The sequence below is a fragment of the Aedes albopictus genome, chromosome 2 (assembly GCF_035046485.1).
Source record: "Aedes albopictus strain Foshan chromosome 2, AalbF5, whole genome shotgun sequence".
Classification (NCBI taxonomy): Eukaryota; Metazoa; Arthropoda; class Insecta; order Diptera; family Culicidae; genus Aedes; species Aedes albopictus.
The window spans coordinates 124372646-125526078 of NC_085137.1; the positions used below are offsets into that span (position 1 = coordinate 124372646).

Sequence of the window (1153433 nt, forward strand, 5' to 3'; positions counted from 1 at the left end):
CTCAGCTGCTGTTGTCTTCAGTGGGGCCGGGGAAGTCTCATGCCAGTATCTAGCTATAGGACCGCAGTTGGACAACAACGGTTGTACGGCGTTACATGCGACACTTTTGCTACCTTTCTTGGCGGAAGGGTGAACTACGGAATGGTTATGATATCGCTTCAGTTTATTTAAGTTTTTCTGTACTTAATAGTGTTATCCGGATAATCTGAAGATTATCCGGTATTTGATAGATCAGCTACAGTTACACAAAATACCAATGCATTACAAGTACGCGGCAGATGGAATGAAATGATAATGCAATCACTCGCCCACAATATCTGCGTGAGATCATGCGAATGGCCATTGGCCAAGCACTAGAAAATTGATAATATCATACTTCACTGTAATGGGGGATTAGATAAAAAAAAATCATCTTTAATGAAGTGTAGATAACTCAAAGGACAACCTCAAAGGAAGTTGAAGAGCGACATAAAATAGTCACCAGATGAAGCGTGAATTAATTGACTTTTATCAAGGGTGCTTGCAAAAACCGTTACCACAGTAGTGAAGACCGCGACATCGAAGATGACAATGCACGGTTAGGACAGCGACAACCACCGCCAATGAAAATGCGGTGGGAAAAAAGCAATTTTTCGGTGCAGGTTTTATGGGTTTTATATGAAATTGAAATTTTTCGGGTGCTCTGAGGTCTTAAAGAGGTTTTCCCTTTCGGCGCCGTTGTGGTGAAATTTGATTACGACGAACAACACTAGTAAGAGGTATAGAGTGTGCGGGCGTGCGGAATTGAGCCGGCGGAATTCGTTGGCGTTAATGAGGAAACAATGACAATGGAAGACATTTTACGCTACAATGACGACGCCACGGCCGCTTTTCAGCCCCCAACCCCCTCGGAAGGGTCCGGCACGGTAATGGGTCTGGGCGGCACTGCGGCGATGATGAGGAACAACACGACGAGGAACAACAAAGAAGATTATCTGTGCGCTGTCAACCAACCAGCGGTTGAAACGAAAGTGAAACCAGTCGTGTTAGCAACCGATTTCAACAGTTAACCCTCTAATACCCAAATTTTTGATTTTGTTCTAAATATCATTTTTCGTCATCTAAAATCGATTTAAGCATGTTTTGGAAGTGATTCTTTTTAATTCTCGATTTCGTGAATTTCAGTTTTTGATTTTTCTAATTTTTATTTTTGAACATTCCCACACTTTTATATTTTTCCTGGAAGCCAATTTGGGGAACGGATTTTTTGAGATGAAAACATTTTGAGATTTTATGATTATTGTTGAAATATTATTATTTTTAATTTTTTTTACAGAAAATTTTATTTTCCGTGTAATTTTAAGGAAAATAATTTTAGAGTGTATTCGATTCCCTTAAACTATTAAACAAGGATAGAATGATTTGAGAAAAAATTAAAATATGTTAATTGTAGCGATTCAATACAATATAAACAATGACTTCTAGAAGGTGAATAAAACATCAATTTTTCAATGATTTTTAAAAAATGTAAATATGCTTTAAAATACACCAAAAACCATTTTGAGATATACAGAACAGTCCTAAATATCAGCCAAAAATATAAAAAAAATCATTTTCCACGAAACAAAAATTGCAAAAATGCTCAAACTATACCCCGCCTAAAGGCGGGATTGGGTATTAGAGGGTTAAACGGCGGAATGTTTATTTTGACAAATTCATTTATATTTGTTTGATTGAAATGCATTTTCTTGTACCGTTTTTTTTTCTTCAGATCCATTGAGGGGTTTCTACCCAAATGTTTGTGCTTTGGTAACCGAAGAGAAGGAGGCAACCATCATAACAGTGGTTTAGAACTGCACCACCTAAGGGGCTGTCCATTAATTACGTAAGGGAATTTTTGTGATTTTCTGACACCCCCTCCCCCCCTTGTAAGGTTTTTTGTATGAGAACCCAAAAATTTTTGTATGGCGCGTAAGATTTCTCAAACCCCCCTCCCCCCCATAAACCCTTACGTAATTAACGGACAGCCCCTAAGTACAAATTTGTGCGTTTCACTTAATGCAAACTAATTTTCAATTGAGACGATACACCAGAAATTAAGAGAAGTAGTCCACTACCTATATCTTCTGCTGAATTTTAATGATTGAATATTCAATGCAGAGGCACTTGTATTACGTCGATTTTTGAACAGTTGGATGCACGTCTGTTGTTAAATTATAGTTCAGGATTTGTTTTCCTAGAAAACGAAACAATGAGTTAGGAACATGCCAGGGGGCCAGCAAAAGGCAAAATCCCCGTAGCTCACAACAAAAACACGTTCAAAATTGTTTGTGCTGAAAACTGATGCGTTACACAATTTCTTACTGATTTATTTGCTATCTTCGCGTTGTCGTGTAATTTCGAACGATTGCACGCCAAAATTTTCGTAACCTTTTGCTAGTTTTACACGTTTTACTTAAGTAATAACTTATGGTAATTACTAATTCGCAGATGTCGTGCACTTCCCAGATCTGTCAGAGTGCCCAAAAGTGTCAATTTCCCAAACATGTCAAATTCATGTGGGCTACGGCACATCTATTCGTGGTTGACGTCCGCGCTACCCCGCTGGAACATGCAACCATTGAAATTCCTAAATGTCCGTCCATTGTAAGCTACTCAACATTCTTCACCATCAAATCACAACTGTCAGACATTTCCTCGGCATTGTAAGCTCGTCATGTTTTATAACAAATAGGGTGTCATTGCTCGCACTCGACAGAATCCTTTCCGGTACCTTTGTAAACCGAAGTTTTACCTACCTAGACTTCAACAGCTATCACTGCGGCCATGTTAACTCGCCGCCAGGTGCAGACGCATTACATGCATCAGGAAATGCTCCGTGCTCATACCGCTTAACGAATGATAGTAATTTCTGTTTGCAGCCCAGTTGCACAATCCGTGATACCGTTGCTCGATCGGCTTCTTCTTGCTACAATAATTGGCTCTTCTTCAGCGTCACCACCACCGCTTATCGATCGCCTTCAAGCCACTCTGTGGAAACAAAAGGCATGCACAACCAGTCCAAAAACCGAAACCAAACCCAATCAAGGCACCTCCCGGTCCCCTCGTCCCTTGCCATGTGGGGGCTGTGTTGCTAACCGATTCAGTCCACCTGCTTTGGTACGTTTCTTTCCTTCCTCTAACTAAGCAGCCAACTACAAGGGTGCGACGACGTAAAAGAAAAAAAAAAGCAGTGCCGCATTATCAGCTGTCCATCGAACTCTAATTAACAGCATTCAATTATCATCGCGCAGGGCTCTGGCAGCAGGCTGCCAGTGTGCACAGCTTTTCTTACCTCCTCCAGTCGCGGCTCTCGCCGGAAAGTACCTGACTGAGGCAGCCCAACCAAACCACCCACCACCACACGACCCTCGCCATTTCGGTTGCAGTGAGTTGCCACCCAGACTTGAATGTAGATGATCACCCGACAAAAGCATAGAAATAAAATTGGATCAAATTTTGTTATCTTGGGGGAAGTGGGGAAGTTTAATTAATAAATAATGAACAATCATTTGGATATTCTACGAAAAATCATCTATAAATTTTAACGACGCCCTAACTTTATCCAGGGATTCCTCCAGAAGTTCTTCCGAAGAAATCAGACTCCAGGAAATTTCTCCAGAAGTTATTTGAAGAACTGCTGCAGAAATTCTTCCAAGGATTCTTCTGGTGTTTTCATCAGGATTCTGGACGGAGTTTCTTCGAAGTTCCTCCAGGAATCTATTTTGAAAACCTTCCAGGATTTCTTCTTTGGAAATTTCTCGTCTAGATATTTATTCCCAATTTATTTCATGGATTTATTCAGGACATTTTTTTAAGGTTCTTCCTAGAGCTGTTCCAGAAGCTCATCTTTGAGTTTTTTAAGGATTCCTTAATTTCCCCCTTCTAATTCTCCAGAGGTCAACCATTGCTTTTACCAAACTTTTTCCAGAAGATACTCCAGTTTTATTCCAGGGATACCTTTTTTACAACTTTTGCAGGCTTGCTCAAAGTTTTTGCCCTTAGATTCTTCCTGGAATTTCTTAAATGATAACTCTTGGAACTACTCCAGATGTTCCCCCTGGAAATTCTTTTGTAGTTTCTTCTGATGTTTTTCCAAGGAATCCTTTTTTCAGGAATTCATTCTGGATTCTCCCTTGTTTTTTTGCCTTTCTCGTACACCAAGTGTACTGGAAAGGCTATATGTTCACTCCAAAAATGACTTTTTGATAGGAGGCCCGGAGGGTCGAGTTACATATACCAATCAACTCAGCTCGACGAATCGAGGTGATGTCTGTGTGTGTGTATGTGTGTGTGTATGTATGTGTGTATGTGTACAAAAAAACTCACATCACTTTTTGGCAGTGAACCTCAACCGATTTTGATGACCGACGGTTCATTCGACGCGGAATCTGGTCCCATTGTTTCCTATTGAAAATGGTTCGGATCGATCCAGCCGTTCCGGAGTTATGGCCATTTAGGTGTTCCGGGCCGGTACCCCAGGAAGGGGCCAGATATGAAAACGCTCCAAACCCATGCATGCGACCCATCAAACCACGGCATTTTCGATTATCTGATGAACGGGAAGTAGGAAAATAGTCTCAGACTATATCTGAACCGGTAGTGTTCCGGAACCGGTTTTGGGTGTCCTGCAGGAAGTGGTCAAACATAAAACTGAAGATAACCCATTCATGCAACACATCAAAAAGCGGCTTTTTCGATAACCGGCTGAATGGTAAGCTGGAAAGTAGTTTTAGACCATATTTGAACCGGTAGTGTTTCGGAACCGGTTCCGGGTGTCCTGCCGGAAGTGGCCAAATATAAAACTGAACTAGACCCCATGCATGCGACACATCAAAGAGCGGCTTTTTCGATAACCAGATGAACGGTTAGCAAGAAAATAGTTTCATACCGTATCTGAACCGGTTGTGTTCCGAAACAGGTTCCAGGTGTCCCGCCGGAAGTGGTCAATTAAAAAGGTGAACCAAACCCATGCTTGCGATGTATCAAAGAGCGTCTTTTTCGATAACCAGATGAATGGTTAGCAGGAAAGTAGTTTCAGACAATATTTGAACCGGTTGTGTTCCGGAACCGGTTCCGGGTGTCCTGCCGGAAGTGACCAAATATAAAACTGAACATAATCCATGCATGCGACACATCAGAGAGCGGCTTTTTCGATAACCAGAGGAACGGCAAGCAGGAAAATAGTTTTACACCGTATCTGAACCGGTTGTGTTCCGAAACCGGTTCCAGGTGTCCCGCCGGAAGTGGCCAATAAAAACTGAACCAAACCCATGCATGCGACGCATCAAAGAGCGGCTTTTTCGATATCCAGATGAACGGTAAGCAGGAAAATAATTTCATACCGTATCTGAACCGGTTGTGTTCCGAAACCGGTTCGAGGTGTCCCGCCGGAAGTCAATTAAAGAAGTGAATCACACCAAATAGCAGCTTTATCGATAACCATATGAACGGTAAGCAGGAAAATAGTTTCAGACCATATCTGAACCGCTTATACATTAAACTGACGAAGTTGAAGAGGTGAATACAACTGAATGCGTCTGACGATGACCGAAGAATAGTAGGTCGAAACGTGTAGCGCTTAACAAGCTTTTTCTGATATTTGTCACCGATAATTACCAATCAATCAAACATATCTGAACCGGTTGTGTTCCGGAACCGGTTCCAGGTGTCCCGCCGGAAGTGGCCAGTTAAAAAAGTGAACCAAACCCATGCATATGAAACATCAAATCATCAAAAATGTTTGATAACCAGAAAAACGGGCAGCATGAAAATAGTCTCTGACCACACCTAAGATTACCAGCAGTGTTGCAGAATCAGGATTGGATGCATCGCTGAAATTACGAAGGTGAACAAAATCAATGCAAGCGATAAATATGCGTAAAAAAAACAAAATCTTAATAAAAATTGAATCGATCTTGTCAAATCACACCATTTTAGATTCCTGAGACGTAATTATACAGTAGGATGAATCAACGTTGTATGGGGAAATTTTAATTTTATAGCATCAATACCCTTTGCGGTTGAAATTACTACGCACAATTTTGATGCAACTGGTTGAGCCCTCGCGCTCTGTAGCACGGTTTAAATTTGAATGGGTTTTATTATAAGAAATTTCACTAGCTTGTATTTTTTTGTCAAATGCTAGTCAGTGCTAGTGAAGGTGGTCAAACAGTCAACTGAGAGGTTTGATATTTTTCAGCTCTGCTTATACGTTTAACATAATACATAACTTCAGAATATGAGCCAGGCTTTGACATAATTGTTGCTTTTCTGAATAAGGCTGACACAAATTTCGATTTTCTCTTAAGTCAAGAGGGCCCCCTTTGATTTTTTTTCGGAATTCATCATTTTGAGGAAAGGTACAAATAAATAGGGGAGATCGGGGCATAATGGACACCCCTATTTTTGCCGAAACCGTTGACTTTTATGCTAAACATTTAATGCATAAGTATAAAGGAAAAAGTCATCGTTCTATTTTTCAAAAGTACCATTCATATGCCTCCAAAATAACCTAAATATCATTGAAATTGAAATATGTTTTTTAATGTTTTGGTGAAATTCCTATAATTTCAACGCAGCAGCAAATAAGGTATTACGAGTGTTTGAATGTGTCCACCATTAAAACAAGTGAAATGCTTCCTTTGCTGCATGTATACGTAGATTTAGCAATGGATAAAGTATTTTATTTGTGATTAGAATTTACTCAAAATAGAAATTTAAATGTTTTAGTCGATTTGGGGCGAAATGAACTCTGGCAATTCCGAATGGATGTACGCGCATTGCATACTGTTAGGCGTTTAAAAGTGTTTGGAAAAAACCAATTGGATTATTTTAGCCTAAAGTTTATTTAATTAACTTTGATGTTATGTAAACTCGTCTATAATGGAGTATTATATCTGTGGTATCGATCTCCGTGAGCAAATTACATAACTGATCGATGTAATCAAAGAATTAGCATAAACTATGTAGGGGTGTCCATTATGCCCCGATGGGTGTCCATTTCGCCCGTACCTTTTCTGCCAGCCCTAAAAAACACACGATTTACAATTAATTATTTCTCCACAATAAAGACATTCTATACTTGCTGTAAATGATTGAAATACGTAGGAAACAAACTAAACTTGTAAGCCAACTGACAATATGTTAAGGTTTTCTCTGTTATGCAGGCCCAACGTACACATTTGCTTAGGGTGTCCATTATGCCCCTAATCCCCCTTAACCAATAAATTTTTAAATTTTAAAGTGAAATTAGAGTCCTCCAGAAAATTTATTAACAAATCCGATGAGTTAAGCGGATTTGCACAATTGTTTGGGTATTTTTTCATCAAATACATTAATTATTTATCAACTCTACTCCCCCATTGATATGTCAACGAGTACTGTGACAAAAGAAGAAAATGAGATTTGATCCGTTCTAGAGTATTCTCAGAAATCAGGAACACTTCGGCTTATGGCTCTTGAGTGCATATTCGACGAGAAAGGCACTATCACCACTAGGTGGATTAATCTGGGTTTTTTCAACAATTCCTGTTGAAGTTTATTTTTGGGATTGCTGCTGAGGATCCTCGAGGAATTTCCCCTCCTGGACCTTTTTCCATAAATATTCTCCAGGAACCTTTCCTAAAGTTTTTCAATGAGGTTTTATTTATCATGATTACTTTTGAGGTTTCCAAAACATTAATTTTGTAGTTTCTCTAAGGGATTCTCTTGAAGTTTCTGTAGAGATCCTTGCTGCGTTTTTGCAGGCATCCTTTTTGAAGGTTTCCATGTAATTCTTTTGGAGGTTCTCTTCTAAGGTTTTTCGAGGAGTTTCATCTTCTTCTTGGAAAACCCTCAAGGCGCCATCCATAAAATACGTAACGCTCTAGGGGGAGATGATAGTATTTTCATACAAATATACAATAATACCCAAAAATAGGTAAAATCGGATTTGTTGACATTTTTTTTCAGGTGGTGTCCCTCTCGGCACATGCAAAAGTGAACGAATGATAAGTTCACCCCCCTCCGTCCGTCGTTTTCAACGTGCGTCGATCGTAGACTAACTAGCTGCGCATGGTGGTATCACTCCGAAGGCCAAAACGCAAGTCGATTATTAAGAACGGGGAGTGGAGCATTGAAAATTCGTGACTGCTGAACAACAGAGTTGTCTAGGATAGTAACCACCAACTATACTTACTAGTTCAACCGTATCTATGATATGAGATCGAAGGTCAAAACGGTGACAGGACAAAACATCGGTAGACCAATGGATAAAGAGAAATCACATGGGGATATCGTTTGTCTATTGTCGAATATAGGATTAATGCAAAGAATGCTGAGAAGGGAGACTTTGCAATGTACAACCTCAATTTTCCAAAATAAATTTAACTATATTTGAGAGCAATTATTCCAGTAAAACAATTTGTCCAGCTCTTGCAAAAAAAGCAATCACTGTGCACCAGTGGAGTAAAAATGCAAGTATCCTCTACTACAGGTTCCGCCCAGGGCACTCCGGAAGTGCCGAAAGTGGCCAAAATGGTCAGTGACCATTTTCATAGCTAAGAGAGTCATATTCACGAAAAATCATGAATAATAAGTAGTCGCTTGCTAAGGATTGAAGTAGAAATGCAAGTGTCCTCTACTAAAGGTTCCACGGGGTTACCTGGCGGAAATGGTCAGTGATCATTTTCATAGCTATCAGAGTCATATTGACGAAAAATCATGAAGAATGAGTAGTCGCATGCTATGGATTGAAATAAAAATGCAAATGTCCTCTACTATAAGTTCCGGCAGGGAACCCCGGTAGTGCCGGAAGTGGCCAAAATGGTCAGTAACCATTTTCATAACTAAGAGAGTCATATTTACGAAAAATTATGAAGAATGAGCTGCCGCATGCTATGCTTTGAAGTAAAAATGTAAATGTCCCCTTGCACTGGTTCCCCCGGGGGCATTTCAGAGGACCTAGGAACATCCAGAGGGACTCCATATATTCTGATAATTTATAGATAGAATCAGTTTTGAAATTGCTTCGATTATTCGAAGTGTTTCAAAGTTGTTTCATAGAGAAAAAAAAGTTCTGATTGAAAACCCCAAATGCCATAACGTTGGTACCCCACGGGAATTCAGAATAACTTCGGAACTATGAGGATTTAATATTTCATGTCCCATTTGTTCGAAACTAGAATAGAAACTGGATATTGTTTCAAAATTTCATTAGGATTGGATCAAAAGCACCAAAGTTATGAATGTTTCAATTTGAAAATTTGATGAGAAAATGACCTTGGCCTTTTGGGTGTTAATAAAGGAACCAATACGCCAATACCCTATTTTGTCTGAAATATTTTTAGAGATTCTCTTTAACAAACAAAACTGGAGTTACAGAAGCAAATGATCGATATATTCTGTAGAATAAGATGTCATTATGTAAACTCTGATTTTATTCGTTGATAAGGAGTTTTTGTGAGTTCACAAGGAGATAGAATAGAGATCTCCGGGGAATTTAGGGGGAGGCCAAAGGAAATATCAGGTTTAGGTGACTTCAGGTTAAAGGAAGGAGGCAAATGGGAGTCTCAGGATGGAAGAAAAGAGCAGTAATGGACCAAAAAAGTTTCAGAAAGGTCTGCTCTAAGAGAAGGCAGGGGTGGATGTAAGGTATCCCAATTGGGTCCTATTTTCACCCCCTTCCCCCTCATTAACGCCGCTGAGATTCTTCTTGGTTCCAATTCTTCTGCAACCCAATCCCAACCTTGCTGATAAAACCCTTTATTCTCTTTGAATCCTTCTCAACACCCATTGGTTTTTGAGCCAGCCCTCAGTTCTCTCACACGTTTCTGGGGGCTGTTCACAAATCACGTAGACATTTGGGGGAGGGGGGTCTGGCCAAAGTCTACGCTAAAACCAGGGTACCTCTTTGGTCCCGAGACCATGAAAACGTGAAAAAACTAATAAATTTGCATATTTTATAGTACTCTTTACATTTTAGCCCCTTAAACGTATTTTTCATGAAAACTACAATTCAATAGCTTTCAAACAAAAAAAAAAAAGAAGTTTAAAATCGGTCAACTGGTTCAAAAGTTACGATTTTTGAAAATTTTTAGTTTTGAAAAACCTTAATTTTTTGGACCACCCTATATGAAGATTGGTCACCCTAATGACGAAATAAAAAATATGGGTCTAATTATTTCCGAAGAACTACAAGCCCACCAAGTTTCACGACAATCGGAGATGAACTATATCGTTTTTCTATGGAATGGCTGAATTTGCAAATTTTTGTGTGGACAAAAGTTTACGAGGGGGGAGAGGAGGTCTGAGATGGCCATATTTTGGTCTACGTGGTTCATGAACAATACTTAATCTCGCTGAGAACACTTTTTGAGCAACCTTATCCTCATCCAAAACACTCTTGGCCCGACGGAAATCTTCCTTGCTGACTGAAACTCTTTCTTGGCCTCTGCTTCACAACCCTTGAGCCTCTATAACCCCACCCCAAACCTCCTTATAGTCATCCTTGAACCTTCAAAATCTTCTATCCACCTTTCTTAAACTCACTTTCTCCCCACCCTTTGTTTTCTAACTCACCTACCTTTCGGCCCTTTAACGCAATCTGAACGCATGCTCAAAAATCTACAAAATATGTCCAGATAATTATGTATAAATGGCATCCTAGATATGGGGACTTCAATGGGTTTCAGATGGGTCCCAAGATGCTTCAAGAACTTTCAGGCAAGGCGTTTCAAAACGTTTCAAAGCGTTTCAGCGGATTCCAGAGGCTGTCTCAGCTGGGGATTTTTTTATGTGTTTTCAAGGCTGTTCAGATGTTCCAGGCAAGCCCGTGCCTCAATTGCATATGGGTCATTCCATATGAAGTGACCGAGAAAAAGTAAAAACGTGTTATCGACCATCACGGATTTTGACCAAATTTTGTTGGAATGTTTGTCTAAATGGAGGAAGAAAAAATCCAAATTTTGGTGCCGATCGGATCACCCCTCAGCCCGTGGCAGCACCCCTCGTCTTTGCCAATACAAGAAAAATCCAAGTTTTGCCATCCTTTCCTAAATTTATAGCTTTGAAACTATTACATATACACATTTTTAACCTTCAGCTTTTTTGAAGAAAATTGTTAGAGGAATCCAGAAAAAATATTATTTTTCCGATACAGTGTTGCCAAACATGTTATTTTTCAATTTAAAAATTTATCGATTTTTCGTCAAATGAGTATATTTTGATTTCAAAAATTTTGATTCCATCGTGTTTATCAGACATTTTCCAGTCGAAAAAGCTTAACTCCCCGAGGTCTTTTTCGTCGTTCCAGAGATACAGCGTTTTTAAACTTGGAAAACGTTTTTATCTAATATATCAAAATAGTCCAACTTACAAGTTTCGCTATGAAAACATTATTCGATGCAATTTTAAGCCGATTTGGCCTAATTTTTACCAAGGGGAATAGAAAATAATGTAAAAATAATAATATGACAGTGTTGCCAGTTTATCATTTATGGATTTATTAGAATGAATAACAATAAATTGCTAAAGTTTCAAATGTATGTATTATAATCATTATTTCAATTGACATTTTACCTATGTGAATATTAATATTGACGAAAGTGTTGCCAAACATTTTTATTTTATTGTAAAAATCTAAATTACATGAAAACTTTTGTATCTAATCAAATCATCAAACAAGAATAATAAATTCTTTTTTATACAATTCTATTACTATTGACAACACTGTACCTTAACAGTTTTCGATTGGTGTGCAACTTTTTATTCTTCAGATAAACCTTTAGTAGGGGCAGTGGTAAACTTAAATGTTCAGAATTACGAAAAACATTCTGGATGACATGTCATGCCTTAGCGTGCAAGTTGCTATTCATTTTTTCTCTGTTTATCCATTGTTTTGAACTTGCACGGAGAAAGAAAAGTTCCCAAAAGTGAGTTCAATTCACCCAACCTTAGGGTGGGCAATTTCCATTAACTCGCATACAGACAGAGAACTTAGAGTGGAAGTTCTTTTTACCCAACCGCCAGTTCAAATTACTCAACTATCGATACTATCTCACTTACTCATTTTTTGGCTTCTCGCATCGAACTATAAAGTTTTGAGTTGTTTTGTTCTTTTTTATTACTAAAAAAAGCGAATCAGAGAGGATACAAAGAGAACTCAAAAGTTAGTTTAAAAGTAAAATTTTCATGAAAAGGATTTTGGAGTTCCCGTCGAGTTACATTGTTTCGCTACAGCACATGAAAAAGGACCAAATGGCGAATTAGATGGCACATTTAAAAGACTAGCAACCCGGGTGTGCGTACAAGGTGTAACTATTCAGGCACCTAAACAACATTAAGATTGTGCATTGGAGAATTGCTTGCTAAATTTAGTTTTTCTTCTTGTTATGGAATCCAAGAAAGAGAAGGAGATTTTGAAGGATCGTTCTGAAGCAGCATTATCTATAACTGGTATAAGAGATATACATGCCACAGCTCCTTCTGGTGCCGATTCAATAATAAGGAAAACATTTTTCGGCCGAACTTTCGGAGTCGTTGTTCAAAAAATTAGCGCAAAAAACACGCACACACAAGGTGCAGTGGACGAAGTCTGTACACTGAAAGACGACTTGCGGTTGAAATTGCTATTCTGCAGGGACAATTTAAATAAACAACGCTAAATTTGTGCAAGGTGAGTTTCGTTTCAATTCAACAGATTAATGTTAATCATCAGGCTACCACTCGGCTATCGAATCGGTTGCTATGAAAGGAAACAAAACACACACAAGAAGTGTTTGTGGGTCGATGATCACGTTTTACCATGGTGAATTTTAAAACATCTTTATGCTGGTCAGTACCGCAAGCCGTCTTTCAGTGTAACAAAGTAAAGAAATTACAGGGCAATGTGTGAATATCTGAAACAATAATTTTTTCGATAAAATAATTTGAGCGGCACACTCGTGTTGAATATATGCTTCAAGAGTTCATTTTATTTTATCAGAATGATTTCACGCCAATCGGTTCAGTAGTTTCCGAATCTATAGGGCTCAGACAGACTGACAGACAGACAGAAATTCATTTTATGTATATAAATATTGATATACCCATATTTGATGAACTGGCAACACTGTCATATTTTCTTTTTCGAGTTCTTTATTTACTTATTCTTAATCAGTCCAAAGGGAATTGCACCTGATTTCATTTGAAAAATCTTTTTTTTATGATTGCGTTTAATACAAAAGTATCAAAAGTATAAAAATCAGTTTTTTTTACAAATTGCAATGTTTTATTTGGCAACACTTCCGTAAAAATAATATTTCAATAGATGGAATAACAATTAAAATTAGTATATTGAGTTTAGATAGATACATTCTAAACTTTAACTATATATTCTTATTCATTACAAATAGTTGAAAAACTGGCAACACTGCCACATTTTTTTTCACACAATTTTCTGCTTACCATGGTCTAAATCAACCCAAATCACCTTTAAATTGCATCGAATAATTTTTACTAAGCGAACTTATAAGTTGAACTAATTTGATATATTAAAGAAAACCGTTTTCCATGATTAAAAACGCTGTATCTCTGAAACGGCGAAAAAGACCTCGGGGAGTTAAGCTTTTTCGACTGGAAAATGTCTGATAAACACGATGGAATCAAAATTTTTGAAATCAAAATATACTCATTCGACGAAAAATCGATTTAAAATTTTTAAATTGAAAAATAACATGTTTGGCAACACTGAATCGGAAAAATAATATTTTTTCTTTGGATTCCTCTAACAATTTTCTTCAAAAAAGCTGAAGGTCAAAAATGTGTATCTGTATATGTAATAGTTTCAAAGCTATAAATTTAGGAAAGGATGGCAAAACTTGGATTTTTCTTGTATTGGCAAAGACGAGGGGTGCTGCCACGGGCCGAGGGGTGATCCGATCGGCACCAAAATTTAGATTTTTTCTTCCTCCATTTAGACAAACATTCTAACAAAATTTGGTCAAAATCCGTGAAGGTCGATAACACGCGGTGTGTACACTTGGTTTGGAATGACCCATATGCTAGGCGTCCCTCCGCCTAAAACCCCACCCTTTTCGCCTTTCCTGTGCACAGGCTTGCTTCCAGGGGGCTTCAGTAGAGTTTAAGGGACGTCTACGCTGGCTTTATGAGAGTTTTCTCAGGAGTTTCTTTAAGGCGCTTTAGTTGATTCCAGGGAGTATTAAGGTACACCAGAAGAAATTAACCTTCCGCTAGTCACGCGGCCGGCCACACTACCTATGTTGCAATAAGCGATCTTTTTCAACGTGCTGTAATAATTACAGTAGAGTGGCTACTGAAGAGTTAAGAGAACTTCCCAGAGGCTCAGGGCCCAGGGGGTTTTCTGAGTGCTTTCAAGGCGTTTCGAAGCGCTACATTGCGATTTGACAGGTTTCTGGGGCATTCCGGGTTTGCAAGGGACTTCAAGAGAAGTTAAAGGAAGTCCACGGAGCACTCAGAAGTTCCAAAGCGTTCTGATCTGATTGATTCCAGGGGATTTCTGAGGAATTTCAAGACGTTTAAGACATTTTGAGAGTTTTGAGGAAACTTTAAAGGTTTCGAGGACTTCAGAAATCTACGATGACTTGAGGATTCTGAGGTGTTTCAAATCATTTCGAATGGTTTCAGGGGTCCCAACTAACAATCACTCATTTTACAAGCACCTTCACGACGAATTGATTCAGCATGATGCTGAAAAACATTTGGATAATTTTCAGGCACAACCTTTGTTCGGGTTTTGTTCACACAAATTTGGAGAAACTATAGAGCATAGTGTTGTGTACCAACTGAACTGTTTGTTGTTAAATCGTTTTACAACCATATAGTAAAGCTGTTATTCAGATTTAGCAAAAATGATTACAAATAAGAAAAATGCAAAATTTTTCAATTGCCACGAGAGTTTATGACTGGAACTTAATGCGGTGAACAAATATTGTGAATTAATAACTACACATAAATTTAGCTAAATCCAGATTTGAACTCGAGACCCGTCGATTGCCAGCCGCATGCCTTCCTATCTGCGCCATCCTAGAGATGATGAATTACAGCACTCAAATCAAAACATAAACTTCCCGTGGTTTAATAATGATCAGACTTCGACTCCTATTCAGCAGTGGTGAATCAGCACAACATCATGGTTAACGACTGAACAACAGATTAATTCCGCTGTTGTTCAGTAAAAACACGTGTTTTTCATTATGTACTCTGAGTCGAAGTATGATGAAACGAAAGCGCTTATTTGACTTGTGAAAAACACATTATACAGATACATGTCCTGATTTTTACATGAACTTAACAAGAAGCAGAAAAAAGTCTTGTTAAACTATGTTGTAAAGGAATTACTGCGAGTCGAATAAAAATCTTATTAAACGTTTGAAAAGTGTTTTAAATTGGCTTCTTTAGCGGTGTTAAGATAATTCCATATTCTGAATCTACATGCGAAACTGAGCCGAAATCCAAATTTTCACCAATTTTGGTGCCCGGGAACCTATTTAAAAATCAATTTGAAGTTTGTATGGGATCGATTTGTCGAATCACCCCTCGTCGCATTTTGTACTGGGTGGAGCTGTCAAACTGTTACCCAGCTGTCAAAAGGTGATTTCAAAAATTCTCTTTGTAATTGATTTTAGGTACCAAAATAAAGTTTAAAAAATCTGAAAAAAATCATAGTGGCTCAGAAAAAGATGCTCTTTCGTATAAAATCAAAAAACCGATACATTTTTCTTAATTTAAAAACCCAATTGTCATTTTCAATACCAATACGAAAAGTTGAACATTGGCTACTTTTTAAATTGAAATAGCATTTGTACAGTAATGTGTACAGCATAATTTTAGTTCAGCTATAATTACTATTATAAAGCAACAATTCAGCATGCATGCTTGTTTGCGGCTGGCGATTGTTAGTTGGGGTGTTCGTTAGCTTTAAGGAGCTTCAGTAGAGTTTATGGGAAACTTACGGAAATCTTAGGGGGACCTGAATACCTTAATGTTTTATTGAGCTCACTGTTTAATCAACCATAGTGTCATGAGGCTATTTGAGCAGGTACTTTGGATTGCACTAGACTACAGCATATTTGAACTCGGTAAGCTAATGATCATTGATGATTTATCATGCACTGAGTTCGAATCGTGAAATAAACAAATATAGTTGAAAGGATTTTTTTTCGACTTTTCATACAAAGCTGACGATCTGTAGTCGATTGTTGTTGTATTTTTATGAAAAGATTCTCATTTCCGTACCCAATACTTCGATTGAGCTGAAGTTTTACTGAAACTTACTAAAATCTAATAATTTAAATGTAAATTGAGTCAGATTTTTAAACAACTCATCGTACATATGTACAGATGGGTAAATAATTGGTAAAATTGAAAAAAAAAACCACAGCTCAGGTGAGATTTGAACTCACGACCCTTATTCGCTTGACGAGTGCTTTACCAACTAAGCTACCGAGCCAAATCATGATGAGAAGATGTGTTATATTTTGCAAAAGAACAGAAATAACACGTGTTTCACCACTCTGAAGTGAGAATTGTTTCCAGATTATCACAACGCAACGCATTATACAACGCAGGATATTTGAATTAATTTCTAAATTGTTAAACAAAGTGTGCTTCGATTTCCAGCTGTAATTCAAAAGCTGTTGTACTTTAATTGTCATTAAAGACTGATTTGGGGCCGTTGTTTAAGTTTTACCTAATCGAGTTTTTTTTTTAAGAAATTTCTCCGGTACCTCTTCTTGAAGCCGTTGTTATGTTCCTTGATTTTTTTGTAATCCGCTGTAATTATTATTATCTGCATTAACGAGATTTTTAGCCCTAGGCTAGTTCATCTCGGGACCCACGCTTAATTTTTCTTCCAAAAGCCTAGTTTCGAGTTCAAAAGAAATCGCTCAAGAAACTTCTTGACCGATTCCTGGCAGAAATTGTCTGCTGTGGTTGCCATTAGAATTGTCATTTCTTCGTAACTGCGTACTGCGATCGAAGAAAAACGGTTTCTTGGGCGATTAAGGAAAGGAATTTCCCATGCATCAAGATAGGCAGAGAAATTCCTTCTGAACTGCAAACAGCGCTAAAGAAAGAACTCACATTGTTGTAACTTTGTCGGGAGTGGGATTCGATCCCAGGTCCTCGGCATGATAAACGCGTACTTTAACCATCACACCAGGTCCGCTCCACACAAACCCGCAATAAATTTCTCCATAAATTGCCCCGAAAATTGCTCTGAGATTTTTTGAGAAATTGGTCCCAAGATTTCTGTAAAAAAATTTTCGAGGACTTCACCATGAGTGCTTTTGGATTCTTCAGTAATTTTTCTAATAATTGCTCAGAGAATATCTTTTATACTAGAATTTCTATGCATCAGGGGTTCTTTTGTGCTGGGCTTGGTGGTCTAGTGACTACCACTTCTGGTTCATATGCAGAAGGTCCTGGTACAGAGAACAGACGTCCAAGCTCATGAAGTGCAGTTGTGTAAAGAATTGCAACGGTTGTTTTGAAATAACTGGGAATGTGGCCATTACGCGGCGCAGTCACATTTCGAATCGCGGTACAAATTTGCCGTTGTTTTATCTTTTGGCGCTAGTGTCACCAAGTGTGCACCCCAATATAGTTCCACCGAGAGAATGTGTGATTTTACTAGGGAAAAATGAATTGTATTGTTGTTCAACTCATTTCTAATTGAAAGTGGTGAAACTTATGTTCAATAGCTTGCTCAAATGTTGTTGCTGAATTAGTGAAATAATCATACACATCTTGTTATTTGAGCAAATGCAGCTCAATCTCTGAGTAGGAATTTTCAAAGGTACGCTAGTGAAATATTTCTTAATTTAGCGTCATCGTGGTGTCGGAAGGAGTTTTTAGGTGGAAAAGTTACCGTCGATGTCGCTACTGCGCTTGATTTTTCTTTACACACGATTTTCAAGCAATTTTGTTCGAGCATGTTCGTCTGTCATCTGTGATCCTGGGTTCAATCTCTGGTCCGTCCCTTTCCTCCTACTTTGTATCTTTCTAATTACTAACTGCCTCCTCATGCATATCTCGTATCACAGCAATACCGAGTACAGATTGCATGATCCCTGACGATTCATGTCGAAAAGCTTCAATGTTTACGAGTTTTTCGATTTTCAAGCTAAGGTTGCTGATCAACCGTACTCTGCCATGACCTGGATGTAACGGAACTGAGTGGAAACCGAGTGTGTGAGTATCGCTCTATAAACTTTGATGTACTTTGCTATCCCTTTTTTATTTCCGGTTTTCAACGAACTTCACGACGAGAATCATTCGGGTACGGATTTATGGATAACTTCACAATTTTAGACCTGCAATAATATGACTTTTTTTTTATTTATCTACTAATGTAATTATGTTAGTCGTGCATCAAATATTTGTCAATAGATTGGAATGTTGAAGGAGCTCAATTTAATGTTTTGGTTCTCTGTCATACTTCATTAAGACAAGATGTCAGATGAAGCAAAGAATAATAATAAAAAAAAATCGTATGTTCATAGTCATCGCTAGAATCAGAAATGGTTGAACTGCGCCACAATAGTTTCACACTATTCTATCATCTTACGCCTGGCATACACGCACCAATGTGTGAACCCTCTGCGCTCTGCCAACCATTTTCTACCAACACTCCGACATCCCATAAATTTGTGCAGACGCAGAGGTATATTCGGTCTGATGTCGGAGTAACAAGACCGAGCGGTCAATCAAGCTCAAGTTCAAGCACCAAGAGTTTGATAGTTGATTCAGGATTTGAGCAATCTTTAGGAATTTCTCCAGAGCTCCTTTCCATTTTGTATGGATCATTCTAGGCATTGTTTCAGCCATTTCATGGAGCAATTTATCAAACTTTCTTATTGCTAAATTTATACAAAGTTATCAATGGATTTTTTTACAATTTCTCATACATCATTCGTTGTTTATTATGTATATGCAAAAAAAAACTATTTTCTCGTGATCAAACCCTTATGAAAAAAAAGTTTTATCCTACTACTCATATGCCGTATTAATTGTGTTATTTTTGATATTGTATGCTTCATAAATCATAACACTTCAATTTTGTCCATAAATTTCACTTCTCATTGTTTGGTATGGAAGCATTCCTGATTACGGTCTTCTCTGGGATGTCCATGGCATTCACCGATTAGAAGATGGTCATACGCAATGTTGGTGTTACGTTTGTCGCACATAGGATGAATTATCAACCATTGATCTCGAAATTATACTAGTTCAGCCTTTCTCCAACTTCTTTAACGATGCATGCATTTCTTATGGGGCTAATAAGTAGCAACCCATAGTTTGAGAAGGATTGGACTATTTTATTGAAAACGGTTCACTGTTCTCATTTTTCGTCTAAAAACATTGCTCATTCAACTGCTGACAACCAGCACTTACAACGCTCCATGTTTATTCAATTTGCTTAACCGCATCCATCTCAAACGCATCAAAACCAAGGAAAACCCTAATTCATCATACGCAAACGTACGCTCGTTGCTGCGCGTAATGATTATGCATTACGCGCGAAAATACTCTTACCTTACGGGTACTACTCTTACCGATCGTAAATAATGGTTATTTGTTTATCAATTCATAAAAATATTAAAAACAAATTTCGCGCAATGAAAATTTGTTATTCCAGCTGAGCTGCCTTCAAGCTCATTGTTCAATGTTTTTCCCTATTGATTCCTTGCGTGGTGTGCACCAACCATCTCAACACCGCGCTTCCACACGAGCAATTCCCTCTGCACTAAATGGTTTATTTTGCACCTCGCCGCCGCCGTACTGCAATTCGGTTAGTACCCACCTAACTGTGATGGTGCTCTGTTTTCTTCCATCCACCTCTATTAAACTACTTAATCATCGTGGTCGGCGTCCGTCTTGAGAGGGTCTATAGGGGGGCTTGGATGGTTGACTACTGGATCATTGAACTCTCGATTTCAGCCGCATTCATTCGTTTGTTCGACTGTGTGTATGCAGGCGGCTGGGTAGCCTACGGCTAAGGAAAATAGAGCTTCTTGAAGGTGCTTAGGGATTGTCTGAAAATATGATTACAACGGATTAGGAGCTGTCTTGGATTGACCCCAGTCAGCACGAACACAGGGCAGTTTAAGTTTGAAAGATTGACTTGGAAGTGACAAAAGTGAGCATGTCAAACTTCTATCAGACTTCCTATGTTTCTTTGTTTTGGTTGCACAACCATAAGCCCCTAGGCCTGCCTTTAGTGGGATGTCCTGCTGGGTTCCAATCTAACACTTGTTTGCCGATTTCGTTCTCCTGCATAAAGTGTGGCCGACCCACCACCACTTTCGCTCCCGAATTTCTATCGCTATCTGTTTTTGATGACATTGACGATAGAATTTCACGTTCAAGGTCGAATTGTGAGGCCTATATTATACCATGCACAATACCATATATTGTCCCTGCACGAACTATATACCATAGGCATCAATTTATGAAGACCTGCAGCCGCTGAGTGTTCTCCATTGATACGCACCAGGTTTCAATGACGTACAGCAGCGTACAGACTTCACGTTGAAGTTAAAAATTCGGATTTTAGTGATTCTACTAATCTGACTGTTTTGTCATACGTTTCTTGAACCCGCAAAAGCAACCCATGCCCTCTTGAACCTATGTCGATTATGGTGCCTCCATCTGCCGCCACTTGGCTACCAAGATATTGCAAGCTTTCAACATTCTTCACTGCTTGCCCAGCTGCCGTAAAACTAGAAGAGTTGACCGTGTTTACATCCAACGATTTGGTCTTGTTGAAGTTGATGGTGAGACCTGCTGCCAAGGAGCGATCGCCAAGATCATGGAACTTACCCTGCACATCAGAGCGCCGTTGAGCTAAGAGAGCAACGTCATCAGCCAGTTCAAAGTCATTTAGGTACTCCATGGTAATGGGCTGCCACAACATGGGGGGTGGGGGTTCTGAGATGGTCAAAACTTTGTCTTCGTGGTTTATGGACAGCCCCCATATGTCACAACCTATGTTCCTATTACTTCATGATCGTTCACTGGAACCTCTTTTTATGCCATAAGCTGGGATAATTTGAAAATGAGCATTAAAGAGGTAGCTTTGTGCTGGGGGTTTGAAATGAGGCCAAGGGGGTTTTCTGTGTTTTCATGGGGAGCCTGAAAGGAAGATGTTTTAGGGAGCTCCAAGGGTGATTGGAAACACCCTCTGGACATCAATGGAACCTTCTATGTCCTCCTGAAGCGCCCCTGAGACTCCGTGCCTTGAAGCGCCTTCAGACTCCTAGAAATTCGCACCCGCTTATTTTTTTCTAGTGGGCAAAATCGACCCACACAGCAAATAATTTTGTAATATCCAGGCACGTAATTTCTGGCGATGTATCTATTTTCGAACGTAATTTCATTCGGATACATCATTTTCCAACAATTATCACACTCACTATGTACACCCTGGTTGGCACCGGAAAGTGTCAACAAACCCATTCCAGCAGATACCTAGAAGCAGTATCATAGTTATCATCTACCTTCTAACTCGGTGAAATAGCCGAGAGGTAAGGAATATGCCTCACAATCAACGGATCCGTGTACGAATCCATGCCAATATTTTACTTATATATGAGTCATCCATCGTTCCGGTTCTAGCGATTGCTAGACCCTCTGCCAAGCTGCGGCGGCTAATTTGCTGCGTGGAAAGGATGTAATTTGTACATCACTTTTACGACGCGACTGATGTACATCGAAAATGATGTGATATTACAAGAATTTGTTTGCTGTGCAAAAAACGGATCTTTTAACGCCGCTGGTTTCGGTACGTGAAGTTGGCCATTTCTGACGTAAAAAAATACGAGAAATCGATTGGTGCTAAATTCATTCACCGCACGGCACGGGAAGTGGTCCATTTTGCCCCATTTTGCCCCACAATAATAGAATCAAAATGTACTTTCAAACAACAAGCACGACTGTAGATTGTTGAAAATAGCTGCATATATAATTAGTGGTTCATAGCAATCATAAAAATACAATAAAGATCCTTTCAAGTGCTTATTTTGCCCCATATGCCCCAACAACGGCCGGATACTTTTACCTAATTATTAATAGATTTTTAATGTTACTGATTTGAAGTTGATTTTTTTTGGCATAAACAAAAAGCGATAAATCTATTATCACCAGACTCATCTTCGGGAGTGGTCCAATTCGCCCCATTTTGCCCTATTTTCATAGAAGGAGATTTAAAATGTATTTATAAGAAACAGATACTGCTAAGGAACGTTAACATTAGTTTTAGGTGCAATTGGCAGCTAACAGTAATTATGCGCGAATATGAAAGATCTTTTCCCTATTTTACCCTACATGCCCCAAAACATGCTGGATAATACCATATTTTGTATGGTTTTGCAATGTCACTGATTGCAAAACATAAATGGGATCATTTTTGATATATACGAATGCGGTTTATCGATTAATACTAAAATCATTCTCGAAATGGTACAAACAGCTGTCCATTTTACCCCAATTCGCCTTGCTTTTTTATGTGATGAATTATAAGCTAATATATAAATTCATTAAATTAATAAATTAGTTTCGGAAATACGAAAATACAGTCATATATACGACTTTTTCTTTAATTTTAGCTTCTCATGGCGAATTAGGGTATAATAAGTATTTTATAAAATGTGCCAAATATAAACAAAACTGATTAAATAGGCCGTCTTAAAGTACCTATATGTATATATTAAAGATGCTACATTTAATCAATTCTGAGCATATTTGCCACATATTAAGATTAAGATTAATGCTTATTTTGCCCTCAGTTCCCCACTAAAAGCAAGAATTGGAAAAAAGTCATATATTATAACTGTCCTTTTGATTACATTGGTTTCAGTACCAGAAGTCGATGAATTCGGACATAAGCAAACACGAGAAATCAATTTATTCATGAGACGACAAAAAATCAGGGCGAATTGGGGTAAAATGGACAGCTGTTTGTACGCTCCCGTGATTCTAAACTAAATCTAATCGATAAACCGTATTTATATGTATAAAAAATGACTTCATGTTGCAACCATGATGTAGAGTGATGTTACAAAACAATAGAAAAAATGTTATCATACAGCAGTTTTTGGGGCATGTAGGGTAAAATAGGGAAAAGATCTTCCATATACGAGTATGATTTCTGTTGGCTGTCAATTGCACCAAAAACTAATTTTAACGTTCCTTAGCAGTATCTGTTTCTTATAAATACATTTTAAATCTCCTTCTATGAAAATAGGGCAAAATGGGGCAAATTGGACCACTCCCGAAGATGAGTCTGGTGATAATAGATTTATCGCTTTTTGTTTATGCCAAAAAAATCAACTTCAAATCAGTAACATTAAAAATCTATTCATAATTAGGTAAAAGTGTGAATATCCGGCCGTTGTTGGGGCATATGGGGCAAAATAAGCACTTGAAAGGATCTTTATTGTATTTTTATGATTGTTATGAATCTCTAATTATACCTGCAGCTATTTTCAACGATCTACAGTCGTGCTTGTTGTTTGAAAGTACATTTTGAATCTCTTCTTGTATGAAAAAAGGGCAAAATGGGGCAAAATGGACCACTTCCCGTGCCGTGCGGTGAATGAATTTAGCACCAATCGATTTCTCGTTTTTTTTTACGTCAGAAACGGTCAACTTCACGTACCGAAACCAGCGGCGTTAAAAGATCCGTTTTTTGGGTCGATTTTTCCCACTGTGCAATGGGGTGTAATATGCTCAACAGACAACTGAACAATGAGGTCCAGATATTGTAGGGGCAAGGACCGTCTTCTACAACCAACGTAGACGGGGGGACTAGAATTTCTCCGACCCACTAAACAACATTCCCATGGCCGCCAATCCCTTTGTATCTCCTGAACCCCAACAAGACATTGCTTCAGTGAGGGGTTAGTACACATGGCACCTTCAAGATTAGATCCTTACTACTTTCTTCGTCCTCGGAAGGCAGATGAGGAAGACACCACGCCTGCTTCCAACTACACAGCAAGTATAAAGAAGTGATACCGCGTACACAGCAATTTGACCTACCCGCATGTAAGGCTTTATCAGCCAGGACATGCAGACATGGGTCCTGCACTGGCGCCGACCTTGCTGGGGACCCCTTTTCAACCGTGGGCGCTGATCTAACTCAGTAGACCGACGCCATGACAGCAATTCTACCAGGATGATAACCTTGCGACCACTTAACCTATAAGACGATGCCCACCAATACGTGAGTAAACCCACATTGGCATTCCCCTTCGACGTTATCCCTACCATTCGTTGCTAAATCGGGTTGAAAATGACAACCTACCGTATTGGTGAACAGAAGATTCAAATTTTATGCCGCCGTCTATCACCGATTGCAAGAGAGTTCGTGGGGCAATATAAGGCTGGATTCATGGGTGAACGCGCTACAACGTACCAGATGTTCGCCATCCGCCAGGTGTTGCAGAAATGCCGCGAATACAACGTGCCCACACATCATGATGATGGTCTTTCGTGCTTGCTGTTCAACATTGTTTAGTCTGATCGGTAAGGTAAGTAAGATTCACACATTTGGCAACCCAACCCAACAGTTGCTATCATCACAGGATCTGGATACCAAAATAAAAACAAGACGACTTTCAACAAGTAAAATATAAAAAAGTGATCGTCTAGTATTTGAAAATGTTTTGTAGTACTGTGTCTATGCTTGCGTTTTTACCCTTCGATTGTTCGAGACCAACGATTTCTATGTCATGGCTAGAAGTGTCCTTAAACTCGATTATCGGAACAAACTGAAGAACGGAGAATTGTGAAATATTCTAAAAGTTCCTTGAAATTTGCACCATAACAACTTCACTGCCAATCCTGAACAGCGAGTCCCAATCGTTATGCAAATTTGTTGGCTGCATGGCTCAAATCAACGCTCGTCCGCATAGTGGTGCTTCTCTAGAAGAAAATCTGCCAATGATCCAGGAATTCCTACAGGAATTTCTGCAACAGTTTCGTCAGGAATCTGGAGTTAACTCAAGAATGTCCAGTAATTTCTTCAGAGATTACTCCAGGGTTTTACTTCAGGGTTGTCTTTAAAAGCTCCGTCAGGAAACTCTCCTAGAGCTCATTCAGAAATTCCTCCAGAAAATTCTTCAATGATTCCTCCAAGAGCTCTATTGGGGATTGGTTCAGGAAGTTCTTCAGTGATTCATCCACACATTTATTCAAAGACTTATCCAAAAGGTAAAACATTCCTCTATAAAATCTCCCAGAGGTTTTTGCTGGCGTTAATTTAAAGATTCCTCCAGGAATTTATTATTGAATTTCTCCATGATGTCCTTTAAGGATTCATTCAAGAATGTCTTCCTGGTTTTCTCCTTGGAATTCATCTGCAATTCCTTGGGGTATTACTTCAGGAACTACTTCAGAACTTTCTCTTGGGACTCTTCCATGAATTTCTTCTGGAATTTTTCAGGGATTCCTTCAGGAATTTATTCTACAATTATTTCTGTGATTTTTTGCGGAATTCCATGAGAAATTTCTTCATAAATTCCTTCAGAGATTCCTCCAGAACCTCTTTAAGTGCAGGGAAAATTTAGTGCTGGGATTGTTTGGGGATTCCTCTTGGAACGTTTTTTGAATTCCTCTAGGAATTTCTTTTGGAATTCCTCCCGAAATTGCTTCAAGGATTCTCCTGGAAATCTTCGAGGAATTGCTCTTGAAATTGCTGGACAGATTTCTCCAGGAACTTCTACAGGAATTTCTTCTCATTCAGGAATATCTCCAGGAACTCTTTCAGGGATTCCTGCAAGAATTCCTCCTAGAATTCCTTGAGAGATTTTTCATAAACTCCTTAGGGGATTTCTCCGGAACCTCTATCAGCGATTTCTCCAGGATTTTTTGGAGATTCCTGTACGAATGTCTTCCTGAATTTATCCAGATTTTTTTTTCATTAGTTTTCCTGGAAATCCTAGAGGGATTTCTCCTAGAGTTGCTGGAGATATTTCTCAAGGAACTCCATCAATGAATTTTTTTTTCTGTAATTTCTCAAGGAATTCCTCCAGGAATTCTTTAAATTTTTCAAATATTTTCTGAAAATAGTTCAGGGATTTGTCCTGGTTTTTTCCTGAAATTCCTGGAAAGAATTTTTCAGAAACTTCTTCAGTGATTCCTTGAGGACCTCTTTGAGACATTTCTCCAGGAACTCCTTCGGGAACTTTTTTATTTTTTTTTATTCGTTAATGCTAATGCTCCAGGATCTCTTTCAGGGATTTCCCTACGGACTCTTTCAGGCAATTTTTCTTGTATTTCTTCTGGAATTAATGTAGGTATTTCATCAGCGATTCATCCAGTAAGTTTTTCCGATGTTTCCTGAAGGGTTCATTCACGAGTTCCTTCAGATTTTTTTAAGCTCCATCAGGAGTTTCCCCTGAAGTTCATCCAGAAGTTCCTCTACACAAATTTTCAGGGATTTCTTCAAGAAGTCCATCAAGGATTTATTTAGTAAGGTTTTGAAGGACTCATTAAGAAAAGTTTTGAGTGATTCCTCGAGGAATTTCTAGATAAATTCCTCCTGGAATTTATTCAGGGATTCATTCAGAAATGCCTTCGGACATTCCTCTAGAAGCTCTGTCAGAGATTTTTCCAGGAGTATGATCAAGGATTCTTGTGGAAGATTTTTAAGCGATTGCTCCAGGAATTTTTTTCTTGAATACCTCCTGGAAGTTCATCTTGTTTTCCTCCAGGATTTTTTTTCCAGGAACTCCTACAGGAATTTCTGTAGGTGCAGAATCCTTTAGAAATTTATCCAGGAACTTCTCCAGAGATTCCTCCAGACTCGTTCAGGGTTTTCTCCTAAAAATATTTGTGGGATATTTCCTGGAATTTCATTGGGGATTTCTTCCAAAATGTGCTTCCAAGATTTCTCCAGGAAATCTTTCGGTGATTTCACAGGAATTCTTTCAAGAATTTTGCCTCGATTCCTCCAGGATTTTTTCACGGAATTCTTTGAGGGATTTCTGCTGGAGATTTCTTTAGAAACTTCTTCAGGAATTTGCTCATACAACGCGCTGAGAAAGAGGCTTTGTCCCAGTTAGGGCGTTACGTCAAGAAGAAGAGCAAGTCCAGAGGAAATCGTTTTCAATGATCATGATATTCCATATTACCGAAAACGATGTTGGAACGGTTTGCACACCTCTACTACTCATTGACTTACTACGCACTGGTGGGGATAGTCTGAGGATCGGTTTCTATCGCAGGTTACCGGTATGACTAACGTATCCGACCCTTGAACCATCTCTTGTCTTCTCTTGCATCTGAACTAGCCATTTTCCGAGTTCACACGCAGCCTCCTCTGTAGCTCCAAGACGATGTGGGTGATTCCAGTCAAACTCGTCTTTACTTCTCTTTTTCTTCCGGAGAGAATCTGCTCAACAAACACCTGAACAGGAAGGTCCAGGTAGTGTGGGGTTAATGCCGTCTTCTACAACAAAAGTACAAGCTAGGACTACTCTCTGCTCAATCCACTGAACAACATTTCCATGGCCGCCAAACTCTTCGTCTCTCCGGAACCACCAAGAAGGCATTGCGTCTGAGAGGGGCTAGTGCACATGGCACCCTCAAGATTACCTGCGTAGCCTGCAGCAACGAACAACGATGACTCGCTTTGGAAAGTTCACAAAGATAGCATGCCGGCGATTAGCGAGTTTCCCGAGTGGTCCACTTCACTCCCTTTGTCCTCGGAAGGCGGGCAGGGTCAACTACTACGCCTGCGCCCAACTGTTTTGCAAGCATAAAAATCTGATTCCTACGTGCAAACGATTCACCAGCTACCGCCTTAAGTTGTCCTCTCTCCCTGGAAGCTACCCAGCCAACCACATATCGTAAATCCTAACCATGTTGGCAATAATTTCAACCAAATATATAGGTTTTCATACTAGCAGAAGACTCCAACTCCAGACTCCAGACTCCAGGAAGATTCCAACAACGATGTGAATTCCGGGCCTTTTGCACGGCACCACTTTTGATGCCACTCAATGCACAACAACAACGCTCCCACCACAATTCTCGCACAGTTAATTTTTATTCGTTTCATGCCATTCACTTTGAACTCTCTATTTTCAACTTGGCAATATAGCCAATAGCGATAACGCGCAGTTCTCAATCAAAGGACCTAAGTTTGATTTCCACTGAGCACCATTCTTTTTTTTTTTATTTGAAAATTTTGAGTCGTATATTGGTACTCTCAATCGTAATAAGATCATGCATAATCGTATATTTAGACGGATCGAAATCGTAGAAATTTTTCGAGAAAACGTAAATTATGTTGGATGGAATCGCAGTAATCGTACACAGTACGAACACGAAATTTATGACGAACAGAATGTAACAAATTGACTTCCATCGTGTTCGTGTTCACACATAAATGTGATCTTAAAATTACATTGCTGATTGCTGAGAGAAAAGTGTTAATTAAGCACCAACTTTTCAGAGAAACTTAAAAAAATCTTTATACGAGAATCGAACCCAGATCTTCCGAGTGAGAGTTCACGTCTAACCCCTCTAGGCTGTCTCACCAAGCTGAAGAGAAGGCAATCAAAGTCTTTGATTCAAAGATAAACATGTTCCACCATAAAGGAACAAACTGTTGTACCGCTTCGGCCACAGAGAGCGAGAGAGCAGTCTCCGCAGCGAGGCAGACGACTGAGCGTAGCTGTCCTCGTTTACGTTACTGCATGTAAATTTCAAGCGAATATGTCTCAAAAAATGTAAACAGTACGCACACGTATGTGGCAACCCAAATCCCACCTAATACATCTGACAGGAGCCAACATCTATCGCGTATCCACAATGGAATCCATTGTGGATACACATATGTTTACATACTAGATGTTGGAGTGTTGGATTCTTAAAAATGGCGGCCTGGCACCCTGGTGAGTACGCATGATTGGCTGATTACTGAGCGGACAGTATCATCTCTCGGTAAATGGCTGTAATTTTGTAGCTTCTGCTATAATTTTCAGTCGATGCTTAACTTACGTGCTGTTTAATTTCCATGATTTCTTCCTGTGTATGTATGTTTCGATATGGCCTCCACTTTAGTATATATATGCCTGTTTCTTTGGTGCTATATATGTGTGACTATTTCAGTTGCAATTTCGATACAGCATCCAAATTTCTGGCTGGGTAGTACTGTAGACCACCAGTTGGGCTCCCGGATGGGAAGGGGAGAGGAGGACAATTCAACTTGCTGTTGGTCGGCCCGTCATTTTATTTGTAGTTTAAGAACGATTTGGAAGTAACGGAACCCGGCTTGTCCGCCCCGGTACACATCCTTTCAACAATGTTGTCCGGAGTGATATCTCTACCGCATATCTCCTACATACTTGACCTTTACACCACGAAGTTGACTCTCCGCAGCATCATGAATGTACAAGACCAGTTCGCTCTGTGACGTGGAAGAGGACAGTCGATACTCTTTATCTGGAGACAGAGATCTGAACTATTTTTGCTTTTCGTGCGTTGTATTAATTCTGTGGAGCGGACTAAATTTGGTTGGTCAGTGAAAGGTTAAAGTGTTCTCAGATTAATCGGCAAACAATAGTGTTTTTATTTGGACTGAAACTTGTTAAAAAGTGAATTGAATCGACATCAGAAACATTTTTAAGCACCATACCGTTATTGTTTCCCGGAACAATAGTGAGCAACCATCTCGTGTTCGTAAGCCTCTCGTTTTCTCTGTATTGTTGTTCATCAGCCGCCATCAACGGCAACACGTGTAGCAGCCACATTATCCATCCAGCGATAGCGGCCTGACGATGGCCTCAGGGCCATCTCGGGCAATCACGGGGAACCCGTTCCCACCTGATATCCCAGGGAAAAAAGCGTGGGCGAATGGAAATGACAATGTTTCAAACACAGTCGATGGCAGTTTCGCTGGTCGGAGACAATCGGATTGGATGGATCCGATCAACGGGGAGCTTTCAATTCTACGTTTGAAACCGGCAACCGATAAAGACGCGCTTCCAGACGATCCGTTTATTATTCAAAAATCGATTGAGCAAGAAGTGGGTGTTATCGAGGACGCTCGGCCAGAAGCAGGAGGATCCCGATACGTGCTAAAAGTTCGACAGAAGCGGCAAATTGAAAAATTGATGAAGCTACGCGATTTGATTGATGGCACCGCTATCAACATTGATTTCCATGAAACTCTAAACGTGAGGAAATGTATCGTGACCTGCAAGTATGGACGACAAATCTCGGACACCGAAATGGTTTCTCATCTCAGCGCCCAGCGGGTTATTGAAGTACGGCGTTTCACCAAAAGGGACCCTAAAAAAACAGGAAAAATGTCATACCAACAAACACTTTGGTGTTGACGTTCCAAGGACCATTCCTGATGTCATCTACTTCGGGTACGTAAGAGTGCAACCTCGCCCCTATTATCCTTCACCATTACAGTGTACGAGGTGTCATAGGTTCAGACACACCAAAAAGTATTGTACCCATAGCGAATTGTGTGAGGATTGCTCCTCGGAGCATGCTGAATCTACACCTTGCGAAGCTGACCCCCCCTGCATTAACTGTAGTGGGCAACACAGCTCGAGATCGAGGGACTGCCCGGTAAAAATTGACGAGGTCAACATCGTGAAAATCAAAGTCGATCAGGATGTTTCCTATGCCGAAGCTAGAAAGAGACACGAAGCCACGAAGCAACAAGGATCAACACCTACCCCGACAGTTAGGGACTTGATGATGGAACTGGAAGCGAAGGACCAGGAAATAACAAAGTTGAGAACATTGCTACAAAATCTCATCAAAGAAGTTAATGACCTGAAGAAAAAAAACCAGCGAGTCGCAGAAAAACCAACTGAAACAGAAGACAAAATGGACACCAGCGAAGAACACAAAAGTGCCAAGCGTCAGCGAAGCAAGTACATTTCGCCTACCACCACGCCAGATCAAGGAAGAAGCTCGCCTCCCCTGAAAAAAACTTCCGGAGAGTCGGCTGCAGGAAAATCACAGCGAAGCAATGATAAATCACCAAACACTCCACACGACCATCGAAAGACCTCTCATTCCCCGAAGAAACCATCCGGAAGCTCTCCCGAAGAAAATGAACGACTGACATCGAAAAAGGAAACGACAGCTAAGAACCCGTCAAACATCAAAGCACATCGTACACAGGACATCAACGTATCCGAATTTTACATCTCTCCTACTCATGATTCAACCGAATCGGAATGGATAGACCCCACTCTCTAAAGAGACTCTTTGTAAGTCTGCCTGTTGCTAACCCAATCAACTAACATTCAACTGTCAAACTAATCTTGCAAGTCCCATTCACCTCGCAGCAAATAACCATCCAAATAGTTCTAACACAGGCAGCCAAAACACTAATAGTAACCCTAATCCACTGCTTCAAAAAGTCACCGCATTACAGTGGAACTTACGAGGTTATCGCGCAAGGCGCGCCGAACTTCAATTACTAGCAAGAACCCGCCAACCCGACGTAATCTGTCTCCAGGAAACCCTTTGTCAACCAAAATGCCCATCCTTCTCAACTGATTATGATTTTTACTGTCTGCACCCAACACCAACTACCGGTTGGGGCGGAGTTGCAGTCGCAGTGTGCAAAAATATCCCACATTCAAAAATACCAATTAACACCAGTTTGCAAGCGCTAGCTGGGCAAGTTAAATTACCTACCGAGCGCACTTACGTTTCTTTGTACATCCCTCCGTCCCACGACAACAACATTTTAAAAGATGAGCTCAATGAACTTATTTTACAAATACCCAAACCATTTGTAATAATGGGTGATTTGAATGCACATTCAGACATCTGGGGTGGACGCTCCACTGATCTGCGTGGAAAAGTTCTGATTGATATAATAGGAAATTTGGGAATAACAATATGGAGTGATGATTCTATGACCTTCTTTTGTCCGGCAAACGGAAATCAATCAGCCGTTGGCCTAACGTTGTCGTCAGATCCTTTGACTAATCTACATTGGAGTATGGACAATGATTTACACGGCAGTGATCATTATCCTATCTTTTTGGCGCCTTTCAACGCAAATTTTTCCAATACTGGAACCCCAAAATGGCTTTTTCAAAATGCTGATTGGAGCGAATATAAAAATAGAATTGAGCTTATCGTCGACCCAGACATGACCTATACTCCAGAAGCTTTGTCCAACTTGATATTGGACACAGCCGTATCCTGTATTCCCCGAACAGCAGTTCTCAACTGCTTTCGAAAATGAATTTTTCAGGACGAATGTTTGAATATATAAAAAATTTCCTGAGTGATCGTACTTTCAAAGTTCGTATAGGTTCCACATTTTCAACCGTAAGGCCCATGAATCGCGGAATACCTCAAGGCTCTACCTTGTCGGTAACATTGTTTTAATAGCAATAGATCCACTATTTTCGTCCATACCTTCGAACGTACAAATTTTAATTTATGCAGACGATATAGTTATCGTAGCATATGGCAAGCAAAGAAAACGGCTAAGATCAAAATTACAGCAGGCAGCGGAAGAAGCGATGCATTGGCTCTCCTCAACCGGTTTCAAAATTGAAATTTCAAAATGTAAACTACTCCATACTTGTACAAATCACAGACATCGAGGGTCAATACCAAATGTTTGTTTGGATGATACGACAATACCCTGCGTAAAAGAAATGCAAATATTGGGACCGACTATCGACAACAAGTTCAATTTCGTGAAACACGCAAAAGACAGAAAAAAATCGGCAGTAGGATCTTTGAATCTTCTCAAAATTTTAGGAGGGAAGGTCAGAAGTTCTCGAGATACCTTGATAAGAATTGCCAAAGCACTTATTGTACCTCGGTTATTTTACGGATATGCTATTGCCAGCAGAAGGAAGGACTTGGTCCTACCAATATTAAAACCTATTTATTATAAAGCAATCCGTATAGCTTCCGGAGCGTTTTGTACAAGTCCTACTGCGGCTATTTGCTGCGAATCAGGTCAATTTCCTTTTGAATACCTTGCTTCACTGTTCGAATCCAATCTGGCAATAAAAATGATGGAATTGGGACGCACAGATCATGATCTACTGCTAATATAAAGAGCTAGTGCCTCTTATGAGGCCATAACAGGACAAATATTTCCTAAAGTCATTCCGTTATTCAGATGGAGTAGTCAAAAATGGGACTTTGAAACTCGAAGAGTAGACTGGTCCTTGGCTAAAAAAAATTAGGGCTGGTTGCAGCGCGACTGAAGCTCAGGCTTGTTTCAACGAAATCTCCAACACGAAATACAGAACGAACCTTAAAATTTACACAGATGGATCGAAAGGTGATGGTAAAACAGGATATGGAGTATATTCCGCAACATTTACAGATAAGGGTCGAATTCATGATGAATGTTCAGTATTCTCTGCAGAAATAAGAGCGATATGGTCAGCCATAGAGAAAGCTCCTTCGGCTACTAAAAACGTTATATTTACGGATAGTGCAAGTTCTATAAGAGCATTGGAAGGGGGTTGTTCAAAACATCCTTGGGTTCAACAGTGCGAAGAAAGTTTAAAATCCAAAGATGTTAGGTTGGCATGGGTCCCTGGTCACGCTGGGATACAGGGCAATGAATATGCTGATAAAATAGCAAAAGAGGGTAAAAACAGTGATCTAGCTAATGTGGATCTTCCTGCAAACGATGCGAAAAAAATGATCAGAAAAATGATTTGGAAAGCTTGGCAACTAGATTGGAACTCATCAAATCCAGGAACACAGTTGAATTATGTAAAGAGGGATGCTTTTAAATGGATAGATCGTAAGGATTGCTACGAGCAAAAAGTATTAAGCAGAATCAGGATCGGACATACACGTTTAACCCATGATTTTCTGTTAACTCCTTATGCGGACTTCCCTGCATGTTCAAGCTATAAATGCAAACTAACCATCGAACACTTACTAATTGATTGTACTAAATTCAAAAGAATCAGAAAAACAATTGGCATTTCCGGAACGCTAGAAAGCATCTTACAAAATAGTAAAGAAAAAGAAAACAAAGTTATAAAGTTTGTAAAAGAAATAGACCTATATAAAACATTGTGACACTATGTAAAACATGTAAATATTATAATTATGATTAAATAAAGCCAGACGCGAATGACCCCTGTGGTTAAAACGTCTATAATAGAAAAAAATGTACAAGACTGAAAATAGTATGTAGTTAAGGGCAAAAGTCTCCTAGGCAGGGTCTGAGGTATTTCAAAACCCATCTACGTAGTTCACGAGCGGCCCCCGACATGTTCCGGTACTAACGCAATGCAACATACCACTCTCTTAGTGTGGATTGCGTGCTTCCGAATGTTTTTTTTTGCATTGGCAATGAAAGGAAAGCAAAAGTCCACCGCATAATTCGCCACAGACGAAAACAAAAACACTAATATGGTAAATCGACCACATGCACTCTTCCACATTCCTACCCCCGCCCGGCACCAGCCCAACTCGGCCTTAGGAAAAACAAGTCATCGCTAAACGAGCAGCATGCACCTTCACCGGCACGGCGGCCACCAATAGAGTGAAAAAAAAATCATATCAAATTTCGCGTGCTCGCACTCCACACTCGTATCCACCCGTGCTAATATAGCTATAGCAGTACCCACAGCTGTATCACTATTTGTTTTTCGACCCTTAATTAGTGCATTGACTTCAAGGTTAGGATCGAGGCTCCCGCACAAAGTGGCCTCACGCCAAAAGTGACCAATTCGCAGTGGGCGGTGGGTTTCAAAGGGGAAAGCCGGGTGATATGCAAACACTAAGAGAATATGGATCCTGCTTCTCATCTTAGAGTTTATTCAACAATTGATCAACAAACAATCAGCTGTTAAGTGGGAACTTGCATTGGTAATTGTTCATTTTTGCAATTCTTTATTTTGTAGAAGGGGCGAAGATACTCTACATTTGTAACAGTTAAAGACATTTCTATTCCCAGAAATCCCAAAATTGAACACCCTAGAACATGGTATCCCAAATGAATTGATAAGCTCTGGAATAGTGACTCATTTTACACCAGTTCCTTCTACATTTGACCATAGGGAAACCGAACGCAGGGATTTCGAAGCTCAATCAAACTAAACTAGTTACTGTGCAAACGTTATGCTGTTAGGACCAGTAGAGCAACGAACAACTTTCAGGCTTTGGGACTTTATTTGTGTTATAATTGGTTACATTTTTGCTTTTTCTTCTTCTTGGCACCTCGCCCACCTTCGCGGTGTCCTGGTATGCCAGGCACGATCGAATTAGGAAGTTTTGCTAATTTTCCACGAACAATGCGTTTTCCATGAGCCGGCGTGGCGATGGCGCTGCGGCGGTATTTTGTTGACTAGCTTGCTTTTGTTAAATATGATTAATGGGCTTGTTTGTTGCCTATGGTTGGGTTTCCTTATTTCTACCGGTTATGTTCCTTAATGCTAGCATATGTTTGGGTTTTTTTTCTTGGATTCATTTCCTACTCTAACTGCTAAAAGCTTCAACATGACTTATGTTCAACCAGGTGTGAATAAAGCAACTGGTAGTAATGACTAGGAGAGATTTCATTTATTGACATGCACAGCAGAAATATTTTCGCCAGGGAGTAAATGATTGTTTGGGGCAGTTCAAATTCCGGAAAAGTTCCTGAATACCTGGTACTCATCACTCATCAGTTCTGGTACAATTTATGGAGTGCAAACCTTCACATGATCTCACATTATATACTGTTTTAGAAATTACTAGCTGTACCCGGCAAACTTTGTCTTGCCTACTGCGTTTTTTGACTTTTCAAGTCCCTAGCCAAGCCCAAGTCCCCGAGCAAAATGTATGGAAGATCGATTTTCAAAAACTCTCTATTTTTCCATGTTTTTTGCCTCATAAACCTTCCTTGGGTGAAAACTAACAGAACAAAACTAAGACGACCAAAATCGGTCCTTCCGTTCGCAAGTTATGCGCGGTCCCCAGAGCGTTAATGATTAATCATAAATTTAATCATGATTAATGATTAATGATTAGATTAATCAAAAATCATTAATCATAATTAAAAAAATATATAGTTTAATCATTAATCATTAATCTTAATCACACTTCTTTCGCAATTTAATCATTAATCAGTAATCATAATCATAAGGAAAAATATTTAATCAATCATTAATCATTAATCATAAAAAAGATTCACCATATAGAATATATGATCCAATTTGTATTATTTTTAATGCTGTGTTGAATAGCTTAGTCGACCCTCTTTTTATGCAGGTTATTTTTATGCATGAGCTACTCAGAACCAATATTGTGCAAAAGAAAATGTTAAAATGACGTTAACTATGAGAATAATTGCGGCTAGGGGACGTTTATAGGGACAAGCAGAGGAAGATTGCAGCGGGTCAAAAACGGGGTTCAGCGGAGTACCAGGATATTGCGGGGGAGTTTCAAGGAGGTGCTATTAACAAGCAACACGCATGTCATATAAGAGTTACAGCAGCGCAAGTTTTGGTTGTATAGAATATTAGTTGACGTAATTCTAACACCATGCTAGAATTACGTCAAACTAACTTTTATACAACCAAAACTTGCACCGCCGTATCTCTTGTATGACATGTGTGTTGCTTGGGAATAGATCTCAAGAACATTTAAGGGGCTTTCAGGGTTCTCTCAGGGAGCCACAGGGATTCTAGAAGTTTTAAGGAGTGCTTTAGTGGGGCTCAAGGGCGTTTCAGAAGTCTCAAGGGAATTCCAGGAGAGCTCAGATAGTTCCAAGGGAGTTATAGCGGATCTTATGGGCATTTCAGGGGCATTCCAGGGTGTACCAAGAGGTTTTAGGGACGTTCAAGGGAGTCTCTAGAGGTTCCAGGGGGTCTCATGGCATTCAGGGGGCTTGAGGTCTCAGGAGCATTTAAAAGAGGTTCTAGGGGATGTCATGGGTAATTCAGGGGGTCTCAAGTGCATTTTAGAGGTCACGCCTCTATTTCAGGGGTGGAGCGAACCTGGTGTGATGGTTAGAACACTTGACTATCACGCCGAGGACCTGGGATCGAATCCCACTCCCGACATACTCACAAAATGTGGGTTCTTCCTTCGGAAGGGAAGTATAGCGTGGGTCCCGAGATGAACTAGCCTAGGGCTAAAAATCTCGTTAATACAGATAAAAAAAATCTATTTCAGGGGATATGAAGGATTTTCAGGGGGTTCCTGGAGGTCAGGTCGGAGACATTGATTTTCGGAGCAGGTTTTGGGTGCGTTTTCGGGAGCATTTTAAGAAGTTTCAGAGGACTTTGACAGGTTTAGGAGGCGTTACGGAGGTGCTTTCGATGATTTCGGAGGGTCTCAGGTGCGTTACACAATGTCGGAGGTATTTCAGGAAGCTTACATGGTCGATTTCAGTGCTTTAAGAGGGTCCTAGGTGCGTGATGAAACATTTCCCAAACAGAGGAGAATGTGTCTCTGGAGTCGACTGCTGATACCAGGTGCGTTACATGGAATCCGAGGGGATTTCGGAGGCATTTTAGGAGGCTCCAAACGATTTTTAGTGGGATTTAGAGCGGGATTAAGACATATACGTTTTCGGTGCTTTCGCAGGGTCTCAAGTAAATGACATGAGGTCCGAGGGGGTTCTGAGGAGATTTCAGAGGCGTTTCAAGAAGTTTTCGAAAACCTTGAAACGCCCCAGAAACGTTCATAATCTCATTGAAATGCCTTTGAAATCCCCTGAAACTCCAAAATGTTTCTTAAACTCTGAATAGTAACCTACCTGAAATCATGATATTCAATATGAAAAAAAAACCTTAAATCTCTTGGAACGCCCCTAAAATTATCTGAAATGCCTCTGGAATTCCCCTGAAACGGCCGTGAAACTCTCGCAATCCTATGAAAGCGAAAATGAAAACTGACGCAACGCCCTTAAAATGCTACAGAAAGCCCCTGAAACGCCCTTGATACCCTTTCATTGGGCTTTCTGGGCACTACCTGGAAATCCCTTTGACCTAATCTCAAATGCCCAGAAATGATTTAATTAATGTACAAATTTTCCTCTTTTCATGCCAGTTCAATTTATGCACCCCCAGCCAATGGCATTAAGAAAGGTTCCAGTGTTATATAATTCATGATTCTTGATATTTTTCAAAAATCAAAGATTAGATCTAGTTAATAATTAATCATTCCCATTTTTTTGTGATTGATTAATCATGATTAATCATGATTATTAATCAATGAGCCATTCTAATCATTAATCATAATCATTAATCACAGATAAAACCAAATTTAATCAATAATCATAATCATTAATCATCCTAAAAATCTAATTAATCATTGATCTTAATCATTAATCACAAAAAATCAAATTTTAATCATCAATGATTAATCATGATTAATTTTTTTGTTAATCATGAACGCTCTGTTATATATATAGATACATCCTATTTCATTTCCTCCTGCGCGGAAATTAGTTGCGTGGATTTTTCTTGCGTGAGCCCACAGATATAAAAACAGATCGCGTCCTGATGAATATTTTACGCTGCGATGTTGCGTACACTAAGGGTATGCGGTATACCGAATGATTTCGCCAAATACACCTCGAAACGAAATTCCGCGGAATTCCACGGAATTCACCTAGGCGAAATTTATGATTTCGAATTTCGTTTCGTTTCGCCAAATTCTAAAAATTTCGTCTCCTAAAAATGAATTTTGACGAAATTAAACGGAATTCCGCGGAATGTCTAATAAATTTCGAAAACAAATAAATAATGTAAATGTGCACAACATCTATTGACGATCTTACTAAACTCAAGTTAAAGAAAAGCAAATAGCATCTCGAAAAGCGAGAGACAAACTACTCCCAGGTTCTATAATAAAGATAGGAAAAATCTCGAATATTCTTCGTATCTTGGACGTACCATCAAGATCTTCCTCAATAGGTATGCTTTCAACATTTGCGGTATGCGGGAACACACTAAATATTTTGGATAAATTTTCTGCTGAACCAAATGCAAAAAACACAAGTTTAGTTTCTGTCTACAGTTTAGATTCCCTACAGAAATTTTTAGGAGAGTAATGGAGAACATTAGGATAGGATGATATAGAATTTGGGATACACTAGCAAATGTTTCCAGTGGAACTCTTGAATGAGTTCCACATCGAATCTACGTGACGACTCGTTATACACAGTTAAACTCTTTTTTCTTTTGCTGATAAGAAATCCGTAAAATTTCATGTTCGTCTTTTTGTTGTCTGCTTAAATGAGAAAGTCTGGAGACACTGAAAAGAGTATTTTGACGATATATGCATGAATTTAAGATTAGTGGAATCCTAAATCATGTTTCTTTTTATTGTTAAATTTCTACCCCCCCCCTCCCCCCCCCTCCCCCCCCCCTCCCCACCCCCTCCCCCCCCCCCCCCCCGCGTGGTCTTTAGATCATACAATTTTTTTTTTCTTCCATACAAAATGGTCATTGACCGAAACCTCCCCCCCCTCATGACCATGTGTTTTATGGACAGCCCCTTATTAGTCATTGGAGCAATCTTGTTGGGTTATTAGTGTAATTATTCAAATTTTCAATATAAGTTGCGACAAGCTCAAAAAATATAAATGGCACTGGTAGCAAAAGAAACTAGGGTATAAGAGTCTTTTTGGAATTGTAATTCGCGCCACCGCAAACACGCAGTATCAATTCACACAAAATTGATGTAGGGTAAGTGTTCCAATTATGGCTATAGTACCAATTATTCGCCATAGCTGATTTTCATCCACGATCACGTTCACAAAAGATGGTTGCACTCATTTAAACTTCACATTTTGCTCAAATTGTGGTAGTAATAAATCATTTTCCTTAAAATGTCGGCTTCCTTGCACCCTTTTTCACCATAGTGTACCAGTTATGGTCAATCCCATAAGGAAAGCATGCAAATGGTGCGAAAAGGAACCGAAGTTAAAAAATGTATTCATAACTGGTACAGGGTTCCTATCATTAGCACACGCTGTAGTAAATGCTAAAACTAGTTTTGGCTCCGTTTCTATATTTTTCCTGTAAAGTATGGAAATTAAACTATCTTTTAAGATATTAATGACAATCGTTGGTCTTCTCGTTATTTTTGTACAAATCGTTTTCCTTAGGTAGTGCCATAATTGGTACAGGCACCCTAATTACAAAATTCCGCGGAACTTTTTTGAAAATTTCGTTTCGTTTCGAAAAAAAAACCGAGTGAAATCGGATTTCGTATCGATCTCACGAAACATTTTTGAGTTTCGTTTCGTTTCGTACCGCATCAAACCAGAAATTTTATATTTCGTTTCGTTTCGTTTCGCCTTGAAAAAATCCCATACCGCATACCCTTAGCGTACACCTTTGCCGATCTGATTGCAATGTAAACAAATATTTATAATGCACCTACGCTGAAAATGAGCCTAATCATTTTTTGTGCCGGAATCTATCAATCCCCGCAATGAGCAATACAGGGAATGGCCAAAATGTTTGATATACACTGAAGTTTTTTTTTACGCGGTTTTTTTTTACGCGGTTTTTTTTACGCGGTTTTTTTTACGCGGTCCGTCCTAAAAAAAAACCGCGTTATTTCAAGACCCGTCGTAAAAAAAAACCGCGTTATTTCAAAAACCGTCGTAAAAAAAATCCGCGTTTTTTCAAAAACACGCGTAAAATAGTCAGCACCACATCTAACGTGACTTGACTTTTTTTACGACGTTTTTTGAAATAACGCGGTTTTTTTTTTACGACGGGTCTTAAAATAACGCGGTTTTTTTTACGACGGGTCTTGAAATAACGCGGTTTTTTTTTACGCGGTTTTTTTTTACGCGGGACCATTACCGTCGTAAAAAAAAACTTCAGTGTAGGCAACTTTTTTTCTCCCACAAAAAAAATCAACATGCTGTAACTTTTCATAGCGTGCATCAAACAATCTCAAATTTTGACTGTTTGTCAACCTATTGTAAGTGCATCATTGGTACAAATTTGGGCACGATTGATTAATTTTTCGCGAAGTTAGAACTGTTCGGGTAAAACACTATTATTTAGACTACTAATTTTTGAACTGTCATATCTCGGAAACCAGTGAACCGAATTGAATGTTTTTTTTAACGTTTATCAACAATATATGGATACTAAATTCGACGTTATAAAATGTAATTTTTTCTCACAGCGAATTAAGTTATACCGGATTGAAGTTTTTACCCATATCCCTTTCGTGACGAACCAACACAATTGTGCTGTTGAGCGGTAACAGTTTTGCATATTTTTTCATCTGTTTAGACTTTGTTTTATATGATGTAAATTGTTCCACTAATTCAGCCATTACTTATACTTGTATGTGTGAAATAAACTATTGTTTACGTTACCTGTAAAATCTACCACAACAAGGTAAACAAAAAGTGGGCAAAAACGGTAAAACATGAAAAAGTTTTATCTGCCGCATATAATTTATTTCCGATTTATCTACGTAGTCAACGCTAGAAATCAAAAGATAAAGAGTAGTTCTTTCAAATGAGTAAAAATAATAATTACTTTTTTGGGAAATCTAAGAGTTCTGGAGAGCCAAAGTTGAGCAATTTGTATGGAGATTTCATTTTTTTGCGTTCCGTCACGAAAGGGATATTAGAGGAAAATAAGTCAAATTTACAATACCACACAAAAATTACTAAATGTGTTCTACCTTTAATCTAAATAGGCTCTAATATATCTGATTAGAGATAACTTGAGAACAGAAGTGGAAAATCTTTGGATATCAACACTAAAATTTATTGACATTGATGTAAAAAATTGACATTTTTTCGAGAAAAATCCAAAAAGTGTCAATTTATGATAACTTTTTTTAACGTTTGAAAAGTACCTATGTTTTAATGGTTTGTGAAGCATTTACATATTGTTAGTGTACGTTCAAAATTTCATTCAATTCGGTTTACTGGTTTCCGAGATATGACTGCTCAAAAATGAGTTATTTAAAAAATAGTGTTTTACCCGAACGGTTCTAACTTTGCGAAATATTAATCAATCGAGCCCAAATTTGTACCAATGATGCACACATAATAGGTTGACAAACAGTCAAAATTTGAGATTTTTTGATTCACTCTATGAAAAGTTATAGCTTGTTTCACTTTATTGTGAGAGAAAAAATAGTTGCCTATCCCAAACATTTTGGCCATCCCCTGTATATCTAAAAAAGTTTCTACTAGCTCTTACAGGAAACATTCTAACGAAGCAATATTGTGTTTACTCAGTAAATTTTAAATACAAACTTTCGATAAGTCACGATATTTCTCCAGTAAAATGAAGAAGAAATCACTTTATCACAAAATATTTTTTCAAATCGTATTTTTCATTTTTTGGAAAGAGGTTTGAACATTATTTCGATCACGGAAAATTCCTTTTGCAATTTCTTTGATGGTTTATTCCGTATGTAATTTCTTTGTGAATTGACTCTATAATTCCATTGGAAATTACTTCTTTTCGCAATTTCTTTGAATTTTATTGGGAAATTTCATTGGAAACTGTTTTGGCAATTCCTTAGGATATTCTTTTAGAACTTTTTTTCGACATTTCATCGGCAATTTTTTTTGACAATCCTTTTGTGAATCGCTCCAGTAATGCTTTAAAAATTAGTTTATTTATTACTTTTAAAAATACTTTTTTTAGAAATTCCACTGAAAATTCCTTCGGTTATTCCTTTGAAAGTTTCTCACACAATTTCGTTTGAGATTCAGGCGCTTCGAATTCACACGGAATTTATCTGTATTTTCAAAAGAATTGTTGGCAAAATTTAAAAAAAACTGCCTTCTCTAAGGATTTGTCTAAGGAATTTCCGAAAAACTTGCCGACTGAACTTTAAATGAAATTTCCAAATGAATTTCTTATTGAATTTTCAAAAGAAAAACACAAATAAAATAACTGAAGAAATTTTTAAAACATTATCAAAGAAATTGACAGAAATATTTCTTGAAATATTTCCAAGCACATTTCCAAAAGATATTTCCTCTAAAATTCACAAATAAATTTCCACCGACCAATTTTCCAAGAAAAATGTTTGAGAATTTTCTGAAGACGTTTCACAAGGAATGATAATTGAATTTTATTGGCTTTTCTCGGTGAACTTAATATTACTCAAAGAAGGAAGGAGTAACGGAAGTAATGAAAGAAACGGTGGATAGAATCGCAAGTGTGCGACCGTGTCTTTCATTACTTTCGTTACTCCTTCCTTCTTTGAGTAATATTAAGTTCGCCGAGAAAAGCCAATAAAATTCAATTATCATTAAGTCATGCGGTGATTGAACCTAGAAAGTAAAAGTTTCACAAGAAATCCTTGAAACAGTTACTCACAGAAGACTCATTTCCGCAGGAATTTCCAAAAACTTTCGGGAATTTCTTTGGAATTTTTATTGAGACTAATTCTGTAATTATTTTGTATTTTTTTTTTTTTTGGCTATTTCGGCAGCTCGTTAGGGGTTTCTTCTGTTTCTTTTGAAATTTTTCTAGGCTATTTTTTAAGGATTTTTTTAACGATCTCTTTGAGAAACACTTCAGTAATCGCTTTCAAATTCGCATAGTTATTATTTTGAAGAATACTTTTTAACATATTTCATTCGAACTTCCATCGGTTGAAAGTTTCTCACACAATTTCTTTGGAAATTCAGATAAATTGAGATATAAATTGAATTCTCAAAAGTAATATTGAGGAATTACAGGCAAAATTTACAAAGGATTTAGCCCAAGTAATTTTCAAGACAATTCTTGAACTAAACGTTGACACAATTAAAAAAAAACTACCAAAGAATTTCTATAAGGAATTGTCGAAGGAATGATACGAAATGCTGCTGAAAAATGTTATGATGCAATTTCCAAATCAATTTATTAATAAATTTTCAAAAAAACCTGCCAATAGAATTTTTAAAGAAATTGTTGTAGCACTTGCAAAGAAATTTACAGAAATAGTTCTTAAAAACTCATTTCCAAAGGACATTTTCTCTAACATTCACAAAAAGAATTTCGAAACAATTTCTGAAAAAAAACTGCTTGAGAAACTTCCAAATGAATCACGAAATGATTTTCCAATAACAACGATCGAGAAATTGCTGAAGTCAAATCAAAAGAAATTATCAAAACAATTACTGGGAGAAATTATTGCCTATTTCGCCATTTCGGAAGAGAATTTCTGTGGTGATTTCTTAAGAATCTTTTTTTGAGAATTTCTTGGGAGCGGTAATTGAGATTCCTTCTGCAATTATTTTTTTGTATGTAAGGCTGTTGCAAATAATAATTTTCTTTTATGTTCGAGACCTCTCATCGGGTACGAGGGGGAACAATAATAAATAATGAACAAACGAAGAAAAACTATTAAAACATTCAAAATTATACTAACTATTTAAAAATATTTTTCAACTATTGAAACTTGTAAACTTTTTTCTTTGAAAATGGAGTCATAGGCTGCCATGGTTGTTTTTACCTCTTCAATATTTTGGATTTTTTTTAGGGGGGGGGGGGGTTGACATAAAACAAATGAAATATTTGCATCGCAAATATTGGGCATTTTTTTTTTTTTTGAAAACTGTTTCGGCAATTCCTTAAGGGTTTAATGAGGAATTCTTTTGACAATCCCTGTGTGAATCCAAAGAAATTCCCAGCTTTTCTCATAATCGTTCCGTAAAACTATGCTCATGTAAACGTTATGGTTTTCAATAAAACAAACAAAGTACCTAGTTGTCGCGATGGTGGCAGAGTTCTAACTGAAAACACACATTTCTTGTAATATACGAGTTTTTGAGAAGATTTTGCAGTTCACAAAAATCATTTTTCTCCATTATTCCATTATTATCCACTTCACTAATTTTATGCATTTTTGTATTCTCGGAATTTCAAGCAGTATTCAAGCTTTCAGAGATTTACATAGTCTTATTTAAAGCGTTTCCATACATAAATGTTGGAAATTTTCTAGTTGGTCATTAATGTAATGCCATAAATTGCCGAAAATCCATGAAACCAGTCCAAAGACAACAACAGATAACAGTTATTTAAAGTAATATGGCTCTTGGTTTGTGTACAGCAGAGTAATGAATGTACAAATTGCCATATTTTAAAGTAACCTTGTTTGATGTATTTTTTTTCCTTGCAAAAATCCTTGCTAGTTTCTGAATAAAAGAAACAGCATCCGTGATTTTCGTAAGTGTATCCATTTGACATCCCCTGATATTGGCTTTAAAGCGAAGCTAGATACTTTTTTGTTTCGTTTTAAAAAAAAACTGAGTAATATTTTGAAGTATCTTTTTATTTTTTTTTCATGGTGAAAAATGATAACAAGTTCAACGGAAATTTAGGAAAAAATGGTTTCTGTAAAACTAATAAACATTTGACATGCTGAACATACTGAACATACATTGACTTTTTAGCACCCCCCCTTGACGAGTCTACGAGCACTGTGATAAAAAATAGGATTTGTTCCGGCTTTATTGGGAAAAATAAATAAATATAGACAAATAAAAGAAAAGTGGGTTTTAAAAAAAAATGTCAAAAACGAAAATATCAGGATAAGCATTTAGTTTCACCTTAAACATAGATTTTTAGACAGCAAACTTTTAAGGTGAAACTTTTTTGTTTAGCGACAAAGTCAAAATCGGCTTTCATACACACTTTATAGAGGAAGGATCAAGGGATCTACTGATCGTTTTTCGTTTTCCTGTTTTTTCTAGAAATTACGTTTAAATTGATTTTTGTAAAAACAAAAAAAACCTTTGAAGTAATGCATCCAGTTTATGGTGAAAGTTCAAGCACAAACACTTTTTTGCTCGTAACCGATTTTCAAAATAATCAAAATCAAGCACCAACAGGAGAATCAGCTAAAATACATGGGATGTGGTCCATCCATGTACACTAATGAATCTTATCTTATCTGAAAGGTGTCAGAGAAACAAGTAAATATTTATATGGGATGAAAATTCGATCTAACAGGAGAAAAATTTAAAATAAAAACCCTTTTGGGTTTTTGTATGAGATTTTCTATTTTATAAACCGTTTATTTTGATAATCTATCAAGGTATATGAAAATCAAGTTTTTTTTTCTTCCACTATATGGAATTTTAGTCCCATAAGTGACTTTTTCTTGTTTTGACGAAACCTTCTAGACAAAGTTTGACTCATTAGTGTACATGAGATTGACTGAATGTGTCCATTCACCTTTGAATTAAACAATGATACTTTTAAAGATCAAAAACATCACAACATGTATCTCCCAAATAAAAAAAGGAAAAACTTGCTTTTTTAAATTTCAGAATTATTTGCTTAATGGATATTCATATTTGTATTCTACCAACTCTCTCAATCAACAAGTGCCACAAAACTGAAATGAACAAAAATGAAATTTTCTGTTTGAAGTGATATTCGTTTGATTGAGATAAGTTTGAGCTTGAGCCTGATTGACAGTCCATGGATGCTAACCCAGTATCGCTATACCAGCTGCATTAACACAAGGAACTAATGAGATGTCTTTCGGGGACTAAGCAGGTATCTATGAATGTTGGTGATCTTTTATTTTTAAGCGATTATGGCGTTTACCATGTCATAATGCAGGTCAATGTGGAGAAATGGAAGGAAGTGATTGTTGCAATCGTTGGTATCCACACCAAACCAAACATACCTCTGCGGTTGCACAAACACATACGGACCTCGGAGTGTCGGTGGGATATTATAGGCAATGAATTCACACATTGGTGCGTGGATGCCAGGCGCAAGATAAAAGATTAGTGTGTTTATTCCTTTGATGATGATGCGACACAGTTCGCTTGGTATATGATAGATTGACACTGTGCCAAGCACTGTGCTTTGAAAGTTGGAAGGAAAGGAAACGGCTTTCTCAACCCGTTTCTGTTCTAGCGATGGCTACGAACATGTAAATATACATAAGTTATATATATATGTAGAGAGATGAGAGATAGTATATAGAAAGATACAAAGTACAAGGAAAGGGACGGGCCAGAGATTGAACCCAGGATCTTCTGCATACGAGCCAGAAGCGGTAGCCACTAGACCATCAAGCCCCTATCTGATATTCGTCTGATTGAGATAAGAAGTGAACCCGAGCAGAGGAAAAAAGCTCATACCATATTTTGATTTGAAGATCAAAAACTCATAAATGTTCAAGATAAGAGGTAAAAGTACTGGAAAAAATATCTCAAATTTACTCCTGAAACATCATAGCACATTTAGCTCTTGATAAGATCTAAACAATAGCAGTGAGCTATTTGATTGATCTTCAAATATCTACTTTTGCTATTGGTTAGATGGTTCAAAAACAATTTTTTGCTATTACATTGAGTACTTTTACCTTTTATCTCAATCAAACCAATATTGCATTTTGATCGTTAGTGCAAGGCTTCTACTCGGCTTCTACTAAAAACAATAACTCAAATTGACTCCTGGAACATCGTCATCATAATATTACATTTAGCTCTTGGTAAGATCCAACCAATATCAGCTTGATCTTCAAATATGAAATTTTGATATTGATCAGATGTTCCAGAAATAATTATTTTCTGTACATTTACTTCTTATATCAATCAACTTATATCACAATTTGATCGGTAGCACTTGACTACTTCCCGGAAAAGTGTTTATTATGTAAATTTTGTTCAGGACTCTTTGTTGAGCAAAGACATTTACATAACGTAAGTGAAATTTAAGAACTTTTACGGAATTTGGTTTGCCTTTATGTTTGATTCTATCCTTGATTTCACATTTTAACTCTAGTCGCCCAAGTTTGGTCTTCATAAATGATTCTGCATTCATTAGTTTCTCTTGGTCAGGAATCAAGTTCGTGACTAAACTATAAACTCACCGTAAACCTTTTGGAGACTACTGTCAGCACGTTCTTTCAACTTACAACTTTGACACTATTTCTCGGATTAACATTATTATTCCTACCATTGAAGCTCTTACAAAACTGAATACAACAACTATTTTCAGCAAATACACTACGCTATAACCTGACCGTATGGTGTCCACACTTCCGACAAATCTTAACATTTTCATAAATAACCTCATCGTCACAGTAGCTCTTCCTCATACTCCCCCAATTCACATCCTCCTCCCATTCTTCCTCGTCCTCCCCCGTCCCATGTTCCTCGATACTATCCAAATCCAAACCTTCCCGCTGTGGACAAACCTGCTCTATCCTATCCACGAAGTTCTCCTCAAACGCCAGCACATTCCCCGTCTCATCCTCCTCGCTCAGATCCTTCTCCTCATGCGTATGAAACACCGGATCGAAGTTAATGCACCGTCCGTCCTCGTCCGAGATGCAACATTGGAACTTGGGTGCGACCATCAGATTCCGCTTCTTCCAGTCCGGGTCCCCGTCCAAAACGGCTTCGTCACCGATCAACTCGTGGATCGTCGAAATCTGTCGCCGGAAGGGTTTCCTCGGAAGGTCATTCTGCGACAGAACCCGTTTCGCCGGCTGCTTCGGACAGAGTACATCGAAACTTCTGTTATAGAACGCACATCGAATGGTGGGCTCGGATGCCCGTTTCTCCGGAAACAAATTCGGCTTGGATAGTGAGAATAGATGGGAGTTGTCTTCCGCACACCGACGCTTGGAAAACTTCAGCAAATCGGTTCCATTTTCATCGATTGAACCCAGATTGGATTCGAATGATGTCCTGGCCGAATTGACGACGTCTGAAACCAACGAGGAAGCGGTGGAGATCAGGTCCAGTGAATTTGTGGAGCAGTATGGCTCCGATTTGGTGCAAGTGGTTGGTACGGTCAGGTAGTTACTATTGTAGAGCGCGCTGCTCCGGTTAATTTGGGCACGAATCATGCCGACATCCACACTTTGCGAGCGGAGTTGACGGCGCGGGGTCGAGGGTGGTGTCGAGCAGGGCAGCGGAATCGGTAGCAGAAAGTGGGACTCGAGGTTCTCCAGGAGGATGTCTGTTGATGAAAAGAAGGTGGGTTTTATGTGATTTTAAACTTGACAATATGTACTCAATGTACTCAATGGTATAGAATTTTGGTTCTGATTTAATCTGACACAACATAAAAACACATGCGAAAAAATCTAGCTCCCAATGGGAGCCTCCCATTACACGGTGTCACCCATCGTAATTCAGGAATAGCTGCAGGAATTCTTACTGGAATTGCTGTAGGAATTACTACAGGAATTTCTCCAGGAATCGCTTCATGAATTCCTCCAGAAATTCATATAGAAATTTCTCTAGGAAATCCTCCAGGAATCACTGCAGGAATTGTTTCGGGAAATACTTCAGGAATTCCTCATGTGCAGTCGTCCAGGAATTACTCCATGAATGCTTACAGGAACTCCAGAAAATAAAAAATAAAATAAAAAAAAGTAACTTCAACACCTTCAGGAATCCCTCTTAGAATTCCCCCAGGAAATTCTTTAAAAAAATCCTTAACAAATTACTATATGAATTCTGTTGTGTACCATAGTTGTCTCATGTTTATAGGGATTCCCATAAACAATGGGACAACTATGCTGCACATACCAGAATTTTTCCATAAAGTACTCCAATAATTCCTCCAGGATTTCCTCCAGAAATTTATTCAAGAAATTCTTGGAGAAATTCCTGGAAGTATTATTGCTCGAATTCTTGGAGGAATTCCTAAAAGAATTCTTCAAGGAGTTCTTGTAGACATTTCTAGAGAGCTTTTTGGAGGAATTCTTGAAAAAAGTCTTCAAGGTATTTCTGAAGCAATTCATGGAAGGGAATTCTGGAAGCGCGATTGTTGGAGGAATTCTTGGCGGATGTCTTGGAGGATTTCCTGAAGGATTTCTCGGAGGAGTTCCTGGAGGAATTTCTGAAGAATTTACTGAAAGCAGACTTGTCCGCACTAAGCGCATAAAAATTCTGCTCTTTGGATTTACACTATCAAGCAATAATATTTTTTTTTCATCTTATTAGATTGAAAGATGTTGCAATATCCTAAATGTAATTTCGAACTGTCAAAAATCCGCACTGCAGAGCCACATGCAGCAAGCAAAGAGATTTTCACCCGAGTGAAATTTTTTTGACAGTTCGAAATAACATCTAGGATATTTCAACATCCTTGTATCTGATAAGATGAAAAGATTTCTAATTTATAATGTGCTTGATGGTCTAAATCTAAAGAGCAGCATTTTCATGTGCTCAGTGCGGACAAGCCTGCTTGGAAGAATTTTTGAAGCTATTTAATGAAAATTATCTGGAGGTGTTCCTAGCGGATTTTTTAAAGGAATCGCTGGTCAAATTCCTGGAGGGTTTCTTGGAGGAATTTTCAACAGAAGCGTTGGAACATGTCTTGGAGAAATTCTTAATAGAGTTTCTGTCGGGGTTCTTTAAAGATTTTCTTCGAAATGAGCGGATTCTTGGAGGAATTCTTAGCAGAAGTTTTGAAGGAATATTTGGAAAAATTCTTGGAAAAACTCCTGGAGTGGTACCAGGAGGATTTTCTCGATGATTTTCTGGAGGTTTCCTGAAAAATTATGGAGGTATTCATAAAGGAGCTTCTGGAAGAATGCATGGGAAAAAATCCTAAAAAACTCCCTGGGGGAATTTCTGGAAGAATTCTTCGATGTATCCCTGAAGAAGTTCCTGGAGAATTCCCTGAGGTAATTTCTGTAGTAATTTCAAGAAAAAAAAATCTTCTGGAGGAATTTCTGGAGAAATACCTGGAAGTAATCTCTGATGAATCCCTGGAGTAAATTTGAAAGAATTTCTGGAGAATTTCCAGCAGGTTTCTGAAGAAATTCTTTGAGGAATTTGTGATAATTACTAGAGGGATTCTTGCAGAAATCCTCAAGGAACTCTTGAAGAAATTCCTGGAAAAAATTTTAAAGCAATTCCCAGAAGGATTCTTTGAGGAATTCTTGGCAGAATTTGTAGAGCATTATCTGGAAAAAATCTGAGAGAAATTCCTGGAGGGATTTTTGTTAGAGTTTCTGTTAGAATTCTTAGAGGAACTCCTGCAAGAATTTTTGAGGAACTTCTTGAAAAAAACGTGGAGGAATTCTTGTAGAAATTATTAGCAAAAGTCTTGAAGGAATATTTGAAGGATTTTTTAGAGGAACCACGCCGATAAAGTAAAGAGATACAAGAGTAGAGTACCCGGGTAGAGGCGAAGAACAAACCAAGCACAAAATAATTTAAAAAAATGCCATCATATCTTATTTTATCATTCTTTAGTTATTTATGGATAACACTAAATAATTCGCTAAGAACAAAAAATGTTCTCATTGCAAAATTTGTTTTTTTTTTCTGGGTTATTATTGAATAACAATAAATAACTGAATAATAACAAAATATGCAATCATAGCAAAATACACAGATAAAAATAATGAGATTTACACGTCATGTAAACTTCAGTTTAGTCATGTAGCTTAGTGTTATGATGGTTTACATGATATATCATGTAAATTTGTGTTATATGTCATGTAAACACACAGTGTCATGCTGAATTACATGATATATATCTAATGGAAGTTTACATGATATTTTGTGACATTTACATGATATGTCAAGTAAACTTCTGTCATATCCCACGCTCCAATCATGTGCATCATATGTCACAGAGTTTTACACTCTTTTTTCGATCTGTGTAAGTTATTCTGATCATCCTAAGTAAAATAACATCCTAACTGCATATTTTGCAATCATAACTTGTTTTGTTATTGATGAGGTCTTTAGTATTTCATTTTCATTTATTTAGTATTACATCAAATTCAAGATAAAACTGAATCAACAATATTTCTCCATAATACACGGTTCGTGGCTGCCGCTCTCCATCCTCGGTCGCGCCCGATGCTCGCCAAGTCACGCTCCACCTGGTCCGCCCATCGTGCTCTCTGCGCTCCACGCCTTCTTGTGCCAACCGGACCAGTTGCAGCTTTGCAGGGTTGTTGTCCGGCATTCTTGCAACATGCCCTGCCCACCGTATCCTTCCGGCTTTGGCCACCTTCTGGATGCTGGGTTCGCCGTAAAGTGCAGCGAGCTCGTGGTTCATTCTTCTCCGCCACAGCGTTCTCCTGCACACCACCGAAGATCGTTCTTAGCACGCGTCGCTCGAAAACTCTGAGTGCTTGTAGGTCCTGCTCGAGCATGGTCCATGTCTCGTGCCCGTAGAGGACCACCGGTCTTATTAGCGTTTTGTACATGGTGCATTTGATGCGTGGGTGAATCTTTTTCGACCGCAGTTTCTTCTGGAGCCCGTAGTAGGCCCGACTTCCGCTGATGATGCGCCTCCGAATTTCACGGCTCACGTTGTTGACAGCCGTCAGTAAGGATCCGAGGTAGACGAATTCCTCCACCACCTCGAAAGTATCGCCGTCTATCGTAACATTACAACCCAGACGGATCCGGTCGTTTTCGGTTCCGCCTACCAGCATGTACTTTGTTTTTGAGGCATTCACCACCAGTCCGACCTTTGCTGCTTCGCGTTTCAGACGGGTGTATAGCTCTGCCACCGTTCCAAATGTTCTGGCAATAATGCCCACGTCGTCCGCAAAGCACACAAATTGTCCGGATTTTGTGAAAATCGTTCCCCGGCTGTTGAGCCCGGCTCGTCGCATCACACCTTCCAGAGCGATGTTGAAGAGTAGGCATGAGAGTCCATCACCTTGTCGCAGTCCCCGGCGAGATTCGAATGAACTAGATAGTTCACCCGAAACCCTTACGCAGTTTTGCACACCGTCCATCGTTGCTTTAATCAGTCTAGTCAGCCTCCCAGGAAAGCCGTATTCGTCCATGATTCTTCATAGCTCTGCGCGGTCAATACTGTTGTATGCCGCTTTGAAGTCGATGAACAGGTGATGCGTTGGGACCTGGTATTCACGGCATTTCTGGAGGATTTGCCATACGGTAAAGATCTGGTCCGTTGTCGACCGGCCGTCGATGAAGCCGGCTTGATTACTTCCCACGAACTCATTTGTTTTAGGTGACAGACGACGGAAGATGATCTGGGATAGCACTTTGTAGGCAGCATTCAAAATAGTGATCGCCCTGAAGTTCTCACATTCCAAATGGACGCCTTTCTTGTGAATGGGGCAGATTACCCCTTCTTTCCACTCCTCCGGTAGCTGTTCGGTTTCCCAGATCCTGACTTTCAGCCGATGCAAACAGGTGGCCAACTTTTCTGGGCCCATCTTGATGAGTTCAGCTGCGATACCATCCTTATCAGCTGCTTTGTTGGTTTTGAGCTGGTGAATGGCATCCTTAACTTCCATCAGCGTGGGAGTAGGTTCATTTCCGTCCTCCACTGCACTGGCGTCGTAGTTTTCTCCGTTGCCGTGGGCTCCCATGCCTACGTTCTCCACGCCGTTCAGGTGCTGATCGAAGTGCTGCTTCCACCTTTCGATCACCTCACGTCCGTCCGTCAAGAGGCCTCCGTCTTTATCCCTGCATATTTCGGCTCGCGGCACGAAGCCGTTGCGGGATGCGTTGAGCTTCTGATAGAATTTCCGTGTTTCTTGGGAACGGCACAGCAGTTCCATTTCTTCACACTCCGCTTCTTCCAGGCGGCGCTTTTTCTCCCGAAAGAGGCGAGTCTGTTGTTTCCGCTTCTGTTCATAACGTTCCACGTTCTGTCGAGTCCCTTGCTGCAGCATTACCGCCCTCGCTGCATTCTTCTCCTTCAAAAGCGTTCTGCACTATTCGTCGAACTATTCGTTCCGTCGATTCCGTTCCACGTACCCGATGGTGCTCTCGGCTGCGTCGTTGATGGCTGCTTTAACTATACTCCAGCAGTCCTCTAGAGGGGCCTCATCGAGCTCGCCCTCGTCTGGCAACGCGGCCTCGAGATTCTGCGCGTATGCTGAGGCGACATCCGATTGCTTCAATCGCTCTAGGTTGTACCGTGGCGGTCGTCGGTACCGTGCATTGTTGATGACGGAGAGTTTTGGGCGCAGTTTGACCATCACCAGATAGTGGTCGGAGTCGATGTTGGCGCCACGATAGGTCCTGACGTCGATAATGTCGGGGAAGTACCGTCCGTCAATCAGAACGTGGTCGATTTGAGATTCCGTCTGCAGTGGTGATCTCCAGGTGTAACGATAAGGGAGGCTGTGTTGGAAAAAGGTGCTACGTATGGCCATCTTTTTGGAGGCGGCGAAATCAATGAGTCGTAGGCCGTTTTCGTTCGTCTGCTGGTGGGCGCTGAACTTACCAATCGTCGGTCTGAATTCCTCCTCCTGGCCTACCTGAGCGTTCAAATCACCTATGATGATCTTGACGTCGTGGCTTGGGCAGCGATCGTACTCGCGTTCGAGCTGCGCGTAAAATGCGTCCTTGTCATCATTAGTACTTCCGGAGTGTGGGCTGTGCACGTTTATTATGCTGAAGTTGAAGGATCGGCCTTTGATCCTCAACCTGCACATTCTTTCGTCGATCGGCCACTAACCGATCACGCGCCTCTGCATATCACCCATCATAATGAAAGCTGTTCCCAGCTCGCGTTCCCACTAGCTCTGGTAGATGGTATGATTACCTCTAAACGTTCGCACCATGGATCCTGTCCAACACACCTCCTGCAGCGCTACGATGCCGAACCCGCGGTCCTTCAGTAGATCGGCGAGTATGCGGGTGCTCTCAATGAAGTTGAGAGATCGGCAGTTCCTCGTGCCGAGTTTCCAATCGCAAGTCCTTTTTGTTCGCTGGGGTCGTTGCCGTTGGTCTCGGTTCGTATTATTCTGTTGCTGATTTTCCGTTACAATAGCTTTTACGGCTGGCTCGTAGGGTCTGACACCAACGCCCTACTTTCCAGAGGACCATAGTGCATAGTTGAGCTTTGAGTCCTTCCCTGGCTCTCGGACGTAGATCAGCCGCCCCTAACATGGGGATCAGACGCTGTTGTGAGCCGCTCCTCCTGGAGAACAGACGCTCAGGTTTACCGAAGCAAACCCCCCCTTCCCTGTCAGCCTACGACCAAAGTTCCCGCCGGGGTTGGTTACCTGATCTTCCCTAAGGTTGCTCACAGTTTCCGGCCGGTACCGCGTGGAGGTAGGGATAGGAGTTGCTGGGCAGACGCTAATGGATCACAATGGGATCTGAATTGCGCAGCACAACTGGCCTTTACCGTGCACAGTATTTATTTTACTTTAAAAAGAATATTGATGAAGGGCAAATTTTGTTATTGGTTCGAAACCAAGGACAAAACATTTCAGAACTTACAATATTAATATACAATATATATTATACAGTTTTCAATAATAAGAACAAAATATACAATCCTGATGATTTTATTTTAAATAACTCATTGTGTTCTTATTTTGTTCTCAATAACTCGATAACAACTTATTCAGTTATTCTTCATTTTGAAATATTTTGTCCTTGGTTTGTTCTTATAAGGACAAAATTAGTTATTATTGAGTTATTTTCCGGTACAAAGTCAGTTATTATTTTTGTTCTTTTAGCTCTTATTCCCAACAAACCAATAACAAATTTTGCCATTCAGCTATTCATTTTTAATGGTAAAATTTGACTTCGTTAGTTATTTTCTTCTACCCGGGTAGAGCTTGAAAGTCTTAGTTCAAGAATAGTTTGGATAACTTAGATCACCAAATGTAAATTGCTTAGTTTATCGAATTGTACACTGAGGTAGCGTAGGTTAGATACTGCGAGAACTCGCTACAATAATAATATCCCAAGATTTATAGATATTGCAACCCATACTTCAAAATACATTGGGTTCATTTGTATGCCAATGGATACCCAAATAGCAGCACATAGAGATACTCGTAATATTATGAGGTGCAACAGACACAATCGTGAAAGAATTATGCGTAATCTGAATCGTATTGACACCCTCCTGAAAACTGCTGAAACTCCATGAAACGTCTTGAAACCTTGCTTAAAACACATGAAAACGAATGTGAAACCTTCCTGAAAGCCACATGATACTCACCAGAGAGCCTATGCACTATGCAGCCCCCCCAAAACACTTCTGAAATATTCTAAAACGCCTTGGAATCCCCCCAAAACTGCCATGTAAACGCTTTTGAAATCCGCAAAAAAAACCCTCGAAACCTCAACGTCTTGAAACGTCCCGTGAGATGGGGGCTGCATCTCCTTGAAAGCCCCCTGAAACTCCGCATGACAACCCCCCTCCCCCTCCTTTAAAATTTCAGGTTATAGCAACTCATCCTCTTTAAAGCTTTCTTGTAACTTTGAAATGCATTTGGGCAAAAAAAACTGAATCCATTTTGTAACGCCGATGCACTTGGTCTCTCTTGGCCCCATTTACATTGGCAAAAATGCCCCACAATATGTTTTTTTTTTTCAATTGTGCCCCTCGTGTAAAGGTAGGTATTTGCATCGGTCTTTTGGTTGTAAAAACTAGAATTCAGTAACAAATTTTGAAAACGACGTATAATCAATGCTGTAGCATAGATTATACGTCGTTTTCAAAATTTGTTACTGAATTGAAATGCTAAAAAAATATATGTAGAGCTTGATGTTGTACTAAAACCCAAAAGCTTAGCATCACCTTCAGGACTACTCGAATCAGCTATCCGTTTGAGCTTACCTTGGTCTGCAACTTCCATCTGCTCACAAGCTTCTCGACACAACCGGATTGCATGGAAGAAAATTTGAAAAGTAAAATTATTAAAGAGCTTTTGTTGCGTGCAATGTTGCATTCAACACTCCAACGAACTTACGCTACACATCGAAAGCTTTTAGTAAAGCAACATAACAAGAAACGCAAAGCACGTGGGTGAATACATAACGCATAACGTAACGCCAAACTGAAGTAATTGCACATCGCAACATCCTATGGAATTGGAATCAAAAGTCTACGCTACCTTCCCTTATTACCTTCCCAAACCTCTTCGCTGTCTTCGGTGATCGCTTTGGATTCGATCCCGTTCTTGACCTCGCTCGGGCTGATTCCCTGCACGACCAGATCCATTCGGGAGTCCAGCGAGAACTGCTTGCCGGACATGAGAATCCCTCGGACGCGACGCCGCATCGCTGGCGAGTCTTGGTTCTGTCGAATGATTCCGTTTCAGAAATTATTATATGGAAAAGGGTGGATTTATTGCTGTCGCTTTACCGAAATTCGAATCCCGGCGTAAACTTTGGCCAGAAATTCGTCCGCGTCGAAAATCGCAGCAAACGATCCGTTCACGATCTTGGGCGACATTGGGGAGTTGGCCAACAGAAGACTCGATCCGAACGCTTCGTTCTTCTCGCGAGTATCTGGAGAGGGGGGAAATTTAGCGAATTTTTGTTCGTGAACTCTACGGAACTGCAAGTTGAACATTTCAAGCGATATGCCTAGCGATTGACTCTAACTGGGCCACTCAGTTCGTGCAACTCACCTTTTAGCGGAACTCTTCTGTCCACGATCTTCACGTCCAGTTCCTGTAGCAGTTCACTCGTAACCACCTTGATTTCGTTCCAATCTTTCAAGATATCCTCGTTTGAAGTGTAGGTCGAAGTCACGGTGAACCGAATGACGTATTTCCCTTTCAGGGACGCTGGAACAGCATGTTGGTTGCCACGATGGTTCAGCCGTTTAAGAAGCTTCTCCGTCAGCTCATTCTCGCCCTTGATCCTAAACACAACCATGCCCAAGTACCTCGCAGCTGGAATTTCAAACCGGTGATCAGCCAGGACTAGAGCTTCGAACTTTTGTGCTAAACGAACTCCTTCGCGGATATGCTTCTGAAGACCTTTGATCCCGTAGTTACGTATCACGAACCATAACTTCAACGCTCGAAAGCGTTTGCTTAGTGGGATTTGCCAGTGCTGTAAAGAATTAGTTCTGTTTGGAAGGGTTCATAGCTTTAGTAATTAAAATTGTAACTCACCATGTAATCGATCGCCATACCAGAGTTTTCATGTTGAAGATACAAGGGTTCTACGTTGAAAGTCCTATGAAGTGCCCCACTGTTCTTAACCCTGAAACGTACAATATCTCATGAATCTACCCAGAATTCCATTTACTTCCACCCAACTTACCACATCGTAGTGCAATCGAAGTGAACCATCAGCCACTTGGACGGATTGAAGGCGATCGAGTCCGCCTTGGCGATGCCCTTCAACCAGACGCGAAACTCCGGACAGATGAATGCGCTGCCGGCGTAGGCGGCGTCCACGTGCAGCCAGAGTTTGTACTTCAGGCATACGTCACCCACCTCGGACAGGTTGTCAAAGGCGCACGCCCCGGTGGTTCCCAGGGTGGCGCAGACCTAGAGTAGAAGAATCATTATCATAATTGTTGGCTTGTAGAATTATGAATAAGCGTTCGGTTTTTAAGTTTTTAACGAAATTCTGTAAAAAAAAATCGGTAATTGTCGGTTCTGATAGGGAAACAGAAGGACTTTCTTGAACCATATGCTACTGGCGTGTCATGGCTCATAATTCACGAATTTTCACAAGCGTTTAATTCAAAAACATCATGCGAATAGCAAAAGACCTGGGATTTCTTTGTGAATTCTTCCAGCCAGGGATACCTTCATAATTTCCTCCAGGGATTCCTCAAGGAACTTTTCAACAAATTTCTCCTTCCTGCATCTACCAGCGTATCACGGGGTTCTCATAGAGATTGTTTTAAAGTTTAATCAAAGAAAAGCTTCAGGAATTCTTCCTGCGATTCCATCAGAAATTCTTACAGCTACTTCTACAAGGAAGCATCGAAGAATTCCTCCTGGAGTTTTCCGATAGCTTCCTTCGGTGATTTTATCATGGATTCCTCCAGGGATTCCTTCAAGGTTTTTTCTTGGGATTTCACCAGACATTTCCTCAGGAATTTCTTCAGTGATATCTTTAGAGGTTCCTTCAGCGATGGGGATTCCTTCAGAAATTCTACCAGAGATCCATTTTCGGTGTTTCTGCGGCATTCCTTTATAGATTTCTTCAAGAATTTCATTAGGGATTGCTCCAATTATTCCATCTGGAATCATTCAAAGTACTTCTGTTAGAATTTCATCCAGGAATTCTGTAAGAAAATTCTACTCTTTTTGGGATGTCTTCAAGATTTTTTTCAAGAATCCTCTTCCGATTTCTTCATGAATTCTCCTTTCGGATTTCCTCTAGAGACCTCCACGAACTCATCCATTGCGAAATGAATGAGAACATATTTACATTTTTAAGAGATGAACCAGCATCGGGATGCAAATCTTTCTTATAAAGACACCTAACCTAACATATTACCATAGCATTAGAAAAAGAAACACTGCTCAAATAATTATAATTTTTTAAATGTATTTCACAGTGCACTAGTCTACGTCGTTTGGCCAAATGAATAAAATTGAATGAATGAAATAAAACATTCCTTAAAGAATCCCGAAATGTGGCTTCGTGGACGTGCGGCTAGTGTCACCAAGCATTTAGTCGCATCGTGCTGAGGAGCGCGGGTTCGATTCCTGCCGCAGCTGTCAGGAAAATTATTCGACTGTGCCACTGGGCGTTGCATGCTAGTCCGTTGTCTAATGTCTTGTTTCCATCAAAGAGCGATTAGCTACCTGGAAGCATTAAACGTGTCCTCTCCTCTTCTTGGCGTAACGTCCTCACTGGGACAAAGCCTGCCTCTTCACTTAGTGTTCTATGAGCACTTCCACAGTTATTAACTGAGAGCTTCCTCTGCCAATGACCATTTTGCATGTGTATATCGTGTGGCAGGCACGATGATACTCTATGCCCAAGGAAGTCAAGGAAATTTCCTTTACGAAAAGATCCTGGACCGACCGGGAATCGAACCCGTCACCCTCAGCATGGTCATGCTGAATACCCGTGCGTTTACCACCTCGGCTATATGGGCCCTGTCGTTTAAAAATTGCTCCAAGAATTTCTCTAGAGATTCCTCCGGGAATTATTGCAGGCATTCCACCAGATATACCATCAGGAGTTCTTCCAGGAATTCTTCCAAGGATTTTTCCAGGTATACCTCCATGAATTCTTCTTAGTATTTTTCTAGGAATTGCTCCATGAATACCTGCAGGAAATCCTTGAGGAAACTAATCAGAAATTCCTCTAGAAATTCCTCCAGGGATTTCACCAAAACATCATCCAGGAATTTATCCTGGGACTCTTTCAAGAACTCCTCCAATAATTTCTTCAGGATTTACGCAGGAATTCCTTCAAAAATTTATCCAGGAATTTATTTTTTCATCCTACGAATTTCTGCAGAGATTTCCTAAAGGAATTTTCCAGAAATGTCTCTAGGGATTGATCCCAAAATTACTCTAGAATTTTTTGTACTAATTCATCCACGGATTCTTCCAGGATTTTCTCCCGGTATTCCTCCTGAAATTCCACCACGGATTCCTGCACGAATGCCTCTAGCGATCCAGTCAAGTATTTCTCTACGGAATCTTCCAGGGGTTCATCCAGTAAATCTTCTAGGAATGTTTTCAAAAATTCCGCTAAGAATTCGTCCAGGAATTCCTCCAGGAATCCAGGGAATCTTGTAGGTGCACCTCCTGTCATTCTTCCAAAGATGTCTACAAAAAAATCTTCAGGGATTCCTCCCAGAATTCCTGTAGGGATTTCTGCAGGTGAACCTCCAAGGAATTGTTTAGGAATTCTTCTAGGAGCTCCTCAAGGAATTCTTCGAAGAATTTCTCCAGGGATACTTCTTGGAATTTCTTCATGAATTTCTTCAGAAATTACTCCAGGGATTCGCCTAATTTTGTATTTGTAATTCATCGGAAACCAACGAATATTTCTAAATATTCTTATCAACATTAAATGGCAGCTTTCCATCAATTGATTCACAGAATGCATACTGTTCCTTTACGTGGTACAGGCAAACCGAAGCAAATGGATTATATTTTTGAACCTCCTAGGCTCAACGGATATAACGACAGTACAGTAAATGCTGTTATCGATTAAAAAAAGTGATTTATGCAGAAAAAGCATGACAACACTTGCTACTGACCGATATGAATCGGAAAGGGTTGTGGTGCATCATGACAACAATGAGGTTAGAGAGGTACCGCTACTTGTTTGTCGCCGGTTGCTTGCTGCTGAGTTGTCGGGTTCGGTGAATTCAGTATTGTATCCACAAATAGTCAACACAAGACTAAATTCACCAAATTCGACAACTCAGCGTCCAGCAATTGGAGACAAACAAGTAGCGTCCCTCTATAAAGGCACGGTAAAGGCAGGGTATGCTGCGCAATTCAGATCCCATTGTGCCACAAGCCTCTGCCCAGCAACTCCTATCCCTACCTCCACGTGGTACCGGCCGGAAGCTATGAGCAACCTTAGGGAAGATCTGGTAACCAACCCTAGTGGAAACTTTGGTCGTAGGGGGGTTTGCTTTGGCAAACCTGAGCGTCTGTTCTCCAGGAGGAGCGCCTCAAACAACGTCTGATCCCCATGTTAGGGGCGGCTGATCTACGTCCGAGTGCCAGGGAAGGACTCTAAACTCAACTGTGCACTATGGTCCTCCGGAAAGTAGGAGGTTGGTGTCAGGCCCAACGAGCCAGCCTTAAAAAACCAATGTAACGGAAAATCATCAACAGAATAATACGAAATGTCCCTCTATAAACTTAATTTTGTCAATTAGTCGGTCGTTTTTCCACAACGAATTTTAGTCATTATTAGAATCTACAAAAGATAAAATGCGGCCATCGACAAAGTTTTTCGGCACATCTAAGGCTTACATGGCTTCAGAAAAATGTACTTTTATTAATTTTACTTAAGCTTCAGGGTGATAGAAGTAGCAAGTTCAGAAGCCTGCATCCTAGCTTTTTAAGTACCCACTCAAACTCCCTGAACTTTTCCCTAAAGAGACCCCATGAACGCCCCTGGAACCCCCGGAAGCCCTCTTGGAATCTCGTGATACCTCCTGAAACCCTGAAGAGTCCCTGAGATCCCCTGAAATGCCGCTGAGACCTGCTGGTACCTCCTGCAGCCTTCTGAATTGCTCATGGAACCTCTAGAAACCCCATTTTTTCTAGTAAAACATGAGGAGATAATCTGCTCAACGGACACCTGAACTGGAACATTCAAGGAAACCGCCTTCTACAAAACTGGGGACCAGTTAAGGACCGTCTACTACCAAAAAAATACTACTACTCTTTGCCCGACCTACCAACAACATTCCCCTTATCAAACACTTCGTATCTCCGGAACTACCAAGAAGGCATTGCTTCAGAGAGCGACTAGTGCACATCGCGCACCCTCAAGGTTAGCTGCGTAGCCTGCAGCAACGAACGCCGATGACTCGCTTTGGGGAAGTAGCATGTTGACGATTAGCTATTTTCCCGAGTGGTCCTCACCACTCCCTTGGTCCTTAAAAGACACCACGCTTGTTTCCAACTGCCCAGCAAGTATCAAGAGCTACTTGGTATGAGTACACAGCGATTTCACCTTCCCGTAAGTAAGGCCCTATCAGCCAGCACGCAGAAGGACGTGCCTACTCATGGGGCCTCCACCTGCCCCTCAAAAACCACGTTGGACCCCCTTGATACGCTCGCAAGATCTCCACAAATGCCTTTGAGACCTCCTGAAACGCCCCTAGAACCTCTGGAACCCCCTAGTGCCCCCAAAAAGGCCCTTGAGACCCCTGGAACGACCCTCAGACCCACTGAAGTTCCTCAGAATCTCCTGGAATCCCTGAAATGCCCCCTGGAACCCTTTGAGGATCCCTGGAACGCCCATGTTACCCCCTGTCACACTTCTAAACGCTTTTGAGACGCCTGAACACCCTGAAACACTCCGGATATCCTTTAAAACGCTCCGGAGGCCCGCTAGAACCCCCTTGAGACCCACTGAAGTACCCATGAGACCCCATGGAGCCTCCTGGAAATACCTCAAACGCCCAATGAGACATCTTGGAACCTCCTTAAACCCAACTGGGCGCACTGGGGCGACCCACACTGGGGCGACCCACACTGGGGCAGAACGCTGTTATGGACAGACAAAACCTCTGATGTTCTGGTTATCCGTCCTGGAGGTTTGGTGTCTTCAGAGAAGCAAAAAAAATCTTGTGATATCACATCATTTTCGCTGCACATCAGTTGCGTCATAAAAGTAATGTTCAAATGACATCCTTCCACGCAGCAAATTAGCCGCCGCAGCTTGAAAGTGGGTCTAGCAATCGCTAGAACTGGATCGATAGATGAATCATATATAAGTAAAATATTGGCATGGATTTGTACACGGATACGTTGATTGTGAGGCATATCCCTTACCTCTCGGCTATTTCACCGAGTAAGGGGCTGTCCATTAATTACGTAAGGGTTTATGGGGAGAGGGGGGGTTTGAGAAATCTTACGCGCCATACAAAAATATTTCGGTTTCCATACAAAAAATCTTACAAGGGGGGGTGGGGGTGTCGAAAAAAACCCAAAATTCCCTTACATAATAAATGGACAGCCCCTAAGAAGGTGGATGATAAATATGACACTGCTTCTACGTATCTGCTGAAATGGGTTTGTTGACATTTTCCGGTGCCAACCAGGGTGTAGATGGTGTACTGTAGAAAAATTATGTAACCGAGTGAATTTACAGGGGATGGCCAAAATGTTTGGGATAGGCAACTTTTTTTCTCTCACAAAAAAAGTTCAACATGCTATAACTTTTCATAGAGTGCATCAAAAAATCTCAAATTTTGACTGTTCATCAACCTGTTATATGTGCATCATTGGTACAAATTTGGGCTCGATTGGTTAATCTTTCGCAAAGTTAGAACTGTTCGGGTAAAACACTATTTTTTAGACAACTCATTTTTGAGCTGTCGTATCTCGGAAACCAGTGAACCGAATTGAATGAAATTTTGAACCTACACTAACAATATACAAATGCTTCACAAACTATTAAAACATAGATACTTTTTGAACGTTGAAAAAAGTTATCATGGATTGACACTTTTTGGATTTTTCTCGAAAAAATGTATTTTTTTACGTCAATGTCAATAAATTTTAGTGTTGATGTCCAAAGATTTTCCACTTCTGTTCTCAAGTTATCTTTAAACAGATATATTAGAGCCTATTTAGATTAAAGGAAGAACACATTTAGTAATTTTTGAGCGGTATTGTAAATTTGACTTATTTTCCTCTATATGGGTAAAAATTTTAACCCGGTATAACTTAATTCGCCGTGAGAAAATATTACATTTTATAACGTTGTATTAAGTATCAATATATTGTTGATAAACGTTAAAAAATTCATTCAATTCGGTTCACTGGTTTCCGAGATATGACAGCTCAAAAATAAGTTGTCTAAAAAATAGTGTTTTACCCGAACGATTCTAACTTTGCGAAAAAATATTCAATCAAGCCCAAATTTGTACCAATGATGCACATATAATAGGTTGATAAACAGTCAAAATTTGAGATTTATTGATGCACTCTATGAAAAGTTATAGCATGTTGAACTTTTTTGTGAGAGAAAAAAAGTTGCCTATCCCAAACATTTTGGCCATCCCCTGTACGTTCGAAAATGAATACATCGCCAAAAATTACGCGCCTGGATATAACAAAATGATTCACTGTGTTGTAAGAGTTTTTACTAAATTCTGGTTACACAATATTTGATATAGACAGGTTGCAACTGATCTAGGTCAGATTTAGCTTTTCAAAGAAGCGTCTTAGAAGAAAATCTTCCTCAGCAAAGTTGTACATTCTGCTGTTTTTGACATTTGTTCTGCAGACACTTATACTCTATAATGCACACGAAAGGTACAATGGGCCATTTTACTAAAAAAGTTGAAAAAATCGATTTTGATCAATATTTTCAAGTAAAAAAATGAGAAAAAAAAACGAACGATAGGTAAGCAAAAATATATAAGAAAAAGATTATTTCATAATAAAAATCTACATTATCACGGAAATGAGAGGTTTTTATTTATTAAAATAACAAAAAAAGGTGATCTACACTTTATTTGATAACTTATGAAGCAGTAGGTGAACGCAACTAATTTTTGGCCAAAACATGTCAATACCACTGCATCGATGTAGTGGGGAAAGAAAAGTGGGGTAATTCGGGGCTTTTGCTATACACTGGTATGAAATTATCACGAAAACAAGTGTTAATTGATAATTGAGATAAATTTTTGAACTCTAAACATGATGTAAAACAATTTTCTGACTACTGACTTCTAAAAACTCCTTGTTTTCAACCCCCTTAATTTAATAATGACGGGAACTATTGCAACGTCGGCCAGGAACCCTAGCGAAGGTGGATAACAAAGTGATATCATGTTGATAATTAACTGTATTATCAGTGTTATCATTTTGTTATTTTTGTTATCATCTTTTCTAATTGATGATAACCAGATGATAACAAATTTAGTTATCGATAATTTTAGTCTATCGCGATAACATAAAAATATTAAATGATAACTATAGTTTTTATGGAACAAGTTTCAAAATGATGTTTTTTCAGCACGAAATGTACATTTATCAAACGAGGCTTGCCGGGTTGTATTCGTAGTATTTAACGAGTGCTGAAAAAATCGAGTTTTGCAACGAGCTGCATGCGAAGTTTTTTGTAATTACGAAGAATATCCAACGAATACCACCTTCACTTACCACACAAACACATTCTGAGATACCAGTCAAGTGGGCTTCCACGTGCTGTAGCCTATTATCCAATCAAGTAGGCTTTTCAGTAGGTTGGCAGATCAGGACAGACCGAGATAACTGACACAAATTTGTAAGCTCCCAACAGTTCGGTCTGGTACTTTGTAACGTTTTGACGTTTTTTATCTTTTTAAGTAAAATAAAGTTTGAATTAAATTGGATAAATTTGGATAAATCTATTTTTGCCTTTCTCGTACACCAAGGTGTACCGAAAGGCTATATGTTCACTCCAAAAACGAAAATTTGATAGAGCCCCCGGAGGGGTCAAGTGTTATATACCAATCGACTCAGCTCGACGAGTTGAGATGATGTCTGTGTGTATGTATGTGTGTGTGTGTATGTATGTATGTGTGTGTGTATGTGTACAAAAAGGTCACCTCATTTTTAGATAGTAAATATGAACCGATTTCAACGACCGATGGTTCATTCGACGCGGTATATTGCCCCATTGTTTCCTATTGAAAATGGTTCAGATCGGTCCAGCCGTTCCGGAGTTATGGCCATTTAGGTGTTCCGGAACGGTACCCCAGGAAGGGGCCAGATATGAAAATGCAACAAACCCATGCATGCGACCCATCAAACCACTGCATTTTCGATTATCTGATGAACGGGAAGTAGGAAAATGGTCTCAGACTATATTTGAACCGGTAGCGTTTCGGACCCGTTGCCGGGTGTCCCGCCGGAAGTGGCCAAATATAAAAGTGAACATAACCCATGCATGCGACACGTCAAATAGCGGCATTTTCGATAACCAATTGAATGGTGAGCAGGAAAGTAGTTTCATACTATATTTGAACCAGTAGTGTTCCAGAACCGGTTCCAGGTGTCCCTCCGGAAGTGGCCAAATAAAGAAGTGAACCAAACCTATGCATGCGACACATCAAACAACGGCTTTTTCGATAACCTGATGAACGATAAGCAAGAGAATAGTTTCAGACCATATCTGAACCGGTTGTGTTCCGGAACCGGTTCCAGGTTTTCCGCCGGAAACGGCCAATTAAAAAAGTGAACCAAACCCATGCATGCGACACATCAAAGAGCGGCTTTTTCGATAACCAGATGAACGGTAAGCAGGAAAAAGTTTCAGACCATATCTGAACCGGTTGTGTTCCGGAACCGGTTCCAGGTGTCACGCTGGAAGTGGCCAATTAAAAGAAAACAAACCCAGGCATGCGACACATCGAATTGCGGCTTTTGCGATAACCTGATGAACGGTAAGCAGGAAAGTAGTTTCAGACTATATTTGAACCGGTAGTTTTTCAGAACCGTCTCCAGGTATCCCGCCGGAAGCGGCCAACTAAAAAAGTGAACCAAACCCATGCATGCGACACATCAAAGAGCGGCTTTTTCGATAACCAAATGAACGGTAGGCAGTAAAATAGTTTCAGCCCATATCTCCGGTTGTGTTCCGGAACCGGTTCCAGGTTTCCCGTCGGAAGTGGCCAATTAAAAAGTGAACCAAATCCAGGCATGCGACACATCAAAGAGCGGCTTTTTCGATAACCAGATAAACGGTAAGCAATAAGATAGTTTCAGTCCATATCTGAAGCGACTGTGTTCCGGAACCGGTTCTAGGTGTCCCGCCGGAAGTGGTAAACTATAAAAGTGTACCAAACTAATGCATGCAACGCATCAAAGTGCGATTTTTTTGATAACCAGATGAACGGTAAGCAGGAAAAAAGTTTCAGACTATATCTGAACCGGTTGTGTTCCGGAACCGGTTTCAGGTGTCCCGCTGGAAGTGGCCAATTAAAAAAGTAAACCGAACCCAGACATGCGACACACCAAATAGCGGCTTTATCGATAATCAGATTAACGGTAAGCAGGAAAATAGTTTCAGACCACATCAGACCATATAGTAAACTGACGAAGTTGAAGGGGTGAATCCTGCTGAATGCGTCTGATGATGACTGAAGAATAATAGGTCAAAACGCTTATCGCTAAACAAGCTGTTTATCACCGATAATCACCAATCAATCCTCTAAATAACATATCTGAACCGGTTGTGTTCCAGAACCGTTTCCAGACGTCTCGCCGGAAGTGGCCAGTTTAAAAAAGTGAACCAAACCCATGCATGCGAAATATCAAATCGTCCAAAATGTTTGATAACCAGATAAACGGGCAGCAGGAAAACAGTCTTTGACCCAAGCTCTGACCACAGCTAAGATTACCGGCAGTGTTGCAGAATCAGGATTAGATGCATCGCTGAAATTACAACAAAACAAAATCGATGCAAGCGATACATGTGCGTGAAAGAATAAAATCTTGATAAAAATTTAAGCGATCATGTCAAATCCCACCATTTTTCTGAGGCGTATTTATACAGTAGGATGAATCAACGTTGTATGGGAAAATTTTAATTTTATAGCACTTAAATTACTGCGCACAGTTTTGATGCAACTGATTGAGTCATAGCGCTCTGTAACACGGTTGAAATTTGAATGGGTTTTATTATGGGAAATTTTACTTGCTTGCACTTTTTTGTCAAATTTTACATCAATCTTATACTGCCGTTCCACGCCCAATTGCCCCATGTTATATGGGAATCCCATATAACATGGGATAATCATGCGTAGAACGGCAGCATAACCTATGATAATAAAATAAAGGCTAAACTGTGCAGAAAAAAAATGCTGAAATGTCTTAATGTTTGGCATCCAGTTCTAATAAAGGTGGTCAAGCAGTCAACTGAGAGGTTTAATATTTTTCAGCTCTGCTTATACGTTTAAAATAATACATAACATAGGAATATGAGCCATCGATAAGTTTCCAAATTCGGTTATGGCTTTGATAAGGTTCTTGCTTTTCTGAACAAGGCTGTCACAAATTTCGATTTTCTCTTAAGCCAAGAGGGGTCCCCCTTGGAAATTTTGGATCGGAATTCAACATTTTGAGGAAGGGCACAAACGAATAAACCAATAAATTTTTAAATTTTAAGGAAAATTTCTTACCAAACCCGATGAGTTAAGCGGTTTTGCCTCATTGTTTGAGTATTTTTTTCATTCAATACATTTATTATTTATCAACTCCATCCCCTCATTGACGAACGAGCACTGTGACAAAGAAAGAAAATGATATTTCAGGCCAAACATGTCTAAAGGTCCTATCTGCAGAAGAGAGGCTCTCTTTGGTTTCCCTCTCTTTCGTTAATATCTCAGCTGTTTATTTGTATTATGATTGTCTCCTTGCATTGAACGTTGGCCAAAACAATCGTCTTTTGATTTGTACTGCAAAAGTAGTTGAAAAGTGTACCATTACATTGCAATAGTTGAAAGAGAAAGTGAACAAAGAGAGCCTCTCAAATGCAGATAGGACCTATTGAAATGTTTGGCCGGATTTGTGCCGTTCTAGAGTATTTTCAGGATTCAGGAATACTTCGGCTTATGGCGACGAAAATATCTTAGAGTACATATTCGACGAGAAAGGCGCTATCACCACTAGGTGGATTAATCTGGATTTTTTTTATATATTTTAGATTTATAATTCAAAGTTCGTTTCTATTTTAGTGAATTTGTAGCTTTTGACGTTTTTATCTTTTTTAAGTAAAATCTCATTTGAATTAGATTCTTTGAATTTGACATTGAGTTTGAACCGTTTCCATTAGTGGAGATTACCGAGATTATCCGTTTCATATAAGGTTTGTGTCTAGGCTGAGCTAATGACGATTCATGTTATGTATCTTATTGGTTTTTTTCGATGGCGCAAAATAGATTTACAGCCATGTGCGAGTTGAATTTGGCGCACTTGTAAATAATTGTTTGTACATTCAATAGACGACTGCTTCAATAGCAGGAAATTTACTTGACTAAAGAAATCGACTTGACTCCAGCACTTCATAGTTGAGTCGGCTGGAGAGCAGAAGTGAACTTCGGCGACCTTCTCCCAGTTTGTTCTGTTTAAAGTGTTTAAAAATAGGATTTTGTCGCCAGGGGCAGACACTCTGCTTCCTGAGCATTTGTTTAATTTCCGAAAAGCGTCCAAAAAGACGTTTTTTTATTTTGGCTTTAAGCCACTTTTTGGTGCTCCACGACGCTCATCCTCGCCCGCCAAATTACTGGGAGTAAAACGGAGAGTTGGGTTTTCTTCCGGCCTACCTGCGTGCGGCCAACGTACGATCAGGCAGAGTACCGGACCGCCGACGCCCCCTCCGCACCGTTAATCCGGCGAAAGGATGAAAGAGCTTCGACGTCGACGATTGGCCAGGAGAAAGCACCGTCGAATCATAACCTGCGCAGGTATGTCAATCATGGCCATGATAACACACACACACACACACACACACACACACACACACACACACACACACACACACACACACACACACACACACACACACACACACACACACACACACACACACACACACACACACACACACACACACACACACACACACACACACACACACACACACACACACACACACACACACACACACACACACACACACACACACACACACACACACACACACACACACACACACACACACACACACACACACACACACACACACACACACACACACACACACACACACACACACACACACACACACCTGACGAGCATTTTTGCGAAAATAACATACTTTCAAACGAATTCGATTGTTTGTTGTTCTCAGTTTCATTGTTCTTTATTTCATCAAAATGAATTCACTTCAGCGATCCCTAATTGTTTGATTTTTGTTGTCAGTTCTGTTTTTTAATCTCTTTAGGAGTAAATTTCCGTTATAGTTTCAGTTCGTTCGTCTTTGTGTGTATAAATTAGTGCGTTTTGGGTTTTAGTTCAAGATAGCGGCCGTTCGAAGAAGCCCTTGAGTACGGAGTCATCATATTAGTCGGGCAAATCAAAAGTGAACCGGTGGTCTCTCGTACGCGAGAGTGGCGCAAAAGCCACCGCGTTTGACAATCTCTCAAGCAATTCGGCGAATGATTCAAATTCTGAAACATCTTGTTTGACTCGATCGAATTTTCATTTGTGTCAAACTGATGTTGTTTCTTGAGTTCTTTCCTTGTGAAATATTTGACCCTGTATACTACTGGCCTTAGTTTGTAGTGCAAAAGAATAATCAAACTGGCCATTTAAACAAAAGTGTTGCCGGGGCCCGTGGCGTAGTGGCTACACGTTCACTTAATAAGTGCGGATGGTCATGGACTCGATCCAAGCCCCGGCACTTGCAATTTTTCGTCAGTTGCTCTTCCCCCCAAGAGCGGCGACACCTGACCCTCTTCTAAGCATATGCTCAAACGGACTCCGTAAACATGGATATACACGGTACACAGTTTATATGGGAAAATATAAAAAATGGAAAAACTCCAATTCCTGTATACTTTTTGAGTTCTATTTTGGTCCCATATCAACTGTGCAAAATTTCAGATCAATTGAAGAAACTAAATTTTAGCGCCTGCCATTCTTAGTTTTTCATACGATTTACTATGGGGAAAAATTACTTCTTCAAAAAAAATCGCTTGAGTTCACCCATTGATCCCTAAAAATAAGTCGTTGAATGATTTCTGTAGATAACTTCACGAGGATTCAGACCACCGAAGACCACAAAGTGATGCGACATTCGTCGAAAAAGTTGTTAATCCTTTCCCGATCAATAAAATGACGAGATTTTATTATTTACTGTTATTCCTTACATGTTTAACAGCGTTGGCATTCCATTCGGTTTTCAGTTAATAACTTTTTCCACATGCCTTAGATTGCTTTGCGGTTTTCAGAGGGTTTGTTCCTCGTAAAATTTCCAACAGAAATCATTCATTTATATATTTTTAGGGGTTAAGGGACAATCTGTGGCGATTTTTCTTTGAAAAAGAAATTTTCCCCATAGCAAATCGTATGAAAACTTAAAACGGCTGGCGCTAAAATATAGTTTTTGCAATTACATTGCGAAAAGTTGAATATTTCAGTAGGCTAAAGTATGCTGAAATGGCCTACTTTTCATCACTTATGCAAGTGTGCTTAGTAGTACTTTTCGGCACTCTTAAGAGTGCTGAAAAGTAGCACTTTTCGTCACTTTTGATCGTAGGGTAAGAAACCAAACTTTGAACTAGTCAAATTGTAATCTTAATTTGAACCATTTCGAAATTCATGAAAACGACGTACTTTTTAGGTAAATATTGTCCCGAAAAAGATGTTAAACAGCTTTCCGTAATATAACCTGATAACATGGACTTTAAAAGCATTGAAAAAGGCGTTTTTGTCATGGAAAACAGGCAATTGAAAAATCACTGTGATTTCACCCATTTTCCCCCCAGAGAAAGCACATTTTTGGTACACTCGTACAGCTCATGCATTGTATCATACGCAATATTGAACAAGTCAAATGAAAGCTTATTTATAGTAGAATTGACCAACCGAATAATATTTTGCATTATTTGTCATAAAATTATCAAATTTAAGTAATTCTTACTTGGAGAATGTTATCTTAAGTTGAACCATTTGTAATCTAAATTTGAACTAGTAAACAGGGGCGAGCTTCCAGTGTTGGCCTGCAGACTGCGCTAGTGGTTGTTTTGTTTACTCTCGGGGGATGAAAAATTCCAAATTTTGTTTCCAAGTTCCTGAAGAGTTCAGAACATTCTTAGTTGAAATTTTACTGCCTAATGAAAAATAGTTACGGGAATTAGCAGATCCATGTGTTTTCCTATTGTTCAGCACGAAATTGCCTGTTGTTGGAGATGCTCGAGCTGCTGCCGCCAATAGTTCAAATTAAGATTAAAATTGGTTCAAATTAAGATTAAAATCATTGTTGACGAATAATCGAATTTTTCAATTAAATTCGGTGCAAATACAAACTTTTTACCATTTAACAGAAAGCTCATACCCGTGGCTTTCATGTACATGAGATTTTGCCGTAGTAAATTATTTCCATGTTGGAGAAAAAATCACTCAAAATTTGCGCTATTTCGGAAAGCCGCAATTTGGTTCAACTTTTGATTACCTACCCTACGTACTTTTTACCTACCACCGTGCCTGCCGTAGATTCAGCCTCTGCCTCTACATCTACTGAGCAGCTTGAATCCGAATAATAGAAATACACTAGAACTCCAATGGCGCTGTGTTAAGTGTTAAGTGTCCATCTTGTTGGTAAACAAAATTTATTTGACACTTCTAGTACCGCTACTGACGCTGTAAGGGCGTGGCAAACTAGATGTTAGTCAGTAGAATAACTAGCCACAGAAGTCCAATGTCGTGACTGTTCGTGTGACTAACATCTAGTTTGCCACGCCCTTACAGCGTCAGCAGCGGTACTAGAAGTGTCAAGTTAATTTTGTTTACAATAACAAAAGGTCCTCTACAAGATGGACACTTGAAAATAGTAAATTATTGCAATTAAAGTTATTAAAATAATTAGATACGAAATATGACTACAGCGCCATTGGAGTTCTAGTGTATTTCTATTTGTTAGTCACACGAACAGTCGCGACATTGGGCTTCTGTGGCTAGTTATTCTGATATCCGAATCAAGACGATTACAATTACGATTCGAACTACAAATCTAGTGTAGAGGCAGCTGCTGTATCTGCTTTTTTCTTTTGCCTGCGCACAACTGTTTGACAACGGGAACTGGATCAGTGACCCCTATAGGGCAGTGCATTGTTTTGATTTTGTATGGGATTTTGACGTTTCTTGGCCTTGTTGTTTACAAAATTTCTGTAAGAGGGAAAGAGAAGGAGAGAATTTCATGCAGTGCCCTATTACACCATAGCCTACCTGATCAAACAAAAAACTACGCCGACAAGCATGAGTGTGCGCACGTGGTTTCTACTGTACATGTTTGTGTAGCTAGAAAAAATCTCACTAAATGGGTATTTTTAGTAATTACAAAAAACTTTGTATGCAATTCGTTGCAAAACTCGATATTTTCAGCACGAGTCGTACATTTATCCAACGAGGCTTGCAACTTGTTGCATAAATAACTATTCTCCGATCGAGCTGAAATTTTGCAGAGTTGATATGGAGCCAAAATGGAACTCAAAAAGTGTACATGAGTAAAATGTTTTTTTTTTGTGTCCCACGCTAATGGATATCGGCTAACGGCAATTCATAATGGACCCCCAATCTGACTGGAAAAAGGAACAATTAAATAGCCACACATCAACATCCTCGTGCTCATCATTCTACCACGAACAGGGTAGAAAAGTAACAGCAGCGCAAAGGCAACCAAGATCGATATAGTAGAATTAGAATAGAATACATTTCGGCGCTGTACAAAACTGTAAGTGCAGCTGCCAATTGGAATCGCTCACGCAATATATGCACATTTTTAATGCATGCACCCATGCATGAAAAGAGGTTCCAGTGTGTGGTATTTCAATAACCAGAATAAAGTAACACATTCTGTACATTTTACTGTAATTGTTTATTATGAGCATCATCAATATGACATTTCCATAGACATGTAGACGACCAATGCGTCACAGATAATACACTTACAATGGACAAATATAATACAATTCTCATTATCACATAGTGTACCGTAAACCGGGGTCAAATTGATCTCCGGGTTGAAATTGATCAGTCGCTTTTCAAGTAGATTGAGCATTTTTTGAATAGCTTCCTAGCAAATAACATTAAGTAACAGATTCCAACAGTACGATACTTAAAAGAAAACTATTAAAAATATGCATTTTCTAACGGAAAAACATCTGATCAATTTCGACCCCGGTGTACAGTATTCTATTTTCATGTTTTGTGGATTCAAATATATAAATTTCATTATTATTCTTTTGTATTCAACAATTTCCACTAAACATTTTACTGGATGTTCACTTATTTTTTTTTTCAGAAATTCCGTCAAAAAATTCTCAAAGGCTGCAGAGTGCAGTTATTGAATTTTCCAAGATTTTTGTTTCAATGTTCCTGTTAACAATGCTTCAGTCAAACAATATTATTTAAATTGTTTAAAATAAAATTATTTTTGTAGAGTCTTGGTTCGGCCACACTCTACGCAGGGGCGGAAGTTTAGAACGCAGTAGGACACCACAGCAGAGTCAGACCCAGTGATTTGAGAGAAGATGCTTTCCGCCACACGAAATCAGTTGATTTTACTTCTGCTGATCAACTGTAAACGTGGCCCATGCGAGTAATCCATTGGTATGCATTTACCTAAGTTTAAGTGGAAAACGCATAAAGTAGGTCCTCTTGTCTAATTGGTCCCAGACCTCTAATTTTCTTTTGGAGATCCTTCGCAAACTTCAACAAGAGTTGTGGAGTTATTGATCCAAGGATTGGAAATAATTTAATTATTATTTATTTACCTTTGACAACCTTTTGATCTTGTTTTCTCATTTATTTATTTATTTATTTAACTATCTAATTCTATTTGGTAAAATTAGATACAGGTATTCTTCGATATAACGTACCCTCGATATAGTGAATTCGATATAACGTACATTTTGCTTCGATATAACGTACAACATTGAAAATTTTTATTTTTCCCAGGAATAACCCTGTTTTCTTGCAGTATTAACCTTGTTACCTGGAATTAGCGCAATTTGGGGAAAAATTTAGTGTACGTTATATCGAAGCAAAATGTACGTTATATCGAAGCACAAAAAACAAAATAACTTTTTCGTGAAAACTCATGTTTTTCATGATTGCTTTTGTGAATTTCACCGAAATTATTATTTGGAATTAATTTCACGTCGAAATCATCAATATTAGCATAAAAAATATTATTTTTCTCTGCTTCGATATAACGTACACTTCGATATAACGTACAAAGAGAAAACTTTTTTGTACGTTATATCGAAGAGTACCTGTATTTTGGATTAATCGTTAATTTTATTATTATTATTTTATTGAATTTCTGTGTTAATCGACTAATTTACCCTTTGATAGCTAAAAAAATATTTTCCATGCTTAATGAATTGCATCCAAAGAAACCCAAAATCGGATATTTAGATCTATAGATATATAAAGTGAGGTATAGCTCAAATTTTTGACGTGCTGAAGAAAATCTGAGTCCGGATTCAGATTCAGTACGTATAACAAAATTTGTCAGAGATACAGGTTTTTTTTTCCAGACAGGGCAAATGCCAATTTTAATTTTGTAATATAAATAGAGAAATGATAATAATCATCCAGCATCCATTGGATCACAGTAGAAGTTAGTGGTCCAAAACTCAACTACAGTGAACTTCAACAGAAATAATCACATTTACAACCTTCACCAGCTTTAATTTAAAATATGGTTTTGGTTGCACTCTTGTCACCCGCCGAGAAACCACGTGCTGTCTTCCATCTCGACCAGAAAATGCTCACTCTAATTAGGCCACTGGGGAAATCGGGAAAAACTTTTCTAAGCAGATTTGTCAATCACTTCCATTCGCTCTGTCTGCTGCTCTACCTACTGTGTGCTACGAGCAAACTTACACTTCCCTACCTATCTCGCCACCCCTTGAAACGTAAACCACCCACACGGTACTCACCCAGAACGGAATCAACCCCTGCTTGATGTCCTCCTCGATGGCTTCCTCCAGGGCCCGGCCACTTAAACTGAGGTTCTCATCAGCTTCAATGAATCGCATCCGCACCAATCCGATTAGGGCCGCCTTCTCGACGCTGGAGTGAGCCTGGTCCGAGCAGTACGCCACCAGCCGGGCGTTGATTTCTGCATCCTGCTGACCAGGGCTGTGTTCGTGGAACTTTCTGATGGCTTGCGTTCGTCCCGCCAGAAGACAAACCAGCGTTGCTTCGCTGGCCGTCGTTTGGATTACCCCACCGCCCTTGCTGACGCCCGGTATGTGCAGGAAGTCGTCCGGCAGGCCAATCATTTTGCCCAACCAGTTCATCACAATTGATTCCAGCTCGGTGCATGCGGGTGATGATGCCTGTGATTACACGGAGAAGAAGCAATAAATTCACACAAGCCAAATCAATTGCTCGTTTCGATTTGATTGAACCATTTGCGACAATCCCGCCCAAATCCCCCCGTAGCTCGGCTTCCAACTTTTACTTACCCATGTAAATCCCAGGCAATTTATGGCATCGGCCAGCATGTCGCCGAGCAGCGATGGGAAAGAGTTGAGCGCCGGAAAGTAGGCATGCATGTGTGGGCTCTGCCAGTGCGTTACGCCCGGCATTATTACCCGCTCGACGTCGTCGAATATCGCCTGCCAGGGTTCACCCTCGAGGGGAGCCGACTCCGGCAACAGGTTGGACATGTAGCCGGGCTTGACGTCGGGCAGGACGCGCCGCTCGCGGATGTTCTGCAGATAGTCGGCGATGTAGTCGACCATTTCTTTGCCTGTGGGATTGTATAGCATAATAAGTGATAGATATGTGTGAATAGTAAGCAAATATAAGAGATATCTGATACGATTATTGTGATTGATATACCGAAGCTCCGGAAGCTCCTGAAACTGTTGACCTATTCAAACTTTTGAACAGTGACAATAGCCCCTCAGGTTTATTGCGTGAAATAAATTGCAAATATCACACTTGAAATTTACTACATATATATAAAAAAAGAAACATAAACTACATGATGATGAACGCATATATCGAATGCCCAAATATCTTCCAACATTTAGAAAATACAGAATACAAAACAAACAATCTGATGTTTTTTTTTGTCTGCATTAACGAGATTTTTAACCCTAGGCTAGTTCATCTCGGGACCCACGCTTTACTTCCCTTCCGAAGGAAGAACCCACATTTTGTGAGTATGTCGGGAGTGGGATTCGATCCCAGGTCCTCGGCGTGATAGTCTCGTGTTCTAACCACCACACCAGGTCCGCTCCACACAATCTGGTGTTTCAAATAGATCTCAGAATGAATTATGAAAACTACTTGTATTAACTAAAAATAATCATATGGTCGGAGTTAAGTCAGAGAGGACCATGTGTCTATCACTTAATTTCTAGAACGACTTTAAAGTTCTATAAGTTTTCAGTTTTTCAACAAATGTTCTTGAATTTTTGTCATAAATCTTAATAACTATTCATCACAGCATCGCTCTGTATTGATTACGAAAAAACGTGAAGTAAAGCTTGAAACCGAGAAATTGCTAAGTAATTGATTGTACTTAGTCCACTCTGACTGAACGGTTTTAGGAAAATCTTCAACCATCTACAGTTCACACAAAATTTTTACATATTTGATGAAAAAATAATGCACAAGTAGGACAACAGTTAAAAGGAGTAGTGTATGATGTAAGTAGGAAGTTTGAAATTTGATATTTCTGTTATTACACTGTTGATTACCATTTTCAATTTTTATGTTCAGTCAGAGTGGACCAAGAACAACAGTTCAATATCACATGAAGGGTCAAGGGTAGTAAATTAATGAGCTATTTAAGAATTATTAACTTGAACATTTAATAGCTAACAACTTTTGAATGTATTTTCATAGTTCGGTACGTTTTTGAAATATTGTAGTTACACAGTTCATAATAACTGGCATTTTTCAAAAATTCGTTCAGGTAGAGTGAACCAAGTACACAATTTTTAAATAATCGGTAAAATTAATTTATTCATGAAACGGGTATTGGCACATTTCAATATGATGCCCAACAGCTACTAAACAAACATATTTTGATTAGGAAAGGATTACGAAGAATAAGGTAATTTCAACTATTTTTCTTAGAGACATATGGTCCACTCTGTCTGCACGCGAAATGCCACAATATGCTTCAACACGATGATCTGTAAAATACGATATTGACCATAATAAAACAGAATTTCATGTGCTTTCTTGATCAATAATCATCAGAAAATGCGTTAGGGAGTCATACGATTCAGAAACGTATCACATTTTGATGATAAACTATTTCATTTATTGGATTTTAACCGATTTCAACTCTCTTGACATCAAGCATGTGGTCCACTCTAACTGCACACTATTAGCGATTTTTGCAGTTCATTTAAAAGACAATTGTGCTACAACTCTCGTTAATTATAACATTAGGAAAATTGGATGAATGTTCCAAGTAGCTTACGTAATTCTTAACAAAATGCCCCAAAAATCTGATTTTCGTCAATTTTGTTACTTGGTCCCCTCCGACTTAACGCCGACCATATGGATACAAAAAAAAATTTAAAAAAAATCCAAGAAATTTCCGAGAGTATAATAAAAGGAATTACTGGAAAACAGGAATTTCCGAAAATATTCTTAACATATTTTGAAATAGATGCTCTTACGATTTTGAACAGTCGAATTGAATAATAAATGTTGATTACAACACAACATTTTACGAATATTCTATAGGGCAATGCATACAGCGGTTTAAGTCTTTGCGGTTTTTCTAAGTCTTTGACATTTCTCTAGGCGTCCTCTCGGGGATTGCTTCAGGAATTCGTTCCGAGATTCCTCCAGAAACTCCTTCCAAAATTCTGTCATGGATTTCTACCAGGAATTCTATGAGGGAATACTCCCGGAATTTGTTCTGTGATTTGTTCAAGATTTTTTTTCTGAGATTCTTCCAAGAATCTTACAAGAACTTCTTTCAGTGTTCCTCCTTCTTCGAGATTTTTTCAGGCCTTCCTTCCGGGATTCTTTCTGGAACTATATCGGGCATTGATTCAAGAATTCCTTTCGGGATTTCTACGGTAATTCCACCGTAAACCTTTTTCCTGGATTTTTTCGAGAGTTCCATTCCTCCGGGATTTTTTTGAGGTTTCTGCCAGTAATTGCTTCTGAAATTTCGTTGATTTTTTCGGGGACTTCAACCGAGATTCCTTTTGGAACATTTTTTGCGGGATTTCTCTTGAAACTCATTCCGGAAAACTCTTCTGAATTTCTTTCAGAAATTTCTTCTAGCATTTCTTCAGGAACTCCTTCCAGGATTCATCTAGGAACCCTTTTCTGGATTCCTTCCTGAAGATCCTTTTGGAATTCCTCTAAAAGTTCATCCTGGATTTTTTTTTCAGATGTTTCTAATGAAAACCCTCTAGAAGTTTGAGAAATTCCTCCCTCAGTTTTTGTTTATGGATTTTCTCTGAAAGTTCCTACAGGATTTTCATGAGGAAATACTCCGGCAAGTTCCTTCTGATTTTCATCAGAAGCTATTAGGAGATCTCGGATGAAATTCCTGGTGGATTCCCGGAACTCCATGACAAATCCCTTGAAATCCCGGAAGGAATCGCAGAAGAAACTCCTGGAAGGAGCCCGCTAACTTCAGAAGGAGCCCCACAAATAATCTCAGATATAGCACAATGAGGCATCACAGAAGAAAACCCTGGAGGTATGATAGATTTTTTTTTTGAGAAATCACGGAAGGATTTCCTGAAAGAATCTCAGGAAAAATTGCTAGGGTAATCTTGGAAAGAGTAATCCTAGAGGGATCTCGGAAGTGATTTCTACAGGGTGTCTACTACCTGGAAAAACCTGGAAAACCGGGAATCCTCAGGGAATTTTATTTAACAGGGAAAACCCTGGAATACTCAGGGAATATCTTGAGTACTCAGGGAAATTTTACTCCGATGAAAAAAAAAACATTGCGTCGTATAAATAAATACCTGATGATAAAAAAACCATACATAAATTTCGCTACAAGGATTTTTTCCATAAATTCCGTCAGGGTTTCTTCTGGAACATCTTTAGAAATACCTCCTGGAATGTTTCGGGATTTCTTATAAAATTCCTTCCGCATTTTTCTTGGTATTCCATTTTGATTTTTTCCGGAAAGATATACTTCCGGATTCATTCCAGGATTGCTGAATTCCAACCAATTTCACCTGTAGTTTTTCACGAGGATACTATTTCTTCCCGGAGTTCCTCCAGTGCTTTGCTCAAAGAAATCTTCGTAGGATTTCTACCAGAATTTATCCAGAATACTCTATAAGAATTTCTGTCGGGATAAATCATGGAATTTCTTTCGGCATTCCTCATGGAAATTTTACACGATTTCTTCCGGTGTTCCTCTTGGGACTTCCCCAGAAGATCAACCCAGAATTTCTTTCGGAGTTGCTAAAGGAGTTATTCCTGGGGTTTCTACTAAAGTTCCTCCAAGGGTTTCTGAAGGAGTTTTCGCGAATTTACTGCAAGAGTTCCTCAAGAAATTTCTTTCATTTTTTTTTCCTGTGATATCTTCAAACAATTGCTTTGGGCTTTCTTCGAGATGTTCTTCCTGTCTCCTACAGGAATTTTTAAAATTTTTCGCGAGGTTTATTTTGAAGTTTTATTTGAGATATCTTTCGGAGTATCTCCTGGAACTTCTCTCGAAAGATTCCTTTCGATGTTGGTCATGAGATGTCTCTCAGAGTTTTTTTGAATTTAGAAATCTCGACAGGAACTTCAGGAGAAACCTGAGAAAAAATGTGACATCTCGAAAAAAGTTCTAGGTAATAGTAATCCCGAGAAGAAATATTAAGGACAGACTTGTTAGAATCCCAAAATGGCCGCCACAATGGCCTACTCACAATTTCGAGCGCACAAATCTCTTCGTAAATCAAACCAGCGCACCTGATCTTCTTATTTTAAGCTTAAGTGAGCAAGAACAGAATAATAAAGTGCACTGTCGTTTGAAGCTTCCTTCTTGAGATTTGTGTGTTTGAAGTTCTGATGCACTGTTGAAGCGGGATTTCATGACGTTTGTCCTTAAGGACATCGAAGGAGGAATTCTGAAAACATCATGGAATCCTGAAAGCAGCTACGAACGAAGTTCCGCGGGGAAAACAAGAGAAATATCGGAAAACTATCGGTAAAAATCCCCACATAAACTATTGGATAGCCATCCCAGAAAACCACTTAAAAAGACACGGACACTGAGTTCAGCCGTCGGCTGTGCCAATTGAACGAAACTTAACACGGAGTGGCTACAGATAAAAGCTATTCTCGTGAAAAATTTCATCGATCGGAGCGGGAATCGAACCCTCATCCATCCGGACTCTAACCGCATGGCTACGAGGCTCAACCAATACATTCTTGAAGAAACTGAATAATTTTGGATGGAATCCAGCGTGAATCTCTGGAAGTATATCGGAAAATCTTTGCAAGAAATATCGGGACGTACTCAAACAGATATCTCGTGAAAGAATCCTGCGGAAAGCCAGGAAGAAACTTCGGAAGAAATTCCAGGAATTACGCTCAGAAATCTTGAAAGAATTTTTGAAGAGCAGAGGAACTTACGTATTTTCGGCAGTTTTGTTCTCTTTGTCATGTTTTTTTTTTTTTGAAACCTAGGTTTCAGCTGTTGAACTCAGAGTTGGCATCAAATCCTTCCCAACCAAGCTGAATATGATCAAGTTTCAGGCAATTTGGCCGACATGAATCCTTCATGTCGAAGAGAACAAACCTGCCGATGATACCACAAATCACCCTCTATAATTTTTAGAAATTTTGGGTTATTTTTTAAATTATAAATTTTTGAAATTTCATCTGGAAAAACCTGGAAAACTCAGGGAATTTCATTTTAAGTTATGAGTAGACACCCTGTTCTAGAGCAAATTTCGAAAGGAATTTTTCAAAAACTCAGGAATTCCTGAAATCTTTTCGCCAGCACCTCCCACAAACGCAACAATCTCAGAAAGTATCCCCCAAGCAAACCAGGAAAGAATCTCTGGAAGAAATCCGGGTGTACTTCCTGGATCCTGGCAAGAGCTCTTGAATGTATCTCAGGAGTTCCTTCGGAATCTCAAAAGAAGGTCCTGAAATAACCAGAGGAAACTTCTGAAGGAATGCTAAATAAACCCCCGGAAGAATCTCATCAATAACTCCCTGGAAATCCTACAAGAAACTCATGGAAGAGTCCAGGAACAAATTTGTGAAATCTTTCACAAAAAAAAAAAACACATACACACAGATGAATGGTGTCCAGGGTTCTATCCCAGAGTGGGGGATCCTAATCCTGAACTGTATTGCAGCAAGTAAGTATGCCAGGAGACATCCCTAGAAGTATTCCCGAAAGTATCACAGTTAGAATTAATGACCGGAATAATCCCAGCAAGAATGCATGAAGAAAATTCTAGAGGAATCTCTACTTAAATTCCTGCAGTTCGGATCTTGGAAAAATTGCTGGAAGAATTGCCAAAGGGAGCACCTGGGAGAATCCCATGAGAAAATACTGGAGGAATACCGAGACAAAATCACTGAAAAAATCTTTGAAGGATCGCCGGAGGAACTCCTAGAAGGACATTTTTTTATCACTCTAGTTCACTTAGGTCCGAAAACTAAACTGTTCTCATATCGAAAATTCACTTTTTTCCAGTATGGCCAATTCCAATATGACCTATTTTGAGCTCCAGAACCAGGTGGCCATTCCAAAAACCTCTAGCAAATCCCTGAATTAGGAAGAAGATATGCGCTTCTTGTGTCAAAATTTGGTTGAAAAATATAGGAAAACAAAAAAGGTATAGCAAAAAAAAAATGTTTTTTCAACCACTCTTGTTAGGGTGGTTGGTAACGGAAGGGTTAATAAAGCTTTTGCTGTATTCACTTAAAAACCCAAATTAATCCACCTGATGGCGCCTTTCTCGTGCCTTCGAAAACCCATTTCAACAAAACTCAAGTGGCGTGTTGATGAATATTGCACTTTCATACGTTTAACAAAAATCCATTTCATGGCACCAGAAATCATATCGTTTAACTGGCTTTGAATGTTTGAGCCTTAACCTCTTAAAAAAGTTGCAATCCTAAATTTTGAGCCTCCATTTGGGATTTAAGTCCGCCATCTTGGAAATTCTGGTCGGCATTTTTGAACTCCATACTTCTTCCCCATACCAGATATACCAATATTGAATTGTTTTAGAGCCTTAAACTCTATTAAAAAGCCGCCTTCTTGAATTTTGAGACGGACATCTTCCCCATTTCAAATATACCCCATATTGCATGGTTTTAGAGCCTAAACATCATTAAATAGCCACCATCTTGAATTTTGAGCCACCACCTTGGATTTAAGACCACCCTTTTGTATATTTTGGTCACCATTTTTGGACTCCAGACATCTTCCCCATACCAAATATACCCCATATCGCATGGTTTTAGAGCCCAAAAAACTTAAATAGCCGCCATCTTTAATTTCATGTCGCCATCTTGAAGATTAGGCTGCCATCTTGAATTTTGGACCGACATCGTGGAATTTCTGGTCTCCAGTGTTGATTTCCACACAAAATCCGTTAACCATACTAAAGGTGTCACATGGTGGGGCTTAGTTCAGTTTTATGTACGGCCAGTTTTACCGGTGCTGATCCGGATCACTGAAATGGCTATAACTCCGGATCGTCTTGACCGATCCAGATCATTTTTAATAGCAAACAAAGCAGTAAAATTCCGGTTAGATTCGAGCTATAATCCGAAAAATCGGCAAATGGGAAGTGCCTTAAAAATGTGTGAACTTTTTTTGTGCACAGACATACATACATACACACATACAGACATCATCTCTATTCGTCGAACTGAGTTGATTGGTATATGTGACTTGTTCCTCCGAGCTCTTTAACCAAAATTCGTTTTTTGAGTGAGTACTTAGGTGTACGAAAAAGGCAAAAATGTAAAACTTTTTTCTAAACTTTTTGGATTCCGAAATTAACGCTCAGTATTTATTTTAAAAATGCCTTAAAACTGTTTCTAGCCTTTTGGTTAAAAATGAAAGGAGAAGAAAACGATTCAAAATATAAGCTCAATCCATTCTCGTTTTCGAGTGTTATTTTGGTGTGATCTATACGTACACACTTTTTCTCAATCGCCAGGTCGGTACACCCGAACCTCCAGGTCAGAGGCATTTCTTTCATGGCGTTTCAGGGCGTTTCAGGAGGTTACAGAGGGTGGCTTCATATGCTCTTAGGTGAACTTCACGGGAGTTTCAGAGGCTTTCCAAAGCGTTTCAGGGCGTTTCAGGAGGATTCAGAGGTATTTTAGGGGACTTCAAAGGCTTTCAGGTGCGTTTCACATGGATTTCATTTGTGTTTCTGAGGTGCTTCAAGGCGTTTCAGGAGGTTTCAGAGAGGTTTTGTGTGGCTTCAGAAACTCTCGTGGCCTTCCAGGAGGTATCAGGAGGTTTAAGGGTGCCTTCAGAGGGTCGCAGGTGAATTTGACGGAGGTTCAATAGGGGTTTTAGAGGCGTTTCAAAGCGTTTCAAAGGGTTTCAAGGCATTTCATGGCGTTTTAATGCATTTCAGAGGCGTTTCAATGCGTTTCAGGGTGTTTTAGGAGGTTTCGCAGGGGGCTTCAGAGGCTCGCAGGTGAATTTTACGGGGGTGTTAAAGAGGTTTAGAGGCATTTCAAAGCGTTTCAAGGCGATTCAGGGCGTTCCAATGAGTTTCAGGGCGTTTCAGAAGGTTTAAAGGGCCTTAAGGGGGCTTCAGAGGCTCTCAGGTGAATTTCACGGATGTTTTATAGGGGCTTAAGAGTCGTTTCAATGAATTTCAAGGCGTTTCATTGCGTTTTGAGGTCTCAGGAGGGTTTAAGGGGGCTTCAGAGGCGCAGCCCAACTAACAATCACTCATTAAACAGGCACCATTATGACGAATTAATTCAGCATAATGTTGAATAACATTTGAATTATTTTCACGTACAACCTATGTTCGGGTTTTGTTCACACAAATTTGGAGAAGTTATAAAGCATCATGTTGTGCACCAACTTATTTTTTGTTGTTCAAAGCGTTTTACAAATGTACAAGAAAGTTGTTATTAAGCTTTGGCAAAAATGACTGAAAATAACTAAAATGCAAAAATGTTGAACACTCACGAGAGTAATTATTTGCTCTCATGTTGACCTATTATGAAATAAGAATTACATATAAAATTACCTAAATCCGGATTAGAACTCGAGACCTGTCGATTGCCAGCCGCATGCCTTCGTATCTGCGCCATCCTAGAGATGGTGAGATGCAGCACCCAAAGCAAAACATAATCTTCCCATGACTCAATACGGTCTCACACGGTGAGAAAACTTGTATCGAATGCGGCCAAAAAGTGTTGGTCCGTATTGAAGATATTGTTTTCAGACGAACTAATTGCGAAATGAATATGTTTTTATTTTTATTATTAAATATCTATCTTTAAAAATGTATGACAATATGTGGTGCGGTATGGTCTTGGACATGGTGCATTCACAGCACTGTTCAGGTAATCTACTCATGCTCAGTCGAAGATCTATTAAGCATTTTTTTGCCTTTCTCGTACACCAAGGTGTACCGAAAGGCTATATGTTCACTCCAAAAACGAAAATTTGATAGAGCCTCCGGAGGGGTCAAGTCTTATATACCAATCGACTCAGCTCGACGAATTGAGGTGATGTCTGTGTGTGTGTGTGTATGTGTGTGTGTGTATGTGTGTGTGTGTGTATGTGTGTGTACAAAAAAACTCACATCACTTTTTGGCAGTAAACCTCAACCGATTTTATTGACCGACGGTTCATTCGACGTGGAATCTGGTCCCATTGTTTCCTATTGAAAATGGTTCAGATCGGACAAGCCGTTCCGGAGTTATGGCCATTTAGGTGTTCCGGACCGGTACCCCAGGAAGGGGCCAGATATGAAAACGCTACAAACCCATCCATGCGGCACATCAAACTACGGCATTTTCGATAACTTGATGAATGGTAAGCAGAAAAATAGTCTCAGACCATATCTGAACCGGTAGTGTCTCGGAATCGGTTCCGGGTGTCCCGCCGGAAGTGACCAAACATAAAAGTGAACTAAACCCATGCATGCGACATATCAAACCGCGGCTTTTTAGATAACGTGGTGAACAGCAAGCAGGAAAACATTCTCAGACCATATCGGAACCGGTAGTGTTCCGGAACCGGTTGCAAATGTCCCGCCGGAAGTGGCCAAGTATTAAAGTTAACCAAACCCATGCATGCGACATATCAAATAGTGGCTTTTTTGATATCCTGATGAACAGTAAGCAGGATAATATTCTCAGACCATATGTGAACCGGTTGTGTCCCGGAACCGGTTCCGGGTGTTCCGTCGGAAGTGGCCAAATATAAAATTGAAATAAAACCATACATGTGACATATCAAACCACAGCTTTTTCGATAACCTGATGAACAGTAAGCAGGAAAGCATTCTCAGACCATATCGGAACCGGTCCCAGATGTTCCGCCGGAGGTGACAAAGTATAAAAGTTTATTAAACCCATGCAAGGCACATATCAAATCGTGGCTTTTTTGATATCCTGATGAACAGTAAGCAGGAAAATATTTTCAGAACATATCTGAATCGGTTGTGATCCAGAACCGGTTCCGGGTGTCCCGCCGGAAATGGCCAAATATAAAAGGGAACCAAACCCATGCAAGCGACACATCAAATCGCGGATTTTAAGGCATCTTGATTTGACAAAAAAAAGTGTCTGGCCATATTGGGGACAACCGGTAGTGTTCCGCAACCGATTACGGTTGCCCCATCGGAAGTGGTTCAATGTAAAGGAGAACCAAACCCATAAATTCGACACATTTAATGACTTTTTAGGTAAGCTGATGAACGGTTAGCAAAAAAAAAAATCATAGGCCATACTTTGGAAAACCAATAGTGTGCCGAAACCGGTTCCAGGTGCCCCGACAGAAGTGGTCAAATGTAGAAAAAAACCAAACGCATACTAGCAGCACACTAAATAAGGTTTTTTCGATAACGCGAAGAACGGTCAGCAAGAAAATAGTCTCAGGTCAGTAGTGTTCCGGAACCAGATTCGAGTGCCTAGCCGGAACTGGCGAAATGCACGAATGCACCAAACCCATACATGCATTACATCAATTTGCGACTTTTTAGGAGAACTGATTGATAATTTGCATGAAACTAGGCTAAGACCACATCAGGGACAATCGGTAAGTGGTAAAATGTGAACCGAAAGTTGTAAATGTCAAATTGAATCAAATCCATGCGTGTCGTACCATAAAACCACGCTAATTCGACAATGATTGCTGTCAAATAACCTGTGTAAACTTTCAATTCGATAAACTAACTCTATTTTAGTTTTGTTTAGATTGTATGATTTGTTTTTGAACACAAATCTTACAGATATTGTGGTGGTACGAATTGATAGCATGTACATTTTACGATTGTTGGCTTCCGAGGTTCACTGCGGTTGATCACCAAACGGATCAGGTGTCGGAATGCACCAAATTAGAACTTTCGGAAGTAGCAGCTGCACGAGGAGCCGCTGCGGGTGTAAGTAACATCACAATATCGTATCATTCGTATTTACAGTGTATTACACTGTGACATTTGATCATTTTTTTAATTCAACAAAATTCGAATGAGCGGGGTACAAGTTAAAAAGTGTCTTATTAAAGAGTGATGAATACGCGGGGTTTGACAGTACATCAAAAAGCAGCTTTTTTGATAACTTCTTCTTCTTCTTTATAGCTCGACGTTCGCATTGGAACTTGGCCTGCCTCTCTTCTACTTGGTGTTCTTTGGAGCACTTCCACAGTTAATAATTGAAGGGTTTTCTTTGCCCGCCATTGCATGAATTTGTATATTGTGAGGCAAGTTCAATGATACACTATGCTCAGGAAGTCGAGAAAATGTTCCCGACCGGAACGGGAATCAAACCCGCCGTTTCCGGATTGGCGATTCATAGCCTTAACCACTAGGCCAACTGGAGACCCTTTTTTGATAACACGATGATCGATTCGTAAGAACATAGCCTCAGACCATATTTTAGACAACCGGTAGTGTCCCGAAACTAGTTCTGGGTGTCCCACTGGAAGTGGTCAAATGTAAAAGTGATTTGTACCCATGCATAAGATAAATCAAATCGTGTTTTTTTTAGGTAACCCGATGTACGTTAGCAATGATATTGCCTCAGACTATATTTGGGAGACCCGGTGGTGCTCCGGAACCTGTTCCGGAAAGTAACCAAATGTACCATGCGACACATCACATCATGGCTTTTTTTAATAACCTGAGGAACGGTTAACTAGAAAATAGGCTCATACCACATTAGAGACTACTGGTAGAGTTGCACAACCAGCGTTTGATGCTTCGCCGGAACTACGAAAGTAAATAAAATCAATGCAAGCGATAAATATGTGTAAGAGAACAAAATATTGACATATTAAACCCACATGCAAACAGACGTCTCACTATACTCACTACGTTCTTGTTTTTAAGGTCAATAAAATATACTTAGAATGTGCAGAAAAAACTTTATCGAAGACCGCAAAGTGATCTGTGAATGTGTAAAATTTATATCTTAGGGGCTGTCCATAAACCACGTGGTCATGGGGGGGGGGGGGGTTCGGCCAATGACCATTTTGTATGGAAGAAAAAAACAATTTGTATGGACTAATGACCACGCGGAAGTCCCAAAAAAATGACCACGTGGTTTATGGACAGCCCCTTAGCTTGTTAGTATCGTCTTGATATTGATCAGCTCCCAATGTTAGTGAAGGTACTCAAACAGTCAACTGAGAAATCTGATATTATTCAGCTCTGCTTATACGCTGAACACAACGTCGGAGTATGTGCCATCAATAAGTTTTAAGTCAATTCAATGATGGCTTTGATAAAATGCTTGCTTTTCTTAAAAAATATCAGGATTCAGGAACACTTTGACTTACGTCGACGGAAAGATCGTGAGAACATATACGACGAGAAAGGCACTATCACCTCTAGGTGGATTAATTTGGGTTTTTATTTATGCTTTTGTCATGAAATCTTGATATTATGTTCAATAAATAGTGCATAAGGATATTTAGGGATACTTGAAATGTGTCGATTTCTGAATGCTATTTGATTATCTAGGTGAGTGTGGGAACAAAATTCAGTAAACACGACAGCACTGAAATGTCAAATGCATCGATCCAAGCGTCTCGTGGAAGCGAATGCTCGCGACAAAAGCGACAAGCATTCGCAGAAGCGGGCGAGGCAGCCGTCAGGTGAGGAGCTGTCTGGCGGCGCCCGCAAGGCCAGGCGTATAATAACCCCGAAAGCCGGTGGTAACGCTGGAAAGTCGGACCCCAGCCAGGGTTCCCGGAAAGCTGGGAAGGGTGGGCCTGAAAAGGCCGGCCCGTCCCGGAATGATGGGAACAAGGGGTTGCGACCAATGGTGGGCCCTCAGCAGCCACAGAGCAGGGCGATCCAAGGAGAGGACCCTCCTTGGACAAAGGTAGAGCGGAAGAGGAAGAAGAAGGGGAATCCGCAGGCAGAAGTGCAGGTCGCCAAGCCAAGGCGTAGGAAGGCAGGTGCCAGGCGCGAAAAAGGTGACGCTATCGTCATCAAGACCGAACAGTCGAAATACTCGGACGTCTTGAAGGCGATGAGGTGCGACGCCAAGCTCGAGGGTCTTGGAGCCGACGTACGCAGTATCAGACGTACTCGTACGGGCGAAATGATCCTGGAGCTTAAGCGCGAGAAGGATCACAAGGGCGCCGCCTACAAGAGGCTGGCAGAAGAGGTCCTTGGTGATGGAGTGGAGGTGAGGGCTCTTACGCATGAGGCGACTCTGAAGGTCAAAGACCTAGACGAGATCACCGAAGCGGAAGAGCTCGTCACGGCACTGCGGCAACAGTGCGATGTTCAGGTGGCCGCCACAGCCGTCAGGCTGCGGAAGGGGCCAGCAGGGACACAGATAGCTCTGGTTCAGCTACCTGTGGCGGACGTTAAAAAGTCCGTTAAAGTAGGGAGTATTAAGGTGGGCTGGTGTGTATGTCACCTGACATTCCACGAGCCACCTGAGGTTTGCTTCAGGTGTCTGGAACCAGGACACAAGTCGTGGGACTGCAAAGGCCCCGACAGGCGCAAACTGTGTAGGCGATGCGGCGCTGAAGGTCATAAGGCCCAAAGCTGCACGAGTCCGCCCATCTGCATGATCTGTACCGGGAAAACCTCGAAAAACAGACATGCGATGGGTGGTCCAGGGTGCCCGGCCTTTAAGAAAGCCGCAGTGAGCAACAAATCACAGTGCAGGTAACGCAGCTGAACCTGAACCACTGTGATGCGGCTCAGCAACTGCTTTGTCAGGCAGTTTCTGAGTGGGAGACGGATATCGCCATCATATCGGACCCATACCGAGTACCCGCCGGCAACGGCAACTGGGTCGCGGATGGGACCAGAAAAATGGCGGCGATATGGACGACGGGTAAATACCCCGTTCAGGAGTTGGTGTCTACTACCTATGAGGGCTTCGTGGTCGCCAAAGTAAACGGGGTCTTCTTCTGTAGCTGTTATGCGCCTCCGCGGTGGCCGATCGAGCAGTTCACGCAAATGCTGGACCGCTTAACGACCGTGCTCACAGGGCGAAGGCCGGTGGTAATAGCGGGCGACTTTAATGCCTGGGCCGTGGAATGGGGAAGCCGTTTCACGAACCAGCGGGGTCAGATCCTGCTAGAAACACTGGCCATCTTAGATGTCGACTTGGCTAATGTCGGTACCAAGAGTACCTTTAGTCGAAACGGAGCGGAGTCAATTATTGACGTGACCTTTTGTAGTCCTGGCCTAACAAGTAGTTCGAACTGGAGAGTAGATGATGGCTACACTCACAGCGACCACCTGGCGGTTCGCTACAGTATCGACTACAATAACAGCAGACAGCGGATAGAAGAAGAGGCGGCTAGGCCAAGGCCAAGCCCTCGCAGGTGGAAGACATCATACTTCGACGAAGGGGTATTTAGGGAGGCGCTCCGCCGTGAGCGAAACTTAATCGGTTTAGACGGCGACGAGCTGGTAGCGGTGCTCTCACGTGCGTGTGATGCGACCATGCCTAGGCGAGTCCACCCTAGAAATGGGAGGCCACCGGCTTACTGGTGGACCGACGCGATTGCGGACCTGCGCCGCGCCTGCCTACGGGCTAGGCGGCGGATGCAGCGAGCACGATCAGAGGAAGAGCGAAACGAACGGCGGGTGGTGTTCGCCGCTGCAAAAGCCGCGCTTAAGACCGAGATAAGAGCAAGCAAAAAGGCCTGCTTTGAGGGTCTCTGTCAGAGTGCCAATACGAACCCGTGGGGTGACGCCTACAGGATCGTTATGGCCAAGACGAGAGGTGTGATGGCTCCTACAGAGCAATCTCCAGAGATGTTGGAGGGGATCATTGGAGGACTTTTTCCGCGTCATGATCCTAGTCCTTGGCCTCCTTTCGTAGGACAGCCGGGGACTGGGGCTGGCGATGAGGAGAGGGTCACCGATGTGGAACTTGCGGGGATAGCTAAGTCCCTTAGCGTAGGTAAGGCCCCAGGTCCGGACGGAGTTCCGAACTTGGCCTTAAAAGTAGCTATTGCAGAGGCTCCCGAGATGTTCAGGTCTGCTATGCAGAAATGCCTGGACGAGGGAGTTTTCCCAGAAGATTGGAAGAGGCAGAGCCTGGTACTATTGCCAAAGGCGGGGAAACCACCCGGAGACCCGTCGGCATATAGACCAATATGCTTGATTGACACGGCGGGGAAGGTGCTCGAAAAGATCATCCTCAATAGAATGTTGCGGTTCACCGAGGGCGAAAATGGTCTTTCGAGTAACCAGTACGGCTTCCGGAAGGGGAGGTCCACCGTAGACGCTATCTTGTCGGTTACAAAAACCGCCGAGAAAGCACTCGAGCCTAAGAGGAGGGGAATTCGCTTTTGCGCGGTAGTGACTCTGGATGTAAGGAATGCGTTTAATAGCGCCAGCTGGTCTGCTATTGCCGATGCGCTCTTGCGTCTGGGGATACCGGAGTACCTGTACAAGATTCTCGGAAGTTACTTTCAGAATCGTGTACTAGTCTACGACACGGAGGTGGGTCGGAAGTGCTTTCACATAACCTCAGGAGTCCCGCAAGGTTCCATCCTGGGTCCGGTGTTATGGAATGTCATGTACGACGAGGTGTTGAGGTTAGAGTATCCAGTGGGAGTGGTGATTGTCGGATTTGCCGACGACATTACGCTCGAAGTCTACGGTGAAACGATCGAGGAGGTAAAGTTGACTACCAACCACTCGATTAAGGTTGTGGAGGCGTGGATGCGGTCCAGGAAACTGGAGCTGGCTCACCACAAGACAGAGGTGACGGTTGTTAACAACCTGAAGTCGGAGCAGCAGACGGAGATCAGTGTAGGAGACTGTACTATCCTGTCAAAGCGCTCCGTCAAACACTTGGGCGTGATGATCGACGATAAGCTTACCTTCGGTAGCCACGTCGATTATGCCTGTAAAAGAGCCTCCACAGCTATTGCGGCACTGTCCCGGATGATGTCCAATAGCTCTGCGGTGTACGCCAGTAAGCGCAAGCTTCTGGCTAGTGTTGCTACATCCATACTTAGGTATGGCGGCCCGTCGTGGGGCACCGCGCTAAGTACTAAATGCTACCGACGGAAGCTGGAAAGTACTTACAGGCTTATGTGCCTGAGGGTTGCGAGCGCGTACCGTACCGTGTCACACGACGCTCTCTGCGTCATTACTGGTATGGTGCCTATCAGCATTCTTATCAGTGAGGACATGGAGTGCTTCGAAATGCGCGGCACAAGAGGCATACGCAGGACTGTCAGGATGGCCTCTATGGTCAAATGGCAGCGCGCGTGGGACAGTTCCACCAAAGGAAGGTGGACCTATAGGTTGATACCGAGGGTAGATAGTTGGATTAATAGGCGCCATGGGGAAGTCACATTCCACCTGACACAGGTCCTTACAGGTCATGGTTGCTTCCGACAGTATCTACACCGTTTCGGGCATGCGGATTCTCCCGAATGCCCAGTGTGCAATGGTTCAGAGGAAACGGCGGAACACGTTTTGTTCGTGTGCCCGCGTTTTCGCACAATGCGTGACCGCATGCTTGCCACATGCGGGGAGGACACAACTCCGGACAACTTGGTCCAGAGGATGTGTAGGGATGAGTTTGGCTGGAACGCCGTTTCAACGGCTATTACCCACATCGTCTGGGAGCTACAGAGGAGGTGGCGCGTGGACTCGGAGAATGGCTAGTCCAGATGCAGTACAAGAGGTGGTCCAGGGGTTCGGAGTCGGCTTCGTAGGTCATACCGGTGCCCTGCGGTCGAGATCGACCCTTACAACGATTAAGTGGCCGCGGAGAGGAAGTCCCGGTAGCGGTGCTGTCGTGGCGTCGGTCTACTGGGTTGGATCCAAGCCCGCGGTTGGAAAGGGGTCCCCGGCAAGGGTCGGGGCAGGTGGAGACCCTGCCGTCAGCAACCTACGGATGCATCTGATAGGGCCTGAAGGGTAGTGATACCCTTCCTTTGCGGGCAGGTCAGATCGGGTTGCATGTGGGCATCAGTTCTTGATGTCCGCTCAGCAGTAGGGCGCGGGCGGGGTTGACTCTGCCCGCCTTCCGAGGACAAAGGGAGTGGCGAGGACCACTCGGGAAACTGGCTAAGCGCCAGCATGCTACCGTGATGGACTCTCCAAAGCGAGTCATCGATGTTCGTTGCTGCAGGCTACGCAGCTAACCTTGTGGGTGCGATGTGCACTAGCCCCTCTCTGAAGCAATACCTTCTTGGTGGTTCCGGAGAGACGTAGGGTTTGGCGACCATAGGAATGGTTTAGTGGGTACGAGGAGAGAGTAGTCCTGGATTTTACTTTTGTTGTAGAAGACGGCCTGTCAGACCTACACTACCCTAACCTTCTGTTAGGGTGTCTGTTGAGCAGATTATCCCCCTATGGTTTAGAAGGAAAAAAAAAAAAAAAAAAGCGTCTCGTACAATCGAACTGCTGTGAAAGATAAACAATATAATAATCAAGGTTCATGATATCTTGTTACAGACTAAATGAATAAATGCCTCATTTGTACGTTGATTACGTCTCTTGGCACTCAATGTTAAACTACATAATTCTATTCTGTTTTATTCGATGTGATTCGTTTAAAATTTTGGTTTTTCAATAATTTGGTTGTCTAAACAGTTTTAGCCATGGTTTATCCCATAATCCGAACAAAGTTCCGAGTCAAACTATGACGGGCTGAAGGCGTTTATTTGACAAGTGAAAAGCACATTGTTCAGGAGCATATGCTTATCGATACATCAGCTTAATAAGATGCTGACAAATGTTTTGTTAAACTCTTTTGTTAAGGAATCAATGCTTGTCGAATAAATTTCGTGTTAAACTTTTGAAAAGTGTTTTAATTTATCATTGTTGATACCGATGAGGAAAGTCGAACATTGACTATTTTCTTAATTGAAAAATCATTTCAACAGTAATGTGTAGAGCATAATTTTAGTTCAGCTATCATTACCATTATTAAGCAACAATTCAGCAAGCTTGCTTGTTTGTGACTTGCCATTGTTAGTTGGGAGGCAAGTTTCTCGTAGGTTTCATATGGGTTCTAGAGCGTTTCAAAGCGTTTTAAGGCGTTTCAAAGCATTTCAAGACGTTTCAAGAGGTTTCACATTACTTTTAGGGGGCTTCAGAAGCTCTCAGGTGACTTTCACGCAGATTTCAAAGGGGTTTTAGAGGCGTTGCAGAGCGTTTCAAAACATTTCAGGGCGTTTTAATGCGTTTCAGAAAATTTAGGGGGCTTTAAGAGGGCTTAAGAGGCTTGCATGTGAATTTCACGGAGGTTTGATGAGAGTTTCAAAGGCGTTTCAAAGTGTTTCAAGGCATTTCAATGCATTTCAGGGCGTTTCAGGGTATTTCAGGAGGTTTCACAGGGATTTTAGGGGCTTCAGAGGCTCTCAGGTAAGTTTTAAGGAGATTCGATGACCTATACTCAAGAAAGTACTTCTTCTTCTTCTTCTTTATGACTCTACGTCCCCACTGGGACTTGGTCTGCCTTGCTTCAACTTAGTGTTCTTTGAGCATTTCCACAGTTATTATTTGAAGGGCTTTTTTTTTGCCTGCCATTGCATGAATTTGTACATTGTGTGGCAAGTACAATAATACTGTATGCCCGGGGAGTCGAGAAAATTTTCCAGACCGCCGTCTCCGGATTGGCGATCCATAGCCTTAACCACTAGGCTAACTGGAGACCATGTTCTTGGAGACCCTTAAGGATTCTTCAAACTCAAAACTTGATAAATCATAGTTACCTGAGGTTGTGTGAGTATACACCTTAGGCGTAAATCTCTTAGAGACAACCAAATACGTTAGTAGATCCGTTGACCTATACTCAAGGAAGTTCTTGGAGATCCTCAAACTGACAATGAACTCAACACTTGACAACACATAGTTGCATGAGGCTATGCAAGCATAAATTTCATTCATAATACTACAATAGATCACTGATTACGCTTGTAGATCAGATGGCCTTAATTCTAGGGAATTCTCGGAAATGCTATACAATCATAGAACCCACCACTTGATAGAACATAGATGCCTGGGGCTGTGTGAGTGTAAACATCATTCTTTATGCTCTTAGATACAACTAGTAGCCCTCGTAGATTCGATGACTCATGGGAGTTCTTGAAGAACCTTAAAGAATCATTGGTAGATCCGATGACCTTTACGCAAGGAAGTTCTTGGAGATCCTCAGACTGACAATGAACTCACCATTTGAGGCTGTGCAAGCATAAATTTCATTCATAATGCTCCAATAGATCACTGATTACGCTTATAGATCAGATGGCCTAAACACCAGGGAGTTCTCGGATAATCTTAAACTTCTAACCCTTAAACACTCCATCTACGTCCCTCAACTCTTAATTCTGCTTTTTTTCCGTAAACCAGCCTAATTTTTAATCTCTAGTACTCCAACTGCTCTGAACACAAATTCCATTTAGATAACGTTACCTAAATGGAGGGGCCTAAATAGATTTTACCTAAATGGATCCTACCTAAATGAAGATTTCAGTGTACTTTTTTTGACGAGATTAGAACAGCAGTACGATCTCGGTGGTTTTGGTAATGGTTTTACTGGAGATTTAGTAAAACAGCTGTCAAAATCATATGGAAAAGGTAAACAATGCATTTTTGCTAAACGAGCTAGGTTTTGCTGTTGATCTCGGTAATCAAAATCAAGTGTGATAAAATGCACCGAAGCCGAAGTATTACTTTGCTCACGCGGGCGGTAACAACGCAAATGTACTTTTCGGTCACGACAAGCTTCATATTCGAAAACTATGTAATATGAATATGTATACATACTCCTAAGAAATGCGACACTTTCTTGTACACCCGACACCGAGCGTGACTAATAAGCTTCTTTTACATTTTGTTTGCCGAATTTTCACTCGCTCCCGTTATGAATTGTCTGTTGCGAAGGGCTTTTACCAGTATGACGTCATAAAATGCCAAATATGGCTGTTGTAATTCCTAGTCCACCAACGACTAATTAATACCATTTTCAAGAACTTACCTCGCTTGCGATACTCGTCGAAATCCATTGCTGCGGTGTCGGTTGTGGTGTTGTGATTCCTAATGTACTCAGCCGCGTCGCTATCCTGGGACTGCGAAAGACTGATAGATAGCAGTTAATCAGTTTGCTGGTCCGCTTTCCGCGTGATTAAAATGACGAGATTTTTTCCCGTTTTCCTTCATGCAACAGGATTGGGCACACAATTATCACTCACAGCAGCGGAAGCACACCTGAACAGCGTTCAACGTCGACGTTATGGATCTTGCGTCCGGAAAAAGGTTTATGAAAAAATCACTTTTCCGGAAATACTAATTAGCTTTAACTGTCTGATACCTGCCAACCGGGCTGCACGGAACGGAGGGTAGAACCTGTTGGTCGAACAATTCGCGAAAACCGACTGTGTTCTGGATCGTGTCGGAAAGTGCTGGTAAGTATCAGGTTTTGTTGGGTATTAAGGGTTAACTGACCTATTGTGTATCTGTCTTAACACTATGGACAGTAGCTGCTCTGTATTGCACAGTTACCTTTAAGTTCAATTTACGGTTCTTTCAATGAATACGTTATAGTATGAACATGAGCTAAACCAGAGTAAAGCTAACAAGTGTCTTGTGTCTCCATAGGGCGATTCGTAGCTCGATATTGGACTTCTTCGGAAAAAAAAATGCAGTTGTAAGGATTCACCAAACTTTCCTTTCGACTGGCGGTATACCACGTGTAGTCGGCAACGTTACTGTTAACTGTGTTTACATACACATGATGCTCTACAGTGTTTGCCGTGTTCAAATGTATTACCATAAAAAGTAATACATAATATAAATCTTTCTTTGCCTATTATACATTTTTCATTCGTTTATCATATGGTAGCACGAAGATACTCTATGCACAAGAAAGTCAAGAAAAGGAGACTGGGCAAAAATGTATGGACTCTGGGCCCGGAATGTACACCAATGACCCATAGCTCTTTCGAAAGGTCAAATTGAGACAAGAAAAAGTTGCTATGGGGCCAAAAATATTCATCATGGCAGAAAAAAGTTATTTGACATTGAATGGGACGGATTTTAGTTGTTTTTGTTGTAATTATTTGCATTATTTTTTACAAGCAACCTATCTCAAATAAACCAAATGTCTCATCTGTCAGTGTTGTAAGACAATCTATCACAAAAAGCAAATAACAATGATTTCAGGAACAGGCCAGTGCATGGAAAAGGGGTTGGAGTTTCTGCAAGTTTTTTGGGAAAAGTGGAGGGGCACGTAGTGTATTAATCTATGTATTATTATTTTTTGTCTGCATTAACGAGATTTTTAACCCTAGGCTAGGCTCATCTCGGGATGTTGCACTTCCTTTCCGAAGGAAGAACTCACATTTTGTGAGTATGTCGGGAGTGGGATTCGATCCCAGGTCCTCGGCATGATAGTCAAGTGTTCTAACCACCACACAAGAGAGTCAAGCTTTATTCGACCAACCAGTTTGTCGCAAGGGTTGTGAGGCAAATAGTATGTACTATCACCGCTACTGTTTCTTATCTTAATCAACGAGATATTTGTGGGGGCATTTGGCCGTGCATCGAATTGTAGGCTACATTAACAGCCCATTACTATAGAGCATCTGAATGACTTCCGTTTAACTAATGATGTAGCCCTACTAGACCAATGGTGCTTTGTCAAGCAGAGTAGGCTCAATGACCTAGCCGAACGTTTCTTTGCGGCAGGTCTAACTATCAATGTCAGTAAGACCTACCCCTCCAAGACCAACATCAACACGGACTACCCCTCCAACTTAACAGTAGCTGGAAGAGTAGAAGAGAAGGTCAAACACTTTTAATATAATGGATATCTTGGAATTAAGGAATAAATGAACGAAGTGGTGAAGAAGGTGCTCCATCGTTAACGACGCCTGTGGGGTACCTATGCAATGCACCCGTCACAGTAGCTTGTCCCTCACTCGTCAATGCATGGCGTGGTGGACGTTTTTCCACTGCCACTCGTGGGATTGCAAACTGAGAATAACAATAACCAAAAATCAGTTAGTAGCGGTAGTGGCGAGCCCCAGACAACCAGTTGGCACGTATAATGAAGTTTATGACCGTGTTATACGTACTTTTATGCAGTTAAGTTACATTGCATCGATGCAGCAAAAGTGCCTTATGCGTGCAAAAGTGGAGCCAATATACGTGCATTGATGGGACAACAATAACGCCATAAGACTTGAAGCTACATCTTATGTGAAGTACGGTGTGCCTTATTGCGACGTAACATAACACCTTATGCGACCTTATAATATTCGAAAAAAAATATTGTCATCTCAGTGTCAAACTAATGAGCTTTGAATTATCGAGCCCCACTTTACGTGCGTATTCGCCAGACTATCAGGAGATAAAACCGACTAAGTGTGATTTCCCGCACTGTTTCCACATCCCCTTACTGGCTAGCGTCATCTATTGTTGATTATCAGAGCCACATAACAAAACTCATGAGTTCATAACCATAACGATGACTATTCACTGTTTTGTAGTTATTTGGCACTGCATGGACAGTCCAGTGATGTTTTCACACATCAAATCGCATTATGTCAACCTAAACGTTTATAGCTTATGCGAGTTGTTATGCATCCTTTAACGAGTTTATTTTTTCATTCATGCGATTTCATTCGTACACCAATGCGAGTTAAACTGGCGTAATATGACAAGTACCAAGAGAAATTGTATATGTAATCATCGCAGTATGCTATGAGGCGGATTCATTTGATACGATTTGAAAAAAATATAAATGTTGATTTGTATTCTTATGCGACTTTTTCAGATACATCGCAATAAATACAAAAATAGCATCATATGCGATGAAAATTATTCCTCCGCCATACATATATGCGATCTGGTTAAAATAGTACTTTTTACGGTGTACTGCGTGTATCTTTATGCGACTCCTGGATGTCTGGGGTTTGACCTCTTCGCAAGAAGCGGATAAGCTAGGTAATTCTTTAAGCAATATAGGAACAGTATGAGGTAGCTGTGTGCGAAGTGTCAGTATAGGGAACCCCATTTTCTTCCTGACTAGCATGGTGGGAGAGGTCATGGATGAATCATGGTTGATTAAGGCCATAAAAAATAGGGATGAGTAGAGTGCAGAAAATGGAGGTGGCTGCGCAGCCGAAAGGAGAGGTGCTACCAGGCGGCGTTCGTAAGGCCGGTATTTAACCCGAAGAGTGAAGAGCAGTAAAACTTGCAAGCTTGGAAGAGTGGGCCTTGATCGACCGGCTCGTCCCAGATCGAAGGGAGCAGGGGCTTGCGACTATGTGTAGGTCCTCAGCGACCACAGATTAGGGCGGGTAAGGGGGAGAACGCTTTCTGGAGCTTGTGGACAGGTAGAAGAAAAAAGAAAGAAGAATGAGGAACATGAGCTTAGGGACGCTAAGGCAAGAAGAAGTATAACAGCAAATGCCAAGGGCAAGAAGGAAGACACCCTCGTCATCCAGACAAACGAGTCTAAGCACTAAGAGATTTTGAAGGCGATGATGGGCAATGCCAAGTTCACGGACTCTGAAGCCGCTGCACTCGAACAAAAATATCATCGTGCACGACAAAATCTGCAAAGGCGCGGCCTACAAGTACTCATTGACATGGATGAATCTTTATAGTCAATAATCGTCTCCTTTCCGGCTAAAGGCATTTCAGTACCGACATTAGCCAGTGCGAAACCTAGTATGATCAGAGCCTTTAGCAGAGTCTGACCAAGCTGGTTCGTGAAACAGCATCCCTTTTACACGATCCAGGCATTGGAATCACCTGTCACCCGGCCTTTGCCTTATCAGCTCAGCAGTCTAAGAGTCCAGTATCTGAGTGAACTGTTCCAGCACGTACTCCTGGACGGGGTATTCACCCGTTGTTCATATCGCCGATCCAGTTGCCGATATCGGTGGGTATCCGGCGATATCCATCTCCCACTCAGCGACTGTCTGAATCAGCAGTTGCTGGTTTGCGTCACAGTAGTTCAGGTTTGTACTGTGACTTATCAACAAAGTTCTTTTGAAGACTAGGACCGCTGTACATGTTGTTCGCGTATTTCCCGCAACAAATCAAGCACTTGGGATGGTTTGACCTGCCTTGCGCCCACATCGCCTACAAAGCTTGCTATTGTGTCTCTCGATATCAGTGATATCATATCACAATTAATCGCCAGTTTATTCAAACACAAACAGCTGTCCCTAAGAAACCCTTGTTCCCTTCAGTCTTATCCAATCCTAGCTAGAATCCAAAGCTTCTATCTTTGAATTATTTTTTCTAGTTCCCTTGAAATCATCACTTCCTCCTCAGAACCCCCTGCATGTTTCTAGAGCCTTCGGTTGCTTTCCAGAATACCCAGTTTTTTTTTATTTTTTTTTTTTGAGGTTTTCCACGACTTGTATAGGATTCATCTGCTTCTTCCCAGAATCTTAAACTTCCTGCTCTAATATGAGCTTTTTGCTCAAATCGTCAGCCTTTTCCACTAACTCTTTGCTTTTTACTAGCATCTTGCTCCATAAATCGACAGCTTTTTTTAATCCCGTTTTATTTTTGAGATAGCCCTAAGTATTTCTCTCGGTATCCGAATCTTCTTAGATCCATTATATGTATATTGAATTCACTCACTATCCCCAAGGTTACAATGTTTTTGCTGAGATCAAACATCCCAAGTAACCGAGTTTCTTATTGAAAGCATTGTCGTCTACCTAAAGTCACAATATTTCTGATATCCTCACGGTACAGCAATGGATATTATACATAGAACCTAGTGCATCACATACATAATTAAAACACCTTAATTAAATGCCAAGTTTCACTTGACTCAAAATGTTTCTTTTTCATACTCCTCTTATACAGGGTGACTGGTAATTCGTGTTACACCCGAAAGGAGGTGAAAGTAGACCATATTTGCAGCAAAAAATTGTTCTACAGGTAGGTCCGGAAATCACTGCTAAGTGAGTTATTCAAAAATTAGTGTTTTTAAAGTACCCCATCTTTAAACATCTCTAACTCAGAAACTATGAACCGTATAATCAATCTAAGCGCATGGATAGAAAGCTTAAAGCTTTGTCTTTTAATGCTCTTTGGACAGGTAATTGATAAAAAGTCATTTAAGTGCAGAAATTTTGACTTTTATGTAAAAAGTGCCTAAAAATGTACCCCTTTTTCACCTTTTTTGATAGTTTATTCGTGAAAAACGTGATAAATGTGAGAAATGTTCTTCTACAAAACATTCATTTTTTGATACGCTACCAAACTGTCCTTTAGTGCAACATTGTATCTTTCATAGTTTTGTCACAATCTTGAATTCAAAATCTGGTGAAATAAATCAATGTTTTTATTGCAATACTGTCTGGCAACCCTACACGTTTGCTTGCTGTTGGTCGTCGTGCGCATGGCAACGAAGTCCGGCGTCGCGGTGGCGGTCATCGTTTGACAAAGCCAACAGTGAACGGAAAATTGCGCGCAATGTTTATGAATCAATCTCAAGGCATCCTTTTCTTTGGGTGAAGATTCAATTCGCCTAGTTGCCATACACCCAAACCCACTCACTGGTGGAATTTAGCGAGATCATAACGCTGGGTGGCACCGTTTTAAGGGATATTCAAACCTACGGGCCGAGACTGGGTCCGGGCCGGGGCCGCGGCCGAGACGCGATAGGGCTTTTGTCGCTTCGTTCTCACTGCACACAATGCTCACCGGGCTATAGCGCCTGTGCACCAACAATTTATGTTGCGCGAACGCACGCACAGTATGAAGCGGTTGTCATTTATTTTTGTTTTTTTTTGCGCACTTTCTCCAGTGTGTTTGATGTACATTCATCCAGAACTTTCTTTTGTAATTTATACAGGAATCTGGGATTCCTCCAGCTTTTTTATGATTTCCCTTGGAATGCTTTCTGGGACTCTCCCGTAGTTCTTTCTGGAAAACCTCTAATGAGATTCTTCTAGGAGTCCTTCCTGGTATTTCTCCAGCTACTCCGTCTGGGTTTTTGTCCTTTAGTTCTACTAAAATTTCTTCTGGGATACTTTCAAGAACTGGTTTAGAATTTTTCTCCAGAAATTCTTCCAGGAGTAGCTTCCCACAGTTTATTTATTTTCAGTTCAACGAGAAGCCCTCCTGATGTTCCTGAGAGTGAGTCCAGGAGCTCCCCAGGCATTCCTCCAGGCCACCCCCAAAAAATACCAAGGGAATTTCTTAAGAATTAGCTCAAGAATTCCTCCAGCATTTGTCGTAGAATCACCCTAGGATTTTACTGGGAATTTCTCCATTATAACTCTGGTAATTAATGCAGGAGTTCTCCAGCAATAATGCATGTTTCTCTTCAGGATTTTTCCCGAAAATTACTGAAGGACTCAAGGGATTTCTCCAGAAATTCCTGCATTAATACCACCAGGACTTCCTCAAGGGATTCCTCCAAAAAATCCTCCACGATGCCAGCTAAAAATTCTTCCAGTAGTTCTTCCAGGAATAACTCCAGAAATTCATCTCGAAATTCCTACAGGAATTTCTCTTCAGGAATTGTAGAAGGGATTTCATCAGGAATTCTTCCAGGGATTTCACAAGACAATTTTTCAATAAATTGCTCCAAGACTTTCTCTAAGAATTCCTGCAAGGATTCATCTAGGAATTCCTCTGACGATTCCTCTAGATTTTTTTCCACGGTGTCCTCTAAAAATTCTTCCAGTTATTCCTCCATGAGTTCCTGCATGAATTTATCCCGAAATTCTACCAGGAAATCCTGCAGGGATTCCTCCAGGAATCGCACCATAAATTCCTCCTGTAATTGCTGCAGGAGATTCTCTAGAGGTTCCTCCAAGGATTCCTCTAGAATTCCTTCCAGAATTTCTCCCTGGAAATCATCAAGAAATTCCTCTAGAAATTCCGTCAGTAATTCCTCCGGAAATTCCTTCAGTAATTCCTCACAGAATTCCTCTAGGAATTTCTACAGGGATTTCTTCAAAAATTTCTCCAGAAAGTACTCCAGGCATTTCTCCAGGAATTACTTCATGAATTTCTCCATAAATTATTCCAGGAATTCCTCCAGAAATTACTTCAGGTACTACTCCAGGAGTTCCTCCAAGAATTCCAACAGAAATTGCTCAAGGCATACCTCCAGAAATTCCATCAGGTATTTTTCCAGGAAGTCTTTTTGGAAATACTCCAGGCATAACTCCAAGAATTTCTCCGTGAGTTACTCCAGGTATTCCTACAGGATTCTTACAGATGTTTATCCAGGAACTAATGCAAGATGTCCTCCATTTTTTTTTCCAGGAATTCCTCCAGTGATTCCTTCATAAATTTCTCCAGTAAATGCTCCAGAAAATTCTTTAGAGATTCCTTCAGAATTCCTTCCTGTATTTCCTCCAGGAAATCGTCCAGAAATTTCGCCAGTGGTTCCTTTAATAAATCTTCTATGGATTCCTCCAGGAGTTCGTACAGAATATCCTCCAGAAATTTCTCCAGACATTCCTCCAGAAAACACTCCAGAAATTCCTCTAAGAATTTCGCCAGTGATTTCTTTCGTCCAGAAATTTCGCCAGTGATTCCTTCAATAAATCTTCTAGGGATTTCCCCAGGAATTCCTACAGAAATTCCTCCAGGCATTCCTCCAGGAATTCCTACAGAAAATACTCCAGGAATTCTTCCAGGAATTTCACCAGGAATTACTCCAGGAATTCATCCACGAACTTTTCCAGAAATTCCTCACGGAATTCCTCCGAAAATTTCTCCAAGAATTCTTTCAGGAATTTTTCCATAAAGTCTTCCTGGATATACTCCATGAATTACTCCAAGAATTGCTTCAGGAATAACTCGAGGAATTCCTCCAAAAATTCCTCCAAGAATTCCTTCAGGAATTCTTCCATAAAGTCTTCAAGGAAATACTCCATTAATTACTCCAAGAATTGCTTCAGGAATAACTCTAGGAATTCCTCCACGAATTGCTTCAGAAATGACTTCGGAGATTCCTACGGGAATTCTTCCAGGAACTACATCAGGCTGTCCTCAAAAAAAATCTTCAGGAATTCTACAAGGAAATACTTACGGGATTCCTCTAAGAATTACTCCAGGAACTACTCCAGGAAAGCCGTCAAGAAATCCTCCCGGAAACAATCCTGAAGGAATTCTTGGAGGAATTTTTGGAGGAATTTCTGGAGAAGTTCGTGGATGAATTCCTGGAGTAATTCCTGGTAGAATTCCTAGAGGAATTCGTGGAGTATTTTCTGGAGAAATTCCTAGAGGAATGCCTGGATGAATTTCTGATGGATATTCTGTAGGAATTCCTGGAGGAATTCCTAGAAGATTTATTAAAGAAATCACTGGCGAAATTCTTAGAGGAACTCCTGGAGTGTTTTCTGAAGGAGTGCCTGGAGGATTTTCTGGTGGATATTCTGTAGGAATTCCTAGACAATTTATTGAAGGAATCACTGGCGAAATTCTTGGAGGATTTCCTGGAATGTTTTCTGGAGGAATTCCTGGATGAATTTCTGATGGATATTCTGTAGGAATTCCTGGAGGAATCCCTAGAAGATTTATTGAACGAATCACTGGCGAAATTCTAAGAGGAGTTGCGGGGGGAATTCCTGGAGGAATTTCTAGACGATTTCATGGAGGAAATTCAGGAAGCAATTCTGGAGGAATCTTTAAAGAATTTTCTGGAGCATTGACTTCTAGTTATTCCTCCATGAGTTCCTACAGGAATTTATCCCAAAATTCTACCAAGAAATCTAGCAGGGATTCCTCCAGGAATTCCTCCAGAAAATCCTCATGGGATTCCTTCAGGAATTCCTTCAGGAATTCCTTCAAGGAATGCTCCCGTGAATCATCCAGAGATGCCTCCAGGAATTCCTTCAAGGGATCATTCAGGAATTCCTCCTGGGATTCCACCATAAATTCCTCCTGTAATTGCTGCAGGAGATTCTCTAGAGATTCCTCCAAGGATTCCTCTAGAATTCCTTCCAGAATTTCTCCCAGGAAATCATCAAGAAATTCCTCCAGGAATTCCTTCAGTAATTCCTCACAGAATTCCTCTAGGAATTTCTACAGGGATTTCTTAAAAAAATTCTCCAGAAAGTAGTCCATGCATTTCTTCAAGAATTACTTTATGAATTTCTCCATAAATTATTCCAGGAATTCCTCCAGAAATTACTTCAGGTACTACTCCACGAATTCCTTCAGGAATTTCTCCGGAAATTCCGAAAGGAATACCTCCAGAGATTCCATCAGGTATTTTTCCAGGCAGTCTTCTTGGAAATACTGCAGGCATAACTCCAAGAATTTCTCCGTGAATTACTCCAGATATTCCTACAGGATTCCTACAGGTGTTTATCCAGGAACTACTGCAAGATGTCCTCCAAATTTTTTTCCCAGGAATTCCTCCAGTGATTCCTTCATAAATTTCTCCAGTAAATGCTCCAGAAAATTCTTTAGAGATTCCTCTAGAATTCCTTCCTGAATTTCCTCCAGGAAATCGTCCAGAAATTCGTCCAGGAATTCCCCCAGCAACTCCTCTAAGATTTTCGCCAGTGATTCGTTCAATAAATCTTCTAGGGATTCCTCCAGGAATTCCTACAGGATATCCACCAGAAATTCATCCAGGAATTCCTCCAGAAAATACTCCAGGAATTCCTCCAAGAATTTCGCCAGTGATTCCTTCAATTAATCGTCTAGGAATTCCTCCAGCAATTCCTACAGAATATCCACCAGAAAATCCTCCAGGCACTCCTCCAGAAAATACTCCAGGAGTTCCTCTAAGAATTTCGCCAGTGATTCCTTTAATAAATCTTCTAGGTATTCCTCCAGGAATTCCTACAGAATATCCACCAGAAATTCATCCAGGCATTCCTCCAGGAATTTCTCCAGAAAATACTCCACGAATTCCTCCAGGAATTCCACCAGGAATTACTCCAGGAATTCATCCACGAACTTCTCCAGAAATTCCTCCAAAAATTCCTCCAAGAATTCTTTCAGGAATTCTACCATAAAGTATTCCAGGAAATATTCCATTAATTACTCCACGACTTGCTTCAGGAATAACTCTAGAAAATCCTCCAGGAATTTCTCCAGGAATGACTTCAGGGATTCCTACGGGAATTTTTCCAGAAACTACTTCAGAATATCCTCAAAAAAATCCTCCAGGAATTCTACAAGGAAATACTTACGGGATTCCTCTAAGAACGACTCCAGGAATTCTTCTAGGATCTACTCCAGGGATTCCTGCACGAATTCCTCCTGGAAACAATCCAAGAATTCCCATAATTTCTCTTTGAATTTCTCCTGGAATTCATAAAAAAAAACCTTCCGGAATTTTTCCAAAATTCCTCCCAGAATTCCTTTTAGAAATACCTCAAGGAAATGCTTGAAGAATTTATTCAGAAATTCTTTAAAGAGCAGCTTCAGAAGTGGCTCCAATCTTCATGAATTATTTCAGGAATTCCTCTTCCTCCTGAATTCGTCCTGAAATTCTTCCCGAAATTTCTGAAGGTTTTATTTTAGAAATTCCTCAAGAATTTTTTCAGGAAGGCCTCCAGAAATTCCTCTCAGAAACACTCTAAGAATTTCTCCATGAATTACTTCAAGGCTTTCTTCAAAAACTATTCCAGAGCCTACTCTAGGAATTACTCCAGGATTTCCTCAAGAAATGTCTCTAGAATTTCCTCCACGAATTCCTTCGGTTAATCTTCCAGGAACTCCTCCCAGAATTATCTCAGGAACAGGAATTCTTTAAAGAGCTACTCCAGGGATTCCTCTGGGAAGCGCTTCATATTTTTTTTTCAGGAATAGCTCCAGAAACTCCGTTAGAACTTACTCTAAGAATTCCTCCAGGAATCACTACAGTATTCCTCTAGGTAGGATGTCATCCGGAAATTTATCTAAGAATTCCTCCCAGGAGTTCCTTCGGAGTTTCTTTCAGGAATTACTCCCTGGAAGAATCCCTGGTGTAATGCTTGGAGGAACTCTTAAAATAATCCCTGGAGGAATTTTTGAAGAAATACCTGGAGGGAGTCTTGGAAGAATTCCTGGGGGATTTCCTTGGAGAAATTTCATTAGGAATCCCTTGAAAAATACCTGTAGTAAGCCTTGAAGGAGCTTTTGAAAGAGTCACTGGAGGAATTCAAGGAGGAATCCCTGGAGCTATCTCACAAGTTATTTTTGGAGGATTTCCTGGTGGAATTCATGGAGAAATTTTTGGAGGAATTTTTGAAGGAACTACTGGAGGAATTTGTGAATGAATTCCTGGAGGAGTTCGTAAAGTAATTCCTGAATAAATTTCTTCAAAAATCCCAGGAAGAACTGTTCGAGGGATTTTTGGAGAAATTCATAGAGGGATTCTTGAAGCAGGAATTCCAACAGGATCTTCCCCAAAAATCACACCACAATTTTCCCTGAAAGTCCTCCAGAAATTATTCCAGAAACTGCTACGGGAACTCCCCCAAGAATTCTTTCAAGATTTCAATCAAGAATCCGTTCAAAATTTTTTCCAAGAATTTCTACAGAAATTCCTGGATGACATCCTACCTTGAGGAATTACTGGAGTGATTCCTGGAGGAATTCTTGGAGTTAATTCTAACGGAGTTTCTGGAGCAATTCCTGGAATCCCTGTAGTAACTCTTTAAGGAAAACTTTACCTGAGATAATTCCGGGAGGAATTCCTGGAAATTTAACCGAAGGAATTCTTGAAGAAAGTTCTAGAGACATTTCTTGAGGAAATCCTGAAGAGAAACATGCATTATTGCTGGAGAACTCCTGAATTAATTACCAGAGACATTTCTTGAGGAAATCCTGGAGTAATTCCTGGAGTACGTTCTGGAATACTTTTTCAAGACGAATCCCTGGAGATATTCCTAAGCAATATCTGGAGAAGTTCCTGAAAAAATTCGTGAAGGAATTCCTAAAAGATTGGCTGAAGGCACTTCTGGAGGAGTTCTTTAAGGATTTTCTGAAGAAATTCTTGAAGCATTTGCTTGAGGTATTTCTAAAAGGAATTCTGGGAGGAATTTCTGGAAAAATTTCAGAAGCAATTTTTGGAAGAATTGCTGGAGTAATTCAAAGAGAAATTATGGGAATTCTTGGATTGTTTCCGGGAGGAATTCTTGATGGCTTTCCTGGAGTAGTTCCTGGAGTAATTCTTGGAGGAATCCCGTAAGTATTTCCTTGCAGAATTCCTGGAGAATTTTTTTGAGGACAGCCTGAAGTAGTTCCTGAAGGAATTCCCGTAGGAATCCCCGAAGTCATTTCTGAAGCAATTCTCGTGGAGGAATTCCTAGAGTTATTCCTGAAGCAATTCTTGGAGTAATTAATGGAGTATTTCCTGGAAGACTTTATGGAATAATTCCTGAAGGAATTCTTGGAGGAATTTTTGGAGGAATTCCTCGAGTTATTCCTGAAGCAATTCTTGGAGTAGTTCATGGAGTATATCCTGGAAGACTTTATGGAAAAATTCCTGAAAGAATTCTTGGAGGAGTTTTCGGAGGAATTCTTGGAGGAATTTCTGGAGAAGTTCGTGGATGAATTCCTGGAGTAATTCCTGGTGGAATTCCTGGTGGAATTCCTGGAGGAATTCGTGGAGTATTTTCTGGAGAAATTCCTGTAGGAATGCCTGGATGAATTTCTGGTAGATATTCTGTAGGGATTCCTGGGGGAATCCCTAGAAGATTTATTAAAGGAATCACTGGCGAAATTTCTGGACGAAAGAAATCACTGGCGAAATTCTTAGAGGAATTCCTGGAGGAACCTCTAGAGAATCTCCTGCAGCAATTACAGGAGGAATTTATGGTGCGATTCCTGGAGGAATCCCTGCAGGATTTCCTGGTAGAATTTCGGGATAAATTCCTGCAGGAACTCATGGAGGAATAACTGGAAGAATTTTTAGAGGACACCGTGGAAAAAAATCTAGAGGAATCGTCAGAGGAATTCCTAGATGAATCCTTGCCGGAATTCTTAGAGAAAGTCTTGGAGCAATTTATTGAAAAATTGTCTTGTGAAATCCCTGGAAGAATTCCTGATGAAATCCCTTCTACAATTCCTGAAGAGAAATTCCTGTAGGAATTTCGAGATGAATTTCTGGAGTTATTCCTGGAAGAACTACTGGAAGAATTTTTAGCTGGCATCGTGGAGGATTTTTTGGAGGAATCCCTTGAGGAAGTCCTGGTGGTATTAATGCAGGAATTTCTGGAGAAATCCCTTGAGTCCTTCAGTAATTTTCGGGAAAAATCCTGAAGAGAAACATGCATTATTGCTGGAGAACTCCTGCATTAATTACCAGAGTTATAATGGAGAAATTCCCAGTAAAATCCTAGGGTGATTCTACGACAAATGCTGGAGGAATTCTTGAGCTAATTCTTAAGAAATTCCCTTGGTATTTTTTGGGGGTGGCCTGGAGGAATGCCTGGGGAGCTCCTGGACTCACTCTCAGGAACATCAGGAGGGCTTCCCGTTGAACTGAAAATAAATAAACTGTGGGAAGCTACTCCTGGAAGAATTTCTGGAGAAAAATTCTAAACCAGTTCTTGAAAGTATCCCAGAAGAAATTTTAGTAGAACTAAAGGACAAAAACCCAGACGGAGTAGCTGGAGAAATACCAGGAAGGACTCCTAGAAGAATCTCATTAGAGGTTTTCCAGAAAGAACTACGGGAGAGTCCCAGAAAGCATTCCAAGGGAAATCATAAAAAAGCTGGAGGAATCCCAGATTCCTGTATAAATTACAAAAGAAAGTTCTGGATGAATGTACATCAAACACACTGGAGAAAGTGCGCAAAAAAAAAACAAAAATAAATGACAACCGCTTCATACTGTGCGTGCGTTCGCGCAACATAAATTGTTGGTGCGCAGGCGCTATAGCCCGGTGAGCATTGTGTGCAGTGAGAACGAAGCGACAAAAGCCCTATCGCGTCTCGGCCGCGGCCCCGGCCCGGACCCAGTCTCGGCCCGTAGGTTTGAATATCCCTTAAAACGGTGCCACCCAGCGTTATGATCTCGCTAAATTCCACCAGTGAGTGGGTTTGGGTGTATGGCAACTAGGCGAATTGAATCTTCACCCAAAGAAAAGGATGCCTTGAGATTGATTCATAAACATTGCGCGCAATTTTCCGTTCACTGTTGGCTTTGTCAAACGATGACCGCCACCGCGACGCCGGACTTCGTTGCCATGCGCACGACGACCAACAGCAAGCAAACGTGTAGGGTTGCCAGACAGTATTGCAATAAAAACATTGATTTATTTCACCAGATTTTGAATTCAAGATTGTGACAAAACTATGAAAGATACAATGTTGCACTAAAGGACAGTTTGGTAGCGTATCAAAAAATGAATGTTTTGTAGAAGAACATTTCTCACATTTATCACGTTTTTCACGAATAAACTATCAAAAAAGGTGAAAAAGGGGTACATTTTTAGGCACTTTTTACATAAAAGTCAAAATTTCTGCACTTAAATGACTTTTTATCAATTACCTGTCCAAAGAGCATTAAAAGACAAAGCTTTAAGCTTTCTATCCATGCGCTTAGATTGATTATACGGTTCATAGTTTCTGAGTTAGAGATGTTTAAAGATGGGGTACTTTAAAAACACTAATTTTTGAATAACTCACTTAGCAGTGATTTCCGGACCTACCTGTAGAACAATTTTTTGCTGCAAATATGGTCTACTTTCACCTCCTTTCGGGTGTAACACGAATTACCAGTCACCCTGTATTTTGATATGTTTCACTATGTTTCAACATTAGAATCCGTACATTGCACAAGCACTTGCTCAAGGGAAGGGTTTTTAGGTATAATACCATAACCAAGGTATAATATTATACAATTCCACTATAATAATATTAATACATAGATTAATACACTACGTGCCCCTCCACTACTTCCCAAAAAAGTTGCAGAAACCCCAACCTTTTCCATGCACTGGCATGTTCCTGAAATCATTAGTATCTGCTTTTTGTAATAGTTTGACTTATTATTGTGTATAACACTGACAGATGAGACATTTGGTTTATTTGAGATTGGTTGCTTGATAAAAAATAATGCAAATAATTACAACAAAAACAACTAAAAGCCATCCGATTCAATGTTAAATAACTTTTTTCTCCCATGATGAATATTTTTGGACCCATATAGACTGTTTCAGAAATTATAAATACACTTTGTTTATTAGATTAAATGAACTGTTCTAATGATTTTTACCAACTTCCTTCAGAGTATAGCATATTGTACTCCATATTTTTATATTTCCTTTCAATTGTCTTGATATTTTAAAGAACAGTTGAGTTCTCCAACAAATAACTTAATTTTTCAAATTTGCATTTGCACAAAGGTGTTTTTTAATGATTTCAACATTATTTTCACTAAACACCAAAAATTATCTAAATATTTATCACATTTGCTTTCTCAACAAGTTGTCTCAGGAATGCCTTGATTAAAATTTGGAAAAAATCGATAAAGACATTTCCACAACATGTTTTCGGAGATCAAGTTTCTTATTTTTTTGGGTTTCCTACGGAACATAAGAACTACCGCACAGTTTCTCAGCTTTCCTGAACGCATTTAGTCTAAAGAAACTTATTTTTTCAGCTCTTTCGATCCTTCAGATGGCAAAGCTTGTCATACCATAAAAACGAATGCAGTGAGCAGTAATTAAGACATTCGTTTGCTTAACGTTTGTTGCTAGTGGTGTTGTTGGGAAATTTGAAACAAAAATTTTTTTATTCAGGAGGCCCGTAATGGTGGCTCTTGATCAAATATTCCAGTAAAAATTACTCTTACCAATCGAGAAATATCTTTTATTATCGATACAGCAGTTTTTATTGTGTTTGTAAATTAAATATTTTATCCGTGAGATTTTTTTCTTTTCTACAATGCTACATTTTTTTACCACTTTGTGCAACTTCAATTTTTAATCATCTAGTGTACAGAGCCCTATTTTGGACCTTTTACCAGAAACATCAACAAAATTGGTATTATTTGCTTCGTTAGCATGTTTACTATAAGAGCTAGAAGAAACTTTTTTGGATGTTGAGCTCAAATTGAAATGGCAGTTAATCGTTAATGTATTTATAATTTCTGAAACAGTCTATAGCAACTTTTTCTTGTCTCAATTAGACCTTTCGAAAGAGCTATGGGTCATTGGTGTACATTCCGGGCCCAGATTCGCCCAGTCTCCTTTCCACTATGAAAAGATCTTGGACAGACTAGGAAACATCACTCTCAGCATAGCTTTACAGCATACCAGAGCGATTTTTGTTTCAATTTGATGTGTCCTGTTCGCCCGTTAAAAACTAAAATACTCTTAAGCCTAATCCACGCATTTCTCACTCGCTCACTGTTCACGCGTCCGAAACTTTCCTTCTAAACGCGGCGATAAATTGCCATCAAAATATTAAACAAGTATCGATTAGCATATCACTGTGGAGCAGCGCAACGACGATGACCACCCTTACATATTTAAGTGGCATTTTGGAATCTGGTGATGATAAAAAAATGAAACCGTTCGGATAATGCAAATTTAAACGGCCAACCAGATAACGAGACAAGTATTCAAATTTGTTTTGGGTCCCAAATGTAGCCACACCTGGATTTTTGTATGTCACTCCAGTTACAATCTGATGTCTTTTTGGGCGCGTGAATGTAGTGGGAGTCTTATTGGTTTTCTTCTGAATTTTTGTCGAATGCATATCCTGATGGACAAAAAATACCATGATCGGTAAACTGCGTATAGCATTACTGATCAAAAAGATGCGGGTGAGGTAAGGTGTGTTTGGATTAAAGATAGGATATGGTTGGGCTGTATTTCAATTATACTTCAAATAAATGTTTGTCAGCCTCACAGGAGATGTTTTCCAATTCTCAATCGAAAAGACGCCTGTAGTTCCGATCTCGATCTTTGGCACCTAACAATAAAGATGTTTGTTGTAAGCCTCTGTTATTTGTCAAATATCTTTACTGAGTTTGCCCAACCATCGTAAAATTACGCAAGAGTCCATATAGCCAATGCGGAACAGAACGTTTTGTAAAGAACATTTCCTTGATTTTCTTAGGCATAATGGGACAAAATAAGTACAAAACACGAATAAATTCAATATCTCTGCTCGGAGTGGATGGATTCGAATGAAATTTTGACACAAACTGCAAACAAAACTCTACAGTTTCAGATACGGAGGGTGTCATTCGCCGTACGATGCTGGAAATCAGTGTATCGGGACCGTTTTACCCCACTCTCTCTTTTTTTCCTTTTGTTGGAAAAATCTTGGAGTGCAAAATAAATGATTTATTTGATTCGTGTTTGTGTTAAAGCTTCCGTAGTGTCGAATGGAGCCAGTCACCGCATGGCCTTAAAAATTGAAATATCTTCAAATAACCCCGATATCCCCTATTTCTTTAGATTTTCACATGCATCTCCGCCCGGAGGGGAATACAATCGACAAGAGAAGGACCAATATTATATCAAGTTTCCAATACAATGGAAGTTTCCACTCAAATTCGAGTTAAATAAGTCATTTATTTTGCATGCCAGTCGGGAATAGATGAGGATTTTCTCAAAAAGGTTTGAGAAAGAGAGCGTGGGGTAAAACGAGTTTAACACACTGATTTCCAGCGATAACTGGTACAGGCACCCTATATCTTCTATGGAATTTCATATTTTATTGGTAAATTCTGTGGAAATCCTTTAAGCAATTATGTGAAGAATTTGCAAGTTAAAATTCATTAAATGAAATTGAGCATTTTTTCTGGGAAATATATTCATAAAATTCTTTGAAAATTTATTCGGTTATCACTGTGAAACTTTTTTCGGAATCTCCTTAAACTCCTTCTTGCAGCATTTAAGTGCGACTTTCTATGGCAATTCTTCTTTGGGTACAGTTTCAACAGTTTAATTTGATAAATACTTCAGAAATTTCTCTCTGTTATTTTTTTTGTATTTTTTTTTTCGGCAGCTTGTTTGAAAATTGTGGGATTTATGGGAATTCCATTTCGAAGGAATAATCGAATGAATTTTCAGAGGCAAACAAAATATCCAAATATCAAAAAAAAAAAAATCCCAAAAACCGAGGAAATTGGCAAACAAGAGAACTCTCACAACAAAAGGAATTGCCGCATAAAATTGCCGAACGAATCCCAAGTAACAACGATAGCTGAACAACAGACTATTCAAGTAAAAATAAGCTTAAGTGTGGTTTATTCTTCCATTTGTACAGCAATAATGTTGACTAGGAATTGTCTAAGGAATTGCCAAAGCAATTCTCAAAATAATTTCTAAAAAGTTCTCACGAAGAAATTTTCAAAGAAACTTTAAAAGTAGACTCCAGCTCTAAATCACAAACAAAGATTCAAAAAAAAGGTAAATCTTGAAGAAATTGTAATAGGAATCGGAAAAGTCATAACTGAAAAAATATCAACACACTTTGGTAGGTTCAAATATAACGTCCATCATTTTTTGGGATTTCTAGACCGCCCCCCCCCTCCCCCTCTGACACGCTATTTCCTACACACTTGAATTCAGAAATTGATCTCGGTAAACGGTTTACCGAGAATCCAACAGCTGATATCTCGGTAAAATATTTACTGATTCTCGGTAAAAATTTTACCGATATTTCGGTAAACCATTACCGAGTCTCGGTGAACTTTGCCGAAATCTCGGTAAAAAGTTGGATTACCGAGATCTCGGCAAAGTTTTAAGGTGAATATATGACGAAGCCACACCTGGAATTTTCAAGAGCACAAATCTGAAGAACCGAATGGCGGTTTGCGCTGAAAAGTTGATCGAGTAACCAATCGGGTAACCAATCGATCAACTTTTCAGCGCAAGCCGATGTTTGGTTCTTCAGATTTGTGCTCTTGAAAATTCTAGGTCTGTCTTCGTCATATTTTCACCTTAACGACATCTCGGTAAAACTTTTACAGAGATTCAGAGAAAATTATTACCGGATTCTCGGCAATCCGTTTGCTGAGGTCGGCGTTTTAATTTAAGTTATACACGTTCTGTCACACTTTTCTTCACCCCCCCTCCCCTCCCCTAAATGTTGGACGTAATTTTTTAACGTTCCCTTTTATCTCTATTTACTTTTTATTATTTACAGCTCTTTTGATCACCGTGTAACCCAAGGTCATGTTGACAGAGTCTAAGGATTATTTTCTTATTCAACCATTTAGAGTCAAATGTGTTATTATATTATAGGGAAGTGGAACCGTCTCGGCAGGGCTCCTATTTTGGGCACTATTCTTCTATAACTCAGCCAATTTTGAACCAATTTACACAATTTTTGGAACGCGTTGAGAAACGTACAGTATCTAGCCGTGTATAAAATGTTAAGTCAATTGGTTTGGAATTGACTGAGCTATAGCACAGAGTGCCCAAAATACCGGCCACTGCGCAAGTGGCTCGCTAACCTATGAGGAAAACGAAGTCGCAGCAGCAGCGATGAAACAGTCCGTCCCTAAAATGTTAGCAGTGCTTCGAAAAGCGATTAAAATATCAGAAGAAACTATCTCGAAACTGAGTTGGTCTTTTCACTAAAAATTTAAAACAGCTAGTTGAAATTAAAAATATGGATTAACCCACTGCTTCCCAAACTGTGCGCCGTGAACTTTTCCCAGGTGCGCCGCAGGCTTTTGTGTTGTGACGAAATGAAAAGAACAAACTCTTTATTTGTATTGCGGAGCACCTTTATTATTATTTTTTTTGTTTAGTAGAACTAGTGTCGCTTCACATATTTTTAATCTTTCCCTGAGTCTTCGATTGTTCCATAGAGTTTTTGGTATCCTTTTTAAAGATATCAATTGAAACCAAATTTTTAAATAAAATTCGTGAAATTGTTTTTGGACCTCTTAAGCTTTAGCTTAGCTATTGATTTTACTAACTTGTCCAAAGTTTTTTCAAAATAATTACAAGGTCTTCGGAACAGCTTAGCGGCATGTAGGTTTGCCGTTCCGACAATGTGAAACGCTAGCTTTAACTTTTTTGAACCAGACTGTTTCATCAGTACTGACGCAACCTCGCTGAAGTCGAACAAATTTGTTATGCTCGGTCACCGGGGTTAAATATGGCCACTCCAGCCCTAAAGGGTTAAGTTAAAATTTATGAAAATAAAAAGCAGGTTCTTTACAATCTCTTCATGTGTCTTAGTTTGCCTAAATTTAAAAATAAAAAAAAGTGTTTGAAAGTGTTGCTTTGCAATTTCCGCAAAAAAAAATAAACAGGTCAAGTTCTGCGAAGTCATTTTAATCCAATTAAAATTCTTTGAGTATTACAGACGCTTTAGAATTTTTGGCTGAATTATTTAAAAAAAATTGCAGCTCGTTTACCTATTTATCTGAGTTTTTTTTCTTTTTTATAAAGCTTCTATCATGAAATCAACATGATTTTTAAATATCTTCGAGAAAAATATTAAAAAAAGTTATTTTTCAAATTTTCTCTGAATTAAAAAAAACTTGTTGGAGGAAGTGTTTCACGATTTTGCCTTTGACATTTAAGAGTGAAAGCTGTTCAAAATAATAAAAAAAAACTTTGTTAAAAACTTTGGTGCGCCGCGACATTTTTGGAAATTTCAAAGAGCGCCGCGGTACCAAGAAGTTTGGGAACCTCTGGATTAACCTTTGAGATTAACTCATTTTTTTTAGAAAACCAGCCTTGCGTTCAATTATCTCAAATAATAAAATTTCAAAAATCTAAGCGTAATTTTTTTGATTTTTTTTCCTAATTTCTTTCAAGACTTCCTTAAGAATGTCTTCGTTTTACTTAATAGTAAAGAGCTTGGTAAAGAGTGTATCGAAAATTTGTTGAAAAAAACCACAACAGCCTAAAATTGTTTATATATAGTATCAATGGTTTAAGGCTGTTGTAAACTCTTTACTAGTAACTAGAATAAAAACAAACTCAAGGAAGTCCCAAAAAATTACAAAATATAATGTCGACGAAATTCAAAAAAAAAATTTCTGCCATCGTTGTTGACGAATTTGTTTCAATAATTCCCTAAGGTATTTTTAAATAATTAAAAAAAATCAACGGTGTTATCAAAGGAATTGGCAGAAGAAATCATAAATAAATTGTCGAAAGAAGTCCTAAAGGAGTTACTAAGGATATATCATAACAGATCAATTACCAAACGACTACTGTAGCATTTTGAAGAATGATTGAAACAAATCACAAGACAGCCAGAGAAGTTTTAAAGAAAAAAAAAACGAAAAAAATGGTTCAAAACAACTGATTACCGAGATATATCCAAAGAAATCGTCGAAAGATATCCTGACAGAAAGGCGGACCGATTCATATAAAAAACTTCCGAATGAATGGTATTGCCCTAGCGAATGGTATTGTATCCTAGCGTAGAAATGAATCCAACTGTGTACCACAGATGTATTTTCCTGGATAAATTGAAAGATCTGGTTCGACTCATGAACAAATTTCTAAAAGATTTTCCGAGAGTCCATAAAAAATCACCGACATTTTAGTGGTATTTTGAGGGAATCTTGTTAAAATTAATGAATGATTTGATGTTTTTTGTGGAACTTTAAGAGAACTTGTAGTACACTACTTCAGTATCGCCAGACCGGCTACACTCACACAAGGAACCAATGAGATACCTGCCGGGGATTAGCAGGCATCTTCAGTGTGTGAGCGTTGGTGATCTTTTATTTTGGGCGACAATGGAGAATGCCACGTCAGATTGCAGGTCAATGTGAGGAAGGGGAAAGAAGTGATGATTGCAATCATTTGTAGTCACTTCAGAACGAATATACCTCTGCGTCTGCACAATTTCATGCGAATGTCGAAATGATGGTGGGATATGCTGCCCATATTCGCATAGTCGATGTAAGCGCCACTGTACTTTTCAACATACTTTTGGAATTTCAACAATGAATGAATACAAAGTTCAAGATTTTTTCCGCGTTGACATCTAATTAAGGGTTAAATCATGTGATCTTTTGAATAAAACTGGTCACAAATATGCATACGCGTTAGATATTAGCTTTTGTACGGTGGCATTGCCAATGGTGGTTACATCGACTATGCGAATATGGGCAGTATGGTTGACAGAGGGTTCATACATCGATGCGTGGATGCAAGGCGTAAGGTGTAAGGATTAGTGTATTTATTACTTTGAAGATAATGCGGCACTGTTCGCATGATTGCATAACTCGTACGCGTTATTTGATACATGGACACTGTGTTCTAAAGGTTGGAAGGAAGGCAAACGATTTTTCTACCCGTTTTTGTTCTAGCGATGGCTAGAAACATGTAAATATGAACGAGTTGTCTATGTAGAGGAGTGAGAAATTATATAGAAAGATACAAATTAGGAGGAAAGGGATGGACCAGGGATTGAACCCAGGACTTTCTGCATACGAATCAGAAGCGGTAGCCAGTATACCACCAAGCCCAGAGAGATATCTGAAGCGAATTCCTAGAAAATTTCCGGAGAACTTACGCAACTGTTTGCCAAAGAATCGCTTAAAGAGTTATCATAAAAATATCCAATGAAATTTAAAAAAAAATCCGAAAAAGGTCAGTGAGGAATTGCTTTCGAAGATATAGCCTTGGACATTTCCAAAGTATTTGTGTAGAAAATGCAATAAATTATTTGAAAAAAATCAGAAATAAATCCCTTATCAATTGCCTTGAAAACTCGCTCAGCAATTTATTTTGGATTTGTTTCTGATTTTTATTTTAAAATAATTCATTGGTCAATTCCTACACAATTTCTGCAAGAAAACGATAAGAGGTAGAAGTTTGATATTAAAGAACGAATTGTACAGTGAAACAGGGGCCACAACTTTTCCTAAGAAAGAATTTTAATTTATCACGCGATTTTCAAAGATAATTGACGAGATGAACCAGCCTTGGGCTGAAAATCTACCTAATAAAGCTAATAATAATAATATTAATAATAAAGATAATTAACAAGAACAAATTAAAACACACTACTTTTGAGCTATTTTGCTATAAAAACATTGTTATTTAACTGAACCAATCGATTCAAAGATGTCATTTGATAGAAAATTTATTCTTCTTTCGAATAAGGGTCAAAAAACTGCGATTAGTTTAACCATTTTCAAGTTATAGCCAGTTAAGGCAATAATAGTACAAAACATGAAAAGTTCAATAACTACGCAACGGATGAGATTTGACCATATGCGTAGAACATTTTTTCACCACCCCCTCTATCATCCCTTAAAACGTTTGCACTCACGAACCTAACACCCTGTATAGCCCATATAGCTATGAAGCATGATCATGCTGAGGGTGACGTATTCGAATCCCAGTTGGTCCAGGAACTTTTCGTATTGGAAATGTCCTTGATTTTCATGGGCATAGAGTTTAGAGTTGGTCATCCGTTATATGGAGAAATGGAAAATTTGATGGCAAAGCGTTTTAGGTCCCATTTCAGGACCAAAATAACTGTGCAAAATTTGAGCACGATCGATTATATCTACGTTTTGCGCATCGTGTTTGAAGTTTGTATGGGATTTTACATGGAAAAATATACTTTCTTACATTTCTCTCGTGAGAAGCTCGAATTATTCTAAAACCATGTAACCGATAATGTGAAAACATAGCCTAAGATGTCCTGAAAAACTTTGTTCAAGATCACAAAGTGACATGAAGTTATATCGTTGGCGCTACTTGCCGAAACAGCATGATTTTGTTCACTCTTCGAAAAAAAATCATGTAAAATTAAGTTCACTTGGGTGCACATTAACAGGAGCAGCCCGTTTTACACAAATTTACATCTTCTATCACAAATGAAGTCGAGTTAGCAATCGCTAGAATCGAATCGACAGATAAAATATATGAATGTAAAATATTGAACTGGATACGAACACTGATCCACTGATTGGCGGACTTTACCATTCAGCCTTATAGTCGAGTTGTGAGATGGACGACAAATGTGAAACTGTTTCTACGTACCTGGTAGTTTCAGACAAACTTTTAAATAAGTCCCCCCATCTAAATGGGGCCCAGACCCTATTTTATCAAAAAAATATTTTTTTAATCAGAATGTTTTTCCGCTGTATGCTGATGTCGAGTGAAGTAGTGACATTTAATCATCACTCAAGTTCATCATTCAGTGCTTGCAAAATGAAGCGTTTTCCCCTGGACGAATCAAAATTTGCTCCTCTTTGACCGACGCTGTTCAACCCAGAGCGGTAGCTGTATACCCAGGCTTGACAGAAACTCACTCGCGAGAAAATGAGGAAGCGATTTTGGCGCTTTTCTGAGGAGTGAAAATAAAACTCAGAAATCACAACGCAAATCCTCAACAGCACCGAGCGCGAGCTTGCCGCGCAGCGAGGAGTTCGTCCAACACTCATAATTCCTTGTTGTGTTTCTCACGTCCACTCACACTCAAAAAGCTCTCGCGAGTTCCACTCCCATACAAAGAAAGACTCTCGAGGCGAAAATCGCACTCAAAAACCCGAAATAATCATCAACTCTTTTTTTGTTCCCCTCTTCCTCGCTCAGTTTTTATTGCCTCTCTGTTTGGGGTTCGTTCGCTCCCTCGCGGCGAGGCAAAAGCAAAACACCGCTCTAGAGCATGTTGCAAAACTCTTTTGATTTCGAGGAGGATTATCAAGCCTGTGTATACCTTCATTGGCTAACATGCTTCAGAAGCAAGTGGGAGCATGAGCAATCAATTTTATTACTGAGAGTGAGAAACGGTGCACCCTAAAATGAAACAACACAGGCTTGTGTACAATGTACACAGATTTGTGTACTACTAGATCAGCCTCCACCCCTGTGTCAAATGTACACAGTCACTTTTCTGGCTCTAGCGCTGGTATGGGAGTAAAGTTCATAACTAATTTTCTCTGAACGATGACATGCATTATCAAGAATCGATCAGTGCAAAAATAATTGTTAATTTTGTTTTCATGCCAGCGCTGGAGCCGGAAAAGTATCTGTGTACATTTGACACAGCGGTGAGGCTGATCTAGTAGTACACAAATCTGTGTAACTTCTGTAACCGTGTGGTTCATATGCGTAGTGGCTCTCTGAATCTTTCTCTTCGCCGGCGTATACGGCAATGAATATACTAAGTTTTTATCCCGTTATTACAGTGCAAATAACTTAAACTCAAATCAAATCGATTACAATAGTCACGTACAACTTTCCCACACCAACAGAATGATTGTTTTTACAAGTTTTGAGCAACAAATATAACTACTGAATCATTTTCCCATCTTCACACTCACCGCAGCAACTGAGCATGAACGATCACTAGTCAGTTTGCTTCACAAGCGAACCGACCGATGAGGAACAGCAGTCGCAGTTGGTTCGGGTTTTCTTCGCTCGCTTTGCGTATTCGTTCGTAGTGGTAGCTGGCGCTGATAACTGGTCGTTTGCTTCATATTCACTCAATTTCAAGCGCTGTCATCATTCCTTTTCCGGCTAAACTGCGTCAGCCAAATGTTCCGAAACTCTGCAAGCAAGTATTAGACAACAAGAATTCAGCAGAGCATCGAAGCAGAGGCAGGGCCAGAGGATCATGGTGGCACAGCCTCAATAAGGAACTAAAACAAGTCGAAAGAAATTTGAGCTGGGTACCTAATAGGTATTACCTATGTAAACGTTAAGGGAATTGCCCAGGATTTTATTCTTTCGATTCGGCCCTCTGCACCACCACGAGTGCTTAGGATTAAAAGTAACATAATTGATTTATAGATTCGTAATTATGATAAAAATAATGATCAACATGCGTAGTCTCCCGAGCAGGAGGAAATAGCTGCAGACCAACCTGGACGAAGTATTAAGGAGCCCTGTATGAGAGGTAAAATACCTTAATTAATAACTGGTGTGTGTTCTGCAAACACCACGTGAATAATGACATCAGGTAGGGTAATTTGCCAATTGTTGCACGGCTAAAAACTCGCCTATTATTGCACACTCCATGTTTTTCTTATGGGGTCTGCAACAATAGGCTCCTAAAGGCCTATCTCAATTTCTGCATAATTCGATCAAGCATTGATTAAAACACCATGTTTATTCATTTTTTAAGTATTCCCATTAGGTAAAACCCATAAAATATATTTCAAAATTTTTAATAATTTTTGCAACACTCCTTGTTGAGTACTCAATTTTGGGTAAATTTTGTTTACCGTGTATGTCAAACACAAACATTTGTTGTCAAAAGCAAGCCAATGTGATGTCTTTTGCAACCCGTCGTTTCACTTTCGTTACGTCAAGGTTGACCTCGAATGTCAAACAAGACCTGCTCACCATTATTTTATTTTTGAGTTTATTACCTATTCTGTCATTGTTTAAGTTCGGAAAAATTACAACTGAGATCAGAAAAGCATGCTCCTTCGCGTTATGCAGCAAAACCGGAAAAATATTTTTCATTTTAGGACCCTATTGGCAAATTTCTAGCCGTGTAACAATTGGCGATTTACCCTATTACAACACCTCAATGATCACTGTCGATTTATCTATGCAGATGGTGACTTTTTTATAATTGTGTAATATCTCAAAGAGTCCTCAATACCAAATCAATAACTCATTGAAGTATATATTTTGTCGGTGACTTAATACCTACAGAATACCAAAATAGAATATTTCCAATACCAGGATAACTGACCAATACCTTGTCTTGATATGATACCTTAGTTTGGTATGCCGCAATTATGGGCCAGTAATTTGTTCCTGCTCGGGCTCTAACACTAATTCTAAAGCATGTAAAAATAAAGACTAGGAAGTTTTTAAATATTCATTGCATTCATTGCATTTTCTAAAATGCATTATTGCATCTTATTCTTCCAGAATACACTCAATCGAATAGAACAGTATGGCATCACACTCTCAACCGGTTTCCTTGCAATAGGAGCAACTAAAATATAGGTGGTGGAGCTGCATTCAAAGCATCTGCGCCAATCCTGATCGTTTTGCTAGCTCAGTTACGGTTCAACTGCGCACAAGTCACAAGCTTATTACGCAAGGGCCTAGCAGCAACAACGTGCGTCATGTTGCTGGTGCTATTTCTGCTGGCAGCTGCCAGCTACCTTTTCTACCGTTGGAGCACATCAACGTTTGATTACTTTGCGAAGCGCGGCGTACCATTCGGAAAGCCCTACCCGTTGTTTGGAGCGCTGTGGCCCTACTTGAAGGGCGAAAAATCTCCGGTGGATGCCATGTGCGAGGGATATCGCCACTTTCCGGGATGTACGTTTTCGGGGGTTTTCCTGTTTCGTTCGCCGTGCTACGTGATACATGATCCGGAACTGATCAAGCGGATTGCCGTGCGGGATTTTGACCATTTCGTCGATCATGCCAACAATGTTTCTTTGGAGGTGGATCCCTTTTTGGGACGAACATTGTTCTTTTCTGATGGCCATCGCTGGAAACAAGGACGGACGGCGCTCAGTCCAGCCTTCACCGGGAGTAAGATGCGCAATATGTTCGAGCTGGTGAGTGATTACTCGGATAGGGCGATGCGACGGCTGATTGATGATGCTGTGGAGAATGGGAGAAAACTGGAGACGGAGTTGAAGGATTTGTTTCAAAGGTACGGATCGAATGAAGATTCATTTCAGTGTTTCTTATTTTCACATTTTTTTTTAGATTGGGACTCGATGTAATCACCTCAATATCTCTTGGAATTGATGTCGACTCCATTCATCAACCGGAAAATGAGTTCTTCTCCCATGGAAAACATCTAGCAAAGACTACAGGATTACAAGGATTCCGGTATTTCATCATGTCTCTCCTTCCGGAAAAAGTATTGAATGCAATTGGGATACGAATCGTTCCAGAATATCTGGCAAACTTCTATCATGGGGTGGTTTCTCAAGTGGTGAAACATCGTTTAGAGAATTCCATCGTCAGGCCGGACTTCATCCATCTCTTGTTGCAAGCTCGACGTAACGAACTGAAGACCGACAAAGCCGATGAGCAGTTCAATGATGCAGGATTTTCAACGGTACAAGAACACTTACAAGCACCGACAAGTACTGGTGTGGAATGGACCGATTACGACAATGCTGCCACTGCGGCAACTTTCTTCTTCGGGGGTGTGGAATCTACCACTTCACTACTTTGCTTCGCTGTCTACGAGATTGCCCTGAATCCACATGTTCAGCGTAAGTTACGCGCCGAAATTGACTCCGTACAGGAAGCTCTTCGCAATGAAAAACTGACCTACGAATCCATGCAACACATGAAATACCTGGACATGGTGATCAGTGAAACCCTTCGCAAGTGGCCTCCATTTGGAGTTACCAATCGTCAGTGCACCAAACCGTACCAAATTGAGGACATCGACGGCTGCAAAGTCACCGTGGAAAAAGGTCAAGTCATCTTTCTACCCATCCAAGATATCCACCGAGATCCGCAGTTCTTCCCCGATCCAATGCGCTTCGACCCAGAGAGATTTTCCACCGAGAATCGGCACAACCTCAAGCAGGATGCTTTTCTGCCGTTCGGAGTAGGGCCAAGGAATTGTATTGGATCCAGGTTGACGCTAATGCTGACCAAATGTTTCCTGTATTACCTTTTGGTGACATTTGAGGTGCAGCTGGCGGAACGAACCGAGGTGCCGATACAGATCGATTTGAAAGCTACGGGGTTGAATTCCAAGAATGGGTTTTGGTTCCAATTGGTTCCAAGAACTAAGTAGATTGCACTGTGATACGATTTAAAAATGGCATCTAATAAACTCTACAAAATTCATACATACATGCAGCTAGGCATTATTTTCTTCTTATTAAGAAATTGTTTTACTATCCTATATAACGATTTATAAGTGCTTCCCAAACTGTGTGCCGCGGTGCCCTGGTGCGGCGTGAACATTTCGCAGGTGCGCTGTAGGCTCTTGAGCCAAAAAAATAGTTAAATTCAATATGGGAACGTCATTTTGTTTTGTTTTATAAAACTTGGCAGTATTGCGTCATTGTATTTTTCCAAAATTTATGCCAACCTTCGAATATTCTATGGAATTACTGATATATTTCAATTTTAACCAAATGTTCAAATTTTTGTTGAGATTCTAAAATTGATTTTTGGATTTCCAATACTTCAGTTTAGTTTTCGATTATACCAAAAGATTCTGGTTAAAAGTAAATATTTCAAAAAGGCAGACAATTAAGAGTTCCATAATAAATACAAAATTTCCCATAAATAATTCGAAAAACCCCAGTGAAGAAACAGGGGTGTAAGCAGTAATAAATAACAAAAGTTCCATAAACAAATAAGAAAATGCATAAATAAATAAATAAATTCCATAAATAATTGATTTTTGGGCAATTAAAAACGTCAAAAATGCAATGAATAAATCAACTGTTGCAATAAAAAAAGCCATTTTTCCCACCAAATAACTTCGAATTTTCCATAAATAAATCCGATTTTTCCATAATAAATTAGAAAATTCACAATAAAAAACTCTAATTAATCCACCTAGCGGTGATGGTGCCTTTCTCTTGCCATAAAGTATCCTTTCAACAAAACACAAGTGATAAATTATAAGTCCACTCTATATGGATATATTTTATATGAGCATGATCAAAATTTCAATTGTGGATTTTTAATAATTCCGAATATCTTCCCCAACTATCCAAGGAGAATCATTTTACTTGGTTTCAGAGAGTAAATTCTAGAAAACAATCGCCGTATTTAATATTGAGGCATCATATAGATATTCAAGTAATCATTTTTTAAATCTTGACATATTTTCCATGCAAAATATACACAGCAGATACATTTGTAATATCCTCTGACGTAATTTTTGGCATTTCCGAACGTAATTTTACCTGTTTATATCGTCGTTTTCCAACAATTATCACAGTCATCATGTACACCCTGTTTAGCACCGGAAAATGTCAACGAACCTGTTCCAGAAGATAGGGTAGTGGAAGTATTTTGGCCCTGGGCATGTATTTTGGCCCACCCTGGGTTTTTATTACATTTATCATAATTATCTCTACCAAATCTTGGTAAATGATTATTGGAAGTTCCAATAATCATTTGCCAAGATTTGGTAGAGATTATATGATATATGTAATAAAAAAACCCAGGGTGGGCCAAAATACATGCCCGGGCCAAAATACTTCCACTACCCTACTCGCTTATTTTCGAATAGGATGAATATGGGAGCGTAAGATTGCTAATGATGGAACACACATCCTATATGAATTGTCTGTCGGTTTCATTCTAGCGATTGCTAGAACGCGATTTAAGAGTGTACTATCAAACTCGGTGAAATAGCTAAATGGCGGCGGCTAATTTGCAGGTATCTTAAGAATATTTTTGTAACAATATTATTGCATTTTTCATTCGTTGATAGACTTTCGATCAAATCTTCGAAAAGGAAAAATAAATACTCACACGTCACTTTGCATGGCATCTAGCAACTGAATGAACCATGTATTCATTGTGCCAACCGAGAGAGTGCGTTCAATGGTTTTTTTTTAGCGGCGGCAAAACTCAATCTATGGGAAAAGCGGTGTGACAATATTTTGGTGGCATAAAATTTTTCAGGCGTGAGTCTTTTACGGGGTAAAATCCGCAATAGGATCTGAATAAGGCATTTTATGAGACGTTTCAAATCAGCTGTTTTTTGAATGTTTACCAGTTTTGAAGTCCATCCGGTGGGACCATTTATTTACATTTTCGCTAGCTTAACATGTGGTACAGGCCCATCCAATAAATGGGATTCATTTATCTGAAAAATGCGTCAATCCACCCACTATAATTATCTCTGCCAGCAAAAATCTGATTGGCGCTCCCCACATGTTATGCTACTTTTCGCGAAAACAAAAACATCAAATGTAAACAATAACAATGAGCGGCCCACCGATAGAACGTCTCGTAAAATAGCTTATTATAAACGAACGTCGTTATGACGTCACGCGGGGAAAAGCATGCATGCTGCCGTTGCATGCTTTATACAACTTGTGTGAAGAATATAATATTTGCTAGGATTTTCTTAATGATGATATATAAATCTAGATGAACATTTGAAAAGGGCCTATCTGCTTTTTGTAAACAAACATGTTTTTGTCTCTGTAGGGCCCATCTGCATCCACCCACGCACATCAACACCCCTAACAGATAGCTTAAAGAACACTCTTTCTGATAAGGGTGTTGATGTGCGTGGGTGGATGCAGATGGGCCCTACAGAGACAAAAACATGTTTGTTTACGCAAAGCATATAGGCCCTTTTTAAATGTTCGTCTAGAAATGACTAAAAAAGTAACTAAAATCTCAACAGGATCGTTTAAGGATTTTTTTTATTCGACAATGAATGGCATGCATTCATTTTGGGAGCGTTTAAACTTAAATCGATTATTTTCTGAAGATTATTGAGGAAATTCTAAGTTCGGCGGCGTGATGAGTTTTAAGCTGGCGGCGTGCTGGAAAATCAAAACATCCGACGGCGTAAAGTAATAAATCTCGACGGCGCACATCTCTAGTCTTTGAGACAAATTGAGATGAATATAGGTACTAGGCCGAAGAAGGGGGCTTTTACCCTATTTTATTTATATCCATCAATCTAATTTATTCGTTTCGGTCCATCCGAATGGCTCGGCATTACCCAACAACCACCCACAGCCACCCGAACCGAAACCCAACCCAACCAGTCAGCTGTCCGGTCCGCGCATCACCGCTGGCTGTGTGCGTGATCCTGATCCTGCCCGCGCGCACCAGACTTTCGGTGAGCAAACAACATCATTCGCGAGTGACAACCCTTTCGCTCGCTCTATCCCAGCATTGATGTTGCATTGGTGCCGGTAGTGGGATGCAAGGTTTTGACGTAAACTACGTCTAAGGGGAAGGTACGGTACTGTACCACGGCACCGGGTGCAAAATGAAAATCTAAAATTTTGCGACCGTCACGAAATTGCATCAGATTTCAAACGCTAATAACTCAAAAAGTAATCGATGGATTTTCCGGATTATAGCTCGAATCGATGGGAAAACTGCACAACAATTTTCTACAATACACAAAAGTTACTATTTCCAATTCTAAACTATTGAAAATTTGGAAATAGTGAACCCATGTCAGTGTTTGGACGAAAAAGTGATCAGTGAACCGATCGGCAGTTTTTCTTCCCTTCTGTTGGTTCTGTTTCAATTACCAAGCGGTGTATGTTCTCTCACCGAGTCGCATGGTTCACGAAGGAACACAAAGAGGATACTCCGATATAAACAAGCTGCGGCGATGAGCGGGCATCGCTAAGTGTAACACTTACCGATGATCGCTCATCGTTGGCTTGGGGCAACTGTGAATAATCGTTATTTTCATCAGTATTCAATGCGTTTTCGCTTTAAAAACGTGAAATACTTTTTAATTTAACTGTATTCATGACGTTGCAGGTTGTGTAGTCACAATAAAAAAGAATTATGGCAATAAAATATTCTTACCGAATGCATCGCTTTCATTAGCGTCATCGAGCATCTTCTCTCTTGATTGCGCTCTCGTATCGAACCGGGCAAGAGAATGAACAGCATTTCGGGGAGCGTTCCCGAGCATGTTGGTTCATGAAATGTTACAATCGCGAATGTATCACTTGCTGAGCATGGACCATTCAGTGGTTCGCGATAAAAATCCACACACTGGACCCATGTTTTAATTTTATCCAGCCAATCACGTGCGAGTACAAGTTTGAGGAAGAAACGGGCAGTATAAAAGATTACTGCTTCTTCTCATCTTCCATCAGTCCTCTTCGACTACTCGATGGGAACGCATCGGCAGAGCGCTGCCGGTCTGAGTTAGTATTCTTCCGAGCGTCGACCGCGGTGGAGCGGGAGAGAGCATTTTCGCTCTCCCATTCTGCTTCACACTGCCGAGCGCGTTGGACGTGTCGTCGGCAACCAAGCAGCACCGGCGGTGGTGACTCAATCGCCTTTTCCCAGTGCGGTAGCGCATGTGCCCGGCAGCAATGGAAAGGAAATTTCAACATCGGATCCAACATCTTCGCAGGAGGAAAATATCCCTCCTGAAAGTGGATTATATTTTGGTGTGGCGAAATCAAATTTAAACATCCCTTGGGGGCTGTCCATAAACCACGTGGTCATTTTTTTTTCGGACTTCTCGACCCCCCCCGCGTGGTCATTTGTCCATACAAATTTTTTTATTCGTCCATACAAAATGGTCATTGGCCGAACCCCCCCATCATGACCACGTGGTTTATGGACAGCCCCTTGTGAGGGCTAAAATTTTAAATTTCTGCATAAGAGTTCATTCAGAATTATCCTAGAAAGCAAACACGTAAGTGCCGACATATTAAAACCAACTACAGCGAAAGCGCTGACGTGCGCGGTAGACGCACCAACAGCAACCGAGTAGCAGCGGCGATGGTGGCTCATTCACATTTCCCCAGTGCGGTAGCGGATAGGCATGACACAGCAACTGGAAATTTTCATCGGAAAGAATTTAACCGCTTGATGTCGAATCAGTTCTAAATTCAATGTACTGTGTATAAACTTATGCGCGCATCAAATAGAAATTTGCCCAACTTAGAAAAATTTGCTGGTTTACTGGAAAATGAAAATTGTTAACCAGCGTTGCCAAATTTCCATAAGAATTTTCGAATTTCAAATATTCAAATATTATAATATTGGTTAATCCTAAGTCTACTGTTCAGGAAAAGGCTAATAATTATCATTTTAAATTATTTTGAATATTCTGCAAAAATAAATGATTACAGATAAATTTGTATGGCATCATTGATTTTGACTCCCCTCGTATCTAACCAATCACGTTCAAGAGGGGAACCTTTGTGCAGCATAAAAGCAAACTGCTTCTTCTCATCTTCGTTCATTATTCTTTGACCCATCGATGCAGAAGCATCGTCGGGCGGAAAGCGGAGCTCAGTTTGCTTTGATCGCCGAGTCGAACGGTTGTCCCGCACACCGGACAGTAGGCCCGGTTTCATCGACGGTTGCCCATTTGGAATCTCCCAGTGCGGCTGCGGATGGGTACGGCAGCACGCGGAAAAATTTTCATCAACGGATCCAGCGCCATCAGCGAAGGAAGAAATCCTCAACAGTAAACAGATTTGGTTTTGCGAAATCAAATTTAAACAGCCCTTGTGAGGGCTACAATTTTAAATTTCTGCATAAGAGTTCATTCAGAATTATCCTAGAAAGTGAAAACAAGTAAGTGCTGACATATTAAAACCAATTTCAGCGAAACCGCTGCCGAGCGCGGTAGACGCACCGCCGGCGATGGTGGCTCATTCGCATTTCCCCAGAGCGGTAGCGGATAGGCATGACACAGCAACTTGGAATTTTCATCGGAGAGATTTTAACCGCTTGACCCATCGACGCAGAAGCATAGCCGGGAAGCGGAGTTCAGTTTTCTAACGCCGGGTCATCGGCGGTGGCTCATTCGAAATCTCCCAGTGCGGTTGCGGATGGGTACAGCAGCACGCGGAAAAATTTTCATCATCGGATGCAGCACCATCATCGAAGGAAGAAATCCCTCCTTACTGTTGAACAGATTTGGTTTTGCTAAATCAAATTTAAACAGCCCTTCTCAGGGCTACAATTCTGAATTTTCTGCTAGAGTTAAAACCGAATTCTCGCGGCAAACGCACCGCCAGAAACGTAGCAGTAACGGGGTGGCCCATTCGCATTCTCTCATAGCGAGCGGTTGGTCCTGTCAACTTGGAAGAATCTTCTTCTCCGGAGCTAACCCGGGCGGCAAAAGATTAAAATTAAATGGGAATTTATTAGAAAACTAGGTGAAATTTCTTCTACAATTTGCTGGTTTGCCTAAAAATGAAAATTGTTAACCAGTGTTGACAAATTTGAATAAGATCTCAGAAATTACAAAATTACAAAATATTCAATATCTGTAATTACCAGTATTTTTTGCCGAAAATTCTTAAAATGTGTATTACATACAATTATTTACTAAATATTATAATATTCGGTAATATTAAGCCTACCCGTCTGGAAAAGGCTAATAATTAATATTGAAGAACAATTTAGGTTAGGAATGCATTTTTCCCAAAATTTCAATAATTTACTAATGTAAATCAGAAATGAGTTACGTTTAAGAATGTAATCGCTCATAAAACAACAAAGAGGAGGAAGAATAGAAATCACCAAATGAAGACAACCATGGTATACACCTACCGAGCTGTCCGCCAAAAGTTCTACAAACTTAAAGTAGCTTCCGATCTAGCCAAACCACAAACCTCGAAGTTGGTCTAAACAAATTGTATGATTTGTTCGACAAAACAGCAAACAGAAGTCCGTATCAATCATAATAAACTGTTTTACGTAGTTTACGTCATTCGGTTGTGTCTTGCACACACCCCTCTGATTTTTATATATTGTAAGGTTGAGCATGACGTTTAGTTTGTGGAGAAAAGCAGAGGAAGCGAAATTTCAAAGGAATTTGAGGTGGCGGGGGATTTGTTTCCAGAATTTCTCACGGTGAAAAAATAATGGCCGCTCAGCCAGTTTTGACATCTAAGACTACCTTAGAATATGTAAATACCTTGGTGGGATGCACTTCAAAACTAGGCCCAGTTTCGCGACGAAACGCGGAAAGGCAGTATCCGCGATCAACTAGGTAAATATCCTATAGGAACGTAATTTAAAACGAAAACCTTCGGCTGCCTCCCGTCCGTCACTTAGCATCGCCATCGCTATCGAACCATGAATGGCAGTGAGGTGGGGTGCTATGCTCGGTCAGCCTCCTCCACCCAGCCCATGCACTCGGATGGGTTTGGCGTTTGGGCCGGCGTCGAAGCGCTGGATATTCAAGCCAGTTGTCCCATTTCGATGACGTATTACTTTAGGGGGAGTGGGGCAATCGGTCGTACGACTGCTTCGTCATTCCGAAGGGGCTGCTCATAAACCACGTATACCAAAATTTGCCCCCCCCCCGTCGTTGACTTTTGTCCATACAAATTTTTTTAAATTCATATGGAGCGTAGTAGCGTAGACTTTGGCCAGACCCACCCCCTTCCCCCCATAAAGTCTACGTGGTTTCCCTGTTTAAAAGTAAACTTTGAAATATCAGGACATGTTGCCATCATTACACTCATACGTGGTTCGTTAGTGATGGGTGACAACTCTAGGCTTTTTTTTTGCTTATATGCATAGCACGTTAGCGCCGCTCTTTCGTCGTCGTCGTTTTCTCTCACATTCTCTCTTACTTTCGTTCTCGTGGTGTGCTGCGGGCTGCGGCGTCCGTCGTCGCGGTCGTCGCGCACCAACTTAAGCAAGCTGTTACACCTGTCGCTCGGGTGAAACATGCTGGTCCGGATCATTCAATTGACCATAATTCCGAAACGCCTTGACCGATCCGAATCATTTTCAATAGCAAACAATGCGGTAAAATTCCGGTTCGATTCGAGCTATAATCCGAAAAATCGGCCAATGGGAAGTGTCTTAAAAGTGAGTGAACTTATTTTGTTCACAGACACACATACATACACACATACAGACATCATCTCAATTCGTCGAACTGAGTTGATTGGTATATGTGACTTGACCCTCCGAGCCTCCTATCGAATTTTTTTTTTTTTTTGAGTGAACATATAGCCTTTCAGTTCACTTAGGTGAACGAGAAAGGCAAAAATATCGAAAAAGCAATAAAAAATACAAAAAATGCAATAAAATATGACGAAATTACCCATGAAAAACAAATGCAGAAAAGTATGAGACAGTGAAATGCTGAATCGCACTTATATATGACTGAAACGACTGAAAAGTTTGCGTAACTATGATTGCAATTTACCGAGCAATTGCTTGCTGTCCGAACTCGCTATCGCTCGTCGGACCTAAAAAAGGGATAACATCTATGTTTGCATTATACCGGGCAAATTCTTGGATCTGTGGTTTGCCTAGAACTGAATCGATGCAGTTGCGGTGCATCGGATATCGGAAACTTCGGCGGCCTTCTGCCGCCTCAGTTCCTCAATCCTCTATGCGGCTTCGCCGCATGTTCTATATAATTTTTTTGGCTCAAAATGCATCTACGGTTTATTGCTCGTTTTTTGACATTTATTGATAATTTATTTTTTTATTTATTGCACTTTTTGAATTATTAATTGCTTTTTAGATATTTTTTTTCTTGTGAATTTTCTAATTTATTATGGAAAAATCGAATTTATTTATGGAAAATTCGAAGTTTTCTGGTGGGAAAATTGGCTTTTTTTATTGCAACAGTTGAATTATTCATTGCATTTTTGACGTTTTTAATTGCCCAAAAATCAATTATTTATGGAAACTTTTGATTTATTTATGCATTTTTTTATTTGTTTATGGAAATTTTGTTATTTATTACTGCTCACAGCCCTGTTTCTTCACTGGGACTTTTCGAATTATTTATGAAGAATGATCACTTTCTTATGAGTCGTTTATATTTTAGCCATTTCAAAAATCTCATTGAAGAACTTTCCAGAATAATTTTTGTCAGGCTCTTGATCTTCATGTTTCGTCCTGAGCAAATTGTCGGTTTTGTACAAGTAGGTCACATTCTAACATTGAGATCTTTAAGGAAAATTATAGAAAACTATGTAAATTTGTTCTCATTAAGACCCGTTTCGAGGTTCTATGAGAAACGCGAGATGAAGACATTTTTTTTTAATAAATTGTGTGCACCAAAAGCACTTCTCAAAGTTAATCAACTATTTCAATATTCGTTCAAAAATAGTCATCCGAATTTCATGTGGAAGATTTCCTTTCAGACCAGGAAGATTTCCCTTCAACAAATTTCAAGACATAATGATCAAACGAATGATCCATAAACCTGGTCCTGAACATTCTATTTTTGAATATAAGTTTTCTAAAATTTTCCACACTTCAGGCTTTTTAAAAGTTTTGCAATTTCCGCAGAAATCTAAGATTGTCATAAAATGATTTCACATTTCAATTCACCCAGAAATATCAAAGTATTTATTTATTTATTTATAAAGATTTCAAAGTCAACAGGTTCAAACACCCCAACGACAAAACAAAAGTTAATACAAAATAAAACAGACAATAATTGCACATTAAACAGAGAACACGCAAAAAAATATTTCTAATCCTTACTCTACTTAGATGGAAATCGAAGCTAGAAAAAAACAATTAACAAATACACGACACATGCTTCTTATGGGTTTGTTCATCCCGTAGTTTGCTCTGGATCTATCGATCCGCAGAAAATCGTTCGAACGTAGAGGGCGCCTCCTGATATTCACGTTCAATTGATATAACAGATCAATTTGAGAAGTGAGTAGGTCGCTTACAAAGCAGGCCTTAGCGACATCTCGGCGAACACTCAGAAGGTTGAGATGAATCCATTTACAACGATCCTCGTATCTGGGAAGATTGATTGGATCATTCCACTGAAGATTACGTAGAGCGTATTGGACAAACTTTCGCTGGACACTTTCTAATCGTCGAGTTTCATTTTGGTAGAACTGAGCCCAAACTACAGCTGAGTACTCCAAGGTCGAACGTACTAAGGCGCAATATAGTGCTTTCAGGCAGTAGACGTCGCGAAAATGTTTACCGAGGCGGAAAATAAACCTCAATTGCGATGAGGCCTTTGATGTAATATGAGACAAGTGCTCCTTATATGTCAATTTCGAATCTAAGATTACTCCTGGATCTTTAACTGAACTTTCACGCTTAACGGAGGCGCCAGCCAAAACATAGTCGTGAATATGCATGGACCGAACGAGATGACAGAACATTTCGTGGGATTCAAAACTAATCGATTGCGTTCACACCACGTTGCAAACATTTCCAATTGCTGTTAGTTATAGAAACTCAGCATCTTTTGGCGTTTTTATGACCCATTGCAACAGTATTACTGTTCTGGATTGAATTATTAGAAATCAGCAGCTTGCTTTCGATGTAGAAGTTTGTGCAATAAATAAATATGATATTTAAAAGGTAACAGATATTTATGAAATTCTAAAGCAATTTTTCTTGAAAAAAACATATTGGGTAACTGTATTTTAATAGGATTTTGGGCAAATATGATACTGAAAATTCTACACAATTTTACATTCAAATTTTTGAATTGGAAATTGTTTCTAAATAATAAAAATTCTTCGTAAAAATGTTGGTGCGCCGAAACGATTTTGAAAATTTCAAATGGTTTGGGAACTTTTGAATTTATTCTTCATCAATCAACCGTTAGAAGATTCTTCAGATTATTGATAAAATTCGTAAATTGACGATTTCTGAATTTCAAGGTTAATTCCAGATGCTTCCTGATTAGAGATCTGGCAATATACGTCATGTTTTATATTCTACTCATATTCTATGCATTAGTTACGCTCTCACAAACATAAAAAAAAACTTTGAAAGTTTTCAATTTATTGCACATTCATACTTAAAAAAATATGAGTTCTTCAATATAAAAAGTACCTCTGTTATTTCCCGAAAATGTCAAATTTCAAATTTTTGTTAAAAAAATCCTTTAGAAATTCTTTTGGATATTTCTCCCGAGATTTTTCCTGAAAATGTTCCAAAAATTCTGCCAATGAGTCCTCCAGAAATTCCACTAGGAGATCTTTCATAGATAGATCCAAATTTTCTTCAGATATTCCTCCTGAAAGGTGTGAAGAATTAGCATTAAGTTAAAATTCACAAATAAAAAAAAAGAAATCCTCCTAAAATTCCACTACAGATTCTTCCAAAAATTTCAGAATAAAATTCTTCAGGAATATTTTTAGAAAGATAATCAGATATTATTACGGGGATATCGCGGAATAATTTCCAAAAAAAAACCTTCAAAATACCTCTAAGAATTCATTATAAAATTTCTACAAGGTGCAAGGAATCCCCATAGCCCATTCCTTCGCGGATTTTATTTTTTCAAAAGATCCTTAAAGTATTAATTTTTAAATGTTTCTTAGGCTTAGAAATTTCCTCTGGGGTTTCTTCAGAAATTCTTCAAGATATTCCTTGTCTAGTCACATTTCTCAAATTTTATCTTTACAAAACCTTCTACGGATTTCTGAAAAAAATCTAGATTTTGAATGTCTTCCCACATTTTTATTTATAAATTTCTCCAGATAGCTATGCTATCAGGAAGTTTATTATTGTATAGAAGACAATTTTTCAAAAGGTTTTTTCAAATATTCAATAAGATTGCGTTTATTTCAGAAAATCTTCCAAAGTTTTTAGGTATTCTTTTAGAAATCCCTGTAACCTGTAAGGGTTCCTTAAGAAACTTTCCCGAGGATTTCTTCCAGAAAGCCTTTCATGGGTTGCCTCAGACATTTCTCACAAAATCTATTCAGAAATTGCTACAGAAATTCTTCCAGAAATTCTTCCAAGGATTTCTTAAGAAAACTTCCCACAGAAAAGACTCTAAGAACTTCTTGAAAAACCACGCCAAGAATTCTTCTGTAATAGTTCAGAAATTCCTCTACCGATATCTTAATTAAAATCGTATTCTTTGAGAAATTCTATCATAGACTCTTTTAATTTTTTTTTTCTTAATTTCCTCTAGAAAATCTTCCAAGGATTTCTTCATGAAAACTTTAATGGATTCTTAAGGAAATCCCTCCAAAGATTCCTGATAGGTTGTAAACATGGATGGATCGAATATCGATTATCTTACTCTGAATATTCTGAAAGTATATTAATAGAAAAATCACATTCTAATTTTTTTGTAGATTGGACTGCAAGAATAAAGATTACAGCCCACAGGCAAGGATGGGAACACTCACTTGCAAAGAGTTACACTCACTTGCAGTTTTATAAGCTCAGGAGCGTGCAATCCAGAAACGATCTATGGACGACTTTTGCCTTGTGGTTTTGTCTAAAAGTTTGCCGAATAGAGTAGGGGTCGCACACGTATACCGTAGCCGTGAGAGAACTGCAAAGACAACTCTCCACGAGGTGAGTGTAATTTACATGAATGTAAATTGTAAATTACACTCACCTCGTGGAGAGCCGCTTTCACAGCACCTGTTACGACATTGGTATGCGTGTGCGACCCCTTCTCTATTCAGCAAACTTTTAGACAAAAGCACAAGGAAAAAGTCGTCCATAGATCGTTTCTTGATTGCACGCTTCTGAGCTGAGAGCAAGTGAGTGTAATTCTTTGCAAGTGACTGTTCCCATCCCTGCCCACAGGAACAAGGGTCGGTGCGAATCTTCAAACGTTATTATTTTAAAATTGTGTTTATGAAAAATGCCGATCACGGTTTTTTTTTGAAAACTTGTTCATCGGTTTGAAAACTTTTTTTTTTAATGTTTGTACATCAAATTTGTAAGTACTGTACAGCTTATACTTTAAGAAATTATTGCAAAGTTTTCTTGAAAGAGTACTTTGTTTTAACTTTTGACGCCTAAAGAAACGGCATGTTTGAAGAAAATTATATGGGGATTCCTATTACTTTTCTAGATATACTTTTAAAATAATCTCCAGAAGTTTCTTCAGAACTTTAGAGAATCTACCAGAAACTTCTTCAAGCATTCCTTTAGAGAATCTTCCATTAAGTCGATGCACATATTTAGTTTGTTTTATGTCACCTCTTCTTCCATGGACTTCTTCAGAAATTCCTCAATGGAAGCTTACAGAAATACCTCCAAGGATTTTTCCAGAAAATCTTCCACGAATTTCTCTAGGTATTGCTTCAAAGATTCTCTAAAAGAAATTCAGAATTTCTTCAAATATATCTCAGTAATCTTCAAAAATCTGACAGGGATTTAACCTTCAACTTTTAATAATTACCTCAAAAGTTTCCTTCTTCTAGGAATTTCTTCTGCAAATCCAACAACAACTACTTTGGAAATTCCTCTAAAGACTCCTCCCGACATTCTTTTCACGGACTCTCGCAGAAATCCTCCAGAGATTCGTTAAGAAATTTCTTCTTAAGGCGAAACTGGAAGCATTTTTGCACTTATTGGTTTTTATTTATTTTTTATTAAATAACGAAGAAATATTTTCTAAATCGGTTTTCGTACACAGTTAGAGGAAGGATCAAGGTATCTCCTGATTTTTTATTCAGGTGAAAAATGTTTTTCAGTATAAAACAAAATCCAGGAGATAGCTCGATCATTTTTCTAACTGTGTATGAAAATCAACTTTCAAAATATTGCTTCGTTATTTAATAAAAAATTAAAAATAAAAAAAAATGAGGAAATTTGTTCAGTTTCGACTTAATCTCCTGCTTTCCTTTCTTGTTTTATAAATATCTCTCGCTAAGTCACCAAACAGACGATTATTCTCTGTCGATATTTTTAAAGATCCCTTAGGGAACGTCCATAAATGACGTATCATTTTAGGTGGGAGGGGGGAGCCTGTGATTGTTTGATGACCCATGTATTAGGTATAGGAAAATGTGCTACGTGGGGGGAGGGGGGTAGTAAAAAAATCGACCTTAAAATGCTACGTCTGTAACGACCCTAAGTCGTTATCGCCCTTACTATTCCATATTAATTAGGATTCCTCAGTAGATATAATGTAATTGTCACTTATGTGGAATATTGGCAATTTTACCCTAGTAGCGATAAAGTTTGCGTTTAAATGTAAAAACAGTAAATATAATGTGTCTTTTTTTTTACTTAATCATTTATTTAATAAAATATAATGTGTCGCCCGAGTACGCACATGTGAATCAACGGTTCACCGTTAAGATAAACAAAGACCTAGAGGTCAGAACGCTCCGAGCGAGCACGTTGGAATCTACGAACCACCGTTAACGTAAATAGTAAATAGCGAGTCACGTGGGGTTCAACGAATGTTCGTTAACACCCAAAGGTATGAACTAGGTAGCCAAAACAGACGTGAACAGTCATAAATATTACTTGAAAGCCAACTTATAAAAGACATTACTATGTTCAGAGAGAGGCAGTCAGTATGTAGTCAGTTAATAGTAGAGTTTATAGAAGTCAGTTGATAGGAGTTAGTTTATAGATGAAAGTCTATAGGGAACTCTAGATGGGGAAGTCTAGAGAGTGAAAGTGAGAGCTGTGCTCAAGTGTTAAGTTTTAGTTTTATAAGAACAATGGACAATATAAGTGAAGAAATGAAGTGATGTAGCAGTTATCAATTTGATGACAGTACCATGGGGGGAAAGGGAAATAAAGTACATCTTTTTGTACACGTCATTTATGGACGTTCCCTTAGCAATGACAACATTATTTGGCGAATGCATGCAAACTGCTCATTCGCCAAACTTTTTCTCACAGTTTTCTAACAAACTTCTTTCAAGATTGCGTATGACTTCCTCACCGAGAATTGTGAAATCTTCCTGATATTTTTTGTAAGTATATGCCTTATACAATCTTGGCATGTACTCTGCTGATTGAATTCCAAAATTTGTCGCAAATTCCATAAAAAGGCCATTGTTATGTTTCGGCAAATTACTGACAAAATGTGTGATAAATTATTTTCAGTGCTCCCATAGTAAAATCAGAACTAGTTAGTCAAAGTTCGCCGATTTCAACGAAGCAATTCCTAGTTCCATCAGAAGGAGCTGGTACAACTTCTGAAAGAATCCATGGAACAAATTTTGAAGAAATCCACGCTGAAATTTGTGAAGTAATTTTAAAATAAAATCTGTAGAAAATTCAAAATGAATTCCTGAACGATTTTTTTTAGAAAAATATATGTTTTTTAAGTATCTATAGATGGATTTTCTGAAAAAACTTCAATCCATATAGAAATTCCAAGACGTATGCTTGCAGGAAATCCTGGAGGAATTTCAAAGGAAATACATAGAAAAAAGAATGTCTTATGTCCTTATAAAAATCTGTAGAAAAATCTACAGACAGAAGTCTACAGACTTTCTTAAGAAATTCTTGGAGCAATTTCTTAAAGAGAAAGGTCTTGAAAGAATATTCAAAGAAATGTGAAGAATTCTTGACAATTTCCTTAATTATCTCTTGTAGAATTTAAAAAGCAATTTTCGGAGAAAGTTCTTTGAAAAAGTTCTGAGAAAATGGTTACGGGCTCTCGAGTTTCAGATTCTTAGTGTATCCGTGTAAAAAAACACGAAGTATGAATTTCTGAAACAATCTATGCAAGATTTTTTTGAGAGGAATGGAAAAATTCCGGGAGCAATCCGTGCAAGACTTTCTCAAGCAGTTGTTGTAGAAATTTCTGGAAGACATTCTAAAGTCTAAGGGAAACCCAAAAAGGTTTTGTGAAAGAATTTCTGACTGAATTTCTTAAGGACTTCCTGAATGATTTATTAAAGTAAATCTACGATGAGTTTGAAAAGGAGTACCTGAAAGAATTTTTTTTTAGTGTTTCATGAGAATTTCTCTGCGTTTTTTTTTTTTTTTGGGAGCTGTCATGAAACTTTCATACAAGCCCCAAATCTCTGTACCCACCTCCTTTCCGAAGCCCAATTAAATTCACCTTCTTCTTCTTCTTATTCATGTCACGATGTCCCCACTGGGACTTGGCCTGCCTCGCTTCAACTTAGTGAGGACTTCCACAGTTATTAATTGAAGGGCTTTCTTTGCCTGCCATTGCATGAATTTGTATATTGTGAGGCAAGTACAATGATACACTATGCCCAGGCAGTCGAGAAAATTTTCCCGACCGGAACGGGAATCGAACCCGCCATCTCCGGATTGGCGATCCATAGCCTTAACCACTAGGCTAACTGGAGACCCAATGAAATTCACCTAAAATCACTTTTAACCCTGGAAAGCCCCTTGCAATTCTCTGGATGAATTCTGGAAACTTTTAAGAATCCTTTCAAGGCCCTTAAACTTTCAGCATGCGCGCCTTTTTGAACCTCAAACTCCATCACGCTCACGCTGTGTACGACGTGCGAGGTTGTTTGGTAGTGTTGTACTTTTTACAACGGCGCGCATCCTGAAGGGTAACAACCGTCTGAAACCATTTGAATTGCTTCTGAAACCACCCGAAAAATCTCAAAACGCCTCTGAAACACTTTGAAACGTTGCTAGAATCCTATGTTACATCACAGAAGTGTACTTGATACCCCTCAATTAAATTCTAGTCATGGACAAAAACAATTTTTGAGCTAACTTTACATTTCATTCAACATGATACCATAAGGATCTCTCCAATTTTTAGCTTAATTTGTTTGAATTTGGATGCTACTAAGGGCGTGTCTAGTATAACTGCTTTTTAACACGTTTAAAATCACTTTATAAGTTTTGAAAAAGTTATTCAGAACTTAAGATTATAGTTGCAAAAAGTTCTAACAATAATGGTATTTCAAGCCAGCTCCCAACATTATCACACTATATCACAAAATCTTCACCATCTGTCTTCTGTTCAGGTGTACTTCCTTGGTCCTTGGTGTCACACATCACTTAAAACACCAACTTCTTACCACCACCAAAATTTCACCACACTTTCCCTGATCGCCACAACACCGACCAAAGCCGCGCACAAGACTGATAATGTCCTTATCAGCGATGCTCCTTTTATACCATTTCCCGCAGCTGATGAAAGTTACGCAAAAGGAACATTTTTCCACCAACGCAGCATCCCAGAAAGCAAACGAAATTCAACAGTTGTCCTTCGGATTGGTCTCCGTTGCTTCTGCTGCTTCCCACAGCACGCGGATCTGCCAGCTTTCCGGTTCGATGAATGAAAGGTCGTTTAATTCATTGGAATTGGACGACCACCCGAACGGGATGGGACCAGAACAGGACATGCGCGTTTTCACTCGCGTAAGAATAATACGATGACGACGACGATGAACGAGAATGCAGCGGAGTGATAACGGCTTCAGCTTCATCGCTCGTCCCGCGACGACTAGACAGTGGAGCTGCAGCGAAAAATGGTGTTCGTGTTTTGCTGGTCGTTAAAATCTTTCCTAACAGGATTATACCGATTAAATTATATTGATGTGAGAAAGCGGGATGGAAGTTTGAAAAGTCGACGTCACTGCTCGGGTGGTGGAATTTAAATTTTGAATATTGATTTCGGCATGAAGAAACCTTGAAGAGCGATATCAATTGTCTTGAACAGCAGCTTTATCAATACAATCAAAACTTTTCACTTACATATTTGTACACTTGATACAACTTCGTATTTCCTACCGCAAATTTCTACCCCCTCAAACTGAAGTCTTTCGGACGGATCCTCTAGGTGTTGCAAACTGTTGAGGGACAAAACGCACCTTGAGAAGGGGTATACGACTTCTGGAATTTCCCACTTTAAATTCTAATGAAATACCAGGCGTCTCCATCTTACTATTCACGGTAGCAATGGAGAGTGTAGCAGGCGGATGGTAGTCAATGGGTTGATTCCATATCGACGCGCAATCGCTTACATTTCATTTCATTCATTTATTTAGTTCAACGTCAAATTCATGATAACACTGAATCTAGAAATTGCCGCCATAATACTCGATTTGCAGCTGTAGCTCTCCAACGTCGGCCACGCCCAACGCTGGCCAGATCACGCTCCACCTGGTCCGCCCATCGTGCTCTCTGCGCTCCACGCCTTCTTGTACCAACCGGATGGTTAGCAAACACCAACTTTGCAGGGTTGTTGTCCGGCATTCTTGCAGCATGTCCTGCCCACCGTATCCGTCGAGCCTTAGCCACTTTCAGAATGTTGGGATCACCGTATATTTCAGCGAGCTCGTGGTTCTTCCTTCGCCGCCACACACCGTTCTCCTGCACGCCGCCGAGGATCGTCTTTAACACGCGTTGCTCGAAAAATCCGAGTGCTTGCAGGTCCTCCTCGAGCATGGTCCATGTCTCGTGCCCGTAGAGGACCACCGGTCTTATTAGCGTTTTGTACATGGTGCATTTGGTGCGGGGTGAATCTTTTTTGACCGCAGTTTCTTCTGGAGCCCGTAGTTAGCACGACTACCATAGATGATGCGCCTTCGTATTTCACGGCTAGCATTGTTGTCAGCTGTCAGTAAGGATTCGAGGTAGACGAATTCTTCTACCACCTCGAAAGTATCCCCGTCTATCGTAACATTGCTGCCTAGGCTTGTCCTGTCTCGCTCAGTCCTGCCTACCAGCCGCATTCACCACCAGTCCAACCTTTGCTGTTTCACGTTTCAGGCGGGTGTACAGTTCTGCCACCTTAACAAAATTTCTGGCAATATTATCCATATCATCCGAAAACCAGACAAATTGGCCGGATTTCGTGAAGATCGTACCTCGGCTGTTGAGCCCGGCTCGTCGCATAACACCTTCCAGGGCGATGTTGAATAGCAGGCAGGATAGTCCAACACCTTGTCGTAGTCCCCGTCGAGATTCGAATGAACTGGATAGTTCACCCGAAATCCTTACGCTGTTCTGCACACCGTCCATCGTTGCTCTTATCAGTCTGGTAAGCTTCCCGGGAAAGTTGTTCTCGTCCATGATTCTCCATAGCTCTGTGCGGTCGATACTGTCGTATGCCGCCTTGAAGTCGATGAACAGGTGGTGCGTTGGGACCCAGTGTTCACGGCATTTCTGGAGGATTTGCCGTACGGTGAATTTCTGGTCCACTGTCGACCGGCCGTCGCTGAAACTGGCTTGGTAACTTCCCACGAATTCATTTACTGAAAGACGACGGAAGATGGTCTGGGATAGCACTTTGTAGGCGGCATGTATAATGGAGATGGCTCGAAAGTTCTCACACATTCACTTGTCGCCTTTCTTGCGGATGGGACAGATTATCCCTTCCTTCCACTTCTCCGGTAGCTGTTAGGTTTCCCAGATCTTGACTACTAACTGGTGCAGACAGGTGGCCAACTTTTCCGGGCCCATCTTGATGAGTTCTGCTGCGATACTGTCCTTACCAGCCCCTTTTTTGTGCTGGTGGATGGCATCCTTAACTTCCCTCAGCGTGGGAGTTGGTTCGTTCCCGTCCTCTGCTACGCTAACATAGTCATATCCTCCGCTGCCTTGATCCCCCGTACTTACATTCTCTTCGCCAATCAGGTGCTCGTCGAAGTGCTGCTCCCACTTTTTGATCACCTCACGTTTGTCCGTCAGGAGGAGTGCCTAAATACGAATGATTTTACGAAAATACCCTGTACTTATCGTGACAAAAAATCTTGCTGTAATCCCTTTTATGAGTTCTACACGATCTTTCCTAAAATTCCTAGAAAATTCCACGCGGATATTTACTGCAACACCGGCAAAAAATCCTTTGGAGATTCCTTTAGGATTTATCAAAAGAATGTGTTTTTTTTTTAACAGCAAGCAGATTATTGTAAGATACCCTAAGAAGGGCTTCGACAAGAATTCCCCTGTAAAGATTCCTCTGTGTATACCTCTAGAATGCATTCGTTTCCTTGGGCGCCAGGGGATTTTTTTCGGATTTTCATTCAAAAAACGGTTGCGGAGGGGGAGAGGGTCCCTTGGGATTCTTGAGCAATTTTTAAGAAAATTTCTTCAATTGCAACATAAGTTCATGCTTAGGAATATAATACATTAAATATGTGTGAAGCAATTTCACAAAATTTACAAAACTATTTCTAGAAATTTCTTCAAAACATCTTCTTGGAATTTCTCTAGAAATTCCTTCAAATGTTTATTGTTGTCTAAAATACGCAATTCCAGGAGACATTTTTTTTTTCACAAAGAATCGGAGATTCTTTCAGAGATTTCTGCAGTAACTTCTCTAGGATTTTCCTCAAGAAATTCATTTTTTTTCAGAAACTTTTTTAAAATTTATTGTTAACATTTCTCCAGTTGTTCCAGTGGAATTCCGGGTTACGTACAAAAGGCTGAAAAACATAAGGCTGAAATAATGATTCGACTACTTTTCAAACGGCGAGTCTAAAGGCAGTCATGCGAGCCTAAAGGCAACACTAACATCACAGACATAAGACTCTAATCATTTATATCGTACACTGATATAATGATCTTTATGAAAATTTGCTAGTTGGCCGACCACTCAGCCCTGACACTTGCATTGGTTTTGCTTGAGTTTGACATTTGACACACACTACCGCTCATTGGTTGATGGTTCATTGGACGAACATGCTTCCGTTACTATGTTCGAAATCGGAAAGCGTTAGGACTGTTTTTCCGCGCTATAGTATAACTATGCCAGTATTTCTCCAAAGAATAGCATATATTAAAAAGAAGGAAAACTCTCTGATCACAATGTTGGCAGCTGTAATGGCATCCAATCTCCATAACAGTATGACTCGAAAGAATAGCTCATGCTCAAAGAAGGAAAAATCTCCGATTGAAATACCATCAGTCATTTATTGTGTTAGTTGGTATGCATCATTAGCCTCTTCACTAAGCACATTCTATGACTAGGACTCATATATGAAGCCGATCTGGTTAGCGAACGGGTAGTCATGCTGAGGGTGACGGGTTCGATTCTTCCTCGGGCCAGAAATTTTTTGTAATGGAAAACTCCTTGTCAACCGCGGGCATAAAGTATCTTCCTGCCTGTCACACGATACACAAATGCAAAGTGGTCATTGGCAAAGAAGGCTCTCAATTAATAACTGTTGAAATGCGTATAGAAGCTAAAAGTAGGCTTTGTCTCAGTTGGACGTTATGCCAGAAAAAAAAGAAGAAGTACTATAACTCATTTCCGGTTTTTTATTGCAATTTCAGCCTTTTGTGCATTCAGCCTTTTGAAATTCAGCTTTATGTTACTTTCAGCCTTTCGTGTTCAGCCTTTTGTGCATTCAGCCTTTTGAAATTCAGCCTTATGTTAGCATCCCGGAATTCCAAACTCAGAGATTTTATCGGACATTAATTGAGAAAAATAATCTGGAAAATTCTTTTTTTTTGTCTAGAAGTTCTTCTATTCATTTAACAATTCCTGCAGAAATTGCTCCAGAATTCATTCTTAAAAGGAATTTCTTAAAGAATCCTTCGAAGAATTTCTGAAGTAAACACTGGAGAAATTTAAAAAAGGGTCTTTGGAAAATTATATGCACGAACTCATGGAATAGTTCCTGAAGCAATCCGTTGAGGATTTCCCTAAATCCTTGTATTTTGTGGCTCCGTGGACGTGCGGCTAGGGTCCCAAGCTCTTAGTCGCACCGTGCTGAGGAGCGCGGGTTCGATTCCTGCCGCAGCTGTCAGGAAAAGTTTTCGACTGTGCCTTTGGGCGTTGCATGCAAGTTCGTTGTCTAGTGTCGTGCTTCCTTCAAAGAGCGAAAAGCTCACTGAAAGCATTGAACGTGACCATGTCTTCTTTAAAAGAATTTCAATGCAATGATGAAAGGATTTCTAAATGAATTAATGGAAATGTTCAGAAGTAATCTTTGAATTTTTTCACCAATTAACGAAGAAAACTTTGGCTAGAAAATATAGCTTGTTTGACCGCCCGTAGATGCTACTCCAGTATCGCCAGAACAGCTACACTCATACAAGGAACAATTGCAGGTCAATGTAGGGAAGAGGAAGGAAGTGATGTTTGCTATCGTTTGTAACCACAGCCAGTGTTGGTAAAAACTCAAATTCTCAAATCTCATGGTTGAGTTGTTTCACGCGCGATTCTTGACTCGCCAAACTCACCGCCGAAAAAATCATGCATGATTTGACTCGCGATTCCACTCATTGCTTTTTTTCTTCTTGTTCTTATTATTTACATCAAACTTTTTAGAATTATATGATAGAACAAAAGCAAATCTACCGTACAATAACATTGAATGCCGCTTATATTGATTTGGATTCGTTTTACAAGCGAACGAGATTTCGGCGCTTGACTCGTGAGAGCGAGATTTTGCACGAAAATCTCGCGCGTGAGAAAATGATTCAGAATCGCGCGCGAGTTTGCTCACGCAGGAGCGGTTCATGAGTCTGCTTTGAGTGTGATTTTACCAACACTGACCACAGCAGACCGAATATACCTCTGCGTCTGCACAAATTCATGAGTTGTATTTGCAGAGACGAGGAACAATTTATATATAGAAAGATACGAAGTAGAACGAAAGGGACGGTCCAGGGATTGAACCTAAGATCTTCTGCATACGGATCGGAAGCGGTAGCCACTAAGCAGTGCTGGGAATGGTAACAGTAGTTTGCTTGAATTTGATGATTGGAGCGACGTCTTTTCATATACGGGAGCAATTTGTTTGGATCAATATAGTAGGCGTTCTAAAAAATTGCTACAGTAGCAGCTACATTGCGGGAGCTCCAAATGAATGTCATTGAAATTCGTTTTCCATGTAAAACAGATTCATTTATTCCGGGCTCAATATTTGGGGCGTTTCGATAGCTTTGGACATGACCCAACTAAACATTATTCGAATCTCAAAAATCGATGTCAAACTAACGTCTGACCGCTGTCACGTCGATGCTCCTACTCCTATGTACAGCAGGTTTGTGCAATTTTGAGTGTGTTTCGTGAGAAATATTTGGTCATTTACGTGAGTCTAAGGGCATTTGAATAAGTTGCAAGTAGGTAGTCCCATCTTAACAAACGGATATTGTGGCATATTTGACGTCGAATGCCAATAAGCGAATACGATCGCTAATCGGCATTCGTGATCTAACCAGCGAATTTCGACAGTACAGAAATGTTTTATTAGGACCATTGCATTCGAAGCACCGTACTCCCCAAGAATCCGTTCCCTTGGTTCATCTGATTAGGTATTGCAGCACCTTCATGTCATGATGCATTCCGTGTTTCGACAGAAGTTGACTACGCCGTTTCGTTTCTACTGTTTTTTAAGAGTTCACGTTCCCGATTTCTTGTTGAATTCTGTCAACTATACCCTCCCATCACTTCATCAAGACATCGCTCCTCCAGTCGTCTCGTTCCCAGTACCGACCTCTTTAGCGAAGACCAACACAAACCGTCACCAGAGCACCATATGTGAAGCCTTGTCCCTGAATACCCCGATACATACACAAACTCCCATTTGAACAGAAGTAGGGACCTACAGGAGCGAGCTACCGTAGCAACATATGGTTACTAGTGAATTTCAACAAACTTAACTACAGTAGCGGGCCCTTTTGCAGTAGTAACCATGGGTAGCTGTGATTTGCGTAGTTTGGACTCCGCAGGATGATCTTCGCGAATTTTCCCAGCACTGCCACTAAGCCACCAAGCTCGTCTCAATTTACGAAGAATACTTTGTATATTCTCAAGAAGTATCCGTATGAGATTTTCCGGGCGAATCAACTATGCTATTTCTGAAATATCCTGGGGAACCCTATAGAATGTCCTCGAGAGGAAAACATGGGGCAATTTCAGGATTTTTTGAAAGAATTCCTGGAAGATTTTTCCAAGAAATCACTTGATAAACTTTTGAAGCAATCCGTGAAGGATTTTCCAAAAGAACCAGAGGAGATTTTGTGGAGGAATCCCTAGATTTTTTTTCAAGAAATCCATGCATAAATTTTTGAGGAAATAAATTTCTGGAGGGAAATTCTTATGACTGCTCGGAAAAACTTCATGGAGGAATTTCCAAAGGAATTCTTAGAAAAGTTTCTAAGCTACCCATGGCTGATTTTTTTAAAATAATTCATCAAGAAATTTCTGAAAGAACTCTTATAGAATTTTCTGAAGGAATCCCAAAAATAATTTCTGGAGAAATTCCCGGAGAAAATTTCCGCATGATCTTGTGATGGCATTCTTAGAGTAATTTCTGGAATAACCTTTAACCTTCATTTTGCATCATATTGGCAACAACTCGTTGACGTAGTGTACGGTTTGGATCAAAAATTACCCTACTGCTAAAGGAGGGTTAAACATATTGCTGATGAAATCCATGGAAATTTCTTGGTAGCCTTTTTTGAAAAATAAGTCCATAAAATTTTCCAAAGCTAGACTTTTTGAAGAAACCCATTAAAGTGTTGCTAATGAAAACGCTACAGAATCTTTTGGCGAAATTTTCAGAACAATCTTTTAGGAAGTCCTGGAGAAATTCCTGAAGAAGTTTAGGAAGGAATTTCTAAAGCAATTCATGCAATTTTTTATTATTGATTTTTTAAATAATTGTATGAATAATTCCTAGCGGAATTTCTGTAGTGATACTTGAAACATGCTCGTAAGAAAAAAATGCTTAATTCCTAATTTCCAGAGGGCTTTCTGCAAGAATACGTATAGAAACTCCTCTTTTTTTAATGAAATAATTGAAATACTGGAGAAAACTTGACTATCACGCCGAGGACCTGGGATCGAATCTTACTCCCGACAAACTCGCAAAATGTGAATTCTTCCTTCGGAAGGGTTGTAAAGAGTGGGTCGCGAGATGAACTAGCCCAAGGCTAAAAATCTTGTTACCACAGTTAAAAAAAAAATGAAATACTTAAGAGGGAATATTTGATGATATTTCTGAAGAAACTTTTGGAAGAGTACCTAAAAAGTATGTGGAAGAGTTTCTGATAATTTTCTAAGGTAATTACTCGAATAATTTATATAAACATAATATCTTGGGGAATTTTTGACGAATTTCTAGAAATAATCTATGGAGTGAATTCTGAAAAAAATGATGGAATATTTGAAGCAAATCATGCAAGATTTTTAAAAGAAGGGTAACTTACAGGGTGCGGCAGGAAAAAATTGGAAAAGTTCAAGGCGCTATTACACGCTGAATATGGGATATATATGACTATTTTTTCATGACAGTGTATCAGCCAACGTCTATATTCTAGCGCTACAAAATAAAAATTCACATATTTGATTTCTAACATGTGATAATATAAGCCTAAAAAGTTGGTATAAATAAACTGCACGCCCAATGGTCATAAGACAAAATGGCTATAATAGTAAAAAAAAATAGCTTCAATTCGATGAAAAACCAAGCCATACTAGTCCAAAGCCATGTAGTTTCACATACCAGAAGAATTAAACACATATATATGATGATATTGTAGAGAAAATAAACAGATTTGTTTTATCAGATATGTTATTTAGCGACTTGTGTAGTTTTCAGTGGTTTGAAAATTTTGATTGTCTTCTGCTTCAGGCGCTGTCTTGAAAAGGTTTGTGAGCAAGAAGGGATTTTTTTTGAATAACTTTTCAGAAAATTAGCCTGTTAGAGATCATGGAACGTTGAAACATAGATTGGTTAACGTCAAATGGACGAAAATGAGATTTGAAGTTGAAAAATACTTTCGCATTTTTTCCTGCCGCATACTGTAGAGTAACTCGGTTACACCACTAATTTAATTGTATTTTAATGCCCGTCCATAAACTACGTAGTCTCTTAGGAAACAGGGTCGTCTGGCTGAAGATCACGCTCAGCACAAATTTCAAAAAATGGGTATGTACAAAACTCTACGAGGGTGAACCTGAGATCAGTGATGGCCAAAAATGGGTATGCGTAGTTTATGGAAAGTGGTTTTTCAAAAAATCTTAACTCGAAAACAGCAAAGCATACATACCTGAGTATTTGAAATATTTCTTATAAAAATGTAAAAATCTGTTGCTCTCTAAATTCGGAGACCATGAAAACGAAAAAAATAACTTTCATATTTACATATATATGTATAGCACCGAAACACACTTATGAGGTAAACTTGGGTCGCGGCTGTATCCTATGTCAAAGCGGTGGTGGTGAAATTTTGAAATAATGTCCTTTTTGTTTTGTGTCACGGTGAAGACTGTCTTTTGTTTCAAAACTTAAACCAATCCTACCTATATCCTCCTAGGATACAGACCGTTATGTATCTAGTTAGTGAATCAACACACCAAGAACTTTTTAACTTATCTCTCCTTAATCCTCGAGTAGTCACGTGTTTTTGAAACAAAGTTTTTGCGAAAAATCAGTGTATAAAAACAGGGCCGGATTTACAAATCTGGGGGTCCGGGGCCACAGAGTTGTGAGGGCCCTTTATATAGAGGATATATTTTTTAAGGTACACCATGGCAAGTTGAAACGGGTGAGGCAAGATGAAACAGCGGGTTAACATTATGTTTTCTAATGAAGATAAATAGTTTGATCGCCATAACACATAATTTTTGATTCTTACAATCTTTCGGCGAAGGACAAATTTCCAAATTGTATTGAAATCTTATTTAAAAGTTCGTGTTTCATTTTGCCCCACCCGTTTCAACTTGCCCCGGTGTACCTTACATGGAAAAAAATGGAAACAATTCATATTAACCATTCTTATAAATATCATGTTAACCATTCTTATAAATATCCGGAGAAGTTGCTGGTCGATCACTATGAAGAATGAACAGTTAACAAAAACTTGTCCTAGTGTGACTGCTAGGTTCTGACGATCGCCAAAAAGAATTTTCCACAAAACTCTGATATCGAAGAGGAAATTCTAAGAATAAATGCTGAAGAAGTATTAAAGGAAATGCATGATAAGTTCCTGATGAAATTCCCCACTTAATTTCACAAATTTCTAATGAAATTTTCTCAACTTATTTTGTCAGGAGTTCGTCATTCAGTCAACAAGTCTCTCAAATCGAAAAAATATTTTCAAAAACTTTGGACAGAAAAAACAAACTAAATTAGCAGGAACTTTTTGAGTCTGCAATTTATAGAGTTTTGGAATTTCTCTAGAATTTAGTCGAAGATTTACTCAGGATATCCAGCGATTTTTGTTAAGTAACTACACAAAAAAAAAATAGTTGCAGTCTTTCTCAATTAAGACAAAACGACAAAAATCAAATCAATAGATGCTTCGTGCTCTAATTTTTTTTCGTGCTTCATATTTTTTTCGTCATGTGAAATTTTGAGGGGGGGGGGGGGGTGGTGTTGCTGAAATGTGTTAAAAGTTATTGAAAGAAAATTTTGTTTCGGGTGTCATGCTATTTTTTTTTTCTTTTAAAAAATAATATCTCTGAAACCTTGACAGATAGGAATATGGTTTCTTCGGCAAAGTTGTTCAGAATTGAGTTTTTTTCAATTTTGTAGAACATTTTGTTGCTATATAGTTACAATGAAATGTTGACATTTAGAGAACCATTTGGACCTCGTGAAACTTGGTGGGCTTGTAGTTCTTCGGAAATAATTAGACCCGTATTTTTTATTTCGTCATTAGGGTGACCAATTTTCATATAGGGTGGTCCAAAAAATTAAGGTTTTTCAAAACTAAAAATTTTCAAAAAATCGTAACTTTTGAACCAGTTGACCGATTTTAAACTTCTATTTTTTGTTTGAAAGCAATTGAATTGTAGTTTTCAGGAAAAATACGTCAAAGGGGCTAAAATGTAAAGAGTACTATAAAATATGCAAATATATTAGTTTTTTTCACGTTTTCATGGTCTCGGGACCAAAGAGGTATCCTGGTTTTATATTTTTATCAGAAAATTCAGGAAATTTGGCGTAACATATCAAAAAATCAGTGATGCATATTTTTTAGTTTTTGAGATATGATTTTTTGAAAATAAAAGGTCAAATTTTCCCATACAAGACACTTTTTTAAATTTGATTATATTTTGATTCCTTATAATATTATGGATACCAAAACCACCAGGAATCACTTTAAAAAGCAATACTATGCATAGTTTTATGAGAATTTGCAATTTCAAGCAATTTTAGAGTAGCTAGTACTAAAATATATGACTCTCTATATTCTGAAAATTGGTCACCCTAATGACGAAATAAAACAATACGGGTCTAATTATTTCCGAAGAACTACAAGCCCACCAAGTTTCACGACAATCGGAGATGCACCATATCGTTTTTCTATGGAATGGCTGATTATTGAAAAAAAAAATGTTTAAAAAATTTGAAAAACCTTTCCCGACGACAGCATATAGCTAAAACTAATAATTTAGGCGTAATTTTTTTTTTGTTCCACTGAAATACGGCCCACGGACCATTCGGAAAGATTCTGAAACTATGTACCAAGAATCAAAGCTGGGCTCTCTGATCAAGCACTCGTTGATTAGATGCAGGTTGTAGAATGTGGCTTCGTGGCCGTGCAGCTAGTGTCACCAAGCACTTAGTTGCATCGTGCTGAGGAGCGTGGGTTCGATTCCCGCCGCAGCTGTCAAAAAAAAGTGTTCGGCTGTGCCACTGGGCGTTGCATGCTAGTCCGTTGTCTAGTGTCGCACGCTGTGTCTGAACCAGCAGATTATAAAAATCGAATGTACATCAGGTTTCTTTCCACCAAACATCAGCATTCAAGCTATATTTTCATATGCAGAAGGTTTCAAAATATTCTATCGGTGAAAAATTTTCCATACATTTTGTATGGGAGAGAAATTGGCCGATATTGAGAAATTAATGCAAATTTGTATGAAAAACAGCTAAAAAGATGAAAAAATCAAAATTTCACCGATGAAATATTTTAAAAGTTTCTGCATATGATAATATAGCATGAATTATGATATTCTATGGAAAGAAACCCGATGTACATTCAATTTTTATAATCTGCTAGTTCAGACATAGCGTGTGTCGTGCTTCCTTCAAAGAGCGAAAAAGCTCACTGGAAGCATTAAACGTGTCCGTGTTTTTTAGGTTTGCCAGCAGAACCATATGGGCTCTAGAGAGATAAGTTGGTACAACCCTCCACCCCAAATAAATACCCCCTCATCGTTCTAAAAGTGAAAGTACCCCCTCACTTTGCTTCTCCCTCAGCTAAAGCAACACAAAACCCCGAATTCCGCTCTGTTATGGTTGCGTGTCACAATATGCTAATCTTACTCCGGCGATGACCACGCACCTTGCTGTACAGTGTACACGTGAGAAGTTCAGAAGGTGCCGGCCGGTTCTAAATAAATCGCAGCCAGCATGGCACCCGGCGACAACCCAAAACGGAACGGAGAGAAGGATATTGCCCTCGAAATACTACAACAGCAATGTGTTGTGAGTGTGAACCACTTCCAAAGGCGAATAAAAATTACCGCACACGATTGTTGTGGGACCAACTTCTAACACTTTCGCTTCTGACCACTGACTGGGTACTCGTTGAAAAGAGGGAGATGCAAGCAACAGAGAAAAAATAAGAGATCGTAGAACTGTTGGAAGAACGGATTTATCGTCGGGGAGGGCGGAGGAAGATCGTTCGGAGGAAAAAGTGTGTCTTTGACCGCAAAATTGGGGTGAAATCTGGTTTGTTGAACTGAACGGTATCGATCGACGTTAAAAACGAAACTGTGTGTAGAGAACTGGTTCATGTGGAATATTGCTTGATGAGAGAGGCTTCGGTCATAAGATGTTCTAATGGAGCAGAATCGTGAAATCAGCTGATGGTAGTGGTAAATTGGGGTGACTGTAAGATACTGACGAGATTATATGAAAATAAACCAACATCTGACTGTAATTAAAATGTTATGTTTGAAAATGCCCAGTCACTTGTTTTTGATTCAGAAAAAAAGCTCATTATCTCGGACCACCAGATAAATAGACCAATAAATCGGAACTGGTTCAAGTAGGGCATGGAGTGCTAACTACAAGAGCACTTTGTGAGAATTTATTGGCATATTCCCTTAAGGAACCTGGAAGGAATTCCTGAGGGTAATCTAGAAAATGCCTTGGAGAAACTATCACTCAAGGAAACCATAGATGTATTCCTGGAGAAATTCCTGAAGGAATCGCTGAAGGAGTTTTTGAAGCAATCCCTGAACGAATTACTGAGGGTATCACCGGAGGACTTCCTGAAATCCCTGAAAAAATTCCTGAGTGAATCCCTGGAGGAATTTCTGAGAAAAACCCTGAAAAAAATCCTGAGGGAATCCCTGGAACATTTCCTGATGGAATCCCTGGAAGAATTCCTGAGATAATCCCTGAGGAAATTTCTGGAGGAATTCCTGAGGAAATCCCTGGAAGAACTCCTGAAGAAATCCCTTTAGGAAATCCTGACGTAATCCCTGGAGGAATTCCTGAGGGAATCCTTGGAAGATTTCCTAAAAAAATCCCTGGAGGAATTTCTGAGGAAATCTGTGGAGGATTTTCTGAGGGAATCCCTGGAGGAATTCTTGAGGAAATCCCTGGAGGAATTCCTGGGGAAATCCCTGGAGGAATTCCTGAGGAAATCCCTGGAGGAATGCCTGAGGAAATCCCTGGAGGAATTCATGGGGAAATCCCTGGAGGAATTCCTGAGGTAATCCCTGGAGGAATTCCTGAGGAAATCCCTGGAGGAATTCCTGAGGAAATCCCTGGAGGAATTCCTGAGGAAATCCCTGGAGGAATTCCTGAGGAAATCCCTGGAGGAATTCCTGAGGAAATCCCTGGAGGAATTCCTGAGGAAATCCCTGGAGGAATTCCAGGGGAAATCCCTGGAGGAATTCCTGAGGAAATCCCTGGAGGAATGCCTGAGGAAATCCCTGGAGGAATTCCTGGGGAAATCCCTGGAGGAATTCCTGAGGTAATCCCTGGAGGAATTCCTGAGAGAATTCCTGAAAGATATCCTGAGGGAATCCCTGGAGCAATTACGGAGGAAACCTTTGGAGGATTTTCTGTGGGAATCCCTGGTGGAATTTCCGAGGGAATCCTTGGAGAAATTCCCGAAGGAATCCTTGGAGAAATTCCTGAGGGAATCCCTGGAAAAATTCCTAAGGAAATCCCTGGAGGAATTCCTGGGGAAATCCCTGGAGGAATTCCTGAGTGAATCCCTGGAAGAATTCTTGAGGGAATCCCTGGAGGAACTCCTGAGGGAATCCCCGGAGGAACTCCTGATGGAATCCCTGGAGGTATTCCTGAGGAAATTCCCGGAGGAATTCCTGAGGGAATCTCTGGAGGAATTCCTAAAGGAATCTCTGGAGGACTTCCTGAAGGAATCTCTGGAAGAAATTCCTGAGGGAATCTCTGAAGGAATACCTGCGGGAATCCCTGGAGGAATTCCTGAGGGAATCCCTGGTGGAATTTCTGAGGGAATCCCTGGAGGAATTCCTGAGGGATTCCCTGGTGGAATTCCTGAGGGAATCCCTGGAGGAATTCCTAAGGGAATCCCTGGAGGAATTCCTGAGGGAATCCCTGGAGGAATTCCTGAGGGAATCCCTGGAGGAATTCCTGAGAGATTCCCTGGGGGAATTCCTGAGGGAATCCCTGGAGGAATTCCTGAGGGAATCCCTGGAAGAATTCCTGAGGAAATGCCTGGAGGAATTCGTGAGAAAATCTCTGGAGGGATTCCTGGGGAAATCCCTGGAGGAATTTCCGGGGAAATCCCTGGAGGAATTCCTGAGGAAATCCCTGGAGGAATTCCTGAGAGAATCCCTGGACGAATTCCTAAGGAAATCCTTGGAGGAATTCCTGAGGAAATCCCTGGAAGTTTACCTGAGGAAATTCCCGGAGGAATTCCTGAGGGAATCCCTGGAGGAATTCCTGAGGGAATCCCTGGAGGAATTCCTGAGGGAATCCCTGGAGGAATTCCTGAGGAATTCATGAGGATTCCTTGGCGAAATTCCTGAGGGAAGCCCTGAAGGAATTCCTGAGGAAATCCCTGGAGGAATTCCTGAGGGAATCCCTGGAAGAATTCCTGAGGGAATCCCTGGAGGAATTCCTGAGGAAATCTCTGGAGGAATTCCTGGGGAAATCCCTCTAGGAATTCCTGGGGAAATCCCTGGAGGAATTCCTGGGGAAATCCCTGGAGGAATTCCTAGGGAAATCCCTGGAGGAATTCCTGGGGAAATCCCTGGAGGAACTCCTGAGGAAATCCCTGGAGGAATTCCTGAGGGAATCCCTGGAGGTATTCCTGCGAGAATCCCTAGAGGAACTCCTGCGGGAATCACTGGAAGAAGTCCTGTGGGAATCCCTGGAGGAATTCCTGAGGGAATCCCTGGTGGAATTCCTGAGAGAATCCCTGGAGCAATTCCTGAGGAAATCCCTGGAGGAATTCCTGAGGGAATCCCTGGAGGTATGACTGAAGGAATCCCTGGAGGAATTCTTGAGGGAATTCCTGGAGGAGATCCTGAGTGAATCCCTGGAGGAATTCCTGAGGGAATCCGTGGAGGAATTCCTGAGGAAATTTCTGGAGGAATTCGCGCGGAAATCCCTGGAGGAATTCTTGAGGGTCTCCCTGGAGGAATTTCAAAGAAAATCTCAGAAAAAATCCTGATGATACTCCTGAGGGCTTCACCGGAGGAATTTCTAAGGGAATTCCTGGAGGAATTTCTAAGGGAATTCCTGGAGGAATTTCTAAGGGAATTCCTGGAGGAATTTCTAAGGGAATTCCTGGAGGAATTCCTTGGAGGATTCCTGAAGAAATTCCTTAGGAAATCCCTGGAGAAACAACTAAGAAAATCCATGGATAAATTCCTAAGGAAATCCCTGAAAAAAAAAATCCTGATGGAATACCTTGAACATTTCCTGACGGAGTCTCTGGAGGCATTCCTGGGAAACTCCCTGTAGGATTTTTTCTAGGATTCCCTGAGGGCATCACCGGAGGAATTCCTGTGAAAATTCCTGAAAAAAATCCTGAGGGAATCCCTCTGGAACATTTCCTGACTGCATCCCAGGAGGCATTCCTGCGGGAATCCCTGAATGAATACTTGAAGGTATTCCTTATGACATCACCGGAGGAATTTCTGAGGGAATTTCAAGAGGAATTCTTGAAAGAATTCCTGAAGGAATCCCTGGAGGAATTCCTGAGAAAACCCCTGGAGAAATTCCTGAGTGAGAAATTCCGGAGGGAATCCCTGAAAGAATTCCTGGGGGAATCCCTGGAGGAACTCCTGAGAAAATCCTTGGAGGAATTCCTGAAGAAATCCCTGGGAGATTTCTTGACGGAATCTCTGGAGGAATTTCTGATGGAATCCCTGGAGGAATTCCTGAGGAAGTTCTAGGAGGAATGCCTTTGGGAAGCTTTGGACGAATTCTTGAAGGAATTCCTGATGGAATTCTTGAAGATATTCATGAGTGAATGGAGGAATTTTTAAAGAAATTTACTGTAGGAATTTCTGAAGGAATTCCTGTGGGAATTTCTGCAGTAATTTCTGAAGAAATCCTTGGAGAAATTCCAGAGGAAATCTCTGATGGAATTCCTGAGCGAATCTCTGTAGGGATTGCTGAAGGAATCTCTGAAGGAATGCCGGTGGGAATCCCTGGAGAAATTCCTTAAACAATTTTTGTATGAATTCCTGCCAAATCTCTGGAAGAATTTCTGGAGGAATACCTGGAGGAATTTCTTAAAGAATCCGTGAAAGAGTTCCTGTAGAAATCGCTGGAGGAAATCCTGAAGGACTCGCAGAAAGAATTTCTGAAAAAATCCAAGAGGAGGTTTCTGAAGGTATGTATGTCAAGAGGATTTCCTAAAGGAACGCCAAGAAGAGTTTGTGGAGAACTCCATACAGGAATTTCTGAGAAAATCCCTGGAGCAGGTCATGGAAGAAGGAACTTCTGAGAGAATACCTGGAAGAATTCCTGAGGGATTCCCTGGAGGAATTCCTAAAAAAAACCTGAGGAGGAATTCAAGAAGCAACAGCAGGAGGATCCTGGAACGTGGGACAGAGCGAGCGGCCATCAGCTACAAGAAGATGTGATCCAAGGGTGGCTTTCCAGTCAACGAGCACAGCTCGTACCATGAACGCAGGGTAGAAACGGCAGCAAACAATCACCATGGAAATGCTGCTCCCGTCAATGTTGCTGTGGCTGATCGACATCAGTCACTCACTTTGGCAGGCGGCTGACGGCAGCGGATCATATGGACAAGGGAGATGATTATGTACGTGCTATTTTGTCTGCACGCAGAAAGAGATGGACATGTCCGACAGATCAGGGATGCTGGAAATGTTCAAGGAGAGATTCCCTCGCTTTGTGAACCAGCTTGACTTGAACAAGCTGTACACACACGGCAGCAAGCAATTATGTCAAGTAATATGCTGGCGTGCATCAAGCTGGAAGTGTAGAGGGAATTGGGAGAGGAGAGGATAAGGTCGAGCGATACGTCGAGAAGGAGTTCTGATGGGCTGGATGCATCGAACTCAAGTGAGAGTCTTGATTCGACTGCACCCACTGCTCCAGGACCAACAGCGGGTATATTCAACAACAGCAACTACGAGATCAACTAGCGCTCCACACGCCACAGCAATCACGCTGTTCCATGGGACAGACCCCATGTTCTGGCACCGAATACCAAAGGGACGGAATCCCTATCAGTTAACAAGTGCAGTAAGCATCCTAAACCAGGATATTTTGCCACAGTACTTGGAGGCCATACAGAACCTCGAAAAGCTGCGGTTTACTGTGTATTCAGCGGCGGTGGCTGATGTCAAGACGTTAGGATTACGAACGCGTCCACAAAGGCACATCCCAGTACACAAAAACCCACGTGGATGCGACGGACGTTTGGAGAACCGGATTGCTACATTGCGGAAGTCAACATTACGGAGATCCTCGACACCCATGTACAGCGGTTGAGTGCTCTTGCGAAACGACTGCGGCGTCATGGAGAATGTTTGAAGCGGAAAGAACAAAACCGGATGTTCAACATTAACGAAAGGGAGTGGTACAACTGCATCCGAAACAACAGGCCCGATTATGGACAAGGCCTTCCGGAGATTGGCGACGTCACACAGTACTGGGCCAATCTATGAGAGAATCCTGTTTAGCACAGTGACGATGGGATGTGGTTTGCAGAAGAAGAGCGACCAGTGTAATGGAATTGAAGACATTGCCGCGGTCGTAGTTACCGCCCAGATATACGTGAGACTACCCGGTATACCAGAAATTGGGCTGCACCAGGACCCGATCTCGTGCAAATTTTTGGTATAAAAACTCACGACGATTCACGGGCGGATGGCGGAAACTTCAACATGGTGCTAGAAGACCCCACGCAGCTACCACAGTTCATCACCAGGGATATCCCTTATCTTTTGCCGAAGGACTAAAACACAGCTGATCCAGCAAAGTACAGACCAATAACGTGCCTTTCGAGTCTGTACAAAGTGCTGTCGTTGGTAATAGCGAGGAGGATTCAAGCCCACTGGTCAGGTCAAGATCAGGTCATCATAGATGCAGTCATTGTGGGTCAAGCCACCGAAAAGCAGAGGAACCTGAGCATGGCGTACATCGACTACAAGAAGGCGTACGACTCAGTACCGCACTCGTACCTTCTTAAGGTACTGCAGTTGTACAAGGTAGACGGGAACGTCATCAGGCTGATGCAACACGCTATGGGGATGTGGATCACGTCTCTACAAATTACCGACGGAACAGCTGTGTTGCGGTCCAGAACTCTCAGCATCAGGAGAGGGATATTTCTAGGCGATACCTTTAGTCCGCTATGGTTCTGCCTTGCGATAAACCCCCTCAGCAGAGCACTGAACCAATGCAACTATGGATACCAACTGAGAAGTGGGGGAAGGAGTACAAGAATAACCCACACCTTCTTTATGGACGACCTGAAGCTGTTTGCGGAATCACTACAGAGGCTGCATCAACTGTTGCAGCTTGTGACGGTGTTCAGAAACGACATCCGGAATTTGGAATTGGCAAATGTCGGTCAGTCCATCTTCGCCGGGGTCAAGTAGTGGACGCCAGCTGCTTCCGCGTCAACGAACAGGAGGAGATTCGGAATATGGCTGAAGGCGAAGCGTACAAATACCTCGGCTTCCTGCAACTGAGAGGTATTCGCCACACAGCGATCAAGAAGAAACTGCTGGACAAGTTCTTGCATCGTGTCAACTGTGTTCTGAGGAGCTTTCTATCAGCCGGCAACAAGGTGAAGGCGATCAACACGTTTGCTGTTCTCCTGTTGACCTACAGCTTTGGGGTGGTAAAGTGGACCAAGACTGACAACGAGGCGTTAGAACGAGCAGTACTAGTGACGTTCACCAAGCACCGCATGCGCCATCCAAAGTCGTCCATCAAGAGAGTCACCCTGCCACGCGCAGTAGGAGGAAGAGGCGTCACCAATATCCAGGCATTATGTGTCTCCCAGATCCAGCAGTTGCGTAGAAAGCCAGAACCGTAACGAAATGTACCGCACTGTATGTGAAGCTGACCACGGTTACAGCGCCCTGTATCTGGCGCCACGATGATTACCTGTTGAACTGCGGCATCAAGACTGTTCACGAGATGATCGTAGCGTCGAAGCAGAAGGAGTTGCATGTGAAGCACCCCCATCAACTGGAGTTCGAGCACATCGATAAGGCGGCGTCGAACGCGTGGCTGGTGCGGGGTGACCTCTTCTCGGAAACGGAAGGTTTCATGGCAGCCATCCAGGACCGGGTAATTGCGACGAAGAACTATCGGCGGTACATATTGCACGAAGACGTGGAGGACCGCTGCAGGAAGTGCAATTCAGTAGGAGAAACGATCGAGCATGTCGTTGCAGGCTGTTCAGTGTTAGCTGGATCTGCCTACCTCGATCATCACAACGAAGTTGCCAAGATTGTGCACCAACAGCTTGCTTTAAAGCACAACTTGGTCGACAGATTTGTACCCTACTACAAGTACCAGCCGGACCCGGTTCTGGAAAATAGTTGCATAAAGCTGTACTGGTATCGCGAGATCATTACGGATGTCCTCATTCGTGCCAACCGGCCCGACATTGTGGTTTACGACAAAAGGATGAAGCGGGTAACCCTCATCGACATCGCTGTACCGTTAGACCATAATGTCCAATCAACGTTCTCCGGCAAAATATCCAAGTACCACGACCTAGCGGAGGAGTTGAAGCAGATGTGGCACTTGGAGGACGTCCGTATAGTTTCGGTTGTCCTCTCGACAACCGGAGTTGTCCCTAAATCTCTCCTAAGGTCCCTAGACGAGCTGGAATTGAAGAAGGACATGAACTGCATCCTGAAAGCGGTGATTCTTGGAACCTGTAGTACAGTTAGGCGGTTCCTGAATCACCACAACTGACATCCGAAGCAGACTCATTAGGATAAGCTTAACATACCGGCTAATGAGATCCACAGAGCCCAATCCCCTTTGACATTCCGATTGCCCGGGGTACGTGAAAGTTTCCAGCAATTTTTGCTGAGAAGTGTCAAAACTCTGTAATAATAATAATATGAAAAACCTCATCCTTTGCTTAAACATCACTCTCGAAAACAACAGTTGCCTTCCGTATTGACGACATGTTGCGCAACACTGGCGATCAGCAGGACAATCACGCACGTGCACTCTTCACGCAACAAATTCGTCTGTATCATCGATCGTCTGTATGAAATCGATCGAGCTCACTCCTTGACACTCGGATGAAATCACCAATCTTCTTCCATTCTCACCTGGTGAGCTCCTCAACTGAGTGTACGATGATCATTCTGGTCATTATCATCATCATCATCGCCTTTGTCACCAACCTGATCTTCCCCGTTGAGCGCGAGTTCCCTCATTTCGCATTCTTCCGCGATGATCAACCATCACCAGCACAGGCAACACTCGCTCTCTCCGGGAAGAGATCAACTGGGCGGTCTGAACGAACCGGTTCTTATTCTCGCACTCGCTCCGCAGGAGAACTCCCGCCCCGAGGGAGGCTCAGCCTGGACGGACACGAGATCATTGATCGTCTCTCGTCTTCGCAGCCAAACAACCTCAGCCGGCTGCTCGAGCCGGTTTTCCCCTCCCGGGGTTTCTTCGCTTCCTCAGCAGCAACCAGTAATGGCATGGTCGTCGTCGTCGTCGTCATCCGCCACGCCGCCGCTCGTCGGTCAATGATGGTCATGTTGTTGTTGTGAGTACGTTCGTTGAACCCGTCGTCGATCGATGGGAGTCCCGGACGGCTGGCGGGCGGGAAAGCGTTCTTGACGGAAGACGGAGGGAGAGGGGACGCGACGCAAAAGCTGCTTCTTTTGCTGCCGGTCGGATCGCGTTTTATAGCGGTACATTCGAGTTATTTTCCACCCGTGCTGCTGCTTTCTTGTCCTCACGGCTCTCGCCACCCACCCTCTGCTGACGACGACGCTGCGCGATCGCTTCTTCTGGTAGGGAAGATGTTCCCGCTCTTTTGCTTACTTCTTGTGTTGTGTTCCTGTTGCGCTACGCTGCGTCGGTGCTGGCTGCTGTCGTAAGCTCGGTCGTAGAAGTGCGCGTGCGAGGTGAGGTTGCGAAATGCTTTCTCGGCTGTTTGTGGGGGTTTTCCGCTGCCAGTGGCGAATCGCGATGAGCTTTTACCAGCGTGCGTGTAGCGAACGATCGATGTAGGAAGCGCGAGGACTACCTAGTACATGTTCTCTTCTTGTGGGTATTCTCAAGACAAGACTAATCGCGATCATGGTTGGTTAGAGGCGGCGAAAGAGATTGATCATCAACACACTGCACTGACTGGTTCGATGAGGGATGAGGCATTTAGAATGATGATGATGCGGTCCAACTAGGAGTTGTGCAACTTTTAAAGAACGTAGAGCGTACACGGTGCTGTGCCGGCCGAGTGGTAAGATGACGCGATAGTAGAAATTGATGCAATTAACGTTACGAGAAGACAAAGAGGATTGACGACCTATTGAATATTTAAAAGATAAATCATGCAACTACTCTCGAATCAACATTTGACAATGTTGCAGTAGAAGTAAGCAGGATAGTTTGACAATTGTTGCACACTCAACATTTTCCCTGCTAAACTTATATAAATCAACATTTTTCTATACAATTTCCACACGATCATGTCAATGTACAGTACATGGCGGTCTTCCCACAACGATGTCTATCCACTTTGTTTTAAAAGAATCTTTGCCAAAATCTAATGATGTATTGCACAGTTCAAAAGCATGGATGACCCATTGTTGAACACTCCGTGACCAGTTATGACACACCAGGTTGTTTCTAGCTTTTTCGCAAAGCAAAGCAAAGCAAAGATAACCGTGCGCGTACACATCGTCGTAGTTGCTACTCCTTGATTAACCATAACAATCGAAGTTTCACAAGAGATCCAATGAATGGTGCATGGGACTAGCTACACACTCTCAATGTGCACAATTCGAGAGTCCAATATTTGAAAGTCGATAACGGCGCTGGCCACGTCCTTACGGTCATCGGGAAAAGGGAAGGAATGTTAGTTCGACAACCGTTGTTACTAGAAACCGTGGAATCCACAGCATCCCCACAGTTGTCTCGGGAAGGAGTATATGTTAGTAGGGTAGGGTAAGGTGTGGATCTTGGAGCCACCTTTGGTAGCTGATATGATCCACTAGTTATATGAAAATACACGACACGGTTTTCATCCCGATTATGATTTATTTGGTCGCGATAGTAAGCGTAACGTACATACGTCAACGATCGTTCTATAACGCGTCACCGCATTGATCGTTTACACTACCGTGAAAGCCGACTTTCCCACGAAAGTTACCGCACGCTTCAGATTTCGCATTCAATATTCGCATCCCCATCTCCCTACCGAGTAAAAACCGACAGTATTTAACTTACTGTATACGGAGAATAAATTTAGATTAGATAGCTATTTTCGAATTATGTATTTTACTAAGAGTAGACCCATGGTTTACCTGTGATCGACAGCCGTTGAGGTAACTAAGTCAATTATTTTAAATTTGCTCAATGATTGTTGTGAACTGCAATCACTTTCTTCTAATATTTTTATCGTTTCAATATCAGGCCTGCACTGGAGCTACCAGATTAATTTACAGATATTACAGACTCCAGGAGTCCTCATGAAAACGCATTGGCGAAATTACCACAACTTCTTCTAGCATGTAAAGAAGAAAAAAAAACTCGGAATGATCTAACCCAGTTGCATGTCGTCGGATGACCACAACCACTTCTCAACTCCTTCCATTTTCTGTAATACTGTTTACTACCAAGTGTGCATCCATTTCTATCACTTCACGAGGAAGGACAATGCGCAGCTGCTCCAATCACGTGTCACTTTTCACTTTTTCCGACCGAGATTTTCATCGCAACTGCCCCAAACACGCGTAATTTTTCACTTTTTCCTTCGAACAATGCCACCCGATCGCGATCCCCATCGCAACTCTAGGTTGTTTCTAGCTTTTTCGACAAATTAAGTCAAATGTATCATTGGAACTGGTTTAGTATAGTAAACTAATGCGCTTTTAAATCTCTTTGAAACCCGCTGAGACTCCATCTGCAGCTGTTAATGAACTCTTCTGAAACCCACTGTAACGCTTTAAAACTCCTCGTACTACCTTCTGAAACTCTCTGTAGATCCCCGTAAGCTTCTCTTAAACTTTCTTCCAGCTCCCTGAAACCCGCCTTCAGCCTCTATAAAACCCCCGGATACTTCCCAAAAACCCTTTTAGAATCCCCTGAAACATCCAGAAATCTACTAAAATGCCAAGAAACTCCCGAGACCCAAAACTGCTGTTGTGCTTTTCTGAAACCCACTGGAACCCTCTGAAAGCCCCTGGAACCCTTTAGTTCATCAGGAGCATCTTAGAAGTCCACGGGAGTGTCCTTCAAAACTGCGGGAACTTTCCTAAGGTCATTAAAAATTCCCTGAAACGGTTCGAAATGTCTTAAAATTCCTCTGAAAGTTTCAGACTAAAATCGAACCAGCTCTGAGACTCCTGGAAACTTCTCTTGAATCTTCGGAAACTTTTTGAAAATCTCCGTAAACCTTATGAAACTTAAGGTGCTTCGGACATCTAACAGGATAATCTACGTTGACAGAAAGTGTGGAAAAGCGGGCATCGAGCGGCTACCTTCTACCAAAGCTGTGACTCCATCAATGAACTTGTAACAGGATTTATAGTGTTGGACATGATGCGACAACGTGTGATCGGGTGACAGCCTATCAACGCAAGGATATACATGTTGAGAGTTAAGACCTGTTTCTTAAACTACAGCATCATCAACGTCCACTGCCCACACGATGGGAGAAAGAAGCGTTCTACGCACTGTTAGAGCAAACACACGATGGTTGCGCACCGCGTGACGTGAAATTCGTCATCGGCGACATGAACACGCAGGTAGCAAGAAAGGAAATGTACTGACCGGTAATCGGGCGAAACAGCTTGCACGCCGTATCGAATGATAACGGCCAGCGATGCAAGTTTACGCGAAGCAGCCTCCCGTGGTATGGTAGTCTGAAGCACTTTTTTGCCCGCAAAGATATCCATAAAGCCACCTGGAGATCACTCGACCATCAAACAGAAAACCAAACCTACCACGTTCTAATCGACGGTAAATTCTTCTCGAATATAACCAGTGTCCGCACATACCGCAGTGCGAATATAGATGCGGTTCACTATCTAGTCGCTGTATGCGTGCGCTCAAAACATTCGACGGTTATTACCACGCGTCGAAGTTGAACACCGCGGCTCAACATCAAGCGGCTGCGTAACGTAGAAGTGGCTACGCGCAGTAGTTAGCAGTATCCCTACCAACGGAAGAGCAGATTGACGCAGCTACACTTGAAGGTGGCTGGAGGGGCATCCGATTCGCCTGCAGCACTAGGCCTTGCGACTCCGAATCACAGAAATGACTGGTACGGCGGTGAATGTCAACAGTTGAAAAACGAGGAGAATGCAGCATGGGCGAGAATGTTGCAACACCGTACGAGGGCAAATGAGGCACGTTATAGACAGGCGCGGAACAGACAGAACTCAGTTTTCCGGAGGAAGAAGCGCCAGCTGGAAGAACGAGATCGCGAAGCGATGGAAGACATGCATCGCGCTAAGATCACACGGAAGTTATACGAGAAGCTGAACCGCTCGCGCAGAGGCTTTGTGCCACAAGTCTACATGTGTCGAGACAATCACGGGAATCTTCTCACGAGCGAGCGTGAGGTGGTCGAGAGGTGGTGGCAGTATAACGATGATCACCTCAATGGCAACGTTGCAAGAACCGAAGGTGGCGTGGTAACAGATCTACGTGTACGTGCGCAGGACGAAAGAGTTCCGGCCCCTCATCGCCAAAAGATTTAAGAGGAGGTTGGCCGGTTGAAAAACAACAAAGCCACTAGAGCAGATCAACTACAAGCGAGTTACTAAAATACGGTGGAGAAGCACTACACTGGGTCATTACCAAGATTTGGGAGAAGAAAGCATTACCGGAGGAATGGATGGAAGGTATCGTTGTCCCATCTACAAAAAGAGCGACGAGTTGGATTGCGGGAACTATCGCGCGATCACACTACTGAGCTACAGGATACTCTCTCAAAGTTTATGCCGCCGTCTATCACCGATTGCAAGAGAGCTCGTGGGACAACATCAGGCTGGATTCATGGATGAACGCGCTACAACGGACCAGATGTACGCCATCCGCCAGGTGTTGCAGAAATGCCGCGAATACAACGTTCCCACAAATAACTTGTTCATCGATTTTAAATCGGCGTATGATACAATCGATCGAGAACAGCTATGGCAGATTATGCACGAATACGGATTCCCAGATATACTGATACGATTGATCAAGGCGACGAAGGATCAAGTGATGTGCGTAGTTCGAGTATCAGGAACGCTCTCGAGTCCCTTCGAATCTCGCAGAGGGTTACGGCAACATTGCTTTAGACAGAGGGTGTAATAAAGAGAGCCGTGATAAACACGAGTGGGACGATTTTCACGAAGTCCGTTCAGCTGCTTGGTTTCGCTGATGATATTGATATTATTGCACGTAAATTTGAGTCGATGGCGGAAACGTACATCCGGCTAAAGAGTGAAGCCAGGCGAATCTGAATCGTCAATAATATGCAAAGGGCTCTAGGAAGGACATTATGCGCCCTTCACCCTGAATTTCTATGAACGGTAATGAAATTGAGGCGTGTACTTGTGCTCACTCGTGATTGCCGACAAAGACACCAGCAGAGGAATCTCCGCATATTTCTACTATCGAACAAAGGTCGTCGCCACAAATAGTTAACGATCTACAAAACGCTTATTAGATCGGTAATAATACAAACAAATCGAATACTGAAAAATCACAATTATCCTTATTGACCTTTAAGTTTTTGTTTTTATGAAATTCCACAGCCTTCAAAGGTATTGAAAACTCTCCGTCTAAATAAGAAACTCGCTTACGATTTTTGTTGCGCATATATAAAAAAAGATACCTTTATGTTTTTTTTTTCATTTGTTGTAGTCCCCATATGTACAGAAAACTGTGTAATATTTTTTTTCTAGAGATTCCCTCCAAATTCAAGAAATATTCAAAGGAATTCCTTTAGAAATTCGTCCCGAGATTTCTTCAGAAAGATTTGGCCAGAAGGATTGGCCCACAAACTTCCCCAGAAAAAGCTCTTTAAAACAATTTATCCATGATTCATTCGGTAATTTTCTCCAGGGAATTCTTCAAGTTGCTAATAAGGATTATTACAGATATTTATATTGAAATTTTTCAACAGAATATTTTTGAAAACTTGGCATGGATTGCTTTAGAAAATGAATTTCTTCAGAAATCCTTCGTCAATGGATTCATTTAGAAAACCATCCAAAGAATTTCTCCCTCTCAAATTTCCTCAGGAACACTTTCAAAAAATCTCGCAAGATTCTTATTAAAGGATATCTCCAGAAGTTTTCCTAAAATTTTCTCAATAAACTTCTATAGAAATTTCACCAAGAGTTTTCCCAGGAGTTTCTCCAGGTATTTCTCCAGAATGTTCTTCGATAATTTGGGAGCGTCCATAAATTACGTCACGCAACAGTTGCCCATTTTTGAACACCCCCTTTCCCCTATGTTACACTTTTTGTATGAGGCCTCTGAAATTTATGTGTGAGTTGTCACAGATTACTTAACGCCCCCCTTTCAAAAGGGTGACGTAATTTATGTACGTTCCCTTTCTCCTGGTAACCATCTGTTGTATTACCGACCAACGACGAAAAATTAAAAAAAGTTCGTCTGCAAATAAAACTCCGTCACTATCATCATCAGCGACCGACAAAAAAACAACGACGAGGGTGAACCGAAAATAAAACAAGGAGCTGAAGTTTTCGTCATTCTCTTTTGTCTCCTTTTGCGAAACGAAAAACGAACATGGCATCCGGCTGCAGACGAAAAGCGAACCAGTCAAGCTTTTATTGACGATTTTGACTCGGTCCTTCGGAGCTTTTGAATTAGCTGTGTTGGTATGCTTGTTGTGCTGCCAATCTGAAGGTTTTCGGTTCGATTCCGAATGAAGACGTGCTTCATTTTTGCATTTTTTTTCTGATCAGTCATTCCCGTGAGGCTGATTATTCGTTCATCTGCCCTATTCGATGCAAGCAACTAAACGAAAATTTCATTGAAGATAAACGGCAAACCTTAGAAAAATATTCAGGAGCTGCTGACTCAGTGACGCCAACTTTTTACTACCCGTTGTCACCAGCTATTATATTTCAGCTCCGATGACTATTAAAAACCCTGCTCCTTAAATTCCCTCATGAGTTTCTCTTGGATTTACCAAAATATTCCTCCAGAAATTAATTCAAGTGTACTTCCTAAGATTTCTACATAAATTCTACTAGAGGTTCCTTCAGAGATGCCTTCAGCTGTTGTTTCAGAAATTCCTGCTTGGATTTCCCCTGCAACACCTTCAGGGATTCCTTAAAAAATGTCTACCGCGTTTTCTTAAAGAAAAAATCAGCAATCTTGGTAAGAGTTTAAAATTGAGTTTTTCAGTGTGAAACGGACCTGGTGTGATGGTTAGAACACGTCAATATCACGCCGAGGACCTGGGATCGAATCCCACTCTCGACAAACTCGCAAAATGTGAGTTCTTCCTTCGGAAGGGAAGTAAAGCGTGGGTCCCGAGATGAACTAGCCTAGGGCTAAACATCTCGTTGATACAGATAAAAAAAAATCAGAATGTCCTCTTCAAATTTCTTAAAAAATCCTACAGAGATTCTTTTGGGATTATCTAAGAATTATTTGGGAAATTCCATCAGGTATCTCTACAGAAATTCCTATGAGAATTATGTTTTTGAATTTCCCCTGCTGTTTCGTCTACAATATCTTCTGTGATGAATTCAGAGATTCCTGCAGGATTGTTCCAGATTTATATCTATGTTTTTTTTCAGAAATTCTTCTAGAAATTGCACCAAATAATTACAAGAAGAATTCTTTTAAAACCTTAAAGAAATTTCTAAAAAATCTCTGGATGATTTTTTGAAGGAATCCCTTTAAAAAACTTCTGGTGATACCTATGTTTGCAGATTCCTGGATGAATTTTCCTGACACAATTTCTCAAGAATTCTTAGATGAATTTCTCAGATAATATCCTCAATGCACTCCAAAAACAAACTCTAAGAACAAAAAAAAAAAACACGAGTAACTTCCAGAGGAACTCCGAAGGTAATTCCAATGGAAAATTTTCTTAAGCATTTCTGGAGGGTTTCATGAAAACACCTGTAAAGAAATTTCTGAAGGGGTCGCTTCAAAACTGTCTGCAGAAATCCTCACATAAATTACAGTCAAAAACACTTGTAGACTCTCCTTGAATGGCATCTTTCGGAGAAATTCTTGGAGAAAACCCGAGGAGAAGTTTCCACATAAAGTATTAAAAAAAATCTAAAAGAATTCATGAAAAAACGAATTTCCAAAGAAACTCGAGGACTAGTTTTTAGATAAATCGTTTAAGTAATTTCATGAGAAACTCCTAAAGAAGGTTTATGAAAAACTCGTGGAGGAATTCCTGAAAAAAATCCCTGAAGATAAATACAGATAAATTTCATGAAGCAATAATTCACTGCGGTTTTTTCCCAGAACCAGAACTATACTTAATTTCAGGCTCAATATTGAAGTAATTTTCATGGGGGCGTTCCAGTTTGAAAACCTTGAGAAACCAGCTCTGATTTTACCTAAAATGGTCGTATAACTGTAGGCCTTTGGATTATACAGACATTGAAGAAGGTTGATAATTTTGAGTATGTATACGAAATGTTTTATTCAAATGAAAACAAGTTATTGAAAATTGGACACGTTAAGGAGCTACAGTTCTTGATAAAAATAAATACTTAGTACATTTCAGAAACATGGTACCATCAGGAATCGAGCTCCTCAGCTTCCACAGTTGCCAATTGCATAAAACTTAAAAAAGCAAACAACAGCAATACGTAACGTTACCACTCCAACGCGCTAACAACAACGTCATTCCACATCCATACCAAGATCAAGGTTCTTGTTCTTCTCTAGAGAAGGAAATTCTTCTCAGTCAGCACTCCGTCTCCAGCAGCAGTGCAGCGCAGCATCTCCACCTCGCCCGCGTTCTGCAGCAGACCAACTTGCTCTCCTCCTCAAGATCATCAAGAAGACGAACAACTCAAAACGGAGAGGCACAAAAAAGCAAAACACAGAGTTCGTTGACCTCATCTTGCCGTATGTTCATCGAACGGCAGCGCAATCATCGCACTCTTCGACTAACGGTGTGGTGGCGGGCGGCGGCAGCCGGGTTCGCTTTCATTCTCTACCAACATTGCTACGTTGCTGCTTGCTACCTCAATCTCAGATGTCCAACCGACCATCGATGGATCTTCCTTCCTTTTGGGCCTATGTTCGTCCAACGGTGTCGTCGTTGACCAGGTTTAGCAGGAAGCGAAATCTCGTTCCTGGAGATTCCTCTTCGAAGTCCGGACTCGGGTGGTGGTGCTGTTGGCTCTACGAAATGGCATTTCACGTTGATCGTGAAATTTGTTCCACCCTCTGCATGTGTGTAATGTGGCTACCTGGTAAAAAAAAGCTGGATGCCGAAATAAGCGAGGAAATATGAGCGAAAAATATAAATTAGCGCTGTCAATTTCGTCAGGGTGGATAATTTATCTTCGCGATTTTCGGAGCTTTGGTTGTATTAACTAAATACAAATTGCGATGCATGGTGGGGAAAATGGGGTGAAATGCAGCTTGTTGTTAAAAACTTGAATTTTGCCTTGAAATGTATCCGCATATTTGTACAGAAATACATTGTGGCGTATAATTGATTGAACGAATGTCGCTTCTCGTACATAAGTTTCAGTTCCAATACGAGTAACGAATGGAACGAGCTCACCGATAAATATCAAGCTTTGGTCCACCAGAGAACATATTCTGGAGGAATGGAGCAGTGTCTCCCAAGTTCTTCTTTTTCTTTTTCTCACATGAGAGAAATCGACGTACGTCACGACAAAGTAGAACGAATGTTGCTACTTTTCCATAACACCAATAGAATGAATAAAATTCACACAAATTTTAAAATTGTTCGAACCATCACATTTTTGCAGATTATAGGAATTTCTCGGCTCTGGCAGTCTGAGTGGGTAGCAAAAGGCTGTTTTGCTCCTACATCCGACGTTTCGGTTATATTTATTTAACCTTCTTCAGGGAATCTAAAATATTTGCAAAAACAATTTCCTAATTTACAACCCTATTTTCGAACATTTTTCCCATAGTGCTACTTACAGGAGTTAGCTTTTTTGTTAAGTTGTGTGAAGCTCTACATTTGTTTGTCCTGTAAATATCATGGCGGCCACTTTTGCTATGGCTATGAGGGTACGAACAAGGGATTAACATTTATGAATTATAAAATATTGTGCAAAAAATCTTACTGCATAGGTGTCAAATAGCTTGAGCGGCACTGTAGTTTGCTGGTGCTTTTATAGCAGCACTTTTTTCAAAGCTCGTTTTAGTTGCTTTTGAAGCTAATCGCGCTACCTGTGTTTTATCGACACCCTCGATCTTGGATCGGGAACTTATACTGGTAAGAGTGTGATTGTGTGTGGGGGGGAATTATTGCTATTGCGTTTTCTTCATGTGGTGGTGTTATCCGTATTTGATGTGTTATTGTGTATGTTTACAATGTTTGTGTTTTTGTTTTGCATTCTGTTTAATACATGGAATATGCCTGCATATACTGAGCTAAGGTTTACTGTGTCTGTTCTGTGATTAATACAATTCGTGTTACTAGTGATATGACACATTTCTAAAAATGGTAATGTGTGTGTTTTGTTGGTTCTGTCTAATATTTTTGTTTTTTCCAGGTCGAAACGATGATTTTTAGTGATGCTGTGGTCCAGAAGAGCTGTTTTTTCCTTCAGGGAAGCAATTTGTGGATCATTGGGATTGACGCCGTTGTCCAGTAGCCGATCCAGTGTATTGTAGTGCGTTTTGTGGCCACTCATACGTGTTTTTAATGTGTTGGTGGTCATTCCGATGTAGCATGCAGAACAATTGCTACATGGGATGTTGTAGATGACATCTGTTTTGTTCTCCCCAGATTCCCTGAAGAAGGTTAAATAAATATAACCGAAACGTCGGATGTAGGAGCAAAACAGCCTTTTGCTACCCACTCAGACTGCCAGAGCCGAGAAATCCCTATAATCTGTAGAATCCACAGTCGTAAAATCACACGCATCACATTTTTGTGAATTAACAATATGAATTGGTAAAGCAAAGTCATGTGTAAACCAATAGAGATTCCTATGGTGAAATTATCTTCAAATATTTGCTTATGCTGATGCAAGAGCCCTGATTTTCGATATGCGTAAGTCTTACACACTCGATGAGCGAAATGGAATTTAGGCGATTTTGTATGTACGTTTTCGTGCTAAAAAATTTAAGTGTGAGCCTCTTGTCTCTGACTCATATACCAGCACTGTGAGGCAGGGATGAGAAATGTCATGAAAATTATATTTATCAAGGGTTCCGGGTCATTTGGCCGAATGCCATTTGGCCTAGTGCCGTTTGAATGCCAAAAAATGAATGATCAACATAAGTGACCATGCCACTGTTCCCCGCCTCAGTAAAATTCGAAAGAGCAGCTTATGATTCAAAGAAAATATTTGCAGTTTCAACGCCAACTAATCCCTGAATATCAAAACTAGGAAGAATAACCTATGATTAAAAGAAGGAAGTGTTTCTAATGATCATATTGGCAGTTGAAATGTCATAAACTTCCTCTTAATTCTTTTGATCATGATTCGGCCAAATCGCATTCGGCCAAATGGCCCGACACCCTTATGAAGGATACATTCGAGTAGACAGTTCCATCCCACAGTTCATTTTTATACCAATTTCCCCCAAAACTTGCACGCCGACTACAGGACGGTAGTGGCGTGACGGCTGATCAATTCTGCAAGCGTACCTTCCTTTTGCTGCCGGTACTGCTGTCGTGGCTCCATTCGTACCTACCTACATTTGAGGATAATGGATTGCCGGATCACGTATGATCCGCTACTACACTATGGATAAGATTTGAACAAACAGGTGGACAAAATTTGAACCGCTTGATTGGTATGTGTAGAACTTTGCGAATTTATCAATTTTTGGGGACACAATAAATTCGGACAGTTTTTCCTCAAATTCGCCCACAATGCCACAGTGTATCCATCATCATGTGTGGAAACTGAGTCTCCACATTCTGGTCCACGGATCGTCGTACTTGATGGGCGGTAGGAGCCCATGTCGAATGGTGATGGCTTTTTGATGGAAGATAATTTTTCAATTGAAATTAATTTTGGGCTTGAGGTTTAAAGTTTCAGGTTTTTGGGAAGAATAAGTAGCAAGTGACCGGCAGTGAAGGTTTTTGTGACAGCTTTATTTTGTGGTGGACTCATCTTCGTGATAAGTGATTCTTTTTTTTTATTTGTAGTGTCTCGTCCAATGTGGAAAATAACCTGATTTATAGTATTTATTTCGGTATCCTACTTTGGGGCTGTTCATAAACCACGTAGACCAAATTTTGTCCCCCCTCGCCCCTCGTAAACTTTTATCCATATAAAAATTTGAAATTTTTTATGGAGCGTAGACTTCGACCAGACCCCAACTCTACAACAACAAGAAGCAAAAGTTTCCTTCACTACCCTTCTACGGTTGATGCTGTTGTGATCAATATCGTCCGCAAAGCCGAGGAGCATGTGCGACCGTGTGATCAGTGTAACGTTATTACATAATTCCCTCTATGATCTGCATCTCAGCTGTAGTTTGATGATAAACATTAATAAATTGCTTAAAAGGTGACTGTAAGATAATGAGAGCAAAAAGTATGTCGCAAAATGGGGCTGACAAAATTGGATCCTTACTGTAATGATTCTCGGATTGTCTTTATTGATAATGGTTAGCTCAACGCAAGCCTCATTCATTACGGTCAATCACGGGGTACCAGCTGCATAGTCCACATTTATCCTTCCTTTTGCTACGCTTTGTTCCAAGGGCTTTTAGGAGAGCTTCTAGGGACTTTCAGAGGTGTTTCAGATGAGTTGCAGGGAGCTTCATGGGAGCTCTCGGGGATTTGAAAAATAGTTTTAGGCAGTTGAAGATAGTATTTTGGGAGTCTCAGAAAGGTTTGCGTGGTGTTTCAAGTTGTGTCAAGAGCTTTTCTTGGGCGTTTCCGAGAGTTTTAGGAGTAATCCGGAAAGCTTCAGAAGGATTTGACGGCATTCAGTTGGTTTCATAGGGTTTGGGAGGGTTTTTGGGGTATTCCGGAGATTCTCGAGAAGTTTTCAGGAGTTTCAAGGCTGGTTTGGTTTCAAAGAAGCTCCAAGACGTTTCAATGCTTTTCATGGGGCTTTGAGGGGCTTCAGAAGATTGTTCAAGGATTTGAGAAAGGCCTCCGGGGCAACAAAGAAGCTTCTGGTGCTCTTTAGGGGATTTGAGACGCTTTTTGAGACGTTTCTTTGCGTTTCAGGGGGTTTAAATGAGTTTCAGAAGAGTTCAACAGCAGTGCTTGGGGATTTAGAGGGCTTCAAAAGAGATTTCAAGTCATTGAAAGGCATTTCAGCCCCTTTTTGGGGATTTAAGAGAAGTTTCTAGGGGTTTTATTGGGACTTGAAGGTTGATTTCATGAGACTTCAAGAGAGTTTACAAAGCTAAGCTAAGCTACAAGACCCAGGATGATTAGGAAGCCTATGAATAACCCTCTCTGCAGCCACATTATAACTTTTAACTTCAAGCGAAACGTCATTGTCACATGCCATAAGTGTTAGATAGACATATATAGCAAGATAGCAAGATATCAAGATACACATACAATTCAACTAATTCAAATGTTTCTGCATAAACCACGACATCAGCATAAGCACGACTAAACCAGTCTCTATCTCTAATCGCAAATAGGTATTTCGTTTTGGTTTCATCCTAGCATATCCTTGATAGCTCTCTCTTAAGAAAAGAGAACATTTCCGATGAGATTAGTATTGACTACAAAGAAATTTTTAAGGTAGTGAACGAATGAGATAAGACGATTAGGCATACCGCACTAAGCTTGAGATCCTAGAGCTGGAGTGATGTCCGTTTCCCCAATTTGTTGGAACTCGTGTTGACACCAAAACGGTGAGTCGATAAGGAGAGCGCCCAACTTAGCTCTGGTTCTCACAAGTTCCTACCTCATGCTTCCACGGGTCAGGCGATGACAAAGATCGCCAGCTAAGAGTTGTGTCTTCAGCTGGTCTGGTAGTGCAGCTTGGGAACTGTTGCCTTTCTGACTTCAGCTAGATTGAGGAGGTACGTCCCGAGCGTCTTTTCACCAAGGAGGTGCGGCTCAAACAGTGTCTGGTTCTGGCATCCAGCGCCTGAGTATGAAATGCTTTTCCACTGGAAGCTAAACCTAAGGTGACAGCCCCGCTACGGTCGATAGGGGACTTTAGGCCAACAACCTACTGTTCTCGAAACCCAAAACCGTTACAGAAACCGAAAACGAAATGTTACGAATTAGTTCAACGGTAGCAGGTTGGAACATCATTTATTTAGTAGTACAACAAATTCAAGATAAAACTGAATCAACAATATTTCTCCATAATACACGGTTCGTGGCTGCCGTTCTCCATCCTCGGTCACGCCCGATGCCTGCCAAGTCACGCTCTACCTGATCCGCCCATCGTGCTCTCTGCACTCCACGCCTTCTTGTGCCAACCGGATCTGTAGCGAACACCAACTTTGCAGGGTTGTTGTCCGCCATCGTATCCTTCTATCCTTCCGGCTTTGGCCACCTTCTGGATGCTGGGCTCACCGTAAAGTGTAGCAAGCTCGTGGGGCATCCTTCTCCGCCACACACCGTTCTCCTGTACGCCGCCGAAGATCGTCCTTAGCACGCGTCGCTCGAAAACTCCGAGTGCTTGCAGGTCCTCCTCGAGCATGGTCCATGTCTCGTGCCCGTAGAGAACCACCGGTCTTATTAACGTCTTGTACATGGTAAATTTGGTGCGGGGTGAATCTTTTTTGACCGCAGTTTCTTCTGGAGCCCATAGTAGGCACGAATTCCACTGATGATGCGCCTTCGTATTTCACGGCTCACGTTATTGTCAGCCGTTAGCAAGGAACCGAGGTAGACGAGTTCTTCTACCACCTCGAAAGTATCCCCGTCTATCGTAACATTGCTGCCAAGGCTTGTCCTGTCTCGCTCAGTACCACCTACCAGCATGTACTTTGTCTTAGCCGCATTCACCACCAGTCCGGCCTTCGCTGCTTTGCGTTTCAGGCGGGTGTACAGTTCTGCCACCGTTCCAAATGTTCTAGCAATAATATCCATGTCATCCGCAAAACAGACAAATTGGCCGGATTTTGTGAAGATCGTACCCCGGCTGTTGAGCCCGGCTCGTCGTATAACACCTTCCAGAGCGATGTTGAATAGTAGGCATGAGAGTCCGTCACCTTGTCGCAGTCCCCGGCGAGATTCGAATGAACTAGATAGTTCATCCGAAACCCTTACGCAGTTTTGCACACCGTCCATCGTTGCTCTTATCAGTCTAGTCAGCTTCCCGGGAAAGCCGTTTTCGTCCATGATTCTCCATAGCTCTGTGTGGTCGACACTGTCATATTCCGCTTTGAAGTCGATGAACAGGTGATGCGTTGGGACCTGGTATTCACGGCATTTCTGGAGCATATGCCGTACTGTGAAGATCTGGTCCGTGGTTAACCGTCCATCGATGAAACTGGCTTGATAACTTCCCACGAACTCATTCTTTTTAGGTGGCAGACGACGGAAGATGATCTGGGATAGCACTTTGTAGGCAGCATTTAAAATAGTGATCGCCCTGAAGTTCAGACGTTCCAAATGGTGGCTTTTCTTGTGAATGGAGCAGATTACCTTTTCTTTCCACTCCTCCGGTAGCTGTTCGGTTTCCCAGATCCTGACTATCAGCCGGTGCCAACTTTTCTGGGCTTATCTTGATGAGTTCAGCTGCGATACCATCCTTACCAGCTGCTTTGTGGGTTTTGAGCTAATGAATGGCATCATTAACTTCCCTCCGCATGGGAGTTGGTTCATTTCCGTCATCCGCTGCACTGGCGTCATAGTTTCCTCCGGTGCCGTGGTCTCCCATGCCTAAGTACTCCACGCCATTCAGGTGCTGATCGTTAGTGCTGCTTCCACCTCTCGATCACCTCACGTTCGTCCGTCAGGAGGCCTCCGTTCTTATCCCTGTACATTTCGGCTCGTGGCACGAAGCCGTTGCGGGATGCGTTGAGCTTCTGGTAGAACTTCCGTGTTTCTTGGGAACGGCAGAGCAGTTCCATTTCTACGCACTCTGCTTCTTTCTTACTTACCTTACTTACTTACCGATCAGGCTATGGTCGGGGTGGCCTCTGCTGTACATAGTAGCCGTCTCCATTCCACTCAGTCCATGGCTGTTTGTCTCCAGTTCCGCACTCTGCGTAGGGTCAGCAGATCGTCCTCCACTTTGTCGACCCACCTAGCTCGCTGCGCTCCACGTCTTCTTGTACCGGTCGGATGACTCTCGAGAACCATTTTAGTCGGGTTGCTACCCGACATCCTGATGACGTGACCCGCTCACCGTAGCCTCCCGATTTTCGCGGTGTGGACGATGGTTGGTTCTCTCAGCAGCTGATGCAGTTCGTGATTCATTTGCCTTCTCCATGTCCCGTCTTCCATCCGCACTCCGCCGTAGATGGTACGCAACACCTTCCGTTCGAAAACTCCAAGGGCGCGTTGGTCCTCTGCACGTAGGGTCCATGTTTCGTGCCCATATAGGACGACCGGTCTAATCAGCGTTTTGTAGATGGTTAACTTCGTGTTACGGTGAACTTTATTCGATCGTAGAGTTCTGCGGAGTCCAAAGTAAGCACGTTTTCCTGCCACAATGCGCCTTTGAATTTCTCTGCTGGTGTCGTTGTCGGCGGTCACCAGTGACCCCAAGTACACGAATTCTTCAACCGCCTCGATTTCATCACCGTCGATATAAATTCGGGGTGGCGGGCGCGCTGCTTCTACTTCTTCCAGGCGGCGCTTTTTCTCCCGAAAGAGGCGGGTCTGCTGTTTCCGCTTCTGTTTGTAACGTTCCACGTTCTGTCGAGTTCCTTGCTGCAGCATTATCGCCCTCGCTGCATTCTTCTCCTTCAAAACCGTTCTGCACTCTTCGTCGTACCATTCGTTCCGTCGATTCCGTTCCACGTACCCGATGGTGCTCTCGGCTGCGTCGTTGATGGCTGCTTTCACTGTACTCCAGCAGTCTGTGGCTGTGTTGGAAAAAGGTGCTACGTATGGCCATATTTTTGGAGGCGGCGAAATCAATGAGTCGTAGGCCGTTTTCGTTCGTCTGCTGGTGGGCGCTGAACTTACCAATCCTCGGGTTGAATTCCTCCTCCTGGCCTACCTGAGCGTTCAAATCACCTATGATGATCTTGACGTCGTGGCTTGGGCAGCAGTCGAACTCGCGTTCGAGCTGCGCGTAAAATGTGTCTTTGACATCAGTGATTCCGGAGTGAGGGCTGTGCAGTGCACGTTTATTATGCTGAAGTTGAAGAATCGGCCCTTGATCCTCAACCTGCACATTCTTCCGTCGATCGGCCACCAACCGATCACGCGCCTCTGCATATCACCCATCACGATGAAAGCTGTTCTCAGCTCGCGTGAATTGCGAGCTCTGGTAGATCGTAGATGGTATGATTACCTCTAAACGTTCGCACCATGAATCCAACATACCTCCTGCAGCGCTACGATGCCGAACCCGTGGTTCTTCGGAAGATCGGCGAGTATGCGGGTGCTCCCAATGAAGTTGAGAGATGGGCAGTTCCACGTACCATGTTTCCAATCGAAAGTCCTTTTAGTTTACTGAGGTCGTTGCCGTTGGTCTCGGTATGTATTATTCTGTTGCTGATTTTCCGTTACAATGTTTTTTTTACGGCTGAATCGTAGGGTCTGACACCAACCCCCTACTTTCCGGAGGACCATAGTGCACAGTTTAGCTTAGAGTCCTTCTCTAGCACTCGGACGTTGATCAGCCGCCCCTAAGATGGGGATCAGACGCTGTTCTCAGCCGCTCCTCATGGAAAACAGACGCCCAGGTTTGCAGAGCAAACTCCTACTTCCCTGTCAGCCTACAATCAAAGTTCCCGCTGGAATTGATTACCCGATCTTCCCTAAGGTTGCTCGCAGTCTGGCCGGTTGCACTTGGACGTAGGGGTAGTGATCTCAGTGGGATCTGTATTGCGCGAATTACCCAGCCTTTACCGGGCGAAGGAGTGTTCAGATTATGGGCTGATGAGGTCACGAACAATCTAGAGAGGCTTAGGCGTTACAGATGTTGGAAGACAGTTGCGAATCTTGTGCGGCATGCCTAATTGTTGACTTAAGCCTAGCTTTGATGTTGAAGAGAATTGCATTTGCTGAAAAGATGATCCTATGATTCAAAAACTCATACAGCTACATCCTCCGTCTGTAATTCGATTATGAAATTTCTAACTAATTTCCTCTAATCTTTAATTCCCCTCATTCTGCTTCTATCCCCTAGAAAGATCATTCCGGCCATTGGTCGTTGCTGATCCATCACGTTCCTCCATTCTCCGATAGCATGTTGTATAGGAATTTTTCCTCATTCCATTAAAATCACTTAAATTACATCTCGTCCGGCTGTTCGCTGGCTTACTCGCTAACCCGTCCCCTCAATTTGCAACAAAAAAAGAAACTTTGATTACCCTTTCAATGCCCCTTTCCACCCAATCAGCATCCGCCAGAACCTCATCCAACAGACACACTGGATAATGACGCTAGCCTCTCTTCGCTCCTCTGTCTCACACCCGTTACCCACTCGTGCATCGCACAAGATATTGCCATTTATTGCTGAATTTAATTCCATTTGCCTCGCCCCACCCCGATCACCCACCGCCCAAGAAGAACAACTTTTAGCTTTAGCATCTTTTCTCCGCACATCAGCAGCACGGCAAGAACAACGGTCCCCCAACAGCAGCAGCAACAAGACCGAACGAAACCAGCAACAGCAGCGAGCAGCACAAGCTTTTTCCTCCATTCTAGCGCGGCCATTGCTCCACCTGTGTGCGGCCTCGACCAGATCTGCCGTGCCCGAGCGTTGCCCTCTCTCCTTCACCCACTTCGGGATCTGCCGGCCGCCACACACAAACACATCGTACCACTCCGCCATCGCCGCCGCCACTACGCTGTGCTGCTGCCATCGAGTCAACTTCGAATCTGGAGGAATGAACTCTGCCGGCCGGGTTCAACCGGGCCAGTCAGTCAGAGTCAGCCTCAGCCAGCCCATCATCGTCAGCCAGCGGGAGAGTTGAGAATTACGCTACACACAAGGCCTCACCTTGTTGGACGCCGGGCCGCGCGCCGGTGCGTGTTGTGCTTGTGTTCGATTCGAAGGTACCTTGAGTCAGTAACTCTCCTGCACGTTGGAGCGCTTACGCGCTCTGCTGCGGCGACCTGGTTGGAAATGATGCAAACTTGAAACAGAATTCTGCCGGTTCGGACGCTCGTATTGGGGAGGTTTTGCTCCTCAGCATGGCCGGCGTGGTTTTGTTTGTTTCAATCTCTGGGTTTCGTCGTCTTGGGAACTGCGAGAGAAGCCAACCGGTTGTCCCGTCATCGGCACTTCGAATGGGGACTTAGCGACAATGGCCGTCATCGTCATGGCGAGTTCTTTATTCTCGAGGAAGTTTGAGTGCCCTGGTATGGGGCGAAGCTTGTGGGTGACTCTTGACTTTTGGAGGGAGGTTTGTTTGGTTTTTCGGGAAGCACATGGTTTTGTTTTTGATAGCTAGTTTTACTTTCGGGTAGGTATGTGACATTATTTTATTTTTTGTTTTTCGATATTAACGAGATTATTAGCCCTAGGGTAGTTTATCTCGGGACCTATGAATACCTTTAGTTAATCAGACAGATTTTTTTCCAAAACATTTCCAAAGAAGCTACCAGGATTTTTTTCGCAGATCTCTTCAGCGATTAATGTAAAGATTGTTCCCGAAATTCCTGCAAAAAAATACATTGAAGAAACTTCATGGATTTTTTTAATGAGTGTAATCAGTTTCGTACCTTTTAATTCCGCCCTATGTTGCTTATCCTTTGACAGATACGCGTATTTCGGGCGAAATTAAAAGGTACGAAACTGATTACACTCATTCAAAGAGGGTATTCTGCTTAGAGGGTTCTTCAAAAAATCCTCTAAGAATTTGTTTTAGACATTTTTCCAATGATTTCTTAAGAGTTGTCTTCAGAAAAACTCTAGTGTCTTCTTCAGAAATTTATTTAATCTTCCATACATGTTCTCAAAAAATTATCCATGAATTTCTTTAGAAAATCTTCTAGGAATTTCTGCACGGGTCCTTCTGAAAATCTCTCACAGATTACTTCAAATTCTTGATAAAAATCTACCAGGATTTTTTTAGAAATTCTTCAAGAGACTGCTTTTCCTCATAGTATTTCTCTAAAAATTCTTTCTGGGTTTCTTTTATGAAATCTTCCACAGATTTTTTTAGAAATTCCTCTAAAGTTTCCATTAGATGCTCTAAAGTTCTCCAGGGAAAGTTCTTCAGGGATTTATTCAGAAATTCCTCTAGAGGCCCCTCCATAAATTTCTCCAAGTACATTGATACTTCTAGAATCTAGATTATGATCTAGAGGTTGCTTGTACTCGGATACCTTCAAAAATTTCTTCAGTGCTACTTTATGAAAATATTTCATTAATTACTCCAAAAGTTCCTCTGTAAATTTCTTCGGATATTTCTCCAGAATTCCGTTTTGAAAATTGTATCAAAAAAATCTCTATGTATTCCTTTAGCGAACATTGTATAAACTTCCTCAGGAATTTTCAATAGATTTTTATTTTTCAGAAATAAAAATACCACCGGGAATTCTCTTCGAAAATCTTATATGGAGTGCTTCAGAAATTTCTCCGATGTTGTCGTCGTAAATCCTTCCAGGGATTCCTTTGAAAAATCTCAAAAGATTTCTCCTCCTTAAAAAATCCTGTTTTAAAAAATCCTTCACAGATTCTTTAAGGTTTGTTTACGGATTGCTTCAGAAATAACCCAAGATACTCTGAAATTCTTCGAGGGATTCTTTTCACAAAGTCCTGCAAGGATTCCTTGAGAAAATCTGCAATGGATTCCATTAGAAATTTCTCCAATTGTTCGTTCAGAAAATCTTCTATGGATTCGTTTAGAATATCATCCAGGGAATGCTACAGAATTTTCTCCAGATATTTCTTCAGTATTCTTTTGAAAATACCTCTAATTATCAAATTTTCATGGATTTCTTGACAGATTATTGTTGGATTTCTTTTAAGCAGGTATCCCTCAAGGAATTAACAGGGATTCTTTTATGAGTTTCTCTATGTATTTTTCTATAAATTTCTCTAAAGTTAGGAATTGGAATAAATTCTTTCAGGAATTCATTATCTAGAAGTATTTCCTTGAAACATCTACAATCTACATGATTGCTTAAGGATTATTTTTTATGCTTATAAATATGTTTTTCGAGGGATTTCTCCACAAACATACAAACACATCTCAAGCTATCCTTTAAGGAATTCCTTCGCAGGTTTCCCAAGAAAAGTTTTCAGGTTTTTCTCCATGAATATCTTCAGAAAATCTATCTCGTAGGCATACGTGCCTGTGAGAGTTAGTTTTGTGCTCACAGTGGAGGTGAATGCTGCGAATCCAGCAACCATTTTAATTGAATTATCATTCTGATTTTCTGATAAACAACCTCAAGAAAAATCAGATATCTTTCTGTTTCTCTAAAGTAAGATTTCTCTAAAGTTAGGAATTGGAATAAATTCTTTCAGGAATTCATTATCTAGAAGTATTTCCTTGAAACATCTACAATCTACATGATTGCTTAAGGATTATTTTTTATGCTTATAAATATGTTTTTCGAGGGATTTCTCCACAAACATACAAACACATCTCAAGCTATCCTTTAAGGAATTCCTTCGCAGGTTTCCCAAGAAAAGTTTTCAGGTTTTTCTCCATGAATATCTTCAGAAAATCTATCTCGTAGGCATACGTGCCTGTGAGAGTTAGTTTTGTGCTCACAGTGGAGGTGAATGCTGCGAATCCAGCAACCATTTTAATTGAATTATCATTCTGATTTTCTGATAAACAACCTCAAGAAAAATCAGATATCTTTCTGTTAGTCCAACGTAAAGTAATGAGCATCTTTCAAACTTACCAATTTGCTTATTGATTTCCCTGCACCATTCATGTATTCGTAGAAGTTTTTTTCCTCCGAAAATTTGAAAATGTTCTATCGAGGGAAACCAAAGTTTTTACTGTTGGAAGATTTTCCTCTATTTTCATAGAATAAGCTCATATATGGTAATATTGTCATAGGATGTTTCATTGGCTCTTCAAATCATAAACAAATACATATTAATAAGTTTCACAAACACCATTCCAAAGATACAACATTCAAACAACTTCTCTGAAAATTTGACAACATTTCATTGAAACGCTCGCAAATTACAGTGGTTTGAAAATAACATATCATATCTTGATATAGTGTAATGAAAATGTAGTAACTTCATAGAATATTATTTCAATTTATCATGTTAATCATTCCTCGCAATGTACATATATTTTGTAACTCATCTAAAACTTTGATTATATATCACATATTTTGCGATACTATTACAAAATTCAGTAAGTGTTTTTAACGTGTTTATAGATAAAGCGGTAGTATGCATATCTCCAATGAAATCGAAATTGAAAGCTTAAAATTGTTGTTACTGATGATCATTCAAATGTAAAATTTCTAAATTCACGGAAGACACGTTAGTAACATGACGTATAAAAGCTGGGTAGTAAAACGATTAGCATTTAGGTTTACTTTAAAAGCTTCAATATCTTAAACATTATACCAACGATTGACAAAGCTTCCTAGGAATACCAAAACATTGAACTGTTAATTCAGTTTAACTCTCGTTTCACCATGAAACGTTATCAAATTCACCGACAAGATACCAATATATTTATAACGTGCTTAAAAACAAAAAAAATCCAGTGCCAAACACTTAGAAAGTTTATGTAATCAACGCTCACGGCGTGCCACATTTTTATTTGTATTCGAGTAGCAGGTAGAACTATGAAATATTAAACTACGGTAATTGATATTCCTCTCAATGAAATGTTGCCAAATGTGGAGCGGACCTGGTGTGATGGTTAGAACACTTGACTATCACGCCGAAGACCTGGGATCGAATGCCACTCCCGACAAACTCACAAAATTTGAGTTCTTTCTTCGGAAGGGAAGTAAAGCGTGGGTCCCGAGATGAACTAGCCTAGGGCTAAAAATCTCGTTAATACAGATAAAACAAAATGTTACCAAATTTTCAGAGAAGTTGCTTGAATATTTATTGTACTTTTGGAATTTGTGAAACTCATGACACCGTTCAGCACTAGTTCGCGTCATGGGATGAGAAAAAAAATAATAGGGGTTTGGGACCATAAAAACTCCAATGCGTATATCAGTTGAACACCCCAAGTTCTCAATTCAAACTTCGGTCTTTAACTGTGAAATCCAATATTTTTTCGAAAATTTTTTCACTATGACACTTCTAGGGTTCCAAAACCCTGTTCTTTTTTTTTCTCATCTCATAATACTATTTTTTTCAAATTTTGTTTAGCAGTGTTATTATTTGTTTAAGATATGAAGAACACCGCATATTCCCATATATGAACTAATTCTATGAAAATATAGGGAAATCTTCCAACAGTAAAAACTTTGGTTTCCCTCGATAAAACATTTTCAAATTTTCGGAGGAGATACTAGAATAGTATATCTTTCGAACGCCGGGTGTGAGTTTGGAGTACATTTTTGTTTGTTAATAGTATTATCAGGCACACCGTGCGTGCATATTTACTCATTTAAGAAAATCCTATAGAAATGGCTCAAAATCTTCAAATCACAAAAACTTTAGTTTCCCTCGATGAAAGATTTTCAAATTTTCAGAGGAGATACTAGAATAGTATATCTTCCGAATGCCGGGTGCCACTTAGGTGGACATTTTTATTTGTTAATAACGGTTTTTGGCACACCGTGGCCCTATTTCGCTTATTCATTGACAGCAGAGATGCCAGATTATTTTTATCAAATATCTGTATCAATACAGATTTTTCTGTATCGCCGTATTTGAGAGTAAAGCAGACACCGATAGTCATAGAATTCAATAGAAATCAATGAAAATGTTGTACTTTTTTACGGTGTTTTATTTTTGCTGGTATTTATTTTTAAAACATGTGTGAAAATGCACACATTTCCATGAATTCTCCCAAGTTTAAGCAGCAATTTATGAAGTTTTCATTAAATTTATTAAAATAAACTTCAAATTTTATGCTCTCTGGAGAAATCTGTATCACATTCCAAAAATCTGTATTTTTCTGTACTCTGTATTTTGTCTGTATAGAAGGTCAAAAATTTGTATAATACAGAAAAATCTGTATATCTGGCATCTCTGATTGACAGATACGTGTATTTCGACTACCACTTGTATTCTTCCTCAGTGTCAGTGTCAGTTATCCAGTGCATAACTGACACTGAGGAAGATTACAAGTGGTAGTCAAAATACGCGTAGGTATCTATCAAAGGATTTTTTTCCAAAAGTGTTTTCAGGCCTTTCTCTAGAATTTCCTTCGCAAAATCAGCAGCTCCTCCGGGAATTTCTTTGCTCTAAGAATTGCGTTAGAAACTTCAGTAATTCCTGCTAAAAATCTCCAAAAGTATTTTCGGCGATTTTTACAGCATTTTCTCAAGAAATTCCTAAAACTTCTTATTCGGGAATTCCTCTAGGAATTCCACCGATAATTTCCCTAGGTTTCCCCAAAGGATAATTCCCCAAAGTTTCCTCTGGAATTCCTCTAGGTGTTTCAAAACACATCATTCTAGGAGGTCCATTGCCAATTTATCAGGAGATCCATGGGTATTTCTCTAGGTATTTCATAGGGTGTCTCTCCAGGAGTTCCATTAGAAATTTATTCAGAAGATCCATGGAGATTTCCTCCAGGTTCATTGGGGGTTTCCAATTAGAAGTTCCTCCATCATTTCCGTAGGAAATTCCTTCAGGAGTTCTAGCGGAAATTTCTATAGGATTTCCTGTGCAAATGACTTTTGGTATTGCTTCACGAATGTTTCCTGGAGTACTTCCAATTTTTATTTTATGTATTTTTCGGAAACTTCGTTCAAGAAATCCTCCTGAGTATCTTTGGGATTCTTCCCAGGAGTTCCTTTTGAATTTCTTCTTGGATTTTTTCTTTGAGAATTTCTGGAGGAATTGTTGGAACAGATTTTCTCTAATTTTTAAGAAACCTTTCTCGGGAATTTCTCCAGGAATCCCATCAAATACTTCTCCAGTAATTCCTGCAGAAAACTTCCAAAAGTATTTTGAGGAATTCTTCCAGCATTTTCTTAAGAAATTCCTGCAACTCATCATTCGGGAATTCTTGTAGGAATTCCACCGAGAATTCCCCTAGGAGTTTCCTCGGGATTCTTCTAGGTGTTTAACAACACATCATTCCAGGAGTTCCATTGGCAATGTATCAGGAGATCCGTGGGGTTTTCTCCCAGATTTCATTGGGAATTCCTTCAGGTGTTCAATCGGCCATTCCTCCAGTAATTCTATCGGAATTTTCCTTCAGGATTTTGCTCGGGTATGACTCTTGGAGTTCTTACAGGAGGTTCCGATTTCAATTTTCCAAAAATTCCTTCGAAAATATCAAAATTTCGGTATTTTTTCGATTTTTTTTTGGAAATTTTGCCAGGAGTTCCTTTGAAAATTTCTTAAAGAATTCTGTCAAGAATTTTCCTAGTAGTTTTCTTTGTCATTAAAATGTATTTCCCTCAGGCCCTTCAGAAATTTCTTTAGAAGATCCATCAGAGATGTTTGAAAGTGTAATCGGGAATTTCTTCAGAAGTTTACAGATGTTTTCCCTCTTACAAAAATTAATGCGAGAAACAATTTTAAAAATATTTTTCAGTTCAAAAATGTTTATTTGAAAAAAAAACATTTATGGAGCTCCATCAAAAAATCCGCAAATCAATTTGTCTAGCCTTGGAGATTTCCGTAAAAAATGTTCAAGTATTTTTTTTATTTATTTAGCCATAAACAAACGAACAGAAATAGATATATGAAATTTTTGTAATAATTTTAGATGAAAAATTGAATGATTAATTGAAGAAAAATCTAGAAAAATATGTGGAGAAATCACTGAAAAAAATATATAAAATTCTGAACGAAAAAGTGCAGAAATTCATAAATGAATCCTTGCAGAAATTCTGAGAAGAGGAATGTTTGAAGTTTCTATAAAAATCAAGTGCATATCCCAGGGTAGTCCTCAAAGCAATAGAGGAAAAAAAAATCAAGTTTCTTGAATTTCAAACGAAAATTCTTGGAGAATGAGGCATGTGGGTAATTTTTCTTTCTATCCATAGTAATTTTCTTCCCAACAAAAGTTCTCAAGAAATTAATCCGAAATTTCCGTACAAGGATTTTTTGCAGAATAAGTTCTAGGGGCTTTCGCTTCATATTCATGTAGGAACTATTATAGGAAATCCTGCAAAGATTCCTGCAGAAATAAGAAAAAACAAATCAGTATTTCATAGCTTCTACGGATTTCGAGATGGTTTTTATAATGTTCATAAGGGGCTGTCCATGAATTACGTTAGGGTTTTTGGGTGGAGGGGGGTATGGATTGTTTGAGAAATGTCATACAAAAATATTTGGGTTCCCATATAAAAAATCTTACTAGTGGGGTTCGAGAAATGGTGAATATTTCCTCGCGTAATAGATGGACAGCCCCTGAGAAATGTATTGAAGAATATTTTGTAATACCTTTCACGGTTAGTTCCTGATGAACACACTCCCTTGGAAACCAGCAAGGCGGTTTTTTACAATCTGTCGAATAGGAAATCGTGATTTTTTTACGCCCTAAAATCTTTCAGAAAAAATGGCATCAAAAATTCTACGGCAGATCCCTCATGAAATTAATCTAATGATCAGTCCTGTTATTGGTCGTGACCATCCCATGACGATGAACAAGTAGGCCTTTTCATCGTCACAAAATGAAACGAGCACTCGCGCTCTTCGTCATGTCATTTCGCAATAATCAAGCGTCATGACGAAAACTTCCATATTGTTTTGAAATTAAAATTTTCCCGTGGTCCAAGCAAATTTAGGCTAGTCGTTGTGTTTAATAGAAAGAGGAGGTATGTATTTATGATTTGAAGGATTTAAACAATAACAAAATCCATCTATGTGCTGGTAATTGCCCTGTTAACAACCTTCTCACGCTCCGTCATGACCAACAAATGAGATTGTTAGACTCTTTTGGTCATCGTCTCCCGATTCAATGACATTGAGAGAGGCATTTCTGTAAAAATCACGTGACGAATCGTGTTGAAATTGACGATTTCCAAGCCTGCTAATGATTCATTAAAAAACCATGCATGAATATCTTCAGAAATTTGTCCAAAATGCTCCAGATATTTTTTCGGAAATTCTTTCAGCGAATGCTTCAGAAAACCTTGCAGGTAGTTTTTAAGAAATTCTTCCAAGAATGTATTCGGAGATTTCCCTGAGAACTACTTCAGAAATGTTTCCATAGATTGCTTTGACAAATTCTTCCAGTAATTCGTTTCAGAAAAAACTATCACGGATGTCTTTTGAAAGTTTTTTTTTTCTCGAAAAAATGCTTCAGATTCCTGCAGAAAAACTTTCAACGATTCTTAAAATTTAGTACTTTCACTTATTTCTGTAACGATTACTGCAGAAAATCTACCGCAGACTTCTCCAGAAATGTTTCCAAAGCTTCCTTCAGAAATTCTTACAGGGATTCTTCCTAGAGGTTCCTTCCAAAATGCCTAACAGATTCCTATATATATTTGTCCAAGGATTCCTTCTTCAAGAAAATCTTTCATAGATAACTTTTAAAACCAATCCATGAGTTTCTACCTGAATTACTCCAAGTGTACGATCTTGAAATCAAACAACTTTTTTCAAAAAATCCTTCATCAGTTTTTTAGAATTTTTTTCAGGAATTATTTGAAACAAAAAAAAACAAATCTCCTGGGCTTTCTTTAGATGTGTCCAGAAATTTCGCCAAAAAATTTTAAGGCATATGTCTATGAGATCCTTCAAAAACTCCACTGGGAATTAATGTAGTAATTCTTCCCGGGATTAGTTTACAAAACTCTTTAGAAAATTCTGGAGGATCCTTTAACGGAAATTCTGATGGTAATTCCATGCAAGATGTAACTTAAAAAAAAAGCTTTCAAAATCTGTGGCAGACTTTCAGAAAGGAATTCCTGGAGAATTTTCTAATGGAATCCATGGAGCAATGTCGAAAGGAATCCAGTTTTCTTGGAAAAGCTTTTTGTTTATTTTCTGGGGAAGCTCTAGTAAACTTTGGAGAAAATTCTAAAGCAAACTAAGAAATTTCTAAAGGGATCAATGGAAGAATTTCTGAAGAAGTTCTCAGAGAAGTCTCCAATGGAATTCCTGGCAGAATTTCTTCGAAAAAAAATCCTGGAATATTCTCTGAAGGAATCACTGGAGGAATTTCCGAAGAATTGTCTGAAGGATTTTTGAATGAATTTCTGAAATTATCCAAATCCAAAGCCGCTCAAATTTTGAATATTCACTAAGTCAATTTTGCTGGAATTTGTAAGAACCTAAAAAAATCACGATTTTCCTATATTTAACAGAGCGTAAGGAAATTTTCCACTAAAACAAAACAGATTTTTTTAAACAAGCATGATTTTAAAATTATATTGGAAAAATCTCGAGATTCAGAGAATCTCCGCGTCATTCCCAATAAAAAAAAACAAATGCAATAAACTTCCTCACGTAATTTCTCCAGTGCTTCCTGTAGGGATTTCCCCGCTTTCAAGAAATCACCTCGAAGTTCCCTCAATAAATTTTCAAGGAGTTCCTTTGGGAAATTTCTCAAAGGAACTCCTGGAGGAATTTCCAAAGCCACTCTTGACGAAATTTTCGATCGCATTTCAGGATAATTTTTTAATAAGCTCCTGGATAAATTAAAGATAGAAGATAGAACTTCTATAAAATGCTCCTTTCGCCGTAAAAAATCCCCGAAACACTCCGGAAGGAATTGTCAATTGTGATTTTCTGGAAAATTACCGAAGAAAACCCTTCCCGATGGAACCCCAGGAGAGTTTTTGAAAAAAAAATTCTGAAGGAATTCCCAAAGGAACTCCTGATGAGATTCCCAATGGGACTCCCGAAGGAACTGTTGATTTAACTCATGAGGGAACTCCTGAAGGAATTCCTTTTGGAACTCCTGGAAGAAGTTCTAATCGAAATCCTTGAGGAATTCTTTTTGGAACTCTTCAAAGAATTGCACAATTGTTCTAGAAATTCACGGGGGATGCCTTTTTGAAATTAATTTCTAGAGGATTTTTTTAAGAAACAACAGAGTATTTCTCAAAGGAAGTGCAGTAAAAATATATTTTTTTTAGTAAGACTCCTAAAACAAAAACTTAAAAAAAATCTTGAATAAACTTCTAAAGGCATCCCCAAAGGAACTTCTTGGGGAGTTCTTAATGGAACTTCCGAAGGAATTTCCAAAGTAATTCTTGAAGGAATAGCTGGAATTTACGAGGAAATCCTAGAGGAAATCCTGTTTCAACTCCTAAAAAAATGAAGGTACTTCTGGAGGATTTCTTGAAGGATCTCATGAAATTATTTTTTTGAATATTACCTGGAAGAATTCTTGAAGCAATTATTGAGAACTAATATTTGGAAGAATTCCTTCTTTGTAAGAGAATGTAAAGAATCATTCACGAAGGAATTCTCAATGAATCTCCTGGAGGAACTCCCGATGTAATTCCTGGAGGAACTGCTGAACCTGAAGGAATTGCCAATGAAAATCCTGGACACATATCTGATGAAAATCCTAGACAAATTCCCAATCAACTGGGGAAAATCCTATTATCCATTATCCATTATTCGATAATTTATTCTCCCGAATAAATTGTCAATAGAACTCCAGGAGGTACCTATTTCCAATGTTATCCTGGAGAGATACCTTGTGAAACACCAAGCGGAAGTCCCGAAAGAACTTCTGGGAAAATTCCTGGTGGAATTCCAAGAGTAATTCCCGAATGAAGAGTTGCAGGAATTCTCCGAGAAAATGCTGTACGAATTCCCCTTACACTCTTAGCGATATTTTTTTCAGGAACTGCCAGAGAAATTGTTGACGCATTTTTGGGAAAAATCCACGCGAAATATTCTGGAATAAGCCTGGATAAACTTCTGAAGAAATTCCTGAGGGAGCTACAACTCTTCAGAAATTTCTTCTGAAATTTTCTACAAGAATTAAGAAATACTTTCAAAGATTCTTTCATAAATTCTTCCAGTGGTTACTTCGAAAAATGTTGCAGCGATTCCTTCAGAAATTTGTCCAGGTATTTCTTCAGGAAGTCCACCAGAGATTTTGTTTAGGAATTGCTTGTGAAATTCCATTGAAAATTCGACGAATGCGTTCAGGAACTTCCCCAGATATTCATCCAGAATATCCTGCAGAAGTTCCTCCAGAAATTCTTGCATTATTACTTTAAGTGATTCAAGCAGAATGTCGTCCATAGGAGTTTTCGAGCGATATTCGGCGGTGTGCTGGAGAACGGTGTGTGGCGGAGAAGGATGAGCCACGAGCTTGCTGCACTTTACGGCACACCCAGCATCCAGAAAGTGGCCAAAGCCGGAAGGATACGGTGGGCAGGGCATGTTGCAAGAATGCCGGACAACAAACCTGCAAAGCTGGTGTTTGCAACTGATCCGATTGGCTGAAGAAGGCGTGGAGCGCAGAGAGCACAATGGGCGGACCAGGTGGAGCGTGACCTGGAGAGCATTGGGCGCGACCGAGGATGGAGAGCGGCAGCCACAAACCGAGTATTGTGGCGTACTGTTGTTGATTAGGTCTTGTCTTAAATGTGATGTTGAACAAATAAATGTATGTATGTATATCGTCCATAGATAAACATAAAAAAAAACCCTGTAGGGGTACTTGGGAGAATGCCTAGATAAATGGGCGTCTGTTAAAATTCTCAGAAAAAAAAACTATTGAGATATTTCTAAAAGAATTTCTGTAAAAACTCCTAGGATTTATTTCTTAAAAAATTTCTTAAACAATCGGTGAGAAAATTCTTAGAACTATTTTTACAGGAAATGCCTGATAAATTTCTGCAAAATTAAATGGATGAATCCTGATGGTCGCCATTTGAGAACCACTGAAGATTTTTTTTTTTTTAATATTTGAAAGAACACCTGGTAGAACTAGCAAAACTTCAAAAAAAGGCAATGGAATAGATTCTGTAAGGTCCTAGAGTAATTTCTGTAGGAATTGTTGAGAGAATGCTCGGATAAAATATTAAAGAATCATTGAAGATAGGTCCGTATAATTCAAAATCAATTCCAGGAGGAATTTCTAGAAGAACTTCTTGAAAAAACTTGAGTGAAATTTTTAGAGAATAAAAACTTATACAGAATAATAATTAATTAATAAATAAATTAATTAATAACGATTCCTTTTAATAACAAATTTGTCACACGCATTGAAGAATCATCACTTGTTACTGCAACCTTGTTCCATTCTCACTATTCATTCAACACTAGCGATAACCGGCGAGCATTCTCACCTGCTGAGATCTTCAACCACCGAAACTGGTTAAACAATGCTCACAAAGACCAGACGCGTAACTCGCACCACTGTGGTCACCACCAGAAGAACTAAAAAGTTCTTGATCATTCTTTCTTTTCTTACCACACTATCGCTGTGAGTGCCCCCTTATGATACAGGTCCACCAGGAACTCACTTCTTCAGGAGAGTCCTTCTCCATCGTTTCTTTAAGCATCTGCTGCGGTCACCTCTGCCCGGTTCTACCGTGTGTCCGTCCATCCATCCCACAACACAAGCAGCATGACCAGCGAAGTGACTCTCGCTCTCTTGCCGCGCGCCGGCCGCGAGGTGACTCGATTCCTTCCCCCACCTCCCACACCCACACACGCAGTTCTTTGTCACCGTGTGCTGCGTTGTTCGCAACCTTCCCTGATGATGATGGCGACTTTGATGATGGTTCTGATTCTGAGAGACCCGCACGCTGCTGCTGATGCAAGGAAGGCGCGCGCGACCGACCGGCCGTTTGCTTGCTACTTGGGATTGGGAGGACCAAGGCGACGACGGCGACAACGTTTTTCTGGGAGCCTCTTCTCCACGGTTGACTGTGGCACCTTTAGTAATCATCCGAGCGCTCATTGTCGAGGTCACATACCTCTCGGGGTCTTCAGGGGGATTGCGGGACCTCGGTTTTGCGGGATCGTTTGTTACACCTCTATTATTACGTACGACGAAGCGTTCGGACTACTAGTAGGTAGCTGGAGAAATTTTTTTTTCCACATTTTTGGACGCGTTTTTTGTTGACTTTTCGCGGGGTGTGCGGAGACGTTGGCTGGTGTATGTGTGAGACGTGTAGCAAGGTGTTTTTCTTTTGATCGCATGATCTTAGATCCGGCCTTCCCGTTCCGGTGCGTTGGGTTTTAGTGGTTGCTCTGTTGGTGTTTTTGTTTGTGCTACGGATCAGAGATTTACTATTTATCGTGTCTGCATTTCTGATATTCTTGGTGATTTGTAATTTGTTTTTGGATTATGTGCAATGATATTGGCGAAAATGAATGATGAAGCAAAATCTAACAAGAAGAAAAATTCGTTTGTAAAGCTTCAAAAATGATCAGTGAATGATTTGGTGAACAACAATAATTGTATACCTAATTCATGAATAGTATTGGTGATTTAAATAATCTGGTGAATGAATGTCAAAAATGTCATAAGCCCCGAATATTCTACAAGTGAAGTTAAGAAATGGATGGATGAAAAAGTAATAACGAAAGGAGAATTCTTCGTACGCAGTCATACAAAAATCTAGTGAAAATGATTTATTGGTGATTACTACAAATAGTGCACGATTGCAAAACATATTGGATGGCTCAAGAGAGAAAAAGTTTAGTGAATCAATGGAAAGTAAAGCAAAGTGAATGAAATAAACCAAAAATAAGTGAGAGAAAGATTACACTAATATTTCTATTGTGAATTAAAATTGTGTGTGTTTGGGTTTGCGAGCAGAAACAGCAGAAGAAGTTAACAAACACTGTTGAGCAGCTGAATTCAACTATACTCTAATTGTCCTCCAGTTCGAGCGATAAGGATAAGCAAAATGCCCAGCACAATACGAGGTATGTTGAACTACTTGATACTGAAAGAGAACATAATATAAAAACAAGTATCCAGGGAGAAAAAGAATAGTCCCTCTCATCTAATGTTTCGAGTAAGATCAAACATGATGATGATGATGAACCTCGGCGTGTTAGTGGAATACCTGTAGGTAAAAAGAAAATCTCGACTTGATTTTAAGTCAAGTGAAGACGACCTTACAATTGAGGTCGAAATACGTATCTGTCAAAGGATGTAAATTCTTAGTGGAACAGTACTCAACCAGATTTTCTCTTCACTTTAGATCAAACATATTATCGGGATGTATTTTTTTGAAAGTATATTGAAACTGAGTCAAACATGCAAGCAATACCCATAACTGTCCAATTTATATAATCATAAATACAACAAGATCGAACGAAAAACAAAATAAACATAAAGATATTCTACGAATGAGTGTTATCAGTTTTGTACCTTTTAATTCCGCCCTATTTTACTTATCCTTTGACAGATACGCGTATTTCGAGTCGAAAATTTCGACTACAACTTGTAATCTTCCTCAGTGTCAGTTATCAGTTACAAGTGGTAGTCGAAATATGCGTATCTGTCAAAGGATAAGCAAAATAGGGCGGAATTAAAAGGTACAAAACTGATAACACTCATTCGTTTAGAGGGTTCGAAAAGTCGGAACAAGATCATAAGGATATTGTTTGCCTAAATCTACTTTACTTGAGCACAGTCATCTCTAGCACATCATGTGCTACTATTGAGTAAATTGTCAGCGGGGGTCAGTGGTGTAGTAAGGGAGATGCGGAGGATGAGGTCCGCTCCGGGCCCCGAATTCTAAATAAAGTTCTAAATAACGAAAATTTCCTATAAATACAAGTTCAATACCTCGCAGATTTTCGGATTAGTATATAAGGGCCCCATCGTGATTATCAAGAGCTCTTCGAAATGGACACTGAGCTAATTGAAAGCCCTTTCATTAAAACTTGTTAATGTAAACACTTTCTTCAAATAGTTTAGCTCGTTTGACTTATTTAGTTATTTTAGTTTAGAAATTTGGTGATTACTCATTGTACTTATTAGGGACCCAAAATTACAAGAAAAATGTGTGAGCAATCAAATTTCAATTTTACGAAATTCAGTTTCGATAGGGAAATAAAATTGATGAGCATTATGAAAACCTCACTGCAGTACAGTGGGACGAAATAAAAAAAGTGGGGCATGGGTATTTACTCAGAAACTATTGGATTTAGCGTTATGTGGTCTTCTACAATGTTTCTCCATTTTTTAAGTACTTTATTTTGATGTTGTAAAATTTCACTTTAGGATGGTATACACTTAGATAAAAAAATAACTTTTTTATTTTGCGTCAAAACTGAAAAATGTCCAAAAGGCCAAAAATTCTATCTCGCAGTTTTATGAAGTTATAGAGCAAAAATGGTGTATACGTCCCTTAAATTTTTCGAAATATCTTTTTAGAATGAATTTTCCCAGTTTTACAATGTTCGGCAAAGTTGAAGATACTGCAAAAATACACATTTTTTCTAACGACAGCAAATGGCTATCTTTTCGTTTAAAAGACTTAGGAATGTTTGTCTTACTTTTTATATCAACTTTAGGGGGATAGATCATACAGAATAGCGGCTATTAGCAGCTAATTTCCACGTTATGTTTTGCATCAACTTACACTCTTTTGATACACATGCAAATCACAACGGGATCAAGCGGGATTCACTACACTTTTGCAATTTATGTATCGTGAGATTTTGACACAAATACCTTACTTAACAACAGTATGTAAAAAAGTTTTTTTTTTCAAAATATTTTTTTATTCATTTTGTCTTTGATATTTCAGCCGCTGAATTTTTTTTTAAAGAAATTTGAAACACACCTCTTCAGACCAAAATTATTATTTGTTACGCCCAAATGTGTGGGACTATAGTTATCATCACGATTAGTGCATCTCGCATAAAAGACGAGTGCTATATACGTATTCCAAAGATTTCATCAAATATTTCTTCCCAAGTATGTATTCCTTGAAGGATTTCTGCGAGAATTCCTTCGGGGATATATTTAACGATTTACCAAGCAGTTACTTCAAGGATTTTACAAAAATTCCTTAAAGATTTACCTACTTCAGAACTTTTTCCAGTGATTGCTTCAGAAATTCTTCTAAGCATTGCTTTAGGAATGTTTACAATGATTATTTCAGGAACTCCTCCAAGCATTTCATTAGGAATTTGTTCAAAAATTTTTCAAGGAATCCATTAAAGCCTGTATCCGCAATATTCGGGACACAGAAACACATCTGTAACTCTGCAATAAATACATTAAAATTGCTGAAATTTTGTCTAATAACATCTTCAGATGTGTTCATTTCACCTACAAAATTTCATGAGAATCGGTGCAATACTTTTTGTTGTAGCAACGAAAGAGTAAAATGTGCGCCATTGAATTTTGTACAGCCCCAAGTTTTGCTTGTCAGCGCTGTAACTTTTGAATTTGGCAAAGGAAATGGCTGAAATTTTGAACACAAACCTCTCAATCTACATTTGTTGCATGGGCAAAATTTCAAAAAAATCGATGCACTATCAACAATTTTATAGTCGAAACATATGTTGGGGCTAACCGTGATTTCAACCCTTCAGACAACAATTAGTGAGCACCCCTTATTGCTTCGATTGTATTGTTGAAAGTACTACATCAATAATCACCAAATTTTGTAGGAATAATATACACATAATCAACTACCTTCTGAGAAAATTTCATAAAAATTGGCAGAGACATTCAAAAGTTATGAATGGGCAAACATCGCACATGAAAAACATGAAACATTTTCACTAACACTATCCCCTATCGACACCAGTGTCTTTCCATCCAATCGATAAAAGTTGATGAAATTTTGCAAGAAAGTGTCTCTATAAGTATCATAACTGCTCACGAAATTTCATAATTATCATCACAGAACTTTGAACTGTAGCGTAAAAGAACCATCTACTATGCGAATGAAAATTGGTCATGATTGTACAAAATGCTTAAAACTACGTCAATTTGTTTTTCATCCACAGTTAAAAGTAATGCATCGATTTTTATGAAATTTGGCACAAATAATAAACATACACCAAAGAGTTCTCAGTCAATTATTTGTCAATTTTACCGATTCATAAGCTATTGGCGTACTTCTGTGTCCCGATTATTGCGGATACAGGCTTTAGGAATTACTTCAAAATTTTAGGAATTTCTTCATTCATTGTTTCAGCTCCTCTACGGATTCCTTCATAAAGTCTTTCGAGAATTATGTCAAGAATTATGTTATGAAGTCCTTAAAGCAACCCTTCAGATAACCCTTAACGATTTTCTCCAAGGATTTCTGTAAAGATTTCTCCAAGAAGGAATCTTGCAGGAGTTTTAAATACTATTATATTATTATATACTAACTATTTGCATATTTATTCCAACTAAACGTAATTTGGCCCTTTCAACGTATTTTTTTCATAATTCTTTAAAAGTAAAATTCAATACCATCCAAACAAAAAAAGAAATTCAAAATCTGCCAACTGGTTTCGAAATTAAGAATTGGTCACTTTAATGACGGAATAGAAAGAAACGGATCCAATTTTTTTCGAATAAAACCAAACAAACCGAATCGCCCCATTAGTAGGCCCACAATATCGATTTGATTTGGAATGTTTTTTATTTGGTTTTTATTACTGTGTATTTTAATTTAAAGCTTATTCCACACTTCGCTTTGGAATATCTGTAATGTGGAAATATTCATTGATCAAGTGTTGTAGGTTGTGTGCTAAGATGGGTGCTCACCAAGGCCGCTGCGCAGTTGAACCACGCTGCAACTCTCCTTGCATAATCTTGATTTGTATCTTATGTTTTCTTTTCTCATTTACCCTCCTAAGGGTTAACCCATATCCGCCCAGCGTCCTATTTATAGGATAGATGCCCCGAACGCTCAGCGTCATATAAAATAGGACAGTCCTTTTGATGTGAATATCTCTAGAATCATGCAAAATTTTAGAATACTTTCTTCAGAGAAAATATTCTCCACACCCATACCCGGGAAGCCACCTGGCGACACGTCGGCATACAGACCTATCTGCCTGCTGGACACCGCCGGAAAACTGTTGGAACGGATCATTCTGTCGAGGCTGATGGTCTATACCGAGAAACCCGATGACTCTGGTCTCTCGGATAACCAGTTCGGCTTCCGGAAGGGTCGATCGACGGTGGACGCTATTAGGGCTGTAACCAAAACGGCCGAGATAGCGCTCCAAAAGAAGCGAACAGGAATCCGCTATTGCGCGGTCGTCACGCTGGACGTTAAGAATGCGTTCAACAGCGTCAGCTGGACCGTCATTGAGTGCGCAATACACCACCTAGGAGTCCCGGTTAGCTTATGCCGGATATTGGAGAGCTACTTCCAGAATAGGGTGCTAATCTATGACACCGAGGAAGGCGAGAGGCGCTACAACATCACCCCTAATTCATGGTGTTATGCGGCTTTACGCTTACCGTGCCTAGGAATGAATGGCTAGGGGGGTCTAATAAAAACCTAACCGCAAACGGAGCCTGTGGAGTACCAGGGCACCCTCCACAGTATTTGCCCTTACTGTGCTAACCGGAGCAATAGCGCGGTGGACCTTGTGTTTCTCCGAGACAATCAGCTGCCCTTCTTCTATCTCATACTTGAGGCTGAATAAGGGCGGGATTATGAAGATGTTATTAATTAGTTTAAATTTTCACCTATATGGTTTCGCATTATGCGTTTTACACAGTGTATTCTGTGCATCCTCGCCTTTGGCGCACTCAAATCGATACCGATCTGGCTTTATTGTTGCTGTTCTTTTTTGTGCTGTGATTGTTAAGAGTTTATTCTTGCCTAGTTTGGGTAGTGGCTACGGTTAGGATAGCTCAGATCAATCTTCAGCACAAAAGAACAGCAACGATCAATCTTTGTAGACTTATGCAAAATGGTACAGCCCAAGTGGCGTTAGTCCAAGAACCTTACTTTCGTAAGGGGAATTTCTATTTAGGAAACCTTGTGAATCCGGTGTTTGCTACTTTCAGTAAAAATGAAATGGCAAACTCACGTGTCATGCCTCGAGCATGTGTGCTTGTCAACAACGCAATCGTTGCTACACTCATCTCTGAACTAACTACCAGAGATGTATGTGCTATCACAATAGATGTATCTGTTGGAAACCTCAACAGGAAATACGTTTATTGTTCGGTTTATTTACCGCATGATGAACCATCCCCTACGGATGGTTTCAAGCAAGTCATTGCATACTGCACTTCAAAAGGCCTTCCGCTAATTGTTGGTAGTGATGCTAATGCTCACCATATAATCTGGGGCAGCTCAGACATCAATTTGAGAGGCTCCAGTTTGATGGAATACTTGAGTAGTACAGATCTTGGATTACTTAACATAGGCAACCGCCCAACCTTTATGGTATCTGGTAGAGAGGAAGTGTTAGACATAACGCTTTGCTCTAGCAGAATTAGTCATGAGCTGACCAATTGGCATGTGTCAGATGAAGTATCTTTATCTGACCATCGTTACATCTTGTTTGAACATGTGAATGTTACTTCGCAAACTTTGCGTTTCAGGAATCCCCGGTCAACCAACTGGGATCTCTTTACCGATTTGGTTGCAGCCAAATTTCATGGATACTCACCATCAATTGACACTCCAAGTGATTTAGATGATGCCGTTGATACTACAACGGCCTTCATCATGGAAGCTTTTGAAGAAGCCTGCCCTTTGCGGTCTGTGAAGACCACAAGAGGAACCCCTTGGTGGAACTCCGATCTGGCGAAGCTCAGGAAACAATGTAGAAAGAGTTGGAACAGACGACGTTCGGCTGGATCGGAGGCTTTCAGGTCGGCTCGCAAGGCCTACCAGAAAGCTCTTCGGTCTGCTGAACGATCCGGCTGGAAAAACCTTTGTACAAATGTTTCCAGTCTGAGTGAAGCCAGTCGATTGAACAAAATCCTTGCAAAATCTAAGGATTTTCAAGTGAACGAACTTCGTTTGCCAAATGGTGATTTCACTTCCTCTGATGAGGAAGTTTTAGAATGTTTATTCAGTACACACTTCCCCGGATGTGTGGATATTACATCTTCGGATGAACCTGATGTCTTTTCTTGTAGTTATGATTCTTTAGCTTCGGCTCGGAGTATCATAACTTTAGAATCGATTGAATGGGCACTTAATAGCTTTGCTCCTTTCAAATCTCCTGGGGCAGATGGGATTTATCCTATTTTGCTTCAGAAGGGATTTGATCATTTCAAACATGTTTTGGAAAAACTACTTGTTTGCAGTTTTGCTACAGGGTATATTCCCAAATCCTGGCGGGATATTACTGTGAAGTTTATTCCGAAAGTGGGTCGCGCGTCGTATGAAGAAGCAAAGAGTTTCAGACCTATCAGTTTGACCTCTTTTCTTCTGAAATGCTTAGAACGCATAGTCGATCATCACATCCGTGATGTTCATCTGGCCAATGTGCCTCTTCATGTGAACCAACATGCTTACCAATCTGGAAAGTCCACTGTGACTCTTTTACACAAAGTTGTTTACGATATCGAGAAGGCATTCGCTCAAAAGCAATCTTGTTTGGGTGTTTTCTTAGATATCGAGGGTGCCTTTGACAACGTGCCTTTCGATGCCATATTGGAAGCCGCACGGGGTCATGGTATATCTCCAATGATTTCCAATTGGATTCACCAAATGCTCAAAAACCGACATCTCTTCTCGACATTGCGTCAAGCGGCGATTAGGAAATTGAGTGTTTGTGGATGCCCCCAAGGGGGAGTCTTATCACCACTTTTATGGAATCTCGTAGCAGATACGCTATTGAGGCAACTCAATAATAGCGGTTTTCCTACTTATGGTTTTGCCGACGACTACCTAACATTGTTAGTCGGTATGTGCATCAGCACCCTTTTCGACCTGATGCAAAACGCTCTTCAGGTAGTTGAGGGTTGGTGTCGCCAATATGGCCTTTCGGTAAATCCGAGTAAAACATCTATTGTTCTTTTCACGGAAAAGCGAAACCGTAATGGTGTTCGAACTTTACGTCTCTTTGATTCTGAAATCAATGTGACTGAACAGGTAAAGTACGTTGGAGTCATTCTTGATTCCAAGCTTTCCTGGACACCTCATGTTGAGTTCAGAATCAAGAAAGCTTGTATGGCCTTCGGGCAATGCCGGCGAACCTTTGGTACAACTTGGGGTCTAAAACCCAAGTATATCAAATGGATCTACACAACTGTTGTTCGGCCAATATTGGCCTATGGATGTCTTGTGTGGTGGCAAAAGGGCGAAGTGAGAACGGTCCAATCAAAGTTAGGCCATCTCCAAAGGATGTGCTTAATGGCGATGTCTGGAGCGTTCTCTTCAACTCCCACGGCAGCGCTCGAAGTTCTCTTTGACGTTGCCCCACTACACATTCATCTCAAACAAGAAGCACTTTCTTGCACTTACCGCCTATGGGTACTCGGTTTACTAGAGGAAACTCCTGTGAACCGCAGTTCAACACACACCTCGTTGTTTCCACTTTTGGTGAATTGGGACAAAGTTGTCCTTGCTCCAAGTGATCTTACAATTGCTTGTAATTTTCCATATAGGACATTTTCCACGAAATTCCCTTTCCGGGAAGAGTGGACATCTGGTTATCTGGAGAGAAGTATTTCAGACGGCATCGTATGTTATACTGATGGCTCCCTTCTCGAAGGTCGAGCAGGTGCTGGTGTTTATTCTCGTGAGCTAAGGCTGTATCAGTCTTATTCACTTGGCAGACACTGCACCGTTTTTCAGGCCGAAATCTTTGCTCTTATGTGCGGAGTGCAATCAGCACTTCAGCAGCACGTAATGGGCAAAGTAATATACTTCTGTTCAGATAGCCAGGCTGCTATTAAAGCACTTGCTTCGGCCAACTCCAGGTCGAAGATAGTTATCGCTTGTCGAACTCAAATTGAGGAGCTGAATTCAGCAAACTCTGTTCACCTTGTATGGGTACCTGGCCATTCTTCCATCGCTGGAAATGAATTGGCTGATGAGTTAGCTCGCACTGGAGCATCACATGACTTCATCGGCCCTGAGCCAGCTATTCCGGTATCCAAGTGTTGGGTGAAGCTTCAGATTGACACCTGGGCTGCCACTCAGCACAAACAATACTGGAATAGTTTGGAGTCATGTCGTCAAACAAAATTGTATTGTACTGAGCCATCTCTAGGGGTGGCAAAGTATCTAACAAATCTGTCAAAGCAGAATTGCAGCATGCTGGTCAAAGCATTGACTGGCCACTGCCGACTCAGTTATCACATGGCGAATATTCAGCAAGCTGATTCATTTGCATGTGATAGCTGTGAATCCGATTATGGAACTTCGTATCATTTAATATGTAACTGTCCAGCTTTTGCGCAATTGCGTTTCCGAGTACTCGGGAAACACTTATTAAGTGAAACTGACTTCAGAAACCTGAATCTTCAGGATGTTCTGTTGTTCTTGACCCGCTGTGGTAAAGAGCTATAGGCTCTCTTTACGCTTTATGCATTATCACAGTGCCCTTCTCAGGGCGCTGTTTGAACCCATTGTGGCACGCTTATGCGTTATTACAGTGTCCTTTTCAGGACGCTATGTGAACCCATTGTGGTACGCTTTTGCGAGTATGACGACCCTATTCCCTTACCTGTCCTTTCCCATGTCCTATCCTTTTTCCTTCCCTTCTCCGTCAGGTAAATGATGAATAGGCTCGTGTTCATGGCGATGGCACAAATTTCCCGAATGGAGGAGAACGTGCCTCTAGAGCCGACCTACTGATACCTGATACCTGATAGCTTATGCCGGATATTGGAGAGCTACTTCCAGAATAGGGTGCTAATCTATGACACCGAGGAAGGCGAGAGGCGCTACAACATCACCGCAGGGGTACCGCAGGGGTCCATCTTGGGCCCGGTACTATGGAACGCGGCGTATGATGGCGTATTGAGGCTCAAACTTCCACCGGGCGTAAAGCTGGTCGGCTTCGCCGATGATGTTACCCTCGTGGTATACGGTGAGTCGATAGAGGAAGTGGAACTGACAGCACCTCACGCAATTGGCATAGTGGAGGACTGGATGAGGTCGAGACATTTGGCACTCGCGCACCACAAAACGGAGGTGGTGGTGGTAAACAACCGCAAGTCTGAACAGCAGGCAGTGGTCACCACAGGTGGATGCACGATCAACTCTAAGCGCTCACTGAAGCAATTGGGGGTCATGATCGACGATAAGCTGAAATTCGGAAGCAACGTAGAATATGCCTGCAAAAAAGCAAGCATGGCGATAATGACATTGTCAAAGGTAATGTCAAATAGCTCGGCAATAGTCTCGAGTAAGCGTAAGCTGCTCGCGGCAGTAGCGGTCTCCATACTACGGTATGGCGCCGCTGCATGGTCGAAGGCGCTAGTGGTTAATCGAAACGTGGAGCGACTTGAGAGTACCCACAGGCTGATGTGCCTTAGGGTGGTGAGCGCATACCGCACGGTCTCAAAGGACGCGGTATGTGTGCTAGCGGGCATTATGCCCATAGCTTTAGTGGTGGCAGAGGATGAAGAATGTTTCGAGCGACGTGGCATATCGAGGCGTATCGCCAGAACCTCGTCTATGCTGAAATGGCAGAGGGAATGGGATTCCTCCAGCAAGGGTATATGGACACATAGGCTCATACCGAGCGTATCCATGTGGACGAGCAGGCCCCATGGCGAGGTGAATTTTCACTTGACACAATTTCTGTCAGGCCATGGGTACTTTAGGTGGTATCTGCACAGATTCGGACATGCAGGCTCCCCCGCAGGTCGAGCAAAGGTCGAGTATGCAGGAGGTATGCGGTAGAGATATCACGCCTGACAACATTGTTGAAAGGATGTGTATGGGGGTGGACAAGTGGGACTCCGTTACTTCCACGGTTTCTCGAATCGTACTTGAACTACAGAGTAAATGACAAGCCGAACAACAGCTTGTTGAGTTTCCCCCCCTTCCCCATCCAGGAGCTTGAGTTCAACGGGTAGTCTGAGTACTAGCCAGGACCCGAGCCTCCAGGGGAGAGTGAACAACTTAAGGCGGTGGCTGGTGGAACGCTTACTATTAGAGTGTACTCATGTACGGTCCCCCTTCTCGAAGTCATCCCTAACGGGCGTACCGCGAAGGTAAGGAAGAGAGAGAATGAGTTTTTAGTGGATCGATCCCCACATCACCCAAGGAACCACCTCTTGGGTATCTGTTGCAGATTTTCTCATTCTATAAAAAAAAACACCCATACCTTGCTCATAGTGGACAATATAGTTTGTGATTGGTTCACTAGGTGGCGTAAACGATGCTGCAAAGATTGCATATTGTCAAGATCTATGAGTTTCATTTCCAATGCGAAAAAAAAAATCCCTGGAATATTGACAATGATTAATAATTTATAGTTCATTTCTTCGGCAGAGTTGTTAATCAATACATACAAAAGTCGATGTATGTTTATATGCTTGTATGTTTATATCCTCCTCCTCCTTTACGTAGTTTATGGAGAGTTCACCATGCTTTGAAGACAATAGTGGAAAATTGTATGTCATTTTGATTTAAGACCACGCATAAGATCAATACTATTCAAGAAGTTCTTTGTAGTACCGTCGATGGGGGTGACAATGGGTCTGGGGGGTGAGATTGGGTCAAAACGGAGAAACATAAAATTTGAAATAGCTCATCAACTATTGCTAATTTATGTTGAAAACTTTATATTATTTCAAAGAGGAGATGTTTTTACACGTCATGATGCAGAATAAGATGTTTAACAATAATGTTTTTTTTTGTTAAATTTATGGCTAAACTTATATGATGAAACTACTGGTGAATCACTCTGAAAAAAAATCTCCATCGTAATGTTTCACACGAGTACCTAATCATAAATTTTCTTATAAGTGGTTAGCTGTAGGTATTACCTGGTTGATGCAATGAAAAACGCGGGCTGTCATTGCTCTTTTTATTTATAAATTCAATATTTTCGACCCAATCTCTAAATATTAAGAATGGGGGTGAGATTGGGTCAGGCAAGTTATCGAGTGCACATAACCTTAACTAAAGATTCAACTTGTTATCCAGTCCCCATTTGACGTTAGAGTGGTGCCATGTTTACCGTATCTGCATAAAAGCCCACTTTTCTTCGAAAATATGTCGAAGAAGTGGCAAGCGGGAGTGTTCATAGGTTTAGTGCCTAAAATCATTTATAACAATAAACCCATGCGTTTGGACAGAAGAATAAGTCTACTAGAACTCATACAAAATTTATTTAAAAAAATCCGCCTTAATGTTATTGCGGGAGAGGGTCTAATAATGTGAAATGTTGTGTAACATAATATTTAAACGACCCTCTATCTTGAGATGGAGTGATTTGCTTTGGCAGTATTGAGGCCAATGATCATAAGAGTTTATAGCGGGTTTGGTTGAACATTTCTTATGCAGTATTCTAAAAATATCATTTTTTTTTTCAATCGTTCTTTCAATGCGCCCCTCCCTCGTTGTAATCCTCCCCCTCCTCTCATGGAGGTTGAAACATTAGATGAGGATGGTGGCTAAAAAGAGCGATACAACATACAAACGTTATTGTATCAAATTACAACCATTTTTTCGGTTGTATTAGCCCTTTTAGGTGGATTAATCATCTTTTAAAATAACCTAAGTTTTTATTCGTCATGGTTACATTGTATTTTTAGAAGTTTTGCTAGATATGTTCAATAAAATTAACTTATATTCTTGGATTGGCGATTTCGAATACCCAGTATACATACCGAATAAAAAGTTATTCCGACTTCAATTGTATTTGTTATTTAACAAACATTCTTTGGGTATCCTTTTTTGACCCATTCTCACCCCCAACGACGGTAGATTATTTATAGTCACTTCTATATAGCTGTGGGCAATAATTAGACAATTTAACAAAAGAAGTAGAATTTGTTTCAATAGACGGGGTTATGGAAACTAATTTATCAATCATGAACACTGAAGATTAAGAAATAACAAAATAAATAATTTAAGTTAGCACGGGATGAATGACCCATAAAAGGTTAAAATCCCTGGTAATAAACAAACAAACAACAATTTAAGTTAGCCTTGTTGCATAAAGTTTTCCTCCCATTTGTTTGGGATAGTCGGATACATATTTATTATTTTCATTTTCGTGAAACGGGCAATGTGTAATGGCTGCACTTCCCCCACTCGCATATCAGTCCCATTTAACTTTTCATTACTTTTGAGCCATTTGCAACTTACTTTTTTATACCCTATTTTTATGTCAATGTGTGAAAATATACCAAATCATGAGGTTCCCATATCGAAAGTACCCACAGTCCCATAATGGATTGGTGTACATACCCTGTAACACAAAACTGAACAATTTTGTAGCAAATGTAAAATTTTCACAGTTATGCGTTGAGGTGCAAAGCAATCTGTTAAAGTCTCAAGATGATCGAAATGTTTTTCAAATTATGACTATTTTTCAAAGTTTTGCATGGAAACGAGTTTTGATTGATTGATTAAGCTATATTATAGAGACTTTCAGCCCTTCGCTGGTTCGTCTCGAAACGAGTTTTAAAACAAGTTGCATTTTCTCAATTCCTCCTTTCTACAAATGGGACTGATATGCGAAAAATGAAAAATCGAGAAAAATATATTTTGGACGACGATAAGTACAGTAGGGGAATTAAAAGGAATTTGCTCGTTCTTTCTAGCCTTCCTTATAAGTTCAATTCTATTCTTTTTTGTAAAAGTGAAGTGTTCTATAAACCGTGAAAACCGTGATAGAATCGAGCGTGAATTTGGCGAGTAGTGAATAAAATGACTAGTGATAAAACCGAAACGCCACTGTATATGCATGTACGTTTATATATATGTAATGTATGTTGCGGCATAACTCTGGAATGCGTCAAGAAATATCTATTAAATTTGGCATACACATTCCTTACGATGTGGAGGTGTAGTAGGGGTATTGGAATTCAAGAAGGTGGCTTAGGTTCCAAGATGGCGGCCAAAAATCCAGAATGTATGCTACTGAAAGGCAATGCTGCTTCGGATACTATATAATATGGGTATCTATCGATCGGACTTCATTAGTAGAACGCAAAAATGACAATCCGACGCCATTTTGAAATCCAAGATGGCGGACCATATCCAAGATGGCAGCCACGGAATGGTAGTTTGAGCTGTGATACCATGCAATATGGGTATCTATCGATCGGGTTTGTCGAGTAAAAGGGTAGAGGGTCAGGGTAAATGGTAGGGTAGCGGGAAGGGTAAACGGTGGAGCAGACGGTCGGGTAGAGGGTTTGGATGAAGGATAGAGTAGAGCGGGTGGAGTAGAATTTAGGTAGAGTAGAGTAGACGTTAGGGAAAAGGGTAGGATGGTGAGCAGGGTTGAGGGGTTGAGTTAGAGAGTAGACGGAACGATTAAGCACAATATAGAGAGTATGGTGAAGGGTTGGAGTAGGGGGTACGGTAAAGGATAAGACCTAGGATAAGACAGTGGTTATGGTAGAGGGTGTGGCAGATGGTAGGGTTTAAGGTTATGATTGAGCGTAGGATAGAGGTTTGGGATAGAGGGCAGTAAGGTAGAGGCTAGAGAGTAGCGTGAAGAATTGGGATGAGACTAGGTGAGATGAGGTTTTATTTTGAGATACCTTCCGGGATTTCTTCAGGTATTCCTTTCGAGAATTTTCCCAGGTTTCCTCCAAGGATTCATTTAGATGTTGTTTCCAGAATTGCTGTACGGATTGCTCCGGAGTTCTCTTCAGGCATTTTTGCAGAGGTTGCTATAGAAAATCTTGAAAGGACTCTTTTAGTTATACTTTTCTGTATTCTTCCAGGGATTCGTGCTGTAATTCCTTCAAAAATTCCTTCTAGGGTTCCTGCTGTGATTCCTTAAGGCGAAACTGGAAGTTTTTCCTCACTTTTTGGTTTTTGATGTTTATTAAATAACGAAGCTATATTTTTAAAATCGGTTTTCGTGCACATGTAGAGTATGAATCAAGGTATCTGACAGGAATCATGATCCCTCTAAGGATTTCATCAGGTAGTCTTTACGGGATTCCTTCAGGAATAACTTCAGGGATTTCTGCCAGAATTGCTTTAGAAAAGCCTGAAAAGAATCTGTCCAAGAGGCTGAAAGTCTCTTTAATAAAGTCAAATCAATCAATCAATCAATCAATGAAAAGAATCTTTCAGAAATTTTAGCAAGCATTCTTTCATGGATTTCTTCTGGAATTTCTTTCTGTTTTCTGTCGAAGTATATTCAGAGAATCCTAGTGGAATTCTCTCTACGAGCCGACTGGTTTATCAATTTGTGCTAAAATAGAGCTTGAAAAAATTATCAGATGTCGAGGACCCACACTGAAGGTATTATTAGAACTACAACATAGACTTCCATCTTTTTTGTGAAATCGTGTTTATTTTATTGGAATTAGACTGTTGATAATAATATTTTCATGTAAATTACAATGATAGCCATTAGTGGGTTTCTCTTTCGAGATACATTATCGTTATTATGTGGTACATCAATAAAGCATAGCATGAACTTGGTAGTTCTGGTTGTTCTTGTGGAAGCCTTCTTTCAAATTGATGGCGCTTGAAAAATAGTCAAATTACTATTTCAGCCATTTGTAATTTCAGCCTTATGTGTTTCAGCCTTTTTTTTCAACAATTCTCAATTGCAATTGGTAGATCAAATTAAATTTAATTATTGGGTGGTTTATCATTTTTCATTTAGTCGAAAGGCACATTATCTTTTCGATGTAACTTTGATAGTGCCCACAATTAAAGCATAAAACACACATATTGTTCACGAATAAAAAATCATGGAGCAGTACAAGCATAAGTGGAGAAGCCGTGTACAGTATATCTGGTTAAAATTTTATATCAAAACTAGCTGTACCCGACAAACTTTGTCTTGCCTACTGCGTTTTTTAACGTTTTAAGTTTCTAGCCAAGACCGAATCCCCGGTCCCCGGTATGAAAGATCGTTTTTCAAAAACTATCAATTTTTTCATGTTTTATGCCTCATAAACCTTCCTTGGGTGAAAACTAACAGAACAAAACTAAGACGACCAAAATCGGACCTTCCGTTCGCAAGTTATGCGCGGTCCCACGTATGCCACTGCATTTTTATATATATATAGACATGGAATGATGATGAACCTGCGCGTGTTAAAGGGTGGTGTTCCCGAATCGACAACAGTACGGTAGACGGTTTTCCGTAAACTTGGACAACTCGCTTTAATCCGTTTATTTGCAAATTGTTAAATTTTCCTGTTGAATACATAATCATTTTGCCTAGTTTAGTTTCACATTTAAGAATCAATAAATTTTCCTGCTTTCGTTCTTACTTACGTTCAGTGTCCACGTATTATTTCGCTACGTCCGGAAATTGCACCTGTACGGTAACTGCGACTGCTTACAATATCCCTGTATACATGTTGCATTCATTTTATGCACTAATGATATGTTATAAACGAGCATTTACCTCAATTATGCTGCTTGCTATCGATGCTCAGCTGTACTTGAAGTAACGATCAATTCTGTCGAAGTAATTTAGTATAAGTAATACAAATCTCGAAATTCAGCTTCGGAATGATTTTACCTGATCTTCAATAAACAAACTTGAATGAACTTCAATTAATCAATCTTACTTAATAAATAATTTTATATCTAAACTGGCACTTGAACCAGCACTAAACTTGACGTAGTTTGTAACTAAGGCTGATACAAATTTTATTTTGACTTTTTGTCTCCCCCCCTTCAAAAATGTTTGGCTGGATTTTGCATTTTGAGGGGGCAGATAAAAAAGTATTTATCAAAATTTCGGGTCTTGCTCAAAATTCTTTAACAATCCGATGAGTTTTTAATATTTTTCAAATTAAATGCTTATTATTTTTATCCCCCCCACCCCCCTCGATCAGTCAAAGAGTGGTGGGACAAAAAGTGAAATAAATATTTGTAACGGCCTAATTTTATAATTTTATCAAAATTCTCGATCTCAATTACCGAATATACTATCTCGTTTTTGTTTTGATCCTAATGAATAACAGTATCACGTTTCTCTTCGTTTTCAATCAGTTCCACTTCATTAGCAGTGGCGGCGAGTTGTGGGGGCTCGTTGATAACGACGGCGCGTTTGCACATTGCGTAACAGGTGGTACGGTCAAATTTTGGTCAAACTTTTTTTTTCATAACTTCAGACTACGTACACCAAAATAACTGATTTGTGGACCAGTAATGGTACGTTGTATGTAGCTTATACCATAAAATTTTCATCAAAATCAGTTTAGTATTTGCGGAGATATTGTTGAATTCTGAGATCTGCAATTTTAAAGTTTTGTACAAAGAGGATTCAAAAATAAGAACACATTTTTACTGTTTTATTTATAGTGCCAGAAAAAGTTAACTGATTTCAATGAAAATTTTTCTGTTTGTAAAATATGCATGTCAAAATGTTGTGTAAACATTTCATTCAATTTTATCTAGCTGTTACATTATTATTTATTTTTTATTTTAAGGACTCTTTAACTGAATGGAAGTCATTCGGGTTCTAGCCGTTACAAAGTTATATTTTTTTATGTGGCACCCGGTCAGTTTTTTTCATATTCAAACTGCTACAACTTCTAAAATATTCATACAAAATGGCGTTACTGTCCTTAAATTGCCGAAAATTTACTATGGAGCGCTTTGCACAAAACTTTAAAAAGGTAGGTCGCTGGTTTTATCTATGCATCAGCCAATACTTAATGGATTTTGATGAAAATTTTATGGTATTAGCTACACATAATGTACCATTACTGGTCAAAAAATAAGCTGTTTTGGTGTACGTAGTCTGAAGTTATGAAAAAAATGGTGTGACCAAATTTTGACCGTGCCACCCTTTAGTGGAATACCTGTAAGTACGATACACTGAAGACGACCTTATAGTTGAGGTCGAGATACGTATCTGTCATAGGATGCAAATTCTTAGTGTAATTAAAAGGGATAGTACTTAGCACGATTTTCTTTTCAAAACTTGAACTTTTCCTGAAAATTTTACTTATGGTGAGTAAGTAAAGAGAGCTTGTGGGGTACTAAATGAAAAACTCAATTACTTTATAAGAAAACATTATCTGTAGTGAGCACTCTTTATTTGATTTGTTAAAAAAAAATTGGGTAATGTTGAACACTGCAGTGTAAACTACATGAAATTACAAAGGCCATGCATACTTTTAGGCGTTTATCGTGTTAGATTTCTGCCCCAGTTGATAAGTCCATTTTCAAATGTTTTTGAATGGTTATCATCTTTCTCACTTGTTTAGAGCTGTGTTGTATATATCTCGGTATCTATACAGGATCAGAACATAACGATAGCGTAGAAGTTGTGCTGAAATAGAACTTGAGAAAATTATCAGATATTGAGGACCTACAATGAAGAATTTTTTTTGGAACTATACCATAGACTTCCATTTTTTTCGTCAAATCATGCTTATTTTATTGGAGCTTGACATTTGATAACAAATTTATTAAAAGATTGAAATTGTGAGACACCTTGGGCGTTGACTGGTTAAGCTAAACGCACCACGATGATGTAGTGTATATTCAGCGAGCCTCTCTATGTCATGTTGACCCCAACATCTTGCTAGGGTTAAATCTCGAAGAGTTGTTCAATTTTGCGATTTGTTATCTCATTTGTTGTGAAATGTAAGTCGCTCTGGAAGGAATCCATTTAAACTTATTTGAGCAGACTCCTCGTTTGCACGATTAACAAACTAGCCTAAACCATCGCTACGCATCTCTATGCTTCACGAATCATTCGTATTCCTTTCTGTTCCTATCCATCCAATACCCTCATATTAACTTTGCCAACTTCTCAATCGTCATGCCTTGCTCCTCCTCATTCGTCGATCGAATCGAATCGATCACTTTCCGCCACAGCACGCACTCGAACGCACCTTTTTCGCTACCAGGCCAGCAGGTCTGCACACAGGTAATTCCAGCCAAAAAGTGCGTAGCTTCCTTCCCTACGAAACAGACAATGTGCGTAGGGTATTGGTTCCCTTCTTAAGCATGTGGCTCCCATTTTCATCCTATGAAAAACAAAGGATTGAAGCGCTGTTTGTTTTGTTTCTTATTTTTGTATTTTTTGTTAGAAGTGAGCACCCATGAAACCAAAAAGAACGGAATCAATCGGTGCCGTAATCGCTTGTTTTCGAATAGGATGAATATGGGAGCGTGAGATTAATGATGGAACACATACCCTACATACCTAGACAAAGACAACACATTTTGGCACACCTACCGCTTCTCGGCTACAAGAATATCAAACTTCAACAACGCCATCGAGCGCGCATAAGTTCGCTTTAATGTCTTTCCTCTTCTCCTCTACCTCCTAGTTTCTACTTACGAAGAAACCGGCTTTCCTTCTGCTTCGCTCGTCCCCCTTTCCGTTGATTATTCGCAATCAAACTTTCCTCTTTTGGGCGATCTTCTCGTCTAGCGCGTTCGCTCGGTGCGTATTGTCCTTCTTCCTCTTGCCGCTATTCTTCTCACCCTTCTCACGCATCATTCGAGTTGCCAAAAAAGCGAACAAAAGGAAAAGCACACAAAACGACTGGACGGAAAACCATTTCTCGTCTGGGTCTGGGGCTCTCTGCCTGCCTAGCGATAGATGTGCGTAAAAGTGCGTTCGTTCGTTGGCCTTTGGGCCGTCGTCGTCGTCGCGACTTTCAAGTCTCTCTGGCGCTCTGCAGTAGAAGCGTAGAAGTCAATGAACTCGCTCTGGCGTGGCGGTGGATTTTCGGCACTTAACGCATGTGGAGTCATGTTTGCTCAAGCCGGAGCAGCAGCAGTAGCACCCATTGCCCAACCCCCGTCCAGCGAGATGACGACGACGACGACGGATTACTCACGGAGCTATTGGGCGCGTGGTAACTCAAGCGTTCTTTTTCGGATCAGGTGCGTGAGTTACCTCAGCCGCGCTCCCTCGGAGGGTGGATATGACGCTTCGTCCGCGTCCGCTGCTAATTAGCTCATTTGAATAACCGCTAGACCATGCGGACTGGATCTGGATGTGCGACAATACCTATCGTCAAACGAGTTCTTTCGAACAGGTTGCGGGAAGGGTTTCAGTCGAAACGCACTTTTTATGTTTGTTTGAGGTCGTTCGATGAATAATGCCGCTGCCGACCGACCAACGACTGCGACTGGGGGTGATTGAGCGGTTTTTCACATGATGATGTCAGAAATAGATTCCAGACGGAGACGCAGGGATGATTCTTGAGTGGTTGCGTATGATCACGAAATTCTACGATTCTAATTTGGGCTGCAAATGTGCGAGGCATGAACGCGCGGTCTCTCAGTATGGATGAGTAGTTGTATTAGGAATTTAGTACGCTGGGGGGTGAATGACCTGCTGTATGATTCATGTCGAGTATTATGATTCGACGTAGTAGTATCGGTATCCAGCGATATGGTTTTATCGCTACAGTTTCTAAACGTTTTTAATACATATAATCGTAAACCAGCAAATAAGCATGACTTGCATTTTTAAGCATATTTCAGTGTCAATATAATGGTGAAAGGCAATCACACATCATGGTTATTCACCAATTATTTAACAGTTAATACCATTTTTTTTGTTTTACGTACATAAGTTGAAAAATAACCACTGAACATCTTAAAGTCTGGAACTTAGATGAATGTATCTTTAGACTATATCACCCAAATGTTGACCAATCCTCACTAATTGATTAGCGGTTCACACTGGTAGATATTTTTTATCTGTTGCATGTAACAAGATTTTCAGGAATGCAGGAACTTTTGGAAAAATTTCTAAAAGAAAATTCAAAGAATCGCCCAGATGAATCCCAAGATGTATTCGGAACGTGTCTTAAAGCCTGTATCCGCAATAATTGGGACACAGAAATACAGCTGTAACTGTGTGAGAAATACATTAAAGTTGCTTAAATTCAGCCTCATAACATCTTAAGATGTGTTAATTTCACCTACAAAATTCCATGTGAATCGACGCAGTACTTTTTGTTGTAGCAATGAAAGCGTAGACTGTGCGTCATTGAATTTTGTACAGCCCCTAATTTTGCTTGTCAGCGCTGTAACTATTGAATTTGGCAAAGAAAATGACTGAAATTTTGAACACAAATCTCTCAATCTACATTTGTTGCATAGGCAAAATTTAAAAAAAAATCGATGCACTATCAACAATTTTATAGCCGAAACATGTATTGGGACTAAACGTGATTTTAGCCCCTCAGACAGCAATTAGTCAGCACCCTTTATTGTTTCGATTGTACTATTGAAAGTACTACACCAATAATCATCAAATTTTGCAGACATAATATACACATAATCAACTACCTTCTGTGAAAATTTCATGAAAATTGGCAGAGAAATACAAAAGTTATGCATAGGCAAACATCGCACATGAAAAACACGAAACATTTTCACTAACACTCACCCCTATCAACACCAGTAGCTTTCAAACCAATTGATACAAGTGGATGAAATTTTGCAAGAAAGTGTCTCTATAAGTATCATAACTGCTAACAAAACTTCATAGTTATCATCACAGAACTTTTAACTGTAGCGTAAATGAACTATCTACTATGCAAATGAAAATTGGTCATGATTGTACAAAATGCTTTAAACCACGTCTGTTTGTTTTTTTTTATCCACACTCAAAAGTAATGCATCGATTTTTATGAAATTTGGCACAGATAATAAACATACACCAAAGAGTTCCAAGTCAATTATTTGGCCAATTTTACCGATTCATTACAGAGCTGCAGCCGTAGTTCTGTGTCCCGATGATTGCGGATACAGGCTTTACTTACCTTACCGATCAGGCTAAGGCCGGGGTGGCCTCTGCTGTACATAGTAGCCGTCTCTATTCCACTCGGCCCATGGCTGTTTGTCTCCAGTTCCGCACCCTGCGTAGGGTCTGCAGATCGTCCTCCACTTGGTTGACCCACCTAGCTCGCTACGCATCACGTCTTCTTGTACCGGTCGGATGACTCTCGAGAACCATTTTAGTCGGGTTGCTATCCGACATCCTGATGGCGTGACCCGTCCATCGTAGCCTCCCGATTTTCGCGGTGTTGACGATGGTTGGTTCTCTCAAAACTCTAAGGGCGCGTTGATCCTCTGCACGTAGGGTCCATGTTTCGTGCCCATAGAGGACTACCGGTCTAATCAGCGTTTTGTAGATAGTTAACTTCGTGTGACGGTGAACTTTGTTCGATCTTAGAGTTCTACGGCGTCCAAAGTAAGCTAGATTTCCTGCCACAATGCGCCTCTGAATTTCTCTGCTGGTGTCGTTGTCGGCGGTCACCAGTGAGCCCAAGTACACGAATTCCTCAACCGCCTCGATTTCATCACCGTCGATGGAAATTCGGGGTGGCGGGCGCGGAGATTCCTCCCTGGAGCCCTTTGCCATCATGTACTTTGTCTTCGACACATTAATGACTAATCCGATTCGCCTGGCTTCACTCTTTAGTCCGATGTACGTTTCCGCCATCATCTCAAATTTACGAGCAATAATATCAATATCATCGGCGAAACCAAGCAGCTGAACGGACTTCGTGAAAATCGTCCCACTCGTGTTTATCCCCGCTCTCCTAATTACACCTTTTAACCTTTTGGAGCCGATTTGTTTCGCCGCTGTCGACGCAACCTCGCTGGTGTCGAACACGTTTGTTATGCTCGGTTTCATCGCCGGGGTCATATATGACCCCTCCGGCTCCAAAGGGTTAAAGCAATGTTGAGCAGCAAGCACGAAAGACCATCACCTTGCCGTAACCCTCTGCGAGATTCGAAGGGACTCGAGAGTGTCCCTGATACTCGAACTACGCACATCACTCGATCTATCGTTGCCTTGATCAATCGTATCAGTTTATCCGGGAATACGTATTCGTGCATAATCTGCCATAGCTATTCTTGATCGATTGTATCATACGCCGATTTGAAATCGATGAACAAGTGATGTGTGGGCACGTTGTATTCGCGGCATTTCTGCAACACCTGGTGGATGGCGTTCACCCATGAATCCAGCCTGAAACTCTCTTGCAATCGATGACAGACGGCAGCATACAATTTGAGAGAGTACCTTGTAGACAGCGCTCAGTAGTGTGATCGCGTGATAGTTTTCACAATCCAACTTATCGCCCTTTTTGTAGATGGGACACACGATACCTTCCATCCACTCCACCGGTAATACTTCCCCCTTCCAAATCTTGGTAATGACCCAGTGTAGTGCTCTCACCAGTGCTTCTCCACCGTATTTTAGAAGCTGCTCGCTTGGTAGTTGATCTGCTCCAGCGGCTTTGTTGTTTTTCAACCGACCGACCTCCTCCTCAATCTCTTGGAGGTTAGGGGCTGGAAATCTCTCGTCCTGCGCACGTACTCCTAGATCTGTTACCGTGCCACCTTCGTTGCTTGCAACGTCGCTATTGAAGTGCTCATCGTAATGCTGCCGCCACCTCTCGACCACCTCACGCTCGCTCGTGAGAGTATTCCCGTGATTATCTCGGCACATGTCGGCTTGTGGCACAACGCCTCTGCGTGAGCGGTTCAGCTTCTCGAAAAAATGTTGTGTATTCTTAACGCGGTACAGCTCTTCCATCGCTTCGCGATCTCGTTTTGCCTGTTCCGCGTCTGTCTGTAACGTGCCTCATTCGCTTTTGAACGGTGTTGCAGCATTCTCGCTCATGCTGCATTCTTCTCGTTTTGCAACTTTCCGGTTTGGAAGCAGAACAAGTTAAAATACAAATTAATGAAAACGAAAAAAAAATGGTTTTCGAAGGATTCAAGAACATTTCAAGATGAATTCAGGAATATTATAGAGATGTTTCAAGCCATTTCATTCGGGAAAAGTTCTCGATAGGCATTCAAAGGAGTTTCAAGGGGGTTTCAGAAGGGCTTCAAAGCGTTTGAAAGCGATTCAGGAAATTTCAAGGGCCTTTCAAGAAAGTTTGAGGGATGTTTGAAATGGGTTCAGGTATCAGAAGGCCGGCTCCAGAGGCACGTTATCCTCCATTTGGGACATTTGTGCCATCGCCAAAATAACAGCCTATTTCATCATCTACCTGAGGGAAAAGGAAGGGAAAAGGATTTGGATGGGGATAGGGACAGGTAGGGAAATAGGAAAAATACCCTGAAAGAGGGTACTAACGCACAAGCGTACCACAATGGGTTCAAACAGCGCCCTGAAAAGGGCACTGTAATAACGCATAAAGCGAAAGAGAGCCTATAGCTCTTTACCACAGCGGGTTAAGAACAACAGAATATCCTGAAGATTCAGGTTTCTGAAGTCAGTTTCACTTAATAAGTGTTTACCGAATACTCGGAAACGCAGTTGCGCGAAAACTGGACAGTTACATATCAAATGATACGAAGTTCCATAATCGGATTCACAGCTATCACAGGCAAATGAATCAGCTTGCTGAATATTCGCCATGTGATAGCTGAGTCGGCAGTGGCCAGTCAATGCTTTGACCAGCATGCTGCAATTCTGCTTAGACAGATTAGTTAGATACTTCGCCACCCGTAGAGATGGCTCAGCACTATACAATTTGGTTTGACGACATGACTCCAAACTATTCCAATATTGTCTGTGTTGAGTGACAGCCCAGGTGTGAATCTGAAGCTTCACCCAACACTTCGATATCGGAATAGCTGGCTCAGGGCCAATGAAGTCATGTGATGCTCCAGAGCGAGCTAACTCATCAGCCAATTCATTTCCAGCGATGGAAGAATGACCAGGTACCCATAGAAGGTGAACAGCGTTTGCTGAATTCAGCTCCTCGATTTGAGTTCGACAAGCGATAACTATCTTCGACCTGGAGTTGGCCGAAGCAAGTGCTTTAATAGCAGCCTGGCTATCTGAACAGAAGTATATTACTTTGCCCATTACGTGCTGCTGAAGTGCTGATTGCACTCCGCACATAAGAGCAAAGATTTCGGCCTGAAAAACGGTACAGTGTCTACCAAGTGAATAAGACTGATACAGCCTTAGCTCACGAGAATAAACACCAGCACCTGCTCGACCTTCGAGAAGGGAGCCATCAGTGTAACATACGATGCCGTCTGAAATACTTCTTTCCAGATAACCAGATGTCCACTCTTCCCGGGAAGGGAATTTCGTGGAAAATGTCCTATATGGAAAATTACAAGCAATTGTAAGATCACTTGGAGCAAGGACAATTTTGTCCCAATTCACCAAAAGTGGAAACAACGAGGTGTGTGTTGAACTGCGGTTCACAGGAGTTTCCTCTAGTAGACCGAGTACCCGTAACCGGTAAGTGCAAGAAAGGGCTTCTTGTTTGAGATGAATGTGTAGTGGGGCAACGTCAAAGAGAACTTCTAGCGCTGCCGTAGGAGTTGAAGAGAACGCTCCAGACATCGCCATTAAGCACATCCTTTGGAGATGGCCTAATTTTGATTGGACCGTTCTCACTTCACCCTTTTGCCACCACACAAGACATCCATAAGCCAATATTGGCCGAACCACAGTTGTGTAAATCCATTTGATATACTTGGGTTTTAGACCCCAAGTTGTACCAAAAGTACGCCGGCATTGCCCGAAGGCCATACAAGCTTTCTTGATTCTGAACTCAATGTGAGGTGTCCAGGAAAGCTTGGAATCAAGAATGACTCCAACGTACTTTACCTGTTCAGTCACGTCGATTTCAGAATCAAAGAGACGCAAAGGTCGAACGCCATTACGGTTTCGCCTTTCCGTGAAAAGAACAATAGATGTTTTACTCGGATTAACCGAAAGGCCATATTGGCGACACCAACCCTCAACTACCTGAAGGGCGTTTTGCATCAGGTCGAAAAGGGTGCTGATGCACATACCAACTAACAATGTTAGGTAGTCGTCGGCAAAACCATAAGTAGGAAAACCGCTATTATTGAGTTGCCTCAATAGCGTATCTGCTACGAGATTCCACAAAAGCGGTGATAAGACTCCCCCTTGGGGGCATCCACAAACACTCAATTTCCTAATCCCTGCTAGACGCAATGTCGAGAAGAGATATCGGTTTTTGAGCATTTGGTGAATCCAATTGGAAATCATTGGAGATATACCATGACTCCGTGCGGCTTCCAATATGGCATCGAAAGGCACGTTGTCAAAGGCACCCTCGATATCTAAGAAAACACCCAAACAAGATTGCTTTTGAGCGAATGCTTTCTCGATATCGTAAACAACCTTGTGTAAAAGAGTCACAGTGGACTTACCAGATTGGTAGGCATGTTGGTTCACATGAAGAGGCACGTTGGCCAGATGAACATCACGGATATGATGATCCACAATGCGTTCTAAGCATTTCAGAAGAAAAGAGGTCAAACTGATAGGTCTGAAACTCTTTGCTTCTTCATACGACGCACGACCCACTTTCGGAATAAACTTTACAGTAATATCCCTCCAGGATTTGGGAATATACCCTGTAGCAAAACTGCAAACAAGTAGTTTTTCCAAAACATGTTTGAAATAATCAAATCCCTTCTGAAGCAAAATAGGATAAATCCCATCTGCCCCAGGAGATTTGAAAGGAGCAAAGCTATTAAGAGCCCACTCAATCGATTCTATAGTTACAATACTCCGAGCCGAAGCTAAAGAATCATAACTACAAGAAAAGACATCAGGATCATCCGAAGATGTAATATCCACACATCCAGGGAAGTGTGTGCTGAATAAGCATTCCAGAACTTCCTCATCAGAGGAAGTCAGATCGCCATTTGGCAAACGAAGTTCGTTCACCCGGAAATCCTTAGATTTCGCAAGGATTTTGTTTAACCGACTGACTTCACTCAAGCTGGAAACATTTGTACAAAGGTTTTTCCAGCCGGATCGTTCAGCAGACCGGAGAGCTTTCCTGTAGGCCTTGCGAGCCGACCTGAAAGCCTCCGAACCAGCCGAACGTCGTCTGTTCCAACTCTTTCTACATTGTTTCCTGAGTTTCGCCAGATCAGAGTTCCACCAAGGGGTTCCTCTTGTGATCTTCACAGACCGTAGAGGGCATGCTTCTTCAAAAGCTTCCATGATGAAGGTCGTTGTAGTATCAACGGCATCATCTAAATCACTTGGAGTGTCAATGGATGGTGAATATCCATGAAATTTGGCTGCAACCAAATCAGTATAAAGATCCCAGTTTGTTGACCGAGGATTCCTGAAACGCAATGTTTGCGAAGTAACATTTAAATGTTCAAAAAAGATATAGCGATGGTCAGATAAAGATTCTTCATCTGACACATGCCAATTGGTCAGCTCGTGACTAATTCTGCTAGAGCAAAGCGTTATATCTAACACTTCCTCTCTAGCAGATACCATGAAGGTTGGGCGGTTGCCTTTGTTAAGTAATGCAAGATCTGTACTACTTAAGTACTCCATCAAACTGGAGCCTCTCAAGTTAATGTCTGAGCTGCCCCAGATGATATGGTGAGCATTAGCATCACTGCCAACAATTAGCGGAAGGCCTTTTGAAGTGCAGTATGCGATGACTTGTTTGAAAGCATCCGTAGGGGATGGTTCATCATGTGGTAAATACACAGAACAATAGACGTATTTCCTGTTGAGGTTTCCAACAGATACATCAATTGTGATAGCACATACATCTCTGGTGGTTAGTTCAGAGATGAGTGTAGCAACTATTGCGTTGTTGACAAGCACACAGGCTCGAGGCATGACACGCGAGTTTGCCATTTCATGTTTACTGAAAGTGGCAAACACCGGGTTCACAAGGTTTCCTAGATAGAAATTTCCCTTACGAAAGTAAGGTTCTTGTACCAAGGCCACTTGGACTGTACCATTTTGCATAAGTCTGCAAAGATTGATCGTTGCTGTTCTTTTATGCTGAAGATTGATCTGAGCTATCCTAACCGTAGCCACTACCCAAACTAGGTAAGATTAAACTCTTCGCAACAGCAGCACAACAAAGAACAGCAACAATAAAACCAAATCGGTATCGATTGGAAAACGCCAAAGGCGAGGATACACAGAATACACTGTGTAAATCGCATAATGCGAAACCATATAGGTGAAAATTTAAACTAATTAACAACATCTTCATAATCCCGCCCTTATTTAGCCTCAAGTGAGACTAAAGAAGGGCAGCTGATTGTCTCGGAGAAACACAAGGTCCACTGCACCATTGCTCCGGTTAGCGCAGTAAGGGCTACATACTGTGGAGGGCGCCCTGGTACTCCACAGGCTCCGTTAGCGGTTAGGTTTTTATTAGACCCCCCTAGCCATTCATTCCTAGGCACGGTAAGCATAAAGCCGCATCACACCATGAATTAGGGGTCACCTGTTGGTGGATTCTTACCACCGGAACAGGCGGTCCGTAGTGTTATTCTTAGCCAATTGAGACAATCGCTACCGACACTACACAGCTATCTAGGCTGATCGAGAAAAGAAGTTAATATTGATGATCAACTTCATACGGACTCGAACAGCCGACACGCCTCTGCGTGAGCGGTTCAGCTTCTCGAAAAAATGTTGTGTATTCTTAACGCGGTACAGCTCTTCCATCGCTTCGCGATCTCGTTCTGCCTGTTCCGCGTCTGTCTGTAACGTGCCTCATTCGCTTTTGAACGGTGTTGCAGCATTCTCGCTCATGCTGCATTCTTCTCGTTTTGCAACTTTCCGGTTTGGAAGCAGAACAAGTTAAAATGCAAATTAATGAAAACGAAAAAAAAAATGGTTTTCGAAGGATTCAAGAACATTTCAAGATGAATTCAGGAATATTATAGAGATGTTTCAAGCCATTTCATTCGGGAAAAGTTCTCGATAGGCATTCAAAGGAGTTTCAAGGGGGTTTCAGAAGGGCTTCAAAGCGTTTGAAAGCGATTCAGGAAATTTCAAGGGCCTTTCAAGAAAGTTTCAGGGATGTTTGAAATGGGTTACAAGGTGTTCTAGGGATTCTGGATGAGCTCTTGGAGCCTTATGGGGCTCCATGGGGACTTTTAAGAAGTTTCAGAAGCTTCAGGGTCTCCAAGGGGTTTGAGAGTGGTTTATGGGGTTTTAAGAGGGCTTTCAAGTGAGTTTCAGGGAAACATCAGAGAGGCTTTAAGGTATTTCAGGGAATTTAAGGGGTTTTCATAGATGTTTGTGGGGTTTCAGCGAGCATAGATGGAGTTTCTAGAAGTTTTACGGAGAATCAGGGAGGTTTAGGGAAAATAATTACACATACACGTATGACATGCGCCTTTGTGATTTTGAGCATTATTAGCAATACACAGATAAAAATAATGAGATTTACACGTCATGTAAACTTCATTTTAGTCATGTGAACTTAATATTATGATGGTTTACATGATATATCATGTGAATTTGTGTAATATGTCATGTAAACTCTCAGAGTCATGCTGAATTACATGACATATAATAGAAGTTTACATGATATTTCATGAACTTTACGTGATATGTCATGTAAACTTCTATGATATCCCACGCTCCAATTATGTGCATCATATGTCACAGAATTTTACACTCTTTTTTCGATCTGTGTACCTTCAGTGAGGGATCACCAATTTCACTTGTAAATTCGATGATATACATTCACAGGAAAGTTTCACAGTACGAACAAAACCTGTAAAATTATGACGAATCGAATATAACAAAAGGACCCCGTCATATATAATGGAAAAGTTTGTGCAATCTTAAAATTACATTGCAGATGCCTGTCAGAAAACGAAAAGTAAAGCTGAGTTCCGAGTGAAAATCGAACATAGATATCCTTCATCGGGGAGTGGCTGGCATGATTTATAGCAGATGCATGTAAATTTCATGCGAATATGCTTTAAAATCTGTAAGACGTCTGATCTCGGCTCGTGATTTGCAAATTTTGTCCGTAAATATCCGTTGTTCTTCAATTCCCGTGCAGTTTATTTTTTATATTTTTTTTGCTGTGTGGAAGCCTATTAGGGATACTGATTTTTTAAGTCAAAAACATTTTAAAGTTTTACAATAATTGATGAGAAATGTTTATAATAAATATATTTTTATATGTTGAAATATTTATTTTTCTTGGAACATTTTATGTTCGATTTTTTTCTGTGAATTAGGCTGATACAAATTATATTTTGACTTTTTGTCTCCCCCCCCTTCAAAAAATTTTGGGTCGATTTTGCATTTTGAGGGGGCAGATGAAAAAATATTTATCAAAATTTCGGGGTTTGATGAAAATTCTTTAACAAATCCGATGAGTTTTAAATATTTTTCAGATTAAATGCTTTATTATTTTTATCCCCCCCCCCCCCCTCGACCAGTCAAAGAGTGGTGGGACAAAAAGTGAAATAAATATTTGTAACGGCCTTACTAACAGGAGCAAGAAACAGAATCAATAAGACCATACAGTGACTTTGTAAATTATGCGTTAAAAAATCAGCTAAGGACACCTTTGGAAGCTCAAGATTCTTTCTGGAAATATATTTTAGATGAAGAACTATTCACTTTGTTTCATTTTGTATTATTGCATAATCATTTACTTCATTAAATTATGTTGTTTTCATTTATTTATTTCATTTTGATGTACTTTACTTTATTCTATTATGTTGTTTTGATTTATTGATTTTATTATAGGTATTCGTTGTAAATAGTACATGACTCCTAACGTGTCAGAATAATCTCATTTATGATATTGTAAATCTTTCTTCTATTTAAAAAAAAACTGGCTATGCAATTTTTCCTATACTCTTGTGTCCTCATTTATATAGGAAAAATACACTTTAAGGTTTACCATTTTTTGAGTCTTCAAAAGGATCTCTGTGAGATTGGGAGCTCTTCCAAGAATTCCTTCAGTTCTTCCAAAGAAAAGAAATATGGCAGAAAACCCTTCGAAAATTTATCCAAGGATTTTTTCAGCTATTCTTCAGAAATCAATCCAGGTATTCTTGAATAAAAATGATCTATATAATAAAAAAAATATTCAGAGATTGATTTAGCCAATAATAAATAATAGTCATTTCTTCAGAAAATCCACATGAATTTTCCCACGCGAATTCGCTTCACGGATTCTTTTAAAACTCTTGCAAATATTATTTGGGTTTTTTCAGGGATTGCTTCAGAAATTCCACTAGGAAATTCTTCAGAAATTACGCGAAGAATTCTTCTAGAAAATCTTATGGAATGCTTCAGAAAAAGTTCATTAATTTTTAAGGAATTTTTCTCAAGATTCCACTAGAAATTTTGCAAAAAAAAATGTGTTTTCCGAGGATTTCCTCAGAATTAAGTCAAAGGATTCCAGGATTCCAATACAGAAATTACTCTCTGTAATAATTTGGGAAATCTTCCATTAATTCCTTAATAGTTCCTCCACAGATTGTTTCAGAAAATCATTAAGGAATTCCTTCAGAAATTACTCCACGGATTTTTCAAGAAATCTTTCTGGCATTCATTCGGAAATTTTCTCCAGGGATTCCAGCAAAAATTCCTTTAAGGATTTTTCTCGAAATTTTTCCGAGCACTCCCTTTCCAACTCCTCCAATTATTCCTACGGCAATTCCACCACAGTTTAATTCAACAAATGTAATTTCCTCCTGGATTTTCTCAAAAACACCATCCATGAATTTCGGCAGAAATTCTGCAGATTATTCCAAAAAATCAGAATTTTTTCCATTTTTTTATTTTCTTATAGTGATTTCTGAGAAAAATCCTCAGGGTATTCAAAAAGAAATTTCTTCAAAGCTTTCCTCTAAAATCTACATTTGAAAATCATTTAAAATTTGGAAAAATCTACAGGGATTGCTTATTCAATATCTCAGAAATTCCTCCAGAAATTTATGCTTTAAAAAATCCTCCAGGAGTTTCTTCAGATTCTTTATGGAATTAGTCTTTTCCAAAGAGAGTTTTACAAAGATTCTTTATGGAATTAGTCGAGTGATGTGAAAAATTAGAGAAAATTTTAGATTCAGATGATCTTCCATGGATAACCTTAGAAATTCCTCCAAGATTTTATTTTCAAAAAATATGTTGAGTAATTATTCAGGAATTCTCCTAGAGGTACATTTAGATATTCCTCTCAAGTATCTTTCAGAAAATCCTGCAGAGATTTTTTTCTAAAATCAAGGGATTCCGTTAGAAATTCCTCCAAAGATTCCTTCTACATATTTTCAAAAACTCCTTCAGAAAATCTTCATTGGAGTATTTCTAGAATGGCTCCATGGATGCCTTTAGAAAATTCTCCAGGGATTCCTTTCAGAAAATCTTCCACGTATTGCTTCAAAAATCCCTCCAAAGTTTCCTTCAGAAATTTTTCAAGACATTCCTCCAGAAATTCCTCCATGAAAATTCTCTTTGCTTTTTTTAGAAATTCATTTGGGAGTTCTTTCGGAAAATTGTTTACGGAAATTCATCTAAGGATACCTTAAGAATATATTCCAAAGGATTTCTCAAAATGTATCCATCGTTTATTTCAGGAATTTTTCCAGGTATTACCGTTAAAAGTCTTCCAGGTATAAGTAAAAAAATATCACCAAAGTTTGTTGCACACAATCTTCCAAGAATTTCCTTAGAAATTAATTAATTATCTTTATTAAAGAGATTTTCAGCACAGTTCTTGGCTGGTTCATCTCTATTATTTCCTTAGAAATTTCTCAAGGGATTCCATCAGAAATTCCCTTAGAGATTCCTCCAGAAATCTTTGCAAGGTTTCCGTAAGGAAAACTTCCTGCCTGAAAAAAAAATACTCCGGAAATTCTTCAAAGGATTGCTTAAAAATTCCTCCATAAATATATTGAGAAACTCCTGAAGAATTTCCTAAAAAATAATTCTAGAGATTCACACAGATTTTTTTCAAAGAAAATCATGGTTGGATTTCTTCAAAAATTACTACAGATTCCTGTAGGAATTTCTTTAGGTATCCTCAGAAAAAACGTACACGATTTCTGCAGCAATTCATTTATAGATTTTTAGAAAATCTCTTTGGATTCCTTTTGAAAATCTACCAGGAATTCCTTAATAATTTCAGAAATTACTGAAAAAAAAATAAAAGGATGACTTTTGGAAACATATCAATAGAAATTCTCCAAAGCAGCTTTCAGGAAGTTTTTAAATAATTTTCTTAGAATTTGGTCTAAGGATACACCCAGAGTATTCTTCAAGCATGCATTAAGAAAATCTACCAAGGATTTCTTTTGAAATTCCTGTAGCGATTCATTCAATAAATATTCCAGGCAATTATTTAAAAATTATCTCCAGGGAATCCTTTTAAAGTTCCGACATGAATTTAAAACAAATCTTCAGAAATTCGTTTATATATTTCACTAGAAATTCCTCCACAAATTTCTTCAAGAAAAGCTTTAAAAATCCTAGTAGTAAATCCTTCAATGATTCCTGATTATTTGATTTGCCATTATTATAGAGACTTTCAGCCCTTGGCTGGTTCGTCTCTTACCAAGGGTTCACGTGTTAAAACCATTTTTTTCATTTTCACATTCTTTCAGATTTTTTATAGAAATTCCTCCAGGAAAAAAAAATCAGCATTCTCTCAAAAACCTTCCATGAATTTCCTCAGAAATAAATCCTTGGATTCTTCCAAAAAAAACCCTTCAGGAATTTTCTCGGAAAATCTCTTACGGACTCCTTAAACAATTCGTCAAAGGCTGCTTTTAGAAAATTTTCAAAAAATATCTTTTAGAAATTTATCAACAGTTTCTGTTTGGAAATTCATCAAGCAGCCTTAGGGATTCCTTAAAAAATGTTTATGGAGATTCGAAAATCCACTAAATTTCTACAGTTTTTTATTCACAAATTCCTCCAAAGTTTCTTTCGTAAATTCTTTTACGAACTCCTCCTGGCATTCCAAGGATTTTCCCAGGAGATACATTTGAGTTTTCAGCAAAGATGGCTTCGTAATTATCTTCATGAGTTTCTTAAGGGATTTGTTAAGATATTTCTGCAGGAATTTCTACACATATCCTTGCTTCAGTGATACCAACACAGATTAATTCAGGAATCGATCCGGATTTCCTTTCATGTATTATTTCAGAAATGCTTCCAGGATTTCCTTAAACGATACCAGTAGTATTTTTTAGGGATTTTTTTCAGAAATTCATTCAAAAGTTTTAGTTTTCACAGAAAGTCCTTTGTAGAAATTCTCAAGAGATTTTTAAGGAATCTTCATTGAGGTTTATTCAGATATAAGGATTTCAAGGATACCTTCAGAAACACATCCACGAATTGCTCCAGAAATGCCTTCATAAAATCCTCCAGGACTTTTTTAAGAGATTTCTTCACGAATTTCTTAAAAATTTCTCAAAAGATTCTTGTAAAAATGCCACCAGTTGATTTCCAATGAGTTCTCTAGGTATTCATCCAGGACCTTGATTACAATTAAAAATGGCGAAAACACAGATTAATGACGTTAAACCCCCACTATACAGACATCCCTGATCAATCTCATTCAATATCCAAATCAGCAAGCTCTCAAGCTCCCACCGAGCGAGCCGAGCGGGCTTTCCGCGTACCGTTATCTGACGCACGTGTTTATAGCTCTTTCTCCACTTTGCTCATAAACAACTTACTTAACACCATCGGTCGGTCAGTCCGAGTTGCGATGTGTGGTGCTATATGCGCGCGCGCATACTGCTTTCAGAGATAGGTAATTTCTCTCCCCCGAAAGCCCGGCATCGCATCGATTGGGCTGCTCATTTGCCTTCTCACTGTGTTTCCTTATTCTCCTCCAGCAAGCCAGCCGAAGACGACGACGACGACGACCGGCTGCTACCTGATGGCAGCGGGGTTACCGTTCCAATGTTCTATAATTAATGTAATCGGCCGCGGCGGTGGTAGCCAAAGTGTGTGATTGCTACTTTTTTCCTCGGCTGGTATCATTTCCCCTCTCTATCGCGGGTTTTCGCGGTTTTGTTTTATTGGGGAATAACTGTGAATTGAAAGTGAAAAAAATACACAAAACGGGGCTTTCGAACAAAACCACTTCATTATGATTGTTGTTTGATGGAGTACCTGAGGAGCAGCTTGTTCAGTGCGCGTGGTTTATGGATTTTCTGGTCATTATGGCATTTGCATTTGGTGTTCCCGGGGATGTGCGTTGGCGTTGCCTACCTATGTGTGGGATGATTAAGCGGAAATCAACTTCCAGGGAAGCAGATTCGAAAGAAAATTTTCCCATGAGAATTTAACTGTAAGAACTTTTTCCTCCGGATGTGTGCAAATGCCGTTAATTCATTTCCTTTTCTCCTTATTGTACTGCTGTTTTTCGGATTTGTGACGAAAATGGGTACCTTCTTCTTCTTCTGCTTTATGGCTCTACGTCCTCAGAGATTACTTTAGAAATCTTACAAAGAATTCTTTTGAATAATCATGGTTTCCTCCAAAAATTTCTTCAGAAATTTCTCAAAGGTTGTTTTAGACATTCGACCACATTCAGGTTTATATGAAATTTTCTTACGGCTTCTTACAGAAAATCCTCCTAGAATTCATTTGGAGGTCTTCTTCAGGGAATACTTCGGAAATTCGTCCCAGCGTTCCTGAAATTTAATTTTCTTTATTTTGCATATATTGCATTTAAAATTCCTCCCTGAGTTTCTTAAGATAATTCTCCGGGGTTTTATTCAGAAATTCTTCTAGAAATTCAATCAGAAATTTTATGAAGGATTCATTTAGAAATAAATTCCACTGTGCATTCCATACGGAACCTTACAGATTTTTTTTTGAGAAATTATTCCAGGAAGGAAGTCTTGCAAGGATTTTAATCAGAAAATAGCTCCGGCAATTTTTAGAAGTACAGTTTCCTACAGATTTTGGCCTCATTCTATCAAAAATTCTTTATGGGATTCATTCAAAACACTTCTCCAGGGGTTTCAAAAACATTTCAAGATAATTATTAAGGCTTCTTTAAGAGTTTATCGAGAAATACTGCTAGTCCGTTGTCTAGTGTCGTGCTTCCTTCAAAGAGCGAATAGCTCACTGGAAGCATTCAACGTGTCCGTGTTTATTTAACGAAAATCTTCCATAGTTTTCCAAAACAAAACATCTCTACATATTTCTCAAAAATTTCTTCATAGATTTCTTCAGTAATCACCCAACTGTTTTTTTTTCAATTGTTTCATGGATTATTTTAGAAATTTATCATCGAATTTCTAAAAAATCTTTCAGCGAAGATTTTTTTTCGAGTGACTCCTTTAAAACTTCCGAATGTTGTTGTTTTTCGGATAACCAACCGAAATGGTATGTTAGACATACGTAATGCCTGAAGTTCATAAGCACAATATGTGTTGAAAAATGGATAAATTGAGTGGAAAAATTGCAAAAAACACGTAGTTCTGGTGAGGTTTGAACCCACGTCTCCCCAAGTTCGCTAGACAGGGCGCGTTAACCAATTCCGCCACAGAACAAGTACCAAATGATGGTGAATTGCGAGGAAAGAACGTGGGGTGAGGTGGGCGTTGGATTCAGGTTGGCTTTCTACTTCACAGAGTTGTTACTTGTTCTGTGTCGGAGTTGGTTAACGCGCCCTGTCTAGCGAACTTGAGGAGACGAGGGTTAAAACCCCACCAGAACTACGTGGATTTTTTCGCAATTTTTCCACTCAATTTGTCCATTTTTCAACACATATTGTGCCTGTGAACTTCAGGCATTACGTATATCAAGAACTACTTTAAAAGATCTTTTACGTATTTTTTTCAGCAAATCTTCTACAAACTTTGCTGGGAATCTTTACGAAAATCTTACATGAATTGTTTCAGAAGCTCCTTTTTGAAATTCTATTGGAGGTTCCTCCAGAAATTTCTGTTAGTATTCCTCTGGCAAACACACCATGGAATGCCTCAGAAATTTCTCAATACATTCTTTTAGTAATTCATTTAGGGATTCTCTCGTAAAATCTTCCACGAATAACTTTAGAAATTCTTCCAGCGATTCCTTCTGAAAATAAGATATACAGAATTACATCATATAGTTTCTCCAACGTTTACTTCATAAATTTTTTCAAGAATTTCTTCAGAAAATCCTTCATGAATTTCTTCAAAAATAGCTCATGGATTTATTCAGTAATTCCTGCAAGGACATTTTCAAAAAAATCTCTGAGATATTCCTCAAGGGGTTTATTCTTCGCCAATTTCCCCTAGAATTCTTCAAGTCTTCAGCATGGCGATCCCTCCAGAAATTGCTTTGGAAATTTCTTCTCCAATTCTTTTTAAAAAAATTCCAATAATTTCTTAAAGCAGTCGTTCAGTTCCTTCAGGTATATCACCGGAATTTTCTATGAAAAACTGTTCGGTAATGACTTCAACATTCCTCAAGAAATTCTTTCAGGATTTCTTTTCGTTTTTTTCAGCATTATTTAAAACGTTGTCCAAAAATGTCTTTATGATAGCCTGCGAAAGTTTCTGTTGATTTTTCTTCAGAAACACCTATGAAATCCCTTTCGAAAATTCCCCTGGGTGTTCCTTTGGCATTCCCCATAGGGATTCTTTAAGAAAATTTTCAAGAGACTGCTTAAGAAATTCCACTTGGCATCCCCTTAGAAATCCTTCCAAAGACTCTTTTATGAAATCTTTCATTAATTTCCTTAATATTTTTCCTTAGTTGCCTTCAGCACTTCTAGTGATTCCATAAAAAATATCTTCAGGGATTCTTCCGTAAATTTTTCTAGGGATTCTTACACATTTCTTTCCAGGAACTTCTTTAGAAAGGTTTTCATTGAGTGTTTCCAATAGTGTTGCATGGATACCCTTAGAAAACTTTTTGGGGATTGCTTTCTGTTCGGACTGATTTCTTTAGAAGCAGGACCACAGAGTTGTAGTATCGGGGCAACTTTAACTGCAATGTATTTTTATAATTGAGTCACAATTTTAGGGCATTAACAATAGTATTTACTTACAAAATCTCAGTTCGTCTCTTCTCACAGATTCCTCTCGTAGCAAGTAGTTTTAGGTTAAGTTTTATATTGTAGGCTGGAAGAGCACATTGCATGATTAGTTTTAACTTGTTTTGTTTGGTATTTTATAGTTTTACTTACTTGATTGTCAACGCTACATAAGGTTATTAATTTAGATTTAATTTAACTATTTATTTCAATGAATTCAATAAATTCAATACGCGTGTAATACCTGTGAACATTTTAGAAAACTGTTACTTATCGGTTACTATCCCCTATCGATGCAAACCTTACTACTGAGCCGGGTTAAGAATTCTAACTTTCCCGTTAATGATTTACACGTAAATTCAGGGTGAAATTTTAAATTCTACGATTTCACCAAAACTTTTAACATTCGTTCAGTCACAAGTTTGTTTATGGATTTTAGTCCCATCATTATTCGTCATCGTATACCTGTCAGCTGTCAGCCCGGAGGAGCCCGGAGGAGCGCCCCCTTGTCCACTGATTTCTCACATTTCCATGCACAACGAGTACCAAGTCGCCTACCGAGATGTCCTTCACGTTGTCAAACCATTTTGATCGCCGCGAAATTACCGGCAAATACTCTTTCAACCATCGTTTCCAAAATCCATCAGCTAAATGTTGCGCCAACTTCCAGCTACTTCTCAGGGTCGAACGATACTCTGTTGGTAACACCGGCAATTGTTTGACACCACTGGAACTCCCTAGCAAAAAGTGGTTGGGGGTTAAGGACTCTTGTTCTGCAGACTCCACAGGGATGTACGTTAATGGTCTAGAATTTATTACTCCTTCTGCCTCAATAATAACTGTTTCCAATGTTTCATCATCCGGTTTTCTGTTAGTTTCGGCTATCGTTCCAATGGCCGCTTTTACCGAACGGACCATTCTTTCCCACGCTCCTCCCATATGAGGAGCGCCGGGTGGGTTGAAGGACCACTTCGTATTGGTATTGGTGAAAATCGCGGCTAAAGTCTGGTTGCGTTCAGCAATCTGTTTTTTCAGTCTATTATTGGCCCCGTGGAAATTTGTCCCGTTATCGCTAAAGATTTCAGCCGGAGCTCCTCGTCGCGTAACGAATCGGCGGATTGCTAGAACGCAAGATTCAGTTGTCATGGCGTGAACGACTTCTAAGTGTACTGCACGAATGCTGAGGCACGTGAACAGTGCGACCCATCTTTTAACGTTGTTCGGCCTTGTTTGACCAACAATGGGCCGAAGTAATCGATGCCCACGAAAGTGAATGGCCGAACAAATGGGGTAAGCCGCACTTTTGGCAACGGAGCCATCACTGGTGGTTCGGGAGTTGCCTTCCATACTCGACATTGCATACAGTTCCTAGATGCTCTTGCCACCAACGCTCGCATTTTCGGAATATGATAACGTTGTCGCATCTCGTTAACGATCGTTTCCCTATTTGCGTGCTGATAACGTCGATGAAATCAATCGGCCAGCAGGTTAGTGATCATAGATTGCTGTGGAAGTATTACGGGATACTTTGCCTCGTATGGTACGTACAAAGATAACTCTAGCCGACTTCGCATGCGAAGGATACCGAACTTATCCAAAAACGGGCAAAGTTTATGGATTTTACTCGTTTTTGAAATCCCCGTCCAACTCTTCTCGCTTAGTTGTTCCACTTCACTCGCGTAGTATTCTTGCTGCGCTAGCTTCCATAGACTTTGTTCTGCCAGAACTAGTTCATGCTGGGTAAGATGGCCTAGTTTCAACGCAATACCTTGCATTTTTCGTTTGATGTTGTCAAAAAAACGGTGCACGTATCCAAGCGTTCGGTGGAGTCGTTCCCAACGACTAAAGCGTGACAAGTCCACCAATAACTCGGGTTCAGCAGCATGAAAATGACATGATCTAATTTCTTCGAAAGTAGAGATCGTGCCTGATTGTTGTCGTAGCCACGTGTCCTCTGGTTGACGTAAAAATTCCGGACCACGGAACCACACGTTGTTTCCGCTGAAATCTGGTCCCGCTCCCCACTTTGTCGCAAGATCAGCTACGTTGGTTTTGCTCGGAACCCATCGCCATTCTGCTGCTTCCGTTGTAGACAGAATCTCCGCTACGCGGAATCCTACGAATTGATGGTATCTGCGATGATCGGAGTTAATCCACGCAAGAACAGTTCGAGAGTCTGTCCAAAGCACTCGTTTTTCCACTGGTAGTCCATGCATGAGGATGACACTATTCAGCAGCCGCGTGCCCAATACAGCAGCTTGAAGCTCCAAACGAGGTATGGACAGCATTTTTAGCGGTGCAACCTTCGATTTGGCTGACACAAGCACCACATCTGCTCCGCTGTCTGCTCCAGACGTTGTTTCTACGCGAAAGTATACGACGCTGGAAAATGCGGACTCGCTGGCGTCCACAAAAACGTGTATTTGAAGCGATGAGTATGTCCCTTGATTACCTCCAACAAAATAACAGCGGGGAATGCGAAGCTGACTTAACTGAGGTAGATATCTAATCCACAGCTGCCATCGTTCGCACAGCTCCTTGTTGATGACGTCGTCCCAGCTGATCTTGGAGGCCCATATATCCTGCATAAGGATTCTACCGTGGACTAAATAGAATGTTATCAGCCCCAGTGGGTCGAAGAGACTCATGACAACCCGTAATACTTCACGTTTTGTGGGCACATGTCTCTCTGCCAAAACGTTCTGTAGATTTTCTCGAAGCTGCAGTGAGTAGGTAAAGTTATCGCTGGAAGGGATCCATCTCATTCCAAGGACGGATTCGCAAAAATCTTCTTTCTCTGCTTCGAAAAGTTTTTCCATCGCCATGGATTGTGCTCCAATTCCTTCTGCTATTTCCGCTTTGTTCGATAAAAAATTCCGAATTTCGAATCCGCCTCTTGCGTGGATCTCTTTAACTTCACGCCCGACAGTCACCGCTTCTTCCATTGTCCCAAAGCTGTCCAAATAGTCGTCGACGTAGTGGTGACGAACTACTGCATCGGCTGCTCTCGGAAACTCGGGTGCAAATTCTCGCGCGTTCTGATTTTTAACATATTGAGCCGAACTTGGAGAGCAAGTGGATCCAAATATTGCCACGTCCATTACAAAAGTTGTCGGCTCCGTTTCTGGATGATCCCGCCATAGAAATCGTTGAAATTGACGATCCTCTTGTCGAATCTTTATGCGGTGAAACATTTCCTTAATATCGGCTGCCAGCGCATATTGAAACAGACGGAAGTGACTTAGAACAGCTGGCAACGACGCAAGCATGTCAGGACCTTTTAGTAATACCGAATTGAATGACACACCATCCACAGCAGCTCTTGCATCCATTATCAACCGGACCTTGTTTTTCCTGGCGTTGACCACCACTCCAAGCGGCAGATACCAACATTTTTCTGGCCTCGTTGTGGTGAGTTCATCCTCTGTAGCTTCGTGTGCATACTGCTTCTCTACGTAATCTCGGATAGTGGCACGCACACTCTCGTAAAGTGGTTCATCCATCGAAAGCTTTCTCTCCAGACACCGAAACCTTCTATACGCCATACCGTAGCTATTGGGCAGCTGTACATCGTCGACCTTCCAAAGAAGCCCGGTTTCGAATCCGGTAGTAATTCTTCGAGTTGTAGTTTCTAATATTTCCTGCGCACGGTGATCCTCGTCTGATTCGACACGAGCGATGGGCGATGTTATACCGGCATTATCCAAAGCTACGTAGTCTTTAACTAGCTGATTTAGTTCTAGATCTTGATTGGTCCATCCTCCAACATGAAACCCACAAGTGACCGGTCCAGCAGCATTCGGTGCGCACCCGTAGATGCTCCACCCAAGTCGGCATTTGGCTGCCGTAGGGTGTCCCCAGTCTCCTTCACGATTTTTTAGTGGTATTGTGAGCTTCAAGTTGTCAAGACCAATAAGAAGCTTCGGTGCAACCTCATCGTAATCATTTATAGGCAATCCTCGAAGGTGAGGGTATCGCGCGGCTAATCTGCGGTAGCAGAGCGTCTGCGTTGGGCGCATCAATTTCCCGACCGTACGGGCATCGGCAAGCTTGAATTTCTGATTCGCTTGGACTCCAGAAATATCCACCAGAAGTCGTCGAGATTTTGATTCGCTACGTGTAACATTTCCAGTCCACAGCAACTGTAGCGGTTCGCTGGATCCAGACAGTCCTATTTTGGAAGCAACATCATCCTCTAAGAGCGTTAGTTGGGATCCTTCGTCGATAAAGGCGAAAACGTCGATCTTGCCGCGTGGTCCGTACAATGTTACTGGCAGGATCCGGAACAGGGGGCCACTGTGTTGCTGCTTTTGGTCCAAATGGCTTGTAGATACGGCAACTGAAGTTACTTGTGGTGATTGATGTAGGAGCGTATGATGACGTAGGCGACAGCCTGAAATTCCGCATCCTTGCCAGGTTCGACAAGGCCATCTACCGAGTTGGTTCAAGCACGTCCTGCACAACGAACTTTGGTTCACAATTTTCAACCTATCATCGACACTCAGCGATCTGAACTGGTCGCACTCGTGAACTCGATGACCTTCGTTTCCGCACGCAACACAGATCTTCTTCTGGATTCTATCCGATCGAATATTTACTACGTTTTCATTCACATCTGTTGGTTCGGAGTGAGCATGTAGGTAAGCACGTTCCTTCGATTTTTGTTGTGATTTAGGAGGTGTACTGGACGGGTTATCATCTGCAACGTCAAAGGCTAACTCCACGATAGAGTTCATAAAGGTTCCGAACATTCTCAGATCGGCGTCGGCTCGAGCACCTTTGAATGCTGCCCATTTCAATCTATATTCGACTGGCAGCTTACCGACCAGATCGTGTAACAGTGAAGGGTTTGTTAGATGTGCAAATTGTTTCGCTGTCTTTAAATGCTCCACTAGGTTATCTACGGCCATACCGAAATCAATGATACACTCCAAGTTATCCATCTTTGGCGGCGGAAGTTGCCGAATCTTCTCGGTAAGAACACGAATCAACGTTTCTGGGCGGCCATATCGCAGTTGTAGTGTCTTTATCACGTGTGGCACGCTAGCTGGTGTCAGCAGTCGTCCACGAACCATTTCGAGAGCTGGCCCCTTGAGGCAGCGCTGCAATCTAATCAAGTTTTCATCCAGAGAAAACCCACATGTTGTTGTTGACCTCTCGAAGTTGCTGACCCAAATGGGCCACTCTTCTGGATTTCCAGCAAAAATGGGGAGATCCTTACCCATAACTTGGCGTGCGGCGAGTTGACGGTTCGAAGGACCTGTTAGATGATCGAACACAAGCGAATCTTCATCATCAGCATTTTGTCGTTCATGCGGCCTATTTGATTGTTCGAGGAATTGGGTTTTCCGCCCAGCCTGTTCCTGTTCGCGTCTGGTACAGCTGTTGCCGATCTTGTGCCAAGGAATATCAGCAATCGATCCATGGGTTGGACGCACCTCACTAACAATTTCATTCGTATCCTGTACAGCTGCGGGTGGTTCGCCGGAGTGATTTGCGTTGAACGTTTTCAGCCTACAGCTTTGGTGCTGCGTCAACCCAAGCATGTTGAACGAATTTGACAGAACCAAATTAGTCGGATCACTCGGCTCCAACGGATGTTCTTGATTCCCTTCCGCTTGCTGTTCCGTATTCACCAACCACTGATTAACTTTCGCACTCAACTGTGAAACACTTTGACTGACACTCGATGACCGACTACTCCCACGCAGTGACTGTTCGCGAATAAGCTTAGCCTTTTCTTCTAACGACCTTTTCTTAATAGCCATCTGATCCCTACGAAACCTTAATTCTTCGTTCGTTTTCTTTTCTAAGAATGCTTTTTCCTCCGCTAGCTTTTTAGCTTCTAATTCTAGCTCACGGTCCTTAATCATTTTCTCTTGGGCGATCTGTCTAGCTCTAATTTGCTTCTCCTCTTCTAGCTCTAACTCTTCTAACTGCTGCTGCTCGTTGAGAACCTCTAGTTCCAAAGCAAGTCTAGCCCTCGCACTAGATGTAACACTTACAGTTTTGCTAGCGTTGGTCTTTTTCGATCTCCGGGAGCTTGTTACCTTGTTACCGGTCGTTTTCGCAGGCTTCTTCGTGGCTCCAGTAGGTACGCTCAAGCTTGCACCGGCTTCCGATCTCGGTGGTTCCCCGGAGAGGAGGAGTCTACAAGGCTGGCATTTCCATGATCGGTCCGTGATGGTCTCATCGACATTCGCACAACCGAAATGATACCATTTTCCGCAATCATCGCATGCGACCATATCTTCGATGTGGTCGGGGCGATTGCAGGCCGTGCAGCTTTTCTGCATCTGTGGATCATTCGCTCCCAATGTCGACATGCTGGAGGAATCGATGAGATTTTTTAAAGATTGTTCGGACTGATTTCTTTAGAAGCAGGACCACAGAGTTGTAGTATCGGGGCAACTTTAACTGCAATGTATTTTTATAATTGAGTCACAATTTTAGGGCATTAACAATAGTATTTACTTACAAAATCTCAGTTCGTCTCTTCTCACAGATTCCTCTCGTAGCAAGTAGTTTTAGGTTAAGTTTTATATTGTAGGCTGGAAGAGCACATTGCATGATTAATTTTGACTTGTTTTGTTTGGTATTTTATAGTTTTACTTACTTGATTGTCAACGCTACATAAGGTTATTAATTTAGATTTAATTTAACTATTTATTTCAATGAATTCAATAAATTCAATACGCGTGTAATACCTGTGAACATTTTAGAAAACTGTTACTTATCGGTTACTATCCCCTATCGATGCAAACCTTACTACTGAGCCGGGTTAAGAATTCTAACTTTCCCGTTAATGATTTACACGTAAATTCAGGGTGAAATTTTAAATTCTACGATTTCACCAAAACTTTTAACATTCGTTCAGTCACAAGTTTGTTTATGGATTTTAGTCCCATCATTATTCGTCATCGTATACCTGTCAGCTGTCAGCCCGGAGGAGCAAGTCCATTGTGGAAAAATACAATGGGGCAGTCTGGCTGAGAAGACTAGGGTTGCTCGCCGTCACACTTTCAGAAAATCTTCTATAGATTCTTGCATGGACTATTTCAGAAAATTTTACTGACTTCCTTTCTGAAATTCTACCAGAGGTTCCTCCAGAAATTTTACTTAGTATTTCTCTAGCAAACATTTTATGAGACACCTCAGAAATTCCTCCATGTATTATTTTAGAAATTTGCGGATTCTCTCGGAAAATCTTCTACGAATTGGTTCAGCGATTTATTCAGATAAATAATAAATACGGAATTTCTTCAGAAAATTTCACCAACGTTTTCTTCATGACTTTTTGAAAGAATTCCTTTAGAAAAATCCTCTATGAGTTTCTTTTGGGCTGTTCATAAACAACGTAGACCAAATTTTGGCCATCTTAGACCCCCCCTCCTTGTAGACTTTTGACCATACAAAAATTTTTAAATTATTCTGGAGCGTAGACTTTGGCCAGACCCCCACCCCCTCCCCCCAAAAAGTCTACGTGGTTTATGAATGGCCCCTTTTAAAAATCGGTTGATGAATTAATTTATAAATTGCTGCCGGACTTCTTTCAGAACACACTTTAAGAAATTCCTCCAGGGATTTATTCTTTACAAATTTCTCCAAGAATTCTTCAAGTCTTCAATGAATTCCACCAACAATTTCGAGTAAGCATGAATTGTTGCAGAAGTTCATGCAGATGTTTCCTAGTGAATTTCTCCGGATATTCCGTTGTGATCGGAAATTGCTCCTGTATTTGCTCCACGGTTAACTTTAGTAACTTCTTCTTGGGATTCTTTAAGTAATTTTTCAGGAATTGTTCATAGAAGTTTCTACATGATTTCCCATACAATTTTTCGGCAGATTTTTATAGGAATATCTACAGATTTTTATTCAGAAATATCTTCAGATACTTTTTCAAAAATCCTGAAGAGATCAGCTATTTTAGTAAGGATTTCTCCAGACATTCTTTCTTCATTTCGTTTTTTTTTATTTTAGTTATGTGGAAATTCGTATAAAAATCATTCAAAAATTCCTTTGAAAATTTGTTGACGAGTTACGTTGAGCATATTTTTTTTTCTTGAGGATCAGGACAGGCATAACTTTCACTTTTCAAAAAATGGCAAACTAGCTGTAACTTTCAGAAAAATGCATCAAACATTCTCAATTTGTACTGTGAGTTGGTTAACCAGTTGTCTATCAATGATCCAAATTTGGGAAGATCGGACTGTTAGGGGCCGTTCATAAACCACGTAGACTTTGTGGGGGGAGGGGGGGGGGTCTGGCCAAAGTCTACGCTCCATACAAATTTCAAAATTTTTGTATGGACAAAAGTCTACGAGGGGGAGGGGGGGTCTGAAATGGCCAAATTTTGGTCTTCGTAGTTTATGATCAGCCCCTTAAATCTCCGGATTTTATGAACCAAATGCAATACAATTTGGAGCAATGATGACTTATATAATAAACTTTGTAAAACGTTTGACTTAACTTAAATTGTTCATAAGAAAAAAAATGTTATAGGGATTAAATTTATTTTATGAGTTTATAGTAAAAAGATCTATTTTCGACATACATCCCAAAACTTTTTTCAATATATTGCCGTATATATTGGTACTTGCTTAAAAAATATATATTTTTATTCATATTAATTTATTTAGTTCAACATCAAATTGGGTGGAGCGGACCTGGTGTGATGGTTAGAACACTTGACTATCACGCCGAGGACCTGGGATCGAATCCCACTCCCAACAAGCTCACAAAATGTGGGTTCTTCCTTCGGAAGGGAAGTAAAGCGTGAGTCCCGAGATGAACTAGCCTAGGGCTAAAAATCTCGTTAATACAGATAAAAAAAAACATCAAATTCATGGTAACACTGAATCAACAATTTGTCGCCATAAAAATATATTTACATTCAAGTCAATTAGAGGGAATCATAAGTGGATGGTCATGGGTTCGATCCCAGCCCCGGCACTTGCAATTTTTTGTCAGTTGCTCTTTCCCCGAGAGCAGCTGACACCTCACCCTCTTCTGAGCATATGCTCTAACGGACCCGGAAACTTGGATATCGGCTAAACGGCAACTTATAATGGACCCCCAATCGGACTGGAGAAGGAACAAGAACCATGGACAGGGTAGAAAATTGACAGTAGCGCAACAGCTACAAGTTCGATACAGTCTACTTCTAATTCTAATTATCATAGAATGCATTTAGGTGCTGTACAATGTGTAAGTGCAGCCGCCAATTGGAATCGCTCACGCAGTGCCCTAGTGGACAAAAAGAGCTGTACATTAGGTTAAGTGGTTGAAGAATAAAAAAAAATTAGAGGGAATTCCAATGAACTGTCATTACCATCTTGAATTTTTAAGCGATGTTAAAGTATTGGCTAATTTGTTGTTTTATTTGAAAAATATTGCTTTCCGTGTTGATAATTTTAAGCTAAGTGAAAAGTCTTTCGAAGATCATTTTATAAGTCATAAACGCTCAAAATTTCAATGCATTTGGTTCTTTGGATCCGGAGATATAAATGCTTAAAATTGACTGTGGAACAATTATACTTTTTCCCTAAAATATTTCTTACTTCATGTAGAATAGCTCTATCGTTCCTTAATTTGAACCATTGATGGACAACTAGTTGACCAACTTACAGTACAAATTTGAGAATTTTTGATGCACTTTTCTGAAAGTTATAGCTAGTTGGCCATTTTTTGGAAACTGAAAACGTTGCTTGTCCCGATCATTTTGTCTATACCCTGTAACAGTAATGAAAGCCTAATAATCGGTTACTGCATGTAAAATAAACTACTTCCTTCTAACATAATATCTAATGTTATCAAGGAATCTTAAGCCACTCTTCAAGTCCATGACTAACGACAACCCATCCGAGAAATTTGCAAGAATGCAATCGACGTCTCGCGCGGACACTCCTCGTGAGTCGCACAATCGCCTCATATTGGCAATGACCAAGAAGACTTCATCTGCACGACTAGTGCACAAAATCCGTTATTCCACCCAACAACCGCCCGATGATGCGACGACGGGTTCGACTGGTTCCTTCCTTGTTCGCTTGCGTTCGTACTGACGACTTCGCTTTATTTTACGCTAATATCGGGAAACAAATGGCATCCCCCATCATCCTGCCGTACCGAAAGCAAAGCCCAAGACGACATTCCGCCAAACGCAATGACTTGAGAGGAATGGGGAGCTGTTAAGGTAGTGCGAGGGAGTTGTTTGTTGATGGCAGAATATAAAAACAGGAACAGAACCGAACCACGATTTGTTTGGATTTGCTTACGAATCCCGTTCCAGATGCGAGTCAGCTGAACACTGGCCATAACGGGGGGTTCGAAGGATGGTGAGTGGTGGTAAAATTGATACACCTAACTGCTGCAAGAAATTGAAGAATAATTAAGCTTGAGTTTCAGAAAAAAAACGGGAATGTAGTGCTTCCGATCGACGGGTCCAGACCATTTGATCAAATGCCGTTTGGACGAAAAAAACTAAACTAAAAACAAAAGTGCCACCATGTGTTTACACATCAGCACTGCTTGTAACCACGATTTCCTTTTGACACAATTAAGCTAAACGACTTACTTGATCAGGTAATTTTCTGACGAATTGTGTTCGACTAAACGACCTTGTATCCTGCGTGGGATTTCTTATGTATATCCTTAAAACTAATGTAAGGAAATGTAAAACGGTTGAATATTTATATTACCAAGTTTAAAATCTCCTGTTCAAATACCCGCCCTCTTTATCTGGTCACCATGATAGAATGAATATAGTGCATGCGCAGTAAAGTATCCTTGCAATAGCGTAGTGTACACTGCTTTACATACTGGAGCTTTCAACAGGGGGCTGCTCGATGTGCATATCACGGTGTGTGCTTTTATGGCTTGAATTCAACCGCTTGGTGACCAAATCGTGAATTTTACAAAAACAGCCAAACAAAAATAAATGCAATAAATTCTGAAAGGAATATCTGGCAGAAGTTTTAGAGGATATTGAAGTGAAGCATTTAAGAGAATTTTCATTAAAGCGGGAGGATTTGAAATACAATTAGGTTTTTTTTACGCGGGTGATACGTACCGCGTAAAAAAAACTCAGTTCAAAATTCGAAAAACCGCGTAAAAAAGTCTCACCATTTCTCGACGAATCATGCAAAAATAAGACGATGAAATTTTTTTTGTATGGAGTTTTCATTTACGCGGCCGCGTAAATGAAAACCGCGTAAAAAAAGACCTGACTGTACATGGAAGCCCCAATTTACGCTCCCTTCATCTGCGTCAAAAACATCCCAAATAACGCTCGCACAATTAACGATCCTGAGCTAGGTATTCGTGAACAACTGACATATAGCACTTTTGCAAATGTGAAGGTGTTTGTCATATTGTCCGTCTCAAGACATACTACCATCAGACTTGAAAATTGGAAGAAAAATAGAGAAACTTCGCAAGTCCTAGTGGCTCATTCGAATCAAAATTTCGCGAGATTTGGTAGGTGACTGGTTTATGTACGGACAACAGCGAGTAATAGAACCTGCACACCAAAAAACGATTGAGGGTTTCAGCAAAATTTTGCTGATTTGTTCAGTAAACACTGCTGATCACCAGTAACGTTTTGCTGAAATTCAGCAAACTTTGCTGACAGTTCAGCAAAAAATTTTGCTGGACCCTTCAGCTCGGCAAAATTCAGCAAAATATTGCTGAAAGCGTTTGGTGTGTGCTTTACTCCAGTTCTCCTATGTTGATTACATATAGTGAATATTCTCCATTGAGTAGGGTTATAGAGGAGACGGTTATTGTAAGAATTTTGTGGTAATTGAGGTCTGGTGTATTTTTAACAAACAAAAAACATTTTTTCAAATATTTTAATTCTTCAGCATGCACTCTCTCGTGAAAAAGCACAACACCATCAATAATTCGGCATGCCTCTCGAAATTTAAAATTTATTTCGAAATTTATTCGGAAATTCTTTATGAATTTCCTCAGAAATTTTCTTGGGCATAAATAAAATTATAATCATCATCTTCTTGGGCATGTTCTTTAGCGTGGCTCAAAATACCACGTGTCAAAAAGTTCGATGGGCCCTCTTCTCATTTCGTTCTATATGACGCCACGATGCTCTGGTCAAATTTTCAGCTAAATCCGTTAACATTAGGGCGGTGCTAAACTCATTTGAAGTTTGTATGGAAGTTTATATAGGAAAACATCGTTTTTAGCATTTTTCTCATGAGGGGCACTATTTTTACTTAAAACACATAACCGATTGTGTAGAACTATAGTCTCACATGTGTTGAAAAACTTTGTCGAAGACCGCAAAGTCATCCGAAGCTTGTAAGAAAAGATATTACACGCAGACCATCTGGTGGTGCTTAACATTTAACATGTAAAGGAATAACAATAGCAATAAAATCTCATTGAATGGGCCCGTACTGTCTAGGCTGTATCTTTTTTCGCAAGTGTCTGATTACGTTGCGGTCTTCGGCAAAGTTTTTCGGCATATCACAGGCTATATTTCTATAGGATCGATTACGTGTTTTAAGGAAACTTAGAACCCCACAGAAGAAAATTGCAAAAACGATGTTTTCCCATATAAACTCCCATACAAACTTCAAACGAGTTTAGCACCGCTCTAATGTTAACGGATTTAGCTAAAAATTTGGCCAGAGCATCGTGGCGTCATATAGAACGAAATGAGAAGGGGGCCCATCGAACTTTTTGACATGTGGTTTTGCCATACAAGCTTGAGCCACCCTAATGTTCTTCTTCTTCTTGGCCAAACTTCCCCACTGGGGTCGTAGCCTGCTTAACAGCTTAGAGTTCTATGAGCAGTGTGCACATTCACAGTGATTAACTGAGAGCTTCCTCTGCCATTGACCATTGTGCATGTGTGTATTGTCTGACAGGTACGAAGATATGCTCTGACCAAAAAAGATGAAGACATTTTCATTATCAAAAAGTTCCTGAACCGATACGTAATTACGCTTCGAAACCGTCATCCTCGACATGGTCATACTGGATACTCACACCTTTCTAGCTGGGGTTGTATGGATTCCCTCCCACCTCCCCTTTTGTTGTTAATACTTTGAAAATTTCTTCATCAATGCATTTCAGAATTCTTTCGACAAGTTATTTGAGGAGTCTCTTTAAAGATTCCTTGCAGAAGGAATTCACAGAATCAACAGCAAACTCATTCTGCCGTTCTTATGAATTCTTTAAACAAGTTCTTCACGAATACCTGTCTACGTCAACTCCCTTGATAAACTCTTTGAAAACTATTTCATAATTTCTTTAGTAATTTCTTTAGAAATGGCTTTTGGAATTTTTCCAATAATTTGTTTAACCAGTCCTTCAGTAATTCCTTTTAGGAATATCTCTGGCAATATCTTTGATATTACAGTTAGATAATGACTTTAAAATTCCTTGAGCATTTTTTTTTCAGCACATCCCTTCCGAAATTACTTCAGCATTCTTCAAGAGGTTCTTTAAAAATGTCTTCATGAAATCCTGCAGAAATTTCTGTTGAAATTTATACACCACCATAAATCGTTTCCTTTGGCATTTCTCACAGGCATATCCATGGAAATTTCCTCGGCAAGTCCATGGAGAATTCTCTGTCGTTTTTTCGTATTTCTCGGATTTTTTTTATGAATGCTCATATAAAAATTAATTCGTCAATTCCAATCACTGATTCTTCCGGTTTTTGTTTTGTAAATCGTGATTTCCTTGCGAATTCGTTCCTAAATTTCAAATTTTCAAAATTCTACTGTCTGAGAAATTTCCAAAATAATGGCCGAAGGATTTCACAAAGAAATTGGCGAAGAAACTTCCAAAGACTATGCCGAAAGAATTGTGAAAGTGGGTTCCTTACATACTTACCTATGAAATTTCTAAAGAAATTTCTGAACGAATCTTTAAAGTAATTTCCAAAGCAGTATACGGAGGAAAAACTTTATATACAATAAGGGCCCATATAGCCGAGGCGGTAAACGCACGGGTATTCAGCATGACCATGCTGAGGGTGACGGGTTCGATTCCCGGTCGGACCAGGATCTTTTCGTAAAGGAAATTTCCTTGACTTCCTTGGGCATAGAGTATCTTCGTGCCTGCCACACGATATACACATGCAAAATGGTCATTGGCAGAGGAAGCTCTCAGTTAATAACTGTGGAAGTGCTCATAGAACACTAAGCTGAGAAGCAGGCTTTGTCCCAGTGAGGACGTTACGCCAAGAAGAGGAGAGAGAGAGAGAGGAGGACAATAAACTGCCGAAGTAATTCTCAAAAGGAATTTTTGTTAGCAATTCCAATAGAATTCCAAAAAAAAATATTTAAAAAAATGCCTTTGCAAAGAAATTCCTATAGGAACTACTGAACGAATTTCAATTACATTATCGAAAAAATGCCATTTATCTTTCCTAAGGAATTACCTTATAAATCCCAAAGAAATTGACGAAGGAATTGCCGATAATGTTTGTATATATTTTTTCGAAAAATTATTAAAAAAATAATGCACAAATTTTAAGCTTGAAGAAGTCGTCATCATTGAGATTTCAAAAGCAGTTAACACGCTCAAAACATAAGTTCATTTCATTTATTTAGTTCCACATCCCAAGCAACACACATGTTATATAAGAGTTACGACAGCGCAAGTTTTGGTTGTATAAAAGTTAATTTTACGTAATTCTAACATTGTGTTGGAATAACGTCAAATAAACTTCTATACAACTAAAATTTGCGCTGTTGTAACTTATATATAACATGTGTGTTGCTTGGGATCAAATTCATGGTAACACTGAATCAACAATTTGCATTGCAACATTTGCTGATGTGCAGCTGCAGTTCTCCAACGTCGGTCACGCCCAAAGTTCGCCAGATCTCGCTCCACCTGGTCAACCCATCGTGCTCTCTGCGCTCCACGCCTTCTTATACCAACCGGATGGTTAGCAAACACCAACTTTGCAGGGTTGTTGTCCGGCATTCTTGCAACATTAGGCCACCGTATCCGTCCAGCTTTAGCCACTTTCAGGATGTTGGGTTCACCGTAGAGTGCAGCGAGCTCGTGTTAAGTATTTGCAATGAAAATGTATTCACTGTTTCTGTTCTCCAGCTGGAATACTGGGTATTGATACTTCTGGAGATAATAAAAGAATTTATCTAGTAGCTCTTCTAGGGATTTCGCTAGACATTTTTTAGAGATCTCCCCGTAGACAATTCCCATGTGGATTATTACTGGAGATTCTCCGGGCAAATAATCAAATATTTCTCCAAGAGGCTCTAAAACAGATTTTCCCTAATGGAGTTCCCCCAGAAATCGAGGTAAAGATTTTTCCAAATATTCCTTCAAGGATTTCTTTAGGAAGACTTACAGGAAATTTTCTAAAGTTTTCTAAGGCAATTCCATCAAGGATTCTTTTAGTAATTCCTTTAACAGTTCATTCAGAAAATTTTCCAAGGATTCCTGTAAAAATTACTGCAAAAATTTCTTCGGAAATTCTTCCACGTATTCTTGTGTGTAATCCTGTAATGAATCTTCCAGCAACTCCTCCAGAAATGTCTCAAGAATAAGTTCAAACATCCATCAAGAGTTTCTTCATGAAACTCCTGATAAATTCCACTAACTAAGCTATAAGGAATTCCTCCAAAGATTATTTCTATCAAAACTATTACAACTTGAAACTAGGGGAACTTACGCATTTTCGGCAGTTTTGTTCGCTTCGTCATGGGGGGTTTTTTGAAACCTGTAGGTCTCAGAATTGGCCTCAAATCCTTCCCAACAAAGCTGATTTATATGCCCAAATTTCAGGCAATTCGGTCCACAAAAACCCCCCATGACGAAGATAACAAACCTGCCGATAATACCCATCGTCACCCTATAACATCAAGAAAAATTCTGAAGAATTCTCTCCTAATGATTTATTTTAGGAAACTTTAAGTATTCGTCCATGTTTTTTTCTCCGAATTTTCAATCAAATATTCATCCAAGGAACCCTTTCAACATTTGCTCAAAGAATTACCCCGGAAGTTTCATGAAGGTTTTGCAGAATTTCTTCCTTGACTTGCTTGAGTATCTTTGTGTCTGACAATATACAAATAGCAAATAGTCATTGGATGAAGAAATGATTGGTTAATAACTGCAAACATGCACATAGAACATTAGAGAACAATGTTTAGTCGCATTTGGGACATTATGCCAATTTCATAAGAAATTCTTTAGGTTCTTAGGCAACTTTAAAAACTTCTTCAAGGATTCCTTCTGAAATGTTCTCATGTATCAATCCAAAGTTTACTCCAGAAATGCCTCCACTAGTGAAAACTTCGGCATCTGCAACATTTTCTGGGGAATTCTTCCAGGAATTTCTTCTAGAATTGCTATAAGGATTCCTTTACAAAATATCGTTCAGGCATTGAGCTATGCATTTTCAGGATTTTCTACATATATTTCTGCAGTATAATTTCTTCAAATTTTCCTTCAGAAACTTTTCAAAGACTTTTATCAAGAATTTTTAGTGACGAACCAGCCAAAAGCTGAAAATCTCTATAATAAAGGCAAATCAATCAATCTCAAGAATTCAAGCCAGTTAGAGATACACTTCCGCCGCGATCAGTACTCCGTAAGTGTAGATTCGAGTGAATAAAGTGCGTTAGATCGTGTGGCAGTTCGGAGCCAGGATACCATATTGAGAGCAACTCTATTGCAAGCAGTTTCAATAACTGCAAACTTATTGAACGTCAATTAGTAACTTAATAATTATAATACAAAACCTTTCTACATTGTAGTATCAGTTCTCCGGCCAATCTCCTAACAGCGGTGCACGACTTATCGTAGTTTTCCTTATTACGAACTGAAACGCACTGCCCTATCGTTCTAATTCATCAATAGGCAGTCACTAAGAGCCCAACGTATAGGAACTATTTGCAACAAAGTGTTTAATTAAACCACATAACGAATCTTGTATGTACCGACTTTTCGAACCCGCTAAGCAGAATACCCTCTTCGAATGAGTGTAATCAGTTTTGTACCTTTTAATTCCGCCCTATTTTGCTTATCCTTTGACAGATACGCTTATTTCGACTACCACTTGTAATCTTCCTCTGTGTCAGTTATCCACTGAAGTGGATGTGAGATGACTGGAATGGATGACTGGATAACTGACACTGAGGAAGATTACAAGTGGTAGTTGAAATACGCGTATCTGTCAAAGGATAAGCAAAATAGGGCGGAATTAGAAGGTACAATACTGATTACACTCATTCACAAAACGAAGTGTTTTCTGAAATAACCGATATCTACGCGGGTTTCCAGAATGCTATATGTACAAAAACAGATTTCTTTAGTAACTCGTCCAAGGAATCCTCCGAGGGTTCCATCAAAAATTTCTCCAATGATTCTTTCTGATTTTTTCCAAAAGGGTTCCTTCACAAATGCCACCGTGAATTATGCCAAAATTGATTAACAATGTTGGGGTATCTGACCCGGATGGTTGTGATCATTAGCATCCCTTGTCATTTCAAAGCTTTATAAGCTTATCGTCATCTAAACACTGACACATTCTCGAATAGAAAGAAATCATTTCCTTCCTGCACATCTCCGGAAAAGTGCATCTCGTCCCAATCTGCCACTATCACCAATACTCCGACAACCATCCTTATCCCAGGAGAAGCATGCTGTTATCCTTCGTCCATCGCGGACAACCACCCTCTCGCCGCACCTATCTGCTCACCCACCACCACACATGAAGCACAACAAAATATCAGGACGCACGTCGTCACGCGCATCCAAACACGGCCCGACCGACAATGACACCACCCAACCCACCCTCACAAACAGCAGCAGGCGACTGACAGGCAGGACAGACAGACTGAATGACTGACTGACTGTCAGACGAGAACAGACAGAGCAAGTTCGGTGCGGTCGGAAAAGCGCAAAAACGACGACGAGAAGAAAAGGATCCGCTTTCCTTCGATTCCAAAATGCCAAACAAAAAGTCGCGCGTCGGTGGTGAAAAAATGGCGTGCCAATAGAAGCCAAATCGGATTTGGATTTTCAGGATATGTGCGGGAACTGCAAAGTGACCGGATCGTTTTAGGAATAGAAGTGCATTTGACTGTTTTATCCGTGATTTTTTGAATGTCAATCGATTTCGGTGGTCGGGTCGAATGGGAAAATTTTTCTGTGAAGGAATTTTCTTTCGCGCTGAGCAATACTTCTGGCAACGACGACGACTGAGAAACGCACAAAAGTCTGATTTTTTCGCATCGATGGTGGGCGTTCGGTGTTTTGGTGTTTGATCTTGGAACAAGTTTTTTTTTCGGTGGATTAGTGCTGATAGAAGTGCATTTTGGTGTTGTTGTATAAAATTGTAATCACAAAACATAAACAACTGCACAAAAAGAGCATTCAGCTGGGACGTGAACCAAAAGTGAAGAGCTAAAACGGGGAGATTTGTGTCTTGGATAAGGGGGCTGAAGTGAAAGAGGTAAACAAAGTGAGAAAACTTACTCCTGGGGGAAGAAAGGTGGTGTGAGAGGCCATCTTGGCTGATTCGACGCAATCAATGCATCTCGTGATGGTAGTTGGACCAACAGGGCTGGTAGTGAACGAAGAACGAAGAATCATCCCATTTATTATTAAAAACGATGCTCTTAATCCACGAACAGTCACGTCTTCGGTCACTCTCAGCGACACCACTCTCACGCTGTAGCACCACAAGCGCGATTCTTTGAAGGTGCTATCCTTTACCCACGTGGTCATTGTTTATTCTGAGCTTTGAACACCCCCCCCCTTTCTGGTGCCCTTTCGTGGTTTCAGGAGATTTTGTGAATACCACGCAACTCACATTATCCGGGACCTCACGATCAAGGCAACTTACTTACCAAAGCTCCACTCCACTCAATAAGGCAGCATCACATTGACAACCTCGTCATGATGCTAGCTTTTGGGCAAGAACAGACAACTGAAATGACACTATCCTTTGTTCAGAAACTAAACTTATAAAATTTGCATTAGAATTTCATAAATTTGTTGGGTGTGAACAAAGGATAGTGCCATTTCCCTTGCCTGTCATTCCCCTAGCAAGCATCAGTTATTTTTTGAGAAATTTCTGTATTAAATTCTTGAGCAGATTCGAGGAATTTTTCCTATGGAATATTTTTGGGAAAAGTTCTAGGTAAGGACTCGTTCAGAATCGTTTTAGACGGGTTCAAGAATTTTGAATGTTTCATTAGGCAAGTTGCTGTGGAATTCATCCGAAAACTGGATTCAGTTCACACAGTAAAAAAATTCTTGTGATATCACATCACTTATTCGGTGCACATTAGTCACGTCGTAAAAGTGATGTACATATTATATCCCTTCTACGCAGCAAATTAGCCGCCGCAGCTTGACAGAGGGTCTAGCAATCGCTAGAACCGGAACGATAGATGTTTCACATATAAATAAAATATTGGCATGGATTCGTACACTGATCCGTTGATTGTGAGGCATATCCCTCACCTCTCGGCTATTTCACCGAGTTAAATGGAAGGTGATAAATATGATACTGCTTCTAAATATTTGCTGGAATGGGTTTGTTGACACTTTCCAGTGCCAATCAGGGTGTACATGGTGAGTGTAATAATTGTTGGAAATCGATGTATACGAGTGTGATTACGTTCGAAAATGGATACATCGCCAGAAATTACGCGCCTGGATATTACAAAATTATTTGCTGTGTAGGGTGATTTTAGTTATAATCGGCAGGTTTGTTCTCTTCGTCTTGGGGGGTTTTTATCGAACAAATTTCCTGAAATTTGGTCATATAATTCAGTTTTGTTGGGAACAGTGTATTATGCAATATTTTTTCAAAGGACAGCAAAGTTATAAGGTAATTTTCCAAATGTTGCACGGCTAAAAATTCGTCATTTATTGCACACCTCATAAGAACAACATGGAGTGTGCAACAATAGGTGAGTTTTTGTACTTATTCGTTGATTTGGAAGGCTCGGGCGCCACATGGGCATAACTGAGCCGTTTTTACATTAATTTTACATTTTACAATTTATTACTGCTTTAATACTATGTTAGTTTGGGAAGCCGAAGTACTCGCGGCTGTTTCGAGGTTAAGGATTAAAGAAAAAAATGGAAAGGAGGGATTTATGGGTTTAAAACTAAATTATTTGCTAACTTATACTAAAACATTGATGGAACAAATTGTCCAGACATGTAACGGAACCAAAAAGAAAGGACTTTATCGGTAGACAACGACAAGAAGACGACAAACAGAAGGGGGACGACGACAGAAAGGGGCGAACAACAAAACCAAATGGCGGACAACGAAAACAAGGAACGTACTACATCAAACTCTGACATCGCACGTTTCATAAACTGATATATGAGATTCATGTAGGGTAAATGTACCAATAGTGGTGCTATTAGTAGCTCCTAGTAGAAAAATAATTGAATAAAATTGATATTAACACAAAATAAAAAGTCTGAAAGCGTTAATCGGTAGTTTTTCACTTAAATTTGCTAGGAAAAATGTAAAAACCATTGTTTATTTCAGTTTTTGCTAATAAATCACTTGCACCAACTATAGGTACACGGTTCCTATTATGAAGGTAAAATTTAACATTGGTTCCTATAGTGGCGCATCCCATTGAATTCTTATGGGACCCACCACTATAGGAACACTACCACCACTATAGGTGCAAAGGAGCAAAAAATTTAAGGAAAATAATTGTTTAAAATAGGTTTTTCGGCAAATCCTTAACACAAAACTGAATTAATGCTATTAATTAGCTATGATGCATCTATTAAAAATGTCATTTGCAAGCTTTTTGTTCGAAATAGTGCTAAATTGGCACTACCACCACTATTGGTACTACCTCCACTAAGGGAGCTTTTACCCTATTCCAAATCAAGTCCTGCCAACACTTCTCTAACGGGTTTCTGTTGTTTTCCTCGGACCCGGAGAATTTCATGCAGCTCAGATCTGACCTCACGATACTCATTGCATCCCCACACGACATGTTCGATATCCTGGTAAGCCACGCCACAGACACAGAGATTGCTTTCTGAGAGACCAATACGGATGGTATGTGCGTTCAACAAATAGTGATTGGTCATCAGCTGACACATTACACGAATGAAATCGCGGCCCAAAATCCAACCCTTTGAACCATGGCTTCTTCGACACCTGTGGAATGATGGAGTGCAATCATCTACCCATCTCTCCATTTGTGTTGCCAATTGATCAAGATCTTCTGACGGGCCAATACAAAAAAAATCGTCGAAGGCGATTTGACGCTCGTAAATATCGCCTTCGCTAGCGCCCACCTTAGCCAATGAGTACGCTTTCTCATTGCTCGAACTCGAGCAATGTGAAGGGACCCAAGCTATGGTGATGATGTATGAGCGTTTGGACAAAGCACTCAAGACTTGGCGTATTCCTTTCAGGAAGTACGCTGAGTGCTTCATCCGTTTCATTGACCGAACAGCCTCCAGAGAACTTAGACTGTCGGTAAAAATGAAGTAGTGCTCAGGTGGAAGAGTGCTAACGTACTCTAAGGTGTAGTATATAGCCGCTAGCTCAGCAACGTATACCGAACAGGGCTTTTGAAGCATGAAGGCGGCGCTATGAAAACCGTTGTAGACACCAAAACCAGTCGAATCATTTTCCATCTGTGAAGAACTGTCTGTTCCCGCCTATATTTCCCCGGTTCAGGGTGGAGTCTTTAAGATCATTACAAAATGTTTCAAGATTTTGTCAAGCCATTTCACAGAAATGCAGGATGTTTTAGGAACGTTCCTAGAGGTTTTAGCAGCATTTGGTAGCATATCAGAGGCGTTTCAAGGAGTTTTTAGATGCTTTTTCTGGAGCCTTTTGAAGGCCTTCCAAGACCGGGGCATTTATAATTGATAATGATGATTTCAAAGGCATATCAATGGGATTACGGAGGTTTCAGGGTCGTTCCTTGTCATTTTAGGTCGAGGTCATATCAGGGGGTTTGGAGAAAGGTTAAGATTTCAGAACGCGCGCCATCAAGCAACCAAAACTGCACCGTTTCTTTTTTCTGGCATTTTCTAAAAGAACTACTGGGCCTTTTTGCTTTATTTTTTTCTTGTCGTGATATCGGACAAGACACACACTTGATGGAAGACAGCCTTCTCGTAGCTTGGTAATTGTGGTTTATAGAAGTCAGTAGATGGCTGCGGAAGGGGAACCGATTAGCATACCTTGAATCATCACTTAGATTTGTCTGTCAACGAAACAGAACGAAATCAATCAAAATTTAATCATCAAGTATGATATAAACCATGCTGTTCATACTGCTTCGATTCCGCTCCCTTTCCGTTTCAATTTCTAAAATGTTCTAAGTCACAAACATGCCACGTGCCCATGACACACACTTATTACTGGGAGCGGTTATGCCAAATGCTTATGTCACGCTTATGACAATAATAAGCAAAATTCAAAAAGGAATCTCTGGAAAATTTTTTGGAGGGATCTCTGTAGAAGATCTACACGGAGACACTCAAGTACCTAAATTTGAGTATTTTTAAACTCATCTTTGAGTTATTTTTTGTCTCCTCTCTCATCCACTCTCTTTGTTGTTCTCAGAGAGCGAACAGCAAAACAACTCAACTTTGGCAGTTCGGTGCGGGAAGTCAAAATTGAGTAAACTGCACTACCGTGAATCGCATGTCAGTCCCATCTGTATTTTGGGCAAAAATGAGTTAATGGCCGTTTTCGATCTTTCTTTGGATGAGCTTTCAGCTGCGTAAATAAAAATATTTAGTTTGTTCAGTAAAATTGAAAAACGACACCAAGTCAAATTGTTCCATAATGAAATCTAATCGCAAGTCAGTTCCATTATGAACTAATAACCCTTTAATACAAAACCGAACACTGTTTTAGCCAGTTTTATATTTTTCACTGTTATGTTTTCACGTTTGAAGCAATGTGTGAAAGTTTCATGATGATCACAGAAGTTTTCAATTCATGGCGACTTTTTAAAGTTTCACATAGAAATCGAATTTGAAAACTTCAGAGTCCATTTTCTAAATGCCTACTTTTTGCATATGGGACTGACTTGCGATTCACGGCAGTGCATTGAACTCAAATTTGAGTATTCTGAACCAGTAGCTGGGTGAAATAAAATTAGCCGGTAAGTACTTTGTCCCACGGGATCAAATGTAAAAAACCCACTTGAACATCGCTTCCACGAACTCAAATTTGGGCCCCCGCATGCAAGCTGGGTGAAATAAACTTACATTTGGGTCCTTTTTTTCTCCGTGAAGAGCTTATCTAAAAAAAACTCAAAAAATCCCAAAAAGCAATTACTGGAGAAATGATGGAATTTTTTAGGAATCCCTGAACTACAGGTCGAAATCCCATAAACAATTTCTAGAAACTTCTACAAGAGGAAAAACTGGATACACAACTGTGATTATTTCTAGAACAACCATTCAATCAATCAATCCTATTGAAGATCCTGAATAAATCCATGTTAGTAAGATTGTTCATTAAAACCTTAACAGTTTTAGGCGAACATCTTGGGGAATTATTGGAGGAATCCCAGCATAAATAGTATGACAAATGCTGACATGAATTTTAAAAGAATTCGCAATCATTGCGAAAATTTTATGCCTCTTCCGGCCGGAAGCTGTAAGAAGCTCAAAATAAGTGATTGAAAATCTTTCGAAATAAACTGTTTTTGAATGTCAAACTTGTTTTGAAATTAAAATTCATTGGAAAAGGGAAAACATTCAAAATTATTACTCCACCGGCCAAAACTCATTACTTTCCATCATTTGTGCCGGGGGCCGTATAGGAGAATCCCGAGGAAAAACATCTGTCAGGATTCTGAGTCAATCCATCACAGGATTCAGGGAGAATTCATCTCGGGAATCTGAGGAAATCTCTCAGAATTCTGGAAGAATTCCTCCTAAGATTCTGAGAGAATCCATGTCAGAAAACTGGAGTAATCTCTCCCATAATTCTAGGGAAATCCAGGGAGAATTCCTATTGGAATTTTTTTTTCTCTCTTTTCTGGGGTCAGGTCTCTCAGGATGCTGGTGTGATAATTTTCAGTATTTTGGAATCTTTCACAGAGTTTTAGAGGAATCCTTAGAATTACGGGAGAGTCTCTTTAAAAATTCTGGAGGATTTTTTCTTAACAGTATTATATGGGAATACGTATCAGAATTCTAGGGAATCTCTGAATTCTAAGGGAATTCATTTCAGGATTTTGGGGTATTCCCTACCAAGGTTCCCTACCAAGCGTGAAATCCCATTTTAAGATTCTAAGAAATTTCCGGATAATCTGGGCTGATTTCTCTAAGGATTCTGGAAGACCCCCACTTAGGTTCCCACTCAGAATTCTGAGGAACTCCTCTCAAACTTCTTGGAAAATCGTACTCAGCATTCTCAGAATTGGTGCGAAATACCTCTCAGAATTGAAAATTCAGCTTTCTCTCATGATTATGGAGAAATCCTTGGGATTTTGGGGCTATATTTTTCAAGATTCTAAAGCACTTTTTTCAGAATTATTAATTATTGAAGAATCTCTCACGAGATTCTGCGCAGATTTCTCTAGAGATATTGGATTTTGGAGAATCCTTCGCATAGATTTTGTGATTCCTCTAAGGGTACGGAAGAAATCCTTTTCAACATTCTACAAGAATTCCAGTAGAATTATGTTTTCTGTGTTCTGAAAGAATTGCTCCCAGGAATAATTTTCCGTATTCTGGTAATCAGGGAAAATCCCTGACAAGTTTATGGAAAAATTCTCTTGAGATTCTGGTGTAATAGTTTAAAGAGTTCTAGAGGAATCACTCTAAGAGTTCTGGGACAATCGCTTTCAGAAGTTTAGGGGAGTTCTTTCAAAGATTCTAGGGCAGTGGTCACCAAACTGCGGCCCGCGGGCCGCATGCGGCCCTCGACCAGGTTTTGTGCGGCCCGCGAACTGATTCTGAAATGCATTAGGAAGTGACCCACTCATAGATTCCAGAATGAAAATCAGAAATTTCACCATATTTTAAAACTTTCATATTCAATATTAATTACTGAAATTTTGCCAATGTCATGGAAAGTTTTTAAAGAAATAAGATCACAGAGAACAGACATCCAGGCTAGAACACATTTCATTCGGAAAGTTGTGTAAGGATTTGAATCTTTACTTGAGTAAGGTTGCAAACCAATACACGATGACAACACTAACGCCACCAAACACCATATTGCCACAGTCAGTGGTGAATTGAAACATTTCAAGTGGTGAATTAAATTAGTATGGGAAATTAACCGATTGCAGCGTCACGCTATTGCCACTCGTGTTGCCGATTTCAAATGGCCGTTAAATTCCTTACACAGTTTCGGAACTGGACTTGGATGTCTGTTCTCTGTGATAAGATTAAGTTCTACTAAGTGTAAAAGACTACATTTTCGAATTTTGTTCCGAAAATTTCCAAAACTGTTGTTAACCTTCGAGCGGTCACGCTGTTGTATTTTGTGCAACACATTAAAAATTCTCGCTTTTTGTACTCCGCATTAGCGTGGTGCTCAAATATGTAATTGGCTCAGGATAAATATAACAAGTTCTCTGTCATGGATGTTCGACTTGTGGCAGAACTCGTCATTAGTAATTGGTTCAATTTCTCGAAAATAAAATTCGAATAATTCCGATTTTGTTTTTTTTATTGGCAAAAAAATATAGTCAGCACTTTTACCAGAAAAATTCAATAAAAAAAAATACAGAATTTTTGCCTACAACTTCTTTTAAAGTGTTGCCTAAACTTTCGAAATTTCGCTAAAAGCTTTAGGGGGGGGGGGGGTGTGATACTCTTCATTCCCCTAGCAATACTTTTGGGAGTTTCTCTATTCTAAATCGGCTACAAATACTTGCAGAATTTGCTCAGAAAATCATGTCTGCAGGTTTTTCTTCATCGACTTCCTAAGAAATTACGCAAGAAAAACTTAAAAAAAAATATCAAGGATTCCTACAATAACCCCGAAAACCCTGAAATTTCTGCAAATCATTCTGAAATTTCTCAAAATCCACGAGAAGTCCCAAATAACATCATGAATCTTGGAAATTGTTGAAAATAAACTCTTTAATGACTTGCGGCCCGCAGTCTTTATTCAAAATTCAATTTTGGCCCGCATAGACAGTTAGGCTGAGGATCACTGTTCTAGGGGAATGTCTTTCAGGAATCTCCGGTAATATTCTGGTTTCTCAGGATGCTGGGGACGTCCATTCTCGAAGTTTCCGTCATTCCTCTCAGGGCGAGTCCTTATCAGATTTCGGAAAAAATCTTTTAGGTTTCTAGATATATTTCTCTCATTAATCTGGAATTACCCCTCTTATGATCCCTCTCAAGATGCTGGGGAATCATCCGTAGAATTCTGAGAAATTCCTTTCAGGATTCTGGCAGATTTATAATCAGCATTTTAATAGATTCCAGCCAGCATATTTTGGGAATTCTGGGAGAATACTTAAAAGGATTCTGGAGGAATTCTCAAGATTATGGAGTCCTATCTCCCAGAATTCTGTGAGAGTATATCTCAGGTTTCTTTGGCAATCCCGCCCAGTATTTTGAGGGAACCTTTCTCATGATTCTTTAGTAATCTTTCTTAGGGTTCTAAGCTACCCTTTTCAGGATTCAAGGTCATTTCTTTTAAGTTTCTTGGGGAATTAATCTTAGGTATCCGGAAATCTCTTCTTTTTGTGAGAATCTCTCACAATTTATCTCAAGAATGTGAAAGAACCGCTTTTGGAATTCCTCTCTGGATTCTGAGAGAATTTATCTTAGGATTCTGAGACAAGCTATCACAAGATTCTGGGAGAATTCTTCTCGGGACTATGCGACAATCTGTCCCACAGATATGGAGTTGGAGTATTCCTCTCAAGATTCTAGAAAAATCCTTAATAGAATTCAGAAGGAATTCCTACCAAGATACCGGAAGAGTCTTGCTTTTCTTTCTAGATAATGTCGTTCAGGATTCTGGTGTATTTTAGCATTCTGAAGAAATATTTCTCATAATTCTAGAGGAACTCCTTTCAGAATTCTTAAGGAGTCTCTTTAAAGACTCTGGAGAAATTTGTCTCAGCAGTCTGCGGGAATTTATCGCAGTACTATATGGGAATACTTTTCAGAGTTCTATGGAATCTCAGGATCTCAGGACTTCTCTTTCGATTCAAAAATATGATTTTTTTGTCAGAATGCTGTCTCAACGTTATATCCATTTTCAAATAAGATTCGCACTTTGTTTGATGTGCACAAATAAAACATACTATGAACTTGAACTACATGCAGCCACCGAATCATGTTACAGTTTTGTAATATTTTATAATATCGAATCGATGTGAAAACATCGATTTAAAAGCATTCGATTAAATCGGTGAATCGATTCTGCTGATCCGATTCGAATTGATTCACAAAAATCGATGATCAGCCAGATTTGCCCAATGCTTACTAGGCTAACTGAAGATCCCCTCTTCTTCTAAATTTTGAAACTTCTGTTTTATAATAACATCTGATTGCGTCGTATATAAAAACAGCAATAACAACTAAAATTTGGCTACGCATTTTTTATTTCAAAATTACTCGGACGATGTGACTTCCTGTGCTCTTTAAATTTTTATTTATTTTCTTTTGAATCTGTTACAAAATTGACTTAATAGAATATGTTTTTGAATAAAGAGTCCCAAGTTTTACTTTCAATGTAAATAGTGACATTATTGAAAATAGTGACTAAATTACATGAAAACATACAGTTGTTCACTACCAGCCCTGTCCTAACCGTGTGGGATGTCATCCTTGCAGCAAAGGGATCGATTACGAAAGCATCCTGCCCGTAGTGATGTGTTGGTGTAATGTGTTGTGTCTCGTGTCGGGCAAGCAGCAGCAGTGCACATCCTGAACCAACCGTACCACAGTATTAGTGCGACAATGTAACCTACCAAACAGCTGCTCCGTCACTGTATGCGAAGATATCGATTTTTCCCGAGGGGTGTGAAGGCAGAAAATCTTCCGGCTCCGAGGGTGAGAGGACACCGGTTGGCAGGCAGGAGGACGACGCACGGTCGGCAGCTGCATTTTCCCATCATTACATTATTCGGTCATTCGGCTCGCGCTTGGCCGAATCAGCCAAAAGCCTCCTCCTCGAACGACGACGACGGGCGACATTTACTACCACATTGACTGTTGTTGGCGAACACACCTCCAGCTCCACAGCAGCTGCGGGACTATCGCTTTCCTTTCGATCGAGTGCATCGCGGAAAAACGGACAAGCTCGGAGTGGAGGAAAATCTTATTTCCAGGAGTTGGTTCTAGCTGGCGAGAAAAAGGCTTTCGATGCGAAGATTTTCGGATACAATTTCAAAACGCGACCCCTAAGACTGATTTTACTAGTGACGAAACAGAGTCCGGGAAATATTCTCTTTGACTGCGAATAGTGCTACTATTTCTAGTGTTAATAAGAATTCGTGTTACCAAATAGTTACCAATCCGCTGTGCACAATTTGTTCGAATCATTTTGTTGGTGCAAATCTTCTATAATGATAGAGAAGTAATTAAGCTACAGTGTAAAAAGTATACCAAATATCCCCACTAGTGATACCGTTACCAATAAGGAAGATTGTGTTCATAGAGTTAAAGTCAACCCAAATCTTGAAACGAAGAATCCAGTAATTTACTAGTACAAATTTGTTCACCATTTCAACCCTACTACTAGAGCGTTTCGTTCCCGCAAAGTTTTTCATCGGAACTTCCTCGCACCCTTAATTACCAAGAAGTTCACAACGCACAACCTTCGGAATAGATCATCTCACAAGTCCTACTCATTAAACCCCAGGAAAACCCTTCGAAAAACACCGCTCCAAAGTGGCGTCACCGAGTGCAATATTGTCTTTGGACAGTCCATTGACATCCACCATCGCGACGTCGTCGTCGTCGTCATCCACGTCGTCGTCTCCATCGTCAGAGACGACGTCGACTGCAGTAGCTGCAACGTCACAGGTGACGACACAGCAGCAGCAGCAGCAGCCCCAACCAGTAGTAGCAATACGCAATCAACTCAACACGACGTCATCATCATCGTCAGCAGTAGCGGCGGCTATTCCGCTGGAGCATAAGCAAGTGATTATTATTACAACACATCAACAACAGCATCATCATCAGCGACAATCGCTGCAGCAGCAATCAACAGCAGAACAGGGTCAATCGGCGCAAATTATTAATATTCAGCAATCAACTGGTGGTGGCCATCAGACACAGCAGCAGCAGCAGCACCAGATTGTATTTCCATCACCCAGGGATATTAGCTCAAGTGGAGTCATGACAGGTGAGTAGGGTGCGGAAAATCAAAGAACTGCATATTTTTTTTTTTTTTTTAATTATAGAGGTTTTAAAATAGAACTGCATATGCTCTTTTATCAAAGGTTCAATTTTTGCAATTTGTTCGAGTTTTTGTGACAATTTAAAAACTATGGTACCTATCGACAGTGTTGTCATGGTAAAACCAGAGCTGGTTACTCAAAGTTCCTAAATTATAACACCACTGTTCTGCTACACAGATTACTGAAGGAGTCTCAGAAGATATTAAAAAAAAAGTTTCTCAAGAAAAAAAAGTGCTGATCATAACTCAAATATTTTACGACAATTTTTAATCAAAACAAACTCGGGCCACCTATAACTGGAATACTGCGCTTATCATGATTCGTACTTTTTGCATAATTTCTTGAGATATTAAAGAATTATGAATAAATCTCTGCTTAAAATCCTTAAGAAGGCATTGTATAATTAAATCTCTGGATATATTTTTTTTCCTCTGAAGAAATTTCAACGGGGATCCCTGGAGGAATCTAGAAATGGGTTTTAGAGAGAAATCTTTAAATATATTCCTGAAGATATGTATGAAGGAATCTTCAGTTGAATTTGAAAAAAAAAACCTTGAAAAAACCTTGAAAGAATCCCTGGAAAAATATATGAGGGGCCCAGATGCATTTTGTCAAATTTGAGTGAGCATATTAAACAATTCTTCAGACTTCAAGATTTTATTAACTTTTTCAAGATTGCTTTTACGTTGTTTCGAAAAATTATTATGAATCAGGGAAAATTGAGTTGATTTTGAATTTCTATACATTTTGTGTGTGACGAAAAATTGGTGCAAAACTTTGAGCTTCATTAACTCAAAAGTGGTATTTTGTCACTTACATCCCTTTACTTCTAGCTCCCTCATATGGGAAGTTGCTTCAAATAGCAAAAGAGGATTTTCCGAACAAGTTCCTTGGAGAAATACCTGTAGAAACTCCTTGAGAATCCTTTGGTAGAATTCAATAAAATGTTTCGTGATATTTTTAGAGGAATTCCTGTAGAAACTCCCTGATAAAACTTGTGAAAAACATCTGAAGGTATCTTAGAATGCATCTGACGGAATCTATAGAAATAAATCGAACCTGTGTATTTTGATTTTTTTAAAGATTGCCATAGAGTATTAATGGAGAATTTCTGAACAACTTAATAAACGAATCCATAGCGAAATTTCTAGAAGTTTCCATGAAGAATTTTTTGGTGGAATTTCTGATGAAATGAAATTCGTCAAAGCAATCTCGTGCACAAGGGGATGGGTTTTGGGGGTTAAATCCCTCCCATTGTCGATATTCAAGACTAGGCACCCCTCCGAACTTTTGCCAAAATTAGGAAAAATCCATCCCTTGTCACTTTTTTTCTGTAAACGGGCCTGCTTGAAGGAATCCTGTACTAATCTCTGGAGGAATTCTTGTTGGAATAACTAAAAAGTTAATGGATGAATCTACGAAAAAATATTCGACTTTCGAATACTTATAATACTTACTAACTTTCAATCCTGGGCACCCACGGTGGTGCAGAGGGCCGAATTGAAAGATTTCCAGCCTGGGCGATAACCAGCCATCGCCTTGACCTGTGGCCAGGTCAAATTTCTGTCGACTTGCTGGATTTCATCGTTGAGGCTGCGCTGCCATGAGCCTCTGGGTCTGCCTCTGCTGCGATGTCCTACTGGCTTCCAGTCTAACGCTTGTTTGCAGATTTCGTCTCCGCCCCTGCGTAAAGTGTGGCCGACCCACCTCCACGTTCGCTCCCGAATTTCTGTCGCTATCGGCTTTTGATGACATCGACGATGGAGCTCCACGTTGGAGATCCAATTGTGAGGCCACCATGTACAAATAATATACCGCAGGCATCTATTGATGACGACCTGCAGCCGTTGAGTGTTCTCCGCTGATACACACCAGGTTTCACTGGCGTATAGCAGCACAGCTTTCACGTTCGAGTTAAAAATTCGGATTTTGGTGCGTCGACTGATCTGGTTGTTTTTTTTCCATACATTTCTTAAACTCGCGAAAGCAGCCCTCACCTTCTTGATCCGTGTACCTATGTCGATCTTGGTGCCGCCATCGGCGCCATTTGGCTAGGAGAGCAACGTCATCGCCCAATTCGAAGTCATTTAGGTGCTCTATGGTAATGGGCTTCCACAGTAATCCACGATTTCGTTCACGTTCAATCGCACCTACCAGGATCTCGTCGATTACGATGAGGAACAGTAGCGGTGATAGTATACATCCTTACCTCACTCCTGCAACGACTCGGATGGGATCGGACAAAACTCCGTTGTGCAGTACTCTGCACGAAAATGCCTTGTACTGTGCTTCAATAAGGCCGATGATTTTCTCAGGGAGACCCTTGCGCCTGAGGGCTTCCCACATGTTTCCGTGATTGAGACGTTCGAAAGCTTTGTCGTAATCAATAAACACCATGTAGAGAGACTCTTGGAATTCATTGATTTGCTCCAGAATGATACGGAGGGTGACAATATGGTCGACACAGGATCATCTGGCACGGAATCCTGCTTGCTGCCGTCGGAGAGTTGCGTCAATCTTTTCTTGTATCCGGTTAAGAATCACTTTACAGAGGACTTTGAGAACGATGCACAGTAACATGATGCCTCGCCAATTATCACATATAGTCAGGTCACCCTTCTTGCATCCAATCGGCCGGAAATTTCGTGGTTTCCCATATGTTGCAGAATAATTGATGCAGTAGTTGTGCGGATACTGCGGGGTCAGCTTTGAGCATCTCAGCTGATATGCGATCGACCCAAACGAGTGGCGGGCGTCCAATAATAATAACGTTGCACTCAATTCGTTTGTTAATGATAATCTTCTCTGTTACCAAAAGAAAAATTAACAATCTCCAATAAAGAAATTGCGAAGGTTGAATTCAGAAGAAGTATAATGGTGGATTCCTGGACGAATTTCTGAAGGAATTTCGGATATTGAAGAATCTCTGAAGCCACCTCTGAAACCTGAAACACCTGATAAAATCATTAAGATCTTGGAAAAAATTTGAGAACGAATTTCAGGAGGGAATTCCAAATGGGTTTTAAGAAAACACTACACCGTCTTCAACCAGAGGTTACACAGACTGAACGATCACTAACATGAGACAACGGACAATACACGAAACACCCAGTGTTTAAGTGGAGAATATTCCGTTTGACGAAAAGTTTTCACCGACTGGAGCGGGGATCAAATTTACACCTTAAGGATTACAAAATGTATGGCCGTTTTGACGACGGCTTCTAACCATGTGGCCACGTAGCCAATTGTGGAAGAATTTTTAAATAAATTCCTGAAAGAACTTCTTAAGCGTTGAATTCCCGTAGAATCTTTACAAATAAATCTGGCCGAATGTATGGCGATCTTGTTAGAGAATCAATTCAGGATTTTCTGAACAAATTCTCGGAGGAATTCCCGAAGAAACTCATTGAGAATACTATGGTGAAATTCATTATAGAATTTCGAGATATTTTTAAAAGTATTCCTTTCTGAAATTCCAGCAAGATTTGAAAGGTATCCGTAAACGTATTTCTAAACATAGAAATAAATGGACACACTTCTGTGAAAATTCCTACAAAAATCTTCTATATTTTTTTTATAATAATTCCTGTAGAAATTCCTAGGTAATATTTCAGGCCAAACATATCTAAAGGTCCTATCTGCAAAACTCGTGAAGAGGAGAATATCAAAATGATAACAAAGGAATCAAAATGAATGAAAAGTTTTCTAGGAATTCATTGAACAATTCGCGATAGAAATTCTGGATACATCTCCGAGGAAGTTTGTGGAGGAAAAACTCGTGGAAGATTTTCTGCAAGGAATCCTTACATGATTTCTCTTGGAGAAATCATGTAGAATATCTGAGGAAGTCTATGGAAAGTTTTCCAAAAAAAACTCCGTGAAGAAACTTCTCGAAATCTAGAGAAATTTCTGGACCAAACTTTAAAAGAATTCCTAAAACAATCAACGGTAGGTTTTCCAAAAATTCTAAAAATTTCGTTTTTTGACGAAATGTTTCCATAAATTCCCGAATAAAAAGATTTTTCAAGAATATAAGAAATAAGTACTAAAGAAATCTATGGACGAATTTCTGCAAGAATCCTAAAAAGGATTTTTTTCAGAAAACCCCTGTTAAAATTTCCGACTAAATCCTTGGAAATAATTCCAAAAGAAAAAAAAACATATTTGAAAAATGTTTGAAGGTATCCATGTACGAGTTTCTGATGAAATTTTTGGAAGATTTTCTGAAAACCTTCGGAAGAATTTCTGAAGCAATTAATGATCAGTATATTCGCCTCACTCCATTTATATTCACTCCTCTTTGCTGAAGCGAATCGAGAAAGATGCAGCAAACGGATTGTCGTGATCAAACACGCAAATCCATCATCAGTGGGAAGCGATCCGCAAGCTACTTGACATGGATGTTCGTTGCCGATTGTCGCAGTTTGGATCGCAAGCGAATGAATGAATGGCGAATGGTAACGAATGCTGGTGAGCGATCGAAGCGGCTATTATCATAACTAGAAGAGAATTTCTGCATGTAATGCATACATTTTTAGTGTATTGTTGTTAAAATGCTAGATTAGCAGAGAAAATAATAAACATTTTTAGAAAACTTCAAGAATTCGTATGCGACGAATCGCATCACCGCTCGATCGCTTGCGATGCGAATGTGGACAAATGTTTAAATTCCATGTGTGGCTTCCCACCGTTCGCCGAAGTTTGCTGTCGTCGCTGACAAGCAAACACACAAACTGAAGTGACAACCGTTCGCTGCTGACTGTATTCGAATGTAGAAGAAGATGAAAAGTGGAAATCAGGAACCCTGGAAGCAATCGCTGGAGATTTTTTCGAAGAAATTCTTTTAAACATAATAAATAATATGCAAAGGATTTTCTGTGGAAATCCCTAGACCTATTTATTGGGGAATTTCTGAAGCAATTCATGAACAATGTTTCTAACATAATTCAGTGTGAAACTCCTAGAAGGATGCCCAGTCAAAATTCTAGTGCAGTTCCATGAAGAATTTCTAGGGTATTACCCGAACAAATTTTCGAAATGTATCCTAAGTAAATATTTTGGAAGAATTCGTAAAGAAATTTCTTGGAGAATTTCTGGAGGATTCCTTGCAGAAACGTTCAATAATCCAATCATTGCTATGATATGCTGGATTTACAGAAAGGTTTCATATATGAAACGTTTGCTTGTCATAGTACTCGGTATGAAATGTTTTCGTTTATTTCCATTGCATATTGGCTATACTAATGACCGAATTTCAACACTTCGGGAATTTCAACATATTCCCAGTACCGAAAGTATCGGTATCAAAGCTCAGTCAGTACCGGTATTTCGGTACCAAAAATAGTTCGGTAAAACCGGGATTTACGGTACCGCTACTACATCCCTACCTAGTGGAGCGGACCTGGTGTGATGGTTAAAGCACGTGACTATCACGCCGAGGACCTGGGATCGAATCCCACTCCCGACAAACTCGCAAAATGTGAGTTCTTCCTTCGGAAGGGAAGTAAAGCGTGGGTCCCGAGATGAACTAGCCTAGGGCCAAAAATACAGATACAAAAAAAATACATCCCTACCTGCCGGCACTCTGTAGGGGTATTTTTGCTGGCCATTCTGCGACTATTTTTTTTATCACATTTCCCCTTAAATCCATGATCCAATTGTTGAACACAGCCAATACCTAAAGGCCATTCCAGTTCCAAGGGTATTTGAAATGGTCTCAGGGAGTTTCTAGTTGTGTTCAGTGGGCTTCAGAGGCGTTGCAGATGTTTCAGAGAGATTGATAAGTGATCTAAAGGTGTTCTAGAGGTGTTTCAGGGCGTGTCAAGAGCGTACCAAAGGATTACAAGGAGCTCCATTGATACTTCTGGGGATTTCACAAGCCTTCACGTTCCTTAATTTCCGGTCATTTCAGGGCGTACCAAGAGTGTTTCAGGGGATCTGAGGGAGTTTCAAAAGGCTTAAGAACGTTTCAATGGGTTTACATCGCTCTCCTGGAGAGTTCATGGGGCATGTGAGGGGATCTGAAAGCTTTCAGGATTGTTCTAGGGATCTTAGGAGTTGCAGTGGCGTTCCAAAGGAATATCAGGTGCTTTTAAGGGCCTCCCCCATATCCAACGGAGATCCCTTCGGAAATTGCCAGAAAAGGCCTGAAACACCTCGGAAACAAACCTGCAACACAACTTGGAAGTTTCCTGTAACCATTCCGAAGCTCCTATGAAACTAAGAAAATAAAAATCTAACGAAGAGTAATGCGGGGCAAAAGTTCGCACCTAACAGTCTTCATAAAATAACTATTAAACAAAAAGAAAATAATATCGTTTTTTCTCGTTAAACGAGTCTCTATCATGTTACCTTCGAAACGTAGTACAGATTTTATCGCATTCCTTTTATAGTTTTAGTAATAAAGTTTTTAATACAAGAACTTAAAAGCAAACTTTTGCCCCAGCACTTCCGATCACAAATCTTTTATGCTCAAAGTTTCACCAATTCTGGTTGAAAATCGACTGGCAACCATAAATTTTAAATTTTTAAATTGGTTGCAAAATTAGGGTCAGGCACATACAGTTATGTTTACAAAAACAGCAGTGACAGTGAGAGAGATTGAACCGAAACAGTGACCTACAAATATGCTGAATATTGTTGTAACAAAATTCAAAAATTATCGAAGCACATGGAAAAAAGTTAAGCACTATGTGAAATTGTTCAGAATAATTTTAGTGTAAACATATTCAATAATAGCTCAACCTAAGAGTAGGAAGAAATAATTTCGCATGCTATTCCAACAATCCCCACTCAAGCATTAAGTAAATATATAAGTTTATACAGCCATTCTATAGAAAAACGATATATGTAGTGCATCTCCGATTGTCGTGAAACTTGGTGGGCTTGTAGTTCTTCGGAAATAATTAGACCCGTATTTTTTTTATTTCGCCATTAGGGTGACCAATTTTCATATAGGGTGGTCCAAAAAATCAAGGTTTTTCAAAACTAAAAATTTTCAAAAAATCGTAACTTTTGAACCATTTGACCGATTTTAAACTTCTTTTTTTTTTTGTTTGAAAGCTATGGAATTGTAGTTTTCAGGAAAAATACGTTAAAGGGGCTAAAATGTAAAGAGTATTATAAAATATGTAAATATATTAGTTTTTTCACGTTTTCATGGTCTCGGGACCAAAGAGGTACCCTGCTTTTATATTTTTATCAGAAAATTCAGGAAATTTGGCGTAACATATCAAAAAATCAGAAATGCATGTTGTTTTGTTTTTGAGATATGATTTTTTAAATATAGAGAGTCATATATTTTAGTACTAGCTACTCTAAAATTGCTTTAAATTGCAAATTCTCATAAAACTATGCATAGTATTGCTTTTTAAAGTGATTCCTCGTGGTTTTGGTATCCATAATATTATAAGGAATCAAAATATAATCAAATTTAATAAAGTGTCCAAAAACTAAAAAACATACATCTCTGATTTTTTGATATGTTATGCCAAATTTCCTGAATTTTCTGATAAAAATATAAAACCAGGGTACCTCTTTGGTCCCGAGACCATGAAAACGTGAAAAAACTAATATTTTTGCATATTTTATAGTACTCTTTACATTTTAGCCCCTTTAACGTAGTTTTCCTGAAAACTACAATTCAATAAATAATTACTATTATTATTAAACAAACAATTTGATTTTTTGGCCAGAGTGTTACGCCAAAACGGTTGGAAGCAAAACGACCTCTGGAATTTTCCGCTTTGAATTCTAATGGAATACCAGGGGGCTCTATCTAACTGTTTACGGAAGTAAATGAAGGTGGTCAAGGTGGATGTTAGCTAATGAATTCTTTCCATATACCCTATCAGCGCGCAATCGCTTAATATCCATGTGCTTCAAATTATACAGTCTTTTGGTCTTTCCAAATGTGGAAAACATTGTTCTCCACGTTTTTCTTTCGATTATTCTAGTTATGCGTGGGCTTAACTGACTCAATTTTATGTCTAGTTTGCTTGCATCTTTAGGAAACTTCATTTATATCATGAAATAGCGTGAGGGCGTTTTGCCTCTGGGTGCGTATTATCCTCTTTTTATATTTTTTTAAGTTTGAATTTCGCATTTTGGTAATGCTAAAATTTAATAGTTTCTGGCGTCCCTCGATGATAGGGCTCGTCTATAAACTACGTAAAGGGATCTGGTCAAAGTCGATGATCCATGGAGTATTTCAAAATATTTGTATGGATGAGTGGGGAGGTTTTGTCGAAAGTGGCCAGCACCCCATGGCGCGGTGTCAAAATCTCGATTATTATCGAACTTTCAGTACCTCGGATTTTTCTTCGGAAACAATAAGTTTTCGAGCAATATATTCATAATCAGAAGACTAAAGAATATCTTATCAGAGAATTTTTTTCCATACATTTTATATGAGGTGTAATTTGGTTATAAATAGTATGCAGCACATTTTAGTATGGAAAATAGTCACAAACTCAAATAAATCAGAATTTCCGCGATAGAATATTTTAGAAGTTCTCAGTTTATACTTTAGCCAAAATGCTTACTTCTTGTGAAGAAAGATCCGAGGTACCTACATGAAAGTTTGATAATAATCTAAATTGTGACAACGTGCACCCTACGACAATACCTGATAAACATACTTTGCTCCCTTGCACACACATCCCATTACTTATTCACGCCTCACAGAAATTTGTTTCAAAGTGATGTCACAGTGCATGTTTCAGCGGACGTGTTCAGGCTGCAAATTCGATAAAGCAGCATATCCAAGATGCAACGATTTGTGTGTTTTGCATCGTAAAAACTATCCCGTCCACTTCTTCGAGCATTCCAAGAACGCGTGCTAGTACCTTACAAGCGCACTCGTAGCTTGTACCGTTAGGTGAAATTGTGCTACTTGCATAATTCAGCTCCGATGACGACGACGACACGACGATAGCCATCTCTACGAACGATTTCTGTCGCAATGATGCGCAGAGGTATGCAATGCGCGCGATGCCCTCATGTGTCTCGAGAACGGTTTTACCACGACTTAAATGGTTGGTAATTTTCAAATCAGCACCACCGAGCCCGTCTGCGTCTGTGACCTTCCGGTGCGATGCTTTCTCCACCCTTCCCGGGAAATGTGTAATTAATTAGGCAACTCGCACACTGTGCTGTCTGTGCGAACTGAACGCCACGCCGGTCGTCTTATCACGCAGACTCTTCTTCTTGCCACATTTCCGTCATCAATTTGCAGAAAAGCCATCAATTTGTATGGCTCATTTGCATTTGAAAATGGCTTCATTAGCATCCCCAACCGTCGCGTCGTCGTCGTCGTCATTGTCGCCGTCCCGGTTGTAGTCGTCATCATCGTCGTGTTTGTGGCTTTTATCATCGCGAACTCGTTAAGTGCGAGAGGCGAGTGTTTTTCTACCAAGCCCAGAGCCAACCAGCATCACGGGGGCTTGTGTCGTCGTTGAGTTCCTTTTTCCGCTTTCAATTCATAACGTAATTATGTATACGCAGCAGCAGCAGCAGCAGCGGCAGAAGCTACAGTCACAGCAACGCGTGAAAGGTACGGGACCCATGCTGCTGCTGCTGGCTGTTGTGGTAGTTCGCGGCAGATGTTCTACGGACACCGAACAACGGAAGAAAAATTGCCCCATCAGACATCAATCACGACGACGACGACGGGATAGGGGAAGCTGCTGGTTAGATGGATGCATCCAGGGGGAACAGAACTTAATCACTGTCTTTGGCGGGAAGTATGTATCATCTTGGAAAGGACTATATTTCAGCAGATCCATAGATGGAAGAAATGGACACTAAAAGGATTGAAGTGTGACACGTTAGCAGCCGGATCTTCTGCAGTAAGAGAGGGTCAGAGGATCGGTGACTGCAAGGCCTACAAGCGACGAACCTCCTAAACCGGTTTTGTCCAGGAATTGTTTAACTGTAATGTTTGTATCTCTTCAGGGTTGTTTTCTCTCTCTTTTGGTTCATTTTTATGTTTACCTTTTATAGAACCACTAAGAAGTGGAAAATATTTCGGCAATCAGTGGGGCCCAAATTTGGGGACCATAAAAGAAACTACGATCCTCGTGCAAGATCCGTGTCGTCGTAGGTAATTCGATATACTTATTGCATGGCTCTCAATCTTAGCGCAGATTTTGAGGGGTTGACAAATGGCAAAAAAGTTTGACTTTTGAATAATGTTTCAGAAGCTTTGCGATAATCACATACCATTAATCATTAAAATGAAAGGGAAGGAACCACTGTATCTTTAAATTTTAAAATTCAATAAGCGTTGAATTGAATAGGTTTCGTTGGACTGCACGTATTGTTTGAAATGTAATTGCAATGATTACTCGACAATTTGCAATAACAAGTCTGATCTAAGCTATTAATTTGTTCCGATTTAAGATCGATTGGCTGTGGCGTTTGGAATTTTTTTTTAGGTGACGGCTGCGCACAGTGCACATTGGGCAAAATCAAGCCCAAAGGTGGAAAAAATTAATAACTTTCTTAATACAAGACACTATGTGACCATCAATGGCTTATTCGAAAGCAAATTTTCTCAAGAATTGGTTGGTGGATGATTCATGTACGGGCAACTTCTCTGAAGCGAGTTATAGAGCCCGTTTTACCCCACTTCCCCCTCAAATTTGTGAATTTCTGTTATTTTACGACACTTGTTATGATTTTAATGATTTTTTCGCTGGGATACCATCGCCCCACTCCCATTGAGTAACGTTACATACAAAAAGTTATTAAAATGTTGGAATTTTAGGGTGTTGTGGGGTCAATTAGGCAATGGTATATTTTCAAGGTAGAAATTCATTTTTAATTTTTATTTATGCTTTTTTACGTGACAATAATTAAATAAATGATCGAACACATATGGTTTATTCCTAAAGAAACCATTTTTGGCGAGTTTGATCTCAAATTATTAATTATATTTAAGTTTTACCGCATACAAATATGAGTAGTTCCCATCCTTATACCACCGATTCCAAACATTTCCAAACGATGAGCCATTGCTTATATACTCCAAAAATATCCTAAATGTTGTTTGCGCATAGCCCCATAGACGGGAGGTGACGGCAGCATATAGTTATAGAGCTTAGTTCACCCAAACTTCCCTATAAAATTATTTTTTTATTGTTTTTAAATTAAAACAGCTTTAACATGAAACTTCTATGCATGATATGAGTTAATATTGATGGAGAGCTAACCAGTAATATCACTGCATCCTATGAAATTCGGAAATTTAGGGTACAATGGGGTTAAATGAAAAAAAAAACAATCAAAAAGCTTGAATGACCATATAAGTTGACAAATAACTTGTTTGAAAGATAATATCCATCCGAGTTCATTAATGACTGATTGATGCACAGGTAGAACACATATAGCCGAAGCGCTAAACGCGCGAGTATACAGCAAAACCATGCTGAGAGTGTTGGGTTCGATTTTTTGTCGGTTCGGGGTTTGGCATTATTGAAATTCCCTTGACATAATGTCAAATGAACGACAGCATTTCCTCAGAATTGATGTGTGTATCATCATATTGACTTGATTTTTCGTATACGGATAGTACTGATCGTCAATTTTAATGTGGATTGATTAAACATTGATTGAGTTATGGCACAAATGTCCCAAATGGAGGATAACGTGCCTCTGGAGCCGGCCTTCTGATATGTCGAAAAACAACCCGTGCAAAGAAAGAATTGAGTGTATGTAATGTAGGGTGCAAGACTTTTTGGACAGGGTGTCTGATTTTGCACAGTACGTACAGAAAAGTATCTAGCCGAATACAAAAAAATATGTCAATACCAACATCTTGAGGAATTTATATCTGACCTGAAGAGTTTTGTTTTTTGTGCAATTGAACCTGATTAATTACTAAACTTTTCTTTTGCATTGATCATATCCACCACTGATCTTCGTTAGCGAACAATCAAGCGAAAGACTGCATATAAGACATAAGTTTGTTCGAGAACATCTGGCAAGGAAATCATCTCCAGAGCAAAATTCGTCAAATATAATGGCAGTATGTCTTTATACAAACGATGAAATTGTACTACCGCCACAAACGGGAAGATTCTGCTTCAATGAACGCAACGCCAGGTGAAGGTGACTTTGATTGTGATCAGATGTGCAAAGAGATGTGCTTAAGAAATCTAGTATCTATTACTAAAAGACATACACTACCCGTCATAAGTAGAGACTCACAAAAGTATTGCAATAATATTGAATCACCCTAACTCACCTCGATATCTCTAAAACCAGAACACCTACAAAAATGCCGCTTTCAGAAAAGTTGTTGCTTTTGGGCTTCTGAATAACATTGTTGAAGACAGCATCTTTGTTAGGTATTGGAGATATCAAGGTGAGTAAATGCGATACAATATTCTTGCAATACATTTTTTGAGTATATACTTTTGACGGGCAGTGTACTTGGCTAAGTGGAATAAGACTGTCATATTATTAGTGTATAGCAAAACACAATAAATACCTATTAGATGTTTAAGTTGCTATTTCGTTAACAAAAATATAACGAATGCATTTTGGAGACTTTTTACTACAATGTGTTACTACAATCCCCATAAAGTCTATCGGCAAGCAGTAGTTTGGATATTCTCAAATTCACGCTTCAGCTCTTCATCATGAAATGCTTGGAATGGTGAATAATGGAAGTGTGCTTCAATACCAAAATTCCGAGAAATAAGCAGCAGCGTATTTTGCCCCATTATCCCCCAAACGTCATATTTATAACATCATATATACTCATTGGAATCAGAATATTATAATATGAATGATATATTATATTAACTGCAATGGAACAATTTAATTATACTTTTAGGGAAATTGGGGTGAAACAAGCTTTACACCCCGCTGAAGCAATGTCGTAAGTACGAAAATCATTCGTATAGAAATTATCTGCCAAACAAGCTATTTGTCAACTTATATGGTCATTCAAGCTTCTTGAATGTTTTTTTTTTTTCATTTAACCCCATTGTACCCTAAATTTCCAAATTTCATAGGATGCAGTGATATTACTGGTTAGCTCTTCATCAATATTAACTCATATCATGCATAGAAGTTTCAAGTTAAAGCTGTTTTAATTTAAAAACAATAAAAAAATAAGTTTATAGCGGAGTTTGGGTGAACTAAGCTCTATAACTATATGCTGCCGTCACCTCCCGTCTATGGGGCTATGCGCAAACAACATTTAGGATATTTTTGGAGTATATAAGCAATGGCTCATCGTTTGGAAATGTTTGGAATCGGTGGTATAAGGATGGGAACTACTCATATTTGTATGCCGTAAAACTTAAATATAATTAATAATTTGAGATCAAACTCGCCAAAAATGGTTTCTTTAGGAATAAACCATATGTGTTCGATCATTTATTTAATTATTGTCACGTAAAAAAGCATAAATAAAAATTAAAAATGAATTTCTACCTTGAAAATATACCATTGCCTAATTGACCCCACAACACCCTAAAATTCCAACATTTTAATAACTTTTTGTATGTAACGTTACTCAATGGGAGTGGGGCGATGGTATCCCAGCGAAAAAATCATTAAAATCATAACAAGTGTCGTAAAATAACAGAAAATCACAAATTTGAGGGGGAACTGGGGTAAAACGGGCTCTATAACTCGCTTCAGAGAAGTTGCCCGTACATGAATCATCCACCAACCAATTCTTGAGAAAATTTGCTTTCGAATAAGCCATTGATGGTCACATAGTGTCTTGTATTAAGAAAGTTATTAATTTTTTCCACCTTTGGGCTTGATTTTGCCCAATGTGCAGTGGCGGGCCTCCATACAAAGGTCGGACAAAACCTCAAATGTTAACCGAAATGGCTTAAATTCACAGGTTATGATGATTTTAGTGCCCTAAACCTATTTTTGATATGGAACTTTTCATAAATTTTGATTTTACTATATTAGGGTGGTCCAAAATTTTAAAATTTGCTGATTACGGGAGGTATGTAAAAAACTATCGATAATAAGCTAACAAGATGCATTTTTTTAACGTAGATTTTAATCATCCTTTTGATTTGATTGTTCCTATATCATGTACTGACATTGAAATTACCTATAATCAGTGCTGAAAAATTCATTTCGGCATATCTAAGTTCAATCATCTACAGCTCATTTTAGAAGCTGAACCTGGGAATATGGTATATGAAAAACTTGTGCGGCTAGACCAGTTCTACAAGAAAGTCACGGAAAAACCGCTATTTTTGGAATATTTAATGTAAATGTCACGAACTACCTTCGAAAAATGCCAATGATATTCACGGTGAATATCATTTGGAATTTTTCAAAGGTAGTCCGTGACATTTACATTAAATATTCGAAAAATAGCGGTTTTTCCGTGACTTTCTTGCAGAACTGGTTTAGCAGCACAAGTTTTTCATATACCGTATTCTCAGGTTCAGCTTCTAAAATGAGCTGTAGGTGATTGAATTTTGATATGCCGAAATGAATTTTCCAGCACTGCCTATAATTGTGTATTTTTTGATGTTAGGGTAGTCCAAAATCTTTAAAACTACATAAATCATTAGAAAATTCGATTACCTACGTTTTATTTCAATGGATCAATTGAGATACAAACAATGTTGACTGACAAGACGTGGTCTATTCTCAGATACCCTCTATAGACCACGTGACGTTTTACGGTGGGTACACGGAGGTGAATTAACATTTAAAATGGGGTCAGATAGTCTCATATAGTGAACTGCGTAACATTGAACTGTTTTTTTTTAATCTCGTTTCAACGACTTCATATATGCTCGTGTGAGTTTAGGTTGTAATGTACATTGGTCTCTGTTATCACTTATCGAAGCAACCAAAATAACCAAATATATAAAGAATTTGTAATACATATTTGCAATATTGAAGGGAGTTGTTGATCGTTTAGATCATTACAGATCGGTTATCATATTGATGAACAGGTGAGCTCCAGCAAATATTTTCAAAATCTATATCACTCTGTGTGTTATTCAGTTGAAATGTGTTCTAAGAAAACGCATGAATAACATACAATAAAACTTCAAGTTTAAGAAAACAAAAAATCGAGAAAAATAATCAAAGATTGCCTTGGTGATCGCGACGTTTACGTAGAAAAATATTTCGCGTAGCGTTTTACGCCATTTAGTGAATTTATTTTATATTTTATAGATGACAACTGCTTTGAACTGTAGCGATGTGCGTGTAGAAAAGAAGCGCGCAGATGTCGGATTTGTGTCACTATATATTGAAACTACGATAGAAGTTCGTGAAGAGATTGCTTTCAAGCCATTTGAGCACTTCTAACGATTAAGATGAATCGAAAAAACGATCAGTTTAAGAAAACTTATGAGAAATGGTTTGTAGTTATTGTTATATGTTTTTCACGATTGTTTTTCGCCTTTATTTTGTTTTAAAGGATCAAAAAGTTAGTTGTATTTGGTGGTCTTCAATAATGCGGAATGTAGGTGACATCTTTGTAAATAAAGGCATTATAATTCTTAGTCATCACTCCCCTTCTCTTCAGCTCACTCTTTTTCACTGGAGCACCCATTTTCTTGTGTTTTTCGGTCAAATAAAAAAAAATTAAAAAATAAATGAATAAAACAAATTATAAAAAAAAATGTTTAAGCTGTGGCCATCCAGTCATCAGCCAAACCCCACACCTCTCCCCCCCCACCCCCTTATGACCACGTGACTTAGTGAAGGTATTTCACCAAAATAAGGATGACACCTAGGATGACACTAAATTTTTAGTATTCTGAAGTGAATTTGAATTATGGTAAGATTAAATATTATCTTCAAAGAATATCACTTCTTACACAACCATGCGGCTCCATTGTGACATGATAGAAAAAAAAAAATTTCGCCCTTAGCGCAAAAATGCGCAAACAGTGACCTATATAGCCAAAAACTAGACAAAATTGCGCGTTAGATCCGGGGTACGGCGTCGTTTTCTGATGTTTCCTAAACAAGTACTGGATCTCTTTGATACGAAGTTTTTCTCCAAAATTTCATAAAAGACAATATTTTTGCATGCTGTAAAAACATAATAATTTTGTGATTGGATTGCAAACAAACCCTGAAATGGTATGATTATTCATACCCAAAAGCACCAATAATATTGTTACATTATCCAAATCTTCCTAAGTTTTACAACGAGCTCATGAAAAAAGCTCACACAAAACCTCAACTTTGAAAAAATCTACAAGACTCAATTTTTGACCAAATGACTCATAAATTTGGGGTTTTCTTAGTTGAAGTATCTATATTGGGAGAAAAATATTAGAAAAATAAAAAATTGAAGTCGATTTTTGAGGTTTTGTCCGGCTTCCGGCCACTGTGCTGCGGCGTGATTCATTCTGATCATAAATTGTACTTTTTTTATCATTACTTTTCTCATAATCATTCAATCAACAATATAATTCCGGTCACAATTTGATTCCTCAGAAAACTTATCGCGCTGTGTTTCATGAAGTTGCAATAGAAACTTCATCATAAACTCATTAATAATTCGATAGGAAGTTTGACAGATGATTTATTAATGACCCTAATTAATCCACCTAGCGATGGTGACGCCTTTCGCATGCCTACGAAAACATATTTCAACAAAACTCAAGTAACTTGTTTATGAATATCGCACTTTCATGCGTTTAACAAAAATCCATTTCATAACATCAGAAATCATATTGTTTATCTGGCTTTGTTTGGGAAACTCTGGGCAATCCTGAATTTTGAGCCGCATTTTGGATTCAAGTCCGCCATCTTGGATGCTTTGGTCGCCATTTTTGAATTCCAGTCATCTTCTCCATACCATACCATCCATAACCATACTGAATGATTTTAGAGTCTAAACTCCATTGGTAGCCACCCTTTTGAATTATGAGTCGCCATCTTGGAGTTTAGACTGCCATCTAGGATATTCTGTCCGCCATTTTTTTTACTTTGGATATCATTTCCATACCAAATATACCCATAATGCATGGTTTATGGGCCTATAACTCCATTAATTAGACGCCGTCTTGAATTTGGAGCAGCCATATTATATATTCTGGTCGTCGTTTTTGGGCTCCAAACATCTTCCCCTTACCAAATATACCCATATTGCATGGATTTAGCGCTTAAAACTTCATTAAACAAACGCCACCTTGAATTTTGAGCCGCTATCTTGGATTGAGACCGCCTTCTATTCTAGTTACCATTTTTGGACTCCAGACATCTTACTCATAGCAAATATGCCGATATTATATGTTTTTAGGGCCTAAAACTCTTTTAAACAGACGCTTTCTTGAATTTTGAGCTGCCATCTTGGATTTAAGATCACCATCTTGAATATTCTGTTTGCCATTTTTGGACTCCGGACAACTTCCTCATACCACATACAGGTCAGACTCGATTATCTGGAGTCGGGCTTTGGAGCTTCCCAAAATAATATCTCGCGAACGGAATGATGTAAGAAGCTGAAATTTTGAAGGATCACTGTGTGGTATGTGTCTGACAATGAGTATTTCTCAGTGTGTTGAGAGTTTTGCCCCTCAACATGTCAATAGACAATAAGGCATTTTATGAGACGTTTCAAATCAGCTGTTTTTTGAATGTTTACCAGCTTTGAAGTCCAACCGGTGGGCCCATTTATTTACATTTTCGTTAGCATAACATGTGATACGGGCCTATCCAATAAACGGGGTTCATTTATCTGCAAAAATGCGTCAATCCGCCCACTATAATTAATATCCGTAGACCGTGGTAATGTTTTTTCCATCTGCTAGTGACATCATACAGCTCGGGGGATTGATACATGCCGCATTAGAAACCGAAACATCTCTGCCAGCAAAAATTTGATTGGCGCTCACCACATGTTATGCTACTTTTTGCGAAAACAAAAACATCAAATGTAAACAATAACATTGAGCGGCCCACCGGTAGAACGTCTCGTAAAATAGCTTATGGATGACGCACGCACATTTCCCACCTGGGGTAACGCTTGTTCTATCGCTTGACAGCTGCTGGCGAGATCATAGCAGGCCACGACTCTTCCTCTTTCTTCGGTCAGCGTTTGACCACGCCGGACGCACTGCAGTGTGTTGGGTCGCTGCGCTGGGCGATTCTCGCCGAGAACCATCAGCCGAATTCCCACAATCACTTACCAAAGTTGGCTTGACAAACTGTCGAAATTCCAGATATATGTTTGAGAAGCTTCAGAACCTGACTCCGAATAATCGAATCTGACCTGTATACCCATATTGCATGGTTTTAGAGCCTAAAAATCCATTCAACAGACGCCATCTTGAATATTAGGCTGCCATCTTGGATTTTGAGTCGCCATATTGGATATTCGGAACGCCATTTTTGGACTCCAGACATCTCCCCACACAAAATATAGCCATATTGTATGGTTTTAGAGCCTAAAACTCCATCGAATTGCCGTCATCTTAAATTTGGAGGCGCTATCTTGGATTTTATGCCGCCATCTTGGATATTTTGGTAGTCATTTTTGGACGTCATATTGCATGGTTTTAGGGCCTTAAACTCCATTAAACAGCCATCATATTGAATTTGAATCCGCCATCTTGGATTTAAGACCGCCATCTTTGATATTCTGGTAGCCGTTTTTCTCCATATCAAATATACCCATATTCCAGGGTTTAGAGCCTAAAACTCTGTTTACCACATCTTGATTTTTTAGCCGCCATATTGAATATTAGACCACCATCTTGAATTGAGGCCGACATCGAGGAATTTCATATCTCCAGTGTTGATTTCCTCACAAAATTCGTCAACTATGCTGAAGGTTGCAAAAATCACCGCAATTTGATGTTACGCATGATGGGGCTTGGTTCAGTTTCATATACGGCCAGTTCTACCGGTGCTGGTCCGGATTACTGGAAGGGTCATAACTCCGGAACGCCTTGACCGATCCGGACCATTTTTAATAGCAATCAATGCGGTAAAATTCTGGTTCGATCGAGCTATAATCCGAGAAATCGGTCAATAAGAAATGCCTGAAAAGTGAGTTACCTGTTTTGTACACAGTCATACATACACACACACACACACACACACACACACACACACACACACACACACACACACACAAACATACATACATACACACATAGAGACATCACCTCAATTCGTCGAGCTGAGTTGATTGGTATATGTGACTTGACCCTCCGAGCCTCCTATCGAAAATTTGTTATTTGAGTGAACATATAGCCTTTCAGTACACTTTGGTGTACAAGAAAGGCAAAAAATGGAAAATGAAGATCCTTTACGTCCGCTGGAGCACGAATCTGTTGATCCATCATTCGACTGAAATTGTTGCTCCTTTTTTATTGCAAGTAAACAATCAAATATTATCCGTATCAGTATTGTTGGCCTATAAGATCATCAGATTTGTGCTACTAAAAATTTGAGTAGAATGCAAAAGGGTCGTTGTGATGACCATCTAAGGTTTTCATCTATACTTCAATGGCCATGGTCTGGCTGAACCATTTTTAAAAAGAAACAATGGGACCAGATTCCGCGTCGAATGAAAAGACATGGACACGTTCAATGCTTCAAGTGAGCTAATCGCTCTTTTAAGGAAGCTCGACACTAGACAATGGACTAGCATGCAAAGCTCAGTGGCACAGCCGAAAACTTTTCCTGACAGATGCGGCGGGAATCGAACCCATGCTCCTTAGCACGATGCGACTAATTGCTTGATGATACTAGCCGCACGACTGCGGAGCCACAATGAACCATTTTGGTCACTAAAATCGGTTGAGGATTACTGCCAAAAAGTGATGTGATTTATTTTATACACACACATACACACAAACATCACTTCAATTTTTCGAGCTGAGTTGATTAGTATATGTAACTCGACCCTTGCGGGTCTTTTATCAAAAAGTCATTTTTGTTGTGAACATATAGCCTTTCCAGTACAATAAGATAGCCTTTCTCGTACACTAAGAAAGACAAAAAATGGAAATCGTACAACCATTTTAAAGATTTTGGATATAGATTCCTTTGGGAAAACTTTCAGGAATTCCTTTTGAAATTTCTTTCGAAACATTTTGTTATCCAATTATTTGTTTCAGAATTTCCCAAGGAATTTCATGTAGAGGGTCCTACAGGAATTCCTTCAAAAATTCCTCAAAAAAATCTTCCATGAGCATCCTCAGAAATTCCTCAATAAATTCTTTCAGAAATCACTTTACTTCTTAAAGGGATTTTTCCACGGACTACTTCAGAAATGATTTCAGCAGTTCTTTAAGAAAATAATAGTTTAGATTCCTGCAAAAAATTCTCCGCAGTTTTTTTTAAGAAATCTTCTAGGCTCTTTCTGAAATTATTCAAAGTTTCCTCCACAAATTCTTACAGAGACTTTTGCGATATTTTCTTGGAAATTCCTTCGTTCTCCCATAAATTTTTACGATAATTTCTTTAGTGAATCTTCTACCGATTCCTTCCAAAATTCCTCTTTGTGTTTCTTCAGAAATTCCTTTAGGAATTCGGTCTTAAAATCTTTCAGAAACTCCTTCATTATTTTCTTCAGAAATATTTTCAGAGATTCTCTAAGAAAAATTTCCAGGGCTTCCTTCAGGAATTTCCTTAAGAATTAGTATAGAAATGTCATCATGGTTCCAGAAAATCTTCCAAAAGCTGTATTAAATACTTCTTTAGGTATTTTCCTAAAAGTTCCTCAACATGATTCTCTAGGAATTCAATAAAGGGTTTTCCTGGTGTTTTCTTCAGCCACTTATTGAAGAAATTCTTCAGAAATTTCACCTGGGGTTCCTTCAAGAACTTCCTTGTCTTCCTTTAGAGATTCACGCAAGAGTACTTCCTGGCATTTCACAGGGATTATACTGAAGATTTTTTTCAGAAATTACTTCAGGAATTCTTTCAGATATTCCTTCTGGAATTCTTCCAAGGATTGTTCCAAAATCATCTACAGAGATATTTATTCAATAATTTCAGCAAAGGATTTCTTCATCAGTTTTTTTCATTGTGTTATTCAGAAACTCCTTTAAAAACTTGTATCAAATTTGTAAAAAAAATCTTTTGGAAATTCTTCCAATGTTATCTAGAAGAATTCCTTGAGAAATTCCTTCAGAGTTTCCTGCAGAAATTCTCACAAGAATTAAAAAAAAAATGTTTATGTGATTCCGTTAGAAATATATCCTGGGATTTTTTGAAAGATTCCTGCTGGAATTGTTTGAGATGACCTTGGTCTCTAGCAGCAACGTACGTCACACTAACATTCCTTCCCCTCCTCGATGACCGTAAGGACGTGGCCGGCGCTGTTATTGACTAATAAAGTTTCGAATTCTCGAACTGTGCACATTGAGGGCGGTAGCTACTTCCAAGCTCCGTTTGTTGATTCCTTGTGCAATTTCGATTGTTCTGGTCAATCACGGAGTAGCAACTACGAATTGAACGGTCATCTATGCTCATGCAATTATCCTAGAAGTTGCGAAAAAAAATGTAAGATTCCTTAAAAAACCACTGACAGAATTTCCAAGAATTTCCATGGTTGATTGCCTCAAGTAGTCCCTTAACAAGCTTCTGATGATACCTTTGGAGGTTCCCAGAAGAAATTCTTTAACAGACTTCGGAAGGATTCCTGTACAAAAATGATGATGTTTTATCTCTGGAGTTATGTCTGATGAAAGCTAAGGAAAAACTCCTTAATTCATATAAAAGAAAACTTCAAGGAAAAACAACTTGAGCAATTTCTGGAAACATTCCTAGAGAAATCTTTAATGGGATTCTGAAGAAACTCTTTAAAGTTTCCTGCAGAAATCCCTACAGAAAATGCAGACCAGTACCGTTGTCTTTGTCTTTGGAGCTCTTGAAAAAATCTCTCAATAAATTTCTGAAAGATCGCTGGAATAATTGCTGAAGGAATCCTTGGAAGAATTCCTTGAGATATCTCAGGAGGAATTCATAGAATAATATTCGCGCAAGGGCGGATAAATGTGATGGGGAATTAATTAGGCGGAACACGGTATCGTCTTTCCATTGCAATGGACACACGCAAACGGATTTATTGGTCTTAAATATATGTACATCTTGGGGTAGAGACATACACTCACACATATACTTTTTGCACAAACAAAGAATTTGTTTTACAATTTTTCAAGTAGTTTGAACACAACATTCCTGAAAAATTCCATCAGGAACAAACAAACAAAATCCTGTTTTTTTTAGAAAACCACCAGAAAAATTAAATGTTTGGAGGGAACTTTGAGAAAATGCTTTGAAGAACTAGAAAAGCCTTTGAGGTGTCCCTAAAGAAAGGAATTCCTGCATGAATGCCCCTTCTGCGATAATCATAGGAAAAAAAAATCGTGAGAAAATTTATAGAGGGGTTGCCCCGAAATAATTCTTGATAAAGTGCCATAACGTGCCAAAAACGACAACAAACGTGAAACGCGATCGTGGTCTCTTTTTTACGCATTTTCCGTAGTAAAAACAAACTTTTCGTATTCATTTCCCTGTGGTCGCATTCGGAAATTAAAGACATTTTACATAATTGTGAAAGACAATCCTGTGATCTGTTGACGCTTGAAAAAATTGAGTTTAAAATAGTAGTTTTTTTTACCATCACGCCGTGTTTACAATGGAGTGCCATGAATGCCATTCTTCGATAGATGCTACATGCGAATCGTTCGTGGTGTGTGAAGATTGCAGCAAAAGCTATCACGCTAATTGTGTTGGACTGTTGGAGTCGCACACAGTAAGCTTAGCGGCAAAGAATATGCTTTGGATGTGTGACGTTTGTTTAGAAGCCTTCTACAAAAAAAGACGTACATCATCGTTGGAAATGCCGCCTAATGATACAACGATAATTGAGTCCGAGCTTGCTAACATCAAATTCCGGATCGATTTCATCGCAGACAAGCCATCGAACACTACATTGCAATCATCGTCACAGGTGCCCTTGCAATCGTCCAGTCCGCTTTCATCAACCAAACTACAAGTCGACTTCGGCCCCCCTGCGAGGATATCGAATTTGCAGCAGAAAGACACTTTTTCGTTGTTTTTGTCCAATATTCATAGCTACACCAGTATTAGGGAGATTGAATGTATGGTCCGTGAATCAATTGGAGTGAAAGACGAGGAAGAAATTAATGTTTCAAAGTTAGTACCTAGCTGGAAGGACATCAGTCAGCTTGAATACGCATCTTTTAAAATCGTTTTAAATGTAAGATGGAAAAATATAGCTTTGAATCCCTCTACATGGCCAACTGGAATTAAATTTAGAGAATTTGTTTGTTTGCGTAGGACAATTTGGAGACTGAATGTTGGTCTTTCAAACGAATAAGGGTATCGAAATGTTTAACGAAATTGTGTAACTTGAAACGACTTTGTGAAAAATGCTTTGGTTTTGTTTTTATGATAAGTGTTTACTGGAATGTTGTCTTTTTTTTGTATTCTGTTGTATTTTGTTTTTTTTTCTTGCTGATTATTGTATCTTTTGATGTACCGTCGTGCGGGGTGTCATTGGGCCAAAGAGGGGTGACATTGGGCCACTATTTCACACAGTTAGAATACGATGAGAATGCATATTGTGTACTAAACTACAAGAATACATAATTGTAAGATACTTGGCATCCACCGTCAAATTCTCTGACTTATATTGAATCCGTAGGATCGATGGACCAATGTTACCCTCTAGGCCCAATGTCACCCCGAACGACGGTAAGTTAGAGTTCCTCAGAAATATGTTGTTAATTGACTGCTTTGGAGAAAATGTAATGATGGTCTGTTATTTTGTGTTTTCTGTATCTATATATTAAGTACATTAAGATATTTAATACAATAATACATATAGTCTGTACAACCCAGTGTTGAAGATGGCATATAAATAAATATAAATAAATAAATAAATAAATAAATAACGAAGCCATTCCTATGGGAGCGTATCAGTCAAGGAGGTGCTGAAAACTTTGAGTTACCAGCTCTGATTTTACTATGACATCAATTCTTTAGGAGGAATGATATGTTTACTAGAGGAATACTTGGAGAAACTTCAAAGAATAACAATAACAAAGAATACCTGGAGAAATTTTCGATGGAATTCGTGAAAGATTTTTCAAAAGCAAAAAGGTTATCTAAAGGTATCCTAGCAACAAGTTTGGAAAGCAATCTTTGAAAGACTTTCTAATGGAGTTTCTAAAGAAATCCCAAAAGAAAATACAAAAGGAAAACCATGAAGAGTTTAAGGAAGAATCTCTGAAGATTTTATCAGGAATTTCTTGATTTTTTTTATGGAAACTTTGGAGAAACTCAAGAATCTATGGAAGCTTTTATAAAATGGTATCTGGAAGTATTTCAAAGTGAATACCAGGTTAAAATTTTAAAGGATTTCCTTGAAGAATTTCTCAAAAAATTGAGAGATATATATATATATATATAGAAGATCTCTGAATGAGTCCGAAAGAGTAGAACTTTTGAAGCAATCCTTGGAGTAATGCATAAAAGTTCTTGAAGATATTTCTAAAGCAATTTATGCGAGATTTTTTGAAAGAATTGTTTTGTTAAATAACTGGAGGAATTCTCCATGAAAATGGGCAATGTAATCCATAAATAATTGAAAACGACCCATACTTTATAGGAAATGTACCGGTAAAATATGTTTTTTTCCAATTAAAGACAAATTCCAGTATTAAATAATCCTGAAAGGCTCCATAACAAAACAAAAATACTCCAAAAAAATAAAATTTTACCCATAGCCAATTTAATATCACTCCATAGAAAAATCAATATGCTGTCTGTTTCAACTTTTTATGGAGTAACTCATATTTTACATGGTGCAGTTTGATTAGTTATGGAGCACATTTATCTATTTTTTATGGTTCTATTTTAATTGTTTATGATTGAATGAGATTTTTCTATGGACCAAAATTCAGTTTACTACGGGTACAATTATTTTTTTAATTTTATTATGGAGCATCTCTATGTTGGTTATTGGTGCAAAATTTCATTTTAAAAGATAATTTTACCGCTATATTTTTATAAACGTTCTCAATTTATTTATTTATTTTGTCAGGCAACGTTCGAATTATGCTTAGGTAACATTGCATATTTTCATGGTACATATGAACATTCTTTACTGACCGTTTTTTGATTTTCTATTGAGCATTTCTTGTTTTTTTATGGGTGCAATAAAAAAGCTGCCAGTGTTAAAATAGGGTTTAACAAAAAAAACATTTATTTTTAACTGTTTTTTTTTTCAAAAAAAAAATGTTCATATTTATTGAATTTATACTTCATGTAAAACCCTTGAAAGGGAAAATTGCATTTTGGTTTGGCCTGAATTGAAAACGTTCCATACTTTATAAATAATGTACCGGTAAAACATAAAATTTTCTCAATATAAGTGAAATTTTGCACCAATAAATAGTACTGAAATGCTCCAAAATTAAATACAAATGCTCCATAGAATAATGCAATTGCTCCATAAAAAAATAAAATTGTACCCATAGAAAGTTGAATTTTGCTCCATAGAAAAATTAAATTGCACCATAAAAAATTTAAATTGCATCATAAAAAACAGATGAATTCTCCATAAGTATTATCAAACGGCACCATAGAAAATATAAATTGCTCCATGAAAAATTGAAAATCCTCCATAGATTGCATATTTCCATAATTTAATTTGACAGGGCTGAATTATAATAAACTTGGGTAATCACCGTGCAATATATAATAATTGGGTTGCATTGGCTTTTCTCGGTGACAGGTTGTATTAAAGCAGCGTTTTATACGTTACGCGTTTCGGCCTACTATTCTTCAGCCTTCCTCAGACGCCTACAATACATTTATTAGATAATTACAATTTTCGTCAAATTCTTACAAAAAAGGGGGGACACTTACAACATGCTGAATGCGACCTTACAGCTTGGTCTGTCACTATTAACTAATTTTATTTTACTATACTACCAGGGGAACATCCTACTCAGCATGCACTTCGTTCGTTTCGTTGTCGGTACTGTTCGTATTTTGCGCCGTTCGTGTCTGCGTTCGTGTTCGTGGTTCCTCACGAAGCCGAGCCAATAGTCCGTTGTACGTGGAGTTAAAATTGCCGCATTCTCGTTGGAGGTTCACTGTTTGCTGATCGCCTTGCTTTTTTATGTGAAATACCTCCGCGATCATCCTTACCTCCGGGTGTTCGATGCGCTCCAGTACTGTCGTTTTCTCGAAGTTGAACACGTGGCCCTCTTCGATGAAGGACCCGATACCACCAGGGAAGCAGACGAAGGTAGTGTACTCGATACCATGCGGAACCGACGATGGAAAAGTGTACATAGGACAGACGAAACGCATGCTGGAGGTACGGATGGCGGAACACCGCAACGACTGCAGGAACCGAAATCCAAAATCGGGCTTGGCGGTACACACCATCGAAGAGGGCCACGTGTTCAACTTCGAGAAAACGACAGTACTGGAGCGCATCGAACACCCGGAGGTAAGGATGATCGCGGAGGTATTTCACATAAAAAAGCAAGGCGATCAGCAAACAGTGAACCTCCAACGAGAATGCGGCAATTTTAACTCCACGTACAACGGACTATTGGCTCGGCTTCGTGAGGAACCACGAACACGAACGCAGACACGAACGGCGCAAAATACGAACAGTACCGACAACGAAACGAACGAAGTGCATGCTGAGTAGGATGTTCCCCTGGTAGTATAGTAAAATAAAATTAGTTAATAGTGACAGACCAAGCTGTAAGGTCGCATTCAGCATGTTGTAAGTGTCCCCCCTTTTTTGTAAGAATTTGACGAAAATTGTAATTATCTAATAAATGTATTGTAGGCGTCTGAGGAAGGCTGAAGAATAGTACGCCGAAACGCGTAACGTATAAAACGCTGTTTTAATACAACCTGTCACCGAGAAAAGCCAATGCTACCCAATTATTAGGGCTGAATTATATTACATTGCACTGCTTTAGCGGTGCAAATGTTTATACCTATGGAGATTTTTCAATTTTTTATGGAGCAAATTGTATTTTATGTGGTGCAGTTTGATAATACTTATGGAGCATTTGTCTACTTTCTATGGTGCAATTTCATTTTTTATGGTGTAATTTAATTTTTCTATGGAGCAATATTCAATTTACTATGGGTACAATTTTAATTTTTTATGGAGCATTTGCATTTTATTATGGAACATTTTAGTATTATTTATTGGTACAAAACTGCACTTTTAATGAGAAAATTTTCTGTTTTACCGGTACATTTTCTATAATGTATGGAACGTTTTCAATTATTTATGGGTAACATTGCACATTTTCATGGAACATATGTTCATTCTTTATGGAGCGCTTTTTGATTTTTTTATGGAGCATTTGCAATTTGTTATGGCTGCAATAACCATTTGCCAAAAATAATACACATATATTTAAAACTGAAAAAAAATGTGAATAGGAAGGTCACATTTTCAGTCTGTTCTATCATCCAAGAAGATATTTCTGGAGATTTCTAAAAGGGTTTCTCGAAACTGCTCTCAAGTTCAATTGTGTTGGTAGGGGTATTAGGGGCATAATGGACACCCTAAGCAAATGAGTATGTTAGGCCTGTATAACAGACAAAAACTTAACATATTAGCAGTTGGCTTACAACTTTAACTTGTTTCCTACGTATTTCATTCATTTGCAGCTGGTAGAATGTCATTATTGTGAAGAAATAATGAATTGAAAACCGTGTGTTTTTTGGGGCTGGCAGGAAAGGTACGGGGCGAAATGGACACCCATCGGGGCATAATGGACATCCCTGCATGTTTTATGTTGTATCTTTGAGAATATTGACCAGTTAAGTAATTTGCCAACGGAGATCAATACCACATATATAATACTCCATCTTAGACGAGTTTACATAACTTCTAAGTTAATTAAGTACATTTTAGGCTAAAATAATCGGATTGATTTTTTTCAAACCCTCTAAAACGCCTAACAGTATGCAACGCGCGTAAATCCATTCATAATTGCCAGTGTTCATTTCGCCCCGAATAGACTACAACATTGAAATTGCTATTTTCAGTGAGTTCTGATCAAAAATATAATACTTCATCCATTGCTAAATCTACGTATACATGTAGATAAGCTAACAATTCACTTGTTTGTATGGTGGACACACTCAATCACTCGTAATACCTTATTTGCTGCTGCTTCGAAATTATAAGAAATCCACCATATAAAACACATATTTCAATTTCAATGATATTTTGGTTGTTTTGAAGGAATATAAATGGTACTTTTGATAAATAGAACAATGACTTGTTCCTTTACACTTATGCATTGAAAGTTTTACATAAAAGTAAACGGTTTCGGTAAAAACAGGGGTGTCCATTTCGCCCCGGGTGTCCATTATGCCCCTAATCCCCCTATGAAATAAAATTTCATGTGCAGTATGCAGAGTAGACATTATTTTTTTTATTTCTGTTCGGGTCTGTCACTGCGACTAGTTTTTAGATCTATTGTAAAATTACCCGTACCCTTGACCCGTGCATGACGCATTACTCAATTACCATTGAAGGGCAATAAAGTTTCGTTTTCGATACAGTTTTTGTTTCGTTTTCTTAAAAATTTCTTTCTTATATAAAATAAAACACGAGCACTGATGATTGGCCTTGCATCGGAAACCTAGCATCACCCTTGTTTAGCGCAATTTTCTTCCCAGTAAGAAGATTAGAACCCGGGTTTTAACATTACCAGCAACATCATTCCAATAATGAAACATGTGTTCAGTAATAAGGATTCTTGCATGTTCCTTGCGTACTAGCACTTTCCAGTCTTAGAAGTGTTAGTACATACATGGATTCCAAACTCAATTTGATATCCTTTGCATTGAGTTAGCCTCAGATGGTGAGGTTTTTAACTATATGCAAAATTAAGTTGGTAAACATAGTTTTATTCAAAAACTGAAAGTCACCAAAACACCACTAGCAAGGACTAAACACTATAATTCCTTAAATTACCAGAACACATATTCCAAAATTGAAAAATAGGATGACGCTAGATTTCGGTTTGGAAGATCTTTCACCGCAACGCAACCCAAAAAGGCGATCTACCCACGCTACGGGCTCCGTTAAAGATCGAGCATATTTTAAACCCCCTCAACCATTCATCCCTCTGCACGGGTCGCCTGACACCTTGGATTAGGGTTACCTATTTGGTGGACTTTTTCCCCCGGAACAGGTGGTCCGTAATGCTATTCTAAGCCGGCAGCTACACGTGCAAAAATAGACATTAAGAAAACTTCTGCACCACAAACCGTCAAAGAATAATAGCATGTGGATGGGTATCAAACCAATAATAATGAGCGATGCTTTGACAAAACTATCACAAAACATAAATAAAACCAATTGGGATATGCATTGTTGGGAATGCAGAGTAATTTTTACCTTTTCTGTATTATTCTATCCCGTATATAGTCTACGCTATATTTCCTGGAACAGAACTAGAGATGTGCAATTGCTTATGGTGGCGCCCATATATATGCAGCCAAGCCCATGATTCAGGTGTGTTTATTGGTACTAGTGGCTGCCGATAAGCCCGCCGCGTCGTGTGGTGTACGTACACTGTGGGCTACACAACATAGCGGTTAATTTATGTGTTTTGAAGATTGCTGATTATATGGAGAAGGCAATTATGAGCTGGGTATTCTTCTCGGTTGAGACTGCATCTATTTATCATCTTATTAGAGTTCATTGTGATTTACTGATTTATGGCTACATTTTAATATTGATTACAAATATTGATAATATTTTCAAAGAAGAAATAAATGGTGTGCTGAAAACTTGGAACCAGGACATAAAGCCATAGAAATTTGTTACACTTAGTTTTAAGCGAGTTTTACACACCGACGTGACAGCTAGAACAAATAAATTCAAATTTGTTGTCCCCGACGCCATGATGAAAAATAGCCGAACACTACCGCCTCCTCTATAACGGTTCGCGTTGTTTTGATAGCTTGACTCCAAACCCCCGTGTATTCATATAGGAAAAGGTTCGCGCCTGAGCTGATTTGACAGAAGCGTTCGCTCGCTTTGCTGGTCGACCGTTAAAATTAGGGGGGGGGGGGCACTTTTGAAACATCACTGTCACGTCGGTTCGTCGGTGTTTTACATGCAGAAAAATATTTACTGTACAATGTACAGTAAAACTCTTGCATTGATGGGGGAGAAACAATCACATGAATTAATATTTATTATCAGATCTTGAACTGCGACTTACGAAGCACAAAAAGGAAACCATTTGTTAGTTGTCGTATCAACGAATCAGTAATGCTGGAAAGATACCATGATGATTGATGTCAATTTACGATTGACATCTAACAATCTCGCCCAGATTAACCATAGAATGAACATATGTATCAACCAGAAATATCTCAATTGTTTTCAACGCAAAACAATAAAAGTTCTTTATGTTACGTAACTAAGAACCAAACAGTGAAATAAAAGCCTTCATGTCGAAGCACAGATTAACAGAGAAAAATAAGAAAAAAAAACTCCATCGCTCACTGGGCTCCTCTCCAACTGGGGAAAATGGCAATCATATACAAGGCACACAGAAGAAGCCGCTAAAGTTTGTCAGGCGGTAATAACAGGGGACATCGGGGAGAAATGCTTATTGAATATGTTAATCCTCCAAAGATGTTAGGTTCTTCGCACCACGACGGCGTAGTTCACGATCAGCGTGTCTGTCTGGGTCATTTTGACCCCAATATCCTACGAGGGTAGAACAATACACGAAGATACTCTTTTTCCAGTGGAGTCAAACAAAAAATTTTTGGACCATAGCTGGAATAGAAGTTCTAGATATTAACTCAAATTCGCTTGACACACCTCTTTCTCCTAGGTATAGACAATTTTCTGTGAGAATTAAACGTCGTATGGCGACGCTCCGAATGGAGGAAAAACTAGCGATGATCATGATAATATGGCCGGAACGACGACGACGAAGCGGCAGAAATGGGAACTAGCCATAATGTTGGAGAACTCATGCTTATGGTTATGCTATGTTGGCATATAGAATGCAGCGTACCCACTATGCTAGGTACCTGCCTAGTACCTAGCTTTGTGGCAACTCGACGTCGGTGCTAGGCTGAAAAGCGTTAGTTTTTCTCGCTTTGCTTCTCTTTGGGGCTGTGATTCTACAAGGCACGGCAGCGGCTGCGGTGCAGCATTCTCTATGTAGCTAAAAGCTAGATGCATATCGAGCTAGCCGGCTCGGCTGGCTGGCTGGTTTGCTAGCAAGGGGATTAAGCATGTTGAGGTGGGTACAATTTTCTATGCTGCACAGAGCCAGAGCGGTGTTTGGCCGGGTGCTGGGTACATAAAACGTTTGATAGATAGCACGCCATAAAAGGTAATCCGGCGACGTCGTTGGGTGGTTAGTGCTCGATACATACTGAAAATTACCTAATTTTTTTCTTCAAAAATTATAACTAGAAAACGTTTTTTTTTTCAAAAATATATTAAAAAATCATTTGCAATAAGTTCTAAATCTCTACTGCCACTGAACATAAAAATGGTACAAAAGGACCGTATATTTTACATAACATAATAATTTTAAAATTTATCAAAGTATTCTTTATTGGACATTCCCCTTATCCACTGTTGGTAAGATAATAAAACTTCAATCCGGAAACCACCTCAGAATTATTATTATTATTATTTCTTTATTATAGAGATTTTCAGCCCTAGGCTGGTTCATCTCTTCACCTCAGAACTTCCTCCTGAATCCTTGTAAAAAGAAAAAAAAATAGAATGAAATATAAGAAAAAAACATTTAGAATGATTTTGAACCATTTTTTTATTTTTCTCACAGCTTGCTTCATGGCTATTTTCAAGATATTATATATTCATTTATAGATCGTGGCGTGAGTTTCGACTGGAAATTTGTTGAATATTTTAACTGGCTTTCTCAGTCTGGGGAAATTCAAAACGACTGGTTTTGTATTGCCCGACGTTTCGGCCTTGTTTATTTGGCCTTTTTCATGACAGTTTTACCCTTGAAAAAGGTCAAATAAACAAGGTCGAAACGTCGGGCAATACAAAACTAGCCGTTTTGAATTTCCCCAGACTGAGAAAACCAGTTAAAATATATTCATTTAAATATTCATCTAGTTCAAGATATTCATTCATTTATTTAGTATTACATCAAATTCGAGATAAAACTGAATCAACAATATTTCTCCATAATACACGGTTCGTGGCTGCCGCTCTCCATCCTCGGTCGCGCCCGATACTCGCCAAGTCACGCTCCACCTGGTCCGCCCATCGTGCTCTCTGCGCTCCTCGTCTTCTTGTGCCAACCGGATCAGTTGCAAACACCAGCTTTGCAGGGTTGTTGTCCGACATTCTTGCAACATGCCCTGCCCACCGTATCCTTCAGGCTTTAGCCTCCTTCTGGATGCTGGGTTCGCCGTAAAGTGCAGCGAGCTCGTGGTTCATCCTTCTCCGCTACACACCGTTCTCCTGCACACCGCCGAAGATCGTTCTTAGCACGCGTCGCTTACGTAACATTACTACCCAGACGGATCCGGTCGTGTTCGGTTCCGCCTTCCAGCATGTACTTTGTTTTTAAGGCATTCATAACCAGTCCGACCTTTGCTGCTTCGCGTTTCAGGCGGGTGTACAGCTCTGCCACTGTTCTAAATGTTCTGGCAATAATGTCCATGTCGTCCGCAAAGCACACAAATTGACCGGATTTTGTGAAAATCGTTCCCCGGCTGTTGAGCCCGGCTCGTCGCATCACACCTTCCAGAGCGATGTTGAAGAGTAGGCATGAGAGTCCGTCACCTTGTCGCAGTCCCCGGCGAGATTCGAAACCCTTACCCAGTTTTGCACACCGTCCATCGTTGCTTTCATCAGTCTAGTCAGCTTCCCAGGAAAGCCGTTTTCGTTCATGATTCTCCATAGCTCTGCGCGGTCGATACTGTCGTATGCCGCTTTGAAGTCGATGAACAGGTGGTGTGTTGGGACCTGGTATCCACGGCATTTCGGGAGGATTTGCCCCGTACGGTAAAGATCTGGTCCGTTGTCGACCGGTCGTCGATGAAGCCGGCTTGATAACTTCCCACGAACTCGTTTGTTTTAGGTGACAGACGACGGAAGATGATCTGGGATAGCACTTTGTAGGCAGCATTCAAAATAGTGATCGCCCTGAAGTTCTCACATTCCAAATGGTCGCATTTCTTGTGAATGGGTCAGATTACCCCTTCCTTCCACTCCTCCGGTAGCTGTTCGGTTTCCCAGATCCTGACTATCAGCCGATGCAGACAGGTGGCCAACTTCTCTGGGCCCATCTTGATGAGTTCAGCTGCGATACCATCCTTACCAGCTGCTTTGTTGGTTTTGAGCTGGTGAATGGCATCCTTAACTTCCCTCACCGTGGGAGTTGGTTCATTTCCGTCCTCCGCTGCACTAGCGTCGTCGTTTCCTCCGTTGCCGTGGGCTCCCGTGCCTACGTTCTCCACGCCGTTCAGGTGCTGATCGAAGTGCTGCTTCCACCTTTCGATCACCTCACGTCCGTCCGTCAAGAGGCGTCCGTCTTTATCCCTGCATATTTCGGCTCGCAACACGAAGCCGTTGCGGGATGCGTTGAGCTTCTGATAGAACTTCCGTGTTTCTTGGGAATGGCACAGCAGTTCCATTTCTTCACACTCCGCTTCTTCCAGGCGGTGCTTTTTCTCCCGAAAGAGGCGGGTCTGCTGTTTCCGCTTCTGTTTATAATGTTCCACGTTCTGTCGAGTCCCTTGCTGCAGCATTACCGCCCTCGCTGCGTTCTTCTCTTCCAAAACCGTTCTACACTCTTCGTCGAACCATTCGTTCTGTCGATTCCGTTCCACGTACCCGATGGTACTCTCGGCTGCGTCGTTGATGACTGCTTCTACTGTACTCCAGCAGTCCTCTAGAAGGGCCTCATCGAGCTCGCCCTCGTCTGGCAACGCGGCCTCGAAATTCTGCGCGTATGCTGAGGCGACATCCGGTTGGTGCTCTAGGTTGTACCGTGGCGGTCGCCGGTATCGGACATTGTTGATGAGGGAGAGTTTTGGGCGCAGTTTGACCATCACCAGATAGTGGTCGGAGTCGATGTTGGCGCCACGATAGGTCCTGACGTCGATAATGTCGGAGAAGGGCCGTCCGTCAATCAGAAGGTGGTCGATTTGAGATTCCGTCTGCTGTGGTGATCTCCAGGTGTAACGATAAGGGAGGCTGTGTTGGAAAAGGTGCTACGTATGGCCATATTTTTGGAGGCGGCGAAATCAATGAGTCGTAGGCCGTTTTCGTTCGTCTGCTGGTGGGCACTGAACTTACCAATCGTCGGTCTGAATTCCTCCTCCTGGCCTACCTGAGCGTTCAAATCTCCTATGATGATCTTGACGTCGTGGCTTGGGCAGCGATCGTGTTCGCGTTCGGGGTACGCGTAAAATGCGTCCTTGTCATCATCAGTACCGTAAACCGGGGTCAAATTGATCTTCGGGTCGAAATTGATCACCCGTTTTTCGGTTAGGTTTAGCATATTTTAAATAATTTCCTTTCAACTATCGTGCAGTTGGGAACCAATACTAAACGATATTTGCTTGGAAACTATTTGAAGTATGTTTTATCTAACGGAAAATCGTCTGATCAATTTCGACCCGGAGATCAATTTGACCTCGGTTTACGGTACTTCCGGAGTGTGGGCTGTGCACGTTTATTATGCTGAAGTTGAAGAATCGGCTCTTGATCCTCAACCTGCACATTCTTTCGTCGATTGGCCACCATCCGATCACGCGCCTCTGCATATCACCCATTACGATGAAAGCTGTTCCCAGCTCGCGTGTGTTGCCGCAGCTCTGGTAGATGGTATGATTACCTCTAAACGTTCGCACCATGGATCCTGTCCAACACACCTCCTGCAGCGCTACGATGCCGAACCCGCGGTCCTTCAGTAGATCGGCGAGTATGTGGGTGCTCCCAATGAAGTTGAGAGATCGGCAGTTCCACGTACCGAGTTTCCAATCGCAAGTCCTTTTTGTTCGCTAGGGTCGTTGCCGTTGGTCTCAGTTCGTATTATTCTGTTGCCGATTTTCCGTTACAATGGCTTTTTACGGCTGACTCGTAGGGCCTGACACCAACCCCCTACTTTCCGGAGGACCATAGTGCACAGTTGAGCTTAGAGTCCTTCCCAAGCACTCGGACGTAGACCAGCCGCCCCTAACATGGGGATCATACGCAGTTGTGAGCCGCTCCTCCTGGAGAACAGACGCTCAGGTTTGTCGGAGCAAACCCCCCCCCCCCCCTTCCCTGTCAGCCTACGACCAAAGTTCCCACCTCGGTTGGTTACCCAATCTTCCCTAAGGTTGCTCATAGTTTCCGGCCGGTACCGCGTGGAGGTAGGGATGGGAGTTGCTGGGCAGAGGCTAGTGGATCACAATGCGATCTGAATTGCGCAGCATACCCAGCCTTTACCGTGCCACCTTGGAGTATCAAAGTGACTTTAAACTGGCTGATGATGTCGCTCTCTTAGCTCAACGGTGCTCTAATATGCAGAGAATGCCCGATGATCTTGTCAATCGCTCCTCGGCGGCAGGTCTTTTCATCAACGTCAGCAAAATCAAATCGTATGATGTCAACACGGTCAGCCCTGCCAGCATTACGGTTGCTGGGCAAGCAGTGGAGAATGTTGAAAGCTTCCAATATCTTGGCAGCCAAATGGCGGCCGATGACTGCCCCAAAATCGACATAGATGCATGGATCTAGAAAGCGAGAGGTGCTTTTGCGAGTTTTAAAAATTCCATACACAACCAGACTAGTCGACGCACCTAAATCCAAATTTTCGACTCGAACGCATTAACGGACGGCAAGTCTGCGGTGTATAACTCGTGCACGGCAGCTTCACAATTGAATTTCTAACGTGAAGCTCTATCGTCGATGTCATCAAAAGCCGATAGCGGTAGATATTAGGGATTGAAATTGAAGATGAGTCGGCCACCCTCTACGCAGGAGCAGAAACGAAATCTGCGAGCAAGCGTTGGATTGGAACCCAGCAGGGCATCGCAGCAGAGATATGCCCAGAGGCTCATGGCAGCACAGCCTCAACAAGGATATCTAGGAAGTCGACTGAAATCTAACCTGGCCACAGGTCAAGGCGATGATGGCTGGCAATCGCCCAGGATAGAGATCTTTCAATTCGGTCCTCTGCACCGTCATGGGTACTCAGGGACTGCAAGTATTTAAATATAATGATATCATTCTGGGGCCTGATATCTGATCATCACAGATTGTCACAAAGATGTATCAAGAAGATACATCAAAGAATACTCGAAATGCGTATGCCACGATCTGCTATATTTTAAAATTTACTATTATGATCAATTAACTTAACTTGTTTTCTGCTCAGTACTAGTTTCATAATCATTAAATACGTTTTCTCTTTTGTTTTTCAGGTTAGTAAGAACGTCAAAACGATTGCATTAGTACTCCAATGGTGAGTCATCAACGTCATTGTCAATAAGAATATAACAATTGCGATGAGGAATGGACTTATCTATGTAGTAACAAGAAAAATAAACTTCAATTATTTATCAATTTCCATCGTAATCATTGTTACATGCATAAGCAATACCATAACTGTATAATGGTCCAAAGTCCGATTGCACAACATCGCTCATATACAGAACCTTCAGAAGCGGTGATTCCGCAACATTAATGGAACCGTGGCCATCATCATCAACCCCTTCGAAACAGACTTCTCTCCACCTTACTGAATCCATCTACTGCTGGGGTATCTACCACTTACCAGCCGAACCGACCAACCATACCGGCAGAGGTAATCATCTAAGAAGTTTCTATTCTAGTCTCCAACCAGTCAACCGAAGGTTATACAAGCCGTCGTCGTCGTCGCCGTCAGTGCCGTGGAAGTCAATAATAATAAAAAAAAAAAACTAAAATCTCCAAACAAGCTAAACACGCATCAACCCGTTATGGCAGGAAAGAAAAAAACATTGCACATGCTAGAACCAAACCAACCATGTATAGAACCGCGTGCATTCTGTTCTCCCTTCTTGCCCGCTGCAGCGCACTGCACTCAGAAGTGTGCAGTATGCATCTACCATCGCGCGCACAGCGGCCTCACCGAACGGTTCGTTGGTTGGTCGGTAGTTGATGCCCGCCAAATGCGCAAGAAAAGCCAGCCGTCTTGGGTAGAACTTGAAAATTGAAGGTTCTGACACCGGTCGTCGCCCAGCCTCTACCCAAGTGCTGCCTATGGCTACCTAGCCAAGCCGGCAAGTAACCCACACACATGTGCTCGGTCTGACCATCCAACAAACAACGCAGAAAGCTGCTGGCCAACGGCTACGATCCCGAGTGGAGAAGGATAACAAATCAAGAACAAACACTCCTTGGAAAGGTTTTCCAGCCAGTTTTACTAAAAGTTTCATATTTGAATCTCTCTGAAAGTAACAAGAAGAACGTTAAAAAATATACAGCTTTCATTAGTTTTATAAACGGAATTGCAATTAAATTGTGTGTTGGTAAAGTATGTCTCAACTTTCAGTTCTGCAGCAGACATCCTAGAAATAGTTTTGGATATAATTCTACATTTTATTCTTCCACACTAAGACCGCTCAGCACCTAGAATGTGTAAGACCTACTCCAGACTACACTAAAAATGTGTAACCGTAACACATTCACAAAAACAGCTCGTACACTCTCCTAGATGCGAAATGTCGATATTTTTTGTTTATCAAGGTCACTAGTAAACCTAGCTAGATTGCCGTACAATTTTTTTTGCGAATTTTACGATTTTGTGGACGCAGGAGCTGATTTTGTGAATGTGCAAGGGCTACACATTTTTGGTGTAATCCGGAAATGATGCACTTTAGTGCTGATCGGTTTTAGGGTGTAGTAGTCTATTTTAGAATATTTTATCAAGTACTTTTAGGCACGCTCTTGATTACTTACCACCAAATATTTTTTTAAATATTTTGCTCCTTAGAAATTCAGATTTTCTAAAGTTTTCCGATTTGATCAGAAATTACACTTGAATTCCTTGAGAATTGCGAGAATTCATTGAAATAATTGTAATTATTTTGAGCATCGTTCACCCTGTTCTTGATATGTAATTTCTTCCTACTCGGGATCGTCCAAAATTGCAGTAGTGTGTTCATGGTCCTCACGGTCGGTTTACCAGTTAGAAATAAACATAAAAATTAAATAGTTAATGCTAAAAAGGAAAACCAACCAATGCGATCCGGTATGAGTAGAGTTCCTCTTCACCGCCTTCTCGTGTCCCTTCTTCACCTTACTTTCCGGCCGTATTCCATCCACAACCATTCAAGCTCACGGAGGAGTTTGCAAATTGTGTTCCAGTTAGGTGAGGAAAAACTTTAAACAACCTACCGGTGATCGGCGGTTGTTCTGTTGCTTGGCTTGGGAATACAAAGAAGTGTGGATGAGGATTTCAGATAAATCGTTATCATTGGAAATGCAAAGAAAGAAGCAACGATGAATTTTATGGTGGAAGCATGCCAGAACGAAATTTTCCACTTTGGACAACTGAGCGGTTCTGTATGGTTGATGTTCCCTTTTCTCATAACCAAGGTTGATGTACGTTTGTGTATGCGAAGGTAAAACATCATATGAAAAACTTGTCCATCAAAGGCCCTAATTACTTACAGAGCGATTCCAAGCAACAGCATCAAAATTAAGGAAATTTTTTAATTCATGATTTTCTATTGAACTGAAACTTTGCACAGTTTTTAAGTTCCATCTAAATCGTCATTTTCCGATATCAAATTTTTTATTTTGAATCACGACTAACTTTTCAAAAGGGTGTATGTGAAAATGGTTCAAAAATATTCAAAAATCTGCACAGCCAAAATGGTTCGTTCGATTGCAATAAATTTTTCAGCAAAGTTAGATAACTAAATGGTGATTCCTAAGAAAATATACACTGTGAAAAAACATCTTTTTTAACATTAAAAAATATCATTTTTGTCACAAAAACTCAAATATCTCAAAACCCTATCTTTTTACCAACGTAATTTTTTTAGGGAAGACGGTCCATTGTATTAGCAATCTACCATAAAAATTTGGTGATGGTAAACTAATAAACAAAAAAGTTATAACATTTCAAACATTTCACAATTTTCACATTTGGTAAATATTTTTTTCTGTGTAAATTATTTCGATCAGAAATCGCAGTTAGATGCAGATTTTATTGTTCAGCAAAGTTAGATAACTAAATGGTGATTCCTAAGAAAATGTACACTGTGAAAAAAAAAATCTTTTTTTAACATTAAAAAATATCATTTTTGTCACAAAAACTCAAATATCTCAAAACCCTATCTTTTTACCAATGTAATTTTTTAGGGAAAACGGTCCATTGTATTAGCAATCTACCATAAAAATTTGGTGATGATAAACTAATAAACAAAAAAGTTATGACAATTCAAACATTCCACAATTTTCACATTTAGTAATAATTTTTTTTAGTGTAAATTATTTCGGCCGGAAAGCGCAGTTTGATGCTGATTTTATTGTTAATGGCCTTGCGTGAGTAAAACAATCTGTTTTTATTATGTATTATGTATATTATATGTACAGTACTGTTCCGATTTTATCACGCCCTCCGCACATTAGTCGTTTATTGATTAATTTGCTGTTACATTTGAGGACAAGTGTTTTCCCTCTTCTTCAAGATGAATGTTGAAAGCGTGTTTTGCAACGTTAAAAATATTGAAATGGGTATAAATGTTGAAGTATATTTCAAAGCATTTTTTAAAAGAGGCGTGATTAAATTGTTTAAACAGATGTCGCTGATGGTACGGTGGCATGACTCTCTGCACTTAGCACTTCTGGCAATTTCACAGTTGTTGTCGATTTCGAACTTCCTGCGCCCTGCTTTACCGATGATATACAGATGGCTCGTTTGTCAAAGTCTAGACGGCAGGACGTGCAAATGCGTAAATTTGTATTCAATTTGGGCATAACCAGTCTCTTTCAGTTTATCTATGAGATTTCGTAACTCTTTTGAACATTTTTTTTTCACAAGCGGTCTACAAGAGAGCGTTGAGTTGAAGACCTTTGAGAAAGCGACTGTTCATGTTGTTCGTTAGATTATAATAAACAAAATCACTTATTAGTTTTAACTGACTAGTTTGGTGTTGTTTGCTTGGACGAAGAAAAAATTTACTATAAAATTTTTAATATCCATAGCGGTAGTATTTTTTTGCTTTTTCGTGAGCATTTTCATGGTATGTATTATACAGACAAACAAACGTAACACTGACGAAATTTTCATTGACCACGCCTTTAACGATCATTTTGAATCTTGGTTGTGGCTTTCATAACCAGAAGAGTGCCCATCGTTTTTCTTTGCGTTTGACGTTTCACACTAGCGCCTTCTGATGACGATATTGCACAACGCAGTGTTTCGTGAAACATTTCCACCAGGTGGTGGTAGTGTGAACTGGGCGATGGATTTTCACGAAAATTGTTCTAGGCGTTTTGTCTGTTTGTCTGTGGTATGTACCTCTCATGCATTTGTTGTTGTTGAAGTTACTCGCATTTTTCCGATCATAAAGTCTGTTCTCTAAGGGCCGATTTCTTCACCTCGGCTTAACCCGTAAGCCAGGCTTACCCATATAGTTAAACCTGGCTTAACGCCTAAGCCAGGGTGAAGAAATCGACCCTAAGAGGTATTTTTTTGCAGATCAACTAGACGTATACGCGTATATATAAAACTTTTATTATGCAGCTTTCGTCTTCAAAATAAGTTTAATTCCATTTTTCTTATGATCAACAGCTTTTCAACACTATCAAGGGATTTTTTCACCAGTCACGTACAATAAAAAGTATGACAATCTCAATATTTTTGATCACAACACTGGATCGCGTGTAAGGTTCAAATAGATACTATAGTAATTATAAATAATCAAACAAAAATATCATGAAAACAACTTGTTTAATTCATGCGGTAGCCTTTACAATAAAATCAGCATCAAAATATAGTTCTCGAAATAATTTACACAGAAAAAAATGTTTTTTTTGTTACTAAATGTAAAAATTGTGAAATGTTTGAAATGTCATAACTTTTTTGTTTATCAGTTTACCATCACCAAAACTTTATGGTAGATAGCTGATATAATGGGCCATTTTCCCTAAAAAATTGACGTTGGTAAAAAGATAGGGTTCTGAGATATTTGAGTTTTTGTGACAAAGATCATATTTTTTATAGTAAAAAAAGAAATTTTTTACAGTGTATATTTTCTAAGGAATCATCATTTAGTTATCTAACTTTGCTGAAAAATTCATAACAATCGAACAATCCGTTTTTGCTGTACAGCTTTTAGAATATTTTTGAACTATTTTCGCATACACCCTTTGAAAAGTTAGTCGTGAGTGAATATGAAGGTTTGATATCGAAAAATGACGATTTAGATGAAATTGAAAAACTGTGCAAAGTTTCAGATATTTTTGAAATGGTCGCTCAGGATCGACTGACATGACTCCGTGGAATTCCTCTACATTCACTTCTGAGCACCTAGTATATTTAAAAGACACTAACCAGAGGTCGTACAGACTGAACAAGCACTAACATTATACAACGGACAACACACATAACACCCAGTGGCCCAGTGGAGGAATTTTCCGTTTGACGAAAAGTTTTCTCCGACTGGAGTGGGATCGATTCCCACTCTTCAAGGCTTACGAAACGCCTAGATGACTGACGCCACTAGCCGCACGGCCACGAAGTCTACTATAGAGGGTATAGAGGGCCGAAATAAAAGTTCTCCATCTTGGGCGATTGCCCTTCATCACATCGCTTTGCCTTGTGGTTAGATCAAATTCTTGTCGATTTTTTAAGATCCTTGTTGAGGCTGCGCCACCATGAACATCCCGGCCTGCCTCTGCTACGATGTTCTGCTGGGTTTCAAGCTAACGATTGCTTGAATATTTCACTCCCGTCTCTGCGTAGATTGTGACCAACCCACTTTCAGTTTCGCTTACGAATTTATGTCGCTATCGGATTTTGGTCACATCAACGATGGAGTTCTACTTTGGAGATCCAATTGTGAGGCCACCATGCAAGAATTATATACCGCAGGCATCTATTGATTAAGACCTGCTGCCTTTTAGTGTTCTCCACTGATGCACATTAGGTTTCACTGGCGTACAGTAACACAGATGTCACGTACGAGGAGGAAATTCGGATTTTGGGTCGCCGACTAATCGGATTGTTTTTCCATACCTTTCTTGAACTTGCAAAACCATCTTGATCCGTGCATCTATGTTGATCTAAATGCCACAATCGTCCGCCATTTGGCTACAAAGATATTGGATGCTTTCAACATTCTCCACTGTTTGGCCAACGATTGTATTGCAGGAAAAGTTGATCGTGTTTACATCCAACGATATTGTCTTGTTGCCGTTGATGTTTAGAGTTGCCACCGAGCAGTGATCGACAAGATCATCAAGCCTACTCTACATATCAGAGCTGAGAAAGCAACGACATCTTGCAGTTTGAAGTCATTAAGGTGCTCCATGGCAATGGGCTGCCACAGCAACTCACGGTTTGGTTCACGATCAATCGCACCTACCGGGATCTGGTGCATTACGGTGAGGAACAGTAGCGGTGATAGTTTACAACCTTACCTCACTCCAGCAACTACCCGGATGAAATCGGTCAAGACACCGTTGTGCTGTTCACTGCACGAAAACGCCTCGCACTGTGCTATAATGAGGCCGATGGTTTTCTCAGCGACACCATTGCGCTAGCGGGCTTCCCACATGTTTTCGTGATTGAGACGGTTGAGAGCTTTTTCGTAATCAATGATTACCAAAGAAATTCATTTCCTGTTTGCTGCCGCCAGAGAGTTGCTTCAATCTTCTCCTATATCTGGTCAAGGATCACTTTGTAGAGGACCTTGAGAACATGATACCCCGTCAAGTATCACGCCCAGCCAGATCACCCTTTTTGGGCACCTTTACTAAGACACCTTGCATCCAGTCGGCCCGAATTGTCGCTGTTTCGCATAAGTTGCAGAATAATTGATGCAGCAGTTGTGCAGATACTAAGGGGTCAGCTTTGAGCATTTCAACTGATATGCGATCGACCCCCGGGGCTCCTGCTCGATTTCATGCTACGCATGACTGTTTCTATCTCCTGCACTGATGGAGCTTCGGTCTTGATACGGATAATGCGTCGAACTCTTAGCGGATCATGCTGAAGGTGTTGATGGCGTAGCCGAAACTTGAAAAAGGTTTCACGGGTGAAACATGGTAGAGGAGACGGATGTCAACGGTGTTAGCGCACGGGTTCCCAACCGGTGGTCCGCGGCCCCCTGGGGGGCCGTGAAGCCAGTCCAGGGGGGCCGCGATGTTATCAAAAAACCTCAAGAGCCACAATTTGAGGAACAAATTTTCAGTATAAAACGCTCCCAGAAGAAAAAAATTTCGGCTGCGCCGCTATTTTTAAGCCACGACTTAAGTTGAATGTACATGCTGACATGTACGTTATTGTTTACGAAATGTGAAAGTCAAATAAAAAAAAGTATCATTGATCGTCGAAAATTTCTCCCACAGTAAATTTCTGGCTACGCCACTGTACCCAAATAACACGGCTTCGTTTATTTAATTCATATTTTTTCAAAAAAAAAAAAAAAAACAGGGGCCCTTGATGGTTTGACAATTCTTAAAGGGGGTCGCCACCTCAAAAAGGTTGGGAACCCCTGGGTTAGCGGCTTTTTCGCCTTCGTCGGCTAGAGAGTTCGGCAACGCTCTTTTTTTCCGTCTGAGCATTTCACTTATTTGTCAAGAACCTAATAGCTCTACTACCGGACTACGGCTTTGGGGCTCCTTGTGTTTTCGCTCGCTCTATCGCGGCTTTGGCATTCTTTTGCTATTTTCTCCCTTCTCCAGATGGAGCGGACCTGGTGTGATAGTTAAAGCACGTGACTAACACGCTCAGCACCTGGGATCGAATCCCACTTCCGACAAACTCACAAAATGTGAGTTCTTTCTTCGGAAGGGAAGTAAAGCGTGGGCCCCGAGATAAACTGGCCTAGGGCTAAAAATCTCGTTAATACAGATAAAAAACCCAGATTAATCCACCTAGTGGTGATAGTGCCTTTCTCGTCGAATATGTACTCATGATCTTTCCGTTGACGTTAGCCGAAATGCTCCTGAATCCTGAGAACACTTTATGTAGAAAAGCAACAATTTTAACAAAGCCGTCATAGATTTGGGAAACTTATTGATAGCACACATTCCGATGTTATGTTCAGCGACAACACAGACATGACAAATATCAGACCTCTCAGTTGGCTGCATGACTACCTTAACTTAATTCAAAATCACAGACCACTTACTATCTTCGGTAAAGTTTTTTTCAGCACACTCTAGGTTATATTTTATTTTTCTTGGTTACATGATTCATGTAAAAGTTGACCTTCTTATGAAAAATTCTTGTCTGTTCATCAGGTTACCTAAAAAGCCGCGAATTGATGTGTTGAATGCATGGGTTGACATTTGATCAATTCCGACGGGACACTCGGAACCCGTTTCGGATCACTACCGGTAGTTTTCTAATGTGGTTTCTAATCTGAGGATATTTTCTCGCTAACCCTTCGATAAGTTATTGAATTAGCCGGGATTTTGTGTGTCGCATGCATGATTTTGCTTCACTTCTCTATTTAATTATGGTGAAACACCCGCAACCGAATCCGGAACACTATTATGTACTAGTCTTAGATGTGGCATGCGGCTATTCTCTTGCTGACCGTTCATCAGATTATCAAAAAAAGCCGCTATGATTTGGTTCCCTTCTATATTTTAACACTTCTGGCGGGACACCGGGCTATTGAAAAAGCCTCGATATGATGTGTCGCATTCATAGGTTCGGATTTTTATGTTCGACCACTTACGACGGCACACCCAAAAACGGTTCCCGGAATCGAGCTGTTATCCCAAATATGGTCTGAGATTGCTTTGCTTTGAAGTGTTCCAGAACACAACCGGTTCAGATATGGCCTGATACTATTTTCTTGCCAATCGTTAATTAGGGTATCAAAAAAGCCGCGCTTCGATATGTCGCATGCATGGGTTTGGTTAACTATTATATTTTGGCCACTTCCGGCGGGACATCCGGAACCGGTTCCGGAACACTACCCGTTCAGATATGGTCTGAGACTTGGTCTGAGACTATTTTCTTGCCAAGCGTTCAACAAGTTATCGAAAATGCCGCAGTTTGATGTGTCGCATGTATGGGTTTGGTGCATTTTCATGTCAGACCCCTTCCAGGGGTACCAGTCCGGAACACCTAAATGGCCATAACTCCGGAACGGCTGGACCGATCCGAACCATTTTCAATAGGAAACAATGGGACGATATTCCCCGTCGAATGAACCGTCAATCGTTTAAATCGGTTGAGATTTAATGCCTAAAAGTGACGTGAGTTTTTTGTTCACATACATACACACATACATACACACATACAAACATACAGACATCACCTCAATTCGTCGAGTTGAGTCGATTGGTATATGTGACTCGACCCTCCGTCATTTTTTTAGTGTACGAGAAAGGCAAAAACCTTCTCCAGATGACATCTGTGATCTAGGGTAAAAGGGTATAACGCGCCCACCGGGGCAAAACACCCCCCTTCATTTTTTTGCGATTCAAGCGCTTTTCTTATGCGTGATCTATTATAAATCTTAAATATTGAAGAATAATTGCCATCGAGCTGGCCCGTTATTGGATTGGTACAGAAAAACAATAAAGATATCACAAAATCTGGAATCCAGGCTTTTGGCGTAATATGTAACCTCTTGTAAGCTGACTTCATTGCAAACGAGCCTAGTTCTGTTCGCTTAACACAAGCGCAATCTTCATGCAGTTAAACACTTGTTAGAAGACCCTCCTTAGATAAGCATGTGGTGTAATTATCCCCTGGGACAGTTTTATCACGGGGCTGGGCGTTTTTCTTTTGATGGGGCATGTAGTCCTGCTTGTTTTGAAAAGTCAAATTTTGGAACGTTTTCGAAAAACGTTTCGAAGCCTCCATTGCCGCCCCTTTCAAGGAAAAGTTTGCATGCAACACTTCACTGACTTTAGGAACAACGATTTGTAGTGGACAATAGTTGGAATAAGGGGCTTTAGGACAGAAAATCGAAGGACAAATGATCGAAAGACAAAAGGTCGAATGAGAGAAATGGTTGAATGGAACAAAAGTCGAATGGACAAAAGGTCGAATGTACAAACATTTTAGTGGACCAGGTTACCAGCTGATGTGCCTCAATTATAAGACAAACATATTTGATGAGCCTTTGATATCACTGTTATAGAAATCATATGTATTTCAGCCACTAACATTTCTATAGGAAATGTTTCCTTCTGTTCGGTACAGACTGTTCTTTCAAGTTGTGTTAATGTAGTATATAATGGCAATTAAGTTTGATTGTTTGTTCGAAAACTTTTCCTTTTTTAAATTTATGGGCTGTTCTTTTAACTTTTGCTACTGAAATAATTACACTAGTTTACAAAATAAAATGAAAGTCGTGAACTTCTGTCAACGACCAAAATTTTTGAAGCATAATTTGGCGCTGATTTCGAAACCGACCTCCAAAAAATTTAAGTAGAACAGTTTTCGAGTTTAGCTCAATATCGAGTTTTACAACTTTTTAAAATATGGAATTTACTAAAATTCAAATAACTTACGTTTTGTTCAACCATTTCTAAATCTTTTTCCATAAAATAAAAGCTAAATACAATACCATTCGACCATCTGAATGTAGGTTCTACGTCAGATTGATGAAATTCAAGATATTGGCGAGTTCTGGGGACAATCTCCTTAAAATTTAGCAAAATTTCCAAAAATATGTGAAGAAATGTATTTTTTCCAATAAGAAAAAAAAAACAATTTAAAAATTCTTTCTCAAAGTTTATTTGACATATCATATTATTATTATTATTATTATTATTGTTGTTTATTTCATCCGACTGATGTGTCTTAATGAATAAGTTCTTACAACTAGTTAAACACAAAACGTGAAAGTCTACTCTTAAAATTATTTGTCGTTACATTAAAGTCATACAAGTGCACCACATGGTTAAAACATTCCATCATTGCTCGAATTGGTTCTTGGGAAGTATAATCCCACCGTCTAAAAGGCAGCCTGAAGAATTCGGGTCGGCGAGTAGCATAGCCAGGAACATTGATGTCAACTAGCACCAGCAAGTTTGGCGCATCAATGTCAGCAGCAAGTAGTTTAGCTATGAAGATAGCCTTGGCTCTTTTTCTTCTTTGCGTCAACGTATCCAGCCCAATTAGTTGACATCGACTCTCTTACGGTGGCAGATTCTGCGGATCATTTCACGGCAAGTTACGCAGTGCAAATCTCACGAATCTCTTCTGAACAGACTCAATTCGAGAGGCCACTGTGCTGTGATAGGGATCCCATACTATCGACGCGGTTTCTAGAAGAGGCCGAACGAGACTTACGTACAGAGATTTGAGCGTGTACGGATCTCTGAACTCCTTGCTCAGTTTGCTGACAAACCCAAGTTGACGGCGAGCCTTATCGATGATCTCTTCGTGGTGATTTCTGAACGAGAGAGCTGAGTCGAGAGTTACACCTAAGTCCCGGATCGTTTCAGTTCTTTGTACCAGTTCGCCTCCAATCGTGTACTCGAAAAATAACGGATTCATTTTATGGTGGTAGCTTATGACGAAGCATTTGGGGATGCTGAGTTCCATCTTATTTGCTTGGCACCAAGTTGCAAACATCTCAAGCAAAGTTTGGAGTCTGCGACAATCTTCAACACCGTTGATAACAATGTACAGCTTAAAATCGTCAGCGTAACCCAGACAAAAGCATTCCCCAATATGTAACAAGGCATCGTTAATGAACAACGAGAACAAAAGTGGGCCTAAATTGCTGCCTTGCGGTACACCGGAAGGGTTTTCGAACCAGCGTGAAACAGACGATCCGATTTTCCGATTTGTAGGCGAGTAAAAAAATCAGCTCAATTGGAGCATTAATTACGGAGAATGAGATGTTTGAAGTGACCGACTTTGCGTAAAAATTTATGCTCCACTGTATTTTTTTTCTTTCGCGTTTTCGAACTCAGGGCATGATTCTACACCAAAAATGATCTAGTGTTATTGACTCTTACGTACTTATTTTCCAATCAGAAATTTTTCCTTCTTTTTTTCAATAGCTGTTGTGTTTTACTATACTGCAAAAAAATTCATTGACAGAATATGCTTAGGGGCTGTCCATAAACCACGTGGTCATGAGGGGGGGGGGGTTGAGAAGTCCCAATAAAATGACCACGTGGTTTATGGACAGCCCCTTAGTGATCATCCTCTCTTGGATTGATAGTTAGTTCATATTCATAGACTGTTTGGCTTCATAAAATCGATGATTGGAGTAGCAAATGACAATATTCAATCTATGATTGATCCTTCTTCTACCCATTGACTGTTCGTTCAAAAAAAATTTTTTACACATTCAACTTTAAGGTGAAGATATAACGAAGCCACACCTGAAATTTTCAAAAGCACAAATCTGAAGAACAGAATATCGGTGTATTCTGAATAGTTCATTGATTTGTTATCGATCTGGTTTTCAGCGCAAACCGACATTCGGTTCTTCAGATATGTACTTTTGAAAATTCGAGGTATGGCTTCGTCTTAACTTCACCTTAATGAAAAACATTACTTTCTATCAATTTGGGCATCTATTTCAAATTGTAATGCGGTAATAAATTGCTGCATAGGTATAGGTAATGCATGTTTTAGTAGACACTTTACTAACTGAAATTGTTGAATAATTTTTATATCACTGGTTCTCTTTTTTTTTCCGGAATTTTAATCGTCGTTTTTTCTGAATCATTCGAGTTCTGATCACTTTTTCATGTCTTTGACTTTAGTCTTTTTAACCTTTTGTCCCATTCGACCTTTTGTACTTCGACCTCATGCCTTTCGACCTTTTGTTATAGATTCGGAATAGGGCGCCAGTTTTAGATGTACATATTGGTATTTCTGCTTAAAGGGGGGGGGCATATTATACCTGTTTACGCTACAGCTTCCTCAGAGTGCGTAGGTCATCCAAATGATTCTCGTCAGTGGCGATGCAGGCACTCTTGATGACACTTCATTGATCTTCTACGCTGCCACCGTCCGGAATATCCACAGCACGGTTTTCAAGCTCCTCGACGAAGGATCTTTTCACCGCCGCGTCTTCCAGTCGGTGTGTGTTGAACCGGCGCCCGGTTTTCTCTTCCTGTCGATGGCTCCTAGCAATGGGAGGCCGGCTGATGCAAATGTGGTCGATTTGATTTTCCGTGACGCCAATAAGGACTGTATCGTTAATTATGAGTACACCTTTGAGGCTCTGTATTAAAAGACTATGCATTATTTTGACATTTTGTGTCTATGTGTTACTAACGTTGTAAACAAACGATAACCTTCATTAAAATTTAAAGTTTTTCCTCAAGTGGAACAATGCGAGGATTTACGGAGGAGAAGCGAAAATCGATTGTGACCAGGCACTGCAATTAAAAATGATCATCGCTAAGAAAATTAGCAAAAAATGAATGTGTTAGGGTTTTTGTTGTCCAAAATGCTATCAAACGATTCGGTATGCATAACACACTGAAAAACTTACCCGGACGCGGCAAAAAAACAGGTGCGTCCAAGTCAAATTTGGACAGCAAAATTTGCAAAATCGTTGAATAAAATAGGAGGTATCCATTAGAGATTACGCAAAAAAGTGCGGAACGACTGTTGGTATGGTTCAACGTGCCAAGGAGCGTAATTCCCTTAAGACCTACCCAAAACAGAAATGGAATAGAAAACGCAGTCAAATTCTAGCGGATTATATGAAAACTCGGGCTTGGAAACTGTACGACGATGTTTTGAGCAAAAATTGCATGTGCATAATCATGGATAATGAAACGTATGTCAAATTGAACTACAAGGCACTTCCAGGGGCACAGTTTTTCACTGTGAAGTGTGGCACGGATGTTACGAGATAGGAGAAATCGATTTTTTGCGAAAAAATTGGGAAAATGTGTTGGTTTGGCAAGCAATTTGTCAATGTGGTATGAAATCGTCACCTTTCTTGAACTCAAGTATGAACGTCGAAATATACCGGACGGAATGTCCCCAGAAACTTATTCTGACTCTTATCAGAAAGCACAAAGGTCCTACATCACTTTGGCCGGATTTGGCATCCTGCCACTATGCGCGTGACACCTTTGACAGGTATGAAGAAAACAATGGTCAATTTGTGGAAAGGACAATGAATCCTCTAAATCGCCCGCAAATAAGGCCCGTTGAGAAATAGTTAACTTTGATGAAAGGGAAACTACGGATAAAGGATAGAGGAGCAGAGGACGTCACAAAATTCAAGAAAAACTGGGTCAGCGTAAGCAAAACCATCGTCGGAACGGTTGTCCAAAACCTTATGAAGAACACCAAGAAGTAAGTTCGAGAAGTGGCAAGAGCCACGAAAAATTAAATATACAATCATGTCATGGGCTTTTCTGATGGTAAATAAACAATGTAATTGAATTTAATTTATAAAATAAATACAAGATTTCCAAATACAGCCATTTTCAGGTGTACTCATAATTAACGATACAGTCCTTATAATATTCCCTAACTGGTAGTATCTAAATGGAATTAATTTCAACGGATTCTACCGATATAAAGGTTCGAGAGTGTTAAATAAAAAAAATATTTGGGAAGCGAGCCATGTCTGGTTTTGCCATTATGACTGCAACATCAGAGTTCAGTAACCTACTGGATCTGCAATGCATTCGATTACAGATGAAGAGGTATTCCCAGTCGCATGCTCGTTCAACTCCGTCATGCGCTTATGATGAATTTATCCTTCTTGCATGTGCCTTCCTTATTTTTTTATTCAGATCTTAATACTTGTGGATGTGGATAGTCCTCAATCAAAAATACAATACTTGACATTTTCAATTATTCCATTATCACACCGATCATCAGTGTGGCAAATACAATAATGCACGGGATGCACTCCCAAACATGTTACAGCATCTTTCGGAACCAGTTGTAGCTGTGTTGCACCGGCAACGCATCGTCGCCATCGCTTCGTTGCCATCGCATCATGATCGATCACACGCCGTCTATTAAGGTTGCTTTTTCTCGGTTTTCTCCAATGACGCCAATCGTATGTGTGTTTTGTTAATGTTACGAAAGCTTCTCTTCTGCGGCAGCAGTCAAATTTGCATTGCAACTGCGTTAAAATCTACATTTCCGGACACGCGTAGATTGCTGGGTTGAAGGTGTCAGCTGGATGCTGACGGTGTTGATGATGAATATGTTGCAGAGGTAATCTGTTTTGAGGGGGTGCTTATAGGTTTTTTCCATGTCATGGGAAGGCTGGTCCTTCTACGATAAATACGATGGTCAATGCATTTCTCTTGGCAGTTGATTTGTGTGATGGGGATTTTCCCTGTTGGATATGACATGTGGGTTGTTGTGTAATAGCTGATTTTTTATGAAGTTATAATTGCAAGAAAAGTGGATTGGATGATAATTCACATAAATTGAACCCTTCCACTTAAATACTTTTGTGCTGATACATTAAATGATGGGCAAACAATATAACTATTCACTTAACAGTTCTATTCGCAAAAACTGTTTACTGTTTATGGAACAAATCGTAGACCATTTTCCGATCGGTGTTGGTAAAGATGCGGCATAAACTAGCGAAACAAACTCCATTCATCAACAGTAATAGGTGCGGTTGACTGAGCTCTTGTCTGATCCAAATCATATACAGTGTCGGACAAAACAATAAGACCACCAGCCATTTTTCAGACAAAATGGCCAAGTTTGACGATGTGATGCTCAGTTTCTAGTGAACCGATTTGGTTCAAATTTTGTCAGTCGCCATGGAGTTACGTGAATTTTGATTTGTATTTAATTAATTGAGTTCTGTTCATCACATCAAAAGTTACAGATATACGAAACGACAAAATAAAAGGACCACTTTCAGATTGCTATTACAGTGGTTTTTCGATTTTGTCACGGTTCTATTTAATCACGCTCCATTATATCACTCTCGATTCTAGCACGGTATTTTTTTCGATTTTATCACGCTATGATAATTGATAGAAATATTTCCAAATACATATTCCAAACTAGATAGGGCAGATGAATTGTCATAAGTATGCTACTTTTGCACATTAGTAGGGTTTGCGCACCAGTTTTGGTCAATCTAAGAGAAATCATTCCTAAAAAAATGACAAATTAACCAATTCAAACTACCAATATGCCATTATAAAAGGTTTCAACATGTATTATGGCCAAAACTGATGCTTCTACCCTAACTGGTTTCAGTGAAAAAGGTGATAAGGAATTATAGACCGGGTGCTGAACTCGATTATCTAGAATCTCAAATATTTGCCAAACAAACGGTAAGCTTTATCAAACTGCAATTTTAACACATTTTAATCAAAGTTGGTTTGACAAAATTCAAGCTTTAAATAGAATTCCGTTTGCAACTTCATATAAAGTTTGGGAAGATTCCTAGCATAAGAAAATCCAAAAATGTTCGTCACAATAGGCCATTAAAATCACTTAAACGGCTGTTACGAAATGATCAATGATCAATTGCTACCATGCAAATACTGATAGCACGGATGACATAACTTTAATACAGGTCAGACTCGATTATCCGGAGTAAGATTCTGATGCTTCTCAAACATATATCTGAAGAACGGAATGCTCTATAAAGCTGAAATTTCAACATGTTATCAAGCCAACTTTGATTATGATTCAGTCAAAATTTCAACATCTTATAGCATTCTGTTTCCGAGATATTATTTTGAGAAGCGCCACAACCCGACTCCGGATAATTGAGTCCGACCTGTAATACTCAAGTTTAAAATGCTACACACTCAATCCTGAATTGCCTGTTCAGCACTTTTTTGACGAAAATAGAACAGCAGAACTATCTCGGTAGCTTCGGTAATCCATTTTACTGAGGCTCAGAACACCAACTGTCAAAACCAGGTAAACAATACAGAATAGCTGTATTCAGCTGTTTTATTTTCGTCAATTTACCGAACACGTTATTCCAAAAAAGTGTGTACTCATTGCTTGCTCACTCGAGGAAACTTTTGAGTGACATTTATACTTCATGCGTACCATTTCATGTGGCTCCATTTTGTCTTCACTACACGCCAAAAAATCCGTTCTGATAAACGTGAACAAACAAACGCAAATATGAGAACAAGCAAATATACACCGTGAACTGGAACTAGTTCCAGCTGTCAATATGGGCGTTCTAGAAACCGTGATATCTAGTTCACGGTGTACATTTCTTATTGTTGTTATCGTTGCTATGCATAGTTTCCTTTACCGTGACTGAGAGTTCACGTATATCGGAACGGATTTTTTTGCGTGTAGTTAGTTGAGGCGTTGAGGGGATATCTTGACACTGCTCTACAATGCAGCATAAATACAGTCTAGGATGACTTCTTGATCTTTAATGACGGTTGGCTAAATTTATTTTTCAAAATGCTGCCTGAAATTTTTAATTTCCATTGCGTGGTTTAATGTTTCGTTCGTTTTATATTTGCTTTTTTGTATTTAGGTGTATTTTGAGCAATAAAAGCACTCGCAAAAAATATGTTTCAATTTTATCACGCTCCAGTATATCACGCGATTATTTTTTTCATTCGTGATATAATCGAAAAAGTACTGTATCGATTAATGTATGAGAGTATCTGATACTTGATGATTGATGAATAAGTACTAAAATTAAGGATGCCGTTTAAACTTGTGGATATTTTCATTGAATTCGGATAAATATCAATGTCCCTAGCAAGAAACTTTGGAAGAACATTAAAAATATAGGAGTAGCTAATAAAAAACAATTTTCTGTAGACTGCGAATCAACCGCTGATGAAATTAACTACTTCTTTTCGGAAAACTACTCTTCAGACGTAAATGCACGTACCAACTCAATATACGGTGATTTTAGCTTTCGCTGTGTAGAAGAATTTGCAATTGTAAATGCACTGTTTTCTGTTAAATCGAATGCTAGTGGCCTTGACAACCTACCCATAGACTTTTTCAAAAACATGCTTCCATTAGCTCTTCCATTATACAAACATTTATTCAATACGATTCTCACAACATCCAAATTCCCACAAGCATGGAAATATGTTAAAGTCATTCCAATAAAAAAGAAATCTCGCTTAAATACTGTATCGAATCTAAGACCTATTAGCCTCTTAAGTTCACTCTCTAAGGCATTTGAAAAAATAGTATCTTCTCAAATATCCGATCATGTTAGCCGAAACAATTGTTTAAGCCCGTGTCAGTCAGGTTTTCGGAAAAACCACAGTACTGAGACAGCACTGATGAAGGTACACGACGACATTGCATCAGCAATTGATAAAAAAGGGGTAGCAGTTCTTCTGCTTATAGATTTTGCCAAAGCGTTTGATCGAGTTTCGCACAGAAAATTATTGAACAAGCTAGGAATTATTTTCGGTTTCTCACGGTCAGCTGTAAATCTGATAGAAACTTATCTCGCAGACCGATACCAAGCAGTTTTTCACAATGGACTTTTCTCTTCCTTCCGGTCAATCGATTCAGGCGTCCCGCAAGGATCTATCATCGGACCTCTACTTTTTTCGCTTTTTATTAACGATCTCCCATCGGCAGTGAAATTCTGTACAGTGCATATGTTTGCTGATGACGTACAAATTTATTTTTGTACCGATTCGAGCATAAGCATGACAGAAATTTCGAGGCTAATCAACTATGATCTACAGCAGATTTTTCAGTGGTCTCAAGTTAATTTATACTTCCTATAAATATGGCCAAAACTAAGGCGGTACTGATAAATCGACAACGACAAAATTTTGAAACACCGGAACTCTTTATGAATAACGAACGAATCATTTTTGTGGAACAAGTTAACAATCTAGGTGTCATATTCAATGCCAAATTAGATTGGGAACCTCAAATAAATGCTCAAGTAGGAAAAATATATGGTATCTTAAAATAACTTTCGCTCACGACTAAGCATCTTAACTGCCAAACCAAAATCAAATTGTTCAAATCGCTTATTTATCCACACTTTATTTATTGCGACTTTGTTTTTCTGAACGCCTCTGTCAATAGTGTGAATAAGCTACGAGTTGCCTTAAATTCCTGTATCAGATATATTTTCAACGTCCCAAGATATGGAAGTGTCACACACTTTCAAAGTCAGCTTATTTGTTGTCCTTTCGACCAGTTTTTCAAATTTAGATCCTGCTGTCATATTTTTAAAATACTTTCATCTGGAAACCCTAGCTATCTGTTTTCAAAGCTGAATCTATGCAGAAACACCAGAACAAGAAGCCTTCTTGTTCCTATCAATCAATCTGCTTATTATAACCGGTCGCTGTTTGTTAGGGGTATAGTTAGTTGGAATTCCCTGCCATCAAATCTGAAATCTGCCAATAATTTTTCGAGTTTTAAACGGGATCTACTCTTGGAGTTGAATAACACGCACTAAACTGAAATGAACACAGCAATTAGATAATAGTTAAATGAATGAATTAGTTGACAAGCTCTAACATGCACATCCTGCTGATCCCTACAAATTGTAACATTAAAAAAGATTGTAAATCTTACGTTACATGAATAAAGCAAAATAAATAAATAAATAAATAAATAAATAAAATAATTATAATTATCATAAAAATCTGGTGTTATAATTTTGTCGCACCGTATATCTATAACTATAAAAGTAGTGAATAGAACTCCATCAATTTAATACAAATCAAAATACCCGTAATTCCATGTCAGCTGTCAAAATTTCAGCCAAATCGGTTAACTAGAAACCGAGTACCATATTGTCAAACTTGGCCATTTTGTATGAAATAGGACCGGTGGTCTTATTATTTTGTCCGACACTGTATCTACATCTTCACATGAAGTAAAATTACACACTAGGAAAAAATCAGAATTACTCGTGACGTAAATTTATTGCACAGAACGTAAGCAATTTAATGACGTAAATTTATAGCTCATTCGACTTAATAATACGTCATTCTTGTAAAATTGATTTCAATGTGACGTAAACAATTAGTGAATCGTGCATCTTTACGTTTCATATGACGAAAAATTCAATTAAATGTGACAGAAAATTACGTCACATTGGCGTTCAAATTTACGTCATATGTGCCGCTTGCATATGTGCATCCGAAGTGACGCAAATTTACATGAATTTTTCTAAGTGTGTATCATTCTATCAACTGTAAAGTATTACGCATGAAATTTAAGCGCACCTTGACAGATGGTACTTGTTAGAAAGGTCCAAACGATTTCTCTTCGTTTTTTTTAGGAATATGACAAAAAAGGATTTCCGTTAATCTGCTTATCCTTCCACACCAAGCGAATACATATCTCATTCTGACTGAAATGGTCCTGTTGGGCATTGTGCAACATGTAGGGTCTTGTACCATTTGGGCAGGTGTACCTATTTTTGGCACTTGCTGCTATAACTAAGTCAATTTCATACCGATTGAATTTAATTTTTGTATTGAGTTAGATACTGTACGTGCCTAACTCTATACAAAAATTCAAATCAATCGGTTTGAAATTGACTTAGTTATAGCAGCAAATGCCCAAAATAGGTAAACCTGCCCAAATGATACAAGACCCTATCTCATGTAGAGAAGGCAGTTAAATCGAATGAAGAAGAACTCTCGGATGCTAACGTTGCGTCACCTTTTTATTTATACATTAATTTATTTTGCCTTTCCATTCGACTTCCCCACTAATAAAGAAAAAAAAAAAGTAGCGGAGTACAGTCTAGAGACTCCTACCACACGGCTTACATCTACACGATCACCTATTACACGGTAGTCCGTGTTGTAGGACGTCATTAGCTATTCGATGATTCAGCAAATACTTTGTGATTTCGCCGCTAGGTGGCGCTAGTCGTCCAGTAAATTTTCAAAGTTCTCTATCTCGGGATCCTATCTGCTCTGGCTGATGGGCAAGTGTCGTCTTCGGCAAAGTTCTTCAGGGCGTCAAGAGCTATCTTATGATTCAACAATTAGTTTGTTATTTCACATGTGCATTAATTCGTGTAATACAGTGTAGCTAACTGTTTTTGTTCATATCACTTCCAGGTGGATTGCTCAGGTGTTCGATACCGCTTCAAAATAGAAGGCTCTCATTAAATTGAAACTAATTAAACCAGCAAGATCGCATGAGGCACCCTCATGAGCAATCTCCATGTCCAACTCGATACTTGTTCCAACTGTAGCTACACGAAATTGACACCGTAAATCTTAAGCTGCAACACCGCCACGTCGTGTCGTCTATCTAATTACCCAGCCAGCAAGTGTGTGCAAACTTCTAAACTCGATATCGTTGTCGTCGCCCATAAGGGACCAAAACTTTCCGTCGTTGTCGTCGTCGTCGACGGTCCTCACAGTCAAAACTCCAAGTAAAGTTCACTGGCTGACCTTCTGCGGTGGAATCGAGTTCGGGTACGATCTTTTTACCATATCTGTACCATTAGAATTTACCTTCAAGAACAGAAGTATTGCGCAGTCCTGTAAGCAGCGTTGAGACCATATCGAGCAGACACATGTTAGCGACACTTCGGGCAATGCCCATTAACACTCATCGCCGCGCGGCAGAGTTCTGAACTGAATGTCCGTCGTCCGTTACGGTATCCGTTCGTTGGCTGGCTTGGGAGACAGGTGTCAATTGGTGAATGTCTCGTGGCTTGTAAAAGTAGTCGTGCGTGTAAATGCGTGATGATGCTGAGGATGTCTAACGGTGATCGATGGCAAAAGCTAAGAAACGGTACATTGAGACAGTAAAGCTGAAGAGATTACCGATTTCTGAAAAAGAGCATTTCCATTTGAATTCGATGATCTTTTTTGTAGTTTTTTTTTATTTAAAAAACAATTTCCATCATCAGCTTGACATTTTGACTCAAACTTTACTTTTGAGAAGGCCGTTGTAAAAAATAATTGAAAATTTTCAAAAAATATACACTAAACCTCAATTTATGCTACTTTAATTGGGTCAAATTCACATCACGACCCTCCTCCCTATTTAAGCACTAAATTACCAATTGCACCCCTTCAGTTTACGCTCCTTTTGTGTAAATTAGGATTCTACAGGGGAAAGGCAAAATATTAATTTCAAAAAAAATGGTAAAATAGCTGTAACTTCTTGAAAAGTGCAAATCTCATAATTTTACTGTAAGTATATTAACTAGTTATGTATGAGTGCTCCAATTTTGGAAAATATCGGGTTATTCTACACCAAGTTTTTCTAACTTGGAATTCTTGGAAAAGGTATAATTATTCGACGGCCATCTTTGAGCTGTTATATCTCCGCATTCAATACACCGAAATTTTGAGCAATTATGACACATATAATGAGCAATAAAAACCTTTTAACTCAACTCAACATTCTTTACACGGCAGAAAATCATAACGATTAGATTATTTTTCTAATATAATACTAAATAATCCAAATCATCAACACTGTTTTAAAATTCGAGAGAGTGATGGTAGTTTATTAAAATTCCCTCTGACTGACTTTAATATAAATCAAAATATGTTTAGAAGGATATTGATAAAATAACTGGCAAAAAATAAAAAAAAAAGTAATGGGGTGCATATTAAAAAATAGACCAATTTACTAAAATAATCATTAATAAATAAAACTGTTGTAACTTTTTCCTCAATGATAATTTAATTTGAATACAACGTTTTTGAAAGCTCCTTAGTCATTTAATTTCATTGCATTCGGTTTACTGAATCCGGAAATATAACAATTCAAAGTTGTCACCATTCTTTGTAATCTTTCTTACTTCGTGTAGAATAGCCCGATATTTTCCATATTTGGATCACTCATACACAACTAGGTGATTAACTTACAGTAAAAATAAAAGATGTTTTGATGTACTTTTTTAAAAGTTGCAGCTTCTTGGCCATATTTTGAAAAATTATAATTTTGCCAGTCCCGATCATTTCCCATGAAGATATTCGGGAATAGCTATAATATATGATATAATGGAAAGCTGATGTTGTTTCTCAAATAACTCGTCTCAAGGAAAACTACCACCAGCAGTAAAGTAAAAAAAGTGGTTCCCAATCTTGGGTTGGGGGCCACGCGAACTTATCAAATTCTGGAAGTTCTATAGGAATAGCGATTTTTTTTCGGATTATGCGTCTCAAGAAGCATGTATATTACGTGTATTATGCAGTGGTATTGTATAGATCAGGGGTTCTCAAGCAGAGGCCACGGGCCATGACAATTTCTCAAAAACCAAAAATGCGAGGAGAAAGTGAAAAAGGTTTGTGGATTCTTCGTTACAAGAAGCATTTTATATATTTAAAAGACACTAAACAAGCATCGAATTTTAATTTTTTGTGACATAGTGTCTCACCCAATAAATATTAAAAATGAAAAACAAACTCCAAAAAATTTTCTATATTAAAAAGTACATTTTTTATTGCGTAAGATTCATAATGATGGAAATGGAATTACTTTGACTTTTTAAATGGCAGTCTAGATGATTATTTTCTGTAACGATATTGCTTCTAGAGTTTCTTTGTGTCAACATTTTCACCTTCAAAATACTGGAATTCGTATAATTTGGTGAGTTTGATCCTGTACAGCGTTTCAGTGCCTAAACATTAACCAAACCTATCCTTTGGACCTAAGCCTTCCACTAACAACACCCACTTTCCCGTGACACCTATGCCTTAGAGAATGTAATGGTCTCTATATATTTTTCTTAGGCGTCCATCTAACCTTTGTTTCTCATTCTTCAGCTGTCGCAAGGACATGGGACAGCTTTCAGCCGTTGGAGGATTATGTCATTCCTGTGTAAGAGTCAGTGATTAGCCCCAAACCTCTGCGCTTTGGTAATGAATGGGAAGGAGTTAATTATCTTAACAGCAGCCTGGGACTGTACCTACGAATATGTGCGACTTGCTTGATATTAATGCTTTCACGGTGTGCCGAAAACCGTTATTAACAAATAAAAATGTCCACCCAAACGGCACCCGGCATTCGAAAGATATACTATTCTAGTATCTCCTCTGAAAATTTGAAAATCTTTCATCGAGGGAAACTGAAGTTTTTGTGATTTGAAGATTCTGAGCCATTTCCATAGGATTTTCCGATATGAGTAAATATGCTCGCACGGTGTGCCTCATATCACTATTAACAAATAAAAATGTACTCCAAACTAACACCCGGCATTCGAAAGATTTACTGTTCTAGTATCTCCTCCGAAAATTTGAAATTTTTTCATCGAGGAAAACCAAAGTTTTTACTGTTTGAAGATTTTTTTCTATTTTCATAGAATTAACTCATATACGGGAATATTGTCATACGGTGCTCTTCATATCATAAACAAATAATAACACTGCTCAACAAAATTAAAAAAAAAACTTCGAATTATGAGATGAGAAAAAAAGAACAAGGTTTTGGAACCCTAGAAGTGTAATGGTGAAAGAATTTTCGAAAAATATTGGAACAGAACTTCACAGTTCAAGACCGAAGTTTGAATTGAGAACTTGGGGTGTTCAATTGATATACGCATTAGAGTTTCTAGGGTCCCAAACCCCTAGGGGTATAGCTATTATTTTTTTCTCATTCCGTAACGCGAACTAGTGTTGAATGGTGTCATGAGTTTCACAAATTCCAAAAGTACAATAAATATTCAAGCAACTTCTCTGAAAATTTGGCAACATTTCATTGAGAGGAATGTCAATTATCGTAGTTTGAGAATCTAATTAGTATTTCATAGTTCTACCTGCTAATCGAATACAAATAAAAATTTGGCACGCCGTGAGCGTTGATTACATAAACTTTGTAAGAGTTTGGCACCGTTTTTTTGTTTTAAATCACGTTGTAAATATGTTGGTATCTTGTCGGTGAATTTGAAAACGTTTCATGGTGAAACGAGAGTTAAAGTGAATTAACAGCCCAAGGTTTTGGTATTCTTAGGAAGCTTTGTAAATCTTTGGCATAATGTTGAAGATATTGAAGCTTTTAAAGTAAACCTAAATGCTAATCAGTTTGCTAGCCAGCTTTTGTACGTCATGTTACTAACGTACCTTCCGTGAATTTAGAAATTTCACGTATCATCAGTAACAACAATTTTAAGCTTTGATTTCAATTTCATTGGAGATATGCATACTATCGCTTAATCTATAAACACATTAAAAACACCTATTGAGGTTTGTAACAGTATTGCAAAAAATGTGAAATATAATCAATGTTTTAGATGAGTTACAATATATATATTCTTAGCGAGGAATGATTAACATGAGAAATTGCAATAATATTCTATGAAGTAACTACATTTTCAATATATTTTATCACACCTATCTTATATTTTCAAACCACTGTAATTTGCGATCGTTTCAATGAAATGTTGTCAAATTTTCAGAGAAGTTGTTTGAATGTTGTATCTTTAGAATGATGTTTGTGAAACTCATTAATATTTCGTTTATGATTTGAAGAGCCAATGAACCATCATATGACAATATTGTCATATATGAGCTAATTCTATGAAAATAGAGGATAATTCACAAACAGTATAAACTTTGGTTTCCCTCGATAAAACATTTTCAAATTTTCGGAGGAGATACTAGAATAGTATGTCTTTCGAATGCCTGGTGTTAATTTGGAGTACATTTTTATTTGTTAATAGTGGTATCAGGCACACCGTGCGTGCTCATATACTCATATAAGGAAATCCTATTGAAATGGCTCAAAATCTTCAAATCACAAAAACTTTAGTTTCCCTCGATGAAAGATTTTCAAATTTTCAGAGGAGATACTAGAATAGTATATCTTTCGAATGCCGGGTGCCGTTTGGGTGGACATTTTTATTTGTTAATAACGGTTTTCGGCACACCGTGCGCTTTATGAGAAACTCTTCAGGCACTTTACTCGGTTTTAATCTTCCTCGATGAGTTCTTTTTGATATCTCGCCTGAGTCTCGTCATTTCTTTTTCAAGACATGTTTTCATTTTTTTTTGCAATGCTTTCTGAAATGTATCCCGTTTTCTAAAAGCATTTTTGAAATTGAAGTAGACACCTACTTAGTAGATTTACTAGAAAAAAAAAACAGGAGAAATTCCAAACAATGATCCTTGAAGAATTCCAGATGGATTTCCTCGAAGGATTTCCTAGAAGCTCCTGGATGGATTCTCGGAAGAAATACTGGAGCAACTCCTTCGAAATCTAAATTTCCATTTTCGAATAAGTGTTATCAGTTTCGTACCTTTTAATTTCGCCCGAAGAGGGTATTCTGCTTAAAGGGTTCGAAAAGTCGGTAGGGTAAAAAATCAATCTTTGAACTAGTCAAATTGTAATCTTAATTGGAACCATTTCGAAATTCATTAAAACGACGTACTTTTTAGGCAAATATCGTCCCGAAAAAGATGCTAAACAGCTTTCCGTAATATAACCTGATAACATAAACTTTAAAAGCATTGAAAAAAGCGTTTTTGTCATGGAAAACAGGTAATTGAAAAATCACTGTGATTTCACCCATTTCCCCCCAGAGAAAGCACATTTTCGGTGCACTCGTACAGCTCATGCATTGTATCACACGCAATATGTGAACACGTCAAATTAAAGCTTATTTATCGTAGAATCGACCAACTGAATAATATTCCGCATTATTTGTCATAAAATTATCAAATTTTAGTAATTCTTACTTGGAGAATGTTATCTTAAGTTGAACCATTTGTAATCTAAATTTGAACTAGTAAATGGGGGCGAGCTTCCAGTTTTGGCCTGCAGACTGCGCTAGTTTGTTTTGTTTACTCTTGGGGGATGAAAAATTCCAAATTTAGTTTCCAAGTTCCTGAGGAGTTTAGAAAATTCTTAGCTGAAATTCCACTGTCTAATGAAAAATAGTTATGGGAATTAGCAGATCCATGTGTTTGTCTTTTGTTCAGCACGAAATTGGCTGTTGTGGGAAATGCTCGAGCTGCTGCCGCCAGTAGTTCAAATTAAGATTAAAATTGGTTCAAATTATGATTAAAATCATTGTTGACGAATAATCGAATTTTTCAATTAAATTCGGTGCAAAAAAATCTCACTCGAATTAACGAAAAACTTGCGGAAGAATTGCTGAAAAATCTTTTGGAAACTTTCCCGCAGTAACCTTTGAATAAAGTCTTAGAAAAACTTAAACAATATTGGGAGGAATTTCCAGATGAAATTCTCTAGAAACTTCCCGAAGATTTTTTTTTTAATTTTTCCGCAAGAGTTGCCGGAGGAATTTTTGAAAGAATTAGCGGAACCGGCCTTTCTTGAAAAACTTCCGATAGAGTTCCTGCAGGAATTTCCGTGAGAATTCCCGTATGCCAGTTGGAAAGAATGTCTAAAGGATATTATGAAGATTTCATGAAATTTCGCAGAGAATCTTCTGTAAAAATTCTCAGAAAAACTTCGGGAAGACTTTCCGATGGAATTTTCAGAAGAATTTCTGAAGGAACTGCTGGAAGAATCTCCGAATGAACTTTTTTTAGTATTCTCGGAAGAGCTAAGAATCTTCTGATATAACGCCTAAATCATAAGAAGCTGCTGAAAAAAAAATCAAATTCTCGGTGAAACTTTTGAAAGAATTCAAGGAGTAGCTTTCGAATACATTCCAGTTGCATCTCCTAGATAAATTTCAGGCAGAATTTCTACAAAAGTTCCCAAAGAACTCCTAGAAGAATCCCAGCAGAAACATCTGGAAGCGGTCGCAGTGCAATTTCCGGAAGAATTTTTGCTGAAATTTCTTGATGAGTTCCCAGTGGAACTCCTAAACAAAATCCTAGTAAAATTACTGGGATGATTCCCAGTGAAAATTTAGAACAATTTCCAGTAGACTTGCTAAAATGGAATTTTCTTAAGACGTTTTTTTAAATTACTGCTGATGTGACTGGCTCTAATGAGACATCAGAAAGAATGTTCAGTAAAACACAAGAATGATTTCAAAATGAAATTTCAAATGAAACTCCTGAATAAATTCTTAGTGGAACTCTTGGATCATTTCCCAGTGAAACATTGAAGAAAATTCCTGTGAAACTCCTAGAGCGATTGCCAGTGTAACTCCTGAATGAATGGAGAGAGAAGTTGCTATATTTCATACACAGTTTTCGCAGTGTAATACGTGTACAACGTAGTAGCATTAGAAGCCACTCTCTTGAAAATAGATAATTTAGCTTGTAACAAATTAGCATCTCCACGATACGACCGCCAAACACAAGATACAGCATCTTAATCACAATTCACTATGCAGCCAGCCACCGCACCACACCGTACCGGTTTCGTAAGCTGGTTAGAACTCAACCAGCTCCTTTTATCTGCATCTCTTGGCCGGGTCTGAAAAACATGTACCCACTTAACAACACACCATCACTTTGGACGTCGCATCCGCTAATCTAAGCTCCAAAACCAACACCGTCGTCGTAAACAGCTACTTACGGTGACGCCTCTCGGCGTGGCGGCTGTGCCTAGACGCAGAACCCCCAATCCACCAAACTGGGCACCAAAAGCAAAGCCACCATATCGTCGACCATCGTCGGCGTCGTTGCCATCGTCAGCAGCAGTGGCTAATTTCAGGTAATTATTCTAATAAAGAAATGATTAGCTAATATTTATGCGATATGCGAGCCCCGTCCTTGTGGCGTTTGATAGATCGATGAACCCTTCTGCTGGTGGTGCATTTTAGGGGAGAAGGTGGTAAATTGAGCTTCTTCAAGAATAAACTCCAAAAATCTGAGCGAACTCTTTGAAGATTCCCTGGAAGAATTCGTAGAGGAATTGCTCGAGGAGTTCGTGAGAAAATTCCTAAAGGAATTCTTGCAGGAACTCCAGGAAAAATCCCTCAGAGAATCTCTGGTGAAACTCCAGGAAGAATCCATGCAGAAAGTTTTAGAGGAATCCCTGGAGGGATTTTTGGAGAAATTTAAAGAGGAGTTCCAGAAGCAATCGCTGGAAGAATACTTGGAGAAGTCCTTGGAGAAATCCTTGTAGGAAATCATGGAGGAATCCCGAAAGAAATTCATGTAGAAGTGCCTGAAAAGGTCCCCGTAAAACAACTATCAGTGGAGAAAACCCTGAAGAGATTCCTGGAGAAATTCTTGGAGGATTTCCTGGAATAATTTTTATAGGTATCTCTGGAATAATCACTGGAGGAATCTATGAAGAATTTCTAGAAAAAAAAACCTGAAAAAAAACATGGAGGAATTCCTCTAAGTATCACTGGAAAATCCCTGCAGAAATCCCAAAAGAATTTCCAAAATGAATTCATGCAAAAATCCCTGGAGGAATCCCTGGGGGAATCTTTGAAGTAATACCTGGAAGAATCACTGGAAAATCGCTGAAAAAATCCCGAGAGAAATCCCTGGAGGAATTTCCAGAGGATTCTCTGGAGTAATCTTTGGGAAAATCTCTGAAAGAATCCCTGGAGGATTCTCTGGAGGAATCTCTGGAGGAATCTCAGGAGAAACCTCTGATGGAATTCCTGGAGGAATACCTGGAGGAATTCTTGGAGAAATCCCTAGTGGAATTCCTAGAGGAATTTCTGGAAGAATTTCTGGAGGGTTTCTTGGAGTAATCCTTGGGAGAATCTCTGAAGGAATCCTTGGAGAAATCCCTGGAGGAATTCTTTGAGGAATCCCTGGAGGAACTCCTAGATGAATCTCTGGAGGAATCTCTGGAAGAATCTGTGATGGAATTCCTGGAGAAATTCCCGGAGGAATGTTTTGAGGATTCCTTGAAGGAATTCCTGGAGGAATCCCTGAAGGAATCTCTGGAGGAATCCTTGGAGCAATTCCTGGATTCTCTAGAGGAATCTCAGGAGGAATTCCGGTAGGAAACTCTGGAAGAATCGCTGGAGGAATCCTGGGAGAAATCCCTGGAGGAATTTCCGGAGGAATCCCTGGAGGAATCCCTAGAGGAATCCCTGGAGGAATCCCTAGAGGAATCCCTGGAGGAATCCCTGGAGGAATCCCTGGAGGAATCCCTGGAGGAATCCCTGGAGGAATCCCTGGAGGAATCCCTGGAGGAATCCCTGGAGGAATCCCTGGAGGAATCCCTGGAGGAATTCGTAGAGAAATCCCTTAAGGAACTCATGGAGGAATTCTCCGAGGATTTTCTGGAGAATTCCCGAGAGGAATTCCTTGCGGAATTCTTGAAGGAATCGTTGGAGGAACTCCTGGAGGAATCTTTGGAGGAATCTCTGAAGGAATCTCTGGAGGAATCCCTGGAGGACCTCCTGGAGCAATTCCTGGAGGAAATTCTGCAGGAATCTCTGGAGGAATCCTTAGAGGAATCCCTGGAGGAATCCCTGGAGGAACCCTGGAGGAATCCCTGGAGGAATCCCTGGAGGAATCCCTGGGGAAATCCCTGGAGGAACTGCTGGAAGAATCCCTGGAGGAACTCCTGGAGGAATTCTCCGAGGATTTTCTGGAGGATTCCCGAGAGGAATTCCTTGCGGAATTCCTGAAGGAATCCTTGGAGGAACTCCTGAAGGAATCTTTGGAGGAATCTCTGGAGGAATCCCTGAAGGACCTCCTGGAGGAATCCCTGGAAGAAATTCTCCAGGAATCTCTGGGGGAATCCTTAGAGGAATTCCGGGAGGAGTTCCTGGAGGAATTCCTGGAGGAATTCTTGGAGAAATCCCGGGAGGCATTCCTGAAGGAGTCCCTGTGAGAGTCTCTGTTGGAGAAATCTCTGAAGAATCCATGGAGGAGTCTCCGCAGGAATTGCTGGCGGAATCCTTGAAGGAATTCCTGGAGGAATCCCGAGAGGAATCCCTAGGACAATCCCCGTAAAAGAGCCTGGAAAAACTGCTGTTGGAATCCCTGGAAGAATTCTTGGTGAAACCGCTGAAGGAATTCCCGAAGATATTTATTGAGAGATTCTTGTAGAAATTCCTGGAGAAATCCCAGGAGTAGTTCCTAAAGAAATATTGAAAGAAATCCTAGAGAAATCCCTAGAAGATGTTCTAGCAATATCTGAAGTAATCCCTGGAGGAGCTCCGAAAAATGTTGTCAGAGAAGTTTTAGGAGGACTTGTACTTCAATCTCTAGAGAAAATCCAAGGGGAAATTTTCAAGATGATTTCCTGAAAAAAAAGCACAGTGGGTTCAATAAAGAAATCTTGGATGACAACCTAAGAAAATCTTCAATTCGTTCGTTTAACCACTCTACTCCCCTACGATGGCCATATCATGTGCATACCGGTCGATGGAGATGGATGGCTGGTGGTGGCTGCATCCGCCAGCGGACAAGCGACAGACCGCCCAACCACCCATAATACCGCCCTGGCAATCTAACTTTGGGCCACAAACCGCTAGATCTCCGCTCTCCACACTCTACCCATACTATGTGGGTTCTAAGCACGGCGACGACGCGGCTTCTGGGACAACCCCTTGCTGATGGGGGAAAGGGTGGCTCCGGAGGGGACAAGCCGGTGAGCCTCCAAACGAGTTTTTTCCAGTCTTCTTAGTTGCATACACTACACACCACACATGTTCGTACTATTTGCCGATGGCAGTCTGCGCGTCGGTCGTGTCGCGAATAAGCGTTCAGTGTGTCAGCAGTGTGATAAGCACGAACGTTGTTGTCAGCAACCGGGTGGGTGGTGCGAGGACTGAGGATGAATAGATGCACATAATAATAAGTGATACATGCGAACGAGAAACGGCCCTACTAGCATACACTCGCGTCCGTCCGTCGCAGCTGTGTATCGCGGGGAATGGGCTGTTGGAGGGCTTGTAAGACGAGGGGTGGTAATTCGTGTACCGTATAAACATGACTGGAAAATGCACTTTATTATGCAGGTACTGCAACGGGTAGCGGTATATTTTAACTGGAAGAAGTATGATTAGATCGTTGTTGACATTTTTTGGATGATATTTTTAAAAATTAGGCTTTTTTATTTATTTTTTAGAAGGATTTGTCAAGGAAGACTATCTTCGGATGTGTGCGATAGAACGGTGTGTGGCGGCTAAGGATAAACCTCGAGATTGCTACACTCTACGGAAACCCCAACATCAAGGAAGTAGCTAAAACTGGAGGTGGCGGGATGTGGTAGGCAGAGTGTCCCAGCCAGCTGATTGCTACATTATTCTTGTAAAAAAAGCGTATAAAATAAATAACTTAATTTTCTTCTTCAAAATTGTGTAATGGCTTGTTGTTAATGTTTTCGAAGATGTTTCAGAAAATATGGCGAATTTTTAGAAGAAAACTACACTGAGAGTAATTTTTATCGTGGATCTATGTTAGATGTCAAAACCTTATCCTTAGATTTTTTTTTTTATTATTCTTCTACAAAAAGCTGACTTTCAGCCACAAAATTTACCAAGTATAGCCTGGAACTACTTTTCTACCGAATCAAGCGACACTTTTACACGTTTCTACGTTTCGCCTGATGCCTTCTAGCAGTTCATTTCCCACTGAGTTGCATTCAACGATCCATCCCAACCATTGACGATCCATCACAAATTTTCCCCCAAAGGCTAGTGTGCTCTGCCCATGATGAGCGTAAATCTGCACCAAGTAGATAAACAAAGTTTGCGTTACTCTGTCAGTTCATTCACCACTTCAGCTGATCGCACTTTACTGCTACATAGTCTGGGCTCAGTTTCTGCAGATGTTGGTGAATCGGTTCTAAATTCTACTGCATCATACATCCGGCATGGATAAGTATAATCTAATTTTGACCATCTTGAAACGGTGCTTTTGGGAACTTAGATGCATGAAACGAATACAACTGCACACAGAATGTTGCATCAACAACTAAAAAATATGCTTTTTGAAAATGAAAAACCAACAAATTTTGAAGGTTTTAAAAAAGTTGTGTTCCAACTGTTTTGGTGAATTTTTGGAAAGAGCAACTATTGAGTAATGTACAAACTGGAAAAACAAAGTTTTACCGAAAATATATCCATAAAATAACGGTTCCGTTTATAGATATTACCGGTCTTCGGAAAAAAAAACACAGACTTTTTTATTTTTTTGTCAAACATTAGCATGGACTTCCGCTAAGGTATTTCCGTATGCAATAAGCTGTGTGTTGGAGATAATCAAAAGGGGGCTGAAAATCGCCGTAATCAAGGTAATACTAATGATAATACAAGTAAATATTGTTTTTTACCCGAGCAGAGAAGAATATCAAACTAATAACTATCAAATCATATAATCTGTTTTTATATCTTGTTTTGTTATTAATAACTTATCAAGTCATTAGTTTTCCATAACATGTTTTGTTTGAAAATCTTATTTTGTTATGATCAAGCTATTGATATACACCCATAAAATAATATTTTAATCATATGTTTTGTTATGGAACAAATTTAGTTAGGATTATACTATTGAGAGAGTACAATAAACAATAGCACAATAATGACAAGTTTTGAAATTGAAACTACATCATTCGAGATTTTGTTTACAGCATACCGTGTGTATGATCTAATTATTTCCTCTAATTGGGACTGAACGAGCTTTCCAGTTAATTATTTTATAAACACTCCGATAATTATGACCCGTTTTATGTTCCTTTTTTAGTATTTAGTTACGTATAATCGTAGTTATTCCTTAGAAGTTCATCACAAATACTTAGACTCATATTTATTTTTTATTTCGTCATTAGGATTAAGTGCCCGAACAATGCATACATTTGCGTGTGCGTGACTGACAGTAGTTTGGCAGATTTCCTATTGAAAAACTGTATAAAACGCAGACCTCGACGGAACGAGCGCTATGTATTGCAGGCTTCAGGTCTACCCGAGCAGAAGGGAATGGCAACAGCATAATAAAAAAATATTATTTTGGAAAAATAACTGAGCAACGGAAAAAGTTATTGACTAGTTATTAACATAACATATCATGTTATAAACTTGTCTGTCATAAGCGGCAAACTAACAAAAATCATAACAAAACATGTTCCAGGAAGACCAGTCGAATAACATGTTTTATTAGTTTCAATAACAAGTTAATAATAGCGAATTTGCAAAATATTTCAAGAACAAATTTTGAATTCAAAAAGTTATTGATAACAATCTGAAAACAAAATGAGTTATAATATCTTAATCATAACAAAGTAAGTTAAAATATAATCGATCAGCTGTTAGGAAGCATCTTTAAATTAAGTCATATCGCCACTCATAATACTCATAACACTCATAATCTATCAATCACAATCTATTTATAATTGGCTGATAAACTATATTTCCATTAGTTTTAGTTTCGATTTTAGTGATCCTAGAGTTTCCTTCAATTGTAGAAAAATCTGAGCGAACTATATTCGTAACTGAATATGGGACAAAAACAGGTCAAAATTTAAAAAAGCTTATAAAATACCAACTGCCAGCTTTGTCCCAGTTAAGATATAATTCCAGAAAAAGTGAGAAGAGGAACTGACGAGAAATATGCACAGAACGGAAAAGAAAATAAATAAATCTGGAATGATGTAGTTTTGATTTCAAAATTTGTTATTATTATACTATTGTTGATCAAATATTTGTACACTCACAATAATACATTGATATCAAAACTTGTACTTCAACAAAACATATTATTGAAATATTATTTGATGGATAGCTTGATCATAACAAATTCAGATTGTCCAACAAAATATGTTGTGGAAAAAATATAGTTTGATAATATAATAATAACAAAACAAGATATAAAAACAGGTTATGTGATTTAGTTTGTGCTCGGGTAGGATTGTTTGAAAGAGTAGTCAAAATAGAAGATTTCAAATTTTCAAATAATCGTAACATTTTAACCACTGAAGCGACTTTTATTATTTTGTAAATCGGGTAAATCGGCAATTATTGCAAACCTTAAAATATTGCCAATTTTGTTTCACACTCTATGCTTTTGTTATGAATTGTGAAAAAATTAGTGGATTTTTAAATTGTACAACTTTTGGCGATTTACTCTATTTGTAGTTGCGATTTTTTTTAATAACTGTAACCTGGTAGCACAGACAAACAGACGTAACACTAATAATTCCAATCGTACACCAATTTAACGGTCTATTTTGAAATTTGTTAGTTGGCCAACAGCCCCACCCGAGGCGCTTTATCGTTTTTGTGGGTGGGGCACAGTGAGTAAGCCTTGCTTTGAACATGTTGTATTATTAGAATTTTTTCATCTTGTATTTTTGGTTGTGTAATTTTCAATTGATTTTATATAACAACTAGCAATGATTACACTAGTTTACAGCATTTTTGAACTCGGTAAGCTGATGATCGTTTTTGATGTAGAATCATGCCCTGAGTTCGAAAACGCGAAGGAAAAAAATTACAGTAGAGCGGAAATTTTTTCGACTTTCCATACAAGGTTGATGATTTGAAATTGATTTTTGTTCTATTTTTAAGCAAAGTCGCTCACTGCACACATCTTATTCTCCGTAATCAATGCTCCGATTAAGCTGACCCAAGCAACACGACTTGTTTCAAAGCCAGTACCAGCAACATCAGTGCAATTTATTCACTGTTCAAATTAAGCACAACAGAACACAGTTGCTTCTTCTTTGAAACGCAAAAAGCGCAAATTTTAAATCGTTATGCAACTTGAGCTAGGGGGAATGATAAAAAAAATGAAAAAATATATTCAGACTCGAACCATGGACACCAGGATTATTAACCACATACCTTACATACTACACCAGAATCTCTGTGAAAGATTTGCTGCTCAATGCACCATAAAAGCTACTGAAGTTACGTGTTACTTCATTGTACCGTATTTGCCACAAGTTAGAAATCTGTCAAAATGAAAAGACGCGCAAGTTCTCCGTAACACATTTGGAACCTAATCTGAACAAACAAACCAGAGTAAGATGGTTCATGTGTGTTACATAGCACATTTAATACAAGCTGACTGTATTGCCACTTGTGAGGAATATGTAAGCTCCGCCTCCATAAATCGATGCTAAATACGATGTTATTTGTAATTCCTCTGAAACAAAGCTGCAACTTAACGATATTCGGAGTTTAATGCAACTCAACTGACAAGATGGAAGTTGCGTGCGCTTTTATTGCAACTCTTTTAGACCAAAGCATAGAAAACCACATTTTGGATGATGTTGCAGGTGCTGCTTGGGGAATTTTTTACTGTAACTCGCCTACATATGATATGTCAAATAAACGTCGAGAAAGAATTTTTAAATTGTTTTTTTTTCTTATTGGAAAAAATACATTTCTTCATATATTTTTGTAAAATTTGCTAAAGTTTAAGGAGATCGTCCCCAAAACTCGCCAATATCTTGAATTTCATCAGCCTGACGCAAAATCTGCATTCAGATGATCGAATTGTATTATATTCAGCTTTTAAGATATAGAAAAAGATTTTAATTTGGTTGAACAAAACGCAAGATTTTTTAATTTTATTGAATTCCATATTTTAAAAAGTTGTAAAACTCGATATTGAGCTAAAATTCAAAAACTGTTCTACTTCAAATTTTTTGAAGCACGGTTTCGAAATTAGCGCTAAATTATGCTTCAAAAATTTTGGTCTTTGACGGAAGTTCACGACTTTCGTTTTGTGTTATTGATATGCTCTAAACGCTTATTTTGTTATTCATATGAGGCCTTGTATCATTTGGGAAGGTACACCTATTTTGAACACTTGATGCTATAACTAACACCATTTCAAATTAATTGATTTGAATTTTTGTATAAGGTTAGATACTGTACGTAACTCATCGTGTGCCAACAAGGTATAAAATTGATTTAGTTACAGCGGCAAGTGCAAAAATAGGTACACCTGCCCAAATGGTACAAGATCCTAGCATTATTACATACTTTGTTCGTAGTTTGGAATCATAACTAATTTTGCTATCGGATTGTTATCAATAACTTTAAAATAACAACATTTGTTATTGAAATATTTCCCAAATTCATTGTTATTATGTAGTTATTGGACTAACAAAACATGATATTACGTTGGTCTTCCAGGAACATTTTTTTGTTATTTTGCCACTTATGACAGCCAGATTTATAACATAATTTGTTATTTTAATAACATGAAAATAACTTATTTCATTACTCAGTTATTTTGCCAAAATAACACATTTTCTTATGCTGTTGTTATTCCCTTCTGCTCGGGTATGTCCTGATTTCCTGATTATGTTACTGATTTGTAGAACTCAACCCAACCTAAAATTATCAATGAATAATAATTTAGAAAAAATAGTTTCAATAGTTTTTTTTGTAACACTAATTTGCAGCATGTTTTAACTCGGTAAGCTGATGATTTTTTTTGGTGAAGGATCATGTCATGAATCATCATGAAAGTTGATGATTTGAAATCGGTATTTGTTCAAAGTCGCTCACTTCATTCTCGGTAACTGATGCTTCGATTGAGCAGAGCTTTTTTACTGTAAATTGCCTACATATAATATGTCAAATGGATATTGAGGAAGTATTTTAGAATTCTTTATTTTTCTTGTTAAAAAGAAAAACATTTCTTCATATTTTTTTAGAAATTTTGTAAAATTTAAGGAGATTGTTCCTTAAACTCGCCAATATCTTGAATTTCATCAATCTGACACAAAATATGCGTCCAGAAGATCCAAAGGTATTATATTCAGCTTTTAGTTTATGGAAAAAGATTTAAAATTGTTTGAACGGAACTCAAGATATTTGAATTTTGAAAAGTTCCATATTTTAAAAAATAATAGTAAAACTCGATATTAAACTGAAACTCAATCTGTTATATTTAAAATATTTTCAAGCACAGCATCTAAGCCAAAAGAGAGATGGTTTGTGAAAAAAAGGCCTCTGGTTCAGTTTGGCATTTTATTCCACAGAATCATTACCTGTTCTGTGGCTTAGTAGGTTAAAGTGCCGGTTTAGCGAATACGGAGTCGTGGGTTCGAATCCCTCCATGACGCGATTTTTTACACAAATTCAAATCTCAATTTGTTAATTAGTAACATTATGTGGCTTTTAATTACTAGTTTTAGCACGGTTTCAAAATCACCGCTAAATTGTGCCTAAAAAATTTGGTCGTTGACAGAAGTTCACGACTTTCGTTATATTTTGTTATCAAGTGTAATTTGTAAGTTATTCCATATTTGCAAAAAAGTGTCGAAACCCAAAGATTTTTTTCAGAAACTTCTATAACCTAAACCTCAATCCTAGAATTGCAGCAGAAAACCATTCAGGATTCTTCAACAAGTGTCTGTATAAATTCCTGCGCAGATTCAACAAATAAATTCATTAAAAATTATCCACGTAATTCAATGAATCACGTAATTTCATGCAAAAGGCAAAAAATAATTAAGGGGGTAAGAAGCGCAAAGGTGAAAGTGACAAGAACCCTCTTTCAAGTAAATGGGACTCAAAGATTTTCACACTATTTCTAACCCATACAAAATGTATGGAGCTTCCAAACCAACGCAGTCACCGATTTAGTGATTTTTTTCTAGTCGACGTAAAACTAATTAAAAGGTTATTCTTGCGTCGACTAGAAAGTTTCAAAAGTTTTACGAGTGAAGAAGGTATTGAAAATCGGTAAAAAAAACTGGAATATGTATATATATCAGATTTATAAAATTTCTCGAGACTCGAGAGAATTTCTGATTGTCTTTCTAGCATGATTTCTGAAGGATTCCTCTTATTTGTTCCAAGCGATTGCTTAAGTAACTTAACATAAACAAAGAGATTTATTACTGAGTATCTGATATTTCAGGTGGAGCTCTTGAAACAACTTTTTCACAAGAGTTTTCGGAAGCCATTGCGAAATGAAAACTTTAAAAAATTTTCTCAAACATATCGAATTACAACAAAAACTTTGTTATAGAAATTTCTTAGTCGCAATATATTGTGACTAACTCTTGATGAAAAAAATGTTTACCCTACATTGTATTGCTGCATACCATCAATTTCATAATAAACGATTACTGAAATATTTCTCTCTATGCCACAATATTTGTTCAAGGTGTTGTAAATTCCGCAACCATTCTGCCTAAATCAACATGTTCAGGATTTGACTAGAACCCTGCTCAGAATTTGACCAGAATCCTGCTTCAGAATTCGACTAGAATTCTGTTCAGAATTCTACCGGAATCCTTATCAGGTTTCAAACAGAATCCTAATCAGGTTTCGAACAGAATACTGCTCTAAATTCGACCAGAATCCTGTTCGGGATTACACCAGAATCCTGTTCAGGATTCGACCAGAATCCTGTTCAGGATTCGACCAGAATCCTGTTCAGGATTCGACCAGAATCCTGTTCAGGATTCGATCAGAATCCTGTTCAGGATTCGACCAGAATCCTGTTCAGGATTCGACCAGAATCCTGTTCAGGATTCGACCAGAATCCTGTTCAGGATTCGACCAGAATCCTGTTCAGGATTCGACCTGAATCCTGTTCAGGATTCGACCAGAATCCTGTTCAGGATTCGACCAGAATCCTGTTCAGGATTCGACCAGAATCCTGTTCAGGATTCGACCAGAATCCTGTTCAGGATTCGACCAGAATCCTGTTCAGGATTCGACCAGAATCCTGTTCAGGATTCGACCAGAATCCTGTTCAGGATTCGACCAGAATCCTGTTCAGGATTCGACCAGAATCCTGTTCAGGATTCGACCAGAATCCTGTTCAGGATTCGACCAGAATCCTGTTCAGGATTCGACCAGAATCCTGTTCAGGATTCGACCAGAATCCTGTTCAGGATTCGACCAGAATCCTGTTCAGGATTCGACCAGAATCCTCTTCAGGATTCGACCAGAATCCTGTTCAGGATTCGACCAGAATCCTGTTCAGGATTCGACCAGAATCCTGTTCAGGATTCGACCAGAATCCTGTTCAGGATTCGACCAGAATCCTGTTCAGGATTCGACCAGAATCCTGTTCAGGATTCGACCAGAATCCTGTTCAGGATTCGACCAGAATCCTGTTCAGGATTCGACCAGAATCCTGTTCAGGATTCGACCGGAATCCTGTTCAGGATTCGACCAGAACCCTGTTCAGGATTTGACCAGAATCCTGTTCAGGATTCGACCAGAATCCTGTTCAGGATTCGACCAGAATCCTGTTCAGGATTCGACCAGAATCCTGTTCAGGATTCGACCAGAATCCTGTTCAGGATTCGATCAGAATCCTGTTCAGGATTCGACCAGAATCCTGTTCAGGATTCGACCAGAATCCTGTTCAGGTTTCGACCAGAATCCTGTTCAGGCTTCGACCAGAATCCTGTTCAGGTTTCGACCAGAATCCTGTTCAGGTTTCGACCAGAATCCTGTTCAGGCTTCGACCAGAATCCTGTTCAGGATTCGACCAGAATCCTGTTCAGGATTCGACCAGAATCCTGTTCAGGATTCGACCAGAATCCTGTTCAGGATTCGACCAGAATCCTGTTCAGGATTCGACCAGAATCCTGTTCAGGATTCGACCAGAATCCTGTTCAGGATTCGACTAGAATCCTGTTCAGGTTTCGACCAGAATCCTGTTCAGGTTTCGACCAGAATCCTGTTCAGGTTTCGACCAGAATCCTGTTCAGGCTTCGACCAGAATCCTGTTCAGGATTCGACCAGAATCCTGTTCAGGATTCGACCAGAATCCTGTTCAGGATTCGACCAGAATCCTGTTCAGGATTCGACCAGAATCCTGTTCAGGATTCGACCAGAATCCTGTTCAGGATTCGACCAGAATCCTGTTCAGGATTCGACCAGAATCCTGTTCAGGATTCGACCAGAATCCTGTTCAGGATTCGACCAGAATCCTGTTCAGGATTCGACCAGAATCCTGTTCAGGATTCGACCAGAATCCTGTTCAGGATTCGACCAGAATCCTGTTCAGGATTCGACCAGAATCCTGTTCAGGATTCGACCAGAATCCTGTTCAGGATTCGACCAGAATCCTGTTCAGGATTCGACCAGAATCCTGTTCAGGATTCGACCAGAATCCTGTTCAGGATTCGACCAGAATCCTGTTCAGGATTCGACCAGAATCCTGTTCAGGATTCGACCAGAATCCTGTTCAGGATTCGACCAGAATCCTGTTCAGGATTCGACCAGAATCCTGTCCAGGATTCGACCAGAATCCTGTCCAGGATTCGACCAGAATCCTGTCCAGGATTCGACCAGAATCCTGTTCAGGATTCGACCAGAATCCAGCTCGGGACTCGACCAGAATCCAGCTCGGGATTCGACCAGAATCTTGTTCAGGATTCGACCACAATCCTGCTCAAGATTAAGGTGAAATGGGAGAGCGTTCATTTTTGACTCGCATTTTTGAGAGCACCGATCTCGTCATCCACAAAACACCCGAAAACGAAAATGCTGCTTAATGTTTATCACCAGTGAGCAAGGCTACTCTTTGCTTTTTCAGCTCTGTTTGTTGTTTAGATGACGAGATCCGTGCTTTCGGTATTTGCAAGGCAGCCATTGTGACGGCCATTTTTGGATTCGCTCATATATGTCCTTAAACATGAATCCTGCTTAGGATTCGACTGGGATCCTGTTCAGGATTCGACTAGATTTTTGTTTAGGTTTCGACTGGAATCCGGTTCAGGATTCAACCAAAATTCTTCTCTTTATTCTACCAGAATGCTACTCTGGGATCGACCAGAATCGTGTTACAAAATTTTGCTCAGGATTCGACCAGAATCCTACTAAGGACTCAACCAGAACCCTACTAAAATCCCGTTCATGATTCATCCTATTCCGAATTTGTTCAACATCCTGCTCAGGATTCAACCAGCATAGTGCTCTGAGTTCGTCCAGAATCCTGCTTAATATTCAAATTGAATCCTGCACAGGGTTTGACTAGAATTCTATGCAAGATTTTACCAGAATCCTGTTCGGGATTCGACTAGAATTCTGCTCATTATTTGATCAAAATCCTGCTTAGGATTCGACCAGAATCTTGCTCTTGATTCATCCAGAATAATATTAAACAAAAGATCATATCATGACCCCACAATGATCCTTTCAGAATTTGAGCAAATTTTGATTCATACCGTCACTCCAGAAGATTATAAATTATGCCGCAAAAATCCATTATGTGGCCTACAGTTCAGCCCAGGAAACCCTTATCCAACAAAATGTTATATCTGAGCGACTGTGGACAACGATGACGTTAGTGATCACGTAACCGAAAAAAAAACTCAGCTAAGCGAACTCGTGCCAAATCACATCCTGCCTGGGCAAAGTGCCAATCGACGGGCTACTTGCCTGGCCATATAGAAGCCCAAATGTGATAGTTTTTTATCAGCTGCACCACTGACCGACCATGTCGCGAAAGGACACCTACCTCTTCGGGTTGCAAATGCACCTGTGCAGCAGTCAGTGCTGCAGCCAAACCAGTTCGGTTACCTATAGATCGACCGAATGGTAGCCAGTAGCCACCAGAGTTTGTCAAATGCGTGCGTGCGATTTGCGTGGTTCGGTCGGGCATAAAACATTCACGAAAACATATTTTGATCAATTTGCTAATGCAAAAAGCGTGCGGTGGGTGTGGGTAATGTGTGTGTTGTGGAGGAGCTTTTTATATGCAAAACTGCAGCGTCGAACGCGTGCTGCGGGCGCGGCGCGGCTTGCGCTAGTTGGTGCTGACTCGCTCCGGTGGCTCTTATCAAACGTGCGGTGAACATGTTATCGATATGAAGGGGAAAACGGGTGGTGCGTTGAGGTGGGTGAGTTATTAATTCACCGTTCTCTGTGATATAATTGCAATAAATTTTAGATTAGATGATTGAATAACACACTTGATTCTTCGTGAGTCGCATATCATATTTACTATACAAATATGAAAAATAAACAGAACTTGGAAAGTGACAGTGGACAGTATAGATATAACGATTATATTTAGCACAGGGCAGATAAAGAAAATCGATTTTCCAAAACAACATTTAAGGTGTTACAAACCTGACGGGGATTGAAAAATTTAACTGTTTTATTGCATAATCTGAAAGATTACTAGCTAGACAATACACATTCATAATTTTATAAATATTGAAGCACTATGGAGTGTAACTTTGGGTCTAGTACTCCAATCATCATGAAATTTTGAATGTGTATTGTTTAACCGTTATGTGTCCGACAATTTTTTTTGCTTTTTTCTACACCGTGTATTTTAAATGGGTGTTGGGTACCCGGGTACCCTGTCGGATACGGATACATAAGGATTAACTAGTATTCTTTCAGATTATGCAATTAAAAAGTTCGAATTTTCTATCCCCGCAAGGTATGTAACCCTTAAAAGCTTCAACCAGAGCGATTCTTGAAAATGACCATTCTTGTGAACTCTATGCCAACCATATCCCACCAACACACCGACATCCGCATGAATTTGTGCAGCGCAGAAGCGGCAGATATCTCATTGGTTCCTTGTGTGGGTGTGACTGATCTGGCGATACTAGAGCATCAATCAGTCAATCAGGCTCAAGCTCAAAAATCTCTCAGAAAAATAGATATTTCGTAATATTCTTCAATTTCAGATTATTTTATGTTTCTATCTCTAGACATTTTTGAAAGTTGTTGTTTTTTTTTTTTTTAATAATGCGATAATATTGACGCTAAAACCGTTATTGTAATAACACTCCTTCTGCAGTAGCGTCGTTTTTTAACCCAGACCGTACACTACGTTAGGGGCTGTCAATAAACTACGTGGACTATTGGAGGGAGGTGGGTTCTGGCCAAAATCTACGAATTTCGAACTTTTTTATACCTCATTTATTCGAATGCGGGTTTTTGTCAATTACACCCCTTTGCTTCTAACCCCTCAACAATTACTTAGTCTGATAGTGCTATTCATATGCAAAATTTCTGTAATAAAAGTGAAACATCTTTTCTGGGATCTGAAATATTATACTTTTGTTAAATGGTCAATATTTCAAATATTTGCGGAACTTTAAATATCGGCTTTAATTATGAAAGGGTTTAGACTTAAATTAAAAGCTGTATGGGTTGGATAACCATGTTTGTTCATACATATATGAACTACATTTTTTTTGTATTCTGGAATTTGATTTGGTAAAACGAAATATTTGGCATATACCGTTTTTTTTATTGTTTTTATTTATGTGTATTTTAACATAACGCTAATTCTACACTTGGCATAAACCGTTAATATAGGTGTTAATAGACCAATTCATACTTTGATTGCTTCAAAACATAGTTTCCATGGCTTGCAGTCAAAAAAGCCCAAAATCACACATTTTACCCTATAAATTGAGGTATAGCTCAAAATTGTGACGTGCTGGAGCAAATCTGGTCCGGATTAAGATTCAGCTGCCCAAAATCTGCCCCAAAACGTGCGCTGCGTCAGCGAGGTGAGCGTCAGCTAATGGGGATTTTTTTTACCGTACGGGTTTGGGCCGAAGGATGTCAGATTGTCATGAAACTTTTTCCACAGGCAGGGCTCATGTATGAACAAAAAATAAATGAGGAAAATTCAGGGTCGACTTTTTTTCCCGGAAAACTCAGGTGGAAATTTTTTGTTTTCCCTAGACACTACTTACTTTGAAAAATCATAACTCAAGAACGAAGCATCGTAGAAACAATTTTTTTTTAGAAAATGAAAGCAAATTTTCTCAGAAATCCAAAAAACTGGAACTGGAAAAAGTTTTCCACAAAATTTTCCACAGTTGAGAAAATTCGTAAAGAAAAGCCGGAAAAAATATGCCCGAACTCGTGGAAAATTTTCGAAAAAATATTTTTGAGGAGGTTATTTTATAAGCTTTAATCGCTGAAATTTTTGGAATGCACTTATTTTTCGTTTTTGAGTTATGGCCAATTTTGTTAAAAAAAATTTGTGGAAAACTTTTTCCATTTCATTTTTTTTTGGATTCCTGAGAAAAAATGCTTTCATTTTCATGGAAAAACTTTGTTTTTACGATGCTTCGTTCTTGAGTTATGATTTTTTAAAGAAAAGGCTTTTATGGCACATTTCAACAAAATTGGCCATAACTCAAAAACGAAAATAAGTGCATTTCAAAAATTTCAGCGATTAAAGCTTATAAAATAACCTTCTCAAAAATATTTTTTCGAAAATTTTCCACGAGTTCGGGCATATTTTTTCCGGCTTTTCTTTACGAATTTTCTCAACTGTGGAAAATTTTGTGGAAAACTTTTTCCAGTTCATATTTTTTTTTTGGTTTCTGAGAAAATTTTCTTTCATTTTCCAAAAAAAAAACTTTGTTTCTACGATGCTTCGTTCTTGAGTTATGATTTTTCAAAGTAAGTAGTGTCAGGGGAAAACAAAAAAAAATCCACCTGAGTTTTCCGGGAAAATAGGCGACCCTGATTTTTTCTCAATTTTTTTTGTTCATATATCCATGAGCCCTGCCTGTGGAAAAAGTTTCATGAAAATCTGAGACCCTTCGGCCCAATTTGTAAGATAATAAAAAAGGTCGCCCTAATGCACGAAGAAGGTTCAACGAGTTTTTTTTAGAAAATTGAAGTGTTCTACAAAAATGCTCCAGATAAAAATATCTTTCATAGAGCACTTTGACTATCCAAACTTCGATACTTTTTTGTTTTTCTGCCGATTAAGCAGTGAATTTGCAGAGTCGAAGTTGCGCTTCGTACAAGAAATCATCCCTCTCTTCGAAAGAAAAATCTAACTTGATTCGCACCAACTATGCTTAGGCTTTAGTTTCTCTAAGTTGTATCATGGTGGCACCCGGTAACGTAGATTATCGATCCGTTATCAATTCGATAGATCCTGACGTCGATGTTTTCGCTGATGTAAGAATAGTTGTTTTTTTTTGTTTTTGTTGCGTAGAAATGGCTATCTCAGTATTAATTTACTGACGATTTATTTTATTCTACCCGACGTTTCGAAAAATATCCCCTTGAAAAAACTACAATCCATGGCCGAAACGTCGGGTAGAATAAAATTAATCGTCAGTAATCAGAACAGTTTTTCTCTAACATATTTAAGGAGTGCACTAAACCACTTTTTATGTGGTTATATTTATACACCTTTTTCATACCGTACATAAGATGAGGGATTGATACTCAGAACCAATATTGTACATAAGAAAATGTAATAATGATAAAGATCATAATAATAACAACGAAACACTAGCGCGTTTCAAGGGAGCCTCAATGGGACTCAGCGGGCTAGCAGAAGATCACATAGGCATTGCAAAAGGATCCAAGTGGTTACAGGGGCACTTCAAGAGGTCTCAGGGTGATCTAGGGGAGTTCCAGCGTACTTCAAGGACGTTGAAAGGGGTTTCAGGGGCAATGCGGTACCATGAGGTCTTTTTTTCGTTCAAAGGGGTCTCAATTGCGTCTCAAGGGGTCTCAAGGAGTGACAGAGGGCTTCTGAGGGCCTTCAGGGGCGTTCTAGGGGATTACAGGGGGCTCCAGGGTCTCTCAGTGATGTTTTAGGGGGTCTTGAAAGCGTTTTGATGGGCCTTAGAGGCATTATGCAGGCATTTTGGGGGGTTTTGGAGGGTCTCAGGTGCGTTACATGGTCAGACGTGGTTCTTGGGGAACTTTGTAGGCATTTCAGGAAGTTTCTGAGTATTTATGCGGGTTTCAAAGGCTTTACGCTGACGTTTTCTATGGTTTAGGAGGGTCAGATATTGTCAGATGGCTCAAAAAGTCTTGAAAGCCCTCGAAACAAACCTGAAATGTTTTGAAATACCCCTGAAATCTACATATTCCCATTGAAATACCCTTGTAATCCCCATAACCCATTTGCAACACTAAGATGCCTCCCCTGAATCATTAAAGCCCTTTCAAACGTCCTGAAGCCTCCTTAATACTATGGACACGCCAATGAAATCCCCGTAATTCCATTAAAACCCCAACGAAATCTGACGGAGCGACCTTAAAAGGTTCCTGACATCCCCTGAAATAACCTTCTGAAACACCCCAGGGCTCCTGAGCACCTAGGCTCTCTATTTTATGTCCTGCTTAAAAAAGGGAAAGCTACTCAGAGCCAATATTCAATTGTTGTTGGGAATCGACTGTAATCTTGACTCAATAGATCAACGGCTACGCAGTCTTAGGGTTCAAAAAACGAGTTTCATTATTCACCCGACGTTTCGACACGGGGATAGTGTCTTCCTCAGGGGGGGGGGGAATATTCAATTATGACGGGAACTTTTGCAATGATTATAGGGGCGAGAAAAGTAAAGTTACAGAGACGCTTCAGGTGGTGCCTAGGGTTTCAGCGGGGTACCAGGAGATCTTAGAGGGGTTTTCGGGGGTCTGAGAGGGTTTTCGTAAGTATCGCAGAAAGTTTCATAGGATTTTCGACGAGTCTCCGCGGTTTCCGAAGGTCTCACGTGCGTCACATGGCGTCCGAGTGGGTCTTGAGGGGGTTTCGGAGGTATTTCAGGAAGTCTCAGATCATTTTAGGCTGGTTGCAGAGGCGTTGCGGAGGTGTTTTTGGGAGGCTTAGGAGAATCTGAGGAGCGTTTAAGGGGGATTTTGCAGGCATTTCAAGAAGTTTCAGAGCATTTTCGGTGGGATTGTGACTATTTTAAAACCGGGCAAGGTCTCAGTAACAAGAGGCCCCTCGAGCTGGGTCTCAGGGTCGGCTTGCTACCGGGTAAGCTGAGGGGCTGCGCGAACAAGAAGTGTAGTGTACAGTCACCTGACTAGGACTATTGTGGAGAAAGGACTTGGAAAGCTTTTTAGGTAATCTAAGGTTTTATTTATTAAACTGGTTTATTGGGGTTTTGAGGGTTAGATCGGGTTTATTGAGCTCTACTTCTACTACTATTGTTCTGTGTGGGTGTGGGATAGCTATTTATTGGGTCACGTACCGGTACACTACTACTGCTTGCTGTTGACGATCTTGAGGAGTCCTGCGAGCGCTCGCTGATGCTGCTGACGGGACGATGGATTGTTTCGGGGATCAGGTGGTGACGGTGTTAATAAACACGACAGTTGTGATGTCTGTTGTGAGCTGTCGGTCCTCTGACCGCACGATAGGCGTCCTCCCTCTTTGATGTCAATCGACACGGCCCAGGACGGTACCGGGGTGACCGTGCCGAGAGGGGAGAAGCTCCTTGTCGGTTAGGGGAATTGCCCGAGCTTGTACCACTTCCACTGAGTAATCTGAATGGCCGGAGGTAATCACAATCCTTGACTTTTAGGCGAAGCAGACTTCCGTCTACTTTGCCGAGACGTGTGCTTGCTGGATGGACACGCCACACCAGCCAAGATGGCGAAAATAGCGACACAGAAAAAGGTCCTAGGAGGGTTTAGGAGGAATTAGCTAACCGTACTATACATCTAGTCAATAGGTTTAACTTTGTTAGGTTTAATCGCACAGCATACCTGTCGAAATATAGTTCCTCTCCCAAATTTGTCGGTTACCACTCACTTTTAATCTTTAAGGACACTTGGAATTACGATCTTGAGCACACGAACGCCGTTCTATTAGTGAAGCAAATGGCGCTTCTTCACAGATCTGGACCCCTTACAAGTTTTCCTCCCCTCTCCATTTTCCTCGATTCCTTCGTTGGGGGGTTATTACCACCTGTTTAGTGTAATTCGCCCGCTGGCCCACTTACACGTTGTACCCACAGCTTGTATGCAACATTACACCCTAGTTTTATACAGTTTTACAATATGGACTCTTGAACAATCTGCTATCCCTCACATTCATACAAATTTTAGATTTGACTTGCCTTACTAATAATGACCCTCTTTTAGCCTACTAACCTTAAACAAATCCTACACCACTTAATACTAGAGACGTGACTGTTCACAGGACAATAACACAAATTAAAAAAAAAAACTATAAATTAGTAACAAACGGTTACAGGATCCGTAGGTGTTACAGAAGCGTTACGGAAGAGTTTTAGGGGGTTTCGGAGCCTCTCAGGCAGTGATGGAATTACTCTCATCATGAAGCAATTCGTGAGTGAAAAGTCAACACAACGCTTCCTCACGATTCCGAGAGTTAACAGTGTGTGAGTTTATTCGCACCCGCCTGCTTCGAAACAAAACGAAAACAAAGACACTCATTAGTTTTTTTCGTGAAGAACTAATGGAGGTGCGGGAAGTGCATTTTAGAGTGGTTATAATAGCGAATTTAGTGATTATGCTAATACTTTATGCTTCATTGTTCCTGAAAAACATCACTGCCAGTCATGAAAATGCGTTTTTCGTCAAAATGCAAGTGCTTGCCAGCTTCGTTTACCCACGAATAAAGAAGAGCGAGTATTCTCGGGCCCCTGTTATTCACGAGTAGGTTTGTTTTGGTTTGTGTCCGCTCAGCTGCAATCTCCACCATTTTCCATCACTGCTCTCAGGTGCGTTACATGGGATCTGAGGGGGTTCCAGGGGGATCTTGGAGGCATTTAAAGAAGTTTCAGAAGATTTTTAGAGACCCCATCACAATATCTTTTGAAATGCCCCTGAAATATTTTTAGATTTAATGGAGTTCTTGAAACCCCCTAAAACGACCCAGACCTAAAATGCCTCAAAACGCCCTTAAACCTCCGTAATCCTATCGAGACGCCCTTGAAATCATCTTAATTGAAATGCCTCTAGAACCCCTTTGGATGCCTTTAATAGGGTATTCAAACCCCTTGAAACGCCCTTGGAATGATATCAAACACCCCTAAAGCCTGTAGTAACGCCCGTAAAACGTTTCTGAAACACCCTGAAAATCTCTCAAATGACTCTAACATGACTCTGAAATACCTCTAAAACGCCCCTCAAACCCAATGCAACGTACTTTAAAGACTCCTGAGATCCCTTTAATCCCCTTAAAACGTCCTTGAAACCCGTAGTAAGGGGGTTATTAACCCTCTAATACCCATTTTTTTGATTTTGATCTAAATATCATTCTTCGTCATCTAAAATCGATTTAAACATGTTTTGGAAGATCATTCTTTTTAATTCTCGATTTTGTGATTTTCGGTTTTTGATTTTTCCAATTTTTATTTTTGAACATCCACACACTTTTATATTTTCCCTAGAAGCCTCTTTGGGATACGGATTTTTTGAGACGAAAACATTTTGAGATTTTAGGATTATTGTTGAAATATGTTTTTTTCAATGAAAGTTTTATTTTTCGTGTAATTTTAAGGAAAGTAATTTTAGAGTGTATTCGACTCCCTTAAACTATGCTACTATGATAGAATTGTTTGGGAAAAATCTAAAATATGTTAAATTTAGCGATTCAATACAAAATATTCAATGATTTCTTAAAGGTGACTGAAACATCAATTTTTCAATGATTTTTGAAAATTGTAAATACGCTTTAGAATAAACCAAAAACCATTTTAAGATATATAAAACAGTCCTAAATATCACCCAAAAATATAAAAATGTTGATTGTCCACGAAACAAAAATTACAAAAATGCTCAAACTATACCCCGTCTAAAAGCGGGGTTGAGTATTAGAGGGTTAAAATGTCCCTGAAGTCCCCGTAATATCATTGAAACACCAACAAATCTTGACAGTACACCCTGTAAAAGCTTCTCAAATCCCCTGAAACAACCCCTTGAAACGCCCCTGAAGCCTCTTGAGACCCCCTTTTTTGGGGTCTCTTGGAACCATCTTAGCCTTACCTCAAATGCCCAGGAGTAAGACCTGTTCTGGCGAACTATAGATTCCATCATCAAAGCCCAAACTTAATGTATGCATAAATTTACCTCTTTTTATGCCTTTTTTTAATTTGTGCACAACTTAATTTATGCAGTCCCAGCCATATGCATAAAAAGAGGTTACAGTGTATTAGTGAAATTGCGAAGAAATCCACAGCTCAGGTGAGGTTTGAACTCACGACCCTTATACGCTAGGGCTAGACAAGTGCTACCAACTAAGCTACCGAGCCAATTAATGACACGACATTTTAGTTGTAATTGGAATCTCATCGATCATGCTTCAACTTTCCCTTAACTGCACCGCAAATATATCCATCACTTAGATGGACTACTAAAACTACTGTATTTTAATTGATGAGCTTGTTCCATGCTATAGTTTTATCATACCCATTAGAATGAACAGCTTGAAGTTCGAAGGCATAAATGTGTTAGAAAATAGATAAATAGAAATGGAAAATTTGGGAAAAAAATCCACGTTGTTTTGGTGGGATTTAAACCCACGGGTCCCCAATTCCCTAGACAGGGTGCGTTAATCATCTACGCCATAGGACAGGTAACGATTCTGCGGAGCCGAAAACCAACCTGAGAACCCTCCTCACCCTTCCTCACCCTCCTCACCCTCTTCACCGCTTTTCTTCGCAACTCTACGCATAGTTGATTAACACACTCTGTCTAGTGAATTGAGGAGATGTGGTTGCACATCCCACCAGAACTTCGTGGATTTGTTTTTACCATTTTTTTATTTCAATTTGTCCTTTTTGTAACACATTTGTGCCCTTAAACTTCAGGCTTTACATATATGTCTAGCATACCATTTTGGTTGGGTATCCGAAAAACATTAACAGTCGAGTTGAATTAATAGTATGTGCATCTGTATCTTGAATATTTGTATAATAATGTAATTCCATAACAACTGCAAAGACGCAGAGTTTCGAAAAATTTGAGTGCCTCAAAATAGTGTATATTTTATTTTAAATTTTTTCAATTATTTTCATAAAAATGGCTGACTTTGACACGCTATCGCTTTGTTGTTCTATTACACAAGTTTACAAAATAAAACGAAAGTCGTGAACTTCTGTCAACGAACAACATTTTTGAAGCACAATTTAGTGCTGGTTTCGAAACCGACCTTCAAAAAATTTTAAGTAGAACAGTTTTTGGGTTTTAGCTCAATATCGAGTTTTGCAACTTTTCAAAATATGTAATTTACTAAAATTCAAATATATTGCGTTTTGTTCAACCAATTTTAAATCTTTTTCCATAAATTGAAGACTGGATACACTATCATTCGATCATCTGAATACAAGTTTTGCGTCCGATTGAAGAAATTCAAAATATTGGCAAGTTTTAGATACAATTTTCTTAAATTTTAGCAAAATTCTCAAAAAATTTTAAAGAAATGTATTTTTTTTTTCAATAAGAAAAAAACAACTTAAAAACTCTTTCTCGACGTTTATTTGACATATCATATGTAGGTGAGTTACAGTAAAAATTTCAGCTCAATCGGAGCATTGATTACGGAAAAAGAGATGTTTGAAGTGAGCGACTTTGCTTAAAAATAGAACAAAAATCGATTTCAAATCATCAACCTTGTATGGAAAGTCGAAAAAATTTCCGCTCTACTGTATTTTTTTTCTTTCGCGTTTTCGAATTCAGGGCATGATTCTACACCAAAAATGATCATCAGCTTACCGAGTTCAAAAATGCTGTAAACTAGTGTTATCGAATGAGCTGAAAATTTGACTGCTATTTTTATGAACCTAACTGTAGGTAGCTTTGGACGCTTCATCTTCATCAGTGCCTGCGTGCGCTTGATTCCAATTTCGGTGATATTATCGTAAAAGTATGTTTACATTCGTGTAGAAGTTTTGGGGTTTGTGTTAGTGAATAATTATGATAATCTGGGATGACGTTGTCAGTACTTAATTGTTGAATAGAAATGACGATTGAATGACTTTGTTCAGCAAAGAAGGCAGTGCTCTTATCGAAGGGCCCAGAGTACTTGCCTCTTTTTACCCCTCCCCCTTTGTAACTAGGTTTGCTTTAAGATATTTGCTGTTCGAAACTAGTCCATATCTTTACCGGGAAGAAGTTATACATATTGGCGTCTAGAATATAACTAAAAAACGTTATCATAAATCTGAAACTAATGTATTCAATTTGATTATCAGCAAGTGAATATTGAATTATTTTCTTTTCGTTTCAGGTAAGCACGAATAATCGCACACTAATCTAACCGTGAAGAGTTTTAGCAAATCAAGTTAAGTGGTAAGGTAAATATCTAATTGATCCAAGCTTCTCAAACCCATATCACAAACAAACCAGTTTACGCGAAAAACCCAGAACCCTCCCATCAAGAAACTACACACGCATTCTAACCGTTCAAGAATCGACCGTCTTAAAAGCCATCGACCGGAAGCCTAAGAAAACAGCATGCGTTCACCTGTGCGTAGAAAATCGCGCAAATCTCCGCACTCTTCCAGTCATCCTTCGATTCTATCTAATAGTATAGGAAACGCTTTATTAAATATTACCCGGAGAGCTACTGCACCAGCAGCGTGTTCGTCTTAGAACCACACACTACATGGTGAAAGATGGATGATTTGAAGCCAGAAACTGCGATGATAGATACCAATCAGACCAACCGCGTGGGTTTTCGCTAACCCATCATTCGCCTTATCCGTGTTTGTGTGGTGAAAGAATGATTAGTGCAAAAGTAGCAACATTACCTTTATCTAGCAGCTATACTGGATACAATCGTGATCGACAATCCACATCGCACATCGGAACCGACCGACCGACCAGCCGGGTTGAACGTCCGGAACGAAGCAGATATGTTGTGTTCTGGTTCCGGATGGAAAGTTCTTGCCAAATTGATTTTCCGTTAGATCAAGATTGGGTTCATTTAGCACCAGGATTGAATCACCGTCGTCGTCATATCAAGGAAATTAAATCAAGCCAACAAGTGACCAACTGACACCATGTCAATGAACAGCTAGGTAGTTTGTTCCGGAATTCTTCCGAAAGTGATGTTTTCCTTCCAGCACATGTTGGTCGACATGATAATAGCTGCGTGGTTACGAACTTGTTCACGCAACATGTCGTCGTCGTCATCGTTGTCGTCATTTAACGGCATTGATTCACAGTTATTAAAACTGGCAAGCCGGTCCACTGGGGGAAAATGAAGCCATCCCATCAGCATCAGTGTGTAATGAGTTATGATTTGTCATCTTTTATGCGCTCGCGCGTACCTAGTAGAACGAGACTTCCGACGACCATTAAATCTAGGCATCTTCTTGAGTGATCATGTTTCGCGCCATGCCATTCATGGTGCAATAAAGCAAATTTAATTAGACATAATTTCCCACTTTTAATCCAGCAGCAGCAACCAACCAGCGTTGGTTCGGCCTTACCCGTGGCGGTGCGCAGTTGTGGCGCAGAACCTAGGGGCTGTCCATAAACCACGTGGTCATTTTTTTGGGACTTCTCAACCCCCCGCGTGGTCATTAGTCCATACAAAATTTTTTATTCGTCCATACAAAATGGTCATTGGCCGAAACCTCCCCCCCCCCCCCCCCGTCATGACCACGTGGTTTATGGACAGCCCCCTAGCTGCAAAAGTAGATGCCAAAGCAGGCAGAGAATACAACTGCTGTAGAAAATCGGGTTTCACGGTGCGCGAGTGGAGAACTTTTTTTGGCACTAGAAAAGAACATTCGTCGGTTACGTCATGTACTTTGGGAAGCATTGGTAAGTTGTGGATGCGAACCACCAGCGGAGAAAAGAATTAAAGTACAGTTGTCTAGAACCTTTTTTGCACATCGGGAACCATTCGTCGTCAGTAGGCTTCATGCTGCGAAACGAAATTGTTGATGAGTAGTTTTTTTTTTTCTGGTCGAGTGTTTGCCGAAAAGTGAGACTGAAGTAAAACAAAATTGTGGGTTACGCACCCTAAGAGAAGGAAGAATATTTTTTTATATGCAACAAATTTTGCTTTTCATAAGAAAGGAGTTTAAAATTATAACAAAATGAAATAAGATTTATATGTTGCCGAAATTTCGCAATACAAAATATTTAGTCCTGAACTTCGGTCATGCTGCAGATGTGATGAATTTCTGGAAAAAAGCATGTGTTGGATTCCCCTGGAATTCATATCAGGATTCCCCTTAATTTCCTATTAGGACTCCCCTGGAATTACTGTTAGGATTCCTCTCAAATTCCTGTCAGGATTCCCCTGGAATTCCTTGAATTCCCCTGGAATTCTAGAATTCCCCTGGAATTCCTAGAATTCCAGTCAGGATTCCTCTGGAATTCCAATCAGGATTCCCATGGAATTCCTGTCAGGATTCCCCTGGAACTCCTGTCAGGATTCCCCTGGAACTCCTGTCAGGATTCCCCTGGAATTCCCGTCAGGATTCCCCTGGAATTCCCGTCAGGATTCCCCTGGAATTCCTGTTAGGATTCCCCTGGAATTCCTGTAAGGATTCCCCTGGAATTCCTGTAAGGATTCCCCTGGAATTCCTGTTAGGATTCCCCTGGAATCCCTGTCAGGATTCCTCTGAAATATCTATTAGAGATAATCTTTAATTCCTCCTAATTCCTTTAATTTCTCTGGAATTCCTGTCAGGGTTCCTCTGAAATTCCTATCAGAATACCTCTGAAATTCCTGTCGGGATTCTTCTGGAATTCCTGTCAGGATTTCGCTGGAATTCCTGTAAGGATTCCTCGGGAATTCCTGGCAGGATTCCTCTGTAATTTCTGTCAGAATTCTTCTGAAATTCCTGTCAGGATTCCTCTGGAATTCTTGACAGGATTCCTCTGGAATGCTCGACAGGATTTCCCTGGAATTCCTGTCAGGATTCCTCTGGAATCCCTGTCAAGATTCCTCTGTAATTCCCAACAGGATTTTTCTGAAATTCCTGTCTGTGTTCCTCTGAAATGTCTGTCAATATTCCTTAGGAATTCATGTCAGGATTCCTCTTGACTTCGTATCAGGTTTCCCCTGAAATTCCTATCAGGTTGTTCTGGAATTCCTGTCAGGATTCCTCTGAAGTTCCTGTCAGGATTCCTCTGGAATTTCTGTTAGGATTCCTCTGGAATTCCCAACAGGATTTCTCTGAATTCCTGTCAGAATTGCTATGGTATTCCTGTCAGGATTCCTCTGGTATTCCTGTCAAAATTCTTCTGGAATTCCTATCAGGTTTCCTCCGGAATTCCTGTCAGAATTTCTCTGAAATTTCTGTCAGAATTCCTCTGAAATTCCTATCAGGATTCTTCTGGAATTCCTGTCAGGATCCTCTGGAATTCCTGTCAAAGTTCTCCTGAAATTTATGTCAGAATTCCTCTGAAATTCCTGTCAGGATTCCCCTGGAATTCCCGACAGGATTTAACTAAAATTCCTGTCAGAATTTCTCTGAAATTCCTGTCAGAATTCCTCTGAAGCTCCTAACAGGATTTCTCTGGAATTCCTGTCTGGATTCCTCTGAAATATCTGTCAAAATCCTTTAGGAATTCCCAACAGGATTTCGCTGGAATTCCTGTAAGGATTTCTCTGGAATTCCTGTAAGGATTCCTCGGGGATTCCTGGCAGGATTCCACTGAAACTTCTGTCAGAATTCCTCTGAAATTCCTGTCAGGATTCCTCTGGAACTCTCGACAGGATTCCCCTGGAATTCTCGACACGATTTCCCTGGAATTCCTGTCAGGATTCCTCTGGAATTCCTGTCAGGATTCCTCTGGAATCCCTGTCAGGATTCCTCTGTAATTCGCAACAGGATTTATCTGAAATTCCTGACTGTGTTCCTCTGAAATTTCTGTCAATATTCCTTAGGAATTCCTGTCAGGATTCCTCTAGACTTCCTATCAGGTTTCCCCTGAAATTCCTATCAGGTTTCTTCTGGAATTCCTGTTAGGACTTCTCTGAAATTCCTGTCAGGATTCCTCTGGAATTCCTGTCAGGATTCCTCTGGAATTCTTGTCAGGATTCCTCTGAAATTTCCAACAGTGTTTCTTTGGAATTCCTGTAAGGATTTTCGGGAATTTCTGTAAGGACTTTTCTGAAATTCCTGTCAGGACTTTTCTGAAATTCCTGTCAGAATTCCTCTGAAATTTCTGTCAGGATTTATCTTGAATTCCTGTCAGGATTCCTCTGGAATTCCCAACAGGATTTCTCTGAATTCCTGTCAGAATTGCTATGGTATTCCTGTCAGGATTCCTCTGGTATTCCTGTCAAAATTCTTCTGGAATTCCTATCAGGTTTCCTCTGAAATTTCTGTCAGAATTCCTCTGAAATTCCTATCAGGATTCTTCTGGAATTCCTGTCAGGATTCCTTTGGAATCCATGTCAGGATTTCTCCGAAATTCCTGTCAGGATTTCTCCGAAATTCCTGTCAGGATTCTTTTGGAATTCCTGTAAGGATTCCTTTGGAATTCCTGTAAGGATTCCTTTGGAATTCCTGTAAGGATTCCTTTGGAATTCCTGTAAGGATTCCTTTGGAATTCCTGTAAGGATTCCTTTGGAATTCCTGTAAGGATTCCTTTGGAATTCCTGTAAGGATTCCTTTGGAATTCCTGTAAGGATTCCTTTGGAATTCCTGTAAGGATTCCTTTGGAATTCCTGTAAGGATTCCTTTGGAATTCCTGTAAGGATTCCTTTGGAATTCCTGTAAGGATTCCTTTGGAATTCCTGTAAGGATTCCTTTGGAATTCCTGTAAGGATTCCTTTGGAATTCCTGTAAGGATTCCTTTGGAATTCCTGTAAGGATTCCTTTGGAATTCCTGTAAGGATTCCTTTGGAATTCCTGTAAGGATTCCTTTGGAATTCCTGTAAGGATTCCTTTGGAATTCCTGTAAGGATTCCTTTGGAATTCCTGTAAGGATTCCTTTGGAATTCCTGTAAGGATTCCTTTCGAATTCCTGTAAGGATTCCTTTGGAATTCCTGTAAGGATTCCTTTGGAATTCCTGTAAGGATTCCTTTGGAATTCCTGTAAGGATTCCTTTAGAATTCCTGTAAGGATTCCTTTGGAATTCCTGTAAGGATTCCTTTGGAATTCCTGTAAGGATTCCTTTGGAATTCCTGTAAGGATTCCTTTGGAATTCCTGTAAGGATTCCTTTGGAATTCCTGTAAGGATTCCTTTGGAATTCCTGTAAGGATTCCTTTGGAATTCCTGTAAGGATTCCTTTGGAATTCCTGTAAGGATTCCTTTGGAATTCCTGTAAGGATTCCTTTGGAATTCCTGTAAGGATTCCTTTGGAATTCCTGTAAGGATTCCTTTGGAATTCCTGTAAGGATTCCTTTGGAATTCCTGTAAGGATTCCTTTGGAATTCCTGTAAGGATTCCTTTGGAATTCCTGTAAGGATTCCTTTGGAATTCCTGTAAGGATTCCTTTGGAATTCCTGTAAGGATTCCTTTGGAATTCCTGTAAGGATTCCTTTGGAATTCCTGTAAGGATTCCTTTGGAATTCCTGTAAGGATTCCTTTGGAATTCCTGTAAGGATTCCTTTGGAATTCCTGTAAGGATTCCTTTGGAATTCCTGTAAGGATTCCTTTGGAATTCCTGTAAGGATTCCTTTGGAATTCCTGTAAGGATTCCTTTGGAATTCCTGTAAGGATTCCTTTGGAATTCCTGTAAGGATTCCTTTGGAATTCCTGTAAGGATTCCTTTGGAATTCCTGTAAGGATTCCTTTGGAATTCCTGTAAGGATTCCTTTGGAATTCCTGTAAGGATTCCTTTAGAATTCCTGTAAGGATTCCTTTGGAATTTCTGTAAGGATTCCTTTGGAATTCCTGTAAGGATTCCTTTGGAATTCCTGTAAGGATTCCTTTGGAATTCCTGTAAGGATTCCTTTGGAATTCCTGTAAGGATTCCTTTGGAATTCCTGTAAGGATTCCTTTGGAATTCCTGTAAGGATTCCTTTGGAATTCCTGTAAGGATTCCTTTGGAATTCCTGTAAGGATTCCTTTGGAATTCCTGTAAGGATTCCTTTGGAATTCCTGTAAGGATTCCTTTGGAATTCCTGTAAGGATTCCTTTGGAATTCCTGTAAGGATTCCTTTGGAATTCCTGTAAGGATTCCTTTGGAATTCCTGTAAGGATTCCTTTGGAATTCCTGTAAGGATTCCTTTGGAATTCCTGTAAGGATTCCTTTGGAATTCCTGTAAGGATTCCTTTGGAATTCCTGTAAGGATTCCTTTGGAATTCCTGTAAGGATTCCTTTGGAATTCCTGTAAGGATTCCTTTGGAATTCCTGTAAGGATTCCTTTGGAATTCCTGTAAGGATTCCTTTGGAATTCCTGTAAGGATTCCTTTGGAATTCCTGTAAGGATTCCTTTGGAATTCCTGTAAGGATTCCTTTGGAATTCCTGTAGGGATTCCTTTGGAATTCCTGTAGGGATTCCTTTGGAATTCCTGTAGGCAGCCCATATTTTCCCCATATAATATCGATGAAACGCCCCACAAAAAATGAAAAATGTTCCATAAAAGCATAATGATATTTGCAATTATAAAGAATCGTTTTCCCATACAATAACATGATATGGCCATACATAATACATTCCGCTACCATATACACAGCAACAATTTCCTTAACAGAGATGCAATGTATCAATATGTTAGGCAGAATGTTCATATACATATGTTAGAGAAAATCCATAACATAAACAAAATATACCATGAAGATTGTAAATATGTTCCACAATCTGGCAAATAATGCTCCAATTATATCTTCACATGTTCAATTTTTATTTAAATAAAACCCACAACTCTATACGAATTGGTAACCTAAATTTTTCTAAATGTTCCATTGATCTATTATTAAAATCCATAAAAAAATGGTCAAGTGAGATGAATTTTCTTGATAATATTTTATCCATGTTAAGACCCCTTGAAGGCTCTATCGTTCAAATGCTTGATCTGAACTGGAAACCCTATTTCTATTAACATTCTGCCACTGTAATTGCTAAAACGTTCCCTAAATATAACAAATGTAACCCATAATTCAGTTGTTAACCTACTAAACCTACATAATTCCCATTGAATATAAAAAACTTTCCCTAAAAGGAAGATTAAAATTCCATAGAAACCAATGAAATACCCATACACCAGCAAAACTGTTCCATAAACATCCTAATCGGCCCATATAATACAGCGTTTTATGGAACATTTGCCTAGAAATCTGTAAGCAGTTCCACATTGCCGGACGATTGAAACATTCACAATACTCGTTTTGAATTTTGAGAACTTTAGAGGTTGTGCTACAGGATCATAGATGGTGTGAATAAATAAAGATCAATGAAACAATCGACGGAACCCGAACATTGAAATGGTCTTCTTCATGCATTGAAACTATACTGCTTTGATGAAAGATATAGGTTGTCAGCTTGAGCCGTGGGTTAATCGATGCTATCTTCTTCTTCTTCTTCTTCTTCTTAATGGCTCGACGTTCTCAATGGAACTTGACCTGCCTCTCGTCAACAGTTTTTTTGGACACTTACACAGTAATTAATTAAGGACTTTCTTTGCCTGCCAGTGTGATTTTGCCGGGAACAGTTGATCTTTGTTTACTATTTTCAACCAGTAACTCAGGTAGTGTTCATGTAATGCAGCGTGTACGTACCGTACACGCAACACCACTATTGCATGATTTTGTATACAATGAAGTTTTTTTCACGCGGTACGTCCTAAAAAAACGCGTTATTTCAAAAAACCGTCGTAAAAACCGCCTTTTTTCAAAAACACGCGTAAAATAGTCACGACCACATCTACCGTGACTTGGACTTTTTTACGACGGTTTTTTTAAATAACTCGGTTTTTCACGACGTTTTTTTTTAAATAACGCAGTTTTTTTACGCGGTACCGTTACCGTCGTAAAAAAAAACTTTAGTGTATTGTGAGGCAAAAACAATGATACACTACGCCCAGGGAGCCATACATCTAAACTGGTGTGATGGTTAGAACACTTGACTATCACGCCGAGGACCTGGGATCGAATCCCACTCCCGACTAAACTCGCAAAATGTGAGTGCTTCCTTCGGAAGGGAAGTAAAGCGTGGGTCCCGAGATGAACTAGCCTAGGGCTAAAAATTTCGTTAATACAGATAAAAAAAAAAAGATTTTTGACCAAGTGTATCATAATAAATACTTCGGCCGTTTGTCAATCGATTTGGATTCCCTTGGCACCAAATGAAAGCTACAGCATCCTAGTAGATCGCCCAGAAATTTTATTTCGTTTGGACAATTTGTTACAGAGATATCTTTCGAAAAGTACTTAGGATTTATACAACTGAACCTTTTGAGATTTTTGACCAAGTGTATCATAATAAATATCTTAGCCATCTGTCAACCGATTTCGGTTCTCCTGGCATCAAATGAAAGCTACAACATTCTAAAAGAACCCTATACAATTTCATTAGGATTGGACATTTGGTTACCGAGTTATCTTTCAAAGAGTACTTGCGAGTAATACAGGTTAACTTTTTGAGAGATTTTTGACCAAGGGTACCATAATAAATATCTCAGCCGTCTGTCAACCGATTTGGGTTCTCTAAGCAAAAAATGAAAGCTACAATATCCTTGTAAAAGGCCCTGAAATTTTATTTCGATTCGACATTTGATTACCGTCTTACCCCTCTGGTTCGACACGTTTTAATACGACACTTTTTAATTCGTACCCCGCTTATACGACACATGTCGAAATAAAAAGTGTTCAAATGTCACAGCGATGTACACTGCAAATGCAAAACAGTTTGATATTGCGCTTATACTCGCACCCGCAGCAACTCCTCTTGCAGCCGCAAATTTCGGATGTTCTGAGTTGGAGCTATTCAACACCCAAACCGCCTGGAGATCAACCGGAATGAAATGAGGTTGGCAACAATCGTAGAAAGAACGAGCTTTTCATTCGCGCCACCGCAATATTTGATAAAATTATGTTTCATAACAAATCCGGAAATCAAAACAAAAACAAAAATAGAGTTGCCAAATTTCAATGAGCATGATGGTGTAGGGTGACCAGCTTGTCGAATGAAAAGTTTACCCCGGTTATACGACAACAGTCGGTGTCGTATTAGCGGGGTAATACGGTACTGAGATATCTTATGAAGAGTATTTCAATAAATTCATTTTTTTACCCTTAAGAAGGGTATAAATATCGCTCGAAAAACCGACTTTCGATCCGAGGCCCGGAGGGCCGAGTCTCATATACCAATGAACTCTGCTCGACGGACTGAGCAAATGTGTGTGTGTGTGTGTGTGTGTGTGTGTGTGTGTGTGTGTGTGTGTGTGTGTGTGTGTGTGTGTGTGTGTGTGTGTGTGTGTGTGTGTGTGTGTGTGTGTGTGTGTGTGTGTGTGTGTGTGTGTGTGTGTGTGTGTGTGTGTGTGTGTGTGTGTGTGTGTGTGTGTGTGTGTGTCTTGTATTTTTGTGCTCGTCGTTCTTGGTTTTCGTCCATCTTCTAGTTAATGGATCACTGACAATGATGTAAATGCAATAATTTAAAAAAGCTGCAACATTACAATTTCAAATTTTAGCATGCGAGTGTATCTACATCTTTTTGCGATTGGTTAACCAATTGTATTCTATCTTGAGCGACATTTCAAGTCTACTGCATAATCCCACAAATGTTAAAAATATACTCTAAAGAGAAACTAAGCATAATTTGATTAATTTCGGTGGAGCAGGTACGAAGTTAGACAACTTTGTAAATTACGCAATAACTACCGACTCGCCCTTAATTATTGTTATCTAGTGCAAATAAATGGATGCATTTAATTGTTTGACTGGCTAGAAAAACTGAAAAATCTCCATTTTGAGATTTTCTCTATGAAACTGAACATTAAAAACAAGAGCAGTACAACGTTTGTCGTGAGCGCTTGTAAAAATAAATATTGTATGCTTTCGCGGATCCACACTGAACATCTAGGAAAAGCATTGTCAAAATAAAAACGACACTAATAAGATCTTGCCCTGTGACCTATCTTGCCCGTGACCCTTATATCTTCGGAAAAGCCTATCATGATCATGATTATAGGGAGAAACTCAATGCAAGATGGTTCTCCGAAAGGTTTGTGATTTTTTTATCATCTTATTCTTTGTAAACGACAACCGCTGCTCAAAGGAATTGAAACTTATTTACAGTTTATGTATACGAAATGCAACCATGCCATTTGATCCATTGGAAAAACTTACAGGATAATTAGAACCACTCCTCGTACCCAATTAGCTAACCAACACAGCATAAGTGGTAATGCTCTTCGGCTATTCGGCTGAGCCATCAGCGCGAAGCATTTTTCGTCCACAGGTGCTGGCGCATGGATGAATTATTGGAAGGTCCAATTCATTGTAGCTTCTCAAACTTCACATTTGGCCTCACAAGTACTATGTAATATTTAGTATTTTTAATATTGCAGAATACTACATTTTGTCATTCATCTATATCAATGTTTTTGCCAAAATTTTCAAGTCTGGAAAATTTAAACTAATTTGGACATGGTACCTATAAGCACACATAGAAATAAACAGACGTAACAGTAGAGCAATTTCCATCGACCACGTCTTTAACAATTGTTTTGTATTTATTTGGTTGGCAATCTCACATCCAGAAGCATAAACTAGATAAGAGTGGAAAATGGGATAAGGTTCAAGATAGGTCATTGGTCAAAATTCTCAAAAGTGTAATATATCGATGCAACCTAGCATAAGACCTTCACATTCAACATTCTGCGCTCTGCCATCAAAAAGACCAAAAATCACGAACGGAACTGTTTTCCTCCTCTTAACTGCGCACAAAGACTGGACAGTGACCTCGAAGACCAGATTCCGCGAGAAGATCGAAACGACCTAACAATCTGCGCTGTTTTCAAAACGACCAAGCATTACCAAAGGAATTGTCCTTCTCCTCTTTGATACACACAAACACTGGACAGTGGAATCTAATATCCTTATCCCGATAAAGAACAACCTATGTGGGTAAAAAAGAAAGGGAATTCCCTTTCCAGAAAAATACCAAATCTAGCGAAGAAAAAGTTAGAATTCTTATAAATTAACCAACTTACCCTTGAAAGTTGAACAGACGCTAATCAAACTGCGCCTCGCCGGAAAATGACGACTTGGCTGGTACTCGAGCTGGCGACTGCTCTGATGCATCGCATTCCCGTTCTCGTTCACTTGTCCCGCACTGCTCGGCACAGATTCCTATACGAGAACGCTCCCGCTGCCGCTCGGCTCGAATCTCATCGCGCTCTCGCAGATCGTCAGAGACGATGCCCGAGTCTTTTCTAGCTTCGCTTCCACCAGCCATTTACCCCGGGTGATTGATTCCAGCGGTGAGCCATCTGCCGCAGCATGTTCTCCTTCTGGGCCAGGTTCTTTTTCAGCTGAGTACCGACTCCGTCCGCTTTCACCGGATCTTTCGACAATATATAGCGCTTCGGTCATTTGGCAATTTTGGATAACTCGTAGCTTATCCCCGGAATTGCACAAAAAGAACAGAAAAACCAAGAAAAACACTTAACACTTCGGGGACGCAAAAACTCTGCACTCAGGCAAATAAACCTAAGATTATCATAAGGTCTAAGTTATGAAATTGTATTTAAACAATTCATAACGGCTAGAATGCATTTCATAAGGTCGGTTTATGACGCAGAATCGACTCACAGTTTGGCTTTTATACACATTTTGCACCACGATATTCTCAAGCGTCGATAGCCGCGTGGGTTGGGCACGAGCTCAGTGATCTCGGCGTTCATGGATCGATTCCAGTCTGCATCATTTTACGATTTTTCTGCTCTTTTCATAAGTTTATCTTATGTAAGTAGGTCATAATACGCATGTTCAATTTTCATAAGGTATTCTTATGGCATCCATACTTTACAGTTATGGCTAAATTTCATAAGGTATTTTGATGAATTTCGGTAGTTTACTTCGCTGAGTGTGTGCACAACCAACGTATCTAAATACGGTATTTACCTAGATACTTTGGTGCAGAGAAAATAGGTAGAGAAGCGAAGAGTGAACAGCCGTCTGAACGGCAACACTTTTTCTGTTTTGATTTCGTAACTCGGATGTTGGCAACTACCGAAAAACAGATTAATCCATCTATCGAGGGTAATGTCTTTCTCGTGTACTGCATTAGAAAATGATTTATGCTGTTGATTTATTATTGTCTATCCGGTTGGAATCAAGACCGACATTCAATCAAAAATTGCCATTTTCTTGGTCCACAAGTGTCGCAACTGTTTCGCATCTAGTGCGCTGTGTTGCTGACAACAACGGGAAGAATGCGCACTACTTTTGACATGATTAAAAAACGTCGCGAGTTGGATCGCGTCGCGACTTGATTGTGCGAAGTCCGGTTTGGTGGCGGCCCGACAATAACAAGAAATCATCTAAATTGTATACCAAAAAGGATCAATTTTCGTCAATTTAAGGAATCAATGAACTATTTCGGTAGCTTCGGTAATCGATTTTACTGAGGCTCAGTACACCAACTGTCAAAACCGTGTGCAAAAGGTAAACAATGCAGTATAGCTGTATTCAGCTGTTCTATTTTCGTCAAAAAATTACCGAATACGGTATTCCAAATTAAGTGTGTAAAAATATTGGTAAAAAAATATTTCGAATGATCGCAATACTTATCATGAATTATGCGGCAATCGTCAAGGTTTGTTGATTTTGTTCGATAGGATACCATAAAGATACTATAAGGAACATTTCGTGTCTTTGCATATAGTGTCTTTAGGATACCAGTTTGACGGTTCCATAAGGTTTTTTTGGCTTCACACTCTTCGCTTCTCTACCTATTTTCTCTGCTTTGGTGCACAACAAGGAAAAGAAAATGAGCCATTTTACGAGACGTTTCGGATCAGCTGATCGCTCATTTCATGAATGAAAATTTGACATAAGGTTGCGCCCAAGCCCGCGAGTGTTAATATCAATATTAACACTGTTGTCGTTTCGTAAAATAGACTATGACGCGACAGATGAATGACGTTTCATGCTCGTGTCGATTACACGCTTAGCATTTTTAGCTCAAAAACGTGTAATGGTTACACTAAATCTCACACGAAAAAAAAATTAACCCACAAGCTACCTACCGTGTCATGCCCTAATACCGTGTGCCTCCTAATACCGTGTATTTGACAAAAAACTCAAATATTTTACTAAGTGTATTACTTTTTTAACTGAGTAACTAGTTCAATCATTAGCATATCAAACCTTCTCAAGTTAGGCGTGATAAATTTGGCACATATTTACAAAAACAAGCAATTAAAAATATTTACACAATGTGAGTGCAAAGTAACAATACGCGGTATTAGGGTATGGTTCCTTTAGTGTTCCAAATACCGTGTTTCGGCTAAAACTTGCAAACTGAAAATATCATTGATACTTTTTACTTTATGAATCAATTGCACAAACCTCTAGGCAACGTTTGACGCATAGGTTCTTATAAGTATGAACTTAGTATGATTGATATGGTGATGATTCAAAGGACCACCAATGTATGCGGGTCACATACACGGTATTAGGAACAATGCTATGTTTTACAATTTTGATTTTAACTATGGATTAAACATTTGGAATTTCATTAATCATATTTATTATACACAATAGACACAATAAGCAATAATCCTCTCTCCTCTCTCCTCTTCTTGGCATAACGTCCTCACTGGGACAAAGCCTGCCTCTCAGGTTAGTGTTCTATGAGCACTTCCACAGTTATTAACTGAGAGCTTCCTCTGCCAATGACCATTTTGCATGTGTATATCGTGTGGCAGGCACGAAGATACTCTATGCCCAAGGAAGTCAAGGAAATTTCCATTACGAAAAGATCCTGGACCGACCGGGAATCGAACCCGTCACCCTCAGCATGGTCATGCTGAATACCCGTGCGTTTACCGCCTCGGCTATATGGGCCCCTAATAAGCAATAATATAGCGTTTGAAAAATCAAGAAACTTAGATTATTGATTTTTACAGGGCTCTTTGAAGTGAAGAGCATCCTTAAGGTCACGGTATTAGGGCATGGCACGGTACACGAATAAAAAACAGATTACCCAAAAAATACGACAAAAGAACGCAAAAATAACATCACCATGATGTTGCATGAAGAAGAAGAACGATGGTGTTTTGAAAAAATCCTATCCCAATAACACAGGGGAAGTTTTTAAAATGCTTCTATAAAGTCTAAAACAAAATCCAATTAAAAACTGTGCGATGTACGGTGTTAGGGTGTTAGCCTCATCTGTATAGGTGTGGATATTCAGCATAACCATGCTGAAAGTGACGGATTCGATTCCCGGTCGTTCCAGGAACTTTTTGTAATGAAAATTCCCTTCAATAGGGTCCTAAATTTAAAGACGAAATCTCGCTTATATTGAATAATACGATCAAGGTTGCAACCATTCATTTGCAAAGATTTACATTCATTTGCTATTATCTCAGTTCAGAAACATGCTATCGAAAAACAATGTATGGATGAATTTAACCTTGTAGTTTTATCTGAAAGTTTGCCGAATAACATTGGGGTCGCAAACGTATACCAAAGTCGTGAGCGAGCTGTGAAGGCAACTTTCCACAGCGTGAATGAAATTTACATTCATCGCGTGGAGAGTTGCCTTCACAGCTCGCTCCCGACTTTGGTATACGTTTGCGACCCCAATGTTATTCGGCAAACTTTCAGATAAAACTACAAGGTTAAATTCATCCATACATTGTTTTTCGATAGCATGCTTCTGAACGGAGATAATAGCAAATGAATGTAAATCTTTGCAAATGAATGGTCGCAACCTTGAATACGATCAAGCATGGTATTCTAATCGGAATTGTACTTTACTCGAACTTGAAAAACAAAGGAATAATGAGAAAATTCGAAATAAGAAAAATGGTAAATAGTTCTACTTTGACATTTGAGGTCAACCTTGTGTGACTGAGCTCGACATTTTTCGCACTGGGATTTCAAAAATGTTTCCATCTGACATACACGGTGAAAAAAATCAATCAAAGTATGTGTTATAAGCTAGGGACGAGACAAAAGGCTAAAAAAATAAAAATTATATATTTTCAACTGAGTGTCGCGGACTGACTCAATATGCAACTCAATATTGTCGTCGCGGTTGAAACCCGAAGATTCCCCACACCCGACAATCGAACTTTCTCAAAATCCATGCGTGAAACCTAACGTCGGACGTAGTGCGCTGGACAGCGGACCTGGCCCTTTATCCAGCGCACTATGCCCGACGTACGTCCGACACACGGTTTGGCAGAAAAATCGATTTTCGCGTGTCGAAAATTCCGATTTTCAACTGCACGAACAATATTGTCGTCGCGGTTGAAACCCGAAGATTCCCCACACCCGACAATCGAATTTTCTCAAAATCCATACGTGAAACCTAACGTCGGATGTAGTGCGCTGGACAGCGGACCTGGCCATCTATCCAGCGCACTGTGCCCGACGTGCGTCCGACACACGGTTGAGGAGAAAAACAGATTTTCGCGTGTCAAAAATTCCGATTTTCAACTGCACGAACAATATGCAACTTCAAGTACAATCGAAAGCGCCAAGGTAACGGCATCGGTGGATACGAAGGAACTTGCGATGGATGATATCGCTCCGTGATGGTGGATTCCGCTATGGTTACGGCAGTGATGGTGAACTTGCACGTAGGACAGCGAGAATCGATTGAGCCACGTTTAAAACGGAAACGTTCGATTTTGACACCAAATAAGTTAAGCTCAACCGCGGAAGAAACAAAATCCGTGTCCGTGAAACTCAGGATCACTACCGGCTGTCGGTGATAATGTACAAGCAGCGCAACGGGAACCATCAGAACAATAAGAGATATGACTTGACATCGAGATCGACGAGCGAGAAATTGACGGAAGATTACTAAGATTGTTGAAAATATTAAATATTTTACAAATTTTGTATTTGAATCTATTTGAATAAAATTTTGCCTATTTTATTTATTTTTTTTTTTCAATGAAATAAAAACAGCAGCCTAAACAAATTCCCGATAAATCCAGGTTAAACTAGCTTTAATTTTTGCAACTTATACTGGAATTTGTTTTTATCAAATTTATACTAGGCCAGTATAGCCTGCATATAAACCAAGCTTGGGGTCAACCAGGCGAAATGAATTTAGTGTAAGATTTATACTATTTAGTTTAGATTTTTTCCTGAGTGTGCTCTCTCAGCGGGAGCCAAACATCGGGAGCCAAGCATTGATTGATGCACCAAGCGAAAAGAAGAAGAAGTTTTGACATCCAAGCGGTGTGCCGTCGATCAGATCCTCGTCGCTGATTGGTCGATGGATGTAAACGGCACACCGCTTGGATGTCAAAATTCTTCTTCTTACCGCTTGATGCATCAATCAATTGAAGATGAAGGTTATGTTAAACCTTGTTGAGCCTGTGTGATTGATTGAAGGGTATTGTTATCTAGGTGCTGCAAATATAATCAAAACTGTTGTCACGATATCTCCATTTGCCGCTGTCAAGTCGTTGAAAAGCGAGGAGAAGGATAAACATTGTTTTGAGCCTATTGAGTTGTCCAAAAAATGTCTCACGAAACCTAATGCAAGCCTATCCATATAGGGGGTTGTGGGGCAAGATGGCCACCCTGTCTTTTAAGCATTAATTCGCAACACAAAAATATTTTCTGCATGGGTTGTGATTATAAACAATGCTTTATGTTTATAATGTGCGAAAAAGTTACTATTAGTTTGAAAAATCTGCTATAAAATAGTGTTTGAAGTTTGAGTGTTCAAAAACAGTGTTTTCTTATAGTATCAGGTCATCTGATTTTAAGGATTAGTAATGAAATAACATCGTTTTAAAAATTATTTTTAAATTTTAATGGTGTTTATATGTGACTGTTGTTCAGCCTCGACAATAAAATTTTAATGTTTTAAATTAATTATGTCATATAAAAATGATAAACGTAACGTAATCATTCGGGGCAAGATGGCCACCTGTGGTAAGGCCTTTGTCGCCATCCAAAAATCAATCTAAAGCAGCCTTAAAACTGTTATTGATGTTTAGAGATATTGCAAAACCACAGAAAATTGTTTTTTTTTTCATATTAGTTGAAGCTGTTAAAATTAATTACGATGGAGATGATACCTCAGAAATACTTTGAAGTTATTTGCTGTTGAACGGTGATTGATTTCATTGAATAGGGTATCGCGCCACTTGGGCGGTGGCTTCTATATTCGTCTGTTTTCGACTATAACTCAGTCGGTTTTGAACCAGTTCACTTGAAATGTTGTACACGGGTAGATACTATACCTATCTCACCGCATTCCAAAAATTGTGTCAGTTGCTTCAAATTTGACTGAGTTATAGCGGAAAACAGACCAAATCATAGAACATTTCCAAATAAATTTCTATCAATTTTATTTCAAACATTATCATAAAGAAAATGGTGGCAAATACCACACCATCTGTGGGCAAAGCGTTGCGGATGATTTGACCTTGGTTTATTGAACGTTGCTTAGGGATTAAAACATACTTATTGTAAAAATTTAGCTCTGTGGTCGTCTTGCCCCGATGGGGTGGCCATCTTGCCCCATATGGCAAAAATTCTATGTCGAAAGTAACATTTTTCAAATGAATTTATTTTGCAATGGTAGTGCAAACTAAAATGCTTTTTTGTGTTAATAAGATAGAAAAGACATGAAACAAAGGGAATAAGTGTTAAATAGCCATATTCTAATGAAAGTATATGCTCCCAAGGCGCCTAAGCTTAGGGTGGCCATCTTGCCCCACAACCCCCTACGTGAGAACAAAAGATGTTTTCAAAGTTCTTACAGATAGATTAACACGGGAAATCTGAACACAAACCACTACCACACAGGAATTTGGATTGGTCAATTTTAGCTGATTTTGTAACAACTATCCATCAAAATTTCCATCACGAATGGAAAACAATGAACTTTGAACACGAGAACAAAATTGGAATAGGTGGAAATTGGAATAGCCTAATGGTGGATTGATCATGTTTACCATTTCCGAACAGCGTCGCAACAGCGTGTTTGACAATCGCGCTGAGAGAGGTGGTTGCAAGAAAATTGAACGCTCGTGCGTGTTTACAAGCTGTGTGATGGGAGTGTGCAGGTGTGTATTGGCTAGCTTGAAAAATAAAACCGCTTCTATCCGCAGCACCTAGATTTTCAACTACGGTTAATAAAAACGTCAAAAAATGAGTAAATATGTACTCTTGAACCATATATTGTGGTTTAAAACAAGAATCCCGATAGGACTTTAGGAGCCTATTCCTTGGGCATTAGATATCTCCATGCTTGTCACACGATATACGCATGCAAAATGCTATTGGCGGAGGAATCTCTCAGTTAGTAACTGTGGAAGTGCTCAACAGTTGAGAAGCAGGATGTGTCCCAGTGGGGACGTAAGCCCATGAAGAAGAATTCAACCTTAATCTTAGTCAAAATAATAGCAATAAACAAATGGTATAAAACAGCATTTAACTGCGTGATGATCTCACAAATACTTGCCAACCTAGGGTCTTGTACCATTTGGGCACTTGCCGCTATAACTAAGTCAATTTCAAACCGATTGATTTGAAGTTTTGTATAGAGTTAGGCACGTACAGTATCTAACTCTGTACAAAATTTCCAACCATAACTTGATACGGTCGTCGTCCCGCAGCCGTACTCGGGCGCTGAGAGCAAACTTTTGCTATAGCAAGTTTTCGGTTCGACCGACGTTTCTAGCGGAGATGCCATCAGCATTTCTTCTTTGATAATCTACTATCTAGTCAGTTCCGAAAACTCCGTCGGTTGCGGTGAATCGACCATGGAGGGTGCAGGCACGTTAAACTCGAAAAAACTACACCTACCTAACATGCATCGAGACCTTGCTGCATGCGGGCCCCTGGAATCGACGTTTCGCCAAACCCCATTGGTCGTCCTCCAGCAAACCGTACGAACACCGACCATCCCCCGGTGTAACGCTTGCCGTTCACGTTCAATTTTCTCGCTCTATGGATATATAGACATGATCCGGTGAATGCGCTCCAAGAAATCATGATCTGGATCGTCGTCGCTTGCAACAAATCCACCGCAAATGTGCTTCATCCAGATTTCAATCACCATCCAAGATCCAGTGCGGTAATTTTCCAGCGACGGGGGCGCGATTTTTTGCTAGCCGATAAAACTGATTGTTACTTGGTTTCATAAAAATGTACGATGAATATCTTACATTTTCAATCGAAAATCGTGATCCGGTTGTCCATCGGGATGACAAAGTTCCCGTCGAGGCTACAGCACAGCAGCACGCAACTTGCCGGTAAACAAAGCCGAGCTAAAAAAAAAAACAGAAACAAAAACATACCTACCATCAATTTTTACACCTTAAATATACAGCAAATACTTACCTTACAGGCGGATTTATTTGTAGTACACAATAAACTACTAAAATTTTATACATACAAACGGAATTTGTATATAAAAATCTCGATAAAAATTTTAATTATTCTTCAACACTAGGTACCCGCAACAAGCGTGCGATTCTTGAAAAGAAAATAAATGACGTTTCTCTCGCGTGCGCGTCGGGGGATGGACGTCGCGGCGAAAAGTACACGGAAAATTCAAATTATCTAATATTTGGGTCGATTTTACTCAAAATTGAGTAAATTAACTCGTTATTGCATCCTCCCGCTCAGAAATTTCAACTATAAATCTAGTAGGTACCAAAACCAAAATGTCTAGTAGATATTTAAGCAGATATCGAGTACTCGAGTACAGTCAGCCAAATTACCTTAAGATTTCCATAAGGCCCAACTTATGAAAAGGCCATTAAATAATTCATAATGATTCGGATGAATTTCATAAGGTCACTTAATGACGTAAAATCGTCTCACAGCTTGGCTTTTATTCATGTTTAGCAACATGATATCAGCGGCGTCATGGTCGCAATTTTTTCCGCAGTCAAGTTCGCAGATTGTGAACAATCCTCGGTACTCACTTTACGTAATTTATGTTTAGTCCCTTACTGTCAGAGCTGTCACCAACTTAATTTTTAGTTGTTCAAAGCGTTTTACAAATGTACAAGAAAGTTGTTATTCAGCTTTGGCAAAAATGACTGAAAATAAATAAAATGCAAAAATGTTGAACCATTCACGAGAGTAATTATTTGCACTCATGTTGAGATCACCTATTATGAAATAAGAATTACATATAAAATTACCTAAATCCGGATTAGAACTCGAGACCTGTCGATTGCCAGCCGCATGCCTTCCCATCTGCGCCATCCTAGAGATGGTGAGATGCAGCACCCAAAGCAAAACATAATCTTCCCATGCCTCAATAATGATCACTCCTGAACTTGTGTTCAGCAGTGGTGAATTAGCACAGCACGTGCTAATCAACTGAATAACGCCTTATACTTCAACAGCTGTTCAGCCCAAAACACGTGTTTTCCATTCTGATTTCGCTGTCAGTATTTTTATCGCACGGTGAGAAAACTTGTATCGAATGTGGCCAAAAAGTGCTGGTCCTTATTGAAGATATTGTTTCCAGACGAAGTAATTGCAATATGAATATGTTTTTATTTTTATTATTAAATATCGATCTTTAAAAATGTATGACAATATGTGGTGCGATATGGTAGTGCATAAGGATGTTTAGGGATACTTGAAATTTGTCGATTTCTGAATGATGTTTGATTATCTAGGTGACTGTGGGAACAATATTCAGCACTGAAATGTCAAATGCATCGATCCAAGCGTCTCGTACAATCGAACTGCTGCGGAAGATAACAAAATATAATAATCAAGGTACAAGATATCTTGTTACATACTAATAATAATAAATAAATGCCTCATTTTTACGTTGATTACGTCTCTTGGCTTGGCACTCAATGTTAAACTACATAATTCTATTCTGTTTTATTTTAGTGATTCGTTTAAAATTTTGATTCTTTAACCCTTCGCGCACTATTGTAAAAAGTACAACACTACCAAAAATCCTCGCTCGTCGTATACAGCGTGAGCGCGGTCCAGTTTCGGTTGCTTGATGGCGCGCGTCCTGAAAGGTTAATATTGTCTATCCGGTTGGAATCAAGATCGACATTCAATCAAAAATTGCCATTTTCTTGGTCCACAAGTGTCGCAACTGTTTCGCATCTAGTGCGCTGTGTTGCTGACAACAACGGGAAGGATGCGCACTACTTTTGACATGATTAAAAAACGTCGCGAGTTGTGTCGCGTCGCGACTTGATTGTGCGAAGTCCGGTTTGGTGGCGGCCCGACAATAACTTGGTTATCTAAACAGTTTTAGCCATGATTTATCCCATAATCCGAACAAAGTTCCGAGTCAAACTATGACGGGCTGAAGGCGTTTATTTGACAAGTGAAAAGCACATTGTTCAGGAGCATATGCTTATCGATACATCAGCTTAATAAGATGCACACAAATGTTTTGTTAAACTCTTTTGTTAAGGAATCAATGCTTGTCGAATAAATTTCTTGTTAAACTTTTGAAAAGTGTTTTAATTTATCATTGTTGATACCGATGGGGAAAGTCGAACATTGACTATTTTCTCAATTGAAAAATCATTTAAACAGTAATGTGTAGAGCATAATTTTAGTTCAGCCATCATTACCATTATGGTCCACTGCACGAATTTATGCTGGCCTGCTTACTCTCACAGAAAATCTGACGTGCGGTGCAGGCACCTCCCAAACGTCAAATTTTCTGTGAGAGTAAGCAGGCCAGCAAAAATTCGTGCAGTGGACCATTAAGCAACAATTCAGCAAGCTTGCTTGTTTGTGACTTGCAATTGTTAGTTGGGTTCGCCTGGTTGTATTGTTCGTGCAGTTGAAAATCGGAATTTTCGACACGCGAAAATCGATTTTTCTGCCAAACCGTGTGTCGGACGTACGTCGGGCATAGTGCGCTGGATAAAGGGCCAGGTCCGCTGTCCAGCGCACTACGTCCGACGTTAGGTTTCACGCATGGATTTTGAGAAAGTTCGATTGTCGGGTGTGGGGAATCTTCGGGTTTAAACCGCGACGACAATATTGACAGCGGACCTGGCCCTGTATCCAGCGCACTGTGCCCGATGTACGTCCGACACACGGTTTAGGAGAAACATCGATTTTCGCGTGTCAAAAATTCCGATTTTCAACTGCACGAACAATAATTTCGCTTGAAGCGACGCCTCTGCTTTTTCGCCCGTCCATCTAAGCAACCAATATCGCAACCAAATTTTGATGTTTATTTACCCCACACACAATTGAATGTCAAATATTTAGAAGTTCAGGAAAACTCCACTTCGGCAAGCGCGACCCGTCTGTTTCACCCAGTGCACGTACTCCCTAATACACTGCGGCCACTTTCTATAGCCGCACCCACGATTTCGAACTTCTGGCAATTTCTACGATTCAATTGATATGTGGAACGATGTGTATCAACTAGTGTTTGTAAAATATATGATTTACATGAATACGTTTTGTAAACTATTTGTTTGTTAAGCGAAAAATACGTTATTTCCATAATTTGGGCGACCATTTTCTATAGCCGCACTACGGGTTTTTCTTCGGTAATCTGATTTTTCATAAGAAATCATTTGATCAAACTGTCTCAATAGACAAAATTAAGCAAATTGAAAACAAAACTAACGAAAAGCAATGAACCAAACAACCAATTGGTTTTCTTAGTACAAAAAACTAGTTCATTTTCTCTATATTCACTTAAAAGTTCTCTTTAAATCACAAAAACAATATTTTAAGTTGAAGAATTTATTGTATTGCTTCCTATCGGTAATATTTCTTTGAAATATGATATCTTGGATGCTTTCTATAAGATTTAAGGCTGTAATACCATTTTAACAACTACTGTTCTGGAACTTTAGAATTAAATTAAGCCAAATATTTGCGTTATTTTGATGAATACGCAACATTTATGACAATATATCACTGAAAATTCAACTAAACAGTTGCTAATGGTCCTCATGAATACAGATTTAAATAATCCTAATGGATGCAAGAGCTTAATTTTGCGCCAGCGCTTCACTAAATTTAGCCCATTTTTACACTTTATGATATAAAAACAACCAGAGCTACAGGAAGACTACAATCATAACCCCTTCCTTATCTTTTGCCCAAAAATCAGCAGAAACATCTATATTTGAAATCTTTTCATAGAAAAACATCATTCTTACTTTATTAAATATCGTTAAATTGATGTAAAGTTGTATAAAAGCTGTCATTACAAATCGTCTTTATAAATAAAAATATTCATCTTATGTTTAAATGGTAGCGAAGACAAGGCTGACCTTCCAAGTTTAGTTTGATAAATTCCCGAAGTATCTTCATTGTGTATTGATGTTGTATACGATGTCTTTTCCAAGTTTCATCAGGATTGATACACAAAAACTTATGAATTTTTCATTTAAAAGCCTAAAAATTCGATTTATTTACAATTTAATTAGGTTTATGAAGGTTATATACAAAAAATTAAAACCGGAAGTATAATGCAATGATTGTTTTGAGTCAATAGCATTTATACTTGAGCTTTAGTTCGAGTTTTGTTTTAGTTTTTTGGGATATCTTTAATAACTTTTCAATAAAACACCAGTATACCAAGTCTGCACCCTACTTCTCGAATTAAAAGACCTTGTAACTTAAATATTTCGTTAAACTTCTTTGGTTTGGTCTTAATAAGCTTTATTTGGTCTATTAAAGTAGTTATAATGAGCATACTTTATGATAAAGCAGCTGATTTAAGGAAAATCCGAAGTGCGGCTATAGAAAATGGTCGCCCAAATTGTCGAAAATCTGTATTTTTGATATGGAAAATATACACATGAAGAAAGTTATGCTTGTAAACATCATATTTTGCAATAACTAGCAGATGCATATTGTTTTCCATATCGATTGTATCTTAGATATTGTTAGACATGTGAAACTGAGCATGCGGCTATAGAAAGTGGTCGCAGTGTATTCCGCGGAAAGTCGTAATTCACAACGTGTGAAATTCCCTCGATGTCTAGCCCTTGTGAGGCCACATTCGTTCCGATAAGGACCCGCACATCGCCGGATTTGATGTCCTCCAGTTCCCGATCGCCGTGCAAGCTGATACAATTTATGCCGGATAGATCAAACTCGATCGACAGATCATCAGCCCTCGTTTTCCGGACGCAAGAGATGATGACCTTGTTACCGACATAAGGCCCGGTCACGAGGTTCATCACCCGCATGTACTTATCCTCCTCATCAATCACCTCGATCTGCTGGGTGACTGTGTGCGTGGCGGCCAGATCCAGGTTTCCATCGTATACCTGGACCGGATTATTCATGTAGCTGTGGGTCAACCGGCGGACACCCGGTGGCCACGTCGCATTCGTCATTATGGTCTGACTATTGAGCCGGATGTCCAGCAAGAGTTTTCGAATTTACGATTCAAAGCCCATGTCCAACATACGATACGCCTCGTTCAGATAGATGATGGTGTATTATGGATTACGTTGGCAGCCTACCGAGCGTGTCAATGACGATCTCCACACCGCCATTGACCTCAGAGCCCTACTCCCCCTTCGTAGACTTTATCCAGACCTCCCCAATCCCCCCGAAACGTCTACGTGAACGGCCGTCTTATTCATTAGATCTGCGCTCTCCGATCGCCACCACCGTACAGACAAATTGCTTTGATGTTCCGAAATTAATACTTGAATACCTCCTCAATTTGCTGGGCCCATTCACGAGTTGGTGCCATCACTAGAACGTTCGGTTCACCCCGGGCTCGCGAAACCTGTTGGCCCTCGATGTGAATAAACGCCGGCAATAGGAAAGCCAACGTTTTCCGATTTTCAGTTTGATCAATTCCAATCAGATCTTCGCCTTTGAGTAGCACCGGCCAAGCCTGGACCTAAATCGGGGAAGGCATTGCGAAGCCTTGCGTCTTGACTTTTTCCAACATTCACGAAAAACCTGCCCGAATGTCAGCACTTGATTTGGAATTGGCACAGACGGTTTGTCCGCATCCTTGAAGGTGCGATTCACGATGATATTGTTAGCCGCGGCTCGGAACTCACTCACTTCTGCCGATAGTTCTTTATAGCAGTTTTTGATCATCTTCGGGCACCATTTGTAAGGAGGATCCTGGAAGGGCCTCAAAATTCTGGCTTTTGCGCCAGACGACCGTTATCGTCTGCCAGAATTCCAGATCGGTTTGCCCTGCTAGCTCGTGTCCCCAACCCTTCACGAAAATCCACCTTCAAATAACATCCCTAACAACTTTCCCAAATTTCCTTCCCAAGCAGGTATTCGTCTCCCAAAATGACCAAATTCAAAAAAAGTTTAGATTTTATTCTTAAAGTTTATTCCAAAAGAAAATGATAATTTTAGCAGTGTTTAGAAACCTGTTAAAAGTAACAATATTTATTGATTAAAATTTGATAAAAAGAACTATTTATATTTTCGCTTAAAAAGCTATTTTCATGGAATTTTGTAATTCTTGGCCAAAATCTCCTTCATACACCCTTCATCATGGCAGTCTGACTGCAAACTAACTTTCTAGTAAAGATCTTCCCTAAGTGTGACGTCACTCTGTTTATCTGTGTTATATGTACTTTTTGTGAGTAATTTGCATGCTAAAATTGTTTGTTCACGTACATTCTTCTTTCTTCTTCTGGTGGTGGTAGTGCATGTTGGTGTTGGTACGGTAAAACAGTGGTGGGTACTTACAGTTTCAGCTATTGGTTCGTGGTTACCTTCAACACCAGCACAGGGTCGCCGGTCGGATGCCGACGTCGGGCGTTGCTCAACAATGGTAGACGACAGAGACGACGACGGAGAGCCGGCTGCGCCGGCGGCGACGCAATCCTGAAGGTGTTCGCTAAAACTTCTGGCACGATCGGACAACGTTTGGGCGTCGTGCTGTGCGCCGGAGAGAGGACGACGGCGAATCGAGGTTACGATTCGTGCGGGGCGCCCTCCACGTGCTCCGATGTGATACTCGTCTTCTGCGACCGACGCTTCGGTGGGGTGGTAGTGGGGTGTGATCAGGACTGCTCGAGAACCATGGAATTTTCCTCCCGGGGCGTGAGTCTGGGCGATACGCACTGGCAGTGGGAAACTTTCCCCCTACAGATCACTCGCTGAATTCTGCAACCACATGTGGGACGGGTGGTGCCAACGAGGCCGAATCCTTCATTCGATGACCACGCACTCTGAACAGGCTCTTAGTGGCGCGCAGCCACGAGGCGAAGAACCTATCCAGGGGATCGCCCGCAGTCTGATCGGTAGCACACGTACACTGATTGGCTTCGGTGTCGCGATTCTCGGACCTCCACTAAACCACCACTATAGGAATCTAGCACTACGGCGATGTAGCCCTATAGCCCCAAACTGGGCACGCGGTCACTGTGGTGACTGTAATAAAAACCAATTAGCACCCCAATAGCCCCAATTTTACCTCACGTGAATTGTTTCGTTTTCTCCTTCAATTTGTTTCAAACAATTTTCCGACTCACGATCACTTTCCTAGCTAAAAATCTTCATTATTATTTCATTAAACATTTCCTTAATTTTCATTGCTTACTTTTCCTACTAGATTTATGAAACGCACTCACGACTTTTGGTTTTTTAATTAATTCACTGTGAAAATAGCTTTAAATGTAGAAAATAAATACAAATTAATTATAATTCACTTGTCTTAGGTTCACTTTTAATTACTTTTTCAATACTTTTAATAAGGCTTCAATATCACTGAAATAGATTTAACTTTTAACAACTTTACTGTTCGGCAGTCTGTATGGGAAAGATCGAGCTATCGCTCCGTCAGACCCTAGACCCCTATACTTTCCTAATTTTCTTTTAATTTCCGGTTTCCATTATCTTGAAAATAGTTCTCTTTCCAAAATTTCACTTTGCTTACCAGATCGATTTACTAGCTCCTCCTTTTCACACATATCACATTCTCCTCATTTAACTATTAACACCCCTGATTCGAGCACTTACTTAACGGTTGCCTACTTGGTAGGCGCACATTCTAAATAAACTAGGGATGTCTATGAAACCTCTCACGAGTCGGTTTCACATTGTCGGGCGATAGCCTCACTTTTTGTTCAATCGATCGGGATTCTTGGGGTGATCTTTTTTACCCACCAAAACTGCTTGGGTCAGTCAAAGACCACCAAACCTAGGGTCAGTTCAGGCTTGTAAACATTCGACACTTTTCACTACCTTCATTTCGTTGCCGCGGTCGGGTGTCAGCTTGCTTTGTTTCATTCGAGCGCGACCGCTACCTCTTACACACAACACGAGCGGCAGAACGAAGATCAATAAACAAAAAAGTGGATCAAATCATCGTCGTCTGACACGGTGACATTTGTCTAATTCCAGCTTTTCGCAAGATTTCAGCCAATTTTGATTAAGATTGGTATTACATTAGTTTATTCGTGTGTGATAAATCGATTACGACACATACATTTATACAAAAAAGCTCTCTTTTTGGGAAAGACAGGAATAACAAAAACCGAACCATCTCCCGAAGGCGCAATCGTGGCCAAGCGCATTCATTCGACATTTTTGTTCCGGACAGTAGTTTGATCGCTTGTGTTGCGAATGTTGAAGACAAAGGAGGCCGAATATCGACAAAAAGGTGTCAAAGACTGTGATCGCTAACAAGACTGGGTCAGTTGAAACGCATTGCAAAGAAAAAAAAACAAACAAAACAAAAGAACGATAAAGTCACAAGAACGATGGATGGGAGATACTTCTGGAAGAATTTCCGAGGGAATTCTGGAAGAATTTACGAGGAACATCTAGAGCAATTCCCCAGAAACTTCTGGAAAAAATTCCGAGGAACCTTTGGAAGAATTCTCGAGGAACTTTTGGAAGAATTCCTCAAGAACGTCTAAAACTCCCGAGGATCGCGAGGAAGAATTTCTGATGAACTTCTGGAGGAATTCCCGAGTAACTTCTGGAAGAATTCCCGAAGAACTTCTGGAGAAATTTCCGAGTAACTTCTGGAAGAATTTCCGAGGAACTTATGCAAGAATTTCCGAGCAACTTCTTGTAAAATTCCCGAGAAGTTTCTGGAAAAATTCCCTAGGAATTTCTGGAACGAGGAACTTGTGGAAGAACTTCCGAGGAACTTCTGGAAGAACTCTCGAGGAACTCCCGGAAGAATTTACGAGGATTTTTTGATATAATTTTCGAAGAATTCCCGAGGAACTTCTGGAAGAATTCCCGAAGATTTTCTAGAATTCCCGAGGCTTCTGAAAGAATTCCCAAGAAACTTCTGGAAGAATTCCCGAGGAACTTCTGGAAGAATTCCCGAGGAACTTCTGGAAGAATTCCCGAGGAACTTCTGGAAGAATTCCCGAGGAACTTCGAGGACAATTCCCGAGGAACTACTGGAAAAAATGCCCAGGAACCTCTGGAAGAATTCTCAAAGAACTTCTGGAAGAAATTTCGAGGCACTCCTGGAAGAATTTCCGAGGTATTTTTGAAATATTTCCCGAGGAACTCCCGGATGAATTCCCGAAGAACTTCTGGAAGAATTCCTGGATAACTTTTAGAATTCCCAAGGAACTCTGGAAGATTTTTTGAAATTTTGCCCGAGGAACATCTGGAAAAATTCCTGAGTAACTACTGAAATAATTTCCTCGGAACTTCTGCAAGAATTTCCGAAAAATTTCTGGAAGAATTTCCGAGAAACTTCTGGAAGAATTTCCGAGGAACTTCTGGAAGAATTCCCGAGCAACTTTCGGAAGATCTCCCGAGGAACTTCTAGAATAATTCCCATGGAACTTCTGGAACAATTCCTGAGGAACTTCTGGAAGAATTCCCGAAGTACTACTAGAATTCTCGAGAAACTTCTGGAAGAATTCCCAAGGAACTTCTTGAATAACTCCCGAGGAAATTTTGGAAGTATTCACCAGGAACTTCTGGAAGAACTCCTGAGAATCATCTGGAAGAATTACCGAGGATCTACTGGAAGAATTTTCGAGGAACCTCTGGAAGAACTCTCGAGGAACACCTGGAAGAACTCTTGAGGAACATCTGGAAGAACTCTTGAGGAACTTGTGGAAGAACCCCCGAGAAACGTTTGGAAGAATTCCCAAGGAACTTCTGGGAGAATTACGAGGAATGTGTGAAGGAATTCCAAAGGAACTTCTGGGAAATTTACCGAGTAACTTCTGGAAGATTTCGGAGGAACTCCTGGACGAATACCCAAGAAACTACTGAAAAAGGTCCTGGGTTACTTCTGGAGGAATTCCAGGGTAATACTTGGAGGAAGTCTCGAGAAACTCTTGGAGAAATTTCCGAGGAAATCCTGGAGAAATACCCGAGGAACTCCGGAGGATTGTTTATAGAAATGGTCGTGAACATTTTTTTTGAATAACCAACTCTTGAGATCCTCACGGTATATCTAAAGATGTTAAGTTACTTTCAACTCACTCAATTAATTATAAATAAATAAATGAAAAAAAATAAAATAACGTTTCTTGCATTTTTAATCATTGTGCACCAACATTTCAAAAGCTCGTAACCGTTTTTGTAAACAAGAGTAAGCACGCTCTTGTTTACAAAAAAACGGTTACGTGCTTTTGAAATGTTGGTATTGTTCGTGCAGTTGAAAATCGGAATTTTCGACACGCGAAAATCGATTTTTCTGCCAAACCGTGTGTCGGACCTTGTGTCGGACGTACGTCGGGCATAGTGCGCTGGATAAAGGGCCAGGTCCGCTGTCCAGCGCACTACGTCCGACGTTAGGTTTCACGCATGGATTTTGAGAAAGTTCGATTGTCGGGTGTGGGGAATCTTCGGGTTTCAACCGCGACGACAATACTGAAATCACAAAATCAATAGAAAAAAGAAGAAGAAACCCCGTAAAAACGAGCTTGACAGGGCTCGACGTTCTAGCTTGACATCAGGCTTACGTCAGTCTGATTCGTCAAGCTCCAGCTCGCATGTTCGAAGCCCGACAGCTTGACGCAAACGGTGCAGAATCGTTTGACATCAGACTGACCGTCAGTCTTACATCAGTCTGATGTCAAGCTCTGTAAGACTGACCGTAAGACTGATGTCAGACTTACGTCAAGCTTACGAAATGCACTGGTAAGAGGAGTTGCTGCGGGTGCGAGTATAAGCGCAATATCAAACTGTTTTGCATTTGCAGTGTACATCGCTGTGACATTTGAACACTTTTTATTGTCTATCCGGTTGGAATCAGGACAGACATTCAATCAAAAATTGCCATTTCCTTGGACCACAAGTGTCGCATCTGTTTCGCATCTAGTGCGCTGTGTTGCTGACAACAACGGGAAGGATGCGCACTACTTTTAACATGATTCAAAAACGTCGCGAGTTGGGTCGCGTCGCGACTTGATTGTGCGAAGTCCGGTTTGGTGGCGGCCCGACAATATTTCGACATGTGTCGTATAAGCGGGGTACGAATTAAAAAGTGTCGTATTAAAACGTGTCGAACCAGAGGGGTAAGACGGTATACACTTTGATATTTTTTAAATTGCAAAACAAAACAAATTCTAGTCAAATTTTACAAACCTCAGTTAAACTGGCTTCGATAAAGCGAAGATATACTAGCATATGTGTATATCAAAGTTATACTTAGGGGGTATAGCCTGCATTTAAACGAAGCCTGGGGTCAACCAGGCGAAATTGATTTAGTGTGGGGTTTATACTACCCGCATAATCACGAACTGTACTGGTACTGCTTACCATACTGTTCAGAACCATTTACTACAGTATCTCAACAGCTTCGTATAACATCCAAAGGAACAGTAAACCAACAGTACCGTAAACGGTTTCAACAGTTTGATAGATGGTTTTTGAGAAAATTACAATATGGGGAATAGGCGGTTAAGTTATGTTACAATAAGAGAATGCTCATTTTCTCGAACAAAATTTTTGCAATACTGTAAGCCATAGTGTTGACACACTATCCATTTTCAGCAAGGTTTACTGCATGTCAAACTGTTTAGAAATTGTCAAACCGTTTATTTGGGGAAAATTTTCGACGGTGAGGCAGACAGTTCATTAATAGTGAAATAAAGTTCAATAAACAGTATACCTTATTGTTTGAATCTACACTCAGAATAAATAATATATTGAATTTAAAAGTTCTGCACTTAGATTATGACCAGTTGCTTTTACACTTGAAAACTATGTGCAGCACTATTGAATCATTGTCGATTCAATCATGATAGAACTTATGTGCATCGCTTTTGATTTTTAATCGTTCATCGTATGGGTTACATTGGAACGAATTATAAATCCGTTTCCACGTGGGATTGGCTCCAAAATGTAAATAAATAAAAAATTGGAAAATTTGTCGATCGAGATAATTTTATTTCATGAACAAACCAACAGAACAGATATTTAAGCTATTGTATAGACGAATAGGCTGATCCCGTCGTGGACTCCTCCTTCAGCACTTGGTAGAACCACTGGATGCTGATGCTGGCATGACGAAGTTGGACTGTTTCGGCTGTGAAAGTTCGTCACTTTTATCGCTAGTGATGCGATCGATTCCGATGCTGCAACAGGAATTAACTGAGTGTAAGCACTATACATGTTATAAAGAAAGAATTATGTACTTACCTTTGAAAATATCCATTATTTCGGCCGGACAATTGAATTCAACAGCACACTTTCGAGCAAAACATTTGTCTCCTGTGCGCGCCATCACGGTTTCTTGTCGTAATGCTTACTCTTAAATTTTATGTGCGCAAGTTAGCGCATTATGCTGTTACACTTGGAATATATTCTAGTAATATTACAAATCATATGTTTTACTTATAGATTTTATTACTTGCACATAAACGGGTGATTCTCTCTCTCGCCAGCAATCTATGGGGTTAGCGCACATAGAATCTATCAGTCGATTAATTTGAGTGTAGTATTATGACATAAATTTTCAATTCAGGCAATTTACTATTTTCTAGTAGCTACTTCCGAAAACAATTTCAATCGTAGAATTTGACACTACATAAAAAATACTTTTTTTTGCGGAAGCAGCTACTAGAAAAAAGCAAATTGCATCAAAAAAGTAACAAATAATCTTAATGAGTTTTGCATATATTGACTAAAACATCAGAGCAATATTGGGTACATTTGGAAGACACGTTTTCACTTGAAAAAGCACAAAATTTGATATTCAACAGGTGGCGTGGGACCACAATAGATGGCATAGAATGTTGATGACGACCTGGAGTAAGTTATCAGGCAGCGGTGCTGTCAAACTCAATGACCGACGGCATTTCCCACGCATATCGAAGAAACTGTCCTCAAACTATCGCAGAAGCAGCATGACCTTGGTTCACGTCCGATATTCAGCGGGATTGTACGTGTCCATCTGAACTTCGCACATTCACAAGTTCTTTGTAGTACTGGATTTGCAACATCCCGCTCAAACGTGCCTCATGTGCCACTCCCCGGCCTCCTGATTCGATTTCCTTCGACACCTAAAACAAAACGAAACAAAGTTCAAAGATTTGAAACCGTTAAAACAAGAAAAAAATCTATTTACCTTCATGATCTGCTCCAAGGTTCTATTTGTTCTGGTCAAGGTTCTGATCTATTATTGATCAGTCTACACGTCCGTCCGCGTAGGAAATCATTTTGAACCGCCGGATCGTTGTCAGATTTCCCTTGTGTTGCTTCCGTGGTGGCGTTGTGGAATTTGATGCTTTTTCATAATGCGGTTGCATCATCCATCGTCTTTCGTTGCCTCACCTATCCAGATCGCTGGGGATTCGGGTGCTATCCAAGATGCAGCAGGAAATACCGGCACTTTTCAGTTCTACTTTTGGAGCCGGAACGCCGGAACTAAATAAACAAAACATGACTGCGGAGTTGTGATGAGAAATGAAAACACTTACTTACCTTACCGGTCAGGCTAAGGCCGGGGTGGCCTCTGCTGTACATAGTAGCCGCCTCCATTCCACTCGGTCCATGGCTGTTTGCCTCCAGTTCCGCACTCTGCGTAGGGTCCGCAGATCGTCCTCCACTTGGTCGACCCACCTAGCTCGCTGCGCACCACGTCTTCTTGTACCGGTCGGATGACTCTCGAGAACCATTTTAGTCGGGTTGCTATCCGACATCCTGATGACGTGACCCGCCCACCGTAGCCTCCCGATTTTCGCGGTATGGACGATGGTTGGTTCTCTCAGCAGCTGATGCAGCTCGTGGTTCATTCGCCTTCTCCAAGTCCCGTCTTCCATCTGCACTCCGCCGTAGATGGTACGCAACACCTTCCGTTCGAAAACTCCAAGGGCGCGTTGGTCCTCTGCACGTAGGGTCCATGTTTCGTGCCCATAGAGGACGACCGGTCTAATCAACGTTTTGTAGATGGTTAACTTCGTGTTACGGCGAACTTTATTCGATCGTAGAGTTCTGCGGAGTCCAAAGTAGGCACGATTTCCTGCCACAATGCGCCTCTGAATTTCTCTGCTGGTGTCGTTGTCGTCGGTCACCAGTGAGCCCAAGTACACGAATTCTTCAACCGCCTCGATTTCATCACCGTCGATATGAATTCGGGGTGGCAGGCGCGGTGATTCCTCCTTGGAGCCCTTTGCCATCATGTACTTTGTCTTCGACACATTAATGACTAATCCGATTCGCCTGGCTTCACTCTTTAGTCGGATGTACGTTTCCGCCATCGTCTCAAATTTACGAGCAATAATATCAATATCATCGGCGAAACCAAGCAGCTGAACGGACTTCGTGAAAATCGTCCCACTCGTGTTTATCCCCGCTCTTCTTATTACACCCTCCAAAGCAATGTTGAACAGCAAGCACGAAAGACCATCACCTTGCCGTAACCCTCTGCGAGATTCGAAGGGACTCGAGAGTGTCCCTGATACTCGAACTACGCACATCACTCGATCCATCGTCGCCTTGATCAACCGTATCAGTTTATCCGGGAATCCGTATTCGTGCATAATCTGCCATAGCTGTTCTCGATCGATTGTATCATACGCCGATTTGAAATCGATGAACAAGTGATGTGTGGGCACGTTGTATTCGCGGCATTTCTGCAACACCTGGCGGATTGCGAACATCTGGTCCGTTGTAGCGCGTTCACCCATAAATCCAGCCTGATATTGCCCCACGAACTCTCTTGCAATCGGTGATAGACGGCGGCATAAAATTTGAGAGAGTATCTTGTAGGCAGCGCTCAGTAGTGTGATCGCGCGGTAGTTCCCGCAATCCAACTTGTCGCCCTTTTTGTAGATGGGACACACGATACCTTCCATCCATTCCTCCGGTAATACTTCCTCCTCCCAAATCTTGGTAATGACCAAGGGGGAGTCGCTGAGCACATCTTTACTTGCGCCAAAAATTTTCAGTGTGCCACCAGGTGTTGAATTGTGCCTCAGGGTGCCCCGAAGTGCCACTGCTTGATGATTCAGATTTTGCTTGGCAACTGCCAAGACAACCAACTGTTTGTTTTCATTTTGCAGGTCAAATGCACATGGTTGCCTAGTTTTTTCACCCAAACTCAAGTGTCAAAATTGTGCCTCAGAGTGCCTCGGTGTGCCACACAGCGTATAAGACGGTGTGCTTGGCACCTCTTGGCACAATGTTCCAAGCGACTAGCCCCTTGGTAATGACCCAGTGTAGTGCTCTCACCAGTGCTTCTCCACCGTATTTTAGAAGCTCGCTTGGTAGTTGATCTGCTCCAGCGGCTTTGTTGTTTTTCAACCGGCCAACCTCCTCCTCAATCTCTTGAAGGTCAGGGGCCGGAAGTCTTTCGTCCTGTGCACATACTCCTAGATCTGTTACCACGCCACCTTCGGTACTTGCAACGTCGCCATTGAGGTGCTCATCGTAATGCTGCCGCCACCTCTCGACCACCTCACGCTCGCTCGTGAGAATATTCCCGTGATTATCTCGGCACATGTCGGCTTGTGGCACAAAGCCTCTGCGCGAGCGGTTCAGCTTCTCGTAGAACTTTCGTGTGTCCTTAGCGCGGTACAGCTCTTCCATCGCTTCGCGATCTCGTTCTTCCTGCTGGCGCTTCTTCATCCGGAAGACTGAGTTCTGCCTGTTCCGCGCCTGTTTGTAACGTGCCTCATTCGCTCTCGTACGGTGTTGCAGCATTCTCGCCCATGCTGCATTCTTCTCGTTTTTCAACTGTTCACATTCGCCGTCGTACCAGTCGTTTCTGTGATTCGGAGTCGCGAAGCCTAGTGCTGTAGCCGAGGTACTACCTATGGCGGATCGGATGTCCCTCCAGCCATCTTCAAGTGTAGCTGCGCCAAGCTGCTCTTCCGTTGGTAGGGCCACTGCTAACTGCTGCGCGTAGTCTTGAGCCACTTCTACGTTACGAAGTTGCTCGATGTTGAGCCGCGGCGTTCGACTTCGACGCGTGGTGATAACTGTCGAAAGTTTTGAGCGCATGCATACAGCTACTAAGTAGTGATCCGAATCTATATTCGCACTGCGGTATGTGCGGACGTTGGTTATATCTGAGAAGAATTTACCGTCGATTAGAACGTGGTCGATTTGGTTTTCTGTTTGGTGGTCGGGTGATCTCCAGGTGGCTTTGTGGATATCTTTGCGGGGGAAGAAGGTGCTTCGGACTACCATACCACGGGAGGCTGCAAAGTTTACGCATCGCTGGCCGTTATCATTCGATACGGCGTGCAGGCTGTTTCGCCCGATTACCGGTCTGTACATTTCCTCCCTTCCTACCTGCGCGTTCATGTCGCCGACAACGATTTTCACGTCACGCGGCGAGCAACCATCGTATGTTTGCTCTAACTGTGCGTAGAACGCTTCTTTCTCGTCATCGGGTCTCCCTTCGTGTGGGCAGTGGACGTTAATGATGCTGTAGTTGAAGAAACGGCCCTTAACTCTCAACATGCACATCCTTGCGTTGATCGGCTGCCACCCGATCACACGTTGTCGCATCTTGCCCAACACTATAAAACCTGTTCCCAGTTCATTGGTGGTGCCACAGCTTTGGTAGAAGGTAGCCGCTCGATGCCCGCTTATCCACACTTTCTGTCCAGTCCAACAAAGTTCCTGCAACGCCACGATGTCGAAGTTGCGGGGATGTAGTTCGTCGTAGATTATCCTGTCACATCCTGCGAAACCTAGTGACTTGCAATTCCATGTTCCAAGTTTCCAATCGTAGTCCTTATTTCGTCGCGTGGGTCTTTGCCGATTGTATCGAGTCGTATTTTCTCCTATGTTATTCGCAATGGGGATTTTTACGGGTGGCTTATTGGGCCTACGCCAACACTCCTGTCTCGCCGGAGGGCCATCGTGCCAGTTCTGTTTAACGTCCCAACCAACACTGGGACGACCACGCTGATGGGGCTACCACCTTGGATCTAGCTGGGCGTGGTGCAGCGTTTCTTATTCAGCCGCTGGATGCCAGAACAGACGCTGTTTGAGCCGCACCTCCTTGGTGAACAGGCGCTCGGGTCGTACCTCCTCAATCTAGCTGAAGTCAGAAGGACAACAGTGCCCAGGCTGCACTACCAGCTAAGCACACAACTCTTAGCTGGCGGTCTTTGTCATCGCTTGACCCGTGGAAGCATGAGGTAGGAACTTGTGAGGACCAGAGCTATATTGGACGCTCTCCTTATCGACTCACCGTTTCGCAGAAATGAAAACACACAAAACTTATTTTACTCACAACTACCATTACGCGATGCAACAGTTTGTCAAATTGTTAAACAGATGTAATGTATTGTAAAATGTACAAGTATTCGTGTGTTGTGCAAATATAAAAATCGACCATTTGGCAGAAGGTCATCATATATTGCCACAATTTCAAACAAATGCTCATCTCCATGTTGTTCAACAATGCTTTCATACTATAATATATTGTCAATATATGATGTAATATGCACACACTGTTATTTATCGTGCTCAGTTTTGAGTTACATATTGTACAACACAAAAATAACTGTTTGTGATAAACTTACAGTAACACTTAGATGCAATCTATTGTTTGGAGTTTATGGCAAACTGTATTTTTCTATGCGGGTATTTAGTATAGACGCAGACAGACGTTCAAGTTTGACTCAGCAGCTTGTGTAAAAAACATGGCCGCCACAAATTGCCAAGTGGCAATCAGCGAACAGATGGCGTTAGTGGCGTTCATATTCAATCGCTGCCTCACATGTGTGTTGCGACCAACAACTGTCACCACGGTCGGCTACCAGCCGGATGGCGGGAAAATACCGCACGTGTTGCACGCTAATAATGTTACCACATTATTTGTGCAGAGTAAATGACTTTTATTTAATGTCTAAAATCTTTTGCACAAATTAGCGCAGGACGCTTGTAAAATATTTTATACATTATCACTTTTATGTTACATAGATTTGCTTCAATAAAACTGCATTTGGATGAACTTCACTCGCATTGGAAAATCTTTGTGAATGTGACGCAAATGTAGGAATGATTTTGACAGTGTTTGTTTTGATTTTATTTTTCGGTGGGTGGTGAATTGGGTGGTAAGTAAGCGGCTGGAAGCACCAGGGGACTGTTACGGTCTTCTTGTTTTCTTACCCCGCATAAAAATTATGCTGCTGTGTTGAAAGATAGGTTGTCAGCTTGAGCCCTACGCTTGAGCCGCTGTTATGCTGACTACGAAAACATTGCATTGGTGGGATATGGATGCCAATTCCTTGGGAAGCACGTGGTTTCTCAAACTGTCAACTGCTCGCGACTGCACTGTGGCAATCGGTTGCCTAGGTGTCGCTAGTGAAAATTTACATAGAAAATTTGAATAAATTTGTTCGAGCTAGAACGTCTGTCTGCGGTATAGATTTTTTTCCGAGTGATACTATACCACCGACGAAGATAAATTCGTCTGTGATACTACATCGTTTCGTGCTACACTTTTCTCTGAAAAACGAACGGTTTTGGTATGTAGTTGCAGTGGTGTGCGTGTATAAAAACCAAAATATTGACAACTTTGCAAACGCTGATTGGTGACCGCGGTGTACACCTGCCACACCTGCTACACTCTCGATTTTCTGAGTGCTGCACGGCTGCACTATTATCAGTGGTGCAGAAAAAGTGCTACACCGGTGCAGCACGAAAATCAAAAACGAACATTTTCGGTGCAAAAGTGCTGCACCGGTGTAGCACCACCGCAAAAACGAAAACGACATGAGACTGGTACACTCAGCGAAAAAAACTAGCGAAATTCATCGAAATACCTTATGAAAATTTGATATAACTAATTATTATGGATGCCATAAGAATACCTTATGAAAACTGATCGTGCTTGCTATGACAAATCTCATAAGATAGACTTATGAAAAGAACAAAAAAATCTTAAAATGATGCAGACTGGATTCGATCCATGAGACGATTTTACGTCATTAAGTGACCTTATGAAATTCATCCGAATCATTATGAATTATTTAAAGGCCTTTTCATAAGTTGGGCCTTATGGAAATCATGTCTATAGACATTATGGTTTTGGTACCTACTAGATTTCTAGTTGAAATTTCTGAGCGGGAGGATGCAATAACGAGTTAATTTACTCAATTTTGAGTAAAATCGACCCATTCGATACAAGTTTTCTCACCGTACGATAAAAATACTGACAGCGAAATCAGAATGGAAAACACGTGTTTTGGGCTGAACAGCTGTTGAAGTATAAGGCGTTATTCAGTTGATTAGCACGTGCTGTGCTAATTCACCACTGCTGAACACAAGTTCAGGAGTGATCATTATTGAGGCATGGGAAGATTATGTTTTGCTTTGGGTGCTGCATCTCACCATCTCTAGGATGGCGCAGATGGGAAGGCATGCGGCTGGCAATCGACAGGTCTCGAGTTCTAATCCGGATTTAGGTAATTTTATATGTAATTCTTATTTCATAATAGGTGATCTCAACATGAGTGCAAATAATTACTCTCGTGAATGGTTCAACATTTTTGCATTTTATTTATTTTCAGTCATTTTTGCCAAAGCTGAATAACAACTTTCTTGTACATTTGTAAAACGCTTTGAACAACTAAAAATTAAGTTGGTGACAGCTCTGACAGTAAGGGACTAAACATAAATTACGTAAAGTGAGTACCGAGGATTGTTCACAATCTGCGAACTTGACTGCGGAAAAAATTGCGACCATGACGCCGCTGATATCATGTTGCTAAACATGAATAAAAGCCAAGCTGTGAGACGATTTTACGTCATTAAGTGACCTTATGAAATTCATCCGAATCATTATGAATTATTTAATGGCCTTTTCATAAGTTGGGCCTTATGGAAATCTTAAGGTAATTTGGCTGACTGTACTCGAGTACTCGATATCTGCTTAAATATCTACTAGACATTTTGGTTTTGGTACCTACTAGATTTATAGTTGAAATTTCTGAGCGGGAGGATGCAATAACGAGTTAATTTACTCAATTTTGAGTAAAATCGACCCAAATATTAGATAATTTGAATTTTCCGTGTACTTTTCGCCGCGACGTCCATCCCCCGACGCGCACGCGAGAGAAACGTCATTTATTTTCTTTTCAAGAATCGCACGCTTGTTGCGGGTACCTAGTGTTGAAGAATAATTAAAATTTTTATCGAGATTTTTATATACAAATTCCGTTTGTATGTATAAAATTTTAGTAGTTTATTGTGTACTACAAATAAATCCGCCTGTAAGGTAAGTATTTGCTGTATATTTAAGGTGTAAAAATTGATGGTAGGTATGTTTTTGTTTCTGTTTTTTTTTCTAGCTCGGCTTTGTTTACCGGCAAGTTGCGTGCTGCTGTGCTGTAGCCTCGACGGGAACTTTGTCATCCCGATGGACAACCGGATCACGATTTTCGATTGAAAATGTAAGATATTCATCGTACATTTTTATGAAACCAAGTAACAATCAGTTTTATCGGCTAGCAAAAAATCGCGCCCCCGTCGCTGGAAAATTACCGCACTGGATCTTGGATGGTGATTGAAATCTGGATGAAGCACATTTGCGGTGGATTTGTTGCAAGCGACGACGATCCAGATCATGATTTCTTGGAGCGCATTCACCGGATCATGTCTATATATCCATAGAGCGAGAAAATTGAACGTGAACGGCAAGCGTTACACCGGGGGATGGTCGGTGTTCGTACGGTTTGCTGGAGGACGACCAATGGGGTTTGGCGAAACGTCGATTCCAGGGGCCCGCATGCAGCAAGGTCTCGATGCATGTTAGGTAGGTGTAGTTTTTTCGAGTTTAACGTGCCTGCACCCTCCATGGTCGATTCACCGCAACCGACGGAGTTTTCGGAACTGACTAGATAGTAGATTATCAAAGAAGAAATGCTGATGGCATCTCCGCTAGAAACGTCGGTCGAACCGAAAACTTGCTATAGCAAAAGTTTGCTCTCAGCGCCCGAGTACGGCTGCGGGACGACGACCGTATCAAGTTATGGTTGGAAATTTTGTACAGAGTTAGATACTGTACGTGCCTAACTCTATACAAAACTTCAAATCAATCGGTTTGAAATTGACTTAGTTATAGCGGCAAGTGCCCAAATGGTACAAGACCCTAGGTTGGCAAGTATTTGTGAGATCATCACGCAGTTAAATGCTGTTTTATACCATTTGTTTATTGCTATTATTTTGACTAAGATTAAGGTTGAATTCTTCTTCATGGGCTTACGTCCCCACTGGGACACAGCCTGCTTCTCAACTGTTGAGCACTTCCACAGTTACTAACTGAGAGATTCCTTCGCCAATACCATTTTTCATGCGTATATCGTGTGACAAGCATGGAGATATCTAATGCCCAAGGAATTGAAGGGAATTTTCATTACAAAAAGTTCCTGGAACGACCGGGAATCGAACCCGTCACCCTCAGCATGGTTATGCTGAATACCCACACCTATACAGCTGTGGCTATATTGCCCTTCATGCTTAATTGTTTATTCGTTTTTTTTTATTTTTTAAGGACAGACTTGTTAGAATCCCAATATGGCCGCCACAATTGCCGACTTTGTCACCTACTCACGATTTTGAGGGCACAAATCTCCTCGTAAACAAATCCAGCGCACCTGAGCTTCTTATTTTAAGCTTATTACAAGTGAGCAAGAACAGAATAATAAAATGCATTGTTGTTTGAAGCTTGCTTCTTGAGATTTGTGCGTCTGAAGTTTTGATGCACTGTTGAACCGGGATTTTAAGACGTTTGTCCTTGAATAGCGCTATTTTTTTTACAAAAGTAACAGAATCACTTCCCATTTTTTTAATTTGAAGAGCATATTCTTTCTGGTGTTACGTTCTCCAGGGATTTTCAGGAATTATATAAACATATTCCGTGAAGCTACTGACTTTAATAAATGGTTGAGAAAAAATAATAATGCTTAGAATAATCCCAGATGAATGGGAGTTTCTGAGAATCTAGTGATTTTCAGGAATTAGGGTATCACGCCACTTGGGCGGTGGCTTCTATATTCGTCTGTTTTCCACTATAACTCAGTCAATTTTGAATCAATTGACTTGAAATGTTGTACACGGGTAGATACTATACCTATCTCACCACATTCCAAAAGTTGTGTCAATTTGTTCAAATTTGACTGAGTTATAGTGGAAAACAGACGAATATAGAAACCACCGCCCAAGTGGCGCGATTCCCTATTTAAACATATTCCGCGAAGCTCCTGGCTTCTATAAAATGATTGAGAATATTTTTTCAAATACTTAGAACAATCCAAGATACATATTTGGGAATTTCTGAGAACATTTTGTATGAACATTGGCTTTCACTGCTTCGACCTCAACTGTAAGGCCGTCTTCAGTGTCTCGTACTTGACTCGACGAGTACAACCGACCTCACCGACCAAAACTTGATATGAAGGTGTTCTCTATGTTATGCTGCTTCAATGTATTTTTTTTGTACCGTGCGAGCACCATATTATAGACAGCTCCATATTCTGAACAGTTGACTAACGCAAAATAGATTTTCCTTTTATGAAGCATATATTGCATCGAGAGTTGAGGTGCCAATTTTATTAAGCCCCTCTATTATCCAATCGTTACAAAACATGTCGTTTTTGACTGAACTGCGAACGTAGAGAATGTGTTTGTACTTAGTAAGTAACACTATGTGTTCAGAATTAGGACCACGGCATCTTATGGTGTCCATAATTAGGATCACGTCGTCCTCCAACAAAAATATGTCTAGATCAGAGACTGGAAGTTATTATGAGATTTAATTTATTTTATACATTTAGCTAGACAACAAACACACTTGATGGTAATGTAAAGCATTATCTCTAGCAACAAGAACTTCCATTTATTTTAGTGTTTGTTGTGAGATTCCCTTAACCGTTCAGAATATGGGTACCGCACGGTAATTTGTAATTTGTAATTTTATTAAAAACGATAACCTGCCAGTATACATTTTAAATGAGGTCAAGGAAACATACTTATTTTAATATTACTTAGGATACTTACAATATTGGCCAATGACTTATCTTGACCCACCCTTCTCATTGCAACCTTACATATTTAATGACTATTTGCTCAGCTGTTGTAAGATTATATGTACGTTATCTAAACATGTTTAAAACTCATCAATAACGTTTCAGCATACTTGATTGTTCTGCAATAAAATCGTCTAAAAATTACTCAAAAATAGCTCCTTTGAGGCCAAATTGTGAAGTTTGAGAAGCTACAATGAATTAGACCTTCCAATAATTCATCCATGCGCCAGCACCTGTGGACGAAAAATGCTTCGCGCAGATGGCTCAGCCGAATTGCCGAAGAGCATTACCACTCATGCTGTGCTGGTTAGCTAATTGGGTACGAGGAGTGGTTCTAATTATTCTGTAAGTTTTTCCAATGGATCAAATGGCAAATAGTTGCATATACAAAACGTGTAAATAGATTACAAAAGTCACATTTTCTCTTAGTTTTGCGAAAACCGTCTTGCGTAGACTTTTTCCATCCAAAAAATATAACAGGCTCTTCCGGGGAAATATGGGTCATGGGTAAGATAGGTCACGGGCCAAGATTGATCAGTACCGTTTTCGAGCGTTAAACCGCATCTGATGTAGGGCAGGCTTGGCATTGGTCACCGTTGGCAGTCATTTTCAAATAACTATGACAGTGTTTTGTAATCCAGAGTCGTCACCCAATCGCAATAGGCTCGTCAAATCATTTATTACGTTGCTCGGGAGCTCGTAGGTTTGCGAACGTCAGTTGAATCTTCGCGTTACGCACTGTAACAATAGAAAAACTCATCGAAGTTTCCTAAACATTGACCCTCGCCGCGTACTGAAGTGACGGTCGCGAGGTTCTGTTCAGTAGAAGAAAAAACCTGATGCTTGCATACCACAGCTAATTTCATTACTTAATAGAATACATTTTACAAGTTACTTAGTTCTTGTGAAAAGTGATAAATCCACAAAGCACAGGCCGCATTTGGGATGTCGATTATTTATAATGATAGCATTGTGCTTTTTTTTCTCTAGGTGCTATGGCATAAGTTGAGAAGCACCCCATTATATCGTTGGAGAAAAGTCAATGTCCAGGCCCGATCGGCACCTGACCCGATCCCGGCGTAATGTAATGTTACTTGGAACCGTCCATACATTTCGTAGACTATTCAGAAGGCGCGAGCGGGGTGGATTTGACCAAAGTCTAGCGTACATATAAATCTCGTCACTCATCCATTCTTCTCTTTCTGTTATTTGCTTCACAGATTGTGGATATAACACACAATAATAAAACATTGCTGATTTCTTTGTACCTTCAAAAGTATTGGCAAACAAATGACAAGAGTTTATACGTATATTTAAATTTTATTTGAAATAAGTATACCGTCAGTGTACCAGTAGCCGCTCATGACCCAATAGCCGCTCACTGTTGCAAAAATCAAGTTTTAACGCATAAATACCCCCTTTTCATCGCTGATATTCTTGGACAATATAAATTATATGAGAGCAAAGCTATTTTATGCAATATTTACCAAGTAACATAAATTTTAAAAACAAAACAGTAGATTTTTTGAGCGGCTATTGGACCCAAAAAAGCTGTAGAAAATTTTATGTGTTCCAATAACCGCTCACGCAAAAAAATACGTGAAAATCGTAAAAACTGTCGATTTTAGTACACAGTGTATTTAATCACTATTATACACTCTCGCTGAACAGGAAAAAATAATTGTAAAAACATAGTGTTGCAAAAATAATTCACTTTTCCGCAAAAGTCTATTTAAAAGATGGCATACATTTGTCCGTGAGCGGAATTAGGACGACTTTGGTCTCACACAAATTCTAATAATATTATACTTTTATGATAAGTTCTACATAAGTCTTGTTTTGTAACTGATTGTACTTAGATTAAACTAACTTAAAATGCAAAAACATTACAAATTGGCTTACCAGTCATTTAACAGAAGATGTTTTTCTGCAAAACTGGCCTTAGATGAGCGGAATCTGGTACCCTGATGGTATACAGCCCGAATAATTTTGTTAATTTACCACGTTTGTTCGCCTCCTTCCATCAGCTTTGTTTATTAACCTTCCAGGACGCGCGCCATCAAGCAACCGAAACTGCACCGCGCTCGCGCTGTATACGAAGAGCGAGGTTTTTTGGTAGTGTTGTACTTTTTACAACAGCGCGCGCTAAAGGGTTAAACTCTCCGGGGAGGACCTCATACTCGAGCCAAGCTTTTGCGTGCTCTTGCGGCACTTTTCCGACTTATTACAGCCTAGGCTTATTAGGGCTCTCAGCACAAGATCCCAGTACACAGGGTCAATTTTTTTTCAAAAAGAAAAACCACTCGATCCAGTGGCGTAGCCAGAAATTGTCTCTGGGAGGGGTTTTCAACGGTCAATGACCCCTTTTTTATTTGACACTTATGTACATTTTGTAAACAGTAATGTTTGAAAATAGCGGCGCAGCCGAAAATTTTTTTTTCGCAAAGCGCTTTATACTGAAAATTTGTTCCACAAATGTTGGATCTGGAGAGGGGATTTAACCCTAAAACCCCCCCGTGGCTACGCCACTGACTCGATCGAAACGGATGTTTGATATTTCACCATGGGTGCTTGAGGCCTTAATGAAAGACTTTAACGTTGCTTTAACTAATTGACGATCAAACGGAAAGCTACAAGGCGCAGGTGGCGTTTTTCTAAATAAGTAATTCACGCGCCCTTGACTCACTCACTAATGATACAAATTGAAGATAAGTGACATTTTTGCAGTTTCTGGTAACGTCCCTACAATATATTGACCAGAAATATGTTATTTTTGCTTTTAATGTTGAAAATTTTCCGCCTATCTGCCTATCAGGGTTTGGGTTTGTATCGCGACGCGAGTTACTTAGTGGTTTATATAGTCAGGATTCGTTATACACGGTGGGTGGTACCTTACGCCCACCTCAATTTTTCGGCTGCCTGTAGTTGCGGTATATCCTAGGCTAATTACCTTCCAAAATTGAACTCAATTGATTGAAATACAACAGCCTTGGCCAAGATCACAGGGTTTGACGGTATTAAAGTGAAAGATCCTCTCCTCTTCTTGGCGTAACGTCCTCACTGGGACAAAGCCTGCTTCTCAGCTTAGTGTTCTATGAGCATTTCCACAGTTTTTAACTGAGAGCTTCCTCTGCCAATGACCATTTTGCATGTGTTTATCGTGTGGCAGGCACGAAGATACTCTATGCCCAAGGAAGTCAAGGAAATTTCCTTTACGAAAAGATCCTGGACCGACCGGGAATCGAAATCGAAATCGAAAGTGAAAGATGTTAACTTTAATTCTTCTAATGAAAATATCACCTTTGACACTTTAATGCGCCTCAAACGGTTCATTGCTAACCGGCTGCTGCAGATGAAGATTGAGTATGGCTGATTTATCAGAGATGTTCGATAAACAGGAGGGACCTACTAGCACTTAGTAGATTCTATACCCAGAAAACAGTTTCAGTCGGTTGAGTCTGGAAGGGTTTTGAGAGTCGTTGTGAATCATAATGAAAGTATTTGTGTTTTGTGACGAATCTTAGAATATTTTTGGAGTCAGTAGACTTTGAATTGTTGTCTGGAGCTTCCTTCCCACTATTTGGTTAAATTTAACAAACACATAAAATTCAATCAAAATATGCAATAACTAGGGTATCGGTTCCCTTATTAACCCTTATGTGGCTGACAGGGTACCCGGGTACCCAGCGCCCATTTAAAAAGCACGGTGTAGAAAAAAGCAAAAAGTTTAAAATAAACAATAAAAGCAAAAAGTTTGTCGGACACATAACGGTTAAGCATGTGACTCCCATTTTCATGCTATGAAAAACAAAGGATTGAAGCATTGTTTGTTTTGTTTCTTTTTTTATTTTTTGTTAGAAGTGAGCACCCATGAAAACAAAAATAACGGAATCAATCGGTGCCGTAATTGCTTGTTTTCGAATAGGATGAATATGGGAGCGTGAGATTACTGATGGCACACATACCCTAGTAGTATCTCGTATATTCAATTTATTTATTACAGGTACTCTTCGATGTAACGTACAAATATATTTTCTCTTTGTATGTTATTGACCAATCCAAATTCCTGTGTGGTAGTGGTTTGTGTTCAGATTTCCCGTGTTAATCTATCTGTAAGAAGTTTGTAACAACTTTTGTTCTCACGTATATGGATAGGCTTGCAGTAGGTTTCGTGAGACTGTTTTTGGACAACTCAATATCGAAGCAGAAAAAATATAATATTTTTTATGCTAGTTAGTGTTGACCAATCCGTCGTGAAACCATCCCCAAATAATGATTTCGGTAAAATTCGCAAAACCAATAATGAAAAACACGCCGTTTGCGCTGTGTCGACCATCCAGCCCGGCGATCGCCAACCAATGGACAGCTACGACGACACCGGATACAACAACGATACCCGCTCCCACAGTACTGCCGAAGGATCGGCTTCGATCAAAAAGGGTAGCTAGAGAGCAAATCGCGATGACAGACTGTCATTGTAAAACCATTGTTCTTGACGAAGCAACAAGTAAATCTTCCCAGTGAATTTGAAAATACATGCCGCAAATTTATTAAATTGTTAATTATTTCATGCGCTTTACTGCGATTGATATTACTTAGATTTAAATCAGTTTTTTAAGGTGAGAGTCCTATACTGCCCCCATTGGCACAACAGTCCCATGTGAATAGGAAACCCAGCAAACAAGGGACTGTTATGCGTATAGGGGTATCTATAATATGAATGGTTATTCTAATCTAAACGGCCTAAAGGCCTTGTATTGTAGGACGTTCTAGGACACAAATCGCATACGTGGGCCATTGAATTGTACGATCCTGCAATCAATACCTTCAAAAAGGTAAAATAGTTAGATTTGTTAAACTACCGTACACACTAAACTTGCCAATTAACAGGTTCAAAAACTAAACGACAGACACGTCGAGCGTAAGTCAACCTTATTGCACTTCAATATTGTTCATAAAAACGTATTTGTTCCGAGGAATTTTATATTTTTGTTCTTCGAAATGAATATATTACTAAAATTTTCGACTACGAGCGTTGTCGGCCAACACACGAGTTTTCACGAAAAAGTCATTTCATTTCTTGTGCTTCGATATAACGTACACTAAAATTTTTCCCAATTTGCGATGATTTTGGGTAACAAGGCTAATGCTGCAACAAAACATTGATTTGAGTGATTCCAAAGTTTATCTGGGGGTTATTACTGGACATTTTTTTTTTCAATGGTGTACGTTATATCGAATTCGCTATATCGAGGGCACGTTATATCGAAGATTACCTGTACATACATAGTTCTCTACATTTGATTTACTTACGTGATTTAATTTCGCTTTCATTATTTTCATAAGTGATAGTTTTGTGAGTAAACCCTAATATGTTTTGAATGCCTAAATGCTTAATAATGTTTTCGTGCAATATCAATTTAAAATAACTAAGAAATTTATAGTAGGAGAGTGCAGCATTTAATAGAGCTTGCTTATAGATTTGAAGCTAACGTGTGATCAAGACTTAAGACGCATATCTGACAAAATCGACAAAAATTGACTACTTCGACTTAACCTTTTTCGAATGAGTGTAATCAGTCTCGTACCTTTTAATTCCGCCCAATTTTGCTTATCCTTTGACAGACACGCGTATTTCGACTACTACTTGTAATATTCCTCAGTGTCAGTAATCCACAGTGGATAACTGACACTGAGGAAGATTACAAGTGGTAGTCGAAATACGCGTATCTGTCAAAGGATAAGCAAAATAGGGCGGAATTGAAATGTACGAAACTGATTACACTCATTCGAATAGGGTATTCTGCTTAGAGGGTTCGAAAAGTAACCTATTTAAGACAAATTAGATATTTTTACGTTCTTCGATTGAGTGTAGAAAGGTTTTCTATAGTTTGGACCTGTTTGTACGTATGCTGATAGTTCTAGGGATATGGACGAAATACAACATTAGAAGATAAAAAAAGGATCAACTTAAATGGACATAACGAATACATCGACCATCTAACAGGTCATAGATTCACCAAAGATTACTGAATTACAGGGCACAACATGAATTAAACAACATTCTTTAAACCTTGACATGACTTCACTTGACATGACATCTAGCATAACCAATAGATGCTGGTGGTAAGCAAAAATAACAACTTATTTATATTTTGCCTATACATTTTTCTAGGCCATTTCACAGTCAGTCCAAGCTAAGCTAAGCTCAGTAGTCTGCATTTCTTCGTCGGTTCTCTGCATTCATATATAGGAACACCATCTATGATCTCGTAGCGCAAGCCTTCTCGTTCTCAAATTCTATGGCATATTTGTGGAACATTTAAGCTGGTATATGTAAAATTTTATATTTTGTATTTTTTTAATAGTTTTTCAACTCAGTAGTACTGCATTTCTTTTTTGGTTTTCTGTATTTACAAACACCATCTATGATCCCGTAGCGCAAGCAAGTTCTCGTTCTCTTCTATTCTTATTTGTGGAACATTTTATTTTGTATATGTGAAATTTTATATTTTTTCCGTGGAATGTTTTACTTTATCAATGGAATTTCCATAATTTGTTATGGAAAATTCGGCTGATATGTAAGTTGTAAAAGTTATGTTTATGGAACGTTTTATCGCTTAAATTGGTACAATAAGTTGTTGCAACCTGAAATAGGGTTTCCAGGGTAAACTAACTATTTGAACGGTAATGCTTCCGAGGGGTCTTCAAATGAGATCATCTTTATCATCAGGTTTCATCAATTTGTAATGGGTCCTTACAATCAGTGTAAGGAATTTTATGCAATATTTAGTATGTTACTCTTTTAGTTTTATGGAACATTTACAATTGGCTATGGAACATACAAAGATACGATTGGAACTGTATTGGATAGTTTATGGAACCTACTTCATCCTTTAGGGTGTATTTTTCCCATATGAAGGGTTTTCTTAGACATGTTTATGGAACAATTTTGCTCAAAATATTGCAATTTATTCTCATTTTTTGGAATTTGTCATTGTTGATACCGGTACACGATTTATTATTTATGAGCTAAATAGCTTTTTTTATTGGTAATTTCACTTAAAAAAGTGGAACAATTTCCTTCTTTTTATGGGATCCATTTTAAATTATTACTGAAAAATGTAGCCGAAAAATGTGCAAAACAATATATTGTCATTCCTGTAAGGATTCCTTTAGAATTCCTGTGAGGATTCCTTTGGAATTCCTATAAGGATTCTCCTGGAATTCCTGTAAGGATTCCTCTGAAACTTCTGTAAGGATTCCCCTGGAATTCCTGTAAGGATTCCCCTGGAATTCCTGTAAAGATTCCCCTGGAATTCCTGTAAGGATTCCCCTGGAATTCCTGTCATGATTTCTCTTAAATTCCTGTCAGGATTCTTCTGAAATAATTATCAAAATTCTTTTAAAATTCCGGTCAGGATTCCTCTGAAAATCCTGTCAGGATTTGTTTGGAATTTCTGTCAGGATTTCCCTGGTTTCTCTGAAATTTCTATCAGAATTCCTCTGGAATTCTCCTGGAATTCCTGTCAGAGTTCCTCTGGAATATACCAGGGTTCCTCTGAAATTCCTGTCAGAATTCCTCTGGGATTTCTGTCAGGATTCTCCTAGAATTCTTTTCAGAATTGCCCTGGAATTCCTGTCAGGATTCCTTTCAAATTCCTATCAGGATTCCCTTGGAACTCCTGTCAGGATTCAAAAGGATTAGAACAGTCAGAAATGACTTGCTTTGTTTTTCATATCCATTGCGCTGGTATGGTACTTGCATAATGTATTTTAATACAAAAATTAGACCTCAATAGTTATTTATGCAACGAGTTGCAAAATGATGATTTTTACAGCACGAGTCGTACATTTATCCAACGAGGCTTGCCGAGTTGGATAAATACGAAGAGTGCTGTAAAAATCGAGTTTTGCAACGAGTTGCATACAAAATTTTTTGCAATGATCAAAATTATTCACTAGAATATGATCATTTCCATCAATATCATTGTGCTTCTCGGTGGTTGAATGGGAACGACCACGTGCTCCCACACGAAATCTGAATCAAGCAATCCGTGCTATAACCATAACAGTTTTTCAAATTTTTACTGTGGTAACACAGGTTGTCAATCAAACAAATGCATTATGATTCATAATGTTACCCAAATGAGATGCATTATGAACCATAATGCATTTGTTTGGATAGTACGGAAAAGTAGGCCGTTAGGATATTGAAACGGCAAGTATAAAATGAGTTTTATAGTGCCAAATTGCAAAAATAATTTTACTTACTCCCATAATACGTTACGAACGACTCTGTCGATGCTATCAGTTCTCCTTATTAGAACAGATTCAGCAAATTCATTCATCAACCTCACTAAGCATGCTAATTTTGATAAGCCAGAACGTTCCACTTCATGGCTTCAGTACATAGACACGCTAAAGGGCTCACTCTAGAGCAACGAGTGGATAATAGCAAAACAACAAACAGCACCCACCATGACTGCAAAAAAAAAACAACACATCAAACAAGGAGAATCACCTATACCTATACCTATACCCATTCCGTATGATTATGATCATCATTATGATGGTACTTTACTGTACTTTCAGCCGTCTCAGTCCCACTAGCATCTCAATGTATATTGCTCTCGCTCGTCTTAGTCGAAGTCGTGGCACCCTACTCAGCTAAGAAGGCTTCTTGGGTTCTTTCCTATTTCCGCTCGGTTGTTCGCGGTTTTTTCGGTTGTTCTTTCGTGTGCTTTGCGTTCCAGCATGGGAGAGTAATAATACCGTATGTTTTATGATTAGCTGAAGAAGGTGTGCTTGGCGAAGGTAGCTAGGTACATACGTTAAACCGACTCGAGTATTGTGTATCCGATGGAACGGTGATTCGTTGGGTCGGATCTAGGTAGATGACTAAACAGTGGAGTACAGGAAAAAAAGGTGGGTGTGTGGGAAGTTACATGTTTATGCGAACAGCGTAAAGTCTTGTACGAAAACTTCGCAGATGCTTTTGGATGTGAAATTCGAATCTTCTTTGGGATTGAGCATCTAATAAAAAAAACTCAACGATAAGAAAACAAAACTAGAAAGCAACAAAAAGTACTACACAACAGTAAATCTGCAATCTTTAAGTTGCATATTTAAATTTAATAAATTAAAATCTTCTTCGGCTTGCAAATATATGGACTCATAAATCAATCGTTTACTTCGCAAATGTTTCGTTAAAGTTCTTGAAATTTGGCCTGAATCTTGTTAGGGTTTCAAACTACTTAGGCACCTGCGTTAATTCCCGGCACCTCACAGCAAAACAAATCAAAATATCAGAATACCCGGGTAGAGGTAAAATACTGACGATCAAAACATGATACACTGAAGTTTTTTTACGACGGTAATGGTCCCGCGTAAAAAAAACCGCGTAAAAAAACCGCGTTATTTCAAGACCCGTCGTAAAAAAAACCGCGTTATTTCAAAAAAACGTCGTAAAAAAAGTCAAGTAACGTTAGATGTGGTGCTGACTATTTAACGCGTGTTTCTAAAAAAACGCGGATTTTTTTTACGACGGTCTTTGAAATAACGCGGTTTTTTTTAGGACGGACCGCGTAAAAAAACCGCGTAAAAAAAACTTCAGTGTATTGATATAAGAGATAAAAGATCTGAAAATAATATCTGAAAAATGTCCCTGGAACATCTGAACAATATCAAAATTTGATATTTCAAGATCATACGAATAGCTTGCTGCTATTAGTTAGATCTTACAAAATCTAAATATGATTTGATGATGATGTTCCAGGAGTCAGGCCCGTGCACAGAAGTGGCGCCAAGGGAGGGGTTTTCCCCTGTTTCGGCAAAAGGCGGAGGGGCGCCTAGTGTATGAAGCGCCGGTAATGGGAGGGGTTTAACCCCCAAAACCACCCCCTTGTGCACGGGCTTGCCAGGAGTAAATTTTTGATTTTATTTTTAGATCTTTTATCTCTTATGTCAATCAAACCCATATCAATTTTTGATCTCCATATCAAAATATGCTGTTATTGAGCTCTTTTCCTTTACTCGGGTAAAAAATTAAAATTTTACTTGGTAACATCGCGGCCCCCCTGGACTAGCTTCACGGCCCCCCAGGGGGCCGCGGACCTCCGGTTGGCAATCCGTGGTCTATTACAAGCCCGTGCAGAAAGGGAGGGGTGGGGGTTAAACCACCCCCTTTATTGATGTTCCATACGCTAGGCGCCCCTCCGCCTTTTGCAAAAATCAGGTAAAATCCCTCTCTCTCTCCGCCTTTCCTGTGCACGGGCCTGGTCTATTATATAGTGTGGTTATCGTTTTCGTTCTGCAGGCTGGCTGATCCATGATGATCCGTAGAGTGGCTCAAGTATACAAGGTAAAAACCACACCTTCAAAAGTTCGATGGGCAATACATCCCAGGAAACCAGTAAGCATTTGAATAAGCCGTAGTTCTGTTTTATATCTGCATTCGAACTGCTTACTGCCGTATCATATCAGTTTGACTGCTAAACTGTCCTGTATTAGTAATTGAAGTGCTACTTTAAATTTGACAGCAGTACTGTAGCATTTCAGATGCACGGTATGTTTTGGTCAACTGCATAACTGCTACTTTATTGCTTTAAAACTGCTAAGTGAGATGAGCGATGCTACACCAACAACACATTTCCACTTTCTAATTTACGTGCCCCGGCTGTATTTACACTCCCGATCAAAAGTTTGGGGTCACACCCTCAAAAATATGTCATTTTTTTAGGTCCATATCCCCGCCAATTTGCGTCCAATTTCAAAATCCTAGGACTCATTCAAGAGATAATAAGTCAAAGTAACTTTGAACATCATTTAGGTGAAACTTTTACAAAAATATGTGTATGTAAACTTAACCCAAAGTTGCCAAATTTTCTAAAAAATAAATATAACCTTACGGCAGTGTCGCTGGAAATTTTGTCGACCAAATTTTATGATGAGCGCGTCAATATAACCTATTTTCTATTAGCTTTCATCTGCTTTTTACCGAACTTGGCTAAAAAATCTAGGAAAAAAGTTATTAAGTAAATTAACTCTTGATGTCATCGACCAATAGTTTGGGGTGACCCCTCAATATGATGTATCAGCCAAAAGTTTTTAATTCTTTATGGTTTATTTCAAGGATAATGAACTAAATTTACGTTTGATGTCTTTAATTTAACATTTTCAACGATGCTTAAATATTTTATTTTTTTTTTATCTGTATTAACGAGATTTTTAGCCCTAGGCTAGTTCATCCCGGGACCCACGCTTTACTTCCCTTCCGAAGGAACAACTCACATTTTGTGAGTTTGTCGGGAATGGGATTCGATCCCAAGTCCTCGGCGTGATAGTCAAGTGTTCTAACCATTACACCAGGTCCGCTTTCCATTATAACTTGTAAAATTTCCATCTTTGTGCTTTATTTTTGTTGGCATTTGATCTCCTAAAGATAAAGGGCGAACACGATGAAATTGCCACACAGAAAATATTGTATAACTTTTGATTGCGTTCGTCAAAATAGCTTATTTTTTGACCATGAATAGTATATTATGTGTAGCTAATACCATAAAATTTTCATTAAAATTGGTTGAGTATTGGTGCATATATTGTCGATATCATAAAATGAGATTTTAGAAAACTTGTACACTCATTTCAAAAAATTACTTAGGCTATTACTTTTGTGTTACCTCATCAAAACGATTGAAAATTTCACTCGATATTTTTAACATAGTATCAATTAAGTGGTAAAAATTTCATCGAAATCGGTTCAGTACTTTTTCTAGTAAATATCCAAAACTCAAATCGCTTCAAGGTAAATTTTAGGTACTTTTTGACCATTTTTAGTTCCGCGTGCACTATTTTGACTGTAGAACTGGAAACACTGTCCCGATTTTTATAAAACTTTGACAGTGTAAACTTGTTGTGTTAAACTGTTTACAGTGAAAATTTCAGCCATATTTGTTGAGTACAGTGACCCCACACCGTTGAATCACCCACAGTTTATGAATCAGCTGGCTTTAAATAACAAAATCAGAAGGTAATTTGTCACAAAACATCTAAAAAGTATTTTTGTTAGACAAACCCTTGTGTATATCGAACGTCACAACAGTTGTTACAGCGCGGAATCTGATATTGTTTCCGAAATCAACAAAAATTGTCGGCGTGATTTTTATGCTGTCATTGTTGCCATTTTTTAGTCGCTTTTGTAAGACACACGGCTGTTGTTGATAAGAAAAAAATGACAATTTAGACGATTCTGTACAGCTTTTTGAGGAAAAATCGAACAGTAACCTACTGTAACATGATGAATCAGCATGTTTATGAAGGCAAAGTGTTGTGGAATGACGATTTCACATAAAAATGGAAGAAAACATCTGATTCATGAATTGTGGGGAAAAAACGGGTATGGCACAATTTATGAATCAAGTGAAAATCTGCTGAACTTTTGCATTTTTGAATTATATTCACCAGGTTTTCTATTTTTGTAAGAAATGCTCAGCATCTTATAGAACCTGGATCGATTTCGACAGATTCGATGCCATTTTGTATGATGTTATCGCTCCTGGACACTTGATAAAGAGCGTATCAGGAACGAATATTGATCTAAAGCACAGGATTTTGTTTATTTTGGGGCTACGCTGATTAAAATATGTGTGATGAGATAGTACAAAACAAAATTTGAAAACATGTTGGTAGCAAGGATGCTTTAACTCACCTGACAATCTTTAAATTCATTTGTCTGTAACCCAATTCAGAAGCTTGTTACTACAATGTGATGTTCGGCAAACTTGTAGGGCAGTGTTTTCCCACCAATTATCACCAAGCACATCATGTTATAACTCCCATATCTATGGCGTGACAACGCTAGGATTACCTACTCATCCTAAATGATCGCAAAATTCAATCGTTTAGTAACAGTTGGAGGTACCAACACTTTCACGCCGTAAATATAAAAGTTATAATAATGCGTCCCTGGAGATAATTGTAAGATAAACACTACCTCACAAGTTTGACGAACATCACATCGTAGTAACAAGCTTCTGAACTGAGTTATAGACGCTTAAATTAAATGATTGCCAGGTGAGTGAAAGCATCCTTGGTTGGTGGCCTCAACTTGGGTCTAAAAAAGATTTTCGATGAAATCACCGCCTTATTCATTTGAATCTTTTTTGATGCTATATAACACCAATAGAGAATATCAAGCAGCGATGAAAAACGCTTCTTGATCCCGATCTTCAATAATTGACTATAAATAGTCTTTAAGCCTCTTTAATACCAGTTTTGCGATACCTTTTAGTGCATGTATAGTTGCATAGTTGTAAAATTGCCCATGCAAATCGAATGTGAGAATACTATGTTGCAGTTTTGTTCATTTTAAAAGTAGACACACCTGTCTGAAATTGATTCAGATTTTTGGCAGATGTCTATTATGTGTTCTGAGATGATGGTTCTACTGCCATTGAGGTGTATGGTGTCATGAGCTTTAAGAAATTTGCCAAAATTTCGATGATTCATAAATAGTGTCTCAACTGATTCATATCTGTGGGCAAGTATTCTGCTGATTCATAAACTGTGGTTTCCGGCGTTCTTCGAGAAAGTCAAAATTTTAACATTTTTCATTAAATTCAACGAACAAAGTGTTCATGAATTAGAAGTATAGACATAATCCTACTGTTTGGTTTTGACTACATAGAAATATATGGTTCATTTTCTTTTGTATTATTATTTTTATGATGCAAAAACCTTTAGATGATTCATACGTGTGGGGTCAGTGTACTTTCAAAGTAAGAGCAGTTTGAATTTCACTATACCAAAAACCACATCTGCTTATTGTGACATAGTGCGACATATATGGCTATAACTTTTTAACGGTATGATCAAATTGAATCGGTTCAGTATTTTTGGCGCCAGCGTTGAAACGGTTGATATTTTCCAAAATGTTTGTTTGTACAAGATTCTCAAGTGGCAATTTCCTTGTTTCAACGATATCTCCGCCATTACTCAACCGATTTTAATGATATAAGCTACACATAATATACTATTCATGGTAAAAAAATTAGCTATTTTGGCGTACGCAATCAAAAGTTATACAATATTTTCTGTGTGGCAATTTCATCGTGTTCGCCCTTTATTTCGGTGGATCATGCTACAGAATCGTATCAAATATCCGACAGTGCAATATGAAGTCAAATTTGTTTTGAAAAGATGTTCAAATCTGCCATAGAAATTCAAAGATTTGGTTTTGGTTTTATGATTTTGCCGTGGAACTTCTCGACTATATTTTATTTTGAGACGAAGAGATACATGAAAAAAAAACTCAACCAAATCTAGATTCCAAAGATTTCAATAAAGTTTCTTGATATTTTGTAAGAGGTTTCCAGCTAGCCTTGTGAATTGGGGTTTGGAACTCCAATCCAGAGAATGTGGGTTTGATTCCAATTCAGGTTTGGGAGCTTTTCTTGATTTCCTTGGGCATAGTGTATCATTGTCCTTGCCCCACAAATTCATGCAATGCAGGCAAATAAAGCCTACAAATAATAACTGTGCAAGAACACTACGTTGAAGATAGGACATGCCAAATCCCAGTGGGGGCGTAGAGCCAACAAGAAGAAGAGAAAACATTTTGAAACCCACAGGAAACGGCGTGATGAACATGAAGAATTCTCTGATGTAAAAATTCTATGCATTTGAGAAAACACAATTTTCAGCTAAAGTTTCTTGATTTCCTGAATGATTTTTTATAGAAACTTCTCCCGTTCTGGGTTGCCGTACCTGTGTTTCAGGAAAACCTTAATTACTTAAATGATTCTTTGGAGAACTTTATCTGGTTTATCTGTCGTTCGTAATACGTAGCTGTAATAAGACGCAAAGTTTCCCTATATCACTTATGAATGTTTGGCAGTTTTGTTCTCTTCGTCATGGTATTTTTATTTAACATGTTGAACTCAAACTTTACTTTAAATCTTTCCCAACCAAGCTGAATTTCAGGCAACTTGGCCAACAAACCTTTCATGACGAAGAGAACAAATCTGACGAGAATACCCAAAGCCACCCTAGGTGCATTAAATTTGTGATTTATGAAATTATTCTTTTTGAAAATGGTTCTGGTGGAGGTACGAAAATATTTCATTCTACTGCAGTGTATAAACATTTTGAGAACAATTCGTTTAAATATATGAAAAACGATTTCATGGTAGTCCAGGCATTGAAAAAAAAAATGGAAATTGAAGACGTCTTGATATATACACTAAAAAAAATCTCTAAGAAGATTTGCTTGAAAAAAAAATCTCTCAGTAATAATTTATTGGAAGTTATTTATTCGGGAACCTTAACTAAGGTAGAACCAATTTTGGTTAAATCTATTTAAGATAGAGGCACAACAATGTTCCTGTCATTGTTGGTAAAAACTCAAATTCTCAAATCTCATGGTTGAGTTGTTTCACACGCAATTCTTGACTCGCCAAACTCGCCGCCGAAAAAATCATGCATGAATTGACTCGCGATTTTACTCATTGCTTTATTTCTTGGGGTTCTTATTATTTACATCAAAGTTTTTGGGATTATATGATAGAACAAAAGCAAATCTAGCGTACAATAACATTAAATTAAAGCGAACGAGATTTCGGCGCTTGACTCGTGAGAGCGAGATTTTGCATGAAAATCTCGCGCGCGAGTTTGCTCACGCAGGAGCGGTTCATGAGTTTGCTTTGACTGTGATTTAACCAACACTGGTACCTTTAACTAAATAGAATCCTTTTCAGTTGGAGTGCTTGAAGTTAAGTATAAGATAAGTTTACGGGTAAGAACCAGCTACCCAAGCAATACGCATGGCATAAGAGTTACGGCAGCGCATGTTTTGGTTGTATAAAAGTGATTATGACGTCATTCTTACAAAATGGTAGAATTACTTCAAATTGTTGACTTCTATACAACAAAAACTTACGCTGCCGTAACTCTTATATGACATGTGTATTGTTTGGGAGATAATGGGAGTTTAGGCCGAATTCAGAAGTGGGGAATGAAGAGGGTAGCCTCAGGTACCCTTCAGGTGGTGTTTAATGACACTTAAGTGGTCTCTAAGAACTCCCTCGAGTAAAAACAAACGAATTTACTAGATTTATAAGTCTAAAACATTTAGAAGCCCTCCCTGAACCATCCTAAAAAGCTTTGAAGTCGATATAAAATACCCTTAAATCTCTTTTTAAATTCCTCAAAATCTACAGAAACCTCCTGGAGCTCCCTTGAAGTACACCTGAAAACCTGTGAAACCCCTTTAAATCCCAGGAAACCCCTCTGAAAGACCCTGAAGCACCCTGAAACGCTTTGAAACGCATCTGAAATCATCCCGCGACTCCCCTAATAGTCTGTGAAGGCTATTGAGACCCCGGAAATGTATTTGAAACACATGTTTTCGGCCTTGGGTTGTTTCATCTTTTTTCTAACTATGCCAAGCCATAAATGATATTCCGGAAGATGTTACACAACCTGTGAAGATACATTTTTATTTATTTATTTGATTGAATATTGCAGAGTTGAAGGCATTCCTTAAATCCGTTAAAGGCCTATTCCTTTTTAATTTCTACAATGCTGATATAAATTCGACTCAGATATTATAAACTACTCTTAATATTAAATATTTAGTTCTACTGATTCTCCCCAAAGTACGCAATTGGACCGAATAATCATGAGGCAAATTTATGTTGGAAGTATCGGATATTTGGCTTTTAGCGTACACCCTGTTATAAGAATAGGAAAAATTTCAACTTAATAGTTAACAGTTTGACTCTTAGTGATCTCGCCCAGTATTCTATTTATAAGACAGTACACGCAAAACAAGAAAAGCTACCAAAAATTGAGATATGCCTTTTCTACCAATTTTTGTATTAAAAACGTACAGAAAATGTGATAAATCATAATCCATTCATTGTATTAAGATGCGCTACACGGTTCCATAGCTTCCATACCACTACACACAAACACCTCCATTCAAACCAGAGAAGTTGAACCGGGTTGCGTCTAAAAATAACTTTCGCTTCGCTGCTGAGCTTCGCGTCCTATTGTCTACATGGAATTTTCCACTTGCAAACAGCATCCTGCTGGATGCGGGCTTTTCAGTGCACAATGGGTCTAGAGTCGTATTTACGAAGACAAAAATGTTTCTGCCAAGTTCTGTCATTTCTTTTTTTTTTTCATTATTGTGAAATGATTACGGTCAATCAAGTGTGGCTTATCCATATATCTGCTGATTAATTATTTTCTATACAATATCAGAATGTTTTACAAAGTTATAGCAAATTTACAAAAATAAAACATTCGATTGATTTGATTGATTTGTCTTTATTAAAGAGACTTTCAGCCCTTGGATAAAACATTCGAATCATTAGAACTTTTCGAAAAGTTTTCAGTAAATTGCAACTTTTTTGCCTTTGGTCATATTTTAGTCGAGTCCAACGATACATGAAGACCAATACATTAGTCACAAACTTTCAAATTTGATTTAATTCGGTTCGCTTAGTCCTAAGGTACAGTAATTTGATAAACGGAAGTCAAAAACTAGATATAGATAGAAGGGCTCTAATTTCGTGTAAAGTTGAATAATCAATCAAGCCCAAATTTGCACCAATTAAATCAAACTCGTTGAGGAACAAGTAATCAAAATTTGAATAGTTTTGGTGGACTTTATAAAAGGCTAAAAATATTTTAAGGAAATTTTTAAAACTTAGCATGCTTTTGTATATACCACTAGGCGGTGCTAGAGGTCAAGCAAATTTTAAATTTAATATATCTCAGAATTCTGGTCACTTACAAAGTTGGTGTCTTTGACAATGTTGTTTGGTAGGTCAAGGGCTTACAGTTAATGGTCCACTTGTTTCGAAATTTTGCCACAAGGAAGCGCAAGTTACACATTTGCAAAATTATGAAAATGAATGTTTTTTATTCGTAAAGCAATCAAAAAGCTGTAATTTAGTTCTCTTTGAACATATTTAAGTCAAGTCAAAGGTTTTTCAAAGAGCTATATATTAGTCATAAATGTGCAAAATTTCATTTCATTCGGTTCACTTAATCCAGAGATATAGCAGTTTAACGAAGAACACTCAAATATGAAACATTTTACTAGAGTCGCTCCAACTTCATGTAAAACTATCCAATCGAGCTCAAATTTGTACCATTTATAGCTTATTAGTTGTGCAACTAGCAGATAAAATTTGAGAATATTCCCTACACATTATAGAAAGTTACAGGTTGCTGAATATATTCGAGATAATAAGTAAAAGTTGCATGCTTCTACTAATTTGCAACTAGCGCCGTCTACTGGCAGAATCCTGAACCAATCAGCTAATCAACTGAAACGCCTTAATAAACCAAACAACATTGCTGAAGAAACCAACTTTCTAAGTAATCAGAGTTCTGAGATATATGAAATATAATAATTAATTTATCGTCAGCGCTACCTAGTGGTGGAATTTTGAATCAAACGGTCCATCACCAGTAAAACCTTGGCTGGCCTAACATCTTTGCCAAGTATACCGAATATTTAAGTAATCATGGTGCTAAGATGTACGGTATGGAAATTTCGCCAGTGCTACGTCTTGCTGTCTGTGATATCTGTCATACCAGAGACAAACAGACGTAACACTGATAAAATGTTTATACCAAATATCTCATCATCCTGGTTACTTAGAGAGTTGGTGTCTTCGGCAATATTATTTGGCTGGTCAAGAACTAACAAATGATGAGCCGTTTGATTCAAAATTCCACCACAAGGCAGCGCTAGTGAGCAAACAAATATTATATTCCATATATCTCAGGACTCAGATCACTTAGAAAGTTGATGTCTTCGGCGATGTTGTTAGGTTGGTTACGGCCGCTCAGTTGATTAGCTGATTGGTTCAAGGTTCTGGCAGTAGGTGGCGCTAGTTACGAATTAATTGAAGCATGCAACTTTTATTTATTATTTCAAATATATTCAGCAAGCTCTAACTTTTTCAAAAATGCACCAAATATTCTAAAATTTTTCCTGCCAGTTGCACAACTAGTAAGCTATAAACGGTACAAATTTGGGCTCGATTGGATAACTTTACATAAAATTGGAACAACTCTTAATAAAGTAGTTCATATTTGAGTGATCTTCGTTTAATTGCTATATCTCTGGATCAAGTGAAGCGAATGAAATGCGACATTCCACAATTATGACTAATACATAGCTCTTTGAAAAACCTTTGACTTGACTTAGACACGTTCAAAGAAAACAAACTTACAGCTTGTTGATTACTTCACGAAAAAATATCAATCATTTGAATGATTTTGCAAATGTGTAACTAGCGCCGCCTAGTGGACCATTAACTGTAAGCCCTTGACTCACTTAACAACGTTGTCGAAGACACCAACTTTCTAAGTGGTGAGAGTCCTGAGATATATGAAATTTAATGCCGTTTATTGGTGGAATTTCTAATTAAACGATCCATCACTATCCATCATGGCATCGCAAATAATATTATTAGAAAGCAGATTTTTGAATCAGTTTAACCAGACGAACCACCCTAACATAACAATAATAGGGAATAGGGTCAACAATTGAAAATAAACTTTCTAAAACACAATATGTGTCTAAAAACTTAAAGCTGAAGCTTAAACAGTTTTGTCTTCGCAAATACGGCTCTGGACCCATTGTGCAGTATGGCGGCTGTATCACTTCCATTACCAAGCCACGTTTGTGTTGATCATGATGGCTTTCAGCCTCTTGTATATCATCCATGTGCAGTTGTAGCCGTGCTAGTTAGAGCGCAGGGTACTGTGAATCACCAATATACACACCAAATTTTGTTTACTGGTATTCAGCAAACTTAGCTGATTTTTTTTTGTGCTGATTTCATTCAGCAATGCGAATTTACTGAATATCAGCAATTATTTTTCAACTTGCTGAACCATCCAGCAATTTTGACAGTTGATCAGCAAGGTTGTGCTGAAATTCAGCAAAAAAATTGCTGAAATTCAGTAATTTATTTTGCTGATTTTTTTGTGCTGGAAGCGTTTCAAAAAATTTGGTGTGTAGTGCCTCGGTTCGATTCCCGCCGGCGCCCTTATTTCTTTTTAAACATGTATTGGTATTTGATGCCGCCGCTGCTGCCATGATCAGTCTAAAAATAGAACAAATAATGAGAAACCAGTGCGACAGAGCACACGCACACATGCGAAATTTTCCTTTTCCAGATTCTAGGAAGCCAATACAATTTTTGGTATACTGCCACCTACCAATTTTTGTATTTGCAAGGCCCTAATACAATATTTGTATATTGTTTCATACCCAATTGTATTAGAATCTGCCAATCTCAGGTTGCGTGTACTTTTGAGGTGAATATCTTGAGAATTACACAATATTTCAACATTCTATCTTCAGTGAAATTGTTCAGAACATCCATAGTTCATGCATGGTGAACTTAAAGAAATCTGTAAAGATAACATGTGGCCGTGGCGAATAAGATCAATTTTCAATATAAAGCCAATTTATTTTCCCGATATCTTTACCAAGGCTTAAAATTTGAAGTCGGTGTCTTAGGCGGAGTTGTTATTAGGCGCTGTCCATAAATTACGTAGACTTTTTTCGACCATCTCAGATCCCTCCCCCCTCGTAGACTTTTGTTCATACAAAATTTTCGAAATTTGTATGGAGCGTAGACTTTGGCCAGACACCTCCCCCCCTCAGAGTCTACGTAATTCATGGACAGGCCCTTACGAATGTGAATCTTCTACACAGATGATTTTTAGTAAGATTGTGGAAAATTGATTTCTCTTAGGATTCCTATTAGGTTCAATCTTGTAATTCATCCAGAGAGTCTTGTAGATAATCGTCCCAGAATATCTCCTTGAATTCCTCCTGGTATTCCACTCAAAATTCCTCATTCCTTCAAGTATTTTCCTAAGGATACCTCAGAGAATTCCTCCCGGTATTTTTTTTTTCAGGAATTTGTTTCGGAATTCCTTAAGGCATTTCTCCCTGTAGTCCATTCGGGATTCTCCCAGAGATTCTACCAGTGACTCTTCATTGATTTCTCTTGGGATTCCATCCGGGATTACATAGCTTCCAAATGTCTCTTGAGCTTCCGTCGAGGATTTCTCATGGGACTCCTTTGGAGATTTCTTCCGAGATTTTTGCATTGTTTTTTTCCCGAGATTTTTTTTTACATTTTCCCAAAATTACTACAACAATGACCCCCTTTTGGTATTCTTTAAGGGATGCCTCCATTAATCTTTACAACTTTCGTTTAGGAATTTCTTTTACGAGTCCTGCAGGGATTCCTTTTAAAATATTGACAAGGATTTCTCCATGTTTTTTTTTTCCTGGAATTCCATTGATGATTCCCTCGGATATTGTCTCTATATACTACTACTATAGCGTAAAAAGCCATGTTTCATGTCTGCAAAAATATGGTACGTGGTCTAACTGAGAAATAAAACTTGAGAGATTTATCAAATATTGAGGACGAAGATTTTTTTTCGGAACTGCACCATAGATTTAATTTTTCTGTGAATTCATTGGTATTTTATTGGAAGTTAGCTATTGATTACATTTTTTTTAAATTCAATTTGTTGGTTATTTTGGGCGAAAACGAATTAATTTTACATATAAGAACCTGTGCGATAAAAAGGACCTGATGATCTTTCGACCTAAATACCACTTTGCATAATGATCAGACCATTCAACTCAATGTCCTTTCGTCTTATTCGATTGTTACGTCTGCTTGTCTGTGATATTAGTATTATTATTTCAGTTGAACAACTCGTTTTAACTTCCTTGAAGCCCCGATCAGAATTTTCCCCAAGAATCGCCAGCTCATCATTCTTCCACACGAAGCCTTCCATCACATCGCATCGCATCGAAACACAGCCAGTCAACGAACTTCGTTAGCATAGAGACCCAGTCAGTGCCAGTCAGTGGTGGTGCTAATGGTAAGTCTCTAGGTAGGTACTATACCTACTATAGCTCACAAGTAGGCAAGCGGGCAGCCAGCCAGCCAGCAGAAGGCAATAAATAATAATGTTACAACGGTGCATATTGAATTGAACAAGCACAAAATCCCAACAGAGAACCAACAACCATAGTGCTTTGCATTGCGGAGAGCAGAAAAAAACAACAGTATTTTCCTACTCGCTAGTAAACTAGTGAGAGAACTATCATGAGGGGAGCATAGCGCAGCATAGAAGAGAACAGCATGGGATGGGAGCGAGCGCGACTCCATCAATAATGTTGGGAAAAGTGGGTGGTGGGTGGTGTAGCAGCGGTTGATGACTTTTCAGCCAACATAGAGCGCGAGAGAGAGAGAGGAAGAGCATAAGGGGTTGCCGCCATGCATCGCCATGAACCATGGTCCAAGTTGCACAGTTCGCAGAGAGAGCACCGCACATGCTTTGATGCGGGATTTACAGTTTTGTTTCTGTTTCTCGGTTCGCGGGGAGAATGAGCAAATGTACAGTTGGATGCAGTTTTTGCGGAGAGAGCGCGCGCGCGAGAGCGTGATTTCTGTGGAAGAATGGTCGCGCAAAAGAGAAACCGAAAAGAGGCGAACCACCCCGCGCGCGTGATGGTCTCGTGAGGGTCTTTCGGTGGGCCTCTCCTATGCTGCTGCGGTACTGCTGGTAGCCTTCGAAGTTGGTAGCGCGGTGTGTGGAAATGCTATGTTTTGTCGGTTTCTCTATGGCCAGTCTTTCGCCGTACTCCGTATTGAACGCATCTCGCCCGGCTGCCTGCCCTGTGCCGAAATTTTTCGTAACCGGGAGAATTGGATTTGGTTCGTTCGCGAGTGATTCCTTCCCTGGTTTTTTGCCTTTTGGCGTGTTTACCGGAAGAATACGGAAGCGCGGTGTAGATTACGTAGTGTCCCGTCTAGAAGGAACCGTACAGCTGACAGAACTCCTCGAAGGATTTCTCTTTGGGTGATTAGTGCCTTTCTGTGGGTTTTAGAAGACCTGTTCACGTGATATTTTTCCAGTGAATGAATAATTACGAAGATTAGGGGGCATTGCCTGGAGCTATGTGGAAATGAGTAAGTGTCTTTTCGGTTAACTCATCGGTGACCACGGATTCCTTTCCTTCCCCCGGATTCAACCGCAAGAAAACAGTGACCAACAGTGCGTTTCCGCAACACTTTTCCTCTTCCTCAGTGAATTTGTGGCATTTTACGTTTATCAACGACCCCTCAGATATGATGCAAAAGTGATTTTTTTTTCTTTCATTGGGTGATGAAGACGCTGTAGTCTACGGCAAAGCGGAAGCCAAAAAGAAATTCGGCTGGTGAACGGTCCGTCGAACCCCGCCTCAGCTTCCGCAACCACCTCCCAACCCAACCCGCAAACCCCCCTCGCTCGATGTTGATGATGACTGGTGTCCAAAAAACTCCGAAAACTTTCGTGTGGCCCCGCGAAGCGACGCGACGCGTATCCGCGAGTGTGACTGTGTGTAAGGTAGAGTGGTGGAACTCCGCGGGCCCGAGCCGACTGTCGATGTCGAGTCGATGTGGATGACGACAACTCGCGCCTCTCGGCTAGACGCACGGCCGCGCAGTGGTGAAAAGTGAAGTGAAAGAAGCCACATTAAAAAATTTCACCTTACATAACCAACCACGGAACGGATCACGACGGGTTGAAGTGACTGGCGGCAGCGGTGGCGGCGGTGGACGATGGCGCGCACATTAAGTTAACACATCGAATCTCCGCGAACGCGCGCGCGCCTTGCTGCTGGTTTGGATTCGTGCGTCGTCGTCGTCCCCTCGAATGACCGTCTGGGGCCGCGTCCACACGCGGGGGACTTATAACAACCGTGATCGATGGGGGATGGTTGATGAGGGGGTGGAGGTGGTGATGAAGCGCCCGGGGGGAGACGATTGTGTGGTGAAAATTAACATCAAGGAGTGCCTGAATGGATTAATAAAATAAAAGAGAAGAAATGCGCGAAGCTTTCGGGCAAGTAGCTGCTGAATTTCGATGGATCATCGGATGGATGGATGGTTGGATGAAATTGAAATGTGATGTGATTGTGTTACGATGATGACGATGGGGTGATCGTTGTAGCAGAAGAGGAAGTGTGGATTTTTGCGGGTTTTTTGTTGCTTCGGCGTGAGCTTTTGAGGATTACACAAACCGAACATCAGAGGAAGAAAAAAACAGACGGAGGAAGGAAGGAAAGGAAGCTTGTTTTGGCGGATTCCAAGTGTCACTGAATGAATATTGATGGTGGTGCCTCATCGAAAATGAGTTTTGATTCGAGATGAAATGTGGAGAAAATGAAGAACAAATGAACGTATGATGATGGAAGTCTATGAACCTCAAGCGAAAAACTACACCGTGTTTCGGAAGGAAACACTGAAATGCTGTATCGATGGATTGAAGGAGCAATAAGAGTTCTGTGGATTTGCCAGCTGTTCGAAAATTTGGATTATCGTTATGGTTTATCAGTCACCTGTTAAGTATACAATGTCATAATACCCATACAAAACATTACCTGAATCACAGTATCTGGAGCTTTGAACTTCATACTTTTTAAAAATTCTTTTTTCAATTAATAATGAATTGAATTAATAATGAATTGACACATTGTGGCCTATGTCATAAGCTGATCTTGTTTTGATCTTGGTGAACCAACAGATTCTTACACATAGAATGTTTTGTTTTTTTTTCGTATTTAACGTAAGGCGCTATCCATAAACTACGTACTCATTTTTGGTCAGCTTAGACCCACCCCCTCCACTCTCCAAAACTATTGTCCATACACCTTTTTTTTTCAATGTGTTTGGACCGTACACTTTGGCAAAAACAACCCCCCTGTAGTATATGGACAGGCCCCCAACTGCACAGCGTATAAACGTCATACACTAAAAATTAATGTTTTTTTTTGCAAAATATTCAGAGGCAAAAACTTATAAAAATATTGTACAAATAGGTTGTTATTTTTTTGCCAGCATTATTAATCTAAAATCCGTAGAAAAATTCATACATGTTCTGATATTTTACATTTTTTTTCTAGCAAGAGATTTTGCATTAAACGCTTAACTTGATGTGTATAGTAGTTTAAACAGTGAGTAATTTGTTGTATGGCTTAGTTGGTTAAAGCGCCATACTAGCAATACGGAGTCGTGTGATCGAATCCCACCAGAAACAAGTGATATTTTTTTCACAAAATGTGTATTTCAAATTGTCAATAAAAAGCAAACTCTGCCTCCAAAAACTTCAAGTTCCACATCCATTGCAGGCTTACTGATGGCCAACTGGTTTAGCCAAAATAGGACTTCTGATGGGTTGATCTAGAATCAGTTGACAAATGGCTGAGGAATTGATAGAGATGCCCTTGGTCAAATATCGCTGAACTATTCGAGTGAGGTTGCTCCCAAGTTCCAAGTATTCTACGAAAGATATATTGATTTTGAAATACTAAATTTGAAATTTCAATAGAGTTCCATGAGAATTTTGCAATATATATTTGGTGCCGGGAGAGCCCTAATTGATTGTCAGACAGCTGGATTTTTCACGGCCTCAGCCTAAGTAGGTTTTCCAACATCTTCAACATGTAATAACAAATTTAAAAAAATGAAGGTATCCTCCTCAGTTTCCATCTTTTTAAACTGGACTAAAATAATTCAGTTTTTCATTCTTGAAAAAGAGCTTTGACCCATTCGACATGAAACTGAGTTCAAACCACCAGCTGTATGGGTATGATTTTTTTTTTGAATTTTATTCAATTTAACCCACGTTAAATATGTAAAAAAATTCACCCAATCTAAATCAGTTTTCATCTATTTTTCATGCTTTTCCATGCAAAAAATCAATTGAAAAGAACATGTTAAGGCGATTTGGCTCCTTGTCAAATTTATAAAAAAAAAACCTTTGAAAACAACATATCAGGGCTAGATTTTTTTATCTTTTTTTTTTATTTTTGTTCAGGGCTCGTATATTTGTAAACATGGACCTGTATCTGGGTATCGTTCATAAATTACTTAAGCCTATAGGAGGGGATGAGAGCCAACCGTAGTGAAACGATCCATAATATACCCTCATATTAAATTTTGGAGAACTTTTTAACATGACAAGATTTTTTTTTTTTTTTTTTTAAATAACTTAAATATGTTAGGAAACACATTAAAAATAGGTAGGGGAGCTAACGTATTTTCGGCCGTTTTGTTCTCTTCGTCAGGGGGGCCTTTTGAAAAACCTGTTGAACTCAAAATTGGCCTGAAATCTTTCCCAATCAAGTTGAATGACATGACCAAGTTTCAGACAATTAAGCCGACAAAAATCTCTCATGACGAAGAGAACAAACCTGCCTAAAATACCATTTGTTACCCTATATCAGCTATAAATCCGATATAAGCTTTAAACAGCTTCAAATGTTCCATGAACATTCTGTTCAGTTGATCTGATTAGCGCATAAAACTTTGAACCAGTGCACTACATCGCTAGCTAGTTTTAATTTTTATAGATTATATTCTATTAAATTACAAAAAATTAAATTTTAAGCTAAACTTAGAAAACTTATCAACTGGAACAAAAAATAGTATCCCCCCTTCAGGTATCCGAACAAAGAAAAATTCGATCTCTGAAAGAATTTCACAACTTTCGTTTCGTTCTGCAAACTAATATTACCATCACTGAATTTACGAAGAAGATGTTCAACCCCAGTCTGATTTATTTCGATTTTTTTTGTATACATATCAAAATAAGAGTAGAATGATTAGCTAACACTTCTTAGATGCATTGTTCAGTACACCCGAATTACCAAAACGAAATTTGAAATCAAGATAAGTTTGAATCTTTTCAAAAAATATACAAAGTTGAGCTCAGCGTGAAGTTGAAAATTTCAATTATAAAGAAATAATAATAGTATTCAACATTTTGTTGAAGTGTTTGCATTTTGAGTAACGCTTCGAAAATTCGATAATCTTTTATTTGCTTTGAGAATTAGAATGCGTTGAACACTACGTGTAACTTATCGTTTTATTTTGCTTCGACCTTTCAAGTTAATGCAACGTTCTCAATTCAACAATAAAAACCGAGACTTAGGGACCTTCCGATCATTCAATTGGGTATTCCAGTAATGAAACGAAAAATTATCAGATAACGAAGAATTATGGCGAACTTCTTTAAAATTATCATCTGAGAAATTGGTTCTTCATAAAAGCACCGATTTAGAAGGACTTGTTATAAATTAATTAGAGTTTTGCAATGTTTTGGACGTCCAAAGTTGGATTGTCTTGGTTAACACTTGACATTTAAAGTCAGTGTCAGTCACAACTCTAAACAGAATCAGATTTATCAATATTCGTACCACTCTCTTCTGCCTAACAGTAGTCAATTCGCTTTTCAATCAACATTAAGACCACCAGGACATTCAAAAAATAGGCAGAAATTTATTAAATTTCCTATCAGAGCCATCGAAGACCCACTGTCAAAGCTTTCTAAGAGGCAATTTTCTTGCGCTGAAATTCCTTGATGAAGTTTGATACCTTGTAGTCAGACTGAGAAAAAAAGCATCAACTTACTACCTATAGCATCAATGACAACTAACCAAAAAAATGCCTATGTATTTTAAACACATTACTGTTCAAGCATGGTTTTCGATGTTTTCCTTTTAATAAAATTGAAATGTTTTACAATATTTTAGCTCACTGAGAGGATTTAACAAACACTAGAAGATTAATAAAAAATAAGCCCATGCAAAATTTGGATAATATTTGGATGATTTCTTTTGAATAACTTTTTTTAATTTTTATTTTTATTTTTTTTTTATTTTATTAAAATATTTTTTTACTTAATGCCAATTCATCTCTTATGAAACTGTATGTCTGAGATGCTAAAGAACAGATTCACTGCTTATATGCTTATATGTTAAAATTAAAGATGACACATTTCAAAAAATTGGTAAATTTGACAAGCTAAAGGTTTATTTATTTTTTTCTTTTTTTTTTATTTATTTTCTATTGTTTGTATTGAGCAGGCTTTTATTTACTTACTTACTTTCAGTCCTGAGTACCCATGGTGGTACAGAGGGCCGAGTTGAAAGATCTCCATCCTGGGCGATTGCCAGCGATTAAATAACCCCAAAAATAAAATTTTGGATAAAAAAAATTAAAATATTTAATTTTTATTCAATTCAACAATCTCGAAATATTTTTATACGAAAAAATCGGTATATTAAATCTGCTTCCAGGAAAAATGTAAAAGTGTATGGATGTTCAAAAATAAAAATTAGAAAAATCAAAAACCAAAATACAGTATGTCAAAAAAGTTTATCCACCTTTAGTGAAAAATCAGATTTCTTCCACAAAACCCACCAGAAAGTTGAAATACGATTAATTTTTTACCAGTTCATATTTATTTATGTTAAAACAAAGCCAATTCATTCGAGTTCGAAATAATAAAAAAAATTCGCTTGCATTTGAGGCATGATGTTAAAGAAAAGTTGAAGAAATAACGCAGAAAAAGTATATCCACCCCTCTGGGACACATAGATTAATACTTCGTGTGACCATCTTTGGCTTCAATAACGGCTCGGCATCGTCGGGGCATCGACTCAACAAGCTTAGCTGTAGTTTCTGGCGTGATTTTGTTCCATTTGAGATTAACTGTCACAATTGCTGGATACTTGTTGGTTTATGCTCCAGGACCTTAATTTTCAAAATTGACCAGAGATGCTCGATCGGATTAAGAACGGGAGACTGTGCTCGCAACTCCATAACCTTGATACGATTTTCCTTGAACCACTGCGAAACCTGTTCCGGATCTCCGTCTTGTTGGAACGTAGCTTGGGGTTTAAGCTTGCTCCTTCAGGGTCAGCAGGAGCTCCCAGGGTCATAAGCGGTTTCAATCTGCACCCCAACCTTAGCTTTTGTGTAAATGCTGATAGTTTTCTCTTCAAAATGTCCAAATAAACCCCCTTGGTCATGATTCCAACAATGAACTCAAGCTCTCCAACACCAGATGTAGCCATAGATCCCCACACTATGACTCACTATCAAAAAAAATGTAAGTCATGACCAGTTGCATGAAAAATAAATTTTGGTAAAGTAACTCATCACCGCCATGCTTGACAGTAGGCCGTAAACATTCCTTTAAAAACTTTCACCGATTCGCCGCCATTTTCTTGTGATACCAATCATCAGATCCAAATAGCATTATCTTCATCTCGTCTGACCAAATCACCTTATTCCAGTCATCACTGGTCCACGAAATGTGCTCCTGGGCCCACTTCAATCTTTTTTTGATATTTTTTGAGGGCAACCATGGCTTCTTAAAGGCTACTCTGCCCTTGAGACCTTTATTATGAAGACGATTTCGCATGGACTGTGATGTCAAACTTATGAAAAACTCGCTTTCTATCTGTTAGCTAGTTTTGTGATGTTCAACAATCAAATTTCGGATGCTGATCGAAATTTGTGCTTTTTTGGCATTTTGCAACAAAAACTTCCAATGTTAAACACTGAAACCGAAATTCCAAGCACGAAAACTTCAAGAGCCCTAAATGACAGCTAGACACAATGTTTACATTCGAGAATGACACAGAATACACGCTAAAACTCTGCAAAACACACTTAAATCGTAGTATCCGTTTAAGGGTGGATAAACTTTTTTGCGTATATTTTTATCCTTTTTCATAATTCTTCACATAAAATCTCAAGAAATGATATGAACGCCGTATTTTCAATGGCAATGTGATAAATTGACATAATTTAATAAATCATAGAGGAACACTTAACAAATGGAACCGTTTTTCACCGGAAACACAAATAAATTGCTAATTGGTAGGGGGAATGAATAAACTTTTTAGCATACTGTACACAAAATCGAGAATTTAAAAAAAATCACCTACCAAAACATGTTTAATTCGATTTTAGATGACGAACAATGATATTTAGATCCAAAAAATTGGGTACAAGAGGGTTAAATTTTGGTGGTCCTGCTAACATCACAGAACGGCCGTCAGTATTGTGATAAAAATTGAGAGATTCGATGTTCTCTGTGAGTTCTCATTTTTTATGGCATCATATTTGAAATTTGCACTGGCATCGAAGATATCTCTTTGAAGGTAAAAAAACATGTCTGACCTACTCGTTGACGGAAATAAAATTCCCGATTTTTCGAGATGTTCTTATGTGGTTCAATAGTTTATGAAAATATGTCCAGGTCCAATCCTAATCTACTGTAACAGTCCACAATTAGGACAAAACTAAACTTTATTTAACGGTTTAAGAAACAACATAAACAATCAATGAACAGCTATCCCTTATCAACAAAACACGAAACTGATCTTGAATCTCTCCGGCGTGGCTCATCTATTTCATCATAATACTCAAACGAATCCATATCATCGGCATCAGAGAGAGTACCCAACTAACAATCGCCAGCCGCAAACAAGCATGCATGCTGAATTGTTGCTTTATAATAGTAATTATAGCTGAACTAAAATTATGCTGTACACATTACTGTACAAATGCTATTGCAATTGAAAAGGTAGCCAATGTTCAACATTTCGTATTGGTATTAACAATGATAATTTAAAACACTTTTCAAGCGTTTGATAAGATTTTTATTCGACTCGCAGTAATTCCTCTACAACATAGTTTAACAACACGTTTTTCTGCTTCTTGTTAAGTTCATGTAAAAATTAGCACATGTATCTGTATAATGTGTTTTTCAAAAGTCAAACAAACGCTTTTGTTTCATCATACTTCGATTTAGAGTACATGATGAAAAACATGTGGTTCTTACTGACTTCCTTACTGACTGTTGTTCAGTCGTTAACCATAATGTCTGAGATAATTCACCACTGCTGAACAGGAGTCGAAGTCTGATCATTATTTAACCACGGAAGTTTATGTTTTGATTTGAGCGCTGCAAGTCATCATCTTTAGGATGGCGCAGAGAGGAAGTCATGCGGCTGGCAATCGACGGGTCTCGAGTTCGAATCTGGATTTAGGTAAATTTATGTGTAGTTATTATTTCACAATATTTGTTCACAGCATTAAGTTCCAATCATAAACTCTTGTGGGAATTGAAAAAATTTGCATTTTATTTATTTTTAATCATTTTTGCTAAAGCTGAATAACAGTTGTATTATATAGTTGTAAAACGATTTCACAACAAACAGTTCAGTTGGTACACAACACTATGCTCTATAGTTTCTCCAAATTTATGTAAACAAAAACTGAACAAAGGTTGTGCCTGAAAATTATCCAAATGTTATTCAGCATCATGCTGAATCAATTCGTCGTAAAAGTGGATGTACAATGAGTGATTGTTAGTTGGGTATCCCACAGTACAGGGAATCGTGGTACAGGTTGAATCTGCAACGGGGTTTCGGTGTCATGAATGTCCTCACCGTTACATCACTTGATTGAACAGGAACTTATATTTGACATATTGGAAACATAAATTAGTGTCATTTTTTGAAACTTCTTAAAAATATATGAAGAAATACCGCCAGCTTCCGAAAGAATTATTGGCAAGATTTTTGATAAACTATGATGGGGCTCTAATTAAGAATACACAACTTTTGCAATCTTCAAAACGTCTACAAGAAATTTTCATTATGGGAAAAGTTAAATAGAATTCATAATATTTGAGGCAGAAATCATCGTAAAAAAGTCGAAGATATTCAAGAGAAATGTATGATGGTACAGTTAGACCAAATTCATCAAGGAAACATTTCAAGAAAAGCTTACAAAAACATTCATTAAGCTGTTGTCTGTTGTATGCTTCAATTTTTGTTCATGAAATCATCCACAAATTCAAACAAAGGTTCATTTACTATAAATTTCAAAACTGTTTTCATTCAACTGTTCAGTACATACATTGTTTTCATTTTTTTCCTTCATGAAATGTTAACAAAAAATAGCTCCCTGGAGGGGTAATAACAAACACAAGAAGATAAAAGAATTAAACTATAACTCATGCAAAATTTGGATAAAATTTAGACTCAAGATTTCCTTTGATTCTTTTTTATTTTTTTCAAGTTTTATTCACTTGTTGTTTTTTTTTTTCCTAATACAATTCTTCACTTGTGGAATGTCTTAAATGCTAAAGAACTGGTTTTCTGCTTATGTTCTGATATGCATAAACTAAAGTTGATATTAAAAACACATTTCAACAAATGGGTATATCTTTAAGATCATTTTTATGCTTTATTTTTTTTAATTTTTTGTTTTTTTTTATTTGTGTTTCATTTTTGTATGGGGCAGGCTTTTGTTGTAAACAGAATAATTATTTCCTATCTTTTTCTATTGCTAAAAAACGAGCAGGTAATTGTAAAGGGAAGAAAAAGAGATTGGAAAATGTTTTATCAAACGTTAATTGCATGTATCTTTGAATTATCCAAGAAGATGAAGAGCAAGCATTTCCCATATTTTCTGGTAGCGAATCCAGAGGGATTTTTTTTTTGAGCTGTCTGCCCATTTTTGTTTCTTTCAAAATAATTTCCGGAAAAACAACGAAGCTTCAATATACATAATAGTCTCAAGCTAGTAAAAGTTTTTATCTTTTCATAATCCTGAATCACAAACAAAAGTTGGAATCCGAAGTGTTTTGCTATTGCAACATTTTACTTTAAATTCTTGCATACTTTTTGCATACAAGGAAAAATTTCAAGAAAAGCTTTGAAAACATTTATCTAGGTGTTGTCTACATTATTAACCTTCAGTAACTCGCGCGGTTGACTACCTGCGTCAGCACCACGCTAATGCTGAGTACAAAAAGCGAGATTTTTTCAACGTGTTGTACAAAATACAACAACGCGATCGTTCGAGGGTTAAAGCAGTTTATATCCATGAATTCTACCAGAGATTCACCCAAAGATTTATCCACAATAAGTTTGAAAATATTTATTCAGAATTCCGCCAAAAATAACAAGATACTTTCCACGGATCCTCTCTGCATCAGTTCCAAGACAGTCTTTCACAATTTTATAGATAAACTTTTAAATTTCCGCTGAACTGTATCTATCGATTCTGCAAACAAATGTACTCAGGAAAATTATTAGTAACATCTTTAGGATTTCCATAAGGAATAATGCTAGGAGTTTCACCTGATTTTTTTTGAAGTTTCCTATAATATCCTTAAGAGATCTTCCTGAAATTGCGCCAAAAACCATCAAGATATTCAGCTCAAGATATATTTCTCTAAATTCCGTTAGCAATTTCGTCATGGCTTCAGTTGACAATTCTGTTAACGGATTAGATCGGAAACGCTCCAAGAGGTTCAGTAATAAAACTGCCGTTAGAATCCATGCGGACATTTCTACACATGTCTCTATTGCAGCTCCAATTCTTCAGGAATACAGTGTATCAATTCCGTCAGAAACTCTGTTGGAACGATTATCGAGTATGGAACGAAATATCAAAAAAAAAATGTAAGCAACCTCTTTTCAAATTTGGCTACAATTCTGCATAAGGAATTTCTTCAACAAGTTATTTCTGAAGGTTTACCGAACAAGATTTTGTAATGTGCGTCTCTCTGGACTACTTCGAAAATATCGATTGAAATACAATTAAAAATTTCCTCGAGGATTTCTATGCTGAAGATGTATTTTGCAAAATTTTCAAATTTTTTTTAAGTTTCATTAATTTTTTTTTTTCAAGCTTGGCAAAGGCCGCAAGATTTGTTTAGATTTGAGGCAATTTTATATCTGTTTTTTGCTCTGCTAAAACGATACTGGACCCAAACATAGAATCTACTAATTCAATTATCAAGAAAAAATAGCAAATATCACCCATTCATCTGGCAGCGGTGCTACCATCGTGGTTTCATAGGTGACAATGTATCTCATTAATCGACGCCCTCCCGTACAGATGTACATACGTAAATGCACTTCTTCGGCTTGGCATTGTCCCTCCCACTTGGCCAACACTTCATCAACTGCCGCCATCATCAAGCGCTGATTGAATTCATCCTACTGTGTAGTGTCCCAGTGTACCTCTCCCGTAGCTCGGTACGCCACCACACACCACCACCGTTCCATTTTCCATATCTTTTTGATTTTCTACAATTTTAATCACATCGTCACATCGCAGATAGATAGGACAACGCCGCCGGGGCCACCAAGTGTCTCATCGTCACTTTTCCACGAACCAACTGAATGAAGACCTGGTGGTAGCGAGGGAGTGGAGACGCCTCACCATGGACGATACATACAAATTGCACTGCTGCTGCTGCTGCTGCATGTGTGCACGACGACGATCGTAAATCGATGCACCGACCAACAGACCGACCGACCGACCGACCGACTGACTATATCGGCGACGACGGCCAGGATGAGGACGGCGAGGGACTGCCGTCGCAGTCGCAAGCCGGTAGTGTGTGGGACCGTGTGTGCTTGCTTATGTGTTGCACTCTGGGCGGGTGTGCAGCACCGCTGCACCGCGCTGCACTGCGTGTTTGCTTGGCAGTACATACCTACTGACACACAGAGAGGAATATGGGAATACTCGAAATAAAGGGGGGGAACGTGAGTCAGGACGTGGTGGACGGCGGCGGAACGGATTCTCGGCGTTGCAGCAGCGCGCTGCTGAGTTATATCCCACTTATATCGAGCTGAAAAGGCCCATGTGTGGAATAAGGCGCAACGGAACAGTAGGGCGAAAAGTCGATGTCCTTTTTTGCTGCTGGTTGCGAGTGTGTATCGGGAATGTATGGGAGAGGCAATGAATTGCTGTGAGGCGGTATGAAATTTTTCACTTTGCAAGGATGAGACTGGGAGCCTTTAAAGTTGATGTTGCGATGACTGCGCGCGTAGTTGACAAGCACACATGCTCGAGGCATGACACGCGAGTTAGTCATTTCATTTTTACTGAAAGTTTTTAACACACTGAGTTCACAAGGATACCAAGTCCTTCCCATTCAGCCTTGTTGTTCTTCAACTCTCTAACGGCTGCCTAGATTTCGTCTGGCGTTGGAGATGTCACAGCCTGTCCGTCGTTGTCGATTCGAATACTGTCTGTCACTTTACCATTCACACCGTTTCCACAATTTCTTGAAGTGCTCTCTCCTCCTGGTAGCCACCATTGTTTTGTCTGTCAGCAAGTTTCCATCACAGTCGTTGCACAAGACGGGTGAAGGTACTATTTTTCTCTACACGCCGTTGACAGTATCGTAAAACCTCCGCATATCAGTCTGTTCCAGACTCTCTTGAGCCAAAGTAAACAAATTTTCCTTATGGCATTTCTTCTTTTTTGCGGTGGATTCGTTTTTAAGCTACTCTTGCTTCCCTATATTACTATGCTCTGCTGGGTCCCTGACGCCAGCATCCGGCTTCTGACAACATTCTTCTCGTCTGTTAGCGACTCAAGCAGGTTTGCTGATATCTTAGTGTAGGACATTCTGGTCCTCTCTGGGCTCCGTTACGCTTTTATTAGACCTCTAAGCATTCATTTAAAGCATATAGCTGAATGACATCATGAATTAAGGGTCACCGGTTCAACGGACTCTTACCACCGGGTCAGACAGTTCATAGTGTTATTCTAAGCCGAATGAGGTAACTGCTACCGACACAACACAACCATGGCTAATAAAGAAAAGAAGTCAAAATAGATGATCAACTTCTGTGAAAAAAAACATGAAAACATCCTGGCAATCTCTCTCTCTCTCTCTTCATAAGCCAATGTCTCTCCGGAAGGTAATTGCCCTAAATTTGAAAGAACTAATCAATTTCCATCTTCCCGTCTTCCCGTCTCATCAGATGAGTTCCATTCGAGCGATTCCCCATAATGATTACCATCCTTGGTTGGCTCTGTGTCAGTACACCAGCCACCCTTGTCCAGAGGGAACTCCAATTGGGAGCAGCTTCACTACACACTGGATGCGGTGGCTGGAACGAGAAGACTTCCGAACCACCGACCGTCAAGATGAAGCGATATCTTAATCCATTTAGGCTCGAAATTCCTCCGTTCGTCGTTCATTGCCATATGAAATTCCACCCTCCCAACTTGCTGCAACGCTCCCTCGGGAAGTCCAGAATTATTAGATTCCACATGGCTGTTCAGTGTAATGTGCTTCCGCTCGTTTCGTGGCTTCCGGGTCCAGACGATGATGGCGCACGCACGCACGCCGCACGCAGTACAAGGCGTCAAGCTTCGTTACTCATCATCGGAATGTTTGGGGCGGGAGTGAGTCCTGGGGATTCCATTACTCGGGACTGGGCAGCATGTCCTCCGACATGTGTAGTGAGGAATAATGCAATTTGGGGGGACAATTCCTGTCCTGACAATGGAAAGCTTTCGCATATCTGCACAATAATGGAGTATATGACAGTCGAAAAGGACCAACTGTCCGGAAGCCGGAAGCCGCAATCGCCAAATGATTTACGATCGGACCCAGAAATTCGGTGACACAACCAAACAATTGTGGTGCTGTAACGAAGATTGAGAATTTCAATGATTCGAATGAAAGTGAAACAGGCCGGCCACAGCCAGCGCCGCCGCCAAAATGAAAGTGAAAATTATTTAGATCTCAGAAACGAGGAGGAATCACTGTCTTAAGGGTGCTGGCTGGGGTGGCGAAGGCCAGAGGGGATTGCATTTGGTTGGCGCTTGCTAAGGAGGAGGATCTATTATTAGAATTTGGCTGCCGTTGCTGCTGTTGCTGCTGCAGCGAGTAGACAAACAACATGAGATCGAGATGATGCACCCCCACGCTTCCGTCTGCCAAGTCCCACCTCTCTGCGGGAGTAGTCGTCGATGCGATGCATTCGATATGGTGGACGCAGAGCAAGAGCGATGCATCTGTTTGAATTTAATTCAAGCTTCTGGTTGGGGAAATTGCGAAGCTGAAGTGGTTTGGAGTGGTCAGCACTGTTTGGATGTTTGGAATTTCATTCCAGCTGAGCGAAAGATTCTTTCGCCAAACATATCTGTTTCTCATTCATCCTTTGTGTGAAGAACCAAATTCAAGATAAAAATTAAAAAAAAAATGAAAAAAAATAAAAAAGAAATTAGTTAATCTGCTCTAACAGATACTAATACTTAATAGATCATATTTTACTGGGACACGAATTCAAAACACAACGAGTCTCGAACCGAGAAACCGTTGTCATGGTTTCTGTTTTCTGAGCTGTTCTTTGTTGCATAGTTTAAGACAGACAATCTCTATGGTAAAAAAATAAAAAAAAAGAAAAAAAAACATAAAAATAAAAATAAAAACGCTGAAAAATAGTAATAATTTGTTGCAGTTATTTCAAAAGAAGGACGAAAAAAGGTCCTCTAGATTTTCTGAATACGGGCTCCATCCCGATATTCATTATTTGCAATTGCAATTGTTAATGGAATTCTTGTAATAATCTTACTGCGACAGCATTGAGAATTCATGTCGTAGGATGTTTGAGTTTACTCTAGAAACATAAACACGTATTTGATGAGATCCTGTTGCGAACGAACAAATTGAAAGTTGAAGCCATAAATCTCGAGAAAAAAAAATGTCTTGGGCTGAGAATTTCTCCACCAAAGGGAAAACATTCAAAAAATATAAAAAATTTAGAATTTTCGTCGTACGATTTCAAATTTAACTTTGGAATAGGAAAACCGTAGTCCATGTGGTGATGTAACACAACCAAACAATGTGAGCCATTCCGTGGATTCCGAAATGAACTAGCTCAGGGCTGAAAATCTCGTTACCTAGAAAAAAAAAAACAATTTAGTTGATCTGCTCTAACAGATCCTAATACTAAATCGAACATATTTCGCTGGGAACCAAACCCAAAACCTAACGAAGCTCGAAAATAGAAACCGTTGTCATGGTTTGTGTTTGCTGAGCTGTTCTTTGTTGCATAGTTTGAGACAGAAAATCTCTATGATAAAAAAAAGAAAAAAAAAGAAAAAAAGCATAAAAATAAAAACAGCGCTGAAGAATAGTAAAAATTTGTTGCAGTTAACTCAAAAGAAAGACAAAAAAGGTCCTCTAGATTTTCTAAATACTGTCTTCATCCCGATATTTTTTATTTGCCATTGCAATTGTTGATGGAATTCTTGTAATAATCTTACTTTTTCAGCGACTACATTGAGAATTTATATCATAAGCTTACTCATGAAACATAAACACGTAATTGATAGGACTCTGTTGCAAACAAACAAATTGAAAGTTGAGGCCATGGATCTCGAGAAAAAAATGTCTTGGATTGAGATTTTTTTCACCAAAGGGAAAACATTGAAAAATATAAAAAATTGAGAATTTTGGTCGAAAGTCCATGTGGTGTTGTAACATTCCGTGGATTCGGAAATAAACTAGCTCAGGGCTAAAAATCTCGCTACCTAGAAAAAAAAGCAAAAAAAACATAAAAAAATAAAAATAATAAAAATGAACGTGATTGATGAGAAGACTCCAAAAGCATGGTAGCACAGAAACACTTTATACATAGCATGATAGGCCATAAAGCCACATTACACCGTGATTAACATTCTCTACTAAAAATGTGAATAATTCCAAAGTTCTACGATCGTTAGTCCAATACTTCAATACACTATGTTCATCAATACTAAAGTAGTCGATGAGTTTCATTTAACCTAATCGTGAATGAATCCAGAGATGGGTATGTGGAACATTCATTCGCCAAATTTGATAGTTTTTTTATTCTTTCATTCTAAAAACAAACTAAAAATTAAAAAAAAAAATAAATATCAAAGTTCGATTATATTTGTGGATGTGATAAAGACATTCAGACATTATTCACTGTATAATTATCCTAGAATGTATACAGAATCGAACCCAAAGACATTCGTCATGATTTGTGTTGATTGGGCTGTTTTTGATTGCACAAATAAGGGCCAAAAATGAAAAAATCAAAAAATGAAAAAAAAATATGCTGTATCTGTTTGCAGTTCAATTAAAACAAAATACAAAAGTTCCACAAGTTTTTCAAAATGCTTGTCATCAATTTGATATTTATTCATCATTTGTTGTTACGTGCTTGTAGTTGCTAAAAATGTAAAAATAAAAATAAAAAAAGACATTAAAAAATTAAAAAAAATACGTGAATGGTGTAAGTTACCAAATAAACTGATGTACACAATAGTGGTTGTATTTTTTTATTTCTACGATCATTTAGTAGAAAAATAGAATAAAAACTTGATCCACAAGCTAGTATGTTCATCAATTCCACAGCTTTTCAGAGAGTTTCACTTAATCAATACACGAATGAATTTGTAGATGACCAAGGAGATGACCATATGGCTCAAACCAGTGATAAGTATGATTTAATAGCTTCCAAAGCGTGATTTGCATCTCTCCGTCTCGCAAGTTTTCAATAAACCCCAGACATCCCAGACAATCGCAGCATCGAATCTTAATTTTCCCCTGGTGCGCGCAAATTCAACCTCAACCAGCAAAGCGGCCAAATATGGCTCTTTTAATCCAATCATAAAGTTTCGGGCGCCTGGCCGAGGAGAGGAAGCAAAACAGCAGCAAAATTTTCGACTAGAGAGATACGTGAGAGGTGGCGCACGTCTCTTTGTCTGTCGTCTGTCGATGGTGTTGCTGCGGCAGCGACTTTCACTCCGTTTCGCGGACTTGGGTCACACATGCGTGCAAGAATGTTTTGTATTGATGAAGGAAGAAAGTCGCGTCCAACGAAACTGAAAAAAATGGCACGCAAAAATCCTGATTGATGCCCAATCGGTTTCGATTCGGTTGTCATCTTTTTCTGTTTTTTTTTTTTTTTTTTTTTCGTTCGGTTGATGAAGGGTGGGCAGATGAAGGTTCAACCAGCCGTGTGCTAAATACTGGTCACCAGTCAGATTAAAAGTATGATGCATTTTAAGGTGGATATACGGTTGGAAAGTTCCAATCGATCCAATCATTCCCGGAAGAGATTATGATAAAGCGGAGGAAAAAAATGGAACACAGTGGGAACAACGACGACAGGGAACCGGCTCAATCGATAAGGCTATGCCATGCCATTCCGTTGCCAATCTATAAATAGCTTCTTGGCAATGGGCCATCTCTCGGCATGGCTGCAGATGGTTGCATTCCTGGTTCTCATCCTTTTCCTAGTTGATCAGGAATGAGCATTTTTCGTTATTTTTCAATTCGATGCCTAAAGCTGAACCCACCGGAGCTTGGAACGTTCCGATTCGATGTTTACGATCCCAGAAAGTCGGCTCTGAGGACAAGACCATTTGTCATCTACCACACCACCCAGTAGACAGAAAAACGGTGTTCCATAAACCTGATAACGCTCTTGTTTGTTAAAGCTCCAAAACAAATCCTTCTCCCCATTCCCATGTCAGTTTTGTGACCGGGTACCTCTTCCCAGACGACAGACGAGTATAAATTGGCAGAATTGACATTCGTTCAGTGCTGTTCCATCGGTGACGACGGTGGTGAATTGGAATGCATCAAAATGCAAACACGATCCGAACACACAGAAATGCTGGAGTAGCATTTGAAATGGGAGTAAGATAACGCGCTCTAAAATCAATCACTGATGATTCGAAGAATACAAAAACTTGCCTCCCAAAGGAATTGCTTGAGAAATTCTCAAATTATTTGCCGAATGAAATTTTAAAACAAATTTCAAAGAAATTCAAATAAATAATACTTGAATAATAATTCAATTCCCAAATAAATTGCTAGAGAAATTTCCAAAGCAATGACAGGAAAAATACCGAAAGAATTTAAGAAGGAACTGGCTGGGAAGCTTTCACAAGAATCAACAAAATTAATAACTCAAAACTCAAAGAAATTTAAAAAAAAATCTTAAGAAATTTTTAAAAGTTTTCTCAAAAAAATGTTACAGGAGTTTAGTGCCGAGAAACTTCCAAAGCCATAAACGAACAAATTGCCCCAAATATCTCCGAAGAAATTTCCAAACAAACTGCAGGAAGAATTTCAAGAAATAAATCGAACATATTTCCTAATGAATTATCGAAGCAATTACCAGAAAAAATAGCTAAAAAAAACTATCACATTTTTTGCTGAAATTTTTTGGAAGGTCTGTATATGAAAAACTTCAAATGACTAGAAGAAATTTGGAAGCAATACCCGAAACAAATGCTTAGGAATTTCTCAAGTTAATTGTCGAAAAATATGTTAAACCTATTACCGAAGGCTTTTGAAACGCAATTCCCAATTATATGGTTCCAAGCTATTTTCAATAAATTGCCTAAAAAATTCTTACAATACTGCTGGAGTAAATGCTAAAAAAGTTGCAATTGAAATTTTCAAATGATTTGCAACCAAAAGAATGAACGGAAACTAATTCTTCCAAGTTACCGAAGAAGTTGTCGAAGGAATAATAAAAATAAAATAAAAAAGAATCATTCAAACAAAGAAATACAATTTTTAAGAAATAATCGTATAAATTCTCAAATTATTTGCCACAGAAAATCTCAAAAGAATTTCTAAAAATATGCACTTTGAAGTAAGTTCCCAGCGAAAGCATCAAAAGACTTATCAGAAGAAGTACCAAAAACATTTCTCAGAAATCTCTGAAGGAATTCCCACAGTAGAGTGTCATTAAAAAAAATAAGAAGTAATAGAAGGAATTCTCAAAAACTTTCTGATAGAAGTCTCACAGAAATTCCCAAATAAATTGCCTAAAATAAATTACAAATAAATTCCCAACAAAACTTCTGGTGGATATAAAAAAAGAATTGCTGACAAAAATCTAGGAGATTTCCGAAGGAACTCCTATATAGATTACCGAATAAAATTTCTAAAAAAAATCCAAAAATATTGCCAAAGTCAATTTCAAATGAATTTCTGATGGAACTACCAAATCAGTACCGAATAAATAATTCAAGAAATTTTCGGAGGAATTCCCAAATAATTTGCCGAAGAAATAATCTAAAAAAATCTAAATAAATTACTAAGGTCAATTTTAATTAAATTTCTAACGGAAATTCAGGAGCAATTACTAAAAAACAACTGAAAGAATTCCAAAATATTCACGAAGTAGCTCTCAACAAATTTACTGTAGGGAATCCCAATGAAATTTCCAAATTAATTTCCGATGTCAATTTCCACGGAATCTGCAACGAATCTGTCGATAAAAGTATGAAAAAATACCGAGAAAATTCTAAAAATGTTTGAAGGAAACCTAAAATAGTATTCTAGAGCAAAAAAGGTAGTCAAAAGAAATTGCCGAAATAAATTTGTCTTTTCAACAGAATTATCAACAAAAGTGTAGAAAGATTACAAGAAAAATAAGAAAAATCGCCAAGTATAATTTTTGAAGGGTATGCCGAATGAACTGTCAAAGAATTAACGAAGAAATTTCCTAAAATATTTTCCAATGAGTTTACAAAGAAATAAATGGCTTGAAAAGTTCCTTTTAAAATTCTAATGAAATTATAAATAGAAAAAAAAAACGAATAAATCGCTGCAAGAATTTTGAAAGGATTTGCCAAAGGCACTTAAAAAAGGACCAACAATCGAATACCCCAGAAATGTTGATGGAGGCAACATTTGCAGGTGCGCTAGGAATTTTTTAGAACGGGGCTATGCTGGACATTTGGTGTTCCAAATAGCTTTTTTTCTAATCTATCAGACTAGAAGAGGTTCTTAGAGCCATCATAGAAACAAAATGAATGGTTTTAGGTTTTATGGCGGTTCGCAAAACCTCTACAAGACTAATTGGTCAACGAAATGTCTCTTAGAATAGGTCTTTATTCAAAAAAATTTCCAAAAATTCCTCCAGCATTAATGTGACAATTCCTCCATAAATTTCATGGCAAACTCTACAGACTTTCCCTTCAAATTCTTCCTTTTTGAGGTAAGTCTTCCAGGAGTTCCCCATGAATTCTTCCAAGAATTATCATCCACGAGCTCCCCGCAACACCAGGATTTTTTCCGGAAATTCATCCAGTGGTTCCAGAATTTCTCCAAGAATTCCATTTGCAATTTTTCAAAAATTCCTTCAGTAGTTTCATTTGAATTTTGAAAGAATTTCTTCCCAAAATTTTCTTTGAGAATTTCTCGGCAATCCCTCCATTGATTCCTGAGGGACCAGATACTGACAGAAGTTTCACGGGAATTTATGGAGAAATTCTCAGAAAATCCCTTCCAGATTTTGTTGGAAATTTCTCTAACTTCTCTGGAAATTTTTCCAAAAATTAATCCGGACAATTTCTCCCTTATTTGGGAAAAATCAATCTTCTTAACAAAACAGAGTTTGGAAATGTGAGCATTCTCAACTACTCTCAGTGTTGAATATTTTTAAATCAAATTTGGAGAACTGTGAGAGGTTCTTAGAGCCATCATCGAACAAAAATAAAATGTTTGAGGTTTTATAGCGGCTCACAAAACTTCTACAAAACTAATTGATCTAAAAAATGCTTCTAGGGGTATGTCTTTTATTGTCCAAAGGTCCACAAAACTTCCTCCAGTATTTATGTGAGAATCCCTCCATGATTTTCATGACAATCTCTCCAGACTTTCCCTGTGATTTCTTCCATGATTGCCCCGGTTATTTCCGCCAGAATTTCCAAGGACTACCCGTACAGCATTTTGTGGAAAGTCTTCCAGGAATTCTTCCAAGATTCTCCCAAGAATTTCCACAGAATGCTTCAAGATTTCCCAGGGAGTTCTTCGAAGATTTCCTCGGAAATTCTTCCAAGAATTCCTTCGGGATTTCTGTGGACATTTCTACATATTTGTATGGGTATTTATCCAGAATTTCATCAGACACTCCTTCTGGATTTCCCACCGGATTCTTTCAGGATTTCCCTGGCAATTCTTGCACGAGTTTCCTGATAAGTGCTTCCGGAAGCTCTCCGCGACTTTTCCACAAATTCCTCCAGTGGTTCCAGAATTTTTCTGAGAATTTCTCTAGAAATTCTTTAAAAACTACTTTGGTAGTTCCACTGGAATTTTGCAAGGATTTCCCAGAAATCGCTCCATGGATCTTCTCAACAAAACTGAGTTTGGAAATGTGAGCATTCTCCATTATTCACAGTGTTGAATATTTTTGAATCAAAATTTGGGACATTGAAAAACTACCAATATGGAGAAATGGAAGAGGTTCTTAGAGCCATCATAGAACAAAAATAAAATGTTTGAGGTTTTGTAGCGGCTCACAAAACTTCTACAAAACTAATTGATCTAAAAAATGTTTCTTGGGTTGCCTTTTATTTTCCAAAAGTGCACAAAACTTCCTCCAGTATATATGTGAGAATCCCTCCATGATTTTCATGACAATCTCTCCAGACTTTCCCCGTGATTTCTTCCTTAATTTCCCCGGTTATTTCCGCCAGAATTTCCGCGGAATTTTTCAACAGTTTTTCGAGAATTCCGCCAGGTGTTCATCGGAAACTCATACAGCATTTTGTGGAAAGTCTCCCAGGAGTTCCCCAGGAATTCTTCCAGAATTCCCCCAAGAATTTCCACAGAATGCTTTAAGATTCCCCTGAAAATTATTTGAAGATTTACTCGGAAATTCTTCCAAAAATTCCTTCAGGATTTCTTTGGACATTTCTACATATTTGTATGGGTATTTATCAAGAATTTCATCAGACACTCCTCCAGGATTGCCCGGTGAAATCTTTCAGGATTTCCCTGCAATTCCTTCACGAGTTTCCTGATAAGTGCTTCCGGAAGCTGTCCGCGATTTTTCCAGAAATTCCTAATGTGGTTCCAGAATTTCTCTAAGAATTCCTCTAGAAATTCTTTAAAAACTCCATTAGTAGTTCCACTGGAATTTTGCAAGGGCTTACTCATAAAATTTTCTCGGCATTTCCTCCACCGATTCCTGGGGGACCAGAGACTGACTGAAGTTCCACGGGAATTTATGTAGAAATTCTCAGAAAATTCCTTTTAGATTTTCTTGGAAATTTCTCTAACTTCCTTGGAAATTCCTCCAAAAATTAATCCGGAAAATTTCTCCCTTATTTGGGAAAAATCAATCTTCTCAGCAAAACTGAGTTTGCAAAAGTGAGCATTCTCAACTATTCACAGTGCTGAATATTTTTGAATCAAAATTTGGGACATTTGGACAAACTACCAATATGGAGAACTGGAAGAGGTTCTTAGAGTCATCATAGAACAAAAACAAAATGTTTGAGGTTTTATAGCGACTCATAAACTTCTACAAGACTAATTGATCTAAAAAATGTTTCTTGGGGTATGTCTTTTATTTTCCAAAAGTCTACAAAACTTCCTCCAATATTTATGTGAGAATCCTTCCATGTTTTTTTATGACAATCTCTCCAGACTTTCCCTGTGATTTCTTCCATAATTTCCTCGTTTTTTTTCGCCAGAATTTCCGCGGAATATTTCAACAGTTTTTCGAGAATTCCGCCAGGTGTTCCTCGGAAACTCATACAGCATTTTGTAGAAAGTCTCCCAGGAGTTCTCCAGGAATTCTTCCAAGATTCTCCCAAGAATTTCCACAGAATGCTTCAAAATTTCCCAGGGAATTCTTTGAAGATTTCTTCGGTAATTTTTCTAAGAATTCCTTCGGGATTTCTTTGGACATTTCTACATATTTGTATGGGTATTTATCCAGAATTTCATCAGACACTCCACCAAAATTTCCCGGCGAATTCTTACAGGATTTCCCTAGAAATTTCTTTACGAGTTTCCTTATAAGTGCTTCCGGAAGCTCTCCGCGAATTTTCCAGAAATTTCTCCAGTGGTTCCATAAATTCTCTAAGAATTCCTCTAGAAATTCTTAAAAAAAAACTTCTTCAGTAGTTCCACTGGAATTTTGCAAGGATTTCCTCAAAAAAATGTCTCTGCAATCCCTCCATCGATTCCTGAGGGACCAGAGACTGACAGAAGTTTCACGGGGATTTTCTGGAGGAATTATCAGAGAATGTCTTCCAGATTTTCTTGGAAATTTCTCTTATTTCCCTGGAAATTCCTCCAAAAGTTAATCCGGACAATTGCTCCGATATTTGTGGAAAATCAATCTTCTCAACAAAACTGAGTTTGGAAATGTGAGCATTCTCAACTCTTCACAATTTTGGATATTTTTGAATCAAAATTTGAGACATTAGAAAACTATCGATATGGAGAACAATTTGAAATATTCTACGGTATGGAAAAATTTCAAAAAATTCCGCACTTTTCAAAGTTTTTGTAAATCTTTTTAAAACTGATTTTTTTTTTATTAAACTTGATTTTTTTTTCAAAAAGCTACATATTAGTTTTAGGATTTTATTTTTCTTTTTTTACTCGAAACTTCAACTATAGAGCCTAGTAACTATTCAACTGCTTGACTAATTTTAAATCTTTTATCATGCTTTTGCAGATAATTTTGTTGTCTAAATATGTCTTGACTAGACAAGCGAGATATTCACTGAATTATTATTTTATTGAAATTTTTAACCGATCTGCCAAAACACGCTAAAAATCGTATGTTTCAATTCAGAACACTACGAATCTTAAGTTTCAAGCTTACATATAATTATTAGGAATGAACTTTCAATTTCATACCACCAGTCTAGCACTTGATACCATGAATAGGAATTATCAAAATTTAGCCGAAATTTTCATAATTTTTATAAAAAACGTTTCATGAAGCGTTTATTTTTATATTTGTCCATATTGGAACAATTTTCCTAGAGTGCAGTAAACTCACGGCGTTTGTAGAGTATAAAAATATTTGCAAAAGCACGCTAAACGTTTTGAAATCGGTCCAGTAGCTGAAAATATATCGTTCCCTTAGGTGAAAACTTTGAGTGAAAAGATGAAAAAAAATAAAAATAAAACTCATGAACAACATAGGTTGTAATTTTTGAAAAAAATAATGTTTTTTAATTTTATTCAATTCAGTCAGGTAATTTAAAAATCAATTTAAAAGAAATTCATACAAAAATATTGGATTCCGGTCGAAAATTAAGTTGTGGGCTTCGTGGCCGTGCGGCTAGCGGCGTCAGTCGTCTAGGCGTTTCGTAAGCGTCGGAGTGCGGGTTCGATTCCCGCTCCAGCGGGGAAAACTTTTCGTCAAACGGAAAATTCTCCATTGGGCCACTGGGTGTTATGTGTGTTGTCCGTTGTCTCGTGTTGTAATGTTCAGTCTGTACAGCCTCTGGCTAAAGACGGTGTAGTGTCTTTTTTTTTTTACAAGCATCCTTTTTATTACTTGAAAATTCCACTTTCGGGTGTTTTCACCACTTCTAAATCTCAATACTTTTGACTCAAACTCAAAGGTTCCTTTATTTATGTGATTTGAATCCAGAAGACCATACGAATTTCAGGTTTCAACAACTTTTGAAAAATTAGCCACACTCTTCCGAAGTTTTTTTTTCTAGAATTTGATCGTAGTTTATGATGTGAGATGTATTATTTTCCCGACGTTTCGACATCGAGTTTTGGTCTTCTTCAGGGGTAATTTATTTTTTGTTTTTTATTTTGTCTTATGTTTCGTAACTGCCTTGTACTTTTTTGTTGATACACGACTGATTACACCTTTTTTTGCATCAAACTGTAAGCAAATGATTTTTTTTTTGTTTGTTTTTTTTTTCATTTTTTTTAATTTCTAATCGTCAGCTAATGTATGAGCAAAGAAAGAAATAAAAAACTTAGTTATCCTTGAAGATTACGTGAATCCCTTGTAAAAACTCAATTTTCAGGTTCCTTGTGAGTAGTGGGAGAAATAAAATCCTAGAATTTGATTTTGAGAAATTCAAAGAAATCTCATAAAATACATGCTTCTCAAATGTCATTCGAGAATGCCGCCCGTTTGCCGCTTCCGAATACTACGACAAGAGCAAGCTACCTCCGAACGGAATCGTGAATGCGCGCGCCCATCAAACATTAGCAGCACACATCATCATGACACTTAAGTTTTGTGGGTGGAAGGCGGGTAAGGAGCTTGGGGTAGCTTCACGCCAATGGATACTGCATAAACGTGCACCATGGCGGATGGATGGTTAAGCCGGATTGGTACGGCAGCAGCAGTGCAGTGGGACAACAACAAAACAGTTTGACAAGTTGCCCCTTCCCCCACCTTCCATTTCCACACCCACCATGGATAGGCTCCGTCTGATCGATGCACCATTATTATCGCACCGATGCGATGGGAATCTCTTCTCCCTTGCCTCCCATTCCATTTCCAAAGGTGCCCTGGCTGAAGGGAGCGGGCGTCCACAACAAAACTCACACACCCCCAAACATAAACATTTCTCCCGTTCAGTCACAGCTCCAACTGTTGGTAGGTAGGTACCATTTGCATGTCTCTTGAAGAGAAGGCCCTCCGGTCTCACAAGCGGACATTTTTTCTCTTCCGCATGAATGTGTGCCATTAAAAATAAGCATTCATCGTCATCGATGTCAAAGGTGTAGGAGAGAGGAAGGCAAAATTTTGACTAATTTCGAAAATTGAATACTTGAAGCATTGAGGTTTTATCGCGGCTGCTAAAACCTCCTTAAAACTAAATTGAAAAAAAAAAATTTTTTTAGGAAAGATTGTGTGGACACGAAGTCCGGATCGGTCCAAGAACTTGGAAGTTCCTTAACTTCCTTGGGTATAGAGTATTTTCGTACCTTCCACACGATATAAACATGCAAAATGGTCATTGGTAGAGGTAGCTTTTAGATAATATCTGTGGAAGTGCTCATAGAATGCTAATCTGAGAAGCAGACTTTGTCCAAGCGAGGACGTTACGTCAAGGTTAAAAGAGTTGGTATACAGTGTAGTAAGAAATTATTGGTTTCCAAAACAGTTCTATCCGCTAGTGCTCCACCAACAGATTAACCCCACTGTCCCCTTTTGTTGAATCGATGTCATTCGTTTGCATCGTCGTCATCGCAGGGTGGCCCCTCCCCAGCCGGTTTGCCATCCAGCAATCCGTTGTGGAATTCGAATTCCCGCAATAAAAATTCACCTATGGATTGATGGAAACGATTGGCACTCGCGTTGGAGCACGCACATCAGTTTTACCTAGCATTCCTTCCCCCATTCACGTGCTTCCACTACAATGCAGTCAGTGCCTGCCGTGTCACTACAAATGGAGCATCCGATTTTTCTCAGTTTTTATTTACGCCAAGCAACATTTCAATGCATCAACAGTTTGGAGGAGGTCTTTAGAGCCGTCACGAAACCAGAATGGTTTTATGATGGTTTAAAATACCGTTTCGAATCTATTTGACTAAGAAATGTTGCTTGGTGTGTTTTCTGGAATCGATCCGTCGTCTTTCTTAGTCGTTGTGGGACTTTGGGCAATAAAGCTATCCACGGAAGCGGATCCTGGTAGTTGCGTGCCGCATGAGATACGATTTGTCCTGGAATCGGGAACCGACGCATTACGTTCGGGATAACAACCAAGCGATAGGTATGAAGTCTTAGGAAACATGGCTTGGTTATAAAATCAGTCTGGAAAATTGCTTTATTGCTAAATAAAGGCATTTTTTGGTGTATTTACGATCCTACAGGACTGTTGTTTACACTCCGGGGCAATTTGAATAGAGGGTTCATGGTCTTCGTTACTTTGCTTGATGGACGAGGATGAAATACACATTCTTGGAATAATAAACTTGTGTTTCAATATGGTGTGTGGCATTCTTCGAGAATTTCGAAAAGTTTATATTTATGTATCTACAAGATACCAAAAATCCTTTTTTGAATATACGAAAACATCCTTTGAAGATCTGGTGAAACCATAATATTATTGCTTTGGTTGCCTCTGAATCTCAAACCCAAAATATTCCAGCAACCAGCGTGACAATCAAATCAAAAATTGAATGTAAATGCAAAAAATGATAAAAAGTTAGGTTTGCAACAAGAACCAATTCCAAGCTTTGGATCGATACTTGATGTACTGAAAATAATCCATGCAACATATTGTTTTGCAACACAACACTTTTTTTATTCTTCAGCCACTTAACCTAATTTACACCTCTTTTGTCCACTAGGGCACTGCGTGAGCGATGCCAATTGGAAGCTGTACTTACAATTTGTACAGCGCCTAAATTTATTCTATTCTAATTCTACTATATCCAACTGGTTGCCGTTGCGCTGCTTTCACTGTCTACCCTATCATGGTAGAAAGATGAGCACGAGAAAGCTGATGTGCGGCTGCTGGTTGTTCCTGTTTCCAGTCCGATTGGGGATCCATTATGAGTTGCCGTTCGCCGATGTACAAGTATCCGGGTCCATTTGAGCCATTGGCTCAGAAGAGGGTCTGTGTCAGCTGCTCTCAGGGGGAAGAGCAACTGACGAAAGTGCCGGGGCTGGGATCGAACCCATGACCATCTGCTTATGAAGCAAATGTGTAGCCACTACGCCACGGGCCCCGGCTCAACACAACACTTACTATTTTTTAAATAATTAAGAACGAGCTCACCAAAAAACATTTAGCAAACGAATCCAGTAAAAACAACCTTTTTCTACCAAACTACGACGCTCGCCTCGAACAAAACGACGCAAACTGACTGCAATGGGAATAATGGAATTAAATTTAAAAAAAAAACAAAAAAATAAAAAAAATAATTTTGTGAAAACGTTAAATTTATGCAAATTCTGTTTTACTTTGTTTTTTTTTATTAATTATTATTTACTTTTGTTTTTTTTTTTCTTTAGTTTTTTTTGACAGCCAATTATTCCGACTAACTTTTTCGCAGATTCAATAAAAGCGTCAAAGAAAACTTTAAAACTGGTTCAAGGCTGCTTCAACATCAATGCAAAAACGTATTGTATAAGTAACTGTGTATCATTTTTTGAAGCACGAATTCTCAAACTTTTTCAGCTTGCGAGCCACTGTTGATTTTGATAGGGTTTGGAAACTCACCAGCACATAACATACGCAATTTTTTGATAATTCGGTCTGAATTTTTGAAGAAATGCATATTATTGCTTTTATAAGGTCAATGCAATTATTTAATGTGTTTTATGTTGCCCCCCCCCCCCAACTGAAGGGACAAGAAAAAAAATGGCGGTTTCAATGAATAAAATGATTTTTTTAATAGTTGAGAACAATTTTTTATTTTTTTTTATTTTTCAATAGTTTTTTTTTTGTTTTTATGTTTATGCTCCTTATTTATCCCTCCTTCCCTCGTTCACGATGACTGGTCTGTAAAACTAGCATCGTTTTTTTAGGTTTTGATTATCTAACGTTACGTGTAGTCTTACAAATTTCCAGAATTTACTTTTATTTGCAGTGCTTTTTTCGTTTTTATTTTTTTAAATGAGGTGTATGTGCCCAAATGATCATTTTCCGTAAACTCTCTGCCTTAAGACATCTAATTAAAGATAAATTGGCAAGTTGAGAATACAAATTCAACCGTGCAACACTGCAAAACTCCACATATTTAAGACATTGTATCATACATAACAAAAAATGTAAAAAAAATAAAGAAGGTATACAAAGTCTTTAGAGACACAGTGGCAATGTTATGCTTCTGCAGAATTTTTAATAGTAAATTTTCAAATGAAAGGAAATCAAACATTTCCTGGTGCATCAACATCCCAAAAACAGATCGAGAGGAAAACACTGTTTTCTTGTGTTATGGCGAGTGGATAAACATCAAGCATAGTTTGAAAAGTTAGAGTAACTCTGATGGCCTCTTGACATTTTGAATCTAATCCGTCATATACGCTTTTCTTACTTCTATTTTACTGAATTTGCTTATTTAGCTGTACTGATTTATGTAAAAGTTTAGATTTTCGAAATTTTGCAAAATTGTACCAAAGGCTCACTTTACCAAAGTTCGGCAAAAAAACAGATACATAATTCGGTAGAGTTTTCCAAACCTTCGATAGTTTTTGTAGAAATTTGATTTTTTTTTTGTCGATGTTTTCCTTTAACTGCTGAACTTGGTGTGTTAATTTAATTAAAAATGCATACTGCAAGTAAAGACTTGAACTAATTTTTGTCCATACCAAAAGGAAAATTGATAATTTCACCAGAATCTTAAAACTTCATTATCGTACAAATTGGGCCGAAGAGTCTCAGATTTCCGTGAAAGTTCTTCCAAAGGCGAATTTATGAACAAAAAAAATTAGAAAATTCAGGGTTGGCTATTTTCCCGGGAAACTCAGGTCGAAATTCTTTGTTTTCCCCTGACACTACTTACTCAGAAACATCATAACTCAAGTACGAAGAAAAGCCGGAAAAACAATGCCCGAACATGCGAAAACTTAAAAAAAAATATTTTTGAGAAGGTTATTTCATAAGCTTTAATCGCTAAAATTTTTGGAATGCACTTTTTTTTCGTTTTTGAGTTATGGCCAATTTAGTTGAAAAATGTCCACATGTATCATATAAGCCTTTTCTTTAAAAAAAATATAACTTATGATAGAAGCATCGTCGAAACAAAGTTTTTTAATGAAAATGAAAGCAAAAAAAAAATAAGAAGTGGAAAAAAACTCACACAATTTTCCACCGTTAAGAAAATTCAAAAAGAAAAGCCGGAACAACTATTCCCGAACACGCGGAAAATTTTAAAAAAAAATGTTTGGGAAGGTAATTTTATAAGCTTTGATTGCTGAAATTTTTGAAATGGACTTTTTTTTTTCTTTATTGAGTAATGGTCAATTTTGTGAAAATTAACCATGTACGCATATATTATATGGTCGTTTTTCACACAATTGGCCATAACTCAAGAACGAAAAACAAGTGCATTCCAAAAATTTCAGCCATCAAAGCTTATAAAACAACCTTCTCAAAAATATTTTTTTTTTTAAATTTACCGTGAGTTCGGGCATAGTTTTCCGGCTTTTCTTTATAAATTTCCTCAACGGTGGAAAATTTTGTGGAAAACCTTTTCCTTTCATTTTCCAAAAAAAACTTTGTTTCTACGATGCTTAGTTCTGGAGTAATGATTTTTTAAAGTAAGTAGTTTCAGGAGAAAACAAGAAATTTCCACCTAAGTATTCCGGGAAAATAGGCGACCCTGAATTTATCTCAATTTTTTTAATTCATTTATCCATGAGCCCTGCCTGTGGAAAAAGTTTCATGAAAATATGAGACCCTTCAGCACAATTTGTACGATAATAAAAAAAATACCCATTTCTAAGAGCACTTGGGCAAAAAAAATCTTAAATGTTCATGCCGGTTACTATTTTACAAAAAATCGTCAAAATGTTGCAATAAACTCACAAAAAATGTGTACATTGTAGTTTAAAATGATCGTGAATTTCAAAAAACTTCTTATAATTATCTCTTTTAAAAAAAATGCCCATTATTTTGTCGAGTTCAAACCAACAAATTTGTAAGAAACCGGATAAGGATCAGTACGCTGAAGCCTTGTTAAAACACATAAAAGATGACTATTTATACACATTTAGAGAAAGGGTTAAATTATTCACTATTTTTTTATTTTTTTTTATTTTTCAAAAAAAACGATTTTTTATTTAGTTCAAACAAGGAATAAGAACTAGGTGGAGTTTTAATAGAAATAAAAAGCCGTGAACTTTTTCATGTACACTTGAACCTTATTTTACGTCCACCATTTCTTAGTCGAAAATATTATCTACCGTAAAAGAAATGACAAAACATAAAACTATTTTTCCACACATTGTTTAACTAACGAGATTTATCAAAAAATATGAAACTTTCTAATTTGGTCATTGATAGCACGGTAGAAATTACTTTCGATCAACCTTGGGTGGACGTAAATAGAGATTGAAGTGCATAACTACTTGTTAAATTCGCTTTAACAAATTTGAAGTACCAGGTAGAACGGTTTTTATGTTTTAGCAAAAAATCGAAAATAACACTTTTTTATGCATGGAAATTCCCAAAACTTTAATATCTTGCTTTGTAGTCAAGCAACTTTTTCTCCTGATTTATAAGCTTAATATAATGAATTTTAATCACTCGAAAACAAAACTTGCGTCGATTTACGGACGACAAGATGTTGGGGAGTTAAAGGGACAATTTCCTCAAGTTTTAGCAAAATTTGAAAAAAAATGTAATTTCCAAATTAAAAAGAAAATTTACAATTCTTCCTCCGTTTGATAAATTAGACGTTGAAGAGTTGCAGTAGAAATTTTTGATTTAAAATAGTACAAACACCGATTTCTAATCGTCAGCTTTGTATGGAAAATCACTCTACTGTGATTTTTCAGCGTTTTTTTTTAACTCATGGCTGAATTCTACTCTAAAAATTATCAAAATTGCTGTAAACTGGCGTTAAAGCATGAAGTTCAATGTTTCTCGTGGAAGCCTAGTTCCAGCCAACACAGGATCGCATATGATATTGAATTTGTTGCTAAAGTGTAAATCAGGCCAAACATGTCTAAAGGTCCTATCTGCAGAAGAGAGGCTCTCTTTGGTTTTCCTCTCTTTCGTTAATATCTCAGCTGTTTATTAGTATTATGATTGTCTCCTTGTATTGAACGATGGTCAAAACAATCGTCTTTTGATTTGTACTGCAAAAATAGTTGAATAGTGTACCATTACATTGCAATAATTGAAAGAGAAAGTGAACAAAGAGAGCCTCTCAATTGCAGATTGGACCTATTGAAATGTTTGGCGTGAAATAACTGTACAGTGTACAAGCGATCTAATGAAAGCATATGACCTCAACTCCTGCATCATATTAAATTTTAACATCATATACAACTTAGTGCTACCTGGAATGCTGCAAGTCAACATGTGAGGAGACTGGGAGTAAGATATCTTTACGGAAGACCGTGGAGTAATTGAAAGGTGGAAGCAGTACTGCAATAAACTTCTGAATTGTGCAACCACAGATAACCAATACAGCATGGGACATCCCATGCAATATTTAATTAAAATCGGGTTTCGGGTTCTTAGTGGTTTTATGAAGAGCTATGAATTCCGAAGGATTGAATTTTGGTTTTAAAGTGGTTCTGAGAACCTTCTCTAATCTAATTGATTCAAAAATTGTTCTTATCATGTATGATTTGATATGATGGTCGAAAACGCATGCCAAGAACAGTTTAATTGAATTTGAGACAAATTTTCAAAACTTTTCTTCAAGACTTACCAACGTTCTTCCCGCTTAGCTGTTTTTGCATAGAATCTTTCAATATTTCCATCGGTCTAACACAATCCCGAAAGAAGGAAACACTTGGCATTCCGACGAAAACGCGTTCCTCATACTCGCGTTCCCCGCATAAAACCCGTTCAATGATACACCACCACCCACCTTCAGTAGTGGCAAGCTCGGTGCATCGTCCACGACGACGTTCGCTGGGGTCCTCGTCTTCATCGGTGATTATATTATATCATACCGTGCGTCGTCCGACCCAGTGCACCACTCCCGCTAATGTGCATCGGCGGACCTCTGTGTTTGTGTCTTTCGTCGTCGTCGGTGCGACGACGGTGCACTCTGCTGCAATTGCGTGTCGTTCGTTGCCAGCAGCTAATACTAACCCAATACGTACGAGTGCATCGCTCCAATCTGCTCCTCCTCGCTTTGAGCGGGGTGGCGCGGGCGGAGTGCCGGAGGACGCACGTTGGAATGCATGCATGCATTTTCATTTTATGTGTCAGTGGTGTGTTTTGATTTGACTCTTTTCAATTTATGCTAGGCTTCGTGTGTTGTTTTCGTTCGGTTGTAGCGCGCACTGCTGCACTGACTGACACACAGAGACTCGGACTGAGAGACAAGGGACCGGAATAAGGAGCGGAGCAAACGACTTTCCGTTAGACCAAGCCCACTCGTGGGCTTAATACTACACACGCAACAGCACGTCGTTACCGATTTTTAATTTCGTTATTCACCCATTTTCGCACCGGTCGTTCGTTTCCATGTGAGTAAAATAATGATCGGTCGCCTTTGCGCACCGGTGGTCTCTATTCTATCCGTACCATTTGTTTTTTGCACTTCTGTAAATCATCGCAATATGTTGTGTATTTCTATGGTGTTATTGCAAATCTTATTCAGTATAATAATCTGTGCTCATATTTTGAAAGAAGGGGTTTTGGATAAGACTGAAAAGAGTTAGTAAAAATTGAACTCAAATAAATAATTCTCTTGGAGATTTGTACCAGTTTTGGTGCGTTTAAAGATATTATTTTCTCAATAATGTATGATTGTATTTAATCTCGGAATTCAAGCAATCTTTTTTTAAATTATGTGTTTGTTGCTTACTGTATGACTTGTAGGTTGAATTTTTATCTCTTCGATATCCATGTTGCCTTTCTCGCAAGAAATTTATCTGAATTTGAGATTTTGAGCATCTTTTTAATAATTAGGTTTATTGAATAATTACATCCCTTGCATTTCCAACACATTTATAACGTAGTTGTCTCCTTTACAACTTCACGTAGGTCAAGATTTTTGAATCCTAGTCATAGTAGAAGCTGTATTTTAACAGTCTGCGATAAGTTTGCGCAACTTTTTTTTCATTAACGTGTATTTTAACTTCAGCTTATTCTATACTCAGTCACAACTTTTTAGTTACAAAGCATCAATCGGAAATCTTAATATATATTGCGATCCTTTGGATGCTGGTATATGAATATTTTGTTGGAAGCAGATTCTATGCGCTTGAAGTAGACTGCGTATTTGTCAAAGTACATAATGAGCCCACTCTCCTTTTTGGCACTTCATACAACAATTGATGTATTTTAACATCCAACACCTTGCTTTTTCTATAACGAGGAACCTACAATATGGCAGTCCTGCACACCGCCTATTTTAATTGATGAAACTTGGCAGCTCGACTACATTTTTTTAGATTATTATCGGTATGATTAAAGTTTGTTTTTACAAAAAAAAATTACTGGAGTGTTTCTATGATATCTGAATTGAGTTAGGTACAGTCAAAGCATCTTTGAAAAATCGTAACTACTCTTATCTAATCTTATACACACGTAGCCAGTACGGAATCACCCTGGAATTACCCTGGAAAGCAATCGTGTTACTTTTCTTGTAAATATTGATGCTTGCAGCATATCATAGATATGATACATGCATCAAAGCGGCCAGGTCTACTGCGTTGCATTTACGCACAAAGATGATTCTTCGAAATACTTGGAGTACAGAATATTTTCTTTCGGCAAGGTACTTCTCGAATTTACAGGGGAGGAAGGATGCGTGGACATTAGGGCAGTTCAGATTTCAAACATGTTGGAAATTCAAAGCTCCCATATGTTCTTTGCAATCCTTGGTACAAAACTAGAGTCCTGTCAAATTTTCAGCCATTTCGGTGGTGATTTAATGGTGGCCCAAGAGCAAAATAGGTTTGTATGGGAATTACTATGGATAATTTTCAAAAAAAGTTCTCCACGTTGTAGAGCATCCACACATGGATAAAGTCATAGGATCAAAGCCAAATTGAATTCTTCAGATCTCAATGATGAATGTTGCCGAAGACCGGAACTTATTTCGACAATCGGCAAAAAAGATATTGAACAAATTCTCACTCGCATCCGCATCTTCTTACACGATGTCCTGCAAGGTGTGCAAGAAGCTAACACGCATACTATGATTGCGTGTCAAGCGTGTCGGTCGAGCTGTGGTCTTCTGTTCAAGCATGCATGGATGAATATTGATTAATAACTTTTGACTCGTGAGCAGTGTTGGTAAAATCACACTCAAAGCACACTCATGAACCGCTCCTGCGTGAGCAAACTCGCGCGCGATTCTGAATCGTTTTCTCACGCGCGAGTTTTTCATGCAAAATCTCGCTCTCACGAGTCAAGCGCCGAAATCTCATTTGTTTGTAAAACGAATTCAATTCAATTTGAACGACATTCAGTGTCGTTGTACGCTAGATATGCTTTTGTTCTATCATGCAATCCTAAAAACTTCGATGTAAATAATAACAACACCAAGAAATAAAGCAATGAGTGAAATCACGAGTTAACTCATGCATGATTTTTTCGGCGGTGAGTTTGGCGAGTCAAGAATCGCGCGTGAAACAACTCAACCATGATATTTGAGAATTTGAGTTTTTACCAACACTGCTCGTGAGTCGAAATGAGTTTCGGTCTTCGGCAACATTCATCATTGAGATCCGAAGAATTCAATTTGGCTTTGATCCTATGACTTTATCCATGTGTGGATGCTCTACAACGTGGAGAACTTTTTTTGAAAATTCTCCATAGTAATTCCCATACAAACCTATTTTGCTTTTGGGCCACCATTAAATCATCACCGAAATGGCTGAAAATTTGACAGGACTCTAGTTTTGCACCAAGGGTTGTAATGGACATATGGGAGCTTTGAGTTTTTAACATTTTTGAAGTCAGAACTGCCCTAGTGGACATATTGTACCAAACGATCCAGATAACATGTTGATGAATATGTTTTAAATATATGAAAATGTGGATAAAAGAGCTGTGAATAAATGTGTAATATTGGAAAGATCTCCCCAATTGTTGGATTGTTTCTAAGATCTAATGCCGAACCTCCTATTCTGTATGATCGGTGTTATTCGCATGGGGTCTTCGCAGATTTTTTTTTTGCTTTGCCTTATTGTTTCTACAAGGGTGAAGTTACCCATTTCGCACACTTTCTACCTAATGTCTCGTTTATTTAATTTATATTTTTAAATTTATATTTAATAAACCACCCACTGACGACCACCATTTTCAAAAACAGCAATCAAACCAAAGCTCCTTTGCCTTTTTCGAAATATTTACGACAAAACGAAAGGCAAGGCACAGCTCTTTCAAAGCGGGGGATCTCAGCCCGGAAAGTGAAGAAAGAAAACCTTGTGGTCACTTATTACCGTCAAATGGCATCTTTCCGGGTTAGAAAATACGCACATCTTCTCACAGGAATCTGCGACGGATGACGATAATTTAGGAACTTGTCGGGACGAACTTCTCGAGTTATTTATTTGGACATTTTTCTAAATGTGCGAAACCAAACTTTACTTGCTGCGTAGCAACCCCGGCTCAAACATGTACGTGTTAAAATAGCAAAACTCACTGAATCACTATACATTTCTTCAAATATTAGTTTCGAAACGATCAGCCGAATCAAAAGCTAAAGGTGTGATTATGAACAATCGTAACTATTTTTATAAGAAAATCAATACATTTTCGTTATGCATGATCCTAAAATTGGCGAAGAAGGGAAAACTTTATTCATAACATACTTAAGCAAAGCTTGTCAATTTAAACCTATTATTTTTCTGCGTTTGTATTGTCACTCTATCACAATTGTATGTCAGACAATTTGTTGTGTTATTCGTGTAACGATCTATGATATTGTTTGGTTGAAAATTTCAAAGCAAGTAAAAAAAAAATTTAAATATTTGATGCAAACTAAAATAAATTCCTACCTATACAAAACAAGAAAATCATTCTCTAGAAACTATATACCTGGCAACAAATCCATACTCATAACTCATGTTCTTTCGTCTCCTCTTTACACCACCCAGAGAGCTAAACGCGAGAGAGCGCACGAGCCTACGGATAGAGACCGTACTTTGCGTGTCTCTATATTCTAAGCCCTGCTACGAACCGTACGTAAACTTTTCGCTTTCGAGCCCTACTTAGCAACGACCGGTGCGGTTCACTACTTTGTTCGGGGCTCTACTTAACGTTAAAACGCTTGATTGAGCCCATGAGTGGGCTTGGTCTTAGCTAGGCTTCTGTTGCTGGCAATTTCCCAGCTGATGATGGTCGTCGTCGTTGTATGCCTGACAAGCGCGCGAGGGGAAGAGTTTTTCAGCGCCGCCGTGGAGGAGTCGAATATTTCTGTTGTGTATGCCAGTGTGGTGTGTCTTGGGGATAAGGCGGAAAGTTTTCGATGTTATTGGTGTGGTAATGGGCAGCATAAATAATGTGTGATCGATACTGCTTTGTGGCGACGGAAACGGGAATTTCCCGGTTATGCGATGGAATGTGTCTTCATAGAAATTGTTATGAAATAGTTTTTGTTGGGTAATTTCTCGCTTGCCTGGAACAGAACCTCTCCAGTCATTACGTCGAGAAGCTTTCCAGTGGATTACATCTATTGAGCGGCCACTTACAACCCTCTCATTCCACATAATGCCTCAGCCTAACAATACCCCATTCAAAGACCCAACGACAATAGGCCTTACCAGGGCGGGCAACGCGACGCGGCATGCACACAGATATCATACACGCGAGAATCTCCCGAAAAGCCATCACCGCAGATTGAAGACAGAAAACCAACCGTAAACAACCGCTGCTGCACTCCATCCCAGCCTGTAAAACACCCATCAGAATAATTAATACCAGACAAAGACCGTTATTCAAGACGAAGCTCCCAGGCGCAGCCAGCCACCCGCGCCCGCGCATGCAAGCAGCATGCTTGAGCATATATTCATAAAACGCAGCTCTTTGCCTAGTACAACGGACCGTGTCTTATTATTCCCCCCTCGCTCAGTCCCTCCTCTTCCGAACCCAACTTTGAACAACGACCATTCTTGAAGGGGTTTCGCGCGCGCGGGATTCTTGTGAACAGAGAAAAGCCTAGACACAAAAGCCCTAGTGCAGCAGCCGTACATACCTACCTACAACAACTCGTCGTCATCATCATTATGTCTAACCCGATGACGGCGAGATGGACCGAAGACAGAAGAGGAGATTCAACCCACATGCGCGAATCTTATACATCGATATGCATGGGTATGTTTTTCTAATGTCTTCTAGTGGAGAATACGAACTAGATGGTTCTATGTTTTATATGGAGCAGGAACATCCAATGTACGGTAGACGCCACTTCATCATCGCCTCTGCTTGTGCATTGCGAAGCTGTTGTTGATGGAGATGGAATTCGTCAATGTCGGTAGAGTTAACGCGTTCATCAACGAGTTGCATTCACCGTACCGTGGTGATTGAAATGAGAACCGCGACTGTTTCTATATCTACAAGCATAATCAGCCTGGAACGTCTTGAACTCCTAATGAAACCACCTGAAACATTTATGAAACGCTTTAAGACGCCTCTAAGAGCCCCCTTAAACTCACCTGAGAGTAATGATCAAAAAACTTTTGGCCTCCTTAAACCCCCTTAAAACTTCCTGTACGCCCCTGAGATCCTCCGGAATTCCCTAATACGCCTCTGAAACCAGCTTTAAATCTTCTGAAACTTCCTGAAATACCTCCGTAACCCCCCTTGAACCTCGTCAGACCCCTCATAACGCACCTCAGCTCTTCGAAACTCTCGGAAACGTCCTTGTAACGCTTCCGGAACCCTCTAAAATCCTCTGAAAAATCATGATATGTCACCGAAAACCCTTTGAAATCCCCTCGAACTCCATGTAACGCCCCTGAGACCCTCCAAAACCCTCCAAAAATTTTCGTAATGCTTCGGAAGTACTTCATAATCCCTCGAAACTTCCTAAAATACCTCTGAAAACCCCCTGGAACCCCTACGGATCCCCTGTAACGCATCTGAGAACTCCGGAAAACTCATTTGTAACGCCTACGGAACTCCCTGAAAATTCTCCGAAACTTTCTGAAATGTCACCGAAACCCCGTTGAAATTCCATCATGCCCCTGTAACGCCTCTTAAAATCCGTAAAAAAAACGTCTATTACTTCTTGCAATACCTTCGAAAATCCTATGAAACCCCCGCGAACCATGTCTAACGCACTTGATACCATGAGACCCTCCGAATCCTCTAAAACTCCCCTGAAGCCTCCTGTAATGTGTCTCCTCTTCCGTTCCTCCTACCTGAAATGCCCTTGACATCACTTTGAAACGCACATGACCCCCTCCCTTTAAATCTTCTAGCCAATTAAATTAGAAAATGAGCTGAATCCATTTGTGTAAAACTTCTGTTTAGCCAGTTCCTACTCATTACCTAAATGGAGGTTTGTCAAGCCTGTGCGCAAGACGGGGAGGGGAGGGGGGGGGGTTTCGGGTGTTAAACCACCCCTTTACGCCAGTTTCATATACTAGGCGCCCCTCCGCCTCCTCCTCTCCTCTTCTTGGCGTAACGTCCTCACTGGGACAAAGCCTGCTTCTCAGCTTAGTGTTCTATGAGCACTTCCACAGTTATTAACTGAGAGCTTCCTCTGCCAATGTCCATTTTGCATGTGTATATCGTGTGGCAGGCACGAAGATACTCTATGCCCAAGGAAGTCAAGGAAATTTCCTTTACGGAAAGATCCTGGACCGACCGGGAATCGAACCCATCACCCTCAGCATGGTCATGCTGAATACCCGTGCGTTTACCGCCTCGGCTATCGCCCCTCCGCCTTTTACCGAAATTGCCACAAAATCCCTCCCTGTACATCTTTGCTGTGCACGGCCCTGTGTTTGGGTGTACTATTTTTTACTGCGACTGGGAAAATCTAACTAGTACACTGAAAGACGGCTTGCGGTTGAAATAACTATTCTGAGGGTCAATTTAAATACACAACGCCACTAAATTTGTGTAGAATTAGTTTCGTTTCAATTCAACAGATTAATGTTTTCAGTTTTACCATGTACCGATGGATTAAAAAAAGTTTTTTGTTGGCAACCGGATTCGAACCAAGATCCTTGAGATCACCAGGCTCGCACGCTACCACTCAGCTATCGAACCGGTTGGTGGGTCGATGATCACGTTTTGCCATGGTAAATTTGAAAACATTTTTATGCTTGTCATTACTGCAAGCCGTCTTTCAGTGTAGCTCAGCGATTATCATCGGTACAACTCGCAGTGCGATGGGAAAAAAAAGTTTTTTTTTGTTTTGCATGCATTCAGCCTATAACAAACTCTTGAACTTTTACTTTCCTCGATGCTGTTGGAACAATAATGCAATTCAATGGTTTAAACTTTGTTAATTTTGAAATGAGAATTGTACTGGTGGCTGTATTCTTCTATGTATGCATAATTACACTGGGTCAACAATGTCGATTTTTTGGAACAAAGCTTTTTCGATTCCTTTTAGCGTCCAAAACAACTGTGCAAAATTTGGAAGCAATTGGTTACTTCCCCGTATTCCGCATTGCGATTGAAATTTGTATAGAATTTAGTATGGGAAAACGTACTTTTTTGCATTTTTCTTTTAAATTGAATTCTTTTGTCTAATACCATGTAACTAATAACGTTAAAGTATAGCCTAGGATATGCCGAAAAGCTTTGCCGAAGACCGCACAGTGATCCGACACTTGTGAAAAAAGTTATAACGTACAGATTGCCTGGTGGTGCTTAACATTTAACATGTAAAGGAATAACATCAATAATAAAATCTCAATTTTTGGCCTAAGTTACCAGGCGAATAACTTTTTTCTCACAAGCGTTGGATCACTTTGCGGTCTTCGGCAAAGCTTTTCGGCATATTCAACTTATTAGAAAAATGCAAAAAAATTAGGTTTTCCCATACAAACTTCCATACAAATTTCAATCGCAATGCGGAATATGGGGAAGCAACCAATCGCTGCCAAATTTTGCACAGTTGTTTTGAACGCTAATATATATTGAAAAAGCTTTGTTCCGGGTTGATACAATCAAATTTGAAGTTTCTCCATACAACGTTGACCCACAGGGCATACTCAAAATAACTGGGACAGGTAAAATTTTCACTTTTCAAAAATATTCAACTAGCTGTAATTTTTCGAAAAGGGCATGAAATTTTCTCAAATTTTTACTGTAAGTTCATCAAATAGGTGTGTATCAGAGTTCCTATTTTGGAAAAGATCGGGCTATTCTTCACGAAGTAAAGAAGATTCTATAAAAAGTTATAATTATCCGATAGCCAACGTTGAGCTGTTATATCTCCGGATTCAATTATCCGAATGCAATGAAATTTTGATCATTTATGACTCATATAATGAGCTATTGAAAACTTTTGAATAAACTTAAAACTCTTTACACGAAAGAAAATTATAACGATTAGATTATGTTTCTACTATAACACCAATTTATCCAAAACTTCATCATCGTTTCAAAATTCGAGATAGTAATTATAGTTCATTTAAACTTCCTCTAATTGACCAAATGGCCTGCATCAAATTGAAAAAGTAATGGGAGGCATATGAAAAATAGATAAATTTACTAAAAAAAAACATAGAATAAATGAAATAGCTATAACTTTTTTTTTCTTATAAATAATTTCAAAGAAAGTCGAATGTTTTTCAAAGTTCATTATTTGAGTCATAAATGATCAAAATTTCATTGCATTCGGTTCATTGAATCCGGAGATATAACAACTCAAAGTTGGCTATCGGATAATTCTACCTTTTTCTAGAATTTTCCTAACTTCGTGAAGAATAGCCCGATTGGACCACTGATACACACCTAACTGATGAATTTACAGAAAAAAATTGAGTAAATTTGATGCCTTTCTCGAAAAGTTACAGCTAGTTGAACATTTTTTTGAAAAGTGCAAATTTTGCTTGTCCCAGTTATTTGGAGTATCCCCTGTAGTTGGTTCACAAAATTGTGTGTATCCCATAAGTATAATTTCATACTCATTGTCTTTTGAGAATATTCTTCAGTACTTTATTTTTCATTGCGTTACATTTACTCAGATCGCAGTAATTCTCTAACAATATTGAAAAAAAAAATCAAAAGTTTGATTCAAATTGAAGGACAGCTAATCAATTGACATGATCGCCATGTGATGCTAAGAAGACCTAATTCTCCGTGCCATAGAACATTAAAAAAGGTAAAAGGCAAATTCTTAGTGAGTGAAAACTCACTCACTTTTTTGTATTAATTTAGGACTCATTGGTCCACTTCAAAATCTATCTATCTGAGAGATTCCATCTAGTTAAACATTACATGGCGACCGTAACATGTAACTTAAATCTAATTGAGTTTCTGCTTCCAAATGTTCATACTAGTCTATAAAACAGTACAATTGAAATGGATGTTTCTAAACTTTTATATTCTTTTTCGAAAAGCTGCAAGATGGTAATGCAAACTCACTGATCACGCAACATTGCCATCAAAATATTGATGCCTTCACTTCCCCCTTCTCAGGATCACAGCAAGAGCTTTACGCAAACAAATAAAAACAAAAACCTGACTATGCTCTCGCACTGTTATGGCAGGACTCCTTCGGTCTCCACATTCACTTAAAGCTATTCGTCCACTACTATCGGAATCGTACCGATACATAGACTGCTTTTGTTCCTTTTTTCTATTTCCGTTACTCCGGGGAAGGCAACTACTTCCTCCTCCGATCCAAAAGATCCCGCATCACCACCCTGAAGTACAGAAAAAAACAACGCAGCTCATGAATGGAAAGCTACAATCGCTTTAATACTCGATACGACGAGTACGATTCAACGCTGTAACTGCCGGGAAGGAGAAGGACGTTCAACTACAACAGTACTACTATGTACAGCAATAGCTTCGTCCAGGATTCTCTTGGAAGCATGTTAGCCAAAGCCAGCTAAATATAGCTAGATGGGGGGACTCCCCCACGCAACCAAAGTGGCACGACGACCACGAAGACGATGATGCAGGAGGGTCCGTTCCCGTTAATCGATTCCCTCCATGTGGAGTCCCACACGAAACGGGATACAGTCGGGACTCCTGTAATATTGGGTCGCTTTTCAGTTGAGAAATTACAAGCTAAGCTTTAAATGGCTCGTGGAGCCTCATAGCCTTGCGGTTAGGGTCACCATGCTGTGCGGTAAGGGTTCGATTCCCGCTCCGGGCGCTGAAACTTTTCGTCGGAATAGTTTCTTCTCCGTATCCACTGGTGCATGCTCTGTGTGTCCGTAGTCTAGTGTTAAGTATCGTTCAGTGTATAGCAAGACAAGCAAGGCGATTTATTATTCCAAATGTTTCTAAGACTTGTAAAATACTGGATCTTTCCAAAAAAGATCTAAGCGTATATACTGGGCTTATAACAGGTCATTGTCCGAGCCGATATCACTTGAAGCTTATGGGAAAACTTCAAGATGATATGTGTCGCTTTTGCGGCACAGATAAAGAAGACTCGGAACATCTACTGTGCCACTGTCCGGCACTCTTTACAACAAGACGTAAGTTCTTCGTCAAGGGGCTGTTAGAACCCTCTGACATTTGGAAAACAACACCCAGTACGGTAGTGCAGTTCATTCGAAATGTCGAACCGTGCTGGGTTAATGCTATTAATCAAACGATGGCGATCACTCACAATAGTGGTACGTCATCTTGATATACATAGCTATAATAAAACTTATCAGGGGCATATGTCACAATAGATCAAAAAACTGGTCGCAGTGATGGAAATACCCGACACGGATTAAAAAAAAAATCGTTCAGTCTGTACAGCCTCTGGCTGAAGACAGTGTCCGTGTCCTTTAAAATGGGTCGAGGGGTGACACCGTATTACCGAAGTCCCGACTGTAGTTCTTCCACCCCCCATCATCAGTTCAGTGGAGGAGGAAACGGCGCAAAACACGGAAACACGATATCCCACTGTTCAAACACACCTCCCACCCTCTCCACCGTATTTCTTCGCTCGCGACGACGTGGTGCAACAACGTACCATTATTATTGCCAGGCTAGGATACAATCCAGAGCACGGACGACGAAGCGACAATACGGGAAACGGGAAACGGCTTTTCGTCTTTGTGCTTTCTTTCCGCGATGCACATTCGATGTGTTCGGAGAAGAAAAGGGATGGTGCTAGCTAGCAAGCGATTGAATTGCATCCCTCCATCAACTTCTCTAGGAGCTATCGGATTCGTCGAAGAGCATCAAGCGGCGGGAATGGGAGGGGAAGTCAGTCAGTGGGATGCTGAAAGGATTTCTTTTTCATTCCGGGATGGGATACCGGATGAATGGGTGAGATGGCTGGGTGGGCGGTAATGACTTCCTGCTGTCACACTGTTGCCTCCACCACTACTGCACTGACTAGCTCCGATAATGGAGAATTTGAGGTTAAGGAACAAGGGATGGAAAAGTTTTTAAAGAATTGAGTCATCAGCTGGTATCAAGTGGGATATCTGAATGTGTGCAGTTGTTTGCATGTTTTGTCTTCCAGCTTATTGAAATTAAAAACTAAATTTGCAGTTAAACTGTATTGGGAATCCATTGTTTAATCAAATTACCTCGTAAATTTCAATTTAAAGTTACGGTCGCCATGTGATGTTTTGGAATGTGGTAGTCTTTCCGCTTTTGTAGCATTATGATCAAAGTTTACCAAATCTACCAACGTTAATAAAGATCACGTCGCTTTCTGAAGCCTCACTAACATTTCCTTAAACTTTTGCTGAGACTCCACTTTGCAGTTCTTTGAAACTCCTCAGCAACTTCCTAAAACCACTGTCAAGTTTGAAACTCACTTGGCTTTTCCGCAAACTCCTCTAAAAAGCTCCAAAAACCTTCTTGAAATATCTCGGAACTCCTGTGAAAGGCTGTTGGACAAAAAAGTCAAAAAACAGATCAAGGCGAAGAACAGATGGTCGAAGGACAAAAAAAAACAAATGGACAAAAAGTTGAATAAAGAATAATTCAAATTAACAGAAAGTCGAATAGATAAAAAAAAATCTGTACTAGATCAAGTTGCCAGGGAGTGTGTCTCACTGATAAGAAAACTTCTTTACTGAGCATCATTGTTCATCAAAACGAATTTCAGAAAATACCTTGATCCTTCCTCTACTGTGTATGGAAACCGATTTTGAAAAATTTTGCTCTTTATTTAATAAAAAAAATCATAAACTTAAAAATGGAGAAAATGCATGCAGTTTCGCCCTAAGAGAATAAAACGGAATGCTGTTGAGAAATTATTTTCATACCAACTGCATTGCTTTACCAACTTCAATTTCTTTTGCTCATAGGCCGGTATTTGGAGTTGTGTTGAAAATTTATATTTTACTGGAAAAAATTTAAATTTTGAAAACAAACTTTTGTCTTTTTTTTTCGTAGAATTTCCTCAAAGGAAAATATTTCTGAAATACATAAACTTACTTTTAAAGCAATTTTAGCACACATTGTTCGAGAAATTTTCACATATATTGAGGATTTTTAAGTAAATTTTACGGCAGAACTTTTCAATAGGATCCTGGACTGCCGTGTGCACGCCGCACTTGGCGGTAAGGCCCTATGTGGATTCTCGGTTAAAGGCATTAAACATAAGCCACAGGTTTAGTGTTACATAGGGGAACTTACGTATTTTCGGCAGTTTTGTTCTCTTCGTCATGTTTTTTTTTTTTTTTGAAACCTGCTGAACCCAGAGTAGGCCTCAAATCCTTTTCAATCGAGCTCAATTATGTAGCAAAGTTTCGAGCAATTTGGCCAACAGAAACCCCCAATGACGAAGAGAACAAACCTGCCGATAATGCCCTACGTCACCCTATTTTAAAATATTTTTTTAATTTTTGATTATTTTTTTTTTTTTTTTGACGCGCTATATTTGCACCACAGCAAGTTTGATTCTAAAGCTTTGTAAACCTGGATTCTAAACATGGAACAGTTGCCAAAAAACAAATTCAACCTTCCTTTTGCATCACGTTGGGAACAGCTTGCTGACGTAGTGTATGGTTTGGGTAAAAAATAACCCTAATGCCAAAGGAGGGTTAGTAATTGTTTGATGTATTGTGAAATGGTTTATTTTTTTTTTTGATTCGCTTCTGACTTCGAAGCCATATTTTCTCCCTAAAACCCAACCCCTCTTTTGAACGGGGCATAGTTTGAGCCTTAGTGTATTGTTTCTTTGCTGGGCAATCAAAGCTTTTATATTTTCAGCTGACACTTATGATTGTTTGATATTTCTCAAAATAATGTCTTTTAAAGCATTCTTATATTTTTTCATCATTGATAGATTGATGTTTTGGTCACCCTTTGTATTAATCGCAGAAAAAACATGTTTTTAATTTTTCCTCAATCAGTCTGCTAAAGTAAAAGAATTCAGGGGAGTTGAATACATTGTAAAATTGTTTTAAAAACAAAATTTTCACAATTATCATTAAATTTCAAAATGTTTTTTTCATAGAAAATTGGTATCCCAAAAAGTATAACAAGAAAAAAAAATATTAAAGTGTGGGGATGCTCAAAATTATTTAGAAAAATCAAAAACCAAAATTCACAAAATCGCGAATTAAAAAGAATCGTCTTTAAAATATGTTTAAGTCGATTTTAAATAGATGACGAAAAATGATATTGAGATCAAATTAGAAAATTTGGGTATAAGAGGGTTAAAAAACCTGACAACTCATACCTGAATTTTCAAAATAAATATTGCATTCGATCAAATTTGTACGTTGTTTTAAATTATAACATTTTTTCAATTTTTCGTAATTATTTTTCCTATTTTTTGTTCCTTATTTATTTTAATCCCATCCTACCCACTTCTCGGACATGAAAAGAAAAAAATGTGCGTACTTAATCACCAAGATTTAAGTAACTTGAAAACGTTTATTAATGGAGGCATTTTCCTGGAAATTTAATTTAAATTTTACCAAAATTTTATAAAAATGTAATAAAAAAAATTACCAAATCGTTACTAAACCTTACATTTTTTTCAAAATTTTACCATTTTTTTCTAAATTTTATCAAAATTTTACCAAAACGGTGAGTTTTGCTTTGCTCGTCGTTTCGAGTCGATTATCAGATATATTTCAAAGGATTTTTAACACCATACCACAAAAATAGAACACAGGATAAATTGCACTTTTTTACTACGCTGTAATAGAAAGCAAAGAAGTGATATTCTCAACATGACCACACACATACAGTCTAGACTAAACCAAACTAAACAGCCAACATGGCCAAAAGGCATCCTTGCTCTTCGGGTTTTTTTTTTTCGAGAAATGCTAAATACACCGTTTTCAAAGTATCTTTATACTGAGAAGCATGTTTCCCAGAACCAACGACTTTTAATGTAACCGGTTACAAGATTTTTCGAATTATGATGTAGGTTTGCCCAACAAATTCATCAGAATTGTTTTAAAAATTTCGGCGAATTTTTTTTATGTATTTTTTTGAGAAACTTTGCCGTAGACTTTTTTTTTCAAAAACTGAATTCGTGGAGCGGACCTGGTGTGATGGTTAGAACACTTGACTATCACGGGATCGAATCCCACTCCCGACAAACTCGCAAAATGTGAGTTCTTCCTTCGGAAGGGAAGTAAAGTGTGGGTCCCGAGATGAACTAGCCTAGGGCTAAAAATCTCGTTAATACAGATAAAAAAAAACTGAATTCAAAATGATTTCACGATATGTGAAAGTCATTAATTCTATTTTTTCCAAAAGTGTTTGCACCATAGTTTTACAAGAATATCTGTCAATTAGTCTCATAAAACATCAATAACGAGATCCGTTATAAGAAGCTATTCCAAACCAGTTGTAGGAACTTCTTAAAGCTTTTAGGATTTTATGTTTCCTCAAAACCACAATTTTTGAAAAAGTTGTCAATTAGAATTATATGTTGAACACTACTTAATTAGAGAGTTTTAGTAATTCTCGCTCAATTTAAAAGGTTGAGAGAGAACCATTTACATAAGTGCATATTTCCCCAAAAATATTATTTATAAATTGGTGTGGCTGGTGACACAAAATCTACACAATTCTAAAAATTAATTAAAGAAATTGCTGTTACGAAATAAGCTATGCTCACGGTGTCTGTGACAAAAAATATTATCGAAACAAAATCAGTATCGCTAAGTCACCCACCAAATGAAAGCTCAGGGTGCCCTCTTTCATTTAAGGCTAGGAGCAAAATGTTCTATTGGGGGGTCTAGAAAATGTTTTATTTTTTTCGTGATTTCTTGAACTAATTTCAGAAAAATACCCATTTTTAGGTACTTTTTACCCAAAATTTGTATAGGAAATTGACCGCCGATAGAAAATTTCGCTACAAGCACCAAATAAAGGCATAGACCCTTAGCTTTCATTTGCTGGGTGACTTAGAAATTCTGTTTTTTTTTTTTTTTCAATAATATTCTTCTACCATGGATATCGTGGCTGGGAAACCAACAGTGAATTTCATAGTCTCACCATAGCTACAAAACTCGGGAGGATTTCGTCTACATTTTTACTTTCTTGTACCGACTTTTCGAACCCTCTAAGCAGAATACCCTCTTCGAATGAGTGTAATCAGTTTTGTGCCTTTTGATTCCGCCCTAATTTTAAAATTAGGGCGGAATTAAAAGGTACGAAACTGATTACACTCATTCGATTTTAATATTGTTTGAAATTAACTTTTCATCGTTTTTTTTTTCCTTTTTTTTAAATTATATCTTTATTATTTTTTTAAGATTTTGCCCTGGAGGGCATTTATTTCAGTGGTGCAAGTGTTGAGCACTGGCATTACCCTAATCGTTAGCATTGGCTGCTAGATTTTTCTTCGATTTCAGGGGCGTTCCAGCTCTAGCGGTATTCCAGATGACCCCACGGGGATTCAAGGTGGTTTCAAGAGCTATTCCAGATGTACTCCAAGGATTTTCAAGGTTGCTATCATCAAGTTACAGGGGCGTTTCAAGGAGTTTTAGCAGCGTTCGTGGTGTTTTCATGGAGTGTTCCACGGGGCTCCAGAAGCATTCCAGGGCGTTTCAGGGATTTTCAAGGGGTTTCAGGGGTATTCCAGAGCGTTTCACGGAGTTTCATGGGGGAGCGGACCTGGTGCGATGGTTAAAGCGCATGCCTTTCACGCCGAGGACCTGGGATCGAATCCCACTCCCGACAAACTCACAAATGTGAGTTCTTCCTTCGGAAGGGAAGTAAAGCGTGGGTCCCGAGATAAACTAGCCTAGGGCTAAAAATCTCGTCTATACAGATAAAAAAGGGAGTTTCAGGGTATATCAAAGGCATTTCAGAGGTTTCCAAGGGGTTTCAGGAGCGTGAGATCTTGTTGACATTCCAGGCGCTTCAGGGAGTTCCAGGGGGTTTCGGTGGGGTTCCAGGAGTACCAAACTGTTCCAGGGGTTTTCAGTGGTGCTCCAGAAGGTTTCAAGCAGGGTTTCAAGGGTGTTCCAGAGAGTTTCAGGAGCTTTTCAATGGTTTTCAAGGAGTTCCAAATGTCAAGGGTATTTCAGTTCTAGCGATACACCAAATAATCTCAAGGGAGTTCAAGGGGTTTCAGGTATGATTCAGGGATTGTCATTGAGTTACAGGAGCGTTTCATGAGGTTTTTAGTGGCGCTCGGGGTTTTCAAGGGGTTTCAGGAGCGTTCCAGGGTATTTTAGAGAAATTCAGCCGCTTCAGGGGTTCCAGGGGTTTCATTGGTGCCCTAGGAGTTTCATACATGTTTTTTTATCTGTATTAACGAGATTTTTAGCCCTAGGCTAGTTCATCTCGGCACCCACGCTTTACTTCCCTTCCGAAGGAAGAACTCACATTTAGTGAGTTTGTCGGGAGTGGGATTCGATCCCAGGTCCTCGGCGTGATAGGCAAGTGTTCTTACCATCACACCAGGTCCGCTCCACTTCATACATGTTCCTGGGGATTGCAAACCCTTGGAAAGCTCCTGAAACTACTTGGTACTCAGTTTTAGGAGCTTTCCAAGGGATTTCAAGAAGTTTCAGGGGCGTTTCAGTGGATTTTCGGGGTTCGGGGGTTTCAGTGCGTTCTTGAAGTGCTCCGATAGTTTTAGGTCGTTTCATGATAATGCAGAGAGTTTAAAAAGGGTTAAACGTTCCAAAGGGATTCAAGTGCATTCAGAAATGTCCACCAACGTTTCAGAGAGTTCCAGGAGCGTTACACAGATGATCTAGGGATCGTAGAGAACCTCAGGGGCATACCTGAGAATTTCGCGTATTTCAATGGAAATTCTTCCAAAGATTTGGAATTAATATTAAAGTTTCCTAGGACTTTCTACTGAATTTTCTCTAGAGAGCTTATCTAGCTCTTTCATTCACCGCCTTTTTGCTGCTGGTCCAGTCTCGACAGATCCGCTGCACTTATGTACATGATGTTGATGCAATCTCTCGTCCTCAGAAAAACGTACATATTTTTGCATCTGCGCGAGTTCATGTGAATCTTGGTGTATTTGGGAGTATTGCAGCGTATTTTCGATTTATATGCATACAACTGTACAGATTAGAGATGCTGTTGCGAACAGATTCGCGGAATGCCAATTTGTAGATGTACGCCAGTGCGTCGTTTGTCAAATACTTATTTATCTCTAAATTTATCTATTGTGAATATGCAGTGTATTTTTGTGAATATTGCGTAACTCAGTGGGACATTCCGTTCCCCGCCATCTTCGCAAACTGTAGTAGAATCACGTGGCATTATAAGGAACCACACGATCAAGGCGACTTGCTCCGCCAAAGCTCCTTTCCTCAATGAGGCAGCTTCACACTGTCGACCTCGTCGTGTTGCTGGCTGTCGGCTGTCACTGATGCTTGCTAGGGGATGGACACGCAAGGGGAATAACACTAAACTATATTCACACTCCTCAATTTTCATACAAATTCTTTAAATTTTCATCAACAAAAATGAGTCAGAATTGTCAGAGCTTTTTGTAAGTCAAATCCACAGAACTCCATCCAAAACACATCCAGCAACGAGCAGCTCCACATTTCTCCGAATCAAAACTCACCTCAGCCAAAGGAGAAGGCCGGCCAACGCGTGCCACCCCTTTGAGGTCCCCTGTATCTAACCATAACTTCATCTTTCTTCCACTCTAGCTTCTCACTAGCCCTCATCGAGATCGACGACGCCCATGCTCACGAAAATGCATCGGAAAATCTGGACCAAATTCAAACCTGGGTAGCAGAAGCCTTTACAGCCTCAAAACTAACAAACTGACCAACCAACTCAACTCTACACCTAATCCAGTCCCTGTGTGTCTCCGCGCGTGTGTGTCTGTGTGTGTTCGTGCGTCTCAGATTCCAAACCCCCCGAAGAAAAAAAAAAAACAGCAACAAACCTCGCGCACGCACAGTATTCGTTTGCGCGGTTCCAACGACGGAGGAAAGTTTTGGCGACCGAAGAGCAGACGGACGAAATCGAAAGTGAAATTCGGTGATGTCTGACCGCTTCGACAGCTAGCCCACCTCGCCACCACCAGCAGCCCCAACCGGCGGAGGTCGTCAGACAATCATTCCAGCGCACCACCAGCTAATTGTGTTCCCCACCTCTTTCTCTCGGACTGTGCTTCCGAAGGAGGTCTCTCTCTCTGTCTCTCGGTGTCTCTGTGAGTCTGAATTCGTGCGTGGAAGTGGTATCATCATCCGTCATTATCGTGCGTTATCGACTGTTATCCAATCTACACGGGTACACGGGTCCACGCGTGTCCAACATCTCGGACCTCGGTATATGCCCTATTGAAACATGAATGTTTGATACATGGTCGGACGATCTTACGCAACCAGTCCCCCCGAAAATCAAGACTCCAATTCAAATTCGATAGAGCGAGCTCGTGTGTTCATTTGCGTCGATTGGATAGAGCTTGGAAAGTGGCTCAGCAGCATAGACTACGCGCACCGTGGCAGCCTCCGAAACCCATCAGCATCCGCGAGCCGAGAAAACCTTTCATCCGCGAGCGGGCTAGCAAAGATTAAACCAACAACGGCGGTTTAAGTCGGACCCCAAAAACAACGCGTGTCTTAGTGTGAGTGTGTGGCAGCGCACGACCGCCGAAAAAGTCCAGCGAACAGCAGACCAGCGCGTCCAAGTCGCGGTCGTCATCGGCGTGAAAGTTTGTTGGAAGCGTTTTTACGAGCCCCGCAAAGTCGGACGTCCGACTTCGCGCGACTTAGCCGCCTGCCTAGTGGAGACCCGTGTGCGGTGAGCGGTGTGTGTGTTTACATAATCAAAATTATTTTTATTAGTCATGTTTATTCATAAAAACAAACCGCGGGGAAGGAGGAAAGTTTGAAAAAAAAAAATTCGGTGGTTAAGATTCCGAAGAAACCCCGGAAAGTCGCAGCGCAGATGCATGGTTGATCCGTATGCTCCCAAAGTGCTCAGCGAATAAAACGCGCGCCTTCGTGTGTACTTAGCTTTACAGCGCCCCAAATGAAAACCATTTAACTCTGTGATAATTAAATCTTGTAGGGAGTGAAAAGTCGCAGAGCGGTAAAAAGTCCAATTAATTCGGTACAACTTGGAAGTCGCGCTGTGCAAAACAGAGATGTTTAGTGTTCGAGTGACGTAATCAAGCAGTCAGTAGTGTGTTGAAAGGGTGGCGATGAATTGGAAAGTGATCTCCCCAAAGGCAACGATCAAAACCCAGTGAAGAAGAAAAGAGAAGATGTCCCAGAAGATCAAATCTCATAACCAGTGCTCTATACTGCTGTGATTCAAGTAATCCCTGGTGTTCTAAGATTCGTGAGAATTTCGGGTTTCAGTGCCTCAGTGAATAAGAAAAAAGAGAATCAAAACCACAAAAGTTACCCCAAGTTACGAGCGATTCAGGCTGTCAGAAATCGTTAGAGTTTTTACTAGTTTTATAATTCAGTAGCAGAAGAAAACAACAAACAACAATCATCATGTTTACGCCGCGGATGTTTGAGATGTGGACTAATGTCACCTCGAAGCTGGAGGCGCACATTCCCATGCAGACCAACGTGCAGCAGACGACGGTGCAGAACTCGTCCAGTGGATCGATAAAAGGTAATAGGGTGTAGACTATGATTCCTTTATCTGATTTGGGAGAAGAACAAAGAACTCAGTTCTCTTATTCGCTGGAATCTATGGTTAGTCCCAAATGAACCAAAACATCAGGAAAATCACAATTGAGGATTTTCTAAAAGACTGCATCTTCAACACTCCGAAACAATTCTAACACATCATAACATGATTTTCAACATCATTATCATAGGGTGTAGATAATTTGATTCATTTTTCTACTTTTTTTATTTATGTATATGATCATTGATCGTCAACTGGCAGCTATTTTGTTACTCAACTTCAATATAATAGGGAGCCAAGAAGATTTATTTATTTTTTTCCTTTTTTCCTTCACGTATTTATTTTAGAGAAGTCTTGATGGAGACTCAGGTCGTGAATGTCCGAAGCCCACAGAAATTTTGGATTTGCAAGCATATTTTCACCCCAAAAGTATTTGTATTTTGTGTTTCTTTTGAAATAAGGAAAAGTCCTTGCGAGTTAATTCCTCACCGCGGAAGGAGATGTTCATAAAGTGATCCAATAGGTGTTCAAGGCTTTATGACTTTTTCCTCTTCAAAAAAAAAAAAGAAAACAAATATCTTTGGGAAAAGGATAGCCCTACATATAGAAAATCTGTAGGCTTTGAACGATTATGACCTGAGCCTCCAAAAACAAATAAATAAATTTAAAAAAAAAACAAAAAAAAACAAAAAAAAACAGAAAAAAGTCTAAAAATCTTCTTGGCACCTTATTATAATGAAGTGAAGTCACAAAATACGCGCCAGTTTTGTACTAGGATGAAATGGAAATGGTTCAGAGCACAACAATTTCTCGGAAGTTCAGAGAAGAATACAAAACTCAGCGCACGACAATGTAACAAGAATGTCCAGAAATCACTCCTGTGAAATATGTCTAGGTGTGAAGCGGGCCTGGTGTGATGGTTAAAGCACTGCTATCACGCCGAGGACCTGGGATTGAAACCCACTCCCGACAAACTCGCAAAATGTGAGTTTTTCCTTTGGAAGGAAAATAATTCTAAACAATTGTTCGCTGACTTTCTATAATAAAATAGGTAACTCTAGAGGCAAAACATGAATATATGGTAAATTTTCTTTCACATTCTGCTGAAATTTGTAGGTAAATTTTACACGGTGTTTGAATGAATCATCAAAATTGTAAGACAGACGTTCAACTGTAAATTATCCGCAATTATTTTGGGAAAACTTCTGATTCTCCAACAAATTTTATGAGATAAGGTAAAATGTTTTAAATAATTGCTTAAAAGATCTCCTCATCATTCGAACTTTGAATATGTCATTATTATTTGGATAGAGATTTTTCTTGAATTTATTAGATATCAGTATCGACTGAGGCAATTTGAGAGTTATATGTTGGCAGCGTAGCAGTCTCTTGACAAATCAAAAACTAATTTGTTTCTATGTCCGATGAATCGAAACATCGGATATAGAAACAAATTAGTTCTTGATTTGTTAAGAAACTGCTACGCCGCCAACATATCACTTTTCTATTAGATATCCTTAACTACAGCCCATAGAAAATAGCGCTACACAACTGTACACAAGTATAATTAATTGAGATATCTTCATGCTTTAGGTCGAAAATTGCTGGATTTCCTAATTTTTTGTTTTGTAAATAGAATGATATTTTAAATCAGATTCCATGTACAATTTAAGAAATATTATGGTATGTTCTGATTTTTCTTCTTCTTGGAACATGTTAGCCAGCTTACAAAAACCGCTTTTAAACTAAATTGTGAATAGAAGCTGATTTTTAAAATATTGCTTCAATATTAAAGGAAAAAATCAATATTAAAGAAAAAAATGTGGAAATGCATCTAGATTTGCCTCAGAAGAATTATTTGCATTCCGAAGAAGATATCTGTTCCCATGAAACATAAGATGAATTCTTATTGACAAAGTACGGACTCGGGTAATGATATTTTATTCTTTTGTCTTTGAAATCACTTGGTTTGTTAGCCGAACTCTGACTATCTCTAATTAAGGACAAACGTCTTGAAATCCAGCGACAAACAGTGCATCAGAACTTCAAACGCAAAAATCTCAAGAAACAAGCTTCAAACAACAGTGCATTTCATTATTCTGATCTTGCTCACTTGTAATGAGCTTAAAATTAGTAGATCAGATGCGCTAGAAATCGTGAGTAGGTGCCAAAGTCGGCCATTGTGGCGACCATTTTGGGTTTCTAACAAGTCTGTCCTTAAATATAGCTATGTAAGGTATAAAAGGGTAAATTTCCGTGGATACTATTCAACGATAAACTTTTATTAAATAAAGAGAAGAGTGGCAAATATTCTATTAAATTTCCAATAAACTTCATAAGTTAACGTCGACAGGTAAAAAACATGTGGCCTCCAGTTACTTTTAAAAAAAGTATTTAATTTCTGGATAATTATCTATCAAAATAGTACCCTAAATCCCATCATAAGATTTCCCGCATTATTTCCAGAAATTTTTCTACTGATTTCTAACTGTGTCCTAGAAATCTACAAGAAATCTTTTATTCGACCAAAACATACAGTACTGGACAGAGTGAAACGCGCAGCATACCTTGTTCAGACCAAATTCTCCAGCTCTGGACCTCATCTTCTGGATCATCGATCGATCTTTAGTTTTTACTGGACATTCATATAATAACAAGAAAATTGGCCTGTGATAAAAACAAACACAAGCACAAATTTGAGAAATTTCGAGAAAATTTCCATTTAAAAAAAATATAAATGGTAAATTTATAAGAGCTCTGAAAATGTGTGTTTTGATAAACTGAACTTTACAGAAGAGTTAATTTACCCAAATATTAACATTTCATTTTTTTTTTCAAATTTTTGCGACCGTTTTTGAAATTGAAAGATTTTCAATAATTTGAAAAGCCTTGTATACAATGGTTATAATCCGTTAAATAAACAATCGTACACAGTTAAAATTTTCAGTCAATCGGTGTTCTAGAAGCAGAGATTCGGAGCTCTAAACTTGAACTTTTGTATGACAATCGGCCAATACGCACTTTATTAAGGTATGAGTGCCCTTTTTAATTCTATTTTTTATCTGTTCTTAGGTTATTATGCGTGCTCACTTCTTACGAAAAAGTTCAAACTACAACAGCACGCTGTTTGCTTTTACACAAACAGCGTCAATTTTTGTACGATGGGTACAGTTTACTTCTTTTTGGGTCTGACACAAGTTTGGTTCAACTATAATTCAAGAACAATAAAAAAAACAGTTTCTATTGCAATTCATCAGTATCAGCTAATCCTTTTCGAATTAATCCACGAGCTTGATCAACATTCTCGAAAAAATTCTAGTGAAATTTTCTCAGAATTTTCTCACGTAGCACATGTCTTTTGTATTCTTTATTTCTGTCAATTTTACCATCTGTATCTTATACAATTCATTCTGGAATGTTCTTCAAAACTGGAAATTCTGCCAAAAATATACTCCGATAGTCCCTCAAGGTGTTTATTTTGTATCAGCGGTTCTTGGGGTGGTATCAGGAATTATCTTGGATTTTGTTTTAAACTTCTCTAGAAGATCTTTTATCAATTTTGGAATACAAGTCGATATCTCTGTCAGACTTTTATCTGGTCGGCGTTCAGTCAGAGTGGACCACGCGATTTTTTGGGCAGGGAAAGATAAGCGAAGTAATTCAATAACCCTAAACTTTTCGAAGTTAGTTTGATGCAGATGCTTCATTACATAAAATAATAATAGCTTTTCAAAAAACAATGCGCTTGATTTGATATCCTAAGCCTTTGCAGGATATATTCCCAAAATCATTCTAAAGCAGATGATCCAGTCTGACTTTACGCCGACCATCTGAAGTTTAAAAAATATCGTTGAACTTTTCAGGTGTAGGACATAAAAAATCTATAAATATAAAAAAAATCTATAAAAAAAAATAAAAAAATGCGTTTTTTTATAATTTTTACTCAGAGGTTCGGAAATTTCTTAAAACACTTACCCTGCCGTAATTCTGCAAAGTGACGTAAGCGACATTGATAGTTTTGGCTCATTTTTTGGTTGTTATGCATAAAACTCTTGCTCATCCTCTAAGTTTTTTTTCCATAGATGATAGATTACGACTAGATCTTGCATTCTAATACAGCAGGAATACCACAGTGTTATTTTTACGCCTGATATCATATATAATACACCAAAAAATATCGAAATTTTGGATGGCGCTTACGTCACTTTGCAGAATTACGGCAGTACCGCTTAAATATTACAGATATTATTACTAGAGACTCTATCAGGAATTCAAGCAAAAGAAAATCTAAAAAAAACTCCTGAATATTGGCAGACGTTTCCTCGCACCTTTTATTTTTTTTCTATGTCTTAACCACTTGCAGGCTGGGATTTTTTTGAAATTTATTGATCCTGAACCCATCTAGATATTGATCATTCTTTTTTTTTATTTCAACTAAATCTTGCGTCTTTCCAAGAAAGTAAAATCGTCATTAGTTGCATTAACGAATGCTTTTTTTATATTTGTTTCCATCACTCAGAATTAATTCCACAATTCAAATGAAGAATTTCTCTCAAAAGGTATTCTAGAACTGTTCCAATTATTCAATCAGCAATTGTATTAAGAACACGCTTGGCTTGTTAAGTTGCAACAGCAATTTCCTTAAGGATCTTGTAATGATTATTCTATAAATACTTGCAGAATTTCGGCACAAAATGTGTACTGAATTCGTTGAAATTGAACTTTAAAGATAATAATATCACGTGTTGGCTCATTTGTGTCTTAAATAGTTATTGAAAAAAGCTTGCAATTTCAGATGTAAAATTTTAAATCTTATAAAAACCCTGAAGGGAAATTAATGAGTAATGGAAAGTGGGGCAATAAAAATGATAGCTCCACTATAAACAGAGCAAGTATTGCAGAGGATCGGCTTAAATAATTAAGTAGTTTAATCGAAAAAAAAAAAAAGAATACAAAGATATCTTAAATTTATCCAAATAACTGACTTGAGAAGTTTGTTTTTAATATGAACCTTTAAATATATTAAAAGCAAGCTTCTTTTAACTGTTTAGATTGCCCTAGGTTACCTACTGAAGAATATCATTCCGAAAGTGTAAATGTTTCATTCCAGCTCCAATGCAAAATATCAACTTGATGCATTTGGATCTGTTCCCGTTTCAATGGACCGTAAAAAGAAGAATTGGTGGAGTGAGTACTTGACAATATATAGCACCCATGGGCCGATTTTCCAACGAAATGTTAACTTCGGAGCTCTAAATCAAATGTTCTCAAAATTGGACTATACTTTATTCTATGCAAAAAAAACACTAAGTCTGGCATAGAAAGACTTTGAAAAAAAAAACAGAAAAAAACTACCATTTCAGAAATATTATCAAATATACTCACTGTTGAAAACATTGCTTTTCAACTACTATTAAAAATTCACTAGATCGAAATTGATGTCATGAGCTGCCAAATGCCTATATTTAACATGTTTAGAGGGGAGAAGACATAAAAGAAGTTAGATATTTGCGTCTGCCTTTGGTATTTTATTAAAGTGAATAACTCTGTGGAAAAACATATCCGTCCATAAAGTCAAATTTCGAAGTTATTTCAAAATCGGTTTTTGCAACATTTTTCATAAAGGGAAATTTGAGATAAGTTCAGAAAAAATAAAAAGAGCATTTCGAATTCTTTGCAACTATGTATGTATGTAGTACAAGCCCGTGGGCAAGGGGGGGGGGGGTTGGTCCTTATAAATTTCAAAAAAAAAAAAATATGTATGGACAAAAGTCCACGAGGGGGAAGGGAGAAAGGATTCTGAGATGACCAAAAATGAATCTCCGTTGTTTATGGACAGCGTCTTGAATGTATTTAATGCTGTAAAAGCTGACACTCCAAGCTTGATCATTTTATATGGAAACTGTTCAATGAGTACTTGTTTTTCTGTCAAGTATTGTGTCTTTAGTCAGCAAAAGAAAATTTTGTGGTATCACATCGTTTGGCAGCAACATCAGTCGCGCCAAGCACCAAAGTATCTGATGTTGCATGGGTTTGCTCTGCTTCAATCCACCCAAGGTCACAAACGAAGTAGACACTTCGTCTGCGATCTGAATACTTGATTTTGATCCAGCTAGCGTTGCGCATATCAGCCTAATTAGTTTCGTCGGAAAACCATGTTCTAGTCTTGTCTAGTCTAGTCTAGTCTACACATACACAGCCATTCATTGAAAAAAACCTGGATAATGATGGAATCGAGTAGTTCCATCATTCTTCTTGTCATTATTAATGATTGCAGTACATTGGAGAAGCATTAAAGCGGCCAGGCCAACTGTGCAGCGTTTTTAATTCAACAATAAAGACAATGAGTGGGGACAGCTCGTACCAACCGCTCAGTTTATGAAAAAGCTAAATTAAAATATGGTAAGATTCGGTGAGGGTGACGATGCTAAGAAGGTTAATTTCACCCCTTGGTCCTTGCGGGGATGGAACACAGGAATTCAATCCATGTCCTGGCCCTTATGCCTAGGCTTAAGCGCCTTAACTCGCTCTCTGAAAATAAACTAAAACGGTACGATCCCATGACCTCTCAATGATGGCCCATCTTAAAAATATAAATTTATTTTACGATGAATTTCTAAACTGATGAAAGCAATCAAATAGGAAAGATCTCACCGGTTTTACTGGTAAAAGTCCTGAAGGTAATACAGTTTTCTGTCAATCTTGATTCGCACGATCCAATCAGCACAGTCATGACTTCCGGATATTCTCCCAGACAGGGATGACATTGCACGAATTGCGTAACACTGTGTAATTCGAATGGAAAAACGCCATTTTTTCTGCCGAATCTAAAACCGAACAGGCCTGAAAAAACTTGATAGCAAACCAAAAACTCAACTGCCCGCGCGCGTAGTCTACTGAGATCCAGTTTCGTCGGAAAACCATGTTCTGACATTATCTGCCGAAGCTCATTTCTTTTCGCTGAAGCATACGCTGCTTTAAAATCAATGAACAGATGATGAGTCTGCCAGTTACATCCCCAAAATTTATCTAGGATCATCTGCAGGTTTAACATGGTCCGTCGTTGGTCGGCCCTGACGAAAACCAGGCTGGTATTCGCCGATGAAGGACTCCTCAAGAGGTCTCAGTCTGTTGAACAGGACATGCGACAGTATCTTATACGCCAAATTTAAAAGGAGCTGTCCATAAACAACGTGGTCATTTTTTTGGGACTTCTCAACCCCCCCCGCGTGGTCATTGGTCCATACAAATTTTTTTATTCGTCCATACAAAATGCTCATTGGCCGAACCCCCCCCCCTCATGACCACGTGGTTTATGGACACCCCCAAAGGGTAATCCCTCTGTAATTGGCACACTCTAGTCTGTGTATTTGAAATTTCCTTGACTCCGTGTCTGCCATATGATATACAAATGCAAAATGGTCATTTGGTAGAGGAAGCCCTTATCATTAAATGTGTGAGTGCTTATAGCACATTAAGTTGAGAAGTCCCTGTGAGTACGCAACACCAAGTTTCAATCAAGAATCACATATCCAGCAAAACTGAAACAGCAAAGTACTCTCCGTAATTATCGGCAACGATAATGCCTCTTACGAGTGGGACGACAACTTGCCCCGAACGCCACCACTTTGCGCCAATCAATCCCGGAAGGCACTAATGAAGCCACTCCATTAGCGAAACGTAATCACATCCTCGAAAAAATTTCCCGAAAAACCCATCATTCTTACGGTTTCCTCAATTCCGCGCTTCCTTTCGACGGTTCGATGGGGCGGCGTACTTAGGCAGCGGTGCGCAACATCCAATATGTACGCAAATCAGCCGCCGAAATGCATCCGAAAGAAGCGCGCGCAACCGTCGTAACACACACGCGCACCGGTGGTTGGATGCTGCAACCGCCAACCACGACGATGACGCTCGCGAAAAACCCCGTACGCGAACGGAAACGCATCTTATACCGATGCGATGATTGCAATGCAATGGCGTTGGTGGTGGTGCTGGTGGTGGTAGGCAACGTAAACGGACGAATGTGCAGAAAACAACAACTCAACAGGCCATCAGGCAAAAATGCATGTTAGATTGCAGCCTGCCAGGCAGGCTGGCTGTGTGCGGGAATAATGTAGGTCAGCTCAGCTGAGACAGCCGCCACAGTTGCGAAGCAGATGGGGGAGGAGAGGATGCTGCTAGATGCAGATCGTGAATCTTCCGTTCTTCTCTCCTACGAAAGAACGGGAATTTCTTGCGCGCTGCTTGTTTGGTTACTGGAATCGCATCATCGTGGTGGCAAAATGGATGGTGAGGAGAGGCATCTGTCTGTGGTGCCTCCCGATCCCGAGATGTTTGCTCGCTGCACAAGCACTGCAATGGCAGTAGAACAAAATTGAGGAAGTAACATTGCAGCGCAATGTGCCTCTTGCGGGTCTTGTTCGGCTCAAAAGTATGCCGTATACAGTTATTATAACAGGTGATGCGATCCCCCTCCGCATCTCGATTAAGTACATGAGGTGGTGCACAGGAGGGTCTTGCTTGGTTATATGTAACTGGATATGTACAGTGTTCTTTCCGTTTCTGCCTGCCTTACTTGGCGAATGTGTGTATCAAAAAGGCACACAACCGTTGTGCAACAAAAAAAAGCAATGGACGAGGTGTCCTCCTATTCTATCAGATGATGATGGTGTGCATAGCGGTGATGCAAACAACAGGTTTGTTGAAGGATTGCGGATTGCAGCACTGTCAGGATTCGAGGGTGTCTGCGCCATTCATTGCTGATGATATGATAGCCAGACATGCCAGATGTGAAAAATTGTACCGAAATTTCAAAACATAACCCATAATGTATTGAAAATATCGTATAAGTATCCAGTATAAGTTTAACCCTTTCAAGCCGGAATTTTTTCAAGCGTTATTATAGAGTTTTTTCTACGTTTGTCTGTGGTTTCGGTGGTCTACACCATAGAAAGAGTAGAATATAATGCAGAATATTTTTTCTGGATATTCTAGGTCATCCTAACTATTCTTGAGTTTAATTCATAAAGTCTACAAGTGTAACGATAACTTCTTTCATTATATAAAGCAACGATTTGTATTCTATCGTGTCCAGTAAGTCTTCTGAAAGTTCGGAAGACCGTATCAGATTAGTCGGGATATCCCAGGTCATCCAAACTGTTCTGGAGTTCAGATCCTGAAGTCTACTGGTGTAACAGTAACTTCTCTCATTGTACAAAGCTATTTATAATCTATCATGCCCAGTAAGTCTTCTTAATGTTCAATAGACAGTATAAGAACAGTCGGGATATCCTAGGTCATCCAAACTGTTCTTGTGTTTAGATCCTAAAGTCTACACATGTATCAGTAACTTCTTTCATTATACAAAGCTACAACATGTAATTCATCACGTCTAGTAAATCTTCTAAATGGTTAATAGACATCATCAGATTGACAGGGGTCATCCGAACTATTATGATAAGCATTCAAAATTAAGCATCTACAGCAATTGAAGTTTCTGTTCATGCTAACTTCATGTTGTTTAATCTATTATACTTACTGGAGCTCACAGACAACAATCAGAGTCTATGACAAAGCTCCAGGATATTCATAACCGTCCATATCCTCATCATCATCATCCATATCCTGAAATATGGACAACATCGCAACATGGAGAGTACAGCCGTAATAATATCTTTATTGCAGTTTTGAGTTACACAACATTATCAACTGTAATGATTGTACTTGTTTCTTTTGTTTAGCGTTAACAACAGTTATAACAAAACTGAAACAACAATTCTTAACCACAATACTCTGTTCGTGGGTGCAGTTCTTATCCTCGGCCACGTCTCACATTTGCCTTCAGATGTGGCTTTGTCATATCTTCATCTTAACTGGAAGTTCTTAGGTTTAGGGAAATTCTGTATTCCTGAAATATGAAAATTATTTAGTGTAGCCAGCTAGCATTGCAAATAAACTCCATGAAAGATTGGATGACCTAAATTATCACAAATCTAACATGAAGTGATCCTTGAGAGTTAAAGAGTTTCATGGATCCTATTTGGTTATGTAACGTAAACGAAATAACCTCTTGTTACAACAGAGGTTGTTTTTATCAACTGAGCTTCATAACAGTAAGTATGACCCATAATATCCCAAAATATATAGAAACGCTTATTATTCCTCGAAATACTTTGGTAAACACAGTGAGTCGTGAGTATTACACTACTTAACGTACTGACAAAAGCTATTATCACAAGTGTAGACCTGAGGCTGTGGTCTCCGATGATGCTGTCTTCAGCAAAGTTCTCCAACAAGCTCCGAACTATCTGATAGTAAAGTCTTTGGTTTGGGATTTATCCGCAAGGTGGTGCCTTGTGTCTGAAAAATTCAAACACGTATATCTCGATACCCTAATGATGTACAAGCATGCCGTTTTCAGCAAAGTTGTTCAGGGGCTGTTCATAAACCACGTAGACCAAAATTTGGAAATCTCAGACCTCGTAGGCTATTGTCCATACAAAAATTTTGAAATTTGTATGGAGCGTAGACTTTGGCCAGACCCCCGCACCCCCCCCCCCTTCCCCCACAAAGTCTATGTGGTTTATGAACAGCCCCTCAGCAGGATAAGAACTATCTGGCAATGGCGTCTTTGGTTTGAGAATCGTTCGCTAGGTTGGGCCAGGGTCAAAAATGTTCAAATTTCTATATCTCCGAGCCCTGATAAGATAGTTCGTTTCAACAAAGTTCTTCAGCAAGCTAAAAGCTGACTGATAGTTGAGTCTTTGATTCGTGATTTTTTCGCTAGGTGAAATATTTAAACACGTTTATTGCGATACTCTAATGAGCTGATAGTATGGCGTTTTCTGTAAAATTGTTCGGCAGGATGAGATCTATCCGGCAATGGTGACGCTAGGTGACACCAGCAATCAAAACGTTCAAACAATTTTATCTCAAAAATCTGAAAACGTTCAGCAAATTGTTCCGAAAGTTAAGAGAAGGTAAGACGTATCTGGTGCCCTTGGTTCTGATATTATTCGATAGGTTCGGTCTAGTATCAAACAATACTTGTATGAATACCCTAATGAACAAAAAGTATTCCGTTTTTAGCATAGTTGTTCAGCAAGCTAAGAGTTTTTTTTTTTGACAGGATAGTAGGCGGTCGAGTTCGCTGGTGCAAGAGGCAATACTTTTACACCGCCTTTGACCCACTGCAGACAAATTTTGTCACCCCACAATAATGCTACTTTTTCTCCGTTTTCCTTCCGGGATTTTTTCCAGAAATGCTCCTTGGAATTTTACCTGAAATTTCTCCAGGAATTCCACCGGGAATTTCTCAGAGAAATCCTCAAGAACTTCCTCCAGGATTTTCTTCAGGAAATCCTCCGAGGATTCCTCTAGGACATCCTCCAGAAATTCTCCCGGGAAATCCTCCTGGAAATCCTCCACGAATTCCTCCGGGGATTCATCCAGGAACTCCTTCGGGGATACTGCCAGGAATTTCTCTAGGAATTCCTCCGGGATTTTTATTTTTTCAGGATTTATGCGAGGTATGCACTTTAAACGGAATCACTCAAGTAATTTTCGTTCAGTGCATTATTTTTCCGTGACCGGAATGGTCAAGAAATTTAACACCCATTTGATTTGACGTTTCTTTTCAGCTCCGTACTAGGATCCGGAATAAAGCGACGCATTATTATTTCTTGAGAGATTCCTTGCCTGAATTGTCCACGCATCGAGATAGACCAAGAAATTTCTTGCGATCTGCATACCCAACTAACAAAATAAGCTGCATAAGAGCTTATAGAACAAATGCTTATGTGAAAGTGGTTGATTAAACTCTTATACATCAAAAATGTTAGTTGGGTACTACTCATTACTCTAGGACTCCCATCACCCAAGCAATGCGCATGTTATATAAGAGTTACGGCAGCGCATGCTATGGTTGTATTGAAATTATTTTGGCGTTATTCTAGCGCTAAGTCGAATTTACTACTATACAACCAAAATCTGCCCTGCCGTAACTCTTATATGACTTGCGTGTGGCTACGGCAGGAATTCCTCCGGGGATTCCTCCAGAGATTTATTCTGTTATTTATTCAGGAATTCTGAGATTTTTCCAGGAATTCATAAGGGAGTTTCTCCAGGAATTCATCCGGTAATCTCTCTAGGATTTCCTCCAGATTTTTCCAGGCTTTCCTCCGAGAATTTCACTGACAATTCTGACAGGAATACCTTCATGAGTTCCTCCGGAATTCTCTTCAGGAATTCCTTCAGAAATTTCTGCAGCAATTTCACCGGTATTCGTCCAGGAGTTCATCCAGGAATATCTCCGGGAATGTCTCCTGGAATTCCCCCGGGAATTAATTCAGGAAATCCGCCAGGAATTGCTTCGGAAATTTCTTCAGGAAATTTTCCTGGAAATCCTCCAGGAATTCTTCCATGTATTCCTCCGGGGATTCCCCCAGGAATTCCTCCGGGAATATCTTCGGGAAAACTCCCGTTTTTTTTCAAGAAAATGCACTGGGAATTTCTCCAGAAATTTCTTAAGGAAGTCTTCCGTGTTTTTTTTTCAGAAAATCCTCTGAGAATTATCCCAGGAAATCCTCTGGTAATTTCTCCAGGAATTCCTCCGTGGATTTCTCTAGGAACTCCTCCGGGGAATGTTTCCGGGAATTCCTCCGGGGAATGTTTCCGGGAATTCCTCCGGGAATATCTCCGGAAATTCTGCCGAGAGTTTCTCCAGAAACTCTACTCCTGGAATTTCACTGGGAATTCCTTTAGGACTTCCTCCGGGAATTTCTCCGAGAATTCCTCTAGGACTCTCATCAGGAATTCATCCAGGAATTCCTCCAGGAGTTCTCTCCGAAGATTCTTCCAGGAATTCCCTCCGGGGTTTCCTCCGCCAAGGAGGACATTCTTATGAAATTTCCAGAGGAATTGGTGGAGAAATTTCCGGAGGAAGTCCTAGAGGAATTCTCAGGGAATTCTTGGAGAAATTCTTAAAGAAATTCCTAGAGGATTTCCTGAGAAAATCCCGGAAGATTTCCTGAAGAAATTTCCGGAGTTATTTCAGAAAAATCTCTAGAGGAATTCCTGGAATAATTACTGGAGGATTTTCTGGAAGAAATTCACAAGAAAAAATCCTGGAAAAATTCCCGGAGGTATTACTGGAGAAATTCTCAACGGAATTCCTGGAGCAATTTCTGAAGAAGTTCCCGTAGGAACTCATGGAGGATTTCCTGAAGAAACTCCCAGTGGTCTTCCAGGAATAATTCCTGGGGAAATTCTCTGTGAAATCTCCAGGGGAAATCCTGGAAGCATTTCCGAAATAAACCCTGGAGATATTCCCGGAAAAGTTCCTGGAGAAATACCCGGAGGAATTCATATTAGTTGTTCAATTAAGAAACTGTGATGAACAAAAGTGCTGTGTTTTCGCTGTATGAAATATTTATTCGACACTTTTATCGAAACAACTGTCGTCGCTTTTATAGAACACTTGTTAAAATGGCATGCTTATTAGTGGCTTTTAATTGTTACTTGGGTGCTTGTATCATGTTATAACTCCGAAGTCTGAACATGGCATTACATATATGTAAAATATTTGTTATTTTTATTCTTTGTTTGCACAAAATTACCAAAATATGAATTTCTCGCGTCAGTGATATCTCTATCAATACTGAACCGATTCTGATGAAATTTTGATGGCGTCATCTACACATAATGAACTGATGCTAGTTAAAAAATCAGTCATTTTGATGCATAGAATCAAAAGTTATACATACACTATTTTCAGTGGTACAATTTGATTCGGGACAACCTTTATGTGTGCCATAAGTAATCTCACGCTCCCATATTCATCATATTCGAGAACAAGTGATTACGGCACCGATTGATTCCGTTCGTTTTTGTTTTCATGCGTGCTGTGCTATGCTGCCCCTAGACCTTTGACATATGTAGTGGCCAAGCATCCATATTCTACCCAAGGATTCAATATGACCTATTCTACCAACAAAGTTCTCCATTGCTCTTCTAAAGTGTTCCCTCCTCAACCGTGGAAAAACTGTAAATTCGCAACTCCCCAAGAAAAACTCAGCCAAACAGCAAAACCCGAACGAACGAACCAACAACCAACGGTACTTCCCAGAAGTTGGTCTAGGTCTAGGAAGCCCGGATCCCGCTACACCGAGTGCAGAAAAGCAAACGGGAAAGAATCTTCCGCACAGACAGGCATACACACACACCCGTAGAACACCGTTGTTGCGATTGCGTTGTTGCTCGGAAAAGACACTGAAAAGTGCCTTTTCACCGTTTGCTGCGTTGTTGCTGGTTCTCCACCCCTCAGCACCGAAGAAAATCTGATTCATCATCATCATCACCACCATCAGCGCGGCAAGCAGCGAACCCGGTTCGAATCCGAAGCTTTTTCGGCTGCGATGAAGGGGAAGCAACTTGATAGTTTCCCTCACTGCCCGTTCCCTGGTAAACCCCCCGCGCAACATCGTGGGGAGAAGCGTGGAAAAGTGCCGCTATGCGAGTTGCCGCAATCTGGAAACCGCTGCCCTGGCTGGCGGTTTTTATTTTCTAACTCTCTTTACCGCAGCACAGTACAGAGAATGATGATGGGCTTTGAACCCGTTATTCTTCGCCCCCACCCCGACCGCTCCCCGCGCTCGTATGCTTTTGATTTCAGCGAGATGCTATTTCTACCACCGCGCCGGGCTATTATCGAAATCACTTGATTATGGTGGGAACGGACGGCAGGCAGCAGTTGGTTTCGGGAGAGATGGGCATGGGATGATGATGAGCCATGGAGAGATGAGCTGAGGTGGTGATTGAATCTATAGAAAAGTTGGGTACCGCCGTTCTGAGATTTCTAGAACTGGTGTGTGATTTAAGAAATTTGGAGGAAAAAAAAACGAAGCAAATGTGAAAGTAATTGCAGAGTGCCATCTGTTGCGGATAAATGAAGGCGACTGCACCAAAAAACTGTTACCTCAACACTCAGTCAGGAATAAAACCATTTCAGAGCAGAAGGATGCGATCTCGCATCTGTTGCTACAATTGCTGTCATCACCAGCAGGAATGCAGGATGTACTCATGAAATACTTTCATTACTTCCTTTCCAAATGTTTGCTCTTTGTTATTAACACCAGGTCTTAGTTTTGGATCCTCTGTAGAAAAGAATATGTAGGATTTCCTAATTGATCTTAAGAAACATCAAACGAAGCAAACATAATAAAGGTTTTCAATACTCTACATTAGATAGAAAACCCACATTGTCTAACAAGGAAAAACTGTCTTTAGAAACTGTGGAAGACATTTGAAAACTTAACAAAAAAATAAAATTAAATAAATAAGAACAAATAAAAATAAATGAAAATTAAAAAAATATTGTGGAGCGGACCTGGTGTGATGGTTAAAGCACGTGACTATCACGCCGAGGACCTGGGATCGAATCCCACTCCCGACAAACTCACAAAATGTGAGTTATTCCTTCGGAAGGGAAGTAAAGCATGGGTCCCGAGATAAACTAGCCTAGTTTTTAGCCCTCGTTAATACAGATAGAAAAAAAAATAATAAAAATATTCGACACACCTCATGTACAATGCCAAGACGTTCATAGGGCTAGTTAAGAAGTTTTTGGGAAATATACGTATAACAATATCCATCGTTTGTCCCAAATCAAGTTTAACAGAGCAATAAACTGCATTAGATGTCCACTGGAACATATAATAAACAATTTTTTGAAAAATATATTCCTTAGGTAGTATTTTAAGTTTATTAGTTTAAATACTGTTAAACAATCATTTTTTCAATCAGTCTATGCATTTTTTACATAGTCTCTTAAATTGCCGAAAATTCGGACAATCTGTTTCTAAAATATACATATTTTCAAAGTTTTTTTTAATTGATCACTTTTTAAAAGTACTATGTAGCTATACTCAAAATGGTGAGTTCATGATGCAAATTGTCCTGTTTGGTCATTAAAATGCTTATGCTTATGCCCAAGAAATAAATCAAAAAATTAAAAAAAAAAACACACAAAATCTGAGAAAATAAAATAAAATACAAAAAAATATTTTTATTAACCATGACACGAATGCCACAATAATGGTAGATAGTGATAATAAAAAAATATTACCATTAGATTACTTTCCCAATCCTGTGCCGTATGAGATATTGATGCTACGGAAACGGCTAAGCAATCTCGAGGAAATCAAGCGATAATTTTCACCTAACGTTTCAACCACTTTTTTGGTCTTCTTCAGGGGGTTAATTGATATTATCGATTTTTTTTTTTGAAAAATTTTCTGCATGAACCTGTCGGACATTTGGTATTAGTCAATCAACTCGCTCAGATGCCAACTAACCAGGCTGCATGTAAACAGATTTTAAGGCATATTTGCATGAAATTAACATGTATCTGCAGCAAATCATGCCAGTCAATTTCTGCGGTCGCTCTGTCTGCTTATTTGCAAATATTTCTAAAAAAAAATCCAAAATAAACATTTTTAAAGAAAACTTCCAAAATTCCAAAAAAAACACTTTGATGCAATTCTCAAAACAAATAGAAACCAAAAGTGATAAAGTTCTATACGACAGGTCATAATTTCTTGAAAATATTGCAAAAGGAATTCTGGAAGATGGTCCAAGATGGTACGTTTTAGCGTTTCATAAACTTTTGACCGTGACGCACTGGTTTGTTACGAATTGATTTTTCGGTGGTTTATGAAAGCTTGGGAATCTCAGGAAAAGGTTTTTGATAATTTATAGCAGAAGTCTGAATTGGTTTTTTTAAATTTGAGAAGAATTTCCAAAATTGTGGACTAACGAGTGGATGTTTAGTTTAAATTACTTTATATATTAAAAAAAATGTATCCTGGTCTCTGATACTTGAAATTTGTTTTGCCCAAAGTGCAGAAAGTTTGAAAAAGTTAAATTAAGGAAGCATAAGTATAACGTTTACCAAGATTATCGCCAGAAAATCACGTGCTCACCTTTTTTGAAATTTTACGCAATGTGGGTCGCCGGAACCTATTGCAATTAGAGAAGGAACTCGTTCTAGGAGAGTTTAATACCCCCTGCTTGTCGTTTATGGATGAAAGTTCAGATCGTATATCACCCAGGCGATAAAACTGAACAGAAGCCAGCGAGTAGTGACAAAGTAGTCCGGCTTGAAAATTTTAAGGCAAAACTTGATGCATTTCCCTTTTTTTATTTTTTGTTTTTCTTCTATGAAGGAGTAATATTTTTCAAATTAGTTTTCATGGTGGTTAGAGGAGGGTTCAAGGTATCTCCTGATCCTGATTTTTTTTTTTCAATTTGGAAAATTATTACCATATTACCAGAAACTTTATTTTTTGCTGAGAATTGTTAATTGAAATGTTTTTGAGTGAAAACAAATTTTAAACATATTACTCCGTCAAAGTTAATACGTAAAAACCGTGCATAAGATTAAAATTCACAAAAATAAAAAGATTTGAAGGCATTTACAAGAAATCAAAAATGTGGAAATGCTCCTAGCTTGGCCTGGAAGGAAAATTTAAGAAGAATTATTCTTGGTAAAATATTTGGAGGATTGACGAAAAAAGGTTGGAAAATATGGTAAACCCTTAAAAGATTCTGAAGATGGTTTTGTTTCAGTGGAGTTGTGAAAAATATAAAGTATATCATAGTGAAAGAATTTGAATGCCGACTAAATGCTGAAATTGCTGTATCAAATTTGTGAAAATGTGAATTTTCAGAATATTTTTAAAATTACTGCGGCAACCTTGAGAAGTTCCAATATTGGATAAAGTCAAATTGTGAGGGAAATTGTTGAAAAACATCTCACAAAATTTCGGAAGAAAGTTCTTGGAGAATTCTTAGCAAACAATTTGGAGTAATTCATCCAACCATAACGGAAAGAGCATACATTTGCGATTTTTCGAATTACAACAAACACAGAACGAAAACTTTGCAATTTGACCTCGACATGTTTATAAAAGTGATGTATTTTGGTGCCATAAACATTTGATCTCGAGACTGCATTGGGAGCATCCTGAAATGTCACAAGATATAATCGGTTAAGCAAATGATAGCTTAAAACTTGAAAGTGTTATAAATCAAAATTTCAAATATAACTAGCAAAAACGCCAAAGTCTTTAACAAGTTCTGATGGGTACTTTTAGAAACTCATTTCAAAATTTTGTTTATATTTCATGACATCGAGGATAATTCACTGTGTAATAGAATTATCCTTAAAACACCATGAAAACTACGGAATGGAAATTTATTGATGAAGATGAAAGAATGCTTTTTGTAACAGAATTTGCAACTAACGAGTGACTGAAATCAATTTAGACATGTTTTGGAAGGTAATTCATTTAAATTCGCGTTGTAAATTTTGGTTTATAATTTTTATATTTTCCTAACATCCCTATACTTTTATATTTTTTCTAGAATACGTACAATTTTAAGTTGAAAAAATCTATTTTTTGTGCAACATAAAAAAATTTGAGTTTGTTCAACTCTCCTGAACATTTTTAATATAATAAAATTATTGTGGAAAAATTTAAAATATTTTAATTGTTGTGATACAAGAACAAAAGAAACAATGACACCTGAACGCAAATTTTTTTCATTGATTTAAAAAATATAAATACGTTTGAGAAGATGCCAAAAACTATTGCCAGATTAACAGAATAGTTCTAAATATCAGCCAAATATATGGGTAAATGATTACCCAGCAATGAAAAAATACAAGTTCTTTAAAATCAAAGACTAAAAAAATGATTAAAACTTGGAAAAAATGGAAATGGTATGCAAAGTCTTGAGAATAGTTTGAATCCTTTGAAAACATGCACGCCACTACAAACAGTAGTAAGCTCGAGTAGCAGGTCCGTGAATACTTCTAAAAATTTATCTTTAGAAAATTTTTAGAAATTTTACCTTACAATTTAGTTTAATTATTCACTATGGCCCCGAAAATGGCACTGTAAGAACCCATGAAAACTTTAATAATGCTTTGACTTTGGAACAGTCTTATGTGGAGCTAGTGGAGCTATCGTCACCAAGCATATAACCCTATCATATCGTGGGTTCTACTCATAATTCGGTGTCATGTCCGTTCAACAGTGTTAATTTTTGTTCAGTTTAAACTGAATGAAACGGTGTACATGTTATTTTTTCTCCCAATATACTCATAATGTGCGCGTTAATCAACCTCGCGATTACAAGTCTCCATTTATGAACTCTAAATCTACATCCTAACAATTTCCCACATCCACACATCTGGAAGCTATCGGGACGATACTTATGGAAACGTCTAAAATTATTTCCGTAGTATCTGAAGCACAGCTCCTAGAAGAAGTTTTGAAATAATAAGCGAAAGAATTTCCCGGAGAACTTTCGAAGAAATGCTGAAGATTTTTTTTAAGAATTTTTGGATGGCATTTTTGAAGAATTTCTAAAAGATCTTTTGATAATTTTTCGGAGGATCTGCTAAATTCTTCCGGCAGGAAATTTCATATGAATTTCTGAATGCACTTCCGGAAAAAATGAGAACTCCTTGAGAATCCGTGGAAATGCCCGAGGAAGGTTTTTCGAGGACTTCCCAGAGTAACGTTTCTCTGAGTAACATCCGGACGAAAAAACCACCGTATTAATCTTCTTGGGAGACTTCCGTAGGTAGATAATCCCTGCAAGAAGTTATGAAATTATTCGGAATCAATTTCTCGGAAAACTTCCGGAAGAATTCCTTTAGAAAATTTCTTGCAGGCAATTTCGGAAAATGTTTTTATGCAATAAAAATAATGCGGGAAGATTTTTCAGAGCAATTTCCAGAAAAAAAAATCCCGGAAGAACTTCTGATACCATTTCAGAGTAACGTCCGGACGAAATCCTGAAGGATCTTTTGGTAGATATATCAAAACAACGCTTGAAGAAAACATCAGAGGAACGTTTGATATCTAATCTGAAGGAGTTTCCAGATGATTCCTCAGAAACTTCCGGTAATTTTCGATAATTTTCCAGAAGAACTCTTTTGAGAACTTTTAATAGAATTTCCATAGGATCTTCAGCAAAGGCAGCTGAAGGAAGTCTCCGGAAAACTTCCGAAAGAGTTTCTGAAAAAAAATCTGGGCGAGTTCCGGGATGGCATTTTGTAGGAATTTCGGCAGGAAATTTCAGATGAATCACTGAAGGCATTTCTAAACTTTTTTTTAGAAACGTCCGTGCGAATGTCCAAAGTTCCAGAAACAATCCAGGATGAACTTCTGATACGATACCTTGAATAACGTCTGGATCTCTGGAGGTATTTCTGGTGGAATCTCTGAAAAAACTACAAAAAGGATTTTCGGATGATCTTTTGAAAAATTGCCAAAGGAGATTTCAGAAATGATTCATGGTTGAACTTGCGGAAAAACTTCTGAAATAACTTTTCTATAGTAAAGAATGCCAGATTGTATAGTTAACTTAGGTTTTTTTTTGCCTTGAAGACGAATCAGCCAAGGGCTGAAACTCTCTATAATAAAAATAAATCAATCATTCAACTATTTTTTTTACATTTTTTCTGGCCATCCTCTTGTTTTATTTTCTTGACTTCATATATTCCTTTCTTTCTATTTTATCATTTTGCTAGCATCCAAGCAATATTATCTGCATGTTTTCAAAATTCGTTTTTTACGTTTCTTTCTGTTGTCTTTATTGTTTTGATCTTTATCTTTACTCTATTATGATTACTTTTTTTTTCATTTTTCTCATTCTATTGTTTAATGGTTTTCACTATGTTTCTCTTGCTTAATACATGTTTTCTACTATCTTCCAGTTTTCTAATACTCTTGTTTCCTGTTTCTCTACTTTTATGGCTACCTACTTTCCCATTTCCCAATTACCCCCTGAATTTCCTGTCTTCCTATCTTCGCATCTTCCATGGCAATTTTAAAAGCCGCGGTTGGCCAAACAGCTAGCTTTAAACTCCAAGCCTCCCCATAGCAGAGCAAACCATACCGTTGGCGTTGTTGCTAAAGCAAATCAATCGCCGCGGCGTCGGTACCGACTGACCGGCGGTCAATCAACTCTAGATCCACGCCGTACGCACCCATAGTTTCCGACGCGCGTCTTTGATCGGTTCTCGACGCTATGCGAGAAAGATGCGTGCCCGTTTGCGTGCAGATGCTCTCCGCTGCTTTGAACACGGCGGCGGCGGTGCGGTGTTAATTCGATTAACATTCATAGTTCATACCACCTTTCTGGATACGCGCATCGAACCACGGCGGTAGAACCACGCGAGCACCCGGGTTCAATGAACTGCGCTGGCATCGAATTTCGCCACCAATTGTGGGAATGGAAATTCGATCTCGTTTCTTGAGAAGCGAAATTTTGCGCCATCTGTCGCGTCGCCAAATAAATCCTAATCGACTCGTGACCGGTATCTTTTCCGATCGTAAATTAGTCGAGCCGCGTTTTGCAATTAGTCGTGCTTTGCCAAAGCGAAAATCGATATCGCAACATTCAACTTTGGAGAGAAATCTTAATAATTCTTCTTTCGAGCTGTCATCACTTATCAATGATAGTTTGGATGATGGGTCTATAGAATACATAGCATGCTCGACTTTGCATGAAAGGCTCAATTTTATTTAGACATAAAAAAAGAGTAACAAAAAATAGCTAGAACTTTCCCCATATTGTCACATCCAGATCCTGTTCAGGTCATATCTTAGATTCTGATGCCGAATTGCAATCAAACTTGGCAGAAACTTTAGGAATATCGCTGGCTGTTATTTGCCATTAAAGGAATCAAAATCGGACTACAAATGACTGGAAAATGGGGATAATGATAATATTGAAATATGTGCACAAACGTACACATACACATACATACGCACATACACTCTCACATACAGACAGGCATTTATTCACTTCATTTTAAATGCATCCAAAGTTTGATACACTTTTTCCAAAAATTCTCTGAAAACATCTTCAAATTCGTCTCACAACTGTCTCAAAAACATTTCGCCCACTATCAACACCCCCAAACAATTTTCATCTTCCAACAGATCATCAAATGTTGCAAAAAAAAAATCCTCCACCTACAATGAAGTTACATAAATCTCCATCGTCGTCATAGTCGTCGCCGTCCCGCGTGATGACAGGCAGCCCTTTTGCTTTGAGACGACCGGGGCGCCGTTTCCCTCTAGTTGATTTATTGGGAGCCAAATTCGTGACAACCCAGACCCCGTGAGGTCCGCAAAAAAAATCAAAACTGATCATGTCGTGGTGAGGGAGGACCACGACCGTCGCGACGGCTGTCATCGAGTTGTTCCCGCACATTAGACGGTGATGCTGGTACCACGGCGGTAATGGCACAGTTTCGGTTTCAACTCTCTGTGGTCGTCCAATTTGGAGTGGAATTGCAATGCAGTCCCACTTTGGAACACAAAGTTAGACCGATACCCAGGTTGGCTGTTGGATGGACGTCGTAACATCGAAGAACAACTGCACGCTTGCGCTTGATGACTAATTTCTGTTATTGATATCGATTGGTTTGCTAGGGGTCGTCGTGGCATGGTAGATCGTTAGTTGTTGGGAACTCCAACTTCACCAGACTAACTACATATTGGAAACTGGATGTCCTAGGGCTAACGAAGTTCGGGGTGCATTGCAAACCGGAGCGTGATTTATCGTGCTCATTAGTGGTGTTATGGCCGCTGGTGGTGAGATGTGGATAATGGTTATTGGGGAGCGATTGCATTGAATCATTAGAGAATGGTTGGTTCAAAATATGAAACAAGTTTAAAAAACAAATGATAGAAATTCTTAAGATTTGTTACCATGACATAATATACGCCAAGAAGAGGTTTAATAAGATATTATTTGTCCATAAAGCTAAATTAGGTTCACAATATGATAAATTGAAAAAAAACGAAAAACGATGAAACACAAAAAAAAACGAAAAAAATGTTAAATGAACAAAAAATAATAAAAAAAACTTGTTCAAGGCGAAACTGGAAGCATTTTCACATTTTTTGTTTTTGTTGTGGAAAATGTTTTCTATTTTTGTAGAAACCGTTTTTTCGTGAAATTTTGCTTAAAAATGTTCCCGAAAAGCATTTTCCACCAGGAAAAAAATCATAAGATACCTTGATCCATACTGTACATGTGTACGAAACCCGATTTTAAAAATGTTGCTTCGTTATTAAATAAAAAAATCAAAAACCGAAAATTGGGGGGATGCTTCCAGTTTCGCCTTAAGACTTGTTACCATGAAGTAGCATACGTCATAAACCTAGAAGAAACGCACAAAGACAGCTAAGTATTCATAAATTTTCTCTGGATTCTTTGCGGTTGCATGCGGGTGTTTGCTATTGATTCAATTTTAATGATTTTTTTTTAATTTATTCACATATTATTTTTGTGTTTGCTGATCACAGAAATTTGTTTTCAAAATCTCATGGGAGGTTATCAAAACAAAATGCTCCTTAAGCATATGTTGGAGTTCTACGAGAGGATGTGCAAGGGAATATTTAAATACTGACACCCGACGATACAAATTTACCTAAAACTCTACCTCAGGAGATCTTATCTGGAAACTTCAAATGTTGCTTCAAGGTTTTTTTCGCGATATTTTCCGAAGTTTTCCGTGATTTTTTCAAGAATAATTTCATGATTTACAGGAGGGATTACCTACGGTTTACCTACCTCGAATTATCTAGAGATCCTTTATAAATTGTTTCAAAATTAATTTTGAAAATTTCTTCAGGGAGTATTTTTTGGTCAATTGCTTCGAAACTTTCTCCAGAAGCTCAAAACCCAATGGAAATTCTTGACGGAAGAACCCTTATCTTCTCCCGGAAGTTATGGTGAATTCTTCGATAATTCCGGAAAGACCCGGCAATACCAAAATTTTGCGGAAATTCCAAAAAATTGCAGAAATTCCCAAAAATTGTAAAAATTCCGAAAATTTGCGAAAATTTCTAAAATTACCGAAAGTTTTTTAAAAAAAATCTGATCTGTAAACTCCTCTAGACTATTAACGTTCCGTCGGTATTTTTTTATCAAATATTGCATCGTGACTTTTTCCAAAAGATTCTTCAGGAATTCTTTCCGAAGTTTTTCGTGAAATTCTTCCAAAAATTGCTCTGGGAATTCTTAAGGAACCCCTCAGAGAATTCTTCTTAGAGCTTCTTGGAAATTTTTCGAATCCATTCAAGAATAATTTCAAGATTTTTTGCAAGGATTTTCTACTGACGTCTCTCCGGAAATTCTAGCAGGAGTTCCACCAGAACAGTGTGGACTACATTAGGGTTTGAATTCACTCAATAAAAAAATTCTCAAGGACTTTGGAGGAACTTTTCGGATATTCCTCAAGGAGATCTACCGGGAAATCGTTAAATGATGATTTGGAAAATCCTTTTAAATATCAATCGGATATTATAATATACATTTTTTTCAGAAATTTCTTCAGAAATTCTTTCGGGGAAGTTTTCCGGGGAATTCAGTTTCTAACGGTTTCAAAACTCCCTGCACCGCAAGGTCCTCTGGAACCTCTTTTTGAAATGCCCAGAAGAATTCTCTCGGATGATCATTGGCGGGTTCTTCCGGAAATTTATCGGGATATCCACTGGAAATTTCTGAAGAAATCTCGTCTGGGTACTCCTGCAGATTATTATACAATCGTTCTTCCGGTATTTTCTTCATATGTCATATCGAGATGGTTTTCTTGAAGATCCCTCAGGTTTTTTTCATGATATTTTTCCGGTAAATCCTTCCAAAAACTATTCTGGGAGTTCTTAAGGAAAATCCTCCGAGCTTTTTTCTGTTGGTTTTTTTTTCGGAATTTTCCCAATCCTTTCAAGAATAATTACAGAGTTTCCTGCAGGGATTATTTACGCGAGTCCATCATAAAAAATTCTGTAGTGAAAAAGTTCCACCGAATTGTGTCCGAACAATATTCAGAGAATCGTATTCGAAATTCTTCCGGATGTTTTTTTCTGTAAGTTGCTCTAGAAAATTCTCACGAAGCTTATTTGGGCATTTACATGGAAGATTCTCAGGATATTCTCAATTTTTTGTTGAAGGTGCCTTCAGAAGTACATCCGAAATTTCGTACAGAAATTCTTCCGGCATATACTCGGAAAAATCATCGAATGGTCCTTCAGAAATTCATTTCAAATGTCATCCGGGAATTCTTCTGGAAATTTCATTAGGAATTCTTCTAGATGTTTTCTGAAAAATTCTTTCGCTAATTGTTTCGAAATTTCCTCCAGTAGCTTTTGTCCAACAGCCAAAAGATGTTTATTTTTAAAGTAGTTTCCAAATAGAATTCTCCCAAAGTTCATAGGTGAATTCTTCCGGAAATTAAAGAAAAACTTATTTTATTTAAAGCTTCCCCTGGTATTTCATTCACCAACAATTGGTGCTTCGAAGTTTTTTTTTATTCAGGAGACCCTTCCGGAATTCTCCTCGATTTTTTTCCTGAAATTCTTTCTAAAATTTCCCAGAGGAACTATTCTCTGAGAATTCCTTTTCAAGCTTCTATTTTTTTTTGAATTCTTCCAATACGTTCAAGGATAATTTCAGGATCTCCTACATGGATTATCTACGAGAATCTCTTCAAAAGTACTTTTTCGGAATTTCTTACAGAAGTTCCTCCAAGACTTTGCAAGAAATTCCTCAAAGACATCACCCAGGGACTGCTGCAGGAGTCAGTCTGAAAGATAAAAGCTTACGGGAACATTGCATTGTATCTGAAGGCTAGACCTAGACCGAAGTATTTTAGAAAGGATTCCCAGCAGCCGTTCTTGCAGGATTTTTTTTTTAATGCGAGGGGATACCCGAACCCCTAATAAAGCTTCCAGAGAAAACCCGAGAGGAATTCCTTTAGGAACACCAGAGAGAGACGGAACGGAGAAACTTCTGAAAATTCTCGGAGAAGCTCTTGAAGCATTTGTAGAAGTAACTCCCGTAGAAATTCTTGGAGGAATTTTGAAGAAGGTCTCGAAGAATTCCTTGAAAAAATACTAGAAGACCTGTTGAAAATATTCTCTCGGGAGTTTACAAAGGGATTCGTAGAGGAACACCTGCAGGAACTTTTGAAGACATTTCCGAAGGAACTCCTGAAGAAATAGTCATAAAAATTTTAGGAGCAACTTCTGAGGATATTCCTGGAGAAATTTCTGAAGATATTGGAATTCTTGGATCTCCAACTCCAACTCCGAAACAACTACCGAAGGCTCTCTTGAAAGAATTCCGGAAAAAAAACCTAAATAAATTTCCAACAAACTCTTGACAAAAATCCTAGAGCTACTCCAGAAAGGGTTTTCGGAGGGACTTCTCCTAGGGAACATTTTTTAAATTCACGGAAAAGTCATGGAGAAATTCTCGGAGGTACTCCAGTATATTTTTTCTTGAGGAAGACTTGGTATTAAAAAAAACACTTTTCCATGACAATTGCCGGAATTATTAAAAAAAAAAAACTTTTAGAGAAATTCTCTATGCAATTATTAACAATATAACATTTTTTTCTGGAATTCTCGAGTCAATTTCCAACGGATTTGCTGGCAAAATCGCAGAAGCAATCCAAAGGAAATGCAGGTGGAAATTTCAAAATTATTCTCAAAAAAATTGCCGAAATTTTTGGAAATAAATTTTTGAACGATCTTCTAACGAAAATGCTAAAATATTGAATTAAGAAAAAAAATGTATTTTTTTTTTAATTTTCAAAGAAAATCTTGCAGAATTTTTCTATGCAGTTGCTGAAAACATTTTCAAAGAAGACATATGAGATAGATTAATCTGATAATTTCCGATACATTTCCCAAAAGAATAACTAGAGAATTTAATAAGTAATTGACGAAAAACTTTCTGAAATAAATTGCCGAATGATTTCTCAACGAAATGGCTGAAGAAATTGTTGAAATAATTAAAAGAAATTGTCAAAAAACTTAGGAAATGTTCCTAAATTTTTTTTCTCTGAAATTGTTGAAAAAATAGGTCACAAAAATTTTTGGGAACTACCGATAAAATTCTAAAAGATTTGCTACAAATACTTTGGAAGTAATTTCCGAAATACTTTCCAAATAATTCATAGTTTTCAAAAAAAAATCCAAAGAAACTGCGGAATAATTTCCCAGCGGAATTCCAGAAGTTCTTCCAGAGATTCTGCCGAATGTTACTCAGAGTTCCTCCTTCTTAAACAGTTTCACTGCAAAGTCTTGGAGAAATTCTCGAAGGAACTCCGGAATAAATTCTCTGAAGAAGTCTTGATATTGAGGAAATACCACTTTTCCAATGCAATTGCCGGAAAAATTCTCAAAAAAACTACCAAAGGAATTCCAAAAGGAATTCGAAAAGCAAATTTTTCAGTAATTCCCTAATCGATTTCCAACAGATTTGCTAAAAAATCGCAGGAGTAAAGAAAGGCAGGTGAAATTTTCGAAATAATTCTTAAATATCTGAATGAATTGTCAACGAAATTGCTGAAGAAATTTTTAGAAATATCTAATAGAAATTGTGTAAATTAAAGACATATTCAATTGAATTGCTGGAAAGCTTCTCAAAGAAGTTACCAAAGAATAAGTGAGATTGGCCAATGAAAATAATTGCCGAAAAAATACTACCTTAAACTAAATTATAAAGAAAAAAAAACAAATTGCCAAAGGAATTGCTGTTAGAATTTCAAAACGAACGTTCAACGAAATAGACAAAAGTGATTCTAAACGTGAGTTGGTTCAACCTACGGGAACCAGCAGCGTGCTATCTGCAGGGATGGCATGCCGCACAGAAAGTGTGCACGTTTACTACGCTCATCTTTCACTGAACTTTTCAGTTTTATTCATCCAACAAAAGAGAAAGAGAGAGAAACGCACAACAAAAAAATATAAACATGTGTGAGAAAAAGTAAGATAACAACGTTACAAATAAATATACAAAAACTTATGAAAAGAAGATAAAAATAGAAGTGTTAAGGTTGAAGGATAATAAATAGAAACAATGGAATAAAGAAAGATAGTACAACAAAAGTTAGACAGAAAGTAAGAAAGGGGAACAGTGCGACGGTTAAAAGGCTGGTGGTCAGAAGGCACTAAAATGCTTATATAGAATACAAAAAATAGTTGGATAAGATTTGTTGTGGATATAAGACTTAGCAAAACCAGCTGTCTATGAGTTAGCTCACGTTTCGTGGTTATTGTTCTGTGGATTTTTTATCTCTTGCACTATGGACTTTTTTTTTGTGAACATTAACTTATAATCACTTTTTATGTATTCTGGGATATTAAGGTATACTAAGGCGAAACTGCCTCCAGTCTTTGAATGAAACCTTTTTACTAAATAGCAGAGCAATAATTTCATACAAATCTAGATGAAGGTATCTCCTGATTTTTTCCCTGAGTGAAAATGTTTTTTTTTTTATTTTCTTTATCTATTTTTAAGCAAAACTTAGAAAAATAGTTTTTGGAAAAGTAGTACCAATATTCCACAAGAAAAAAATCGGAAAATACCTTGAACTTTCCTCTAAATATGTATGGAAACCGATTTTGAAAATATTGTGCCGTCATTGAATAAATTTTATGGGAAAATATCATATTTTATGGATTTTGAATGCCTTTCTCAGTAGAATTGGTGAGCGTGTTCCATCTCGTTATTCTGTTTTAATTGTTCTTTTCATCCATTTGAACAAATACTTGTTGACCATCCCTCTTTAATTAGATACACTACCATCGTATCGATTTCCGCACAAGAAGAGTCCAATTTCGCACAAATCAAATAATGATAATTCCACAATAAATCCAAATTACCTAACAGATAACAGAAATCCCAATCGCACCCCTCTCTCCGCCAGCAATTGTTCCATCATTATCCGAAATCAATTAAAATCGAAATTGCGACCAACCAACCAACCAAGCAGCAGCGCCATAATTTCCCAAACCATTACGCGTTGATCATCTCGACACGATGATAATGATGATGTTTCATTATGTAATCAATTCAATTTCCTACAGCAAACACAGAACAACTCTATCATTCATTCATCTCTTGCTCTTGCTCTCTAGGCTTTAGCTAGATGGATGATATTTCCGATCAATTATTGTATTAACCATTACCCTCTCGTTCTCTTTGTCTTTATTTCCAGGTTTGTACCAACTGTAAATTGGAAAATAACACGACTCCGCGTCGCTCCATGTTTTCTTGGATGCCAGCTGGGGTGGGTACGTGTACTACCACCGCAGAGACATCAAGAATCAATCGAATCAATCGAAGCATCGCATCACCATGGCACTACTACTGGGTACTCATCCGGGTTGGTAGGTAATGATGATCATAGACTACGGATTCCGAACCGGTTCCCTTTCAGGTTGGTCTCTCTGGCGTTCGATTGAATGCAGTGCAGACAATGGACAATTATTACGATTGTCTTTGATGGGTCTCCATTCGTGAGTCAGAGGTAGACTTCCTTTGGATTTTCCTCCATCAGCCTTCGACGTGGAAAGGCATGTTTTCCATTCATAGTAAGTTAGTCAACTAGTGTACTGCTTATCGATAATGTGGAGTCCAATCAGCTTTGAAAAGGTTTTAAAAGCCAGCATAAAGTCATAGCTCTTTTAAATGGGCCTATGATGACTCTACAGACCTCTTTGAACGAACTTTAATTGAAAAAGAGGTTTTGATATAACTGTTCTATCAAGAATCTGAAGAAGCATGACCTTGAGCATGACTGATTTTGAAAAGGTCATTTAATAGTTCCAAATTCTATTTCTTATGATTAAAGCTAAACTTGCAACGTGCATTACTTTCAATCATGGTGGATTAAACCACATTTAATAACTGTATATTTTTTTATTTCATTTAGTTTTTTTTTTGTTAAAGTTTCTCTAGAAATTGTCCAAGAAATTTCAAGCGATGTTAATCAAACATAAATCAGCAAACTAGAATCAGATGTTCAATTATTGATCATTAGCAAGTTCGTGAACTTGATTAGAAACCACATTAAAATCATAAAAAAATATTTAAAAAATGTTTTATTTTTTCTTTTTCTTTTTTTTTTTGTTGAAGTTCTTTTAGAATATTTTCTCAAAATTCTAGTGTATCATTGAAATGAAAACCAACAAACTAAAACCTGAACGAATGTTCAAACAGTATGAGTTCTCTGCGCACTCATGGAGTTAATCCGTATGGAGAAAATCATAACATAACATCTTACAATTTATAATTTTTTTTCTTTTTTTTTAACTTAATTTTTCCTAGAATATTTTCAAAAAAACAATCAAGTGGTCTGACTCAAATGAAAATCTGCAAACTAGAATCAGAAAAATGGTCAAACACCAATGGTCATACGCGCACTCGTTCGTGCACTTCCCTTAATTTATGATGATTGAACATGAATCGCGAACAAATTGAACCCAATCACGATGCAGCGAATCCCCAAAGCCAAAGCGATCCATCGCAGCGGTTTCATCGCAGTCGACGTTGTTGTTGTTGTTGTTGTTACCATCGACTAATGATTTTATTGGATTTTCTCATGCAGTTGTGGATTCGAACGTTGCTGGTAACCCAGCAAAAACTATTGCTTCTTTGTTCGATAATGAGCTGTAACTGCTACTAAGTCAAAGCACACAGCACAGACTAATTGGATGTGAACCGTGAGCCGAATCTTTCTCGCGTGGACTGGTCTGTATGATTGATGAATGTCTGGTGGTTGTCTTTCCACAAAGAGATAGAATTGTGACCCGATCCAACTCCCTGGCAACTAGTCTCTCAGTTGACATTTGGCGACAAAAGTTGAAATTCGATTAAAATTTCTAATGAGTTCCATTTTTTCCCGGCAACAACTTTCTCAAACAAAAAAAACGAAAAAAAAACAATGAAAGACATTTGCAAATATTGGAAAGAGATGGCGTGGTGGCGATAGATATTTTTGGAACGTGGTTTCTCTATCTTCGGGGATTGAGCAAGTCAAATGTCGGCGTATGCAAATGGGCTTCGGAGGGAAAAGAGCGGTGTGACAGGATTAAATTTGTCATTTCGCCGGCGATGCAATCTATAAATGCGGGATGAAAGCAAAACAGTGTGTGAAGGTTAGGAATTGTTGCTGCAGTGTTGCAAACTTTCGTTATGCCAACTCTTGGCTACTGGGAACGATTTTTCAAAAGATATATTAAAAATTTACATCTTTGACTCGTTGACCTTTCTGTAAAAGAGCTCACTTTAGTTTATATTCAGGATAATATGAAACTGTTATGTATTGCAGCAAAACACTGCAACATAATCAAATTTTTACAAAAAAAAAAATTGTGCATTTGTAAGAATTCCATATAATTAAAATAATGAAAATAAAAAATAAATAATTTTGAATATCTTTAAATCATACATTTGAAAATAAAAAAAAAATCATACACAGTTTGAAAGTTTTCGGCGTATCAGTCTTCTCGTGAAAATCAAAAACTACGGTTTGATTTCTTTCTCCAACGTTTCGATCCTTTTTGGATCTTTATCAAGGATTCGGAATAGTTGTCGTTTTTTCGTCAAACAGATTTTTAAGCCTTTTAACCGTCATTTGATATTTTAGAATTCCGTCCGTTTTTAACCGGAAAACCATAATTTTTAAAAAATTGATAGTCGGAATTCGGACCACTGTTCGCTAGTTCGAAGTATTCAAGAAGTAGCGAACAGTGGTCCGAATTCCGACTATCAATTTTTGAAAAATTATGGTTTTCCGGTTAAAACGGACGGAGTTCTAAAATATCAAGTGATGGTTAAAAGGTTCAAAAATCTGTTTGACGAAAAAACGACAACTATTTCGAATCCTTGATAAAGATCCAATAAGGATCGAAACGTTGGAGAAAGAAATCAAACCATAGTTTTTGATTTCTACGAGAAGACTGATACGCCAAAAAAATCCCAAGAGTATAACTGCAACAGTCGTGATTAAAGCAACCATCAAAGATGTAAAAAAAGAAAAAAAAATATGTTGGATGTTCGAAAAGCCAAAATGCAAGATAGTTGAAACATTTTTGTAGAACATTTTGATTTAGTAACAAAAATCATTTACAGGTTCAGTTTTTCAATCACGGCAATCTTTCAAAAATTTTCAATTTTTCAAAAAATTTCAATTTTTCAAAAAATTTCAATTTTTAAAAAAAATTCAATTTTTTTTAAATTTTCAATTTTCCATGAAAATTTACAAAAAAAAACTTGTTTTTCGAAGTATTTTCTAACTTCTGATTTTCTTTAACATTGTTGCATGACGTTCACATATATTGGTATATCTATCGAGGTCCCACATTATTACTTGTTATCGCATACGTCTTACGCTTTTCTGAAAAAAAAAAGAAAAATACATGCACATATTTCAGCATCAGAAAATATCCATGAAAGCCCTTCCAGATAAGAATTACATTACAAATGTAAATGTGTTTATGCATCTAACAAGTTCCCGAATTTAATGATAAATCCTCACACAAATTCCGTATTCTTGCTTATTCAGGATGTGCACGCCGAGCTGACCAGAAATCTAAATTTTCATAACTGTTGATGCCCGGGAACTAATTTGAAAACCAATTTAAAGTTTGCATGGAAGCGATATGATGAATCAGCCTTCAGTGGACCTTGTACTAGGCTATCGAGCAGTTGGACTGCTGCCAAAAGGTGAAATAAGCAAACCACTTTGAAATTGCTTTAAGAACAGAATTAGGCTGATACAAATTTTATTTTGACTTTTTGTCCCCCCCCCCTTCAATTTTTTTGGCTGGATTTTGCATTTTGAGGGGGCAGATAAAAAAATATTTATTAAAATTTCGGGTCTTGCTCAAAATTCTTTAACAAATCCGATGAGTTTTTAATATTTTTCAAATTGGATGCTTTATTATTTTTATCCCCCCCCCCTCGACCAGCCAAAGAGTGGTGGGACAAGAAGTGAAATAAATATTTGTAACGGCCTTATAAAAACTTGAAAAAATACACATAGTGGCTCCGAAAGAGGAGCACACTTATTTTTTTTTTCTTCAAACTTTTTCTTTTTGCAAAATAAAAAATAAACCTAATCGATCTTCCGAATATATATTCGATGGACTTTTTGAAATATAAAAAACCAAAAGAACTACAATAAACTGTCCTTTAATATAACAAAACCATCAACAATCCTTTATAGATCCGGATGATTTTTTTTTTCAAAAACATCAAAAAAATTCACACCTAAGTGATCTGAGAAATGACATAAATGTAAGATTATAAACTTGAAGCTGTCATAATGTAGAGCACGATTAAATTTGTTTTATCAACTATTGCGAACTTAACAATTTAACGTATTTTCTATGGAAAAATTCCAAATTTTCAAATACATATTTTTTATTTTTTTTTTCTAATAATATCAAGTACAGTATAGAAAATCCTTTGCAAGAATCAAAACAAGTTTGAGGAACAAAATTCGAACTCATAAGTTCCCATGAATTTTAAAGTATCAAATAAAAAAGTGTGATATTGGCAAATATGACATGCATTAGAGACAGTTGCTGCTTCTGGATAGAATTTAAAAAAAAACAATATGTTTAAAATAGTCTTCTTCTTAAAATAATTTGTTTATTTTTTATTTTTTTTTCTTTATTTGAGAGATTAGCCCAAGGTTGGTTCATCTCTTATTCTTAGCTTTATCAAAGTTTTAACCCAGATTTGAGCCACATTTTGGTAGGTGATAGGACCTAAATTGTTATAAGAGTAAAGCAGTTTTTGCCAATTATAAGGAGATTATTTCTTTCCGAAAGATTTTCTAGTTCCTGAGAATGTTTCTTTTTAATTCACAATTATTTTGGAAATCTCAAAGAAGTATCTACGGAAAATTGTTGGAATATTTTAAGAGGACCCCTGAGAATTCAGAAAGTATTTTTTAAAAAGAAATCAAGTTCAAGGTATGTTGGAAAAAAAATAATTTAAAAAAATGCTGTTACTATTTCCGTATAGATTATTTTCGAATAAAACCGGAAAAGCATTTTCTATACTTCTTACTTGAACTAAGGAAAACTCCCAAAATAAATGGGAGTACTCAAGCAAGTTAAAACAAGTGGATGGGTATCTAGGGGAATTTAATAAACATTATGTAAATTAAAAAAAAATGCGGAATGCCAAATTCCGGAGAAAATAATGAAGGTGAATTGGGAGCCTTTTTAAGAAACATCTGAACAAAAAAGTGCATAAAAATACAAATTATTGAAAGTTTGGTCACACAAGGATCAAAGATTTGGAAAATTTTTTGAAAAATAGCTTTTAGAACCCACCAAGACTGATAATCGATTTACTGTTGGTAATAGAGGAAGTTCTGAATAAACTCCAGGACTCTTTGGGAACATTCATCTTGAAGAACAATCTGTGGGTAAGATTTCAAGAAAACTTTCCAAGAATTTTTGGCAAAACTTTAATAAAATCTAGACAATACATAAACGGTGTTTAACAAGTTTAGACGGAAACAAAATGTTTCTAGAATTTCTTTTTGTTTGCATGAAATTTCGCGAAATATTTGAGTGGCTACTCGAGAGGAACTTACAACTCTACGCAAGGTAAATTTTCTTGCAAAATTTCTGACAGAGTTCCTTCCCTATACACCAGATTCCAATATTCTTCATAGTTCTTTATCTGTCGATAGCGTACGTCATCGTTTCAAAACAAATCGATATCGATCGACATCTTAACACTGAATGGTTGAACGGACTGGATTTCCTGTTAAATTTCAAAGTAATACCTAATCTAAAATAGATTCCGGATGAACAATTGAATACATTTTTGAGAACGTTGGAATAATTGCCATTTATTGTAGCTATTTTAAAGGATATTTCTGCTAAATTTGCTGGAGATTTTCGAGAAATAAATTTCACATAAGCTTCAGAGAGAAGCTGTGGGGAAATGCATTTTGTTTAAACAAGCACATCTTTTATTATTTATTATATTTTATTAAAGACACTTTACCAAATAAGTTGGCGTGCGTGTCCTAAACAAACACTCCTGAAAATAATAAAATGTTAATAATATTTGAGAAAATTTAACACGATCGCCAAAAACCAATCTAGGAAGCGTGCATTTGATTCAACAATAGTAAAAACAAGATACAGATAATTATTTTTTTATTAATCCCTTTATTTGACAGGCCCAGACGCCATAAAGCTTTACGGGACCAATCATGTTTATTTTTAAAAGATACATTGATAGAATCACAGCCACTCTTTAATTCCTGTTTGTTTTAAGTTTTAAACAGTTTATTGTAATTATTGAAAAATTTAAAAAAAATCTTTGATAACACCGCAGTAATTTTTTAAGAATTTTTATTAAAATAAGACGTTCCAGATGAAATCCTCTCCTTCAAGATTTGAAAAAAAACTGGATGAGCTATTGTCAGTTCAAGAAAGATTATTTGCAGCAACCTAAACATATCTAACAGGTTCTCATTAGTAATTACACTAGTTTACAGCATTTTTGAACTCGGTAAGCTGGTGATCATTTTTGGTGCATAATCATGCCCTGAGTTCGAAAACTCGAAAGGAAAAAAACACAGTTGAGCGAAAAAAATTTCGACTTTCCATACAAGGGAGCATCCATTAAGTACGTCACGCTAAAATTGGGAATTTTCGACCCCTCTTCCCCCTTCATACGGGTTTTTCCTATACTTAGTACATTGCTTGTCACACTTTCACACACCCCCCCTGCTCCCTAGGACCGTGACGTACGTAATGGATGGCCGCCAAGGTGGATGATTTGAAATCGATTGTTCTATTTTTAGGCAAAGTCGCTCACTTCACACATCCCATTCTCCGTAATCAATGCTCCGACTGAGCTGATTTTTTTACTGCAACTTGCCTATATATCAATATATATCAAATATACGTTAAGAAAGAATTTTTAAATTGTTTTTTGCTTATTAAAAAAATACATTTAAAAAAAAGACACTGCACCGTAAAAGAAGTTTTTTTCTTTTTTTCAATACATTTTGTCACATAGTTTTGGAAATTTTGCAAAAAATCAAGGAGATCGTCACTAAAACTCGCCAATATCTCGAATTTCATCAATCTGACGCTAAACCTGCATTCAGATGATCCAATGGTATTATATTCAGCTTATAATTTATGGAAAAAGATTTAAAATTGGTTGAACAAAACGCCAGATATTTGAATTTTAGTTAATTCCACATTTTAAAAAATTAAAACACTCGATATTGAGCTTACACTCAAAACCTGCTCTACTTAAAAAATTTTAAAGCGTGGTTTTGAAATCAGCACTAAATTGTACTTCAAAAATTTTGGTCGTTGACAGAAGTTCACGACTTTCGTTTTATTTTGTAAACTAGTGTAGTCAATTGTGAAAATCAATTTTTGACGTTGCTATTTTTTTTTTATTTGTACTCATTTTGATTTTGGTCCTCCTTAGTAAACATTATTCATCCGATAACCTATGAAATTTTGTGCTAGTAGAATAAGACTTCGAAATAGATCCCAATCAAAGATTGAGAAAAAATGAAAAAAAAAAGTTTTCAGTACCCACCACCACTGCTAAGTGATTTCCCGATGTTCATCCATTAAATTCTGAACACAAGAAGACTCTTTATAAACTTTTATCTTCGGGTATTCTGTAGGTATGATTGAAAGAAAACTTTCTTAGTTTTCTTAGGGAATTTTTTAAATTAAATCTATAAATTACACAAACAATTTTAAAGAAATCTATTATATTTTTATATTTTTTTTTATTTTTATATTTTTCTTTTTTTTGCATAAATAAACACCAATTTCGTATTTTACCAATAAGCTTTTGAAGGTTTCCAATGAGTTTCAACGGATGGATTGCTGAAGAAATCAATGATATTTTTTTTTCTGTAGGATTCTTGCAAGGTTAAAACATTTGGAAACCAGAATTCATCTGAACATCCCTTGAAAACTTGTAGAAATCAGATAATGTTTGCATTAAATTAGTCTACAGCCCACTCTTTTTCAGATAGAGTCAGCTCTTCACAAGGATAGATTTGTTAATACTTTTTTTTTTTTTTTTTAATTTCTTTGTATTTGTGAATTTTAACTTATTGCTAATTCTTCACACATTTGTTAATACTGTTTCCGAATTTTGTATATTTTTGATACGCCAGTGCAGTGTGACCAATTTCAAAATAAGCTAAAGATTTTTTCAATTTTTTCATCACTTATATTTTTTGAATCAATGGACCGATTTTTTTTATATATTTTAGTGTCAATTGAACGGTCTTTTATTCTGATTTAGAGCTGGACGTTCTACAGTTTGGAAATAAATTTTCTGAAGCTCCTGCATTGTTTGTTACTTTTACCAAATTTTCTTGTGTCTTCAATAAGAATTTTTGGATATATCTATAGTTGGAAAGCTGAAGTTTTCATTTAATTTTCAAAATTCTTTTTTTAAAGAAATAACCTGCTGAATCAGCAAACAAACTATTTTTGAAATTTATGAAGAAATTTCAGGTAGTTACCCAACAAACATTTTTGCTGTATAAGAGTGGAACAAACCACTCTTAAGCAAACTTTAGCTTAAGAAACTGTTATTCAGCTACTTCTGTTTCTTGGGTACTACACAACTAGGATGGACGATGTCTATGGTAGAAGAAAATTATTGGAAAAAAAAAATCAGTATCGCTAAGTCATTCACCTATTGAAATCTGACGATCGATTCTTTTATTACGAGCTAAGAGCAAAATGTTCTATCGGGGGTTATTTGGGTGAAAAGTATCCAAAAAATTGGTATTTCTCGAAAATTTGTTTAGAAATCAGAAAAAAGTATTATTTCTTCTAGACTCCCCGATAGAACATTACTTGATTAGCATCAAATGAAAGACGAGACACTTAGCTTTCATTAGGTGACTTACTTACTTTACCGGTCAGACTAAGGCATGAGTGTCCTCTGCTGTACGTAGGAATCGTAGTGCTGGGCAACTTAGCGATACTGATTTTTCCCTAATAATATGTTTTCTCACAGTCACCGTGGAGAGCCTCCAAAAATTACGTGACGACTTATGCAGAGAGGGGGTTCTCACGCGCCTTGCAAACATATTTGGGTCTTCATTGTTTTTTCTTTGTTTCCTTTTTTTAGTATTTCTATTCTAGGGAATGTTTATTCATTGCAAGCGCTTCATGTTCAACTGGTTAATGTTGAAGAATACAGTAGTATTTTTGTAAAATTCTCTCCCAGTCTGGGAGTCCCAGATGTTTTTTAGTTGTTTAAAGAACTGCACTAGGTTGTGCTTCCCAAATAGCTCAATTATATAATTACTTCCAGTAAGGCAATTTTGTAGGATATAATATCCGAAATATCGGGCATTTTCATTGAACTTTGATAAGTTTACGCGATTTTCATAGTAGTTTGAATCGCATAAAAGTTTGTCTAAAACTTGACTCGGCATAGCGAAAACCAGTTTTCTATCGCTCCAAACATCATCTTTCTTCAAAGCACAACAAATCCGCGAGTAATAAAACAACCCATCCATAGATCATCCATCCGTCGATCCCAAAACGCCCCATAACTACCACCAAGACCACGAAAGGCAATCCCCAAACCAGCAAAACCCACAACGACGCAAAACTTTATGCGAAGTAGTAACGGGTGGTGACGGCAGTTCTTCCCCAACCTCAACCTTCCATCCGTGGTGCTGCTGCTGCTGCTGCTTATGGTGGTAGTCAAAGAGTGCGCCTCCAGCTCTCGGCGGCGGCTAAGATAGGTACAGTTACCTAACTGTTTCCACTTTCCCCACGGCTCTCAACCACCACCACCACAACCACCGCTCATCAGAGCATCAGCGATCGAGCATGCATGCCACGAGCCACGCCGAGGTCTGTATCACCACCGCGCTCCATTCGTCGACCGACGGTGGTGGTAACTTCCTCCGACAACAACCGGCGGTGGTGGTGTCCATAAAAAACATCATTTTTATAGTTTAGTAGTGTTTTTTCCTTCATGCTCCCTCATCTCTCTTCGGCCATTTCTTCGTATGCTACCTACCGGCATGGCGTAGCTTGTGGTTGAGTGTGATCGCCCGGATCGAGGACCGGTTTGCTGCACGGTTTGTATACGAAGATCGTACGCATACAACATAACCCCGCGCGCTCGGCGAATTGTTTCCGCGGAGTCGTCGGAGTTGATGTCGTGGATATCGTCAACACGGTTGTTGATGTTGTTGTTGTTGCCGTCATATCATGTGCTGAAATCACATCCAGCAAGACGCCCCGTCACCCGGGTTTAACCTTTGAAAGGCCATTTGATTTGTGGCGTGTCTGATCTTTGAAAGTAGCGATGAGAAACTTACGGGGTACATCCTGTCTCTGGAATGGAACAGCTGTCAATGGCGTAGGGGAACAGAGCCCAAAATACCAAGATGGGATAAAATGGCCAAACTCATAAAATCATACCTGAATGGGACTTGATCATTCATTTTTCATTCATTAAGTTCAACATCAAATTCATGATAACACTGAATCAACAATTTGCCGCCATAATACTCGGTTTGCAGCCCTCCAACGTTGGTACACTCATCGTGCTCTCTGCGCTCCACGCCTTCTTGTGCCAACTGGATCCGTAGCAAACACCAGCTTTGCAGGGTTGTTGTCCAGCATTCTTGCAACATGCCCTGCCCACCGTATCCTTCCGGCTTTGGGCACATTCTGGCGTCTTGTGCATGGTACATTTGGTGCGGGGGTGAATCTTTTTTGACCGCAGTTTCTTCTGGAACCCGTAGTAGGCACGACTTCCATGATGCGCCTTCGTATTTCACGGCTCAAGTTATTGTTAGCCGTTAGCAAGCAACCGAGGTAGACGAATTTTTCTACCACCACAAAAGTATCCCCGTCTATCGTAACATTGCAGCCAAGGCATGTCCTGTCACGCTCAGTCCCACCTACCAGCATGTACTTTGTCTTAGCCGCATTCACCACCAGTCCGACCTTTGCTGCTTCACGTTCCAGGCGGGTGCTCTGCCACCGTTCCAAATGTTCTAGCAATAATATCCATATCATCTGCAAAACAGGCAAATTGGCCGGATTTCGTGAAGATCGTACCCAGGCTGTTGACCACGGCTCATCGCATAAAACCTTCCAGGGCGATGTTGAAGAGTAGGCATGAGAGTCCATCACCTTGTCTCAGTCCCCGGAAAGCTGTTCTCGTCCATGATTTTCCATAGCTCTGTGCGGTCGATACTGTCGTATGCCGCTTTGAAGTCGATGAACAGGTGGTGCGTTGGGACCTGGTATTCACGGCATTTCTGGAGGATTTGCCGTACGGTGAAGATCTGGTCCGTTGTCGACCGGCCGTCGATGAAACCGGTTTGATAACTTCCCACGAACTCATTTACTTTAGGTGAAAGACGACGGAAGATGATCTGGGATAGCACTTTGTAGGCGGCATTCGAAATGGTGATCGCCCTGAAGTTCTCACACATTAACTTGTCACCTTTCTTGTGGATGGGACGGGACAGATTATCCCTTCCTTCCACTCCTCCGGTAGCTGTTCGGTTTCCCAGATCTTGACTACTAACTGGTGCAGACAGGTGGCCAACTTTTCCGGGCTCATCTTGATGAGTTCTGCTGCGATACCGTCCTTACCAGCCGCTTTGTTGTTTTTGAGCTGGTGGATGGCATCCTTAACTTCTCTCAGCGTGAGAGTTGGTTTGTTCCCGTCCTCTGCTGCACCAACATAGTCATTTCCTCCGCTGCCTTGGTCCTCCGTGCCTACATTCTCTTCGCCATTCAGGTGCTCGTCGAAGTGCTGGTTCCACCTTTCGATCACCTCACGTTTGTCCGTCAAGAGGATCCTGTCCTTATCCCTGCAGATTTCGGCTTGCGGCACGTAGCCTTTGCGGGATGCGTTGAGCTTCTGGTAAAACTTACGTGTTTCTTGTGAACGGCACAGCAGTTCCATTTCCTCGCACTCCGCTTCTTCCAGGCGGCGCTTTTTCTCCCGGAAGAGACGGGTCTGCTGCTTCCGCTTCTGTCTGTATTACCGCCCGCGCTGCATCCTTCTCCTCCAGAACCGCTCTGCACTCCTCGTCGAACCAATCGTTTCGTCGACTCCGTTCTACGTACCCGATAGTGCTCTCGGCTGCGTTGTTGATGGCTGCTTTGTCTGTACTCCAACGGTCCTCTAGAGGGGCCACCCTCGTCCGGCAACGCTGCCTCGAGATTCTGCGCGTATGCGGTGGCGACATCCGGTTGCTTCAGTCGCTCTAGATCGTACCGGGGCGGCCGCCGGTAATGTACATTGTTAATAACGAAGAGTTTTGGGCGCAGTTTAACCATCACCAGGTAGTGATCAGAGTCGATCATAGCGCCACGATAGGTCCTGACGTCGATAATGTCGGAGAAGTGCCGTCCATCAATCAGAACGTGGTCGATTTGCGATTCCGTTTGTTGTGGTGATCTGCACATTCTTTCGTCGATCGGCCACCAACCGATCACGCGCCTCTGCATATCACCCATCACGATGAAAGCTGTTCCCAGCTCGCGTGTGTTGCCGCAGCTCTGGTAGATGGCATGACTACCTCTAAACGTTCGCAACATGGATTATGTCCAACACATCTCCTGCAGCGCTACGATGCCGAACCCGCAGTCCTTCAGTAGATCGGCGAGTATGCGGGTGCTCCCGATGAAGTTGAGCGATCTGCAGTACCGAGCTTCCAATCGCAAGTCCCTTTTCGTCGCTTTGGTCGTCGCCATTGGTATCGGTTCGCATTCTTCTCTTGTTGATTTTCCGATGCTAGTTTTTTTTACGGCTGGCTCGCAGGGCCTGACACCAACCCACTAACCCAGGGAGCTGGGCTTACCTTCCCGGAAGCTACGGGTTCTGCATTGGCATTTCCTCCAACTACAGTGCTAAATAGCTAGGCTCAAGCGCCAGTCTTCGCCGGGTGTGGTGTTTTTAATGGACGCCCAGGAGATAATTGTGGCCCCTTTTCCACCCTATAATTCTTTTTTTGACACCAAACTTTTAGCTCTTATCGTTTTCTTGCAATTTTGGTTTAAATGTGCGGTACAGTGCGCAAAAAACGGTTTACCTTGACAGCTGCAAATTTGTGATCTGAATGCGATGTTTAAATCGAAATTGCAAGAAAACGATAAGAGATAGCAGTTTGATGTCAAAGAACGAACTGTAGAGTGAAACAGGGGCCACAACAATGCATAAGAAAGAATTTTAAATTATTACGCATTTCTAAAAGATAATTTACAAAAACAAATCTAAATACATTACTTTTGAGCTATTTGCTAGTTATGACCAGTTAAGGCAATAAGAGTCAAAAACATGGGAAGTTCAATAACTACGTAACGGTTGAGATTTGACCATATGCGTAGAACAATATTTTTCACCATTTATGGTCCTCTATCCCCCTTTGATAAGTTTGCACTCACGAACCCAACACCCTGTATAATCTAACTTTTTGTCAAATTCACCAACATTTTCTTGTCCATGTGGCGCATAAGTAAAAAAAACCAACATTCTCAAACTTTTCAAGAAATACCCTAATGTTTTGCGGATTCCAAAGTTTTACTGCTTTGGAAGAATCCTACCAATAATTATAATTATAATTATTTGATTATAATCATTTGAAATTTCTTCAATGATTCTTTTCCTAATTATTCCAAGAAATCACAAAAATGTTAATGTTTAAATTTCGAAACAGATGAAATTTATAGTACTAAATTGAAATTCTACAAAAAAACATGATTTTTTTAGTATAAACATCTTTGAAATACTTAAATTATCATGAACAGTGAAGTTCAACACGAATACAATAAAACCAATCTACAGTACGGTGCTGCAATGAACTCCATAAGTTGTCAAACCATCACAATAATTATATTTGACAGGACTGCTAGTTGGTAATACAAATATGAGGTAATTTTGTTCTTTACCACTGTGTCAATCGGAACACATACATAATTATAATAAAATTTGATCAGGAAAAAAAAATTCCTGACTTTTAAAACTTTCAAAAATTTTAATGGGAAAAAATAGAAAAATTTCCATTTTTCCCCTATTTTGATACACATTATTCAAAGTCAACAGATTATTCAACTAGAAAAAGTTATGTGTTCCATTAGACTGACCAACTTTACAGAAGAATAAACTTGTCTAAATAGGTGTTCAACATTCAACATTACTCCCAAATAAAAGAAAATGGTTTTTGATAATTATTCCAAATTTTTGCATAGAATAGTCAAATGTCTAAACAAGTTCAATTTCAAGTTATTGAGAGTGCCCAGTTGAAACATCAATCTGTGCACTAGAAGTTAAGATTCAAAGCTCTAAACTTAGATATTTCGTTTAAAAATTGAAATGACAATTCCACTACAATATGATAGTGGAAGATATAAAAACCAAACTAAGAAACCAAATCGCAACATTATCCTTTTTTTATTCGTGAATTTTTACTCAGGCTAACTCTTCACAAGTCAACATTATCCTGCTTGGATGCTAATACAGTGCCGTTGTAGAACTGCAACATTTTTGATGATTTTTAACAGAACAGGCTTTGTCCAAGCTGAGAAGTGTTACACCAAAAAGAAGACACATTCGGAAATTAGTTAAGGTTTTAGAATAACAAGAGTTTTTATAAACGATGTTTTTTTTTCTAGATAAAAAAAATAAAAAATAAAACAATTTGTTTTGTTTTGAAAACTTCTACATAGGACACTTGAAAAGAATTTCCCACGGTTTATACTCAGTGGTCGTTTCCAAACATTTTAAAATATGAACGTATCTAAAAATTATCAAAAGAGATTGAAAAATTATTCCGTTTTTTTATTATTTTTTCGTGCATTTATGCACAAGTTTTTCCAAATCGTCTTTTAAAAAATATTTCGAGGAATGTGTACAATGGATCTTCCAGACACTTATCCTTGGAGCTCAAGAATGTGCAAAAACCAATCAATTTATAAGAAGAGCTTGTCTCATGCGTTTCCCAAAAAGCTTTCACTGATTTGAATTGTTCTAATTGAATTCAAGTTGAATTAATCACAAATTGGGTAAGTAAATAAAAAAAACATATCACCTGATCTATCATGAAACTCGTTCGCTTATGTATATATTCAAAAATTCATTTCTAAAAGAACCAAAACAAATTTCAAAAGAAATTGGTGAAACAAAATTCACAAGAAGAATACCCAAATGAGCATGTGATAAATCTTGGAATAGTTTTAGATAACCTGATGGCGTTCAAAACCTTTCGTTATCTTCAGTGGCAGAAATGAGGTTTAGTTTATAAAAGAAAGTATGTTGATAACTAGGAACAGTTTTCGAAGTTGCAAAACATCTTTAAAGCAAAACTGGATAAATTTCCTAATTTTTTTTTTGTTAATCCTCGAGCGATCGCGCTGTTGTATTTTGTATAGCACGTTGAAAAAATCCCGCTTTTTGTACTCAACATTAGCGTGGTGCTGACGGTGGTGGTTAACCGCACGAGTTACGGAAGGTTCGCAATATATTCAAAATCCGTTTCCATACACAATGAGAGGAAGTAATAGGGTTTTTTTTTTCGATTTTTCCTGATGGAAAACGTCCATCAGTTTCCCACAAATCAGTTTTTGGAAATTTCATTTGAAACTGACTAACACTTTCCACCAAGAAATAAATCAGAAAATACTTTTGCACTAAGCACCCTTGCGACCCTCTGTCTACAAAAATGACATCAGCTAAAGTCGGTTTCTTCTCCGTATAAGTGTAATGCAACATTTCCCCCCGGAGCGGAGACATATCGGGCCTTCCGCGCGCGTTACATCCGGGTGTCGCGCTGATGATGATGGGAAAATGTTAAAGTTCTCCACCTTCTTTCTTCACTTTTCGGCAGCGCGCGAGTCAGTAGCAGCAAAAGATTTATGGGAACTCGGCTGGCTTCGTGCGCCCGCGAGAGCATCATCCTCACCTTCTCCCGGTTTGCCCGGTCTTCTATCTAGAGGAATCGAGGAAAACAGTAGCTAACGGTTCTCTGGCGGTACGGCGCGGGCCGGTTACGGACTATAATATCGGTTCTCAGCGCAGCCCCAGCGCTAGAGCTTCCATTAAAAACACATTTTCGAACGCCAAAGTCCGTGTTTTGAATGCCAATTATCGGAGTGGTTTTTTAACGCTTCGAACGGGGCGGCCGGAGCTTCTTGCTTCGCGATTGGTGGTGCGCTGGGGATTAGAATCTGTTCCAGTGGGAAGCAGCGGTAGAAGCCTGCGGAGTCAGAATTGGTACTTGGCGTACATGATGCCGACGATGACTACTAGCTGGCTGGGCCACGCCAGCAGTGATTTACAGTTATTCTTGGAAGAAAAGCGAACCACACCGCGCCGCCACGAATGTTGGCCAGTTGGTCGCCACGATAGTTGGTATCGTGGTGGGATCTGAGATGAAGAATGAGCGAGCATACGGCGTGCGATTGTCAAGTTATGTGCAGTAATTGTGCCACGGATGGATGAGGAAATTCCACGTACTGAGACGGTAATAAATTTTACCTTTGGTGGATTGAGCTCCACGAAATATTGGTTTGTCTTGGAGTTCTTAACCAAGCAACGTGAAGTTCCGTGGATAATTCCATCCAAAACCATACTGAATCTACACCGTTTTGACCTCCATTCGGCTCTACGTAATCATCCAACATGGGATCAGATTGTCAAATCTCCCACGCCTCGTTAAAATTTCCAGTTTCTACATCTCACTTTCGAAAACGACGAAAAAAGAAGCCAATCTTGACAATCTTCGCAATCCATCATCCAATCCGCACTCGGGCAGCGTCAGGGATCGCAAAACAAAATCACGACCTACAAAGTGTAAACCACCAACACCCCGCTCGATGTTGTCTCTCATCATCGCGAGTCAGTCTCTCACTCGCTCACACTTTAGTTAAAATTCAATTAATAAAAGTCCCCTCCAACACCCGGCCGACCGCGTGCGTCTAGTCTGCCCTCCCCTCGCGCCAAAAACTTGGCTCACCATCACTTGATGATGCGATTGTTTATTTCTCGCGCGTCAACCGAAGCAAAAACCGGTTCCCGGGCCAGGCGTCGTAGTCGAAGGAAAGTCCCCCGACGACGGCCGACCTCTTCTCTGGACATTCACTGCCACCTTGCCCCGAGAGCTTTCTTCGCCGCTGTCCAAATCCATCACCACAACTCGGAGTCTGACGATTTTTGGCACCGTTGTCTTTGAGACAGTGGTCATCAAACTATGAGACACAAAAATTAAAAAAAAAATCTAACGACTTTCATCGGCGCCGCAGTCTTGGCAAAACGGTCACTCCATATTTGTCCCGACGTTTCGATCCTATTTCGAGTCTTCTTTAGAATTTTCCTTTTGAAGAACTTGACGATAGTTTGCGATTACTTTCTATGAGTAATTCTCGCTGAGACCGGCCCACTATTTACACCTTGGCTTTAAAAATGCTCAAGACGGCGATTTTCCGAAGGTCCTTGCTGAAAAGTAAGGAAAATGCGTTTGATTACTTAAATAGATGGACCCCTCGTTAGTTAGAGCCACAACAATTTTTACAGAGCCCTCGATTTTGGTCAAATGGTGGCTCATTTAAACCGTTTCTCCAAAAAACACCTTAAAACGAATTGTTGTTGAAAAGAGGAAAGATAAAGCTACTATTTACAATTATAAAAAGTTGGGTCGGCCATATTGATTTTGGCCGCTATCTTGGATTTTTATACCAAAACTTTTTTGCATCAACATTCTTTGCTGAGACATTTAAACACAACATATCAAAAGAAAAAAAAATAGAAATGTATTTTTTTCCTATCAGAAGTTAAAAAAGTTTTGGTATAACTGTTAATAGTAGCTCTATCTTTCTTCTTTTCAACAACATTTCGTTTTGAGGTGGTTTTTAGAGAAATTTTCAAATTATAACGGTTTAAATGAGCCACCATTTGACCAAAATCGAGGGGTCTACAAAAATTTATGTGGCTCTAACTAACAAGGGGTCCATCAATTTGAGTAACCAAATGCATTTTTCTCACTTTTTCAGCAAGGACATTCAGGGAATCGCCACCTTGAGCATTTTTAAAGACAAGGTGTAAATAGTGGGCCGGTCTCAGCGAGAATTTCTCCCATCCATCTTACTTTATCTTGGCCCACAGTGCAATGAGCTGAACTGCCGTTTGCAGCATAGTTGTCCCTTGTTCTAATGGTATCCCTTTTAACATGAAACAACTATGCTGCACATAGCCGAAATAAAAAAGATATATTTTTTTATAGATGAATAATTATAATGTTTACTCTTTTTTGAATAAAAAGAAATATATCTCAATGTATACATTCTCCACTTAGCGCCATTAATTGCCTAAAATGTTACCAAGGACTGCAAATTTATTGGGCAAATCGTTCCAAACATATACAGGTCGGACTCGATTATCCGAAGTGAGGGTTTGCAGTTTCACTCACGTATATCTTGCGAACGAAATGCTGTATAAAGTTGAAATTTTGACATTTTGTCATACCAACTTTGATTAGTAATCTGTCAAAACTCTAGCTTTGTTCTGCATTCCGTTCTTTAGATATATGCTTGGGAAGCATCAGAACCCGACTCCGGATAATCGAGTCCGACCTGTATTTTGTTTAAAATTTTAGATTAGTTTTTGCTTAGGCCATCCTCAAAAGTGAGGATAGGATCAAAGTGGTGAACAAAAGAGGACAAATTGTCCTTTGTTAACATAAATGCTTATGCAAAATTTGCGACAAATCATGTAATACAAAAAAAAACTTGACAAACCCTCGATATTTAATCGAACTGTCGGTTTTTTGCTCATTTTCAATTATTTCAGACAAATGACAAGTTTTGCCATTTAGATATTCTATTTTGATGGCAAAAATTGCTATTGCTTTGTCATTCTCTTCTACCAGGGAAATTTACGACAACAACTGCATGAGAAACTGGCATTACATGCCTCTGAGTTGGCAAAACAAATTATAATGAATGGGCGATTGACACGTTTGCATTCCAACTATCAAATCTCACAGTAGGGATGGAATTTCTTCTGCACAACTGCAGAACGGCACCACAAAATGATAAGCGAAAAAAAGAAAAAGCTTTCAATATGCTAAGGACAACTAAAAGAACAGTATGTATGCAATGGTAGGCTGTCCAAAAAAAATCTTTGAAAAGTCTAGGTGCACCGTAAAGTAATAGATAGTACACATATTAGAAACATTTTTGAAAAATTTACAATTTTTCAGAAAAAAAAAAACTTTTACTGACTTCCAATGGTATTTTTCAGAAATTGCAATTTTTCATGGAAATAAAAAAAAACATTTTTTTTTTGCTATTTCAGCTATATTTCACTTTTTTTATTATTTTCTTTTTTTTCCTTTTGGGCCACTAAATAAGTGCTATTGAGGCGTGTTATCTTATGAATGCAATATTGTTGATCGCAAAACTTTTTTTGTGTTGATAGAATTACTATTTCTTGAGAATTTTACATCAAAATTTTCCAAAACAAAATAACTGGTTTGGGCGTAAATATTTGAAAAATATGTGTATCAAATATCGTTGGTGCTCTATCTTAAAAATTATCATGATCACCCTTGCATAAACTGTTTCCCAGCATATCTTTGAGATAACCCCCATACTAGTTCAGAGTAATTTGTTGACAAACGTCTGGACGCTCCCAAAAGAACATGTTTAAATTTGTTTAACCTTTTGGAGCCGATTTTTTTCGCCGCTGTCGACGCAACCTCGCTGGTGTCGAACACGTTTATTATGCTCGGTTTCATCACCGGGGTCATATATGACCCCTCCTGCTCCAAAGGGTTAAGGTATTTGTGAATTTTCAGGCATTAACTACTTCAGACGCAGTAAGAGAACATTCAGGAGAATTTCAGCAAGAAATAAGTTCCTGGAGACATAACAAGATTTTCCCTATTAGCATTTATTATCACCTTGAACAAACATCCTTGATGAACCGTAAACTGGGGTGTAGTTGATCAGTGGGGTGAACCTGATCACTCAATTATCTGCGGATATCAACTTTCAAGGAAGCAACAATTCTATTTTAATTATACGCCATCCAATGAAGTGACATAAAAATGGAATGGTAGTTTCATTGAAAGTCGATATTCGTGGGTAATTGTGTGATCAGGTTCATCCCACTGATCAACTACACCCCAGTTTACGGAACTTCCAAAAATATAGTCTTCTGATAAATCTTAGGTCATTCATGTAGTTTGGATTTGAGTCTGAAATTTTTCGCTTTATTATTAATATGTCCTACATGCGTAATAAATGTATCCAGGGTTGAAACTTGTTACTTTAAATAAGAGAAAAATCTTGGGATTTTTTTATTTTCATTGGAGCAGGGAAAAACTCGCTTGAGCCATTTCTTCAAAATATTGCTGCAACAGTGACTCCAAAATCAAGACGGTCGAATAACAAAATCTTATAAATTTGCCTTGCTATATTATTGTATTATTCAACCTAGTTTCTTCGAAAACAACTTACTTACACCCGTACTTTTTTTGTTTCATTATTAGGGTCACCAATTTTCAGATAGGGTTGTCCAAAATTAAAGTTTTTCAGAACTATTTTTTATCATAGCTTTTGAAAAAGTTCACCACAGTTGAGTTCTCAACTTCTTTTTTTTAAAGAAATTGTATTGTAGTTTTCACGAAAATACGTTGATGGGACAAAAGTGCGTTGACGTTCAAAATATACAATAATATATTAGAATTTTCATGGTTTCATGATCTTAGGGCCAGAGGGGTACCCTGGTTTTATATTTTTATCAGAAAGTTCAGGTAATTTGGCTTAACAGATAAATCAAATGGGAGATCAATGTTTTTTACTTAAGGCGAAACTGGAATCATTTCCTCACTTTTTGGTTTTTGATTTTTTATTAAATAACGAAGCAATATTTTCAAAAAACAGTTTTCGTACACATGTAGAGGATAGATCAAGGTATCTCCTGATTTTTTTCGTAATGGAAGATGTTTTTCGTTTTTGCAGAAACCATTTTTGAACGAAATTTCACAAAAAAATGGTTTTGGGAAAAATGGAAATCTTTTTCAACACGAAAAAAAATCATAAGATACATTGATCCATACTCTACATGTGCACGAAAACTGTTTTTGAAAATATTGCTTCGTTGTTTTTTAAAAAAATCAAAATCTGAAAAAAATGAGGAAATGCTTCCAGTTTCGCCTTAATGAGAAATTATTTAAAAAAAAGAAAAGATCAAATTTTTAATTTATTAATTTTTGTTTTGTTTGTAAATTTTAACCCTTTTTAGATGTTGAAGTTTTTCGTAAAACGATGATGTAGTGCTCTTTCTAGGTCATATTGACCCCAACATCCTGCTAATGTTAACTACAGCTTTGCTGGTATTAAATGATGTGGCATATCTCGAAAACTGAAAACATACCTCTGATTTTCTGATATGTTACGCCAAATTTGTTGAATTCTTTAATATAAATAAGAAAACAGGGTACCTCTTCGGTCCCAAGACTATGAAAACTTGATGCGCCTAAACAAAATTTGAGTTATTCAATTTTTTTCTGACAACTACATTTTATTATTTTTAAGAAATTTAAATTCGGCCAGCTGATTCGAAAGTTATGATTTCTTGAAATTGTGTGGTTTTGAAAAACTTGATGGTTTGAACCACTCTTTCTATCACACTAATAACAAAATAAATAAATACGAGGCTAATTGTTTTCGATGTACATGGCGCATTGCGACATTCCAATATATCGTTTTTCTGTGGAATGACTGTATTATTATTATTTTAATGATGTCAGCAGGATTTTCACACAAATTTTTTCATTGTTTAGTTTTGTTAAATCAGTGTAACCCTGTCTTGAAAACTCATTCAAAAATTCTCTACCAAAACTCTGATGAAGCTGTTCTTAAAAATTTCACTAAATTTCTTACATTTATTTCTCAAAGCATTTCTCCGTGGAATATTCACAGAACTTATGTCAATTGATGATGATGATGATGATGATGATTCCCACTTCCCAGTTTTTTTTTCAATGGTTATAATAGAACACTCTTTTAATAATTGCTCGACAAATTCAATCGTGAAACTCACTAAAACTTTTTCAAAAAATTTGTAAACACAATTTATTTTTTAAATGTATTTTTTATGTGTTTATGTACAATACTGATCAAAAATTTCTGGAACACACCATTAAAAATATGGTAATTTTCAGGCCCGTATCTCTACCATTGTTTTAAGAAAAAAAACTAAGATAATGTCGCAGTAAATTGAGTCAACGCATGCGCATAATTCTTGCCGATGGCAATAATTCAACTTGTGGAGTGTTTCAGATGCTCTATCTGGAAATGAATCCGTCTTTTAATTGTCCGTATAACTAATCTTGAGGTACTGAACGGCTCACTTCTCACAAAACATGGCATGTTTGGCTCAAAAAAGTTCATTTAAATTTTTGACACCCAAAATATCGACTGTTTTTCTGCAAAATTATTTTTTATTGAGAATGTTTTTTAATTAATATTTCTTTTGCGTCTCATGCCAAAAGAAGCTGTGGAACATGTTCAAAATCAGTAGGGAAAATGGCACGAAAATGGCACGCTTGGTGATGATACTTCTTGATTTACTTCTAAAACATTTTTATTTATTTTTTTTTATTAACATACAGGGTCTGAGTGCCATAAGTAATCTCATGCTGCCAAATTCATCCTATTAAAAAAAAAAACAAACAATTACGGCACCGATTGGTTCTGTACATTTTGTTTCCATGCGTGCTCACTTCTAACAAAAAAGAAAAGAATACAAAATAAATAAACGAGGTAAACAGCACTTCAATCCTTTGTTTTTCTTATGTATTTGTTTATTTTTTTATTTTTTAAATTGTCACACTTATTTCCAATTATCGGATATCAATTCAATTTCAATTTTTTAAATAATTTCATGAAAATCACTTTTGCTTTTTTTTTGTTTTTCAGTACATGGAGATGTGTCAAAAAATCAAAAAAAAATCTAAATGGCGAAGCAAATACTTTCAGTGTGATAGGGGAAGTTTGGAGGCCAGCATCCACAACAAAGCTACCAAAAAAGCATAAGTTTCCCTATTTGTTTCATGGCAGTAAAACACTTAAACATCGATTTTAGTAATAGAGCACATGTTTTTGTTAAATTTTCTTGTAGGTTCCGAATTGTTTATTTTAATATGCTCCAATGGTTTGGCCTCGCAGTCTTAGGGGGCAATTGAAAACGCTAGTTTTTTATTACTAGCGATTCAGTCGGAGAAAATAAGACATGAATCTGATAAAAATTCTTAAGAAAGCCACGAATTTGGCTTACGATAGCATGCCTTTTTAATATATAAAATGTGAGGAATGGGATGGGACTGGTTCCGAAAACCATGCGGGGTTTCAACAAGTTTCGTTTACTTCAATACCCCAATTTTCTGGTTTAAGTTTAAATTAGTTTAGAACTATGCGGCCTTTTAAGCTTCTTTTATAAGATTCTCTGTACTTTTTACATGAGAAAGCTTGTCACCGTAAACTAAAGGCAGCCTATTTATTGCACCCACAAACAAATAGAAATGCTCAATAGAAAATCAAAAAGGGCTCCATAAAGAATGAACATATGTTCCATTAAAATGTGCAATGTTACCCATAAATAATTGAAAACGTTCCATACTTTATAAAAAATGTACCGGTAAAACATAAAATTTTCTCATTAAAAATGAAATTTTATACCAATAAATTATACTGAAATGCTCCATAATAAAATACAAATGCTCCATAGTTAAATGCTCCATAAAAAATTAAAATTGTACCCATAGAAAATTGAATATTGCTCCATAGAAAAATCAAATTGAACCGTAAAAAATTGAAAATGCACCATTAAAAATAGGCAAATGCTCCATAAGTATTATCAAACTGCACCAAAGAAAATATGAATTGCTCCATGAAAAATTGAAAATCCTCCATAGATAACATATTCTCTTAATTCAATTCGACAGCGCTGAATTGCTTTACATTGCACTGCTTTAGTGGTGCAAATGTTAACAGTTTTGGAGAATTTTCAATTTTTTTATGTAGTAGGGGTGGGGGTAAGACGGACATGTTTAGGAAACACTCTATTTTGACAGTGTAGACAATGCGATAATTAAAATTTTATCTCCATACTATCCACTTCAACTAAGGTTCTTTACAGTCTGCAAGCCGATTTTGCAATAAAATTTGATTTTCCATGACTTTTGAGATAATTAAAAAGTGATCTCCAAATGTATGTTTTTTAACAGTGTGGGTAAGGCGGACCGGTAGCCTTAAATCTCTTAGCGAAACGTGTTTTTGCAAATTAAAATCTATTTTGTAAATTGGAAACCTTCATAGACTGATAAACGCCTAACAGTATGCAATGCTCTGGTATTTTACAAAGTTCAAACTGTTCCAACAACAAAAATTCTAATATAATGAATTTTTGAACAAAAAATCAATATGAAATGCTTTATACGGCTTCCACAATCATTTTTGTACTCCATAGATTTGAATCTGTGAACAATGTGTGAGTTTTAATGTGTTTCTCATGGCACTATCAAAGTAACCCCAACACTGTCCGTCTTACCCACCCTCAAGATGGACCGTCTTACCCCCATACAACGCAAAATATTCACTCCACCACCGTTATTCATAATCCATGAAATTTACCTGCAACTCGTTGTGTATAGGACGAAACAGTTTAAAATTACTGGGAAACGCAAAATAAAATGCAAAAACTTAGCAATTTAATGATAAAAAGCTTATTTATTGCCGCCTCAAAATTAGATCCCAGCACAAAAGCGTGTAGTCTGGTAAATGATTGATTATTTTTTGCACTTTTGACATATGTATTCTCTCAAGGAGTGGTTGAATAATCATCAACTGATAAGAAGATAGAGTTAATCATAAAAGAAAGTCAAATTTCAGCTCTTAAGTGACAAAACTAGTCAGTGGTCCGTCTTACCCACCCGGTCCGTCTTACCCCCACCCCCCCTAGCGAATTGTATTTTATGTGGTGCAGTTTGATAATTCTTATGGAGCATTTGACTATTTTCTTTGGTGCAATTTCAATTTTTTATGGTGCAATTTGATTTTTCTATGGAGCAATATTCAATTTTCTATGGGTACAATTTTATTTTTTATGGAGCATTTGCAGTTTTCTATGGATCATTTGTATTTTATTATGGAGCATTTGAGTATTATTTATTGGTGCAAAATTGCACTTTTAATGAGAAAATTTTATGTTTTACCGGTACATTTTTTATACAGTATGGAACGTTTTCAATTATTTATGGGTAACATTGCACATTTTCATGGAACATATGTTCATTCTTTATGGAGCGCTTTTTGATTTTCTATGGAGCATTTGCAATTTGTTATGGATGCAATAACCTTTTGCCTAAACTAAACAGGTTGTTTTCTCAGAATTCAATATTGAATTAACTAAATAAAATAAAATACACATGGTTCAAAAATATATAAAAAAAGAATTGTTTGTACCTAGTTTGCCTACTGCGCGATGTTTAGGTCTATTTGGGGCCTTTCCAAGGCTTCGATTTTTATGGTTTTCTGACTTAAATGGTTTTGTTAAACTTCAAATAGTCATACCTTCGATCGAGTATGGACCATTGCGATGCGGACAATTTTTTTTCTTCAGAGGTAGTTGTTCATGGTTCCCCGATTTCAGCGCCCGTTCACTGGTACAATACCATGGATTATTTCCTGGAGGAATCTCTGAAGAAACAGAGAAATCTCTGAACTATGTCTAGGAATATTGAAGAAGTCTCTAAAGATATTTCCGGAAGTATCGCTGAAGAAATTTCAGAAGAAATTTAAAAGATACAAGGGCAAATTTTGAATCAATTCTAAAGAAAAATATGAATATAACTTTTTGAAGAAAAAAAAACAGAAATATTTTAAGAATTCATAGAAAGATTGTCTTAAGAAATTCCAGGAGGAATACCTTGAAAGCACCTAGAAACCCCCGGATGTGTAATACTTTACAGAACCTCTTAAAATATTTCAAAAAACAATATCCTGGATGAAAATCCCCTCATAAAAATCCTGAACTCCTGGCTGAATCCATAGAGAAATTTCTAGAGGTATGCTTGGAGGAAATCGTGGAGGAATTTCTATGAAAATTCATTGAGGAACACACGCGGAATTTATGATGAAATCTCTGTGTAAATTTCTGCAGGATTCTTCCAGTATTTCCGTAAGAATCCTCAAAATAATCTCAATCGGACAGAATCTGTAAAAAAAACTTGTGAATGGAATCCTTAGAATTTCTACAAGAAAATTGCCTTCAAAGAATGTTAAGAAACCTTGTAGAATTTCTAAAGCAATCCTTGAAGAAAGCTCTTTAGAAAGCTTCTGAAAAAAAAATTGAAGGAGTTCTGAATTTCTGATTCTTAGTGTATCCGTTAATCACTTTCTTAAAAATGATGGAGTATTTGTGAAAAAGTTCATGGAAGGTTTTCTAGAAGAAGTCTTTGAAAAAAGTCTGCAGTTCTTCATCGAAAAAAAAAATCCAAAGATAGATAAATTTCCGGAACAAATTAATACAAGACTTTTCGAAAGAATTTCTTTAAGATTTTCTAAAGGAAGCCATACAACATTTTTAGAAGCTATACGTGCTAAACTATCTTAAGTTCTTGGAGAAATTTCTCGAGGGCAATCTGAATTCTAAACGAAGCTCGAAAAGATATTGTGGAAGAATTTCTGACTGAATTTCTTAAGGATTTCCAGGATGATTTTTTATGAAGGGTTTCCAAAGGAGTCCCCGAAAGAATTTCGTTAGGAATCCTTGGGAGATTTTTCCTGAATCCTTGGAGAAATTTGTAAAGAAAACTCTGGAAAAAATCTGGAGAAATTGGTAGTTAAATTTATAGTAAAGGCCATGGGAGATTTTCTGAAAGAATCCCTCAAAAAAATTGTGAAAGAACCCTTAGGGCAGTCTTTAAACCTAGCAGAAAATTCACGAATGAATCTCACATTTTTTTAAACAGTACCTGGGAGGATTTCTGAAGAAATCCCGATCGATTTTCTGACAGAAATTCAGATTTTCAAAAAAAAACCATGGAGCAATTTCGATCGTTTGAGAGAATGCTTGAAAGAATCTCCGAAGGATTTTTCGAAAAAAAAAATCTAGAAAAGTCCCGAATAAAATAAGGTAAATCTCTGAAGGATTTTCTAAAAAAAATCCCTGGAAGAATTTCTGCAGAAACTCATACACCACTGTCTTACACAACTCTTTGTGAAACTTCTGGAGGAATTCCTAGTGGATTTTTTTGGAGAAATTGGGAGTTGCTGTGGGAATTTCTGGTGTAACCAGTGGGAGAATTCCCTAAGTAACCCCAATACAATTTTTTGAAAGAACATTTTCAGAAAAAAAAAACTCTGGAATAGTTTCGCTAGGAATAGGCATCGCTGAAAGTTTTATTATAGGAATCAATGGAGAAATTTCTGAAGGAATCTCTGAATGAATTTTTGAAAGAATACCTGGAGGAGTTTCTGCTCAAATTAAAACATGGAAAAAATGAGAAGTAAATCATGTAAGATATTATGAAAGAATTATTTATGAAATTTGAAGCATAGGAGTAATTTCCAAACAAATTCCTTAAGGAAATTTCCGAATAAATCCATGGAAAAATCTTTGGAAGAAACCGTGAGGGATTTTTTGGCCGAATAATCGGACAACTTTCCGAAGTATTTTTTAGAAAGATTTTCTAGAAGATTTCTGAAGAAATTTTTGATAGATTATCCAAATGAAACTCCAATAAATTCTCCAAACGAAAGCCTAGAAAAAATTTTGAATAAATATCCAGAGGAATTTCTGAAGTAATCCTTGGGCGAATTTTTGAAAACAATCTCTGACATGATTTGTGGAAAATCATGGTGGAATTGATGAAGCAATTCATGCCAGATTTCGTAAAGGAATTCTTTGTGATACTTTGGAGGAACAGATTGGAGATTTTCTGAAATAATCTGTAACATGACAATTTGATTTGAGAAGTTTTCTTTGAAGACCGTCGTAATACTGTGGAAAATTCTGGGTTCACTTTCTTTTATTCAATACCGCAGAATTGCAACAAAAGGCACCGAGCAGATAGCGGTACAAACCTACAATACCCGTACAGAAAGATCGTTCGGAAAATACTGCACAACCAGTAATCACGCTCTAACAAGTGCTTGTCACAAATCTTCGAATTTCTGAAGGATCCTCTTGAGGAACTTCAGAAGGGATACCTGTAGGAATTTCTAAAGCAATTCGTAAAAGAAATTTTTTGAAGCGATTCGTAAGGGAACTCCAGGGCAAATCCTCGGAGACATTTTCAAGGGAATCCCCTCCCCTAAAATCCCCCCGATTTTATGAAAAATTCGATTTTATAGACATTCGCATACTTAGTTGGAATGAAAAAGAACATTACTTAACCAGATTTTCTTTTTTTGTGGATAAAGTTTTGAATCGCCAATTCAGAGACGGTAGGATCAATTCCTGCTCATGCCAGGAACTTTTCTCGACTTCCCTGGGTATAAGTGTACTATTGTGATTGTCTCTCAATCAATATACAAACTTATGTAACGCTGAGAACCACTGGTCAACATCACTGTCTACCAGCATAGACCATCTCCAAGAATGGTAGCTGCCACGCAAATAGCCACCGACAATTAAACCCCAATCGATTATGAATAAAATTAACCATTCGTCGTCAATTGCTTGCCACCACCTCCACTATCCACGATTGTCCAACCGATATCGACAGCCAATTCAAAAAAGCAAAAAGTTGGCAAAAGGTGCTAGTGCTAGCTGGCGAGGTGGGTGACGATGATTCGCGCGAATTGCACCCACTTGAGCAGCCCGCCCCGTCGCCTGTTAACAACGTGTTGTTGTTGGTTGGCCGTCGATCAGTCGAAGGGTTTCCAAAAAGTGGGTCACGTCGTCACCGGCGACCGACGCTACGGTATTTGGCCGAGTCATCAACGATTGGCCTGTGTTCAAAGTTTCAAGCCGAGTGGTATGGTCGTTCGTTGAACGACGATTGTTCTTTTGCTGTGTGGCATTTTTTTCTGCAACGATGCGATGGTAACTTTCAACGGTATTGGGGTGGTGGTGGTGATTGTGTAAGGCTTAAGAATTTTACCCGATCGCAAAGACACTCGTCGGTGCGAAATGGACTGCGAATCTTATCAACAAGTGTGTTTGCTTTTCGCACTTTTAACCGAGTGTGTGCGGAGCGTCGTCGCCTCTGCCGCCGTTTTGGTGATTGATTGTTGACATACCAGTTTTGCTGTTTTCGCTACAATTGACAAATTCGACGAGCGGAAAATTTGGGTTAACCGGGGAGGATATGCGAAATAATCATAAATGACGGTCGTAGAACTTATCTATTGAGAACGGAAGTTTTGCTGTTTTGTTTTATGTTCTGAAGTTGGAATGAGGTTCATAACTCCAGGTTTATGATCACTGATCGATAAACCTACTTCAAAACTTCGCAATTCATACTGGAGAAAATAGAACGTTTATTTTGCCAAGTGTTGCAAGAAATGCAAGAAACCCTTTTAGAAGTACGCACTGCTTAATTTGAGTCGATATGCCATGTCTTAAGAATCATGGAGAGATATTATAAGCCTGACCCATACGGATTGTGCAATTCCTCTCGAGTCTCGAATGGACTTGGCCCGTTAACTACCCAACGCGCTCCTTGCAGTATGAATGGTGACTTAATCAAGCGATTACCTCACTTTTTACAACCTGTCACAAATTACTGCTTAGACAGGACACTTCTGAACCGACCAACCTGTTACCCTCGGTCTCAAACTGATCACACGCACAAACTCTTTCACACACACACACATATATGCAGTACTTGTTAACTCAATCTTCGCATTAGGGTCCGTTTATGCAAATTGTCCTCTTACCGCGGCCTATAGGAGAACCGCTTCGCCCTGGGGCGGTGGCTCACCCAATCCGGCTGCAGAGCGTGGTACCAACCATAACCATCACAGAGGATTTAATTTATTAACTTTATTAAATCACCTGCACTCTGCACATAAAAGGAAAAAAGAAACATAACAATCAACGAGAAACGTTCGAGCAATTGCAGCGCCATCGCCGATTACCTACCATCCAGTTGTGGTTATTATTGATCCTTTGCACGCAGTTTCATCGAGAAGTGTACAAAGAAAGAAAGGAAGAGAGTTGGCAGGCAAGGTGCAATGATGCACCACCGCGCAGAGAGTCGATGGTTACCCACAGACCTACTGCACTGAAGAGGGTATATAGGCTTCGCCAATGCATACGGAATTGAACGGTAGCAAAGCAGCTACGCTGCATTGGGAGGTTGCATTTACCATGCCAAATAGGCACTAGGCATGTTTATTACTTACACAAATGCCAATGAGGAGCCAGGGTTTTTGATGTCTTGCTTTGAAGTTTATTGCTTTTCCACTGTCTGTCTGCACTCCGGGTGTACTGGATGAGTAAGGGGTGGTTGGTTGCGGCAAATACAGGAATTCGAATTGTGGATGACTGTAAAACGATGACCCAATCAAAACATCAAAATATCAAAACAATACCAAAATATTGGTATGCAAATATCAGATTTATGTAAAGCAGCTCTATCAATTAAACAACTTTGTTATTGGTTTGGTATTGAAGTAATCGGTTTTGTTAGGAGTTTGGTGAGGTATGGTTTTGATACTTTTGGAAATTATTTTTGTTATTTTACCTCTCATCACGACCAAACGGTGAGGTATCAAAATGTATCATTTGGTTACTAAAAGAACAAGTTCTGTTATCTATTTCATACCAAATTTGTTATAAGTTTGTTGTGAATCTCTTGGCTCAGTTACCAAAATAACTAAAATTATGAATTTCACAGTGTAACAAGAAGTACAGGGGATAGACAAAATGATCGGGACAAGCAAAATTTTCACTTTTCAAAAATTGTTCAACTAGCTGTAACTTTTCGAAAAGTGCATCAAATATTCTCAAATTTTTACTGTGAGTTCATCAACTAGTTGTGCATCAGTGGTTTAAATTTGGAAAATATCGGGCCATTCTCCACGAAGTTATAAAGATTCTTGAAAAAAGTAAAATTATCCGATAGCCAACTTTGAGCTGATGTATCTCCGGATTCAATGAACCGAATGCAATGAAATTTAGACCATTTATGACTTATATAATGAACTCTGGAAAACATTTGACTTAACTTGAAATTTTTAACAGGAGACAAAATTATACCGATTTCAATTTTTTCACGATTTTTTAGTAAATTGGTCTTTTTTTAATATGCATTCTATTACTTTTTCAATTTATTGGTGGCTATGTTGTTACTTTTCTGCAGAACACATTTATATTTAAGTCAATTAGAGGGAAATTAAATGAACTTTAATTTGCATCTTGAGTTATGAAACGATGTTGAAGTTTTGTATAATTTGATGTTTTATTAGAAAAATAATCTAATCGTTATAATTTTCTTCCGTGTTAAAAATATTAAGTTAGGTCAATGGTTTTTCATAGGTTATTATATAAGTCATAAATGGTCAAAATTTCATTGCATTCGGTTCATTGAATCCGGAGATATATCAGCTCAAAGTTGGCTATCGGATAAATTTACCTTTTTCAAGAATCTTTATAACTTCGTGGAGAATCGCCCGATCATTTCTAATTTTGGACCACTGATACACATCTAGTTGATGAACTTACAGAAAAAAATTGAGAATATTTGATGCACTTTTCGAAAAGTTACAGCTAGTTGAACACTTTTTGTAAAGTGAAAATTTAGCCTGTCCCGATCATTTTGTCTATCCCCTGTAACTTTTAGTCTGTCTCAATTGCAAATTTATGTGTCTCTGACAGATTTTGAGCCGCTGAAACCGAATCCGGGCTCAGATTTGCTCCAGCACGTCACAATTTTGAGCTATACCACAATTTATAGGGCAAAATATGCGATTTTGGCCAGCCATTAAGCATGGGATTTTTTTTTAAGCAATCAACAGGTAAATTGGCCAATTAGCATCTAAATTAACGACTCATACAAAATATTCTTATTTTTTCAAAATTATTACAATAAATTTGTTACAATATAGTTTGTATGCCATCATATTGATATAAATAATGCAACAATCTATGTTATACATCTGTTTGAATAAATAAAACAACCTTTATCAGAAACTTAATACTAAAACAATATTTTTTATAGATATTCACATAGAAAAGCCCTCACAACAAAACTATAACAGCTTCTGTTATTTCTAATAATATTTGTCATTATTTTGTAACAATCTTGCTATGTGCTTCTGGTTGGGTATATTTCAACTTCTATTCCATATTTTGGAGCCGATTATTCCAGTCGTACTGAGGATTAATATGAGCTTGTCACCAACATAATATCGATAAAATTACATATTAGAAATGCAGTTGATTAGTTGTGGCCATAAAGTGGGTGACAGTATGTGATAGTTTTTTCCGATTGTTTATTTTGTACTGATGTCAATGTAACTAACTGTTTTATCCGTTTTCTTTCATTTCAGGTAATGAACCAGATCTAATAATCATGAAAGAGTGCCGTAATGGTGAGATCATTTTGCATGTGGCATTTATGTTTTAATGGCAACATAAATCGATAACAATTTAACAAGTACCCGACTAGATAATTGAAACAAAAATATGACAAAATTTACAACTCATTGTGATATAATCACGTTCTAAATCCTTGGTGTTTTAAAACTAATACTCAATTATATCACATTATGTTATAAATGCTGTTTCATAACTCATTATAATAAAGTCAGGTTTTTTTTACGCGGGGGATACGTACCGCGTAAAAATAAACTCAGTTCAAATTTAAAAAACCGCGTAAAAAAATTCTCACCATTTCTCAACGAATCATGCAAAAATAAGACGATGAAATTATTTGTATGGAGTTAAGGCCGCGTAAATCGAAACTACGTAAAAAAGACCTGACTTTACAATTTAGTTTTAGTTCTTCGACATTTAGACAATAATGTTGCATAATTGCACCAAATTTTGATGAAATCTAGATGTTTTGAAACAAAAATTCATAACACATTTTGTTATAATTTTGATATGATTATAACAAAATCAGTTATTATCTTGATTGGGCTAGTGTTCTTTTAGTTAGAACTTTAGTTATTTCAGTATTATCCTGCATCTACTTTATAACAGAATAAGTTACAGAAACATATTATAACATCATAACTCAATATGATATTAACTTGATATAATTCTCTAGTCAAGTAACTTAAAAAACAAATGACAAATATGTTACTGAGATAACTTGCGTACCTCACAGCAAAAGGGTATATCACAATAGTTCTAAAATCTGGACGCAGTGATCTTCACCCGACAAACGAGAGAGAACTTAAAAAATGATATTCAACAGATCATTCAATATATTTTTTGATCAATTCAAACCATTTTTTAAGGTCAAACTTCATGGTTCCAATAATTTTATTTGGCAAGATCTATTTAAATAAGTATTGAAACACTTCACTTACTGTTTAAGTGAAATACTATCAGTTCATGTATTCCAGATCAATAAGAACTTCGCGAAGTCCTTACAATTGAGGAGGAGCATGAGCATGGACCAGCTTGGTGATGGACCAGAACAATAAAACTAGTACGAGGAATCAACAGGCAAAGCTTGGGAGTAGCTTCCCATTCTCAGTGTGCACCTTAGAGAATGTCATACTTTATTTAGTAAATAATGGCGCCGGTCATGTTCTTGTGGTCATCGAGGAAGCGAAGGAATGTTTGTATGACGTGCGTGGCTTACTAGGGACCGAGATCACCTCTGCTTCTCCACAACTACCATGGTAAGAAGTTTTTGTTAATGGGGAGGGGGTAACTCGCATGAACTGGATTCCCTTTGGTAAGTGATGAGACATTAATTTGAATCAAACACGCATTTTTGTTTTTTTGACTAAAATATTACACATGTCGAAAACCGAATAGAATTATGTAGTTTAACATTGAGTGCCAAGAGACGTAATCAACGTAAAAATGAGGCATTTATTTATTATTATTAGTCTGTAACAAGATATCTTGTACCTTGATTATTATATTTTTTATCTTCCGCAGCAGTTCGATTGTACGAGACGCTTGGATCGATGCATTTGACATTTCAGTGCTGTCGTGTTTACTGAATATTGTTCCCAAGTCACCTAGATAACCAAACAGCATTCAGAAATCTAAACATTTCAAGTATCCCTAAACATCCTTATGCACTATTTATTGAACATAATATCAAGATTCCATGACAAAAGCATAAATAAAAAAAATGCTTAACGGATCTTCGACTGAGCATGAGTAGATTAGATTACCTGAATAGATGCTGTAAGTGCACCATGTCCAAGACCATACCGCACCACATATTGTCATACTTTTTTAAAGATCGATATTTAATAATAAAAAAAAGCATATTCATATCACAATAAGTACGTCTGGAAACAATATCTTCAATAAGGACCAACACCTTTTGGCCGCATTCGATACAAGTTTTCTCACCGTGCGATAAAAATACTGACAGCGAAATCAAAATGGAAAACACGTGTTTTGGGCTGAACAGTTGTTGAAGTATAAGGCGTTGTTCAGTTGATTACCACGTGCTGTGCTTATTCACCACTGCTGAACACAAGTTCAGGAGTGATCATTATTGAGTCATGGGAAGATTATGTTTTGCTTCGGGTGCTGCATCTCACCATCTCTAGGATGGCGCAGATAGGAAGGCATGCGGCAGGCAATCGACAGGTCTCGAGTTCTAATCCGGATTTAGGTAATTTTATATGTAATTCTTATTTCATAATTGGTGTTCTCAACATGAGAGCAAATAATTACTCTCGTGAGAGTTCAACATTTTTGCATTTTATTTATTTTCAGTCATTTTTGCCGAAGCTTAATAACAACTTTCCTGTACATTTGTAAAATGCTATGAACAACAAAAAATTAATTTGGTACACAACATGGTGCTTCATAACTTCTCCAAATTTGTGTGAACAAAACCCGAAAATAGGTTGTTACGTGAAAATAATTCAAATGTTATTCAACATTATGCTGAATTAATTCGTCATAATGGTGCCTGTTAAATGAGTGATTGTTGGTTGGGATACATGCGGGTTTCGAAAAGAAAACCCATCAAACCAACGCACACAATGGGGGAACGATTCTGGCTTGCCCAAATCTCTTCTTCGCACTGACGGATCGTTGGTACTAGCCCAGCATCGCGAACTAAAAAAAAATAAAAAAATAAAATAAAAATCAACGCCTGCGAAGTCCTTAGAATTAGCTTAGTAGGAAAAGGATAAGCAATGGCAGGGTGTGATGATTATTGATCCTATTGATCGAGAATTGCCACAATTGTCACGAATATAGTGTTTGTTATTGGAGAAGCACGAGATTCCTCGTGGAGTCATCTTTGGATGATGAAGACATCCCTGGATAGAGGCGTATTTTTTCTATCAATTCGTATCAAGCAAACTGTACGTCGAATGTTTTCGTATAAGTTTATATTAGTCCCAATATTAGTATACATAAAAAGAAAAAAAAACATTCCCCATAATATTCAATAAACATGAGCATGAATAAAAATCAGTTTATATGTTGTATTGGAGTAGCATGAAACGAGCTCACCATTTATCTGAACGGTTTTTTACTATTGATTACGTGATCAAAACACCACAAAAATGAAACACGAAGAACCTTAAAAATAGTGAAACAAATCTGGTCAAAATTATTTTGAACCATCAAAATAGATGACTTCAAAAAAAAAATACCAAAAACTTTCTAATGTGTTTAACATACCAATATCTATGTTTTTTTTTTTTTCAAAACACCAAACTCTTTTTTTTTTACAGATTCAGGAAAAGTAGGTGGTCTTCAGAGGAGGTCGGGGCTATAGAGAGTCTCATGAAGACTTTAAATTGGTTCTGCACTGATATCGGGGGTTTCAGAGAGCATCAATGGTACTGAAAGAAACGCCTAAACTTAAGAGGCATTCCAGGGTTACAGGGAGTTTCCTGTGGCGTTTTTGAAGTTCGCAGAGATGTCGCACAAATGTCCCAAATGGACGGTAACGTGCCTCTGGAGCCGGCCTTCCAATTTAGGAGTTTTCAAAAGTTCCACAAGTTTCCATGGATGTTTCAGGGGTGTTTCTTTAATCCTCAGAAACTATCTTTAAATGACTTAACCCCCTAATTAAATCAGAAATCCTCATGAATCCCTATGGATGCCCACAAAACCCCCTGAAACATAAACCTGGAACTCCCTGACACCTTCTTGTATGACCCTGAAACGGACCCTCAAAACCCCCTAACCCATCCGAAACTCCCCTGATACCCCGAGGGAACGTTTTTTTCGGTTCCCCCGAAACTCTTCCTCCTCTTGGATGCATCTCTGGGATAAAACCTTTTCTGGCGAACTAAGCTCTTTCATACATAGCGCCGACTCAACTGATGCCTAAAATACCTTTTTTGTACCCTTTTGTAAGTACCGTAAACCGGGGTCAAATTGATCAGCGGGGTGAAATTGATCATTTGGGTACTACATTGTAATTGCATACCAGGAACTTCTAAGCGTCACTATGATCTCAAACTTCTTACCTCATCTAGTTCATAAATGTCTAGAGATGAGTTTAGACTTTTATTTGTTTAGAAAAAAGTTAGTTTTGCCTTATTTCGTTTAGGAATTTGCAATGTATTTCTCACTTAGCTAAAATCATTGCTTCTAAACAAACGATTGCCATTAGGACTTCCCGTAATTTTTTTGTTTTAACATTTTTGTGGAGCCTGGGTTGGAATGTTATGAAGCTATTCTGAATATGAATAGGCTAAAAAAAAAGTTCTTTTTTGACGAAAAAGTCATTTATTGTAACAGAAATCACTTATTTCAAAGGAAATTGCCTACCTTCAGGCGTTAAAGTGGAAATTTCAAAATTTTCTTTTGCATTTTAAGTGTCAAATTCACTAGTTGTAAGAGTTTTGATGCGTTATTCGGGTTGAGAAGAGCAAAATTAAGTGGGTAAGGAAATGTTTCTTTTTAACCGATGCTTAATTGTATACTGATCAAATTCGCCCCAAAGTGGCATCTTATTTTTTTTTATTTTTGAAGTAATTTAACTAAAAGTTCAAATTTGTGAAACAAAATTCTGTCACATGGTTTTATAGAGATCCACTGGGTACTGATTTTAGAGAAATTCTTTTGGCAATATTTCAATTGTCACTAAAGTTATCCGTAAAAGTTGTTTTAAAGTGATCAATTTGACCCCGGATTACGGTAATGATAATGTTCAATAATGCGCCTCCATTGTTCTCTTGGAATTAAGTTCTTTTTTTTCAATACGAAATCATAATCTTTCTTGAATGCTTATTCATGAACTCATTAATGAGTGACGCCTCTTAATCCACAATTTGGATTCATCCAAAAAACTATCAGTGAGTTTTAATTTTTTTTTTCTTCATAATTTATCATATAAGTTACTCTAATGATTACTGAGAATTATCCCCTATCAACCATATTTTTTTACAAGTACTGCAGATCTAGTGAGAAAATGTTTGGTCAATAAAGTTTGATTAAAAACTTCAGAGTAACTTTTTGAGAAACTGTGGAAAAATGACCAATTTTATAAACCTAATCACAAAAACAAGAAAATCGTTGAAGGATTTCTGTAAAATTCTAAAACACCAAGTTATGCCCTTTTGAAATGTTGGTGCCAATAAGCTAAAATCTTAAAAAACGGAATTATGTATTATTATTGAATATTAAATATATTGGGAAAAGCTTCATGTTATCATTTTGAAATAGGGTTTGTGTGCCATCAGTAATCTCATGCTCCCAATTTCATCCTATTCGAAAACAAGCGATTACGGCACCGATTGATTCCGTTCTTTTTGTTTTCATGCGTGCTCACTCCTGACAAAAAATACAAAAATAAGAAACAAAACAAACAGTGCCTCACTCCTTTATTTTTCGTAGGATGAAAATGGGAGCCACATGCTTAATAAGGGAACCAATACCCTAGTTCTAAACGAGTCCCGTTGTTTTTTTTTCTAAAAAAACAAAACTCAAAAAAAAACCTCCAAAAATATGGGGTGTTTTTAAGCCTTATTACCAAAATAAACATAAACATTTTAAATAGTTCACAAACGAGCAATGGCCAATGTAATGTGATGGATAAACACTCTTCTCCAAAATTTATGTCGATAATTATTTTTTTCAGTTGCAAATAAATAGTTTTGGCCACTGGATGAAAACTGGTCATAGTGCCATGGCAGCATCGTTCGAATAAGACAAAGTTCCATGGTTTACCTTGCTTCCCGAATGTGTATCTAGAAAAGGTGTCCAGTCATTTTGCCGAACGCCGTTTGGCCGAATGTCGTTTGGCCGAACGCCATTTGGCCAAATGCCATCTGGCCGAATGGGTCGTTTGGCCAAATGCCGTTTGGCCGAATTATGATTAAAACAATTCAGACGAAGTTTTTGACATTCTGGCTACCAATATGATCATCAGAAATATTTCCTTCTTTGAATCATAGGCTGTTCTTTCGAGTTGTACTGATGCGAGGAACAGTGGCATGGCTACTTATGTTCTTCATTCATTTTTTGGCCAAACGGCAGTCGGCCAAATGACCTTTTCGGCCAAATGGCGTTCGGTCAAACGGCATTCGGTCAAATGGCATTCGGTCAAATGGCGTTCGGCCAAACGGCATTCAGCCAAATGGCGTTCGGCCAAATGGCCCGGAACCCTAGAAAACCATTCCATACACTAAAGGGCGGCTTGCAGTAATGACAAGCATAACAATGTTTTTAAATTTACCATGGCAAAACATGATCATCGACCCACCAACGCTTTTTGTGTGCCTTTTGTTTCTTCTCACATCAACCGGTTCGATAGCCGAGGGGTAGCGTGCGAGCCTGGTGATTTCAAGGTTCTTGGTTCGAATCCGGTTGCCAACAGAAACTTTTTTCAATTGAAAATAAAGTCCATGGTAAAATTGAAAACATAATTCTGTTGAATTGAAACGAAACTCAGTCTGCACAAATTTAGTGGCGTTGTGTATTTAAAATGAACCTCAGAAGAGTAATTATCACCGCAAGCCGCCGTTCAGTGTATACACATTTTTGATCTTAGATCTCAAGTTTTTGTTTTGGAAGGAAATCATTCGACAATAGGTTTTATTTTTTGATGCAGTCAGTGTTGTTATTTTTAAATTCTAATTTCTAATACAGATTTGCCATTGAATGGGTATGGTTTGATTTTCAAAATTGTATTCACCATTTTAAAACACCCGTTATATGTGGTAGTTAGCTAAACTCTGACCAACATTATCGTTTAAATTACCCTAAAATTGTACAAAAAAGCAATGACCCGGATAAATTGACAAACACAAATGCAAATTGTAAGAAGGACAAGAACGATAAACATTTTTTTGCAACTTCTCATCGTAATAGGCCATTTTACCTCACGCAAATCTGCCAGGAAAAGGCCTACTTTCCCACACCAAATTAACAGTGCTGTAATGGTTCATTACAGCACTGATTTGCGTGGCGTAATGAACCATTACAGCACTGTTTTCAATTTTGATCAACTTATTGATGCTTTCTGGACGCTGGTTTGAAAAATTGTGACAACTGCACAGTATAACCAGCTATGATCAGACTTCCTTGATCATGGCTATGAACATCAGTGTGCAGTCTGTTGAAAAAGTTTTGTTTAAAACTATCCTCAAGTGATAATTTATGAAGTTGCAAAAAACGTTGTACGCAACTCGGTACAGAACTCGAGTTTTACAGCACTCGTCGTAATTATCCAACTCGGCAAGCCTCGTTGGATAAATGTACGACTCATGCTGTAAAAATCTTCATTCTGCACCTTGTTGCGCAAACTACTATTATTTTGTTTACAAAATGTTGTTGTGGCCTTTTCAATTGTTGGTCTTGAATTGTAATGAAGCCAATTTATAGTAAAATAACCTAAATAATTGCTTAAATACCTAATTTTACCAATAGCTAACAGTTGAATTGTGCTTATGAAGATATAATTAAATTAGCCTATATATCACAGAAATTAACACAGTGAGTTAGCTTATCATCTACCAGTACGTAATTCTAACCTTAATAACTATTATCACAGATGGATCTAAAGTAATGTTACGGATAACGAATGAAAATCAGTCTGATATGCTTTGACCGAATTATGTGAGTAACGATTGTAATTGTAAACACTTCTTGAAATAATCAGGCAATAAATTCCAGATTTTAGCTGTACTCGCACCCACAGATTGGAGTTTGCGATCTGCTCAGAAGAATTCGACTTCGAGCTGCACACTACCCCTTTTTCGCCGTAACAGTAATTTTAAAATCGCTCAAAAATTTCCATCATATATGACGGGGTGCTTTTGTTACATTCGATTCGTCATAATTTTACAAGTTTTCTTTCAAACTGTGTAATAGTAAAGTGATCCACAGACTCTGTACAGCAGTCAAAATACCCATCGCTCACGAAGTGCCCTAGTGATTAGAAGAGCTGTTAAGGACAAACGTCATTAAATCCCGCTTTAATAGTACATCAGAATTTCAGATGCACAAATCTCAAGAAGCAAGCTTCAAACAACAGTGCGTTTTATTATTCTGTTCTTGCTCACTTCTAATAAGCTTAAAATGAGAAGCTCACGTGCGCTGGTTTTGTCTACAAAGAGATTTGGGCCCTCGGAATCGTGAGTAGGTTCAAAAGTCGGCCATTTTGGGATTCTAATAAGTCTGTCCTTAAATAAGAAAAAGTGAAGATCGTATTTTCAATCGCAAGGTATTCGCCATGGACTAAACGCATGATGCTGGATATGTTACTCGATGTTTACCACTAGTGAGCAAGCAATGAGTAGCTTTTTAAGATTTGTGTGTTATTTGGATGACGATATCCGTGCTTTTGGTATGTGCAAGGCAGCCACTGTGACGGCCATCTTTGGATTATATCATATTTCCTTAATATTCCGAATGCAAAACCGAATGTCTGAGTGCAGATACAAAGTAGGAGACGAGAGACGGCTCATGGAACTAAACACCTTCTGCATACGCATTAGAAGCGGTAGCCATTAGACCACCAGTTCCGTCCATATGAAATCAGTTGTCAAAATGAGTCAGTCCCTAAATGTCATTACAAACAAACAAACTTTCACAGTATGGCACATGGTCATATTCAATCCCATTGAAATGGGTATCAACAAGCCAGTCAAATCTGACTCACCCATTACTGCTGAGTTCTAATGCTTCATCTGTCGAACAAAGTCGTTAAACTATAGCATAAGTTGTGACCCACGTGAAAAATGTGCACAGATCATAAATCAATCCACGCTAATCTACGTTTCAAGATCCTTATCTCAATGATCAATGCGTTTCAATCGATTATGCAGCAATTGAATGGTGATTGGACCCGGATTGGTTTAAGATCTGAATCACACTGTAACCATTTATGCGAATCAATCAATTTTCAGGATTGATAAACGTAACACTTATCGTGCACTTGGAAACCTATTTTACAGCTAGTTAATCTCCTTTCGAACTGGATAGTTGATGCATCACAGAGCTCGATGATAGTGTGATGGTGTTAGAAACCCATGCGCATTGATAGATGCAATTATTTTTCAAGCTGTTATCACACATCCGTCGTTGTTGGAGAGCGCGGTCCTCTTGCACTCTGGTTTTTGCGTAATTCGCTGATGCGAGTGCGTTGCTCCGATCATCACCACCACGTTGTCGTCGCGTCGTTGGTCACCCAGCTCGGTGCAGCAGTAGTGATAGCGAGCGTAGGCATGAATGCAGTCCAACGCGATGCAACATTGTGGTAGAAGCAGGCAGCTCAGCAGTGTCAGGAGGTGTGTGAGTGTTGGACGAACTGATAACTTCATTAAGGCGGCGGTGGTGATACAACAACATGACGACGACGACGAGACGATTTTCATTTGACGTGTTTTGCGATGGAAATTGAAATCAGGATCGGGGTACATACAAGAGCGGTAATTAAATGTGATGCAATTAATGGGCACACCGTGGTTACAATGTTTGCACACTTAGGGGTGATGAATTGATCCAGTTAAAAAGTACCGAAGAGAGGACAAATTTGGTTTACATCATTTACGATGCCATTGTTTATTTTGTACTTAACCGCGTCTGTAGTTGTTAGTCTAGTGGATGAAGCTGAGAATGTGTTCGATTTCTGGTTAGGTCGAGATTATGTTGTTTATGTTAGCAAATTCCCTAGTATACATGGCCCCTTCCTTGTAACTTCACATCAATAGTATAATCAATTCATTACACTTACAAATCGGCAGTCCACGAACTGTGTCCATCATCGTTCAAAGTACTCTCACATTATATCACCATTTGTCTATCAAGCGGCATCCAAACACCAATGTGAACCTCTGCCGAACAGGGTTTTCCCAAACTCTCTGACATCCGCATGAACATACTGACGTAGCAGGCGTCATTTTCGCCTAAAAGGGAAATCTCCAACAGATTCACACTAAAGATGCCTGTTAGTCCCAAGTAATTATCTCATTGATTGCTTACGCAAGTAGGGTCTTGTACCATTTGGGCAAGTGTACCTATTTTGGGCACTTGCCGCTATAACTAAGTCTATTTCAAACCGATTGATTTGAATTTTTGTACAGAGTTAGATACCTGCCCAAATAGTACAAGACCCTATAGGCGACCTGACGATACTGGAGTATCGACAAGGAGCGGTCAATCCAGCTTGAGCTCAAGAGCTATGTATAGTCGGCGTTAAGTTTATTCTAGCTCTCCATAGAACTCAACTCTTGATTATAGCTCACTTCATTATGTCATAAACCTTCTATCTTGACCATCGCAGTAATTTATACTACCGTTAATACGATGTGCAGAAAAATTAGCCCAGTCCCGCAGTAATAGATCTTCCTCAAAGCACCCACCCACTCATAGCGGAGAGCAGCTGGCCGCCACAACCGGTTGAAAGCACATCATTGTAGAATGTAGATCCATGGGGACGATGTACCGCTAGCTATTGCATCAAACGCATTCCCTGCATCGTCGTCGTCGTCGTCATAGATGGCATAGAAAAGCATTGTACCGCCAGTCAAGATTCGCGTCATCCGGTTTCTCGCTTGTTCAGTCAGTCACTGGAGCTGCGAACTTCATACGTATGTATGGCGATCGACCCGCGCAGCGGCGGTAACCACCATCGTTCGTGCGTAGGGCGCGCAAAGATCAACCCAAACACTCGAACCCGTTTGCCGCTTGCATCGCAACTCGCAACACATTCGCAGTTCGCACACGATGCGAATGGTCGTCGTGGTGGCAGTCGCAGTTTTTTTCTTGTTCGTCGTTGTCGCCGCCGTCGCCGCAAACCTCCACCACAGCAGCAACAGTCGTCACCGTCCTTGGCTAGGTCTATTCAACTTTGTCCTATTTATTTCGCATCTATTATGGTTTGTGTTTGCGCGTTGTGCGCGTTGTTGATGAATGCTGACTCTGCGCGGCGACGACGACGACTGCGATGGTAGATCGGTGGATGTGTGTGACTGTGCCACTGCTGTTGTTGCAGCAACTATTATAGATACTAGTTGTAGTACAGACGTCAAATGCTGGTAGGTTATTCAGTCAGTCAATGATGGTACACATGGTGGCTGTTGCGGCGGATGGTAATTTTCTGCGGATGCATTGGCGGTTCATTACCAGAAATTGTCGCTAACTCTAGGGTTAGCTCGAAAATTATCTTTTTTTTTGTAAAATTGCATTTTTTTTTAAAGTAAAAAGTAGATAAAAAGGGTAAAAATGTATTGACTTCCCAAATAAACCAAATAATTCATAAATTTAGATTTTTCATAAACCCGTGCAGACACATAGTCCACTTTTTTGAATCCATCTCGAATGTATTATCTTGGCTCCAACGTTTCGATCCCATTTGGATTTTCATCAGGGATCTAATTTTATTGAATGTACAGACAGAGACATGAAACATTAATTATCAATAGTGGTTTTACATGGAACATAAACTTACAACGAATTTTTCGCCCTATGAAAAGTGTTTGTTTCAAGTGTCATACTATGTGGTTTGCGTCCTTATTTTAATTTAGCCAGGCCAAAGTAAATATAAAGAACTCATCTCAATCAAAAACCACTAGAAGTATCTGACCGTGCTATACGAACTTTGAATCGTGGTATTTACATCGCATAAGTGACTTCACAATAATAACGCCATATTACTTGAAACTTTATCTTATTCGATTTACAGTGTACGCTATGACGATGCAATGTAGCATCTTAATATTACGTAAAAAAACTATTCTCGTCACCTCAGTGCTATCTAATACCCTTTGGTTTAAAGAACCACTGTTTCCAGTTGCATTATGGCACTTATTTCAATTGCATTATGAACATTCTCTCTCTCTCTCTCTTCTTGGCGTAACGTCCTCACTGGGACAAAGCCTGCTTCTCAGCTTAGTGTTCTATGAGCACTTCCACAGTTATTAACTGAGAGCTTCCTCTGCCAATGACCATTTTGCATGCGTATATCGTGTGGCAGGCACGAAGATACTCTATGCCCAAGGAAGTCAAGGAAATTTCCTTTACGAAAAGATCCTGGACCGACCGGGAATCGAACCCGTCACCCTCAGCATGGTCATGCTGAATACCCGTGCGTTTACCGCCTCGGCTATATGGGCCATTCAAGTATCATAATGTTCATGCATTATGAACATTATGATACTTGAATGGCCCATATAGCCGAGGCGGTAAACGCACGGGTATTCAGCATGACCATGCTGAGGGTGACGGGTTCGATTCCCGGTCGGTCCAGGATCTTTTCGTAAAGGAAATTTCCTTGACTTCCTTGGGCATAGAGTATCTTCGTGCCTGCCACACGATATACACATGCAAAATGGTCATTGGCAAAGGAAGCTCTCAGTTAATAACTGTGGAAGTGCTCATAGAACACTAAGCTGAGAAGCAGGCTTTGTCCCAGTGAGGACGTTACGCCAAGAAGAGAGAGAGAGAGAGAGAGAGAGAGAGAGAGAGAGAGAGAGAGAGAGAGAGAGAGAGAGAGAGAGATACTTGAATGAGTAACAGTATTATGGAAAATCATGGCTTTAGATTGGGTGTACTGTACATCTTGCTGCAAAACTCAATCAGCTTCAGCCTTTTACCGGTTCGTCTCCACATGTATGACCTAATCTAAATGAATTTAGCCAACATTGTGTTAGGACCTGCAAGCACTCAGAGTTTTCGAGTGACGTGTGCTAACAATGATCTCCGATGTGTGGCAACGAAGGATGAACCACGTGCCTACTGAATTCTATGGTGAGCTCAAAGTCCTGAAGGTGGCAAAAGCTGGAAGGATACGGTGGGCAGGGCATGTTGCAAGAACGCCGGACAACAAACCCTACAAATTGGTGTTCGCTAATCATCTGGTTGGCACAAAAAGAAATGGAGCGCAAAAAGCACGTTGGGCAGACCAGATGAAGCGTGATCTGGCTGGGCGTGACCGACGTTGGAGAACTGCAGCTGCAAATCGAGTATTATAGACGCAAATTGTTGATCCTGTGTTATCATGAATTTGATGATGAACTGAATGAATGAAATGAATGTATGAACAAAAAATAAATAATAAAAACTCTGGGTTGCATACGTTCCCGGAAAATGCTAGTGGGAATTTCAAACTTTCCCAAGAAACCGTCAACTTCAAAAAAATTCAAGAACGAAAGCGCAACGAAACAATTATTTATAAACTAAAACAATGTTTCCATGAAATTATCCTTCGCAAAGAAAATTCATGCAGAAAAACCAAAAAAACTATAAATAGGTATACTCACAAAAAAGTATGGAAAAAAATAGAAAGAGAAATTTTTAAATTACACTAGTTTACAAAACAACGGAAGTAGTGAACTTATATCAACGACCAAAATTTTCAATGCATAATTATGTGCTGATATCAAGATTGTGCTTCAAAAAATTCAAAGTAGAACAGTTTTTTAGTTTTTCCCTAAAAGTCATGCTCTACAGTTTTCAAATATTTCTAAAATTTTCTTAAATATAAATAGGAGATATTGTGTATTTTCGGCAGTTTTGTTCTATTCGTCATGCAATCTGTTGAACTCAGAGTTGTCCTCACATCCTTCCCAACAAAGCTGAGTAATACGCCCAAGTTTCAGGAAATTTGGCCGACAAAAAACCCCCCATGACGAAGAGAACTAACCTGCCGATAATACCCATTATCGCCCTATCTTGCGTTGCAGTCAGCCAATGTTCAATCATTTTACTTAAAAGAAAGCTGAAATAATATGTTTCGATCATCTGAACATGATTTTTGCATCAAATTAGTGGGATTCGAGATGTTGATCATATTCGCCAATCTCCTTAAATTTAAGCAAAATTTCCAAAAAATAATGAAGACTTGTATTTTTGTTTTTAATAAGAAAAAAATCAATTAAAAAATTCTTTATCAACGTATTTTTGAAATATTAGATATTAGCCAATTAAAATTTCAGCTCAATCAGAGCATTGGTTGCAGAAAAAAAAGTTAGAAGAGATAAACTTTGCTTAAAAATAGAACAAAAAGATTTCAAATCGACAGCCGTGTATGGAAAGTAAAAAAAATTCCGCTCTATTGTATTTTTTTTTTTTTTGTAATGTAATTGACCCAGATTTTTGTTTGTGTTTATATTCTTGACTTCTACATTTAGCGGAAAATAACGATTATAAAATTAGAAAATTAGTTTTACTGAAAATGTGAGACTTCATCTGATAAAAAATACCATTGTTTTTACCTTACTGAACTTCGTCGTTCTACTAGTTATTTTTTGCATAGTGTTAGAAATTGAGCATCAGGGCATTAGTCTTTTGTAAACTTCCTCACAAAAACAATGATGAAATTTTATGTTTTATGTTTTAGTAACTATCAATAATCCGCGATAAATTTCGGATAAAATTCCTGAAGGTAGTTGTTGTGTCACTTCTGCCTAAATTCAGATGAAGTTGCCGATGAAATTATTTTGTATTTGTTTGACAAAAATCTTCAAATATGTAATGCATTAAGTTAGAAATCATAAAAAAGTCAAATGGAGCTCTTGGAAAAATTTCAAGAGAAGATTTTGAGAAATTTGTAAATTTCTCTTTTTTTTTCAGAAGATTGTGAGAAATCATCATTCTTAGAGATCTTTTCCAATGTTCCTAAAATACAATTAAAAAGAAATGATTTTTTTCTGGGATTTTCCAGAAACTAAACATGATTATTTAACATATTGATCATATTATCTATCCAAACAAATCTTCGACAAAGAATTTTTTCAGTATTCTATTGATATACATTTGAATTCCACGAGAAATTTAAGGGGATTCAGTTTTCTACGTGAGGTTTTTCTAGAAAATTTTTAAAAGTGTACTGGAATGCAGTGTGAATACGTGAATGTTCTACAACCAACGCACAAATTCAAATGAGATTTTGCTTCTTTCTAAAAATGTTTATCATGATATTTATTTTGCAATATTCTTCACCTAACTTTAAAAAAACAGTAATCTTTTTCGAAAAAATATAACTCGAAAACAGTTTGTTGCATTGAAATGGTGTCTTCGAAGGTGTTTGAGGATATTTGAAGGACTAGTAGAAGAAGAAAAAACACACTGAGAGTAATATTCATCGTGGATCTATGTTAGATGTTATATAATATCAATTTTTCCAAAGCAGTAGACCCCGTTTTTTTTTGTAAAAGCAAACTTCCAGCCTCACAATTTTCAGAGTAGCCCAGGATAGTCAGATGCTTCTAACTATTTTTCTTTGATTTTTTTTTCATCGATTTCTAAAACAAGCTTAAGAAAACAATTCTTAGATTCGACGTACAAGTTCCAATTGAGAAATTTACATTTCTACATTTACATTTACTATATCCAACTATACTTAAGTAACGGCATATTAAAAACAAAAAATATGAGAAATATCCCATATCTAATCAAGGTATCTCCTGGTTTTTTTTTTCTTAATGGAAAATGTTTTTCATTTCTCCACAAACCGTTTTTCCGAAATTTTCTTTGGAAACGGTTTTTGTAAAAATGATAAACAACATCCATCTGGAAAAAAAAACGGAAGATACCTTGATCCTTCCTCTAAATGTGTACAAAAACCGATTTTGAAGATATTGCTCCGTTATTTAATGAAATATTAAAAACCATCAAGAACTTAAAAAAAAAAACAAAAAAATATAAAATGTATCCAGTCCGGCCTAAGGTACACCGGGGCAAGTTAAAATGGGTGGGGTATGATGAAACAGCGGGGTAACATGATGTTTTCTTATGATGATAAACAATTTGTTTGTCATAACACATAGTTTTTGTTTCAAACAATCTCAAAATGGTTTTTGGTGTATTTTAAAGCGTATCTACATTTTTTAAAAATCATTGAAAAATTGATGTTTTAGTCACCTTTTAGAAGTCATTGTTTATTTTGTATTGAATTGCTACAATTAACATATTTTAATTTTTTCCCAAATCATTCTATCCTTGGTTAATAGTTTAAGGGAATCGAATACACTTTAAAATTATTTTCCTTAAAATTACACGGAAAATAAAATTTTCTGTGAAAAAAATTAAAAATAATAATATTACAACAATTATCATAAAATCTCAAAATGTTTTCATCTCAAAAAATCCGTTCCCCAAAATGGCTTCCAGGAAAAATATAAAAGTATAAAATATAAAAGTGTGGGGATGTTCAAAAATAAAAATAAGAAAAATCAAAAACTGAAATTCACGAAATCGAGAATGGAAAAGAATCATCTTCCAAAACATGTTTGAATGAGTGTAATCAGTTTCGTACCTTTTAATTCCGCCCTATGTTGCTTATCCTTTGACAGATACGCGTATTTCGACTACCACTTGTAATCTTCCTCAGTGTCAGTGTCAGTTATCTGAGATAACTGGATAACTGACACTGAGGAAGATTACAAGTGGTAGTCGAAATACGCGTATCTGTCAAAGGATAAGCAACATAGGGCGGAATTAAAAGGTACGAAACTGATTACACTCATTCAAAGAGGGTATTTTGCTTAGAGGGTTCGAAAAGTCGGTACAAGATTCCAAAACATGTTTAAATTGATTTTAGATGACAAAAAATGATATTTAGATCAAAATCAAAAACTTGGGTATTAGAGGGTTAATAACTTTAAAAGACATGAATACGGACAGCCAAGGATGGCAACACTCACTTGGAAAGAGTTACACTCACTTGCAGTTTTCTCATCTCAGAAGCGTGTAATCAAGAAACGATGTATGTACGACTTTTACCTTGTGATTTCGTCTAAAACTTTGCCGAACAGAGTAGGGGTCGCACACGCATACCGAAGCCGTGAGGGAGCTGCGAAGGCAACTCTCCACGAGGTGAATGTAAATTACACTCACCTCGTGGAGAGTCGCTTCCACAGCTCTGTCACGACCTTGGGATTCGCGTGCGACCCCTACTCTATTCGGCAAAGTTTTAGACGAAATCACAAGGCAAAATTCGCCCATACATCGCTTCATGATTGCACGCTTCTGAGCTGAGAAAACAGCAAGTGAATGTAACTCGTTGCAAGTGAGTGTTCCCATCCCTGCGGACAGCATCTTCAGCCAGAGGCTGTCGAGACTGAACGAAACTTAGCACTGGACAACGGACATAGCACATATTTGAGCCCCAGTGGATACGAGGAAGAAACCAGTTGTTCTGAAGGAATATCCAAGTGAATTCCTTAAGGAATTTCTTAAGAAATCACATCTAGTCAAATTCATGTAGAAATCTATGTAGAAATTCTTGAAAGAATTGCTGGTAGAACATCGCAAGCGAAAGAAAATTCCTGGAGAAATTAAAGGAAAATTTTATGATGAAAATCCTTCAAGTATATCCGAAGAAACTTCTTGCAAACTGAGATTGAGATATCTCAAGTTAAACTCGTGAAGAAATCCCTTAACCCTCCGAAACTCGCGCGGTTGGCCACCACCGTCAGCACAACACCAATGCTGAGTACAAAAAGCGAGATTTTTTCAACGTGTTGTACAAAATACTATCGCTCGAGGGTTAATAACATTCCTGGATTATTTCAGTAGAGTTATACCTGAATAAATTTCTTGAGTTAGTGCTTCAAAAATTTCCTACAGAATCCCATGAGAGATTCCTAAAGCAGTAGCTGTACGAATTCTTGAAAAAATCCCAAGAAAAATTTCCGAAGGAACCTCCAAAGGATTTTCTAGATGAATTTATTCAAGCTTCAAGATGAATTCGATCAAGTTTTTTTTCTGAAGAAATCCCTTCAGAAATTTCTTAAAGAATCCTAAGAATAAGTTATGAAGGATTTTCTGAAGGAATCCTTGAAGGATTTCATGTAGATGATGATTCATGGCAGATTTTCTGAGAATGTTCAGATAAAGTTCGGAACGAAATTATGGAAGATTTTATAAAGGAATCCCTGGAATAATTTCTTAAGGAATTGGATGAGGAATTTCAGAAAAAAATGTTGGAAGAAAATTCTTGGGAGATAAATCGCAGGAGGAGTTTCTGAAGGAACTGATTTTTTTTATTCCTGTTCGGGTTTGTCACTGCGACCAGTTTTTAGATCTATTGTGACATTACCCGTATCCTTAGTGTAGTGCATGTCGCATTACTCAATTGCCATTGAGGGGCAATAAAGTATCGATTTTGATACAGTTTTTGTTTTGTTTTCTTAGAAAACAAAACAAGTGTACTGATATTGGCCATGCATCGGAAACCTAGCATCACCCTTGTTTCACTGCTAAATTCTCCCCAGTAGGAAGTTTAGGACCCGGGTTTTAACATTAGCAGCAATATCATTCCAATAATGGAACATGTGTTCAGTAATAAGGATTCTAGTATGTTCCTTGCATACTAGCACTTTCCAGTCTTCGAAGAGTTAGTACATACATGGATCCCTAACCCAATTTGATTTCCTTTGCATTGAGGTTAGCCTCAGATAGTGAGGTTTTTAACTATATGCAAAGTAAAGTTGGTAAACTCAGTTTTATTCAAAAACTGGAAGTCACCAAAACACCAGTAGTAAGGACTAAATATTATAATTCCTTGAATTAAGAGAACACATATTCCAAAATTGAAAAATAGGACGACACTAGATTTTGGTTTGGTAGATCTATCACCGCAACGCAACCCAAAATGGCGATCTACCCACGCTACGGGCTCCGTTAAAGATCGAGCATCTTTTAAACCCCCTCAACCATTCATCCCTCAGCACGGGTCGCCTGACACCTTGGATTGGGGTTACCTGTTTGGTGGACTTTTACCCCCGGAACAGGTGGTCCGTAGTGCTATTCTAAGCCGGCAGCTACAGGAACTGATACTTTTCCAAATAAATCTCTGGATGGTTTTCTAGGAAATCTGGAGAGGAATCCATGAAGGATTTGCTGAAGAAATTTATGGATCAGGTCCTTGTGAGTCAGGTAGAAAAATTGGCGAATCTCTAGAGGAGTTTTGGTATTTTTGGAGCAAACTGTGAAGGAATTTCTGGAGAACTTCTTGAAAGGCCGCCTTTTTCTTTTCTGAACATATCCTCAGATCAAGAAGTTCGTTAGTCTGTTTCGGCCAATCGCCTAACCGTCATATCGTTTATGCGCAATAATTGTCCCGAACCTCAGCGTTGTCCAACCTCAGCGATGACCCCGCATTGTGTCACCTTATCCGAACCGTTAATCATCGTCCATCGATCAAAAGAGCTGCCGTCCATCACTTCTCCCGGACGATGCGGCGCGGCTCGACGGAGACCATCTTCCAAGACGATTATGTATAGACCCGTCCGTCTTTTAGGCATTGAGCTTACCCCCACAATGCAATCATTTTGCAAACTCCTCTTTCGTCTCATAACGGTGTCGATCGCTTACGATCTTTCCACTGAAGTCTTCTAATCCGACGACGACCGACCGGGATGCCCCCGAGGGTCAAATTGCGCCACTTGAGACACGAAAGATGTTGGTGCAGCTTTCGTCTTCCAAAGCGCCGAAAGAGCGCAGCGGCGGCGGTTGTACCAACGCCGCTGCAGTACCTAAACGAAAGGGGCAATCACTAGCGGCGGCGGCGGATGTCTCAATCGCACCTCTTCTTCGGGGGAGTCGTCTTCTTGATAGCACCCGGCCGGAGGGTGGTAATCCAGCCAGCCAGCGCGACAAGACTCGAATTGCGAAAGGTTCTTTCCGTTCGCCGGCTGGCTGCCATCCGAGAAGAACCGATCTTGCGCAACACTGAGAAGCGGCTAGAACGGATCCATTCGTCGGCTAGAGAAGAGAATGATTCTATTGTTCTTCCCCGTCCGTGCGTCCGCTCGTCCACTCATTCGTTCAGTCGCTTGCGCTGTGAATAGTTCTTGCGGTGATATTTATCAGCACTGGCAGATCGTTTCGGCGCATAAAGCGATCCGATTGTGTTGTTCTTGGCGCGGGATCAATGGTAAGAACCCTTCGTCCGCAGTAGAATCTGCTGCGCTCGCTGCACTCGCTGCTGCAATGAATGCACAGAATTCAATTTATCATTATTGATTGTTTCGCAATCATAATGAGCCACGAGCACGAATGAGCGCAGCGCCCGCGAGACGTGCGGCCAATTTTCATCTCGGTTCCGCGGTCGGTGAGAAGAAGAAGCCCGGCGGAGGATAATATAATGAGGCGTAAATAATCAGATGTGACCCGGAGGGGTTTCGTGTGGCCTGACGCGGCCCAGCAGAGAGGGCGCAATTGTTGAATGGGGCCCAATTTGCGCCGAGGGAAGAAGACGGTGCTGGTGATCGAGCGATGCACTGCGCTGGTGATGGCGAAGGTGATGGTGGTGGTGCAATATGGTTGGCAGTTTGGGTGCAATCTTATTAGATTGGACTCGTCGTCGCCGCAGGGGGCGTTTGATTTGGCCGATTGGTACCAACATTAGGGATTGCATGCAAAGCGTTATTAGGTCGAAATTGGAAAAATGATGGAATTTGCGAGGAGGACTTGGTTGGGTAAGGTACTGATGTTAAGTTGTTATGTTGCCTGAGAATGATTACGACAAGAACAAAAAGAAATCTTTTTTTTTATTAGTCAAATGTTATAAAAAATATATTATTTACTTTATACAGTAGCTACATAACCAAACAAAAAACTAATCAAAAATCTTTTCTCTATTTTTACAGGTATACATCATCAAGCAATTAAGACAGTCGGAACGACAAACAGGAAAGTCAAGGGCATTGCAATGGTTACGAAGTAAATTAAGAAATCTGAATCATGAAATGTTTGAAACATGAGTGTCCAATATACATTCCAAAATTACAGTACAAATAATATGTAAACACCCGTGAAAATCTCCTATGAGAAGCCTCAGTGCGAAGTTTCTCAAGTTTCTGTGAGAAAATTAACAATAATGAGAAGCTTCACAAGCTTCTGTGAGAAACTTCACAAGCTTCTGTGAGAAGCTTCACAAGCTTCTGTGAGAAGCTTCACAAGCTTCTGTGAGAAGCTTCACAAGCTTCTGTGAGAAGCTTCACAAGCTTCTGTGAGAAGCTTCACAAGCTTCTGTGAGAAGCTTCACAAGCTTCTGTGAGAAGCTTCACAAGCTTCTGTGAGAAGCTTCACAAGCTTCTGTGAGAAGCTTCACAAGCTTCTGTGAGAAGCTTCACAAGCTTCTGTGAGAAGCTTCACAAGCTTCTGTGAGCAGCTTCACAAGCTTCTGTGAGCAGCTTCACAAGCTTCTGTGAGAAGCTTCACAAGCTTCTGTGAGAAGCTTCACAAGCTTCTGTGAGAAGCTTCACAAGCTTCTGTGAGAAGCTTCACAAGCTTCTGTGAGAAGCTTCACAAGCTTCTGTGAGAAGCTTCACAAGCTTCTGTGAGAAGCTTCACAAGCTTCTGTGAGAATCTTTACAAGCTTCTGTGAGAAGCTTAACAAGCTTCTGTGAGAAGCTTCACAAGCTTCTGTGAGAAGCTTCACAAGCTTCTGTGAGCAGTTTTAAATCTTCTGTGAGAAGCTTCACGAGCTTCTGTGAGATGCTTCACTAGCTCCTGTGAGAAGCTTCACAAGCTTCTGTGAGAAGCTTCACAAGCTTCTGTGAGCACCTTTACAAGTATCTTTGAGAAGCTTCACAAGCGAATGTGAGAAGCTTAACAAGATTCTATGAGAAGCTTCACAAGCTTCTGTTAGAAGTTTCACAAGCTTCTGTTTGAAGCTTCACAAGCTTCTGTGAGAATCTCCATACGCGTCTGTGAAAAGCTTCAAAATTTATAAGATAGATTCTATAATCCTTGTATGCTGTCCATTGTTGAATCGATCAATCAACAAGATATTATTAAAACATTCTGACAAATTGATAAAAGCATTGCAATGCTTACTAGCTCGATCACAACACTTCGCCCACCCATCATGTCAGCCCATTCACCAACTGGTTACATTATGAGATATGGCAAACAACTAACCGAAGCTCGCATTGCATCGCGTAGAGCGGGTGCCATCGCTGTTTATATGTTTTGCTTTTCCATTTCATCAACAGTACAACTATGACGACGATGGCACCTCACCGCCGCCGCCTTTACTTTCATTCGATTTTATTATTCACAGTCGCAACATCAAAACCTACAACAATAACAACCGCTTCTGCTCGAGCTTCGGTTTGTGTGCTGTGGTGTGATATGATATAACCACACTACTGCTGTTACAAAATCCAATTAAAAGAAAGTGCAATCACTCCGTAATGCACCACCGCCGCCACCACCTTCGGCTTCGACGACGCCACTGTTACAATAATCACTCAGAGCTCTATAAAACACGAGTGCACGAGAAGCCGAGCTTCTCTCTCTCGTTCAACTGAAGTGTGAACGCGCAGTGTGGGATGTGACTTTCGCTGATGCTCACATTAGCACTAGGCATCATCCTTTCTCACCACTGACTGTCACCAGAGTAGGTACCTACCAAGAGTCGACTAAGGGTCGGTCAAGTGTCACCAGAGCACTTTGTCACATGTTCGAACAATTTAATTCCGTTGTGAAATCTGTTCTGCGCGCTGGCTGGTCGGTCACCACTCTTGCAAGAGCGGCGAGGTTGAAATTCCCATAAAATTTTCCGGTTGACAATCGCATGGCCAAAAATGTAGATTGGCGCATTTCCACCCATTACCCATTACCCACTCTTTATTGTCTCGCCTTTTTAAAAGTGCTTCCGCCTCCACTAGCAGCACTGCCAACGACAACCACTGCCCTCTCAGTGCACGGTGGTCAAATATGAACAAAAATTTAAAACTTTCCTAAAAATATAAGTTTGGCGCTTCAAATTTTCAATGATTTCTGTACTTAAACCTTTAAAAAAGGTTTACAACTGTCGTACTGTACATCGCAAATCAAGTGTAGGTAGGTAGCACTGAAACGAATGTCTATCAAAAATAATAATCAAATTAAAAAAAATAAAATTTTAAAATTCAAAAATTCAAAAAATAAAAAAAATCAAAAATTTTAAATTTTTATTTTTTAGAATTTTTGACGTTTTGGAGTTTTAAAATTTCAAATTTTAATAACGTTTAAAATTTAGACTTAAATTTTTTGGAAAATTTTATATTTGAAATTTTAGAACATTGAAAATTTGAAAAATATAAATTACTAAAAATTTTAAATACTTGAGTTTTAAATTTATGTAAATTTATCAAAATAATGAGACCACACACCAACGGTTTTCTACGGAACAAAATGGAAAATTTCCATGGAAAGTTGATCGAGTGAACAGTACCTACCAGCACCGGTGGAAGATCAACCAATAAGCTTTAAAGTGTAAACTGATGTCTGATTTCGTGGATTTGAGGTCTTAAAAATTAGTGGAACAACTGTGTTATGCATTCAGCTGGAGTAGCAGAAAAAAGCTCAGATTCCAAATCATGCACCGAAAGAAAGCTACACTTCAGAAAGCTTCGAAAGCAGAGATGCTAAATGATTCAGGAGTAGAGACATTTTCATACTACAATTTGATATATTTTTTCTTTTTTTACTTATTTATTTTTCTTTTTTTTACTTTATTTTTTTTTTGCTTTTTTGAGAAAAAGAAGGTCAGACCCTCCAAATCATACAATTACCAAACAAAAATCTTCTGAAAATGTGTTTTCTGTTGTTCCTTATTTATACATAAACGTCATTTCAAACCAATTAGTATATACAAGGAATCTAAGAAAATTAGATTTGATTTAAAACTCATTATTCATTTTCACTATGACCAACGCAAAGCTACAAAAATCACCTACTTCGGCAGTGATTCACCAAAATATCAACCGCCGAGCGTTCTTTTATCATTTTTACCGAGATAAATTGTTTCGCTTTGAGAATAAACTGGATTTTTCCTTATTGATATGCCCATTCTTTCAATTCTGAATTTTTATAAAATAATGGAGTATTACTGGAATGATCGAGGTATCTTTTGATCTTTTTCCTGGCGAAAAAAGTTTGGCAGTTTTACCAAACCCGTTTATTGACACAACTTCTAGGAAACTCCAAACATTTTCAACCTTGAACATTTTCAGCAAAAACTTTGATCCTTTCTCTAGTGTATGGAAACTGATATGAGAATATTCATTGTTGTTTAACAAAAATATTTAAAACCTCAAAATGAAAAAAATACTACCAGTTTTGCCTCTTGTGTCAGTCAAATAATCGTTTTTAAATAACAAATTCAACACTTTTATTGATATTCTTTAATTTTGAACACTTTAAAATTAAGAATAATTCTGTTTTTATGAATCTTGTCTGCCCTGGGAAATAAAGAAAAAAAAATGAAGTTTTTTCTACTACGATATTTTAAAATAAATAAATTAAAAAGGTCGTTTTAGATGTTCTTTTTTATGTACTAAAATTCAAAAACATTGGAGCTGCGATAAAATAAACTGATGATATTATTTGTAGAAAAATTGTTGCACAACACATTTTTAAAATTGTGTAATTAAAATAAGGCTGATACAAATTTTATTTTGACCCCCCCCCTTCAAAAATTTTTGGCTGGATTTCGCATTTCGAGGGGGCAGATAAAAAAATATTTATCAAAATTTCGGGTCTTGCTCAAAATTCTTTAACAAATCCGATGAGTTTTTAATATTTTTCGAATTAAATGCTTTATTATTTTTATCCCCCCCCTCGACCAGTCAAAGAATGGTGGGACAAAAAGTGAAATAAATATTTGTAACGGCCTTAAAACACCTTGTTTTTCAATAGAAAGCATAATTTTTGTTTTATTTATCTTTAGCATATTTTTTTTATTTTTAACGAATAAAAATTGTTCTCTTCATGAATAGCACAAGACATTTTTTGCAGAAAAAATCAGCAGATAAGAAGTCGTTATTGTATTTTAATGGAAACTGTAGGAAAACCCCTTATCACGTGATATTCGCGAGGAGTTCTATCAGAAGAGGAAGCAGTTGCTATGGATGTTTTTGTTTAATATTTTGAAGATTTTATAACAATTGAGCAGGCATTAAAACTAATCAGGAAATAAAAACAGAAGAATCTTCTAGAATATTTTAAAGGAATGAAAAAATGTTAGCTGAGATAGACAATTATGGTGCTCTGCACGTTTGTACACATTTAAAAACTTATATAAGAACATTTATTTTTTTTTTATTTTATTCTTTGAATATTAGGCACTGCAAGATATTAATAAGTAATTTTTCAAACATCATTATAAAAAAAATCTTGAAATGGGAGCCAATACATCTTAAACGATTGAAATGAGCATAATTTGAAAATTACTGAAAATAAAACTCAGCTCCAAAGTTTTCCAGTCACTTGTCATTGAGAATCTTGGTGGTGCTTTGCTAGCATCCTACCTAGATAGAACACCAGCGGACACTTGCTCTCTTTCTCTCTCATCGTCAAGATCTTAAAATATTTTCGCTGGTACTTCAGACTTTCAATGATCAGATATTCGTACCTATTCGAATAATACGATGAATTTTTTTCTAGGATTTTCTCCAAACAAAGTATGGGTTATCGCAAGAACTACTCTAGTATTTTCATTTTAAAACCAAGAATCGTCTCCAAAAATAGCTCAAAAATCCGTACTAATCTCTTGCAAAAAATGCCCATAAATTTCTCAAGAGCTATCTACGCCAATTTCGCCAAAAATCAGTGACAAATACAAACGAGAATAAGCAACAAAAACACAAAACTCATCGAGAACAAGAGCCTCAGATTACTCCATGGATGACCTCCATGCTTGCTCAGCTTACATAGAGGAAATTACAAAAAAAAAAACTCAAGATTGAGTTCTACTAAAAGATTTCTGATAAGCATTATTCCATACAATCCAGCAGATTTTTTTCCAAACTTTTAATTTGATTTTTGTTTTAATATTCCGGTTACCGTCCAGTTTTATATTTGGGGATTGATGTTCAAATATTTTATTTAAAAATAAGCCACACACTCTCTTTGAGAAAATGGCCGAAAAATCCTCTTCAAATATGCAAAAATTTCACTAGAAATTCTTTCAATTTTTTTCCCCAAATAATACTGTCACTCAGCTATATTTTACTTCGGCATTTTCTTAAGATTTTAAACAAATAGTATCCACAACATCAATACGGAAAAGTTGGAGGATCGACTGTTTCCAAGAAAACGCATCTGAAAACATCAACATGGCGTCCGTGACAAGTGAAATGTGACTATAGGCATTTGACTTGTCACGGTCGCAATGTTGTTGTTTTCAGATGCGTTTTAATTTTTTGGAAACAATCGATTCTGCAACGACGGTAGAATACGAGTGGAAAAAAGAAACCGAGAAATAATATAAGATGTAATTTCGAAGCACATGATTTTTTCGATAACATAACATCATCTGACTTTGCCTGCCATTTCACGGTCGCCTTGTTGTTCACATAATCCATAATCTGAAATTTCATAAAGATTTCCGACTAGTTGAAGCATTATGTTTTGTGGAAAGGCTTTTTGAGAACATATATCTCTCGACAGTCATCATTAGAATTCTTTCAGTCTGTTCAATTCTACTGATTTTTTCTTTTTTTTTTTTTTTTAATTTTATTCTCTTTTTTTGAAAAGAATGGAAATATTTCACTTATCCAACATTTTTCGCCAGAAAGTAATGCTGGATATTCATGATAAAATATATGACAATCGTTTGCTAGAACTCTCCTACAATTGAGGTGAAATATTACAAATATACAGGAGCATGCGCAATTTGCACTTTTCAGAAAATGTTCAACGTTTCTTCAACTTTTCGTTAAGTGCATCAACAAAAAATCTCAAATTTTCACAGTTAGTGCAATGGTACCGATATGCCGAGGGTGACAGTTTTGAATCCCAGTCGGTCCAGGAACTTTTTTTTTAATGAAAATGTCCTCTATTTCTTTGAGCGTAGAGTACATATCGTCGTGCCTGTCACACAATATGAAAAATAATCATTGGCAGAGGAAGTTCTCACTAAGCAATTGTGTGGATGTACTCAAAGAACACTAAGCTTAGGAGGAGGCTTTGTCCCGGTGAAGACATTCCGCTACTAATAAATATAAGAAGAAGAGGAAGAAGAATATCCCATCTATCATTTTTGCTGAATAAGAGCTTAAGAGAGCTTTCTTCCAAAGACGTTTGCTCCATAAGCTTTTATGCAGCTACTTTTGTTAGGAGGGATGAGTACCCAGAAAATTTTGAAAGGCTAATAAAAGACTCAGCTCGAAATTGCGACATAAATCAAGATTTTTGAAATGGCATCATCCTTACCTCACAGTTTTCAATGGGATAATCGTCATCTGACCTACAATGTCACGGTCGCCATGTTGTTCTCTAATCCGTAGTTTTGAACTTCATAATGATTTCTAACCGGAAGGATACGGTGGGCAGGGCATGTTGCAAGAATGCCGGACAACAACCCTGCAAAGTTGGTGTTTGCTAACCATCCGGTTGGTACAAGAAGGCGTGGAGCGCAGAGAGCACGTTGGGCGGAGCAGGTGGAGCGTGATCTGGCGAGTGTTGGGCGCGACCGACGTTGGAGAGCTGCAGCTACAAATCGAGTATTATGGCGGCAAATGGTTGATTCAGTATTATCATGAATTTGATGTTAACTTAATAAATGAAAAAATGAATGAAATGAAATGATTTCGAACCAGAATCGGTTTTTTCAGACTTATAACAAGAATTTTACCCAAGAACCACACCATACTTTGGCAGGACAACTTGAAGCATTTGAGAGGATAGAAAAATATCAAAAATCTCTGAAGAATCCACTGACAATCTTGCTAAGTCTGTTACAAGTTTGCATTTTGACATGCAAAAGATTTATGAAATGGAATAACCGTCACAGCTTTTAATGACATGGGATAACCATCATTTTGACTTTGTATATCATTTCACGGTCGTCATACTGTTGTCTAAACCGATTTTTTTATATTTTATACTGGCTTCCAACCTGTAGAAGCCTAATGATTGGTGAAACGGTTTATTTTTTTTTTGGAAGCATCAACCTTCTAGACAATCAGTATCGTTCAATACTGTTGATCTTTTTTTATTTATTTTTTTGTCTTTCAGTAACATTTCATTCAATCTGCTCTAGGAATCGTTGCTCATTTATTTAGTACTCTGGTAAACATATCTCTCACACTTCTAACAAAATGTATCAGAAGTAGCATGAAAATTTCAAAAAAAATCATCTTGAGATTTTTTTTTTTTTGGTTATTCAGCTTTGTGGTGATTTCATGATCATCTTTGAAACAGTTTATTGTAATAGCAATCATGGCGATAAAATGTGAAACATAACCCTTCTCGACAATTAGTATCGTTCAATACTGATGATCTATTTTATATTTTTTTTGTCCTTAATATTCTATTATTGTTTAGGCAACATTTCCTTCAAATAACTCAAGGAATCGTTGCTCATTTACTACTCTGGTGCTCTGGTTAATACATCTCTCACATCTAATATAATACATTTATCTTTTTATTTCACTGCCAAAAAATAAAAAAAAACATTAAAGATATCAAAAAGTTTCCTCTTTTTTGAGATTTTTGCTTTTTTTTGTTAATTTTAGATATTTGCTAATTTTTCATTCAGCTTTGGAACAGCTTTATAAAATAGCAATCGATGGGATAAAATGTGAAACCTAATCCTTCTCCACAATCAGTATCATTTAATACTGTTGATCTATTTTTATATCTTTGTTTTTTTTTCTATTGTTTGAGTGACCTTTTATTCAATTTATTCAAAGAATTGTTGCTTATTTATTTGGCATCTGACATTTCTAGTGAAATGTATTCATCTTTATATTCTGTCTGCCGAAAAATTATAAAAATCATAAAAAAAAAATCAAAATACTTTTTTTCTTGTTAATTTTGGCTATATGCTACTTTGAAACTAAGCTTTGGAACAGCTTTATTATATAATAATCGAATTAATACAATGTCAAATAAAATCCCTCTCGACAATCAGTATTGTTTAATACTGTTTTTTATATGTTTTGCTTATTATGTTCTTGTATTGTTTGAGTAACCTTTCATTCTCACTCCAGTGAATTTCACTTCAAGCAGCCCGTGCGGCTCTGCTGTGCTTTATTTTTACAGTTCAAAATGACATTTAGGATATTTCAACATCCTTCAATCTGAGAACATGAAAAATTCTAATTTATGATGTGCTCGATGGTAATTCCAAAGAGCAGAATTTTCAAGCGCTTAGTACGGAAAAGCCTGGATCTGATCTATAAACAACTATGGGTTAAAACATAACTTTACCAAGCAACTAACCGAGAGCTTCAGAAATTTATATCCTCATCATCAAAAACATGTAGCTTAAAGTTGTAGTGAAGTAAGCTGAAAATCTCGGACGTAATCTCACTGGTATCTCTTTATTTTCGCCTTGATGCCAGGCAAATGGGGATTTTTTTTATTACCGTACGGGTCTCAGATTTTCATTTTTTTCCTCAGGCAGGGCTCAGGTGGAAATTTTTAGTTTCCTCCTAACACTACTTACTTCAAAAAAACATAACTCAAGAACGAAGCATCGTAGAAACATTTTTTTTTTTTTTTTTGAAAATGAAAGCAAATTTTCTCAGGAATCCAGAAAAAATTTGAGCTGCAAAAAGTTTTCCACAGTTGAGAAAATTCGTAAAGAAAAGCCGGAAAAATTATGCCCGAACTTGTGAAAAATTTCCGAAAACATATTTTTGAGAGGGTTATTTTATAAGCTTCAATCGCTGAGATTTTTGTAATGCACTTGTTTTTCGTTTTTGAGTAATGGCCAATTTTGTTGAAAAATGTCCAAATGTGCCATAAAAGCCTTTTCTTTGTAAATCATAACTCAAGAACGAAGAATCGTAGAAACAAAGTTTTAAATGGAAATGAAAGCAAATTTTCTTAGAAATTCAAAAAAATATATGAAGTGGAAATAGTTTTCCACAAAATTTTCCACCGTTGAGAAAATTCATAATGATAAGCCGGTAAAACTAAGTCCGAACTCGTGGAAAATTTTCTAAAAAATTTTCTGAGAAGGTAATTTCATAAGCTTAAACCCATAAATCCGTCCTTCCCAATTTTATTTTATTCTTTATTTTTCAATCCTTAACCTCGAAACAGCCACGAGTACTTCGGCTTCCCAAACTAACATAGTTTTAAGGCAGCAATAAATTGTAAAATGTAAAATCAATGTAAAAACAAAAGATTTCGGCTCAGTTATGCCCATGTGGCGCATGGGCCTTCCTAATAAGTAAAAAAAATTCACATGCTTTGATCTCTGAAATTTCTGGAATGCACTTAATTTTCGTTCATGATTTGTGGCAAATTTTGTGAAAAATGATCATATGATCATACATGGTCATTTTCACAAAATTGGCCATAACTCGGTAACGTAAAAAAGGTACATTGCAAAAATTTCAGCGATCGAAGCTTATAAAATTACCTACTCAAAAATATTTTTATGAAAATTTTCCACAAATTCGGGCAAAGCTTTTCCGGATTTTCTTTATGAATTTTCTCCACAGTGGAAAATTTTTTGGAAAACTTTTTCCGATTCATATGTTTTTTGAATTCCTGAGAAAATTTGCTTTCGTTTCCATTAAAAAACTTTGTTTCTACGATGCTTCGTTCTTGAGTTATGATTTTTCAAAGAAAAGGCTTCTATGGCACATTTGGACATTTTTCAACAAAATCGGCCATAACTCGAAAACGAAAAAAAAAGTACATTCAGAAAATTTCAGCGATGAAAGCTTATAAAAAAACCTTCTCAAAAATATTTTTCGAAAATTTTCCACGAATTTGGGCATAGTTTTTCTGGTTTTTCTTTACGATTTTTTCCAGCTGTGGAAAATTTTGTGGAAAACTTTTCCCAGTTCATATTTTTTTTGGATTCCTGTGCAAATTTGCTTTCATTTCTCGAAAAAAAAACTTTGTTTCTACGATGCTTCGTTTTTGAGTTATGATTTTTCAAAGTAATTAGTGTCAGGGGAAAACAAATAAATTCCACCTGAATTTTTCGGGAAAATAGGCGACCCTGAATTTTTCTCAATTTTGTTTTTGTTCATATAGCCATTAGCCTTGCCTGTGGAAAAAGTTTCATGAAAAGCTGAGACCCTTCGGCCCAATTTGTAAGATAATACAAAAAATGCTCAAATATCAATGATGGCGGAGGAAGTTTATTTAATTTTAAGATTAAACAGCACTTTCATCAAATTTAATAATATTTTTCCCAGGAAAGAAAAGAAATGTACCAAAACATCTGCCAGCAATGTATCAAAGTTAAAAAACGTTTTTGTTTGGCAAGTAATTTATCAGGAGTTTTGTGTAACTAAGGGTGGTAATGGAATATGTATATGTATATGTATTAGTTTTGATAAACTTCACATAAGTTAATTATTTTAAAATTAATGTTTTCAAAAAGTGAACTTCGAGGCAAAACGTCCGCAAACCCCTGGTGTAGAATATATGTGGTGAGTTTCATAACTGCTGGAATTTTCGAAATTTGTTTAAATAATTAGCAACACTGTCTCAGTCAAACTTAATGTATTCCAAATTCTGTGTTAATTTTTTTTTTCTTTATAAAGCAACTTCAGCTCAACGCAAGAATCGCGTAGACACGAGTTTTCAATTCAAATGAAATTTTGGTTCTATCCGAAAATGTTTTTCATGATTTGGTTTTGCAATATTCTTCACCTTACTTTTGAAATATGCGTATTAAAATACCTTAATTTCTTCTTCCAAATATTGAAACTCAATATCAGTTCGTTAGATTGAACTGATGTCTTCGAAGATATTTTAAGATATTTAAACGACTTCAGGATCAAAAAAAAATACTCTGAGAATAATACTCATCGCGGATCTATGTTCGATGTCATATAACTTCAGTTTTGCAAAACCTTACCCTTCGATGTTTTTTTTTTTTTATTTTTCTCTTTAGAAGTTGATTTCGAGCCTTGACAAATAGCCTAGAATAGTCAGTGCAGCCAACTATTTTTTCACGAACTGTTTTTTTTTTAATGATTTTCAAAACAAGCAGGGGGAACAATCCTGCAGAAAATATATTTAAAAAAGTAATAATAAAAAATCAAAAAGTGGGATTTTCAGAAAATTTGAATCACTTTATATCTTAAATACATGAGCAATGAATTTTTATTTCAGTGTATTTTTTTAATCTCAAAAGTTAATGATTGACTACAACCAGAGATTGCACAAAATTTTATTCCAATTTGAAAATATCGAGTAAAAAATGGCATATTTTCTCGTGTGTTGGTCTGGAAATGCTTTTAAATGTTCTTTATTTTGTTTTTTTTTCTTTTATTTTTTTTGTAATTTTTGTATGTTAACAAACTTTTTTAACCACATTTTAAACACAATAGATCTCCAAGTATCTTGAATCGTATTTTGACCCCATTTTACGCCCATTGTACCACAGTGCCACGAAAAAAAAAACTCACCGCTCACACATTACCATTTTTGATCGTAATGCATAAAAAGGGCGCTGTTGCTGGCTGCCTGTGCTGCTGCATAATTACCGGTGTGTACCTACGAATGTCGTTCTTGTGTGTGATTTCGACTCCACATCAGCGCCGCCGCCATAACGCCACCATAGCGCCGTTACGGGACTTGCTATCCGTGATGAGAGAACTACCCACCTACCGATGTACCTAGTGTACCCAGTACACAACGAAGCTCGCGGTACAATTGTTAAAAGCGCAGCAGCAATGACACCCTCGCCCAGCTCTATAGTCATCGCAACCGTCGAGTGCAGTACATATTAATTATGCACCACGAGTAAGAGGTGGAGGGCGCCATTATGCATACGAATCCGATTCACTCTGAATGGTGTGTGATTTTTTGCTGTTTCCTGGGAAATTACGCAATGTGTGAACCGAAAAAAGTGTCACAGGTGATCCACGGTACCTCCGTAGAGAGCGGAAAATTCTTGTCCATTTAATTCAGAGACAAATTGCTTTGTTTGGACTTGTGGGTATTTATCTGCGCATTAATTTTCCTCCACCTCTCCATAGCATGGGACTATTAATTAGACATCATGATTTCCCCTTTAACCAACAAACCAACCGTATTCGTCGTCGAAAGGGGCAATAATTAATTCTGCCTTCTTGAGAGCTATCGTAGACTCACTACTGGTACAGCCGAGAATCAAAACCGGTATCCGAGATCGGATATGACTCCACGGGCCTTCTGTGTGACACCTTGTCGTTGGTTTTTCTTGTTCAGAAAGAAAAAAAGAACTTCCACAAACATCTCATAGCTCATTCTAACGCGAGCTGCACTGCACTGGCTGCGCACAATTTGCAAGTGCTTTGACCAGGCCAGGCAAAGTAGGTACTTGCACGGTGTCGTATGTACCTACACTACATGCAACAACCATCGACTGTGACCAAGGTTGCATTGCTCAACATAAGAAGCAAGCCAATAGGTCTTCTGACTGTTGCTCCGTTCAAGTTGTTTTTGCCAATCTAAACACAACGGTGCATGATCGATGATTTGTTGTTAGTGGTTGTACTGCTGGATACTGTCTCATTGGCAATGAAGAATTCACATAGAAGCTGACAGTTTTACACAGAAGCATCAATCGAAATTAGAAATTATTGAATTGAAGCATTATTTTGCCGGCTCCGTGAAGCACTGGATTGGTTGAGCCTCAAAAAAGTTGCTAGGATAACCTTTTACAGAGTGTTAGCAAAAGCCTTCCACAGCTTTCAGAACAAGGTTTTTAAAACTTTCTAGGAAAAGCCTTTTAAAACTGCAGAAAGAAACCTTCACAACCCGCTGGGAGAAGCTTTTCTATCCTTCTAGAAAAAGCCTTTTCAAGCTTTTGGAAGAAGCTTTCGCAAGCTTCTAAGAAAAGCTTTTCCAAGCTTCTGGGGAAAGCCTTTCCAAGCTACTTTTCCAAGATTCTGAGACAAGCACTTTAAGAAGCCTGTCCAAGCTTCTTGGAGAAGCCTTTTCAAGCTTCTTGGAGAAACCTTTTCAAGCTTCTTGGAGAAGCCTTTTCAAGCTTCTTGGAGAAGCCTTTTCAAGCTTCTTGGAGAAGCCTTTTCAAGCTTCTTGGAGAAGCCTTTTAAAGCTTCTTGGAGAAGCCTTTCCAAGCTTCTGGGAGAAGCCTTTCCAAGCTTCTGGGAGAAGCCTTTCCGAGCTTCTGGGAGAAGCCTTTCCAAGCTTCTGGGAGAAGCCTTTCCAAGCTTCTGGGAGAAGCCTTTCCAAGCTTCTGGGAGAAGCCTCTCCAAGCTCCTGGGAGAAGCCTTTCCAAGCTCCTGGGAGAAGCCTTTCCAAGCTCCTGGGAGAAGCCTTTCCAAGCTCCTGGGAGAAGCCTTTCCAAGCTCCTGGGAGAAGCCTTTCCAAGCTCCTGGGAGAAGCCTTTCCAAACTTCTGGGATGGGAGAAGCCTTTCCAAACTTCTGAGGGAAGCCTTTCCAAGCTTCTGGGAGAAACCTTTCCAAGCTTCTAGGAGAAGCTTTTCCAAGCTTCTGGGAGAAACCTTTCCAAGCTCCTAAGAGATACTTTTTTTGAGCTTTTAGAAGAAGCTTTCCAAGCTTCTAGAAAAAGCCACTGTATGCCTCTAGGAGAAGCCTTTCCAAGATTCTAATAGACACTTTGCCTCGATTCTGAGAAAAGAAGCTTTGATGAGCTCCAACCTTTTAGGAGCTTTTTCAAGCTTTCAGAAGAAGCTTATCTTAGCTTCCAAAAAATATCTTTCCAAGTTTCCTGGATAAGCCTTTTAAAGGCCAAGCTTCAAGAGAATGTATTTTTTTAAATGTACTGGCCTATTCATATTATGGCATAAAAAAGCCTTTCCGATCGAAATCGAAACCTTTGTATTTCATATCTTACACATTTTTATCTTTTTTTTTGTACCCCGGCCATCTGACCACTAAATTTCCATTTTTGGCAAACTTCATGGGCGCCACACGTTACCGACTCACCTTTAAATAGGCGCCGCCTGCATTCGCCTCATAGCGCCTAGACCCAGGGAGCCAAAGTGCACTCGGCAGTCGCTCGTCCAATCGAATCGTATATGTTGAGATGCCGCTCTCGCGATTTCCCGCCAAAGTTGGACATTGTTGTTTGCGGTTGAATGTTTATTTATGAAGCCATCGCCACCGCCACCATCGCCGCCGACGAAGTTTGGCAAGTCTGTCGAACATGTTATGCGCCTTGGTACAAACGTGTCCATTGTGGCGTGGTGCTGCTAATCCTAATCGCTTAGGGTCGATCGATCGATCGGTCGGGGCCGGAATGATGAACGACCCTCTGTCTCTGGAGTCTTTGTGCCACGTCGTAACTCAAGACGATGAAGAACGATCTATTGCTAGGATTTATCGCCTGAATTCAATGCGATGCGAATGGATGACGTCGAAGCGATATAAATCTTACCATGACGATCAGAAGAGCTTACCCAACCTCACATCATACCAGCCCACCGAGGGTGAATGAAGAAGAACTTAACATTGAACCATGTGAGTCCAAATGGTGTGGAAACCTCCACCTCTAATTGCCACATTCGATGATAATGAACTACCGTGCGTCTCCTCCATTAATCATCACCGCCACAACCATGCACCCTCGTCATCGTCGTCGTCTGCACACAGATGTCCATTCAATTGCATCGAACCTAGTACCTACCTGCACACTTTTTTACAGTTACTATCTGTGCAGAAAAAGAAACGGCCAATCTAACGCCGATTTCAAGGTTTCCCACCCAAGCATGCACCTCCTCCACCTTTGCTCGCAAATTTTTCTGCATTGCCATTGACTTGGAATTGAAGTCCAAGTTCTAAACGACGACGACGTCGCCGTCCGACACCAACAGCCAAGCAGAGGAAAAAAAACACATCATAAAGAAACTTTCAACCACCAGCACCTAGCTAGCTGAACCGTTGCTCCGCGGTCACCGCCGTTCTCACAAATCAAGGCCAATCCATAGGTCTCTCTAATTGCGATTCGGTCGGTCGGAGTGGAAATTCAGCCAACTAGTCGGCCCGGGCAAGCCAACCGAACCTCGGCGATCCTACGCCGACCGGAGTCTTCTAAGCAAAGCCTTACGCGGGCCGGGTATTTACCGTGCACCGAGGGTTACTTGATCCGACTTATTTTTGGATTGGTCGATCAACCTTTTTTTTTTGAAACTAATCCCTAGTTGTCACCGAACTTCTTCAACAGTTTTGTAGTTCGTCACAGAAAAATGAAAACAATCGGTTGAGCAGCAACTGAGATATAGCAATCTAAAGTTCACTATTATGTATGGGAAAACGACTTTGTTGCATATTTATTGTCCGATATTGTAGATATAAGCTGTATCAAAGGACAACACTTCCAAGGTGCAAATTTTGTTATTTGAATACTAATGTGTAAAAGTTACAAAAACATGTAGAAATAATAATATGGAAAGGGCTCACCAGTCAGACCAGACAGGTTTATGGAAGGGTGTCTGATACTCACTGAGCAATTAGTAATCTCCCACTCACATATTCATTCTATTCGAAAGCAAGAAATTTCGATATCGAAAAATTTCGTTTTTCTTGCTAATAGGAGCTCAGTTATTAAAAAAATACAAAAAAAACGACTTTTTTTTATTTTCTATCTCTTTGTATTGATTTTTTTTTTTTGGGGTTCAAACACTGCACTTCACCTTCGCTCTAAACTTCGCCAATTCATACATAAAATGGAACTTGTATGGAAGGGGCGAATACTAGAGCAGTGGTGCTTTTACCCTATAAATTATATCTTTTTTTTTTAATTTGTATACTTGTGGTTTTATTTTTCTTATTTTTCTTATTTTTATTTTTATTTTTCATTTTAAGGAAACGAAAGCAGATGATAACAAAGCTTACTGAATGCTCTACGGCGTCTGTACCATTAATTAACTAAAATTATGTTACCATTGATAAACAAAGCTAAATAAAATTTCATTTTTTTTTAGTTAGGCCGATGCAAATTTTTTTTATGTTAATTCACGCCCACCTTCAAAAACCCCAAAATATTCAAGGAATATGGCAGCCCATGTTTCCCGTTTCAAGAGAAAAAAATGTTTTCAAACAACAATTTTGCATTTTTGCATATAATTTTAAATTTATCAGTTTTTTTTTTTTGTTTTTTATTTATTTTTATAACCCCCTTTATACCCGATGAGAGGTCTCGGACAAAACAGAAAAATAATATTTGCATCGGCCGTTAACATGTTATGTGAATGTACCTCAAAGTCGTACTGTTGCTTCACCACTGGGGCAATAATTCCAACCTTGAGCGAGCAGAAGTTTGCTATATGGCACACAGTATTTTAACACCTTCGTAACGGTAATACTTGAAACCAGTTGAAGCTGGAATATGGGGCAGGAGTAAACTCTTAAGTTCGATGTCGATTTTACCCAATTGGTTTAATTGAACAAACTAAAAATAAGGAATATTTAGTAAAAAAACATGTAAAACGGTTAATTTTTTGAAAAATGTGAACGGGTTTCTTCAATGTGTTTGATTATGTGTATGTATGTACATCTTTAATAATTTCAGGTGGCCCATTACACTAGTTTACAAAATAAAACGAAAGTCGTGAACTTCTGTCAACGACCGAAATTTTTGAAGCATAATTTAGCGCTGATTTCGAAACCGTGCTTCAAAAAATTAAAAATCGGACAGTTTTTGAGTTTTAGCTCAATATTGATTTTAACAACTTTTTAAAATATGGAATTTAATAAAATTCAAATGTCTTGCGTTTTGTTCAACCAATTTTAAATCTTTTTCCATAAATTAAAAGCTGAATATAATACCAATCGATCATCTGAATGCAGGTTTTGCGTCAGATTGATGAAATTCAAGATATTGGCGAGTTTTGGGAACGATCTCCTTAAATTTTAGCAAAAATTCCAAAAATATATGAAGAAATGTATTTTTTTTTCTATAAGAAAAAACCCAGATTAATCCACCTAGTGGTGATAGTGCCTTTCTCGTCGAATATGTACTCATAAACTTTTCTTCGACGTTAGCCAAAATGTTCCTGAATCCTGAAAACACTTTACACTAGCAACAATTTTAACAAAGCCATCATCGATTTTCGAAACTTATTGATGATACATATTCCGATGTTATGTTCAACAACAAAACAGAGCAGAAAAAGATCAGACCTCTCAGTTGACTGCTTGACCACCTTAACCCTAGTCGTGTATTGGGGTCATTGTGACCCCATTCCATCCAATACGGCAGCGGGGTGGGCGTCAGCTAATGCTTGAAGAAGGTTAACTCTATTCACAATCACAGATCACTTTGCGATCTTCGCCAATGTTTATTTCAGCACACTTTAGGCTATATTTTATTATCATTGGTAACACGATTCATGTAAAATTTTACCTTCCTACGAGGAAAATGCAGAAAATGTAAATTTTCCATTCAAATTTCAATCGCAATGAGAAGAGTGAGGGCTCAACCAGCCGCACCCAAATTGTGAGCAGTAATTTTAGAAGCATAAGGAGATTGGAGATTGAAAAACTGTTTAAGGTTGACGCGATTAAATTATATTTTTATATAAAACGTTGATCCATCCTACTATACATTTACACCGCAGGAATCTGAAATGGTGTGATTTGAAGAGATCGCTTTGGTCACGATTTCGTTCTCTTGCATATATGAAGACTTTGATCATTTTTTCATTTATAATCTTACCCAACGTTTACATGCTATCAACTTGCATGGGTTTGGTTAAATTTTACGTTTCACTACTTCCGGCGGGGCACCTGGAACTGATTCCGGTTGTCTCAAATATGGTCTTAGACTATGTTTTTGTCAACTGTTCATCACGTGACCTGAAAAGTCGGAATTTTATGTAATTTGAGGCTATTTTCTTGCTAACCGTTCGGCAAATTTTTGAAAATGCCGCGATTTTATGTATCGCATGCATGGTTTTGGTTCACTTTCTATCAAATCACACCCGCAACCGAATCCGAACTACTGTGGCCTGAGACTATTTCCTTGTTGACCGTTCATCAGATTATCAAAAACGCCGCTATGGTTTAGTTCCTTTCTATATTTTACCACTTCCGACGCGTTACTCTTGTCACCAGTTCTGGAACACTACCGGTTCACCCAAATATGGTCTGAGATTTTTTGTTGGTTAACCGTTTATCTTGTTACTGAAAAAGTCATCGATATGTCGCATGTATTGGTTCTCTTTTACATTTGATCATTTCTGGCGGGACACCCGTAATCAGTTCCGTAACACACTGATAGGGCTTGCGTCTATTTTCTTGCAACTGTTCATCATGTAACCTAAAAAGCCGTGATTTGAGGTATCGCATGCATGGGTTTGGTGTCACTTCCGGCCCGGAACCGGTTGCGAAACACTACCGATAGTCTCTTAAATAGTCTGAGCCTATTTGCTTGCTAAAGTTTATTAAGTTATCAAAAAAGCCATGTGTTTGGTTCAATTTTATGTTTAGCCGCTTTCGGAGGGAACTAGTTTCGGCAATACTGACAGTCCATAATGTGGTCTTAGCCTACTTCCTCAATAACCGGTCATCAAGTTGTCGAAAAAGCCGTGATTTGATTTGCCGCATGCAAGAGTTTTGTCAACTTTTATATACGGCCACTTCCGGCGGAATACCCGGAACCGGTTCTGAAACACTACCGGTTCATATAAGGTCTAAGACTGTTTTCTTGCTAACTGCTCATCAGGTTATCGAAAATGTCGTAGTTTGATGTGCCGCATGCATGGGTTTGGATCACTTTTATATATGACCACTTCCAGCGGGACATGCGGAACCAGTTCCGGAACACTACCGGTTCATATATGGTCTGAGACTGTTTTCTTGCTGACTGTTCATCAGGTTATCCAAAATGCCGCAGTTTGATGTGTCGCATGCATGTGTTTACCCCTGCATGTGTTTACATTTTTATGTATGGCCCCTTCCAAGGGTACTGGTCCGGAACACGTAAATGGCCATAACTCCGGAACGGCTGGACCGATCAGAACCATTTTCAATAGGAAACAATAGGACCAGATTCCGCGTCGAATGAACCGTCGGTCATTAAAATCGGTTGAGGTTCACTGCCAAAAAGTGATGTGAGTTTATTTGTACACACACATACACACACACACACATACACACACACACACACATACACACACACAGACATCACCTCAATTCGTCGAGCTGAGTTGATTGGTATATATGACTTGACCATCCGAGCCTTCTATCAAAAAGTCGTTTTTGGAGTGAACATATAGCCTTTCCAGTACACTTAGTGTACGAGAAAGGCAAAAACAATTTAAAAATTCTTTCTCAAAGTTTTTTTTGACATATCATATGTAGGCGAGTTACAGTAAAAATTTCAGCTCAATCGGAGCATTGATTACGGATAATGAGATGTTTGAAGTGAACGACTTTGCTTAGAAATAGAACTAAAATCGATTTCAAATCATCAACCTTGTATGGAAAGTCGAAAAAATTTCCGCTCTACTGTATTTTTTTTTCCTTCGCGTTTTCGAACTCAGGGCATGATTCTACACCAAAAATGATCATCAGCTTACCGAGTTCAAAAATGCTGTAAACTAGTGTTATATGTATGTATTTCATGTATTATATGTATGTATAGACAAAATGATCGGGACAGGCAAAATTTTGTGAAGCAAATATTCTCAAATTTTCACTGTAAGTTGATCAACTATAAGTTGTGTATCAGTGGACAAAATTTGGAAAAGATCGGGCTATTCTGCACGAAGTTATAAGCATTTTAGAAAAAGGTAGAATTATTCATAGCCAAACTTGAGCTGTCTTATCTCCGGATTCAATGAACCGAATGCAATGAAATTTTGTCCATTTATGACTTATATAATGAACTCTGAAAGACGTTTGACTCAACTTGAAATTATTTACAAGAGAAAAAGTTATAGCGATTTCATTATTTTATGTTTTTTTTTTGTAAATTGGTCTATTTTTAATATGCATCCCATTACTTTTTCAATGAATTGCCGCCTATGTTGTTTCTTTCCTTCAAAACATATCTGTATTCAAGACAAATGGAGGGAATTTAAATGAACTATAGCATCTTGAATTTTGGAACGATGTTGAAGTTTAAGAAAATTTGGTGTTTTATTAGAAAAATAATGTAATCGTTATAATTTTCTTCCATGTTAAGAATTTTAAGTTAAGTCAAAAGATTTCCAAAGCTCATTATATAAGTCATAAATGGTCAAAATTTCATTGCATTCGGTTCATTGAATACGGAAATATAACAGCTCAAAGTTGGCTATCGGATAATTATACCTTTTTCTAGAATATTTATAACTTCGTGCAGAATAATCCAATGTTTTCCAATTTTTGTACACTGATACAAAACTAGTTGATCAACTTACAGAGAAAATTTGAGAAAATTTTAGTCACTTTTCGAAAAATTACAGCTATTTGAAAATTTTTTGAGAATGGAAAATTTTGCCTGTTTTTGTTATCCTTTGCATGTACATCTTTAATAATTTCAGGTGGTCCATTATTCAAAACTTTGCCCCACTGTGTGTTCAATTGGCACAAAAGGGCTTACAGCTTTTGGAAATACATACTATCTTCTTTTGAACCTGTAAATCTTAGTTCATCCCTCAATCGCAAACCACCGTGATTGTGTCAAAGTGGGGCATTTTTCCTGTATAATTCTAGTTGTCGAATGCCTGTCATGATATGGATAAAATGCGATCCACAGTTTTAGAAGATGTTTTTTTTTTTTCAATGGGAGTTACGTTCTTTTGAAATGTTGATTCCCAAATATGGTTCAAAAGCATCTGCAAAGTATATCTAATTATGCCTCACAATAAAAGACCAAATACTCGAAGTACAAACTTTATTTCAAATCTGATCTATGTGTTTAAAATACCATTACAAGTTATAACTTTTTGATCTTAAACCATTATTGTCATAACTTTCCAAAATCCTAAAAGATTTCTTTTTTTATTATTTGGAAAGAGAGACTCTCATACAAAGAGGTTGTTTCCAACACCTTCGCTCCCGAAAGAAGCAAGAAACTGCTAAACACATTCTTGTAACATCTCACTGTTTTCGGACAAAAAATAAAGTTGCGATTATAGGTTGTAATGATTCCATACTAATTTCGAGCAAAGTTCTAAAGTACATTAGGGATGAGAAATATATAAATATAAATATATAAATTCTTCAGGAAAATTTCCTGGAATACTTCATGCGCATTTTTTTGAAAAAACTCACGAAAGTATTGCTTGACAAATCACTGCAGAGTCTGGGTATTTCACTAACAAGTTATTTACATTATGTTACTTTATTGTTATATACGAGCTAGGACTATATCGACGTCACCGATTGCCATTATACAATACGTGTATCGTTAGAGCATTTATACTTTGGTGGCGAAAGTAATAATTGTACCCAAAACCATCCGTTCACAGTACAAACGTATGATACTCGAGGTCACCTTTCTGCGAAAAAATCAAGTTTTTTTTATTTTTTCACATGTTTTTTCAATTTTTCATTTTTTTAGTCTTTTTTTAAATTTTAATTCAAGAAATGCTGACTGAGTTTGAGCAAAGATTGACGTCAGATATATAACACAAAAATTGCTAGTGAAAATGGATACCGGATACTAGAATGTTTCGAGAATTATGAAACAATCATTGGAAAAATGTCCCATCTAAGTCAAAATCACACATTTTCAAAAAAAATCGGAAATTTTTTGAAAATTTGGTAAAATAATTGTTGAATAAGAATCCAGAGGAAATATAAATTGGAGTCCGTGATTCATGGGTGCAGTAATGGATTTTTTTCTTCTGAAGAAACACACAAAGAAGTTTTCGACGGAGCTTTTGCAATAATTTATTTATTTTTTACTACGCTTGACATGGAACTGCTGAAGAGCTATTTTTCGTCACATAAAGTTTTTCCATAACTGAAGTGCAGAATTGGCTTCTTTAGTGGTGTTGAGATAATTCCATATTCTAAATCTGCATGCCAAACTGAGCCGAAATCCAAATTTTCATCAATTTTGGTGCCCGGGAACCTATTTAAAAATCAATTTGAAATTTGTATGGGAGCGATTTGTCGAATCACCCCTCTTCGCATTTTGTACTGAGCGGAGCTGTCATGCAGTTGCCCAGCTGTCAAAAGGTGATTTCAAAAAATCTCTTTGAAATTGATTTTAGATACCAAAAAAAAAGTTCTAAAAATCTGAAAAAAATCAAAGCGGCTCAGAAAAGGTGCTCTTTTGTTTAAAAATAGAAAATCTTTGAATTTTTCTTAATTTAAAAACCCAATTGCAAACCAAAAACGAAAAAAAAAGATCAGGTCTGATTAGGCTTGAGGATGTCTAAAGAGTTCAAAACATTTGCCAAAGATATTCTTCATCCCAAATCTCACGTATTTAAATTCCATTCCATTTTGTAAGAAGTGAGCACGTGTGAAAACAGAAAGAATTGATTCAATCGATGCCGTAACCGCTTGTTTTCAAATAAATAGGATAAATATGGATGTTTAAGAATACCAATGGCACTGAGACCCTAGGGTGGAACCTCCAGTGCAATCTCTAGAAAACTGGACGAATCTCTTGAAAAAAACTTTTAAAATCTGATAAAAACTCTAAAAAGAACACCTGCATGCATGTATACAACATATTCAAATGTTCTTTTTTTTACTTTTTTGTAAAGTTCTGTAAAAGTTGTTAAAGAAATATAAGGTAAGGAAACCGGAAGAATTTCTGGTCGAATTAAAAAAAAAAAAAGACACTACACCGTCTTCAACCAGAGGTTGCACAGACTGAACAATCACTAACATTAGGCAACGGACAACACGGAACACCCAGTGGACCAATGAAGGATTTTTCGTTTGACGAAAAGTTTCCTCCGACTGGAGCGGGAATCGAACCCTCACTCCGTGGCACTCACAATACGCCTAAACGACTGACGCCGCTAACCGCACGGCCACGAAGCCCAATTTGTAGAAAACTTCCAGCCTGAAAATCTTTAATAATACATCGATACCAGGCAGTTAGTATGAAAAGCATGTGTTCTAACCGTTTTTTTTGGCTCGCCCATTATTTGAAGTTTTCATAGAATCTTTGCGAGCTAATGTTGGAATATCTAGGAAAAAGTGTGATGAACTACAAGTGAATCAAATTTCTAATGGCATATCGTTAAGGAATTTCTGACAAATTTTTGTTTTACATTTTTAATTTAAAAAATGGTTATTTTTAAAGAAAATCATAGCTAGATCTGTTCTAGATCATTCCTGTTGTTTTTTCTGACTTTGCTCACTTGCAGAAAGATTCAAACACACAGCAACAGGTGGGTGTTTGTGAGGATATTTTCGAGATTGATTCCGTTAGAAACGTGGAAATCGAGGATTGTCTTTTGTTTAACCGTAAACTCCAGGATTACTAAAGGCTTCAGTTTAGGACAAATTACTGGCAGACTGGACCGAACCGGACTTGCGACTATTCCAAAAACCATTGTTGGAATTGTTCCATGCAGTTTTTTTTTGAGAATTTGTCCAAGATTTTCGCCACTTAAAGATCCAAAGAAAATTCTAAATACACTAGATTTAAAAATTAGAAGAAATTCTAAGAAATTTTCTCGAAATGCTCTGAGAAAAACTTGTGGTAGATTTCCACAAATAAACTTGTGTTTCAGAAACATTTTTGAAAACACAATCGAAAATCGTTATTTATTTTTATTTTTATTTTTAATAAGGCTGACACAAATTTCGATTTTCTCTTATGCCACCCCCCCCCCCTCGGAACAATTTTGTCGGAATTTGGGGGGACAAATAAATTATTTAAGAAATTTAAAAAATTTAGAGTGAAATTAGAGTCGTTGAGAAAATTTCCTAACAAATCCGATGGGTTTGACGGTTTTGCCTATATGTTTGGGTAATTTTTCATCAACTACATTTATTTTTTATCATCCCTCCCCTTGACGAGTCTACCAGCAAAGTGACAAAAGAAATAAATTAGATTTGTTCCGGCCTAATGGATGAGAATTTATAAAAGCTCTTCAGGAAAATTTACTGGAATATTTTATGTGGAAACTTTTGAAAAAAAACTCATGTTAGCATTTCATGATAAATCACTGCAGAAGTTGGGTACAAAGTTTTTAAATAACAGGTATTTATATTTTTTTACTTTATTGTTCCATCTAAGCGAAAGCTATACCGCACCGGCGTCACCGAATGTCATTATGCAACATGTGTTTCGTAAAAGCAATTGCTTGTTGATGGCGAAACTGATAATTGTACTCAAAACCATCCGTTTTCAGCACAAACGTATGATACTCGGAATCATTATTATTATTATTAGCTTTATTTACGAGGCTTCCAGCCCTAGGCTGGTTTGCCTCGGCTACTCGGAATCATGTGTCTACGATAAAATCCTTATTTTTTTCTTTTTTTTTCATTTTTCCAAATTTTCCTTTTTTGTTAGTTTTTTTTATTATTTTCATCAGACAAAATCTTAAGATATATCCTCGGGATGCTCTGAGAAAAACTTTTGGTAGATTTCCAAAAAATATTTCGGAAGCATTTCCGAAGCCGAACTCAAATCGTACAACATCTTATCAGCATGGGTGTGGATTGATAAAAAAAAATAAAAACATGTAAAATTTGATCAAGCCTAAATAAATTAATATTTTTTAAGACAAGCAGATTTTCACGTTGTTTTAAACACTTTCTTTTTAATTTTTGAAATGGATTCAAAGTTGAATCTGTTCTAGAGTTTTTAGAACTGAATAAATTACTGGCAGATCTTTCACCAGAGCCTTTTGCAGCTATTAACATTGGCGTAGCTAGCTTTTTCTTATATCTCACTCACTCTCTTAAACAAGCACGAGAAAGAGCGGGATACAAGATGGGGCCTGTGCCCCCTCTTTCTTCCTTCTCTTTCTCGTGTTTGTTTAAGAGAGTGAGCGAGATAAAAGAAAAAGCTAGCTTGACCAATGGCTATTACAAAAACCATTCTTGAGATTGTTGTATGCATCTTTTTGAAATTTTGTACAAGGCTTTCGCCACTCAAAATCCCTAAGGAAATTCTAAATTTAGTAGATTTAACATCCGAAGGAATCCTGAGAAATTTCCTCGAGGTGCTCTTGGAGTAAATTTAAAAAAAGCTTGACAGGATTTGTAGGTGTTTCAGAAGTATTTTCGAAGCTAAGACCTTGTGGAGTAGTTTTTCCTGGAAATCTAGGAACAATAGACCGGACTCAAACAGCGTTAAAAGTATTTTTAGCACTATGGTTGACCCGAGAAGATCTGAAATGTTGTTCACTCCATATCTTATCTCCGTAGGGGTGGATTGACTTGCCTACATATAAACGCATTTCTTTGACCACGAAATTTTTCCAGACACAATTCATGGGGGACTTCTGCGGAGAAAATGTTTCACCAAAAAAAGTATTTCAACAGTGATCATTAAATCTCAATATACGTTTGTCTTAAGAAGTCGGTATCCCAAATTGGCTTCCAGAAAAAATATAAAAATCTTCGAAACCAAACTTCTGAAAATCGCGAATAAAAAAGAATCGCCTTCAAAAACATGTTTAATTTTATTTTTGAAAACAAAACATGATAGTAAGATCGAAAATTTTAAAAAATGATAAAAGGGGTTAATAAAATTGGTCGACATTGACGGCATGAGAAAATCGTTTCTATCTGATGTACTCGATAAAAAAAATCTTCCAAAATGTACCAAAAATCTATATATATAAAAATGAGTTTGAAGTCCCTTTGAGGCAACAAAACTCACGAACGGCTGAACCGATCAGGATGACTCTTGCAGGGTTTGATTCGAATTCATGGTGGCTGTGTTTATATATAAAAAAAAGTTACGAAAATCAACTTCGAAGAAGAGCAATTGTAAAATTACTGGAATTGTTATGAGCGGGGAAGAAATTCAAAACGATCACAATGAAACCAATCTAGAGGGCGGTGCCAAAATGACTCCCCAGCAGTTTTCAAACAATCACAATCAAAATGGCAGTACAACGTCTGCCGGGACAGCTAGTTAATTATAAAAACCAATGAAAAATTACAGAAAGAAAGCACTTTACAACCGTTTTGTGACAGAAATTTAAAAAAAGTGGAATTATTCGCTGCAATGAAACTCATGTTATTATTTTGAAATTTCTGAAGAAATTTCTTGAAATATTTCTAACAGAGTTTCAACTCTGATGATAAATCTAAAGTTTTCTGGAAGAATTTATGGCATATTTGGTTATATTTTTGATAAAGTATTAGCAGAACTTCTGGAATAGTGAGCTATCTCTTTTTAATTAGATTGGTTAAAAAAATGATTGAAAATGAAATGAACTCAACGATAAAGTTTCAGTTATTGAAGAGGCTTATGTCAGAACATTCTTTTACAATTTGATGAAATTCTTAGGGATGCGCAGAAAAAAAAATATATAAGGAATGTTATGCGATCCTAAAAGAAGAAATATCAATCATTCCTGGAGGATTTATGCTAGATCCTGACTTCAAGATAAAAAACTTCTGAAAACATCAACCTGATACTTTAAATTTCACTCTTGAAAATGTACATATTGGATTGTTTGTTTGAATTCCAAATTTTGAGACAAAATGTTCTGCAAGTTTTTGTTTTTATTTTTTGAACCTTTTTTTTGTTTTTTTTTCATATTTTTAAACATTTTTTATCTTGATTTTTTAAAAGCACACTTGTTTTCTTATCATGAATCTATTCAACTTTGAAAAAATCTTGTAATGGTGGAATTCGAATGTTTCATTTCAAATTTAACCATTGGGTAATTTCAGGACATGATTTTTATGGTAATGATTTCTCAAAACTTTGTCGCATTCATCAATATTATTTATGAGCACAAGGATCTCCGTTGATGAGTTGTTTGATATTCTAAACTTCTTCGCCAGACGGTTCATGCGAACTTTCAATGTTTTGAATCATAATCTCTTACGTTACGTCTAACAGAATGATAACCCGAGCAAAGCTTGACAGCAAATTGAAAACTAATGTTGGTGTTGTGATATTGCAAATTATGATAACTCAGCTTGTTGTCATTTTGGTCGTTTTAACGGTTAAAACATCAAAAATTAGAACAGAAAAAGGTTACCGTAACAGCAAGTTGAAAACAATTCCTACCATCAGTGATATCAAATTGATAACTGTTTTTGCTATCAGTGCGAAAAAATTGAAAAATCGTTAAATGTATAGTTTTTCGAATGATATGAAAACTTAAATGCAATATGTTAATTGCACTAATGGTTTAGCATTAATCGTATTATACAAGGTCGCCTAGAAGTTTTGAAACTACTTAAAAACTTAAATATTTATAATAAGTTGAAGTGACAGGAAAACAAAATCAAAATTTGAAATCAAATTGAATCAAGACAATCTGATATCAAAATGTGATATCAATTTGCTGCTGATTACAAATCGTGTTTTCGATTTGCTATCATTTAATTGTTAGACTTTGCTCAGGAACCTCTTTTATTGAGTTTCTTATTGTGACTCAAGTGCTGAAAATTTCAGGTAAGTTTAAAGCACCTTCTTATTGTGAATCTATAAAAAACCAACCTAAAGTTTAATTTTTTTTTTTGTTATTTTTTTTTGTTTGTTTTCATCTGTTTTTTTTTTCAATACAGATCAAGTACACTGAAAAACATAAGCTAAGTACAGTCGGGTTTCCTATTAAACACTACCACCTACTTAACGCCCACCTCAATGACTTAGCTGTCTTGTAACCGATAAAGTGCATTTTTGTATGTGAGCAGCTCATAGGTCCTAATCACGCTTAAAAATGCAGCTGAAAAATAGGCACGGCAGCTGAGAAATCGCGGTAGACGTACAGTGTTTGCAGTGTGTTATAGGAGGCCTAATTGGACTTGTATTTTTCTTCTACTGTTTCTGTTTCAAAATGATAAGTTAATGAATTATCAATTTTTGACAACAGGTAATCTTTTTTTTTATTTATTCTTACTGTAAATTGTCAAAAAAGGGAACAGATCCTTGTTTACGTTGCTTAATGCGACAGTGAGGACATGAGACTTATCCTTTTTCTATTTATTCACTATTGTATAGGACTTTGCGTATTTTGCTTAGCACACTCTTACCTTCTTTAGTGAAATATAAGACGTTTTATAGTATAGTATAGTTAATATTCGCTCTTGAGAGTTTTACATACATTAACAAGAGTTTTTTTTTAATTTGTGTCATACGCTTATGTCAGAAATATTAGAATAATAAAACTAAAAACTGCAGAAGCTTGGCATTCGAAGCTTTTTTGCTTATGCAGTTAAATGATGTTAAGCTCCAAATCTTAAAACAGTTTTGTGGTTCAAATTTGATCACCAAAGTAAAAATTAAAAAAAACACTATGCAGAATAATAAAACAGAAACTACTTGAAAAAAAAACTAGAATGGACGTGCTCGACACTCATGAAGCCTGTAAGTCGCAGACGAAAAAGACCCATGCGTTCGAAGATAGGTACAAGTAGTGGGGCCAAAAGGCATTGACTCGTTCTCGTTAGTTTTTCTTTAGTTTTCAAACTATTTTTAAGTGTTTTTTACAAATGCCATCGTTTGGCAATACTTTGAGACATCAATTTTCGGAAATTTTTAAAAATTACAAAATTTCAATAATAAGTACAAGTAGTGGAGCTAAAAGGAGTAGGCTCGTTCTCACTAGTCTCTCTTTGGTTTTTCAATTTTTATTTTTATTTTATTTTAGTGTTTTTACAAATGCCATTGTTTGGCATCACTTTCAGACATCGATTTTCTGCAAATTTGTAAGGTAAAAAATTGCAATAATAAGTACAAGTAGTTGAGATAGAAAAGTTGGTTCGTTCTCAGTAGTTCTGCTTTAGTTTTTAAATTTTATTATTATTTCTCAATATTAGGCCGATGCAAATGTTATTGATATTTTATGACCGAGACGAGGGTCCGGGTACGAGGAGGGGGACAAAAATAAATGTGGAACTAAAAAAAACGGAAAAAATACTATTGAAAAATTAATAATTATACCCACTATTGAAAAAAAAATTGCTTGTAAACATTATTGTTATTGATATTGGAGTCATGAACCGCATTGTTTTTTGTCCCTTCAATATTTTGGGATTTTTTAAAGGGGGTGGTGACATAAAATAAATTAAATATTTGCATCTGCCTTAGAACTTCTATACCATTGTTTGGCAATAGCCCAAAAATTGCAATAATAAGTACAAGTAGTACAAGTAGTGGAACTTAAATAAATTGACACATTTTCACTAGTTTTCTTTAGTTTTTATTTTTTTCTTTTTTTTTTATCTAAGTGATTTTACAAATGCCATTGTTTGGTAACACTTTAAGACATCGATTTTCTGCAATATTGCAAGTCTAAAAAGTTGCAATAATAAGTTCAAGTAGTACAAGTAGTGGAGCCAAAAGAAAATATCTCGTTTTCACTAGTTTTTCTTTAGTTTTTTTTTATTTGAGTGATTCTACAAATGCCATTGTTTGGCAACGCTTTTAGACATTTATTTTGCAAATGTCGAATTTAAGTCTTAAAAAAGCCTTGAGTAATTTCCTATCATCAGTTTTTATTGCTATTCGGAGGGGCTATTCGATCATTTTCAGGACCCAAATATCATGTAAACATAAAAATGTACATGACTCAAACTCACTCGATACAATACAATCAATAGGCTACACAATTTCTACATTTTTTTTTCTTCTTAGCGTTGCTCGTACAGATTAAGCTTCTCAGTAGGCTCCAATGAGTACTTTCACAGTTTCAAAACCCGGCATTAATAAATTTTTATATTTTTTTTTTATACTTTTTAATTTATATTTTTTTTATTCTGAGAGATATCAGGGTAAGAAAATAAAATATATGTAAAAGGTTCCCAAAAGCTATCAATTCCACTTCAATTTACGGTACCCACAAATGAAGCCAGCAAGTCGGAAAACCTGTGTACTTAGCTATGAACTAGGATCGGCAGCCGCTGCTGCATTACCGCTCCCCCAAACCAAGGCGATTTTTTACCGCGACAGCGATTTTTCAGGCGAAGGTACTTCGAAGCCGAACCTCGCATTTTCAAGAGCACGAATTACAAAAATCCAACATCGAATCGAGCTGAAAATTTGATCGAATAATTTCATGCAGTGAGTGATCAATTGTTCAAAATTTCAGCGCATGGCAATGTTTGGTTTTTCCAAGTTGTGCTTTTGAAAATACGCTTCATGACTTAAATCTTTACTCACCTGAAAAATCGCTGTCGCCGGCGACAGTCGCGTCGATTTGGGGGAGGCTTTAGAGCCGTCATGCGACGACGACGACGACGGAGAACCAACCAGCATCTCAAAATATGCTGCTTTTGAATGGTCCACCGACGCTGGCTGGCTGCTGTTAACGCTGCTGCATGCAGAAAAGTGCTCTCTCCCCTGTGCTCACTAAACAGCTTCTGCGTTCTATGGGGCGGTTGTTTGTGGTGAGCGGGGAGCGGGGAGCCTAGATGTATTTGGTGGCCATTTGTTCTGCACGATTACGGCTCCCCCCCCCCCCCCCCTCCCTGTTCCACCACACAATCAGCGGTGTGGCTGCGCCATTACCGCTCGCTCGCTCGCTGCAGAAGTTGATCTAACGCTAGAAGAGTGGAACTACAGACAGTGAGAGGTGAGGAGGCGAAGGAGGCTGCACACCCCGTCCCGTTGAGGGGATTTTAATAGAGGAGATATCTCATTTTTATGCTGCAGTTTATTCAAATTCAATGAATTGGCAGGCGAAGCACTGCTGTGCTGAAAGACCAACGAGCAATGTGTGCGGCTTCGAATGTCAACGGCTGAGAACCGAGATAGAATTTGTGAACGGGATTCGTCATGGTTGAATGGGTGAATGTTATCTGGAATTGGGGGCATCCGTTTTGGATGTTTGAAAGTTCAATAGATGGTTTGAAATTTCTAAGTATTTTTTTTTTAATTTCTAGATTTTCATTACGCTCAGAGAAGCTAGCGAAGTTTTTCACAGAATGTTGCGAAGCTTCTCACTGAAATTTGTGAAGCTTCTCACAGGAGCTTGTGAAGCTTCTCACAGAAGCTTGTGAAGCTTCTCACAAAAGCTTGTGAAGCTTCTCACAGAAGCTTGTGAAGCTTCTCACAGAAGCATGTGAAGCTTTTCACAGAAGCTTGTGAAGCATCTCACAGAAGCTTGTGAAGCTTCTCACAGAAGCTTGTGAAGCTTTTCACAGAAGCTTGTGAAGCATCTCACAGAAGCTTGTGAAGCTTCTCACAGAAGCTTGTGAAGCTTCTCGCAGAAGCTTGTGAAGCTTCTCGCAGAAGCTTGTGAAGCTTCTCGCAGAAGCTTGTGAAGCTTCTCACAGAAGCTTGTGAAGCTTCTCACAGAAGCTTGTGAAGCTTCTCACAGAAGCTTGTGAAGCTTCTCACAGAAGCTTGTGAAGCTTCTCACAGAAGCTTGTGAAGCTTCTCGCAAAAGCTTGTGAAGCTTCTCGCAGAAGCTTGTGAAGCTTCTCGCAGAAGCTTGTGAAGCTTCTCGCAGAAGCTTGTGAAGCTTCTCGCAGAAGCTTGTGAAGCTTCTCGTAGAAGCTTGTGAAGGTTCTTGCAAAAGCTTGTGAAGCTTCTCGCAGAAGCTTGTGAAGCTTCTCGCAGAAGCTTGTGAAGCTTCTCACAGAAGCGTGTGAAGCTTCTCACAGAAGCTTGTGAAGCTTCTCACAGAAGCTTGTGAAGCTTCTCACAGAAGCTTGTGAAGCTTCTCACAGAAGCTTGTGAAGCTTCTCACAGAAGCTTGTGAAGCTTCTCACAGAAGCTTGTGAAGCTTCTCACAGAAGCTTGTGAAGCTTCTCACAGAAGCTTGTGAAGCTTCTCACAGAAGCTTGTGAAGCTTCTCACAGAAGCTTGTGAAGCTCCTCACAGAAGCTTGTGAAGCTTCTCACAGAAGCTTGTGAAGCTTCTCACAGAAGCTTGTGAAGCTTCTCACAGAAGCTTGTGAAGCTTCCAACAGAAGCTTGTGAAGCTTCTCACAGAAGCTTGTGAAGCTTCTCACAGAAGCTTGTGAAGCTTCTCACAGAAGCTTGTGAAGCTTCTCACAGAAGCTTGTGAAGCTTCTCACAGAAGCTTGTGAAGCTTCTCACAGAAGCTTGTGAAGCTTCTCACAGAAGCTTGTGAAGCTTCTCACAGAAGCTTGTGAAGCTTCTCACAGAAGCTTGTGAAGCTTCTCACAGAAGCTTGTGAAGCTTCTCACAGAAGCTTGTGAAGCTTCTCACAGAAGCTTGTGAAGCTTCTCACAGAAGCTTGTGAAGCTTCTCACAGAAGCTTGTGAAGCTTCTTGCAGAAGCTTGTGAAGCTTCTCACAGATATTTGTGAAGCTTCTCGCAGAAGCTTGTGAAGCTTCTCGCAGAAGCTTGTGAAGCTTCTCGCAGAAGCTTGTGAAGGTTCTCGCAAAAGCTTGTGAAGCTTCTCACAGAAGCTTGTGAAGCTTCTCGCAGAAGCTTGTGAAACTTCTCGCAGAAGTTTGTGAAACTTCTCGCAGAAGCTTGTGAAGCTTCTCGCAGAAGCTTTTGAAGTTTTTAATAGAAGCTTGTGAAGTTTCTCACAGAATTTTGTGAAGTTTCTCATAGAAGCTTGTAAAGATTCCTACAGACGCTTGTGAAGCTTCTCACAAAAACTTGAGAAGCTTCTCACAGAAAAGAATCTTACAGAAGCTTGTAAAGCCTCTCACAGAAACATGTGAAGATTCTCACAGAAACTTGAGAAGCTTCTCACAGAAGCGTATGAAGCTTCTCATAGAAGCTTGTAAAGCTTCTCACAGAAGCTTGTAAAGCTTCTCACAGAAGCTTGTTAAGCTTCTCACAGAAGCTTGTTAAGCTTCTCACAGTAGCTTGTAAAGTTTCTCACAGAAGCTTGTAAAGATTCTCACAGAAACTTGAAAATATTCTCACAGATGCTTGTAAATCCTCTTATAGAAACTTGTCAAGCTTTTCACAGAAGATATTCATGAAAACCTGAGCTGATTCTCACAGAAATTAAAAAAAAATAAAATTGAAGAAAATTCAAAAAGTTCAATCAAAATTTATCGAAACAAACAACATCTACAAAGTAGCAGTCAGTGGTACGACTCACTTGGCGAAGAGTTTTCAATTTTTACTCGCGCCCGCCTACTGCCATCGGCATCAATCGTAATCGTCGTAATCCACACGCCCGGCTTCTATGGTAACAACAAAAAACAACAACGAAAAACATCAAAGCATGCAAAGCGAGTACCGGGCTAAACTCTGACTGACTGAAGGTGTATCATAAAAACCAATCTACTACCACGACAAAAGGTGCGGGTGAGACAGCAGTACGGGTGAAAAAAAAATCCACTATCGATCTGTTTTCGATGGGAAAAAGAAAACATTATTACTTTTTTAAGTCTTTTTACAGAATTTTTTATCTGATTTATTTCTTTGAGGCTCAACTGTGCATAATGCACCACGGAGCCGATACAATCATAATTAAAATATCACATGAGTGTTTATTAATTTTACCAGAATAATTATCAATACACCAACGAAACGATGAATAACCAGAATTTCTGAGATCATCAAAAAGCAATCTGTAGAAAAAAAAAATAACTCAAACAACAACTAAAACAAAATCCAAAGAACCGTACCGAGATGCACATACCATCGCATCATCGCTATGTGGTGCATCGCTACACAACCGTGGCACCGTATCTTCCTCGGCATTCGCTCGCTTGCTGCTGCTTGCTCGCTCGCCGCTCGTGTATCGAGCGAGACCGTGTTTGCCAGAGTGCATCCACATCCCCTTACATCATTCACCGCCGTCGTCGTCGCAACGCAACCAACAAAGCACCGTGCCTCCTCTTCAGCTGGGTTCTTCCTTCTCACCACACCTCATACCCCGAACAACGGTATACCTTCCTCAGCCAGAACGAACGAGAGAAACACCGAGGAACGCGAAAGTGGGTCACCGTTAACGTTGGGTCAATGCACTTGCGACGGCGATGACGACGGACGACTAGCAGCCAGCAGATTCACACGCACGCATACACCCACTTCACCCACCACGGACGGCGCGGCGGTACCACCGTGAGCGAGCGAAGAAGACTCGCAGGTCGCAGCTGAGAGACCGGGAGAAGGTGAGCTGCGACTCTCACCGCGCGCGCGACGACTGCACTCTCTCTGTTTTCGTTCCGTGCTTTTCGACTCTCTTTCTTGTTTTCTGCGGTCGCGCTCTTCGTGCTTCGTGGAGAACAAGAAAGAGAGCGATGTGAGCGCGAGCGTCGAAGCAGTTCGCTCTCTCGAGTTTTTTCGATTGCACTGGAGTGGTTCGCTCCTATTGTTGTTGGATTTTCTGAACATTGCATTATGGTGATGGCACTGCGCTTCTTTTGGAATCTACTCCAGTGCAGTGCCTATGGAGCTAATGTAGGTAGGTATAACTAACTGTACTCATCGGCGAGCCGTCCGTGGTGAATGCAGCAGCAGGAGGCGGATCACTTGGCAGGCAGCTGATGACGATGATGATGGCACGCGTTAACGATGTGTGTCGGAATCGGAGACGGGTTTTTGTTGAGCGGTTACGGGAAGATGCACTGCCGTAATGTTTGTTGTACTTTAGTAGCGGTTCTTTTTCCAGCTGGAAGAAGGCTAATGTAGGAAGTAATTATGGAACTGCGTGCAATGAGACCGTTCAATTTTCAGAGGTAAAATAACATTTTTTTTTCTTTTTTTATTTTCTTTTTTTTTCTTTTTTACAAACGAGCAAAAAGAACTTTAAATCCAATAATTCGAAGAAATACAATTTTAAAAACGTCTAGAAACAGTTACCATTTGGAGTAATCCAGAATATTTATCAGAATATGTAAATTCCAGATTATAAATGTTAATGTCAAAAAAAATAAAAAAAATAAATAAAGGAAATATTCTTCTGTAATTTTTGAGTTTAAATCCAGTTTACTCTTTATCATGATTTTGAAGTATTTTCACAAAATTTCTTTCAAATTTTTTTAGAAGTTCGATTAGAAAGTTAGATATCTGAATTATTTTTATATTATGTTAGAAATTTCTGGATTAAGTATTTATTTTGAAAAAATGAACACTTGTTTAAAAAAAATCAAAGGATTTAAATGTTACAAAGCATAAACACCCCGAAATGGCTTGACCGGTCGTTGCTGCCCCATGCAAATTAATTGCACAGAAACCTAGCTTCGTTCTCGTCTTCGCCCTCACCACTTCTCACCAATAACCCATCATATTCCTGCAACGCACACTCTGCATTCCTTAAGATGGACCTTTGAAACCCGATCAAACTCACCTAAAGAGTGAGCAGGACAGCAACAACTTGATGATGTCCATCGCCGGCCGGCCGTAGTAGAAAACTCCATTTGCGTTTCTACCTACAGTCAGTAGTGTAGTGCATTTGGGCAGGGACGACGACGACAAGGCGCAAAGCCGACGATTGCGAATAACACATCATCGCATCGCCATCGGGTGCAGTTGCGCAACATTGCTGATTTACGCATGTGCTGTTTACTAATGTCGTGTCGTGTTGGCGTTGTGCGCTGTGGACGAGGTGCAACGTGTGGTTGTGTGCCCGAGTGCCCCAGTAGAGGTATGTCAGTAGTACGTCCTGTCCGATGGGCAGCGAATGTTGTGAATAGGATAGTGAGTATTTGCTCTGGTCTAACTGAATCGACCTAGCTCAGCTTGTTGGACAGGATTGTCCTAGAAGGCTACTTTAAGAAGCCTGGAGATGCTTCTGCTGGAAGTCTGGAAGCCAAGAGATGCTTCTCCAGGAAGCCTGAAGAGGTTTCACCTGAAGCCTTACGAGCCTTACTGAAAAAGCTTCTACAGGAAGCCTGAATAGGCTTGTCCTGGAAGGCTGAAGATGCTTGTTCAGGAAGCCTGAAGAGGCTTCTCCTGAAAGCCATAACAACTTCTTCTGGAAGCCTGAAGAGAATCTTCCTAGAAGCCTGAAGAGGCTTCTCCTGAACGCCTGAAGTTGCTTCTCCTGGAAGCCTGAAGAGGTTTCTCCTGGAAGCCTAAAGAGGCTTCTTCCGGAAGCCTGAAGTGGCTTCTACTGCAAGTTTGAAGAGGCTTCTCCTGGAAGCCTGAAAAGTATCCTACTGGAAGCCTGAAAAGGGTCCTCCTGGAAGCCTAAGAAGGCTTCTCTTGGAAACCTAGAAAAGCTTCTCCTGGAAGCACAAAGAGGAAGTCTGACGAGGCTTCTCCTGGAAGTCTGAAGAGGCTTCTCCTGGAAGTCTGAAGAGGCTTCTCCTGGAAGTCTGAAGAGGCTTCTCCTGGAAGTCTGAAGAGGCTTCTCCTGGAAGTCTGAAGAGGCTTCTCCTGGAAGTCTGAAGAGGCTTCTCCTGGAAGCCTGAAGAGGCTTCTCCTGGAAGCCTGAAGAGGTTTCTCCTGGAAGCCTGAAGAGGCTTCTCCTGGAAGCCTGAAGACGCTTTTCCTGGAAACCTGAAGATGCTTCTCCTGGAAGCCTGAAGACGCTTCTCCTGGAAGCCTGAAGAGGCTTCTCCTGGAAGCCTGAAGAGGCTTCTCCTGGAAGCCTTAAGAGGTTTCTCCTGGAAGCCTGAGGAGGCTTCTCCTGGAAGCCTGGAGAGGCTTCTCCTGGAAGCCTGAAGAGGCTTCTCCTGGAAGCCTGAAGAGGCTTCTCCTGGAAGCCTGAAGAGGCTTCTCCTGGAAGCCTGAGGAGGCTTCTCCTGGAAGCCAAAAGAGGCTTCTCCTGGAAGCCTGAAGAGGCTTCTCCTGGAAGCCTGAAGAGGCTTCTCCTGGAAGCCTGAAGAGGCTTCTCCTGGAAGCCTGAAGAGGCTTCTCCTGGAAGCCTGAAGAGGCTTCTCCTGGAAGCCTGAAGAGGCTTCTCCTGGAAGCCTGAAGAGGCTTCTCCTGGAAGCCTGAAGAGGCTTCTCCTAGAAGCCTGAAGAGGCTTCTCCTGGAAGCCTGAAGAGGCTTCTCCTGGAAGCCTGAAGAGGCTTCTCCTGGAAGCCTGAAGAGGCTTCTCCTGGAAGCCTGAAGAGGCTTCTCCTGGAAGCCTGAAGAGGCTTCTCCTGGAAGCCTGAAGAGGCTTCTCCTGGAAGCCTGGAGAGGCTTCTCCTGGAAGCCTGAAGAGGCTTCTCCTGGAAGCCTGAAGAGGCTTCTCCTGGAAGCCTGAAGAGGCTTCTCCTGGAAGCTTGAAGAGGCTTCTCCTGGAAGCCTGAAGAGGCTTCTCCTGGAAGCCTGAAGAGGCTTCTCCTGGAAGCCTGAAGAGGCTTCTCCTGGAAGCCTGAAGAGGCTTCTCCTGGAAGCCTGAAGAGGCTTCTCCTGGAAGCCTGAAGAGGCTTCTCCTGGAAGCCTGAAGAGGCTTCTCCTGGAAGCCTGAAGAGGCTTCTCCTGGAAGCCTGAAGAGGCTTCTCCTGGAAGCCTGAAGAGGCTTCTCCTGGAAGCCTGAAGAGGCTTCTCCTGGAAGCCTGAAGAGGCTTCTCCTGGAAGCCTGAAGAGACTTCTCCTGGAAGCCTGAAGAGACTTCTCCTGGAAGCCTGAAGAGGCTTCTCCTGGAAGCCTGAAGAGGCTTTCCCTGGAAGCCTGAAGAGGCCTCTCCTGGAAGCCTGAAGAGGCTTCTCCTGGAAGCCTGAAGAGGCTTCTCCTGGAAGCCTGAAGAAGCTTCTCCTGGAAGCCTGAAGAGGCTTCTCCTGGAAGCCTGAAGAGGCTTCTCCTGGAAGCCTGAAGAGGCTTCTCCTGGAAGCCTGAAGAGGCTTCTCCTGGAAGCCTGAAGAGGCTTCTCCTGGAAGCCTGAAGAGGCTTCTCCTGGAAGCCTGAAGAGGCTTCTCCTGGAAGCCTGAAGAGGCTTCTCCTGGAAGCCTGAAGAGGCTTCTCCTGGAAGCCTGAAGAGACTTCTCCTGGAAGCCTGAAGAGACTTCTCCTGGAAGCCTGAAGAGGCTTCTCCTGGAAGCCTGAAGAGACTTCTCCTGGAAGCCTGAAGAGACTTCTCCTGGAAGCCTGAAGAGGCTTCTCCTGGAAGCCTGAAGAGGCTTCTCCTGGAAGCCTGAAGAGGCTTCTCCTGGAAGCCTGAAGAGGCTTCTCCTGGAAGCCTGAAGAGGCTTCTCCTGGAAGCCTGAAGAGGCTTCTCCTGGAAGCCTGAAGAGGCTTCTCCTGGAAGCCTGAAGAGGCTTCTCCTGGAAGCCTGAAGAGGCTTCTCCTGGAAGCCTGAAGAGTCTGCTCCTGGAAGCCTGAAGACGCTTCACCTGGAAGCCTGAAGACGCTTCTCGTGGAAGCCTAAAAATGCTTCTCCTGGAAGCCTAAAGAGGCTTACCCAGGAAGCCCAACGAGCTTCCGCAGGAAGCCTGAAGAGGCTTCCCCAGGAAGCCTTAAGATGCTTCTCTTGGAAGCTTGAAGCGGCTTCTACTGGAAGCCTGAAAAGTCTTCTCCTGGAAGCCTGAAGTGGCTTCTCCAGGAAGCCAGAAGAGGCTTCTCCAGGAAGCCAGAAGAGGCTTCTCCAGGAAGCCAGAAGAGGCTTCTCCAGGAAGCCTAAAGAGGCTTCTCCTAAAAGTCTGTAGAGGCATCTCCTAGAAGCCTGTAGAGGCTTCTCCTGGATGCCTGAAGAGGCCTTTTCAGGAAGCATGAAGAGGCTTCTCCAGGAAGCCTGAAGATCCTTCTCTGGAAGCCTGAAAAGGCTTCTTCTAGAAGCACGAAGAGGATCCTCCTGGAAGCCTGATGAGGCTTGTGTTGAAAGCCTGATGATTCTCCCTGAAGCTTGGGAAAATTTCTCGCAGAAGCTTGGGAAAGCTTCTCCCTGAAGCTTGGGAAAGCTTCTATCAGAAGCTTGACCAAGCTTCTTTCAATTGTTTGGCAAAGCTTCTCTCAGAATCTTGAGAAAGCTTCTCTCAGAAGCTTGGGAAAGCTTCTCTCATAATCTTGAGAAAGCTTCTCGCAGAAGCTTGAGAAAGCTTTTCTCAGAAGCTTGGAAAAGCTTCTCTCAGAAGCTTGGAAAAGCTTCTCTCAGAAGCTTTAGAAAGCTTCCTCAGAAGCTTGTGGAAGCAGCTCACAGAAGCTTGAGAAAGCTTCTCTCAGATGCTTAGGAAAGCTTCTCTCAGAAGCTTCGAAAAGCTTCTCTCCTAAGCTTGGGAAAACTTCTCTCAGAAGCATGGCAAAGCTTCCCCTAAAAGCTTGGGAAAGGTTTTCCTTAAAGCTTTGGAAAGCTTCTCTCAGAAGCTTGAAAAACTCTCCTCAAAAGCTTTAGTAAGCTTCCCTCAGAAGCTTAAGAAAGCTTCCCTTAGAAGCTTGGGTAAACTTCTCCCAGAAGCTTGAGAAAGCTTCTCTCAGAAGCTCTGGAGATAGCTTGGGAAAGCTTCTCTCAGAAGCTTGAGAAAGCTTCTCTCAGAAGCTTGCGAAAATTTCTCTCAGAAGCTTCTGGAAGCTTCAGAAATTTTCCCAAGCTTGGGAAAGCTCCTCTCAGAAGCTTGAGAAAGCTTCTCTCAGAAGCTTGGGTAATCTTCTGCCAGAAGCTAGGGGAAGCTTCTGCCAGAAGCTTGGGAAAGCTTCTGTCAGAAGCCTGAGAAAGCTTTTCTCAGATCCTTGGGAAAGCTTTTCTTAGAAATGTGAGAAACCTTCACTCAGAAGTTTGAGAAAGCTTCTCTCAGAAGCTTGGGCAAACTTCTCTCAGAAGCTTGGGAAAGCTTCTCTTAGAGGCTTGGTAAAGCTTCTTTCAGAAGCTAAGAAAATTTTCTCTGAGAAGCATGGGAAAGCTTCTCTCAGAAGCTGGAGAAAGCTTCTCTCAGAAGCTCTTGGGAATGCTTTAGAAATCTTCGCTAATAAGCTTAAAAAAGCTTTTCTCAGAAGCTTGACAAAGCTTCTCTCAGAAGCTTGAGAGAGCTTCTCTCAGAAGCTTGAGAGCTTTGCTCAGAAGCTTGAGAAAGATTCTTGCAGAACCTTGAGAAAGCTTCATTCAGAAGCTTGGAAAACTTGTTTCAGAATGTTGGAAAATCTTATTTCAATTGTTTGGGAAAGAAACAAATTCTGTTCTATCAAAAGCTTGAGAAAGTTTCTCTCAGAAGCTCTGAAAAGCTTGAAAAAGTCTCAAAAGTTTGAGAAAGTTTTTCTTAAAAGCTTCAAAAGTCAGGCTACGAAATTTTCAAATGGTTTATATCGATGAATTTTGTGCTTTGTTAAATGTTTATCCATTTCGCTTATTTATACGAGGCTCAATCGCTTTTAACGCTTTGCGGAGCCGAATTTTTTCGTTTCAAATATACCAAACTTTCCAGCTAAATCCATTCCTAATTTAGTCCTTCAATGCTACATTGAATCTCGGTGCATGGAATTAGTTCAGCTCGTTAAATCGTTTCCCAAACAAGCATGGTACTACCACGTCGAACAACCGCCGTCATCGTCATTCACTGTGCTAGACGCGAAAAGAAACTATAACTTTGTTGTCAGTCGAGAGGGCTATTAAGATTACGGCAAAGCAAATAAAAATGTTAATAGCAAGCTGTTAAAAACCAGAATGAATGCGCTCTGAGTGCTTGTGGTTCAAGCGTGTTCCACTGGCTACTGGCTACAGATTGAAAGAAGCGAAAAAGACGAGTCGGTTTCAGGAGAGGATAAGAATCAGTAGATATAAGCTTTCCACAAATCCTTAAATTCTCTATAAAAATTCATCAAGTTGATAAATCATCGACAACTGTGTCGACTTTAATGCCAATAATTGTCATGTCGAAGATACACCTACCAACTGCAAACATGGCAACAATCATTAATCACGTTCCCTTTCCTTTCTCTCTCTCTCACTTTTCAGGTACATACATATGGCCACGCTAAGGTGGTCGAAGATTATCGAAAATCTTCACCAACCGGAGGCGAAGAAGATGTGTCATAAAGCAAATGAATGGCGGTTGTAAGTGCCTGTAAAAGCTGACTTCTCTCCTATGGCGGTGGATGTAATTGATAGCGTGATAAATACCGACATGGGTTGACTTGGCTGACTGGCTGGCTAACTGACTGACTGACTGACTAGTCTGCACGGTAAAGTGCCGATCGCCGAAGATTGCGCAACGTGTCATAGGGTTGTCACCTCGCTGCACCCCAACTGCAATTATAGGCTGTACGATCCCTGATGCAAATCAGTAGAAAACAAATTTCGAAAAAAAAATCATTTTATAGATAAAGTTAAGCTAACAAAATAACTGAGCAGAAGATTTTAATTGATTTGGTGAGCTCCTTCTTTTTAATTATTAAAAAAAATCCCAATGTGTAATGCGGCATAATAATGAAATGTTATTGTTAAGTTTAAAACAAATTTTGTTGACATTTCAGACTGTAAAATTTTCACAAATTGTTAAAAAAAATGAAACGAACTCACCAAGAAGTGGTGAGCTCGTTCCATTTCGTTACAACTTTTTTTTTTGCTTTTATTTTGCATATTTCTTCCACTCGGATCACGATTCGTGTCTCGTTAGCTGCATCGAAATTACAATTTACGATTTGCGTATCTCCATCACCAGCACAGAGGACCCGCCAAGCCAATAGAGTAGATAACCATCGACAAATTAGCTACCAACAAGGTACCCGGTTCACCGCGAATCGACTCAACAAACTCCAACTAGTCCGTCCGTCGTAGTGAGAGCGAGACCCCCCGCCGCGCGCGTATTCTCGATGACCTTATCCTAGAAAAGTTTCAAAGAACTTGGCTTGGCTTGGCTTCGCTGGCTGGTAGCGCTTTTGTGACGACTTTAGACGGCTTAGAACTTTTTCACTCGCGCTGCAGTTGCTGCTAGCCTTGACTTTAACTAGATAGATATTAGACGTACACGACGAGTCTGACAGGTGCTTTGACTGCACGCTGCTGGTACGCAGCCCCCCGGCCCCCTAGTTCTCACCGCTAAAGCTTTCGGATAATTGTAGTACATTTGCGGTTTTAACAACGCTCAATTATGTTCTGCACTTTCGCACGCGCCACTGACTGGCGGCGTTGGTGGTGTGGCGTGTGATGCACACACGTTCCGAAAGCGTTTTAATGCGGTTGTTCAATTAAACGTTGATGAGAAGTTCTTGGCCCAATTTGAGGGGATTCCCTTTTGGCAATACTTGTATATGCGGAAAAAGGTTTCCAGTTGAGTTTTTCTTCGCGAAACTTGCGGAACATGCGAACTTAAGAAACTTGCGAAAACTTCGAATAGATAAAAATAAGGCTTTTTATAGAAGCCTGAATAAACTTCTCTAAGGAGATTTAAAAAGCTTGATAAAAAAGAAACATGGAAGAACTTATCCGAGTGTTTTCTACTAAAAGCTAGGAAATGCTTCCCTCAAAAACTTGGAAAAGCTTCTCCTCGAAACTTGAAAAGATTCTCCCAAATGCTTGGAAAAGCTTCACAGAGCACTTGGAAAAACTTCTCTCACAAGCTTGGAAAAGCTTCTCTCAGAAGCTTGGAAAAGCTTTTCTCATAAGCTTGGAAAAGCTTCTCTCAGAAGCTTGGAGAAGCTTCTCTCAGAAGCTTGGAAAAGCTTCTCTCAGAAGCTTGGAAAAGCTTCTCTCATAAGCTTGGAAAAGCTTCTCTCAGAAGCATGGAAAAGCTTCTCTCAAAAGCTTAGAAAACCTTTTCTGGGAAGCTTGGAAAAGCTTCTCTCAGAAGCTTGGAACTGCTTTTTTCAGAAGCTTGGAAAAGCTTTTCCCAGAAACTTGGAAAAGCTTCTCCCAGAAACTTGGAAAAGCTTCTTCCGTAAGCTTGGAAAAGCTTCTCTCAAAAGCTTAGGAAAGCTTCTTCCAGAAGCTTGAAAAGCCAGATACTTTTTCTTCTTCTTCCAGAAGCTTGAAAAAAACAACATCCAGAAGCTTGTAAAGGCTCCTTCCAGAAGCTTGGAGAATTTTCTCCCAGAAGCTTGGAAATACTTCTCCTAAAAGCTTGTAAAGGCCTTTTCCAGAAGCTTGGAAAAGCTTCTCTCAAAATCTTGGAAACACTTCTTCCAGAAGCTAGGAAAAGTTTCTCCTAGAAGCTTGGAAAAACTTCTTCCAGAAGCTTGGAAACGCTTCTTCCAGAGGCTTGGAAATGCTTCTTCCAGAGGCTTGAAAATGCTTCTTCCAGAGGCTTGGAAATGCTTCTTCCAGAAGCTTGGAAAAGCTTCTCCCAGAAGCTTGGAAAAGCTTCTCCCAGAAGCTTGGAAAAGCTTCTCCCAGAAGCTTGGAAAAGTTTCTCCCAGTAGTATGGAAAAGCTTCTCCTGGTATATTGGAAAAGCTTTTCCCAGAAGTTTGGAAAAACTTCTAATAGAAGCTTGGAAATGCTTCCTCCAGGACCTTGGAAAAGCTTCTCCCTGAAGCTTGGAAAAGCTTCTCCCAGATGCTTGGAAAAGCTTTTCTCAGAAGCATGCAAAAGCTTCTTCCAGGACCTTGGAAAAGCTTCTCTTAAAAGCTTGCAAAAGCTTCTCCCAGAGGCTAGAAAAAGCTTCTCCCAGAAGCTTAGAAAAGCTTCTTCCAGAAGCTTGGAAAAGCTTCTCCCAGAAGCTTGAGAATGCTTCTTCCAGAAGTTTGGAAAAGTTTGTCCTAGAAGCTTGGAAAAGCTTCTCCCAGAAGCTTGGAAAAGCTTCTCTCAGAAGCTTGGAAAAGCTTCTCTCAGAAGCTTGGAAAAGCTTCTCCAATGAGCTTGGAAAAGCTTCTTCAATGAGCTTGGAAAAGCATCTCCAATGAGCTTGGAAAAGCTTCTCCAATGAGCTTGGAAAAGCTTCTCCTATAAGCTTGGAAAAACTTCTCCCAGAAACTTGCGAAAGTTACTCCCATAAGCTTGAAAAAGCTTCTCACAGTAGCTTGAAAAAGCATCTTCCATAAGCTTGGAAAAGCTTCTCCCAAAAGCTTGAAAAAGCTTCTCCCAGAAGCTTGGAAAAGTTTCTCCCAGAAGCCTGGAAAAACTTTGCTTAGAAGCTTGCAAAGCTTGGAAAAGCTTCTCTCAGAAGCTAGGAAAAGTTTTTTCGAGAAGCTTAGAAATGCTTCTCCCAGAAGCCAGGAAAGCCTCTGCTAGAATTTTGGAAAAACAAAAATGAAAAAGCTCCTGGAAAAGCTTCTATTAGTATCTTGGAATGTAAAAGCCAAAATCTTGACACAGGCACAATTCTGCAGTCCAGGTATTATTCCGACTGAAATCCACCTTACAAACGACTCAAACCGGATCACCCGAAAGTGGGCCACGCGACGCACCATTTTCAGCTAATTAAGTTCGCAATAAATCTACAACCCATCAAGCTTTATTTGGTCATCGCCGCCGTCGTGTGCGTACACCGATTAATCGCCTCTCAGTTAAAACAGCCTGAGCATTTGTAGTAGATCAGAGCATACAGTGAAACTTCCCCCCATGATGATGATGCTGAAACACGACTAAGCGGGTGGGCGTCCACCCAAATTTGCACAAAACAACAAACAACAAATGTCGCACTCATGTTCGAGAACATCAAAAAGACGGATCATTGCTGGGCTGGATTCGGCTTACCGATATAATGACCCATTCGCACTTTTTTGTTAAAGCTGCTTATGCCTTTGGTCCATAAATTACTCGGCGGTGGCACCCGGCTCTCTTTCGCTAGTTCATCCGGGGGTCGTAGACTTAGGCCTGACTTGACACTAAAAGGATTAGATTTACGAGGCAGTACGATCTACGGGTGACTTCAACTCCGGCTAGAAGAGTGTTGGATTGAGTTCGTATAACTAGTTACGTACAAAGTTGTCCGAGACCGTTAAAAAGAAATAACAAAATTATGGAAACCATAGGTATTGTTCTAAAGGCACCCACAGAAACGGTTACGATTTTTGATTACTAAACTGTCTTGTGGAGGTTTTGATAACCATCATAAAACCTCATACCTTCAACTGTGGTTTTATGTTAATTCTAAGAACTGCTTCTATCCAAATTATCTAGCCAAATAAAAAATGTAACAAGGGAGGTTATGACAACATGTGTTATAAAATGACAAAAATAAAAAAAATGTCCTGAGATATCAAATAATAACAGATTGTGGCATAGTTATCACAAGCAACATTTTGGAGTCAAATGTCTCTTTAAAACAATCATAAAACCAAAAATCAGTTTGTCGTTCAACTAATGTGATGTTATATTTTAGTTACAAGTTCCAGTGGCCGAACAGTTTAAAAATGGTTTTAAAAGATAGATGGTTTATATTTGGTTTTATTGAGGTTTTAAGTTCCTCTTCGAACACATTTGGCTTGGAAACAACATTTTTTCTTAACAATTGCTGTCAACTTTAAGATGTTTGAAGAAAGCTCAAAGGGACACTTAATTGACGCCATAATCTCACGCACATCCAGCTCACCCCTCAGAAATGGGAATTATGCCACGCCGCAACATATCTTCTGTCCCCAGAAAAGGGTGGCGACACAATTTAGCCTTATTAGACATTAATTCAATGGCCGACATTTTTCTGTTTCAGTTCAAACGTTTGCTGCTTGTAATAGGATGATTTACTAAGTGGTTGGGGTGCTATTAAAAGACAGGTGTCACGTGAAATGGTCTTTTTGCTGTTGTATCCTAATAACTTTCAATAATTTACTGTCGCACGTGTTTTGGTGTTTACTTGCTTGTACTAGAGGTTATGTAGAACAGGTGCCATTACATAGCCAATTATTCTAATCATATAACCAGTTCCTTCCATTTATGTTGATCCTAACAGTAGGGAAGGATTATGTTACATTATTATTGAATTTTCAAAACTTGTTCGATGTCAACAAAAAATGTGGCATTATTTTAAGTTGTTTTTCAACATTTTTTTACAAGGTATCTCAATTCCTAGCAAACGTTGGGAAACAGAAAAAGGTATCAAAACTGTTGATGTTTACAGTTTTGAACGATGATAAATTATAAGCCCGATTCACTTTGAATAAACATGTAGAATAATCAAAACTTTCAATATCGCCAAAAATATGAGTTTTTCAAAAAATCATTCACTTTTTTCTATTTTTTTTACACAAAATTTTAATTTTAGAGCCCGATAACCATTCAAATGATTGGCCAACTTCAAGTCTTTAAACGTGCTTTTGCAGACACTTTTGGTGCCCAAAATTGTTGTGAATTTGCTGTGCCTTTAGAACGTTTACAACCTTCAAAAACACATTATTTAAAAGAAAAATGAAAATTTCGCCAAAACAGCATAGTTTCAGTCTCAAAATGGAAAACTTATTTAAACTCGATTTTGTGAGAAAAAAATTTCAATTTTTGGAGTGTTCTGACTTGATTTCTTGTACAAAATGCAAAGAAAAGAAGCTGAGAGGAAAAACTTCCCCTGTATTCCATAATCTTACTCAACTGCAAAAAATCCCTAACTTAAATTTTACAAAAAAAATGTTTTTTTTTTTGCAAAAATTATCACAAACATGAATACTTTAACGAATAGTTTGTTCAGGATTTTGGAGGAATTTGTTCACAAAAATTACTCTGGAAAAATATCATTCAAAGAGATTGAAAATCGGTTGCAATTTGGTAAAACTATGACACCTAAATTGAAAGTGTCTCTTTATTACTAGAAAAATCAACTATGAGGCGTTCACACCACCTCTATTTCTCAATGTTTTTGGCTCCGAGATTTCTTTTCAAAAATGACTTAAATCTGAAAGAGCAAACGCATTCTAGTTTTCAACAAGTCTTGAAAAATTAGCCGCGCACCTTACTAAATATACTTACAAACTGCATTTTTTTTTCTTTTTTTTATATGTATTTTTTTATTCTTAAAATGTACACAAATGAAGCAGCTTTATTTGTTTTTTAGACAGATGGTGCATTTTCCCGAGAGATTCGGCGAATATCACGGATTTAGTTACAGAGATAGCAAATCGATAGTGAAATTCTGGAATGTAGAAAGCGCGATTCCAAGTACAAGTGAATGCGAGTTTCTGTTGAAATACGTTAGGATTTCATTTCAATCAATATCGACAGGTCTAGCTGCGAGCCACGATGCCATGGTTTCCAAATACAACTCTCAATTATTTTCCTAAGAGATCTGCGGTTGATTATTTTCAAGATCCTTGCCAAACTTACCATGATTTTCAAGATAAAGCTCATGACGAAACTCTGTCTGAACTAGACTAACTTTTTCAAATAATCTTACAAAAAAAAACTCACAATATGCGTATAAAGCTTCTTCCTAAGATGTTAAGGACAATCTCGTTGGAATCTCAAAATGGCTGCCACAATGGCCGATTTCTGCACCCACTTACGAATTATTGTGCACAAATCTCACCACAATGTACTTATTTTATCCTTCTGCTTGAAATTGTCAAATGTTCACTTAAAAGTCAAAGTAAAATTCCAAAGTACAAATTTTTCTTAGCTTTCAAAGCTTCATCGATAATCTCCGGATGATTCCTACAGGAGGCAGTTACCCATGAAACAATTCCCCTCGAGAAACTTTTAGAAAATCAAAGTAGCAGTCTCTAAAAGATTTTTTTTTATCTGTATTAACGAGATTTTTAGCCCTAGGCTAGTTCATCTCGGGACCCACGCTTTACTTCCCTTCCGAAGGAAGAACCCACATTTTGTGAGTATGTCGGGAGTGGGATTCGATCCCAGGTCCTCGGCGTCTCTAAAAGAATACCTAAATCTCAGGAGGAGTAATTGGTTGGGTCTTTGGAGTTATTCTTATAGAAATCGCTTTTTTAATTTCCCAGTAGAATGTATGAAAAAAATCTTTCAAAAATCAGTAGATTTTTTTTGGAGAAATTATTTGGAGAAATTATTTGGAGAAATTTATGGAGGAACGCCTAAACAATCTCTAATTTGCGGACAAATTTGACACTTTTTTAAGATCATCTCGTAATAGACACACTTGGGCATAGAGCAGGGATGCCATATATACAGATGTATCTGTATTATACATATTTTTGAGCTTCCACACAGATTTCCTTTTATATGAAATACAGATTTTTGAACTAGACGGGCCATTTTATTTTTGTATGGGATACAGATTTTCGAGAAGAGTGATACAGATTTAAAAAAACATCTGGCATCCCTGGCATATTGTATCATCCCTACCACGAAACCTTGTGATAATGCAAAACTGGTCAATTGAGATTTAAGGAGTATTGATGAATTCTGCACTATCTGCCTAGTGCTAGCTGTGCCTAGTAAGTAGAAAAATAAAATATTGATTTTATGTAGCGAATAAAAGCTACAAAAACTTAAAAAATAACTAATTAACTGAAAAAGACTGAGAAAAAAGTGCTCTTTAATTTCGTTTGTGCAATTTAAAAAAAAATAAAAAATAAATGATGAAATGAACAACTATTACTAAATAAGCTAAAGCTTAGATGACCACACATTTTGTAATTGTCGCGTGATTGACTGGGATAATCGATTGCACCTAACATCAGCTAATGGAGCCTGAGGTTTTCTTACAATTCTCTATGTGCATCCCAAATTCTATATGAGAGCACGACCATATCAATGCTGATGCAGTTTGCTGATTTTTAATTTCTTTTTTTTTGTGAAAGATATTGAATTGTAGTTTTCAGGAAAATAACAATAAAAAGGTCAAATTGTGTTATTGTGCAATAAATATGCAAATATAGACCAAAGGAGCAAATCTAAAAATTTTATATACCTAACAATCAAAAAATCAGAAATGTTTTTTTAATTGTGAACGTTAAAAGCCATATATATTAATACTAGCTATTAGAGCTATTATTGTAGATCCTCATGAAAACATGCACTGTATTGCATTTTTGAGTTATACCTGTGAGTGATAAGAATTCAAAATATAATTGTATTTTTAAAAATGTCTATTACGGGAAAATATGACTTATTTCTTTAAAAAAAAAAAAATTTCCAAATTAATCTGAACATTCCGTAAAGAAAAGGGTAAGCTGTCTCTGCTATTCTATGGAATTCGTAAATCCTGGTGTAAGAAGACATAATGACGAATTGTGAAGAAGTAGACAGAGGATTCTGAGAAGAAGGTGGCAATTCCAGGAATTACGTTAGTTTGCGTTCCTACTAGAATATCTCTGGAGATTCTTCCAGTAACCCTCCAAATACTCCTTCGAGATATCATTTAGAGGATCGTCTACGAATCATCCGACCCTGAAATTTCTTCAGAAGTTGGACCGAATACTCCTCCAGGAGATCATCCAGAGACTTCTGGAGTTTTATTTTTTTATTTTTTTCCGAATATTTTTCTGGGAATTATAGTCTGGCATGCTGATCCAGGTGTTAGTTCAGTGTTTTTTTTTATGGAGTGCCTCCAGAGATTCATGGATGAGCGCCTAGAAAAAAAAATTAAGCACCACTAGATATCCCTAAAAGAATTTCTTTAAAATTTGCATCAAAATAATTTTTTGGGTTTTTTTTTAGAAATCCTGCCGGAGTATTTTCCCCGAATTCTTCCAGAAAATAAACTTGGAATTTCCAGAGATCCAATCATTAATTCTCCTAAGGTTGTTCCAGTTATTCATTCAAAAATTGCTCCAGAGTTTCCTCCAGGTTTCCGGAAATTCATCTAGGAATTCCTCTAGGAATCCTTCTTGGAATTCCTCTAGGAATTTCTCTAGGAATTGCTCCTGGAATTCTCCTAGGACTTCTTCTTGGAATTCCTCTAGGAATTCCTCTGTGAATTCCTCTAGGAATCCCTCTAGGAATTTCTCTTGGAATTTCTCTAGGAATTCCTCTAGGAATTTCTCTTGGAATTCCTCTTGGAATTCTTCTAGGGATTCCTCTTGGAATTCCTCTAGGGATTCCTCTTGGAATTCCTCTAGGAATTCCTCTTGGAATTCCTCTAGGAATTCCTCTTGGAATTCCTCTAGGAATTCCTCTTGGAATTCCTCTAGGAATTCCTCTTGGAATTCCTCTAGGAATTCCTCTTGGAATTCCTCTAGGAATTCCTCTTGGAATTCCTCTAGGAATTCCTCTTGGAATTCCTCTAGGAATTCCTCTTGGAATTCCTCTAGGAATTCCTCTTGGAATTCCTCTAGGAATTCCTCTAGGAATTCCTCTTGGAATTCCTCTAGGAATTCCTCTTGTCTCTCTCTCTCTTCTTGGCGTAACGTCCTCATTGGGACAAAGCCTGCTTCTCAGCTTAGTGTTCTATGAGCACTTCCACAGTTATTAATTGAGAGCTTCCTCTGCCAATGACCATTTTGCATACGTATATCGTGTGGCAGGCACGAAGATACTCTATGCCCAAGGAAGTCAAGAAAATTTCCTTTACGAAAAGATCCTGAACCGACCGGGAATCGAACCCGTCACCCTCAGCATGGTCATGCTGAATACCCGTGCGTTTACCGCCTCGGCTATATGGGCCCTCTTGTATTTCCTCTAGGAATTCCAAGAGGAATTCCTTTAGGAATTCCTCTTGGAATTCTAGGAATTCTAGGAATTCCTCTTGAAATTCCTCTAGGAATTCCTCTTGAAATTCCTCTAGGAATTCCTCTTGGAATTCCTCTAGGAATTCCTCTTGGAATTCCTCTAGGAATTCCTCTTGGAATTCCTCTAGGAATTCCTCTTGGAATTCCTCAAGGAATTCCTCTTGGAATTCCTCTAGGAATTCCTCTTGGAATTCCTCTAGAAATTCCTCTTGGCATTCCTCTAGGAACTCCTCTTGGAATTCCTCTAGGAATTCCTCTTGGAATTCCTCTAGGAATTCCTCTTGGAATTCCTCTAGGAATTCCTCTAGGAATACCTCTTGGAATTCCTCCTGGAATTCCTCTAGGAACTCTTCTTGGGATTCCTCTAGGAATTCCTCTTGGAATTCCTCTAGGAATTCCTCTTGGAATTCCTCTAGTAATTCCTCTAGAAATTCCTCTTGGAAACCCTCTAAGCAGAAAACCCTCAGCTGAATTCCTCAGGGAATTCCTCTAAGAATTCCTCTTGAAATTCCTCTAGGAATTCCTCTTGAAATTCCTCTAGGAATTTCTCTTGGAATTCCTCTTGAATTCGTCTAAGAATTCTTCTTGTAATTCCTCTTGGAATATCTCTTGGGATTCCTCTTGGAATTCCTTTAGGAATTCCTCTTGGCATTCCTCTACAATCCTCTTGAAATTCCTCCAGGATTTCCTCTAGGAATTTCTCCTGGAATTCCTCTTGGAATTCCTCTAAGAATTCTTCTTGGAATTCCTCTAAGAATTCTTCTTGGAATTCCTCTTGGAATTTCTCTTGGAATTTCTCTTGGAATTCCTCTTAAAATTTCTCTAGGAATTCCTCTTGGAATTCCGCTAGGAATACCTGTAGGAATTCCTCTTGGAATTCCATTAGGAATTCCTCTTGGAATTCCATTAGGAATTCCTCTTGGAATTCCTTTAGGAATTCCTCTTGGAATTCCTCTAGGAATTTCTCTTGGAATTCCTCTAGGAATTTCTCTTGGAATTCCTCTTGGAATTTCTCTTGGAATTTCTCTTGGAATTCCTCTTAAAATTTCTCTAGGAATTCCTCTTGGAATTCCGCTAGGAATACCTGTAGGAATTCCTCTTGGAATTCCTCTAGGAATTCCTCTTGGAATTCCTCAAGGAATTTCTCTTAGAATTCCTCTAGGAATTCCTCTTAGAATTCCTTTTGGAATTCCTTTCATAATTCCTCTGGGAATTCCTCACATAATTCCTATTGGAATTCCTCTGGGAATTCCTCTTGGAATCCTATCAGTTATTCTCCTAAGGTTGCTCCAGTTTCAGAAATTTCTCCAGAGTTTCCTCCAGGTTTCCAGTGTTATTTTTGGTAAAGGTTTCTCAACGATCACCAGACATTTCTTTAAAATCCTTCAAGAATCCTTCCGGAATTTACTTCAAGTTTTCTCCAAAATAAACCTCTTGGGGATTTCTCCTGGTATTATGCCAGAATATTCTCCGAACCTTGATAAAAGATTTGACTAGGAATTTCCTGAGATCGATTCAGTAATTCTCAAAGTGCTTCCCCAATATTGCATTCGGAAATTGTAGTATTTTTTAGTTCTAGAAAATCTACCAGGAATACAATCGGAACTCCCTTCATGATTCCTTCAGTGTTTTTCCAGGAATGCTTTCAAAGATTCCTGAATGAACTCCTAGAATAATCTCAGAAAAAAATCAGCATGGGCATGGATGAGCTTAACGGATTTTTCTGTTAAGATTTCTCAATTTTGCCACCAGACATTCCACTAAGAAATCTTTCAGGGATGTCTTCCAAGTATTTTTTTTCCAATGTAAACTTTTGGGGATTTTTTTTAGGAATTCTGCCAACGTTTTCCAAAGATTTACCTAGAAATTTCCAGATATCTCAGCAGTAATTCTCCAAAAGTTCCTTCAGTAATCCATTCAGAAATTGATCCAGGTATTCCTACTTGAAGCTGCAGTTCTTTTATTGTTTCTAGAGGTTCTTCTAGGAATTCAACTGGCAATTCCATCAGGACTGAGATTCTTTTTTCAAAGTTTCTAATCAATTTTGAAGATAATTGGGGATTTTTAGGAATTCTGTAAAAATATTCTCCAAAAAAATCTTTCCGAGATTTTCAGAAATCCATTCAGTAGTAGACTTCACCACAAACTCATTCAGGAATTTCTCCATAGATTCCTCCAAGATCCTGTATTTTTTTTCTAGAGATTCTTCCAGGCATTCACCATGAAATTCCTTTAGGATTCCTCTTGGATTTCGTTCAGATTTTTTCCAGAAATTTGTCCAGGGTTTCCTGGATTGACAAAATTTTACAGGACTATTTGAATGAATTTCTTGAGCAATTTCTGGAGGAATCGTTGAAGCAATTTCTGAAAGAATCTCTAGAGAATCAATGAATGAATTTATAGAGCAGAATTCCATGAAGAATCTTTTGAGAGAATTCCTGCAACAATCTCTGAATAATTTCTGTAGAAAACTCTGGAGTAAATCTAAGCAATAACTCTATTTTTGGAGAAACTTTTTCAATAATCTTCACATGAATTTTTAACAGAAACTCTTTTTTATTTTTTTTATTTCCTCAACAAATATGAAAAATAAAAAATAAAAATAAAACAAAAATAAAATTCGGTTAAGAATTCATGTGAAGATTATTGTAAAAGTTTCTCCAAAAATAGAGTTATTGCTTAGATTTACTCCAGAGTTTTCTACAGAAATTATTCAGAGATTGTTACAGGAGTTCTCAGAACAGCAATAACTCTATTTTTGGAGAAACTTTTACAATAATCTTCACATGCATTCTTAGCAGAAACTCTTATTATTTTTTATTTTTATTTGTTTATATTTTTTTAGGAAATAAAAAAAGAGAGTTTCTGTTAAAAAACCACTCATGAAGATAGTTTTCGAGAAACTTATGGTCATTGAAGGAATCTGTGGAGAAATTCTCGGGAGAATCTCTGTAGTGAATCCTAAAAGATTTTCATTTTTGGAATGAATATTTTAAAGAATCCCTAGATATCTTAAGATTAATCTCAGGAGAAATCTCTGGAGTAAATCAGGTTCCAAGTAATTTGAAAACCAACACGAACAGCTCGAGGCAAATCATTTCCGATTCCGTCCATTAAACCGGAATCAAAAGCCTTAATAATACCACCCCCAATAAGTGGAAACCACGAAAAAAAAAACTCCTGCCCTTAACATCGACATTGTTCTCCGACCGTGTTGTTTTCCAGCGGCAGTAGCCGCGTTTCGGTATTTTCACCTGCAGTCGTCAGCCCACAGAAGCCGGTTTGTGTCTTTGTCCAAAGCCCAAGCAAGAACCACCTCACCACTGACTGCCGCCGCTCATTTGCGTGAACTATTGTTCCGCTCCAGTGCGTTGAGTTGACGCGCGGCGCGATGGTTCTTTGTGCTTGGCATTCCGTACCTTTTAAGCGTTCTTTGAGCAATTAGTGTTCGACAAAGACCCTCACATTCAATTGAATCCGCTCAAGAAGGTGCCGCGCTGCTCGCTCGCCCCCCCAAAGTACAAGGACAACTCGGCTGGTTGGAGGGTGATTTTCGCAAACGGATATTGAACTTTTAAAGGGCGCGCTACTAGGGGGTTTCTCCCTCCACCACTTGTTGGCTGGTGACTGGGGCTGGCGCGTGGCCTCGGCCTTGCTATGGTTGCGGTTTCTTGTTTGGAAGTGGATTTCTCCGGAAGGTTTCACATTTTTAATGCATGCGAATCGGTGTGGGTCTGATGGATGACCGCGAAAGAGGGCGAAAAGTCAATACCAATTACCAAGAACTACTTAGTTAACTTTCGTTGATGGTTCAGTTGTATGTATGTAATCAAATTACTTTCTATAATTCCATCTGAAATGCCTTTAAGAATTCCTTCAGGAATGTCTCTAGAAATATCATCTGGAATGCTTCTGAAAATCATTCTGGAATTCCTCTTGGAATTCCTCTATGAATTTCTCTACGAATTCTTCCTGGAATTCCTCTAGGTATTATTCCTGGAATTCTTCTGGGAATTCCTCCTAGAATGCCTTTTGGAATTCCTTCTAGAATTCCATCTGGAATTCCTTTTCGAATTTCTCTTGGAATTCTTCCTGAAAATCTTCTTGGAATTCCTCCTGGAATTTCTCTTAGAATTCCCCCTAAAACTCCTCATGGTATTCCTCCTGGAATTTATCGTGCAATTGCTCTTAGAATTGCCCATAGAATTCCTCCTTTAATTCCTGTTAGAACTCCACCTAGAATTCCTCTAGGAGTTCCTCCTTGAATTCCTCGTGAAATTCCTCTTGGGATTCCTCCTGAAATTCTTTTAGGAATTCCTACTGGAATTCCTCTAGGAATTCCTCCTGGAATTCCTCTAGGAATTCCACCTGGAATTCCTCTAGGAATTCCTCCTGGAGTTCCTCTAGGAATTCCTCCTGGAATTCCTCTAAGAATTCACCCTGGAATTCCTCTTGGAATTCCTCCTGGAATTCCTCTAGGAATTCCTCCTGGAATTCCTCTAAGAATTCCTCTTGGAATTCCTCCTGGTATTCCTCTTGAAATTGTTCCTGGAATTCCTCCAGGAATTCTTCCTGGAATTCCTCCTGGAATTCCTCCTGGATTCCTCCTGGAATTCCTCCTGGAATTCCTCCTAGAATTCCTCCTGGAATTCCTCCTGGAATTCCTCCTGAAATTTATCTTGCAATTGCTCTTAGAATTCCTCCTTTAATTCCTGTTAGAACTCCACCTAGAATTCCTCTAGGAATTCATCCTGGAATTCCTCTAGGAATTCATCCTGGAATTCCTCTAGGAATTCATCCTGGAATTCCTCTAGGAATTCATCCTGGAATTCCTCTAGGAATTCATCCTGGAATTCCTCTAGGAATTCATCCTGGAATTCCTCTAGGAATTCATCCTGGAATTCCTCTAGGAATTCCTCCTGGAATTCATCTAGGAATTCCTCCTGGAATTCCTCTAGGAACTCCTCCTGGAATTCCTCTAGGAACTCCTCCTGGAATTCCTCTAGGAATTCCTCCTGGAATTCCTCTAGGAATTCCTCCTGGAATTCCTCTAGGAATTCCTCCTGGAATTCCTCTAGGAATTCCTCCTGGAATTCCTCTAGGAATTCCTCCTGGAATTCCTCTAGGAATTCCTCCTGGAATTCCTCTAGGAATTCCTCCTGGAATTCCTCTAGGAATTCCTCTAGGAATTCCTCTAGGAATTCCTCCTGGAATCCCTCCAGGAATTCCTCCTGGAATTCCTCTAGGAATTCCTCCTGGAATTCCTCTAGGAATTCCTCCTGGAATCCCTCTAGGAATTCCTCCTAGAATTCCTCTAGGAATTCCTCCTGGAATTCCTCTAGGAATTCCTCCTGGAATCCCTCCAGGAATTCCTCCTGGAATTCCTCTAGGAATTCCTCCTGGAATTCCTCTAGGAATTCCTCCTGGAATCCCTCTAGGAATTCCTCCTAGAATTCCTCTAGGAATTCCTCCTGGAATTCCTCTAGGAATTCCTCCTGGAATTCCTCTAGGAATTCCTCCTGGAATTCCTCTAGGAATTCCTCCTGAAATTCCTCCTGGAATTCCTCTAGGAATTCCTCCTGGAATTCCTGTAGGAATTACTCCTGGAATTCCTCTAGGAATTCCTCCTGGAATTCCTCCTGGAATTCCTCTAGGAATTCCTCCTGGAATTCCTCTTGGAATTGCTCCTGGAATTCCTCCAGGAATTCCTCCTGGAATTCCTCCAGGAATTCCTCCTGGAATTCCTCCAGGAATTCCTCCTGGAATTCCTCCAGGAATTCGTCCTGGAATTCCTCCTGGAATTCCTCCAGGAATTGCTCCGGGATCTCCTCTAGGAATTCCTCCTGGAATTGCTCCAGGATCTCCTCTAATAATTTCTCCTGGAATTTCTCTAGGAAGTCCTCCTGGAATTTCTCTAGTAATTCCTCCTGGAACTCCTAGGAATTGCTTCTGGAATTCCTCTATGAATTTTTCTAGGAATTCCGCTGGGAATTCCCCTAAAATTTCTCTCGGATTTCCTCTAGGAATTCCTCTAGGAATTCCTCTAGGAATTCCTCTAGGTATTCCTCTAGGAATTCCTCGTGGGATTCCTCTAGGAATTCCTCCTGGAATGCCTCTAGGAATTCCTCCTGGAATTCCTTCTGGAATTCCTCCTGGAATTCCTTCTGGATTTCCTCTAGGAATTCCTCCTGAAAATCCTCCTGGAATTCCTCTATGAAGTCCACCTGGAATTTCTTTAGGAATTCCTGCAGAAATTCCTCCTGGAATTCCTCTAGGAATTCCTCCTGGAATTCCTCTAGAAATTCCGCTAGGAATTCCTGCTGGAATTTTTCTAGGAATTCCTCCTGGAACTTCTCTAGGAATTGCTTCTGGAATTCCCCTATGAATTTCTTCTAAGATTCCTCTATGAATTCCTCCTATGACTCCTCTGGGAATTCCTCCAAGGATTTGATCCTGGAGTTCTTCCTGGAATGCCTCTGTGAATTCCTCCTGGAATTCCTCAAATTATTCCATCTGAAATAATTCTAGAAATTTTCCTTTTTTTTTTTTTGTTGGTTTTAATTGGTTTTTCTCGGTGAAAACCCAATGAAAACCAACAAATCAAGTAAACGGTGATCAAAACCAATGAAAGATATTTCCCTTGGAATTCCTTTAGGGATTCCTCCAGGAATCCAGAATATCAAAAAGCAATTTTCTTTGCATCACTTAGAATAAATTTTAATGCAGCGTAATATTTATTTGACCACCCGCAATACAGCAGCTTTAGCACCTCCCTGTGAATCATGACCACTGTCAAACCTTTCACGAGCACATCGTTGCATTGACGTTGGCTGGCACACAACTGTCCGTCCATCCATCGCATCACATCGCGATGACTGTGCATCAAAATAATCCCACTTATCCACTACCAACCAACCAACCAAATAGATCGCATTTGCAAGTGTGACTCCAAATACTTAAAAAGTAACTCGCCAAATGTGCGAAAACCCCACCACACCACCCAGAAGCTGATGGTGTTATTCGATACTCATCCACGTATGTTATACTAAAACATCACCCACCCGACAACGACGACCCAACGCGATGACGAGCCGGTCAAACTAACCACCCAAAAAACGCACGAAAATCGCACGAAAGGGGAGGGTCACTCACCCACACGGGAGTACCGCGGTCGTCCGTCAGTCGTCACTCACCGCTCAATCACACTCCCGTTCGATTCTGTTCTGTGCACCATGGTTCTGTGCTGGTGCTGTGCGAACACTCTCCCTCTCGCGCGGCGAGCGACCGACGACCATATGGAAATCGACGAAGGAGGGAAGGTCAACGACCGGCTCAGAGCGCGCGCGACAAAGATAACAATATAATTATTATCAAACAAAAATAATTGTGTGTGAAACCGCGCGCGGGCTCTCACGAGGACGGACGGTGGCGTCCACTCGCCGCCGCGCACTTGATGTTCTTTTCACCATCGATGAAACGAAACCAATATGCCTACGCACCACAATCTAAGGCTGTGACCATAGTGGGTAAGGTGAGATGCGATCGGATGCGATAAGTTATGAGATGAGAAGAGGGATGTTTGATAGGCCATAGTGCATGAGGTTTTCAATGAGGGTGCGCATATGGTTTTCACATCCTTTTTCGCCTATTTCGTGCGCATCAACGACTCGCGTGATTTGATCGGTGAAGTCGCTTGTATGTTGAAGCGCTTCTTTGAATGTGGGTAGTGAAATGATCGTTTCATCTATAAGAGCGGAAAGATAAAATGCAGCTGCTTTTTGTTTTGCGCGGGCCGTTTTTTTTTTGCTATAACTTAGTCAGTTTTGATCCTGTTGCAATAGCAAAAATCAACCAGTTCAAAAAAAATCTGGTGTAACTGTACAAGATTGAGATTATTGAATTAATTATTTGAGAAAAGAATGTATAACATGTAATTGTATCCGCGTGAACGATGTCTTTATGTATACACTTAATTTTAATTTTCCGAACTGGGCTATCTGAGTGTTGATTTCAATTTAAATCAACATGAGACTGTTATACTAGGGGGATTCACTCAACAGCGTAAACTGATTAAACGTTGTGATCACCAAGGCAATCTTTGATTATTTCATATGCAAAATCATGAAACATTTCAAATAAGAGGAAAATCATGGGTTACGCAGCAATTTAATCTGTTTAGTGAGTACCCCTACTGATTTTCAGCATTAAAACATTACTTGATTGTGTTGACCTTGGCAAAAAGAAACAAAAATTCGGCAAGTATGTATTATTGGGTATAGGTTTTTGTTTTATTACAAAATTTTCGGCGATATCTATGAGAAAAGATGTCTCTAATAAGTACACAACATTCAGCATAAGGACTGTATCGTTAATTATGAATACACCTTTGAGGCCCTGTATTAAAAAGACTAAGTCTTATTTTGACAACTGCTGTGTGTTTATGTGTTGCTAGCGTTGTAAACAAAACATAACCTTCATTAAAAGTTAAAGTTTTTCCTCAAGTGGAGCAACGCGAGTGTTTACGGATGAGAAGCGAAAATCGATTGTGACCAGGTACTGCTATGAAAAATGATTATCGCTTAGAAAATTAGCAAAAGTTGGAGGTGTTAGCGTTTTTTCTGTCCAAAATGCTGTCAAACGATTCGGTAAGCATAGCACACTGATAGACTCACCCGGACGCGACAGAAAACCAGGTGCGTCTAAGTTAAATTTGGACAGCAAAATTTGCAAAATCTTCAAAAGAAAAAAGGAGATATTCATCATAGATTGCGCAAAACAGTGTGGAACGACTATTGGTATGGTTCAGCGCGCCAAGGAGCGTAATTCCCTGAAGACTTACCCAAAACAGAAATGTCAAAAAGCAGTCAAATTCTGGCGGATTATGTGAAAACTTGGGCTCAGAAACTGTACGACGATGTTTTGAGCAAAAATTACATGTGCATAATCATGGATGATGAAACGTATGTCATATTGGACAACAAGGCACTTCCAGGGGCACAGTTTTTCTTTGTGAAGCGTGGCACTGATGTTCCGAATTCGGAAAAATCGATTTTTTGCAAAAAAAAAAAAAAGTTGGGAAAATGTATTAGTTTCGCAAGCAATTTGTCAAAGTGGTATGAAATCGTTACCTTTCTTCACCGTCCCAAGTATGAACGTCGAAACATACCGGAAGGAAAGCCTCCAAAAACCAATTCTGCCACTCATCTGAAAGCACAAAGGTCCTACATTATTTTGATCGGATTTGGCATCCTGTCACTATGCGCGTGACACCTTTGACTGGTATGAAGTAAACAATGTCCAATTTGTGGAAAAGGCATTGAACCCTTCAAATTACCCGCAAATTAGGCACATTAAAAAGTATTTGGCTTTGATGGAAGGGAAACTACGGCAAAAGGATAGAGGAGCAGCGGACGTCATCAAATTCAAGAAAAACTGGGCCAACCCAAACAAAACCATCGACGGAACGGTTGTCCAAAACCTTATGAAGAACACCAAGAAGAAGGTGCGAGAGCTGGCAAGATCCACGAAAAATTAAATATAAAATGATACCATGGGCTTTTCTGATGGTCAATAAACAATGTATTTGAATTTAATTTACAAAACAAATAAAACATTTTCAGATACAGCAATTTTCAGGTGTACTCATAATTAACGATACAGTCCTTATATTAGGTAAAAGAGTATCAATCGAAATTGATGTCACACTATTTTCGTTAAGGGATCCAGTTTTGCCTGACAAAGAAAAAAGCACAACTTTTCAATCAGAATCCTTTTAGCAATTAAGTTGAATGCCATAAAACCTTAAACTTTCTAACTTGCACATGAATACCATGCACTGAAAAAACGACCATATCAATCACTGATCACTTGATTCAAATCCCGAACAGAGAAAACAAAATATTTTCTTACACACATATAATAACAAAATTATGTTGTAAAAAACTTAAACGATTTGATGGAATACTATTTTATATGCAATGAAATATGTTATTTTACATGGTGATCGATAGACAGCATGATAAATTTTTATTACGTCTGGTCCATCGAAATGCATGTCATGTGAAATAGCATTGAGTTATGTTTAAAAACAACAACATATTAACACATTTTATATTACCTACTAGCATTTCCAACACATTAAATCCGCATTGCTTTACATATATTGTGGATTTACCGGCTACTTGTATTCTACCGGTCGCTTCAGTATGGCCTCCAAAGTAGCCGTTTTATAAAAAAAAGTAACTTACAAATGTTTTTAAACATTTTTATTGTATGCGCTATTTCTCATTGCCACTAGCTATTCAGCGACATTGATTTTTTGACAATCAAGTTGATTTTTATATGAAAACGGCTACTTTGTAACGGCTACTCAAGTAACCGGTAGAATACAAGTAGCCGGTAAATCCACAATACAACGAGCGCAATCATAAAATCCATACCCGGCAAGCATTCTCTTGCGTTCTCTTGCGATCACATGCGTCGAAGCAGCTCCATCGCATCTTCGCACTCATCGCAACTCATCTACTATATACGGTTCATGCGTTCTGCATATAGTTTCCACAGAGTGTGCTTCGACGCTTATCCGATCTCTTATCTCTTTGCATCGCACCTCAGCCACTATGTGCTCAACGTAAGGAGTGCTAATGCGTGTTGGTCACCACTGACTGACTGTGGCACTGCCACACAGCAGTAGTGATGCGGTGGATTGCGTGAATGACCGATGGACATGAGTTGGATCGTTCGGTCCATCGCAACGCAATGCAGCAGTAGTTCACAGAGTTCACACGCATAGCATCTTGAACCGCAATCGAAATCGAACGGTGACATCGCGAGTAAGCAAAGCACAGTACACACAGCCTTCATTAGCAGCAGCAGCTGATGGTGGTGATGTTACTCTGGTGGTTGATGTATAGGGAATGAAAACAGCCGATTGGCCAGTGGTTGGCTTATCATATCCATCGATTCTCAGTGGGAGAAAACGGGGTAAAATGTGTCAAACTAATTATTCTTTGACATTTTTAAGCTCATCCTAGTTTCACAATTGGGTTTTTAAATTAAGAAAAATGTATTGATTTTATGATTTTATACGAAAGAGCACCTTTTTCTGAGTCGCCATGATTTTTTTCAGATTTTTAGAACTTCATTTTGGTACCTAAAATCGATTTCGAAGAGATTTTTTGAAATCACCTTTTGACAGCTGGCCAACTGCTTGACAGCTCCATCCAGTACAAAATGCGACGAGGGGTGATTCGACAAATAGCTCTCATACAAACTTCAAACTGATTTTTAAATAGGTTCCCGGGCACCAAAATTCATGAAAATTTGGATTTCGGCTCAGTTTTGCATGCAGATTCTGAATATGGAATTATCTCAACACCACTAAAGAAGCCAATTGACATTACATACCCTAGTAATAATTAGCACTATATTTCGCTACTTTTGGTTCACAGGGCTATTAAGCGGCCAATATAGAGCGTGTCAGCTCCTTAATAGCATTTTATTCGCCTCCAGGTAAATTACAGCGCCTCGTGATAACTTGGGTATGATTTAAACAATGCAAGGTTTCCACCACAGATTTGTGATGCCGGGGTCAACGGGTTTAACCCGGGTTAACGAGACTATCCATGCCAAATGAAAATTACAACGTTTAAGTGTTTTGACATTCGTGCACACAACAGAAGAACGTGTTTGATGAACAAATTGATATAAAATACCAATTTGTTCATCAAACACGTGCTTCTGTTGTGTACATGTGAAAATAAATTCACGTGCTCCGGTGGGACTCGAGCCCACGACTCCCAATTCGCTAGACGGGCGCTTCTTTCCTCTAAGCTATGGAGCCACTTGGCCTTCAGGATCAGTTCTGTCCCTTCAGGGGACGGGGATGGAAAAGTGGCTCCGTAGCTTACAGGAAAATAGCTCCTCTCTTGCGAATTCGGAGTCGTGGGTACGATTCCTACCGGAGCACGTGGATTTCTTTTCTCAATAAATTTTTCAGTTTGTTCATCAAACACGTGCTTCTGTCGTGTGCATTTGACATACATACAATTAAATGTTGAAAGGATACGTTTTCTTCCCTGCGAAAGGAATTCTTCTGTGAGTATCTCCTAAGATTTCGCCAGGTATTCTTCCACGTACACTGAAGTTTTTACCTTTACCTTTACCTTTATATTTACCTTTACCTTTACCTTTACCTTTACTTTTACCTTTACCTTTACCTTTACCTTTACCTTTACCTTTACCTTTACCTTTACCTTTACCTTTACCTTTACCTTTACCTTTACCTTTACCTTTACCTTTACCTTTACCTTTACCTTTACCTTTACCTTTACCTTTACCTTTACCTTTACCTTTACCTTTACCTTTACCTTTACCTTTACCTTTACCTTTACCTTTACCTTTACCTTTACCTTTACCTTTACCTTTACCTTTACCTTTACCTTTACCTTTACCTTTACCTTTACCTTTACCTTTACCTTTACCTTTACCTTTACCTTTACCTTTACCTTTACCTTTACCTTTACCTTTACCTTTACCTTTACCTTTACCTTTACCTTTACCTTTACCTTTACCTTTACCTTTACCTTTACCTTTACCTTTACCTTTACCTTTACCTTTACCTTTACCTTTACCTTTACCTTTACCTTTACCTTTACCTTTACCTTTACCTTTACCTTTACCTTTACCTTTACCTTTACCTTTACCTTTACCTTTACCTTTACCTTTACCTTTACCTTTACCTTTACCTTTACCTTTACCTTTACCTTTACCTTTACCTTTACCTTTACCTTTACCTTTACCTTTACCTTTACCTTTACCTTTACCTTTACCTTTACCTTTACCTTTACCTTTACCTTTACCTTTACCTTTACCTTTACCTTTACCTTTACCTTTACCTTTACCTTTACCTTTACCTTTACCTTTACCTTTACCTTTACCTTTACCTTTACCTTTACCTTTACCTTTACCTTTACCTTTACCTTTACCTTTACCTTTACCTTTACCTTTACCTTTACCTTTACCTTTACCTTTACCTTTACCTTTACCTTTACCTTTACCTTTACCTTTACCTTTACCTTTACCTTTACCTTTACCTTTACCTTTACCTTTACCTTTACCTTTACCTTTACCTTTACCTTTACCTTTACCTTTACCTTTACCTTTACCTTTACCTTTACCTTTACCTTTACCTTTACCTTTACCTTTACCTTTACCTTTACCTTTACCTTTACCTTTACCTTTACCTTTACCTTTACCTTTACCTTTACCTTTACCTTTACCTTTACCTTTACCTTTACCTTTACCTTTACCTTTACCTTTACCTTTACCTTTACCTTTACCTTTACCATTACCTTTACCTTTACCATTACCTTTACCTTTACCTTTACCTTTACTTTCCAGTTTACCTTAGGAAATCCCATGTAATTTTCCTACGTATTAAATTTCTTGGAACTCCTCTAGAACACCTTTTAGGATTCTCCAAGAGTTTCCTTCCGTGATTCCTCCAACAGTTTCCGGGATAGGTTTTCTCGTACTATTCCACTTGTTTATTCTTGAAACTGAATGAGAAGCTTTGGAAAAAAAGTTTGTAAATCCTGAGATTCTTCTTGACTTCCGTCTGAAGTTGAAGTAGATGTTTCTTTTCAAATTGCTTCTGAAGTTTCTACGGAGATTTCCTCATGATTTTCACCTGGAGTCGGAATTCATTAAGAAAACTCAAGAGAGATCCTCTTGAGCTTCCTCCAAAAGTTGATTTAGAGATTCCAAGATGTACTCTCTGAAGTTGCTCCGGGAGTACCTTTTATTATACCCCAGGATAGCCTTCAAGCATTTTCCTGTACTTTTCTCCAATAGATTTTATCAGGAGTTCAGGAAATTTTCATTACTAAGTTCCTGGACTGACCGAGAATCAAACCTGCCATCCTCAGCATGGTCGTGCTGAATACCCGTGCACTTACCGTATCGGCTATTTGGGCCCCCGGGATTTCCGCATTTTCGTTATTTGTGCAAGAATTCCTTCTGGAACTGCGACCTTGAATATTTTCAAGCGCTTTTGCTAGATTCTCTCTAGAATCTTCGTTAGATTTTTTACAGTATGTCTTACTGCGTTTTCTCCAAAAAGCCCCTTCTGAAAATCCTCCAAAAAGTTCTTGTGGGAGGGCTCCTGGTACCTGGTGTTTCTTATAGAAATCTTCCAGGAGTTGTTTCTGGGAATCCTTCAGAAATTCCTTCTAAAATTCGTAAAGGATCTTCTTGTGGGAATCCATAAACAGTTTCAACTGGGAATCTTGTAGAAGTTCCATTAAGAAATCCTTCAAGAGGGTTGATGAATTTTGGGGAGGAGAGTTCATACTGGTTCAAAGTAAGGTTTCAAAAGGATATGTCGGCTTGTTAAGGACGGTTTAGACGGACAAAGCGAAGGATCATGGAGGCTGTCACGACGTATTCAAGAGAATATAAGTCTTTGTTTTAATGGGGCATAAGGTTCAGGGGTGTTCCAGGAAAGTTACAGCAGATCTACAATCTACATACATTAGAAAGGGATTTTTATTATCCTTCTACTGATGTACAACACTGAATAGGTCTAGGAAACATGGTTCTGCAGAGTAGTTATGTCCAAAAATGTTGAAGGTCATCCAAGAACTTCCGCGAGTAAAGGCTTCAATGTACGAGCGTAATCGATGTCGTTACATTACTGATACGGTGCAGCATCTTATAGGTCCAAAGAAAAAAACATTCTAGGTCATCCAACTTCCGATAGTTAAGGCCTGAAGATCTACAAGCGTTATCGAAGGGTTGCTGTTACATTACTGATGCAGTGAAACGTCCTACAGGTCCATGGAACATGATTCTGTAGAGTAATAATTTTCAAAGATGTAGGACCTCCGAGAACGCCATGAATAATAGTAAAGGTTTTTTTCTTATCTGCATTAACGAGATTTTTAACCCTAGGCTAGTTCATCTTGGGACCCACGCTTTACTTCCCTTCCGAAGGAAGAACTCACATTTTGCGAGTTTGTCGGGAGTGGGATTCGATCCCAGGTCCTCGGCGTGATAGTCAAGTGTTCTAACCATCACACCCACTAACCAGGTCCGCCCCACTAATAGTAAAGGTCCTAAGACCTACAAGCCTAATAAATGGTTTGTTGTTACCTTACTGATATGATGCAACTCACACAGATCTATAAAGCATTGTTCTATGAAAAACTTGTTTTCAAATATGTTAAGGTTCATCAAAGAACTTTTGCGCACTTTTGCGGAATCGATCAATTGTAGTTCATGCAATATCTTACAAGTTCATGGAGCATTATTCTGTATAAAACTTATCTAGGAGGAATGTTCTAGGTCCTCCTAAAACTTCCACGAGGTCAGATCTGCAAGTGCAAGCAATGGACTGTTGTTACATTACAGATATTTATGTCGTAACCAGTCCTGCTATTGGTCGTGACCATCCCATGACGATGAACAAGAAGGCCTATTCATCGTCACAAAATGAAACGAGCACTCGCACACTTCGTCATGTCATTTTGCAATTATCAAGCGTCATGACGAAAACTCCCATATTGTTTTGAAACTAAAATTTTCACCTGCTTAAAGCAAATTTAGGCTAGTCGTTGCATTTAATAAATAGAGAAGACATATATTCATGATTTGAAGGATTCTAACAATAACAAAATCCATCTATGTGCTAGTAATTGCCTAGTTTACAACCATGTCACGCTCTGTCATGACCGAAAAATGAGCGAACATTGTTAGACTCTCTTGGTCATCGACTCTCGATTCGATGACATTGAGAGAGGCACTTCTGTAAAAATCACGTGACGACTCGTGTTGACATTGACGTTTTCCAAGGCTGGTCGTAACACCTTAAAGATCCATGAACCATTTTTCTGTAACGAACTTATTTCCAAAGATGTTCTAGGTTCCCCATGAACGTCCGTGAATAAAGAACTTCAGATCTACAAGGGTCATCAAACTCCTAAAACTTCCACGAGGTCAGATCTGCAAGTGCAAGCAATGGACTGTTGTTACATTACAGATATTTATGTCGTAACACCTTAAAGATCCATGAACCATTTTTCTGTAACGAACTTATTTCCAAAGATGTTCTAGGTTCCCCATGAACGTCCGTGAATAAAGAACTTCAGATCTACAAGGGTCATCAATAGGTTGTTGGTCTGCGAACAAAAAAACACTCAGAATTTTAAAATAAACTCGAATTCAGGTTCATCACTGCATCTTCTAGTCTTCCGGTGGTGTAGTGGTAACGCTCCTGTCTGGTGAGTAGAAGTCATGAGATAGAGTATCACCGAGAGGAGGAGTAACTTTTTCGCAAATTTGGTTGACTTTTCGACAAACTGTCTTATGAGCTGATTGTTTCAGTCCGGCTATTGTACATTCCTCAGGGCCTAGAAATTGGTTAAATTTTTTGTTTTTTTTTTGCGGGCGTATGGACTTCTTGCAGCGAGGAGTTCGTGTTTACATTTCAGCAATGTTTAATGAGTGCTAAGGAAAAAGTTAAAAAGCTGAACTTTTTGCGACACGTCAAATTTTTCATTATTTAATCAAATTTTTATATGAGAATATGCACCTTCTCTAATCTTTTTATTTTTACACTTCTTCAGAGGTAGGGCATTTTGTTCCAATGTGTATGCAAATCATTTGTCAGTAATAATTCAAGCGACATTTTTAGTATATATCAAAACTACATTCTACTCCGTTTCCCCATTTTACGAGAACTGGATACTAAGCTCGCGAATCATACGGATTGATCAGAACGATGTCCAACGGGAACTTGTTTAGCCCTTTTCCTATCTACGTACATTACAATACTCATTCGCTGTTATGATGACCCACCATTCGCCACCATTCGTTGTAGGAACCTACGCCTTGCCTGTATTGCCTGCATCGTAGGTAATAATGTAATTCACCAGCCGTGAATTTGTATCGCATACAATGTGCTGATTAATTTATTTGGTTATGCGGTGGTTTCTTTTGTCACTACGCTTCGCATTTTGGGCGGTGAGTTAATTATTGTTACGATTCTGATGAATGTTTTGCGGTGTTTGCTTTCAATTGCACGGTATTGTTTGGCTTCTGGGGGGAATTTGGAAGAATTGCATGTACTGAATTCTAGGTGTTTTCGTTGATGATGATCACTGATGATTGTTGAAAGAGCTTTTCAAATTGATCGAACTGTGAGTTTTTTTATTGTTGAGTCAACGTCATCAACTTCTTACTGACTATACATTCCCTCTGAAACAGAGCCTGCTTCTTAGAGCAGAGTTTTGTAAGCACTCCTATAGTTAATAATTAAAACACTTAGTATCCCGTGTGGAGTAAAATAGAATATTTTTATATAGAGATCAAAAAGCGATATTTAATTGATATAAGAGATAAGAGATCTAAAAATAATATCTTAAATGTAATTCTGGAACACCATCAACATATCATGTTAAGCTCTTGTAGGCTCTAGCCAATATGGCATCCAGCAATTCGTTTGGTCTTGAAACATCAACCTTTGATATTGTTCAGATGTTCCAGGAACATTTTTTAGATATTTTTTTAGTACTTTTATCTCATATATCTATTAAACCAATATCACATTCTGATCGTCAGTACTTCACCTCTACCTATTTTTGCATTCGTATATCTTGTGGTAGGCACGATGATGTTCAATACGTAAGAAAGTCAAGAAAAAAAAAAATACTCAACGAATAGCTCCTGGGTCGAACCTAGATAATTTTAGGAGGGTGATGGAAATAAAAAGGAAACGAACTCCAGTCAGCTTTGGGTGACGTAGCCGTCGCCTAGCAAAAGCTATAGACGTTGTCGTACATTTGATGAACGGTACCTACTCCTTCTGTAACGGCGAGAGGTTTCTGACACGCGAATAAACTTAAGCGGCGCCAGTTTCCGATTCATAGGAAACAATTGTCACGAGTAGACTAGTCCGCTAGTCCAGACAGATTTTGGCGCCGCCGTCCCATCCAAATGTCGACTAATCCAAATGACAGATGACGCGCTACTGTTTTCGTATTTCAGAGCGGTTGGATGAAACGATCTGACCGGGCCTCTATAGCCACAGTTTTGGAGGCGTGGGTATTCAGTATGACCACCATGCTGACAATGACGGGTTCGATTTTCGATCGGTCCAAGAACATTTCGTAATGATATTTCCTGTCTATTTGGAATACGACCAGGGTTTTGATAAATTGTCCCTCTGTTATTGGCTATTTCCGGTCAAATTTGATTTTAGAAGGCATTACTTCATAACTTCCAACGTTTCGGTCCAAACCAAGGGCCGAAACTTTGGAAGCTACAAAGTAATTTCGCCTAAAATCAATTTTGACCGGAAATAGCCAATAACAGAGGGATATTTCCTTGCCTTCCATGGGCATAGAGTATCTTCGTGCCTGCCACATGATATACACATGCATAATTTGGCAGAGGAAGCACTCAGTTAATAACTGTGGAAGTGCTCAAACAACGCTAGGTCCCAGTGGGGACGATACGCCAAGAACCTCTCACCTTTCAAACATCTCTAACATAAATTTCCTGAGAACAGCATCAAATGAATGGCAACAGCACATCACCTATTTTCTCTTTCACCTGCTAGGCAGGTGAACAAGAAAGTAGAACGCGCCTAACTGAAAATTTCTGATCAGCTTTTGGTCACCACACTCAGTACCCAGTATAACGATATTTCCGTTCTCTAGCACCATGATGACGGGGAAGACAAAAACATGGAGGTGTTTCTGTCACGCGAGTCACGTCAACTGACGCTGGTTGACATTTCTGATACAATTGTTGCGTTTAGAGACTAGTCTGCTACTAGTTTGTACAGACTGGGTATCGGCGGCGCCAACTCTCAACGTCAACGATCCAAAAAATATGACATCTGATGTGTTGTTTTCACGATTTTAGGCGCCGTTGAAGCACGAGCAGGCGGCTTCAAAGGGGTCAAGTATCTTTATATCCTGAGAAACTTTCGATAATTTGTTTGATCTTATTATTTTTAATCTTTATTTAGCATGACGTCCCACCTGGGACAGGGTCTGCTCCTCAGCTTAGTGTTCTATGAGCACTACCACAGTAATTAACAGGGAGCTTGCTCTGGCAATGACCAGTCGTCTAGGTGTTTCGTAAGCCTCAGAATGTGCAAGTTCGATTCCCGCTCCAGTGAAAGAAAACTTTTTGTCTAACGGAAAATTCTGCACTGGGCCACTGGGTATTTCTCTTTTGTTGTCCGTTGTCTAATATTAGTGATCGTTTAGTTTGTTCAAGCCTTGGTTCAAGCTCTGATTGAAGAAGGTGTAGTACTGTAGTGTCTCATATTTTTTTTGCGTTAGCGTTTGCGCAGTTACGGTATACTTCGTAGATTGGATACTAACAACATTCATGTACCTAATGCTGTGGTGTCATATGTTTTTTATTTAAAGTGGATTTTTTTGGAAAATTTTGGTATGCCAAAATTTTGACACAGGACTGCGTTTCACTCGAAGTGATATAGTAATTAATTTTTTTTAAACTTCAGAGCATTTTAAAAGTATGTTTGATTTTAAACGAGAATAATTCGATCATTTCTCCATGTATTTTCCTGATAAAAGTACAAAACATGCAGAATATTTTCCAAAATTCTTATCTAACAGAGATAATATTGTTCAACAAATAACTAGTAGCAATATCTGAACTCAACTTCTTAAATCTGTAAAAAATGCTACAAACATCCTAGCAGATTTCCTTAAGAACTTTCGACTTTTACCTAAAACCTGGGTGAATTTCTTATGGAATTTTGATTACATACTCATGAAGAACTTAGAGTGAAAGTACTGAAATATTTCCAAAATCCTGACTAAATCCCTCTTGAAAAGCGTAGGAAAATGTGGTTCTTTTTGGGATATTGTTTGAAAATTAGGAAAAGTTTATAGTTTATTAACTGATGAATAATTTTCAATGCTTCTAAACTATTTGCTGGAGAAAATTTTGCAGCAAGTTCTTTAAGAAATATTGCACAGTGTCTATCATAATTTGTCGACCACACAAGATCTAAAATTGTAACTCACATTTCTCACAAATTTGCTAGATATTTTAAGAAATAATCTCAAAATCTCTGGGAAATATGCTGAAGAAATTCAGTTCAGAAACACATATGGAATTATGTCTGAATTTATTCTAAGATGACGAGAATTCAAATGCTTATCAAGCAGAAAAAAATACCAGAAATCGATCAAACAATAAAATTAGGAATTCTGCAAACCAGAATATAAATCGGACATATTTTAATCTTTTTTTCTGGAATTGAGCATTTTTTTGAAAACCCGCTGATAAATGCTAAACGAATTATGTCAAGGAAAGGTTCCCTCGAAGGGTTTTGTCGTTTTATTTTTTTTTTTATAAATTTGAAATTTAAATTTAAATTTATAAAACCCTCGCTTGTGTTTGTAGTTTTCTGAACGTTAAAAAAACGCATGGCATAAAATGCTTTCAGTTACGTAATTGGACTGGTTTTCAGAGATGCTCCCAAACCCGGGTAGAGGTAAAATACTGACGATCAAAACGTGATATTGATTTGATTGATATAAGAGATAAAAGATCTGAAAATAATATCTGAAAAATGTTCCTGGAACATCTGGATAATATCAAAATTTGATATTTCAAGATCAAACGAATAGCTTGCTGCTATTGATTAGATCTTACAAGATCTTATTATGATCTGATGATGATGTTCCAAGAGTAAATTTTAGATATATGGGGATCGACTGTGATTGTGGTTATGTTACGGGTATTTTCGGCTTTCAGTCTTCGCGTAATCATAAACGGATTTATGCTCTACACCTGACGTTTCGGCTACATGTATTGAGCCTTTTTCGAAGGATCTACAAATGGACAATTTAGTACAACATTTAACAACATAGTTTACAAAATCTTACAGATAATCACTCCGTTCAATCGTGAGTTATAATGTGTTGAACATAGTCGCACGTCATCCATTCACTATAACGAGATACAAGATTATATTCGGATACCAGTTTGTGGAGGAGGTGTATCGTCGCTCACGTGGTTGAGCGCCAACGATCGAACTCAACCACGTGAGCGACGATACACCTCCTCCACAAACTGGTATCCGAATATAATCTTGTATCTCGTTATAGTGAATGGATGACGTGCGACTATGTTCAACACATTATAACTCACGATTGAACGGAGTGATTATCTGTAAGATTTTGTAAACTATGTTGTTAAATGTTGTACTAAATTGTCCATTTGTAGATCCTTCGAAAAAGGCTCAATACATGTAGCCGAAACGCCAGGTGTAGAGCATAAATCCGTTTATGATTACGCGAAGACTGAAAGCCGAAAATACCCGTAACGTAAATTTTAGATATTATTTTCAGATCTTTTATCTATTATATCAATCAAACCAATATCACATTTTGGTCTCAATATCAAAATATGCTATTCTTCTTCTTCTTCTTCTTGGCGTAACGTCCTCACTGGGACAAAGCCTGCTTCTCAGCTTAGTGTTCTCAAGCATTTCCACAGTTTTTAACTGAGAGCTTCCTCTGCCAATGACCAATTTGCATGTGTATATCGTGTGGCAGGCACGAAGATACTCTATGCCCAAAGAAGTCAAGGAAATTTCCTTTACGAAAAGATCCTGGACCGTCCGGGAATCGAACCCGTCACCCTCAGCATGGTCATGCTGAATACCCGTGCGTTTACCGCCTCGGCTATATGGGCCCTTAATATGCTATTATTGAGCTCTTTTCCTCTACCCGGGAATACACTTTTCATAAATTCACCTTGTTTCTACTCAAGGTGGACTTGTTATAACTAGTTTTCGACTTAGTGTTGTTCAAATATTGGTAAATCCCTCTATTTAAAAAATACAGAACAAAAAGTTAGAAACTTCAGTAAACGTTTTAAAATTGATTTTTTTTTGTTATACAAAAGAGTCCTGAATATAACCTAAAGCTTTGTAAGCTTGTATGTTTCATAAACTGAACAGGAACCTGTAGCCGGAAACTACTTACTTTATTATCAGTCCTGAGCACCCACGGTGATGCAGAGAGCCGAACAGCCGGTAATTACAGAAGGAAAATGTTTGTTTGTGTTTTTGAGATTTAGAAGAGTTTATCCATATTTCGCCATATTTATCCATAGAACGACCGCCAATATTTTCTCAGTTATTTAATAAAAACCTGAATTTTTATTGCTTCGCCCATACAAAGTGTTAGGCGATTTTGTTCAAGTTTATTACTAATTTCTAATTTTTAATTGAGCGATAATATAGCTGCCATAAAATTTACGAAGTACCATACAAAGTTCAGTGAAACTTTCTAGAAATAAGGCCGATGAAAATATTAAATTAGTTTTATGTCATTCCTCCCCCCGAACTTCAAAAATTCAAAAATATTGAAGGGTTGAAAAAAACTTGGCAACTCATGACCTGATTTTCATAAAAAAATTGATTCAAAATAACTTTTTTTTTCAATAGTTGACAAACATTTTTTCAATAATAAATTGAATTTTCCAATTTTTAAAGTTTTTTTTTTGTTTTTTTTTGTTCCTTTTTGATTTTCATTGCTCCCTGCTCGAAAAGAGGTTTGGGACATAAAAGAAAAACAATGACTGCATCGGCCTAACTACAATGAAAAAAAAATTAAGAAGTTCCGCAAATACACCCAAACCACCATTGAGGTAATGAGTCGAAACTGCCTTAATTGAATTTTTACTGGTTTGGTTAGAGACATTTCAGGAAGAATCAGAGATTTTAAGCGAATTTCAGAGGCGTATGAGGGTATTTTTTTGTTTAGAGAGACTTTACCCAGAAGGTATGAGGGTATTCTGAAGGGTCCAGACGTTTTTTGGGGTGTTTAAGGAGCCTACAGTTTTCAAAAACACATTTTGGATCACTGCTCAGGTGAGCTTGAGGAGATTTCAGAGTCGTTTTAAACCGTTTCATGACCGTTTCAGGCAGTTTCAGAAAGGTTTCGTGGCGTTCCAGACTGATTACTACGCTTGTAGATCCAATGACCTATGTTCAAGGGAGATCTTAAAAATGCTTAAACAAACATTGAACTGGCCACTCGACAGTACATAGTAGCATAAGGCTGTGCAAGCATGAATTTCATCCAAATACAAAAGTTATGTATGTCGATTCGATGACTTATGTTTAAGAAAGTTTCAAGGGAACCTTGAATAGTTGCACCCACCCCCTCCTCATCCAGGGGCGTTCCAAGGAATTTAATGGACGTTGCTTTTTGCATTTTCAGATGCATTCTAGGGGTTCCGGGGTGTTATGGGAGGTTTCAAGAGAGTTCCAGGAGTTTACAAAAGATTACAGGGGCATTCTACGGAGTTTCAAAGTGTTTCAGGAGTATTCCAAGAAGTTCAAAGCATTTCAAACATGTTCCAAAGAAGTTCAGATCGGTCAAGGACGTCCCAAATAGTTTCACGCGCTTCCAGAAGAGTTCAATGGGTTTTCAGGGAGTTATGTTGAATGGAACAACTTCTATAATTGTCTCATGTGTCATGTTCAGGCAGTTATGTTGAATAGAATAACCAGAGACAAACAGACGTATAACTTGGAACAAAGTGCGATTAAAATAATCGCCACAAAAGTATTATCGCCCAATGCTAATTATGCTGTGTTTTGCAAACCCACTGAGTAGATGGCGGTAGTGAGCAAACGTCAAACAGGAGTAAAAATGATTTGAGCGCCATGAGCGAGAGATTTGCGAACTACTGAATATTTGAATAGTCCGGTAAAAAGTGAAACAATGGGAAGTGCGTAGAGTGAGACACGTCTGTTGGTCTGTGGAATAACTTTTATAATTGTCTCATGTTAAATGAAGTACGGCAGTAGGGGTCTCAGGGGTTTGCATGGGGCGTTCTTCGGGATTTCATGAGCGTCCCCTCGATCCACTGGAAGTCCTCCTCCTGAAATTCCCTGAAATGCATTGATACGCCTCTGAAGCTCACAAGAAACCTAAAAATGAAAATTCGATACACTTAAAATAATTACATTAAAATTTCAACTACCAAGTTTAAACAGTTCAACAATTAGCGAGAATCAGTCGACATTAGGATGAACTAGCTTAACCGTTATGTGTCCGACAAACTTTTTGCTTATTTCTACACCGTGTATTTTAAATTGGTGCTGAGTACCTGGGTACCCTGTAGTGCACCCTGTAGGCCACATAAGGGTTAAGGATGTGTTCAACGTTTGGGTACCCGACCTCCATTACAAATGTTTTATTTTCTCCTAGAAAATGGAATTCAGGGAAATTCAAATTCAATGAGATTTGTAAGAAATAACTGTATCTTAACGATCACTGGATATGTTTCTACTAAGGTGAAACTATTCACGGAAAACAAATGAAAACGAAAATTCCTGTACTAAAAGTTGTCGAAATTGTCGAATTCCTTAATACCATAGTATAGTATATTATAGTAACATATAGTATAATATAGATTCTTTTTTGCACGGGTCGTATTTTGCTATAACTCAGTCAATTTTTAATCGATTCTCATGAAATTGTGTACACTGATAGTACTAATCGTGCCTACATGTGTACAAAATTTCATGAGAATCGGCTGAAAATTGACTGAGTTATAGCAAAAACCAGACCCGTGCAAAAAAAGAATCGGGTGTACTACAAAGGAAAAAAAAATATTATAACCGCCAGATTATTTGAAAGCCGTAGTAATCATGTAGATTTACTGTTATTTTTTCCAAATTTTCTTCTGTGTGGTTTATGAAGAATCCCTATTCAAATTTGCATTAGAAAAGTCCCAATTGAGAATTGAACCGTGACACTCTCGGCATAGTCTTGCTGAGTATCCGCTCATTTACTACTTGGGCCAGATGCGTCCAAAAAAAGGCACCAGCAAAAAAAATCTCAAAAATTCCTACACGTCCATCTCGTCCGGAATTTCGCAGCTGTGCTACCGCAGCACTCTTGTTCACCTTGAATAAATTTTTGTGCAAATCACTCGATTCCCTCATAAATGCTGATGTATGTGATGTGATGTGATGTCTTGTTTTCTCCCTCTCCTTGCAGGTAAGCGATTCGATTCGAACAGAACATGACCGCAATCAGCATCGCGCCGCCGAATAAATAAACAGGATCGAACAGGTAAGCCCGCGAAGTGTACTACCACCCCCCAACGAACCCCAACCACCCCCTACGAGCCTACCTACAACAACTCTGAGTGAGAGGACGGGCAATACAGTAGCAAGCAACGAAGAAGGTGTGACTCCCGTTCGTTCGGTCACTCACCCCCTTTTGGTTCGCCGTCGAACGGATCAAAAACGGTGGTGGTGGTAGTTTCTGTGGGGGGATGACGTCGCCCTATCATCCCAATCATTGTTTGCCGAAAGAATTACGGCGAAGACCCCCCTCGTCCTCCCAATCCCAAATACATTTTAATAGTTCTTTGGAAACTCGGGTCGAATGAACTTGGCTTGACCGAATGGTTGACCGGTCGCACACGCACAGACCTACGCAACGCACAGGCACGCTATCGCTCATCAAACGGACCGGACACGAGCAGCCTAGCTCCAACACTGGGTTGATATTTCCGGTTGGTGTGAGGGTGGGGATAGGGGGAGCTACTCGGAAGTTTCGGGCGATTTATTATGTTGGGGGTGAGAAAAAAAAAACGCGAAGGAATTATGCTGGAACATGGACATTAATCACCACCTACATCGGTGTTTGGTGTCCTGCCTGTGTACCTGTGCGAAGGATAATTTAGTCGGTTCCTTTACATGTCGTCGTGGACTAGGTGAGAAGGGGGAAGGGTCGACGAGATTGTGCCAAAGCACGGCCGGGGTCAGTGGTTGTTTTTCTTCACATAAATCAGAGCCGTTTCCTGGTAGAATGTAATTGCCATCCATGAAAGGAAAAGTTTACTAAAAGGTGGTACGGTGTTGCTAACGCGAGCCTGACAAAGGGAGCTTGTTTTTATGACGATGAAATCTTACAACGGATTTATTGAGGCAATTTGGAGAAATTGATTTGATGCTAGGGAAATGACCCCACAAGTCGGTGACATTTTGAATTGACTTACTGCAAAATGAGCGCACAGTTCTTGACAAAAGCTTAGAGGTTGTATTTGTTTAAAGATTTGTTAACCATTGTTTGTTTCAGAATGATTGTGATATTTATGAGATTTTTTGGAAATTGAAAAATATTGAAGAAATTATCAAAACCTCAAAAAAATGGAACGGACTCGCTAGTGAAAATCATCTTTATTTGTTGGCTCGCTGGATAACTTTACCTAAGTAAGCTGAACTTTCACTCTTTATCTATCCAGTGTAATCTATAACTTGCCTGAAAAAATAATATTTTTCCACGAAATTCTTCTAGTGGTTATGAAAAAAATCAATGTTGAAGAATTCCTTGAAAATAATGGAACCTACACCAAGAGTTACAGTTTCATTGTAGATTTTCCCCGGAATATATATCGACTTTACATTACAGAACCCTCTAGAGATTGCTCCAGGAGTAACGCCAGAGATTCGAGAGATTAGTTCTGGAACCATTCCAGGAATGACTCAGAGAAATTTCGGGTACTTTCCTTAAGTTTTTCTTGAAATTTCTCTAGAAATTTCACCAAAAGTTTTTTCACAGGCTACTCCAAGAATTTCTTCAAAGTTACCTCAGGATCTATTCCAGAGATTCTTCTATAAATGCCTTCAGAGAACCTTTGAAAAGTTTCTGCAATTACTAATCTGATTTTTTACTTACCAGAAAATTTCTCCAGAATATCAATACATTTAGGATATTTCCAAAAATTCTGCTAACAACTCATTTCGACAATCTCTTCACAAAGCTCTCCAAAGGTTTTTCAAACAAAGTTTTCAAAGATTCTTGTTGAACCTTTTCCAGAGAGTTATTCTTCAAAAAATAATTTTAAATAATTTTAAAAACACTTTGTGGCATTGGCCCTAGGAGCACATCCAGGAATTCCTTCAAGTAAACCGGCAAGTACAACGGATCAGTTATCGACTTTACAGCACAAAATCCACAAGAGATTGCTTCAGGAATTCCTATTCCACGACTTACCCAAAGAAGTTTTTCAGAAACTACGCCACCTCCCTGACCTTTTTTTTTTTTTGAATATCTCCAGAAGTTTCACCACAATTTTTTTTTTATCTGTATTAACGAGATTTTTAGCCCTAGGCTAGTTCATCTCGGGACCCACGCTTTACTTCCCTTCCGAAGGAAGAACCCACATTTTGTGAGTTTGTCGGGAGTGGGATTCGATCCCAGGTCCTCGGCGTGATAGTCAAGTGTTCTAACCATTACACCAGGTCCGCTCCACTTCACCAAATTTTTTTTCACAAGCTCCGTCAAGAATAAAAGTTTACTTTGGAACTCTTCCAAATATTCTTCTGGAAATACCTTCAGAGAATTTTTGGAAAATTCCTTCATTTATTCCTCTGCAATTTTTTTAAGATTTTTTTTTCAAAATTTTCTTCGCGTACTCATTTGAAGTTTTTCCCAAAGAAGCAATTATTTCAAGATTGCTTCAAATATTGCCCAATTACTCATTTCGATAATCTCTTTATTGATCTCTCCAGAGGTTTCTCGAACAATGTTTTTTTTTTTTAGATTTCTGCAGAATCTCTTCTAGAGACTTTTTGGATTCGGCTGTGATAGATTTTAGCTTGAAAATGGCTCTTCCAGACTTGACAAAATTCGAATACAGTTATTTAATCTTGTCCAACGTTTCGGTCTTATTTAGAACCTTCTTCAGGGACTCAATTATTGCCGATTTTTCGTCCAGTGTTGTTTTATCGAACAATGATTGTCGGACGGATGGAGTTTTCCCGCACAGCAGTTAACGGTTGGGATTCGGTAATTGTGGAAAAACCCTTCTGGAATTTTACCGCTCTGGAAGTAGACACCTTGCGCTTGATCGATCACCATTGCTTTACCAGTCTCTCTATCAGAGAGACATTCTCTAAAATAAATACTTTAACCGTTATGTGTCTGACAAACTTTTTGCTTTTTTCTACACCGTGTATTTGAAATGGGTGATGGGGTACTCCGGGTACCCTGTCAGCCACATAAGGGTTGAATAACTTTGGAAACACTCTGTGACATTGGCGCTAGGAAATCATCAAGATCCTCCAAGAGCTCCAGGAGTTTCTCCAGGAATTTCGGGTTATTTATCGACCTAACGCCACAAAATCATCGAGAGATTGCACCACGAGTTAAACAAGTGATTCGAAAGATTCATGGTGAAACCATTGCAGAAGTTGCGCCACCCATTTCCTCGGGTACTTTATCTGAAGTTTTTCTAGGCATTCCTTTAGAAAGTCCACCAAACTTTCCTTTACCAGCTCCTCCAATAATTTCTTTAAAGTTTGCTTAGAAGCCGTACTAGAGATTTTTCTGAAAATGCCTTCAGAGAATCAACATTGATTTCTTCAAAAGATTTTTCAAAAAAAAAAAATAAATTTTCTTCAATGAGTCATCTGAATATTTCCCCTAATTTTAAATTCCTTCAGGATTTTCTTCAAATATTTCTTTAATACTCATTTCGATAATCTCTTCACAAAACCCTCCAGAGGTTTTTCGAACAACGTTTTCAAAGATTCCTGCAGTATCTCTTTCAGAGGAATATTCCTCTAAAAAAGTACATAAAATGATTATAGGAACACTCTGCGACATTGTCTCTAGGAAATCACCGAGATGCCTCCAAGGGCTACAGGGAATCCTCCAGACGTACCTTCAAGAATTTCGGGTTATTGATCGACTTAACGCAACAAAATCATCAAGAAGAGTTACAGGAGTTCCACTAGATTCAAGGCATTAATACTGAAACTATTCCAAGAATGCCTCAAAGAAATTTTTCAGAGGTTACTTCCCCATTCCTTCGGGTAGTCTCCCTGTAATTTTTGTAGGAATTCCTCAAGAAATTTCATCAAAAATTCCTTTGCAGGCTCCTTCAAACCTTTAAACCAACAATCGGTTTGAAGTTTTCTCAAAAAAATTTCTAAAGATTCTTATGGGAATGTCATTAGAGTGCCTTTTGAAAATGTCTTCAATGATTCCCCTGATTTTTTTCCATGGATTTTTTTCCAAATTTTCTTAAAAAGTACTCATTTGAAGGTTTTTTTCGAAATGTCCATTCTTTGAGGATTCCTGATGACTCATTTCGAAAATCTCTTCGAAAAAGCCTGCAGAGGTTTCTCGAACAATGTTTTCAAAAAATTCTTCAGGACCTCTTCCAGAGAGGCGTTATTAGAAAAAAAAATACTTTAAATAATATTAGAAACACTTGAGAGCATTGGCTCGAGGAAATTCTCGAGAATTTTCTTCAAAGGTTCCTCCAATAGTTCATCCAAGGAAGCCAGGTGTATTTACAAGAATTTGCCCAGAAATTTCGCCAATTATTTCTTTAAATAGCGAAAAATTCTTTAAAAAACTGACCAAAGACGTTTAGGAAAAGTTCATGAAATTACCTCTGAATGACGTTCTGGAAGAATATCTGTACGATTATTTTGAAGGGTCTACCAAAGAAGTAACTCAAATATCTATGAATAAGTATTTGTAGGAATTCGTGGAACATTTTTTAAGCTGTTGAAGGAAAATACATGTAAACCATTCCTCTGAAGTTTTTTTCATGGAATTTATTCAAAATTTTCTTGAAGATTTATCCTTCACAAACCCAGCTGAGGTTTCTCAAACTATGTTTTCGAAGATTTCTGCTGGACTTTTTTCGAGAAAATTATTCCTCAAAGAGTTACTTTACAAATAATTTAAGAAACACTCTGTGACATTGGCTCCAGGAAATCGTCCAGAACGTTCTTCAAAGATTTCTCCAAGATGCCTCCAGCCATACCTGCAAGAATTGCTCCAGAAATAACTCCAATAATTTCTTTAGAGACCGGAGAATCTTCTGAAATAGTTTCAGACTTTTAGGCGTTTCACGGAAAGTTCGTGGACTAAGTGTGGAAGAATGTGTGGAAGAATATCTGGAAGGGTCTGTAAATTATTATTATTATTATTTGCTTTATTAGGGAGATTTTCAGCCCGAGGCTGGTTCATCTCCAGGTCTGTAAATCTAAAAAAGGGATTAAGTAGAGAATCTGTGGATGAGTATTTGAAGCATCCTGTGAAAGATTTTTTAAGCTGATCTAGGATGTTCTAAATAAATTCCTCTGAAGTGTTTCCAAAAAAAGAGTATAATGTATGAAGAATTTATGAAAAATCTTTAGAAGAATTTCTAGAAGATTTTTATGTTGTTTTCAGCACCTTATTATTTTTCGTTTTTTTTTTCTATTTTGTTGAATCCTCCCCTGTATACCTAGGACTCACCGGCTACTTCCTTTATGGATTTCTTTTACCATTTATCACTTATTCTCTCATTCGTCGTAGCCCACAAGTCCTGAATGGTCTTTCAGAGTCTAATAAAACATTTTTGTTTTATTTAAGTGCCTTTACATACTTTTTGATGTCTCAACTAGCCCCCAAACAGTCCCCAGTGTGCGGTGAATCATTCGCATGTGCGGTGCTTCAGAAGGCCGTCTAAACAGGCACATTATCCATTGGGTTATTTTTGCGCACCAAAAAAAATCATTTTTTCCTTTTTTTTTTGTTTATATTTTTATTTTTTTTTTTTCTTATGAAGGCGCAGCATTAAATGGCTAGCCTCAGAGACACGTTATCCTCCATTTGGAACTCTTGTGCTCCACCAACTTCCTTTTTCTGAGTGCACAGCATCAAAAAGTAAACTCCAGAGGCACGTGCCATTTGGAGCATTCGTGCTCCGTATACTACTTAGCCAAAAAAATAAGATTAAACTTTTCATTTTTTTTTCTTTTTATTTATTTTTTTTTCCTTTTATTCTTTTGACTGAAAGCAAAACATATACACACCAGCTCCAGAGGCACGTTACCTTTCATTTGAGGCATTTGTGCTACTACTGAGCCAAAATTTGTTTTTTCCTTTTTTTTATTATTTTTTTATATTTTTCCCCTTTTTTTCTGGGTGCGCAGCATCAAAAAGGCTAGCTTCAGAGGCACGTGGTCCTCCATTTGGGACAAATGTGCTCCGCACGCTATTAAGCCAAAAAAAATAAATAAAAATTCTCATTTTTTTCTTTTTTCACATTTTTTTCCTGGGTGTACAGGAAAAGGGAAAAGACCAGCTCCAGCTGCTTATAAGGACTAGTGTCGCCATTTTTTTTATTTGACTGAAGAAAATGTTTTCAATTAATAGCTGTCCCGGCAAACTTCGTCTTGCCTAAATTTGACATTTGTTGATTTCATTGCATCCCCGCACTCTAGATTGGTTTGATTTTGACCGTGTTGAATTTCTTCCCCAGCTCATAAAAATACAGTACTTTCATTGTGTTTATATTTTTTTTAGTTGATTTTCGTAACTTTTTCTGTTTATAAACACAACCACCATGAATACGAATCGAACTGTGCAAGACGGTAAGATTCAGCAGTGTGAAAAAAAAATCAATTGGTTTGAAATAGGCTGAGCTATGGCGGAAAAGTGCTTGAACTACCAGTGTGGTACGGCTGAAAAAAAAACTGAAATAAACGATGCCTTTTACATTTTTAGTATTATTTTGACAGCACTTTAAAAAGAAATGATTTTTTTTACATATTTTAACGCAATTGCTTACATAAAAAATCACGAAAATGTTTTCCAAGATAAACATTTTTAAAACTCTCTCGCCTTTGAATTATCAAAATGGCAAGATCCACAAATCAGTTCTTCATAAAATGTTTCTGTTCTCTTCGTCTCTTACAATTTCCAAAAGTCAATTATCTGGCAGGATAATGTTATGAATTTCGGATATCCCATTTACACTTAACCCTTATGGCATGGTGTAGAAAAAAAAAGCAAAAAGTTTACGGTTAATTATTTTCTTCTTTTTTAGGCACCTGTCGGAATATATGAGAGCATTCCTCCTGATACACATTTTTTTAATGTCAATCAGAACTTATTGATTTTTTTGTTGAATTTTCAAATAAATTCGAGGCAAAAACCTCTTAAAAAACATTATAAAATTTATGGCCATTTCTTCAAGATTATCGAACTAAGTTATTGGAAAAAAACAGGATCGAGAACAATTATCTTCCAAGAGAATTATGAAACAACTTGCGGGATGTTTTATTATGGATTTCCCAAGTAAATTATTTAATATTCCTTAAAGGGAAATGTTCGAAGAGTCTTGATTTTATTTTTTTGGTAGAAGTCTCGCTGGAATTTGTTGAAAAAAGTAGTGCAATTTGTAAAACAATAAAAAAAAATTGTAATAATATTTCAAGAATCCTAACATTTCTAGTATTCAAAATTGCTAAATTTCGAGATTTTTTTAAAGAAAATGACTGAAACAATGTATAAAGGGTTTTTTTTTATTAAATGCATGGTGAATGCTTGAAAAAAATATAACTATTACTTGAAATATTCAACGGATAAATGGTATAATACCTGAAAAACATATTTGTGAAAGTTTATATGAGCGTGTTTCACTAAGCATTGTCGTTTTAATGTTAACATTTATTTAGTTGATGTCTTTTGCCGTCATATATGAATTACGTATCGAACAAATCTTGCGTAACTTCAAAAAAAAAACAGTCAAATGTTTTTACAAAATTTTAAAATTTGCTTCTCCTTTCCTGTGATGCATCGAGGGTTTCCTCTAGAAAACCTTTGCAGGGGTTTATCCAGGAATATATGCCCAGATTTATGCTGTAGATTTCCAGGTGAAATAGCTGCCGGGATTCTTTCAGGGTTCGTGGTGGGATTTCATCAGGAATTTTTGTGGTGGCATTCTATCAGAAATTGTTTCGGCGATTTCTCCAGGAATATCTGTTGATGTTCCTACCGATAATCCCCAAGGAATGCTCCCGGAGATTTCTATTAGAATCCCCACAGATATTTCTCTAAGTATTTCTGCAGTGATACCTCCAGAGGCTTTTCTTGGGATTCCGTTAGGAACTTCTGCTAGGATTCCTCCAGAAGTTGTTGCTGTTATTTTTTCTTTACATTCATCACTTTGAATTAAGAGATAACTGTTTACACTTTTGATGATATTTCTGCAAGACTTTTTCCAGGAATTTCTACATGAACTCTTCTAGGAATACATCCAGCATTTTTTCCAATAATTCGTCCTTTAATTACTCCATGGATTTATCCAGGAATTAATCTACAGATTTCCGTAGGGATTCTTCCAGGAATTCCTCTAAGGATTGCTTTGGGGATTCTTTCAGGAATTTCTCTTGGAATTTCTATAACAATTCCGTCAATTTGTTTCCTAAGGTTTTTTTTTGTCAGATATTCCGTCTATGATGCCTCCAGAAGTATTTGGATTCTTCCAAAAGTTCTTGCTGATATTCCCGCTGTACTTTTTGCAGGAATGTCTACAAGAACTTCTTAAGGGATGTATCAAGAGATTGATGTAGGGATGTCTGCAATAATTCCTCCTAGAACTTCTCCTTGTATTTATCTGGAAATTTATCTAAAGATTTTGCTTGGGATTATTTCGAAAATTTTGGCTGGGATTCTACCGGGAATTCATCCAAAAATGTCCTCGAGGATCCCTACAGGGATTTGAGCTTGAGCTTGATTGACCGCCCGTGGATGCTACTCCAGTATTGCTAGACCAGCTACACTCATACAAGGAACCAATGAGATATCTACCGGGGATTAAGCAGGCATCTTCAGTGTCTGAGCATTGGTGGTCTTCTATTTTAGGCGACAATGGCACCTGCCACGTCAGGTTGCAGGTCAATGGGAGGAAGGGGAAGGAAGTGATGATTGCAATCATTTGTATCCACATCAGACCGAATATACCTCTGCGTCTGTACAAATTCATGCGGATGTCGGAGTGGATATGGTTGGCAGAGGGCTCACACATTTGTGCGTGGATGCTTGGCGTAAAGTGAAAGAATTCTGAAGATGTGCGGCACAGTTCGCATGATTGCATAACTCGTAGGCGTTATCTGATAGACACTGTGCAGTGAAAGTTGGAAGGAAGGGAAACGGATTTTTTTTTTTTCAATCCGTTTCTGGTTCTAGCGATTGCGGAACGGAATTTACATGATTTGTATATGTACATAGAAAGATACAAAGTAAGTAGGAGGAAAGGGACGGACCAGGGATTGAATCCAGGACCTTCTGCATACGAATCAGAAGCGGTAGCCACTATACCACCAAGCCCGTCTCTGTCCTCGAGCATCCCTACAGGGATTTCTTAAAAAAAATCTATGCCTTTAGTAGTTTCTATAGAAATTATTTGAATAATTTATCCAAAAATTCTTCTGAACATTATTACGAAAAAAATAATGAAGCACTACAAATGCACATTCAAATATAACATATTATAGTGGAACCTTACAAATGCGTAATAAATTAGGACATCACAGTTGGACAAATACAACACAGAACATATATTTTGCCCTGTTACCCTAATGGATAACAATTTCCGATGACAGGATGACGAGGTTTCATAAATGTTGTTGGTCCATCAGTCAATCCTGTAATCGTATTTTTTCTGGCGGATTGCCTTCTTGTTCGCAGCGTTGGTTGCTTACATAGCTTGTTTTGGTCTAGGAATTTCTAATCCTAAGAGGGCATCCCGATTCGGGTTTCATCACTAGAGTTCTATAACTTGAAGTCTGTGCCAGGGAAAGGTTTACATCTCTAGTACTTAATCACGGCTCGAAATGGCCTGAATGTTGGCAATCGAAATAGGCTTTCGAGCCTCTATTCTGCCAGAGCCCTATAAATGCGCATTGATTCTAGGGAAATATTTACAAGTTAAAATAGCACATTTAACACAAAAATAAAACTTGTAATATCATTTCACCAAGATTCCACTATTACTTTTTCTATAAGGCTTCCTCTATGGATTTCCTGGGGGATCCTCTTAGGATTTCCTCTTGGTATTCCTACAAGAAATATTTCCTTCATGAATTTCTTTTGTGATTTCTTTCGGAATTCCTGCAGAGAATATTCTAGAGATAATGTCTAAAATTCTCCTTCATTGTTTCCAAGAATTGTTTAAGCTGTTTCTACCGGGATTCACTGGAAATTGCTCAAGAATTCCACCAGAACTTTTTCGGGAATCCCTCCGCGGATTTCTCCAAAAATTTCATCTGGAGTCCTAATAGGAATTTCTTCAAAGCATTCAATAGGAATTCTTGCATTCTTCTATGAATTATATCTAGAAACTTTTCTTCAAAGAATCCGTCAGAAATTACTCGAGGAAGTTATACGGGAACTCCTTTTCAGGTTTCTACAACAATTACTCGTGGGATTCCTTTAGGTATTCCTGTAGGGTTTCGTTCTGTAAATCCTAGGGTAATTACTCCAGGAATTTTTCTGGATTATGTACTTCTTTACTGGGAGCTGCAAAATCCATCATATTATAAATTCACGAAACTAGTCATTCACTTTCAGCACTTTGATTCATTCCAACTGCGTTTATATCGGTCACCTCTCCAGAGTTGATCAGCTGACGATGAATAAATACCTAAACTCATTCTTCCAATCCAATCAACCACCGAGCGACCGGTCGCCCAACGACAGCAATCTGTCAAACAACGATTTATAACCTCCTGGCTGCAGAATCGAGCTGTAACCGATTACAATCAGCTGAATCCACTTTCCTCCCACCAGCAGCCAGCGACCGATCCTCTCTAGAAACGTTTGAAAAGCGCACGCAATCATTCACCTCTTGGTTGAACTCTCGTCGTACGCACTATCGCACCGTCCGTTGTCGTCGTCGTCGTCGGCGTCGTAACGTCGGTCGTCCAACCACCCACACTGAGTTCTATGCCTTCTATCCCGCCCGCCCGCAACGCAACGCAATCATCATCAGCTGCTCGAAGCTCCAAACGCGCTCGCTTCGCCTGAGCCTTAGCAATGTTATTGCACCGCATCCCATCGCATCGCAGCGGGCCTTTTTTTCGTTCGTTTTGCTCTCGCAAGTTCTGATGACGACACACGCGTGTGTGGAGCAGCGCGCGCGCCCCGAGAGCGTCGACCTGAGTGACGTTTTCCCGCGTCGTTGTTGCTGGTAGTCATCGTCGTCGGTCTATGACGCGAAATTGCTCCCGCTCGCTAGCCCGAAGCAGCGTTCATTGAACGGACCGACAACGACGGACGACCACGGGAACCGTTCTTGTAACATAAATATTATTCAATACAAAATCATATGCTTCGGGAGGTGGGATCTCGTGGGAGCACGGGGAACTCAACTCTCGTGAGTCGCCGCGGCAAAGGTGAAGTGAGTGAGCGAGAGAGTTGCAGGGCTGTGGTAGCAAGTCACATTTTTTTTACTAATAGTAGCCCCCAAATCAATAACACTTGTTTTGATCAGCTCTAAATTTCAACTTTTCTGATTGCTCCCCACTAGAAACTCATAAATCTGAACTTTTGACTTACGCCCTTCTGGGAGCGAGGAGGGACATTGATTTTAAATTTTGGGAAATCGAAAAATTTCAAGGTTTTTCGATCGCCATTTCGGCTAAACGCCCGATATTGAAAAAGGGAAAGGTGTACCACAGAGCTTTAGGGGTTTAGGGCAGCTACTGTCAAAATTTCACGAGGATTCTTCAAGCCTTCTTTGAGAAACGGTGTTTTTACGAAATGATGTTTCTAAGAACTAAACAACTTTATTTCATAGTTGCTGATTTAACCATGCGGGTTAGCGTCATGGCGTCTTCGAGGAAGTTTTTTTTTCACTACTATATCATGCTTTTATCGAGCTGTTGTTAAAAAAAATGATCAATGCCCCTGAAAGTGAGATTGAAAATTCCTTTTTTTTAATATACAAAGTGAATGTCTTTTTCACAAGAATTGTAGAGAATCTTCTAAGAATTCATGCTGAACTACTTTTAGGAACTTCTGGTGGTATTCCTCCAGGAATTCCGGCACGATTTTATCGAAAATTCATGCTACAATCCGCGGTGAATGTACAAAAGAAATCTGCATAATACTTCCACGAAGTTCACTGAATTTCTGATATTTTTAAAGGAGACAGGGAGATTTAGAAAGGAGGAAATTTTCGAGCTATACCAGGGTTATTGAGATCCATCCTACTTTCTTTCTGTAGTTTTGGAAAAATAAAACTCCAAAGAGTTTTAAAAGAATTTATTGTCATTTTTTTCAGCAGGGTATCATAAAAGAAGATATTGTTGTGACCAAGTTTACGAAAATAATAAGCAAAGAGTGTATTACAAATTGCCAAAGGTGACTAAAAACGGTTAGGCGAATTTGAATCAGAAAACTCTGTGGTACAAGTAAATGAACATTTTTCACTCGCCATAAAAAAGAAAAATATACGAAACATGTATCTACAATTTTTCATCAGATAATGTGCAGAACTTAATGGACCGATGAACAAAAAAAATGTTGGCTCCTCGGTAACTCTACGAAGGTGAATCTTCGTCACGTAGAGAGCTGCTTGTTGGATAACTGAACACTAGTAAACCTGGTGGTGGAAGCCAAGCTTTAGTCTACAGTGAGCACAGGGAGGTGGCGTAGCACGCTTGGATGATTTTAATTTCTCCATGAAAATGTATTTCAATCTAGTTCTTCAAGTGATTATTTCATGGGTTCCTCGAAATTTCAAAATTGTTCGAGGATACATATCTGTACTGAGGAAACTCTTTAGTTGTTTCCGGTAGAAACACATTAGGAATAAATTAATAGGATATCCTGAATAATTCTTGACGCAGTTTTAGTATACATGTTAACAGATTTTTTTTTTGAGTTTTTGTTGAAGCTCTATATCACCTAAGTCTAAGTATTTGACTCTCATTTAAACACTCATCATTTGACTCGTCTCAATTAGTAGGATTGCCGCTGGCAATTTTTTTTGTGAGTTCTGTCAGAAATATAAAAAAAAAATTTGCAATATTTTCCTCGTAGTGTTGATGCTCCCAATCTTGAATTCTTTCTCAAATTTATGGAGGAATTATTATATGATTTTTTTTATGAAATTCGTATAGAAAGCATAGATGGACGAATGCATAGCAAAGGTTTGGATAAATAGGTTTATTTAATCATTCCTTAAAAGTGTAGAATTAGCATCTAAGTTAAAATATACATAAATAAAAACTAAAAACAAAAAAACATTCCTTAAAACTAAAATAAGATTTGCGGATAATAATACAAAAAATCTGGAGCTCGATTTGATTAGGTTCTAAGTGACAAAATTAGAAATTTAGGTTTTGAAGACATCAGAAACACCTTAGGTTACTTTATATTTAATTCAAAACACTGCTTTTTATAAATCTTCGTACGACATATTACGAGCAAAAGTTTCATTGGCGTATGTACCAAATAAGCAGAAAAATTTAATTATCGTACCTACGTCCCAATAAGTCGTGAGTAACATTCTTCACGTAGAAAGTCAGAACAGATATTTTTGATAAAATAATCTTGTATATTGCTCACATCATTTGATTTCTGGTTACTTGATTGCATAAATTACTTACATTTGCATTTAATTCCGTATAAATCCTTTTCCAAGTAGGATAATCATTGGGTCGAAGTCCATCAGTATAAATTTGTTTTCTACGATATCACCAGTTTTTCTGCCTATTCGAACAAAACTTCAATAGCAATTCGAAAAGAGTCGAATCTGCCTGACGAAAGTAAATAAGAATTAGTCTGATTAGATTCTAACCCCAAAGATGGAAGCCACCTGTCAAACTACAAAAGGCCGAATCAGCTTGGTCGAAAGTACATGTCAGGTCGGGAAAAAGTCGGAAGTGGCATTGGTTCAACTGGTCTGAAAAATACATCTCATCGAACAAAGAGACTTACAGGTTTTTCTCATCAATAGTGCATTATGTTTGCATCAAATTTAATTTATTTTGCATATATTATTTATGCTTGGTTAACAAGTGCATAATATGACATATATTAGGGTTTTTCGCAGCTGTATTGTTAAATAGGAATTGATGTTGTTGTTCAAACCTTCGCGAGCAATTTTCTCAGTTTGTCATACATGTTACATTCGTCCTAATCAAATCGAGCTCCAGAATTATTTAGGCTATTTTCACAAAATTCCTGGAGTACATTTCGACGTATCTTCTTCAAACACTTCTGAAAATTTACAAGTAGAATAACATCGTTCATTTGGAATATCTGAGGACGAACATCTGAAATTAAATTTTACCAAATTTCCTAGTTTTGTCAAAAAGGTCATACATTTCTCAAAATAGTTTCAGTCGTAATTTCTCGTTCATGTTTTGGTAGATTGAACATGGAATTCCAAGAGAAGAATTTGTGTTTTCAGTGTAGCTATATAAAATGTTTGTTACTGGAAGATGTCATCCAGGAGGTTCGTTAACGAATTTCGTTTTATATCGTTTCTGCTGAATTTTTGTCATGAAATACTTTCCGGAAGTGAATATTTCTTTTATTTTTTTTATTTTTTATTCTTTCAAGGACATTTTCTGAAAATATTTGAGAAGTATTGTCAAAACTTATCTCAGAAATTTAAAAAAAAATTATTTTAATTTTTCAAGATAACATTTATCAGACATTCCTCAAAACCCCGCAATAAATTCACCAAAAACTTTTGCTAGGCAATACAAGTCCTCAAGCAATTTATAGCGATTTTCGTTTGAAGACCCTACATGACAACATTTCAAAGCCTTCCGGATGCTCACAAAAGATTTTAACGTTAATTTGGCCAAGAGTTTCTTCAAGTGTTCTGCAAATATTTCCCCAAGTAATATACAAAATAGTTTCTCAAATAAAAAAGTTCAGACTGTTCAACAACATTTGTTTCAGTACATGTTGAAAAATTATCCATAATTTGACCAGAAACTTCTATGGAAAGTATCCTCAAATGTGTACAGTCACATTAATTTTAAGCAAAACAAAATATCACTACATATCAAAGTCATTCAGTTTACAAACGAGGTTGGTCACGCCACAAAACAGGTTATTTTCTCCAGTAACAAAAAGCTAGATTTTAACTATTTACCATACATAATCATGTTCAGTTCAGTTCTAGCTTGAATACCATTCGGTAAAAACATTTATAATTAGTTGAAAATATCACTTTTCATATTTTTTACCGTTTAAGACAGATACTATCAATATTCAACAGAAAAAAGATTTCAGTTGCAACCTGACCAATAGTGGCTCGCTATCAGGATTGCCTAGAAATCAAAAAGTTTTATTCATAAATAATAAAAATCTTGAAGGCAAATTATTCTAAAACATGCAAGCTTCACAAAGATGCTACCGTCTACCCCCGTTGGTTTGACCTCATCTAATCTGAACACTTTTTAATTTGACCCCCTCTAATCTGCACATCGTTCAAACTAAAAATTGTTCAAACGTCATTCTGCTCATGGAACGGGGTGAAACGGAACGCTGAATCAAAACAAAACAGCGAAAAGGGTTACCATCAGTGTGTTTTTCGATGCCCACAGGGTTACTAGAAGTTCAAATTAAAAAATGAACCCCGTTAATTTGCATGAGGTGTCGTTCAAACCAACGGGGGTAGACGGTATTGATATATTTATATATATATATATCTTCTTCGTGCATAAGCTAACATCCCCCCCCTCTAAAGTAGTGCACGCTCATCATGGCTGTCTAGTTCATAATGACCACAATGCACGACTAGAGTTGAGGTGTAACGATTTCTTCATTTAACGGATAAGTGAATTGTTGATCAAACAGCTCAAAGAAGTCGAATTTACACGGTTAAATTTCTGCACGATCTAATCAAGGGAAAAATTCCTCAACTATTTAGCATACCAATCAACATGCCAACTGACGTGTTGACTTGAGAACCAAATCAAACACACCGGAGTAATCAACTGAAAATCACTTCGATTTGAAATAATGTTCAAAGCAGTACGATCCAAAGGGAAAAGCTGTTGATTTAATAATGAATGCATTGGGCATGAAAGTAAATATAGATTACAGGTGGTAGAAAGGGATCCGCACCTTGCAAGGTCCTGGTTAATTTTTGTTTTGAAATCAAAACATTCTCAATAACGAATTGAAGTAAAGTTCCAATAATATTGAAGAGGGTGTAAAGATAAAGATAAAGATCCCGGGTGTTCTTTTCCAACTGATATATCGAAAGTATTTAACAGTAGTGCGAATCCAAATTCCAATCAGTTAATATCAGCGTGTAAATTATTTACCGTGTGTGAATTCAAAGGAAAAATATTTCTGATCAAATAGATTGGGTTGATGAATAGTTGAGGGATTTTTTCCTTGAATCGAGCGTGCAGATTTTTTAACGTGTACGCTCGATGTGTTACGTAGTTGCCAACCATCGTCAATGGAACATTTGCAAATGACCAGGCGTGTCTTTAAGGACAAACGTCTTGAAATCCCGCTTCAACAGTGCATCAAAACTTCAGACGCACAAATCTCAAGAAACAAGCATCATACAATAGTGCATTTCATTATTCTGTCCTTGCTTACTTGTAATAAGCTAAAAATTAGAAGCTTATATGCGCTGGTTTTGTTTACGAAGAGATTTGTGCGCTCGGAATCGTGAGTAGATGCCATAGTCGGCCATTGTGGCGGCCATTTTGGGATTCTAACAAGTCTGTCCTTAAGGCACCTCAATTGACTCCATAGAGAAAAATGTAAACTTCGAGGATAGCGAGCTCAACGGAGTCATCAAAATGCTTGGTGCCCTATTAGCTCTGTGAGATCCTCTAGTGGTGATTTCCTGTTATACGTGAAACCAATCGGCGATGGTTTGGAGATTAAGATTCTCAAGAGTTGAAATATTTCTGCAAAATTGCTGCAAAAATCTGTTTCTAACTACATATTACCAAAATAACATCGGATTGTTTCGGATATACCCGTTCTGGAAAATACGAAACCAATTTGCGGGCGAATCAGCAGTTAACATTACTTTAATAAACGATCAATAATCAAATCTGACTATACATGTCAATGGTTGATCCTCCGTGATTGATCTGAGCTGGTACTAATAAATAAATAACAAAAACAATCAAAATGTGATATGATGTAAATGTGATTACCAAAAAACCCTTCTTAAATTAAAACAAATAATTAGATTCCGGAAAATATGTTCTGGATACCAGCTTAAGTCATGCATAAATTGTAGTGGGTTTATGTTTCTTGACTAAATATCTGTAAAACAAATTTAATTTACTAAAAAAATTTGAGATCAATTTTTAATCACAAATTGCTGTCCCGGCTAACTCTGTATTTCCGTAGGTTAAGTAGTTTGGCAAAATTTAAGATCATTTTAGCACTGCTCAGATTGGTTTTATTGCGATTGTATTGAATTTCTTCCTTACTCAATATAAATTCAGTATTTTCACATATTTTCTACTTGTTTGATTAACTTTTGTAACTTTTTCTACATACAAACACAGCCACAATGAACACAAATCTAACCATGCCAAAAGCAAGCCGTGCTGTTCGTGAGTTTTAATACAATTGAGGAGGTTAGAAGCATAAGGGTGTAAGTGATAAAAACTCACTTTCGATTAAATGAGGTTTAAAGTTTTTCATCAATTTTTCATCGCATGCAAGATGTATGGAGTTTCAAAATGGACCCAATGTTCACAAATTTACTGTAATTTTTCTAATCATCGTAAAAATAATTGGGGATACTCACTAAACAGATTAAATTGCTGCGTAATCCATGATTTTCTACATTATATGAAATGTTTCATGATTTTGCTAATGAAATAATCAAAGATTGCCTTGGTGATCGCGATGTTTAATCAGTTTAATCGGTTACGCTGTTTAGTGAATCTCCCTATTAAAAAAGTTCATAAAAGCTTGAAATCTGCAGATTTGTTTAATACGCTCAGCACAAAATCGTCAAAATGGTCACTTAACCTTTGCATCTGGGCCACTCAATGGATCAATGAAGCCAACTTTTCTAGCTTTCACCGCATGTAAACAGATGCGCCACCGTATATGGACATTAACATTGTGACAACAGTGGAATTATGTAAAACACACAAGACTACGGTGGCGCTATCTGTTCATTCCATAGCGGCCGTTTTAGTTATTCTAGTGATACATTATAACTCATTAACATAAATATTTTCATAATTTTATGTTGCCATCTGATCGCTACCAGCCCTGAAGCTGAGATCTGTGGGTGGGTGGATGGGTGGTGAGTGACTACGCCACAACTGCGGGTGTGGGATACTCCAGAGGGAAAAGAACACACCGCCCGCTATGTTGGGGGCACTCAGCTCGGTCAACGGCACCGCGCTGCTACTGCGTCCGTGCGAAGAAGACACGGAGCGCATCAGCAGCAGCATGACTCGGTCTGTCGGTCGTGGTCGTGGTCGCGGTGGTTCTCAGCAATGTAGTTTCGGAGAGAGCTCGCAAAATGTTGGACCTCCGATAGGCGGCGGAGCTGGGCCCGTTCAATGTGTCAGTATCTAGCGGTTCTGTCGGTTTGTTCGCTTCCTAGTTCTCGTCCCGGAGTCCCGCGGAGTCATCCGACGAGCAGTGGTTTCGCGTTCCGTCTTTCTTCTTTCGGAAGTTGGCGAAGATATTTATTGTGTTGGAAGTTTGCGCGAAGACGACGACGGAGAATTGAAGCAATTACGGAAGCAGCAGTGAGCGAACTGTTATTCAGCCAACCTACAGTTTTGTTTGGGCTTGGTGGGAAAGGTTGTGACCTCTCCCTATCTACGGTTTCTGGTGACGGGAATGAAGATTGGAGGGCTTTGACCAGGATTTACGGGGAAGAATTCCACTCCGATGCGATTCTGAAGCAGTTCAGCGGAAAGAAACGTGTCGTTCTCAGTTTGTATATAGTTGTGGTATTTCTCTCGCTCTATAATGGGATTCGTTTGAAGAGTTAATTGAAGCTTTGAAGATAAGTGAGGAAAGTTGATAAGAAAGTGTAGAAACAAATCGCCTGCCGCGGGAATACACATTAGAGAGCAGCAGCGAACGCGTAAAGTTGAAGTCAGATGTGCAAAAAGCCAAATTTAAAAGGTTGTGCAAGTGCTATTCAGCTTCGCTGCGAAGAATAGACGGAGAAACGACCGACGACAGTCGTCGTCGTCGTCATCGGGTTGATCTGTTGTGAAAATGAGCGCAAAGGAAGAGTGCGAAAATTTCCGATCAGATCAAACAGACCAGTAGCCAGCGGCAGCAGTAAAAAAAGAACGAAATTTTCATGAAAAATGGATAGGTTCAATGACACGAGAGTGAGAAGCAAACACACAAGCTCAGCAGTGAAAAGAAAGAAAAAAGTATACAAATATAAATATACACATATTGGTCTGATATACACTCTCATATTCTTGAATGACTAGCGCGCGTACTAAGCCGAAACCGTCGGCGGCGGCGGCGACCGAAGAAGACAGGAGTGAGAGCTTCGAGAAAAGAGCCCATGAAGGAGTGTGTACGGGAGAACGAGAGAAAGAGAGAGCGCGAGAACGAAGAAACGTGGAGTTAAGGGGGGCCTGATACAACACTAGTAGTAGCGTGGGGTGGTGGTGAATAGGCGATTCGACGGGGACGGGGGAGCTCCAACAAAAACAACAACCTTAGCGCTATCGCGGAGTGTCCAACCGACTGAGAGGGCCCCGCGAATGGGGATACCCAATCGGGGTGGACGTGCGCGCGTGTATCTGTGTGGTGTGGCGACGAACGAACCGCGTGCACCGATACAGCCGAAGCCGGCAACCAACCTAGCAGCAGCAGCAGCAGACGGACTCGAATTGCCGAAAATTGACGCGAAATCGTTTCCAGCAACTGTTTGGACAAGAGTTAATCAAGCCGGCAAGCCGGGATTTTTGGCCGTGTGGATAAGATTTCGGACGCTAAATTCGGTAATTCGTGCTGAAGCTGCGTAACGATTGGTTCTCGGCGAATCCGTGGTGTGTTGATGGCCGGTCGTGGCCCAGAAGTGTCACAATCGTAGTGAGCCGTGCGCGTTGTGTGATCATCGAATGGTGGCGACACCTGGCTCCGATGGCCCGAAGCTCCAATCCGTCTCCGTGAATCGTGTGTTTTGGCCGTCAGCAAATCGTCTGTGTGCGCGCGTCTGTGTTTGCGTGTTTTGCAGAGTTTTTACAGGAATTTTACGCACTCATGCAGGCAAATAAGCTTTGAAACCAATGTGGAAAAGTGCATCGACGGCTCCCGAAAAGATCCAATGCGATCCTGAGAAGATGTAAAACCAAACGAATTCAACTGATACTCAGTGTGCGATAATATTTGTCCAAGTGATTAGAAGAAGCTGGATACGAGGCTTCATCGCAGTGAGCGGTGTGCTATGAGTGCACCCTAAAAACCACAAGCCTTCTACGATCTGTGTGTTATCCCCCAAGGGGAAAGTTCGGTTTCAAGCCCGACACGTGTGCCCAACTGTGCTGGTGACGTTCACGGAAAAAAAATAGTTTATTTATGCAAACCAATATCAGTCAGATTTATAAATATTTAATCACTACCTGTTTAAACATACAAGAAAAACGACAACTGTAATAATTACTGCCCCGAAAAAAAAATATAAAACAAATTGTTCGGCTCACTGCATGCGTGTGTGATTAAACCAAACGGAATATCAACGAGCCCGAAAAGGAAAAAAAAAAAGAGCACGGCATCAACGCAACAAATCGAACGGAATGAAGTCCCGTGTTTAATTAAAATCGAAATTTACATAAATTCACAGGTATGAAAAACGAATTAATATTTTACAAACAACAGTCAGCCGTAGTGGAACGGGACACCGGAGAGGGGTGTCAAAGGGCACCAACAGCAGAGTAGCAGCAATTGGACGCAGCTTTTTTGTTTCAGTGTTTCCAATCTCGTTTTCTCGCTCTTCGACGCGCTTGGATCCTGGTTTGGATGGATCTGCCAAGTGGAAAAGGACCCAACAGCCAGCCAGCGCTCTCACATGAACATTCATTCCGATAGGGTTTTAATTTTTAATTGAGCTGTTTGGTGGCACAGCGCGGATTCCCTTTGGTGAAGTGGAGATTTTTTTTTTCGCGAAGGAAATCGAATTTAAATGCGCTTCCTATGGGGGGGGGATATTAATATAGTGGAATTGGCTGGACATTACCATATATTTTCCATTGAGAAGCGAGGCTTTTGATTGAAGTTTTGCATTTTTTATAACAAGTTTATTAATGTGAAAACTCTCAGTGTACGATTTGAAAAAAGTAGTACAATTTTGAAGGTCACAATATTGCGATGCTTGAAAAGATCATTTTCTTCGTAATGTCCCCACTGGGACAAAATCTGTTCATCAGCATAGTGTTCTATGAGCACTTCCAGAATTAATAAATGAGAGCTTCCTCTGCCAATGATTATTTTGCATGTGTACATCGTGTGGCAAAGCATGATTATACACTATGCTCAAGGAAGTCTAGGAAATTTACATATAACAAAAAGTTTCAAGACCGACTGGGAATCTGACCTTGTCACTCCTTAGTATGGTCTTTCTGGTTAAAAGGCTCTTAGCTCAAACAAATTGAGGTTTTGTCACGCTGTGTCATGCCTCTCAGGACGTGCCAAAATTAAGATTTCTTCCGTAATTTCCACGCCATTTTTCTTGGAATTCCTTTTTGAATTCCTCCTAGAGATTCTTCCGCACTCCAACAACAATTTTTCTAAAAATTCAAACAACTATTTTCGGGATTCTTCTTTGTGAATCTTCTGGAAGTCCTGAATTCCGGCCGATTTCTTCTGGAATTTTTTATAGGGATTCTTCAAAATTTCTTCCAGAGTTATTTTCGGTATTGCTTCCAGAGTTCCTCGTCCAGGATTTTCCCGGAGTTCCTCCAGCGTTTTGCCCAAAGCTATTTTCGTGGACTTTCTACCAAGGTTTGTCTCGAGTTCTACAAGAGTTTCTCTATGGGGTTTATGACAGATGTCGCAGAATTTCTTCTGGAGTTTCTCTCAATATTCCTCTTGATGATTATCCGCGATTCCTTTCGGTGTTTCTCTGGGGATTTCTCCCAGAGTTGCTACAAAAGTTATTCCTGGAGATTCTACTAGAGTTTATCCAAAGATTTCTCAACATGTTTTGACGAAGTTTCGGTAAACGTTCCTCCCGGGATTCCTACCGAAGTTTCTCCTTTAAATTCATCAAGAAATCTCCTGAAGCGTTTTTATAAACTAGAGCATCGTTTCTTGGTTTTCGTGAACCCCGAGTCATTTGTCACCCCGCTTTTTGTTCAATAATCGAAGCGTGCCTGCAAGCTGTTGGGGTGAGGGGGGTCACAAAACGATGCTTGGGAAGCTATATTCTAGAGTTTTTCCCTGGATTTCTGCAGCAGTTACAGCTGTGGTATTTCCTAAAGGTTCTTCAGAGATTTCTCTCGGAGTTTCTCCCGGGACTTCTTTCAGAAGATTCCTCCCGGTGTTGGTTCTGGGATGTCTCTCAATTTTTCTTCTGAATTTATCCTGAACATTCTCCTATTTTCCCCCCCGATCTTCCTTCTAGGATTGCCGCAGGAGTAATTGCTAATATTTCTCATGGTGTGATTTCTTTCAGAGATTTGTTCTGACCTTTCTTCGTAGTTGTTAACCGGATTTCTTGTTCATGAAATTGTTTGAAGATGTTCTCAAGATTATTGTCAGAGCTCTTCCCGGATTTTTTGAACGTTACTTCCGGAATTAGTGCAGGGATTTTTTCAGGAGCTTTTATTCGGCATGTCTCCTGCGATAACTAACGCAACTCTTTGTCAGAAATTCCCGGGGAAATATCGGAAAAAATCTAGGTCAATTCAAGCGAAAAACTACATACATAGAAGAAATCTCGATAGGATCTTTGGAAGGAATGCTTAGAAACTGGGGCAAACTCTTTCAGAGTTTTTTTTTACTGGTTTTCCTCGTAGTTGTTTACCGAACTTTTTGCAATAAACTACCTGAGATTATTATTAAAGATGTTCTCGCAATTGTTCTCAGATCTCTTCCAGGAATCCCTACCGGAAATCGTTTTCGTTCGGAATGCCTTCTGGGATAACTAACGAAACTCTTTGTCAGAAATTCCCGGAGAAATATCGGAAGGAATCTAGTTAAAATCTAGCGAGAAACTCCAGAGAAGAAATCCCGATGGGAACTTTGGAAGAAATTCTCAGAAACTGGGACATCTCGGAAAAAGGCCTAGGAGTAGTCCCGGAAGAAAGTATTAAGGAAATTCAGGGAGGAACAGAGAAATCCAGGGAACAACTGCGGGCAAAATCAATGCGGGTAAATTTAAGAGGAAAGTCAAAAAACTGTCTAGTAGAAATCCCTGAAAGACCTTCCACGAAAAATCTCAAGATAAACTGTTTGAAAACTATCCTGGAGAAATTCTAGGAGGAACAACTTTCAGAAACCCCGAAAGAACACTAAAAAATCTCGGAGGCAACTACTTAGGAGTAAACTGGAGAAAGCAAAAACAAACTTCCAGGGAAAAAACCTAAGATAAATTCAAAGAAGAACTCGAAACAAAACTGTGAGAAACTGCGAAAGAACTTCAAGAATAAATTACGGCAGAAATCCAAGGAAAAATCATGGATTATATTTCAAAATCTCAACAGTACTACACCAGCAGCACAAAACACAGACAACCTAGTTCAGTTTTGAAACTGTGTTAGGAGTTAAGAAATCATATGGTCTGTGAAGTTACTGATTGAACTCCTGAATTCCTGGAGAAGTGTCCTAGAATTCCCTGGAGTAATTTCTAAAAAATATTCAGGAGGAACTCCCATCTAAATTCGTAAGAGAATTTTGAAAAGAATTACATGAGAAATTCCCAGAAAAATTTTTCTAGAGGATCTGCCAAATCTATTCTTCGACAGATTTTTGGTCAAGAAATACTAAGACCAGTCCTTGGTGGATTTCCAGGAGGTATTCCCAGGGAAATTCCGAACGAAGTTCCAGATAAGTTTCCAAAGGAATCCCTAGATGAATTCCCAAAGCGATGCCTTTTGAAATTTCTAAAGCAATTTCTGGAAAAAATTTTAGAAGACTCCCAGTGAAATGTCTGGAGTAATTCCCTGAGGATTTACCTGAGGAACTCCGGAAGAAATTCCCTGAGGAATTCCAGGACCGAAAAATTCTTGGAAGAATGCATTTCTTGGAGAAGCGTACGAGGAATTTCCTGGAGATTTCGAGAAGGAGTTCCCTGAAGAATTCCAAAAGAAATTTCCTAAGGATTGTCAGTAGGAATTTCCAGAAGAATCAGAAAAGAAACTCCTAGAAAATTTCTCACATAAAACCCTGGAGAAATTTCCAAGTAAATCCATGGATTATTCCCCAGAGGAATTTCCCCAAAAATTTTTGGAGGAACTTTCAAAGAGTTCCCAGAATTTTGGGGGGAATTCTTGCATAAATTTGTAGAGGAATTCATGGACGAACTTTCAGAGGAACTCCTAGAGGAATTTCTATAGTATTTCCTGGAGTAATTCCTCGAGGAATTTCTGAAAGATTTTCAAACTAAATTCTTGGATGAATTTCCAGAAGAATTCTTGGACGTTTTTCCGGAAAAATACCTGAAAGAATTTCAACAATCATTCCTGGAGAAATCTAGAGACAAACCCTAGAGGAATTAACAGACGAATTACAGGAGGAATTTTCACCGTAACTCCTGGAGGCATTTCCCGATATTGTTTAGGAGAAATTTTCAGAGGAATTCCTAGAGAAGCTTCCAGAGAAACTCTTAAAGGTATTAACAGGAATGCTCTCTAAGACTGCCACGAATATTCGTGTAGGAATTTCCAAAGGAAGTTCTGCCTTATTTTTTCCGTGAGGAATGTCTGCAGAAATTCCAAGAGTAACTCTTAGCGGAATTCCTGGAGGAACCTCTAGAAGTACTGATGGAGAAATTTCCAGAGTAATTCCCAGAAGTACAAAGGAATTTTTAGAGGAATTCCTAGAGGAACTGCAGGGAATTTCAAACATAAATTCCAATAGGAACTCAAATAGGAATTTCCCGAGTTTCCTGCGAAATTCATGAAAAACTTTCTCGTGGGATTTCTGGAAGACCTTCTCGAGGAATTCTTGGAGTAATTTCCCGAGGAATTCTTGGAGTAATTTCCCGAGGAATTCCTGAAGCAATTTTCAGCGCAATTGCTGTAGGAATTTTTAAAGAAATTTCTGGAAGAGTTTTCAGAGGAATCGCTGGAGGAATTTCCAGAGGAACTCATGAAGAAATTTTTAGAGAAATGATAAGAGAAATGTCCAGAGGAATTCCTAGAGAAATTTCTAGATGAATTTCCGGAGAATTTTCAAAGGAATTTCTAGAGGAATTTCAAAAGGAATTTTAAGAGGAAAACCTGGAAGTATTTTCATAATGAATTACTGGAGCAATTCGCAGCGGAATTTCTGGAAGAATTTTCAGCGGAATTTCTGCAGGAATTTCTCAGATTTTTTTTTTGGAAAAATGTTCAGAGGAATTTCAGGAAGAATTTCCAGAGTATTCTAGCAGGATTTTTTCGAGAAATTCCTGAAGGAATCATCAGATGATTTTCTAGAGAAGTTTCTGGAAGAATTTCCAGAGGATATGCAGGAGGAATTTCCTGAGGAATTCAGAAGATTTGCTGGAGGAATTTCCGGACGAATTCCTGGAATTATTCCCAGCGGAATTCCTATAGGAACTTCTAGAGGAGTTTCTGACGGAATTTCCGGAGGATTTGCAGGAGAAATTTCCAGAGGAACACCTGGAACTATTTCCAGCGGAATTCCTATAGGAACTTCTAAGGGTAAGGGAGTTTCTGGCGAAACTCTCGGAGAAATTCTTAGAAAGACTATAACGAGTATTCGTGTATGCATTTCCAGAGAAATTTCTGAATTATTTCCAGAGAAATTGTTAGATGGGCCTGGAAGAATTCCCTGGAGAATTTCTTCAGAAATTCCAAGAGGAATCCCTGGAGGAAATTTCAGAGATATTCCTAGAGAAACTTCCACTGAAATTTCTGGAGGAATTCCCATGTGGAATACCAAGCAATACCAAGAGCAGTTCCAAGATAAATTCCTTGTGAAATTTTAAGAGCTATAGCCAGGATTTCCAGAGGAATTCCTGGAAGATTTTTCTGAGGAATACCTGGAGGAATGTGCAGTGGAATTTGGATGACAAATCGATCAAGAAGTTTCCTTCACATATCAAATCATCAAATCATATGAACCCTTGTGGGATGCTTCCAGAATTCTTTTGGAATGCTTTGAGAATCTTTATGGAATGCTTCCAGAATTCTTACGGAATGCAATCAGAATCCTTCAGGCATAAGATCAGGTATAGATCCAGTTTCCTTTAGGAATGCTTTCAGAAGTCTTCTAATTACAAGTCTTCTGATCTGTTTCTAAAATTAACAAAAGGCACCCAAAATACTTCTTGTGATAACCTCCCAGCATTAGCCGTCGCCAATTTCACGTTGTACACTAATTGTCAACATTCTCCGGCACGCAATCAACGAACGTAAGCTTCCGAGCCCAGGCGCAATCATTCTTCACTAAGAAGGAGAGAACGGAAAGCGCCATGATGACCGGCGAATGGATGACATAATTCGTTGCTTGGTCGCTTTCTTTCTCCAAATCTCACACCCCTTCAGAAAAAAATCAGCTGATTCACACTACTCCATCAGCAGCTCGTTGCTAGTTTTCGAATACGTTGCACTTGACGACATTACTCCAAAAAGTGTTAAACTTTTGAGCATACAAGATTGAGGAGATATTTGTTAGTTTTGTAACGTTGAGACACTTGGAACCGTAACATAACGACGGAAGAAACGTCAAAAGAAAATCTCAAGCTCTAAAGGTAATTGATACCACGAGTGCCGTCTTCGCAGGTCAATGACCCCTCCGTGGTTCATCAGTGTTCACAGCTCACAGCTGGCATGGTGGTTATGTTTTTGTTGGCTTGCTTCAGAAGAATCGGCAATGGCATTCAATAGCTAGTCACCGCACTAGTGGGCCGTCTTCGGCTAAAATATCGGAATATAATAGGCTGGTGTGAACCAACGCCGCTGGCTGGCGGGCGTTCGCCCGCCTGAATGGTCTAATAATAGCGCCCCAAACAAGGATGAAGGAACCTTGTCCGGAAACTGTGCCTCTGTGTAAGGATTTCTACGTAGGCCGCCGTGAGCCAGGCGTCGTTGTTTTTCTCGCGAGAAATCCATCAAATGCCAGGCCACCCTCGCTGGAAAGGGCGACAACCTTTTTCTGGTGTCGTTGTGCCACAACGTCGCACACTGCAGAAATCGTAAACACAGTTTCGGTTCGGTTTCAGCAGGAGAAGACTGACCACCAGACTATTAATCATCGTTAGGATGATGCTGTGCGATGCGACGTGGACCTGCTGGATACGGCTGCTGGGTCCTGCGGTCCTGGGGTACTGCGAAATTAGGTGTGCTTTATGCAGCATATGCTAATGATAGGCCAAATAGACGGCACATGTGAACATTTTGAGTATTTTTTTTGCAGCGGGGTGGTTTGTCCCATAGCGTTCAGTGATCCGGATGCGGTGAATAAGTTTTGATGAACTGCTGTTTCTGTTGACGAAGATGGATAGTTTCGAAGATGCACGAGCTTCAGGGGAATAATGTGACCGAAGAGCTGATTATAGAAACAGAGTATTCAGCGTCAACTATAGCAAGTCTCGAAATATAGAAGAATAAATGTTGTCGAACACATAAGCTTCGAAACCACCACAGTCTACGATTCGCATCTATTTTAAATATGTCGAATACATTGATTTTTGAAATTACATGCAAGAATACAGAGTTGAACTCTTTCATTTTAATGGGAAACCTATTGTATCTGTTAGAGAACTGATGTGCTCCTTATTGGCTGAGTAATAGCTCACATGTAAAAAAAACTAAATATAATGCTTATGGTTTGTGGCTTTGATAGGAAATTTCGTCTTGTTTGGATCTTTTCAAAGGTGACTCCTGGATTAGACGTTCCCATCAGAATTAACTGTTGATCCGGGTCAAACAAAGCAACTTCTCGATAGCAAGACGGACGAGAGATCTTCTGATACGGTAGATCCAGAGTGGCGAATCTCCTGTGGTAGTATTTGACATACTGTCGCATTTGGTGTTTCCGTGCGTGGCCTGCACAACTCTAGATGTGGCTTTTCTTCAAATTCGGAGGCGTCATTTTCCAGTACTCCAACCTTTCACGTGCCGGAGCTTCCTTCATGAAAGATCACAGTGGCACAAGGGTCACTCCAATGCGGTGATTCCCAAAGTGGGCGAAATCGCCCCCCAGGGGGCGAAAATCAGACCGAAGGGGGCGAAAATGTGAAAAACCAAAATTGGGGGGCGAAAATACTAAAAAAGGGGGCGATTTTTTGAATAATTGAAAAAAAATCAAAAGTATTGAAATACTAGTCCAGAATGTCAACTAAATCATTAAAAATCCCTAACATTTCAAATTTTGTTGTTTCTAGGATTATTGAAAAATGTCTGTTTTGAGATCGACTATATTTTACAGATTTTTTTTATATTTATGAGGACTTTTCGTCAAAATTCCAAGAACAAAAAAACACAAATTAGACTGCTATAAAAAATTCCTAAATAAGGAATTATGGAGATCTAATATTATACATGTTAAGAAACTATGAAGAAAATTTTATAAGAGATTATGAGGAAAACCGTTTTTTACTTGATGAGAAAGTTTTTTTCATGGAATTTTCAATCAAAATCATGATGTTTCAGACGAATTTCAGAACACGTTTTGGATGGGAGCTATCACACATTGTTTGAGAATTTCAAACTTATTACTAGTAGCTTTTTTGATTTTTTCCACGAATTCAGCGTTGATTTCCCTCAAAACCGAGTAATGACTGTTGCATATTTACTTATTTGACAATAGAAGTTCCTCCAATTTATACTGGCTTTTCAATATTTGCATTTACTTTGAAAAGCTGACTACATTTGAAAATACACAGATATATTCCTGATTTGTTCCTTCTGTATAAAAAATATTTTTGAAATTGTATTTCAATATCCCATCAGTAGGAGAACCTTGTTCAAAAACACTAGTACAATATCTGGTGTAAGATAACGAGTTTTCGTAAATGTTTACAGTCCGTTCTGTTTGCTCGTTTTTGTTCAAGAATATGTATTGCTGTGTGCATTCATAATGCAAATATCAAATGCGGGAGCACCAAATGCGGTAAGATTTTCTAACAAGTAACCCGATGTCAGTGGGAGCTTTCGAATCCTAGGTTGGCGGTGATATTGGCTATGGTTGCTACGTTGCCGCTGGTAACATGTGTTACCGCGTTTGAAGCGCATTTGGGCACCGTTTGCATCTTGAACGCACACAGCAATATAGCACAAACATGATTTCAAAATGTATTGTTATGCATGCAATAATGCGTTTTTTTTAATAAGAGATACTAATTTAGATGCATTATATATCAGTTTCGCCACAGTAGTGTCAAATAGTGGGTTTTTGAGGGTTTCAGCTCAACAAACTTTCAGCCTTTTTTTCATAAAAAAAAATAAATATCATTTAGGGGGGCGAAAAAGTTTTTCTCAAGCTCCAAGGGGGCGATAACTCCTAAAAGTTTGGGAAACACTGCTCCAATGGCTGCCAAACTCGTGATCCGTTTCAGTGTTTTCGCTGCACGCCGGCTTCCTTCAGTTCCTCCATTTGGCTTCAAAGCTGAAAATGTCAAAATCTTGGAAGTATCCATTACCTAAATCAAAAGCTATTTTATGTATTTGATTTTTGATAAAACTTACAGTCTCTTGCCTCAAGCAAAAATCCGTTGGTAGATTTCATCTACATTGAAGTTTAGATCGGATTCAGACAAATCATCCAAGTTTGTCTTTGGTCAATGCGATAAGCTTTGATGCATCGTAACCTCAATCTGTTGACATATTTCGCTTCCTTTTATACGTTACCTTCTTAAAACAGCAACCATTTGACCGGAAGATGTCTTTTCGGACCGTTAACTCAGCCAGAGTCTTTCTTCATGCTCCACATTTTTTTCTGAAAATGATTTTTTTTTGTTGAATTTTCAATCAATACACCCAAAATTAATGTTCAAATAATATAGGTTGAAAACAGCATCGTTTTTGATTTCATACAAGTTAGATCTTTCAGAAATGTTTTGGTGTTTTTTTTTTCACTGATTCACTCATATTGATCTATATGTATGACCTGTCTAGTTTGTATTCCGGGTTCAAGCAACTCACTGAATTTGTTTTTATGATGGACGATGTCACGAGATATCGTGCTTCGTTATCTCAGATAACGTTGCAATTTCTTGGAATTCATAATGCATTACCGAAAATTGCATCCGTTTCATTTATTTATAAAAAAAATCGTAAACAATCGCCAAACACCACCTACCCACCCAGGTACTTAATCTTTCAATCAAAACGACTCAATCATTCCGCATCGCCGTCGTCGTCGTCGGGGTCAACGACCCCGCCTCGGCTTTATTCCGTCTCAGCAGTAAGCAGAAAAAACAATTCTCTACACACTTTCAGCCGGGAACCCATCGCACACATTCCGACCTCCACGCCGCGTGTAACGCGTTTGACAATAATTCATCTGTCATCCCATCACCCATCACAATTAAATCCCCAAAAATAGTCCTCTTTCCCCCAATAAATCACAGAAGAAAAATTCTCACGTTATTCCGCGTCGCGACTCACGACGATCCTCCTCGATTCACTCCGCTCCGACGACGACGATAACGACAAACGAACGAACGAACGGTTCAAGCAAAGAATCAACACCACCACGACGCCAACGACAACGACGAAGCAGCAGAATGACCGACCGACCGACCGACACCGCGCGCTTATCGTTCCCGCTCTCTGATTCTCTGTTTTGCTTTAGTTCAATAACCTATTGCGCTTCGCTCAGCCGTTTTCCGTCTCGCTTTTGCTCCCCGCGGGTTCGCACACCGACGGGAACGGATTCATACCCCATCCCGTTCTGCTGTTGGTGCTGGTGCTGGTGGTGTGGCTGCCGACTGGGTCGTTCGTTCACACCACCACCGTCGACGTCGATGGGGGCCCCACGACGACGACGAAAGGTAACGGTGCTGCTGTTGGTTGGCTAGGAGTGGGAAGAAGAATGGGACGCAATTCTCCCGCATTTCGGTTCGTTCTTGTGGAGTGCGCTCACGCTCACCGTGTTCTGAGTGTGAATGCGGGAGGAATAATCGGTCACTCACGAGAGAAGCGATTGAATCGCCCACCCACTCCCATTGTTGTGCGATCGCAAGGGAGTTTGCTGAGTCGCCTAGTGGTGCACAGTGGCCGGTCTGAATGCAGAATTTGGATAAAATCTAATATAAATCTTAGAACTTTGTCTGAATTCACGCTGAATTCGCTCAGCATTAAAACGTGTTTAATCTACATGGAAAATCAAAACTAAATAATTTTTGGGTTTATTTTACCCAGAATTAGGTACTGTAGTGTCCCGATTTTATCTATCCTCCGTGTCTCAAACTCGCATTTTTCATCAATTTCCCGTTACATTTAAGGATAAATCTCTTCCCTCTTATTCGAGATAGATTTTGAGGTTGCGTCAGAAGAATTCAAATTTGGGCATTTTGGTGGTTCTGTGTACCTAGGATCTTAATTCTCCCATTGTTTTATCTGGTGGAATCTGTTGGATTGGTTGATATAGCTTCTCGTTTTGTTGCCTGATAAATTCGACTGGAATGTCGTCCTCTCCAGCAGCCTTGCTGTTTTTTAGCTTCTTAAGAGCCTTCTTAGCCTCATCCAGTGTAGGTAGATTCACTGTTTGGCCGTCATTCACTAGGTTATTCCTCCCAGGTAACCAAAAGTTCAGTTGAGAGGATATTTTATGAGGTTACCAGCTTGCTAGAGGTTGCTCTTTAGCCTTCTAAGCAGCTTCATTTTTAAGTAGTTTCGGAACTTGAAAGTTCACATAAGGAAACTTGATAGCCTTCTAAGCAGCTACCGATGGAACTTTCTCAAAATCAATGTAAAAACAAAAATGTACCTTTCAGGTTTACCACAGCCTCTGTTGAGTTTTTGTATTGCGTGATCGATGACCAAACTTATTTTACACGACATATTTCTATGAAATTTGAACCGGGTCCTCTTGTGTGATATCCTGCTCTTGTAACGTAGCACTGCTATAAACCTGAGTAACACGGACTCAACCCCTTTTTGTTTTCAAGCCAATCTTGAAACATGTTTCATGTGTTAAATTGCTTTGGTCACATCTGTCATTCGGGTTTCTCTTTTCTCCAGATTTTACTCTCTGCGCTCTCTCAAAAGAGGTAAATCATGTTCAAACTTAAACCTATACGCATGACTTTCACAAAATTTGTTTACATTCGAGGATAATTCAAATGTTTCCTGCAGTTCTTTATCGCTTATTCACGATTCAGTTCCGACTTGTTTTGTTAGAATATGTGAACGTGGGTTGCAATGCGGTGCTCCGTGAATCTGAACTTCGTGGAACTTGAAATTGCATTTTGTCATGGGAAGCGGAACTTTTGGTTACTTGGGCTGTTCCTGGATGTTTCTTTACTGCTACCATTCAACGAGTTTTCGAAATTCCACATGGTTGCCATCAGTGTTTTATCTGTCAGTTAACTTCCTTCCCGGTCACTGCACATGGCGGGCACTGGGGCATTTCTGGACCACGCGTCATTGACATTTGCATAAAACCTACGCATATCGTTGGTTTTTATTGAAACACTTCGAAGTATTGCAAGATTTTTTCTGAAAATTGAAAAGTTCGCCCTCATTAATAGACATTTATGGGCAGATAGATGTGAAGTTTATGAATTAGCACTTCCTGGTATGGACTTACAATTTAGTTCCTGATTAATCAGGCACACTCCGTAATTTTTCTATTTTTAAACTTGAAATAATCAACTTTGAATGTATCTCAACCTGAGACGAGACTCGCGAAGACGGTCTTCTTTTTCTCCAGTTTGATGTTTTTTTCTTCCTCCTATCTGTGTTGACATTATGTTTTGGGCTGGTGGTTCAAACACGTACGTAACCACATCACCTCACATGCAGTGTGACTGAATCCCATTCACGCACAAAATCATTTTGAGGTGAAATTTTGCATCGCCAACAATCGCCAAGCAAAGTAATCATTGGAATATTTTGTTTTCTATTTATTTTTAACAGTACAGGAGAAGAAAATGCTGCTCGGAGTAAATTTTGGCTTCAGAATTCATCTCGGATAGCAATACTTTCCTCGTTTTAGGTAACGTAATCAAACGGGCTACAACTGACAGCTCAGTTGGGCTACACTTGACGTTGCTTTTTTTCCTCTTCGCGAGTCTCGTCTCAGATCTCAACCATTAATGTACCGTTTTGACTGGAATTATGACAAAGCGTTAGCCACTACACGAAATCGAAATGTGTCTAGTCTAGTCTACACATACTCACTACACGAAATTGAAATGTGTGTTACAAAACTGAAAATAAAAAAAAAGTCAAGTTCATGCCACCAGCTTCATCGGTTTTGACAGCGTTATTGCAGCCCTCCAATAGAAACAGAACAAGTGTTACTGTTGTAATTCCTGAGGAGACACTCCGATGTTTTCTTGAAGAAATGACGAAAAACATAACAGTGAAAGTAGAGTTATTACATAAATTTTCATCTGTATTTATGGTATGGTGGTTATGGTGGTTTCCTGAAGCGTTTTTGAGTGAAACTGGTTGAATCGAGTGTTGTGATTGATTTATATAATTTGAAGAAAATTCTTCAAGCTATTTCTGCTCCAACTATTGAACCAATTTGCGTTAGAAACTGTAGTTTCCTATTATGATTATATTACAACAAAAATTTTATATGTAAAATGTTGGTCCAATTTTCTTCAGCGGTTTGTTTAGAAATTCCTCCTATACTACAATTCAACAAAGAATTACTTTAAAGGATATTGCATGATTTACTTCTGAAATTCCTTCATTGTTTTCCAAAACAAAAATATACATAAATTTGAGCAAAAATTCCTCCATAGATTCTTTTAAAAATTCGTCCTTCGATTTCTTCATAAATTTCTTTAGATATTTATTCAGAAAATTTTCTAGAGATTCCTTCAATAAAATTTTCAGCGATGCCTTCACAAACAGTTTTCCAGATTTTTTTTATTAACTATTCTAGAGTTTTTCAGAAAGTCCTTTCATTGTACTGGGGTAACTTCTTCCAAGAATTTCTTTAGAAATTCCAACAGCAACTTCCAATTTCTCCAGAAATTCCACTAGGGCTTCGTCCAGAAATTTCACAAAGAGTTATGTATGTATGAGTTTCTGCAGAACTTCCTTCAACGACTTCTTGAAAAAAAAATCCTTTAGAGATTTACCCTGTTTTTTCAAGACTTTTCTAGATTTTTTTCCAAAAAATCCATTAACAATTCATTGAGGCATTCTCTCAACCGATCTTCCATGGATTTTATCCAAAACTTCCACAGGGTTGCTATAAAAAATGCTCCAGGTATTTTTTTTAATCTGAATTTCTGTCGGAAAATCTTCCTGGGATTTAAAAAAATACTCCAGGGATTCTTTGTAAATAAAAATTGTGAGGCCTATTCGGGAATTATCTGCAAGGATTCCTATAGAAACTCATTCACCAATTTTTCGAGGGATTTTTTTCAGGAAAACTCCCATGGATTCAAATATAAATTCAATTGATAATTTCTTCAGAAAAATCACCTGATTTTCCTCCAGAGATTTCTTTACATTTTTTCAAGGATTACTTTGAAAAAAAAAACTTTCACAGGTTTTTTGATAACTCTTTCATTGACCCTTGCTGGCATCCTTCTTAGGGATCATTTAAAAAATCTTTCACGCGTTCCTAAAAATTTCCCAAGGATTCTTAAAGAAATTCTTTTAGGAACTCTTTGGAAACTCCTCTTAGATATAATATAGAATAATCCAGAAAATCCAAAAAAAAAACAGTCAGAAATTCTTTCGCAAAATCTTGTAGGGAGTCCTTTAGACTTTAGAATGTTCTCCAGAAATTTCTTTGAATACTGCTTGAGAAAGTCTTGCGCGGATAGCTTCCAAAAATGTCCTTCAAATTTTTATCAGAAGCTTTCTAAAGAATTTTCACCAAGGGTTGTTTAGAAATTCTACAAGGGATAAGTAAGGAAATTCCAATGATTTCTTCGCATTCCTTTAGATATTTTTCCAAGACGTTCCTCCTCCAAAAACTGCTCCAAGGATTCCTTCAGAAATTTTTCTACAGATTCTTTCAGAGATACTTATAAGAACTCTTACGAAAAGGCTGAAGGACATTCTTGCAGAAATTCCTGCAGAAATTCACACAGAGATTCTATCAGAAATTCCGCTGGGTATTTTTTCTATTTTTTCTAGAAATTCCTCTAAGCGTACTTGTAGAAATTTATCTACAGATTCCTCCAGGAATGCATTGAAAACATTGCTCACGGTTTTTATAAGAGGATTTCTCCAAGACATGTTTTCAAAAATATCTCAAGAGGTTTTGTTAAGTATTCCGCCAGGGGTTTCCTGGTGTTTCTTCAGGTATTCCTCCTGGAATTTCTTCAGAAAATCTATCTATGAATTCTTAAAATATTCCTGTTTTTTTCTGGAATTCTTTCAATGATTTATTTAGAATTGAATTCTGATTTTTTTTGTTTAATTCTTTCTGATATTGTTTCAGCAATATTTTCGAAAATATACTCAGAGGCTGTGACAAAACTTCTAAAACTAAAGAGCTTGTCCTCCAATTCAAGACGAAAACGCTAGTGTTGGCTATTGTGCTAGTTGAAAGCCTCAAAGAAAATTAGACTTAACAGATGTCCCGTTTCAAAACCATACGTGGCCGGCTTAATCTAGGCAAAATGCCAGGCCAAATCTAAAACTCAAAGATGCTCGAAATAACAATCAGCAGAAGGTAGTGTTTCTAAACTCAAACTAAATTTATCAATATTCCTCAAACTAAATTCAATATTCCTAGAATTTCTTTAGAAATTTCAGCAAAGATTTCTTCATAAGCTGTGCCATGGATTCTTTCAGATGTTGTTCCAGCAGTTCCTTCAAGAATTTCTCAAGAGATCAATGTCGGTGACAATGTCGAAGCATTGTAACGACCATGGAATTTGCTACAAATTGGGAAATTCAATCAGCTGAGTACAAGCCAAGATAGTATAATGCAATTACCAAAAATACCAGAAATATACCATTCTCTGTAAAAAAAAAAGTCATAAGAAATCTTGAAAGGAGTTTGTTAGAAAGCTTTGAAAAAAGCCTGTCGAATGGGCAGTTGACATGTATTCACCAAAAATCTTGTCATTGCTAAGGGATCAGTAAAAAATTTCGCCAGAGAATCATCCCATACACTCCGCTCATCGTGATCATAGACAAAAAAAAAGTCATAAAAGGGAAGTATGAGATTAAATTATATATATAAAACTAAGTATGCTTTGGCGCTGTTATGGAAGCTCCACAAAGCAATTCATCGTTATAAAAACTGTAAGTTTTAAACTGATTGAATATTAAAAATTTTACCATTCAACGGGTACATAAAATCGAGTGTCTATATAATCGAGAGTCCACTAAATCGAGGTATACCTGTATAGTGGTGCAGACCTGGTGTGATGGTTGAAGCACGAGACTATCCCGTCGAGGACCTGGGATCTTCGGGGGCAGGGCCATTCTCACAAAATATGAGTTCGGGTGAGATGAACTAGCCTAAAGCTAAAACTCTTTTTAATATAGATAAAAAACATCAGTTTGCGTTTAATTTACTTTCAGTTGAGTACACTTGAAGTATTTTCATTATAGGTATATTTATTAAAACAATTAAAAAAACTAGGAGTGGGTAATGTCTGAGACATAACCGCAATGTTGACGTAGGACAAAGGCTGGAACGAGATTTCGACTTTCATATCGTCCCCTTAATGCTAGAACTAGGTAACTCGAAATTTGACGTTTTTGAGTTGAATATACCATTATATCGAGCTTTTCGAGCTCTATAACATATGTGAAGACCAATGGAATACGATTATAAACGACGAAAATATTCAACATTTTCAAAACTAGGTATCTCAGTGTAGAATACAAGAACTGAGTGCTATAACTAGGTAACTAAGAAAATCATATCTATTTCCAACCGCACAGGTTAAAAGCTATCGGACGCTTGGACGTGGAAATGTTACTACTCATTCTTTTGTTAGTATATTGAAAATCTACTACTGTTATTCTCATTTTAAGCCAAAAAAATTAAAATATTTTACTTGTATTGATTTAGCTAAAACTGTGATTTTTCGTAGACGATTATTTTATGAACATTTTGAGGTGTCATGTGGTGATATAGCAGGCATCCTAGCAAATTCAGTAATTACACGTTAATTTAAATATGTAAACTCTTTAAAATTTGCACTACTACAACAAGAAAACTGGAAAGAATGATATCTATAGTGGTAAAAACTAGGTATCTCAGAACATCTCCTCCATTGTTTATGTTGCATTTTGAGTGCTATAACTAGGTAACTCGACCATTTCTTAACCATTTATTGTTTTTATCAAAGGTTTAAACCAAAATAGTTCAAAACTTTTTCTTGAAGCAGAAAGAGTAGAAGCTGAATAAGCAATCAAAGCCAAAAAAAAATTATTTTAAGGCTCCATACCTTTGGAACAACTGCATGAAAAATTGTAAAATTTTCAAAGTCGTTTTTCTCGAAACTATGATTTTCGAGTTACCTAGTTCTAGCATTAAGGGGAGTGTTGAGTAAAGTTGTTGTGTGATGTACTGATTTATCGACCGTATTCAATAATTAACTTGATGATTTTGTGGATATATCGGTTTCTTTCTACTCATAAGTATAAGGGAGTAGAGATCAAAGTGGATAATGAAATGACAGATATGATAGAGTGCGAGTTCCGAAAAAGCTACCAATCGATAGAATTTGTAATGAAAACAGAACAATACATAGGTCGGGTGCCTGTAACTTTTGCCAGTCTTGGTAAGGTGGTATGAACTACTAACCAAGCCGATCTGACAGGTCGCACGGCAGAAGTTTCACGCATTCGATGTATTCGTTCAATACATAGCCTACTTGCCTAATTTCACCTTCTATAAAATGTTCACACTTGTTCGCTACCTAGCGAATTCTATCATACTTATGAGTAGAAAGAGACCGATATAGCCACAAAATCATCAAGTTAGTTGTTGTGTGATCGCTTTCGCTGAACGCATTCATAACCCAACAAATATTTTTGCTGTATAAGAATAAACCAAATCACTCTTAAGCTAACTTTAGTTCAAGAAGCTGTTATTCAGCTGGTTCGGTTACTTGGAAAGATGTTGACTAGTTGAAGAGTTAGTTCGAGAAATGGTCAAATTACGGTTCTACGAGAGAATTTCCATCGAGTGGATAAAATTATTAGATGATTAAACGGCGTTAGATAGATCTTTTCAATTAAAGTTAAACGTAAAACTCATTCGACAATACGATAGCCGATAGTCATCGCTGAGTTTGTGTGCTGCTGCCTAGCTGGGAGGTGACAACTCCCTTGTCCTTGACTGATCCAAGAAAAATGACGAAAGATAACAGAGGAAACAGCTTTCATGCCCCTAGATTAGTAGATGAAGCTCCTTCCATTCGACTGGCTTCCCAGTTTATTTCGTTTTCATGTCCCGTCCCGCATGCACCAGACGCTTGAAACGGGTAATCAACCGAGAAATGAGAAAATTTTCATTTAACGAATAAAGTAACCAAAATATTGCAAGATTTAGATTATTTTAATTCGAAAAATGGTAAACTAAACAATGTTTCACGAAAAATGGTCTGTATAGGATAAAGCGTTGCTAAATTCCTGGTGGAATCATTAGTGGCCGGCATCACTATTGTTGCGGGGCCACCAAGCATACAATTTTTCACTTTTCGGTTGCATCACACTTCTACCGAGCGATGGAATGAAATAATTATCTGATTCACAACTCTTGAGGAATAATTTTCTATGGTCCTGAAAAGAACCGTTTGAATATTGGACGATTTCAGACAGAAAATTTACATGAATTTATCATGCCACGCAATGCGTGTTAGATTTCCCCGTGTTGAATGCTGAACGCCGTCGAAAATTCGCCCGCCGCTTGCTGCCGTGGATGAGATTAGTGATCGCCTTCACTGCTGCTGAGCCACCACCAAGAATTCAATCTTTCACTATTTGGTTTCACTACATTTTCTCGGTTGATGCAGGAAATTTATCCAATTAACTCTCTAAGAAGCATTTTCGATGGTTCTGAAAAGAACCGTTTGAATTATGGACGGTTTTAGGTAGAAATTGAAATCAATTCATCATGCCACCCAATGTGCATTGATTTTATTCGCGCTGAATGCTGGACGCCGTTGAGAATTGGCCCGCCGCTTGCTGACCTGGATATTCTTCCTGATGCTATCAGCAATGCGCCACCGTCAATCAATCCGTGAAAGGACCGAGCCCCGAGGAAAAGCGACGCAACTCGCACATTCGTTGTGGCGGATCTTTCTTTGGTGGATTTTGCTGCTGCCTCTGCCATCACCGCCGAGCAATCGATGAAAAGTATTCCTTCCTTGGTCTGCCGCGTTAGACGGTTAGAAGGCGAATGTGCAACAGCACCCTTGCCGAAAACCACCGCCACCGAGCCGACACGGCCGTAAAAGAAGAATGAGCGAAAACGCAAACGAAGAAAGTCGGCAGCTCTCGTTCGATGCGTTCACCTCGAGACGACAAAGACAAATGAGGGAAGATGCGAAGAAGCAGTAGCTTTTATATGCGACGGGAGCATCCGAAATGAGCTCGTTCGTGATTGGCTGGAATAAACATGGGTTTACTTTTACCAATTTTTCAATAGTTTGTTATTGAAAATCAGCAAATGTTATTATTGGACATAATTGGTGTAAAGATTTGCAATTGATTGGTGCCAAAATTTTGAAAATTCAACAAGATATGGCTGAGTTATTAAAGCTCAAAATCTCCACTTCAAACGTAACGCGGCCGATTTCTGAAAATTTAGAATGACACCCGGTATAGAAAAGAGAGACGTAGTCCTACGTCAAAAAAAGACAATTTTTTACATTCTTCCCGGCATCAGGCCACTGTGCGATGAAACAAGTGTGCCGCTACACTCTGACACTCGCGGATTGTTGTCATTCCTCACGGAACTCGTCGTGAGTTCCCTCTTTGGAATCAGATGTGCTGCCGCTGCAGCAGCTGAATGGCGACTCGGTGCTGTTGTGTGTAGCGTGCCGTGCGAGAGGTTAATGATCCTTGTGTCGTCGTTTTTTTCCTCGGCGCTTCGCATCGCATCGCAATGGACGAGAGAAGCACATGTGACGTAATCTTTTCGCTTTGCACATGATTATCTCTCCTCTCGGGGTTGGGAAGGACGCTGCCGCCGAGCCGCTGCTGTTCGAGTTCGACTGACTCGGATCGGTTGTTGGCGTGCTGTTTGTTGTTGGGAAAAGCGAAGGAAGAGTCCTCTATTCCTATACGCGTACAGATATGGGTTGGGATGGGCACGCCGCCGCTGCCGCCATGCGGAAGGGCATTCAGCGCGCGTGGAATGTGGGGGCTGGGCTGGGCTGGTGTCGAGGGATCAAAGTGGAAAACGTGTGAAGAGTGTGAAATGTTTAGTCGCGCGGCGCGTCGTCAGATCAGTCAGAAGTGGTGGGGTGGGGGAGCCGTGGGACCTTTCTTTTGATGGGACGATTGGGACTAGTAGTGGAGTAGATACAGAACTTTTTTTCTCAGTCGGTTCTCTATTTTTGGGAGACAAGATACGCTTAGGTAACGTGGCTACGTGGGTTGATGGTCACTTACGAGTCGGCTTACCTGCTACCTGGGGAGCGAATGGGTCAGGAGAAGATCGTCAAAACGTCCAACCGTAATACCGGTGGCTCTGGGATATTAAACGCAAATCCAAGTGATTAATCGTTGTTAGACCGAACCGGTTCGCGTGGGTGGACGGTATGTTTTGCCCGAGATGACATTCACGTGCGAAAGTGAAAACGGGAGGCGAAGCCAACGAGGTCATCATACGGTTAATCTGGGGATACCTTAAGTTGCTTAACGTGGATTCATTTCTTGACGTCTTGGATATGGGGTCAATCTCTACAGCCTAAAGAGGCATTTTGATCATTTGCGTCATAACTTTTCCGTTACTAAGATGCAGAAGACTAGAACTTATACTTTTCTTTGCGTTCCTAACGTATTTTATGTACCCAATGTGACTATTCCTTTATTTTCAACTGATTTTGTTGAGGGTCTTACACACTGCCGTGTGCGGCATAGTTGTCCCATGGCTTGTCCCATGGTAATAGGGATTCCCATAGATGGCCAAATGAGACCATTTTCGTTGTATTTTACGGGACATACATAAAGCTCTATTTTTTTTAATTTAATCTTCAATCACTTAACTTAATTTACAGCTCTTTTGTCCACTAGGGCACTGCGTGAGCGATTCCAATTGGAAGCTATACTTACACTTTGTACAGCGCCTAAATGTATTCTATTCTAATGCTACTATTTTGAACTGGTTGCCGTTTGCGCTGCTTTCACTTTCTACCCTATCATGGCATAATGATGAGCACGAGGATGTTGATTGTTCCTTTTTCCAGTCCGATTGGGGGTCCATTATGAGGTGCCGTTCGCCGGTGTCCATGTATGCGGGTCCGTTTGAACCATGGGCTAAGAAGAGGGTCAGTGTCAGCTGCTCTCAGAGGGAAAGAGCTACTGGCGAAAGTGCCGGGGTTGGGATCGAACCCCACACTTAGAAATTCTGAAATTTCCACGAAACGAAATCACCAAAAAACGTAAACGTTTTCAAGACGAATCACAAATTGGACTCAATTTTACGCGCATCATGTAAGTGCTGGTTGGATGCATTAGATGTCAACAAATCCGTTTCACCAGAAACGTAGAATCAGTATCACGTTCATCAACCACCTTCTAACTCGGTGAAATGGCCGAGAGGTAAGAAATGTGACTCACGATCAGCAGATCCGGTGTTCGGATCCCATGCATGACAATATTTTACTTTTCTATGTTTGTCTGTCAAATCGGTTCTAGCGATTGCTAGACGCTGATGAAAAATAAGTTTTATTTTGGGTCTTAAAAGACGTAAATTTACATGTTATAACCACTAAATTTGTGTTTTTGAAGATGCTCGTATAAGTCAGGTTCAGGACACTTAAAATTACATGATATTTTCTAGGTGTGCATGACCATGACCATTAGAGTGGATCAACGTTGTATGGAGAAACTTTAAATTGGATCGAATCAACCCGGAACAAAGCTTTTTCAACCTATAGCGTCCAAAACAACTGTGCAAAATTTGGGAGCGATTGGTTGCGTCCCCGTATTCCACATTGCGATTGAAATTTGTATGGAAATTAGTATGGAAAAACGTACTTTTTTACATTTTACTCATAAATTGAATTCTTTTGTCTAATACCATGTAACTGATGACGTTAAAGTATAGCCTAGGATATACCGAAAAACTTTGCCGAAGACCGCAAAGTGATCCGACGCTTGTGAAAAAAGTATTTCGTAACTTAGGCCAAAAATTGAGATTTTATTATTGATGTTATTCCTTTACATGTTAAATGGAGCAATCTGTACGTTATAACTTTTTTCACAAGTGTCGGATCACTTTGCGGTCTTCGGCAAAGTTTCTCGGCATATCCTAGGTTATACTTTAACGTCAATGGTTAGATCGGTTTAGACGAAAAATTTCAATTTATGAGAAAAATGCAAAAAAGCACGTTTTCCCATACTAAATTCCATACAAATTTCAATCACAAAGCGGAATACGAGGAAGCAACCAATCGCTCCCAAATTTTGTACAGTTGCTTCGGACGCTAAAATGAATCGAAAAAGCTTTGTTCCAAAAAATCGACTTTGTTGACCCAGTCTAATGACCATCTGCTTATGAAGCAAACGTGTGACCAATTGCGCCACGGGCCCCGGCAAAAACTCTAATTTTATACACCCGAATTTTAAACTATTAACGGGTGGTCACTAAATAACGGGAATGCTTTGAATGTGCTCTTAAAAATATATGATCTTTAAAAATGGCAATCTGAATTTAACTATCATAAGGGTTTAACAATGTACGTCCATGGAAAATATAAAATTTAAGAAAGTTGAACGTAGTAATTTGTACAGTATTTTTTTGCAGTGATGTTGGAGCAACTGCTTTGTACGACTTTTCAGAGTTTACTTTCACGCATTTTCTGCGTCTGTGAAATCGTTGGTCAAAATAAATAGTTTCTCAGCTACCTTTAGCATCTACACACTCAAACAGTAATAAGAAAAAATGGGGATACTGAATTGTTTTTTTTTGCTTTGGTTGTAGCCTTTTCCCGTAAATGACATTTATAGAAATTTCCAAAAAATGTTATTTTTCTGTATCACCAAAACGTGTCGATGTAATTTGTGCACTGCGGTTCATTGTTGCAAGGTTGCGACCATTCATTTGCAAAGATTTACATTCATTTGCTATTATCTCAGTTCAGAAGCATGCTATCAAAAAACAATGTATGGATGAATTTAACCTTGTAGTTTTATCTGAAAGTTTGCCGAATAACATTGGGGTCGCACACGCATTCCAAAGTCGTGAGTGAGCTGTGAAGACAACTTTCCACAGCGTGAATGAAATTTACATTCACCACGTGGAGAGTTGCCTTCACAGCTCGCTCACGACTTTGGTATTCGTTTGCGACCCCAATGTTTTTCGGCAAACTTTCAGATAAAACTACAAGGTTAAATTCATCTATACATTGTTTTTCGATAGCATGCTTCTGAACTGAGATAATAGCAAATGAATGTAAATCTTTGCAAATGAATGGTCGCAACCTTGCATTGTTGAACTTTTTTTGTGCTATTTTTTTTATAACGAACCATTTACATGTTGTTCAATGTGTAAATGTGATTTGATGTAAATATTTGTTATTTAACAAGGCATTCTATTGATTTATCCAGCCCATGTCACAAAAGAAGATTTTATTATGTGAAATGATATCATGCTTATTGGTTTTGCTAGTTTTCCTCTATTTCCTTCAGGATCTGTTTCTTGGGATGCCGAAATGTGGAATTCATCCAAAACCGGGCGGGTTCTAGTTTTATATTGGTTTACTATTAACTTTTTTTACGGTTGTTTTGAGCAATCAGTAGAGCCGTCCAAGGCGTTTTGGTAGTGCTTCCTGTTTCAATGTCGTTTTCTGCAGAACAGAATAAGTTGACACAAAATAAAAAATACGCTGACTTTGTGGATAGATAGACGATGGTTTTGTCTAAAAAATGTTTACTCTATGGACGCTTCTATTGTTTTTAATCAGCTGCTAAAAGCATTCCCGTTATTTAGTGGTCACCCGTTACTTTGTTTTTTTTTCGTTGGGAAATAAATTTAATTTACATTAACTTGAACGTTTTTTAAAAGTTCAACATATTAGTTATGACTGTTCAATATTTCATCCATCAATTCATAGAATCTATGATAACTAAGCAATAAGCTTTTTATTAGAAACGCTGTAACATCAGACGGGGTATTCCAATCTTACGTAATTAATGGACAACCTCTTAGTTACCCGTAAGGGGTTGAGTGTTTAGTCTAGTCTAATCCAGTGTACACATATCAGCCATTCCATAGAAAAACGCTATAGTGCAACTCCGAATGTCGTGAAACTTGGTGGGTTCGTAGTTGTTCGAAAATAATTTAGTAGCAAAATTTATCCAGAGATTCTTCGACTAATTCTACCAGGGTGACTGTAGTGTTTATCTTATTTCCCCATAGATTATTCGATGATGTTTTGTGGGTTTCGACCAAAATTTCTCGAATAGCGTTCAGCGGATGCCTAATGAAAGTTTCTGGAGAAATCGCTAGAGTAGTCTATATTTAGCACAAACCCCATGAGAGAAAATTTGCCAAAAGTTTTTCAAAATTTCCAAATCTAGTAATTCATATACGCTAAAAAATTCTGCAGGGTTTCGTTTCAGCATTTTTCTTAGAATTTCCATTCAAGTTTCTCGAGAATTTCTTGAAAAATTGCTGGAAAAGTTTCATTGTTTATGAGGGAGGGGGTTTGAGAAAGTGTGACACTTCAATACATCATACGGAAAAGCATGACAAAGGAGGGAGAGATTTTCTAAACCTCATGAACAATGATTTATATCAGCCTTGGCTTTGAAAATCCGGAGAAGAGATTCCAATTTATTCAATTTATGCAATAATGAAGAATCTCTCAAGAAATTACTTTAGAGTACTAACCACCGGTTCATCAGGAATAATGGAAGAAATTGCCATATAAACTCCTGAAGGGAATAGCAAAAAGTCCCTGTTGAAATTTGCTAAAGTTTGTGAAAAATGTCGTTTTTGAAATCTTTGTTTTACTATCTTAAAAAGCTCAAAAGAGAAGTAAGAAGGAACCCTTGAACAAATTTGTAAAGGGGATAATAGATGCTGTTGCGACGGCATCGCATGTATTTGGGTGAAACTGGCAACTGTCCTATCCAATAGGAATAAATTGAATGTATATATTAGAATTGTAAGGAGATTTAGTGTTAAGTTGAGCGTTGAGTGGAAGAGTTCGTTAGAGATTAAGAAACTATCATGTAAGTAATTTTAAGTAAAAACATTGTAAAAATATTAAAATGAATTTCTATTAATATAGCATTGAAGCTGCCGTGAAATACGCTGCTTTCAGTATGTGTTTCAATAATCCGGAAGAAACTCGCGCCAACAGATGCATTTCTGGAAGGGTCTTTGAGGAATGATTGGAGTAATTCTCGAAAGAATGCTAGGACGGCTCACAATGAAATGAGATGTATGAATTTTGAAGAAATTCCTAGAATGATTAATCATTCAAAATGGCATTTCTTTAGATTATTTGAATCTGCAATCGAAATTCCTAAAGGGATAAAAGCTGAAATTGCAATGCCGATTTCTTGAATTTTGCGGATTTGGCGTGGATTTGCCCATTGAATTTGGCCATCGCGTGGGTTTGACGCGGATTTGTTTTTATCTGATTTGCATTAACGTTTTTCCGTGTGGGATTTGACGATTGAGCATGAGCATTGGTGACCGTACACTTCGTAGTTGCTACTCCGTGATTGGCCAGAGCTGGCGGAATTGCACAGAGAACCAACGGATGGGGCTTGGGATTAGCACACCTTCCTCAATGTACACGTTCCGAGAACTTAATTTTTTTGGGTCAATAACGGCGCCGGCCACGTCCTTACGGTCAACCGGGGAAGGGAAGGAATGTTAGTTTGACAACCGTTGCTTCTAGAGGTTGTATGTACTACTGGACCCTCCACAGTTATCACGGGAAGGAGGTTTTGTTAGTAGGGTGGGATCGTTACATAGATTAGGATTCACTTCGGTAAGCGATGTGATCCATGTAACCGTGAGCATACACAAAACACATACATACATTCAATTGTGTCACCTCACAGTTTGGAAGAATGGTGAGACCTTGAAAACTCTAAGTAGGAATTAAGGTATTGTCTTATGAAATGAAAGATATATTGCGTCACCACGCAATTAAGAGGACTGGTGAACCAATATGCAATGTTATGTACTCGCTTCTAGTACCATGGACTCGATATATTGTGACAAAAATATGTGCCGACGCCATCTATGTCGGACCGCGCAAATTAGGGGAAAAATACTGTAACACACCTTAAAACACAATACTGTGGTCAGTAGCTTATAGTGGCGAGCTGTAAAATAATATAGGGAAATTTCAATAAAAACTAAATCAATACCGAAAATTTAGGCCGATACTAGAAGTGACGAACTTTGAAATGCTTGTTGCGTAAATATACGAAAGATGGGTATAGGTAGTATACACGAACAGATACAGTGGAAGGTTGTAAGTTTGTTAGATGCAACCTTGGACAATGACAAAAACAAAACCTTAGTCAACACTCATGGTGATGAATTACACAACTTCGGTGAAAGAATATTGAAAAGGTACATACATACATGTACTAAAATTAGACACAGGCTATCATCTATGATAAATCAAGAAACTAATAAAAATGTAGTTCACATACAAAAAGGAAACAACGGGGAACAAACTCACCGGATGATCCAATTCAGTTCACTCTCCCTGTTCACTCTCGACTGCACGCCAGAAGACTCATGCATGTTCACTCGTTCAAACCACTCACTCGGCCTCCTCTTTTCTAGCAACCATAATCGCACACATTCCCAACGATCGCAATCGACCCGAACGCGATGCCGAATCGACGACCATGCTGCACTTTTTCCCCGCAAATCTCAACATTCCCAACGACCGCGCGCGGCCCGAACACGATGCTGACTGGATGGCCTGCTGCTGGCACTGTCTTTCCGTGTGGGATTTGACGATTAACGCATTACTTAGATGTACTTCGTTCTATGAATCTTGCACGTAATAGCACTGCACCGTGAACTTTGATCATTTTATTGTTACAATTATGGGTGTAGTGAGTTTGTCGGGAGCGGGATTCGATCCCAGGTCTTAGGCGTAATAGTCACGTGTTCTAGCCATCACATCCGGACCGCTCCATACTTTGGCAAGATGGTTAAGTAATTAATAATTCAATACGAAATTGATCTATAAAGCTTTCACTCATTTGAATTAGTTATTTCTATGTAGTTAATTATTGTAGCTCCTTTTGGAAAATTAATTTTTACATAGTGTGTAAGCAACTTTTTTTTTTAAATATGCTTGCACTTTATTAATGGCGTCATCAGGCATTGCGTAAATATCTATGAAATGAATAGAAGTGAGCTGCAAAGCGGTCTCTATATCGATAATTTTTCAGAGATCAACAAAGTTCTTCTTCAGGTTGCATGCTTGAAATCCATTTTCTTCTCTGGGTAAACTCGTTTCGGAAATTTTCATGAGGTTTCTTTTGAAATCCAATTTTTTTTTTAGAAATTGCTTGAGAAAATTCATGAAAAAGTTTCCGAGAAATCTTAAAAATGTTTAGTTAAAAGCACCGGCGGATTACAAGAGGATTTTTTTTTCAAAATCTTCCTCTGAAGAAATTCCGCAAAAATTCTTCCAATACTTCCAAAACAGATATGATGTGTATCTTTCTTTAATGTTATATTTTTCAAGTTTCAAAAAAAAATAATCAAGATTTCCATCCATCAGAAACTCTTAGAGGAGTTCCGATATAAAGCTGTACACATTACTAGTGGAACTTTCAGAGTGATCCGCTATATATTCATAGTTAATCTTAGAGGATATTTATAAAAAGTGCAGACAAATCCCAGCCAGAGCTTTCAAAACTTTGGAGGGAAAAACCCTTGGGAATCTTTGCAGGCATTTCTGGATAAATTTTTGGCAAAATTCTTAAAGAAACCACTAAAACATCCAGAAAACAAATTTGCTGAGGAAAATTTTAAAGGGACTCCAGTAAATAAATCTTGAAAGTTTTCAACATTGTACTTCGACAATTTTGCCAAAGTTAAGTAGAATCTTTTTTCAAGATTTTCTCCAAATATTCTTCTCCTATTCAAAGAGTCTTTTAAGAATGCCTCATTGGAACTTCAAGCATTAGCCAAAAATTGCTCAATTATTTTTATTTATTTCAAATTTCTCCAATGTTTCTACATTATTTTCTACGTAACCTTAGGAATGTTTTTTCTGGGACTTTGCATATTCGGCTAGATATTTCTCCTTGACGCCAGATTACTACAGGGGTTTAGCTAAAATTTCTGGAGGGAATATTTGAAAAAAAAGGAAACGTTCACTTTTATTATTGTTCCGACTTTTCGAACTCTCTAGGCAGAATACCCTCTTCGAATGAGTGTAATCACATTTTTACCTTTTAATTGCGCCCTATTTTGCTTATCCTTTGATAGATAAGCGTATTTCGACTACCACTTCCTCAGTAACTGGATAACTGACACTGAGGAAGATTACAAGTAGTAGTCGAAATACACGTATCTGTCAGCAAAATAGGGCGGCATTAAAAGGTACAAATGCGTTCACTTATAGAAAACTTTTAATAATTAAGCTGAGCCGTGTTGATTTACGAAACGAAAGTTCAGTTTTCACCAAGCTCTCAATTAGTACCAGCATTCCAGTTGGAAGTGTCTTTTTTCAATAGTGTGGCAAAGTAGAAAGAAACGCAAATTTTCCTTCGCACTCTCGTCGCTGATTTTGCACGAATTCATTTCCAGAAACGCGCGGATTTGATGTGGATTCATATTTTGCTCGTGCGGATTTTTTTTCCACCATTCTCGTAACAACCCTGCAGTTCCTATTGCAGCACCTGCTGAATTCCACCGTGAAGCTCTTTGAAAAAAAAATCCATTAATTGTTGGAATTACCTGTGAAGGAGTTTCCAGCTTTGGAGAAAAATCTCATGGTATCCTCTTTGAAATTCTTTAAATAATCATTGAAAAAAAATGAAATTCTAGAAAAATAAATCATTAAAAATACCTGGAAGAAACCCTAAAGAAAATTATATTAAAAATAAAAAACAAATACAACCAGGAGATTAACTCAACAGTTTGACCTGTTATTACATAAACTTTGACAGTTATTCTGAAAAACTCCTTTAAGTAAGTGTCTCTATAGGATTTTCCCCAAGTGCTTCTGAAGGAATCCTTAGTTAAAATATGCTAGTATTTGAGACTGAATTTTGAAAAAAGCAGGAAAGAATTACCTTTATTATTAAAGAATGGCAAGTACGAGAACGCAGAGTTACACTGTGAACTGAAATCGTCATGACCTGAGACGAGACTCGCGAAGACGGTCTTCTTTTTCTCCAGTTTGTTATTTTTTGTCTTCTTCCTATCTGAGTTGACATTATGTATTGGGCTGGTGGTTCAAACACGTACGTGACCGCATCATCTCACTTGCAGTGTGACTGAATCCCACTCACGTACAAAATCATGTTGAGATGAAATTTTGCATCTCCAACAATCGCCAAGCAAAGTAATCATTGGAATACACTGAAGTTTTTTTTACGCGGTTTTTTTACGTGGTTTTTTTTTACGTCGTAAAAAAAATCCGCGTTTTTTCAAAAACACGCGTAAAATAGACAGCACCACATCTAACATGACTTGACTTTTTTTACGACGTTTTTTGAAATAACGCGGTTTTTTTACGACGGGTCTTGAAATAACGCGGTTTTTTTTTACGCGGGACCATTACCGTCGCAAAAAAAAACTTCAGTGTATTATGTTTTCAATTTATTTTTGACAGCACAGGAGAAGCAAATGCTGAATTTATTTCGGATAGCAATACTTTGATCGTTTTAGGTAACGTTATCAAACGGGCTACAACTGACAGCTGCATTTGAGCTACACTTGACGTTGCTTTTTTTCCTTTTCGCATGTCTCGTCTCAGGTCATGACCTCCCTCGCTTTATATAATTCGACACTGATTCTTCATTGGGGCCCAATTGACATTTTCGATTTCTCTTCATCGATCCTCTCTTTGCGTTATTACGGTAAGTGTATTAAGTTTTCCAAAGATTTTTTGGTTGAAATGCGAAGACGATGACCACATCTTGCTCTTGAAACAGAAGGAATATTGATTTTGTTTGTTTTGATCAAGTTATTAGCGGAAGAGAGAGTCGACGAAGAGAAATCGATCAAGTTAGTTAGGCCCTTAAGAAAAACCATTGTCGAATTCAGTGATTCCACTTATAAAACAAATCAATAACTGTGCCAGACGCGTCCTTGTAGTCAATTAGGTAAAGAGAAGGAATGTTAGTACACGGAGAAATCAAACTACCTTATTTTTGGGTCGATTTTACTCAAAGCTGAGTATATCGAATAAACTAGTTACCCAAAATTAGGTTGTTTTCCCTCTTTCTCCCACCGATGTTGTCAAAAACAAACAGAGATGCATATACCCAATGGGGGTCCTTGAGCCCAATAAGCCAATTTTGAGTAAATGTAGGTATACTCAAATTTAGGTTGAATGAGGGGGGCGGTTTGGGTTGAATTTACCTACTCTTAAGTATATTTTTTGCTGGAGGTAAAGGCAATTTACCTAGTGTGAGTTTAATCGATTTACTCAAATTTGGCTTATTGGGCGGAACTATGGGATTGCGTCAAAAGAACTCAATTTTGGGTAGTTTGGCGGTTCCGTGTAGGCAATATCTGCTATTTGGATACCATGTTTACCTCTGGGTTTCCAGAAAGGCCGCAGCATGGAAAGATTGTTAGTGAGATGGTTCTTGGAATCACAAGATTCATTTTGATAATTGATGATTAGGCCACGGTTGAGTTGATATCTGATGCTCTATTGGCGAAGAAACGAAGACAATACCTGTTCTATGGTTTAGTTGGTTAAAGCGCCAGTCTTGCGAATACGGAGTCGTGGGTTCGAATCCCACTAGATCGCGATTTTTTTTCACAATAAGGCGGATACAAATTTTATTTTCACTTTTTGTCCCCCTTCAAAAATTTTTGGCCGGATTTTGCGTTTTGAGGGGGCAGATAAAAAAATATTTATTAAAATATACGGTCTTGTTAAAAATTCTTTAACAAATCCGATGAGTTTTTAATATTTTTCAGAATCAATGCTTTATTATCCCCCCTCGATCAGCCAAAGAGTGGTGGGACAAAAAGTGAAATAAATACATAAGTGACCCGATTTTGTCAGCCCCTTTTCGGAACACATTTTTTGCTCTCTTAAAAAACTTAAACAGTTTTTCAAACTTTTTATTCCTTTATGTTCTGCGTCTCAGCTGTTGTTTGATGATAAATATTAACAAATTGCTTAAAATGTGACCGTAAGATAATGAGAGCAAAAAGTTTGTCGCAAAATGGGGCTGACAAAATCGGGTCCTTACTGTATTTGTAACGGCCTAACATCTCTCAATTTGCTAATTTATCAACATTCTGTGTCTTCTAATTTTCAAGTTTTTCACAGTACGTTAAGTCGTATCAGCAAATTGGTACAAGCCTGCAAAGGGCAGATATACATGTGTTTAAAATTTGACCCTTGATCCCTTGATACCTACCATGCCATATTTGATAGATTTTTAGCATGATCCGTTTGCGTTGCATCCAAGAGAATTTTTGAGTTCCTGTCACATCCAGCTGATCAACCATCCAAAGTTCAACGACCTCCGGTTGATTCACGCCGTTTCGATTTCCTTCAAATTGTGAAATAAACCCACAAACAACTTGGAATGTATTCGTTGCACACAACCAAATGACACCGGTACGGCAATAAGTTAATACATACCATCGTATCCACAACACTACCTCGGTGCACTGCATTATGATTACACAGAAAACCGCGACGCAAATTTCATACTCCCAGCTCAAATTCGGTTCCCCCGAAATTGTCGACGAGTGTCGTGTGTCCACAGACCACGCACCCGCAAAATGCCCACCACAAGACCCAAGACAACATTTTGGCCGTCGTCACTGCCACCACTCGTTCGCGTTATGGTTCTTGCAGTTATTTTGTTATTTTCAATTTTTTTTTTTCGCACTGGGCATCTGCATCATCATCATCATCGTCGTCGTCGTCGTCAACACAGTCCATAGTGGAGTGCATTCACCTCAAGACGACGACGACGACGACGACGTGTGATGACAGCACAGTGCACCGCGGCGGTGACGACGAGAACGACGACGACGACGACGATGATGATGATGAGTCAAAAGCGCAAAAAATCGAATTTCGCTTCGCCACCCGTCACCGGCCTGGTGTTGTTGTTGTTGTCGTCGCACTCGAAATTGTTCGTGAACGAATGCAATCGAGAGGAGTGGGGTAAAATGTGTTAGAGGTCGAACCTCTATGCACATCAACACACAGAGATCTAGGGGGTTTGTTGGAATGTAAGCCATTTCACGTGAAATAGAACATTTTACCCCGTTTCCTCCCTTGCTGGCTGAACACTTCGGGCCCGATATTCTAACGTACCGGCGGTATCAGTTCGTTTGTGGTGTGCATTGTGGGATAGTGCATTATCAGCAGCAGCAACAACAATACCACTGAGTTACCCTATGTGACTAACATTGCGACGTGATTTGGCGATGTAAACAAATTCTTCTCTAGCTTGCTGTAGGGATGATACCTAGCCTAGCTATTTAGAGCTGCCGGCGGCGGCAGCGGCAGCCGGCTTATCAGAATCGATCGCGCGCGCTCACGGAGGATGAAAGAGGCTCTCTACTGTGCAGCCAGCGCAGCGGAGCAGTTTACAACAATTTGCACACAGCAGAATTTACAGAAAACAACTGTCGCGGGCGAAATAACCGACAAACGGCGTGGGGAAGGGAGGTGTTTGTGATTGTGGCGCGGCGTGAGGGTTTGTTTGCAAGCGAATCGTAAGTAAGCAAATAACGATTTTCGTCCAATCGCCCCACGAACTGCTGGTGCTGGTGCTCGCGCGATGTGGCGACAGGTCAATGAACCGAGCGCCGCCCAGTGCAGTGCAGTGTGGTGGCGCGCGCGAGTTATCAATGTTTTCATCACTTTCCTGAATCAACGTGGGATTGTGGGAATGCATTCGTTTGGTTTATAGTAATCAGTGTTTATTGAAACTGAAACGGGGGAGATTCCTAAGCTACTTTGTCAGAGCAACATTGAAATTACAATCCATAACTAATTAATGTATCTGAGCCTAATTTTGTTCTGATAATACAAGTTTTTGACTTCGACGACTCAGGTGGAGGACGATCTTCCGACCCTCCGCAGAGTGCGGAACTGGATACACACAGCCATGGACCGAGTAGAATGGAGACGGCTACTATGTACAACAGAGGCCACTCAGGCCTTAGCCTGACCGGTAAAGTAAGCAAGACTTCGACGTCCTCTACTATACGTAGGACTTGTCTCCATTCAACTCGGTCCATGGCTGCGCGTCTCCAGTTCCGCACTCTGCGGAGGGTCCGCAGATCGTCCTCCACTTAATCGACCCACCTAGCTCGCTGCGCACCACGTCTGCTTGTACCGCTCGGATGACTCTAGAGAACCATTCTAGTCGGGTTGCTATCCGACATCCTGATGAAGTGACCCGTCCACCGTAGCCTCCCGATTTTCGCGGTTTGGACGATGGTTGGTTCTCTCAGCAGCTGATGCAGCTCGTGGTTCGTTCGCTTTCTCCAAGTCCCGTCTTCCATCTGCACTCCGCCGTAGATGGTACGCAACACCTTCCGTTCGAAAACTCCCAAGGGCGCGTTGGTCCTCTGCACGTAGGGTCCATGTTTCGTGCCCATAGAGGACGACCGGTCTAATCAGCGTTTTGTAGATAGTTAACTTCGTGTGACGGCGAACTTTATTCGATCGTAGAGTTCTACGGAGTCCCAAGTTGACTCGATTTCCTGCCATAATGCGTCTCTGAATTTCTGTGCTGGTGTCGTTGCCAGTGATCACCAGTGAGCCAAAGTACACGAATTCTTCAACCGCCTCGATTTCATCACTGTCGATAGGAATTTTGGGTGGCGGGCGCGGTGATTCCTCCCTAGAGCCCTTTGCCATCATGTACTTTGTCTTCGACACATTAATGACTAATCCGATTCGCTTGGCTTCACTTTTTAGTCGGATGTACGTTTCCGCCATCGTCTCAAATTTGCGAGCTATAATATCAATATCTTCAGCAAAACCAAGCTGCTGAACGGACTTCGTGATAATCGTTCTACTCGTGTTTATCTTCGCTCTCCTTATAACATCCTCTAAAGCAATCACCTTGCCATAACCCTCTGCGAGATTCGAAGGGACTCGAGAGTGTCCCTGATACACGAACTACGCACATCACTCGATCCATCGTCGCCTTGATTAGTCATATCAGTTTATCCGGGAATCCGTATCCGTGCATAATCTGCCATAGCTGTTCTCGATCGATTGTATCATACGCCGATTTGAAATCGATGAACAAGTGATGTGTGGGCCTGGGCACGTTGTATTCGCGGCATTTCTGCAACACCTGGCGGATGGCGAATATCTGGATTTTGTTGTAGCGCGTATACCCATGAATCCAGCCTGATATTGCTCCACGGTGATAGACGGCGGCATAAAATTTGAGAGAGTATCTTGTAGGCAGCGCTCAGTAGTGTGATCGCGTGATAGTTCCCGCAATCCAACTTGTCGCCCTTTTTGTAGATGGGAAACACGATACCTTCCATCAATTTCTCCGGTATTACTTCCTCCTCCCAAATCTTGACAATGATCAGTGCTTCTCCACCGTATTTTAGAAGCTCGCTTGGTAGATGATGTGCTCCAGCGGCTTTGTTGTTTTTCCAACCGGCCAACCTCCTCCTCAATCTCTTGGAGGTCAGGGACCGGAAGTCTTTCGTCCTGTGCACATACCTACTCCTAGATCTGTTACCACGCCACCTTCTGTGCTTGCAACGTCGCCACTGAGGTGCTCGTCGTAATGCTTCCGCCACCTCTCGACCACCTCACGCTCGCTCGTAAGAGATTCCTGTGATTGTCTCGGCACATGTCGGCTTGTGGCACAAAGCCTCTGCGCGGGAGGTCCCGCTTCTCGTAGAACTTCCGTGTGTCCTTAGCGCGGTAAAGCTCTTCCATTGCTACGCGATCTCGTTCTTCCTGTTGGCACTTTTTCCTCCGAAAGACTGAGTTGTGCCTGTTTCGCGCCTGTCTATAACGTGCCTCATTCGCCCTCGTACGGTGTTGCAACATTCTCGCCCATGCTGCATTCTTCTGGTTTTTCAACTGTTCACATTCGCCATCGTACCAGTCGTTTCTGTGATTCGAAGTCGCGAAGCCTAGTGTTGTAGCCGAGGAACTACCTATGGCGGATCAGATGTCCCTCCAGTCATCCAGTAGCTTAGCTGCGCCAAGCTGCTTTTCAGTTGGTAGGGCCACTGCTAACTGCTGTATGTAATCTTGAGCCAATTTCTCCTCTCTAAATGTAATATATGCTACCATTAATTTTCACCAACCTAAAGTAATCCAGAAATGGTCACCGAGAAACACATCCTTGGATAACTATAGTTATATTGTCACCGGTGGGAGGGATATTCGCAATATTCAAAGTCAAAGTCACTTGTAATTCGTAAAATTTAACAGCACTTCTACAAGCCGTTTCGTTTACGTTTTGAAAATATATTGGATTTCTATGGCGGATACTGGTGGAACCGGCGAAAGTTCTGAAGAAATCTTTGAAAATATTTCTAAGGGTGTTGCGGGTTAATCCCTTCAATTGTATTTGGTGTGATATTTCTCAAAAGGTGCTTGAAAACGTTGCAGAAATTCTTTGTAAAGGAGTTTCTTCCAGACTAAAGCAGAATTTTATTTAGAGAAAATCTGAAGATAGAACTCCAGAGACAGCGTACAACAACAAGTAGAATTTTAGAACAACAAGTAGAATTTCAGGCAAAATTTCTGGAGAAGTTATCAGATCTTTCTTAATGAAGCTTTAGCAAAATTTGTTGAATAATCCGTATGGATTTTTTGGAAGTTCACCAATGGCTACTTCGTGAAAAGCTTTCTGAATATATAGCTCGCTCTGGAAGAATATCCTGCCGAATCACTGATTTTATTGTAACTTTTATTATCGTGAATTTTAGCTGAGTATAGCTAATTCTTCACTTTTGATGGAATTTTGAATGTAACATATGTAGAAGGTTAGGGTGGACGGCAGGATGGAGTATAGTGCGAAGGGTATGGTGAATTGTTAGGGCAGAGGGTATGGTATAAGGAAGGTGGAGGTAAGGATAGTTAGTAGGATCGGGGGTTAGGATAGAGCATGGGGTAGAGGTTTAGGGTAGATGGCGGGGAAGGTGGTAAGGTAGAATGAAGAGTGGGGGGTACGGTAGAGGGTTATGGTAGAGAGTAGGGTGGAGAAATGAGGTTGTCTCGCGACACCTTCAGAAATTCCTTCCGGGATTTCTTCAGCAATTTCTCTAGAAATTCTTCTTCCCGGGATGTTCCTTTCGAAATTTCTGTAGAGATTCCTGCTGGGATCCTTCAGAGTTTTATGCAGAGATAGCTTGAGGAAATTCTCAAAAGATTCTCTTAAGCTATCTAGTCGGCATTCTTTCAGAAAATCTTACTGGAATTCCTTCAAAGGTTTTTTCCGGGATTTCGTAAAGGACCCCTTTAGAGATTCTTGCTGATATTCCTCCGGAAAAAATAATATGAAAGAATATAAATTGGCCTTCTGTAGGCTATTTCCGATCAAAATTGATTTTTTGGCGAAATTACTTTAAATCTTCCATCGTTTCGGCCCTTGGTTTGGGCCTTCCTCAGGAAGGTTTTTTTTTTCGAGATATATTCGGGAAACCCTGGAGGAATCCTCTTAGGAGTTCGTGTCGGAATTCCTGATGGGATTCTTGAAAAAATTTCTTCCCGAGTTTTCATTTTCACGTTTTTTTTTTCAAGAATTCCTCCCGGGATTTCTTCTATGATTCTTTCGGGAATTTCTGCTCAGCTTCCAGCCGTTGTTCCTGTCGTATTATCTGCGAGATTCATCCAAGAAATACTTCAAGGATTACTGCTGGGATTACTTTAGAAAACTCTGAAAAGATTCTTTCAGGTATTCTTGCCATCATTCCTTCAGGGATTCCTGCTGAGATTTCTTCAAGGATTCCTCCGGGACTTCTCTCAGGATTATTCCAGACATTCCTCGCAAAATTCCTGTAGGGAATCCTCCCGGAACTCTTTCAGGGATTATTGCTTTAGAAAATCCTGAAAGGATTCCTTCAGGTATTCTAGTCGGCATTCCTTCATGGATTATTGCTGAAATTCCTTCAAAGATTCCAGAATTTCGTAAAGGGGTTCCTTCTAGGATTTTTTTTTCAGGGATTCCTCCTGGTACTCTTTCAAAGATTTCTGCAAGAAATCTTGGCGGGATTCTTTCAAACATTTGTGCAAGGATTCCTGCTGGAGTCCCTTCAAAGATTCTTCTCCGGATTTTTTGGCATTCCTCAAGACATTTATTCAATTATTAGGGATTTCTGCCGAACTTCCAGCCAGGATTCCTTCCATGATTTCTTTAGGGCTCCCATCAGGGATAAGGTATCAGAAGGCCGGCTCCAGAGGCACGTTATCCTCCATTTGGGACATTCCCATCAGGGATTCTCAATTGGATTTCTTCCGAGATTACTTCAGAGATTTCTTCCGTGGTTTTCAGTCATTCATTCGGGGATTTCTACAGGGAAACTTTCCCCAGGGATTACTCCCGGGATTGCTTAGGTGATTGCTCTTGGGAATTTTCCAGGAATCCTGCCATGACGGGTTTCTTTCGGGGATTATTTCCTGGATTGTGTTGACATGTTTTTTTCCAGGGATTTTTCAAGTATTCCTGCCGGTTTATCTTCGATTACTCTTTGCAGGATTCCTGGATTCTCTCGTGGATTTCTTCCGTGAGTCAGTTTGTTATTTCCATTTTCAGCCTCTTTCCCCCATGGCACACTTTTTGTAATGGCACTCCTCTGAATTTGTTTATGGATTATTACACTTTTGTAAACCTCTCGCTTAACGTAATTCATAGATGTTCCCCACTCAGAAATAACGCCAGGAATTCCATTTCAAAAGAAATCTGGAGGTTCTTTTAGGAAATCTTCCATCGATTGCTTCGAAAAATCTTTCAGGGCTTCTTCAATAAATTCCTTTTTGCAATGTCTCCAGGGAATTCTCCAGAAGTTCTTCCATGATTTTATTTGACGATCCCAGCAGATATATTTTTCCAGTGACTTATGCAGAAATTCATAAAAAGATTCCGTCATCATCTCCTCCGGATATTCCTTCATGTATGTCTTCAGAAATTCCTCCTGGATTTCTTTCAAGTGTACCTTTTGGAAGTTCTTTCGGATTTTTTGAGCAATTCAGAAATTTGTTGTGATACAATTTCAAGGAAGTTTTACATAAATTCCTTTGCAAATTTCTCATGTGATTATTCTAGGAATCTTTACATGAGTTTCAAAGTTTCTCCAGACATTCTTTCAGGGATTACTTTAGAAATACGTTCACGAATTCCTCCGGAAATTCTTACAGAAAATCGTCAGGAATTTTGGTAAGAGATTTCTGTAAATTTAAAGCATTCTTAAAGAAATTTCACCACGGGTGTCTGCGGAAGAGTTTCCAGAAATTTCTTTAGCAACCCTTTCTTGCAGGAATTCATTGGGATTCTTTCGCATAATCATCCAAGGATTCGTTTTGAAATATCTCCAGGAATTTGTACAAGAATTAGATGGACATTTTTTTTTTTCAAAATTTCTTTAAGGTTTTAACTAAAGTTTACTCAGGAATTCCATCAGAAATGTCGCTAAATAAGGACTTCTGCAGTATTGCATGAAATTCTTCATAAATATCAGCAAGAAATCACCTCAGATTTTTTCATGCATTTTTTTTCTGTACTATCAGAATTTTCAGAAAATGTTCAGAAATTTTTTTGGATTTTTTTTTCCATATGTTCCTCCAAGAATCCCTTGCTAAATTTCGTCAGGGGTTACCGAAGGAATGTCTAGAAGGTTTCTTTCCGGAACTCTCCTGCGGTTACTGCAGAAATATCACCTGGGATTCCTATGTAGATTCTTCCTGGAATTCTTTCAGATATTTCTTCACTGATTTTCACAGAAGTATTTCATGAAATTACACAAAAAAATATTGAAGGAATTCTTCAAAGGTAAGCTGAACGAATTCCTAAAGAATGTTTGAATGTTTGAAAATTTCCTGATGAGATTTCTGAACAAATTTCATTGAAGCAATTTCAAAAACAATCGTTGTAAGAGTTACCGGAGGAATCCCTCGGGAAAAACCTGGAGGAACTCCATTAGATGACTTTAGAGGAATATCTAGAAGATTTTTTTGAGAAACTTATGGAAAAAAAAACATGAGAGGTTTCTGAGAAAATCCATGAAGAAATTTCTAAAGGACAACCTTGAGGAATTTCTGAATTAAATGATGAAGAACTTTCAGAAAAAAAAAACATCTTCGAGAATCCGTGGATAAACTGCAAACAAAGGTACTGGAGGAATTCTTGAAAAAAAACAATGAATTTTTGAAAGGATTCCTGGAGGATGATTTGGAATAAACCCTGAAAGAGCTCCTGGCATTGGCGAATCTATCTTTTTCTTTTTTCTTGCTCACTCTCCCAAACAGACACGTAAAAGAGAAGGAAAGGGGTGCCGCGGCACCCCTTTGCATCCCATTTTTTCTCGTGTTTATCAAGGAGAATGAGTGAGAAAAAAGAAAAAGCTAGATTCGGCAATGGCTCCTGGAAATACTTCTGGAGAAATTCTTGAAAAAAAATTCTTACAAAATGCCCGAAAGGTATTAGTGGATAAAAAGCCATACAGTAATTCCCTTAGAGGAATTTTAGGAGCAAATTTTAATCAAATGGAAGAATTTTTGAAGCGATCACCAAAAGAAATATCATAAAATATAGTTTTCTAAGGAATCTCTGAAGCAATGCCATTAAAACTGGGAATGATGTGGGATATTCTTGGGATATTCCTGAAGAAATGCCAAGAAATAAATACTGATATGATTTCAGAATGAGCTACTGAAAGATTCTCTGAACGTTTCCCGGAAAATTTCTGAAAGAATCCCTGAAGAAAGGTTTCTATAAATCCCAAGAGAAGTTTACGATCCAACCCCTGGATGAACTTCCAGAAGAATCTCTGGGGAATTTTCTGGAGGAATTCCTGCAGAACACCTAAAACAATCCCTGAAGGAATTCATGGAAAGAATCCAATGGGAATATACACTAAAACCTCTTTCAATGCATGTTATTTATATGCACTTTTAATTTATGCACCTTTTTTATGCCCTGCATAAAAAGAGGGAAAGATATTCATAACCAATATTGTGCATAAGAATATTTAATAATGACGGGAACTATTGCAACGGTGGCCAAGGGGTGTTTACAGAAGAAAGCAAAGGAAGGTTATAGGTTCGTTTTTCGGTGTTTCCGAAGGTCTCATGTGCGTTACATGGGGTTTAGGGGGTTTCGGAGTCATTTCAGGAAGTCTCAGAGCATTTTAGGCTGGTTTCAGAGGCGTTACGGAGGCGTTTTTAGGGGTTTTTGGTTGAGGAGGATTTTTTGAGGCATTTCAGGATGTTTCAGACTATTTTCGACGTGATTCAGAGGCGTTACGGATGAGTTTTCGAGGTGTTCGGAGCTTCTCAGGTGCGTTACATGGGTTCCGAGGGTGTTTAAGGGGGGATTTTGAAGGCATTTCAGGACGTTTCAGAGCCTCTTCGGTGCGATTCAGAGGCGTTACTGAAGCGTTACGGAGGAGTTTTCGGGAGGTTCGGAGCGTCTCAGGTGCGTTACATGGGGTCCTAGGGGATTCCAGGGGGATTTTGGTGATATTTCAAGACGTTTCAGAGCATTTTCGGAGGATTCAGAAGCGTTACGGTAGCGTTACGGAGGAGTTCGAAGCCTCTTAGGTGCGTAACGTGGGGTCCCCGGGAGGTTTATGCACGCAAAACAAGAAAAGCTACCAAAAATTGAGATATGCCTTTTCTACCAATTTATGTATTAAAAACGTACAGAAAATGTGATAAATCATAATCCATTCGTTGTATTAAGATGCGCTACACGGTTCCATATCTTCCATACCACTACACACAAACGCTTCCATTCAAACCCGAGAAGTTGAACCGGGTTGTGTCTAAAAATAACTTTCGCTTCGCTGCTGAGCTTCGCGTCCTATTGTCTACATGGAATTTTCCACTTGCAAACAGCAACCTGCTGGATGCGGGCTTTTCAGTGCACAATGGGTCTAGAGTCGTTTTACGAAGACAAAAATGTTTCTGCCAAGTTCTGTCATTTCTTTTTTTTTCATTATTGTGAAATGATTACGGTCAATCAAGTGTGGCTTATCCAAAAATCTGCTGATTAATTATTCTCTATACAATATCAGAATGTTTTACAAAGTCATAGCAAATTTACAAAAATAAAACATTTCTAGATGAACATTTGAAAAGGGCCTATCTGCTTTTTGTAAACAAACATGTTTCTGTATCTGTAGGGCCCATCTGCATCCACCCACGCACATCAACACCCTTAACAGATAGCTTGAAGAACACTCTTTCTGATAAGGGTGTTGATGTGCGGGGGTGGATTCAGATGGGCCCTACAGAGTCAAAAACATGTTTGTTTACGCAAAGCAGATAGGCCCTTTTCAAATGTTCGTCTAGATTTGATTGATTTGATTGATTTGTCTTTATTCAAGAGACTTTCAGCCCTTGGATAAAACATTCGAATCATTAGAACTTTTCGAAAAGTTTTCAATAAATTGCAACTTTTTTGCCTTTGGTCGAGTCCAACGATACATGAAGACCAATACATTAGCCACAAACTTTCAAAATTTAATTTAATTTGGTTCGCTTAGTCCTAAGGTACAGTAATTTGATAAACGGAAGTCAAAAACTAGATATAGATAGAAGGGCTCTAATTTCTTGTAAAGTTTAATAATCAATCAAGCCCAAATTTGCACCAATTAAATCAAACTAGTTGAGGAACAAGTAATCAAAATTTGAATAGTTTTGGTGGACTTTATAAAAGGATACAACTTGCTAAAAATGTTTTAGGCAATTTTTAAAACTTAGCATGCTTTTGTATATACCACTAGGCGGTGCTAGAGGTCAAGCAAATTTTAAATTTAATATATTTCAGAACTCTCAGATAAAATTTGAGAATATTCCCTACACATTATAGAAAGTTACAGGTTGCTGAATATATTCGAGATAATAAGTAAAAGATACATGCTTCTACTAATTTGCAACTAGCGCCGTCTACTGGAAAAAATATTGGGTATACTTGGCAAAGTTGTTAGGCCAGCCAAGGTTTTACTGGTGATGGGCCGTTTGATTCAAAATTCCACCACTAGGTAGCGCTGACGATAAATTAATTATTATATTCCATATATCTCAGGACTCAGATCACTTAGAAAGTTGATGTCTTCGGCGATGTTGTTAGGTTGGTTACGGCCGCTCAGTTGATTAGCTGATTGGTTCAAGGTTCTGTCAGTAGGCAGCGCTAGTTACGAATTAATTGAAGCATGCAACTTTTATTTATTATTTCAAATATATTCAGCAAGCTGTAACTTTTTTCAATAATGCACCAAATATTCTCAAATTTTTCCTGCCAGTTGCACAACTAGTAAGCTATAAACGGTACAAATTTGGGCTCGATTGGATAACTTAACATAAAATTGGAGCAACTCTAATAAAGTGGTTCATATTTGAGTGTTCTTCGTTTAATTGCTATATCTCTGGATCAAGGGAACCGAATGAAATGCGACATTGTACAATTATGACTAATACATAGCTCTTTGAAAAACCTTTGACTTGACTTAGACACGTTCAAAGAAAACAAACTTACAGCTCGTTGATTACTTCACGAAAAAATATCAATCATTTGAATGATTTTGCAAATGTGTAACTAGCGCCGCCTAGTGGACCATTAACTGTAAGCCCTTGACTCACTTAACAACGTTGTCGAAGACACCAACTTTCTAAGTGGTGAGATATATGAAATTTAGAATTTGCCGTTTATTGGTGGAATTTCTAATTAAACGATCCATAACCATCCATCACGGCATTGCAAATAAAATTATTAGAAAGCAGATTTTTGAATCCGTTTAACCAGACGAACCACCCTAACAGAACAATAATAGGGATGACCCTATTGAAAGTAAACTTTCTTGTCTAAAAACTTAAAGCTGAAGCTTAAACAGTTTTGTCTTCGCAAATACGGCTCTGGACCCATTGTGCAGTGTGGCGGCTGTATCACTTCCATCACCAAGCCACGTTTGTGTTGATGATGATGGCTTTCAGCCTATTGTCTATGCATGTGCAGTTATAGCCGTGCTGGTTAGAGCGCAGGATACTGTGTATCATCATGATAGTGCCTCGGTTCGAATCCCGTCACCGCCCGTATTACTTTTTAAACATGTATTGGTATTTGATGCCGCCGCTGCTGCCATGATCAGTCTAAAAATAGAACAAATAATGAGAAACCAGTGCGACAGAGCACACGCACACATGCGAAATTTTCCTTTTCCAGATTCTAGGAAGCCAATACAATTTTTGGTATACTGCCACCTACCAATTTTTGTATTTGCAAGGCCCTAATACAATATTTGTATATGTTTCATACCCAATTGTATTAGAATCTGCCAATCTCAGGTTGCGTGTGGGGGATTTTTGAGGCATTTCAGGAAGTTTCAGAGCAGACTCTGAAATACCTCAAAACACTCATCAAACCTCTTGCAACGCCCTTTAGGCGCTGTCCATAAACTACGTAAAATTGTTTTGGGCCATCTCAGACCCCCCTCCCCCTCGTAGACTTTTGCTCACACAAAATTTTCGAAATTCGAGCGTAGACGACTTTGACCAGACCCCCCCGTCCCCCCCTAAGAGTCTACGTAGTTTATGGACAGGCCCTTAAAGGCTCCTGGGATCCCTTGAATTGCACCTAAAGCCCCTTGGAACGCCCCTGAAGCTACTATTAAAATACCCCAAAATTCCTCGTAATCCCATGAAAACACCAAAAAATCTTGACAGAACACCTCAAATCCCCTTAAAACACCCCTGAAGCCCCTTGGAACCCCCTTTTTGGGCTCTCTGGGAACTTTCTGGAAGCCCCCTTAGCATCTCCTTAACTGCCCAGGAGCAAGACCTGTTTTCGCGAACGGGATTCTTTAATTAAAGCCTAAACTTAATTTATGCATAAACTTCCCTCTTTTTATGCCTTTTTTTAATTTATGCACATTTTTAATTTATCCAGACCCAGCCATGTGCATAAAAAGAGGTTCCAGTGTATTGAGAAAATTATTTAGGAACCTCTCGAGGAACTCCAGCAAAAAAATCAGAAATCTGAATTTTTCAAGGAGTCGTCCCGATTAGGAAAAATCATTCAAACAATGTAAATAAGGTTCAATTTTAAAATAACTTTCTTAGGAGCGTACAAGTTCATAGGACCTTGAGTGAGTAACCAGCTCTGGCTTTGCCATGGCAACACTGGTCTAAAATGAGTTTTTGAAAAGAATATCCTTGGAAGAGACGTGTGACTTTGTGAATTTCTACCAAAAGGATATATTTTACAAAGGATTCTCTAAAAGACCTATAGCAAAATTCTTATGAAGTTGTTCTTTGGGTACAGGCAGCAAATTATTCTGTATTGATGGTTTTTTTAACGACTAAAAAACAAGCTACGCCGATCACACCGCCGAATAGGGCGAACGGTGTGACGCCGGCGTCGCCGCCGCCGCTGCCTCAAATTACTATGAACGCCGCCGCCGGTGAAATCTGCTTCGGCGCACACGTCTATTCTAGCCAGTATCAACCTCAGCCAGGCTTTCTATTCCGGAGAATCATAATTTATTCAGTGGCTTAGTGGGTTCAAGCGTCAAACTAGCGATGTGGAGTCGTAGGTTCAAATCCCATCCCCAGTAGAAACAAGTTTTACTTATTTCAATTTTTTCCGCTTGCCATTTCGCGCACATTGGACATTCAAAATTTTGGTTGAAAATCTCTATAATAAAGAAAAAAAAAATAGGTTTAGAATATTACGCTTTGTAATGAGAATATATACTTATGAATCTGACACTTCGAATCTAGATATTAAATGCACCATCGACGTAAGGAGAATAACGAATCAATTATTGAAAACAAGATTGAAAATAAAAAGAAAATACAGCTTTGCTAATCTCAAAAACTTTTTCAAGAGGAAAGAAAATAAAGATTTTTTTCATGTTTCATCATTTCACATAGGGAAGTGGAACCATCTCGGCAGGGGTCCTATTTTGGGCACTTTTCTGCTATAACTCAGCCAATTTTGAACCAATTGACACAATTTTTAGAACGCGATGATACGTATAGTATCTAGCCGTGTACAAAATTTCAAGTCAATTGGTTTGGAATTGACTGAATTAAAGCGAATAGTGCCCAAAATATCGGCCGCTGCCCAAGTGGTTCGCTACCCTATTTGGATATTTCGTCGTAGTAGAACAATTGCTTTCAAACAGCTGCCAATATTTAAAGTCAGTCTGGAATACCAATACCAGACATCACGTGCAAAACAAACCTTATGGAATAGATCTCATGCTCAAAAAAGCATCTCCGTCATCGTTGGTTGGTTGTCACTTCTATGTTGAGAGTCCCTCATGCAAAGGGAGAGCGACATTCCCACTTGTGCGAGAAGCATGTTGCGAAAATTCCCCTTTTTTGTGAGTGTGCGATAAACCCGAACAAGTGCAAGCACTCCCTAGTCCCTTCATTCAGACAACGAGAAACGGTTGTTGGTTGGGTGGTGCGGGAAATTCCTCACCTTCTCGAATGGCATCACATCAGGCATCGGGCAGGAGGCAAAGCGTCCTCCTCTTCTAGTTCAGTATGATAATGCTGTTGCACCATATGACCGGCGACGACGACCGCCGCAAAGAATCAGGACCGTTGGCGTTGTTGCGATGCGACCGACGACGACGAGGTGGTGCGATATGCGGTCTGGTAGAAGCATTCGCATCGTACACACCGCAAATCGAAATCCACTGGGGTAGGTCAAGAAACGGAAATCTATTTAAAATGAGATTGTGTGTACTTGCGGTTGGTTGGTTGGTTGGTCGGTCGTTCAGTCGGCTGTGTGTGAGCGACTGACTAGCAAGCAAGCTCGCCGCCGGCTGGCTTTCGCACACGTTCTCGTCGTCGTCGAGTGCACTTTTTCTGGTGCGGCTCGGCTCATCGCATCGATTGCGCCGAGCCGATTACCTACCTACCTACTGAGTTGCGGCGATGGGGTACCCAAGCAAGCATTCATTGGTGGTGGTCGACGACGCGACGCGTCGGGTCGTCCGTCGGTACCATATGCTGTATGTGTACTCGATGGCATTTTCCTTGGGATGGGTTGCGGGATGATCTGGGGCCGGAAGGATGGTGTGGTGGATAAAATACTATGCAGACACTGGGGGTAGTGGAAATTAGAAAAACATTGGGTTTAGAGGATTTTTTTTTTGCAATTCAATTCGTGCAGCTGTTGCGGTCAGAATTCAGTCTGATATTCAAGTAGTGTCCCCTCTTTGCCCAAAAATGTGCTAATAGGATTCTCAGGAGCAGGGAAGAATACTATGAGAGAGCTACGGTGATATAGGGGTAATGGCAGACAGGTCTCAGTGAGGTTTCTTATTTCTTATTCTTCTTAGCGTAACGTCCCAACTGGGACAAAGCCTGTACCCTATGCTAAAGGAAGCTAGGGAGATTTCTTTTACGGAAAGTTTCTGGACCAACCGAGAGTCGAACCCGTCACCCTCAGCATGATCATGCTGAATACCCATGCCTTTACTACTGTGACTATATGGGCCCTCTCGGTGAGGTTTCAGGGGTGTGGGGTCCTCTTGATGAGATTTAGGAGGAGAGTGTAATGATGTTTTCTGGGATTTAGAGATGTATCAGTAAGGAATGACTGACTTGGGATTTCAAAGAGAACTTAAGGTGGTTTCTCCAGAAGGTTCTCACATGATGATCCTACAACTTAATTGAATCATTCTGAACCACCTACATCCAACCTTCTTTCAGATCGGCTATCAGTTGAGTAATTGTGATAATTAAGTGGTACTTGACCGAACTGTTTGAAGAATACTCAGCCGGAGTGACATTCCAGCTCGTCAAGCACACATTCATCATTTACAACGCTTCAAGAGGCGGTTATGCCATGCAAAATCGATCATTGCCCTCGAGCCGTCTTCACCCGTCGTCGTCGTCGTCGTTTCACACTATCATCAATAATGAGTTGAAAACGCCACGCCGCTGCTGGCTACAAGGGCCCAAGATTCCATCATCATCCCTTCCGTTAATTCCTAGAAACAATCGGTCAACCACCACTTTGACCGACCGACCGACGAGAAGTGACGACGTGTTTATTGAGCGTTCGTGATTTCATGCCGTTTCGCTCGATGTGGTGATTTACCGCTCGCCGGGGGTTACTCCGTGTCAAGCCGGGCGGCGTGGCCGGCCACGTCGCGTTGCGGTTGGATCCACGAAAAAGTGACATCCCATCCCTTGCCCGAGAGCGCGCGGGGGCATCTTCCTCATCTGGACCACTTCCACGTATGATATCAGATCAGTCTATATGTGTCCGATGATGCTTTCGGCAAACCCCACGTACGGTGGACGTGTCTCAAATTTGTGGTTTTCCTTCCTTGCTGCGTGAGCAGCGAGCGGTTTCCCAATCCCAAGGGTGCCCCTTGAGGGGTTTTCCGACAGAGGAAATCAAAGCTTCCGATTGTGATTTATGAATCTGGGCTTGGGTGGTGGTGATGGGCATTGCGTGTAGACAGCCTACACGGATAAATTGATGGGATTGTTGGAAATTGTCGGATGTTTTTATTTTGGATCTCATCAGAGAATTCTGATAGAAGTATATTGGTCGGAGAAAAATGGAGACCCTTCCTTGAAAGGGTCATAAAACAAAGACTGGAAGAGCAAGTTTTTCCTACTAACGGATTTGTGACAGAGATTTTGTCAGCGAAAAGAAAATGTTAAAGCTAACTCAAGAAGAAACCCAGGAGTGTTTCTCTGGTGGATTATTTCTTTAAATTTGCAATGCCCTTGTTAAGGGCGGACGGGACGGTCGGGGAAATATCCGCCATTGCTCTGTTGCTACTAAGATGGTAATCTCAGATTCTACTTCATATTTTGCAACAAAAACCTATCACTGTGTATGCTCACTTGCAGTGCATATGCTGATTGTTTTTCAGCATCTTCAGTGCGATAGAACTCGAGATTACCATCTTCAAAATCGCGAGGCAAATTGTTAGAAAGAGAGGCAAGATAGGAAAAATAACACGGCGTCCCGTTTCACCTTAATACCATTTCTCGAACCTCAGATTTGAATTTCGTCAAAGTTCTTTGAAATACCAATCAATGCATTTCTAAATTCCTCAACATAAATATATTCAGATAATCATATTCAAGATAAGATCCTCTGAAAATATTTATGAAATGCTACTGGAGATTCTTCCAAATTCATGTCAATAGTTTAAGAGGGCCTGTCCATAATCTACGTATACTTTAAGGTGTATAGGGAGGGGATGGCTGTCTACGCTCCATTTAAATTTCTTAATTTTGTATGGACCAAAGTCTACGAGGTGGAGGGGGGCTAAGTTGGCAAAAATGAGTAGTTTATGTACAGCACCGTATATAGACTTTTACTTGTTATAGCTGTAGCTTTATAAAATTGGCGAAGAAAAGGGATGAAATTTCTAGCTCTACTTCATGTAAAATATGAATTCTGATAGTCATGGGCAATTGAAAGCTATGAAGAAGCATATACTGCGCATAGAAAACACAATGAATATTCACAAATTCTTATCTTTATCAACACTGATAAGACAAAATAATCAAAACGGACAAAATTTGGCAAAAAGTGCCTTCAACAGATCATTTCAAGATTCTTGAAGATAGGGTAAAAACACAAGACTTCGCCCCCTAAAATTCTGCTCTAATCTTCGCCACTTCATACATAAAAAGTGCAATTTGTATGGAGGGGGCGAAAACTAGAGCAGTGGTGAAGTCTAGTGCTTTTACCTGGAGGTCAGTGTTGCGAAAAGGCATGACCACTGTACTCCCAATGTGATACGAACCACGAGCACATATTACACAAATGCACTGACATACATTCACGGTGGTTCAGAAAGAATCAGGAAAGAGCTTGATGCTCCACGATACTGTAGCTAGCACACTGCAATCATGATAAAAAATGGGGCTTTGTCAGTCTTGATATGACTAGCATGATGATAGCCCGTAACATCGTACTTACCTTACCGGTCAGGCTAAGGCCGGGGTGGCCTCTGCTGTACATAGTAGCCGCCTCCATTCCACGCGGTCCATGGCTGTTTGTCTCCAGTTCCGCATTCTGCGTAGGGTCCGCAGATCGTCCTCCACTTGGTCGACCCACCTAGCTCGCTGCGCTCCACGTCTTTTTATACCGGTCGGATGACTCTCGAGAACCATTTTAGTCGGGTTGCTATCCGACATCCTGATGACATGACCCGCCCACCGTAGCCTCCCGATTTTCGCGGTATGGACGATGGTTAGTTCTCTCAGCAGCTGATGCAGCTCGTGGTTCATTCGCCTTCTCCAAGTCCCGTCTTCCATCTGCACTCCGCCGTAGATGGTACGCAACACCTTCCGTTCGAAAACTCCAAGGGCGCGTTGGTCCTCTGCACGTAGGGTCCATGTTTCGTGCCCATAGAGGACGACCGGTCTAATCAACGTTTTGTAGATGGTTAACTTCGTGTTACGGCGAACTTTATTCGATCGTAGAGTTCTGCGGAGTCCAAAGTAGGCACGATTTCCTGCCACAATGCGCCTCTGAATTTCTCTGCTGGTGTCGTTGTCGTCGGTCACCAGTGAGCCCAAGTACACGAATTCTTCAACCGCCTCGATTTCATCACCGTCGATATGAATTCGGGGTGGCGGGCGCGGTGATTCCTCCCTGGAGCCCTTTGCCATCATGTACTTTGTCTTCGACACATTAATGACTAATCCGATTCGCCTGGCTTCCCTCTTTAGTCGGATGTACGTTTCCGCCATCGTCTCAAATTTACGAGCAATAATATCAATATCATCGGCGAAACCAAGCAGCTGAACGGACTTCGTGAAAATCGTCCCACTCGTGTTTATCCCCGCTCTTCTTATTACACCCTCCAAAGCAATGTTGAACAGCAAGCACGAAAGACCATCACCTTGCCGTAACCCTCTGCGAGATTCGAAGGGACTCGAGAGTGTCCCTGATACTCGAACTACGCACATCACTCGATCCATCGTCGCCTTGATCAACCGTATCAGTTTATCCGGGAATCCGTATTCGTGCATAATCTGCCATAGCTGTTCTCGATCGATTGTATCATACGCCGATTTGAAATCGATGAACAAGTGATGTGTGGGCACGTTGTATTCGCGGCATTTCTGCAACACCTGGCGGATGGCGAACATCTGGTCCGTTGTAGCGCGTTCACCCATGAATCCAGCCTGATATTGCCCCACGAACTCTCTTGCAATCGGTGATAGACGGCGGCATAAAATTTGGGAGAGTATCTTGTAGGCAGCGCTCAGTAGTGTGATCGCGCGGTAGTTTCCGCAATCCAACTTGTCGCCCTTTTTGTAGATGGGACACACGATACCTTCCATCCATTCCTCCGGTAATACTTCCTCCTCCCAAATCTTGGTAATGACCCAGTGTAGTGCTCTCACCAGTGCTTCTCCACCGTATTTTAGAAGCTCGCTTGGTAGTTGATCTGCTCCAGCGGCTTTGTTGTTTTTCAACCGGCCAACCTCCTCCTCAATCTCTTGAAGGTCAGGGGCGGAAGTCTTTCGTCCTCTGCACATACTCCTAGATCTGTTACCACGCCACCTTCGGTACTTGCAACGTCGCCATTGAGGTGCTCATCGTAATGCTGCCGCCACCTCTCGACCACCTCACGCTCGCTCGTGAGAATATTCCCGTGATTATCTCGGCACATGTCGGCTTGTGGCACAAAGCCTCTGCGCGAGCGGTTCAGCTTCTCGTAGAACTTTCGTGTGTCCTTAGCGCGGTACAGCTCTTCCATCGCTTCGCGATCTTGTTCTTCCTGCTGGCGCTTCTTCATCCGGAAGACTGAGTTCTGCCATTCGCTCTCGTACGGTGTTGCAGCATTCTCGCCCATGCTGCATTCTTCTCGTTTTTCAACTGTTCACATTCGCCGTCGTACCAGTCGTTTCTGTGATTCGGAGTCGCGAAGCCTAGTGCTGTAGCCGAGGTACTACCTATGGCGGATCGGATGTCCCTCCAGCCATCTTCAAGTGTAGCTGCGCCAAGCTGCTCTTCCGTTGGTAGGGCCACTGCTAACTGCTGCGCGTAGTCTCGAGCCACTTCTACGTTACGAAGTTGCTCGATGTTGAGCCGCGGCGTTCGACTTCGACGCGTGGTGATAACTGTCGAAAGTTTTGAGCGCATGCATACAGCGACTAAGTAGTGATCCGAATCTATATTCGCACTGCGGTATGTGCGGACGTTGGTTATATCCGAGAAGAATTTACCGTCGATTAGAACGTGGTCGATTTGGTTTTCTGTTTGGTGGTCAGGTGATCTCCAGGTGGCTTTGTGGATATCTTTGCGGGGGAAGAAGGTGCTTCGGACTACCATACCACGGGAGGCTGCAAAGTTTACGCATCGCTGGCCGTTATCATTCGATACGGCGTGCAGGCTGTTTCGTCCGATTACCGGTCTGTACATTTCCTCCCTTCCTACCTGCGCGTTCATGTCGCCGACAACGATTTTCACGTCACGCGGCGAGCAACCATCGTATGTTTGCTCTAACTGCGCGTAGAACGCTTCTTTCTCGTCATCGGGTCTCCCTTCGTGTGGGCAGTGGACGTTGATGATGCTGTAGTTGAAGAAACGGCCCTTAACTCTCAACATGCACATCCTTGCGTTGATCGGCTGCCACCCAATCACACGTTGTCGCATCTTGCCCAACACTATAAATCCTGTTCCCAGTTCATTGGTGGTGCCACAGCTTTGGTAGAAGGTAGCCGCTCGATGCCCGCTTTTCCACACTTTCTGTCCAGTCCAACAAAGTTCCTGCAACGCCACGATGTCGAAGTTGCGGGGATGTAGTTCGTCGTAGATTATCCTGTCACATCCTGCGAAACCTAGTGACTTGCAATTCCATGTTCCAAGTTTCCAATCGTAGTCCTTATTTCGTCGCGTGGGTCTTTGCCGATTGTATCGAGTCGTATTTTCTCCTATGTTATTCGCAATGGGGATTTTTACGGGTGGCTTATTGGGCCTACGCCAACACTCCTGTCTCGCCGGAGGGCCATCGTGCCAGTTCTGTTTAACGTCCCAACCAACACTGGGACGACCACGCTGATGGGGCTACCACCTTGGATCTAGCTGGGCGTGGTGCAGCGTTTCTTACTCAGCCGCTGGATGCCAGAACAGACGCTGTTTGAGCCGCACCTCCTTGGTGAACAGAACAGACGAGAAAAAAGTCCAATACACGAGCCCGAAACGTCAGGCTATGCCAAATTAGTCGTTCCAATCATATAGACTGAGAAAGCCACTACACTCCAGCGCAGGCGCTATACGTACATTCACACAAAAATAATAACGCTATATGACTTGAAGCGATATCTTATGTCATTCTCGGTGTGCACTATTGCGACGTTATATAGCATCTTATGCGACTTAATAATATTCGAAAAAAAAACAAATTCTTGTCACCTCTGTATCGAACTAATAACCTTTGATTAATCGAGCCACACCTCCTACTTAACACCAAACACTATTATGAAACACACTGATTAATTGTTATGACATTCTAACTCACCTCAGTGTTTGTTCAAATGCACGCCGTTTCCCTGCGCTGTACGTGTTTGGCAGCCAGGAGCTCAAAATGACGTTGTGTGATTTCTCGCACAGTTGTCACTACCCCTCTCTGGAAAATGATGACTTTGTAACTTGTTTTGCATCCATAATGATAGCTGTTCACTTTCTTGGAGATTGGCGTTGGCACTCCAACAGCACCTCTTTCATTGTTATCACATATCACATCGCAATATGCCAACATAAACGATTCTAGATCATGCGTGTTTGTATTCACATTTGTACGAATTTATTTTTACTTTCATACGATTTTGTTTGTACATCAATGCGAGTAAACTGGCATAATAAGAAAAGTACCAAGCGAAGACGTATAATCATCGCATTACGCAATTATGCGATTTCAATTGGCACTTCACGACATTTCGCTCGAACGTTTTTGCGAATAATCAAAGTTCGTCGCAATAAAACATCAGAATATCGTCTGCTACGATGTAGTCATTCATTATGAAAGTAAAATTGCTCTCTTATATGATTTATTTACACAAATTTAAATTTTCTCTTATGTCACCCCTTTCCTCTTTTGGAAAAATTTTGTTGGAATTCGATATTTTGAAGGGGAGACACAAATAAATAATTTAAGAAATTTAAAAGTTTTAAAGTGAAATTTAAGTCCTCGATAAAGCTTCTTAACAAATCCGATGAATTTAACGCATTTGTTTGGGTATGTTTTCATCAAATACATTTATTATTTATCATCCCCCCTTGACGAGTCTACGAGCAAAGTGACAAAAGAAAAAAAAAATGTTCCGGCCTAATCGTCATCAATATTTTATTGTGCAAGGTATGTAACGTGAATGCGTTCCAAAACACACTATGAAAAGCAAAACTAGACAATCTTCGTCTCTATGACACGATATGGCTTTTTAAACATGGCCTCATACAAATAATTGATATTATTGAATGCATAATTGGCATCCTAAAAGCAGGTTATTGGTGTTGGTGACTAAAACAACGCATAAAAGATCAAAAACACATTAAAAAAAGTCATTTAAATTTTTTGAAAAAAAATTTTTTTTTTTAAAATGATTTTTTTCATATTTTTTAGGCAAGTTACAACAGAATTTATCTTCAAGAACACGGATCTGCGTGATGAATCCATTTCTTGAAAAGAGAATTATTTATAGATGCTTGAAGATATTCACGAGACGTCGATGTGGAGCGGACCTGGTGTGATAGTTGAAGCACGTGACTACTACGCCGACAACCTGGGATTGAATCCTACTCCCAACAAACTCACAATTAATGTGAGTTCTTCTTTTGGTCCCGAGATGAGCTAACAAAAAAAGACGTCGATGCATTTTGTAGCATTCTCTTCACTCTTCGCGTCAAAAATATCAAAAGAAAGAGAAGGACGTTCAACTTAGTATACCAGCCAAATGAAATATAATGTTTTGGATAAGGTACATCGTCAGATTGATCAAGCATCCGGGGATGAAAGCAACGCAATAAAATCTGTTCACTATGTAAACTTACTACAATTTTAAACAAAATATTTGATTAAGGATCTGGTTGTTTCCACTGAACAGGTTTTTTAATTCAAATTTTAATTTATTTGTAAATATGGCTTTGTAGAGGTTATGAGAACCGTCATGAAAGCTACATGACACATTCTGCCGTGACGTTAGAACGTTTTGACGCCTTTTCGGTCAGATTTTCTACTATAACTTGAAAATTTGACCGTAAACCCTCAAATAGTATAGTATATTCGGATTCCTTGTAAAATGTCCAATAAGTATGATTTGTTTAACAGTTAGTTTTCATCGGAAAAGTATGTTAAAAATGGGAATGAGTATCGTGACATTACAACGTTGTAACGTCACGCTACTAATTCCCATTTTTAACATACTTTTTCCAATGAAAACGAAAACTCACTGGTTAACAAATTGAACTTGTTGGAATTTTACAAGGAATCCGAATATGCAAAAATATTTGAGGGTTTACGGTCGAATTTACGAATTATTAACGTTCTAACGTCACAGTAGAATGTGTCATATGATTTTATTTCGGTTTTGCGACGGTTTTGAAAAAAAAAAAATCAAACGTAATCAAATGGAGTTAGTTTTAAGAAAAATGAACCGATATACGTTGATTTTTTAAATATATTCAGTTTTAAAGCACGTGACTATCATGCCGAGGGCCTGGGATCGAATCCCACTCCCGACAAACTCCCAAAATGTGAGTTCTTCCTTCGGAAGGGAAGTCAAGCGTGGGTCCCGAGATGAACCAAGGGCCTAAAATCTCGTTATAACGCATAAAAAAAATAAAAAGAAAATAAAAATAAAAAAAATATTCAGTCATTCAATAGAAAATCGATAAAGTAAATCTCAGAATGTTGTCATACTTTGGGGATTGATCATCGAAATAATTATGTATGTTATCATTAGGCTGACAAATTTTGAGGTAAAATGGTCCAGAAAATTAAGATTTTACTATTTTTTTTTTATCATGACTTTGGAATCAGTTGTCCCATTTTAAATTTCTTCCTATCGAATGAAAGGTATTGAATTGTAGTTTTCTGAGAAAAAAACGTTGAAAAGAATTGAATGTGCTGAGGGGCAATAATAAGTGAACATATATTTTTTTTCTCAAGATTTCTTGGTCTCGGGACCAGTTTTAATATTTTTTTCGGACAATTTAGAATATTTGACGTAATCAAGGTTTTTTTTTTATTCCATTTCAGCTCCTCCCTGAGTGACCGTACAAAATATCAGCGCGATATGTTATGCCTGCACTTTGCGCATCGCGATTGAAATTTGTATGGGATTTAATATGGCAAATTTCCTTTTTGCATTTTTCTTTATAGAAAAAATAAATTATTCTGAAACAATTTAACCAATTATGTAAAAATATAGCCTCAGGTGTCCTGAAAAACTTTGTCGAAGACCCCAAAGCGATCTGAGCCTTGTGACAAAAGTTATAATCTACTGATCGACTGAGTGTGCTTAACATTTAACATGTAAAGGAATAACATCAATAATAAAATCTCAATTTTTGGCCAGAATTGCCAAGAGTATATCTTTTCACACATGCATCGAATCGCTTTGCGGTCTTCTACATAGTTTTTCGACACATCCTGGGCTATACTTTTACATGAGCGGTTATATGGTACACCAAAACCTCCATTTAGGTAATGGGTCGGGACTGCCTAAATAGAATTTTTACCTAAATGGATTCATTACCTAAATGGATTCAGTTCATTACCTAAATGGAGTACAAGGTTGCAAAGAAGTTTAACTAGGGAGAGTAACTCGAATAGGAGATTTAAAGATGGTCATGCGGAGTTTCAGAGAACTTTCAAGGGAGTTTCTGTAGGGGAGGGGCTTCAGGGGCGTTTTCGGGGGTTTTGAAGGGTCTCAGGTGAGAATTGTCATGCAAATGACTAGCTGGGCGCGGAACACAAAAAAACCCTGAAAAATTCCGCCAGACTGAAAAATTGTTAAATGTCGGGTCAATGTCGGGTAAATTTTTATCGTATGTTGGGCCACTGTTGGACCAACATCGAACAACTGTTGGGTCTATGTTGGGTTTGGAGGCCAAAATAAAAACAGGTGAATGATAGGTTAATGTCGGGTATGACGTCATCAATCATAAGTACTCCAACTGTTCTGAACACAACCAAATTCTATTTAGGTATCGTTACCTAAATGGAGGGACCTAAATAGATTTTACCTAAATGGATCCTACCTAAATGGAGGTTTGAGTGTATGGGACAATTTCGAGCATTTTTCAAGAAAAATACGAAAAATTTTGTTTTTCCATGTAAAATCCCATACAAACTTCAATCGCGATGCGCAAAATGTAGGCTAAACCAATCGTGTCTAAATTTTGCACAGTTGTTTGGGACCTCAAAAAGCATCTTAAAAACTTTGATCTGATTGAGTCTAAACAATTTTAAATTCTCACATACAACGTTGACCCACCCTAGTATTTATCTGTTGTGATATGATTTTTTGAAAATAGAAAGCCATCTATTTTAATACTAGTTATTATAACACCTTCATGTATTATGAATGCTCATAAAACGATGCTTTGTATTGCAAATTTAAGTAGTCCCTGTTGTTTTTGTACCTATAGTTTTAATTTGTATCAAGTATAATCAAATTTACAAAGGTGTATTAGAATATATTTCTTTTTAATTTTTAATGATATCATAAAACCAATAAGCATACACTGCTCGATAGTTGATATATTACGTGTTATGTATGTGAAATTTTCTGAATTTTCCGATAAACATACAAAAAGGGTTGCTTCTTTGGATCCGAGATCACGAAACCAAGAAAAAAGCTAATCTATTTACATACTTATTGTATATGAACAATGTATTTTTCCTGGAAACTATAATTCAATACTTATCAATAGACATAAAGCTGATTCCAACATCATGAGATATTGAAAATTTCAAGTTTTGAAAACTCTTGACTTTATGCACTACTCTATTTCTCAAAATTGGTCACTCTAATGACGAAATAAAAAAATATGGTTCTCACTTTTTCCGTAAACTACAAACCCACTTAGTACGACATTCTGAGATTCACTATATCGATTTTCTATGGAATAGAGACATATAGTAGAAATCAAAATTAAACCATTGAAGTAACTTTTATGAATTAAAAAAAAGAGATTCCACTTCACTTTAATATCTATTATAATTGGTAATAATTCACTTTAGATCGTGTTATAAATCTACCACCCTTGAGCAAGTAAACTTATGAAACTAGTCATTTCAGAAACATTTTAACAAAATTTAAAAAAAAGTTTAAGTTAGATTATTGAATTTTCCATACTGGCTTCGCGGTTCTACCATTTTGCAACTACTGTAAAATTCCTCACATTTTTTTTTGGTCTAAGGGCAGAATAAGGAACTGTTACTAGTCAGATTTTGAGCCATACTGTCTGAAAACTGTTAAAGTTAAAACTGTTAGAATATCACAATATAAAAACATTTTTGTTTATTGCGACTTTGTGCCACATATACGGCTACAACTTTTTGACGGTGAGATCAAATTGAATGAAATTTCTGTACAGTATTTTTACATATATATTTAACGTATAGAACAGTTTTGATCAAAATCGGTTAAGTACTTTTGACTCAAGTGTTAAAACAGTAAAAAAGTAGAAAAAATAAAAATCTTAGTTCTACCAAGGTTTACAAATGGCTAGTTTGATGTTTCAATGATATATTGTTTCTTATAGTTTCGTTTACCTTTATGAATAAAACAAGTAGTATCATAATTTATGTGAATTTTTGAAATCTATAAAGAATTCTTAAACTTTATTGTAATTCAAGATTCGAACACTGAATCATAAATTAAATTCTTTCCAAAACTTCAGATTTCCCGGAAACTTGAATGTTTTTGGAGTAGCAGTCGATTTATAAGATCCAGACTGCCTAAGATGCCGCAGACTCAGATTTGGTCATTTCACATCGTCTGTGCAAAATTTTGAAAATTGGTATAAGTCGTAGACTTTGGCCAGACCCCCTCCTCTCCTTCGAGTCTACGTAGTTTAAGTACCGGCCCCAAAACAAAACAGAAGCTGTCACTAACTTCACAATTAGGCAAGTTCATTTACTTTATTTTCTTAATTTAAGTTAACCTTTTGGGGTAATATGTGTTGAGGTGCGTAAAAATAAGGAAAAGCTGGAGTTTCTGTTAAAATTTGTAGCCATATTTTTTAAAATTCTCAGACTACAGTCCTCAACTGAGTGCGCAAACCCAAACCAAAACCATTACTAGATGACCTTCTGGTGTCGTTGAATGATCGATAGAGCAAAACAAAGGTTTTATTTTGCGAACGGGATTTTTTTTTAAACCATTACACTGATATGATCATTTTACAAAAATATTGATCGTTCTAGGACACGACACACAAATAACGAACAATCAGAAAAATTCGTTGAAATTAGTTGAGAACTGTTTCCGCAATCGTAGTCACCAGTCACTATTGATGCAGTTTTGGAAAAAAACATGATTCCGAAAAGTGAAAAAACGCTATATCTTTGCTTCTACTTCATCGAACTCTATGAAAATTTGACGCAGCATTCTTAATAACCCATACTTTAATATTAAAGAATATCAACAAACATTTTTCCCGACCTATACAATATACATATAAAGGGTGATACGGTCAAAATTTGGCCAAACAATTTGTTTCATAACTTGAGACTGCGTACACCAAAACAGCTGATTTTTGGACCGGTAATGGTACATTATATGTAGCTTACACCATAAAATTTTCATCAAAATCGGTTTAGTATTATACTGTAAAATTTTGATAAAAATCGGAGCAGTATTGGTAGTTCTATAATCAAAATTGTGCTTTACTGACCTTAAATTTCCGAAAATTTACTATGGAGCGCCTTTGTACAAAATTTTAAAAAGGTAGGTCGATGGTTTTATCTAATATCAATCAATGACACATTCTACCGTGACCTTACAACGTTTTGACGCCTTTTTAGGCAGATTTTTCACTATAACTCGTAAATTCGACCGAAAACCCTCAAATATTGTTGCATATTCGGATTCCTTGTAAAATTTCCAATAAGTATGATCTGTTGAACAGTTAGTTTTGATTGGAAAAGTATGTGTAAAATGGGAATTAGTAGCGTGACGTTACAACGTTGTAACGTCACGCTACTAATTCTCATTTTTAACCTACTTTTCCAATCAAAATTAACTGTTCAACAGATCATACTTATGGGAAATTTCACAAGGAAACCGTATATGCAAAAATATTTGAGGGTTTATGGTCAAATTTACAAGTTATAGTGAAAAATCTGCCCAAAAAGGCGTCAAATCGTCACGGTAGAATGTGTCCAATACTTAATCGATTTTAATGAAAATTTTATGGTATAAGCTACATATAATGTAGCATTTCTGGCCAAAAAATCAGCTGTTTTGGTGTACGCAGTCTAAAGTTATGAAAAAAAATGTATGACCAAATTTTGACCGTATCACCCTTTATAACCCCTTAACAAAAACTGTATACAATGCCTTGAGAATATAGTAAAGACTGGTCATTACAGTTCTACAACAAATATTGTCAAAGTGCTGCCATCTACAATAAAAAAAATACAGTAGCCAAGACACAATCCCCCATTTTCGTTGCCCTTCGTTATTCATAGTCGGCAAAAACATTTTTGGAAACGAATACATATCCAATCAATTATAACCTACCGACGCGAAAATATTCAGGAACGCTATCAGTCAAGCAACTCTTCCCGAGTTCCTGCATCGCGTCTTTTTTGTTGTTGCTGATAACGCAAACGTTATCAAGGTGCAGCAAAATGCACCCCCAAAATTGCAAAGAGAGCCACAGAGAAGAGCGAGAAAACGAGAAATCCGCGTGCAAATACTGTTACTGCTGCGCTGCTGCTGCAACTGCTGCCCTTTCGCATCCACTTCTTCTGCGTCCTCCCATCCACGAATCCCCGAAATGATTCTTGCGGAACAACACCTCCAAAAGCGCGCGAGTCCGACCATTCTATCAAAGTAGGACACCACGTCTATTACAGCGCGGTGTCCCATTCGGATACCGTCCAATCGTGGTTTCGCGGTCGTCGTTGTAGGTATTGCTTCCCCTCTCAAGAGTCGTGGGACTGACTACGTTCTGGAGCTACGGACTTTGTTTTATCGTGATACATATCGTATTTTACAGGATCTGCCACAATCGTAGGAGTTAATTGGATACGTAAACACTGGAGGAGCATTGCTCGGTTCGGAAACCGGCGTGGTGTTTGCTTTCGTAGAGACGAGAACGTGTGATAAGCGGATTACCGCGGAAGGGGAAGTGTTTTGTGAACTCGCGACCCGTTGACGTTATCCACACGGGAGCAAACCGTTGGGGTGGGTCGTGAAAAGTGAAGATTCGTGCCATCATCCTAGTCTCTTGGAGTGGTTTGACTAGTCGCGAGGGTTATAGAAATTGTACAGTGCCCCGGAGCCGCTTCGGGGCGTCAACGCGTGTTTCCAGAGTGCGTATTCTTCGTCTAGTCGACACTATTCGACCACCGGAAGCCAGCAGTCGGGCAGTTAAGATGACTGTGGAATGCATTGAGGACTTGTATCCTACCTAATCCCGAAGTTTGAGTTGGACGATTGTGTGAGTGCAGGGCACTCCGGAAGTGACGATTTTTTAAAACGGATTTTCAAGGACGTTAGCGTGGAAGTAACCAAAAGCAGTGAGCAAGAGTGTGTGTGCGAGTGATCGAGGGAAGTAAGAGGGCGTGTGTGCGAATCAGCTGAGCGATCGACAAGTGATGGATAGCGAATTCACCGAGTTCTTCAACCAGACCTGGAATAGTAAATTTCAAGGCAACCGAGCAGTTCTCAACGGTGGCGATGGGGGAGATACGACGGGTGGCGGTGGAGGAGGACCAACCGGAAGCGGTCTTGGCATATTTAGCGGAGCTTCCGCAGCAGCTATGGCTGCTGCTCCAAAGCTTTCATCGAGATTGACTCAACCGCCTCCGCAGCATCAACAAACGCAGCAGAACTCTCTAGCCAACAACTCCTCCTCCGGTGGAACACAGAACAACAGCAGTTCCATGCTCGCCGACACCCGGCACTTTCTCAACGAGATCGCCAACAGTCACAAGAGCCTGCAACAGCTCCACCAGCAACATAATCAAAACAATAGAAACCTATTTACAACCACAAGCATAGCAGCTGCCGCAACGACTGAATTACGTGATACAAATCTAGGGCCTTTAAGAAATACCAGTAGTAGCAGTAGCAGTAGTAATACCAACACTAGTAGCAGTAACAACAGTAGTAATAGTCTGAACAACAATAGTCATAGCTTTACTCGTGATACCCGAGAGTTCCCGAAGCTCAGCCATAGACTGATGCAGCCGTTGAACGGCGTCGAAGGCGGAACGTCCTCCGGTGGGGGCACCGCCGCTAGTGCCACTGCCACCGCCAGCAACGCTCGGCACCAATCCTCTTCTTCGTCGACAGCCACCGGTACCGGTACCGGTACCTCCATGATGAATCAGCAGGATTTCCAAGCGTTCTGCTCGTCGCTGACGGCGGCGGCCGCTTCCGGGGATCTGGCCGATAGCACCACTCCACCGCCGCAGGCGGCTAATGGAGGTGGTGGATCGTCATCCGGGTCGTCACTCAGTAGCAACAGTTTGCTGGCGGCAGCTGCGGCCGTGGCTGCCGCTGCAGCCGGTGGCGATCTGGGGTCCGGGGATCTGCTGGGACTGGGCGGAGGACATCCGCACGAGAAGAAGCCACCCAATTCGATTCGAGGTAAGTGTTATTTTTTGTCACGGAAATTGATTTGAATTGATTTATTAAGAGATTTTGCAGGAAATGTCTCACAGGTTTGAAAATGTAAATTTGTTTTCCTCAGAAATTCTTAATGTCAAAGAACTACTACCGCTTCATCCAAGTTCTATATTTTAGTCTAAATGAACAATCTCGATCCATGCTGTACCTACCCGTACCCAATGCCCTAGATTTATCTCACGATTCTGGTGCACCATACTACCTTATCGTTCATTTACCTTTCCGTTCAACGTTTAGACTCATAGTCCATGCTTTACCTTCTCGCTGAGATACTAAATATGCGTCCTTGTTCTATAGGGGCTGTTCATAAACCACGTAGACAATTTGGCCATCTAGGACATACCCCCCTCCCCCCTCGTAGACTTTTGTCCATACAAAAAATTTGAAATTTGTATGGAGCGAAACTACCAGGACTACCGCATTACCCAAGATATGCCTCACTGTTCAATGACGTCCAAGCGAATGTTCCGCTTCATCTTCTCGCCCAAGTACTACATCAATATCCAAATATATTGTTCATTGTGCTAGTTTTACCTTCTCGTCCAAATTATACCTCATCGACCAAGTATTACCTCATTTTCCAAGTTCCATCTTAATGTTATCTCAAAGCCAGTCGAGGTGCTACTTTCTTGTATGTCCCCAGCTATTTCGTCCATGTCCTGTATCATCGTCTGTGTGCAAGCTAACTGTCCAGGTTCATTCTCCTCGTTCACGTGCTATCTCAACTTCACTTTGTGGGCTACGTAGTCGTGCGGTGCCAGTTTTATAGGCGTTTCGTAAGCCTTGGAATATGGTTTCGATTTCCGCTCTGGTCGGGGAAAACTTGTCGTCAAACGTAAAAATTTCAACCTGTGTGCTGCTACCTTATTGTCCAATATGTTCTACTATTTCGTTTTTGTCTAAGTATTATTTCAACATCCAAATGTTTTCCTATTTCCTCTAAATCCATGTCTAAGTGTTACCTCAACATTAATCGAAAAGCTACCATAATGTACATGGTCTCCTCTTTTTTTTCTTATTCTTATTATATCGATCAAGTGTTACCTCATTCTAAATGTTTCATCTACTTGTCGTAGTGTTACCTCAACATAAGAAGAGGTGCTACTTTATTGTCCGTACTGTTTTATTTCGTCCAGGTTCTACGTCATCGTTCAGATGCAACCCTAATTTAAATTTCCTACGCCTTAGTCAAATGCTGCCACAACGATCTATAGAAATTTTATTGTCCTAGTTCTACTGTCTCGGATAGATTCCACCTCAACATCAAAGTGTTGCCCCATCGACCAAGTTCCATCTCCTTTTCTAAGATTTGTTCAGTTAACCACGTTCTTTCTACAATTGTATCGGTTAAGCTCCATCTTTGCTGCCTTATTGTTATGGTTCTAACTTCGTGTTCAAATACTACCTCATCGTCCAAATTCCATCCCCTTTTTTTATCTGTATTAACGAGATTTTTAGCCCTTGGCTAGTTCATCTCGGGATCCACGCTTTGCTTCCATTCCGAAGGAAGAACTCACATTTTGCGAGATTGTCGGGAGTGGGATTTGATCCCAGGTCCTCGGCGTGATATTCCATCCCCTTGTCTAAGCTGTACCTCAACGTCCTCTTAGAATTCTAATTCTACTTCAGATAATACCTCAACCAAGACCTCAGCTTCCAAGTTCCATCTCCGTTTCCAATGTATTACCTCAGGCAAGGTGCCACATATTGTCCATTTTCTACTATTTTGAACATTTTGGCGATGATGTTATGCCCAGACGCAACCCAATTGTAAGCGTTCTTATTCCTTGCCCAAGTGCGACCCCAACGTCCGAATGAAATTTTATTATCCTAGTTCTAGTTTCCCATTCTGAGTATATCTTATCTTCTAAATGCTACCTTCGTGCTCTACGTCCAAAGGAAATTTTATCGTGATAGGACAACAACAATAAGGTAGCATTTGGATGTTGAGGTAACGTAGACAAGGAGTTGAAACATGAAAAATGAGGTAACATTTGGACGTTGAACGTTATCAGAACTGTAGTGTTGACGAAGCCACACCTCGAATTTTCAAGAGCACACATCTGAAGAACCGTATGTCGATTAGCGCTGAAAAGTTGATCGATTGGTCACCACCAGCGGGTAACCAATCGATCAACTTTTCAACGTCAATATGCTACCTATTTATTGTTGTTTTTCATTCTTATTTGAATACCACCTCATCGGCCAAGTGATATGCTATTTTTCCATTCAGGTGCAACATTGTTGTCCTGTTACCTCATCTTCCCAACCATTTTTTATCGAGCTAATTATACCTCATCGTCCTAATTGTCCTTTATCATCGAAAATCTACCTCATTGTGCAGGTTTTATCTTCTAGTCTGAAAAGTTTCAAAATCCAGTAGCTATATTTCACGCAAGTACAATTGCACCATTCAGGTTCTATTTGATGGTCCCAGGACTAATATAATGGTCCAAGTTGAATCTCATCGCCCAAGCTCTACCTTTCCGGTTCCGGCAACATATCATCGCCCAGACTCCATCTCATCGTAGAATTGAGTTACCTTATTGTCACTTTCCTTTTTTCTGTCCAGGTTGCATCTCTTCGTCCGGGATTAAACAATAGGTCCCTGTACTCGCTGTAGTATCCAGTATATCAATGAACTAACAGTGAGGTTGTACAGGGTGCGGCAGACGAAACTACGAAAATTTCAATGCATGCACTTTTACTGGGTGAATTTGTGATCATACTACAAATTTTTATAACAGTGTATCAATCAAACTCTATATTCAATCATTACAAATGTAAAGAGGATACAAATCACTTCAAACTTATGACTATATATCCCAAATGAATATGCGCGATCAATAGTCCTAACATAAAATGGCTAATATGACGATAAAATTAAAAGCAATTCAATGAACAACTTCTCAATACTAATGCAATTTCAGATAAAATTCAACTTTTAATAGTTTAAATATGATGTTTTTTTTATGTTAGTTTTTCAAGTATTACTATGTAGTATTATTATGTTTTCACTCTGTCTCAGCTCTGTCAATTTTAGACCAATTTCCAATCTTTCAGTATGGTTTTCTAAAAAAAAGAAAAGATTTTTCATAAACTTGTAAGAAACATTTTTTTTTTCAAAATTACGTAAAATAAAAGTTTTTAAAAATTTTCCGTTTTTTTTTCTTTAAATTAAAATTTTAGAGCTAGTCAACTTTTCAACTGCTTTCCATACTTTCAAAGATATTCCCACAAATCCACTAATGTCATGAACCAACAATCATTTTGAGTATTCATTTTTACGATGCCTTAAACCTGTTTATATAAATGTAAAATTCATATTAATTGGATTATGTGAAATACACTGTTGAAAAAGATTTTTTTTTATTTTATTCACCCTTAATACCAATTTGCTTCCTAAGAGATGTTGAGATAACTCCATATTCTGAATTCGCTTGCCAAACTAAGCAGAGATCCAAATTTTCACTAATTTCGGTGCGCAGGAACCTATTTAAAAATAAATTTTAGGTTTGTATGGGAGCGATTTCGTACTGGGCAGAGCTGTCAAACAGTTACAAGAGGTAGTATCAAAAAATCGGATTTAGGTACATAACAAAATAAATTTATAAAATTCTGAAAGAAAAAAATCACAGTGACTCAGAAGAAGTTTCTCTTTCGTATAAAATTTAATAATTAAAAAAATTGCAACATTTCAAAAACTCTTTTTTTTTAATTGTTTTTGATTTTTTTTTCTGTTATTTTATAGCGGTCATATCATTCAATTTTTAACACTGATTGTCAAGGTGACAACCATAATTCTCATTTGGACTAGTTTGGACGATTTGTTATGTAAAAACCATTTTGAAACATTTTGTGACGGTAAAATTCATTATTTCATTCACAGTAATTTAAAACAACAAACACAGCTTTGAAAACATGTTGAAAGATTTGAAATCAGTCGAGCAATTGGAAAGTTATAGTGCTTTGAAGTTAAAGCTTTAAATAAGAAGAAAAAGGTGTAAAGGAATTCTTGTAAAATTCATATTTTTTATTTCTTCCGAATTCTAGTCACAGTAACACCCTGACTGTAGCCGATCTTTTCCCAAAACGAAACCGGGAGTCCACTTCTGGGCGCATTTTAAACATGGTTATAAACGCTCAACAAAGCTACTCCTCAATTACCCTACAAGTAATACTTTTGGAGTTTGCCGTATTATCCTCAACTATTTCTTGAAACCTTTTATTAAGAATCCACCTAAAATTAGCAAACAAGTCCTTCCTGATTGTTTCTTAGCTTCCAGTTTGTCTTAGAAATTCTCATAGAGCTTATTTTACATTTTTTTTAAATTTTTATCAGAAACTTTTTGAAAAGTTGTGTAAAAGTTACTCTCATAAGCTTCTCGATGAATATTTCCTAAAGCTAATTCAGTAATGTATTCAGGATATCAATAAGTAATTTCACCACAATTGTCCTGCTGTTATACAAGAAAAAACCTCTGGGATTTTATCTGGGTTTCACAGTTTTTTTTCATATATTTTCTCTATAGTGGGTTCAGGTATATGCTACTGCTATTATTTGGAATGATAAGTGAATAGCTGAATGTTTTAACCTTGTTTTCTTTCGTAAGAATACCAGGAGGCAGTACTTCTCTTGGGTATTTATGAAGAAGTTCTTGAAAATAACATTAGACAAATTTTTCAGAAAATTTTAGAAAAAATAGATACAAGTTGTGACAAAATCAATAACACATTTTTATTGACTTCCTTACAGTGCACTCTTGTTGAAATTATGTGGTAGGTAGTTCCCAAACTCAACTTTGAACTAAAACTAAGCTCTGAATGCACCAGTTTTCAAAAAAATCATTTTTTAAGAAAATTCATGAATGAATTTTTTGAGAAATTGCCCATAATAAAATAATATTTTGAAGTGAAATAGGTTCAAAGAGGACCTCAAACAGTCATAAACCCAAAATAAATTCTTTAATGTTTCATTACGGTTCTCAGAATTTCTGCAAAACTAATTTAACTAAGAAATAAACACCAATATGGCGCCGCTCACAAATTTCGTAACGCTATAGGGGGCGGGGGGAGCATGACCGAGCGTTACGGACCATACAAACATTTTCGGGTTTTCATACAAAAACCGTTACGGAGGGGGGGGGGGGGTCAAAAAATGTAGATTTAGCGTTACGAAATAAACGGATGCTGCCTATTTTTTCGGGTGATGCTAAGAGATACTTTCCAGAGCAATTGATGTTATCCCTCCAACTTGCCTCCTAGGACTGCACTAAAATATTCCATAAGAAAACTTTGAACTGTTTTGCTGGAAATCCCAGTACGAATTTCTGCAAGAACTTTGCTCGAAATTGCCGGGGCCTGTAGCGTAGTGGCTACACGTCCACTTCACAAGTGGATGGTCATGGGTTCCCCCCCCCCCCCCCCCAAGTAACACACTTGTCACCGGAGAGTCACGGCGGCGCAGGTTTTTGTTGCGCAGAAGTCACTGTGACTTACTTCTAACAAATAAACACTTATTTGCTAGGAGTAAGTCACAGTGACTTCTGCGCAACAAAAACCTGCGCCGCCGTGACTTTTCGGTGACAAGTGTGTTACTTGAGCCGGCACTTGCAATTTTTCGTCAGTTGCTCTTGCCCCGAGAGTGGCTGGCACCTGACCCTCCTTCAGAGCATATGCTCCGACGAACCCGTAAACCTGGATATCGGCTGACGGCAACTCATAATGGACCCCCAGACGGATTGGAAAAGGAACAAGAGCCACACACATCAACATCCTCGTGCTCATCATTCTACCATGGACAGGGTAGAAAAGTGACAGCAGCGCAAAGGCAACCAGTTCGATATAGTAGCATAAGAATAGAAGACATTTAGGCGCTGTATAAAGTGTAAGTACAGCATCCAATTGGAATCGCTCATGCAGTGCCCTAGTGTACAAAAGAGCTGTAAATTAGGTTAAGTGATTGAATAATAATAAAAAAAATTTGCTCGAAAATTCCTAACGAATTTATTGTAACTAGCTGTGCCGGCAAACGTCGTGCTGCCTGCCTACTATGTTTTTGACATGTAGTTCCAAAAAGAAATGGCCTAAAATTCAATTATTTAAAAAAATGCCATCAGTCGAATTCGAACCGGTGGCCGCTGCGTGAGAGTCGCACAACACCCCAACTACGATTCAGTACACAGTGGGTCGCTGGTTTAAATCGATTCTCTGTCGGCAGCTAACTTTACACACTTATGCAATAGGGCCTGTCCATAAACTACGTAGACTCTTAGGGGGGGACGGGGGGGTCTGGCCAAAGTCTACGCTCCATACAAATTTCGAAAATTTTGTATGAACAAAAGTCTACGAGGGGGGAGGGGGGTTCTGAGATGGCCGAAAAAAAGTCTACGTAGTTTATGGACAGCGCCATAGCGAAGTTAACTTAGGTAGCCTTGTCAAGTATTTACAGCAACGCAACATACAGAAGGATCCAGGATACCAGGGAAAACAACAAGACTGTAAAGAATCAGAAAAGTTTGTTTCTACATTCGTTTTGAGAAAATTACATCAGAAGCTGCTTGGAAGGCTACCTGACTACTACTGAGGCTACTGAGCAACCTTTAAAATGCTGGTTAACTCATTAAGTATCCTCTTATTCGTACTTTTGGTTACCTGGATATTTCCTCTACAACTTCAGCCCTGGCATCATATTTTTTTCATCGCTCAACCGCCAATAATTCTTCGGTAGAAGACTCTTTGTGTGGGCTTGGTTGTCATTTTTCTGGTCACGGTAACTAATGGCGTGCAGCCGAGTCGCCAGTCAGTATCCTCTCTATTTAAATCACTGCTTCCCAGCGCCAATTCCTTTCCTGAAAAGCGGGATCTATGGAATACCTAGTTGTTGTCTGCGCTAGACAACCGCATTGACACAGCGTTGACGGTGGAACTCTATATCTTTTCTTCTTACTAGCAAGGGAGTAAAATGCACGTTTGCTGTCAGAGCTTTGTACAGTTAAACTTCACGTTTCTCGGCACACAGTGGCGCTCAACAGATTTTTTCCAGTTTATTCGTCAGGTACTTCAAGTATGTTTAAAATGAATTACAGAGAAAGGTTAATCTCCAAAGAATTAGGGATGACATTTTATTGATATTATAAGTTTCCTTGTTGTTTTCTATACTATTTTTGCAAGGCAATATATTGCCTTGATTGTGACATTTTTTTCATGCAGATGAAAAAAAAAATCAATATCTTAAGTGCAATTCTAACGAGGAAATCGCCGCTTCTCTCTTGAAGCTTACGTTCTTTTCATATCTTGTTAGTTGTTATAACTAGCGAAAAACTGGTTATCATAGTACCTATCCGATCGGCATACTTTGGGACCATTCATAAACCACGTAGACTTTTTGGGGGGAGGGGGGGGTCTGGCCAAAGTCTACGCCCCATACAAATTTCAAAATTTTTGTATGGACGAAAGTCTACGAGGGGGGAGGGGGGGGTCTGAGATGGCCAAAATTTGGTCTACGTGGTTTATGAACGGCCCCTTTCGAGCGCAGCTTGTTCTACTTTCATTCTCAAACAACAGGCTAATTTAATCATCCCTGGTTAAATCAGTGTATGCAATGATCAGTGAAGGACAGGGTACACAACCAATTTTTTTCAAATGCTTCCAGCACAAACAAAATCAGCAAAAGAAAATGCTGAGTTTCAGCAACATTTTTGCTGAATTTCAGCACATCGTTGCTGATCAACTGTCAAAATTTGAGGATGGTTCAGCAAGCTGAAAAATTATTGCTATTACTCAGTAAACTCGTATTGCTGAATGCGATCAGCACAAAAAATATCAGCAAGGTTTGCTGAATACCAGTAAACAAAATTTGCAGTGTATGGTAGTTAGTATGAAAGTACAGCTGCAACAACTACATTTACCTTGATCACAGTGAATCCTAGATTGTTGGCGCTGTCAATCGACTTCCGAGCGCTACTGTACAAGCTCCTACCTACTCGCTGATGTTCACTTGCAGCAGTGCAGTCCATCTTACCACTGATGTTGGTGCTCCATGCTTAATGGTGTGCTGTACGACTCGTCAAAAGTGATTGAAACTGAAACTTTGTAGCTGACTTGTAATCATCTCTGCCAGTGCCACAGAATAGAGATGGCGGATAGCGGGGGTGCATGATGGCACTGCATCGCATCGCGTTGGTGTGCGGAGTGCAATGCTTTTATGTCTTCATTTGTGCGCGGTGATTGTCATATGGCAGAACCAGCAGAAAGAGAGACGGACGAGGACGATGCATGCGTTTCGAATAGTTATTGCTCATTCATGTGGCAAATGACACGATTAGCGCGCAATGAATAGTTGAGAGCGGGCCGCGGCATCGGGATGTGTGATTGGAATGCCATCAGAGAGCGCTGTTCTACTGTTGCACTCTGGTGATGGCACTCTGACGATGATCGATGCTGGTACTGGTGGAAGTTCTTCTGCGATTCTCGATGCGCAGCGCGGAGTGACCTGGATTCGTGCGGAAAAGAACAATTCAACCGTCACTCATCGCGTTCGTTACAAAGGTTTCGCTGTTTGACTGACTATGTATTCGTTTGATACTGCGCTTTCCTTCAAATGTATCATTCGATATCGTCGTCGTCCGTCACAACAGGTTTTCCTACTACCAGTCTTACCTACATGACCTAATGCAACGTAGATGGTATTGACGAGTCATCACTTTGTGCTTTAGTAGGGAAATTGGAGCCTCGCCATTATACACCTTCCATCCAGTATGAACAATGTGGTTGAAAAATTACTGTTAAGTGCTGAATTGACAGAAAGCTTGTTAGACCCCGTTGGTTGAGGTTGAGCGAACTTTCGCGATCAGTTCTCACAGGAAACAAAAACACACATTCGATTAGTCAATTAGTCAACCGTTTGGAATGCACCAACCAGTTAGGGATACGACGTTGCTCGTCTCCGTCAGTAGCTTCTGACATCTGGACAAGACTGAGAGTCCTTCCGGTAAGATTGATTTGAGTTTTTGGCACAGCACCTTGCAAACGAAATGACAACCACAATCAATTTGAATTCATTTGGTAACACCAGCGCCTCATGGTGACCATACGGCAAGGCGGGGGTCTTCGTCGACCAGATTGATGAATCAAAGAGAAAGAAAAAGAGTTAATTTAGCCACTGATTGTCGAAAGACTTGGAATTCCGTCTCCCAAAGCGGTCATCCTTCGTCTTCTGCGATGTAGCAGTAGGTACCTACTTGATGAAGATGAAGTGATGAGAAATTGCACAAGTGGACGATCTGTCTGTCATCATCGTCCGTCCAGATTTAAAGCAAAAATGTTAACGTCGTACGTAAATTGTTTGCAAATGACTATAGACGATTTGTCACTTTTTCTTCTTCTTTTTTATGGATCTACGTTCCAACTGGACCAAGGCCGGATTCTCTTCAACTTAGTGTTCTTTGAGCATTTCCACAGTTATTGAAGGGCTTTCTTTGCCTGCCATTGCATGAATTTGTACATTGTGAGGCAAGGACAATGATACACTATTGCCCGGGGAGTCGAGAAATTTTCCACGACCGGAGCGGTAATCGAACCCGCCGTCTCCGGAATGGCGATCCATACATAGCCTTAACCACTAGGCTAACTGGGAACCCCACGATTTGTCACTGCAGAATCGAATATACCCAAAATCAATACTCCGAATATCTACGAGAGAGAGGGAGGCAAAGATTGTTATAGGAATTTGAGCTGAGGCTCATGAGACAGTTTTCCTTGTGGGATTACATCAAGAGTTGCTGCTGGCATTTTCTGTAGGATTATTCCAAAAATTTAATTAGGGAAATTCAGGAAATCCAAAAATTCCTTAAAGAATTCAAGGTTGGATTCCAGAAAAAAAGTAAGTCTGGCTGCGATTCCTCCAGAAATTCCTGCTGGGATTCTTCCAGGAATATATACTGGTGTACCTCCAGGAACTCCTTCAGATATGTCCCAGAAAATTGTTCCAGGCATTCTCACTCTGAAGTTTCTCTGGATTCCTTAAGAAACTCTTACTAGGATTCCTCAAAAAATTTTAGCTAGTATTCTTGCAGGAGTTTCCCCACGAATTTCAACAGGAACTTTGCTATGGATATAACCATAAATTTATGTGGGGATTGCTCCAATAATTCCTCTTATTTGATTGATTTGTCTTTATTTCAGAGGCTTTCACTGCCGTGAATCGCAAGTCAGTCCCATATGTAAAAAGTAGGCATTGAGAAAATGGCCTCTGAAGTTTTCAAATTCGATTTCCATGCGAAACTCTAAAAAATCGTCATGAATTGAAAACTTTTGCGATCATCATGAAACTTTCACATATTGTTTCAAACGTGAATACGTAACAGTGAAAAATATAAAACTGGCTAAAATAGTGTTAGGTTTTGTACCGGAGGGCGCACAAGTTCGTAATGGGACTGACTTGCGATTACATTTCATTATGGGACAATCTGACTTAGTGTTGTTTTTCGATTTTACTGAACAAACTATATATTTTTTTGTACGCAGCTGAAAGATCATCCGAAGAAAGCTCGAAAACGGTCATTAACTCATTTTTGCCCAAAATGCAGATGGGACTGACTTGCGATTCACGGCAGTTCAGCCCTTGGCTGGTTCGTCTCTTATCCCTCTTAGAATTACTGCATCGATTTATCTAGGAATTATTCTAGGGATTTTTTAGAGATTCTTTCAGAACTTCCTCTTGTAATATCTTCAGGAACTCTTGCTGAGATTTTTCCAGAAATACTACCGATGTATCCTCTGGAGATGTCTGCAAGGATCTCTCAGGAATTTCTTTAAAAAAATGTTTGTGGAAACCATGATGGAAACCTTTCATCTCCGAGGAATTGCCCAGGATTTCCTTATAGATTTATTTCCTCACAGGACTTCTTCTATAAATTTCTCAGGAGTTCCTAAGATTTTCCCGTGGTATTTCTACAAGAAAATGTCATGCTATTTCTTAAGAAATTTCTCTTGTTGAAGCTTTCCTGGAATTCATGTCTTTTTCTGAAACCTTTTCTGCCTGATTTTTTCCAGAAGTTGCTCCAGATATTCCCAAGAATTTTTTGCCATGCGTTCCTGAATTTCTCCATAAATTTCATCTGGAATCCTATCAGGGATCAATAAGGATACCTCCAATGATCTTTCTATGAATTACTCTAAAAATTTTTTCATAAATTTGTCCAGGCATGCCTCTAAGAGTTTTGTTGTAGATTGCAATAGGGATTTCCTCAGAAATCAAGAAAATTATCCGAGAGCTCTTCTAGAGGTTTATTCAGGAACTACTTATGGGATTCCTGTATCCACGGGAAATTTCTCTTCGAATTCTCCCAGTGAATTCTCCAGAAATTTCAACTTGAATTTAATCAAGAATTTCTTCTTAGGATTTTTGAGAGATTTTTTAGGGATCAATTCACAGAGACAGCTCCAAAGATTTTCCAGGGACCTCTACAGGGATTCCCTTAGCAACAATGCTCACTGTTGAAATAAGCGTTCTTCGCATTACTGGGCTGCCAGTATCAATGGTTTGTCATGGACACACGACAACAGAATGTTATCGGCTTAGAACAAGTGAAACTAAAGCAAAATGGCAGCGGAAACAGAGCCAGCTGCCGTTCACAGAAGTCTGTAGACCACAATTACTAGTAGCTACGAGAACACTGTATTCCAGTACGGATATCATTTCTTATATCACTTCTCTGCTTTCAACGCCCACTTCAGCTTACTAACAAAATACAGCACCGGCAAAACTGGATGCATTTTCAACTTTTATGAATTTTGATATATTTTCAAAATCGGTAATCAATGTATCTTTTGATTTATAAATGGTTCCTGCAAAACTGAAAAACATTTTCCACCTGGAAAAAAAGTAGATGCTACCTTGATTACATAAAAAATGAGAATCTACATCCAGTTTCACCTTAAGCTTTGCTTAAGCGATCGAGTGCTGTTTACATGGAGTAAACTCATTAACTAATATGCGCCTCCTTCACCCTCCTATTGCTGCCCTTAACAGTTCGATGGAGTCCCCTAATATTTAATTATAAGTCAAAGCGGGAAATACCAGCGAGCGTTTTGCCCTCTGCTGTTTTTCAACTCATAAAAGGTACCTAACCCTTTTAAAATGCCTAATTCATGCGAACAATTTGGTATTACGCGGGGCTCTCTTAGTCAAAATATTGAACTATCTTCTAAAAGGTAAGACATTCGTAAAATCATCCTAATAATCCTAATTATAGGTTTATGGCCACTGTGTATTTTGCCCTGCCTTCCCCTATAGGGGAAAGAGGGGCATAATGTTCCGTCTAAGCATATGTGGTCATAAACCTCAAAAGATGCTTATTTTAAGGTCGTATTCTGCCTTTACCTAAGGGACTTCCACTTTTGATCCGCGTGTCCACAAAATGTCCCATTCAAATAAACAGTTCAAAAAAGTGTTTCTTTTTGGGTGCCGGGAAACTGCAGGAGGCAAAAGGCCTTTTTGGGTGAGGCAAAACGCCCGCTGGCATTTTCCGTTTTGACTTGTTGTGAAATACCAAGGGGCTCCATCGAACTCCTCCCAGCGGCAAATGAAGGAAGAGGAGGCGCGTGGTGGTTTAATGGATTGATTCCATACAACCAACGCGCAATGTCGTAATTTCTGTGCGCTGCAAAATAGGTATCTTCCCAAATGTGGAAAATCGTCGTTTTTCACGCTTTTTTTTTCGATAATGCAATGGCAGCCGTTCTTGGGCTCAACCTGCTCAGTTTTAGTTCTAGTTTTAGTTCTAGTTTGCTCTAGTCCACAATATGATAAAATCGCGTGAAGGCGTTTTGCCCCCGGGGGGCGTTATGCCCACATTTCCCTTATATTTGTAACTGTTCGTTCCGACGTGGTATGTGCGACACCCACATATAGTAATTTCACTCAACAAGCTATCATTGTTGCTACTTCAGCACTACTCATTCACCGTAGTGCTTTGAACTAGTGATCATCGCGATATACATTACCCCGATGTCGACGACGACGATGACGATGGCATTTGAATCACACTCCATGGTTGCTAGCACCACACACAGTGCGAGCTCGACATGGACATGACACACGACCTACGATAAGGAAAATCTTCGTATACACCAAAACCTCCATTTAGGTAATGAGTCGGGACTGCCTAAATAGAATTTTTACCTAAATGGATTCATTACCTAAATGGATTCAATTTATTACCTAAATGGATTACAAGGTTGCAAAGAAGTTCAACAAGGGAGAGTTACTAGGAGATTTAAAGGAGATCATGCGGAGTTTCAGATGGCTTTCAAGGAGTTTCAGGAGGGGAGGGGCTTCAGGGGCGTTTTCGGGGGTTTTGGAGGGTCTTAGATCAGAATTGTCATTCAAATGACTAGTTGGGCACGAAACACGAAAAACCTTGCGAAAAACCCTGCAAAATTCCGCCAGACTGAAAAAATATTCAATGTCGGGTCAAAGTCGGGTAAATTTTTATCGTATGTTGGGCCATTGTTGGTCCAACATCGAACAACTGTTGGGTCTAAGTTGGGTTTGGTGGCCAAAATAAAAACAGGTGAATGATAGGTTGATGTCGGGTTTGACGTCATCAATGCTGGAGCTGATATCAATTGAATGATGGAAGGATGGTTGATTATCTCAATTTCAGCTGGATTGACGCTGGATACTGACACTTTTCAACACTGCATGGAAGGGGGGGGGTGTTTAAGGGGCAACATTGCATCCCCCTCCCCCCATACCCACCCCCTAACACTACTCACTACTTCTTTCCCATAAACCAATCTTATACCTAACCTTAAGTACTCCAACAGATCTGAACACAATCAAATTCCATTTAGGTAACGTTACCTAAATGGAGGGACCTAAATAGATTTTACCTAAATGGATCCTACCTAAATGGAGGTTTGAGTGTACTGTTGCGTTGATTTGAGTTTGATTGTGAGTTACAGCGGGTGATGCAATTTTGCCGTTGAAAGAGCTTGCCATGCTCCTTCCTACGGATGGATGAAAGGACATGCGTGGGATCTTGGGGAGATTGAATGTTATGATTCACGCGTTGGGTCGTGCAGTCAGTCATACAAGTAGAATAACTAGCCATACAATAGAATGGTTGAAAAAGAGCTGGAAATAAGAAAATATTGATATTCTTTTTTTGGTCGTCTATTCATACGAGACTGATTCATATTTACAAATCAACTGTTAGTCCAGAATTCAAGAAGTTGTTACGATCCTTTTCCGCAGATGACACTCCTGTTCCAGCAGCGATCTCGAGCGGTTCTGAGCTAACGTGGCGCTACGGTGGCGAGAGGGAAGTTCATCGACACTTGGCCGCGCCGTACACACGTACCCGTACCAAAGTGCTATTCTGCACAAATAAACATATTATTTGCATATATAGTGCAATAAATTTCAAAGCACGAACGAGCACCACTCAATCCCGACGAGAACAACAAACGGCACGGCCGACTGACGGACGACGACGACGACCCGACTAACAACAATAACAATAACAATTGCCAAAGTAAGCGCATGACTCGTCGGGGCTACAACGTGGTTCCACCACCTCCTCGAAGCTCGACTTTGCTTTGGGAGCGTTCTGTGATTTGTGAAGCACCAGCAGCTGGATGACAGGGTTCTGACCGGTGATGATGACGATGACAATAGCCTGTGTACAGTGTACACACCCCCGCACACGTGAGTTCATCTTTCTCCGGTGGTGGGTTGCAATGGAACCCTGCATGAGAGTGAAGCGCACAACCACTGCTTAAGGTACATGCATTTTCGTTACAATACGGGCAGTTTAATGAGTAAATTCCCACTCACAGTTGAAAAACTTTACTTCGCACTTAAACATTAGTGACCTAGTACCTACTCAAGTGTTTCACTAGAAAAAAAAAATGTTAAACATAAAACTAGGATATTCGGCAACACCAATTTCAGGGATTCTCATAAGAGTTCCCAGGAACGTTCCAGAAGGTTTCAGAGGCGTTGCGAAGGTGTTCCAGAGGCGCTCAGAGGATTTCATAGGGTTTCAGGGCGTTTAAGGGATGTTCCAGGCGCTCTTCGGGGGTTCAGAAGCGTTCTCAGCGTTCAGGACGTCTCAGGGGATATCTAGGGGGTCTCCGACAGTTTGAAGGACGTTCTATTTAATGTGTTTTCGGGGGCGTTTGAGAGGTTTTCAAGGGGATCTCTGTTTCAGGAGTGTTTCGGAAGATTTCAAAGGCCCTTAGGGAGTTTCAGGGGCTTAAAAAAAGGTTTATGGGGCTCAATGGACGTTTAAGATGCATTTCAGGGGCTTTTTATGAATGTTTAAATGTGTTCTAGGAGCGTTTTAAAAGTACAGATAGATTCAGCTTTCAGGAGCTTCCTGAGGATTTGAGAAGGCTTTCAGATTTGTTTTAGAGGGTCAAAGCCATTTCAAAGCAGTTTCAAGGAATTTGGGGGCGTTTTAGAGGCCTGCATCCCTTAAAGCACTTTAACTCCTTGAAAACCCTGAAACGCTGAGATACTCCCTTCCATCCTCTGAAACACCGGAAGCGACCCAAGAAACCGCATAATCTCTTTGTAAGCCCTGAAACCCCCTGAGTCCCTGTGAAACTCCACGATAACTTCTAAAACATTTCTGAAACGTCCTAGGACCTCCCTGAAGCCTTCATGAGACCGATTGTAAAGCATCTTAAATTACCTGAAACGCTCCTCTAATTCTTCAAAAACTCCCTAACAACCTTTGAAACCTCCCAGTATGCCCCTGCAACCCCCAGACATACCCTGAAATATCTGTATTACGAATACTTTCCTTGAAACCCCCTGTAACGTCCCTCAAACTTTCTGAGACCGCTTGGAGCACTCCTGAAACCTCCTCGCAACCCCTAGTGAGCCCCTGAAACGCTCCAGGAATCCCACCGAAACCCCTTGAAATGCTCCTGGAAATCATCATCATTCATCTTTGTAAAATTTGAAGAAGTTGCTACATACTATCTGAGAACGCTCGCGAAACCCCCGGAGTGCACTGGAACACCCTGGAACGTCCCTAAGACATACATACATACATTTATTTGTTCAACATCATTAAGACAAGACATAATCAACAATAGTACGCCACAATACTCGGTTTGTGGCTGCCGCTCTCCATCCTCGGTCGCGCCCAATGCTCGCCAAGTCACGCTCCACCTGGTCCGCCCATCGTGCTCTCTGCGCTCCACGCCTTCTTGTGCCAACCGGATCCGTTGCAAACACCAGCTTTGCAGGGTTGTTGTCCGGCATTCTTGCAACATGCCCTGCCCAACGAATCCTTCCGGCTTTGGCCACCTTCTGGATGCTGGGTTCGCCGTAAAGTGCAGCGAGCTCGTGGTTCATTCTTCTCCGCCACACACCGTTCTCCTGCACACCGCCGAAGATTGTTTTTAGCACACGTCGCTCGAAAACTCCGAGTGCTTGCAGGTCCTCCTCGAGCATGGTCCATGTCTCGTGCCCGTAGAGGATCACCGGTCTTATCAGCGTTTTGTACATGGTGCATTTGGTGCGTGGGTGAATCTTTTTCGACCGCAGTTTCTTCTGGAGCCCGTAGTAGGCCCGACTTCCGCTGATGATGCGCCTCCGAATTTCTCGGCTCACGTTGTTGTCAGCCGTCAGTAAGGATCCGAGGTAGACGAATTCCTCCACCACCTCGAAAGTATCCCCGTCTATCGTAACATTACTACCCAGACGGATCCGGTCGTTTTCGGTTCCGCCTACCAGCATGTACTTTGTTTTTGAGGCATTCACCACCAGTCCGACCTTTGCTGCTTCGCGTTTCAGGCGGGTGTACAGTTCTGCCACCGTTCCAAATGTTCTAGCGATAATGTCCATGTCGTCCGCAAAGCACACAAATTGACCGGATTTTGTGAAAATCGTTCCCCGGCTGTTAAGCCCGGCTCGTCGCATCACACCTTCCAGCGCGATGTTGAAGAGTAGACATGAGAGTCCGTCACCTTGTCGCAGTCCCCGGCGAGATACGAATGAACTGGATAGTTCACCCGAAACCCTTACGCAGTTTTGCACACCGTCCATCGTTGCTTTAATCAGTCTAGTCAGCTTCCCAGGAAAGCCGTTTTCGTCCATGATTCTCCATAGCTCTGCGCGGTCGATACTATCGTATACCGCTTTGAAGTCGATGACCAGGTGGTGCGTTGGGACCTGGTATTCACGGCATTTCTGGAGGATTTGCCGTACGGTAAAGATCTGGTCCGTTGTCGACCGGCCGTCGAACTCATTTGTTTTAGGTGACAGACGACGGAAGATGATCTGGGATAGCACTTTGTAGGCAGCATTCAAAATAGTGATCGCCCTGAAGTTCTCACATTCCAAATGGTCGCCTTTCTTGTGAATGGGGCAGATTACCCCTTCCTTCCACTCCTCCGGTAGCTGTTCGGTTTCCCAGATCCTGACTATCAGCTGATGCAGACAGGTGGCCAACTTTTCTGGGCCCATCTTGATGAGTTCAGCTGCGATACCATCCTTACCAGCTGCTTTGTTGGTTTTGAGCTGGTGAATGGCATCCTTAACTTCCCTCAGCGTGGGAGTTGGTTCATTTCCGTCCTCCGCTGCACTGGCGTCGTCGTTCCTTCCGTTGCCGTGGGCTCCCGTGCCTACGTTCTCCACGCCGTTCAGGTGCTGATCGAAGTGCTGCTTCCACCTTTCGATCACCTCACGTCCGTCCGTCAAGAGGCCTCCGTCTTTATCCCTGCATATTTCGGCTCGCGGCACGAAGCCGTTGCGGGATGCGTTGAGCTTCTGATAGAACTTCCGTGTTTCTTGGGAACGGCACAGCAGTTCCATTTCTTCACACTCCGCTTCTTCCAGGCGGCGCTTTTTCTCCCGAAAGAGGCGGGTCTGCTGTTTCCGCTTCTGTTTGTAACGTTCCACGTTCTGTCGAGTCCCTTGCTGCAGCATTACCGCCCTCGCTGCATTCTTCTCCTCCAAAACCGTTCTGCATTCTTCGTCGAACCATTCGTTACGTCGATTCCGTTCCACGTACCCGATGGTGCTCTCGGCTGCGTCGTTGATGGCTGCTTTCACTGTACTCCAGCAGTCCTCTAGAGGGGCCTCATCGAGCTCGCCCTCGTCTGGCAACGCGGCTTCGAGATTCTGCGCGTATGCTGAGGCGGCATCCGGTTGCTTCAGTCACTCTAGGTTGTACCGTGGCGGTCGCCGGTACCGTACATTGTTGATGACGGAGAGTTTTGGGCGCAGTTTGACCATCACCAGATAGTGGCCGGAGTCGATGTTGGCGCCACGATAGGTCCTGACGTCGATAATGTCGGAGAAGTGCCGTCCGTCAATCAGAACGTGGTCGATTTGAGATTCCGTCTGCTGTGGTGATCTCCAGGTGTAACGATAAGGGAGGCTGTGTTGGAAAAAGGTGCTACGTATGGCCATATTTTTGGAGGCGGCGAAATCAATGAGTCGTAGGCCGTTTTCGTTCGTCTGCTGGTGGGCGCTGAACTTACCAATCGTCGGTCTGAATTCCTCCTCCTGGCCTACCTGAGCGTTCAAATCTCCTATGATGATCTTGACGTCGTGGCTTGGGCAGCGAACGTCCCTAAGAACCCTTCTTAAAACCCCTGGACACCCCTTGAAATCTCTTGGAACCCTCTGAAACACCCCTGAAAGCCCTTAAGGTCCCCTGGAAACCTGAAGAATCTTTCTGAACCCTGGAGCGTCCCTGAATCACTCTGAACCCGCTTAAGATTTTTAGAAACGTCCTTAGAATCTGCTGAAACCGCGTGAGGCTCTCTGGAATAGCTCTGGATCGCCCCAGAGACCCCTTGAAACTCAACAAGTGCTCCGTAACCTGAAACGCTCCTGAATTCCCTCAGACTTCCTGGAACTCCTCGCAAATCCATCCAATTTCTTCCTGACACCTCCATTAAACTCCTCGAAAGTCCCTGAAACCCTCAGAATCCTCTTATATGGTCTCTTTCAGTCCCATGAAACCCTCTGAAACTCCCTTCAATACCTCCTTGAAGTACTCATGAGACCCTCTATTGCATCGCTTCCCAGCCTTGGCTCTGTCGACCCCCCAGTCTGTTGCCACCCTGCTTTTCTTTTCGCGTGCCGACAAGCAGTTGGGGGGTCGCACGGTGTGTTGAAACAGGATTATTATCGCACTTTCATGAACCTAAAATATTTTTTCGTTATAAGTTAGCCTTAGCTGTATATATTAAGATTCTGGAGGTTAAAAAATCTTTCATCGGGGTAAATTAAAATAAATTCGATTTTAGTAATTTACCACTTTTCCCATATGATATGGTATTAAGCAAATCTGATGAACCTAATCTCCGCTAGAAAAAGTCCCCTTTCTATTAATAAATTTGAAACCATTCAGAGAAAAACGAATGTAAAAGTCTTGACAACGAGTTTAAATTTGTTTGGCGTTCGTTTCATGTGTCCAGCCACTACAGTCTGCCGAAAGTCATAAATCATAAAAGTCTACATTTCTTCCATTTAATGGAGGTAAACAAATACTTCCCATTAGTGCGACTCATACATTTGAGAAAGCGCTACACACCTGTGACTCATACCATTTGCAGCACATACCCAACATGTGCTAATTTACCTGAAATGGCGGGTATTTGTTGCACATACTTTGCATGTCAAACCACATCCACATGGATATTTGCCAAAAAGTATTAGTCGACCATACTGAGCTGGCATGACTCATTTGTAAAAGTTCTGCCTCTGATCTGTTGAGGACTTTTGTTTTGTCCATACAAAATCTTTAAATTTTCAAAAGCCTTTGTTCCTTGTTACTTTTAAAATGATACCTCTGGGTTAAGTGAGCTGTTGAGTCATATTTTGTTAATGCATTCAAAAATGATTATTCAACATTTGGTTTAAAATAAGGCACAATGGCCAAGTTAAAATGGGTGGGGTAAGAAGAAACACCTGGTTAACGTGATATTATCTAGTCATGATAAGCAATTTGAATGTCATAACAGTTTTTTTTTCTTCAATCAAACAATCATTTGGTCAAGGATAATTATGCAAATTGTATTGAAATTTTTTTCAAAACATCACAAGTTTTTATTAAGAACTAGCTGTCCCGGCAAACGTCGTACTGCCTGCCTACTGTGTTTTTTTGACATGCAGCTCCATAGGGACGTCCGCGGCGAAGTCATCTGTATGGGAGCCCCTCGTTCCAGAGATCGGAGAGGTCCCGCACCAAGCTAAGAACCTTCCCCGGTCCCCAAAATACCCACATACAAAATTTCACACCGATCGGTCCAGTAGTTTTCGAATCCATAGCGGTCAGACAGACAGACAGACAGACAGACAGACAAACAGACGGAAATCCATTTTTATATATATAGATTCACCGAATGCAACGCATGCTTAATATATGTCAATGTGAATGACATCTCATAGTATATGCCTTAAATATATTGAAAACATATCAATTTGCAAGTAATCTGATGAATTTCAAAAATGGTAGTGTCGTGCAGTGATTTTTTTTCTATGATCGTCTGGGTTATCTGTAGTTTTATTTTATAAGACAGTTTGGTCTTGAAAAAAACTTCATGCATTTTAATTGTTTCAATCTTATGACTGCATAAAATAAAGTTTCTTTTTCCCAAGTAAAATCCCTTCATTTTTGCAAAGTGAGTTTGACAACAGATTCAGTATGGTGAGAAATGTCACTTGTCCTTGCAGAGCGTGATAAAAACGAATTGAAAAGTCACCCGTACACTCGATTCCTTCCAACCATATTCTATTCCATCTCTGAAGCAATACCTTCTTGGTGGTTCCGGAGAGACGTAGGGTTTGGCGACCATAGGAATGTGTTTTAGTGGGTCGAGGAGAGAGTAGTCCTGGCTTTTACTAGTGTTGTAGAAGACGGCCTTAACCCCACACTACCCTAACCTTCCTGTTAGAGTGTCTGTTTATCCCCCTATGGTTTAGAAGAAAAAAAAAAACATATTCTATGTGTTATAACTATTCAGCAATCTAAATCTGTCCAATGATTCCGAAATGAAGCATAAAATAACTAATAAAAGTTCTTAAAAAGTTGTATCGAAACCTCAAATTGCGTCAATCTTGCCTCACTTTACACATCACTGTTGTTGTTTTATGTTATATATTTTATGACATTCCCAGAACATTGATGTCTTCTTAATATTGTTCTACATTTTCAATTTTCATTTTATCTATAGATTTAGTTAAACTTGTTCTCAGCATAAACAACAATGGACATATCTAAAACTAAGTAAAAAAGAAAATAGAGTTAAGGACTGTTCCTTTTAATTGCACTACGATTTTGCATTCTTTGATAGATACGTATTTCAACCTCAACTGTTAGGTCATCTTCAGTGTCTCGTACTTAATCCGATATTCTGTTTACGTACATGTATTCCGTTAACATGCCCAGGTTCATCATCATCAAATCTAAAACTGTTTCAATCAAACATATGCTTACTTTAAAGTACGTGTATCAAGGGCGTGTGCCGAAAGAGTAATCAAAAGCTATGCACAAAGGGCTGATTTCTTCACCTCGGATTAACCGGTAAACCAAGCTTACCCATATAGTTAAACCTGGTTTAACGTTTAAGTCAGGGTGAAGAAATCGGCCCTATGCGTCCAACATGCAAACAAAAGTATTCATAGGATGAATTTTCACTTGTTAGTAAAACATCGAGCCCTGCAAAATCAGAGCACAATATACATGAAAGTTTTCATTATATTCGAAGAGTTATAAGTATTTCTGCTAAACCAGCTCAAAACAAGTTAAATTACAGTTGACAAGAATGTTAAAAAATACGCGTGATTAAGTCACCATATTTGTTTAATGATTTCCCAATCGAAGCATCTTTCGTGGCCGTGTGATCGTCACTTAGGTGCATCGTTACATGGTTTGGCATGCAAAGTATGTGCAACTAATACCCACCATTACAGGCAAATTAGCACATGAAGATTATGTGCTGCAAATGGTATGAGTCACAGGTGTATGGCGCTTCCTCAAATGTATGAGTCGCACTAATGGGAAGTATTTGTTTACCTCCATTACAACTATCTATGTGCCAGACAAATGGAAGGAATGTAGACTTTTATGATTCATGACTTTCGGCAGACTGTAGTGGGCTGGACACATGAAACGAACACCAAACAAATTTAAACTCGTTGTCAAGACTTTTACATTCGTTTCTCTCTAAATGGTTTCAAATTTATTAAAGGAAAGGGGACTTTTTCTAACGGAGTTTAGGTTCATCAGATTTGCGTAATACCATATCATATGGGAAAAGTGGTAAACTACTAAAATCCAATTTATTTTAATTTTCCCCGATGAAAGATTTTTTAACCTCCAGAATCTTAATATATACAACTAAGGCTAACTTATAACGAAAAAATATTTTAGGTTCATGAAAGTGCGATAATAATCCTATTTCAACACACCGTGGGTCGCGAAACGAAGGTTTGGAAACCATGCTCTATTGTTTCCCCTTAAGACCCCTTAATTATTTAATATCTGGCTGCCTAAGAGGCTAACAAGACTTATTGTTAACCCTCTTAAGCAGTTTGAGAAGGTTCAATGTAGCTTTAAAATTGGTCAATTTCAAATTAGTTTTTAAATTAGTCTGGGGTGGTCCAAATTAAAACCGTTCTACCGGCTGTTCTTTTTCTGTTTTTATTAATCGCTTCTGAAGTTAAGTAAGATTTTTTCCTCTTACATTTCAAGAAAATGCCTTAAATTTGGGAAAGCAAATCCTTGAAATCATAGGTATGAAAGTCTCTTCAATAAAGATTTTATTTTTTTAACTCCAAAATAACTCCAAACCTTTTTTCAGTTACTACACATTCACTTTATGTTTTATACAGGAAATTTTTCGGCTTTCAGTCTATTAAGCGATTAAAACGAAAATATCTTTCCTACGCCCGACGTTTCAATGGGCTATGCCATCTTTTTCAAGGGTTCTATAAAGGTACATTGACTTTGGTACATAGAAATAAAAAAAAACTTACAAAAAACTACAATTTTACAAGAATATTTTTCGTTTTGCGCCTGGAGGTTTGTTCGTTGCGTGAAAACTTCATCAGTTTCCTAAAACGTCAACAATCAAAAACACTTAACAATTGGAACTACATAAAACAGATAAACAGTTACTAACTATCGGATTAACTACACAGAATGAAAAACTGTTTTCGAATTCTGTTTAAAAACAAAGACACAAATTTTTGCTTATTTATGGCTTTTATAGCTCCTCACAATGAACAATCCAATTTTCATAATTGGCATTAATCAACATTCTGTGTCTTCCAAGTTCAAGTATTTCCAAGTATCCTTTAAAAAATGCTCCTAGAATTCCTTCATCAGTTTCTGCAGGCATTTCTAAGAGTATTTCTCTAGCGATTCTTCCAGGGATTCCTGCTGTGATTTTTCCAGGAATTTCTCTAGGTATTTCTCTATGGATTCCTCCAGGCATTTCTCTAAAGAGTCCCCCAAGAGTTTTTCCAGGAATACCATTTGGTATTCCGCCAGGAATTCCTGCTGGGATTGGTTTAGCAATTTCTCATGACATTTCATTTGAGATTATTCAAGCCATTTTAAATTTCCCAAATGGAGGAAAACGTGATTCTGGAGCCGACCTACTCAAGCTATCCCTGCTGGGGTTATTTCTGCAATTGCTCCTAAGATGCCTACAAAGATTACTCCAGAATTCCCCGTGTGATGCCCCCAGTAATTCTTCTAGGAATTCCTCTGGGGGGTTTCTCTTTCTTTAGAACTGCATCTAGTAATGTTTCCAGAAATTCTTCTTCTTCTTAGGAATGCTCCAGGAATTATTCCATGGATTTAAACAGGGATTGCTCTGCAAAATTCTTCCAGGGATTCCTACAGAGATACCTACAGAGATTTCTCTTGGAATGCCCCGAAGAGCTCCACCTAGAATTTCACTACGCATTCCTCTAGGTAGGAACTCCTCAGAAAACTCTTGCAAGGACTCCTCTTGAGAATTCCAGCCGGAATTGCTTCAACAATTCCCGCAGAGATTTCCCAAGCAATGCATACTGAAGTTACTCTGGCAATCAGTGATGGGATCATTCATTTGCAAAAAGTTACATTCACTTGCTATTATCTCAATTCAGAAGCATGTTATCGAAAAACAATGTATGGATAAATTTCACCTTGCAGTTTTATCTGAAAGTTTGCCGAATAACATTGGGGTCACACACGCATACCAAAGTCGTGAGCGAGCTGTAAAGGCAATTCTCCACGCGGTGAATGTTAATTACATGCACGCCGTGGAGAGTTGCGTTTGCTGCCTTCTGTGGACTAAACTATTGATTCTACGCTAATATGTTCTTCTACAAAGTTTCAAGTAAAACAAGAATGAAAAAGTGTTCCATAAATACATTGATTTTTGCTGCGATGTGTCTGAAGCGAGCTAACAGCAAGTGAATGTAAATGATTGCAAATGAATGATCCCATCCCTGCTGGCAATTCCTCTTGAGACTCCTCTAGATAATACTATAGCGAATCCTGCAGGAATTAACCTTAAGTTTCCTCCAGAAATTTATTCAGTGATTTCTCCTGGAATGTTTCAAAGGAATTTCTTAAGAATTTTTTTTCCAAGAATTTCAAAATTTCTCCAGAGATCTTTAGGGCTTTCTCCCCACGGATTTGTTCCGAAATTTCTCTTGGGATTCTACGAAAAATGCTTCGGAAGTTTCTGTAGGAACTTCTCTTCCTTCAGAGGTTGAGAGAATTCTTACACTTTATCTTTCAGGCTAGTTATGCTCCTTTTTTATGTTTGGATTTCTATGTATCTTCTAGATACACATTGTCACAGAACGCAAAAAAAACCTGAATGTTGTATACAACAATTTCACGTCAGTAAAAGTCAACATAACATATGTGAGCTTGTATGCACACTTTAACGAGTTAATTTTTACATTAATGCGATTTCATCCGAACGCAAATGCGAGTTCGACTGGCATAATTGGAAAAGTATCAATTAAAGTCGTATAATCATCGCAGTACGCAACTATACGAGTTGGTTTGACCCTTTGTACCTTTGTGAGTTCACTCGCACGCTTATGTGAATAAATAAAGTTCACTGCAATGAAACATGATAACATCGAATTGTTTTCTACCAAGACGTAGTCATACCTTATAAAAGTTTTTTTTTTTTCATTACAAAAATAAAATATTTTAAAACTAATCTAAAGGCTCAAACGGAATTTATCCATCGCAGAGCCGGAATCTTGATAGTGGATCCTCAACCGAAAACCAGGCAATCCTCCATCGATTTTATATTTTCTTCAATCCTGAAAAAACAGAAAAAAATGCGAGAATCATTCAAAATATAAAAAAAAATCATTATGTTTAAAAATCATACTAAATAAGAAATGTCATTTAAAAATCTATATAACAATTGCATATTTGGAAGAAATTTACTTGCTAATATATCTCGAACAGACTCAGGAAACGTATCATGAGGTTTTTGTAAATTACTAAGGAATGAAATTCTAGGTATACTATATTTATTACAATTAAAAACTATATGATCAATATCCTCATAAAAATCGCCGCAATCACATAAATTAGAATCTTTAATATTAATGCGATACAAATAACTATTACAAATATAATGATTTGAAATAAGTCTTGATAATGAACAAATAAAATTTCTTCCAACAAACAATTTTTTGAACCATGAAGTGTGATTTACAATTGGCTGAATGGAATGACACCAACGGCCTTTATCGCTGGAATTCCAAGAAAGTTGCCAATCATGTAAAGATTTAGTTTTCAATACAGTATTCAGAAGAAGCAATTTGACGATTATATATAACACCACAACGAACACCTAATTTAGCCAATGTATCAGCTTGCTCATTGCCATATATATTAGAATGGGCTGGAATCCATACAAATTTGATAATAAACCCCTGACGGTATAAATTATATAATTCTTCTTTTAATTTTAATATGATATGATGTGTTTTGAAGTTAAAATTTATGGATTTGATAGCATTTAAACAGCTTAAACTATCCGTACATATAATAAATATATTTGGAGTTAACTTTTTAATTATCGTACAAGTAAAATATAAAGCAGTTAATTCAGCAATGAATATTGAACAAGGGGATTGTAATTTATAAAAATAAGTAGAAGTGTAATTATATATACCAAATCCAGCAACATTTTGAATCAATGACCCATCAGAAAAATAAATCTGATGAACATCGAAACCAATAAATTTTCGTTGAAATAACGAAGATGCAAAACGAGGAATTTCGAAACAAGGAATTTGTTTTAATTCTTCATGGAATGATAAATCAATAATAGGAGTAAATGAATGGATATTAATATCAAAATTATGGAAATTAACTGAGGGAATCAAATTTGGCGCAATATTCAATGAGCAACAATATTGAAATGAATGCAATATTCTACAAGTAGGATTTATTATTGATAAGCATTTCAAAATGTCAATTAATGGATGATTTTTATTGATACATTGTAACACAAATTTGCAATTAAGCTCGTGCAAACGCAGTTTGAGTGGAATAATACCCGCTAGAACTTCTACAGATTTAGTATGAGTAGAGTTCATTAATTTTAGACAGATTCTCAAACTACGGAATTGAATTTTCTCTAATTTAGAAAAGTGTGTATGAGTTGTGCTTATAAAAGTGAAACAACCATATTCCAAAACAGAACGAATAGTTGTTTTATAGAGTACTATCAAATCAGATGGATGTGCACCCCACCAAGTGCCTGTAATGGTTTTGAGAAAGTTTATTCTTTTTGAACAAATTTTTTGAACGTGCTGAATATGTTTATTCCACAATAATTTTGAATCAAACCAAATTCCTAAATACTTATAGTCATCAACTTGTTCAATTTCATGACCATTGAGGTACAAATTAATACTAATGAGAGAACGTTTACGAGAAAATAAAATGAATTTTGTTTTTGCTACTGAAAAAGTGAAACCATTATTATGAGCCCAAGATCCAATGTTATCTAATGTGCATTGCATAAAATGACGAATTATTTCTCTATTATTTCCACAAATAGAAAGAACTTTATCATCCGCAAACTGATAAAAATAACAACCATTTGGAATAATAGATATTATATCACTAGTGAACAAATTATATAAAAAGGGACTTAAGCAAGATCCTTGAGGAAGACCAAAATAACTATACCGAATCAATTTTGAGGATCCTTCATGGAAAAAATGTAGAATTTTGAATGAAAAGAGATTATATAGCAAATTTGTAATTATTATTGGAATTTTTAAATTGTTTAATTTATTAAAAAGTAAATCAATTAATACCGAATCATAGGCACCAGAAACATCAAGAAAAGTTGATACAACATCTTGTTTTTTATTAAATGCTAAATCAATTTGTGAAGCTAAAAGAGCAACACAATCTCGAGTGCCAGATCCTTTCCTAAACCCAAATTGACAAGATGGCAAAATTTGATTATTCTCGCCTTATAAAAGTTGATATGTATTCTTATACAACTTTACCAGATACATTGCAATAAGTTCAAAAAATAACATCATATGCGACGAAGATTATCCTTTTGCTGTATGTACATATATGCGATAATAACTTCAACAGTACTTTTTACGATGTACTGCGTATATCCTAATGCGACGCTTGGTTGTCTGGATTAAACTAGATGTAATGATTCAAACTGCCTGGTTTAGTTCCACTTACACTGTCACCCATTGTCATTTAGTTTGGGACTTAAAACTCAAATTTATTACAAGCTGTTAGAAGGCTGCATGGATGCAAAGGATTGTATGGAGTTTACTGGGGTGTATGTCAAGGAGTAGTACAGAAGATGTAATATTTCAGCGAAAAAGAGCTAAGAAACATTTCCTATACCGAAATTCCATCAAAAATGTAGGAAAACATCAGGATCTAAGCTCAAATACATAACCAAGATATTCTGAATTGTACATATTAGAAAGAAACCGGATTATATTCAATGATGGAAGCAAATTGTAAAGACATGGAAAGATACAAAAAAGAACGAACGGTTATACGATTGTTCTTTGAATGATTCGAAGAAAATGAACCATTTCAACAATTTCTTGAAGATATAACATGGTTGTTTTCCAATCATAAAAGCCGGACGAATTTGAAAACAGTTAAACTCTCTGATTGAAGATTGTCGGCATCACCCTTGTACGACCAATTACAAGCACTTAAGGCACATCAAGTACCTCTTCCTTCAATTTCATCAATCGATTTGAAACATCACCCTTCAAATTCTCCGAAACGATCGATACCAGGCGTGTTCGAGAGCCCCAACAAGTACAGGAGGCATTCCTACCTCACCGCGACGAACCTTCCAGAAACGAATTTTTAACGACCACCGCTGCTGCCAAGCAACCGAGAACCGAATCCGCATGGCAGAAGCTTATGTGATAATAACCCACCGAGAAAATGTAAAAACCATCAAAAATCGCGAGTAGGAAACTCCTGTACCCACCTCTCTCACGCACTCATCCCAATCCATCCGTCGTCCATCAGCATCGGCAACAGCGAGTGTGGTTCGGCCAGCTGGTCGTCTCGATCAGAACATACTTGAAATTGCACACACCATCATCAACGTTCGTCATCATCATCCGAGACCGACGCGACGCGGACGAGGCGGCTGTAGGTAACCGAACTTACTTTCGGACATTGACGCCCCGGACCTACGAAAACCTGAACTCAACCAACAGTCGTCGGTCGGACTGACCGACAACTCGCAAAGATCAACGAACTCTCGGCCACGCTGCCTGCCGATCGTTGTTGCTTTTTTTTCGCACACGCTGATCGCTGCTGCCGCGCCGCCGCCGGCCGTTCCGAGTTCAACTCAGAACGTTGTCTTGCATTTTATTTTTAGGTGGTTCTTTTCTTCGCCCGCCTGCCGCGATTCGCAGACCATCCGTTCTGCCCCGCCCGACGAAATTCGGCGAGGCCCGATTGTTGTGGTGAGCGAGCGCGATCGTTTCGTCATAATACCGGTTTTTTCGCGCGGACGCGGACGCGACCGCGATCGCGATCACTCAGAACGAACGCTGCGCTGCCCGGAGTTGCGGGAGGGCGGCGATCGGAGCGTGAGAGAGGTGGTGCGAGAGCGTGGCATGTATGATGAATGGTGGCGATCGTCGGGATGAGAGCTACTGGCAAAAATGTTTGATGAACTACTGCGCTCTTCGGGACCTGCGCTGCGCTGCGGATGCGTGAGGGACCGCGTCCTCGGGAAGATTGTGGGAGCGGGAGCGGGATTCGAAAATTTGGCGTTCGTGTGAAGATGCGCGTGCGAATGGGAGACGCGTAACGTTCTACCCGTACCCCTCGTACCAGGCATGGCGTAGGGGTCGTTGACTTTGGCGAATTTTGTTTTGATTCGGACCGTTCGAAGACGCTGGGCGTTTTACGGGAGCTGCGTCTTCGTCCGTGCTAGTAGTGCGGATTTTGGACTCTGAAGAGGAAGTTTGCAATGTGTCTGGATGATTCCGGACGCTCCAGAAAGTTTTGAAAGTTTTAAAATGGCTGTAAGCTCAACGGTTTCCGATAGGATGTTAGGTAAACTATAGAAGTTTAAATGGTTTAAACTTGATTAAAAAATTCCCTAATTTTCAGGCTTTTAAATGAAATAAACTATCAAATACTACCAGATGTTTCGAAAAGGTTACTGGAACTCTTACACTACCGAAATCGGTTGTGAGCAAGTTGCAGCAACACCTTCTGCGTCAACTATGATACTTTGTAGTTTTTACCCTCAAATCTACGTTAAACTAACAATCGTTTTCTCTTCTTCTTTCTCTCCCATCAACAGCGCAAATCGAGATCATCCCCTGCAAAGTGTGCGGCGACAAGTCGTCCGGCGTCCACTACGGTGTGATAACCTGCGAGGGATGCAAGGGCTTCTTCCGGCGGTCGCAGAGCTCCGTCGTCAACTACCAGTGCCCCCGGAACAAGCAGTGCGTCGTCGATCGGGTCAACCGGAATCGGTGTCAGTACTGCCGGCTGCAAAAGTGCCTAAAGCTGGGAATGAGCCGCGACGGTGAGTACTACCTCATAAATTGTACAATCACCTCTGGAACCGAAACCGAAGTCTAAATTTAGGGGCGAGAGCATAAAAAATGGAACCGAAGAACCGACCGGTAGGCCGCGGGCTGGATACTTTCAATTCAATCCACCCGGGCTATCGCTATCAAATGGCCGTAAATGGTGGCAATTTAACTTTATCTAAACTACCTAATCTATATCTAGTAGCAGCGTATATGTACGAGTATGAGTTGCCAGCAGGCAAAGCTCGGACCAAGCTGGTTGGCGTGTTTCTTTGTCCATTCAAACTGGGACCGCGCGATGGCTGTCTCCGTCCGCGCCCGGCTGCTTTTCGCTTTGTGGTTCTACCCCTGCCTTCCAGCAGTAAAGGCGCCACAATCACATAAATTGTCCACTTTTTCGGTTTCCAGAGAAGGGGAAACCGAGGGGACTAGGAGAAACAACTGAGGCTGCTTTACACAGTGAGACAGAGTGGAATTGTCACTGTTGTTGTGTAGTATGTAGGTAGGTGTTGCACAGTGCTGCGCCCCATAGACAAAAGTGAAAAAATCAACTTCAAAATTTTGTTCAATCTAGTATGCCTTGCTGTTCATACATGCTTGATGTATGTTGCTCGACCATTATAAGTTTGAAGATCGTGTTTATTATACCAAAAAAAACTAGATTACCAAACAATGTTTTCGTTGTCCATAGAAAAATAATATTTTATAAAACAGATTCATCTTTGGCCCAGCTCAACATTGTTAAACATTTATGTTTTCAGTGAGAATCTAAATGGAAGGTCTATAACACATCAGTAGAATCTATTTTTTTTTTTCGTTTAGCACGGCAACATGTTTTGATATTTATGAAAATAAAATGTCATAAAGTAAGTATTATATGGCGTAGAGGAAAAACGACCTCAAAATTCAAATTGATATAGCAAAAAATGACCTCATAAGACCTCTCTGAATTTTTCACCATGTTTTCTTTATACAGGGTGCGGCAGGAAAAAATGCGAAAAGTTCAAGGCACTATTACACGCTAAATATGGGATAGATATGACTATTTTTTCAAGACAGTGTATCAGTCAATGTCTATTTTCTAGCACTGAAAAATAAAAATGAACACATTTGATGTTTAACATGTGATAATGTAGGCCTAATAAGCGGATATCAATAAACTGCGCGCCCAATGGTCATTAAAGAAAATGACTATAACAGTAACAAAATTAGCTCAAATTCGATGAACAACCAGACCACACTGATCCAGAGCCATGTAGTTTCACATACCAGATGAAATAAGTACATATATTTGATGATATTGTAGAGAAAATCAAAAATTTTGTTTTATCAGATGCGAAATTTAGCGACCTGTGCGATTTTCTGCGGTTTGAAAATTCTTGTTGTCTTCATCTTCAGGCGCCGCCCTGTAAAGGTTAGTGACCAAAATGGGAAATTTTTTAATTAACTTTTCAGAAAACTAGCCTATTATAGATCATGGAACGTTGAAACATAGATTGGTTAATGTCAAATGGACGAAAATGAGGTTTGAAGTTGAAAAACACTTTCGCATTTTTTCCTGCCGCATACTGTAGTGTCCGCTAAATACTGAATTAGACTCCAGCTGCTTTTATTTGCTAATTTGTTAGTAATCGAGCTTTTTCCGAGTGATGTATTTATAGTCAAAATCGAAGATATTTTTGATCAAGTGTTCTTTTCTGATCCATTCAAACGAAAAATGTATCAGTTTATATTGTTTTCTCGTTTCCTTATGAGACTGCTGATTTCTACGAAGAATTTGAGGGTAAACTTCAACGATTTCTAGAGTTTTAAAGTATGCAACTTGACAAGAAATGACCAAACGCACAACCTTCAAGAAACAAAATGTTCGGTGAGAATAAAGTTTTATGAATAAGTCATTTTTGCAAATACCTCTTTATTATGATCTATATGTATATACAGTTGCCTAAGCTGCATTTCAGAAAAAAAACAGCAAGATTTAAATAAAATGGCGTTTAAGACACTTAAGCGATTATGAGTTATGCATAGGACTTTTATGCAAATTGTAGCTTTTATCAAGTGTGTCAACTTCACCGAAGACACTATTGAGAAAAAATGTATGGTACGTTAGTTATGATTTTTGTCCTGCAGTTCCATACATTCGCAGCACTGTGTGTTGTGGGCTTAGGTGGGCTGCTTGTGGCTTATCGGATACGAAAACGGAAGAGGGAAGTTATCAAACTTTACGAGCAAAATGGAAGTTCTTAACAGCAATGAATTTAGGAGAATTTTATTTTCAACAAACCTGTATGACGTAGAATCTTCACGATTTTTAAGTTTAGAAGCATCACACTGCAGCGCAGTTGCCTCAATGGTTTCTTGAAATCAAAAATTCAATATAGATAATAATACAAAACATATTTCAAGAAAATGTTTACTTGTGAAAGTATTTTTTAGTTCGTTATTGGAAAATGTTCGTGTCAAAATTTGAAGTTCGTATCTCAAGGTTAAGTGGAGGGACCAAAAGTTCTGAAAAATAGTATGAAATTAAAAAAAAATCTCTTTATTTTTTCGACAAATAAATATGCTATTCTGCTAAAAACCGATAATTTTATGACCCTTAAGAGTCAAAAATAGCGTTTTTGAGTTATTCACAAAACAAAACCGAAAAATCAGCATTATTGAGATGCCGATGGAAACTTTCCATGTTTTGCTCAATAACTTAAAAACGAGTGGAAATATTCCGAGTTCATTTTTGGAACTAAGGGATCCTGAAATCATCGGTTTTAATAGAAAGAACATTAGGGGTACTCACTAAACAGTTTAAATTGCTGCGTAAGCCATGATTTTCTGCTTATTTGAAATGTTTCATGATTTTGCGAATGAAATAATCAAAGATTGCCTTGGTGATCGCGACGTTTAATCAGTTTAATCAGTTTACGCTGTTAAGTGAATCCCCCTATTGTATTTTTTTCGTAAAAAAAATGTCGCTTTAACCCCATTTCAGAACTTTGTGGGGTCACTTAGCCTTGAGATACGGACTTCAAATTTTGACACGATCAAATTTTAGCTAAAATGATCATTTTCCAATATCGACCTTTTAAATTTTTGTCAATTTTTTAGAATTTTTACGATAAAATTTAGAATACTTTGAAATCTTTTAAGAATTTCAGCATTTTTTTTTTCAAAAACTAGCGTTTTTGGGAAACTAAACTTCCTTAGGATTCTAGGAAAATTGGAATTTTGATTGGGGAGTTGAGTAAGAATGGAGGTAGAAAAATTCAAAAATGTACCATCTTAGCAAAAGGTTTGGGAACCTCTGACATACAGGAATCGAAACTTCAAATATAAAACTTTATCTTGGGCGTATTTAATGAAAGTCTTGAAATTCACCTGAAATAAGTATCACCATAAGCTGGCAGTAAATTTCCAATTATTAATAATTAAAACAACAATCTTATCGGTCTTCCATGTTAACAATATTAAATTTTCGATTTTCATGGAGGAAATCTCTGTTGGTATGACAAAAAAATTAAAATGCCTAAAAAGTTTACCAGTGCAATGCAATTAAATACTTCTGAATAAGGCAAAGTGCCTTGACATCTTGAAGATTTGGGCATTCTTAAAATAACAATTTCGATCCAGCTTGCTAAACTATGCATTCAAATCAGAATCCAAACATCAACATGGTGTACATAATTTGCCAGCAAGAATTAATCATCGTGATGGATGCCGTCAGGTTAAACCCTCCTGGTTTTGTTTGAAATCGTTTAAGATCAGTTAGTGTAAAAGCAACGTATTCTAGAGTTGATGTACTTTATGGATACGGTGCAAAGACTAGCATACACCTACTTAGTCTTAACGCATACATTTGTGCACTACTCAAAGCAAATAGGTTTTATAAAAATGTTGGTTCAGACAGAATACTCTTAAGAACTCGCTGCTTCGCTGATAGCTGTCAGAAATGTTAACAAACCGAAAGTATGCATTTTCGTAATTTTTTAAGTGGTGTTTCATATTTTAACATATTTTATCTGCTCGAGTGGCTTTGCTTAAATAAAAGTGAACTGCCATGATGCCGGAGCCAGCGCAAACGATGATATCCCTACCACCCATCGGTTGCTCCTGCAATCCTGGCCACAAAAGTGCGTGAAAAGATTGGTTTAGCCTCCTAGCCGGAAAAATGCAGCCCGGCAAAGATTTTCCCATTCTGTTTGAGTAGCATATCAAATCTATTGATCAAAATATGATCACATTGCAGTAACACTCTTCAGCAAGCTTAAATGCTTTTAGTGGTTATTCCGACAAGATTTAAGATGGCTTTATTATGACTTAACGCAATCCATCAGGTTTTAAAGCTGATGAAATGTGGCATGTCTGCTGCTCTGAAAAATGTTTGAGGCCCATGTTTCAATACGCACCTTACTGTTCGGTTACAATGAAATTTTGAAAATTTTGCTTAGCGAAAAGGCAAGCAGATAAGTTTTATTCAATGGATTTCTGAGTGTTTTAAAGTTGCTTATATCGTTAAAGCTGCTTGGCAATTTGTACTGCATTACCAAACTTTAAAGGGATTAGCAAATCCATGACAAAATCTCAATAAATAATGTCTAAGAGCAGAAAGGATACAAATTGTTACTAAGGCTATTTAATCACGACAGACAAATAATAAAAAAAAACTGTACTTGTATCTCTCAGCAAAATGTGTTTTATCTATTTGAAAAAAAAATTGATAAAATTCTTGAAAAAGGGAGCAAAATTCTGAGAAAACTGGGTGATTGTTAGATGCATTTAGGCTCAAACTACTCAACACACATCTAAAGAAATTACATAAAAATATCATCCTCCTCTTCTTGGCGTAACATCCTCACTGGGACAAAGCCTGCTTCTCAGCTTAGTGTTCTATGAGCACTTCCACAGTTATTAACTGCCAATGACCATTTTGCATGTGTATATCGTGTGGCAGGCACGAAGATACTCTATGCCCAAGGAAGTCAAGGAAATTTCCTTTACGAAAAGATCCTGGACCGACCGGGAATCGAACCCGTCACCCTCAGCATGGTCAATATGGTCATGCTGAATACCCGTGCGTTTACCGCCTCGGCTATGTGGGCCCATTATATCATATTTTATGCAATTTATCTAAGAAATCCTGTATGAATTTCTCCAAAGCTTACTATGGTTCTTTTCATGGATTCCCCTATTAATTCTTTCAAGAATTCATCCAAACGATTTACGAAAAAAATGGCCAAAGAATTTCCAGGGATTTCTCCCATATTTTTTTAGGATAATTCTCCAAGGTTTTTATTAAGATATTCTTCAACGGTTCCTCCTGGAACTTCTTCGTCGATTACCCCCAAGATTCTTCCAAAACTCATTCTAAAAATTTCTATAATATTTCCTGCAGGTGTTCTTCGAAGCTTATATTTTGAATTTCTGAATCCTTTAGAAATTTCTCCAGTAATTTCTTTCTCCATGAGTACTTTCTAGAATCCTTAAAGTATTTCTCTAGGAATCCTTGCATAGATTCCTCCACGAATTATTCCCGGAATTCATTCAAGAATTTCTCCAATAAATCCTCTCGGAACTCTTCCAAAGAATATTCAGAAAAATGCCCAAAGGATTTGATCTAGATTGTTTTCTACAGAATCTTTTTCTGATATTATTTTATAGATTCGAGAATTTCTCCTAGAAATTCACCAGAAATTTATCTAAGCACTTCCCACAGCTGCTCTCAAGGATTTTTCAAAACTAGTTTCAGTCAACTCTCCAGAAATGTATTCAATGGGTCTATCCAAGGGACCTAAAGCTTTCTCCAGGAATTCTCTCAAAAATTCCATTTAAAAATCTCCCAGGGACTCTTCCAGGAATATATCAATGGATTCTTTCAGAAATTTCCCCGAAAGTAATAATTTTTATTAGTTACACGAATTTTACCATGTTTATTTATTTCTTGGAGAAGTGTTTTTTTCTGTATTCTTTAAGAGATCCCAGTTGTGGAGTTTCTAGGGCATTGCCTAAAAAAACCTAATTGAATGATTGGAAACAATCTTTGAAAGCTTTCAGAACTTTCTTAAAGAAACTTTGGAATCATTGTTGGGAGAATCCTTGAAGGTATTATTGAAAGATACCTGGATAGAATGCTTGAAAGAAAATGACTTCAAGGACTCCTTTAGACATTATAACAAGGATAGGATATCCAAGGATTTCTCTCCACAAATTCTTCAGGTTTCTATGTGCATTTGATTTTCCTGAAATCCTACCAAGCAGTTTTACTGGAATCTGTCAAAGGATTCCATAAGGCATTCCTTTCATAATTATTGCAAGTGTTATCTCAACGTTCGTCTAGCTTGGATTTTTTCTCCGGTGGTGGAATTTTAAGGACGTTCGTGAAAAATAAAAACCCGAATAAATGATTAAAAATAATCTTCGAAAGTCTTAAAAACATTTTTTAAAGAGTCTTTGGAAACATGATTGGGAGAACCGTTGAAGGAATTCTTGAAAGATACCTGGGGAGAATACTTGACAGATTTCCTGAAGGAATCTTTAGACGCATAGTTGAAATAACTACCGGATGAATCCGCTGACAAACTGTTGGGTGATTTTTGGAATTTTAAATTAAAATCCGTGAATTAGAACCGTGAAGACTTTCTGATAAATTTTGTTTTAAACATTTTATCAATTCTCGTATTTAGGAACACCTTTAAATCCCTACGAGAAATTCTAAAATTTTCAAAGATTTCTAACCATAAATACTGTGGTTCTGATGGCATTTCTGATAGGTTTGTAGCAATTATGTGTTGAATACTTTCCAGAAAGTTTTATTAGAGGATGAAGTGAACATGTTCCGATTGTGTTACGGGATTTGACAGAGTTCCTGAAAAACGACAATGTTTGGTGAAGTTTTTGGTGTGTTTATTTGGAAAACTTTTTCCGAAACTGGATTATTATGAATTTGATCGTAAACTTTCTTAGAAATTTACCTGTTACAATTGTGCCATATTTTTTTCCTAGAAATTTCTTGCCTGAGCTGTGAATTCTTAAGACTAACTCAAACTGTCAGGATATTCTGATATAAATTATCCTACAATTGATAGAACTGAAGAATCTTCTTTATAAAAAACGCTATCTGAAATCCCAACGGTTTTCGTGATTTTTATGTATAAATGTTACATTAAAGATTTGTATAGATTCGTAGGCTATACTTAAGAATTTCATGTGTACACATTAATTCTACGGTTCCTCCAGCCTGCCTATCAGAACTTTTCCCACATAAGGCAAATTCTGGAAAGAAAATTAAGCGTGGAAGTTTGGAAGTACTTGTTAAAAGTCGTTGAAGAAGTTTTAAAGAAAACTAAAAAAGATCCTGGCCTATTCCATGGATAACTCTTGGTAAAACTTCTATTTTTTCAATGATTTTTTTTTATTTCTTAAGTTTTTTTTTTCAGAATACTTTCACAGAATTACTGTGAAATTCTTTTACGCGAATGTCTGTTATGATTTCGTCAGCTTAAATATATCCTTGTTCAGTAACTCGCCCAGAACACTTTCAGGAGCTCTTCCTTTACTAAGGAAACCTTTTAAAATTTTAAATTTCAATTCCGTTGTCGATTGTATGACAATCCTTTAAAAATCAATATACAATTATTACAACAATCCAATTACCATCAAATTAGGCAATTACCAAAACCTCATCATCAGCATTAAACATCCAAAGTAAAATCAGCTGGTATCTAACGGCACGTGTCACACAAATACAGTTGTCCAAACTGTAGCTACGCACTTAGCTTGGCGGGAAACTGCTGCCAGCCAGCTAGCCAGCTGCTCTCCTCTATTCACTAGCGTTCATTGACCTTTCCTATGTTCCTATGATTCTCCCTAGCATACGAACTTGATAGTTAGGTACACGATGCCGCAGTAGTGGCGCGGCTCACCGCGGTGCGTATTTCTTATTGGTCCGCACGCATCAATGTTCCAGTCGAGCCTCTCCCCCGCGTCACGTCGCCTTCCAATCGAGTGAAAGACTAGAACTAGACGGAATAACGGGTGCGTTACGCATCTTGCTCCACTCCACTCGAGCATGTTAAACTTTAGCGGGGCGGGTGGGAGGCATCTAGGAGGCTATCACTTATTGCCTTGTGGTATTTGGACGGACACGTGTCTTCGATGCAGTTAAGAGAAAATTGTGCACTAGTGACGGTGATGCACTGAACTTGAAAAATTCGTAAAATTCTCGCTACTGAACTGATTTCGAAATTAGTTCATTTTTTTCTGAATTTCAAAATTTCAAACTACCTACAGTGTATCAAACAATTGTCCGTACAGCAATTTTTTGGTCAAAATATTTTTTCATTCAAATGTTTATAACTGTTTTATACGTCAATCAAGAACGCTGAAGTTTTGACCAATCATAAACCATATGTTATTGCTCCATTGGTGAAATTTTAAGTGAGATCGAATAAGTTTTCTGAAAGTGATTGAACTTTAAGTAAAACTTATAAATTTTTGAACACATATTTAAATCATTATATCTCAATATGTACTCGGTGAAACTTTTTCAATTTTGTTGTGTTACAGCTTAAACCTGAGGCTTCCATATGCAGCTACGTTTGGGGTTTTATATTCACTACAAAAAATATGAAAAATGTGCTTATGTAGTTGACGATGTTTAAAAAATTACCATATTTTGCACATATAATCTGCCAAACGTTTTCCACCAATAAAAGTGCATTAATTGAACGAAAAATGCATAGGACCTACTCTCCATATGTAGTATAGTAGGTGCTGTATAAAAATATTACATTGAGATAGTTTAAAAAAGTTGAAAACACTTGGCACTTTTATTGATCAAAATATGATAAATTTCCAAATAATACTCTGAACATATACAGATTTTTCATATTTTTTGTAGTGAATATAAAACCTCAAACGAAGCTGCATATGAAAGCCGTAGGTATAAGCTGTAACACAAAAAAAGATTGCAAAAGTTTCATAAAGTACATATTGAGATATAATGTTTTAAAAATGTGTTCAAAAATCTTATAAGTTTTACTTAAAGTTCTATAAATTTCAGTAAACTTATTCGATCTCGCTCAAAATTTTACTAATGGAGCTCCAATATATGGTTTATCATTGGTCAAAATTTCAGCGTTTTTTATTGACGTATAAAAAAGTTATAAACATTTGAATGAAAAATTATTTTGACCAAGAAATTGCTGTACGATCAATTATTTGATACACTATAGGTAAAATTTCACCATTACTTTTACCGACCACCGACTTGCCAGCCACATCAAGCTCAACTACTGTTTATTAATGTTTCTCGCTACGGAAAGCAATTCTACCGTCTGCTCTAAAAAAAAACATCGCATAAACCATAATCAAATTAATTTACGATTTACGACCAGCTGACGGTAATTCGGCAAGTCATGCCCAAATCCCACGAAAGCTTTGGAGATACCGCCAATGGTGCCGCTAAGGTCCGAGAACCACCATTATGTATCATTAGTTAGGTAGTTAGAGCGCATCAGGAAACGTGGCAGCCATGAGAACAAATGATCTGTAAAAGTGGTAAAAGTGGCGAAACCGACAGATGGAAGAATCGCGGAAGTTATAATTTTCTCCTGGATTTGCTGAAACCTGCAGTCTCCGGATAGTGGGAGACTGAACGGTACCGATGCAGATGGGAGGCGTAGAAGGTAGTGATTAGAATGTTGAAACTGAATTAGGGATTTAAGTTGATTTAAGTAAAAATTAACATTTTTTTATAGCTCTGTTGCACAATTAGCACTTCTAGTTTACTTAATTGACTGAAGAACCCAAAATAAAGACATTTTGATTTTATGAGACTCGAAACCTACTCAATAGACTTCACATTGTTACTTGGAATGAGTTCTTTCCAAATTTTAACCAGCATTTTTCTTAGAAGCTAAGGTAAGTGTGCCCATCGTTGTGATATTAAGGTAAATTCATTTTAAAAACAATGATCGTACCATCTAATGAAGGGTTGCAAAACGTTAGTTGGTAGTTTTCTATCCAAATTTGCTTGGAAAAATATAAAAACTATCGTTTCTCTCTGTTTTCGATCATAAATCGCTTACCACAACATTAGGCACACTGTTCCTATTATGGAGGTAAAATATAATTTTGGTTCCTATTGTTGCGGTATCCCATTGAAATCATATGGGATACCGCAACATTAGGAACACTACCGCAACAATAGGAACACAGCAGCAAAAAATTTAAGGAAAATATTTTTCAAAAATAGGTTTTTGGGCAAATCTTAAGCACACAAATGGTGCAATCTCATAATTTAAGCATAATACATCTATTAAAAATGCATTTTGGTAACATTTCAGTCGAAAAAGTGCTCAATCGCCACTACCGCAACATTAGGTACTACCACAACGAAGGGAACAATTACCCTAATGGTTCAATTCAATGCTTTTTGATACAATTTCTCATCGATTGTCTACTTGCATTCAACCCTTGCTAAAGATTGAGAGCAGCTCCAATAGAAATTGATATACAAAACTTTAAAATTGAGAAAACTTTAAAAAAAGTGGCGATTTTTTCTCAAAGTTTAAAAAGTTACTAACGCATTGTCTATGATATTCTCAAAATAGTTTTCTACAGAACGACTTCTAAACTGAATTTTGGACAATTCAATGTTTGGATGTGTAGCGTTTTTGGACAACTCCCGAGACACATATGAGAGGATAATTTGAGACTTGAAAGTATTGCCATCGATATGTCTGACACATTTTTTTTTTTTTTTTTTGCAAGAACTGTGGGTAATCGTCTTTTACTATTTACATATAGTCGAATCTTTGAGAGAAAGAGTTGTAAATAAGACTATTTTGCAATAAGATTACTAAAATAGCATCAGACTCAAAAAGAAAATCTATTGATGTTTTTGCGGAATTTCCGGAAAATAATGTATGGAGATTTCTGCAATATTCTTAAATACTTTTTAACAGATGTCAGATTTTTTTTCTTCAAAACAACAGGAGAAAGTTCTGAAAACTGTCATTTAAAAGGAAATGCCAGTGGAAGTCTAACAAAAACTTATCACAGTAATTTCTGAGCGAATTAAGAAATCTCATGAACCTTGAGTTCAGAAGTTTAGCATTATTTTCAGCCCATGGCTGCTTCATCTCAGGGTGCAATAGTAAATGCAGAACGTTGAAGAAATTATGTACATTTTGACAAAACAGTGGTTTTCGTATTTATCACAAGTCATTTAAATCACTAATCTCCCACTTTCTTTTGAATTTTATCATGAATTGCATTTTGTTTTTTTTACGGACTCAACATCAATTAGCACAGTCCATTAAAACTGTTGAATAATGTGAACCACTGTTCTTAAGTATACTTTACATTTATTTCTCGTTTCGCCAAATTCACGGTTTTGTTTATTTCACGATAATTTTGAATCTATTTTTTCATCGTGATAAGACAGAAAAACTAATGTACTTTTGGTAATTCTACTCAAAGACTCTAGTGAGGAAATCCTGAAAAAATAGTCAATGAGAGAGTGATAGAAGAAATTTCTGAAAAAAAATTATGGCAGAGATATCGGAGAACATTCTAGATGTTAAATTTCATATTCATTGTGTGGACTTATTAAAAATTCAGAATTTGTAACTAAAAACTCTCGAAAGATTCATGACAAATTCTCTATAGTTTCCATTATTTATGGTTAAAATCTTAAAAAAAATATCATGAATAGCATTTAGGCTGGGTTCTGAAACAGAGGGAAAACTGTGAATTCTAAAGGACCTAACTGAAAGAGGAAACGATAACGAAATTCAAAAAAAAAAAATGAATTACTGGGCGCTTTTTTGCAAATTGCTCCAAAACAACTTCACACAAAGGGCAGATTTTTTCGAAAATTCTATTCTCCATGGCTTTATAGCCACTTGGCTGTCCCCGTCGTCTCATAACGTAGAACTGAGCTCAATTCCACTACTGTTCATAGTTTGCTTCTGACAGTGATCAAGGCTCACGATAATTGTAAAATCATTCCTCTCCCGTTCTTATGCCAAATGTACACAACAGAGATGTTTATCCAATTCCATCCCAAAGAGGTTTAAATTGTAACCTCTTAAAGGGCCCATATAGCCGAGGCGGTAAACGCACGGGTATTCAGCATGGCCATGCTGAGGGTGACGGGTTCGATTCCCGGTCGGTCCAGGATCTTTTCGTGAAGGAAATTTCCTTGACTTCCTTGGGCATAGAGTATCTTCGTGCCTGCCACACGATATACACATGCAAAATTGTCATTGGCAGAGGAAGCTCTCAGTTAATAAATGTGGAAGTGCTCATAGAACACTAAGCTGAGAAGCAGGCTTTGTCCCAGTGAGGACGTTACGCCAAAGAAGAGAAGAGAGGTTTAAATTGTAAAAAACAAGCATGTTTTGCGACAGTGGATGTCAAAGTGTTTTCAACATAAGAAAGTTTTAAGAAATTTATGGCGGAATTGAGAACAACTCACAGAAAAGTTTCTAGAAGAATTCACCAAAGGATTACCAGGATAAATATGAGAGCAATTATGGAAACAATTCTCAGAGGAATATAAAAAAAAATGGGAATATTCCAAAAATTCTGTCATTTTTTGTAGATTTGCTTATTTTCAAAATTTTGTTCAAAACTAGTTCAAGGACTTCTGACAAAGTCTTCCGCTAAGGAATTCCGCTAACGCATACCTTCACAAAATGGATCTTGTCTGAGAAAAGCGCATGCAATGAAACACCGTTTGCAAGCTAAAGCCTCTGAAAATAGTTTCATATTTTAAACAATGCTGATCCTGTGAAATCGTTGAATTTCTGTGAAATCGATTGCAATTTCGTCAGTTTATGCTCTTTTTCTACCATCCCGAGAAACAAACATCCCAACACTTTCACTTCTTATTCACTTCTGTCTGTACTGCGGGACGTATATTAGACGTAACCAGTGATGCCAGTTTTACAAAAAGCAAAACCCACCCCACAACATAATAAATTTTATTTTTATTTTCCGTGTAACTTTTAGAAAGAATATTCTTAAGTGTATTAAATTGAGATTTATGTATTTAAATATGTAAGTTATTGTGATATAACACAAAATAAATATTGACATCTGAATGCCGACTAAAACATCGATTGAGATTTTTTTGATGTAACCACAAACCATTTTGATATATACATAAAATTCCTAACTATGTATATGATATATTCATAAAAGTCCAAGCCAAAACTATATGAGTTTTGATTTCCTAGAAGCCAAAAAATACAAAAACTCTCAAACTATACCTCGCGGGATTGGGTGTTAGGGGGTAATGTTTGTTAAGAAAATTGAGGAGAATTGAAATCTTCTTATGAATTCTAAATAAATTCCTCAAAAAAATGCTACTACAGTAAAAATTTGAGAATATTTGAAGATCTACTCAAAACTCTCCTTGCATTTACTTGGTTTTCTAAAAAACTGTCCAAGAGCTCAAAGAATGCTCTAGTGAATAAATTTCAACTATTTTTTTAGAAGATCTCAAGCGAACTCCCACACAAATACTGCTATACGTTTGTTTATTAAAGAAGAACGCCGAGATCGACCTTTTTGATTATTTTTTTTTAAAGAAATTCCACCAGATTTCTCAGTTATGTATCATATGTATGATTGTACAACTAAACTTCTTCTGTATAAAATCTGTTAAAATCGCCGAATATTTCTGTTTATTTAGAACTCTTAAAAAAAGAATTAATACATCATCAATGTGTAGGGAATCATGTAGGGAATATTCAAAAGATGTATAATAGTAAAGTTAAAAAAAAAATATCCTTGGAGAATTTCCCCAAAAGACATTAAAAAATTAAAAAAAAATAAAACCTACAGAAATTGAAAAAAAAAAAACAATCCCAGAGAAATCTCACAATAAAATTTATCCAAAGGATAAATTAATTCATTTATCGGCGGATTTTCGGGAAACCAGCATGAATTTCCCCTCAAGGACTACTATGAAAGTTTTGACGAGATCCACAAAGCCATTTGCCTTCAAAGTTTGAAATAGTGCAAATTTGAAATATCTCTATAATTTATGTACTGGAGTTAAATAAAAAAATATTCAGCAGCTCCGAAAGAATTTGCATCATTTATTTTTTTTTTTTCAAAAAAATTATCTATCTCTATCAATGTAGTCTAATTCAATGATTCTGAAGCTGACAACTAGACTATTTGACTTGTTGTACCCGACTATTTCCCATCTAAGGAAATCTTTCCAAAATTGTTGCCAAGAATACATTTATTGACTTTTTTTATTCATTCAATTTTTTATTCATTTCTTTAAATCTTCTACCATGTGCTGTATTTTATTATTTTACCTAATGTATTTGAAATAACCTTAGAATTGCGTAAGGTTTTCCCAACGTTTCCTGAGGATATTTTTATGGAATTTTTCGTGATTTCTTCTTTGATATGGTAGGAGTTGGAATTTAGGTAGGAATGTTACTGCAAGTTTGATAACAAATTTCTGCAGAAATGCCGTCAGAAAATCTTTCCAAAAATAACAAGTTTTCAGTGGAAAATCCGCCGGGATTCTCATAACTTGTTAAAAAAAAAGATGAACCGCATGTAACATTTTAAAGTCAAATAAGCTATCTTCTCATGCTTCAGGATCTAGATTCGAGGAGGAATCAAAAATCACCAATTCATTAAAATAACAGACTTCAGGTTTTAAATTAATTCAAATTAATTTCAAATCTAGTTGGTGTAAAGTTAGTAAAAATGCCTGTCTCCTGCGGAACCAATAAAATCTTGTTATAAAACATTAAATACGATTTATTTTATGACAATTTTATTTCAATACTTTTCAAATTTCTGAATTTGGATAACTTTGAACATCCAAACATTATTTACATAGCTACTACTTAAATTCAAGTCCTCTTGCAGAAATAAACAAGCCAAGAGTCTATTTAAATTTCTTATTTTATTTTCTTTTAGAAGTTTTAGATCCTTCTTGGAGACAGGGATGGAAACACTCATTTGTACTCAGATACTCACTTGATATTCTCTCAGCTCAGAAGCCTGCAATAAAAAAACATTGTATGGAGGAGTTTTACTCTGTAGTTTTATCTAAAAGTAAGGGTCGCACACGTATACCAAAGTCGTAGCAGAACTATGAATGCAACTCTCCACGGAGTGAGCATAATTTGCATTCTTCGTATAGAGAGTCGCCTTCATTGCTCTCTTACGGCTTCAATATGCATTTGCGACCCTTACTCTATTCGGCGAACTTTTAGATAAAACTGCAAGGTAAAAGTCCTCCACACACTGTTTTTTATTTGCTGGTTTCTGAGCTGATATAATAGCAAGTGAGTGTTTTCACCCCTGCTTGGGGAAAATAAAAAAAGAAATTTAAATAGAAACTCAAGGAATTTAAATTCCTCTAAGAATAGAATCAAAAAGCCTCTTCAGAAGGATATTTCATGCCAGGCTTGCTGTTACAAAAAATAGAAGTAAAGCTAGGTTCATTTAGAATCCGGGATGACAAAATCACGTATATCTTAGGGATGGAATAACAAACATAAAAGGTGAAGCCCTCAAAACAAATGTTATTTATTGTACTTTCATGGAAAAATATCATTGAAATTATTTATTTTTATTGTTTACACATTATCTCACTTTTTCAGTGTTGACCTCTCTAAAAATCTGCACAACAATGGTAAATTTTAGCAACAACCCCTTCCGCACGTTTGTTCAACAATCAGGTCATCTATGCAGTGTCCTGAGTGCCTTGACTAGTCTGACTAGGATTCCGAAGAAAAATTGCCAAACTTTTTTTTTATTGCGAAATGAGGGGCAATTCAGTGAATTGAGAAAACGCGAAATTTGAGTGTTTTTTTTTTCGTTGATAAACACTACCCATCTGTGACGATATCACTGAACGTCTCCGGCTGTCAAGGCAGCTCATCAAAATAGGTAAAACCTCTACATATCCCTTGTGTGCGTTTTTGAAAAGCAGCACGCGATTCTTGAGGCTGTCATCCTTGTATGAATTGGTTCTCATCATCTTGTTGCGAAAAAACCATGCCCAGAGTTCGAACTTCTTTCCAAATCTTCAAATTCAAAGCAGATTTATCAATGAACCCAAGCTTTTTTCTTCCGAGGACACTTCCTTATGCCATGGGTAACAACATCTGTGCACATAACACATAATGGTTTTGACGATATTAACATTTTTCGCGACTGTCGTACCTGACCACGCTAAATTTTCAACGTGTTTGTGCAAGATTTTTGTCCTCCTCTTGTCTTCAATCTGAAATAACTTTTCACTCATTGCAAGAAAATCAATGAAATTTTCACCATTTAAAGAGGATTAGTGTATGATCAGAGTGCTGCAAAAGAATGATGATTATGTTCATTGAGAGCGCCACTAGAAAATGTGACATGATTCCGGATTCTAAGTGAAATCTCTACAAATTATCTGTACCATAAATCAGATAAATGTGAAAAAATATTACACACTCAATCCTGAATTGCCTGTTCGGTACTTTTTTGACGAAAATAGAACAGCAGCACTTTTTCGGTAGCTACGGTAATCGATTTTACTGAGGTTCAGTACACCAACTGTCAAAAACGGGTGCAAAAGGTAAACAATCCGTTACTGCTGTATTTAGCTGTTCTATTTTCGTCAAAAAATTAGCGAACACGGTATTCAAAATTAAGTGTGTATGCACTAGTAAATCAAATATTGTCCTTACCAGAAAACTTAAAATGATTGTTTGGAAAATCAAACGTATTTTCATGCAAACCTCACATTTCATGAAATGTCACGAATGTGACTCACCCTAACCAATGATCATTTTCAGGAAGCCGAAGCAAGCACTCCTTTTTTCTCGGCATCTTCATCCATTTATTTCGTTGCCTCGCGCGTGTTCATGATTAGTCAACTCCTGACGGACCAGTCAGTAGTAGGTAGCGCCCGCCGATGACGAACATCGAGTCGTCGTCGCCGGTGCGGATCCGATTCCACACCCAAGACAACTAGGTATAACACCACAAAAAAACGCCACGCCGAGTCTTTTGAAAGCTTTTCATTTGTTCATCATCGCCCGTCAATATCCGCGGATGGACAGATGGGACGTGATAATAATCGGTGGCCGTTGCTACCGCCTCGCGCGCGACGTAACGCGCCGACCGACACCAGCAGCGGGTGGCGGTTCTATTTGTTTTTCCTAGATTTCCTCGCTTTCGCTTCCGATGGTTTTTGTTGGACGCGTCCGTGCGTCGCGTCGCGTCGGGGTGCCAAGATGTTGTTTGGGCCGTGCAAAAAGGCGTCACGCTGAGAGGCATCTTAGTAGGTACGTGCCATGATGGGCGGCCGGCCGGCGCGGTTGTGGTTCACTCCGGACGGTTCGACAGTCGTTTGTTCTAATTTGATCGACATTTATCATTTTTCCCACGCCTCTAATGCTTGGTAAGGTGGCAGAGGAGGTGGGATGTGGGCTTAGGGGGGTTGTGGGAAAATGTCGCCAAAGTGAAACTCGTGGCGGAAAAGTCGTTGACCCGCTCTTGGTTTTGGTGGAGCCGGATGTGTACGATAAGCCTAAAGATGCTAGCTAATAGTGAATAAGATTGACGTAGGACTACGGATTTCAGGTAGTTATGCTATTCCACTAACACGCCCAGGTTCATCATATTTTGAGATGTTTTAGTTTATCGAGCATTTGTAGTGTTCTATTTTGTGTATTACACCTCGTCCTTTTTTTACGTCCATGCTTGGCTAAGCGACAAAAAAATCTACCGCCAAGACAATGAGTAAACTCAACATTTTTATATTTTTTTAAAACATCTCCGTGATTAGAAGAAGTGTACAAAAATATAAAAATGTCTATTTTGTTTATTATTTTGGCAGTAGAATTTATTTCGCTAAGCCAATAGTGGACGTAAAATAAGGTTTATGTGTACTTACCGCGATACAAATGTTTCTGAACTTCTGGAGCTCGATTTGAATAGGTCGTATGTGCTTTTGTCGATTAAAAATTCGATCAGTTGGATTCACTTATTATAGCGAAAACCATTGAAATTGAGCAAAGTTTATACATACAGCAGAATCCTCACAAAACAGGCTTTCTGTTCCATCATTAAAAGTTTGCAAAATATCTGCCATATTGCAACAATCACTAAATTAAACTGATCGAATTTTATATCGACAAAAGCACATACGACCTATTCAAATCGAGCTCCAGACTTCTTCTAGGAATGCTATCACAGTTATTAACTAAGAGTTTGCTTTATCAATTGATCAATTTGGCGTTAGAATATTGTGTGGCAGGTACGATGCTTCTCAATGCCCATGGAAGTAAAGAATTTTGGCGGACCGTGAATTGAACTCGTTGTCACCCTTAGTATGGTCTTGCTGGATATCCGTGCGTTTATCGCTAAAGTTGTATGGGTCCTTCAATACCATGCATTATTACGTTAAGGCGGAACTGGATGCATTTACTTATTTTTATGTTTTTGATTTTTTATTGAATATTGGGGCAATATTTTTAAAATTGGGTTCCTAAACATTTAAAGAAAGCATCAAGGTATATTCTGATTTTTTTCAGGTGTAAAATTTTGTATGAAAAAGAAAATGGAAAACATTTTTTTTTAATATTTCTCCGAAGAGATGAACCAGCCTAGGGCTGAAAACCTCTATAATAAAGTAATAATAACAATAATAATAATAATAATAATAATAATAATAATAATAATAATAATAATAATAATAATAATAATAATAATAATAATAATAATAATAATAATAATAATAATAATAATAATAATAATAATAATAATAATAATAATAATAATAATAATAATAATAATAATATTTCTCTATTATTTAATGAAAAAAAAACAAAATCCAAAAAAGTGGAAATGCATCCAGTTTCGCCTTAAATGGAATTTCAGTTATCATTTCCTCCATAAGGCGGAACAAATTCCACACATCAGTCTTCCACTGACGATTACGTAGGTGATTGCCATTATGGCTCAGATTATGCTGCTCCTTCTTGTTCCATTTTTACATAATCTAGAGATGGTGGTCATCCGAGGGCGGTTCGATTATTCTTCATTCTGCCATTGACCTGACCTGACCGAGCAGCAAGTCAACGACGGACCGAGTCCGAGCAAAAAAAATTTCCACCCGTTTGGTTTTTCTGCTTTTCCATGTATCGTGTGAACCGGAGACCGTACAGAGGTCATTGTGCACTAAAAAGGAGTTCAATGAAGGAACTGACCAGAACTGATCGATTTACTATGACAACGGAGATGCGACTTGCAAATTTCTCCATTATTATTTTGATGAGTTTATTAAAAAGATATTTAGCCCAAAGGTAGTTTATTTTTACAAAAAATCTTCATGTAAAAAAAATAAAATTGTATGCTTTCTCAAATACGTTTATTTTTTATATATATTTTTTATTATTTTTTTTTCAAAAAAAATACTAAATTTCATCAAGACAGTCTGTCATGAAAACCACCACTAAACTTCTATTGACAACCACTTATGAAACCCCGTGAATCTTGTATGTCTAAACTAAGTCACCAGAGCCATAGCGTGTTTCCACAGTGGTCTTAAATGGCAAATAATTGGTATTTTTTTTTTTTTTTTTTTTTAAATTTTTTTTATCTTTATTAACAAGATTTTAAACCCGGGACTAGTTCATCTCGCTGGTATAAATGTGAACTACACTAAGCCAATCTTCAATTAAGAGATGAACCAGCCTAGGGCTGAAAATCTCTATAATAAAGAAATAATAATAATAATAATCTTCAATTAAAAGTTTACATGTTTTCAGCGAAAACGTAAATATCTGTGCGATTTTCAAAATTTTTCGAAATATTCGTCTATTTTTTTGGCATTATCAGAATTCCATTTGGCCTAGCATTCTTCTAAGCATAGTTACATTTCATACTACTAACGAAACCGATCCGTGAGAATTCTTAGTGAAACAATTTCAAATTGTTTTAGTTTTCAGAAATGGGCCTTTTTCATTGCCGTACGGGATTGGGCCGAAGGGTCCCAGATTTTCATAAAACTTTTTCCACAGGCAGGGCTCATGGATACATGAATAAAAAAAATGAGAAAAATTCAGGGTCGCCTATTTTTCCGGAAAACTCAGGTGGAAATTCTTTGTTTTCCCCTGACACTACTTACTTTGAAAAATCATAACTCAAGAACGAAGCATCATAGAAACAAAGGTTTTTTTTAGAAAATTAAAGCAAATTTTCTCAGGAATCTAAAAAAAATATGAAAAGGAAAAAGTTTTCCACAAATTTTCCACTGTTGAGGAAATTTGTAAAGAAAAATTATGCCCAAACTCGCGGGAAATTTTCCAAAAAATATTTTCGAGATGCTAGTTTCATAAGCACTTGTTTTTCGCTCTTGAGTTATGGCCAATTATGTGAAAAATGACCATATAATATATGCGTACATGGTTATTTTTCACAAAATTAATCAAAACTCAAGAAAGAAACAAAAAGTCCATTCCACAAATTTCAGCGATCAAAGCTTATAAAATTACCTTCTCAAAAATATTTTTTTGAAAAATTTTCCGCTAGTTCGGGAATAGTTTTTCCAACTTTTCTTTTTGATTTTTCTCAACGGTGAAAAATTTTGTAGAAAACTTTTTCCACTTCATATTTTTTTATTCCTGAGGAAATTTGCTTTCATTTTCATAAAAAAAAAACTTTGTTTCAACGATGCTTCGTTCTTGAGTTATAATTTTTCAAAAAAAGGCATATATGATACATTTGGACATTTTTCAACAAAATTGGCCATAACTCAAAAACGAAAATAAGTGCATTTCAAAGATTTCAGCGATTAAAGCTTATGAAATAACCTTCTCATTTTTTTTTTTAAATTTTCCACGAGATCTGGCATTGTTTTCCGACTTTTCTTAACGAATTTTCTCAACTGTGGAAAACTTTTTCCAGCTCATTTTTTTTTTTTTGATTTCTGAGAAAATTTGCTTTCATTCCCTGAAAAAAAAACCTTTGTTTCTATGATGCTTCGTTCTTGAGTTATGATTTTTCAAAGTAAGTAGTGTCAGGGGAAAACAAAGAATTTCCACCCGAGTTTTCCGGGAAAATAGGCGACCCTGAATTTTTCTCAATTTTTTTTGTTCATATATTCATGAGCCCAGCCTGTGGAAAAATTTTCATGAAAATCTGAGACCCTTCGGCCCAATTTGTACGATAATAAGAAAAAATGCCCAAATACTTCCTGCAGTTTCAGAAATTTACATGAATGTTTTAAATGCTCTTCAACACAAAATTTTTCTATCTTTCACGCTAATAGTTCAAAACATTTTTCCAGAATGTTCTAACGGGTGTTTAACAAAAGTTTAACATATTAAAATTAGTTAGTTCATGACAAAAACTGTTGGGATTGATAGAAGGGAATTTTAAGAAATTGTTAGAGCAACCAATGCAACACATTTCAAGAAATGATAAATATCTGGAAACAGAGATACACTTCTAGATTAATTATCTTTGAATGAAGCCTAAATTAAATCTAGAAATATTTCGTTGCCTCTTTTGTAATTCAATCGAGCAAGATAAACAGTGAAAGTTGGGGAATTCCGAGACAAACGCTTGGAATAACCATCAAATTTTGATTAGATTGAAGCTAAAAAAAGCAGTTTTTATTTAATAAAAATTAGAAGCTGAAAACAAAATTAAAAAGATTTTTCTTCAGATACACTAGTTTACAGCAACCTGATGATCATTTTTAGTGTAGAATCATGTCCTGAGTTCGAAATTGTAAAAAAAAGCAGTAGAGCGGGATTTTTGTTCTATTTTTAAGCATAGTTGCTCTCTTCATACATCTTATTCTCCGTAATTAATGCGCCGATTGAACTGTTTTTTTACTGTAACTCGCTAACGTCTTATATTTTAATAGAACGTTGAGAAACAAGCTTTTGTTTGTTTCTTATTGAAAAAAATACAAATCTTTATAGTTTTTTGAAAATTTTGCTAAAACTTTCTAGGAGGTCGTCACATATACTCACTAATATCTCGAGGTCCACCAATCTGACGTAAAAACTGTGTTCAGACGATCGAAAGATACTATCATTAGCCTTCAATTCATTGATTGATTTATTTGTCTTTATTAAAGAGACTTTCAGCCCTTGGCTGGTTCGTATCTTTCAATTCATAAAAAAGATTGAAAGTTGGTTGATTGCAATGCAAGATATTTGAATTTTAGTAAAATCCATATTTTCAAAAACTGTAAAACCCAATTTTTAGGTAAGACTCAAAAAATGTTCTACTTAAAACAAGCTTTTGAATTGAAGCACGATTTCGAAATCAGAATTTAATTATACATCAAAAATGTTGGTCGTTGATATTAGTTCACGACTTTTGTTTTATTTTTTTAAATTAGTGATATCAAAGAGTTCCAAAAAAAAACAATACATACTTTCAAATCAATATCTTCAAGTTTTATGAAAAAAAGAAAAAAAAAGTTAAAAAAGAGCTTCGTCTACAAAAGCTTATTTCAAAATACTTGAGTTATTACCGCAAAACATCTACTGCATCAATTTTAGAAAAAATGTATAGAAGAAATTCTACGAAATATCCAAAAATTTGTGCAAAGAGATGCAAAGAGGTATTGTTGGATAAAAAAGCCGAACTAAAAAACTTTCAAGAAAAAAAAAACAAAAAGATCTTTAATTTTTAATGGATTGTCTTAGAAAATGGGACTTGTTTTTAAAACAAAATGATAATAACGACACAATACAATGCCAGGAGAAGTTTTAAATTTTAAATGATACTCTTAACAGAGCTTTTTTTTAATTTTCAAGATTCCAAGATTTTCAAATTTTTCAGAATATAAAAAGGAGCTGTCTTGTTCTCTTCTAGACAAGAGTCTTTGCGGTGCCTTCTGAGGTAGGCTTCTTTGGCCGGGGCAAACCGCACACCTTGTCTCGATAACGCTAGTTTACAGCATTTTTGAACTCGGTAAGCTGATGATCATTTTTAGTGTAGAATCATGCCCTGAGTTCGAAAACGCGAAGTAAAAAAGAATACAGTAGAGCGGAAATTTTTTCGACTTTCCATACAAGGTTGATGATTTGAAATCGATTTTTGTTCTATTTTTAAGCAAAGTCGCTCACTTCAAACATTTCATTCTCCGTAATAAATGCTCCGATTGAGCTGAAATTTTTACTGTAACTCGCCTACATATGATATGTCAAATAGACGTTGAGAAAGAATTTTTAAATTGTTTTGTTTTTATTGGAAAAATACATGTCTTCATATATTTTTGGAAATTCTGCTAAAATTTATGGTGATCGTCCCTAAAACTCGCCAATATCTTGAATTTCATCAATCTGACGCAAAACCTGTATTCAGATGATCGAATGGTATTATATTCAGCTTTTAATTTATGGAAAAAGATTTGAAATTGGTTGAACAAAACGCAATATATTTGAATTTTAGTAAATTACATATTTTGAAAAGTTGCAAAACTCGATATTGAGCTAAAACTCAAAAACTGTTCTACTTAAAAATTTTTGAAGCTTCAAAAATTTTGGTCGTTGACAGAAGTTCACGACTTTCGTTTTATTTTGTAAACTTGTGTAATCATATAAAAGCACTCACATTATTTAGATAAATTTTCGAAACGCTATTCAAAAGCCACTGTAGATTTGCAACCAAATTAGCAAATCCTTCCGTACGCAATCAATCCACCGAACCATTATCGGACATTGTCAACCCACTTAATATTATGTGCATCGTTTTCAGTTTTGGAACAATTTCCGATAACTGTAATTGCCCAGCTTCCCCCACTGGCTCCGCACGGCACCACCACTCCTTTACATTTGATGAACAAATATGGGTAATAATGATAATTGAGCCCGGCAGTACCAGCCAGCCCAACCATAAATATACTCCATAATCACGTGTCTACGTCCCCATGTATCAACCACCGTTCAGCATATCAACTGGGGATTCCCGACTAGGTGGACGTAACATGATTGCATCTTGTTTTCATCATCCTTAGATATTATTGTTTCATCTATATAAATAAAAATGGAATGGTGTTTGTATGTCACGAATAGGCTCGGGAACGGGTCAACAGATCTTCATATTTTTTTCACTGTTGCATGCGTGCAACAGTGTTCGTGTTCGACATGTTCGTACGAAGGAATAATAGAGATAATCGACCGGGAAAGCCACAAAATCTAGAAAATTTTAAATTCCATTTTGCGGGTCATTTCTCTTCAGAACTGCATATCAAAAAACATAGTAGGCAGGCAGTACGACGTTTGCCGGGACAGCTAGTACTATATAAAAAGAAAACAAAACAATCTTATGGATTTTTTTTTTTTCCAAAAATATAACAAGTACATTAGAGGGGCCCAGATGCAAAGGCGTGTAAGTTTTTTTTTTTGTAGTTTTGAAGCGAGCATATCAAAAGATTCTTCAGAATTCAAGCTCTTAGGAACTTTTTTGAGATTATATTTTACGATGGATAGAAAAGTTCTTAAAATCGGAGAAAATTGGGTCGATTGTGTAACTTTATACATTTTGTATGGGATTAAAAATCGGTGAGATACTTTAAACCTAATTTACTCTAAAGTGGGTTTTTTGTCATTTACACCCCCTCATTTGACAAATGTTGAGTAGATTTTATTTATAGGCCATGAATATATTTTTCAAAAATTTGAAACTGGCATTTTTTGTTCTTTTTTTGTGACGCATCTAGACAATCGCAGCTGTTGTTTAAATCTAACATTCCTTACATTTAAAATGAAATTTGCGTGAAATAATGCAAAAAAGAAATATGAATCTGTTATGTTTCTCCGCAGATTGATCAATTGGATCAATTGGATAACTTCATCCAAATTTTTCAGGTTAACCACTTAGACCAGAATGTCAAATCCCATCCATATTCCGACATCCAATCCCATCCGGTACAAAATGATGTAAAATTAAATATGTATGTACACATACCACCTCTGGCAATTTCTGGCAACCACCATCCAACGACCCCTGGACCCTTGCTGTGGTGTTCGAGGCTAGAGCGGATGTATGCGTGGGTTGTTCTCGGCGTACCGATGATGGTGGTGTAATACAATGTGCAGTACACCGCCTCACGGCCCATGACCCTATGTTTGTGCGGCAGGCAGCCATTCAGCCACCTAGACAGCGTGCGGTTGGTTCTGTCGTTCTGTGCATAATTTTGCAATTATCATCAACATTAAAATAATATTATCATTTGAGGACAATATCGCTACTTGCCGCTAGCTGGCTGGATCAAAGCCCTGTGCTGCGCTGCTGCTGGAGAGCTAGTGGCAATTGTGTGTGGAGTTGTTACTACCGCGGCCTATAGACGCCGCTACCGTTGTCAAATTCTAACATTTACGCTAATGGTTATGAAGCGGAATAATGTGGCCGGATTGGATTGGGACTAGCCATAAAGTACTGATTGTTTTACAGAAGAAATATGGTGCCTTAGCTTGAGTGATTATCTGATCATTTTATGATAGAATCAGTTCCACAGAACTTTATTATTTACGGGATTCAAAGTGTTATGACTGCCGACATGGTTTCTAAATGTCAATGTTGTTTGGCAAGTTAAGTTATTCACAATTGTCAGAAAACTAGTTTACAAAATGAAACAAAAGTCATGACCTTCTATCAACGACCAGATTTTTTCATTCTCTCAGTTTATTGACTTACTTCCCAGACAACCAGTAATCGCATAAGATGTTGCATAAGACGATAAGATGATAAAGTGGAGGTCATATGCGAGCATGCCTCCATTTGGGCGCATGTAAATTGTACGCATATCGCCTCCACTTTAACATCTTATGCAACATCTTATACGATCATTGGTTGACTGGGTTACCTAACAGCAGGTCAGACTAAGGCCTGAGTGTCCTCTGCTGTAGGTAGGAGTCGTCTCCAGTCTACTCGGTCCATGGCTGTGTGTCTCCAGTTCCGCACTCTGCGAAGGGTCCGCAAATCGTCCTCCACTTGATTGACCCACCTAGCTCGCTGTGCAACCACGTCTTCTTGTACCGGTCGGATGACTGGTGGTTCTCTCAGCAGCTGATGCAGGTCGTGGATCATTCGCCTTCTCCAAGTCCCGATTTCATCACCGTAGATATAAATTCGGGGTGGTGGGCGCGGTGATTCCTCCCTGAAGCCCTTTGTCATCATGTACTTTGTCTTCGATGCATTAATGACTAATCCGAGCTATAATATCTGTATCATCAGCGAAACCAAGCAACTGAACGGACTTCGTGAAAATCGTTCCACTCGTGTTTATCCCCGCTCTCCTTATAACAACCGCTACAACAATGTTAAACAGCAAACACGAAAGACCATCACCTTGCCGTAACCCACTGCGAGATTCGAAGGACTTGAAAGTGTCCCTGATACATGGTTTTTCGATTTTGTCACGGTTCTATTTAAGGACAAACGTCATGAAATCCCGCTTCAGCAGTGCATCAGAACTTCAGACGCACAAATTTCAAGAAGCAAGCTTCAAACAACAGTGCATTTTATTATTCTGTTCTTGCTCACTTGTAATAAGCTTAAAATAAGAAGCTCAGGTGCGCTGGTTTTGTTTACAAAGAGATTTGTGCTTTCGAAATCGTGAGTAGGTGCCAAAGTTGGCCATTGTTGCGGCCATTTTGGGATTCTAACAAGTCTGTCCTTAATCACGCTCCATTATATCACACTCGATTTTAGCACGCTATTTTTTTCGATTATTTCACGCTATGATAATCGATACAAATATCGCCCAGCACATATTCCAAACTATATAGGATACATGAATCGTCATAAGTAAGATATTTTGCACATTAGTATATGATTATGGTGCCATTGGTGACAACCGGACACAGGATTCGATTATCTAGAGTTACATTCCCATGCTTTGCTCTGCATCGAGTCCGGTCTGTATGCGTCAATTCCACGCGTTACATTTTCCATCAGGGGTTTCCAGCCTTTGCGAATAAGGTTTTCGATCGCCAATTCAGAGACGACGGGTTCGATTCCCATTCCGGTCGGGAACTTTTCTAGACTTTCCTATGCATAGTGTATAATTGTACTTGCCCCACAATATACAAATTCTTACAATGGCAGGCAAAGAAAGCCCTTCAATTAATAACTGTGGTAGTACTCAAAGAACACTAAGTTGAAGAGATGCAGCCCTAGTTCCATTGGGAACGTAGAGTCACAAAGAAGAAGTAAAAGAAAAAGGCGTTTTCCGTTAGAAACCTACATTGATTTTTTTGCCTTTTAATTATTATTAACGAGCTTTACAATCCGGGGCTCGTTCATGTCAGGACCTACGGTTTCACTTCACTTCCGAAGGAATAACTAACATTTTGTAAATTTATAGAATTTTTAAAGTTATATGCTGTTCAATCAGCATATCGAACGATCAGAAATTAAAGACAGAACCTTTAAACTTCGAGACAATTGTACAACAAAGCGTAACGCGACCAAAAACGCGACAACATCGCAAAAATTTCAAATTTTGATTTTTCAACCAGAAATTCTCAACCTTCTGGGAACACTTTTGAAAATGTTAAGTACTCGACGATAAATTTAAGAAATTATCTTAAAGTACTGTACTCCAACTACGCACATCACTCGATCCATCGTCGCTTTGTTCAAATTATCCGGGAATCCATATTCGTGCATAATCTGCCATAGCTGTTCTCGATCGATTGTATCACACGCCGATTTGAAATCGATGAACAAGTGATGTGTGGGCACGTTGTATTCGCGGCGTTTCTGCAACACCAGGCGGATGGCAAACATCTGGTCCGTTGTAGCGCTTTCGTCCATGAATCTACCCTGATATTGTCCAACGTACTCTTTTGCAATCGGGGATAAACGGCGGCATAAAATTTGAGAGAGCATCTTGTAGGCAGCTTTCAGTAGTGTAATCGCACGAAAGTTCCCGCAATCCAACTTGTCGCCCTTTTTGTAGATGGGACACACGATACCTTCCATCCTGTTACATTTGGCATGTATCATAAATAAAAATAAATAAGAAAACATTAGGGGTTAGGTCTTTTCTATTAAAAAAACTTGCCCTCAACGAGCCGTCGGAAAAACGTCTGAGGCAGTCTCCCCCGTTCACCGAAAACCCGCTCACGAAAAAGAACGAGCGAAGCGAGTGGATAGCTCCAAATGGATGGGGCGAGTTTGGTTTCCGTCTCGGATTGCCGAGCCGATAGTGGGGCTCTTGGTGTCTGGCGTTCGTAGAAGGCAGTCGAGTGGAGTGTTCGTCCCGCGCGCGAAAACATATTTAGCCGAGTGGTGCAGATAATGGAGTTGGCCCGGAATGCAACCCGCGCGTTTTCGCCCCCAATAAGTGCAAGTGTAAAGGCCGTGCAAATCTGGTCACAAACGGTGATAGAATACTCCAAAAAAATAGTATGCATAAAACCTATCCCAAAATTCCGCGTGTGAAGTGTGCGTGGTAAATCTAAATCTCGCCGAAGAGCATAACCCCCCCCCCCCCCCCCCTTGTTAGTTAGTGTGAACCAGGCGTCCAGCAACCGACGGCCACGGGCCATCGTAAATCAGGATCAGGCCTGGGATGAGATAAAGGTAAGTCTGCATGCCCTATTACTAGCCTTGGCAAAACCTTAACTTATAATCCATTCCTTCGGTAATACTTCCTTCTCGCAAATCATGGTAACGACCCAGTTTATTGACACATGCAAGATTAAAAAAAATGTAAAATATCGACACTTTGAATTATCGATTCCGTAGCCTGTAGATAACTTGAAACTAATAAGAGGTAAAAGATTTATTTTTTTTTAATCGTGAATTTTAACTTAGGCTAATTCTTCACGCCGAAGATTTAAATAATTACCGATTATTTTATCAATAACCTGTAACAAAACCGAATATTTAAATACCAAATCAATAACACACCTATTATTCATTCGTCATTGGAGTTGTAATGCTTGTTATTTGGCAAATTAAATATCATTAAGGGTATTAAGTTTTGACATGTTATCTTTTATTATTTGACAGTAGAGATGCTATATATACAGATTTATCTGTATTATACAGGTTTTTGAGAATCCGTACAGATTTCGTTTTATATTAAATACAGCTTTTTGAGCTAGAGGGGATATTTTCTTTTTGTATGGAATACAGTTTCTTCTGCCAAATTTTGTTTGGGATACAGATTTTTCAAAAAATCATCTGGCTTCCCTGCTTGGCAGCTCTTGGTATCCAAGTATTGATTTCTGAGCTCTATAAACACTTTAGTCCAATCGTTTTTTTTTTTTTTTTAACTGAGATTAGCATTGGGAAACATGAGAAATGTCATGAAAAATTACCAATATATTACTTTTTTATCCTGTTGGGTCTGGGACTATATTGGCAGGAGGACCTATTGTGGGCACTGGCTGCTATAACTCAGTCAATTTCAAACCGATTAACATGAATTTTTGAATATGGAAAGATAGGGTATTGTACCATTAGGGCAGGTGTACCTATTGGGGGCACTTGCCGCTATAACTAAGTCAATTCCAAACCGATTGATTTTTGTATAAAGTTAGGCACGTACAGTATCTAACTCTGAACAAAAATTCAAATCAATCGGTTTGAAATGGACTTAGTTATAGCGGCAAGTGCCCAAAATAGGTACACCTGCCCAAATGGTACAAGACCCTACTGTACGAAAAAAAGTTCAGAATTTCGAGGGAATTCCGCGATCTACAGTACAATTCCTGTTTTGATTGCTAAAGAATAAAAAGAAAATTCTCGAAAAATCCCTACTATTTCATAAAAGCCAAAAAGGAAACAGCATTAGTATAAATTGAGGACATTGTAAAAATGTATTATCTAATCTTGGCAAAAAAAATCAGTAATTGTATGCTAAAAAATACTCATCTGTACGGATTTTTCTTACATTTTTCTCTTATTTGACTTGATTTATCAATTTTTCATAAAGTTCTTAATAAAGTTCCAACTTCTTGCTAAAAACCAAGGTAACTCTTATTTTTATTAATTATTATTAATTATAACTATAAAAACCTGGAATTAACAAAACAATTCTTTAATTTAGGAAAACAACTGATTTCAGGAGCATTTAATAGTAAAAGTATTTAAGGTTTTTTTTTAGTCTACATGATAATCCAGGAAAAATATAACTAAATGCATATCCCAAGTAACCAAAAGTTCAGCTTCCCATGACAAAATGCACTTTCAAGTTCGACGAAGTACAGATAGCTGTTTAAAAGGCTAAAAATGAGCTTTTCTGGAACTTATGTGCGAAGTTTTTGCCTCTTAAGCAACTTGAAAGCTGCTTAAGATGTTACTCGGAACTTATGAAATACTGACGATCAAAACGTGATATTGGTTTGATTGATAGAAGAGATAAAAAATCTGCAAATAATATCTAAAATATGTTTCTGGAACATATCAAAATTTGATATTTTAAGATCAAACGACATATCTCAACACTGGAAGTTTTTTTAAGTTTCTTGAAGATATTTTAAAGAATTTTACTCGATGCTCTTAGAAGAATTGCAGAAAAATATGGTTGTTTATTTCAACCAGAAAGTTTTGAAAGATGAATTTTTCTCACAAAGAAAAATGAAAGAATATGAAGATTTTTTCCCACAATTATTATGAAAATTCCGGAATATGTTCCTTTGAGACTTAAGGCGAAACTGGACGCATTTTCTAATTTTTTTTTAATTTTTGATTTTTTTTTTTTAAATATCGAAGCAATATTTTCAAAATCGGTTTCCATACACAGTTAGAGGAAGGATCGAGACATCTCCTGGATTTTTTTTCAGGTGTAAAACTTTTACCAATTCTTCAAAAAACCATATTTTTTTGAAATTTCACTCAAAATGGTTTGCTTAGAGCTGAAAAACATTTTCCACCTGAAAAAAATCAGGACATACCTTGATCCTTCCTCTAACTGTGTACGAAAACAGATTTTGAAAATATAATATAATATAATATAATGTAAGAAAATATAATAAAAAAAAAACAAAAACCAAAAAGTGAGGAAATGCTTCCAGTTTCGCCTTAACAGCACATTTCCACCAAGAATTACAACACTGAAAATTTGTTTGGTGGATTTTTGAGCCTTAACATGAACTCAAAAGAAAAGTCCTAAAATTCGCATATAATATTTATAGCTCGTCCAGAAATATAAGAAGAACTGTGTCTGGACCAAGGTTTCCGTCTTGATGGATTCAAATAAAATAATCTTAGGATTTCAAGTAGAAACTTATCCAAGATTTGTCCAAAAGGTCTTAAAACATACTTCTAGGAATATGTAAAAAATTATCAAAGAAAAAAATGTGTTTTTAGGATTTTTTTGGCATTTCAGTCCGATTGTGAGATCACAAACATCCTTATGTTCTCTTACTCTGACGTTTCGATACGTATCGGATCATTTTCAAGGATTCGTATGGATTGTTTTCTCATCATTTGGATTTTTCAATCTTTCAACAGTCATTTGATTTTTGTGGAAATGCATTTTTTCTCCGGAAAAACTCACAATTTAAAATTTATATAGCGAGATTCGGACCGCTTGCACTACTATCTGTCAACAGAGCGGTCGGAATCAAAAAGCAAGAATAAAATACAAGAAAATTACCATAATTAATTGTACAAGCCATTTTTTTTAAACATTCCATATTTTCTTCACTAGCTTTCCCAAAAGTTAATCCATGTATTTTTTTTTGTTTAAAAAAAAAATAAAAAACTTCTGTACATTAACCAACAACATTTATTGTTACCAGTATTTAAAACTTTTTAATTTTAAGAATATTGCTAAAAGTCCTTCAACGAATGTTGTATCATCGATAAGATAAAACAGAATCAAGAAATATCTATGTACAATATTTTTAACAGATATTACACAGTTGAAAAATGTTACATCATATCATCTGCAACAAAAGGACCCCGACATATCGCACACGTTTTTCCATCAGTTTTTTGTAATTTACAGCTTGCTCTCAGTATGAAGCTTGCGTTCAACATTTCATACAAGAAATTGTTCAATGTAAAATTTGGTGAAAGGGAATAGAAATTTATTTGAAAAATTTGTTTACGTCGGGTGAAGTTTTACGAATTTTTTTGCTGTGTATGTAGTTCAGATATTTGTTTTAAAAGTAACCTTAAACTGTTCCAATCAACAGAAATTCAAAAATTCTGGGTATTGCCAAGAAATAGTTCAAAACGTCAATAATTTTCCAAAATTTCGAACAAAAATAATTTTTTGGGAATTCAACCTCATTTTCCATCAGGAAAACAAAATCAGGAGATACAGGGGATGGTCAAAATGTTTGGGATAGGCAACTTTTTTTTATCCACCAAAACATTCAACATGCAGTAACTTTTCGTAGAGTGCATCAAAAAATCTCAAATTTTGACTGTTTGTCAACCTATTATATATGCATCTTTTGTACAAATTTGGGCTCGATTGAATAATTTTTCGCGAAGTAAGAACCGTTCGAATAAAACACTGTTATTTAGACAACTAATTTTTAAACTGTCATATCTCGGAAACCAGTGAACCGAGTTGAATGATTTTTTTAACGTTCATCAAAAATATATTGATTCTTAATACGACGTTATAAAATGTAATATTTTCTCACGGCTAATTAAGTTACACCGCGTTGAAATTTTTACCCATATAGAGGAAAATAAGTCAATTTTACAATATTACATAAAAATTACTAAATGTTTTCTTCCATCAATCTAAACAGGCTCTAATATATCTGATTAGAGATAACTTGAGTACAGAAGTGGAAAATCATTAGATATCAACACTAAAATTTATTGACATTGATGTAAAAAATTACATGTTTTCGAAAAAAAATCCAAAAAGTGTCAAACCATGATAACTTTTTTAAACGTTCAAAAAGTACCTATGTTTGAATAGTTTGTGAAGCATTTACTTAGTGTTAGTGTATGTGTGTGTGTATGTGTGTGTGTATACAATTCAACTCCCACTGTCCGGCAGTGGTATTATGGAAGAAAGATGTCTGCAGTTTTCTGTATGATTTTTGCTCAATTTCAAACAAAAAAACTGAAATCATCTTTAGCCCGGGAGTTGAAAGGTGATAGCTCTGTTGGGATTCAGTGACCCGTTTCAGAATGCCTGGTTACTCACGTCCATTCCGAGGTCACTTTCACTTACAACAAGCCCCGCATGTGTACACTACCGTTATCAAATGGATAATGATATTGCAAACATACTTCCTGCTTCAAAGATAATCTTCGAAGCTGGCGCGTATTTAGTTCAATTTATTGTAGTAATATGTAATCAGAACAATCTCACCCGAAATCATCAAAGGTAGCGTTGCCATCATCATGCAAACGTCTTTACAGCGCAGTGACGCTTCCTCTTTGCCTCACCGCCGTTGCGCACGCAGTCCGTCATCATTGGAACAAACTTCGCTTCATCACTCACTAAATTATGGGCATGAGCCTACACTGTTTGTTTTCTAACCTCTCGCGAATCACTGACGGCGCGTCATATCAGTCAAATACGTGAGAAGAACACGAAAAAACAACTGGATCAATCCAGATGACGTCACGAAACGTGGAATCGACGACAAATTTCTAAACATCATACGAATTTCGCCACCGTTTGTAAGCCCCGATCAGGGAGCAGCGGCATGCAATCACGCAAAAGACTTGGCATCACCACCGGATGTCGTAGCACTATCAGACATTCCATACATTTGGTAACAATCCTTCACATTTCTTTTGAACACCAATAAGTCGCTTTAAATCAAAATTAAGACAAAACAAACACTCTCACCCGCGGAAGAACCATCCGGATGGCGTAGCACCGGCCAAACTGTAAGCGGAATCGTGAAAAGAAAAAAAAAATACGAACGCGAAAGAAATGTGACGAGCAGCTCAGAACACGTCTGCACGCGGCAACGCCTACTGCGTTTTTTCAGCATTTACTTAGTGTTAGTGTACGTTCAAAATTTCATTCAATTCGGTTCACTGGTTTCCGAGATATGACAGCTCAAAAAAATGAGTTGTCTAAAAATAGTGTTTCACCCGAACGTTTCTTACTTTGCGAAACATCAATCAATCGAGCCCAAATTTGTACCAATGATGCTCATATAATAGGTTGACAAACAGTCAAAATTTGAGATTTTTTTATGCACTCTATGAAAAGTTATAGCATGTTGAACTTTTTTGTGAGAGAAAAAAAAGTTGCCTATCCCAAACATTTTGGTCACCCCCTGTATATTGATCTTCCTCTAATTCGGCACCAACATTTCAAAAGGGCGTAACTGCATTTGGAAGTAATACCTTCTTTCAAAGCTGTAGGTCGTACTGCCTCCCTTACACTCAAACCACCGTGGTTGTCGGAAAGAGGAGAGTTTTTCCCATCTGGTACTTGTTGTGAAAAACATGGAAATCATAACACATGATCCACAGCTTTAAAAGAAGGTGATGATTCCAAAAGCAGTTACGCCCTTTTGAAATGTTGGTGTCGAATTGTGTATGAAAACTGATTTTGAAAATATTCTTACTGCACATTACTGTATTAGGTTGTTCAGATTGTATGCAACTATGCACTTCAACGGATTTATTTACATTTCAGTACAAGTCAAAACAGCAGCATATGGCATCATACGAAGTAATGCGATTAAAATTAAATGCTTCAATACTTTGGTTGGATAACAAGGTAACAACTGTGAAATTTGAACGATTACAATTTAATTCAGTATCAGTATGATATAATCCATACATCCTAAGGCAAGTGCTGATAACCTGGACACCGGCCCGATATCACTTTTTGTATGGTCCGCGTGTAAAAATTCGATTTGTAAGGCTGTAGTCATCGCAGTCAAAACAAACTATAAAGTAACAGACTAGTTGCTATCTTCCTCCCAAAGTGATGGCGAAATTTTGATAGCAAAACCCATGCCCAATCGACTCGTCGTGGTCTACACCGAGGTGCACTTTTTCGCACATTCGCGTATAAAGGAGCCATTGCCACTGGCACTGATAAGACCCACCATTCGATGTTTACTCACCGTCGCGTCGCCCAATATATCTTGCAATGCGGTGCTTCTCTGGGTTTGGGGTAGGTCCGGGAATTTCCTTTGTTGTGTTGTGTCCTAGGTCCTGCTTTGGGTTGGTAGATACGTGACCGACCGTTGCGCCGACCATCAACAACAACAACTCATCACCGTGTTTGAGCCAAAGTAGAAGCCAGAAGGCGGCATATTGGACGACGGTTGTTTATTCCCAGAATAGTGTGACGTCATAAAGGGGGTGGCGGAGCAGTTGCACTGCACCAGTGATAAGCACATTTTATTTTCGGACGGAGCCTGCCCCCTGGGGGAAGAGCGGGGAATTGGCTGGAGAGTGACGAATTGGACCATAAGTAGGTCACCAGACAGGGAGTTGTTGTTATTTTTTGCGAGGAGGGTGGCAACTTTCGGTTGGTTTGTTCATAGGTGCAACAGCGCTATGAATGCACTGCACAGGGCACACACGAACGGCGACTGGGTGGTTATAAATTTTCGATGTAATATTGTCTGGGTCGTGAAATTTTTCGCATGGTCGATGATAAGATATGAGGTGTGTAGATTTTGTCAGTATTTAATAAATGCATCTGTAGTTTCCCAAGAAGGTAGGCTTCGAATACAGGAGATTTGTTCATGAGACTCGTTATCCAACAAAATTCAACAGGATTTCGTATACGCATACATCATTATTTTTCTCGTTTAGTTTGAAAGGACTGTAATTGGTTAAGAACGCATTTTGTAATGAGGAATCTGATTGACTATTTGCATTACATGAGCATGAGCATAGAGCATAGATGACCGCACAATTCGTAGTTGCTACTCCGTGATTGACCAGAGAAATCGAAATTGCACAAGGAACCAATGAATAGGGCTTGGGACTAGCTTACTATTCTCAATGTACACAGGTCGAGAGCTCTCAACTTTAATAAGGTCAATAACGGCGCCGGCCACGTCCTTACGGTCATCGAGGATGGAAGGGAATGTTAGTAAGACAAACGTTGTTAAAAAGACCGCGAATCGCTGCATCTCCACGTTTGTCTCAGGAAGGAATTTTTTGTTAGTAGGGTAAGGTACATTGTCAGTCCGGGAGTCACCTATGGTTGGTGATATGATTTGACAATGGATCAATATACACAAACCGCCGTTAACAACCGACCACTTTTCGACGCAAAAACTAGCCAAAAAGAAAATTCTATCGCGCGTCTCCACTCCACTAGGGAGCAGAAACCTTTAGTCTATTCCACACAGAAATACACTGAACGCGACTCACTTGTCGGCGCCCGGATTTTTTCTCGACCGGCGAACCCGAACTAGCACTTTTCATTCTTTTGTGTAAATGCAAAAAAATGAAAGAAAATATTTATTATCAACTAAAAGTGTATTGGAAACTAGCGCCGATGGGAAGCGAAAAATTCGGAACCGACTCGATTTACGGCGCGCGCACACTCGTCCCGTCGTCGGAGCCCCGCAGGAAGAAGAGAAAAAAAGAATCGCAAAAATCTAGCAAAGCCAGCGCGCGAAGCTTTGCTGCTGCCGAACTACCGCACACAAGAGGCAAAATAGCAAAAACGAATATGTACCATAAATTTGTACAAATCACACATGTGTACAAATAACATATGTATATAAAATAACAAATCTTGTTACTTCAATAATGAATGCATACCTAAAATTTCAAGTGTTGTATTTGTTATCAAAAAAAATATTGAGTAGCAAAGTAATAACATGTCTTACTATTAAGTTGAATATTTTTAGATAGCTCCATTATGTAAAAGCAAGATTTGTTTTTCAGTTATTTCCACTGCTGGACCAATAAATACCCCATCAATACTAAGCTCTTCTCAAATAACTCGAATTGGTATTGCAATGTACTCATAAAATTTTGTAGAATTACATTGCAATAACAATTTCTGGTAATGGAGCACAGGTTGCACTTTGAATGGTACATATTTGTAAGGTATTCTTTTCTGCTCGGGAAGGCACGTTGTCAGAGGCACCATCGATATCTAAGGAAACACCCTAACAAGATTGTTTTTGAGCGGATGCTTTTTCTATATCGTTAACAACCTTGTGTAAAAGAGTCACTGTGCCAGTGTGTCACAGCAGATTAGAAAGGAGCAAAGCTATTAAGTACCCACTCAATCGATTCTATAGTTACAATGCTCCGAGGCAAAGCCAGGGAATCATAACTACAAGAAAAGACATCAGGTCCATCCGAAGATGTAGCATCTGATTGACTATTTGCATTACAAAGCAATAACAGAGTTAATTGATACCTGGAATAGCACAAGTTCTGCTTCCATAACCGAACCCGTTGTCAGTTACTTGCCACTCCCAAGATGTTGAGCAATTGACTGCAATTTACATAACACAATTTATCCACTTTACCCATCTTCAAATAAAGCAAAACCTCTCTTCAAACACACCCCACGCACATAACCTGCGCAACAACAACAACAACAACAACAACAACAACAACAGACACAACACAGATCAAAGAAGCATTTTCCACAGGTCGGTGGTACTGCAGAGCAGCTAGAGCTCTAGCAGCTAGGGTAGACAGCCGGCTTTGTATTTGCAATGTAGCAAACTGTATGCATCTTCTTCAACGCTCGTTTATGTTTTATGTTCGTGCCGTTTGAAAATTTAATTTCTTCCGTTACGATGCACTTAACTGGCACTATCCTGTGTGTGTCCCGTCCCGTCCCGTCCTGGTGCATCTCGCCTTCATCAGCAGCATCACTCGCCGCCATCACATCGGAAACAGCTTTACGAAGACACCAACGCAACCAACGCCGGGTAAAAAAGTTGTTTGCTCGTTAGTTAGTGATCTAGCTGGACTTTTCCTGGCGTTTCTAGACCCTGCTGATGATGCGCCATAAATCCTCAGACTCCACACTTTCGGCATCTCAATCTGCGACAAAAAAAAACAGTTGCTCCGGTAGTGCGAAAGTGCAGCTTTCGTTTGTTTGCATATCCTGAGCGGTAGAATTCGAATAAATTTCACAAAATAGATTTATCTGATCATAACCGTGAGTTACGATCTGGGTGCAACGCAAACGACAGCGCAACGCGATGGATGGACCGATAGATGATGGCCCGCTTCTAAGTCTCTAAATATACAATTTTGCATTCATCTCGAAATAAAATCTAAACATAATAGACCTAGGTAGGTTGCAGCGCAGATTGGCGTCGGCGATTTTCCACTCAATTTCATTGAGTGCGAGCGCTTATCGTCACGCGATGCTCTCTATGCACATCACCACCTATCTAAATAGTCAGCGACGGCCAACACATTCCGTAGAAAACGTATGGCGCTGTGTCCAAATTGTTGGGAAAGGTTAGGATCAGCAGTGCAATGCAGTCAGTGCCAGTGGACGGACGATGGCAATATAGCTAAATCTGGTTTATTCGTTCCCCATCAGCCACTTCCTCCCGTGGATCCACTAAATCCCCTCAACCAGTCGAACCACGCAAAGCGCATCGACGCATCCCTCCCTTTCTAGCTATAATTAAAACTATGAAAAGTGCATTTTATTTGCATAACGGTGCAATTTATTATCCCGAGCTGAGCTGTTTGGTCACACGTTGCACGGTGCGTTTGTTGAATGGTGCAGGGAAAAATGTTAGTCACACCATTTCGCTTGCGGATGCGATTTGACAAAGAGGTGGATTTATCGCAATTGCAATATAATCCTAACAGCGCATAATTAGGTAATAAATGAGAAAATTAGTTTTGATGCCTCATCGCTCGATAACTTTACTCGGCTTTGGTAAATTTCTGATAACGTTACTCAAAACCTCGTCGTTTTTATTTTTTTTACACTGGAACACTGGTAGAATGTATAAGCGGAATTCACAGAGTAATTTCTGGCATCATTTGTGAGGAAATATTTGAATGATTGTCAGCCGTATTTAAAAAAAAATAAATTAGTTTTTCTCTGAAGAATTTTTGAAAGTGATTCCGGTTTTGTAAGATAATTTCTAAGGGGTCTTTTTTGCGGTATTTCTGGAGTAATAATTCAATGCATCCATGAAGACATTCCATGGAGTAGCTAGACAAATTTACTGAAGACGAAACAAACTAATTGCGGAAGGCTACAAAGAAAAATTCTGATTGCAGTTTAAACTCATTTTTTTATCGAATTCTGGTTACTGCTATATAATAACTGAGAATAATTTGAAATCATCCATAATGACAATTGTAACAGTTGTTAGAGGAATTCTTGGTCAATTTTTTTGTCAAGTTTTTCTGATTTTTTAAGTATTCCAAGAAAAGTTTCTTCAAGAATGTTTGACAATATTCTTAAAATCATACTTAGTGATATCTCTTCCAAAATTATTGATAGAAGAAAGAAGTTTTTCAAGTGAAATACACAGGAACCTTTATGTAGGCAGATCTGAGCAGATGAAGTATTGAAGAATAAGGTTGGTTTACGGGAAAGATGCAGCGAGGCAAATTAGGGCGAGTTTTAGGATGAGAGATGATGGGGTTGGGACTGCTAAAGAGTCCCAAAACCTCTCATAAGCATGGATCATCGGATTGACATCTATAACTTGGGACCTCTCGCTGTATTATGAATAAGGTATATATTTGCATACACTGAGGATACTGCAACTCCGAAAATCATACGAATCAACTATGATTTTTTGCCACAAGAATTTCTTGCGAAAATCATAGTTACGAACTATGATTTTGGATTCAAAGCACCAACTATTATTGTCATACTGTTACTATATAAACTTCATTACACTCACGTATGAAAATCATACCGATAACGTATAAAAACTGAAAGTATGTCTTATGACTATCATACATATTTTTGTGAAATATTTCGCACAAATTTAAAAACAAATGCAACCTGGAATCGAACCAGGAACGTCAAGGTTGGCGAGTGCGTGCTTTACTCATACGCCCATCGACGCTTCGGAAGTTGAAGTGGTTAGAAGCCAATAAAAGATTTTGTTGTTTTTTAGCAATGATGTTTCATAACACATCTTATGATTTTCATACGATGCTTCTTATGAGATTTTTCATACGACAAGTCTTATGGATTTCGCTTTTCAATGTATGAAAAGCATACGAGAACTATGAAATGATGAAAAAAAATAAAAATAACTGATTCATAAGATGTAAACTATGAAAAACATACGATCAGTATCCTCAGTGTAGGCTTATAAATACTTCTATCTTTTATTAGGCTGTGAGTTCAATAAGTGTATAAGAGTGACCAAGAGCTCACTGCAGTATAGTCCATCGAATCTACAAGCCTAATTAGTCTGAAACATATTGAAGCACGTTTGAAACTTCTCTGAAATTCCCCTGAAGCTGACCTGAAAGCCTGTAAAGTAGGCTGCGGCTTATTTTTCAAAAGTTGTTGGAACCTGGAATTCGTAAGCTCTCTTGGATTCAAATAACACAAAAAGAGAAACCTCTGAGTTTAAGCCAAAAATATTGAGATTTAGAGGTCGCGCAATCGCTTCAAAGTCGAATTTTCGAGTAATAAAAAGGTGTTTTCACTTCAAGTGCCGTAACTTTCTCAATTTTCAACCGATTTTCAATCTTTTTTATATGAATTTCTCACAAATTAAATTTCAAATAAACTCGTAGAACATAATTTTTTTTCCAAAGTCACGTAAAATATGAGTTTTTGAAGATTTAATTCATTTTTTTCTTCTTTTTACAAAAATTTTTAACTTTAGAGTCCTATAACTTTTTAACCGTTTGACCAATTTTAAATTTTTTAGCTTGCTTTTGTAGATATTTTTGTTGCCTAAGAATGCTGTGCATAAACTGTACCTTTAAAAAAAACGTTTCAAAATAGATAAATACCAAAAACCGTTCAGAAACACGTATTTTGTTGGAAAAATCAGAAATTTTTGAATTTGAATGATTGTCAGCCGTATTTAAAAAAAAATAAATTAGTTTTTCTCTGAAGAATTTTTGAAAGTGATTCCGGTTTTGTAAGATAATTTCTAAGGGGTCTTTTTTGCGGTATTTCTGGAGTAATAATTCAATGCATCCATGAAGACATTCCATGGAGTAGCTAGACAAATTTACTGAAGACGAAACAAACTAATTGCGGAAGGCTACAAAGAAAAATTCTGATTGCAGTTTAAACTCATTTTTTTATCGAATTCTGGTTACTGCTATATAATAACTGAGAATAATTTGAAATCATCCATAATGACAATTGTAACAGTTGTTAGAGGAATTCTTGGTCAATTTTTTTGTCAAGTTTTTCTGATTTTTTAAGTATTCCAAGAAAAGTTTCTTCAAGAATGTTTGACAATATTCTTAAAATCATACTTAGTGATATCTCTTCCAAAATTATTGATAGAAGAAAGAAGTTTTTCAAGTGAAATACACAGGAACCTTTATGTAGGCAGATCTGAGCAGATGAAGTATTGAAGAATAAGGTTGGTTTACGGGAAAGATGCAGCGAGGCAAATTAGGGCGAGTTTTAGGATGAGAGATGATGGGGTTGGGACTGCTAAAGAGTCCCAAAACCTCTCATAAGCATGGATCATCGGATTGACATCTATAACTTGGGACCTCTCGCTGTATTATGAATAAGGTATATATTTGCATACACTGAGGATACTGCAACTCCGAAAATCATACGAATCAACTATGATTTTTTGCCACAAGAATTTCTTGCGAAAATCATAGTTACGAACTATGATTTTGGATTCAAAGCACCAACTATTATTGTCATACTGTTACTATATAAACTTCATTACACTCACGTATGAAAATCATACCGATAACGTATAAAAACTGAAAGTATGTCTTATGACTATCATACATATTTTTGTGAAATATTTCGCACAAATTTAAAAACAAATGCAACCTGGAATCGAACCAGGAACGTCAAGGTTGGCGAGTGCGTGCTTTACTCATACGCCCATCGACGCTTCGGAAGTTGAAGTGGTTAGAAGCCAATAAAAGATTTTGTTGTTTTTTAGCAATGATGTTTCATAACACATCTTATGATTTTCATACGATGCTTCTTATGAGATTTTTCATACGACAAGTCTTATGGATTTCGCTTTTCAATGTATGAAAAGCATACGAGAACTATGAAATGATGAAAAAAAATAAAAATAACTGATTCATAAGATGTAAACTATGAAAAACATACGATCAGTATCCTCAGTGTAGGCTTATAAATACTTCTATCTTTTATTAGGCTGTGAGTTCAATAAGTGTATAAGAGTGACCAAGAGCTCACTGCAGTATAGTCCATCGAATCTACAAGCCTAATTAGTCTGAAACATATTGAAGCACGTTTGAAACTTCTCTGAAATTCCCCTGAAGCTGACCTGAAAGCCTGTAAAGTAGGCTGCGGCTTATTTTTCAAAAGTTGTTGGAACCTGGAATTCGTAAGCTCTCTTGGATTCAAATAACACAAAAAGAGAAACCTCTGAGTTTAAGCCAAAAATATTGAGATTTAGAGGTCGCGCAATCGCTTCAAAGTCGAATTTTCGAGTAATAAAAAGGTGTTTTCACTTCAAGTGCCGTAACTTTCTCAATTTTCAACCGATTTTCAATCTTTTTTATATGAATTTCTCACAAATTAAATTTCAAATAAACTCGTAGAACATAATTTTTTTTCCAAAGTCACGTAAAATATGAGTTTTTGAAGATTTAATTCATTTTTTTCTTCTTTTTACAAAAATTTTTAACTTTAGAGTCCTATAACTTTTTAACCGTTTGACCAATTTTAAATTTTTTAGCTTGCTTTTGTAGATATTTTTGTTGCCTAAGAATGCTGTGCATAAACTGTACCTTTAAAAAAAACGTTTCAAAATAGATAAATACCAAAAACCGTTCAGAAACACGTATTTTGTTGGAAAAATCAGAGTTTTGGCAAAATTTTAATTGTTTCCATGCTTAGTTTCGGGCTCAAAGTGAAAAAAATATTCTCGATAATCATATGGAAGCCTTAAACTTCAGTTTTTGGAGTGTTCTGAATCAAAAAATATTTTCATGTTCGAAATGCGAGAGAAAAAAATTTGAAAAAAAATCCTCCAATGTGTTCCATATCCCTAAATATGAGGCTAAGTATCTGGTTAGGAGTAAAAAATTGCAAATAATCGTCAAAAACTCCAATTTTGCATGAAAAAATCAAGTTTTAAGGCATATTTTGGCAGTTTTTGGTGAAAAGTATCATAAAAATGACTACTTTGATGAAAAGTTTGTTTAGGAAAAAGATAGGCAACAAAAATATCTACAAAAGCAAGCTGAAAAATTTAAAATTGGTCAAACGGTTAAAAAGTTATAGGACTCTAAAGTTATTTTTTTTTGTAAAAAGAAGAAGGGTTTCGGCCAAAGACCATTTTGTATGGACAAATAAAAATTTTTGTATGGACTGATGACCACGCGGGGGGGGGGGGGGGGGGGGTTGAAAAGTCCCAAAAAAATGACCACGTGGTTTATGGACAGCCCCTTACTGGTTGTCTGGGAAGCCTGTAAAGCCCCCTAAATCCCTCTGAAACTCCTTGGAGTTCTCTGAAAATTTATGAAACGCCTTAAAACGCTTATGTGTACTCCCACTATTTGAGACTCCCACTAGAACGTTTTATTGAAAAAGCTTTTGAACGCCTTCAACCCTAAAAGGGATACCTTCATGGCCTCAGTTTCGTCACCTCGCTGAGTGTGTTCCATCAAAGACGAGCTCTGAAAGGCGCTTGGGGTCCAATGGACCCCAGGTATCCCTTTTAGGGTCAAAATCTCTTTGGAACTCCCCGAAAAGTCTCGTGAAAGCACCAGAAGCCCCCGAGAACAATCGGAAACCTCCTGAAGTCTTCCCATAGAAGTCCTCTGAAACACCACAATCTCCTCCTAGCCACCCACCTTAACCCTTTGGAGCCGGATTGTTTTGCCTACGCTGCCGTAACCGCGCTGGCCTCGAACTCATTTGAAGCTTTGAAATCCAACTGATTTCATTTAGCTGAACATTCTATTGATGTTCGACTCATGATCTAAATGGAGGTTTACCTTGAAAAACTTTGAACAAATTATTTTCATCAATTTTTTGGTAATTTTCTGTAGCTTTGGGAAAAGTCACAACGAAGTTAGCGAACAATGCAGAATTTCTATTGAATTTGTTTTTTTTTATCTTTATTATTCGGACGTTTAGCCCGAGGCTGGTTCGTCTCCGGTTTGTTACTAGTTTATGGAGAATACTCTACATTTGAATACTAATAGCTCCCATAGAACTTGAAGACTATCACTACTACAGTTGCATATGACACCAGAAACAATATCGTTTCAAAAGAACTTCTTAAAGGACACCGCCATAAATTCTAGATATTTGATCAACATTGTTGGCAAAAGTTTATCTTTTGGCATTCCGCCAGAATACCCTTTTTAATTCCGTTGCAAATGTCTCATAACATTCCTTTCGCATGTTCTTTCCATAAAATTAGTTGTAAGTCTTTCTAAAAAAACTGTTGCATTTTTATCTATTGGAAACTTGCAAACTCGAGATGATCAATATTTCTCAATTTTACAATAAATCCCCTCAAGAATTGCTTCAGAACTGATCCTAACAATTACTGCGAGGATTCTTCTAAAGTTTTTGCCAAGAATTCTTTATGATTTTCCATCACTAGTTTTGAATTCAGAAGTTAATAACTTCTGTTCAATAGTGAACGTCAAAAGCTCAGCAAAAGACTTTATCAAAAAGAATAATTCCAGCAGAAACTTTTTCTGGGAAAGCTACGGTTAACTCTTTAAAGACTTCCCCCTTCGTGACTAAATACTTATAAAAAGTCAGCGACTTATTTTCCAAATTTCTTCCAAGAATTTCACCATCGATCTATTCAGAAAATGATTTTGCTTTTGATTCGTAAACTTATTCATACATTCGTTTAGATACGTTGTTTTCATAAATTTTTGAATTTTACCAAGATTTTTTTTTATTCTCAATCACTTAACCTCATCAATTTCTCCCATTTTTCTGAAAATTCCGAAAATTTAAAAGCTTTTTTTGGAAGCATCCTCTAAGTACGTCGGGCGAAAAATGTGGACTTTCCACTCCACTGAAAATTTTGATCGGAATTTTCTCAAAATTAATAAATTATTGAGAAAACTTCCTTCTTACCCAGAAGGTGACGTATTTGACATGGCTGCTCTCTTTTGTAGAAATTTATGAACGTTGACTTTATCTAAGAAATTCTATTTTATTATAAATCTTTCAAAGAAATTTAAAGTTTTTCTCCAACGCCACTACAAAGCACCTCGCAAATTCTTCTATGAATTGTACGACAAAAATTGCAAATTGTTTATTTCATTGTTGTACTTAGCGAAACACTTTTTGCTTCAGCTTAGGATTTTTTCCAGGCAATCCTTGAATATTTTATGCTACCAAAATATTACACATGGATCCACGAACTTTTCCAAAAATTCCGTAATGTATTCCTCAGTTTCACGATTTCTCTACCCGGAAATGCATCTGGTAATTTCTCCTACCACTTATTCTGAATATTTATCGGAAACCATTCAAAAACATCACCGCATTTCCGATAGTATTTCATCACAAACTTATGGAAGGAGTTTTCTAGAAATTTGTCATAATTGTCAAAGAGAAAATACTCAACGAATTTTAAGAAATATCTCTTAAAATTCCGTCAGAAATTATTCTATAATAATCTCAGGCAGGTTCGTCAAATTCTCGTGTAACATTGCTGATTGTTGTCAGCTATTGGTGCAATCAAATTTTGTAATGTTTCATTCAGTGCCAATGTACTTGCTTATCTTGGTTGCACAAAATCAATTCGTTATAAAAAATATATTTCAGAAAGTTTTTAATTTGCTCGTAATAAATTGTAACATAAATAATTTCTCAGTTGGTTCTCAAGCAGTCCAGCTAGTTTTTGATGAACGATCACCTTATGTTGCCCCTTGGTACAGCCGTTTCATAGATTGTAGTATATCGAAAATTTTAAACCCATATTTTCTACACTGTTGAAAATGAATTGACATCCATGTGCACAACAGAACATGTGCTCGATGAACAATTTGAGACTTGAATTATGAGAAAAGAAATCTACGTACTCCGGTGAGACTCGAACTCACGAATCCCAATTTGCTAGACGGGCGCTTCTATTCCTTCAAGCTACGGACGGAGTCACTCGACTATCTCCGTCGCCAGTAGGCCTAGAACTGAACTCGATTCCACAGTCGCACATGGTTATCTTCTTTTCACAATCCACAATTAGATGAACATCTAACACATTCACTGTTGTGCACATGTGTGTCAAAGCATGAGCGGGAATAATTTTTAATTGTCGAAAGCCTCGAGCACCTATAGCCACATAGGACCTATAGAAATGTTCGGCCTGAAGTGATTGGGAGACCCACTTCAGGCCGAATATTTCTATAGGTCCTAAGTGCAGATGAGAGGCTCTCTTTAAGTCTCCTCTCTTTCGATTATAACGTGCTTGTATTTATAAATTTTGATTTCCATCTTGCGTCGGAAGGTAGATTAAACAATCCTTTTACAATCACAGATTTGTCCACTGTTACATCGTAATAATATAAAGAGAATCGGAACAAAGAGAGCCTCTCTTTTGCAGATTGGACCTTTAGATATATTTGTCGCCACTTATTGGTATGACAATTAGTGTGCAGTCGGACTCTCGACGCGACGGGTCGGTCCTCAGCCGACCGATTACGGTAAAGGTGACCGCAGAACCTTACAAATGACAATTTCTTGATTTTGCCTTGGCAACAGTGTAATTTCCCACATGGCTTGGTCAGCCAAAGCAAAATCAAGAAATTGACATCCATATTTTCTATTTCATCACTACGGTAACCAATTTTGAGATACAATGGTCCAAAACATGAACAATTTCGAAATTTCAATTTTTTTTTTAATTTTCTTTATGATTATTTTTTTTTTATATTTTCATGATTGATTTTTATCAGAAAATTCAAAATGTTCGACGAAAAAAAAAATCACGATAATTTATTTTGAAAATATTTAAGTAAATCTACGTTAGAATTCCTAAACCTAGTGAAATACGTTAAAAGAATACCAGTTGGTAAGATTCTAGAAGATTTTCGAGTGAAATTTCGACTGAAACGACTGCCAAAATCTATTGGGGCATTGATGAGGCGAATAATACAAAAAAAAAACTAACCTTATCTTCATTGGCTCGTAAGCGGTTGCGTCGTGTACTGAGTACACGCATTATGAAAAATCCACGATTGCGGTACCAGCGTGAGCGTAGGTTACTGAAGGTAATCGAAAACGCGACTACCGAAACTGAACACTTAACCTTACTTAGACTTTTCACGTTACTTACGTAACGTAAGTTTATCAAAGCCAATAAAATGTATTTATTAAAAAGTCAGTCCAAATTTGCAAAAATGACGTACTTTATGAATATACGTTCTGGTGGGTTGCCAAATTCTTTAAAAATCGAAAGTGGGACGCAAGCTGAAAAAGTTTGAGAACCCCTGATATAGATGAAAATTTTTGAAAAATTCTTGATAAAACTGTTTTAGTAACACATAATTGTCTGCTTGGAAGCCTTTAAGTTGTTTTATGGGTATTGAAAAAAAAAATTAAAAAAAAATCCAACTGCCATTTTTTTTAGAAAACAGTTAGGGTGGGGCGGGGCAAGATGGGTCACCTAAGGATGGATCACCATAACTTTGTAAATACAAATCGTATTGGTTTGTATTCGTCCGATACTCTTTAATACACTAGTTAGCTATGCTAAAAATCGATAAACAGTTCATTAATGTAGGAAACAACGACCAGTTCAGTTCAAGGGAATCTTTATTATGACATTATCTACTTTACATTACACACAGGCCTACTACAGTTCGGCCATCTTGACAATAACACATCGTCCTCGATGTGAACAACTACTACATCATCATATTGGTTCCAGCTCCAACTCGTTGACTAAGTCATCGATGTTGTGATGCAGCTTCCGCTGCTGACTACACGACATTTCTTCATGGTGATCACAACTCTTACCTCCTCTCGAATACTTTTCAGTTTGAGAGAAATGCGCCCTTGGCGTGTTAGGGTACCGAACAATAATTCTTCTAAACTTCATCGCTTCACTATTTGCTTTCATTGCTGGCTAGTTCCATTTATCCTTTTAGCTAAAAAATTACTATTTCAGTCTTCCGTGTAGTTCCATCTTGATAGATAACTCCAAATTTTGATTGGAATACTCCAGAATTTTGAGGTTTGTATCCCACTTCTGAAATGTAGGAAACAACGACCAGTTCAGTTCAAGGGAATCTTTATTATGACATTATCTACTTTACATTACACACAGGCCTACTACATTAAATACAAAATATGATGTTAAACAAGTAGTTTTAAAAAGTGATCGATTTTGCACCGTGAAAAAAGTGCGGGGCAAGATGGGTGACCTTTTAAATAATTCACATTTTCTCAACGAAAAACGTCAAAATATAAGATTTGTTCCGCATGCATATATGCTCCATATCCATACTGAGTAAACAAGAGCTACTAGAAAACATTTTATAAATTTATTTGCAATATAAAAAACTTTATGATTTGAGTGGTCCTAAGGCGACATGAAAATCGATGTTTTTACTAAAAAAATATCATAATTTTATGTTATAATTTTGAGGGTTCATTTCGCTTGATTGAAGTCATTTATGAGAGAGTCTTGTAATAAAAAATAAATAACTTTTGAATGATCCAAAAATACGTTCAAAATTGAAGGCGACCCATCTTGCCCCGCGACCGTTTATATGGAGATTATATGGAATGTATCGCATACGAAAATGGCTAAAAACCATTTCATTTTTCAATTCCAATGAGAGTGAATTAATGTTTCAATCAATGCCCCAAACTTTTGTATATTCATGCTGGTCATCTAACAAAATTATTAACATAATCTAAACATGAGTAATGCGCCCGAAAAAGGCACTGACCCATCTTGCCCCGCCCCACCCTACTTGTGAAAAACTGAAAGTAGAATTACCACGAGTGAAAATTCACAACATTAAATAGAAAAACCTAACTTGTAAAAGGTTTGATATTTTTTTAAAGATGTGTGAATTGAAGGGAACTAAAAATCCTGGTATATAACCGCATACATTTTTATGAAAAATTGGATGAAATGCTGAAAATACTTTTGCAATACTGGCAAAAATTCTCATAAGAAATTTTGAGACAATAGTTTAACAGATTCAAGGAAATTCTATTGCTTCTAAGCTTAATTTTGATGATATCTCAGAGCTTCAAATGAAATCCATTAGCAAATTTCTGTAAATATCTCTGAGAAAACAACTTAAAAAACTTCCTGCAAAATCCCTGACAAATCCTACCGAAATCCCAGGAGTACCCTCTGATAATTTTTCGTGGGTTCCCCAGATAAATTTATGATCGAATTTTAGTACGTCTAGGTATTGCGTACCTATAGAGTACAAGAAACATTATTAAGGAAAGTTTTTAAAAGTCACCGAAATCGGTAGAGAATACTCTAGGAATGTTATTTGGTGAATACGTACAAGAAAAATTGTAATCAAATCAAAATATTTACAATTATTTTTTGGTAAAATTCCAGGTAATAATGTAATCGAACTATTGTAAAAGTTCCTCATTGAATTCCAATAAGTTTACGGTGAAACCTGTCAAAACCCCAGGTGGGACTTCCCCTCTACAAACCCCAAACATTATCTTTTAATAATTTCTTTAGCTGCATTTCCGCAGAAAACTTCTTGCAAATATTTTGACCTATTTTGTAAATAACTTACGGAAATCGAGGATTCTTTCGGTAGTAATGAGTGGCCAGAAACTGATAGTATGGATCCCTTCCTTATTTTAAATGGAAAATAGGGGTCGTACACAAATTACGTCATGCTTTTAGGGGAGGGGGGGGGGTTGTTTGCAGAACGTGACGACACTTACAAAAATTATTGAGGCCCCATACAAAATATGTGACATAGGGGGGAGGGGGGGTTGAAAAAGGTCGATTTTTGCGTGACACAATTTGTGTATCACCCCATAGAGGATACTTCAAAACATGTAAAAATAACTTTTTAATTTCTAATTGGATTACTCAATAATATTATAAATAATGAAACTGCAGAATCCTTCTGAAACAGAAACTTTTGAAAACATTATTGAACGAGCCGGGACTCGTAATTGCCGGAATTGAAGGTGGTTGCTTCCCGTTCGTGCTACGAACGGCACACAAAAACCACTGGACCCAGATTGGCACTTATCGCGGTCACTGAGTCTTCACCTTCTTCACTGAAGGCAGGACGATCTCACTGGTTACCAACGATCACGCCCTTTGCTGTGATCTATAGTGGCATGCAGTTGTGAAGTTCACTCACGCACGACACCGACCGACCGAGATGATTGATTGTCTCGCTTATTGATGGTTTCGGATCACTAACGAAATTGGCATTTGTTCTGATTTGCCGCAACACTTTATTGCACACACGATAGATGTGAACGAAAATACAATAGAAGATCGACCGCACTGTTGTGTCTATGGGGATATATTTCCAACTGATTGCTACAAAATGTTATGCTGTGCACAATGGTCAGCTTGGTCACCGTGGATTGAGAGAGTATTTATACCTAAGACTAGTTCATATTTTTAAAGGGTTAGTTCAAATTCAATTAATTCTATAGGCTAAAGTTAACTTTATTTACAATATGTACACAGGTAGGAATAATTCATTTATGGTGATACCGAACAGTTATTGAAATAATTGCCCAGTTTAAGACCAATTTGTCTTGAAGAGTGATTCTGAAAGGAGTGAAAAAATCGAAACTATTTTATTTTGATTTTATGATGGTTCTAATGACCTTTCGAAGTCCATTTGGCCAAAATAACCCGGGATCTAAGCCCGGTGTCTACTCTTTCAATCTGATCACCAACTTATCTCCTCGAAAATGGCATTCGGACCAACAACAACCGCGACAACGAAATTAGGTCAGTTAAACTCATACGTACCTGGCGGTGATGCCACAGTCTGATAGGTGCAACCCGGGCGGAGTAATGGTACAGTTTGGCACCAGCACACATGTTTGTTTTGGGAGACTGCATGCGATAAATTAACGAGACACGACGATCGACACACTAGGTATACAACGCTGCGATGCACGTGAAATCGAGACAATCTGAATCAATATTTCCCCGCTTTTTTTTTTGTCCGGAGGCGCGAGCATTCATCGGGATCCTAGCTTCGCTGTGGTGTCGTCGCTCCACCTAATAAGATTTTCGCTGATGATGGATGAAGTTGTAAATAGGTACCACCAACGGACAGAGTGGCTTTATTTCGCGAGCGAGCGCGTAACCCGAGAAGGCGATAATCAAATCATGCTTACCTTCTGCTTTTTTTTCTGCAAGTGCAGCAGTATTCGTTGTCGATGGCACAGAAACATGTTTGCGCCTTCTTTGAACAGGTGGCAGCAGCAGATGGACTGTCTGTGTGCTGTGCTTGTGGTCTCATGGACTCCGAGCTGCGCAAAAGTTAGTCGTTGTCGTAGGTCCGGGATTATCGCACACTGCACTCTGGTGTGCGCGCGCTTCTAGTGCTGCCCAAATCGGGTGAAAGAATCGGCGGAGTGGAATTGCAGTAGTTTAGTTTAGTTGTTGGTGGTAAGAACACGTATTATTGTAAATTCACAAAACTGTTTCTTTTTCTGAATATTTCACGTAGTTTTTAAGAACTTTACCCACATATTGTCTCACAGTTCTAATCGGCTCATTGATCGCACTCGTTCCGTACCAAGCACTCCACCCGGATTATTTGCACTCGAACACGCCTTGTTTTCGCGCTTTGCAAAGCATCCGAAGCATAAACAAAAAAAAATGCACCACGCTGCGTTTCTCCGGGGGATTACATAACTTGTCGCCATCCGAGATGCATCCATACTATGGTAGCATCGGCAAGTAAACATGATGCACACCGTCTGTGACCATGTGCTGGCGGCAGCCAGCAGCACCGGGACACAATCGCAGATGTTTGCACCCCCACTTCCCCCACAAGCCACCATCCGATCCAGCAGACAGAGCCGTTCTACAAATCTCCTCAATTTCATTCAAAGGAAAAACTCGCTCGCAGAATTTGCCATTCATTCCGTCGCGCCACGCTGTTTAGAAGCGCACACGCATACCTGACCTACCGCACGCATAGCAGCAGTGTTCCATCTCCATCCATGAACCAGCCTCTGCTGCCACGATTATTGCACACTGCACATTCGACGATGTGGTTCGTTTGTTATCGTTTCACGGGAATCGGACCGCGTCGTCGTCGTTTGTCGTTGTGGGTTGTTGTTGGTCGCACATCATCAGAGGTTGGTGTATATGCATGGTGACAGCTTGTAGTAGAATGGATTTGTTATCGAAACTGCACTGCAAAACTGAAAAAAAAATACGGAGAACTAGAATTTTTGACTAATTTCCGTCTAGCTAAGCACTGATTAACCTTCACGTACCCGACCTCCGACAACTCATTTTCAAAATGCTCGCATTTCGTCAATTTTCATCCGATTTTTTTTTAAGTCGCCCTAAATCGATCATAAATATGTGCTAGTTTATTACAGTCAAGTGGCCATGTAATATCCGGAACCATTGCAGAGATATTCCGGATTGTACTGGGGTCAGGGGGTGGGGGAGGCGTCTATTTTGCCAAATGGCTAAAAGTGATTATTTTGGGTGCTACTGTGTTTGAGATGCCCCCGCGGAACCTGTTCCAGGTGTTCCGAAAAAGGCCACATCAGTAGATGCATACTTCAGTCAATTTTTTCTGCCCCATTCTCTCGAAATCATGAAGATTGATACTTCGTAAGGCATGTTTTGGTGGAACCTATCGTTTCTGAGTCAGTCATTCGAAATCATGAAGATTGATGTGTCGCACGGCATGTTTAGGTTGAAAACCAGAAGTGTCCCCAAGGGGGCCCGCGGAACCTGTCACGGCGATCCGGATGGGTCAACTTATTCAAATCTGGTTATCGCAGTTGTTTTTCACTGTTCGCAGTAAAAAATTCGCTGAAAATCAATGCTTCAAACACAATAACACACAAAATAATCACTTTTAGCCATTTTGGCAACCCTCCTGACCCCACCACAATCCGGAATATCCCCGGAATGGTTCCAGATATTGCATGGCCCCTTGAGTATAATAAACTAGCACTAATTTATGATTGATTGACGAGGACTTCAAAAAAATCGGATGAAAATTGACGAAATGCCAGCAATTTTAAAAAGAGTTGTCGGAGGACGGATACGTGAAGGTTAATAATGATCGAGTATATTCTTGCACCTCGCCTAATGCCTCATATCCAATTTGGTTTCAATTACTTTGATTCAATTGTTTAATGAGCTTCCATATCATGAAAATAATATTAAAAATAGTAAGATTGCATAATTGTCCCTCAAATTCTGTTTCCGTCTAGTCCACGTCTATTTTGGGCACAACCTGAATTCTATTCCCGCCACACCTTCTACGTGGCACTATGGTGCATAGGATGGTTAAAATTTATTATTTATTCTAAGAGTCGGTCAAATGCTTCACAATCAAAACCATATCATGTGTTCAAAGTACGATTAATCAAAAAGCTTTTAAATTGAGTTGGATGTCTCTTTGGTATGACGACCAAAATAATTCAATAAATATTTTTGCCCACCAGATCATAATACGCCATCATAGTGTAGGTAACGAAAGAATCTTTCTCTGTGTTTGTAAAATACGATGTTTCGTATGCAGAAAATACACGCACACATTTGCTTGCATCTTCCCTAGACTAAGACAACTTATTGTTTACATTTTACCGATGGGAAAATAATTATGTATGTAACGAGTTGCAAAAAGTTGATTTTTTTTCAGCACGAGTCGTACATTCAACCAACGAGGCTTACCGAGTTGGATAAATACGTAGAGTGCTGAAAAAATCGAATTTTGCAACGAGTTCCATACAATATTTTATGCAATTCAGTATTATAATTTATTTTTTGTAAAACTCATTTTGGTATTATAATGACCAATTTTTGCGAACTGGTTCATTATGTAACTGAAATGAGTTGCATAAAGAAAAACAGTTGTATAATGTTCATAATGCAACTCATTTGAGTTGCATTATGAACGTTATGCAACTCAAATGGGTTGCATTATGAAAAAAATCATTTCATGATGTATCAGTTCGGAAAAAATGGCCATTATGATAATGAAATGAGTTATATAAAATTGAAATTATGATACTGAATTGCATAATAGTTATTTATGTAACGAGTTGCAAAAAAGCTGATTTTTTCAGCACGAGTCGTAAATATGAAGAGTCCTAAAAAAATCGAGTTTTGCAACGAGTTCCATACAAAATTTTATGCAATGATTTTTTCAAAGTGCAACCCATTTGAGTTGCATAATGTTCATAATGCAACTCAAATGAGTTGCATTATGAACAATCTACAACTATTTTTCAATATGCAACTCATTTCAGTTGCATAATGAGCCAGTTCGGAAAAATTGGCCATTATGATACCAAAACGAGTTATATAAAATGTAAATTATGATACTGAATTGCATAAAGGAGATTTGTTTGATTAATTGAAAACAGCTTTTCCTACATTCTGCAGCAGTGGGATCCAGCTTTGAAATGCTACAGAGCTTTTGTGCAATCACACCTAGGTTGTGTCGTGTCCGGATGGACACTGTGGCAATCCGGGTCATCCGATTCCACCGGCCGAAATGATTTAGGATGCAGGATGCAAATGATGCAACCTACTCGTGCAAAATACTTTACAAGACTGACGTTTCATTTCATCTTGGCGCATCACCGGTGCTAATGCTATATGCCCTATTTCTCGCTTTCTCAGTATCTCTCTCAATCCCTACATTCTCCTCCTGTCCTATTATGTCATTGTTATTAAAATCAAATGTTTATTCAACTTCATTATTTTTTTTTTTCAAAACAATCTAATGTAAATGTTAACATTACCTTAACTGTAGCTTAGTTTACAATTGCCTTCGTTAAAAAACGATATAATCGATCATCACTATCACAATCCTTTTCACATGTAATCAAGAAGCATCACCTATATTTCATCTTATTATGTTTCCAGCCATTACCAGCCTTATAAGCATGCAAATTTCATATTTGTGATTTTAATACAAGCTTGCATCATCGTCATCATCAACCTTCATCATCATCTTTTAGCACCATTCTTTATCATAATCATCTTTCATCATCACCCTTCATCATAATCCTCCATCATCATCATTCATAATCTTCCTTCATCATCATCCTTTATCATCATCATCCTTCATTGTGTGAAGAATTAGCATTAAGTTAAAATTCACAAATACAAAGAAATAAAAAAAAAAAAAAAAAAAAAAAAATCATCCTTCATCATCATCCTTCACAATCATACTTCATCATCATCCTTCATCATCATCTGTCATAATCATTCATCATCATCTGTCATAATCATTCTTCATCATCCTTAATCATCAGCATACTTTGGCAATCATCATCCTTCATCATCATCATCATCCTTTATCATCATCCTTCATCATTATTCTCCTTCATCATCCTTCATCATCATCCTCCATAATCTTTCAGCAGCATCTTTTATAATCATCCTTTATCATCAACCTTTATCATCATCCTTAATCATCACCATCCTTCATCATCATCCTGCAGCATCATCCTTCATCATCATCGTTCATCATCATCTTCCATCATCATCCTTCATCATAATCTTCCATCAGTATACTTTATCATCATCCTTTATCATCATCCTGCATTATCGTCATTCATCAGCATCCTTCATTATCATCTTTCATCATAACCCTTCATCATCATCCTTTATATCACACTTCATTATCATCCTTTATCATCATTGCTTAGCTTACCCTCTCGGGGGAATTCTTTTTTTTTTTTTTGTTGAGGCTTACCCTCTCGGGGGAATTTGCCTCCAGCTTACCCTCTCGGGGGGATTCGCCTTTAGCTTACCCTCTCGGGGGAATTCGCTCTATTTTTTTCGGCTTACCCTCTCGGGGGAATTTGCCCTACAGGTTGGTTCATCAATCTGAATCTAGCGAAGTGAAAATTGGACGGTTATGAGGAACAATTCGACTAGCTGCTGCTTTTTGTGCTTGCTTTCATCTTACGCAAAACGAGAACAATTTCCAACTCGTAAGTAGGGTAAAAGTTCGTGTAATTATTCAATTTTCAGTGCTATAGCAGCTCAGCATCTGTTTGCTTCCATCTGACAAGCCAATGACAAAGGTAAGTTGGAAAATCTGTAATTATTGGGTATTTTTCGTCTGGTATGACGAGAATTAGCGCATATGACGAAGTAAATTTCTACCCTAAATTTTGAAATGTCGATCCTTTATAACTGGTTATATAAAAGTATTTCAAATGAGTCAGAGACTGTTCCTCAGCTGAATTTTCAATAAGCACTTCAACAGTTACTAACCCTAGACTAACATGTGAAAAGGGCGTACCAGCCATTTCGAATTTCTAATTCTCATGAATTTATATGTTGTGAGGCAAGAACAAAGATTCACTATGCCCAGGGAAGTCGGAAAAGAGCGGGAATCGAACCCGCCGTCTCCGGATTGGCGATCCAAAGCCTTACCTTTAGGCTAACAGGAGACCCCTCGTTGTACGTTAAGTATTGTCATTGGCTTAACTAGGGAGGTTCGAAGGGTGCCTGGCACCCCCTTGAACAAATTTGGCACCCCATAGAATTTTTCCTTGACTGTCACCTAGAATTTAAAACTTCACACAATAATTCCAATATTTGTTAATGGCACATTTGAACAAAACTAAAGCACACTTGGAATTACTATATACCTGTTGTACGTTTTGGCGTTTTGGATATTGGTAAGAACAATCAACAGACTTCTCCATGGATTTCCCCAGAAATACTTCTATCTATTCATACAGTGATTTATCTAGGCTTCCTTTATGGATTCCTCTCGATATTTTTTCAAAAAATTTCCCATAGGATTCTGCAGGCAGTTCTGATGGGGTTGTACATACTAGATTCTTGCAGCAATTTCTCTTTGAACTCCTCCCAAAAATTCTCACTGTGGTACCTTCAGGAATTCTACTAGGAAAGTTCTTTCGGAAAATCTTCCGGAAAATCTTCCTGGGATTTTTCCAAAAATATCTTCGGTGATACTTCCAGAGATTTCTTCAAGGATTTATCCAGGACTTCCTCCAGAGGTTCTTCCTCAGGGGTCCCTCCAGTATACTCTTACCGATTCTTTCAAGAAGAACTGTAGGTGTTCCTTCAGGCAATTGTTAGAGGAACTTCTCTCAAAATACCCCCGGCATTACTGATTCTATGGTTTCTCTAGAAATTACTTCTATTATAGGGAATTCTCCAGATACTCCAGCTGCAATTCTTCAAACAATTCCCGCGTTCTTCCAGCTCTTCTTCCTGCAGAAATTCTAACTGTAGTACTTCAGAAATTACGATACGGATTATTCTAGAGCTTTCTCCTGGCAAAGACCCAGCAATTCTAGGCAATCTTCCTAGAAATCTTGCAGAAATTCCTTTGGTTATTGTACCTGGGATATCTACAAGGACTCATCCAGGAATTCCTCCAGAGTTATTCAAAGTTTCTTCCAGGAATTCCTCATGCAATTCCTGCAGAAACTCCTTTTGGCCTTCATCCGAGAATACCTTATATAACTCCTCCTGCGGTTCTTCTACCAATTCCTCCAGAAATTCGGACTATGATGCGTCCAGAAATTCTTCTAGTGATTCCTAAACGAATGTATCCTAGCATTATGGCTGGAATTGTTCCGGGAAATCTTTCTGAGATCCCTTCAGGACTTCATCTAAAGATTCTTCCAGAATACCTCTACCGGTTCTTGCAGGGACTTCTCTAGGTAGGGAATCGCGCCACTTGGGCGGTGGCTTCTATATTCGTCTGTTTTCCACTATAACTCAGTCAAATTTGAACCAATTGACACAACTTTTGGAATGTGGAGAGATAGGTGTAGTATCTACCCGTGTACAACATTTCAAGTCAATTTGTTCAAAATTGACTGAGTTATAGTGGAAAACAGACGAATATAGAAGCCACCGCCCAAGTGGAGCGATACCCTATTCCAAGGGTTTTTTTCTTCAGCAATTCTTCCTAGGATTTCTGCTGAGATTTCGACAACGATACATCCCAGAATTCTTCTAAGAATACCTCCTGAGATTTTCCCTGTGATATCTTCAGAAGCTCTCCGGTAATTTCTCCAAGATTTTTTATCCAAGATATTTTATCCAAGCATTCTCTCATAAGTTTCTCATGATATTCCTCCAGGAACTCCTCTGGGCCTTCCTCCAGAAGTTTCAGCTGGATTTCTCAAGCTACTCCTGCTGGGGTTCTTCCTTTCATTCCTCCTAGGATTCCTCCAGAAATTCGTACTATAATATCTCCCGGAATTCTTCTGGGGATTCTTCTAAGAATTTCTCCACCGTTTCCTTCAAGAATTTGCTGGGATTATTCAAGGCAATCTTCCTAGGAGCTTTACAGAAGTACTTTCGGGGTTTCCTCCTGGAAATTTTAAAGGATGTTTTCCCTATGATTTCTTCAAATATTTCTCATTGGATTCCTCCAGGAACTCCTCTTTTAATTAGTTTCATTTACAAGGCTTTCAGCCCTTGGCTGGTTCGCCTCAGAGCAGGGACTCCTCTTGACTATCATCCAGGAACTCTTTAAATTTGGTGGGATTCGAACCCACGATTCCGTATTCGCTAGATCGCAGTATGGCCAATTCTTTGAGTGTTACTTCGGCATGGTTGTTCTCTTTTTTTTTTTTTTAATTTCTGCGGTATTTTCATGGGAATTTAATCAGCAATTTGTTTGGATTTTTTCTATAATTTCAATGACTATTCCTTCAGCATTATATCAGCAATTCCTTTTTCAGTTATTTCTCAGGTAGTTTTATCGTGATTACTTTTGTAACTCCGAGAATTGCTAAATTGGAAATTCTGAAATTCTCAACTGGGCTTGCACAAAGAAAATCCTGTGAAATTCACGAAAAACTTCCTGACAAATTCCCAAAGAAACCACTGATTTTTTCCATCAAAATTACCTTAGAACATTCAAAGTAGTTGCCAAAAGAATTTATATAATAATTACCAGAGAAATTCTTGAAAAAAATATTAAAGCTTTTTAAAGAATTTGGCCAAATCCAATCTCAAAATAAATTTCCGAAATATATTCTATAAAAATTTCCACAAACATTCACAAAAAAAAATCGAAAAAATTCTCAAAGATTTTTTCGAAATCATCAAAGGAACTTCTGAAGAAAATTTAGAAAGAATTCCAAAAGTAATCACCGTTGCAGAATTAGAAAAAAAAACGCCCCAAGCCCGGACGGAAAATATTTTCCAAATAGGTATCCTTTACAAGGTGCTTTGAGAATTTGAAGATGATAAAGTACTCCAGATACCGTATGTCTGGTTTGGTTTCTTGTGAAATTACCGAGTAGCAAACAACGCATTATTCTGTCTATGTTTATGCTCATGGTCAATATTAGATATATCGGTAATTAGAGTACTCTCTCTGAATTTTCACAAACAAAAACTTTCCGAAAATCGCCAATAAATTATCCAACAATATCGCTAGAAACCATCGCATGTTTTAATTATTTTTTTCCGATTTTTTTTTTTGAATAAGATATGTTTCCATTATTCCTGATAATCTAAAAAATACTAAAAGATAGTTTTGAAAATTTATCAAAAACTTTTATAAACATACTTTCTGGAATATAAGAGTGCTTTTCCGTATTATTTTTATTGTTTCAAAAATTTCTTTGAGAATTTTAATTAAAATTTTCCTAGGAAATTAAAAAGAACTAAACAAGGTGCTTGCCGTATTTTTATTGGCAAGTACACCAGTAATTTTCAGACAGTAACACTTGTTTTAGAAAGACCAACAACCATATAATTTTTTTTTCAATTCAATTAAATTTTTTTGCGTTGTAGGGAATCGATTTCAAATCTTTTGGCTTAAATAGACAGCTGAATATAGAATCTACGGTTCCCAAAATACAGTTTTTGCGTCAGATTGATGAAATCCGTGTAAGTAGCAAGTATGAGATGATCTCACATTTTTTTCTTGAAAATTTTCAGAAAAAAATTGAAAAATATATAAAACAAAAAAGTCTTCCTTAACCCTTTAGCACCCAACCCCGCCTTTAGACGGGGTTTATTTTCGTTTCGCGGACAATCAATTTTTTTTATATATTTTTGGCAGTTATTAAGGACTGTCCTGTATATCTCGAAATAGTTTATGGTGCCTTTTGAAGTGTATTTATATTTTTTTCAAAATCATTGAAAAAATGATGTTTTAATCACTTTTCAGAAGTCAATGTTTATTTTGTGTCGCTACAATTAACATATTATATTTTTCCAAATCATTCTATCATAGTACAACAGTTAAATTCCCTTTATTCGCAAAATTATTTTCCCTAAAATTACACGGAAAATGAAATTTTGTATAAAAAAAATAAAAATAAAAAAAATTCAACAATAATCATAGAATCTCTAAATGTTTCAGGGTTCAAATCAACTATACAGCTCGGTTTCGGTTTCGTGTTGAACTACCTACACTATCTTATCAATCCCAGAAAAAAATACTAATAAACCATTATTCTTTTCTCCTTCCAGCGGTCAAATTCGGTCGGATGTCCAAAAAGCAGCGGGAAAAGGTCGAAGACGAAGTGCGGTTTCACCGAGCGCAGATGCGAGCCCAGAGCGATGCGGCGCCCGACAGTTCCGTATTCGACACCCAAACGCCCTCGAGTAGTGACCAGCTCCACCACGGTGGCTACAACGGGTAAGCAGAGCCCCCGAAGCTGATGAGAACAGTCCTCCCATAGTGAAATTTTCGATCTTTTTGTTTCCTTTCTTCAATAATCTTCGCAGATATGCGTACAACAATGAAGTTGGCTATGGCAGTCCGTACGGCTATTCGACGTCCGTTACACCTCAGCAGACGATGGGCTACGACATCTCGGCAGATTACGTGGATAGTACAACAACTTATGAACCTAGAAGTACGATAATAGACTCAGATTTCATAAGTGGACACAGTAAGTATCGTCGGAACCGTCCGGTAATCTCCTATTGCATGATCGAAAACTAACCCTGATCGTTCGGTGATGGGCATTTGTGTGCGAGTGTTTTGTATTCTTGAGTAACGCCATTGTAACGCGGCGTTACTCGGGCTGTACATATCAATATTCTCCTTCAATACTAACCCACCTTCCAGACAAAGACGGCTCACCAAATCATCGAGCAATAACGCTGAACGACATTCGTTTGGCACGAGTTCAACAGACTGCAACGACCACCTCCAGCAGCGGCAATCCCACTGGAGGCGGTGTTCAACAACCCCAACCGCAACAACCAGGTCAACAGCAGCAGCAGCAGTTGGCCCAGCAACAGCAGAATCCAAATCAGCAAACAGCAATAACCACGCTCCAGAGTCAAACCTCCGGCACCGCTAACAACAACAATAACAACAGCACAAATAGTACAATTATCACCATCAAGCAGGAGCAGCTGACGAGCGTGGACAGTCTGGTGGGAAGTTTCGTAGACTCGACGACCTTCCTGCCTTCGCCAACCAGTCAACAGCAGCAGCAGATGGTCAATCCCAACATGCTGCCGACTGCTGCTGGCACTACCGGACCCACCGGTATGTCCCAAACCGTTGTCTCCGGTTCAGGTGAAGTCCCTCCCCGTTTAACGACACACCACCCCTCGTTCTAACACTAATCCTCCCTTCTCTAACCACTTACTGCTGCTTCCCTCAACAACCTCCGCGGGATCATCGAAACGGTATACAGACGTGACAACAGGTAACAGCATAAGGCGTAGCGACTGTTGCCAGCAGAATCCGGTGTCCTCGGTTGGCAATGGTGGCTCCAACGGAGGAGCTGGGGCAGGTGGAGGCGGCGGTGGAGGAGGGGTCGATGCTATTGGTGGGTTGCCCCACTCGCACCACCCCAGCCAGAACACTCCGGTTTCGTTCGGCGAGGACGACAGCTCCTGTGATTCGCACAGCAAATGGGGTAATGTGTGGTGATTCTTTTTTCGTTGCACGCGTGTGGGTGTCTTCCGGTTTCTTTCCCGTGTAGATTTATGTTCGTTTACGTTTCGTTTTGGGTGTCCCTTTTCTATGGGTGCTAATCGAATTACTAACACGGAACGGAGTGTTTGGACAAACTATTTACTGATGGATGGAATTCCTTGTGTTTTTCTGTTATAATTTCAGCCGAAGGCGACATCAACGACGTGTTGATAAAGACCCTAGCGGAAGCGCATGCCAATACCAACCACAAGCTGGAAATTGTGCACGACATGTTCCGAAAGTCGCAGGTGAGTGTTCTTGCCGAAAAATGTCGTCAGGCACATCCTTACAGTTGTTGGGAATGAATGTTAGGGCGGCAGTCGTTGCTGCTAGAGACCGAGGATTCATTTTCAGATTTCATCCTCTCTCTCTCTTCTTGGTTTAACGTCCTCACTGGGACAAAGCCTGCATCTCAGCTTAGTGTTCTATGAGCACTTCCACAGTTATTAACTGAGAGCTTCCTCTGCCAATGACCATTTTGCATGTGTATATCGTGTGGCAGGCACGAAGATACTCTATGCCCAAGGAAGTCAAGGATATTTCCTTTACGAAAAGATCCTGGACCGACCGGGAATCGAACCCGTCACCCTCAGCATGGTCATGCTGAATACCCGTGCGTTTACCGCCTCGGCTATATGGGCCCTTTTTCAGATTTCATCTACCTTCTTACAAACGACTAACCCGATTCTCCTCCCACCCAACAGGACGTCACCCGCATTCTGTACTACAAAAACATGAGCCAAGAGGAGCTGTGGCTAGACTGCGCGGAGAAGCTGACGGCCATGATCCAGCAGATCATCGAGTTCGCCAAACTGATACCGGGCTTCATGCGGTTAAGTCAAGACGATCAGGTACCTATCGAAATCTCACTCCCCCAATAACTCCAACTGAGACTCACTAATTCGTTTAATCCTTTGTAGATTCTCCTGCTCAAAACGGGCTCGTTCGAGCTGGCGATCGTGCGCATGTCCCGACTGATGGATCTCTCAACCAACTCCGTCCTGTACGGGGACATCATGCTACCGCAGGAGGTGTTCTACACGTCCGACTCGTTCGAGATGAAACTGGTGGCGTGCATCTTCGAGACGGCGAAGAGCATCGCCGAGCTGAAGCTGACCGAGACGGAGCTGGCGCTCTATCAGAGTCTGGTGCTGCTGTGGCCGGGTAAGTATTCCATGGATTTTGCTGAAGTGGTGACTTCCGAAGAGATTGTGATCTAACGTCCGCGCACATTTTTTTCAGAACGGAATGGCGTCCGAGGCAATACGGAGATCCAGCGGTTGTTCGAGATGAGCATGTCGGCCATACGGCAGGAGATCGAGGCGAACCACGCGCCGCTCAAGGGAGACGTGACGGTACTCGAGATTCTGCTGAACAAAATCCCAACCTTCCGGTAAGTTTGCGAGTTTGCGGCTCGGAGAAGCATTGCAAGAGCAGGGGAAGCAGTGGTGCAGTTCTAATTGGAAATCAGCAGAAGACAAATCAATACTTCTATGTGTGCGTCTTTTGGGTTTAGAATGATGACGGAATTTTCGAAAGCTCGAAGCAGATAAAGTTATCCTAGACAATTATTGATGGATTACGATAAACAATTTGAAGCACCTGTGCAACTTCAGGTATATATTCAGTCGACTGTTTTGTGCTAGAAACATTTATCACTAATAACAAAAAATAAAGGGTCCGATTGTCCTAACGATTCTTCAACGAGAACCACTCTCAGAACTCTCAAGGATTTCAATGAAAATTTATTCAGTAGGAGTTTGGCGTAGGATTTCCTAAAACATCTTTAGAAACTTTTGAACTTCGTCAGTAAAGCTCCATAAATGTCTATAAATTGTCAGCCTTGTTAGAAGTAGAAAATTAAAAGTGTGTTTCTCTCAGATTTACCATTTTAGAATCAATACTAATTCAGTAGTTGCTGTGTTTTGGCATCATGTCTTCTTCTTTTTCATGGCTCTGTGCCCCCAATGGGCCTGTCTGGCTTCAACTTAGTGTTCTTTGAGCACTTCCACAGTTATTAATTGAAGGGCTTTCTTTGTCTGCGATTGCATGAATTTGTAGGCAACACAACGGCACACTATGCCCGTGCTTGAAAAAATATTCCCGACCGGAACATGTTCATGCTCGAGAAAATGTTCCCGACCGGAACAGGAATAGAACTCACTGTCTCCGGATTGGCGATCCATAGCCTTAACCACTAGGCTAACTAGAGACTTTGAACTAACTGACTAACTGGCATCATCATGTATAAAATACGTAACCAACAAACCTCGCGAAACTTTTGAAATTTGATTTTTGTGGGGATGCTTTACGAATTCACGCCGCGATTGTTCCAGGGATTGATCCAAAACTTTCTCCAGGGATTTACCAGGTTTTTTTTATAAAGATTCCTCCATAAATCCCTCTTGGGATTTCTCCAAGAATTTTTGTTGGGGCCGTTCAAAAAACCACGTCAAATTTTTGTTATCTCAGACCATCTGCCTCCCCTTCGTCAACTTTCGTACAGACAAAAATTTGAAATTTTGTATGGAGCATTGACGTTCGCAGGACTATCCCTTCAAAAGTCTACGTGGTTTATTAACGGCCCCATTAGAAATCCTTCAGAAATTCGTGGTGGAATTCCTTTAAAAATTACACAGATCGAAAAAAGAGTGTAAAATTCTGTGACATATGATGCACATGATTGGAGCGTGGGATATCACAGAAGTTTACATGACATATCATGTAAAAGTCATAAAATATCATGTGAAGTTCCATTATATGTCATGTAATTCAGCGTGACTCTGTTTACATGACATATAACACAAATTTACATGATGTATCATGTAAACCATCAGAATACTAAGTTTACATGACTAAACTGAAGTTTACATGACGTGTAAATCTCATTATTTTTATCTGTGTATTACTGTGGTTGATCCAGGAACTTCTTCTTCGATTCTACCAGGTGATTGAGCTGGTGTTTGGGATTTTTTTCTGGAACTTACTTCAGGAATTCTTCCGGGAGTTAATTTAAGGATTCTTTCAGACATTTCCCCAAAAATGTTTCCAGACATTCCTGTGATACCTCCAGTAGTTTTTTTTATCGGATTCCTACAGAAATTCTTGCTGGTATTCCTGTAAGTTTTTTTTTTCCAGGATTTTTTTATGGGAACTGTAGTAGTTTTTCCAACATTTTTTTTCTAGAATTACTTCGTAGGTTTATCCAGAATTTTAAAAGGGGAACTTTCTACGGATTCTTTTAGGAATTCTTCAAGTTATTCCTATTCTTTCCTTACTTCAGAAATTCGTGCTGTGAATCATCCAGGAACTTCCGCTGGGATTCTTTCATGAAATTATGCTTGTGTGCCCCAAGGATTCCTCCAGGAATTCATTCGGCGATTTATGTAATAAGCGCTTCAGTTATTCTCAAGATTTTTTCTAGGCATTCCTCCTGTGATATCTCCAAAAGTTTTTGTTAGGTTTCCTGCAGGAACTTCTGTCTGAGATGCGTTTAGAAATTCTTGCAGGGTTTTCCAAAAATCTCTACAGGAATAGTTCCGTCTCCTAGCGATTTTTTTTTCAGGATTTCTTCAGGAATTTATGCTAGGATTCATCCAGTAATTGTACCGGGGTTTTATTCAGGAATTTATCGCGGCATTTCATAAGTTTCTTGGTGAATACCAGTTATTTCTCCAGAAATTACTCAAACAATTTATGCAAGATTTTTTTTTCAGATTTCATATATAGATTTCCCTATCAGGCCTTTTCTAAGGATTTCTCGGGGGCTTATCCCGGGATTCCTCGACGATTTCTTCTTAGTGTTCCTACAGATACATCTCTCGCCATTGCTTCCGAATTTTTTCTTGTGACTTCTTCCGGAATTTCTGCATAGATTCTTCTAGAAATCATTGCAGGGATTACCCCAGGAATTACTCCCAGAATTTATCCAGGAATTATTCCAGGTATGCATCCAGGATTTAATCCAGGCATTCCCCCAGGAACTCCTCCAAGAATTCCACCAAGAATACCTTCAGGAGTTATCCCAAGAATTTCTCCAGGAATTGATCCAGAAATTCTTTCAGAAATTACTACGGCATTTTCTCCAGGAATTTCTCCAGGAAATACTCCAGGGATTTCTTCAGAATTCCATAAGGAATTTTTCCAGGGATTCCTCCAGATATTCTACCTGGGTTTCCTCCAGGGATTTCTCCAGATATTCCTCCATGAATTATTTCACGGATTCCTCCAGAAATTCCTTCGGGGATTCCTCTTAAGATTCTTCCAGAGATTCCTCCAAGTATTCCTCCGATGATTCCTCCAATAATTCATCCAGATATTCCTCCAAGAATTACTCCTGGAATTCCTCCACAAATTTTTCTAGGAATTTCTTAAGAAATTTCTCCGGGGATTCCTCCTAGAATTCCTCTAGGGAATTTATCGATGCATTTCGTCAGGATTTCCCCCAGGGTTTGTTCCAGGAATTCATCCAATAATTTCTGCAGTAAGTCCCCCAAGAATTTCTCCTCGAATTTCTCCAGGGATTCCTCTAGGGTTTATCCAAATATACCTGCAGGAATTCCTCCAGAAATTCTTTCATGAATTCCTCCACGGATTCGTCCAGGAATTTCTCTAGAAATTTATCCAAGGATTACTCCAGGGGTGCCTTCAGGAAATGCTCCAATTATTCCTTAAGTAAGAAATTTCCTCAAGGATTTCTCCAAGGATTCATCTAGCGGGTTTTCCAGGAATTTCTCCAGGGATCCCGCCAGGAATTTGTCCAGAAGTTCCTCCAGAATTGTCTCCAGAGATTTCTTCAGGAAATGCTTCAGGGATTTTCCAGGAAATCTTCCAAAAATTCCTCCAGAAAATCTCCCAGGAATTCGTCTAAAATTCCTTCAAGGATTCCTCCAGAAATTTGTTTAGCAATTCCTTCCAGGATCTTTATAGCGATTTCTTCAGAAATTTCTCCAAGGATTCCTCCCCTATTTGCTCTTAGGATGCCTCCAGGAATTCATCCAAGGATTCTTCAAGGTATACTTTCTGAAATTCCTCCAAGGATTCCTACAGGGCTTACTCCAAGCATACCTGCATGAATTCCTTTCGGGATTTCTCCAACTATTCCTTCAGGGATTGCTCCAGGAATTTTGTAGAAATTCCTCTCGGGATCTTTTCAAAAATTTATTCAGGGGTTTGGTCAGAAATTTCAGAAATCCGTTTATCATCTTTTCCAGGGATTAACCCAAGATTCTTTCCAGAATTACCTGACGATTTTTTTTAATTACTTGAACGATTTCTAGATGAATTCTTGCAAGCGATTTGTATTGGAATATTTAATGATAATTTTAGAAGGATACAGGAGTCAGGAAATTCTCTAAGAAGTAATGTTTCTTTTAACATTGAAGTACTTACAAAATATAAGCGCTTTCAGACATTTTCCCAGGAAAATTTTCAGGAATTTACCCAGAGAAGACTATTTTGTAATTCTCCTAGGGTTCTTCTTCTTCTTCTTGGCGTAACGTCCTCACTGGGATAAAGCCTGCTTCTCAGCTTAGTGTTCAATGAGCACTCCCACAGTTTTTAACTGAGAGCTTCCTCTGCCAATGACCATTTTGCATGTGTATATTGTGTGGCAGGCACGAAGATACTCTATGCCCAAGGAAGTCAAGGAAATTTCCTTTACGAAAAGATCCTGGACCGACCGGGTCCAGGGTGTCCTCCCGAAATTTCTCTAGAAAATGAACCACAAATTTCTCTAGGAATTCCTTTTTCCAGCTATTCGTCCAGGAATTCCTTCAAACTAATTCCAGGATTTTTTCAAGAATTCTAGCATTTGAAAATAATTATTCAATAATTTCTCCAGGGGTTCCCTTCAGACATTTTTACAATACAAGGACACCTCGAGGGTTAATTGATAGTGATAGTTTTTTTTATACAGATTTTCAGCTATTGGCTGGTTTGTCTTACAAGTGATAATTTCAAGGTTTTTACGAGAATACCTACAAAAATTCTTCCAATGATCTTTCCAGGAATACGTCAATTAAAATTTGTATGAGATTTAATTCTGAGATGAGTTCATGCAGTATATAGGAGTATATAAGACTGTTTTCAAAGAAATTCCGGCAAAAATGTACTCAGAACAATACAACTGAAGGTTTATTCTTAGAGGAATCGAGGAAATTTCAAGATTGCTACAGTCGAAGCTCCATGAGTTGATGTTCATGAGCCGTTGTTTTCCACTAGTCGATGGAATTTACAGTTTCTTCATTTTCCCATACTATTTTGCCCCTAGTAGTCGATATTTCCTTTACTTGATGCCTCCTTTGCTCGATGGTCCGGCAGCTTGCTGAGGGTGTGCTTCGTTTCCATTAGTCGATGAAACTCTAAAAATATCAAAACAGATTAAAGTACGATGCGCGATGTTTTGGATTCCGAGGGATTTTTTCGCATAAAACTCAACGAAAATTTAAAGTTGCACGTAGCACGGACTGTATTATTAATTTAAATTCCTGATTCATGGTGAAACCATTGGCGTAGCTAGCTTTTTCATTTCTCTCGCTCACTCTCCTAAACAAACAGGAGAAAGAGAAGGATGAAAGAGGGGGCACAGGCCCCCTCTTGCATTCCGCTCTTTCTCGTGTTTGTGTAGGAGAGTGAGTAAGAAACAAGAAAAAGCTACGCCAATGGCTGAAGCTTTAATACAAATTAATAATAATGATATAAATAATATTCGAAGATCCTGAGGGGAACAAGCCTTGATCGATCCCCAGTTCCTGGTTTTACCAACAACATTCAGGGTGCTGCCTCTTTTGTCCCAGATCCCAAGGTGTGAATGGAAATTTACGTTGAATAAATTCATTTCTCAATGCTAGGTAAGGCTATGGAACATGGATGGCTTGGTCGACCGAAAGAGCCGACGGAAGAAGATCGATAGAGGTTTTCGGAATATACGGCAGCAAATGTGTGACATCTATTTTCTCTATGGGTTCAAAAACTTCTGCAAAAACAGATTGTTTTCCCCATGATACTTGAATTCCTCAAAGAAGCACTTAACAATATTTTGCAGTAATGCAGCTAGAAAATTCAGAGGTTCTTTGGAATACCCATCAATGAATTCCTTTAAAAACTATCATTTAGATTTCATTTCTCGGCGATTAAAAAAAAGGGGTTCTACAAAGCACTGTTACTTATATAATTCTGGTTATATCAGCAACAAATTTTGAAAACGACGTATGATGAATGGTGTAGCACTGATTATACGTCGTTTTCAAAATTTGTTACTGATGTCATATTTCCAAACAAAACTAACAGAGTAAATTACATATAGTACCAGTTATGACTATAGTACCTCAAATTCGCCATAGTCAATTTCCAACCTTTAATGATGCAAATCAACAAGAAAAATAGGGATGCTTGTAAATAGTGCGAAGTGGAACCCAAATTAACAAATGTGGCCATAACTGGTACAGAGTTCCTATCATAGGCAAACTCAGTAATAAATACTAAAAGTAGTTTTGGCTCCGTTTCTATATTTTTCGTATCGATGATATTCGACGGTTTTCTTATTATTTTTGTAGAAATAGTTTTTCGTAGGTACTACGGGTGGTACTACATAGGTGCCTGTACCAGTACCCTACATACCACTTTGTTTATTGATCTTGTAAAGTGCGGCAAGCTGAGAATAGTCTCCAATAGCTATCAATATTTTTTCTTATTTTTATACATAAAGTTATGAAAAATTTCTGGGAGGGACTAGCCCACCATGTCTCTCCCTCTTGCTACGCCAATGATCGATTACCGAGTGTACCGAGTGAATGTTGAGAATAAATACTAAACTGTAACATCAGTGTGAAGTGCATCAATATGTCTCAACTTTTGACTGTTTCTTGGTTTCTTCCCAGTCTTGACAAAAATACTACACTATTATTTTATTTTACCCAACGTTTCGGTCCATTTGGGCCTTCAACAGTTACTGTGTTCTCGTCCTGTATGGTTTAGTAGAAGCAGTAACCGTCGTTCGTTTGGTTTGACCTTTCCCTCACAATTGCATCCAAATTTAGAACTCACTCTTAGAACTATTACCATTTGTTTCTATGATGTTTGGGAAAAGCATTGTGATCAGTGTATGTCGATTAAATGAACTCTTTTTAACTTTTTAATCTCTAGATACAGTAGACGTTCGATAACTGCAATATAGTAACATTTCACTTAGCGAACAAAGTTCGTTAACTGCAACGTCAGACAAGCATCAACGACCCATCAATTGGCATTAAATGTACACAAAATTCATTCGACTGTTCATTCGGGCTACCTTGGCACTCCGTTTTGACAGATAGCAGTGCGATAACTACAAATTTGTTGCACTTACCGGACTTGCAGTTAAAAAGCATTAAAGTTAACTCGTTAGCACCAAACGAACGTCTACTGTACTTGAATATTTTTCACCGATCATTCAATTGTGCTTTGACACGATTCTTTAACGATTCTTACGAGAAGCATCACTTGCAACGCTGAATTGAAAATGAGCCTGGTTTAGACTGTTCAATTGAAACGAGCATTTCACTTGCAAACGTTTCAACGATATTCAATCCAATGCAATGATGTGTTTGAACTGAGCAAAAGACTTGAGTGTTCACTTGAATGCTCTTGGATGCTTTTCAGTTGAAGCAAGTGAGATGTTTTCGTTTGACTTGATTGGAAATGTTGAAGTTTTGTTCAAATCAAGTGAGTTGATCAAGTGAGATGAATGGTGGTGTTTACACGTTCAATTTGCATTCAATTGGTTATTTATCATTGACTTGAATCAAATCAATTGCGCGGTCTAATCCAGGCATAACACAATTACAGTAGACGTTCGTTCGGTGCAATGTTTTTTAACTGCAAGTCCGGTAAGTGCAACAAATTTACAGTCATCGATGTGCCAAGTTATCCCAAATGAACAGTCGAATAAATTTTACGTTCATTCAACGTCAATTGATGGATTGTTGATGCTTGTCTGACGTTCCAGTTATCGAATGTTGTTAGCTAGGTGAAACGTAAATATGTTGAAGCTAACGAACGTCTATTGTACTGACCTTTGCATCTATTCGATATTAGGTATTAACATAGCATATGATGCAGCCTTTCCGATGTTTTAAGCGTTCCACTCACGATTCGTTCAGAAATTCCTCCAAGGACTGCCTCGAGAGCTCTTCCACAAATTCGCCCAAGTTTTTCTCTAGGAAACTATCCATAACATTTTGGCATTGCTCAAGGAAATATTCATGACATCCCTCCAGGAATTCGTCTTAGGATTTCCACCAGAAATTATCCAAGAACTTCTCCAGAATATCTTTCAGAGATTCCTGCAAGGGTTGTTCCACGTATCCCTGCAGAAATTCATTCAAGCAGTATCTCAGGAATTCTTCCAAACATTTGCTCCGAAGATTCTTCCAGCAGTAGTTCTAGGAATTCCTCGAAAAATTCCCTCGGATAATTTCTCCAATAATTTCTCTTAAAAATCAATTAGGAATTCCTCTTCTAACTATTCCTTTCTCTAAGGGTTACTTCAAGATTTCTCCGAAGATTTCCTCAAATAGTACTTACAAAAACAAAAATCCTCCAATAATTTATTCAGGAACTTCTCCAAAGGCTCGTCTAAAAACTCCTCCAACCAGTTTGTACGAATTTTATTCTTCAAAGAAGTTTTCAGGATTTCTTCATGGATTCCACCAGGAATCCCTGCAAAGAATTCTTCAGTATTGTTCCAATAGTTTCTCCAACCTAAAAGCCTACAAATTTTCTCCATTTATTCTTCCAAAGATTCTTTGATAATTTCTTCAACGATTTCCCAGAAAGTTACCCAAGCATTGCTGCTGGATTTTTTTCAGCGAATTCTCTTGAAATTCATTCATTCGGTTTCTCCAATGATAACTGAAGGAGCTCCAAGGAATGAACTGGTTTCTCCAGGAATTCTTCCTAAGATTTCTGGTTTAAAATATTCCAGGGATTCCTGTATACTTTTTTCTCTGCATTCGTTCAGGATTTCGTTCCAATAGCTGCTTGATTTTTTTTAGTTCTCCCACGGTGTTCTCCGGGATTTCTAGAAATTACCTCAAGGGCTATTTTGGAATTTAGGAGCATTATTTGGACAAAATCTTGAATAAATCCTTGAACATTTTTCTAACAAGTCTAGAATAATGTTAGGAGAAACTTCTAAAAAAAATCTTGAAAGAATTCATTAGGAATCCGTAGAATCGTTGGATGAATTCTTTAAAGTACCCTTCAGAAATCAACGAGGAATTATCAATGCCTGGTGGAACGTTAAGCAACGTTTCTTGAGAAATTCTAGGGACAATTCCGAGCGGGTTCGTATGAAAAAATATAGCGAAATCTTCGGTAGAATTCCTGGAACCATCATTAGTGGCATTTCTGAAAAACCTATAAATGTCTCCTGGATTCAGGAATTCTTACAACGATTCTTGCACCAATAACTCTGAAGATTTTTTCTTATATTTCTCCAAGTAATTTCCCAAGAATTCCCTGGGTTCCTCCGGCCATTTCTACAATAAACTCTAACGCAATTATCCAAAGGATTTAAAAAATCCTAAGATTCCTTCCTATTTTTCTAAAGTATTCATTTGAGGCTTCCTCCAAGAATTTCTTCAAAAATTTCTCTAAGGATTCACCCAGGAATTTTTGAAAAGATTCCTCCAAGAATTATTCCAATGATTTTTCCAAGAGCTCACATTCTACCAACGATTTCTCCAAGGATTCGCCTTATTTTTTAAGGATTTATCCATGAATTCTCTTATTCCTATATGGTTATATCCCATGGATTTCTCCAATAATTATCCTCAAAAGTATCTAGGAGAAATGCTTCTTGAAATTTCGGATTTCCAGCAATTCTGGGATCAATTCCAATATTCAATCAAGATATCCTATCGAAAGATTTTCCAAGATTCATTCCAGGAATTCGTTCATGAATATCTTCAAGAGTTTCTTCAACGATTCCTCCAAAGATTTTGTCTTGACATTTCTTTAAGGATTTATCTATACGGCATAGTATTTAATACATGATTCTAAAAATTTATCAGTGAATGTCCTTTGGAAACTTCAAGGATTACTCTAAAAATGAATCAGAAATTCCTCCAAGATTTGCACTAGGAATTCTTCAGTTTATTCTACTTTGAATGCCACCTGGGATATCCTCTGAATTTAAAATCTCTCTAAGCATCTACAGCACAGTCTAATCTCCATTTTCTCTATCTTCTCCTCCCTATAATTCCAGCGAGCTCTCCATCATGCACATGGAAGCGCTGCAAAAGTTCAAGCAAGACCACCCGCAGTACGTATTCCCGGCGCTGTACAAGGAGCTCTTCTCGATCGATTCCCAGCAGGACCTAATGACATAACAGGATCAACCCCCACAACCGCAGCCAGCACTACCAGTAGCATCCGCAACAACAACAACAGCTGTATCCCAACATCCAACCCAGCAGCAGCAGCTTCCAAAGCAAGAGCAAACCTCAGACCTCGTGCCGCTATCTGTGTCGGCAGTCGTTGCATCGGAACCACGTGACAACGACGGTTATCATCTCTCCGGAAGCCACCATCTAGAACCACAACAACAAGAGCAATATTTGAACAGAAGCACCCGAATGGAAACGGACGATGATGAACGGTCATCGGCGCCACCACCATCGGTTCCGGTCAGCGAGAGCAACACCTTTATCATCATCATCCAGCAGAACGGTGAAGTGGTCACCCAAACGAAGTAGGAAAAGCGAACGATGCTCGACTTCGGTTGAAGCGTTTGAGGGTGATGGGCGGAAACATATGTGTTCAAGAGAAGGGTGCTACGTTGCATGCATAGATTTAGGCGCGAGTTCCGTGCGGTGGAAAGAAGAAGCAAAGTTGCGTGCAAGCGTGCGTCTTTCCATGCGCAGCAAACCGCTTAGCTCGCGACATGAATTCAACCGAGAGCCAACACCACACGTGACGCGCAACGCGTTCTACACTGGACGAAAACTTCACATCGGGTTTCGGCCAGTTTGAAGCTTTAGTTGGTAGTTCGGTTGATTCTCGTCAGTGATCGAAGCGATTGATGACGAAAAAAGCGCGCAACTGGTAGTTAGTTGAGTGGAATGGACGGAGATAGTAAATGTATGAAACAAAACACTTGGAAAAATAAGAAAACAAAAACACACACTCACACAGACACGCAGATACACTGAGAGCGATAGTAATTAGTTGTTGATGTAAATGAATTTAAAGATTGTTATATTATTTTAAAAGTTTTAATTTATATCTCTTTTTTGTTTTCGCCTATTGTCTTTGTGAGGATTTTTTTATTTTAAAAGTGAATGAAAAGAAAAGATTGATGTAAGTTATAGGTCAAATTTATACATATTAGAGCGATAAGTTTAGAGTTTTCTTCTTTTAGCAAGCACACAACACAAATACACACAAACACAATCGCATGCAAGTAGTTTGCTGAAATGTTCAAACGAGGAAAACGAACGTTGGCCCTTTCGACTGGCAGGCGTTCGTTTGCGTTCTTTTGTTTTTCTTATAGGCAAATTGGAGACATTTTGATGTTGATTTGTTTTTCTTTTTAAATTTTAGCTTTCTGTTCTGTTTTGAGTTTAAATTATTTATTTTTCGTTCAATCGCGCGGCAAACGTACAAACTTCGTGACTTGGCACGAGGGATCCAAATCGAACAGTGCATTGAGCTAAATTTCCGAATGCTTCTATTTTGTGGTGTCCGCGATCCCCAGGAAGCGAAGAACAAGGCCTTGGTAAGCAGGTGCTTGAGGTTTCATACCGCGGCGGTAGAATCGGAACAGTGTTAGGTCGGAAGAGAAAATGATATATAGAATGCAAAAACAGAATCTCTCTCTCTATCTAAAGCATCTTTTGTTAATTACCCTTTTTAGTTTTCTCTTTAGGTAGGCAAATTTTCCATTTTTGTTGGAAAAGTAAAAATCAAAAACAAAATTTTCGAAAGAAAAGCGAACGCAAACGTTTGAGGTCCGATTTTTTCGGTGTTTTCCGTACTAGTTGTGTATTTTTCTTTGGTCCTGCTAAGCTCGTAGGGAAAGTACCGCCTCTTGAAGAATATTCGTTTTCGGATTTTAATTTTGTTTTAGCGTTAGTGAAGCAAATCTGTATGTAAAGAAAGAAAACGTTTTCTGTTTTTCTCGCTGTAGGTAAAATTTAGGGACAATTCGAAAATGAAGCAAAAGTCGAAAAGTGTGAAACATTGTGGAAAGGTTCCGAACAGTATTAGGAGGAATAACAAGAGAAAAAATGTGAGAGGAAATTAAAGACTTGACTGAAAAAAAAACACTAGAGATCAACAGTTAGCAGCAAAACGAATACCATTTACTATTCTAGGAAACGACGGATGAGACTCAGTCCCAATTGGCTTTAGGAGCTCTGTTTGCCTTAGAAATGTCCTTCATCCCAGAGAGGATGTGTTTGAAACTCTTTGTACCAGTTTCACGCCGGTTCAATCGGTAGCCCAGTTGTGTACTCCAGTTTTGTCTGTAAATGTGTTCCTTTTAAACTTTTGACAGTTATTTTTTTAAATTCTTTTTAACTAATGGTTACAGTTGTTTACACAGTGTACCAGGATTTGCTACCCCCTCATCCCCCTGTTATAATGTTATTTAACTCAAAAGACTACATATAACTACCGAGAATCAAAAATTAATTTTTAGAAACAGACTAGAAAGCAAAGGAAATCTCTCTATCTCTTTCTCTCCAAACACTGACAGAAAATAAAAGCTTGTAGTTCACCCGAGCGAGACTAGAAGAACATCTGAAACTGATAATTATTAGAACAAAAATAAAAGACCCCTCCATAGAAAATTGTAAGGAAACAAAACAAAAAATCGTACTGAACTTAGAGTTAGGTTCTTTTTCTAAATTTTTGGGAAGCAAATGGGAAACAATTGTAACGACACCTACACAAAAGCATAAATTTCTTACATTCGAAAACTGACAAAACGCCGAAGCAAGCACGAGACAAACGACACGTTTGGAATGACGACGGCTAGCAAAGGACAACAACGACCTTAACAGCCTGTTCGGAGTAGGAAGAGCAGAGGAGAGACGCGCGCACTGATTTACTACTAGGAAACGGAAAGGTGTTTTTAGTTGATAGGGTAAAATCTTGTACAGAAACGAACGTTGAGCTGGAGCAGATGGAATGGAGAAGTAGGATAAAATCGCACACTTCCACAAGACGAATGATGCAGTTTAGCAGTGATCTGTTGGGTGTCGAGAGAAAACCAATCGGAACAAGTAGGAAAGACGAACGCGGAAACGGAAAAGTTACACAGTTTGCAGTAATTCTTACTGCAGCTCGGAAAATGAGAACTTATAAATGTATGGGTGCTTCTATATATAAAAGAATGATAAAAAATTATATATATTTAAAAATATTAACTAAAACAATTACAGAAGAACGTTTAAATAAACACATAAATACAGACAGAGATAATTCAGACATCTGCAGAAGTAAATAAATTACACAGAGAAAGTGAAGATCCACAAAAACACAAATACACATACACACATGTTGAAACGTAAATCGAATATATATTTGGGCGGTGGATGAGCCAGCACTTGGACGGACTGGAGAACAACACGTTAACTTCAAACTGACTGTAACATTTTTGCATTAAATTTGACTGCCACGAGTCTAGCTGCTGGTCTGTCCCCGTTTTCTTTTCATGAATGTAAGAATTAATTGCCTTAAATGATATATATTACATAATATACAACATAAAATATATTTAAAAAAGCAGAAGCAAAACAACAATTATTGAGCGCAAGTGGTTAAGATCGAGGACAACTCAGACACACATACAGACACACAGTAAAAAAACGAGAAAATGTGAGGAGAGTAAAAAACAGAAACATAGTAGTAATTGATTTTTTCTAATCATAAATTCAAAGGAGTAATTCGTCATTACGGTAAATTAAGAATAGTTATCTAAATTCTATACATAAATATAATAATAATTTTAAGCTGAGAAGAGTAACTGAGAAAACAGTAAGAAAAGCTCTAATATAATTTAAATTAATTTAAATACAACTTTAAGCGAGAAGGCGTGTTTGGCAAAAAAAAAAACAAACCACGAAGGCAACACACACCTTGTAAGAATTTCATAAGATACGCAAATAAGCAAATCTTGAGGAAACAAAAACATAGAGAAAATAGCGAAATTCGGGTAGGTTTTAAGTTTCACTGAATATTATAATCTATTATACATAATAATTATATTGAACGATTAATAAACTGATTAATCCTTATTATTGTTGTTTCTTTTTGTCTGATTATTTCTTTTTACTGAATAGTCACAGATCACTATTTGTAGTTAAGCATCTTTTTATTGGAGTTAACCCTAAGCTAAGGGGGCAAATCACTATTATACATATGAGTACTAATAGATCTTTTCCGATTCACTAATAAACAGTAGATAACTAAATATGCATAACACTGTTGAAAACATTAGTTGACGGAAGGACCGGTTTATAATTCTTTCCATTTATTTATATAACACCCTAGACAAATTTACAAATCTAACCCTAAACAAGAAACAGTTTGAGTAGATTTCGGTTCTAACGAAATTAGTGCAAATTTAAATGTATTACTAACACAACCATACAAAACAAGTTGCAAGACTAACAAACTACTGAAATCGAAACGAACAAACCTATCATTGAACTGAGTTTTAATTAGTTGTTGATTGTCGCCATCATTGTCACTACGAATTTTGATCAAAACTATCACCCGGTATACGACCCCATCATCCCTTTCGTTCCAAACTAGTTTCTCATCCATCAGCATCAATTGATCGATTATAACGATTTAACTGTAAGAGCACCGTCTCAAAAACGAACGATGGCAAGCAGCAAAAGATACGATAGCAATCCTCCAAGCGCACAAATATATACCGATCGAAAGCGAAAATTCTCAACCGAATCAAGGCCCCATTACAATCGCAAGCCCCATTTTCGTTCTTCCGAACTTCATCCCCAAGTCCCACCTTGCCTAAGCATCAACCCTCATTGCAACTAATTAAGACTCAATCAGTAAACTGTTTGATATCTTGTAGATCCTTCACCCATAGATGTCACATCATCATCAGATTTTAAACGTCACATATTCTCACGATCAAACAATATTTCTTTCCAACCCATTGGATTGATTTGTTTCAGTTAAAAACAGTCACAAACACACACACTCATACACATCCTCGCACGCAACGCATCATTCTCAATCGTTTGTCTCACCGGCGTTGTAGCATGCCATTCATCGTCGCGCGACTGTTTCATTTGAGTTGCGCAACTTAAAGCCACGTGAAAGAACGAAAAAACTGAAGATGATGCATTTACGAAAACTCTTAAAAAATGAATTAAAACACAAATGGACATTAAAAACAAGTAAAATCATTGAATCTCATTGTGAAGAAAAGCCACACATCACTACGCAATACCAATTTTGGTCGAAGGCGTGTGAAGTATCGAGAACAACATAAACAAATGTCACACAAAACGAGCCCAAAACCTGTTGTTGATATTTCAGTTTTTTTTATTAACCACAAGATGCAAATAAAAAGACTAACAAATGCGAAGGGAAACCTTTGAACAAAAGAAAATAGTGTTTAAATACAATCTTTACTAATCCAGACAAACGAGATTTAACTTGAAAATAATCAGCATGTTAAGAAAGAAAAGGGAGCTTGGCATTGATGGTGAAAAAATAACTTGAAAGGATAACAAATATCGAAAGCCGATAACAAATGATGAACACAGAATAAGAAACCCAAATGGAAGGGCGATGATTGCATGTTGATGGATAAAAGCTTAAAACAACTAACAAAAACGACAAGACACGAGAAAATGATGGTATTCAGAATGGGGTGCGAAGACAGCGAACGGGACGCGGAAGAAAGGAGATGAAAACAAACAAACAAACATTATAATGAAAAAACAAAATGGAAAAATACACATTCTCAAAATAAAGAAAACAGAACAAAAATGAGGAAAATAGACAAATGGTACGTCTTTATTAGCGAAATTCATGAACTGGACACGGGTTTCAACCGAAATGAACGAGAAAGAAGTCCCTAAAAAGTAAGAAACCACATATCAGCCGAACAAGTCTTGCGGGGAAGCCATGTTTAGGTAAATGGTCTATATGCTCAACAATCGGTTTGAAGTTGACTTATAGCAGCAAGTGCCCAAAATGGCTACCAAATGGTACTAGACCCTACTAAAATAAAGATCTAAAAATTTAAAAACTCATAGAGGCTAAGAAAAAGGTGCTCTTTCGTATAAAATCAAAAAATCAATATTTTTTTAAATTTAATAACTCAATTTAGCATGTGACTACATACTTTCGAGCTCTGTGACCACTTTTTGGTTACCACTACTCGAACCCACATATGTACACACCAAACGCTTTCAGCAATATTTTGCTGAATTTTACCGAGCTGAAGGGTTAAGCAAAACTGCTGAACTTTCGGCAAAGTTTGCTGAATTTCAGCAAAACGTTACTGTTGATCAGCAGAGTTTACTGAACAAATCAGCAAAGTTTTGCTGAATTTCAGCAAAATGTTTACTGAAACCTTCAGCTCGGCATGAAACCCTTAATCGATTTTTGGTGTGTAGGGTAGTGAACCACTTGGGCAGATGCCGGTATTTTGGGCACTCTTTGCTATAACTGAGTCAATTCCAAACCAATTGACTTGAAATTTTGTACACGGCTAGATACTACACTCATTGCACAATTATGGGTCACTCAAGGAACAATCATTTCATAATATGTATCGTTTTTCATACAAAAATAACACTTTCATTATTTTTTATTTTACATTCTCTTCATTTAAACTCATTCTTATTGTTTTATATGAAAATCTGCTTGTAAAATTCACTTTAGGCGGTGAAAATTATTGAAATGTTGGTTAATAATGAAAACCACAATTATGGGTCAAAATGGGCTGTGTAACAATTATGGGTCAACTTGTTGCCTATTATGGGTCACTCAAGAGGAATCGGCTGAACAATAATGTTTAGTCTATTTGTGTGATTTTCGATGTTCCTTGTCACAATAATGAGTCATTTAAATTTTGCCTGAAATAAGCTTTAATTAGCTGCAGTCACATGAATTTCTACACTTAGAACGTAAATTATACCTTTGCTCTGGTGACGATACCATTTCGCACTTGAAAATCACTAAAGCTCGCCTTTACAGAGCTTACGAAAGCAGCGCACGCACTTTCTGATGTTCACAATCGAAGCGTTACTTTGACAGATGGTTTTACGCCGAACAAAAAAATATTTAAAATATGTATGTTTTGACGTAAAAGCCCGTGTGCGATACGTATAGTGGCACAAAACAAATCAACTCATCACCGAAAAATGATAATGGCTAACAAAAGCTTGCAATTAATTAGTAGGTATTTATCTTTTAAAGTGGAAAGTGACTAATAATTGTGTGTGACCCATAATTGTGCAATGAGTGTATACGTATCTCATCGCGTTCCAAAAATTGTGTCAATTGGTCGAGTTATATACTTTAGGTATCGGATATTAAAAGGCCGGCTCTAGAGGCACGTTATCCTCCGTTTGGGACATTTGTGCCATTACCATACATATAAGCCTATTTCATCATTTACCTGAGGGAGAATGGGACAAGGGATGGGATTTTGGAAAGGGAAAGCTGATGAAATAGGAAGGGGTGCCCTAGAAGAGGGAATGAACGCATGAGCGCAACGAGAGCTCATAGCCCATACCACAACGGGTTTAATCAGTGCCCTGAAAAGGACACTGTAAAACGCATAAGCTTAAAGAGAGCCTATAGCTCATTGGAGGTAGCTTGTGACGTCATGCCTCTTTCAATATGACATTGAGAGGCACGTCATCAAAAGCATCCTCATTATTCAAGAAATCACCCAAGCAAAAACTACGTTTGAGCGTGTGCTTTCCTGAAAACGTATACTGCCGTGAATCGCATATCTGTCCCATTTGCATAGGAAAACCAGCAAAGATGGGACTGATATGCGATTCACGGCAGTATACAACTATGTGTAAAAGAGTCACTGTGGACATCGCGAATTGGGAGGCACGTGAGTTCACATGAATAGGCATGTTAGCCAGACGAACATCACAGATGTGATAATCGGCAATGCGTTTCAAGCATTTCAGAAAGAACGAGGTAACCAGATAAATCTGGAACTCATTCCTTATTCATACAACGCACACACACTTTCGGGACAACTGTGGAGTAATTTCACGCCATGAAAATACCCAATAGAAAACTACAAGAGTTCAAAACATGTTTGAAATACTCAAAACCCTCTAGAGAAAAATAGGACAAAACTCCATTTGCTCCTGGAGATTTGAAGTAAGCAGAGCTTTTAAGTGCCCACTAAATCGATTCTATAGCTACAATCCTCTCCTCTTCGTGGCTTCGTGGTCGTGCGGCTAAGGTCACCAAACCTTTAATCGCATCGTGCTAAGGAGCACGGCTTCGATTCCCGCCGCAGCTGTTAGGAAAAGTTTTCGGCTGTGCCACTGGACGTTGCCTGCTAGTCCGTTGTCTAGTGTCGTGCTTCCTTCAAAGAGCAGATAGCTCACTGACTGGAAGCATTAAACGTGTCCGTGTTTTAAAACAAAACCTCGGGCAGAAGCTAGAGATTCGTAGCTATACAAAAGACTGATTTATCCGAATATATTTTGAACTTGAACAGATCAGAGTTTTATTCAGGAATACCTCTTGCGGTCCGCACAGTCCGCAGTGGAGAAGCTTCCTTCAAAGCAATAGTTATGGTATACCGCAATGGAGGGCGTCGTAGTAACAAAACCACAATGAAACTCTCTTGGAGTAGCAATGCAAGCGAGTTATCCGTACAATGAGGTCGCAACCAACTAGTACAGGTTCCCTAGTTTGTTGAGCAGGGACGCCTGAATGCGAAGGAACACTCAGAAGTGTAAAGAAGGTCAAATGGAGACTCCTCATCTGACACATGCCAATCAATCAACTCATGACAAACTTTGCTCATGCAGTAATGTGTTAAGGGGCCATTAGACTGTTTGTCATGATGACAAATATTTGTCATTGTAATCCGACATTCATCCGAGGTTGCCATGATTTATGTTGTGTTGGCCAAATATTTGTCATGTCTAATGGGACCTTAGGTGCAATTCTATGTTAAGTTATCCATGAACTGGACTACCTAAGTAATCCATCAAACTGAAGCATCTCAAATTAATGTTTGAGCTACTTCATCGTAGCAATACTGCCAAATATCAGCGAAAAGATGCTGAAAACAAGAACTTGCTAGAAGGCATCCATAAGAACTGTTAAAGTTATTCTAAAATATAGTCTGCTCGAGGCATGACACTTTATTTATAATGAAAGAAGCAAAACTGGGTTCACAAGGTAACCTATACAGAAATTACCCTACTAAGATAAACTTTTTGAATTGGAGCAACTTGGGCTACACACGCTTTTTATGCTGAAAATTGATCTGAGGTTTCCTAGCTGGTGGAGCGGACCTGGTGTGGTGGTTAGAACACAAGACTATCACGCCGAGGACCTGGGATCGAATCCCACTCCCAACATACTCACAAAATGTAGGTTCTTCCTTCGGAAGGGAAGTACAGCTTGGGTCCCGAGATGAACTAGCCTAGGGTTAAAAATCTCGTTAAGGCCCCTTAGCGTGTCAGCTCAAATTTTGCTCTTCTTATTTGATGCTTATTCCAAACAATCATCAAACACGATAGTAGTTGTGTAGCCTTTCTATACCAATTCCATAAACAAACAAACAAAAATAGCACCTCTTTGTCTCGGTATACGGTAAAAATTCTGCACGCTGGATGTAAGGGAAAAATCCCTTCACTATTCAACGTCCCAATCAACATGATTAGAAATTCTTTTCCTTTTAAATCGCAATGCTGTCAGTTTTGATTTGAGAACCAAAACAAACCTACCGAACAAATTAACTGAAAATCACTTCGATTTGCACTAATGTACAAAGCAATACAATCCAAAGTGAAAAACTGTTGATTTGGTAATGACTTTTTTTGGCATGAAAGTAAATAAAAATGACAGGTGGTAGAAAGTGTTTCGCTTTGATTCGCACCTCATTATCAGATGTGAAGTAGTGTAGTGGAAAAGCAGAAGACTATGACTCTCAAGGTCCTGGTATTGAATCTTGGTGTTGCGGGGTACACTTTTTTTATTTTTTATTTTGAAATCAAAACATTGTCAACAGTGAATTCAAGTGCACTTCCAGTAAAACTGAAGAGGCATTGGATGTTCTTTTTCAAATGATATTTAGATGGTATTGCGAATCTTTTCTGAAATCCGCATACCGGTCAACAACTTGTGCGCCGACAGCCCATGCGCCGGGTTATGCGCCATACTAAATGCAAATAAACAAGTGTCAAAACGGTTCGCGCCAAGAGCTCTACCTCTCTTAGGGTTCGGTTCCATTTTTTGTCTAAGACATTGAACTTCCTTATATCTGGAAATAATGAACAGCAAAGATATTATTGACGGTAACAACGCTTTTACTTCATTAAACCACTGATTAATAGTGATTTGGCTAGTGAAAAACTTGGCGCATAGGCTATCGGCGCGAAAATTGTGCGCTGGTGTGTGGATATGAGTTAATCGTCGCAAAGTGCCCAACACACATTATACCCTGGCGCGCAACATAGAGGTCGAAGAGAAACTTGTCGAAATGCTAAAAATTCCGGAGAAGCTCAATTGGGGCTGTCCATAAACCACGTGGTCATGAGGGGGGGGGGGGGGGTTTCGGCCAATGACCATTTTGTATGGACAAATAAAAAAAAATGTATGGACTAATGACCACCGGGGGGGGGGGGGGGGGTGGGGTTGAGAAGTCGCAAAAAAAATGACCACGTGGTTTATGGACAGCCCCCAGTAGTGCGAATTCAAGTGCCAATCTGTTCATATCAGAGTGCAGATTTTCGAAACAAATCGTTAAAAATTTCTACTTTCGAGTGAACTAATGCTTAGTAATCGTGATTACTTGGAAAGAGACTTGTATTGAAGTAGTGTGAATACATTTGTATGCCGAATATCTCGCGTGAAATTGATTATTTTATAGAATAAGATAAGTGTCGATTTTTTACAAACATGTATTGGTGCAATGTTGTGTAAAGTTGATTTCGGTCAATGATTTTGAAGAAGCCATTTTGTGATGACACACTAAGGGGCCTTAATACAGACAAAAAAGAGTTTCCTAGCTGTAGAAACTACCCAAACTAGATTAGGATGACACTCTTCACATTCACAGCACAAAAAGGGAACATCAACGACAAAACCAAATCGGTGTCAATTGAAAAACGCTTTAAGCGAGCCCATAAAGGTAGTAGTGTAAACTAATTAACAACATTTGAATAGTCCTGCCCTTGTTTAGTCTCAAATATGAGACTTAACCCTCAAATGGATACCTGGGGTCCATTGGACCCATAGCCACTTTGAAGTTGTCGCAAACAAGTTTGGATTGACATATCGGCCCCATTTTTACAGTACCTTCAAACTACTCCGCGATGAGATATTTGTGCAAAAATACCAATAGTTTCATGGCCTTCTATGTATCCAGCTTTTTACGCTGGCTATAAAATGACGAGGGGTGATTTGATTGTGACATTTGTTGCCGACAGATTTTATAGCTTGGTCTTAGTAGGCACTATTTGCGATTGTTGATTTGAATGTCAAAAATTTTCACCTTTGTTTTGCAGTTAATGGTTCTTCACTTTACGTATTATATCGTATTATCATTTTTATTTTCCGCATTTAAGTAATGGTATTTTAATTTTAGCTACGAAAAACTACCAGACGTTATTGGAAAGACCTACGTACGGCTATCAGAGGGAGAATATTCCGCCGATTTTTTCTGCATCAGGAAGTGCTTGAACCGTGATATTAGGTCGAGCAACATTCCCCATCGGTTAAGCGTTTGAAACTTAAGACTCGACATTGAGAATATTTCAGGAAATTAAATAGTGTTCAGCCATCGTATCCAGAAATTCGGCAGGATTTAAACTATTTGGAAATATATGGGATTATAACGAATTCCAACAAATCATCAAAAGTAACAGTTCTTAACCCGATTTTCTTCGATTCCACGCCCAGTTTCATCATCAACAAAATTTGAACAAATCGCTAGGAAAGCACTTCAGATGCAATCCCGGCGGAAATATTAGAGGGGGAAATTTGAAGGAATGTTGGGATAATTCTGAAGCAAATTTTCTACAGTATTTTTTTTTGAACTTTTCATGGAACTCACAGAGCTACAGATTTTTTTAAGGGTATTAGAACCCTTCCGGCATTCCTCCCGAATTCCCCGGATTTGTTATGAACTTCACCACGTTTCGTCCAAGTTAGTTTTAAATAGATTTTCCTCAGAAACACCCAAGGAAACACCCTCTTCCTCCTCTAAACATCCAGCAAATTATTCGTCACAACCAGAATCGATGCTCAATTTTATGAGAACTTAAAAAAATAGCTTGGATTGCAAGAGACACATTCCGGGTACTATACAATAACGAAATAATTCCATATCTTCAACAAACGCAGTATAATATTGTTCCGAGACCCTCGACAATTCGTCTCCCGCTTGTAATACCAAACAATAGCTTCTACTGAATCCTAGAATAGTAGTTTACGCAACAAGGTGCAGAATGAAGATTTTTACAGCACGAGTCGTACATTTATCCAACGAGGCTTGCCGAGTTGGGTAATTACGACGAGTGCTGTAAAAATCGAGTTCTGCACCGAGTTGCGTACAACGTTTTTTGCAATTTCATAAATTACCACTTGAGGATAGTTTTTAACAAAACTTTTTCATCAAGCTGGACACTGATGTTCATAGTCATGTTTAAGAAAGTCTGATCATAGCAGGTTATACTGCGCAGTTGTCACAATTTTTCAAAACTGCGTCCAGAAAGCATCAAGAAGTTGATCAAAACTGAAAACAGTGCTGTAATGGTTCATTACGCAACGCAAATCAGTGCTGTAATGAACCATTACAGCACTGTTCATTTGATGTGGGAAAGTAGGCCTTTTCCTGTCAAACTTGCGTGAGGTAAAACAGCCTATTACGATGAGAAATTGCAAAAAGAAAAATACAGAATTAAAATTTGTGAACTAAATAAATTTCACACGGTTATACAGACGTGAAAATTGTTGACGTTTCAGCATCAACAAAAAAGTTACTCAGCATACTTTGATCAAACTATAACATGATTTATAGTGTCGGCAAGAATTGTCTAAGAGGGGTGATTCAAATTTTATGGCAGACGAGCGTAAAAAGCTGGATTCAACCGAATTGACTGTCCTGAGCTGCTTCAGCAAGCTCAATTTTTCGTACCGGCACGACGAACGCGTCAGCGATCTCTCTTCAGGGCTGCTCGACATCGCACCGTGTTTGGACAAAACCATCCGCTTGAACGGTGCTTCAATGCACTCAACGAAGTCGATGTTTTTGATTTTAATGTAAGTAGGGATCGATTTAGAAATTTTATTAGAATTAATTTAGTATAAGCAATAATCAGTCTGTACAGTATTTCTGAAGACGGTGACAAATAAATAATATTCCTCAATGTCAAAGTTGAACCGGGCGATTGTGTACCCCTGGGGACCCCACGGCACAAATGATTGTATCTTTTGATCATGACTTCCTCACGCAAAAAAATCCGTTCCTATATACGTGCACTCCCAGTCACGGCAACGGGAACTATGCATAGCAACGATAACAACAATAATAAATTTACACCGTGAACTAGATTTCACGTTCTCTAGAACGCCCACATTGACAGCTGGAACTAGTTCTAGTTCACGGTGTATATTTGCTTGTTCTCAAATTTGCGTTTGTTTGTTCACGTTTATCAGAACGGTTTTCTGAGCGTGTAGAAGAATAATGCTGTCATCAACAAAATTGTTCTTCAGACCAAGGACAATCTTGAATCGAAATTAGTCCAGTAGATGGCAGTGTGTATTCAAATTACGGATTGAAAGCTAGATCAGATTCACGAGTACCTTCGCATGGGCCACATGGAGGAGGTTATTGCTGATGAAGAAGATGCTGCGCTGCCGCAGTACCTACTTCATTCCGCATCACTGCGTCATCAAACCCGACAGCACAGCTACGAAGCTACGGGTGGTGTTTGATGCATCGTGTGCTACGTCGACCGGAGTCTCCCTCAATAATGCGTTGATGGGCGGGCCGACGGTTCAGGACTCATTTCGATCGTCCTTCGCTTCCGATTTCATCGGATTGCCATCGTAGCGGACGCCGGAAAGATGTATTATATGGTACTGCAACAGTGGATGGATCGCAAGCTGCACAAGATCTTCTGGCGAGATAGTCGGAATGAGGAAATCCTAGTATTCCAGTTGAACACCATAACGTACGGGACGGGGTCAGCGCTATATTTGGCCACGAAATGCCTCAAGTGACTCACACAACTGGATGGACACAAATACCCTGAAGCAGCAAAAATCCTCAGCAAGGACTTTAACGTTGACGACATGATGATGACTGGAGTTGACAGTGTAGAAAATGGAGTCAAGCTGTGCAGCGACATGCAGCAGCTGCTGAAAGGCGGAGGATTCAACCTGTGAAAATGGAGTAGCTACTGTCCAGCTGTTCTGGAGGAAATACCCGAGGAGCTCAAGAACGACCGCGGTAGCTCAAGCGCTACCATAAAAACCCTTAGTCTAGTCTGAGAGCCCATGGTTTGCCTTTCGGAAAGATTGTCTCGCGTTGGAGCTCCGCGGCTTTTGTGATGCATCAATGAAGGCCTATGGAGCATGCATATACGTCCGATGTACATACCGTATGCGTGATAATGTTTGCACCATCGTACAAATAAGGTACCCATATCACCTGCACACACAATGTCTTGGTTTTTATTGCATGCACGTAAGCTCTAACTCATATCACAGTAGGTTGCGGGTAAAAAAATCGGATTTCTTAACATGAAACAAACCATTTTAAACCAGTTTAAAATTTGCACCATGAAGGGGTGGCAGCGGTAGTCGGGACATGTCCACGCGCAAATGTTAAAAAATACATTCCAGGAGTGTTCAGGAGAACCGTAAAACGGTCTTAGACCGAAAAAAAGCAAGGGCAACTATTCCCGAAGGTGTCCACTGGTCGTCCAAGGTTAACACGGATTAAGAAGGCTATCGCTGCCACCAAAAAGAAGATTTGGGTGAATTATATGCGCTCAATGAGAAAAATGGCAAAGAAACGCGAAATCAGCGACTTAACGGCATGACATATCGAAAAGGAAAATTACGGTGGCCTTTATGATCCTTCGACCATAGAAAAAAAAAAACTTACATTATTACCAATGGCATCCAGGAGCTACGGGTAGCGCCATATAAGAAAGTCTTGAATTTGCCCGAATGCAACATTCGTTTTTTTCGATTTCCGAAATACTATCGATCCGAACCAAATTCCAGACCCAGATAACGACGTATCGTATTAGAATGTATACCAGAAACCGCATTTTCTTTCAGTAAACATCAGAATCGCTAAAACTGTTCAATCTTATCGCCAACATGACAGGATTTATTGTATATAAATTGTCACTGCGATTCGTTAATGACAATGTATTGCGGAAATATTTTATGCCATTAATTGAGCGATTCAAAATCGCCAAAGTGCTATGAAACTGACAAATCATATAATAGGTTTGTCAAGTGTCGAGGAGAATCGCTCTGACTTAGCGACTCTGACGTACTACTTCATATCATGATGAGAAAGCTTATCTCGGTCAGAATTCGGTCAGAAACACTATCACTGAGGTCATAATTTTACCTAGACAATTCGGATGAAAATCTTGCTTTCGTGGATTTGCCCCACAGATGTGTGGGATGTGTGCGTAGTCTTTCACATGCCAGTAGAAGACGATTTCTTTGGTGGGTTTTTGTTAACAATCGATTTCACTTACCACCACCTAATCCTACGTTCGTTCCATGGTGCGGCAGTACTTACTTTTTGTCGAGTATCCTGAATTATCACTTGATTATATCTGTCCGATTCACAAAAAGCAAGTCCATGCAACGAATATTACCCTGGCAGAGAATGCATTTCTCTGCTGCACGAAAAGAAATTTCCATATGGAATGTATTAGAAAATGTTATACATTTTTGCCATTTCGTTTTTCTTTTAAAACTATTTGAGAGTGTAATATAAATCATAACAAGCGATGAATAAAAAGTATAAGTTTTACTTATGGATATCATGCATTATTTGTAATAAATGCTATTAGACGTGTTATAGTATGCATTGGTCAAACCTAATAAAAAATATAATCGTTTATTTTGATTTAGATTCTTAATATTTTACTGTTTTTTTTTCATTTTGGTTAAAATAATAATAATAAAGTTTTGAGTTCTGCTCACACTTAACTGTTTTATTTAATATTTTTATCGGCGGTCAACATAGCGCATTTGAAAAAAAAGCTTCGGCAAAGCATTATGATCTCGATTGCGATTTTATATCAGCGCCTTCTGGAAGCCGTAATGCCGATTTTGCTGGAGTACTCGTTACCACCGTTGCTCCGCTTTTCGTACGGATTGAGGGGTTGAAGTGGCTGCACCTCGCCTACTAATGGTTCCTGACTGTTGTCTTCGAGTGGAATAAAGAGATGCCACCGTTGAACTGTGACGTCAACGTGGCCAGGCCTCGGGCCAGGCAGTGATTGTTCCGGGAGTTGAAGAACGATCCGGTGTCCATCATGGTGTTACTGGTGCTGCTCCTCTTCATCCAACACTTGGTTTTGTTGGATTTGGTCCAGATTTCCGATACTGCTGGAGGGCAGCCATTGGACATGATGAGGCTTCTGGCAAAGATGATACCGCTGTTCCGGACAGTGTCCATGGTGATTTTCGGAATGCTCTGTCGAATAGAAAAGTTGTATGAGCTATAGCACTGATATAAAAATGATTTAATGATTATACCTACCGTGATTTGCAACTGGTTGTATGCAGAGGCTTACAAAATAATTAAAAGGTATCAAAATGGCTTCCTCCTTCCTCCGTTGACGACGGCACCGTTTGTTTGTAGTGGAGCAAGTTTTCAAAACCAAACCTTAGAGAATTTATTAGGCAAATGTTATACTTTTCAGCCATAACACAAAACTTATACATGATATACGTCAATGTTATAATTAATATTATGTTCTTGTATGAACATAATTAGTTATTGTAATGAAATTAATTACAGCGTATCTAATAATAAATATGAACTGATCTTTATGAATAATATAATTGAATTTCTTTTCGTGTGCAGTTCCAGATTTTTAAGTCCAAGACTGTATGGTTCGTTCCTGCTTTCGTTCCTGGACAGCTAGAGTGGCGCTTCCCGGCGAGTATTTGATGGTGCTGGCAACATCCGGTGGCTTACCCGCAGTAGATGCACAAGGTGAACGAAGCACTGTTGATTTTTTTTTTAAGAGACTTTACCGCAATGCGGCATTCGCCTCTAAGCTGTTGATTTTGGAAGCTGGCAAACTGAACAGTTGTTATTCGGATGTCAAAATACGCAAAATACCGCGACAACGACGACGACGACGACGGCCGGCGGTGCCAATTACGCGGATTTAAACAATCAATGCCGTAATAAGCTAAGTTAAAACTCGCTTCAAATCTTATCCACTGACAGATTATGATATAATGAATCAAGTCAGTGAAGTGTTTAACGGAATCACAATGACTTAGAAAGAATTTGTACCGAATCTCCATATTAGCTGGGCTAGATAGGTTAAGTTTATACCTATCAGTCAACTTTTCTTGTCTTCCCAAGAAAGTTAAGTTGGTACAGTGGTATAGAATAAGACTGATGATCTCGAGGTTCTGTGTTCGAGTCTAGACTCTAGGTATCACCTTTTTATGTCAAATTTAAGGACATCGTATTTCGGATCAGAGGAACTCACTTTTTATCTTTTCTTCGATAATTTGGCACATCGTATTACTGACCAGAGAAAAGTTGAGATAAGTCGTCAGGAGAATGTATATGGCCTCCACTTTGGTACGCATATAGCAGTTTTGTGCATCTTATACGAGTGAAAAGGTTCATATATGGTACTGTAAAACACAAATAATACAGACCAAAATGTTTACTGGGGAATCAATAGTTATATTAACTTTTGTTTGTGTGTCAATGTCTACACCATTAGGCAATGTCAAAATAAAAAAAATAAATTCAAAAATTGTTAATCTTGACTTTGACACTACCACGGACACTTTTCGACATTTGCGCGTGGACAAATCACGAGCTAGGTTGCCACTTAGTAATTATGCAAGTGTTAAACTAAGAAAATCAACACTTTTTATTCACAGCCTACTATGATATGAGTTATAGCTTAAATTTCTGCAAATAAAACCAATACATTGTATTTACAAGTAAAACTGGAACGTTATTTAACGATGGTGCAAACATTATCACGCATATACGGTACTTTGATAGGACAATCACATCCAAATTACTGGTAGCCAAGTCACAAAAAGCACCGCTTGCAGAATTGGATAAGAACAGGAAGCAGCTCACAATTCCACGACTAGAGTTGTTTTCTGTCATACTTCTCGCGCACCTGTATGAGAAAACTTCGGCGAGCATTCCGGTACCCGCACAATCGTATTTCCATACCGGTTCTATGATCGGGAGATACTGGCTCTCATCAAATCCGTCGCGATACCAAATGTTCGTGGCGAACATAATCTCCGAGGTGCAGCATCTGACGAAGAACGGAACGTGGTGGCATATTGCAGGCATTGACAATCCCGCGGATGGCCTATCGCGCGGTGTTTCACCTGCAGATCTACAACAGAACTCGCTATGGTGGGAAGGTTCGAACTGGTAACGACAAGAGAAGAACAACTGGCCGGAAACACAAGAAGTAGTACTGGAGGAGCTCGATCGTTCGTGCTTAGAAGAAGGTTCCACAATAGCTTCAGCATCAGCAATATCGCCACCTAGTGAAGTCTTCGGTTTACGTTCCACACTCCAACGGTTTGAAAAACTGGTTGCCATATTGCTGCGCTTCAAACACAACGCTCTTCTCGCACGTGGATCGATTTCCAATAAGTACGGTCCGGTATCACTGGCAGAACGAGAGGACACTCTACTGCATCTAGTGAAGCTGTCACAGAAGGAGTGCTTCACTCAAGAAATCGCCGATCTCGAAAGAAAGGGAGAAATCAAGCCAACTTCTCGAATCAACACACTCCATCCACGGCTGGTCGAAGGCGTACTTCGGATTGGTGGCCGGTTGGTAAATGCTCCAATTTCGACGGACCGGAAGCATCCTGTGCTGTTGGACAAGACGTTTCTGGCCACTCAGCGCACGCAGTCGATCGTGCACAGATGCTACCTGCTTCCGTAATAAGCCGACGGTCCAGAATCAGTTGATGGCTGATCTCCCAGCCGAACGGGTTACCCCAACGCGGGTAGGCGTTGACTACTGCGGACCCTTTCTAATCAACTTCCCCAATAGAAGGCGAATCATCGTCAATCACTACGCAGCCATCTTTGTTTGCTTGGTCACTAAAGCGATCCACATCGAGATGGTAGCTGACCTTACCATCCAAGGTTTCCTGTCCGCACTAAAACCCTAAAACGCTTCGTGGCCAGACGTGGAAAACCAGCCCTCATTATGTGTGATAACGGCTCTAACTTCGTTGGTGCAATGCGGCAGTTGGATGAACTTGCCGCTCTGTTCAGAGGCCAACAATTTCAGCAGGCAACTTTTGTAACAACTTTTGTATGGGAAATTTTGAAATTTTGTATAAAGCGTAACACAGCACTTGACCCCTCGCTTCTCCTATCGTTACGTTATATTTGAACGACCCCTTTTGAGCCGCAGGAAATGTATGTGTACCCATTAGCGTGGGACACAAAAAGACATTTTACTCCTGTACACTTTTTGAGTTCCATTTTGGCCCCATATCAACCGTGCAAAATTTCAGCTCGATCGGAGAAACTATATTTTAGCGCCAGCCGTTTTAAGTTTTCATACGATTTACTATGGGGAAAATCACTTTTTCAAAGAAAAATCGCCACATGTTGCTCCTTAACCCCTAAAAATATGTCGACGAATGATTTCGGTTGGAAATCTTACGTGGAACAAACCCTCTGAAAACCGCAAAGCGATCTAAAGCATGTGGAAGAAGTTATTGACTGAAAACCGAATGGCATGCCAAAGCTGTTTAACATGTAAGGAATAACAATAAATAATAAAATCTCGTAATTTTATCAATCGGGAAAGGCTTAATAACTTTTTCCACGAATGTAGCATCGCTTTGCGGTCTTCGGAGGTCTGATTCGTCGTGAAGTTATCTATAGAAATCATTCAACGACTTATTTTTAAGGATCAATGGGTGACCCCAAGCGATTTTTCTTTGAAGAAGTAAATTTTCCCCATAGTAAATCGTATGGAAAACTAAGACTGGTGGGCGCTAAAATATAGTTTTTCCGATCGATCTGAAATTTTGCACAGTTGATATGGGACCAAAATGGTACTCAAAAAGTATACAGGAGTTGGAGGTTTTCCATTTTTAATATTTTCCCATATAAACCGTGTACCAGGCTAGTACCCATCTACAGAAGTGCGATTTACCCAATTGTTTTGAGCGTCTTGTCCGCTTGCTAGATACGTTTCATCCTATTGATTGGGAGCATTTTGGGATGCTCTGTAGCGCCAACTAGCGGTAATTTCCTGTACTAAATTGTTTATCACTAGATAGGCCTTGACATACCTAACACCTTTGCCGAAAACATCACCCTTTTAAAAAGTAAGGATCACAAGATATACAAGAATATATGTTGGGGTCCAATGGCCCCCAGGGTGCCAAAACGCACCTCCATTAAGGTATCCATTTGAGAGTTAAGAAAGGCAACTGATTATTTCGAAGAAACGAAAGGTCCACTGCACCATTGCTCCGGTTAGCGCAGTAAGGGCGTTATACTGTGTAGGACGCCCTAATTCTTCACAGGCTCCATTTGTGGTTAGGTTCTTATTAGACCCCCCTAACCAGTGTTGCGAAATGAGCGAGTACTCACACAACTAGTCAAACTCACGAGTGAGTATGAGCAGTACACCTTAAACTCACCGTGAGTATTACTCACATTTGAGTAAGCGCTGTACAACTCACACTCACTCGTGAGTATTGACGTGTAGATACTCACTCACGAGTATGCTTTACTCATATTCATACGGAAATCTAGAATTTATCTAAAGGCTTGGAATCCTATCAAGCATTAAAATGGTATGTTTTATTGGGGCGAATGTATTGAATCAGTAGACAAGGTTGCTTGTCAATAATTCTATTGTTTTTTTATTCTAGTGAATTGTATCTTACTGGTAGTTCTAAGTGCTCCGTTAAGGGCGGTCCTGATGAGGTCCCCTTTGAGCCCAACAGCTCAACGTGAGGGCTTTTGTTCGAACTCAAACCTCTTGTAGACAGAGATCAATCCCCTGAAATGGCTGTCATCCACATATAACTGGCGTGTCATTCACATATAATTGAGCTCAGCGTTGTTTTAAATGGACGAAATGTATTTGCATGCTTGTGCGTCTTGTAAATTTAATAAAAAATACTAATCGCATTGAACAAATGTGTAAACGATCGTTTCTCAAATGCACGATAATTCGTACGACAAAGTTCGCTTCCGCACGTAGCAGATTGAAAGGCAGGCTGAAGTTTCGTAAACGAGCCCGTTCGAGCCGGCTTCAAGAATTAACGCTTTCTTCAGGGGGTTGGCAGAGATAGCAATTAAGAAAAAGTAATTTTAAGGAATCGTGTGGTCTCGATTGGTAGCCGATTTGACCTTGGATTTGACAGTTCGATAGCAGCAGACCTGCTGCAAAGGCGCATATAGTGCTGAATCAATGCCATTTTAGCTGCTTATTGGTTACCTGGGTGTGATTACTGGCCATGTTACTGGTAGTAATTTGCTCGGCAGTTTTTTTTTTCTTTTTAGGTCCGAGGCTCATATAATTAGGGTGGTCCAACTTTACATAAAAAAAACTAAGACTGGAAAAAGCTCATGGGATTCCTTCAGAATTTGTTCCTTTTTTTTCATTCTTCAATCACTTTACCTAATTTACAGCTCTTTTGTCCACCAGGGCGTGAGCGATTCCAATTGGAAGCTGTACTTACACTTTGTACAGCTCCTAAATGTATTCTATTATAATTCTACTAGATCGAACTGGATTCCGTTGCACTGTTTTCACTTTCTACACTATCATGGTAGAATGATGAGCGCGAGGATGTTGATGTGTGGCTCATGTTCCTTTTCCCGTCCAATTGGGGGTCCATTATGAGTTGCCGTTAGCTGATATCCAGGTGTCCGGGTCCGTTGGAGCATATGCTCTGAAGAGGGTCAGGTGCCAGCTGCTCTCGGGGGGAAGAGCAACTGATGAAAAATTGCAAGTGCCGGGCTGGGATCGAACCCATGACCATCCACTTATGAAGTGAACGTGTAGCCACTACGCTACGGGCCCTGGCAATTTGTTCCTTTTGTCACCCATAAGTTCCAATAAAGTTTTGTTTCAATTCTATCAAGTCTAAGCACTTTTTTATTAAACATCCAGCAATTTGTGCTGATAGGGCACAAAGTTGTACCGGATTCTAGCAAAAAATTGCTTAAAAATTAACTATTCGTTTTGCTGGATTTTGCTTTGCTGGATGCGTTTAGTGTGTAAGTTTCATGTTCGAAAGTTGAGTACTCAAGTAAATTTACTATTTATGTAAATTTTAAATTACAAACTGATCAAGTGTTTAGTATGAGGAAAAACGTTACTTTTCCTTACGGAATAATAGAACGGACTATTTTTCCGCGCAGAAAAAACTACAGCTCTTTTAGATTTACAAGGGAGGCGTTACCAGTGTAAAACTTTTTCTCCTTACTTGCCTACTCAAGTAATTTTGAAGCGAAACCACTATTTGTCCATTATATGCCCTATATTATTGCACAGTAATAGAAACTAGCCACATGAAAAAAAAAACGATCAAATGTATGCAGAAAAGAAAAGTTTTAAATGTTTGGACCTAGGAGATGCTGTAATTGACCCTACCATTTTAAATTTGAAGTTAGGTAAATATATGCCAAACATCTTTATTGAATACCGTAAAGTAACCCGACGTATGCGAAAAAAGTTATACCATTGACAAAGTGTGGTGAAATATAGAGATTTCCTAATTGATGATATTACTTTGCATGCGTAGGTAAACAATAAGAGTTTTTAGCCTATGGTGCCAAAGCTCTCGAGCAGATCCACCTTTCCTCGAAAACTGTGCCTTGTATATAAATAATCACCATTGCAGTACAGAACAAACGAATACATCATTTCAAACCAACAAAAATAACTTACTCACTAAACTCACCGTGAGTAAAATGAGTAACTCACGCGTGAGTAATGACGTCATACTCTCGCGTGAGTATTACTCACTTGTGAGTAATACTCACGCGAGAGTATGACGTCATTACTCACGCGTGAGTATACTCATACGCGAGTAACTCACAGCGTGAGCATTACTCGCAAATGAGTAAGGTGAGTGAGTATTTTTTACTCGTGAGCATGAGTTTCGCAACACTGCCCCTAACCATTCATTCCTTGGCACGGTAAGCATAAAGCCGCATAACACCATGAATTAGGGGTCACCTGTTTAGTGGACTCCTACCACTGGATCAGGCGGTCCGTAGTGTTATTCATAGCCAATTGAGACAACCGCTACCGACACTGCACAGTGCACAGCTATCTAGGCTGATCGGGAAAAGAAGTTTACATTGATGGTCAACTTCCAAACGAGCCCGAACAGCCCGACTAGCGAGAAAGGATTTTTCTCCAAATCCGTGCGTCGGACCTAGCTTTGGAAGTGATGCACTATTGTATAGTATTCCTGGCCGCTATACAGCGCACCACTTTCGAAGTTAGGTCCGACGAATAGATTTGGAGAAAAATCCATTTTCGCAAATCAAAAATTCAGTGTTTCAACTGCACGGAGAATATCACAAAACGCTGATAAGACCAAGAATGGTTCTCTACAGGCACGAGACATGCTCGAGGAGGACATACAAGCACTCGAAGTGTTCGAGAGACGGGTGTTCAGGACCATCTTTGGTGGTATGCAAGAGAATGATGCGTGGCGGCAACGGATGAACCACGAGCTCGCTGCACTTTATGACAGCGAATGAACCTGGTATGCGGAATGTAATTAGTAGTAAAACTGCAAAAGTCTTTCTGCAATATAGGTGTTTGCTGCAGTATTTGAGTGTACAATTCGTATATTTTGTCAATTTCTTGAGTTTGCTTTGGCTGACCAAGCCGTGAGGGAAATTACACTGTTGAAAATACTTTGACATCCATGTGCACAACAGAACATGTGCTCGATGAACAAATTGAGATTTGAATTATGAAACGAAATCCACGTACTCCGGTGAGACTCGAACATCTAATCCCATCCGAATGATATCACAGCGTAACAAAAATTAACTTTTTGTCTGTCTCAAGAGCAAACTTATGTGTCTCCGAAGGATTTTGGGCCGCTGAATCTGAATCCGGACTCAGATTTGCTCTTTTACGTCACAATTTTGAGCTATACCTCAATTTATAGGGCAAAATATGCGATTTTGGGCTTTTTTGACTGCAAGCCATCAGATAGGAAAACAGAGGCAGCAGCAGGGCGAAGTCAACCCGGGAAACCGAAAGTCCCAGGCACGAAGCAAAAAGCAAAAACTGCTCATACTCTACCCGGGAATATTAAAGTCCCTGGTAAGGGGGCATTGGCAGTAGCTGAGAGTCGTCTATCAAGGAATCTAAAAGTCCCAGATAGGAAAACTAAGCCCACTGCTACTCAAAATCCGCTATACACGGAGGTTGTGAGCCAAGTACGCATAGGAATAATACCAAAGGACTATCCGACTACAGCTCTAACAACACAACAGCTAATATTGGTACAAGACACCATTATTAACAAAGTAGTGGAAAATCGGGGAACAGATGTAAAACCGATTTTCAGAGGCTGCACCATAAAAACAGGCTTCCTTGTTATCAACTGCCACGACCAGGCTACAGCGGACTGGTTAAAAAGGATAACTCCGAGCCTACTTGTATGCGAGGGAGTTGAGTTGATAGCGGTCGACGAAAAGAACATTCCTAGATCGGAAATCTTGGTAGCCTACCTGCCAAAAAGCGCCACTAAAAGCAACGAGCAAATAATGGCATTCATCGAGTCACAGAATGACATGGACACGGATTCCTGGAGAATTCTGCAAAGATCTTCCCCTAACGGGAATGATGTTGAGCTGGTTCTCACAGTGAACGAGGACTCAATGCAGAAATTGACAAGATGGGGATTTCAAATCAACTACTTGTATCACACTGCAAAACTACGTCGGGTCAAGAAAAGCAGGATCGACAAGCAGGACAGTAACACTGACTGTAGAGAGGTTCAGGATATGGCAATGGAAACGGAAGTCGCCAGTATGATACAGGGCAAAGACCTAGGGAACACGCTGCCGGGCCCTCAAGTGGACCAGCAGCAACAAATTCCTGGGCCAAGTCCGGTAAATACTACTGGTGATGAATGTGAAAGTTCGTCTAAAACTGAATCCCAAGAAGGAACTGCTAAAACGAATCCGAAAAAGGATAATAACCGTGGTGAGAACAACAGTAGTTCACTGGGAATGCAAAAGAAGGTCCCAGAAATCTCCAAAGAGTCCACCACAAAAGGCACAAAAACTAAGCCGACGATCCGCCAGTCACAAAAAAGCGGATCGTCAACGCAATGACCAACATAAAATTGGTTCAGGCAAACCTACAGCATGCAAGAGGGGCATCAGGCGTACTTTTGCAAAGGTTTGCCAAAGAAGACCTCGACCTGGCGTTAGTACAGGAACCGTGGGTCAACAATCATAGGGTGATGGGCCTTACTACACCAAAATGTAAGTTACTCTATGATGATAGCCATCCTTCTCCAAGGACAGCTATCTTAGTAAATGGAAGGATTAATTTTACTCCTATTACAGAATTTATCAAACGAGACATCGCAGCCATCAGGGTGGAGGTTCCAACAACCAGGGGTAAGTCTATCGTTAATATAGCATCAGCTTACTTTCCTGGTGATGAAGAAGAAGCTCCGACGTCCTCAATCTGCGAATTTGTCACCAGCTGCAGACAACAAAACCAGCAATTTATTATCTGCTGCGATGCCAACGCTCACCACACTGTATGGGGAAGCAGTGACATCAACAAACGAGGTGAGTCCCTTTTAGAATATATTTCTGCTAATAACATTGATATATGTAACAGAGGGGACAAACCCACATATGTTAACTCAAGGCGACATGAAGTACTTGATTTAACACTTTGTAGCCAAATTCTAACAGATAGAATTACCTCTTGGGAAGTATCTGACGAGGTATCTCTCTCAGATCATAAGCATATCACCTTCTCAATAGAGAGGGGAGAGACCGTGAGGGAATTCTATCGAGACCCCAGGAACACCAACTGGGATCTCTACAAGCAAATTCTTGCGAACAAGCAACCTCTGCTGGACGAAAAAATAAGAACAGCAGAGCAACTAGAAGAAGCTTCTAGGATGGTCACTAACAAAATTATACAAGCATACTACGAAAGTTGTCCACAAAGGGAAAGGAGTTCAAACAGGAAAGTCCCTTGGTGGAACAACGCTCTACAAAAAATGAGGAGGAAAGTAAGAAAACTCTTCAACAGAGCAAAAGCAACTTCGGATTGGGGCCAATATAGAAAGGCTCTAACCGAATATAGCACTGAAATAAGGAAAAGCAAACGAAGACATTGGAGATTCATGTGTGAAAACATCCAATACACTTCAGAAGCGGCCAGGCTTCAAAAAGTCCTTTCTAAGGAACACTCAAATGGCCTAGGCAACGTTAAGAAGGATAATGGCACATTCACCAGAAGTCCTTCAGAAACATTGGAAGTACTGATGGAAAAACATTTCCCAGGCTCATTTGCTGTTGATGAAAATTCATCGGGACAATTGAGGACAAATTCTGGACGCAATATGAACAGAAAAGATGCACTCATGGAATCCCGAAAAATTTTCACAGTGGCAATGGTGGACTGGGCAATAAATTCCTTCGACCCTTTCAAATCTGCTGGAGAAGACGGCATTTTTCCGGCGCTAATACAGCACGGTAGGGACATAATCATCCCTGCTTTAGTTGAGATGTTTATTAGTAGCATGACACTGTGCTACATTCCCAGTTGGTGGAATAAGGTAAGAGTGATATTCATACCAAAAAACGGCAAACGGGACAAAACACAGCCTAAAGCATACAGGCCAATAAGCCTAACCTCAATTATACTCAAAATAATGGAGAAGATTCTGGATGAGCATATCAAAGGCTCGTTTTTAAAAGCTCACAAGCTAAATAAATTACAGTTTGCCTATTGCAAAGGCAAGTCGACGGTAACAGCCCTTCACACGTTAACACAAAAAATAGAAAAAAGCATCAAATACAAGGAAGTAGCGTACTGTGCATTTCTTGATATTGAAGGTGCGTTTGATAACGCTTCACATGCTTCAATCAGATCAGCTATGTATAAACGGGGCTTTCATGGCTCAATCGTTGACTGGATCACTGCAGCGCTGAGAAATCGATGTATTGTCTCTAGACTGGGCGAATCAACCATTAAAGTAAGTACGTCTAAGGGCTGTCCCCAAGGAGGTGTACTTTCACCATTGCTGTGGTCTTTAGTTGTTGATGACTTGCTTAATAGTTTAGTGGCAATGGGATTCGAAGTCATTGGTTATGCAGATGATATCGTGATAGTGGTAAGAGGGAAGCATGATGAAACGCTATCAAACAGAATGCAAATAGCGTTAAACTACACTCTTGCCTGGTGTAAAGGAGAGGGATTAAACGTAAATCCCTCAAAAACTACTCTTGTAATTTTTACAAGAAAAAGAAATGTCAATATAAAGGCACCGTCCTTGGATGGGGTACAGTTGACATTCTCCTCCAGGGTGAAATATTTAGGAGTCATACTAGATAAAAAACTGAACTGGAGTGAACATCTAGAGCATGTAGTAAATAAGGCAACAACTGCTCTTTGGGCCTGTCGGAGAGTGATCGGGGGAAAGTGGGGGCTAAAACCCAGGATAGTTCATTGGATCTACCTGGCAGTTGTTAGACCCAAAGTCTCTTATGCCTCTCTAGTCTGGTGGCCTAAAACCAAAACCAAAACAGCCCAACGAGTGCTGGCTAAACTTCAACGTTTAGCAACAGTGTCAATAACAGGAGCTATTCGAAGTACTCCTGGTTCAACACTAGATGCCTTAATGCATCTGCTACCCTTGCACCAATTTGTGCAACTAGAGGCAAAGAAAAGTGCCTTGAAGTTAAAAAGATATAAGAACATCTTAGAAGGCGATCTAACAGGACATTTGAAAATCTTAACCAATGTTACTGTAAATCCACTAGTAATACAAAATGAAGACTGGATGGAACCAAAATTCATCTTAGATATACCATACAAAGTTTCGATTGATGATCGGAGCGTATGGGAATCAGGAGGACCAACGGTTCGACCAGGATCTATTGTATTCTATACGGATGGATCGAAAATGAGTGATAGAACTGGGGCTGGAGTATATGGACCCAGGACTAAACTCGCCATACCAATGGGTAAATGGCCAACGGTGTTCCAAGCTGAAATTCAAGCTATTTTGGAATGCGCTGCCATCTGTCTTAAAAGAAAATATAGACATGCGAATATCTATATCTTTTCAGACAGTCAGGCAGCTTTAAAGGCAGTCTGCACATTTGAATGTTATTCTAAGCTAGTATGGGAGTGCATTACACTACTGAAGGAACTGGCTGGAAGGAATACTGTAAAATTATTCTGGGTACCAGGTCATTGTGGAATTGCAGGCAACGAAATTGCGGACCAGCTAGCTAGGGAGGGATCTCTGGGTGCCTTGTATGGACCGGAACCCTTCTGTGGAGTATCATCAAGTGCTCTATCGATGGAGCTAAAAAAATGGGAGAAACAGAGCGTAGGAGCAAACTGGCATACTGCACCTGGAATATCCCAGTCAAAGAGATTCATCGTGCCAAGCGTGAAAAACACGAACACACTACTGAAACTTAGTAAACGCGAATTAAGTGTGTACACAGGATTGTTAACTGGGCACTGCCCATCTCGACACTTTCTATTGAAGCTCAAGAAGATTGAATCAGAAGAATGTCGGTTCTGTGGTTTCAACTCTGAAACCTCGGAACATCTACTTTGTGAGTGTAGTTTTCTCTTTAAGAAGAGAGAACGTTATTTCGGTGGATGTATCATGCATCCCCGAGATATCTGGTGGAATATAAATCCCAAGAAGGTAGTGGCTTTCATTTTGGAAGCTATTCCAGACTGGGGTATAATGCAGGCCTAAAAAAAAACAATCGCTAGTTCTTAATACTAGTGAGTGTACTAATGTACTGCATAAAGCAACTGGGTCTTACCACAATAGATCAATTAATGGTCGCAGTGGTTGTGTACCCCTACAGGGAAAAAAAAAAAAAAAAAAAAAAAGCCATCAAGCAATGAAATATTTTATTTAAGCAATCAAAAGGTTAATTGGTCAATAAACATCTGAATTAACGACGCATGCAAAATATTTCGTTTTACCACATCGTATTTGATAGTTTTAAGCGATTTATGTTAGGTACGATATTTCCCATACAAGTCATCCTCTAAAAGTTGCATGCAAGTTTTCATACTAACATAAAATGCTTAAATCTATCAAATTAGATTAGGTAAAACGAAATATTTTGCAAGAGTCGTTAATTTAGATGTTAATTGACCAAATAACCTTTTGATTGCTTAAAAAAAATATTTCATTACTTAATGGCTTGCAGTCAAAAAAGCCCAAAATCGCATATTTTGCCCTATAAATTGAGGTATAGCTCAAAATTGTGACGTGTTAGAGCAAATCTGAGCCCGGATTCAGATTCAGCGGCCCAAAATCCTTCGGAGACACATAAGTTTGCTCTTGAGACAAAAAAATGTTGCGCTGTGTATTTGCATTGTGAAAAGAAGATAACCATGTGCGCTTGTGGAATCGAGTTCAGTTCTAGGCCTGCTGGCGACGGAGATAGTCGAGTGACTCCGTAGCTTGAAGGAATAGAAGCGCCAGTCTAGCGAATTGGGAGTCGTGAGTTCGAATCTCACCAGAGTACGTGGATTTCGTTTCATAATTCAAATCTCAATTTGTTCATCGAGCAAATGTTCTTTTGTGCACATGGATGTCAAAGCATTTTCTACAGTATCGTATAATTTGTTGAAATTAAAAAAAAAAACCTTTTCATGAATTTCTTTTCAATATAGTTTCTTAACAAGCTTATTTGAGCTTCCGCTTCCATCTTTGAGCAGGCTTAGCTACTACTTTATTGCTTCCCAAATTACCTTCCTCGCGGGTTCGGCAGTCCATTGAAATCGAAAAAGCAAGCACGGACATTCTCACCCAAACAGCGTCATCGAGTCATCGTCTTGCTACCACTTAATACCACATGCTCGAGCTGTATCATCCCACAAATTTCGAACTCCGTAAGCACAGGAACGGGTCCATCCAAGTGGGATAATGATGCCATTTCATTTGAAGAACCCAGTTGATACACACAGAACCTCGTAATCAACCAAGCCAATCATGCCGGCTGTGCTGTGTATTACCACGTTTGAACGTAGAAATATACACGTTTCTAATTAGCCGACCGACCGCAACCGGCGGCAGTATGATCGAAATCAATTTTAAGATACGGCGAGTTCCTTCAAGCCCTTCCACGGGATTGGGTCCTATACTCCATGGATGTTAGCGAGAGAAACAAATTTAAGTTTGGCAAAAAAAAACACGTCCCACCGTCTTGAAGGCTGAATCATCCCCGGAACCTGTTTGCGGAAAGCTGAGAGCTATATCAATTTGGAGAATTTGGATACAATTATGGAATGATTTTTTTTTATTTGTTTGCGTGGAGAGATTGCGATCAGCATTTCATCACATTAAAGAGGATAACGTGAACTTGAATGGTAGAAGACAAAACGAATCCATTTGAATTAATTTGATACTACCTGTTTTGAGAGTCTTCTTTGGCAGCTTTCAGAGGCACAGATTCACAACTGAAACTAAAAGACTAAAAGATTTCAATCCGGTAGTCAGTTCCACCATGAAACTGGCGGCAAGCATTGGCGTAAATAGGGGGTGGCCAGGGGGCCTGGCCCCCTCCAGAATAATCCATTTTGGAAAAAATCACGCAATTCAGGCGAAAAGTATTATTTTAGTATAAAAAATCTACATCGACATGTCCTTGGCCCCCCCTAGAGCCATGACCTAGTTACGCTTATGGTGGCAAGCCCCTTCGAGACACGCAATAAAGGCAAATCTTTAGGAAGCTATAATTAAGTCGTTCTAACGGTCGTTATTTCGAACAAAATAGCCAACATGAAGAAACAAAATAGCAAAGACGACTGTGCGTACTATGAAATTAATCACCGTCCGAGTAATCTGTCGTCTTCCACACATTTCGATGGGATGTGATTTAGCATTGCGTTGTAATGCAAAACGGTAAATTATTCACAGGAACTGTGGAATAGTTGAGTTCAATGCGCGATTTTTTTTTTGTTTTTAGGGCAATGATTTGCCAATTTTGTTTCTAATGAGGTCGGGCTTGGCAACATGCAAGGCCGGATCCGTTTCAGTGAACTCGATAATAGTAGGATTCCGCACCGGATAATATCAAAGTTCTTTCCATGTGGCACTAGTACCTACAAGATATCTTGGTATCTTGCGGTTTCATGTCAATTGAATAGTCCACCATCAAATATGTGGATGACTCGTCAATAATGAGAAAATGCGGCTTAGTGACTATAGGTGTCCAATAAAACTTGACTTGCTTTTTCAACTTAGTATCAGTAGGTCGGCTCCAGAGGCACGTTCTCCTCCATTTGGGAAATTTGTGCCATTGCCATGAACACGAGCCTATTCATCATTTACCTGACGCAGAAGGGAAGGAAAAAGAATAGGACAGGGGAAAAGACAGGTAAGGGAATAGGATCGTCGTCATACACGCAAAAACGTACGACAAAGAAAAGGACACAGTAATAACGCATAAGCGTACCGTAAACAGGGGTCAAATTGATCTCCGGATCGAAATTGATCAGACGATTTTCCGTTAGATAAAGCCTACTTCAAATAGTTTCCGTACAAATACCGTTTGGTATATGTTTCCAACTGTTCGATACTTGGAAGAGAACTATTTAAAATATGCTCAGGCTAACTGAAAACCGTCTGATCAATTTCGACTCTAAGATCAATTTGACCCCGGTTTACGGTACTACAATGGGTTCAAACAGCGCCCTGAGAAGGGCACTGTGATAACGCATAAAGCGTAAAGAGAGCCTATAGCTCTTTACCACAGCGGGTCAAGAACAACAGAACGTCCTGAAAATTCAGGTTTCTGAAGTCAGTTCCACTTAATAAGTGTTTTCCGAGTACTCGGAAACGCAGTTGCGCAAAAACTGGTCAGTTACATATTAAATGATACGAAGTTCCATAATCGGATTCACAGCTATCACAGGCAAATGAATCAGCTTGCTGAATATTCGCCATGTGATAACTGAGTCGGCAGTGGCCAGTCAATGCTTTGACCAGCATGCTGCAATTCTGCTTTGACAGATTTGTTAGATACTTTGCCACCCCTAGAGATGGCTCAGTACAATACAATTTTGTTTGACGACATGACTCCAAACCTAGGATAGGATGTGACACCTGCAACTTCTCTGTCTAATTTCACAGCTTGCTGTCTTGTTTTTCCGCATTGCTAAGATTATTGGTCCCCAAATTGGTCTCTTTTGGGCTGACTAATTGTCGTATCCTATCCTAGCTCCAAACTATTCCAGTATTGTTTGTGCTGAGTGGCAGCCCAGGTGTCAATCGGAAGCTTTACCCAACACTTGGATACCGGAATAGCTGGCTCAGGACCAATGAAGTCATGTGATGCTCCAGTGCGAGCTAACTCATCAGCCAATTCATTTCCAGCGATGGAAGAATGGCCAGGTACCCATACAAGGTGAACAGCGTTTGCTGAATTCAGCTCCTCGATTTGAGTTCGACAAGCGATAACTATCTTCGACCTGGAGTTGGCCGAAGATAGCAGCCTGGCTATCTGAACAGAAGTATATTACTTTGCCCATTACGTGCTGCTGAAGTGCTGATTGCATTCCACACATAAAAGCATAGATTTCGGCCTGAAAAACGGTGCAATGTCTACCAAGTGAGTAAGACAGATACAGCCTTAGCTCACGAGAATAAACACCAGCACCTGCTCGACCTTCGAGAAGGAAGCCATCAGTGTAACATACGATGCCGTCTGAAATACTTCTCTCCAGATAACCAGATGTCCACTCATCCCGGGAAGGGAATTTCGTGGAAATTGTCCTATATGGAAAATTACAAGCAATTGTAAGATCACTTAGAGCAAGGACAACTTTGTCCCAATTCACCAAAAGTGGAAACAACGAGGTGTGTGTTGAACTGCGGTTTCCTCTAGTAAACCGAGTATCCGTAGACGGTAAGTGCAAGAAAGTGCTTCTTGTTTGAGATGAATGTGTAGTGGGGCAACGTCAAAGAGAACTTCGAGCGCTGCCGTGGGAGTTGAAGAGAACGCTCCAGACATCGCCATTAAGGACAGATTTGTTAGAATCCCAAAATGGCCGCAACAATGTCCGAAACCAGCGCACCTGATCTTCTTGTTTTAAGCTTGTTACGAGTGAGGAAGAACAGAATAATGAAATGCACTGTTGTGTGCAGCTTGCTTCTTGAGATTTGTGCGTTTGAAGTTCTGATGCACTGTTGAAGCGGGATTTCAAGACGTTTGTCCTTAAGCACATCCTTTGGAGATGGCCTAATTTTGATTGAACCGTTCTCACTTCGCCCTTTTGCCACCACACAAGACATCCATAGGCCAATATTGGACGAACAACAGTTGTATAAATCCATTTGATATACATACTTGGGTTTAAGACCCCAAGTTGTACCAAAGGTTCGCCGGCATTGCCCGAAGGCCATACAAGCATTCTTGATTCTGAACTCAACATGAGGTGTCCAGGAAAGCTTGGAATCAAGAATGACTCCAACGTACTTTACCTGTTCAGTCACATCGATTTCAGAATCAAAGAGACGCAAAGGTCGAACGCCATTACGGTTTCGCCTTTCCGTGAAAAGAACAATAGATGTTTTACTCGGATTAACCGAAAGGCCATATTGGCGACACCAACCCTCAACTACCTGAAGGGCGTTTTGCATCAGGTCGAAAAGGGTGCTGATGCACATACCGACTAACAATGTTAAGTAGTCGTCGGAAAAACCATAAGTAGGAAAACCGCTATTATTGAGTTGCCGCAATAGCGTATCTGCTACGAGATTCCACAAAAGTGGTGATAAGACTCCCCCTGGGGGCATCCACAAACACTCAATTTCCTAATCGCCGCTTGACGCAATGTCGAGAAGAGATGTCTGTTTTTGAGCATTTGGTGAATCCAATTGGAAATCATTGGAGATATACCATGACCCCGTGCGGCTTCCAATATGGCATCGAAAGGCACGTTGTTAAAGACACCCTCGATATCTAAGAAAAAAAACCCAAGCAATCCTTTTGAGCGAATGCCTTCTCGATATCGTAAACAACTTTGTGTAAAAGAGTCACAGTGGACTTTCCAGATTGGTAAGCATGTTGGTTCACATGAAGAGGCACATTGGCCAGATGAACATCACGACAATGCATTCTAAGCATTTCAGAAGAAAAGAGGTCAAACTGGTAGGTCTGAAGCTCTTTGCTTCTTCATACGACGCACGACCCACTTTCGGAATGAACGTTACAGTAATATCCCGCCAGGATTTGGGAATATACCCTGTAGCAAAACTGCAAACAAGTAGTTGTTTCAAAACATGTTTGAAAAGATCAAATCCCTTCTGAACCAAAATAGGATAAATCCCATCTGCCCCAGGAGATTTGAAAGGAGCAAAGCTGCTTAGTGCCCATTCAATCGATTCTAAAGTTATGATACTCTACAACTATACACACTTAATTTGGAATACCGTGTTCGGTAAATTTTTGACAAAAATAGAACAGCTGTATACAGCTATACTGCATTGTTTACCTTTTGCACTATGTTTTGACAGTTGGTGTACTGAGCCTCAGTAAAATCGATTACCGCACGCTATGTCCAAAGGCAAGTATTATGAAAAGTGAATGTACCTCAAAACTTATTCGCTAGAACCATATTTTTGGATCTCTAGATTCATAAGACGTGTGGTTTAAAATAATCCATCTTGGGTTTTTTTTTTTCCCATACATTTTTATATGGGACGAAATTATTCATAAAATGACTTTTTTCGATATTTGTATGGGAAAATAGGAAAAAAGTCAAAAATATCAAAAAAAAACCAAGATGAAATATTTTAAACCGCACAGATTCTGAAACTAGAGGTCCAAAACTACGATCCTAGGGAATAACATTTGAGGTACATTCTGATTTTCATAATACTTCCCTTTGGACATAGCGTGTACCGAAGCTACCGAAATAGTTCTGCTGTTCTATTTTTGTCAAAAAAGTGCTGAACAGGCAATTCAGAATTGAGTGTGTATAACTACAAGAAAAGACATCAGGTTCATCCGAAATTGTAATATCCACACATCCGGGGAAGTGTGTACTGAATAAACATTACAAAACTTCCTCATCAGAGGAAGTGAAATCACCAATTGGCAAATGAAGTTCGTTCACATGAAAATCCTTAGATTTTGGTAGGATTTTGTTCAACCGACTGGCTTCACTCAGACTGGAAACATTTGTACAAAGGTTTTCCCAGCCGGATCGTTCAGCAGATCGAAGAGCTTTCTGGGTGACCTTGCGAGCCGACTTGAAAGCCTCCGATCCAGACGAACTTCGTCTGTTCCAACTCTTTCTACATTGTTTCCTGAGCTTCGCTAGATCAGAGTTCTACCAAAGGGTTCCTCTTGTGATCTTCAGATTCACACAGACCGTAGATGGCATGCTTCTTCAAAAGCTTCCATGATGAAGGTCGTTGTAGTATCAACGGCTTCATCTAAACCACTTGGAGTGTCAATGGATGGTGAGTATCCATGAAATTTGTCTGCAACCAAATCAGTAAAGAGATCCCAGTTGGTTGAAACGCAAAGTTTGCGAAGTAACATTCACATGTTCAAACAAGATGTAGCGATGCGATGGTCAGATAAGGATTCTTCATCTGACGCATGCCAATTGGTCAGCTCATGACTAATTCTGCTAGAGCAAAGCGTTATGTCTAACACTTCCTCTCTAGCAGATACCATGAAGGTTGGGCAGTTGTCTATGTTAAGTAATCTAAGATCTGTACTACTTAAGTACTCCATCAAACTGGAGCCTCTCAAGTTAATGTCTGAGCTGCCCCAGATGATAAGGTGAGAATAAGCATCACTGCCAACAATTAGCGGAAGGCCTTTTGAAGGGCAGTATGCGATGACTTGTTTGAAAGTATCCGTAGGGGATGGTTCGTCATGCGGTAAATACACCAAACAATAGACGTATTTCCTTTTGAGGTTTCTAACAGATACATCAATTATGATAGCACACATCTGTGGTGGTTGCTGTTCTTTTGTGCTGAAGATTGATCTGAGCTATCCTAACCGTAGCCACTACCCAAACTAGGCAAGATTAAAATCTTAACAATCACAACACAAAAAAGAACAGCAACAATAAAGCCAGAATAATGCGAAACCATATAGGTGAAAATTTAAACTAATTAATAACATCTTCATAATCCCGCCCTTATTCAGCCTCAAGTATGAGATTGAAGAAGGGCAGCTGATTGTCTCGGAGAAACACAAGGTCCACCGTGCTGTTGCTCCGGTTAGCGCAGTAAGGGCAAATACTGTGGAGGGTGCCCTGGTGCTCCACAGGCTCCGTTTGCGATTAGGTTTTTATAAGACCCCCCTAACCATTCATTCCTAGGCACTTAAAGCCGCATAACATTTTGAATTAGGGGTCACCTGATTTATTGGACTCCTACCACTGGAACAGGCGGTCCGTAGTGCTATTCCTAGCCAGTTGAACCAACCGCTACCGACACTACACAGCTATCTAGGCTGATCGGGAAAAGAAGTTAATATTGGTGATCATACGGGCCCGAAAAGCCGATAAAAGTTTGCGAAATTCACGCCTGACAAAAATCGTGGCTGGACCGTCTCCGATTTTCAATGACATTGATTCAAACGAAACATATGCTTGGAGTAAACATCAAATTATAGTGAAATAACCATTTGTAGCAGTTATACCTAGAATATTTCCGAAGCTTGGGAGAACTATATAAAAAGTGATATCAGCCAGACAATATTTCCGTCCGTGAATATTCAGACCCAAATTGGAATCTTACGGAACTCCTACGGATATGTGAAAACTCTTCCGGCTCGCCTCTGTGTCGAAACTAGTACTCAATTCTGGAAATAGCTTCCTAGAATACAAGTAACCATTCATGTTTGCTGCCTGCTGTACTTGTACTTGTATTTGATACTGTAGTGAACCACCAGTTGGTCACTGTGAGTCTAGGCCAGGACTACAAAAGGTAATACCGATGATCGATTCTGCTACGTACCGGTTGGAGGTACTGTTAACTGTTAATCGACTTTGGCCAATGGCTTCAGCAAGATCTGACCCCGCTGGCACTGGTTTGAGAAACAGCATCTCCATTCCACGGCCCAGGCATTGAAGTCTCATGCTGCTACCACCTGCCTTCGCCCTGTTAGCTCTGCCATCATACAGTCCAGCATCTGCGTGAAATGGTCGATCGATCACCAAGGTTGTGCCTAGCAGCTACAGAAGAAAACTCCGTTGACTTTAGGGACCACAAAGCTCTCGTTAGATGTAGACACCAACTCCTCGACTGGGTATTCATCCGTTGTCCATATTGTCGGCATTTTAGACCCATCCGTGACCCAATGGCCATTAACAGCGGGTACTTGGAATGAATTCGCTATGATGGCGATATCTAACCCCTACTCAGCGACTGCCTGACACAGCAGTTGTAGGGCTGCGCGTGGATCAGGTTTAGCTGCGTTACCTGCACTGTGACTTATCAGCTGACACTTTCTTTAAGTTTCTTGAAAGCTGGGTTTCTTGTCCCTACCTACGGTTGATTGTTGTTCGCGGATTTTCCGGAACAAATCACATACGTGAGAGGGTTCTCCTTGTGCCCAATAATCTTCCCCTCCACATCGCCTGCACAGCCTGCTCCTGTCAGTGCATTCGCAGTTTCATGCCATGTGTCCTAGTTCAAAACCCTTCAAGCAAGTTTTCTGCTGGTCATGTATTGTGCATTTAGCACTAAATTGGTGTCGGAAGTAACTTCATTGACTTCCGCTGCCTTTCCTATGCGTTAAACATAACGTCGGAAGTAGTGCGCTGTATAGAGGATCAGATTTACTATGCAGCGCACTACTTCCGACGTTATGTTTAACGCATAGGAAATGCAGCGGAAGTCAATGAAGTTACTTCCGACACCAATTTGGTGCTAAATCCACAATATGGCCATCGGGTATACCGGCCAACACACCTTCCGAACGGCTGACTGACAATTCACCCCAGACACATTCAAGGTGTTCTTACGCTGACAATATTCCTAAGAGATAGCCCTAATTTTGTAAAAATTTCAACTATTTGCCATACTATGGCATAACTTCCCTGCTCTAACGGGTCGTTTTTGCTGTTACTTTTAGCGGTCAAAGGTATGCCAAATTTTACATAACTTCCCACAGTTTCAACGGTCGCATCATTAATCATCCGAATTCGTTATCTCCGTCTACCCCCACAACCAACTCGCACCAAGATAGGAATCAGTGAACACTGAACAGTTTACCATCTCATAGTCCTGCTTCCGCTTCCAAAACCGCCGGAGGCTCACTGAGAGACCCATCATAGAGGTAGGCGCGATTAGTTCCACATATCCAAACCCGGCGGCAAAACGATGCCTCCGGTGACGGTCCTATTGTTTTCGGCTGCCAGCTAAATTTGCAACTCTTTAGTGACGAATTCACGATTCCACACGGAGCTGATTTATCATCTGGTCACAATCAAAACTGATTGTTTTCGAGTATCTATGCTTGTTCAGCCGCATTTATGACGGTTCTCTTTCTATATGATAGGAAACTCATCACCTCTGTCACTTGTTTCGGGGGTGTATCCAACCCTATTCGGGGGCAAAAGTCGCACAAATTTATTCAAAGTTCAAGGTTCTGAACAATAGACTTAACTTCTCCTGACTGCGTTCGGGCAATGAGAATCAATTCTGCGGAGAAGTCAGCGATGTTATGACTTGGAACTTTTATCGGAATTACTAGAACCCTTTTGTGTCGGGGTGGTGTGTTCTATTCTAACTTCGTCACTATCGTGGTAGCTCTAGAAACCAGTGCATAGTCAGACTTAAGCCTAGCGCAAAGACTCTGTGTCTAGTGTTAATATTATGATAATGACCAATCATAAATCGCAGCAAAGTGGAACCGCGCGCGTGGACGTGACGACGCTGACACAAAGATGGGATCGGGGAATCGGGAAGACCCTTAAGAATTAAATTTCGACTCTTGTTATTCGTCTTCTTCTTCTGGTTTTGCAAAGGCGGCGTTACGAGCGGAAGAGGCACGCGATGGTCCGTTGGCTCCCGCCTACTCTCGGTGCTGCTGACTTGTGCAAAAACGTTGACCTCTTAATTTTTGGAGCTACCGACGATGGTATTTTCGCGCTGGGTGCTTTCATTATAAAGTAGGGCGAACCTGTGAAAAACTGGAATGGTTCTTGGAATTTCTATTGTTCTCTTTCAGTTCAAGTGTTGCGTGGTAATGAAAGTTAATTAATTCTGGCATATCTGCCAAAATGTAGGTTGGAAAAAATTAGGAGATGATCGCAAAATAATATATCGCGGCTTTCAATTCAGTTATGTTTTGTTTTAAAATTATGTTTATATTTCACGGTCTACAAAATTTTGGTTTGTGGATTATGAGTCTTTGGGATGTACAACACTGTAAAAAGAATGAACGTCTTATCTGTGACTCATGCTAAATAATCAAAATTTGTAACTGGACAGAAATCTGCGATCTACGAATCTACGACGATGACGACGATGAATTAGCCTTGATGGACATTATTCTAGTGGTTCGTCTCCGGTCCAGCCACGATTTTTGTCAGGCGTGAATTTCGCAAACTTTTATCGGCTTTTCGGGCCCGTATGATCACCAATATTAACTTCTTTTCCCGATCAGCCTAGATAGCTGTGTAGTGTCGGTAGCGGTTGGTTCAACTGGCTAGGAATAGCACTACGGACCGCCTGTTCCAGTGGTAGGAGTCCAATAAATCAGGTGACCCCTAATTCAAAATGTTATGCGGCTTTAAGTGCCTAGGAATGAATGGTTAGGGGGGTCTTATAAAAACCTAATCGCAAACGGAGCCTGTGGAGCACCAGGGCACCCTCCACAGTATTTGCCCTTACTGCGCTAACCGGAGCAACAGCACGGTGGACCTTGTGTTTCTCCGAGACAATCAGCTGCCCTTCTTCAATCTCATACTTGAGGCTGAATAAGGGCGGGATTATGAAGATGTTATTAATTAGTTTAAATTTTCACCTATATGGTTTCGCATTATTCTGGCTTTATTGTTGCTGTTCTTTTTTGTGTTGTGATTGTTAAGATTTTAATCTTGCCTAGTTTGGGTAGTGGCTACGGTTAGGATAGCTCAGATCAATCTTCAGCACAAAAGAACAGCAACCACCACAGATGTGTGCTATCATAATTGATGTATCTGTTAGAAACCTCAAAAGGAAATACGTCTATTGTTTGGTGTATTTACCGCATGACGAACCATCCCCTACGGATACTTTCAAACAAGTCATCGCATACTGCCCTTCAAAAGGCCTTCCGCTAATTGTTGGCAGTGATGCTTATTCTCACCTTATCATCTGGGGCAGCTCAGACATTAACTTGAGAGGCTCCAGTTTGATGGAGTACTTAAGTAGTACAGATCTTAGATTACTTAACATAGACAACTGCCCAACCTTCATGGTATCTGCTAGAGAGGAAGTGTTAGACATAACGCTTTGCTCTAGCAGAATTAGTCATGAGCTGACCAATTGGCATGCGTCAGATGAAGAATCCTTATCTGACCATCGCATCGCTACATCTTGTTTGAACATGTGAATGTTACTTCGCAAACTTTGCGTTTCAACCAACTGGGATCTCTTTACTGATTTGGTTGCAGACAAATTTCATGGATACTCACCATCCATTGACACTCCAAGTGGTTTAGATGAAGCCGTTGATACTACAACGACCTTCATCATGGAAGCTTTTGAAGAAGCATGCCATCTACGGTCTGTGTGAATCTGAAGATCACAAGAGGAACCCTTTGGTAGAACTCTGATCTAGCGAAGCTCAGGAAACAATGTAGAAAGAGTTGGAACAGACGAAGTTCGTCTGGATCGGAGGCTTTCAAGTCGGCTCGCAAGGTCACCCAGAAAGCTCTTCGATCTGCTGAACGATCCGGCTGGGAAAACCTTTGTACAAATGTTTCCAGTCTGAGTGAAGCCAGTCGGTTGAACAAAATCCTACCAAAATCTAAGGATTTTCATGTGAACGAACTTCATTTGCCAATTGGTGATTTCACTTCCTCTGATGAGGAAGTTTTGTAATGTTTATTCAGTACACACTTCCCCGGATGTGTGGATATTACAATTTCGGATGAACCTGATGTCTTTTCTTGTAGTTATACACACTCAATTCTGAATTGCCTGTTCAGCACTTTTTTGACAAAAATAGAACAGCAGAACTATTTCGGTAGCTTCGGTACACGCTATGTCCAAAGGGAAGTATTATGAAAATCAGAATGTACCTCAAATGTTATTCCCTAGGATCGTAGTTTTGGACCTCTAGTTTCAGAATCTGTGCGGTTTAAAATATTTCATCTTGGTTTTTTTTTGATATTTTTGACTTTTTTCCTATTTTCCCATACAAATATCGAAAAAAGTCATTTTATGAATAATTTCGTCCCATATAAAAATGTATGGGAAAAAAAAAAACCCAAGATGGATTATTTTAAACCACACGTCTTATGAATCTAGAGATCCAAAAATATGGTTCTAGCGAATAAGTTTTGAGGTACATTCACTTTTCATAATACTTGCCTTTGGACATAGCGTGCGGTAATCGATTTTACTGAGGCTCAGTACACCAACTGTCAAAACATAGTGCAAAAGGTAAACAATGCAGTATAGCTGTATACAGCTGTTCTATTTTTGTCAAAAATTTACCGAACACGGTATTCCAAATTAAGTGTGTATAGTTGTAGAGTATCATAACTTTAGAATCGATTGAATGGGCACTAAGCAGCTTTGCTCCTTTCAAATCTCCTGGGGCAGATGGGATTTATCCTATTTTGGTTCAGAAGGGATTTGATCTTTTCAAACATGTTTTGAAACAACTACTTGTTTGCAGTTTTGCTACAGGGTATATTCCCAAATCCTGGCGGGATATTACTGTAACGTTCATTCCGAAAGTGGGTCGTGCGTCGTATGAAGAAGCAAAGAGCTTCAGACCTACCAGTTTGACCTCTTTTCTTCTGAAATGCTTAGAATGCATTGTCGTGATGTTCATCTGGCCAATGTGCCTCTTCATGTGAACCAACATGCTTACCAATCTGGAAAGTCCACTGTGACTCTTTTACACAAAGTTGTTTACGATATCGAGAAGGCATTCGCTCAAAAGGATTGCTTGGGTTTTTTTTCTTAGATATCGAGGGTGTCTTTAACAACGTGCCTTTCGATGCCATATTGGAAGCCGCACGGGGTCATGGTATATCTCCAATGATTTCCAATTGGATTCACCAAATGCTCAAAAACAGACATCTCTTCTCGACATTGCGTCAAGCGGCGATTAGGAAATTGAGTGTTTGTGGATGCCCCCAGGGGGAGTCTTATCACCACTTTTGTGGAATCTCGTAGCAGATACGCTATTGCGGCAACTCAATAATAGCGGTTTTCCTACTTATGGTTTTTCCGACGACTACTTAACATTGTTAGTCGGTATGTGCATCAGCACCCTTTTCGACCTGATGCAAAACGCCCTTCAGGTAGTTGAGGGTTGGTGTCGCCAATATGGCCTTTCGGTTAATCCGAGTAAAACATCTATTGTTCTTTTCACGGAAAGGCGAAACCGTAATGGCGTTCGACCTTTGCGTCTCTTTGATTCTGAAATCGATGTGACTGAACAGGTAAAGTACGTTGGAGTCATTCTTGATTCCAAGCTTTCCTGGACACCTCATGTTGAGTTCAGAATCAAGAATGCTTGTATGGCCTTCGGGCAATGCCGGCGAACCTTTGGTACAACTTGGGGTCTTAAACCCAAGTATGTATATCAAATGGATTTATACAACTGTTGTTCGTCCAATATTGGCCTATGGATGTCTTGTGTGGTGGCAAAAGGGCGAAGTGAGAACGGTTCAATCAAAATTAGGCCATCTCCAAAGGATGTGCTTAAGGACAAACGTCTTGAAATCCCGCTTCAACAGTGCATCAGAACTTCAAACGCACAAATCTCAAGAAGCAAGCTGCACACAACAGTGCATTTCATTATTCTGTTCTTCCTCACTCGTAACAAGCTTAAAACAAGAAGATCAGGTGCGCTGGTTTCGGACATTGTTGCGGCCATTTTGGGATTCTAACAAATCTGTCCTTAATGGCGATGTCTGGAGCGTTCTCTTCAACTCCCACGGCAGCGCTCGAAGTTCTCTTTGACGTTGCCCCACTACACATTCATCTCAAACAAGAAGCACTTTCTTGCACTTACCGTCTACGGATACTCGGTTTACTAGAGGAAACCGCAGTTCAACACACACCTCGTTGTTTCCACTTTTGGTGAATTGGGACAAAGTTGTCCTTGCTCTAAGTGATCTTACAATTGCTTGTAATTTTCCATATAGGACAATTTCCACGAAATTCCCTTCCCGGGATGAGTGGACATCTGGTTATCTGGAGAGAAGTATTTCAGACGGCATCGTATGTTACACTGATGGCTTCCTTCTCGAAGGTCGAGCAGGTGCTGGTGTTTATTCTCGTGAGCTAAGGCTGTATCTGTCTTACTCACTTGGTAGACATTGCACCGTTTTTCAGGCCGAAATCTATGCTTTTATGTGTGGAATGCAATCAGCACTTCAGCTACCTTTTGTAGTCCTGGCCTAGACTCACAGTGACCAACTGGTGGTTCACTACAGTATCAAATACAAGTACAAGTACAGCAGGCAGCAAACATGAATGGTTACTTGTATTCTAGGAAGCTATTTCCAGAATTGAGTACTAGTTTCGACACAGAGGCGAGCCGGAAGAGTTTTCACATATCCGTAGGAGTTCCGTAAGATTCCAATTTGGGTCTGAATATTCACGGACGGAAATATTGTCTGGCTGATATCACTTTTTATATAGTTCTCCCAAGCTTCGGAAATATTCTAGGTATAACTGCTACAAATGGTTATTTCACTATAATTTGATGTTTACTCCAAGCATATGTTTCGTTTGAATCAATGTCATTGAAAATCAAACATCAAATTCTTAAACCAAGCATGTATATCATTACTAGAATCCTCAGGCTGCTGCCTCCTCAGTTTTTCTTTTCTTTTATTAGCATATTTTCATAACTTTCGTTTCCAGCCAACGGGTATGAAATGTACATCGCTATTTGCAGCAAACGCGATAAAATAAGACCCTTTGCCTCCACCATATCTAGCGTACCGAACAAAGTAGATCGCAGGTTAGAACGAACGACGTCGGACATGTGACAATAAAATCGTAATATCCAAGGCAAAAGTTCTCTCAATTACAAGCAAAGCAAAGATAACCGTACACATCGTAGTTGCTACTCCGTGATTGACCAGGACAATTGAAGTTGCACAGAGAACCAATGAATGGTGCTTGGGATTAGCTACACACTCTCAATGTGCACAATTCGAGAGTTCAATATTTTAAAGTCAATAACGGCGCCGGACACGTCCTTACGGTCATCGGGAAAGGGGAAGGAATGTCAGATCGACAACCGTTATTACTAGAAACCGTGGAATCCAGAGCATCCCGCAGTTGTCTCGAGAAGCAGTATTTCTTAGTAGGGTATGGTAAGGCGTGGATCTTGGAGCCACCTTTGGTACGTGATATCACTAGTTATATGAAAATACACGTCACGGTCTTTATCACGGTTAGGATTTATTTGGTCGCGATAGTAAGGGTAATGCACATACGTCAACGATCGTTCTATATTAAACGCGTCACCGTATTGATCGTTTACACTACCGTGAAAACCGTCTTTCCCACGAAAGTTATCGTGCGCGTCTGATTTCGCATTCAATTTTCGCGTCCCCATCTCCCTACCGAAAAAAACCGACCGACTCGTGGAAATAGTCGCGCGTTTCCCACAGTATTGAACTTAGAGTATATGGAGAATAAACTTTCATGCTTAGATAGCTATTTTCGAATTCAGTATTTTACTAAAAGTAGTCCCATGTGCTAGCTGTGATCGACAGCCGTTGAGGTAATCAACCCAACTATTTTAAATTTGCTCAATGATTGTTGTGAACTGCAATCACTTTCTTCTAACATTTTTATCGCTTCAATACCGTGTATGTACCAAACTTTGCGCAGTTAAGAAAAATCAAATTTCTAGTCGTTATAAAAAATACAAACAAACAAAATATATCATGAACAACATGCTCATATGATAGACTAATGATCCTTCTTTGAGTCTGCAATATAAAAAAAATCATATTATTAATTAAAAAATACTTAAAATAGAAAAACTATTCCATTGCCTTGTTCCTAACTTTGCGCATAGTGTGCCTAACTTTGCGCATGCTATGAATTGCTCAAAAAGTAATCAAAAATGCTATTATTTAATGTTTGCCCATTAAACTAAAGTTATTCAGATCAGGTAGTGTGCCCTTAATTGATCTTTGTTGAAAAGACGAACCAGCCAAGGGCTGAAAGTCTCTCTAATAAAGACAAATCAATCAATCAAATCTTTGTTGAAATACTTTGTCCTACGAGGGAGGGGGAACGGAGGCCTCCGGAGTTCTTGATTTCGTCTGCGGTTCGTACTAGGCACCTACCGTGTGAACAATCCAAACTTCATGAGGGGTTGTTTCCTGTGGCTAAAGATCAAAGGTAAAAGCTTTCTGATAAATGAAGTGACCGTTAGGAACAATAAGGGGTCATTTAAATATGACGTCCATCTTTGGGAGGAGGGGGCTGGGGTTGTCTGAGAAAGTGTGATATGCCATGTATTAGGTATACTATGAAGCGTGACGGGGTGGCCCAGGGGAAGAGGGGGTTCTAAAAGCCTTAAAAATGGTGGACGTCATATTTGAATCGTCCCTAACATTGACCGCAGGAAAATCCAAATGAAGGACTGTTCACAAATCACGTCTCATTGTAGACAGATGGAGAGTGCCTGACATAGTGCTACGGTTCATACAATTTTCTACTAATTTCTATACAAAATCTGCTACATGGCGGAGAGGCAGACCTGAAATTATCAGTACTGGTGTTACATAATATTTAAATGGTTCATAAGTCATGTGTTCACGTTCAACACGCATTTACTGAAAGTGCGCAAAAATTAGGAACACAGTGCAAATAATTGTTCCTAACATTGCGCACCACTATTTACTAATTAAATTGTAAAATTTCTTACGAACTGTGATTGATATTACTAGAATATCACCTTTTTTGTCAATCAACTGCAAAATTAATCATCGTTGCACAGTTTTATCGAGGAAAATGTTGATTTTTAGTAGAGTTACTTCTTGGCAACCGTGTTAAGGCGAGGCAAATTTTGACATTTTTGTGTATTTTTTGTTTATTATTCAACATAAACAAAGATTTTATGGACATTAAATATTTGTCAAATAATGTTTATGTTTACACGCTGGATTCATGGGTGAACGCGCTACAACGGACCAGATGTTCGCCATCCGCCAGGTGTTGCAGAAATGCCGCGAATACAACGTGCCCACACATCACTTGTTCATCGATTTCAAATCGGCGTATGATACAATCGATCGAGAACAGCTATGGCAGATTATGCACGAATACGGATTCCCGGATAAACTGATACGATTGATCAAGGCGACGATGGATCGAGTGATGTGCGTAGTTCGAGTATCAGGGACACTCTCGAGTCCCTTCGAATCTCGCAGAGGGTTACGGCAAGGTGATGGTCTTTCGTGCTTGCTGTTCAACATTGCTTTGGAGGGTGTAATAAGAAGAGCGGAGGTAAACACGAGTGGGACGATTTTCACGAAGTCCGTTCAGCTGCTTGGTTTCGCCGATGATATTGATATGATTGCTCGTAAATTTGAGACGATGGCGGAAACGTACATCCGACTAAAGAGTGAAGCCAGGCGAATCGGATTAGTCATTAATGTGTCGAAGACAAAGTACATGATGGCAAAGGGCTCCAGGGAGGAATCACCGCGCCCGCCACCCCGAATTCATATCGACGGTGATGAAATCGAGGCGGTTGAAGAAATCATGTACTTGGGCTCACTGGTGACCGCCGACAACGACACCAGCAGAGAAATTCAGAGGCGCATTGTGGCAGGAAATCGTTCTTACTTTGGACTCCGCAGAACTCTACGATCGAATAAAGTTCGCCGTAACACGAAGTTAACCATCTACAAAACGCTGATTAGACCGGTCGTCCTCTATGGGCACGAAACATGGACCCTACGTGCAGAGGACCAACGCGCCCTTGGAGTTTTCGAACGGAAGGTGTTGCATACCATCTACGGCGGAGTGCAGATGGAAGACGGGACTTGGAGAAGGCGAATGAACCACGAGCTGCATCAGCAGCTGCTAGAACCAACCATCGTCCATACCGCGAAAATCGGGAGGCTACGGTGTGCGGGTCACGTCATCAGGACGTCGGATAGCAACCCGACTAAAATGGTTCTCGAGAGTCATCCGACCGGTACAAGAAGACGTGGAGCGCAGTGAGCTAGGTGGGTCGACCAAGTGGAGGACGATCTGCGGACCCTACGCAGAGTGCGGAACTGGAAACAAACAGCCATGGACCGAGTGGAATGGAGGCGGCTACTATGTACAGCAGAGGCCACTCCGGCCTTAGCCTGACCGGTAAGGTAAGTATTAGGCCAGCACTAGAGCTATGTACAAGATTAATTTGCAGATATTACAGACTCCAGGAGTCCTCATGAAAACGCATTGGCGAAATTACCCTAACTTCTTCTAGTATGTAAAGAAAAAAAAACTAGGAATGATCTCACCCAGTTCCATGTCGTCGGATGACCGGTACCACTCTTGACTCCTTCAATTTTCTGGAATACTGTTTGCTACCAAGTGTACATCCATTTTGATCACTTCACGAGGAAAGACAATGTGCACCTGCCCCAAACACGCGTCACTTTTCGTTTTTTTCCTTCGAACAATGCAACACGATCGAGATCCCCATCGCAACTGCCCCAAACACGCGTCTTTTTTCACATTTTCCTTCGAACAATCTATCCAAGGCAAAAGTTCTCTTAATTACAGTACCTAAATATTTCTATAATGCTGGTATTTTAGTGAAATATGCTCCATTTAGGATATACAGGTATGTTCCGTTTTTGTCACTATCCGTTATTATCACTATTCGTTTTTGTCACTATTCGATTTCGTCAACATTTCATTCCGTTTTTGTCAACACTAAAGTTTTTGTCAAATTTGTTCCCTCGAACACGAGTTATTTATAGTATAACATTAATCTTGAGGCAATGCATCCATGAGTGAATTTGAAGCAACCACCAATGATGACATAGAAGACGTATACGCTACAATAGCTTTGAACACAGTTAAAATTCAACTGTAGATAATGTTAATTCATGCTTTCTCTCACGCATAATTTTACTTCTTATTTGAAGATGAGAAAAATTAAACCAATAGTCCGATAGAAAAATTACTCTAGCTTTACGTACCAACTGGAACTTGGCCTGCCTCTTCAAGTGTTCTTCGAAAACTTGAACAGTTCGGGGTTTTGCCCGTCATTTCCTGAATTTTTGCACTAGAATCTTTTTACAAGACTTTTTTTAAGTGCAATAAATTCCACGCGGTTTGTACACGATTTTCTTGAAATTACGCGGTGGACTGAACTCTTCTCTTGTGGAGCGGACCTGGTGTGGTGGTTAGAACACTTGACTATCACGCCGAGGACCTGGGATCGAATCCCACTCCCGACATACTCACAAAATGTGGGTTCTTCCTTCGGAAGGGAAGTAAAACGTGGGTCCCGAGATGAACTAGCCTAGGGTTAAAAATCTCGTTAATACAGACAAAAAAAACTCTTCTCCTCTGGTCGCTATTTCTTTTCGACGGGGCTCAAATTTCAACCAGAGATCTCTCTTGTCATCCTTGATACCCTGTCCAAATTTCCCCGTCCGAAACTGCTATATTCACTAGGTAAACTGGAGATTCCTATAGAATTTTATCCGGGATTTCATCTTTCGATTGCTCAAAATGCAATCTTGGTTTCCTTCAGTAATTTCTACTGGCAATTCTATTCCTTCAGATTATTTATTGGATTTCTTCTGAGATATCGATAGGAAATAATTCGGAAGTTTCTTTAGGTGAATTAGGAGTTAAGTCTTCCAGAAATAAGTTTCTCTAGGAAAGATGAGTCTAGGAACTTGACAAACGATCTGGGGATTTCTCCAGCAACTACTGAAGGAATCCCAGAAGAATCCAAGGATTTCCCAAAAAATCCTAAAGAAATCCCATCAATTCTGAACTTATACAGGATTCCTAGAAGGAATTTCTCAAGGTTTCACACCAGGAAATTCTGGAGGATTCTCAGGAATAACTCCCCGGAGAATTCTACACAGAACATCAGGAGGACTCCCTGAAGAAATTTCTGGAGGGTTTGATGAAGGAATTCCTGGAAGGTTACTAAACTAAACTACTGGGATATTCCCAGGAAACGCAGTAAGAAGTCGGGAAGATTTATTATTATATTATCTTTTTTAACGAGATTGGCAGCCCAGAGCTGGTTCATCTACTAATCATGGGAAAATAACCCAGATGAAAGATAGAATCCTTTTGGAAATAACTTTTATTATTCCAGTAGGTGTAGGTGTTTGTACTGCGCATAAATATCAGAACAAAGTCCTGTAGGACATTCCAGGGAAAAATATCATAAAAAACTCTTTAAAGAATCCAAGAAAGAGCTTCCGATGAAATTCTAGAAAAAATGTTGAAGGAATCCCAAAAATAAATTTTGGAGGAACCCTAGCATGAATCCCTGAAAAAATATCAGAAAAATGTTCTGGAGGGATTTCAAAAAGTAATCTTGGAAGAATTCCCGCAGGAAATTCTGAAGGAACGGAGAAACTCCTATATTTCAAAAGTAAAATCTTGGTGAATCTCCAAAGCAACTCAAGTTGGATTAATTTCAACAGGTTAAATCCCAAAATGATTTTATTGGCCCACCTTGTGCATTAGGGCCATTCTAGACCCAAACTGTACACTACGTCATCAAGCTGTTCCCATCATAATGCATAAGGAAGGTTAATAAATTCCATTTCCTGGTGGAATATTTGATAGGATCCCCAAAGAAACTCCAGGAGAAATTAAAAAAAAAAAGAGACATCTAGGTTGATCCGAGAAAGAATTTCTGAAGAAATCATAAGGGGCAAAACTTCTTTCTCTAAAAATTCTTACCGAATTCCAAAAGATTAACAAGCGGCATGGTACAAGGTAACCTAGAAGAATTATGGAGGAATTTCTTGGGGAATCCAATATTCTAGAGAAGTTACAAGTGCTTGCTTAGAAAAAATCCTTGTGATTTCCTAAAATTATCGTAGACGAAACTTTTATAGGAATCTGTGAAGATGATACTCGTGGAGGAATGCCTCTTTTGTTAGGATACCGAAATTATGTTCCTGGATATTAATAACTCCTGGAAGTATGTGATATTTTAAAACATCGACCCGGGTACTGGAACTGTAATATGTGTCATTCTTGCGTTCAACGAAAATAAATTTACAAAAATGTGATCACAAATGTGGTGAAAACCTCTTGTCGGCGTCATAGTCAGAAAACTTTTGAATTTAAACTGGTTGCAGATGTGCTAAAATTAATGTCTTCCACAATTAAATTTCATAGTAAACAGCATATTTTTACTTTTGGAATGTGTTCTACAGTAAAACTTTCAATTCATATTAAAATGTTGCAAAATATTTTGTCAAAGAAAATTATTCCGTTTTTATCACTATTCTGTTTTTGTCAACTGAAAATCGCGGACCGTGTTGATAAAAACGGAACATACCTGTATTGTACTAGAATACTACTAATATAGAAACGTTTATCCTTAATTTGAAGCTTTTTAATTATTTCAGAAATAAAACAAACATAATTTGAACACATTACTATGAGTGCTTAAACCAATAAACCGATATAGTTATTTCAACCCAAGTTGAGGGTCAAGTAGAGCATAAACGTGCTTGAATCTACCATGAGCATAAGTGAACTGTCAAATCATCAAGCATAATTATGATTGATAAAAGCATAATATCGTTAAATCAATCATATTTCTAGCTCTAACCAGATTATAAACTTTGCTTAACTCAAGCTTCCAATATTCTTCGACCTATTGTATTATGCGTGATACAATCTCAAAAAGGGATTATATAAAAATCAGTGCATAAATAGGGGGATTAGGGGCATAATGGACACCCGGGGCGAAATGGACACCCCTGTTTTTGCAGAAACCGTTGAATTTTATGTAAAACTATTAATGCATAGGTGTAAAAGAACAAGTAATTGTTAAATTTTTCAAAAGTACCATTTATATTGCTCAAAAATAACCCAAATATCCTTGAAATTGGATACGGGATGAATGACCCATAGAAGGGCTGCAAAACGGTGAGTCGATAAGGAGAGCGTCCAATATAGCTCTGGTCCTCACAAGTTCCTACCTCATGCTTCCACGGGTCAAACGATGACAAAGACCGCCAGCTAAGAGTTGTGTGCTTAGCTGGTAGCGCAGCCTGGGCACTGTTGTCCTTCTGACTTCAGCTAGATTGAGGAGGTACGATCCGAGTGTCTGTTCACCAAGGAGGTGCGGCTCAAACAGCGTCTGTTCTGGCATCCAGCGGCTGAGTAAGAAACGCTGCACCACGCCCAGCTAGATCCAAGGTGGTAGCCCCATCAGCGTGGTCGTCCCAGTGTTGGTTGGGACGTTAAACAGAACTGGCACGATGGCCTTCCGGTGAAACAGGAGTGTTGGCGTAGGCCCAATAAGCCACCCGTAAAAATCCCCATTGCGAATAACATAGAAGAAAATACGACTCGATACAATCGGCAAAGACCCACGCGACGAAATAAGGACTACGATTGGAAACTTGGAACATGGAATTGCAAGTCACTAGGTTTCGCAGGATGTGACAGGATAATCTACGACGAACTACATCCCCGCAACTTCGACATCGTGGCGTTGCAGGAACTTTGTTGGACTGGACAGAAAGTGTGGAAAAGCGGGCATCGAGCGGCTACCTTCTACCAAAGCTGTGGCACCACCAATGAACTGGGAACAGGATTTATAGTGTTGGGCAAGATGCGACAACGTGTGATCGGGTGGCAGCCGATCAACGCAAGGATGTGCATGTTGAGAGTTAAGGGCCGTTTCTTCAACTACAGCATCATCAACGTCCACTGCCCACACGAAGGGAGACCCGATGACGAGAAAGAAGCGTTCTACGCGCAGTTAGAGCAAACATACGATGGTTGCTCGCCGCGTGACGTGAAAATCGTTGTCGGCGACATGAACGCGCAGGTAGGAAGGGAGGAAATGTACAGACCGGTAATCGGGCGAAACAGCCTGCACGCCGTAACGAATGATAACGGCCAGCGATGCGTAAACTTTGCAGCCTCCCGTGGTATGGTAGTCCGAAGCACCTTCTTTCCCCGCAAAGATATCCACAAAGCCACCTGGAGATCCCCCGACCATCAAACAGAAAACCAAATCGACCACGTTATAATCGACGGTAAATTCTTCTCTGATATAACCAACGTCCGCACATACCGCAGTGCGAATATAGATTCGGATCACTACTTAGTCGCTGTATGCATGCGCTCAAAACTTTCGACAGTTATCACCACGCGTCGAAGTCGAACGCCGCGGCTCAACATCGAGCAACTTCGTAACGTAGAAGTGGCTCAAGACGTCTCAGCTCAAGACTACGCGCAGCAGTTAGCAGTGGCCCTACCAACGGAAGAGCAGCTTGGCGCAGCTACACTTGAAGATGGCTGGAGGGACATCCGATCCGCCATAGGTAGTACCTCGGCTACAGCACTAGGCTTCGCGACTCCGAATCACAGAAACGACTGGTACGACGGCGAATGTGAACAGTTGAAAAACGAGAAGAATGCAGCATGGGCGAGAATGCTGCAACACCGTACGAGAGCGAATGAGGCACGTTACAAACAGGCGCGGAACAGGCAGAACTCAGTCTTCCGGATGAAGAAGCGCCAGCAGGAAGAACGAGATCGCGAAGCGATGGAAGAGCTGTACCGCGCTAAGGACACACGAAAGTTCTACGAGAAGCTGAATCGCTCGCGCAGAGGCTTTGTGCCACAAGCCGACATGTGCCGAGATAATCACGGGAATATTCTCACGAGCGAGCGTGAGGTGGTCGACAGGTGGCGGCAGCATTACGATGAGCACCTCAATGGCGACGTTGCAAGTACCGAAGGTGGCGTGGTAACAGATCTAGGAGTATGTGCACAGGACGAAAGACTTCCGGCCCCTGACCTTCAAGAGATTGAGGAGGAGGTTGGCCGGTTGAAAAATAACAAGGCCGCTGGAGCAGGTCAACTACCAAGCGAGCTTCTAAAATACGGTGGAGAAGCACTGGTGAGAGCACTACACTGGGTCATTACCAAGATTTGGGAGGATGAAGTATTACCGGAGGAATGGATGGAAGGTATCGTGTGTCCCATCTACAAAAAGGGCGACAAGTTGGATTGCGGGAACTATCGCGCGATCACACTACTGAGCGCTGGCTACAAGATACTCTCTCAAATTTTATGCCGCCGTCTATCACCGATTGCAAGAGAGTTCGTGGGGCAATATCAGGCTGGATTTATGGGTGAACGCGCTACAACGGACCAGATGTTCGCCATCCGCCAGGTGTTGCAGAAATGCCGCGAATACAACGTGCCCACACATCACTTGTTCATCGATTTCAAATCGGCGTATGATACAATCGATCGAGAACAGCTATGGCAGATTATGCACGAATACGGATTTCCGGATAAACTGATACGGTTGATCAAGGCGACGATGGATCGAGTGATGTGCGTAGTTCGAGTATCAGGGACATTCTCGAGTCCCTTCGAATCTCGCAGAGGGTTACGGCAAGGTGATGGTCTTTCGTGCTTGCTGCTCAACATTGCTTTGGAGGGTGTAATAAGAAGAGCGGGGATAAACACGAGTGGGACGATTTTCACGAAGTCCTTTCAGCTGCTTGGTTTCGCCGATGATATTGATATTATTGCTCGTAAATTTGAGACGATGGCGGAAACGTACATCCGACTAAAGAGGGAAGCCAGGCGAATCGGATTAGTCATTAATGTGTCGAAGACAAAGTACATGATGGCAAAGGGCTCCAGGGAGGAATCACCGCGCCCGCCACCCCGAATTCATATCGACGGTGATGAAATCGAGGCGGTTGAAGAATTCGTGTACTTGGGCTCACTGGTGACCGACGACAACGACACCAGCAGAGAAATTCAGAGGCGCATTGTGGCAGGAAATCGTGCCTACTTTGGACTCCGCAGAACTCTACGATCGAATAAAGTTCGCCGTAACACGAAGTTAACCATCTACAAAACGTTGATTAGACCGGTCGTCCTCTATGGGCACGAAACATGGACCCTACGTGCAGAGGACCAACGCGCCCTTGGAGTTTTCGAACGGAAGGTGTTGCGTACCATCTACGGCGGAGTGCAGATGGAAGACGGGACTTGGAGAAGGCGAATGAACCACGAGCTGCATCAGCTGCTGGGAGAACCTACCATCGTCCATACCGCGAAAATCGGGAGGCTACGGTGGGCGGGTCACGTCATCAGGATGTCGGATAGCAACCCGACTAAAATGGTTCTCGAGAGTCATCCGACCGGTACAAGAAGACGTGGAGCGCAGCGAGCTAGGTGGGTCGACCAAGTGGAGGACGATCTGCGGACCCTACGCAGAGTGCGGAACTGGAGACAAACAGCCATGGACCGAGTGGAATGGAGGCGGCTACTATGTACAGCAGAGGCCACCCCGGCCTTAGCCTGACCGGTAAGGTAAGTAAGACCCATAGAAGGTTAAAATCCCTGGTAATAAACAAACAAACAACAACATTGAAATTGGAAAATGTTTTTCATATAGTGAAATTCTTATAATTTCGAAGCAGCAGAAAATAAGGTATTACGAGTGTTGGAGTGTTCTTCTTCTTCTTCTTCTTAATGGCTCGACGTTCTCAATGGAACTTGGCCTGCCTCTCTTCAACTTAGTGTTCTTTGAGCACTTCCACAGTTATTAATTGAAGGGCTTTCTTTGCCTGCCATTGCATGAATTTGTATATTGTGTGTTGCATAAGATGAATCGAAATCAAACATACGAGTTGCGGATGAGATTTCGATGTACTTTGTAATCTTTGTTGGATTAAAATAGGGTTACGTGCTTTTTGAACTTGTTGTTCAATATTGCTCTTGTAGGAGCCAAATTGGCACAAAAAGTGCAATTTTCCCAAATGGAGGAGAACGTACCTCAGGAACCCACCGAAGAACTCATGTACTTTTGAATTTTTGTGACGTGTGATAATGGATGTGGAAAGGCACCTTACAGCTGCGAATAGGACTTTCTACGGCCTCCGTAACCAGTTGAAGTCTAGTTGTTTGTAAACGAAGACAAAATTCGTGTTATATAATACACTGGTCCTTCCGGTTGCTCTTTATGGTCACAAAACATTAGCGTTGAAAGAAAATGGCCGAAGAGCGTTTTATGTCTTAGAACGTAATGTGTTGGTGTCGAGCTATACCAAGTGCATAAAACATATATTGTCTAGCTAATAAACCACGGCATGCTGAGCTGGGCTGGTCACATCACAAGGATACCGGAAAACTGCAAGGGGAGATAAATTTAAAGAATCACGGAGAGGTCTGCCTATCTCCGTGGCAGACGGCCGCACGCAACATAGCTGGTTAGGTTGCTGAGGACCTACGAACACTCTAGGTTCAAGGAAACTGGAAGCGATTGGCACAGGACTGAGTCCAGTGGAGAAGAATGCTTCATTGTGCGTTGATTGAACGGAGCGAATAATAGCCCATAAAGTTTAGTAGGTAGATATGTAGTTGAAAAATTTTATTTTAGAACCCTTGAAAAGGTCCCATACGAACCGAAACGTCGGGAAAATCAGAAACTAGTGTTTTCGATTCCCCCAAAAGACTGCAAAGCCAACTTTCGGAAGCATGGTTTATAAGGAATTTTGGAAATATACCTAGCATTGTTGCTAATGTACGTCCTTGTGTCTTGAAAAGCTTCAAAATTCAGACAAATTGATAAAAAATATCGAAACTACATTAAACTCCATATTCTTAATCTTTTTCCTAAGCAAGGACTAAATAAAACTTACTAAGCATGATCATCAACTCAGTGTTTACTCAAGCTCACACCATAAAACCACCTTGCCGTGTCGCTGCCCATCCAACCCGCCGAAGCGGTGCGATGGTAGGTAGCACAGAAGCTCACCAAACATTGTCAGAGAAAAGAGACATCACTCGTCCGCATCAGACGCGGAGTCCAGAGCACCGGAGCATAGGGCAACACACCGACTGACTGCGCAGAAGAGAGCACCCATCAACGGCCCATGCCAGCCGGCGACGGTGGCAGTGCCAGCGATTCCGCTCTAGAGATGTATGTTAAAAATATAAAAATAAATTCCCTTTGGTCGCAATCGAACAATTCAGTCGGTTCCGTCGTTTGTTCGCGATCGCACGTGCATTTCGCCAGGTCTCGCGCACTTTTCGTCGTCGATGTCGTTGGCCATCGAGTGATTCCGGCGACAGCATAGGATACAAACCTAACCACCCACAACCCGGTCGGTCGGTCGCCTCCTCTCGTGTGATCGTTGAAATATGTTTCAAGAGTAGAGTGCACTCTATGAACACGTACATACTTTTTTTTCGGGGGGATATTATGGTGTTAATTAGAATCGAGTGTTGTTTTGTGCGTGTGTGATTAGAACTGCCAGCAACGTCATTAACCGGAGAGCGGTCGATTTATTCTGTATGGTGTTGACCGTGAGAACTAACAGCACGGTTTCCGGTTGAACCTGGATCGGAACCCGCAGTGGAACATATGCAAAACGCGTGATTAGAAACAAATGTGAGTGATTTTGGGAATATGTACGGGTGGGCAAGTGGAATTTGATTCAAAAAAAAGTGTAACGGAAGAAATTCTTCAATGAAGGTGGATATTGTAGGGGAATCGTGGGAACCCAACTGATTAGCTGCTGTATTCTACATCATCAGGACATTTCTGGATATAACGTTAAGGTCGAACATCTTGTACAGTGAAAGGGCATACAAACCCATCCTGCGAAATAGCATTTACAAAATCAACGCAGTAGGGTAAGAAATGTGCATGCTAGAGTGTGTTGCTTGATCTATTTTAATATTCGCTCTCTAAAATTTTTCAATATTCAATATCAACTGTCTATTGATACACAAACCACTGATATTCAAATTTCAACACATGGCCTATCTATAAAACAATTGACCTATAATTATTTTGGTCAGTACCTTGAGTATAGCCTACATTGCGAATCAAATAATTATCTTCATGACTTTATTACTCTTCAAATGTTTCTATATTAGAACTCCTGTAAAGAAACCATTTAACAAGATATTGATTGCACAGTAATGCATATACATGAGTAAAGAACTAGTAAATGTTAAAACTCACGAAAACAAAAAGCATTGAAAAAGTGACATAGACAATGACCAAAATTATTCACTTGAAATTATTCCCTAATCTGCGATTGCATCAGGACAAAACCACTCAAAACCATCACGCAAGCAAAGGTTAGAGACCTGGTAGAGCCAGCCATCCAGAAATATTTGCAAAAACCCAAAATCAAAAAAAAAACCGCGACAGAAACAAAAAATTCAATGCAAACGGTAGTCAATATCGGGAGAATTCATCAGACCGAGCGAACCAACCAGCATCAGTTGACTCCCATTCGCACCATGCCAACAACCTGGGGCATTCTAATTAAAACGAAAAACTTTATTCACATGCAAAACGGCGGTTGATGGCAAAAATTTAAATTACAAAAGATCCCCATCGAAGCCGGAGGGTGTCCGAAAACAACAACGTTTTGTTGGTACTTCTGCTGTGTATAGTGACGTTTGTGGTTGGATTTTGGATTAAAGTTGGAAGCAAATGGACAGTTCTTGTGAGGAAAACATCAGAGGCGTGTGTAGTTCAAATATTGCACATTGTGCCTTTGAAATCTTTGAGATTTAAATGACCCTTATAGCCACAGTTGTAAAGGCGTGGGTATTCAGCATTACCATTTCGAGGGTGACGGGTTCGATTTCCGATCGGTCAAGGGACTTTTTGGAAACAAAATTTCCTTGACTTCCTTAGGCATAGAGTATCTTAGTGCCTGCCACACGATACACACATGCAAAATGGTTATTGGCAGAGAAAGCTCTCAGGTAATAACTATGGAAGCTGAGAAGCAGGTTTTGTCCAAGCTGGGACGATATGCGAGAAAAAAGAAGAAGATGTAAATGATGAGTCGTAATCACAATCCTGACGTAGGTAATGAACGTTAATATGAAAGTAAGAATAAGAATTTAGTAGCATGTTTTTAACAGAGTATGCAAAAAAAGTTACTTGATCTAGGCTAAACCAATTGCATAGTAATTTAGGTTTAGCATAGTAACTAAAGAACACAAAAATAGTTGTTATGACACAAATTGAAGTTTTAGATAAAAAGTTTTCGAAAAGTTTTTTTTTCTGAAGGTGACAAGTTCGGAAAAGTTTTTTTTTTTTATTTTGACCCATTTTGTTAAATTACAGAGGGCCATCTGGCTGAAACATATATCAAAATTTCATCTATTCTTCATACGCTTACAACATATTCTGAAAAGTTGTGTAAAACTTCGGTCGGAGTAACGTTTCCGAAACAATCATGACTTCATAACATGAGAATCTTTCGAGTAATTAAATAAGGGTGGTACAGTCTGGCCTTTTTATGCAGGGAATACGTACCGGACTTATTCATAAAAGTTAATTTTAAAGCTAAAATTTAAAATAAAATATGTAAAAAAAGTTCCATTATTTCACGATGGATCATTAGGATATAATATGATTACAAAAAATCACCTAAAATCAGTTACAAACTGTACTGGCGCAAATGAGATACATAAGATCTTCAGCCAAAATTTATAGGAAAGCATTTTGGTTCAAGCGTTATATGTACGGCACTATATCAATATCATATGGCAGCTTTATTTTCGCTCAATTAAAAATTAGAAATTAGCAATAAACTAGACCAAGAGATATTGGCTATTGCTAATTTTTGCCGTTTCAGTGCACGTTAATATTTTAGTCATATCATATTCACTCATTCGTAAATCTGCTACATACGTACCAAAGTGGTTGCCATATATGTTTTCTCATTGATATTTCTTAACTTTCTTCAATGACTGCACAGTGGGAAGCATCGGCCAAAAAAACGGATCTTTTAACGCCCGCCGCCCGTAAACCGGGGTCAAATTGATCATTCGGGAACTATATTGTAATTCCATACTAGGAACTCCTAAGCGTCGTAATGATCTTGAACTTTTTACCTCATCTAGTTCATAGATGCCTAAAGATGAGTGGAGACTTTTATTTTTTTAGAAAAAAAGTTAGTTTTGCGGTTTGCCTTTTTTTTAGGAATTTGCAATACATTTCTCACTTAGCTGAAATCATTGCCACTAAACAATTGATTACCAGAAGGACTTCCCGTAAATTTTCTGTTTTAACGTTTTTGTGGAGCCTTGGTTGTGAAGTTATGTAGCTATTCTGAACATGAATAAGCTTAAAAAAGTTCATTTTATGATTCATATGTTGTGATTCTAATCACTTATTTTGAAGGAAATTGCCTAATCTACCTGGTCTGGGGAAAATTTCAAATTTTAATTTTGAATTTTAGGTGTCCAATTCACTAGTTTTAAGAGTTTTAACGCGTTATTCGGTTTTAGAAGAGCAAAATTAAGTGGAAAGCCAATTTTCCTTTCTAACCGATACCGTCGTGCGGGGCTACTTTTGAAATGCGGGGCTACTTTGGACACTTTTGAACATGGATTTTTTGAATTCAAAATATGGTTCAAATCTGTTTGATGTCTTAGGGACTATTATGAAACAATAGTTTTCCCTTCAATTGGTTATTTTTTAAACAGACCGTTTATTGCATGTCAGGAGGCGAAAAAACATCGAATAAACCAAAACAATATATATAACGTATCAGAACATTTAGTCTGCAAGTATTGTTCCTACAGTTCATAAATTTTAAAGGGTTGATCAATTCATTCAAAATGTATCAACGTAGCATATACAATCGAATATTTGTATCGTTATACGTTATAAATGACCGTTTCGCCCAAATAAAGGATTGATGGTCCCTTTTTTCAGGCTATCTATATAGCAATGATATATGATGACAAAGACGCATTTTACGCGCAGCTCAAACGCGAGTACGACCGCTGCCCAAACCACGACGTCAAGATCATCATAGGGGATCTAAACGCTCAGGTAGGCCAGGAGGAGGAATTCAGACCGACGATTGGAAAGTTCAGCGCCCACCAGCTGACGAACGAAAATGGCCTACGCCTCATCGATTTCGCCGCCTCCAAGAACATGGCCATTCGTAGCACCTTCTTCCAGCACAGCCTCCCGTATCGTTACACCTGGAGATCACCACAACAAACGGAATCGCAAATCGACCACGTTCTGATTGATGGACGGCACTTCTCCGACATTATCGACGTCAGGACCTATCGTGGCGCTAATATCGACTCCGATCACTACCTGGTGATGGTTAAACTGCGCCCAAAACTCTCCGTTATTAACAATGTACATTACCGGCGGCCGCCCCGGTACGATCTAGAGCGACTGAAGCAACCGGATGTCGCCACCGCATACGCGCAGAATCTCGAGGCAGCGTTGCCGGACGAGGGTGTGCTCGATGTGGCCCCTCTAGAGGACTGCTGGAGTACAGTGAAAGCAGCCATCAACAACGCAGCCGAGAGCACTATCGGGTACGTAGAACGGAGTCGACGAAACGATTGGTTCGACGAGGAGTGCAGAGCGGTTCTGGAGGAGAAGGATGCAGCGCGGGCGGTAATGCTGCAGCATGGAACCCGACAGAATGTGGAGCGATACAGACAGAAGCGGAAGCAGCAGACCCGTCTCTTCCGGGAGAAAAAGCGCCGCCTGGAAGAAGCGGAGTGCGAGGAAATGGAACTGCTGTGCCGTTCACAGGAAACACGCAAGTTCTACCAGAAGCTCAACGCATCCCGCAAAGGCTACGTGCCGCAAGCCGAAATATGCAGGGATAAGGAAGGGAGCCTCCTGACGGACAAACGTGAGGTGATCGAAAGGTGGAAGCAGCACTTCGACGAGCACCTGAATGGCGAAGAGAATGTAGGCACGGAGGACCAAGGCAGCGGAGGAAATGACTATGTTGGTGCAGCAGAGGACGGGAACGAACCAACTCCCACGCTGAGGGAAGTTAAGGATGCCATCCACCAGCTCAAAAACAACAAAGCGGCTGGTAAGGACGGTATCGCAGCAGAACTCATCAAGATGGGCCCGGAAAAGTTGGCCACCTGTCTGCACCAGTTAGTAGTCAAGATCTGGGAAACTGAACAGCTACCGGAGGAGTGGAAGGAAGGGATAATCTGTCCCATCCACAAGAAAGGCGACAAGTTAATGTGTGAGAACTTTCGAGCGATCACCGTTTTGAATGCCGCCTACAAAGTGCTATCCCAGATCATCTTCCGTCGTCTTTCACCTAAAGTAAATGAGTTCGTGGGAAGTTACCAAGCCGGTTTCATCGACGGCCGGTCGACAACGGACCAGATCTTCACCGTACGGCAAATCCTCCAGAAATGCCGTGAATACCAGGTCCCAACGCATCACCTGTTCATCGACTTCAAAGCGGCATACGACAGTATCGACCGCACAGAGCTATGGAAAATTATGGACGAGAACAGCTTTCCCGGGAAGCTGACTAGACTGATAAGAGCAACGATGGACGGTGTGCAGAACAGCGTAAGGATTTCGGGTGAACTATCCAGTTCATTTGAATCTCGACGGGGACTACGACAAGGTGATGGACTTTCCTGCCTACTATTCAACATCGCCCTGGAAGGTGTTATGCGACGAGCCGGGCTCAACAGCCGGGGTACGATCTTCACGAAATCCAGCCAATTTGTCTGTTTTGCGGATGACATGGATATTATTGCCAGAACATTTGGAACGGTGGCAGAACAGTACACCCGCCTGAAACGTGAAGCAGCAAAGGTCGGACTGGTGGTGAATGCGGCTAAGACAAAGTACATGCTGGTAGGTGGGACTGAGCGAGACAGGACAAGCCTTGGCAGCAATGTTACGATAGACGGGGATACTTTCGAGGTGGTAGAAGAATTCGTCTACCTCGGTTCCTTGCTAACGGCTGACAATAACGTGAGCCGTGAAATACGAAGGCGCATCATCAGTGGAAGTCGTGCCTACTATGGGCTCCAGAAGAAACTGCGGTCAAAAAAGATTCACCCCCGCACCAAATGTACCATGTACAAGACGTTAATAAGACCGGTGGTTCTCTACGGACACGAGACATGGACGATGCTCGAGGAGGACCTGCAAGCACTCGGAGTTTTCGAGCGACGGGTGCTAAGGACGATCTTCGGCGGTGTGCAGGAGAACGGTGTGTGGCGGAGAAGGATGAACCACGAGCTCGCTGCACTTTACGGCGAACACAGTATCCAGAAAGTGGCCAAAGCTGGAAGGATACGGTGGGCAGGGCATGTTGCAAGAATGCCGGACAACAACCCTGCAAAGTTGGTGTTTGCTAACCATCCGGTTGGTACAAGAAGGCGTGGAGCGCAGAGAGCACGATGGGCGGACCAGGTGGAGCGTGATCTGGCGAGTGTTGGGCGTGACCGAGGATGGAGAGCTGCAGCTGCAAATCGAGTATTATGGCGGCAAATTGTTGATTCAGTATTATCATGAATTTGATGTGAACTAAATAAATGAAATGATATAGCAATATCACGCTGCTCATAATACCAAAGGTAGCACAGAACCATCTTAGAACGCATATTTTTATTGAAATTATGTATGATACAGTATACATACTACAGTATTGGTACAACGTAGTTTTCTAAACAACCCTGGAATTTGAAATGCAGTTTTGTTATAGATAGAAATGTCCAAAGTAGCCCCATCCGGTTCTATATGAGATGTGTCCGATTGGTGCATGAACAACTTTCTTGTTAATTGATGGATTTAGTTCAAATTTTGCATACACCCTACATACATCACTAGTCTGGGAGTTATAATGTCATAAAGTTGAAAAACCATGAAAAAGTGTATTAAGAAGCCCCGCACGACGGTACTTAATTGTATGCTGATCAATTTCGTTGTTTTGATTGTTGGAGTTATTTAACTTAAAGTTTAAATTTTTGAACAAAATTCTGTCACATGGTTCCATAGAGATCCACTGGGTACTGATTTTACAGAAATTCTTTTGGCAATATTTGAAATGCCACGAATGTAATCCGTAAAAGTTGTTTTAATGTGATCAATTTGACCTCCGATTACGGTACCCGAAGTTGACTGTTTCCTAGACTATTTCTGACATAAAAAAACTGCTTTTTCATTCACCATACGGCACGGGAAGGGGTCCATTTTGTACCATTTTGCATTTCTTCATACAAAAAGAGAATCAAAATGTACTTTAAAACAACAAATACGACTGTACATCGTTGAAAGTATGTAGTTGCAGGTGTAAGTAGCGGTTAATAGCAATCATAAGAATACATGAAAGATCCTTTAAAATGTTTATTTTTCCCCATATGCCCCAACAACTGCTGGAAATTCACTCTTGAATGAATTTCTAATGTTACTGATTTGAAGTTGATTTTTTTTTGCATAAACAATAAGCGCTGAATTTGTTATCACCAGAATCATCCTCGGGAGTTGTCCAATTTGCCTCATTTCACCCTACTTTCAAAGAAAATTAGATTTGAAATGTATTTATAAAAATCAGATACTCTTAAGGAACGTTGTTATAAAACCATACAAAATATGTTATTATCCAGCAGTTGTTGGGGCAAGTATGGTTGAATACTGTTAGCTTCCAAATGCACATAAAACTAATTTCATCGTTCCTTAGGGGTATCTGTTTTTTATAAATACATTTTAAATCTCATTTTCTATGAAATTGGACAACTCCCGAGGATTATTCTGGTGATAATAAACTCAGCGCTTTATGTTTATGTCAAAAAAAAAACAAACAACTAGAAATCAGTAACATTAAAAATTCATTCATAATTAGGTGTGAAAAGTGTGAATTTCCAGCAGTTGTTGGAGCATATGGGGCAAAATCTTTCATGTATTCTTATGATTGCTATTAACCTCTAATTACACTTGCAGCTATATTGAATGATCTACAGTTGTTTTTGTAGTATGTGTATTGTGATTCTCTGCTTGTATGAAAAATAGGCAAAATGGGGCAAAATGAACCACATCCCGTGCCATGCGGTGAAAGAAGAATTTCTCTAACAAAATTGGTAAACGCCATTTGCAATAAATTGACTTAAATTTTTTTTAATGTTTTTTTTTCAGTTTGGATTTTTTCAATATTTTTTTAACTTGATTTATTTTGTGATGATCATCCATACAACATTTTTTTTGTAGATGTAGTTTTTTTTTTTCAATAGTACCAAGCCAATCGTGAACAAAAGAGAACAAAAATTAAACAAAAATGTCCATTTACCAATTTAAATGAGATTTGTTTTATAAAGAATGCAGCCATGCTTCCAATCTTGTTAATTAACATCATTATTACTTTAAAACATGCTTGTATCTCTATTGAGGTAAATTTTGTTCAAAATTTACGTTCTAGTCAAAGATGAAGTTATTTGCAAATTTATTAGCATGTCAGCACTATAATAGTATTGTTGAGCTCTTGTCTATCCATTTGGTACAATACTTGATTGAAATCGTGTTTCAATTTAACCTTTTGGACTTTATTTACCTACTTTCGAATGAAAAACTTTTCGCATTTATTTTGGAAATACGAATTGCGGATGTGAAATAAAATTCATTGTTCTAAATTTCTATTTTGTATGAGAACTTATTAGACACGGTGTACATGATCAACCCATCGGAAGTTGAGATTTGCTTCTCCATAATTTCGTAGTGAATGATGCTAAAAGCGATGGAAGATAGAATAAATAGCACGGTCTTCCATATCACATTAATCAGTATGCTTTCTCAATGTAGAAATCAAATATATTTTAGAAAGATCTGTAATCAATACAATTCAATTCAATTTATTGATCCAATACGAATTATAAATAAACTTGAACGCATCTGCAATGTCATGTGGTCGATTACGTGCTATCCGTAACCCTCTAATACCCAACCCCGCCCTTAGACGGGGTATAGTTTGATATTTTTTTTATTTTTTTCTTCCTGGGAAATCAAAACTTTTACATTATTGATTGATATTTAGGACTGTTCTGTATGACTCCAAATCGTTTCTTGTCACGACAATTAACGTATATTTAATTCAACACGAATGTTGTTGTTTTTTTTTTTGGAAAACCAAACGAAATGGTATGTTAGAGTGTTAGACATACGTAATGCCTGAAGTTCATAGGCACAATATGTGTTGAAAAATGGACAAATTGAGTGGAAAAATGCGAAAAAATCCTCGTAGTTCTGGTGGGATTTGAACCCACCTCACCCCAAGTTCGCTAGACAGGGCGCGTTAACCAACTCCGCCACAGAACAAGTAACAATTCTGTGAAGTAGAAAGCCAACCTGAACCCAAAGCCCACCTCACCTCACGTTCTTTCCTCGCAATTCACCATCTCCTTCGGTCCTTAGATGCCTACTTCCAACACTCTCTTAGCGTGCCTACCCGGGTAGAGCTTAATGGCAAAAGAATGGCAAATTTTACCATTAAAACAGAATGTTTGAATGGCAAAATGTGTTATTTGTTTGTTTGAAATAAGAGTTAAAATAACTAAAATAATAACAAAATTTTGGTAGCAGAAAAACTTAAAAATAACTTATTTTGCCATTGTAATAACAAAGTAATGGTAAAGCATGCGGATTAAATTGAAGAACAAAATAAGTTATTATTGAGATATTGATAACAAAATAAGACCTAAATTAACTGTTATCGGTGAATAACAAAATAAGACATTCTTGAGTTATTGATAACAGGATAAGAACAAATTTAGCTGTTTATGTGGCGATCAAAATAATGGTAGGTTTAGTTGTTCAAATTCTATTTTAAAATAATGGTAGATTCAGTTATTATTTCAAAGTAGCAGAAGAAAGGTAAAATGAGCTATTTCTATTAATTGTTTGAGTTCTAAATTAACATAAATTGATGTGCATCAAATAGAATCTATTGCAAATCAAACACACAGCTGAGAATCCGGATTTGTTTACTTTTGCGAGATACGTCGAATTGAAAAGTTATGCTTGAAATATACAATATAATAGTTAATGGTATATTAAGAGTAAAATATGTTATGGTGCCTAATGTTTATAAATAATTTCTCACAATATCAAAATAATGGCAAATTTAGCTAGGAATGTAAATTATGTTATTGTTTTGATATTTTATACAATTCATTATAAAATATGCTAAATTGCAAATTTTACCATGATAGTAATTTTTGTTATTGATGTGTTATTTAGCATTATTCATGAATAACATATCAATGACAAGATTTGCTATGATTGTATATTTTGCTATTGATTTGCCATTTTAAGTTTTTCAAAATAACAGAAGAATGGCAAAACGAGATATGATGGTAAAACCAATTATTATTTTGACCTTTGTTTGCCATTAGCCTCTACCCGGGTACGAACAACAGTGAGAGCAAATTATTTTTAGTGTCGAGACTTTTGCTTATCCACAGCACGTGCTCATCCACAATATTTATTTTTTTATGCAATTCAGTATCATAATATATATTTCATATAACTTATTTTGGTATCATAATGGCCAATTTTTCCGAACTGGTTCATTATGCAACTGAAATGAGTTGCATTATGAAAAAAATCATTGCATAAAATCGGCAAGCCTCGTTGGATAAATGTACGACTCGTGCTGAAAAAATTAACTTTTTGCAACTCGTTACATAAATAACTATTCCTCAATAATTCTGTTTCAATAAAAGATTTGAGAGGAGTAGAATACACACTAAATAATTTTCATTAACTTTATACGGAGTCACCGACCGCGCCAAACGCAATAAAATGACTAAATATCGCTCTTTATCCGATGTTTCGGTGTTTATTACACCTACTTCAGGGAATCAGAACTCGTAATCGTTCTCGTTCTGCAGGCTCGGTTCTACCATGATCCGTCCAAAAATTTGCAAAAAAATACGGAAAATAATATATTCCATGAAAAAAATATAAATAAAAATATTTTAACAATAACCATAAAATCTCAAAATGTTTTCGCCTTAAGAATTTGATATCCAAAATTCAGAAAAAAAAAATAAGAGTAGGGATGTTCAAAAATAAAAATAAGAAAAATCACAAACCGGAATTCATGAAATCGCGAATTGAAATGAATCACCTTCCAAAACATGTTCAAATCGATTGATTGATATTTAGATAAAATAAAAAAAAAATGGGGATTAGAGGGTTGATTTTGGGGTCTCCAGTTAGCCTAGTGATTAAGGCTATGGATTGGTGGGTTCGATTCCCTTTCCAGTCGGGAAAATTTCTTGACTCCCTGGGAATAATGTATATTGTACTTGCCTCACAATATACAAATTCATGCAATGATGTCAGGCAAAGCAAGCCCTTTTTAATTAAAAACTGTGGAAGTGCTCAAAGAACACTATGTTGAAGAGAGGCAGGCCAAGTTCGTGTGGGTTAATTACCGTAAAAGCAAGAGAAATGAAAACAAAAAAGTGAAAAAGACCCTTATAATCATTCGATTTGTGAGCAAAAAAGATAGTCGATGGGTATTATATAAAAAGTAAAATATACAACATGGCGACCGTGACAAAAAATCGGATTTTCCAATGTTTATATTTATGTTTTACAAATGTGTTACCAAATTAAACGAGGATTTCAGTAATTAATAACCGGGTAACACTCTGTGGGATTTTCCATAATTGGATTATGCATTCTATAACAGCAAAAGAATAATGATTCGTAAAAGTATTACACAGCGCAACATTTTTTTGTCCCAAGAGCAAACTTATGTGTCTCTGACAGATTTTGGGTCGCTGAATCCGAATCCGGGCTTACATTTGCTCCAGCACGTCACAATTTTGAGCTATACATCAATTTATAGGGCAAAATATGCAATTTTGGGCTTTTTTGACTGCAAGCCATTAAGCATGGAAATATTTGTTTAAGCAATCAAAAGGTAAATTGGTCAATTAACATCTAAATTAACGACCCATGCAAAATATTTCGTTTTACGAAATCAAATTTGATAGATTTAAGCAGTTTATGTTAGTATGTAAACTTGCATGGGAATATCGTACCTAACATAAATCGCTTAAAACTATCAAATTCGATTTGGTAAAACGAAATATTTTGCATGAATCATTAATTTAGATGTTAATTGACCAATTTACCTTTTGATTGCTTAAAAAAATATTTCCATGCTTAATGGCTTGCAGTCAAAAAAGCCCAAAACCGCATATTTTGCCCTAAAGGGCGAACACGATGAAATTGCTACACATAAAATATTGTATAACTTTTGATTGCGTTCACCAAAATAGCTAATTTGTTTACCATGAATAGTATATTATGTGTAGCTAATACCATAAAATTTTCATTAAAATCGGTTGAGTTTTTGCCGTTTCAACGCTGGTGCCAAAAATGCTGAACCGATTTCAATGAAAATTTTTATGTGTATAGAGTATGCATGTAGAAGTAGTTTGTCAAAATTTCATTCAATTTGATCATACCGTTAAAAAGTTATAGCCATATATGCCGCACTATGTCACAATAAGCAGATGTGGTTTTTCGTATGATGAAATTAAAATTGCTCTTACTTTGAAAGTACTCAACAAAAATGGCTGAAATTTTCACTGTAAACAGTTTAACACAACATTTTTACACTGTCAAAGTTTTATAAAAATCGGGACAGTGTTACCAGTTCTACAGTCAAAATAGTGCACGGGGAACTAAAAATGGTCAAAAAGTACCTAAAATTTACCTTGAAGCGATTTGAGCTTTGGATATTTACTAGAAAAAGTACTGAACCGATTTCGATCAAATTTTTACAACTTAAATGATACTATGTTAAGAATATCGAGTGAAATTTTCAAACGTTTTGATGAGGTAACAAAACAGAACTTTATAGCCTAAGTAATTTTTTGAAATGGGTGCACAAATTTTCTAAAATCTCATTTTATGATATCAACAATATATGCGCCAATACTCAACCGATTTTAATGAAAATTTTATGGTTTCAGCTATACATAATATACTATTCATGGTCAAAAAATTAGCTATTTTGACGAACGCAATCAAAAGTTATACAATATTTTCTGTATGGCAATTTCATCGTGTTCGCCCTTTATATATTGAGGTATAGCTCAAAATTGTGACGCGCTGAAGCAAATCTGGACCCGAATTTTGATTCAGCGGCCCAAAATCTGTCAGAGACACATAAGTTAGCTTAAAATATATCATGAGCGTTGAGCGGAGCATAGAACAATATTTATTTAAAGTGATCCATAACAGTGCCAAACGATCAGTTTCTGGGTCACATTGTGGATCACTGTTGAAAGTCACATTATATTAGTATTTGAATCCCAGAGTCAAGCAAAACTTCGCTGAATAGATTGAAATATATCTTATCCAAGCTGTGCGAACGATTTTTATATCAAAATCGATGGATTTCGACACTATTAGAGCTTATCACTGCAGGAGTAGCTTCTTGTGGAATTCGCCTATTTTCTGGTAGTTGTGAGGAAACAACTCCATTATTGCATTACAAAACATTTGATTTTCAAATGAGGCTCTTGTAAATCACTTTTTATCACAGAAAACAAATAGGATCATGGTTCAAAAATTAATCTCGTGCCGAATATATGTTTTTAAACAAGATATTCGACTCCAAACATCAAAGTGATCCGTAACTGTGTGTGATCCATAACTTTGCAGGGACGGTACTACCTTGTCAAATATAAGACCGTGTGTCAGTACTGTTAGTGATGCCTCCTGATCAGTTTTCAACAAACTAAGGAATAGAACGATAATCAAATACAAGCTTCTACCAAATACAATACAGAAGATGAAATATGAACCGAAAGTGTAAAAAACCTCATCAACTAATCAATTACCCATCCCATTCATAATTCTGTGCACACCTCCGGCCGTTCAACAGTCAGTGGCTACTGCAGTGTGACTCTGTTCTCAAAACCGATTCAGAACATACAAACACTCATCCTCCGTGCTGCAAATCTCATCGGAAAACACTCGCGCAGACCCACGCGATCACCAATTGGCCGATATGTGTGGGTTGACGCGCGCGAGTTTGAGGTTTTATTGACCTTGCCTGTTGGGAGTGTGCTGTTGGCTGGAATGGCATGGCGTGCTCTGCGTATGCATCAATGCATGGCGCCCCGCTCTGCTGCTGACTGCTGGCTGGCTGGTCTACACCATCGGCCAACACTGACAAACAATTCTAATGATAATTAGCAAACTATTCTGGTTATGACTGTTTTGGGCTCGGATGTGGTAGAACTTTTGCGTGTTTAAGCGAGTTTGTTTTTATTGCTCTGCGCGGAATGTATCTGTGAGAGAGCTGACGAGTGGCGCATTTATTTTAGGTGGAATTTCGTAATATTTTGACAGTGACCACCAACGTGGGTGGTTTTGACTCTAGTTTTTGACTGTTTTCAGCAGAAACTGTACATATGGGGTTGAACCTATCGGGGTCAATGTTAGGAGCACGAATGTGTAGTTGATATTGATCTGAGCAGTTTTATGCGGTTTATGAATGGGACCTTGGAAAATAGAAAGCTTAGAAGAATCCAATTACGAATGATACTAGCCGCAAATACTATTTGTAATGTACGAGAGTCTTGACCACAGACTCCTCACCTGATGGGTTCTTCATCTTCTACTACTATTAGTTCCAAATGCATGTGATTATTATCCCCTCTTTCTTTTTCTTATTCTACATTTTCTTTTCATTATATTTCTTCTTCTGCATCATATTCTCTATCTTCTATTTCTTCTTATTTTTTTTCTTTTTTTTTTGTTCGATTAATGTTTCCATTGGGACAGTGCCAGCTTCTCAGCTTGATGTTTTATGCGCACTTATACAGTTATCAAATGAAAGCTTTCTTTGCCGAGATGTTAAGGTATAACTGGAAAAATTTCTTTTTTTTCTTGGTATTACGAAACCACTATGAACAAAATCTGTACAATCGAATGTAACAAAAAGAGCCGGTCATATAAGATGGAAATTTTAGTTCGATAGTAAAATAAAATTGCAGGCGTATTTTAAAATGAAGAAAATTGGAGCTCGATCCGTGGGGTGTGAAAAGCACACCCAAATTAACATTTTTGGTCAAATAGTTTGTAAGAGGTCATTAGAACTACTATAAAACCAAAATTAAAGGTACAAAGTTTTATGACAGTTCTCAAAATCTCTACAAGACTAACTGGTCATCAAAATATGACTTGGGCGGCTACCTCAACTTGTTGAAATCATAACAGTCAAACTTAAACAGATTCTACCATAAGCGAACGAAATGCCAACCTTCTTCGGGCATGTATTAGCTGCTGAACTGAGAGACCATCGTCACAGCTGCAAGCAGGTAGAGCATGATTGGCATGATTTACTACAGATGTATGTAAATTTCAAACGCATGTATCTTAAAATCTGTCTAATTGGTAGATATCTGAGTGGGCTGCTCGACTGACACTAAATGCTCGGGGTACCCAAAGTCCTGTCACAGTTTTTAGTTGATCTTCAATTTATATGGTGTTGACTCGCGGACCTGTTCCAGCAGCTCCTTACATGATATTTCCCGAATTTCTGGAGATTTCCTGAGAATTATCCAGAGATTTCTCCGAGAATTTAAACAGTTGTTTGTGGACTCGTCCCAAGATAGCTCTAAAAAAGTCTCCCGGAGTTGTTTCAGATATTTCCCCAAGAATTCTTCATATCTAAAAAAGATATTCTATGACCAAACAAGAAAAAAATGTACATTGCAAAAAGTTCCTCAGACACCCTCAGCAGGGACTTTACAAATATCACTACATCCACCCCTTCGGCTTTTTGCAATGGACCTTATATTATCTGTATTGAGGGTAAAATATGGAGAAATTAACTTATATAAAACCCCGTGTCATTCAGAATTTCACCAGATAACTCGTATTTGATACCGAAACCTCCATGTACAAATCTTGCACAACCTTGTATGGCAATATGACAATCTGATATCACCATCTATAGCATTCGACGTGACCAGAGACCTTGGTTAGTATCACGTTCCATCAACCAACCAACAATCACTAAGTTGATTGTTTGTTTTATTTTATCACCTGTTGGCGCAAAACAATAGAAGAGCAATCTACCTATAAGCGCGGAACGATATTGATCGTGTTCGAGCGAACACGACCAAACCACGCACTCGACAATTATTTTATTGAGTATGTATAGCATACAGCATACTACCATTAACAAGCCCTGTGTTTGCGGGTTTTACGACAGGAATTTGCTGTGCAATATCTATAACGCTTCTCGGCTCGAGAACAAAGCTGAACGAATCAGTCTGACTTGCGAACCCGCCAGAACTCGCGTGCGTGGAAAAACAATGATCGACGCCTATCTACCTCTATATGGGGAAATGAGTAGAGGTCAAACGTTCGGTATTGACATGCAAATTGGGCAACTGCGTTTTGTTTCATATATTTTGACAAAGATGTGACTCGGGAGCTGCTATCCAAAACGCGAACCATATCGCCAAATAACTTGTCACTCATGATGAATTGAAAAAGTTGGATGAGCTTCCACAAACTGGCAAGATGAACAATGCGGAAGAAAGATTAATAGGCACCCCTTTTTATCTAGCGTTAGCGTAGTTACGGTATGCTGTGAAACAGATGTCATATTTTGTTTTGTTTTTTACAATTTTTGGCAACTTTAGGACCCTTGCGGATTCTAAGCTTTGAGATACGGACGTAAAATTTTGACATGATTGTTTTTAGCGAAAACGATAGTATTATAATATTGAACTTTTGACGTTTCCAATATTTGAAAAAAATAAACAGATTAATCCACCTTTTGGTGATAGTGCCTTTCTCGTCAAATACGTACTCGTGATTTTTCCATCGACGTAGGCCGAAGTATACTAAAGTCCTGATAATACTGGATTTGTAGTATCACGTGCATGGGTTCGGTTCACATTTGAGGGTGTTCGAGGCAAAGCACTTTCGAGTAAACGAGGTTTAAAGTTCTTCACCAACTTTTGATCCTATACAAAAAACATGCAGTTTCAAAATCGACCCAATTTTTCCGATTTATTGTAATTTCTCTAATCATCGTAAAAATAATCTTTAAAAAATCCTGAAAGCTTGAAATCTGAAGAATTTTTTGGTGTGCTCAGCTCAAAATAGAAAATGGTCACATACACTCCTTTGCATCTGGGCCCCTCATTTATATCTGACCAAATCCGACGAGACACACTAAGCCAGAACCAGTAGTTTTGAATATGTTCTGAGAATATTAGCATACTAATCGTCATTAGAGTATCAAAAATGTTGCTATTTATTTGATGTACCGCACGTACGGGTTTTGTTTAGTTTTACATTTTATCACTTCCAGCGGGACACCCAGAACCGGCTCCGGGACAGTACCGATCGATATGGTCGATTATTTGGGCCTTCAACATTGATTCAAAAAATCGATTTATCGAAACAAAACCATCGATGTTGTGAACACCGATTCAAAATTGCCCAACGCTAGATCTGACGCCATTTCCTAGCAATCCGTTCACCAGGTCATCGAAAAAGGCGCTATTGGATGTGTTGCATGTATGGGTTTGGATCACATTTACATTTCCACTTCCGGTGGGATACCCTGAACCGGTTCCGGTACCTGTAGTCTGAAATGTGGTCTGAGACTATTTTGTTGCCGATCTTAGACACAGACACGTTCAATGCTTCCAGTGAGCTATTCGCTCTTTGAAGAAAGCACGACACTAGACAACGGACTAGCATGCAACGCCCAGTGGCACAGCCGAAAACTTTTCCTGACAGCTGCGGCGGGAATCGAACCCGCGCTCCTCAGCACGATGCGACTAAGAGCTTGGTGACACTAGCCGCACGACCATGGAGCCGCAGGTTATCGAAAAAGTCCCTATTTTACATGCCGCATGCATGTGTTTGGTTGGGTTACGTACAAAAGGCTGAATCACATAAGGCTGAATGATCAAAAGGCTGAAACACATAGGGCTGAATGATCAAAAGGCTGAAAGCATCAAAAGGCTGAAATATATCAAAAGGCTGAAAGATATGAACATTTTAAAAAGTTTTGAAAGTTGTAGAGAATCGAATGAAATGACATTTTGGACATTTATGGTTAATCTATTGGTCTTTGATAAACATTTGACTCGACTTGAAAATGATCATAGGAAACAAAAGAATCTTTGCTCGAAAGTACATTTGGTCAAAACCCATTTTACGGAAGAGGAAGTATATGACATTCAATCGATTTGACTATTCATCGAATTGACATCTGGTCACGTGAGCTAACTCTAACTGATGAAAAGACATTCAAGTGGAACATATTCTTATGGATTTCGGTATCATAATGTCTATGTTATTGTACTTTCTTCAGTATCATATCGGCCAATACCCCGCTAATACTAAACTATTTTAGCTCAAATTGACAAAGCATTTCGCCAACAATTTATTTCCACTTATTTGAAGTATTGTTTGTGTCAACTCGGAAACTAGGTTGAATGAGTTTTAGATGTAAAAAATTTTTCGGGTAATTCGGGTAATAAGCGGTAGCTGAGGCAAAAACTATTGTACCTAACTGTTGCTCAAAAATGTTTGAAATTTGTTCAGTTCTAAATCGAAATCCGCGAAACTGAAATGGCCATACTTCCACCATGTTTCCACAGATTTCAAACATTTTGAGCTCATTAGATTCAGAAATTCTTCTGCTATTGGAACCATATCTGAGCGTACCACAGTCCGGTCAACATGGGTTTTGGAAAATCCGGATTTCCAATCATATGATTTAATACAACACAGTAACAGAGTTATTGGCATGAATTATCGAAAATCGTAAAATTGCCTAAACCAATAGAGTCTGATCGTCAGTCCATCAGTTGGCCATTCCTGATTAAGTTTCTCAAGGAACTCCGGGTGATTAAACAGGTTTATTAGCATCACATATCGACAGAAACTATTTCCCCCAATGTTGTGCGCATAAGAATTCAGAATCGAATTGCAGCACTGCAGTGTGAACGCGTTCAATTTGCATTGAAGTTCATACTCCGCACACTGCGATCAAATATATTTGAACATACAAATTGAACGCGGCATGAACTGGAAAGGACTGAACCCGTAGCATGCTGACTAACATGTTACCCTGGTATCTGTGATACTAAAATGGTTATAGTTGCGCCATTTCACCCTTCAATTTTGGCAATCTTTTGGGCTTATTCAATCTCCTTTTATTGAAGAGTGAACCAGTCCGACCATCGTGTGTTTCGAAAAATCTAAATTCCTGGAGCTGTATTTCAATATCCGAGACCACAATGTCGTACCAAAGGATCTATGATGCATTTCCCTGTGACATAACATAATAACGACCAAACATGCATCTACAAGGTTCTAGTCCTAGGAAAGAAGACACATAGGATTTAATGATGAAGATAAGCGCATGTGAACTCAGAGTCGAATGGGAACCGAGCGGGCGCTCTTAAGCAGCAAAAGCTCTGACAGGCAAGTTCAATGCTTTGTCAACCAAAAAAATTAAAGTGTTCAGTTCATTTTTGGCTCACGTTCTGTTCGAATACAATAATGCTTGAAAGAATAGCCTATTTTATAAGAAGGAGAAACATCTGGTAAAAAGTAAGCAGCTTCAACACCTGAACTTAAATTATGGTTCTTCCATCATTTTAAAAGAAGGAAAACCTTTGATAAATAAAAGATGCAGCTATAACATTCAAACACAGTAAGAACAGCCTATGTTCAAAAGAAGGGGAAATCTCCGATGAATCGTTTTTAAGGAATATGCGCACGCAGAAGCTCGCTGCATTTTACACATTGGTAAGAATGCCAACACTGAATTTAAGCAAATACCTCAAAAGAACAACCTATTTTTAAAAGAAAGAAAAATCACTCACGGGAGAGTTATTAGTATGCAGATATTATCATCAAACCTTTCCGCTTGGTCGTTATACTGTACTATTTGCGGCCACAATACTTACTCTTCCATCAGAGATTTTTCCCGCTTTTTTAGAAAGACTGTTCTTTCGAGGTAAATGCATAGATCCTAATTTAATCATTCAACTAGGCTGCCTGTGCCTAGTAAACCTCCTTTGCATTAAATCATAATAACCCATTCGCCTTAGTGGTATTTGAGGCCTGATATCCTTCGGCATAATGACACAGCACCAACGGGAACGACATTTCGGCAAATGCCACTCCGTGTAATAGTATTCCGGAAAATATAATACCTTGTGTAATACCATCTTTTAAATCATTGAACCCTCAGATTCTATAGAGTTCATTATTATGCATATTTTTTGTATGATTTTTTACTTGAAATTTCATATACTGTTTGATTTTGCCTTTGTATTTTTTTTCTTTTTATTTTTATTTTCAGTATTCAAAATTCGATTTCGATGGCGATTCCTCTTTGCCGGCTTGGTTAGGATATTTGAAGATTCTGGCTTAGTTATGGATTGATTCCGCTAGAGCCTTTAGTTTTAAGTTATTTATTGTAATGTTTTGGAAAAGAAGAAGAGGTTTTGTGCCTCTTTGAGAGAGATTTCAAAGATGGAAATCACTCAAAGGGGTTTTCCCCTCTTCCAAATTTTTAGTTAAAAATAAATAATAATAAAAAAAAAAAAAAAAAAAAAAAAAAAAGACGCGGACACCGTCTTTAGCCAGAGGCTGCACAGACTGAATGAAACTTAAACACTAGACAAGGGACACACGGAGCATGCACCAGTGGATACGGAGAAGAAACTATTCCTCACGAAAAGTTTCATCGCCCGAAGCGGGAATCGAACCCTCACCCCATAGCATGATGCGATTAGAAGCTTGGTGACCCTAACCGCACGGCTACCAGGCTCCACCGAGCCTTTTGTATTCAGCCTTATGTGCATTCAGCCTTTTGAAATTCAGCCTTATGTTACCATCCCGTTTGGTTCCCTCTACATGTAACCACTTCCGGCGGGACACCCAGAACCGGTTCCGGGACACTACTGGTTTTCTCAAATATGATTTGAATTTTTTTCTTGTGACCCGTTCGTCATGTTACCTGAAAAGCCATTTGAAGTGTCGCATGGGTTTGGTTCTCTTTTATATTTGACCACTGCCAGTGAGACACCCGAAACCAGTTCCGGAATACTACTAGTTGTCCCAAATATGGTCTGAAACTTTTTTCTTGCTAATCGTTCATCAGGTTACCTTATGAACCGTGATTTGATGTGCCGCATGCATGGGTTTGGTGAATTTTTATATATGGCCACTTCAGGCGGGACATCCGAAATCGATTCCGGAACACTACCGGTAGTTTCTAATGTGGTCCGAGCCTATTTTCTTGCTAACCGTTCATCAGGTTATCGAAAAACCGCGATTTGGTGTGCCGCATGCATGAGCTTGGTTCATTTTTATATTTGGCCACCTCCTGCGGGACACCCGAAACCGGTTCCGGAACACTACCGGTTCAGATATAGTCTGAGACCATTTTTCTGCTTACCGTTCATCAAGTTATCGAAAATGCCTCTATTTGATGTGTCGCATGCATGGGTTTGATTCATATGTATATTTGACCACTTCCGGCAGGACACCCGGAACCGCTTTCGGAACACTACTGCTTTAGATGTGGCCTGAAACTATTATTTTGCTTATCATTCATCACAATTATTCTGTTGCCCTTTTCCGGCTATACCAGTCGGCTAGTATGTCTGAAATAGACGTAAAAACTTGAAGTATTTTTAGGCAAAGTACGTTTAATTGACAAATTGACACTTGTTGTTCGTAGGCCGCGAGAGTGCGAAAGAGAGATAAAGTTGTGAAAGACGGACCCGGTTTAGGGTGGTGCTTTGAATCCAGTTTGACTTTCTATTCTGCAAAGTTGTAATTTGTTCTGTAGCTTAGTCAAAGTGTAGTGGTTAAAGCGCCGGACCAGCGATAACGGTGTCGTGGGTTCGAATCCCACCAAAACAAGTGATAATTTTTTCACAAATTTATTTCTCAGTTTGCCAATTAAACGTACTTTGCCTAAAAATAATTCAAGTTCTTACGTCTATCATTTATCAGGTTATTGAAAATGCTGCGGTTTGATGTGTCGCATGCATGGGTTCGTAGCATTTTCATATTTGACCCCTTTCTGACACGCCGGTCCGGAACACCTAAATGACAATAATTCCAGAACGGCTGGACCGATCCAAACCGTTTTCAATAGGAAACAATGAGACCAGATTCCCCGTCGTATGAACCATAGGACATCAAAATCGGTTGAGGTTTACTGCCAAAAAGTTATGTGAGTTTATTTTGTACACACACATGCACACACACACATACGCACACACACACAGGCATCACCTCAATTCGTCGAGCTGAGTCGATTGGTATAGGGTATCGCGCTACTTGGGCGGTGGTTTTCTTCGTCTGTTATTTTCGTCTGTTTTCCACTGTAACTCGGTCAATTTTGAACTGATTGACTTGAAATTTTGTACACGGGTAGATACTATACCTATCTCACCGCATTCCAAGAATTGTGTCAATTGGTTCAAGATTGACTGAGTTATAGTGGAAAACAGACGAATATAGAAGCCACCGCCCAAGTAGCGCGATTCCCTATATGACTCGACCCTCCGGCCCTTCTATCAAAAAGCCTTTCCAGTACACTTGGTGTACGATAATGGCAAAAACAAGAACAACCCAGTACAGATTTGCGGGATTCTAAACGAAACAATAGAAAAGTTCAATGTGCTTCCATGGAATTGAAATAAAGAATCACGTTTAGTATCATAGGGGCGTATCTACAATGATCGATTTCTCTTCATCGATTTTCTCTTTGGATTATTCCGGGAAATGCTACCGATATTCCGTTGATCTCTCGGTGCGTTTCGGTGAAGGACGACTAGGACTAGCATCTAAAACAACAAAAACAACCAAAAACGATTTGCCGGCCAAGTTATTAACCAAAGAGAGAATCGATGAAGAGAAATCGATCATTGTAGATACGCCCGTTTGATACTAAACGCGAGAAGTATTACCGTTTGAAGTGCGTCCAGGTCGGATCTGATTACCGAGAGCATTGTCATCTCGAATAGTCTAGCCTAGCCATATGTTTTTTCCGATTAATTGTAATTTTTGTGTTAAAAAAATTCACTGGTCTTTCTTTTGGGGATTTTTCCAACAACTTTTGGTGGGAGATTCTCCATAAAACGATTGGTGGGAGTTCGGCTTTGCAGTCTAAAGTTCTCTAGAACGACCGTTTAGGATTCGTCCCTACGTTTCGGCAATTGTTGGTGCCTTCTTCAGGGGAACTGGGAGGGGGAGGGTTTATTTTAAATGTTGTTTTGTACAATATCTTAGAATCTATACTTACAAACAGTCGAACCCTCGAACATCCAAAATTCTCCATAAACTCCTTCTGAAAATTTCACCTTCTGGGATTCCTTCACGAATAACTTCTGTGTATTCCTGAAGATACCTGTTTTCGCACAAAAGAGCGTCTGTGGTTGTCCAAATCTGTCGGACACTGAACGATCGCGGTGATAATGGACACTGATATGGCAATCAATACATAATGTTCTAAACGATTACAACATTTATTGTCGGTAATACGTATGACTTCTGTTATGTCGGCTAGACTTATTGTACACTTAGCTTCACTGATAGTTTATTTCTGGCGGACTGGGCCATGACACTGTACGGTTATATTGGGGAACTGAGAAACGGTTATTACCATTATGGAATGTAGTACGAATATGTCTTATACATATATAGGATGACAACTGATAATGGCTTATTGACTACAGGATAGTCCCTAAAGACAATTATCATAACGTCTATCACGTTTTCCTGAAAAATACTTCTAAATTGTGGTGGTATTTGGCGGGAAAATACTACACGTATTGCGAGAGCATGAGTGCAACTCAATTGAGTACAACTGCGTTACAGTCTGGTTAATCTAATGCGAACTTATCGTTTGTGACTACAAATATGCGCGAACAATACATTTAGGGATTTTATCTTATGATTTCCGCAGGAAGTCTTTCAGAATCACATTCCAAAATTCCCACCAGGGATTTTTCTGGATTTTTTTAGTTATTTTTTCTGTGCAGTAAAGCAGGATTGTTAATGACCTCTTGGAGGGTTTCCATATAAAAAAACTCCTGCTGGATTTCCTGAGGAAACACTTGCGTAATTCTCAAAAGAATTTTCAGAAGGAACTTCAGGAGGATTCCTTAAACAAACTCATGGAGTATTGCCAAATAGAACTCCCGCAGGGCATCCAAAAGGAACATCATAAGAATTTTCAGAAGGATCACCAGCAGAATTCCCAGAAGAAACTCTTGGAGATTTCCAGAGCGAACTCTTGGGCGCTGTCCATATGTAAACTACGTAGATTCAAGTTTGGCAATCTCAGACACCCCCCCCCCCCTCCCCCCTGGTAGACTTACGATCATACAGAGTTTTTGAAATTTGTAAGGACCGTAGACTTTGGCCAGACCCCCCCGTCCCCCCTATGAGTCTACGTAGTTTATGGATAGCCCCTTGGAGGATTCCCAGAAGGCATTCTTAATGATACCCAGTATGAACTATTTGCGGATTCCTAGAAAAAAAAATATTGAAGGAAGTTCAGTAGGAAATTACAAAAAGAGAATCCTGCAGAAGCTCTAAGTGGTAACCAAGAAAGAAGTCTTGATTCAATTCATTTCCATGGAGAAATTCATAGAAGAAAGAATAAATTCCTGGACGAATTCTGATTTTTTTTTCATCTTCCCGCTGTTGGGGAAATTAAGCCACGGCGTCCAATAAGCTGAATTTTTGTGGCAAAAAGAAAGATTTATTGGGAGAACTCAAAAAGGAACTCTGATGAATCCCAGAAGGAGTCATTAATGGAATCCCAGAAAAAAATATTAAAGGAATCCCAAGGACGACTTCTGGGGAAATCTAGAAAGAACTCCTGGAGGAATATCAGAATAAATTACTGAAAAATTCTTTTAAAAATTTCTGTTTTTATGAAAAAAAAACTTTGTTTTTCAAACATTTGACTTGAATGACTCTTAGAGATGTTATGGAAACACTTCGCATTTTGACTGGAATCCAAAACAAATGTCTAAATTATTTCGTGACAATTTCAGGCAATATGTAAGCAAACATTGATTTTTACCCTGCTTACACCCCAAAGAAGGGTATGAAAACCACTTGGAAAACCGGCTTTCAATCCGAGGCCTGCAGAGCCGAGTCTCATATACCAATCAATTCAGCTCGACGAGCTGAGCATCGACGAACTGTGCGTTACAAAAAAAAGTCCATCATATTACTCAGCCATGTGTTCACCGATTTGGGGGTCTCTTAGCACCAACTAAAAGCTACTACATGCTAGTAGAATGCTTTTAAAGTTTATTTCGATTGCACATTTGGTTACCAAGATACCTTTCGAAGAGTATCTTCAAGTACTGAAATTTAAGTTTTTGAGATTCGTTTTTACAATGTGCAGTGCAGTGTAGTGCATCATAACAAATTTCTAAACCGTCCACCTTTTTGGGTTCTCTTAGCATCAAATAAAAGCTACGACAACCTAGTAGAGTGCAATTGATTTCTATTTCAATTGGGTATTTGGTTACCGAGATATCTTTCAAAATGTTCATAAAAGGGCTTCAATTAAAGTTTTTGAGAATTTTTAGACAAAGTGTATCCTAACAAATTTCTCAGTCATCTAACCACCGATGTTGGTTCTCTTAACACCAAATGTAAGCTACTACATCCTAGTAGAACTCTACTGAATTTTTTTACAATTGGAGATTGAATGAAATTTTATGACGCATTCCAGAGTTAAGCCGGAACATACATATATACATACGTACATACAGGGGGTGGCCAAAATGTTTCGGATAGGCAACTTTTTTGGCTCTCACAAAAAAGTTCAACATGCTGTATCTTTTCATAGAATGCATCAAAAGTTCTCGAATGTTGACTGTTTGTCATCCTACTATATGTGCATCATTGGTACAAATTTGAGCTCGATTGGTTAATCTTTCACAAAGTTAGAACCATTCTAGTAAAACACTATTTTTTAGACAACTAATTTTTGAGCTGTTATATCTCGGAGACCAGTGAAACACCCTCCCCTCGACCAGCCAGCGAGTGGTGGGACAAAAGGTGAAAAAAGTATTTGTAACGGCCTTATACTACCAAGAAATGTGAAACATTTGGTAAACTTCTTCACGAGTTTTATTAAAAATTCTCAATGACACTTTGTTTCTTCACAACTTAGTTACTAATGTTATATTTCATGTTATAGTAGATTTCTAAACTCATCAACAAACTAAAATACAAAGAGCGTTCTGAACGATAGCTTGAGCTTGAGCATGATTGACCGACCATAGATGCTACTCCAGTATCGCCAGACCAGCTACACTTACACAAGAAACCCATGAGATCTCTGCCGGGGACTAGCAGGCATCTTCAGTGTATAAGCGTTGGTGATCTTCTATTTTTAGGCGCCGAAAATATGGCGCCTACCACGTCAGATTGCAGGGCAATGTGGGGAAGGGGAAGGAAGTGATGATTGCAATCTTTTGTATCCACATCAGACTGAATATACCTCTGCGTCTGCGCACATGCATGCGAATGTCGGAGTATTGGTGGGTAATGGTTGGCAGAGGGTTCATACATTGGTGCGTGGATGCCTGGCGTAAGGTGATAGAATTGTGTGTTTTATTATTCTGAAGATGTGCGGCACAGTTCGCTTGAAGTCATACCTCGATAGCGTTATCTGATAGATTGACACTGTGCTATAAAAGAAAGGAAGGATGTAGAACGGCTTTTTCAACCCGTTTCTGTTCTAGCGATAGCTATGAACTTGTGAATATACATGAGTTGTATGTGTAAGGGGGAGAAAGTATACAGAAAGATACAAAGTAGAAGGGAAAGGACGGGTCCAGGGATTGAATCCAGGGCCTTCTGCATACGAACCAGAAGCAGTAGCCACTAGACCGGCAAGCCCGTCCTTAGATGTGGTCATAAAGTACAAAGCTAAGAAACTGGTTTTATCCTAATGGGGAGGACACGAAATGAAGAAAAATAAGATGCAGCATGAAAAGTTCAAGAATAAACGACACTGTATAACTTAATCATTTTTCTTCTAATGATTTCGGCTTGCAGCCACAGAAATAAGCGTTGGTTCTTTTATTTTTTATTAATTATTTATATTTATTTTTTTTTATTTATTTATTGTGGAGCTTCGTGGCCGTGCGGTTAGCGTCACCAAGCGTATATCGGTACCATGCCATGGGGTTCGTTATGAAACTTTTCGCATGAAATGTCTCTTCTTCGTATCCACTGGTGCTCGTAATATGTGTTATGTCCATTGTCTAGTGTTAAGTTTCGTTCAGTCTGTACAGCCTCTGCTGAAGACGATGTCCGTGTCTTTATATTTCATCGCCGACGTTTCGATCCTCGGGTTTGATTCTTCTTCAGGGCTCGAAGTTAACCAACTTGTGAGGTGCTGTGTTTGCACGGAGGTATGTCGGGATTTTGGTGGAATGGTCTAATTAACAATGTTGTACCCTTGCTAAATTATTGGGAAAATTAATTAATGGGGGTTTTCTATACTGTCCGGAATTCTTGCACTTTAACCCTCGAGCGATCGCGCTGTTGTATTTTGTACAACACGTTGAAAAAATCTCGCTTTTTGTACTCAGCGTTAGCGTGGTGCTGACGCAGGTAGCCAACCGCGCGAGTTACGGAAGGTTAAACGGATGTTTTACCGTCGAAGAAAGGGAGATTGTTTCTGTGACTGCAAACCCACCCAGAAGTCCCACCAAAATCAGTCATCCATGAAATTAATAATTTTTCGTCAGCTAAAACTATCAAATTTCAAGTTCATATGAATTTCAGGAAATTTAGGTCGGAACGTTATACTAAGACAAAATATAAGTAAATGCGAATGCTTTAAATCACTCCATCGATTAGAATCTATAGAAGCAGTAACCTAGGCAATAACATTTAAAATGATTATCGATGATCCTACTCATTAAACCCACATATTAATTTGAAAATCTCCTTTCTCTACCCCATCACAGATTGCTATCCTAATCGCATCATCAATCGGAACAAAACTCTCACGATAGTACCCATTCGACCCAAAGACTACAGAGTGGCAAACCGTGTCTGCTACCATCACCGTCATACGAGTTTAACGAAGCAAATTTATGATCGAATTAATCCCTTGACTCTATGTGATGACAGCAGCAACAACAGCAGCCGTTCCGTTGTGCAACAACTTCTCTTCGCTATCGCACCGCTCAATCGGTACTCGATCCTAGAATGATGCACAAAGTGGACTATCTATCGTACCTTGGGTGACACCTCAGTCTTCGTTCCGGGCGGTTGGAAGTTAATTGAAAATAATTACTACGACTACGCATTCCCAGTTTAAGAGGGGTGGGAAGATTTGCAACGCCTACGGAGAGGTCTGCGTGGCTCATAATATGCGAAACTTTCAAAGGAAGACTAAAACAGAGAGCCTGGCCAGATTGTGAAATTTTCTGCCCAAACTAATTACAAGCTGAGGGTTCATCAACCCGACCGATCTCGCGAAAACAGTAGTGGGATAATAACACCCAATCTAACGTGATAATATACTCCTTCGAGCCGCCTAACGGATGTGTATAAAACCTGTGTCGAACGAAACCGAAATCAAGATCAGCGCATTCGTCGTCATCGTCGTCATGATCATGGGACTACTAGCGAAGACGTAACGATTTGGCGGGGCCCGGCGGCAGTTAGGAATTCGCCAAAAACTGGTCGCGCTTTCTCTCCGTGCCCAATTATGGTTTAGTTGGTAGCGGCTTCTGCTGCTGCTGACGCGAATTTCGGAACTTTGTGTCGCTCGCTAGTACATATATAGTTAATGGTTTTAGGTTTGGGTGTTGTTTTGCGGGATTGACCTTTACCGGTGCACAGTGGGATAGAAGCATAGTTTTACTATCGTCGTATGCTTTTGAAGTTTTTTTTACGAGAGGATTCGGTTTTTGTCTTAACCTTTTTCGTGCATTAGGTAAAGTTCACTCCGCAGACGCTGTGTACGCTGAGCGTGCCTTCCTGGGTCATAATGACCCCAATGCACGACTAGGGTTAATATGAACGATTCAGTATTGATAAATTGTTCATATGCATCATATCAGTCCTGATTATGTCTGCATTGAAGAGCTTCATCCAACTGTGCCGCGGTTGTGGTCAACGAGACATATCCGTTGGTTTCCGTTCATGAGATAATCGAAACACTACCGAACGACTGGCTGGCGAAGGGAAACGACTTCAAGTGCTTGAAATTCCTCATCTGACGCACATGTCGCTGCTGATCAGGAACGCGGGTGTGCGAAATAAAGAGAACATCAAGATACGAGATCGTGGAATCGCGAGAAACAATCAACTGCGTGCCGCAAACTTTAAGAAATCGGGACACAGGAAATAATTACCATTTCGAAATGTATACTTAGGGAAAACGAGAACACTGAGTGAAAAGTGAGACAAACAAAGTGAAAACAGTAAAATCTCAAAGAAGTGAAAAGTGAATTTTAAAGAGCAACCAGACCCACGGCGAATGCCCATCGGGGGCCACTGTATAGTATAGTATTTAACACAGCAGAAATGGAAATCACGAGGCGGAAAAGAGGCTGGCACCCGTACAGTGTTTGCTTAGTTCTACTTGTGATATCAACCATCGGCGGATCCATCCAGATAGACAACCGACTAGTTCAACCACAGCATGGTAAGTGACCCCACAATCAGATAGCATTGTATTGGTTAAGAACAGTGATCAACTAACTGCGACCCCCAAGTAGATTTTGTGCGGACGCGAACAGATTATGAAAATAAATCGAATTTGTAGCGCTGATAGATTTCATAATGACAATATTTTTTTTACTTTTAATTTTTAATTTTTTTTTATCTGTATTAACGAGATTTTAAGCCCTAGGCTAGTTCATCTCGGGACCCACGCTTTACTTCCCTTCCGAAGGAAGAACTCACACTTTGCGAGTTTGTCGGGAGTGGGATTCGATCCCAGGTCCTCGGCGTGATAGTCAAGTGTCCTAACCATCACACCAGGTCCACTCCACATTTCCACAATGACAATAATAAATTTTACCTAATTTTAATAAGTATCGGCCTGAGTCAGCGCAAACGAACTAAAAATCTCTCCGATAAGTGAATACTTAACGGATTTTAATATTTTTACAGTGTACTCGTACACATGTCTAGTTTCAGTTTGTAAAAGTTGATTGAGAACATCAGAATGGTCCTTGTGGCCGGAGTTATTCCGGTACATATCCTGTTTTCTCTTATATTTTGAAATAATTAAGTTCACTCTATTTCCATTCCAACATACACCACTACCATCTAACATTGTTTATTAAAAGTTGGACCGTTTAGGAACTACTAGATGTGGACACCGGACAAAATCTCCGGAAGAACCTGCTACATAGTATATACTGGAGTTTACATCCATGATCCATTTATTTCGGCCTCGAGTAATGATAACCCAAGCAATATTTTGATGGCCAATTAGGCTTGAAGAGGTTTTGAGAACTGTCGTAAAACTTATTACCTTTTGTTTTGGTTCATTCGCCTGTAATAGAAAGTCTAGATAAATTCTACGATGGAGCCTAAAATTCCCGCAGAAATTATTGTTGGAATATCTCATGGAATTACAGCCATTAGCAAAAGTAACCTTCTCTTTTTGATCATTCATTTTCCTTGATAAAGACAAGAAAGAGTAGGAGAAAAGAAGGGTCATTGATTGATTGATTGATTTGTCTTTATTTAAGAGAATTGCAGCCCTTGGCTGGTTCGTCTCTCGAGAGGGCATGTGTCTCTTCTTCAATGCTTCACATTTTCTTGTTTGTTTAGAAGAGTGGGTAAGAAACAAGAAAAACTGCCTTCACTAGTGATTACAACTGAGATTCCTCTAAACATTACTGTTGTGTTTTCTTCATGTAAATTTCTACAAGGATTATTATACAAATTTTCTTAGAATTTTTCCAGAAATTCCTGTTAGAAATTCACTTGCAATTCCTTCAGGAATTTACGTTGGGATTCAGGGATGCTACTAGAATTTAATTATAAATTTCTGGTTGAATCCGCCATTAAGTTATGTTTAGTTTTCTCAGACAATATCTGCAGGGAATCCTTCAACATTTTTTGGAGCACTTCAACCCAAGTTTTTTTTATAAGAAGCATTATAGAAATCTCTGGAAGAATCCTTAGAACAGGAATCCTGGGAGAAACCTCTGAAGATATCCCAACAAGATGTTTTGGAGAAATCCAATCCTATATTTTTCAAGGAATGCTAAAAGCATTTCTCCAAAGGTCTCTCTAGGAATGCCTCCAGGATTGTTTGATGGGAGGGTCTAGAAATTTCTGCTTGGATTGCAAAAGAAATACCTTCAAAGATTCCTCCAGCAGTTTCTCCTGGGTTCCTCCAGGGAGTTCACTTGAAGTTCCCTCTTGAATTTCTTCTATGATTTATCCAGAGATTTCTCCAAGAATTTCTTTATGAATTTATCTATGGATTTTTCCGATAATTCCTCTAATAATTTAGAAATCCTCCAGAAATTCCTAAAGGGATTCCTGCAGTAATTACTAGATGTATTCCAAGAGGAATTTCTAGAGAAAACCTTGAAGAAATCTGTGAAGTAATCCTAACAGGTAGTTCTGGGAAAACTTTATTAGGACTCTCTTAATGATTCCATAGAATCAATCCTGGAATGAATTTCCAGATGAACCATAGCTCGCACCCCTAGAGGAATTCGAAGAGAAATCGCTGAAGAAATCTTTTGAGAAATCCCCTTCGAATAACTCCTGTAATTCCTGATGCTGATTTCTGCTAGAAACTTCTGTTGGGATACTGCCATAGATTTCTCCAAGGATGCATCCAGAAATTATTCCGAAAATTCCTTTAGGCATTTCTGGTAAAATTACTCACGGAATACATCCAGAAATTCTTGGTAAGCCTCTTTCAAAAACTCCTACCAAAATTTCTCCAAAAATTCTCGCTAGTATTTCTCAAACGTTTCCAGTTGGTACCTCTGCAGTTATTGCTCTTAAGAGCAATCCAGGAATTCCTAAAATATTCCCAGCAGGAATTCCAGGAGTAATATCAACAGAAAATCTCAAAGGAATCTGAAGAGGAATTCCAGTAACAATGCGAAGAGGAAAAAAATCTCTCGATAAATTTATAAAAAAATCATTCAAACTCATTCACTTAAGGTAAAAGTTTTTTTTTTAATGATCTGGGATAGCACATTGTGCTCGTTCGGAAGTTGTCACACTCCAACTATTACCCTTCTTGTAGATGGGGCACATGACCCCTTCCTTCCACTCCTCCGATAGCTGTTTGGTCTCCCAGATCCGGACTATGAGCCGGTGCAGACAGGTGGCCAACTTTTCCGGGCCCATGCCATGAGTTCTCTCTTGATGAGAAACATTTTCATCGAACCAACCGTTCCTCCGACTCCTATCCACATACCCAACGTTGCCCAGGTAACCACTAAGCATTTGAATAGCCCTGTATCAGTCCGTATTATGCATTTAAACTGCTTGCTGTCCTACATAAGCAGTTCGAATGCATAACTGCCTTGAGTTAGCATAAGCTGTGCTGCTCAAAAGCTTTTGGCTGTTAATTAGCATTTCAACTGCTTGAAGTGTTTTCACTTGGGAGCAATCAGAATGCTTTTCAACTGCTCTTTAAATGCTAGGAGCAAAAAGGTTGGGAGATATGTTACGCATTTGGCAACACATATTGTCTCGCTCTTACAGAGCCTATGCTTCTGTTTACAAATTTGTTTCTTCATATTTGTTCCTTTATTTCCCCCTACTCATCCAAAAGCACCAAAGAAAACATTACTGCAGCATGATTGGATTGGGAACTTGTCCATCAAAAAATCACCAATTATTTATCATTTCGTCGGAAAATGTGTGCCGAATAGGTGGATGTTTTGGTGGATCATAGGATTGTTTGAAAGAGGGAAGAATGAATCATGTTCCACAGCAGGCTGAGAGAACGAGAAGCAGACGTCAATCTATTTTTGTTTTTTTTTTTTTTGCTCGACGAGGCGTTACGCTTCTTTGACATTTCGTCACGACGTTCCTAAAGGATAGCACTAAGACAGCCCGTTATTTTGCCAAAACCTGCTGTGAGGTAGCACTATAGGCGCATATACGGCTAATTAGCATTAAACGCCTTGTCGTAAAGGATACTATAATGCTGAAGGAATGCTATTTTAAATGCTTATTGGTTACTTGGGTGGTCTCAATTGCGTTGTTGATGACTACTTTTGTGCATATAATAAGTCAGCACTTTAAGGCTAAAGAATTCTCTTGATATCATCGTCATCATTCCCAAGTAACCAATAAGCATTTAAAATAGCATTCCTTCAGCATTATAGTAGCCTTTACGACAAGGCGTTTAATGCTAATTAGCCGTATATGCGCCTATAGTGCTACCTCACAGCAGGTTTTGGCAAAATAACGGGCTGTCTTAGTGCTATCCTTCAGGAACGTCGTGACGAAATGTCAAAGAAGCGTAACGCCTCGTCGAGCAAAAAAAAAACAAAAATAGATTGACGTCTGCTTCTCGTTCTCTCAGCCTGCTTCCCCGCTTCATCGTCCTTCCATATTCCAGCCGCAGATAGGTGGTACTTTTTTGCTGATTTTTGTAGTGATGTAGGTTTGATCTTACGATCCGGAGATTGATGAATCATATCTGCTTCTGATTGTGTTGCTCCTGATCCACGATGCTAAAGCTGTTCCGGTGGCGTGCGTTGATTTAATCACCAATATAACCCTTGAAAAAGGCCAAATACACAAGGCCGAAACGTCGAGCAATACAAAACCAGTCGTTTTGAATTTCCCTAGACTGAGAAAGCCAGTTCGAAATCATCAATATAAATAATGGTTATCGAATCAAGCTTTAGATTCAACATCCAAAACTTGTTTTCATTGAGATATTTCATTATGGTAGAGCATTACGATCCCTTCTTTTAAATATCTGTGGAACATGATTCATTCTTCCCTCTTTCAAACAATCCTATGATCCACCAAAACATCCACCTATTCGGCACACATTTTCCGACGAAATGATAAATAATTGGTGATTTTTTGATGGACAAGTTCCCAATCCAATCATGCTGCAGTAATGTTTTCTTTGGTGCTTTTGGATCAGTAGGGGGAAATAAAGGAACAAATATGATGCACAAATTTGTAAACAGAAGCATAGGCTCTGTAAGAGCGAGACAATATGTGTTGCCAAATGCGTAACATATCTCCCAACCTTTTTGCTCCTAGCATTTAAAGAGCAGTTGAAAAGCATTCTGATTGCTCCCAAGTGAAAACACTTCAAGCAGTTGAAATGATAATTAACAGCCAAAAGCTTTTGAGCAGCACAGCTTATGCTAACTCAAGGCAGTTATGCATTCGAACTGCTTATGTAGGGCAGCAAGCAGTTTAAATGCATAATACGGACTGATACACGGCTTATTCAAATGCTTAGTGATTACCTGGGTTGAAATTTCGAATTCAATTCGAAAAATTCAAAAAATTCGATTTCTTTTTAAGGCGTTAATATTTTCAATGAAAATGTATTCCATTCTCCATCTGGAAACAGTGAATACATTTTCATAACGAAAATTTGTGTTATGAACGAGAAAAATGCTATCGAAATTTCAAAGGCGAATTCTTCAACCTTAAATTACCTAACTTATAGAAAATGTTTATCTCCTGGGGGATTGAGATAAGGTCATGGGGGATTTCTAGGGTTTCAGGGCAGCCTAAAAGGAGGAGGCTCTGGAGGGTTTCAGGGGTGTTTTTGAGGACCCCATGAGACCTCTGTAGCACCCTTGAAACCTCTGAGGCTCCCTGAAATACCTCTGCAACTCCCCTGGAACTCTCTGAGTCAGCCCCTGAGGCCCCCTAAGCCCAGAACCCCTTAAAAACCCTGAAACATCTGTTTTTTTTATTTTTTTTCTTTTTTTAATGCGAAAATATGAAAAGAAAATAACATTTTTCAAGTAATAATGCTTTACGTAAAACGTATTTCAAATATTTTTTCAAATAGGTAACAAGCCATTGATACCGTCTTCAACTAAGTGGTTCAGAAGAATAGAAGCCGGCACATAGAAAACAATTAGGATCGAAAATCGCTCTCTATGTGGGGCTACTGTTCTTAGAAAAGCTGAATACCTAAAAGCGTTGTATATCTCGCAATCTGGAAAACTTCACCGGAAAAGTTTTCACATGAAAGGAACAATTTATTTCGAAATTCACTCACAACGTGTTTGTGAGTTTGATATAAGCATCACGTTGTACACAATGTTTGACAATTTCTTTAGGAATTCCATAAATTCCGTTGGCAAAACATTTCAAGATTACTTCCTTTGAGAATTCCCATAAAAATTTCTTCGAAAATTTCTTTGAAATTTTTTTTGGAAAATTAAAAAAAATCTTTTGGAAATTATTTTATTTAAGGCAAAACTGGATGCATTTCCTCCTTTTTTTGGTTTTTGATTTTTTTTATTAAATAACGAAGCAATATTTTCAAAATCGGCTTTCGTACACATGTAGAGTATGGATCAAGGTATCTCCTATTGGAGAATTTTTTCGTCCATTTCTCAGGGTTTTTTTTTCAGCAATTTGTATGGGATTTGGATGCAACAATATATTTTTTTATCACTGGCAATTTTTTGACAACTACCTTGATCATTTCTGTGGAAATTCTTTCGGCCATTTGCTTTGTAATTTTTGGAAATGTCTCCAATATTTCCTTTGGACATTCATTAGACAATCCCATCTGTTATTACTTTCGTTCGTTAAAAATTAAGAAACGAACAATAACATTAAGTTTTGAGATTTTTCATTTGACAAAAAATTTCCTCCAACTGGAACGGGAACCGAACCCTCTCTGTTTGGCACTTACAGACCGACGTCACTAGTCAAACGACCATGGAACCCATATTACAAGGAACTCGAATGGGTGTTCTTCCAGGAACTCCTTCCACTGACACTCTTTGATAACGTCAAAAAAATTTCCAAAACTTCTATTTTTTTTTTTTTCAGCCGGATATCCTACAAACAGACGATTGACTCATCCCTGGAAACATTTTATACAAACCTTATACAAACAATAAAATTTTGAGTACACTCTGAAAGAGAATATCTCAAAGAAATCAATAGTTTGATGTTAGTCATAAAACTACGTAACTTCGTCTTTTTTCTGCCGAAACTGCATACCAATAATACTGTACAAATTTGGTTCAAAATTCAATCACAGTATCGTTCCGATTTTATCACGCCCTTTTCAAAAATGCTTCTAAAGATTGTACACAATCTATACGCATTTTCAATATTCAATATCAACGTTGCAAAACGCGCCTTCAACATTCATCTTGGAGAAGAGGGGAAAAGTTGCTCTCAAAGTCTCAAATGAAGGACTGACGCGCGGAGGGCGTGATGAAATCGAAACATTAATGGATAGCGAAAAGACGGCCCATGAAAAAAAAAATCGTGTGTTAGTAAAATTTTAGAAGAATATTTTTAAAGGAAATTTATACAAAAAATCAGGCAAGAGTTCTTGTTCACAAATTTATAAAACTATACCCGATGCCGATAGTTCTAACAATTTCAGCGCTGGTGAAACCAATCAGTCTTTTTCCAAAATAAAATTCTAAATCTAACGAATCTACTCAAATTATCAATCATTTTTCATGGGGCCAATTTAGCTTTAATGAAATCAGTACTGAAGATACAATTAATTCATTGTATGAAATAAAATCCAATGCAGTTTTGCTAGAGCTAGCCACTTAAATTCGTCAAACTTATACATATCTCCATTCATTATACACCAAATTGTTCACTTGTTCAATGCAATTATTAGAACAAGTCATTTCCCTTCAGTGTGGAAAATGCTAAAATAATACATATAAAGAAAAACTCATCTATTCTCATCATTCTATTGGTAATCTACGTCCTATCAGCATCCTGTGTGTTCTTTCAATAGTATTTGAGAAAATTATCAAAAAAAAACAGTTATGTAACTACATAAATCAATTTGCTCTCTCCTTTTCAGTCTGGCTACCGTTCTAAACATAGCACAGAAACAACGATGCTTAAGATTTTTGATGACATTGGAGTAACCTTAGATAAAGGCAAACCCCTGGTTATTTATTCAATACATTGACTGCTTTCCGAGGATGCCGATCAAGAAAGTTTGCTATTCAGCATCATCGCACAGCCAAGTATGGTGGTACTTTTTTTTCGTGAGAGGTGTCGCAGTTTGGAATTCACTTCCAAATGATTTACCTATGATTCAATGTGGAGGACAAGCTACCTTAAGAAGAAGGATATTTGAGCACTTTAGTAGCAGTAGTATTTATAGTAATTAATAGTTTAGTTATTGTTCCTTGAATCCTAATCAAATCAAATAATTTACGATAACGTCTATGCCACCATTTTTTTTTCAAATCATGTAGATGTATGTCTTACGTTACAAATTTAAATATACAAAATAAATAAAAAAAAATCTCTTAACAATTGGTTGACAATTTTGAGAAGAAACATAAGTTAGCATCATATGAAAGCTTACACTAAATTGTTCGCAGACATGTTGAAAGAATCTTTTCACGGGTTCCTATTCTATAAATAAAATGGCTAAAAAAGGCATTACTGAAACTTCTGAGGAAAATGTAAAGTAAATTCTCTGAGATAATTTCTAGCAGAAGCAGAAATAAATACAGGGTGTTAGGTTCCTGAGTGCAAACTTTTTAAAGGGTGATAGAGGACCATAAATAGAGAAAAAAATTGTTCTACGCATATGGTCAAATCTCAACCGTTACGTAGTTATTGAACTTACCATGTTTTTGATTCTTATTGCCTTAACTGGAAATAACTTGAAAATGGTCAAACTTATTGAAGTTTTTTTACCCTTATTCGAAAGATTATTGAATTTTCTAACAAATGGCATCTTTGAATCGATTGGTTTAGTTAAATAACTAAGTTTTCTAGAGCAAAATAGCTAAAAATAGTGTATTTTTATTGGGTTTTGTCAATTATCTTTGAAACATGCGTAATAAATTAAAATTCTTTCTCTGGCAAAGTTGTGGCCCCTGTTACATTCTACAATTCGTTCTTTGACACCAAACTTCTAGCTCTTATCGTTTTCTTGCAATTTTGGTTTAAATGTGCGGCACAATGCGCAAAAAAGTGCTTTCCATGACAGTTGCAAATTTATGATCTGAAATGCGATGTTAAAATCAAAATTGCAACAAAACGATAAGAGATAGAAGTTTTGTGTCAAAGAACGAATTGTAGAGTGTAACAGAGGCCACACTTTTGCCAAAGAAAGAATTTTAATTTATTACGCATGTTTCAAAGATAATTGACAAAACCCAAAAAAATACACTATTTTTAGCTATTTTGCTCTAGAAAACTTAGTTATTCAACTAAACCAATCGATTCAAAGATGCCATTTGTTAGAAAATTCAATAATCTTTCGAATAAGGGTAAAAAAACTTCGATAAGTTTGACCATTTTCAAGTTATTGCCAGTTAAGGCAATAAGAGTCATAAACATGGGAAGTTCAATAACTACGTAACGGTTGAGATTTGACCATATGCGTAGAACAATTTTTTTCTCCATTTATGGTCCTCTATCACCCTTTAAAAAGTTTGCACTCAGGAACCTAACACCCTGTATATGGAGGAATGTCATTTTCAACAAACAGAAATACAAAAATATAATAAAGATTGTGATGATGTGGTTATGAGTTAAAAAAAATAACAATATAGTTAGCATTTCAGACGGCAAATTCAAAGTTGTAATGCGCATTTTGTTTCTTGCGTAATCGGCTACAAAATCTCAGTAATACAATGCTTTTTCACTTTCGTTGATAATGAACCCCGGCACAATAAGCATCACCTCTCTCTAAAAAAAACGCTTCCCTCACATACAATCCATAATGAACAACATATGTAAAAGGTTAGCCTGACATCAACCCGATTAAAACGTATCGCCACATTAAGCATGTCGAAGCCTAACACAATGTACCACACTCTCACTTTCGCGCCACTCACTCTCGATGTCACACCACGAGAGCTGTGCATTGCACGTCACATCGCTCTCAATCGCCCCATATCGGTTCTGTTTCATTAACCTGAATGGGCGAGTTCTTGATCCACACGCTACCCTACCGCCCCCCATGTCACTACCTAAACGCATACCAAACAGTTCATGCTGCAAATCTGCAGCAGCCAAACAAACCCCGCTCTTCCTCTGCGTTCTTTGTGAGGTTTATCGAGAGAGAGGTAGCAGTTTCATTGACAATTTTTAAGGGAGAGTGCTAAGCTATTGTACATTTGAAGATTGTTCTGTTAAGCCAAATGCAATAAATGTGATATTTTAAAGACACAAGGAGCCTTGAAGACAAATGTGCAATTGGGTGGCACAACCTTGTATGAAAAATAAAGACGTAGTCCTACGTCAAAAAAACACATGCAAAGCATTATGACGTGCCCATTCATTACATCCTCTCTGATCATTTTTCAGCTAAATCCCATTACATTTTGAATAGTGCTTGATTCGTTAATGTTTTATGGGAATTTGTATAAGGAATTTACATTTTTCTCATTAGGGTCTCTAATTTTCTTAAACTACATAGTTGATAATATTTGGAGCAATCGATGTGCCGAAAAACTTATCGTTGACCACAACGTGAACAGAACTGAACGTGAAAAAGTTGGTGCTGCGTAAAATAATGGCCTACATCATGCTTATCCTATTTCGAGTTATCTTATTCACTTTAGACTTCTTCTTTCAACTTCGCAATGTTAAAATTTGACAAATTATTTCTTGAATGTTTTTAACTAAGATTTATCGACAAAACTGTTTATATTTCGTTGCAACTAGGTTATGGCAACCATTACAGGTTACATTCGGATTTTGGCTTAAAAGGCTATAGACTCAACATCATAAAAAACCGTATCCGTAATATTGGTTTTGTCTTGGAAAAAATTACCGATAGACTGATCTCATCGTTGCCCGCTCTCCTCTATACCATTCACAACAATCTAACAATCACCTCTCGACCATTTAAACAGAAGGCATCTCCAATATGCAAATAATAGCAAACATCCGCTCTGCCGGTAATAGCCATATTTAGTTAACTCTTTCCCTCACTCGGATAGTGCACAACATACATACATACCTGCCATGCCATACCTGGGGATGATTTAACAGCAGTAGAACAATTGTTCGATCCAATTGTGTTAATAGCTTCTCCAACATCAACAGCAGCAGATATCGTTGCATAACAGCTCGCCGATCTCTAGAAGGCATCCCGGACTTAAACGCGAGAAAGATTGAGCAGGTCCGGTAGACAAGTGCAAGTGATGCATTGCAAAATGTGCGTTCTTTCTAATCTAGGCTACGATGTAGCTACCTACACGGTATGGCAGATTGTTTGCGTTTGTCGGAGGAGAAGGTGTGCATTCTTGCACGCGACCTCTGGGGGTGGCACGCGTCACGACACTGTCTGACGGATATCTGGGTCACCGGGACAACACATCAATAATTGCAGTGAAAGATACCTAAATGAAAATTTGCTATTTGTAATCGATTATTATCAACTGCTTACTCGGCAATGTGCACAGAAAAGATCTTTTGGGTTTTTATTTTTTTTTTTTAATATTTATATTGATACCAGTACCATACAAGTTGTTGGTCAGTGGTGTGAAGTGGATCAATATGGGATTCACGTTCTCAAACCGATAAGGATACTACAATCTGTACAAATGGAAGAGCTTTGATGTATTATATAACTATGTGATTATTGTTGAAGATGTTATGATAATTTTCATACCAATCACTTTAGATGTTATAGGAAAATAGCATTTTTTACATGTGTAATAGCGAAAGAATGTCTTTCTAAACATAGCCTCTCATCTACGCCTTGTATACAAGATCATTCACCACAATTCTTGTTTCATTAATAGTAGGCTTATTGAACTTAGCTTCGAGTAAAAAATAGATGATAACATTTGAATGTTTGTTTGAAAAAGCATGATTTTTGCGACAGTAGGACGATTTTCATACAAATTGCCTGCCTTTAGTCGTTTAATGCGAGTGAGGCCATTATTTACTGAACTTTATTATTCACATGCGAAATGCACCATTTGTTGTAAGAACTTTTAAACTTAATTCAGATTAAGTTGAGTATGCTGCAAAATATTCCAATCGAAAAATTTAATGTCAGTTGTAATCGACTTCACCCCGGATTCAAAATTTTCAACTTTGTTTTTTTTTGCAAAATTTTGTCAGAATTTCTTTAAAGGTGCTTGATAGACGGTGTCCAAAGTTCCCGACAATCATAAATAATTTCATCTCCCGCTTTGACATACATGTGCACAGCAGTGTATGTGTTACATGTTCATCTAACCCAACCGAAGGAGGATTGGATTGCGAAAAGAAGATTACCATGTGCGACTGTTGAACCGAGCTCAGTTCCACGCCTACTGGCGACGGAGATAGTCGAGTGACTCCGTAGCTTGAAGGAATAGAAGCGCCCAAGGAAGCGCCCGTCTAGCGAATTGTGAGTCATGAGTTCGAGTCTCACCGGTGTACGTGGATTTCTTTTCATAATTCAAATCTCAATTTGTTCATCGAGCACATGTTTCTGTTGTACACATGGATGTCAAAGCATCTTCAACAGTGTAATCTCCCGCATGGCTTGGTCAGCCAAAGCAAAATCAAGAAATTGACAAATGTTATTAAACTTTCTTAGTGAATTGGTGAAATTTCTTAGACCAGGGGTTTTCAGATCATGCACCTCGAAGCCTTGACAACTGCACCGCGGCAGTCCCAAAATTCTGCCTTCATTTCAAAATCCTGCTTTCAATGCTATGAATGTCCACAGAATCAAATATCCTACGAGGAATGTATCTTCATGGATATGGCTGAAAATATTGGAAGTAATCCAACTAGTAGTACCGTCTACCTTCATTGTTTTGAACGACACCTTATGCAAACCAATGGGTTCGTTTGAAATTAGAACATCTGGTAGCCCTGTGGGCTTCGAAAAACATTTTGCTGGTAACCTTTTTTGCTGTTTAGATTTAATTCGACGTTCCGTTTCACTCTGTTTCATGAGCAGAATTACGTTTGAACCATTTTTAGGTTGAACGATATACAGATACAGGGGATAGACAGACAAAATGATCGGGACAGGCAACATTTTTAGTTTTCAAAAAATGATCAACTAGTAACTTTTCGAAACGTTCATCAAATATTTTCAAATTTTCACTGTAAGTTGATCGACTAGTTGTGTACCAGTGGACAAAATTTGGAAAAGATCGAGCTATTCTGCACGAAGTTATGAAGATTCTAGAAAAGGCATTCGAGCCAAATCATGACATACAAACACCATTCCACATTCATTTATATAGATGCGTTATTGATTTCAAATGAATCTTTTTCGGATCTCGTGATTTGCCAAGAGAACCTTGAAGAAATTTACCAAATACCTTGTCAGAAATATGCAAAAGTTCTGAAAATGAAGCTTCCAAGTGTCTTGTAGGGATTTTTGTCAAAGATTTCTGCAAAAATTCAGTAATTTTATTGGAAAAACAAGAGTTATCATACAGAGACCAAGTACGTCGAGATTCTGGAAATTTCACAATGAGCCTGTTCAGGACCTCACACGAAAATTTCCAAAAATATCCCCAGCAACTAAACATTCCATGTCGAACAGAGATTTATTTCCAAAAAGTGGGCCACGAACCAAAAGGTCTGAAAACCTCTGTCTAAGATGATTTTTATTCACTCTATTATACACAGTGCATTCGTGTCAGCTTAGATAATAAATTTTCCGCATATTCTCTTAAAATTTAACCTAATTTGTGGAGATATTTCTGTATAGTTTTTGAAAGGTATATAAATTTAAAAACATGTTGGTTATTTTTTAAATTATGAACATTTCAAAGTTCCTAAAATAAGCAAGGAAACTTCCAAGAACTTTCTTTGCAAAAATTCTTCGGAAATAAGGTAATAATTGGTTAAAGAATATTTAGTGTTTTTTTTTTCAGAGTTTATTTGAGCCAATTGCTTGAAATTGTTCCGACATTTCTACCGAAAATTTATTCCTGAGGTTTTTTTTTCTTGAAGGTTTGTCGGAGTATTACTAATTCCATCCAAAATATTTTTTTTAATATTTGTTCCCATCAAATGTTCCTTCCGAGTGTTCTTTCGGGATTTCTAAAGATTGTTACTGGGATTTCTACCAGAGTTCCTTCCAGGATTTTGCAGGAGTTTTCAACGGAGTCTCTGCAGGAGAACCTCCCGGGATTTCTTCCAGAAGTTTTTCGCCCTGAAATCCCTCCATAATGTATCCAAAGTTCCTTGAGAAATTTCTTATAAAGGTTTTCCGGGATGGCTTTCCAACAGTATCTCTTGAATTTCCCAGCGGGATATCGCTTGTTATCCGGGATTTCTTATGGAGGTTTTCGTATTTCCTCACGGGATTACTTCGAGAACTTTTTTTTTCGAGATTTCCTAGTTTTTCAGGATTTCTTGTTAAATTTCTCTCACAATTTTCCAATAGATCTTCCAATAGAGTTTCTCGCAAGATTTCACCTGGATTACTTCTGACACTCCTTTGGGATTTTGTCACAGTTTTACAATAAGGAATTTCGTAAGTTATTACAGGAGACATTCCGAGAAAAACTCTTGGAAAAATCCTTGCAGAACATTGGGAGTAACTACTAAAAATATCCCAAAAAGAGCACCCACACTCTTGAGTCAGTTTTCGAAGGAATAATTCCGAGAAAATCTGTAAAAAAATAATTCAGGAGGCTCACTACAAGAAATCTTGCAAACTGCGAGGATAAGCCTGGACATGGCTCTGAGAGAATTTCACGAGAAGTACTACATAAAAATATTAGCAAAAGCTCCAGCAGAAATCCCAAAAGGCGGAAAAAAGGCGGGCATTGCTCCTAGAAAAATAAATTCAGAGAGAAACTCTTAGAGGAAGTTCACGGAAACTTCTTGAAGTATTAAAAGGATAAATTTTGGAAGGAATACCCGGAATATCTCCTGCGAAAGGAAGTCTTAAAAAAATCCGCGACAACATCTGATATATATCCTGAGAGAAACTCTTGTGAAGATCTCGGGATATATCCTGGAAGGAGGAACTCTGGGAAATAATCCACGAGCGATCCTGAGAGCGGAATTCTAGAGGTTCTCAAAGAAGAATCCCATAAAGAATTGTTAGAATCTCGGTAAAAGTCGGTAGCTATCCGGAGGAAATTCAAAAAGGGATTCCAAAAAAAGTGCCATGAGAAAATACGGAAGGAATCATGTGAGAAATCCAGTAAGTCATTTCTAGAAGTATGTCTAAGGAAGTTCCCAAAAGAAGCCCTAATGGAATTTTTGAAACAATCCTTGTAAAACTCATCTAGCAATTCCAACTTCCTGATTCATCCGCGTCCACCTAGAATTGCCGAAAATATGTGTTAGATCTAGGAGCGCATGTGTTCATTGAGCACGGTTTCGTCTTGATTTGACTTGCTTTTCGAATAATCGTCCGGAGTAAACTTCAACTTCTTCACGGGACCACAAGCTTTCAGTAAGAGCAAGTTGTTGGTGGGGTGAAAAGTATACATCGACAACCATAACTTGCGGTGTACCACAGTGCAGCAATTTGGGCCCTCTGTTTTACCCAATCTGCCAGATCAGAAAATTCACTCATTTTGGAGCTAAAGTGGGACAGCTCAAAAACGAGTAAATTTTATTTCCAGAGCTTGCGCTGGCCCAAGTGCTAAAATCTCATCAGTTTAAGTTGTATAATATTCTTGCTCATGTGAAGAATATTATACGGCTTAAACTGTTTGGATTTTTGCACTTGGGCCAGCGGTATCGCTGGAAGTGCAATTTACTAATTTTTTGAGCTGTACCAGTTTAGCTCAGTTTTGTGTGAATCTTCCTCATTTCAGAGCATTTTTTTCTCAGCGTGTATGTGAACGATATTTCACAACTACCACTCAAAGGGAAGCCAAGACCTCAATCTCACATAAAGGACCTTGGTCATTAATGGTGCAGTTAGCCCGTTACAAATATTTATTTCACTTTTTATCCCGCCACTTTTGGTTGGTCGAGGGGGGAGGGGGATAAAAATAATAAAGCATCAAATCTGAAGAATGTTAAAAACTCATCGAATTTGATAAAGAATTTTAAGCAATACCCGATATTTTGGTAAATATTTTTATCTACCCCCTCAAAATACAAAATCCTGCCAAAAACTTTTGAAGGGGGTGGGAAGTGGTGGGGAAGACAAAAAATCAAAATGAAATTTGTACCCGCCTTATTGAAAAAGTAACATTAACGATAGGCTCAGCTGGGATAAGCATATATAAAAAGTTATCGTCAAATGTGCATCGCTTTGCGGAATACTACGGAAGCTCTCCAAATTTGTTCCAGTACATGCTCTACCATTCGTTCATCCATTGCCGCTACCAGTATGGTAATTCCGCCTGGGATACTGGTAACAAAGTACATTTGAAACCAATGCAAATTCAACAAAACCGCTGTATTAAAGCTATATTTAGCTTACCGTACCTATTCCCTACGCTTGATTTGTACGAACTGCCTCAACATAAAATACCTCCAGTATTAGGCCTTCACATGCTTCAAGTTGGTATTTCCATGTATAAAATCACCAACGAGCTGAATATTCATCACAATTGGCTTCTTTAGCGGTGTTGAGATAATTCCATATTCTGAATCTGCATGCCAAACTGAGCCGAAATCCAAATTTTCATGAATTTTGGTGCCCGGGAACCTATTTTAAAATCAGTTTGAAGTTTGTATGGGAGCGATTTCTCGAATCACCCCTCGTTGCATTTTGTACTGGGCGGAGCTGTCAAACAGTTGCCCAGCTGTCAAAAGGTGATTTCAAAAAATCTATTTGAAATTGATTTTAGGTACCAAAATAAAGTTCTAAAAATCTGAAAAAAATCAAAGTGGCTCAGAAAAAGGTGCTTTTTCGTATAAAATCAAAATATCAGTACATTTTTCAAAATTTAAAAACCCAATTGGTCATTTGGGAATGCTTTTCACCAACTTCATACTAGGTACGCTCATCACCTTCGATAAGAACGGCGGCGAAGATAGGACCATAGGACGGCGTAGATTCTCGAATATAGGACCAATTATATGGCGCCGTCCACAAATTACGTAACGCTCTAGGGGGAGGGGGGAGTATGGCCGAGCGTTACGGCTCATACAATTTTTTTAGGATTTTCATACAAAAAAGCGTTACGGAGGGGGGGTCCAAAAATGTCGAATTCAGCGTTACGTAATAAATTGATGCTACCTACAAAAAATGAAATGAAAAAAAAAACTGAGGGGATGTCCTTTGCACTTTTTTATTTTTAAAAATTACTGTTTTATTGTGATGTTAATAAATATTAATTATCACACTTTTATTCAACATTCACGATTTGATTGTTGAACATTGGCATTACCTTAACTGTTATCATGATTGCCAGATATTTTTTCATTGTGTAGTACATTTTCTGCTATTCTGCTATTATCAACGCATCCCCTGGCTTTCGCCCATCTGCGTTGTCTTTTCACTAGGCAATACGTCTACTAATTGATGTTTATGGGCTTGCCGGACCAAGTCATGTAGCTAAGCCAAACACCCCACCTACAACTGTTGGGTAGGCACCATTGTCCCGCCCACTGGTCTTTTACAGCTAGTTGTAGGTGCATGTGTGCGTGTAAGTATTGGTGTATGTGTGTTAGTGTTGGTGTATTGTAGGCGCTAACTCGTTCTAATCCACTCTGATTGCTATCGCCCTATTGAACCATTACCCTTAAATCTGGTAATCTATGAAATAGAATGAGTTAAGCGCCTGTACATAATAGTCAATTATTCAAACAAGGAATATTAGTATTAAAGTGAAGATACAATGAAGCAACGCCCCGGACCTCGAGAGCACAAACCCCAAGAACCAAATGACAGGCTGCGCGAACAGTCGATCGACTAGCCATCACCAGTGAATAACCAATCGAGCAAACCCTCCAGCACAAACCACCACCAGCTCTTCCGACCTGCGCCCAACAGATCCGAAGCACAGCCCAGCCATAGCTTCACCTTAAAACCAAAATGTAGATTGCAGAGCAAATACTTCCCAAGTAACCACGCAGCTCGGGCCGCAAATCACGCACAACACGTCACACATAAGACAAACACTACCCCGCCCGTACAACCGAAACCGATCTAGGGTAGAGAAGGGTCTCTTTCCACTCCAACCCGGACTCAACTGCATCCACAGGGTAGCGCACCCCACACACACTGCACTCATGCATCCATCACGACCCGAGCCGCACGGTCACCTGGGTTGCTTCTATCTGCATGACCTCACCCAACCCGTAACGCAGAGTTTAAATCCCTCTCTTGCATTACAAAGCAGTCCCTCTTCCCAAAGTTTGTGCGTGGTATAAATGAGATTATAAAGCTGAAGAAATCGTCACCAACACAACCGCCAACAATGACCACTCAATGGTGTCGGCAGAATCAATGACGACCCCCTCAGTCCCAAACCCAATTACCCTACACTACCCAAGTAACCACAATGCTGAAGCCGTTCGCACTGCACGTACGAAGTACATACAAACCTACCCGCACCGCCTAAACAAACCACATAGGCCGAACACAAGCGAAAAGCGGCGCCACCCCTGTTGAACCACGACTATACCAGTAGGTATAATCGCAATTCAGCAATCGTAGATCCATTCCCCGCTCCTACTCAGCCCTGACGATCCATAGCAATGCTTGTCAATATATGCACCCCACACGCGCAACCCCCACAACCCAACAGTATGGTCACTTGAGTATCCCTGGGATTTTGATTACATGATGGTCAGGGATCACAGCCATCAAAACGTTCCACACTTTGCCAGGGCTTGCGACCTGTAACCATGATGATTTCCGCTATGGGAAACCATGATGGCTAGCGGTGTTATTGTGTAGTACATTTTAAACAAAAAAAAAAAAAAAAAAAAAACTACACTCAATCATTCATTTAGGTAGAACTCATTTATACAAATTATATTTAGATTATGTTACCTAAATGAGATACAATTGTTTTCAAAGAAGTTGGAGAATTTATATAATCTTATCTTATAAACCTCAGTTCAGATGTGTTTACGGGAAAGGAGCGATGGGGAAGTTAAAATTTTCAGGAGTAACCCGGGGAAATTCAGGAGAGTTCAAGGAGTGTCTAGGGCATTCCAGGGGTTTCCCGGAAAGTTTCAGGGGATTTCAGAGTATCTCAAAGTCATTACAAGGGGTGTCAGAAACGTTCCATGGGGTGAGGCGTTCTAGAGGTGTTCCAGGTGGTTTCAGAAGGCTTTAGTAGTCTACCAAGGGTTTCAAGGAGTCTTGAAACGCTGGGGCCCTCTGAGGATGCCTCAGAGTTTCAGGGGGTGTCAGGGACGTTCCTTGGGGTGTTCTGAGAAATCTTAGGAGCTTTCAAAGGGTTTCAAGGACGTTCTAGAAAGTTTCGAGGGGTTTCCGGGGCCCTCCAGAGGTGTTCAATCGAGTTTCCGAGACGACACAGAACACATCGATTTTCGGGGGGATTCCAGAGTATTTCAGGGAGTTTCAGGAGCGTTCCAGCTATATTATTGGGGTTCCAGAGCATTTCAGTGGCGTTCTAGGAAATTTCCAGGAGATTTGAGGAGTTTCAGGAGCGTTCTGAAGGTGTTCCGGCAGTGTAACAAGACACTGCAGAGGATTTGTGGGGCGTTTCGAAACTTCCTTAAGCTCTCTTGAAAGCTCCCTAAAACCCTCTGAAATATCTTGAAACGCCTTGGTACGCTTAAAACTCTATTGAAACATCCCAAGAACCTCCTTGAAAGATTTCTAAAACCTCCAGAAATCATTTTTCAAAGCCCCTGAAACCACCCTCAAACACCCTGAAACGCCTGGATACCCCAGTAAAAACCCCTTGAAACTTTTATGGAAGCCCGCTGAAACCCCCAAAAACTTTCAGAAACCACCTGCAACGTCTTAAAATACTTTAAAACAACATATCAGGAGCCTCCTTGAAAGTTTGAATAGTTTTGAATAAAATTTCACAAAAAAATGGTTTCTGCAAGAATGGAAAACATTTTCCACCTCAAAAAAATTCAGAAGATACCTTGATCCATACTCTATATGTGTACGAAAACCGATTTTGAAAGTATTGCTTCGTTATTTAATATAAAATCAAAAACCAAATAATATGAGGAAATGCTTCCAGTTTCGCCTTAAACCACCGGAAACCACTTTCAAACCCTTCCTCCTGAAACGCCTTGTTACGCTTTGAAACTTCTCTGTAACATCCCTGAAACCCCCTTGGAAACCTACCAAAACCCTTCTGAAAATTTGAAAAGAGAATCTGATAATTTTGTAATAAATCATTTGAAATTTCGACTAGCGAAGTAAGCCGTTCCACAATGGGGCACGTTCGGTGTACAGTGGTTTTTCGATTTTATCACGGTTCTATTAAATCACGCTCCATTATATCACTCTCGATTCTAGCACGGTATTTTTTTCGATTATATCACGTTATGATAATCGAGAGAAAGCACATATTCCAAACAAGGCAAGACAAATGAATCGTCATGGAGTATGATACTTTCACATTAGTAGAGTAAGGCGGATCAAAAGTTTGCACCTAACAGTCTCCACAACATAACTATTGAACGAAAAGTAGATAATATCGTTTTTTTTTGTTTTTCGCTTATTTTATAAATGTTTCCTCACCTATAAATTTTGTTTTCTATCCAGCGCCATTAAAATTATCAAAAGAGATACATCTTGAACAAAACGCATTAAAATCAAATATCCTGCAAATTTATTGTATGTAGTATGTTGATGATATATAACTGCAAAGTTATCACAAAATTGCTTCAAAATTGTGTAACTACAGGGGATGGCCAAAATGTTTGGGATAGCAACTTTTTTTTCTCTCTCAAAAATGATCAACATGCTATAATTTTTCATAGAGTGCATTAAAAAATCTCAAATTTTGACTGTTTGTCAACCTATTATATGTGCATCATTGGTACAAATTTGGGCTCGATTGATTAATCTTTCGCAATGTTAGAACCGTTCGGATAAAACACTATTTTTTATACAACTCATTTTTGAGCTGTCATACCTCGGAAACCAGTGAACCGAATTGAATAAAATTTTGAACGTACACTAACAATATACAAATGCTTCACAAACTATTAAAACATAGATACTTTTTGAACGTTGAAAAAAGTTATCATAGATAGACACTTTTTGGATTTTTCTCGAAAAAATGTAATGTTTTTATGTCAATGTCAATAAATTTTAGTGTTGATGTCCAAAGATTGTCCACTTCTGTTATCAAGTTATCTTTAATCAGATATATTAAGCTTAATTGTTAAAGGAAGAACACATTTATAAATTTTTCTGTGATATTGTAAATTTGACTAATTTTCCTCTATATGGGTAAAAATTTCAACCCGGTATAACTTAATTCGCTGTGAAAAAATATTTCTTTTTAAATACAATATAAGTATCAATATATTGTTGATAAACGTTTAAAAATTCATTCAATTTGGTTCACTGGTTTCCGAGATATGACAGCTCGAAAATAAGTTGTCTAAAAAATAGTGTTTTACCCGAACGGTTCTCACTTCGTGAAAAACTATTCAATCGAGCCCAAATTTGTACCAATGATGCACATATAACAGGTTGATAAACAGTCAAAATTTGAGATTTTTCGATGCACTCTATGAAAAGTTACAGCATGTTCAATTTTTTTTGTGGGAGAAAAAAAGTTGCCTATCCCAAACATTTTGGCCACCCCCTGTACATTGATGATCTCGATTCAGAAATGTGTGAACTATTCATGTGGTTGTGTATGATAGAGCATTCTTTATTTCTTATTTGGAGCAGGATGAACATTGGCGTAGCTAGGGGGGGTTCCAGAGTTGCCTGGCACCCCCTAGCACAATTTTGGCACCCCCTAGAATTTTTCCTTGACAGGCACCTTAAATTTAAAACTTCACACAATAATTCCAATATTTATTAATGGCACATTTGAACAAAACTTAAGCACACCTGGAATTACTTATATACCTGTTGTACGCGTTTTGGATGTTGATAAGAACAATGAACAGACTTCGCCGTAGATTGCTCTGGAAATACCTCTATCTATTTATACAGTATTTTCTCTAGGCCTCCTTTATGGATTCCTCCCGATATTTCTTCAATGAACTTCCCTTAGGATTCTGCTTCTTGATGGGCTTGTACATACAAGAAATTTCTGCAGGGATTGATTCAGCAATTTCTCCGGTGATTCTTCCAGGAATTCCTTCAGAGATTTTATTCAGAGATTCTTCCAGAAATTTCTTATGGATTTCCTCCAGGAGGTTATATTGGACTTCCTTCGGGAATGGTGGCTAGGACTCCTCAGGCAACTCCTGCTGAGATTCTTCCAGCAATTTCTCTTAGAACTCTTCCAAAAAATCTCACTCTAGTACCTTCAGGAATTCTACTAGGGAAGTTCTTCTGGGAATTCTTCCGGAAAATCTCCCTGGGGTTTATCTAAAAATCCCGTCGGTGATTCTTTCCGAGATTTCTTCAAAGATTTATCCTCTAGAAATTCCACAAGGGATTTCTCCAAGAACTTCTATTGATTCCTCCATGAATACCAGCTGAAATTCTTCAAGCAATTCCCTTTAAAACTCCTTCAGAAATACTTCTAGGGATTTCTTCTGGCATTCCTCCTGTAATTCCTCCAGATTTTCCTCCTGCGATTTCATTAGGAATTCCTCCAGTACACTTCTACCGATTATTTCAAGGAGAGCTGTAGGTATTCCTCCAAGAATTTGTTAAAGGAACTTAGAGTATCCCCGACAATCCTGATTCTAGAATTTCTCTAGAAATTACTTCTATGATACCTCACGAAATTCTAGGAATTCCTCCATATATTCCAGCTGGGATTCCTCAAGCAATTCCTGGGGTTCTTCCAGCTATTCTTCCTCCAGAAGTTCTGATTGTGGTACTTCTGAAATTATGCTACGGATTCTTGTAGAGCTTTCTCCTGGCTTTTTTGCTGAGATCTTACCAGGTAATCTTCCTGAAGTTCTTGCAGAAATTCCTTTGATTGTTCTACCAGGGATTTCTCCAAATACTCACCCAGGAATTCGTCTAGAGACCTTATCCAAAGATTCCTCAGATTTTCAGAAACTTCTTGTGGCCTTCCTCCAAGAATATTTCAAACAACCCCTCCTGCGGTTCTTCCAGCAATTCCCCCAGAAGTTCTTACTATGATATGTCCAGAAATTCTTCTAGTGTTTTCTATATGAATTTATCCTTACATTATGGCTGAGATTCTGTCAAAAATTCCTCCTGTGATTCCTTTATGGCGTTCTTTACATATTTTTCCAGAATACCTCTACTGGTTCTTGCAGGGGCTTCTCTTGGTTTTCCAAGGATTTTTTCTTTAGATTCCCCCAGGCATTCCTGATGGGGTTTCTCTAGAGCTTCCTGTATATTTTTCTAAAGCAATTCCTCCTAGGATTTCTGCTGAGATTTCTACAATGATTCATCCCAGAATCCTTCTAAGAATACCTCCTGAGGTTTATCTGTGATGTCTTCAGAAGCTCTCCGGTGATTCCTCCAGGAATTTTTATCCAAAATATTTTATCCAAGGATTCTCTCATAATTTTCTCATGGATTTTCTCCAGGAAACTCCTCTTGGCGAAACTTCCTCCAGGAATTTCAGCTGGATTTCTCAAGCCATTTCTGCTGTAATTCTTCCAGCAATTTCTCCTAGGATTTCTCCAGAAATTCTTACTATAATACATCTTCGAATTCTTCTAGGGATTCTTCTAAGAATTTCTACAGAGATTCCTTCAAAAACTTACTGGGATTATTCAATCTTCCTAGGAGCCTTGCAGAAGTACCTTCGGTGTTTCTTCTTAGAAATCCTAAAGAGTTTTTTTTCCTGGGATTTCTCCAAATATTTCTCATTGGATTCCTCCAGGAACTCCTCTTGACTTTCATCCAGAAACTCCTTCTGGGATTCCATAAGCGATTCCTGCTGGTTCTAATGTTTCAGGCATGCCTCCTAGGTCTCCTTCAGAATTTCTTACTGAGATACCTGCAGGAATCCCTCTAGGGATTTTTTCAGGCATTCTTGCTGAGATTCTTCTAGGAAATTTTCCTATGCTACTTCCAGAAATGCCTTTGATTTTTTCACAGATTGTACCAAGAATTCCTTTAGAGTTTTTAATCATGGATTACTCTAGAAATTAATCATGGTATTACTCCTGGAACTCCTCTTGGCCCTCTTCAAAGAATTCCACTGAAGGAATCTCAATAAAAATCTCTGTAGGAATTTCTTAACGAATTTCGAGAATAGTTGGACTTGTTGGAAAATAGTTGGAAATAGTTGGACAGAGCAATCCTAGGAGGTATGCCTAGACAAATCTCTAGTGAAAGCCTATAGGAATGAACGGGAAAAAATAATTGATTAGAAGGCACCGAATGTTGCTAATTGACAAATTGAGAGATGAATTTGTAAAAAAAATCGCGTTCTGGTGGCATTCGAAACCACGACTTCGTATTCGCTAGACCACAGTATGGCCATTTATTTGAGGGTTCCTTCGGCATGGTTGTTTTTTTTTCGAAAATTTCTGTGGTAGTCTTTAATTAGCAATTTATTTGAATTTTTTTATAATTTCAATGGCTATTCCTCTGAAATTATTTCAGCAATTTATTTTTCAGTTATTTTGCAATTTTAAAGTGATTACTTTTGCTATTCTCTATGATTTAATAGTATTCATATATAATGCTTCCGTAAATTGCTGAACTGGAAATTCAAAAATTCTCAACTGGACTTACTCAAAGAAAATCCCATGAGATTCACGAAAACCTTCCTGACAAATTCCCAAAGCAATTGCCAAAAAAAATCCATCAAAATTACCTTAAAACTTTCAAAGTAGTTGCCAAAAGCATTTATATAAGAATTACCAAATGAATTTCTGAAGAAAATATTAGGGCTTTTTTATAAAATTGGCCAAATCCAATCTCAAAATAAATTGCCGAAATATATTCTATAAAAATTTCCTCAAACATCCACAAAAAAATCGAAAACATTCTCAAAGAATTTTCCGGAATCATCAAAGGAACATCTGAAGAAACTTTAAAAGAATTCCACAAGTAATCGCCGAAGAATCACCGTGACATAATTTTTAAAGAACTGCCAAAGATTTTTTTTCAAATAAATTCCCGAAGGAAATCTCTAAGAAATTTGGCGAATGGATTTCCAAAGGAATTACCGAAGAAGTTCCCAAAGTAATAATCGAAGTTTCCTAAATTTCCAATACAATTGCAGATAAAATTCCCAAATAAATTTATCAATGCAAGTAGCATTGAAATTGCCGAAGATAATCCGAAATCATCTGCTGTGGGAATTCCTTACACATTTACTGAAGAAATTGTCTAGAGAATTATCATTAAAATTATAGAAGCGATTTATAAAAGAATTTATAAAAAAAAGTAGAATGACTTGCCGAAGACATCTCCAAAAAAATATGAGGAAGTTCCCAGAGTCATTGTTGAATGAATTACCAAAGGCTTCAATAAAATAATTCCCAAAGGAATTGCCGGAAGAGTAATTGGAGAATTTTAACCCTTTCCCGCCCATGGTGTCTGTAGAGCACCATAACTTTCAACCCTTGTATCTCTGAAACTAATGAAGTTTTTTGAATGTTTTTAATTGTAAATCATGATTTCACATGTTGTTCTCTATCTAAAGGCATTACGCTAAGTATGCGCATGCAAATTCAATGTTTTTGTCAAAAAAAGTTTTCAGGAAAAGCTATTTTTTCGCCAAAAAAATAATGACAAACTTTGACGTCTTAATTAATGTCATAGTTATCCTCATGGGTTGAAATAAAAATAGTTCCCTAACAGATTTACTATTTATTCGTGTAGTCATACGTTAAAAAGAACTGAAATATGCATTTAAACCCTTAATATAATACAATATGAATGGTGCATATATGCACCACTGGGCACATGGCGTGCAAAAAATAAGCAATTTTCCAATGTAATCATTGTTCGCATCCCATTCTAGAATTCTGGTGGCATAAAAGTTCGAAGTTTCTGAGAACAACTTGTCTCGAATTGTAATGAATTTGTATAAAACTTGTTCGGAAAGTGATTTTCGTGGATTGTCAAATGAAGCATCCTGTGCTTTGACCATTTTTAACGAGAAAAATCATGAAATAAAGTTCTCCAAATGCCTGGTGGTGCTCCAGAGCACCACCTCATATTTGAGCTATAATAGCCTTAAACGATAATTTTGGCATAGAAAAAAAGGTTTTGTTCTACCATTTTGAGGAAAAATAATAAAAACTATTTTTAAACACTATAAGAAGTCATGGGCGGGATAGGGTTAAAAAGCTAATATCAATAAAATTGCTGACATTAACAAAACAATGCTTGAAACACTACTAAAAAATTGGCAAAGGAACTCCCGAGAAAACATTTCGAATGAAATGAAAAAAAGTCAAATAAACTCCTAACGGGATTGAGTTCTTTAGGGGTATCCAGATTGTTTCATAATCAAATTCTCCAAAAGTTAGTCGAAATCCAAAATTTCATCATTTTTAGAATCCTGGAACTATTTTTAAAATGCATTTAATGTTTGTACGGGGAAAATTTTTTGTTCGGGTCGGACTGTCATTTTGTCATTCTATCTACGAAAATTAAAACTGTTTTGTTAATTTAACCATCAAAACAAAGGTATTGAAACCCAATTAAATCACGTTATACTTAGAAAAATGAGCTCTTTCGATTAGGCTATAGAAAATAGCAATATTTTGTTCACTAAACAACCCAATTGCCAAATAAATTTCCAAAATAATTGCCAATGAAATTTTCAAAGGAGGCGTGAAAGGTGCTTAGTACCAAATTCCAAACATATTACCAAATAAATTCTTAAATAAATTGCCGAAGAGGATCCGGAGATATAAGCGAAGAAATTTACGAAACCCAAAGAAATTACTGAGAGATTACCAAAAGAAGTCTCAATTGAAATAAATTGCTAAACAATTTCCAAATAAATTGACGGAAATATTTCCTGAGGAATTACCAAAAGAATGTTCTGCCGAGAACACAAACTTCTTATATTATACGTATAAACCAGAATCGATTATCCAAAATGTACGGAGCTGAAATTTTGACTCAATTGGTTTTGCTACAATGTTGGTTTACGTAAGTCAAAATTTCAGCTTCATACACCATTCCTTTCACCAGATATAATATCACTCCAGTCGAATTTGGAATTTAATGCGAGCATCAAAATCCCGATGAGAAAAATCGAAGTTCGCTCGCACCAAATTCCAGGTTTCAACTGGATTGATAATATGTTCGTTAAGCTTCAGAACGGAACTATACACGCAAATTTGTGGATATTTTATAATAGTTTCCGAGATTTACACTTCTAATAATTGCTCTGAAAATATATTTTTACGGACCTGATTGTTTTCTATCCTCAAAACAAAGAGGTTGTCGTGATAATTGTTCTGAAAATGCAAATTCCATGTAGTATAATATAATATGCAAAAAAGTTTTCAAACCTCACATGGCGGAAAAAGTGTTAAATCAGTACAACGGTTTGGATTTTCCAAAAAAAAAAAAAGTTCTTCATAATACAGCGCGTTTAAATTTACGGGCTAATTTTTCCCGCGACGCAGTATATCGTTATACTAAGAAATTGAGGGTAAAGCGAGGTATGCACTTCAAACGGAATCGCTCAAGTAATTTTCGTTCAGTGCATTATTTTTCCGTAACCGGAATGGTCAAGAAATTTAACACAGCATGCCCCATTTGATTTGACATTTCGTTTCAGCTCCATACTAGAATCCTGAATAAAGCGACGCTTTATTATAATTATAATTATATATCAATATCATATCAAGAAATAATTATATATAATATCAATTGTAAACAATAACAATCAGCGGCCCACCGGTAGAAAGTCTCGTAAAATAGCTTATGTTGGCACAACCAGTTGGTTGCAGCTGTTTCTGTGTAATATTCACACTTGCTCGATGTGAATATTACACAAACATAACGGAAAGGAGAATCATTATTTGTTTTTTGTGTAATGTTGAGACAGATGCACTCAGAAAATAAGAAAGTCATAAAATGACTATTTTTTATTCATTAGATTACTAAATTAAATTTATGCATACATAAAACTAAAAACTACGCATTAGTAAACTAGTTTTTAGTATTTCAATGCGTACATTTAGTTAAGTTTCCTTATTTCTAAAATTTAGATCCACGGTCTGTGGAGCATGATTGAACAAGTTATTTTGGTGGAATAAATTCTCTGTTTAGTGTGCTGGTGTTTTATAAGACAACATATTTTAAATATTTTAATGGTAAATATTGAAAATTTTATACTTTATACAGTACACATATACTCTTAATATATTCTTATAATCTACAGGATTACAACTCCGGCGTGATTCCTCTATGTTGTGTGACCGAGTCCGGACCCAGGAAGGGTGCCACCGAGTTCTCAACTTAGCGCAGCGCATACTTAAGTATTTATAAATATTATTCAACATTTTTTATTAAATATAAATAAACTTAATCATGATTTTCATTAAATACTATATCAAGTAAAACAACTGGGTTAAAAGTCTAAAAGAAAGTCCGAGAGTTACTTAAAATTAGTCATTTAATGCATAAAAAACATTCATTTGCATGAACTGTCAACTTTACAATAAATACTAAAAAGTATGCATTGGCATACTAAATAGGATTAAGTTTTGCAGTAACTACTCACTGTTTAGTAACTTAATGCATGAACCCAGTCGAACCTGCATTTTGCATGAAAAATATGCATTAATGACTTCTTTTATTTCTGAGTGTGTGATTCTACGCAAAATCGGTGTGATTGTGCATCTGAAAAAAGCGATTACATCGGTTTTCTGATACATCAGTCGCATTACATCGAGGTGGATTACATTATTTTTTGCTGTGTAGTACCTCAAATTCGCCATAGTTGATTTTCGACTTTTAATGGTGCAAATCAGCAAGAATAATTTCGTAAACAAAAGATCACATCCACAAAAGATGGTTGCAATCATTCAAACTTCACAATTTGCTCTAATTATGATGGAAATAAATCATTTTCCTTAACTTTTCGGCTTCCTTGCACCCTGTTTCGATATAGTGTACCAGTTATGACTAATACCATAAGGATTTTTTCCTGTAAAGTATGGAAACTAATCAATCATTTGACATATCGTTGACATTAATCGGTCTTCTTCTTATTTTTTGTATAAATAGTTTAAATACTCAGCTGGAACGGAATAATCGATGAACTTGATGATCATTGATGACGGTGATGATTGTGTCGATCAAACCAGCTGTCACTTTTTTTCTGCGGGAAAAATAGCCTGACCGATTATTCCCAAAGTAAAAGTGACATTTCATTGGCAGGACTAGTTTTTTTTGTGTTTTTTCGAGTGATCCTGATCACTCGCAATCGAGAAACATTCGCAATTTTCTCCGACGACGTAACATCAGATTCAGACGAAAATGCTACACGGTCACCCTGGCCGCACCGGTTCGTCAATGTGCCAAATTCTGCAATCCGGCGCAGTGTCATCCCACCATTGGGACCGGAACAATTTGGCCTCGAACGTTATAATCCGGCGCCCTGCAATCATGCTGCTGCAAACAAGCTTGCGGAGGAGTTTGCGATGTCCACCCGAGCTGGACTGGGAAATGAGAAGGAGGAAGTACCGACAACAAACGGAACCAGTTCAATGCATCGCAGTAGGAGCTCAGCGGAAAATAGCAAGACGTGGTTCTTCTGGGGCGGGAAGAAAAGGGATCATCTTTTATGGGATTGGTAGGTATGTACATATGATCAATTGAAAAATATATAATTATTTCTTGGGCGATTCCTTGCCTGAATTTCCCACACATCGAGATAGGCCAAGAAATTTCTTGCGATCAGCGTACTACCCATAACAAAAAAAAAACAAAACAACCTGAAAGCCACTGAAACTGGCACCCCCTAGGCACCCCCTAGGAAAAAATCCTAGATACGCCAATGAGGATGAAGCACAATTATCGGATGCCACCTTTTAACGCTTTCAAAATATCCACCAAATAAACAGAATGTATAGATACTGTTTAAAACTTTTCCGTAGTCCGAGCGTAGCGAGACTCGACTGAAATTATATTTCGAGTTAATAATGATTTATAAATATAGGTTTGGTACTTACAATTTAGTTTGGCGGTTATTGGAACGTAATAAACCCTAATCCAAAGCACGATACACTGCTGTCTGAGACCTGTTTAGTTGATTTAACGCATAACTTCGTTTATAAAATGTGGAGATCTTGATACTTACAAACTATTGAAATCAACTGGATCACAGAAGCAGGGGTTCAAATTGATTGTTTGATACAAGTAATCTTGTGTGCCTGATTAATTGAATACACGAAAATATTGATTACAATGATAAATAATAGAATAAATTGAAGCTGTTTGCCTATACCTATTCTGAACCGAAAATATAATTCAGGTTATCGGTTTTAGTTATAGAACACACGTTTATATAAATTCAAGATAATATCAAGGAAACTATTAAATTAAGTATTATTTCGACTGCACAATTCGTCCACGATACGGTCAACAATGATTAAGCAGAATCTTCTTCTGACAAGCGAAGCGGTGACGTCAATAGCTGTCGTTGTGACGGTAGGCTTCAATCGACGGTATGCCTAAAGGGCCTATTCGTCAACACCCCGACCGGAAAAATGATGGCTGCGGTATCCCCGGCGGTTTTGCTGGAGGAAGCAGCTGCTTCGGCAGGCCCAACGGTGTGTTGGGAGGGAGTCCTTTTTTCCGCTCGTTCGTGAGGGTCGCGTATGACTGTTGCTGTTCGGTAGGATATTTCTGCTGCTGCTCTTGGGTGTTCAGTTGAGGTGGCGGAAGAATTTTGGCCGTCGCTCCGGTTCCTACCTGACCCGTCAGTATTGGGGTAGAGGTTTTGCCGGTCTCTGGTGGATTCTCAATTGCTCTATTTCCTATTGTGAAATCCTGTTCTGCCACCCAAGTTCCTACTCTGCTACGTCGGCTGCGATGACTTCCGTGGCTTCTAAGGCTCCCGCTTACCGATTGCCGGGCTTCAATCTCCGACTCCAGTTGGTGCTTCGCTGCTAAGAATTCCCTTTCTTTGTCGGCTTGCTCCTTCCGCATCTTATCCTCCAGTGCTTTAGCCTCTTCGAGTTGTTTCAACCGTAATCGTGCGCTAGAAGCATTCGAATGTTCGGATCCGATGGTGCCGCAGAACGTCGAGCAGTTTGGGCAACGCCACGAGCGATCGCAAATGGATGCTTGCACGCCGGCGCAGCTGAAGTGCCACCAACCGTTGCACTTATCGCAGGCCACCATATCCTCCTCAGTATCGGGACGGTTGCATCCCTTGCAACTGTTTGTGCCTTCATGCATGGTGAGGTTAGGGTTCGATACGCTCATCGTGACTCGTATAAATTTCGAGATCCCACAATTGTTCCCAAGTATCACTACGTGACGGATCTGTTGATTCTACGTTTCCACCGGCTGTACGGTCATGCCAATACCGAGACCGTTCTGAACGAACTTCGGCAGCTCTACTATATTCCGAAGATGCGATCCGTTGTAAAGAAAACCGTTAAAAAGTGTATGTGGTGCCGCGTATACCGAGCCAAACCTGAAGCACCTAGGATGGCTCCGTTGCCGCAGCCGCGTGTCATGCCCTTCGTGCGTCCCTTTACGCACACGGGCATCGACTATTTTGGACCCCTGATAGTGAAGCAAGGACGCAGCAATGTTAAAAGGTGGGTGGCAATCTTCACCTGTCTCACCATACGTGCGGTGCACCTAGAGGTGGTGCATTCTTTGACGCTTCAGTCATGCAAGATGGCCATGCGACGGTTTGTCGACAAGCGAGGAGCTCCGCAGAACATTTTTAGTGATAATGGCACTTACTTTCATGGAGCTGCCAGAGAACTTGCTGCGGAGATCAAGAACATCAATCTCGCTTTAGCGGGTTCCTTCACTAATGCCGAAACAGAGTGGCATTTCAATCCACCGTCTGCTCCCCACATGGGCGGTGTGTGGGAGCGGAAAGTGCGCTCAATTAAGGATGCTTTCAAAGTCCTGGCTCATCGCGAAAAGCTCGACGACGAAGGACTGCTCACATTACTGTCGGAGGCTACAATGATCGTCAACTCCAGGCCTCTTACATTTGTACCACTCGAATCTCCTGAACAAGAGGTGCTCACGCCGAACAGTTTTCTTTTGATGAGCACTAGCAGTGGTAGCACCAACCTTGTGCGCGTCCCCATCGACCAACCGATTTCGCTGCGCACGAATTGGGGAGTCATGCTACACCTCTTGAACCAGTTTTGGAAAACCTGGATCAAGTCATACCTACCAACCATCGCCAGGAGAACCAAGTGGTTTGTAGATGTTCGTCCACTCCAGGTAGGTGACCTTGTGATTGTAGTCGACGAAACGGTTCGAAATGGTTGGCTTCGTGGGAAAATTGTCCAGACATACCCAGGTATAGACGGACAAGTTCGTAAGGTAGATGTGCTGACGGAAACGGGAATGCTTCAACGACCTGCCATTAAAGTGGCCCTTCTGGATGTGCTACAGGATGGCAAGACCAACTAACGGTAAGGCCTTACGGGTCGGGGTGTTGACGAATAGGCCCTTTAGGCATACCGTCGATTGAAGCCTACCGTCACAGCGACAGCTATTGACGTCACCGCTTCGCTTGTCAGAAGAAGATTCTGCTTAATCATTGTTGACCGTATCGTGGACGAATTGTGCAGTCGAAATAATACTTAATTTAATAGTTTCCTTGATATTATCTTGAATTTATATAAACGTGTGTTCTATAACTAAATTTCGAGTTTTGTTTAAAACTTTTCCGTAGTCCGAGCGTAGCGAGACTCGACTGAAATTATATTTCGAGTTAATAATGATTTATAAATATAGGTTTGGTACTTACAATTTAGTTAGGCGGTTATTGGAACGTAATAAACCCTAATCCAAAGCACGATACACTGCTGTCTGAGACCTGTTTAGTTGATTTAACGCATAACTTCGTTTCTTTTTATAATTGTGGAGATCTTGATACTTACAAACTATTGAAATCAACTGGATCACAGAAGCAGGGGTTCAAATTGATTGTTTGATACAAGTAATCTTGTGCGCCTGATTAATTGAATACACGAAAATATTGATTACAATGATAAATAATAGAATAAATTGAAGCTGTTTGCCTATACCTATTCTGAACCGAAAATATAATTCAGGTTATCGGTTTTAGTTATAGAACACACGTTTATATAAATTCAAGATAATATCAAGGAAACTATTAAATTAAGTATTATTTCGACTGCACAATTCGTCCACGATACGGTCAACAATGATTAAGCAGAATCTTCTTCTGACAAGCGAAGCGGTGACGTCAATAGCTGTCGTTGTGACGGTAGGCTTCAATCGACGGTATGCCTAAAGGGCCTATTCGTCAACAGATACTATAGTGCAAGTTGGAATTTTAACTGAATTAAATCAAGCAAACCAAACCGTCATCGTTTCCCAAAATCTTACCGTGGAAACACCGGCTGTGGATCAAATAATTGCATTTGATTCATTATGAACCGAAATGAGTTGCATTATGAACAATTATGCACTTGATTATTATTATGCGTAGAAGGAGAGCGTTCGGTGGCAAGCATAAAATGTATGTATATAGTTTCTAGTTTAAAAAATCATTACAAGAATATAATAGTTATAATAATAATAATAAGCATATAGGCATAAGACTTCCATTACTGTGTTTGATGTTTTGTTCGATTTTTGTAAGCGTTTTTTGGTATGTAAGTGTCTGCCGATTAAAAAACACGTTAGAAAAAAAATGTTTCAATTATATCACGCTCCAATATATCACGCGAAAATTTTTTTCATTCGTGATATAATCGAAAAAGTACTGTAGTACTAGATTTGTAGTAATGAGCTGAATTTTAGTATGGTGAGAAGGTCAATTCTCCGTTTCTGCAATGAAATGGTGCAAAAAGCGTGGGTATTATGATTCCTTGCCTGATTTGATGCTGTTTGAGCAAAACTTTCTATAACTATGTTGTTTATGTTGCAAGAAATGGAGAAAACAACAACACTGTTGCCCAAAGTTTTGCTAAACAGCATCAAATTAGGCAAGGAATCATAATACCCACGCTTTTTGCACCATTTCATTGCAGAAACGGAGAATTGACCTTCTCACCATACTAAAATTCAGCTCATTACTACAAATCTAGTACTTCACCGACCTGTCCTATTAGCGGGCATTTGTCAACATTAGAATGAGCTAGCTTAAGGATGCGTTCAACATTTGGCTTGTAGTTTTCTGGTACAAATGGTTTAATTTCTCTTACAAAATGGAATTTAAGGGAATTCAAATTCAAGGGAAACTATAACTGAAGCCAGACATTCACTGTATATTTTTCTACTACCATATTTTTGTAATTTATGAAAAAAATCATGAAAATTTGTGTTTTGTGTAATTTTTAAGGAAATTGCTTACCGAAGTTTTTTAATAGGAGGCAATCAGTGAAGTACTAGATTGAAAGTAGTGAGCTGGATTTTTGTATGGTGAGATGTTCAATTCTCCATTTTTGCAATGAATTGGTGCAAACAGCGTGGGTTACATGATTTCTTGGCTAATTTGATGCTGTTTGAGCAAAAGTTTGGGTAACTTTGTTGTTGTATTATTTATTTCATGTAACTTCAACAACACAGTTACCCAAACTTTTGCTCAAACAGCATCAAATTAGTCAAGAAATCATAATACCCACGCTGTTTGAACCATTTCATTGCAGAAATGGAGAATTGAACATCTCACCATACAAAAATCCAGCTCACTACTTTCAATCTAGTACTTCACTGATTGCCTCCTATTGAACGGATCTTGAAAGTTAATTAAAAGTTTATTCATAATTTTAACTTAAAGATGGCCGTTTATCTTACGCTCAAGGGAGTTTTTTTTAATATGTCTTCAAAATATTTTAACTATGTTTACTAACTCTATACTCGTCTCTTTTCTTATCACAGATTGCTTCGAACGAATAGCCTTGGGTGCCATGCTGCCATTTGAAAAGACATTCCGAAACTCCGACACAAACTCGCTGAAAATTTGCGAAACACTCTGCCTCAACGACAAGGAATGCCAAACTTTCGCTTTTGGGTAACAACTTGTGGCGCTACTCCCTATATGCAATTTCGATTTACTAAAAAAATATACCTTGCAATTTTAGCATTTCCGGTCGAGGTAATGGAACGTGCCAGCTGTCGGCCAACGTCATCGATGCCACCAATTCCCGTCCTGTTGGGACCATTTTCGATCCGGACTTTGATCTCTACGCACGAAAGTACAACTGTTTTTTAGACACAGGTGGACCTTCGAACCCTCCGCCGCGACCCGGTAATTTCGTGTTTATTTCACAGTTAGAGCAACGAATTACCTCAGTTTTCTCTTTTAGGCCTGGGCAGCTTCCCCGCAAATGAGTTGCCTCCTGGTGGTACGCAGCGACCCACCTCATCATTTCCCCCTTCTTCGGGTGCCCCTGAACGACCTGGAGCCCCCGTATTTACACCGGCTGGAACCACTGCAACCGGTGAACCAATATCATCTACCAGCAACGGAGGTGGATTCTCCGAAGCACGTCCAACCAGTGAATATCCCGGAACGTTTTCGACAAGTGTAGGAACTACCTTTGGGCAGTCTACAGGTCAAACAGTTCAGGAAACCACTGCCCCCGGAGAAGAGTATTACACGACAAATGAGCAGCCTTCATCAACCCTAACAGGCCATTACACTCCTACCAGCAGTACTGCTTCTGGTACCCAAATAACGACCGGCGCAGACCGTTTACCACCAAATCAACCGCCTCCGCCAACAATGCCTGCGGAATCGCCCACGAAATACCCTCTGGATCTCCGACCGTCCTATCCAGGATCGGCGCCACCTAGACCAGTCAACTACCCCAACTACCAATACCCAATGCTTTACGAAACGAACTATCCAATGCCCAACAACAACAACAACGAACGACCTCCGGATATCTATGCCCAAAATATCCCGTCTCTTGACAATAATTACCTTCGGCCGGAATACGCCGGATACTTTGGCCATCGTCCTTCGGGACCATCTGCTCCAACGGGCGGCATGAAACCGGTAGATAACACCATTTCAGGCTACGGAGGCACTGGACCTCAACGACCGGTAGACAACAAACCCTCGGGCTACGGAGGAACCCCTCTTCGTCCGTCCGGGTCGGGTTCTGGGCCCAGCTCGTCGGGATACGTCACTCGACCACCCCCAGTCGGACCTTCCGGCGGATCAGACGGCTACAAAGTAACGGAGGAAAAGCATGACCTACATCCGAGCAAATTCCGACGTAAGTACCGACCAACGCACGTACCTATTTATTTCGTAATCAAAGTTCATTCTCCCGCGCGCATGCGGTGAAAAACCATATGGACCTAATGATGGGACCGTTTATAATCGAATTTATACGCGTTGCGGGAACGTGTGGCCTATTGCATCATTGGCTGCTGCCGCCACTATTGTGGTTGTTCCAGTGGGTAATTAAATTCTTCCTACTATTGTCGCTCGGGCAGTGAAAATTCTGAAATGGTGCACGCACGCACTCCGCACGACAAGAATGACAATAAATGGCGTGATAGAAGTTTTTTCTGAGTCGTTCCACGCTAAAACAACAAATTTTCACATGTATGTCTCAATTTGTAAGAACGGTAATTTAGTTACTTCGTGACATTACACAATCACTATATTTAAAGATTGCGAAAACCATCGCGGAATATTACAAAAGGGTGTAACTTTATAAAATCACTCCTTCTTCCAAATCTCCAATAGTAGATTGGGTGGTTGGCAGTGATAGAGCACGATCCACAGCTTTCTAAGAATGCGTCCCAACTAGACAATTGTAACAAAAAAATAACTATGAACTTGCTATGATATGTATAACTCATTGTGATATGATCACGTTCAACATTCTCAAAAATATCAAATTATGTTATAAATGTTGTTTGACAACTCATTGTATTACAATTTAGTTTTGAATTGTCGACACTTACAAAATAAGGTTATAAAATTGTATCAAATTTTGATAGGAAACTAGTAATCCTTAAGCTAAAATGCATATCATATTTTGTAAATATTTCGATCTGATTATAACAGCATAGGTTATTATCTTGATTAGACTTTTGTACTTTTTTACAATTATAGTTATTTTAACATCATCCTGTATCTAGTTTATAACTTAATAAGATTTAGAAAAATATTATAACATCATATCACAATATGATATAAACTTGATATAATTTTCTAGCCGGGGTTATTGTGAGAAATAGCAATAATAATAAACCTTGGCAACCAATAAACCAACATCCTTGGTACCGATGTTTTTTCAATAATCGGGACACAGAAATACAGCTATTACTCTGCAATAGACGCATGATTTCTTTTCAAATTTGGCTTAGTAACATCTTAAGATGTGTTCATTTTACCTACAAAATTTCATGTGAATTGATGCAGTACTTTTTGTTGTAGCAATGAAAGAGTAAAATGTGCGCCTTTGAATTTTGTACAGCCCCTAGTTTTGCTTGTCAGCGCTGTAACTTTTGAATTTGGAAAAGGAAATGGCTAAAATTTTGAACACAAACCTCTCAAACTACATTTGTTGCATGTGCAAAATTTCAAAAAAAATCGATGCACTAACAACAATCTTATAGTCGAAACATGTATTGGGCCTGAACGTGATTTTGGCCCCTCAGACAGCAATTAGTCAGCACCCTTTATTGTTTCGATTGTACTATTGAAAGTACTATAATAATCATCATCAAATTTTGTAGGCATAATATACACATAATCAACTACCTTCTGTGAAAATTTCATGGAAATTGGCAGAGAAATTCAAAAGTTATGAATAGGCAAACATCGCATATGAAAAAAACGAAACATTTTCACTAACACTCACCCCTATCAACACCTGTAACTTTCAAATTAATTGATCAAAGTTGATGAAATTTTGCAAGAAAGTGTCTCTGTAAGTATCATAACTGCTAACGAAATTTCATAATTATCTTCACAGTACTTTGAACTGTGGCGCAAAAGAACCATCTATTATGCGAATGAAAATTGGTCAAGATTGTACAAAATGCTTAAAACCACGTCTGTTTGTTTTTCATCCACAGTTAAAAGTAATGCATCGATTTTTATGAAATTTGGCACAAATAATAAACATACACCAAAGAATTCTCAGTCAATTATTTGGCCAATTTTACCGATTCATTACAGAACTACACCCGTACTTCTGTGTCCCGATTATTGCGAATGCAGGCTTAAGTTGAACAAATCCAGAACAATTAAATTCCAACAAATTCAACAGGAATTCAAAATGCAACTCCCAACTTTTCGTAACAATTTTCGTGAAATCCATTATTAACCGTGGATTATTATAAAAATATTCGAGTATCCAAAGCAATGATGCAAATTATCACCTCACTAGTGCTCATCCCGGTCATCAACTGTATATTTATCGCGTGTGATTGAACTGTGCACTGATCAGCGTGGACCAGCAGCAAAGAGGTGGCAAAACGAACATGATGTAAATCACCAACGATTTTGCACACATCTGACTGCGCCGCCACACGCTCGCCCGAACAGCCGAGCCATACCGAATAGGTTGGTTTGCGAAGCTACGGCACGAACGCTCGAGACGCACACAGAAGCAACATTCGCATGTACCGATACCATACTAATAAAGCTTCCAGCCAACGATGCTTCGCGATAAGCTGTCGAAAAGCATCGAAAGCGATGAAAAGAGATGCTTGGCTGAGTCCGTTCGTGTGCTACTCGTATGGGAGGTTGATTGAATAAAGCGAGGATGGGTGAAAACGTATTCGTTGTCGAAAGCAAATCGCATCATTTCGCGAATGTTTTCATCAAATAGCAAGCTTGATCCAAAGGCATCTTTTGATGAACATGCAAATCAGTTTCCAGAAGATGAGATAAAAAAATTCCTGGAAAAAAATGTTTGGAATTGTCCTAGAGAGAATTGCTGGATCAATATGCAAATAGCATGTCTCGATAAACAAACAAGCTGTGGGCGTCATGGCCGGCGCCAGCCGTCTAGGCGTTTAGTATGCCTCGGAGTGTGGGTTCGATTCCTGCTTCAGTCGTTGAAAACTTCCGTCAAAACGAAAAGCTCTCCACTGGACCATTGGGTGTTTCGTGTGTTGTCCGTTGTCTCATGTTTGTGATTGTTCATTCTGTGTATCCTCTAGTTGAAGACGGTGTAGCGTCTGTTTTAACACACAAGTTGCTTGGGAAATTTCGAAAAAAAAAACTCCAGAGAAAATAGTCATATAAATCACAAATTAAAATGTATTCTGATATGATTTTCTGATGGGAAATTTTAAAAAAATCTTGGAGCAACTAGATGAAGAGTTTCTGAAGCCAAAATCAAAATAGGTTGAAAAATTGTTGGAGCAACACCTGGTGTAATTCCACTAGTTTGTTGCATTTTCAAACTCGATAAGATGATGATATTTTTCCAATGTAAAAACTTGACCAAATTTCGAGAAGACGGTGGAAAAGACTTAAAATCGGTTCACTATAGTACTATTACCGCTGCATATTTCAACTCACGGTAATCCCGAGCAGAGGAGAATATCAAATTCATAACAACAGAATCACATAGCCAGTTTTTATATCATAATGTGTTATTATTAACTTATCAAAGTTTTTCTTTTTTATAACATGTTTTGTTGGGCAAGCTTATTTTGTAATGATCAATTTATTGAGATTCATCCACTAAATAACATTTCAATAATACACTTTGTTGTAGACCAAGTTTTGTTATTATTCTTCTATTGAAATTGTACAAATATGTGATGAACTATAACACAACCATAACAAGTTTTCGAATTCATTGCAAAGTTCATTGTTATTAAGTTGTTATTGAATCTCTTAAAACATGTTATTAAATTGGTCTTCCAGGAACATTTTTTTGTTATAATTTTTGTTATTTTGCCGCTTATGACAGACAAATTTATAACATAATAAGATATGTTAATAACACAAAAATTATCGATTCCATTATACAGTTATTATGCCAAAATAACATATTTTATTATGCTGTTAATATTCTCTTCTGTTCGAGATGTGCATTCAATCGAATCTGCTATAAAATCTTCTGATCAGAGAGTAAAATGTTCATTGTCAATGAGTACAATTACGTATATACGTTAATTTTATAAATCCTGTACTGAGGGATCAAAATAAAACTCATGGTGGTGAATTATATACTCTCTCTTTTTTCTGTCACAGAGAATTTTCACTGAGAAACATCATTGGGCCTCTAATCACCGATTACAATTTCAATCACCACAAAACTATCTACTCCATCTATTCATAAATTCGAATCGAACAACTGTAACCTGTATTTTTTTATATATGTTTACTATTGTGTTTATTTCAGCCTAATAATAATTTTACACTTTACAATGTATAGGTAAATGTTAATGACAAATAATTGAATGGAAAAAGAGATAATTGCATCCGACCATAAATGTGGAGGTACACGAATGAAGAAAGGGAATGCCAGTCTTCACTTTGGATCTTCGATATTTTACACTCTACTTCTAATTTTACATGTTTAATGAATTTTACCGTTTCTGTATACACTCCGTCCTTATTTTACGTCCACTATCGGGGGGCGTAAATCAAATTGGACGTAAAAAAATCACAGTTCTTACCTAATTTCGTCAAAATACCAATGTTAGATGCAAGTTTACCTTCTCCATGTGTTCAGCAAAGTTTGAGTACTGACCAAGGGCTATCATGTGTGGCCATTCACTGTTCGAAATTTTGACCTCAGATGGCAACACTGATCGATCTACATAAAATAGTCCATTATCAGGGGGTGTGGCTTCAAGGCACCGGTAAACGTAGTTACCAAGTAAAGTTTTAGACTTCCCTAACTCGTGATCCAAAGCAGATAGAAATGTGCCGTCTTCGGCAAAGTTGTTCAGAAGGATAAGAACATTCTGTTGATTTACCAATTAGTTGAAGATTTCGCCGCTAGGTGGCGCTAGTTATTAAGTGAAGTTTTAGACTTTTCTATCTCGCGATTCAAAGCAGATAGAAAAGTGCCGTCTTCGGCAAAGTTGTTCAGAAGAATAAGAGCATTATGTTGATTTACCAATTAGTTGGAGATTTCGCCGCTAGGTGGCGCTAGTTATCAAGTGAAGTTTTAGACTTTTCTATCTCGCGATCCAAAGCAGATAGAAAAGTGCCGTCTTCGGCAAAGTTGTTCAGAAGAATAAGAGCATTATGTTGATTTACTAATTAGTTGGAGATTTCGCCGCTAGGTGGCGCTAGTTATCAAGTGAAGTTTTAGACTTTTCTATCTCGCGATCCAAAGCAGATAGAAATGTGCCGTCTTCGACAAAGTTGTTCAGAAGGATAAGAACATTCTGTTGATTTACCAATTAGTTGAAGATTTCGCCGCTAGATGGCGCTAGTTATTAAGTGAAGTTTTAGACTTTTCTATCTCGCGATCCAAAGCAGATAGAAAAGTGCCGTCTTCGGCAAAGTTGTTCAGAAGAATAAGAGCATTCTGTTGATTTACCAATTAGTTGGAGATTTCGCCGCTTGGTGGCGCTAGTTATCAAGTGAAGTTTTAGACTTTTCTAACTCGCGATCCAAAGCAGATAGAAAAGTGCCGTCTTCGGCAAAGTTGTTCAGAAGAATAAGAGCATTCTGTTGATTTACCAATTAGTTGGAGATTTCGCCGCTAGGTGGCGCTAGTTATCAAGTGAAGTTTTAGACGTCTCTAACTCGTGATCCAAAGCAGATAGAAATGTGCCGTCTTCGGCAAAGTTGTGCAGAAGAATAAGAGCATTCTGTTGATTTACCAATTAGTTGGAGATTTCGCCGCTAGGTGGCGCTAGTTATCAAGTGAAGTTTTAGACGTCTTTATCTCGCGATCCAAAGCAGATAGAAAAGTGCCGTCTTCGGCAAAGTTGTTCAGAAGAATAAGAGCATTCTGTTGATTTACCAATTAGTTGAAGATTTCGCCGCTAGGTGGCGCTAGTTATCAAGTGAAGTTTTAGACTTTTCTATCTCGCGATCCAAAGCAGATAGAAAAGTGCCGTCTTCGGCAAAGTTGTTCAGAAGGATAAGAGCATTCTGTTGATTTACCAATTAGTTGGTGATTTCGCCGCTAGGTGGTGGTAATCATCAAAGTGTAGAATTAGCAGTAGTTAAAATATACAAAAAAAAAATTAAAAAGGTGATCATCAAATAAAGTTCCAGACTTCCAAATTTTGGGGTCGAGAGTAGATAGAAAAGTGCCGTCTTCGAATACCTTGTTCAGAAGGATAAGAACTATTTGTTTATCGGTTGACCGTGATGCCTTCTGTATACGTTTCAAGGTGTATTAAGTAGTGAAGCAAAAAATATGAATGGAAAATTTCTTTTATTGTTCTCTTTCGTTTTAAATCCAGTGTTGACAGAAAATAAAAAAATAAACAACTTAATCGTACAACTGCCCTTATTTTAGTTAAACCATTCTCTCTTCATCGACCGAGCAATTTTTGGCAGCCAAAACAGTAACTGACTGCTGTTTGAAAAGCTGATTATACCGAAGCGTCACTCTCCGCAAATCAGCCCGAAACTCCACGGCTCGTTCAACATCAAGGTCCTCATCCAAGGCCATGTCGCCCATCTTTTCTGCCATTTCAAGAAGTTCACCAAGCTTAGTCTGGTTGAATTCCTGCCCACATGCCTCGCTTTCTTCTGCGTCTCCAAAATTTTCTTCCGATTCAATCAGTAACTCCATCAGTTCATCATCGTCGATAGGGTGGTCGATCATCAGTTCCTCCAAATCTTTCTTTTCAAGATTCTCAAATCCTTCCTTTCCTACAGCATGGCAGATTTTAAGGATTGTGGCATCCATATCTACTTCTGTTTCGTTCTTGGAAACACATGTGGGCCAAATTGCTCTCCAACATCCATTAAGCGTAGACCGTTTCAGTGCTTCCTTGGCAATCCCAATGAATCTTACGCAATCCTTCATTGTAAATTGCTTCCACGCCGCTGTCACCGACAATGATGTGTCGGCCTCAAGTTTGTCCAGGATAAATTTAAAAGTTTATTTTATGTAATGTTTCTTCATTGTTGCAATTATTCCTTGATCCAGTGGTTGGATTAGGGACGTGGTGTTCGGTGGCAGGAAAACAAACTTCACCTTTTCATGATTAATGTCGAAGTGGCAAGTTGCGTTGTCAAGCAAAAGCAATACCTTAAAAAAGAAATCATCATTTTAAATTTTGAAAATAAAAAGGAACGTGACAATTTTGAGGCGATCCATTAAAAGTTTTTCAATGTTTCATGTAACAATGTGTTTCTATCACATACGAGTGCATTACAACTTGTTATTGCAATGACAGTAATAAATTGGAATAATTTAAAGAAATAAACGTTCCTTTTTTTCTATTAATTAGGAAGAGAAGATGAAGAGGGGTGGAAGCAGAAGTCGTTGTCCTTTTGCACAAGTTTCATTTTCTATTTGTTTCTTGTTGTCTCATTATCATTTGCACCTCACTTTGCATAGCTTTTGTCAGTCCATTCTCCCCGTTACCTCGTATTCTTAAGCTGAGGATATAACGAAGACTTACATCGAATTTCTAAGTGCGCAAATCTAAAGACTTAAATGGCTACTTGCGCCGAAAACTACAGTGTATCAAACAATAGGAGGCAATCAGTGAAGTACTAGATTGAAAGTAGTGAGCTGGATTTTTGTATGGTGAGATGATCAATTCTCCATTTCTGCAATGAAATGGTGCAAACAGCGTGGGTTATATGATTTCTTGCCTAATTTGATGCTGGTTGAGCAAAAGTTTAGGTAACTGTGTTGTTGTATTATTTATTTCTTGCAACTTCAACACAGTAACCCAAACTTTTGCTCAAACAGCATGAAATTAGGCAAGAAATCATATAACCCACGCTGTTTGCACCATTTCATTGCAGAAATGGAGAATTGATCATTTCACCATACAAAAATTCAGCTCATTACTTTCAATCTAGTACTTCACTGACTGCCTCCTGTTGTCCGTACAGCAATTTTTTTGTCAAAATTATTTCATTCAAATGTTAATAATTTTTTTATGCGTCAATCAGAAACGCTGAAATTTTGACCAATCATGAATCATATATTAAAGCTCCATTAGTAAAATTTTGAGCGAGATCGAATAAGTTTCTGAAAGTTATAGAACTTTTAGTAAAACTTATAAGATTTTTGAACACATTTTTAATACATTATATCTCAATATGTACTCGATGATTTTTTTTCAATTTTTTGTGTGTTACAGGGGATGGCCAAAATGTTTGGGATAGGCAACTTTTTTTTCACTCACAAAAAAGTTCAACATGCTATAACTTTTCATTGAGTGCATCAAAAAATCTCAAATTTTGACAGTTTGTCAACCTATTATGTGTGCATCATTGGTACAAATTTGGGCTCGATTGATTAATCTTTCGCAAAGTTAGAACCGTTCGAGTAAAACACTATTTTTTCGACAACTCATTTTTGAGCTGTCGTATCTCGGAAACCAGTGAACCGAATTGAATGAAATTTTGAACATACACTAACAATATACAAATGCTTCACAAACTATTAAAATATAGATACATACTTTTTGAACGTTGAAAAAAATTATCATGGATTGACTCTTTTTGGATTTTTCTCGAAAAAATGTAATTTTTTTACGTCAATGTCAATAAATTTTAGTGTCGATGTCCAAAGATTTTGCACTTCTGTTCTCAAGTTATCTTTAATCAGATATATTAGAGCCTATTTAGATTAAAGAAAGAACACATTTAGTAATTTTTGTGTGGTATTGTAAATTTGACTTATTTTCCTCTATATGGGTAAAAATTTCAACCCGGAATGATTTTATTCGCCTTGAGAAAATAATACACTTAATAACGTTGCATCAAGTATCAATATATTGTTGATAAACGTTAAAAAATTCATTCAATTCGGTTCACTGGTTTCCGAGATATGACAGCTCAAAAATGAGATGTCTAAAAAATAGTGTTTCACCCGAACGGTTCTAACTTCGCGAAAAATTAATCAATCGAGCCCAAATTTGTACCAATGATGCACATATAACAGGTTGATAAACAGTCAAAATTTGAGATTTTTTTATGGACTCTATGAAAAGTTACAGCATGTACAATTTTTTTGTAGGAGAAAAAAAGTTGCCTATCCCAAACATTTTGGCCACCCCCTGTACATCTTATACCTAAAGCTTTCATATGCAACCATGTTTGGAGTTTCATATTTACTACAAAAAATATGAAAAATGTGCGTATGTAGTTGACGATGTTTTCAAATTTGCCATATTTTGCACATATAATCTGCCAAACGTTTTCCACCAATAAAAGTGCATTAACTGAACGAAAAATCCATAGGACCTACTCTTCATATGTAGTTTAGTAGGTCCTGTATAAAAATATATCATTAAGGCCGGACGGGACGGTGGTTGAATCGCCCGCCATTGCTCTGTTGCTAGTAAGATGCAAATCTCAACTTCTACTTCATATTATTGACTAAAAATTTGATCGTTCATTTGCTCACTTGTGGTGCACAATCGACTAAAGTTTCAGCTACGTCAGTGCAGTGGAAATTGATATTTGCTTCTTCAAAATCGCGAGGCAAATTGTTAGAAAGAGAGGGAAGATAGGAAAAATTACACGTCGTCCCGTGCGGCCTTAAGGGAATTTGAAAAAGTTGAAAACACTTGGCACTTTTATTGATCAAAATATGATAAATTTCCAAATGACACTCTGAACATATACAGATTTTTCATATTTTTTGTAGTGAATATATATCCTTAAACGAAGCTGCATATGAAAGCCTTAAGTATAAGCTGTAACACGAAAAATATTGAAAAAGTTTCATCAAGTACATATTGATATATAATGTTTAAAAAATGTATTAAAAAATTTTATAAGTTTTACTAAAACGTCTGTAACTTTCAGAAAACTTATTCGATCTCGCTCAAAATTGTACCAATGGAGCTTCAATATATGGGTTATAATTGGTCAAAATTTCAGCGTTTTTGATTGACGTATAAAAAGTTATAATCATTTAAATGAAAAATTATTTTGACCAAAAAATTGCTGTACGGACAATTGTTTGATACACTGTAGATAGATTGGTTTCCACCAGTCTTTTGGATCTTCAGATTAGTGCTCCTGAAAATACGAGGCGTGAATTCACTTCATATTCACTTCAATGACCTTGCCACCATCCACATCTTTTACATTCTTAATTGAGCCTCACCCCTCCTTCGTTCTTCGTTCGTCTTTTTTTTTTAATTTTGGAATACTGTACACTTTTCTACTTATTTCTTAGAAATTTTCTCAAACAAGAGTGTGTTTTCATGGAAATGATTTTAATGGAAAGTTGTTAATATTTAAGCATCAGTTAGTTACACTAACTGTAGGTTACCTACCTTAAATTCATGTCCCTTAGCTGTCAGATATTCCTTAACTTCCGGTACAAAACATTTGGCAAACCAATCTTCAAAAATCAGTTTCGTTACCCACGCTTTGGGATTCGCTCTCCAGTGTACTGGGAGCATGTCCATGTTTGAATCCTTTAGTGCTCTTGGTCTCAATGTGCGATGTACCACTAATGGTTTCAAGCAAAAGTCCCCGGAAGCATTGCTGCACATTAAGAGCGTGATGCGCTCCTTTGCCACTTTGTAGCCTTTTGCAAACTTTTGCGACATCGTGATGTATGTTCGAGAGGGCATTTTTTCCAGAATAATCCCGTTTCGTCCATATTGAACACCTGGTCCGAGTTGTAATGCCCGTCATCAATGATTTTAGCCAAGGTGTTTGGAAACGCAGCCGCCGCAGAATTATCAGCAGATGCACTCTCCCCCTTCACAGCCACATTATGAAGAGAAAATCGTTTAACAAAGTTTGCCAACCATCCCGAGCTTGCAACAAATTCCCGTTTTTGCTTCGTACTTGTAGATGCTTCATCTTTTTGCAGACGACTGTAAAGTCCAAGAGCCTTTTCTTTTATGATTTCCCCACTCATTGGAATGTTTTTTTGTTGGTTGTCATCGATCCAGATCAACAATGCCTTTTCCATACGTTCAACGCACGGATCTCTGATATATGCGCTGCGGCTACCACTGATGTCAGCTCCTCGGATGACCGCTTGTCTTATCTGGCATTCGTTTTTTTTATGGTCGTGATAGTCGAATGCGCAACGTCAAACTTCCGGCTTACCTGTCCAACTGTTTCACCCGCAGCTAGGTAGTCCAATGTTTGAATTTTGGTTTGCAGGGACAGACTTTTCCTCGCCTTCTTTGCAGCAGGATCCATCGTTCCACCTATATAATGTAATTAATAAGTTTGTGCGTCTGGAGAGGGTTCGCAAAACTAACCTTTTCGCTGTTTTAAACACAAGAAATCCACAAATTTCAATAGCGATTCGGCTTTAGGTTCGAGTATGTTTCAAAACTACGCTGAACACGATAAAAGAGACGTTCACTCTGGATACGAGTTGTATGAATTGCTAGACTGCGCACTGCGCAGACACTTCAGTTTGATCGAAAGTCACTAATACATACGCATTCGCACTGTTCCACCCATACCAGAGAAAGTTATCCTTGCGTGCAAAAACATATGCCTCTTTAACAACAATGTTGTAGGGGTGGTCATGTACGGTACTCCAAGTAACAGGGTGTAGAACCAATCGGGCTTTTAAATTTTGTAGCAATTAAAGCGTCGTAAATACAATAAACAAAGCAGCAATCTGAATAAAAAAAATCCCACACAAAAAAGTTTTAATTTTCCATTTCTAATCAGCTAGATCGTAGCTTTCCAAACTTCGTTTCGCGACACCCAACCACTTGCAGGCGCGCTTTTGTTGTTCTACCAAAAGCGGGGTGACGACAGACTGGGGGGTCGCGAGAGCCAAGTCTGGGAAACGATGAGCTAGATTTTTGGATAATGATACAAAAAATTTGATTCACCCTAATTTTCATGCACATTGTGAAGACAGCCTTATTTTAAGGAATTACGAGCGAACAGTTTTTGGGTGGATGTGACAGAATCAGATGGCCAGTGTTGGCAGCACCAACATGATTTCACATGGTATCGGTATGCGTGATAATGTTCGCGCCATCGTACAAATAACGTTCCAGTTCCACTTGTGAATACAATTAGTTGGTTTTCTTTACATGCTTCTTCTTCTTTTTATGGCTCTACGTTCCCACTGGAACTTGGCCTGCCTCTCTTCAACTTAGTGTTCTTTGAGCACTTCCACAGTTATTAATTGGAGGACTTTCTTTGCCTGCCATTGCATGAATTTGTATATTGTGAGGCAAGCACAGCACTATCCCCAGGGAGTCGAGAAAATTTTCCCGACCGGAACGGGAATCAAACCCACCTTCCCGGTTTGGCGATCCATAGCCTCAACCACTAGGGTAACTGGAGACCCCATTTGCATGCACGTAAGCAGTATCTCATGCCATAGTAGGCTGGGAGTAAAAACGAGCTTTTGTTTTTTGGTTTTGGTACTCGTGATTTGTCCACGCGCAGAAGTCGAAAAAAGCTATTTCAATCACCGTGTGAGTATCCCGGTGAAAATCGATTTTTTGAGATTTTTCATGTTTACATTTCTTAATGGTGTAGTTACCAACACGCATACGAAATTTTACATAGCGATCCGATGTGGAATTTGGTAATGCTCATGAACAGGAAAAATGGACGATATTCAAGACTTCCTTGCGTGGAGTAACTCGTAGCTCTCGGATGCGATTTGTAATCATGTGAGTTTTTTTTTTTCAATGACCGAAGGATCTGAAAAGGAGGCCCTCGTAATATATTTTTGTGTAACAATGCACTGCAAATGAGGTGCATTACAACATTGTCGAACATTCGAATTGCCTATCTCACACCTGAATTGATATTTTTAACTTTATCTAAATCTGCATGGTCAGTGTTGCCAGTGATAACAGAATTTTTGTATCACAGTGTGAAATAACACACTGTAAATGAGGTGCACTACAACATTGTCGAACATTCAGATTGCCTATCTCACACCGGATTTGAGAGATTGAGCTTTATATAAATCTACATGGTTAGTGTTGCCAGAAATAACAGAATTGATGTATCACAGTTGGAAATAATGCACTGTAAATGAGGTGCACTGCAACATTGTCGAACATATGAATTGCCTATCTCACACCGGATTTCATATAGTGAGCTTTTTCTAAATCTGCATGGTCAGTGTTGCCTGTAATAACAGATTTTTTATATCACAGTGTGAAACAATGCACTGTAAATGAAGTGCACTACAAAATTGTCGAACATTCGAATTGCCTATCTCACACCGGATTTGAGATATTGAGCTTTATATAAATCTGCATGGTCAGTGTTGCCAGCAATAACAGAATTTTTGAATCACAGTGCGAAATAATGCTCTGTAAATGGGGAGCACTACAACATTGCCGAACATTCGAACTGCCTATCTCACACCGGATGTGAGATATTGAGCATTATTTAAATCTGCATGGTCAGTGTTGCCAGCAATAACAGAATTTTTGTATCACAGTGCGAAATAATCCACTGTAAATGAGGTGCACTACAACATTGTCGAACATTCGAATTGCCTATCTCACACCGGATTTGAGATATTGAGCTTTATATAAATCTGCATGGTCAGCGTTGCCAGCAATAACAGAATTTTTGTATCACAGTGCGAAATAATGCTCTGTTAATGAGGTGCACTACAACATTGTCGAACATTCGAATTGCCTATCTTACACCGGATTTGAGATATTGAGCTTTATATAAATCTGCATGGTCAGTGTTGCCAGCAATAACAGAATTTTTGTATCACAGTGCGAAATAATGCTCTGTAAATGAGGTGCACTACAACATTGCCGAACATTCGAATTGCCTATCTCACACCGGATTTGAGATATTGAGCATTATTTAAATCTGCATGGTCAGTGTTGCCAGCAATAACAGATTTTTTATATCACAGTGTGAAATAATCTACTGTAAATGGGGTGCACTACAACATTGTCGAACATTCGAATTGCCTATCTCACACCGGATTTGAGATATTGAACATTATTTAAATCTGCATGGTCAGTGTTGCCAGCAATAACAGATTTTTTATATCACAGTGTGAAATAATCCACTATAAATGAGGTGCACTACAACATTGTCGAACATTCGAATTGCCTATCTCTCACACTATTTGATAATTTGAGCAATGATTGAAATGGACGTTAATCTAAATTTTGGACGTAAAAAAGTGGACGTAAACTAATTCGGCGTAAAAAAAGTGGACGTAAAATAAGGTCGGAGTGTATTAAACATTTTTTCCGGCAAAATCTAAACCAAAGGGCTGATGCCGAGTCGATGGCAGAAGCGGTCCAGATCGTGTTAATTTTATCGTAATTTCGAGCAATACTTCCTCCCGGAGTTTCTTCTGAGATTCCTCCAGGAATTCTTTCTATGACTCGCCCAGGAGATTCTTCAATGATACATCCAAGAGCTCCTCTGGGATTCCTTCAGGAGTTCTTTTTGTGATTTCTCTCTAGATTCTTAGGTTGTGATTCCTTCTTTCTGGGATTTCTCCAGAAAATATATCCAGAATTCCTCATTTTAACTAGTTCGGCGACTCATCCAGAATATCTTTCTAGAATTCCTCCATGGAGGCCTTCATAGATTATTCCAAGAAAACCTTCTGGGGTTCGACAAGGTTTTTTTTCTAACATTAGAAATTTTTTCTGAGATTCTTCGAAAAATTCCAACCCGGGTTTTTTTTCGGGATTCCTTCAAAAGTTCTTTCTGCGATTGATTTGAAAGTTAGTTCCAAGATGAGATTATTTCTGTAATAGGACGCAATCAGTGAAGTACTAGATTGAAAGTAGTGAGCTGAATTTTTGTATGGTGAGATGATCAATTCTCCATTTCTGCAATTAAAGGCTACATATGTTTGCGGAATTCTGCGATATCTTTTAATTTTAACTTAGAAATCATTTTATTGTGTTTTATCTACAACATAACTCCAATTTGATCGTAAAAGATTCTGATGAAATAGTGAGTCGTTTGTTATATTCTTCAAAACATGTATTTATAAAGCCTTTACAATGTGAAGTGGACCTGGTGTGGTGTTAGAACACAAGACATCCACGCCGAGGACCTGGGATCGAATCCCACTCCCGACATACTCACAAAATGTGGGTTCTTCCTTCGGAAGAGAAGTAAAGCGTGGGTCCCGAGATGAACTAGGCTAGCCTAGGGTTAAAAGTCTCGTTATTACAGACAAAAAAAACTTATACAACTTTGCAGAACACCAAACATATCTAAAAAGTATATCAAGAAAGTTACACTGAAAACCCAATTTGAAGAGGTTGTTGTTAATAAAAGAAAACTAACAATTGTCGGGGCCCGTGGCGTAGTTGGTCACACGTTCGCTTCACATGCGGATGGTCATGGGTTTGATTCCCAGCCCCGGCACTTGCAATTTTTCGTCAGTTGCTCTTCACCGAGAGTGGCTGACACTGACCCTCTTCTGAGCCCCATGGCTCAAACGGACCCGGATACCTGGAAATCGGCGAACTGCTACTCATAATGGACCCCCAATCGGACTGGAAAGGAACAACGGCCATCCATCATCCTTGTGCTTATCATTCTACCATGTAGTAGAAAAGTGAAAGCAGCAGAAAGGAAGCCAGTTCAATAAAGTAAAATAGAATACATCTAGGCGCTGTACAATACTGTAGGTGCAGCTGTCAATTGAAGTCGCTCACGTAGTGCCCTAGTGGACAATAGAGCTGTAAATTAGGTTAAGTGATTAAGAATAAAAAAAAAAAACTAACAATACCGCGCGAACGCGTTCAGTTTCTTATGTGCTTTGATCGTGTATGAGTAACTGTTTGAGTGATGAAAAAAATAGCTACTAATAGGGTATCGGGATGCTTCGTTGGCATAGTCCTCTCGTTCGGCCTATCTTAACGTTAACCAAAAACTCAAACAAACATGCCGAACTGGATATCGGAAAAGCTTTGCGCCAAACAACTGTAACATTTCGTTTCAATTTTAGCACTTTGGAGTATTAAAACTGTATGAAAATGTCACTTTGTTTAGCTTTTGTAGACGCCATGATTCTTCGGCTTAGTGGGTAGTCTATACACATGATCATAAATGGAATGATTCTGGAATATTTCGAATTGCCTTTCCAATAACTGAACATTTGATGCGACGGTCAAAGATGCTAGTTTGAATTTGTATGTTTGTTTTTAACGAATAATAACTATTTTACAATTTACATGTGGGCCGAATATTGAGGACATTTTTTTCACTATGTACCCAAATCTTGGCCCATCAGTAAAGTGACGTCAAAAACACCGATAAAGTGACGCCAACAACATTGCTTGCGTAAGAACCAGAAATAACGAACAGAAAAATAGATTTTGTGGGCGGTGACTGTAAAAATATAACACAATAATCGGGTTGCATTGTTTTTGTTACTAAAAAAGAAAGAACTTTAGTTTAAGTGATTTATTTGTAGTTTTTTGAAAATTTGGCTCCGAAAATGTAATTTGAAAGTATGATTGGTGAACAAACAGAGATAATACCTCGGCAGAAATATTGAAAAAATGAGATAATAAGTGGTTCTAGTGCATGGAAAGCAATAGGCCAACGTTGTATCCACTAATAGACCCATTTTTGTACCATAGACCAACGTTGCATACCATCACAACGAATCTTTTCAACTTAGTTAAGTAAATTCTTGAATATTTACGTTAGTTTACTTCCAATTGATGAAACATGCATTGCCTAGAGTGCGTAATAGGGTCAACATATTATTTCTAGTGCAATTAATTCATGAGTTATGGTCAAAATTGTCAAGGCGGTTTGCAAATTAGGCCAAGGAATGATCCATATACCCTATTTGCTACCTACTTCTAAAGTTGCAAGACTGGCGTGCGCCATCGTCGCGTTGTTAGCAAAGAAGAAAGTGTCCGTTTGAGTGGATCGCTCTTCCTTGCGCACATCGACTGCGCTCCGCTCTTCGGCCAGAAAGTCATAGTCCTTCTTAATCAGGGACTTGCGGAGCTTCAACAGACCTTGTTTGATGTCCTTGCTGATGTTGCTCCGCCCGCTAGTGTAGTCGATCAGCTTGTCGAGCTGCTCTGTAACTCCCAACATTTTGTAGCCCTCTCCTGCTGCGGTTCAGCACCCGCGTGAGGTCTGCACCATTGATTTGCGCCTTCTCAACCGGCGATGTACCACCACTTCCTTACCACTTACATTCTTCTTATTGTTAGCTTCAGAACTCATGTATGTTGTGTCCTCCCTAGAGCCACTATCTCTCTCTATCAATGAAGTAGACACCAACGATCCTGGTGGTTATCTATGCAAGCAGGCAGATCACCTGAATCAGCGCTAATCAGGAGTGTTCATCTTTATCTATACTTCCACCCAGGTACTTGCCTAAGGTTCAGGTCAGAAACGTATTTTAAGGCCTCGCTACGATTTTATGGGACGGAGGGTAACGCCGAATTCAGCCCATCCACCCACCGTTCCAGATCAGTGGCATCCGACCATACTAAGAGGTAGGAAGGTGAAGGTAGGACCATAAACGAAGTCTTAGGCTTGTATTTATTCTAGCATCCATGCCACACTCAATATAATACTTCCAATAAAATGTTGTGATTCGATAGTACGTATACTAAAAGTACGTACTTTGAGGAACACCTGTAGTGCTTTAGTGCACAGAAAGATTTAACCACGAAAGCACTGATTACTGGTTACCCAGGTAACCAATAAGCATTTAAACAAGCCGTATTTTAGCATTTTATCTACATTCCACCTACTTACTGCTCTATCATAGCAGTTCAACTGCTAAACTATCCTAAATCAGCAACTTAAAGGCTACAGAATACGGGGCAGCTGTTGCGTAGCATTTCAAAAGCACGATCTTTTGGGCCTTCAAAAAAAATGATACTGTCCAGCACATCCTAAAATTCATTTTTTTTTCGAAGCACAGAGTGAAAAAAGAGAAAAGAGAGAGCGAAAATGAAAGAAGCGGGAAAATAAATGTTGAATCCTTAACATATTTTAGTTTCCTTTTTCGATAGTCTGAGGGATAACCATTTACGCAGTCGTCTATTAGACCTAAACCTGCATTTAAGCAGCACTTAAGGCGCATATACATACGACTGATTTCCATTTAATGACCTACTGTAAAGTTGCATTTATACTGCTTATTTAAACGTTTGCGCATGCTTCGTTTCATCCAAGCTCTACCAAGAACTGCGCGTTTTCCTGCTAAGCTACATGAGCCCATGATGTTGTTAGCAGACGCACAATAGAACCAACCACATTTTTCTACTGATGATATTTCAAATGTTATGAATCGTCATATTTTTCGATTTTAACGTGGAATTACCTATGTGTTTTTCCTGCGCTTCAACGATCATCGGGTTTTGAATCCTCACGCCACCGCACCACACCGATGCACAACATCAATGTTCGCACATAGGGTAAAGGGGTATAATGCGCCCCACCGGGGCAAAACGCCCCTCTTGATTTTCTAGCGATTCAAGCGCTATTCGCATGTGTGATCAATTAGAAATCTCAAATATTGAAGAATTATTGCCATCATGCTGGTCCGTTAGCGGATTGGTACAGAAAAGCAATAAAAATATCGAAAAGTCTGAAATCGAGGCTTTTTGCGTAATATTTTACCTCTTGTAAGCTAACTTCATTGTAAACGAAGCTAGTTCTATTCGCTTGTGTTACTTTGCAACTTTTATGCAGTTAAACACTTGTTGAAAGACCCTCCAAGGATAAGCATGAGGTGGAATTATTCCCTGGGACAGTTTTATCACGGTGCTGGACGTTTTTCTTTTGATGGGGCGTATTGCCCCGTTTGTTTTGAAATGGCAAATTTTGGAACGTTTTCGAAAAACGTTCCAAAGCTTCCATAGCCACCTTACCAAAGGCAAAGTTCGCATGCAACACTTCACTAACTTTAGTAACAACGATTTGCAGTGAACAATAGATGGAATAAGGCGCCAGTTTCAGATATATTGCCATTTCTGCTTAGGGGGGGGCATATTATACCTGTTTACCCTAGGTACGTGTGTGCACTGGGAGGATTCAACAGAGAGCATGAATGTGCAATGAGGAGGGAGCTTTGTGCTTTGTTTTGCGGGTTACATAGCTGTCAATTTCAATGTCATTTGAATTGAGGTTCTGAACGGCTAGCTAGTGGTGTTCTGGTGCTGGCCAGTTCACTTGCAGTTCGATTTCTGAACCAAACCACCACACACCGTTCTGCCTGCTGATCAGGTCATTGGCGCTGCGTCATGATTGTCGTCGAACCATAGACCGAGCATGGTGTTTGGTTCGTCGTCTAATGTACGAGGTGTTAATTTGTGCTAAGCAGGTGTTAGAAATGTTTATGATGCGGCACAATTTCGGAAAACGAAGGGGTGAGTGTTTGATTGTGCGCATTAGGGCATGAAGACGTGCAGATCAATAACTTATGAGTACATACAAAAAAAATATGGGCGCATATAGCCAATGCGGTAATCTTTCAACTATTCAACATGTCCATTCTGAGAGCGTCTGGGTTCGATTACAAGCAGTGGTGGAAAGCATCATGCGCTTGACGTGTTTTTTGGTTCGCATCAAACACAATCTTTGCTCACGCGCTCGCGAACCAAAAAAGAGAGAACGGTTCACGATTTCCCGGATCGACGAACCAACACAAAACAAATGTCGAACGAGCAGAATCGCAGTTGGTTCGCCAAAAGGATCACAATGTAGAACACTTGGTTTGTTGCCATTTTTTGTACACTTAAAGGTAATTAGTTGGGTGTTTTTTGATTATACTGGTCAGGTACCATTCCAATAAATGATATCGACGAAAAATATTACCAAAATTTGATTTCATTACAGAAATATCGGCCGCGAACCTCCAAAATAAAAAAGCATCGCGCTTGCAAAAGATGCGATGCATTCGTTGACGTTCGTGTCGTACGATCGTGTGCCGCAGACGTACGAACACCATCGCACAGCAAAGGTTTGCGATGCGATGGCATTTTTTTGTAGCGCGTAAGCACACGTTCGCGATCAATTTCCACCACTGATTACAAGTTCGCTGCAAGATCTTTGTCCAACGACTTCATTGGACATAAGAGCACGACAAATAAATGCTGAAATAGTCAGATGGCAAAGAAAGTTGTCGGTTAATAACTGTGAAAGTGTTCATAAAACACTAAGCTGAATTAAGGTGCCGTGTTCAGAAAAAACACTCCCTTCTTAAATATCTTATTTACCTGTGAACGAGATATTCTATATTATGTATTTCTAAACAATAGATACACTATCCGATGTGTATGTTTTTTCTTATCACATCGTCGTTGATCAACAGTAATCACACTTCAAACAATGTCAATTTTCCAGACAGATTACAGATCAAAATCTCCACCTGAGTTGAATCATCAATCACAAACAACGTTGCAAAACAGTTGAAACAACATGATGGTGGCAAAGTACACCCCGTCTTACCCGTTGAGCTCACTATCATCACACTTGTCGTGATGATAAACGAGATTGTTCGCAAGCAAGAATTTATTACCATCCCATTATTCACCTAGCCACCGCCGCAACGAATGAAATATGAATGTTCGACAAACCTATAAACATGCTCGGCTACCCTCTTCACCCTCGCTTGAAACTTCGATCGAACTCATCTAGACGTTTGTGAGATTCGATAACATCAAAGCGACGTTTTTGATTGTTTCATCTAGGAATGACACAGTTCTCTGTTCGGAACATAAACCACTGCGACCAATATTTGATCTATTGTGGCAAATGACACAGTTATGTACGCTATATGATCAACATTGAATTTTTGAATACGAGGGCCTGTGATCGAATCCTACTACCGGCAAACTCACATAACGTTTGTTCTTCCTTGGGAACGTAAGTAAAACTGTGAGTCCCGAGATGTACAACTACCCAAGTAACACAGAAAACATCTTTGAAAATGAAATCTGAAAAATTTGTTTTAATATAGTACTTTAATCGTATCTGTACACATCTTATGTTGAAATCAGGTTTAAACTATGTTTGGCATTAACAAGTCACTGAAAAATCTAGTCAATCTCACCACACGTTACAGCTACGTAAATATAACGTTGATTAAACTTGATTTGTGTATCGTTGTCTTCTTTCAATTCAAGATGATGTGTAAAACATCATCAGCACATAGATATAACCTTTAGGCTCAAGTATGTTACGATTACGCTATTTTTACGTATTCAATACGGTTATGTATAAGTTTATCAGATCTCTGTCTCCCCTCACTCACTTAAATTTATGAAACATCATATGCACATAAAACTAAACCGAAACTTAACTATAATAGCACCCGAAACTCATATTTTACTTTGTGCGGACACTTTGAGTACTTACGTGGCGACTAAAACTAACTTAGAACACAATTTCAGATACCGCAAAATTTGACACGAATTTATTCAGATTGATCCCACGAGCTGCACTCTAACTTTGTTATTGTTGCACTGATGTTCAAAACAGGTATCAAAAACCAAAAATCACATCGTTGTATGCTATTTGAAAATGGATGTTGCAAGTACGTTGCCAAGATGTTTTTTCAATGTATTTCAATCGATTCAAGTAGTACTCGACAAACATGTTATTGAGATGTACAAAAATTGTAGTTTGAACGTTTTTCCAATATTTTGAATACTTTCCTATCAGGCCAGATAAATTACAGTGCCTGCTAAAAGATTTGACAACTAATGCTTTTATGAATGTATAGCAGTTTGATCATCTACAAATTTTTCTCCGAATAATTAATTATCTGGGAAACTTTTAAGGTTCAATGTAATAATATAGTTGCCTTAATGATAACGAATACAAATTCTACAGTGTAAAATCACATTATTAATACGTTATAATTGAAAATAGCATTCTAAAACTTTTTGACGGTACTGTGTCAAGAATCCACCATGTTGCATATCTGAAAATGTACTCGAAAATCTCACAAAAACCATAGAGATGACAAAAACCTTCCTTCTTGTTTTCAATCTGATGGGAGGCGAATTAATTCATGAAGAGTGAATGTGTTTATTTCACCATAAATTTTGAGTGGCACATGTATTTCAGTCATAGTGACCGAACATCGTAATGGTGAATTACAAATGAAAGGTAAGGCTTGACAATTATTTTGAGCCATTACCAAATATTACATGTCACATTTATTTCCACAGTGTGCGATTGACAAAGAATAATTTTCCTGCTAGCAAAAAGTAAGTTCTTACGATGTTGCTGAGAACATATTCGATACTTTATTTTATGTTATAATAATGTATTGAAAAACATCTTTAGTAACATCAAAGATGTTTTATAAGCCGCCATTTTTTGCGCTTTTTCGGTGATATAAGTGTACGAAAATAGGTTTTTCATATTTAAAACAAAACATGGACGTTTGTATGAATCATGTAATATATACAGTATTGTAGCAAGTTGTGTTACTTGGGTAGATATAGTTTGTGAAATGAAAGAGCTAATTCGATAACAGTTCAGCTACAAGTCCTTCGGGACAGATAAAATTTCTACATTTAAGTTCAAGCATTAGGCCACTAGAATCACGGCATGCGTGCACCACTAGCATCACACCCACAACCGACACAGCCAGCCTTCACCAAGGTTATCCCAACCAACCTATTAGTGTAGTATAGGCGTCACGATGCATCACATTGAGTGTTGCGTTCAATTATAATGGGTAATGGCAATGAAATCTGTTTCCCTTCCCTCATGTTCAACCATCATCACCTTAACACCCGGCCGCATATACAAACGAGTGAGTATGCTCGCTTGAAATGTGTCACATCGACCGGCACACACCTGGTTCTTGCACCGCACCGACCACCCCCGGGCATGTGTCTTGTCATCAACATATGCCATGGTTGTTTGTACTTAGATACAAAAACCGCGTTCACTACTGCTGCAGCATAAGTCTGTGTCACACATACTGGAACGAACGCATTCACTAGAACAATATATGTAATTTCATATGAGAAAATCATCACCATAGAACTTCGCTTATATGACTTTGGCATTACCGTCATTACATTCCTTACTCTTTATACTATTTTGGAACCAAGCTTGAACCAGCTTTTGAACAAACCCGAAAAACTCTTCCCTGTTTCTTATACGTATAACAAAAGCAGTTTCTATATTCATTTGCAAATATTTATTTAGGCTACGAGAGCTAAAAGTTGTTTTTTTTTTTTGTTTAACCCTTCTTAGATGTCAAGTTTTTTTTGCACGATGATGCACTAAGGGGGTTTAGGTGGCCAAAAATCGAAAATTGACTTTATTCAATTTGAGATTCAGGTTCGGTAGTTGGAAGTAAACCACTTGTACCAGTAAACCCTTGAATATTAGTTTGCTAATCCCTAAGTAATCGATAAGTAATCGAGATATTGGCAGCAGAATGAGACCATTACCAATTTCTGGTAAAATTAATTAAATGTTCAACTTCGCATATCTTCGGCTTAACCCTCTAATACCCAACCCCACCTTTAGACGGGGTGTAGTTTGAGCATTTTTGTAATTTTTGTTTCGTGGAAAATCAAAATTTTTATATTTTTGGCTGATATTTAGGTTTTTGGTGTATTTTAAAGCGTATTTGCATTTTATAAAAATCATTAAAAAATTGATGTTTCAGTCACCTTTCAGAAGTCATTGTTTATTTTGTATTGAATCGCTACAATTAACATATTTTAAATTTTTCCCAAATCATTCTATCTTTGTTTAATAGTTTAAGGGAATCGAATACACTCTAAAACTATTTTCCTTAAAATTACACGGAAAATAAAATTTTCTATGAAAAAAAAAATAAAATAATAATATTTCAACAATTAACATAAAATCTCAAAATGTTTTCATCTCAAAAAATCTGTTCCCCAAATAGGCTTCCTGGGAAAATATAAAAGTGTGGGGATGTTCAAAAATAAAAATTAGAAAAATCAAAAACTGAAATTCACGAAATGGAGAATTAAAAAGAGTCATCTCCCAAAACATGTTTAAATCGATTTTAGATGACGAAAAATGATATTTAGATTTGGGTATTAGAGGGTTAAATGAAAAAAGTTAAACTTTTAAAGAAGTTTCCAAAAGATTGCTTATAAAACTTTCGAATGACGTATCAAACGTAGAAATATTGGTTGCAAAACTATTAAATGATGCCACATTTAAAAATTCAATTTTTTTCCATACAAACTACTAGGACTACTTCTATGCCTTTGTTTAGGATCCCTGGGAGGCATTGAAATCAAATTTGGCTGCTACTAGCTGCTATTCTGCAATTCCAATCATGTTGTCGGCGATGATTGAGATATTGCTATATAAAATCACCCTCTTGGTGATTTGTTGTTGCATGAAGAGAAGAAGAAGAACGATGGTGTTAATCCTATCCCTACAACACAGGGGAAGTTTTTTAAATGCCTCTATAAAATCTAAAAAAAAATCTAATTAAAAACGGTTTGATGTACGGTGTTAGACTTTGAACGGACTACAAATTAAGTACCTTATCAAGAAAAAAAAAATTAAATTTAAATTTATACGTTCAATATGTAGTCCGTCCAAAGTCTAACACCGTACATCAAACCGTTTTTAATTAGATTATGTTTTAGATTTTATAGAGGCATTTTAAAAACTTCCCCTGTGTTGTAGGGATAGGATTTTTTTCAAAACACCATCGTTCTTCTTCTTCTTCTTCTTCTTCTTCTTCATGCAACAACAAATCACCAATTGGCAATTAAATACCTCTGGTCGTCATGGCCACTTTTATCGATAGATCATTCATAGTGCAGTCTAAATCTGGTCTTGGATCTCTTAGCGAAGCGTGTTTTTACGAATTGGAATCCATTTTGTAAACAGGAACAGAAATCCTAAAACGCCTAAAAGTATGCCATAGCCTTGTAATTTCATGCTGTTTGAAACTGTCATATTGAAACAACCTGTTCAACATGTTTTTCATTTTCGAATGAGTGTAATCAGTTTCGTACCTTTTAATTCCGCCCTAACATCCTACTAGGGTTAAGTCGTAGATTTATTCCATGAGGTTCGTGGCCGAGTGGTTAGCGACGTCAGACGTCTAAATGTCTCGTAAGCCTCGGAGTGTGGGTTTTTGATTCCCGCTCCAATCGGGGAAATCTTTTCGTCGAACGAAAAATTCTCCACTGGGCACTGGGTGTTATATGTGTCGTCCGTTGTCTGTCTAATGTTAGTATTATTCAGTCTGTGCGGCTTCTGGCCGAAGACGGTGTAATTGTCTTTTAAATATTTATTGCAACTTGATTTTTCCTATTTGCGCAATCATCAAGAAGCTAAATAATCACTGCCTTGGTTTTGTTCGTATTCTCGGTTGTATGCACCAGAGGCTTTCCACGAAGCAGCACGAAAAAAATCTATTTTTTTTAATTTTGCATTTTTGATTTGCATAAAATTTTGCACAGCTGTTCTAATCAATATAAATAACTATTTTTTCATAATAAAACTTTTTATTGAGTCTCGACTAACTTTCAAATAGGGCCTATGAAAAAATGGAACACATGCAAATGAAAAATCATATCTCTGAAACTGCTTGTTTGATCGGAAAACTGTCTTCGGCAAAGTTGTAGATTAATAAATGGTGGCTCTCAGAAAAATACACATTGAAAAATTTATTTAGTTTTTCTTCTAAAAAAACTGAATTTTGTTACTAAAAATTAAATATCTCAAAAAGTTATTTTTTTACCTTCGTGATATTTTTGTGAGAATAAAGTTCATTCTGTTAGCTAGCATCTGTAGAAATTTCATAATGGTAAAAAAATGTACAAAAAAGTTATGGCACTTTGAACATTTTCGGTTGTGTGTTTTTAGAGTGTATGACGAATGCACGCAAACTCGCCGTAGGGGTTTGGCAAAACTGTCTCAGAATCCGATGGAATTTCTTAGCTTTAAAGACGTATTTTAAAGCAAGATTGCATACGTTGTATTTTTTTATTTACCTAGACTAATATTTGAAAAGGTCTAAAGTATTTGACCGTTTTTTACTCAATATAACTTAAAAATGACATTACCTACAAAAAAGTTATGTATAGGTGACTTTTAGATAATCATGTGAACTTTCATAACATTGAAAAATGTCAATACGCTTTCAAAGTAAAAAAAATGCAAATAAGAAAAATTAATTCAATTTGCAAAACATGACATTTTTGTAATTATTGAAAATTTTGCCATATATCGCAAGATGCGCACTTTTGAAGAAAAGCATTTCTGAGGTACCGTGATTTCGGGTGAAACTGATCAGTGGGGTGAAATTGATCGACGTGAGGGTCATGTTCATTTGTTAAAAATATTGCTTGAAACTTAAAACAATTTGTAGAAAATGACCATCATCCGGCTAAAGGATTATTGAATGATGAGTTACATGTTTTACAGTCAATTAGTCACATATTTCTCCCTGGCCAAGTTCGCAGGGGTTGACGGTATTAAAGTGAAGGAGTTTCATTTTGATTATTGTAATGTAGTGTTCTTTAGTGAAACATATCACCTTTTCAACACTTTAATGCGCCTCCAACGGTTCATCACGAACCGGCTGCTGCAGATGGAGTATGGCTGATCATATGCATCAGACATGCTCGATAAACACGGAGGATCCGCTGGGGCTTAGTAGAGTCTATTCCCAAGCAACAGTTCCAAGTCGGTTGGATTTGAGAAGGTTTTGATGATCGTTACAAATCCTAATAAAAGCATTATAGGATTTGTGCCAGGTTTTGGAACCTTTTACAGCCAGCTGACTTCTAAATGTTGTTTGGGCTCTATTTCCCACGTTTCTCGGTTGATTTTGATTAGTAATTTATTGATGTCATAGTTGCTTTTTCGAATTTTTACAATGTTAGTTGGTCATATTTTCTCTAAATAAAGCAATTAAAATCGACCGAAGAATTAATAGTGGGAAGGAGATTTGCAGCACTTAATTGTGCTGATAGATTCGAAGCTAACGTGCGAACACTTGAACGCATTGTTGACGTCAATGCGTTCGACGTGACATTTTGGACAAAAACTGACTGCTTTTTATTAGCTGAACAACCTTACTTGTGTATGACTAGGTTGACATTCTAGGCCACGCTTGAGAAAATGACATGGTTTATCGAGGTAGGACCGATAGGATAATCGAACGAATTTGAATATTTTGCATAGTATTTGTAGGGGGATGAATACATAATAGTTGACAAGCAATCTTTGTTATTAAAAAATTAGTGCAATCAACTGACCAACTTGGCGCATTTTTGTTTACCTCTTAGATGATATCATGAAACTAACAGAAAAATATCAGAAGTTCAGTTACATGTTTCTGTGGGTTTTGGACCGATGACAATTTAAGGACACAAGAGATGAACACAGAGAAGTAGGAAACGAAGAGCGAAATCAATTAGGAAAACAATTTGACGCAGGATTGACTATATTTAAACATACGGGGTTCGACTGATTCGATAAAAAAACAAACATACGACAACTGACTTAACGAGGAGAAAAACATATTGAACCATACCATAAATCCAAACAAGAAGGCAAATACTAACGGTGTGACCATAACACTACATAGGAAAATCCTGACTGACTGACCAATAGGAAGCAATCAGCTGCGTTTTTGCTAGAGTGCCGGTAGAGGCGCTTTTCTGATAAATGCGGTAAACGTGATAACAGTGTAAAGTAACGGCGAAGGTTACGCTATGCGATCATAGACGGCGCTCGTGTTCCACGTGCTTTTCACATATACAGCGGCGCCGCCTGCACCTATCCACTCGGAAACATCATGCGCAGCACGGGTGGAAAATGCCAGTCAGAAAACAAGAAGTAAACAGCTTGAAATTAGTATGGTGGCGTAATAAATTCTCTGTTACTGTAATGAATCCGGAAGAAACGCATAGGTATAATGATTTTGTTTCTAATTTGCAACTTTTTGTTCCAAGGCACAAATCGCTGCGATACGGAACAAGTGCAAGCCAGCGATTTGTCCATACAAGAAAAATGATTTTACTTTTAATGTGGTGGCGCCATCTCTGATAAAAACAAGCTTTGGTTTCCTACTATTGAAAACTTTCCAATCTTCTACCGTAACTTTCTGAGTCAGTTTGCAACAGTGTCTTAATGGATATCATTTTCCGCGTACGGCTGGTAAACTGCTTCTGAAAGATTACGTACTCTTTCCTATCTTCAGGTCTAGTGTAGAGGTTTCAACTCTATTCAGAGAGCAGCTAGAAACCTAGCAAAAAAAAAAAAAAAAAAAAAAAAAAAAAAAAAAAAAAAAAAAAAAAAAAAAAAAATTAGTCACATATTTCTGTATTAAATTCAATATTTTCCGTAATTGCGTGTTTGGCGAACCTCAAATACCCTTTCAAACTTTTGTTACCGTGGCTGTATCGCACATGTAATGAATATTCGAATGGATGCTTTTAGCTGCCAAGTATTTGCTAAACACGATTTCATAATCAACTATTTTATAAATATTCAAATTTATACATAAAATTGCACTTTTCGGAAGTAATCACTTTTTCAGTATGAAAAGTGCATACTTTAAGGCGTTTTCATAAAATTTATTAAATTTAAAACTTGAATAATTAAAAATTGAGAAAACTCGTTAAACTTTTGCGCAGTATTTCGCATTCTGGGGTTGTTAATTCAGGTGGAAAACATATTTTTGGCACATGCAAAGGTATTTCATTTACTGATCAATTTCATCCCGAAAGCAAAATTATTGATTTTTTATTTTAAATGATATTTACCTATTGCAATAAAATGATTTGTAGTAAAAGTTTCAATCTCGTTGACTGATGAGAATCGTGGTCGTACTTGTTTATTGCTTTGAGTTTGACTTTCTTTGGGTGATCGACTGTACGTTGGATGATATCTTTAATTGGCAATTCAGTCTAATTTGGTCAATCAAAAAGAACTATATGTTTTCTTAACCCGACGTTTCGGTCCTTATTGGACCTTTTTCAAGGATTCTGTAATGTTTGAGTTTGACCATATCGCTGCATTCGAAATCACGGTAGCATTAGTAGAACATTTTTGACAGCTCATCCCTAATAGAAGGCTCCTAGCAATATCATAAACTTCCTCTAAAATGCTACGTCTTTAATGGACGGTTCCTAACAACAAATACTTCATGTCAGCATTTTGCGTGTTTCTCTTCGGTAGAAAACAAAAGATTTTATCCAGGGCGTTTTTTACAGATATTAAATTAAACATAGCTCCATATGTTTAAATCACAAGTCTATCTAAGTCTATTTGTGGAGCCTCGTAGCCGTGCGGTTAGGGTCACCAAGCCTATAATCCCACCATGCTATGGGGTGAGGGTTCGATTCCCGCTTCGGGCGTTGAAACTTTTCGTGAGAATAGTTTCTTCCCCGTTTCCACTGGTGCATGCTCCGTTGTCCGTTGTCTAATGTTAAGTTTAAAACAGTCTGTACAGCCGAAAGCTGAAGACGTTGTCCGTGTCTTTTTAATGCAAAGTATTTATTTTATTCTCTTATGAATAAGAAAACTTTTAAGTTGAAATTCGACTTCTGGTTGATGTTCTGAATTTCTGTGTAACAAATCTGGTGTTCTGGTTCAAAAGAGAATCCTAAATTATATTCTTTGTATTGGATAGATTTATAATTGAAACATGTAAAGCTATGTTCAATATCAATATGTGAAAATCCACGTATAAAAATACCCAAAAATTGGTATGACTAAAAAAAAAAAAACATTTTGTGTTGGGTTAGATTTAGATAATAGCAATTTAATTACTTTGATCCATTTTGAATTCTATTCTTATTGGTTGGTGTGGGGTTTGGTTCTCCGAAATAGGATTAATTTAATTTCGCAAATGGGCATGTATTCCAAATTGACTTCAATTTATTTTTTAATTTTTTTTAGCGTGATCGTTTTTTCAATATTTCAATTTTTTACTTGAAAGTTTACACAAATTCCTTAAAGTCACACATACCACACTTTTTTGCAGGTCATGTTATTTTTAAGTTATATTGGTATAAATAAAATAGCCAAAAACTTAAGCCCTTTTCAAATATTAGTGTAGATAAATTAAAAAAAAACAACAAAGTATGCAACGTTGCTTTAAAGTACATAGTCTTCATATCTACACAATTCCATTGAAATCTGAGAGGGTGCTGCCAACCCCAAAATCTAGTTTGCGGGAAATTCGTCATGCACTCTAAAAAAACACGCAACCAAAAATGTTCAAAGTGCCGTAACTTTTTTGTTCATTTTTTTACCACTATAAAAATTTTACAGATGATAGCTAACAGAATGAACTTTATTCTCACAAAAAAACACGAAGGTAAAAAAATAACTTTTTGAGATATTTAATTTTTAGTAACAAAATTCAGTTTTTTCAGAAGAAAAACTAAATAAATTTTTCAATGTGTATTTTTCTGAGAGCCGCCATATATTATTCTACAACTTTGCTGAAGGCACCTTTCCGATCGAACAAGCCGTTTCCGTGTTATAATTTTTTATTTGCTTGTGTTCCATTTTTTCATAGGCCCTATTTGAAAGTTAGTCGAGACTCAATAAAAAGTTTTATTATGAAAAAATGGTTTCTCACATGAAAAGGAATAGTATACAAAAATATCAAGTAAATTAAAAAAATCGATTAAAATGGATTTGTGCTGGTCCGTGGAAAGCCTCACCAATTCCCGTCATATCAGACCAAAAATAGCCACAATAATTACAGACTTGATTACAGATATTCCAACTTACCATTGCCAATGGATCATCAGAAGGAAGCAAAAAGATATAGACTATCTATAGACTATATAAGCAGACCCTATAGCACTGGAAATTGAATAATTATGTGAAATTTTACGTTTCAATTTCACTCCATTTACGAATTGAATTTTTTTCTCGTTTTGCGTACGACGAAGGCAACCGCACAAAAGCAGCAGCTAGCGGAATTGTTCTTTATCACTATTCAATTTTCACTTCGCCAGATTCACTTGTTGAACACTGCTAATACCAACAGGGTTTTTGTAACGTAAAGTACCGACAGGCGAAAAAACGTGGAACCGTAATCCGGGGTCAAATTGAACACTTTAAAACAACTTTTGCGGATAACGTCAGTGCCAATCCAAATATTGCCAAAAGAATTTCTGTAAAACCAGTACCCAGTTGATCTCCATGGAACCATGCGACAGAATTTGGTTCAACAAATTTAAACTTTAAGTTAAATAACTCTAAATATCAAAAAAATGGAAAGGTTACATTGGGACGAAATTGATTAGTATACAATTAAGCATCGGTTGGAAAGGAAAACTTCCTTCTCCGATTAATTTTGCTCTTCTAAAACCGAAGAACGCGTTTAAAATCTTATAACTAGTGAGTTTAATACTTTAAACGCAAAATTAAATTTTGAAATGTCCCCTTAAACGCCTTAAGGTAGGCAAATTCATTTGAAAAGTTATTTCTATCACAATAAATGACAATTTCATCATAAAATGAACTATTTTTTAATTACCGTTAAACGGGGTAACTTTGATAGTTTTTCAGCATATTTTCTGACTATTTTTCCATGTAACAGTATTTTTCCTAGTTTTACATTTTTAAAACAAGTACTGGGGTATTAGTTATCAATTGTAATTGAAAGATTCGATAATTTTAAATATATTGGGTGAGTTTTAATATTTCATATGTGTGAGAATCAGATTTTCATTTTGGGGTGACATTGATAGTGCCCTGAAAAACACGTCAACTCCTTAAATATCATCACAGCTTGAAATCGTAGGAAAATGAACATGATGAGAGAAGCCTTGTGGAATAAATTAGATTGAATTTTTATAACAACATATGATTTTTGTACAAAATTCTTCATATAACAATGAGTTTGTGGAGTATTGAGAGAAAAACACAGTGAGTTTAGCTATCAAAAATAATTATCTTTATAAAAATATATACTTAACGGTACATCAGCATATGACTACATGCTATTCATGGTTAATTCTCTTTTTTGGGTATTTTTTGAATGTTTTATAAACAAATTTTAAACAAGGTACAATTAATTTCATGAAATTACAAGGGCATTGCATACTTTTAGGCGTTTATCGATGTATGAAGGTTTATGTTCCATAGCATAGCATAGCATAGCATGAATACTTGCACAAATCTTGGATGGAGTTGCAAAGTTGAATATTTCCATAGACATTGCTGATGTCGCTACTATCTACAATGTCATAGATTCACTCAGCTCCACACACCTGGCGAAGTCCTTGCAAGCATTTATAAATCCCTTCATCAACTTAGAAAGAGCCCAGAACTGAAGCATCTTCATAGATGAAAGGATGTTGAAAATAGCGAATTTTCAACTTATATGCAGTTATAAAGTAAATATACTGAAGTAAAATTATTTATAAATAAATAATATTGGAAAGATCTCACCAATTGTTGTGGGGTTTTTGTGGTTCAATGCCGATCATCTAATTGTCTTGATTAATGTTCTTCTCTGTAAAGAACAACACAATACTCAGCAAAGAACAACACAATACTCATGTATGGAGGTTTATGTCCCAATTTACAAAATAATTCTAGTTTTTAAAAACGCACTTTGTTAAGAAATGCAAAGCCAGATGTGGAATCTACTATGATGGATCTACCGAGAATAAGAGGCCATTCATTGAAAAAACAGTTGAAACAATGTCATACAGCAGATTGTTTGAAGGAGTTGTCAAATGACAAAAATATCAACAATTTTTATTTTTTGCGCAAAAAGTTAAACATAAACTCGGTTTTATTGAAAATACGTATAAGATGGACTTTCATATGTATAGTTTTGATCTACGTTTGTCTTTTTCTTATCTGATTGAAGGAATCATAGTTTTAAGATAAACTATACCATGCCTATCGCACTATCAAAATTACCCGCATTATCAAAGATACTTCATTTTACGGTATTTCATGTTCTGATTAGCTACATAACTTCCCAACCAAGGCTCCACAAAAATGTTAAAACAGACAATTTACGGGAAGTCCTATTAGCAATCGATTGTTTAGTACCAATGATTTCAGCTAAATGGGAAATACATTGCAAATTCCTAGAAAAATAAGGCAAAACTAACTTTAAAAAAAAAAAATAAAATAAAGTCTACACTCATCTCTAGACATCTACGAACCAGATTACGTAAAAAGTTTAAGATCATTACGACGCTTAAAAGTTCCTAGTATGGAATTACAATGTAGTACCCGAATGATCAATTTCACCCCGGTTTACGGAACTTTTTTTTTTGCACATCCATATCTCAGTGGTTAGTGAACCAAAGTTCAATTTTTTTGCGTTATCGGAATCCTACACCTTCCTATAAAGGTGTAGTGAAAGTCGTTTGGAATTTCATGCAGCTTACGGTGAGAACCAGGCGAGTACATTAGTTCCACATTTTTAGCTTCTTCCGGTTCCGTTTTGTTCCCAGATTGGTTATGGCAACCATGTCTTTGTAACGAGTTCTCTCGGAATCTAAACAAGATAGCAACATTCTGCCTTCAGCAAAGTTGTTCAGAACAACAACCACTTCCTACCGTACCGCTGAGAGGCTGTATCAAACTTGGCCATTTTGTATGAAAATCGGCGTTTGACTGATCAATTATGCACCACAGTTTACTACCGGTGCGACTTTAGTGGGATATAGTACAAGATTGAAGCCAGATAGGAAGGTACGATCTTCGGAAAAGTTGTTCAAGACTACGAGTACTTCCAGGTCATGGAGAACATAGTTCCGAATTTCACCACCATGTGGCGCTAGAGTGCCAATTTACTTCCGGTACGACTTTGATGAAATATAGCACGAAATTGAAGCCAGGAAGTTACGATCTTCGACAAAATTGTTCAGAACTACGAGTACTTCCAGGTCATGAAGTGCACAGTTAAAAATTTCACCACTACTTGGCGCTAGTGTACATAGTCACTTCCGGTACGTCTTTGGTGGGATATAGAACGCGATTGAAGTCAGTTATAAAGATACGATCTTCGGAAAATTTGATAAGGACTACGAGTACTTCCAGGTCCAGGTCCGAATTTCACCACCATGTGGTGGTAGTGTGCAAATTTACTTCTGGTACGACTTTAATGAAATCAAGCACGTAATTGAAGCCAGATGGGAAGGTACGATCTTCAACAAAGTTGTTCAGGACTACGAGTACTTCCAGGTCATGAAGAGCATAGTTCCGAATTTCACCACTACGTGGCGCTAGTGTACATAGTCACTTCGGGTACGTCTTTGGTGGGATATAGAACGAGATTAAGGTCAGTTATAAAGATACGATCTTCGGAAAATTTGTTAAGGACTACGAGTACTTCCAGGTCATGAAGAGCATAGTTCCGGATTTCCCCACTACGTGGAGCTAGTATACATACACAGAGAAACAGACGTCACACTCTATTCGCTTCCCATCGATTACCTTTTTAACGGTTGATTCAAATATTCGGTACTTGGTCAAGTGACCAGTCGCGGCGCTAGCATCGTTTTTGCTCCTGTTGGACGTTTGCTCACTACCGCCATCTAGTGGTGGCTTGTGCAAACACGGCATGATAAGCATTGGGCGATTACGATTTCGTGACGATGATTTTTAATCTAATTTGTTCTAAGTGTTACGTCTGTTTCTCTGTGGTATGTGCACGATTCACGTGCACGATTCAAAATTCGCTAGACGAGTTCCTTCTTTTCTCCAAGCTACGGAGCCACTTGATCATCTCCGTCCCCCGAAGGCACAGAACTGAACTCGATTCCACTAATGCGATTGTGCGATATTTGCCAGAAAACCATTCGCCAGAATGCCATTGGCCAGAAAGACATTTGCCAGAAAATACCATTTCCCAGAAAACCGTTTGCCAGAAAGAACCATTTCCCAGAAAACCATTTGCCAGAATGTACCATTCCCCAGAAAGTACCATTTCCCAGAAATTTTTCATAGTTCTCAATCCAGAAGTGTTCCCAATCTAATGATAATTTAAAAAAATATTATTGAAAAATAAATCGTGTTTTTTATTTGTTTGGGATCAATTAGCCCACAATAACGATTGTAAAAACGTAAAATTTTATTTTTGTTCAGATTTTTATGACAAAGTTAAATAAATTATCGGAACTGATGTAAGAGCAAACAAGAAATGATTTTAGAGTAACTTTTAAAGAAAAGCCTATAGTTTGAAGAAGGGCAAATCAGTCTGAAACAAAAAAAAATGATGTGAAATCAAACCTTTCAAACTTCACAATACATTAAATCTTTTATGTTATTGCGCACAACAGCTTATTTTTTTCAATTAGAACATTTCCACAAATTTGTCTTGTGTAGGAGTTGATCATGATGTGGATCCAATTGATCAAATATTATTTCGACGGAATTTGATCAATACTCATCAAAGACTTTCCTTTCTTCAACACATAGGATGTTCTTCCCAGCTTTTACTGATATGGGATTTAGCTTTACTTATATTCTTCAAAGATTCCCTGCTTTCAATTGAAAGTAATTTTTTAATCTTATTTTTGACAATAACAATAACATGATTTCTTTAAATAAAAATTTGTGTGCCAAACAGCAAAATTACCCGGAATTGTTGATCACACACTCAAGTCAATCGAATACCATAAACATAAACCTTTTGGAAGCAACGAGTTAAATACACAGAAATAATAACTCAAGTGACGGTTTCACCTATACCATTAGCCTGACTGTCACTGCTCAAAAGCCATTACCATTAGGCTGAATATCACTTGATCAAATGCTATAAAAAGCTTGTTCTTGAGGAAATTAATTCTAATAATTTCAGCAGAGTTTTTTCCTTCTTTTAATCATCTGCTGTTCTTTCTGGATGAACTTCCTAGTTTATTTGCGCCATTTCTAACCAATATATTCTCTATCACGGTAATTGTAATATGTGAGCTCAACATATTTGGGCTTTGGTATTATGGCTAATGGCGCTCCGGCTTCTGATGTAGAATCTTAATATCAATGGTGTTAGGGCATTCGACTGAAGGCCGTTGGGTCGAATGTCATTTGGTCACCTATATTTGTTTTCGTTTTCTCCTTTTATGCTGTTAAAATAATTGTTCAAGTTAGAGCTACTGTATTTCAACGATGGATCTTTCCTTCTTTTAAATATAGGAACAATAAACGGGTCTAAGATCTATTTTTTTTTTCAATAAATAAACTATTAGTTCCGCAATGCCAATATTGCTTTGTGATTCTAACATAATCAACAATTTATGCCAAAAACTAGTCTTACAATGAAACTAGAAAGAACAGCCTGTGTTTAGAAGAAGGAAAAATTCACTATTTGAACTAGCCAAGTAACCACGGTGCTGAAGCCTTATTGCATACAGATATACGGTTATTTAGATCAATTATTACTTTACATGAACATTTACGGTTGATTTAAAGTGGAAATGGCAATTTTGCGACTGAAATAAGACTATACCAGTATGATCTTAATTTGATTTTATAATTGACCATTTCCACTTTAAATCAACCTTAAAGTTGCATGTAAAGTAATGATTGCTCTAAATACATCGTATATCTGGCAGAAAGGCTTCAGCACCATGGTTACTTGGGGAGAGATTAAGTTTAGTTGTATAAAATAGTTTTTTGCATCGAAACCGTTGATGTTCAACTAGTGAATTTTGCCTTCTTTTAAACATAGGCTGTTCTTTCTAGTTTCATTGTAAGACTAGTTTTTGGCATAAATTGTTGATTGTGGTAAAACAATACGGAAATATTGTAGAAGTATCAGCTAATTATTGGAAAACCGAACAAATTTAAGAAACCGTTCCGATTCCTGTTCCATAATCACTGAATAGCGATTCGTGATCACCATTCTATCCATTGACCAATCGGCCAAATGTATTTCGGTCAGCAGTATTTTCACCATACCACTTAGATGTTGTTATGAGCATTTTATTCGTTTTTATCTGAAAGAGCATTGTGTTCCTAATGTTGCGGTATTTGTTCCTATTGTTGCGGTATCCTATTGACATCATATGGGATACCACAACATTAGGAACACTACCGCAACAATTCAGTCGAAAAAGTGCTCAATTGCCACTACCGCAACATTAGGTACTACCACAACGATGGGTACAATTACCCTAGCCGTTCTTTATCGAAACAAACCAAGAGGTCATCGGTGAACATATCAAATTATTGTAAAAGATTGAAACTGACGACATTTTTTAATTAATTCTTAGAAAATGAAGAAAATTTCTATTTGCCCGAAAGTACCATTTGCCAGAATGTACCAATCCCCAGAATTTAATATTTAATATTAAATTCTGGGGATCGGTACATTCTGGCAAATGATACTTTCGGGCAAATAGTATTCTGGCAAATGGTACATTCTGGCAAATGGTTTTCTGGCGTTTGTCATTCTGGCGAATGGTTTTCTGGCGAAAGGTTTTCTGGCAAATATCGCACAATCCACTAATGCACATGGTTTGTTCCTTTTCACAGTTCATATCTCCGTCGGATGGAGATAGATGGGCATCTACAGCGCTCGTCTAATGAATTGGGAGTCGTGGGATCGATTCCCGATTGTATCCAGCCATATTTTCTCCTATGTTATTCGCAATGGGGATTTTTACGGGTGGCTTATTGGGCCTACGCCAACACTCCTGTCTCGCCGGAGGGCCATCGTGTCAGTTCTGTTTAGCGTCCCAACCAACACTGGGACGGCCACGCTGATGGGGCTACACCACCTTGGGTCTAGCTGCGCGTGATGCAGCATTTCTTACTCATCCGCTGGATGCCAGAACAGACGCTGTTTGAGCCGCACCTTCTCGGTAAACAGACGCTCGGGTCGTACCTCCTCAATCTAGCTGAAGTCAGAAGGACAACAGTGCCCAGGCTGCACTACCAGCTAAGCACACAACTCTTAGCTGGCGGTCTTTGTTATCGCTTGACCCATGGAAGCATGACGTAGAAACTTGTGATGACCAGAGCTATGTTGGACGCTCTCCTTATTGACTCACCGTTTTGTACCCCAAGACACACGGAAGTTCTACGAGAAGCTGAACCGCTCGCGCAGAGGCTTTGTACCACAAGCCGACACGTGCCGAGACAATAACGGGAATCTTCTCACGAGCGAGCGTGAAGTGGTCGAGAGGTGGCGGCAGCATTACGACGATCACCTCAATGGCGACGTTGCAAGCACCGAAGGTGGCGCGGTAACAGATCTAGGAGTATGTGCGCAGGACGAAAGATTTCTAGCCTCTGGCCTCCAAGAGATTGATGAGGAGATTACCCGGTTGAAAAACAATAAAGCCGCTGGAGCAGATCATCTACCAAGCGAGTTACTAAAATACGGTGGAGAAGCACTGGTGAGAGCATTATACTGGGTCATTACCAAGATTTGGGAGGATGAAATAGGGTATATGTACCATTCCTTGGCCTAATTTGCAAGCCGCCTTGACAATTTTGACCATAACTCATGAATTAATAGCACTAGAAATAATATGTTGACCCTATTACACACTCAAGGCAATGCATGTTTCACCAATTGGAAGTAAACTAACGTAAATATTCAAGAATTCACTTAAGAAGGTTGAAAAGATTCGATGCGGTGGTATGCAACGTTGGTCTATGGTACAAAAATTGGCATATTAGTGGATACAACGTTGGCCTATTGCTTTCCATGCACTAGAACTACTTATTATCTATTTTTTTCAATATTTCTGCTGAAGTATTATCTCTGTTTGTTCACCAATCTTACTTTTAAATTACGTTTTTGGAGCCACATTTTCGAAAAACTTTAAATAAATCACTTAAATTGAAGTTCATTCTTAATTAAGTAACGAAAACAACGCAACCCGATTATTGTGTTATATTTTTACAGTCACCGCACACAAAATCTTTCTTCCTGTTCGTTCTTTCTGGTTCTTACGCAAGCAATGTTGTTAATGTCACTTTATCGGTGTTTTTGACGTCACTTTACTGATGGGCCAAGATTTGGGTACATAGTGAAAAAAATGTCCTCAATATTCGTCCCACATTCAATTTGTAAAATAGTTATTATTCGTTGAAAACAAATATACAAGTTCAAAATAGCGTCTTTGACCGTCGCATAAAATGTTCAGTTACTGAAAAGTCAATTCGAAATGTTCCAGAGTCATGCCATTAATGATCACCTATACACCTACCCACTAAGCCGATAAATCATGGCGTCTACAAAAGCTAAACAAAGTGACATTTTCATTCAATTTTAATGCTCCAAACTGCTAAAATTGAAACGAAATGTTACAGTTGTTTGGCGCATAGCTTTTCCGATATCCAGTTATGCGTGTTTGTTTGAGTTTTTGGTTTACGTTGAGATAGGCCGAACGAGGGGACTATGCCAACGAAGCATCCCGATACCCTATTATCGGAGGAATGGATAAAACGTATCGTGTGTCCCATCTACAAGTTGTATTGCGGGAACTACCGCGCGATCACACAATTGAGCGCTGCCTACAAGATACTCTCGCAAATTTTATGCCGCCGTCTGTCACCGATTGCAAAAGAGTTCGTGAGGCAATATCAGGCTGGATTCATGGGTGAACGCGCTACAAGGGACCAGATGTTCGCCATCCGCCAGGTGTTGTAGAAATGCCGCGAACACAACGTGCCCACACATCACTTGTTCATCGTTTTTTAAATCAGCGTATGATACAATTGATCGAGACCAGCTATGGCAGATCATGCACGAATACGGATTCCCGGATAAACTGATACGTTTGATCAAGGCGACGCGACGATGGATCGAGTGATGTGCGTATTTCGAGTATCAGGGCCACTCTCGAGTCCCTTCGAATCTCGCAGAGGATTACGGCAAGGTGATGGTCTTTCGTGCTTGCTGTTCAACATTGCGTTAGAGGGTGTAATTAGGAGAGCTAGGATAAACACGAGTGGAACGATTTTCATCAAGTCCGGTTAGGTACTCGGTTTTGCTAATGATGGTGGTATTATGGCTCGTAAATTAGAAACGATGGCGGAAACGTACATCTGACTTAAGAGCAAAGCCAGGCGAATCGGATTAGTCATTAATGTGTCGAAGACCAAAGTACATGATGGCAAATAGAGGTTCCAACCCGGGATCTTGAAAAATTCGGGATTTCCCGAATCCCGGGATAACATTTTTCACCGTCCCGAAAATCCCGGGATTCCCGGGACGCACATTTCTTACACATATTTTTCGCTTTGATTTGAATTTGGAGAATCTCTGAAACGTATTCGAAGAGTCGTGATTTTTTTTTCAAAAATCACCTTCAACAAAAAATCACGAAAATGTTACATAAACCATTTCAACTGTGTGTGGACATCAAAACTCGTTGAAACTCGACTGAAACAATGCTGGAGCACTTCATTTACGGTTTTGATAGCATCTAAGAGAAATTTTTCGAAATAGGCCTTTCTAAACTTATGTTGGACATGGACAATGATTTTGAAGCTGCAAAAAATCATCAGGAAGCTCTTCAGCCAATCAGACTCGCTTCGGAAGCATTGGCAAGACGAGATGCTATATTATTGTCTACGGAAGGCAGCTTGAGTTTCTTGTATTCGAAGCTTACAAAAAGTAACTCCAATGTTGGAATTTCCGACCTCTTCCATGCAATTATGAAAAGAATCAACAATCGGCGAAAGAAAATAATAACAGCGCTAAAGTTCCTTCAAGGTCTTCGTTCGTCAACGCAAGTGCTAGCAGAACTGGAAAGCTCATCGAAAACGCAAATGATTAAGTTCATCAAGAAACTGGGAGTTCGATTGTTGCGAGACTGCCAAAGACAGACCGATAATGATGCTGCCGAGTTGAATGCTGGATTGTTTTGTATGCATAACACCATCGAGCATGCGCGAAGAACTGGAATCGGCTATAAAGTAATATGGCAACCCGTCTTAGACTGATTCGGAAATGATTGAATTTTTGAAAGTAATTGCGAAAGAGTTGTCACTTTTTGAGCTACATGGTAAGTTGACTCCGAATCTTAAAATCGAACTCCGAATCATCAAAAACATTTGCTTCTTGAAGTCGTATTTTCAGAGAACGAATTCAAATTGATAAGACCAGTTACTTGATGTGAACCATTTATTTATTCGATATGATGAATATAACATATTTCTGATCGCAAAAATGTGTTTTTAAGCAAATTGAAAAATTTCCCGGGATCCCGGGATTTCCCGGGACAAGCAACAAATTTTATCCCGAATCCCGGGACAACCAAAATGGTCGGGAAATGGAACCTCTAATGGCAAAGGGTTCCAGGGAGGAATCACCGCAATGCCCGGAATGCACTACAGGGCTTCAATGTTCACTCACCTGAAAAATCGCTGTCGCCAGCGACAGTCGCGTCGGTTTGAGGGAGCCCTTAGTCTGATCGGTAAGGTAAGGTATATCGTGTATACACAAAGAATGCCCAAGAAAATCGAGGATATTTCCATTACGAAAACCGGGACCGACCGGGAATCGTCACATTCATCATGGTCTATTTGAATGTCCGCGCGCTTACCACTACTGCTGTATACGCCCGCAGTCAAATTAACAAACTTATGAAAAAAAAACTAATTTTCAATTCCCGCCATGGCTTAATTGTACGTACTAAACGCTCATGAAGAAAAAGTTTATTTTCAACCAGGCCAGGACAAACCGAACACAGGTCATAGCCACATAAGCAGCAAGCACAGCACACAATGCTTTATGCGAAAATCTAACCGATTTATGGCCGGCAAGGGCACATAAATTGCTTCATCTCGGTAACGCCCGGTAGACAGAAGATGCATTCTGAAACGCTTCACCTGTGTTGCATAGTGCCGGTCGGTCATCGTAACTGCCCTACCCTTATGGTGGGCTCTAGTAGGAGAGCTGCAGCAACGAAAAGGTGATTGCGAAATGCATCAAACCTCTACTAAGCACTTCTCTCAGCTACCAGCAGCCAACACCGAAGGAAAGTGCTTTGTTACATGAATCTAGTGGAAAATTTACATTTGAGCCCGAGCGAAAAGAACCCGCGCGCCTCTTTCTTGGAAGGTTTTTCACCCGAAAGATTTCAACAGCCCCCTAAGCGACGAACCGCAAACCGCTTGAGCATCCAAAATTGCAAACGATTGTGCTAAGCAAATAGCGTCAACTTCCTGTGTGCTTGACGAGCGAGTGTTTCTTTGTTTAGATAATGATTACAATTACCGTAATCCCTCTTTCCTGGCATTACTTTGCAATTCCAAATCGCACTTGTCGTCACCCACGGCAAAACCAACGGTCATTAAGTCTAGGAAGGGACCATTCTCTTACTTTGGCACATCCAGAGTTCCAAAGGCTTCCCCGAATAGGGCAATCTCGTCTTCCTATACATTGTCAACGTTTGCAGAAATTTCGTCCATTATTCATTTCCCATCGCACCACACGAACGTGCGAAGTCAGTGGAACGACGTCAGAAGCACTAGCATAATTAAATTAAGTCACACCAGAACGCGGTGGTAGGTGATGACGCACCCATCATCAGAACACTGACCGCGAGTGAGTGGTTCTATGAGGTTCCATGGAGCCTTGAACAGGTCGGTCGGGCGACAGGCAGCACAGCACCCATCTCGTGCCGGGTGGGCAGAGGAAATAATTAACCTCCGCTAGTTCCGATAGTGATCTGTGTCTTCCCACAATTTCATTAACCGCGACAATTCATTTTGCGATTTTTTTTGTTTGTTACATACACACTTACGGATGTGTGTATGTTCGCCGACGATGGTAATCGAAAATAGACAAACTACAAACAAAAACAATGAAGAGCAAGATGAATTGTTGATAATTAGTCAGATAAATGAAAAGGGCTTACGTCATAGAAGAAATTATACACTTTAAATAATATGACTGCTTTGAATGCAAAAAAGCAGAGTGGGTTGAGGCAAAAGAATGAGGAGCAATAATTCTTCATATTCTGGCTCTACGTTCCCACTAAAACTTGATCTGCTTCTTTTCTACTTAGTGTCATTAAGCATTTTGCCTGCCTTTGCATGAATTCGTACATATATTGTGAGGCAAGCACAATGACACTCTATGCCCAAGAAGAACATTTCCACGACCGGAACAGGAATCGAACCCGCCGTCTCTGGTATTCTAGGCTAACTAGAGACCCGACGAGCAACACCTCTAAACCAAAAAAAGCCTGTTGTAGATTCCACTAGAAAGTTGGTCGATTGGTCAGCACCAGCGAATCACCAATCTATTAACGCCGTGCTTCTCAGAATCTCATTTCCTAGTAAGGCGTAGATTTATTTTTGGCTATCTCAGACAAACATAGGCTTCCACATAAAATTTTCGATTTTCCCCTTCCCCTGTCAAAAAAAAACTAACTTTGAATAATTTCGTGACAAATATCGTAGCGTATCAAATTGCTACAGCATGATACTTGTAAGCAAAGTACTAAAAGCATGCTTTATCTACCAGAAATTCGGCTGATCAATTTTGACCCGGAGATCAATTTGACCCCGGTTTACGGTACGTAGTTCATGCACAGGCCCTAACAACTAAGACAGCTATGTTAATTGTTAATATAGCACTCGTCTAGCGCACAAGAATCAATAGTTCATATCTCACCTGAGCTGGGATTTTTTTTGCATAATTTATCCATTTGTACATATGAACGATAAGTTTATTAGAAAACCTAATTGATTACACGGATCGTTATTCCAAAAATATGCACTATTAATCCTAGATTTTAAGGAAAAGCAAATTGCGAGAACAAAGAGTGTTGGAAGCTTTAGGGTAACTGAAGAAGATTTTTTTTAAATTGTAATGTAGATTTAATGCATTATTTTTATGAACTAAACACCGTGCAGGGTTTTTGTTTTAAGTGTCTAGGCAAATCAAGATAACTTTTCGACAGTTCCTCCAAAAATATAAAACTGTGTTCATAAAAATAGCATTGAAAGCCGATTTTCACATTCAACGGCCAACATTAACATGTTGTAACTTTGTTTTCCTCTGATCGATTGAGAAGTGAAAGAGCTGACAGTGAACTACAAATATAGTGAATATTGTTATTTCAAAATTTTGAAATTTTTGAAGTACGTGGAAAATAGTTAAACACTATTTGAAATTCAAAATTCAAAATAACAGCAGTGTAAATATATTTTAAGTAACAATTGTGAAGTCGAAAGATGTTTTTTTCACATTATTCTACCAATTTTCGCCCATGTTACAAGCCAACATAAACAGTAAAAAATTTTAAAAATATTTTCTGAATAAAAAAAATAAAAACAAACACTGCTATTAATTTTAACAATTTCACATAGTGTTTAACTTTTTTCCACGTGCTTCGAAAATTTCAAATTTTTGTTATAACATTTCATTTCATTTCATTTATTTAGTATTACATCAAATTCAAGATAAAACTGAATCAACAATATTTCTCCATAATACACGGTTCGTGGCTGCCGTTCTCCATCCTCGGTCACGCCCGATGCTCGCCAAGTCACGTTCCACCTGATCCGCCCATCGTGCTCTCTGCGCTCCACGCCTTCTTGGGCCAACCGGATCTCTTGCAAACACCAACTTTGCAGGGTTGTTGTGCGGCATTTTTGCAACATGCCCTACCCATCGTATCCTTCCGGCTTTGGCCACCTTCTGGATGCTGGGTTCGCCGTAAAGTGCAGCGAGCTCGTGGTTCATCTTTCTTCGCCACACACCGTTCTCCTGCATGCCGCCGAAAATCGTCCTTAGCACGCGTCGCTCGAAAACTCCTAGTGCTTGCAGGTCCTCCTCGAGCATGGTCCATGTCTCGTGCCCGTGCGTTTTGTACATTGTGCATTTGGTGCGTGGGTGAATCTTTTTAGACCGCAGTTTCTTCTGGAGCCCGTAGTAGGCCCGACTTCCGCTGATGATGCGCCTTCGAATATCACGACTCACGTTTTTGTCAGCCGTCAGTAAGGAAACGAGGTAGACGAATTCCTCCACCACCTCGAAAGTATCCCCGTCTATCGTAACATTACTACCTAGACGGATCCGGTCGTGTTCGGTTCCACCTACCAGCATGTACTTTGTTTTTGAGGCATTCACCACCAGTCCGACCTTTGCTGCTTCACGTTTCAGGCGAGTGCACAGCTCTGCCACCGTTCCAAATGTTCTGGCGATAATGTCCATGTCGTCCGCAAAGCACACAAATTGACCGGGTGTTGTGAAAATCGTTCCCCGGCTGTTGAGCCCGGCTCGTCGCATCACAACTAACAGAGCGATGTTCAAGAGTAGGCATGAGAGTCCATCACCTTGTCGCAGTCCCCGACGAGATTCGAATGAGCTGGATAGTTCACCCGAAACCCTTACGCAGTTTTACACACCGTCCATCATTGCTTTAATCAGTCTAGTCAGCTTCCCAGGAAAGCCGTTTTCATCCATGATTTTCCATAGCTCTGCGCGGTCAATACTGTCGTATGCCGCTTTGAAGTCGATGAACAGGTGATGCGTTGGGACCTGGTATTCACGGCATTTCTGGAGGATTTGCCGTACGGTGAAGATCTGGTCCGTTTCGTCGACCGGTCGTCGATAAAGCCGGCTTGATAACTTCCAACGAGCTCATTGGTTTTAAGTGGCAGACGACGGAAGATGATCTGGGATAGCACTTTGTAGGCAGCATTCAAAATGGTGATAGCTCTGAAGTTCTCCCATTTCAAATAATCGCCTTTCTTGTGAATGGGGAACATTAACCCTTCATTCCACTTCTCCGGTGGCTGTTCGGTTTCCCAGATCCTGACTATCAGCCGGTGCAGACAGGTGGCCAACTTTTCTGGGCCCATCTTGATGAGTTCAGCTGCGATACCATCCTTACCAACTGCTTTGTTGGTTTTGAGCTGATGAATGGCATGCTTAACTTCCCTCACCGTGAGAGTTGGTTCATTTTCGACTTTCCATCGTCTCCCGTGCCTACGTTCTCCACGCCATTCAGGTACTGATCGAAGTGCTGCTTCCACCTTTCGATCACCTAACGTCCGTCCGTCAAGAGGCCTCCGTCCTTATCCCTGCACATTTCGGCTCGCGGCACAAAGCCGTTGCGGGATCCGTTGAGCTTCTGGTAGAACTTCCGTGTTTCTTGGGAACGGCACAGCAGTTCCATTTCTTCGCACTCCGCTTCTTCCAGGCGGCGCTTTTTCTTCCGAAAGAGGCGGGTCTGCCGTTTCCGCTTCTGTTTGTAACCTTCCACGTTCTGTCGGGTCCCTTGCTGCAGCATTATCGCCCGCGCTGCGTTCTTCTCCTCCAAAACCGTTCTGCATTCTTCTTCGAACCATTCGTTCCGTCGATTCCGTTACGTACCCGATGGTGCTCTCGGCTGCGTCGTTGATGACTGCTTTCACTGACTCCAGCAGCTTCAAACCCAAGTAATCAAAATTTCAGATAAAAGGGTACTTTATTAGCTAAGCAGCTTGTTCGAAGTTGCTCATTAGCCTTCTAAGCAGCTTCATTTTTAAGTAATTTAGGAACTTGAAAGTTCACATGCTCAATTTAGGAACTTGAAAGTTCACATAAGCACGATGAGTAGCCTTCTAAGCAGCTTCTGACAGAACTTTGACAAAATTCATGCAGAAACAAAAATGGAAATTGCTTCTGATAACTATATTTTCACACATGTTGCTGCTATGTAGATTTGAACTGGATCCTCCTGCGTGATAGCCTGCCGACTTATCGCTGTGCTGCGGAAGGCACTTGACAAAGTCAAGTTAAATTCACTACTGTACAAATGTGTAAAACTAGCTGCCGACAGAAAATCGGTTCAAGTCAGACTTTACCTGCTGTTTACTCAATCGCAACTGTAGTGCTGTGGTAGAGCGTAGGGTTCTCACGCAGCGACTATCGGTTCGAATCCGATGAGTGGCAATATTTTTTTTTGTTCAAGCCTAGTATTCATTGATTTGATAAATGCATATTTGTCTTTTATTCGTGTATGCTTAAACAGTTGTTTTCCGTAAAAGAAATCAATTTAATCTTCATTGAAACACAATGCTACTGAACTGAACTTCTACGAACTTGAAAGTTCCGACAAAGTTCCGGATTCCATCTTAAGCAGCTTTAAAGTTCCGCGAAGTTCAGATAAAGTTCCGAATAGAACTTTCTGGCAGCTTAAGAGGCTAGCAACGAGCCTTGCCGGAACTTGTGACCGAAGTTCCAGCAAGGCTCATCGTTAGCCTCTTAACCCTGAAGCAGTCGCGTCTTTGGCTACCTGCAGCGACACCGCGCTCACGCTGTGTACCACATGCGTGCATTTTTCATGGTGCGTGTACTCAGTACACGACGCGACTGCTCCCGGGTTAAGCAGCCAGAAAGTTCCATTTGGAACTTTATCTGAACTTCGTGGAACTTGAAAGTGCATTTTGTCATGGCAAGCGGAACTTTTGGTTACTTGAGAAGTTTTGGGCGCAGTTTGACCATCACCAGATAGTGATCGGAATCGATGTTGGCGCCACGATAGGTCGTCGAAGTTGAGAGATTGGCAGTTCCACGCACCGAGTTTACAATCGCAAGTCCTTTTTGTTCGCTGGGGTCGTTGCCGTTGGTCTCGGTTCGTATTATTGATGTTGCTGCTATAACAATATTCACCATATTTTTAGTTCACTATCAAATTTTCAGCTCAATCGATCAAAAGAGATAAAGTTACAGGATGGGAGATCTGGGAGTCACCGTTGGGTCGGTAATGCGATCCATGGATAGAGGATATATTTAGATTATAGATTAAGTGTAGATTACTCTGAAGGAGAACCGGCTTGGTGCATAACTTGTAGGCGTTATATGATAGATTGACACTGTGCTGTGAAAGTTGTAAGAAAGGGAAACGGTTTTTTTTTTTCAATCCGTTTCTGCTCTAGCGATGGCTGCGAACTAATGAATATGCATGAGTTGTATATGTAGAGAAGAGAAAGAGAGAAAGTAGAGAGAAAGATACAAAGTAACATATGAATTAAAAGCGGTAGCCACTAGACCACCAAAGCCCGTCTTTTCTGCTATGAAAACTTCTGCTTTTAAATTTCAATATCGCTTAACAAGGATGGTACCGTAAACCGGGGTCAAATTGATCTTCGGGTCGAAATTGATCACACGTTTTTTGGTTAGGTTTAGCATATTTTAAATAATTTCCTTTCAACTATCGTGCAGTTGGGAACCGATACTAAACGATATTTGCTTGGAAACTATTTGAAGTACAGTGACCCCACAATTTATGAATCGGCAAAAATGACCTCAGTTTATGGATCACTCATTTGATCAACATGGTGATTCATAAATAGTGTACAAAATTAAGGTGATTCATCGGTGTAGGGTCACTGTATGTTTTATCTAACGGAAAATCGTCTGATCAATTTCGACCCGGAGATCAATTTGACCCCGTTTCACGGTACTAGAAATACTTGGATTACACAGCGCAACATTTTTTTGCCTCAAGAGCAAACTTATGTGTCCTTGACAGATTTTGGGCCGCTGAATCCGAATCTGGGCTCAGATTTGTTCCAGCACGTCACAATTTTTAGCTGATTGATTGCTTGAAAAAAAAATATTTCCATACTTAATGGCTTGCAGACAAAAATGCCCAAAACCACATGTTTTGCCCTATAAATTGAGGTATAGCTCGAAATTGTGACGTGCTGGAGCAAATCTGAGCCCAGATTCGGATTCAGCGGCCCAAAATCTATCAGAGACACATAAGTTAGCTCTTGCGATTTTCGACTGGGAAGATTATTTCGAATAATTTGTTCTGGCTTGCAGTCTTAATAATTGGCCTACGAATTTATTTTCTTGGCTCCAACGTTTCGATCCCAATTTGGATCTTCATCAGGGATTTTTTTTATTTGAGTGATGACAGACAGAAACACTATTTAAAAACAATAATTAATAGTACTTTTACATATAACATGAACTTACAAAGAATTATTCGTAGCTGTCCAAAAACATTCAGCCTGTAGTGTTGTCTTAGTTTTGTCGTTGGGAAGTCCCATGAAAAGTATTTTTGTTTTAAGTGTCATACTATGTGGTTTGCGTCCGAATTTAAACTTACGGTTTGGTAATCTAGTACTACCATCTGTACGCCTCCACTGTACTATGTTTTTCGCCCACAATTCAATATAACACTTATTAACTATCAAGCTCTTCAACTTCAATCGTCTTTTCTGTCTACGTTATTCGTCATTTTGATTCATTCGCGCTTCATCTGTTTCTGTTGTATTAGTGTCAAGATCGTTCCTATTTTGTCTGTTTCTGTGAGATAATCTGTTCAGTGTGTGCATGATACCTGTATAACATGTGTGTAACCCCTCTACATCTGTCCGTTTGTTTATATTTTGTGTTGTCATTATATGGCATACCTCTAGTATCGGTAGTCTATTTGTTTTCAAGCTATGGTCTAATATACTGGCATTCTGCAGGTCAAATCTGTGCCCTGTGCTAACACAGTGGTTCATCATTGCTGTTCTTTCCTTCAGACCGCTCAATTTGTGTAGCCTGTCTGAAGTGTTTTCTATTTTGGTGACTTTGTCCAGGAGATTTACATCAGATTTATGTCCGTACATACGTGTTTGTAATTTGTAGGTTGTCATACCAACGTATTTGGCATCACATTGTTGACAACCAATACAGTAAATTACGTTATTACGCTGATATGTATCTGTCCTCCCTTTCATAGCTCTATACAATGAACCTACTGTGTTGTTATTATAATGTACTATGTTAATATTGTCAAATTCATTTGATCTCTTAAAGTATTGTGTGATCTGCTGTGATAACCCTACTATGTATGGAATCGACTTATAAATTTTGATTTGTTGATCGTCATTTTCTAGTTGTGTTGGTGTTCTCGTTCTTCTCTCGTTGTGTCGGTTAATCAGTCTGTTGATCAACGAGACGGGGTAGTCGTTTAGCTTCAGTAGTCTCATCACCGTCTCCTTGGTCCCCCAAACATTGAGCATGAGCATAGATGACCGTACAATTCGTAGTTGCTACTCCGTGATTGACTAGGACAATCGAAATTACACAAGGAACCAACAAACGGAGCTCGGCAGTAGCTGCCGCTCTCAATGTGCACCTTCGATAATTCTAGACTTTATTAGGTCAATAACGGTGCCGGCCATGTCCTTACGGTTATCGAGAAAGGGAAGGAATGTTACTATGACGTTTGTTGCTACTAGAGACCGAGATTACCTCATCTTCAAATCAGAAATGACTTGAAATTTGAAAAAGTTTTGTAACCGAAAACTCAAACACAGTATAAAGATGGCACGGGCTATTCCCATCAACTTTCCCGAAGATATCAATGCTATGTCTCTGCTTGTATTTCTTGAGAAAAATCTTGGCTGTAAAATTTCAAGACATTATCAATATATAAACTCAAATGAATTGATGCACAGAAAACAATCATTTACACTTCAAGTCTAAAGTGTAAACTTCAAACACCAATTGTCCAGTACTCACAAATACAATTTACACTACAATTTTCGCTTTAGTCGACGGACTACAGCAAGTAACCAGAAACAAAACGCACTACACGAAAATAGGAAATTATTTACATAAACAATGCCCGCTAACGAGCTGCAAACAGCCAAATTATTGTCAGCAAACACATGATTGTCCTTCAAAGTAAACCAAACCGAACAGTCAACCCTCGGAAAACCTTCCCGATAAACGCCCCAACAAAAGAGCCACCCAATTAATACAAAACGGATACTCATCATCAGCACCGCGTCAACCGAAATGCATAAGCGCACACTAATGGAACACAAACCACCCACCGCAACATCGCCATCATATGCATAAGTGCCACCACCCGAACCGCCACCGCAGGCCAATTTTCAATGGGTGGGAAAATCACTTATCCACTATAGTCGCATCACGCTCAGAGACCTCAACGAGCCATTTGAACCACCGAGCGGCTCCACTTTCAGAGTCGTAGCGATCGGTTGTACACTACCGCATCAAAATTTGAGGCTGGGCAAAAGCCAACAATCCCTTCAGCGATATTTGAAGTACTTTTTCGCAACAGAGGCCGTGACTATGTTTACAGTCCAACGCCTCAACTGAAAGCACAAACCCAAAACAAAACCGTTACTAGAGGACCATGTGGTGTCCTTGTACGATCAGTATATCAAAAAACATACTTCATTATAAGTGTTTGGGCACTATTTACTTGACTCACTAGAATCAATAGTGCCTGTCAACAAAGAGAGCAAAGCTAAAAGTAACTGAAATTAGATTTTTTAAAGCCTATACAAGAGGAAAGAGGGATAACCGAAATTTGATCTGCGTGATCTACGGCTGTCCCAAACTTTTGCCCGGCGCTGTAAGCGCCTCCAACCCCCAAATACCGATCTCCGCACGGAACACGAAAAGGCTTCGATCCGCGCGCGTGTGCGTTTTGCATGCTCCATGCGCGAGATGATTTTCGTGGTACCCCTCAACTAGGTACTGAGCGCAGTTTGCATTCGTCATCGCGAGCTAACGGGTCAACAGCGTTCGCGAAAAATTTTCCGAACCGCTTTTGGCAAAAAACAAAAACGGACCCCAGTCCGGTAGCTGTCGGGATATAAAAGTTTCCACTTTGCATATGGGCGCTTCCAGTTGCTATTGATCGATCGGTTGAGTAGGACGAAGGTTCGCGTGGAAAGTCGTATTCGGGCGTGATTATTGGCGAACAATTTGGTTAAACTGCTGTAATTGGGAACCGCGAAAAAAGTTTAAAAACGCACGATCATCGGTCATACAATCTATAAAACCATACAATGGACGTCAGTGTGCCCTAACCGAGCGTGTAAACACGTGGTATTGCCGGTTAATGTGGAGTCTAATGTGACCATTGTGGTGTGTGCGGTCGGGGCAATTTATGCCATCGTTTTTGTGCAGGCAATTGATAACTTAATGATGTCGACGACGATGATGATTTGTGATCGTAGATAAGGGCCACCGACCGTTGTAAGCCAATTCAGTTTTGTGCAATAGAATTGACGACAATCTGTGCTTCGGTCAATGCAGTGACCCACATGTGGTTCTAGTTGGTGATCAGTGAATCTTCGGTCAGAAATTCAGTACATAGTAATGAAGAGCCACTGAGATGAACGGATGGAAAAATATCTTCGGGAGTGCGTTGGAATTTGGAGCCTGACTTGGATAGTGAAAGAGTAATTAACTAGCGAAGATTCTTGCTGAAGTCTGTGATAGACTAGTGTAGTTATAACAATGTGGCTTAAAATAGTGCAATTATTACTGCTAGCATCTACAAGTGTGCAATCAACTATAATCATCGTGGAAGACGCCAAAGGTATTGTCTGCAAAACACTAGAATGCTGTAATATGAAAATACGAAATGTTATTACTATAAACATGGAAAATTTCAATACATAACTGCAGAATTGCTAATGAGAAAGCGAAGTTGGAAAAAGTTCATTTTCTTAAATAGGGACAGTTGAATCGTCATTATGCATAGTGGTTAGAAATACCAAAAACATGTGCGATGCTATTTTCAGCGAGAACTGAAATGTGAAAACAAATATTTATGTTCTACGAAGTCATTGCATATTTTAACCTTCCTAATGCATGCATCACGTTGAAAACGGCTCGCTGACATAGTTCACGGTTTGGGTCAAAATTTACCCTAAGGCACAAGAAGGGTTAAGGAGCAGCTTTCAAAATATGTGATATAAATACCGTGAGGTCGCCATTCACCGCTCATTTAACGGCATTTTCTTAAAGTTTAAGACATGAAACATTGACGTTGGCGAATATTGCACTTTAATTTCCGCCAACAACTCATTAATTATGTTGTTATTATAGAAAAATATAAATCGATCGTAGAATATGCTTACAACCGAAAAAAAAGTGTTAGGGTAAGTGTTCCAATTATGGTTGTAGTACCAATTATTCGCCACAGTTAATGTTCAAGCAATGGGCAAATCTGTCTGAGACATCGATTTTCGTGAATCGATTCAAATTGGATCAGCAGAATCGATTCACCGATTTAATCGAATACTTTGAATCGATGTTTTCACATCGATTCGATATTATAAAATATTACCAATCTATAATATGATTCGTTTGCTGCTTGTAGTTCAAGTTCATCGTTCGTTTTATTTGTCTAAATAAATTCAATATCAAAATTTGAATCAGCACATCGAATATTTTGGGACTCTGATTCAAAATGGATATCACGTTGTGAATTCTAGAAAATAAATGAAATTTAATATTTCTGAATTGAAAGAAAAATCCTGAGATCCTGATATTCCCCAGAACTCTGAAAAGTATTCCCATATAGTACTGAGATAAATTTCCTCAGAATCTTTAGAGAGACTCCTCAAGAATACTGAAAGGAGTTTCTCTAGAATTATGAGAGATTTCTTCAGAATGCTGAAAATGCATCCTGTATTCTGAACGACAGATTAAAAAAAAAGACACTACACCGTCTTCAGCCAGAGGCTGTACAGTAGGGTGGCCCACACTTATATGAAAAACAAAAATTTAGAAAATTACCAAGTCTTATCTCCTAAATCAGTTGTTTTGGACTCCCAGAATCTACGTTCAAAATTTGAGCAAAATCGGTTGAGCCTAAGGGGGCGCTCAAAACGCTTGAAGTTTGTATGGGAAAACTTGGCCAAATGTATGCTGAAATTTTAAGTTTTCGAATTTTGCCGCTAGGTGGCACTGTAAGTGTTCAATAATCAAACCCTTTGGTATTATTGTAGGTGACTATATGCTAGAGAACTTTGTCGAAGACCGCGAAGTGATCCGACGGCTGTGAAAAAAGTTATACCCTAGGCAAAGTGAGGCAAAGTATTGAGATTTCATTATTGATATTATTCCTTTACGTGTATTGGAAAAATAACAATAAAGTTTATCCTCACTTTTCCTAGGGTATAACTTTTTTCACAGACGTTGGATCACTTTGCGGTCTTCGACAAAGTTGTTTGGCATATAGTCACCTACAATAATACCAAAGGGATTGATTATTGAACGCTTACAGCGCCACCTAGCGGCAAAATTCGAAAACTTAAAATTCCTGCATACATTTGACCACGTTTTCCCATACAAACTTCAAGCGTTTTGAGCGCCCCCTTAAGCTCAACCGATTTTGCTCAAATTTTGAACGTTACTTCTGGGAGTCCAAAACAACTGATTGAGGAGGTAAGACTTGGCATTTTTCGAAATTTTTGTTTTTCATATAAGTGTAGGCCACCTTACTGTACAGACTGAACATTACATACACGAGACAACGGACAACACACCTAACAACCAGTGCACAATAATGGGTCCAGAGCCGCTTTTACGAAGACAAAAATGTTTGTGCCTAAACCTTAAGTTTAGATACATGATGTCTTTGGGAAAGTTTCTTCATATTTTTCGACCTTTTTTCTCATCATTGTGAAATTAGGGTTGTCCCTGTAGTTTAGCTGATCCAAACATCTGCTTTTTAATAGTTTTATGTACGCTTACAAAATGTTCTACAAAGTTGTAAAAGAACTTATTTGGAGTAAGTTTGCCGAAGAAACCATTATTCTGTCTCTTATGGTTCCTAACTTATATTTTTTTAAAGAATCATGTTAGGGTGATCCATGAAATTCAGTTTTCTTTCAATAACTTTTAATCCATTCGTTTCTCGTAAAAACTTTGTTCCGAGCACTTTTAGTACTATCAATGACCCATATTTTCCAAAGAGATCAATGTTTTACCTCTCATAGTTAAAAAGATATTGTTTTTTTTTCTTCAAAAAATCACTTTTTTTCAAAAAGTCATATCTCAAAAAGGAGCAAATGGATTTTTAATCGCCGAATTGCATTGAAAATATCGTACTCTGTTCTATTGATGGTGAAACAATTGTGAGTACCTTTTTTGTTTGAAACTTTTTATTGAATTTAAAAAATACGGTTTTTTACATAGAAAATCAGTTGTAACTCTTAAAATCGATGAGATACAAGGTTGGTGTCTTCGACAATATTGTGAGTTTTTGGATGCTCTAAAAGTGCTCAGAACAAAATATAGCGAAAAAATCAACGCATAAAATTATATTGAATAAAAACGGATTTTCATATGGAAAACAAAACATTTCAAGAAAATTCAAATCGTTTTTATTAGATAGATCGAATCTAATTAGAACCCTAAGAAGGATTACTCCAATATCCTGAGAAAGGCTTGATCAAAATACTGGGCGGGATTGCCAAAAAAACCTGAGATATACTCTCACAGAATTCAGGGAGATACATAGGATTTCCCCAGAACCCTGAGAAGAATTCCTCCAGAATCCTTTTTAGCATTTTTAAAGAATTCCCCTAAAATCCTGGGTAGAATCCTTCAGAAAGCTGAGAATAATTCTGCCAGAATCCCGAAAGGTATTCCCCAGAACTCTACGTGTGAGTTTCCCAGAATTTTGAGAGGGATCACATGAGGGATTCTTCCAGATTCTTAAGAGCAATATGTCTAGAAACCTAAGAAGGATTTTTCCGAAAATCTGATCCTGGATGGAATTACGGAAAATTTCTAGAATAGACTACTCCAGCATCTTGATAAGGATTCTCGAATTCTGAGAGGTGTTCCTACATAAAACAGAAATATTACCGCAGATTCCTGAAATACTTTTCCCCAAAATCTTTGAAAGGACTCACCAAAACTCCTCATAGGGGTTGGCCCCCAGAGTTCTGAGCTGATTCCTTTAGAATACTTTAAATTATTACACCGAAATCTCAAGAGAATCTTCACATAATCTTGTAATGGGATTTTCCCTGATTACTAAGAGGAACTCTCCCAGAATCTTGAAAGGGATTTCTGAGAGCAACTGCTTCAGAATACAGAAACAGAATTCTACTGGGATTCTCGTAGAATGCTGAGAAGAATTTCATCCGAAACCTAAGAGAAATCACAAAATATATGCGAGGGATTCTACAAAACCCTGGGAGGAGCTCCTGAGAATGCTGAGAAAGATTTTCTCTGAATTTGAGTGGGATTCTAAGTGAGGGTCTTCCAGAATCTTTAGAGGCAAGCTTGCTATTTGGTGAAAACATTCACGAAATGATACGATTCGCTCTCGATAACGAACACGTTTTTAGCCTTCCTCGCTTTATCAAACCAACCTCCCGTACGAATAGCACACGAACCGACTCGACGCTGATCAACATTGTTGGCTGCTCCTTTTTGCCGTTGAGCTGTTGCGTTCCAGCCAAGCCTGTCTTTTCATTGCTTCCGATGCTTCTCGATCAGCTTATAGCGAAGCATCGTAGGTTGGAAACGTTATTGGTGTGGTGTCGGTACATGCGAATGTTGCTGCTGTGTGCGTGTCGAGCGTTCGTGCCTAGCTTCTAAAAAAAAACTAATCGGCGTTGTTCGGCTATTCGGGTGAGCATGTGGCGGCACTAACAGATGTGTGCAAAATCGTCTGTAGTTACATCATGTTCGTTTTGCCACCTCTTTGCCTCTGGTCATCGCTGAGCAGTGGACAATTCAATCGCAAGCGATAAAAATACGATTGATAAGTTGATTGAGCATTCGTGAGATGATTATATGCATCATTGCTTAGAGGAATCAACCCAGATCATCCAGAAAATTCTTAGAATCCTGAGGAGGATTTCACCCTTGGTAGGAAAGCCTGGTAGGAAATACCCCAAAATCCAGAAATGAATTCCCTTAGAATCAAGAGATTTCCTAGGTTTCTGATATAATACTGCTGAAAAAAGTTTCAAGAGAATTTTTAAAGGGACTCTTCCATAACTGTGAAAATTCCTCTAAAATTCTGTGAGAGATTTCTTCAAAATGCTGAAAATTATCACACCAGCATTCTGAGAGACCTTATTCTATAAAAGAGGAAAAGACTCTTCCAATAGGAATTCTCCCTAAATTCTATTAATGATTTCCCTAGAATCCTGGGAGGGATTACTCCAGTTTTCTGAGATGGATTCTCTCAGAATCTTTTATAAGAATTCTTCCAGAATCCTGAGGGATTTCCTCAGATAACCGAGATGAATTCTCCGGATTGCCTCAAAATCCTGAGTGAAGATTTTCCTCGGGATTCTCCCAGAATGCTTAGACGGATATTCCCAGAACTCCCTGGCGGATTCTTCCAGAGTCTTAGGAGCGATGCTCCTAGAATCCTGAGAGAAATTCTCCTGCAGTATTGAAAATCATCTCATTAGAATCCTGAAAGAGATTGCCCCAGAGGGATCCTCCACATTATTAAGTGAAATTCATCTAGAATCCTGAGAGGGAATCTCAAAAAAAAAAACGTTCGGAATCCAGAGATGAACTGACCTAGAATCCTGAGAAGGATGCGCTAGAACCCTGAAAGGGACACTCTAGACCATAAGGAGGATTCCTTTAGAATCCTGAGAAAGATTCATTTAGACTACATTTTATGTACATTTTATTAATGGTTAAATTCTATAGGGCATTCTAAAAAAATATAGGGTATGTGTGCCATCAGTAATCTCACGCTCCCATGTTCATCCTATTCGAAAACAAGCGATTACGGCACCGATTGATTCCGTTCTTTTTGTTTTCATGCGTGCTCACTTCTAACAAAAAATACAAAAATATGATACAAAACAAACAGCGCTTCAATTCCTTGTTTTTCGTAGCATGAAAATGGGAGCCACATGCTTAATAAGGGAACCAATACCCTATATATTTATTTTTGAATCGAAAGAAAAATCGAATGTAAAAAATCGATTCGGTCGATTTCGTGGGACATCAACATCGATTCATAAAATCGATTAATCGGAACGAAAACATCGATGTTGCGAACATCAATTCAAAATTGTCCAACGCTATGTTCACCCTTAACGATGTTAATCAACAAGAAAAAAATTGTGAACAACAGATGGTTGCACTCATTTGAACTCCACATTTTGCTCAAATTATGGTAGAAATAAATCATTTTCCTTAACATTTCGGCCTCCTTGCACTCTTTTTCGCCATAGTATACCAGTTATGGCTGATTCCATAAGAAATACATACATGCAAATAGTGCGAAAAGGAACCGAAGTAAAAAATGTAACCATAACTGGTACAGGGTTCCTATCATTGGCACACGCTGTAATAAATTTAAAAAAAAAAGTAGTTTTGGCTCCGTTTCTATATTTTTCATGTAAAGTATGGAAACTTAGCTATCATTTAACATATGGATGACATTCGTAGGACTTCTCGTTATTTTTGTACAAAAAGTTTTACTACCCTAGGCTAGAATATATCGGGACCCACAGCTTTACTCGCTTTCAAAGAAAGAACTAATATTTTTATGTTATTCGTCGTGTAGAAAGAAGATCAATCTTAACTTGTTGCAGAAATAAAACAGTCAACGTATTTTAATGGTTAACCGGTAAACAACCGGGACGATCTTTTTTGGTAAAAATGCAATATCTTCTTTGTTTTAGCCTAGGGTCATTTTTATATTCAAGGAGAATATTTATGCTAATAAATGCTTTTTTTTGTAAATTGTACATGTTTTTGCTCAAATTTCATCGTTTTGCTACTCATCAATAGTTTTCACTGATCCTTGACATGCAATGTATTTACCCATTATAGTCTGTTGAAGTTTTGATCCCAGAGCTATTCTAAGGCTCCGAAGTACTCCGAAATTTGTGTCATAAATCTAACATTCTAAACCAAATTTTATACACGATTAATGATCACATAACATGATCTACGGTACTAGCACCCCTTAAAAATTCTAGGTCATCCAAACTAGTGTGGCATTCATTTTCTTAAGATCTACAACATCTACCATCATTTGTGTTCACTCTTTTCGAGAAATATAGTCAGGTTGATGTCCATTAGACCTCGCAATGCTACGAGTAACTTGATATTGTGGTAGTTGGACATTCCGTGAAATACAAATGGCCTCCAATACACTTTGAAGTTTGGGTTACGATATCTACATATTGTATCATGCTTGAATTGTAACAAAAAAATCGTGGAATGTAGTCTATACTGCTGAAAAAACCTCTATAATGTTTTTATTAATGCTTTTGTTTCATTCATAAGTTATTCCAGGCTTTCCAAACTATTATCGAATTAGGACCTTCAAGTTCTACAGGCTCTACTCTTGTTTCTCTTCAGTCTAAATTCTTTCACGATTGTGCCTGTTGCACCTTATAATATTACGAGTATCTCTAAGTGTTGCTAGTTGGGTGTTCACTGGCATATAAATGGACCCCAATGTATGGGTCGCAATATCTTTGGGTATTTTTATTGTAGCGAATGCTCGCGGAATATAACGGTACTCTTACCTAGAACTTCAGAGTACAATTCTAATTTAGCCACATCCACCTGGTGATCTAGGTCATCCAAAATATTCTGGAATGAAGACCTTCAAGCTCTACAACCGTGCTCGTGAGGAAACTCTGATGTTTGTGCACTTCTGTCGATATGCCATTTCAAACTCAAACCATTTTTCTCAACTTCAGAATAGTTCGGATGATTCAGGATGCCTCTATGATGTGTATACAAGTATAATATGATTCAACTGATGTTATATGACTACCAAAACGCACTATACAAAGTTTGAAATGCACCCGATGCGTTATTACGGATGTAGATATAAAAGCCTTAACTCCAGAATGATTTGGATGGCCTAATGTATTACCATTGATGTGAAGTTAGTCTTTCATACTCTGATGTATGGATCTAATGAAATCAGTTCTGACATTCATACATTAGTTTGATATACTATTACAGGTAAAGGCTGTAAGGCAGAACTCCAGAGCTATTTAAAGTTGCCTAGAACATCACCAGGTCATGACTACCACCATTTCATGTTTCAAACTGTATATTTGAATGCAATTCATCAAGCTCAATTGATTTAAAAAGTAAACACAACTATTTGTATTCAGTAGACTAAGTTCAAAACTTCTGGACGTTTTGGATAACCTGGAGATCTATGTTACAGCTGTAAAAGGACATAAGACATTTCTATCTAACAGCCCCAACCCAAACGAATAATATTGTGCAATTTCCATTGAAATATATAACATGTACATAGATATAAAACGCGGAATCGAGTGAAGAACAAATGGTGTACACTACATTTGCAGCTATATCTCCAAAATGATCCGGCATAACATAATCTCCATATATGCATATGTTAGCATAACTATTCCTCTTAATAAAAACATTTTGGTTTTAAAAATCCACCTACTGGGTCAAAAGCTGTAAGTAAAACTATGCGAAAAAGTTGTCCACATCCTTTAAGAGTTAATACTGATAAAAAAAAAAAACATATTTACGTGGTAGTTTTTAGATAATAAAAAAGTTATCGCTATTAACATGCGTTTAAGCCTAAAATGTATATATTTATCCTGATTTTATGTCTTTAATACTTGTCACAACTGCCCTGAAAAAGTATAATAATGTACACATGATTGTTTTCAAGCAATAATAAATGAAACCTTGTCATCCTGTGATCGGAAGGTGTTATCCATCTGGATAACAGGGCATATTTGCGTTCTGTGTTGTGCTGTGTCAATTTGTAATGTTTTTAATTCGTGCATTTATAACGTTCTTTGTATCATGATGTGTTGATCCTTTAATATACAAATGTGGTCCAATAGACATTGTAATCATTTCACATTAATCCAGAATGCTGAAAAATGCGTAGGGTCAAATATGTTGCAAATCGGAAAAAAGGGCTGAAATATAATAAGTTTAATTATAAATATAAAGTTTAGTCTGTGCAGGCTCCAGCTGGACACGTTGTCATTATCTTTCATGGATTAAAACTACTGTTCTCACTAATTTGAGGCATAACAGTGGAATTGTTAAACCATTTCTACGTTTCAAATTTCTCAAAAATTATTCTTTCCGATATAATGTTACTAAGAAATCGCGAACGGATCGGTTTTTCCTTACACAAAAATAACTGGAAGCCACAAAAACTGGCATCCCCCAGACACCACATGACAAATAAAATCCTAGATACCTCAATAGTGATATATGAAGGTCTCAAAATATCTAATAAAATCATCTATGAACATTTTCCCAAATAATTCACTCTAATATTTGATCTTGACAATCATTTTAAAACATGTAGTGCATTGGTCTACACAACACAAACACAAATCTGTATTCAAAAATCCGTCTTGTCTCTGATTGAACAAACATCAGAACACAACAGGGGGAATTCAGCATTAGGAAAACCTTTAATCTATTCTTTCCATTTCAAGCTCACGTCAGTTCAGACTCTAGTTTAATTTAAAAACACTTCACTAATACTTTACTTTTGCAAAAGAAAATAAAAAATGAATAACTCTTTTAAAGAAAAACTAGAAAGGACGAGCAAATTCCTTTTAATTCTACTACTGTGCTTATCTTCGGACAGATAGGCCTATTTCGTCTGTGACTTACAGACTTCTTCAGTGTCAAGTGCTCGACTGACACTGAAGAAGTCTGTAAGTCACAGACGAAATAGGCCTATCTGTCCGAAGATAAGCACAGTAGTAGAATTAAAAGGAATTTGCTCGTCCTTTCTAGTTTTTCTTTAAAAGAGTTATTCATTTTTTATTTTCTTTTGCAAAAGTAAAGTATTAGTGAAGTGTTTTTAAATTAAACTAGAGTCTGAAGTAACAAGTTCTACTAAAAGCTCTAAAGTAATAGTAAAGCTCACGTCAGTTCCTACCCATTCTTCCATTGTGTTCAAGTGTGCCAAAACCTGCCAAAATACAAACCGCCTTAGAATGCAGCTATACAGGTGCTGTCAAAAAAGTGCCCCCCAGAAGAGCTGACATGCTCCGCTGAGCTGATCTAGAGACTAAACGCTTTTCAAGTTCTACACTATATTCATGTCTAGCCTGCAGCAGGGTGGCAACGATGGGTGCCGACTAGAAGAATAATGCAGCTAGGCTATGCATGCACGCTACGAATGCAACCGTTTCGACGAGAATCTTGCGCAAGGTGGAGTTTTCTTCTCTTCTTCCACCCACTAAAGCGGAGCCGTAGACCCCAACAAGATGAATAGTTAGTTATTGCACAAACAACAATGATCACGATCTTTTCGCGCCAATCGATGCGTGAATCGGAAAATATGCAGCAGTTGATGCGAAAAGCATAGATTCAGCGCTGCAAGCTGAAGTGACGAATGTTTCCTGATGTGCCTAATTTCGTTGAAAAAATCAGCTGCAAAATTGACAAGCACTTATTGAAAGAAAACTTTATCGGTTTGCTTTCAATACATCTGAAATAATTAAAAAAGGACTAAGAATTTGTAAGAAATGTCAGTGCAAATAAGATAACTATCATTGACTGATTATTTAAAAAAACAAAAATTGAAAAAGGTGAGTAATTAAAAATATAATGAAAAAGAAGATATGGAAAAATTAAAAAAAAAATACACAATAAATATAATTGAAAGAAAACAAAAGAATACTAAGTGATAGACAAAAAAAAAGAAATACCACAAACAATCAAAGCTTGATAAAAATCAGTAGCTTAGGAAAATTGAACTACTTTTTCTCAAATTAACAATGTTTTTGAAACACATTTCCAGTGGAGGATAAAATCATTCGTTACTAAATTTCTAAAAAATATCATCAATAAATCTTCAATTAGCTAGGAATTAGTCAGTGCAGGTTTTCTCATTCCCAAATGATAGAAGAATTTGTTCACCACCAGGATAGATCCGGAAACCGAGTGTCTGCCCTCAGCATCTTCCTTCCTGGTTGTTCGTCATGGGTAGCTTCACCCCAAAAAGTCACCTCTAAATTTCCGTTTTTCGGCTGCACACCAAAAAGACTGACTAATCGTGGAGAGACCGTTCACCACGGCGACCTCATAAAACATTGAAATTAGATTCAGCACAACAGCCATCAAAGAGCGAGCAAGTGGAATCTGGGCGGCACACGAGCTGCAGCACATGGCGATGATCATGCGCGCTTTATGGTGTGAAGTTAGTCTAGGTACAACACCGGTAGTTGTAATCGTTTAGGGGAAATCTTTTCAGCCGACAAAATTCGCAGCTCATTTTCGAAACAATGGGCGTGTTGCACACTGAGCTAAGTGCGTTTTTTTTTTGGTGCGGTTAAGCTCCAGCCGCACTACTAAGTCAAGATCCGTGATCTTGGCCGTGAATTCCATAGCTGTTAACCTGACCTGGCTCACTTTTCGTAAATGAATCTGTCGTCACTTTATGCCAGAGGTTCTTAAGCTGATAATGGCATTCAGGAGTTTGACGTTAGGCATTCTTTGAAAGTCTTATACATTCCTCACCAACAAAGGTAAATGATGAAGAAAAACAGAAACAGAACAACAGAGGCATACTATGGCTGGGTCTTCTTCAGGGGATTCTTCAGAATTTCCTTCAAAGAAAAGATATATTCAAGGGATTCCTTCAGAAATTTTTGCAAGGATTTTTTTTGTAAATTCGTTTAGAAACTGCTCTAGACATTTATTCAGAAAATTCCTGGGAAAACGTCATAAAAAGTTATTTGAGAGAATTGTGAATTGTGAATTTTTCCAGAAATTTTCCCATGAATTTCTAGGTACAGAAATTCCTCCAGAAATTCATTTGGCATTTAGTCTAAGGATTCCTTTAGAAAATCGTTCAGAAATTTCTTTAGAAATTATTTCGGTTGTATTTCATAAATTCTTCACAAATTTCTATCACAAATCTTTCCAGAGATTCCATCGGAAATTTCTCCAAAGATTCCTTCAGAAATTTCAACAGTTTCTTTCGAAAAATCTTTTTTTTTTCAAAATTTGATTTAGAAATACCTCAGCGATTCCTTCAGAAACACCACAAGAGATTCCACAAGATAATTCATAAATAATTGCCCTAAAAAAACCTGGATTGCTTTACAAATTTCTACAGACACTCCTTCAGGGATTCTCACAGCAATTTATTTTAGGATTCCTACAAAAATTGCCCTAGATATTTATTCAGAAATTGCTCTAGCGATTACATGAAAAAATCTTCTAGAACTTCTTCCGTGGATTTTCCAAAAAATGTTCAAAAAGTTCCTTCAGTATTTCTTTTGCAGATTTCTTCAGCAAATCCTTCAGGGTTTGATTAGGGATATTCTCCAACGAATCCTGCATAAATTCTTCAAAGGATTTCTCGAGAAGTTCCTTTATGGTTTCAGATATGCCTTGCTTTTGGAATCCTTCCATAAACTTCTTGCGGATGGTGCAGGACGACGTGATGCACAACAAACATGGGCGCAGCCAGAGGGAGGAAGGGCCCCCCCTGGCCCTCAGATATATTTTTTTTAAATCGTGCTAACTTAAAAATTATCTATAATTCAGAGTTCCAGAAATAATATCTAAAAAAACTATTCTAATAATAAAGGTTTTTATCTACAATTATCAAACCTTTTGTACTCGAGAACCACAGGAAATTTCGCCAAGCATTTCTCCCAGAGAACCACTTCAGAATTTTACTCAAATAACAAGCAATTTTCACTAGAATTCAATTTAAACAAACGTCATACTAATAGCAAAATACCTGGGATTTATTTAGGAATTCTTTCAAGGACACCGTAAGAAATTCATTTGAGCATTTATTCAGGAACTTCTCAGGGGTTCTTTCAGAAATCCCAGAAAGGACTTCTCCAGGAGTTTCTCCTTCGTGAATTCTTGCATTGGCATTCTACAGGGTTCCGGTAGTTTCAGGGGTTGTTCCAAGAAATGCTTCAAGAATTCATCCCACGATTCCTTCAGATATTTTTGTAGATACTTCTGCAAGGATGCATCGGCGAATTCCTCCAGGAATTTTTTCATAGCAGCTTCCTTCAGTGATTCCATCATGGATTACCCCAGAGAATTTTTCAAGAATTCCTCTATGGGTTTCACCAGACATCCTTCCGGGAATTTTTCCTAAGATGTCTATAGAGGTTCCACCAGTGATTGTTGCAGTTGTTTCAGTGCTTTTTTCGATAATTCCTCCAGGAATTTCTTCAGGGATTCCCGTCGACAGAAATTCTTTAAGGTATTTCTGTAAATTTTCCTTCAGAGATTTCTTCTGGGATTTCTCCATATATTCCTTCAAGTATTCCACTAGTGATTGATCCAATAATTTAATCTGGAATTATTCGAAGTATTTCAGCAGGAATATCTTCCAGAAACCCCCACAGGAAATTTTACCAGAGATAAACTAAAAATTAATCCAGGAGTTCCTTAAAACATTGTACAAAACATTCTTTCGTCCAAAAATTGTTGCAGACATGGATTTCAAATTGTTTTTTCGTACGGAAATTCTTCAAGGAATTTGTTAGAAAACTTTTCTGGGATTTCTTAAGGAAATCCTCATGGGATTGCTTCCGAGATTCCTCATGGGATTTTTTGAAGAATTCCTCCAAGTTTTCCTTCAAGAATTCCTCCAGGGATTTATCCGGGAATTCTTTCCGTGATTCTTTCAGGAACAACTTCAAGTATTATTTTAAAAATTCTTCAAAGGATGCTCCCAGGAACACTTTTTAGAATTCCTTCAGGAGTTCGTCTTGGAATTCTTTCAAGACCTCCAGGAATCAATCCAGTACTTCCTACGGGAACTGTTTAGGGATTCCCTTTGGAATTACTCTAAGAATCGCTTTCGCTTTCTACACGCTCAGAAATCCGTTCTGATAAACGTGAACAAACAAACGCAAATATGAGAAACACCGTGAACTGGAACTAGTTCCAGCTGTCAATATGGGCGTTCTAGAAAACGTGAAATCTAGTTCACGGTGTACGTTTCTTATTGTTGTTATCGTTGCTATGCGTAGTTCCCGTTTGTTTGCCGTTGCCGTGACTGAGAGTGCACGTATATAGGAGCGGATTTTTTTTTTGCGTGTAGAGATTCCTCCGTTAATCCCTACTGGCATTCTTCTAGGACAACCTTCAGGGATTCCTCCAAGAATTTCTGCAGGGCTTAACTCGGGAACTATTTCTGTGAATCTTTCTGGAACAGCTTCCTTTTCTTCTGAAAAATTCCTCCAAAGATTCTCCCAGGAACTCTTCTTAGGATTCCTTCAGGAAATCCTACAGGCATTTTTCTAGGATATCCAATAGGGATCCCATCAAGAATTCCTACTAGATTTTTTTTTCAGAGTTTCCTCAATGCATTTCTTCAGGACTTCCTCCATGCATTCCTCCAGAGATTCCTCCAGTGATTGCTTTCGCGATTCTTCCAAGAATTCCACCAGCAATTCCTACAGAAATTTATCCAAGAAATCTTCCAGCGTTTCCTCCAAGGATTTCTTTTTTTTTTCTCAGACTCCAACAAGAATTCTTTTAAAGATTTTTTCAGGAATTACTTCAGAGAATCCTCCAAGAATTCCATCAGGAACTCTTCTAGGCACTCTACCAGAAAATTTTCCACACATTCTTTCAGGGATTCTTCCTTGGATGCTTGCAGAGATTTCTCCAGGAATATTTTTCAGCGATTCCTCCAGGAATTCCACCAGATATTCCTCCAGTAATTGTTTGACTCCTCCAGAAATTCATCCAAATTCTTCAAGGAGTTTCTACTGGAACTGCTTCAGGAAGTCTTCCTGGGTTTCCTTCAGAAATCTATGCAGGCATTCCTTCAGGATTTCATCCAGGAATTTCTCCAAAGTCTCCTCGAGAAATTCCCCCACGAATTTCTTCAAAGATTCCTCCAGGAGTTTCACCAGGAAGTAATTAAAGAATTCCGTCATAAATTATGTCAGTAATTCATCCAGCATCCAGGAAAAATGGAAATCCTTCAGGGATTCCTTCTGAAATCCTTCCAGGATTTTCTGTAGGAATACCTTCTAGCATTTTTCAGGAATTCCACCAAGAATTCTTCCAGATTTTCCTCCAGGAATTGCTGCAGGGATTTCTCAAGGAATTCCGCATAAAATTCCTCCCGGAACATCTTCAGTGATTTCTCCAAGGATTCTCCCAGGGATTCCTTCAGAAATTCCTTCGAGGATTTCTCCAAGAGTTCCTCTAGAAATTTCTCTAGAAATTCTTCAGGAATTCCTCCGGCAATTTCTCTAGGAAATGATCCAGAAATTGCTCCTGGACATCCTTCAGAAAATATGTCACCAATTTCTCTAGGAATTTTTCCGAAAAATCTTCTAGGGATTTTTTCAGAAATTTTTCCAGGAAATTCTCCAGGATTACCCTCAGGATTTTTTCAGAGATTCCCTCAGGCGTCTCTCCAGAAATTTCTCCTGAGATTCCTTCATGAATTGCTTCAGTAATTCCTCCTGGGGTTTCTCTACGAATTTCTCCACGAATTTCTCCAGCAATTTTCACCGAAATCCTTCGAAGATTCCTCCAGGAAATCCTCCAGAAGTTCCTCCAAGGATTCTTTCAGCAAATCCTCTAGGGATTTCTTTAGAATCTCTTCCAGGAAATTCGCCAGGAATATCTTCAGGATTTTTCCAGGGATTCTTACAGGTATTCCTCCAGAAATTTCTCTAGAGATTCCTCGTGCGGTTTCTTCACAAATTTCTACAGGGATTCCTCCAGGGATCCTCGAGGATTTCTCCAGGAAAAATTACACTAGAAATTCCTCTAGGATTTTCTCAAGGATTTTTTTCAGAACTATGAAAATAATATAAATCTCCCAGAATTCCTCTGGAGATTCCTCTAGTAACTTATCAAGCAATTCTTTTAAGGATTCCTCTAGAGATTCCTCCAGGAATTTCATCATGGATTCGTCCAGCAATTCCCACAGGAATACCTCTAGGAATTCCTCCACGATTTTATCCAGGAATTTCTTCCGGAACTCCTCCAAAAATGCCTCTAGGAATTACCCCAGGAATATCTTCAGGAAATGCTCCAGGAATTTCTCTTGGAACTTCTCCTGAGATTTCATCAGAAATTGCTTCAGGAATTTCTCCAGAAGGAATTTCTCCAGAAGATTCCTCCAGGAAATCCTCCAGAAGTTCCTCCAAGGATTCTTCTAGGAAATTCTCTAGGAATTTCTTCAGAAATTCTTCCAGGAATATCTTCAGGAATTTTTCAGGGGTTCCCCTAGGTATTCCTCCAGGAATTCCTCCAGAGATTTTTCCACAAATTTCTTTAAGTATTCCTCCAGAGATTCCTTCAGGAATTCCTTTGAGGATATCTTCAGGAATTCCTCCAGAGATTCTGCTAGAAATTCCACCAGAAATTTCTCAATGGATTTTTTCAGAAATAGAAGAGTAACAGAAAAAGAAATAGAAACCTCTCAGAATTCCTCTGGAGATTCCTCTAGAAATGCGTCCAGTAATTCTTTCAAAAAATTTTCTAGAGATTCCTCTAGAAATTTCTCCAGGCGTTCCTCCAGGATTTTATCCAGGAACTTCTCCAGGTAATACTCCAAGAATTTCTTCAGGAATTCCTCCAGGAGTTTCTCCAGGAATTGCTCCTGGACGTCCTTCAGAAATTATGTCAGAAATTCCTACAGGGATTCCTTCAGGAATTCCTTTGAGGATATCTTCAGGAATTCCTCCAAAAATTTCTCAATGGATTTTTTCAGAAATAGAAGAATAACAGATAATAAAATAGAAACCTCCCAGAATTCCTCTGGAGATTCCTCAAGAAATTCATCCAGTAATTCTTTCAAGAATTCCTCCAGAGATTTATCTAGGCATTCCTCCAGGATTTTATCCAGGAATTTCTCTAAGTAATACCAGTGGCGTCATGGTCGGATTTTTTCCGAAGTCAAGTTCGCAGATTGTGAACAATCCTCGGTACACATTACGAAATTTATTTTTAGTCTTTTTTCCTGTCAGATCGGTGTAACACACTAAATATAATTAACACAAAAGGCAATTTACACGAAAAAAAATACACGGTAATGAATATTATTGGGTACCGGGCTGGACACACAAAATTATGGTTTTCTTTGGTATGTACATCGAGGTCTTGAAATTAATATATGGTAATATTCCAAGAATTTCTTCAGGAATTCCTCCAGGAGTTTCTCCAGGAATTGCTCCTGAACATCCTTCAGAAATTATGTCAGGAATTCTGCCAGGCATTTCTTCAGAAATTCTTCCACGAAATTCTCCAGGAATACCTTCAGGAATTTTTCAGGAGTTCCTCCAGAGATTCGTCCAAGGAATCCTCCAGAAATTCTTCCAAGGGTTCCAGGAATTCCTCCTGGAATATCTCAAGAGATTTTTTCAGAAATTTATCCAGTAATTCCTCCCAGAATTCCTTTGGAGATTTCTCCAGGAGTTTTAGCACGGATTGCTCCAAGAATTCATACAAGAAATTTCTCCAGGAATTCCTGCTGGGTCTCATCCAAGAATTGTTCCAGGAATTACGCCAGGCATTTGTTCAGAAGTTTCTCCAGGCATTCCTCCAGAATTCCCCCTTCAGGTATTACTCCAGGAATTTCTTCAGAGATTTCTTAAAGAATTTCTCCAAGGATTTCTTCTCTCGAATTTCTCCAAGGATTCCGAGCTCTCGACGCATACTAATTAGACACCAGCAAAACAAACTGCCTGGTGGCTAGGTATGCGGAGTGCGAGAGTAAGTCTCGGCTTCATATAAATAATTCGCTCGCACTTGTCGTTAGTGGGCACAAACAGGAGTGTGTTGTGGATTGGCATCTAAGCCGAAAAGAGAGATGAGTTTGAGAAAATTTTGAAGGAGTTTTGAGTTTCTGATTCTTAATGTATCCGTGAATCATTTTAAATCCATGAAGTATTTTTGAAAAAGTTCGTGGAAGGTTTTCTAGATGAATGCTTTGAAAATTTTCTGGAGAGATCTCTATGAAAAAAAAAAATCTGAAGAAATTCGTAGACGAATTTCTGGAACAATCTATGCAAGAACTTTTGAAAGGAATTCTTGAAGTATTTTCTAAAGGATTTCATGCAACATTGTTGGAAGCTATTCCAGACTTTCTTAAGGAGTTTTTGGAGAAATTTCTTGAATACATTCTAAAGTCTAGAGGAATCCCCAGAAAAAAAAAATGTGAAAGCTTTTCTGACTGAATCGTATGATTTTCTGGACATCCCTGGAGCAATTTCTAAAGCAAACCCTGGAGAAGTTTTTGGAATAAATCCTTGAAGATCGCTTCAGAAAATGCTTCCGAAAGACTTTTCGAAAATACAAATCTAGAAAAGTCCAGAAAAATAGGATTAATCTCCGAGGGATTTCCTAAACAAACCCCTGGAGGAATTTCTGCAGAAAATCATACACAACTTTCTTACACAAGTCTTTGTGAAACTTCTGGAGAAATCACTAGTGGAATTTCTGAAGAAATTGGAAGTTGCTGTGAGACTGGTAAAAAACTTGGAAAAGAATTTCCAAAGTAACTCCAGTACGAATTTTTTAAGGAACTTTTGAAATATTTTCTGAAAAACTCTGGAATACTTTCTGAAGACGTCGCCGAAAGTTATTTTAATGGAATCTGTGTAGAAATTTCTGAATTTTTGAGAGAATCCCTTGAGGAATTTCTATTCAAATTCATGGATATTTTTTAGAAAAATATAGAGGAATTTCTGAAGTAAATCATGCAAGATGCTTTGAAAGAATTCTTTGTGGAATTTGTAGAATAAACTGAAAATCCCTTTCCGAATGAATCCATGGAAGATTTGTTGAAGTTTGGCCGAATCCTCGGACAAATTTCCGAAAGAATATTGTTAAGAAAGATGTTTTAGAAGATTCTGAAGAAATTTTTGGTAGATTTTTCAAAGGAATCTGCAATAAATTATAAAAAAACGAATGCCTACAGAAATTCAGGAATAAATATCCAGAGGAATTTCTGAAGTAATCCCTGGGCGAATTTCTCAAACATTCTCTGAACTGATTTGTGAAAAATTATGAAAGAATTGGTGAAGCAATTGTTGCCAGATTTCGTAAAAGAATTCTTTGTGACACTTCTGGAGGAGTACATGCAGGAACCCCTTGAAAATTTTTAGTAGGAATCCCTGGAGAAATTTCTAAAGCAATTCGTAAAGAAATTCCAGGATAAATAAATCCTCGGAGGCATTTAAGAATGAATTTCTGAACTTTCGGATTTTTTTGATAAATTTATGAAAATTCCTTTATTGTGAATGTCCATTGCTCAAAATATTGGCTGGAATCAACCATTCATATTTGTTTGAGACAAAAGATTTCGATCGTAACAAGCTAGCGAAATAGTGATTTATTTGCTATTTAGCGAGAATTATTAACATATGCCAAAAACTCCGAGTCTTTTATCGAAAACTCAGTTTTGCATGCAGTTTTTATACGAAATGGTACATTTTGGTATATAATTTATATAAAAATAAAATATTTTGCATCGATTTCATGTAAAATTCGATTGTATAGACCTTTTGAAAATTGATATGTCCAGTAAGTCGAGGTATACCTGTAACTTGTTCTGCAAATTCTAACTTTATAAACGTGATTTCTATGCTATACCTTATTGAACATGTTATATAAACGTAAAAACAAATTTTTCGCATTATTTAAAAAATTCACGTAACATCAAACTAATAGACTATAACTTGAAAGTCATTCTAATAACAAATTCGAAGGGCCCGTGGGCCGCTATTTGGGAACCTCCGCTGTAAGTCAACGTCAATGACTATCTTTTAATTCAAATTTGTTAACGCGTCATATGTATTGTTTTAGCAAACCAGATTTGTCAGACAATGCTCAAAGAAATTACTAATCTTAAATAACGTATTCGTCTTGTTTCTCTATTCTAGCGTGCTACCGAAGAGTGCTAGCAGGGAAACGAGTTGGCCCACAATGGGTACGACGAACGCTGATTTGCGAACGTGTGGAAGATTGTCAACGAGAATGCGGTGATGAACGAAGATTCCCATGCGAAGGGTTCAACTACAGGTAAGATTTTAGCGTCGGTGATGCATCAACGTAACAGTTTAACCTAATTTTCTCCTAATAGACTTGATCCTACTGGGCGAGGCCAAGGAGATTGCGAACTGATCGATCAGCCCTTGTCCCAGATCGATCTCTACTCAAGTCCTCATCAGCGGGACTCGAATTTGATCCGTGATCCAGATTACGACTATTACGAGCGTGACCGAAGCGCTACTCATTCATGTCGTCCCAACTATGGGTGTAAAGATTGCAGTATGAAACCATATCGGCCACTGATCGATTATGTTAGGCCTACAACGTATCGACCTCATGCCGAGAGTTACAAACCGTTCCCTCCTCAAGATCGGATTCCCTACGAGGAAAATCGCTATAAACCCATTACAGCTATTGATAAGTATCGACCTCCGACATTCACTCGACCGGAGTACGATCGCTACGCATCGGGATACTACCCACCACCTGTCCCACCACCATTCAAACCTAGCTTTGGTGGTGAGATCGACCGATACGGAACGATCGATCATGATCATTACAAACCCCCACAATACGTAAGCGGGTCACAGTATGATCGCAACGACTACTTCCGACCTTCCTATCCTTATCCAGAAGATGATCGTCCTTACATTAATCGTCCACGTTACCCATACGAAGATCGCGATCCTGTTCCACCTCCATCCCCTCCAGCGCAATATCCACCAACCTCGCACTCCGAAAAACCAAGCAGCTTCATCCCGTATCTCATTGGACAAGATGCCCATAAGAACTGGGGCACCTACGGTGGAACCTACGGCCACAGTGGCGGCGACGCCTACAAATCCACATCCGACTACTGGGGACTACGAAACGAGGTCAAACGCTACGATGGGCCAGGCTTCAACTACTTCGAGTTACGGAACCCAGAGGAGAACACCATCCTTAGCTACGGAGGTCGCAAATACAGCTATGAAGACTCCAATGCCCTGGCCATTCCAGACTATCGACCCGATCGGGCACACTTCGGTCCCCAGTGGACGCGACGGCCAGGCCACGATGAATGTTCCGTCAAATCGAGCGAAGGCTTCCGACTGCACAAGGGAGTGGTCAAGTACGCCCTGAACACCCCAACGGTGATCGAGTGCGAACGGATGTGCTTCTCGGAGTCACGCTTCCGCTGCATGACGTTCAGCTACCGGTATTCTACCATTTCGCGGGACAACTGTCTACTCTGTGATCGACCGTACCAACTGTTGGACTTCTACGCCGATGTCGAACCGGACCGGGACTATGATATCTACGCGATGACCGACGATATGCGGGCTTGCCGAGCGGACTCGCATCCACCGATCCGGGACGTTAATGCACGTAAGTTTTGCAGTGTGGGATCAATGAGGATATCGGATATTTATACTTTCTCTTCTCCCATTCCACCAGAATGCTTCATCCGGGTGATCGACTCCTCGCGCTTCTACAAGGGAATCGTACGGGACTCGCTCACGGTGCGATCGGTCGGTGAATGCGAACTCGAGTGCATCCGGGCGTCCAAGTTCACGTGTCGAGCGTTCACCTACAGCTTCGGGCCTCATTCCATCAACTCGGTGATCGATAACTGCCAGCTGTCGGATTGGCCCGTCCGGGATATGGACAAGGATCGCCATCTGGTGTTCGACGAAGGATTTGATGTTTTTGAACGGGCCAGCTATGGGCAGGGTTGCGAAATTCAACCCATTATCGACGATAAGCATGCGAAGAAATGTTAGTAGATGGTGGGAGTTTGTAGAAAGATTTATGAACTAATGCGTATTTTTCCTCATCTACAGTTTGTTATCTAGGTTATGGATCACCGGCTAAGCTGCTGTCATCCGCTATCAAGAAAGTAATATCAGTTAATACGGAACTCGACTGCAAGAACGAATGTGTACGACTACGTGAGACATCAGCGTTCAAATGCCTATCATTCAGTTTCAGGTACGTTGTTCAAACATTTCTGTGTGATTTCAGTTTTGCGGCGTAATCTCGATGTTATTATGTTCATTTCGTAATTCTTCCCGAGAAACCTCTTGGAATTCCAGGATTTGTTTTAGAATTCGTCGCTGTATTCTACCCAGAACTCTCCCTGGGATTTCTTCAACTATTCTTCTAGGGGTTCTTTCAAGGATTCCTCCCAGCATATCAGAATTTCCTCTCTAAAATTTTTCAGGTATTTCTTCCGGGATTTCTTCATCGATTTATGCTGGGATCATTTTAGGGATTCCTTCAGGAATTCCTTCAGAAATTCCTCCCAGGATGCCTTCATAATTCCTCACGGATTTTCCCCAGGATTATTTCGGATTGCTTCAGGAAAAGTTCAGGAGTTTTGGGGTCAGTGTGACCATCACTAGGTAGTGGTCGGAGTCGATGTTGGCGTCACGATAGGTCCTGACGTCGATAATGTCGGAGAAGTGCCGTCCGTCAATCAGAACGTGGTCGATTTGAGATTCCGTCTGCTGTGGTGATCTCCAGGTGTAACGATAAGGGAGGCTGTGTTGGAAAAAGGTGCTACGTATGGCCATATTTTTGGAGGCGGCGAAATCAATAAGTCGTAGGCCGTTTTCGTTCGTCTGCTGGTGGGCGCTGAACTTTTCAATCATTGATTTGAATTCTCCTCCTGGCCTATCTGAGCGTTTAGATCTCTTATGATGATCTTGACGTCGTGGCTTGGGCAGCGGTCATACTCGCGTTCGAGCTGCGCGTAAAATGCGTCTTTGTCATCATCAGTGCTTCCGGATCCGGAGTGTGGGCTGTGCACGTTTATTATGCAGAAGTTGAAGAATCGGCCCATGATCCTCAACCTGCACATTCTGCCACCAACCGATCACGCGCCTCTGCATATCACCTATCACGATGAAAGCTGTTCTCAGCTTGCTTGTGTTGCTGCAGCTCTGATAGATCGTAGAAGGTATGATTACCACTAAACGTCCGCACCACGGATTCTGTCCAACACACCTCCTGCAGCGCTACGATGCTGAAACCGCGGCCCTTCAGTAGATCGGCGAGTATGCGGGTGCTCCCAATGAAGTTGAGAGATCGGCAGTTCCACGTACCGAATTTTCTCCAATCGCAAGTAATTTTTGTTCGCTGGGGTCGTTGCCGTTGGTCTCGGTTCGTATTATTCTGTTGCTGATGTTCCGTTATAATGGTTTTTTTCAGCTGGCTCATAAGGCCGGACACCAAACCCCTACTTTCCGAAGGACCATAGTGCACAGTTGAGCTTAGAGTCCTTCCCTGGCATTTGGACGTTGATCAGCCGCCCCTAACATGGGGATCAGACGCAATTTTGAGCCACTCCTTCTGGAGAACAGGCGCTCAGGTTTGCAGGAACAATCTCCCCCTTCCCTGTCAGCCTACGACCAAAGTTCCCACTGGGGTTGGTTACCCGATCTTCCCTAAGGTTGCTTATAATTTCCAGCCGGTACCACGCGGAGACATGGATAGGAGAGGAGCTACTGGGCAGAGACTAGTGAATCACAATCCCTAGTAGCACATATGTTTTAGAAAAGTCAATATAACTCTTATATGACCAAATTTGGTCATATAAGAGTCACACAAACTGATGTAAAGCCTGTATCCGCAATAATCGGGACACAGAAATATAGCTGTAACTTTGCAATAGATAAATTAAATTTGCTCAAACTTCGCCTGATAATATCTTAATATGTGTTAATTTCACCTGCAAAATTTCATGTGAATCGGTGCAGTACTTTTTTTTGTAGCAATGAAACAGTAGAACGCGCGCAATTGAATTTTGTACAGCCCCTGGTTTAGCTTGTCAACGCTGTAACTTTTGAATTTGATAAAGGAAATGGCTGAAATTTTGAACACAAACCTCTCAATCTACTTTACTTACATAGAAAAAATTTCAACAAAATCGATGCACTATCAGCAATTTTATAGTCGAAACATACAATGGGGCTGAACGTGATTTTAGCCCCTCAGAGAACAATAAGTCAGCATCCCTTATTGTTTCGATTATATTGTTGAAAGTTCTATACCAATAATCATCAAATTTTGCAGGCATAATACACACATAATCAACTACCTTCTGTGAAAATTTCATTAAAATTGGCAGGGACATTCAAAAGTTATGAATGGGCAAATATCGCACACGAAAAACATGAAACATGTTCACTAACACTAACCCCTATCAACAGCAGTAAATACCAATCCAATTCATAAAAGTTGATGAAATTTTGCAAGAGAGTGTCTCTATAAGTATCATAACTGCTTACGAAATTTCATAATTATCCTCACAGAACTTTGAATTGTAGCGGAAGAGAACCACCTATTATGCAAATGAAAATTGGTCATGATTGTACAAAATCTTAAAACCCACGTCTGTTTGTTTCTCATCCACATTTAAAAGTAATGCATCGATTTTTATGAAATTTTGCACCAATAATTAACATACATTGAAGAGTTCTCAGTTAAGTTTTGGCCAATTTTTATCGATTCAGTACAGAGTTACTGCCGTTCTTCTGTGTCCCGATTATTGCGGATACAGGCTTTACAACAAGTGTGCTACTAGGGATGGGATCCGAATTGCACAATTTAACCATCCTTTACCGTGCCAACCGTGTTCAACTCATATACGACTTAATTTTGCCATACAGGGGATACATGAAGTCGTGCAGAACAACTTCGCTACTTGGGGATTTCTTCCCGGATTTAGTTTTTAAAAACAAATAAAGGAATTGTTTCGGGGTTTCATCTCGGTATTCCCACATGGATTTCTGTGAGTATTTCTCATAGCTTGTGTCCGTGATTATTTAAGAGATTCTTTCCGGTATTACTCCAAAATTTCCGCTCCGTATTCATTTCGGGATTGCTCGCCCGATTCGTCTCGGATTTTTTTTCCTGAACTTTATTCCGGAATTCTTCCGGAGTTTTATTCCGGAATTCTTTAAAAGATTCCTCCAGTGATATCTTCCAGACTGGAGTACCTTACCTTGATACCTTGTTAGCTACAAAGTAACTTTACTGCACCATCTTCGTCAGTCTTGGGAGATGTTCTTCCAGTTTCCCCAAACGTATAGGAATCGGAGATCTTCTTCAACCGCGTGCAGCCAGCGCGTTCGCAACCGCCCACGAAGTCACCGACCTGTACCTAGTTTTCTGCTGAATATTGTTTTCGCCATTCTTTCATCCGACATTCACACTACGTGCCCAGCCCACTGAAGTCTGCTGTATTTTATACATTTTATAATATTCGCATCTTTATACATTTGGTACAACTCGTAATTCATGCGTCTGCGCCAGACTTCATTTTCTTGTTTCCAACCGAGAATTGTCCGCAGCACTTAGCGCTCAAAAACTCCGAAAGCTTTTCGGTCTACCACCTTTAACGTCCACACCTCGTAACCGTAGAGGGCAACCGGAAGAATCAGCGTCTCATATAGAGCGTATTTCGATTGCGTTTGCAAGTTACGGAACCTAAGCTGGTTACGCAATCCGCAACTGCAATACGCCTTTTCACTTCAAGGGAAACGTCGTTGTTACATGTCACAAGTGTTCCAAGATAAACAAATTTTTCAACAACCTCAAAAACACCCCCATCAATCACTACCTCAGCACTAACACCACTTGGGCTGCCTCTATCTCTACCCGCTATCATGTACTTCGTCTTGGTAGAGTTAAGTTTCCACGCTGTTTCTCTCTTTTCAAATGAGCATAAGCTTCCTCCACTGCCCTACTATCGATGCCGATGAGATCAATATGTTGAACAGCTAATTTAAAAGAGCATCACCCTGCTTCAATCCATCGAAGGTCGCAAACGAGGTAGACACTTCGTCTGCTATCCGAATTCTTGATTTTGATCCATCCAGCGCTGCGCGTATCGACCTAACTAGTTTCGCCGGAAAACCATGTTCTGACACTATCTGCCAAAGCTCATTTTTTTCACTGAATCGTACGCTGCTTTGAAATCAATGAACAGATGGTGAGTTTGCAAGTTATTTTCCAGAAATATATCTAGGATCATCCGCAGGCTAAACATTTGATCCGTCGTTTATCGGTCCTCACGAAACCCAGCCTGGTATTTGCCGATGAAGGACTGCTCGAGGTCGCAGTCTGTTGAGCAGGACACACGGCAGTATCTTATGTGTCTGACGGAATTCTTAAGAAATAAATTTAAGATTTTCTGGAGGCATCCTTGGAGAAATTCCTGTACGAATGCCTGGAGCAATCCCTGGATAAATTCATGAATGAATTCCTGGTGGAATCTTTAGAAGAATTCTGGGAGGGACCTCAAGAAGAATTCCCATAGCAATCCCTAGATGAATTTCCAGAGAAATTTCTGGTGGAATTCCTGGATGAATCCGTGGAAGAATTCCTTAAGGAATTCTAGACTAACATTTGAAAAAGTCGTAACAATCAATGCGAATTTCTGCTTCTCCAGGTCCTCCTGAGCGGAATTCCTATTGTTCATGCAACATCGGACCAATAACAGGTAGAGCTGACTAACCTCTTTCTGATAACGGGATAAGCTTACACAAATCAATTAAAATACGCCTAGGAGAGACGGAAGAAGCTGAGGCGTACAATGTTTGTTCTGCCATTTTCACGTGTTGGTCTAGAATTCCTGCAGGAATACCTGGAAGAAGTCCAGGAGGAATTCCTGGAGGACTCCCTGGAGATATTCCTGGATGAATGCCTGGAGCAAACCCTGCAAGAAATCCTGAAGGAATCCCTGGATGAATTCCTGGAGGATTCTCTAGGAGAATTCTGGGAGGACTTCCTGGAGAAATTTTTGAAGAAACCTCTTGAGAAATTCCTTAATCAATTCCTGAAAGAAATCCTGAGTGATTGGAGGTATTCCTATAGGACTCCACGATTAGAGGAATTCCTATAGCAATCCGTAAAGGATTCCCATGCGGAAAACCTGAAGGAACCTCTGAGGAAATTCCTGGAGACATGCCTGTAGAAATTACTTGAGAAATCTCTAGAGGAATACTTGGAGGACTCCCTGCAAAAATGCTATGAGGAATCCCTCGAGAAAAATCTGGAGCACTTTCAGGAAGAATTCCTGAAGAAATCCAAGGATCAATTTCTGAGGGATTTCCAGGAGCAGTGTCTGAAGAAATCTCAGAGGAAGTACTGAAGAATTCGCTGAAATTTCTCAGGAAACCCTGAAAGAAATCTTGGGTTAATTCCTGGAGGGATCCCAAGAAGAGTTCTTGCAGGCATTTTAAAAATAATTCCAAAAGTTTTTTCCAGAAAGAATTACGGAAGGAATTCCCAGGTGAATCCCTGGAGGAATTTCTTAGGGAATCTCAGGAGAGCTTTCATAGCGAATTGCTGGGAGAATTTCTGAAGGAATTCTGGATCCCTGAGTCGCATGAAATCCATGTCTGCAGTATATTCTGGATTTCTGAAATTATTAAAAGAAAAATTGTATGGACTCCTAAAAGAGTTTTTTGTATAAAATTTTCAAGCAATTCTTCGATTATTTTGAAATAATCTCTAGTAAAATATTCTGAAAGAATTTCCAGAAGACATTCCTGAAGAAAAACTTTGAATCATTCCAGATGGAATTATGAGAACAATCTCTAGCAGAATTGTGGAAGGAATATATGGAGAAATCCCTGTAGAAATCCTCTGCAGAAATACCTTAAACTTTCAGGACGCGCGCCATCAAGCAGCTGGAACTGAACCGCGCTCGCGCTACGACGAGCGAGGTTTTTTGGTTGTGTTGTACTTTTTAAAACGGCGCGCGTCCTGAAGGGTTAAAAGATCGCTGGAGAAATTCCTGAAGGAAACCTCGGAAAAGGAACCTCAAAAGATATCCCAGGACAAATCCTCGAAGCAATGTCTGGGGGAGCCCCTAGATGAATTCTTGAAGGAATCTCTGGAGGAATCCATGATTAAATCATAGCTTCCAGCCACATCCCCCCCTCCAGCTCCCCGCCAAAAGGGAATAACTTTAGGCAACTTTTGTAGAACATTAAATAAAAAAAAACCTATCAAGATAGTTGAAAAAACGCGGAGTAAATTGTGTACGTTATTAATGTTATCGTCTGTTTTTTTTTGTTTCAGCGCCCAAGCATCGACCTACAACTGTGAGATGTCTGACCTAGATCAGAGCGAGCTGAAGCTGGGAGTCCACTACGCCCATACGAACGACCGCGACTACTGGCTGTTCGCGTGGAACCCATTCGACTACACGTGTCGAGATAAGATCACCACGATCAGCAGCGGCAACGGGAACCGCGTGAACCACGATCGCCGGATGGACATCTTCCGGGAGCCGGGTAAAAACAGCACCTCCTCTGATAAGGACACTTCTTCTAATTTTATCATACTGCTACCGAACCAAGCAAATAACAAGAATAACCACACCACCGCTCATCAACATTCCTCGAAGCATTCCACCACTCACGATAACAGCAACGACTCTGACACGCACGCTCAAGCCCAACAGCCGCAACGGCAAGATCAAGCTCACGATCACGATCAACAAACTGAATAATCGCACAAAAACAGAAAGTCACCTTCAAACATCTGACAGATTCTCCAGCAAAAACTAAGATTAATGAAATCATCCACTCCACATGTTCTCACCTTCGTCTTTCGTTTTCAAATGAGACCATTTCAAATCGCCAAGATCACCTTCACCGCACGGAGCTTCATGTATCGTTTTGTACGAGAAAATATTCCATGAAACTTGTGTCTTCTTAGGTTTCGAAGGTGTATCTATTCCGACAAAAACGGTAGATGAAGCTCCGCGTATCAACTACCAAAATTTAACAAAAAAATCCTCGTCAATCATCCGCCTAACATGCTTCTTCTCCATAGAATCCGTTCCGTTTGAGTAACCATCCCTTATATGTATATTTGTCTCTTTTTTATACCCCTCATCGTCTATGTGTGTTTGATCGTGTAACAACGTGCCCTATATCTCCTGCCCAAAAACCTCCTAACCTGATCCGCCAAAACAAATTACCAACAACCCGTTGAAATCGAATCTACTTCAAAACCCCCAAAACAAAAAAAAAACGATTCAACGGACGGCGCGGATCATCACAATCAATGTCGGTCCCAGGTGACGGCAGTTGGCGCCAGTACACCGTGTCGGGCAAACCGTGCCGACTCGGGACCAAGTGCGAGCGCAACAAGATCACCGGGTTCTACTCGTGCGAGATAGAGGGTGATGAGATCGGTGCGTGGGACTACTGCTGCAAACCGGAGCACCCTTGCGGCTACTCGCAAGGGTTCGAGTACCCATGGTAAGGATCCTCTCCCGCGTGTGCTCTCAACAAATGTACAATTGTAATTTGTGTTTGTGTGTTCAATTTGTAAATGTTTGTTAATTGTGTAGATTGTGAGTGTGATTATAATTGATTTTGCTGTACTGTCTGAGCAACACAATTTATATAGAATAAGTATTTAACTAACTACATGATTCAATCATTTGTACATTACCCATTAATCAGTCTAGTGAACATGCGCTAGAGGACAAACTAGTGTGATATAGTCCCAGAGCTGGGATTGAAACGAAACGAGTTTCATGGATTGCTCATTTTTACGGATGTTTCAGTCACTTGGATGCCACCATTCAGTGACCGCAGAGTGGAACGCATAGTCAAGAATATGGAAAGGTGTTTTATATTCTGAGATGTCTGAATGTTTGAAACTGTCGGACAATGAAGTGCTTCACATCTACAGAAATATTTTTACGTGATTTCGATGTAAATTTTCATAATCTGTTGAGATCCATGAAGCTCTTGAAATCTCAAATGTCATTTAAATACATTAGGGGGATTCACTTAACAGCGTAAACTGATTAAACTGATTAAACGTTGCGATCACCAAGGCAATCTTTGATTATTTCATTCGCAAAATCATGAAACATTTCAAATAAGCAGAAAATCATGGCTTACGCAGCACTTTAATCTGTTTAGTGAGTACCCCTATTATAAATAAATTCCAGGTCAGCCAAACTACCTTGGAGCTAGAACTGCAAGTCTACACTCGTAACAGTAGCCAAATTTGCTGTATTGAGTAACGTTGCATATTCAACCGTAGTTACAGCACCAGCCAAAACATTAATAGGTCTTTGGAACATTCAGAGTCATCCAAAATGTCCTGGAGTTTAGTTCTTGGTAGTTACAGTAGTTATTATCACTATGAACTGTAACATCACACATTTACCTATAATCTGTAACCCGCCCTGGAGCTTTAGAGCAATTTCAAGATACTTTTGAGATATGTATTTCAGATCAACCAAAATACTCCGGAGATCAGAACTTCATGTCCACACTTGTGACAGTAGGGGGATTCACTTAACAGCGTAAACTGATTAAACTGATTAAACGTCGCGATCGCCAAGGCAATCTTTGATTATTCCGTTCGCAAAATCATGAAACATTTCAAATAAGCAGAAAATCATGGCTTACGCAGCAATTTAATCTGTTCAGTGAGTACCCCTAGTGTTTTTTTTCATTGCGCTGTTAAATAGTGTTACGTAAGTATAAGCACGTACGTACCAAACCAGTTCAAATAACAATACGCTTTGTTTTAAATTTTTGGGATACCCTGGGTCATTAGGGTGGGGCTAATTTCAAAAAATCTCTCCGATATATGATTTCTCAAGTGGAAAGTGATCTACTAGTCGAAATAAGTCAGCTGTACAAAAATGAGCGATTTCGGTTGATATTTAGGGGTGGCGCAAAGGGTTCAAGTGAAATTTTTGCTAGAACAAACTTTCAAAAATCATTTCAAATTTAATTTTCAAACTTATTTTTTCTAGACTAAGTCGGTGATTCTAGATCCCAGTTGGACCAAATTTGTGCTCAAAATTGCGATATCTCCACTGGTTTCCGAGATATTTGAGAAAAATGTTATATTTTGGTACCAAACCCAAAAAATACTGAAAAACGACATTTTTTTTTTTCAAATATCTGAGAAACCAGTAGAGATATCGCAATTTTGAGCACAAATTTGGCCCAATTGGGTTTTTAAAAAATGTTTATTATTTTCTCAGCTAATCTATCATTTTACCAACAATACATTAAAAATGTATGCATTACATGCATAAATTCTCTTCTGGTTATGATAATAGCCGCTTCGATCACTCACTAGCATTCTTCACCATTCGTAATTCATTCATTCGCTTGCGATCCCAACTGCGACGAACGGCAACGAATATCCATGTCAAGCAACTTGCACATCGCTTCGCACTGGTGATGGGGTTGCGTTGTGTGTTTGATCACGACAATTCGTTTGCTGCATCTTTCTCGATTCGCTTTAGCAAAGAGGAGTGAATATGAATGGAGTGAGGCGAATATACCGATCCTTAATTCTAATAATTAAGGTTTATATCCATAATTATCAAACCTTCTTCACTCGAAAACCACAAAAAAATGCCAAGTATTTCTCCAAGAGAACCACTTCAATCATATCATAAAATTTTACCAAATAACAAGCTTTGTTGAATGGATAAATAATTTTATAATCATTTTGTGATGTTTATTCATGAAATACAAAAGCAACATGCCAATTTTTCCAGATATGCCGGAACCAATTCAGAAAGGAAAAAGAAGCACTTTTTAGAACCATATCATATATATATGATGCTATAGAGTGAAGTAGCACATAATTCACGAATTTTCACTAGTATTCAATTTAAACAAACGTTATGCTAAGAGCAAAATACCTGAGATTTTTTTTATGAATTATTTCAAGGACAGCTTCAGAAATTTTTTCACGGATTTCATCAGAAAATTCTCCAGGAATTCCTCAAGGCACTTCTCCAGAAATTTATCCTTCGTCAATTCTTCTATGCGCATCTTACAGGGTTCCGATAGTGATTGTTTCAGGCTTTGTTTCAAGAAATGCTTCAGGAATTCCTCCCACGATTTCTTCAGAATTTTTTACAGATACTTCAGCAAGGGTGCATCGACAAACTCTTCCAGGAATTTTCACCAGACATTTCTCCGGAAATTTCTCCTGGGATATCTGTAGAGGTTCCTCCAGTGGTTGTTCTAGAGCTTTTTCTTCAAGGATTCCTCCGGGAATTTCTCAAGGGATTCCCAAAGGAATGTCAACAGAGATCCTTTTAGGTATTTCTGCAAGTGTTCCTTCAGAGATTTCTTCAGGGATTTCTCCATCTATTCCTTCAAGAATTCCACTAGAGATGGCTCCAATAATTCAATCTGGAATAATTCGAAGAATTTCAGCATGAATATCTTCCAGAAACCCTTTCAGAAAATTTTACCAGATATCATCTGAAAATTGATCCAGGAACTCCTTAAAACATTGTACAAAACATTCTTTTGGGAGTCCATCCGAAGATTTCAACAATAATTCGTCCAGAATTTATTGCAGACATGGATTCTTTCATATTTTTATTCTAGCTATATCTACAGAAATTCTTCTAGGGATTTGTTCAGCTTTCCTGGGATTTCAAGGAATTACTCATAGGATTACTTCCGAGATTCCTCCAAGAATTCACCTGAGAATTTCGTCTGTGTTTCTTTCAGGAACAACTCCAAGGATTATTTTAAAAATCCCTCCAAGGATTCCAAGGAACTCTTTTTAGAATTCCTTCAGAAATTCTTCTTGGAATTATTTCAGGAATTTATCCAGTAGTTCTTCGGGAAATGTTTAGAGATTCCTTCAGAAATTCTTCCAGGATTTTCTCTAGGAATACCTTCTGGAATTTTTTCAAGGATTCCTCCAGGTATTCTTCCAGATGTTGCTTTAGGAATAGATGCAGGGATTCTTCCAAAAATTCCACTAGGAACTTCTTCAAGGATTTCTCCACGAATTTATCCAAGGATTCCCCCAGGGATTCCTTCAGAAATTCTTACGAGGTTTTCTCCAGGAATTCCTTCAGAAACTCCTCTAAAAATGCCTCCAGGAATTTCTCAAGGGATTTTTAATATTTCAGGAATTCATTCAGTGATTTATCCAGCAATTCCCACAGGGATACCTATAGGAATTCATCCAGGCATTCCTCCAGAATTTTATCCAGGAATTTCTCCGGGAACTGCTCCATGATGTTCTCCATGAATTGCTCCTGAACCAAGTCCTGGACATCCTTCAGAAATTATGTAAGCAATTTCTCCAGGAAATCCTCTAGGGATTTCTTCAGAGATTCTTCAAAAATATCTCAGGGATTCCTCCAGGCATTCTTCCATGAATTCCTCTAGATATTCCTCCAGGAATTGCTTAAGGAATTCCTCCAGGGATTTCTCCACAATTTTTTTTCCAGGGATTTTCCCAGAGATTCCACCAGGAAATCCTTCGAAGATTCCTCCAGATATTCGTCCCAGGAAATTGCTCAGGAAAATAAAAGAAATAGGAAATTATTTCGATGATTTCTCCAGGAAGTCTTCCAGAAATTCCTCTAAAAATTCCTCCATGAACTTCTCACGTGATTTTTTCAGAAATAGACAAACAAAAGAAATAGAAATAGAAATATCCCAGAATTCCTCTAGAAATTCCTCCAGAAATTCATACAGTAATTCTTTCAAGAGTTTCTCTAGAGATTCCTCCAGCAATTCCCACAAGAATATATACAGGAATTCATCCAGGCATTTCTCCAGGATTTTATCCAGGAATTTCTCCAGGAATTGCTCCTGGACATCCTTCAGAAATTATGTCAGCAATTACTCCAGTAATTTCTCCAGGAAATCCTCTAGAGATTTCTTCAGAGATTCTTGAAGAATTTCTCAGGCATTCTTCCATGAATTCCTCCAGATATTCCTCCAGGAATTCCTTTAGGGATTCCTCCAGGGATTTCTCCACGGTTTTTTTTTCCTGAATTTCCTTAGAGATTCCACCAGGAAATCCTTCGAAGATTCCTCCAGGAAATGCTCAAGAAATTCATCAAAGGATTTTTCCTGGAACTTCTCAAGGGTTTTTTTTTTTTAATTTCTTCAGAAATTCCTCCCAGAATTCCTCTGGAGATTTCTCTAGGAATTCCTCCAGGAGTTTCTCAAGGAATTAATGCTGGGTCTCATACTCATCCAAGAATTGCTCCAGGGAGTACACCAGCATTCTCTCTCTAGAGATTTTTCCAGGAATTGCTTCAGGGATGCCCCCAGGAATTCCATCAGGGATTTTTCCAAGAATTCCTCCAATGATTCCTTCAGAAATTTCTCTAAGATTTGCTCTAGGAATTCCTCTAGAGATTTCTTCATATTTTTTTCTATGGATTCCTTCCAGAATTCCTCCAGGAATTTCTCCAGAAATATACAGTCGGGTCTCCTATTAGACGGTTCCACCCACTTTACGCCCATCGCAATTTTTCAGCTATCTTCCATCCAATCCAGCTGATTTTTTTAGCGCAGTTAGTGCTTACTAAAGACTCATCACATACGAAAAAAGAAGTAAATTGCTTAGAATACAGCCTGGAAAACGCGGTGGCAGCGTTCAATAGGAAACCCAACTCTATCTAGGATTTATTCTAAAAATTCCTTAAGAGACTTCTTCAGAAAATTCTCTAGAGATGCCTCTCAGATTTTTTTCAGGAACTCCTGCAGAGATTTTCTTCAAAAACTCCTCTCCGTTGCCGGCAGGTCCAGCAAGGATGTGCTCGGAACAATTCATCTGAAGGTTTATTCTTAGACTCTAAGACTAAGAGGAACAAAGATCCAGGGCATTCCAAGATTGCTAAGAAGCATAGACAAACTGGATGATTAATTACTGAAAGAACTCCAGTTTGTCATGGAAGACATTATGTGAATAGGCATTTTGAAAAAAAATATTTAGATGGAGAGTTCGTAATTTCCAAAAGAGTTCAGCAAGTATTTCTTACGAATGTTTTGTAAATATTAATAAAAAAATCTCCAGAAAAAAAAGCACGAGTAAAATAAAAATCCTTAATCTTCCAGAAATTGGCCACTCCTATGTTGATTTGTGTAGAACAGCTTTTTCAACGTATTGTAAAAAATACAACAGCATGACTGCTGAAAGGTTAAATAATGCTTTTAGTATATAATGTTATTATATTCAATTCCATCGCGTTGCGATTAGTTCTAAAAGCTAGTAGGTACCAATTTGCTAAGGATGCTTCTCACACCCCCCCCCCCTCCTGACCAAAAAGCTGGCTACGCCCTTATATGTATAGATAGTAACCTTATACAACCAAATAGAATCCAGGAATGTTAAACTCTGGAGCATCATTCTAAGATAGTTGTGGGAAGATTTAGGTCATCCATTGTTTCATGGAGTTCATAACTTTATGTCTACACTTGCGATAGTAAATATAATTAGCCTGCTACACTGAATAATGGATCTTTGTACAATCTCTAGGTGAATACTTGGTCCTCTGAGCGAAAAGTCTTTTAGGATGCTGATAAAATTTTAAATAAATGAATGAATTGCCCCAAGAATAAATTAAAATTTAAAATTATGAAATTCTGGATGAGTAATTTTGGTGAAAACATTCGTACAATTTAAAAACAGTTAGTGAGAAACAATTGAACAAATATTTGAAGGTTAGTATCTGGTGGAATTTCTCAAAGCACGGCTATAGCAGTTTATAAAATTATGTATTTCTAACATTTTGTTTGAAAGATTTCTGTTGTTTTTCATGAAGTTCTTGCATGTACTCATTTATTGAACTTGTGAATAAAAATGTTCGGAGAAAACCGGAGTAAGGTATCGCGGAAATTCCTTTTTGGTGAAGCTTTAGCATTAGTCTCTGCTAAAACTCCTAGTACAGCAAATTTTCGAGATTTTTGAGTATTCGTAGTTTCTAGTTAAACTACCAATTGAAATTCTCGATCCCGTAACGTGGGTAGATCACCTTAGAACGGTGCGTTACGGTGTAAGATCTACCACATTGCATCAAATTTTAATCTTGCTACTTCCCTGCCTAAAGCATTCCAGATTAAAATTTGATGTATTTTTGTAATGTTTATGTTTTTTATGTTTTGTTTTTAACTGCTAATAAACCTTTTGTTTCAGGGGGATTCCGGTAATCAATAAAACCATTTTTGAAAAATAATAACTGTAACGAGCGTATCACTTATGCCTTATTCAGTATTTAATAATTAATACTTTATTCTCTTTTCAGTCAACAGTTAGCGCACTAATCAATCTGTTTAGCAAATCACCGCACACATCATCATATCGATATATGCGAACATATTTAAATATCTATATCGTTATCTGGAAGCGTTTGGTACGGGAGGTCCACGCTTCCATCTCACCCCTTGATTTCAAGGTGTAGAATGTTTTCAAATATTGACTATGTTGAAATCGTTCTATCCCTTGAAATCTTCTCTGCGGTACATGCTGCGCAGTTGGCCTGGCCGTTAGACAAGAAAAATGACAGACTTAAAAAGTATTCATTTTCCAGGATGCATTCAAGTAATGGCTGCGTTAGTGTGAGATAAGATTACACTGAAATAAATTTTGTTGTTGTTTCCACCGAATCCATGGTAAAATTAAGAACTGTACCAACAATTTTCAACCGAATGCAAAATTCTGTTAATTGTACTGAAACATTATCAATATTACCATGCGTGAAGTACCATTGACTAAAAACATTCTTGATGTTACTATTTTGACATTGTATTTTTGACCATGTTTATCTAAGACGCGCAACATTCAAGTCTACATGGTCGAAATTACAATGCCCAAATAGTAGAACCAAGAATGTTTTTAGTCAACAGTAATACACGCATAGTAATATTGACAATGTTTCAGTACAATTAACAGAATTTTGCATTCGGTTGAAAATTGTTGGTTCTCCTCCTCTTCTCTTCTTGGCGTAACGTCCTCACTGGGACAAAGCCTGCTTCTCAGCTTAGTGTTCTATGAGCACTTCCACAGTTATTAACTGAGAGCTTCCTCTGCCAATGACCATTTTACATGTGTATATCGTGTGGCAGGCACGAAGATACTCTATGCCCAAGGAAGTCAAGAAAATTTCCTTTACGAAAAGATCCTGGACCGACCGGGAATCGAACCCGTCACCCTCAGCATGGTCATGCTGAATACCCGTGCGTTTACCGCCTCGGCTATATGGGCCGTTGGTACAGTTCTTAATTCTACCATGGATTCGGTGGAAACGACAACAAAATTTATTTCAGTGTAGATTAGATTAGCCTGCTACACTGAATAATGACACATAATGAATTATCTTTACTAAATTTCTTGAAAGATCTAGGCGTTATGCTGTATTATTATCATTTTTTATTTTAACTTGAAATTTTGAAAAAGGGAAAAGCCCTGATCGCGCAAGGGATAAATTATTCTTCCTACGTTGTGGTATGAATAGAAGATTTGTGATGAAACTACCAAAACGACCGTCCGGCCATGGCGGAGATGTATACTTCTAAACTTTATTGATTGTGTAACAATGATACATCGATGGATCTTACTCTAATGACAACTACATTTTGGACACATCACTATTATGATAGGGTGGTGCATTTGCGCCAACAAACCCCTTTGAGTGATTTCCTCAATAACGAAATCTTTCTCAAAAAGGCACAAAACCTCTTCATCATTTCTCAAAACATTACAATAATAACTTAGTACTTAGTACCGTAGAGGGCCCATATTCTGCGCACCTAAGACTTTTTCAATTTCAATCAGCTGTAATAAATTCCAAATCGAACCGATTTGGCTGAATTTTTGACCGCGCATAGTTATCAGCTTTGTAAATCAGGGAAGAATATAATTCTCATACTAAACACTCAATTTATATGTAAAATCAGGAAAATTCTAAAGTATGTCTTTGTTCCTAATTCTGCGCACCCTTTTTTGGAAAGTTCCTTATTCTGCGCACTAATGTTCCTAATTCTGCGCACATGGGAAAAACTCTAAAAAGATAACATATTGTAATGAGAACATGATTCATAGATGAAATTCAATTGAATTCTTCATTTTCAACTTTTATACGACATTACGACCATATTGGAACTTTGCATGTCCCCAACATTGATACTACTTACTTTGATTAATAAGCAAAGGTAATTTAAATCATAATACACAAAAGGATTTTGTAGCATTATCGAATACTACTATGTAAAGCTTTTTAATTATCCGCATATGTACACATTAGTAAAATTTACGTTCATTTCTAAAGGCAATATAAACTTTTTCACCATGACAAGGTGGCACAATCTTTGTTTGCAAACTGAGACTTCATTCTTTTCCAACTCCAGGGATTCCTCTGTTTAAGAAAATTCCATGTAAACTCACATCATATGTCGCATTTGACGAATGCTTGCATGAATACATAAAATTTCTCCCTAGGTTGATAGCGAATGTTTAAAACAAGTGGTTAGTCCGGCCGAACTATCAGATCAATTAAGCAAGAATCGTAAATTAGCTTTTAAATTTATAAACTAATTTGTTGAGACGTAATTACATTCACCGGATTGCTAGAAACATAGAATATCCTAGTTATAACTATGGTGGCATTTATATGATGCTTGTTTGTTAATTATATGTTCAAAACTTAGTGTTGAAATGTCTGCGCAGAATTGGGACCACCATTCAATACCGGTTCCTAATTCTGCGCACCTAAGAAGAATAAGAAGATTAAAAAAAAGAAAAAGAAAGCTCAATTGTTTTTTCCCGATTCTGATTCCTCGAAGACAGCAGTTCAGGATGCGCATGGAAAAGCAGACATTATCTTCATTATTTATGACGCAAAATGCTTCAGCTCATGGCAACTTTTTAACAGCTTCGTTAACGGACACAGATTTCAGGCAATTTCCAGTACTTGCAACACCATTTTATTTTTTTACAAAATAATGGCCGTTGATTTGAAAAATTTTTCTTCACAAACTTTTTCCTTACTATTGAAACAATATTCAAAAAATATACTTGAAGCTAATATTGAACTAGCGCCCGTGGTTTTGTGGTATATTCGAAGAAGTGCGCGTAATTAGGGACTGCGCAGAATTAGGGCCGGTCACGGTACACGGTAGTGAACCATAACAGAGCCGCAATCTCAGGAAAGGATAGCATGTCAAAATGTGAAACGTCAATTATGTCCAGAAAAGGGGGTGGGTCAGCAGAAGGATTACCAAACATGAATCTCAGGGGGGTAAGATTGGATCAAAACGTTATCAGAAATAGCTAATCAAATATTGCGAATATCAAATCAAAACTTTTAAAGTGTCATCCTCGTAGTAGCCTAATTCGGCCCAATTAGGTTCTGGAATCACCGATTTAGCTTAAAATTAAATTTGAAATGTTTTTTTTTAATTTTTATTCTTTATGCTCTATCATAAATCCCACTTGAACCCTTTGCGCCACCCCTAAATAGGGTATCGGGATGCTTCGTTGGCATAGTCCCCTCGTTCGGCCTATCTCAACGTTAACCAAAAACTCAAACAAACACGCATAACTGGATATCGGAAAAATTATGCGGCAAACAACTGTAACATTTCGTTTCAATTTTAGCACTTTGGAGCATTAAAATTGTATGAAAATGTCTCTTTGTTTATCTTTTGTAGACGCCATGATTCTTCGGCTTAGTGGGTAGTCTATACACATGTTCATAAATGGCATGAATCTGGAACATTTCGAACTGACTTTTCAATAACTGAACATTTGATGCGACGGCCAAAGACTCTATTTTAAACTTGTATATTTGTTTTCAACGAATAATAAATATTTTACAAATTGAATGTGGGCCGAATATTGAGGACATTTTTTTCACAATGTACCGAAATCTTGGCCCATCACTAAAGTGACGTCAACAACACCGATAAAGTGGCGTCAACAACATTGCTTGCGTAAGAACCAGAAAGAACGAACAGGAAGAAAGATTTTGTGTACGGTGAGTGTAAATAATAGGGTTGCATTGTTACCGTTAATAAATTAAGAAAGAACTTTAGTTTAAGTAATTCATTTACATTTTTTTGAAAATTTAGCTCCGAAAATGTAATTTACCAGTAAGATTGGTGAACAAACAGAGATAATACTTCAACAGAAATATTGAAAATATGAGATAATAAGTGGTTCTAGTACATGGAAAGCAATAGGCCAACGTTGTATCCACTAATAGGCCAATTTTTGTACCATAGACCAATGTTGCATACCATCGCATCGAATCTTTTCAACTTAATTAAGTAAATTCTTGAATATTAACGTTAGTTTACTTCCAATTGGTGAAACAGGAATTGCCTAGAGTGTGTGATAGGATCAACATATTATTTCTAGTGCTATTAATTCATGAGTTATGGTCAAAATTGTCAAGGCGGTTTGCAAATTAGGCCAAGGAATGGTACATATACCCTATCAACCGAAAACGCTCATTTTTTGCACAGCTCACTTATTTCAACCAGTAGATCACTTTCCACTCGAAAAATCATACGCCGGAGAGATTTTTCAAAATTAGCGCCACCCTACTGTGGTATGCTCGCTGTATTAGAATCTATAGTCGTAGTCTAGTATCCATGGAAGGAAGCTTAGGGAAAGACCAGGCATATAATGCACTATTACCAAAGATGCGCAAAAATTGACAATGTCGCTTACGTCACATTGCAGAATTACGGCAGTATAGGCATATATATTTTGAACATATCAAATGAAAATTCCAAAATATATACGCGTAGCGGTCTCTCCAAATTACCTGAAACGTCCTATAATCAAAAAGTTATCATTACACCCGTAGACGTTAGGGAGTAAACTCAACAACACTTTGGACGGGGTTTCAGGGAAATTACAGAGAGTTTATGGGCGTTCTAGGAAGTATCAAGGAGTTTCATGGTCGTTTCAGGGACATTCAGAGACATTCCAGGGGATTTAAGGGGTTTTTCCGGTGGATCTAAGGCATTTCGTGGACTGTTGTGTACGTTGCGCAACAGTCAGAGTGGTTTCATTTACATGGCCTATGGGTAGTCTAGAAGGATTCCAGTTAATTTCAAGGGATCTAGGATTAGATTTAGACGTTCACTGGATAGTGGATATACTTCCAGTACCAACTGTTCAATAATTAGCGAGTTACCCTAGATGTTGATGATGTGTTCTAAAAATTATTACATATTTTGGTTGGAATCGCAAACTGTATTTCTAATAAAAATTACCTGTGAGATATTTTGCAACTGAGCTAGAAAAAATGACGATTAAAATAGTTTTCAGAAAAAATGTGCGAAAACTAGAAAAGAAGAAAAATATGACAATGATAAGGGTAGAGAACATTCATGGAAACATTTGTGGCAGATCATGGAAGAATTTAGACGAACAAAATGTTTGCTAATGCAATAACAAAATAGAATTTGGGCAAATATTCAAATGGAAATCCCCCTGAAATTTCTCTGGGAATTCCTTCAGGAATTCTTCTAGAAATTCCTCTATAATCAATTCATGATACAGCTGAATTGGTACATACCTATGGGAAATCCACTGTAAATTCCTCCTGAAATCGTTCCTATAATTTTTCTTGGGATTCCTTTAGCCGTAGGGATAATCCTAAAATTCCTTCAGGGAATCCACCTGGAAAAAATTATTGGAGGAATGTCTGACGGAACATCAATAAGGGAAAAAAATAATGTAGAAGAAACTCAAGCGGGAAACTCCACCAAAAAAAAAAACAAACACCAGATAATCATAATGGACTTCCAAAAAGAATTTCCAGGCAAAATACCTGGGAGGAATTCTGGAGTAAATAAAAAAAATCTGATATATAATCTCTTAGTGAGTTTTGGGGAAAAAAAATGTGCAGAATCTCTAAAAATGCTGGTAAAAATTTAAATGTAACTTTAGGAAAACTTCTTTTTGGAGGATTTTTAGATGAAACTACAGGAAGATAAAATGAACAAATGATTTCGGCTCAGTTATGCCCATGTGGCGCCCGAGCCTTCAAAATAAACGAATAAGTAAAAAAAAACTTCTGGAGGAATTTCTGGCAAAGTACATAGAGATTATTCTGACCATTTTTTATTATGGTAATTTTCTAGAAATGTTTTACAAAATAACCTAGTCAATATTATAAGAATTCTGATAGATTTCTTGTTGAATTACTGGCGTACTTCCGTATGAGATCTATAAAAGTCGTACTGATTATTTTTTTCTATCGAACTTGTTGCACATAATGTACGAAATTTTTGAAGGATGCTTGGTGCTTGTTGGCTTGCGGTAGCATTCGGGATATTTTATCTAAACATTGTTTTTTTAAGCAACTGCAGTTTCCTACGTATTCCACTAGGATTTTTTCCTGTAAGAATTCACCAGAAAGTCTTCTATAAAATGTCCCAGAACATAGAACAAAGTTCCCAAATTTTTAAGTGCGCGACCCCCTTTTGCCAGCAGATGTACTTTTCGCGACCCACCATAGAAATTCCTTCATTTGTTGTCTGTTATAGTGTGATATTCGACTGTCCCTCGCGACCCCCTGGATGAAGGCCGGCGACCCCGTTGGGGGGTCGCGACCCACATTTTGGGAAACCAATTTATTTTAAACCTTTCCCGGAAATTCATCTTAAAATTTCTAGAAATTTCACCACGAACCCCTCCAGAAATTTCTCCATGCATTTATCCTAAGATTACTGTAGAAGTTTCTCTTGGAAATCCCTTAAAAATTCTAGGCTTTGCCTGGGTCTTAGAATTCTATCTGGATTTTTATCTAGAAAAACATCCTAGAATTCTTTTACATTTTTTTGCCTCGACGCTTCCCAAAAGCCCTTTAGAAATTCCACGGAAATTCCGCTACGCTCCAAGAATTTGTCCTGGATTTTTTTCTAGGAATTCTTCCTTAAATTTCAAGAGGGGTCCTATGGAAAATCCTGAAGCCGTAGGGATCCTTCTAAAATTCTTCCAGCGAATCCACCTGGAATGAATTATTGGAGGAATGTCTGACGAGACGTCAATAAGGGAAAAATTTAAAGAAGAATAATGTAGAAGAAACTCAAGCGGAAAAAAAGCACCAGATAATTATAATGGATTTCCAGAAAGAATTTTCAGCATAATTTAAGGTAAAAGACCTGGGAAAAATACTGAAGAAATTTAAAAAAAAATCTAATATATAAACTTAAAGTGCATTTTGGAAATTTTGGAAAAAAAATGTGCAGAATCTTTGAAAATTTTGGTAAAATTTTTAAAGTAACTTTTAGGAAAACTTCTTTCTAGAGAAATTGTTGTTGAAACTTCTGGAAGAATTTCTGGCAAGGTACATAGAGACCATTCTGACATTTTTTTATTATGACAATTTTCTAGAAATCTTTTCGAAAATTACCAAAATTATTATAAGAATTCTGATGGTTTTTCTAGCTCAATTACTAACGTACTTCCGTATGCGATCAATGTCTATTGAACTAGTTTGAGAAAATTTAAGAACTTTTGGATCGGGAGGATGCTTGGTGGCTTGCAGTAGCATTTGGGATATTATATCTAAGTTTTGTTTTTTTTTTTTTTTTTTATGCAATTGCTGAAAACTTACCTGAAGATTCTGGACAAATCTTTAAAAAAATCCAGAATTTTTTTTAGAATTCGTCGACAAAATTTCTATTGTTATGAAGAATTCCTGCATCTCCACAAATGTCTCATGGAAGAAATATTATGTTACATAGTAGAAAGGAATATACCGTGCGAGCACCGTATTATAGACAGCTCCATATTCTGAACAGTCGGCTAACACAAAATAGATTTTCCCTTTATGAAGCATATATTGAATCGAGAGTTGAGGTGTTAATTTTATTAAGCCCCTCTATTATCCAATCGTTACAAAACATATCGTTTTTGACTGAACTGCGAACGTAGAAAATGTGTTTGTACATAGTAAGTAACACTATGTGTTCAGAATTAGGACCACAGCTTCTTATGGTGTCCATAATTAGGAACACGTCCTCCACAAACAAAAATATGTCAAGATCAGAGACTGGAAGTTATTATGAGATTTAATTTATTTTATACATTTAGCTAGACAACAAGCACACTTGATGGTAATGTGAAGCATTATCTCTAGCAACAACAACTTTCATTTATTTTAGTGTTTGTTGTGAGATTCCCTTAACCGTTCAGAATATGGGTACCGCACGGTATTTATAAAAAAAAATACTTCTATTCAAGACTTCAAGACATCGTTCCGAAAATGGCACTTATTGCCCGCACATCGAACCACCACACAATCCGACCACTTCCATTTTTTTTTCTTCCCCACAGGTGCTTCGTGGGAGATGCTCCCGACCAGTGGCGCAAGTGCAGCGATAAGTACTTCCCTAAGAAATCTCACCAGCATGGGCAGCAGCAGCACCCCAATGGGCTCACCGATGGTACGCGTCATCAAAACCAGAATAAAAAGGGTGAAGTCTATCAGTCACCACCGAAACCGGGTGGACTGAGGCACCTGGACGACGTGACGGCTCCGGCCGAGCTGTGGCCGGTGACGTTCCTGTACGACAAGGGACCGCCCGGTAGCGCCAACGGAGGAATGACCGTGTCCGCATCGAAGCAGATTCCCATGGCGGGCAACGCGACCCAACTCAGCAGCAACGTGATCGATTGTAAGAAGGACAAGTGCTAGGAACATATAGGACAACGTTAAATAGACGAATGATGTGATAATGCGCGATTACGATGGACATAGAAGACCGGAAGTTTGAATAGCAGCCAGTAGTTAGATCTAGAGATAAGCATTTATAAACGATAAGTCTCTCTTCTAATGGTGCTGTCTTAGGTCGCGTGGGTGGCGTCTCAAGGCGGCGAAATCAATGAACGATTCAGTAATCAGTACTGCCAAAATGATCTTCGACCTTCATTTCTGTTAATATTAATATTTATGCCACTATCGTATTAGAGGAACATCGTGAGCTCTTACCACTTTCTTTATCGCGAGGAAAAGATCCAGAAAGCAAAGAGGAAATTCGGAAATTTTTGACGTCGTCATAAAGAAAGCTGGTGACAAAATTCATCATCAAAAAGGGATCTAAACTATTTGTAAGACTTAATTTTATAACTCTAGTGGTATTTTTTTAGCTGTAAATCAATCGAATAAAGTATAGTGTATACTGAAATTGCATTGAGGAGTTTGAAATTTGAGTATGATGACCGCCAAATTCTGAGTCATATGACCGAAGCAGTAAGGGACATCTCCAACAATTTCAGTTTTATTTTTTATAGCATTTTGAAATTTGGACCGAAAAGGCCCTATGTTCACGTTTCGTACGTTGAGGATTGGTTTGCTAATCTCAAGCTTCATAATATATTATATTGATTCTTTGTGCAATTCCACTAGCTCTGACCAATAACGGAATAGCAACTACGAAGTGTACGGTCACCAATGCTCCTGCTCATGCTCAAAATATGATATCGGATATGTACGCAATAATAATACTGTCTTCGATTCGATTGCACCGCTCCCATAAGGAACAATATCTAAAATACCTAGTCGACAGGTAACAAACATAACACTTTCACGAATAAAACTAAACTTTCTTACCATTGATCCGAGACAGTTGACTCCGCGCGATCTTATCGAAAAAGAGCAGTCCGGCTGCCCGTTCGATCGTCTCCGGCGGAACCTGGAACATGGTCAGCGGAGTCTCGTCGTCAATTTTCTGATTCGGCAGTACGTAGGCTTCCATTTCCAGTCTGTGGTCGGCGGATTCCATCACAACCACCTTGTAGAAATGCGTCGGAACGGCCACGTTGCTTGCACCGATGACCTGGTACTTGACGTACAGTTTGCCATCGGCTTCCTTGCGGGGTAGATAGAGCGGACCGGTGCAACAGTACACGTTCTGGTATTGTTTCGTTAGCTTACGCACGTACCGCTCCAGGTGGTTCCACTTGTCCCGGTTAAAGCCCACACCGACCTGAAAGAATGGAAGATCGAGTGGAAAGAATGCTTCAGACACATGATTGATTTGAAATCAAGAAAATAAGATATGTATAAGGTCATCTGACACGATATAGAAATGCAAAATGGCCTTTGGCAGATGAAGCTCTCAGTATATAATTGTGGAAGTGCTGATATGAACCAGGCATTGTCCCAGTTGGGACTTTACGCCAAGAAGAAGAATATAAGGTCATCTCCAGCATCGTATGGGAGTTCCAAAATGCATCTACACGCTAAGACCGCTTAGCACCTAGAATGTGTAAGACCTACTCATAAGTGCATAATTTCCAGACCACACCAAAAATGTGTAACAGTTACACATTCACAAAAACAGCTCGTACACTTTTCTAATTGCGAAATGTCGATATTTTTTGTTTACCAAGGTCACTAGTAAACCTAGCTAGATTGCCGTACATTTTTTTTTTGCGAATTTCACGATTTTGTGGACGCAGGAGCTGATTTTGTAAATGTGTACATATTTTGTAAATTTATATGACCCCATCATAGAAACGGGTGTATAAATTCACCCAGTCAATAAAACAGAATACCTACTGCCTTCGGCAAAGTTCGGGATCCGTGAGCCTCCTGACATCTGCAATGCCATTTATAGACACTGTAGGGATATTCCAGGTCATCCAAACTGCCTTGGAGTTCTGAAATTCAGGTCTACACTCGTAAGAGTAGCCATATCTGATATGCTGAGTAATATTGCATAATCAACCGCGATTACTGGAGTAACCTAAAGTCTAGTAGCTTTAAACCTTTGGGACATTCAGGGTTGTCCAAACTATTCTATAGTTAAGTTCTTCAAATTTACAAGAATCACTTGTTGTGTTTTCGCCACGAATAATAGCATTGCATAGCCTACTGGGATCCGTGAGGCTCTTGACATCTCAAATGTCATTTAGAGACCCTAAAGAGATATTCCAGGTCAGCCAAATTACCTTGGAGTTCAGAACTTCAGGTCTACACTCGTAACAACAGCCATATCTGCTATACTGAGTAACGTTGCATATTTATCCGTTGTTACTGGACCAAAACGGTGCAAAACGGTGAGTCAATAAGGAGAGCGTCCAACATAGCTCTGGTCCGCACAAGTTTCTACCTCATGCTTTCACGAGTCAAGCGATGACAATGACCGCCAGCTAAGAGTTGTGTGCTTAGCTGGTAGTGCAGCCTGGGCACTGTTATCCTTCTGACTTCAGCTAGATTGAGGAGGTACGACCCGAGCGTCTGTTCACCAAGGAGGTGCGGCTCAAACAGCGTCTGTTCTGACATCCAGTGGCTGAATAAGAAACACTGCACCACGCCCAGCTAGATCCAAGGTGGTAGCCCCATCAGCGTGGTCGTCCCAGTGTTGGTTGGGACGTTAAACAGAACTGGCACGATGGCCCTCCGGCGAGACAGGAGTGTTGGCGTAGGCCCAATAAGCCACCCGTAAAAATCCCCATTGCGAATAACATAGGAGAAAATACGACTCGATAAATCGGCAAAAACCCACGCGACGAAATAAAGACTACGATTGGAAACTTGGAACATGGAATTGCAAGTCACAAGGTTTCGCAGGATGTGACAGGATAATTTACGACGAACTATATCCCCGCAACTTCGACATCGTGGCGTTGCAGGAACTTTGTTGGACTGAACAGAAAGTGTGGAAAAGTGGGCATCGAGCGGCTACCTTCTACCAAAGCTGTGGCACCACCAATGAAGAGTTAAGGGCCGTTTCTTCAACTACAGCATCATCAACGTCCACTGCCCACACGAAGGGAGACCTGATGACGAGAAAGAAGCGTTCTACGCGCAGTTAGAGCAAACATACGATGGTTGCTTGCCGCGGGACGTGAAAATCGTTGTAGGCGACATGAACGCGCAAGATGGAAGGGAGGAAATGTACAGACCGGTAATCGGGCGAAACAGCCTGCACGCCGTATCGAATGATAACGGCCAGCGATGCGTAAACTTTGCAGCCTCCCGTGGTATGGTAATCCGAAGCACTTTCTTCCCCCGCAAAGATATCCACAAAGCCACCTGGAGATCACCCGACCACCAAACAGAAAACCAAATCGACGGTAAATTCTTCTCGGATATAACCAATATCCGCACATACCGCAGTGCGAATATAGACTCGGATCACTAGGGGTTTGTGGGGCAAGATGGCCATATGGAGCAAGATGGCCACCCAGTATTTTAAGCATTAATTCGCAACATAAAAATATTTTCTGCATGGGTTGTGATTATTAACAATGTTTCATGTTTATGATGTACGAAAAAGTTACTATTAGTTTGCAAAATCTGCTATAAAATAGTGTTTGAAGTTTGAGTGTTAAAAAACAGTGATTTCTTATAGTATTAGGTCATCTGATTTTAAGGATTAGTTGAATAATATCGTTTTAAAAATTATTTTTAATTTTTAATGGTGTCTATATGTGACTGTTGTTAAACCTCGACAATAAAATTTCAATGTTTCAAATTAATTATATCATATAAAAAATGATAAACGTATCGTAATCATTCGGGGCAAGATGGCCACTTGTGGTAAAGTCTATGTCGCCATCCGAAAACCAATCTAAAGCAAATCTCAAAATTGTTATTGATATTCAGAGATACTGCGAAACCACAGAAATATATTTTTTCATATTAGTTGGAGCAGTTAAAATTAACTGTGATAGAGATGATACCTCAGAACAACTTAGAAGTTATTTGGTGTTGAACGATGATTGATTTCATTGAATATTTTGGCGCAGGGCTGGAAGATTATAGATAAAACCGCCATAAGAGGGTTCGTTACTAGACGTTGAATTACAGTATAATGCAAGAAAAGAGTAGTAATGTATATGCAGATAAATCGTTTCGAGAGAAACAAGTTTGCTGAAAAAATGAACCAAACCTTAGAACATTTTCAAAGAAATTTCTATCAATTTTATTTCAAACATTATCATAAAGAAAATGTTGGCAAATACCACACCCTCTGTAGGCAAAGTGTTGTGGGTGATTCGACCTTGGTTTATTGAACGTTTCTTAGGGATTGAAGCACACTAATTGTAAAAGTTTAGCTCTGTGGCCGTCTTGCCCCATATGGCAAAAATTCTATGTCGAAAGTAGAATTTATCAAATGAATTTATTTTGCATTCGTAGTGCAAAATAAAATGCTTTTTTGTGTTAAGAAGATAGAAAAGACATGAAACAAAAGGGATGAGTGTTAAACAGCTACATCCTAACGAAAGTATATACTCCCAAGGCGCCTAAGCTTAGGGTGGCCATCTTGCCCCACAACCCCCTACTTAGTCGCTGTATGCATGCGCTCAAAACTTTCGACAGTTATCACCACGCGTCGAAGTCGAATGCCGCGGCTCAACATCGAGCAGCTGCGTAACGTAGAAGTGGCTCCAAGACTATGCGCAGCAGTTAGCAGTGGCCCTACCAGCTTTGCGTAGCTACACTTGAAGATGGCTGGAGGGACATCTGATCCACCATAGGTTTGTAGAACCTCGGCTCCAGCACTAGGCTTCGCGACTCCGAATCACAGAAACGACTGGTACGACGGCGAATGTGAACAGTTGAAAAACGAGAACAATGCAGCATGGGCGAGAATGCTGCAACACCGTTCGAGAGCGAATGAGGCACGTTACAGACAGGCGCGGAACAGGCAGAACTCAGTCTTCCGAATGAAGAAGCGCCAGCAGGAAGAACGAGATCGCGAAGCGATGGAAGAACTGTACCGCGCTAAGGGCACACGAAAGTTCTACGAGAAACTGAACCGCTCGCGTAGAGGCTTTGTGCCACAAGCCGACATGTGCCGAGATAATAACGGGAATATTCACACGAGCGAGCGTGAGGTGATCGAGAGGTGGCGGCAGCATTACGATGAGCACCTCAATGGCGACGTTGCAAGTACCGAAGGTGGCGTGGTAACAGATCTAGGAGTATATGCACAGGACGAAATACTTCCGGCCCCTGACCTCCAAGAGATTGAGGACGAGGTTGGCCGGTTGAAAAACAACAAAGCCGCTGGAGCAGATCAACCACCAAGCGAGCTTCTAAAATACGGTGAAGAAGCAATGGTGAGAGCACTATACTGGGTCATTACCAAGATTTGGGTGGAGGAAGTATTACCGGAGGAATGGATGGAAGGTATCGTGTGTCCCGTCTACAAAAACGGCGACAAGTTGGATTGCGGAAACTACCGCGCGATCACACTACTGAGCGCTGCCTACAAGATACCCGAGCAAAGTCTGATAGCAAATTGAAAACTAATTTTACTGAGCGCTGCCTGCAAGATACTCTCTCAAATTTTATGCCACCGTCTATCACCGATTGCAAATGAGTTCGGGGGGCAATATCAGGCTGGATTTATGGGTGAACGCGCTACAATGGACCAGATGTTCGCCCACCGCCAGGTATTGCAGAAATGCCGCGAATACAACGTGCCCACACATCACTTGTTCTTCGATTTCAAATCGGCGTATGACACAATCGATCGAGAACAGCTATGGTAGATTATGCACGAATACGGATTCCCGGATAAACTGATACGATTGATCAAGGCGACGATGGATAGAGTGATGTGCGTAGTTCGAGTATCAGGGACACTCTCAAGTCCCTTCGAATCTCGCATAGGGTTACGGCAAGGTGATGGTCTTTCGTGCTTGCTTGGTTGCTGTTCAACATTGCGTTAGAGGGTGTAATAAGAAAAGCGGGGATAAACACGAGTAGGACGATTTTCACGAAGTCCGTTCAGCTGCTTGGTTTCGCTGTTGATATTGATATTATTGCTCGTAAATTTGAGACGATGGCGGAAACGTACATCCGACTAAAGAGTGAAGAGTGAGGCGAATCGGATTAGTCATATGATGGAAAAGGGCTCCAGTGAGGAATCACCACGCTCGCCACCCCGAATTTTTATCGACGGTGATGAAATCGAGGCGGTTGAAGAATTTGTATACTTGGGCTCACTGGTGACCGCCGACAACGACATCAGCAGATAAATTCAGAGGCGCATTGTGGCAGGAAATCGTTCTTACTTTGGACTCCGCAGAACTCTACGACCGAATAAAGTTCGCCGTAACACGAAGTTAACCATCTACAAAACGCTGATTAGACCGTTCGTCCTCTATGGGCACGAAACATGGACCCTACGTGCAGAGGACCAACGCGCCCTTGGAGTTTTCGAACGGAAGGTGTTGCGTACCATCTACGGCGGAGTGCATATGGAAGATGGGACTTGGAGAAGGCGAATGAACCACGAGCTGCATCAGCTGCTGAGAGAACCAACCATCGTCCACCCGCGACGATGGGGGCGGGTCAAGACATCAGGATGTCGGATAGCAACCCGACTAAAATGGTTCTCGAGAGTCATCCGACCGGTACAAGAAGACGTGGAGCGCAGCGAGCTAGGTGGGTCGACCAAGTAGAGGACGATCTGCGGACCCTACGCAGAGTGCGGAACTGGAGACAAACAGCCATGGACCGAGTGGAATGGACACGGCTAACTATGTACAGCAGAGGCCATCCCGGCCTTAGCCTGATCGGTAAGGTAAGTAAAGGAGTAAATCTTGCTTAACAGGTTACCGTATTATTTAGTTCTAGTTAAACATAAACTATCCTACCTGCGGTGCCATATTAGTCAGGAAGAACGTCTGATCGCAGTGCTGCTGATTTATCCTGTGGTTCCCGGCCGCTGCCAAATGGCCCCGATCAAATCCGGACCCTTTGTAATCGGAGTTCAACGACCGGAAGAACGGATGTATGCTTTCGTCCGGCTTGAAATCACATTTGGACCGATCGACCGCGTCGTTCGCCCGGACCGATTCCGCCGTCAAGTGCTCAAACACCCAGTGGGCCACCCGTGTCCGCCGGTCATAGGAAAGTACATAATCGTCGTACGATCGCACATTGTCCAGCCCCGGAAAGCCAAACTTCATTATCTGCCCGATGCGGCTCACATTGGCGGGCTTCTGTTCGGCCGGAATGGGCGAAGCAGCAGACACGGTGCCGAATATGGGCAAACCTGGCTTCGCAACGAGTTCCCGTAGCAGACTACCGGCGGCGGTCCGGTCGTTTACATAATCATGATGCTCTGCTACCCGATGGCACACAGCTGAGTCAGTGTTTTTCCTTCGTTCGACCAACGTACCCACGAAATAACTTCCTATTCCAACGGACGACAACACGAGGAAGCGCGACGCAAAGTTTGAGGACATTTTCAGTTAAAATTTGTCTGATAAAAGTTAAAACCTAAAATTAAATATCTAGAGCGACCGGCTGCGGAAGGCTGGGAAACTATCCGCACGCACCGCAACGCAAAAACATATGACTTTGACAGATCGAACAGCTGGGATAAACAATCGACGAAAGTGATGATCGACGCGCGTGTCAAAAGATGCTGTTCGGTAAAATAGCCTGTACCCATTTTCGGCGTTGGTGTTTGTGAGAGCAGGCGTTGCGTTCGGATTTCAGCTCCGCTTCGGCTCGACTCATCAGTCGTTCAGTTCCTTCAACAAGAAGCAACAAGAAAGACGACGGGACAGCAAGAAGCAACGGAATTTCTTCCGGAGTTTGATTATTATTAATTTAATTTTAACCAAAGTATTTCTCGAATCGAGCATAATTTTATTGTGTTTTTCAAAGTTTTATTAATGCCAAACCTATTGAACTGAATTTAAACGGAATTCCGGTAAGTATTACGGAAAAATCTCATCCGAAAAAACGCGTCTTTTTCATTGCCAAATTCTCAGGTTGCCATCGTCACCATTGTTGGGATTTGGGAAGAACCGGTTAGCCTGCTGGGCACGAGAAATCATTATTAAAATTTAATTTATTCAAATTATTCAATATTTGCTCTACCTGATAATCTTCACAGATTTTGTGGGCATGTTTTAGATTACCAGAAATCATCGAGTGAAAACTTTGTTTACAAAAGTTTTTTTCGCCATTTTTAAGACAACAAAGATTTTTCTTGTGAATTACAAACAAAACTTTAATTAATAGGCACATTTTTATTTGACAGGTATACCTAATTGTATGCATTTTGTTTACAACCGCCGATCAAAGGTACATACAGAAATCAGTTTCGCAGAAGTCAGCAGAATTGAAACGTCTTGGACAAGCCTATCACCCTTAGCAGAACAAAAAGGTAAGTAACCTGATTAAAATAGTGATAAAATACAACAGAATGTATTGTAACAATAGGGCAGGGCACGGCATGCGATTGCTCCTGAGATTCCCTCCCGAATACTTCTTGGCATTCTACAAAAATTTATTCTGGAGAATCTCAGGAATTCTATAGGTGTTCCTTCTGCGGTTCCTGAAGGAGTTCCATCCGGTAGGGTAATTCATGTATTTTGGACAGGCTGAGGACAACGCTGGAAAATCGTCCGTCCCCTAGCTTCCTTAGAAACCTTAGAACAGTTTTCAAAGCCACTAATACGTTTAGAGTATGACTGTACTTAGCGTTCCTGGTGACAAAACCTTAACGAAAGCATTTTAAGTTGAGAAAATCACTATTTCCAATCGCCTGTTAGAATTGCATTTGAGGTATTCAGTTAGCCTAGTGGTTAAGGCTATGGATCGCCAATCCGGAAACGGCGAGCTCGATTCCCGTTCCGGTCGGGAAAATTTTCTCGACTCCCTGAGCATAGCGTATCATTGTACTTGCGACACAATGTACAAATTCATGCAATGGCAGGCAAAGAAAGCTCTTCAATTAATAACTGTGAAAGTTCTCTAAGAACACTTAAGTTGAAGAGAGGCAGGCCAAGTTTCAATGCGAACGTCGAGCCATAAAGAAGAAGTAGAAGAATTGCATTTTGGACACCGGATGTATGTTTTGGATAACCTCAGATAATTTGGACAGGGTAATTGGCGATTAAAAGTAGAGGTTATGTCGTAAAAATTTGAAAGTTTGAAAGGGAAATACCAGTTCTCCATCAGTTTAATCCTCAATTTTTGATGAATTTACCAATAAAACGATTTTTTCTACTCCGATCCCACAGAAAAGATTATCTGGAACGACTCAATCACTAAAATACGAAATGAGATTTCACAAAACTTAACCTCACTTCAGGAGGTCAATTATCTCAATGTTTAGTCATGAATACTGCTAAATCATGGAAGTAGCGTAAATTAACAAATATCTTCTTGCAAAGAATCAAATTTCTCCGCTTAACAGGTATCTATTTTGATAACTACATATTACAGTTTTTGTTTAAATTGAGGAAATATAGCCAGACCCACATAATACGCCTCCAAGTATGCAATCGCACAGCATCCCCATGTAGTTCGTCAGATGACCGAAATATATTTACAGTAAAAAACGGAACTTGTATTTTGGACACCACCTATTTCAAGCGTTCTAGATGACTGTTAAGAGATTGGCTGCCTAATGCTTCTTTATTGAGCATTTTTCATTGCAATAAGGCGTTCAAATTTCTTACAATTATTAATTCAACGATTTTGAGGTGAATATTGTATGCGACTGTGAAGTGTATGTCGTCTTGCATATCTGCAGGTGCACACATGTGCATTTGAGGGGTTTTAGTGATACAATTTACATTTTCGATAATTTTGAAGTAAATTCTTAATTGTTAAGCGTATCTTCAACGTAAGTCGTCAGAATAAGGTCTGTTTGGTCCAGTATTCGATACTGAGAAGTACCTACTTTTATTAGCTTTCCGGAACAAGACATACAGACTGTTTCAGAAATTATAAATACACTAATGATTAACTGCCATTTCTATTTGAGCATAATATCCAAAAAAGTTTCTTCTAGCTCTTATTGTAAACATGCTAATGAAGCAAATAATACCAATTTTGTTGATGTTTCTGGTAAAGTTAAAAAATAGGGCTCTGTAAACTAGATGATTAAAATTTGAAGTTGCACAAAGAGGTCAAAAAATGTAGCATAGTAGAAAAGAAAAAAATCTCACAGATAAAATATTTAATTTCCAAACACAATAAAAATGGCTGTATCGATAATAAAAAATATTTTCCGATTGGTAAGAGTAATTTTTACTGGAATATTTGATCAAGAACCACCATTACCGATCAATTGTTTCAAATTTCTCAACAACACCAGTAGCAACAAACGTTAAGCAAAGGAATGTCTTAATTACTGCTTACTGCGTTCGTTTCTATGGTATGACAAGCTTTGTCATCTGAAGGATCGAATGAGCTGAAAAAATAAGTTTGTTTAGATTAAATGCGTTCTGGAAAGCTAAGAAACTGTGTGGTAGTTATTATGTTCCGTCGAAAACCTTAAAAAATAAGAAACTTGATCTCCGAAAAAATGTTGTGGGAATGCCTTTATCGATTTTCCCAAATTTTGATCAAGGCATTACTTAGACAACTTGTTAAGAAAGCGAATGTGATAAAAATTTAGGTAATTTTTGGTATTTAGTGATAAATAATGTTTAAATCATTAAAAAACACCTTTGTGCAAATGCAAATTTGAAAAATTAAGTTATTTGTTAGAGAACTCGACTGTTCTTTGAAATATCAAGACAATTGAAAGGAAATATAAAAATATGGAGTACAATATGCTATACTCTGAAACAAGTTGGTAAAAATCATTAGAATAGTTCATTTAATTAAATAAACAAAATGTATTTATAATTTCTGATACAGTCTATACATCGCCGAGCATGTCTAAATTACATACATGTCCAAATTATATTTTTTACCCTATTCTTGTAAAAGTTTTCTCTTGAGATTCCATCAGGAGTTCCTTTTGCCATCCCTCTAGGAATTTCAACTGAGATTCCTCCAGAAGATCCTTCTACGACTCTTCCAGGAGTCATTTTGGGAATTCCATCCGGAATTCATCAAGCTTCCTATTCGTTCTTATTCCTCGCAAAAGCTGAGTGCTCAGCTGGTAAGAAAAGCACTCAAGAAAAATCCCTTTTACAAGCCGAAGTGACACTACCTCCTGTTTAATTTTCATAGAATCGACTCGTAAAATGGACTATCGTGCGAGCATCATATTATAGACAGCTCCATATTCTGAACTGCCGGCAAATCTAAAAAAGGTTTTTCTATTGTGAAGCAATATATTGCATCGAGAGTTGAGGCGTTAATTTTATTGAGATGCTCTATAAAACATATCGTTTTTGACTCAACGGTGAATGTAGCAAATATGTTTGTAGATAGAAAGTAACACTGTGTGTTCAGAATAAAGACCACGGTTTCTTATGGTATCCATAATTAGGAACACGTCGTCCACTAACAAACATATGTCTATATCATGAACTGCAAGTTTATATGTATCAGGTTGAATTTAACTTATACATTGTGGAGCAGTATTCTTAGAAACAAGAACTTTCATTTTTTAAGCCTTTATTGTGAGATTCTCTTAATCGTTCAGAATATGGGTACTGCACGGTATTGAACGGATCATTGACAGCTCTATTTGATTCGCCCGGCAGGCATTACAAACGTTTCGTATTTTTCGTTTCTTTCCAGCTGCGAACCGTTCAAGAAATTTTGACAGCAAAATCGTTTCTTGATCGTTTTTCACAGTACTTATCAGGTGAGTACCACTCATACTTTTTTCCACGTGCTTCGAAAATTTTCATATTTTTTGCTATGCTATAACAAAATTCATCACATTTGTAGATCGCTGTTGCCCATTTTGTATGGCCATTGGTTTTCACTGCTATATTTTTATGAACAAGGCTGTATAGAAAACTAGATGCGGATTTTTCTTAGTGGTGGGATTCTTTCATTATCTCTTCCCACGATTTCTCCATTATATTCGTATAGGAATTCCTCCTAGCTTCCGGTTTTCCTCAAATAACTGCTTCCGATTTTTTTTCCTGGAACTCCTGGGATTCCCTTAGGAGTTCTGCCTGGGATTTCTGGAGAACAAACTGGAATTCTTAAAAAATATTATTCTGTACTCCCGATTATCTTTTTTTGTACGGGTGGGATTTTTGTTATAAATCAATTCAAGCTTTCGGTGGCGTGAATCGGCGTGGCCAAAATTTTACCATAATGTGACATTGACAAAGCAAAAACGTTGTCATTACGCTCTAGAGTTTGCAGTCTGAGCTTTTTCATAACCATCGATGACGTAAACTATTACGTTTGAATGAATACCTTTTTAATTCCTGTTCGGATCCGTCACTGCGACTAGTGATTAGACATATTGCGACATTAATCCTTAAAGTAGTGCAAGCAATTCCAATGCAAATGCCATAGTTTTGTTTTGTTTTCTTAGAACATTCAGAAGCCATCAAATTTTATCATAAGATCGCACTATTTACACTAAGCAATCCCCGAATAATTTCGGGGAGAAATCTCAGAAGGAATTCCAGGATTAACCTTAAAAGAAACTCCTAGGTGAATTCATGAAGAAAATTTTGAACTAATCTCTATAGGAACTGCTGTATAAAACCCTGAAGCAATTTCTGCAGAAATCTCTGGTGGTTGAAGACTCTGTCTTAGGAGATCTCTGCAGAAACTTTTGAAGAAATCCATGATTGAAATTTTCGAGGAATTTCACAAAGAAATACAGGAGGATTTTCATAATGAATTGGCTTCTTTAGCGGTGTTGAGATAATTCCATATTCTGAATCTGCATGCGAAACTGAACCGAAATCCAAATTTCCATGAATTTTGGTGACCGGGAACCTATTTAAAAATCAATTTGAAGTTTGTATGGGAGCGATTTGTCGAATCACCCCTCGTCGCATTTTGTACTGGGTGGAGCTGTCAAACAGTTACTCAGCTGTCAAAAGGTGATTTCAAAAAATCTCTTTGAAATTGATTTTAGGTACCAATATAAAGTTCTAAAAATCTGAAAAAAATCATGGCGGCTCAGAAAAAGGTGCTCTTTTGTATAAAATCAAAAAATCGATACATTTTTCTTAATTTAAAAACCCAATTCAAGCAGAAATTTTAAGGGATTTACAGAAGGAATTCGAGAAGGACTCCTCCAAGGATTTCCATGAGGAATCAACAAAAAATGTCCAAGAGGAATCCTCTAAGAATAATTTCCAACAGGAATCCTCAAAAGAGTTCTAGTGGGAGTTTCCAAGAGAATTCGAAAAAGAATCCCCAACGGATTTCTAGGAAGAATAATCGAAAAATACATTGCAAGAATTCCAGGAGAAATCCCTGGGAGAATTCTAGGAGGAATTGCCGGAAAAATTCCACGAGGAATCCTCGAAGGAATTCCACCAGAAATCCCCGAAGGAATTCGAGGAAGAATTCCCGAAAGAATTCTAAGAGAAATTCCCGTTGGAATGGGGCACGATCGGTGTAGTACTAGATTTGTAGTAATGAGCTGAATTTTTGTATGGTGAGAAGGTCAATTCTCCGTTTCTGCAATAAAATGGTGCAAAAAGCGTGGGTATTATTATTCCTTGCTTAATTTGATGCTGTTTGAGCAAAACTTTGGATAACTATGTTGTTTATGTTGCAAGAAATGGAGAAAACAACAACACTGTTGCCCAAAGTTTTGCTCAAACAGCATCAAATTAGGCAAGGAATCATAATACCCACGCTTTTTGCACCATTTCATTGCAGAAACGGAGAATTGACGTTCTCACCATACAAAAATTCAGCTCATTACTACAAACCTAGTACTTCACATATCTGTCCTATTCCAGAAAGAATCCCCGAAGGAAGTCTAGGCGGAATCTCCGAAAAAGTTACACGAGAAATTCCTGCAGAACCACCGAAAGAATTCCGGGAGGAGTCTCCGAAGGAATTCCGAGCGGAATCCTCAAAGGGTTTTCAAGAGAACACCCCGAAGAAATTCCAAAAGAAATCCCATAGGAAGTCAGAAGGATTCCTCGAAAAAAATCATGAAGTAATCCCCGAAGGAGAAATGACCGAATAAATTCAAGAATCTCGAAGGTATTCCAGGATGAATTCTGTAGGAAGGCCATGCAGAATTTAATGAATTTCATGAGGAATCTACGAAAAAAATCGAAGAGGATCACCACAGGAATTCCAGGAAGAATCCTCAAAGTAATTCCAAGAGGAGTTCCCGTAGAAGTTTCGGGATGATCCCCGACGGAATATCAGGAGGAATATCCGAATAAATTTCAGGAGGAAACCTTGAAGGAAGTCCAACAGGAATCTCCGAAGAAACTCTAAGAGGATACCCCGAAAGAAATCCCCGTGAAATCCACGACGGAATATCAAGAGGAATCTCCGAAAGAATTTCAGGAGGAATCCATGAAGGAAGTCCAGGAGAAATCTCCAAAGAAATTCCAGAAAGAATTTTCAAAGGAACTCGAGTAGGATTCCTCAAAAGAAAAAAATGAGGCACCTCTGGATGAATTTGAAGAGGAATCTTTGAAGGAATTTCAAGAGGAAGGAATTCCGGCAATAATTCACAAAGAAATTCCAGCAGAACTCCCCAAAAGAATTCCAGTGTGAATTTCCAAGAGAATTCTAGAAAGAATACCCAAAGGATTTCTAGGAGGATTCAACGAAAAATATCCAGATGCTATCTTCTAGGAAAAATTCCTGAGGGAATTCTATGAGGAACCACCGAAGGAATTCCAAGACGTAAGAATTCCAGATGAAATTCCCCAAAGAGTTCCAGTAGGAAACTCCGAAGGAATTGTAGGTAGAATCCCCGGAGGTATTCTAGGAGGAATCTCCGTAGACATTCAAAGAGGAATCCTTGAAGGAAGTCCTGCAGGAATCTCCGAAGGAACTCCAGGAGGAATCCAGGAGGAACTCCAGGAGGAATCCCCGAATTCTAGGAGAAATCTCCAAAGGAACTCTAGGAGGTATCTTCGAAGAGTTCCAAAAGAACTCAAGGAGGAATCTCGGAAAGAATTTCAGCAGAAATCCCTGAAGAAATTCTACTTAGGAGGAATCTGCGAAGGAATTTTACGAGGAATCTTCGAATCAATTCCTGGAGGAATCCCCGAATAAATTCCAGGAGGAATCCCTGAAAGGATTCCATGAGAAATCCCTGCAGGACGTTCAGAAAGAATATGTACCCGACTGAATTCCCGGAGGATTTCCTGAAGGGATTCCCGGAGAAATCCCCGAAGAAATGACAGGAGAAATCCCTACAGGAATCCCAGGGGGGGACCTCTGGGATGAGTCTCCAAAGGATTTCCAAGCGGAATAATCGTCTGATATTCAAGATGAAACCCCATAGGGGCTGTCAATAACCCACGTGGTCATTTTTTGGGAGATACCGAGTGATGATTCGCATTAGAAACAACATGGGACTGACATGCCAAGAGGGGCAGCGTGGTCTTTGCCCAGTCTGCTGATAAAACTCTGAACTAAGTGCACTTTACGTTGAACAATTCGTCATTGCAATCAATGTCGTCATCATCAAACATTTAAGAGGATTTTTTTTGTACAAAATATTTTTTCTCGCGAAGATATGTATTCACTATACAGGGAGGTTTTCGTCGTTTTCGTTTTTTAATTATGTTTCATAAAAGAGGATAACAAGTTCGACCACTTAAATCCAATTAATCGGCTTACTTACCTTACCGATCAGGCTAAGGCCGGGGTGGCCTCTGCTGTACATAGTAGCCGTCTCCGTAGGGTCCGCAGATCGTCCTCCACTTGGTCGACCCACCTAGCTCGCTGCTCTCCACCTCTTCTTGTACCGGTCGGATGACTCTCGAGAACCATTTTAGTCGGGTTGCTATCCGACATCCTGATGACGTGATCCGCCCACCGTAGCCTCCCGATTTTCGCGGTATGGACGATGGTTGGTTCCAGGGCCGGATCTAAGGGGGGGGGGCAGGTCCCCGGGCCCCCACAAAAACCGTTTTGCTTGTTAACTTTAACTTTGTTTTACCTTTTTGCTCAAGTATAGTTCAAAAGCATCGCATTTGTACCTCTGAGGGGCCACCACATCCGCTCTGGCCCCGGGCCCCCACAATCCTTAATCCGGGCCTAGTTGGTTCTCTAAGCAGCTGATGCATCTCGTGGTTCATTCGCCTTCTCCAAGTCCCGTCTTCCATCTGCACTCGGCCGTAGATGGTACGTAACACCTTCCGTTCGAAAACTCCAAGGGCGCATTGGTCCTCTGCACGTACGGTCCATGTTTCGTGCCCATAGAGGACGACCGCAGCGTTTTGTAGATAGTTAACTTCGTGTTACGGCGAACTTTATTCGATCGTAGAGTTCTGCGGAAAACAAAGTAAGCACGATTTCCTGCCACAATGCGCCTTTGAATTTCTCTGCTGGTGTCGTTGTCGGCGGTCACCAGTGAGCCCAAGTACACGAATTCTTCAACCGATTTCATCACCGTCGATATAAATTCGGGGTGGCGGGTGTACTTTGTCTTCTAAAATTAATCGGCACCCGTCGTAATCATTGAGAGACTAGCGCGCATTCGCCTTGACGGAGGCTCTCTGAGAGAATTGCGCTGTGCGTGAAAACATTTTTTTTAACATGGGTAAGGATAGGAGCTGCATTTTCAAATGCTTCTAAAATAATTTAGGGACTTCAGATTGAAAAAAGTGTTAATGTTTTGCAATATACTTTCAATTAGCTACACTATAACTGGTTTCAGTCAAAAAGTTTTTAAATCACAATGTTATGTCTATAATATAGAGTATCAAAATCTCATTCGATAACATTAAGAACGTTTTGCTTAAAAAAATGTCTACAAAGAATTAGAAGCATTTGAAAATGCAGCTCCTATCCTTTCCCATGTTAAAAAAAAATTGTTTTCACGCACAGCGCAATTCTCTCAGAGAGCCTCCGTCAAGGCGAATTAGTGAGGCACTGATGCTCTGCCGGGCGAAGCTCAAACAACGCCACCGAGAAGGAGACTCCCGTGTGCTGATGAATCAAGGGGCCTGCAAGGGGGAGTCGCTGAGCACATCTTTACTTGTGCCAATTATTTTCAGTGTGCCAACGGGTATTGAATTGTGCCTCAGTGTGCCCCGAAGTGCTACTGCTTGATGATTCAGATTTTGCTTGGCAACTACCAAGACAACCAACTGTTTGTTTTCATTTTGCAGGTCAAATGCACATGGTTGCCTAGTTTTTTCGCCCAAACTCAAGTGTCAAAATTGTGCCTCAGAGTGCCTCGGTGTGCCACACAGCGTATAAGACGGTGTGCTTGGCACTTCTTGGCACAATGTTCCAAGCGACTAGCCCCTTGGGGGCCTGCAACTCTAAACTTGGTTTAGTTTCCAAAAATACTAGAGAGTACTAGCAAATACTACGACATTTTTAGCATCGAAGCAAGCCGCTTACTTCGATGTTTCTGGTGCAAATCATCCAAAGGAAGCAAGGATGGAAATCTAGTGATCATAGTCAGATTTTGAATGTGTCGCGGTTGAAAGGTATCGCACGATCATAGCAACAGCGATAACATTTTGTCGTCAAGCATCATAACAAACTACGGTCCGAGAAGAATGATTCGCTCGGCATGCGCGGGCGCGATGCGATCGCTATCATGAAGTCGAAATGATAAATTGGCGATTTCATTCACTTTTTGAGCATTCTTACTTCTTTAACTTGAAGATATGCTTATGAATGTATTATTTCTAATAATGAATGCGGTTTACGGGTGCATAAGTGGCCTAAATTGTTATGAATAAAATCTATCACGACTTGTTACATGATCCGATAACGGGTCATCACGCGATAAAGCGTGCATCAGATGCTTTGATAGCACGGTGATACGAGCACGGTGTGAGGCGTCGGCATCATGCTACTGCAAGAACAAGGCTATCTTGGATTATTCGTATCCTGTATCATTTATCGCTTGAAATGATTTTCTTCCATCCTTGAAAGGAAGCATGAATGTCAGCGTGGGTATAAGGTATCAGAAGGCCGGCTCCAGAGACACGTTATCCTCCATTTGGTACATTTGTGCCAGCTCGTTTTTGGGGTAAACGGGCAATGCCACCTGGATTTTTTTAGAGGGCTGCTAGCATACTGCCTACAATCCGGATATGCCTTCAAATCTTCAAAAATCATTTTTAAAATACTTGGAAGCCCTTATTGAAGAATCATAACCATAAAATGTATATGTATTTGGTATCACTTGCCAGAAAAAAAAATAACTTTATAGAAAGGTCACTTCCACAATCATTCATCAATCATCATGCATGGTCACTAACTTTAGTTTTGCCAAGAGCCTAATTGTGAATCGAATTTCCTCATTCATGCAGCGTCATCGGTTTTAGGAAATATCCCACTGCAAACATGGCTTACCATTCGGCAGCAGATGACATTGAGGATGAAATCAGCAGCTGGGGCTATACGACGACCTTTTCGGACTACGAGCGTTCGCTGCAGGCGACCGGAAGCCAACAACCCCAAACTAAGGTCGGAGGCCGTGGGCGAGGTATACTCAATCCTCAACATATGTCATCCGTGAGACTTGCGTCGGAGATCAGCGATTTAAAGGTGCATTCCTTTCCCATGGGTCATCTGCCGACGAGCAAAGAGATTCTCGCATGTTCAGCAGAGAACGAAATAACTCCTATGCTGCGTCAGTTGGGATTGAGTAGCCGGGATGATGAGATTCACAGTAAAAACACTAGAAAGAACATTGTAGCGAGTGAGGAAATACGCATCGATGGCAACGTGCCCGTTATATTGAACTCCGAGCTGTTCCGGAACGCTGGGCAGATACAGGATGAGGGTATCGATGAACCCGAAAACTTTGATCCCGAGCAACCAGTTCCGGAACAGTTCAGTACAATTCCAGAGCTGGCCATTGCGGAAGAAGATGATATTCACGTAGTAGAAAATATTTCAAAACAATCAAAGTCTAAGACGTCCGACCTGACCAATTCGTCGATTGATTCCGCCGTCACGACGAGCAGTACATCTTCGAACCAATCGAAAAAGAACGCCAAAGAGGGGAAGGGAAAGAAGAAGAAATGGCGTAAACTAACTGCCGATGAGCTGAAGTCGTCCGAACCGCAACGGGATCGTTACGAGGAAGTTTACAGCGTCGGAGTGCATGACAATTCGTTGGGAAATTACTACACGGCTCGACAGTTGCATGGGGAAAGTGGGATCAAGGGTTGGTCTTCCCACTATTAGATTAGGAGATTGCATGCTGATTTATGAATACTGTTTCAATTTTTAAGATGGGTTGTTTGAAATACTGAAGAATTGTATATTTTATGAAATGTTTGTTTTAATTTGTAGGAGATATCACAACCCCTGGTATATGATAAACCATCAAGTTCAACAGATAATCCGAAATTCGTTAAACGAAACATAATTTCACACTTCGTTTACCTTCAGGAAGAGTTTTAAGATCTTCCTCGAGATTTATTTGACAAAACCTCTGAAAAAATCTAGTTTCTTGTAAAAAATGGAAGAACTTTTTCAATACTTCTGTGATATTTCTCCTGTAATTTCTTCTAAAAATTCCCGTTAGCTTTTTTCTAGAGTTTCTCCCTGAGTTTGTACAGCACTTACAGCTGCGATATTTCCTAAAGCATCTTGTGGGATTTCTTTTGAAGTGTCACCAGAGATTTCTCTCGGGACTTCTCTCAGAAAATTCCTTCCGTTGTTCGTCCTTGGATGTCTTTGAATGTACCCTGGACTTTCTCATTCGTTATTGTGTTAGTGCCTTTCTAGATTTCTATAGGAGCTCTTGCTGGTAATTCTCATGGAATTAAGAAACATTAAGAAAATTCAAGAAGGAACTTTGAACATCTTTTAGAGAAATCTCGTGCGGAAATCCAGATAGAAATCCCTGGAAGAAATAAGAGAAATTTTTGAAGAAACTAGATAAATTTTGGAAAAATCTTCTGAAGAAAACTCTGGAAAAAAAAACTCGCGGAAGATACTCCAGCAGAGTCCCCGTGAAAAAACGCATGCAGAAATTCTGGGAGGAATTCTAGGGGAAATTCCAAGAACACCTCTAAGAAATCCCGAGAGAACATCGAAAAAGTCTCGGAAAGAACTAGGTATTTATGGGAACAAATACGTAAAAAACCTCTTGATGGAAAACTGGGAGAACTGGTGGAGGGAGCCATAAAAAACTCCGGTAAACCTATAGACTTTATAAAATTTGGGCAAATTTATCAATTGCAAAATGCTCCTTTGAAAACTCCGGAAAACTTATTTTATTTTGTCTTATGGACACCCTGTAATTTTTTTTTCAGTTTCTGGTGGAATAGAAGGAACCCCAACAGCAACAATGATAGCTGAATAAGAACTTATTCAACCGAAATTTTAAAAATCAAGCTTATGAGAGATTCATTCAGCCATTGTATAGCAATAATGTTTGTTGGGAAAGGCCCTTTTGGCGGAAACTAACAAGTGGTGCATATGAAATTTTCTAGAGGTTTTAAAATTAATTTTCTGGAGTTTCATACAAATTTACGTCAAAACAATAATTTTCTCAGTCAGGACTTGCGGAAATTCGCTTGAAATTCGTCCAATTTTAACCAAACAACCTTCGGAAGTCCTTCCATGAATACCTTTAAGAAGTTCGTCAATTACAATCCTGCTGCAAATAATTATAAGACTAAAACCGTCTGTACAATATTAGCATTTATTACTTTCGTTATGTATGACTCATTTTCGAACTGTCTTGGTAAAAAAAAACAACACGAATTTAAAAATTTCAGCAAGACATTGAATTATCTGTAGAAAGTATCACAAATCCAGTATCAAAATTTTATTTCAGGTACCTATGTCAAATATGGCCAACGATTCGAGTTTCGACGACATCGAAGAAGAAGTAAGCAGTTGGGGCTTTTCGATGTCCGTTTCGGACTACGAGCGATCGCTCATCGAAGATCCTACAAGGTCCGCCAATTCAAGCTTTCCACGAGGGCTAGGAATTGCTGATAGCAATTACATCAGCAACGTGAAGCTGGCATCGGAACTTAACGGACTTATCGAAAAGGCTGCGCCTATGGGTCACCTACCTACGACAAAAGAGGTACTTAACGATAAAGTGGCCAATGAAATAACCCCTCTTTTGCGACAATTGGGAATCAGCGGTCATGATGGCCCCATAAGCAGCAAAAACACGCGGGCTGTAGCAGTGTCGGTAAATGACATTCGAATCGAAGGAAATCTGCCGATAATTTTAAACGGCGATCTTTTTGCTATGATCAAGGATGAGAAGAATGTATCTCATGGAGAAGAAGATGAACCGTACGATCCCAGAAAGCCGCTGCATGAGCAATTCTCCACCATCAAGGAGTTTGCGGAACAAAAATCAACAAAACAATCCACATCTCCTTTGTCGCTTAGCATTTCATCGGAGCAATCCTCGTCAGCAAGTGATCAAACCTCTTCCTGCACAACAAGCAGCAGCAGCAGCAGCTCAATAACGAACTTTAGCGTCAGCGAGCAAGACTCGGAAGACGAGCTTTGCCAACCGTTGCTGCATATTAATAAGCAAAAACTCTACACACCCCGGCAACTATACGATCTGAAGCGAAAGGAATGTCTCCCAAAAGGTAAGCATTGTAGAGTTCGCTGGGTATTGTTTTGCTCAAGCCATCGTCAAGTTGTGGGACGATCCGGCCTACTGAGACTGTCTTCCTACCACCAAAATCCGTTTACGACTTTAGAGAACAAGATGACCTAAAGTTTCCACTTGAACACACAAAGAATAAAACACTTTTTAGTTAGATTTTTTTTTTCTTTTATTCTATTAACATGGATAAATTTACTGCCAAAGCAAACTCATCACGGTCAGAGGTGGCATTCCCGCTTCGGATCCTTTCCGGAAACCTGAAATTCCGCAGTGTAAACATTACTATCTGGCAAATTACGTCACATTAATCGGAAGCATTTGCACATACCTAGATACAGCACGGTCGGAATGAAACCCCAGTGGAAAGCGGTTTTGACGACATCGAAAACCACTCCCAGTCGATCCTTGGCGTCCGGAGATAGAGCCATTTTTATTTTTGGGAAGTTTCCGCCGGGAATGTGTAAAATTTAGTGACCGAAAACTGATTCTACTTCACGAATCTGAAACGTGCGGCACGTCCTTCGTCGTCCAAAGCGTGAAGCACAAAAACATGCACTGAGAAACCAAAGTACTCTTTAAAGGGTGAAAAAGTACCCTCTTTGAGAGTAACTAGGTGAACTCTTAAAAAGAGTAAACGGCCTTTACTCTTTAAAGAGTATCGCGCTCGTACGTCAATTCAGCGAGTAAATTTTACCCAGTATTTATAATCATTTCGCATGAAAAAATGGGTAAATTTAACTCTTTTTTATTTTTATTATTTTATAATTGAATGAATTAATGAAAAATGAAAACTGCAAGCATTGAAAACAATTAAGCATAATAATAACTTTATTTGAAAAAAAAAATAAGCACTTATTTTATAAGAAATTTGAATTTCATGCGCTGCCGCTACGCCAAGGCTACCGCTACTGGGAGTGAAGCAATCCTTTGGTGACAACCTGTATTTTCCCGACGAAGAAACATCTGTGAGTGTATCCTGTAAATAAATCACAATATTTTTTAATGATCATAGAATCACAGGCAAAATGTACAACGGAATGGATTATTATACTTACTTGTTATTTCTGGTTTCAAAAATAATTTCTAAATAACAGCTTCTGTTGTACATCATCGCAAGCGTAAACCTTAACACATTTTTCACTCTTTAGAGAGTTAACACTTGAAACTTGAAAAAGAGCAAAAATTACCCTTTATTCAAAAATTTGAAGTACTCTTTATTTTGACAGCTCCATACACGAAAAAAAAATTCCTTATTAAATGTATAAGAAAATGTTATAAATTTTTGCCATTTCGATTGCCAAATGAAAATTATGCGAAATCTTTTTAAATTATATTAGAAAAAACATAATGAAAAATATAAGTTTGTCTTATACTTTTCATGTACTTTTCCTAATAATGTTTATTACGTGCATTATACAAGGTATTAGAGAAAACTATTAATATATACTATGTTTTGTTTTGATTGATACTCCTTATTTTTCATTAAGAACTTGTTAAAACAATGTATGAAAAAGCTCATAATTATACCTCAATGTTTATTTTTATTGGTAAAATACAGCTTAAAATACAAAGCACATTATCGCGGCTCGCGGGAAACTGTGGGACATTCTATAGAGCATCCCAACGGGAACCCAAGACCGATCACCGTAGCTCTGTTACTACCAAGGTTATGACGCGTTGGTGCCCGGGATGACGATTTTCCTTCGAGTCCGACAGCTTTATCATCTCCTTTGTCTCCGCATCGACCTGAATAACGTCATGTTCCGAGGATACTTCCGCCACGCAGTTATCACTGCGCTTACGTTCTTCCTCTTGCAGCTTGATTGAGACCGTGGACGGAGTAGCTTGGTGGTAATGATGGCCACTTCTGTGACGATGTGCTTCATTGTGTGGAAATCGGGAAATCCATGCTGGGAGTCAATAAATGTGGATTCCATTGGTATCTTACCTGAGAGCATAAATTAATGGATTATCAAGTAATGTAATGAAACAATTTAATTTGAACTTACCCAAAGATAACTAGAGAAACAACCTGAACAACGATCCGCCTGGTTTTCTCGGCTTCTTCTGCGCCGAGTGCCATGTTGAAAATTTTCAATCCCAAACATTATCGAAAGTATAAGTTTTGCCTAATATATTTTCGCCATTAGGCAAAACTTATACTTTTCACTAGGACACGTTATACGCTTTATTAGGTTTTATTTGAAAGTTTATACGGTAGCGAAATGAATTTTATAAGTTAGATTGGAATAAAATCAATAACCTATTTCTAATAATAAAAATTATTACTTTTCTTTTCGTGTACATCTGCAAAAAAAGAGTACTTTTTACTCCTTAAAGAGTAATGCCGGGTTCGCAGTGTGCGAAAGAAACGATTCGTGCTGGTTTTGCAAAGGGCGTGAGATAGTGAAAGCTAGTGAAAGTAAAAACTGTACACGCTCAAACTAAAGGAACCAACGCTTGTAATAATATAACCGTTTTACTTTTTATATTATGTCTATATTGTCGTCGTGGTTGAAACCCGAAGTTTCCCCACACCCGACAATCGAATTTTCTCAAAATCTATACGTGAAACCTAACGTCGGACGTAGTGCGCTGGACAGCGGACCTGGCCCTCTATCCAGCGCAATGTGCCCGACGTACGTCCGACACACGGTTTAGGAGAAACATCGATTGTCGCGTGTCAAAAATTCCGATTTTCAACTGCACGAACAATATTAGCACAGACAAACAGACGTATTACTTGGAACAAATTGTGATAAAAATCATCGTCACGATATCATAATCGCCCAATACTAACCACGCTGTGTTACACAAACCACTCAGTAGGTGGCGGTAGTGAGCAAACGTCAAATAGAAGCGAAAACGATGCGAGCGTCGTGACCGAGAGATTTGCGAACTACAAAATATTTGAAGTAATTGTTAAAAAGGGTAACGATGGGAAATGAGTAGAGTAAGACGTCTGCTTGTCTGTGATATTAGCCTGTGTATGCTGGCAAAACTTTTTTGTTCTTTGACTTTTACTGCGAGCTCTGTTTTGGTGCTGTCCTGCTCACACTCACAAGAATTTTGAACACAGTGCTCGCAATAATAGTTAAAATCTCACAGCATGCAGAGGCTGGGAGCTTGCACGCTGACGTCATCTTTCCATAAAGCCGTCCTTGCCCTCAAAAAAAGTTTGAGGGCAATGTTTACAAATCGTATGAGAATTCGATGAGGTTATGTTTTCGCTGCAAGCCTCTATTGAGTTCTCGTAGCGCAATGCCACGAACACCTTCCTGCAAATCTACACTCAGCCAAATAAACTGGGTTGGAACTGGATCAGATCACAGATGCAACATCAACCCGATTCAGGTTCGCTTGTGCTGAAATTTGTTTGACATTTGTTTGTTTACACATTTTCCGCCGATCCAGTTCCAACCCAGGTTCAAAAACGAATCCAAGATAAGTAAGAGTGGAAAAATCCAATCCTCCGAGTGTCGTTTCTGCCAAACGGAAAACAAAACAGCCGAGCATTTACTCTGCAACTGCGGAGTGCTGTCCCATCACAGATTGGCGATAAATATTTGCTAAAGGGTTTCTAGATCTCTTGGAAATTTGGAGAAGTAATCCCAACAGGGCGATAAACTTTATAAAATGAGTTGTGCCTAGTTGGGATCAGGTGTTACATCGACCATTGTCCATCACAGCTCAATTGTGACAGGATATTTGACTAGCACCAAATTAAATATAGGTCATATGTGATAAATCTGTATATACTGCTCAAAGTGGACTTCAACCTACAAGGCGGACACTACACTTCGGCGGAGGAAACTTCCTTACTTCAAACACTTCTTTCACGTTATATTAAAACCACTTGGAATTAGCTTGACTGTCCCGACTCACTAATGGACTTCGACTGACTTACTTTTATTTCGTACTCGATGAGCGAACCGCTCTCTTCATCATTTTATCGAACGCACATATTCATTCAAGTGCCTAAATCTAAATCGTTTAACGCATACATAACAATATGTACCACAATATTCCTAATTATTGGATGCAGTGGTCAAAAGGCTCTACAGATGAGGAAAAACCATCTTGTAAAATGGTTCATTTATGATTTTTTCCCAGCAAAATTGGAGGGGCGACGCTATGTAGTTTTCCCAAGCCGAAATATCCCAAAAAACTCATTAAAAAAAATCCGAAAAGAAGCGTTACAACCCGCAAACCAGTCTTTTTTTTGGGATATTTCGACTTTGGAAAACTGGTGTTGCCCCAGGGTGCGCTGTATAGTGTATACCAGATCCGCTATACAGTGCACCACTTCCAAAGTTGGGTCCGGCGCACGAATTTAGAGAAAACCATTTTCGTTAGCCGAAAACTCTAATTTTCAACTAAATTGAAAATACAGGAACGACGGCATCAGTTTAGTCGCTTACGCTGCCAACTTGATCTCAGCGGCGTGCATGGTAGGGGCATCCCGCATATTGCATTGCACTCATTGTCGATTGAAATTTAAAAAATCTTACAATTCTTTTATGTTTCAAGGTTCATCGAAAACGAAAAATGTTTTTTCAACCTATCTTGGACAAACTGGTGGCAACCATGAAACCATCGTTCGGAATTGCAAAACGCGCAATGCTACAGGAAGGAAGCGTATGTGAAACGCAGTTTAGAAGAAAAGGAAGGTAAAATTGACAAGCAATGTGTATTTTATGTACATCGTTTTCTGTGCATACTAAAATCAGCCATTAATTCTAGTTCTAGATATATGTATCATCAATGGACTACAATTGTACACAGTTGAATAGAAAAAAAAACAAACTTCCAAAATATTTCCGAATTATTTCCGAAGTTTGACAACTTGAAGCATCCACGATTATAGCATCTAATGGATTTAAGAGTAGCAAGCAACTGATGAGTTTCCCTCGGTGGGGTATAAAAGAATTACAATACATTTACCTTCCCTATGTTCACCTACAACATGCTGGAATCGAAAACATAATGGCAGCGCACTTTGCTGGAACCATACCACGTTTTAATATAATCGTAAGCAAGGAAAAATGTCTTCTAACTGTTGTTTCAAATCAGTAATTAGCTTTTTTCTTTCTTTCTAGGAGCCGCATGGAAGGTTTAATTTTATCGATGAATTTATTAGCGTGCGACTGGATACCGTCATACGAAGTACCTCTCAATAATGATTGTGGTTTTATAACACCTTGTCTAATGCTTCATGACAAATGTGATATCAATTTTCTAATTCATAAATTAATTTTCAAATTATGTATTAATTTGTTGTAAAACTATCATTATTTCCTTGAAATAATAAGATTGAATAATTCTTCATCGAGTCCTATTTCCATCTACATGCACATTATCATTTTAATTTATGTCTGTGGTGATATTCTGCGAAGATCATAGTAGGTCTCGATGCGATAGAGGACTTGGAACACCAGAGCTGTCAACAGAGGAAGCATTGAACTTGCGGGGCTGAAGTTATAAATAAAGAAGTCTACAAGATATTTCTTATCTTTTGAGAACCACATATAATACCCCGAAACCCCACAAATTGGCGACGAGGACGGGATGGTGGTGGACAACAAAGCACAAAAGGCGAAACCGATCAACTTTTTATGGATGCTGTCGTGAGTATCTAAAGGAGGAATTTAATGAAGGGGACAAGAATAAAGCGGAAGCTGAGAAGGCTCCGATGGCTGAGGTGCCAGCCGAAGCTGAGAAGGCGGATCAGGAAAAGAATGACGGAGAGATGAAAGTTGATGACAAAAAATACGAGGAGAACAAAGTGAATGAAATTTAAGGCTGATTTAGCCGATACTGCCGAAGAATGAAGACGAGTCAAAGGATGAGGAAAATCCAGAAAACGAAACCAAATCTGAAGATTCCCAGATTATTAATGGAGTCGTAGAAAAAGATGACTGATAGCAGCACCACTGTAGATAAGATTGAACCCGAGATACCAAAGTCGGCCACGGAAGGAGTCGAGTCAATTGCGGATATGTGAGTATGAAAACCAGGAAAAACCCAAAAATCCTTAAATAGCATCGCCTTGGCAACGCGATGGCTCGGAATGGGAAAATGTATCGAAGTCCTTGAAGGGCAACACGCCAATACCGTGTTGAACCAGAAAAGGCCAATATCAAAGTCCTTAACGAACAACCGCTACAAGCGTGTTGGCTCGGAGAAGGCAAATATAAAAGTCCTTAACGGACAACGTGCTGCCAACACGTTGGTCCGGAGAAGGCAATATCAAAGTCCTTAACGAGCAACTCGCTGGCGACGTGTTGGCTCGGAGAAGGCAGAGAGAATCAAAGTCCTTAACGGACAACGTGCTGCCAACACGTTGGTCCGGAGAAGGCAATAATAAAGTCCTTAACGGACAATGCGGTGATGCGTTGGTCCGGAAAAGGCAAAGAGCTATCAAAGTCCTTAACGGGCAATGCGCTAGTAACGCGTTGGCCCGGAGAAGGCAGAATAATGATTTTGCAAACAGTTTTCAGCAATATGGTAGAGAAATAGTTTGGCAACATTAAGGAAAATATTGGCGATTTACTTCAAGCTAATCCATATCTCAGGATGAACGGGAAACAGACGAACGGACCAGCGATTATACGTTACCGAGTTAGTCGCTATCGATGTATCCGAGTTGGAAACCACCATTGATTCCGAATTCAAGCTCCAATTAGTCAAGGAAGCCATGTTCGTTATGTAGGACAACGAAACCGTTGAGGGAGGGAAAACATATGTACCGTTTCATAAGGATTTAAATCTCATCGGCGATCTGTTACCCGACGTCTCCACTAGACAGAAATGTCTTGCCATTTTGCTGGACAGATGTGTCATGACAGAAATGTTTTCTCGCTGTTTGCATGGAAAGCAGCGGTGTTGATCATTTCTGTTACGTTTTCTCTTTCTGGCAGCAAAATGGCAAGACATTTCTGTCTAGTGGAGACGTAGGGTTATATGTGGAGTGGATACGAGCTAGTTATTCTTCGTCAATTACGCCCGAGGAGGCTACAGCTAGCGCACAAAGACCACGCAAGCAAAACAAGTATGATTGGAAAACTGCGTGATAATGTATGGTGATCATCTAGTGGGTTGATCTTCAATTCCTTAACCTGTGACGCGTCGTTAAATGCCGAATGAATCAATGATTGATATTGCCATGGATTTTTGGGCACACTTAACCGCGTTAAGATGGTAGGTTTCACTTCAGGTAAGACATTTCATTTCAGGTAACACATGAAGAAGCTGAAAAATGCGGAAGAATAATCACATGCAGCGGGAATACCTGCATCACAACCAACGTCGACAATTCAAAGGCCTATGCGATATGAGGATATCGTTGATTGGGTTTTATTCGTTGAATCACCCTAAAGGGAGGGAGATGTGGTGATATTCTGCGAAGATCATAGTAGGTCTCGATGCGATAGAGGACTTGGAACACCAGAGCTGTCAACAGAGGAAGCATTGAACTTGCGGGGCTGAAGTTATAAATAAAGAAGTCTACAAGATATTTCTTATCTTTTGAGAACCACATATAATACCCCGAAACCCCACAATGTCACACATTCTACGTGACACAATGGAACCCAATATTTATGGTCAAAACTAAAGACACACCCGTAATTGTGTCCTGCGTGAGCACATTGGTTGGCCGTGACCCGGGTCACGACTGCCTCGCACGATTAGCGAATCGTATTTGTTCATTGCGGTGAATGACAACTGTTTCAAATGTTTTAAGATAAACGCAAGTGACGATAAAAACGTCACAAAATACTCACCTGCACAAACATTCTGTAAATAGGCGCTGTCCCGAGAATCATCTTTGAATAATCAATGCAGAGGAAACCCGGAATTTGGGCGAACGAAAATCAATAAAGTTTTCTTCAAATCTATGCGTCGGACCTTTACTTCGGAAGTTTTGCGCTGTTTAGCGGACCTGATGATTTGGCTATCTCAGATCATCTTCTGTCGTCTTTCACCTGAAGTAAATGAGTTCGTGGGAAATTACCAAGCCGGTTTCATCAACAGGCCGGTCGATAACGGACCAGATCTTCATCGTACGGCAAATCCTCCAAAAATGCCGTGAATACCAGGTCCCAACGCACCACCTGTTCATCGACTTCAGGGCGACGTACGACAGTATCGACCGCACAGAGCTATGGAAAATCATGGACGAGAACAGCTTTACCGGAAAGCTTACCAGACTGATAAGAGCAACGATGGACGGTGTGCAGAACAGCGTGAACTATCCAATCCATTCGAATCTCGACGGGGACTACGATAAAGTGATTGACTTTCCTGCCTAGTATTCAACATCGCTCTGGAAGATGTTATACGACGAGCCGGGTTCAACAGCCGGGGTACGATCTTCCTCGCGATCTTCACGAAATCCGGCAAATTTGTTTGTTTTGCGGATGACATGTCTATTATTGCTGGGTCGGCCCGCCATTTTCTCTGTAGTTCAATTACGATCCGGAAGACCATGCACGGACAGAAATGTTGTCTGGTTGATATAACTTTTTCCCATAATTCTACCAAGCTTCAAATATATTCTTGATGTAATTGCTTTAAATGGTTGTTTCACAATGATTTGATGTTTGCACCAAGCATATATTTAGTTTGAATCAACTCCTCTGAAGATCAACCATCTAATGCTCAAACCAAGAATACATGTCATTACTTGTACAATCTTGGCTGCTATCTATTCAGTCACAAAGAAGTTGATAAATTTGTTCATCATGGCGGTTGCAGTTCAAAGAGACGACTTCAATTGTATCGAATTCTTTCGAAATATGTGGGTATGTATAAAACTAAAGTTATACTTCTATGATCGTATTTCAATGAATTTCGTTTTCAGCAAACGGGAATGAAATTTAATGACTTAAAATTGAGCGCGAAGAACTGCCTACAGCACGTCAAGCAAACACATGCATTGCAGTGGAAAACGAATTGCCTCGGACTTTGATGAGTATCACAGGCCAATAAAGCTCTATCCGTAATAGGTACTATATAAACGATAAATTTGTCCTCGTGTTTATCCAAAACATAAGGCTTTTAATAATTTTAAAAATAAAATTAAAACATAATTTGAACGATGCTCAGTGTATGCTTAAATCAACCATCCGATATAGTTAGTTCAACCCTCAAGTTGAGGGTCAGTTCAAACATAAACATGCTTGAATCCACCATGAGAAAAATTGAGCTGTCAAACCATCAACTATAAATATTGTTGATGAAAGCATAATATGGTTGAATGAACTATATTTCTTGCTCGCATCAATGCTTCAATTCTGGTTAATTTAAGCTTCCACTATTATTCAACCTATTGTATTATGCGTGATACAATCTCAAAATAGGATTATATAAAAGTCAATGCACAAATATGCTTGTTTGGGACCGTAATATGATTGACATGACTTTATATTTTTCTCCGTGTGGAAGTAAAGGAATCCTATTTTTCCGCTCCGTACACCTTCAATTAGCCTAGTGGTTAAGGCTATGGACCGCCAATCCGGAGAAGGCGGGTTCGGTTCTTATTCCGGTCGGGAAAATTTTCTCGACTCCCTCGGCATAGTGTATCATAGAAATCCTCTATATAGAGATTAGCGGAAGTTTTATATGACGAATCGGCAACGCTGTTTGTTTTGTTTACAACTGCTTCCAACACTTGCCACAAAACTAGATGTTCAAACTTTGTGCGTGACTTTGTGTGGTGCAAGTTGTTTTGTTTACGATTGCTAATTGATGGTCGAGCTTTATTTTACAAAATTTTGGAAAAAATAGCAGCGCAATCGAAAAAATATGAAATGCATTGCAAAGAGCAGCGCTAATCATATCAGTAGAAGTGAATCAAGCAGCAGCAATGGAAGGTTTTACGAGAAGAGAAGATACAAAAGTTTCTGCATGAACATGAGTACTTGAAAGCATAATTAATTAATTATTATCTTTTTTTACTGCAATTTAATATGCCATCAATTCATCGATATCAAAAGTAAATAATTATAATTTGTTTAGTTCTGATTCCAATACCGTTCGAACGACGCATTCCTACAAACAATAAACATGTTCGTTTGGCTCACACTTTGACATTTCTCTCTGCACGATTGGCTCACAATGGCCGCTTCCGCAGATCTCTATAATGTAGGATTACTAGTGTATCATTGTGCTTGCCTCACAATATACAAATTCATGCAATGGCAGGCAAAGGAAGCCCTTCAATTAATAATTGTGGAAATGCTCAAAGAACACTAAGTTGAAGCGAGGCAGGCCAAGTCCCAGTGGGGACGTAGAGCCAAAAAGAAGAAGAAGAAGGTGGCTATTATTGCTATAGAACATTTGGAACGGTAGCAGAATTGTACACCCGCCTGAAACGTGAAGCAGCAAAGGTCGGACTGGTGGTGATTGCGACTAAGACAGTACGCATGCTAGTAGGTGGAACTGAGTGAGACCAGACAAGCCTTGACAGCAATGCTACGATAGACGGGGATTCGGGGATACTTTCGAGGTGGTAGAAGAATTCGTCTACCTCGGTTCCTTGCTAACGCCTGACAATAACGTGATCCGTGAAATACGAAGACGCATCGTCAGTGGAAATCGTGCCTACTACGGGCTCCAGAAGAAACTGCGGTCAAAAAAGATTCACCCCCGCACCAAAAATACCATGTACAAGACGTAATAAGACCGGTGGTCCTCTACGGACACGAGACATGGACGATGCTCGAGGGGGACTTACAGGCTCGCCTACAGGCACTCTGAAGTTTTTGAGCGACGCGTGCTAAGGACGATCTTCGGTGGCGTGCAGGAGAATGGTGTATGGCGGCGAAGAATGAACCACGAGCTCGCTGCACTTCACGGTGAACCCAACATCCTGAAAGTGGCTAAAGCTGGACGGATACGGTGGGCAGGTCATGTTACAAGAATGCCGGACAATAACCATTGTTATTCACCACAGGTAAATACCTACCTAGTACGCAGATCACAAGAAATTTTCTTGGGCTATCTCGATACGTGTAAAATTCAGTCTAAGAATCGCTAAAGAAATGAGCAAGCTTTGCTCATTTACTTGAGCAATAGGACGCAATCAGTGAAGTACTAGATTGAAAGTAGTGAGCTGGATTTTTGTATGGTGAGATGATTAATTCTCCATTTCTGCAATGAAATGGTGCAAACAGTGTGGGTTATATGATTTATTGGCTAATTTTATGATGTATGAGCAAAAGTTTGGGTAACTGTGTCGTTGTATTATTTTTATCTTGCAACTTCAACAACACAGTTATCCAAACTTTTGCTCATACATCATCAAATTAGCCAATAAATCATATAACCCACACTGTTTGCACCATTTCATTGCAGAAATGGAGAATTAATCATCTCACCATACAAAAATCCAGCTCACTACTTTCAATCTAGTACTTCACTGATTGCCTCCTATTCCATTTGAAAAGCACTCCTCGCAAGCCTCGTTGGATAAAATGTACGACTCGTGCTGAAAAAATCATCTTTTTGCAACTCGTTACATAAATAACTATTGAAAAAATAATTTTAAATTTTTAGAAAATATTATTTAGAAAAAGAACACAAAGCGACCTAAGGGTCTGTGTCAATAGGACAGATCGGTGAAGTACTAGATTTGTAGTAATGAGCTGAATTTTAGTATGGTGAGAAGGTCAATTCTCCGTTTCTGCAATGAAATGGTGCAAAAAGCGTGGGTATTATGATTCCTTGCCTAATTTGATGCTGTTTGAGCAAAACTTTGGGCAACAGTGTTGTTGTTTTCTCCATTTCTTGCAACATAAACAACATAGTTATCCAAAGTTTTGCTCAAACAGCATCAAATTAGGCAAGGAATCATAATACCCACGCTTTTTGCACCATTTCATTGCAGAAACGGAGAATTGACCTCACCATACTAAAATTCAGCTCATTACTACAAATCTAGTACTACACCGAACGTGCCCCATTGGTGAATTAAAATAAATTTTCACTTAAACTTGACAGTTCGATAATTATTTCCTTAGGAGAACTGTCAAGTTTAAGTCACAGACAAACAGACGTAACACCTTGAACGATTTTCATGGAAATCCATCACCCAGTTCACACTACCATCACCTGGTAGAAAAGTTGCACGAATCACTGTGTTGTGCAATATCGTTAACAGAAGGTGCTAGTGTGAAACGTCAAACGCATAGAGAAACGATGCGCGCGCCTCTAGTTGTGAAAGCCACAGCTATGAAAATTTAAAATGATCGTTAAAAGCGTGGTCGATGGAAATTTCGCAAGTGTTACGTCTGTTTGTCTGTGTTTAAGTGTTGAACCATACACGCTAGTATCAGAATACCCATTAATGGGTATTTTAGTACCCATTTCGAACTAAAGTGGCTTAACCCATTTAATGGGTATTTGCCGTCTACCCATTAATGGGTATTCGCCACGAACTTCATAAAATGGGTATTTATTACTTTTGCTTTTTGTACAAAAAATGGGTAAAAATACCCCATTATTTCCAGAACGATTTTGCAGTTTGAGGTTAGGTTAATTAAATGGATTATTCAAGGGTTAATTTAAATGAATTGAGAAGAAATAACAAATAGTTTAGTGACTTTCTGTTACATAAATATATATTTTCCAAGATATTTTCTAATATTTCCGTCTATTACAGGGCTGGGCTTTATTTTCCGCCTTGTTTCACGTTTCGAAAACAATCCACAATCCTCATCTCGGGGGACTCAGTCATCTGCAATTGAAAACGGAATTTGTTGATAACAACCTACTTAAATATTTACTGAAATTATTACTTACGGGTTGGAAAATAGTTATCGAAATGATTTCTTGTGCTTCTTGTAGATATTCTTCGCTTTAATCCGGCTTTAGTCAAACTTTTCATCCGATGGAACCTCGGATGGAACCACGAAAACGCAAAGTTGAAAAAATGGCGGACTAGAAATTTTCTCAACTGATAAGCGTATTTTTTACCCATTAATAGATTCAGAGGGAGAACTTCATAATGGGGCTAAAGCACCCATTTTTTGTTTTCATAAAAATACCCATCTTTTGACATCTCAGTACAGAATCAAAAAATGGGTATTTCAAACCCATTTAATGGGTATTCTGAAACTAGCGTGTAGACTAATTTCAAGACCTCGATGTACAGTAGACGTTCGATAACTGCAACATGTTTACGTTTCACTTAGCGAACGAAAATCCGATAACTGCAACGCCTGACAGTGTCAACAAGCCATCAATTGACGTAAAATGAACGAAAAATTCATTCGACTGTTCATTAGGGCTAACATGGCGCACCATTTTGACGTTTGGCGGTGCGATAACTGCAAATTTGTTGCACTTACCGGACTTGCAGTTAAAAAGCATGGCAGTTAAACCGTTTGCACCGACCGAACGTCTACTGTACCAAAGAAAACGATCAAATTTTCGGTGACCAGTCCGGTACCCAATAAATATTCATAACCGTGTATTTTTTTCCGTGTAAATTGCCTTTTGTGTAAATTTTATTTAGCGTGTTACACTGATCTGACAGCTCTGATAGTGAGGGACTAAACATAAATTACGTAAAGTGAGTACCGAGGATTGTTCACAATCTGCGAACTTGACTGCGGAAAAAAATGCGACCGACGCCGCTGGTTGAACTGTCAAATTTAAGTAAAAATGAATTTTAATTCGCCAATTGACACAGACCCTAAATACATTTAGGGAACGTTCAAAAATTACGTCCAACATTTGGGGGAGGGGGGGGGTCTACAAAAGTGTGACACTACGTGTATTAGGTATAGGGAAAATGCGTGACAGAGGGGGGAGGGGGGGTCTAGAAATCCCAAAAATTGATGGACGTAATATTTGAATCTTCCCTTACCTCATTTTAACCTTGAAAATGAATAAAAACTATTCAACACGTTTTAAAAGCATTTCAAAGAGTGTGCTCGCCCTTTTAGAAAGTAAAGATTTTCATCGATTCGGTAAAATGACAAAACGTCGCATCTCGATCGCCGATGACGGAGGGGAAAACGCAGCTGCGGCGCATCGAACAAAAACGAAGAAGAAGTGCCAGTGAAGTTTCTTTTCCGCACCGTGATCTGTCACTAACCAGCAGTGTTCCGAAGTGGTCCAGTTCAGTTTTCTCGAGAAAAAGTTAGTATTTTTTGTAGTTTCGTGGAATTGTCTCGTTTTTTTCGGATGTACCGAAATGGTTACCGGGGATTGGTGAACAAATTTGTGCAAATTCATGTTCCGTTGAACGAAGAAAAAGTGTCAGAATTTGGGAAGTGGCTTTCTCCCATGCTTCGCATCCACCATTCGGCCTACCTGCTGCTCGTAGTCTCGTAGTGCTAAATTTGATTACATAAAAATAGTGAAGACAAATTATTTTTAGTCATTGACATGAATTCCTGCGATTTTTATAATTAGTTCGGTTAGGTGCATAAAAAGTGATATGTACTTAAATCAATCGATAATCGCAGTGCAGCAGCCAAAAGCGGAACACGGTAGACTCCAGTGTTGATGACCTTGAATGTTCTCTCCTTCGCAGGCAAACCCTCCCTCTCCATCAGAGAGCACCTAGTGCGAAACCAGTAATTGTTGTTCCGTTGTTCATGAAACATTGTCGTACTCGTGCGGCACATTAGCAGAAGAAACTTACCCAACAACATATCGTCCAGCAGAGAATGAAGACTACCCAAATTGCAAGATACGCCATTCGTTTGAACTACGGCCAGGTAAGTGAGCAGAACTCAATTACCGTGGAGGGCCCATATTCTGCGCACCTAAGACTTTTTCAATTTCAATCAGCTGTAACAAATTCTAAATCGAACCGATTTGGCTGAATTTTTGACCGCACATAGTTATTAGCTTTGTAAATAAGAGAAAAATATAATTCTTATACAAATCACTCAATTTATATGTAAAATTATGAAAATTCTAAAGTGTGTCTTTGTTCCTAATTCTGCGCACCCATTTTTGGAATGTTCCTTATTCTGCGCACTAGTGTTCCTAATTCTGCGCACATGAGAAAAACTCTAAAAAGATAACATATTGTAGTGAGAACATGATTCATAGATTAAATTCAATTGAATTCTTCATTTTGAACTTTTATACGACATTACGACCATATTGAAACTTTGCATGTCCCCAACATTGATACTACCTACTTTGATTACTGAGTAAAGGGAATTTCAATCATAACACACATAAGGATTTTGTAGCATTAGCATTATCGAATACTTGTACGTAAAGTTTTTTAGTTATCCGCATATGCACATATTAGTAAAATTTACTTTCATTTCTAAAGGCATTATAAACTTTTTCGCCATGACAAGGTGGCAGAATTTTTGTTTGCAAACTGAGACTTCTTTCTTGTCTAACTCCAGGGTTTCCATTGTTTACGAAAATTCCATGTAAACTCACATCATATATCGCATTTGACGAATGCTTGCATGATTACATAAAATTTCCCCAGAGGTTGATAGCAAATGTTTAAAACAAGTGATTAGTCCGGTCACAAACTATCAGATCAAAAATGCAAGAATCGTAAATTAGTTTTCAAAGTTTATAAACTAACTTATTGAGACGTAATTACATTCACCGGATTTCTAGAAACATAGAATATACTAGTTATAACTATGTTGGCATTTATATGATGTTTGTTTATTAATTACATGTTCAAAACTTAGTGTTGAAATGTCTGCGCAGAGTTAGGACCACTATTTAATACCGGTTCCTAATTCTGCGCACCTAAGAAGAACAAGAAGATTAAGCAAGGAAGAAGAAAACTCAATTGTTTTTTGCCGATTCTGATTCCTCGAAGACAGCAGTACAGGATGCGCATGGAAAAGCAGACATTCTCTTCATTATTTATGTCGCAAAATGCTTCAGCTCATGAGGCAACTTTTTAGCAGCTTCGCTAACGGACACAGATTTCAGGCAATTTCCAGTACTTGTAACATCATTTTATTTTTTTACAAAATAATGGTCGTTGATTTCAAAAATTTTTCTTCACAAACTTTTTCATTACTATTGAAACAATATTCAAAAAATATATTTGAAGCTAATATTGAACTAGCGCCCACGATTTTGTGGTATATTCGCGAAAGTGCGCCGAATTAGGGACTGCGCAGAATTAGGGCCGGTCACGGTATTATCATTCTGTTGGGAACTGGAAGGGGACTTCCTTATGATTATATTTACGACGCAAAACGATCTGGTGGCGCCTAATTCAGCATATGATATTCTTTGTTTTGAATCGTGTCTAGTTGAGTTTGTGGTTTCAATTAGAATCAATGAATATCAAATAAAAACGTATTTCATTTGTTTGGAGGAATGAAAACAGGTTTCTTCACGTGATACCAGAAACAGCATCTTCGGGTAAAAAGAAATGGACTTCGAAAATTTGATAACGCTCGAGCTTATTAGTGATTGATAAGAGACTGTTTTTGCATAACCATTTTGTTATCTTTGCTGATGATTTTAAAATTTTGCGGTCTACCGTTGTAGTTCAGCCAATTACGTTCCTCGAACTTTCTTTACAGTTTTTACTTCTTACCTGTAATGGAGAAAGTTTTTTCTTTCCATATCTATAACTAGACTATTCAGGTTGGGCTCGGGAATTCGACTTCAGCAGGAAAAAAGTTGTTAACCCTCCTCGAGATTTGTAGTACATAATTCGCCGGAAACTTTTTGCTAAATGCCTAATAAAAACAAAATCTGCTGTTATAATAGTAAATTCGTTCCAACTGAATAAAAATAACCGTCAAACATCATTCCTTCGAAGGACCCTTCAAGAGTTTCTTCCTGCATTTCTCCAGCAGTTCATTCTTGGGTTTTCTCAAGAGCTCCATATTAATTTTCTCAAAGATTTCCTTCTGATATTCTTTTGAGAATTCTCCCTTCTGGGGTTTCACAAGGATTTTCTGCAGAGATTCCTCCAGAAGTTTCATCGGATATTCCCCCAGAAATTACAATCAAAACTTCTTCCGTGAATACTCCATAAGTTAATTCTGAGATTCACTACCCAAGAATTTCTTCTTGTGATTTCTCCAGAAATTCCTTTCATGTTCTGTCCAGAAATCAGCCAGGATTGCTCCAGGAGTTATTTCTTGGATTCCTCAGGCAGTTTCTAAGGAAATCCTCCAGGAGTTGCTCAGACGTTGTATCTGGAATTCTTACAGGGTATCTCCAAGAACTGGTTACGGAATTTATTAGATATTCCTTATGGAATATCTCTAAAGTAACTACATATATATTGGAGAAAACTCAGAAGGCACTCCTATAGCAATTTCTTACAAAACTGCTGTAGATATTCCTAGAAAAGTTGTTGGAAGAATACCTCAAGGAAGTGCTTTAAGAACTTCCTAAGGAACTCATGAGAGAATTCCAGATGGAAGTCGTGATGGAGAACGTTCATAGGGAATTCTAAAAAAAAACTCCTGGAGGATTTGCAAAAGGATCATGTGAGAGAATTTTAGAAGGAACATCCTTGGAAATTCCAGAATGATATGCATAAATTCCTTAAGGAACTTCCGCGGAAACCCGGAGAAAGTTCCTGGAGGAATTAAGAAAATAGTTATTGAAGAAATCCCAGAAGGAGTTGCTGGAGGATTACCGGAAGAAGTTTCCAATGGAGCCCCAATAGAATTCTTGGAGGAATACCGGTAGGATCTCCTGGATGAATCCCAGAAAGTTTTCTTGGAGAAATCGCAGAAGAAAATCGTGGAGGAATCTTGAATTAAATTCTAGGACGATTTCTGAAAGAATCACATAGAAGGATGTCCTGAAGTAATCTTGGAAGGAATTACTAAAGCAATCCCGGAAAGAACTTCTAAAAAATCGTGGATAGTGTAAATTGGGAACCGCCGTTCGTGTTGACATTGAGCCTAGAGGGTAACATTGGTCCATCGACGGATTCAATATAAGTCATAGAATCTGACAAAGGATGCAAATGCAAAACATCTTAGATTTATGTATTCTAGTAGTCTAGCACACAATATGCATTCCCGTCGTAGTCTAAACGTGAGAAACAGTGGCCCAATGGCACCCCGCTTTGGGCCAATGATACCCCACACGACGGTAGTGTGCTTTTTTTAAGGATCCCAGATACCTGAAGGAGTACTTGATGAAGTTCCTGGAGGAATACCGGAAATGAATTAATGTGGGTAACACAGAAGAAGTTCCTGGAAGAAAAGAATTTCTGGAGAAGCAACTCCCAGAGGAACTCCTTGAAAAATCACAGAAGGAACTCCTAGTTGAATCACTTAAGAAACTCTCAGAGTACCCTGGATTAATCCCAAAAAGAATTCCTGGAGCAATTCCAGAAGGAACTTCTGGGTGAATTCTAGAATGAATTCTTGAAGAAACCCCATAAGGAATTCATGGAATAATCCCGGAATATCTGAATGAATCCCAGTAGAAATACATGTAGAAATCACGGTTAAAAATCTTGAAAGAGAGGTCCGAAAAAACTCCTGGTTAAATCTCAGAAAAAAAAACAAGAGGAACTCCTGGAAGAACTCAACTCTTAGAGCAGTTTTGGAAGAAAGTTATGGAAGGATTTCTAGTAGAATTTCTGATGAGTAACACTGCAGCAAAAAACGAAAACGACATAAGAGAAAAAAAAACAAACATCTAGCAGGCTAGACTGAACTCTCAGGTTATAGTATTCAACTGAAATTTACGTCAATCCTGTAAAGTAAAACAGCTACTGAGCTAAAATCACAGATGCACATGTTACACGTTGCAAGTTCGTTTGGTTCCGTCCGGAACAATGTGGAATGCGGCGGTTTCCTATTGACGTATTATCGCGATGACTCGAAGCAAGCGCCGTGTTTTATTTATAAAATCCTAAACGTTCTATTTCTGTGTTACCTATGCCACATTCATTATGGTTTTACAGAGGTAGTTGTTAATATACTGATTAGAATGCGATAAGGTTTAGATTAGGAAGTGGCTTCATTACTTCTATTTTATTGAATCAAAATTAAATAATGAGATAATTTAGTAGATGATTCTTCTGAACATAAAGAAGGAAGTCTATGGGATTTTAGATCAAATGAATAAACTTCATTTGAATGAAAGTATGTATAAACACATAGAAACAGACGTCATACTCTGATCGCATCCCATCGTATCACCTTTTTAACGGTTGATTCAAATATTCAGTATTTGGTCGATTGACCACTCGCAGCGCTGGCACCGTTTTTGCTCCAGTTTGACGTTTGCTCACTACCGCCTCCTAGTGATGGCCCAGTCAAGCACAGTACGTTTAGCATTGGGCGATTATTATACGATATTTTTATTGATTTTTTTAAGTGTTACGTCTGTTTCTCTGTGGTACAAACATTAATGGGTACTGCAATCTGATTTCGAAATGCACTTTGCATATTCCGCTTGGAAAACCAAAGCGATTAGTGTTTCCAGTCAGACAACGGCGCATATTGATAGCATAACAACTTATTCTCGGCGTAAAAACCCCGCTGATGCGCCAACATATTCATTTACCGTTGTTGACCGTTGTTGATTGATATGTGACTTCTGTGCGCACGAGGAAACACCTCCAAAACCCCCACCCCCACCTACCACCCACATATAGGCTTTTCTATATCTGTCTCCTCAGTCCTCATGCATCGAGAGGAGTGCACTGATGCCATTGACTGGGCGTCTGTCGTGAGTGGCGCGACGACGACAACCAGCCAGCAGCGGCAAGCGACAATGACGAGCAGACACACGGCGCTAAAGGCAACTTTATATCGTGTTACTTATTGCGCTTGGACTCTTTAAATCTATTTATACGCCACCATTCTGCTACGACTTCTCGTTTTGCGTAGCAAATTATATTCTACCAGTATGGTATGGTGCGGATTTTAGTTGAGGAAGGTGGTTTCAAAACATGTGGGGAAGGTTGTTGCTCATGTAGGCAGGCATATTCGTTTCTTGAATTACTTGAATATGCGATGCTATCACATTGTCCGGAAAAGTACCATTCCCGAATGACAAACTTTGCAAATATACGTCATAGATTAAATGAATTATTCGCAAAATATTTGAAAAAAAAAATAGTGTAGAAAAATAGATTGGTCCTTTTGCGCAACGATTATGAAAACGACGTTCAGGGCTGTTACAACAGTCGCGGATTTCGCGGTTTTCGCGAAAATCGCGATTTTCGCGGATTTGTCGCGGATTTATGTGCCACGACGCGGATTTCGCGGATCCTTGAAATTTGGTCGCGGTTTTCGCGGATTTGTCTGATTCTTGGTCTGATTCAAGTTGCGCATTTCGCGGATGCCTATCTGTATGGCAGTTTTAATTTACTTTAAAACCATTTTTGATTTCTCTTAAGCTTATTTACATCGAAGCTTCTGTCGAACGTTATCTTTTGCAGCTTCAAAGTAGTTTCTGTTTAAGAAAACTTTTCAAAACTACATAATATATCGAAAGTCGCAAATTTCTCCAACAAGTCAAAAGTTTTTAAAATGGAATGACAGCAGATATCATGAATGTTAGCGAAGCAAAGGTCATGCACTTTTGTTGAACCGATCTTATATCTTCGTAAGAAAAAGCATATGAAAAGATTAATGGTGTTTCTACAATTTCTCTAGATTCGGATGGTATTTCCCAATTGGTTAAAATTCTCTGCTGAGATATCGCAACTTTGATTTTAGTTTTTGTCCTGTACCTACAGGCTTATATCCAGGATTGAGATCTTTCAATTCGGTTCTCTGCTCCACTATGGGTGATCAGAACTAAACATGCTAAACGATTTTGAAAAAAGATTATACCCTTTGGCGTACCTCAAGGTGCAGTTTTGAGTTCGACTCTTTACAACTTCTTCACCGCCGACCTGGTGAAGCTAGATGGCGTTCAGTATTTTCTTTTCGCCGACGACACCGGGTACATACATTGCAGCGGATTCGGACCCAGTTATCGTAGTTACTAAACTCAGGGTTGTTACAACAGCGCGGATTTCGCGAATTCCGCGGATTTCGCGATTTTCGCGGATTTGGCGCGGATTTGCCTCTAGAATTCGGCCCTCGCGCGGATTTGGCGCGGAATTGATTTTGCTGTACCATCATGCAAATTTTATTGAGTGTTGATTTTAATTGCATCGTAGTTTTGTTGTGTGAGATTATCTTCTTTTTATCTACCAACCAGCGATTCATGAATCCCGTCGAATTACTATGTTCTGTAAATCTTGCATGTAATAATACTAAGAGTTAAGCCATTTTTGTGCTTGAAATTCCGGTTGATATGAATCGTAGAGCCTTTAAATATTTGGATAATGTTTCGGTAATAAATCAATACGAAATTGATCTAGAAAATTTGAAACAAAACCAGCTTAGTTACATCAATGTAGTTTATTTCGTAGCAATAAACTTCATTTTGCATAATTAGTTTTGCAATGTACTTAAGAAAAACATGCTAGCATTTCCTCACCTTTGTAAATGATCATAACATATAATATCTATAATTTAACGTATAATATAATAACTGACATAGCAAACAATACTTGTTGGATTTACAGGAATATACTGAACTTGAGCTCTACTCCGAATAATTTTTAGGAAAAATCCAGGAAATCATCAAGGGTTTTCTTCAGGGTGCATCCCCGGAATTCGTCTAAGAATCTCTTTTGATATTATTCTTAAGATCTTTGTGAATGAACTTTCATCTGCTGTTCTTCTCTTTTTTCTGTGCTAATACAAGTGTCTGGGCACGGTAAAGGCTGGGTATGCTGCGCAATTCAGATCCCATTGTGATCCACTAGCCTCTGCCCAGCAACTCCTATCCCTACCTCCACGCGGTACCGGCCGGAAACTATGAGCAACCTTAGGGAAGATCGGGTAACCAACCCCGGTGGGACCTTTGGTCGTAGGCTGACAGGGAAGGGGGGGTTTGCTTCGGCAAACCTGAGCGTCTGTTCTCCAGGAGGAGCGGCTCACAACAGCGTCTGATCCCCATGTTAGGGGCGGCTGATCTACGTCCGAGTGCCAGGGAAGGACTCTAAGCTCAACTGTGCACTATGGTCCTCCGGAAAGTAGGGGGTTGGTGTCAGGCCCTACGAGCCAGCCGTAAAAAACCATTGTAACGGAAAATCAGCAACAGAATAATACGAACCGAGACCAACGGCAACGACCCCAGCGAACAAAAAGGACTTGCGATTGGAAACTCGGTACGTGGAACTGCCGATCTCTCAACTTCATTGGGAGCACCCGCATACTCGCCGATCTACTGAAGGACCGCGGGTTCGGCATCGTAGCGCTGCAGGAGGTGTGTTGGACAGGATCCATGGTGCGAACGTTTAGAAGTACTGATGATGACAAGGACGCATTTTACGCGCAGCTCGAACGCGAGTACGACCGCTGCCCAAGCCACGACGTCAAGATCATCATAGGAGATTTGAACGCTCAGGTAGGCCAGGAGGAGGAATTCAGACCGACGATTGGAAAGTTTAGCGCCCACCAGCAAACGAACGAAAACGGCCTACGACTCATTGATTTCGCCGCCTCCAAAAATATGGCCATACGTAGCACCTTTTTCCAACACAGCCTCCCTTATCGTTACACCTGGAGATCACCACAGCAGACGGAATCTCAAATCGACCACGTTCTGATTGACGGACGGCACTTCTCCGACATTATCGACGTCAGGACCTATCGTGGCGCCAACATCGACTCCGACCACTATCTGGTGATGGTCAAACTGCGCCCAAAACTCTCCGTCATCAACAATGTACGGTACCGGCGACCGCCACGGTACAACCTAGAGCGACTGAAGCAACCGGATGTCGCCTCAGCATACGCGCAGAATCTCGAAGCCGCGTTGCCAGACGAGGGCGAGCTCGATGAGGCCCCTCTAGAGGACTGCTGGAGTACAGTGAAAGCAGCCATCAACGACGCAGCCGAGAGCACCATCGGGTACGTGGAACGGAATCGACGGAACGAATGGTTCGACGAAGAGTGCAGAACGGTTTTGGAGGAGAAGAACGCAGCGAGGGCGGTAATGCTGCAGCAAGGGACTCGACAGAACGTGGAACGTTACAAACAGAAGCGGAAACAGCAGACCCGCCTCTTTCGGGAGAAAAAGCGCCGCCTGGAAGAAGCGGAGTGTGAAGAAATGGAACTGCTGTGCCGTTCCCAAGAAACACGGAAGTTCTATCAGAAGCTCAACGCATCCCGCAACGGCTTCGTGCCGCGAGCCGAAATATGCAGGGATAAAGACGGAGGCCTCTTGACGGACGGACGTGAGGTGATCGAAAGGTGGAAGCAGCACTTCGATCAGCACCTAAACGGCGTGGAGAACGTAGGCACGGGAGCCCACGGCAACGGAAGGAACGACGACGCCAGTGCAGCGGAGGACGGAAATGAACCAACTCCCACGCTGAGGGAAGTTAAGGATGCCATTCACCAGCTCAAAACCAACAAAGCAGCTGGTAAGGATGGTATCGCAGCTGAACTCATCAAGATGGGCCCAGAAAAGTTGGCCACCTGTCTGCATCGGCTGATAGTCAGGATCTGGGAAACCGAACAGCTACCGGAGGAGTGGAAGGAAGGGGTAATCTGCCCCATTCACAAGAAAGGCGACCATTTGGAATGTGAGAACTTCAGGGCGATCACTATTTTGAATGCTGCCTACAAAGTGCTATCCCAGATCATCTTCCGTCGTTTGTCACCTAAAACAAATGAGTTCGTGGGAAGTTATCAAGCCGGCTTCATCGACGGCCGGTCGACAACGGACCAGATCTTTACCGTACGGCAAATCCTCCAGAAATGCCGTGAATACCAGGTCCCAACGCACCACCTGTTCATCGATTTCAAAGCGGCATACGATAGTATCGACCGCGCAGAGCTATGGAGAATCATGGACGAAAACGGCTTTCCTGGGAAGCTGACTAGACTGATTAAAGCAACGATGGACGGTGTGCAAAACTGCGTAAGGGTTTCGGGTGAACTATCCAGTTCATTCGTATCTCGCCGGGGACTGCGACAAGGTGACGGACTCTCATGTCTACTCTTCAACATCGCGCTGGAAGGTGTGATGCGACGAGCCGGGCTCAACAGCCGGGGAACGATTTTCACAAAATCCGGACAATTTGTGTGCTTTGCGGACGACATGGACATTATCGCTAGAACATTTGGAACGGTGGCAGAACTGTACACCCGCCTGAAACGCGAAGCAGCAAAGGTCGGACTGGTGGTGAATGCCTCAAAAACAAAGTACATGCTGGTAGGCGGAACCGAACACGACCGGATCCGTCTGGGTAGTAATGTTACGATAGACGGGGATACTTTCGAGGTGGTGGAGGAATTCGTCTACCTCGGATCCTTACTGACGGCTGACAACAACGTGAGCCGTGAAATTCGGAGGCGCATCATCAGCGGAAGTCGGGCCTACTACGGGCTCCAGAAGAAACTGCGGTCAAAAAAGATTCACCCACGCACCAAATGCACCATGTACAAAACGCTAATAAGACCGGTGATCCTCTACGGGCACGAGACATGGACCATGCTCGAGGAGGACCTACAAGCACTCGGAGTTTTCGAGCGACGCGTGCTAAGAACGATCTTCGGCGGCGTGCAGGAGAACGGTGTGTGGCGGAGAAGGATGAACCACGAGCTCGCTGCACTTTACGGCGAACCCAGCATCCAGAAGGTGGCCAAAGCCGGAAGGATACGGTGGGCAGGGCATGTTGCAAGAATGCCGGACAACAACCCTGCAAAGCTGGTGTTTGCAACGGATCCGGTTGGCACAAGAAGGCGTGGAGCGCAGAGAGCACGATGGGCGGACCAGGTGGAGCGTGACTTGGCGAGCATTGGGCGCGACCGAGGATGGAGAGCGGCAGCCACAAACCGAGTATTGTGGCGTACTATTGTTGATTATGTCTTGTCTTAATGATGTTGAACAAATAAATGTATGTATGTATGTACAAGTGTCTGATTTTTGTTTTATAAAAAAAAAATCCTGTAGAAATATCGACAGAAAGTACTAAAGAAAATGCTCGAAAGTTTTTGACAAAACTATAAGAGTTCTTAGTTGAATTGTCAAGTAAAGCACTGCTGAAATACTGGAATCCCTTATAAAATTGGTTGAAACTCCACACAATATTTCTTTGGTGAAATTCTGCAACTATTTCCCCAAGATTTCCAATACGGTTATGATCATGCGTGTTTGTAGTTAGTATTTAGTCCCCAGCTCCACGCTGACGCAAGTCGTACACGCTGACGAAATAAAAAAAATCAATCATCAATAAATTGCTCCTAAGAATTTCAAATATTTCTTAGCAATCCATGTCTGGAGTAATTCATCCATCAGAAGCCACTAGAAAAGTTTCCGTAAGAATAGATTTTAGTTGGAATTTTCAGAGTGATCTACCACATAGGTCTAGAAGCATTACTAGTAAAAATCCTTACAAATCCTTAGAATCCTAGGAAAATCTGTCGAGACACCATGAAGTAAATCTATAAAAATGCATATCGATCCATGTGAAAACTTTGGAAAAAACCCTTGAGGAATCTCCAAAGGATTTAATGGATAAATAACTGGGGAAATGCTAGAAAAAAATCCTAAAGGAATTTTAAACCAGCAAGGAAATCTTTAAAAAACATTGCAACATTGTCTTTCAAGAATTTCCCCAGAGTTTCCTCCAATGATTGCTGTAGGGATTTTTTAGTAGTATAACTGCGGAGGAATTAGAAATTTCAATTTTTTACAGGCATTCCTCTTGGCATTTCTTCAGTTTTTCCTTAAGGCGCTGTCCATAAAGTACGTAAACTCCTTTTTGGCCATTCCAAAACCACCTCCCATCCATCCTCACAGACTTTGTCCATACAAAATTTTCGAAATAAGTATGAAGCGTAGACTATGGCCAGACTATTCCCTATCTCCTAATAGTTCACATAGTTCATGAACGAGTCCTAAAGTATTCTCCATGGATAATACTTATCTAAAGTTTCTTTCTAGAATGTCTCACTGGGATCCTCCAGATATTACTAAAAAAATCTCAAAGTTAATTTCTAAGCATTACCCTACTCAACTTCATACTCATTATTTTGAGAATTCTTTGAAAAAGTTTGTATCAGATACTGTATTTAAAAACTTCATGAATTCTCCCGTTTCATTCAGGTCTTTCCAAGGGTTTTAGGGATACCTCCATAAATTTTCTTTACTAGAAATTTCTTCACGTATCTTTTGGTTGGATGACGGGTTCTGACGGATTTCTCCAAGAACGCTCTGTAGATTGGTACAGCGATTTCGCTAAAAAAAATTGAAGGAATATTGCTGAAAAAATATATGAAATAAAGTTCTGGCAAAACGTCTCTAAATTGTAGAAAGCTTAGAATATTTAAGATAGACTGCGTTAATTTACGAAATAAAAGTTCAGTTCCCACATAGCACTCAAATAGTCCATTCCAGTTGAAAGTGCCTTTTCTTCATACACTATTGTAGACTGTTCAAGTTTAAGGTTGAATTTATACTAAATGTAGAAAAATTAAACTTTACGGAACTCGCGGATTTGGCGCGAATTCATTTTCACAGTCGCGCGGATTTGGCGCGGATTCAAATTTTGCTCGCGCGGATTTGGCGCGGATTTTTTTCCACGCTTCTCGTAACAACCCTGTAAACTCCAAAACGCTATCGAAAACTACCAGCGAAAATGGAAGATCAAAACAAACGCTAGTAAATCTCAAGCAATTTTCTTCACTCGAAGGCGAAGCCCGCAAAATCTGCCGCAACAAAAAATCTGCATCTGGGGTTAACAAATTCCATGGTCGGACGACGTGGGTTATCTGGGTCTTAGCTTACCAGAATGCTATACCCGCTAATCAACAGGCGCTCAAACCTGGACAAGAAGTCGAAACTACTCCTCTACAAATTGGTGTTCATGCCGTCGATGACGTGCGGATTTCCTGCCTGGTTCGATTGCGCCGCTACCCATCGTAAGAAACTCCAGGTGAAACAAAACCGGTTACTGAAGATGATGCTCAACCTGGACCCGTTTCACCCCACCGAAGATGTCCACAGATTAGCGACGGTGGAACTCATCGACGAATGGATCGAACGTGTACTCCCCAAGTTCTGGTTGGGATGTGCAACTTCAGCAAACCCGTTGCTAGAACAACTGATGGCGCGCAAACTGTGATATTACAATAAGAATATTTTTACCTTTCCTCCAACTATCCCAACTCTATTTCCAATTTCGGAAGGGTTTTTCAATAGTTTTTCCTTTCCAATGTTTACTTCATCCCATGCTACCAGTAAATTTTTGAATATAGAATAACTAAGCTGCTGCAAATCTCAGCTAAGGAAATTATATCACATTTGTAATGCTAAAATAACTTGAGAATAAAATGAAATAAAATGAAATGAAAAAAGATTATACCGAAAATTTCGTAAAAACAGAGACGTGCAAAGATTTACTTATAAATGCTTCATTTCAGTTCATGTCAGTTTATAAAATATTCATAGTTTAATTTTGTAAATTGGATAACTGTAGAAGCTTTTGTCATATTTAATTTTCGAACTATTCGCATAAGTTACTCATTTCCGTATCTTCAACTTTATATGAGGATTATATAATAAACAAACACAAACTATTTTATGCAATTCAGTATCATAATTTCTATTTTATATAAATCATTTCGGTATCATAATGATCAACTTTTCCGCACTGGTTCATTATGCAACTGCAATGACTTGCATAACAAAAAATAGTTGCATAAAATGCTGTATGTAACTCGTTGCAAAACTCGATTTTATCAGCACTCTTCGTATTAATCGTGCTGAAAACATTGACTTTTTGCAACTCATTACATAAATTACTATTCGGCAGTTGGCAGTCTCCGCTCGTACACATCGGACGTGTTCTCCCCCATCGGTTTCATTTACGAGTTTTTTTTTGGCTTCCATTATGAGTATCGAGCGTAAAAATACTTTAGTGATCGACTTCGGCATCCTGCCTGTGCGGCCAGAGGTAGCTAAGGTACATCAGTTCTTGGAGAAGGAAATGCAGCTCCAACTATCGGACGTCAGTAGCATTCAGCTGAACCATGTTCGAAACTGTGTTTATGTCGCAGTTAAAGATAGTGAGATTGCTGCTCGCTATCAGAAGCTCCATAACAATAGGCACGTTCTGTGTCACGGAGACAAAGGCTTCAAAATCCCGGTGTATGTAGAAAGTGCTGTTGTTCCAGTACGCGTTCTCGATCTACCGCCGGAGATGAAACACACCACTGTGATTGAGTTCCTCACACAATACGGCGAAGTACAATCCGTTACACGAGAGCGGTGGAAGAACTTTTTCCCGGGTGTCTACAACGGTGTTCGCATTCTGCACATGAAGTTGAAAAATCCTATCCCATCATTCGTAACCATCTCGGGACATATGACGTCAATCTCCTACCCCGGGCAGCAGAAGACATGCAGGTGGTGCGAAAAGACTGCTCATCCCGGTCAGAAATGCGCTGAAAATCAAACACAACACACATCATCTCCATCTCAAACAGTCCTCCCGGGCAACGCGAACGATTCTCTTCTCAACCCCGATCACTTTCCTCCAATCAACCAAACAGTGACGTCGATAGAACAAAACGGGCCTCCATCCATACCAGTGACACCAACCGAGAACCAGCAGAAAGCAAGCACAATAACTATCGAGACCAACGACGACGACAATGACGATAATGAAAGCACATCATCAGGTAGCATCGAAGTACCCAACAAGCGGCGGCGATCGGCTAGACTCGCGAATGAGAAAAACAAGTTGTATTCAAGTCAGGCTTCTTTGAACAACAGTCAATCCAGCGTTGATAATCGTTCAAAGAAAATAGAAATTTTACAGGGCAAACATTGTCCGAATGATCAAATTTGTATTAATCTTACGTAAGATTTGTATTGTAATTTGAAAAAAAAAAAAGGTATTCGGCTCCGTATGCTCTCGGGCGCATGAGCCTTATAAATAAAGATTAAGGAAAAAAAAATTACTATTCATTCCGGGATTCAGCATTCGATATTTGTGTCCAAAACTCTTATTTTTTTTAATGTTGGAAGAATCTAATCAACAAATTATTTCTAAAACTGACCATTTATTTATTTTTTTCACTTCGATAAGCGTGCCTAGTAGTTGATAAAATAGGAAAACTCTGATGGTCTGCTTCAAAGGTTATCACAACTTTATAATTATATTTTCTCCTGTGACTAAAATAGCTCAGCTTATAATACCCTTTTTGTAGGAAATAGTTCTTTTTGTCCAGCATCGTCGTTATTCATATCTCGTTAACCAAGGTTGAAAAACGTTGCCCTCATTCAAACTATGGAGTATTTCTCAAGAATAAGATCACTTGAATACAAAGATGGCCGCCTTGCAGTTTACTAGATTCTGCCTCATAAAATGAAATTAATCTTAAAATGAAACTCGTCGATTGTACATATTATTTTTCTTATAATATGCATTAATGAAAGCAAAACATTGTGCTTCCTGTTTCTACATCAAAGTATAATTGTTCCTTGGCCCTGAGTCATTCGGTGGGATCTGCTTTGATTTCTGCTGCTCTGTAAAATGCAACTGAGCGAATTTATGGTCACTTGAATCACTTCCCCCTAAAAGCCAATCCAAGCGGCTCTTCATGGTAAACCCCAAGAAAATCCAACAACTATTTAGTCTCAACATCTACACCGATCTAATAACTGGACACTGCCTCTGCAGATCCATCTACAAAAGGTCGAATTGACGAGGAGACAGAAACAAAAGAACATATCATCTGCTACATATTATAGTGCACTCACCTATCGTAGGTTCAGGGCTCTTGACAAGCCTCTCTTACACTGGAAATTTTATTTGCTGGTATTCAGCAAACTTTGCTGATATTTTTCGTGCTGATTTCACTCAGCAATACGAATTTACTGAGATCAGCAATTATTTTTAAACTTGCTGAACCATCCAGCAATTTTGACAGTTGATCAGCAACATTGTGCTGAAATTCAGCAAAAAAAAATTGCTAAAATTCAACAATTTATTTTGCTGATTTTTTTTTGTGCTGGAAGCATTTCAAAAAATTTGGTGTGTAGGGCTTGCTGTCATATGAGTCTTATTCCCCAAGGACGTGGTTAGCTTTATAAAGCTAGTCTCACCAGAATGGAGGAACACACTGTTAATTGATCAATAAGCTGGTCTTGAGTTCAATCGATACTAAGGTATCTCAGCAACAAACATGTTACTGAGATACTTCGTAGAAAAATGGTTTATCACAAAATAATTTTAAAATCTGGTATCGGTAACAAAGGTATCAACGGTAACGAAGGTTGACGAAAAATGTGGGCCTAATGAAAAATCGTTGAAAACTTCATAGGATCTACGAAACTATTCTTAAAAACATGTCATTATTCAGTACAAAATCTGATTCAATATAAAATTTGAATATTTATGTTCGTGTCGCGGATTTGTTTCTCGAATCGCGGATTTTATTTCCGAAGTCGCGAATTTCGCGGATGATATTTTGGAAATTATGTAACAGCCCTGGACGTTCCACGTTTCAACGCTTTTCAACATGTGATCGTAAGAAGTTTTACAAATTCACATTGGTTTGACATCTTTTACGTTCGATGATGCTAACGTCGATGCTTTTATTTATACTGCTCATCACCTACGTTCATTCGTTTGATTCCAGTCGGAGAACAAAGTTCAAAACAATAATAACAAAATTGCTCTGAAATACCTAAGCTATACACAGTTCTGGTTTGCATTCTAATTTGCAATTCGAATAACCCATTAGTCAGTACTGTAGGGTATATCCCAATCCAATAATGATTTCATTATTGACATGTCATGATTTCAAATGCCTAACGAATCCTGCATCAAAAGAAAAGATTATTATCTGTACCTGCTTTAAAATACTTCGAACATCAAAGTATGGAAATACCTAAAAATAGTATGAAACAAGTTCACCACCGATGATGATTATTCTTCCATCAAGCAAACAATTATTGAAATGTTGGATGAATTCCTTATTCTAGGCCAGTACCCAGTGTCTAGCAAGATAACCGAGGTTTCGTCAAGCTTGCAATATGTTATGCTAAGGTGCCCTATGAAAGCCATTAGATAGCAGCATATAGAAGTTATAAAGTACACCTTGATAGTCGGTCATGGATGTTTTCATAATGAAGCTCGTCACGCTGATGAACCTGAAGTGGTGAAAGAACTGCAAACAATTCCACAGCGGGAAAAATTTACCCAAAAAACGGATCTTTTAACGCCGCTGGTTTCGGTACGTGAAGTTGACCATTTCTGACGTAAAAAAATATGAGAAATCGATTGGTGCTAAATTTATTCACCGCACGACACGGGCAGTGGTCCATTTCGCCCCATTTTGCCCCTTTTTTTCATGCAAAAAGAGAATCAAAATGTACTTTCAAACAACTAACACGACTGTAAATCATTGAAAATAGCTGCAGATGTAATTAGAGGTCAAAAGAAATCATAAACATACATGAAAGATCCTTTTAAAAGCTTATTTTGCCTCATATGCCCATATGGTTTTCCGGAGAAACTAACACGAATTCCTAGAAGCATCCCTGAAAAGAACCTCTGCTTTAATGCTTGGATTATTCACAGCAGAAATTCCTGGTGAAAATTCAACAGGAACTGAGTGAGTGAATCCCAGAGAGAATTGCTGAAGAAACCCCAGCAGAAAGTCCTGGACAAATACTAGCACAAATTTCTAGAGGAAGCTTTGAGAAAAATCTCTACAAGCTTCCATGGAGGAATCCTTGAGGAATTTGCAAGGAACTTCTGGCAAATCCCAGCAGGAATTCCTGCTGTAGTCATCACAATGAAACAATCCCACCTGGAATGCTTTGAGAAATTCCAGCAGGATCTTCAAAGTGAAGCCCAACAGCAACACAAGCATACATTTTTGGATGAATGCCTGCAAAAACTTGTAGGAATTCATGGAACAATCCTTGGAGAAATCGTTGAGCAAACCCCAGCAAGCGGCTTCCATTTGGTATGTCATTTAGCATAAGGCCGTTTAGCACAGTGGTTGGGCGTAATAACTGTACGAATCTGATCGTGTCCCAAAAATCAAGTCAATCGGGTAAAAGTTGACTGATTTAATGCAGCAGGTGCCCAAAATAGGTTTCCTGCCCAAATAGTCACAATCTCTACGTGGATTTCTTTTCATAAATCAAATCTCAATTTGTTCATCAAGCACATGGATGTCAAAACATTTTCAACAGTGCAATTTCCACATGATTTGGTCAGCCAAAGCAAAATCAAGAAATTGACATTTATTTTTAAAAGTTATCTTATTTGCAAGTGAAGTACGCCTCTCCACTGCACTGAGGAGGAAAAAGATCTATTTGAAACTTCGGTTTATGAGTTATTAAAGGGCGAACGCAATTCTATCCCTTTCCTTCCCACGATTTCGAACGGCTATTTGTATGGCAAGAAAGCGTTTCTGAAAAAAAAATTCTTGAACAAAATTATTGCAAATTGGCCTAATTTTTTAATATAAAAAAATATAGTTATGAATCAATAGTATTTTGATTGTTTATAATTACCGTGGAGGGCCCATATTCTGCGCACCTAAGACTTTTTCAATTTCAATCAGCTGTAACAAATTCTAAATCGAACCGATTTGGCTGAATTTTTGACCGCACATAGTTATTAGCTTTGTAAATAAGAGAAAAATATAATTCTTATACAAATCACTCAATTTATATGTAAAATTATGAAAATTCTAAAGTGTGTCTTTGTTCCTAATTCTGCGCACCCATGTTTGGAATGTTCCTTATTCTGCGCACTAGTGTTCCTAATTCTGCGCACATGAGAAAAACTCTAAAAAGATAACATATTGTAGTGAGAACATGATTCATAGATTAAATTCAATTGAATTCTTCATTTTGAACTTTTATACGACATTACGACCATATTGAAACTTTGCATGTCCCCAACATTGATACTACCTACTTTGATTACTGAGTAAAGGGAATTTCAATCATAACACACAAAAGGATTTTGTAGCATTAGCATTATCGAATACTTGTACGTAAAGTTTTTTAGTTATCCGCATATGCACATATTAGTAAAATTTACTTTCATTTCTAAAGGCATTATAAACTTTTTCGCCATGACAAGGTGGCAGAATTTTTGTTTGCAAACTGAGACTTCTTTCTTGTCTAACTCCAGGGTTTCCATTGTTTACGAAAATTCCATGTAAACTCACATCATATATCGCATTTGACGAATGCTTGCATGATTACATAAAATTTCCCCAGAGGTTGATAGCAAATGTTTAAAACAAGTGATTAGTCCGGTCACAAACTATCAGATCAAAAATGCAAGAATCGTAAATTAGTTTTCAAAGTTTATAAACTAACTTATTGAGACGTAATTACATTCACCGGATTTCTAGAAACATAGAATATACTAGTTATAACTATGTTGGCATTTATATGATGTTTGTTTATTAATTACATGTTCAAAACTTAGTGTTGAAATGTCTGCGCAGAGTTAGGACCACTATTTAATACCGGTTCCTAATTCTGCGCACCTAAGAAGAACAAGAAGATTAAGCAAGGAAGAAGAAAACTCAATTGTTTTTTGCCGATTCTGATTCCTCGAAGACAGCAGTACAGGATGCGCATGGAAAAGCAGACATTCTCTTCATTATTTATGTCGCAAAATGCTTCAGCTCATGAGGCAACTTTTTAGCAGCTTCGCTAACGGACACAGATTTCAGGCAATTTCCAGTACTTGTAACATCATTTTATTTTTTTACAAAATAATGGTCGTTGATTTCAAAAATTTTTCTTCACAAACTTTTTCATTACTATTGAAACAATATTCAAAAAATATATTTGAAGCTAATATTGAACTAGCGCCCACGATTTTGTGGTATATTCGCGAAAGTGCGCCGAATTAGGGACTGCGCAGAATTAGGGCCGGTCACGGTAGTTCCATTATTGGAACAAGTTGTTGGCATTTGGGTTTACCTAATGAGCTTACAATCATATCCTCACAAATATTGCATCATATTAATCTTCTTTCGTTTGTATCGTGTTCGTCGAACAACCATGGGAAGTAGAGGGTTAAGAATTTAACGATTCAACGGAGTACTCGTCAAAACGATAACTGTTAAATTTCGTTCGTTCCTGGCTCCTCAATATCTCGTAAATCAATCGTTCAAATCGAACTTTTTCTTTCTTAGTAACAGGATGTATTTCGCTTGCATATTTGAAAGCATTTAAAATCATTTTAAAGGGATCGTAGTGCAAATGAAAGCAAATCAAGCATAATTTTTCAAATCGACGTATCTAACTTTTTCACTGATCTGAGTAAATTCATGGTCAATGTTGACGACCATTTCACTAAAATAGTTTTTTATAAAAAGACTTTTCATAAGTTTTTTCGTGCTTAACATCACCAGGGATATTGCACGCACTAGGTAAGGAACAAAACCTACTCATTCCATATTATTTTCACAATGAATTTTGACAAAAATACACATACACCGGGTTGGTCCGAGATACGTCATGCCAGATACGTCGCTTTTGTATGGTGCCAGTTTGGTGTATCTGTTACTTTTGATTTTGGCTAGATACGTCGTTTGGTTTTCTCATATATCAAAACGGTGTATCTATCAGTAAAGTTGTAAACATCAAAATAGTTAGATACGTCGTTTCGAAAAATATGCTTATTTAAACAAATTAGGCAATAAATCATCAAACAGTGATGTGGATTCTTCAATTTGCTTTATGGATCATGCATGCAGCAGTAAACCCGGATTTGTTTACATTCTCGAGTTACGTCGGATTGAAAAGTTATGCTTGAAATGTTCGATAAACGTACGTTAACGCAAGCGTGCCAATTTCTGTACTTTTGTCAAAAGAGTTTGTTAGCAATCTACATTGTAACACTAAAGAATGAGAAGCCACATAAACCATACTGCACTGCCCATGATCGCATAACTGTCCCATATGAACAGGAAATCCAGCAAATATGGGACTGATATGCGATCATAGCAAAATAGTATTATTATTTATTATATTTTATTAAAGACAGTTTACCAGATGAGTTGGAATGTCCATCAAATAGTATGTTACGCATTCTTAGTGCGATAGAAAGTTGAATGAAACAAAATACCCGCCAGCCGATGGCATGCCTTGAGCGGATGACCGTGAAATATAAATAATTCTTCTTCCTACTTCTTGTTTGCATTGCATTTGTTCTGATGATCATACATCACCCCACGAGCTTGCGCCACATTAATAATCTCTCCGTTCTTTTTGCTTTTCCTTTGTGTGCAGGTGAATGAATTCGCCACTGCTGGCTCCAAGTCGTCCGACCGTACGACGGTTCGATCGGCTGCTCTTCTGGCGGCCCTCGGAATCGGTTTGTCCTCGTTCAGCATGAAGCAGATGCTGGCCAAGCAACCCAAGAGGAAGTACTAGAATGGGGAAGTAACAACAGCATTACACCATCACCGCTATCATCATTCATAAATCATCGACTTCATTAAAACACGGACTATACTAGGATGTCGCCAGAACTGAACCGTCTGCGATCGCTTGATGCACGAGAATGAACGAGATATTCTTCATCGATTTGTTTGCTTATGAAAAAGGTACGTTAGCTTTGAGGAAATATTGTTTTCCTTATTTGCATTACAACACTATGGAACACACAAATCTGGATCCCAAGATAGCCATTGAGGCGCCTAAACTATAACGACATCATCTTGACCACTGCGACGAGTCCCCATGGAGATTGGTCGCTGGATGGTTGGAGATCACGAGAACGTCTACCTTGCGCCGCCAAATGCTGATTATATTTGGTTTTTAGTTTTAGTTAGCCTTATCAAATTGTTTATTTTATAAGATTGATGTAATAGCTAATTAGCCGCATCAAGCGAACAAAATTCGAAATGAACGTGTAGGGATGAATGCGTATGCGCGCGTAAGCCAGAAAGGCAAAGGGGTTTGAGTTTTTCGAGACTTGGAAGACTGTAGCTGGCTTTCTTCAAAATTTAAACAATGATTACCTATGCACCTATGATCTCAGTTGAGTTGTTTCTAATTTGCCAAACAATCGGTGCTGTCGCGGAATTTTGTAGATCATTGCGGCAATATGGTTTGTGTTGATATTTATTACTGTATATGTAACTAACATAATTAGTGAAAGAAAATTGTAACGGCATTGCTTTGGATATCTAATAAAAACTTCTCAATTGAGACAGACGTTGCATTGGATGTAATCTAGCGATAGAAACAAATATCAAAATAAATTAGACATTGTAACACAATTGAATCAAGATAAGCGTAGAAAGAATGCAAACGCGCGAAAAGGAGACTAATTGACTAGTAGACATCTACAATACAATGCAAGGAGTTATTACTTCACCATAATAATACATCGTGTTTCAATGTTATCCGAAATCCATAAAAATGTTCAATTGTTTCATATTTTTCAACCTGTTACGGAAGGTGACTGCATGCACCAGTGCTGAAAAATTCATTTGGTCATATCTAAATTCAATCACCTACAGCTCATTTTAGAAGCTGAACCTGAGAATATGGTAGGTATATGAAAAACTTATGCGGCTAGATCAGTTCTGCAAAAAAGTCACGGAAAAACTGCTATTTTTCGAATATTTAAGGTAAATGTCACGGACTACCTTCAAAAAATGCCAATGATATTCACGCTGAATATCATTTGGCATTTTTCAAAGGTAGTCGGTGACATTTACCTTAAATATTAGAAAAATGGCGATTTTTCCGTGACTTTCTTGCAGAATTGATCTAGCCGCACAAGTTTTTCAATATACCGTCAAGGCGCCATTCACCGTGGGGGCTCCATTCACCGTGTGCCTTCGAATATTTTTTCATTATTTCCCTATTATGATTGAATGATATGACAATTTCCCTTCAAATTCACCAATACACCACTAATCTATTGTTACCATGTCAAAACGCTCATTAGAAACATTCAAAAGTATCATTTTGATACTAAAGTGTGTTTACATGAAGCGGGTTTCTGCTCGTTCACTGCATTCATAGTGAAAAAACGAAAACTGCGCTAAGGTAATTTAAGCGATAAACTTAATGTAGTAACGTTTTTATTCCACCAAGAAGCAATTAAATTCATATATCAGGTATGTATTTTGCATTACCGAAGTAAGTTTAACAAGAAAGTACGATTACTCGTACTTTTTAATTGAAACAAAAAGGCACGGTAAATGGGTACCCTAAAAATCAATGGTCTCCATTCACCGTGCCCCATATTGTCCCATATATCTAGAAAAAATCGAAAATTTGAACATTCGTTTTTCTAATAAAATCTTGCAAGTCATTACTTGAAATGCATTTAAACGAAAAAAATTCCCTTGGCTGGGTTGTTTTGATCATTTTTAAACAAAGTAGAATAAAATTTCTCATACACGGTGAATGGGTCCCTACTACCACGGTGAATGGGGACCTACCACGGAATTAGGCGACCCTACTACCCTTTACTAATTGTACTATATCACCAAATTTTGTGAAAATTTTTCTACTTCTGTGGATATTGCTTTAATTTAAACCTATAATGAAGGCAATTAAAAGCGGCACCAACAATGTTTATAAGACTGGTGTCAAATGACAGCCCTTATTTGCCCCGAATCCTCTTAGATCCACGGTGAATGGTGCCTTGACGGTATCATATTCTCAGGTTCAGCTTCTAAAATGAGCTGTAGGTGGTTGAATTTAGATATGACGAAATGATTTTTTCAGCACTGGCATGCACACTGCTGACTGCGAATGAGTATTAGGCACTCTACGGTTATATTTCAAAACATAAAATCTCGCTCCTGTCCGATTTTTTGATTCCATTTTAGTCCCATATCAACTGTGCATAATTTCAGCTCGGACGAGGACGCGATATTTTTGCGAACCGAAGAAAGGAAAAGAAACTACCAAACTGATATATATTATTCAACAGGGAAAACCATAGATACTGAGTGGGTTTCTTTAATACTCAGGAAAATTTGGTATCAATAGAGGGTACTTCTTATTTCTTTAACAAAAAACAGACTAAACTACCTAATGTTCATAGTGTCTTTTTCGTGCAATAGCATGTTCAAGATATTTCCGTCGACGTTAGCCGAAGTATTTTTGAATCTTTTGAAAACTTTATTTAGAAAAGCAACTATTTTAGCAAAGCCAACACCGAATTGGGAAATATATTGGTGGCACATCACGATATACGCATGCAAAGTGGTCATTGGCAGAGGAAGCTCTCAGTTAAAAACTGTGGAAATGCTCATAGAACACTAAGCTGAGAAGCAGGCTTTGTCCCAGTGAGGACGTTACGCCAAGAAGAGGAGAGGAGGAGGATTGGTGGCACATCGCACATAGGGTCTTGTACCATTTGGGCAGGTGTACCTATTTTGGGCACTTGCCGCTATATCTAAGTCCATTTCAAACCGATTGATTTGAAATTTTGGTCAGAGTTGGGAACGTATAGTATCTAACTCTGGACAAAATTTCAAATCAATCGGTTTGAAATGGACTTAGTTATAGCGGCAAGTGCCCAAAATAGGTACACCTGCCCAAATGGTACAATACCCTATTCCGACGTTATGTTCAACCGAGAGTTAATAAATATCTGAGGATTGCGTACTGAAATTTGACAGCAGCCTGGCTGCTGCCAAACCTCCAAAATGATCAGAGTGTGCCTGGATACACAAATTGTTTGCTGATTCACGCTAAAGCAAGTGAAACATTCAATGACACACAAACTTTGTAATCATATACAAAATATGTTTGAAACGTGTGAAAATCACATGTAAAACTTACCCAAAATTTGTAAATTATTCTTCCAAGTCCATGTGGTACACAATCAGCTGATTATATACGTTTAATTGTCACTTTTGCTGCAATCAGTATGTTTAAATTTTGTGTGGAGTAGTCAAGAGTAGTCAAAAGAGTGGTTCATGCGTGCACTGTAAAATTGATCTCCATAGAGATAAGCAACTCAACAACGGGGAGCACTGGAAGAAAAGATACGTGCTCAAATTGAATGACTAAAAAAGTTGAGTCCGCATCCCTCAGATAAATATCAGACCTTCAGTTGACTGCTTGACCGCCTTTATTCACAATCACAGATCACTTTGACAGCATCCATTTATTACGAAACGCCAAAATCGACGTATGAGAAAAATGCAAAAACAACGGAAATTTCCAACACCAAATTTCAATGGGGCACGTTCGGTGTAGTACTAGATTTGTAGTAATGAGCTGAATTTTAGTATGGTGAGAAGGTCAATTCTCCGTTTCTGTAATAAAATGGTGCAAAAAGCATGGGTATTATGATTCCTTACCTAATTTTATGCTGTTTGAGCAAAACTTTGGATAACTATGTTGTTTATGTTGCAAGAAATGGAGAAAACAACAACACTGTTGCCCAAAGTTTTGCTCAAACAGCATCAAATTAGGCAAGGAATCATAATACCTACGCTTTTTGTACCATTTTACTGCAGAAACGGAGAATTGACCTTCTCACCATACTAAAATCCAGCTCATTACTACAGATCTAGTACTTCACCGATTTGTCCTATAGCACAGATCGGTGAAGTACTAGATTTGTAGTAATGAGCTGAATTTTAGTATGGTGAGAAGGTCATTCTCCGTTTCTGCAATGAAATGGTGCAAAAAGCGTGGGTATTATGATTCCTTGCCTAATTTGATGCTGTTTGAGCAAAACTTTAGATAACTATGTTGTTTATGTTGCGGGAAATGGAGAAAACAACAACACTGTTGCCCAAAGTTTTGCTCAAAAGGCATCCAATCAGGCAAGGAATCATAAAATCCACGCTTTTTGCATCATTTCATTGCAGAAACGGAGAGAAGGACGCAATCAGTGAAGTACTAGATTGAAAGTAGTTAGCTCGATTTTTGTATGGTTAGATGATCAATTCTCCATTTCTGCATTAAAATGGTGCAAACAGCGTGGGTTATATGATTTTTTGACTAATTTGATGCTATTTGAGCAAAAGTTTGGGTAACTGTGTATTGTATTATTTATTTCTTGCAACTTCAACAACACAATTACCCAAACTTTTGCTCAAACAGCATCAAATTGGGCAAGAAATCATATAACCCACGCTGTTTGCGCCATTTCAATGCAAAAATGGAGAATTGATCATCTCACCATACAAAAATCTAGCTCACTACTTCCAATATAGTACTTCACTGTAGGCGTCCTATTGACCTTCCCATCATACTAAAATTCAGGTCATTACTACAAATCTAGTACTTCACCGATCTGTCCTATAACTACGCTGTTTGCCCCATTTCATTGCAGAAACGGAGAATAGGACGGATCGGTGAGGTATTAGATTTGTAGTAATGAGCTGAATTTTTGTATGGTGAGAAGGTCAATTCTAAAGCAATAAAGCGTGGGTATTATGATTCCTTGCCTAATTTGATGCTGTTTGAGCAAAACTTTGAGTAGCAGTGTTGTTGTTTTCTCCATTTCTCATAACATAAACAACATAGTTATCCATAGTTTTACTCAAACAGCATCAAATTAGGCAACGAATCATAATACCCACGCTTTTTGTACAATTTCATTGCAGAAACAGAGAACTGACCTTCTCATCATACTAAAATTCAGCTCATTACTACCAATCTAGTACTACACCGAACGTGCCCCATTCCCCTTTTATGCAATGACAATGACAGCTCATTACTACAAATCTAGTACTACACCTAATGGACACAGCACCGCACCGGTTTCTAATGTGCTGCAGTCGGACGCACGTCACATGTTTTATTTCGACACTTTCCAGGTGTTTATGTAAAACGTCATATGTAGTTTGATACATATTTTTTAAATATTTTGTCAAAATATGAATTTACATGTATTTTGATAGTTTATTGCGCTAAATTCAGTCAAATGCGACAATAGCCAAAGCTTATTTTGAAACTTCTAATGCTTTTTTTATTAGGTTCCCCCATTGACAATGCATTTGGGTAACATGTGACATTTGTGCGTCCGACGGCAGTGCACAATGAGCCGTATTTACCTGGAAAAGCTTATTTACGTCTAAATGATTAGTTTTAGCTATATGCTGTCTTCGGGAAAGTTTCTTCATATTTTTTGAACATTTTTTTTCTATAATGTAAAGTTAGGGTGTTCCAAATGGTTCTCAAAATCACAATGTCAACTTTTCATTGTTTCCATATAGAGCAATGAAAAGTTCTGCAAAGTTAAGAAGCACTTAATTCTGAACAACTTTGCCGAAAAAATCATATTGCTATCTCTTTTGTTTTTAAAGATATTATTTTCTAACGAAAAAAATAGGGTGACAAAAAAAAATCTTTCCATAACTGTTCATAGGGAATCGCGCTACTTGGGCGGTGGCTTCTATATTCGTCTGTTTTCCACTATAACTTAGTCAAATTTGAACCAATTGACACAACTTTTGGAATGTGGTAAGATAGGTATAGTATCTACCCGTGTATTGACGATCTTGCGCCACATACGACGCACAGGCAAACAAAATTGTCCCAACACAAAATATGCACACCGGTTTCAGCATACATTGGTTGATGTCGCCGCTACAGTTTTCCAGTAACGGAGCGTTATTTTGGGGTGGTGTTTCGACTAATCGGTTTGTTTATGCACTGTTTCCTTTGTTGTTGGATGTGTGAACATTGTGCTGTCAAAGAATGAACATTTGCACAATCGTCGCGAAATCCTTGCAAAGCTCAATACAACATTTCAAGTCAATTGGATCAAAATTGACTGAGTTATAGTGGAAAACAGACGAATATAGAAGCCACCGCCCAAGTAGCGCGATACCCTACATTGATTTTGCACACAAATTTTGTTCCGAGCTGTTTAGACCAGGTATTGAAATCCCTTGAAGAAACGGTCCTATCCAAAAATTCAAAATTTTTCGGCAAAGTTGTAGTTGTTAAATAGCCTAGGAGTACCAAGGATCAACTAACACTCTAGGGCACTTGGGGAAATACTACGGTCAATTGAACGAAAAACATCCTTTTCCCATAATAATTCCCATACAAACTTTGAACCACGCTAGTGCTCAAAATATTAAAATCCATAAATTCAGCCGGAATTCAAAGTCACAGAGAATTTTCAAAAAGATATGTACCATGAATCTTCAAGAAATTTATAGCAAAATTTTCAGCGTAATCTCTCCGTTCCTTTCTGCAAAATCTTCAAAGAGAATTTGTTACTGAACTGCTGGTGCGGGGCGTTTTTCATGTTTTTTTTAGTGAATAATTAGCATCAAATATTGTAAAATAACTCTAGCCACTCCCAAAAAAATCAGACAAAATTCCAGAACCAGCTTACATGGTGCAAATAAATGTTATATAGGGCCATTTCTAATGGAATTAAAAAAAACTTTATCGATAAAACCCAATTGTAATGGCGGAAGTTTTTTTTGCCTATAAATCGATAATTGCAGGGGACCCGCATGCGGCAAGGTAGGCCTACTGCTCATCTTATGCGAGTGTGTTAGCAAAGACAAACAGACGTAACACCTTGAACGATTTTCATGGAAATCCATCGCCCATTTCACACTACCATCACCTGGTGGCAAAGCTGCACGAATCACTGTGTTGTGCAATATCGTCAACAGAAGGCGCTAGTGTGAAACTTCAAACGCATAGAAAAACGATGCGCGTGCCTCTGCTTGTGAAAGCCACAACTATGAGAATTGAAAATGATCGATGGAAATTTTGCAAGTGTTACGTCTGTTTGTCTGTGGTGTTAGTGTGACTGGCAACGCGACCAGAAGCCTGGTCGAATCCTGCTTGGAAATCGTTTTTTTTTTTCCTTGTTGGGTACATTTCCACTGCGACCAATAGGACAGATCGGTGAAGTACTAGATTTGTAGTAATGAGCTGAATTTTAGTATGGTGAGAATGTCAATTCTCCGTTTCTGCAGTGAAATGGTGCAAAAAGCGTGGGTATTATGATTCCTTGCCTAATTTGATGCTGTTTGAGCAACACTTTGAGCAACAGTGTTGTTGTTTTCTCCATTTCTTGCAATATAAACAACATAGATATCCAAAGTTTTGCTCAAACAGCATCAAATTAGGCAAGAAATCATAATACCCACGCTTTTTGCACCATTTCATTGCAGAAACGGAGAATTGACTTTCTCACCATACTAAAATTCAGCTCATTACTACAAATCTAGTACTACACCGAACGTGCCCCATTGTTGATCTATATGACAGATCGGGGAAGTACTAGATTTGTAGTAATGAGCTGAATTTTAGTATGGTGAGAAGGGTAATTCTCCGTTTCTGCAGTGAAATGGTGCAAAAAGCGTGGGTATTATGATTCCTTGCCTAATTTGATGCTGTTTGAGCAAAACTTTGGGCAACAGTGTTGTTGCTTTCTTCATTTCTTGCAACATAAACAACATAGTTATCCAAAGTTTTGCTCAAACAGCATCAAATTAGGCAAGGAATCATAATACCCACGCTTTTTGTACCATTTCATTGCAGAAACAGAGAACTGACCTTCTCACCATACTAAAATTCAGCTCATTACTACAAATCTAGTATTACACCGAACGTGCCCCATTGTGGCGGGCCCCTATTTGATATATATGCCATATGCCAGTTTGTAATATCACTATGAGTTAAGTGATTCCACTTGCTGACTGTAGGCATTATCCCAGTAAGGTATTACAGATCGAATAAAATGTATAACCTTGCTAGGAGAAGTCATCCATACGTCTGTTGGTTGTATTACGCTCTTATCAAAATATATGCACCTCTTATGGAAAAGTGCATCACAGTTACACAATAAATGCTCCGAATCTTCCTTGCAACTTCTACAGAATCGACAAGTGTCATCTTCCAATATTCCTAGTAGTTTTAAAAAGTATTTGCTTGAGCAGTGACCTGTTACTAAACCACAAAAAGTATTCAGATCTTTTTTAGACAAACTCAGAAGGCTTCGAGTAATGTTTTTGTTTGGAGATATAAATCTTTTAGATTGTCGTGCTATTACCGTGTTTTTCCAAACTTCTTCTATCATATTCTTTTCCCAGTTTTTCAGTTCCAGTTTGAGGGTACATTCTGAGGCCCCACAAAATGGTTCTGGACCTAGGAAGGGTTTTGAAGATCCAAGTCTTGCTAACAAATCCGCCTTTTCGTTTCCTTGAATCCCACAGTGCCCAGGTACCCAGAATAGATTAACTGTGCTATTTTTTGCCACCTCGTGTAGTGATTGAATGCATTCCCAAACTAATTTTGAAGTGCATGTGAAAGATTTCAACGCTTCAAGAGCAGCCTGGCTGTCCGAGAAGATACATATATTTGCATGCTTATAGTTACGTCGTAAACAAATTGAAGTACATTCAATTATTGCCTGTATTTCTGCTTGAAATACAGTTGGCCATTTACCCATAGATATAGATATGTTAATTCCAGGGCCAGTGACACCAGCTCCAACCCTGTCATTTATTTTTGAGCCATCTGTGAAAAAAAACCACTGAGCCTGGCCGAATATTAGGCCCCCCTGATTCCCACTCAGTGCGACTTGGAAATGTTACATTGAATAATCGTTCAAAGTTATACTGCCTGTTCATCCAATCTTCATGATTAATTAAAGAATTGATTTTAAAATCTTTCAGAACACTGAGATGACCCCGGTCTCCAGAAAATAGATCTCTGGTTCTTCTCAACCTTAGAGCGGTTTTCTCAGCTTCTAATTGAACAAACAAATGTAGTGGTAGCATATTTAGTATTGCATCTAACGCCTTTGAAGGCGTACTACGTATAGCTCCAATAATGGAAATAGTAGCAAGTCTTTGCAGTTTCTCCAACCTCTGTTGAATATACTTTACTTTGGTTCTTGGCCACCAAACTAAAGCTGCATATGTTATTCTGGGTCTTATTATAGCCGTCTAAATCCAATGGATCATTTTTGGCCTAAGTCCCCATTTATTACCAAATGTTTTCTTACTTATCCATAAGGCATTTATGGCCTTACTTATTATTTGATCTAAGTGTGTGTTCCAGTTGAGTTTACTATCGAGAATCACTCCCAAATATTTTACCTTTAGACAAAGCAGTATTTTATTTTCCCCCAAGTAAATATCAGGAATTTTATATTTCCTTCTTTGTGTAAACGGAATAATAGCAGTTTTTTGAGGATTTACCCCTCATTTTCACACCACCTTAACGTAAAATTTAGGGCACTTTGCATTCTATCTCTAATAACTTTTTCAAATCGAGGTAATGACCACAAAAGAGGTGAAAGAACACCTCCTTGAGGACAACCTTTAACGGTTCTCACTGTAATTGTTGAATTTCCATGGCTACTTATTATTTCACGTTTTTGCAGCATGTCAACTATCCAATTTACAATAGTTATATCAAATCTACGTTTATTCATCACATTCTTCATTGAACTGTGAGAAGCATTGTCAAATGCTCCTTCTATAGGGAACTGCATGAAATTCTCTCCTTCTCTTTCACTCTAACAGAAATCTTGTAAACAACAAGGCCACGAAACTTCAAAATCCCATACAAAATCAAAACAGTGCGGTGCCCTATATCGGTTTGTTTTGTCTATAGATAGTAGAGTAAACATAGATCCGCGGACACCGCTGACTAAAATGTTTCAAGCGTGTAAGTAGTAATTTTCAAAAGTGCGACGATTGAATATGACGTCATCCGTTCCATTGATGTTGTCCAAATCGTGACGTCATGCTCGTTTGGATACAGATTTTGACAGTTCGTTTGGATACAACCGATTCATCTTAGCGGATCTATGTTTACTCTACTATCTATAGTTTTGTCGATGGGGATGGCCCGCGAAATCGCATTATGTTGTTTGGGAAGGCCCGCTCGATGCATGTTAGGTAGGCGTAGTTTGTTCGAGTTTGACGTGCCTACACCCTCCCTGGATACCCAAGTAACTATAACGCTGCATATAGAGCATTAATTTCGCTTTATAGTGTATTATATGACATGCGATGTAAAGTTGTTTTGTCATATAGGTACCATTAAAGTAGGTTTGAAGTCGAAAGTGGCGCTACTATTGTTGATTTGAAGCAAGCTTTACTGTGGTGATTGCTAAAGCATAAAAAATGCTTGAACCATATAGCTAATGCAATGAAATAGTATGGAATGTATACTTAAGGCATCATGTCAACAAAAGAAAAAAAAGTATTTTTTTTAATTTTTCGGTCTATTTTTATCTTCTCATACCTGTTCCGATACTCTCACTCTGATGTTTTTTATTCTAATTCGGGAATTGAACCTAGACTGCTGAAACTGGAGTGCGATGAAACTCGGACGTGCTAACGCTGTGCTACGACTGCCATGCATTTTGCACCCGGAAAAATGTGCAACATAAAGTAACGTATACTCAGCTCGTGCTTTATTGATTTGTGTTTTCAGCAGCTCTAAGAAATTGGGCTAGGGTCTGAATGCCATCAGTTATTTTACTCTCCCAAATTCATTCGAAAACAAGCGATTGTAGAACCAATTGATTCCACAAACTAAGATAATGTAAAGATATAAATTCTGCTCTTATTGTTTTCATACGTGCATACTTCTACCATTTATTTTATGAAATCGGGGCACTATATGTTAAATAAGGAAACCAATACCTCAACCCCACATAATTTTTGTTCCCTCAGTATCTTTGTCTTTGCCCCAACCAGAATAAAAAAAAACCATACACAATATCAATTTTCAGCAACATCTGAACATGATCAAAGTTCTACGCAGCAATTTGGGTTTGTTTTTCTTTTCTTTTTAAATGGTTGTGTTCTTAAAAAAGTTGTAAAGATTTTTTTCGAACTTATGTTTTTTTCTGTTTACAACTATGAAAGCATTAGTAAAGGCATATATAAAGTAATAAATCCTTGCATTATTGATTGCCATAAAGCTTTTAACATGGTAATGCAATGAAGCATTAAAGAGTGTCCCCATAGAACTAGAGCGAACTGTCAAAATCCCATAATGCTTCAATGCTTTCATAATGTAGATTAAACGCTTTATTACTTGACAGGTGTAGAATAAAAGTTATCTCGCATTAGCTAAACTATAATACGATTGAATTAATGTTATGATATAATGCTTGTGGTTACTTGGGTAATTTGCTCACAGACAAACAGACGTATCACTTGGAACAAAGTGCGATTAAAATCATCACAAAACAATAACCGCCCAATGCTAATTACGCTGACTCTATGACATTTCCCCGAATTCCAGTATCCCGAATGACATTACCCTGAATTCCATTTCCCCGAATTCCGTTACCCCGAATGACCCATTACCCCGAATATTTTTTTCTGAATTATAAATTTCGTATTTTCCAATACGAAAGAAAATCCTGACGTTCATCCCGGTAGGCTTGAGGATAAATCATTCGGATATTGGGCCATTTGGGGAAATGGGTCATTCGGGGTAATGGGGTAATTCACAGAAAAATTAACGGAATAGAACAGATCGGTGAAGTACTAGATTTGTAGTAATGAGCTGAATTTTTGTATGGAGAGAAGGCCAATTCTCCGTTTCTGCAATAAAATGGTGCAAAAAGCGAGGGTATTATGATTCCTTGTCTAATTTGATGGTGTTTGAGCAAAACTTTGGGCAACAGTGTTGTTTTTTTCTCCATTTCTTGCAACATAAACAACATAGCTATCGAAAGTTTTGCTCAAACAGCATCAAATTAGGCAAGGAATCATAATTCCCACGCTTTTTGTACCATTTCATTGCAGAACCGGAGAATTTACCTTCTCACCATACAAAAATTCAGCTCATTACTACAAATCTAGTACTACACCGAACGTGCCCTATTATCATTCCAAAAAAAAGGGTTTATTGAAGCTTGAGATGAACCAGCCTCGGGCTGAAAATCTCATAAATAAAGACATAAAAAAAGGTTTATTCTAACACTGATAGCATCTAACTTGCTAATGAAATTAAGTTTTAATGAATTTTAAAACATAATAATTGCCATATTTTTTTAAAATAAGTTTTTTGTTTGCATTCACCCCGTTTTACGGTACATGTTTTCTTTAGAATGACCTAGTTGTATCTTCCTTACTTTTTAAGTTTTTTTAATGTCAGTTATGTACTACGTAAATAATTCAAATTTATGATTTAAATACATTTCATAAAACAAAAAGTTCAAAAATCTGAATTCTTGGGGCACGAGTGTCTTTCAAACAACACTTTTGAATTCCACCCTGGAAACGCAAAACCGAAACGCATCGATCTTGGTAGCACAATGACTACCAGTCGAAATGAAACGAACCACCCGGCTTTGACACGTAAACGCTTTTCGCGTTCGCTAGCTGTCAAAAAATAACAGCACCCGAGTGCCATCTCGCTCGCTCATCCGTGGTCGCAAGCGGGCACCAGAACGGGACAGCCGGATAAAATTGCCATCTTGGTGGAAAAGAGTGTTTACACGTCAGTCGGTCCGGTTCGGTTGAGAAAATTCCGAAGTTTTTCCCATTTTCCGACGTTTTTACGGAAAAATCCGGCTTCCCTGGTGTGGTCTGCCGGGAGCTACGTGCGTGCGGCGTCGTTTGAGGTATAATTTCGTGTGAAGGCGGTGTGGAAAGCGGGTGAAGATGAATATTTTCCGATTGGCCGGTGACTTGTCACATCTCTTGGCGATTATCCTACTGCTGATAAAAATATGGAAGACGAGGTCATGCGCTGGCATCTCCGGTAAATCGCAGATCCTGTTCGCCGTGGTTTATGTGAGTCGTTATCTGGATCTGGTTACGACGTTCATTAGCCTGTACAACACGCTGATGAAATTGGTCTTCATCACGTCCTCGTTCGCCACCCTTTATTTGATGTATGTCAAGTTCAAAGCGACCTACGACCACAATCACGATTCGTTCCGCATCGAGTTCCTGCTGTTGCCGTGCTTCGTGCTGGCGCTATTGATCAACGCTAGCTTTACGCCGCTGGAAGTGCTGTGGACGTTCTCGATCTACCTGGAGGCGGTGGCCATCTTGCCGCAGTTGTTCCTGGTCAGCAAAACGGGCGAAGCGGAAAGTATTACCAGTCATTACCTGTTCGCGCTGGGATCGTACCGTGCCCTGTATCTGCTCAACTGGATCTACCGGTACTACGCCGAGGGACACTACGATCTGATTGCGATCTTCGCCGGGGCCATCCAGACGATCTTGTACTGCGATTTCTTCTACCTCTACATCACCAAGGTGTTGAAGGGCAAAAAGCTGCAACTTCCGGCGTAAGGTGGTGGCGGAGAAGCTTGAAGGTCGGAGAGGCCGCCGGAGGAGGTAGGACGAAGACTTTTCTCTAAAATAACCAGCATTCGTTTTTAAGTAATGTATTCTGCAAACCATTTTCCAAAAAATACAAAGAAGAAATCAATAACTACAACAGAATAACGGAAATGTTCATCCCGGTTCTTGTTTCCGGTCGAATTCGATTTGGCCATGGAACTCGATCGGAAGTTGTATTTTGCGCCAACAAGAATGAGGGTGGTTTCTTGAAATTAATCATAAACAAGCTAAGAGCGATCCCTGCAAGATAGAACGGATGGCAAATGCAAGAAGAACTAATCTAGTAGAGTACCGAGATAGTTTATAGCCTGTGTACTGAAACAAAAAAAAAATCGGAGATTTGTAGGACAGTAATAATGTCCGATGGATGCGTAGGAATCGAATTCGGCTTACTTGGGATGTGTTGGGCCGCGGTGCGGATATCAGAGAAGCGATAAATGGAACTTGTCTATGTTTACCGAAGAAGCGCATTGAAGTATGTGCGTGCTTTGTGGGAGAAATAAAGTAATAGTATTAGAAAAACATAAACCTTTTCATTAACACCTAGAAGTGGGTTTTTCCCAGCTTATTGCATACTGCAATACAAATTTATAATGTGCAAAATGATACTACCGATGGCTTTTTTTTCTGTGTAAATTTTAAGCCACTTTACTTCCAGTTGACGACGAATAATTACCCGAAAACATTGATTATGAGTGATACCTGTGTGATAGTTAACATATCGCTGAGGAGACCGTGCTGTTTTAGTAAAGTATTGAAATTTTGGGCTACCAAGGAAAACATAAAGAGTGTATTTTAAAATGTTCATCGCAACTTCGGTAGTAAAGACCCCAAACTCAGGAACTTTGCATCAGCGCTGAGTGTGCAATTCCCAGCTCTTAATAGGTAAAAAATCCTCCAAAGGTATCTTCTGAGATACGTTCATGTATTTCTTCACGGATTCCTTTAGAAGTTTCTTCTAGGATACCTTTAGAAAATATCTAGGAAATTTTCTGTGTAGTCTGTTAGAACTGTATTAGAATTTCCTGTAGTCTGTTAGAACTACTTTTAGGTTTTAAAAGGAGTTCCTTCTGGGATTCCTCCAAGAATATTTCTGATCTTCAGAAGTTCCTTTTGGGATTAACCCAAGTTTCACTGTTCAAGTTCCTTCGGGAGTTTCTACAGGAATACCTTCAGCAGCTCAACCAAAGGTCGGTGCAATTTATTCTGGAGTTTAACCAAGAAAGATTCGCTTGAAATGCCTACAAGAGTTGCTTTGAGATTCTCCAAGATGTTCTACAGGAGTTTACTTGAAGTTTTCCTCAGAATTTTGTACGGGAATTCTTCTAAGATTAGTTTCTGATATTCCTCCAGAAATTCCTGCAGATATTGCATCTGAAATCCCTTCTGAGGTACCCGCAGAAATTCTTCCTAGGAATCCTTCAAAAGTTTTTCTAGCATTTCGTGTGGAGTTCCTTCTGAGATTTTCCAGGAAATCCTTCTTGGACTCGTCTGAGCATTTTTACAGAAGTTCCTACTGGAATTTCTAAAGAAGTTCTTTTTAGCAATCATATGGAACCTTTTGCTGGATTATTTCTGTAATCGTTTTTTTTTCCTTTTCTCTAAAGTTTCTAACATCGTTTCTTTCAAGAATTTCTTCTTGGAATCCTTCAACAGTTTCTTCGGAAATCCTCTAGAAGTTACTTCTGCGAGCCCTCCTGGTGTTCCTTATGGGAATAACCAAGGGGTTATTTCCGGGAATCCTTCAGAAGTCCATTCAAATCCACCAAGAGTTCCTTGCGGTAATCTTGCAGAAGTTCTTTCTAGAAATTCTCCAGTGGGTTCTAGAATCCTTCAGTACTGTCTGAAATTCAAGAGCTCGTTGGAAAAGAAAACCCTAAATCGATTACCTGGATTCCAGACTAAACTCCTGCATGAATTCTTAACGATGCTTGTGAAGGATTTCCTGGAAAAGTATATGTCAGCAATATGTTAATGATATCACCATTTCCAAATCTGAAAGTTAATATATATATTTTTCTCACACGGCTCAACTGTTTGTATTTATTGATTTTTCCACGAACCTGCAGACAAATCCCTATTCCTTTTTTAGTAATAGCATTATATTTTCCCTCCTTCCAGAGCCAAATTTTCCAAACCCAAACACGTTGCATCCCAGTTTTTCGGCGCTAATTGAAGAACAAATCTAAAACTTATTTCAGTAAAAAAGCAGAAATCATAGCAAAGAAGTAAAGAATAGTAGTTAACCAAGCAAACAAACAACAGAACAGTTTACCCGCGGCCGAGTCTCGGCAGTCGTTCGACCGATTGTCTGCCAACTAATCGGGGCACAAAACTAGCGTTCGTCGTACATATATTTAAAGAAACCCCAAAATCAAAGCCTAGAGTTATTTTAAAGTTTTCCCCTAACTTAATGTTTTTCTGTTCAGTTTCGACTTCCCTACAATTGTGTATGGTTGCGCAATTTTTATTCGTTTCTACGTACTATAAGAAAACAAAAGGTCAAGTGTGAATAAATTCATCATACACAGCCCCACGACACGAGGAAGGAATGAGTTTCGTTTTAAATAGGAATGTGTCTTTTTCCATTGTGGAAAAAAAATGTCGCTATGATAAAAAAAACTGGAACCGAAAGGCGAACGTTTTAAGTAAGCAAAATCCCCTTATATTCTTCTATTTCATAAAATTAAATACTTTACTGAGCTACTGTAAAACAAAAAAAAAATGAAAAATGGTAATGATAATAAGGTAATACACAAACAAATAAAGAATGGAAATTCCACTCACTAAATGAGGGTTGCGTTCGTGGATTTCATTCGAGTATCGTATCCGAAGTCCATGTGAAAAGAGTTAACTATACCAATTGATCGCGGGCAAACATATGGCAAACGCATTACTAAACGTTGCCCATACACCAACTCCCCCACATGACGATCATATCTCGTTTTGTCACTTTCTTTCTCACTGTTCTTCTACTGCTGACAGCAATACACCCTCCGTGGAGAAGTGTTCTAATAATAGCAGCAGGATTCATAACTATACTGATGTGCATTAGGGTATGCCTTATTTTTCCTGGATTTAAAAGGCATTTCTAAGTAGTAATAAACGAGTCGATGTCGTGTAAAAGTTTAATAAAATTTAGAAATTTGCCCAAGCTCCTAAGCCAAAATTTTTAATTCAGAAAATATTATCCCCACCCTAATATAAATACGCACATACCAATACTTTACTGCGTATGGTATGTACTTCATCATAGATGATCATTCTTGCTCTCCGTACCGTCTGCATGCACAGCTAGATCTTCATCGATGAGCGAATGTAGCTAGAACGCGGGCTATACATTTACTTAAAGTAAAGATCGTATCGTGTATGCGCGCGCATGCATTACTTTCAATCAATGACAGGGGATATAATAATCATGCGTGGAGCAATACCTAACCCATTCTGAATCCAGATCCAAACTGATGCTGTGTGGGATTAACAAGCGATTCCTTTTCAGTGAGTTGCATAGAATATGTACAGCAACTACTGGTAAGGCTTTTTTAAATATTACCGAGATATGCACATAGACAGGGTGTACTATCTGGAAAAACCTGGAAAACTGGGAATCCTCAGGGATTTTTATTTGACATGGGAAAACCAGGAATACTAAGGGAATATCGTGAATTCGTGAATACTCAGAGAAATTTTGCATCGACAAAAAAAATAATAAAACCTAGATTGAGTTTAAATAAGGGCGAAAGTAACTTGATCGATTTCTCTTCAGCGTCCCTCTCTTCTGCAAATTAAAGTGACAAGATGCAAGAAAGGTTGCACTTTTTGGCCATAAAACGCTAGGTTGCGGTGCAATCTTGCGACTAACCGTAAAGAAGTATTGCAAAACTTGCATCTTGTCACTTTAATTTGAAGAAGAGAGAGCCGATGAAGAGAAATCGATCATGTTACTTTCGCCCTTATTTAAACTCAATCTAGAAACATTGGGTCATAAAAATGAAAAGTAGCGTATTTTATCACTAGTATATCTACTCAGAAATAAAGTCCACAAAGTTTATTGCATCGTAAGTATAAATAAAAAAATGGCAATTATGCAGTGGTAGTGTATCCATCTAGCTAGATCTAGAAAATCGGATTCCTAACAGCATTTTTCCAAGATTCGAACATTTCTTCTTCCTTGAAAAACTTCATATCTTCATACTGAATTCTCTAGAGGGTTTCTCCGAGTTCCCATGGGTTTCTAGGTACCAGGATTCATCCCGAGATCTTCACAAGAGTTTCTCTCAGGATACACCGCAGATGCTGTCCCGAAATTTCTGTTAGAGTTTCTCTCGGGATTCCTCTTGAAGGAGTTACTCCTGGGATTTTTACTAAAGCTCCTCCAAGGGTTTTAAGGAGTTTTTCACTAGATTTTTGCAGGAATTCCTTCCGAATTTTTCCTGCGGTTTCTTCAAAATGTTTCCGATAGCTTTCTTCTAGAGTTTCTCCTTGGTTTTCTACAGAAGTTTCAGCTGGTATATTTCCCAAAGGACTTCTCTCAGAAGTTTCCTTCCGGTGTTGATCCTGGGTTGTCTCTCAGAGTTTTTACAGAATTTATCCTGGACTTTCTCACCATGAAAAAAAAAATCAGGAGATACCTTGATCTATACTCTACATGTGTACGAAAACCGATTTTGAAAATATTGCTTAGTTATTTTATAAAAAATCAAAAACCAAAAAGTGGGGAAATGGTTTCAGTTTCGCCTTGAGATTTTTCGGAGAATCTTCTGGGATTTCTGCAGGAGCTACTGCTGATTAAGGCGGCCCACACTTATATAAAAAACAAAAATTTTGAAAAATGCGAAGTCTTACCTCCTAGATCAGTTGTTTTGGACTCCCGAAAGCTACGTTCAAAATTTGAGCAAAATCAATTAAGCCTAAGGGGGCGCTCAAAACGCTTGAAGTTTGTATGGGAAAACTTGGCCAAATGTGTGCAGAAATTTTAAGTTTTCGAATTTTGCCGCTAGGTGGCGCTGTAAGCGTTCAATAACTATACTCTTCGGTATTATTGTAGGCGACTATATGCCAAAGAACTTTGTCGAAGACCGCAAAGTGATCCAACGTCTGTGAAAAAAGTTATACCTTAGGTAAAGTGAGGATAAACTTTAATGTTGTTTTTCCAATACATAAAGGAATAATATAAATAACTAGCTGTACCCGGCAAACTTTGTCTTGCCTACTGCGTTTTTTGACTTTTCAAGTCCCTAGCCAAGTCCAAGTCCCCGTTCAAAATGTATGAAAACCCGATTTTCAAAAAAATCTCAATTTTTTCATGTTTTTTTGCCTTATAAACCTTCCTTGGGTGAAAACAAACTGAACAAAACTCAGACGACCCGAATCGGACCATCCGTTCGCAAGTTATGCGCAGTCCCACGTATGCCACTGCATTTTTATTATATAAATAGATAGATGAAATCTCAATACTTTGCCTCACTTTGACTAGGGTATAACCACAGACAAACAGACGTATCACTTAGAACAAAGTGCGATAAAAATCATCGTCACGCAAACATAATCGCCCAATGCTAATTTTGCTGTGGTACGCAAATCCACTGAGTAGATGGCGGTAGTGAGCAAACGTCAAACAGGAGCAAAAACGATGCGAGCGCCATGAGCGAGCGATTTGCGAACTACGGAATATTTGAATAATCCGTTAAAAAGGGAAACGATGGGAAGTGAGTAGAGTGAGACGTCTGTTTGTCTGTGGTATAACTTTTTTCACAGCCATCGGATCACCTCGCGGTCTTCGACAAAGTTCTTTGGCATATAGTCACCTACAATAATACCAAAGGGTTTGGTTATTGCACGCTTACAGCGCCACCTAGCGGCAAAATTCGAAAACTTAAAATTTCTGCATACATTTGGCCAAGTTTTCCCATACAAACTTCAAGCGTTTTGAGCGCCCCCTTAGACTCAACCGATTTTGCTCAAATTTTGAACGTAGCTTCTGGGAGTCCAAAACAACTGATTTAGGAGGTAAGACTTGGCATTTTTCAAAATTTTTGTTTTTCATATAAGTGTGGGCCACCCTAATCATTACATTGATAATGCCAATCTAAAGGATTATTGCATGACAAGTGTGGAATTATTGCATTTCGCATTGCAAAGGTTGATATTCAGTCGAATTCGTGCAATGGTATAATGCTTGTGGTTACTTGGGTGGGAACCATTATTTCTCACTTGCTGCGGTGAGGCTTAAGAATCTTCAGTGAAGATGCGTAAATGATTCAGTGCGGATTTATTTTTTGCTCAAAACTTGTAAAAAACAATCAATTTGTCCATAAGAGAATGATGGACGTGACTATATAATAGGAAATTAAGGAATTCCCATATGTTGCAGAATAATCGATGCAGCACACAGTGGTTCCGCCATAGGTCATTAATCCAAAAATTTGACCTCAATGAAACTGTGATATCATTGCGGAAACATCAAGTTCAATGCTTTAATAACTAGGGACAATCATTACTTTTATCAAATGTATGCCGAAACTTTTCCGCAGAACTCATGAAAGTAGTTGTTCTTGAGTAGATATTTTATTTGAATTATTCTAATTTCAGTCCTATGCATTTATCACTCTATTACAAAAACTCATCTATTCGACATGTATTTGGTTGATTGTGTTCGATTCTTACATAGTTGAAATCGATGTTTATCATAAAGTTAGATGGCTCACTATTGCGCATTTCCCACCCCACTGGACCCCTTTCGCAGTTAGTATAACTGCGGGATCGTGAATAAAACTGCGATTTTGCATCGAATCGTGTCGGTGTCTTCTGCGCACTTATGCATTACAAAGTGCTGAATAAGTGCGCAGAAGACACCGAAACGATTCGATGCAAAATCGCAGTTTTATTCACGATCCCGCACTTATACTAACTGCGAAAGGGGTCCAGTTGGGTGGGAACTGCGCAATATATCATTTTATTTGAATAAGTGTGACTGAATTAGATGCCCTGTCCAAGAGTGATGGGTTTGACGATGGCTTATCAAGCGTCGTCATATAGTGAAAATGTGTTTAAATAGTTTCAGTTTTGTCTTTTATAATTATAGATTAGCTAAATTAAATATAGTAACGAAAATTAGGGAAATAGTAAATGGAATAGTATTTGAAAGTAACTAGGTTTTGAATTAAAGCATTTCTTTACAAAATTAAACTAAAATAGGATCTGAATAATCATACCATTGCTTTAATGACTTTAATTTAAACGCTTGATTTGTCATGCCTCCAGCATACGCTTAATCGCTGCCGCATGATCTAACAACAGTTGATTACGCGCAGTGCTGGGGGGACCGACAGGGCTTATTACCAGTCTATACTAACCCTCTAACTACTAACAAGACTGGGAAGCCAACGATCACTCATTGCACTTTTGATAGTAGTATTAGTAGTACTAGTTAGTAGTAGTAGTAGGAGTAGTAGTAATAGTAATAGTAGCAGCATTAACAAGTAGATTCGTACTATTCTTTTTCACTTCTTCGAAATTATTTTTATATCAACTATAAACTCAGGAGTGGATAGCATAACGACATTGATTGCAGCAGGGTCCAACCTTATTATATAATGCAAGAGTGCGTGTGGAATGTCTGCATTACTCATATCTTCAAGTGAAGAGAGGGCAGGGTGATAAGAAAATCGCATTAGTGAATGAACAATTTAGAATCTAAATTTTAGATGTTGAATGCTGTTCACTCAAGAAGTTCACTGGTGCAGGTAGAAAAAAAAAACTTTTGAATCTCTCTATTTCTTAGCATAGTAACAAAGAACTATATTTAAAACTGAATATAAATTATGCTCTCTATGATGCTCAACAATGCTATAAACAGAATACTAAAATTTCCGGGCCGCCATTTTGTGGAGTTTGGCGGCCCACTGTCTTCTTGTCATTTCAGGTTCATTTCTACAACGCGTGGCTACAAAGAGTGAACAATACCATCGTCTAGGGGGCATTTTGGAGCTAAATTCGGTGAGTCTGTTCCATTATATTTACGCTGTCATTATTTTAAATTCACAATGGATAGTTGCGGCCTTTTTTTGCATGCATATTGTTATGCATCTGTTTGTGCACATTTGTTGTTACCCATCTTTCGTGTATTTACTCAACTAGCACTGTAAAGTTCGTCACTTCGAGTGTCGGCCTAAATTCTTAGTATTCATTTCATTAAAACTACTATTGTTGTACAGTCCACATATTTGATGTTGCCACTATGGGAGAGCACGTTGAGCACCGGTTTGTCCACATCTGCTAGAGCTTTTGGCTGGGAGTGGGTCTGGTTTGCAGGTTTAGCGGGGGCCTACCACAATTTGGGAGTGTGAGGGGGGGGAGGATCTCTGCATTGAACTCACTACTCATCAATTCCGTGGGGTATCTAGAAGACAATTGACGATAAGATTGGAAAAAAGCTTGCAGTTGGGAACTAGACTAAAATAGTGGCCGATAGAAAACAACGCGCTAGACAGCATTATTATTCCTTTTTTTTTTAATATTTACCCATAGGCTTTTCACCGGTTGGCAGTATAGTATTTAGCTGTGTACGAAGATACGGATTAGTTGGTGTACAGATGACAGGGTTCTCACGGGAAGTGCTTCAAGCGAGGCTTACATAACAACTAACAATAAAGAAACCTATTTTCCTTGACTTTCTACGCAATGGACATCTGACCGAACACACGTGTTTTCGTTAATCTCCTAGGCATTATTAAGACATGACGTATGTGCATGGCGGAACAACTAGCAGGACACAGTTCCAGACGTCTCTTTTTAATGACGATATTCAGCATATTTCCAATAAAACTACACTTCAATAAAGCAAAGACTAAAGCTGCTATGATAGAACAGATCAGAATGACTTAATTGACTTATTGACTACATATTGGAGATATACTTCGAATAACTGACAAATTGACAAGAACCTAACTAAATACATGGACCATACTACAAAAAAAACAATATACAAAAAGAAAAAAGGGGAAACTTTTATTAAAATTATTTTTGTTCAACGCAGGCCAAAACAGTGTCGACTTGGGCCACGATATGCCTACGTACTTCTGTGTGTTGAAACAAAAATAGAGGCTCATAGAAGCAAACGTAGGGAAAGGGTGCGGTGTTAGAACATAAGCACAGTGTGCTACCGCCGTAATCACTATGAAAAAAAAAAAAAATAAGTGTGACTGAATTAGATGCTTTTTTCCACAAAGTATAAAAAACTGAAAATTTTCAACTAGCCGAAAAAAATGTTTCCCCTTCCGACCCCTTCGGACGTTCTTCTATAAAACTTCCCTATAATCTTAAACAATGATTTACTGGCGAATTTAGCTGCGACCGTTTGCGACCAGATTGGTGGTAGTCACTTAAGTGTCGTACTTTCAATTTATTCAAAAACTAACAAATACCTCCCGCCGAGCCTCCCGCATTGCATTGCACGGAACACTTTTTTCCAACTTTCACCCTCTTTATCCATTACATTATGTGTGTTTCACTATTCTTGAGCAGTTTTGACTATCGTGGGCCGCCTAACCCAACTAACAATCACTCATTTAACAGGCACCTTCATGACGAATTAATTCAGCATAATGTTGAATAACATTTGAATTATTTTCGCGTACAACCTATGTTCGGGTTTTGTTCACACAAATTTGGAGAAGTTATAAAGCATCATGTTGTGCACCAACTTATTTTGTTGTTGTTCAAAACGTTTTACAAATGTACAAGAAAGTTGTTATTAAGCTTTGGCAAAAATGACTGAAAATAAATAAAATGCAAAAATGTTGAACTCTCACGAAAATAATTATTTGCGCTCATGTTGAGAACACTCATTATGAAATAAGAATTACATGTAAAATTACCTAAATCCGGATTAAAACTCGAGACCTGTCGATTGCCAGCCGCATGCCTTCCTATCTGCGCCATCCTAGAGATGGTGAGATGCAGCACCCAAAGCAAAACATAATCTTCCCATGACTCAATAATGATCACTCCTGAACTTTGTAACGAAAACATTGGAACCTTACAAATGCACATTTTATTTACCGTATCGGGCCCCACGTCTGGGAACTTAGATACGCAAAATAAAATGGAACATTACAAATGCACAAAACACAAACATGCAACACATAATATAAATTGTGCCCAGTTATCCAAATAGATAACTAAGTCCGAACCCAGGCAGGATGACGAGGTTTCATTTTTGTTCTTGGTCCATCAGTCAATCCTGTAATCGTATTTTTTCTGGCAGTTCGCCTTTTAGTTCGCAGCATCTGTTGCGGCATTCATAGCTTGTTTTGGTCTAGGAATTTATAATCCTAAGGGGGCATCTAGATTCGGGCAACAACACAAGACCGTCTACAATTTGATGTCCGTGTTAGGGGACGGCTTGTGTGTTTTGTACTGTATCACTCCTAAAATGTTGGGAGCACTGCAAATGCACATTAAAATTCAGGGACAGATGTACAAACCTTGCTATAAAATAAACTGACTAAATGTTCACAACAATTTACAAACGTAACACACTCCATGCAACAATCGAAGAATTTTCCATGAATTGCATTCTCCAATTCATGGAAAATTCCTAAAACTAAATTACATACGTCACAACTACTTTACAAACGTAACACAACACCAGCAACAGCGGAAGAATTTTTCAAGAATCGAAATCGCGATTCTTGAAAAATTCTAAAAAACTCCTATTTACCATTCTTCCAAGTGGTCGGTTGATGGCAGCGATGATCATTTTATTTGGTGTCACCAGACTAACTAAAATACGTAAGCCAAACGCTTACCAGATAACTCCGCGAGTTAAATTGCCACCAGGCTAACCTTAAACTAATTGCCACCAGGCTAACTTAAAACTAATAACGCCAGCGAATCCTGGCAAAGGGTATGATCTAACGCCATTAACCAACGGCCAAAGAACTTCCATCAACCAAGCACTTAGCCTTTATCTATCTTTACTGTTGCGGACACTTATATTTGATCTACTCTAAGTTTACCTAAACTAAACCAGATGATCAACAAAGAAACAATAAACTATAACATGAACGTGGATTTTTTAGTTGGGTGCCAATGTAACGAATAGTACATTGGAACCTCATAAATGCACATTTTATTTTCCGTATCGGGCCCCACGTCTGGGAACTTAGATACGAAAAACAAAATGGAACATTACAAATGCACAAAACACAAACATGCAACACATAACATAAATTGTGCCCAGTTATCCAAATAGATAACGTAGTCCAATCCCAGGATGACGAGGTTTCATTTTTGTTCTTCGTCCATCAGTCATCCTAGAATTGTATTTTGTTTGGCAGTTCGCCTTTAGTTCGCAGCATCTGTTGCGGCATTCATAGCTTGTTTTGGTCTAGGAATTTCTAATCCTAAGGGGGCATCCAGATTCGGGCAACAACACAAGACCGTCTACAACTTGATGTCCGTGTTAGGGGACGGCTTGTGCGTTTTGTACTGGATCGCTCCTGAAATTTTTGGAGCGCTACAAATGCACATTAAATTTCAGGGACAAATGTACAAACCTTAGTAAAACATACAAAATAAACAGACAAAATGTTCACAACAATTTACAAACGTAACAACTTGTGTTCAGCAGTGGTGAATTAGCACAGCACACGGTAATCTACTGAACAACGCCTTATACTTCAACAGCTGTTCAGCCCAGAACACGTGTTTTCCATTTTGATTTCGCTGTCAGTATTTTTATCGCACGGTGGGAAAACTTGTACCGAATATGTTGATCCTTATTGAAGATATTGTTTCCAGTCGAACTAATTGCGATATGAATATGTTTTTATTTTTATTATTAAATATCGATCTTTAAAAATGTATGTCAATATGTGGTGCAGTATGGTCTTGGACATGGTGCATTCACAGCATCTGTTCAGGTAATCTACTCATGCTCAGTCAAAGATCCGTTAAGCATTTTTTTTATTTATGCTTTTGTCATGGAATCATGATATAATGTTCAATAAATAGTGCATAAGGATGTTTAGGGATACTTGAAATGTGTCGATTCCTGAATGCTGTTTGGTTATCTAGGTGACTGTGAGAACAATATTCAGTAAACACGACAGCACTGAAATGTCAAATGCATCGATCCAAGCGTCTCGTACACTGAAAAAAAATTACACGCCTGAGTAATGTGTTTTACATATAGATTTGCGCAAATTGTAAAAACCCATGAATGTCACGTGTGAAACATATTGAATCATCAACATCATTTTTGCACAGATCTATCAACAATCCACACTATTCTCATGTGTACCTTACACGGAATTCGAATGTAATACTTATGCATTTGGTTTGAAGTGCCAATCCAATTTCATGTTGTAAGGCATATGGACTTCATGTTTCGCTCCCCATATAATCGTCCAGGCAAAAATTGCAATAAGAAGTGCCCTTATTTCACGCGAGCTCGAAGTTTGCCATTACGATTTTAGTTTTGAATTTCAAATGATGTGTAAAAGTTAAATTACTTTTACACATCGTTTGTTATTCAAAACTAAATCGTTATGGCAAAAACGAACTCGCGCAAAATATGAGCACTATATAGGCGAATGCAATAATCTGTATTAATTAAAACTCGGAGACTGTGTTATAACAATTTATTGTAGCTCTATTATACAATTTAAACATTACTTACTTGGTTGGATACTTCGTTCAATCTACGCCGGACAGAGCATCCTTCTCCATTACTAGTCCCGACCACCAAATGCTTCCAGTATCGCCGGACGATTAAATGTACTTACATCCGAGCCAAGACTTTTCCATAACCACAATCTCATGCGCGGCCTACCTCGGAGTCACCGGGCTCTTTCTGGTTCCTTACTGGATAAGTATTATTCTCGGATGTTGCTCTTCCAACATCCTTGCGACGTGATCAGTCTGGTTACGGAGGCCGACATATCAGTCGTTTACGGATGCCGTAGATTCTCAAAATTGCAGCTGCAAGTCGCTTTTTCACATTGCAGATAACCAACATCGCAATACTAGACCCTCGTATTTTATGTTATGCCTGCAAAAATAGGATTATGTGAAATCAAATTAACGGCATTGGTTCCATATAATTGTTTATACTACTTAATTTTGTAGGATTGTTTTGTACTTACCGTAAAAACGAGATTAAGCTGCTCCTTAGTTAAGTTCTCCACCAGTCGGTTGGCCATGACGAAAAACCCAAGGAAAAACCGTTGAAGTTAAACCGTCTTTATTCATGTGTCACCAGTTATGAATTACAATTGAAAGAAACAGTAACGCAAATTCGTTTGAAAAATTACTTCATTTTCAATTATATCACATATGAAATTTTTATGATTTGACTTTTGGATTCAGGTCAAGATAGAGCTATTTGAATCCGAAGTGCAGCAAATATTTCATTGAAGTGAATTACATTTGATTCGGTGATATAAGCTTTGCTGTGAAATCCATGTTATGAATCAGATTTATGTAATGTGTAGAGAACATATAATACGTAGGAAAAGCACATCAGACTAACGTGTACGCTTTTGGCTCAGCTCAAAAGTCAAAACACATGAATCGATCGTGTCTATTTTTTTCAGTGTACAATCGAACTGCTGCGGAAGAGGAAGATATAAAATATAATAATCAAGGTACAAGATATCTTGTTACAGACTATTTAATAATAATAAATAAATGGCTCATTTTTACGTTAATTACGTCTCTTGGCACTCAATGTTAAACTACAGAATTCTATTCTGTTTGATTTTATGTGATTCGTTTAAAATTTTGGTTCTTTAATAACTTGGTTGTCTAAACAGTTTTAGCCATGATTTATCCCATAATCCGAACAAAGTTCCGAGTCAAACTATGACGGGCTGAAGGCGTTTATTTGACAAGTGAAAAGCACATTGTTCAGGAGCATATGCTTATCGATGCATCAGTTTAATAAGATGCAGACAAATGTTTTGTTAAGGGCGGACGGGACGGTCGAGGAAATATCCGCCATTGCTCTGTTTCTTCTAAGATGGTAATCTCAGATTCTACTTCATATAATGGAACAAAAATCTATCATTGTGTATGCTCACTTGCAGTGCATATGCTGATTGTTTTTCAGCCTCATCTGTGCGATAGAAATCGAGATTACCATCTTCAAAATTGCGAGGCAAATTGTTAGAAAGAGAGGGAAGATAGGAAAAATAACACAGCGTCCCGATTCACCTTAAACTCTTTTGTTAAGGAATCAATGCCTGCCGAATAAATTTCTTGTTAAACTTTTGAAAAGTGTTTTAATTTATCATTGTTGATACCGATGAGGAAAGTCGAACATTGACTATTCTCTCAATTGAAAAATCATTTAAACAGTAATGTGTAGAGTATAACTTTAGTTCAGCCTTCATGACCATTATTAAGCAACAATTCAGCAAGCTTGCTTGTTTGTGACTTGAAATTGTTAGTTGGGAAACTAATATTAGTATATCCTAATCAGTTGGTAACCAAAACTGCAAAATAATGAATTTCGGCTCCGTAAGGCCATAAACTCGATTGATCCCATTTTTAAAAAATAATACAAAAACGCATTTGGAATGTAAATATTAGCCTGGTACACGGTTTATATGGGAAAACATAAAAAATGGAAAAACTCCAACTCCTGTATACTTTTTGAGTTCCATTTTGGTCCCATATCAGCTGTGCAAAATTTCAGATCGATCGAAGAAACTATATTTTAGCGCCCGCCATTCTTAGTTTTGCATGCGATTTACTATGGGGAAAATTTACTTCTTCAAAGAAAAATCGCTTGAGGTCACCCATTGATCCCTAAAAATAAGTCGTTGAATGATTTCTGTAGATAACTTCAAGAGGAATCAGACCTCCGAAGACCGCAAAGCGATGCGACATTCGTGGAAAAAGTTATTAAGCCTCACCCGATCGATAAAATGACGAGATTTTATTATTTCAGTAAACAAATTTTGAAAACGACGTATAATCAATGGTGTAGCATTGATTATACGTCGTTTTCAAAATTTGTTACTGATTTATTGTTATTCCTTACATGTTAAACAGCGTTGACATGCCATTCGGTATTCAGTCAATAACTTTTTCCACGTACCTTAGATTGCTTTGCGGTCTTCAGAGGGTTTGTTCCTAGTAAAATTTCCAACAGAAATCATTCATCGATATATTTTTAGAGGTTAAGGTGCAACCTGTGGCGATTTTTCTTTGAAAAAGTGATTTTCCCCATAGTAAATCGTATGAAAACTTAAAACGGCTGGCGCTAAAATATAGTTTCTCCGATCGAGCTGAAATTTTGCACAGTTGATATGGGGCCAAAATGGAACTCAAAAAGTGTACAGGAGTAAAATGTATTTTTGTGTCCCACGCTAGTAAATATGCATCAAATTTAGCGGTTTCATCATAAAACTCGATAAAATCATATTTATGGCCGCCCTCATATGGGGCTGGAACCACTGTGCAGCAGTTGTGCAGATACTACGGGGTCAGGATGGAGCATCTTGGCTGATATGCGATCGACCCCCGGGGCCTTGTTCGTTCTCATACTACGGATGACTGTTTCTATCTCCAGCACTGATAGAGCTTCGGTGTTTACTCGAGTAATGCGTCGAACCCTTGGTGAATCATCAATCATGCTGAGGTGTTGATGGCGTGGCCGACACTTGAAAAAGGTTTCCAAAGTGCCCGAACCAGCGTTTCAGCACTTTGGTCAGCCGAATCGGTCAATAGCTGTCCAGATGTGTCTTTCACGGGCATCGTAGCATTAATCTTAATTCCGTGAGACATCGTCGAGGAGACGAATGTCGCCGATATTTGAGGCTTTCTCGCCTTCATCGGTTAGGGTGTCCGCTAAGGTGGCCCACACTTATATAAAAAACAAAAATTTCGAAAAATTCCAAGTCTTACCTCCTAAATCAGTTGTTTTGGACTCCCACAAACTACGTTCAAAATTTGAGCAAAATCGGTTGAGCCAAAACGCTCAACTAGCTTCTGGGAGTCCAAAACAACTGATTTAGGAGGTAAGACTTGGAATTTTTCGAAATTTTTGTTTTTCATATAAGTGTGGGCCACCCTAGTGTCCGCTCACGCTCGTTTGTCCCGCTTACATAAGCGCTTTACTTCCTCATCGAAAGCCAAATAGCGCTGACGGGCTACCCATGGGTTGCAACTAACAATTTCAAGTCACAAACAAGCAAGCTTGCTGAATTGTTGCTTAATAATGGTCATGATAGCTGAACTAAAATTATGCTCTACACATTACTGTTTAAATGATTTTTCAATTGAGAAAATAGTCAATGTTCGACTTTCCTCATCGGTATCAACAATGATAAATTAAAACACTTTTCAAAAGTTTAACAAGAAATTTATTTGACAAGCATTGATTTCTTAACAAAAGAGTTTAACAAAACATTTGTCTGCATCTTATTAAACTGATGTATCGATAAGCATATGCTCCTGAACAATGTGCTTTTCACTTGTCAAATAAACGCCTTCAGCCCGTCATAGTTTGACTCGGAACTTTGTTTGGATTATGGGATAAATCATGGCTAAAACAGTTTAGACAACCAAGTTATTAAAGAACCAAAATTTTAAACGAATCACATAAAATCAAACAGAATAGAATTCTGTAGTTTAACATTGAGTGCCAAGAGACGCATTTATTTATTATTATTAGTCTGCAACAAGATATCTTGTACCTTGATTATTATTTTTTTTATCTTCCGTAACAGTTCGATTGTACGAGACGCTTTGATTGGTGCATTTGACATTTCAGTGCTGTCGTGTTTACTGAATATTGTTCTCACAGTCACCTAGATAACCAAACAGCATTCAGAAATCGACACATTTCAAGTATCCCTAAACATCCTTATGCACTATTTATTGAACATAATATCAAGCTTCCATGACAAAAGCATAAATAAAAATATTGCTTAACGAATCTTCGACTGAGCATGAGTAGATTACCTGAACAGATGCTGTGAATGCACCATGTCCAAGACCATACCGATCCACATATTGTCATACATTTTTAAAGATCTTAAATATCAATCGAATAATAAAAATAAAAACATATTCATATCGCAATTAGTACGTCTGGAAACAATATCTTCAATAAGGAAATAGTTATTTATGCAACAAGTTGCAAAATGATGATTTTTTCAGCACGAGTCGTACATTTATCCAACGAGGCTTGCCGAGTTGGATAAATACGACGAGTGCTGAAAAAATCGAGTTTTGCAACGAGGTGCATACAACATTTTTTGTAATTACGAAAAATACCCATTCCATATAATCTTTTCTCGCAACACAAACATGTATCAGGAGGAACCACGTGCGAGCATCCATGCTCGTTAGTGTAGTTTTTTAATCGATCAGGTAGGCTATGTAGCATTTGATTGAGCTCCCGTTGTCAAACAGTTGTTTGTTGGTAAAAACAAAAGTCGCGAAAGTATCTCCACCAGCTTCTTTTTCACCCGATCTGCCATCCGAATCTGAATAAAAGTTGTCTACATTCGTATTCGTGCTGATGAGTCGGTATAGAAACAGCAGTTGAATCTACGGATGACAGGAAAGTTAGTGCAAAGTGTGTGCTGGCAAAAGTGCCGAAAAGTGCTACTTTTCAGCACCCTTAAGAGTGCCGAAAAGTAGTACTTTTCGGCACACGAGAATGGAAAAGTAGGCAGTTTCATGACACTTCAGCCAACTGAAAAGTGAAACTTTTCAAAACGTAATTGCAAAAAAACACTTTTTGGCCGCATTCGATACAAGTTTTCTCACCGTGCGATAAAAATACTGACAGCGAAATCAGAATGGAAAACACGTGTTTTGAGCTGAACAGCTCTTGAAGTATAAGGCGTTGTTCAGTTGATTACCACGTGCTGTGCTAATTCACCACTGCTGAACACAAGTTCAGGAGTGATCATTATTGAGTCATGGGAAGATTATGTTTTGCTTTGGGTGCTGCATCTCACCATCTCTAGGATGGCGCAGATAGGAAGGCATGCGGCTGGCAATCGACAGGTCTCGTGTTCTAATCGGGATTTAGGTAATTTTATATGTAATTCTTGTTTCATAATATGTGTTCTCAACAGGAGAGCAAATAATTACTCTCGTGAGAGTTCAACATTTTTGCATTTTGTTTATTTTCAGTCATTTTTACCAAAGCCTAATAACAACTTTCCTGTACATTTGTAAAACGCTTTGAACAACAACAAATTAAGTTGGTGCACAACATGATGCTTTATAACTTCTCCAAATTTGTGTGAACAAAACCCGAACATAGGTTGTACGTGAAAATAATTAAAACGTTATTCAACATTATGCTGAATTAATTCGTCATAATGGTGCCTGTTAAATGAGTGATTGTTAGTTTTATATCCTTCAAAAGAAGAACATTAAAGATGCTGACAGTCCAAGGCTTGTGCAGTCTCTGCTGTGTGGTCTAAGGACCACTCGTATTTATACAACCTTAGGCAGCCATAATGAATCATACCTAGACATTTAGGTACTTTCATGAATAGTATTTCATGTAGGTAGATTTCCTATGCACACAATCATTAGGTAGACACCACAGTCCTTTCCCCTTTAGAAAACTTCAAAAAATTACATTCACCACCAAAATAATGCACTTACGAGTCCGTCACTTTCAAAGAACATATCTGTTCGCTAACAAAACTACAAAAACAAAAAGACGATTTCGCTATCCCAACATCGGTAACTTTACCAAAAAATACAAATAACACAAAACCATTCACCAAAACATAACATATGACAATTCCGCCACAAAAGAACAATTTCGTTCACCACCAAAAAAATAACATTTCGTTATTACCAAAACAAAAAGACAATTTCGTCAATGCAACATCGGCCAAAAAGAACATTCTGTTCACAACATAAATGGCAATTCTACCATAAAAGAACAATTCCGTTCTCCACAAAAATAACAATTTGTTATTACAACAACCTGAAAACCAAAAGGAAATAATTTCGTAATAACTCAAAAGAAATTACACGTTCCTTGATCCTCGTCGCCACTTTTATATCCTTCAAAAGAAGATTTCCTATGCACACAATCATTAGGTAGACACCACAGTTAGTTTATCACAACTCTTATTCGCTCATTTTTCCCACGATGAAACTTATGCTTATCACAAACAAAGTGGCGAATTGTGTTTCATTTATAAACCAGTCCATTTTTTTTTCAAATTATGTCAAAAAACATTGGTGGTTCGCCAAATTTTATTACAATCAAAAGTGGGTCGCCAGCTGGAAATGTTTGAGAACCTCTGACCCACTACAGTAGGAACTTATGAGAGCCTGCGCTATGTTGAACGCTCCTTGTCGTCGCACCATTTTGCAGCCCTCCTGTGCACCTATCTCTTCTCATTCTCATTCAATTCTCAACAAAACTCTCTAAGTTGTGTCTACGTTGAATACCTGACAACTTGATAAGAACCTATAGGTAATAAAATACATGGACTATACAAAACAATTCACTTTCTACCGTAACTTTTGCAATGATGTCTTTTTGGATGCCACATCATCCGTGCACATCTGGTAAACTGCTTCAGAAGAATTATATTCTGCCCTACAAAAGGCCCAGTTTAAAAGTTTCAATGCTGTTCAATAGACGGCTAAAAGCCTTTCAGAAAGAAAAAAACGGACCCGTATGATACTGAACGTGATATGATAGAATCGAAAGCAAGATTTATTAACATTTGACGCTCAGTTCGTTTCAGTTTTTTTGACAATTTTCGGCATATCGCATAGCTTGTAGATTTCCTCTCCTGGGTGGAATCTCTTCATGTGCTTCACGTACAATATCCGATGCGAGTTTGCAAAATCACAGACGTGACACACGTACGGTTTTTCCCCGGAGTGGCTACGGAGATGCAGCGTGAGCACCGTTCTGACGTAGAACGATTTTGGACAGTGCGGACACTGGAAGTCACGCTTCTGCGTGTGGACTCGCATGTGTAGCTCGAGACGTGATCTGAAAGTAAATGAACAATTTTATATCAGAAAAAGGGTTTTGATGTACCTAAGTGATAAAACTTACTTGGTAAGCATCATCATTCCGCAGAGTTCACACTTAAATTCCTTCTCCCGGTGCGTGTAGGAATGTGAATTCAGCGATAATCGACTTTTCAGAACTTTTCCACAGATCTCACAGGGATACTGTTCGTTGGAATGGTTTCTTCGGTGATGAATTTTGCGATCGGACGCGCACCTAAAAGCCATTTCACAGTCAGGCTCCGGGCAGACATACGGTTTTACACCCAGATGTTCATTCCTGTGACTTTCCATCCGAACATCCGGTACCAGTTTGCCACACTGTTCGCAAATTATCGTACGCCGTTCCTCGTAGAGTTCCTTCTTTGTTCGATGAGCTAGCTGCTCTTTAGTAAATCTGACCAGAACCCGTTTCGTTGCAACGCTCTTCTTTTTCGGCTCGTCGTCAAACTCCAGCGGAACGATACCGTCGTCATCGTCGGAGTCTTGTTCGCTGTGCCACCTCGAACGTTTCGTTGCGCCTCCAATGCAGCGTTCGCTGGTAGCCGCAACGACAGCAGCAGAATTCTTCACAACCGCAAATCCGGTACTGGCCGGTCGCGATCGGATGGCAATGCGATCCTGCTCTCGCTGACGGGATTTATGTTTGAATGCATAAAATTTGTTGATTTTTCCTTGACACGAATCGCAAGCCGCAACGGATATGTTACGCTGAGACACGTCAATCTGGAACAGAAAAGGATTAAGGGTAGTAAAGACAAAACAAACTTATATTCAACTTACCAGCACACAGAAGACATCCTGGGCCATTTCACGGAAGCTTCGATCCATCAAACGCCTGTTGCTGAGACACGGTTGCAAACACATTCGGCAAGCCGGCATTTCTAACCGGAAACTATTGAATTATCGTTCCTAAAAAGTTATAATCAGGGAAAACGATGGAACTCGTCTTGTGGGCGCTTGTGTTGATGAAAGATAAAAATAAAACAACAGCGCTGTCAAAACAATGACAGATGTCTATGCTGTCAGGTCGTTTGAATGGTACCTGACGCGAAGGTCGAAAATAAAGACCTGAGAGAGAGGAGACAGCTCACTGACAGCCATGATGTTTACATGTCTTCTTCTTACATCTTTTTACAACTTTGTGCGCCGCACAATGGTTTGAGAATGTATTATTGTGGATTTACCGGCTACTTGTATTCTACCGGTCGCTTCAGTATGGCCTCCAAAGTAGCCGTTTTATAAAAAGAGTAACTTAAAAAGGATTTTAAACATTTTTATTGTATGCGCTATTCCTCGTTGCCACTAGCTACTCAGCGACATTCATTTTTTGACAATCAAGTTGATTTTTATATGAAAACGGCTACTTTGTAACGGCTACTTAAGTAACCGGTAGAATACAAGTAGCCGGTAAATCCACAATATTGCCCGTTGCGAAGATTTATAGATTCCGACGCAAATAAATGATTAGGCTCATTTTCAGCGTAGGTGCATTATTAATGTTTGTTTACAATGCAAAACTATCACCAACTGTGTACTTAACAACGCAGCGTGAAATGTTCACCAGGACGCGGTCTGTTTTTATATCTGTGGGCCCACGCAAGAAAAAAATCACGCAACTAATTTTCGCGCAGGAGTCTAAACAGGTGGAATCTCCGCAATATTGGTCAAAAATGATTTGCAATTGAGTACGTTGCGACAGAGCATGGAAAATGAATGGATTCGTTGCACATGGCGTGGAAAACTGAACATTAATATTTTATCGTTTTTAAATACAACAAATGGAGCAACAATTTAATAAAATCTTTTGGATATTTGGCCACCCCACACCATCAATGTGCGATTTTCAGCTCGGTTCACGGTGACAGTTTGTGATAGGTCCTCCTTGACATAGAGGCTTGCACTAAAAGCATAACCTCGCAAATTCTCATACAAAAAGTAAACATTGCCCTCAAAATTTTGAGGGCAATGTTTACTCGGATATGGGTCGACCACCGACGAAGGTCGACGCCGTCGGAGAGAAAGAGAAGGAGATAAAAAGTGACGTCACTGTGCAAGCTCCCATTAAGTAGCACGCAATCGAAGCCAGCTGTCTCCTCTCTCTCAGATAAAGACCATCGATAGGGGTGAGAAATAGAAGAATTCGAATGACCCTTGGAATGACTCCAAGACCACAGACAAACAGACGTAACACCTTGAACGATTTTCATGGAAATCCATCGCCCAGTTCACACTACCATCACCTGCACTGAGGAAACTGTTCGTATGTTTTCCATAGTTTACCCGCATAATAAAATACAGTTTGCCATGCCTTCCAAACAGTAAATTCCCTCCAACTGGTAATGTTACTCTATGTCAAATAGGCGAGTTCATGTTGAAACATACGAATCCGAAAATTTCGTACCATAAATACTAATTTGAATCAAGTATATCAAACAGTAACAGTATGGCATAGTATTTATGCACTGTTAAATAAGGCCGGAACAAATCTCATTTTCTTCTTTTGTCACTTTGCTCGTTGACTCGTCAAGGGGGTGGATAATAAATAATAAATGTATTTAATGAAAAGTTACCCAAACAATTAGGCAAAATTGTAAAACTCATCGGATTTGTTAAAAATTTTCTCGACAAATCTAATTTCGGTCCAAATTTTTTAAATTTTTGTATAATTTATTCCGACCAAAATTTTCCGAGGGGGGGGTGACATTAGACACAAATCGAAATTTGTGTCAGCCTAATATGGGGAAAAAAGTCGCTTTAAATTGTAGCAAAATAAACTCACCTCATAACATATGGTTAGCTTTCATATTTGAGCAAAGCACTCACACCTGTGTGTTTCACTGTGCACAACATTTGCTCAACAGTTTGGCAAATTGTAGCGCTTATTAGTAGTTGTGAGCGGCATAATTGACAACAAACCGCACTTCTTTCTTATCAAGCAGCAGCAGGCGACCAATTTAATGTTAAAAAAAATCTTCAAAATCCTACCTAATCAGCTCCGAATTAGAAGGAATCTTCGTGAAAGCAGTGAAGATTTGCCGGAGCGAAAAACTAGATCACAAGGTAAGTTAGTTTTGGAACTGTTGATGTTCGTCTAATTGAAATACTCTGGTTCTCCGTTGCAGCTTACGTCCTCGAAGGAAAATGCCACACATCGGCTGGAAGACAAAACGCAAAATGTGCTGCAGACCTCTCCAGACGTACCAACAGGATCTTGCGATTAGAAATCCGCTCCCACCGCAGGAAGTTTTAATCGCCGCTACCGGGCATACGATGGGTAACCTCACGAGTCGAGGAATTTCAGCAGCCCTCGGAATGGCCCGAGATGCTTCTCCTTCAATGCAGGTTGCACTGCTCGATATGATGCGAGGAGGTCTTACGAGAAAGGTAAACCGCGTAAACCATCTTTTTCATCCACAAATATAAAGATGAAATTGAATAAAAAAAATCTGGTGAACTCACAACTGCCTTTTTATTTTTAAACAGTTCGAATGCACAAGACCTATATTGTGGATTTAGCACCAAATTGCTGTCGGTAGTAACTTCATTGACTTCCGCTGCTTTTCATGTGCGTTAAACATAACGTCGGAAGTAGTGCGCTGAATAGAGCATCAGATTTGCTATACAGCGCACTACTTCCGACGTTATGTTTAACGCATAAGAAAGGCAGCGGAAGTCAATGAAGTTATTTCCGACACCAATTTGGTGATAAATCCACAACCCGCATAGATTTTTACAATTCATGTTATCGTACATATCATACGCGTTCAATTCAGTGAATGATAATGATATAGATAATCATAGCTTTATGATTGCATAATGCTGGTTGTAAAATTGGAACTATTCAATACTGTTCCGGTATCATAGCACAAATGATTATGATACGTCTAATGATCATTATGTGGTTGTTTATAATATTGTTTTCTTCATAAACGTGAAAATGCAGCACTTTTTTACACTAATAGAAAGAAAACTCCTCAAGACTGCACTTAGCGAGAGTCGGGAAGCAATTGCTTCAGTCTCCTACATATGAAAAAGCTCAATATAATCACTTTTAGAGGTCACTTTTAAATTTTGGAAACATTCTATTTGGCACCAACATTTGTTACCAGCTTTATACGAGACGCAGGACGGGATGGGAAGTCACGTATTATCCTCTCCGCCGATTTGGGCAGAATGGGAAACTTCATCAGGAAGGAACTCCATGTACCGTGCCGTGGAAGGAATCTTATTTTTCCAGGGCACTGCACATCGGTGGCATGATAGGTGGTCACTACGTAGTTGCAATTTCCTAGTTCGCGGTCGGCTAATAATTGAACTAACTTACCCTGTTCCGGCTGTTCCAGCTGGTTTCACATCATTGGCGTTAATTGACCCGCAAGCACCGTGCAGATATAGCCCACAAGCAACGCGCGAAGGAAAATAGAAATCCCAGCATCGTCACTAGTTCGAATCCCGATCCGAGTAGCGGCCCTCAGAATTAAAAAAAAACCTTCAGCACCAAAACAAACACAACTTGACGTCCGAACCTCGACCTCGCTTTGACAGCAGTGGAAACTGCAGGGGTGTATTTTTTTTTCAAGTCGATTAAGTAGAGTGTTGAAATATTTCATATTTGTTTTTATTATTCGGTAAATCGTTAAATAAATGATAAACTGATTATAAAATGAATAATTTAGCAAAATTTTTGTTCGTGAAAAAAGCCATTTTTGAATGGTAACTATACTTAACAACCCATTCGGTCTATCATTCAAATTCCGAATATGATAACTCTAATCATCGATATGATTCACGTTTATAATATTGTATCATCCATTTAATGTTACCACGAATAATCAAAAAAAGATACGCTTTATCACAACTTTATGATACCGTTTTATTCGGGAATATATCAAAAGCTTAAAAAACCATGGAAATCCATAAATCAATAATAACACATACAGTGTTCGTTTTTCTTCCAGATTTATTGTTAAACTGCTCTCTAACCATTTTCTATGCAGTGAATTGTCTGAAAAACTGGATAATATATTGACCGTATTCTTTACTGTAATGCGAACAATTTGTTCGGGAAAACGAGCGATTTTTTATGGTAATTGATCTTAACCACCGACGAACCGACGTGACAGTGGCGATCCAAAACTGTCCCCCCCTAATTTAACGGTCGACCAGCGAAGCGAGCGATCGCTTCTGTCAAATCAGCGCAGACGCGAACCGTTTCCTATATGAACACACGGGGGTTTGGTGTCGAGCTATCAAATCATCGCGAGCCGTTATAGAGGTGGCGATAGTGTTCGGCTATTTTTCATCATGGCGTCGCGGACAACAAATTTGAATTTATTTGTTCTAGCTGTCACGTCGGTTCGTCGGTGTCTTAACCGCCTATTCCACATACTGTAAATTGGCGGATAACCATTTGACAAACTGGTAAATCTGTACCTGGAATGGTTAGCTTACTGTTATCGCCAATAGTTTGAGAAATGGTTAAATGACAATTGCTAATGGTCATCTACAGTATGAGAAACGTTGCATTTACAGTTTGTGATTATGCGGGTACATCTTATGAATAAGTTATTTTTATTTTTTTCATCATTTCATAATTCTCGTATGCTTTTTATACTTTGAAATGCGAAATCCATAAGACTTGTCGTATGAAAAATCTCATGAGAAGTATCATTTGAAAATCATAAAGATGTGTTATGAAACACCATTGCTAAAAAACAACAAAACTTTTGTTGGCTTCTAACCACTTCAACTTCCGAAGCGTCGATGGGCGTATGAGTAAAGCACGAACTCGCCAACCTTGACGTTCCTGGTTCGATTCCAGGTTGCGATTTTTTTAATTTGTACAAAATATTTCATAAAAATATGTATGATAGTCACACGACATAGTTTCAGTTTTTATACGTTATCGGTTTGATTTTCATACGTGAGTGTTATTGCTTTTTTTGCACCGTATTCGACCCCCGGCAGAAATTTTTTGTCACACCACAATATGTTCCCACCAGGTTTAGCATACATTGGTTCGTTTCGCTGCTAGAAATTTTAAGCGTCGGTTACACTTTTTGGGTGGTGCATGGAATAATCGGTTTGTTTACTTGCTACTTTCTTTGGTGTTTGACGTGTGAACAAATATTTTAGACGATTGAACATTTGCACGGTAATCTATAAAGCAAAGCAAGATGCAATATGAAATTTATACAGTAACAGCAGCGGCGTCATGGTCGCAATTTTTTCCGCAGTCAAGTTCGCAGATTGTGAACAATCCTCGGTACTCACTTTACGTAATTTATGTTTAGTCCCTTACTGTCAGAGTTGTCAGATCAGTGTAACACGCTAAATAAAATTTACACAAAAGGCAATTTACACGGAAAAAAATACACGGTTATGAATATTTATTGGGTACCGGACTGGTACCGAAAATTTGATCGTTTTCTTTGGTACATCGAGGTCTTGAAATTAGTCTATGGTAACAGTATGACAATAATAGTTGGCGCTTTGAATCCAAAATCATAGTTCGTAACCATGATTTTCACAAGAAATTCTTGTGGCAAAAAATCATAGTTTATTCGTATGATTTTCGGAGTTGCAGTATCCTCAGTGTGGTGGAAAAGTTGCAAGAATTACTGCGTTGTGCAATATCGTCAACAGAAGGCGCTAGTGTGAAACGTCAAACGCATAGAAAAACGATGCGCGCGCCTCTGGTTGTGAAAGCCACAACTATGAAAATTTAAAATGACCGTTAAACGCGTGGTCGATGGAAATTCCGCAAGTGTTACGTCTGTGTCCAAGACGCTAAGTGTGATGAGAAAATTGTTTGTTTACATAAAAAATTCAATTTTTCGTTTTCAAAATAACTAATATTTTGCCTTGGTAGTTGCTATTTTCCATTGGTAATGGCTTCCATTATCATCATTCTTGATGCCCACGCCGACAGACACCGGATTGGCCAGATAACAAACAATCCGGAAGATCGCCCGCCGGAGGCATAGCAAGGGCTCCTCAAATTTATCATGTCACACTTCGATAAACCCCCCCTCCCCCATAAAAGCGTGACGTAATTTATGGATTTCCCTTATTGTTCGTACAAGTTGAAAATCGAAATTTTTGACACGCGAAAATCCATAGTCCATTATACGGGCCGATTTTATGAATGAATTTTGACAGGAGGTAGCGTCCAATAACCCGTGAAAATCAATATCATCATCAACATTGTTGTCACTTCGTAAAATGGCTCATTTTCTCCTAAACCGTGCGTCGGACGTACGTCGGGCATAGTGCGCTGGTCCGTTGTCCAGCGCACTATGTCCGACGTTAGGTTTCCCGTATGGCGCCATCCACAAATTACGTAACGCTCTAGGGGGAGGGGGGGAGTATGGCCGTGCGTTACGGTCCTTACAAAAATTTTCGGGTTTCCATACAAAAAAGCGTTACGGAGGGGGGAGGGGGGGTCGAAAAATGTCGATTTTAGCGTTACGTAATAAATGGATGCTGCCTATGGATTTGTAGAAAACACGATGGCGCCAGCACCAAACCAAATAGCGACGTTTTGACTAGCGACACTTTTCGACTAGCGACACTTTTTTTCAGTACCGGGTGTAGTGTGCTGTGTGCGTTCAATAAATATGATGCACTTTCATATACGTCACTTCCGATGTATGTCGTGAACAACCCAAAATTAGCAAACATATTTTTCTCAAAAAAAGTTCTAGATTGAGTTTAAATAAGGGCGAAAGTAAATAACATGATCGAGTTCTCTTCATTGACTCTCTCTTCTTCAAATTAAAGTGACAAGATGCAAGTATGGTTGCACTTTATGGTCATAAATCGCTAGGTTGCGATGCAATCTAGCGTCTAAGTGTAAAAAAGTTCGAATGAATTTGCATCTTGTCGCTTTAATTTGCAGAGAGAGTCGATGAAGAGAACTCTCTCATGTTACTTTCGCCCTTATTTAAACTCAATCTAGAGTTTTTTGATTTCCAATCCATAATATTGTGGATTTACCGGCTACTTGTATTCTACCGGTTACTTAAGTAGCCGTTACAAAGTAGCCGTTTTCATATAAAAATCAACTTGATTGTCAAAAAATGAATGTCGCTGAGTAGCTAGTGGCAACGAGGAATAGCGCATACAATAAAAATGTTTAAAATCCTTTTTAAGTTACTCTTTTTATAAAACGGCTACTTTGGAGGCCATACTGAAGCGACCGGTAGAATACAAGTAGCCGGTAAATCCACAATAATAATCGAAGAGAAAATCGACGAAGGGAAATCGATCATTGTAGGTACGCCCGTATGAAACTAAGCGCGAGACTTGTTTCGACCTCCCATGCCAAATCCTGTTTTGGAATTCAATCCAAACAAAATCCGCAGATCAAAACAAACGCGCTTGATAAAGCATCGTCAAATTTCTCTTGATAAAATTTAAAAATTAGGCGAGATGGACCGTGAGCGGTCTTAGCCGTCCGAAGAGACAACGCAAAGAAAAAAAAAAAAAAATTTAAAAATTATGTTCTAAATTTTTATTGTATCGTAATTATTAACTAATTGTTTGCATTAAACATGAGTGCTGAAAAGGTGTGCCGCCTGTGCATGGGTCGTTCCAATCTCATTCACTGCGTGCTGGAAGATAACCTTCTCCAGAAGATTGCCATCTGTGTTAGTGTAATGGTAAGTCCTGGTTTATGTTTCCGAGATTTCGCGCTTCCTTATGGGAACCTTATTCCTGTTATAGATCAATCCCACGGACACGATGTATCCGCTGGAGCTATGCGCGCTTTGTGCACTGAAGGTCAAGGACTTTTTCGAGTTTCGACAGAACTGTTTGAAGGTACAGCAACTCTTAGAACAGACTGTATCGCCTCAACAACCCGAAGAGCCGCCACCACCGATGGCACCAATCATGGAAGCTGTTAAGCAAGAGAAGGTGGAAAAGATACTGTCATTGGATAAAGCTCCGGCGGTTCAAGATCCACAAATCACAAAAAATGAAGCAATGCTAGATGAGGGCGATGTCGTAGAATGCTTGAATGAGATTCCGGACCCAGAAGAGGTGTCAATCATCGAATCAGTTATGGACCGAACTACTGAAGAATTTGAGGAAATTTCCGATGAAGAAAAAGATGGCTTGATGGACGACGATCTTGTGGAGCAGGATGAAATGCTTTTTGAAACCGAGTCTGTCGCAGAAGATGAACGGGAAAATGAAAGTGATCTACAAACTACAGATGACAGAAATATGGACTACCATATTGAGATGGTTTATGAGCAGAACCCATTGGAAGTAGATTTTGACGAACATGAAGAAGCAGCTAGTGAAGTAGAAGATATCCAGGGGAACCAACACTATCAACCTAACTTTACTATTGAATTTGCACAAGATCTTCAAGAAGTTGACGAAACTTTACTAAAGGGCCTTACAAGTGGACTCAGCAGGTCATACCCATGCAGAGTTAAAACCCGAAGGAAAAATAATGGCCCAAGGCGTTCGAAGTCGTCGAATCTAAGCGAAAAGGAAATCTATCAGTCCTTGTTGCAAAGTTGCGCAACCTGTGGAAAATCCGTTGAACGTAATCGCATGGAGGGCCACCGAAATCGCCACCTGGATGTTCGTCCGTACACCTGCAATGCGGACGGCTGCGGTATGGCGTTTTATTGTAAAATTTCCCTAAGACTTCACACCAAGAACCGGCACAGCACGGAACAATTGAGTTGCGATCTCTGTGGAAAGCCCTACACCTCGAAGAAGGCTCTGTACCACCACCGGAAGGAAACGCACGCTGAAAAGCATCATGCGTGCGAAGAGTGCGGTTTGGTGTTTGTTTCCAAGTAAGTGATCGCTTATGATTATCATATAATAAAGGGTACATAAAATTAGCGAGCTACTGTTAGATAATAAAGTTACTATTTTAGGGTCAGTCAGTTAGTCCCCATTTTCAAGACGATTGCGCACAAGTCCCTTTTTCTGTTTTTGTTGTGATCCTTGTGGGATATATAAAGACACCTATAAACGAATTTCCGCCTAGATTTTGGCAAAAAAAAAAATCTTGTGCATTTCGGGCTTCTCACAACTTTTAAACGCAAATCAAATTTATGTGTGTCTGCAGTACCTTATGGGAACCTGTCATCATTAGGGCCACTTTTTCGTTAACTATTTCTCGTCAAAACTTGTTGGCTGTCTCCCCGGCGGCGTAACGATATTTTTTATTTCATTAATTACAGCGCTCGTCTAAACCGTCACAAGGTGACCCACACGGATCAGCGAGAGTACAAGTGTCCGCACTGCCCGAAGGAATTCTACCGGAGCAACAACCTGAAGGTGCACATCCGTAGCCACACGAAGGAGAAACCGTTCGGTTGCGAGCTGTGTGACAAAGCTTTCGGCTATCAGCGCTTGCTGCGGGAACATATGAGCCGACATCACTAGGAATTGCATTATTGCATTTTTTTATGGTTTAAAGTATTTTAATGATTATTCTTCTGTGAATAAATCATGGCATAAATTTTGATGGTGTGAATGTTATTTTGTTGAAAGAATTATCGTACTTGTCACTATGAAACTTGATTATGAAGGTGGCGAGTCTCATTTCTTCATCTCCGCTTAGGCCTTAGGCACCTTTAATTCTTCAACAAATTCCAAATTCAATTATATTTTTCCTTTTTCAAATCAAACAATAAGTTGCCGTGAACATAAAATGTAAACTGAATGAATTTGTATAAATGGTTTGAAACAAGGATTGAGTTTCTATAGGACAAGGTATTTGGTGTACCTACCTTGATACCTTGTTGGCTACAAAGTAACTTTACTCCAATGCCGAGCGTATAGTAGAGCACCATCTTCGTCGGTCTTGGGCGATGTTCCTCCAGTTTCCCCGAACGTGTAGGGATCGTAGATCTTCTTCAACCGCGTGCAGCCAGCGAGTTCGCGGCCGCCCACGAAGTCGCCTACCTCTACCGGGTTCTCTGCTGAATATTGTTTTCGCTATTCTTTCTTCCGACATTCGCACTACGTGTCCAGCCCACTGAAGTCTGCCGTATTTTATACGTTTCACAATATTCGCATCTTCGTACACTTGGTACAACTCGTGATTCATGCGTCTGCGCCACACTCCATTTTCTTGTTTCCCACCGAGAATTGTCCGCAGCACTTTGCGCTCAAAAACTCCAAAAGCTTTTCGGTCTACCTCCTTTAACGTCCACGCTTCGTGACCGTAGAGGGCAACCGGAAGAATCAGCGTCTTATACAGAGCGAATTTTGTTTGCGTTTGCAAGTTACGGGACCTAAGCTGGCTACGCAATCCGTAAAAGGCCCTATTCGCAGCTGCAATACGCCTTTTCACTTCACGGGAAACGTCATTGTCACATGTCACAAGTGTTCCAAGATAAACAAATTCTTCAACAACTTCAAACACTTCCCCATCAATCACTACCTCAGCACTAACACCACTAGGCCTGCTTCTGTCTCTACCCGCTATCATGTACTTCGTCTTGGTAGAGTTAATCGTCAAGCCTATCCTCGCTGTCTCTCTCTTCAGAGGAGCATAAGCTTCCTCCACTGCCCTACGATCGATGCCGATGAGATCAATATCGTCCGCAAAACCGAGGAGCATGTGCGACCGTGTGATGATAGAGCCATTCCTCTGCACGCCTGACCTCCTAATCGCTCCTTCGAGTGCAATGTTGAACAATAAATTGGTGTATTTGGTGTATTTGTTATATATTGGTGTATTTGGTGTACATAGCTCAAATTTTCTAGAGCACCGTTTTTTGGAACCGTTCAACGGATATGGCTGAAATAGCATCATGCTGGTTGCTCAGTGATTGTCAACATGGTGATGCATTTTCATCTAAATCTGTTTAACTGTTCTAAAAAACGGTGCTCTAGGAAATTTAAGCTATGTACTCCAAATACCTTGTCCTTAATTAAACAGTAAACGTTCGTTTACATTTCAGTTAGCGAACAAAATTCGATAACTGCAACGTCAGATAGGCGTCAACAACCCATCAATTGACGTTAAATGAACGAAAAATTCATTCGACCTTCTAATCATTTAATGTAACAGGTTTGCGTAATTGATTAAAAATAAACTATTAAACTATTTGGGCTAACTTGGCGCGCCGTTTTGACGGATAGCGGTGCGATAACTGCAAATTTGTTGCACTTATCGGACTTGCAGTTAAACCGTTTGCACCGACCGAACGTCTATACTGTAGCCTGAATTGACAAAAACGGCTTAAAAAAACAGAGACGTAATCCTATGTCAAAAGAAATAAAAAAAACGACGATGTTTGTAAAATTTGGAAACGTTCATTCAAAACATCATGAGAAAATCGTGAAATGTTAGATTTTTCGCACGGTGTAGTGCACGTTCAGCGTGTCTATCTGGTTCATATAAACCCCAATATCCTACCTACTAGGGTAATAATCATATTATAATCAGCTTTCTAGGGGGGTTATGGGCATAATGGACATCCTAAACAAATCGGTATGTTATGACTGTAGAACAGAGAAAAACTCCTACAAGTTTAGTTTTTTCACTACATGTTTCAATCAATTACAACAGGTATAAAAAAAAGCCTAACAGTATGCAATGCGCGTATATCCATTCGTAATTGCCAATGTTCATTTCGCCCCAAATCGACAGACGACTACATCAAAATTGCTAGTCCCAACTAACAACCACTCATTTAACAGGCACCATTATGACGAATTAATTCAGCATAATGTTGAATAACATTTGAATTATTTTCACGTACAACCTATGTTCGGGTTTTGTTCACACACATTTGGAGAAGTTATAAAGCATCATATTGTGCACCAACTTATTTTGTTGTTGTTAAAAGCGTTTAACAAATATACAGGAATTTAACGGGTTGGGGCAAAGATAAAAAATATCTTTGTCCAGCATTCAAAAAAAGAAATATTGTTATAAAACATATAAAAAATTATAGAAATGTTATTTTTGTAACTCAAGAAAAAATAGTAGGAATGTGCCTATTTTTTCTAGAAAACCGTCAATATCTTTTGAACGCAATGACGTAGCAATACAAAAATGTGCGTTTTTGAAAGCTCTAAAAGCGGTTATTTGACGAATTTGATGAGAAAATTAAAATGAAAAAGATAAAGCAAAAAAAAAACTGTTTTGCCCAAATTGTGAGCATTTTCCCATAGTTTTGATAGGGTGACGCTAGATAGAACAAATCGTTTCATCGCTCTAACTTTTTTGTTTCAATTTTATCATAAAAGTCGTCAAAGAACCACTTTTAGAGCTTCCAAAAACGTACATGTGCGCTAACAATGTTGCTACATCATTCCGTTCAAAAAAGAGTGTTTCTTGGGCGACTTTGATGAGAAATTGAAACTGAAAAAGTTAAAGCCAGAAAACCGGTTTTTCTTGAATCACCCTAAGCTAATTCAGAAAAATATCTCTAGATCGGTCAATTTTAAAGCTAAATAAAAACTCTTCAGCAAATTTGTTCAAAATTGATAGATCTACAACTTTTCCAAAGAATGTATATAGCTATTTGTTGGGAAGACTTTCCTTCGGATTATTCAATACTTATTGAAAGCAGATTCCATCGTGATCAGCTTCAATGCTGAAATAATATTTCATTTATTTTAAAGATATTATATAATATTATTTACAAACTTACATTCTAGTATTTCACTCAACTCCTAAGGAACTGCTTTCCAACACATTGCTCGCTCACTTCCATTGTCCTACTGAAAGTTTTCAATGTCTATACGCAGAAGTATTCTAACAGTGTTGCCAGTTTCACCTCATCTTTATTTTAGTGAAAACCTTCACAACACTATTCTTGCAAATAAAAAAGTTTGGTTTCCAATTTCTTGGAAAATATGGACCATAATAATTTTCATATACATTGAAAAGAGGGCCTTACACGCAGAAAAAAACATGGTAAAATCAAAAATATTTCAGGTACACTCAAATAAATTGTCAATTTGTTCTGACAACAAAAATAAAACTGTTTGGAGCAAATCGAACGTCACATTTGAAGCAAATTCAATCCATTTTTGAAACAAACATGCATCTTCTGACAGGTTATGTTAGGAACTAATGCAAAAAAATTTGAATTTTGTAGCAGGTTGGCCCTACGGAAATATTTGTTTTCCAATTAAATTTTCAAAATCATTTCCTTCTCTAGGAAAACCCACTTCCCGCGTGGTACATTCAATGCCAACATCATGTAGATAACATACGCTCCCGAAATCAATGGGATTGCGTGGAAACTTTTGGTGAAACTTGCAAGAGGAAATCTTGTTTGGTGCTGCAGCTGGAACTTGAGAGCTTTGTTTATGTTCTCGACGGCGGACCGGGGGCTCTTCAATGGGTATTGTAGAAATCAATATGTCATTGAGTTAGTTTTAAAAATTAACATTTTAGTTTTGAATATTTTATCAGTTTACCGAATAAACATGAATATTTTTGCTTCAAACGAACGAAATTTGTCTTCGTGTATATTATGAGGAACAACTTTGTAGAAGACTATATTTGTCTAAAAAATACTTTGAAGGCGCTGCATGCATCTTTCCTCGTGAATCTGGTTCGTGGAGCACTGTGCATTGTCGCTTTAAAATAGAAAATAATCGACACTCACACACTGAAGATGCCTACTTAGTCCCCGGCAGATATCTCTTTGGTTCCTTGTGTGAGTGTAACTGGTCTGGCCATACTGGAGTAGCATCTACGGAATGACAATCAAGCTCAAGCTTAAGCTCAGCAAGCTATTGGGCGTTTTTTTATCGTACAAATGAGCCGAAGGGTCTCAGATTTTCATGAATATTTTTCCACAGGCAGGGCTCATGAATATATGAACAGAAAAAAAATTGAGGAAAATTCAGGGTCGTCTATTTTCCCGGAAAAATCAAGTGGAAATTCTTTGTTTTCCCCTGACACTACTTACAGTAGACGTTCGGTCGGTGCAAACGGTTTAACTGCAATGCTTTTTAACTGCAAGTCCGGTAAGGCCTGGGACACACTGGTGGTGTTCGTACCATGGTACAAGTTGTCAAGAAAATTATTCCAAGGCTATCTTATATGAAGACAATTATCAGTATGAAACTCATTTCAAGATAATTGTACCATGGTACGAATACCACCAGTCTGTCCGTGCAACATATTTGCAGTTATCGCACCGCCAAATGTCAGAATGGTGCGCCATGTTAGCCCAAATGAACTGTCGGATGAAGTTCACGTTCATTTCACGTCAGTTGATGGTCTGTTGACACTGTCAGGCGTCGCAGTTATCGGATTTTTGTTCGCTAAGTGAAACGTAAACATGTTGCAGTTATCGAACGTTTACTGTACTTTGAAAAATCATAACTCAAGAACGAAGCATCATAGAAACAAAGTTTTTTTTTAGAAAATGTAAGCAAATTTTCACAGAAATCCAAAAAAATATGAACCGGATAAAAATTTCCAAAAAATTTTCCACAGTTGAGAAAATTTGTAAAGAAAAGCCGGAAAAACAATGCCCGAGCTTGAGGAAAATTTTCAAAAACATGGTTTTGAGAAGCTATTCCCCAAGTAACAATTATACTTTTGTGGCAATCCTGAAGTAATTTCTAAGATAGAATAATAAAACTTAGCAATAAAGCTCTTTGTTCTGCAATTCTGCATAAAATATCCATAAGACTAATCTGGCCCACTCTTCAGGAGATCTTCAAGGCTGCTTTTGAAAACTGTTTTGAAACTAGTTGTATTTATGTACTTGCCTTGATGATTGATTATAAGAACTTCATAAAACTTTAACAAGAATAGCATGTGGTATGTTGATCTTATAGCTGTCTTACTCAAAAGTTCTAATAGTGCATAATAAATGAAATTTTTCACCTAAGCATTATGCAGATGCGAACTAGTATTGTGTCATGGATGAAATGTTAATTGAACTGCGAATTAATTTTCATCAAATTGAAATGGCTCAAGTATTTAAATTGCCTGACAGATCATTGATGACAAGGATTCAAAATTTTCCGTGCCATATCCACTTTTTCGTTGATATGCCACCCAAAACATACGAAAATAACAAATCGCCTTGAATCAATCATTAATATTCGAAGACAGTGAAAAAGTGGCGTAGCCTTTTGTTTTTATAACTTATTCGTTTTATTCTAGAGTAACAGCCTTTGACAATTGTTTGTTTACCTTTTTGGAGCTAGAAAGTTGTTTCTGTGCTTTTCGCGTCCGGATGAGGAAATTTTATTATAGTGTATTTAATAAGTGCATTACTAATATGGTAAGTGGGGGCAGGATGGGTCACCTAAGAATTGGACCCCTATAACTGTCTGAATATAAATCGCATTTCTCTGTATTCTACCACGACCCTCAGATACACTAGTCAGCTATGATATAAAAGTATAGAAAGGTCATAAAGTTTGAAACCTGCTTCTTGACAAGCAATTTTCAAAACATGACCCATCTTGCCCCACCTCATTTTTACGGGGGCAAGATGGGTCAGCTATCAGAAAACTCGATTTTTCTCCAACAAAAAATACTATATCTTCTATTTTTTCTCTATACATCTAAGCTTCACAGACGTACAGATTACATGAAAAAAGTGTTGAAACATATCGGTAGATTATTCTCAGAACTAGAAGATTTTTGTTCAGGTAGCCATGAACGGACTTTGAAAACTTATATTTTTTGTAGAAAAATTTCAAAAATAGTTTCACAAACTCTCAGTGCTCTAATTGCTTCGATAATGTAGGTCACAGAATAGCCCTCCAATGAAGAATAAAACATTTTCAAAAACTATGCAAACATACCGAAAAATTAGGGTGACCCATCTTGCCCCGTCTACACAATACACGTAGTTATATGGAATGTATAGCATAAGGACTATAACGAAAAAATATTTTATTTTTTTTTTGCAAGGAACGTAAAGAATTTTTAAAACAATATATCACTTTTTTGTGTATCCACTTCGTTCATCTGGGAAAATTATTGAAAGATTCAAAAAATATATAGTACGGTTGAAAACGGTACTGACCCATCTTGCCCCCTGACCCATCTTGCCCCCACATACCATACTTACTAAAATTACACTATTTAGCATGAGCATGAGAACGGGTCTAGAGGGAAACGAGATTGCTGATGAGCTAGCCAGAAATGGATCTAATGAAAGGTTCATTGGCCCTGAGCCCTTCTGCGGGATCTCAGACTGCTCTGTAAAAATGGAACTGAACAAATATATGGTCAGTCAAATCACATCAAACTGGAATGCACTTCCCCATACGAGCCAATCTAAAAGGCTCGTAACGATGAACCCCAAGAAAACCCAACAACTACTAGGTCTCAACAAAAGGGATCTCAACATCTACACCGGTCTAATAACTGGACACTGCCCCTGCAGATACCATCTACAAAAGATCGGAGCAATCCAAACCTCAAATTGCCGCTTCTGTGACGAGGAGAGGGAAACATCAGAACACATCCTCTGCTATTGCAGTGCACTCACTCAACGTAGGTTCAAAGTTCTCAGCAAGCCCTTTTTAGGGCCTGCTGACATATGGATCTTATCTCCCAAGGACGTGGTTGGCTTCATAAAGCTAGTCTCGCCAGAATGGGGGAGTCACATACTGTAACTCAGGATCTCTATTCATCAATGGTCTTGAGTTCAGTCGATACCAAGGTATCTCAGTGACAAATATGTTACTGAGATAACTTGCGTACCTCACAGCAAAAGGGTATATCACAATAGTTCTAAAATCTGGACGCAGTGATCTTCACCCGACAAACGAGAGATGAGCATGAGAAGAGTCACGCTAAAATCGGGAATTTTAGACCCCCCCTCCCCCCTTCGTACGGGGTTTTCCTATACTTAATACATTGCTTGTCACACTTTCACAAACCCCCCCTCCCCCCTAGGGCCGTGACGTACTTAATGGATGGCCCCTAAGTATCCATTTCATTTTCGGTTCAAGTTGCTGTGGCCTATGTGAGGAACTGGTTGAAGATTAGACGACAGCAGCGAGCTACCTACTCGCATTTTTGATTGACTATTAAATAAATAGGGTGCCTGTACCAATTATGGCACTACCTAAGGTAAACTATTTGTACAAAAATAACGCGAAAACCAACGAATGTCACCAACATGTTAAAAGATAGTTTAGTTTCCATACTTTACAGGAAAAATATAAAAACGGAGCCAAAACTACTTTTAGTATTTATTACGGCGTGTGCCAATGATAGGAACCCTGTCCCAGTTATGGCTACATTTTTTAATTTCGATTCCTTTTCGCACTATTTGCATGCATTTCTTATGGGATTAGCCATAATTGGTACACTATGGCGAAAAAGGGTGCAAGGGAGCCGAAATTTTAAGGAAAATGATTTATTTCTACCATAATTTGAGCAAAATGTGGACTTTAAATGAATGCAACCTTCTTTTGTGAACGTGATCTGTTGTTCACATTTTTTTTATTGTTGATATATATCGTTTAAGGGTGAAAATCAACTATGGCGAATAAATGGTGAAATGTCAATTTCTTGATTTTGCTTTGGCTGACCAAGCCATGTGGGAAATTACACTGTTGAAAATGTTTTGACATCCATGTGCACAACAGAACATGTGCTCGATGAACAAATTGAGATTTGAAATTATGAAAAGAAATCCACGTACTCCGGTGAGACTCGAACTCACGACTCCCAATTTGCTAGACGGGCGCTTCTATTCCTTCAAGCTACGGAGTCACTCGACTATCTCCGTCGCCAGCAGGCCTAGAACTGAACTCGATTCCACAATCGCACATGGTTATCTTCTTTTCACAATCCAAACCCCCTTCGGATGGGATTAGATGAACATCTAACATATTGTCTGTTGTGCACATGTATGTCAAAGCGGGAGAGGAAGTTATTTTTAATTGTCGAGAGCTTCGGGCACTTCCTTCCAATCACTTATTGGTATGGCAATTAGTGGCAGTCGAGCACATGTTCTGTTGTGCACATGGATGTCAAAGCATTTTCAACAGTGTAATTTCCCACATGGCTTAGTCAGCCAAAGCAAAATCAAGAAATTGACATTTGTAAGGTGCTACGGTCACCCTTACCGTATTCGGTCGGCCGAGGACCGACCCGTCGAGAGTCCGACTGGTTTCTTGAAAGTTTCTTAAATAAAGAGATTTCTGAGAAAATTTGTTTTCATTTTCTAAAAAAAACTGTTTCTATGATGCTTCATTCTTGAGTTTTGATTTTTCAAAGTAAGTAGTGTTAGGGGTAAACAAAGAATTTCCACCTGAGTTTTCCGGGAAAATAGGCGACCCTGAATTTTTCTCAATTTTTTTTTGTTCATATTTTCATGAGCCCTGCCTGTGGAAAAAGTTTCATGAAAATCTGGGACCCTTTGGCCCATTTTTAGTTATTTTAAAACAAGGTGTAGTTATCGTCTGTTATCGTTATCGATTCAAAAATTCGTAAATAAAAACTGTGAAGAGTGGCCACAGAGTGGGTAATTGAACAAGTACAACAAGGGCGTTAAAAATTTAACATTGAAACGTTAACGACATAAATATGCGGTGATGAAATAAGCGCATCTGGGATCTCTAGTTAGCCTAGCTGTTAAGGCTATGGATCGCCAATCCGGAGACGGCGGTTTCGATTCCTCCGATCGGGATAATTTGCCCGACTTCCTGGGCATAGTGTATCTATTATCTACCATTGTACTTGTCACACAATGTATAATGTATATAATTCAATGGCAGGCAAAGAAAGCCCTTCAATAATGAATAACTGTGGAAAAAATAATATAATAAATAGGGTAATTCGCCAATTGTTGAACGGTTAGTACTGGCATTTTGGTTTTCGTTTATTTTTCCGTGCATAAATCCACTTTAGTTGGAAAATATCCAGTGAACGTCTAGATCTACTTATTCCAGTGGCGTAGCCAGAAATTGTCTCTGGGAGGGGTTTTCAACGGTCAATGATACCTTTTTTGATTTGACACTTACATTTTTTAAACAGTAATGAGCAATTGTATTCGTAGTTTGAAAATAGCGGCGCAGCCGAAAATTTTTTCCGTCGCTTAGCGCTTTATACTGAAAATTTGTTCCACAAATTTTGGCTCTGGGGGGGTTTTAACCCTAAAACCCCCCCCGTGGCTACGCCAGTGACTTATTCCTTATACTGCCCATTGAATTTTTATTCCCTTAAATTCCATTTTCTAAGAGAAAATAGAACATTTGTATGGGAAGTCTGTAACCCAAATGTTAAACGCTTCCTTAAGCTAGCTCATCCTAATGTTGGACGATTCACGCTAATTGTTGAACGGTTCGAGCTTTGTTCGTAATTGATGACGTATAACCCGACATAAACCTATCATTCACCTGTTTTTATTTTGGCCACCAAACCCAACATAGACCCAACAGTTACTCGATGTGGGTCCAACAGTGGTTCAACATTTGATAAAATTAGACCCGACTTTGGCCCGACATCCGATGTTTTTTCACTCTGACGGATTTTTTTTCGTTTTTTTTTTGTGTTTTGTGTGCAGCTAGTCCCAGCTAGTGACAATTGAGGGGGTTAGAAGCAAAGTCACTTACACAAAAACCAACTTTCGAGTAAATGGTGTTTAAAGTTTTTGACCAATTTTTCATCCCATACAAAATGTATGGAGTACCAAAATTAACAAAATTTTCTCTGATTTATTGTAATTTTTCCAATCATCGTAGAAACAATCTTAAAAAAGTTCCTGAAAGCTTAAAATCTGAAGAATTTTATGATATGTTTAGCTCAAAATCGACAAAATGATCACTTACACCCCTTTGATTCTGGGCCCCTCAATTCATTTAAATGATAAGGGATCGCTCATTTGAAGAGAGTTCTACTGGACTGAAATCGTTTTAAACATGACTAGATGCAAAAATAGCTGAAAAGAAACGAAAACGACAGAAGAAAAGTACGCCTTTAAAAGCCCCTCAAACACTCCTTGAAACCCATGGAACCCACTCAACCCCCAAGAACACTCATGGAACGGCTCTTGGAATCCCGTGAGTTGTTCCTGAACCTCCTGGAACGCCTTGAAAAACTCCTGGGCCCCCTTAACACTCTGAATCCCTCTTGAACCTCTGGAACGCCCTTGAAATTCATTGAAAACCACTGGAACCTTCCTGAGGTCCGCTGGAACACCCCTGGAACATCCCTGGAACGCTCTTGAAACCCCATGAAATGCACACTCGGGAAAATTGCCTCATACTTAATGGCAAATATCCATGTGCCAAACCACATCCAAAAGCATATGCAACCAATACCCGATAACGCAGGCAAATTAGCACATGAATAGTATGTGCTCTAAATTGTATGAGTCGCTGCTGTATGGTGCCTCATGAAAAGTATGAGTCGCACTAATGGAAAACATTTGTTTACCCCCATTGCAAAAATCCATGTCCGGGACACATAGAAGGAATGACGATTTTTTTCCCAGTGCACGGTTAAGTAAAGTGAAAAAAAATCTGGCAGTCATGCTAACATCGAAGGTTATGCCAGTGTTCAACAATTGGATCATGGATGCATAATGACAGTGTAATAAGAAAAATATTTTTTTCAAATTAAATTACAACGGAAATGTGATTTTAAACAATGTTAAACTGTTAAGGACATCTTTCCAGTTCTTGTAACTATGGTGTGCCTTTGATATTTGTGGTCAATTTACCCGCAAAGCTTATTTCGTAACAGCAATTTCTTAAAATTAATCTTAAGAATTGTGCAGTTTTCGTGTCATCAGCGGTACAAAATTTTCAATCAATATTTCTGACATAAGTATGTATAATTTTGTAACTTAATTGGAGCAATATCGTGACACACATGTAATTGCATCTACATCATACGTTTAAATTTAGCGAAAATTACTTAAGTAAGATTTATAATAAAATGTTCAGAAACTGTTCAACATTTGGGTAGTGTTCAACAATTAGCGAATTCTATATTATTTTTAACGAACCAAGTTTTATAAAACAGAAATAAAATGTTACTTACAAATACAAAATACCTGAAGCATTTGCTTGGTAAGACTTATTAAACATAATTACAAAAAATATGATATAGATCAACTTCAAATCGTGGCGATCATCAATAATGTACCGACAGGAGCAGGTTTCCAAGAAACAGCATAAACTCAATTTTGCGCAAATGTCAATCAGTACCGACTTGCCAGTTTTAAAGTACCGGGGTTTCTGCCGTCGGTATTTGTAAGGGGTGAAATTGCCCTCGAAATAATCGTATGAGTTGATACGTACACACAGAGTGGTCCTCTTTATGCCTGCGACGAAGGTGAAGAGAAATGAAAGTCCAAAAATAGCAATTTGGCTTTTGGTATTTCGGGCTCATTCATCTCCCTCAAAAACCAAGCCCAAAAAGTATATTTACGTTGTGGTAATGCAGTCCTATACCGAAGTTTCGAAACGAAAGGGTTTTTTTCCATGCGGCGACCGCATGGAAACGAAATACCAATAAACGACCATTTATTTAACCCGTGTTGCGGAAAGATTTGAACGCTTCGTCAACGGCTCAAGCGGGAAGCGCATCAAGTGCTCCGAGTGGATTCAAAAACGCGCGCGCGATCGCCTTCACCCATCGACCGACGTCGTCACGCTCGTGAGTGAGTGTCACAATTTGTCTCGCCAAGAATTCTAAGCTGAGTACCTATCTACACATGCTGAAATACCTAGCTGAATTGAAAAAGACAGAACCGCGCGCTGTCTGCGGGATGGGGATGATTAGATAATCCTCACACCGTTTAAGCAGATCTCAGCTTTGGGGCTACCTGTCCGCAACCGCGTGTGTCTGTAGTCTGTACCTATATAAGCCTACCTATATAAGTCACGTTGTTGTGGCAATCCTGCCAGGTCCCGCCACGAAACCGATTTATGAAACACTACTAGTAGTATCTACTATTTGCTAAACAGGTTTCTGTATCCATTACAGGGCAATTTGACGAGTGCATCGTGGTTCCAGTTTTTCTCACAGTTTCCCTAGCAACTGTATATCTTGGAAGCGGAGCGGTTCCCAAACGTGTGGTAAGCTACCAGCTGATCAGTCTGTTCTATACTATGTTCGATAATTTAATGAATTAATAGAAGGAAGCATATAGCAATTAAAAAGTCATACACATGGAAACGACAGGTGATCTTATAAGTTACCTTGTACCACCCAAGTAACAATTTTAATTTTATCAAAGTTTTTTAGCGATTCAAAAACCCTAAACATAAAACCATTGATGCCGACTTAAAAATGCTCTCGAGTTCTTGTATGCCTCAATAAGCCCACGTTCTGGCTAGTTGGCCCAGTCTTATTAGGATCTACAGGACTTCGTATGCAAACCGGCTTAGGATTTCGGGTTGTATCATAGTTTTATCAATCTTCTAAATAAAACCATATTCTGACTTGTCAAATAATTGTTTTGATTATTTTTCAGTCTCAGTGTTCGATCGTCAGAATAAATTATGCTTGTTTGTTTATCCAGCCATCAATTGGAAAGATGCAGATATGGAAATCAGATTTGTTTTCCTATTTAATACGTGTCAGGAGACATGCCACGGAAAATTTGTGGTGAATGTGACTGTGATAATGACAAAAACTATGTGCGCCACACAAACTATGCATAATTTGGAAGTTAAATGCATTTAATTTACCCGGTGGAATTGGGTGCAAAAAACGTTTTTTCAACACAGCGGAGTTTAAAAGACATTCTGTAATGTTTCTGACAAAATAAAAAGACGGAAACGTGTTGTATGGTTTAATTTGATCTTAAGCTGTACGTGAAATCATAAAATTGAGTAATAATTTTTGTGCATTTACATGAATTATCCCGGCTAGGCGACATATTTTTCTGATAAAACTCTGTGTTCCTGATGATTCCTCCAATAGGGCTAACCGTCCTGAGGTAGTCATAACTGAGCTCATGATAGAACTAGCGGTTTTATCACAGCATTTTTTTGGTTTATGTTACGGCCACGAAATCTTTTGTTGGTTTTATGCATTGCCTCACAGTTTTGTGTATTTGTTTACAAAAAAAATCTATCCGACAACAATCGCAAATGCAAGTTTTATTGGAAAGGTATATAAAAAGTGATAAAACCAATTCATGTCTACTTGCAAGTCTTTAATTGAAGATGTTTATAGCAGAAGTTATATGATAGTTTTATGGAACGCCAAAGGTTCAAAGTAAAAAACTACCACATAAAACTAATTTAGAACAACTAGCTTTTTGACATGCTCGAATAAAACCAGGATAAAACATGAATAAACCTTCAAGGCATGGTGATTGTTACTTGGGCATGCCGCTTGTTAATCTTTTGGAATTCGCTAAGAATTTTTAGAGAAAAGAGGTTCAGCCCATTATGATTTCTTCAGAAATTCCTACTCGGATCAACCTAGATGTCCCTTTTCAAATTTCTGCTGGAGTTTGGGAATCCCTTTAAGTATTCCACCAGGTATTCGAATTTATTCACCTTCGAAGGATCCTTATGCATTATGCTGGAAACAGCTCACTGACGTAGTGTACGGTTTGGGTTTAGAATGGCCCTATTGCACAAGGTGGGCAATGAAAATCATTCTCAGATTTGAACTAGACATCCTGTTGAAATTCATCCAAGAGTTGCTTTGGAGATTCATCAAGATTTTACTTTTGAAATATAAAAGTTTCTCCGATTCTTCAGAATTTCCTACGGGAATTCTTCCAAGATTACTTTCTGAAATCCCTCCAGATTTTTTTTCTGCTTATATTTCTCCAGAAGCTCTTCCTGAGGTTCAACATTTTTTTTAGAATTTCATCAGAAGTTCTTTCTTTGATTCTTTGAAGAGAATATTTTTCCGTAGAATGTCCTCCATCCAAAAAATTCTTTGAAGGATTCCTTCAGGACTTTGTTTTGGTATTTATGCGCAGTAGAAACACCTACACCTACTCAAACTTTTATTTTAAATACTTCCAAGAGATTTTCCAAGAGGATTCTATCTTTCATCTTTGTTATTTCCCCATGATTACTAGATGAACTAGCCTTGGGCTAAAAATCTCGTTAATAAAGATACTATAATAATAATAATAATAATAATAATAATAATAATAATAATAATAATAATAATAATAATAATAATTATAATAATAATAATAATAATAATAATAATAATAATAATAATAATAATAATAATAATAATAATAATAACGTAGGTGGGAGCTCAGGTAAAATAACTCCTGGGCGTCCATGAAAAACCACCATTTGAGGAGTGGGAGCTCAAGGTAAAATATCTCCTGGGCGACCATGAAAAACCACCCTCGGCGAGCAGCGGCGCTTGAGCCAAGCTATTTAGCACTGTACTTGGAGTAAATGCCAATGCAGAACCCGTAGCTTCCGGGAATGAAAGCACACCCATATGGAGACACGAGCTAGACGAAATAGAAGAATGCGATCGCCCGAGGAGGGAGCCCCTACTGGAGCTGGTCCTGGAACGGGGGACAGAGCGAGCGGCCAGCGGCTGGAAGAGGAACTGGTGCAAGAGCGGCCTTCCAGTCAACGGGCACAGCCCGTACCACGAACGCAGAGCAGAAACGGCAGCAATAGCAATCACCAAGGCCATGCTGCACCTGCCAATGTTGCTGTGGCTGATCGACGTCAGTCACTCACGTTAGCAGGCGGCCGACGGCAGCGGATCATGTGGACGAGGGAGATGAATATGTACGTGATTCGCTGCTATTTTGTCTGCACGAGGATGGAGACGGACATGTCCGGCAGATCAGGGATGCTGGAAATGTTCAACGAGAGATTCCCTCGCTTTTTTTAGAAAGACACGGACACGTTTAGTACTTCCAGTGAGCTATTCGCTCTTTGAAGGAAGCACGACACTAGACAACGGACTAGCATGCAACGCCCAGTGGCACAGCCGAAAACTTTTCCTGACAGCTGCGGCGGGAATCGAACCCGCGCTCCTAGCACGATGCGACTAAATGCTTGGTGACACTAGCCGCACGACCACGAAGCCACACAACCAGCGAACCAGCTTGACGTGAACAAGCTGTACACACGACAGCGAGCAATTATGTCTCATAATATGCTCACAGCTGCAGAAGTGGAGTGCATCAAGCTGGAAGCGCAGAGGGAATTGGGAGAGGAGAGGACAAGATCGAGCGATACGTCGAGAAGGAGTTCTGACGGGCTGGATGCATCGAACGCGAGTGAGAGTCGTGATACGACTGCACCCACTGCTCCAGGACCAACAGCGGATATGCAACGACAGCAACTACGAGACGAACTAGCGCTCCACATGGCCACAGCAGTCACGCAGTTCCGTGGGACAGACCCCATGTCCCGGCACCGAATACCAAAGCTGCGGAATTCCTATCGGTTAACAAGTGCAGTAAGCATCCTAAACCAGGATATTTTGCCACAGTACTTGGAGGCCGTACAGCACCTTGAGGATCTGCAGTTTACGGTGTATTCAGCTGCGGTGGCTGTTGTCAAGACGCTGGGACTGCGGACGCGCCCGCAAGGCGACGGTGAAGGTCGCACACGCCCCAGCACACAGAAACCCGCGTGGATGCGACGTTTGGAGAACCGGATCGCCACATTGCGGACCAAGATTGGTCGATTAACACAGTACAAGCAGGGGAATCGATCAACGAGGCTAGTTCGTTATGTTGCTGAAATTGTGAAGCCCGCAGAACTCCGAGATCTCACAGAAGTCAACATTACGGAGATCCTCGACACCCATGTACAGCGGTTGAGTGCTCTTGCGAAACGATTGCGGCGTTATGGAGAATGTTCGAAGCGGAAGGAACAAAACCGGATGTTCAACATTAACGAAAGAGAGTTCTACAACTGCATCCGAAACGACAAGCCTGACTATGGAGAAGGCCTTCCGGAGATTGGCGAAGTCACACAGTTCTGGGCCAATCTATGGGAGAACCCTGTCCAGCACAGCGACGATGGGATGTGGTTGGCAGAAGAAGAGCGACAGTGTAATGGAGTTGGAGACATGACCGCGGTCGTAGTAACCGCTCAGGATGTACGCGAGGCTACCCGGTATACCAGAAATTGGGCTGCACCAGGACCCGATTTCGTGCACAATTTTTGGTATAAAAAGCTCACGACGATCCACGGGCGGATGGCGGAATGCTTCAACATGGTGCTAGAAGACCCCACGCAGCTACCAGAGTTCATTACCAGGGGTATCACTTATCTTCTGCCGAAGGACCAAAACACAGCTGACCCAGCAAAGTACAGACCAATAACGTGTCTTTCGAGTCTGTACAAAGTGCTGTCGTCGGTGATAGCGAGGAGGATACAAACCCACTGCGATGCCAACAACGTGATGACCGAAGAACAAAAAGGGTGTCGCAAAAACACGCAAGGCTGCAAAGATCAGGTCATTATAGATGCAGTCATTGTGGGTCAAGCCACCGATAAGCAGAGGAACCTGAGCATGGCGTACATCGACTACAAGAAGGCGTACGACTCAGTGCCGCACTCGTACCTTCTTAAGGTGCTGCAGTTGTACAAGGTAGACGGGAACATCATCAGGCTGATGCAACACGCGATGGGGATGTGGAGCACGTCCCTACAAATCACCGACGGAACAGCTGTGTTGCGGTCCAGAACTCTCAGCATCAGGAGGGGGATATTTCAAGGCGATACCTTCAGTCCGCTATGGTTCTGCCTTGCAATGAACCCCCTCAGCAGAGCACTCAACCAATGCAACTTTGGCTACCAACTGAAAAGTGGGGGAAGGAGTACAAGAATAACCCACACCTTCTTTATGGACGACCTGAAGCTGTTTGCGGAATCAGTACAGAGGCTGCATCAACTGTTGCAGCTTGTGACGGTGTTCAGCAACGACATCCGGATGGAGTTTGGAATTGACAAATGTCGGTCAGTCCATCTTCGCCGGGGTCAAGTAGTGGACGCCAGCTGTTTCCGCGTCAACGAACAGGAGGAGATTCGGAATATGGTTGAAGGCGAAGTGTACAAGTACCTCGGCTTCCTGCAACTTAGAGGTATTCGCCACACAGCGATCAAGAAGGAACTGCAGGACAAGTTCTTGCATCGTGTCAACTGTGTTCTGAGGAGCTTTCTGTCAGCCGGCAACAAGGTGAAGGCGATCAACACGTTTGCTGTGCCCCTGTTGACCTACAGCTTTGGGGTGGTAAAGTGGACCAAGACTGACCTCGAGGCGTTAGAACGAGCAGTACGAGTGGCGTTCACCAAGCACCGCATGCGCCATCCAAAGTCGTCCATTGAGAGAGTCACCCTGCCACGCGCAGTAGGAGGAAGAGGCGTCACCGATATCCAGGCACTGTGTGTCTCCCAGATCCAGCAGCTGCGGGCATATTTCGTAGAAAGCCAGAACCGTCACGAAATGTACCGCACTGTATGTGAAGCTGACCACGGTTACAGCGCCCTGCATCTGGCGCAGGAGGATTATCAGCTGAACTGCGACATCAAGACCGTCGACGAGATGATCGTAACGTGGAAGCAAAAGGAGTTGCATGGGACGCACCCCCATCAACTGGAACTCGAGCACATCGATAAGGCGGCGTCAAACGCGTGGCTGGTGCGGGGTGACCTCTTCTCAGAAACAGAAGGTTTCATGGTAGCCATCCAGGACCGGGTAATTGCGACGAAGAACTATCGGCGGTACATATTGCACGAGGACGTGGAGGACCGTTGCAGGAAGTGTAATTCAGTAGGAGAAACGATCGAGCATGTCGTTGCAGGCTGTTCAGTGTTAGCTGGATCAGCTTACCTCGATCGTCACAACGAAGTTGCCAAGATTGTGCACCAACAGCTTGCTTTAAAGCACAACTTGGTCGACAGATTTGTACCCTACTACAAGTACCAGCCGGACCCGGTTCTGGAAAATAGTTGCATAAAGCTGTACTGGGATCGCGAGATCATTACGGACGTCCTCATTCGTGCCAACCGGCCTGACATTGTGGTTTTCGACAAAAGGATGAAGCGAGTAACTCTCATCGACATCGCTGTACCGTTAGACCATAATGTCCAATCAACGTTCTCCGGCAAGATAACCAAGTACCACGACCTAGCGGAGGAGTTGAAGCAGATGTGGCACCTGGAGGACGTCCGTATAGTTCCGGTTGTCCTCTCGGCAACCGGAGTTGTCCCTAAATCTCTCCTGAGGTCCCTAGACGAGCTGGAATTGAAGAAGGACCTGAACAGCATCCTGAAAGCGGTGATTCTTGGAACCTGTAGTATAGTTAGGCGGTTCCTGAATCATCACAACTGAAAGTACATCCAAAAGCAGACTCATTAGGATAAGCTAAAAAACCGGCTAATGAGATCCACAGAGCCTAATCCCCTTTGGCATTCCGATTGCCCGGGGTAGGTGAAAGTTTCCAGCAATTTTTGCTGAGAAGTGCCAAAACTCTATAATAATAATAATAATAATAATAATAATAATAATAATAATAATAATAATAATAATAATAATAATAATAATAATAATAATAATAATAATAATAATAATAATAATAATAATAATAATAATAATAATAATAATAATAATAATAATAATAATAATAATAATAATAATAATAATAATAATAATAATAATAATAATAATAATAATAATAATAATAATAATAATAATAATAATAATAATAATAATAATAATAATAATAATAATAATAATAATAGTAATAATAATAATAATAATTCTCCCCGATTTCTTACTGCGTCCCTTGGGAATCTCCCAGAAGTTAAATCTAGTAATCTTCCAAGAATTGTTTCCTCAAATCCTCCAGAAGTTTCTTCAGGGAGTGCTCCTGACAACCCTCCAGAAGTAGTGGGAATCCTTGAGAAATTAGTTCTAGGAATCTTGTATAAGTTCTTTCAAGAAATCATCCAATTGTTCCTCGAAGGATACTTTCAGAAATGATGAAATTTCTTTAATATTTTTTTTTTCAGGGGTTGCTGGAAAATTCCCCAGATCATTTTCCTCTTTCCCAGAAAAAAATATTTCTGAAAGACTCAACTCCTTATTCACCTTAACGATTTTCTGAGTTATTTCCTGCCGATTTCTCAGAAGAAATCTATCAAGGAATCTGGAGGAATACAAAGTTGGTTTAATCGTTTTTTTTCGGCGTTTTAATCAAGACATCCTCTTAAAATTAACCTAAGAGGTGTTTGAGATTTACCAAGACTTCTCTTCCGAAGTTCCTACAGGAGTTCCTCCGATTATGATATTCCTTCAGTAGTTTCTTCTGAGGAACCCTCAGAATTTCTTTCTGGAAATATTTCAAATTCTTTGTAGGATTTCATCTGGAATTTTTGAAAGAGTTACTTCTAGTATATTTCCATGAAATCCCTCTCCAAAATTTTGTCCAAGTGATTTTGCTAGATTCTTTCTTTATTTGTCTTGGGGTTTTCTCCAGGATTTCTAACTGTGTTTCTTCCAAGAGTTCCTTCTGGGAACTTTCCAAGAATTCATTCAAGGAATCCTCCAAAAACTGCTTCTAGGTGTCCTCGAGGAGTTGTTTTTACAAATTCTCCATCAGTTTTTATGCAAATCCTCCAGAAGTTTGCTCTTGGAGGCCTCCTGGTGTTCCTTATAAACATCTTCGAGGAGTTATTTCTGGGAATTCTCAGAAGATCTTCTGAAATTCTGCCTGGAGCTCCTTGTGGGAATCCTTCAGAAGTTCTATCTATGAATACTGCAGGAGTTCTGTCAAATAATTCTCTAAGATTTCCTTGTGGGAAACCTACAGGGTTGATGGAATTCCTTTAGGACTTCTTCGAAAAACCCTTAGATCGAATTCCTGGATTTCAGACTAAACTACTGTTCCGTAAATTCCTGACAGAGTAATCTTCTGAATCCCCTAAAGGAATGTTTGAAGTATTTCCTAAAGAAATTCTTAGAAGAAATCCATTAGGGAATCTGGAGGAATCCACAGAAGGCATACAAGGTGAAATCCCAAGCAGGAGGTTCTTAAGCAATCCAAGGTAGTAGTTTTCGTAGTAATCGAAAGCTGAAATTCTTGGATGGAAATCTAGGATAAAAGTTCTGTAAGAATCTTTAGAAGGAAGTTCCTGGGAGAATACCCACATGGACATCTTGAAGCAATCCACGGAAGGAACACCAATGAAGGCGCCCTAACACAATACACTAATGATATGAAAAAAAAGTTGCTTGATTATTCGGGGTGATAATTGAGTCTGACCTTCGATAGTTTTATATGCATATCCCACATGTTATTGATTTATTATGGTATGCTACTTTTTCACACTTGAAAATTAAGTTGGGTAAATTGTTCTAAGATATGAAAAAATGAAGTCAAATTATGCATGAGAGCTGAATAAAAGTGTGTTTAAGCTATTGTGGTGCATACATCGTTTATGTCATTATGGACTACCTCCCAATCAATGTTAAAATATAAATAACTAGTATTCGAGAGAAAAGTTATGATGCAAATTTTAGTGTTGACAAAAACGGAATAATATATTCACGAAATCGGATAGTGACAAAAACGGATAGTGACAAAAAAGCAACCAACCTGCTATGTAATTAGCGCACTTTAGTCGATGCCCTTTCTTGTATAGAGGCAATTCTTCATCTTTCCATATCTTCAATATAAAACGTGTAAGAGATAATACGGCTGCTCACTACCGTGCTTGAGAGGTTCAGCCGGGAGGTCGTCTTTTCCAGAAGCATTGTTGTTCTTCTGCTCTCTAATGGCTGTTTCGACCTTTTCTAGCGTTCGAGATTTCACAGTACCATTGGGCAGATTTGGCTGAGACATCGATTTTTGTGAATCGATTCGAATCGGATCAGCAGAATCGATTCACCGATTTAATCGGAATGCTTTGAATCGATGTTTTCAATGTATTCTTGAATCACTTAAAAGTTCACCGTAGTGTTATTAAGTGTAAGCATTATTTAATTTACTAACAAAAAACGGACATGCAAAATTTCAAAATAACTAACCAGACAAATCTACCCCACAGCATGTACCAAACAATTATAGTCAAGACAGTTATAGTTAGCCGAAACACTAAAGACAAAACGAGAACATTATTGTAAGTCAAACACAATTAGATAAGATATACTTAATCAACAAAATCAATTCCAGTTCCCCCTGATGAAGGCACCATCCCTAAGTGCCGAAACGTTGGGTAAATAATAAACCCGTTTCAAGAATAAACACTGCGTAGCCACTTAAAAGTTCACAGTTAAGAGTTTCAATAGATCCACACAAGTAATTAAATCTTGCAAAACCATAAAATGTTTGCAGCATGGAGTACAAGTTAATGGGGTGAGTTATTTGTCAAAATAAATTTAATATCAAAAATTGTACATCGAGACGGAATGCTTGGATGAATCCGTGGCGAATTCCTGCAGGAATACCCGAAGGAAACCATGAAGGAATCCCTGGAGGAATTCCTTGAAAATTTCCTGGAGAACTCCCTGGAAAA

General features: G+C 39.0%; 11 protein-coding genes, 3 long non-coding RNA genes and 1 pseudogene across 34 annotated transcripts; 8 read left to right on the forward strand and 7 right to left on the reverse strand.

Annotated features, from left to right (window-relative positions):
* Positions 1–47557: 47557 nt before the first annotated feature.
* On the reverse strand, positions 47558–97099 carry LOC109417567 (histidine decarboxylase). Of its 3 annotated transcripts, none has more exons than XM_029853216.2 (10): positions 96619–97099; positions 76485–76771; positions 75954–76355; positions 57941–58170; positions 57790–57880; positions 57298–57727; positions 57030–57175; positions 56792–56963; positions 56502–56531; positions 47559–48917 (listed from the first exon to the last, which is right to left on the reverse strand). In XM_029853216.2, the coding sequence occupies exons 1-10, from the start codon at positions 96644–96646 to the stop codon at positions 47962–47964; spliced, it is 2772 nt and encodes a 923-aa protein (XP_029709076.2). In that variant the 5' UTR covers positions 96647–97099; the 3' UTR covers positions 47559–47961. The 3 variants fall into 3 exon arrangements, with proteins under 3 accessions (XP_062706303.1, XP_029709076.2, XP_062706304.1); XM_062850320.1 differs by having other exon boundaries at positions 48811–48917; positions 56779–56963; XM_062850319.1 differs by lacking the exon at positions 56502–56531 and having other exon boundaries at positions 47558–48917.
* A 26306-nt stretch (positions 97100–123405) lies between these two features.
* LOC109417774 (probable cytochrome P450 9f2) lies at positions 123406–125266 on the forward strand. The gene is made up of 2 exons (XM_019691921.3): positions 123406–124109; positions 124166–125266. The coding sequence occupies exons 1-2, from the start codon at positions 123568–123570 to the stop codon at positions 125217–125219; spliced, it is 1596 nt and encodes a 531-aa protein (XP_019547466.3). The 5' UTR covers positions 123406–123567; the 3' UTR covers positions 125220–125266.
* A 69486-nt stretch (positions 125267–194752) lies between these two features.
* LOC109417772 (probable nuclear hormone receptor HR3) lies at positions 194753–812006 on the forward strand. Of its 17 annotated transcripts, none has more exons than XM_062850329.1 (13): positions 643887–644155; positions 645839–646412; positions 706621–708218; positions 738111–738338; positions 799026–799194; positions 799284–799450; positions 799630–800088; positions 800210–800434; positions 800638–800741; positions 801198–801344; positions 801414–801657; positions 801736–801886; positions 811742–812006. In XM_062850329.1, the coding sequence occupies exons 3-13, from the start codon at positions 707222–707224 to the stop codon at positions 811863–811865; spliced, it is 3015 nt and encodes a 1004-aa protein (XP_062706313.1). In that variant the 5' UTR covers positions 643887–644155; positions 645839–646412; positions 706621–707221; the 3' UTR covers positions 811866–812006. The 17 variants fall into 17 exon arrangements, with proteins under 17 accessions (XP_062706318.1, XP_062706319.1, XP_062706316.1 ...); XM_062850328.1 differs by having other exon boundaries at positions 644140–644155; positions 645807–646412; XM_062850321.1 differs by lacking the exon at positions 643887–644155 and adding an exon at positions 644162–644988.
* On the reverse strand, positions 367708–369915 carry LOC109622761 (uncharacterized). Its single transcript, XR_002202133.3, has 3 exons — positions 369737–369915; positions 369562–369663; positions 367708–369503 (listed from the first exon to the last, which is right to left on the reverse strand). It is a non-coding gene; the product is annotated as an uncharacterized LOC109622761 (long non-coding RNA).
* Positions 372613–378319, reverse strand: LOC134289058 (probable ATP-dependent RNA helicase DDX43; annotated as a pseudogene).
* LOC109622464 (uncharacterized) lies at positions 389793–390742 on the forward strand. Its single transcript, XR_002202063.3, has 3 exons — positions 389793–389975; positions 390049–390150; positions 390209–390742. It is a non-coding gene; the product is annotated as an uncharacterized LOC109622464 (long non-coding RNA).
* Positions 812007–897676: 85670 nt separating the features above from the next.
* Positions 897677–1030439, forward strand: LOC109417771 (uncharacterized). The gene is made up of 11 exons (XM_062850336.1): positions 897677–898163; positions 932670–932802; positions 932873–933039; positions 933098–934015; positions 1005361–1005499; positions 1005561–1006837; positions 1006907–1007227; positions 1007293–1007440; positions 1013543–1013757; positions 1014549–1014732; positions 1029584–1030439. Exons 1-11 carry the CDS (start codon positions 898043–898045, stop codon positions 1029942–1029944), a joined length of 3984 nt encoding a protein of 1327 aa, XP_062706320.1. The 5' UTR covers positions 897677–898042; the 3' UTR covers positions 1029945–1030439.
* On the reverse strand, positions 939643–941580 carry LOC134287721 (uncharacterized). Its single transcript, XM_062850337.1, has one exon. It carries the CDS (start codon positions 940721–940723, stop codon positions 940208–940210), a length of 516 nt encoding a protein of 171 aa, XP_062706321.1. The 5' UTR covers positions 940724–941580; the 3' UTR covers positions 939643–940207.
* A 406-nt stretch (positions 1030440–1030845) lies between the features above and the next one.
* Positions 1030846–1037571, reverse strand: LOC109420002 (endonuclease G, mitochondrial). Its single transcript, XM_019694290.3, has 2 exons — positions 1036868–1037571; positions 1030846–1031235 (listed from the first exon to the last, which is right to left on the reverse strand). Exons 1-2 carry the CDS (start codon positions 1037459–1037461, stop codon positions 1030846–1030848), a joined length of 984 nt encoding a protein of 327 aa, XP_019549835.3. The 5' UTR covers positions 1037462–1037571.
* Positions 1037572–1037736: 165 nt separating this feature from the next.
* LOC109417769 (uncharacterized) lies at positions 1037737–1051779 on the forward strand. 3 transcript variants are annotated; one of them, XM_029853246.2, is made up of 4 exons: positions 1037737–1037934; positions 1038268–1038393; positions 1041717–1041783; positions 1048379–1049350. In XM_029853246.2, the coding sequence occupies exon 4, from the start codon at positions 1048413–1048415 to the stop codon at positions 1049259–1049261; it is 849 nt and encodes a 282-aa protein (XP_029709106.1). In that variant the 5' UTR covers positions 1037737–1037934; positions 1038268–1038393; positions 1041717–1041783; positions 1048379–1048412; the 3' UTR covers positions 1049262–1049350. The 3 variants fall into 3 exon arrangements, with proteins under 3 accessions (XP_029709106.1, XP_029709107.1, XP_062706322.1); XM_029853247.2 differs by lacking the exon at positions 1041717–1041783; XM_062850338.1 differs by lacking the exons at positions 1037737–1037934; positions 1048379–1049350 and adding an exon at positions 1050865–1051779 and having other exon boundaries at positions 1038338–1038393.
* A 4-nt stretch (positions 1051780–1051783) lies between these two features.
* On the reverse strand, positions 1051784–1052216 carry LOC109420003 (mitochondrial import receptor subunit TOM7 homolog). The gene is made up of 2 exons (XM_019694291.3): positions 1051997–1052216; positions 1051784–1051925 (listed from the first exon to the last, which is right to left on the reverse strand). The coding sequence occupies exons 1-2, from the start codon at positions 1052094–1052096 to the stop codon at positions 1051861–1051863; spliced, it is 165 nt and encodes a 54-aa protein (XP_019549836.1). The 5' UTR covers positions 1052097–1052216; the 3' UTR covers positions 1051784–1051860.
* Positions 1052217–1055931: 3715 nt separating this feature from the next.
* On the forward strand, positions 1055932–1057011 carry LOC134287722 (uncharacterized). Its single transcript, XR_009997476.1, has 3 exons — positions 1055932–1056338; positions 1056412–1056699; positions 1056768–1057011. It is a non-coding gene; the product is annotated as an uncharacterized LOC134287722 (long non-coding RNA).
* Positions 1057012–1100088: 43077 nt separating this feature from the next.
* Positions 1100089–1103769, forward strand: LOC109417765 (ER lumen protein-retaining receptor). The gene is made up of 2 exons (XM_019691908.3): positions 1100089–1100972; positions 1103100–1103769. Exon 1 carries the CDS (start codon positions 1100289–1100291, stop codon positions 1100925–1100927), a length of 639 nt encoding a protein of 212 aa, XP_019547453.1. The 5' UTR covers positions 1100089–1100288; the 3' UTR covers positions 1100928–1100972; positions 1103100–1103769.
* A 16889-nt stretch (positions 1103770–1120658) lies between these two features.
* On the reverse strand, positions 1120659–1121959 carry LOC115255281 (zinc finger protein 782). The gene is made up of 3 exons (XM_029853249.2): positions 1121787–1121959; positions 1121050–1121729; positions 1120659–1120983 (listed from the first exon to the last, which is right to left on the reverse strand). The coding sequence occupies exons 1-3, from the start codon at positions 1121883–1121885 to the stop codon at positions 1120716–1120718; spliced, it is 1047 nt and encodes a 348-aa protein (XP_029709109.1). The 5' UTR covers positions 1121886–1121959; the 3' UTR covers positions 1120659–1120715.
* A 7401-nt stretch (positions 1121960–1129360) lies between these two features.
* LOC109420007 (zinc finger protein 311) lies at positions 1129361–1131507 on the forward strand. Its single transcript, XM_062855062.1, has 4 exons — positions 1129361–1129418; positions 1129495–1129669; positions 1129734–1130827; positions 1131221–1131507. The coding sequence occupies exons 2-4, from the start codon at positions 1129562–1129564 to the stop codon at positions 1131423–1131425; spliced, it is 1407 nt and encodes a 468-aa protein (XP_062711046.1). The 5' UTR covers positions 1129361–1129418; positions 1129495–1129561; the 3' UTR covers positions 1131426–1131507.
* The last annotated feature ends 21926 nt before the right edge of the window (positions 1131508–1153433 follow it).

Excerpts from the sequence above, each read along its gene's own strand:
- LOC109417765 (XM_019691908.3), top strand. The coding sequence starts at position 1,100,289 with ATGAATATTTTCCGATTGGCCGGTGACTTGTCACATCTCTTGGCGATT.
- LOC109417774 (XM_019691921.3), top strand. The coding sequence starts at position 123,568 with ATGTTGCTGGTGCTATTTCTGCTGGCAGCTGCCAGCTACCTTTTCTAC. Across the intron at positions 124,110-124,165 it reads TTGAAGGATTTGTTTCAAAG|ATTGGGACTCGATGTAATCA; the intron begins GTACGGATCGAA and ends ATTTTTTTTTAG.
- LOC109417771 (XM_062850336.1), top strand. The coding sequence starts at position 898,043 with ATGGAAATCACGAGGCGGAAAAGAGGCTGGCACCCGTACAGTGTTTGC. Across the intron at positions 934,016-1,005,360 it reads ACATCCGAGCAAATTCCGAC|CGTGCTACCGAAGAGTGCTA; the intron begins GTAAGTACCGAC and ends TCTCTATTCTAG. Across the intron at positions 1,007,441-1,013,542 it reads TGCCTATCATTCAGTTTCAG|CGCCCAAGCATCGACCTACA; the intron begins GTACGTTGTTCA and ends TTTTTGTTTCAG.
- LOC134287721 (XM_062850337.1), bottom strand. The coding sequence starts at position 940,723 with ATGAAGGATTGCGTAAGATTCATTGGGATTGCCAAGGAAGCACTGAAA.
- LOC109420002 (XM_019694290.3), bottom strand. The coding sequence starts at position 1,037,461 with ATGTCCTCAAACTTTGCGTCGCGCTTCCTCGTGTTGTCGTCCGTTGGA. Across the intron at positions 1,031,236-1,036,867 it reads TGACTAATATGGCACCGCAG|GTCGGTGTGGGCTTTAACCG; the intron begins GTAGGATAGTTT and ends CCATTCTTTCAG.
- LOC109417567 (XM_029853216.2), bottom strand. The coding sequence starts at position 96,646 with ATGGATTTCGACGAGTATCGCAAGCGAG. Across the intron at positions 57,728-57,789 it reads GTATGGCGATCGATTACATG|CACTGGCAAATCCCACTAAG; the intron begins GTGAGTTACAAT and ends AATTCTTTACAG. Across the intron at positions 56,964-57,029 it reads ACGCCGGGATTCGAATTTCG|AACCAAGACTCGCCAGCGAT; the intron begins GTAAAGCGACAG and ends ATCATTCGACAG.
- LOC115255281 (XM_029853249.2), bottom strand. The coding sequence starts at position 1,121,885 with ATGCCGGCTTGCCGAATGTGTTTGCAACCGTGTCTCAGCAACAGGCGT. Across the intron at positions 1,121,730-1,121,786 it reads AGGATGTCTTCTGTGTGCTG|ATTGACGTGTCTCAGCGTAA; the intron begins GTAAGTTGAATA and ends TTTCTGTTCCAG. Across the intron at positions 1,120,984-1,121,049 it reads GGAATGATGATGCTTACCAA|ATCACGTCTCGAGCTACACA; the intron begins GTAAGTTTTATC and ends ATTTACTTTCAG.
- LOC109420007 (XM_062855062.1), top strand. The coding sequence starts at position 1,129,562 with ATGAGTGCTGAAAAGGTGTGCCGCCTGTGCATGGGTCGTTCCAATCTC. Across the intron at positions 1,129,670-1,129,733 it reads CCATCTGTGTTAGTGTAATG|ATCAATCCCACGGACACGAT; the intron begins GTAAGTCCTGGT and ends TTCCTGTTATAG. Across the intron at positions 1,130,828-1,131,220 it reads GGTTTGGTGTTTGTTTCCAA|CGCTCGTCTAAACCGTCACA; the intron begins GTAAGTGATCGC and ends CATTAATTACAG.
- LOC109420003 (XM_019694291.3), bottom strand. The coding sequence starts at position 1,052,096 with ATGGCTCTATCTCCGGACGCCAAGGATCGACTGGGAGTGGTTTTCGAT. Across the intron at positions 1,051,926-1,051,996 it reads TCCGACCGTGCTGTATCTAG|GTTTCCGGAAAGGATCCGAA; the intron begins GTATGTGCAAAT and ends GCGGAATTTCAG.
- LOC109417769 (XM_062850338.1), top strand. The coding sequence starts at position 1,050,871 with ATGTCAAATATGGCCAACGATTCGAGTTTCGACGACATCGAAGAAGAA.
- LOC109417772 (XM_062850329.1), top strand. The coding sequence starts at position 707,222 with ATGGATAGCGAATTCACCGAGTTCTTCAACCAGACCTGGAATAGTAAA. Across the intron at positions 738,339-799,025 it reads GCTGGGAATGAGCCGCGACG|CGGTCAAATTCGGTCGGATG; the intron begins GTGAGTACTACC and ends TTCTCCTTCCAG. Across the intron at positions 799,195-799,283 it reads CACCACGGTGGCTACAACGG|ATATGCGTACAACAATGAAG; the intron begins GTAAGCAGAGCC and ends TAATCTTCGCAG.